At 37.7% G+C, this 1,096,156-nt stretch overlaps 2 protein-coding genes, 4 long non-coding RNA genes and 1 pseudogene across 19 annotated transcripts; 3 read left to right on the forward strand and 4 right to left on the reverse strand.

Annotated features, from left to right (window-relative positions):
• The first annotated feature begins 7,703 nt into the window (after nt 1-7,703).
• TMA16 (translation machinery associated 16 homolog) lies at nt 7,704-54,239 on the forward strand. Of its 6 annotated transcripts, none has more exons than XR_013351138.1 (10): nt 7,728-7,886; nt 20,893-21,005; nt 29,271-29,308; nt 30,599-30,683; nt 31,827-31,975; nt 36,413-36,455; nt 37,462-37,664; nt 39,237-50,366; nt 50,452-50,610; nt 52,289-54,239. XR_013351138.1 is itself a non-coding variant. In XM_077846557.1 (8 exons), exons 1-7 carry the CDS (start codon nt 7,884-7,886, stop codon nt 37,640-37,642), a joined length of 612 nt encoding a protein of 203 aa, XP_077702683.1. In that variant the 5' UTR covers nt 7,728-7,883; the 3' UTR covers nt 37,643-37,664; nt 50,452-54,239. The 6 variants fall into 6 exon arrangements, 3 of the variants coding, with proteins under 3 accessions (XP_077702684.1, XP_077702683.1, XP_077702682.1); XR_013351139.1 differs by having other exon boundaries at nt 39,237-39,372; nt 39,789-50,366; nt 50,452-54,239; XR_013351137.1 differs by having other exon boundaries at nt 50,452-54,239.
• Nucleotides 40,878-841,628, reverse strand: MARCHF1 (membrane associated ring-CH-type finger 1). 4 transcript variants are annotated; one of them, XM_077846552.1, is made up of 9 exons: nt 841,401-841,593; nt 575,797-575,873; nt 325,352-325,500; nt 193,001-193,051; nt 127,504-127,583; nt 126,469-127,227; nt 97,569-97,749; nt 55,061-55,208; nt 40,878-45,158 (listed from the first exon to the last, which is right to left on the reverse strand). In XM_077846552.1, exons 3-9 carry the CDS (start codon nt 325,460-325,462, stop codon nt 44,860-44,862), a joined length of 1,629 nt encoding a protein of 542 aa, XP_077702678.1. In that variant the 5' UTR covers nt 325,463-325,500; nt 575,797-575,873; nt 841,401-841,593; the 3' UTR covers nt 40,878-44,859. The 4 variants fall into 4 exon arrangements, with proteins under 4 accessions (XP_077702678.1, XP_077702680.1, XP_077702681.1 ...); XM_077846553.1 differs by lacking the exon at nt 40,878-45,158 and adding an exon at nt 51,024-54,818 and having other exon boundaries at nt 841,401-841,628; XM_077846554.1 differs by lacking the exon at nt 325,352-325,500 and having other exon boundaries at nt 841,401-841,581.
• On the forward strand, nt 97,105-106,057 carry LOC144282645 (uncharacterized). Its single transcript, XR_013351145.1, has 3 exons — nt 97,105-97,510; nt 102,769-102,996; nt 105,567-106,057. It is a non-coding gene; the product is annotated as an uncharacterized LOC144282645 (long non-coding RNA).
• On the reverse strand, nt 508,394-513,010 carry LOC144281734 (large ribosomal subunit protein uL10 pseudogene; annotated as a pseudogene).
• Nucleotides 840,241-858,927, forward strand: LOC144282644 (uncharacterized). Its single transcript, XR_013351144.1, has 5 exons — nt 840,241-840,369; nt 854,041-854,149; nt 854,878-854,913; nt 858,030-858,264; nt 858,489-858,927. It is a non-coding gene; the product is annotated as an uncharacterized LOC144282644 (long non-coding RNA).
• Nucleotides 858,928-902,502: 43,575 nt separating this feature from the next.
• Nucleotides 902,503-945,678, reverse strand: LOC144282643 (uncharacterized). Of its 4 annotated transcripts, none has more exons than XR_013351140.1 (8): nt 945,612-945,678; nt 943,225-943,348; nt 942,186-942,321; nt 940,543-940,603; nt 933,430-933,561; nt 918,856-919,003; nt 912,084-912,257; nt 902,503-902,955 (listed from the first exon to the last, which is right to left on the reverse strand). It is a non-coding gene; the product is annotated as an uncharacterized LOC144282643 (long non-coding RNA). The 4 variants fall into 4 exon arrangements; XR_013351141.1 differs by lacking the exon at nt 945,612-945,678 and adding an exon at nt 943,670-943,771; XR_013351142.1 differs by lacking the exon at nt 940,543-940,603.
• A 35,963-nt stretch (nt 945,679-981,641) lies between these two features.
• LOC144281702 (uncharacterized) lies at nt 981,642-1,013,671 on the reverse strand. 3 transcript variants are annotated; one of them, XR_013350122.1, is made up of 8 exons: nt 1,013,602-1,013,670; nt 1,013,076-1,013,160; nt 991,505-991,612; nt 991,128-991,313; nt 990,428-990,555; nt 989,083-989,133; nt 985,440-985,588; nt 981,642-982,603 (listed from the first exon to the last, which is right to left on the reverse strand). It is a non-coding gene; the product is annotated as an uncharacterized LOC144281702 (long non-coding RNA). The 3 variants fall into 3 exon arrangements; XR_013350123.1 differs by lacking the exon at nt 1,013,076-1,013,160 and having other exon boundaries at nt 1,013,602-1,013,671; XR_013350124.1 differs by lacking the exon at nt 990,428-990,555.
• Between the last annotated feature and the right edge of the window lie 82,485 nt (nt 1,013,672-1,096,156).

Raw genomic sequence — 1,096,156 nt, forward strand, 5'->3', positions numbered from 1 at the left:
CTCTGTCAAAACTTAGGGTAAGAGGTTAAAATACTAAGACAAAAGGAAGAACCAGTACTGGTAGACAATTCACAAGGTCTACCACATATTAATATTTAACTTTGGCTGCGCTGTGTACATAATCTTATAATGCTGTTGATTTACATGTGTCTTCACGCTCAAAACAATCTTTGACACAATATTTTTTTAAAGATTTTATTTATTTATTTATGACAGAGAGAGAGAGAGAGAGGCAGAGACACAGGCAGAGAGAGAAGCAGGCTCCATGCAGGGAGCCCGATGTGGGACTCGATCCCGGGTCTCCAGGATCACACCCCATGCCGAAGGCAGTGCTAAACCACTGAGCCACCGGGGCTGCCCTGAAACAATATTTTTTATGCTTAAGAACCAAAGCAGATTTTTTTTTTGCTATCTAAAATTTATTCATTTCTTATTGCATACTTGATAGATAACAAGCTTATGCAATGCTCTATAGATGATCCAAAGATGTTCTGGTCTCCAGATACTGGACTTAAATCTAAGAGACAAGACAGACGGCACACACATAATTATAGTAAGTGCTTATGGGTGCCAAGTGTAAAACCAGGGCCAAGGAATACTCTCAGCCATCAACCAGGAAAGGCACCATGGAAGAGGAAATTTTTTGACGTATACTTCGTAGAATGAGTAGAATCTTGGTTAGTGTAAATAAGAGAGGAAATGAACAAAGTTATGAGAGCAGAAAAGAGAATTACTAATCCCACAGGAAGAAAAGATTTATGCTGAGAAACGGTGAGGGGGGAAACAAGAAGCCTGCCTTTGAAAAGACCTTGAAACAAAGCCAAGTGAATAGTTTCTTAGTCTTCCTTTGTTCTCTTGCTCTTGGGTTAAGGGTGTTATAATAGAAAGATTTTCATCATCTGAATGTCTTGATCATGGGAGTGCTTTAGAAAATTGCTTCGGTAGTGTTAGGAAAGATGGAGCTGGAAAAAAAAATTGTAGGGAAGGTACAGCTATTGCAATAGTGCACAAGTCAGTTAATAGAGGACTTAGGTAGGGAGTTCTTTGTATTGGTAGCTCCAGAAAAAATATACATGGTATATTAAGATTAAATTTAGATTTAGAAGATTAAATTTAATGCAAGCAAGTAGAATTAGAGAACAAGAAGTGGAGGAAGCAGTGGATCTGCTTTGGTGAGTGTTTGATGGGTCTACTCTAACAGAATGGCTTAAACAAGAAATTTACTGTCTCAGAGCTCGGAAACTAGAAGTCCAAAATCAATGTGTGACTAGGGTTAAGTCCTCTGAGAACTGGGAGGCAAGGATCTACTCCAGTTTTCTCTCCTTGGCTTGTAGATGGGGGTCTTCTCCCTGTAGCTTTTCACATTCTATTCCTTCTACACATGTCTGGGTCCGAATTCCTCCTTTCTCTAAAGACAGATACTAGTTATATTGGGTTAGGGCCCACCTAAATTATTTTGTTCTAACTTGAACACTTCTGGACAATCTTCAAATAAGATCACACTCTGAGGTAGGAGTTAGCACTCCTACATATCTTTTTTTGGGGGTGGTGGTGCAGAATTCTATCCATAACAGTTGTATTGTGGCAGCATAATTCCAATATCCTCATGCCATCCTCTGTGTGTGTGTGTGTGTGTCATGTGCGAATTAATCTTCTTCTCAGGGATGAGTCATTTTGAATTAGAGGCCCACCCTTCTTCACTAGTGATCTCATCTTACCAAATACACCTGTGTTGGCCCTAAGTCCCAATAAGGTCATATTCTGAGGTAGTAGAGGTTAGGATCTGCACACTTGAAGCCCAAGGTTGATTACTAGCCCTTTTATTTTGTTTGCGTTAACACATCTCTAATGACACCACAATCTTTGATCCCCTTGATCCTTAAATTCAACTTTTCTCATTTTTTTTAATTGGAAAAAGGTTATAAAATACATTATTTTCAAAATTCAAACACTGTAGAATAAACAATTTTATTTTCTGAGTAACGTCAACTTCAATATTAATCTCATAAACGATGAACAGTTTATTGTGTATCCTTCCAGATATTTTCTAAACATGAATAAGAATATATACAACATTTTCCTGCATAGGCACATATGGATTTCAATCATTTATTAAAACAGCAGCAAAAAAATTGTTTGTTAAATATTTACTGTAGCAAGTTCAAGGATAAGACCAGGAGATGATAGCACAGTAAGTGCTTTATTTGGCAGGAGCTTTGACAGATTTGCATTGGGAGGGGAGTCCTTCAGCTCATGACTTCTTCCAAAGGGAATGGTGAAGGTCACCACCTGGAGTGGGGAGAGGTGTATTAGGGAAAGGGTTTGGAGAAGGGGCTGTGTGTCTATGTGATATCAATCACCAGCTGGTGGGGAGACTCTAAGTCCAAGAATTCTGAAGGGATTTACAGCCTCAGGATTTATCTTACTTATGACTAACAGATTTCTGGTGATGGTTGGGTATGCAAAACAAGAAGGCTCGAAATAGCTAAAAATCTCCCTTTTTGAACTATAATTCAAACAACTGGATGCATAAAAATTTGAATTTGGTACCACTAGGCTTTTGAGTTACCAGGTCCCAGACTGCTGTGAAGGTGAAAACAAAAAAGATCCATATACAGGGTCCATCTTTAAACCATTTACATAACAACTAACTCCCTATTGAAAGACATTTTATAATTTCTCCCCAACACTGTCACAAACAGGTCAAGAGAAAAATTATAGCACGTATAACAAAAGGCCAATTGTACTAATATAATCAGCACTTCTAAAAATAAGTAGGATGAAATGATAAAGTAGCACAGTCTACTCCAAAATCAACCCCGAAAAAATGATAGAAACAGGAAAGAATTGGCAGTTGAAGTAGAATCACAACTGAGAAATCCCAAGGAGGATGGGAGGAGGATGGGGACTAGCAAATGATGGGGCGGGAGGCAGGCAGAGAACATAGCAGTCGCCTGGTAGGAGGACATCCGTGGCAGGTGGGGGAGGATCTGGAGAGGGTGTAATTGTAGCTCCTGTCTCTCCTACTTCACCTTAGTCATGTGGAACATCACTGGCCTCCCAGCATCATGAGGCACTAGCAGAGAAGACGGAGCCCAGCTAAAATAAGGAGCCGATGAGGACAGGCGCAGGAATGTCGGGTCGATGCCCTCGGACCTTGGTGCCTCCTGCTCTCCTGTCAGCAAAAGTTCTGCTGTCCCTGGAGCTCTCTTCTGTGGAACCAAACTCAATTTTCCAAGGACATAGTTGAGAGTTTAACTTTCAGCACTTCCCCAGTACACATAAGAGGAGAGGAGAGCTGATTCGATCGGTGAAATGTGGTATCACAGGTTCAAGGAAAAGCCATACCTGAGGAGTACAACTGCTTGAAAAGAATGTTGAAAAAAATAATTAAACAACACATGCTGGATAAAGCACACTTTTTGGAACCAATAATCTTAAATAAGCACAATATATATTGAAAAGAGTTGAGGAAGGATATGGTAACAAAAAGGATAAGAAATTACTTTAAAAACAAATGATATAGGGACCCCTGGTTGGCTCAGCTGTTGAACATCTGCCTTCGGCTCAAGGCATGATCCTCGGGTCCCCGGGAATGAGTCCCACGTTTGGCTCCCTGCATGGAGCCTGCTTCTCCCTCTGCCTGTGTCTCTGCCTCTCTCTCTCTCACTGTCTGCCTATCATAAATAAACTAAAAAATAAAAATAAAAAAAATCTTTAAAAAAAGAAAAAACAAATGATATATGATATATATATGCCATGTGAAAAATAAGAGTTGAAATGAAGAGGACAATAGATGGAATATATAGCAGGATGATTATAGCAAAGAACAAAGACATAAACTGAAAGATCAAATCAGGAACTCACCCAGGGGCAGTAAAAATTAATAGAGATAGAGAATATAAAAGAAGGGCTAGAGGATCCAGAGAATAGAATTATCAACATTCAATTCAATTTCCCAACATCCATTCAATTTCCCATAAAAGGAAATTGAAAGATCCATAGCGTACCCATATATATTAGGAAATACCAAAACCTTGTCACACTATAGCGAAATTGAAGAGCAAAGGCAACAGAAATTATTAGAAGATTCCCTACAGAAAAGTAAGCCACTCACTCACAAAAGAACAAAAAATTAGATCAACATGAGACTTCTTATCAGTAGTACCAGATTCAAGAGACAATGGGGTAATATATTCACACTTAAAAATTTGTTAACACCTCTTGCAGTGAAAGTATAGCTTACAAACAAAAATGTGCATAAAACATAAATGTGGCACATAAAGAAAAATTGTAAAGCAAACACCAAGATAACCACCACTGAGGTTTTGAAAGATCACTGGCCACTTAAGAAAATATCTGTGAAAAATGCAGAGTAGCTCATTTAGCCTACTTTTGAACTTTTCATAAATGGAATTTTACTGGATGCATCATTTTGTCTATAATTTTTACGCTATAATTAGAAATTTATCCATGTTTAACCATAGCTGTAATTTGCTCATTTCATTGTTCCGTGGAATTTGCCACAGATTATTTTTCTATCCTTTTGTTAAGGAACAATTAGTTTTTTTTTTCTAGTTTGGGTTATTATGAGCAATTCTCATAATATTTTATGTGTATTTTGTATGTATATCCTGAGATACATATGCCCACGGTCCTGGGGTATGTGTTTGGGAATGACAATGCAGGGGTAGGGGATGTACACGTCTCAACTTTTTAGATATTGCCAGAGTGGTTTTCCAAAATGGCTAAACAAAAGCTTTCTCTTGAGGTCAGGAATAAGACAATGATGCCCACCGTCACCACTACTAACCCACATTTTTAACATATTAAGGAAGTGCTGTTCTATCCCTATTTGTATATATTTATAAAATCTAAGAAATCTGAACCTGTAATTTTAATATGGGAAGATATTTGAGTAACAATTTTTTTAAAATGATAATGAGACTATTCAAGTTTTCTATTCTTCTGTATCCATTTCGATAGGTTATATTATTTTCTAAGAACTTGTCTGTTTTATTTATTTGGCCATAATATCCTTTTATGCATTTTTATGCATGCATAATCTGAAGTAATGCCACCTTGTTTTAATTCTGATATTGGTTAATTGTATCTTTTCCAATTTTTTGAGTGAGCATGCAGGAATGTATCAACTTTACTGTTCTTTGAATTTCTTCTGTTGTTCCTTTTCTGGCCCTTTGATATGTATTAGTTCATTAATTTTCAGCCTTTCTTCTCTAGTGTTTATGCTGAGGCTGTAGTACTTATACTGAAAGAGCTAATTACTGCTTCAGATATATCTCACAAATTTGGATATGTAGTATTTTGTTATTGTTCAGCCCAAAATATTTTTTATTAAGATTTTATTTATTCATGAATAACACAGAGAAAGAGCCAGAGATATAGGCAGAGGGAGAAGCAGACTGGATCCCAGGATCCTAGGATCATGACCTGAGCCAAAGGCAGTCAGTCACTCCAACCACTGAGCCACCCAGGAACCCTAACCCAAAATATTCTCTAATATCCATTATGGTTTTTTCTTTGACATATGACTTACTTGGAAGTATTATTCTTAATTTTTAAGTATATGGGAATTGTCTAGCTATCTTGTAGATTTCTAGTTTTATTGCATGGTGGTTAGAGAACACATTCTGTAGGATTTCAATCCTTTCAAATTTGCTTAGACTTGCTTTCTGGCCCAATATTTGATAATTTTGATAACTATATAATATATGTTTGAAAACGTATGTGTTCCTGCAAGCACTGGAAGCAATATTCCGAATAGATCCATTAGTTCAAATTATGTTGCGGTCAAGTCTTTCAAATCATTGTCAGTATTTTATCAACTTGTTCAATTAATTAGTGAAAAAAGGTAATTTCCCCACAAAGCAATTTGTTTTTCTACTACTCCTTGAGATTTTATCAGGCTTTCCATTTTACATGTGGGGCTATGGTATTAGGTAACTATAAATTTAAAATGGAAAATTTCATCATTAAAAAGTGACCTGGAAGCATCATAATACTTTTTCCTGTTTCGTAGAACGTTCATATATTTGTACTAATATTCTTTCGGCTACTATTTGCTTAGCATATGTCTTTCCATTTGATTTTTTAATTGTCCTGTTTCCTTATATTTTAGAGGTATCTCTCAAAACCAGGATACAGTCGTGTGTCTTAAATCCAACATGAAATATTTGTTTTTTAATTGGGAGCAGTTGGTCCATAATTATTTGTTATACGACCGTTTGAACCAGCCTATGGCTCTGGTCCGGCTGGGTGGGCACAAGGCGGGGTTTAGGGGATCCCCGGGTGGCTCAGCGGTTTAGCGACGCCTTCAGCCCAGGGCGTGACCTGGGTCCCGGGATCGAGTCCCGCGTCGGGCTCCGCATGGCGCCTGCTCCTCCCTCTGCCTGTGTCTCTGCCTCTCTCTCTATGTCTATGATGAATAAAATAATAAAATAAATAAAATAAATAAAATAAAATAAATAAAATAATAAATAAAATAATAAATAAAATAAAATAGATTAAAATAAAATAAAATAAAAAATAAAATAAAATATAAAATAAAATAAATAAAATAAAAAATAAATGAAATAAAATAAAATAAAATAAAATAAATAAAATAAAATCTTTAAAAGGCGGGGTTTACATTCTCCGGGGTTGGGGGTCCCGCATTCCTACAGGAGCGGGCCTCGGGGCCTGACCAGGGTGGGGGGCGCCCTAGGCCCTAAGCAGGTCATGGGGGGTCGGGGGGGGGGGCGTGCAGCGCAGGGTGGAGTTAGCCCAGGCCCAGGGGGTTTCTGTTAAATTCCTTGGCCCCACAGTTACTGGGTGGCGGGTGCGTCGCACTGGGAGGGGAGGAGAGGAGACCCATTCCGCTCATCACGCTGGTGCATATACACCTTGAATTAGGGCCAAATCTTGGTCATCATCGTTATTTTTAGGCTTACTTTGTAGAACTCACTTTTGCATTTGCTACATATTTTTTTGTTTGTTTGTTTGTTTTACAGGTGGCGCCCGAACAGCGACACGGAGCTACGGAGTAATTTGCACCGGAGGTCTTGCCCGTAGCCAGTGCGACTTAAGGATTGAGACTGAACGGGGGAAATTTTCAAAATCCAAATTAAAATGAGGGGGGGGGGGCAATGAGCCTCTCAGGATGGCCGGGGTCCCCGGGCGGCCCCTCCCCCAGGAAACCCCAAGGACGGCGCCTCGCGCCTGGGCACGGGTCCTGGGGCTGCGAGTCCCGGTGGAGTCCAGGTGGCCGCACCCAGGTGTGCACCCAGGTGCCCGGGCCGCGCAGCCGCACGCCGCTGCTCCTCCTTGAGCCAACTCGGGCTTAAACCCGCTTCCATCTGGGCCTGGAGTCGTGCACCTCCCGTCCGGTTCTCGCACCGCAGGCCCGAGGATGCAGCCGCGGTCCCCGGGCCTCCGCGTCGGGTCAACCTTCACCGCCCGCCGGGGACCGCCCACCTCGCCGCGCCGGAAGCTGTGCCGCGGGGCTGCGCACCGGCCGGAAGTCGCCGGGCACCCGCACGCGGACCCCGGGAGCCCCTGGCCGGGGGCGTCGCACGTCGGCGAGTTCTGCTCAAACGCCAGGCCTCACCCTGGACGCGGGCCCCGCTCGCCCTCCGGCCCCGGGGGGGGGGTCCCTGCCGTGTGGGGGGGTCGCAAGCCCCCCGGCCTAGGCCTGGGAAGTCCAAACACGGGCTCAAAAAGACACGGCGCGGGCTCCCGGGGACGTTTCAGAGGCTCGCACTTGCCCCGCCCCTTCCGGCCGCGCCGCCCGGCTTCCGCGGCCAGCGCGTGTGTGGAGGCCTCGTCTTCCCCCGAGCGGTCGCGGTCGGCGGTGGCTCCCGCGGGGCCGCGAGGACGGCAGCGGCATGGTGGGCCCCCGAGCTCTCCGGCGGGCTCCCGTCGGCCGCGGGCGGGGGGGGGGCGGGCTCGGGGTGCTGCGGCGCGGGAAGGGGCCGACGGGCCGGCCCGGTGGGTCAGCGGCGGGGGGGGGGGGGTGTGCGCGGAGGGAGAGTCGCGCCTGCCTCTCCGTGCTCCTCAGCGACGTGGGGCGCGGGGGGCGGGGGAGAAGGTCGGGGAGCTGGGAAGGCGCCGCCGCCCCCGGGCCCGCCCCCACGCCCTCCTTCCTCCGGACACTCCGACTGTCCTGCCGTGTTTTAGGAGGAATCGAGTGTGTGGTGACGCGGGAGGGTTCGTAGTATGGAGGTCGCTGGGGGAGGCGGGAGGGTTCGTAGTAAGGAGCTCGCTGGGGGACGCGGGAGGGTTCGTGGTAAAGGCGGTCGCTGGGGGACGCGGGAAGGTTCGTAGTAAGGAGGTCGCTGGGGGACGCGGGAGGGTTCGTAGTAAGGAGCTCGCTGGGGGAGGCGGGAGGGTTCGTAGTAAAGGCGGTCGCTGGGGGACGCGGGAGGGTTCGTAGTAAGGAGGTCGCTGGGGGACGCGGGAGGGTTCGTAGTAAGGAGCTCGCTGGGGGAGGCGGGAGGGTTCGTAGTAAGGATCTTGTCCATCCGTTGTCGCTCCAAGGAAGAAAACTCTGAAACCCTCTGGTGTTTCCTTTCCATGAACCTGCAACGTTCAGGAGCCCCTCGGGCTCTGGATCAGCATCTGGATCCCGTATTTAGGATTCCCTTGCTTAAAATTACCCCTTACGTTATGTTGCAAATACGATGGTTTCTTCTTTTTTGGTTTCTGCCTTTTTTTTTTTTTTTTTAAACTTAGACTTCATTAGAATAGTCCTTAGAATGATTCCTGACGAGGACACTGTTTGATTTTTTTAGGATACAGTTTGATGAATATTTATTTTCAACCAGTTTTTATTTATTTATTTTTAAATATTTTATTTATTTATTCCTGAGAGAGAGAGAGAGAGAGAGAGGCAGAGACCCAGGCCAGGCCGAGGCAGCAGCAGGCGCCACGCAGGGAGTCGGACGCGGGACTCGATCCCGGGACCCCGGGTCACGCCCTGTCCCGAAGGCGATGCTGAACCGCTGAGCTCCACCAGTTTTTCGTAAAAGCAACAATGTGAAGAAGCTTGTGGTCACGAAAGGCCTCGTCCCCCGCTGCTCTGCCCTCCTGCGGTGCGCCGGTCACTTTGCTGCCCCGGGTGCCCGCGTCCCTGCGGCCTCTGCTCTGGGTCCTCCCCGAGCGCGAGGATTCGGCCCAGGGGCTCCCTGCTCCCTGCTCCCTGCGCCGCCGCCGCCTGGCCCCCGGGGTACGGAGCGGCCCCGAGGCAGTGCCACTGGGTCGGTTGGCACTTGGCTGCAGTTGCCCCGGGCCGCGTGGTGGGGGGAGCGCCTTGTCCCACGAAGCGGAGGGGGCCTGGGAGTCTGTTGTCCTGGCAAATTCCCGCCCTTCGGTTTCCTGGTACACGACCCGTGGCTCTGCTCTGGGCGCCCTTGAGGTTAAAGCAGCTCAGCTTGGCCCTGGAGGTTCTCCCTACTTACTCATTCATTCATTTCTCCATCTTTTTATATCGGCTGCTCTAAACGTCTCAGTACAGTTTGGAGTGTGGTTATGGAGTCCCAGAGGACCGAGTTTGACACCTGGCTCTGCTAAAATTTGGTCTTGGTGAACTTACCGCCTCCAGGCCTCAGTTGTCCTACCTGTTAGAGGGGGATGATCCCAGGAGGTGCCTCGTAGACCTGCCAGGGAAAATCCAGTGGAAGCCACTAAGCCCAGCGTCTAGCACTTAGTAAATACAGTAATAGTAGTAAATGGTTAGCCGTGGAGCTTGTAGTTGTCTAGTCTTGTTACTTTTATTTCTTATTCCCTCTGGGAACTTTTCAAATTCCTGTTTCTTTGTTATACCAAAACTTGATTCAACTAATGTGAACAGTCTTTTCAAACTAATTCATCCCACCCAGTACTTCTTTATTCTGCATGGCAAAAAGTTTTTAGCATATTAAAAGTTTTTAGTTTGGTGTGTACTATGCCACAAGGCACTCCCATATATTCTTTTTTTAATATAATCTCATTATTATAAAGTTTAAGTGTGCTTATTTTCCTCCCTAGTTAGATTATAAAACGTTTGAAAGTATGCCATCCTCCTCACTCGATTTACCTTGACATGTAACTGAGGGCATTAAGTGTTCCTTGACCTCCCTGCATATTCCTTAATGACAAGAATTTCGTGCTGTTGGACTCACCTATAAATGCAATCTGTAAATTACTAAATTGTGGTGCTGGTGGTGGTTTTAAATTTAAATTTTTTGATTCAATTAAAATTTTTTTCCTAGCCGCATTGAGATGTAATTGGCTTAGAACATTGTATAAGTTTAAGACGTACAGTGTATGATTTGATATATAGTGAAATGACTTCCACAATGAGCTTAGGTAATAATACATCATCTCACGTAGCTGCCACTTTTAGCAACTTTCAAGTGTATAGGACAGTATCGTTAGCTGCAGTAATCATCTTGTATGTTTGATCTCAAGAACTTTACTCATAACTAGAAGTTTGTGACCACCTTGAAACATTTTCCCCAACCCCAGCCCTTGGCCACCACCAGCTTACTTCCTGTTTTTTAGATTCCACATATATGTAAGATCATACAACATTTGTCTTTTTCTGTGTGACTTACCTCCCAGCATAATGCTTTAGGTTTTGTCCATATTGTTGCAAATAATAGGATTTCCTTTTTTATGGCTGATTGATATTCCATTGTGTAGGTATATATATATATATATATATATATATATATATATATATATGTATTTTTTTTTTTTTTCTTTATTCACTCATTTGTTTAAAGGCACTTAGGTTGTTCCATGTCTTGGCTCTGATAAATAAGGTTTCAGTAAAGAGAGGTGCAGATACCTCTTCAGTGATTTTGTTTCCTTGGATAGATACCCAGGAGTGGAATTGCTGGATCAGATATTCGTTCTATTTTTAATTTTTTGAGGAACCTCTCTGCTGTTTTCCATAGTGGCTGTATCAGTTTTCATTCCCACCAATAGTGCGTAAGTGTTCCACTAATCCCATCCTCTCCACCACTTGTGGTCTCTCTTTTTGATAACAACCAATCTACCGGATGTGAGTTGATATCTTACAGGGGTTCTGATTTGCATTCGCTGATGATTAGTGATTGGACACCCTTTTATGTACCTGTTGGCCATTTATATATCTTCTTTGGGAAAATACGCTTTGCCCATTGTTAAATCTGATTATTGGTTTGTTTTGCTACTGAAATGTATGAATTTCTTATTTATTTTGGGTACTGACTTCTTATCAGAGACAGTTTATAAATATTTTCTCCCATAGAGAAAGGTGCCTTTTATTTATTTTATTTTATTTATTTATTTTTTTGAGAAAGGTGCCTTTTTTTTTTTTTTTTTAATTTTTATTTATTTATGATAGTCACACAGAGAGAGAGAGAGAGAGAGAGGCAGAGACACAGGCAGAGGGAGAAGCAGGCTCCATGCAGGGAGCCCGACGTGGGATTCGATCCCGGGTCTCCAGGATCGCGCCCTGGGCCAAAGGCAGGCGCTAAACCGCTGCGCCACCCAGGGATCCCGAGAAAGGTGCCTTTTAATTTTGTTGATTGTTTCTTTTGCTGTGGAGAAGCCTTTTAGTTTGATGTAGTTGCTCTTTATTTTGGGTTTGTTGCTTGAGCTTTTGGTTTCATATCCAAAAAAATATCATTGCCAAGGTCGATGTCAGAGCTTTTCCCCTATGTTTCCTTCTAGAAGTCTTATGGTTTTAGGCTTTACATTTAAATATTTAATCTACTTCGAGTTAATTTTTGTGAGTGATGTGAGGTAGGGTTCAATTTCTTTCTTCTACATATGAGTATAGTTTTCCCAACATCATTTATGGAAGACTGTCATTTTGCCATTGAGTGTTCTTGGCCATATATGTATGCATGGGCTTATTTCTGGACTCTCAATTCTGTTCCATTGGTGTATGTGTCTGTTACTTCGCCTCAATCTTAAAGAGATTACCTGCTGACTTGCTCTTGAGAGTAAAAGTAAGGACATGTGTTAATGAAAAGCAACCTAGTATACAGCCTCTTTTTGGAACAATGCTGTATGTGCATGGTTTAAAAAAAATCAGATGGTAAAAAATGTTTGTACATGAAAAGTATATTAAATTCGTATTACTGTTGTGAAAAATTAACACTAATGTAATGGCTTAAAACAGTACAGATTCATTTACCGTTGCGTATCTGGAGATCAGGAGTCTAAAAGTGAGTTTTATTCTTCTGCTAAAATCAAGTGTTGACAGGACTCTTCTCTTTAAGAGGCTCTTCCTCTAGGGAAGGCCACAACCCCTTCTCTTGATAATGATTCTCCTTCCTCCTCGTTATAAGGACCCCATTGGGCCCATGTGGATAATCAGGGTTAATCTCCCAAGTCTCAAGATCTTTGATCACATTTCCAATGTCCCCTTTGCCCTGAATGATCAATTATTTACAAGTCTGTGGAATTGAGGCATGGATGTCTTTGGAAGGGAGGTCAGATTTCCTACCTACCACAAGTTTTCCTCCAACTCTGTTAACTTAATGCTTCAGTTCGCCTGAGAAACAGTGACCGTTAACAGTTTTTTTAGCCATTTGGATATTTCATATGCATGTACCAGCATATATATATATATATATATCCTCTAACTCCCCTTTTTATACTAGACACACTTATGCCCCTTGCTTGTTTTCTCTTAGCTTTTTTTTTTTTTTTTTTTTTTTAAGATTTTAATTTATTTATTCATTAGAGACACACAGAAAGAGGCAGAGACACCGGCAGAGGGAGAAGCAGGCTCCTCATGGGGAACCTGATGTGGGACTCGTCCTTGGAAATCCTCATCTAAGGTTCATGCCGAGTCAAAGGCAGACTCTCAACCACTGAGCCATCCAGGCATCCCTGATACCCTAATTTTAGAGATCTATGTGAGTTCTGCCTCTTGGGTTTTTTTTTTTTTTAAAGATTTTATTTATTTATTCATGAGAGAGACAGAGAGAGAGAGAGAGAGAGGGAGAGACACAGGCAGAGGGAGAAGGAGGCTCCATGCAGGGAGCCCAACGTGGGACTCGATCCCGGGACCCCAGGATCACACCCTGGGCCGAAGGTGATGCTAAACCGCTGAGCCACCCAGGCTGCCCGCCTCTTGGGTTTTTTTTTTTTTTTTTACAACTAATAACCCATTGTTTGCTTTTACTTCAATTTGTTTAACCAGATCTCTGATGGATACTTAGGCTGATTCCATGCTTTTCTTTTACTACTGCAAACACTGCCGCATTGATTATTCTTATGTTTTTTGGTACATGTGTGAATATGTACCTCTATAATAAATTAATAGAAATAGAATTCCTTGGTCAAAAGACGTGTGGTTTTTATCTTGATAAGGTCTATCAAATTGTACTCCAGAAGGAGGGCATTTATTCATGAGACTGCTTATTTATGAGACCACTAACTCACCCACGTTCTCGGTAATGCAGTGTTGATAATTTTTAAAATCTTTTCTAGTCTTATATACTAGAAATTCTATTTTATTATAGTTTTAATTTATATTTCTCTTAAGGTAGACCACATGTCTTTTCAATATTTTAAAAACATTTGTATTTATCTTTCTGTGACTTGTTTGTATTCTTTTTCCTGTTTTTATTTTGGGTTGTAGGTCTTTTTTTTTAATTTTTTTCTTTTTTTTAAATTTTTATTTATTTATGATAGTCACAGAGAGAGAGAGAGGCAGAGACACAGGCAGAGGGAGAAGCAGGCTCCATGCACTGGGACCCCGACGTGGGATTCGATCCCGCGTCTCCAGGATCGCGCCCTGGGTCGAAGGCAGGCACCAAACCACTGCGCCACCCAGGGATCCCCTGTAGGTCTTTTTCTTAATGATTTTATAAGTGTCCATTATATTGTAGGTGCTCATCAAATACATGTATTTCATCCGAGCTTAGTTCTAGTCTGTTTTCTTACTCTTTTACTGAGGAGAATCTTATTTCCAGTGGCTTTGAGGTACCACCTATATCCTCAGGTCGTCCCTAATTTACATCTTTAGCAGAGATCTTTTTTCTAAGTGCCAGACTAGTATTTATCTCTACTTTACTTAACTGTTGCTCAGGCTTCTTGAACTAATGTCTAAAAGTTAATTCTTGATGCCCCTTGTCTCCATGTGCCATTTCTATCCTAATGGTAATTGGTGATTCTGACCATGTGGTTGCTTGTCTTGCAAACTTGGGGAGGCATCCCTAACTCTCCTCCCTTTCCCTAGTCCTCCATATTCATGTCCTGTCATTGTATTTCAAATGTTGCCATTTCTTTCACACCTTCACTGTCACCATACTTAGGCCACTTGACTGTTCAGCTCTTCTTAATGGCCTCCGTACTACTAGTAGTCTCACTCTTTACCTCCTTCCAAACTGTTCTTTGTACAAGCATCTTGTGTCATCTTTTTTTTTTAAACAAATAGATCTCAGGTTATTTCTTCAGGGAGGCTTTTCTTGATTTCCAAAAATTAGGCCCACCTATTATATAGTTTCAGTGAGGATCCTCTACTTTCTGGCCATTTTTCTGGACTTTTAAGTAAAGTATATAGTTATTTACAAGATAACTAGATTGTAAGCTCCATGAGGGCAAGTCCATGTTCTGATGCTGATCCTGGAACCTTAGTTCCTATTCTAGTACCTGGTAATATGTGCTCAGTGATTCTTTAAAAAAAAAAAAAAAAAAAAAAACTAATCTAGCTCAAGATACAAGTGTAAAAAGTGGTAGCAGAGAATATGGGAGAAAGGTTAATTCTGACTAGGTATTTGTAGGTAAGTCTGGAAATAAAAGAAGTTGAACTTGATGTTAGATTTTTTTACATGAAAGATAAAATTGAAACCTGCATGAGAGAATTATTAAGATATTCTTAAGGAGAGCAGTGTGTATGAATTATTAAAATTATTTTTATCTGAGATAATTCACACTTTTGATAATTCACACTTTTAAAGACCATTTTTAATGTTTTTAATTCACAGGTAGTTTAATGTACAGTGGGTGCTTAGCGAGTGTTTACTTGGGGCATCATCTTTTTTTTTTTTTTTTTTTTTTTTACTTCTTTCAGAGTATTATTTACAGCCTGATATGACGTGTTTATAGTCGTTAAGGAGCCACTGTTGAGAAGTGTAAATGACTTTGTAAATGTTAAATGACTGGTCAACACAGTATAATATTAGGTGCTACATGGCAAATACCACCAAAGGAGAAAGGTTCTCAGGCCCAAAGGAGTTTTTCTTGGGTACTTTAAGGAGGAGATAAATTTTAATTTGAAATGGCCCTTGAGAATTGGATAGGGTTTAGAAAGGATTATGTGCTGAACCATTAAGTTCCTACTGGAAGCCCTAACTAATGGTTGGTCATTGGTGTCATATTTATCTGTAAAGCAAGGAAAATGCTCTGGATTTCTTCATGGTATATTCACTGCCAAAATAAAGAGCAGCTTCTCTTAATTAATCCATCTCATTTTCATCATGTCATTAGTGTTGAGTGACTTAGTATTATCATATTTTGAAATTTATTTTGGTGTTTAAAATGTTACACTATAAGCTTTCTCAGTTTTAGGTATGACTTTTTTTTAAGTATTTGTATACCTTTATGTACTCTAAATGTGTTTGGTGTAATAATCATTTTTCTAGGTTTCTAGTTACACTGGGTAGTCTAAATGGCATTTCTGTCTTTTGTTGAGCCTGGATTCTTTGATGACCTTTGTGGTCTTTTAGAAAACGTTCCTTAAAAAAAAAGAAAGAAAAAATTCCTTTTTGTTTATGATTTTAACAGGAATATTTGAAGCATATTGCCCCTGAAATACCTTTCTATTCTTTTTTTTTTGTTTGAATAAACTGTTTATGTGTTTTCTTCTGTTCCTCTCAATTACAAGTCCAAATAAATTTTCTGAAGTAATTCCTAAAGATTGTAGGAAGGAGCTACTTTTAATATTACTCTCTGACTGGAATATTTTTGTGGTGCCAGAAACTTTTCAAAGTAAGCGTAGTTACTCAAAACAGTGCCTTAGTTATGCTTTGGAATGGAAATGCTGTTTTTGTCTTTTTTTTTTTAAGATTTAATTCATTTATTTATTAATGAGAGACAGAGAGAGAGAAAAGACCAAAGACAGAGCTGATCATGAGCAACCGTGAAGGCCAGAGTTTTTTCTAGTCAGGCAAAGGGGCTACATTTGTAGTGACATTAGGCTTTAGCCATCGTTCCATTCAGTCCTTGGTTTCCCCTGCACTGTGCTAGCGTTCTTCAACTTGGGCATCCAGATATTTGACTCAAATCATTTTCTTTATTTTTAAAGATTTTATTTATTTATTCATGAGAGACAGAGAGAGAGAAGCAGGCTCCATGCGGGGAGCCCGACGTGGGACTCAATTCTGGGTCTCCAGGATCAGGCTGAAGGCTGAAGGCTGAAGGCTGTGCTAAACCGCTGAGCCCCCAGGCTGCCCTTGTATTTTTCAAAGTTGAAACATATTTTTTTTTTTAAGGATTTATTTATTTATTTATTCATGATAGACATAGAGAGAAAGAGAGAGAGAGAGACAGAGACACAGGCAGAGGGAGAAGCAGGCTCCATGCACCGGGAGCCCAACGTGGGATTCGATCCCGGGACTCCAGGATCGCGCCCTGGGCCAAAGGCAGGCGCCAAACCGCTGAGCCACCCAGGGATCCCCTCAAAGTTGAAACATATTAATCTTCTATAGAAAATACACCTCAGACTCTTTCCTCCACCCCTAGTTTTATATGTTTACATTCTGCACTATTCTATGAATTATTAGTTGCTCTACAAATAAATTTGGAGAACCCCTGACTGATAGAGATTAATTGCTTTTCAGTTAAGAGATATTAACTGATTTTTAACTTTTCAGTTAAGACATTTTTAATACGTTAACATTTTGATAAGGTTTTACTGCAGTTTTTCCCTATTGAAATATTTCTTTTTTATTTTAATATATTGAAAAACATGAACATGTTTTAACATTTAGCAAGTTGTACATACTGCTGTGCCTTATTATATATTTATACCCTGCCCTGAGGCAACCTTTTCATGAATAATACAAGGAACCACAAACTACACCTGAATCAGAATATAAGTTCAATTTCTTTGTTTCTTCTTTGTACTGAGTCTGGGAGGTTCTTAAACGGAGACTTCTAAAAGTGATGAGAACATTATCATACTCCGAGGCTATGAAACTATTTCTTTTTCTAAAGAAAGTTTTTATTGAATCTTTAAAGGAAGTTTTTTATAGACTTGGACATACTGCTAAAACAATGTTATACCTCTGTAACTTTAGCTGTTAAGTTTTAGCAGTATCAGTAACTTTTTCTTGGGGGTTCTGTGACCTTTTTCTTTTCTTTTTTAAAGCATTTTATTTGTTAGGATATGTGGAAGAAAGTTACCTTTCCAAAGAGTAAAACTTTGCTTTATTATTATTATTTTGTCTTCATTAGTTATCTTTTTCTTTATTCATTTGTAAGAGGCAACTCCTTGCCCATTCAAGTTTCATCATGAGATTGCAGCAAAATTCAATCATAGCTTGAGACTCCACTTATATTTCTATTCTCTTGCTTTTTCCACCACATCTGTAGTTGGTTCCTTCTTCTGGGTGAAGTCTTGAAACCCTTGAAGTCATTCATGAGGGTTGGAATCAACTTCTTCCAAACTCCTGTTCATGTTATATTTTGGCCTCTTCCCATGAATCATGAATGTTCTTCATGGCTTCTAGAATGGTGAATCATTTTCTGAAGGCTTTCAAGAATTTATTTTGCCCAGATTCGTAGAGGAATCACTGTATATGGCAGCTGTAGCCTTATAAGATGTATTTCTTTAATAAGATCTGAATGTCAGAATCTCCTTGATCCATGAGCTACACAGAATGGATGCAGGCATGAAAACAATATTAATCTCATTGTTTCCATCAGAGCTCTTGGGCCACCAGGTACCTTGTTAGTGAAAAGTCGTATTTTAAAATGAATCTTTTTTTCTTAGCAGTAGGTCTTAACATTGGGCTTAAAATGCTCAGTAAACCATGTTATAAGCAGATGTATGTTTCATTTATAGAGCACAAGCAGAGTGATTTCCCATAATTCTTCAGGGCTATAGGATTTTTGGGAATGATAAATGAACATTGGTTTCAGCTTAAAGTTACCAGCTGTATTAGCCCCTAACAAGAGACTCTGTCTGTCATCAGAAGTTTTGAAGCCGGGCTTTGACTTCTTTCTAGTTATGAATGTTCTAGATGGCATCTTCCAGTAGGAGGATGTTTTGTGTACATTGAAAATGTACATTAAAGCTCTTTATAATAACTTGCAGCTTCTACATCAGATTTTTCTGGATAACTTGCTGCAGCTTCTACATCAGCATTTGCTGCTTCACTTTGCACTTTTATGTTATGAAGATGGCTTCTTTCCTTAAACCTCATGAACCAACCTCTGCTGGCTTCAAACTTTTTCTGCAGCTTCCTCACCTCTCTTGGCCTTCACAGAATTGAAAAGAGGTAGGCCTTTCTCTGGGTTAGGCCTTGGCTCAAGGGAATGTTGTGGCTGGTTGGATCTATCCAGAGCACTCAAAACTTTGTCTTTATCAGTATTAAAGGTATTCTGCTTTCTTATCATTCCTTGTTCGCTGAAATAGTACTTTAAATTTCCTTCAAGAACTTTTCCTTTGTGCTCACAACAGGTCTGGCTTTTTGGCCTGTCTCAGCTTTGGACACGCCTTCCTCACCAAGCTTAGTTGTTTCTAGCTTTTTATTTAAAGTGGGAGATATATGACTCTTGCTTTCACTTGAACAGTAGAGACCGTTGTAGGGTTAGTATTTGGTGTAATTTCTATGTTGTTCTGTCTCAGGAAATAGACCTGAGAAGAGGGTGATAAATGGGAGAATGGTCAGTGAGAACAGTCAGGACACACACAGCATTTACTGATGAAGTTTGCTTATTATATAGGCACAGTTGATGGTGCTCCAAACAATTACAAGAATAACATTAACTGATCACAGACCACCATGACCCATCTAACAATAATAATGATAAGGAAATATTGTAAGAATTACTGAAATGCAACACAGAGACATGCAGTGAACAGATGCTGATGGAAAAATGGTGCCGATAGACCTGCTCCCTGCAGGGTTGCCACAAACCTTGTTTGTAAACCAACAAAACCAAACCCCCACAATATCTGCAAAGCACAGTAAAACAAAGCATGCCTGTACTGTTGTGTGATGATTTCATAGTATTCTATACCTGTAACCATCTTCCAGTGCCATTCTTGCCATTCTGGGTTTCAGAGTTGGAGTTATCTTGGTCAGGTTTATCAAGAAGTGAGCAGTGAATATTTGTTGGTGTATTTCAGTGAATATTTTCTGAAGGAATGAATACATGTGTGAATGAGGAATTGGTCATTTTAATTCTGCAGGAAGTTTTACAGAGGAGTGACTTTGAGTTGTATTTTATGAAAGAACTAGAAAGGGAAAGGATTTTGCAGGCAGAAGTAACAAGTGCAGTCTCCAGAAATTATGAAATAGCAAAGTGTGTTCTGGAAATGGAGGAGAAGTTCAGTAAGAATGGGATGAAGGGTGTTTTGAAGAATGAAAATAATGCTGGAGAAGTAGGTTGGGGATAGATTGTTTTCCACATGAAGGAGTTGGGACCTATGTGTGAGCTCGTTAGCAGTGGAGAAGGATTTTACTAGATAAATACTGCAGAAAAGTAAGCTCTGAGACTTCCATGAAAAAAGAATTAGCAGTGAGAATCTAAAGGCCATCCTAATCATGAAAAACCATGAGGCTGAATTAAGGCATTGACAATAGTTTTGAAGAGAAGATTCTAGGAACACTTGACCTTTTTGAGGATTAGGTATATTAGAGACTGCCAGCTGTCCCCAGATAGACTTTTTCTTTTATAATTTTTTTTTTTTTTCTGAGAATAACAATTAAACTTACTATTCTCCCTTACGTAACCCACTGATTAAATTTTGGTCAATGGATGTAAACAGAAGACTCCAACTTCAGAGATCTTGCTCTTAAAGGAAAAGGGTATGCCTTTTGATTTTCTTTTCTACTTCTCACTGGCTGGAGTGTAGACTTGGTATTAAGTCATCTTGAACTATATAGATACATAGGAGGTTGTAGCTTAAGAATGGTAGGTGGAAGGAGCCTGGATCTCTGGGGACTTTGTGAAGCAGAACCTCATACTCCTGCTTTTTACAGGAGAGAACTAAACTTTATCAGGTTACAGTATTATTATTTCAGGGTTCTATTAGAGGAAGCCAGATCTAATTCCAAAATAAAAACAGGTGTGATAAAACATAGAAGTATGTAGGAATAAAGAATTATCTGAATGTCTAGTTCAATGGACTGAATGAATTATGACCTTCTTAGCTAGCATAAGGTTTGAATGGGAAAATAGTACGTTCTTTTTTGGATGTGCTGATTTCGAGATGCCTTCTATTATTTCCTCTTGTTTTTCTATGAACCCAAGTTTGATTTTGCTTGATTCAGTGCCCACTCTGTTCCATGTGCAACCTTTACAGTCAGGCTCCCATGAACATCATGTGTTCCTTCTATCTCCCCAACTTTTTTTTTTAACTGTGACACAAATTTTTAACTCTCTCCTCACCTCCTTACCTACACTTGGTTGAAGAGCTGGGTTTATTGACCTTTTCTCTGCCGTTCTTTTTCTTATATCACTCAAGAGTAGTTCTGAATATATCGTTGCTGTATGACAATGGAAATACATACTGTTCCAGTCATTTAACAGCTCTTATTTATCTCTTGATAAATAGTAGTGTTTCTGGCTTATGGTATTTCTTATATTACTGTTTTTTAAATTTATTTCTAAAGACAATTTTTTGACAAACCTTTTACATATCTGACTATGTATGTCATATATTTTCTTATGTTTTAGCCTAAAGCCCCAAAGGGAAAAACTGTAGGACGTGAAAAAAAAGTCATCCATCCATATAGTAGAAAAGCAGCTCAAATTACAAGAGAGGTCCACAAACAAGAAAAAAAGGAAAAGTAAGTTTTTTTTTTTATCATTTGTATTGTGCATTGGTGTAAAGCCCATTTATGCATTTATCTTTAATTAGTATTCCCTTCTTTCTTTAACAAATGTTAAGTATGTTCTGTGCACTGAAGGTAAAACAGCAAACAAGGATTCAGTTCTTGTAGAGCTTACCTGAAGCAGAAACATACACTTAAATAGGTTGTGATGAGTGCAATGAAGAAAAAGGAAAAAGAATTATGGGATGGAGAGTGGTAGAGTGGTTCTGTTTTACATAGGATAGTCATATGTGGCTTATCTGAAGAGGTTCATATTGGAGCAGAATGCTGAAAGATGTGATGGAAGGAGCTGTGTAGTTATATATTGGGCATATGAGTTAAAGTACCTGGGGACGCCTGGGTGGCTCAGTGATTGAGCACCTGCCTTTGGCTCAGCGTATAATCCCGGGGTCCTGGGATTGAGGCTCACATCAGACTCCCGCAGGGGGCCCTGTACCTGTGTCTCTGCCTTTCTCTTTCTGTGTCTTTCATGAATGAATAAGTAAAACCTTTTAAAAAATGTATGTTAAAGTGTCTATAAGTCTATTAGATATATAGAAGGAAATATAGCACAGGCAGTTGGATATGTTGGGTCTAGTGTTCAGAGGATACGTTTAGGGATTCAACACAAACTGGGAAGTCCTAAGCTTCTAGCTGGGACTGTAAGTCATGAGACTAGATAAGATCATCTAATGAATAAATGTAAGTAGAAAAGGGAAGAGCCAAAGATTGATCCCAGAGGCCTACCTCATTTAAAGGTTGGAAAAAGGATCTAACAAGTGAGACTAGGAAAGAGGAAAAAGAAGATTGTGTTTCTTTTTTTTTTTTTTAATTTTTATTCACTTACGATAGTCACAGAGAGAGAGAGGCAGAGACATAGGCAGAGGGAGAAGCAGGCTCCATGCACCGAGAGCCCGATGTGGGATTCGATCCCGGGTCTCCAGGATCGCGCCCTGGGCCGAAGGCAGGCGCCAAACCGCTGCGCCACCCAGGGATCCCGAAGATTGTGTTTCAAAGAGAAGGTGGTGATCAAGCCATGGCCCTTTGCTCTTGATTGATATGAGGACTGAGAATTGATTTAGTAATGTGTGGAAATCATTTAGTAAAGTGGAGACCACTATTTTTTGTTACTTTCTTAGTTGTTGCTCTGCAAATTGCAACTAAATCTTGAAATAATCTAGTTTCAGATTAATGTCAAGTTAATTTCAGTAGTATACAAAAAATTTGCATCACTGTGGCTCTGTTGTCCCTTTTTTGTACTATTATTGCCTATAAATGACATCTTCATACATTGTGATCCCATAAACACAGTTTTACAGTGATTGTTTTTATGCAGTTGTCTTATGAGAGGTGAGGTGTTACACACAAAAAAACATTTATACTGTCTTTTATATTTAACTATGTAATTATGTTATATTTTTCTTGACTGGTGCCCCTTATTTCTTCATGTGGATTCGATTCACATTGCTGTTTACTGTCCTTTCATTTCAGCCTGTAGGACTCTCTTTAGTATTTCTCATAAGGCAGGTCTGAAAGTGAGACATTCTCTAAGTTTTGTCTCATAATGTCTTAATTTCTCCTTCATTTTTGAAGGAAACTTTAGAATATAGAATTCTTGGTTCAGTCTTTCTCTTCACCACTTTGAATACATCATCCCTCAGCCTTCTGGCCTGCATGGTTTCTGATGAGAAGAATTTAACTATTTATCTTAGTGAGTGCAAGGAGTCACTTTTCTTGCTACTTTAAAGATGTTCTTTGTCTTGAATAGTTTAACTGGTATGTCTAGTAGGTGTGGATCTCTAAGTGTATCCTCCATGGAGTATGTTAAGCTTTTGGGTGCTTAACAATGAAAAACAGTGTTTTTCATCAAATTGAGGCGTTTTTAGCCATTATTTTTCCAAATATCTTTTCTATCCTTTCCTGTCCTGTAACACCCATTATACATATGTTAGTGTTCTCAGTAGTGCCCACAGGTTTCTGAGACTCTTCATTTTTCTTTTCTTTTTTTTAAACTTTTGTTGCTCAGACTGGATAATTTCAACTAACATGTTCTTAATGTTTGTGGATTATTTTTTTCTACCAGTAAAAAAACTGCTGTTGAACCTCTCTAGTAAATTTTTCATTTTGTTGTATCTTTCAACTCCAGAATTTCTATGTGGCTCATCATTGTAATTTCTGTCTCTTTACTGATATTATCTGTTTGGTAAAACATTGTTCTTATAATTTCCTTGAATTTTTTAGATTTTCTTTCGTTCTTTGTGTATGTTTGTTATAGGTGTATTCAAGTCCTTGTCCAGTAGGTCCAACTGTCTGGGCTTCCTTAGAAAGTTTCTACTGGATTCTATTTTTAATCCCTGAGAAGGGGCCATACTTTCCTGTTTCTTTGTGTGTGTCATAATTTTTGGTTGAAAACTGGACATTTACAATAATACAGTATGACGACTGTTAAATAGACACCCCAAGCCCCTATACCCAATGAGGTTTGCCTTAGTTTTGTTGTTGCCTTGTGACTTTCCCAGACTAATTCTGTAAAGTCTAATTGTTGTGTGTGGCCAGTGATGTTTCTGCTCAGTTGGTAGTCAGCTCATGTTTGGACAGAGTTCTTTAAATGTCTTTAGCTAATAAGTCAGCCTTTGCTGAGAGGCTCTGTGAATCTGTTGGCTTTGACACACCAGGATGCAGTTTACTTAATTTCTTGTTTGCACAGAGCCTCAAGGTTAGCCAGAAGTGAGAGATTAGGACATTCTTAGATCTTTCCTTAGCATAAACATAATCCTAAATGTGCATATGGCATTCTAGATTCCCAGGGATATGTTGGGGTTGCTTTCAAGTCCTCTGTGGACCTTCCATTCCCCCAATTTTCCTTTAAATTTTTTTGGTTCACCTTTTGTTAGCCCCCAACTGGTAATATCACTGAGGCAGCTGCTTTGTTAGATGATTGCTGCTGATTATCTCCAAGAAATAATTTGGAGATAGAGCTGTTCCTACAGAGAGAGCTCTAAGTCAGTTTACATAAAGACAAAGTAACTCTGAGAATCCATCTTTTCAGCATGCTTCCTGTCAGGTCAAATGGTAGCAGTTCTCTGGGGATGGATCTATTGGGGAACTCCAAATTTGATCTCTCTAGTAGCTCTTAGGAAGGTGGTTTTTACAACTACCTTGAGTTGCTGGTCTATTGGTTTCCAGCACTTGCAGAGATGACCAGAGGATGATGGATCAGGTATATTATAGCATCGCAGATTTGTTGTTCTTACAGAGATTGGGCTGGGCTGTTTTTCTTCAGAATGCTCCTTAGATTCTTGGAAGGCTTTGCTTAATTTTCATACTTCTGAAAAAGTTGAATTTAACAAGTTTTGTTAGTATTCTCTCTGCTTTTATGGAGGAGTGGATTTCATAGATCCTTATGCCATTCTGGAAGTTGGTTTGAATTCTTGATGTGAAGAATCCATAGTATAATTTTCTTAGAAATTCAAAATGTGTATGTAATTCCCCTTCTTTTCTGCCTCCCGTCCCTTAGTCTACCCTCTACGGTCAGCAGCCACCCTGTATAACTCACCAATTCTTACCCCCATATTTGGCCTGTGAGAGCCCCCGGGAGCTGCTGTAGAGACAAAAATTTACTTAAAATGAAGTTGTAAAGACAAAAATCATCATTTTAGCTATTTTAAAATAGCCTTACCATTTTAATAAATGGTAGACGCATTTCCACACTATCTGATAGAAACCGGCATGTTCATTGTTATATATTAATTTCATACCCTAGACCTAAACACATATTTAGTAAAGGTTAGCTGTTCCCAGTGATTTGGCAAGAAGGTTTCTCAAAGAGAATAGACAAGTGCTGTGATAGTATAATCAAATTTTCTTTTTTTTTTTCAAAAAGGTTATTGGGATGATAGCAGTATTGCTTTAAAATTTATTTTCCAAAAAAAAAGTTATTTTCAAACTTTAAGAAATTAATGTATCACTTTCATGAATTTTGCTATGTCTTCTGACATGATTACTACTTCTTTAATTTTGCAGTTTTTGTTACCACCTGTACTAGTATTTAATAAACTTAATGTGTATGCAAGATATGCCTGTAGGGCATATTAAAATTTTGTTCCTTCCCCTAGAATTTCCGTCAGGTCTGGGGCAGTGTCAAATTTTGCATTTCTAATGAGTTTCAGGTAGTGTTGATCCTATTGCTGCTTGTTTAGGGACCACACTATGAGAACCGCTGACCCATAGTATTATTTACTTAATATTTTTTTTAGAATATTTTACCCTTACATATCTTTTTGAAGGAGATACTTGATCTGTATTACAATCAAGTAGATAACTGTTGCCTCCCCTATATGGTCTGAGTCTGAGGCATGCTTGCTTTATCCTTGGTGAAAAGATTTGGCAAAGGTTGGAAGACTTGTAAAATAAACATTAAATGAAGTTGTCTTCTTACTGTAATTGGAGGGGATCAAAATAAAATGGGGGAAGTAACTTGTTTAAAAATGATTTCATTCTCTGTCTGAGATACTGAAAAATAAGATCAGCTTGTATAGTACTACTGGTATATATGGCATATTTTAGGAAATACAGCTTTAGAATTAGTTAGAATTAGGCTGAATTCTTGGCTTCTCTTGTAAGTGCTTTGCTAGTGAGTCTAGAGTCGTATGTTGTCAGGTATTTTCAGGATTTTATGCACTAATTTACAGAATCAACATTATAAAAGAATTATGGAAGGATAAAATTGAACAGCATGCTGATTCCTATATAACTTATTCTAAAGAGGTTCCATTATTGGGCTGAAGCTCCATTTTCATAGTACAGTTGAAAAATAATACTTAATTTTTTCTACTTAGACAATGTTCTAAACAGATTGTTCTCATTTATTTTAAAGAGGTCCTCATTGTAACCATTATGGTTCCAGAAGCAAACAAATACAAAGTTTTAGTAGTATGTAATGTATTTTATGAAACAGGCTTACGCCTGTCATAGATGTCAGCTTTTTGAGTAGCAGCATCATTGACCATGGATTATCTTCCTTTAAATGACATAAACACATAAAATGTTGCTGGTCTTCCTGCACTAGAGTAGTACTCCCAGCAAGACAGAAATGCTGAGTTGCATATTTTGGAGAGATGGATGATTACAAGATACTCAGACTATTGGGATAACTGTGAGCAAGATGATAGAAAAGGTACCAGCAGGACTTAACTTGAACTTCAGGTGCCCATGGCTTCTTAATAATGGACAGCAGTTATCAAGTACTGCTTTAATTATCTATTGCGGTATAAGAAGTTCTGTGCCATCATAGCAGCTTGAAACGTTTTTTTTTTTTTTTTTCGGCCAAGAATTCTTGTGCCACTTAACTGAATGCTTGTGGTTCAGTCTTTCACAAAGTTACAGTTAAAATGCTGATTAGGGCCACATTCATCTCCGAGCTTAACAGGGAGAGATTTTGCTTCCGAGCTCGCTCATGTTGCTTTTGGTAGACTTCAAGTCATGGCTGCCTGGTGGCTGGAGGCATCAGTTCCTTGCCACACCAGCCTCTCCATAGGCTACTCACAACGTGATGGCTTGGTTCTGACAGAGCACAGGCTCTGAGATAGAACAAGAGAAGGTAGCTAGGATGGAAAACAGTCTTTGAAACTTTATTTCAGAATGACATCCATTGCTATTGTGTTATTTTATTTGTTTGAAATCTCTACATCTAGCCAGCCACACTCAGGCAGCACAAGGACATGGCTATCAAGACACAAGAATCAGTGGGGACCATTTTAGATACTAACACCTTTTGTGAACTTTCTGCCTACCAAGATACTTGGTTTTTCTAAGGAACAGAGGTAGCCAGGCAGCATAAAGTATCCAATTTCTATGCTTTTACACAGAACTGAGAATTCTTTGTACCTCTTCCTAAGGTCCTTTTAAGGGAGAAACACAGGTAGCGGGGAGATCAGGGAGGATGTCTATTATCTTGCAGTACCTTTGACTAGTGGTCAAGGATACAAAAACAGACCTGCTGGTTGGTCAAGTTGACTCTACTGATAGACTCTGGTTACTTAAAGATACTTCAGGAGTGAATAGCAACAGAATAAGAGCTCAGACGTATTCTTTTTCAGTATTTGAATGCTCCAATTTAGGACTATGTGGAATATTGCTTCTGTTCATGTTAAAAGAAACTAGTATGTTTTGAAGACTAGTATATTTCAGGTGATGCACAATTTACAGAGAACTTATGGCTCTTTTTTTTTTTAAAGATTTATTTATTTTAGAGAAGTGCGAGCATGCCTAAGCAAGCTGGAGGAAGGGCAGAGGGAGAAGGCAAGGGGGAAGCAGACTCCGTGCTAAGCACAGAGCCTGTCGCAGGGCTTGATCCATGATCCAGAGATCATAAGCCGAAATCAAGGGTCAGACGTTCAACTTAACTGAGCCACCCAGGCACCCCCGTAGATGGCTATTTTGTGTTATTTTGGCTTTATTTTGTGATTTCTCAACCTAGCAATATTTTGTTAGTATATAGTATCATATTTTGTCCTGCAGAGTATACAACCAAGAAGCCTAGATACCAAAAGACAATGACTTAGTATAGGAAACTAACAGAGAGAAACTGAGCATAATGGGTAGAAATGTAGGAAAAACTACTTTAGAGAATTAATCTCAAATCTCTTTACTTTTCTCTATCCCAACTGATAACCAGTCTAGTTCAGGACCCATTGAGTTCACTCAGAATTACCTCAACCTGATTTCTAACTAGATTGTTATTTGCTCTATGCTTAATTGAAATGAATGAATTTATTCTCTATTTTTGAAAATCAACTTTGAGGTATAAAGAGTATTCAGTAAAAGAGCCATATTTTCAGTGTACAGATTTGGGTTTTTGGTAGTAGAACAGTCTAACCACCATTCTAGTGACTGATCACAGGGCCCACAGAGCCTAACATGTTACTCTCCAGTCATTTAAGAAAAAATTTGCCAGCTTCTGCTCTTATGAATAATGCTGCCATGAACATTCATGTACAATGTTTGGACATTTGTTTTCATTTTTCTTTCTCTAGAACTAGAATTGCTGGGTCATATGGTGATTGTATGTTAAAGTGTGTAAGAAAATTGAGTTTATATGAAATTAAGTTTATAAGACTTGTTGGTTGTATGATAGGTGTCACATTTTAGTATTTAAGAAATTGCTTTATCCAAAGTGATAGTATCATTTTATATTTTCACCATCAATGTATTAGGGCTACATTCTCTCCATATCAATACACTCAAACCTGCAGTATTATCAGTTTTTTGAAAAACTTTGTAGCCATCCTGATAGTTGTATAATAGTATCTTAGTTTGATTTAATTTTGTACATCCTGACCAATGATGTTTAAATATCTTTTTATGTGCCTTTGGTCATTTCCATGTCTTTGATATGAAAAACCAGTTAAAGTCTTTTGCCCTTTTTGGTATTAGATTGTCTTATTAAGTAAGTAGTAAGAAGTATTTGCATATTCTGAATGCAAGTCCTTTTGTTAGTTATTTGTGTTGTGAACATCTTCTCCCATTCTGTGCCTGAAACTTTTTGCTTAAAGAAAGCTTCATTTTATTTCTCCCAGTTTTCTAGTTGTTTAAAGTGGGAGGGTAAATCTGGTCTGCTTTGTTAGGCAGGGACAGTAACTTTTTTGTTCTTTGCTGTATCTCTAGTGAGTAGCATAAAGTGTGGCAAAAACTATCCAAAGGTCTCCTGAATGAATTAATGTTTAGAATACCAACAATAGGAATCATGTATTTCCTAGATTGTTTTCTGAGAATAAATCAGTTTTTTTTCTTATTAAAATTCTTTTCAAATTATGAAAAGTAAACATTCTATTTTTGTTCTTGTTGAAGTTTAAAAGGTGACACTAAGGCCTTTTGGTCTTGGTGGCCACACTTCATCTTCTAGAAGGTATTCATTACTCTTGTGCATAAGTATTATCCACCTGAACATTCATAATCCAGTCAAGTTTTTTTTGTTGGTGTTCAAAACTGATTTGTTCTATAGGTGTCCTTTAGTCATTAGTCACTGAAGAGCTAAAGGAAAGTTTCTAGAAACATTTTGTTCCAGCGATTTAAAAGAAAAGCATGGTGTTCAGTGTTTCCGCACTAACAAATTATTTTCATTTGTATAAAAGAATGATCCTTGACTTAAGATTCTGTGGGCAGTTTTTGTTTGTTTTTGACAGATTTTTTAAAAATTTGTTATGGAAATTTTCTAATACCTTATGTACCCTTTCTTCCAAGATTGAAAAATGAAAAGGCATTGCGTCTCAATCTTATTGGTAAGTAAATTTACTCATTGATACTCTGGCTAAACTGTAGTGAAATTCTGCTCTGTACCTATTTTTCTTTTGATTCTTCTAGGGACTTTTCTTTACTGGACTTAATTAAAACAAAGTAAAAGCAATTGTTAACTCTTAAAAAGTGTTAATATCTAGCTCAGTTTTTCAGAAACTATTTTTTATTTATCTACCAGCTTGCCTACCTACATCTATCCATCTGTCTGTCTACCTACTATTCCTTCTCTTGAAGTTTAATTCTAGCTCCCTAACCATTAGAATTAGGAAAGATTGTGGCCTAAGTATTTTAGAAACAGCAGTTTATATTTAGTGATGTGGATATGTGCATCCTCTGTCTGTATCTCAGTGTCACCATCTTTTTTTTTTTTGGCTAGATTTATTATTAGTAAATTTTTACTTAGAAGCCTGACTTTAAAATAGTGATACTTAGGGGCACCTGGGTTGCTCAGTCGGTTAAACATCTGCCTTGGCTCAGGTTATGATCTCAGGGTTCTGGGATTGAGCCCCATGTCTGGCTCTCTGGTCTACGGGTATCTGCTTCTTCCTCTCCCTCTCTGCAGTCTCTCTCCACTCTCTCAAATAAATAAATTTTTTTTAAAAATAGTGACTTAGGCTTTGTTCGTTTTTTGTTTGAATACTGATCTTCAATGCTTTCTCAGGTAATAGAATAGTATTTCTAAGTAGGTCATCCGTATCTCAGGTATGGCCGTAACTGAAAGTGACCCTGATGGTCACATTTACTCTTTGCACGGTATCTGACAAGATCTTGTATGGTTAATATATTTACTAATTTGAGTACCCGGACAGGCTACTTAACCTTTCACATGTGTGAATAGGGATAATAATCCTCAAAGGATGGTAAAACTCTTGATATAGCGCCTGCTGCTTATTAAATGTTCATCAGTGTTATCCTCACCACTAATCTAATTTTCATTTTTATTATTTTAGACAAGTGTTCTATCTTTTGCTTTTTAAATACTTAGAACTTCATGTTCTGTTAACATATTCTTTTTTTTATTCATGCATCCTTATTGGATAATATATATCAAAAAGCATCTCACCCACCCCTGTCTCTTCCCCGGATTAAAATGTGACAATTTGATTTCTGACAGACTGGTTTAATTAGCTTTGAGCCCACATAAGCCTTTATATTTAACATTGAAATAAATTTTGATACTATTTTAAACACACTGATGTTGAAAATTATAATGAATGCTCATTGCTTAGGTGCTGATTTATGATGTTAATCTATTTTGATACTTGTTGTTACAGGTGAAAAACTGCAGTGGTTTCAAAGTCATCTTGATCCCAAAAAAGTAGGATATTCAAAGAAAGATGCTTGTGAATTAATTGAAAGGTAAACACTGGGCATGTTATGAGCAAAAGGCTCAGAAAAGGGGAATTCTCCAGTTTGGTTCTTTAAGAGACTGAGTTCTGTCCTGGATTTAATAGAGGATTAAATGGGCTTTGTTATCATGAAAGCTTTAGACTCACACCCTGGTGTAGCTACTCCACTAGGCTTATAACTTTTCCCAGCCTCTGAGTGTTTACTTAACCTGGTTTCTTGGGATCAGGAAAGGCTTCCTAATTAGCAGATTGAGGTGGGTTAGTTCAAGAGCCTTTAGGCTGAGAGAACAGTATCAGATATAAGAGTGACATATTTAGTGATCTGCTGGCCATTTAATATAACCAAAATAACAGGCTCAAGGAGGGCATTGTGACAGTGACAGGTGCAGCTCATGAAAGACCTCAAGGATCATTGTAGGAGTTTGGACCTTATCAAAGGACATTGGGAGCCATAAGAAGCTTTTTACAGTAGGTACCTGAGATGATCATATTTAAACTTTAGAAATGTTATAGTAGTGAGAATGAGGATGGTGGCCTGAGGGGACATGGCTTTGGGCAGGACATTGTTGAAAAGCTGATGAAACAATCTAGGCAAGAGAGGATGCTGGCCTCTCCATGGTTAGTAGCAGTATGGTGAAGAGAAGTGAAGATTCCAGAAATATTAAGAAGGTAGAAAGTCACAATCCTTAGTGAAAACTTAGGATGTGACATAAAAGGGAAAAAATGGAGTCAAGGAGGACACCTATGTTGTTCATCTGGGCAGGTGGGTGGATGGTTGTGCTATTTTCTGAAGTAGAGAGCCAAAAAAAAGATGGGACAGTTTTGGTGGGGGTTGGGTGGGGATAGAGGTGGGCACAAGTTCACTTTTGATATGTTAAGCTTCTATGGGACATCCAAATGGAGATGTCCAGGAGGTGGTTGAGTGTGAGGGTCTGGAGTTTAGCAGATACTTGAATAGCAAGCAGTGATTTGGATGTTGAAATTTTGGGCATGCTTGGACTATCCAGGGAGGGTCTGAAGTCTGAGGATACAAGGAACTCAGGAGAATATAAAAATTTCAAGGACGGGCGAAGGCTGGGGTTTGTTTTAAATGATGTACTGTAAGCCAAATGGTGGGTAGACTTGTAACTCAAATTGCTTTCTTATTTCTCAGGTATTTAAATCGATTCAGCAGTGAACTAGAGCAGATTGAATTACATAACAGCATCAAAGACAGGCAGGGAAGGCGGCACTATTCCCGGGAGACAGTCATCAAACAGACAATGGAGCGTGAGCGACAACAGTATGAAGGATATGGCCTTGGTGTGTTCTCATTTTCTTTTTTTCTTTCTAAAATACATAGTCATATCAGATTTGTAATGTATTTCAAGGTTTTGATTTTATTTATTGTATTTATTTAGTTTGAATTTCTTTCTTTGATTTCTTTTGTGAGTCTATTGAATAATTTTTTATTTTTATTTTCTTCTTAAATTCTCAAAACTGTCACTTGTGATAGTGATATCATATCTTTCTACCCTGACAGTAAAGTTTTCCTCTCCTTCCAGCACATTTCTAATTTGCTTTATTACTTGCCTATCTCTAGCTGCATCTCTGTTTCTTTAGAGCAGGGGCTGTGCCCTTTTTATCTTTCTAATTCCTGTAGGACCAAGCTATAGTAGCTGCAGTCATTCTTGGAAAAACTTCAGAAATTGAACATTCATTCTTAGCATTGTAGCATCTCTTACCATTCTTATAGACAAGCATGTTGTTAGTTTACCAACATTGTCTGAAGAAAAAGCACTTGGTGAGGGTACTTAAGGTTCGCAAAGCCCACAAACAGGTGACAACCCAAAGGCAACATGGCCTGCAAATGGTATTTGATTGGCTTGTTAATTGTCAGTCTAGAATAAATCTGTCGATTTCGCATGAAGCATGTAGATTTCTGGCTTAAAAAAAAAAAAAAAAAAAAAATTCAATTAGCCTGGCAACATAATCTGCTACAGTGGAGTAACATCTGTCCCTTTTAGACTTGACCATGTACTCTCAGGTTTGCCATGGTCCTAAACATTACTTTATTCACATTCCATTTCTGGTCCATGTTACAGCATTTATAGTATGTGGATTTACTTGAAAAGCACAGTATAAATGAAATATTTAATAGCAAATTAAGTTTTTAAGTTTTGATAATAAACAACACTGAAGTATAAGACCCTAAAAGGAAATATCTTGTGGGTAACCGTTGTGTTGGGCCCAGCCTAGTGATAGGGATGCTATCAGCTAGAACTGCCTGAGACACTCACCTGGGCCTCTAGTACTTGCATTGAGCCACCCTAGGTATTTCTCCAGCCAGAGCCAGAGTTATGGCTGGTACGGCCTCATGGTTCTTATGACTGCAGGGATGTACCTCAGTAACAGCGGTCAGGGAAATTTGGGAGAAAACAAACAAAAAAAGACAAAATGAAATTTTTACTCACAAGGCCTAGAAGGTCCATAGAACGCCCAAGGCCATACAGGGAGGTGGAAGGGAGAGAGAGGAAGGGAGTGTGAACTTGGGGTTCTACCTTCATTAGGGTCTGAAGGTGAGGTGCCCAGAGTTTCACAAGTTGACTCTTAATTGGTGAATTAAAAAGTTAACAATGGGATTTAGGACACGAGAAGGGAAAAGTAGAGTCACTCAAATGGTGATTTACTAGGTTACCAGAGTTTTCTAAAAGAGGAAAGTTGGCAGTTCCTCTTCATCATTTCTAAGAAGTGAGCTTCTTCACTGAAAAAATAACAAAATAGCTGTAGCATTAGACAGATTCGACTTAAACCCTTAGAGCTTACCATATAGCAGGACAAGTTATTTAACCCTCCCCCGCCACGCTTTCTTTTCTTCAATTTAAAAACTGAAATAAATAGTATACCTACTTTGGCACTTGTTTAAAAGTTACATGGAGGGGATCCCTGGGTGTCTCAGCAGTTTATTAGCGCCTGCCTTTGGCCCAGGGTGTGATCCTGGAGTCCCGGGATTGAGTCCCACGTAGGGCTCCTGGCATGGAGCCTGCTTCTCCCTCTGCCTGTGTCTCTGCCTCTCTCTCTCTTTTTTTCTATGTCTATCATGAATAAATAAATTTAAAAAAATCTTAAAAAATAAAAAAAATAAAAATAAAAAAATAAAAGTTACATGAAGTTTTATTTATCAAGATGCCTTATACAGTGTAATACAGGAGGTTCGGGGAGAGCTTCAAGCAGTGATGCCAGTGTCCCTTTCACTGAATAGTCACCTTGTAAGAGTGTAAAATTGTTTATGCTCGTAGGTCTCCCATCTCCTCATCTTGGTTTTTCTCTGGAACCCACTTTAATTAGCTGTTTTCTCCATCACCCAACTACAAGTACTGGTACACTGATGACCTCTGAGTTGCTAACGCAAATAGTTGCTTTACTGGGCATTGATTCTCATTCAGTCAACTTCTCTGCTGCATTTGATACAGATGATCATTTCATTTTCTTGTCAGACATTTCATTTGGTAAAGAAGACCCAGCACTTCCATAGTTTTCTTTCTAGTTCAGTTTCCTAAGTTGAATCCTCCTCATCTTCACAAACTAAATATTGGCCTAGGACCCCCTCCTTGGGCTGTTGCTTTTTTCCTATTTATATCAATTCCTAATGCATTTCATTCAGTCTGTGGTTTTATTATTATTATTATTTTATTTTAAAAATATTTAATTTATTTATTCATGAGAGACACAGAGAGAGAGAGAGAGACAGAAACACAGGCAGAGGGAGAAGCTCCCTGTGGGGAGCCTAATGTGTGGGACTCGATCCCAGGACTCCGAGATCATGACCTGAGCCAAAGGCAGATGCTCAACCACTGAGCCACGTGTCCCTCAAAAACCTGTGTGGGTTTTTTTTTTTTTTTTTTTTCAGCCTGTGGTTTTAAATACCATTTACATGGTGATAACTAACTTCAAAATTTGTATCTGTCAACCCTAACCTGTCCCTAGAACTCCAGACTCGTATTATCAAACCAGGGTTTCTCAAAATCTCTATTTGAATGTCTTCTAGGCATCTCAAACCTGACATGTCCCCAAGCAGAGTCTAGTTTTTCTCCTAAAACTTGCTCCCGCAGCATCTGTTTCAGGCAGCAGTATCACCAGCTGCCCAGTTGCTCAGGTCAGAAACCTGTGGTCATTTTCACACTCCATCCAGCTCATCAGCAAAATGTATTTTGCATCTGGTTAACTAACTGCTACTACCAGCCCCTTGCTAGTCCAGGCCACCATTGGTTCAACTGTACCATTAATGGCCTCCCAGTTGGTCTCTGTCCTGCTGTTCTTTCCTCCTAACATCTGTTGACCATGAAGCTGGCAATTCGTTAACCGAACATGGCCAAGGTCACACATGTATTGGTGATTGAGTCACCACAAAAACTCAGATCCATTGTTCTTCCAGCTGTTCCACGCTGCTTCTTCCAGAGTTAGGTAGTGTGTCTGGTGAAGGGTTTGAGATCTCTGACAGCTTTATAGGGGCCTATTAACCTGGGCAAATTGTTGTTGAATTCTGGATCCTTAACATTTCTCCTCTTTGCCCCATGGTGGTAAAACTATTTCTGACTCTTAGTAGGATTTCTTTTTTTAAAAATGGTGTTTAATTTACACCTTTTAAACACTTGATCCCCTTATACTCATATTTTCTGAAACTATTGTCATAATTTGCATACAGTTGTGTTAAGCATTTTTATTTTATCTTTTTCATTCATTGATCCTAGATATTAATTAATATTTTATTGCATTGGCCAGAATTTTTGCAGCAGTGTTCTAGTTATACATGCCATTTGTGTTTTACTGATAACTATGATCATGCATATTGGTTTATGGTAAATTTTCTAATCATGGTAATGTACCTAGTTTTTTATTGAAAATGGATTTAGGGGCACCAGGGTGGCTCAGTGATTGAGCATCTGCTTTTGGCTCATGTCCTGATCCCAGGGTCCCAGGATCGAGTCCCGCATTGGGCTCCCTGCATGGAGCCTGCTTCTCCCTCTGCCTGTGTCTCTGCCTCTTTCTCTCTGTCTCTCATGAATAGATAAATAAAACCTTTTTAAAAAATGGATTTTTTATTGTGCTGCTTTGAGCATCTATTGATTTATAGTTCATTTAAATTTTTTTCCCATTTTGAATAATGTGATTTTTAAAAATATTAAAGAATCCTTGCATTTCTCAGATAAACTCTATCTTGCCAGGATGAAATATATACTTGAAAATAAATTGTACTTTTCACCAAGAAAATATATTTTTAAATCTAGCATTTTAGGGGATTGATTGTTAGAAATTGCCAGGTGTCTTTCATAGATTAAAAGGTCATGGTTTATTTCATTAATAAGTTTATTTCATTTTATAGATTTTGTGCTAGAATTTAGCATTGAATAGCATTTTTCTTAAATCACCTTCTTAAACTAAGCCCTTTATACTTTCAGAGCTTTTTCTTTTTTTTTTATTCACAAATCCACGAAGATTTGGTTTTTTTTTAGCAGCTGACGAAAGAACTGATAAAAAATGAAGCAACAACAGACAAATCATTTCAGTCTTTAGTTTGTGGAATGCAGGAGGGCCAGAACTTCCTTTTCATATAGCATTATGGCTGTGCTTTGAAATTTTGTTTTGCTTTGGGTTTTCTTGCTGCCACTAACTTGTATCTGAGATAATAAACAAGGAAACTGTAAAATGTTGTGATTTAAAGAATACTACTTAATGGGTGTAAATTATTTTCTTTCCCAGAGATTCCAGACATTGTAAATGCAGGTAATCTGAGAACTTTTAGGTAAGTCTATCTCTCTCTATGATTCCTTGAGGCTACATGTAAGATACATGAGACACAAACCTGGTGTGCACTGAAATGATAGTGACATGGTGATTATATTTTTCAAATATATTTTTAAATACCTTAATAAAATACTTAAGAGAACTTGATGTCACTATTGCTTCCCAATTCGTATTTTTTTCAAAGATAAACTAATAGCAGCAGACTCAGTGGCTCAAAGTTCTATCCCCAGACTATTTGCAGCACCCTCTTTTGGAAAAGATGGTTCCTTGGAAGTGACACCGGAGAAAAGAATAAATTGTCAAGAACTAGTTAGTCTAGTGGTTGAAAGATGAAGTTTTCTGTTGTAACCATAACATTTTTTTGGTTACTAAAACTGACTACCACGAAGTGTAAAAAGAAAAGTGTTGGGACGCCTGGGTGGTTCAGCGGTTTAGCGTCTGCTTTGGTTCAGGGCATGAACCCAGATCCAGGTATCGAGTCCCCCATTGGGCTCCCTGCCCGAGGAGCCTGCTTCTCCCTCTATATCTCTGTCTCTTCTGTATGTCTCTCATGAATAAATAAATAAACTTAAAAAAAAAAAAAAAGGAGAGAAAAAAGTCTTTTCTGACTGCAGTTTGAATAGTTGCAAGTATGATAGAGTCATTGCTTCTTGAGGTTCTTGGTAAGATGGAGTCTTCAGGTTAGGGAGAATAAACCAATGGAATAGAGCCTCCTTGTCACTTCTGTCTTAATATTTTTCTGTATTACGTTGGAAGTTTGGGTATGTGGGGATCTCTGTGCAGTTATTGCTCTTGTAGGTTAACGAGAGGATAAGGATGGACGAAAGCAAGCCTCACTTCTTGGGACTTTTTTTTTTCCTAATGCATATGTTGTTTGTTTCTAGTGTTTTTGAAACTGCTGTAAATTTATTAAGCTTTGTTCTACTGCTTTCAGAGTTTTAAGTATTGACAGCTCCTCCATCTCCCACCCCCCGCAGCCTCTTTACGTACTCTCTTTTGTTTAGGGAATGGGATTTGGATCTGAAGAAATTGCCGAACATTAAAATGAGAAAAATCTGTGCTAACGATGCAGTCCCCAAGAAGTGCAAGAAGAAAACTCTTACAGCTGTAGACAAAGATTTAGGGGAACTGGAACTAAAAGATGAATCAAGTGACTCAGATGAGGAAATGCCAGCAGTGGCATAATTGTCCTTTGTTTGAAGTGAAAGTAAGTAAATTGAGAGCATCAAGTTATGTTTGACCTGATTATGGTAAATAACTGTGTAGATAACAACAACTTGTTGTGTAGTTTGTTTCATGATGAGAATCCCATTTGCAGTGTCAAAAAGTGTTACAATTTTCATTTAAAAATGAATGTTACTTTTCATTTACATTAAATTGTTGAAATAGATGTAGTGAAATAAAAGCACAATCTAAGATCTATTTAATCTAAATTTCCTGGACAAAGGGAGTGATATGAATAAGGAATAGAAAGTGTTTTGATTTTTTTATTTTTCCTCTCATGTTTACCTTGGATCACCTGATCTCATATTCTAGGGCTTATAGAGCAACCTGTTTTGTGGAAGAGTCCTGTGGATCCTTCTTGAGCCGTGATGATAGCAAAATTGGCTTTCAGTAATAGTGTTTCACTAATCTTCCTCTTAAACATTAGACCTATTTTCCTTATAAAGTAGGGAAAATGTGATAGGGAATAAATATACACTGATGGACTATACATTATTTTTATTGTCTTTAAGCCAGAGTTAAATGGTAAAGAAAAAAAATAGTGACTATTTTTGTGATGTTGGTCTCCCACTCTTTATCTTTTGATAAAGGGGATAAATGATTTCAGGTTAACTCTTTGTATGTTGTTTTCTGCTTTCTCATGAAAACTGATGGCTTTATTTGTGGAAACAACTAATGAGCAGAGAATCTGTTATTGTGGTTGTGTTACTTATTTCTGTTATTTATTCTTCTGAGAGAGACGCTAAGTGACAACAGTATTTTAAGTATCATGAAAGCCATGGATGTGTTAGAATGTTGTTCTTCATAGAACTTGTTAAATGCAATTATCTTTTAGGCTGTTTTCTAAAGGCTATTTTCTAAATATTTGACTATTTTCAAGAACAGAAATATAAAACATTAGTGCTATAAGAGATTAGATATCAACTAAGTTTCATTAACAATTTATTTAAAATGTTAACAGCTTTTTTATTGAAAATCAAAAATAAAATTTATTTTCATAATTTCACTTTTTAAAGTTCTGATTATTTCATTTTCAGTCTTTTAACTGATGCTGATTTGCTTTTCTTTAGTAATCTTTGTAATACAGTTTTATGGTTACAGACGTTCCTCTCTTTAGTCATTGGAAAATATCCTCTTTTCTGGTTCATTTTTGTTTCAAGATGGCTATAAAAACTGAGCCTTAAATTATAGTAAAGAGAATAAAAACTGTTTTATCCTGTCTGATATTTTAAAAGGCATACTCTTAGATAAATAACTTAAGAAAATGGCAGATCATCCTCCCCCTCAGACATTTGTTCCTAGTTCTCCCTACGCCATCGAACCAAAAATACAAGCACACTACCTGGAACTAGAATAGGTAGGTATTTGTTGAGTGAATGAATTTATTTTACCACTTAGCATAATCTTTATATTTCATAATCCTATTTTATCGTATATCATTATGGATAATAACATGGCAAGGACTGTCATGTTGCTCCTGGCTGGACGAGAGTAGCCTAAGAGATAGTTTGTTAGATTGATGCTTTTAAGTGATATCCTTAATCTCTGTCTATAGAATGTGTATTCTCTGCAGTGATAACTTGTGCCGCCTCACCTGGACTCCTCTTGTGTCCATAGTATGCCTTTGTAATACAGCTTCTGTAGTATTCATGGCCATGGAACAGAGTAAAAGTAACTCACTTTGTTGGCAGGTATGTGCAAGCTGGAGGCTGGTAAGTTGTTTTTTTTTTTGTTTTGTTTTGTTTTGTTTTTTTGTGTTTTTTTGTAAAATGCCAGATAGTAGATATTTTAGTTATTGCAGCCCAAATTCAGTTTCTGTTGCATATTTCTGCACGTGTGTATGTGTTACCACCATTTAAAAATATAAAGATCGTTCGTAGTTCATGGCCACACACAGAATAGGCCGCAGGCTGGACTTTGTCTACTTGCAATAGTTTGCCAAAAAGCTGCACTTCACGGCTATAGGCTAATGGTTCGTCTCTAAGCTCAGAGCAGCTAACTCTGACACCTGAGCTGAAGGCAGATGCTTAACTGACTGAGCCACCCAGGTGCCCCGGGATAACTTTGCTTCTAAACACGTTTTTCTTTTTGAAATTTTATTTTTTAGAGCAATTTTAAGTTCATGTCAAAATTGAGAAGGAAGGTAAAGAGATCTGCTTCCTGCCCCCACAACATGCAGAGCTTCCCCCATCGTTGACCTTCCCCACCAGGGTCACATATCTGTTACAACTGCTGAACCTACATTGACATCCATCACATTTCTAGTGAAATTCACGTTCGCTTCCATGGCCAAAGAGTCCTGAAATGACTTGATTTCTGACTGGTTCTCCAGCTCAGTTTGTTTCCACTTGCCCTTGGCTAACTGTACTTCAGATCACAGGCCTTCTGTCCATTCCTAGAATGGCCAAGCTGTTTTCTATGGTGGAACAGCTCTGCTGGTACCCTGATGACCTTGTGTTTATCCACTTAGGTCAGACTTTGTTCAGGGTGACCCGAGCCTTCGAATGAATGCCCTATGATGTTCCTGGAACACGAGGATATGGGACATGTAGGGACGACCATGTGCCACTTCATGTTTGCCTCCCTGTCTTCCAAGGAGGACATGTGAGACAGTTTGTCATTGCCTCTGGATTTTGATGAAGTATGAGACTTTGCACTGTGAGGCTTTTTATGGTGTAGCCGGAGGCCACAAGTTGCTTCGCTGCAACATGGAATCAGCATCTTGGCACCAGGGTGCCCTGCTCCTTATATTGCATTATCCCCTATCTTTCATCTTTCATGCTTTCTCCTTTTTGTGTCTTCCCTTGGGACAAGACTCATGGAGAGCTGGCAGTTTGCCTTTCTTTCGCTATCTCTCTAGGTAATAATTGTCTGACTCCAACAAGGGTTTGCTGTTTCTTTAGTAATTGAATCTTGCTTGCTACTTCCACTGAGGATGTTGGTTACTCTTCCTTCTGCCTGCATTGCCCTTTCCCTGAGTTAAAGAACCTCTTAATTAACGCACCTCTTTATTCCTTTCTATAATGTCAGGGTTGGCCAGCCAATGTTGGCTTTAACATAATATGAATATGTTCAGACCCTGCTTAACCCAGACTATTATAAAATCTTAAGAACTCAAGCTTTTTTGAATGTTGCAAATAAATACCTGCAGAAATCCTGGTAAATTAGGCAAAGAGTACAGAAACCACAACAAAAGTTTAGGTCACTTGTTTAATATACAAAGTCTTTCACAGATAATTATTTTCCTTAATTTGTCTTAGTACACATTATTCACAAAACAATAAGTTGTTAATGCAAGAGAATTAGGTAAAACCAAAAAAGTACAAATGCTCAATCTCAAAAATTGCACACAGTTAAATTTTTTTTTTTTTTTTTAATATGATCTCCAATTTCAAAATGGGCTTTCTTCAGATTTGGAGGAAACACTGCAGCCCAAAATAACAGTACTTCCTTTGAGCTGTATTGATATGTAAAATAGCACCTTTGGGCTGAGTTAAGGAAAGGAAAAAGGTTTTTCATCTTTCTTATTAATTAAAATATGAGTCCTATACAGTTATTACATAACAACTACAATAATGGTAAAAAGTTTAAAGAGCTCCACTTTGTTCCAGAATATTCAAAGGTAAGGTAAGGAAAGGTAAACTGTCAGGTGAATGAATGCAGTAATCTTCCCCACCTCACCCCCTTGACAGAGTATCTTAATGATGCCATTGCTCTAATGAGCTAATTTTCCAGCCAAATAGTAGGTGTTTTAGGGGTACCTAAGGGCCTCTTGGAAAACAGGATAAATGCGGCTGTCTGGGACGATAATCACATGTAATAGCAGCTCCGAGTGAGATTTCATCTTGGGGCATTTTGAAAGACTCCTTTAATAAATACTTTTTTTTTCAGTTTCTCCATTGCTGTATCCCAGGTTGATTGGATCATTTTTGTTTTGATTTTTTGTTTGTTTTGCTTGTGTTTGTTCTTAAGCGTCATTGCATTCTGGACTTCACTTTAAGAAAAAATACTGGGATTTCATTCCTTTACAATTCAATCTTTGACACAATAAAAGTGAGAGTTCTTTGAAAAATTAACAGCATAAGTGTCTGTGTTTTATGGTATTGATACTATCAGATGCATGATTATAAAAAGCCAAGGTTTTAAACAGAATTGCGTGTTCATTTTTCAATTTCAGTCCTTTGATTCACTTCCATTTTACTTCTTACATGAGCAGGTAAACATGCTTCAAAAAAATTGTCCTTTTGGAGAGTCATTTTTGAAGGGTATGTCCAGTCCACAAAAAGTATTGTCAACAAAGTCAAATCCTTTCACTGAAAGGGCAGTTGCCACACAGAATAGGAAAGAAAATCAATATTAGGTTTTAAATGCACATCATTATTTCAGATAGTTTGAACCATAAACAGCCATTGCAGGAAATTTTAAAAGGTTTAAATTCAGGAGTTCAGGGTTTATAAAGGTAAGAAGAGTAGCAGAATAAAAAGCTGGTTTTTAACCTGCTAGGGAACTATATTCTTATTACAAGAAAGTCAAAGCCTGTACAAATTAATTTTGAGAATTTAGGTATGGTATTGAAACACCATGTCATATTTTATGGTTAAAACAGTAATGCTTATCTTTACTTTTCATTCTAGAAATGTTTTCTTAGTGTTAAGTGTAGCCCTTAATAAACAAGGCCTATTTTAGCCAATCATCTCCCACTGAGAAATGAGCAATGCACTTAGCCATCTTGCTTAGGTCTACAGAATTTAAACAGTATTTTTGGTGGTAATTAAGGTAAATAATTCTTTTCCTTCCAGAGCAAATGTAAAAGAATTTGGGATTTCATGGCTTGCTGGTGACCGATTCCCCCACCCGCCCCAGGAATATTTGTAAAGAACACTGTGCCATTGCTAATCACTGGGAAGAATGGGTTAGTAAAAAGCTTAGAAAAATTAACAGAAAAATTGAATCAAGGTCAATTTATTGGGTGAAGTGCCATGTTTAAATCACCCAAAACTTAGCTATTCATGAGTATTTATCTGAAACCTTTAAAATGGAAATTTAAGAGGAAGTTAATACAAAGTTTAGTTTGTTTACGGTTCATAGATCTTTTTAAAATCACAACTTAACGTCCTTATTTGTGCAGAAATTACAGTACAACTTCAGTTACTTCAGCTCTGTCTTCCCTGTGCCTTTTAGTCCATACCCTCCACAACAAGTTTTAAGAAAGAAGAGATTTAAACCTTTTGTTTTCTGACTGGCCAAAAACTTTAATGTTCTTCTCATGTACATACATGAAATCACACACACACATCACACACACACACAAAATTGACATTGTTTACCTTTTCTTTATTTCTAGAAATTGTGACTATATGGACTCCGTGTCAGCCACTACTAATACTCGTATCTTTCTCCTCATTAAAAGGTTATTTCCTCTTCCTTTTTTCTATGATAATCCATGAAGAACAAGTACACTGATAATTAGAAAGTGCATCAATGCGATACCCAGGTTTGTGCAATGCGAGACCCGTGCTTTGGTTCTTATGGCCATCATGGTTGCCTTTTCACAATAATAAATAATGACAGCTAACAAAAATAAATCACCTTTTTAAATAAAAGACATCTTTGATGGTTCACTAACTCTATAATCATTAATCTAGCTCACTGCAATATCATTCACGCTTCAGTTCTACATGAATATGCAAAGAACACAATAATCAACTGAACTGCCAAACCTAAACAACTCAATTTATTACTTATCACAAAATCTGTTGAATATCTTTACTTTCCAGCTGACCAAGGGAAATACTGTCAGCTTCTTAAAAATCAAGTCTAAATGCTTAGTCAAAATGATTCCTCTGTCAAGTGGATGCCACATGTGGATTAAAGAAAAAAAAAAAACCTTACACATTTGACTTAACAAAAATATTTAATTTTTGTTTCCCTATCATATGTGCCTCATAGTAGCAAACAAGTTAATTTCAGAACTTTGCCACAGGTAGATCATTTTATCTTTCCATATTTTCATTTTTTCACACTACAAAGTGGTAAGTTCATCTAACTCTTTAACCAACCAGGTTATTTAATTTGATTAATTTAGTGCTTTATAAAACTATACCATTCATGAGACTTTGGATAAAAGAATGAATCGAGCTGCTCTTTTGAAATAGTCAACTGTTAAATGAAGCAGAGGCTCTGCCTCTGATTTTAGGGCTGCATTGAACAACATGTTTAAATTAAGATACACAATAAAGATAAAATACATACTGGATTTTGAAGACTTGGTTCATAAAAAGAGGTGTAACGGGTCTCAATTTTTAATATTCATAACATTGAAATAATTTGATATATAGTGTTAGTGAAACATAGAAATTAATTTCACCTTTTACTTTTTCTGATGGGCCTACCGGAAAATTTTAAACGTATGTATGCGGTCTGCATTTGTGGCTCACGTTATATTTCTGTTGGACAACACTGTTTTAGAGGGACCAGATAAAACATACGACCTAATAGCTGGTGGTAGCTTCTGTGGGTATTTAACAGCACTAATTACACCCAGAAATCTCCTGTTCGTGATTTAAAAGTGATTCTAAGTATTAATATCTTCAAATGCGTATTGCATCTATTTTTTAAAAACATGCATCTGTTAAAACAACTGGACTCCACTATAGCCATAAAAATCTGTTAGCTGTCAGAGTATGAGCATCAAACTGCATCCTCCACGTCTGCTTCTGATACCACTGAAGGATGATGCAGACAATTTCAAGCTTAAAACCAAGGGTGTTTCTTATTTCCAGATGAGACAGTTAACACCACAAGGCCTTGGAAGAAATACACATTGCAGTTCAAGCCTGTATTCTTACACTTGCTCCTGCTCCTGTGAGGATGCCTGTGTCCACTCAGGCTTCCGTCCCTGCCTATGAGCATCCCTTGCTCCACTGGCTCTTAACTGTCTTAGAAATCCGTCTCTTGCTGACTTCCACATTTCTGCGTCACCCTGTGGACTGCTTCCTGGGATCCTGGTCATTGGTGGTTTTTTGGTCCTTTCCTTTTTGAGCAAAGTCTGGAAAAACGAGTCAGTAGGAGAAAGAGGAGAGGGTGAAGGGAGTGAGCGCGTCAGGATCACTTCTGTCACGTGTAGTGGCTGAGGGCTCGGAAGAGGGTCTTCAGGGAAGACGCTCCCAGCTGGTCTGTCACACTGGTATAACCTCGGGGGGCCCGCCCTCTGCAGACGGCAGTGGATTCGTACCTGTGTGTGATACAGGCACCACCACGGCGTCCTTGGTGTCCGTGTGTACGTTACACGAGAAGTTCTTCTCCTGCTTTTTGGCAGTGTCGGGGCAATTCTGCACAAAGATCACGCGGTTGTAGGCCTTCAGCCTGCGCCATAGCTGGACGTAGACTTTACACTGTACGTACATGAAGACGAGGCCTCCTGTGAAGCCAATGGCCACCACAACCAGTTTTGTCCAAAATGGCCATTCAAGGACACCTTTGAAGTCAGAAAAAGAGAATGTTATCACCAAGTTCGTTATCAATGGATTTAGTAATTTTTTCTATGACTCCTTCAAAAGGCCACGCCTGCCTGCTAAACTTTGCGGATAAGGAATACTGTTAACAGGCCATAAAAATTATAACCAGAATTGCTTAATTGCTTTCTGTTCTTTTAAAGGCACTTAAACTTCTACATGAAGAAACTCTCACCTACCACTATAATGATCTTATTTCTCCTATGTCCAGTACCTGCTGTGGTTATCAGGTACTGTTAGACTTTTGATACTTACCTTGATATTGATTTCTTACTGCTAAATCTTTAAGGAAAGAGAGTGAACATACTAAGTGAAAGAATCCATTTTAAATCTTTTTAAAAAGGTAAAGTGATAGGTAATTCTATAGGACCATACATACGGGTCCCCCTCCCCACCATCACTCTCCTTAAAATTGAAAAGACAGTGAAGGAGAGAAGCCACCACATCTCACCTGAGAGAGAAAGAATTTCTAAGTAAAGATGTGCATAGCATTTAGTATTTTAGTCATTTTTGTTTCAGGAGTCTTTGTCTCTGAGAACCACCACTTCCTTAGTTATCGATATTTCCTCCTATTTTGTGCCACCACAACTAGAAACTGGCTTTCACAATTTTTAAGACTTTCACAAGAGTTTCTCTGACTATAACATTATCTAGGCCACACATAATTATGAATGTTAAATATATCATGGTCAAGCTCTTTTGCCCACACCAGGATGCAGATGGTAGAAGGCAGCTGTCTCCCCTCCTGTGAAAGGCTGTCTAGTAACAAGAGCATGGTTTGGTATGTGGGACCAGGAGGAGTCGGTTAGAAATCATGATGTATGAGAGTCTATGATTCTACTTTGGATTTTATTTACTTTTCCCTATAACGATAAATACAGTAAAAGGAATGTCCTACCTATATTTTGTAACACCGGTATTTGCTTTATGCTTCTGTAGGAAAACAGACATGAGGGCTTGTTTAGCTCCTACCTTTGTTCTATCAATGCAAGGAGAACAGTCATCTGACATACAGACTCCGGGGTAGATCAGTGGTTCTCAGCGGAGGCTAGTATTTTTCCGCGGAACATGTCTGGAAATACTGTTTATTGTTATACCCGGTGTCTCTTTGCAAACAGATGTCAGAGATGCTGTGTAAACGCCCTACAGTGTATAGGATAGCACTCCCCAACGAAGAATTATCCAGTCCGAAGTGTCAGTAGTGCTGGGGTGGAGAGTTCTTGTGGAAGGCAATCACTTAAAGTTTCTTTATTAGGAAATTTGCAGGGAGGATTCAAAGTACAAAGTACAAATCAAATACCTTGAAGTTTTCCAAATTTAGAAGGATACTTTTGCTCTTGGCTACTGTATTGATCAGTATTTCGTATGTATTTGGAACATTTTAACCACAGACAAACTGGAGAAAACATGTTTTATCTCCCATTTGGGGGGGAGAAGTCCCCGTGGGTACATCTAACTCCCCTCTGTTTGCTACATCACAGTACTGCCTGGATGTTTCCCATTTCTGAGGCTTCATCCGTGGTCCTCCTCCTTTCTGGGCTTTGCTTCCCTGTTTCGGCATGACTGCCTGTCCCAGCTCAGAAGTAATTTCCAGCTGGAAATAAATTTCACCACTCTTCCAGTTTCATATTATGTCTTCCATTTGTGGCGTAAGAGTCAACTTTCGGACCAGTTACTTTTACTTTGCTACATGATAACCTCGACAAGCACAGAACTTATGTCAGTTGGTCTTTGTTTTGCAGTAGGTATTTCAAGGATGAATGAAAGCTTTTGAGGTTCCAGGTTGGATTGCTTTGCCTCAGTCTCTTCGGTATAAACCAGAGGCGCCAGCCTCTACTTGTCCACGAAGCTTTGTTTTCATGAGTGGGTGATATGAAGAAGTCTCCACTCTTGCTCTACCTCTCCTTTCTGAAATAGTGACCAGAACCCATAGCGTACCTGAGAATCTGGGCCAGGAGTAACGAGCCATTTTCTCTGCCAGTTCTGGGAGACAGGCTGAGTCTTCCGGTTTCTTTCACAAAGCTCTCTGATCGATTGTTTCTCCAGTCATTCCTCTTTCATATGTTTGGGAAGTCAAGGAGCCCAGTATAGTCCTCGAACAAGCTTAGGGTACAGGCTATCTCCCCACCTCACATCCAGGAGCCATGTAGGTGCAAACCTGTTGTCCACATGCCCATCTTCTCTCAGAGACAGTCTGAGCCTACTCTTTGCTTTTGACTAAGTGGGCAAGATCTCTACTTCCTTTAAAGATGTTATTGAACAGTTTTAAGATTTTATCCTGGAAACTCAACGATAAGGATACTGTGAGAGGAGATGCTAACAGGGGGCTAAGTGGATTTCCAAGAATGTTCTCATGGGTAACATGTGTTTACCTCCTTATTATGGAGACTCAGCAAATTGTCTTCATACTCAACCTTGTTGGACTAGTCAATTCTATGCTGTTTTCTGTAAAGAAGAAAGAATGTACACAATAAGGAAGGGCGGTAGAAAAGAGAAGACAACATCTTGTTCCTTGTGGGTCCTTTGTGGAAACAATTCTTTGTCCTCACTAATACATATTTGAAGCTGGAACCCAAACTTGGAAATGCTAAAAGCACAAAGTTGTTTCTACCCGCCCAGTTTGGAAAAGGAATCCAGAAAGTCCAACTTGAGGCAATTCTCCCATATGTTCATTTTTCCGAAGCCCAAGGATTGTATGTGCTTCTTCCTTGGCGCTTGGGATCTTTTCTCAGGAGTTCCTGGGTTTAGGAATAAACCGCATCCCATCCTCCTAAACATCAATGGGAAACTGCTTGGAGATTCTTGCACAGGAATTGAAGGAGCTTGGAGGAGCAAATATTCTGTCCACAACCATTTTCTAAGGAAATAGAAGTCTTTTCTTGGCCCTCATCATAGATAAATTTGACTCATTCACCATTCATAATGTCATGCCAACCCCACAGGAATGGGCAATAAAGTTCTCAAGCAGCCTCAACGTGTGATGATTAAATCCTAGGCCTCCTTTCAGTGAGTGCGTGTGTGTGACGCGGTGCTGGGCAGCTGCACTGTCGTCCGTGCTGACCGCACGCAGCAGCATGCTAACAGGCTGTGAGAGCCCTAAGATGCTCTGCAGATTTGTCCTATGATGTGATACTGGAGGCTTCCTAAAGTCCAGGCAGATGAATCCAAACCCTCCATTATGTCTGCCTGAATGTGTCGTGCCACCCGAACCAGAGAAATCAGGCCACAATTTGTAGGGAACTTTATATGTAAAGAGCAATAAAAGCACTTTAGACCGAGAAAAGCAAAAGGCACCCTTCAGCTCGTGATAGTTTCTTGGGATTCTGAGTCTGTGTGAGATTTTTCTAGCAAGCCAGAGAGGAAAACTGGGGACTCCAGGTAAAAGTGACTATTTCTAGAACTTGAATAAAAAAACGAATGAGAGAATAAAAATTCGTAAATTGTTTTTTCACATAGAAAATTCTTCCAGCTATTCACTGCATTTCCCACTGGGATTGAGTCAGGTGACATGGATTGGGGCTATTTAAGGGCATTTCCTTTTCAGGAATCCGAGACCAGATTTTATTGATAAACAGGACCACTTCCACTGACTGTCTCTTATCTTCTTTACAATCACTTTCTTCATCTTTGCACCCAACAGCACCCTCCTTCCTGGCTAGGAAATACCAAAATCCCAAATTTTTATTCAATTTCTTTGCAGCCCAGACTCCAATTGGATATGCCTTACTACAGGATGGCTTCTCAAAGGCCATTTTTCTGTGTAAAATCCCCCACTCATTCTTGAGGATTATGGTTTTTGTTCTTGTTTTATAAGTAGGCCCCACACTGGGCGTGGAGCCCAGAGCAAGACGTGAACTCACAACTCTGAGAGCAAGACCTGAACCGAATTCAAGAGTCAGGCGGTCAATGGACCGAGCCACCCAGACACCCTGAGGATTATGGGTTTTATTCCTAAGAATCAGCCACTTCAGTCTTTACATCTTCCCGTGTCCTAATTCAGATAGCTGTTTCCTGTCCTTGACGTACTGAGAACCTGTTAGCTGGTATTTGCTTTGGTCTCAGTGCCCTCAGCTCTGGTAGCCTGTTCAAAACTATTCCAATTCGGCTCATGCCCCCCATCACTGGGTCCCTTGGTTTCCGTCCCTTCCCTCCTTGACTCTGGCTGTGACTTGTTTGGGCCAACGGGACAGCAGCAAATAGGACACAACAGAAACCTCAAAAGTGTTCACGCTGTGTGTGTGGTTTGCTCTCTTGCTAATTTTTAAGACTGTAATTGCTACACGAAGAAGGCAGGGCCATCAAGCCCTGTGTGGTGGAAAACAGCTCAGTTGTTTGTGTCGTCCGGCCAGTAGTGTGCCGGCCACCAGCCTGGTGGAGGAGGGCAGTCCTGGTCAGCAGCAGACAGTTCGGCCATGGCCAGAAGCAGGGCCCACCTGACCAGAATTGGGAGTGAAATAAATGCTTGTGGTTTGATGTCCGTAAGTTTGGGCATAATTGGTCCTAATTGGTCCTACAGCAAGAGGTAACTGATCTACCAGTTAGAAATGGAGGTTAAGAGTAGCATTTACCTCGCAAGGTTGTTGGTGTGGATTAAGTGAGTAGTTCCTGACACAGAAAATGCCATTATCGATGTAGGTCACTGGTGCTCTCGGAGTGATTTAAGTGCGACGTGGGCTGCAGATCAAGAGCAAAGCTTTGCCTGGTGCCTGTAACTACGACCTTGCTAACGTCGAGGGGCTTCAACATCGGCTGCCCCGTCTGGACTCCAGGCCATGAAAACCCCCAGGAGAGGAGGAGGTCCGGTCGGCTGCCAGCCACACCTCCTCACCCTGTAGGTCCGGGCATCCTTCCCAGCCAGCAGTTCCCTTCCTGGAGAAAAGCTCAGAAACCACCAAAAATCAACTAAAAGGTCCTGAACTATGTAAGTGGCAACTACGTGGATGATTTGTCCAGAAACATCGATGACAAACTTTCAGACTACAATGACGACTGTTTGTAAAGTGGGATACATCCCCTTTCAGACTCTCAGCCTTATTTTCTTTCTAGTTGTATTGTTTCTCGGAAAATTTGCTTCCCAGCTCTGTCCACTGGAGGAACACACGCAAGGTCACCTGGAACATCTTGCTTTGTTTTCTCTTTAGGTCTAATTGAGTAGACCGGCAAGCTCCCAGGTGGGTGTTTATAATAAAGCTGCACAGGAGGCAAATTACTTCTTTCTTCAACCTTTAAAAGAGTGATCTCTAAAATCTCTTCCAGCTATTAAAGTGGAATTCTCAGAGTATTCTGTGTGCAGTATGTGGTCCATCATGTAACTGGAGACACCTGGACTGTCTCTAAAAGGCCTTTTAAATGGCAGAGGAGAACCTGTCTCATTTAACAGCTGCAGTGACTATATTTAGGAAAAGCGTCTCATTGGTAAGTTGGGATATTTTTGCTGGGTGCTTAGGTCATGCAGAGTTATAAAACGTGTTTGTGTAAGGGTGTGTGTGCGTGGTGGGGCTAGGCAGGCGGTTTTCTCCTTGTTGCTTCTCTCTGGTTGCATAAATTATTTTTTAAAAGTGTTTCACATACTTGTAACGTTTTCCTTGTTTTAGTGGTAAGTAAAGATACATAAGCATATGCAAATATGAATATATGTAGCAAAATATATAAATATATGTGTATAAATTATACAAAAAAAATATATATATATACACACACACAGTATTTGTATAAACACAATGATTCAATTTGTCTGATGCAAGGTCAAGTCCAGGGTGTCTTTGAAAAATGAATCAGAAAGAACCTGTGACGGGTATTCAGTCCAGCTTTGTTTTACAAATGAGGAATTTGAGTGTCAGAGTGGTTATTTTATTCAAGGTAACTAGTCCATGACCAAGGCGGAACTAGAACACAGGCCTTCTGACAAGTACCTTAAGTCAGCACCAATCACGTTTGGGCTGTTCACAATAATAGCACATATAATGACGTCTAAAAAGGAATGCTTGGGCAGCCCGGGTGGCGCAGCGGTTTAGCGCCTGCCTTCAGCCCAGGGCGTGATCCTGGAGACCCGGGATCGAGTCCCACGTCGGGCTCCCTGCATGGAGCCTGCTTCTCCCTCTGCCTGTGTCTCTGCCTCTCTCTCTCTCTTCTCTCTTGAATAAATAAATAAAATCTTTAAAAAAAATAAAAAGGAATGCTTAAGTAACAGTGCTCAACAGGACAATATATGGATTGCTGGGAAGTGATGTGTAGCACCTCCTCGAAGCAGATGATAATAGCTAACAAGGATGGCACAACCAGACTCCTCATCGGCTGGGGTCAGCCAGAGCCAGCAACAGTTCTCGAATCCCTACCAACCCTATAATGCTCTCGGAAAAATGAAGCAGGTATCTCCCTGCCCTAGAGATACTTAGAGGCTCACAAGTGAGTCAGGCAGGAGGAAAAAACAAAAAACAAAAACCAGTTTGTTATGCTAGTTCCCCTGTGGTGTATGCATTTAAATAGTTCTGGGGCAACGTGAAAATGTGCACCTGCCATACGATTTCACTTCTACGAAGAATCTAAGAAAACAAGATAAAAAAACAGGAATAGACTCATAAATACAGAGAACAGACTGTGGTTGCCAGAGGAGAGGAGGTGGGAAAAGTTGAAGTAGGTGAGGAGAGGTCTAAACTTGCAGTTACGAGTAAGTCATGGGGATGAGAAGTACAGTGCAGGCGTTACCGTCCACAATACTGTGAGGACTGTGTATGGACAGACGGCCACTGCCCCTACCTGTGGTGAGCGTTTTGTGATGTATATAATGTGTAATCACTGCGTTGTGCGCTTGAAGCCTATTGTACGTCAGCTATACTTAAAATTAAAAATTAAAAAAAAAACAATCTGTGCCTATAATCTCTCCAATAAGTATAAATATTTGTTTTCTTGGCCTCCATTTTTGTGTTTTGTTTTGTTTTCAACACACAAATAGTATACTGGAGGATTTTTCTAGAGTATGTCAAGGTAGGCAGGAGGAGCATTGCTCCCCCAAATTAGAGTAAGCAATGGGTAATTGGGGGTGTTCAAGTTTCAAGCACCAAGAGTCTGATTTTTTTTTTTTTTTCCACTACAGGCAGAGAAGTGAGAGAACTGTCTGGGGCAGCAGGCTTATTTAATCTAAAAGAACAACCATTAAAAACACATAAAGGATTTTTTTCCCTCCAGGATTGTTATTACAGTTCAAAAAATGTTGCTGTTTTATATTCAACCTCAATTTGGGTTAAGGGAGGACGGTTTGTTCCTCTTCCAATGATTTTGAAGGTTTCAAGGCAGACTTAAAATATTTTGACTTTTAAATTCAGCAGGTTTTTTTTTTTTTTTTTCCCCAGACTTTAAAAGTAAATTCAGGCTCAGCACTCACGGTCCCAATGCCAAAGGGAGATGAACATAACACCGACTCAGGCAGATGCCCCCACTACCTATAAATGTGCTTTGGGAAATCGGGCTCTGAATACAGCTGGAACATGAGGTACAGATCATTCCCTTTGCGGAAGTCGCTATCGTTTCCATCTGAAATTCCCCGAGTTAGGAGCTGTCCCCCTGGGAAGCGGCTCCGGCCGTGGGCGCTGCTTCCTGACAAGTATCTTGCTTCCTAATTCGAACACTCTGAGCACCAAAGATGATAGTCATCTCATTTTCACTTGCTTTTAAGAAAGCGAAAATAATTTTTTAAAAGTGTCCAGTAGAAAGCTGACCCATATATATTGGAAAGCCAACTCTTCTGATGGAGGGACCTGAGTGACAATCCACTGGGGGCCTCTGGTCTGAAATCCTGCATCCACCCAGAACTGAGAAAGGAAAAAAAAATTCTTTTGAAGAAAAAATCTAAAAGAGAAAAGGTAGGGAAGTGTGGGTATGAGGCATTCACAACCTCATCCTTCCTTCTGCAACGTCCACTGGGCCCCTTGCCAGGGCCCCGACATGGCGTTTGGCCCCAGGGGTGTGCTGGTGAGCAAGACAGACCCTGCCCAGCCTGCTCTCACCTCAGTCTACTGGTGTCAGGAGACTTACAACTAAATGAGCAATTACAATAGTGTAGGGTAGGCATCCTGGCAGGCAGCGCTTCTTACCGTGTCTGCAAAAAGAATGACATAAGGGATAATTAAATCTAGACCTCTGGGGACGAAACTCGGGCTTCGTGGGGTGTAGAAACTCCCAGGTAATTAGAATATGCAATCCAGATGGGAAGGGGGTGGGGCGGGTTAGCGTAGGATGTTAGGTGAGCACACGGTTCCCCACACTCAGAGGACGCAGGGATCCGCTCTTGGCTTCCTAGGCACAAGTTGCTGGGCCGCGTCCTCACAATCTCTGACCATAGGTCTGGGGTGTGGAGAAGCCAAGTATTGGCATTTCTTTCTTTGTTTTTTAAAGATTTTATTTATTTACTCATGAGACAGAGAGGCAGAGACACAGGCAGAGGGAGAGGCAGGCTCCCCGCAAGGAGCCCCATGGGGGACTCGATCCCAGGACTTGGGATCACGAAGGCAGACGATCAGCTGTGGACCGCCCCCCTGCGGCCCAAGAATTTGCTCACCCTGCACCCCCGTCACCCGAGGCTCACCCTGCAGTCCTGTCACCCGCGGCTCATCCTGCACCCCCGTCCCCCGTGGCTCACCTGCACCCCTGTCACCCTCGGCTCACCCTGCAGCCCCGTCACCCGCAGCTCACCCTGCAGCCCGTCACCCGCGGGTCACCTGCAGCCCGTCACCCACAGCCACCCAGGAGCCCCGTCACCCGCAGCTCACCCTGCACCCCCATCACCCGCGGCTCACCCTGCAGCCCATCACCTGTGGCTCACCCTGCAGCCCATCACCCACGGCTCACCTGCAGCCCCGTCACCCGTGGCTCACCCTGCACCCTGTCACCCACAGCCACCCAGGAGCCACCTGCCGGGTGTCTGGCGACCCTGGGGTGCGCTCGGTGCCCACTGCAGTCACCAGGGGGCAGCGTGAGTACAGCTGTCCGTCCCTCCTGCTGTTACTGCGTCCACACCAAGGGAGAAATAATAAAACCTTCCCTATTAACTTGCTTTTCCTCCTCGTTTCTTTCCCTCACCTCCTCCCCTTAGTTCCGGTCATCTTTGTCTTTCAGCTTCTTTTCTCTTTTTGGGGGAGGCGCACAGAGCCTTTGGCCCCTGCCAACACGCAGTGTGGCCTCTCCGCAGGTCCCCTGTGCTGGTTCCCCGGTGGCCTACCCTGGGGGCGGCACCTCCTCCCCCGGGTGCAGGCCGGCCGGGCGCAGGGGAACCCCCCCAGCAGCTCTGACTGCCACGAGCCAGGCCGACCCCCCAGCCCTCCGTGCCCGCTGCCCTCAGTAAGGCCCCCCGGATGTTGGCACCCCCCAGGACCCGTGAACGGCTTCCTGCAGGCTCGAGGGCAGCCTTCCCCAACAGCCCGGTGACCTTTCTGGCCACCGTGCGCACCTGCTCTACCCGTTACACGGAGCTGATCAGCGACGGCACGTTCTCGAAGACAGCATCGTCTTAATCATGGTTTAAAAGGCGCAACGGCTACGGTGCATTGAATGAAAAGACAAAACCTCTCCACTTCCCAGCTGTTCGTGTGCCTTTTCACATCTGGCTGCACACACTCCTTCATCGGCTCCTGGAAAGCCGGGGTGACGTGTGGCATCTCTAGGTCTGGCCCTTCCAAGGGCTTCGGGGACTTGCTACATCGTGCGGCCCGGCCGGGGACCCCAGATAGCGGGCAGAGGATTCCGGTCACCACCGGAGGGGCCTACACGGCCGTATCCCCCGTGAAGGCCTCCCGGGGAAGCAGCTCCCCACCCAGCTCCGGGGTCCTGGGAGCACCCAAGAGGAGGAAAGAGAAAAGACCCGTGCTCCTACCGTTGTCGTTGCCTTGCTTGATTTCCTCCGCCGTCCGGTCTATTAAAACGTACAAAGACCACACCACGCAGGTGATGGCGATGACGTGGAAGGTGACAGAGCAGAATATTTTCCTCCTTTCGCTCGTGGTCATCTGTAGTTTCTCCCACTGCAATCAGAAATGAGTCACACGACATGGGATTTCCAGGTAGGGACCCCTGCTCCCCGTTTAGAGCCCAGACATGGGCCGCGAACGGGGGACAAGCATAAAATACCCACATTTTAAGATGACACAACATTCCAGTAAGTCTCTGCGGTGGGAAAGATACGGAATCATAGCCCCTAGAGTTCTATACGACTTCAATATATGTTAAAATGAAAACAAGGGACGCCGGGCAGGGTCCTTTGGCAGACGCTCACCCCCTGCCCCCCCCGCATCCCTGCACGTCCCTCGTGGTACTGCCTCATAAGCAGTGATAAGTAATCCCCTCGTGGGTGGGTATGTAAGCGGAGCCTGGGCCGCATCCCGAGTGTGTATTCCTTAAGGGGCGTCTGAAGGGCTGCCTGACAGCGGGGAGGGCAAGTCCACATCCGCTCACAGCCCTTGCCCTAAAGAACACACTATCATCCGGGCAATGGGAAAAACCCGTCCCTTCAAGCACAGGCTTGGTTTACTAGCTGCCACCACTGTCGAAGTCACCGTCCCTCGCCGTACGCCTCAGGAAGTCGAGGGCTGCTCCTCTGGGGAGAAGGGGCCCACAGTCTCACAGCAGCGACTGAGGGTGTGTAGGGGGATGTGTCCACTGCCTACTCCGGAGAGACAGGCCGGCGGGGATCGACGCCTCGGCCGCTGCGGTGTCACTTCACTTCTGCGTTAGTTTTCTGTGCACTATTTCTAAGGGAACATCAGATCCCTGTGATCTTAGTAGAGAAGCCAAACCTCCGAGAATCCAGGACTTTCCCCATTCTTTGCTTATCACGCTCCTGCTAGAGCAAAATCCTCGGCACTCCAGAGGGCCCTACTGCTTTCCCCTCGTCCCCGTCCCCGCCCGTGATTCCCCGACCAGCAGGCCGAGGCCGGAGAGCCCGTGTCAACGCTCCGCCACCGGCTTTGGGACACGGGTGAAGCTGCTTAAGTCCTCTGGGCCACTTGCGTCATCTCCCCAAGACGCAGACTGTGGCAGAGGCTGTGACCGAGGGGTTTGGGGAGAGGATACCTTCTCCCCCCTTCCTTTACCGACGGACTCCGCTTTCCGCCTGGCCTGGCAGGGGGGGCAAGGCCTGGATCCCACCAGCGACACGGCCCGGCCTCTCCGCGGGCCCGGCTTTTGCGCTCCTGACACAGGAACGGCCCCGTCTTCCCTTCCTTCATTTTCTCTTTTTTTTTTATTTTTTATTTTTTTAATTTTTATTTATTTATGATAGTTACAGAGAGAGAGAGAGAGGCAGAGACACAGGCAGAGGGAGAAGCAGGCTCCATGCACCGGGAGCCCGACGTGGGATTCGATCCCGGGTCTCCAGGATCGCGCCCTGGGCCAAAGGCAGGCACCAAACCGCTGCGCCACCCAGGGATCCCTTCTTCGTCACCTGGAATCCGTAGTTAATGGCCGGGGTCCCACCAGCCATCCCGCAGCCTCAGGGACAGGTCTCGAGAAGCGCAGAGACCTCAGCCCGGGGAGCAGCGCGTCCCTGGGGCCCCGCCTGCGGCCTTGGCCTTGGCCTCACCCGCACTTCCCGGTAAGAGGACACGGGGATCTTCCCGACTTCCCTGCAGTCTGCGGATTAGGGGCCTACGGGTTCATTTGTGAGAAAGCACCATACCTGACGCCGACCCTGATGCTCCAGAAAGTTCTGGGAACACTTCAGGAGAAATAAATGTCTCTTTTCCAAACACCATCCATCCCCTCCTGCTGGCTACTCGTCAACAGCTCTCCTGGCGAGGGTGTCGGAGCCCATCACAAATTCACACCTCATCTTGTACTTTGTTTTCCCTTAAATCGTATTTTATGTATTATTCCAAATAAAAAAATGGAGAGATCTTGGTACGGCAGCTGCAGGAAAGTCAGACCTACTTTTTAATTGCTCACCCTTGGCCTCCAGCACTAGTCCACGCCTATCCGTGAAGGGCCGATTGTTAAGACTCCCTTTTGTCATCCATCGTGTTTTGTGGTCACGTCACTGATTTTGTCACGTGAACCTGAATAACCTGCCTGGTGAAGGACGGAATATTGTCACCCGCGACAGCCTTCTGGGGCCCGGGGACGTGTCCGCGGCCCCTCGCATCCAAAGTGGCCGTAAGCGCAGGGCGGTGCACAAACGCGGCTTCGCACGCCCAAAGCCCCGCAGGGTCCAGGTGGGTGGAAGGACCTTCAGGACCGAAGAGCCACACCCCGTCGCAGGCGCTTGTGTGACCGCCGGGCCACAGCCGTGGGGGCCGTGTCCTTAGGGCCGAGCACCTGGAGGAGCGGCCGAGACGCGTTCTTCAGGCTCGTGGGCCTCCGGGCAGGGCTGACCCTGGGGCCACCGGGCTCGCCAGGCCCCTGCGGCTGCGGACGGCGGGCCCAGCTGACCCTCCCGGCCCGCAGCGGCTCAAGGGGAAGGACGGGGAAGGGCCCGGGACGGTCCTGCTCCCCACGTGTGCGGGGGCGGGGGGGGGGGCAGCAGGGCCTGGCCGCCTCCGGGTCGAGGCCAGCTTCGTGTCCTCACCGCCTCCCGCCCGGCCTCCTCCCGCCCCGGCCTCCTCCCGCCCCGGCCTCCTCCCGCCCCGGCCTCCTCCGACCCCGACCTCCTCCCGCCCCGGCCTCCTCCCGCCCCGGCCTCCTCCGACCCCGGCCTCCTCCCGCCCCGGCCTCCTCCGGCCCCGACCTCCTCCGGCCCCGACCTCCTCCCGCCCCGGCCTCCTCCCGCCCCGGCCTCCTCCCGCCCCGACCTCCTCCCGCCCCGGCCTCCTCCGGCCCCGACCTCCTCCCGGCCCGGCCTCCTCCGGCCCCGACCTCCTCCGGCCCCGGCCTCCTCCGGCCCCGGCCTCCTCCCGCCCCGGCCTCCTGCGGCCCCGACCTCCTCCCGCCCCGGCCTCCTCCCGCCCCGGCCTCCTCCCGCCCCGGCCTCCTCCGGCCCCGACCTCCTCCGACCCCGACCTCCTCCCGCCCCGGCCTCCTCCCGCCCCGGCCTCCTCCCGCCCCGGCCTCCTCCGGCCCCGACCTCCTCCGGCCCCGGCCTCCTCCCGCCCCGGCCTCCTCCCGGCCCGGCCTCCTCCGGCCCCGGCCTCCTCCCGCCCCGGCCTCCTCCCGCCCCGGCCTCCTCCCGCCCCGGCCTCCTCCGGCCCCGGCCTCCTCCGGCCCCGGCCTCCTCCGGCCCCGGCCTCCTCCGGCCCCGGCCTCCTCCCGCCCCGGCCTCCTCCGGCCCCGACCTCCTCCGGCCCCGACCTCCTCCGACCCCGGCCTCCTCCCGCCCCGGCCTCCTCCCGGCCCGGCCTCCTCCGGCCCCGACCTCCTCCGGCCCCGACCTCCTCCGGCCCCGGCCTCCTCCGACCCCGGCCTCCTCCCGCCCCGGCCTCCTCCGGCTCCGGCCTCCTCCCGCCCCGGCCTCCTGCGGCCCCGACCTCCTCCCGCCCCGGCCTCCTCCCGCTCCGGCCTCCTCCCGCCCCGGCCTCCTCCGGCCCCGGCCTCCTCCCGCCCCGGCCTCCTCCGGCCCCGGCCTCCTCCGACCCCGGCCTCCTCCCGCCCCGGCCTCCTCCCGGCCCGGCCTCCTCCGGCCCCGACCTCCTCCGGCCCCGACCTCCTCCGGCCCCGGCCTCCTCCCGCCCCGGCCTCCTCCCGCCCCGGCCTCCTCCCGCCCCGGCCTCCTCCGGCCCCGACCTCCTCCGACCCCGACCTCCTCCCGCCCCGGCCTCCTCCGGCCCCGGCCTCCTCCCGCCCCGGCCTCCTCCGGCCCCGACCTCCTCCGGCCCCGGCCTCCTCCCGCCCCGGCCTCCTCCCGGCCCGGCCTCCTCCGGCCCCGACCTCCTCCGGCCCCGGCCTCCTCCCGCCCCGGCCTCCTGCGGCCCCGGCCTCCTCCCGCCCCGGCCTCCTCCCGCCCCGGCCTCCTCCCGCCCCGGCCTCCTCCGGCCCCGGCCTCCTCCGACCCCGACCTCCTCCCGCCCCGGCCTCCTCCGGCCCCGGCCTCCTCCCGCCCCGGCCTCCTCCCGCCCCGGCCTCCTCCCGCCCCGGCCTCCTCCGGCCCCGACCTCCTCCGACCCCGGCCTCCTCCCGCCCCGGCCTCCTCCCGGCCCGGCCTCCTCCGGCCCCGACCTCCTCCGGCCCCGACCTCCTCCGACCCCGGCCTCCTCCGACCCCGGCCTCCTCCCGCCCCGGCCTCCTCCGGCTCCGGCCTCCTCCCGCCCCGGCCTCCTGCGGCCCCGACCTCCTCCCGCCCCGGCCTCCTCCCGCTCCGGCCTCCTCCCGCCCCGGCCTCCTCCGGCCCCGGCCTCCTCCCGCCCTGGCCTCCTCCCGCCCCGGCCTCCTCCGGCCCCGGCCTCCTCCGACCCCGGCCTCCTCCCGGCCCGGCCTCCTCCCGGCCCGGCCTCCTCCGGCCCCGACCTCCTCCGGCCCCGACCTCCTCCGGCCCCGGCCTCCTCCGACCCCGGCCTCCTCCCGCCCCGGCCTCCTCCGGCTCCGGCCTCCTCCCGCCCCGGCCTCCTGCGGCCCCGACCTCCTCCCGCCCCGGCCTCCTCCGGCCCCGGCCTCCTCCCGCCCCGGCCTCCTCCGGCCCCGGCCTCCTCCCGCCCCGGCCTCCTCCCGCCCCGGCCTCCTCCGACCCCGACCTCCTCCGACCCCGACCTCCTCCCGCCCCGGCCTCCTCCGGCCCCGGCCTCCTCCCGCCCCGGCCTCCTCCCGCCCCGACCTCCTCCGGCCCCGACCTCCTCCCGCCCCGGCCTCCTCCGGCCCCGACCTCCTCCGGCCCCGACCTCCTCCGGCCCCGGCCTCCTCCGGCCCCGGCCTCCGCGTCCCGACCACCGTCCCAGCCCCGCCGTCGGAGCGGAGCCCGCAGCCCTGCCCGCCGGGCCAGCCGTGCACGCGGCGCTCGCGGCTCCCGGGGTGCGGTCGGCGGCCTGCGGGGTGTCCCTCCCGACACAGCCGGCAGAGGGCGCCCGCGGGGTGTCCGGGGCGCCGGACGCGGAGGCCTCAGGAGCTGGGGCTGCTCCCGCCGCGCCTCGGTGCAGGGGTGCAGGGAGCCGAGGGCCCGCGGCGCTCAGCGGGGCGATGGGTGCGGTGCGGGTGGCCCTGCAGGGGGCGCTCAGGTGCGGGTGCGGGTGACCGGGTGACCCCACAGGGCCAGGTTCGCAGCGGCCCCTGCGGGGCGCGGGGCCTGCCCCCGGGGCACCCGCCCGCCCCCGCCCCGAGGGGACCCGGGGCTGCTCACTGCTCCGAAGCCGAAGCGGAAGCCGGCGGTGGGGGTGCTGGGCGGCGCCGCTCCCCGCCGGGCCGAGGCACCCCGCGCACCCGCCTCCACGGCCCTCGAGGCCGCCCCCGCCCCCGCCGCTGCCCGCGGCGTTCAAGGCCTCAGCGACCCCCTGCACCCCGGGACGCCGGCGTGGACCCCGGTCTCCGCCCCGCCCCCGCCCCCGCCCCCGCCCGCTCCCGGGCCCCCCTGCTGCTCGCTGCGAGACCAGCCGGTGCGGGTTCAGGGTTTAAAGGGCTTTCAGTGGCATTCCTTCCCGTCCCAGTCCCAGCTGCCCACCGAAGAAGTCAGCAAAGGCGTTAACCGAGGCTTCCAGGGGGTGGAGTCCCTGCAGGGCCCGGGGTGGGGGGCGCTGGCTCCCTGTGGGCTGGTGGAGGACTAGCTGGCACACCACGTTGCACGGTTCCAGGCGTGCAGCTCGCTGGTTCGACAGGTCTGTAGTCACCCTGTGCTCACACGAGCGTAGCTACCACCTGTCTCCACCCAACTCTGTGGGGATGCCCTTGACCCTATTCCCTGTGCTGCACCTTTGACCCCTGTGACTTGGTCTTCCCCTAACTGAAGGCCTGTAGGCCCCACTCCCCAGCTGCCCACGCGCCCGGCCGTGAATCTCTTCTCTGTACTTAAGAATCTGTTTTCTGGTTCTTAAAAAGTGTTCCCCAGAAGCATCAGCATCAGCTTGAGGCCTGCTCGTGCCAAACTAAGCAAGGAGGACCCTGGGCCCAGGACCCAGTGGCTCTAATGCCAGGGCAGCCTACCTAAGCTAACCAAAATCAGAGCCTATAAATGCCAAAAGGTTCAGAAATGGAAACCCAAGGATAACCAATCACAAAGAGCCAACTCGACTTTGAGCTTCGGCCCATCAAATCCATGATTACCTTCCTTTGCTTCTGCACTTTGTCTGCATGCGCCCCTCCCCGGGGGCCTGTGGGTAAGGAGCTCCCCACCACTCTCCCCACCATTCCTGGCTTTGCACTGCCTGACTCAGACTGAGTTTTGCTTGAATGAACTCTTAAAAATCTTATTATGCCTGATTTGAGCTTTTAACATCTAGGAATGCAACATCTGGGGCCCCACCCCCAGAGTTTCTGAATCAGAGTCCAGAGTTGGGGGCCTACACTGTGTGTTTTCACTAACCCGCAGGTGAGTCGGCCGCAAGGTGGAGTCTGAGAACCACCTGACTGATGGCACTTGGCAGAGCTGTATGGTGACCTCGATGGAGTCAATGCTAGAAGTAGCCCCTGCCACTCCTTGCCATAAACTAAGTAGTGGTCTAGGGAAGGAAAATTACCAAACTGGTTTGGTTACCTGGCTGTGATGGAAAGATTTCACAACATCAGTGAATTTGTTTGAAATGAAATAGAATAACTCCGTGTTGGCTCATTAGTCACTTAAGAAACTATTTCATTCTGTATTTCAGTTTTCAGATTAGTGTTTAGGTACATGACAATATATTAAAATCTAATTTTCTTACTTATAAATCAAATGCTGGAGGAGAAAACCAGACAACAGACTCTTTACGTTCAGGAGGCATGACTCTTGAGACCTTAATGAACCCTCAAGTTCACGGATATGCCTTGGTAAGTCATTTCTGTCTCCAAAATGGACTAAAGAACCCTGGAAGAAGACTGGACCCTACTCAGGCTTTCAGTGCTATTGACTACAAACCTGGTGGTAGATGGGAAAAACACCACAGCCAGGTTGAGATGCGGAGGGTGGGGACCTGGTCAAGGTAAGGTGCTCGTTATCGGACACAAGTCAGAAAGTGTACAAGACTCCAACTGATCCCTCAACAGAACCACAAATTACACGGCTCCCCTGGCTTCCTCCCTGGGCGCCCAAACTTAAACGTTATATCCATAAATATTCTGTGTGGCCACTATAATCTCCGGAAATTGTCTTTGTTTCCCCCCATAGTTGTCTCTTCCACTCTGGGTCCACAGATACTGACTCTTTAACATCTCTCATGCATGGTCCAATGCGAAAGAGATTTTTTTTTTTTTTTTTTTGTGAAGGAGAATTTTATACCTCCCTCCGGTTGAATGTCGCTCCTCTGTGTCTCTTGAGGACAGGACAAGAGGAGATGGTCTTGTCCTGCAAGAGCGGTTAGGACCTATATCCAAAAAAAATTTGCAAGCACAAGTAGTGAGGAATGGGCCGCGTGTCCAGATGAACCCCCCAAAACTCCAATCGAAATGCAAATATGAGATTAACGACTACCATCTTGGGATCGTCCGAGCACGTGCTGATGTAGGGTTGGGGGAAAACAGTCATGGGGACCCAAGTTAGGTTAAGATAATACTGCGAGTAATTGGCAGTATTTGTTTTTGAGAAATGGTTTAGACCTTTTCCCGGAACACCTGGGAACCTGAAATCAGTGGCTCCATCTGGCCACCACGAAGTCTGTCTTCCTCCGCATTTCGAGTTACTGAACGCTGGACATTACCTGAACGTGGGCTGGAATAAAAAGAAAAATTATCCCGTTCTAGGAGTCTTTTATAATGAGAAGTAGTTTTCAGACCTGGCTGTGTCCCAGAATCCTCTAGGGAGCTGGTTCCCAGTCTGCACACCCGGGCCTGGCTGAATCGAGCGCCGAGGAGCGAGCTACGGACTCTCACAACATACTGGGTCTGCGAGTCACGGTGTACTTGTTAAAAAAAACGAGGGCTCTGGGTTCAAATTCTGACTCTGCCACTAAGGGTTGGGTGATCTTGGGTGAGTTATTTTAATTCACTGCCCTTCCATCTCCTTTCCTGTAAATCGTGATAAGGACACTAGCTACTTTGCAAGGTCAAGTTGAAGGGAGGTAATGCGTATTAAGTGCAGAGCAGTATTGTGTCCTTAGCAAGAATTCAATAAATGTTAGGGGCTATCATAACTTGGAAATTGCAGCGCCATATCCAATCAAACTTCAATTGTCTTTACCTTCTAGATTCATGCATCACATTGACAACATCACCCAAGGATGAAGAAAGGCTGAGCTGGGATTTGTTCATACAGAATTAAGGCAGTCAAAGCCACCCATCCCCAACTATTTTCCCAGTACAAACAGGTTTTTTTTTTTTTTTTTTCTCTGAATAAGGAATCGCATAGCAGGGAAATACAGTCTGTTTTTGGTACCTATTTGTACAAAGAAGGGCAAGTGGATAATTTACTCTGCATAACGTCAGTCGAATCGTTCAAAAGGCTGCACAATGATAACTGCTTTTCTGTTAGGATTGAAAGAAAAATATATCCCAGGTTGCGATGTATGCCTCGGTAAGTTTTCATTCTTTTTGTCTGGAAATTCAGTTCAAGATGTTATGCTAAGACTTCCCAAAGAAATACTGTTCTGGGTGACAGTTTTCATAAGAGGTTGAAGTGACTCCAGCATCTCCAGTAAATGGAAAGCGTTAATATGGGTGTGTGGATTATCATTATGTGTTTCCTGAGGAAAGAACATAGGAAACCTCCAGAAACACGCCCCAGGCCTGCTATTCTCTCTTCATGATTGCACAACTGAAGAAGTCACCTGCGAATGGGTAGGTGAAAGAAATAGCTTATTCTCCTCCAAAGGTAATTACCTTGGGTTTCTGTGTTCGAGGACTCTTAACATTGGCTTTTTAAAAACAATGGAGTTTTCGAGGCCAACTGATAGAATGGAACTTTAACTTTACCATATACTCAGTAGTACTTGGAAATAGCCCAGTTGAGTAGAAAAGTAGAGGTTTCCTATCAGGGCAAATCCGACTTAGACCAAAAATCTAAGTAACACTGAATATCACCTATAGCTCCAGGAGAAGGTGCGCTTCTCACAGCAGCGGTAGCAGAAATAAGTTGTGTCGCGTGCTGGCCGCAGTGGTTTACAGCGACAGTTGTAACAGCAGGAAGCATGCTGGTGCCGAGACCAGATGGGAGGTTGTCCGAATGCAAAGACACTGGGAGAATCAGAGGCCAAATGAACACATAGAGAGAACCCGGGACGAGGGTGGTGGTGGTGAGGAGGGCTGGGGTCAGACCGGGGGGCCTCAGGAGGGAGTTGGGGAGCACAGAGTGACTGTCAGGTCCAACTGGGAAGAAGCCACATGCTTGGAGAGGCTCTGGAAAGAAGTCACCGAGAACACAGACTTTGGGGTTTGGCCAACCTGGGTTAGAGCCACCAGCAGGAAGTGTCCACCGAAGGGGGGCAGGCAAGTAAACTACCTCCTTAAGCTCCAGTTTCCTCGTGGGCAAAACTGGGAGGATGGTACTGCCTCTTGTACACGGTATTTGTTACAATCGCTCACGATAACACACACACCTCACGAGCCTTTAGTAAACCCTCAAGCAGGCCAGGGGTCCCTAACTGGTTTATGAGACAAAGATCCATAAGGCTCTCAGGCCCATCGTGGGCAAAAAGTAGCAAAAATGTGACTAGTTTTCAAATTCCTCGAAATGGAACAAACCCAGTTTGCTGCATCCCCACCGCTCTCTTTGCTTTACGCCCTGCTCGCTTGACTCACTTAGGTTACCCGCTCGGTGCCCCGGGCGACTGGGTTTGTGGTCCTTGAAGTACTAGCATCAGTAACCCAGGTTCTGCAGATAGAAGCCAGGAGGTAAAAAATAGAGAGCCAGTATTTTCTGAACCTTGAGAAGAGCTCTGGCCCTTAGGGGTGACTCAAGGGGTCTCAAGGGCCACCGAGCACCAAAAGATGCTCGGAGGGAGCAATCGGCAACACCCAATTTGCTGTGCTGGGCGTTGGAAGGCACTTGTAGAAAACTGGTTTGTGACAACATCAAAATTACAGGTCTCAGGAGTCTGGAAACTTGTAAATCCAAAGTTACTAAAATATTTGTGTGAAGCATATTTGCTGTATCCCATTCAGTCAAACTTACGAGGGTTAAAAGGTCCTCTTTCCATACAACGTGTGCATATTCCTTACACGTTAAATGCAGGCCCACGTACACGTGGATTGGATGTGAGAGCCAGCGTTTCTTTCTCATAAACCTTTCGCTGATCTCCCGTTGCTTCCTTTCAAGGAGTCCAGGAGAGACAAGACCTCTCCCAAGTTTTGAGCAAGATATTTGTAGGGTAAGAAAAAAAAAAATTGCTGGGTATGATCATCCACTAGAGGGTGCAACGATATCACACACGGCGAAGACGACGGGCCGGAAAGAAAAGTCGCCAGCAGTGTGTGCGGAGGGAGGCGGGCTCCACCTCTGCCTGGGGATTGCTCTAGAATCAGTTAAAAAAAACTGCAAATTCTGAGGCTCGGTCCCAGATCCATGTGGGGGGCCTTAGGTATCTGCGTTCTTAATCATTCCAACTGATTCTTAGGTGTGCAGAAGTCTGAGGATTGCTTCTCTGACAAAAGCAACGTTTAGGGAAACATTTTAGAGAGATGCTGTGATTTCTAATCTTTTTTTCACCAGGCCGAAAAGATTTCCACTTCCCTACCATCACTCCTCTCCCCCAAAAAACCTCAGCCACGTCTGGGTTGATCGGTAGTGTCTCATAAGAACACCAATTGCTTACAGACTCAACAGGTGCGCTTCAACACAATTTATTTTAAAATATTCCACCAACACTCTGCTGTCTGTCTCCTCCTGAAGTTCACGGTGAACAATACACCGTATGTTCTGGAAGAGATCTCTGGGAGGGATGATATCTGGGAGAGATACCTGGGAGAGATGATATGAGAGATCTCTCCCAGCTGGCAGGAGATCTAGGGTCTAGGGCGCCGTGTCCAGGGGGGTGGTTTCACTACGGGCTGTCACTTCACGAAAGCAACAGAGGGAGGGACGGCATCACCTCCCGTGACATGGCATTTTCCTCCTCCTCTGCACGTCTAAGGCCTGGCCTCGGCCTCCTGGAATTGCCGCTGCGTCTCGGAGGTCCTTCCCCAGAAGAAAGGAGCCCTCCCCAGAATCACACACTCCTCGTGCCTCTTTCTCCCACGAGGGCCTCCCTTCTTTCCTCCTCGGGGAGTCCCCGCAGTTCGTGGGGGCCCACGTTGGCCACTGCCGGCTCCTTGTCCCTGGAAGGACCCCAGCCGTGCAGGCGGGAGGAGGCACGTGCCGTACACGTGTAGAGCCGCAGAGCCTGGGCCACCGGGAGACCTTTGAGAACACCGGATTTTAACCCCTCATTTTCTCCCTGGAGACACTGAGGCCTGGAGGACTGAACTGATTGGCCCCGGGGAATACGGTAAGTTTGTTTGTTTTCCAAGTGGATTTTTTTTTTTTTTCATTCAGGAGCTAATTCCTGAAGCATCACCACTTACCAGATGTTTTCCAGGGGTGAGGGAACAGGATAACCCAAATTCCCGCTTTCCTGCCGTTCACGTTAGTGTCAGAATCGGGCAGCTTGTGTATTGGAGCAGGGCCCCGTATAACTGCCCTTCGGACTTTGACTTCATCGACGCTTCTAGGCCTCTCCCACTGTCTGATGTGTGCGTGTGCGTGCGTGAATGTGTGTGGTTATTTTTCTGAAAGATTCCTCTGGGTGGCAGCAGAGAAAAAGAGGTTTCTCCGTGGAGTCTCTATTGTGCAATGTCAATGCCACTGACAGCTCGTTGTCAATACTTATTTTTAGGACTCCCTCCACCCCCCCCCCAAAAAAAAAATCTTCATCCTATTTCCATCCTGCTTTAATAGTAGTGTCACATTTGAACACTGGGTGTCACGTGACCGGGGTGAGTTTTTCGTGTTGGTGGTGGTGGTTTTCTGCTCTCACGTAAACATTTGAAATAAATCTGATAAACATATATTCTACTCCGGCTTAAATAGCAGACAATGGCGCCTTCATCTCTCTAATTAGTGATTCATATTTTAAATATGACAACACAAAGGTGATACAAATAAAATCCATTTCATCATCACTTTGACATCAAGCATAATGAGTTGGCTCACTGTGTTGCCTTTAAGCTTGTTTTGCCACTACAGAGACTGACCCTTTGCTAAGAGCTTCGTCCTAAGACTGGAGCCTTTTTATTAAACCGTGGAGCTCTTTGGAGCTTCCAGGGGTAGAGAAATTCTCTAAACTGCAGGTAAAATGTTGCATTTACTTTTTCTGGGGAGAGGTTCGTGCTTTCCATTGGATTCTCAGAGAGGTCTGAGCCGCTTTCCCGATTATGACCCCCTGCTCCCCCCTTCATTGATGTAAGAATAACACACCCACTTCTTAATAAAACAAGGAAGCTCTGGGCCAGGGAAGGGCGGGAGGTACGTATAATCTCCGCAGGCAAGAAATGAAACTTAGGTTTGGGGGATGTGACAGGTTTGGAAAACTACCCCGACTGGCCAGTTTCCTCATTTGCAGCACTTCCAGGGGACTCCACGCCTCAAATGCTGATTCCCTCAGCCTAGTGCTGGTGCTGGGAGTCAATGTGGAGTTCTTGTTTCCGTGGGAATGTTCAACTGTGTCCCCATATTTCGCCCTCCAAGAAAGGCAACTGTGTCCCATCCCACCATCCCCAAACCTTGTGTCCTTCCATTTAAGAAGAAGTTGCTTTCGACCAAGGACAGCTTTTGGGTAGCCGAGCATTTTATGTCAGCTCAGAGGACGCGAAAAACAATCTGTTCCGGACCTCCAGGAGCCCTTGCCAAGAAATCTGTTCCGAGCGAGGACCCCTTATGTCTGGTTGCTCTCTCTGTAGAATTCCTTTTGACACAAGTGATACTTGTTCACATTCTAGAACAGATGCCATTTTTCTTCCTAGAGCTTAAGAGTGCAAAGTGAATATGAGAGGGATTCTTATGGAAAAGTTCTTATTTAATAGCCTGTCATTCCCTACCACCCCCCAGTCTCTTCAGAAGGCTCGTAACAACGGGTTGGCCTTGCCTCTTTCTCCATGTCCTCCACTCCCAGGCATTCAAATTCTGATACACCTTTTCCCACAGCAGATTCAGTTGTCGATTTCTCTAATGCCATTGAATCCCTGCAAAGGGATAGCAATCAAATGGTAAGCCAATCTATTATTATTCTACTAATTTGTTCTTACAAAAAGCAAGAGGTGAGGTTTAGCTACCCACATTGAAATTGAAGAGGAATGTTTAATATTCCCATTTAAAAAAAATAAAAAAATATTCCCATTTAAACATCTTTCCTTCCTTCCTTCGTTCCTTCCTTCGTTCCTTCATTCCTTCCTTCGTTCCTTCCTTCCTTCCTTCTTTTTTTTTAAACATCCTCTTTCTATGAAAGATCATAAAATGCTTCCAGTACTTGAGCTGAGCATGACAAAAAGGGCAAAGAGGGGAGGTTCAGTGAACCTCGGGTTATGTAAAAATTTGCAGGGTTCTGTGGGATAGAGATTTGTCTGAGAAAACTGCAGAGACTCAGAGCATGAGCAAGAGTGAGGTGGGAAGGGCGGGCAGGACTGGATGCCGAAGAGCCTTGAGTCTCAACCCAAAGCCCGGGAACATGGAACCCGAGATGGACACAGATTGATGTGTGGGGAAAGGGAGAAAGTGTTCTTCTCCGGTTTCCTTCATGGAATTTGTTCAAAAGAAAGTTCTTGATGCCGAATCGGAGTGACAAGCAAGGCTCCGGGGACCCAAATGTGGGCTGATCTCTGAGTGGGACACCAGGGAGAGTTTGTACCTTCAGAGGACATGGGGAGAAGGAGGGGTGGAGTTTGTTGGGGAGTAGCTGAGAGAAGGTGGAGGCCTCAGGCCCCCTATGGGACCACTGTCCTGCTGCTGAACTCACCAAGTGGTGACATAGGTGAATCTGGGGACAAAACCCACAAAGTGACCGATCTGTGAGATCAGATTTATATGAACAGAAGTGGGACGGCCTGTGTGGACAGGGTCTGTAGGAAGGAAGAGGCGCTCCAGGTGCTTGAGGAGAGCAGGTGCACCGTGTGGGGGGTCCCTGGCCGGGGACTGGTGGTGGGGGCCAAGTTTAAGCAATCTCCAAGGAGCAAGGTAGGAAGGTGTTTAGGGTCTAGGGCTACCCGGGGTCTAAAATGCCACCCTAATAGCTGTATGGAGGATAAAGTAGGGAGGCAGTGACTGGCTGGTAGTCTCTGCTACTAGTTTTTCCCTCCGGGTTCCGGGGGAGGGGGGTGACAGCTGAGGTCTCAACAGTGGGGCTTACTAAATATAGCTTCCACTTGGGAGGACATCGATCCTCTCGTGGGTAAACTCCCTTCACTTCCTGTCTCTAGACGAAGCCGTATTTATAACTGCATCACACCCTTCTTACTTCCTTTCCTCTTATCTAAGAGGACAAAATGTCCCTTTGCGGTCCAAACTGGTCATTCCCCGCGACACCTGATCCTCTGATTGTATCTTTTCATTTATTTTTAATTTCTCTCTCTCTCTCTCTCTCTCTCTCTCGGAGGCCCCTTGGCCCTTCCACCAAGCTAACTTGCTGGCCTGTCTCTCCCACTTCTTCTCTTACAGTAGCTCATTGCTTTTATCACCTGCACGTTCATTATAGAAAACTTACAGAACCCAGACAAGAAAATCACGTAAAATCATCAGTAATGTCTTCAGGGTGTATCTTCCATCTTTTCTTCTTTATGTGCACGTGAAATATGTGAGAATGTAAGCATTCAGACTATCTTAACATGGAGATTGAATTCTCATATTATTTTTATTTCTTCGAAGCCCCAGCACAATGGAGGTGAAGAGATAGGGGGAGTGACTGATAATTAGGAAAGTGCAGAGGCAGCTTTCTGCTGGTGCTAAGAAGAGGTCAGAGGATGGAGGGAAGAGGGAAAACATACCCATGCTGGAGCCCCGGAGGACTCAATGGGTGGATTCGCCTCCACCCATTGATTGACCTACTGGCCACCAAAAAGGAGTGTCCCCTTCTGTGCCACAGAGCTTCTCCCCTCTCTGGAGCGGGTACAGACACTCCCTTTTACAGTGTTCTAGAATATTTGCACATATAGGGAGGGGGGCGGTCAGCCTCGGGTATCTAGTAGAGCGGTAATGGGAAGGCTTTAATCCTATTATTATTTGGGAGAAGCAAGAATGAGCAACCATAAGCCACCAAGCCCCAGGTTTCTATTTACACAATTTTAGAAAGCAACCGCATTTATTGATACAGAACTGACATGCACGCTGCACGCACTTAAAGTGTAAAAGCTGATGGTTTTTGATGCGTACACCTGCGAGACCCTCACCGCAGGTGATGTAAATATACAAGGACTAGGACTATCGCTGAAATATGTGAATATAACTATCACTCCTCAAAGTTTCCTCTTATCCTTTTATAATCCCTCCCGCCCAGCCCCCCCACTGCACCTTTTCCAGGCAAGCAGTGATACGCATTTTTGTCATTTTGTCACAGATTAGAATGCATTCTCTGGGGTTTTATAGAAATGGAATTATAACAACACGTGGGCTTTTTGTCTGGCATTTTCCATTCAGCTGAATTCTTTCGAGATGCACGCATATCGGGTCATGTATCAACATCCCTTCCTTTCACTGCTGCTAGTGTTCCACTGTCGGGCTCTACTGCAGTGTGTTCATTTGTTCACTGGATGAGCATTGGTGCGGTATCCCGGTCGGGGACTACTGAGTGAACTGTCGTGTACAAGCCTGTGTAAGAACATACATTTTTATTTCTATCAGATGAATACCTGGGGGTAAAATAGCTAATTATATCACAGGCACACGTCTGTTTAAAATACTGCCAGACTTCTTCCCGAAGTGGTTACGCCACCTTATATTTCCTCCAGCAGTGTGTGAGGGTTCCAGTTCCTCCACAGCCTTCCCAACGTTTGGTGTGATCAGTCTGTGGAGTTTTAGCCTTTCTAATAGCTGTATAGGGGCCCCACTGTGGGGTTTAATTTGCATTCCTCTAATGACTAATGATATTGAACATCTTTTATATTTTCATTTGCCATCTGTGTAACTTTTTTTGATGAAGTGTCTATTGAAATGTCCATTTTCATTTGTTGGGTTGCTGGATTTTTTTTTTTTTTTTTTTTTTTTTTTTTACTGTTGAGATTTCAGAGATCTTTATATAAGGGAAACACAAGTCCTTTATCAGATGTATGATTTGAAATATTCCCAAAAGGTGGCTTGACATTTCATTATCATAATAGTGACTTTAGAATAATAGATGTTTTTAATTTTTTTTAAAGATTTATTTATTTTATTTTTTAATTTTTATTTATTTATGATAGTCACACAGAGAGAGAGAGAGGCAGAGACATAGGCAGAGGGAGAAGCAGGCTCCATGCACCGGGAGCCCGACGTGGGATTCGATCCCGGGTCTCCAGGATCACGCCCTGGGCCAAAGGCAGGCGCTAAACCGCTGCGCCACCCAGGGATCCCGATGTTTTTAATTTTGACAAAATCCATGATAGCAATTTGTTCACTTACGGATTTTTTTTTTTTTTTTTTTTTTTTTTTTTTTAGTGTCATATCCTCACCAAAAGGTTTGCTTCTATGTTTTCTTCTAGAATGTTATTGTTTTAGGTTTCACAGTTATAGGTTAAAGGTTGAGTTAATTTTAAATATAGAGGGAGATGTGGATCATAATTTATTTTTTAAATTTCTTAAAAAGGCCATCCTCTCCCTATTGAATTGCTTTTGCATCCTTGTCAAAAGGATTGTTTGAGTATAGATGTGTGGTGTGTTTCTGGACTCTACTCTGGTTCATTGATTTATTGGTCTTGGTGAATATGACTACACTGCCTTAATTCTTGTTGCTTTATTATATGTCTTTAAGTTAGATACTTAAGTTATTCCTTCAGATTTGTCTTTTTAAAAAAAATCACTTGGCTATTCTAGCTCCTTTGCATTTCTATGTGAATTTTATATTTAGTTTGACAGCTTATTTTTTTAAAGCCTGCTGGGATTTTTTTTTTTTTAATTGAGGTTGTGTTAAATCTATAACTCAGTTTGGGGTGGGAGAGGACTGACCACAATACTGAGCCTCCCAATCTATGAATACATGAGATGTCTCTATTTACATAGGTCTTTAATTTCTCTTGGCAATGTTGTGTTGGTTTTAATGTACAGATCTTGTGCTTCTTTTGTCAGATTTATCCTGAGGTGTTTAATAATTTTAGTGCTCTTGCAAATGATGTGTTTTTTTTTTAAAAAAATTCTAATGTAAAAGCTTGTTATTAGTATATAGAAATAGATTTGATTTTTATGTATTGATCTTATATACCCTGGTTAATCTCGTTAAATTCACTTAGTAGTCAAATAGCTTTTCAGAGAGTCCATCTGATTTTCTAGGTAGATAATCACGTCATTTGTGAACAAATACAGCTCAACTATGTTGCTTCTAATTTGATTTTTTTCCCCTTGCTTTATTACCCCGGCTAAAATCTTCAGTACAATGCTGAATAAGTTTTATTTTTAAATACAAAAGAGACATTATACTAACATACTTAATGAAAACAGTTTCTTAAATGTAACGCTATATCATGAATGTCACTGAATTCCACTTATAATGGCTGCATATATGCTATCACATAGTTCAGCCGAAGTCTCTGCCACCAGCTCACTATTAGAAATTTTGATTGTCTTTGGTTTAACCTCTAAATACTTTTGCCTATCCCAAAGTCATACAGATTTTCTCCTATGGCTTCTTCTGGAAGTATTATTGTTTTAGGTTTTACATTTATTTGTTCACTGTTACAGCTAAGACTGTGCCAAGAATTTGCGTAGCAAAATATTGTGCACATCCATGATCACCTCATTGAGGTAAATTTTTAGAAATAAAACCTAAAGGAGACATTGTATGACATATTTAAGACTTCTGGTACTGTCAAATTTGTCCTCTACGAAGATTATCTCACTATGAGCATGTTTTAAATGCCAATTTAAGAGGATAAAATTGATACCAGGCTGTTTAAGTGTTCATATTTTGGATTGCTTTTAAGATGGAAAAGTGTGTGTGTATATTTCCTGAGCATTTGCATTTCATTTTGTGTTGCTTTTCCCCATATTTTTTCCTATTGGTTGTTTATCTTCTTGATTTTTAAGAACTCTTATATGTTGATTTCCAGTAAACAAAAACAAAAACAAAACAAAAAACCACGTTCTTTGGTTCTCTGCTTCACCAAAGGCCACTTGACTTGCTTACTGCTTCACAGGCAACATTTCAGAACGCCTGGTCTATCTTTCCCTGAATGTCGACTCTTTCTCACCTTCTATAGATTCCTCTGAAACCCAGCTGTGGGAAAGTGTTGCTCCACTGACGTTTTTGGGTCTTGCCGACACTACTGGTGACCTCCTAATTTTATGTTTACTCTGAGTCTTGTCTGCAGCACCTGCCACTACCTGACTCTTTCAACTTAAGCCTTTGGTTTCCAGAGCGTCCCTCTTGGCTGGTCTGGTGCCCCTTTCTGGCTGCTGCTGGTCAGCCTTCTCCGCTGGCTCCTCTTACCCACTTGCCCCTACCTCTTGGTCCCCGAGGCTCCATGTTCATCCACATTCTCATCACACCTTCGCAACCCTCAATGATTCATCTGAGCCTGAGGCTTCTACTACCAGGGACATCTGATGACTTCTACCCACATTTCTTTCTGAGTCTAGATTCAGTTACTCTCAGACTCACTCCTCTACTTGGCTGGTTCATAGGCATCTCAAGCTCATGTGTCCTTACTGGACTTCTTATGTTGTTTCCCCGGATTTGCTCATCTCTATGTATATTCTTCCCCAGTTAATAATGAAGCCCTTCATCCAATCGCTCAGGGCAGAAAGCTGAGAGGCATCATGGACTATTTCCTACACCTCATCTCTCAGCTCAGCTCTGGTAGCTCAGTAACCAAATCCCATCAAGTGCCTTCCTGTCCGTCCTCTCAGCTACTGCTTTAATTGAATCCATATTGTTTTCTAGATTGCATGCTGTGCTTGGCTCACCCACAAGGGCAATTCATTCTCCATACATCGCTGCAGAGTGATTTTTCAAAAGTACAAAGATACTAATTCATTATTTAGTACTCTTACTGTCTTCCCATGTCCTTCTCAGTAAAGTTGAAATTCTTTTGCAAAGCATTTGATATAACCTGGCACTTGCTTTCTAAGATTTTTTTTTTTAATTTATCTGAGAGAGAACAGGCACAGGGGGAGGGGCAGACGGAGGGAGAGACAACCTCTAACAGACTCCCCACTGAGTACGGAGGCCGACACAGGGCTTGATCCCACAACCCCAAGATCACAACAGAGCTGAAGCCAAGAGGCAGAGGTTCGAGACTGAGCCGCCCCTGCACCCCACCCTGGCACTTGCTTCCTGTTTAGCTTCATCTAATATCTGTCTTAACTATAGTATTAATAGTTTTGCATTGTTAATTTAATTCCCAAAACTTCTCTGTAATGGGCATCCTATTATTACTTCCATTGCAGAGGAGGATGGGAAGTTGAGAAACCTGCCTATGGTTATCTTACTTTCTGGCAAAGCCAGCTATCTTCAGTTTGAGAATTATGCATCCTGTGTGCATTTAAATGTATTATTTTCTTGCATAGACTGTCCTCAACTCTTAATATCTCACTGTGAGGCATCTAGTCACCACTCATAACCAATTTCAAGTCCGTCCCTCCCTGGGAGGCATTTCCTAACAATCCAGGCAGACATCTCACTCCCTACTTTGAACCACAGAGGGCAGTGGAGGATGATGCTTAAAACCCCTGACTTGGACGGAACACTGATGTAAGACAGAAACCCAGCTCCACCAGGTAAAAACGGAGACCTTAGTTTATTTAACCTCTCGGAGCCTGAGTTTTCTCACTTGTGATGCTATGATAAGAACACCGATGTCATGATTTTCGGGAGGGTGAAATGAGGTTGGGTATACAGCAAAGCATGCAGCACAGCACCTGGCACCAATACGCAACCAGGAAATTCAGGCTGATTATTGTGGCCATTAATATACTTCATTTAGGTAAAAAACATATACCTTTACCAAACTTAGTTAATGGTAACCCAAGAAGAAAATTTCCCTAGGATCTCAGTAATCTGATAATCTATGTATTTGCTAAAATATTTACATTTATATCTTATACATTATTTAATTCACCACATTTCTCTCTCTGCTTTGACTGCTAATACTTTTGGAAGCGAATTACTGTCCCACGTGACTAGCATACAGGACCCATGGTGCGCATCCCCCTTATGTTTGCCTTATGGTTTTACTTTACTCACTTCTTTTTCCTACAACCTCCTTCCTTAACCACTGGCTCTACCTTTGGGCATGTATCTCTGCAAGCAGGCTCAAACCCTTTGTGCTACTAATTTGTGAAGGATATAACAGAAGAGGGCTGAGCTAGGTAACCTAAAAGGCTTTGTAGATTGACGTTTGAATGCCTCACCTGTCAAATCACAATAATGGAAAGAAAATAATGCCAATTCTTCAAGAGTGGATATGATAATTTATACTATTTTATATGGATAAAATTCTTTAGCTCGTTCAAATAAGAATGGCAGCTGAAAGGGGCTGAAGTATGTCTTATCTAATAAACGTGCAACGTGAAGATGCTCCAAGCCATTGAGACCCATATAGAAACTTCATTTAAAGCCACATATTTGTGTTCTGAAACTTTTGGGAATCATGAAATGAAACACGGCTACCTTGTATGCAATCAGCTTTCCAACAAAAATGTAAGGGGCAAGAAGCCTTATAAATGTTTGGAAAACTAACTAGAGAGCCAGGCCAGCAGTAGTGGATGAGGGATTAAGAACCACTTCTGATCACTCTGTGACTTAAATGTAGACGGTGAGTTGAATCGCCAAGGTGAGGCTAAAAACGAAGTCTTTAAATTTTTATACCTCAGAAAGAATTTTAACCGGATCCAATGATCCTTACTATCCTTTCATTGGGATTTTCTTTTAAGTCAACCACGCAAGCAGTCCAGATATCTGAGGGACACTTTCACCCGTGATGTCAGTCTCTGAGCTCTCACGTGATGCTGTCCCAGCTTCTCAGAGAGTTGTGGAGTTATCCCAGTTACACGGAAGAACTTTTAAAACGGGGCCTTGACTCAAAAAGGGAGAAAATATATAATAGGTGGGTGATAGTAACCTTGGAAAATACTTTGTCTTTTAAGTGATTTAATTTCACAAACCATGAAAAAGCTGTTGATTGCAATCAATTTACATAGAAATTAGTCAGAATGCGTCAACATTGTTCCCGGAGCTTCAAAAATGTGACTGCTTGCAGCAAACACCCTCACATCTCCTGGAAATGCAGAGATAGGACATAAATGCTGTGGGATTATTTTAACTTTAACGCTTTAATACACACATTATCCTCAAGCCAAATTCTTCTACTGTAATGACACGATAGCTTATAAAAAATAGTCGTAGCTTGCGCATACAGAGGGTGTGTTTGACCCTGTGTATTATAAGAGATGATTATGAGTTAAGGTTTGCAACATTGGAAATGGTTTTCTAGAGTGGAGAAAACATGAAGTGGGTTGCCTTGACAACATGGGTTAGTTGCATCAAGAAATCCATGGCAATGCAAGACCTTCTGGTATTTGAAGATTGCAAACCATCCACCAAATTATGTTAAAAGAAAACTAATCTCACAGTAAGGCAGGGTTACCTGACCTGTGAAATACTAGTTCTCACTTTTTATCATGAACCTTGTTAAAAAACAGATGAAAAATCTAGGTGGGCAATACATTCAGGAAAAGCAGGACAAAAGCAGCAAGGACAAGTGTCTTATTCAAGAGCCTGCCCCTTCTTCTCTACACCACCACGCCCGCCAACGGAAGTCCAGGAGCTCCTGCATATTCTCGGAAAGCCCATCCTGCTAAGAAAAATGCATCTTGCCCTGACCCTGCTGACTTCCCCTGCAGCCTCCCACAAAGCTTCTCCAGGAGGAATATCACCTGCCATATTCCAGATTCTTAAATAATGAGCGTAATGCAGATTACCAAAGCACAGCTAGTTAGTAGTTGAATAGAAAACAAAACCTGTTAACATCCGTGCCCTTTAGTCCAATTATCTTGGCAGGGCTGAGGAGAGATTTATCTGTAAACCGTCAGGCTTCCAAGACAAAGCCTGTTTTTAGAAAATCTACGTTATTGAACAAGCTTTTCCTTCCCCCACCAAGTACCACTTTGCGGCACTGTTCTAAGTACACAATTTTGATTCTCTGCTTCTAAAAAGTCACCATGAGGCAATTTTGAACGAGGAGTTTGGATTTTCCTTTCATAAATGAGTTTCTGTTTAGGGGTAAGCAGAGCTGCTTTTCTTTGGCATCAACTGCAATATGAGTCCTGTTTTCAGTAGGTTCCATGCTGTGATGCATCTGACATTAGCAGAGATGGGCCCTGAGTGAAGGGGACATACCAGGTGGCTGGGCTGCCCTTCCCTCTTGTGTTTCCTGGCTTTAAGATCATGGCAGGGAATTGGGACCTGGGAGACACTTATTAGAAGCAGAGGAACTGCCTCTGTAATAGCTAAGTTGAGAAGCACTGGCCTGAGCTCCCATGAGCTTGGATAGTGTAAGTGGGCAGGCAGGGACAGCTCCAACATAGGCCAGGCCAGGGGAACCTCGCACGATGTGCCACTGAGCATGAAGGCTAAGAACAAAGAAAGGCTTTGTTCCAAGTTGCATGCATTTTCTTTCTCCAGTGTAACCGACAGGAAGCCTAGTAGATAAGCCCATCACTTGCACTAAACAGTGTGATTTGTGAGGCTCTATGTCTCTTGGAGGCAAAACCCGATACTCCAAACCTATGAATAATTTAAAGGATGCGAGAGGATGCATGGACACATTGCTTCCATGTGTATCTTTAGAAGTGACAACTGTACAGACACAGCATCAGCAATGGCTCACTGACTAGATACCAGGTGGAAAACTGAGCGTATTACTTGGGAAGTGTGCCAAAGACGTAGGCATGGACAGCCTCTGACTCAATCCCAAAGATCAGGCTTTCTCAATCAAAATGAGAATATCAAGAATCCAAGCAAATGCTAAGCTGCAACCTGCCTTCTTAGCCACGTCCTTTAACCTTATCGATTGACAAGGAAATCTCTAACCTTCCATGTAAACACTTAAGGAACCCCAGGAAAACAGGAATTTTACCCAAGAAGACGGAACTCATCTTTCTCTGGTAATTTCATTTTTCATGATAAGGCCATCTGGCCTTTGATTCACTTAGTGTGATCACACATGGGTCAGTCTCACATGGCAATTTGGGTGACATATGTGAGTCTATCTTCTGGTTGCACTGAAGAAAACCTCTCTATTTTAGAGAATCAAGGAAGACATATCTAAATAAAACCTGCAGTTGGTGAAAAGCAACAAACACTGCACAGAAGGAAATCTTCCATTCTGGTCCTTATTTTACACAAATGTGTAATTTTGAGTAAGATGCTTAATAATCTTTGGGTCTTGTGCTTTCTTCCTTATAAAATAAAATGTTACGTTCGGTGGTTGCCAATCTTTCTTCTGTAGAGGCCAAAGATTTTTTATGGTTTCAGAAACTATCAGAGGTTAAAGGGAAATGAAGAACAGGAAGGTGTCTAGGCCCCCCGCTTTATTCCTTTTCTCACTGGCTTTTACCTTTTTTGTTATTTGGTCTTTTATCTAACATTTTAAAATTAACTTTTTCAATTTTTTACAGTTTTCCCTAATGTTCACACCTTATTACCATGACACATTTGTCAAACAAAGAAACCAACATTAGGTACATTAATTTTAACTAAACTCCAGACTTTATTAGGATTTTACCAGTTTGCCCACTATTTCCTTTTAAATTTTAGTTAGAAATTGTTCCCTGATGAACATTCTGAGCCTTTTTTTTTTTTTTTTTAAGATTCTACTTATTGATTCATGAGAGACATAGACAGAGAGGCAGAGACACAGGCAGAGGGAGAAGGAGGCTTCTCGCGGGGAGGCTGATGCAGGACTCCATCCCTAGATCCGGGATCACGCCCTGAGCTGAAAGCAGACACTCAACCGCTGAGCCCCCCAGGTATCCCTGAGACTATCTTTCAAAGAGTTTTTGAAAATACGGGAGATATATAAAAGACAATCCAACCTACTTGGGACTTTCTTTCTGATACCATCAGAATGATCAAAAGTTCTGAGTTAGGAATAATTTTCTCCTTATATGAGCACATGCTAAAGGAGCATGGTTCTAATTGGCATCACCTGGGAGCTGGTGAGGACTACAAAATTCATGCCCCACCTGAGGCCTACTGAGTCATCAAAACTTGATTCATATTTTGAGATTTATTTCCATAAATAAGGAAATGTTCATTTTAAAGACTACACAGAATTTCGTTTTACGACAATCTCCCGCTCTACGCATCTGCACCCTACTTTACCGTCATCTAGAGACAGTCACTGAAAAAAAAATATGCTGGGTGATGCTTCTGGTACTTACCGCCATCATTTTATGTAATACGCTTCTGCTGCTATTGACAACTCATGTGCTACTGCACATCATCTTTTGATGTGTTATTATTATTATTGGTGACTGAATGCTGCCCAGAGCCCTCCTCAGTCACATTCATACTCCTAGGGTATCTGTATGGCTATTTTGGTTATATCAATATAAGAAATCATATTATATCTATGGAAAATTGGTGTTCATTAAGATGTCAAGTATTACCCTAGAGGAGTGTTTTTCAAGGGGTCATCAGTGGGTTCTTTCAAGGGACCATTTCAAGTGTCAAAACTATTGAAGAATAATTCTTAATGGTTTGTGAAAGGTCAGATTTTTCCAGAAGGTACATGATGTATGATATCACAACAGACTGAATGCAGCAGATATGGGATTTCAGTTGTCTTCTATTAGGCTAGACATTTGATAGCTCTACAAAATGAAAACCAACGCGACTCTTCTCATTAAACATTTTTGTGTTTTGGAAAATATAATTTTTCATAAAAATAGTCGTATCTTAACCTTAACACACAAATGTTTCTTGTTACTTTTAAATGATTTCATAAGTACATAAGAAACATTTCTCAGTTTCTAATATGGTAAATATTGATGAGTATAACCCACAGAAGCCAAAGCTGTTTGGTGTCTTCAATCATTTGTAGGGGGGTAAAAGAGTCTTGAGGCCAAAGAGTTTGAGGATTGCTGCTCTAGAGTAAGAATTCACTTAATCAGTACATTTCTGTTGCATTTTTTTTAAATTTTTATTTATTTATGATAGTCACAGAGAGAGAGAGAGAGAGAGGCAGAGACACAGGCAGAGGGAGAAGCAGGCTCCATGCACCGGGAGCCCGATGTGGGATTTGATCCCGGGTCTCCAGGATCGCGCCCTGGGCCAAAGGCAGGCGCTAAACCACTGCGCCACCCAGGGATCCCATTTCTGTTGCATTTTAAAGATAACTCCCTTTCAACTTTCTGCTTAGGATGTACCTACCTTCTTGTTTTATATTCTTCATTGCATCCATCCAAAGCCCTTCAATTTTATTTCTCAAGCAAATCAGATATACTATCAAATTGATTTTTTTCTGGGGACCTCTAACCGTGAAACTTCTGTTTTATTCTTCATTCTGAGCTAGTAACTGTCTTGGTCTCCTTTTCCCCCCTCCCACTCTCTTCCTCTGAACCATTCCCAGGGGTGATTGCTTTCAAGTAACTTAGAAATGCTTGGTGCACAACTTTTGTCCTGGAAGTTCCTTTGCTCCCCTGCTATGTTGCTTCCTGTGCTTCTCTAACCCTCATGTTTTTCTGTATCAAGTCCCTTATTTTGCTCAAGCACCTCCTTGAAAAGTTACCTAAGAGGGAATGGGATGCGAATTTTGAGAATCCTTGCATTGCCTGAAAATCTTTATTCTATTTTTATGTTTTATAGGTATTTTTGCTTAGTATTGAGGTTGTGGTTGAATATTTCTTTAGAATATTCAAATTCTTACTGCACCATCTCTCAAACGTGTTGAGAAAACCACCATGATTACAATGGAATTCATAAGAAGCACTTTGAAAGCTTCTAGAATTTGCCATTTTTTAAAAAAAACTCTTTGTATTCTTTAGTTAAGTCTTTATTCATTTGTGCTGGATAATCATGTCTTTATTTTTTGAGAAGCTCTCTTGTATTATTTCTTTGATAATTTTCTTTGCCTTATTCTTTATTCTAAGTATCTGGGCATTTTCTTAATCTAATTCTGGACTACTTTTATTAAGACTTAAAAAAATTGTTTTACTCCTTTTTGCCCTTTTATTTTAGTTTCTGAAATATTCGCACATCTTGCTTTTTCAAGTATTTCACTGAATACTTTTTATTAGGTACTTGACTTCTAAGGGTTTTTTTTTTTTTAAGGGATTTCTTAAAATCTACTTTTTCATTTTTTCTAAATTGATGGGAGCTTGAAACATAAATATGCAATTTAACCAATTAAGCTTTCTTTGTCAAGTTCTAATACCAATACTATGGCAATTTCCTAAAGAATACTAAAAACTCACTCTTTCCCTCCTCACTAGAAGTGTTTAAATATCACTTGGGTTGTATGTTATAAGTTTCCAGCCCTGAAATCTTCCCATTTCCACAAAAATCTAAACGTTTTAAAGGCCATAAATGATGGCCCATGAAGAGCAAGACTTGTTCATTTGTCATGACTTTGGTTGGGGTGTCTCTTTGTTTCTGTTTTTGTTTTTTTTTTTAGATTTGATTGATCGACTGATTGATTGCACGAGTGGGGGGAGGAGAAGAGGGACAGGGAGAGAGAATCTGAAGCAGACTGCGTGCTGAACGTGGAGCCCCATGCGGGCTCAAACCCATGACCCCAAGATCATGACTTGAGCCGAACTCAAGAGTCAGATGGTTAACTGACTGAGCCACCCCAACACCCCAGTTGGGGTGTCTCTTTGAACTAAACTCAAGGGGGTAAACTGGGAGCTTAATTTCTGCTATTTCCTCAAAGCCACAGGATCACTGTCTGTGATTCAGAAATCTGGGTGAAGAGCTACTCAAAGGGAAGACAGAAGATGTGGGCTATGAGAAAAGGTGGGGGGATATTATTTTTTGTACAGATTAATCCTTAAGCTTGGCCCTTTTCACTTAAGTCTCCCCATTAAAAGTGTTTGGAAATACCTTCCTCATGATCAGGCTATTGGATCACAGACCTTCCTCAGGAGCTGTGTGGCTGAGTCAGAAAGACCGAGGATCACGTCAGCCAGCCCCTCGTAGCCAGGACACCTTCAGGAAGAGATAATGATCTAGGCTGTGGGATCATTTTCTCCAGCTGAGGCTTACAGTTGCACAGACTGGTCTACGGATGTCACCGGGAATAGTGGTTTAAGGAAGATGGGGGCACCAGTTTGAGGTTGTTCAGGGCCAGAAGGCTTAGGTGAATCAGGTACATAGGCTTTGGGATTCCAGGAACTACAGGACATGTATCTGCAGCAGCTGTGGGTTGGAGGCCTTACCCCCAGTCACTGAAATGGCACGGTTTGGTGTCCTTGGCTACAGCAGTTGCTGGGTTTTACTGCTGCTTCTTCCATCTGACATCGCGGTTCTTGAGCTGACCATCACTACTTGGCTTGTCAAGATTGAGGGTTGAAGTCACATACCCAACCTGTGTACACGGTCCTTTGGAACACATGTCCCAAAACTCTAAGCTGTTCCAGGGTAGACTGTGTATCCAAAAAGCAACTTTGGCTTTGCTGACATGAGATGGTTCTATCCTATTTCTATGAGTCCCATAGTTCAGTCAGCTGGGGCTCTCCTGAGTCGCACTGCACTGTCTCAGTTTACTCAGTAAACTGTTAGCCTTTTTACTCTTTCATAATTTTGAATTCCAAATAAAATTGCATTAAAAAAGGAGGTCTACTGCTTTATACAGTTTCAAAGACTAGTTGTAATCTCAAAAGATATTTTTAACTTGGAAATTCTGGGACCATAGAAAATATGGTGAAGTTGAAAATAAAGTCATTTAAAATTTAGGGCCCCTGGGTGGCTCAGTTAAGCATCTGCCCTCGGCTCAGGTCATGGTCTCAGAGTCCTGGATGGAGCCCCACATGCAGCATGTGGCAGGCTCCCTGCTCAGCAGGGAGTCTGCTTTCCCTTCTCCCTCAGCCACTCCCCCTGCTTGTTCTCTCTTTTTCATTAACAAATGAAAATATTGTTTAAAAAAAATAGGGATCCCTGGGTGACTCAGTGGTTAAGTGTCTGCCTTTGGCCCAGGGTGTGATCCTGGAGTCCCGGGATGGAGTCCCACGTCGGGCCCCCTGCATGGAGCCTGCTTCTTTCTCTGCCTGTGTCTCTGCCTCTCTCTCTTTCTGTGTTTCTCATGAATAAATAAAATCTAAAAATCAATCAATCAATCAATCAAAATAAAAAAATAAAATTTACATTTAGGGATAGTTAACATTTATTCTCATCATGTTGCAGACACACTGCTAAATGCTTTCCACGTACCATCTTAGTCAGACCTCGTAACAACCACGCGTGGGGGGACCTGTTTTTCTTATCTCCACTTAGCACAAGAGGAGACGCAGGCATGGAAAAATTCAGTCACTTGCTACAATGACCACGATCGAGGGCCCAGACTCTGGCAGGCTGGCTCCAGAGCTCAAGTTCTGGATCAGCACATTAGTCAGACAGTGTAAATAGAAATAACTGAACTACTGGATTATTTTGTATAAGAAGTCTTTGAAAGAAATATTTCTTTTTTTTTTTTAAAGCATTGTTGTTATTTTTAAAGATTTTAATTATTTGACAGGGAGAGAGAAAGCACAAGCTGGAGGAGCAGTAGGCAGAGGGAGAGGGAGAAAGGTGCTCCCTGCTGAGCAGAGAGCCCGACATGGGGCTCGATCCCAGGGCCCTGAGATCGTGACCTGAGCCGAAGGCAGACACTTAACCGCCTGAGCCACCCAGGCGCCCCTAAAAGAAATATTTCAACGAACCTGTACAAGTGATTAATTACCATATCTGCTGTTCATATGCAAATGGCCTCCTGGTACACGGAGCACAACCCTTTAGGAGGTAAGCGCAAAATAAATTTTGTTCAAATATGCCAGGCCCGGCTGATTGTTTTAACATTTTTTATGAACTCCTGAAAAAGCTTTGGTATGCTGATGTTTCCTGTCTTAATTCTGCTTACTTTATTAATCTGCTTGGCAAATTCCTTATAGATAGACTTGCAAACTTACACCAGCCTGACTCTTACCCGATGGCCATCCATTCGAAATGACTGGACTACAAACCAACACATGTACCCCTAATAATTCAATGCCTGCTAAATGCCTTGTTGAAAACGTGCGTGCTGCTCTTCTGTTGGCCTCAAAGTGAATTCAATCCTAACTAATTATTTAGGAAGACTGGAAAGGTGAACTTGGCACCGTGTGGATAACGGAGAGCCGGGGGAGATAACATCACTTTGTAGGAATTCACCGTCTACGAAGTACTTTTACTTCCACCATTTTACTCCTCAGTATAATCCTGAAAAGTTGGCAAAGAAGGTATGATTGCCCTCCTTCCACCTTCCATTTTCCCAATAGATCCTATTTCAGGACACAAGACTCCCCTAAAGCCACCGAGCGACTTCGCTGGGGGTTTGACTGCAGCCGCTCCCTACAGGCAATCTAGGCCCTCCCCATTGCGCGATGGGCATTTCTGTGCAGCAGAGATCACAAACTCTTGGTCTGTGGGCTGATCCCGGACCTGCTTTGCTTTGCCTGAATAGTTTTCAGGTTCGAATCAGTTATTGCCATGCTTTAAAATTTAGAAGAGATACATTAAATCTGGAATTTGGACTTCATCTGACGAAGTAGTTGATTTGGCAACAAGCCACTAGAGATGAGTAGTTACTACTTCGTTTAGGGTAAGCGCATCTATTCAGAAGGCCACAGGCTTCACTGTGCCTCATCTTACCCCCTGGACGGCCCTTGTTTGCCATTTATCATCATAAAATCCGACAGCTTCCTTCCTGTAGATAGCCTGTTTCCTGATATAGAGGAAATTATCTGTGGGACTGAGCGGTCTTCCAGAGACACTTGGCAATTCTCAGCCAGTGTGGACAGGCTTGTCTTCACGTATCTTCCTAGCTCTGATTCCTGACATCCGCTTGGCAACCCTCTCATCTTAATTTTCTTTATTAAACGGTTCCCCTGATGGGCCAGTGGGACAGTGGTGAAATTAAGAATTTTTTCACCTAGAAAGAATTGTCTCCCATACCATTTTGAGGTCTACTTCAAAATATTACAGGTAACTCATTTTCAAACTCCTCGCCTTCATCCTTACCCCCCAAGAATGTATATATTCTCCAAGATCCAAACGTTTTGCTTGTTCATCACTATAATCTTGGTGTCGGGGACAGTGACAGGCACATCACAGGGACTCAGTACATAAATAGCTGGCGACTGAACGAATGAAGTGGGAGAAGTGAATCGGAACTGGGCATTACTGGAACCTCTCCGTGTGGTCCTCCCGACACGGCTGGCCATTGGGATGATCTTATATATAAAGAGCCCAACGGAAGATTATCAGTGTCTCTTCCTAGACGCTGAAAAGATCCAGCTTAAACATTTGTTAGCTTTGTTTACTGATAAAAATACTCCATTGCAATTTCACTTCTGTGTTGAACTAGCTCTGCATTTACAGAAACCCTAGCTTTCAAGAAAATATAGTTATCCTTTCTTAGACCCGACTAAGCTAATTTGCTTAGACCTGCAATCACCTGGTTTTCTATACTGTGCCAAGGAGAAAAGGGCTTTCGGCCCAGCCTGTCTCTTTTCTTAGGGTCAGAAATGCTCCATGTATTTCATTTCCTGTTTACAGCTTTAGAAAAAAAATACTTTGTATATTGAAAAAAAAAAAAAAAAAAAGAAATGCTCCATGTACATCTCAGGGCTTCAGAACAGCTTTGCTGCCAAGCATCACCTGAATCTAATTTACTTTAACCTTTAACCACCTGCTTACAGCTCATAAGAGAGAACGAAGGGTGGCCTTCGTCCAGCTTCTGCTCACCTCTCAGGACGCCTCCTCTTCCTCAGCTGTCCTCCGACTCCTTTCTCCTGTTTCTTTCCTCCTCTTTCCTCCTCTTTCTCCCTTTCTCCTCCCCCGCCCACCTTTCATCATGCCTTTTCATGGTTTTCTTTTTCAAATGTACAATCTATCGTGTTTTCTCACCATGATTTGCTCTGAAGGGTAATAAGCAAGATCAAGGCAGCGCATATGTGACCCCTCTTAGGACGCGGACCTTGGACTTCGTGTGACTCAGCACCGAGTGCTGTGCGACTGTCAGATGGGCAGTTAGTTAGGCTTTAGGGGGCCTGGCGGCCGGCCAACGGGTGGTCACGGCCAGCTATGGGGAAGGCTGGGGATCGGTCCTGGCAACCCTCCAAAAACAAAGCCACAAGAAGCCAGATCAAACCAGACAGGCTCAAGACAAAGAAGACAGGAGACTCTGGCCAAGCGAGGGAGAAAGGGCATGAAGCCCTGCTCCCAAGACGCCTCCTCCCCAGGCAATAACCATTCCCCGCCCAGTTGACATCTGTCACTAACAGAGACCCTAAACCTGGAGTGAAGCTCCGCCTTGAGCTCACCCACTCTCGCATCTCCAGAGCCTTCTTTAAGAAACATCGTGTGTCTGGTCTCTCCTTGAATTCTTTACAGCGATGAGACCAAGAGCCTCCAGGGAAACGCGGGGCTGGGCAGGGCAGAGGAGGCCGCAGGGCCTCAGGGTCTCCCCAGGCCACCGGGCAACATCAGCTGAGCTGCTGTGGATGTGACGAATTCTCTCTACATCTCTTTGACTTTTTCCTTCTGAATGCTTACATTTCATTTAAATATGAAGTTTCATTCTTTCCTTTTAAATAAGTCGATTTCTCACTTTGTTTTTCACGAAACCACAGAATTTTAGGTTAAAAGAAACTTAAGAGATAAACTCGTCCAGTCCTCGTCCTGCAGATGGAGAAACTGAGGCAAGGCTCAGCAGCAGAATCAAAATTAAAAATTAAAATCTCACCTTCTGATTCTTACTTAGCCCAGCGCTATTTTTTCCCACTGTTTTGAACTGTTCGTTCTTTTTAACTTAGCTATTTTCCTTTTATTTCAATGAAAAAAGGGAATTTCAAAGTATTTATTATCCCTGGATTTTTGGGTTTTCTGTGTTTTGGATTTTCTGTTAGGGTTCACTCTCTCTCTCTCTTTTTTTTTCTTTGCTTCATGTTTCCCTGTGGAGGGACCTCGGTTAGAATAACAAAGCTTGCCTGTCTCTGCTCATCAGTTACTTCTCTACCAGAGGAAATGGGAAAAAGAACTGAGTATGGACTGCCCAGCCCCTCTGCCTCCCTTCCGGCTATGCCCACCCCCACCGTTTCTAATATTCCATGCGGTACATTTCCCAGGGCAGGCTCTGCTATCCCCGTGGCTGCTGGGGAAGTTGGCCTAATTCGGGGTGAAACATTCATATGCAAGATAATAGCATGAGGTTGATGAAGCAGTGGGTGGCTTCACTGCTAAAAGAAGAGGAGTTACTTGACGGTAGAGAAAAATAGAGAATTGGAAGGCAGCTGGCTTGTGAGAGATGAGGTCTCTTTGGAGTGAAATCTGTCAGACATCTATCTTATTAAATGTTGATAATATCGCACAAGCATGTTGAGGCCTGGACCACAGGGCCAGACACCATCATCCCGGGTAGATCATGTCAAAGTCTTCCTCATTTTTCTCTCACTTGTCAATGTGAAGGGAGAGCAACTTGATTTGGCCTAAAATAATCTGCTTTTGAAAAAAAAAAAAGTCTATATTTCCTTGTGCCTTAATTCAAAAAAAATCAACCAAAAGTCTACGAGAAAATTTTTCTTATTTTATGCCAGGATTTGAGAAACTGGATAAATGAATTAAGAAATAATCCCAGCTGAGAGAGAGAGAAATCTTTAGCTGGAGGAAAATTTAAATATGGAAGTAATTTAAAACTCAATTGTTATGCCATCTTAAGAAAACTTAAAACGAAACACAAATATAGCTTTTTTTTTTTCTCATTAAAAAAAACCTTAGTCATAAGATGATGCTTTGGGGAATCTTTACTTGTAACTGTGTGTGTGTGTGTGCGTGTGTGCGTGTGCACATAGACATGCATATGCTTCTGCACATTCTAATTGGATGCTCTTATGATTTCCATATGGATCATTGTAATATTGATTCCCTCATTTCAACCACAGTTTATATTTCAAATATCAAAATACAGAGTATATAAGAAGAAGTTCCATTTCATGTGTCCCTTGTCCTTGTCAGATAAAAAGGTATTTCCACAAGGATGGAACTGTATCCTCTTTAAAGACTCCAATATCAAATGTAATGAAAGTTAAGTGTTTCTTTTCATATCTGGAATGGCAACACAAGGTGACATTCTTAACCAAGCAAGGGAGGTTATGTTCTTCAAGCAATAACTTTCAAAGAGAGAAACAGAACTGAAGGAAGATATAATTGGAACTTCTGATAAGGAAGTGCTAAGGAGAAATGTTCCAGCCAGCAACGATTATTCGGGAGATGGTTAAGGCTCCTGTGCGACACCCTCTGTCAAATCTTGTTCTGTAGTCCCAGTTTTCTGTGCCCAGCGTCCTGGGTCTCCAATGGCTCCGTAGCACCTGCTTGACTTGCCTAGGTTACGTGAAGCACGGAGAGCAAGGGGAGAGCCATTCCACTACGTATTTGCAGAGACTCACAAACAGAAATCCTTTAATATGGACAGTCTCACGGGTAAAGACCAAACATCTGATGGTTTGCTCTCTTTGAACTACCTTTACCAGTCCCTCTGCACTTACAGAAAATTCTTGATCCCCACACCGCCATCCATGGACTGCCAGGCCTTTCAAATTTATTACAAAATAGTGTAAGTAATTCATCCTTTCCCGTCCTTCCTGCAGTGGAGGCACTCTGGGAGCGGGGTTGTTGTGGTGGTTGTTTCCTATCTGGTTCACTGCTGGGCACAGCTGGCCCATTGTAGATAATACAGTGAGTTGAGTGAACGAGTGAGCTGGTCACGACTGGAGCTTTCTTAGAACAATGATGCAGAACACAGTTCGTTACGGGCTGGAGTTCAGATCCGCCTAGAGGGAGGGCTGTGCTTATGGATGGAAGTTCACAAACCAATAAGCTTTTCTGCTCCCTAGGGAAGAATATTTCCATTTTGAACAAACTATTCTATAATAAGGATCCCGGCCCATTAGTCTTCTTGTTTTTTAAATTGTTAAGACTAACCAGGGACACCTGGGTGGCTCACAGTTGAGGGTCTGCCTTTGGCCCAGGGCGTGACCCCGGGGTCCCGGGATCGAGTCCCGCATCGGGCTCCCTGCATGGAGCCTGCTCCTCCCTCTGCCTGTGTCTCTGCCTCTCTCTCTCTCTCTCTCTCTCTCTCTCTCTGTGTCTCTCATGAATAAATAAATAAGATCTTAAAAGAAGAAGACTAATCAACTACTAGTATTTTATCAAAAGGCAAAAGGATGAGGCCACAGGAGAAATCTCAAGTATCTATTAGAAAAAAAAAGCACGAGACCCTTGTATTTCCCATCTCCTAATCGTCTGACATAAGACATGCTGGCACTGCTCTCTACTTCCATTTAATATTATTTTGATTGGAATACCGACTGTAATTCTGAGGGCCTGGTAGAGGCCACTTGAGGCAACGGGCTCGAGCGACAGAAACTTGGGCAGAGAAGGGCCCCCAGTGACTGCCCAGCTGATGCCAGCTGCTCGGTAAGCAATTGCCACTGAAAGAGCCCTCGACCCTGGCTGGCCAGCGACAAGCAGCACAGTCCCTGGGATTAACCAAAAAGAAAATTTCCTGCATCCCCACAGTCCCTCGCTGTGCCCCATAACTGTGCCCCCCATGGCCTCCCAGCCTCTCCTCTCCGGGCCCTGCACCCTCGCAGTGTATTCAGTAGACGTCTCTCTCCTGCTCTGCCTCCGTGGATCCCTTGGCCACCTGCCCTGCTGTCCCCATGGGGGGGGCACAGTTTCTTGACATGTGCTACAGCAAGAAAACAAATACAACACATACACACACACACGCACACACACGCACACACACACAAACCAAACCAAAGGATTTTAGTCGAAAAGCTAATGCTCCAATTGAGCTGAAATGCTTTCCTTTTAATGATATTTCTATTATTTTGTGGCTCACTTACCCCTTCCCGTCCCACGGTTACCAGCTAAGTAGCCTGTTGGGCTCTTCTTCTCATTGAAAGAAGCAGTGAGAAGTAGGGGAAGTGTTGGCTGCAGACACCACCACCACCGGATAGAGAAACTTGCGAAAAGCTTACTAGGTTTATTAGGAAAGTGTGATGTTTGAAAACAAAGTAATTTTCTGCGAGTGTCGGGAATCACAGAGACTGCACTCGGGGCTCGTGTTATCCTGGAACCGAAACACAGCAAGAGGACAGAGCTAACATGCATCGCAGATGACGAGTGTGGATATTTTTCACAGGTATGGAGAAAGCTGTATCTAGCCTCACACGAGGGCAGGGATTTTCATCGCCTCCAAGCTTACAGATTTCTGAAGAAATGAAACAGTACAGCTACTCCCCCCAGACTAGGCTCTGATGATAGGAAAATAGCCTGGAGACATCAACACTGTATTTGCTGAGGGCTTTTTTTTTTTTTTTAAATCATGTAATTCCAAATAAAACTGAGAATTAAGAAGGATGCCAAAGAGAGGACCAAGCATTCTGGAGTGTTGCCAAAATGCTCGTCCTCCCTACAAACTCTTGCCAATGATCAAGAGAGGATGTTGCAGAAGTTCATCTAGAACCGGGCCTTTCATAGATTCTATTTTGTAACTCTTCATTTTTTTTTTTAAATAAAATTTAAATGAGAGACGCAGAGAGAGAGGCAGAGATACAGGCAGAGGGAGAAGCAGGCTCCCTGCAGGGAGGACTCGATCCCAGGACCCCAGGATCACCTCCTGGGCCCAAGGCAGACGCTCCACCGCTGAGCCACCTGGGCATCCCGTAACTCTTGATTTTTGTTGTTGTTGATTGAAGCAGAAAAGCAGTAGCTATGTCAAATATTGAGCGAGGGCCACCGAACGAACAGAGACCCGGCCGCAGATTCTGACAGCGGGAAGGATGAAAACAACAAAATCCGATAAAAGGGGCAAGAGAGCAGATTTGCCACCCGGAAATACGCCTCTTTGCATACTGATTATTTTGACCTGCTTATTTTAAAAACACAGCAGTCCTGGAAAAGCTCTAAAAAATCCAACAAGTTACTCTCTTGTAAGAGGCACTTACATTTAGGAGAACCTCCACCTGTAGGGATGTCTCCGTGCCCTCTCCAGGGCCCCTCCCAGTGCAGAGGCAACTACTTAAATCTACTTAACACCCTTGCCCTTGCCCAGTACTGCTTTTCCTGGCAACCTCCCTGGCTGGCCTCCTTGCCCCAGGAGACTTCTTTTGTCTTTAGCTGAAGATGGTTTTTAAGGTGATGGCTTTGCCCATTTCAGCGAGTTACTTGGTTTTCCTGGGTCTGTCCCCTGCATACATGTAACATGTTTTCCTAGTGTTAATCTGTCTTCTACCGATTGAATCATCAGGCCGGCCAAAGGACCTAAAATGGAAGAGAGGAAAGCTTTTCTCTGCCCCTACCAAGGGCTTTCAAAACACAGCAGGTTGGCAGATGCAGAACGATGTGAATATTAATAAAAGAAAATCTTGTTTAAAAGCAGGCCAGAGGGGGTAGGGGGGTAGTTCTCAGTCCCTACTACTACCGGCGTCAACTGCAGATCCAACAGGAAGAACAGAATCTTGCAAGTGAAACCACTTGGGCTACTTCAGATCTCAGCGGGAGGAAGAGAGGTCTGGGCCCTCCCTTCCCACCCAAAGGAGCTCAGCCAATGAGAGACGGTCGCAAATCAGCCAACGAGAAGCCACCATAGTTTGAATTCCCAAGTTTACTCCAGTGGACTCTCTTCTTTATAATAACCTCCCAACTTGCCCCTTTCACCTGTAGAACAGCATTCCTCTCCTCAGTTCTCTGGACTGGTCTATGGTTTTGCCATAGCTTGCTTGACCCAAACTGCGATTCTCTGCTATCCCGGCTGAAACTCATTTTTGCTGCTTAAATAACTGACACTCGTATTTCTAAAGTCAACAAAGACAAGCAGTTTTCAATGCGTTTCAAGCTATCCAGCCAGTGAAGGTCTCTCAACTTGCAAAATGAGCGATGGGGACATAACGATGTAACTATTAAGAAAACACGTTGGGTTAAAACATCCATGTTTAAGAAGAAAGATTTTGGAAGAATTTTTATTTTAGAAAGATTTATTTTGAAAGATTTCCATTACGAGTGGTCTAAATAAGACCTGAAGTCTTGATGATAAAAGAGAGAGGCTACGGCCACTTAGGGCAGGTGGCACGGCACAATGAGCGCAAGCTCCAGCATCAGGGAGCCCCGGGGTGTGTGTTACTAAGCGAGTCTGATATTGTGTCTCATTTTCCTCATCTGTAAAATAAGCTTCCTGTGTAATGAAGATAAAAGTCAATCGACATATTCTAAATATCTGGCACATAGTAGAAATTCAGTATGTGGCAGTAGCGTTAGTTAAACTCCAAATTCTCCATAATGGAGAAGCATTTTGGATTTTCTTATGTACCGCGAGGCAGCATTATTCCAATGGGGTACCTAGAAGGCCCCAGCTAGGAATCTGACCACGTTCTCTGACCTGTGCAGTTTTAAGACCAAGACCTCCAGATTAGTGGAGAATCAAAAATGACCTTTGGGCAGTTGGCCTGCTATGGTAACTAGCACTGGCTCTTGTGAAAGAAAAATGTTCCATCAAATTAGGGGGAAAGGAAGGAATTAGCATAGTATTTGTCAAATACAGTTCTTTCTTTCTTTTTTTGTAAAAGATTTTATTTATCCATGAGAGACGCAGAGATAAAGGCAGAGAGACAGGCAGAGGGAGAGGCAGGCTCCATGCAGGGAGCCCAACGTGGGACTCAATCCCTGAACTGGGATCATGCCCTGAGCCGAAGGCAGACACTCAACTGCTGAGCCACCCGGGCATCTCTCTCTCTCTCTCTCTCTCTCTCTCTCTCTCTCTCTCTTTTTAAGTAGATATTTCAAGTAATGCATTGGAAGTCATTATGGTGGAAATGCAGAAATATCAAAATGACTATTCCTTTTTATTTGGCATAATAAATTCACACAGAACTTATGTTTTATGAACTTTCCAATATTCAACTGTTTTGATCTACAAAAATGACAGGTGCATACGGTTCCATCTAATCAGTACTAAAGCCAAGGTAATTGATTCACGGCCTCACTTAAAAATGCGACAGGGGACAAAAGGATGCATACGGTTGAATATTTTGTATCATGTATTTGTCACATGGTTTGCATAGGAGAAACTATATAAAGAAATAATTGAGGGGAGAACATAAAGCTGTCGGACACTTGCTGTCCTCATAAGCTCAGCTCCATAGCCAGCAGCCAGTCTCTCCCGTTCAGACTCAAATCTGAACCTCATGCAATTCTCCAGCTTCAGAACAGGAGAAGATTTTATTGTATCCATTTCCAAACTGCACTGCTTTGTATATTTTTATCTTTTTGACTTTTCCGGGCCCTGAGAATTATTTCTGACCTTGGGTCACTCATGGGGCTTTTATTGAGTGTTTTTATTTTTTTTTAAAAATTATTTATTTATTTGAGAGAGAGAGAGAGTGTGAGCAGGGAAGAAAGAGAGAGGCAGGCTCCCCACTGAGCAGCGAGCCCCACGAGGGGCTGGATCCCGGAACCGTGAGGCCAAGGCCGGTGCGTAACCTACTGAGCCACCCAGGCGCCCCTATGGAGTGTTAGAAAAGTAGGTGAGCTGCTGACTTGAAGATGATGCAAATTACTTTTTTTATTTTTTCAAAGAAGCCTTTGATTTTATTTAGACTTTAAAGATTTTTCTTCTAGAGACATTAGGATACTTTGATGAATTTACTAACTGGAGATTTTGGTGTCGTAATAGTAGCAATTAATGAAGTAAGGTTTTACTGATCTCTTTAGGGATTATTAAACCCTGAGGTTCGTCAGCCTATGAGGATTTGCACCTTTCCACTTTAAGAAGCCATTTCATTGAAACAGGATCTCCTGGCTCTATTGGCAAATGGTAGAAACTCAGAATCATTAGCTAAACTAATTGTTTCATTTGGTCTTTAGAACGTTATAAACTGTAATGGAATTACTGAGTCGAGAGCAATTAATGGGATGTGCTTCGTATATGCTCTAAGCAGGGCTATACCTGTTCTTCGTAAAGACCAATTAAAAACGATCAAAAGAAAACTGTTGATGAATCTTCGTGCCATCAAAATAAACCATCTCGAACACTTTACAAACGCCTCATATCTGTAGAGCTCACATCACTCCTGAACGTGCAGTCACTTCGGATGCTGCCGTTTAAACATTATGCCAATGCCCCATCGTTTTCAAGGAGAAAGTACGAGTTTGGAATACCTTTTCTAGGTTTTTAAAACATATAAATGATGGAGCCAGGGAAAGAATGGATGTTTCTCGTATCCAGGACTCACATGTTTGACCAGGAGTTGAAAATTCAGATCCCTGCACGACAGCAACAGAGGCATTCAGTCGGTACCACTGAATGGTACCGACTCTCCGGTATGGCAGAGTCGGGGATGGCACAGACTCTCCGGGGCGGGGACGAGGGAGGGCTGAGAAATGGGAGCACTGGAAAGCCAGTGGCCTTTTAGAGGCTCTAGCCACCACTCAGCTCCACGTAGCTCCCCCTTGGATGTTGTCTTACGGGAATGCGGTTCCAGGAGAGCCAGATACTGTGATTTTCAAACAAATACAGATAAGTGGAATTTTACATGAAATAGCTACACATCTAAACGTTGGCAACTGCTTCAAATTTTAAGCCCTATGGGTCAAATAAAACACATCTATGGGCTGTCAGGAAGCAACCTCTGGATCAGGTTCGAACATCCTCTGTAGGTACCTAAATGCTATTAACAATGGTGCATGTTGAGATGCTGTCTTTCATCAATATTTATGACACAGGAAATGTTTTCTTAAAAAGAAAGCAGGGTATTTCATTAATCGATAGCTCGTAGGTGCCCGCTGGGTTGCCACAACATATTCATTATTAAGAAGATTTGAAAAGATAGAAGTATTCACTGCCTTTCTCTGGTTTATAAATAGGTTAGTTGAGAAGAAAGGGGTCTCGTAACGGGGTTGGAAATTATTGGGAACGGGATACTAAGAAAGGATCGTAGGTGTGTAGAAAGGATGATTCCACAGAAGCTGAAGGTAGACTCCGGCGTTTCAAGGTCCATATAGCATCGCGTACTGTTTATTATACAAGAATGCGGGTAGGGACAGAGAGTACGGAGAAGAGAAAATCTGAGTATTTTATGGTCCCAGATTGTTGCTCACAAATTGAAATATTACTTTTGACAAAGTTGAAATGAGCATTTTATATAGACGGAAGTTGAAAAAAAAAACCCAATGAGAAATATACAGACGCTATGAAACTATTTGTAGTTCTCCGAGGGACAGGAAGACAAATTTACAGAATCAAAGAGCACAACGTGTCATTTAGCTACTCCAGACACCACGTAGCATCTGTTCAGTGGACGAAGCAAAGGGCAAAGGGCAAGGGTCCAGTTCTGTTTCTGGCATTGATTGCTCTGGGACCTGGAGGAACAGTGTCACCTTTTGTCACTCAAGTTACACCATATGCTAAGAAAAGACCATGCGTAGCCCAGAGGCCGTTCCAACATCAATTCTGACCTCCATAAACCATGTGCACACTTTAAAAATCGAGGCTGTGCAAAAAGCGAGGAATGCTATTCTCCATGATTTACAGAAGTAATGAAGACTTCCAATGGCCGGCAACCAACCAGATTCCTGCTGGAATATTCCTGTTTGCTTGACACCTCTCCTCATCCTGGAGCTCATCATGCTTATGTCTAAGCCATGTTCTTCTCATCCAATTTTTGCTTTGCATTTAATTTAAATGAAAAAGCAGCTCTAGGCAGAATCGTTATTTAAACTGCAGTCTCCGTACTCTCCTTTGGAAATGGAAGCATCCAGTATACGTAAGGCTGCACTTAGGTCGAAAGATAAGCTGCGCCGTAAACCCGGAGCCCAGCTCTAAGGCACGGATTACATCAAGTTCCTGGTCTTCATTGTGTCCTTCACAAGTCGCCCTTTGCTAGCTTTGAGGGAGATGCTAACTATATTGGACTCATATTCTTTTTTTTTTTTTTAAGATTTTATTTATTTATTCATGAGAGACACAGAGGGAGAGAGAGGCAGAGACACAGGCAGGGGGAGAAGCAGGCTCCATGCAGGAACTCAGGGATGTGTGACTCGATCCCGGGACTCCAGGATCACGCCCTGGGCCGAAGGTGGCGTTAAACCGCTGAGCCACCCAGGGATCCCCTGGACTCATATTCTTACTTTCATGCTTTAGAGCAATGTAAGTAAGGAATTTGAAGATTAAGTTTGTAAATAAAAATATACTTTTCGGGGATCCTTTGGGGGGCGCAGCGGTTTGGTGCCTGCCTTCAGCCCAGGGCGCGATCCTGGAGACCCGGGATCAAGTCCCACGTCGGGCTCCCTGCATGGAGCCTGCTTCTCCCTCTGCCTGGGTCTCTGCCTCTCTCTCTCTCTCTCTCTCTAATGAATAAATAAAATCTTTAAAAAATACTTTTCTTTCTCTTATAGCTCGATACACAAGACGGAAAATAACACTTGGTCTATCTACTCCAATTACGCGTGACCTATCACACCAAATTCCCAGATAGAGGCAAACCCAGCAGAGTTCACGTTATGGAAGAAGACGTTCTCTTTTATTACCTCATGTCCCGATTCTCAGGAAATTAGACGAGTTCATATTATTTAAAGTAAAATCCATTGGCCTAACCTTCCAGGGACTTGACCCCGGTCGGTCCAATGCTCTCACCATCCCCATCAATTCAATTACATCAAATTACAAGTATATTTGTGCTCTATACTATATAGAGATGCACACACCAGCACATACCCCCCCCCACACACACACCCTCTTTTTGATTTTGCAGAATGACATAACAATCAGGGGCCCTAGAACATAAAACAAGGATGAAGGATGGTTTGCAAGCACTCTGCTCTTCTGCATACTGAGCCCAACACGAGACCCCCCTCGCCCCACCCAGAGAGAAGCACCCACCGAATGCGACCGGGGAAAGAAACAGGTGAGTACAAGGTGCGTGCAGGCGCTCTCCTTCAGACCAGCTCCTGCGGATACCGTACCTTCCGGAGGGGTTTGAGCTTCGTCTCCATGATGAAGTCATACTTGCAGAGCTCGCAGCAGCGCGTGTCTGAGCTCTTGATCCACTGGTGGAGGCAGGACTGGTGGACAAAGCGCAGGGTGCCTGTGCAGCGACAGGGGGTGATGAGAGGGCTCTCCTCGTCTCCTTCGCAGTGACAGATCCTGGGGAGGACACAGCGGGCAGGATGAGAGCTCCCGGAGGGCATTTCCCACCTGGGGTCCCTCCCTCGCTCGCCCTAGACTGCGTTACAGCTGCACCTGACATGGGGGAGCGTGCGCGAGCCACTGCAGCTTGGTCTAGAACCGAATCCGGGCTCCGTGCAGCTTCCTTCCACCTGCTGCGTACACCCCTGCTACTGGGCCTGAGACACCAGGGCCTGGGGCTGCGCCACCATCTCACCCTTCGCGAAGGCTGTAGCCCCTGCCCGGTCTATGCTTATGCGTCTACAAGCATAAGCTTCATTTCATAAAGAAAAGCTGCAATTTACCAGCTTTGTAAGGAATGTTGGGGTCTGATCTCTTTATTGTTTTATTGTTATGACAGTTCTATAGAAGCACGGTGTGGAGGTGTGGAGTCTGGTGCCCATGGTATCCGACCAACGTAGAGGAATTCTGAAAAATGTAACATGTTACCAAAGGATAATGTGAATGTTGAAAATTTCAGGTTGGAAATATTACAAAGAGGGGTGCCTGGGGGGCTCAGGGGTTAGGCGTCTGCCTTTGGCTCAGGGTGTGACCCTGGGGTCCCGGGATCGATTCCCCCAGGGGGTTCCCCGCAGGGAGCCTGCTTCTCCCTCTGCCTGGGTCTCTGCCTCTCTCCAGGTCTCTGAGGAATCAATAAATAAAATCTCAAAAAAAGGGAAATATTACAAAGATTCCCCTAGGAACATGTACACATATTTGGTCACAATGAATGGCCTAAACTGTCAATAATTATCATTGTTTAAAAGTTAGGAAAAACAAGTCACAAAAATAATTGATTTCATAAAGTTCGAGTATGGTAAACTCTATTGTTTTAAAATGTTAATTATTACGTCTTCTGAAGAATTCAGAGTTCACCTTTATTGAATTGGTATGAATTTGAATGTTATAGATTCACAGTCTATGAAATCTTCATTATTCTCGTCTATAGATTTTTGGAAAGAATTTGCTTTCCTCATTAAATGAGATAAGCTTCTCATACCTAAAGATCTTGAATTCAGATCTTAGCAATTCTATAATTCTTGTGATTTACCCAGCCTATTAGAAATTAATAAATTTGATTAGAAATATTTTTTGAAATCTTTAAAAAAAATATAAATGGCATATATCAAAAAAAATCTATAAATTTACTCTTTCAAGTTGAGCTGCAGCAGCAGCAGCCTTGAAGAATGTTGGAATTGCTGCTCTTTCTTTTTAGATCTATATGCCCTACCCTCCAGGAGCATGGGTTTTAAAGAATAGATTTTTGGGATCCCTGGGTGGCTCAGCGGTTGAGCGTCTGCCTTCGGCTCAGGGTGTGATCCTGGAGTCCCGGGATCAAATTCCTTGTCGGGCTCCCTGCATGGAGCCTGCTTCTCCCTCTGCCTGTGTCTCTGCCTCTCTCCCTCTGTGTCTCCCAGGAATAAATAATTCAAATCTTTAAAAAAATAAATAATGAAAAAAAAAATAAATAATGGAGTTTTGAAACATATTTATGTATCTTAGCTGTCTCCTGAGAGGAAATGAAATGGTTGCTCTAATTGTCAGCGCAGTAAGATACAGGAATTGAAACCAAGCCCTTCCCTAACCTCAAAATAAAGAAGTATGACACAGTACCCTAGTATTTTGAATCTCTTTTTCTTAATTAAAAATAGTCTAATAAAAAAAGAGCACTGACTTCTAAAGTCCTTAGGGTGGGAGTGATGAGATGAGAGCAGAGGGAAGTTCAAAATCAGTCCTCCTTCCTCCCTGGACTGAGGTAGGAAGTAGTAGTGTTAGATGTAGCACCACAGAGGAAAGGCTGACCTGGTGGGAGAAACTAAAAATTATCCAAGAGCCTATATGAAAGCCCAGAATATCTCTCTTGCCAAATGTGCTGGTCCTAGGAATCGGGGCGAGGTGCACTTTGCATGGTACTTAGTGCCAATAGAGTATTGGTTTCGTGATAGGTGTTCAGTAGATGTTTGTTGAGTAAAAGAATTGTTTCATCAACAAACTATAACTTATTATAAGAGGAACCAGTGAGAACAAATCTGGGTTCCTATAGCTTCATTTGATTGTAATATTTATTGGGGCCAGTGAAATGAGAAGTTGATATTTCTTCTCTCCTTGACTCTCTTATCTCTCTGTCTCTACACAAAGATACTCTTTTAGACTAGGAGTCAGCAAACAACGTCCAGTTCTTCCTGCTGCATGATTTTGTAAACAGCGTTTTATGGACTCACACCCCCACACATTTATTCATGTATTGTTTAGAGCTGAGTTTGCACCGTAACTGCAGAATTGAGAGTTGCCGCAAAGATCATCTGGTCACAAAGACCAGCATATTTACTACCTGCCTCTTCACAGGAAACATTTGCTTACTCTTGCCTTAAATGTGGCGATTCTGGGCGCCCGGGTGGCTCAGTCAGTTAAGCGTCGGACTCTGGGTTTCAGCTGGGGACACGAGATTGGCCCCGCCTCTGACTCCTGAGCTCAGTGGGGAGTCTGCTTGTGGTTCTCCTTCTCCCCCTGCCCCCCACCCACATGGGAGTGTGCGTGCACACACCTCTCTCTCTCAAATAAATCAACAAACCTTTAAAAAAAAACGGTGATTCTGGGTTAAAGTGAATATATGAACATTCCCAACAAAAATAAAGCAAAGTTTACAAAATACATCACCCCAACATCTGCAGGTAACAAAAAGTTGAAGTAAAGGTTACACAGAGAAGTCCACAATAAAAACAAAAAGCCTCCCTGGCTTGGCATTGAGACCTGCAGATCCATGAACGGTCTACAGGGAGAGGCCCAACATTTCTCATTTGAACAAGAAAAAGTTGCAATTAATGCCATCTGATAATTTATTACTAAAAAAAGATCACGTCAAATGCTGCACAGCTGCCAAGATGATTCCGAGGCTTTGATTTTTTTATTTTACTGACATGAAAAAAGTAATTTATTCATAAGTAGATTTAAACAAAGACCTTGCTGATTACTGAGTTCAACCTGACCTGAACAGTTTACTGATTGTAGTCCAACTTCCTATGTCTTACAGATTCATTTTCTTAAAATTTCTGCAGAAACTGTTACCTGAAGCACCACCAACAATTTCATTTCTTCATAAAATTAAGGTTATTCCCCAAAGGGAAAAATCAGAAGCTGAGTTCGTTATCATTCCCATTTCACAAGATCTATTTTTACATGATTTTAGCATTTTGATTTTTTTCTAAATCACCCAACTCAACTTGGACCCCGAGTTTGTTTCAAATCATGTGGAGATTGTTCTAAATGAACTTAAGAGCTAAATATCAACTTCGAATATCTCCTAGAAATTAAAAAATAATGTGATGATGCCATTAGGAAAAGAATTAAATGCTTCTTAAGCTGATATATTTCACACTGACCACAATTGCTAAATTATAAACTAGAACACAGTAATAAAAACATAGACATGATTTTTCTAACAGAATAATTGTGTAGAGAAAATAATTTTAATAATAAAATTGCCTGGTAAAATAGTCATAATTTTGATGCATTTTTACCTTATAGGAAGTTGAGGCTTGGGCAATGAGTGATTGTATAAAACTACTGGTGATTGACATTGCTGTCACCTACTGACAAGAATAAGCTGAATTTACAAATTTTATTGGCATTTTACCCTTTTCAATGGGTGCTTACGGTCCAATCAGTATATATATTGAGACTTTTACCATTTATGACTTGAATAAACTTCTACTTCCATGTAACTTTTTAGCTTTCTGTGAAAAGCAGACCACCAAATAGTATTAAGCAAATTAAATTCTGAAGTTGTCTGTGTGTGTGTGTGTGTGTGTGTGTGTGTACGTGTGCACTTAAAGTCCCTTCCTTAACGTTTGAGTTTTAAGAAAAGTAGGTTTTTGTTGGGTTTTGTTTGGGTCTTATGTACCTTAAAATGACCTCCACTGCTTCCCACCCCCTCCCTGGTGGAGGCTTCTTGGCTCTGGTAGGATATATTTTTTTCTATATAAGTTTTTTTTTCTATATAAGTTTTTTAAAAATAATTTATCACTAAAAATAAGTCTTTGTGAGGGTCATAGTGATTATGTAATTTGGGGATTTTTTTCATTCATTGATTCATTCATTCATTCCCATTTTCTTAGTCCTTGCTATATGCAAAGGAAATCAGACAACAGCATCAGCATGTGAGGTGGATTGAGAAGGAGAGGACAGAATCTGGAGGCAGGTACCCCATTTGGACTATTATGATCATCCAGACATTATGAATTTAAAACAATATTGTGACACTGGGGAGGAGACTGGAGACCCTCAACCTGAAGAATGTGTAGAGATGTCCAGAACCTTGTTTGGTTTTCATGTTAGCTGTGGCAACAAAGCCCATTTATGATATGTAACTCCTAAAGGCAGTTGTCCCTGTAGTTGTCAGACAGACTCTTAACTCTCTTTCTCTCTTTTCCCATATTCCATGCCATTCCCCCCCCCCCTTTTCTTTTCTTTTCTTTCTTGCTTTTTTCTTTCTGTAGGCTCTGTGCCCAATTTGGGGCTTGAACTCACAATCTTGAGATCAACAGTTGCAAGCTCTACTGACTGACCCATCCAGGGACCTCCCTTCATTTTTTCCCCCTTTTCTCTTGGCAAGTCTTTCTGATCTATCTCTCCTTGTCCCTGCCTACATTTTTCTCCAAACCCCTCTCCAATTAAATAATCCTTAAGCACAGTAATTATGGATACAGCTATGTTTGTAATGGCTTAATTTGGATGTTAATCTTTACTCAGAACGAATTCTCCTGCTGCAGAGTTGGGCATTCATTCTTAGAATCCACTTTACTAAAAAGGCTAAAAATGATTAGAACCCATGTGGTCCACGTGGAGGCCATATTGAAAGGTCTTAAGCAGTGGATGAGGAGCTAAAGGTCAAGTAAATGAATGAACAGATATAAAATTCTCTCTTCTTGAAAAAATAGAGCTTAGCAGTGAGAGAATAGCAGATTAGAGGAAATTTTATTTTTAATTTATTTTTAACAGGGAAAACCTGGACTTGTTCATAAGCAGAACCAAAGGTGCCACAGAGAGGCGAGTTTAAGAAAAAATAGGCTAGAGAATGCCCCACTGTTAAAAGAAGTTTCTTGAGAAGTCCCCATTTGGAAATGGGGAAAGGAACTATAGCAGAAGAATGTCTTTGGACAAGTGGAAGAAAACACTGGGAAGGTCAACAGATGCCTTTTCCTGTGAACAAGATGTAGAGGGAAAAGGGTAAGTAAAGGAGACCGAGGAGTTGCAGTAGCTTGGTCTGGGTGGGAGGGGGGTGTCTTCCTGTCTTCCGTTATCTAGCAGAGCGTGTGTGTGCTCAACAGATGGCAGGGAGCATGGGGTTACGGCGCTGGAGAGGTTGTGAGTAATTAGGAAAAGCCACTTGGAGAAGGTGATGGGAAATTATCCGAGCATGAATAGAACCATGGAGCGGCAGTGAGGTCCCCGGTGAGATGAGACTGCACACACCTAGGTGGCCGCTGTCAACACTGCCTTGATCAGCAGCGCTCAGCAGTCGGAGAGCAAGCCTACAGCTGTAGCACAACCCAACGTGTCCTGAGATCACCAAGTCAGAAATGGGAAGGACAGAGGAGTGAAGGATTCTGATGCATCAGCGAACACAGTGGGAAGACAGTTAGTCATAAGGTCTACACTCTGAGCCAGGGGGCGAGTGAAGCCATCCTGTGGTTAATGTATCCTGGGGAAAGGGTGAGTTCGAGAGACTGGAAGTTACAACAACCGTGAAGAACTGATGTTGAAAGTGGGATGAAATGGGACCAAGATTGTCTATATGTCATATCCCTCATGGGTGAATTCATATCCTTTCTGTTGTATTTTTTCCCCACATTGTCACAGAAAATTTTTTAAAAAGATTTTATTTATTTATTTGAGAGAGAGAGAGAGAGAGAGTGCAGAGGGGAGGGGCAGAGGGAGATGCAGACTCCCTGCTGAGCAGAGAGCCCCACAAGGGCCTAGATCCCAGGACTCTGGGCAGTCACGTAACTGACTGAGCCACCCAGGGGCCCCATCACAGAAAAAAAAATTAAAAATATGAAGTTACTTGGTGTTTGAGATTCACAAACAAATCAAATCCTGGCTCACATGCTTGCTTTCTGCTCCAGTAAACTGGAGAGGTTCTCAGTTTACTCACGTGTAAATGAAGTTAAAAATACCTCTCAGAGTGTCATGAGGATTAAAGGACATTAAAGAGTGCAGTACCTGGCACGTTATAGGCAATCAAATATTTATTAATTTTGTCGTGGGACTATGGGGTACTACTGCTGTGACTACTGATTTTGTTTTCCCATGCCATTGCTTTCACTGTACTGGGACTAATTGGTTTTGATGGCTACTTTGGTAAACTGGTTAGAGCCCATGCTTGTGAGGCCGAGGTCAGGGATTCCGACTCTGTACAGGTGAGTTAGCTACCGACACCAGTCATCACAGACATGTCTCGAGGAAAGCTAGGTGAGGGAATATATTTAGATCTGTATATTGAGTGGCCTCAGATAAGTTTTCAGACAGTTGCTTTTCTCATCTTTGAAATGTTACATGGCTATTGTAAGGCTCAAATACGATATATGAGAAAATATTACAAAATGTAAACACTACCCTAAGGTAAGGCATTAGGCCAACATATATGTGATCATCACTAAAATCAACAAAACTGCTGCTAGATGATGGATGCAATGCATTGGATGTTTTTATAAAAGCAACTCAAATTTTCATACCTGCATTTCAGTTTGTAGGACTCTGTCATTCTTCACCTCAAAGACCTGTGATGTCACAGATGATCTACCTCAGTCCTACGATTAGTTTTCTGCTAAGCTACCAACACCCTTCTTGAGACAGTCAAGTCTGAAAACGTTTTCTAGTTCATTTTTCCTAATTTTTTTTTTTTGTGTTGTTGGCCAACTCCTCCTTCTTGAGCCTTTTCCCTTTGCGGCTTCTGTGACTACTAGCCCATAAAGTCGGGAAAAGTGGAATTAAAAGGGCATATAAGATGATTGTAGGGATCAAACAGTGGCTCCTTATGGAGCACAGACCAAAGATGTTAGGATTCTGGAGGCTGGGAAGGTGAGAAATGATAGGTGAGATGAAAATATGATATGATTTGGTGGGTGAGACCTCACGGTAAGAGATGACAGGGAAAGAATATAGAATTCAACAGATGCAAATTCATGGCTAAGTCTCTTCTATGAATTCAAAATTATAGGACAAAGGGACACCTTTTAAAATATGAGTATAGGATGTTAACTAGACTTACTGTGATCATTTCACAATATATAAAGATATCAAATCATTGTACACCTGAAACTAATATATGCCAATTATAAAAATAAAAAATAAAATATGAGCACAGTAATTTTGGGACAAATACAGAGAACTACTAACTACCATACTTAACATTTTGGAGGGGGAAAAAAAAGCAAGGAAGGGGAAATTACATGACAGCTGCATTTAGATATGTGAAAAACTATTGTGCGAAATAGCTGGTTTTGTTCTATTCCACAACGAGATCCAATGAGTAGAAGTTAAAGGAAATAAATTTCCCTAAAATACACACACACACACACACACACACACACACACACACACCCAGAGCTTTCCAGAGATGGAATGAGTTACCCCAAGACAGTGCAAATTTCCCATCATTGAAAGTACTCAGCTATAAGTAGGGTATTTGTATGGCAGGCATAGTATAACAGGAGCTTATGCAAGGGTAAATAAATAAGATGACCTCAAATTTCTTTTCTAATGTTGCAATTCTGTTATTTTTTTCTTTCCCACAGATGGATTTCTACCCCCTCCCTCCTGCCACTATTTCTTTGTCATCATTTCCCCTCTGCTTGTCTTGGGGGTTTTGTACTTCAATTTCCAGCATTACTCCTAGACCTGTGGTTTTAAAACACTCATCTCCAAAACCAACCTCTGCCTCTCTACTTGCAAGGAGCTTCAGCTAGTTCTCTAACGCTGGTCAGGAGGTATCCCCAGTAGGACACTTAATCCCTCCGACATCTCACCATCTCTCAAACTAGCTCTTCTTTCCAAATATGCCATTTCAGAAGTATCCCATTCTCAGCTTGCCTTTGTCTTGGAACGTCCATATTCTTTAGACTCAATGTTTTCCATATCTTCTCTCTTTTCCTCCTCACTGCCATCTCCTAGCAGTTTTGAATGATCAACGGACACATGAACTGTCTTTAAGATTTAGCTCTTTTCAAATCACTCTCAAAACATACAGTTATTCAGATTTGAAACTACTGTCGCTCTTCAAGAACTCTCTCAGGAATCAAATAAAATCCAAATTACTTCACCTGGTTGTCCTATGACCTTCCATAATGTGTATTTACTTTACCTCTCCTGCTGTATTTTCCGCTAATTCCCAACATATGGGTATAGTAGCACGGTGCACGATCTAGCACCTGATAAACAGTGAGTTTTGCCACAGGTAAGTTCCTGCCATGCCAACATCTTGATTCCTGTCGGCCTGGAGGCTACGTAAAGGATACTGGGCGTATTGTCCATCGGCCCTTGTTGATTCAAAATGTTACCATGTTCTGCGTGTGCCATGATGTGAAAAAAGTTAGGGAACACTGGTGTGGTTGTGAAAAGTGCAATCAGCCTTAGATACATGGTTCTGCCTCTATCTATGTCAGTTAAAGTACTTGATCTCTTGTGTTTTCAAGTTCTTAATCAATAAAGTAGGAAAATAGCAGTGTCTACACTTCATAGGAATATTAAGATTAAATTAAGTGCTCAATTTAAATAGTATTTTTCAATCAATATTGAGATGGTTATCTCCTCAGCCTATTGCACTCTGGGAATATCTGCCTCTGGGAATTTCATCAAATACGACCTCATACCTGTGATAGTCTCCCTCTGGATCATACCTCATCTAAATTGAAGCTATTCTAAGACCCACACCCTCAAAGAAACAACCTCTGGATCTTCTTTCCCTACTATGCTCCCTCCATTTCTTGGGGTTTCATTGCTCTTAAATCCTATAGTACACAGATCTGGTCTTTGTTTGTTAATTATTTCACCTACGTAGGCTCTGCTATTATGACCTAGAAAAATTGTTGTTTATTAATTTTGGGGGGCAGGATTTTCTTTGTACAGCATGACGCTAAGAGTAGTTTAAGTGAAAAGAGTGTTAAAAAGTCAGGGTAAAGATGGCTAATTACTGGACCAGAAACGGCCTGGGAATGCTATTATTTAAACATGAATGGAGCTCAAAGAGATCAAAAGAGATGGCTTAGTGAGATGATTTGGCAATTCTCAGAACTTGTTACCCAGTACCAGTGCTTTGTTTATGTTTCGGGAAAATTCACTTATAATGAAAGTGAGAAGTGTATGATCCTTACTTATAGGACGCATTCTTTAATTTGCATTTGAGGAACTAAACTGAGGTGAACCAATTTTATATCCTATCAGAGCACCAGAGGAAGTCAGGCAAGTAGAAAGGAGAAGTAACTCTTACTTAATAAGTAGAGAAGAGGGACAGCATTTAATTATTCTCACTAACAGATGTTTCCACCAACTCTTATTGATATAGAATCAGCATACATTTTTGGAATTAAAAAAAAGACCTTATAAATCCAATTTCTAAAATGAAGCAACAAGCTACCGTTCAGCCTGAGATTAAGAACGTCTTGAAAACACTAATTAAAAATACAGTTATGACCTAAGAATAAAAATATTCTACGGAGCTAATACAATTTCTGTAATCATAAGACTGGTCATTCTGAATCTGGTGGACAGTCTTCCTGACATCTACAGATGAGTGACAGTTCTTCACACACAAGTGGTTTTTTAAAGTGTTTTGTATTCTGAAAGGAATATTTTCAACTCAGAAAAACCTTGGTACATAGCACGACTTCCTGAGTTTAATTTCACACCCTAATTTGTCATCACCGACTTGCTCAAAGCCTCAGACCATCTGCACAGAGCTGTAGCGAATGATCAACAACAAAGACAGTGACATAGCAATGTCCCTGGCTCCTGACTTGATCCTGGAGCTGGTACAAAGTTGCAGCTCATCAGCCACATTTTCTTCCCACCAGATATCACGCTGATGCAAAACAGTGGAGAAAGATAATGATCACCTCGCTGAGCCAATCATGGAACCGGGGAGGCCAGTTCTTATTTGAATTTATATTTGAATTTATAGATAGTTTGGTTGTGTGAGCTGCAATGGATTGGGAAGATTCCTTTTATTTTTATTTATTTTTATCTTTTATTTTTTGGTGGGGAGAAAGGGGGGGGGGAGAGAGAATGAGTGGAGGAGGGGCAGAGGGAGAAACAGATTCCTGGCTAAGCAGGGAGGCAGACTAGGACTCCATCCAGGGGCTCTGTGGTCCTGACCCGAGCCAAAGACAGATGCCCAACTGACGGAGCCACCCAGGCACCCTAGGAGGATCCTATTTGAATTGTTCTTCCTGCGGCTGTCATCACCTCTGCTCATGGTTTGATCCTATTGATACCAGGAATTTTAACCCTGATTGGGTTCGAGGATTCACACAAGGACTCCTCTGTCCTGTATAACCTAGAGATTTAGTCTCATAGCGGGCTAGGTCCTCTTTGAGGACTTTCTGGGAAGTTTCCATGGGTTCTTGGAGTATGTCAGAGGCCACCCCCCACCGCCACCCCCACCCCCACCCCATGTACTGGAGCGTAGAGTCCCACGAGTCAGCCCTCAAGTGTATCCAACAACAGAGCAGATCTCTCTCAGCAATCTTGGGGTCACTCAAGCTGTCCAAGTCCTCCAAGTCCGGAGAGACCTAAGGATGAATTCTATCCTTCGGGATAATTCCTCTCCTGTTAACCACCACTTTGCTGCCCTGTCCTTACTCTGCTGGTGAGCTCAGAGTATAACCTACTTCTGGATAAAGGAACTGATTTTCTCCAGCAGTATTTATCTTTCCAGATCCTATGTTATAATTTTGGTGACATACAGGTGAATAAATACATCATGAATGTTGAATGAGTGACCCGATGAACAATTTTCTCCACGTTCTCACACATGTCACAGGCATTCATTTTATATCAGCCTTGAGATCTTTTTGGATTGATTGTAAGACTGATAAAATTAAATTAGAGATACTTCTAAGCAGATATTCTTAAAGTTATCAGCCGTGTGGGTTGCCTGGCGGGACAGGAAAAACTAAAGGACAGATAATATGTACTTATTTGCTTTCTGTGTAGATATAACCAAAGAAATATATTTGGTCAGACACAAAGTAGAGGTTTTGCACATACATAATAACAGGAGTACCAGAAAAATCATTGTAACTTTTTAGACTTTTTCTTTTCTGCTTGTGGAAGAGATTCTTTTTTCTTAATTTATTTTTTTAATAATAAATTTATTTTATATTCGTGTTCAATTTGCCAACATACAGAATAACACCCAGTGCTCATCCCGTCAAGTGCCCCCCTCAGTGCCCGTCACCCATTCACCCCCACCCCCCGCCCTCCTCCCCTCCCACCACCCCTAGTTCGTTTCCCAGAGTTAGCAGAGATTCTTGATTCAAATTGATTTTGTGATAGGCTCCTTTGCAACTGCTAAGTCTCTGAATCCTCATAACCTCACTCTCAACCATGACTTCCTTCCGTTTTTTGGTCCACTCATTAATCTTATCTGGCTGAGCATTACATCAAAGGAATTCTCAAGCTGCCATGGATAATTGACAGAGCAGGTAATTTATTTACAGATAACCAAGAATGCATCGCATGAATTAGAAATATGCTTCTGCATATGAATTCTTCTAAACTGGCGAGTGTGTTTGTGCAATACTGCTGTTTTATGGCAGCTCCAGCCCCTCTGAATGAAGAATGAGTCAGTCTTTATTCATTTATTCACTTCATTCTTCATTTTTAATCATCTCAACAAATAGTTTGTTGTCTATGCACCGTATGAGAGGTTACAGAAGGTGCTGTGATAAAAACAGAGATGAGTAAGTCTCAGTTTTTGCCCTTCGTAGACCTTATTCTCTGCCAGTTTACACATTGGATAAAGGCACAAGTGGCTAGAGTGCAAGTTACAACGATGTGTGCTATATCCAGTGCTATTGTGTGCAAGGGAGGGCAAGATATGTACAGATTAGGGGTGGGGGCAGGGGTCAGAGTCCAGTGGAAGGTGTAGTATAGCTGGTATTGGAATGTGGGGAGAATTTTGGCAGATGCATAAAAATAGGTTAGAAGGAAATATGTCCAAATCTAGCCAGGTAGTTAAGTTTAAGTTAGAATAGTTTTCTCTGTTTTTAATTTTCTTTACAATAATCACAACTATTATAGCATCACTAAAGACACATGAGAATAACAAACATGACAAGGTTGGATAGGATCATAGGGAGATGTCACGCTGAGAACTAAAGCAAGATTACGGAGAGCCTAAAATGCATTTCCTTCATCCAGTGTCAACATCAACAACCACACACACAGAGGCACACACATAAAAAGCCTTAAGCGTATTCAGCTGGAGTGGAAACTCACTAAAAAATGTGAGTAAGAAAGTAAGATTATTGGCTGTGTCACCTCAGAGATCTGAAAGAAAAAGAAGGGAATATGGTAATAGTCAAAATCAGTAGTAGTAAGCACAGGAGCCAGAGTAATAGTTGGGAGAATGGAAAGAGAGAGCACGAGAGGCTGTATAAGCAAAGTTGGAGAAACTTGACTGATCAGTAAGGGAGGTGGGGATGAGCTGTGGGACAAAGGCAGTAAGGGACACACTCACTGACTTCAGGGCTTTAATTAAAGCTTCTCCGTACAGATGCTCAAGATCAACCTATCTTCAGGGCCTCTGAGCATTTGTTTGTCACTACAGGTACCACTTAGAAGCCATCATGTTTGTGATTTAATTTTTAACTTAAGTTACATTGTATGGGAAGGTCATTCTGAAAAACAGAAAGAAGTAGTTTCACACTTTCCCATATATTCTACTATCTTGGATTAGAGATATTTCGATGAATAATAATATTTGAAGGACATTTTTTCCAAATAGCAGTTGAATTGCCAATAACAAATAATTATTTCAAATAGTAATTGTATTTGCAATATAGTTTTCCACCTAGCAGTAGAGTGACAAATAGATAATTAATGATGTGGTTCCTTACTTCCTGTCTCTAATTCATATTTTCCTTGTGCGTAGTATGTCCAGAAGGGTTCTCATACCACTTCATTGTTCCAACCATTTGCTTCTCAATCATAGAACAGAAAGCACAATTTTGTGGACCCAAATTAAGATCCACATGCTTAATCAGTTAAACATCTGATTTCAGCTCAGGTCATGATCCCAGTCCTAGGATAGAGCCCCACGTCAGGGTCTCTTCTCAGTGGGAGCCTGCTTCTCCCTCTCCCTCTGCCTACTGCTCCCCCCCTGCTTGTGCTCACTCTCTGTCAAATAAATAAATAAAATCTAAAAAAAAATAAAGTGCTTTATAAAAATAAATCATAAAATTTTTATTTATTCAGAATCTTGACAGATTTTCCAGTTAGACAAGGGAGCAGCAAGCAGAGGGAGAGGGAGAAGCAGGCTCCCCACTGAATGGGGAGCCGGATGCTGGGCTCGATTCCAGGCCCCTGCAATCATGATCTGAGCCAAGGTAGATACTTAACCTACTGAGCCACTCAGGTGTCCCCCAAAATAATTTTTTTTCCGAAATTTATGTGTATGAACTTTATACCTTGTCATTAACAGAAATAACTGAAAACATAGTATAATCCTATTAAAAATTATATGCATAAAAATAGGTTAGAAGGAAATATATCCAAATCTAGCAATTATCTAGCCAGGTAATTAAGTTTAAATTAGAATAGTTTTCTCTGTTTTTAATTTTCATTACAATAACCACAACTACTATAGCATCACTAAAAGACATATGAGAATAAACAAAAATTACAAAGATTTAAGAATAATTTTCCAATTCTACTTCATTTGCTTTTTTTCGTTCTTTAGTAAGTTAACCAATCCATGGATGCTGGATAGATTTAAACATTTGAACAATTCAGAAAAGTGCTACGTCTTATTATTAGTACATGTGAATCGCTTTCCTGCTGTCTTCACGTCCAGCTTCAGGAGCAGGCCTCTTCCCCCACTTTGTCTTGTAAAAAGCTTAAAAATCACATTAAGGCTTTTATTTTTAATTCCAGTGTGGTTAACACACAGTGTTATATTAGTTTCAGGTGTGCAATATAGTGATTCCTCAACACTCCTGTGCATCACTCAGTGCTCATAGTGATAAGTGTGTCCCTAATCTCCCTCACCATTTCACTCATCCGCCCATCCAACCTCCCCTCTGGCGACCATCAGTTTGTTCTCTACAGTGAAGAGTCTGTTTCTTGGTTTGTCTCTCTCCAGGAGCAGCCCTTGTAACATTTTGGTTATGTAGGAACCAAAGGATTTGCACTTACTGTCATTTTACTGTAATGAAAATACAAACTTGCAGGTGTTAACCCTGTCACTGAACATCTGCTGCCTCTACCCAATGCACTTATTCATTGGAAGGACAGAAAGTGCTAAGAATAGTTTGTGCCCCACCTCCACCCCACACATACACGCCAACACCATGGATATCTTGTATTATCGAAATTCTAAGTGTATAAAACATGATACTTCACATGGCTAGAGGAGACATCTATGATCTACACAAGCGTGTGTATTCACACATTCCATTCTGGGATATGATGGTTCCGCTTCAGTTCCTACAGCTGAAGAGGTCTCTCCTCCTGCATCATCAGCATTTCCACCTGCCTGGTTGTGGCTGTGTTCGCATGTGGATGTGTTTCAATTTTTCTCAGTACTCATCACTGTCCATTGAGTCTTCCTCAGTGCTTGGCCTCATTTTGTATTCCTGTAATTTCGTCACCTTTTGATCTTCCTTCTTTTTGAACAGCATTTTTCACTATGAAATAATCTAACTGATAAATTGATATCATTTTTCCTCCGCACTCAGTATAAATGAATTTCATTAATTATGTACACCAGATGCAATCATTTCACATCCCCCCTCCCTCTTTGCCTTTTCAAATGTCTGTGAAGCAGTTGTCTTTATTTGAAGACAAAAACAATACAAAAAAAGCTAAATGGATGACTTTACTCATGGAGCTTGATGAAAGGTATAGTAGAACTTTCTTCATGCATAAACTATGAAAGTGAAAAATGCAATTGCAAAAATGCAAGTGCAACAGTAAAAACCTCAAGTATGATGTTCCACTAAACATGATGTGAGATAAATAAAATAAAGAGTATATAGCTGTCATGACTAACTCCCAGTTTATTTTGGTTTTTGATGATTTATGGCTGATACATAACATGAAACAACAGTAACATTCCTCTGCTTTCTTGATATTGATGGAAATGGTATCGTTTTTTTCTTTGATGCATAGAGCATGAAAGAAGGTAAAATTTTGGGCTTAATATTTTAAAAACCTCTTGACAGTTACTGTAAGGAAAGTTGCTTTTTTATTTTTAAATTATATTTTAATTTTCAAACAGTTATTTAATGTGGCTATTCTCTAAAGAAGTACATGCTGAAGGGACCCTGGGTGGCTCAGTCAGTTAAGTATCTGACTCTTGATTTCAGCTCAGGGCATGACCTCAGGGCCGTAAGATCGAGCCCCATGCTGTGTTCTATGCTGGGAATGGAGTCTGCGTAAGATTCTCTTTCTCAAAAAAAAAAAAATTATATTAGTGAGCCACAGAGATTGCTGATTTCTGTACTTGATCCCTTAAGGGCATTTGACAAAAAGTAAAGAGATGAAATAGTTCCAAATGGAGCCAAAATAGCCCATCTACATTATTCAGCGTCTCACTAATGATAAACATATTGACAGTCTGCGTGCAAACTCACCACTGGCAAAGGCATGAAGAGGCTACAAAACCTAAACACATTTGTGAGCCTTACTTTTTCACAGAGTGGAATTTGGGCTGAGATGTCTTCCCAAGGGATGCTGAAGGATATGGCTGTGAGGTCAGGTGGGAAATGGATACCAATGCTCTTTCAATCGGGTGGCATCAACCTATGGTTACACTTGGTCACAGTAGCTCAGTGTTTGGGAAGGTGTGCGGAGGCTCTTAAGCAAATTTCAGATAATTTTATCCCAAACTGTTCTCTACTACACTGTATGTAGATCATGCAAAATGATAGAAAATACGTAAGTCATGACTTTTATGTTACATCTTTGTATTTCTTATAAAGCCAACAGGCTTTTGCAATAGCACATTTTATTTAAGACTAAAATGAAAACGAAACAGACCAAAATAAAACCAAGCATGATATAATCTTAAAAAATCATTCTTGGAAGAATGTTCAAGTTATTATATGTCATGGGAAATTAATTCCCTCTGGTTACACCAGCGAGAATTGATCTTGAGCTATTTATCAAGAAAAAAGTGCAGGCTGCCAGTGGATACAGATATTTGCTTCTATGACATTTCTTTTCCCATAAATACTGGCTGTCTTAGAGTTTTGGAGTTTGCAGAAGCCATCCTTTTAAGCACTTATCCTAACACAGCTCTTCAGTTGCATGATAGGACTTTAACCCTGTCCTGTGCCAGCACTCGGTCATTAAAGGAAGTGGCCTTCCGCGGAACATGTTCATTATTACCTGGGACATCATCCACTAAATTGAAATGTTCTCATTATGATTATGATAGAAATTTTGCTTAGTCATTCCTCATTACTAATAGAAGATGTGTCTCATCTGAAACCTGTTTCAGATTTCACGTGACACATGTTCCTGGCTTCAGGTGAAATATGTTCCTGGTTTCACATGAAACCTGTTCCTTTGCTTTGGCCACTGTGCTATGAAAATTAAATTTGTAGTAAATTTCCATATAAGCATTTTTGCAGATGTAGTATTCTTCTACCCTTATTTTCGTGTGTCCTGATTTTTCTTAATTTTCTAGTTTATCCTTTTGGAGTGTGTGTGTACATTCATGCACATGTGTAAATGTGTATAGACACACTTATATATATGTGTACATTTACATATACGCACACATATATCAATATATATACAGTATGTCAAGTCATTGAAGAAAGAAATAGAAAATCATCAAACATAAATCATCTCCTCTATTTATGTTGGGCGTTGCTTTCCCTCATGTGCATACGTGCACCAGGCTCCGTTTCCTCATACTTCCTAACTCCCTGTATTTACCCATTGCAACATAAACACCCTGTATTACAACTGCCTGTTTTCTCATCTGTAGCTTCTACTTCAGCGGTGGTCAAACGTTAGCATGCGTTGGACTCTCACAGAGGTCCAGTTAAACTAGACAGCTGGGACTTGCTCCCAGTTTCTGGTTCAACAGGGTTGAATCTGGGTTGGGATCCAATAATTTGCATTTTAACAAGTTCCCATGTGATTTTCGTGCTACTGGTGCACAGACTATACTCTGAGAACCATGGATTTAGTAGTTTGTTGGTTTGCTTTTCGTACAGTATCATTTGGAAGTGAACTGCAATTAGATGAGAAATTTGAGGTTTGATCCAAAATGAAAGCTGTAAAAAGCCACTACATCTTCTGTTTCCACCAATCAACTTGTCAAGTTTGAGAACTACTATCCCAAATGGTTTTAGGAGCTGAAAAGAAAGAATCTGTACCAGTTGTTCACCCCCAGGCTTCATTTTAGTGTTTCCAGGTTATAGAAGTGCTGCCAAGTGGACCTCCTGCCCAAAGCATGGTTCTTGCAATATGTGTATCTTCTGGGCATCGATCTGTACACTTGAGATTAGGCTAACAAATCAGTGATTCTCAGGCCCTGTCCGCTCATTAAAATAATCTGGGATGCTTTTAGAAACGTGCTGTGTTGAGACATCACTTCCCGGAGGATCTGGATGGGGTCCTTGCAGGAACATTTTGTTGCTGTTGTTTTTTAAAGCTTCCCTGGTGAGTCTAATATGCAGCCCGGATCGAGAACCACTGGGTGAAATGATCTCTCTGGGTTTGTCTAGTTCCAACTGATAGAATTTTGAGGCTTTCAAATGTTGATTGGAATCAAGACTCCTCTAATGCATGGAACACTCTGGCAGTGCCTATGACTTCTATTTCACTCTAGTTACTTATTTTTCTTCCTTTATTTCTTCCAGTGTTACTATCTCAGAGTATGGCAAAACATTTTAATTTGACTGTGCCCTCTGAGAGTTGTGAGCTAGCTCAGATCAAAATACCTTTAAAATCAAGACATCAGAATTTACTAAGGTGGGGCTCAGAGGGGCCAGATAAGAACAAAGGGGTACAAGGAAGGCAGAAAATAGGAAGGTTTCATGATCACTTGTTAGATCACCATGAAGGAAAGAAGAAAGTTTGCAGCATAATATCTAAAGTAAAATCCAGCTTTAAGAAGCTTTCCAAACACAGGATCTCCTGTATTATGGCATCTTCAGTTCTGCATAAACCTGGAAGGGAGTGAAGGGGAACTAACAGACCTCGCCAGTCCCCCTTGTATCTAACAGAGGAGGCAAGGAGAACATCAGGCTGAGTTTAAGGCTGTCAGAGTGCTATGAACAAAAGATGACTCACCCAGGCTGCTCCAGGGGCATTTTAATGTCTGAACCCAATTAGACAGTGGTGTTTAAATTTGCCTATGTCTGAGGATGACTGCAGAAGATTTGAAATGAATGTGTAACTACTCTGCAATGGTTATAAGGAAGATGAGAACCTAAACATGGTAATTGGAAATGGAGGAAATGTTCACACTATAAATAAATTCTCAGATATAAATTATGATTTGGTAGCAACAAGCACTGTACCCAGTATTCATCGGTTTATATATAGTGCTCATTTTCTGTTTGCATATATATATGTGTGTGTGTTTATATATGTGTAAAAATGAATTTGTATAAGTGAGAGAAGACAGAGGGTACTATTCTTTTTCTTCTTCTTTTCTTTTTTTTTTTTGACACAGAGAAGAAATTTCACATCGCCAGACAGATATAAGTTCATTAAAGAAGGTACATAGTTCAAAATAATTGTAATCCTGAACACATATTGTTCTTAAATTAAGAAGAAGATAAATTCTACCTAATTGGTATTTTTTCTTATTCAGTATTTTGCACTTCGGTATAATTGAGTATTTGACAAACTTAGAAATGAACAAACAAGAGATAAATGTAGTATAGTTTAAACAGCTTTATAATATGTAAATACTGATTTACATGTCTGAAGGAGCACCATATGTCTGTTTTTGCCTGAAGTTTCCTGAGGTTGGAAAATGCCTACATATCTTCAAATCTACTTGAAGATGGCTTTATAGGTAGAGAAATGTCCATTTTTTCTCGTTTTTCCTCTCTAAAAGCACAACTTGTTAAATAATTGGCCTACAGAATACATGCTATTTCCAAAAATCAGAGTGACCCATTTACCTAAATTAGAAGACCATTAATCAATCCACTTGGTTTTTGATAATCCATTAGTCAAGGCAATCAGTATTATTGATGACACTGTCATTCTACTCCTGGACAGATTATCCCCCAAATCGAGAACAATGAAGACAAAAAGTCTTGCTAAGAACAAGGCATGTCTTTGGAAGATATAGGTTTAAAAAAAGCTATAAAATGCCATTTTTGTAAGCCTTTCAAGTTATTTTCTCATAAATGTCATGTGTGTGTATAACTATCAGTGCCTTAGTTCATCACATTTGTTCATTGAAAATATGAATTACTTGGATAAATGCTGAAAGACTATGTGAAATCACACTATACACTGATAACATTAGAATGTGGTGCTAGTTAAGATTTTCTTTGTTGAAGAACCCTTTACTCCATAGAATAAAGAGCATAGTGTATAATCTGAACTTTTGCTGAGGACTGCAATAAACGTAATTATTCATTTCAAAGAAAGAAATTAGGTCTACAACACTATCATATTAGTAATGCATATATTCGCATTTTTCTCATTTTTCGATCACATAGACAAAGAAAGAGCCATTTTATCTTTTCCAAGTTTGACGCCTCCCAGTAGAGAGAAAGCAAGACTTGAAAGTGAGACCCTGTGACTCTACGTTGAGTAATCCCAACTAATTCACCCGTGACAGGTTACCAACGGTGTTCATATCCATATTTCCTACCAACTCAGCTGTTATTAAAATGAACAGGAGAAAGATGATTATTACTTCCTATAAGACTCAGCAAAACAAAGGCAAAGCCTAAGGAAAAGAATAAATTTATGAACTTTCTTAAGAGTCTGTCGCCTCTTGGAAATAAATGATTCTTATTAGGAGACCTTTCTCACCTGAATACTGAAAACTCTGCGCAGCTGATCTTTTGCTCATAGAATGGACTTTGGACAATAGAATATCAGTCTCATCTTTGTACATAAAAAGTAACAGAAGGAATTAGCAGAATACTGTAAAAATTTTTTAAAAATCCGTTACTGAGTGAATATAAATCTAGGACTAATAGGTAGAAAATAGAAGGACACAGGCCTAGAAAGAATGTTTTCACAATTAGAGATATTAAAAAGAGACTGTCCCAGGAAACTGAATGTCCAAGGGAGAAAAAGATGATGGTGTGTGCTGATGTTCCAAGGGTCTTCAAAGATCAGACTGGAGAGTGAACTAGATGATCTAGGAATCTACGAACCCAGTCTTCCCGTTGCTGTAATACTTATCTAAAGTGTTAAGGTAAAAAGAAGTATTTTTTTTCCCTCTAAATAAATATGGAGAGCAAACCAACTAACTGAAATGTTATTTTACTTTAAAAATCTTATTTGTAGAGCATATTATCTCAGTTTTTAAATTTCAAATATATCTAGAGATATATGGAGAAACATATATAAAGCTGTGCTAAGTGTGAAATCTAGATGTTTCATGATGCCACTCCCTTAGGTCCAAGTTCAATTGCCTTCTTTATGACGTACTGCAGAACTAAGTTACGCTTCCTACCATCTGTGGCCACATGAACTCATAGTTATGGACCTCAACAGGACTTCTAACAATGCTTTTCCACCTTGCTGTGCTTAGCACTGCCACACTTAGCAAAAATATAAGGGATACCCAGTTAAATTTGAATTTCAGATAAACAATAAATACTTTTTTTAGTATGTGTATGTCCCACTGAAAAATTATTTGTTGTGATCTGAAATTTTACCCAGATTTCTAAATCAGAAACTTGAAATCAGATACATATGTAAAAGTTATCGTCAAATCCTGTTTGATTTGTTTACTTTCATAATACTTTAAAAATCCATCTACTTCTTTTTTTTAGCTACTATTTTAAAAAAAGATTTATTTATTTATTTGAGTGAGAGAAAGAGTGCATGAGCGCAGGAGAGCAAGAAGGCGGGGGGCTGGGGTGCAGAGAGAGAATCTTCAAGAAGATTCCCCATAGAGCATGGAGCCCCACATGAGATGCCATCCCAGGACCCATGAGATCTTGACCTGAGCCAAACCCAAGAGTAGGAAGCTTAACGGAATGAGCCACCCAGGTGCCCCACTGTCTACTTTTCTTATTCTCACAGCCACCACCAGCTCTGGGGCAGCTGTGTCTTTCTAATTGGTTTCCTTTTCCTTCAGTCTTGGCCTCTCCAATCTGTTTTCCAAAAGCAGCTTGAGTGGTCTTCCGGAGTACTCAGGAGATAGCGTCATTCTTTTTCCTTAAAAGCATACAGAAATTTACCCTTGACATTAAAACACAGTCCAAACTCCTAACTGTGGTTGGTAAAGAACTCCATGGTTGACTACCATTCCCCTCCTCCTACTTGCTGTGAGGCCACACTCAAATCTTTTTATGCCCGATCTCACTCATCTCTGGGTATTTACCGATGCCATATCCTTTTCCTGGAACAGGTTGTCCTTTCTCTCTGCTCTCTCCTTTGGATTTCTTCTCAATTATTAGTTTCTCAGGGAAACCTGCTTTGTTCTATGAGATGCAATGTGTTCCTTCAGCTTCATTCATGGATTTTTTTTTCTTACATTTGCTTGTTTAATTATTTGTTTTAACAAGTGGAATATAAGTTAATGAGGGATGGGGCCATTGCTGTATTTCCCACTGTATTTCCAGCTTCTAGAACACTCTTTGATACAAAGTAAATTTCCGATAAATAGTTGTTCACTGTGTGAATGAATGAATAAATGACTACAAAGATCCGATGACAAGGATAAGAAGGATCCGTCTTAAACATAATTCTCTTAGGACCTCAGGCCTATTATTAAAAAATTATCTAAATCAATCTTACAAATGCTAGTGCTTTGTCAAAAAGCATGATTGTGTTGCTCTTGGAAAGTGGTTTTCTGCTATGAACATTTTGAGTTTTAGAAATGTTCTCTTCCCATTTCCCCACACCTGGTATAAAGTTATGGCAATTTAAGAATTAAGTCAAAAAACAGATAATTGTTACCATTTTCTCATTTTCCTCCAAAACTTTTCTTAAAAAAATGAGACTGTGCATAAAGAAAGTTATGGCAAAACAATATAAAGTATACCTTCAAACTCACTGTCCAACCCAGACTAGGCTAGAACATCATCAGGAGTTAGTTACTTTTGGGCTCTTCCTCTTTTAAATAAACCATTGGTGGAATTACCCTGTGCCACCCAATTCCCATTCTTCTCCCCCATGGTTTTGCATCTACTCTTTTAGCAACTTCTAATTTTGAAGCCATTCCAAGAATTCTTTTTGGGCAACTGCTACATGTTAGAATTATTCTGAGTACTGTGGAGAGCATGAAATAGGGATAAGACATAATTCGTACTTCAAGGAGCTTAGTCTATAAGAAACAGAGAAGTAACACACATGAAGCTGCTAGAAAATAAGCAAATTCTAAGGAAGTGCTACCGACTACAAAAACTTATGGGAATCCGGAAAAAAAGATCACTGTGCACCAGGATAGTTTTGGAAAAAAGCATTATGAAGAGTATAAAAACGAGATGAATGTTAAAGCATATCTCAGTGTGGGCACTTGGAGAAGAGGAGAAAGACATTGGGAAGGGGGAGAGCTGCTCTGGATGGTAGTTCAGCGCTACTGCTTTGTTTATTTTTTCCAGCTTAGAATTCTTGTCCCACTTTATCTGGGACTGATGCTATTCTTTTTGTTACTGAAATGTCTTTTCCCCAAAGAAAAGTGGGTTCTGGAGGGGTTGCCAACAGTCACATTTAAAACCAGCCTTCCCACCAAAGGACTTGCTTGGTCCAGGCATCCTGCCCAATGCCCCCCCGGAGACCATGATTAGCCCAAGGTTGTGACCTAGGGCAGGCTAATTCTATTCCATCCCTGGAAATGCATGTGTAACTGCTCAAAGAGAACATTTCTCTTTTCTGTTAAGTCATGACTGGTAAAATGTAAGCCTAAAGCTATCTCTGCCCACACTGTCTCTTCCCTCTGCTGTACAGAGGAAGCTTGCCTGCAGTTGAAGAAAGTGAGAACACACAGAGAGGAGAGAGAACCACATTGTTTGAATCTCTGCAGTCTCTGAGGCCATCTGTATACCTGGATTTCCTATGTCTGCGGCCAACTCATCCCCTTCTTGTTTAAGCTCGTTTGAATTGGTTTCAGTCAAATTTAACCCGATAGAAGAGTCCTGACCAAAGCAGGTACTAGGGTACAGGGCGGATGTGGAGAAAGAAGGGGAGTGTAGGGAACGATCAAAATGGGACATTAACAATGAGACAGAGGGCACAGATCAAAAGCAAAACAAACGATGAGATCTGCTTAGAGATTGGACATAACCACTGCAGAAGAAAAAACAGCCCCAAACTGGAAATTCAGGGTATTTGTGAACTCTGTCAGAAATGGGGGTAGTTGTGATGAGGAAGTGGGTTCGAACAGACACAATAGGCAAACCATGACATGGGAGTTCCTGGTAGAGTCGGGGCTTTGTCAGTCTATGGTTTAAGCCAGATGAGCAGCACTTACTGGTACAGCAGTGCGACGAGCTACAAGACAGTAACCTAACTTTGCTTTGTGTCAGCACTCAATAGACTACGACAGAAAATGGTAATTATGCTTCCCAGAGTCATCTTTTCTTATTTATTTATTTATTTATTTATTTATTTATTTATTTATTTATGAGAGAGAGAGAGAGAGAGAGGAAAGCATGAATACATGGGCAGGGGGAGGGACAGAGGGAGAGGGTCTTAAGCAGACTCCGTGCTGAGCGCAGAGTCCAATGCGGGGACTCCATCTCACCACCCTGAGGTCACGACCAGAATCCAAGAGTCGGACGCCCAACTGACTGCACCACCAAGGTGCCCCCCAAACTCATCCTTTCAATTATTTGTGCTTTTGTTCCACTTAAGGCCCAGGAGAAATGTAGCACAGAGCAGTGGTTCTCAAAATGCGGCCCCTTACATCAGCAACATCTCTATCTCCTGCGAACACTTTAGAAATGCAAATTCATGGACTCAGCCCTAGAGAAGGGGATCGGAAACCCTGGGTGGGTCCACTAACCCGTGCTTTAACAAGCCTTGTGGTCTATGCTAACGTCCACTAAGGCCTGAGCTCTGCTGATGTAGAGTTTGTATGTTCTCTCAGTACACCTCAGTTCTCTCACCTCACCTCAGAGGTCAGGTGTGACCTCACCTGGCAGGTGAGGTCACACCGGTCACTTAGTGCTTTCACATCGATTTCACATGGTAAGAATAATTCCCTTAGAAAAACTCATTTTCCCTAAATCTGCTCATTCAAAAATGGCATGTTGAGTACATTCTATCTGCCAGGCCCTGTTCTAGGCACTGTGGACACCAGGAAAAAAATCTGAAACGGTCAATCACAAAAATACCTGCGTGTCGGCAATGAAACATTATGCTACGGGAGTGATTCCCGGGAGGCTTGAGTGGTGAGCATCATGAAGGGGTCCCCAAGGAGACTGCATTTCATCCAAGAAAGAATGACTAAGAGTTAGTCTGGGGAAGAGAAGAGACAGCACGATGACTTCAGTCTCCTGTGCGTCGTAATGAGAGAAACCTTCTCTGAAGAAGGCTTTGGTGAGGGTGGGAAAGCAGGTACGGTGCCCACTTGGGAGCAAATGGCAGGAACAGCAAAGGAGGAAGGGCTCCGGAGCTTCTGCTTTGTGGTCGCGGCCGAGGCTGGCTCTGCCCGCGCGTGTCCCACCAGCAGGCGTGCAAGTTCACAGGCAGCTGCTGCTTCTCTCACGGGGGACCCCGGGCCGAGGCTGTGTCCCTCCGAAGGCCTTTCTCCTCTGCACCGTCTCATTTAGAGATTTCGCTCGCTCCCCAGTCACCATGGTCAGCTGCCTGAGAATGACCCCATCTCCCTGGCTTCGAGAAGATTCCCATCATCAGTGTCTTTGGGCTGCTGCCCTGGGCCAAGGCGTCACGTTAATAACAATTGCAAATACGCGATTGTTTAGTGTCCGTCTGTGTCTAGTTCACTAATGCTTGCAAAATTACACAGCACCGGCTGTGGCTGCTCCCCTGCCTTTTGGTGACACGTCTCATACCGCGTGCGGGACAGCTGACCCTGCAAGGCCACTGCCACCACACACGGCCTGCCCGTAATTGAACTCATCGTGTCTTCCCCAAACCGCCTCCCCTGCCCTCTTCTGCCTTTGTCAGTGACAGCGACATTTACTGTCCCCCGAGTTCCAAGGTTTGGAGTCACCCTGGACCCCCTTGTCTTATGCTCTCACCAATGCAAGCACCAAGATTGCTTCCGGTCGCGGGGGAGGGGGGTGGAATGCTTCTCCTCCCTTCCCTTACCCTTTCTCATCCTAATCCCACTTACCTCGAAGCAGGACACATTCCACCTTATTGCAACTTGTTCTCTGAAATCTAGGTTCCTTTCCCAAAGCAGCCCCAGGGCCACTGCGACTGTCTGTGTTATTCTTCTGTCTACGACAGTCACCGTCAGGCCTACTGTATTTAGCCAAGGCTGCTCTGTATTCTTTGTTGCAGCGAAATCTTTTCTTCCTAAAGGGATAGTAGATGGAACTCCATTATATGCAAGAGGTAATCGGGAAGCTTCTCTGACTGAAGATGGGCTAAAGGAAGCACAATCCCCTTGATCTCTTCTCAGCTTCTAGGGCAGCCTGTTAGGTACCAAAAGGGGCTCATCGAGGCATCTTTGAGAAACAAAGATGTCCTGAACACAGTTAAACTCTTTGGAAAGATATGCATGTTTTCTTTACAAAGTCTTTTTTAGAAAGTTTTTTTAGGGACACCTGGGTGGCTTAGTGGGTAAGCATCTGCCTTTGGCTCAGGTCATGATCTCAGGGTTTTGGGATCTGAGTCCGAGTTGGGCTCCAGGCTCATGGGGAGGGGGGTCTGCTTCGCCCTTGCCCTCTGGCCCTCCCCTCCTGGCTCACGTGCAATGTCTCTCTCAAACAAATAAATAAAATCTTTTAAAAACACTAAAAAAAAATCCAAAAACCAAACTTGTAACCTATGTGAACTTTCCAACCTCATCATTTAAGCTCACACAAAGTTCTTCAGTGTCATTCCCTCATCTCTGTCTGGGCTCCTGGTATTTCCCCTGCCTGGAGTGCCTGCAATGCCCAGCATGCCTCTCTGTCAATCCAACTCTACTCTTCTTAGTCCCAATCCCACTTCTTAATGGGGTTTCTGGATTGTTCCAGCTCTCAGAAATTTTTCTGTCTTAAAATTTCTGCAGTATTCCTTTTTTTTTTTTTTTTTAATTCACCCTATGCTATCTAATTTGTATCTTTTCAGGTGTGCGTGCAATTTCTCCCCCTAGGTAACAGGCCACTTAAGGGAAGAATCAAGTTTTTTGTTGCTTTTTGCCCTGAGCACTAGTATAATATGCAGTCCCCGTATTTGCTTAGTGGGTATATTCTGATGATAACCCACAGCAAGAAATAATAAGTATAGGCCCATCGATCTTACTTTCATTAATAGAAGTCTAAGTTAAATATCCTGTCTTTGAAAATGTTCCTTCCGAGCAGCGTTTTTAAGTTAGGAGAATCAGACACGACTTTAATTGCAAGCATTACTTTTTTCTCCAATTACCATTAAGCCTACAACTAGCTTCTTTCATTAAATTATGTTGGAAGTAGATTCAGGGAATGACAACAGATGGCCGCGAGTGGGGAGCTCTTAGTTTAGAGTGGAAATTGTGTTTTGTCCCAGAGCCGAACATTTCAGCAAAATCACACTTAAATCATATTCAAAAGATCATAAGAAACTTACATTAATACGTAAACAAACGGTGTCCCTTTTTTGAGATCTCTGAGCAGGTTTTACGTGGCCTTTCCCCCCTCCTCTCCGCCACCTTCTCCCCTCATTCATCGCACCCTGGCCACAGGAGCCCACTCTCAGCTCCCTGGACTGAGACATGTTGCTCCTCCTGGCCTGGTGCACTGACGCTTTTGGCCTGAATGGTCTTCCCTGTTTCTTTCCTTGATCAATTCCTGTCATTCTACGAGTCTCCGTTTGTCACCTCTCTAAGAGAGTTCTTCTTTGATCTCTCAAAATAGGTGAAGCTTCCATTTTCTGAGCTTTCATATTCCTTATCATGGCTGTGATTATATATCAACTGTGAAATAGTTTGTTTTGGTTCTGTGTTCCCCCTTAGACTGTGAGCTCTAAGAAACAGGTCAGACACTACAAATCCCCTGCACTGCAGTATTTTCAGTGCCCAGAATTGATGCAGAATAGGTGCTTAAATGAATAAAGGAATGAACATTTTATAAAAATCTTATAAAACTTGCAGATAAGCAAACCATTATAAAATTGTTTACATCCAGACCTTAAACTTCCTTGTCCTGTCTTGAATGGATAGGGGCAGCATTTTCTGGGTCAAGTGATTTGCATGAGACACACACACACGTTTATAAAGTAACTTTAACTTTCAGAAGACGAGCCCCAAACAACCAAACATTATGCGACAAAACTGCACTTGACCAACTTGAATGACTAGGGTGTGACATGAAAGCGTAAAAGTATTTGTTTTGTTTAAAATTATCTACCTTAAAAAATAAAATAAAATAAAATAAAATAAAATAAAATAAAATAAAATAAAATAAAATAAAAATCTGCCTTGTGCCCACCAGCATGGACAGTCATATAATTCCTATTCCCTTTATGTTATTTTGAAAGTGCATACGGTTGGGAAAAAATTGCAAGGAGTCTCACAGCTATGAAATGCCTACACGTTGAAACCTTTTAGGACGCGATTATCACTAAAGTTAATGTGTTCTCCTTCCCTGAAGGCTCCAGCAACCCCACTGATATGTCCATGACCTGTGTCTGTGTCCTTTCAGTCTTGAATTACCCTGCTGAGTCAGACAATTGGAGAACAAATTAGCACTAACTGCAGAGAAGATTTTTTTTCTGATATAAAATCTGACCTTAAAAAACCCAAGCCTTGAATATCTTTCTATCAGGATGCTAAAGTTCACCAAATTTGCATGAAAGGATCCAAGGTTTCCTACACTCTTACTCATATTTCCTCCACTGGTCTTGTCTTAAAACTAGAACAGGTACCGGACCCAACTGGTCTGTCAGTCCATTTACCAGGATAAATCGTTATCCAATTAATGGGAAGGGTGAAGAGGAAATCGAATTCTTTTCTGGAACGGCTTGCAAACCCATGGATGCTCCCCTGTTATTTCTTCTCCTACGCACCTGTCCTTGTTTTATCACCTCCCATCCAATCAGACAAGCAATAGTATGAATAAATGCTGTGTTTCGAGGGCAGGTGTCAAACGCACGCCTAACTCACAGCGGGCAGAAATGCATGTGGACGGCCCCAGGCCTTTCTCTACAGTGACTGACCTGCATATTCTTAAATTATCAGACCCGTCATGGTAGGTGGCAGGAGGCTTCTGCACAGAATTATTCACCTGGAACCCAGCAGCATCCGCATACTTGCCACCTTCTGCTCCTGCCAATATATCAGTGCTGGAATCTGCTTCTGAAAGTCTTTTCTGGATCGTTTCATAGTGGCCAAGGCGGTGCGAGGGCTGCAGATCCCTGGGCTGGTATTTGCCTTCCTCGCGCTGCCTTGAGGCTCTCTTCATCTCGAAGGCTCCTGTTGGCAGGGAAAGACTGCATTCCTGGTACCTTGTGCCTTTTCCTCTGCAGAGCTTTAAGGAGCAGCTCTCGCATTCAGTCAGCTCCTGTTGCTTTTTACCTCCGGGTTGCACATCTACCAGGGCCATTCCATTAGGAGCACAGGACGCATCCGCGTTTCCACATGGCTTGTGGCTATTTCTCCTTCTTCTTCGCGACCGTCGGAATTGAACTTGGGCTCTTCTCTTTGCCTGAATCCAGTGAGTCTCGTCTGTGGAAGATGAATCTGAAGAATCTGTGTAGCGCTCGCTCCCCCTGGGGCTTGTGATTTGGAGGTGAAAATCCTTTCTTCTCCCTCTTATTTGTGCTTCTGCATGCTCGTATCTCTCAGAGGCCCTCCTCCTCCTCCTAGGTCTCTGTTTTACTGATTTCTTACCAGACTCCCTCCTAGCAGGGCTCAGCCCCATGACAGGGGTGCATTGCTCAAATGCATCTTCTGACATGTCATGCAAGATGGCAGATCTAGACAAAGCAGCAGGCAAAGGATGGGAGATGGGAATGGAGAGGAGAGCCATGGGAAAACAGAGAGAGAGAATGATGAAAATGACAGCATGGACCAGAAGTTGGTAAATAAAGATCAAATGAAGAAAATGCACTAAACAGGGAAAAATTAAGCCAGTATAAATTGTCCATGGATAATGTAAGGCAGAAGCAAGAGCCACAGTCTAGGGATCTACAAGAGGAATACGAAACATTGGTCTGAACAATATTAAATAGGATCATTTGCTGAGCACTTACCTGCAGATGTCTTGAGTGGATGGACAGACGGACAACCTTGACTGGCTCCTGGGAGCTGTCCCTGTTGTTGGGCTGCTCGCCTGGAGAAACAAGTTAGATAATTTGGCATCTTGGTTAAGGTAATACATGGTCGATATCTTGCTTTTTTTCCACATATTTAAAAAATTACAGCAAACGTGGCTGCCGGTCATGTTGCTCACAAGGCAGCTCACAACATATAGGAAGTTGGAGGGTTCGTTTTGCAAAAGTAAAACTTGTTTGAGGAACTTGGAACAGCTGAAATGCTGTACCACTTAGCTGTTGCTACATTTATGAGAGAGGAAGATGATTCCACAAGTTTCTGTTCTATTTACTGTAAACATCTAAGTGGAATGGCTCATTTGCCTTGGAAACAATGGGTGACACTTGAATATTCCATAATACGAAGAATATAAAGGCTGTGGTCCGCCAAGAATGCTAATAATCTGGGAAGCCTAAATAATCAAGTAGCCATTAGACTGCTAGAGACTGCCTGGAATTAACATGAAGTCACAGCAAGGCCATAGGAGATCATGTATTTGAAAATGTTTTGCACTATTTAAAAGCCTACAGTTATTGCTATTATTATTTCATCACTGAAACTAATAAAATCCATCCATCTCAACGTTATTGACCTTTCGTACCTTTTAACCTTGTGATCACACTGAGCTCGACAATAACAGAACCTGAACCAATTCAGATTGTTAGCACAGAGTTGAGCACATCTCACCAAACTCCTGCCTTTGAAACGCAGCATTTTCTTCACGGAGTTTGACTTCTTTGGCCTGTTGTATTTGCTACAGATGATGGTGATAAATCAAAAGCTAGAACGTACTGAGAATTGGCTGCGTGCCCGGCATTGTGCTGTGGCCTTATCAACTGCTTCTTAAATCCTTACAGTAATCTCACGAGTGGGAAATAGTAACTGTTTGGAGTGAATAGTATGTGCCAAGCACTGTCAGTGAATTTTCATTTGTCTGTTCATTAATCTTCACGAGAAGCGAGTGTGTTAAATGCTGTAATTATTTTCATGTTTTCAATAAGGAAACTGAGAAGTTGGTGCTGCTTCTTATGAGTAGGTGTTGGAGCAGAGGTTTGGAATGAGGAATCTTTCTCTTTCATCTGTTCTCTTAGCCACCTGGTAATATACTTCTTTACACAGGAGGAGACTAAAGGGGGTCCCTGACCAAGGACGTACACAGGTGGCTTCTAGAAGCTGGATAAGGCTAGGGTCTTCCCTAGACCCTCCAGAAGGAATGCAGTCCTGTTGATACCTCGATTTTGGCTCAGTGACCTCATGTTTGACCTCTGACCTCTAAAACCACAAGATAATAAAGTGCTGTTTTAATTCAACAAGTTTGTGGTGATTTGTCACAACAGCCATAGGAAACTAATATAGGAGATGAGATCTAAGTTAATCTAAAAGGCAAGCTAGAGTTATTAAAGAAGAGATTAAAAATATTCTAGGCAGAGGACACAGGGAGCCAAAAGGGAAGTTCTCAGCATGCTCCAACGGACTAATTTACATCTGCACACTTCTGACTTAGAATTATCAGAGGCTTCCCTATCAATCCATGAACACTGCATTTTTAAAATATTTGAATGTCATCTTTGAACACCAGTCCATGTTTGTTTGTTTTTTTTTTATTTATTTATGATAGGCACACAGTGAGAGAGAGGGGCAGAGACACAGGCAGAGGGAGAAGCAGGCTCCATGCACCGGGAGCCTGACGTGGGATTCGATCCCGGGTCTCCAGGATCACGCCCTGGGCCAAAGGCAGGCGCCAAACCGCTGCGCCACCCAGGGATCCCACCAGTCCATGTTTGATTATATCCTTCAATATTTCTATCAAAACTCATTTATTTCAAATTTTTAATTCAGATTAACTTCATTTCTGTATCCACTGAACAGGTAGGTATATAGTCATTTTTTATAAAATATAAGCATTTCTGTGCTCTATGCAGTAAACAGTAAGTTTTATTAGATTGGGCACCACTCATCCCACATACAATCACTGAGGTTAGTAGGGAGCTCTGCATGCAGCAGCCACTGAATAAAGTGAAGTTTACTACTCATTTTTTTTTTTTTAAAAGCGATGAAGACCTCAAATCACTGATGATGTGAACCAAAATATGTTGAGTATCATCATGGATACCCATGGCTACTTAACAACACATCGAAGTCAATCCTATGAAGCTGTACAGGGAAAGGATGTTGAAACAGGCATAATCATAATAAAAAAATTTATAGTCTCTCAGGTTTAAGCAAATGTACCTTCTACAACAAGAATGTGATTTGTCAATGAGTAACAACACAGAACATTGAAAAACATGCAGCTTCCCTTTGGAGGATTTTTTGGTCCACCACGAGACTGAATCAAATAGCATTTATGTCTATAACCCTTAAGTATTTTGAAGGAAATAGAAATCATCCTTATTGTTCATCAAGAATCTTCAAACAGCTCACATCCAGTATTAGTTTATACATATTCAGTTTGGTGCTCGGGAAGCACATTAAGAAATTGATTCATACCTACTATAGTCAAGGTGGGGGACACTAAGCACTGACATATATTGTTGAAGTAATTGTAAATCGGCACAACTTATTTGGAGGGAAATTTGGTAACCTTTATCAAGGTAGAAAATGTCTATGGTATTCAAGTCAGAAATTCTATTCACAGGAATCAATTTTATGAAAACACCTGCAAAATTGCCCAAAGGTATGTTCGTTAGGACAAGAATTTCATTGTAGTATTGTTTGCAATAGCGAAGAGTTTGGAAACAACTCAAATGTTTGTTATTAACACTGAAGTACATAAGCCATTTTAAGAAATGAGATACACCACATACATGCACACACACACACACACACACGTGTAGAATATATTTTTAGGTGAAAAGTTAAGCTTCAAAACTGTATATAGTATGATCTCATTTGGGTAAATGCTTTCATGATGTATGCTATCATATGAATAGGACACACTTGGAGGGGTGTACATCCAACCATTAGCAGCGATTAACTTTGTGAGGTGGGATTATGAGAACCTTTATTTTTCGGGTTATATACTTTTATAATTTAAAATTTTAATTTTAGTAAAAGGAAAAATAATTTTTTTAAAGATTTATTTATTTATTCGAGAAAGAGAGAGAGAGGTGAGGAGGGGTAGGGGGAGAGGTAGAGAAAATCTCAAGCAGACTTTGTGCTGAGTGTGGAGCCTGATGTAGGGGCTTGATCTCACGAGCCGAGGTCATGACCTGAGCCAAAACCAAGAGTGGAACACTCAACTGGCTGAGCCACCCCAGCGCCCCAACTTTCTAATCATATTAATGATGATATCATAGATGACAACGGTTAATATCAAAAATCAGGATTGGTATTTTTTTCATCTAATATTTACGTGATAAAGTGATTTCTTATTTAGCTTCTTTGAATTCCACTTTGATCCTTCAGTTATATGTACTCAATATGGTATCCACGTAAAATAATTTTTATGATGGTAACATGAAATCACTGACCAGATAATTGCTTTGTGGAATGTACAAGAGTTATAATCAAAGAATGTTAGAATTCTTTTTATTCATTCCCAGCAAATCATGTTTTCTCCCCACAGTGGATTCAACAGTATCCTCTCACTCAGACAGAAGGTCAGTGATTCTCAATCCTGGCTAAAAATTAGAATCACTGGGGAAGTTTTCAAATAAATTTCTCTAACCTGGCTGGATTCCAGAATCTTTTGAGGAATGGGCCTCGGGGTACAGGACCTGACCGTCAGTATTTTTAAAAGGTGCCACAGTGACACAATGTGCAGCCAAAGTTAAGAACCACTGGCTTAGGTCAAAGGGGATACAATTTTACTTCTAATTTCATACTAGATATTTTTTTTCCTGAGACTCCAGTGATAATATTCCTGAAAGCTTGATTTTTTTAAAAAGATTTTATTTATTTATTCATGATAGTCAGAGAGAGAGAGAGAGAGAGAGAGAGAGAGAGAGGCAGAGACACAGGCAGAGGGAGAAGCAGGCTCCATGCACCGGGAGCCCGATGTGGGATTCGATCCCGGGTCTCCAGGATTGCCTGGGCCAAAGGCAGGCGCCAAACCGCTGCGCCACCCAGGGATCCCTTGATTTTTTTTTTTTTTTGAGAGAGAAAAGTGTTTTTGAAATTCTCAAATCTCATGTTTATACATGTAGAAAAGATCTTGGACTTCTGGGCATAGTTTTACTACAACCGATAGTGTAGGGAGGTAAAGGGTTTGACTTTAAATCTATAGTTTACAGGAAGAGAAATTACTATCTGCTCACTATTACCTGCTGTTGAAGAACAGGAGAGGGAGAGAAGAATGAAGGATGAAATTCCTGAGAGACTTCGCCATTTATCCATCCTGGGTTGAACATGGTTTGGGGAGAACAGGTGGAGGCAGGACAGGATATATGCAAGACTCACCAGGAGATGGTTGTGGGAAAACAAAGAGACTGATGTTTGTTCTTCCTTTCCCTGGAAAGACTACAATGTCTTTCAGATTAGCTTTTTAATGAGCAAGAGAGGTGCCTAATATAGCACCTACATGGTTGGGTGGAAGTGACAGAGGCAGATGGACCTGTACCAGTTTTCCTACTCTTCCAGACTGGGGTACAGTGAGGAAATCCATATGTTTCCTTGTTTTTTCCCAAGTGTGTGAGAGATAATTGAGATTGCTAGCCTGGGGAAGTAAGCAAGGGTCAACAAGAGTTCAAGTCAATGTGACTTTGTAACAGGGGGCCACAGAAAAGACCATCGGGCAAAAGGCCTGGCAATGACAATGAAAACTCAAGTGGAATGGAAGGTCAGAGCCTGTCACTAGGTCTTGGTGTCTTAGCAATAAATCTGGTAAAAACCTGCAGTAGAGAACTCTAAAGAAACGAATGTGCCTTAGTGTATTCTAAAAATTTAAGGGATAATGGGAAGAAACCTTGAAAGACTGGATGTGTTGAAGTTTGGAACTGGGAGAGACTGCGAGCTTTCTTTGAAAAAAAAAAATCAAACATTTCCCATATCAGTCATAAAGAGAACTCAAGAAGAAGATACAGAGAATGAGATTACTTTTAGAAAGTCACATGTTTTTTCCCCTTGTATTGTGCAAAATTTACCACACTTCATCCTGAGGGCCATGTGGGATACCTAAGATGCTGTACCATTGGCTGATTACAAAATCTAGATGTAGAAGAAAGCAATCTTGAAGTTGCGTCTATAATCTTATGGATTAGAAATAGTGCATTAAAGAAAGATGCAGGCCAGACAAAAGGAAAAGAGTAGCACTTAAGGTTGTCCTAATGCTCCTTTTGGCACATCAAGTTTTGGGAGGAACTGAAAATCCTTCCAAAGAAAGAAAAGCCAAGACTACCTTTGGCAATTCACACCATTAGGAGTTAGACTTAGGCTAACCCTAAGGCTAGATTGTTTGAGAGGTCTAAAAGAGAAGCTAAAGCTAATGGTGCAGAATCCATCTTGCCTTGGAAGGCCCTAGAAGGCCAGCAAGTAGAGCCCCACTGGTCTGCAGAGGCCAAGCTGTGCCAGCCTACATGTCCTACTGGAATAGACAGTTGAAAACAAAGATGGAACAGCGATTGTCAGCAGGGAGGGCACAGCAGGGGATTTGTTTTGAAGTACCAGCTCACGTCATTTCCTCTTCTTAAACGCCACCCATTCCCACTGATATCCATCAGACTCAAGAAAAGCTTGGGCAGCAGTCAAGATTGAACCCTGGGAGCAAGGGATGATAGGCTGATTTTGAGAGGAAAGAATGTCTCTTGGGGGAATAAATGGACACCATTCTGTGAAGGAGTTGAGGATCCATCATGGTACCCAGTCTACCTTGTCAAAGGTAGACATCCTGGGAGATAGAGAAACAGATTCAGGCAGTTGCCTTTGGTACCGTGTGTCACATCTCAGCCCACCTCTGATAACTGCAGCCCTAGTGAACAATTCCTTTGTGAACACCAACTGAACTCTTGGTGAGAATGTCCCATCTCAAGTGAGTGCAACCTAGCTTCTACCATCTACTCCTAAAACCATGGAAAAACCCACTTGGCCCTGCACGAGCCTCAATGCAAGGGAAATAATACTTCTAGGAACAAATGTAAAAAAAAATGGGAGTCAGAAGCTTGTGGGGAAATTGTCCATTCTATCCCTCAGGTAGAAAATTCTGAAGGACACTTTTGGATATCTCTCAGGGGTCCCATGAGAGCCACAGCTGACTTCAAAATGCACTTTTAAATTGGCTTTTTGCTCACCTTGTCTAATGTTTTCTAATTTCTCATTTATGATTCCTGGGATGACTTCTGAAATACGCCACCTGCACCAAAAGTCCTGTCATCAGTACTGCTTTGAGGGGAACCTAGACTGAGAGATGGTTGGTGGCGGAAATACTACCAGATAGAATTTAGGAGGCGGGTCACTCATCATCAAACATCACAGGGAACTCTTTGCTGGTCGAAGTGCGGTGGTGATAATGCCTAGTGAGCTGTAGCATCACAATTACTGGCTTTGCTGAGGTGCAGATGATAGGGAAGCATGCAGGAGCTCTGGAATTTGTAGGGTAAGGACCAATGGTAATTTTAAGGATATACAGTTGCTTGGCTTTGTTAACTGCCTTGGAAGCTTCAGTGAAAGAGATTGGCAGGTCCAGTTTGGCCAGCTACCAACTGAGGATACTTTGCCAAAGCCTGTGTATAAGCTCAAGCCCAAAGTACAGAGACATTACCCGTAAGTAGCTCTCTGTCAAAAGGGAGCAGAGCCTGAAGGATGAGCCATCAGTCCCCAGTCCCAGGTGTCAAGCCTTGGGGACATTCTTTATATTTCATAAGGAGATCCCGGTGGAATCAAGCCTTGTTGCCACATGAGCGCCTTCTCCGTTACACCCTTCGATTGCCTTCTCCTTTTTTTTTTTTTTTTTCTGTCTCACTTTCCTTCTCCCTCACTGCCTAGGGAACACTTCCCGAACAAGCTACCCGTAATAAGTCCCTGTCCTTGGGCCTTACTTCCGTAAGTCAGACACTGGAGGTTTAGGGCGGGCCCGATCATCAGATGAGCTGGCTGGCTGATGTCCCTGCACCTGCTGGTCTGGACTACCTCCCATGCTTCTGAGTTACACGTCCTCTAGATACAGACCCGGTGCCCAATCTGAGTCTCATTGTAAGAAGATGAAGTTCCACTCCTGGCCCTTTCCTCAGCCTGTTGCAGTTAATCGTCTAGAGAGAGGAAAGTATTCTCACAGCTCTCACTGCCTCTCATTTTTCTAGATTTTGATCTGTATACTCACAGAGCTTCGAGGTTTATCCTCCTAAGGTATAACCCCATGTGTTTCCTTTGTCCTATGAGAAGGTTTCAGTGGTTCCCCACTACTTAATAAATACAAGAGGCCAGTTTGGGATCTGGGGGCCTTTGTGTTTTGACTCCCATTTATTTTTCTGGTATTTAACTCAGCCACTCCTCTTAATTCCTGAATTCTGGGAAAAACCTTGCTTATTTGTCTGTCAATACAATCATATCCATATTTATCATATGATCATATCCATATTTATCATATTACCGACTATGTCTCATACTTTGATTTCTATGCCATTTTCTGTAGAGAAAATAGCAAAAGTGAAGCTGTGGGATTTTCCTCGAGGCCTCCCTCATTTTCTCAGCTCTATGCACAGCCATTCTCCTTCGAACTCCAACAGCTCTTTTAACTTCTCTTTACGGTATCACCCTCGCTCTAGCATTTATCATCTGTGTTCCCATCTAACCATTTCCAAACTGCCACAGAGTTCTACAGTTAATCTTTTTTTGCTTCTTTTCCAGATGGAGAAAAAAGGCCATGTCTTACTCATTTTGGAAACCTCCATAGTGCCTTATATGAAGCAGGTAGCTAATCAAGAGCTGTGGGGTTGAATTGAGCTTGGCAACAGTTGAATTGAGCTGAACCGAGGTTGGTAATAGTTGGACCAAGTTGAATTGACCTTGGTAAATCCTGTCCTGATTGCAGTAGAGATAGAGATGACAATCATATCACAGTGAACCAGGAAGAAAGGGTTCCATTCTTCTCTGTAAAAGAGGCAATTCAGTTGCCTCCTTCAAAAGAAAGGAATTGAGGCCAACATTGGATATAACTTTTGGGACCCTTTCCTTGGACTTTGGAGTTAAAAAGCATATCGAACGAGAGATGTGTCTTTCATTTTCTTTTAAAGATCGGGATTTCTATTTAGGAAGTGACATAACTGTATCGCACAGAAGAGTATGTCTCTCAACAATTTTTAAGCTGGCAGGGTCTGTTTAAAAAGAAAACACGGTAATTGAGGATACAAATGAATTAAAATCTTTTAAATGCATGGCCCTATTCAGCAGCAATGAATTGTTTTAATTCACTAGTTGGTACATTATGAGAGCTTGGTAATTTGTTCATCCCTTTAATAGGTGCAAGATTGAAATGTGGCTGGGGAGGAAAAAATAACAATTGGCTGGATGAGCAGAATAATATGTTCTTTGAAATGAAGCATTCTTTGTAATGGATGTTTATTTCAGATGATTATATTGTACAGTGCATTTAAGTGGGAAAAACAAACAAGAGGCCAGCTGCACTAATTTTATCAAAGTTATTTATATCAGCAGTATAATTAAAGGCAGTAATTTCAAATTAGGTTTTCTGAGAATCCATTTATAGGCAATACAAGACAACTTGTCTCTATGGCATCTAGGCCACGATTATGCTCTGGGGGCAATGTTAACTACTGCCAATTGGCCTTGGCATTTTGAAAATTAATTATTGTTTTGAAAAATGCTAAAGCTGTTGCCTCCTGCTGCCCTGACCAGTTTAGATCCACTTCACTAGGAGAACCCAATATATAATTTATGGATGTGACAAAGAATAATCAAGCACAATCATTTACAAATGGCTTCTCTTATTTAGTAATACATTAATAATACCTTCTGAAGAATGATTCTAGAACTTCAGATGGGAAATGCTGCTGCAGAAACTTCTTTTCTAAAAAAAAGCCTTCACTCATTTCAGCAGTGGTTCATGAGTAACATGTTGAAGAATTAAGTCTATAATGAAATATTAAACTGGCTCTAGGGAACATAAATGGGCCCAAAGCTCAAAGATTCTTTTTGGTTGTGAAAATGATATTTAATGACCTAAAGAAGTAATAAATTTAGAGAATGTATTTAGGTAATCTCAGGGCTGGGGGGGCTTTATAAAGGACACATAGTCTAATCCCCACCTGACACCATTATTCCATTTATAACATTCCCAGTGGGGGGGTCATTCAGCCCCTATTTGGCCACTAACAGAATTCATGGTCTCCTAAGAACACCCCTTGCATTTCTTGAATCATACCATCTAACTATGTGTCATCATGATATCACATTGAAGTAACTTTCTTGGTGGCTTCCAGCAATAATTCTAGTTTTGCCCTCCGAAACCACACAGAATTTGCTTAATCTCTAATTTGCTTAATCTCCTTCTTCTATATCAGGGTCCTTTACTATTCATCGATCTACATATATACTGTATGCTTATACCCTATCCTTGATCTTTTCATGCAAGTTTGGAGTATACTTTTGGAGCAGTGAGTAATTAATTTTATTGTAAACGCTGGATGTCAATGATAAATCTGTAAAGGAAGATTTTTAGACAATGATGGGACTTCAATGTTAGCTTGAGCAGTGTTCTACATTATTTGATATGTAATCAGTGAAGGTTCTGATTAGGAGATCAGGATGAGAACAAGTGTCCTTAGAAAAGATTTGTCTATTTTAAAATGAAATTTTAAAAATCCATTTACAATAGTACCGAAACTATAAAATACATCCGAATTCATCAACGGAACAGAATAGGAAGTGCAGAAATAGACTCACAAATATGATCAATTGATTTATGACAACCGTGCCAAGGTAATTCAATGAGGAGAGGTGCTGGAACACCTCAAAGAAATGGTGCTGGAACAAATGAACATCCACAGGAAAAAAAATTAATCTCAATCCTTACCCTATAACATATTAAAAATCACTTAAAATGATTTATTCAAAACAAAAAGCTAAAACTGCACAACCACAAGAATAGAATATTGGAGTAACTCTTTGTGACCTCGAACTAGGACAAGATTTTCTAGATTAAATACAAAAAGCACAAATCATAAAATAAATTATTAGTAAATTATACTTCATATAAATTAAAAACTCTTGCTTTTAGAAAGAAAGAGAAAATGGAGGTACATATTGGGAAAGACAATTGTATATATAAAGAATTCTTAAACTTTTGTAATAATAAAAACCCAAGAAAAATACGATAATGATTTGACCAGCCACTTAAAACAGATATTAATTTCAAACATACATTTGAAAGGATATTTCAAATCACTAATCATCTGTGAAACGCAAAATGAAGTCATATCACTACATGCCCCTTAGAATGGTTACAATTTAAAATACTGACAATATTAAGTACTGGCAAAGATGCAAAACAACGGAAACTTTTGCACATTCCTGGGGAAAAGGCAAAAAGGAAAATCTCTTGGCGGTTTCACATAAAGCTAATAAATACACCTACCACATGACCCAGTCATTCTACTTCTATGTATTTACCCAAGAAAAATGAAGTCATATGTCCAAACACACCAAGACTTTCATGTGAATGTTTATAGCAGCTTTATCAACAATAGGCCTAAATTATAAACAGTCCAAATCTTCGTCAATACCTTAGGATACTACTCAGCTTTAAAAAGGAACAAACTACTAATATATGCAACAACATCAGTCAATCGCAAAATAATTATGCTAAGTCAAAGAAGCCAGGTATAAGATTACATATAGTCCAAAGTCATTTATAAAATGAAGACTGATCTATAGTGGCATAAAGCAGATTAGTGGCTGCCGAGGGCATCGATGGAAGACCTACATAGGAAGAAGCCTAAAGAATCTTTGGGGGGTTGATATAAATGTTCTGTATTTTGACAGAGTTTTATGTCAAAACTCAATGAACTGAATGATTTAAAGAGGACACAGTCTATTGTTCTATTTGTCTGAGTTAAAATAATCTTAATTTGGTTTAGTTTGATAATATTGTGAAAAATGAATTGTGGTGACAAAAGAGAGGCTGGAGGCCATAGAACCAAAGAATATTTCTATGTTCAAGGCAAGAGGTTATTAATTTCTGCTATAGAGTATGATAAAAGGAGTGCAGTTATAAGCAGGAAAGGACAAAATAAAGAAGGAAAGGAAAATAAATGAAGAGAAAGTTAAAGATAAGGAAAGAGAGCAAAATTGGGAATGGAGAAATAATGGCAAAGAAAAAGGCAAGAGAAGGTCATAAAAGGAGTAAATAAAAAGAAAAAGAAAATAAAATATTAGAAAAGAGGGAAGGAAGGGGAAAAAAGCAAAAATATATTTATATTCATATATACCATATGTTGTGCAGACAAGTCTGGGTATCTGTGGTTTTTAAAACTTTATGAATTCTAGCCATGATTTCACAGTATTTTAGAAAATCAAAATTTTGTTTAGTTATTGCTCTAAACTGGATCTTCTGAAATATGAAGCATTTCAGGCATACAGTAAACAGAATAAATACATATGCTTCAAGATTCAAATATATAATGTAAAATAAATTCCAGGACTTAAATATGCATGAGAATGCTTATTGGTTTGGAAAGGCTTAGGGAATTGTGTTAAAAAAAGTGCTGGATAATTAAAAGAAAATCTGTATATCTCCCAAGCTTGCTTAAGAATGAATTTAAGGTAACTTAAACAGCATATGTAAATGCTAATAATACACAGATACAGACAGCACAAGACAAAATATGATTAAGATAAATGTTGGAAACTTTTAGAAAAGGAGACATAGAGGGAAAGGTTCATGACACAGGTTTTGGTAATGATTCCTTGCATATGATATGAAGAATACAGAAAACAGATGTAAACATAGATAAATTGCACTACATCAAAATTTAAACTTCTGGGCATCAAATGGTACAATCAACAGTGAAAACAGTGAAAAGGCAACCTACAGGATGGGACAATATCTGCAAATCATATTTCACAGAAGAGATTAGTATCTAGAATATAGAAAGAACTACAACTTCACAACATCAAAAGAACAACCCAATTAAAAAATGGGCAAAAAACTTGAGTAGACATTTTTCTAAAGAAGATACACAAAAGACTGACAAGCCCAACAACACTAATCATTGGGGAAATGCACATAAAAATCACAATGAGATGATCATATTAGGTTGATTACCATCAAAAAAAAAAAAAAAAAAAACCCAGAAAGTAACAAGTGTTAGCAAGGATGTGAAGTAATCAGAATGCTTATGCCCTGTCGGTGTTGAGAATGTAAAATAGTATTGCCGCTATGGAAAATAACATGGCAGTTCTTCAGTAAGTTAAAAATAGAATTATCACATGATCCAGCAATTCCACTTCTAAGGTACATACACAAAATAATTGAAAGCAGAGCCTCAAAGATATCATTGTACACCCCTGTTCATAGCAGCATTATTCATAATAGCCAAAGAGTGGTAATAACACACACGTCCATTGATGGATGAACAGATAAGCAAAATGTGGTGTATACAGGCAATGAATAATTATACAGCTTTAAAAAGGAATGATACGTTCTACAACATGAATGGACCCAGAGGACATTATGCTAGTGAAATAAGCCCGTCACAAAAAGACAAACACTGTATGATTCCACTTATATAAGAGACCTAAAGTAGTCAAATTCAGAGACAAAAAGTAGAAAAGTGGTTTCCAGGGCCTGTGGACAGGGGGCAATGGGGAGTTGTTTAATGGGTATAGAGTTTTGGTTTTGCAAGATGAAAAGAGTTCTGGAGGTTGACTGCACAATGATGAGAATATATGTTATGCTACTGAACGTATACACTTAAAATTGGTTAAGATAGCACATTTCGTGTTATGTGTATTTTAGCCATAATTCAAAAATTTTTAAAAAAATGTAAGAAGACAATGGGACAAGAAAGAAATGAGATCCAGTAATATGAGACGCACACCTTTGCAGACACTAGCTAGAGCAAAAATTCAAATGTGGTTAAAAGTTTTTAGTCCTTGGTACAAAGAATCCTATGATTTGTACTCTCCACAAGATAAAAACAAACTGAAATATTACAAGTACATTTTACAATTGCTGGTGCTGAAATCGAAAAGAACTTTCATCTCTACATGATCATTTAAGGGCCATTGTGCTGAACATTTATGGTTCACAACTTTCATGATGAATATAGTCATGAGTTCCAAACACAGGTCCATGATTATTTTCCAATGGCAGGATGTCAAAGTAGGATTCAGTGTGACAGGAAAATTTTTACTTTGACATTATCCCATCAGAAAATAAGAATGAACATGTATTTGAAATTCGTTGGTGTGTTCATTATGAAATATTCTTAGCTCCTTCCCTTACTTCTCCCTTTTAAAAATCGTCACTGCTTGTTTGCCTTGTATTTTATCATGCTATTTGGATTGACAGATAGTGACACTTAAAGCACAAAGAGAGGTGGGATGGATTTACTATAAAAGAAAAGTTTGATAAAGGAAATAAAAAAGATCTACGAAGACGATGGAGTAGAGGCAGAATGATAAGGAGCTGAGAACGGCTTTAAGAGTTTTAAGGATGGGACAAAGACGAACAGCTGTTTTAATGAATGAGCACTTGTGGGATGGAGAGAAGGAAAGGATCTTTCGGAAATTAATTAATTAATTAATTAAAAAATTTATTTATCTCATGGACTGAGGGGAATACATAAGCAGGGGGAGAGGCAGGCAGAGGGAGAGGGAGAAACAGACTCCCTGCTGAACAGGGAGCCTAATACGGGGCTCAGGGGCTCGATTCTAGGACCCTGAGATCACGACCTGGGCCAAAAGCAGGTGCTTGCCCGACTGAGCCACCCAGGCACCCCTCTTCACAAATTCCTACTGTGTGATGTTTTTTTCCCCGATTCCAACTTCATCTCTACCTCTGCCTCCAATCCACAAGCCACTCCAAGAAAACTTTTATGAACTATTTCACCAGTGGTTTCAGAATTGGGGTATCGTTTCTTCCGCATGATATTTTGTGTTGACACAGGACTTAAATTGGGAGCAAGAAGGCCCGGATTTATTTAGTTTGTGTCAATGAAAAACAACCCTACGGGAGAGTAGAATAGGGGATGTAAAATACTCGTTGTTATACTCTGGCTTACTTCAGGAATCAACTTTAGAATAAATAGCTAGAGGAAAAGCTAGAGACAGATAATACTTTATTAATGATGTTTCTCTCAACAGGGTTGTTGATAATGAGTTGAAATGACTTGAGAGTTATATATTCCCAGTCCTATGGGGTCTTGCTATTTCCTGTGGTTAAACTGTAGAGTCAGATGACGTCAGGGAAGTGTAGGCATCGTCTTATATGTATTGGGAAACCTATCAAAATGTGTGCTTGAGTAAAAAGCTGGTAAACGATCACAAGGAAATTAGCCAAAGATATACATACAGGCAGGGCCGAGGGCTATCAGAACAAACCACTGAGGTGCACAAGTGCAAGAGAAAAGGGTAGGTAAGATATTAAATTTCAATACCATGGGCCATAACTATGGATAATTTTAGCCTGGAAGAATTTCAAAATTTGTCCAAATATGTTTATGTTTATACAAAAAAAATTCAGGAAAACACAGTATATTGAACAGCCATCTTCTATTGTACTCATCAAGTTAAACAGCTTGCCAGCTGCATGCCTGCGTCACTGCATCAGTTGGATTTTTATACAGCATCATTCACAAAATAATAAATGTCAGTAGCCTAAGTATCCACTAATAGATGAATGGATAGGGAAAATGTAGTGTGTACACACACACACACACACACACACACACACACTTATATGTGTGTTTAATTTTAGAATAGTTTATTTTATTTTTTTAAATAATAAATTTATTTTTTATTGGTGTTCAATTTGCCAACATACAGAATAACACCCAGTGCTCATCCAGCCAAGTGCCCCCCTCAGTGCCCGTCACCCAGTCACTCCCACCCCCCGCCCTCCTCCCCTTCCACCACCCCTAGTTCGTTTTCCAGAGTTAGGAGTCTTTATGTTCTGTCTCCCTTTCTGATATTTCCTACCCATTTCTTCTTCCTTCCCTTCTATTCCCTTTCACTCTTATTTATATTCCCCAAATGAATGAGAACATATAATTCTAAACTATTTAATTTTAGAATAGTTGATTTAATTTAATTTCAGAATAGTTGATTCATAGATCTTTAACCTAATGATCTAATAATTGGGCTAACTGCTAAGGCCGCCCTCTGTTCATTAAAATCATATCATCTATATCAGAGAGAATGTTTGCTCTTCTGTTTCAAATGCCAAAGGGGCAAAATGGACAATAAGACAAGAAAAGCTAGAAAAAGACGTCACAATATTAGTCTCAGTTTTCAAACTTTCTTCATTTATAATTTGTGTTTTTGTGGTTTTAATGCAAAATCTCATTATCATATCAACCTATAAGTACAGTCCCTCTGTTGTCCCTAAAATAACTTTTAGCATCTGGAAAATACCATACACTTGTTCAATGCTATAATATGTCATTCATGCATTTCCTACATGTTAATTGCTGAGTAATGTCTGCTTTATTAACATCTGAATTACTCTTCCATCAAAACTGTCACCTTTCAAGAATAAAATGATAGTTTAGCTTTGATTGAGACATCATGGGGGAATCAAGTAATAACACCATTTGGAAGAAGAAAGAGAACATCTTCAGTTATTATAATTCCTGTAATTTAGTTATCATGACTAACAATAGCCTAAGGAAATGATGGTTGTTGCAGGGGAAAAAAAAGGAAATTAAATTTTTTTTTAGTATAGTTGACACACATTATCATTAGTTTCAGGTGTACAACGGAGTGATTTGACAAGTGTATACATTATGCTATGTTTATTACAAGTGTGGCTACCATCTGTCCCGTTACAGCACTACCACAATATTATTGACTATATTCCTTATGAGGCACCTTTTACTCCTGTGACTTACTCATTCCATAACTGGAAGTCTGTATCTCACTCTTCCCTTTACCCACAATGCCTATCCACCCCCACACTCCCCACTGGCTTAAGTTTGTTCTCTGTATTTATAGATCTGATTGTGCTTTTTGTTTATTCATTTTCTTAGACTCCACTTATGAATGGAATCATAACGATATTCGTCTTTCTCAGTCTGACTTATTCATTTAGCATAATATCCTCTAGGATGCTCTAGGTCCATCCATGTTGTCTCATCCTTTTATATGACTGCATAATATTCCTCTGTGTGTGTGCGTGTGTGTACACACTACATTTTCCCTATCCATTCATCTATTGGTGGATACTTAGGCTACTTCCATATCTTGGCTATTGTAAATAATGTTGCAATAAACATAAGGGTGAATATATCATTTTGAGTTAGTGTTTTCTTTTGGGTAAATACCCAGTAGTAGAATTATTAGACGATATGGTATTTCTGTTTTTAATTTTTTGAGAAACCTCCATACTGTTTTCCACAGTGGCTGTACTAACATTTTCACAAACAGTGCAGGAGAGTTCCTTTTCTTTCACATTCTTGTCGACACTTGTTATTTCTTGTCATCCTGATTTTAGCTATTCTAACTGGTGTAAAGTGATATCTCATTGTTTTGATTTGCACTTCCCTGACGATGAGTGATGTTCAGCATCTTTTCATGTGTCTGTGGACAATCTGTATGTCTTCTTTGGAAAATATCTATTGAGCTCCTCTGCTTATTTTTTAATTGGATTGTTTGTCTTTTTGGTGTTGGGTTGTATACATTATTTATATATTTAGGATATTACTAGCCCCTTATCGGATATAACATTTGCAAACATCTTCTCCCACCCAATAGGTTATCTTTTTGTTTTGTTGATGGTTTCCTTTGTGGTGGAAAAGCTTTTTATTTTGATAGTTTGTTTTTGCTTTCCAAATAGCTTATTTTTGCTTTGGTTCCCAAAAGGAAATTAACTCTAAGACATGCATCAATCTCAGATTTACTAATAGTCTGGGATGTATGCCTTCTGAAAACCCAGGGTTTATTAAATATGGTTATTACACCAGGAATAGGAGACTGCAAGAAAGATATTAACTCCTGAACTAGCACAGAAGTTAATATATATCTCTAAGTTTACTTCAATGGGAAGCAAATATTTATGTTAGTGAGGAGTCAAGGACACGCCACCCCAAAATACACTGCTTTGGCATATTGATTCTTCTGCGCTGAAGGCATTTGAACAACAGCAGGCGCAAAAAGGGCACTCTGACCTCCCCCTTTCTTTCTGAAAGCAGGAGATGAAATTGCTACATGAAAGATGTCTTCCATATACCAGGAAGAAACATTCTTATAACCAGAAACAAGGATTTGAGGTTAAGAGGAATCTGTACAGATGGACATTGCTAAAATAACTGTTATCTTCCATTAGTCTCCCCAAGCATTTTACTTACTTTTCCACAATTTCCACTCTTTGTTCAACCTAGTATATAAGCTCTCAGGCTTGGTCACTTCTTAGGGTCTTCATTTTCCTGTGGGGATTGTCAGGTACATGCAAAGTCTTATTAAATAAAATTTGTACTCTTTTTTTTTTTTCTTGTTCATCTGTCTTCTGTCAGTCTCTGTTAGGAACCCTAAGAGGTTAAGGAGAAATTTTACCTTCCCTACACCAGAAACAAGTGTTTTCTTCTTGGGCCACAAGACAAATGGAACTTCACTGAGAAACATAAATCTGATGGATATATTTAGAAACTCTAAAGAATTCCTAAAGGCAACTTTCTAGGCAAGTATTTCTCTGTTTCTACTTATTTTCTTCTTTTTTCTTATTGCTAGATTCTTCCTCTCCAGACTGGTGCTAGAGACTAGTAGGACAAGGAACAAAGTTGGTTTATCTATGTTGGAATGAAATATTATCCAAATATTCCTCATTTCTATGGCTTGATTGACCTGTGTACAATTGTTCAGAAGCTGTCAAATTGAAAGTCAACATAAAATGTATCTTGGATCTACCAATGGAGACATTGTGTTCCTCTGGTTCTTCTTTTTTTTTTAAAATTTTTTATTTATTTATGATAGTCACAGAGAGAGAGAGAGAGAGAGAGAGAGGCAGAGACACAGGCAGAGGGAGAAGCAGGTTCCACGCACCGGGAGCCCGACGTGGGATTGATCCTGGGTCTCCAGGATCGCGCCCTGGGCCAAAGGCAGGCGCTAAACCACTGCGCCACCCAGGGATCCCTGGTTCTTCTTTATTATTAGTTTCAGAGGTAGAATTTAGTGATTCATCAGTTGCATACAACATGTGTTCCTCTTCATATGGAAGTTTTCCCACCCTCCATCCCCTGTGCCACAACGTTCCATGACCTCATTTTTCACAGGTAGTATTTCCCAGGCCAAATTCCTGGTCTGTTAGGTCATCACAAAGAGTTAGTAATTTGACTTTACATTTGGATCAATTACTCAACAAATTTAACTGAGCTTAGGAATATAGGTTCTCATAAATGAGTGTGTTCTCTGGATGGTAATTTTGGGAGTTGGCTTTAGGTTTCCATTTTTCTCTGGGGGGGGGGGAAATAGATGGATTCATTTGTTCCTTTTTTACAATAAATACAGTAAAAGTTTGGTTCTTTTTAACTAATGTTTAATTGCAGGAAGTCTCTCTTGCCTTTTAATAAGTGGTGTTGAAATTTCCTATAGTGTACTGGATCACCTGGATTTATTTTCCCACTGAAGTACATAGTTGTTACTATTTGCTTTGGTGTCACCTCAGTTCTGGATAAATCATTCTCACTGGATTTATAAATCACTGCCTTGCATTTTGTTGGCTTCATTGCATACTTATCTTTTGACTAAGGAGACAAGTTTGCTAGATCTCTTTATAGAGTTCTTTCCATAGCTAGTGTTACAAGAAGATTTTTTCATTTGCTTTAAAACAAATGGATGGGGGTCTTTAATGGGATCTTACTGGATAAGTTATTTATCCCTCTGATTCTCCTCCAGAACTCCAGAGTTGTTGAACTTATTTGGAGAGCTAGTGTATTATGTACTCTGGGCCTATCAAAATAATCCTCCTTAAAACATCTTTATCTACGGAGAGCTACAGTAAGTATTATTTGACTACAACGAATTGAATTGTTTAATATTGTTATTAAGCAATAAACTGAAAGGTTATATTAAGAATAAGAAAAAAAATAAGCACTAATTGATATGTCACACTTCTATATTTTGTTTTTTTTTTTTTAAATATGGTTTACTGCTAACTATGGGGGTATAATGGATAAGAAAGAAGAACTACATTTATATGAATAAAAGATTCCCAAATGTTGATTTTGAAATAGTCAATTAAAGGGAAAAATTACTATAGTTATTCTTGTAATTTCCTAGGTATGATGGTTATTTTATGTGTTAACTTGATTGGGTGAAGAGGTACCCAGATTTAACATTATTTCTGGGTATATTTGTGAGGATATTTCTTGATGAGATTAGTATTTGAATCAGATCACTTTCCTCAACATGGGTGGGCATCATCAAATTTGAGGGCCTGCATAGAACAAAAAAAGTAGAGGAAGGAGGAATTTGCCTAATTTTGCTTTCTTCCTGTCTGCCTGACCTGGGAGACACTGTTCTGTTTTTGCACATGTTTGGATGGGATCTTGCACCAATATCTTCTCTGGTTCTCAGAAATTTGGACAGGGAATTATACCACTGGATTTTTTTAGGTCTTTAGCTGGCAGATTGGCAGATGGCTGGGCTTTTCAGCCTCTATAATCTCATGAGCCCATTTCTCACAGTAAAACTCTTCCTATTGTTCTGTTTCTCTGGAGAACCAAGACTGATACACTAGTGTTGGTCCTGAATAATTAGCAATGGTCTCAATGATTTACGTTTCTTTAGATTTTCCTTTTTTGGGAGGTCAGGGCTAGGAGGGGTAAGCAATTTTTTGGTGTTTCAAAACTAGCTTTTGGTTTTTGTTGCTGTTTTGTTATAATGGAGGGAAATCATGAGGAAGAAAATTATATAGATTTTTAATAAGGATGGGATGAAGAAGAATGCAAGAGTAAAAATGACAATGTTATCGCACAATGTTTCTCCTGTGATCTCAAATTTAAAGTGTGTTTTTCTTACAATGTATATTCAATAGTGCTTTTATAAGTGACACTATCTATGTTTCTTTGAAAATGTTAATCACAGAGTCTATAGCATTTAGGTAAGGTAAAGCCAATATTTCTATATGCTCTTTCAGACTACGTTTTCTTAAACACGTTTTAACCATTGCAAGTAAATATTTTTTTTCTATAAATATCCTTCAAACTTAAGTTTGCCACAAATACTGGAGCACATCCCATAGCTTATTTGATAAGTTTTGATCTATAAGGAAGAATATCATCTCATACAATTTTTCTATTAACACGAAATAAAACTTAGGATTTTCCCCTTTACATTAAGAACATCTTCCTTCCTTCCCTCCTTCTTTCCATTCTTTCTTTTTTTAATTGATCATTTGGTTAATAAAAAAGGTTCCAAGCTGTATTTGAAGAAAAATTATTTTTCTGAGTTAAAACACAAGAAATTGAGATGAAGTAGATGTTTACCTCGATATAAATCGTACTTTTTAGATATTATGCTTGATTGATGGACACTTAGTGAGATGAACTGTAGATACTGAATGTATTATCTACTGTGCAGACCACCGTCCAAGAGTTAGGGGTCCTACGTTCAGCTTATATACAGTGTGAACTTTGGTGAATGAGCAATGTTAAGTCTTATACTGAAACATTTGGAGTTTGGTGCATGAAATTAGGCAGGTTAGGCAGTTTTGCATCTCCACTAGTTATTTGTGAAGATTTCATCAAACTATGGCCCATGAGGTAAATCCATCCTGTTGCCTGTTTCTGTGATTAACATTTTATTGAAACAGAGCCATGTTCATTCACATACCTATTGTCTATGGCTATTTTCACATTACAGTGACAGAGTTAAGTAGTTGTGATATATTATGCAGCCCACAAAATTGAAAGTATTTACTATCTGGTTCTTTACAGAAAAAGCTTCCTGAACTTTATCCTATAGTAAAGGTAAAAAATCATGGGGAAAAGCCCAGATGACCCCCTCCAATACCAGGTACTAAAAAAAATGTTGGAGAGAAAAGAAAAATTCAGTCTTACAGGGAAAATAAAAATAATTAAAGCTGCAAATTATTATGGAGAAGAAAGGATGGAGACATGAAAATGAATTTCTATTAAAACTGCAACCCTATTATTATTAAATAGCAACTCAAAGAAGAATGGGTGTGAGAAGAAAAAAGAATAAAAGAGTTCATATGACTAGAAAAAGCAAAGAAAACATGCAGACACACAATTCTAACAACTTAAAAAATTTATCTCTGTCCTTTCCTGTAATGCTCTGCGGTACTGCTACAGATGCCATCTTTGGTTAAAAAAAAACAAAAACAAAAAAACCCCAAAACATGTAAAAAGCACAGGGAGTTCACATCAGCCTATTTTCCCAGTGTGACTATATTTTTGGCTTCTTTCAAATCATCATGGTTGTAGAAGGCAAACAGTGCTATTTAAGTTGAATGCACAGCACAAGATCCAAGCCTCATGTGATTCATTTTTCTAGAATATGCTGAACTTAACTTCATTTCTGGTAAATTATCTACCTGGTTCAGCACATTCCTGAGAATGAGTTTTTCTTTGAGTACAATATGCTCCATTAGATTGGATATTCCATTAAAACGAATGGATTCTCTGCACTGAAATAGGCTACCAGAGCCCTCATATAGACTTACATCATACAAAAAGAACATTTTCCAGGAGTATTTTTGGAATTTAACTACTCTAAGCTTAACTCCCTTTAAACCCACAGGAATACCTAATTCTACAATAAAAGAAATTTATAGGCAGAGAGTTATAAATCAAGACATAGTGCACAAAAGAAGAGACATTGGGGAAAATGATTGGCGCTAATCCTTTTTTTTTTTTTTTTTTTTTCAAATCTTTCAGAGAGACTGAGCTGGTGAAATTTAGATTTTTTAGGACATAAGTAGCATCTGCAACATTGAAGCTAAGCTTTGCCAGTCCCCAGTAGCTCGGAGTGCAGAGTCCATCCACAGGAGAGCCTCACAAGGAACTCATCATCTGTTAGCCTCATGTCAGTTTTAAAGTGCATGATGATAAAACAACAACAAAACAAAACAAAAACGCAGCATTTTCCCTCAAACATTGGCTAATCAAGTCTTCCTATGATACACGATGGGGTCTCTCTTGTTTATACCTGGTTCTGTCATTGTGTCCTTGATACATCTGTTTAATGGCTCTACTCATTCCCACCTTAAGAAAATAGGGAGAGGATATCCCTGTGAGGATAAAGGCAAAACGAAGAGCTGAATAAGCACAACCCACTTGCTGATAATTAGAGACAAAGAGTGTGCGCCTATTCACCTGTATGACAAGGTTGGGACAAGGACTCAGCAAGCCAGGAGGCTTTCTTAATGAAGAGAAATAAACAGTCCTCGATAGATCTCAGGTGGAAGGCCCATCAGTGATGAGCAGGGCTTAAAGTTAGCATAGAGAATAAAAATAATGAATGAGCGTACGAGATAAAAGGCCATGGGATACGATTTTTACAAAAATATTTGATATCATTTTTTTGAGGTCACTGAGAAGCATGAAGCTGGATTTAAAAAGCTGCTGAAAGCTCTGTGACAACAAAATCAAGCATTGAAATGCTTTACAGATATCTGTTAATTAATAAAAGATAAAAAAGGGAAAACAAGGCCACTTCCTAAGTTTCATGTTAGGAAAAATACATATTTATACTACAGAAAAGATGAAAGTATCCAGAAACTATGAAATTATGTGGCCTGGGCTTTGAAGTCAAACAAACTTGTGTTTGAATCCTAGCTCTGCCACTCACTAATTTTATGGCTCCTGAGCCCCCTGAAAATTAGTGAATTTCACCATTTCTTTGTCTGTAAAATGGGGATAACACTGCCTGCATTGCATGTGGTGATAAGGCTCACAGTAAATCAGGTGCAAAGTGTCTAGTACACCCACTATGTTCGCTTCCTTTTTTAAAAAAGATTTTATGGATTTATTTATTTAAGAGATAGAGAGGGAGTGAGAGAGAGGTAAGCCAGGGGGTGGGAGGTGAGGAGCAGAGGGAGAGGACAAGCAGAGGCTGCACTGAGCGCAAAGCCCCATGTGGGCCTCCATCTCCCAAACCTGAGCCAGAATCAAGAGTCAGAAGCTTAACTAACTGAGCCACTCGGGGGGCCCCAGGCTCCTTTCTTTCTTTTTTTTTTTCTTTTTAAAGATTTTATTTATTTATTCATGAGAGAGACACATACATAGAGAGAGGCAGAGACAGGCAGAGGGAGAAGCAGGCTCCATGCAGGGAGCCTGATGCGGGACTCGATCCTGGGGCTCCAGGATCACACCCTGGGCTGAAGGTGACACTAAACCGCCAGAATGCCCTGGCTCCCTTCTTTCTCAAAGGAGATCAGGGAAGTTAAATTCCACCGAGAAACAATACAATGCCAATTAAAATCTTTCCATTTACTTACTCATTTATTTAATCTGGCACACAGATAATTCCAACATGGAAATCCATTTTCTTCACAGCATTTATTCACCCTCTTGAGATTACTTTGTGCTTTTCTTGGTTCCGTGGTGACCTGCTTACTTTCCCCCTTAAAATGTCACAAGACTACCTTTTGTCTCTTTCTTGACCAGAATCCTTAAGTCTGGAACAGTCGGACTGTTGTAGCAATAGAAGCAGTGGCAAACACTTATGTTGTTCTTACATGCCAGGAGTTTAAAAATATTAACTTGATCTTTGTATCAACCACATGAAATGGAGACTTCTATGGTCCTATTTTACACGAAAGAAACTTAAGCAAAGATGAGTGATGCATCCTGTTTAAAGTCACACAGATAACTATGTGTTAGAGCTGGGATTTGAACCCAGGAAGTTTAGTTCCAGGACCAAGGATCTAATCATGTTGTATTGTGTCAACACATATTTCTTGTATAAATGGATACATAAATAAATGGTTTGTTTTGGGTACCCCTTGGAACCAGCTGGGTGTGGCTTCTTGCAGTTAATTGCTATATTTTCGTTTGCTAAGATGTGTACTTAAGAATTTTCCTCTCGGTGTGTTTTCCATATCTGTTGGGTTTCCTCTTAGTAGGTTCAAATACAGTATCAGCTGAAGGCTTAACTGCTTCTAACCCAGACTTTCAGCCTGTACTAGTAGTTTCACCTCTACCTTTGTCCTCACCTCCAAAAGTTATCGGTTGACGTTTTGGGAATTCCTTGCTGTGAACTGAGTGGTTTCTTAGTTTTTCCCACTGCAACATTAGATGTTTGCTTTCTCGACTCTGCTTCTTCAGGTCCTATAGCTCCATCAGTTTTTCAAACACCACAAGTTTCTTTTTCTTTTTTTTTTTTTTTACGGTAATATTTATTCCTATTTTTAACAGTTTTATGCTTCTAAAAATTCCTTTAGCTTTATATTAGTGGCAGCCTAAAGAAAAGCAGAAGTGAGTAGATGGGGTCTGGCATACCATGTTTAATAGAAAATCTGGTTTCGTCTTTAGCTCCTTTCTCTTTACACTATCCTCCACTGCTGAGCCAACACCGAGTTCTAGTTTTTCTTCCTTAGTATTTCTAATCTACCCACATTTCTCCAATCACACTTTAAAAAAAAAATGAGTTCAAGGCATTAATTCTTGACTAAATGACATCAGCAGCCTGCTAAGTGGATTTTCTTTCAATGATACTCCATTTTCCTGGCTTTTGTTTGTAGCTAATGAGGCTTTATGATCTGGCCCCCGGCTATCTTTATAGCCTCTTCCGTCTCTCCCTTACATCCTATGCTTCACTTTTCCGAATGATTTGTGATCTCATGAATAATACCGAGGAAGTTTTTTCTGATTCCATTAGACTTTTTAGGATGCCTCTCAAGGTGCTCCCATGAGTCTGCACTTACTCCTGACATAGTAGATTTCATATCAAACTGACATTGTCTCCCCTAATTAAAATATCTCTGTGGCTTCCTATCATACTTAGAATAACATTCAAACTCTTTACCATGGCTGAAAGAAGTCCCACGAGGTAAATCTTTGACATCATCTCCTACAAAATTCCCGTTACTCTCCATGTGCCAGCCACATGCTCTTCCTTTCTGTTCCTTCAACACACTGATTTTTTTTAAAGATTTTTTTTTATTTATTCATGAGAGACAACAGAGAGAGAGAGAGAGAGAGAGAGAGAGAGAGGCAGAGACACAGGCAGAGAGAGAGGCAGGCTCCATGCAGGGATCCTGACGTGGGGCTTGATCCCAGGTCTCCAGGATCATGCCCTGGGCCGAAGGCGGTGCTAAACTGCTGAGCCACCCCGGGTTCCCAATTTTTTTTTTCTGGATGAGCGACTTTGCATTTTCTCTTCCTTCTGACTATGATGTCTCTCCTCCAACAGTTTGACAACTGTTGTGCCTGTTGCTGTACAGCCCACTTAGAAAGTTCACTGAAACACCCAATGACACCAGCGGAGATATTCAGACTGCAAAAGATGCTTCAAGCCCAACATCTAGAAATCTTCTTGACAGGCTTCCCTCTAGGCTCAGAAACTGGTTTACAGTCTGCTCCAATCATCGATTTTTGTTTTATTTTGTCTCCATACAAATGCTTCTTACTGAATACCGGATTTCTAACAACATATAGGCCTAACTGTGATAGAAGCCCACCCTCAACCCCTACCTTCTGAAATGAGACACAACTGTTAAACTGAACTGATCTATTCTCAGGACTAGGTGACTGGTTCAGTGAGATACAGAGAAATCTACCAATTTAGCTTCTGAACCATGAAACTTCTTGGGAAGTTTCAAAGGTAGAGAAAGAAAGGTAGCAGAATATGCCCTCACCAAAGATGCCACTTTGGTATAAAGATAATTTTGCACTAAAGGCAACTAGTAGAAGCAGATACAAGAAAAGCTCTTTACCTTTCCCCAATTTCCCCCTAAATGGGACATAAATTTACAAAGCTGTCCTTTTTCTCTCCCCTCTTCCATGCCCCTTTGTCATGTAGGACAAGGCTAATCCCCAGAGACAAGTTTGTATCCTTCTCAGTGGAGAAGACAACCAGTTAAATCTGCATAATAAATCTTATTCTTAAAAAAAAAAAAAATCTTATTCTTGTTTATTGTGCTTTACCTGGTAACTCCTTATCTAACTGCCTTCTTCCACAGCTTATTTTCCTTTTGTCTATAGCTAAAGACAATATTTAAGCTGAAGTTCTAAGACACTACTTTGAGTTACTCATTTTCCCTGATTAACTCCCACGTATATGTGAGGTATATATGTTAATAAACTTCTGTTTGCTTTCCTGTAAAAACAAATAAATTGGATAAAGATTGAGATAAGAGGTAAGGATACAACCCTGGAGCACTTTGATCTTTGAGCTCAGAAAGATGAAGAGGAAACAGTAAAAGATTCACACAGGTTGGGTGGGAGGAAAACCAACAGAGAAGGGGCCTTGTAAGTCAAATGAAAAAGAGAAAGGACTTTGAGAAGGTAGAGAAAAGCCCTGGGATAAGTGTCCTAAGAAGTCTGATAAGACACATACTGGGAATTGGTTATTTGGCAATGTGGAAATCATTGCTGCCCTTGACAGCAGCAAAGCTATGATAAAGGCCTGACTAGAATATGTTCAAGAAAGAGCTAAAATGTAGGGAATGAAGTCAGTAGCTAAAGTGAATGATGTCAAACAAAACAAAATGGGATGGAAAAATGCAAGAGAAAAGAGAAATCTGAGGCAAATGAAGTTTGTGTGAGATGTTAAATTTCTACCTTTTGTAGTAGAGATCAGAGATCATAAACCCACCTCCACCCATATAACCTGTCCTATTCCTTTCATATAACTATGTAATAATTTTGGTTATGTAAATGCTGAGCGATGTGTTACATTAAATTTTGGTCCTAGTATACATGATTTCTCTCATGTCTCTCCCATTTTGGATGCCCTTTTCCTGGGTCCAGTGTCTTCATTTTTCTAGTTGCATTTCTTTGTTTGCAAAGAATACAGAGTTCAGCAAGTACCAGAGAATGGGATGTATATTTTTGAGACTTCAATTTTGGAAAAAAATTTTATTCTACATTGCTATTCAATTGATTGCCTAACTGAATACAGAATTTTAGATTAGAAATATTTTCCTTAAAAAATTTGAACTAGTTACTCCTCCCCCTCCCTTGATCCCAGTGTTATAATCGAGGGGTTAGGGGTCATTCTGGTTCTTGATACTTCAAACAAAATATTTTCCTCTTTTGAATGTGTTGGATGTTGTCTTCATCTAAGTGTTGTATATTTTTTAAAATTACAATTTTCTGGGCAATCATTTGTCCCATTCAATCTGGAAACCTATGTCTTTCACTTGGAGGATGTTTTCTTGATAATTATTTCTTAAAGAATAATATCCTTGATAATTTCAACTCATTTGTTTGTTTTTTATATTCTCACACTAGAACTCTTATTTGAACATTATTTGGATGTTGAAGTTCCTGAAATAATTATCAAGTTTTCTTATCTTTTTCATTTTTCTTGTCTTTTTTGTTGTGCTTTCTGGGAATTTCCTTCAACATTCTCTTCCAGACTTTTAAATTGCTTCTTATTTCTGTCTCTTATTTGTAATATCCAATTGCTCTTTTTTATTCATGGGATCTTCCTTTTTAAAAGTTACTTGTTTTAAAGATGCAGTATCTTGTCTCTCTATGGAGTATTGCATTTTAAAAAAATCCTTCTGCTTATTTCATTGTCTCTGTTTTCTTTCTTTGGATATTGGTTCATATTTAAGTCACTAAAAAGCTGATTAGAAATTCTATGTGTGTGTTTCAGTCAAGTTAACAGATGACCTTCACTCTAGGGTGCTCAAGTTCGACTGTTTGGGGGGAAATTTTCTCAAATTAGTATCTTCAGCTATTTTCACTGCTCCCTGTTACTTTTCTTTCTTTCTTTCTTTCTTTCTTTCTTTCTTTCTTTCTTTCTTTCTTTCTTTCTTTTTTCTTTCTTTTTTTTAAAGATTTTATTTATTCATTCATGAGAGACACACACAGAGAGAGAGAGAGGCAGAGACACAGGCAGAGGGAGAAGCAGGCTCCATGCAGGGAGCCCGATGGACTCAATCCCGGGACTCCAGGATCACGCCCTGGGCCAAAGGCAGGTGCTAAACCACTGAGCTACCCCCAGGGATCCCCTGCTCCCTCAGTTTCTTAAAAATAAATCCTGCCAACTCTTGCCTTGGAACATAGAGCTGATGCCAGCATATTGGGACCAAGAGAGGAAAGAAGAGTCATCATTGCTCATAATACAGATTTTCACTTAAATCATTTTTACAACAGTAACCTCATCCTTAGCTGAATCTGATAATCCTAAATCCAGAATGCATGGGAGTCATTCTGCCAAGATTGAGAAGGGACAGTCGTCCAGAAACTTGGGGCCCAGAAAAGATCTGCAGGACTTTCTGTCTCTCACATGCACTTTCAATCTAATTTCTTTTTATCCAGCCTAACTTGTACCCCATTTTCATATTTCAGTTGCCTCTGATTTCTGGAATTCTATAGTATGAAACAGCTGTCTTCTTGCTTCATAGCAGCTGGCTTAGTTTTAGCTTTCTACGTTATACTAAGTTACCACTCTCCTACCTGCTGAGGTACTCTTCGCTTTTCCAGCTTCCCATATTTTGTTACTATTGTCTCCTCTCCATATTTTTTTTTTTTTACCTGTTTGTGTTTACAATGAAAACATTTCTTTTGGCTATAATTTGAGTGAAATTTCAAAAGAGAATATGTGTAAATGTGTGTAATCTTCCTGATTTAATCAGAATTCCATGGTAGTCTGAGCTGGTCTTTAGCTATGTCTGGTCTTTTGTTTAATTGCTTACTGAGTTTTTAAAAATACATTTGCTATATCCTTCGTGTCTAGCATTTCCAATATTTTTTTTTCTAAACTCCCTGCATTTTTTCACAGTGTCCTGATATTTTCTTAACCTTGGATCCTTCTTTTATGTCTTTAATAATTTTAAACGTGCTATTTAAAAAATCTCTATTTAATTCGTTCGACTATTTGATGATCTTGAAGATTTAATTCTATTTGTTGGTGTTGCTTAGTCTTCCTCATGGAGATTGTTCCTTGTGTCTTCTGAAAGCTTGAACTGGAAGCTCATCATCACCAGGCTACAGTGTGTGAAAAATCTGTTCATTTTTCAGTGAGGGAATACTCCCTCAGAGGTGATCATGTTTATTTACTAGGGGTTATCATTGGCCTAGAAAAAAGTGTTGTAAGTTCGGGGATTCTGGGTCATGCAGATGATACGAATTAAAGCCCCTAACTGGAATGTATTACGAATCTGTGATTAAATTTCTCAGAGGATTTTTTTTTCCCCTTGTACACATGAATTCAGGCTAAAAAAAGAACAAGTGTCTTCCTTTTTATCTCTCTATGTGGGTGGTTGGATTTCTTTTTTTTCCCCTCGTAGATATTTTTACTGAAACAGCAGCATTTTAAAGGGCCTTTGCCTTTTTTTTTAAGATAGGGGGTGGGGAATGTTTAGGCCCATTGCTTTGTCTTCTACTCTGAGTGAGCACTGACATGACCACATGATCACAAGTGACTGGCTCAGACTGCCACACTGTCAACCCAGGCCAGTTTCTCTGGTTTATGGTTTCCTCTTCGTTTCTGATTCCTGGAGATTTCTCTGCCCTTCTTGCTCACACAGCTAAGCACTGGTCAGAATATTTGTTATGTTTTAATCCAGTATTTCTAAGTTTTAATATGAGGAGTTATTTCAGACCATTTTGTCTGCAACATCACTAGTCTCTAACTACCTTATTTTCATCTTTGAAAATAATGGATTTTGTAGGCAAGAAAGTGGAGGTTTGTTAAGCTAAATGAATAGTCCAAAAGCAGGTAGTAAGTGGCAGAGCCAGGGTTACCTCTTTCCTCATCCAGTGTTCTCTCCATGTGCCCTGACCCTAGAGTTATTCTATTTCTAGAACCTTCTGATTTTAATGTACACCAATAGATACAAGCTAAGGGTTCTGGACCCAAGTTCGGCGTGTGCATGGGTGTGCATTTGTGTTGAGGGAAAGGGGTTTCCCTCACACCCAGAAGCAACTCTGACATCAGCTGGGTGTCCTACAATTCTACTCACTTTTGCCATTATCCACGTGGAGATGGCATGAGATTTCATAGGCCACAGGCTCAGTCCTGCAAGACTGCTGCAGCTTCAGATGCCAGTCACAAGTCCAGGTTGTCACCTGTGCTTCTGATTAGAAGTTTCCACAATCCCCTCCTGAGGTTTGATTAGTTTGTTGGAGTGGTTCCTACAACTCAGAGACCCCACTTCCTCACTAGATTTCTGACGTATTACAAAAGATAGAAGTAAACCACAGGATGAAGGGATACATGGAGTGAGGTCCTGAATGAAGGAGCTTCTGTCCCCATGGTGCCTAGGGGCCCAGCATGGTGGTACCTCGAAGCTTCCTGGTTCACCAACCTAGAAGCTCTCTGAACCCCCTTCCTTCCTTTTGTTTTTTTATGGAGCCTTCATTACTTAGGCAGGACTGCTTAAGTCACTGGGCATTGGTGATTATTCAACCTAGAACCCTCCCCCCTCTGTGGAAATCAGGGGATGGGATGGAAAGTTCTAACCCTCTGTTCATGATTAGTTCACCTGGCAACCAGTCCTCAGGTCACCTCAGTAACACATTCAGACGTGGCTGAGGTTTGTTATGACTATCAAGATACCTTTATCAATATACTTAGGAAATTTCAAGGCTTTTAGGGATTCTGTGCCAGAATTGGGGCTCAAGACCAAATATATATTTATTATAAATCGCAATGTAACACAAGCTCATGCTGATACCTGTTATCATATATTCAGAAATAGGTATCAACTACATGAAAAGTGATAGAAGCTAAAAGCCCGTAGGCTTTCCTAGTTACCAGTCTATCCTCCACTCTGCATCTTGCATCTCCTTTAATAATCTCTCACTACTAGGCTGTTCAGAACTTTGAGACATCCACACAGCTAATTCAAGGCCTAAACACACTTGTCAAAATAGGGTAAAAAAAAAAAAAAAAAAAAAAAAAAAAAAAAACTGACAAAAGCCCCAAACAGCTGACAAATGCAATCAGCTGTGATATACGAATTTGCATTGTTTAACGGGGAATCAAACACCGAAAAATAAGTCAACAGAGTATTCTCACTACCTTATTTTTCATATACAATGAAATTCAAAGTCATTTATGATGCTGAAGAAGTCTGACCAAAATGGCTTGTTTATAAACCAAAAAATAAGGACTTTAAAGCAAAGAACCTGTGTAATACCATCTCTATTTGTCTCTTCCTGGTCGGAGAACAATGTACTCCTGTATTTAATAATCACAGCACATATGGAGATTTTACTGAGCACACATTGCTCAGTAAATTTCAAGATATATACAAAAAAGCAAGTTAATTAAAAGATTAAGATACAGTAACTGACCTATATTTGTTAATGCATAGATTCTGTATCGATGATTTTCAAATCTTTAAAAAGCTAGTAAGGCCTCCCTCCTCCAAGTCAATTACAAAGGACCCCTAAATATAAAGCAGATTAAGCTAAAAATATTCTCTTTGAGGAAAGGGAGAAGATCTTTCCACCAGCCTGCCCACTTTGCACAGGACCTCCAGAGAACTGAGGAGTCCTCAGAAATCGTTACAAAACAGACCAGAATCTGTATGGAAGTGATTCCATGTTTGAAATTCCTAACATGATGGAATAAAGACATATTCTCTCTGCAAGGCCAATTTATCTGCCAGGCACAGTAGGAAGAGGTCCTAGGGCTTGCAATATTTTTAAGGGCTCATGGAAATTTGACTTTAATTACTTTTAGGATCAGAAAATATTATGACAAAAATGTCTAATAATGAATCCAGAGTAGATTATATTTGTCCTTATACTAATGTGGTCATAAAACATAATTTTATTTTATCCAGGAAGGGGCCAATCAAGGCAAAAGTGCCTTGGCCTAGGAAAGTCATAATGCATCCTTGTCCATGTGTTCTGTTAGTTATTGGGCATGATGCTATGGCCTTGGTCCCAAGAACCTTCTGCAGAATTAAAGAGAATTGATTCCACTGGAAGTCTTAGTGCACAGGAAAATTCCCATGTCACCCTTGATGTCATAATATTTAGCAATATAGAGTAAAGTAACTGTACAGATACAAATTACAATGTGCTTAAATTGCTTAAAAGGTTCTGTCAAGGATATAATTGAAGGGAGATGCTGAAAATGCTGCCAAAAATAGAACAGTGGGTAAGAACTGTTAGCTGCAGCCTCTTCCGAAGAGGCTCAGATGCTCACGTGACAGAGTGTCTTAAGGAACTGTCCCCTCTTTCTATGTCACAGAAATCCTCTCCAAAGTGCATTTTCTGGCAGTAAAGATGACTAATAATGTTCTTCTACTCGTACCATAATTTACTTTCATTACAACAATTTTTCTATGTGTGAGAGAAATAGTGTCCTTTTGTAGTTACTGCTTGAGAGCATGTAACATTGAAAGAGAAAGCCCTGTTAAATAAGCCAGCTTTAGAGTTTGAAGATTATTAAGGAGAAGTGTGAATTAATTCCCCTTTATCCATCCATCCTTTGCCCCTCTGTTGTGACATTTTCTGGCTTCCATGAAAAAAGAATGTTGCAACCAAACCAGACCCTCACCATTGTTACCCTCTGCCTGAAAGAGAATAAATCTGTTACAGAGCAAACTCCCAAAGATAGCCAGTAATTTATCATAAATTGGTCTAAAGACATATTAAACTACTTTTTCATACCTAAAAGTTACCAGTTTTACTACTCCGTTGGGCATACCGAGACATTCTCTCAGAAGTGAGCGATTCTGATGAATGCTGAGGGGGTGCCGTGTCCAATGGTCTTGATGTGGGCAGCACCCCCAGGCCCCTAAGGCAAACATTCATGTTTATGAAACATTTATGTTATGCAAACATCCTCACTAAAAGCTCATAGTGAGTTAAAATGTCTTATTTTGCTTAATTTACTGCTGAGTACTTTATACACATCATCATTTCAAATATTGAGAATAAATATCAACATATCAACAACTGACCCCAATCATTAGTATCTCTATATCTATCAAGTTGTAAAGAACGGGGTGAAGCAGAACATCTGAGCCCTTTGTCTTCCGTAAGCCATAAAATGTCATTTATGGTGTCATTTTTCTTTGATAAAGCTTTGGCCATTATAACACACAGCTTTATTATATTTTGTCTATATCATGAGCTTCATCCTGTAGGTGATTTTGAATAAATATCTGAGCATTAAAACAAGTGTTTTTCCATTTTCATGCTCCTAACCAGGTCTTCCTCTTTTTGGTTGCAACACACACGCACACACCCCAAAATAAAACACTCTCATGATTTGTGTCAGTGCTGTGTAAATGTTGCAGCAAGAAGAGATTATTTTATGAATTTATTATCAGGAATTTGCCAAGCAAGTACACATTCAGATTTAGACCATTTGCATCTCCATAAATATAAAACACTCATATTAGAAGTGACAGTCGGTTCTTCCTGAGTTAACTGCTGTGCTTACTCTCAATAAATGGATTGAGCACTTACGGTGGTCTTCATTGTCAACTTAGATATTTTTAGGGAGCAGTAGAATCAGATGAGAAATGTCATGTCACAAGATAGAATTTTCCGAATTTTCTTCTCTCGCTTATTTTCAGAGACGTCAAGGTTCTGCTTTATACTTCCTGTTTCTAACCACCGTTATGTGTTCCCATTTTACAATATAATTTAAAAGCAGTTTAAAATTCTACTTTTAAATCACTAAACAGAAATGACACTAAAAACACAAAACACGAATTTTTGGCATTCTCGTGTTATACACAGACTCCATGGACTCTAAGCTTCCTGAGAGAAGAGACCATTCTCTCTATACACTGCCTTGTTGCTATTTAATTATTATCTGGTGATTAAAATGGGAGAAGTTCCATAAACAAAAAATTTGCTCAACACCTTTTTTTTTTTTTTTTAAAAAAAAAAGCCAGTAGTTTGTTAGGTGCAAAATACTGAAAAACGATGACAACCCAGCAGTGAGAATACTTACAGACACTATGACAGAGCACACAATGAAGCTCCTGGACTCTGCGTGGGGTCGGGGTGAGGGGCAAATTGAAGCTATGCTATGGAGTCACATGATCACCCACACATACTTGGCAGACACCGCAGGGGCTGCTATCACAGGACTCACCAACAAGAGAAAAATATTACACACTTCAGTCATTAACTACATATGATTTTCCTCCCGACACCACAGGTTTGAACAACAAAAATATCCCATAAACTAGAAGGTGTTGAAAACAGTATTCTACTGATGGAGTTATAAAATCTTTTATTGACCTCAAAATCTACATACTTATTTTCCCTAATCTTCAAGTAAGAGTGGAAATAAGTAGAAGCCCCTAGAATAACAGAGAGTTCCTGAGGATAACGCTATTAGTTTTAGCATATTTTACCTGATTATATAGCTGCATGATGTCCATTACTTTAGACTTTGAAAATTTGATGGAAATGTCATTTTTTTATGGCCCTGCTTTTTAAAAAGCTTATTTTGGAAAGGCTTATGTTACAGTGAATATATATACACAATTCCTATCACAATCTGTTATAAATTTCTAGTTACAAACAATGGAGGCCCTTTAGTGATTAAGCTATACTATTTATTTGACATAATGTATGACCAACTGATAATGATACTGTCTTATCACTCAGTGTAGTTCAACCATTGTAAGGAGAAGAAATTTTACTAGAGTCCTTTGGGTATATTCGAAACAGATCCAGATTTCACAACTTCACCACCAAGCTGGCAGTGAATTAGGGAGTTACATTCAACACAAGTGTTGAGGTCCTAATCGCAGTGAGATTGGGCGGTGAGCTAAGTGCCGGCAGGAGAGTAAGTACCTGCCCTCAGGAATGGCCAGTCTCACAAGCGAAGCAGAAAGGCAAACGATGAATGTATATGTTGTGAATTTTTGTTTTTGTTTTTAAGAGAGAGACAGAATGGGGGGAGAGGAGTGGGAGAGAGAGAACCTTAAGCAGACTCCACACTTAGTGTGGATCCCAAGGCGAGGCTCAATCTCACGACCCTGAGGATCATGACCTGAGTCTGACACTTCATGGACTGAATCACCCATGTTGTTTGATAAAGTATTGGTAGGATCATGTGTATCACGCAGGATAGCATAGAGGAAGGATTAATTCTAAGAAGGAAGAGGAGGAGACAGAGGTGGAATGGACAGGGAAAAGTTAGAGCATATTGCAAGGGAGGTGGTCTTTAGGCAGACCAGGACCTTAGCAGACACCTATGGAAGGAAACCAGACGGGATGAGGTTAACAGTAGAGCACATTTGTTACCACCGAAGCATGGTGTCAGCAAAAGGCTTGGGTCAGGGGACTAAAGGAGGCTAAATCACAAAATAGAGTGGTTGGAAGCCTAATATGGCTTGGGATAACATCTCTGCAAGGCAAAGTAAGATTTCTTTTTTTTTTATAATAAATTTATTTTTTATTGGTGTTCAATTTACCAACATACAGAATAACACCCAGTGCTCATCCCGTCAAGTGCCCCCCTCAGTGTCTGTCACCCATTCACCCCCACCCCCCACCCTCCTCCCCTTACGTCGCTTCCCTTTGATCATTTCCCTACAGTTGATGATGGTACACTGAATGAACTACAAATGGTGGTGTGAGAAGCCTACAACTGACTCCTCTTAGCAGTATAATCTTTCAGAAAAGTTCACAAAATTAACTAGAAATCTCCATGAATTATTGCAAAATAAATTAGGTCAGGACACACAGAGCATAACCCCTATTTTAGAAGCAGTCTTCAGGCCTTTTTTTGGTCACCTACACCCTCTACCCCATAATAGAGAATCATTATTTTCCTTTATGGTACTTCCTTTCTTTATTTTTAAAAATATTCTCAGCATCTATATATGCGGTCCTAATAACTATGATATAGCTTTAAAGAAGCTTTGTATAAACAGAACCATATAGTACGTATTATTTACTGACTGTTTCTGTCAGCGTTATGTTGGAGGTTAACTTAAATTTTCACATGTATAAGTAGTTCATTCATTTTCAAGGCTGCACGGCCTTCCATTTTATAAACATGCCATAGTTTATGTATTCTATTTTTTATATGAATTTGGATGCTTTAATTTTTGCACTATTAAAAGTCAAGTTCTGATAAAGATTATTGTATGTATCTTGATGCAAAGGGGCACACATTTCTATTGCATGTGTAAATGAGTGAAAAAGCTGAGTCTTAAGGAATACGTATCTTCAATTTTAGGAGATAATCCCCAAAGTGGTTGTTTCAAGTTACCTTCCCACCCAGTCCCATTGCTCCACATCCTCTCCAACATTTAAGTATTTTCAGTCTTTTAAATTGTAGCCATTCTAATATCTATGTAATAGTATCTCATTATACTTTGAATTTGCATTTCTCTGATTATTCATGAGCTTGAATACCGTTCCTGTGTTTATTAGCTGGTTGGATAACCTCTTTTGTGACAGGACTTTAACCGCCATTTTTCTTAGGCTCAGCTGACATTTTTCCTCCTTATTGGATCATAGTTCTTTATACATATTCCGGATGTAATCTTTGTCTGTTATATATGTTTAAAATAGCTTTTAATAAACTATGGCTTGCCTTTTTACTCCATAATGGTGTCTTTTGATGAGTGGAATCTCTTCCTTTTAATGCAGTCCGATTAATTAATCTTGTCTGTTATGATTAGTGTTCTCTATCACATAGTTTAAAAATCCTTTGCCGTTCTGAGTTAATTAAGAAATTCTCTCAGATTTCTTGGGGTGCCTGGCTGGCTCAGTCAGAGGGGCATGAGACTCCTGCTCTTGGGGTTGTGAGTTCGAGCTCCATGTTGGGTATAGAGATTACTTCGATAAATAAAACTAGATAAAAACCCCCATAAATTCTCTCAGGTTTCTATATATCTTCTAGAAACCAAGAAAATAACCCAAAGGACATAGTTCTCAAAATCTCTTTCCCCACATACTTCTAAGTGAGAGACTTTTGGAAGTGATTTGAAAGGCAGAAGAGGAAAAGAAGTCATTATTCTTTAGAGGCGTTTGCAGTTTAAATATGTGGGCAGGCCTGAGATTTACAGAGGCTTTCTGATGAACTCTTGAGATTCCACCCATTTCACTTCTGCAGACTGTGGTAGTTTGTGGAAGCTTCTGAGAACTTCCTGAGAACTGCAGCATCTTATGGAAAGCTTTTGAGAAGTCCTTGACTGTGCTCAGCTGAGTGCAACAATTTTCAGGGGTAGCTTCTCAGATCTTCCGACCCTCAGATCTTCTAGGGTTGGTATAAGCCCCCACTGCTCATGTTAAAAGCATCTAGAAGGATGACTATAACTGCTGTTTTCATGACTGAACCCTTACTTGCCTCTAATTTTATGGTCTTGTTTCTATGTATGCTCAGTTATCTTTCATTGGACACTGTATTCACCAGAGTACTTAGAAATAATCTGAGGAAAAGTGAGAATTTTCTTTTTCATTACTAGTATCACTAGTGATCCAGAATTTCGTTAATTTTTTCCCCAGGCATTGAAATGATTTTAAATGAGCTGCAGGTGCTGTGAGGCGTATCTACTTCCTGCTTACACTTAATCCTTGTGTTTAGCCTCTACCAGGTCGCTGATTGGGCCAGTTCTGGACTCCTACTTTGGCTTCTCACATTCTCAGCTGCTTGGCCACTTCTGAAATTGGTAAATACCTCTCGAGAAAAGTAGCCCATATGCCAAGCTCCCCTTCTCGTGATTTTTATCTTTTATGGGTCTTTGCTATTTTGTCCTTGTAGCATTAATTCTCTAAAGTTTTCAAGTAGAAGAATTTTTATAATTTTTGGCTTTTTATAATTGTCTTTGGTGGTAGTGATGACCCAAATTAACTTGTTATTGTGAGATTTAAAGTAGATTTCTTTAAATATCGTTCATTAAACACAAATATTTTATTATAATGCACAGTAGTAAATTTCAGTTGAATTAAAGAGATTTACATAAAGATTATAAAAGAAATGGGAAAAATTATCATCTTAGAATGATAAGGGCTTTTCTAAATCAGACACAAAAACCAGAAGCCAGAAAGAACAAAGAGAGAAAGAGATCCTACTATATTTAATCTAATATTTCTGTACATTAAAAAATAAAAGAGAAGTCATAGATTGAGAATAAGTGATACACACAAAGGAGGAAATTACATCTATCACTTATTACTCTCTCAATTGCACTTGCATTTTAAATTTTCTTACTTTTACGTTTCCCTTATTTTTTCCTTTTGGTTCAGCTTATTTTCTCTGTAGCTTCCCTTTTGCTTTATGGATTTCAAGACTTCTTGTTACTCACTGAAGATGTAGCATACTTTCACAAAAAGATTATTTATTAAGTCAGTGAATGTGTATCGAGCACCCACTCTCAGTCACACAAATGTTTTGGGAGCTGGGGACACAATGGTTAACGGGAAATTTAAAGTTCTTATTGTTCGTCACTGTAAAGGTTTTCTTTTTCTTCTGAATCTTCAGGTGTTTCTGTTCTGCTGTCCTGTGGTACCTGGCAATTATAACGTTTATTTCTGCTTATTAATCTTCTAATAAGAGGACAGCCAAGCAGACCTGATGTATGCCAATGGGAAGACCATGAGATTATCTTTGACTTCCTCCCTTCTGGCCACTTTTTTGCTGGTTAAATCCTTCCCTACCATGTAGATAGATTATGGAGGAGGTAGTTCCTTGCCCAGTTTCTTGTTTTAGCAGTGAAATGCATAGAGGAATGCTCCTAGAGCTACTACCTGGTCTCATAAATAGATGAGATAGATGAAAAAACAAAATTGCTACTTATTGTTACAAAGACTCTTGTATCTTATCTCTTCCCATGGCTATAGCCATTTCTCATCTCCCTTTCTGTTTTCTGGGGAAATGCAATCACCAACAAGATGTGCAAAGGCTGAGGGGCCGCTGGGTGGCGCAGTTGGTTGTGTTTTGCTCAAGTTATGCTCTCAGGGTCTTCAGATGGAACCTTGTGTCAGACTGAGCTCAGTGAAGAGTCTGCTAAAGTTTCTCTCTCCCTCTGTCCCTCCTGGCGCTCATCTCTCTCTCTAAAACAAATAAATACATCTTAAAAAAAAAAGATATACAAAGGCTGAGAGTGATTGAGTGGATCAATACTTTGGTTACTTCAAAAAGCACTCATGGTAGAAGGATAGCTGTCAAGATTTTGCTTCAGTAGAGACTTCATATTTTGAATTAGGGCTCCAGTGGGGCAGAGTCTCAGAGTTCTCTTACTTTCAGCAAAAACACAAGTCTTCTACCAATTGCTTTTTTTGGGGGGGAGGGGTATGACTCTATTCTGGTAGGTTTTTATATGTCTTTGTACTTCACTTGTAAGTGGTGTTGGGGTGAGCCACACTGGAGGCTAACCAGATACCATCGTCCCCCTAGGGTTAATTTTTTAGTTCAGTTTCTAATGTTACCTTTTCTCATATGTATTTTACTGGTCTTCATAAGCAAAGGCACTGGTATTTAAATATACACATGTTAGATTTGCAAAGCTCTGAATGGTATATAATCAAGTAGGTCATGACATAATTTTATTCTTTAGACAATTACATATTTAAGTTATATCCTTGAGACAATTTAATTTGAAAAAAAAGATGTGAATTTTTCTAAAAATAAAGATGAGAATAGGAAGTATTTTTCTAAAGATCATCAACATATCTTTCAAACTTTATTATTTTCTATCTTTTTAAAACTTATTTTTTCTGTATTTCCAAAGTAATTAAAGTTTATTGTTCAGATAAAGAAAAGAAGACACTAAAGCTTGCCTGTTTTTCATCACATAGCATTATCAGGGTTGTATATACATTTGTTTTGTTTACTGTCCAGTGTTATTCATACAAAGAGGACTAAGTGCAAGTTCAGGGGTCTCCTATCCTAGTTTCAGATCTGTCACTCATTAACTGTACGATCTTGGGCAAGTATCTTAACCTCTCAATGCGTTAATTGCCTCATCTGTAAAAATGGAGATAATGATATTCACCTTTTGGAGTGGTAATTGAGCTAAAACATGGGAAACTTTTTAAAGTGTCCTGAAACACAAAAAAGCACTTTAAAAATAAAGCTATTGCTATTTGTAATTTCCTTGTTAAAAATGACTTAAATGTTACGTTTGTAAGATGTTTTTTACTTAGTAACATAAGCATAGAAAATATTGTCCTATAACAATTTCAGTGGGTCCATTAAGCATACTTTTTGCATGGGTTTTAAACTTTTTTACTATCATAGACTTTATTAGTTTCCTATGGCTGCTTTAATAAATCGCCACCAATTTAGTGGCTTAAAGTAACCAAATCTATGATCCTACAGTTGTGGAGGTATGAAGTCTAAAATCAAGATATTAGCAGAGTTTTGTGCTTCTGAAGGCTCCAGGGCAGAATTCATTTTGCTGCCTTTGCCGGCTTCTAGAGGTCACCTGCATTTCTTGGGTTCATGCCCCTTCTTCTGTCTTCAAAGTACACCATGTTAACCTCTGGTTCTTTGGTTACATGTCCTTTTTCTGACTGATTCTCTGGTGTTTCTCTTATATGAACCTTTGTGATTACATTGGGCCTACCCAGGTTATGCAGTAAAATCTTCCCATCTCACGATCCTTAACTTAATCACATCTCCAAAATCCCTTGCCATGGAAGGCAACGTGTTCACGAGTTCCAGAGATTAGGACATGGACATCTTTGAAGGGCCGTTATTTAGCTTCACACACACATTGAGCTAAAATAAGCAGCTTTAGAGAAACTAATGTATATGTGCATCTTCATTATTTCTTAGAATACATCTTCAGGCATAATTTGATAATTAAATGACATGTCCACTTAAAGATTTTTGCTCAAGGGACACCTGGGTGGCTCAGTGGTTGAGTGACTGCCTTCCGCTCAGGGCGTGATCCCAGGATCTGAGATCAAGTCCTGCATTGGGCTCCTTACAGGCAGCCTGTTTGTTTCTCTGCCTGTGTCTCTGCCTCTCTCCCTGTGTCTCCCATGAATAAATAAATAAAATCTTAAAAAAAAGATTTTTGCTCAATATTGTCCTATTTAACATTTAGCAAAAGCCTAATTGAATGAGTATTACTAAATACAAAAATATTGTATTAATTTAGATTCTGACTAGGATTTTATGACAATTGCATTTTATTTTATTTTATTTTTATTCATTATATTATTTTTATATTTTATTTATTTATTCATGAGAAACACACACACACACACAGAGAGAGGCAGAGACACAGGCAGAGGGAGAAGCAGGCTCCTGCAGGGAGCCCTACGCGGGATTTAATCCCAGTTTTCCAGGATCAGGCCCTGGGCTGAAGGTGGCACTGAACCGCTGGGCCATGCAGGCTGCCCAATTGCATTTTATTTTAATGTTCAGTTTTGGAATTTCCAAACCTTTTAATTATCTTAACACCTGGCTTTTAGTTGTTCTTTTTCTTATTTGTTTGGTCAGAATTTTACAACAAAAATAGGAATTTCCTAGATTTTTTTATATTTAAACAAAACTAACAGAATAAAAACATTTTATTAAATAGGATTTGCTCTTTTTAGCTATTGTAAAATAGCTATTACATGAAATGTAGGTGGCAAAAATAAGTAAGCTATTGCAACATCTAAAGAAAGAAGAAATAAAGCCATGATCTCCTAGAGAAATCCATAAGCGACATATAAAAGGCACAAGTTTTTCATTTTTTAAAAGTGTTTGCCATATGCCATAGACTTTGATATATTATATACTACTTTTGGAATCCATCATGAGCATAATTTATGAATTGGATTTGGAGAATAAGAACAGTGTTGACTATCTCAAAGCAATGTGGGGGGAAAAAAACCCAAAACTTCTATTCCTTTGGTGATGCTAATCAAGCATGGTTTCCTGGCCATTTATTCAAAATCAAACTTGGAAAAACTAAAGATGACAGAAGGAAACATGAATTACAAGAGTTAGCTAAAAAACAGTCTGACTCGATCCATCCCTAGGAGGCTGCCCCAGGCCTTGAACTGACAATGTGGGAAAGTGGTAAGAGGAAGTCTTTGGGGGATATTTCAAGTTTTTCTTACTTCTCTTCTCATTGCCTTCAGACAATTATTTTTTTCATTTTCATTATCCAACTCTTTGTCGATACCCAGAGAATGATGATTTAAAGTACAATCAGGGCCCTAAAACAGAGTAACACAAACAAGGGAATCAGAGTGATGAGCTGAAGAGCTGATGAAAACAAGGGGAATGGTTAAGTGGTTAAGTGACCTCACATGTTAGGTGTCCTCTAGTTTCTCCTTTTCTAAATCTCCAGGGCAATTATATTATAGATCTTCCTCAGTTTACAAGGGAATTGTGTCTAATAAAATATAATTAAAGACAAAAATATAACCTTAGTACACAAGGATGTTGTATATTAGAAAAGAAAAAATGGAAGAAGGCATTACATTATAAATATATGTGAACCTATAATACAGACTCAGAACACATAAATCAAAACTTTTCAAGGATAAACAGACAGATTAACAATTAGCATTGGAGCTAAAAAAATTCCAATAGAACAGATCAATTAAATTTGAGCTGGTTCTTTGAAAAGATCAACAAAATGGATAAACCTTTAGCCAGACTCATCAAAGAGAGAGAGAGAGAAAGAGAGAGAGAGAGAGAGAGAGAGAGAACTCCACAAAATCAGAAATGGAAGAGAAAAAAATAATAACTGATACTACAGAAATACAAAGGATTATAAGAGAATATCATAAAAAATTTTATGCCAAATTAGGCCACCTCGAAGAAATGGATGAATTAAATTCTTAGAAACGTATAACCTCCCAAAACAGAATCAGGAAGAAATAGAAAATTTGAACAGACTAATTATCAGCAACAAAATTGAACTAGTAATCAAGAAACTCCTAACAAACAAAAGTCCAGGAACAGATGGCTTCACAGATGAATTCAACCAAATATTTAAAGAAGAGTTAATACCTATTCTCAACTATTTCAAGAAAACAGAAGAGGAAGGAAAGCTTCCAAATTCATTCTATGAAGACAGCATTATCCTGACATCCAAACCAGATAAAGACACTGCCAAAAACCAAAATCAAAACCAAAACAAAACTACAGGTAAGTATCTCTGCTGAACATAGATGCAAAAATCCTCAACAAAATATTAGCAAACCCAATCCAACAATACATCACAAAAATCACTCATCACAATCAAGAGGGATTTACTCTTGGGATGCAAAGGTGGTTCAAAATTTGCAACTCAAGCAATGTGAGATATATATATATATAAACAAGAGGAAAGAAGAAAACCATAAGATCATTTCAATAGATGCAGAAAAATCATTTGAGAAAGTATAACATCCATTCATGAAAAAAAACTCTCAACAAAATAGGTTTAGAAGAAACATACTTCAATATAATAAAGGTCACATATAACAAACAAAAACAAAACAAAAAACCTCCACAGCTAACATCATATATTCAATGGTGAAAACCTGAGAGCTTTTCCCTAAAGTCAGAAACAGGACAAAGATATCCATTCTCACCAATTTTATTCAGCACACTACTGGAAGTCCTAGCCACAGCAATTGGAAAACAAAACAAAAAGGAATAAAAGGCATCCAAATTGGTAAGGAAGGAGTAAAACTTTCACTATTTGCAGATGACATGATTTTATGTGTGTGTGTGTGTGTGTGTGTGTGTGTGTGTGTGTGTATACATGTTCCTAAATTTATCAGTTCTAGTAGTTTTTGGTGGAGTCTTCAGGTATCTCTCATATATATCTCTTTCTATATATATGACATATATATGTAAGGTTATAAGATACAAAATCCATATACAGAAAGCCACTGCATTTCTATACATTAGTGTTGAAGCAGCAGAAAAAGAAATAAGAAAACAATTCCACTTAAAATTATACCAAAAAGAGTAAAACACCTAGGAATAAACTTAACCAAGAAAGTGAAAAAAGACCTGTACTCTGCAAAAAATAGAATACTGATGAAGGAAGTTGAAGACAACTCAAACAGATGGAAAGATATTCCATGTTCATGGATTGGAAGAACAAATATTGTTAAAATGCCCATACTTCCCAAAGCAATCTACAGATTAAATGCAATCCCTACCAAAATAACAACAGCATATTTCACAGAACTAGAACAAAAATCCTATAATATGTGTGGAAACCTAAAGGAGGGTATTATGCTGAGTGAAATAAGTCAGTCGGAGAAGGACAAACATTATATGGTCTCATTCATTTGGGGAATATAAAAAATAGTGAAAGTGAATAAAGGGGAAGGGAGAAAAAATATGAGGGAAATATCAGAAAGGGAGACAGAACATCAAAGACTCCTAACTCTGGGAAACGAACTAGGGGTGGTGGAAGGGGAGGTGGGCGGGGGGTGGGGGTGACTGGGTGATGGGCACTGAGGTGGGCACTTGACAGGATGAGCACTGGGTGTTATTCTGTATGTTGACAAATTGAACACCAATAAAAAATAAATTTATTAAAAAAAAAAGGATACCCAAAGGGCCCCAAATAAACAAAGTAATCTTGAAAAAGAAAAACAAAACTAGATGTATTACAGTCTCAGCTTTCAAACTATACTACAAAGCTGTAGTAATTAAAACAATATGGTACCGTCACAAAAATAGACACATGGATCAATGAAACAGAATAGAGAGCCCAGAAATAAACCTATGATTATACGATCAATTAATCTTCAACAAAGGAGACAAGAATATGCAATGGGAAAAAGACAGTCTCTTTAACAAATGGTGTTGGGAAAACTGGACAGCTACATACAAAAGGATGAAACTGGACCACTTTCTTGCACCTTATGCATACATAAACTCAAAATGGATTAAGGACCTAATGCTGATCCGGTCTCCTAACCCTGAGACTTGAAACCATAAAAATCCTGGAAGGGAGCTCAGGTAGTAATTTCTCTGACCTCAGCCATAATAACATCTTTCGAGGTATGTCTTCTGAAGCAATGGAAACAAAAGCAAAAAGAAATTATTGGGACTACACCAAAAGAAAAAGTTTCTGCACAGCAAAGCAAAGAACAAACAAAACTAAAAACCAATCTACTAAATGGGAGAAGATATTTTTGAATGACATATGCAATAAAGAGTTAGTATCCAAAATATATAATGAACTTCTACAATTCAATACCCAAAAAACAATAATCCAATTAAAAATGGGTAAAAGATATGAACAGATGTTTCTCTGAAGAAGACATGCAGACGGCCAACAGACACATGAAAAGATGCTCAGCATCACTGATCATCAGGGACATACAAATCAAAACTACAATTAGGTATCACGTCATGCCTGTCAGAATGGCTAAAATCAACAACCCAAAAAACAGCAGGTGTTGGTGAGGATGTGGAAAAAACCTCTAGTGCACTGTTGGTGGGAATGCAACCTGGTACAGCCGGTGTGGAAGACAGTATGCAGATTCCTCAAGAAGTTAAAAATAGAACTGTCCTGCCATCTAGCAACTGCACTACTAGGTATTTACCCAAAGGATACAAAAATACTAATTCAAAGGGATACACGTACCCAGATGTTTATAGCAGCATTATCTACAAGAGCCAAGTTATAGAAATAGCCCGGGTGTCCGCTGACTGATAAAGATAAAGAAGAGTGTTCATATATACACAATGGAATATTAGCCATAAAAAAGAATGAAATCTTGCCATTTGCAGCCACATGGATGGACCTAGAGAGTATAATGCTAAGTCAAATAAATCAGTCGGAGAAAGACAAATATCATTTAATTTCACACATACGTGGTATCTGAGAAACAAAACAAATGAACAAAGGGGCCAAAAAAAAAAAAAAAAAGAGAGAGAGAGGCAAACCAAAACAGACTCTTAACTATAGAGAACAAACTGATGGTTACCAGAGGGGACATGAGTGGGAAGATGTGGAAATAAGTGATAGGGATTAAGGAGTGCACTTGGGGTGGGTACCAGGTATTGTAAGTGCTGAATTACTATACTGGACACCCGAAACTGATATTACACTGTATGTTAACTACAGTGGGTTTAAAATGAAAGTAAAATAAATAAATAAATAAATAAATAAATAAATAAATAAATAAAATTTTTAAAAATGTCATCTGATATTTTACATATCCCTCCCAGAAGTTGCAATCAAGTAGACAAAACATAAACACTCTATTCCTCACACTGAATCTTAGAACAGTATTTTTAAGATGTAAATTAGGTTATGTCAGTTTTTTATCATAATTCTTCTATAGCTTCCCACTATTCTTAGAACAGAATCCAGAGAGTTCTACAAGTCTCCGGATGATTTGGTTCACGATTCATCCCCACCTTATTTCATTCTTTTCTCTATTTTATTTATTTATTTATTTATTTATTTATTTATTTATTTATTTAGATTTTATTTATTTATTCATGATAGACAGAGAGAGAGAGAGAGAGAGAGAGAGAGAGAGAGGCAAAGACACAGGCAGAGGGAGAAGCAGGCTCCATGCAAGGGAGCCCGACTTGGGACTCGATCCTGGGACTCCAGGGTCACGCCCTGGGCCAAAGGCAGATGCTCAACCACTGAGCCACCCAGGGATCCCCTTCTCTATCTTATTTAATACGTTTTTGCCAAGCTCGCCTTCTGCTGGTACTTGGAAGATGCCAAGCTCTTTCTTGGCTCAGATTTCGGAGTTTACTGTTCCCTGTTACAGTCCTCTTTCATTTATGTCCAGTGCTTTTCTGTCATTCGGGTCTTTCCTTACAGTAGGTCTTCCCCAGAAAGGCCTTGTCTTTTCATGTCACACTGAAAACAATTGAGCAAACAACTATCCGCCTGCCCCGCCCCCACAATTCTCTATGCCAAGTCTGTTTCTTCAGCACGTGCCACCATCTGATAACACCATCCTGAATACCTCTTTACTCGTCTGTGTTGGGCTCTCCCTTTAGTGTGACAGCTCTATCAAGACTAAGACTTTCTAGGTATTGCGTATCCCACCCAGCAGAGTGCCTGCCACACATGGTGTGCTGATACGTTACCGAACAGGGAAGCACGGTGGAGAGGAAAGACACAAGGCCTTCGGAATCCCAGATTTCCCGCCTTGCCTAGTTGCGGAACTGAAACTCTTTGGGCTTGAGTTTTCTCATCTGTCCAAAGCATGGTTTGTTTTTATTTATTTATTTATTTATTTATTTATTTATTTATTTATTTATTTTTATTTATGATGTTATTTTTTTATTCATGAGAGACACACAGAGACAGAGAGGCAGAGACCCAGGCAGAGGGAGAAGCAGGCCCCATGCAGGGAGCCGGGTCTCCAGGATCATGCCCTGGGCGGAAGGCGGTGCTAGGCCCCCAGGCTGCCCACCAGCATGGTTTTTAACAAGCAGGCTAGGTGGTAAGATGAACTCACTTATGAGTTAATTCATGTGAAAAGTGCCCAGAATGGTGCCTATTGTTTAGCAGATAAATTGGTGATGGTAATGAAGAAGATTGGGTTTTTGACCCCTCTTCCTTAGCTCAATTGCCCTGGATACAGAATTATTAGTACAATTATAGGCTAAAACTGCCACAGTTAGGATTTCTTGGTTCTCTGCCCTTCCTTATTTCTTACAGTAAAACACGAGTGTTACATTCAGGTCAGAAAACCACTTGAACTTCGTTCCGATTATGATGACAATGTTATCAGACCTGCCAGATTAAAGCAATCGCCATCTCTGTATTGTTTCTACACCCGGGCGAAGCGGAGGGTATGCATGACGATTAAATAACACAGAACCTGCTCTGCCACTTGCATAGAATTAATTTTGGTATAGCTTCCATTTCATTAAAGAAACACTTTAAAACAGGTCAAGTGTAACCAAGACTAAATTGAAAATGCATTATTCTATTTTGGTCGGCCCTCCAAGCCGATACATATTTAATGCAATTTTATAGGGAAGTTCAAATGTCAGGCCAACTCCTTTAAGGAAACAAATGTCTTAAGTCTCACACTAGGTAATTTTAGAATAAACACTACGTATATCTCCCACTATCCTGGAGCATTCCCTGTACAGGAACTAAGCTGTTCGTGTGAGTGACGTGGAACACGGCTGACAGCAGCACATTGAACGCTGTCCTCTTCCTTGTCTGTGTCTCTTTGGGGCCTACTTTATGGTTTTAGGAATACCTTAGATTTTTCTGCATTTTCATTTCATGGCATTAGGATTTTGGAATCATGGAAGTTTAATGAGATTTAGGTCCATGCCTTGTTGTTTATCCACATATTCACAGTTTTATTTATTGGGCTGTTCAGTCAGCAAGATAACCACAGTGACTCTTAGATTTTCCGTAAGTGTAAAAGCAGCTCCTTTTAGATAAAACCGCTTTGGCCACTAAATAAGACCTAAAAAACGAACATTTTATTTCTATGGCTCTGCTGATTTTTCAAAAATGATCGCATGGACTAATGAGTCACGTACCCTGGGCATTAGCATGTGGCACTGCGGTGTGGGATCTGGGCAGAGGAATTAAGCCGTTCGGTGGAATTGTGAGTTGCGGCCATAAATCATTAAGTGTAGTGTTTGGCTCTCAAAACACTCAAATCAACTGAAAAAGGAGACAGCTGAAATACCTTTCCTTCCTGCCAGAGTGGAGAATGTGAAATGAGGATGTCTGTGCTTTATGTTTCTACCTGTGTCATGAGTTTCCAAAGATCATTGGATTTTCTAGGAATACTTTTCCAGATTTAAAGACAGCCCAAATTGATCATTTTCCAGAAGAAAAAAAATCCCTGAGTGTATACCGGTAGGTCTATATTTTTCCTGTAGCCAGATCACTCTGCCTAGAGCCTGCTGCCATTTAGAAGACCCCAGACTGCCTCAACCCCATGTCCTATCCTGTGCCTGTTTCACAGTGAAGTGCAGAACACGCCCCACGCGTTCATGCTGCTAATACGAACGAAAACCGAGGCTCCCTCTTCATCTAGCCCCCAACTCCAGTCCTCAAGCCCTCTATATCTGCCCTCTTACAGGATATCTCATATTTAGCTCCGGTTCTTAAACTCCCGTGTTTCGCTTGAGTCCACTGCAATTCCCTTTTAACTGACCTCTTTTTTCTTTTCTAAATTGACCAACCTTATTTCTACTGTGCTCTTCCTAAAACTCAGATCGTCTCATAGTAGTTTCTGCTTTAAATCTTTCAACGTTCCCCATAATGTCACTGTAAAGGTCTATTTTTTTTTTTTTTAGGTATTTTATTTAAATGCAATTAATTAACGTATAGAATATTATTAGTGTCAGTTTTGTTTTCTTTTGTCTTTGGTAAAGCTCTGTTCCTTAAGGTGATCCCAGGACCTGGCATGATCTTACTTATCTTACGAGCTCTATGCCTGTCATCTCTTCAAATGTGACCGTTGGCTACAAACTACTAGCAGCTCCAGAACATGTCACATGTGTTCTTTTGTTTCTCTATGGCTTTGCACAGGTTGTTCCTATCTTCCTTTTTTAATTTAACTATTACTTTACCTTCTAAAACTCGGAGAGCCTTATTGGATCCATATTCTAATTTGAGTTCCTCTTCCTTCCGAAGCTCCTTGTGTCTTCATCATAAACTCAGGACCCTCTTCCTGCAGTTGGAGATAACATGTGCTTGCACGGTTGTCAGACTTCACAATCTTTTCTCGATATTAGCTCTCCCTAAACTCTGTGGAATTGTGCTCTCTAGACTACCACCCCTTTGCTCAACATCCTCCTTTCTGGTGTGCCAAAGGCTCAGCACTCAGGGTTGTTCCTACCTCCTTTACCACTTCTCATGTTCTTGCAGGGCTCCTTGCCATCCTTCCTCTGTGCCTCTAGGAGTGTTTCTTGCAACTCTATCTTTAGACGTCTGGTCTTTTTTTTTTTTTTTTTTTTCATACATTTACTCTCCATGGATATGGTTTCTTATATTTAGAAACAGCATCTCTGTGGGATAAATCCTGAATCTCTGTTCTCAACCCAGACCATGCTCCAAGATGCTCCATTATCACTTAAATTCCTTCGTAATACTTATCAAAGTTGCCATTATGTATTTCCATGGTTTTATGATTGCCCGAATAACTCATTACACTGTACTTTTCATGGCTCACCATTATTTTCCTAGTGCCTGGCACTATGCCTTATATACACACACACACACACGCACAGACACACATACACACACACATTCCTTAGCAGTGAAAGTACATCTTATTTCAAAAAATATATATATTTAATCGTATGTATATTATATACATATAAATATGAAATCAATAATGACTTGCTGAATAGATGGGTAATAACTAGATGTTATTGGGCCTATGCTAAATGGGACCATTTGTGTTTCCGAACTGCACTTTCGAAATGTAAACAATATTCTCTATATTTTTATTATATTTTTAAAATTTTAATTCCACTATAGGTAACATACAGTTTTTAAAATTTCTTATTTTATTCTGATGGAATCCTCATATTTTAAAGGTCTGTGTGTCTATGTAGGGCTTGCTAAGAGATGGCTCCTGAAAACAAGTTTTGTGACATTTCTAGACCATTAAGCATCTCCAGGCTATGTAAAGAGGGAAAGAATGATAGGAGAGAAGTGATATTCAGTGTGGTTGAAAGAAACACTCCCATCCATCTCTAGTCAAGTAAAAGGAGATTTAGGGAAACATGGAGTGGTGTGTAGATTGTACGCTGCCTTCTAGGGCTGTCTTTCTCATTATAGACATCATAGTTCAGTATAGTAAAATGATTTTCAATCAAGTGGCAGTAAAATATTTTGTTCTACTAAATCAGTATGTAGTACGATAATCTTACGATAGATGGAAATATCATGGGTAAGTGATACCTTTTTCTACCTCGCACAAAGGTGACATATGGATGAGTGGTAGGCCTGAGTTTGATATTTACTATCCAGATTTTGGAAGCTATAGAAATTACTGTTTGTCTCACCTACAAAAATTTAAAGAGATTAACTGAATGTGGGCACTGCTGCAGAGTGGGGAGAGAAAACTAGTTGGGATAAGATGTACTTTCATGGCTAAAGAGCAAGGAGTCTTAAGGAGTCTTAAAAGAAATCAGGTCTTCCAGCTAGGAAAAAGTGACCTTAATGGAAAATGTCTGTGTGTATGGCCTAAGATAGTTTAATAACAAACTATCCCAAAATGTAGTAGATTAAAATGATGACATTTACTTTGCTCACAAATCTGCAGTCTGAACAAGGCCCAACAAGGCCCAACAAGAACAACTCTCTCTGCTTGGCTTGGTGAAAACTGGGGAGGTTTAAAGCTTGAGGGCACTAGTCAATGGAGGCTCATTCACTCATCTGTCTGCCACCAGGGTTGGGAAGACCAACCGCTGGGAGCTGTAACAGCTGAGGTTTCCTGGGCATCTCTAACCCTTTGTGAACTCTTTATGTGCACTTTGTAGCATGGCAGCTTCATGACAGCCAGTGTTCTTAATTATCATGTCAGGGCTCTCAATGAATATGTCATGAGAGAGAGATGACCGAGCAGAAGCTTGTGACCTAGCCCTGAAAGACATACAGTATCACTTCAGCTTTGTTTACCTGGTTGAAGAAAGTATGAAGGTCTCCCTAGTTGCAAGTGGAGGGAACATAAGTCCTTCTTCTTGATGGAGGAATGTGAATGTCACATTTTAGGAAGACCACGTGGCATGGGATACATAGATCGATGTAGCCAGTAAAACGAGCTTTAGAGCAATCGGTTACAAAGTATGTGGCCCATGTCCAGGAGACTTCCAGTTTGGGAAGTCTCAAAAAAAAAAAAAAATTCTGTTACAGGAGTGACTCAAAGGAAAGCCAGCTTTTGGGCACCTGTCTCATCAAGGAGCTTAATGCCAGATGATGAAAGCACCCCCATTTGTTCTTTTTACCAGGCTGGACTCTCTCAATAAGATTCACCTCCTTGAGACTCCTAACTCTGGGAAATGAACTAGGGGTGGGGGAAGGGGAGGTGGGCGGGGGGTGGGGGTGACTGGGTGATGGGCACTGAGGGGGGCACTTGATGGGATGAGCACTGGGTGTTATTCTATATGTTGGCAAATTGAACACCAATAAAAAATAAATTTATAAAAAAAGATTCATCTCCTTTTTCTCATCTCTTATCTCTAATTGTTAAGTATAACTCATTTCTTTACATCAAATATTAATCATGATCGATACTTCTTCTTTCCCATTGTCATTAACTTCTCCAGGTACTCAACAGCTTACTCAAGGTCTAGTTTATTGTAACGTCTCTGAGCAGACTCTCTGCTTCTCCAATCTTCTACATATTTCTATCATTGTTTCTATTTTTTTCTAGCATCTTCTGAAAATTTTCAAATCTACATAAAAGCTGAAAGGATTATCCAGTAACACCAGTATGCCAATACCCAAATTTCTAACATATTGCCAAATTTATGTTATCATATATTTATCTACTTATCCACCCCTCTATCTATTCACAAATCCATCTTATTTTTATGACTCATGTCAAAGTAAGGTACATACAAAAGTACACTTCATTCCTAAATATTTCAGAATGGGTATCATTAACCAGCATTCAGTTTTTCCATTCAGTATGTTTTTAGGTAGGATTATAAATACATTTTAAATAGACCTCGTATAGGCTTCTAATACATTTTTAAGTGTCATTTTTATTATGCCATTTCTGCTTCTAAGAAACCCAAATGGCTATCTATGGCCTATCAAAATAAGCCACCCTAAATCTTTCCTTAGTACAACCACATTAATTATCAAATTGTTTTTGAATTCACTTCCCTTTCCTTCTATAGTGTGAGTCCTACATAATCTGTGATGGCCATTCTCACTTCTATGCATGTCACACTGAAGACAAGTTAGAGAGGACCGTGAGGGTGGTCTGGCACATTAGGCTGTGGATTAGTTACTCTGAGTACAATACCTAGGTTAAAAATCCAGGTGCTCCCTCTAACTTGTTTTATGATTTAGGGTAAATTACTTAACCTAAGACTTAGTTTTCTAATCTTTATATTGTAAACCCATCTAACAATGTGCCTGTCAGGGTTAGTGCTAACATGTGTACAGTACCAATTAGGATGCTTGACCCATAGAAGGTGCCCAAGAAATGACACAAAGCAAGTGCTCATTAAAATCAATTAATAATAAGACATGGTAAAAGTTCACCTCAAGAAACTTAAAACCCAATCCTGTATTGTACTAATAGAAAATAATTTTCATTACAAAACAACTTGTCACCCCAGATGTAGTATTTTTTTTAACTGTAATTTCTAATGCCAAGTTGGGGAATCAAGAAACTACTTTATATGGAACAGTAATCCTTGGGCTACCTGTCCAATACCCTCTCAAGTTCAACATACGTTACAAGAGGTAAGAAGCTATGTTTCTTTCACCTACCACAGAACAAGCACAAAGCATATATTTGCTGTGTGAATAAATAAAATACTAGTTTATTGTAGTTTGGTCAGCAAAAATTTTCTTTCTGGCTAACTGAAGACCTATGGGGAACCAAGAAGTAATTAATTACCCTACTTTCGTTTTTAAAGGTAAAAATAAAAAGCTATTAAGCCTGAGAATTTCAGTCTGTCATGAGGGAAGTACGATGTTTATGGGTTTTAGGTCTAGTGGATGTAGAGTTTGGGTTATTCATTGTTTCTTCCTACTTTGGCAGTAGGAAGAATGTATTCTTATGGTTTTTCCCTTTCCTCCTTCACTCAAAGATGAGACGAAAGTGATGGAAGTGGTTATTGACTTTCATCTTAAACTGGTGCTATTTATGTCACCGTTCTTTCGTAAAGCTTTGATTGTAAATTTCAATGAAATGTGAATCAAATGAGGGAATACATGATGTATCTCTGCAGTAATTAGTGGGTTAGAGATTTGACAATTACCCAGCTAATCTGATCAACAAAGACAGCCAAATTGGGTAGTTTAAGTCTCAAAGTGGATTTATTTGGCCTAGTCAATCCAAATTGACTATGCACATTAATTACATTAACAACACAGCTGCCAACATTCTCCTCACTGTAGGATACATGGAAAGAGCTAAAAAATTGGAGATGATGAAGGACACTGAAAAGAAACAAATGGTAGCAAGTAACCAAATAAGATGGAGTTGGGAGAAGCAAAAAAGAAACTCCAGGATATAACTGTAACCTGGAAAAAAAAAGAAAAAGAGCCAAGGCTATAATTTTTTTTTTCAAAGACAACAAACATTTAATAATACAGAAAAGGAGTGAAGCAGTGAGAGATGCTGGTGTAATCCTATTGAAAATATATCAACATATCACCTTCTGTGTAAATAGATTAATGATGATCAAAAACTCGGACTTCCTTGGCTTTCAGTGATTTAAACAATACTCTTTTATTTACCTGCAATATTTGAACTCAAATACATTCAAGTCCTTTACTACAATCTTTATAGTTGCTGGAACTAAATGTAGCTAACTGTCAGGAGTGGGGAAATCTACAAAATTAAATTGCTTCCTAAAATAAAATCATAGGTGAAAAATTCAAGGGTGTTGCCATCAACCTACCAAGTTAGATAATACAAATTTATTTTTTTTATTTATTTTTTATTTTTTTTAATTTTTATTTATTTATGATAGTCACAGAGAGAGAGAGAGAGAGAGGCAGAGACACAGGCAGAGGGAGAAGCAGGCTCCATGCACCGGGAGCCCGACGTGGGATTTGATCCCAGGTCTCCAGGATCGCGCCCTGGGCCAAAGGCAGGTGCCAAACCGCTGCGCCACCCAGGGATCCCAAATAATACAAATTTAAAGAAATACTGTATAGTTTATCGATATTAAAGATATTCAAAGAAAAGAAGAACCAGTTTGGCTTAAGATCAATTTTTCTTGTATTAAGTGTTTAGCTGAGGAAATCCAGAAGGAGGAAGTTATGACTGCTTAGAATATCAACAGACAGCATTCATTTCTCTTGCTTACACCATCGTCTACCCCCAGCCCCCAACATTCCACATGTCATGGCTACTTAGACTTTAAATGTATGCTTTTATTTCACCAGAGATTCATCACACTGAAATATATGAGTATCTGCAAAAATTAGAATTAAATTGAATGCAATCATCTTCATTTAAAATGAATCTTTTCCACTGGAAAAGAAACTACCATTGCAAGGCTGCTTTTTGTCTCTGCTCCTATAACAGTTGATCAGTGGCAAGAGATGATTCCCACCCTTGGCACCACAAACCCACAAGTTACTCATTCTCTTTCAGAATTATTATGGGAGCCAAATACTGGCCCATTTTTGTTTTGTGATCTGGTCTGGAAAAACAACTTCCTACATGCCTACAGCAATTACAACTGTGTCATTAATTCTGGGGGCTCATTAATGAACAATAGTTCTTGTCTTCAATATTTCTTGTTACCAGAATATTTCCCTTGGCCAAACAAAGCTGACAGGAAGATATCAGGATTTAAGAACCTACAAACTGACATTTTAGGTAGTATCATGTATTGTCCAGATTAGGATTATTTTTCTGGCTGTTTTGAAAACATCTAGGTACCTTTCAATTATTTCTTTCCATAGAGGGGTTAAGCAGATTTTCTAGAGCAGCAGTGTCTGTCTGATAGAACTTTCTCTGAGGATGGAAACGTTCTGTACTTATATTGTCCAATATATGTAGCAAGCACTAATCACTTGTAACTATTGAGCACTTGAATGTCGCCAGCGCAACTGAAGAAATTATTCTGACATTTTATATAATTGCAATTAGTTTAAATTTAGGTAGGTACAGAGTTGGGAAGAGAGTGAAGGAGCAAGAGGCATAAAGTAAGAAAGAACCAAAAGAATTCAGTAAGCAAGAGAAAAAAAATTAAAGTCATATTCTTTAAAAATGAAAATTAATGCAAAAACCCACGATGAACAGATATTAAAACTTAAAATACATACAAAGTCAGTATTGCAGATTTTTTTTTTCTTTTGCCTCTGGCTGCACATGGGCCTAACATAGCACTGATCCTGTTTTTATTTAAAATTCTGTTATTTCATTTATCATGGGGTTTTTGTAGAACATTTGATTCTTGAAGTCTTGCATTAAAGTTTATCTTGGTTATTGAGTTTTTTGATACCCCCTTAAAATCTGTGTGGGGCCTAGTGCTCCCCTTATTTCACCCTAGTTCCAGGTCCATGTGACAGGCAAGCCCAAACTGGAAGATACCTGACACAATCAAATTGCAAATGGCTGGATGGTCTTCTTGATAAACGTTATTAAATCTGGGGGCTCAACATCAGTCTCTGCTTTTGACAGGTTAAGTATTCATTCATCGGTGGGGTGTTTATTCACCCTTGGTAAGGAAGGGACCAAGGCATTGTTGTCCATGTATGGCTATGGACCTTCTCTGACAACATGGCTCCTCCATTTAGGAGCTCTGGACAGGAAAGGGGGTGCTCAGGACACAGGCTGGCTAAACTCCACTTGTAAGAGATCCTTTCCACCTGACTATTCAGTGCCTTTTCTGCAATAGATGCTCCTTGGTCCTCATTACAGTGTGGTTTTAAAAAATGCTCACGTGTTATGTATATGGGGTGAAGGGCTACCGCTTGACTTAGGACAAGTCTCTAAAGAGGGAGACAGCTGGTGAATGATCTGAAAACATTCAAAGAAGCTAGGGGAGGGTGGCTGGTACTGAGCATTTGGGTGGGATCAATGGTATCTACTGTAAACACTTACACGTTCTATCTATCTCGTGTGTACTGGTAACACGTTCTTATACTGGCCTGGTCCAAGAGTCACTGACTGCTCTGTGTATCCACACAGTCCATGTTAAGAGCAGACATTCTAAAGCTAACGAAACAGGGACACCTGGGTGGCTCGCTGGTTAAGTGTCTGCCTTCAGCCCAGGTCGTGACCCCGGGGTCCCGGGATCAAGTCCCACATCGGGCTCCCTTCGTGGAGCCTGCTTCTCCCTCTGCCTGAATCTCTGCCTCTCTCTGTGTCTCTCATGAATAAATAAATAAAATCTTTAGAAAAAAAAAGCTAACAAAACAAAACAGGCTGTATTCATTCATTCGACACATATTTAATGAGCGTATACTACTTATTGGTCACTTTTCTAGGTGCTGAGGAAGCAGTATTGAACAAAGAAATAGAGTTCTCGTTCTCTTAGAGCTTAAATTAAATAGGAACAAATTATTAAACAAATTATTACTCATTATAATAAAATCCTTAAAAATGCAGCAGGAAAGAAGATAGGTCCTCACTGATAAGAAGATGGTATCTAAGTAGAAATGGAAAAAAGTCTAGGCAGCCAAGCACGCAGACATCCAAGGAATGAGCATTTTGAGCAGCAGGAGCCTGGAGGGCAAATGCCCTGCAGCGAAAGCCTGTGCTCGAGAAACTGCAAGAGGTCGGTGTGTCTGGAGCTGAGTGACTGGGGCGGGCATGGGGGGGTGGGGGTAGGAGGGATGATAAGAAATACAATTAGAGAGATAGTGCGGGGCCAGGTTAGGGCTCCTTGGCCAGTGCAAGGATTTATGTTTTACTCTGAGTGATACAGGACACCACTGGAGGGTTGACACAGGAGCAAGACACTATCTGATTCATATTTGCAAGGAATTGTTTTGGCTGTTGTGTGAAAAACAGACTTGAAAGGGTATGAGGGTGATGGTTTCCATCATGTCACCATTTAATTTCTCAGGCTGTTCCCTGAAATAGAAACCTGGTGGGTCAGGCAAATGACAACGGACAGTGGCAAATGTACCCAGGCACTCGCTCTACTGTGCTGCAGACCAGCACCACGGGGTGTGAGGCCCGGCAAGCAGAATGAAGCTACCGGCCCCAAATGTGTTCTTTTTACTGGTCATCATAAATGGATCAAAGCCGGCTCAGAGGCAGCTTCCATTCCCCTGGTGTGGACAGCAGTAGACATTCTTGGTCCTGCCCCAGGGATTTGTCACAACATAGATTGGAGGTGACCATTGAGGGTCAATTGTCAAACATCAGATTAGTTTACTGTGTGATGATGTCACGTTAAGCGGATCTAAAGAGCAGTTAAGGCCAGTAACCCGAAGGCCTTATGAGGACATGTGTGTTCTAGAGCACAGGAGAAAAAGCACAGACAGTCGGGAGCTGGCCTTGATCAGTGAAGATTTTAGGGGTTCCACTGTGTTGTGCATGTCAATACATTCCCTTCAGAGTGAAGGCCAAATTTTATCTCTCTCTTTACCGCTGAGAAAGACCCGAGTGCTTGGTAGGATTCGGGGTTTTAGAGGCAGCAGAGACCACACTTTGGAACAATGCTTAAATCTTTTATCAGATGACTCCGGAGGCTACCAGTTCTGAGTTGGGTCAAAAATGAGAGGAGTTTCTGCAGCACTTTTGACTTCAGTATAAGTAACCTTGATGCCAGAGTCGTTCTAAGCTGCAAATCCCATAGTATTAGAGGTTCCACGGTAAATAAGAACACAGAGCAGGTTCTCAGTCAAGTCTTGAATGGAGAATTGCTGTGAAAACCCTAGTGTCGAGATCAAGACCACACTACCGTAGTAGAGTTCTCTTCATGGAAAGCAGCTCCTGGCATCTTCCTTGGCTCCAGAAAAGACCAAAGGCCTGACCATTGACATCAGCTGACCGCATGACTGGAGCTCTCCCTCATGAACTTGATAACACAAGTTCTATTGTCTGGTAGGCAGAGCAACAATTCACTGAACAGCTGGACCTGTCCATTATGGAGAGGCAGGGTTGCTGCTACATAATGCGGAAGCAAGACATATTTTAAGCTTGGGGAATCCACTGCAGGAATTTTTTTTTTTTTTTAGCCATACTCTGGATTAACTTCAAATGCTCGGTTACAGCAACCACAGTCTGTTAAGGGCATAGCAGTTAAGACTGGAGGTCAGAGACACTTCACCAGCAAGCCACCTAGCCTCAGAGAGCTGGTCACCAAGAAGGAAGGATATTTGGAATGAGTGATAGGAGAGGATGATGAGTCACTCGTGGCTTTGGCAATTGCAATAGCAAGAGCCTGTTCTACTAATCTCTGCTTTTCAATTGTTTCCTTGGGAATTATGACCACTCATGATGTGTAAGTATCCAGGACAGGATGGAATGAGTTCATACGGATCTGAGTGGTGCAGCTGATGCGCCATAACAGACGCTGCCAGGGTGCCACCAAAATCCAGCCTGGCCTCGTTCACTGTTGCAGTACATGGCTCACTCTGCTTCTGGGTAGTTTTGTGTCTAGAGTCCTGAAACCGTGATTCTCTTTGGAGAATTGCCCTTGGCTTCACAGACAGCTTTACCTGCATGTGAAGAGAGTCACCAAGTGTCTAGAAGTTTCTCTCTCTCTCTAGGAGACCCTGAGCTAGTGAATGGCTGATATGGGAAGATGAAAGTCCTGTTTCCATGGCTCAAGTGGGAACAACTTTCAGCTCATTTTACACTGCAGGGTCCCCTTGCAGGATCAGGAAAACTTATTCTTGACTTCCTCCTCTTCCCTGTCCTGCTTTTCCCATTCCTTTGATGGCTTCTCCTAAGCTTCTATGGCTTCTCCATAGTAAAATATTGCAAAACAAAACAAAACAAAACAAAACAAAAATCCCATTTTAGGATCTGTTTCTGTGCAATCTGACCTAAGACAGATTTCTATTACACTGACATGGAAAATTTAAGTAGGATATTTGAGTCTGGAATTCGCAGCATAAATCTGGATTAGAAATCTCTTTTTGAGACTAGTTGGCATACTGATTCCATATAATCGTGAGGCTAGATGAGATCACCTAAGGAGTGAGTATATTCAGAGGAAAAGCCCCAGGATATAAAGTTTCAGGTTTTCTTAATCTTCTACTACTATCTTTACCAATTCAATGAAATTTAAAGCCACACTCATTTACTCAGCTTTGGTCTCAGGATAGACCCTGACTCAGGCTCTGCTGCAGTTCTCTAATTAGTCTACCTCATTTCTAGTCCTTTCCTAATCATACATCCCACTTTCCCTATCAAACTTACCCTCTAAAGGTCTATAGTCTGAGGTTATGACTGATTTATGGGTCCCCTGCATGAGCAAACCAAGATGGATCTCTCAATAAGTCAGAACATTAAACACCTGTTCAGAGATGCAAATGCTTGGCTCAGGTTCAGCTGAAAGAATTCCCAATATATTTTCCATTTAGGGAACACTTTCCCCTTGACCTTGCTGGAGAATATGTTGGACTACTGGAAAGGCAAATCTGGCAAAATATGGAGAGATAAAGATTCACACAGGTAAAATCACAGTACGTATTTGATCAAGAGAAAAGATCGATTTAAAATGCTATGACTTACGTAATGGTTTGTACACAGTATATCCATAAAACAGTGTTTGTTGAATAAATTGTATTGACTCTGCCATGCATCTTCATTTACTGCAGAATAAACTAGGGCACATGGGCAAGAGAAGATGGAGCTTTAGGAATATTATTTCATACACCATATACCATCTTCACCTAAGTTTATATCTGATATTTCTCGGTAAAGACCAACAGAATAATTTCGATGAACCTTTGTCAAGTAAAAGGAGTCTAGGGAATTGAAGAGAAAGTGATGGAAACTATCTGAAATATTTTGCTAAGGTGATGGCTTTTGAGTTTCTTTTCATAAGTAGATTAGATTTTGTGAGCTGCTTCCCACATAGACCAAAAAGCCTGAAAGTGTTTTATTTAAAAGAAAATTCTAGATGTTGATTTGAATTGAAAGTACAAGGCTTTCTTTCCTTTTGACAGTTTGCTTTTGAAAAATTTTCCCTGTGAAATACATAATATGCTGTTGCTAGTTGAATATAATGATTCCTCACCCTAGAAGATATAAAAGAAAGGCCAAATTTGGCTAATTTACATCTTGAGGAACCTATTGGGAGCCATATATGTGTTAAAAAGCAGTAACCAGCATTAATATCAAAAGCAGCTTTTCAAAAAACAAACAAAAAAAGTAAGTGTGGATAAATGAATGCTGCTGTGTTCACACTGAAGGTATTTTGAAAATCTCACATACATTATTTTAAACCTATGTAGTTTCTCTGTAGCTTTTGCATCAACTTTAACATATCCAATGCACACAAATCCTATTCGAGTAAGAAAAAAAGCAAGAGTCACAGGTCTGTCTTGTATGTCCATGTCTTAAATTTATATCCCTTTAAACACACTTTCTTGGCAGTTGATCAAGTCACACCCATTCTTTGAGGCCCTGTGTATATGCCATTCTTCTAAGCAATCATCTCTGATGCTATCCTCTCCTCACCAAATACAGGTGACCATTCTCTCAACTCCCTTCCATCTTTACCTTTTTAGCCAGTGTAGAAGGGGTTCCCATGACCACACTCAGTTTCAGTGATTTCCTAGGAAGCTACAGGACTGAGATTATGGTCATAACCATGGTCATAATACAAAGCAAAATCAGGGAAAAAAAGAAAAGGCACATGGGGTGAGGTCCAGAGGAAATCAGGAGCAAAATTCCAAATTTACTCCCAGTGGAATCACACAGGATACATTTAAATCCTGCAGCAGTAACTTGTGACAACAGATGCGAAGTACTATCTAGCTACCAGGGGAATTCATTAGAAATTCGGTGCCCAAAGTCTTCACTGGAAGCTCATCATGTGGGTAACCCATTGCTTAGCATATGCCCAATTTCCAGACTTTCATAAGGAAGGCAAGTATTTTGGATAAACCAGATTTTTTTTTTTCACAGTTCAGGCACAGTGAACTATTCTTATAATTTAGGATTATATAGTCATTTCTGAAATCCCAAGTTCCCAGATGCCAGCCAGGAGCCAACCTGGCCAGCAGGCCTTTCTCAGATAAGAGTCTCAGGCTTGCTCTGTTAACTATTTTTGCACAGGGAGTTATCAGTTCTACTTTATTAATTTATATGTTTGTATTCATATATAAGTGGGATCTCAACTCCATCACTGTAGGCTCACTGAGTACCTGGGAGTCCTCATTTCCAGTACAGAATATGGGAGTACTAATGGGAGGCATTTCACAAATATTGATGATTAGAAAGGTCTGCTGGTTCAGTAGAGAACTGCAAGAAACAGGAAGGAAAGCAGACTCAGTAGTGTGGTGGACAGTTCTGCTAGCCCACCGGGGATGGAATCCTCTGTAGCATCTGGGACTTTCCTGTATCAAAGGATTGGGGATGACACAAACTTGTTAAAAATTAAGAAAGATGCCCACCATGAGTAATACTCCTCCTGACCTAAGATAATTTATTATTGTTAAATATATATATGTATATGCATGTACACACTTTTAAAAAAAAAGATTTTATTTATTTGAGAGAGAGAGTGAGAGAGCAAGAGGAGGGAGAGTCAGAGGGAAGAGCAGACTCCCACTGAAGGGGGAGCCCTATGTGGGGTCCAATCCTGGGACCCCAGGATCATGACAGATGCTTAACGGAATGAGCCACTCAGGTGCCCCTACATACCCTTTTTTTGGAAATGGAAATGTACAGTATTTTTTCAATAAAATTATGTCAGAACACTATTTTACTATGTTTTTTTTTTCTGTTAAAGATTTTATTTATGTATTTATTCATGAGAGACACAAAGAGGCAGAGACACAGACAGAGCGAGAAGCAGGCTCCATGCAGGGAGCCCGACGTGAGACTCGATCCCAGGCCCCCGGGATCATGACCTGAACCAAAGGCTCAACCACTGAGCCCCCAGGCGCCCCTATTTTACTATGTTCTAACATCTTACTCAATCCTGTCCAGTCTATTATTTATTCTTACCACACTCAAAACACAATGCATATATTGTAACTCATGTCTCAAATTCACTTGTTTACAAAAAAGATTTACAGGGAACCTATTTGGCGCCGTTGACTGAGATAGAAATAATTAAGAGTCCCATAATAAGTATAGCTGATACTTGCACAGAGCCAGGCAGTGTTCTAAGCACCACTCCAAGAGCTAGATGCTATTATATATTCTTCTTTTACAGCTAAAATATTAAGGAAGTTAAATAACCCTCCTAAGCAGTTCCTTTGGAATCCATGCTCTTAATTACTCTGTTCAGTTGATTATCACCCCCTTGAAAAGCTCAGTCTTTTTTTTTTTTTTGACATAAAAATTATTTTGATAAAATGAGAGGAAAAACATCCTTGCTCTGCTTTAATATTTTTTTTTTCTCCACCACTTTAAAAGTTACAGGGCTCAAGTATTGCTAGTTTTTGCCATTTCACACTTGGTAAGTTGTTTGGCCATAATGCAAAGTTTATCACTTAATAATTTGTGAAAAAGTAGTGAGGACTCAACAATGTATTTAGAATTTGTGACTGTCATTCTGAACATGGACAAAAAGGAAAGTTATATTGGCTTAAAAAATAAACATGCACAGAGCAATCTTTTTATCTCTACGGGTGTCTGATAGTTGAGTTTTTGCTCTGGTGCAATTAGACTATTTATGAAGAGAGCCTTTCATTTCCCTCAATATAATGCATTTTTGTCATTAATCGTCTCCCACACAGCGATGCAATTAATACATATTAGAGCCGGGACGAATTCACAGAAGGGAAACTACACTCCTGACTTTTTTTTATTTCTCAAAGAAAACGTTAAAAGGTTCAAAGTTATAAACAAGCTGCATTACGTCAGATGCAAACAGCATCTCGGGAATGCACGATGACCCTACCTCTGGATCATGAGACGACATTTGGCAGGACAAAGGATTGGCCAGTATGTTGACAAGGTTCCAGGTCACCGTGAACATTCCAGTTCAGAGAGATGCTGGTGTTGTGCAGCTGCAGCCAAGGCTCTTCACAAGGTGACCAAGAGGACAGACATTTGAAAGGTACTATTCTAACCGACGGCTGCTTATGGGAGCCGTCAGGGGACTAACACGGTCACCCTCAAGTCGCAGAGGAGACAGCTGTGTCTCAGGGAGGCTAAGGGAATGTTTCATGGTCACACACAAGTAAGAAAGAAGTGACAGCACAGCAACAGACACCCAGATCCTCTTTTTTCTTCAGAATTAGTAGCAGCCCACACTGGCTCTCAGACGGCTGGGAAGGTCCTCAGATCTGGATGGAGCTATAGATGTTCAGTCCCACGTCTTGTCCCCAGCATCGTTGCCTGGACTGTTGCCTGTTGTTCTGGACTATCCTTCTAAGGATGCTTGTATGGTGCACAGCATCATAACACAGCTGTGGTCTCGCAGGGCAACAGACACGCATACGTGCTCTTACTGAACATGCGAGAGTTCCCGAAGTGTAGGGTTGCACCCCTGTGAGCAGCCGAGTGTGTCTGCAGGAGTCACCTGACCATCTTGGCATTGACTCCTAAGAACTGGCCTCGGGAAACGAGCTGCAGAAAATGCTGACCCTTTGGCCATGGCTATTTTTCAAGGAGTAATGAAGTTCTTTTTTTCTGAAAATAAAACACTTCCCTAAATTGGAAGTGGATTTGGGTACCGTGGTGCCTAGACTTGACAACTATTTGGGGGGCTGGCTCTCTTGAAATAAAATAATATAAAATTCACATACACAAAATTAAGCTCAGGGCTGTGGGGGGTGCTGGCAAGTGGGTGGCCCTGTAGGGCAAGTCCTATTCACGGTAAATCCATCTCTGTCTGAATTACGTTTTTGGAAATCATAATTTTCCAGTTTGATAAATGGCTCTAAATGACTTCTCACTCCCCAAACACAAAGTCTGTACATTGCATTGTATCTCATTTTAGAGAATAGCCCTTAATTTTTTGTTTTCTAGGCAAAAAAAAAAAAAAAATCCAGAGTTTCCCTGCCATGCCATAATCTTTTCAATACTCTGCTGTTTTGCTTAGATTTATAGATAGTCCAGGAAGTATTTTGTTTTTTCATCCATTGACTCTATAAAACAAATAAGACTAAACTAATGTCTTATTTATAAAACTCATCCTGGTGAATATGAGCATAGATGAGCCCAAACCTGTAGAAAAACTGAATTCATGGAAATTGTACCATGAATGTTGATACAGTTTCAAGTTGGGTGTGTGACAGCTCCATGATCCTTGAAATAAGAGGGGAAAAAAAAAAAAAAAACATACTTTGCCCAACACTCTGAAAGTAACAAATTGTCTTTTGCACAAAATACTGACAAGGAAAAATAACTACTTTAGTTGTGTGATATCGTGTCTTTTTATCACAGTTAAAACCATTAACAAGTCATATTTGAAAAAAAAAACAAGTGATATTTGTGTACTGCTCACAGATAACAATTAGAGGTTAAACATTGTAAGATTTTTACTTGAACTCATAAAATATGAAAATCAATAAACAAATAAATATAGTTTACCTACTTTTGAAATATTACTTGATCGACTTGCTGATCGCCCTGGGGATTTGTCATTCTGAAAAATAAAATTAGAGACATTGATTATAAATATAGCAATAGTCTTTACTGCAGAGACTAGAAAGCACAGTGCAGGTCAACGTGTAAATGCTAGTCAACTGATAGATACACAAATTGCCAAAAAAATTTTAAAAAAAGATACACAAATTGCTTACACAATGGCTTTTGTCTCACCAAATTTTATTTCTCTAGTACATATCATTGTCCTTGTGAAAATGTTTCAATGAGCATGAGGGTATATATATCAGGCTAGGAGTATTTATTACCAGGAAATGCTCACTTCTCTAGAAAAATAAATGTGGTTCCTTTGAAATGGATTACAAAATGGATTTAAGTCCATTATTTCCTCTTTCGCTTTTGCTGCCAGGAAATTCTGAGTAAATTCTGTTTCTAGTGTCAGTAATTACTGTATACCAGGTACATGGTGCATACATCTAACTCCTGCTCTTTTAAAATACTTGTTATTCGTCTTTGATGTTCATTTGCTTCTAAAATATAAAGACATTTTTAAATTTAAAACACTCCGTTGTTTAAATCAAAAACATTCAACAATGATTTTAACACCTAAAACTTAAAAATACGTTTTAAAAAAATTGTACCCTTAGTCCTGGTCCCTTTAAAGGATTTCCAATTTAGTAGAAAAGCATGAAAAAAAAAAAAAAAGCTTAGGAACTGCTAGTTTTTTTTTTTTTAAAAGGCCATACAACTTTAAGGTAGAAAGAGACCTTCAAGCGTGGAGCCCCCTCTTCAAAGCCCAGAGGCAGTCTTTTCCCAGCAGTGGCAGTGCTCATGCCCAAGCCGGGGCCACCTGAGGCCTCCTGTCTGGTCCAGTCTGGTTATTCCTTCTACTTGGCCGATTATCTGCTAGTGAATAATTGAGTCACAAATCCAAATGTATGCGAATCATGCATTTTACACGTACCAAGAGAATCACGGTAGACCTTTCCTTCTGCAGAGAAAATTTTGAAAGAACCTGGTCTAGAAACCAAAAGTTTGTGAAGAGTCTGAATTGATGCTTTAGGAGTCTTTTTAAGAATTTTCTGAGCATCTGGACTCAGCGCCCAAGTAGACCTGCGTAGACAACCCCAGTGCATCTTGACACGGGTCATTTTTGAGAACTAAGCTGATCTAACAACCTGCAGGTCTGAAACTGCCCCACGATGACGGCTCCAGAAGGTTCCAGAAACACAGTGATGACAGGATATGGCAAATGTTATTGTGGAGACACAGTAGCTGCATTTACTGCAAATTGTCACCGTGTCATGCACAGGCTTGCAGATATTTCAGCAGAACAGTATTTTTTCCCTTACGTGTGACATCCATCTCATACGACCACTGATGTCACTGTGGAGCGTGTTATTACAGACCAAGATGAGTCACAGCGACACGATTAGTTACACCTCCTAACAGGCCCGTGATCCAGCTGGAGATTAATGAACATGCTGCCAGCAGACATTTTGCCTTGATTAGCTTCCTCTGGTGATGGAGAGAAGGACTTTTCTCCTGACATCTCAACTCCTCTTCTAGAGACCAGAAAACAAAACCAATCCATCTTCCCCGCTGAGTGAAATTTGGGATTTTGACACACTATTGTGTGAGCAGAGGTAAATAAGTCACATAGTGTAATAGGCTGGGGGCAATTTTGTTGTGGTGGTTGTTCCATTGTGTATTCTATATTTATGTGGTATTTAAAAACACAATTAAGGAACTAGAATTGAAAGGTGTTTCAGCGAGAACCCAGAAGTGCTATACAAATTGAATATGGCATCAGATTACTGAATTTTTCAAACCAAATAGGACTTTGTGGCATTTTCAGATAAAAACCAGGAGGGTCAGGTTCCCTCCACAATTGTGAGTTCAGCAGGAGGTTCTCATGAGCAGATAATTCCCATTCTCTTCATGAGCAACGTCCCATCTAATGGGGAGAAGGCATTTTCTTCTTAGTACTTCAGGAGATCTTTTAACCTGAAATCCCGTGGTTCTATTTTCTCCTACTACAAGACCAGGCATTGCAAGAAATAAAGGAATGAAGGCAAAGCTTACTTCTTTTTTTTTTTTTTTTTTGCCATGGCTGAGTTCCCTGTTGCTTCTATTCCGGTTAACAGAGGGGACGGAGGGTACACACCATTGCTGTGCTGGCCTGACTTGCAACTTGCCCTTTGGTAATGCACTGGCTCTGGCAAGAGCACACTGTTAGACAATCCAGGGCTTTCCTCACTGTGACACAGAGGAGGTGACATCTTGGGGGTGGTTGGGAGACTCAAATGAGCTGTACATGAAGACATTTTATAGTTTGCACGGTTATAACATTCCCATTAGTATTCACAGGGAGCGGGAGCACCCAAGAAGCACCCTCAAAAATCAGGCCGATCATCACAGGCTACTAGACTCATCATTTAAGCATAAACATCCTAGTTTCTCTGTCCTGTAATTCTGTCTCTATTGTGGAGAAGGCGCCGGCATTTTAAATTTAAGAATGAAAAAAATCAAATTTCTCTCTACCCAAGGGGGTTAAGGAAGTTTGGCCTGCCCTGCTCTTTGAAGCAAAGCACCAGAAACACTTTTCTCTTGGAAAACTTCCAAAGCAATCTGTCGAATTTGCTACTAATTAATTGGGTGCTTGTCCCATTACTATTGCAATGACATATTCTTCTTTGTAGATTAGTCAAATATGGTTGTCATACCTCGTTATGGTCAGTTTAAATTCTTTACCTTCCATTAAATAGATGCTGTCTTAGAATCTAAGATAAGTTACTGGTACCCAAACTGTGGTGACCCCGTAGGTCACTAAAAGTTGGAACCAACGAGTTTCAGACAAGTCTGCATGAAAAGTATGGGCTCATCACACAGTAAAGTTGAGCAGCTATCTCAGTAGATTGATTTTAGAAGTTCATTCACAGTATGAAGATGGACAGACTTCTAATATCATAAGTGCTTTTTAATATTTTAAAGAAGTTTCTAATTTTTGTTTGATATAAATGTATCTGATAGTTTTGTTTTGAGATTATTATTTGTATAATAATAGTTGTTTTTAGAATATGATCTTACAAAACATGGTTGGATTTTTATTACCAGAGAGGAAAAATGATTATCAAATGAGAAAATCATTACTAAATTATTTTAACATATTTTTAATGTTCTAATCTAAGGAAAACGACATAGTTCCTTTTAAACGCAATGCTCTGTGTCAAAGAATATACAATATGGCTGGACGCATGTGTATCTACACATGAATACTCTGTATATTATATCATTGATCAGAAGAGGGCAGTAAGGAAATTTGAAGGAGATTTTTTATGTAAACTAAAGGAAAATAACTATTCCTGAGTGAAGAAACCAGAAAAAGATCCACACACTTCACTGATAAAATGCTATTCTTAGTTATTTTCCTTGACCACCCTCATCGCCCCCCCCTCCCAGTCCAGGGTAAAAGTCAAGAATATTTGAAAGAAGAAAAAGAAATGAGGCAGTTTTGAAGAATTCTAAGCAGAAAATGGAATTATTTTTGCTAAGGTAATTAAAAGATGTAAGAAGAAAAGTCTTTGAAAGCAATGTGGCTTATAAACAAACAAAACACAGAGAAACTGAATACTGCAATAAGACTTGATTAATAGATATGTAAAAGAAATTCATGTCCACTAAATGAAAAGTGCTGTTTTTAACTCAATGAAACGTTTAAAATTGACTTACCCTCAAATAATACCTTAACAAAAAACTTCAAGTAGAGATTTTTCTTTTGCTATTGAGACAGTAAAATTAGAAATAGAAACTTGAAATGTGATTAATAAATTTAATCACCACTAATTAACACATTTTTAGATAATGCTTGGTTCAACGAAATGAAAACTGTCTGAAAAATTATAGTCAGAAATTCTTAAAAATGTTATACTAAGACCTATAGGGAACACTGCAAAAGCTATATCCTGACAAAAATTTGTAACTGTAAATGTTTTCATTGTTAAAGAAAACAGTAATGAAGCGCAATAAAAGAATAGAGTAAGAAGATAATAAAATATAAAAGCTGAAACTCATTAAATGGAAATAAATAAGAAGAATAAAGAAATATTTTCTTACAGCAGGAAAATAGATGAATTTCTAGTGAGACTTATTAAGGAAAACAAAAAGCAGAAATAGATAAAACGAGAAAGGATAAATAACCAAAGACACAGAAAAAATTAGAAAAATTATAATAGAATGCTACATATAATACCATTGCAACAAATCTGAAAACCTAGAAAAAATGAATCATATCCTAGCAAAGCAAAAGTTCTCAGAATTTATTGAAGAAGAGGAAAACTTCAATAGATACACTAAATAACAAGAGAGTATATAAGTAAATGGAAGTCTGTATATCCTAAAAAGAATAAGGGCATGATGATTTCACAAGTGAGTTTCACCTTACTTTTAAGAACGCAGAGTTTCAATTTTTTTTACGTTATTCTCGACCACAGAAACATACAGTCCCCTAATTCATGTTATTAATCTTGCACAGATAGAGCTTCAAATGTGTTAAGTCAGTACCCAAGAAGAAGGAAAGAAGGAAAAGAAAAGTATGCTTGAGTCTTACTTGGATGCAAAAATTCTTTAAACATATTAGCATGTATCTAAAGAGTAGCATGTAACTTTGACACATGAGTGGTGTATACAGAAAATACACAAGGAATACAATAAACAGGATTTATTCCAGATAATTTCTTATTACGAAATCTGGAAACATTTCATTAGATTAATACATTGAAAGAGACAAACATTATGATCTTAGATGCTGAAAAAATATCTGACCAACCTCTGCAGTCTTATTACTATGCAAGCTTTAAGTAAAATAAAAATTGGAGGAAACCTCTTAAAGTGATAAAGACAATATTTTAAAATCAATGCCCTCAATTTTTCTACATGGTAAAATACAAGAACTATGTTAAAGATGTTCTGCTACGGATGTTTGCTTTTGTTAGTATTCAACTATCCTAGAGTTCCTAACAAATATAAAGACAATAAAAGTATTTGGTAGGAGAGAATATTGAAAAGAAGGAACAAAACAATCTCTTCTTACTGATACTATAGAAATTCCAAGTGTATTCAGTTAAACAAGAAACTACTACAATTAATGAGACTTTAAAAAAATTTGAGTTGACGTATAGTGCAATACTGGTTTCTGGAGTAGAAATCAGTGATTCATCACTTACAATACCCAGTACTCATCACAAGTAGCGTCTTTACTACAATGGCTAGAAACAGGGTAATTACACAATGGCAGATTCTACTCAATTTCCTAAAATGCATCATCCCTTCTTCTGTATGAACAGAATGGTAGCTGGGTATACATCTTTCCAGTCACATTCTATCTCCCAATATGCCTTTCAATCACAGGTTGCCTTAACTAAATTCCCTCCAGGGAGGTGTGAACAGAGCTCACAACTGTTAGTTTCCTGTCTGTACCATAAATCTAAAATTTCTTCCATGCTATTTTTCTATTGCTTGGTGCTAAGATGGTGACTCTCAGAGCAAGCCAGGAAGCCGCATTATTAAAGACAGCAGAGCTGAGTCTTCCTGAGTCCCTGAATGATCACATGGTGAGGAGCCCTCTTCCAACTTAGAACATACATTCTAAATTGTCATGGAAGATAAATAAACTTGTATTTCTTTGGAGCCCTCACATTTTTTGGATTTATTTATTGTGACAGTTTAGTGTATCCTAATGGAAATACTGCAAGATCAAAAGCTTTTTCCCTTCTAGCAATAAATAACCAGAAATGTAATAATAAAAACAAAAATCATAAAATACTTAAGAATAAACTTAACAAAGAAATCATAAAATCTTATTAAAATATAAATTATAGAATCTTATTGAGGAGAGCATGATCTGAACAAATGAAGGCACTGCTTGACCACAAATTGGCATTTAAATAGAATGTAGTTCCAATTAATCTCCAATGGGGTTTATTTCTTCCTTTGTGACGCAGAAAGGAGATAGATAAAATTAATTTAAGGAACATATATAGAAAAAGAAATGCCTGAGAATAGCCAAGAAAATAATGAAAAAAGGAGATCTCCTTCTACCAGGCTTAGCCCATATTAAAAGTCACTGATTAAGTTGACATGGCATTGGCACAAGAATCAGACAAAAGGCCAGTGAAATCCAGAACAGAAAATCCAGACACATAAAATAATTTCACATATGGTAAAATTGGTATTTCAAGTCAATATTGAAAAGAAAGTTGACATAATAAATACTTCTCACAACTATCTACATGGAAGAAAAAAATCAAACTCATACTAAATGGCATATACAATCATAGACTCCAGAGGGAAAAAAGTCTTGAATGTAAACAATAAAAAAATACTTGAAATAAGCCTAAATTATAAATTCAATGTTGGGGTAGGGAAAGTCTATATAACTAATATGAGAACCAGCAGCAGTGATATTTGATTATATTATGTCTGGAAAAAAATTGAAGTGAATAAACAAACAATAAAGTTGTAAAAAAGCACAACATAGAAGATTGATAAAGTTCAATTTCTGTAATATGCAAAGAGTGCTTGTCCATTCATGAAAGATGCAACAGAGGAAATCCAATAGAAAAAAAAAATAAGTAAAAGATAGGGATAGAAATTCACAAAAAGAGACTACAGATTGTTAATAAACATGATAAAATGCTTAAAAATCACAAACTGTCAGAAAAAATGCTAATTAAAGTAAAAACAACGCATTGCTTTACACCCATCATGCTGGAAAGATTGAAAAGAGTGATAGCCCTCTGTTGCTGGTGGGGATAAGAAGAAAGAGTACTCTCAAAAATTGCCAGTAGAAGTGTGCATTTTTGCAGTATTATTTAAAAAAAAACATCTGGCAACATCTGTTAAAATTAAAAATATCACTTTATGCACTAATCTGCCATCTGGGAATCTATCCCAGAAAAATAAAAGCACTGGTTCATAAGAATATGAGAATTAGGACACCTAATACAGCACCCTTCTTAACTGAAAAAAAAAAAAATCCCACAAAAGTCTTGACAGTAAAGATGTGCCAGTTGTTAGGCTGGTGTTCTCAAAGCTTTCAATCCACTCTCCTAATTTGCACTCTGAGGCCGGGGCTCTGCAAACCACATTTCTGTTTGGTCCCCCAGCTCCCTCGGCAGCTCCATTCAGAGGGGGAACCAACGAGGCCAAGCAGAAGGCTGGCGAAGGACAATGGCATCTGCTCCTTGTGCGAAGATCATCCTAGAAACGCTTCTCCCCCAGGAAGCCGCAGTGCCTCCTGCAGCGGTTGCTGAGTACATGACACGGTGTTTCTACCAACCCCACACACAGACTCCACCTGTCGTAGACACCAGCACCAGCCTGCTGGCTCCTTCCTTCCTTAGGAGCAGGAGTTTCAATTCTGTGGGTCTCTTTCTCAAGCTTTAAATAATTCCAGTTTCTTTTCTTTGTTCGCCCAGACAAGGCAACAGATCTTTACAAAAGTCTGATTTCTCTAGGTTGAAACAAAAGCCCGATTTCTCCCTCCTGACTAATGGGGTAAACAATACTCATCAATAGAGAAATGATGACATACGTTACAGTACGGCCACGTTTTGGAACATTGTGCAGTTATGAAATAGAAGAGATTAGCTCTCTGCCATTTGACCAAAGAGGTTTTCACACAAGGAGACTGAGTGCAGGAGAGTAAAACGAGAAGTGGTATCATGTGATTGTTTGAAAAATATATAAGGACAGAACTTCTATGAGCATCTATGTGTGCACATAGTCATGTGTAGACGTGTATTTGTGTGTGTCTCTATGAGCACAGAAAGAGTCATGGAAGGATACTCGCGACTGTGTTAACATGAGTTTCTTGGGGGGAGAGAAAGGGGGAAGGAGGAGAGTCCAGTGAAAGAGGAGAAATGAGACAAGGGGGAAAAAGAGTCCTTAAAAAGAAAAAGAGCATCTTGGATCCCCGTTTATGTAAAATTATATATGGATGTGATGTGCACACAGAAATTATAATGCAAATGTGAAGTTATAGCTCTACACATTGGTAAGTGATAATATCCATGATCATTTAGGTGAAAAAAAAAAGAGTTAAAGAATAATGTGTAGAGAAGAATGTGTAAAGAATAATATCTAGATATATTTGTGCATCTACATTTATATTTTTGACTGAGCAAGAATATGCTCATCCAATATTGGCTAATACCACACCATCTATTCACAGAGATTACCTTCAGTCCCTCGGGTTGGTAGGATCACAGGAAGCAGAGAGGCCTATGGGGATAGTCTAGCTTTTTCTTTAAACATCTTTGGGTGTTATAGTTTTACTTGTTTTTCATAGTTTTTAAAAATAAAATATCACATTAAGGGGATCCCTGGGTGGCGCAGCAGTTTAGCGCCTGCCTTTGGTCCAGGGCATGATCCTGGAGACCCGGGATCAAGTCCCACATCGGGCTCCCTGCCTGGAGCCTGCTTCTCCCTCTGCCTGTGTCTCTGCCTGCCTCTCTCTCTCTCTCTCTCTCTCTGTGTGTGTGTTTCTCATGAATAAATAAATAAAATCTTAAAATAAAATAAAATATCACATTAAGAAAATTAAAGAAACAAAAATGGTAAAGTTGGTCTTACTCATCAAAGATTACATATCATAAAGGGAGAAAGGCGTGTGTGTGTGGGTGTGTGTGTGATCAAAAGGGCTGCAAGGAAAGTATGTTTATATTCCCCAAGACAGTACAGTATATGGAACCTAAAGGTACCAAATTAATTATTGAGTCAAGTAGGATTGGTGAGAATAAAAACTCCCAGAATGTGTGGTTATGACATTTGGATTAGAGCTTCATTGCTAACCATGTGACCATAAGAAGATCATCTGTGTTCTCCGGCCTTGGCTTGCTGAATTTGCAAAATAAGCATAAGAATACATGAATGGGTGGTCACCTTTTCAAAACTAGTAGAAGCAAATAAAATACACTTTGAAAAATCTTGTCCCTAATCTACTGTAAGACGTCATACAAATATAACTAGAACTAGTAGGATTATGAAGCCTGGATTTGCTGGAATTATAGGAAGGTTAGTGAAAAGGACATTTATAGGTCAGCAGTCACATTTCTTTACTTATTGATTTATCAAGATTTTATTTATTTATTTAATATTTTATTTAAATTCAATTTGCCAACATATAGTATAACACTCAGTGCTCATCCCATCAAGTGAGATTTGATTTATTTATTCGTGAGAGACACAGAGAGGCAGAGACACAGGCAGAGGGAGAAACAGGCTCCCTGGGGGGAGCCTGATGCGAGACTCGAACCCAGGACCTCAAGGTCACTCCCTGAGCCGAAGGCAGACACTCAACTACTGAGCCCCCCAGGTGCCCCAGCAGTCACATTTATTATTAAATTTTGCACTATACAGAATTTACTGAAAATACTCTTAATTTCCTTAAAAATAAACATATTCCCAAATACCAAATTTAATGGAAAAACTTACTGATCATGCTAAGTATCATACTAAATAAGAGCCTTAAACTTATTCAGACAGTCCAAACAATGGTACTGGCTAGTAAATGAAGAGTATAAAAATCATGTGATGAAACCCTCCCAACCCTCCCTAAAAAAGTCATGCAAAAACACCCTCTTAGTGTGCACACTTCCAAAAGAAAGAGCCTCTGTGGATGACTGACCGGGTCATTCTGAACAAGTTAGCAACTTTAATTCCTAGACACTCCAGGGCTGCAAATGTTTCAAATGGAGGAGTCTTATTTGGAGGGAAAGAAAAATAATACAGTAAAATAATCATTGGCTCAACGCCAGAGCAGCAGAGACAAGGCCCCGAGGGCTTCGTCTACACATCTTCGCAGGCACGAAAGGACAGACGGGGCACCGGCTGCCTGCTAACCTGGAGGAGGAGGGGTTTTGGTCTAGTGGCTTGTTTGGAAAGCTGATTCCTGCTAGGTTGGTTGGTTGGTTTTTACAGTAAATAGAGAAAGGTCAGCCCAAGCTTTCATGTACAACATTTGACTCTTTATCAGAGTGAAATACGAGCACTTTTACTGGTTCTCACAATTCTGTTCTCTGTGACTATGTTCACATTAAAAACAGGAAGCTCACCACACCCCTAGTATTCTAAGAATATACACATAGTTTACAAAACTTCTTGTATTCTTTGTTGATGCATGTATAAGATTCTTTTTGGTTCATACGCTTTCTATCACAGTACTCTTAATTAATATTTTCAAAAAAATCTATCGCCAGTCTCCTTTTAAGTCTTTTTTTTTTTTTTTTTGCAAGATAGTATATACAAAGTCCCATGCCTTATTAATTCACTGGCTGCTTTTCTCAGAAATGCTACACGTTTCCCCCGATTTTTGGTCTTTTTTGTGTCTTGGAATCTCAGAGTAGTAAAGACTTCGTATGTTCATTTGAGTTCCACATGTTCTAGTCGCAGGGATGCTAGACATCGGTCTGTCACTGGAGACCCATGTCCTGCTCTTCACACAGATCTGTGCCCGGGAGGCACACCTGGGTGGATCCCAGCAGACCCTTTGCTCTCTGGCTTCTGATCTCACTCCCCAAAGCAGGCCGCCAGTAGGAGAGTAGAGGAATGGAGAACAATGAGGCGGAGTAGTGATCCCCTCTTTGAAACATCACCAGAGGCAGCTCTGTCCCTTAGCAGGAATCAGCGGTTGTCAGGCAGCCCTCTCCACAAAACCCACGGTGTCTTTGCGTGTTGAAAAAATGCTCCTTCTCTCTGCCTGTTCAAGCCCTGGGTGGCAATAATACCCCCTGTTGTTTCTAGCCAGGGAGGGCTGCACTCCCCCTTGCATCCTCTATATGCTCTGCTCACACCCACTGTAAGTAGGCTCGTCATGCCCTCCAAATTATCCAATCTAGAAGTGTCATCTGTTTCTCTCTGTACCTTGATGCAGATAGGTCATTTTTATTGTTCTTTGCAGAGCCTTATCATGATCATGATCATTATTAATTTTTGCTTAGTTTTCATCAAATTAAGATCTTAGAAGGTTGCTCTAGAGGTATGGTCATATTTTATCTACCACAGTTAGCAGCTACTAGAAAATCTATCAAGTTGTTTTCAAACTACTTTTTGTATTAGAGTTAAATCACTTCTCTCTAAGGCTTTAATTTAAGATTGGGGACATGTTTGTAAGACAGTCCCCATATTAGAGACCAACCACCTAAAACGTGCTGCACAGTGGGGTGTTTTCATTAGCATTTTTCATCTTCCATTCCATTAAAAGCACTTTAATGACCATATATTTCTTAAGACAATATCAGGGAAAATTCAGGCTGGTGTTTTTTTTTTTTTTTTTTTTACCAAATTCTGGAATAGTATTTAAAAATTCTAAAAATCTTCACGGCACACACACACACATACATACACGTTTATGCAAGTACGTGTTTAGGCAAGTTTATGATCCATGCAAAGATTCGTAATTCTTCCTTCTGTACTTGTGGAAGAGCCTTACATGTGATGTGCTACTTCCAGTCTGTTCCATTCTTGTGCCAGATTTCTATTCTTGTCCCCACTCCATTATTCAACTTTCTCCCTCCTTCCTTCTGTCAGTAACATATAAAGAAATGTGATGAAATTTATCCTTGGGTATGTAAATTTTGGTTTTATAAAATCACTGAAGACACATGAGATTTTCCTAGTTGGATAAATAGGCACAACGAGCTAGATGTGGATAGGAGCATGGTATCAGGAAAGGTACTATGTCCAAATTTCAGGCCTTTCCCCTCACTGTCCTTTATTTATGGCAACTTTTGACAAATTTCTCATTATATGATAGTATTGGCCTAGCAGGGAGTCTGGAGTTACAAATTCTTTTTTTTTTTTTTTTTTTTAATGTTAGTTATTTATTTGACAGTGAGAGAGAGAGAGAGAGCGCACAAGTGGGGCTGGGGGCAGGGAGCAGAGGGAGAGGGAGAAGCAGACTTTGTGCTGAGCAGGGAGCCTGATGAGGGGCTCTATCCCAGGACCCCAGGATCATGACCTAAGCCAAAGGTAGACGCTTAACCGATGGAGCCACCCAGGTTCCCCTGGAGTTACAAATTCTTAAGGCAACATTCCATGGAGCTCTTTTAAGAAGAAAGCCTGAGAGTCAATCATAGCACACATGCAAATCTCATGCATGCAGGAAAACATCACAGCTGGATTGTTTCTAAATTATTACAACAGTTTTAACATAATCCATCTCCCTCTATCTTTCTCAGTCTTTCTCCATTGTTATAGAGAGTAATCCTTCCTTAAGCTATTTTTTACAACAAAACCAAACCAAAAAAAAAAAACTGAACTCACACTTCAGACAATTATTTCAAGATTCTTGTCCATGATTAGACAAATGATAGAGGGTAGGAAAACAGGTGACCTCACAAAAGGCCATAGTAAAATGAAATTAATTTTTCCACATATGCAGTCTCTTGGATCCAAGAGGAAATGATGAGGAATGACACTGGAGAGTTATTACTTAATATAGTATTATAGCTAATAAATGGTAAATTTACCAGAATGATTGGACTCAAATTCAAACTACACCATTTAAGATGCTACTCGGGCAAAATAGTTATTTGCTCAATTTCTGTGGAAGCACCTGTAGAATGTTGATAATAGTGAGAATTAAATTAGAAAGTGGGGATAAATCGTTTAGCATGGAACATAATGGGCTAAACAAATCATATCATAATTAATTTTACATTTTACATAAACTTTAAATCTTATTTTCATGTAGCCTGTATTTCATTACCTAAGAGGCAGAATTTGTTAGAAATAGAAGTTCTGAATCCATTTCTTGAAAATGTGAAAAATTAGTTTCCGAAATACGTTGTGAAACATTTTCTCATAAACATAACACCATCCCTTCAAATCTCTCTTACGGATAGTCGTAGAGGTATGAGACTCTGTCTCATAGAGTAAGGGTAAGGCCAATGTGGAACAGGATGTCCGCTTCTGTTTCTCATCTTCATAGCACTCAAAACTAAGCCTCAGTGGGCCTTGGTCACTTCTAGAAAAGTCTTAACAAGTTGGCATATTGTAAAAGACAGCTATGTGGAAATATGTATACTATAAAGAGATGGGGAGAAGTGATTTTTTACTATCAAAAAGATATCAACTAGTAAATATGTCATCATCAACAAGCATTAGAATGAACTTGCAGTCAGATCTACTTTTCAAATTCTAGGTCAGCTCATACTCACTGGCTATGTGACTTCCTCAGACCAGTCACTACTTCTCAGTGTCTCATGTTATTCTTTCACTGGGTTTTTAACAATTAGCAATATTAAGTACTAAATTGAGTAGGATTTCTGGAATGTGTTTCAATAAAGAATATTATAAAGTGGCTCTAAAATGAAAAGTTTTAGCCACTGGATTCCCATGACCTCCCTGATTCTCTACCACACAGAAGTCATCTCAAAACATACAATGTAAGTAAATATTTGCTTGCTATATAAACTCAACTTACATAAAACTCCCATAGCCCCAGGTTCTTACTATATTATTGTCTTCAAACTTCTTTCATAAAATTTTGGAGACTCATTGTACATAAATAGCAATTACTAATGAAATTGACCTGGGAGTAAATTTATATACATTATTATACTATCATTACTTGATAACGTGTTACTCAAGGGAAGGGACTATATTTCCAGTTGCATTTTTATTCTATTTAAATCAAATCCAATACCTGCATGGAACATCACAGATACTTAATAAATTAAAGAGAACTACTAACAATTCTGTTTGTTTTAGACAGCAGCATAAGTATTCTTGAGAATAATAGACAATAAATATATGATAGTAATGTAAATGATGTTTCACTAACAAATAATAAAATATGCCTTTATTTCATACATTTATAATGGAAAAAATAAAATCCATACTTGTTTTTAAAATGTGGCTAAATTATAAAGTCATAAATAAAAATCAACATTGGGCTGATTTTGGTCATAGTATACTATATTTTGGATTTCATATGCAATATTGCCAACTTCTCCATGTGATAACGCTATTTATGAATGTTTAGTGGTACTGGGTTAACCAGAAGCAATTGCACTTTGACTTAGGATAATGAGCTGAAAATTTTAAAAGAGATAGAAAGAATAGTGGTCTGATAGCCACTAAATATGCTACCTGGAATTCTAATATCGTAAGCTAATACTGCTAGTTTACTCTCCATCAGAAAAGGTATTAGATTTTATATATTTAGGCTTTGAGTTTATAAAGTGTTTACACGATTTCTACCACTGAGATGCAAAAATCTGAAGGGGCTAAACGTTAATTCTTGGTGGGAATCACTGAGATCCAAGATATGCATAAATGTGCACAGAAGGAACATGAATTAATGACTACTTAATAAAGACATTTGAATTTCCCATAATAGAAATAATCTCTAGGGATAAAATATAATCAAATAAGGGCGGCATATCTGCCAAAAATTCTCTACTTCAATATCAGAAGTTCAAAAAGCATTAAGACCTTTGACAGCAAGCAGATTCAAAACAATTAATGAATTTTCAACCACACTCTATGGGATGAATAAAAATCAACACTTCCTAGATCTTCATGTACTAGAAGATAGTCCGGGGAACAATTTAGTTTCTAAAATTTTTGAAAAACATAAAACATATAAAGTACAGAAATTTTATAAAGAACATAAGAAGATCGATAGGGGCTGTCATCAAAATATTAGTGATTCAAAATAAAACATTGTCAGTATATTATTATTTATCACTAGAAGGATTCATGTGCTTATGTAATTAGTTTTCTTGAAAGAACAAAATTGAAATTTTATGATAGTTCTTTACTTAGTGGCAGGTTCTAGGAGGCCTATAAATCTGGTTGATGTGATTCAGTTTATGAAAAAAAAAAACAAGCATTAAATGGATATAATTATCTGGCTTTATTCCTATTTTTTAAATTTGTTTCAGAGTACAAGATGTTCAATTTATTTGTACGGAGTAACTTGCAAATTGCCTTTGTGGTAATATGAAAAAGTGATTTCACAGCCCTCTAGATGATAATATTGATTGTTCTAAGATGTCAGACAGAATTAAATTAAAGTCAACTTACAATCAGGCAAACTGTAAACCCCCCCCAAAAATCCTTTATTTCTATTATAAATGCAGGCATAATCTTAATTTATACACATATATTTGGAATTTGTCATGTTCAAGGATTATGAATATGCTCCCTTTGTATATGGAATCCGAAGGACATATTGTTTGTCTTGCAGTGGTGTAGACCTGCTTGTCCTGGGTCAGCTCCACTCTCAACACTGTCCCTTGGGGATCTGCTGCAGCTTGGAGGGCTAGAGTGCAGCGACGTGCAAGAGAGAGAGCATCATCCCAAAACCAAAACGTGCCTGAAGTGCCAAAGTTTGAGTTGGTTGCCAAGCAGCAACCTTGGGTCTAGGAACTATTCGAGATCTAGAAAGCTCCTGCCAATGGTTATTCTAAATCAGTAAGTTAGCAGATCTTCTCTTCAAGGCAAATGGCTACAGAAGAATAAAGGTTTTAAGTTAATAAGACATGTTAATTTATAATGTCTCTGGAAAAAAATGTCCTAAGTGGTGTAACATTATAATCACTGACTGACTCGTTTTAGTGAGAAGTTTATGTTTCAAGTAATAAAAAATGCGTGACTAAAAGAGTGGCACCAAAGAAGAAAACAAAGTCTGGTAAGATAAACAATGAGAATTTAAGTGATAATAATGCATTTTCCATTCAATAAGTGCTTTAGGAAATTAATTTAAAAATAAATCCTCTACCCTTGCACAGCCTGTGATTGTGAAGCAGTACAGAACAACATTTAAGGGCATAGACTCTCAAGTCAGAAATCCTAAAGAGGGAGAGTCCTGGTTCCATCATGTGCTGATTAGCTGTGTGATCCTGGGAAACTTATTTATCTTCTCTGTGCCTGTTTTTGAAACTGTAAAATAAAAATAATAATAATACTCATCATTAAGTACCTTTATTAGAAGAATTTAATGAGCCAATTTATGTAAATATCTTAGCATTTATCTAGTTAATACCTGTTTTCACTTTTTTTAAACTATCGTGGTTAGAGTGACATCATTTCATTTTTCATGGCTTCCAATGATCTTCTAATTTGAAATTTTAAAAAAGGATGAGAAATATGAGCAATCACGTGTCTTTAACTTTTAAGATATCACTTCACTTTCATGGCATAAAATTACACATTTTATCAAATCAGTATTTTAAAAGTAATGCTGTATGGAGAAATACATTAGCATGAGCAATCAGGGTATTATTAAAAAACAGATCTAAGAGGTACCTCTTGAATTTTACATTTTTATGGATGAAATAGATATGAATGAGTGAAGTGATCCATTAGGGCCCTAATTAACTGTGGCAACTCAGTTTCTGCCCTAAGTCCAGCATTTATTCAGCTGAATTTATTCAATATTCATTATTTCATTCATTCATTCAATCAGCAGATACTTTTTGACACTAATAATATTGACGACACCCAGCTGTCACTCTACAGCTTGTTGACAATGCAGTGAACAAATTGCAGATTTAAAGAACATGCAAATAATTAAAACTTATAATATATATTATATAATAAAATACATATATATAACATATATATATTTCATTGATGTTAAAGAATGTTTAATGAGTGAACAGTGGGGTTACCAACCTGAAGTTCACAGAAGTAGCAGATGATACGAGTTTAAAGACAAGGGGGATCCTTGGGTGGCTCAGCAGTTTAGCGCTGCCTTTGGCCCAGGTCATGATCTTGGGGTCCCGGGGTCCAGTCCCACTTCAGGCTCCCTGCATGGAGCCTGCTTCTCCCTCTGCCTGGGTCTCTGCCCCGCCCCCCCCATGTCTATCATGAATAAATAAATAAGATCTTTTAAAAAAAAGAGTTTAAAGACAAGAAGAACTGTGAGCCATGTGACCTTCACATAGAAAATAGTGTGTACCAAGAAAAATAATATCCATGTTTCACCTAGTTATAACCATCTTGCTACTTTACAGCAGTAAAGGCTCTATTTTTGGAGCTTAGTACATGACTTCCCTTAACGTTGACCTCCACTGGGTGAGCCATGCGGAACCCAATATAGTCATCACCCCCTTGTCATGTAGACTGTTCACTTGCATAAAGTTGTACAGCAGAACCCATATATGTTCATGAACTTATTTAATAAGCATTTGTCACAACTTTCCCCCACCCCCAACAACCAAAGTAGGTTGGTTCTCATTTCAGGCACAGCCATTAAGAAAGCTGATTTTTATAAAGTATTTGCACCCACATCAGCCCAAAGAAGCCACGTATCAACATCGAGAAACCAGCCTAGTCACACCTGCCAGTAGAGACAGTTTGCCTTTTAAATAATTTCAATGCTCTTATAACTATTGTTTTCTTTTTTCTACATCCAGAGAGTATGACCTGTGCTTGCAAACTGTGGTTCAGTGAGTTCTTGCATCACACATCAATAAAAGTAATTATTCTTCATTGTGTCTCCCTCTATGTTAGCCCCATCTCCATTAACCATTGTAAGTCTTTGGGCTGAATTCTCTAAAAGTTGAAGTGTCCCAGGAATTACCTCTTAATTTTTTCTCTTCTCTGTTTATACTTACTTATTGGATGAGTTCTTCTGGTTCTGTGGGTTTAAGAATAACCAATAGGATGAAGGCTTCTGAGTTTATAACTCCTTGTCTGATCTCTCTTCTGAATCTCAGACTCACCTGTCCAACTTCCTGCTCATCTCCAACTGCCTACATCTATATCTCCACATAGATATATAATAGGCAACTCGCATTTACTCTTCTAACTCTAAGTCATCCCTAGGATAGTGAGACATAAGAGCAATTCAGTCTAAGGCCTGCCCTAGATAACTGCACTGGGAAGGAGATATCGCTGTCCCAATCTTTCATACAGCCCTGGGCATTTAATTAAATGGATGCATTTTAAAACAGAATTTTAATTATGTTCAGAAAAAAAGAGTAAGGTAAAGCTCCCTATGGTCCAACACACCTCTCCACATATACCATCCATTCTCCTCGCTGCAACTAGAATTCGTTATTAAAAAGTAGGTCAGGCCACTCAGGAAGAAGGATCCTGCGAGCATTCCTCACTGCAAGCCCTTAATTCAATACTCAACAATAAGAGAACCACCAACTCAAAATAGGTGTGAGCATCTGAACACTCTTCATCGAAGAAGACATCCAGATGACAGAGAAGCACATGAAAGATGCTCAACATTGCTAGTTCATCGTTAGGAAGGCGAAAATTAAAACCACAGTGAGATACCACTACACACCAATGAGAATGGCTCAAATTTAAAAACAAAATACAAAATAAGCGACCATTACAAGTGTTGGCAGGGTATGGAGAAGTGGGAGCCCTCATGCACTGCTGAGGGGGATGTATAAAGGTAAACTACTTTGGAAAATAACATGGCAGTTTCTTAAAAAGCTTGATATACATCTAATCTATGTCTCATTCTGCTTTTAGATATTTCACCCAAGAGAAATTAAAGTATATAAATACTTGTACACAAATTTCCATAGGAGTCTTTTTTTGTAATAGCAAAAAACCGGAGATCATCTAAATGCCCTTCAATAGGTGGAGCGATAAGCAAGCGAAGAAGTAAACCAATGGCTGTGGAATTTTTATGCAATAGAATATTACTCAGCAATAAAAAGTATTGTGCTACTGATGTACACAACAACGTGGATGACCCTTAAAAATAATCAGGCTGGGTAAAGAAGCTGGACCAGAAAAGAGTTCACACATTTTATAATATTCCAGGTCTAGAATGGAATGTCTAAACCTAGAATAGTCAAGCCAATCTACAGTGATAGAGCGGATCAGTAGTTGACTGGGGAGAGGCGGGATGAGGAATTACACAGAGGTACAAGGAAATCTTTTAGGAAAAGGTTATGTTCATTATGATAATTGCAGTAATGGTTTTGACCTATTTATACATATGTCAGAATTTGCCAGATTGTGTACCTTAAACATTTGCAACATACAGTATGTCAATTATACCTCAATACATTTGTAAAATTATATTAAATCAGATCCTACCGCTCTTCTGCTCAAAGCCTTCTACTGCCTTCCCAGAATTTTTAGAATAAAACTGAAAGTTCCTGAAGTGATATAGGAGTTTCTACATGATCTGGCCCCTGGCTAAGGTTTCATCTGCTTTTTTATAGCCATTCTTTCCATTGGTAAGTCCATCTGGTCTCCATCATGGTCAAATATGCTTCCCATCAGGACCACCTGCTATTCCCTCAATTGCACACACCTTCCTTCTCCACACGGGTACTCACAAATTGTAAGTACTTTCTAAAGTGCTCACTCTTTAAAATTATCTAATCAAATGCCACCTCCTCAGAGAAGCCCTCCCTGACCACACTATTTATAGCAACCCCTGCACACTCATCATGCTTTACTCTTGATCCCAATATCCCAGTCCATTTATCTCCTTGGATACCATAATTACCTGGTATTACATGAAATTGCTTATTTATTTATTGCCAATTTTCCTCTTTAGAATGTGACAGCTATGACAATGGCGAACCTTCTGTTTTGCTCAGTATTACAACTCCATCACCTACAACAATATCTAAGATATTATGCATAAAGAAACGCTGATGCAATGATATAGAGAATATTAAACCTTCCTCTGTGTGCTATTGCACTGGAATAGCCCTTGTCCCTTCTTTAAAATTTTCCTTTTATTTTTTAATTCTTATGATATGCTGCAGTGCTATATGTAGTCGGACTGGAGTCTTAAAAAAATTGCATATACTGCTCCCTACCTAGCTTTCCCCAGAGTGCAAAGGATCATGCTGAAAGGAGTAGTGATGCCTAAAATATATAGCAAGTTATGATGCCTAAGGGATATACGGTAAAAAAAACACAGGATATTTTAAAGAAACTAAGAGTTGGAAAAAAATCAATAGTAAATGACACTGAGTTATATCACATCTAAGAAACATAAAACAAAATGCCACAGTACTCCACTAGAATGATTTTATTCTGCTACAGTCAACAAGTAGTTTTTGTGCACGTAGGAACAAGAAATTGTTTTTAATTACAAATGAAGTCTTGCATAAAATATAATTTACTTTGTTCATACCTTTTTAACCCTACTTTCCTTTTTAGTTTCCCCTCTTAGTACACAAAAGCGAAAAGTCTGATAAACTTTTATGACATTTTAAATATGTCATGTGCAACTGAACGTGTTGCATATGACATATTTAAAATAAGCACGTCCATTGCACGTGAAGGTAGAGAAACGAACCTAAGTCTGTGCCTAGACTGCTTTAAACCGTATCCTTGTAGCTCAGGCACAAAGGCAGAGGCGTTTGTGTGCACAGAAAGGGAGCATTCATTTGTTTGTCAGGCTCCAGAAGTAGAGGGAGGCCTGGTGTCTAAATGTCCTTTAACTAGATGACTCCTGTGGTTCCACCCATTCTTTTGACTCCCTTCCCAGCGCTCTGAGCTTTCTTCAGCTGCCTCTGGAAGCACCTGAGGCTTCCTGGTGGTCTGGCTGTGCCTGTGCTGAGGAAGGCGGGGAGGTTACGTGCTTATCTGGACTCAGCAAGCTGCCCTGGAGACCAGGTATTAACAAAGTGGCTTCGTCCTGACTTGTATTGCTTCAGAAAAGGCCAGAGAGGATCCACATCTGCTTTCATATTGGCTTTAATTAGTAGACCTATTTTAATTAGTAGACCTATTTTAACTAGTAGACCGTATTTTAATCCAACTGCAGGCTCTTGAAGCAAACGTGAGCCTTCCTCAGTTTCTCAGGTAGAGGTCTCCACCAGAGAACCAAAGTCTTCCTTGGCGCCATTTAAAGTACTTGACCGAACAAAGCTCGGTTCTGTTCACTCATGCCTTGGTCAGATCCCAAATTATACTTAGCATCAGAAAGCTTTTGTATATTTTTGTAAGGATATTTTCATCATCTGTTATTGCCTCTTAGGTAATAGGACACATGAGAGTTTTTTGTGACAAAATTTTTATGTAACAAAAGCTGCTTCAAATTGAGAAGTAATGTATTATCAGCCACCTGGTACATTCGTATCAGATACCAAAACATGCCCCAAACGTCTTTATGTACCTAATAAAGGGATATTTTTCTTATTGAAAATGGTGTTTTAAAGAGTGCTTTATGCCAGGTGATTAACACTCTCCCAACCTGCGGTTCTCACAAATGCAAACCAGAACACAATTTCATTCTTTTGTTTAGGATTTAGCCTGAGAAAAATATTTCACTGCCTTAAAGACAAAAACCACAGCTGGATGGATAGCAAAAAAAGCACTCATGAAATTTTAAAACCTGAAGCGTACTTTAAATTACAAATTACCTCAAACATCATAAATATTCCTAATTCTCAGGCCCATTAACTAAGTTCTACCTCTTTCCCTAAGTCTTTTTTTTTTTTTTAATTTTATTTACTTATTCATGAGAGACACACACACAGAGAGGCAGAGACACAGGCAGAGGGAGAGGCAGGCCCCATGCAGGGAGCCCGACGTGGGACTCCATCACCCCCAGAGCCAAAGGCAGACGCTCAACCACTGAGCCACCCAGGCGTCCCTTCCCTAAGACTTTTCTAATGGAAGTGTCGGTTGCTACTGATAAAACTGTGGAGGACAAAAGGGGACAAAATTCTTTAAGTCCATGGTTGAAGTTTCAGAAGATTTGCTTCTTTTTCTCAAATTCTTCTCGGGTTTTTAATATTTGCTTCATGCAAGAAACTACCAGTCTGTTAAATAAATGGAACACTCAGTACTATATTCAACAACACAGAATTTAATGGCATTTTGATGTTTCGTTTCTTTACTCTAAAAATGTGTACATGCAGATTATTTGTTCATATCTCAACTACCCCAATCGCTGTAAAGCACACTGGACGGTAAAGAGTGTCCGTGCAGTCAGGCCACCTGCCACACCACAGAGATCCCTTGTGCAGTCGCCACCGACTGAGACTACCTGCTGGATATGAACGACCAGAGACAGAATGCCATCGTCCAGTTCACTGGAGACGTGATCCTTGTCACATTGCGGAGGCTGAGGGTCTAGATGACAGGTGTGATGGGAAGGCCATCCCACTCCTGAGGTCCCTTCCAGGCACGGTGGCAAAGCCGTATGCGTGAGAAGGGATGCAACAGTAATTTCAAAATGCACCACGTGCTTGGTCAACACCCTACACTGAAAACCCATGAACTCACACCCCCCTCCCTCCTTTTCAAAGCCCTAAAGAACACTACTCAGGACTTAACGCCTAAAACAGTGTAAGACATAATCGTGGGCAATTCCCTGAGATGGGATCCAGCATACGTTCTCAGGAGGAAATAATCTTCTCTTAGAAAAAGTTTCGAGTTATTTGGAATCATTTAAACTTCTTTTATGTGCTGATTTTCAGAGATTATTTTTCTTCACACTTCCATGTTAAGATTAGGGTGCATTTTCTTTAAAGTATGGCAACGATCATTATTTTAGGGCTTCCTGATATCTTGCGGTAAAAAGCCTGTTGTTCTCTGCATGCATCCCACGTGGGGTCTAAGGCCCCTTGAGACAGCATTCTGCACACAGGCCAGTCACGATGCCTGAATGATGGTGAGAGACATAATAAATTGTGATTCTTTTTTTTTTCAGTGGCAATCACGTTTTGCCACTTACGTACTGTTATGTGAATTAACGGATCATTACAGGCGGCTTCATGATTGAACTAGGCTTGATTCACAATCAGTTAAAATGAGAGCCCTACTGCTCGTTACACAGCAGAGCTTGGCACCGTAGCCCTTGATCAAGACACCTGGCATCGTGGACACTAACTCCCTGGGTCCATCCCGGACGGCTGCCACCACGTTCCTCTGCTCTCACCTGACCTCCTTCAATGCAGAGCACGCGTATGGCCCGCCATTCTATGGTTTGGTCCCAGGACACGTCCAACTGATTTAACTGATGCAGGCATGAGACATAAGACTCGTGGATCAGAGACAAGAGTGGTTTATTACTTAGAACACCTGCAGGAGTCAGGGTATCAGCATCCGTGCTGGTGCTCCATGGCCCAGTTGACACTGGGCCACAGGGTGGGAGACCCATGATGCTATATGGAGTGGACTGTGTCCCAGGAGAGAAATCCTGAGTTTTGGGAACCCAAATCAACTGTAATGTCCAGTAAGCATGCCTGCCCTGTGCTGCAGAGGGAGACACGACCTTTCTCTTCCAAACGTCTTCATTATATGAAATCTCTGGAAGACGGTATGGAGCACAGTGTCTCTGCTGGCAAGATACGCAGAAGTATAAGAGATTCATAGAGAACTGTATCCAAGTATGAATTCCACTTGAGGTAATGCATGCAGTCGTCCTCACCGAATAGGTCAATAGTGGAATGGGGAAATTCTAAAGCAGGTAGGTCCCAAAGAGTTATGCATCTCGCTAGACAAGAGCTACCAGAGGACACGCGGTGGCAATCAGAGAAAAAAGAGATTTCCATGATATCTACTGTAAGCTTTCGAATAGAAAACATGTGTCAGTATAGATATCTCCCATCTTCCTCTCACACCCTTCAGGATGCTGGTTGTCCTTTCGCAACGTTGTCCTTTTGTGAACTACCTTCTCTTTGGTTCTTTCTTATCCACGTTACTCTTACCCACCACTCTTTGTATAACAGAAGGTGTGGTGTAGAACACCCTGCCCACACTCAGAAGACCGGGTTCTAAACTCAGCTCTTTTACATACTAGTTATGTGACCCTGGGCAAGTCATTCAAAATCCCCCAGTCATCATTTTCTTCTACGTGAAATGAGGAGGTCAAATTTCCAGCACTGTTCTGTTACCCCAATTATTCTTTTACTCGTGGTGTCATGGATTAATTGCTCAGGATTGTTACTGACGTGTGTGTGTCTGTGTGAGTGCACGAGGGACTAGAGAATAAAAAAGGAGAGAGGACACTGGTAGGTTAATTTGCCTTTAACGTTGCCTTTAGTTTGCCCCCTAAGGAAAACCCATTTATTTAATGACCACTTATTATGCAGTATATATTATAAACAAATGGTCTAGTAGAAAGTTTCCAAGAAAAGGTCTATTCTGGCCAGCTGTGTGCATGGGACATTTGCTTGATCATGCTGGTTAGTCTTCACAAAACCCTGGTAGATGGACATACTCCCTGTCACCTCTACTCTAGGAGGGAGAGTGAGGATTTATACTGAAAACAAAGATATGTGTTCAGATACTGAATCTGCCCTTTGGTAACAAAATGATCTTAGATAAATTACTTTTTTAAAAAAAATCTTTGTTTTCTCATTTAAAGAAAAGAAACTGAATAATAATCTATATTATGAAACTATTCAGGTGCAGTTCAGCTGCTGTGATTCCTGTCTTCTATGGAAACTATTCCAGCTCTTTCCAAAGGGGTAAGAAGAGAAGGGAAATCACTGAGCTATAGAAAGGAGAATCTGCACATTAATTACAGGCCCTTGTACTTGTAGGGACTATATGGCTTAGTAAACAGTTCACATACACTATCCCATTCCATCCTCAAACAATCCTATTTAATTTTAAAAAATTAAAAGATTTATCTATTTATTTTAGAGAAAGAGAAAGAGAGTGCATGAGCAGGGGTAAACGCGGAGGAAGATAGATGACAGATAGATGATAGATAGATAGATAGATAGATAGATAGATAGATAGATAGAGCAGACTCCCCATTGAGCGGGGAGTCCACCCAGGGCTTGATCACATGACGCTGAGATCAGGACCTGAGCTGAAACCAAGTCAGACATTTAACCAACTGAGCCATCCAGGTGCCCCACAAAAAACCCTATTTTAAAAATGAGTTCATTAAAGTCAAGGAGGATAAAGAATTTGCTGATATCTACACATGAGGTCCAGAGGAGGAACTGAAATCACAGTATTATATTGTTTTTCTGCCTGGAAGCCAGTTATCTCCCCTCTACGTAAGAGCTGCATCTAAGGGGAGATGCCTGATGGAGTCATGGGGGACAGAGTGGTTGGCCAGAGCCTGATCTGTTAAAACATTTCCCAAGTGATTGTATTAGGAGTCAGCTGTGGGCTGGCTTTTAGATACTGAGTACATGGGCGGGACAAAATGCTATTTTATTTATTTATTTATTATTTATTTATTATTTATTTATTTTAATAAATCTATTTTTTATTGGTGTTCAATTTACCAACATACAGAATAACACCCAGTGCTCATCCTGTCAAGTGCCCCCCTCAGTGCCCGTCACCCATTCACCCACAACCCCCGCCCTCCTCCCCTTCCACCACCCCTAGTTCGTTTCCCAGAGTTAGGAGTCTTTATGTTCTGTCTCCCTTTCTGATATTTCCCACACATTTCTTCTCCCTTACCTTATATTCCCTTTCACTATTATTTATATTCCCCAAATTAATGAGAACATATAATGTTTGTCCTTCTCCGATTGACTTACTTCACTCAGCATAATACCCTCCAGTTCCATCCACATTGAAGCAAATGGTGGGTATTTGTCGTTTCTAATGGCTGAGGAATATTCCATTGTATACATAGCCCACAGCTTCTTTATCCATCATCTTTCGATGGACACCGAGGCTCCTTCCACAGTTTGGCTATTGTGGACATTGCTGCTAGAAACATTGGGGTGCAGGTGTCCCGGCGTTTCATTGCATCTGAATCTTTGGGGTAAATCCCCAACAGTGCAATTGCTGGGTCATAGGGCAGGTCTATTTTTAACTCTTTGAGGAACTTCCACACAGTTTTCCAGAGTGGCTCCACCAGTTCACATTCCTGCACCAGTTCACATTCCCACCAACAGTGTAAGAGGGTTCCCTTTTCTCCACATCCTCTCCAACATTTGTGGTTTCCTGCCTTGTTAATTTGCCCCATTCTCACTGGTGTGAGGTGGGATCTCATTGTGGTTTTCATTTGTATTTCCCTGATGGCAAGTGATGCGGACCATTTTCTCATGTGCATGTTGGCCATGTCTGTGTCTTCCTCTGTGAGATTTCTCTTCATGTCTTTTGCCCATTTCATGATTGGAAATGCTATTTTAAAACCGACAATAGTTTCTACTACATATTGGCTGGAATTAGACCCTTCAAATGATTGAAACTAGAAAATTGACATTTGAAGACTCAAAACATTTTCTGCATTTTAATGTGGAATTTGACGAAATTTTTAAATGAAGCTAAGACAAGAAAAGTATATACTCATTGTAAATGAACAATCTCTGGATTTGTGAATCCAGAAAATCGATCTTCTATATTTTTGTTATTCTGTTAAGTAATACAAATTAAATATGTCTGTAATTCAGAATTCATCCTCAAATAATCAGAATTATGTTTAGTCCAACTATAGCTATTTACTGGACTCCAATGGCCCAATTTTTTAGATTCAATAATTTAGACTTTAAGGCATGTGCTGCTTTTTCTAACTCTTATCTTTCTGACTTGGAAGAAAATAAGACCACTCCATATGTATAGGAATAAGGTCTGGGCTGGGAGTGGGGGTTTCCCCCAAGGGAAATCATGCCCTCTCCAACCATCATGCTGGAGCAGGAAAGACTGGACCTTGTCCTGGGGTTGAGAAAAGCCCTGTTCATAGATGGTGTTAAGGAGAGAGTTGGGCTTTGGATCCTGAGAAGAGAGAACAGGGTCAAAGATGATTCTAATTAATGGGACAGAAATTGCCCTTAGAACATGGTAGCAGGCTAGGAGCCATGGAGAAAGATGGGCTCACCTCTGGGAACATTTTTGGTTAATGGGCTCTAGGAAAAACAGATAACCTTCAGCCTAAAGTTGAGTATTTTTTCCTTCCTTGATAATACCTATTGCCAAGTTCTGAGTAATAAATATGATATCTTGGTGTTTTCTCTGCTTTACAGAAATACGAGAAGGAAACGTTTCTTCCTTTGTGTGGAAGCAGACTGACGAGAACTTCAATCTGATCATAAGCCAGCAAGTAATCTTCATTCTAATGTCTTTCTAGTCACCATGCTCCACTACCTCATTCATTACCCTACTGACATTTCCAGTAACATCTTTGGGACTGTTAATGTAGGCATTAGCTCCATGGGGATCCCTTATGAGAAATTCTCATTTACTCCATTATCCTGGAGAGCAATTGCACTGTACTGAGAGAAACAGATGGGAATAGTTTGGATTGGATAGCTCAGTGAGTAAAAAATCAGGACTAATAAAGTCAAGGTCAGAAGATTGTTCTCTATGGTAATCAGGGAGCAATTAACTTGGAAAGAGAAATAATTTTCCAAAAGCAGCAATTAAAGCTATATCCTGGCCAATGACCGCTGTCATCATAAAGCCCAGGTGAGAGAATAAGGATGCTTAATCTGTCCATCAACACACTCATTAGTCCAAAATGACATGTTAATGCCTGTGGGTGCCTGTGAAAAGTCTAGACAGGGAAGAACAATTAAAGGCAGGGAAAGAGAAAGGAGAAATAAAAGAAGAGGATTCAGGGATCACATGTGTGTGTGTCAAAGTACAAAATTACAATTACAAGACATTCAGGATGGTGACCATCTGAATACATTTTATACCTGCAGAGAAAATACTTTTGGAATTCCTCAATGCTAATATTTGTTATCATGACCTGTTTTACTCAGAATGGAGCAGAGAAACCACTCAAAGATCATATTCAGGTGATGAGTTGAGGGTAGTGATATCTTCACTCATAGGCCAGCCAGCATAGTTATAGGTTCAGCTCCAGTAAAAAGGAATTTCTGAAGGACATGGGCTCTGGAGCAGGATTCAGAAGAGATCATTTAAATATATGAACTAAAAAAAATTCTCTGTGGATGTGTATAATTAACACAGGTTTTCAATGAAGAAATAAAGTTAAAGAAAACAGTTATTTGAACCAGTGTTTAGATTATTAGTGTAGAGTCAGAGGAACTGAATCAACCACTTGACCTGTATGGGACTATTCCTGGAAGATAAATCAGAAGGGTGAGACCCTTTCTGCACTTAAAAATGTCCTGTTTACATATCTCCAGTTCATCTAGTTTCAGCAGTACTTCCTTTGATAAGATTTCAGTGTGAAGACTATGGTGCTATGGGTGATAAATAGCATTTATGTGGTTTTGTCCTGCTGCTCTTTTTTTTAACAAAGCCATTTGCACTCATGACACACACACATACCTGGTCAGTTAAATGTATATCACTTAAGCAGACATTACATCGAAGTTATTCTAGTGCTTTAACCCCAAAAGGAAAGGTATACTGTAGGAGGTAATTAGCGTGTTAGGTTTGCCCATTGCTATTTTAAGTGTAGTTTTAGAGCATGTTTCTGCAGAGCTTATCTTCTCTTAATTGCAGAAAAATAAAGCAATATCCTTTAAACAGTGTCCTTGACTCTCATTCTAGAAGGACTATTAGGAGAAAAGAACAGAGGTGGAGGACAATCTTGAATCTGGAAGGAAGCAATATAACAAATGGATTCTGGAATGCTTCCTAATACTGTGAATTCAGTAAAGATTCAAAACAAAGGTAATAGAATTATCTGATGTGGCTTCAAAGTAACCAGAACCGTTTCAGTGCTTTTGCTTACTCCCCTGGCTCTCACAAGCTGGCCACAGATACGCAGATGAGAGAGGCTTGTTGAGCAGAATTTCCAAGCATCTATAGACTGTTTTCAGACTAAGCCAAATGAACAGGGACAGGCAAGTAAGAGAATGTTTAAGAGAAATGTGATCCTGAGGCTCTTGTCACTGTGGCTGATTATGGCAGTGTTAATGTATAAAGAAACTGGACACAAATGATCACACCTAATTTGCTTCTCTGTTTAAATAGATTCGACTGTTTAAATAGATTCGATTATTATAACAATGGAAAGATAACACACTATCTTTCATAGAGTTCAGCTCTATGTTTAGCATTAACTGATAGAGTAATGCTAAACATTTGCTGAAATTAGTAATCTCTCTTAGGCTCTAAAAAAATAAAGTAAATACCAGCAGCTGGTGCCGATATATGAAATTTGTATCACAACTTAGATTTCAATTGTGTCACAACACATGTGACTCTAGCTGCAGCTTTGGTTGAGTCTATGCAATAAATCACCTTAGTTTTAGTGAGAAGTATATAAAAAAGAAATGTTTCATAAAATGTCAATTTAAATTGAGAAACTGACTCCTACTTTCAACTAAATTCCTATTCCATGAGCAGGTGTTGGAGCAGTTTTCAGTTACTGTACTTCACTTATTCTCAGGGAGCACTGATTGACTTATTATTATGTGCATTTTCTTAAAGATTATTTATTTATTTATTCATGAGAGACAGAGAGAGAGAGAGAGAGAGAAAGAGAGAGAGAGGCAGAGACACAGGCAGAGGGAGAAGAGGCTCCATGCAGGGAGCCTGATGTGGGACTTGATCCCGGGTCTCCAGGATCAGGCCCTGGGCTGAAGGCATTGCTAAACCACTGAGCTACCCAGGCTTCCCTATTATGTGCATTTTTATTGTGGTGGTTGTCAGGATAAGAAGATGCCAAAGATCCACTGAGTAACTCTTCACAGCATCTTCTTTATGTTATCGTACCAAAGTCTTTTTTTCCTAGAGAACATAGGAAATAGACTACATGATATTTTGTTCAGACTGATGCTTTTCATATTTCAGTTGCAGAGTTATAATAAAACTTCATACACCCTGTGAATGACATGGAAAGAAAAATATCTAATTTGTTGGCAAATGTGTGAAAGGTCAAGTGATTAAGATAAAAAAATGCCTAGAATAATACCTGAAAAACAAGGAAGTAATATTTATAGAACATTTCCTCCCTTGATTGTTCATTGTTTAAGGTACAATTGAAAGAAGAACGCCAAGCAATAAATTGGTCCATTATACTTTTTTGCTCTAAAGTAAGAAATAATTATCCTTTTATGTATATGATTATATACTGCCTCATTTCACCAAGGATTATGACAACTTACAAAAATGTATGAAAGACAATAAAATTGAAATAAATTGAACCAGAAAACATATTCATAGACTATGTAAAACTAGAGACAAAGAGAATATAATAAATTATGAAAAATAGACACTAAGTTCCTATACTCCCCCCGTCCCCCACTAAATATAGCAGAAAATTAGGCTCTGAGCTCCCAGGTGACCAAATCAAAAAGAAAAACGAAGTTTCAAATTTTGATTACCAGTTAAAAAAACATATAACAATTTTAGAATCTCAGAAGTGACTTTTGTTTTCTAATACTCAGTTCCAAAAAGTGTTGTATGGCTTATTTTTCAAGGGACATACACTAATGTGCTCATGTGCTCATTCATACATGCAAAAACACAGTGGGGAGCAGGATTCTGGGAAGATGTCAGGAATCTGTCTCCCCACCTAGACAATAATTACACTGGTGGAATCTGTCTGCTATAACTATTTTGGCAGCCCCCACTGCCCAGCTCTGTGGCAGTCAGACAGGGATGTATTCTAGGAACAGTCTGCAAGAGCAAGGGTAAGTGAAAAACCCCCTGTGCTCCAAATACTGGGGTCTGTGTCCTCATTGCTGATTGCTGCTTTTCACCTTGATGTACAGATGCCAAAGAAGTGGGTGACCATTTTTGTTGCATACACACCCACCCTCTGCATTGTTACAAGCACTTCTCCCTCCAGCTAAAGTGTCTTGAAGGGATTTAAAAGGCCAGAGTCCCTCTTACCCCTTTTATTTTTCTCTTTTTCCCCTTCTGGATTCCAGAAAGCGACTAGGATATGCAAAAGCAACTGACTATATGCAGAAATTAGAAAGTCACTTGTATATGCTGAGGGAGAAGTGCAGGCTCAGAAAAAACCCGAGAATACTTAAAATTTACTTCACAGACTGATCTACAGCACAGAAGATTGTATTGCTACTTTGTTTTATACAACAATAATTAAAAAATTAAAAACAAAATATCCAAATGAACAGTGGGGAAAGGGGAGAATCTGATTTTCAGAATTACCACATTATTAGATTCAAAAGTCCAATTTTCAACAAAATGTCACAAAGCATACAAAGAAGCAGGAAAGTATGGCTTATTTTTTGTCCTTTTGAAAAAGGACAAAAAATCAACACAAACTGTCCCTGAAAAATGACTGGATGGCAGATCTACCAGACAAAGACTTAAAAAGAAAAAAAAAAAAACTGTTGTAAAGATTATCAAAGAACTAAAGGAAGATCCTGGAGAAAGGCAAGAAAATCATGTGCGAACAAAATGGAAATATCTGTAAGGAGACAGAAAACCTAAAAATAATTCAAAAAAAGTTCTGGAGCTGAAAAGAACAATAGCTGAGATGAAAAATTCAATGGAGGGATTCAAGGGCAAATTTGAACAGACAGAAGAAAGAATCAGCAACTTGGAAGTTAGTACCTGGAAATGATCAAGTCTGAGGACAAGAAAGAAACATTGGAGAAAAGTGAATGCAGCCTAAAGGCCCCTTATCTGTGGGGCCCCATCAAATGGATCAACGTATGTATATGGGCTTCCAGAAGGATAAGAGAGACGGAAGAGAGAACATATGAAGAAATAATGGCTGAGAACTTCTCAAATTTGTTGAAATATATGAATACAAACAACCAAGAAGCTCAACAATCTAAGTAAGATGAACTCAAAGAGATGGACACTGAGCACCTAATAATTAAACGTTTGAAAGCCAAAGACAAAAAAGAATACTAAGAGAAGTGATTCATTACATTCAAGATATCCTCAATAAAATCAACAAATTATTCATCAAAAACTTTGGAGATCAGAAGGCAGTAGACCAATATATCTGAAGTATAAAAAAAAGAAAAACACCATCAACCAAAAATTCTGTATCTGACAAAGCTGTCCTTCAGAAGTGAGGGAGAAATTAAGATATTACCAGTTAAACAGAAGCTGAGGGAGGTCATTACCATTAGATCTGCCCTGAAAGCAATTGTCAAGGGAGGTTTGTGGATCACAACCAAAGGACACTAGACAGCAAACTGAAGCCATGTAAAGAAATAAAGATCTTGGTGAAGACATATGTTGGCAAATATAAAATCTAGTGTTGTTTTTAACAATAGTTTGTAACCCCAATATTTATTTGCCAGATGATTTAAGAGACTAATACAATTATAAATCTAAAACTTAGCATTATTATAACTTTGATTTGTAAATCTACGTTTTGTTTTCTAAATAATTTTAGAGACCAGTAATGTGAAAGCACATGAGCATCCTGCATAGACAACACTGTTTCTTTTCCTCCAAGGAGTTGAGAAATTTCCTTTCACCTCAGAGAAGCTACGTTGATGTGAAGCTGGAAAGGTTGAGCCATGCACCCTCTAATTTCTGTAAATCAACTTTGTTTTTTCAGCAATTGTAGGTTCACAAAAAAATTGAGCAGAAGGTATAGAGATTTCCCGTATACTCCTTGATTCCACACATGCACATCTCTGCAACCGTAACATCCCACACCAGAGTGCTACATTTCCTACAATCGATGAACCTACATTGACGTATCATTATTGCTCATGTTGGTTGAGCTGATGTCACTTAGTCAGGTTGGCTGATATCACTTAGTAATATGCAATTAAGTTTCCTCCTTGTCTTTTCAAGGCTTATGGCTTATTTATTTATTTATTTTTAGCACTGAATAATATTCTATTGTCTGGATATGCCACGGTTTATTTATATATTTGCTCACAGAAGGACATCTTAGTTGCTTTAGCATTTAGGCAACTATGAATAAAGCTGCCATAACTATCTTTGTACAAAATTTTGGGTGGATATGTTTTCAACTTACTTGAGTAAATACCAAGAAGTGAGATTGTTAGCACCATAAGAGTATGATTACTTCTGTAAAAAACTGGCAAACTGTCTTCCAAAGTGGCTGTACCATTCTGTGCACCCATCAGCAATGAAGAGAATCCCTGTTGCTCACACTCACTTTCTGCTCTCCATTTTTGCTGTCTCAACTTCCAATACTTTTTTTTTTAAACATACTCTATGATAATGTTTAACATTTAGTATTTTGACTGAGGCTTTGTTTCATTAGAAATGTGGTTCAGGCAACTGGCACCCGTGTCGTGTTATTCATAAGCCAGCAAAGTCCCTTCACCTCACGAGCCTTCATCCTGATCTTAACACATCAGCAGCAGGGCAGTTTGGTAGACTGAGGCTTTTTACTCAGAGACCAATAACTAAATAAGACACAGATCCAGAGAGATAAGGAGACTATTAAAAAATGGCTTTTGACCGTGAGTACATTTTGAAAGCTGAGTGAACATGATTAGCACTTTCTAATATCACACCTTGCTTAAGTAAAGGAAACTAGGTTCAGGGTCTGCCAATAATGCAGTCTAATAGGAGAGACTCATATAATCTGCAACATTAAAGGATTAAACTGTCAGGGTCATGAGGAAATGGAAAAATTTCATCTCCTTTCAGGGGACTATAAAAAAGATTGTCTTTCATGAAGCACAGTACTTAGAAGACAGGAAAAATACTTTCTCCTGAGAATTTGTAACTATAGCTAGCCTGAATTCACATTACATGGCTGGGCCAAAATACCTCAAGCTGAGAATTTATTTTAAAGTGATCTCAAGCTGGTAGTGGCCTGAGGTACTAGCAGAAGCAAATATAAATTTTCTCTGACGGAACCTGCTTTTAGATCTCAAAACAATTCCCACAGGTAATATTCTGGGATATATGAGCTCACAGTCAAGACTCAAAATACCCAAGAAACCAAGGTATCACATATGAAAGCCAGCAAATTAACTGACCGGTGAATTGGACATGCAAAGGCTTCAAATTCTGAAAGTATGAGATGAGCAATATGTTCAAAATGTTTAGTGAAATAAATGAAATAATTCAATACATGAGTCAATAAGACAACTCTATTAAAAATTATTCATCAGAATCCAAGATGAACCAAATTGAATTTCTACAACAAGAATGATTTAGTAATATATTTTTCCCCTGTAGCGGTTCCTGGTTTTAGGTGTACAGATCTTGCTCATTATATTGCTGAATTTATTCCTGAGTTCTTTGTATTTTTTATGTTATTATAAATATTGATTTATTTTATTTTAAAATTATTTTTGTAAGAAAAAATATATATTGTGTATTTGGTAATTTGACCTTGTATGGACTTTTCTGGCTGTATTTACGCATTCCCGTATTCTGTTTTTGGATTCCTTAGGATTTTCTGTGAAATCAGGTCATCTGCAAATAAAATCAGTTTTGCTTCTTGCTTTCTGAGTTTTATAACTTTTATATTTCTTATGCTTGCCTTCTTGCCCTGGCAAGGACCTTCAGTAAAATGTTGAGTAGAAGTGAGGACATTTATCCTTGACTTTTTCACACCTTAGGGAGTCTGCTTTCACCATTATGCATAATGTTAGCTCTAAGTATTTGTCGATGGTCTTTATTATTGAGGGAAATCTCTTCTCTATTCCTCGTTTGCTCGGAGTTTTTATCATGAACAGTTAAATTCTGTCAACTGTATCTTCTGAAACTACTGAGTTGATGATATTTTGTGGTTATACAGCTACTCAGGGGCTGTTTTGTGAAACCAGTCAAGCTGGAACACTTAACGGTGACTAACTCAGTATTACATCCAAATATTAGTTCTCTATCCCTCTCTATCTTATTTCTTTTTCTCCCCTCACTCCTGCTTCTTGTGAGTGAATTGTCTCAGACCATTCTGTTTCCTGGGGCTCCCAGGCTAAAGCACCTTATAACTATTAAAGACACTGAATCAATAGCTAAAGATATTTTATGAAAAGAGCACAAGACCCAAACGGCTTCACAATTGAGTTCTTCCAAAATTTTAGGGAATAAATAATTTCAAGCATACACAAAGTCCTCCAAAGAATAACAAAGACTTATTCAGTCTCATTTTATGAAGTTAGCATATCTCTGATACCCAAACTAAAATATATAAGAGAAATAAATTAAAGGACAATCCAATCCATGAACACGGATGCAAAATTCTCAAAAACAAAAATGCCAGAATACCGAATCCATTGTTATGGAACAATGCAAAAAAATTGAGAAATCTGTACTTCTCCTGGAATGTTAATGTATACTAAATTTAGAAAGATAATTTATATATCTCAAGACATTAACAAGAATTTTTTTTTAAAGATTTTTTTTATCCATTCATGAGACAGAGAGAGAGAGAGAGGCAGAGGTAGAGACACAGGCAGAGGGAGAAGCAGGCCCCATGCAGGGAGCGTGATGTGGGTCTCGATCCCGGGACTCCAGGATCATGCCCTGGGCCAAAGGCAGGTGCTAAACTGCTGAGCCACCCAGGGATCCCCATTAACAAGAGTTTAAGGATAAATGTAACATAATTATTCTAAATGATGTAGAAAACATTGATAAACCTCAGCATCAACTCAACATAAAAAATTATTTGTAAAATAGGAATAGAATGGAACTTCCTTTAATATAAAACTGGTCACAAAAAACCTAGAGCATATTTACATTATACTAAATGCATAATGCTAAAAGCATTTTTTTTTTCAAACTTAAAAACAGGACATGGGTGTCAGCTGCCACCACTTGTATACAATACTGTTGGAGACTAAGCCATGCAATAGGCATGACAAAAGAAATAAAAGGCACAACAGAGGAGAGGAAGAAAATTAATTAGCCATTTCTTTTTTATACAGAAAAATTCAAAATTATCTACAAAGAATTATTAGAATCAACTAAGAAGGTTTTAAAAATATTTCTAGATACAAAATTAACATACAATAATAGCATGCAAATTTATGTACTACCGTAAAACTATACTCCATGATGTAGGAAGAGATTTCACATCAGGTGAGCAAGTGCTTTATGAGACAATTATAAAATTTTATTAAAAGACAGTAAAATACTTAAAAGAGTAGATAAATATACTTGATCTTAATGACTGAAAGATCCAATATTTAAGGATATTACTTTTCAAATCTATATGTAGATTTATTTTTTTAAAGATTTTATTTATTTATTCATGAGAGACACAGAGAGAGAGAAGCAGAGACACAGGCAGAGGGAGAAGCAGGCTCCTTGCAGGGAGCCCGACGTGGGACTCAATCCCGGTTCTCCAGGATCACGCCCTGGGCTGAAGGCAGGAGCCAAACCCCTGAGCCACCCAGGCATCTCCCAAATCTATATATAGATTTAATGTAATTTTGGCATTGCCTTTTCTGACTGTAACATAACTATAATGGAGAGAAGAAACTTTCTCACTCGCCCGTTGTCTTTTTTGCACTCTGTCTTCCTAGTAACCCTAGAAAACAGGGTTACTTCTATATCCTGGGTGCTTTTGCATTTCCTATCTGTAAGCCTCCCAGCCATGGAATGTAGACATGAACTAGTAAGTCTCAGAATTCAAAGGTTAGAACCTCTCAGGACCTCCCCAACCCTGCATCCTGGAATGTATTCCTAAGAACATCCTTTCTTCTTCTGGCCAATGAAATTTCATGAAAATATCACCCTTTGCATGGATATCTGTGTTGTTGTGTCAATGCCAGTCCTAACAGCAATGGCAATAGAACAGCAGACATAAAAACAAAACAAAACAAAAACAACAACAAAAAAACAAAACCAAAACCAAAACAAAAACAAAAACAAAAAAACAAAAAAACAAAAACAAAAAAGGAAAAAAAAAGAAAAAAAAAAGAACAGCAGACATCACTTAAGGCACCTGGCATAGGGGATTATTTGTAAGCAAGCAAATGTCAATTCCAAGGACAATGGGAAATAACTACACATTCAGTTAAGAGTCTTTTGGTTACAAGGGACAAAAAACTCAACCTGATTTGACTGATTGCTAACTGGAAGGTTGAGATGTTGAACAGCTTTCAAAGTTCAAAGTTGTCATTAGGAGAGGTTGTTCATCTTTTTGTTGAATTCTGTTCTCTTCCATGCCCAGGTGCATTCTTAGACTCCATATAGCTATAATAGTTCTAGATAGTTTCAGCCTTGTACACTTGGTTCAAGCCCAACAGAAAAGAAAGCTTTCCTACATCTTTATATACTCGGCTAAGTCTCCACTTAACTGGTAAGGTCCGTGTTGTGGGCACCATTCCTGCAGCCGGGGCTGGAATCCTTTTCAGATGACATGAACCAAGAGGGAAAAAGGAACAGCAAAATCTGTGGCTATGCTAAAAGGACACAGAACAGAAGGTTGGGAGAGAAAACAACATCTACTTTATAAAGTGAGATCTGTATGTCTAGACAAACTGGATTTTTGAGATGGGATCGATCATACACCAGTGGGTGAATTGATTATTACTGATAATATGACACCATTAATAATGAAAAGCTGACAATGTCTGGATTCCTCAGATTACTGGCTGCAATCTGAAAATGATCTTTTGGGAAAATTAAATTAACCTTTTTGATGCCATTTACTTCTAACACCATGACCTTGCAAGGGCTCAATGTCTAAAACTCCATAATTAGAATCGTATTGCTTTGATTAAAACCACTGAAGACTTTCTGCCTACATAGAATGCAAAATGTCATATCCCAACTTACACAGAAACAGGAATTTGTTTTTCAGCAGCATTGAGATTAGAAGGAGAATATGAGCAGGTAAGGAAGCAGAAAGGGAAAACAAGATCCCAAGGATAATCCTGACCTTTTACCTCTAGTCTCTTGATCCTCTTTATATTTAGACCAGTGGTTTTTAAGTTGGTGATTTTTCCAGCTTGGGAGTTGGCCATGTTTGGAGAAATTTTTGGTTTCTCCGAGTAGGCGTGTGGCAGTAGGGTACTGGCATCTAGCAGGTGGAGGCCAGGGATGTTAAGTATCCTACAATGCAAAGGAAAGCTCCTAACAACAAAGACTTATCCTGCCCAATATGTCACCGGTATTGCTCTTGAGGAACCCTGGTTTTACACTCAGAATCAAATTTCCAGATCAACAAATGACACCATGATTGCTGTTCTCTCCTGGCTAGTTGATAGCAGCTGGGAAGTCATCTATTACAGTTAATGAGGTTTTTGTCCTTCTTTCAAATACGCTACATGATGGACTAGTGTCCTTTGTGACTTAGACTTCTAACAGCGGGTAAAGCTCGCTACATTAGCCTACCTGAGAAGTTGGGGTTGGCAGACACTAGCTTCAGCAGACATTGCATGTTGAGTCCCTGACAATACTGGGGCTCTTGTTTTTCTCTGTCAATTTAATTTTCCGACTTAACACCAACAGTGAGCACAACTGTCTTGCTGTGTCTGACACTATCATTTTGGGCAGATCATGTAGAAAGAAATAAAAAGTGAAGCACAGAGCAAAGATCCAATTTTCTTCCTGAAAGAAAAGGACTCGAGGTGAACCAATTTGTTTGGCTGATTTATGCACCTTGGACTACTGGGCAGCTGAAAAGGAAATAACATCCCCCAAATAAGTAACGAAGCAGTGCTGTATTTCTAGTATAATGAAGGAGCTAGTAGAGAATCTATACCCCTGATGGGTGTTTAGATTGAGTGAGCAAGCTCAGTAACGTTGTTGCTGAGTGAGACATTTCCTGGAAGACAGAAAACTATGTCAAAGTGTACACAGCCTTTGTCTTCTCAAGGGTATTAGCAATGATACATTATCAGCGTGATCCAAATCAGTAGGCCTTACCTCCTATCCTGAGCTCTGGTGATGGCAACCTTACCCTCTCCAAAGAGCAGTAAGAGAAACTTCATTCTATTACATAATCTGATCTTGCCTGTCTATGTAGCGATTGCCTACGTGATCCAGATGCTTTTCACTTTGAGGCTACTTGTGACTCTTTCAAAGCAACTCAGATACTACTTAACGATGGAGAAACATTGAGTTTACGAACACACTGGCATATAATTAATACTTAGACCATCACAAGAACCCATACATAAGGTCGGATACTGAGACAGAGCGGAGAAATGCTTTGTCTAAAGTCGTAGAGCTAGTAAAAGCTAGAGTCGAAATCCAGCTCTGTTGTCTAATTGCTGTTCCAGGGCTTTTTCTACTACACCAATATAGGCTTCTACTCATAGGGAGAGAAACAGCACAAAAGGAAGTCCATTTAAAACAATGAAGAAGAAGAAAAAATATTTTGGAACCCAACTTTCATCTTTTCTGAGAATGAAGAGTGAAATTTGAATAAAATGCTTATATCCGAGTGTCTAATATAAACTTGGTGTTTATATTCAAATTCCTCAGGTAAATGTTCCTAGGATTCTGATATTTTATGTATCTGGAGAAGGAGTTAGTAGAGAAATATCTCAAACGAAAGAAAGCCAGTGTGTACAAAGAAATGAAGGAAACAATTTCCTAAGAGTTTTTAAATTCCTTTCATCAGAGAGTTGCAGCTCATAGTGGCCATAGAGGGTGGAGAGGAAATGCGCTGCCATCTTTGGTATGTTGGGGCCTTATATAGATTTACGAATCACACGCTGAAAATGGAAATTGATAGTTACTGTAGGAGTTTTTTTTTCCATAAACTAACTCTTCCTGTAATTTAAATCTGTAACGTTTGCAAATTTAAGTCTTGGTAGGAAAGACCTTGCTTAAACTGGCAAACTTGCAAGCTCATTATCAACATACTTGCTGGAGAGGTCACATGTCTGCAAACCTCAGTCCCCACAGATGCTTCTCTTGGGGACTGGCGTCCCTCCTACATAATAGACCCTGGGCCTACATGAGAAGAGACTTAAAGCACCACGAAGTTAGGGTAGAACCAGGGACTTCACACATATATTAAACTCTGTTAGTACATAGTTACTGCCAAAGAATTTCTGAATAAACTGCAGAGTAATGTAGACATAAGAAGCATCGGCAGTGTTGACTGGCTTCAATCCAGCTTGTCATTTGGATCCTCTGCTGTTCCTATCTTGCGTTCATAATAATGATGCCACTTTTTTGCATCCTAGGAATGCCCGCTTAGGGAAAGCTGAAGAAAATATTATCTAAGGAGGCCGACGCTATTTTGTCTAGCATTAAGCTCAGGGGCAGCAAAACATTAAAAGGGAAAGGTAGGAGTTCTTCAAAAAGAGTAGAAGTCATTCGTTCATAGTGAAAGAGTTTGAGTCCAGCCTGTTAAAAAGGTTAAAGGGAGGGCGCTTGTGTGGCCCAGTTGGTTAAGCATCTGCTTTCAGCTCAGGTGATGATCCCAGGTCCTGGGATGGAGCCGTGCATTGGCCTCCCTGCTCCGTGGGGAGCCTGCTTCTCCGTCTCCCCCTGCCTGCCGCTCCCCCTGCTCGTGTTCTCTCTCTCTCTCTAATAAAGGAATATATATTTTTTAACAAGTTAAAGTGATGTTTCAGAGCATTCACTCCTGCCCTGAAATTTATTTATTTTGTTCATGACTTAATTTTTTCCCACTCGGTTATAGTACAAAGGCAGGATGAGATTCTAGAGAAAGAGATGATAAAATACAGATTATTAAGACTCTAAAAGAGTTTTATTTATTTTCTTAACCAATATTTCTTTTTCTCCTCTTAGTCGTTTTCTTTTCTTTTCCCAATGGTTTTCTCTTTCAAGGTCATTTTTATCCAAGAACAAATAATTTCAGGGCCAGATTTCCTAGGCCAACCACCTGATTGGGAGATGGAAAGACCTGGAAGGCTGGGGCCTATCCTTGCTGCTGCCTCAATGATGTCAGAAAATAATACTTAGGCAGGGATGGGCTGGACTGTTCCAGGGTAGGAGACTGTGCTAGTTTTCAGTCTGGGTCCCGAGGAGGTCAGGGAGCTGCATGTAGATGAAGGGGCTCCAGGCTCCCCCCTCAAGCTCAAGGTTTATTAAAGACATTCAACCTTCATCTTTAAGTACCAAGCTTCCACATGAAATATTTTTAACTAAAAAAGGGGGTTAAGTACTAATTACAATTGGAAATGAGTCATTTCTATGATGAACAAACTGAGGTCCAGAGAGCTTATGTGGTCACCTAGGAATACGAAGCCTAATTTCCTATAATAGATACACTTTGACTCTTGAAGGACAGAGGCCTCACTTGCAATTTCAATTCACTTGGAGAACAGTTTATACCTAGGTTAATAGACATGCCGGGACTTTTACGAGTTAGGACGGAAGGAGTGATGGATTGCTTTCCACCTTGATACCTTAAAAGACACACCAAATAATCTGAGCGTGGTTCTGACCTGCTAAAATGCCTGCCCCATAGTCTCCCACAACCTGAAACTTTTCAAAGACATATGCCTCTTGTTTTTCCTTTGATATTGGGCATATTGCAGTAACTTAATGACTGATAGCAATAGAAATTTTATTTTACACATCTACTTTCACTTGTATATCTTGGAATTAAAAAAAAGGCTTTTAACTATTATAAAGACTTCTTACTTACTAGTGTTTATAATTACTACAGTCCCAGTTTACTAGATTACTAGTTGTAGCTTGAAAGAACTGAAGTAAACATTAAATAAAACAAGTTGTATAAATGAAAGCTATTCCTTCCTTTCTATATAATTTCCGATTATCTTTTATGTTTCACTTTTTACTTCACTTTTTAATTTTTTTCTACTTAGGGATAAATTATTCATGACAGTGATCTTTTTCAAAATGTAAATGTTTAGAAGGTAGGAACTTTATTATTCTTAAAGCATCAACTATGACTTGTAATTATGTGATGGTGATGAAGAACAAAAAGCAGTTTTAGGGCAAGTTCTTTTTTTCAATGGTATATGTTTTCATTAATGTATGGAAGCCTAATGTCAGAAGACATATGACTTTTTGGAAGTTAACAATATCATATACATATACAAGTATGTATATAAACCATTATTAATATATATCAATATGTAAAAATCATTTTATTATGCAAATATTTCCTTAAGGTACGTGATCATGTGTCTTAGATATATTCAATAAAGGTTTGCAAGATTTTCCTTCGTTTGGTCAATAAATGATTAAAAGCATTTTAAGGTTAATGATCTCATGATGTGATCAATCATTCTAACCTACAATCTGCCACCAGGGCTTCTCATTTTGCTGAAAGCAAATGATTTCTTGATAATGATCACAAGAAGCACATCTGTATGCTGGTTGAAAAGTTAATTAAAATGTGATTCCATCTGGTAGTCCAGTTGGGAATGTCACTATTCGATTTAATCTACAATGAGCTGAAATGAACTCTGCATAATCAAAAGATATAATGCAGTGGGGGCCATGGAGATGTAAGTTAGGCAGTGTTGCACATGTTAATTTAAATCTTTTTTTCTTCTCTTTAAAATTTTTTCTTTCATAAAAGTTAGAAACCTGGGAAAACAAAATTTCCTTATGATTTTCTCATTATGAGTACATTTCCCTTTATGTGAATTTTGTCTAAATACTCATTTATTCCCATTTTCTCCCTTCATTTTTAATAGAATTGGAGAGCTGATGTGAGCACAAATATTCTCTTGAAGCTGCTGACTTCAATTGCTTGTTCTGCTCTGATACCATGTGTATTAGGTTCTTACTGCTGTTATAAAAAATTATCACTAACTTGGTGTCTTAACACAAATTTAATATCTTACAGTTCTGGAGGTCAGAATGTCCAGAATGGGTACCACTGGCTAAAGTCAAGCTATAAGTAAGATTGTGTTCCTTCCAGAGGCTCTAGGACAGAATCTGTTTTCTTGCCTATGCAAGCTCTTGAGGTTGTCCACATCCTTTTGACCTGGTTCCCTTCCCTCTTTGAAGGCAGCAATGGATGATCAGGTCTTTCTCATGACGCTATCTCTGGTTCTGACTCTTCGATTTCTCTCTTTCCGTTAGAAGACCTTAGTGATTACCTTGAGCCCACCCAGATAATGCACAATAATCTCCTTGTCTTAAAATCAACTGATTAGCAACCTCAATTTCATCTGCATCTTTAATTACCTCTTGCCATTGTAATACAACATATTCACAACTTTTGGAGATTAGGATGTGGACATTTTGGGAGGCCATTATTCTATCTTCCATATGTTGTAACTAATTTACTCTAGTCCATATTCTTGCATAGAGACTGATGCCTTTACCTTCCTCCAGAGTAACTGGAAAATTTTTCCTTTTGGGTTTGGCTGATGTCTATCAGTTTGCACATATGCTGACAAGCTGACAAGTATTTCTACTCACAGGTTTTCCCAAGGGATGAAGAACTGGAAAAAAAAACTTACATTTAAAGGCTGTTTCCTTTGGGTGTTATTGCAATGTAGAATTGAGCACGTTTAAATTCTGTTTCCTTGTATGGAAAAGCAGAAGTTGTTTTTAAAATTAACTCAGAAATTCAGTGTGGTCTTATTATTATGGTATAGCCAATTTCTAAGCTACTAATTCAATTATTGTAGATGGTTAATATTCCATCTTATAAAATTACTTTCCATTTTACTTTTCTTTAGAAAGTGGAAGTGACTTAGTTTTCATCAAACATATTTCAGCTACACTTAAAGAGGTAGAAAGTTAGACTTTACTTGTTGAAGTTGCAGCTTCTCAATTATTAACCCAACCCTAAATTCCAGACTCCATAGAAAATATCTAATGAAGTGTACATACTTCTGCGAATAAAAATACGCCCAATGAGATAACCATATAGAATTACTATTGGGATAGTGGCAATACAAGGGTAAAACTATTTGCATTTAGGAGACATTCATTTTATTTTATTTTATTTTATTTTATTATTTTATTTTATTTTTAAATATTTATTTATTTATTCATGAGAGAGAGAGAGAGAGAAAGAGAGAGAGAGAGGCAGAGACCCAGGCAGAGGAAGAAGCAGGCTCCCCACAGGGAGCCCGATGCAGGACTTGATCCCAGATCCTGGGATCACATCCTGGCTCAGCTGCTGAGTCACCCAGATGTCCCAGGAGACATTCATTTTAAAACTAGAAAAATATAAGAAGCTCTAATGCTGATAAGAAGAAGTTTAGCATATCAGTAGATTTTAATCATGCAAACAGAACCACTAAGGCACATGTTGATATACGAAAGGGTTTGTCATATAGATCTGACATTACACAATTTTGGGAGCTGGGTCAGCAGTTTCCGCTGTCTTCGTGTCTGATGCTAGAGAGGCAGGAGGTGGAGAAGGGAAGATTGACGTGAAGTAGGGGAGAGCAAGGAGAAGCCATGAGTGCGAATTAGAGCCCATGAGCCCATGTGCCTCTGCCCTTGAAGAGACTGGTGTCTAGTGGAAGCAGAGGCCCTTTACCATCAAGCCCAGAGTTAGAGGAGCTACAGGAGAATCCAGGGGAAGAAGCATGACTTTCAGGGGTGGATGTGGCCTCACACCAGGGAGATGAGTCAGAAGACAAGTGACGGCAGGTCTGAATGATGGAGTGGCTACTGCTTCATTCTGCCCCATGAGCTCCACGATCTCCCTTGTTACCCGGGTTAGCTGGTCATGGATATGAAGAGAATTTTGGGAAATGTTGTTTGGCCTAGCCAAGCTGACACATGAGAAAGCCACCACACATAGCCTGGGAACATGGATGATCTAAGCAAGTACTTAGCTCTAGTAATTCTCCAACCATCAAGAACAACACGTAACCTTGCTCTTCCCCTTTCCCTTCTCCACACTCAGTTTTGGGACTGAATCTGTTTGTTTCCTAAAACACTACAAAATATTTTTTCTTTAGGATAAAGAATACTAACTGGTATCAAAAGCCTTTAGATCTCTTACTTTCCTTTCTCAATGTACTGCCAGATGTCATTGGTCTTTTCGAGCCAAGTAATATTTTGTTCTGTTTCAGCAATGGGAAACAGGGAATAGGACAGAAATGAAGACACCTCTTTTCATAGAAATGTAGTACTTTTAAATAGCTAAATGAAATAGAAATTGAGGTAATTATCTGTATTTTCCCAAGTTTTTCTTTAAAGTGTTCCTTTCAGTTGAGTTTTATTCTTCCAGAAAAGTCTTTTTTTTTTTTTTTACTTTGTATTATTCAGATATTTTCATTTATTCACTATTTTATCTCACATTGTGTGTCTGGCCTAGACAATTAATACACAGGTATTTTATGAAATTAGTTTTCATAAAACTCTGTTCTAACAACTGATGAAGGGTTACTTGTAGTGTAGTTTGAAGGAATGACCAAAAATAACTATGAATGTGTTATATGTAATCAAGAGGAGAATTCCAACAATTACTTGGATCATGTAGAAAGAAAAAAAAAATACCTTTTCTTAATTGGGTATTTAAAGCAAAATTGCATTATTTGGGACACTTTATCTTCAAAATTGTCCCAATCTCCAAATCCCTTTGGGTGCACAAAAAATTGAAATGAAATACATATACATTTCAAAGTCAATCTAAGTGTAAGAGTGAAGATTTTTATATTCCAGAATTTTTTAGAAATGATTAGTCCTTTCATTATCACCCCTTTGACTACTGTAAACATATAATGACTTTAAATTATCCAAATAGCACAATTACTTCAATAATCTAAACATGTAAAAAAGTAATCTAAACATCTAAATAAACTTTCTAATACAGATTTATTGAACGTATGAAAAACTCTTTATCTACAGGGTTAACGTGATCATGTATCTTATTTTAACATTGTGTATTAGCTGTTTTGGAGTTAAGTTTCTTACTATACACTTTCCTGATGTTCATTATGAATATGATAATAAGAGTAGGGGCATAATGAAAACACAAATGGCCATTTGATAAGCTTATTCTAGTCTTCTTCATTATAAAGCAATCATGTATCTTCCTACTGCACATAACAAGGCTCTAATTATATTGAAATGTTCAGGGAACAACATAAACCACAGAGGCAAAATGCAAATGGTATGTTCTTGGCTTTGGGATCATAAAATGTGCTTATAGCATTCTGAGCACAATTTTAACATTTATTTTTTATACGTGTAGTAAAAGAGAAAGCTTAGATGAGAAGACTTTATGGTTCCTATTTCTCTCTAAATCAGTCAGAATGCAGTTCTTCTCTGCACTATAGATCTTTACTATTCATTCTACCTTTAATGAAGTCTGAGGGCAGAAATCAAGGGAGGCCCTAGGAAATCCTCTGGTGAGATAAATGAGTTCATGACCTGTACTCTGTCCTTACTTCCCTACCTGTTCTGATATTGTTCTTGTTAATTGAGCAAGAGTATATTTATTTTTACAGTTGGGCCATTCTTCTCTTGTCCAGGGAGGAATCAACCCTTCCCTGACTTAATTAATTTTATTTGCTAAGGCTTGCTTAAACTGAGTTTCTCTAGAGCATTAATTTTCAATCTGTAGATTAAAAGTTTTGGAAATTCCATGCAAAATGATTTGTCATATGTGCCTACGCATTTTTCTGGAGAGAAGAATGCAGGCCTTTATAAAATTGTCACTGGGGACCGTCACCAACAGAAGTTTAAAAATCACTGCTTGAGAGGTTCTCTGAATGACTTCCCACTTAGCATTGTACTGTATGCTTAGAAAAATCAATAAAGAAGAGGAATATTTCAGTACACTCCGCACGGCATTTGACCGTCCATACCTTGTTTGGGAACATTTTGTACTAGATAGCAAAGGCTTTCATATTAAGGACACTGAGAGCACTCCTTTTTAATTAATGAGTCATACTGTCATACTGGCAGTTAATTATTTAGTCCCAAACATCATTCACTCTTTTCTAGTGTGTATTAAGTAAGCAAGTAATTAGATAGACAACAGCACCACAGTAAGATTTATCTGTCAAAGTTTTCTGGTGATATAGCCACAAGCTTTCTTGAAATTTCTCATTTTACATTTTTTATGAAGAATTAAACATAATCTGAAAACTATGCCAATATAGTCAATTAGGATAAAAAATATGTCTTACTCCTCCACCCCAAGGTCTAGACCTATTCATTTCGTTTGTATGTGTGTGTGTGTGTGTGTGTGTGTGTGTGTGTGCTGTGCCTGAGTTGGCCCGCTGAGCCATTCATTAAGACAGTTACTGGGCATTTCCCAGGTCTGGATATTGCTCCAGCACTCTGGATACACTGATTAAAAAGAAGAATCACCAGGTCTTGGTAATTTTCAAGATGTGAGAATGAGTATGACATCTAGGTTTCCTGCTTTGATAACTGGAAGCTAGAAGCACAACTTAATAAGATGTACTTAATATAGGAGGAAGAATATGTTAAGGCATAGAAAGCACATGAAGAAATCCTTAAAATATTTTTAGTGGCTGAGATGCTTATTTTATTGTGTTAAGAGTTGAGGCCATCTAGCATGGAAAAATCTCTAAGGTTATTATATTTGCTAGTTCTTTGAAGGAAGAGTGGCTTACATTTCATAACAGGACATGATAGAGCTTCATAGCTAGTCTTTTTTTTTTTTTTTTTTACTTTGAGAAACTATGCCTTGTAGTGAAAATTATTCACCCACTGGGGTTAGAGAAATTCCAAGAAATACCCATCTCTGAATATTATGTGCCCTTAAGTCTCAAATTCCCTGGTCACATCTATAGTGACCATATAGATGTATCGATAGAAAACCCAAGAGGGTTTATAAGGTTATGTAATTTCTAATGATTATTAGACACAGAGATGGGTCAGCAGCTGAGTATTATTAGTTTCAATCATTTCCAACTTTGTTTGTTGCAGGTTGTCACTATAATACCATAACCTGGGACCAATAGTATGCTGGGGCTCTCTTGTACTGGAGCTCATGAGAGCTAATTGTTAAATCTTCAGTAATATTGTGACTAGTTGTTGATGCCAGGCATTATTACAAAGTCAGTTATATAAAGCCACAATTAAATAGGTTATATGAAAACAAAAATAATAAACACTCAAACTTATTACTTCTAAATTATTTTACTATAGTTAAATATTATCGAGGTTCTTGAGGGTATTTATATCTCTTGTATCTGTATGGTGGAAATATATATAATGGTGTGTTACTGTTCTTCTTTTCCCAAATCTAATTTAATGCAGTTACATTGGTAGCTCAATATCAGTCATGTTGAGAGTATATCACTGAAATTGGTAAATTCTACAAGTCAAGTTTTATTTGCCCATAGACTGTTAGAGTTAAGGTTGCAGAGAAAATGTTAATAATGGGGAATTCAATTTAAAAGCATGTTTTTCTGTAGCCATTATAGTATAAGCAGCATAAAAAAATTGAGGAAATATTCCTCTTGCATTGAAGACTATGATCTAACTTACCAAAGAAAGCATTTGTCACTGACCACTGATTAACCAGTGATGTTGCCTCATCCATTTGTGATGTTTCACTCTCATTTTACGGTCAAATAAAACAAAAGCATCATCCAACTCTCATCTGTCAATTGCAGCCATATGTTGGCTGCAATACAACGTACTACAAAAAGTACGTAAAGCAATCTGGAAAATCAACAGGCTATCTGGAATCTACAATAGAATATTGCAAATTTTATCACTTGTAAGTTGTGTGCTACAGATCCTGGATTTCAGTAAAGTTTATAATGAATGTATGTATGAATATGTATGCAATTTTTTTTCAGGGAGTACCTGCTAAACATCACTGTCTCAGACAGAACCAGTGACTTTCCCACTTTCAAGAGGTCTAAGTATCAATGTTTTGGGGCTACCTGGCTGCATCCTGAAATTATGAATATTTATGGACTATTCCCTAGTTGTGTAGTCATAAGACTAAATTGATGTACTGGAAGAAAATGAAATGGGCAATTAAAACTAAGAAAATTATATTATTTAGATGACATTTTATTTATTCTATTATGTTCTATAAAGTTTTCTTAAGTCTAATGTACTTCTCAGAATGGGGGTTAGAAGAGTTACCTTATATTTATATGGAATTCTCAGTTTCCATACATTTTTATATACCATCTCACTGATCCTTATAAAATGTGTGAATAAGCAAGTATTATTATCTTATGAGATATAGCTGAGGATATTGAGGTGTGCAAGGATAACTTTACTTCAATGTTGCACAGTTGAGCTGAGAATGAAACTTTGGACTTCCAGGGTACCTACCATTAAAGCCAGCCACTACCTCTCCAAATAGATTTTCTTTTTAATATAATTGTCAACTATGTGCTTGAAGCCTTATTTCACTGTCCTGGGTAAGAAAAAAACAATGGAATAAACTGGTTAGAGCAAATGGCATTGGAGAAGGGAGGTCTGCAATGTATTTCAGGAAAGGATTTTTTTTTCTCTCTGTGTTCAGAATCCTGAATGACAGTTTTAAGATTGCTTTTTTCCTTAATTTATGTTGTGAGTTTCTTTTTATGATTATCAATGAGTTCTCACATGAGTATGCAATCATAATAAGAGTCAAACTCCAGCAATTTCCTGACAAGTTATAAAACAATAAAATACTCCTAAATGGTATATCACCGAAGACGATATTTTTATACCAGAGGTGTGGTGACACCTATAAATCATCTAAGCATTCCTCCTGAGATTTCTATTCTCACCTGGAGAAACTAAAGGAAAAATGCATGTAGAAAGTGTTATCCAGAGAAAACAAATATAACTTTGGAGAAAATTAAAGATCTAGAAGTCTTGTAATGCTTATGTAAATTAGAGAAGATAATGTTTATCTGCCTCAATTCTCCCATGTTTACTCCTTACCTCTATACTTTTAAAGGTCTGAGACTTAGCATATGATATAAAAAATAAAATAGAAATGGCTGATTATGGCTTTTCAAGAAATATTTTTATTCATATATACAATCTACATGCAGGTTCAGTATACTCACTTTCATAGTCTAAAATGAACCCCCAAGGGAAGGGATTGAGTCTAAAGTTTAAAAAAATCTGGTCGGGTAAGCAGCCGTTAAAGAGAAAAAGGGGTAAGATGGAAACTTGTACTCTTTAAATAGTTCTTACATAGTACAATGTTGCTGTGCCTTTGAGCAGCTGGAAATTACTTTCAGGTCCATGACCCAAGTATAGGTGTCACAATAGGCTCTCTATGGATATCGTTCCATCAAGAACCCCCCCTGAGGAGTGCTGGGGAATGTTCTCCTTTATGAACAGCAACAACATACTCAAACAAGGCTAGAAAAAGAAACAAAACAAAATAATATCCCCAAATCCTTTGTTTGTTTGGCCATCTTAGCAAAGATGAGATGAATAAGGATTTTCCAACCCACTTTTCTTGACCTCGGGAGATCAAGGAGAAATAAACCACAAATGTATTGATTTCTAAGCACATATTTTTGACCTCCAATCACTAACTTTAAATCTAAGAGACAGGTTCAAATTCACTAGACTCTGGGGTTACTTCTGACTTCCCTACATCCCTGTATGCCAACGCTCCAGAAGGAACTAGTTTATCTGCGCCCATATCAGATGTCCTTGAAGAAGTTGTCTTCTTAGAGCTTGTCAATTTATTTTCACCCTGTAGCTATCCACCACATTCCACTGGCAGACCACCTACAACACTGTTGTCCTGGCTGCAGATGAAAATGCCCCTCCCACAAATAAGAGAGGAAACTGGTTCCTTAAAGGTTAATGCATTATAATCCTCAGTCAATCTAAAAAACCACAACACAACACAAATTACATACAAATAATAGGAAATTTCATTAAAGAGTCAGTTAAACATTTGTTTTATTTCTCTGAGCCAGTGGACTGTTTATCTCTTGATAATAAAAAGAAATCCTTTGGTATTACAGAACCTGTTTCCACGCCATAATTTTATGAAACATTAGAATTTTAGTTTTTGGGACCTGCAATAAGACTGTTGCAACTTTTTCTTATAGGTGTAAAAAAAAAAAAGTTTCCCTTGGTGATTTTCCTAATATTACATAACTTCAGTCAATAGGCATATTATTATTATTGGTAGTAAAATAATAATTACTATATGCCAGGCATGATCACGTATTTTGTCATTATCTCATTTAATCATCATGAAAATCTTAAAAATATATGTTGTGTTTTTTTTCAGAGAGGGAGGCAGAGACGTGGGCAAGTCAGGTACCTTGCCCAAGGGTGTAGAGCTGGTCAGTGTTGGAGAGCTGCCTGATTCTACAGTTTCCTCCTTAGAAATTCCACCCATTCTCATCATTAGAAGAGGAAAAGAAATCTGGACAAGAAGAAATTCCGTTTTGTATAACCTGTGAATATCTGATTGATTTCATTCTGCCTCCTTGTCAATTGATAGACACACTGTCCTGTGTTCAGTCCCAAGATCGTCATTTTTGACCCTGAAGTGACACAAATGTTACACTAGCCTTATTCCTGCTCTTTATGCTCTGATCTACCCTCTTATCTGAAGGAATGATTTACTTGTTCCCTCAAGGTGACATTATAGAATTTGCTTTTATTTATTTTGTTTCATTTTGTACCTACGGTATCTTGAAAATCTTTTAAAAAAATACTAAAATAATTTTATGCAATTTATAAATGCTACTACCCATGACTGTAGTTGTACTTTTCTGTCATTCCCATTTACCAAGTAGGAAATGGTATTTTTTTCCCCTGTGGTTTAAATATTTTGCTTGAGGCTCTCTGTAGAAGAATGGCCAGATTTACCCAGAAGGAGTGCATTTATTAAAAAAAATTTAAAAACTCCAAAAAACTTCTTTATCAAAAAAAAATTAAATGAACTATCCTATGTATTCAAAGATTTAAGGGGAAAAGTTAAAAATATAATTCTAAGATTCGACTTTCACGGAAGATTCTCTAAAGTGTCTAGGGGCTTGTGCAATCTCTGATAATTCTGACACGAAGCATCTAGATTACATTTTTTCATAATTTCACTATTTTAAAAAATTTATACCCTTTGCTTTCAATTTAAGATCTTCCTAGTTGGAGATTTTCACTGACTCTTAAATCACAACAAACCCTGAGACTCTCAAACCTACCTCTCTTCCAAAGAGAATAAGACTTTTTTTAAATACCATTTTTTTTTATCATTTTAAAGGCACAGATTCTTTTTTCTCTCTAAAATAGTCCAAATGTAACCAATAAACATGATATAAGTATATGAGTTTCATTAACTGATTTCCAGAAGCCCCAATTCTTTCTTCACATAAGAAAAAAGACTAGAAATCTCATACAGTTTCCTCACTACTGAGAGATGTAGGCCCTGACTTATCTAATTTTCTCCAGTCACTAGATTATAAGACTGGAATTCCTTAAGAGAAATGACAAATAATATATGGAATAAGATTTAATTTGGTTAATGTTAGAAAACATCTTAAAACCATTTCAGCTGCCACATAGTCTCAGACTAAAAAGAAAATCAGAGAGGTTGGTAAAAGGGTATAAAAACCTTAAGCCATAAGACATAAAAGCTCCAATGATCTAATGTAAAACATGGTGACCACAGTTGACAACATTATATTGTGTTACTGAAATTTACTAAGAGAGTAGACTTAAATGTTCTCTCTCTCTCTCTCTCTCTCAAACACATCAAAAACACATACACACAGAGATAAATAAGTGAGGTGATAAATGTGTTAATTAACTGGATGGGAGGACAATGTATAGGATATCAAATTACAACGATGTTATATATCAATTACTCCTCAATAAAGTTGAAATAAAAAGTAAGAGGAGAATTAGAGAGAAAATCAGAATTGTCATTATAGAATGTTGATCTTCCCTCTTTTTTTTTTTTTTTTTTTGATCTTCCCTCTTGTTGAAAAGCTGGTACAGCCACTTTGGAAAACAGTACGGAGATTCCTCAAAAAGGTAAAAGTAGAACTACCCTATGACCCAGCAATTGCACTACTGGGTATTTATCCAAAGGGTACAAACATAGTGATTCAAAGGGGAACATGCCCTCCAATGTTTATAGCAGCAATGTTCACAACAGCTCAATTATGGAAAGAGCCCCAATGTCCATCAATAGATGAATGGATAAAGAAGATCTATATATATCCAAAATACTACTCAGCCTTCGGAAAGAATGAAATCTTGCTATTTACAATAACACGAATGGAACTCGAGGGTATTAGGCTAAGCGAAATACGTCAGAAAGACAAATACCATAAGATTTCATTTATGTGGAATTTAAGAAACAAAACAGATGAGCATAGGGGAAGGAAAGGAAAAATAAAGTAAGATAAAAACAGAGAAGGAGGCAAATCATAAGAGACTCTAAACTATAGGAAACAAACTAAAGGTTCCTGGAGGGGAGGTGGGTAGGGGATGGGATGATTGGGTGATGGACATTATGGAGGGCACTTGATATAATGAGTACTGGGTGTTACATGCAGCTGATGAATAAATAAACTCTACTCCTGAAACTAATAATATAGTATACATTAACTAAATTGAATTTAAGTAAAAAATAAAAAAAGAACATTATGAACACAGCTTCAATGATTTATGCACAAAGATACTTTGAATCAGTTTTATTACAAGGTTATGAACAAATTATAATTTAAATTACTCGGAAATACGGGTAGCTTTGTTTCAATTTTAGAGAGAAAAACAAAACAAAAAAGTAATTCAGTTGCCCTAAATCCAAAAAATCAGGGAAAAGCAGTTTGAAATATCTTATTAACACAATGCTTCAGCAATTTCTCCCCTTTTTCTTAGGAAATACAGAGGTAATTATGTTTTGCAAGAGATTGAATACATTTCAAAGACTGAATGAGTCATGCACAATGCAATGTTTATTGGAACTCTATTGACTATAACCTTTTGCACTTTGTAGTGAATTTCTGAAAAGTCATCTCTCGATAAAATCAAATTATGCCTCATTTTTTTTGGTTTGAGTCTGGCAGATGCATAGCAAAGTACATAATAAAGTGAAAACTCTTAAGTCAATGGCCATTCTACCTACAGAAATAGGATTAAATTTTCTAACCTTTCTCATTCTTTAAATGATTAGTTCTTCAGTTGATACTAAATCATTCTATCTTAAATATCTGAATGCCCTGGTGGCTACAATTATGCTGAGAATATTTAGTGTAAATATGTACCTTAAGTTGCATATCATTTGAATAATGATAATGCAGATAATGATATCCAGATAATAATAAGGCCTGTTTCTTCTCAATTAGCAGAGGCCATTGTGGGTAGTTCTTCTATTGTGCTTTTTAGAAAGCAGACAAAAATTACTTTAACAAGTGACTTACAGCTATATATATAAATTTACATGCTAAATATATATATTTAAGAAGGAATTTGAATGAACAAATAAACAACTGAGCTAGCCATGCTGGTGTGTCTACCCCTAATATTAAGAAAGACAGCCAAACAGGCAATAGATTAGGAGAAATAAAATTATAATGTAATAAACATTATATATTGAATGCTTTCCATGGCCTTATCCCTTGTTAAGCATTTTACACATTTAATTGCTTTGAATCTTCACAAGGAATCTGAGGTTGGTTCATCCCCTTTTACAAATGAGGAAACAAAGATTTAGAGAACTTAAGTTATTTGCCAAAGTGGTGCCACGTAGCTAGAGTCAAACCCATGTCTGTGCTGCTCTAGAGACCATGTTCCTACTCAACTCTGTGGCATCGTTTTCCTAAATAAAAGCAAAGTGACTGACAGGAGAACGCATGAGCAGCGTTCAAGTCAACTTCAACAGAACCACCACATCACTGTCCAGTAAATCATTTCTTCTAGAATGGCCTCTGGATTTGAGAAGTTAGCAGAAGCTGGAATAAACTTAATTTTTAAATGAGTGATTGTACCGTAATGCCCTAGCATGGCACCTACCACACCAACTAGATACCAACTACTGGAGACGCGTGGCCAAGGAATCAGTGTGTGCATATTTAAAATCTTGCTTTAGATGATTTGTAACTTAAAACAAGGCTTCAAATGCTCAGATGGAAAGCAAAGGATTGTGTCAAGGATGGCAAAATGACTAGTGGAAGCTACACAGACACACAGACACACACTGGCTTAGCTGCAAGACTATCTTAAGAATAAACTTAAGACTAATTATGTGCTTCAAAAGAGGCATTATTATTGGTAGGTAATGTCGAAGCACGGTTGTCAGAGTAAATTTTCCCTCGCTGAGAAGTACATACACACACTCACATAATAGTGATAGGGATTTACACAGACCCTGGCCAAATTTCAAAATCAGATTTTTATTTATCTGTCTTACGTGTGGAGAGAAAAGGGTAGCATGCTATTCAGAAGAGATATTTGCTAGAAGCAAAGAACCAATAAACCGGATGAAAAAAAAATGGACAGGAGTTGGAATGGAATGGAAAGAGTACTTCACTGTGACAAATTTTGAGGATGAAAAAAAGTTTTAAATCCTTTTTTTTCTATAGCTTTTATCAGACGGCTAGAGTCTTTTGCAAAGTAGAACTACTATTCATGTTTATAAAGGCCTGAGTATAAACCAGGATATCACAAGCTAAATAGCAAATTACTGTGAATTCAGAAGTGAAGTTTGAAAAAAAGTCCCACTTGGAAATAAAATAATTAGTGTTTACCTAGATATTTTTAGGTAAGCAAGTTAAATTATGCTATGACTTTCATATCATATTTGTATGGATATAGATTAAGTGCATTTTTTAGTAGAAAAAAAGCGACTGAGTCCTGTACTAACCTACGCACTTCTAGGTATCTGTTTCCTAGCTAAAATCTAAATTAGCAATCCTTGAACTTTAGATCAGAGGTTCTCATCCAAGGGAGATTCTTGATGCCCAGAGGGTATTTGTTAATACCCGAAGACATTTTTTGTTGTTACAACTGGGCAGGGAGGTGCTGTTGGCATCTAGTAAGAAGAGACCATGGATGTTATTAAGCATTTTACAACGCACAGTCCACCCTCCCACGAAAAATGAATTACCTTGTCCCAAAGATCAATAGTGCTGATGTTGCGGAAACCCTATTTTGAGCAACATAAGATGCCTCTGAGAAGCTTATTAAAAATACATTTTCTTGGGCACTGTTTCTAGCAGTTCTGGTGTCAGGGGTAGAGACAGAATTCAGGAACCAGATTCCACTCCCCACCCTACCTCGGGTTGAGACACAGCGACCTAAGAACTCAGATACTTCGATCAAAGTCAAGTCAGCACCATTATCCAACTTACAAAAATGGGACCTAAGAGGAACTGCCCATTTCACTAGGGCGAGTTATGCAACTACAAAATCTAGTTGAATTTCTTGAATTATATTTATAAATAGAGCTTTAGCTCAGGAGGAGAGGCATCACCTGGCAGTCTGTTAGCATCTCAAGCCCCAGCCCAGAGCTACAGTCTCTCAATCTGCATTTTCATAAGAACCCTGGCTTTTGTGAAGCTTTAATGGAACAATCAATCCAAAGTATTTAAATGTAGCGTCTAGCACATTCACTCGCTATTATAAGTGGCGGTGCTGAGGGTGGCGGTAGCGATGACAGTACAAGTGGGACGGCAAGGAGAGGCTGGAAATAGTTTAATGAAAAAAAGATTCCTAGAAAAGAGGTGAGAATCGATCTAGGGTGTATGAGTTTTCTATTTCTGTGTAACAAACTGTTACAAGCTTAGTAGCTTAAAATAGCCATTATTTTCTCAGTCCTGTAGGAACGACTGGGTTTGCTCCTCAGGCTATCACAAGGCTGAAACCAAGGTGTCAATCGGATTGCCTGGAAGTTCAGGGAAAAATCCACTCCCAAGCTCTTTCTTGTTGGCAGAGTTCAGTTCCTCGTGGTCCTAGGACTGACGTTCCCATTCCTTGAAGGCTGTCTGTGGGGGGTATTCTCAGCTTCCAGATGCCACTCACATCCCTGGCCACGTCACCCTCTCCATCGTCAAGCCAGCAACAGTTCACCGAATGCTTCTCAGGCTTGGAATCTTTGCCTTTAGCTTCTGCCCTTGGCCAGAGAAAAGACTCTACTCCCAGGGGCTCCTGCGACTGGCCTGGGCCACCCTGCTAACGTCTCTTCCTTCAAGCCACCTGGCTCATCAGGTAGCTTCATTGTGCAAGTCCAACCCGTATATTTACATCCTCAGGGGTCATGCGGAGGCAAGGACTCCTGGAGGACATCTGAGTCACGTGTGCCACCCGGGGCCACCGAGGCCCCAGGGGAGAGCAATCCCTGCAGTTTCAGAAACAGGGAAGGAGGGAGGGAGGGGACAGGACGGGGGTACATACCTGGCTGTGCACGACGTCTGCAGGCTTGAACTTTATTTGTCAAGGGAGAGGGTTTAATTTGCTACCAGTGAGTGGGAAGGTTTCGCTGGCAAGGCCTGAAGGCAAGGGACAGTTTGCGGATGGTGGCCAAGCAGTGTCGGGGAGCTTTTCAGAGACAGAAAGGAGCCGGACAGCGGGACTGGGCGGGAGGAGCGAGCGGAGCACAGGGCCTGGCGCTCTACAGGCGTGCAGCAGGCTCTGGAAGCTTCCTGCCGGACCCAGGGACACGAGGACACGAGGACAGAGCCACCAGGCCTGTGCAGCCCGCCCAGGAACTGGCCTCCGCACAAAGGGAGCCCGGGGGGGCCCAGCTCAGGCCAGTGCCTGGAGGAGGGTGTGCTGGCCTGTTGGCTCCTTCTCACTGTGACACAAAGATCAGGGACAGAGGATCACCTATACAGGCTCAAGATTTTAAATAAGGGAACAATAATAATTTTTTTTTCCCCAAGATGTTTACAAGCCACAGATGACACAGCTTCATCCTGTCCCGGGGGCTGCAAGGGAAGCGCTGCCCGCGCCTGGCTCACTGCAAGGCCCTCTCCAGAGGGTCACGGTAATGACCAGACAATGCAGAGGAGAGGGGACATGCTCCCACCTTCCTTCACGCTTTATTAGACCTAAGAGATTGTGAAGTGTGAGGCGGACACAAGCAATGAGCCTCATCCGCACTGGTCTGCCAGGCCTCCAGCCTTGGGAGGCCGCTCTCTGTCCTTCGCAGCCCTGGCCCTGCACCTGCACCCCAGCTTCACGTCCTGCCTGTGTCACTCTCCGCAATCAGCGGGGACACTACCTTCCTGGCCTGCTGTTTCACGCTGGTTTGTTTGCTGCATGGCAATTCTAGAATATGTTAAGCAGTTCACATTATATAGATGCATTCAGCGAGTGCAGTCAGAACACTCCATGCTTGAGTTCTATAAAGAAATTTGGTGAATTTGAAGAATGCAAGCTCATTATGGTCTCCTATATAATAACCCCCTTCCACCCCTGTGTTCAAATCCCCGCCATGATACTCTTCAAAGTGGTTTTATGGCATTTTACATAATGTCTTCAAGACTGTCATTTGAGAATAAATCAGTGAGGAATAAATAGCAAGACAAAGGTTCTAAACATCTGTTTCTCTTAGAATATGTTCATGACTGTATTTACAAAAAAAAAAAAAATGGAGCCATAAATAGTGTCTCTCAAGTCGTATAAAATAGGTCAAGTCACTATTCACAAGAAGTTAGATTTTCATACCTGATTTGGCTGCTTTGCCTTAAACCCCAAAATTCTCTGGATTTCGCTTACGTTGGCTCAAGACCTCATATTTAAAATATAATGAAATGAACGTTTTTGGCATCTATTCAGTTTCCACGGTTATTTAGATGTGATCCCAAGAAAGACATTATGATGGAGAAAATTAAGGCTGATTATTGACAAATGTAAATGAGATAATGCTTAGTACTTTCAGTAAAGTGTTCACCATATGTTAGGCATTCTGTTATTCTGTTAAGTCCTCGTTTAATTTTCTCAATTTACAAAGACCGTTATTATTATCCTCCCCATTTTCTAAAGGAGGAAGCGGAGCCTCAAAACTGTTGGGCAACCTTAGCACCGTCTAGCAGAAGATTTGGATTTTCATCCTGTGTCTGTTTCAAGTCTCTCCCCCTAAAGAAAAGTCACGCTGTGACATTTCTCCATTCAAAAGCCTCGGATGCACTTCCTTCTCTCTCGACAGCATCATCGCTGGTTCCCACAAGGTAGGGCCTGAGCTCGCTCTTGCTACGTCTCTAACCACTTACTTTCCCTTGGCTCGCTCGGTCCCAGCCACTCTCAAACTCCTGCCTTTCTGCTTTCATATCGGTGTTCCCTCATCCGGAATTCTCTCCCCACAAATGCCAGCGTGGCTTATGTCCTTGCTCCCTTCAGCTGTCTCCTCAAGCGTCAGCTTCAACAGGCCTGTCGTCGTTCTCCCCGTGCATTGCACATTGCTTCATATTTCCCCATCACACTCAGGTGTGTATCTGCTTACTTGTTTGTTCACTGTGTGTCTCTCCTTCCTTCCTGCACAAGAACAGGACTTGGTTTTGTCTTGCTCAGTGTGATGTCCCTTATGCTCGGAACAGAGCCTGTCACGTAGCAGTCATTCCAATATTGTTGAACGAATATATGAATTATTAACATTTTATACCTCAAAGGGGAAAACCCATATGTGACTGGCTCCTGATCGGCTCCAATTCAGTGCAGGGAGACTGAAGAGGGAGATGCCAACTCATAGTCTGGGGAGGGCGTGAGAGAGCAGATATAATCCTCAGTGACACGTTAAAGGGCTTGGTTCCCTGGTTGTAATATGATGATAAGGGCAGGCGTGAGACCAACATTAGGAAAAGCACTCGGGTTTGTGTGAAACAGAATGGAGGAGAAGATAGTGAGCAAATCTTTCTGAGTTGAATAGAGAAGAAAAGAAGGGAAGAAGGGGAGACCAGAAACGGGGGGTCACTTAGAGCAGCTTGTGATGGGTGCCCAAAAAAGAGGGGGGAAGAGGAGTCTGCCCATAATCTGATATACCATCAGCATCTACAGGTGATCTAAGATGTTATGACACCATGAGAGCACAGGTGACAGGGTGCCCTGGCAACACTGCTAACAATCTCCTGGATAGAGTGCGGCTTTGGGGGACATTTCTGGCAAGAAGGCTCTGATAGGCCGTGCATCTGAAACGGCATGGGAGCAAGTGGAGAGAAAAGGAAACTAGCAATTTGCTTAGATCCTACTTATACGTCAGGCATTTTTTCCTCAGTCCTCACGTACATTGTCTTTAAATTACAACAAATACCTGTAAGATGGTACATTCAGGTAATGTCCCAAAATAAGGAAATTATGGTTCAGAGAATAAAAAGCAACTTGCACAAAGTTGCTAAGTCAATAAGTTTCAGGACTTCTGTTGAAACCCAGATCTGCCACTCTCTGCCATTCATTCCTCCTTGCTTCCTCTCTCATTCAATATTTTGCTATTGCTTAGATAATTGGGACTTACCAATGTAACATGTGGTAAAAGAGGGAGACTCTTAAAGTGTGCATCCAGAAAAAGCTCAAATAGTCCAATCGTGTTTAGCTTTCATTCTTATGCAAGTAATTAATGCACTTTGCTTTTGATAATACTTGATTATTCTCACATCTTCTTCCTTTCTAGACTCTCCATCGGGGGCTGTTTCTCACATTATTTCCACGTCTCCAACCCTCAAACACATTTTTTTACACACAGAAGATATTCAAATTGTTTTCTGTAAAATTTCTGCTAAAATTATAGAAGTCAGACAATATATGGAAGTTATTATGGGCAGTTCTTGCTAAAATCATCACTGCTGTAGAGGGATTAGTGTGGTCACATGATTGAGAATATCCACAAAGATTTGAATTTAAAGTACACACCTTCTATCAACACGTAGGTGAAATAACTAGTTTTGAGAGCATAGAACAATCCGTGGCAATTTTTCCACCGCCCGAGACACACTGCTGTTGTGACTTTCTTCACCAACTCCTACTCTAACCTCTTTTGCTTGTTGATTCAACCCCTTTGCAAAGGAAATCATTTGTAATTCATATTTAAAGAGAAAACACACAGACTTTCAATCCATGCGATTCAGAGCGTTTTATGATTATCTGCATCTGGGTCAAGACACTGCCTTCTCAGAAGCTTTGGTCAATGAATCATGTCTAAGTTGTATGCTAATCTCCATGATGATAAGGTTGTGCCTTCTCTGAAGATGAATGGGTCTTTCAAAAGGTAGCTCTGCAGCTGGAATTTACTGAGAATATAAACTCCACAAAAAGAGATTTTCTTTTGATATTGACGGACCATTTCACTCATTCTTTTTTTTTTTTTTTAATGAGGAATAGATGTAACCATAAATTAAAAACATCGTGTGAAGTTATGCATCTATTTTTCTCTCAGATGTCTGCATTACATTATTTTAAAGTCCTTTGTGGCTTTTGTGGACACTTTGGGTTATGCTTTAGGACTTCTATTGTAATATACTAAATATTCATTGTGGAAAAATAATACGGGTTATTTACAATTGATTCTTTTTAAAAATTATGTTCTAGGGACACCCGGGTGGCTCAGTGGTTGAGCGTCTGCCTTCAGCCCAGGGAGTGATCCTGGAGTCCCGGGATCGTGTCCCACATTGTGCTCCCTGCAGGGAATCTGCTTCTCCCTCTGCCTGGGTCTCTGCCTCTCTCTGTGTGTCTCTCATGAATAAATGAATAAAATCTTTAAAAATAAATAAATAAACAAACAAACAAACAAACAAACAAATAAATAAATAAAGTTATGTTCTTAATACCATAATGATAAATACTGAAAAATCAAGAACTTGGAATCAGCAGAGACCATAAGTTTTATTTAGAAATTATCTGTTTGTTTGACTTGGCAGGCTTGTATTTTCATTTTCTGAAAAATGTTCAGGAGTATTAAAGTACTGTGTACAAGAGGCGATCTTATCCAAGCAAGTGATGGCACTTTTACTTACTGCTTTCCTCCTCTATATTGTATATTGTTTTCTCTTGTCATTTTTATTGAGGGATAGTTTACTTACAGTAAAACTAACCAACTTAAAACGTTCAATTTGATGAGTTCTGACAAATGTACACAGTTGAGCAACTGACCACCACAGGAATAATTCAGAATAGTCACATCATTGCAAAAAATTTCCTACTGTCCGTTTGCAGTCGCTCTCTTCCCACCCAATTCTGTGGCCACTCACAACCCCTGAGCTGCTTTCAATCGCTACGGTTTTGCCTTTTCAAGAATGTATTATCAGCAGAGTCACATAGTGTGTACTCTTGTGTGTCTGGGCTCCTTTCGCTTGGCATAATGTTTATGGGGCTCATCCATGTTGCTCGTATTTCAATTCATACCTTTCTATTATTGGTAACCAGGATTTCACCACCTAAATATATCAGAATTTGCTTATCTATTTACCAGTTGATGAACATTTTGTTTTTTTTTTTCATAGTTTGGATATGATACATAAAGCTGTTACAAATATTTCAGTACATGCTTTATGGGCACACATTTTTAAATCACTTGGGTAACTGTCTTATGATTAGAGTTGCTGGGTTATAAGGTAAATAAGTATATGTTTAACTTCATAAAAAATACAAAAGTGTTGCTCCACATGTTTACTAACCCTTGGCATTCTCACACTTTTAAATTGTAGCCATTCTAGTGGGCGGGCAGTGGTATCCGTTTTAATTTTAATGGGTACTGCTCTAATGAACAATGATGCTGGGTATCTTCTTTTCATGTGCATATTTACCATTTTCATATCTTCTTGGGTTAAATGTCTGCTCAAATCTTTTGTCTGTGTGTGGGGACTATTTGTCCTCATACATCATTCATTTTAAAAGTATGCAGTAAAGCAAAAAAAAGCAGTATGAATTTGGTTTCAGAAGACTGACTTTTCCTTGCCAGCTGTCCCCTGAGGTCTGTGACCCAAGCAACAAGATCCGGTAGCTGAACTCCCAAGGCCTAGGGACTAACTCTTGAGTATAACTTTGGGGACTACAGTCTTGAATAGGTAAAATATTACCCTTCATCATAGAGCTCTTTAACTAAACATCTTATTCTCTCCTTAAACCTAAAACTATTTCTCAGAAACCCCAAAGAAATCATTTTCTTCTTTTTTTTTTTTCTTTTCTTTTTTTGTAACACGTCACATCTGGCAGCAAGGAGTGCTTTCCATGCAAAATCCTGTTTATTAATTTCCTGAGAATACTTCAGTGGCTCATTAGTCCACCCCTAATAGTTCTGTATACCTCAGATTGGCACAAGCTCTGAATACGGTATGTTAACAATTTCTTGTAAATTAAGTTGAAAATTAAATACTGCCCAGAAGTAAGAATAGGGCAATCAAATCAACCAAAAGGTGTTTTTTGAGAATCTAACTCAGTGACAAGCTGAAAAAAGCAGGCTGTTAAAAAACTGAGTTTCTTTTCAACAGGTTGATCTTAGAAACCTGACTTCTCATTACAATGACACATTGTTCCTTTTGTTAGTTCAGTATCTCAAACCAAGGTGTATAAATGTAGGAATATTCTCGATAGCATGTAAATGTAAGAATGGAACGTGATTTTTTTTTTAAACCTTTTTAGTACAATTAAGCTACAATCAAGGCAGAAGTTAGAGACTGGAGCATTCACTTCATAACATTTAAACTACACTAGATCCGTTGTACCAATGACAATCCTTTCAAAGGTATTATTTTTCTGAAGAGTTCTGTTGGCTTCATAAAAAGAACTGCAAAGCTGCTCTCTTTCTCTGCACCCTGAAACAACCAGTTCCCCACATCGCCAATCAACCTCATGGCCATTTTGCTATGAATAGTAAAGGGCCAGATTAGAGAAAAGGTCAGACTAGAGAGAAGATCAAACTGAGGTCACTTGATGGGGTTTACCCCATGCAAGGAGATCAGCCCACTTCTCCACTTCCCTTTGCCAGCAGTCATTCACTTTTATCCACAAATAAGGAGACACATTATTAGATTTTAAGTAACATTCTGCAAACAAACTTCCCTACCTTTCAAATACTCAGATGCATATATAACAAAAATTTACTCCTAATAATGGGGTCTGAGGCTTGAAGGGATTATTTCAGGATCTGTCCTATGCCTATAACCTTTGTTCTTACACACGGAATAGAGGATGAGTGCTCTACGAGGTTTGCTTTTGCTCTCTTAGGATGGGGTGCAGAAAGAAGAGAGCTAACATGTAAGATATATGTGGCACGAGCTTTGTCCAACACCTAGAATCAGGATGAGCACGCTCAGGCACTCACAAAGTTTTTGATGCTGAGCAGTATCTTAGTGTCTTGTCCTTGTCTCTCTCATGCCCCCTCAAGTTTTCAGTACTCGTTCCTCAAGAAGAAGAGACATTATTAAAGTCCTGAAGATTGTCCTCCACTAAATAAATTATGATTTTCTGGAAATAGAACTGACTACGAACTGCTGGTGTGAACAGAAGAGTGAAAAAGCTGATCAGATTGCGGAGTCAGCAATACTGGGTTGGTAAATTTCTAAATCCGCCTTCAGTTCCCTGGGGAAACTATTTATCCTCTTTTAGACTTATTTCTCATCCTAAAAGAAAGACTTTTAACATACTTAGAATACCTGGCAAAATATGAGTGGACCAGTAAGAATCCATGCCCAATCCATCAGATTCTGGTCATTACAGTGTATAGTTAATTATCAACCTTAATATCTACCCAACGCTTGTTACTAGCCTTGAAAGCAATAATATATGTAAGATATTTAACACAGTGCAGAGCACCGGTAGATATTCACTAAAGGTCACTTAATAATATGTTATTCTAAGTTCTTTGGGTTGGTACAAAGGACTTAATATCTGATAGCAACTTCTCATTTTGTGGTACCTAGTCTACTGTTCTAAATTTGAGTTTGATGTAATTATTATTTTTCCTTGTTTTCCTTTTAAACGATTTGGTCAACTTTAAAATGGAGAGGTACAACATATCTCTTTTACTCTTTTCTTCCTCCAAAGGCTTCCTCTTTCCAGTTCTTAAGTTTCTATTTATTTTTTTCTTTTTTTTAAATTTTTATTTATTTATGATAGTCACAGAGAGAGAGAGAGAGAGAGAGAGGCAGAGACACAGGCAGAGGGAGAAGCAGGCTCCATGCACCGGGAGCCTGACGTGGGATTCGATCCTGGGTCTCCAGGATCGTGCCCTGGGCCAAAGGCAGGCACCAAACCGCTGCGCCACCCAGGGATCCCTTAAGTTTCTATTTAAACGTATTTTTTCCTTACCTGGTTTTAGTTATTTATATATTGTTTATAGTGTATGCATTCCTATAAGCTATGTCAAATCCTTTGTAAAAATGAGGCAGGAAATGAATGAATAAAGGGATGGATGTGGATTTGAATAGGCAGAAGGCCGTTCGTGCCTGAGAAGTACCGTGCAGCCTTCAGTATAATTCACCTACAAGGAGGCGTTCTCCTCACTGTCTCTGGTAGATTCTTTCTGTAATAAGATCCAGTCATTGAAGGGTTTACTTGGGAATTTGGCCATAATCTTTCTCACACAATGAAAAGAGTGAGGATTTTACAGAAATTATTTTTGTTCTTAAGATGCGTTTTATTATAGAAGACCTATATCAATGAGTTTAGGCAAAAATAGTATTTTCAATTTTGTTCACTCAATGGGATAGTAATCAAATTCCATGATGCAAGCATAGTCTTAGTGATACTGTTTTGTTTTGTTTTGTTTTGTTTTGCCTAAAACTTACTGACATTATTTATGCCCAAAATCTGGCAAAGAAGAACCTGTTGTTGTTTAAAACTTAAGGCAGGGGCACCTGGGTGGCTCAGTTGGTTAAGTATCTGCTCTCAGCTCAGGCCATGATCTTGAGTCCTGATATGGATCCCTGCCTTCACGGGGAGTCTGCTTCTCCTCTCCCTCTGCCCCTCCCCCTGCTTGTCCCCCCCCTTCTCTCTCTACCTCTCTTAAATGAATAAATCAAATCTTTTTAAAAAATAAATAAAACTTAAGGCAAGCCCATAGAACTCCAAACCCACACCTTTGAAAAGTGAAATGCACAGCCCCAAGAAGGAGAAATTTCTCTAATGTGGTCATGACAGTAAACAAGAAAGACATTCTCGGAGCCCAGCAGGGAAGGCTGTCAAACTAACTCACCAAGGAAATCATTCTTTTCCAGGGCAGGAATCCTTGTTATCTCTGCCCAATGGGACATATTATATTTCATTTCTCTTCTTTTTTCTAAAGCGGAAGTTAAAAATTTGTTATTCCTTTTGAAACTTCCAGCACTATATTTGGGATGTCTTGTTATCCATAGTTTCAATATTAGACATAGGTTCTTTGTTCATGAGGAGACACTCTGGAGCTTTATCACAGAGGAAGGCTCACGATTTAGCAGTCCTGGACTTGAAGGTGAAGGCTGTAGGAGAAGAGAATTTCCAGCAGAAAGTGAGACATTATGGCTCTGATTTTACAGGAATATTTGGTTTATACGAATGAGACATTTAAGAATATCAAGTTTGAAAAAGCGTGCCTGGATACTGGGCAGTCGATGGGTGGACGGTTTCTGATGGCCAACCACACCTTCTTTTCTCTGATAATAGAAGTATTTGTTCTGTGAGGAAATCATTTCCTGTGATTTTGATAGAGCTCTCTGCATATTCCCACAGCAGTGTCCAAGGGGCCCAGGCCTGGCCAGTAAGAATGCCGCCCCTCACGCCTCCCTGGCCACAATTCTTGTTTGAGAAAACAGCATGTGATTGAAGCAAGGTAAGTCAGGCTCCTCCTTGGTACTTTGCAGCCAGAACTCTAAGGGAAGATACCCTTTTACTGCTGGGATCCACATGCTGGTAGGATAGGAGTTTTGACTGGTGTAAGACATAAGGAAAAGTTAATTTAAGAGAAGAGAAAGAAAAGTCTTGACCTATATTCCACCTGGCGGGGAATTGGATATAGCTTTGGACTTTTCTGCATGTGAGACCCACTCGGGTGCTGGGGGTGCTGGAGAGGGAGCTTTTTGCATGATTCATGTTGAATCACTACTTGGAACTGAAGACGTTATGACTAACATGGTAGGGAGGGTGAGTGAGATAAGAAAACCAGTGACCAAGGAGGTCGGCTGATAAGTGGGATTGAAGGTTGGCAAGCAATCCAGTCTGCTAAATCAGTAGGGAAGGAAAATATTAACACAGGAGTTGTGTGGAATGTGATTAATTATCACAGGTCGTCTTACAAAGGTTCAAGGTTTTCTACAGCAGGAGTAAAGGAGGAAAAGAATCCAGAAAAAGAAGAGATAATAGAAAAAAAGAAAACATTTTTCTGTAACAGGGACAAAGACAAAATGAGTCTAAATTTGGAGTAGTCTTACGTGATTCCTACCTACCGATGGAGGTGCCCAAGCCAGAGTCTGCCTTTACAAAGGCAAGATATGCACATTATCGTTAATCTAAGGAAGCTGTGGCATTCCAGAATGTTCTCTTCAGTTCTTGCACAGGGAAAATGAGATAGAGTCAGTGCTTCGTTCAGACTAACATCTGATACATCTTGCCCTCTGAGCTGCTTATACGACGTTCATCTTAAGATTAAACCACTATATGTAATAGGCATATCACACTATGGTTTCTTGGTATGTGCTCAAATATCTGGAATATATATATTAAAAATTTAGAGAAAGTGCCCTTCCACTGTTTCCAAGCAGAAAATTATTACTTTGACTCAGTAAAGGGAGAAAAAACATTTTCCTTTAAATCAGGACAGAATGGCTTTAGTATTATGACAACCCTTGAAAAAAAATGGAAATTGGGCAGGAAAAAAACACAAGCACTCTCACTGAAAGGCAAGATAAACCCCTTGAGATGAGATCAGTGTTCAAGGTATATTGAACAATACGCAATGGAAAAAGTGTTAAGGCAGCTTGACAGTGTCCAGCAGTATAGCCACAGGCAGTGTATGGTGATCAAGACAGAGTGTCGGGACGGTCCTCCAAGCAGTCATGGGTAAGCAGGTGCATGTCCACAGGGATGGACAGCATGAATGCAAGGGCGTGCTGTGAAGACAGGCATTGGCATTGGGGCTGAAGAGTAGGAAGTAAGAGGACTGGGATTTAGGATTCCAGTCTCTAACAAGCCTGCAAGAGATGTGCAGCCTTTGGTCTCAGAACTGACGTGCCCAGTTGACTATCAACATAAGAAATTGAGTGAGGAGAAAAATGATAGTGTGGAGATCCAGATTATTAAAATAATAGCACACTGCCATGCCAGGGACAAAAGAACAAGGGAAATTACGTTGGTCTCTTCGATTGAGAGATTAAGAAAGATCAGAAGCATGGATGACGTAGTTCCCAAAGCAATACATGATGTTAACAAAACACAACTAATGTCTATTGATTATCTGCTCAGTGCCTTGTTCCATGTTATGTTTCATTTTCAAAATTAGCTTATGATGGAGTCTAGGACATGCTACCCCAGAAGAGAACATTTTGGTATATTAAATATTTTAAGCTGAAGGAATTTAAGAACGAGCATGTACAGAAAGGACTTTCTGACTTCTCCATGAAGATTATAGAACCCTCATGGTGAGAGGGGCCTTCTCTACACCTGGGCGGGGTGGGGAGGGGTTGGGGTACAGACTTCCTTATCTTCAAGTCACCTACAAAAATTTGAACAAATTGTTGTTGTCCCAGCTACTACACTTAGCTCATACCCTCTCTTTCATCCTATCACATTTCCCTACAACTTCCCATTCTTCATCAAACCTCACATAAAACTACGTTTAAGTACTTCCTCAAGTCTGCATTTCTTCTCATGCCACGTAAAACTTGTATTAAATAAATTGCATGCTTTTCCTTTGTTGATTTGTCATTTTTTATGGGGCCCTAGCTGAGAACTTGAAAGGGCCGTGGAATAAGGTATTTTTTCTCCCCCACTGCATGATATACAAATTATTATTACTCTTTCACAGGTGATACCATTGAAGCTTAAAGAAACCTTAAAGATCACAAAACTAGGAAATAGTAACATTTCCGACCCTCAGAGTTCTAAACTTTAGACGTGTCCCACTGCAGTACCTGGAAAACCCACTGCCTCTGCTACTACTTTCACCAGCCGTAAATCCCAGTTAGCTCACAGTCACTTCTGAAGCAACAAAAGTCTCACGGGACACGTCTAAGGGACAGAACCAAGGGTGGGCCCAGAGTGAGACAAGGGAGGCAGCTACAGGTGCACCTGAGAGGGAGGGAGTGTGTCCTTACATTTTGTACCATGGGCGCTTTGCTTTACTTAACGCAAGCCCTGGCCCTGGTCCTGAATCATCAGTCTTTAGGGGCAAAAGAGGTGGGGAATGTAGATTTTTAAAATTTTTTTTTCTAAAAAAAATAAATAAGTAAAAACAATAAATAAAATAAATAAAATTTTTTCCTTTGTTTTGAAAGGCTGGGACTCTTATAGGAAAATGGCAAGAAAATATCGCAATGTGAAGAGGGCATTAAAAGATTTTTGTATGGGCAGCCCGGGTGGCTCAACGATTTAGCAACATCTTCAGCCCAGGGTCTGATCCTGGAGACCTGGGATCGAGTTCCACGTCAGGCTACCTGCATGGAGCCTGCTTCTCCCTCTGCCTCTTTCTGTCTCTCCTTAATAAATAAAATCTTAAAAAAATATTTTTGTACAACAATCTCTCTTATTGGGGATACAGGAGCTATTGGCTTTTCTGAAACTTCTTGGCCCTGTGTTAATGAGTTTTTTCTAATCTTGTTGTTTGCCTGCAAACCAGGCAAAGCTGGTCTATCTCTAGTAATAGTTTGTTCGCAGCATGGAGCAGCAGCCAATGCACACTAATATTCTTCCTCTTTCCAAATGTTTCTCTTGGAATTATGGGCTTGGTTGGCACTTGGTATGTCTTTCTAGATAGTACAGGTCACAGTTTCATCAAATACTTTTCCCTGATCAAATCCAGCTTAGAGCTTTCCAGTTTGTAGAGTCTGTTTGCTTCCTGCTTGCAGCCTCCTGCACGACCCCCATCCTAATGATACATATTTTAAGTTTTTGTTATTGCAGCACCTCACCTCAAGACATTAATTTCTGTATTATGATTAATGAAAATGAAATGGTTCAAGCTGGTTGAAGTTTGTTTCTCACTCTCTAGAATGGATAGTCCCAACTGATGCTAAAAGGACTTCCCCACTAGGTCTTTGGGGACCCAGGTGAAGAAAGAAGGTATTTTGTTTTCAATATCCGGCTTTGATGTTGCTCTAGTAATTATTGTACAGTCTGCAAGAAGTGAAATAGGGCACGGAGCCAGTTTTCTGGGAAGTTTAATGGACCAGAGCACACTTTTTCCTCACATTCTTGTTTACATGATTATCTTTACCTACAAGGGAAATTTGAAAATATTGCCTTGCATATACAGAAGAAAAGTGATTCTGCAGAAAGGTAGTTATTTCTACGATAGCATCAATCACATCATCTAATTAAATAGTATGCAAATTCATTTACTATTATTAAAAGAAGAATTGCTTACATGGACACTAACACTGTAATTTTGGAACTATACAAAAAGGCTAGTTGATACTTATAAAAATATTGTTGAATAAGGTGCACGTGAAGATGTAAAGAATGGATTAAATAATGTTAATATTTAGAAGAATTTGGATCTCAGGGTGTTTTTTTTTTTAAATCAAACTCTTTTAGCGCTTGATTCAATTTAAATAAACTAAAATGACAAATCCTAAATGGTCTAAGCAAGATAGCAAATAACTCCAATTAGTGGTTCCCTCTTCAAAGGAAACGTGTCTCCTAAACCTTAGTAAATAAACATGCATTTATATAATTTTGTTTTTTTTAAATCAATTTTTCTAATGACCAAAGGTTGGTTTTGATTGTGCTGATAAAGAGGACATTTACTCTATGTAATATTCACTAATGTTTTTTTTTTTTTTTCGTTTTTGTAAAATCAACGTTTATGGCCAAAATTTCATGTATCCTGAATACTCTGTCCCGTGACAATGGACCATAGTAAAAATTTCATTTTGGTAAATAGCATAATAGGAACGAATGTATACCCATAAGAGGACTAAATTCCTTCAATTGTTGTGACTCTTTCAGTTAAAGTACTGCTTGATAGTCTTAGGAGGTAGATGAGATGACCTGATGGATGGATGAATGTTTTTATGCTGGAGGAATCCTAAATGCACTGAACGTGTGTGGAGACCCAGGAGAAATTTGTCATGGAATGCCGAACAACTCAGCTGGCGGGTCGGTTTCTTCTGTGCCATTGACATATAATCTTCAATACTCTGCTTACTATTTGGCTCTCCATTTCTGGAACAATAACTACGAGGCAATGCTGTTTCACAGAAACTGCTGAAGTCAGTAATTATTCAATAGTCACAGATGCTTAGCAAATAAAGAATATAATGAGCAATTAACAGATATGTTCTCCTAGTGATTAATTTTCAAGTCAGATTTTTCTTTCCCTAACAGCAACTTTGATGGAAAGCCCGTGATGCCCACAAGTATATATTCCACTTGAGATATTCCTGATTCATAGGTCTACCAAGTATTCGCTGTGAAATTCAAATCCCACATGCAAAGAAAGATTTCTGTCTGATTTGTAGGCCTCTCAACTTCACTCCTGTAAACCACCGCCTGGGCTCTCAATCAACAACCTTTTGTACCAGCCAAGACACTGACTGAAGAATGGAAAAATGTGTTCGTAGCCACACTGGGACAAGAGAGTTCCTAGAGAAATAATTAGTCCTAAGAAACTCTCAGATAGTTACATTTGAGTTGCACTGAGTGTGCAGGTCTAGTGTTGCTAGGGATCAGAATCACTGATTTCAGAACTGAATGTGATTACCAATGAAGTATTCCAACTTGTGGTTCTCCATTATCACATACAGAAAAACGACGTAAATGGCATTTGTTCCCTCAAGTATATTAATTTACACCTGAAAATTTTCCCATAATTTCTCATACAGATGTCCACAATTTACTTGTCCATTTCTCTAGCTTATTCTGATTCAAAATGTGTTGCAGGCATTTTATCTAAAGGAGATGGTATTTCACACCCTGATCCTCAATCATAGTTAAGGTGTCTCTCTGAACAGAAGTACTGTCAAACGTTGCTCTAAAATTATGCTACTAAGGGTGCCCAGGTGGCTCAGTCAGTTAAGCGTCTGACTCTTGATTTTGGCTCAGGTCATGATCTCAAGAGAGTGAGATGGGGCCCTCCATTGGGCTCTGCACTGAGTGTGGAACCTGCTTAAGATTCTCTTGCTCCTTCTCCCTCTAGCCCCTCCCCTTGTGTTCTTTCTCTCTTAAATAAATAAATAAATAAATAAATAAATAAATAAATAAATAAAGCAAGCTTCTATTATTCTCATTTAGTCACAACCAAAGCAAAACTAAAGACAATGGCTTTCTTTCTTCATGCTAAAAAAAAAAATTACTTATGAAACACAATGTAAGAATACACAAAAGAACAGTACTTCATTATTGTTGGTGGCTATTAATTAAAAACTAAGGGATGTCGGGGTGGCTCAGCCATTGAGCGTCTGCCTTTGGCTCAGGGCATGACCCCGGGGTCCTGGGATCGAGTCCCGCATCGGGCTCCCTGCATGGAGCCTGCTTCTCCCTCTGCCTGTGTCCCTGCCTCTCTCTCTGTCTCTCATGAATAAATAAATAAAATCTTTAAAAAAAACAAAGAAAAAACGTAAGATTCTGCTGTTTTACACTCGGTCATGTAGAGGTCAATAATAGCTAATATATTAGCACAATATCTTTCCAATGATTAAAATTAACAAATTTACTGCTGATAATGACCCCCTTAAAGATGTCCATATCCAAATCCTCCAACAAATATGTTACCATATGAGCCAAAAAGGACTTTTTTTTTAAATTTTATGTATGTATGTATGTATATTTTTTTATTGGAATTCGATTTGCCAAAATATAGTATAACACCCAGTGCTCATCCTGTCAAGTGCCCCCCTCAGTGCCCGTCACCCCATCACCCCATCCCCCTCCTACGTCCCCTTCCACTACCCCTTGTTTGCTCCCCAGAGTTAGGAGTCTCTCATGGTTTGTCACCCTCTCTGATATTTCCCACTCATTTTCTCTCCTTTTCCCTTTATTCCCTTTCACTTTTTTTTTATATTCCCCAGATGATGAGGCCATATAATGTTTGTCCTTCTCCGACTGACTTTTCACTCAGCATAATACCCTCCAGGTCCATACACGTCGAAGCAAATGGTGGGTATTTGTCATTTCCAATGGCTGAGGAATATTCCATCATATACGCAGACCACAGCTTCTTTATCCATCATCTGCCGATGGACACCGAGGCTCCTTCCACAGTGTGGCTATTGTGGCCATTGCTGCTAGAAACATCAGGGTGCAGGTGTCCCGGCGTTTCACTGCATCTGTATCTTTGGGGTAAATCCCCAGCAGTGCAATTGCTGGGTCGTAGGGCAGGTCTATTTTTAGCTCTTTGAGGAACCTCCACACAGTTTTCCAGAGTGGCTGCACCAGTTCACATTCCCACCAACAGTGCAAGAGGTTCCCCTCTCTCCGCACCCTCTCCAACATTTGTGGTTTCCCATCTTGTTAATTTTCACCATTCTCACTGGTATGAGGTGTTTCTGTAATACCTAATACTTGAGGTTCTAAAGATAATACAGAGTCAACAAAAATGATAGACTTCACGTATACTCCTCAACCAGTTCAACCTAGTGTTAAAATTTTATCTAAGTTTATTTATCAAAATGAATTAACAGTGGTACAATAAGAGTAATTAAACTACAGACTTTATTGAGACTTCATTAGTTTTTTCACTTATGTCTTTTTCTCTCCCAGGATCTGATCAGGAAAACCAGGTTGCCTTCATTCAACAAGTTCCCCTAGTCTCTGATCTGTGAAAGTTTCTCAGTATTTGTTTTCACGATCTTGATACGTTAGAATCTGACTCCTAAGCTAGGTATTTAGCAGAATGCCCATCCATTTGGGTTTGTCTTATCTTTTATTAGACTAGGATTAGGCATTTGGAGCCAGCACACTAGAGGTGAAGTGCCTTTCTCCTTGCATCACACCCGTAGGGGCGTGCTATGGATACCTGTTCCTACTGATGCCTAGAGTATTGCCCCTTACTCCAGCTTGCATGTCAGCGAGGGGGAATTAAGCTTTACCCCTGCAGGGAGCAGAATCAAACAATGGAAAATATGTTAGAATAGCCACATGATTAATACATATTTGGGGGAAGATACTTCGGGGCTATGCAAATATACTGTTCCTCCTTCAAATTTTCCCCACTAATTTTAATACCTATCAGTGAATCTTACCTGTAGCCATTATTATTGGGGTGTTCTAATGGTGGCTTTCTATTTCTCTCATTCCTTATGCCTTTTCAATTTGGAATTTTTCTGAAAAATACATTTGCTTCTTTTTCTCCTACTTTTTTATTCAAACATTTATTAGTATCAATATTGATTCACGGATATTTATTTTATTCTTTGGGTTTAATGTAAAACTCTTTTTTATTCTGTTGCTCATTACTTCATATTTTAAACATCCAAATACTGTGCAGAGAAATATATGCAGATTCTTGGCCTTCTCTTCCCATATCTGTATATTTGTATTTGTATATTTAGCAGAAATGTGGTGGGGTATAAAAATGGCATTTTAATAAGTATTTGATTTCGATACATGCACATGAAAAAAAAAGTTTGAGATATACTTCTTGGAGTAAACATTAATAACGTCAATCATCATTGTTTTAATATATAGAGAAAAGACAGTAATTCAGCTTTCTTTTCTTTTTTTTTCTTTAAATTTGTCAGTAATGGATTTGTGGGAACTAGATTGGAGAATCTTAAGGAAAAATGTTTTAAAAAGGTCACATGTTAAGTAAAAATCTAAGAGCATTATAGAGTTAAATGATACATCTGCTTTATTTTATATAGTCATTAATTATGTAAGTATAAAAGTAAAAATCATGTCTTTCAAATTTGAAAATACTGTAACACTGAAGAGTTCCTAGAGCACCAGTTCAATAACAATAATCACACACAAAAAAGAATGTACATGATAAATATCTAGAGTGAGAAGAATTTTGATCTTTTCAAATATTTTATCGAATGCCTTTTATTTTATTGATGTCATTACAGCATTTGGTAGGTATAAACAATGGGTGGGTGCAAAGGGCAGTCATTCACTCACAAGAAACTTAACTAAGAATAATAAATGGGGTTTGAGTCTAGCTCTGCCTTGTGCTACATGTATGACAAGAGAAAACTGATATTATCCCAGTAAATCTCAGAGAATTAAATGAGATAATGCATTTAAATCTCCCACCAAAAACCTGCTACAAACTATTTGGCAAATTATTAACACTTATTATTTATTTTTCTTATGAACCATACAAATAGCTCATTGTCTCAGATATCCATTTCATTTTTTTAGGGCATATGTGAACAAAGATGAACTTGTTAACATATATTAGAAACATAGACGTATTTTTTGGTGTTTATGTACATAGGTGCCTCCCTCTAAGGTCAGATAATGCAAAGATTCTATGTAGTTTCTCAAGGCTTATTAGCAGATGCTGAAGTTTAATTCATGGTAACATTGTAGATTAAATCCACACCTTAATCAGTTTAAAAAGTTCATTAATATAATGCGAGAATGTCTTTCTTATAGTTGGTGATGAAACTACAGAATCATAATAACAGCTTCTGAAATGCATTTCGGCACATGTGTGTCGATGTATACCAAACAGAATAAACATTCTTGACACATGAGTATTCATGATTTTTCCTCTTGCCCCAACTTAAAAGGAGCCAAGATATTTGCTTTCTGAGTCAGTTTCTGGGCCTGATTTGTTTTGAGAGTTTTGCTTAGTGGATAAACCCCAGGGAAGGAATAAAAAGAGAAAGAGTGCAACCAGAGATGCTAATGTGATCCACCTAATAAAGATAACAACAACGGCAAAATGTGGGTGGCAGGGGCTGGCAGAAAGAGAAGGAAATGCAGCAGGGCTTGAGTGTGGAAGATCGTTTTGCCATGGAAGTGAAAGTGAATTATGAAGAGAGTCTTTGGAGTGGCTTTGGGCTATTTGAAATCAGGACGAATGAGAAAAGGAAGATCTGGAGAAATGGTGATAGAGTTTTATATTAAATCTCCATCCCTCTGCCTTGAGACAGTCAAATAAAAATTTATTATTTTTACTTCTGGTTGTTATTCTTTGAGTGAGACGCGAGTGAAGACTGAACCAGGTGGAGCCCGGAGATTCGGGTTACAAAATGCACATTTCACCCATGATACCATCCATTCAGAGATCTCATTTTGGCCTGTCATAAACCGAGATTACGGTAGCTTCTTGTGGTCTTGGCATTTGTGGGCCTTGTTGATGGTAAAAAATAAGAGAAGGAAATGTACAGCAATTACTTGCTCCCTGTATTTAACAAGAAAATTTAAAAAGGAGCACACAGCTTCATAGTCCTGGATTTTCCTATGGTTTTAATCGTTCCAAAAGGTGAGATGGGCCCTTATTGCTGTTATTTGTGAAATCAAATGCCCTTAGTCCTGAAAAGACAGATGGCAGTGGCTTTTTTTTTTTTTTTTTTGGCAGTGGCTTTTTAAAATTACTAGTGACATGGACAGAAACGAACCACTTGATAGAAGAAAGATGGTGAAACGATAAAAAACCCAAGTCTTCCATCTAATGTGGTTATTAATAGGGAGGATTTCCATGAGGCCTCAGAAGGCAGCATATTTCATCTGTCCATGCAAATTTCTCTTAGATGCTAATAATGTCTCTTCAGCTACACAAAGATCTGAAATAAAATCCACCTGCACTTCAGAGTAAAATCAGACTCAGCTTATCTAGAAGAATCTAAGAGGTTGAAGGAAGAGTTCTTAGGAAATGGACCCAGAGAAATGCAGAGCCTGGACCTTGCAAGTGCAGTGGTGAGCGTGAACTGTCCATCCTCTGACACCACAGATGACCTCAAACTCAATCAGAGGTGCTGGGGGTGGGGGTGCGGAGGGGAGCATCTTCTCAGGCAGCAGAGGGATGAGAAGCAAGGGAAGAAGAGCGGGCCACCTTCTCAGCTACGGCGGGAGGGTAGCAAGGATTTCCCGAGCTGCTGGGTGACCGGGCCAGGGGGTGGTCAGCGCACCAGGGGTGCGATCAAAGGGCCAGTGTCTACATCAGGAAGAGTCTCTCATCAACGCCCTTAGCACTGAATATATGTACCACGTTTTCAGGGTCCTTTCAATATAGTTTTTGGAAAAGGAGTGAGAAAATTAACCACATGATGACTTTTGATTTTGCACGAGAGGCCCCTGCAACAAGGAGCTCTAAGGACATAAAAACCACAGCATCCTAGGGGTGCCAACGGCCTAATAAAGAAAATAATACAATAGGAGCACATTTGCTCGCTGCCCAAGCAAAGGCATCTCCGAACGTGTTTTCTTCTTCCACTTGAGAACGAACTGCCTCTGATTTAGAGACCTACGACAGGCGTGTGGATATATGGCCACTGCTGGACGGTCTGTATGCTACTATTACAGCTATTCCATTGCAGATGGGTTTCTATTAAAACGTGGCCCGAGTAAAACACCAAGCCCACTTACAGCACTGTTGAACTCTGAAAGAACATCACGTGAAATTATTTTGAGCGCTACAGTTTCATTTAAAGGTAATTATGTATAAGACTCATAACATTTTAGTGGTTTTTTTTTTTTGTGCTCTGGAAATTATACATATTCATAGGAACTTTTCAGAATAATCTGTCAATCACAATGTTTTTCTGCTAAAATGCGACATCATTACCAGTTCCAAGCACCACCTCTTGACTGACAAGGGCGGGTATTACAGGGCTGCAGAAGAGAGCTGAGGCCCCGGCTCTTGGAGAGCGTTCCCCTCCTTGGTACCCGCAGATCTATCCTCCCAGGCAGGTCCCCCCCACTCGGCCCCGGGCTCCATGGAACCAACATAATTTTTCCAACTTAATCTTGCATCCTCAATTTGTTTCTTCCCTTCGATTTCTTTCTGATTGCCCGTGAATAAGTCAGGCTTCCAGTGTCTTCACAATCACTCTTCCTTCCCCCTGCTGTACGCCTCATGCCAGCCTTTCCACACTTCCCGGTAGGCCTTCTGCTTCGAGGGCCCACTAGTCCACCAGCACTTCCTCCCTGCCTTATGCCCACATTCCTTGAGTGGAAATTTTCCTGATTTCAAAGTAGAAATTTTCCTGATTTCAAATGTTAATGTCCCTCAACTATCCAAACAGTAACTGCTTCTGAGACTTTTTTTGTTGGTTGGAGAGAAAGAGAAATGGTGTGGCGCTTAAACCATGATGTCACTTTTTCCTTGACATCAAACCACTTCCTTTCTCTTGCCGCTTCAAAAAGACAGGATCAATAAGGAGAAATTTCAGTTTCATTCCCTCTCTTGTCACCAATGCCTTAGGGTTAACAACATTTACCATTTCAACAAAACGATGTAAGCATCTCCTAAAGTCTATCACTAAGGAACCTTCTCTCTGCATTTGCCTTTACGTCCTTCTATTTGAAGAAAAAAAGAAGTCCTACGATGAAATGTATAGAAATGATATCCAATTTTTAATAAACAGAATATTCAGATTCTACGAAGAGCTGAATCATCAGCTTAATTTTAATTCAACGACTTGTAAATAGAATTCATTTTTGTTACTTTGCTCTTCTCATCAACGTGTTCAAAATATAATCCAACACATATCTTTTTATGTTCAACAAATCATAATCTAATGTTTGCAATGCATATTTCACATTCTATATCTGTAAAATTATATTAAGATATGGATATACTTTTTTTTTTCCACAGTGCACAGCTAAATCCCCATCGTATGTAGAGCTAAACCCTAACTACTTAATTGGTATCATCTTCTAATGCACATGGCATGCAATTAAAGCATTTGAATAACCATTTTAACTGAAGAGTAGTACCTAATCAGTCAATCCTGATTTAGGTGCAATTTTCCATACGTGGAATTTAGACTTAAACATTAAGAAGCACAACACTTAAAAAAAAATGTACATCTCAAGGTACTTACTGGTATTTCACTAGGTGGTTGTTGTCAGTTATAGGGGACAATTAGACAAGGAACCTGGCCAGAAACCATGGAGGAGGCGTGGGGTAGTGAGGAAGGCACGGGCCCAGGAATGAGAGGACTCTGGGCTCTGATGGTCCCTGGTTCTGCTGCCTCATAACATCTGACCTTAAGCAAAGCAAGATGCTGACATTTCTCTAAGCCTCCTCCTCTCTGAACCGAGACCTCCTTCCCAGAGTTCTTGGAGGACGCATGCAGTGATGTACATAAACAACTCGATTCAGTGTCTGACACGCAGCAGATGTTAAGTAAATTTCAGTTTTTCTCCTTGTGTATGCACACCCACTTGTGGTTTTTTTTTCCAATTAAAAGGCAGTAAAAAAAAAAAAAATGTGATCCTTAAATGAAAAGTAGAACTAAACAGGCAAAAATGTCATCTCAATCTAGCGATGTAAGTTGCCATGGCAATGCAAATACCATCCTACTATTCTCTCTTGTTAGACAGCAACAGGGATATATTCCACAGACTGAAAACAGCATTTAGGAAAGTCTCAAGTGTTACTAGCATTGCTGGGTTTATAAAAATCCCTTGCTGGAGACCAGATCAGCACAAAAGCCTGTAATTCTCCCCAACCAGCTGGCGGAGAAAATGTGGATATCAAGGGAGGAATTTCTCAACCTTTAGGAAATTTCTCTTGCTTCTCCCTTGGAACACTACCCAAGATATTCCTGGCTTTGGAGATAAATGTGACTTTAGGCAGAGCCTGAAGGGACAGTGTAGAAGGTGTTTGGACATACTATTCAGTTCAACTTTATGTCTTCTCTTGCAGTGATTCTTGATATAAATAAATTTGTCAACTATGCGAACTAGTGGAAACATCCTCTGTGAGGGAATTGCTGAAGGAAAGCCCTATGTACGTCCTTTTAGGGAGGAACAGAGTAGCAGCTGTGGTGCACAGTGCGGGGGGTTCAGACTCCCATCAGTGTGTGAGATGTGTATTTCCTCTCTCTTCTCCCTGCTTTTTTTTTTAGATTACTGAAAATACATATTCCCTACGCATCATATTTTCAGCGATATGATCATAATTACTCTCTGCCTCACTGTCAGGTTTGGGTTTCTAAAATACTGCTATTTCTTCAAAGCACTGCTTGACCAAGTCTATCGGTTCCAACTACGTTTTTTCAAAAGAGAAATGTCTAGTTTTGCAAAATTCCTAACACATCAAATGATAAATTTGTAATGGTACATTTTAAAAGTATAACAGAAATGGATACATAATAAGATGGTAATTCCATAAAAATTCACAAACACGTTCACAAACAAATGCACACATTAAGTAGAAGTACAATGACTTTCAATGTGCTTAAACTAGATGGTAAAACTCACGGTGATTTTTAGTTTATTGATTTAACTGTATATTTTCTGTATTTTCCACATTTTCTAAATTATACAAGCATTGCATTTATATTAAAATACATCTTATTTTTTAAAGGTGAATGACAATTAGTAAGAGTACCATATATATGATATTACTATCATAACCTAGATTTTAGTCATCAAATCTGCAGAGCCATAAGCCTCTAAATTTATACTCTTTTAGTTAAAAAAAATTGTGAAGTAGAGCACATGGACATAAAATGTATATTAACTAATTGGGGGGTTAAAAAAAAAACAGTTAAAAAAAAACAGAAAAAAAAAAAAACAGTTTTAAGTCCACCACTAAAATCAATCAATAGAACATCCTTTTAAACTGTAAGTTCTATCCTTCATCTTGTTTTTTTGCTAAACTGTCTTGGCTATTCTTCACCTATTTTCTCTCTGTATATATTTGGGACTCATTTTATCAACCTCTGTTGGAAGTGAATTGTATCTACCAGTCAAATTCATAAAAAATCTCAGCTTGCAAAATTGATTTTTTCTATCCAATCACATCGATTTACATCTTGTGTCAGCGTTTTTCAATAAAAGTTTGCTGCATAGATGCTGCGCACTTTCGGTTGGATTAATTCCCACATATATTAATAATATTTTCTAACTAATTCTTACTGGTATGAGATGCAATCTTGTTAAAATGATCAGATTATGTTGTTTAGGCTTCTTGTAACTTTGTTATTTTTTTTCCCTTGATCTGTCATTTACTGACAGAAATGTGTTACATCTTTTTCCATTAGGATGGGGCTTTATCAATTATTCCATGTAATTCTGTCAAGTTTTGGTCGATATTAATGCATATAAATTCATAATTATCATTTTCTCCTAGGAAACTGAAACTTTTATTAGTATGTAGTTGGGCTTTATCTAGCAATAAATTTGATTTAAAGTTTAGTTGATATCACTATTGCCATGTAAGTTCTGGTTTTGGGTTTTTTGTTGGTTGTGTGTGTGTGTGTGTGTGTGTTGTTTTCTGTTTTTTTGTTTTGTTTTGTTTTGTTTTGTTTTGTTTTTGGCAGGAGCAGTGGAAGGGTGAAGGGATAATATTAGCTTTACGTAACCTCTTTCTTTCCATCCTTTATTTTTTGACTTTTCTGTGTCTTTATGTGTAGCTCTCAAAAATAGCACAATACTATATTTATTTTTTTTTATTTTTCAAATTAATTAATTAATTAGAGAGAGGAGAGAGAAGTGAGTGCAGTGGAAAGGGCAAAGGGAGAAGGAAAGGGACTCTTAGGCTGCCTATGGGCTGAGCAAGAATCCCAATGTGGGTCGGGCTTGATGTCAAAATCTTGAGGTCATGACCTGAGCTAAAACCTTTCACCGACTGATCCACTCAAGTATCCACTATATTTTTTAGTACAGTCTGACAATCTTTTCCTTTTAATTTGTGAGAATACTTAATTTATTATATCTATTGTGATGCTTATTTATCCCCATAATTTTTCTGGATGTGTTTTGGATTACTCCTCTTGTTCTATTATTTTCCCTTCACTATTTTGGTAGTTCTATACTTTATTCTTACCTTTTTAGTAGTTTTATGGCTTTTAACCTTCCTACTGGTAGTTTTATGGCTTTTAACCTTCCTACTTAATAAAATATGAAGTATAGCGATATATTTATGTTCCTCCTGAGTAACAAAATGGCCTAAGAATGCATTAAGTCTGATCATATCTCACAACTTTTATGCTCGGTTTGTCTAATGTAGACACGTACATTAGACACGTAGAGATAAAGAGAAAAAGGAACCCTTGTGCACTGTTGGTGGGAGTGTACACTGATAGAGCCGCTGTGGGAACAATATGGAGGTTCCTCAAAAAATCAAAAATAGAAATACCATATATCCAGTAATTACACTTTTGGGTATTTATTTACTCATGGAAAACAAACACACTAACTCAAAAATATACAGGCATTCCTATGTTGATTGCAGCATTATCTGTAATAGCCAAGACATGGAAGCAACATAAGTGTCCATCAATAGACAGATGGATAAGGACAATGTGGTATATAGATACATAATGGAATATTACGCAGAAATAAAAAAGGGTGAGGTCTTGTCATTTGTGACAACATGGATGGATGCAGAGGGTATTACGCTAAGTGAAATAACTCAGACTGAAAAAGACAAATACCATATGATTCCATTCAAATGAAATCTTAAAAAAATCAACAAACAAGCAGAATCAGACCTGTGAACACAGTGAACAAACTGATGGTTACCAGAGTGGGGAGAGAGGAGAGCTTGGGGGAAGTAAGTGAAGGGGAGAGGGAGATACAGGCCTCCAGATATGGAATGAGTATATCACAGGAATAAAAGGCCGAGCATAAGGAACACAGTCCTTTATACTATAACCGCAATGGAGAGGGACAGATGGCGGCTGTACTTGTGGTGAACACAGCGCACCGTATAAACCTGTCCAATCACTAAGTCGCACATCTGAAACTAATATATAACATTGTGTGTCCACTATACTCAAAAACAAACAGAATACAATTCTTGGGGTGCCTGGGTAGCTCGGTTAGTTGAGTGTCTGCCTTCCACTCAGGTCATGATCTCAGGGTCCTGGATTGAGCCCCACCTTGGGCTCCCTGCTCAGTGGGGAGTCGGCTTCTGCTTCTTCCTCTCCCTCTGTGCTCTCTCTCTCTTGCTCTCACGCTTGCCCTCTCTCAAGGAAATAAATAAAATCTTTAAATGAAAGAAACAAATAAACCAAGAAAAACCCCAAAACCCTAATTCTTGAAGTTGCCAAATTATTTCTTCAAATATTGCCACAACCCCTTTATTTCTATTATTTCCTTCCAGAATTCAAGATAGATATCATATTAGATATTGTTACATTATTCCCAGCTTTGATTATCTCTTTTATAATTTCCTTTTCTTTTTCTCTGTGCTTCATTTTGGGTACTTAGCTTAATACTTCAGTTTAGTAATAATCTCTTGAGCTATGTTTAACCTGTTGCTTAACTTACTCACTGAGTTTTTAGCTTTAATAATACATTTTTTTTTTTTTTTACTTCTAGAGATCCATTTGACTTTCTAAGTCTAGTGATATTTTTAAGAATTTCTTTTTACCCATAATTCCAGTTTCTTTTTACTTCTTTTAACATATCATATATAGTTATTTAATATTCTGCGTCTGATAATTTTAAGATGTTAATTTTATGGGTCTCGTTTTGCCGTCTCTTGTCATTTCGTGCTTGCATTCATATGAGAGTCATTTGCATTTGTGTATACTTTTAGACTCTAAGCTCATGTTTCTTGGAACATTAACTTGGAAGTTCTTGGAGGCCTCCATTGAAGGTGTATTCTTCAAAAGTGGATATGTCTTTGTACTTAGGGAACGTTACCAACATAGTATCACATTAAATTTGATTCTCAGTCTAAGGGGATTTTTGAATTACTAAACTAAATGAGATGTGGGTTATAGTTACACTTTCTCAGGTCAGACTGACTCTTCCTGTATTCAATGCCAAATTGTAATCAAGCAAGATCATTCAAACTACACTCAGAGTAGTTTGAAAAGGGGAAGTAATTGCTGAGTACCCTTTTCCAGCAAAAAGGGAAGGAGAAAACAAAAGTCGGTGAGTAGAAATAGAAGGAAGAGAAATAACAACACAGTGAAGTGGATGGACTGTTTAGTTAAATGAGGAAAGAGAGAGACAAAGAGAAAAAGAGGAGAGAGAGAATTTTAGAAGAAGAACATAAAGAGAACAGGAAACAATAAAAAGTACTGAGAGGTCAGCAAATCTCTAGGAGCAGCAGTAATGGTTAAGTATTGAGCCACACGAGAAAAGGAAGGAAAATTACTTATCTACAACACCTAGAAAGTATGAGGCGCAGTCTATGTACCAAACCAACTTTGGGTTATTCCATCTTCTCAGTGGTACCTGTAGTAGCCAAGTAGGTATTACTGTCTTCACCAAAGGCCTCGATATGATTTTTATAAGTCTAAAGCTGCACTGCCTGACACAGTGGCAACTTGCCATGTGACATTTAAAAGTATTAAATAATATGAAATAGTTTCTCAGCTGCCCGTGGCCAGTGGCTACCTTTTGGGTAATTACAGACAATATTTCCACCATCACAGAAATTCTATGAGATTGCACTTAGCTAAGTGTTCCTTCAAAGAGACGCTTAGTGATTTCTTCTAATGATTGTCACAAAACACTGTCTGATCTTCCTCAATTTCTAAGCTTTATTGATGAAAGAATCCACTTTTTTTTTTTAGCATGCTTGCAAAAATGCTGTGTACCCTTCTCAAAGTGAATACAATGTATGAGAAGATTTGAAAAGACACAAATGATTTAAATAGTTCAATTTTTGCTAAATCAGGCAACTGACAACTAGCACGCAAAAAGGTAATTAACCATAATTGACTGAAACCTAATAATAAAAGACAAATGAGCGCACCTACTAATAAATATTTGATTTTTCTTCACTAGATTATGGGATAAGAAATTTCTTTTTTTAAAGATTTTATTTATTTATTCATAAAAGACAGAGAGAGAGGCAGAGGGAGAAGCAGGCTCCATGCAGGGAGCCCAACGTGGGACTCGATCCCGGGTCTCCAGGATCACGCCCTGGGCTGCAGGCGGTGCTAAACCACTGGACCACCCAGGCTGCCCAAGAAATTTCTTTAAAACATGTAATGTCTTTACAGAGCTTAAAAATTAAAAATAACATTAATCATTATTTAATTCTTTAATGATGAAGAATTCAACTAAAATCTTTAATAGTTTTAAATTAAATTTGCATTATTTTGGTTCCAAATTTTAAATTGCTATTAATAATTGTAAACCAGTATGCCCTCTTGTTTTATTAGCACATATGCTGTCTTCTCCTGTTACTGTATTTTACTAAAACACTGAATATACAATTCCTAAGGATTTCCTTCTTTTTACTATATCTTAAATACAAATTAATACACATTAAGAGTCACTTCTTTCCCACCTCCTCTAAACAGTCTTCTACACAGAAAATTCTAGTGACAATAAAAAGATAAATAAAAATATAATTCTAGGTTTTATTTTATGTAAACTATACTTGGCTTTCTTTTTACTGCATTAAAGCTAGAAACAACAAAGTATCATCAGGTATTGAGGCTTTAAATAATTATTGATACAATTTCCTTTTTAAACTGATTTTTCAAAAATGAAGTCTTCAGATTTTACACAACATCTAGAATCACTGTAAAAGGAAATCGCAAATCTTTTTGGAGATGTTCTATCAGGGGAAAGACATTGGGCACAGTGTTGCCAACCTCTCTAAACTCCAGGGAACAAGGCCAGTTTTCACATCAGTGAATAAACGGGTAATAGCCGAGAAGTTCAAAGTGTCTCTGAAATCAATTATTTTCCTCTTAAATCCTGTGGACTCTCTCTGTACCTTGAACTAGAATACTCATGGGGAAGGACACCAGGTCTTAAAATTGCTCATGTCTATAACTGGCACACACAGAAGACTCCGACATTCACATTTTATTCCCCACAGGCAATTCTTAAGGATTTTCAAATACCATCACTACGTCACTATGAATTAGAGAGAAAACAAAGATTGTGCTTTTTTTTTAAAGAAAGCCAAATAAACAAAAATTCTGAACATTTTAGCTAATCTTTTATCCAGAACTTATAACAGGTTAAGTCTTAAATTTTCTGTTGTTAAGTCACAGAGAATCCATGAATTCTTGATCTTGGAAGGATTTCAAATGGACTCTTAGGAATCATCCAAAAGCTAATATAAGGATAGAGTGTAATATTCCATGTACCTAGTTCCTGAAAAAAATTGTCCCTGGACATCTACATACAAGTTTCCTGAAATTCTATAAGTGAAGTCTCATTTTTGTTCTGTTTCCAAGATGTTATATTTAAATATTTAAATTGTGCCACCGAAAGATCTTGAAATCGTTATAGTAATTTTTTTTCATCTTTTACTGAGGTGTAACATAGAGTTGGTGAAGATCTATACTAATCTTAAGTATAAATAAAGCACAATGCAGTTTTTACATCTGTTTACACCCATGGCTGCACCCAGATCAAAACACATATTTTCAGCACCCTATGCTCACTATTTCCTCTTCCCCATCAGTTCTTCTTCACAAGACGTAATGGTTAGACTTCTATCACTATCCACTAAAACTATCCACTAGTTTTGCTTGTTCTTTAACTTCACGCAAATAGAATAACAAAGAATATGCTTTGTGTCCCTGGCTTCTTCTGCTCAACATTAGGTTTAAGACTCATCCATGCTGTATATGTATTTATTATATATTTATTTTTTCTTTTAATTGTTGGGGAAGTATTCAGCATACGGTTCATCAGTCGCACTATTTTTACAGGAATATGTTAAGAGTATTTCTTTTTTTATTTAATTTAATTTATTTATTAAGATTTTATTTGCTCATTTGAGAGATGAGAGAGAAATCACAAATGAGGGAAAGCAGCAGAGGGAGAAGCAGACTCCCCATTGAACAGGGAGCCTGACGTGGCGGCTTGATCACAGGACCTGGAGATCATGACCTGAGCTGAAGACAGACCCTTCACCCACAGAGCCACCCAGGCACCCGAAGAGTATTTCTTGGTATTTGAAATTGGAAAGCAAAAATAACTTCGCACATACATTAGATATTTCAGTTCTTGAGAAGAAACCATTGATCACAATTTCACTTGATTTTCGCAAGGCCTGTATTATAACTTTGTACATATTACTATCAGGATCTTGTTTTGTTTATAAAAAGCAAGATGCATTCAAAACATTGAGCTCTTCTCTGTGGTGGGAATGATACACCGAATCAGTTAAGGTAATCCAGGTGCTTTTTTCCAATCACAGTAAATGCAATAGTATGTCACTATCTTGACTACCCTAATGTTGATTCAGAACTTCTCTTTCACTCTTTCACTTTCTCTTTCATTTAGAAGAAATGACTCTTTGTGTTCTATTCAAGTAATAAAAGCAGCACTCATTTACTACCTCACGACTCCATTAAGCTTCATCTTAATGTGTTTCCTCTAACTCACTAGACATTTAAATCTGTTGAACTCTTGCGAAAACACCCCAGTTGGAATTTCTGGATGGAGTGGTCCTCATAGGTATACATCATTGGGAAGTAAAGTTATTTCTGAATATCTACACATAATATTTTCTTAATGTAAAACATGTGTTTGTAAAGTATACTCATGCTGTCTACTGAATTCACAGGTGTCTCTACACTTTACATTTTAATTAGACCCAGTGAGTATTAAATATCTTTTAGCTTTGCAATCACAAATCTCCTTCATGTGATACTTAGTATACAGCGCAAGCACAGTGGCCACTTGAGATTGTCATACTGTTAGTAAAAGGTGGTATTTTTACAGGAAGCTTAAGTCAGTCATTCTTTTCCCCTACTGTAGATGTTTTACTTGTTGGTTTTGTCATTATCTTTCCATTTCAATTAGTTGTGGGGTGTGTGTGGGGGGGGAAGTAATCCCAGTCTTTAATCCTAATTGCAAAGTCAATAGTGTATTTTAGCAAAATATTTCTATATAGGTACATTCTTACGTAAATATAAGAGAGTAATTGTCTTGGAAGAATTATTTGAAGCCACTTTTAAACTAAGCATTGAATTTCTGAGTTTTTGTAGCTGAAACAACAGCAGATTCATAAACCATGCTTCTGCAAACCTGCACCACGGCAGGCAGGCTTTTATACATTTCCAGGATGTCCTTCCTTTTCTAGACATGTTAGTGCTGAAAATGCACCCTTGATTGAGAAAAAAATAATCTTTTAGAAACAGCTCTTGAGTCAAACTGAGATCTCAGTGAAATGATATTAAAGAACCGTCATTAAAGCACTACACAGCACTCCTCATAGACAACTTCTCTCACTAATAAAACCGTATTCCCACAGGTCCTGCAAATCTCCAACTTTAAGCAGCCAACATCCAGAGACATGGTTCACTTCAGAACAAGAATTGAAATATCTGAAAATCAAGTACAGTAATAAGTACCTCCATTTTGTGGTACCATCAATTCTCTACAACACTGGCCTAGCGTCACTCTCAGACTGGCAGCACCAAGCATTACCTGGGAACTTGATAGGAATGCAAACTCCCAGGTTCCACCCCAGATCTGCTCAATGAGACTCCAGGGTCAGGGAACAAGCAGTCTGTTTTAACAAGCTCTCTAGCAGACTCTGGGACAAACTTAACTTGGAAAATTACAGTTCAACAGAATTATTGAACGAAAACAATATGAAAATATCTAGAGGAAAAATCAGTGGTCAGTAATTAAACTTTTAATTAAATCATGCAAGAAGCATCAGACTAAATCAAATAATTAAAACTTTCCTGTTTTGTACTCTCTTGTGAGAAAATAAGAAGTTTTATCTCCTAGAGAACTACAACTGTAATGAAATAACATTCCATGCAAATTTGAATGAGTCATTCATAGAGTAAAGATTCAAAGTTTGTATTGATGCCTATTAGCTGGTGCATTGAAACAGGAACGACTTATTTGCAACTCACCATTTTTCTTCAAATTTTCCCGTTTAGTCTGCTTCCTGTACTGTCCTCGCTGTCCCCTGTATGTCCAATTCTCATTGCCTCTTAGTCGCTTGTGTTTCAAATTACTCACTTTAAAAACAGCTCTTTTGGGGGCACCTGGGTGTCTCAGTAGGTTAAGCAGCTGACTCTGTTTTAGCTCAGGTCATGATCTCAGGGTCGTGGGATCGAGCCCTACTTCGGGCTCTCTGCTTAGCATGGAGTCTGCTTGTCTCACTCCCTCTGCTCCTCTCTCTGTTCTCTCTCTCTCTCCAAATAAATTGATTAATTAACTCTTTACAAAATTGGAAATTTCAAGGATTCCAATTTTGGAATGACCTGCTTTTTTCACCTTTGGATTATGCCGAGACACACTCGCTGCCTGTATTATCCATGAAGGCAAGACGGGATTTTGTACATATCATACACTGTACACAGAAACGTGCATAGCTTTCCTTAAGATTCAACAAATTTATAATGAATAAAAACAAAAGAAAAACCCGTTTCTAAAAGACACAAATTCAAACATTCTTTTTTTTTTTTTTAAATTCAAACATTCTGAAACTCAAAAGCAAAGTTGTTGAAAAATTTACCATGGCACTTTGGAGTTATTACATGTATTTATTAAATTGAGCTTGTCTTACTGCACAGCAGTGGCAGCACGAAAAAAAATCAAGTGTTCAATATCAATTCTCAATTAGATTTTCCTAATTGAATAGTCAACACACGATGACATTGGATTCTAGAGTTATTGGCCCCCAAATTTTCTTTATGTTGACAAGGACATAGGCTTGAAATTACTGGAGCACACAATGCTCCGTTAAGAAGTCTAGCATGTAAGCTTCAAAAAAGCAAAGACTTTGTATTTGTATTACTGATTGCTATATGACTAATTTACAAGTGCTCAAAAATATTCCTTAAGTGAATGAAAGTCTGGATTCTATGAATTATCTCCATATTCTTTCCATTAATATGAGCCAACAAGTGCCTTTTTGCTTATTTTTTAATTTTATTGAAATTCAATTAGTTGCCATATAGTGTATTATTAGTTTCAGAGGTAGAGCTCTGCGAGTCATCGGGTGCGTATAACACCCAGTGCTCATTTCACCAAGTGCCCTTCTTAATGCCTATCACCCAGCTTCCCCATACCCTCTCCCTCCAGCAACCCTGTTGGTTTCCTATGGTTGCGTGTCTCTTATGGGTTGTCTCCCTCTCTGATTTTGTATTATTTTACTTTCCCCTCCTTTCCTCTATGACCCTCTGTTTTACTTTATTTGAAATGGTTTTTTGTTTTGTACAACTGAAAGATTTGTCAGAATATTTGGAAAATATAGAAAGAAATACATGGCAGTAAAAAGGAGTAGATTTTCAAGGTGACAAAAATCAATTGTTTAAACTAGCCAGATCTCTATGCTATGTGTTAATGCCCTGGGATAAAAGTGGACATGGGCAATAAAAAAATAAAAATAAAAATCTTCAAAAGGGGAAAAAAAAAGAAGTCTAGCATTACTAAATTCTATGCCACCATGTTAGTTGCTGTGTAGTGACAGAGTGATGATGATCAGTGGGTGGATTTCATGGTCACAACACTAACACAAACCAGGCTCTCCTACGGAAGCCTCTCCTTGTTTATCTTCAAACAAGATAAATGCCATTTATCTGGTGTCAAAATGCCTTTTTTTTTTTTTTGGAGGACCTTTTGAGGATTCTTCATTTATCAACCTCTTAAATATTGCATTCTCCAGGGATCCTCCTAATTCTGGTTTCGTTTTATTCGCTTTCACAAGAAAAATCCCTTCCAAACGTGGAAGCACCTGTCCTTGGGGGAGATGCCTGGATTTTCTGCTCATCTCTTTACTGGGGTTACCAGGGAGCTTTTCCCTTATTAGGGGCAAAGGTGTAGCATGAAAGGACAGGTTCAATTTAGCATTAACGTACTAAAAATCCAACTGTTGGGTAATGGGAATGTTATCTTCTCCAGTCAACTTTACAAGATATATATTAATGTGTTAATTGCCGTTTGTCTGATGTCTTTTTTTGCCCGCCTCAGTTGATGCCACATTCCGGATGAGTGAGAAGAGAGGGATGAAGGGATATTGGGCAAACTCCAGAAAACTCCAAAAAGGGACACAAATTCCAACAGAACACTAAAAGGAAGTTTCTTTTCCACCTCAGAGTTCCAGTACTTTCCTGTCCATCTAGCACCTTGTCCCTTCCTGTCAATTGCAGCCCCTCCTTTTTGGGAAACTACTTCTTTCCTTGTCCAGCCATGTGGCTCAAGGTGGGGAGTACTCTGACCTGTATGCAGAGTACAATTTTAATACTGGACCTAGGGAAGACACATGACCCATTATGTGACAATTGACATTCTTTCTTAAGAATGCCTTGGGGGGATGCCTGGGTGGCTCAGCATTGAGCATCTGCCTTTGACCCAGGGTGTGATCCTGGGGTCCTGGGATCAAGTCCCACATCAGGCTCCCCACAGGGAGCCTGCTTCTCGCTCCGCCTGTGTCTCTGCCTCTCTCTCTGTGTCTCTCATGAATAAATAAATAAAATCTTAAAAAAAAAAAAAAGAAAATGAAACTTGTGTGCAGAGAGGAGACATGTTAGAGGTATCCTGGTCTCTGGTCCCATCTACTATTCTCCTCAGGTACAATGTCTCCTTTCCCAATTTTGTCAACCAATAAATTTGCTCACATTGGTCCAAAACAGTATGACCATTCACAATAAAAAAAAAAAATCCTGTTAATAAAATAGTCTTCAACCAACCAAATTCCAGGTGGAATAAGGAGATAAATATAAAAAAGATACCATAAAAACTAGAAGAAACCAAAAAGGTCGATACCGAACAAGCACTGGGGCGAAAACCAGTTTCTAAGCTTAAAAATGGAAGATGATACAAAAATGTTAGATAAAATATAACTTTGGTTTGTCAAAAACTCTTGAAAATGTAATTGAACAAAAGAAATGTAGCACAGTATGTGCTACCATTTTCACAAAGAAAGAATTACTATGTGGAATGCTTATATAAATCGATAAAAGATGGTAATGATGTTTGCAAGGAGTAAAATGGGTCAAATACATAAACAGGCAAGTCACAAAGAGAAAACCTAAATGGCTAAAAAACATTTCAAAGATGTATCATGGATAAAAGGAAATGCAAGACGAATTACAGCTTTGGGTCAAATATTATATGCTGTGTATGCATGTATATACTATGGTGTGTATATTTACATGTGAAATAGGTATTTGTAAACCCTTTATGGATATGTAAACTGGTATTTTGAAAGCGATTTAGTACTTGTTCCAAGCAGCTTTTATAATTTTCATCTCATTTTTATCTTACAAATATTATTTAATATATAAGTATTATTGATTGAAATAATTTTACTTTTTTAAAGATTTATTTATTTATTTATTTATTTATTTATTTATTTATTTATTTGGGAGGAGGGGCAGAGGGAGAAAGAATCCCAAGCAGACTCCATGCTGAGGCAGGGCTCCCAGGTGGGACTCGATCTCAGGACCCTGATCACACCTGAGCTGAAACAAGGAGTCAGATGCCTAACTGACTGTGTCACCCAGGCAGCCCGCTATTGAAATAATTTCAATGAAGACTTTACAGTAAAGTAGTGAACAGGGTTCTGTTTAAATGTAAAAAAGAAAATTTTAATATTTCATATGTGCAATTATTCCAACTATGTTAAAAAAATAGATATAGATCAGGGGTTTCCAGGTGGTGCAGTTGTTAACCGTCAGAATTTGGGTTTTGGTCCGGTCGTGATCTCAAGTTCCTGAGACTGAGCCCCCCGTGGGGCTCCACGCTGAGCGTGGAGTCTGCTCAAGACTCTCCTTCTCCCTCCGCCCCACCCCTGTGCTCTCTCTCTCAAATAAATAAATAAATCTTTCTAAGAAATAGATATAGAACAAACAGTAGAAACAAATATATCCAGGATTTAATGGTACTTAACTCTGGATAGTGAAATCACAGGTAATTTTTATTTGCTTCTTTATGCTTTCCTGTATTTTCTACAAGTTTTTATTTTTGTTATAAAATTGTTATATCCAAAGGTTTGCCACTTTTCTAACAATATTTTAAAAGCCTGTACTTCTGACTTACAGAATTGACCCTGAAGTGATTAGTCACAGACTCAGTGGGTAATCACAGTAAAAACCAGGCTCTTCCCCCGGATTGTCTCCTCTCAGTCCCACACACATTTCCAGCACCGCAAGCTTCCTGTTGTGCTATTTTGTGACACAGTATTTTGAGAGAGAGGAAAAATTACTTCTATGCAGATACTGAGTGACTTTAGTTTATTTCCGACTAGGCAATGGAATTGTAACAAAAACCACAGCTAACCCAAATCCAATAATAACTCCTGGTCACATACAACAAAATGTCCATGTCACTGATCACGTGCTGCCTGGAACACCCCTTCTCCATGGTAACTACCTGGCTCTTCTAGATAAGCTTTTCTGATTCAAGTACACAACTGGCAGCCCGGCCCCCGGCTTGATTGCCCTACTTTAGTGGAAGTTCTGCAGGCTGAATTTGAAATGCTACAGCTGAAAGGAAATTTCAATCGGAGGTATCAATTAAAATGTCTTTTCATTGTACGTTTCAGGTATTTAGTACCGGTCAACACAAATGTTTTTCAGAGTCAGCAACAGCATTGGTAAAACGCATACAAGCAAGGCAAGGATCTTGAAATGGGAATGTGAGAGGAAGGGTACGTGGAAATGCTTTTAAATCCACTTTTGCATCTAATGAGATAAATGAGACATATTGCTTGGGTGGAGGTTAGATTAGACTGTCTCAGCCACTTCACAGAGCTGGGACCTCAAACCCAGCAACCATCTCTACTCTGTCATCCCAAACACATCAAGCCTTCTTGTTCCTCTTTCCCTTCTTGTAGCTCTGTAACTGATTCCCACCCTGACTCCGCCTTCTCCCTCTTACTTTATCTGTTCTATAGCCTATAAATAATATCGAAGACATGATTTTAGATTTAAAGTTTTAAAATACTTAGTTATGGGTAAGCCAATTAATAATAATATTCTCTGGTAAACACACAAAAATGTCATGATTTATGTGAGACTAGCATGGCTATGGGTAATGCAAAGTGGCTTACTAATAACAAGAAAAACTTTTTAAAAAGATTTTATTTATTTATTTTAGAGGGAGAGAGAGAGAGAGAGTGAGGGAGCGAGCAAGTGCAGGGGCAAGGGGAAGGGTAGAGAATCTCAAGCAGACTTCTCGCTGAGCATGGATCATGATCTGGGCTAAAACCCAGAGTTGGATGCTCAACCATCTGTGCCACTCAGGTGCCTCTTTTTTTCTTTTTAAAATATTTTATTTATTTATTATTTATTTATCTACTTATTTGAGAGGAAAAGAAAAATTTTTTACCAGTATTTACAAAGTAATAGGTTCAAGCAAAACCCAGCTGAGACCTCTCTGTCTAATCCACTCTGCTGTGATATTTGCATTTTATAATGACATCTATAATATTTCACACTTTCCTATTTATTTCAAAAGAGCACTTTAGTCATAAATACCATTTCTGCTTATCTCATTGGTAAGAGAAAATTTCCACAAGAACTGAAAATGTTAAATTGCTATTGGTTCACTCTTATTATGACTTTAAATCTAAAATCATGTCCTCATTATTATTTATAGGCTATAGAACAGATAAAGTAAGAGGAAGAAGGTGGAGTGAAGGGTGGGAATCAGTTACAGAATAAGACAGAAGAAAAGGTCACATTTTATATGGAAAGCCAAAACTACAAGGAGCAAATAGTATCTGCTGAGGATATCAGTATGAGCAAAAGATGTTTCTTTTCTTTTGTTTACTTTTATATAACATATATGTAAAAAATATATATAAACGCTGAATATGTACACATATATGACGTATATGTGACCAGCTTTTGGTCAAAATGAAAACTATTTTAAAATAAACATATAATTTTAGAGTGTAAGGACGAATTTGTATTGTATAAATAATAAAGTGATACAAGTAAGTATAGATTTTCATCAAGTTCAGTAACTTCTACAAAACTTTACTTTTTTTTTCCCCGTCATTGGATTTTCTCTATAAGGTTTCCTGTAAATGGTCCCATTGAAAACTAAGCAAAAACCATCAGATTGGTAGCCACCTCCAGTTTGAATGCCTGACCACCAAGCTATAACTGGGAGAGACTGGTACCAGGGGCCTGGCAATCAACAACTGACCCTTTTAGAGTCAGCCTTTGGGAGCCCTCCCCAGCCTGGACTCCATCCTCAGGTTGCTGAGGTTCTAAAAAAATAAAGGGAAAAGAGGAAGAGAATAAGAGGGAAAGTTCAGTGTATAGGTCTGAGGATGCCTCCCCTCTGGGCTGATTTAAGATCTTTAGCAATGTTAAACTCTGAAGGACAATGGTGCTCTCCATAGTCTGTAATTCAACAGCATTTTTAAAAAGTATTATTCACAAATAAATTTAAAAGTGCCTAACAATATTTTGAAATCTTCCATGATGCCTATTTTTGTTTTGGCCTTCAATGTTCTTTTACAAAGTATCAAATTCAAATTTCTATCCAAAAATAATCAAGTTCTTGGTATGAAGTTACAATTATAGGGGTGCCTCGGTGGCTCAGTTGGTTAAGATCCAACTATTGATTTTGGCTCAGGTCACGATCTCAGGGTTGTGAGACTGAGCCCCACATCAGACTCCGTGCTGGACGTGGAACCTGTTTTAGATTCTCTGTCTCTCTCTTCTTCTGCCCCTCTCCTCACTCTCTTCTTCCCTAAATGATGATGATGATGATAATAATAATAATAATAATAATAATAATAATAATAATGTTACAGTTATACAAGATGAGTGTCAGATCCACTACAAAACATAGTATGTCTACAGATAACAATAAGTTATTGTGCATTACAGATTTGTGAAGAGGGTAGAGCTCATGTTAACTGTTTTCTCCAGAAAACAAAGACAAAACCAAGATCAGAATGAAAGGACACAAGGAAACTTTTGCAACTTCCATATGTCATTTAGTCTCCACAATTTAGTGATTCGGGCATGGTTTTCATCCTCATTTCATAAGATGGGGAAGCTGACTGAGGCTTTGAGATGGTAGGCATAGATCACAGCATCTACTTAGAAACTTTTGGAAGGAAGTGAGCTTTGGAATTCAGAATTTTACTATTTATTTTATTTTAAAAGGCAGTATGATACATGAATTCTAAATTTTATAACATCAGAATAGGGTATCGGGTGATGCCAGCAGCAAAACGTAGACCCTTCACATTAAGTGGGATAAGTGAACATTATAAATAGTTCAGGTCCTCACAGGAGGGGTATTGAAGGCAGATAAACTATTAAAATCACTGGGATTTCAGAGGTTTATGGACTTGGAATTGTGCACTTAGCACACGTTGGAAGCTACCTGGATTTGATGGATTTGATGGATTTGAGTCTTGAATGCTGCCAAGCTGATTTCTGAGCTTATGCACTTGCCACTGAACCCCTCTCAGTGACTTCAGAGAAGAAGAATCCAAGGGTCTCAGTGCTTAAGTAACCCTCACCACACTTCCCACAGAGCTGACTGGTGCAGGACCTGGGATTCCAACCTATATTTGTCTGACCCCAAAATATTGACTCTACTCTCAGACCCTTCTGTTGGTTTCTTTGCATGTTGCTTGATATCTTGCCTCAATTCTGTTAAACTACTTTATTATCCTGGTTGGTCATCTGTAAATAGGTGTTATTAGTCACAAGACAACTCTGGCCCCAGATTTCCTTCCGACAACACGTAGCATGCATTAATGCTAACCCAGCCAGAATGTTATGCTAGAATATTATATAGGTATGACTTCTACAAAGCTTCTTGTAGTCAATTATATTTTGAAAAAGAGATTAAAGAATATAACACTGTATGTTAACTATACTGGTATTAAAATTTTAAAAACTTAATTTAAAAAGAGATTAAAGAACAAAAACTGAAATTGCATTACATCCACCCATATTTTAATATACAAATTAGTTTCATTCACTTAATTTTGTTATATACAAGATTCGGATTACTTCATTAAGCAGTTTCAGCCAAAAATAAACCTATAAAATGACTAAATTAATTGCAAACACCACACATCTCAGAAGCCAGTAAGTAATATAATTGGGAAAAAAATCATTATAATAGGATTATAAAATTGTTTGTCACAACTACATGTTATTTAGGGGAAAGAAACTTCACAGCATAATAGAAATTGAGAGGGTCTAATAGAAAACTTAGGATCCATCTGGGTCAAACACATGTATTGTGTGACTTTGGGCAAATCATTTATTTTTTATTTTAGTTTTCTATAGAAAATATCAACAAACACTACAGGATTTTGAGATGTTGACATTATATAAACAAGCTATAATAATTTTAAAATTCTACAACTGCATAAAATATCTGTATCTCTCTTTAGAATTTTATTATTTATCAAAAGAAATATAATAAAATTATTTAAGTTTGAAAATTTGAAGTTTTTCTACCAGCTTTTGAAGTTTGAATAAGTGTATCCATGGGAAAAACAGTCAGCATCATTTTTTAAAAGTTAAAATAGAATGAAAAGGCCACAATTGCTAACCAGATATACTCAGGAATAAAGAAAATCTGTTTTGTTTTTCCAGAAAGTATGGTCATAAGGGGAACATTATAATGATAAAGTTTAAGTTGGCATCTACTTTAAATATTACATGAATACATTTTAATACTTTTGCTTCAAAACAATAAGAAAATCTTTGTATACTTTACTTTTATCATAATGCGTTCTCATGAGTTTTTCCATTGAAATCAAGACTTTAAGAACAACCAGAGATCCTACTGATAATGAATATACTTGTAAATAAATGGTCTCACTTTATATTTCTTTAATACCTACGTAACCGTGTTACAATTTTGAAGAAACTTCTTTTGCGGCAGATGTAGAAAACTGTTGGCTAAAATTATGTGCAACGTGTACTTATTGATAAGGAAGGGACGAAATTTAACAGAGCATTTATTATGGGTAATGCACAGTATTGGTTGAATAACCCACATGATCTTCACAACCCTCCTTATGGGTATTAATAGCCCTACTTTATATAGAGGATCAGAAAAAGAAAATACCTCAGTAATGATCACACCGCTGTCTGGTGGAAGGGCTGAGATTCCAACCACGTATACAAGCCCCCATGGCCCAGTTTTTTTGCGCAGTTGACCTTTCTGTGCTTTTATTGTTCCATTAGTAAAACCTTTTTCTTCAAAGATCTCAGAATACTAGGGCTACCAAAATCTTCCAAGAATTTTAATGATTTTTATGCCTGGTCTATGTAAATTGTGTAAGATACCAGAAGATTGCAAGAGGCATTCCAGAAGAGCATCTAGTCATTTTCTCATAGAAAAAAACAAACAAACAAACAAAAAAAACGTGCAAACTATCTGCAAAAGTATAAGGGAATGAGCCAACTGAAGGACAATAAAAATAGCATCTATCTTTTTCAGAAAAGTCATCTTATCTCCCTTCATTTCCCCTTTTTTGGAGATGGAAAAAAGTAAATACTATTTGCTAGTAATATGTTCAAGGGAAGTGCACATGTATTTACCAAGAACAAAGTAGTAACATTGTCTCTACGGGTTGCCAGAAATTACTTATTTCATTGCAACCATATTGCACTCAGAGTTGCTTCATTTCTACTAAATGAACAATAAAATGGTGCTTCTAAAAAGAGTGTCTGGAGCTTGAGCAATAACACTGTAAAGCTAAAGGGACATCAGTGGGACCAGATGTTTGTAATTACATCTAAACTGCTGCAAAGGCATTGAAGGATCGGCCGAGAGAGGGGAGTAGAAACTGAGGCTGATCCACGAGCAGGAGAGCACTTCTTATAGAGTCCCATATGCTCGTTAGCAGGTCAGTACCATGAATTATACTGATCTTGAAAAAGCATGGAGACCACATCAGATCAGTGAACCGCCTTAGTGTGATTTTTAAAAAATGACATATGGTTCAACCAAAACTCTTTATTTTCATACATTTTCCCCTTCTTGAGCCGATACCCTAACCTTAATGATACCATAAACACAAGCTTCTAATTAGTTAATACTACTCCATAATTTATGCATTTAAGACAGTCTTTACAAATAAATATTTATTGGATATTTACTACGCATAGGGCTGTGTTTAAAGAGGCATAAACATGTTTAATTCTGACAACAGCCCTCTGAGATAAGTGGTGTTATTATCTGTTTACAGAGGAGAACACTGGAGTGCAGGAAGGATAAGAGACTTGGCCGAAGCTCAAGGGCGAGTAAGTAGTAGGGCTGGAATCTGGTGTCTGGTTCCCAAGCCCATGGTCAAGGTCTACAGGGCACGACCTCAAGGAAAGAACGCGAAGCAGATCTGGTAAGTCGGGCACTTTGTCGCACTATCTACAGAACTTCACACCACCCTCCCAGCCACCCTCCCGGGACTCATGACGATCTCTACAAAGGAAGAAACTGAGGGTCAGGGGAACTACTAACTTGGCGAAGGCCCACAGCTGCTCAGTGGTGGAGACTGGGCGGGACTTGGATCTTCGTGATCTCACATCTATTCACTGCCTCACTGCACCAGGCTTTGCTTTTATCCATTACATTCTCCCCAGTTTTACACTTAGTTGCATGATTGCAAGCGCCAGACTATTTTAGACTCTATAGGAAATAGTAAAAAATACATATATATAGGAAATAATCATAAGATGAAAAACAATGCTAGACATGTCTTCAACAATTACAACCTACTCAAAATGATAAAAAAAAAAAAACAACGTCTCCCTGTTTCTATCGCTGTTCCTTTATGACCTTTCAATTCTGGTTGCTCTCCTCATCACACTGTTTTTTCTGCTTTATATATCCAGATTTGTAAATATAGATATATAAGTATCTATCTATTTATCTCACATATTTCAGAGAGCACATCATCTTTCCTTGGTGTCAAATGGTTCCTACCCTGTATCTCTTTACTCATTAGTAGGAGCTACTTTCAATTTTAGGCCACACTTCGTCATCTGTTGCATTGAAGAATATGTCTAATGGGACAGCACCCTCATAGTACGGACCTTCAGTTGAGTTACTAATAAAATTTACCAACCAATCAGGACTTGATGGCATTGCTGTCAAGGGTTCATATGTTTTTTGGAAACAAATGGGGAAAGTACCTATAATAAAACTATTACTTCGCTGTTTTAGCTTGCTCTACGTTGCTTCATTTACTAATATTTCCATTGTTTCCTATTCCATTGTTATGTTTTAATCTGCTTCTTTTATGGGAAAGATAATAAAAGATTCTCCACTCGTTAATCCTGTGGGATTTTGCAAAACATCCCTTTGTCCATGTTTCACGAATCCTGACAGATATAAGGGATGCATGTCATAATATTTGTTTTTCTAATCAAAGTGAATTAATATTTCCTTTTGGTTTAAAAAACCTTTTCTGTTATCTCTTGATAAGAAGGGAACATGTTAAACCAAGTATATTGTTTCCAGATTTTTCTGACCTTCTTTGTCCCTAACTCAGCCATTAATTCCTTCCCCTCCTCGCAAATCCTTCCATGTTACCCTCTGGAACTGTCACCTGCAAAGCCCCCCATATCTTCTCTATTCATAGACCGACTTCTGGTTTGCCTCTGAAGATACTAGTTTTGCAGTTTGGGCTATTTTCTCACCATCTCATCAACTTTATGGTCACGAACTTAAATTGGCATTCCTTTTGTTCCCCATTAAAGCTCCCTTATACCTACTTATCTTTTTGAAGCACAAACTATCACAGTGTGATATCACACTTTTTAATATCACAAACTATCACACTGACCATCTTGTTAATGCCTGCAGACATCCTGTTCACTTCTCCTCTTTCACTGAGGACTCTGGCACCAGGCTCATACCTTCTTTTGGCCCAGAGGCTGATAATTATCTAATGACAATATTCATCCTAATGATCCGTCATCACCATGGCTTCCTCTGTCCAATGTTCTTCTCTTTATCCCCGATGCTCTTCTCTCCTCTTCCACTTCAGCTATCTACCTCAGAGTCACAGCTTGGACCTGCTATCATCTCTAATGAATGCACTTCCACAACCATCTTTATCATTCAATCATGCCCATGACAGTCATCTTTAAGCCACTCTTGGACATGCCATTCCTTTGCCTCTCTCTATGTTCTTCACTTCTCTGCTTATCAAGCTGATAATCAATAGGTTTTTAAAAATGTCACCAACATACTTTCTAGTGTCCCTGCCTCACTATTTGTCTCATTGCACGTGGATGGCATAGAACTACAGGTCTGAATGAAACAATGCGCATCTGAGTTCTCTATGGCTTCCCCAGAGAAGAAGTGCTGCTTGAGAATTCATAGTAGGTCAGATTCGTTCCATTATAAATTAATGATTACCAAACTCAAAAATACCCTGAAATACCCTCTGTGAACCTTACTCTGTCTCTCTGAAAACTTTCTCTCCAATCTGCCCCAACCATTTCAAAACTTCAAATCTCATCAAACCTCTGATAACCTCCTACCTCTCCAAATTCCTCATATTCAGAAATGATCTCACCTCCTACTTAAAAAAAAAAAAAACAACTAGAAATCTCAGATAGAGATTTCTTCATCTTCTCAAACCACCCCCCTCCCTGACATTCACAACACCAATGACACAAACCAACCTGCAAATACACCTACCCCTTCTGTCATCTTCCTATTAAAACGAAGAAACTGTACTTTTGTCTCGAAGGCCATTCTCCCTACTGATGCTACAGTTTTCATTCCCTCCTGCCTTCCAGAAACCATAACCTAAATGATTTATTTGTTGACTTTTATATTTAGCCTCTTCGTCTCACCTGAAGTCTTCCCATCATCCTTTAAACATGTACAAGTCTGTGTGATGATAAAAAGAAAATATATCTAAGTTTTTTGTTTTTTGTTTTTTAACATACAACTGGTCCTGTGTTCTCCTCCAGGTAAGGCTCTCTTCTCTTCACAAACTTCCCAAAGGAGTTGTCTGTTCCCACAGTCTTCATTTTCTGACCTCTCACTCTCCAGGTCATGCCAATCAGGCTTCCCTCCTCGCACTCCACTGAAATAGCTCTTGGTAAGGTCATTGCTGACATTTGAACCATCAAATACAATAGACACTTTTCATTCTTATCTGCCCTCTCACCAATATTCTATAATGCCAACCTCAACGCTCCTTTCGAAGCACTCCCATTTAGAAACTTCCACGTCACAACCTAGTTGTTATAACTCCAGCTGCTCCTTCTCTGCCTCCCTTTACAGGGCCATCCTTCACTACCTGGCTATTAAAATTTATAATTTCCCAGACCGTATTCTAGGCCATCCATTTTTCTCATTTTATCCCTTCTCACAGGGAAAATCATTCATGCTCACAGACTCAATGGCATACTAATATATATCTCTAACTCAGACCACTCTTTGGTGGCAAATCTTTTATTCAAAGTCCACTGACATCTTATTTTAGATATTCAAAAGGCTCTCAAATTCATAATAGCCAACATGAATTTTACTATCTTCCCCGCACTCTACCCAAACCCACTCTGTTCCAGTGTTTTCTAATAATAGGAACACATTCATCAAATTCTGCTAGCTGGAAGGCTAGGGTGGTTTTGCATCTTTCTCGTCTCTCATTCCACATTTAGCCCTTGGCAGCCTGAATCCTGCCAAGTTGATTCTATAGATTTCATACACATTCACTTCTTTCCACCTTTAAACACCATCTCCCATGAATTCCAGTCTGTGCTTTTATCATCTTTTTCCTGAGACACCAAAATAGCCTTCCAGGTAGTCTATCCACAACTAATTCTTGTCCCACAGCACTTTCTATACTGCAGGTGGAGCTTTTTAAAATGCAAGGATAATGTAATGTCACCTAATTGCTTAAAATGTTTTAGCCTCTTAGGATAAAAAGAAAGCTCATCAACCTAGCCTACGCTGCCCAGTATGGTCCTGCCCCATCTCTCCAGCTGCATCCTGTAGGTCGGCCAGCTCTTTCTGCTCCAATCTCACTGGCCTCCTAGGTCTTCACACACACCATAATCTTTGTTACCATGGGTGCTTACAGGCAGTTTCCTTAGCCTGGGGCACACTTTCCTCCCTTCTTGATTCAACTAGCTCTTGCCCTTCGGGTCCCACACAGCTGTTGCTTCTTCCAAGCAGCCTTCCTTTATAATTATGTACACTTTTATACAATTACCACTCCTCTCTAGCATCCATCATAATTGCAATTTCACATTTTGTGCATGTTTGGTTAGTTAATTAATGGCCATTTCTCTATGTGGACCATGAAGTCAAGAATCCCATATAGGCAATGTCTAGTATAGGGTTGACAATAGTAGGTATTCAATAAATATTTGTGGAATAATATTAAATATAAATATAAATAATATCAATCATCAGGCTGGTAAATTTGTGGTAAATTAAATAACACCATGATGCAAATCAAACAGTACTATGGGACAAAAATCTAAAAGTTCCAAGAGGATAAACTAAAAGTTCATTAGAGTTTTGTTAGCAGAATTAGAAAGTGACTGCCTTAATTAGGTTTTAGGTTCTCTCTAGTTTTCCATTTCTCTTCCAACTTAATTGAGAAATGACTAATTTAACAAATCAAGGAAAAGCTGTCTTTTGTAGACAAAAGACCACAGAAGTGGAAAGTTGCAACTTCAAATTCTAAATCTCTCACTGATTGCCAAGGCCCTGGGAAAAAGAGTTTCTCTTTTACTGGTTCAGAAAATAGAACTATTCATTTACAATCCCACCTTGGCAAAGTACCATCTGTGCCTCTGGTATCACAAAATAGAAGCTCCTCTGGCAAGAGAAAGCACAGACCAAGACTCCCTCAATAGCATCACCTCCTCATACTGCCTCTGACAGCAGACATGCAAAAAAAATTGGTGGGGTTATAAGATCATGTCATTAGATAAAATTAATAAAATCATAACTTTGCATGATTCTTTATAAGCTTTGCAGACTCAATCACTTTTTATTTACCATATTTATAGAGAGAGAGCATGAGCGAGGGGAGGAGGGACAGAGGGAGATGGAGAGAGAGAATCTCAAGCAGACTCCAGGCTGAGTGCAGAGCCTAATGCAGGACTCAGTTCCCATGATCCTGAGATCATGACCTGAGCTGAAATCAAGAGTTGGATGCTCAACTGGCATCCCATTTACCTGTCTTTTTTTTTTTAAGATTTTTATTCATTTATTCATGAGAGATACAGAGAGTGAGGCAGAGACACAGGCAGAGGGAGAGGCAGGCTCCATGCAGGGAGCCCGACGTGGGACTCGATCCAGTGATCCTGGGATCACTACCTGAGCCAAAGGCAGATGCTCAACCACTGAGCCACCTAGGAGTCCCCCATTTACCCTGTCTTTTAACCATGTTCTCAACTTTGAATTCTTAGATACAAATCATTTGTTGTTTGATTTCTAGGTTGGGAGTCGAAAGGACTATGTAGCTGTATGGATTAGTGGTTTGCAATTCTTATCATGAACATCTACTCTGTGCATTGGATCACATGGTTCTTGTTTTATCACAAAGAAGGCTCATTCCTTCTCTGTTGAGTTTCCATTCTAAAAGTCACCTGCCTTATCATTATTTCTACTCTCTGCAACAAGCATACACTATTGGGAAAATGCAGACATAATCACTAAAAACGCACTACCATCTATTTATTTGCCAATTATTCAAACAGTAAGGCAAAGAAAGAAAGGTGCTGTATCTTAAGCCAGCTATTTGAGGTATGGAGGTCATAGATGGCATTGAGAACATGATAAAACTTGTGACTCCTTCCTCCAGGAAAATATACTTCACAAAGAATTTTAAACATACGGTGATTTGTAGTGCCTGGAATTCCATTCATGGATCTGGGTGGAGAAAACCCGCTATAAACTGTGGACTCTATGACCATTACCACTCATACCTCTCCTCCCCTTCACCTGCTGTTGAATTCATTATGCTGTGAACACATATGGTCTCACTTTATTTTCTTTAGTCTTAATGCCACTCACTTATGAAATAGGTAGACTTTTAGGCCACCACGGAGTAAGGGAAGGGATGAAGAATTTCCTTCACATCTCCATATTAACTTAGTTCTCCAGAGGTATTCTGGTGTCCAAAGCTTGTGTCATAAAAACATTATAATGCTAATTGCTTTGCCACCTGCTTAGTATAGAAGATCTCACAGCTATCCAGCAAGGAAGGTTTATTGCTCTCACATTAGAGATGCAGAAACTGAGTATCAGAGAATTTAAAATAAGTTGGCCTGGATCAGCTATAGATAATAATCTGCACTCAAATCTAATAAATTCTAAACACTCTGCTCTGATCACTTTTGAATTTTGTCTAATAAAAGACAAAGATTTAAGTAGAGATTTAAGAGACTATTACTTTTCAAATTTTACAGCAAAAGCAATTTCCCAACCAAATGCAGGTTATGATCAAATGTAAACTATGATTGTTGTTTCGAAAACCATATCAGTGGTCATTAGTCTTAGATGATTAACTAAGTCAATAATTTTCCATCCTGATTCAACTATTTTATCATTATCACTGCAAGAGCATAAACATTTACAAAGTAGAATGATCAGAAGAGATAATTAAAGTATGTTGAAATAATATAACCTAGAGAAAACGAATGATAAGGATGATCAAATTTAAAAAAAAAGGATGATTAAAAAATGTCAAGCCTTCAGGAAAATTGTATTTCAACTTTTTATATTTAATGAAATATAGTCAATGTGCTTTTAACCAAAAGTACATTTAAAATTGAGTTATTTAAAAAATTGGCAATAGAAATTGAGAGAAAATTAATATATTCCTTTTCTATAGAAATTTAAAATTTATAAAATCCTTTTTAGTTCATATATGTCTTAATTCAATTATAATTGACATACATTATATTAGTTTCAGGAGTATAACAGTGATTCAATATTTTTATACGTTACTAAATGATCACCTTGATAATCTAGTTACCCTCTGCCACCATACCAGGTTATTACAATACTAATAACTATATTCTCTATGTTGTACATTACATCCCCATGATTTATTTATTTTATAACTGGCAGCTTATACCTCTTAATCCCCTCATCAAGTTCACCAGTTCCCCACCGCACCCTCCCCTCTGGCAATCATCAGTTTGTTTTCTGTACCCATGTTGGTTGGTTGGTTGGTTTCGTTTTGTTTTTCAGATTTCACATATAATGAAATAACATGGTATTTGTCTTTCTCTATTTTTCCCTTGTGGTTTTATATTGATAATGTATTTCTTTTATATGAATTCACAAATTCAAATATATAATATATATTAAAGTATAAATGTATAATAAAAGTGTTTGTGTGTATATATATAAATAAGGTTCTATGCCCAATATTTTATTTTGTTATTTTATTTTATTTTTACATTTTGGAGGGGGGGCATGGAAGAGGGAGAGAGAGACTCCTAAGCAGGCTCCATGGCCAGGACAAAGCTCAACAGGCTCGCTCTTACAACCCTGAGATCATGACCTGAGCTGAAATCGAGTCAGATGCTTAAACTACTGAGCCACCCAAGCACCCTCTATGCCTAATTTTTCAAAATTAAGTTTCCATACAGGTCCTTCTTGGAGAAAAGCATTATTTTTCCATTAAGGACAGTCTTCCCTGTGAGCTATGAGATGCTGTATTCTCATTCTACGTTTCTTTGCTCTTCGTTGCTCAGGAATTCCCACTGATAACTTCTCTGCTGTATTGATAACACTTTTTCTTTTCCAGTCATTCTACAGGATCATTTATTGAATTATAAATATGTTCACAGTAGGATCTAAAGGCTGTGTGATTGGTACAATGAACACTTGTCCTAAATTAGGTGTTAAGAGGCTGAAACTTGTATGAGAAAAAGTAACATTTGACCCGCTATTATTTTTGGTACTATATGCTCTCAGTATCTGTGTATTTGGACGTACTTCTCTTTTTCTACTTTTTAACAATACTGAACCTTACTTTGTTCACTCTCATTTGTCATGGGGAGCAGCTGTTAATCCAACCTAGAGGTTTTATCCCTCAAAAAAGGTCCCATAGTATTTATTTGTATGATACCTTTCTCTTATATAGGAATTTACCATTAATAAATTATCTTTGAATACAATCCATCTTTTCTCAGCTTATAAACTATTAGTTCTAAAATCTGGAATGAATATAAATGGTTACGCAGAATTTCATATTTATAAAATGATTGATCATTTAAGTTAATTATTCTTCACCAAAATATTTTTCTCTTAAGGTTTGGTCACTGATTTTAATATTTCAATGGGATAATAATATAGGTCAGTTCCTGGCGATCCATCTTTCACCTCTTCCTGTATGAACGGAGGCTTCATTAAAGCTGATTATGCATGGCTATCCAGACATTGAGTGTACTGTCCTATGTCCCTCCAGTGGAGATGATGGCAGTGCATTGGCTATTATATAAAAGTGAACACTTTTGTAAAACTATCCTCAGTGAATGAGGATAGGAAGTATATGTTTTGGCCTTTGGTTGTCATGAAACTTTCACAGATATCAAATACTGATAAATAGCCAAAAGGTTTTATGAGATGTTCAAAATAGCTGATGGAATGTTTTATTCTCTAGCTGATTTATTACCATACCTTGTTTAATTTCTGTAATTTATTGTCTAGTAATGTAACAACGCTGTAGTGCAATTTGCAATTTTTAGTGCAATCTGGCACTTGCAATTTACTTGCACATTATGAATCCAACAGTTGTAAACACGTCTCTGAAGGGTAACTGTCTAACAAGCATCAATGAAGACATTTCTTCTTTCTTGGGTTTAGGAAAAAAGGCAATATAAAGAAAAATAATCACAATTAATTATATAAAAACTTCACTTTAGAAATTTTACTTTTTGATTGCCCTTCTTGATGGAAGACTTAAAAACATTTCATAAAATAATCACTCAAAGTTATAGTTGCAAAAACAAGTACCCTAAAATTGCACATAAACATGCATTTCATTGACTATATTCATTCAAGTGGTATTTATAGATTTAACAAATATTTGAGATCCTAAGTGTGTTGTATTAGGCACTAGGATACAAAATTTAGCAAAACCAACATACACCCTCTTTCATAGAGTTCATAGGGGAAACAGACAAATATAAACAAATAAACATATTGATTAAATCATCAGAAAACATAATAGGTGCTATGGGGAAACAATAGGTGTTGGAGAGAATAACAAGACTTACTTTCCAAAGGCTACAAGGCTGTTATGATATTTATGCTTAGCTCCATAAGTCCACGGATAATTCTGGGAGCAGCTAAGAAGTGCGTGGAGCTGTTCCCAACAGAGATAACAACATGATCAAAGGAGGCACAACAGAAAAATAATATTAGTGAGTCTAACTTATAAATGACAACATTGAGGTATTTCTCACAATTCCCATAAAGAAAAACTGGGTAAAATTTATGAGCTCCTCACCTTTATCTCTGCAGAACTAATGACTACAAAATATGTTTTACAGTTGAAGATTATGTAAACTTATGTGCCTTGTGCATATAGAAAATACGAACATTTTCATTTTTAGAATCGGAAAGGGAACCAGTAATAAAAACATCTCTTTTTTGCTGCCATTCCCAATGGAAACTAAAAGCATTCATATTATATTCATTCTTATATCAGCTCTGAGAGGCAGATCGTAAGGAATGTCACCTTATATTCATTCAGCTTAGACTGAATATAAGATCTGCGCTGGCATAGAACTGTTAACTTATGAACCTCTTCTGGGAATACTGATGCTTTACGGAGCTTCAATTGTCTTTCAATAACCAGATTTTTGATCAATATATTGACTTTTTCTCCATTGGATTAGAAAAGCCTTGGGGAGAAAGAAGTAGCTATTTTAGGGATCAAAACCTAACTGGAGATTACAACACATGACACTTTTATAAGGGATTATTCTAATCAGTCACATTATAAAAAACATGAACTGAGGTCAAATAATGTCTTTGTAATACCTGGATTAAATTTATATTTTAACTGACATGATTTATCAATCCACCGAATAAATATGTCGGTTAAAATAGTGATTAGTGGGGCATCTGGGTGGCTCAGCAGTTGAGTATCTGCCTTTGGCTCAGGTCGTGATCCCTGGGTCCTGGAATCCAGTCCTGCATCAGGCTACTTGCAGGGAGCCTGCTTCTCCCTCTGCCTGTGTCTCTGTTTCTCTCTCTGTGTTTCCCATTAATAAATAAATAAATAAAATCTTTTTAAAAATTAAATAAAATAGTGATTAGTGAATTATTTCTATCATTGAATTAAATGTTTCCTTTTAGACTGTAAGTTCCTTGAAGAGGCTTGACAAAAGCAGAGCGTCCCTCAGCTTAGTCCAATGCTTGCCACATGATTAGCATTCAGTAAGGCACAGCTGAACAGAGAAACTCCTTTCTACTACTTACGGCCAATGATATGTATCATGGATCTACTTCAGGGACGCTTCCTAAGCTACAAGTAATATTGTGCATTCTACGTGCCCTATGCATACATGGAATCCATTTTGCAATTTTGCAAACTTGAAACTGAATGGACCATACAATTAGACATGTTGCCAATGAAAATAAGACCTTTGTCTGTCTTGCTTGGGGATTTAAACCAATACAGCTAAACAAGCACAAATCTAGATGAGACTCAGGCTCTGGTGTAAGTTGTTTATGGGAATGCATGCCACTGGTGTGGATTCAGAGGATCTGAGATGAGGCACGACTATGTGTGTTCTAACCCACCAAACACCCACACATGTGCACCTACACACATGCACACCCTCACACACACACCCACAGAGACTCCTCTGGTGATCCTGCGATCCATCATAATTGACAACTTTTGCTTTCAGTTTACTTTTTAAATGTCCCCGTTTCTTTAAGATTTGTCTTAACTTTACAGAAGCATCTTGAATGATACTAGAAGACTGAAATGAAGTATGAGAAATAATTGAATCTTATATTCATCTGGTCCTCCTACTTGCTTTTACATTTTATATCATTCTTATTTTTCTCATTTTTCAATAAAATCGAATGCCTCAGCTATTACAGAATTTCATCCTGTGGTTATTTTTCTTACATAAACAAGACTTTTAAGTAATGCAGCTGAATGGAGGCACATTTCAAGGGATTAAAATGAGTATTTTTATGAAAGTAAGGTAAAAACATTTTTATTGAGATGTAAGTAAAACTGATGTTGAGAGAGAGAGGGATAAGGGGGTATTTACATTAAAAATAGGAAAAGTAAGTATTCAGTTTTTATACACAGAAGTCCTCAAAAACAACTCACAAGGAAAAAAATAATTTGCTGTGGATAATAAAATTCCATTTTAATTTCTCTCTTAGCCCTGAACACCACTGTTCACTGTTCATAACTCTTCTGGTTATGTGAATCTGTGTTATATACTAAGAAGAAATTTGTTAAAAAAACAAGTGCTATGGGTTCTAGATTTTTTGACAAATAAATTCAACAAAGACATTCATAATTTCTACATCTTGAATTTCCTGTTAAGCAAAAGCAGAAGACCATCTTTGTCAGTCCCAGACAGGGAGTATCCAGCTACTTGTGCATGACTGAAGAACAAAAAACATGGGTTTCTCATCCCAATAGTCTTTTCAAATGAACACACAGGGTCAGGACAGATGGAAAAAAAACCCAAAGAACAAAGAGTTTAGGAAGGGGCACCTCACCGGCCAGGCCGACCAGCTGAATCAACTCTGGAGTGTGGGGTGCTGGATAGCACAACCAGAACCCTTTCACACCCCAAAAAAGCAAGAGGAAAGAGCACTTGAAAGGGAAGATATATTTTTTAAATCTGCATTTCTGACCATTCCATGCATATTTCCTCACCCAGGACCTGTCTGTGGTGGATTTCCAAAGAATTTACTTTACTCAGAGATGCTCAAAACAGTTCATGAGACACCATCATATTCTGAAAATAAATGATAAAAAATTTTTCCATCCTTACTCTGCAATATAAAGGCAGAGAAGACCAGAGGGCCTGTTTTAGCTAGTATAAAAACCCAAATTTAAGGAATTTGAATGTCATCTCATAGACCCTACTATAGACACTCTGTGTCACGAGCATATTTGTCACACACGCACACACACACACACACCAATATCAAAAACCCAAACTTCCATCTCTGGAAACACTCTTTCAAATGCCAGCATTACTTTAGGAAATGCACACTTATATTATGAATTTAAAAGTTTCCTCAGAGGTCTGGACTGAAGAGAATGGGAATAGCTATGTTTGTGTGTAAATTAATTAAGATAAACAATTGGACCACAGGCCCCCCTACACACAGGAGATAACCTTCTCGCCTGTTCTGGCGTCTGCCGGGTTCATAACTTGGCCTTGCCTGACTTCCTAATTTTCTGAAACTACTTTTCAAATAGCAGCTAGATTGTACCTGGTCAGTCCAATTTTGGGTTTCGTTTCTAAAATACAGTGTTTGTAGCCTGGAGCAATGGAGAGTGTCAGGATTTTGTGGGTAAATCCAATTTGTAAACATATTAATTAGAGCCTTCAAAAGCTTAGTTCAAAATATGTGAGAATTCCAGGAATGGAGTTCGTTTTATAGTTGGCTCCAGGTTCTTACCTGCTTTAGTTAATATTTGGAAGCTAACTGCAGACTAGATGTAACAATGTCTGATAAATTCAAAAGTTTTCATAGATTATCTAAAAATGTTTTTCCTTCTTTTTTTCTGCTTATCGTTAATACATATATTTTTATCTGCAATCATAACAAATGGATGGGTCAAGTTGGCCTAAAGGAGTTGGGCTATACCTGAAACAAAGAAAGTTCGGAGGGGAGAGGCAGGGAAGGTTGGAGTTGTCAGAGAAGTGGCACAGAAGCCAGAGCTGGAAGGATGCTGAGGACCCTGGGTTGCTCACCCAGCCTCTATCCCTGTAGCCTTCCAGATTTACAAAGCTGAAAACAGCTTTTCCCCGATTCCCTTGCAGCTAGGGTTCTCATGCAAATTAGGTCCATGGATTACACATTGTCCTGAGATTTAGAGAAGTTGAAATGAGGTCTTCTTTCTGGTGCCTGTGAGCCAATTGCTGCCTTCTTTCAATCAGGGGTTGTGAAAATGTTAAGCTTCCTCAGCAGCAGTAAAGCATCTGCTATTCATTTTGTAGATGCAGAGAGACAGTTGTGATAGTGGGTGGGGGTTCTTGTTCCAGCGTTGTCTAGGACAAATAGCGGTCTCAGACTTAGCACTCTTCTCAGTGAGCCCAAGAGTAGATAGTTCTAGGAGGATTTCCAAGAAGCTCAGCTGAAAAATACTTCAGCCTTTCCAACAGCTTAATGCCTGTCTTAGTTGGCCTCCCAGAGTAGTTTTGTTTCCCATACTGAACCCTGACTGATAAAGGGAATGAAAGCCAGATAGCTCTCAACTGAGTTTTCTGTTCTTAGAACCAACGGATGTTTCTAGGCACAGCACCCAGAGGTGCTGCTAGCTTAAAACCAAGTCTCAAGTCCAAAGTCAGGTATTTACTAAATCCCAATCCAAACAGAAATAAAGGAAAATAAAATGCCAAACTGCCAGATGACAGGTTTCAGGGAAAAAGGGAACTTGAAAGCTGATCCATAAACACAATGAAAGGCAACAGAAAATGGTCTGAAGGAATTTGTAAGCTGGAATTCATCATTCCTGTGGGTTTTTTGTTTGTTTTTTGTTTTGTTTTGTTTTGACTTTAGTTTGGTTTTGTAGTTTATGTGGCAAGAGTTTGAACCACTTAAGGAATTCATGTTAATAAACACAGAGGCTCTCTCTCTGTGTCTCTCATGAATAAATAAATAAAATCTTAAAAATAAATAAATAAATACATACACACACACATACATACATACATAGGCTGAGGGTGAGGGTCCTCATTTACACACCACACTAACAAGCTTGCAGCATGTGAGAGACAATACTGAGCCCCTGATGGTTTTAGAGCAATAGGTTCCTTTTATGCTTTGGAAAGATAACGTTCAAGCAAAGTTCAAAACAGATTAGACACAGTATGATCTGGAAGGAAAAGACAAATTATGAGACCAATGAAATATTACAGGGCAGATAAAAGCACAAACTGAGGAAAGGACAATTGAAAAGACATATCTGAGGTAGATTTATCAAGACACTTTCTAAGGGATTGGAGGTACACGACAGGAAAAAATGTACTTTCTAATTTGGGCAAGTGGATAAATGTAATGCTTTTCATAAAGATATTAGAATGGTACAAAATTCAGGAAAATGAAGAGTTTAGGCAGGAAGTCAGGATTACGGGATTTCAGTACTGGTTTTGTCCTTGATAAATTGTGTGACCCTGAATCAACCCCTTAATCTTCAAGCTCTTGTGTGTGTAATGGAGGCAATAATATCTGTCCTCCACAATACACATAATTGATGTGAGAATAAAATGAGCTAATGTGACAGTGACGTGAAAAATTAAGTAGTTTTCTGATTTTTATTATAACTCATTTGGCAAAACTAGAAAGTTGTAGCAAAAAGCTCCCCACACTTGAAAAATTTGATTTAAGTTCCTTCATCTAGCTCAGTTGAACGCTTGATCCAAAATGACATTTATGATTTTTGCCTGAGACCGGTGATCTGGGCTACTTTCATACGAAACAAGAATAACATGACACGGAGCATGGTATTTTATTTAGAAAGACAACTGAATAAAGTGCACGTAATTCAGAGACTTTTATGGAAATGGAGACAATTGCTGGGGAACAGTGTGTTTCAGTGTGCCCACCCTTGTGTAATATCAGTCAAAACTCCCCTGAGGCGATTAGAAGGAAAACACAGTGAGCTATAATCTCATCATCACATCCACATCCACAGTAAGCAACGGGAACCACTGGGAGCCCTGTCTTCATTTTTCAACCATTCTGACAAGCAAAGGCAATGAACATAAGCCATTTTATGTATTGTCTTGTTACAGCAAAAAAAAAAAAAAAGAAGTTGCAACATGCTTTTGTATTTCACATATGTTCTTCACCAAGAACACAACAAAACAAAAGAACTGCACTTGTAAATCAGTACCTGAGTTAATTCTGTGTTTGACACAGGAATAAAAGCATGTGTAAAGTAATCTCATTTTATGCACATAAAAGTTGTAATTTTAAGAGAACAGTAACAGGAATTGGACAAAAACCGGTCAAATTAACACTACTGAGAAATTATATAGACTGCTCTCCATTCTTTCAAGTAATTTTAAATAAAACCAAATAAATTTTGATATGTACACTAACTAAAATAGGACATACATGATTTATTATGCATGTTCAATTTCAATAAAGCATTATGAGAAAATATGACTGTTTTCGCATATGGAGTCTTAATTTTTGTAGTTATACCTTGTCTTCATTGGGCATATACTTAGATCAGTGTAGCTTTCTAAATAGGTTGACTTACTTATTATTGCAAAATCATGTAAATATATCAATTATATTTATAATAAAGTCCAATACAATAGCTAGGATAACATTCTTCCCATCATTTATAATACGTGTATAGGAATAGATTAGATCATATCCAGGGTTCTTAAAATCTCAGCCAGAAATCTTTCTAGAAAGGTAGGCAGATGAGGAATGCAACTCATCTATGGATTTTGACTATACATCTCAAACTTGAGAGTTTCACATGTATTTCACAAAATCATACATAATTAATTTATATAAAAAGTTACTATATCTAGAAAAAGTTTCTTTTTCTTCCTTATTATTACCTGGCTTAGTAACTGGGAAAATTTGCTTGAGATGTCTTCATCTCAGTTTTTCCATCTGTAACATGGAAAGAATAATATAATAAAGAGTCTCTTGGGAGAAAAAAATAAAAATGAACTGGACTGAGCTTGGCACCGTTCCCCCTGGGATAGGCTGGTGATGGGCAATGCATGATAGTCTTAGCCAAGATTGAGTGAAATAGTACTTCCTTTCCTTAGTGTAAGGAATTAGCATAAAGCTCTCAGAATATCTCCAGTGAGAAGTTTCCCTGTACTTGGAAGAAGCTGGCTTTATAGGGATCCATCTTCAGAACCCTACCTGCATGGTAGTTGTAATTTATTTTCTGACGCACATTTACTCTTTACCTTGCTCTTCAGGGCTAGTTAAGAGATGTAACTTACTCTCTGCTATGAGGAGTAAAGTTCTACCTTGGGAATAAGGTAGATAAAGACAAGGAATAGGAAAGGCCCCTTTGGCCAAAGCTAACAGAGGGGTGGAAACAGTAATCAACAGCAGAAGAAAATGTCCTCCTTTGAAACAGTGATACCCAGCAGACCTCTGGCAGCAACAAGCATAGAGGGAGCTTGATCACAGGGTATAACCGAAAACTGTGAGAGAATCATTTGAAGGAGTAGAATTTTAGGTGATCAAGTTGAAGTAAATAATTCTAATATGGGTTTTAATAATTGCTCTAAATATAAGATAGTTTTGTAGAGATAAGAATGCAATTTTGGTGGGAAGCAACATTAAAAGCACCATATGGAATATTATTCAGCCATTAGAAATGATGAATACCCACCATTTGCTTCAACATGGGTAGAACTGGAGGGTATTATGCTGAGTGAAGTAAGTCAACCGGAGAAGGACAATCATCATATGGTCTCATTCATTTGGGGAATATAAAAAAAAATAGTGAAAGGGATTATAGGGGAAAGGAGAGAAAATGAGTGGGAAATATCAGAGAGGGTGACAAACCATGAGAGGCTCCTAACTCTGGGAAATGAACAAGAGGTAGTGGAAGGGGAAGTGGGTTGGGGTTGGGATGACTGAGTGATAGGCACTGAGGGGGGCACTTGATGGGATGAGCACTGGGTGATACGCTATATGTTGGCAAATTGAACTTTAATAAAAAATATACAAAAAATAAAAATAAAAAATAAAAAAATAAAAGCACCATATGCTTACAATCACAGGGAAGTTAAATATCTAATTTAAAGATACACCACTAGTGAGTGGCAGATTCAGAATGGAAAATACCATGAATCACAGTCAGAGGCAGAACTAGGAGCTAGGAGGGCTGAATTCTCAATCCAGGGCTGTCAGACTTGATCAAATCAATTAAATATTCTGAACTTTGCCCATTATTACCCAAGTAGGAAGTGGTAGAGCTATGATTCAAATTAAAGTAATGGGAACAAAGAAATAGTTGGCACACATGCAAAAATAATGAGATAGCAGATTTAAAACACCAAAATTAAAAGCCATCAGATTAAATTCAATTAAAAAGCAAATATTTCCCATGTGGATACAAAAGTACAACTATTAATGAGATACATATACATATGAGGCACAACTTAAATATAAATGAAAGTATTAATAATGTAAAAAACATGTATCATACAAAAACTAATAGGTGGTATAACAAAGATAATATCAAAGTAGACTTTAAGGAAAGAATCACTACTGTGAATAAAGAGGAACATTTTGTAAAGATAAAATGGTTAGTAGATGAGGAAGATCAAATTTTATGAAACCAATACCACAGCTTCAAAACATATAAGCAAAATTGGTAACATTAACAAGATAAACCTATAAGCATGGTGGAAGACAATAACATACCTCCCTAAAACTACCAGAACAAGCAAACAAAAAGAAAATCAGTGGGAATACAGGTATTTGAACACCAATAAAAAAAAAAAAATAAAAAATAAAAAAAAATAAAATAAAATAAAATAAATGAAAAACATGATTGACAAACTTAAGCTAATTGATTTTTATAAAACACTGCACCTGACAAGTGCAAAATGCACATTCTTTCCAAGTACATATGAAACATCTATCAGAGTTACCATTTGGTGGGATATTGAGCTATTTGAACAAATTTCAAAAGATGCAAAAAATGATAATATGATAACTAGAAAATATCCCCCCAAATTTGAAAGCTAAGAAATCATACTTCTAATATCCTGTGAGCTAAAAATATTCAATGAAAGTATGAAACTATTTTGAATTACACGATAGTTTAAAAAATAATATATTTCCTATGTCATATAAGGAAATGATGTTTTAAAAGGCTATGCTTTTTTTGTAAGATGTTATTTATTTATTCATGAGACACACACACACACACACACACACAGAGGCAGAGACACAGGCAGAGGGAAAAGCAGGCTCCATGCAGGGAGCCTGATGTGCGACTTGATCCCGGGATTCTAGGATCACGCCCTAGGCCGAAGGCAGGCACTAAACTGCTGAGCCACACAGGGATTCCCTAAAGGCTATGTTTTAAAAGTGGAAAATTTATAGCCTGGAAATGCCCATATCAGAAAAGTTGATATTCAATGATCTAAGTATTTGTCTCAAGAAATTAGAGAACAAACAACAAATTGTACCCAAAGTAAATAAAATAAAATAGTAAATCAAAAGGACAGAATAATTAAAAATACCCAGCCAAGCTGAATAGGTAAGAATAGTCTTTTCTAGTTAGTGGTAGATGGTACTAGAAATGATTGGATTACATGAATACCCACATTCAAAAGAATGAATGTGGATCCCTCCTTCCCAAAATGTGCAAAGATTAACTCAAAGTGGCTCACAGACCTAAATGTAAAAGCTAAAACTATAAAACTCTTAGAAGAAAACACAGGAGTAAATTTTCTGATTTCTGGTCAAGCAGTGATTTCTTCAACGCAATAGTAACAACACAAGCAATAAAAAAGAAAATTGATGGGTTGGATTTCATCAAAATGAAATGTTTTTGTGCTTCAAAGAATATTATCAAGAAAGTAAAAAGACAATTCACAAACTGGGAGAAAATATTTGCAAATATTTCCATATATAAAAACCATATATAATGGGGGAATTGTGTTCAGAACATATAAATAACTCTGAAAACTCTGTAGTAAAAAGACAATTGAATAGACTTTTTCTCAAAGAAGATGTATGGGTGGCTAATGAACACCTGAAAACAAGCTCTCCATCATTAGTTATTAAGCAAAGTAAAAATTAAAATCACAATGACCATTTATGCCCATTAGGATGGTTATAATTAAAAAGCCAGACAATCATAAGTGCTGGAGAGAATGAAACCCTCATACATTCCTGGTGAAAGTTTAAAATGGTACAGCCACTATAGAGAATATTGTGGCAGTTCCTTGTGTTGTTTAAAATATAGAGTTGCCATATGGCCACTTGATTTTACTTGTAAGCATCTAATTGAAGAAAATGAAAATATATGCTCATATGAATACTTGTATGGGAATGCTCATAACAGCATCATTCACAAGAGCCAAGAAGTGGAAACAACTCAAATCAATAGATGAATGAATAACCAAATGTGGTGTATTCAGACAATGGATACAATGGAATACTATTTGGCAACAGAAAGGAATGAAGTACTGACACATGTTACAAGATGGATGAACCTCAAAAACATCATACTGAAAAAAAAAATGTATCTGCGTGGCTCGGTCAGTTGAGCATTTGACTCTTGATTTTGGTTCAGGTCATGATCTCAGGGTTGTGAGATCAAGCCCGGTGTCGGGCTCTGCACTGGGCATGGAGCCTGCTTAAGATTCTCTCCCTCCTTCACCCTCCGTCCCTCCCTTCATGCACCTGTTCTCTTTTTCTCTCTCTCTAAAAAAAAAAGGAAAAAGAAAAACAAAACAAAACATCATGCAAAGTAAAAGAAGTCACAAAAGACCACATATAGTACAGTTTCACTTGTAGCAGAAATCCAGTATAGAAAAATCTATAGAGACAAAAGTAGATTAGTAGTTGCCTAAGCTTGGGGGGGTTGGAGGGAGGGCTGGTGACTGATTCCTAGTGGATAAAAATTTCTTTGAGGATGCTGACAGTGTCCTAAAACTAGATTACACTGATGGTTGTTCAATTCTGTAAATAGACTAAAACTATTCAATTGTATATTTTAAATTAGTAGACTTAATAGTATTTAATATATATCTCAACAGGGATGTTAACAAAATGACAAAGTATTAAATTTGTTCTTTGAAATGTAATGATTATAACTAGCAAGAAATATGATAAAAAGAGACTAATTAAAAATACCACTGTCAGAAAGGAAAAGAGGACATCATTACAGGTCTTACAGGAATTAAAAAATAACATGAACACTTTTATGCTAATAAGTTTGAGAATCTCATATTATTTGAATGAAATGGTCATATCTCTAGAAAAATGTCACTTATCAAAATTGATAGAGAAACGAAATAAATTCTGCTTTCTGTATTTCTGAAATATGTTGGGATCTCTTTTCATTGTCATGGATTTATTCCTTTTTTGTGTATTTATATAATCCTTCTTTGGGATCTCAGGAAGACAAAGGGGTAAATCACAACCCTGTAAGGGAAGTATACATCTGAATAGAAAATCAAGTATTAAAGAAAAGTAGATGATTTGAGAGAGACAATTTTAAACTCATAAGAAAACATCACTTGGTCCCTGTTAAATGTAAGAAGGTAGAAGAAAGTCCAAAAATATTTTTTATAGAGAAGCAGATTTATTTTTAATCTTTGCATCTCCTTGTGTGTAACAAAATCAATGTATTATAGTAACACAAAGATCAGCAAACACATTGCATGAAGACTAGGTAAAAGAACAGGTTTTCTTAAACAATTTTCCACTATTAAGCGTCTCTGTAATACAAAAAATTAATACAAGCCAGTGGCAGTGGACCTAATCCTAAGACATTTCAGAAAATATCGTGAATAATGTGGTTTTGGGCTTTGACAAAACACTATGCATATAACTGCACTAATTTTTAAGTTTATTCTTACACTGAAGAGGCAGTAACAACATCAACAATGTTATACACACTGAATAGCGCTGATTTGTCTCATCTCCACAGGTAAAATTACTCAACCCACAAAAACAGGACAACCAATTTTTGTTTGCAGTCTCGTCATCGTAAGTGTAATAAAATTTGGTTGGTGTGATGATGTATCTGCGAAAGTTGACAAGTTGGTAACTGCAGTGTGAAAGCGATTTCATTTTTTATCTTTAAAGAATTACTGGATCGTTAAATTAAATTTTATTCCTGTAGGCTGCACTGAACACATACATGGAAACCAGGTGGCTAAGTTCCCATATCTTCATTTGAGTTGCTGGTTTCCTAATGTGGAGTCACAAGGCTGTCTTCATGAATTATTCCACTTAATAATTACCGTTGACAATTACTAAGGTGATATAAAAATAATTTAACAGGCCATCAACTAAAAGGTTGTTTTAACCTAAGGGATTTGCCTCATATGTTGAACAGACATTATACTGGATGATATTGTGCTAAATGGTTGAAACAAATTAAGCCAACACAAGGGAATATATTAAATAACCTTATCCAGTTCCCCAGAAATGTAGCTGATAATTACTAGTATCCAAGAGGATGTTCAACCAATCAATTATTTCAAATATAAATCCAGAAAGTATGTTTTTCATCTCCAAATTCATTTTAAACACTATTTAAACTATACTTCATTTGCACTTTAACATTTAGTAGATGCAAATAAAAATCTCAGAAAAGATTAGCGCTCCTATATAAATGCACTAAACTGACCTATTTCTAATCCCGGATAAATCCCCTTGGCAAATATTTAGCCAAAACCTAAGTTTCCCTATCTGTGAAATGGGGAATATAATACCTAAATTAAAGAAGTGTTATGAATATTTTACAAATAACACATATATATTAATATGCGTAATGTGTGTATATACAATGTAATGTATATAATCTGTACAATATGTAAAATACACACAATATAACACAATATATGCAATGTAATATATAATGTATTCAACAAAATGCGCAACAAGTTCAGATTGAAATGTGAATCTCAAATGTTTTTCTAATAAAGTCAGTGTTTTTATCTTTCCCTGGGCATATTCTCTGCATCATAGAAGAGTGTATTAGAGGGGCACCCGGGTGGCTCAGTTGGTTAAGTGTCTGACTTTGGCTCAGGTCCTGATCTCCGGGTCCTGGGATCAAGTCCTGCTCCTGGGCTCCCCTCTCAGCAGGAAGTCTGCTGCTCCCTCTCCTGCTCCCTCTTCCCCTTCCCCTGGTTGTGTTCTCTTTGTCTCTCTCTCACAAATAAATAAATAAAATCTTAGAAGAGAAAAGATAAGAAAAGAAAGAGAGTATCTGAGCATGGATGCTTGAATGAGGTTTAGTAGCAGGGCAAACATGGCAAGTTACCTCTTTCCTCCTGAAAATGGGGGTTTCATATATTTCACACAGGCCTGTCCTGGAGATTAAATGAATTGCTAACCTATCAGGTGCCCAGAACAGAGCCTAGTCCTTAGTATGTATTCAACAAACGTTAATTTTTATTGTATTATTTTCCCACTGTATGTTTTGCCAAGTGAGCAAATCCATATACATTTACAGGTACATGTTTCCTCCTCAAAAGAATATGTTTTGACACACAGCTCCTCTGCACTGCTCACTGGGAAGGCTCATTGTTCTCTCAGTGGGGCCTACCTTCACGTGGCCACTTAATTACTAGAAGTGCTGCTACAGCCTAATATTTAAAACTACATGTTGGATGTTAAGGCTGGATAAATTATACAAAAAATATTTAGTTTAGTTCTACTATTTATGGAAAGTTATCATCTTTGATATTAGTTTAAGTGTATTTCTCTCAGTTACTACACAAAATAGACGATATGTCTTTAAAAGTAAACAGAACACAGAGGTTTAATTTTTCCATGCTAAACATTTATATAACGTCACAAAATGCCCCTTCCTCTTCTCTCTTTACCACCACCCTCTTTATATCAGTCTTTATAACTCTTAGGGGTCTTTGGGGAACACGCTAACCTCCACAGCTGGGTTAGGTATCCATCTAAGGGCTTCTCTGACACCCTTTGTGTATCTTACTCTTGACCTCTTCATTTACTTCTTTTCTTGACTAGGTTCTTGAGGTTAATCAAGCACGGTGTCTTTTTTTCCTCCAATAATATATATTTATTGCATAGCATAGCGCTCGGTACATAGCTGACTCTCAATAGAGACTAGTTAAATGAATAAATGAAGGGACCTCCTACACTGAGGGAACTGTTCTGAATCACTGATTTCCTCTGTGATTCATTTATCTTTGTTTTGTTCCATGGTAACAACAGCTCTGGAGCCCCAAACTACAACTCAGCAATTCACAACCCTGGATACAAAACAATTCATTCATTAGGTAGCCCAATAGCTATAATGGTGGATTAGAAGATAATTTATTTGGGTGCCTAAGAAGCTCAGATGGTTGAGCCTCTGAATCATGATTGCGCCTCAGGTCATGATCTCAGGTCATGGTCTCAGGGTCCTCAGATCAAGTCCTGTGTCCTCAGGATCCACATTCAGTGGGAGTCTGCTTGGGACTCTCTCCATACCCTCCCCTAGTTTGTGTGCTCTCTCTCTTCTAATAAATCAATAAATCTTTAAAAAGCAGCTATTCTAGGATAAGAATCGTCATGCTATATCATATAACTGTCTGTCAAATATTTATATGAATAAAATATTCTCTAAGATAGCATAGAGGACTGAAATCATTTAGAACTCCGGATTCCTGTTTTTCTACTTTTCTAATCTTTCTCAACCATAGTTCCTCTATCTGTGCAATGCGAACAGCAAAACCTATTTTCAGAGTTACCATGAAGTTTTGAGATACACATCTAATCTCTTCCGGCATAGAAAAGGCATTTAAAAATTATTATACTATTAGTTATTGTGTTTTGAGATATAAATTTACCTAAGACCTCGATCCTACTTGTCTTTTGAATAAGATTGAAGAAGACTGTTACACAGAAATAGCTCTGAGTTCTTCAGTCTGACTCTGACACGTTCCACTTATTTCCAGGTACAATTTTTATTCTGAGGCAAAAACAAGCTGACTCGACAAATATCAAGTCAACTTATCCTCCCTGTCATCTGTGTCATTTGGGAGTGGAGAAAAACTGTGTGCCTCAATTTCACATACACACCTGAGGCCTGTCCTATTTGGGTATACGCAACTCTGCTCATTGGTCCTCATAATCAGATTAAAATATTTGAAAATCAATGTGTTCTAAATACTATACAAATAGTAGAATTCCACATCTTTCAGAGGAGCTCACAATTTAATTTATATCTAAATTAAACAGACAGTCATGACACATTTTGATAACAAGCAGCTATGAACATGATCTCGTGATTTACTCCTTACAGGAAAAGATCTCTTCATATGAGGAGCATTTTTAGATCAATTATTTTATTGTGAATAATCATGTTTTGACACTGTTCAGTAACTATACAATTAAAGTTAATACATTACCTTAAGCTGCACAATGAATGTAATTTTTCTTCCTAGTGTGATGTTTGAAGCACCAATCTCCCCCTTTGCATTCTTCAATTCAATCTGTTTCTATAACAACCACTGGGCTATATTTTTAATGATTTGACTTTCTTACAAAAATCAAAGCTCTTGAAAGGCATAATGTCTTTTATTTAATTTCCCTCATTTGTGTTTTACAGTTATTCTAATAAAATTTTAGATTCCATTCACTATAGCCTTTGGCAGTACTTAGTAAAGACTTTTGTAATAGCGATTAAAAACAATAACTGATAAATGATCAAGTAGGAAAGATTTAAAAGGGAAAAGAAAATGAGCTTAAGAAAAAACTCTAAAAAAAAAAAAGAAAAAATTCTATCTTCCCTGACTGCATTTCAGAATGCATATAAGACCACTGCACAATAAACAACTGGTCCACTGGCTCAGAGAAGTAAGGTGAGCCTGTTGAAAATAAGTCTGTGGGTTTAGTGGGAAATTTAATATACTCCAATTCCTCTTTCTATTTTCCTTTTATTTGGTTTCTAGGAGAGGAAATATTTGTGGGACAATACTAGTCCACTGTCTGTAGGCAGATGAGTGATTTGTCCTGGTCTGGTAAGACTAAAAGTGAATGATGGGCCGAGTTAGGAAGAGAGTGAGGACAATGACTCTGATAAATATTAATTAGTAAGTGTGATTTTTTAAAAAAATTTTTTTTGATTTTTTTCAAATTAAGGACAAATTTACATTTCTATGTCTTATGCATTGGGCAAACTACCTCCAACACTAACTCTTACTGAAAGTAGCATCTTATTTCAGTAGAATGTTTTTTTTTACAATCTTGATTTTAGCTTCAAAAACTAAAATTTTCGGTCATAGAAACCATCTCAGAATTGTTTGATCTTTTAAATTAGTTCTTCCATATCTTGAGGCGTATGGCATTTGTGATAAAAAGAAGGGATTTAATATATGAGCTATTACACTTAATAGAGCTTTATAAGCAAACAAAACTCGCTTTCCCTTAGTTCATGCTCTCTGCTCAAGCTGTTTATCCATTCTAGAAATTTTATTAAGTTCCTATTATGCTCCAAAGCCGGGGATACACAGGTAAATAAGACAGATCTCCCCTTTTCATCTTATATCCAAAGTAGAGAAACAGAAAAATCAACATGCATTCATGCTTATATGAATATTTTCAGATAAAGATGAGTCTGTGGAAAAAAAAGCAACACAGAACTGGCATAGAATGAACGGGTGAGGCATAAATGGGTGCGAGACCAGGAGTAACTCTAATCAAGGTTGCTAGGAAGATACACCAAGTTCTGAACAAAGAAGCTAGCCATGGAAAGATCTAGAAAAAGAAATGATCTATGAAGAATATATACATGGCCCACATACCCATCTCCTTAACTTATATAATACACATCACCCCCATATTACTAATTTATGAAGCAGATTACTTTCTTCCTCAGTTTGATATGCTAACATCTGTGATTCAACAGTTGACTTGGATCAAATTTTATGGTCAATAATCAAAAGGATGTAATTCTTCACCCCAATTTGGTGATTAAATATATACTAGATTCAATACAACACACTCTAATCAATTTAACCAATTTCACTGCCGAATGTTATGAGTAGAAGGCAGTAATTTATAACATTTTGTTGGGATCCTTGGGTGGCTCAGCGCTTTAGCACCTGCCTTTGGCCCAGGGCGTGATCCCGGAGTCCCGGGATCAAGTCCCACATTGGGCTCCCTGCACGGAGCCTGCTTCTCCTTCTGCCTGAGTCTCTGCCTCTCTCTCTCTCTGTGTCTCTCATGAATAAATAAATAAAATCTTAATAAATAAATAATTTTGTTAATTTTAACACAAAGAACTTCAATTTACTATATTTGGATATGGCTATGCATAGCAAGTGATAGCCACTCCACCTCAATTTCAAGTTTTGGCTTAGAATAAGGAAAATAAAATGTTATATCCAACTGTCTATAGAAGAAGCTCTAATGACTTATAGCCTTTGTTTTCATCAAATTTTGCTTTTGTGATATTATTGTTTAGTTAAATGGTGAGGTCATTTTAATTATTTTAAGTTATACAAATTCTATGCATTTATTTTCTGTATGATATCCAGGGGATGCCAGTATTCACCAAATGATAAAGAATGGGATTCTTGGGATGCCTGGGTGGCTCAGTGGTTGAGTGTCTGCCTTTAGCCCAGGGCGTGACCCCGGGGTCCTGGGATCGAGTCCCATGTCAGGCTCCCCACAGGAAGCCTGCTTCTCCCTCTGCCTGTGCCTCTGCCTCTCTCTGTGTGTCTCTCATGAGTAAATAAATAAAACCTAAAAAAATATCAGAAGAAATCAGACTTACCATTTCTCCCTTCTTGCCTGCTACTCAGATTATTTGACCTTTCTGAGTTAGGATATTTTCACTTGTATAATGCAAACAACAGTATCAACTTCTCATAATGGGTATGGTATATAAATAACCTAGAAACTAGAAGACTTGTGGCCTTACAAATTGAAGTGAATCAAGACTCTTAAGAACAGCTCCATATCATTATATATCTGAATAATTAAATTTGTATTGTGTTCATCTCAGTATGGTTGTGAGCTATAATGAAACGATGGACATAAAGACTGCTTTGAAAATTATACAGGTTTATAAATGTATAAAATACAGATATTAAATCCTTGAATGCTTTCTTATCTAGGCTTCCCTCTTAATTCTAGAGTTGTAAGCACTTCATCCTGGACCATGTACATAGAAGGATGCGCAATATGCCCTAAGCTGATGACTACATGGTTGGAAGTGGCAAATTACCTCATCAAACACATCAAATGACACTGTTCTTCTTCTCTACCTAATGAATACCTATTTATAGCCTCAAAGATTCATCATTGATTATAGGAAAGTGATTTTCTTTGGAGTCATTGTTGCCTACCTAAAAAAAGACATTTTTGATCTCCCCATTTTGTCTTCTATGGATATTTTTAACTCATAAATCTGTTCCCCTTTTAATTTCTGATTATTATCTCCTTCACTCTCACTTTAAATATAATATCAAAACTCTGATTTCATTCAGGATATTGCTTAAGGATACAGTCAGTTTAGGGCATTTTGCTTTTATTTCTAACATGTGAACCATGTTACAATAAATTTAAAAGAGAGATTTCTTCCCTAGCTGTCCTACAAGGGGCTCTCTCACCCCTTTGGGTGCAGTAGAGAAGAGATGGTTGCTTAATAACTATAATCTCTCAAATCTCTTGATGGTTTTATTCAATTTGAAATTTATTTAAGCTAAATAAATATTTTCTGAATTTAAAAAGCAGGTAGTCTGAATTACCTTATAGATTTAAAAAAAAATCAAACAAACAACCCTATTCTGGGGCACCTGGGTGGCTAAGTTGGTTAAGCTTCTGCTTTTGGCTCAGGTCATGATCTCGAGGGTCCTGGGATTGAGCCCCATGTAGGGCTCCCTGCTCAGTGAGGAATCTGCTTTTCCCTCTCCCTTTGTTCCTCCCTCCTGGCTCCTGCACCCTCTCTCTGTCTCTTTCTCTCTCAAATAAATAAAAAACAAAACAAAACAAAATTATTCTTTTCAATTAGGTCAATTATTGATGAGAGTGATGAAAATGACTATAAAATTGGCCATATTTATATGTCAGTCAGTGCAGAGTAGAGAATAATCTTAACAGTCACATGTAATCATGAGATTAAGGAAAGGCCCTTTTGTCTTTATGCCCCACTATCATATATTATTATCTCATTCACAATCTGTGTTTAGCCAAATGCATACAATTCAAATAATGACTGTTTTCCCCCCAACCTGAGGAGACACGGCAGAGGGGCCCTCCAGATTAAGACTGTTTGGATTGCTGGAATCCCAGCCTCATCAATATTACCTGGGTTGCTTTGGGCAGGTTTTAAAATTTTTCCATGCCTCAATTTCCTTATCCAACTTATCCAGTTTCCTTTCCAAAACAGGGATAATGGGACACCTGGGTGGCTCAGCGGCCTAGCACCTGCCTTCGGCCCAGGACATGATCCCAAGGTCCTTGGATGGAGTCCTGCATCGGGCTCCCTGCACGGAGCCTGCTTCTCCCTCTGCCTCTGTATGCTTCTCTCGCACTGTGTCTCTCATGAATAAATAAATAAAATCTTTAAAAAAACAAAACAAAACAAAACAAAACAGGGATAATGATTATACCTACCTCATCAGATTCTTGTGAGTTAATACTCACAAAATGAGAATAGGTGTAAAATACTTAGGAAACTCCTGGCATTTAATAATCACCTTCTCCCTTTTCCTCCTCCTCATCTCCACCGTCATCTTTAGATAGAGTATGATTTGTACGGGAAAGCCTCAAATGCCCTGGATGACAGCAGAGGAGTAATAAAAGTATGGGTATATGCAAAATGGAAATATAGGACAAACCTGCCTCCTCTCAAAGGAATGCATTTGTGGTAGATGCTGGCTGAATGCTTTCAATTTCCTTATTCTAGTCATATAGGAAGACCATATTTCTCATCATTCTGACAGATACCCTGGGGTCTGTCATTGGTTTCCAGCCAAGGGCATCAGGGCGGAAGTGATGCATATCACTTTCAAACTTAACCAGATAGCTCCATGGTCATCCACTCATTTTCTTTCCCTTATTTCATCTGCTAAACTCAGACGTCCTTTGTTTAAGACAGTAGTCCCAAGAGATGGAAGGAGCAGGGATCTACGCATTCATTGATGGAGAGTCAAATGAGTGAGTCATGAGCAAAAGCAAAGCTCAATCAGGCTAAGCCTTTGAAATTTCTGAGTTTATTTGTTCAAGCTCCTACTCATAGTTTTTTATACCAATTACTAGGCTGATATTACTCAGCTCTAAATCAGTTCTATATTCCACTTCAAGATGCTGGAGCTACGGGCCTTCAAACCAGATTTCTCCTTTGACACTGACCTCTTGGTCAGCTTCTGCCAATACTAGTGCTAATGGAAACTAGAAGACAGGGACAGAGCAAGGATTAGCTGCTTCTTGCTTACCCTGTTTCTGCTAGTGTCATCGCAGCCATGATTTTTTTAAGTCAGCAGTGAAAGGCAGGTCCATTTCCTAAGTTTTTTTTTTTTTTTTTTTTCACACTCTCATAACTATTCTTAGTGTACCATCCCTTCTTCCTCCCACTTAAATATGTAAGGATTGAGAGGAGCTTCTCCTTCAGGGTCTAGATCGAAGATCCTTAGGGTCCTCCCCTGAACTCAAGTTTCCCACAACAGCTGAGAAGCATCTCTCCTTAAACTCTGAGGAGCTTCTCCTTCAGCCTTTTAGGTTCAAAAAACTCCTGCTTCCTCCCAGTGTCACCTCGCCGTATGGGTGGTTGTCACTTCTTACAGTTACTAAACACACACATTTTTTTTAAAAAAAAGAACTTTTTCAGTCCTCCAAGAGCCAATTGAATAAATGTTCATATTACATTCTTTGTTAGAATTACTGTTTACTGTTTTCCTTACTGTACCTCAACTTTTATAACTACCTAAATATAGAAATTTGTGATCAAAGCCTATGCGACCACAACAAAAATCTAAAATATTTGTCATTTGCTTAGTGGTGGGGCAGTGGGTGGCAAGGAAACCAATTTCAAAGGTAGAATGCCATCTAGCTGATGTTTTGGCAAAGCTCTTGGCAAAACTGCTGTTTGGATTAACTTGAGAGTCAGACAGTGGACCTGCTGGGCTGGCAATACTCAAAATAGATGGGAAAACAAAAATTAATAATGTATGTTAATAACTATTAGCTACATTCAGCAAAGTGTTCAAAGAAGCTCATGAACGAGTATGAAAGCAGTTCTGACTGGGTATAAGGAGACTATGGAAGTTTGGGGGCTCACTGGACAAAACATCTGGCTTCTTCTAAACCCCAGATGATGAGATATGACATTGATGCAAGTGTTGAGTAACAAAGATGCAGCGAAAATTTACAATTGTATGAAGTAGTTCAAGACAAATATAAGATTTAGAGCTGACACTGAGTAAAACTTCTCAGTTGAACAAAGTATCTCTGTACAAAGATCAGGTCAAGGATGCGGTCCTCCAGCCTAATTTTCAAGATACTGTCATCTTGAGACAGATACATGAGAAGAGAAAGTCAAGGGCATCCAAGAAAGAGCTTTCTTAGGCACATGGACTATCAGGAAGCAAATAGACCAGAACCCTTTGAAGATTTCTGAAAATTGTAGTACTGAAATACCATGATCCCAGAAATATGAACCTTAAAACATTTAAGATTTAAAACAATTCAGTCTCATAATTTTCCCAAAATAGGAAAAATATTTTAAAGCTATACAACCCTTAACAGGCAATTTAAAAGTTGACAAGGAGAATAAAAGGAAATGAAGAACTTCCCAAAGAGCTCGTCCAGAGGCCAGAGAGACCACAAACAAAGACGATCTTCCAGGGATCAGGGTCAAAGCCTATTCAAGGATCCTCCCTGACCTCTAGGTTAGGGAGACTTTAAAATGTCTGTCTAGTATGATTTCACCTCTGATTTCCATATGTGTACCCGATTCTTTTTCCAAGCATGAGTATTATTGTGATTTCCCTTTTCCCACTCCTTTCCTATATGTTGGTATATATGTATGTTGGGAGTTGGTTGCAAAATACAGATAATTTATTCATAGGTATTTCACCATCATCACCACTTGATGAGGACAATAAATAATCAGTGCTCATGGGCTTGAACTGAACCCAGTGACTGAAATACTTGTGTTATTTCTCTTTTAACATAATAACTCTTGGGATCCCTGGGTGGCGCAGCGGTTTGGCGCCTGCCTTTGGCCCAGGGCGTGATCCTGGAGACCCGGGATCGAATCCCACATCAGGCTCCCGGTGCATGGAGCCTGCTTCTCCCTCTGCCTATGTCTCTGCCTCTCTCTCTCTCTCTGTGACTATCATAAATAAATAAAAAATTAAAAAAAATAACATAATAACTCTTTTTCATGAGGGAGTGCAAACATGACTTGAATATTTGGCAACCAGAGAGAGGTCTAAGGAAGAGATGGACTGGGCGCCCCCTAATTCCATCTGCTCTTCTTTGGTCATATGGCTTCCTAGCATATTACCAGCCTCCACTGCAGTTCAGATGGGGCCATGAGATAGGTTTAGTCAGTGGAGGAGTATGCACACATTCGAGGCTGCTCCATAATAGCATATGCACAATGACTCCCATAGTCTCTCCTTTTTCCTCAGGCACCTAAGAAGCCATGTCCTTAAGAAGGAGCATTAAAAGATGGCAGGAGGGGGATCCCTGGGTGGCGCAGCGGTTTAGCGCCTGCCTTTGGCCCAGGGCGCGATCCTGGAGACCCGGGATCGAATCCCACGTCAGGCTCCCGGTGCATGGAGCCTGCTTCTCCCTCTGCCTGTGTCTCTGCCTCTCTCTGTCTCTCTCTCTCTGTGTGACTATCATAAATAAATAAAAAAAATTTAAAAATAAAAATAAAAATAAAATAAAAGATGGCAGGAGGATTCATGTATCTTTGAATCATCATTTGACAGTGAAGGAGAGCTGCCTAAGACACACTGGCTATGACATAAGAAAGTCATATTTTATTTTTCTTTGTTAAGAAACAGATGGTGAAATTATGTTTCAGTGGCTAGAAGTTATCCATTCAAGACAGCATCAGATTTTAAAATATTAATTACTGGATTTATGAAATTGGTAACTTCCTGACTTTTCCTTCTACTAAAAGTATCTGGATGGGAAGGAAATGTCATCAAGAAAGTGAGGCAGCATGGTGTAGTACAAAAAAGCCTTGCCCTGAGAATCCTGGCTTCCAGCAATCTTTTTATCATTTACTAGCTAAGTGACACTGGGAAATTCAATTAATTTTTTCTGGGCCACAGTCCACATCTGGTAAATTAAACTAATATTAGGTTACCCAATTATAGGAGAAAGCAAGGCCAATGTTTACTCAAGAATTTTTATGGTTTTGGTCTATGGTTCTATGAAATATAAATTAAGCACTAAAGTCATTCTAATAAAAGCACAAAAGAATTTTTCTGTTTTAAAATTTTTAGCCTTCACATGATACTTGACAAAGTCCAGCTTTATATATAACTATTGTGTAACATATTTTTAAATGGTGTTAACTTATGCCAAGCAGTTTTATTGAAAAAAATTTTACTAAAGATCATGTTTGAGATGAAACAAGGCAGATGATAATTTTAAAAATCTATTCCTCAGAACTTTGACTATATCACTACATTACATGTATTTTTTTCATACCCCCAGCCCTTTCCTCACAACCTAAGATGATGGAATTTAAGCAAAATTCCCCCTTCTATGCTTTGTTGACTAATGGCTATTCCCTCAGGTGGTTTCTCTTGATATTCACTCGATAATATTTGCTCAGGATTATTATTTCTATTTAAAATAATGGAACTTATTGGGACGCCTGAGTAGCTTAGTGGTTGAGCGTCTGCCCTCGGCTCAGGGCATGATCCCTGAGTCCCAGGATTGAGTCCTGCACTGGACTCCCTGTGGGGAGCCTGTTTCTCCCTCTGCCTATGTCTCTGCCTCTCTCTCTGTGTGTCTCATTAATAAATAAGTAAAATCTTAAAAAAAAATAAAAATAGGAAAATAATATAAAATAAAATAATGGAACTTATCAAATAACTCTAAGTAAAAAAAAACCTAAAATCTTTGCTCATATTTAATTATACATTCATCAACTAATAAATCAGGCTAATGAAAACACTTGTGTTCATATAAAATGGCAAAACAATAATTAAAATATATCTAACATGTCAATTTAAAACTTAGAGACTGAATACAATTTTTCTACTTTACATAAAAATGAAGAATGTTGCAACCAAATCTAAACAAAGAATGCAGAAAATTCCTTTGGTATTGAGTTCTCTTTTCCTAGTCACTGGGAAACAATGGATAGTTACAGCTGGGTAGTTGAACTTAAAGCAGAAAACAAAACAAGAAAAAGTAAAATATTGATTCAGTCTTCAAATTATTTTTGCAATTATTTAATTCAGAGTTTTGCATAAAATTTATAATTTTAATCCTCTTTTCAGACATTTTTAGAACATATATGGGAAAACACAGAGGGCATGATTCTGATTTTTCATTATTTTTGTATAATTGTACTCATTTTCCTCTACTGATTCCATTACACAGTGTAGAATGCAAGATACAAACTTTAACTCTTTAAGGTCACTAACATAACGAAAGGGCAAGGTCAAAAGAAATACAAGGAAAAAGAAACTCTTGTTTAATCTGAATTAAGCTCTAATAGTATATGACATTAGATATTTTTATTAATATAAATTACACTGAATCTATATGAACAATATAATGCTAATGCAAATGTTATTGTAAACAAGAATAATGTTTACTTTAAAAGTTATCCCTTTCCAGATTTCTGCATCATTCAATTTACATACAAGCCATTTTGAGGAAAAAATAACTTTTCACTCACCAACGTGGAGGTTTGTGAGGCATCAGCCAAATCCCCTGAGATCTCGGGTGTTCGCGTGTTGTTTGGGATTCTGTGAGGGTTACGGGCTATCGCTTCACACCAGCCCAGCATTTTCTCCTTCCTCTTATCCCTTTTCAATTTCTGAAATTCTGAAAATAATTTACATTCCCTGAAACAGTTCACTTATTTTAGTTGTCTGTTTTTGGAAAATGTACATAATTGAAATTAAATAAGCAATTTAAAGACGTACCAATGGAAACATCATATTTTAACCAGAGATTATGGTAAGGAAAAAAAAAGAGTATTTTGATTATTAATAATATCCCAAATATAAGGCAATGAAAACAGAACATATCTATTCAAAGAGCCTAACATTCTTTACACTCCAATTTGTAGCACTTCTAGACTGTGGGAATTCCTTACATCTGGTTCTAAATGTTATTTTTAAGAAGCAGTTTATAACAGGAGTTCTTACCTTGGGAGCTAAAAACAATTCCAGTTCCTCCTATATCTACATATTTCAATGACATCTAAAATTAGGTAGAGCTTTTCAGCTGAATGCCCTACAGATGCAAAATAAATTGAACACTGGTCAATGATAAAGATTACTCATTCTGGCAGTGGCATGATTATCTCCTTCATAAAGTTCTGCCAACTGAAGAGGGAGAAATTGTAGTGCAGGCATGGCATGACATCCATCACCCCATCACCAGCACAGTCTATTCAAAAATAATAATTTAAAAATTTTCCCCACTGAATTCCAAGTAAAAGTATTCTATAAATCTTTGTAGCTTTCCAGAATTTTCCATTTGGGGAAGTTTTTGTTTTTTGTCTGTGGAAAAGTATTATCAACAATGACTTTTTAATGTAATGGAGGAAACATTGTTTCCCTTGTAAAGTTTTACAGCCTACTTTTCCACTCCACCACACTCAGTAATTAGAAATAGTTTATTGCAGGTCTTTAGTTAAATGCATTACACTGTCAATTAAATATCAAAAATAATGTGTAGTAATTATTTTTCACAGCATCCAAAGCAATTAGCAATCTGGTGGTTTATAACATTTCAGAGATTCAAAATAGCACATTTCATAGCACTAAGAAAAGTAACATAAAGAAAGGTTGCACTAACGGATTGATGAGTTATTACTCTAAATGACAAAATACTCAAGTTAAATGGATCTGAACAATGTAAATAGATAATTTATATAAAAAAACACTTTAGAGGAGCAGTTCAAGATGGAAACATAGGAATAGCCTGAACTTACATCCTCCCATGGACACACCAAATCTACAGTTACATATAGAAAATTCTCTCTGGGGATGCCTGAGTGGCTCAGAGATTGGGCACCTGCCTTCAGCCCAGGGCATGATCCTGGAGTCCCAGGATTGAGTGCCACATCGGGCTCCCTGCATGGAGTCTGCTTCTCTCTCTGCTTGTGTCTCTGCCTCTCTCTCTGTGTCTCTCACAAAGAAAGGAAAGAAAGGAAAGGAAGAAAGCAAGACAGAAAAGAAAGAAAAAGAAGAAAGAAAGAAAGAAAAAGAGAAAGAAAGAAAGAAAGAAAGAAAGAAAGAAAGAAAGAAAGAAAAAGAAGAAAGAAAGAAGGAAGAAAAAAGAAAATTCTCTCTGAAAAAAATGTGAAAACCCGCTAAGCAGCTCCTCCAAAACAAAGGATAAAAAGGACACACTGAGATGGGTAGGAGATGCAGAGATATGGTCTTGTCAAAAACTCTGCTCCCAGTGTAGAGACCCACAAATAAAAAGAATATCCCTGAGAATCAAGGGCACAAGCCTCACATCAGGCTCCCAACTCTTAGGACTTGCAGCAGAGGTACAAGCCTCTAAAAGTCTGTCTTTGAAAACCAGAGAGTCTTATATCTAGGAAACCTAAAGGGCTATCAGAAACTGAGACTTCTAATTTAAAGTGTTTGTACAGGTTCATTTGCCCTGGGACCCAGCAAATGAACCAAATGAACCAACACAAAAGCAACAGGTTAAAAAATGGTTAACAATATATGAAAAAGATCCACTGCCTACTTTTAAAGCATCTCTAGAGTGTCAGGGGCCTATTGGAACTCTCTCTAGGAAGAAAGGTGCTGGTGGGTGTCGTTTTTGTGCTCTCCCTCTACCTTGTCATCACTACTTGCACTGAATCTCAACCCTGACCTACTAAACCCAGGAGGTGGGCATACTCCAGCTTGGTGCATCCTCGCAGCACCACCTTGCTAAACCCAAAAGGCAGGCTCCTCCATGCCTCACTGAAGGCAACAGGTGCATGCAGTCCTCTCAGAGAATGTCAGTTGAACCTGGTTCTGGTGGCCACAGAAACTTTCTGGGCTCCATGGGATTGAAACAATCAAAGGGAGTTCAGGGAAGGGTCTCAACCCCAGGCACTGAAATACTTGCCATCTTTCTGTGACCACTTCTTCAAGACAGAGATAGCTGTTTTGCCTGATACACAGAAAGAGAAGTCAAGCAAAGTGAGAAAACAGAAGAATAAGTTCCAAATGAAAGAACAAGATAAAACTCCAGGAACAAAAATTAATGAAATGGAGATAAGTAATTTCCTTGATAAAGACTGCAAAGTAATGGTCATAAAGATACTCACCAATCTCAAGAGAAGAATGGATGAGAGGAAAAAGAAATTCAACAAGTAGATAAAAAAAAATATGAGAGTGCCAAGCAGAAGTACCAAGCAGACCTGAAGAATATAATAACTGAACTTAAAAATATACTAGAGGGGATCAATAGTGGAATAGCTGATGCAGAAAAGAAGATCAGCGACCTGGAAGACAAAGGCAGTAGAATTCACCCAAACACAGCATAAAAACAAAAAACAAAAAAAGTTAAAAAAGTAAATACAGCTAAAGGACATGGGACAACATTAAGCAGAATAAGAAAAGTAAAGACAGCTAAAGGACCTATGGGATAACATTAAGCAGAATAAGATCTGCATTATAGGAGTCATAGAAACAATTAAAAAATACCTTGAGATGAATGAAAATAAAAAAGTCTATGGGTTGCAGCACAAATAGTTCTAAGAGGAAAGTTCAGGCCGACCTCAAGAAACATGAACATCTTTAAATAAACAATCTAACTTTACACCTAAAGTAATGAGATAAAGGGGAACAAATGATGCCCAAATTTAGCAGAATGAAGGAAATAACAAAAACTAGAGCAGAAATAAATGAAATAAAGACTAATAAGACAACAGAAAAGATCAATGAGACTGAGAGCTGGTTATTTAGAAAGAAAAACAAAATTGATAAACTTCAGCTAGATTAATTAAGAAAAAAAGGGGGCTCATATAAATAAAATCAGAAATGAAAGAGAAGATACAACTGACCTTGAAGAAATGCAAAGGGTCATAAGAGACTACTATGAAAAATTATATGCCAACAAACTGGATAACCTGGAGGAAATGGACATAGTCCTAGAAACATACAATCTTCTAAAAGTAAATCATAAAGAAATAGAAAATCTGAATAGAACAATTCATATTAAATTAAAAACCTCCCCTCAAAAACAGTCCAGATGGTCTCACTGGTAAATTCTACCAAACAGTCAAAGATTTTAATACTTATCCTTCTCAAACTTTCCTAAACAACTGAAGAGAAGGGAATCCTTCTAAACTCGTTATTACAAGGCCAGCATTATCCTGCTACCAAAACTAGAGGAGAACATCACACCCCCCATACACACACACCACACGCAATGATAGACTGATATCCCTGATGGACATAGATGCAAAAATTCGCAACATAATATTAGCAAATCAAATTCAGCAATACATTAACAAGATCATACACCATGATCAAGTAGGATTTATCCAGGGATGCAGGGATGGTTTGACATCTACAAATCAATCAATATGATGTACCAGATTAACAAAATGAAGGATGAAAATCATATATGATTGTCTTAATAGATGCAGAAACAGCATTTGGGAAAATTCAGTATCCATGTTTGATAAAACTCTCAATAAAACAGGTATAGAGGATATATGGCTCAACATAATAAAGGCTATCTATGACAAGCCCATAGCTAACATCGTACTCAATAGTGAAAAGTTTTTAGCTTTTCTTCTATGAAAAGGAGCAGGACAAGGATGCCCACTCCTACCACTTTTATTCAACATAGTATTGCAAATCCTAGCCAGAGAAATTAGGTAAGAAAAAGAAATAAAAGATATCCAAATTTGAAAGAAAAAAGTAAAACTGTCACTATTTGTGACTGAGATGATTTTTTATATAGAAAACCCACTTAAACTACAAAAAAGAGAAATTAGGACAACTACCTCAATTACAACTGCATCAAAAAGAATACAATATGACCTAGGAATACATTTAACCAAGGAGGTAAAAAAATCTGTCCACTGAAAACTATGAGATATTGATGAAAGAAACCAAAGAAAACACAAATAAATGGAAAGAAATTCCATGTTCATGGACTGGAAGAATTAATATTGTTAAAATGTCTACATTACTAGAAGAAATCTATAGATTCAATGTTGTCTCTATCAAAATTCTAATGGTATTTTTCAATGCAGTTAGAACAGAAATAGAACAAATAACACTCAAATTTGTATGCAACCACAAAAGAGCCCAAATAACCAAAGCTATTTTGAGAAAGAAGAATAAAGTTAGAGGCAACATGCTCCTTGTTTTCAAACTTTATTACAAAGCTACAGTAATCAAACAGCCTGGTATTGACATAAAAACAGATACACAAATCAATGGAACAGAATAAAGAACCTAAAAGTAAGCCCACGAATATATATTCAATTAATTTATGACAAACAGGACAAGAATACACAATGGAGAAAGGACAGTCCGTACAATAAATGGTGATGATAAAACTGACAGCGACACATAAAAGAAGGAAACAGGATCACTGTCTTATACCATACACAAAAATTAACTCAAAATAGATTAAAGGATTGAATGTAAGACCCGAAACCATAGAACTCTTAGAAGAAAACATAGGCAATAAACTCATGACATCACTTTTGGCAATATATTTCTGAATCTGACTTCAAAGTCAACGGGAGCAAAAGCAAAAATATCTATATTTTTAAAAATCAAAATCAAAAGCTGCACCATGAAGGAAACCATCACCAAAATAAAAAGGCAATCTACTGAATAGAAGAAGATATTTGCAAATCATATACACCATCAGGGGTTAATATCCAAAATTTATAAAGAATTCATATAACTCACCACCACCAACAACAAAATGTTTAAAAAATAAGCCGAGGATCTGAATAGACTTTTCTTCCAAGAAAACATACAGATGGCCAACTGGCACATGAAAACATGCTCAACATCATGAATCATCAGGGAGATGCAAATAAAAATTACAACAAGATATCACCTCACAGCTGTCTAAATGGCTATTATCAAAAAGACAAGAAATAACAAGTATTGGTGAGGACGTGGAGAAATGGGAATCTTTGTACACTGTTGAAAGCAAAGTAAACTGATGCAGCCACTATGAAAACAGAACGGCAGTTCCTTAAAAAGTTAAAATAGAACTACCGCATGATCAAACAATTCTGCTTTGAGTATTTATCTTAGGAAAATGAAAACACTGACTTGAAAAGATAGATGCACCTCGATGCTCACAGAAGCATTATTCACGTTAGCCAAGATATGGAAATGACCAAAGTGTCCATCAACAGATGAACAGATAAAGAAGATATATGCACAGCGCAATAGTACTCAGACATAAAAAAATGAAATTTTGCCATCTGTGACAACATAGATGGACCATGAAGGTATTATGCTAAATGAAATAAGTCAAAAACAAATACTGTGTGAATTCATTTAAATGTGAAATCTAAAGAACAAATGAACAAATTTTCAAAACGAAGCTCATAAATGTAGAGGACAGACTGGACAGTCAGCTGGGAGGGAGGAGGGCTGAGGGGTGGACAAAAAGAAGTCAGAAGGTACAAGTTTCCAAATAAAATAAATAAGTAATGGAGATATAATGTACAGCATGGCGAATATACTCAATAACATTGTTTGCATACTATGTAACTTTATATGATGACGGGGAAAGTAGACATGATCATTTCATATTATGAGCAAATATCAAATCATTCTGTCTTATACCTGAAACTAATACAATATTATATGTCAATTATACCTCAATAAAAATCTTGCATATAATTAAGTTTTAGATATTCAGTGGAATGGATTTCTTAATAAGACCATCAATTTAGGTGAATCATTCATTTGAGGTACAGGGAAATGGTGAGGGGAGCTTGAAAATAATTGCTTGAATGAGCACCAAGTTATTAATGTTCAACCATTCAATTGCTTGAGATTTTATTGAAAATTCTTATCTATGTTATACAAAATCTGCATATCCGACTAATTCACACTCCACAGAAAGTAAATATTTCCACATTCCCAGTACACAGTATCTTGGTTACTCATCAGCTTTTAATTACATTTCTTGAAGTGTGCTAAGAGTAAATGAAAATGAGTATCTTTATTCAAAGGCAAGGAGTGAAATGATACATAATGACCAAAACAGTTTAATCAAGTATAAACAAATGTTCTACTTGTAAGTCATTTGCCATTTTTTAAAAAAATTAACTCTATAATTAAATATCACTTCAGTACTTATAATAAAATGTTGGATTCATGCATGAATTAAAAAGTATAATAAAATAAAAAGCATAACAAAGTGGCCCAATGAAATGTGATTATCATCAGTACCCATTCTGGGATATGTTTTTAAAGGCAACCAACTACTTATTTCCCATTCAGTTCCGGAGATTAGATAGATTTAATTTGATTTGCAGCACACCTTTGTGGTGGTAGTGGTGGTTATAGCTACGTTCCTCCTCACTCAGTCAACATGAATCCTTAAGTATTCCTTGAACCCCTGCTATACTGTAGGTACTGAGGCAGGCACGAAAGAGCTACACTTTGTCATTTTTTGTTTGAGCTGGATTCAGTGCAACATTCCAGAGAACTTTAATATTCAAAAGTAACTAGGATATTTCTGACTGTCTAGTTTTCAGATTTGTAGACTTATTTACTCAATCCCAAAGCACAGCCTGCTCCTCTTGACCTTCCATGTCCGCCCCAAGGTGGCTTGTGTGAATCATCTTTCTGAATTGTTTTTGCTGAACTGCTCATCAACAAGTCATCGTGATAAGAGCTGTTAAATTTTGGCTACACTTGCTGAAGTGGTATAATAAAATGTCAATAGCATTCTAGTTTTCTTTTGCGTGTAAAAGTTATTATCTTAATTCTAGAATGACCAGGAAGGCTACATAATTCAACAAACTAAAATATGTATTGCTTTTACCTAAATAACATGTTCATAATCATCACAGAATATTCACCATAGACACTAGACTCTTTGTTATGGGGGGGGGGAGAGGAAGATACAAGGCTAGGGCCCAGAAGATGGCAAAGCTTATAATTAGATTTGAACATGTTTATAGAAATATTTACAAAGAAACCTAAATGTGTAAAATGATAAGCATGACCCAAATTCATAGCTTCACTTTAGCTTTTTATTACATAAGTTAAGAATATATGAAAATATTTTTAAAAGGCCTGCGATGGCTGTATCACTACATCCGGACATTCACATCAGATTACTAGAGAGAAATTTTGATTAATGACTTGCTTTATGTCATAAATATCTACTGACTTTATCAACAACTTAGACTCAAAGAATTATATCTGGAAGAAAACAAAGTTTAAATGGCCTCAAAAAACAAAACAAAACACAACAAAACAATGTAGGCAAATTGAAAGGGAGAGCAGTAGGGAGAAAAAAGGGGACATCCATTGCCTCATCTCATAAATTCCTGTAAGAGACAGTGGTAGGCGCTCCAAACAGTAGCTCCTTTTCCATTTTTGCAAAACCCCCAGACTTTGGTCTCATTTTTAAGACATCTTTTTTGAATCATTGATGATAATGTAGAAATTTCAGAAATAGTTTAGGTGATTTGAGATAACCCAAGGGTTAATCCTCTTGACTACTGGGCCTCTGTAAACCAAACATTCTTCCTACACAGGTCTAGAGTACTTACCATAGTCTTAGGTGTAAGAATGTATTATCAGTCAGAAGGGTAGGCAAATTATGAGCATTTATAATTAACCCTAAAGCACTTTAAACTGTAAGTATCATTAGTAACATATCAGAATAGCAAAGTGGTCATTAAGCATTTATGCTAATTGCTATCTAACCATTAAAGCAAGCTAATGTGAGCCGTAGCAATGAGCAACTTATATAATGATCACAGGAAATTGAGATTTAACTAAGCTTAATTTTAATATGCTACTTCAAGCAGATATTTAATTTAATAAATAAGAGCACAGTGTATTCTCTGTGAGCTAAATTGACAACAAATTAAAATTAGGAAGAAAAAAATGCAAGGCGATTGGATATACCTCATGGAAAATAATTTACTTTATTTCAGGAGACATTTACTGAATACTTCCTTTGTGCCAGACACTGTGCTCAGAACTCTCAGTACAGGGTAGTCCCTGAGTTTAGAGCTGATGGGGGAAAGTGACAAGTAAGTGGACTTTTTGATATCAGTGCAATGAGTACTATGAAAACTCAGAAAAGATACTTCCTTTAGTATATCAGCTAAAGGAAAAGGCTAATTTTAGATGAATTTTCAAAGAAAAGAAAATTACAAATAATTTACATGAAAATTGAAATGATTACTATTCCAAAGGTTTCCGCCACTACTAGCTGTGCTGCATAATTCCAGGAGGCTCATTCACATCCTAGTCCCTATAAATGGCACTGTGCTTCAAGGGATGCTTTTCACATAAAACACCACAAAAGTGGTGTTCCTGGAGTTGTGCAGCCTGGCAGAGAGAAAGCTTTGCTTATTTCTCCCAGTGAAGCTTATTACACTTACCTTATTGTACCTCAAGACTAATGTAATTTAATCTTTCCAGCACAAAAAAAAGATGCAGTTGCCTGACCCCACCCTGCTTCTCTTCCTTCTCAACTATTTCCTTTCTAAAATTTTCCAACCATATCACATCCAGCATAGTTAAGGGCTTAGCCAAATGCGTCCCATCTTCACCATGTTCATATAACCAAGAAAGTTCCCTCCGTCTCAAACAGACAGCCACCCTCAGACTTGAGACTTGAAAATAGTCCTTATCTAAGGATTTCAAAGGGTATTTCAATTGAAAATTTCAGAGATTTTTCTGTAGATTTCTTTTGCTAAGTGTCATTAAGAAATATAAATCTCTGGGTGCCTGGGTGGCTCAGTCAGTTAAACATCCGACTCTTGGTTAAGCATCAGACTCTTGGCTTGAGTCATGATCTCAGGGTCATGAGACCGAGCCCCACATTGGGCTCCATTCTCAGAAAGGAGTCTGTTTGAGATTCTCTCTCTCTTTTCCTCTTCCTCTCTGCCTGTTGACTCTCACTCTCTCTCCCTCTCTCTCTCTCAAATAAATAAATAAAATATTTTTAAAAAAAGAAATATAAATCTCAACTTTGAACATTTTCTATCCCTGTAATAATAATGAAGTCAATCTCCATCATGAAAGAAATACCTCACGAATAAGGGAAGGACGGGACAGATGGGAATATGCTTCCCTTCCTCATTGAACTGCAACATCTCTGAGAATTAATGTTTGTTCTTTAAAGGAGTATGTGTATGTGTGTGTGTGTGTGTGTGTTTTCTAAGAATATTCCTTAGACTCTCAGAAAACTATAACATGCATGCCTAAAACACACACCAGCTGCAACCCTGGATCTCTGTGTAGATGTTCTGAAGTGTTCACACACAACTACGAATTATTCTCAAAGGCTTAGAGTGCTGAAAGACTGTCAAAGACCAAAGACTGTCAGCTAAGGATGAATTCTGGAAGAATTTAGATCAGATAGGCTTTCGACAAGATAACTCTATTTGTTAAGTTTACAAACCACAAAGGTGGTTAGTTAGGTTGTGACAGGATAACTGGAGGCCAGCTCTCAGGAAAGTCACAGGCTTGTCCTGGCAACACTTCACAAGAAGCTGGATCAAACTGGACAGGCCCAAAATGGTGGGTGCTGTGACAGGAAACCCCTGACCAAATTAGGAAGAAAAAGCATGAAATCCTGTTTCCTCATCCCAAGTAATGAATATTCCATCCCCTTGTTAAAAACTGCCCATAAAATATAGAAACCCAAACTCTAAGCGTGGAGCTCTTTCTTAATCTTCTCAGCTCTCACATCTTGAGAATGTACTTTAAATCTTCACATTTATGTAACTCATCTACTGTATTGCATGTCTGTCCTTGAATTCTTTTTCATGACAAGACCAAGAACCTTCAGCAACACCTTTGGGATGGGTTGGGTCAAGGCCCAGGGTCTGAAGTCTCCCCAATTCACCCAGCAACAAAATGAAGATATGTCCTGAGGGCCTTCTGATTTCTGTGAGTTGGATGCGAAGTTTCTCAAATGGAGAGAGAGGTTCCTCGTTGTATTGTAGGGTGTATAACTCTAACTGACATAGAGCCCAATAAATAATTGTTGATAATAAAATGAGTAAGATAAGGAAGGGCTCTTTCTGAGTAAAGTAAGGCAATGGGAATATCCTAAGGTGACTCATAGTGAAGGTTCAAATTTTTCAGTGTTTTTTTTTTTCTTGAACTATAGGTAAGATGTTTAATATACAATAGTATTTTTAATAATTTTCCCTCTACCTTACAATTACATTTAGAAGCATTCATCTTTATGGGAAGTCTTTTAAGTTACTCTAGTCTTGTGGGGAGGCCTGGTGGTTAATAAATAAATGTCATGACAAAAGCAAATAGGGTTCTCATTGCCTCTTCTGGCGAGGCAGTGCAAAGAGAAGTTTTCTAGCTTAGGTTCTGACATGTAAAGAGTTTGAAGATCATCACTCCTATCCTTATAAAAAGATAAAACTGAACAAACTAAAAATCAATTAGTTTTCTTGGAACCATCAGAGAATGAGATTATAGAACAAACCTTCACCCAAAAATATGGAGAGACAGGTGAATGCACAAATCATAGCTGATTTCATGAAGAAAAGTTGCTGAAACCACAAACCGGTGGTGACATACAGGAATTCTGATGTATTACTGGAGGCACAATGTGGACTAGCTTGAGAATAAGAACTTCCTGGAGGTGGCAATCTTAATAAGAGCCTACACTTTGCTGAGTTTTATCACTAGGTAACTTATCTAGATCTCATGATAAATAGGTAAGAAAGATACCACTGTGGCTCTAGCAGGGAAAAGGAAGAGGAACCACCATGAAATGCCCCTACAGTGCCCCTATAAGAGCTACTCAGGGAAAATATCTTAGCAGAGTCAGATTAACCTACTTGAATGAAAGGCATTTCTCACACTCCAAGCCTTTATAGCCTTCCTGACCCATCTAAGGTGAAGAGGGAAGCTAAGAGACAATGTGAAGGCCACAGGCCATTAAAGACTGAGATTTAATCATAAACTTACAGCACACTTCTCTTCCACTGTAGCTTACCATCATATCAACAGGGCTTCAGGATAAGAACAGCAGATTACAGATGAAAAAATTGGATGCAAGCTCTCTTTGAGGAGGAGTACCTGGGGAGGCTCAAAGTCAATAGGACAAACACATAGATACTAGAAGAATCTACAGCATCTGATACCTATTAACAAACATTAAATACTGTTCAATTTCTAGCCGGGGTAACAGAAACACACATTACAGGTGCATTTACTGCAGTTTCCATTGCCTGATATACCATATGTGGCTTTCAACAAAAAAAAATTAGAAAGCCTAGTAAAAGCAAGAAAAAACAGCCTGAGGACACATTAAAAAGCATCAGAGGCAGAGTCACATGTGACATAGATATCAGAATTATCAGATGGGGAATTTACAATACCTATAATTAATATATTAAGGGCTGTAATTGAAAAAAGTAGATAACATGCAAGAACAGATGGGTAACATAAACAGAGAGATGAGAACTCTAAGAAAGAATCAAATGGAAATGCTTGAAATCAAAACACTACGACAGAAATGAAGAATGCTTTGATGGGTTCATTAGTAGACTGAACATGCCCAAAGAAAGTATCAATGAGCTTTCAGATAGAGCAACAGAAGCCTCTAACTCAAATGCAAAGGGAAGAAAGAATAAAGAAAAGAAAAAAAGGAGCAGAATATCCAAGAACTATGGGACGATTTTAAAAGATGAAACATATGCATAACTGGAATACCAGAAGGAGAAAATAGAGATGATAACAAAGTGTAAGAAATATTTGCAAGATACAAGGTTAATATACAAAAGTCAGTCACTTTCCTATATGTCTATATGCCCACATACCATCAACGGTAACTGAAACTTGAAAGTAAAAAAGGAATACCATTTACGATAGCACCCGAAAAAGAAATATTTAGATATAAATCTAACAAAATAGCTACAAGATCTATATGGAAAGCTACAATATTTTGATCTTAAAAATCAGAGAAAATCTAAATTAAAACAGACGTATTCTGTGTTCATGGATATAAGAAGACTCAGTATTGCTAAGACCTGAGCACAATCCCATCAAAATCCCAGCAAGCTATTTTGTAGGTATTGACAAACTTATTCTGAAATTTATATAAAGAAAGGAAAATACCTAGAATAGCCAACACAATAGTGAAGAACAAAGCTGAAAGATTCAGACTACCAGCTTCAAAATTTACTATCAAGTTACACTAATCAAGTCAGTGTGATATTAGCAAAAGCGAAAAGCACAAAAACAATGGAACAGAAGAGAGTCTAAAAAAAGACTCACAATTTTAGCTAACTTGTCTTTGAAAAAGAGCAAAGGTAATTGAATGGAGAAAGGATAGTCTTTTCAATGAATGGTTCTGGAAAATTGGACATCTGCATGTAAAAAATCAAATCTAGATACAGAACCTTACACCTTTCACAAAAATTAACTCAAAATTAATCACATACCCAATTTAAATGCAAAACTATAAAACTTCTGGAAGAAAAGGAGAAAATGTGGGTAACTTTGGGTACAACACTAAAATCATGATCTGTGAAAGAAAAAAATTATGTTAGAATTTATTAAAATTATAAAATTCTACTCTGTGAAAGACTCTTAAGAGAATAAAATCTCAGGCCACAAACTGGAAGAAAATATTAAAAACTGTATATCAGATAAAGAACTTGTATCCAAAATATACAAAGAGCTCTTAAAACTCAACAATAATAAAACAAACAATCAAGTAAAAAATGACCATCTGAAGAGACACCTCAACAAGAGGTTACATAGATGAGAAATAAGTATATGAAAGATGTTCCCCATCATATGTCATTAGGGAATTGCAATTCAAAACAATGAGATACCCACTAAACATCGGTTAGAATGGCTCAAACCCAGCAAACTGAAATCACCGAATGCTAACAAGAATACAAAGCAACAAGAACTCTCATACATTGCTGGTGTGAATGCAAAACAGAACAGCCACTTTGGAAGGCAATGGGCAGTTTCTTACAAAGGTAAACATAGTCTTATACCGTACAATGAAGCAATTACTCCTGGAGCTATTTACCCAACTGATTTAAGAACTTATGTTTCCACAAAAACCTGTCCATAAATATTTATAGTAGCTTTATTCATAAATGCTAAAAACTGAGAGCAACCAATATATCCCTCAATAGGTGAATGGATAAACAAATTGTGGTACATCCTTATAATGGTAAATTATTCAGAAATAAAAAGGAGTGGCACCTGGGTGCCTCAGTGGTTGAGCGTCTGCCTTTGGTTCAGGGGGTGATCCCAGAGTTCCAGGATTGAGTCCCACACTGGGCTTCCTGCATGGAGCCTGCTTCTCCCTCTGCCTGTGTCTCTGCCCCTCTCTCTGTGTCTCTCATGAATAAGTAAATAAAATCTTAAAAAAAAAAAGAAATAAAAACTAAAGAGCTGTTCAGTGATAAAAAGTCATGGATGAATGCTGTATAACATTCTGGAAAGAGCAAAACCATATCAATAGTAAAGCGACCCATGGTAGGGCAGTGGAACTCTCTATATGAAACTGTAATGGTGGATACATTAGACTTACATTTGTGAACAACTACAGAACTTCAAAGCACAGAGCACGAATGTTGAAATGCATGCAAATTAAGTCATGTCACCTAAGAGGCTGGGGGATCCCAAGATGGAAATGAAACACAATCCAAGTATATTAGAAATGTAGGAAACTATCGCCGTGTAGTGTGAAAGAAAATGTGCTGACTTAAGTAACTTTAAAAATAAGTGAAGTCTGTAGATTGAGCAAAAAAAAAAAAAAAAATCATATATAGGCACTGTGGTCATAAAATTGTTACCCATGGAGGTATGGGCTCACAACTGTGGTACAGCTATACACATATACTGGAATTGGACAATTAAGTCAGTGGTTGGCAGATAACGAAGGCCAGGTTTCTCAGTGTTGGAGTGGGAGGTTACGGATAAGCAATGGGAGAAGGCACATGCCATGTGGTATTAGAGATGGAGCCATCAGTATGACTTCAGTTGGACACATCAGTATGAACTCATGTTTAGCATATATAGATGCATAGGATTACATATAGAAATACTTATAAATATGTGTATATGCATGTGTTAGTTTACACACATTCGTCTCCTTGCTCTGTCCATTGGGAAGGCCTAGAAGCAATGACACTTTAGTACCCAGATGTTGGTTTCTAATACTATTTTCCAATGAAAGGAACCAGGGCTGCTTGGATAAATGGCTGATTTCTGGTTTGGGGAAGGAAATACAGAAGATGACCTGGAGCAACTTGTAGTGCCAGAAAGTAAGGAAATTCTGAGAAACAAAACAAAACAAGCAAACCAAACACAATTATGGGTATATGCCAAAGAAACACAGGAGCCAAAGCTGGAATTATCCAAGAAGAAAATAAAGTGGTTTGAGATTGTAACCTAAAACATACAAAAAATATCCATGAGTTCACAATTTTAGCAATAAATGACTGAATAAAGAAATCAATGGAGGAGATTAGACAAATCTCTCAAGTAGAATTCTAAATAATTTATGCGGATAGATTACCTCATAGACGAAGGAGAAACATGAACTCCCCACACATCATTACAGACTGTACTTAGTTTTAACTTCTTTCTAAAGGGTACAATTGGGGAAGATGGAAAAAAAGAGTAACTTTACAATGGGGAAACCTGACAAGCCCCACCACAGCTGGGTTATTAAGATCAGTATCAACATTGAGAAGTCATGTTGACAGGATGCACCCTCTTAAGATATAATGAAAATGGTACTTTACCTCTGGGGTCTTCGTCCCCCAAACCTATAACTGAGGTCCAAAAATCAGAAAAGTTATCAGAAAAGTCTCAGTTGAGAAACATTCTACATAATACCTGACCAATAATCCTCAAAACTGTCAAGGTGCTCAAACAAGGCAAGTCTGAGAAACTGTCACAGTCCAAAGAACATCAGGAGACATGAAGATGAAGTGTAATATATCCTGAATGAGCTGCCGAAAGAATGACATTAAGTAAAAATGAAGAGAGTCTAAATGAAGCACAGACTTTAGTTAATTTTAATGCATTATTATAGGTTCATTAATTGCAACAAATGTACCATACTAATGCCAGATAATAATAGGGGAAACTGGGTAAAGAATATACAGGAAGTCTGTATTACGTTCACAAATTTTCTGTAAATATAATACTATTATAACATTTGAAAAACACTTATTTTAAAAAATGAAATGTAGATTCTATTTTTCAGGTCTGTGAAAACTCTACTTCATTTCAATATACAGTTCTAATCAATAGCCAGTAGAAAAGTGCACATATCCAAAGACTAATGATTTAATTACTCTAACAAATTGTTCTAAATTATATGGTTCAGGCACTTACTACAGAGAAAGGTTGTAGATGGAGTTAGAAATTTTGATTGGAGTTATTTTTACCTTTGTAGGAAAAATAAATAACTACAGGATATTGACAGAAGAATGTGTATTACTTTTTTTAGGATTAAAAAGTGACTAAAGTTCAAAACTAAAATGAGATATTACCTTAACGCTCATCAGAATGGCTAAAATGAACAAGTCAGGAAACAACAGATGTTGGTGAGGATGTAGAAAAAGGGAACGCCTCTTACATTGTTGGTGGGAATGCAAATTCCAGAAAACAGTATGGAGGTTCCTCAGAAAGTTAAAAATAGAACTGCCCTTTAACCTAGCAATCCTACTAGTAAGTATTTAACCAAAGGGTACAAACATATTGATTCGGAGGGATACATGCACCCTGATGTTTGTAGCAGCATTATCAACAATAGTCAAACTATGGGAAGAAGTCAAATGTCCATCGACTGATGAATGGATAAAGAAGAAGTGGTATATATGGAACATTACTCAGCCATAAAAAGAATGAAATTTTGCCATTTGCAATGACGTGGATGTAGCTAGAGCGCGTTAGCTAAGTGAAATAAGTCACTCATCAGAAAAAAGATAATTTCTATATGATTTCACTCATATGTGGAATTTAGGGAAACAGATGGATGTGCGGGTTGGGGGAAGAGAGGCAAACCAAGAAACAGACTCTTAACTACAGGGACAAACTGAGGGTTACTGGATAGGAGGTGCATGGGGGATGGGCTAAACGGCTGATGGGCGTTAAGGAGGGCACTGGTGATGAGCACTAGGTATTGTACGTAAGTGATGAATTGCTAAATTCTACACTTGAAACTAATATTACACTATATTTAACTAACTGAAATGTAAATAAAAATTTGAAAAAAGAAAAAAAAAGTGACTAAAGAGATTTTACTGAAAGTCCCAAGCAAAATAATCATTACTGGGCTGAAAATAGGTTAATTTCCACCTTCATTTCTCTTAAAATGAGACAGTTTAGTGACAGAGTGAAATTTATAGCATTTTATTTATAGAATTTTATCTGTTTGAAGAATACATTTTGCTTTGTGCACTAGACATGTCCATTTCTTCAAGAATTCTGTTTACCAAGGGCATGAGAGTGTGAGTGTGTAAGAAGGAAAAAAGTCAAGAAACATAATTTCTTGAGTAGCTTTATAAATACTCATAAAGGTGTTTGAATAAAATAGGGATTTCCAACTGTTTTTTTCCAGTGTGAAACATCTTTTTATTATAAAAAGTTTAGTAAGCCATTGACTTAAGAGTAACTGTATTTTAAATACAGATTTATTGAGAAAATGCACTGCCATCTGGATTTAAGTCCTGATTGCAATAACTTTGCAATCCATTCTAGAGATTTATGTCTTATATCTTGACAGTCACTGGAATATCTGGTAGTTTTGCTTAAAATTTTCAAATAAATAGTTTTTACTATCCACGTTGACCCTAAAAATATGGCTTCCAGGAAGGTTCCTTTCTAACTCTTGCTCTTTGGGCTGATTTCAAGATGATGTGTCACTCTTTACTCAAGGAAAGCTTCTGAAAGGCATAGGCCTTTATAACAGATAAATGTGACAAAACATTTCATATCTAATATTTTAAACACTTCTTATTGTCCCACTTAAAGACATAACAACTAGGTTATTTCATTATTTATTTTTTCATTATTTAATATAAATATAAAATTCTGCATAGCTAACATGAAAAAATGTATAGGAGTGTAAATATAGACTTGCTTGAATTTCAAAGTTTATTTTGGGGACTTTCACCATTTTTATGAATGTAGAGTTTTTTTTTTTTTTTCCTGACAAATTTGGCAAAACTTGTGAGATAATAAAATTTTGTATACAACTTTCCTTCCATTTTGTCCATGCTAAAGGACTATTGTTCTCTATTCCTACCTTTCCCTGTACCACCAGCTGAAATTTCTACTAAATTTCTTATTACCAAAAAAGAGATTTTATATTTTTGACTTTAACACCTCTGAAAAAGCTTTGTTTCTCTCTTTACATTGGCCTGTAGGAAACCAGAAGTCAATTAAAAATATAATTTAATAATTTCGAAAGCTTCTGGTATATATTTTACATTCTTAATGTAACCCTGGGCATTTGTTAGTGCCTGAATATCACCCACCATTGGTGTTCATCTTTTTTTGCCTATTTTTTAAAAAGATTTATTTATTTATGTTAGAGAGAGGGCACAAGCAAGGGGAAGAGCAGAGGGACAGAGGGAGAGAGAATCCTCAACAGACTCCCTGCTGAGCGCAGAGCCTGCTGCAGAGCTCAGTCCCAGGACCCGGAGATGAGGACCTGAGCCAAAATCAAGAATCAGCAGCTTAACCGACTGAGCCACCCAGCCACCCCCTTTTTTGTCTATTTTTAAGCCTGGTCTTCCAAACTATATTCCAAATATATTTTGTAGTTCATTTAACCTTCTTTTGGAAGTTATAAATGTTACATTCAGATAAATATATTTCTTATCTTCAAATACATGCCAAAAATCAGTAAAACTCTTGTTACTTGTTCATAATGAATCTCTCTTTTCCCTCTCCACCTAGTCTTCAATTGTGACACTCGTATAAAATGTAAGAAAAAAAAGAGTTCCAATATTTTATTGTTTAAACTTGCCATCTGATGTCTTTAGGTTTTAGAGAACTACTAGTATTCATAATAAATATAAGTTTTTTTAACAAAATTTTGTAATACTAAACATATGTAAGCTTATTTGTGGATTGCCTTCCATATATGAGGTTAACTGAACACACAGTTTTTTATATAATACAGTAAAAGGTACGTATTTTTTAGCATTCAAATTATTGTGTATGACCTAATCAGAATTACATTTTAATGTCAAAAATAAGATGAATATGTTATTGAAACTCAATATCCTTTTATCATGGGCATTTGACCTAATAATGCTGACAGATATCAACTACCAAGAATTTATTTTTATAGTACACTTATTTGACATAAAGTATTCTTTGCTATTCCCTGAAATTACTTTGTCCAAATTCCAAAAGCACTGACATAAATATTCTGAAATATCCAAATTTTAAATATTACACTTTAATTGATTAGAAAGCAATATCCAAAATGCAAAATGATAAAAGTTATATCTTTCTTTTTTAAGGTATATTAACTTTCAATAAATTATTTTTTAAAAACTTTATTTAAATTCAATTAATTAACATATAATGTATTATTAGGTTCAGAGGTAGAGGTCAGTGATTCATGAGTCTTATATAACACCCAGTGCTCATTACATCACGTGCCCTCCTTAATGGCCATCACCCTGTTACTCTATCACCACCACCACCCCCACATCCCCTCTAGTGACCCTCAGTTTGTTTCCTATGGTTAAAAGTCTCTTGTGGTTTTTCTCCTTCTCTGATTTCATCTTGTTTTATTTTTCCCTCCCTTCCCCTATGATCCTGTTTTGTTTCTTAAATTCCACTTATGAGTCAGATCATATGATAACTGTCTTTCTCTGATTGGCTTATTTCTCTTAGCAATAATACCCTCTAGTCCCATCCATGTCTTTGCAATGGCACGACTTCTTTTGTTGATGGTTGAGTAGTAGTCCATTGTACATATAGAACACATCTTCTTTATCCATTCATCTGTCGATGGACATTGGGACTCTTTCTTTAGTTTGGCTATTGTGGACATTGCTGCTATAAACATTGGGGTGCAGGTGCCCCTATGGATCATTACATTTGTATCGTTGGGGTAAATACCAGTAGTGCAATTGCTGGGTTGTAGGGTAGCTCTATTTTCAACTTTTGGAGGAGCTTCCATCCTGTTTCCCAGAGGGGCTGCACTCAAAAAATTACTTTTTAAATTATTTTTCTGAGAAACTGATCCTTCTGGTAAGGCACTTTGCAGTCTGTCCTGTATTCATATGCCTGTGATGTTTCTGTCCTGCCCTCATACTTTCGTCAGGCTCTGTATGGTAGACTACTTCAGCAATAACCCTGTAATATTTTGCCTGGTTCCTTATCTGCTGCCCTCTCTGTGTGAACCTGCTAGTTTGTCTACCCTACCAGCAGAGTGCCTTCCGCACTGCATTATTATTACCCGTTCATCGCCTGCCTTCCCACCTACATTAAGAGCACTCTAAGGAAAGGATAAGGGTGTTTTCAGATGAGTCTCATATATCCAGGACCAAAACCAGATCATGGCACTCAGCAGATATTCAATAATGTTCAATGAATATTGAAATAGAAAGAAGAAATGCAGAGAGCCAAAAAAACACTTTCTATACACTAGTGAAAAGCAAACACTTATGAACCAAAGCTGAACACTCTGAACACTGTCTACACACAGAATGTATAAGAATGTTTTATTAAAAAAAATGCACGTTAAAATTAAAGTTATAAAGAGAGAAGGTCGTTTTGTGAGGATATCACAAAAACTGCAAGCTACTATAATGACAAAAAGATGTGACACCAAACCAGTGAATTTAAGATATATTGTGGAAAACTGTTCAACAGTTAATGCTAAAAGAGAAAAATAAAAGTTAATTCGAATACATCAAAACTCAGGATCTTTGGCAGAGTTCTACTGTCACTGTCTAATTTCACCACAAAAGAGAAAAGATTATACTTATACATAAACAAATGTGTAATTTGGAACTGATTCCATGAGAGCTAAATCTGGATATGTGAATAGTAACTTTTAAAATGGCATCTGTGAAGATCCATCTGAAGACAAGTTTGACATTTAAAATGTACTCTTTCTTTATGGAGAAAAACGTTAAATTGCTGATAAAAGACAAAAAAAGGAAACTTTGTTTTTTGACACAATAAAATGAAAAGGGACATTGGTGGACTTTATATCCTTTTAGAGATTGTGATGACAATCATCCTCAGAGGATCCTTTTTTTTTTTCCAGAAAAGATGAATAGAGACGTGAAATAGAAAGCTCTAATATGATATTGAGCCTGTTGCTATACTCCTGACTACACATTTTTCAGTAACATTTAATAGATTCTTTACAATATGCCAAACATCTTCTTAAAAGTTAATTCATAATGCATAAGTGTCTGAAGCTTTAAACAATAGCCTAGAAGGAGCAAGGTTACTGCAGGCAGAGAAAAAAGACTCCTACAGAAGCAGGAAAAAAACCAGGAAGGCCTGGTGTAGGTCAGGGATTACAGGAGTGAGTTCTGTTAACACTGAGGGGTCATTCATATTCCAGATCTGTGATAACTTGAAGGATTTCTGCAAGTTTAACGAGGGCCTCTGAGCGGCCAGGTATAAATAGCAGACTATTCTTTAGGGAATTTGTTACAAAGATGCTTAATGACCTTTGGCTATGGTAAATCTCAGTAACAAGAGCAATCCAACAGATTTGTTCAGATGATGAGCAAACCGACTCAATTTTGCACATCCAGGACGTTGCAGAAATGAAGCCCTGACCTGAGAGACTGCAATTCCAGAACAGGTGTAAAATCTGCTTTAGGGCCATTAATCTCTTGCTCTCTTTGACCCCAGAATTCACCATCAAATAAAAACACAAATTGCATATAATACGTTGCTACTGTTGAAAATGCTCTCCACATAGGTTCTATCAAACAAGGAGGACAGAGAAATCTTGAAATAAAAAAGTTTTTTCGAGCAGTTCACCTATTAAAGAATATTACTAAAGTCTGCTTTTTAAGATAAAAAGACACAAAGTCTATTAAATAATATTAAAGCAATGACTATTCTACATTACTCAAAACTGTGTAGCTATATTTATGAATCCCTTCATGATTTAGGTAAGTTGATAGAAGACTTTGTCCAACTTTTATACTGTTAAAAATCAAGACTTTCTTGTCATTATTATATATAGTCCATGCCCTGGCGTATCTCTGGCGTAACCCCAAATCTCAAGCTGGCATCTTACTTAGTCAACTGTAAAAAGAGTGGAGGGAACAAGATTGGAAATTGGCATCTTATGAAATAGGGAACTCTCCTAAGACTGCCTGAATACGAAAGATATTTAAATCTAAGACATTTACATATTTAAATATTAATCTTGTAGGAATTTGGTTACTGAGTCAGAGGTGCAACACATAACCACACTTTACACTGTTTAATAGTCAATTTTCTGGTGAAACAGGATTTCCATGTAGCTCAAGTACAATAATATAAGAAAAACATGATTGATAATAGAATTATTATTCAATCTTCCATATAGAGTTCTCTTAATTCCTGTGTTATACTTAGTGTCTACTTGCTCCAAATGACTATTTTCACTAAGATGCGTCAGAAATATTTTCTATTTGAAAACCTTTATCATCCGAACCAATCCCTTTTTCTATTACTCTTGCCATTGTCCAACTATATTTAGGATATGGACAAAATAGAAGAGCTGTTGAATTTCTGCCTACTACTCAAGTTTTTGTTTTGTTTGGTTTTGTTTGTCGATTTCCTATGAATAGTGTTTTACATACAGCAGTATGAAACTATTTTTTAAAGTTAATTAACTTATATGACAAAAATCTGAAATGCACGTTTCTTCCCTGATTGCTGTCCCATTTACCCAACACATTAGTCAAGCAAAATGGGGTGAATTAAAAGAAACTCATTCTAGAGATGTTGCCTTTCCCATATACTAACTCCAAGAAAGATTAAGATAGCTTGAAACCAAAGAAAACAATCAATGAAACATAAACCACGGGTTTTCATATGTGAGAGACAAAGTACCTTTTTTTCTTTTTTCTCCACATTACGGTAGGATTCTCATTCACAATCATATTTAAGAAATCACTGCAAAGCAGCATTTTTTTTTTTTTTTACATAATCTGGCACAATTGGAGGTATTTTGTGAAAGATCCAATTGGTAAAAAAAAAAAAAAAAAAAAACTCAAGTTGGATAGAGTAAAATAGTGTAACTAATATTCAACTGTTTTTTTTTGTCTATCTATTGTAATATCAAAACTACTTACTAGGTACCTTCTTGCTCATGGTGCTATGTGAGGTCATATAGAGATCTTTATAATAAGTCTTTGCCATCTGGAGGAATTCACAGTAAAAGAGACAAAAACTGAAATGCAGAATAGATGAGTGAACTGCCATGAAAGGCATGATCATTTTAAAATAAACTTATCACATTTGGTTGATTACCTTAAAGTGTATGTATGTGACTCTATAAAACCAGACATAGAAGATAATGGTCACAGGCTATACATTTGATATCTTCATTTATATTATATGAAAATATTATGCTTATTCCTTTATTATGCAGCTCTATAAAATACATCTTCATTTGTTAATATTTGAGCCTTGGGATGATGATGATGATGATGATGATGATTAATGGGCAATCCAAAATCAAATGCCAGTAAAAGTCTGTTTTGCACAGTTTATTAAAATGGCTAATTTCATGACCATTAATGTAGAAAATAATTGAGTTTTATTAGGCAAGAAGGATATTCGATACCAGAGTTTGTTATTAATTAACTTGGTCAAGAAGCAGCTTAAAGGAAGAAAAAATTAAGTAACACAATAAAATCAAGCATTTGATGGAATTGGATGTTTTACTAGGCAGTGGAACCAAATTCTAAATATGTCAGTGTCATTACATTCTAATTGAAAATAACCTTAGGTATCTTGCATTGTTTTGGGCAATCCTTTTGTCCTATGTCAACGGAATGTTTTCTGGAGCTGTCTGAGCCAGTGTGTCACCCTGAAGAAAAGGTGTAAAACTAAGTAAAACTAAGTCGATTGCCTGCCCAAAGGGAAGGTACAAACAACACTTGATTAGAATGCAGGAACCCTTAATTTTTCATTAAAAACTACACAGGTAAACTCTTGAAAACTGGTAAATCTGTACCCATAACAGAAGATAAAAGCAGACTCGGCGGCTGTTTGGAAGCTGAAAGCTCTCAACAAAGAATTATCTGAGGCAAGATACACTTGAAAATCATGCTTTCCTTTTTCTTTTTCTTTTTCTTTTTCTTTTTCTTTTTCTTTTTCTTTTTCTTTTCTTTTCTTTTCTTTTTTTTTTTTTTTTTTAAGATTTTACTTATTTATTCATGAGAGGCAGAGACACAGGCAGAGGGAGAAGCAGGCTCCCTGGAGGGAGCCCATTGCAGGACTTGATTCCAGGACCCTGGGATCACACCCTGAGGCAAAGGCAGATATGCTCAACCACTGAGCCACCCAGGTGCCCCAGGCTTGCCTTTTCTGCAACAACAGGTAATGTGGCAAGTAAACTTCTTTGCTTTTATATCAGAAGAGATTATATCACAGCATTGCTATATCTTGAACCAAGAGATAAATATGGTCAACTACAAGTTATCTGCATTCAAGAAGTGTTTTTTGTCCAAACAAATCATCCATATTTTACTTTGAAGCTACTTTCAAGAAAAAAAAAACCCAAAATGCTGCACTCAACAGAAACAGAGTAGAGTGGTGGTTGCCTGGGGTGGGGGAGATGTAGACACGTTTGTCAAAAGGTACACATTTTCAGTTTCAAGATGAAAAATTTATGGGAAGGTAATGTACACCTTTTGACTATAGTTAATAATACTTGTATACTTGAAATTTGCTGAAAGTAAATCTTAAGTCTTCCCTACACATACACACACACACACAACCATTTGAGGTGACGGATGTGTTAATCAACTTGAATGTGGCAATTATTTTACAATGCATATGATTACCAAATCATCACATCACATCCTTTAAAAAATATAATTTTATTTACCAATCGTACCTCAACAAAGCTAGGAAACAAACAAAAATCATGAAAAAATATTTTCAAGATAGTCCATACCAGAATACCAGAAAATGTGTGTATATATACATAAATATATATATGGCCACATGTTGTGATATTTCTCAACATTTATTTCAAAATAATAAAGTCACACTAGGGAAACCGAATTCACTAGAAACTGGAAAAGGAATCAACTTCTTAAGGTTTTTCTCCTTCCATCAGACTGATAAAATTGAAACCTAAGTAAAGTCTGTTGTTATGCTTTCTATCTAGTAAGTTCACATCCTCTGTAATGGTAGCGAGGGTTATGGTGTAGGGTGGGGGGACCAAGTCTAAGGGTCCAAAAGGAACAGCTTCTTAGAAGCTGAGCTGCTTCTTATTTATGTGTCAATCTGGATTCCTTTAGCCCCTGGGACTTGGCCCTTTGCTCCCATCACAGCCCTTCTGCTGCTGTCGCCTCATTTCCTAATACCCTGGTTATCTCCGACTCTTTTGGAGTCAGGCTTGGGTCAGGCCTGGCGTGTGTCAGCTGCTCTGACAGCCTGCGTTACCTGGTGGTGATTCACAGGAGCTCTGGCGTCCCCGGCATCTGCCTTTAGTGGCCTGGTCACACGCTCCAGGAGTGTGCGATTTAGTGCCCCCGTGCAAAAAAACTAAGATTGGTGAGAGACATAAAATGGGAAAAAAGGACACAATATCCCTTGCCCGCCCTCCCTGCTCAGGGCCTGTTCTGAGGCCCAGCGTTTCCACAAGTTCTCTCTGCACACAGCTGTGTGCAAGCCAACTGGCTAAGTGTCCGTGCGAAGCTATGGGAAGAAAGAGAATGTAGAACCTCCCAAAGGCCTTCCTTCACTTGTGCTGCTCTGCGATTCTACGCCTAACAGAGCATGAGCATGTCAGCCTTGCCTCAGCCTCTTTCTTCCAGACTACCTGGGCTAAGACAGTCACTGAAACCTGAATATTGGGTTCAACACTTCTTTTTAAAGAATTTTTGAAGATTTCAATTCAATGTACCAAGTATCCCCCTCTATGTCTCAGACACTGGAAGGCCATGAACATGAATGACGTCTAGGCTGATTTCTTATAGGGATCTTAGTCTGGCAGCAGAGACAGATCTAGACATCAGAGCAATAATCACCGAGAGAGAGCGGCATTCAGAGTATTTAACAGCCAGTATGGCACGGGTGCTACCATTGCAACAGATATGACCCTTGTGCTTGTTGGATCACTAGAGGTGCTAGGGCAGCTAGGTGGCAAGGGGACGCTCAGAAGCCTAAGCTGTTTTATGTGCCAACCGGAGTAGAGTTATTTTTTTTTTTATTTTTTATTTTTTATTTTTTATCTTTGGAGTAGAGTTATATGGTATTTTAAAAGCTGGTATGGGATCCCTGGGTGGCTCAGTGGTTGAGCATCTGCCTTCAGCCCAGGGCATGATCCTGGAGTCCCGGGATCAAGTCCCACATCAGGCTCCCTGCATGGAGCCTGCCTCTCCCTCTGCCTATGTCTCTGCCTCTCTCTCTCTCTGTGTCTCTCATGAATAAATAAATAAAAATATTTTTTAAAAAAGCTGGTATGGTAGTTCTGGTGTGTAACATAAGCTCTCCACCCCAAATACTCTAAGTCCCAAAGAAGCATAGACAAAGGGATATCCAAGTGCCTGGCATTTTTCACTAGTGGGTCACTTGCATTGGACGTTTCAATGAAGTATAGTCAGCTAGCAATTAAAGTACACTTCCTTTAAAAAATCAGATCGACACTATTAATATAAAGTTGTGCGGCTACAGGCATCAGCTAGATACGGACTGAAGTTGGGAAGATATTCTGAGAGACATGTGGTATCTAATCAAGTAAGTGATGGAGAGGATATTCCTTAAGGGTCTTGGCTTATTCTTGGTGCAATTTTAAATCACTGAGGTGGCGCTTTAGCTTAGTTCACAAAAGTTTATAAAGGGTAGATTTTTTTTAGACAAATGAAAGCATTGGATTAACTGAAATTCTCAGAAAACTTCTGCACTGTTTTACTTGCCTTTGGGATATTTGAAGGTACGTTTTCTATTTGTTCTTCCCAAAATGGTTCCAAATGTACAGGGAAAAAAAACAACCACACATCACATATACTCTGAGGCCTACACTTTGACCAAAGAGATATGAAGTACTTTTCTTTTTTTTTATTATTTATTATTTTTTTGAAGTACTTTTCAAATGCAATAAAATTTGTTAATCTCTTTGCAGATTTTGACTTTGTGTCTACATAGCATCTCTATGATTCACCTTCTGAGGCTCTAGCTGGCGCAGGACAACTCATAGTGGTGGAATGGGCTCGTTTTTATTTGCTTTAACTTAATACACACATTGAATTTGATTTTGAATGCCTGCATGTCCTTTTAATGTATCAGTGATAATTTCTGTGAATTTGTTCTTCGGTTGGTCTTTAGTTAGATGTGTTCTCACAGCTTTGGGACATCCACAGGGGACTCACTGGGAGGGCCACGATTCTGAGTTTCTTAGAACTCTTCAATGCCAAAGTCATGATGGGAAAAAGTAACTCAGTAAGACTTGGCAACAAAATCTATGAAATCTCAAAAATCTGTCAGTTTCTTCCAAAATAACCTTAAATTGATGATGCTTAAAATCACAATATAAAAGAAAATCCAGTCCTTTCCTTACATCCCACATCACCACATGCAGTGCGAAGTACTCACAAGTTCCACAGCACCACCTACCCTGTCCGGTGACAGAATGGAAATTGGGCTCCTCAACCTTGTCTTTTGCTTTGAATACAATGTTGAAGTCTTCGTCTCCTTTTATTGCAGGTGCTAATGTGTGGAAACTGACCTCGGTTTTTCCGTGTTTAAACCCAACTACAGAATCTGTGCTAAAGTGAGCTAATTAGGATTTTGTAAACTGTAAGATTTATGCAAACAATACTACAGGGTCAGGTTAATTCTACTTGTTTGGGGACTATTGCCTGGGGGGTGGGGGGGGGCAGAGGAATGATGACCTGAATCTCACTAGGAGCTCTAAGGAAAGGCAATTTCGCACACCTTGAAGGCTGACCAATAAACTGATATTTGGAAAAGGGAAGAAAGCAGACTTTAGGCAAAGAGAATGACCGAATGAGAGAGCACAGAACCATGAGACACATGCATATGGTAGATTAAGTAAAATATTAGAATTTGATTTTCTTTTAAAAAAACCTTGAGTGTATTAGACGTAATGTCCTCATTTTAAATGTACCAAAATGCCCAGAAACTGTCTTGAACAAACTCTAGACAGCAAAAATTGACACCTGAATACTAAATATAAAAATGCAGCCCTAACTTCTTTCCCCAAATCCAACCCCAACAGCCAACTCCTAGTACATACACCTCGGTCTCCTAAAGGAATGGCAGGTCTAAAACGGAACTTCCCTTCAAAAATTGTTTTGTCACTGAAAACTTCCTTTTTTGGCTAAGACTTCTCATTCCCTCAGGTTCCTGGCTTGGAAATGCTGATGTCATCCGTGGTTCCTGTCTTCCCCAAGCCTCTCGTCGGCCATCAGATTACAAAGATTGTTTTTAGAATGTATCACAAGTCCAGTGTCTTCACATTATCTCCTGCTTAATTAATTAAGCACTACCTCTCATTTGGATTATTAAACAGCTTCCGTGGGGCATGTGGGTGGCTGATCGGGTAAGTGACCGGCTCCTGATTTCAGCTCAGGTCATGATCTCAGGGTCCAGGGATGGAGCCCCACATCAGGCTCTCCTGCTTGCCTCCCTCTCCTTCTCTCCCTCTCCCTCTCCCTCTCTTTCTTTTTCTCAAATAAATAAATATATATATATATATTTTTTTTTTAAATAAATATATCTTACCCAAAAAACCAAGCAGATTCCTAGCTGCTTTCCCTAGTCAGTATGGTGTGTGAGATGCCAGCAGGGCCTCCGTATGCAAGTCCTCAGCTAACAGTTTGAAGAATTCTTGTGAAATAGGATTGAGATTAGGCTTGGGGTTATAGATTATTTTATTTTATTATATTTTCACAGATTTTATTTATTTATTGGTTAAAGACACACAGAGAGAGGCAGAGACACAGGCAGGGGGAGAAGCAGGCTCCCTGAAGGGAGCCCGATGTGGGACTTGAACCCAGGACTCCGGGATCATGCCCTGAGCCAAAAGCAGACCCTCAACCAGAGCCACCCAGGGATACCTAGGGTTATAGATTTTATAGCTATAGGTACAGAAGTAATATTAGAAATCATGAAAATACATGATATTGTCCTCTTGAAAAAGAAAGATTAAAAAGAACAGATGAGGACAGAAATACAAAGTAATATCTTTTGCTTTTTTTTTTTACAGCCTACTGCTGATTATTTTTACAAACTTGCATGTGGTTGTGAAATATTTTTTCATCAATTCGCTAGTTAAGTCAGAAAATTAACTAGCTAGACCTTCCAAATAATTAAAAGAAGAAATATTAGTAGAGAGAACTACGCAGAGCAAAATGCCGAGCTAATAATGTTTGATGATGAATTAATCAGCCACAATAAAATAACTATGGGTTCAATCATATATTTAATTGTGCCAAACCACTCTTTAATCAGGATTCTTTAAAGATTTAGGAAGCAAAAAGTAGCCCTAAAATATATTTTTAAGACTCTACAGATTTCTGAATGGTAGCTATTATCCGTGCGTAACTCTATGAAGACTGTATTTAGAACTGTACTGGATAAATGATAATGACAGTCTTATCTTATGAGCTCCTTTTATCTGTCATCACTTGTGATCTCAAGATCAGTTATTTTCATTGCTACAGAAATGTTCTTGATTAGATGTCTGAGTGATGGAGGCATCGGTGACTTAATCTCAATAGGTTCACCATTTATCTTGTTCTTTGTACATGTCTAGGAGTTAGTCCCCTTCTTTCTTCCAAAAATGTTCCTCAATCCCCACCAGAATCGACTGGACAGGTTTTAAAAATTACCATCACCTCAGCCCCACCCCAGAAATGTTTATTTAATTAGTCTGTACTTGGATGTGGGTGCTGTTATTTTTTTTCTAATGGACACACAGGGTTGAGAGTCGCTGAGGTACATCCTCTCCTGCTGCCCGGAGAATGGAAGCTTGTACTCTCAGACCGTCTCACCACCCCAGCCTCTTACTTTCCTTATCTATAGATTAATAGGCCCAATCCCCGTTCAACACCTCAACCTGCCAAGTCCCCAAACTCTTGTTTGCTTCTCCCCAGTTCACTAAGCACCTTCTTACATGCCAACTGTCTGAAACGTAGAAGTCTTACTTACACTGCCACCACCCTTGATGTCCTGCTCATATTCTTGGTCTCCTACACCATGATCTTCACGGAGCAGTCAGAGTTAACTTTTAAAAAGGTAACCGTATAATGTCTAAAGCGCTCCAATGACTTGGCTACACTTGGAACTAAGCCGAATCTCTTCCCGTGGCCTTCATCATTCAAGTACATGCAAGCACGTGTGCACACACAGGTGTGCATGTAGGTAGAGGCATGCAAGTGGAGGAGATGAATCTGTACTTTCAACGTGGATTTGTAGGGCGTTTATCAAGCTATCTGGAGAGGGTCTTTGCATGTTTCTTACTCTTCTCTTCCAGCCACTTTGTCAGGGAACAAAGCACTCTGCTCCCTTTTCTTGCTTCTCTTTCTCCCTGACCTCATCTGGCAAGCACTTGTGGGAATTCTGCTAAGTGCCCTGTCATCACATAGACTTTTGGCAGATACATTCTAAGTACAGGTTTGCTTCTTTATCCTGATGAGCATTAAAAAAGGGGCAGTAAGTAGTAGTGGAAGTACGCAGCAGAGTTGGAAGGTATTGGTTTAAAAAAAAAAAAAGTTATTTGCTCATCAATATGAATCTGTGCTCAGATCCAAACAGACTGAATCTGTGTCCTGCTAGTCAACCAAGAAGGTACTGAGTCTGGGTTGCCTGGGTTTTAAGAATTCAGAAATCTCCTGGGGTGTGTGTGTGGGGGTGGGTCAAAAGCTCTTCTAACTCAGGATCTGAGATGCCCTCGGCCCCCTTTGGATTCAATCCCATCCCATCCCTTTGTACTTCTGGAGTTTAGCAGGAGGGATGGCATGACCTTGAATCCAGTGGCATGAGTATTTATGAATGCTGAGAAGAACTGCAGTAGAACAGACATAACTGAAGGACTCTTCCTAAGCCCACAAGATAAACTCTCAGTAGTTTGTGGTTCACGTAGAATTAAAAAATAAATCATAGGTACCATTATCTATGTGCCATCTGAAATCAGCCTTTTGTACTAGCAATTGCAGGCTATTTAGAGAAGTTAATTCTTGGTGTTATCTGGATGATGCCCCTTTCCCTCCCATGAAATGCTCAGGACTGGGCAGCCCCGGTGGCTCAGCGGTTTAGCGCCGCCTTCAGCCCGGGGTGGGATCCTGGAGACCCGGGATCGAGTCCCACGTTGGGCTCCCTGCATGGAGCCTGCTTCTCCCTCTGCCCGTATCTCTGCCTCTCTCTCTCTATGTTTCTCATGAGTAAATAAATAAAATCTTAAAAAAAAAAAAAAAGAAAGAAATGCTCAGGACTGGACCTGGAGAGAAGCGTGAGAGTGTTCATTTGTGTGAAACTGGATAATATACAGGCATCCAAAATCTCTGTCCTCTGAGAAAGGACAAGTAACAAAGGACAACCTGCTCCCACAGAACAATATTAAGCATTCAATTATTAACAGTATTTTAGATATTCACCAGGGAAGGATTTTAAAGAGAAACACGTTTTTTCAGGTGGTCTTAAAAAGAGCTATAATAGAGAAAAATCTTTCTTAATATTTTGTATAACTTGAGCACACAGTAATAAAGTCCTGGCGACTGTCTGTGGGCCGGGTATCACTTCTGTAGTTTTTTAATCAGGAGGAGGTATGCAGGGTCTTGGGGTTCAGCCGTGGGACAACCAAGGCAAGGAGATGTTATCCTTAGAAAAGGGCAAGCTCAGGACACCAGCACAGCTATGTCAGGTGGCACAACTGTACCCATATATACCAGGTAAATCTATGTAACATTTATATACATTTAACTTTCATGGAAGAGTTATTTATAATTATTCTTAAAAAGTAGAAATAATCTGAACATCCTTCATGGGATATAATTAAATCCATTTTACGTTATAAACAAAGAGGGAGGTTGATGCCCTTGATGCATCATTTAAAGTGGAAAACCAAGTTTCAGCTAATATATAACGTAGCTTGCCCTACACTGAAAAACAGAATGTGCATGTGTATGTGTATGTGTGTATGTGTATGTGTGTTACACACAGGCAAACATCTAGAAAGTTCTATATCAAACTGTTAACTAATTACTCGAGAAGTAGAGTACATAAGGGGTCTTCCACGAAAGGAACTTCATGTGTTACTTTATATGCTACATATTGTTTGAATCTTACAAAAAGCCTATGCAATTTTAATAATTCAAAGGTTTATTTGATAATGGAGTTGGAGGGGTGTGTGTGTGTGTGTGTGTGTGTGTGTGTGTATGTTGAACACAAAAGGCGGTGAATATAGTATGGGGACTATTTGGAAATTCTGCTTGTCTTTAGGCTTGAATTCATGGTGCTTGACATAATGAATGAGCAAGGCATTTACAACAGTGGTCCATGGTGAATAATGATAATTTTGCAATATTAAACAACTTACAATATTGTCAAATGTCATCATACTACATATATAGTAGTTTACTACAAATACTTATATCAAAAATATATAAATACTATATACATGTACTATCCATAGACACTATGTATGTCTATACACACACACACACACACACACACACATATATATATATATACTGAGTTATAACATGAAAACTGATGCTGATCAATACATCAGCAACTACGTGAATGTAGAATTGAAAATACTTTTATTTTTATAAAATTATTTAATAAAGTATAAGAAATGTTTCAGAAAATAAATTTAAAATTTTCACCTTTGGGGTGGACTAATGGGTTAAAAAGATGATGGGGATTAAGTATTTGTTCTTTTTTTTTCTCTTGTTAATCTGTCTCATATAAAGTATTTATTTATTTTATTTGAATTCTACTAGCCAACGTACAGTACATCACTAGTTTCAGATATAATTTTCAATAATTCATCAGTTGCGTATAATGCCCAGGGTTCATCACAAGCACTTGTTCTGATGAGCACCAGGTTATGCGTGGAAGAGCTGAATCATGATACTATACGCCTGGAATTAATATTACAGTGTTAACTAACTGGAATTTAAATAAAAATGTTAAAAAAAAACCCTGAACTTTCGCCTTTAAAATAATTTGGCTTTTAAATTTGGGGGTTTACTAAATATAATTTATAATTTGCCTTTTAATTACAACAGATAAGTATTCATAAAAATAATTCATAATAAATAATATGAAAATAATTTAAAGTTTTTATATATTACTTTTACCTTAATGGACATTGTTACAATATACTTGCATTTTCTATATTTTGAACCCTGTAATGTTTTACTCTTTCAATCCTTGGATTATTATTTTGCCTGGAATCCAAGTTATATTAAAAGTATTGATTGTAACAGCATAGTTATTTTGTCAAAATAAAAGCTAGAAAATAGGGCAGCCCCAATGGCCCAGTGGTTTGGAGCCGCCTTCAGCCTGGGGCATGATCCTGGAGCCTCAGGATCCAGGTCAGGATCCCTGCGTGAAGCCTGCTTCTCCCTCTGCCTGTGTCTCTGCCTCTCTCTCTCTTCTCTGTGTGTATGTGTCTTGAATAGCTTAAAAAAAAAAAAAAAAAGCTAGAAAATAACTTTCCTTGAACAAATATAAAATAAGGTATGAATTAGGAAGGTTTTATTGCATTATTCCACCAAACATTGTTGTTCCATTAACAAGGCACACATGGACATAAGCAACAATAATTAAATTAATATATCTGAATTTTTGTTAATTTGTAGTTATGAAAAACATAGCTTTTATGCTTTCAAAAGGCAAATGATTTCATAAAGTTATATTTTTCAATGTAGGACAGCACATATTTATTTAAAGTACATTAGCTTGACTTAAAATTGTTAAATATTCAACAGACATCCCAAGTGTCCATCTGGACTCCTGCTCCACACGTCCTGTCCTACCCGTGTGAGGGCACCACCATCCCTCCACACTGACAAAGTCACTTGAGGAAGAGAGGAGGATGTTACCCCAAGATGCATTAGAAATAAGTAGAGATTAAACTACGGCTTGAGGGGTCTGACACACTGACATTGTCACGGGCCACAGCATGGAACACACACCGGAGAGCTTCGCACCTCATGGTCTCGTCACATCCAAGCACACATTTAAACTTGCAGAATGTCTCCAATTCACTCTGTGAGGTGTGAGGAACAAAACTCTTCAACAAACATATCCTTGCCACCCCCCTGTGCCCTCTGCTAAGCACTGAGGGGGAATAAATATGACATGTTTTCTGTCCTCCAAGTGTCTCCTCTACAGAATGAGTGAACATGGGAGAGGGGGAAGAGAAGTACGTGAACTTACCAGAAGCAATCTGGTGGGGATCAGGTGGGAGAAGAGATGAGGCATGTATCAAATATGGGCAATACCACAAAAAGATTTAAGAACAGAAACGCACCGGTGAACTTTACTTGGGCCCATGACCCCAACACCAACAGTCGACGCATGCGGATGGGCACTACTTACTGACTCTGACAGCAACCTGAACTCTACCTCTTACACGTGAGGAAACGTGGTAGACTAATGTTTCTTGACTGTCATCCTCTCAAGGGAGTGCCATGAAAACGAAATATCTTGATTGTGAGTCTACCCCAGTGAAAACATCTATAAATAAAAACTTGGTCACTTCACGAAGAAAGCTGCATAAATAGTGGATTGTGAGTACTGTCTGCGGTATCAGATCCTATTTACTGGTTTATTTTCACTTTTTACAGGGCAAGAGACTTACTTCTCACTTTAATTTGCAGAAATATAGTACTTCACAGAGCAGAGAGAAAAAGAGATTTTTGGATCTCTGGTTTTGAAGCTGCTTTTAAGAGTCCACAATCATGGGAAGCATTTATCATTGAAATAAATATAAGATTGCGTCTCTGGTGGAAATAATGAAATCAGTGAATCCACTTAACCTCTTTTTGCCGAAGCAAAGATGACACCATAACGCTACCCTACACCACTGAGGGCTGTCAGAAGGTCCCCAGACAGCCTGAGAGCTCACAGGTCCCAGGGAGGAGGGAATCTTAGAAGCTATTTAATCTAGGCTCTTACCTTCAGGCAGAAACTGCTGTTTCAGTCAGCTAAACAGTTGCAGTATTATTAAAGGGATTATGAATATATAAACAAATTGCCCTGTATTTAGGTTTCATCATCTTATAGAAGTAGTGCAAATTACTGTCTTACTTTGACTGCCGTCTCCTGCGACTTCTCACATAGCCCGCTGAAGAACACCACTGGCTCACCTTTTTTTTTTTATAGGTTTTCTTCTTCCTCTCACTGTTATGATATTAGATGCCCAATGCTGATATCACATTAAAATGTTAAAAAATAATTTCATGAATATATTTTTTACACCCCAGAGAAGATGAAATATACATAATTCCCAGCACCTGGGAGCCAGGTGTGCAAAAGACAAGCCCATCACACTTTTCCCACATACTGTCACTTATTCCCAGGTGTCCTGGAAGCATAGGAGGTGCTCCCTTTGCTACCACTTGCTCTTGCCTATACAGCTTCCCGTCACTGGAAGTAAACAAAAATACCAAATGACTGGAAAACAATAAAGGAGGCCCAGTTAACCACACATCATTCAAACAAACTAAGGTGCTCAGAGATGTTGGCATCTCTGGTTTGAATGTAGTTATGTTACGCCCATGAGATTCCACTCTGACACCTGGGACTTGGCCACCTTTCTACCTATTTGTTGATGCAACCTGAGAGTTTGAAGCCTGGTGGGTCACATCTTCTGCTTTCCTCCAAATGATCCACTTTCCTACTCTTCAGGATGCACCACAGCATATGCATTTTCACCTACTCACCTCTGGAATGCACTTTGATGATAATACTGGAATACGGATAGGGCTGACCTTATAGGAATTCAGAGTACTTTAAGTTTAATAAAAGTCAACAGCAAAACATATTCAAGATGCTTTAGAAAGATATCTAGCTGGAACTGGGTGCTTGCGCTATCACGGATAATATGACCAAACGCAGGAAAGTCAATTAAGCATTACAGTCTACATTTTTAAGCATTAAGCCTTGTTTTTGAACTGAGATGGGAAAAGGGAAGCGGATGTAAATATCCTTTTGCTTCTATCTTCTATCACTGAGTATGAGCAATAATACTACATTCTATTCCGTTTATAAATAAATTCCATTTAGCTGATTTATTACTGATTCTTATTTAAAGCAGATAATTACATACAGAGGTATTTTTTCCATTTTACAAATGAAGATAGGAAAGCTCATAATCACCCAGTCATTAAGGGTTCTTAACCGTATTCTTTATTGTCTGTCAACCTGCTGAAAATTTCTAGTAAGCAATCCAACTCTTAATTAAGGTGTCTTCAGATATGCTATGAAAAAAATGCTCAGGTAATGTACTATGTGGTAACAGAATACTGAGGGCCAATACTAGAGATTTTACGAAATATTATGGTTGGAACATTTTTTCCCTGAGGCTTATAGATAGAATTGCCAGATAAAACATAAGATGCCTAGTTAAATTTGAATTTCAGAAAAACAATGAATTTTTTTTAGTACAAGCATGCCCTAAATTATGGGGCATGCTTGTACTAAAAAAAAAAATTGTTTTTTATATTAATATTTATCTGGGTGTCCTGTATTTTTACTCGCTAAATCTAGCAACTCAACATACAGGGCACTGCTGGTAAATATTCAGTCTCTATACCCATCAATACTGAGCTCTTTGCCTGCCCCAGTCTCCACCAGATCTAAGGATATTTAATCAACCTATCACAAAAATAACAAACTGATGTTCAGAAATCTTTGTTTGGTGGGTGAAAGTATCAACATGTCTTTGAATCACATATAGTGTGATTACTGGCCCTTTCCTCTAGCAGTTATTATTAAAGAAACTTCCTCATTTACTCAATGATGGAGAAATCTCTGATTTACTAGGTTTTATAAATAGTATCTTAAAACTGGTTTCTGAATAAAGGAATTGATGGTTGATTGTCAGATATGCCCAAGCCACTTAGTGGAGTAGCCCAAGGAACCATAACTTTGTAGAATGGTCCAGTTTAAGTGGTCTCTGGGGAGACCCTGATAGGGATAACTCATCCATTAGGATCTGGGGGCCAAACTGCTGTTTAAAGTATTTCCAAAAAGGGGAAGGGAGTTTTTATTAAGTAAACTTGGTAGTAATAATAAAATAAACACATCTCTACTGTTTTCCTCTCCATCTTAAAATGTACTATATTTTATGAGCATATTTGGGCATTCCTTCATTTTTCTAAGTATTCTAAATAAATAAATTTGTAAAATGGACTGTCCCTAGCTTTTCTTTCCTCTGAGAACCCATGGGAACAAAGGTAATAAAATAGCACTGCTACAGGCACCTTCACCTCATTCTCCTCATTTTTACCAATAGTCCCCAGTTCCAAGATCTCTTGGTACCTGGGAAGATCACAGGTGTTGCTGGCGTCACCAGGGCTTTAAACACAATTAGCACAGAGATGATTGATTTCAAATTACCCTGAACACATTTAATGAGACCTCTTTTATCTTTGATCTAAATTGCAACCCTTAAGCTTCCCTCTCAAACTTATATAAACGTAGTTATACACCAGGAGATAGCCCAGCCGGGAGACAGACAAGACCTACATTTTAAAAAATGACTGTCATTTTAAAGCTAATGCCCCAATCTCCAGGAATGTGAATTACTTCCCTATGCAGCTGGTGACATTTGGGGGTAAATCTGGAAAAGTGCTTACTGCATTTAAGCCAGTTGCGAAGCCAAAGTAAAATAAGAAAATGGGGCAGTGCATAGGACTTAGGGGGATTTACATATATGTAAATATAAAGAAAACTAAGCTTTACTACACATTAATATGCAATGACTGGCACCAGCATCAGCATCCTCACTCAATCTGTAACACATTCTGCAAGGTTCTTTGAGTTAAAAGTGTATGTCCCTCATGAAGACAAATGGACAGTGGCTCCCTGGATCATTTATTTTTAGCATATTTCAATCTCCCTTGGTTTAGACATACCCTTTTCAATGGATTTTAAGATTATTTGATCCAGTATAGTAAATTAACCTTCATTCATTGGACAAAGTGGTGTATAGCAGGCTTAAAGAGGAATAAAATTGAAAATAACAAAGTAAAACTAGCCAAAAGTTATTGTAAAAAGGGATACCAAACTCTTTTTTCAGGCACATTACAGATACGAAATACTGATGATTTAAGTAGATCCTAAATGGAGTCACAAATAACAAAATTTTTAAGATTGCTATTTGAAAGATGCTTCAAGTCCTCTATGTATCATCAGTGGTATGTGCCATTTCTTGATTAGGACTTTGCAATATTAGCTAATTATTATATAAAACCATTGTAATAGATAACACTTAAAATATAATACATTTTAAGATACGTATTTTATCAGTTCTCACTTTTTAAAATTTCTATTTTTATGTATGTTTTATAGTCTTACACAATATGATAACCCAGGACATAGCTTATTGTATACAGCTTATTAATAAATATAGAAAAATAAAATATATTGAGGAATTTGTGGTAATATTTTTAAATAATACAGTGTTTCCCTAAAAAAATTTTTGGAGACCATTGGTTTAAATTATTGTGAGGCAGTTTGTAAGGAAAATATACGTGAGGGAGGCATTACCAAAATTATCCAAATTCTGTGGTTAAATAAGTTCAATGTAGTGAACAGAGAGGAGGATGAGGTTGGAGATTCTTTTATTCATGTAAGAAAAAAAATGCAGAAAATGTAAATATAATTGAAGGATGAAAAGCCTTTTGTGATCACCTTTTGTGATCTACCTGTGTAGATTCCCTATGTGAGGGATACTACATAGGATTTCTCACTTCCAAAGTATAAGGATGTTACACTTTTCACAGTCAAGGTTTAGGAAAGATGGAGATTTGGGCAGGAAAAAAACCTAAGAGATCCTTGATGCTGACAAGTTCAAAGCCCAGAACATCAGCCATGGGGTGCAAGGAAGCTTCCTCCTTTAAGATGAAGAGGCATTTTTTGAAAACTAGGACGAAAAAGTCAAGGGTTACCTAAACTATTACCCCAAATCCTTTTTTCTCCCTGACTCAAATTCTCACGCCTAAAAGACTTCCATTTTGACATCTTCAAGTACCAAGCTTTCCAACCCAGAACTCTTCCTTGAATTCTGGATCCCTATTTCCATTGCTCACCTGTGCATTTTTGCCTTGCTTCATTATTTATTCGACATGTATCGGTTGACAATCCTCCCATAGGTCTGTCTTTAGCAAGACAACGTGCTGATCACTTGCACTTTGAGTATTCTTGTCTGCATAAGAGCCATTTCTCACTGTTAATTAATAAATTGTAGTCTAGTCTTCTATATCTAATTATGTTAGAGTCTACTCCTAAAAGTGAATTAAGTATTGGTGTAGAAGCCAAGTTACTAAACACTTAAGGCCGAGGACCAGACAGATATTTGGAAATTTATCAAGATACAAGCCCTCTGAAGGTTTCTTGGGAGGCAGCCTGAGATCTTCTTTTTGTAGAACATAACATTCCTCCCATACAGTTTTGGGTGCAGCAAGCACTATTATTTTGTTGCGTTTAATTTCTGCTCCACAGGTCAAGTACTACGCTAGATGCTAAGGACATCAAAGAGTACAACACAAACCCCAGTGAAACTAGATGCACATATCTAAGTAAATCAACACGCATAATAAATTACATCAATTTTTATAGCATGGTATCAAATAAGTGCTAGCTAACCTCTGAGTTGATGCCTGAGCTAAGTTTCAGTACCAAGAATCACAGGATGAGATATATGGGATAAAAGAAAAAAAAATAGGGGATCCCTGGGTGGCTCAGTGGTTTAGTTCCTGCCTTTGGGTGTGGTCCTGGAGTCCCGGGATCAAGTCCTGCGTCGGGCTCCTGGCGTGGAGCCTGCTTCTCCCTCTTCCTGTGTCTCTGAGTCTCTCTCTCTCTCTCTCTGTGTGTGTGTGTCTATCATGAGTATAAAAATTTAAAAAAAAAACTTTAAAAAAAGAAAAAAATATATATATATGCCTGCCCCCAGTTTCTGGCACAGACTCCTAAAACCTTTACAAATTCCTGAGTGATAAGAACACTAGGAGACACTCTTTTAATATTTGCTCTTTGACCCAGTCTGTGACATAGGCCTCCTAAAGCCCTTATAAAATCCTAACTGATAAGAGTACTAGGAGTAATTTTTCTAATAAGGCATCTCAGGGTGGGCTCCTAGATGGTTCCTGGATGATGGCTGGTCACTACTTTACTTGGTCTTTTTCCACTAGAAAGACCAAACCATGATCAGAAGCTCAGAAATTTCAGCCCCATCCTTCATCTTCCAGAGAGAGGAGAGGGACTGGAAATGGAATTAATAATTGATCACACCTATATGAGGAAGATGGGACAGGTTCTAACAGCTTCCAAGTTGATGAACACATACACATAGTGGGAGGATGTTGCACTCCAACTCCAGGAGATAGAAACTCCTGTGCACAAAACCCTCCCAGACCCTATCCAATACATCTCCCCATCCAGTGGTCCATTTGTCTCCATTATCATATCCGTCAATAAACTGATAAAGGTAAGGGTTTCCCTGTGTTCTCTGTGATACTCTAGCAAATTAACTAAACCCAAGGAGGAGGTCATAAGAATCTCTAAATGACACCCAAATTGGATAGAAGTTGCACAGCAAGGGGGCTTATTACTTGTGATTGGCATCTGAAGTGCGATGGGGGCAATCTTGTGGGATTGAGCCCTTATCTTGTGGGATTTGACACTATTTCCAGGGAGAAAGTGTTAGAATTGAATTAAATAGTAGGTCACCCAGCTGGTATTGCAGAGAATTGCAGGCAAAATTTCCCATACATTTGGTATCAGAAATGTTCTGATGTCATAGTTGTGTGAGAATAAAAGGACTGCAATAGCCCTTCTGTGAGTGCCTCGAGCCAAGCTGGTCAGTGGACTCCAGGTGAGGAAGAACAAGGTCCACAGAGGGCTCATCCAGGGCTGCCTGGAGCTCCTGCCCATGGACGCTGAAGTCATCTCCACCTCTCTGCTAACAAACAGTGCTGTGGTGAGCACCCTTGGACACACATCTCCAATGGTGTGAGCACAGATGGGAGGGTAGACCCTCAGAGTTGGAACGGCAGGTCAAAGAGGCTGCACATTCAAGGCATAATAGATGTGGCCAACTGATCTTCTCTGATGTGCGACCAGTTTATACTCTCATCATGAGAGTATGGCAGCCTGAGAATTTGGCCCCTCCCTCTCTATCATGGGGCTCTCAAACTGTTTGATCCACCTACCAGATGGTAGGTGAGAAGTGGTATTCCCTTTAGTGCTATTTTCCCTTTGTCTTAGCATCAGTGAAGTAGCATCTTTTCATATGTTTAAGAGCCATTTGTTAATATCCCTTACCTAATTTCCTGTTGGTTGTTAGTCTTTTTTTTAAATAATTTTATTTATTCATGACAGACACAGAGAGAGGGGCAGAGACACAGGCAGGGAGAGAAGCAGGGTCCCTCCAGGGACCCTGACGTGGGACTCGATCCCGGGACTCCAGGATCACTCCCTGGGCCGAAGGCAGATGCTCAACCACTGAGCCACCCAGGTGTCTCAGTTGTTAGTCTTTTTAAAAATGATTTATAAGCTCTCTTTATCTTAGCATTTATTCATTATGCCACTCTTAATTTTTAAGTTTTTGCTGTAAATAATAAAAACTGTGTCCTTAATTAAAAAAACAAACAAACTATGAGGTAGATATTCTTTTCATCTCTTATTTTAGGGATGAAAAAACAGAGGTGCAGAAAGATTAAATATCTTGCTCAGATATAGTCTTGGAAGCAGGACCTGAACACAGGTGGGAATCCAGAGGCTTCACCTTTAACAATAGGGGCTATAGAATATGGTAATTTATTGTGTTCCTACTAACATGTAACTATAGCAGGAACTGTGTCATATTCTCTGATATAATCTTATCACCATGTAGTACAGCGAAACATATTTCAACAAATATATGTCACATGAGTGGAATTAAAAGGGTAAGGATAATAGATAAAAGACTGACCAAAGGGATCCTGATCAAATTTCTTGGAACTTAGTCCTCAAATTGCCTGCGTATCTCCTGAGGTCGCATTTGGTCATCCCTCTTATGCAATGATAATCATGTTCTGATCTTGATTCCCTTTCTAATATATTTTATAGACCAGAAGACATAACTCCCGAGACGGTGACTCTGACCCCCTTATCATCCTTTTAGCTCACTTCTGCATATACCCTTATAATAACTCTTTCTGGTAGGTGATCACTGCCAAACCATTATCTACAGATCAAAAAATATTTTTTCCTTAACAATAAATGCCATATGCTATTTTTGTTATATTTCAAATGTAGGAATGCATGCTGCCATTTCTGATGCTTTTATGCCAGAATTAATAAATAAAAAGAATTTTCTAAGTTTACATCACAAAATATTCAGGATGTTTTGAAATTTTAAAATGGGCTCTCCTCTCCCCAATTTTACTATTTTTGCTTGGCGTTTGTTTTTTGAGAAGCGACACAATGCCAAAAATAAAAGTATAGATTTCAAAGCCAGATTGGCAGAGATCAAACCATGACCCTTAATCTCCATTAACTGTGAGACTTTGGGTAAATTATTTGATGTATATTTGCCTAGTTTCCTCACCTACAAAATGGAATGATACTGACATCCACTTTATTGTGTTGTTAAAAGGATTAAATGGGTTAATGTTTAAGCATTAGTATCAGGTTCATTTTTAAAGTTCAATCTACTTTATTTCTTCCTTCATTCAACAAATATTTATTGGGAATCTGCTATATGCTGGACATGCTTCTTGTAATGAGAATGTAGCAGTGAATGAAAAAGAAACTATCTCTGGCCTAAAGAAGCTTACATTCTATCAGGGAGGCAAGGACATTAAACAGATAAGCAGGTTACTATAAGTATGTCATACAGTAATAAATACTGTGGAGGTAAATCAGTGCCTATAAACTAGGAAATGCAGATAAGAAACGGGGGGATATTATTTAACATAAGACAGAAAGTAGATATCTGAAGGAAGTCAAAAGGGTAGAAGATAGCTTTAAAAGGAAGATTATTTTTTTGCAGAGCATATATCAGGTTTCACTCAGGAAAACAGAAGTCATTCGTTATATTCTAAGTATGAAGTGTTTTCATACACGTTAGACACTTACATGAGCTTTGGAAGGGCTGGGGAGGGAAGGTCAGGGAATCTTCAGCCAGCAGTATGGGTACTGGTTTAAGTACCAAAATTTAAGTTTTTAAGAATTTAAAACATTGTGAATTTCAAGAACCTCCAGAAGCTCTACTGGTAGACTCTAAACCAGAGCCATCTAGGGTAAGGCATTTTCAAAAATGTGATGATGAGGAGTCCATAAAAAGGGATAGTAAAGATGAAGAGATACAACAGCCATCCCAGGGCACAGAAGGAAGGGCAGATGCAAAAGAGTACAGGTCTGATAATGCTCCAGGAAAAGCAAAAAAACGTGGCTGGTGTAGAGGGAGAATCTGAGCATGGAAAGTGATGAGGCTTTAAAGATAATGGGGAATGAGCCAAGGGGTGTAAATTTAAACTGGTTTGAAAAGGATTGTTCTAGCTGTTGGTTGTCATGAGATTGCAGGCAAAGGTAAATTCAGTAAGACCAATGAAGTGGCTCTTCCAGTAGCAGAAAAATGATGATGTTTTGGGCATCATAATCCATCATCTATGAAGAGAGGTAGCCAGATTCTGGATTCATTTTTAATGGTTTGGATGTGGTTCAGGGGAAGAAGTAGGAAGAAGGGTGAGAGGTGAATGAAGGATAACACTGAGGTTTTGCACTAGAACAATTAGGATAATGAAGCAGTCACTTAATGAGAGGGGGGCAATATGAAATGTTAGGTTTTGGAGAAGGGAGGATTAGAAACTTGATTTTATTTAAATTTGCAATGTTTATTAAACATCAAAGTACAGTGTCAAGTATTGAGTTAGGACTTCAGGGGAGATATCTGGGATGCAGGTATAAATTTGGGAGTCATCAGCATGTGGATGTGATTTAAATTCAAGAGATGAATGACATTATTTAGGAGGTAAGTGGAAATAGAGAAGAGGTTTAAGGATTCAGCCCTAGAGTAGTACAAGATTGATAAATAAGGGGGTTGTAAAAAAAGGGGGGGGGTTGTACAGAACCAGTAGAAAAGTCTGAGAGAAAACAAATGGCTAATAAAGTTAAGTAGGAGGAAAAACATGGGAGTGTGGGGTGTCCTGAAAATCAACTGAAGGGAACGTTATAAAAGGAGGAGAAAGTAACCACCTAGGTCAAACACTCTGTCAGAAGACAACTGATATCTGGCTATTAAATTAGGCTATTAAATTACACTTGGGGTGTGAATTCAACCCCACCTTGGGCGTAAAGGTTGCTTAAATAAAAACAAAACAAAACAAAAAACCTACAAAACAAGAAAACAGTTTACCTTTAGAAAATGTAAATAAATTAGAAAAATGAAAGTCACTGGACCATGACACTGTAATTTCAATGAAGACAAAGAAAATCTTGTTTGAGTGGGCTCAAGAGGAAAGGTAAGGCATGAAGTGAAAATAGCAAGTGTGAACAATTTTTTTTTGAGAATTTTTGCTGTCAATGGAAATAGAAAAATAGAGTATAGCTAAAATTTATGGTTATGAGATTTTCTGCTGTTGTTTAAGATAGGTGTAATGACAGCGTGCTGGTAAGCTGATGGGAACTATGGAGTACAAGGGAAAAAATGGATGATTTCTGAAAAAATTTCATGAGTGACTTTGAGTAAGATGAAGGGAATTGGATCTAAGTCACAATTGCAGCATTGCCTTAGCTCAGAGTGTGGCATTTTATCTCCAACAAAAGGAGGGAATTGTCAAGTATATAGGCACAGATCCAGACATGGGTAGATGATAGTGCAAGGGCTTGTGGAAGTTCTCTTTTGATTGGTTCTATTCTGGTGAAATATGAAGAAAGGACATCAATTGAGAGGAAGGATGGGTGAGGCCTCACGGTCTCAGGAGAGAAGTAAAGGTATGAAATGGCTGCTTAGGTTAGTGAGAGTGAATAAGTTAGATAAATAGGATTTTCGAGCAGCTCTAAAGGTCTGCTTATGGTTAAGTGGCCAGGAAGTTAAAGGGAGATATGGGAGGCTCGCATGTTTCTCTCCAGCTACATTCAAGGCACGAGTAAGTGTCCAGAGCAGGAAAAGAATTAGATTTAAGCAGGCTTGGAGCTCTGCCTACCAAATACCCAGAAGGAAAAGAAGGGCAAGCAAGATGAATGGCATTTACAAAGAAGTGATTACAATGATGGATCATGGAATCGGGAGTTGTGTAAAGAGGCTGATGAGAAGGTCATTGGGCTAAAGACAGTGAAAAGTAGTAAGGTCAATGGATTCAAGGCCTAGGGGGCAGATATCTAACAATTGTTGGAGACTGGCTCTAAAGAAAGTGACCTAGAAGTATAAGCATGGTGGTGAGAAAGGGGTTATACACAAAAATGAGATGAAGGAGCAGGAAGAGTTATTATTAATGACAAGGTCTAAGCTGTACTGTATGAGATGGCCATGACTAGCCACATGTGGCTGTTTAAATCAATCAAAATTCAATAAAAGTAGAATTAACTTCCCTAGTCACACTAACTGCATTTCGGTGCTCAATAGCCACACGTGGCTACTGGCTTCTTGTCTTACTCTGGTCAGGCTCCCAGAATAAGAGAATAACATAGGCTGGGTGGTTTATAAACAACAGACGTTTATTTCTCACAGTCCTGGAGGTTGGAAAGTCCAAGATCAAGGCATCAACAGATTCTGTGTCTGGTGAGGGACTGCTTCCTGGTTTAAAGGTGGCCATCTCCTTGCCATATCTTCAGATAGAAGAAGGGATAATGGAGTTCTCTGAAGTCACTTTTATAAGGGAACTAATCTCATTCATGAAGTCTCCATCCTCATAAGTTAGTCACCTCCCAAAGACCCCACCTCCAAATACCATCACATTGGGGATTAGCTTTCAACATATGAGTTTTGAGGGGACACAAACATTCAGTCTGTAGGACTACTATACTGGCCAGCATAGGATCAGAACATCTGCATCACTGCAGAAAATTCTATTAAACTAAACTTGTTAAAGGTGGGGCCCTAGGAAGGAATGTCATATTTGGGATAGAGAGAAGAATATTGGAGAAGACAAGGACAAAGAAACTTATAAAAAAAAAAAACTGAAAGGATCAATTATTACAGCAACAATTTTTAAGAAACATATCCATTTTGAACAGAAGTGAGAGCAATTTGAAGATCATTATCTAGAAGCTAACATTCTCAAGGAATAGGGAGGATTGATCAATGCCCTACAGATTGTAACAAAGGCGGGTATTAAGTGGTACAGTTTGATAGAATGAGCTTTGATGCTAGTGTTTTCTACAGAAGAGGGAGGTACGGTGATCTGAAAGGAATCAAGGATTATATCACATGACATACAGAGGAATGAGGAGTGGTTCATCAGCAATTCCATTATCTGTAAAACCAGCTCCCTGCACTACACTCCTTCCATTTAAACACTCAGACCATTTATTTTCCTGGTGAAACAGATACACATTTTTATTTCTACATTTATTACTTACCATTTATTATTTTATTTTTTTAGTGCACATGTGGTTGATACGCTATGTGATGTAACAGGTTTGATTTTTATAATAATTACATATTTTCGGATTGATAATATTTAAATTCTGGAAATATCATTAACCCCGGATGAGCCAGCTCTCTGTTGTCACTGCCAAAATACATGTTAGAGCTCAAAGTTGACCTGTTTTTGCTTCCTAGTACAATACCAGTAACAGACTAGTGTCTCATACATGCATAAATGTTCAGAGAACTGTGTCAGGCAAGTTTAAAATATGTTACTGTTGTTTATACTCATTTCATTTTTCTGACTTCACACTACTTAGTATAATTAACCTATATTTCAAACACTGGAGATGAAAGCAAGCTTCAAAGCTCAAGAGACACCATACGAAGAGAGAAAAGGTCACCAAAATCTTGTCAGGTCACAATTTTGAGAGCTCTGTTGTATGTTTTAGTAATAATTATTTCCGTGCTTTATCTTGGCAGCATACAAACAGTAATTAAATTTTCACTATGAGAAGGTAATTGTCTTCCTCATTTCTTACTGAGGTCCCATGGAGATAAATGACATCACTAGCTCATATGGTAAATAATTTTAATGCCTGAGTTTGCAAGAGGGAACTCTAGAACAGAAGGTGTTAACTAAAGAACACAACACCAAGATTCCTAATTGAATGATTTGCACACTGTTCCTGCTTTGGGTTTTGTTTTCTCATTTTTAAAGATTAACATAAATTTCCAGTGGATATAGATCCACAGCATTTATTCTCCAAAATATGTTGCACAAAGGAGTGCTTTGGCCTACAGAAATTTATGAGCTCTCTCAACCTCCAAAAGTAAAAGAAAACAAAAGGCTAAAAAAAAGTTGTCATCATTGCACAGGACAAGCAGGAGCTTTCCAGTGCATTCCCATAATACACTGCACTGTTCCCTACGGCTCTGGATCTCTTTCCTCCTGACTTGCTCACTACTGTGAATTAGTGGAACATTGATTCCTTTTATCATCTAGGGGCTAATCCAAAGACAGCCAAAGCGGGTTACTGCAGAAAGCACAACAAATTGCCCTGTACTTCTGTTTTTCCTCCTTTAATATATATTACTTAATAATCATCCTCCTAAAGATGATGAATAATCTTCATGATGACCTTTTGTCTCATTAGCAAGTAATTTGGGTAGAAGACTGTGTCCTGATTTCATGATCATCAAATGATACTCTCTGGTATTAACCTCCCCCCTTTCTTTCTTATTTTTTTAAGATTTATTTATTTGTTTATTTGAGTGTGTGTGAGAGAGAGAGGGCATGTGTGGAGGGGAGGGGGAAAAAGGGAGAGAGAGAGTAAGTCTCAAGCAGACTCTGTGCCACTGAGTGCACAACCCAACAAGTGGCCCACTCTCATGACCTTGAGATCACAACCTGAGATGAAACCAAGAGTCAGTTGCTTAACCAACTGCGCCAGCCAGGTACCCCTAACTTCTCTCTTCTCAGGTAAACATGTAGTAAAAGGTCTCTACAGATTAAAGGCAAACAGAAAAAGCAAGCAAACAAAAAACCTCAGCCCATTAGTATTTAACTATTTAATTTTAAATATATAGAAAATTAAAAATGTCAAATGGCCATACCTGCTCAATTTCACATTTTAAGTTAACAAGTAGGAAGAAAAAGCATGAACACTGCACTGTCCTAACCAGTTCTCTCCCAGACTAGAAACCTTTTAAATGAAAAATTTAGAGTAGTTATTTATATCCTCATCATATATTACTTCCTTCCTTCATTCTCTCATTCATTTATGCCTAAAATCTTAGACAGACATGTGAAAACACAGAACGTACAGGAGTGAAACTATGTTTGAAGTGGGAGCAGACCCTTTAAGCTTGGTCACAATCCAACCAGATGGTCCACTGAGGATCTATATAGCTTGGTTTAAAAAAAAAATATGCTTTAAAAATGTGGCTAAGGTGCCTTAGGACAAGACTTCTGTTTATTACATTTTAAATCTTACTCTGCTTTGGGAGAGGGTGATGGGGAGGACGGCAGTTGGCTGCCTTCACTGGAAAAAACAATGGGGTAAATGCATATTGATTTTTAATTACTGAGAACAACAAAAATGTTGCTTTATAGTTATGATTATGTCCATGTAATAAACATGTCTTAAGTCTCAAAAGAATACCCCTTGATAAACTTGCTGCTTGAGTTTTGAAGATGCAAGCTGCTATAGTTGTCATCAGGCAGCAAATATCTATCCTAAAGAATACAGGTATAAGAATAAAAGCACTATATTAAGTGAGTTAAAAAATATATATATATTGTATTTATTTATTTGAGAGAGAGAAAGCAGGGGGAGGGACAAGCAGATCCCCACTGAGCAGGGAGCCTGACGAGGGGGTTCAACCCCAGGACCCGGAGATCATGACCTGAGCCCAAAGGCAGATGCTTAACTGAATGAGCCACCCAGGTGCCCCTAAGTGACCTTTTTCAAAAAAGAATTAGTTGTTTGTAGATTACTTGTATTTACTTATTTTGTTCATTATAAGGAAAGAAGATGATGGTGTAGAAAAACAATTTAAAAGAACATTATGTCAGGAATGGTAAAGGGTCTTGAGATTTTACCCTACTTGCAAGAGAATGAGTTGGCCACCGTAGTTTCATGGATGTTGGCGTAAGACATGAGACTCCAGGGTCGGAGGCGGATGACCTTATTTCTCACAGCAACAGCCATAGCCAGAGGATTAACATTTGTGCCAGCTCCTTCCACAAATTAACACAGAGAGGGCCTGGTGCTAACCTGCATACTCAAAGGCCTGCATTACAGGACAGGAACCCTGAGCTTACAGGCTTTTTATAAAGGATGGTAAGCTCGCCTGACCTTTGTCTGAGAGAGACATTATCTTCTTTATACTGGACAGTAAACAAATTGCATTTGCTCTTGATGGAGGCACTATTTCTATCTTCCAAGGCTGTCTGCTCTACAAATATCTTTGAAAAGATAGTTTAGAACAAAGTCAGGCAGTGCCTCTGCTCACGAGATACGCCGAATGCAAGACACCCATGGAAAATTGTCTTCTGACACATTAAGCATACAAATGGGAAGGGGAGCTGGGTAAATAATTATTAAAAATTTACATAATTTGGTCTCCATTTTTGAATAGCTAATTACTATTTCTAAAATTTATATGAGAAAACATTAAGAAACTTTAACTGAGCCTTTGGCACATAGTTGAAGCTTACTTAATAAGTGTCTTTTGAATACGTGTACGAATTAATAGTAATGATTTTCTTTTAAGTCGAGATGAAGGGACATTTAGTAGCATCCCTAAAACATTCACTGAAGCCTCATTAGAGAATGTAAGAGTGAGCCAGAGATCCACCATATGTCAGGCAGCCAGGAACCAACACCATCAGAGAAGTGTTCACAGGCAGCATGAATAATTCAGCCAGAAAAAGAACCGCTTACCTACTCAAAATTTGATCTCTGGTCAAACAGCATAGGAACACTCCTGATGTTCCTCACTAACTTGTATTAACGCTAACTTTTGACACTTCAATTAAATGGTTTCACCTATGTCCCTTTTTTCTTGCATAATCCCAGAAAATAAGGCAGTATGAGATGGTGATTCGGAATTACAAGGCCACTCAGGTACAAAGTAATATTATTCCCTCTTAGGGACAGTGGGCTAACATCATTCTTCAGGACTCAGCTAACTATGAGAAGAAACCTTCCTCCAAGGCTGGGGTGGTTTGGCAATTTTCCCTCTATGCTATTACAGCATCCTGATTGTAGCATTTGGCACTTTGCACCGTAGTTGTCTAAGTATTTGTCAAAATCGCCACATAAGTATTTACTTATGTAAATTTAAAGCAAGAGTTGAACGATAATCTTGTCCTCATACTCAACATGCTCAGTGCAAAACTATATAGATTATAGAATCAAGGATTAATAAATGAAGAGATAAGTTTCACTGTCAACCTCTGTACGAATGGAGATGGGTACACACTGAAGTCACTTTAAAACCATCTTGCTGAAAGATGAGAAGTGCACTCATTCACACACGTGCACACATATACAGTCCCACCTACAAACAAGCATGTAGAACTTATGCATTTGCAATGACTAGAAAATTTGCAGCACCAAAGTCTCCAGTAGTTGAGATGATTAAGATGTCTACGTACACAATTATGATAATAATTACCTTCCTTTAAACAGGAATGAATCATTTCAGGACAAGCTGCCTTCCTGAGCTAGCGACACTTCCTGGGTGCTTGATGAACTGGCTCAAAAGGTGATGCCTGGTAGATGATAAGTACCATATTTGCTACGGAAAGGCAATCATCTCAACCTAAACATAACAACTATAATCTGAAATAAAAGTGAGGCTACGTCTATGTCTCTGCAGTTAATTGTTTGTGTGGTTAGTCACTGCCCTCCAAAGGGAGCACAGTGCAGGTGGGAGGCAGGAAGGGCAGAGGATGTGTTTGAGGGTTTCCATCTCTCAGTCTGCTGGCCCACATACTTAGGAAAGTCCCCTGTTTGATGCTGTGGAAGTTCTTCTTCTGAAGAAGGTCGTATAGGGACAGTTGGGGCGACCAATGTTTGCTTTTGATCTTCTGAGTTTACTGATGTATGAGTAGATGCTTTAATCGCATACATTGCGAGAGGGTATGCTCAGTGAGTGCCTCAGTTATCACTTGAATGCAGGAAATACACGGACAACGCCCCTTGACTCTCTCAGGACTAACCCTTGACCCCTTCATTTGCCCTCACTGCAAAGACATGACCCCCCACTACCTGACAATCAGCACATATGAAAATGGGAGATAAAGGTTCCCAGCAGAAGTGGTTCAATGACTTTGCTGTGAGTAGCACTGTTGGACACTGAAATTGCTGTTTTGTGAAATAAAAATGATTTTCTAAAACCAATCATACAATACAGTGTACGAACACTTCCCTCTGATTGCATCTTCCTATTTTTCTTTGATTGTGTCTTCTTGCTTTCCGTTAAATTTATGTTAAATATATATTGTGTTGAAAAAGAATCAAGAATAATTTCCTGTTCTATTCAAGTTAGTGTTTATTAGCATGCAGTTAATTATGACAACAGTAACCGTGATGATAAAAGCAAGAAGAACAGAGACTACAGGATTCAGTTGGGATCTGATTGTTTTGTTTGTGCCGCAGCACTGTCTGGTAGTCAGGAAGGTTGAACTCTGCTTCCAGCTTGGTAGCAATCAGTCAAGCAATTTGGATTAATCATTTTTTTCTTTGTGCTTCAGTTTTCTGGTCTGTAAATGGTAATATAAAGTATCCCATCCTTATGTCTTTAGGGATTTCTGAGAATCTAAGAATGTCAATCATCTTGGAATTCCTTCATCATACAGTATTTTTCTTGGTTTCCCCCAAACTGTCCTTCTCTGGCACTCCTTCCAAAATTCTTATAATTCTCATCTGGGCAGGTATAATAAATAGCCTTATTGTTGATCTCCCTCCTACATCTCTGCCTGCCATCTATTTTATCCACAGTTGGCATATCAGTCTTTCTGACTACTATCCCAGCACTTATCTGATCAAAAATAGCTGATTTTCTCAAGTGCTTGAAAAAGATAATTGAACACAATGAGAAATTACCATCTCACATGTACAATGATGACTCTCTTCCCCCACAGCCCTGATGTCACATAATTGGGAGGTGGGAGTCATCCAAGCTCCTTAAGTTTTTCTAGATAATTCCCCTACCCTCCTGCCTAAAAATAAAAATATGTACCACCAAATCACACCATCCACATGAATTCAATTGCTGCCAGTTCACCCTTGGTCCACTCCCCTTCATTTTTTGAATATTTGAGTTCTTATCCCATTGTTCACTCTACTATCCCTAAATAAATCTTGGTAATTTCAATATCCACATTAATAACCATTTAAACACAGTGGCCTCTAAGTCCCTTGATCTCACCCCTTGAACTAACCCATCATGACCAATCGAGGCTGAGTCATACTACATGTACCTTGTCATTTCCAGAAGCAACATTATATCATTAATCTCAAGATCAGACATCTTACTTCTTGCCTAGTACTTCATATCTTTCTAGCTTTAATTTTTTTTTTTATTGGTGTTCAATTTACTAACATACAGAATAACACCCAGTGCCCGTCACCCATTCACTCCCACCCCCCGCCCTCCTCCCCTTCTACCACCCCTAGTTCGTTTCCCAGAGTTAGCAGTCTTTATGTTCTGTCTCCCTTTCTGATATTTCCCACACATTTCTTCTCCCTTCCCTTATTTTCCCTTTCACTATTATTTATATTCCCCAAATGAATGAGAACATATAATGTTTGTCCTTCTCCGACTGACTTACTTCACTCAGCATAATACCCTCCAGTTCCATCCACGTTGAAGCAAATGGTGGGTATTTGTCATTTCTAATAGCTGAGTAATATTCCATTGTATACATAAACCACATCTTCTTTATCCATTCATCTTTCGTTGGACACCGAGGCTCCTTCCACAGTTTGGCTATCGTGGCCATTGCTGCTAGAAACATCGGGGTGCAGGTGTCCCAGCGTTTCATTGCATTTGTATCTTTGGGGTAAATCCCCAACAGTGCAATTGCTGGGTCGTAGGGCAGGTATATTTTTAACTGTTTGAGGAACCTCCACACAGTTTTCCACAGTGGCTGCACCAGTTCACATTCCCACCAACAGTGTAAGAGGGTTCCCTTTTCTCCACATCCTCTCCAACATTTGTTGTTTCCTGCCTTGTTAATTTTTCCCATTCTCACTGGTGTGAGGTGGTATCTCATTGTGGTTTTGATTTGTATTTCCCTGATGGCAACTGATGCAGAGCATTTTCTCATGTGCATGTTGGCCATGTCTATGTCTTCTTCTGTGAGATTTCTGTTCATGTCTTTTGCCCATTTCATGATTGGATTGTTTGTTTCTTTGGTGTTGAGTTTAATAAGTTCTTTATAGATCTTGGAAACTAGCCCTTTATCTGATATGTCATTTGCAAATATCTTCTCCCATTCTGTAGGTTGTCTTTGAGTTTTGTTGACTGTATCCTTTGCTGTGCAAAAGCTTCTTATCTTGATGAAGTCCCAATAGTTCATTTTTGCTTTTGTTTCTTTTGCCTTCGTGGATGTATCTTGCAAGAAGTTACTATGGCCGAGTTCAAAAAGGGTGTTGCCTGTGTTCTTCTCTAGGATTTTGATGGAATCTTGTCTCACATTTAGATCTTTCATCCATTTTGAGTTTATCTTTGTGTATGGTGAAAGAGAGTGGTCTAGTTTCATTCTTCTGCATGTGGATGTCCAATTTTCCCAGCACCATTTATTGAAGAGACTGTCTTTCTTCCAATGGATAGTCTTTCCTCCTTTATCGAATATTAGTTGCCCATAAAGTTCAGGGTCCACTTCTGGATTCTCTATTCTGTTCCACTGATCTATGTGTCTGTTTTTGTGCCAGTACCACACTGTCTTGATGACCACAGCTTTGTAGTACAACCTGAAATCTGGCATTGTGATGCCCCCAGATATGGTTTTCTTTTTTAAAATTCCCCTGGCTATTCGGGGTCTTTTCTGATTCCACACAAATCTTAAAATAATTTGTTCTAACTCTCTGAAGAAAGTCCATGGTATTTTGATAGGGATTGCATTAAACGTGTATATTGCCCTGGGTAACATTGACATTTTCACAATATTAATTCTGCCAATCCATGAGCATGGAATATTTTTCCATCTCTTTGTGTCTTCCTCAATTTCTTTCAGAAGTGTTCTATAGTTTTGAGGGTATAGATCCTTTACATCTTTGGTGAGGTTTATTCCTAGGTATCTTATGCTTTTGGGTGCAATTGTAAATGGGATTGACTCCTTAATTTCTCTTTCTTCAGTCTCATTGTTAGTGTATAGAAATGCCACTGACTTCTGGGCATTGATTTTGTATCCTGCCATGCTACCGAATTGCTGTATGAGTTCTAGCAATCTTGGGGTGGAGACTTTTGGGTTTTCTATGTAGAGTATCATGTCATCGGCGAAGAGGGAGAGTTTGACTTCTTCTTTGCCAATTTGAATGCCTTTAATGTCTTTTTGTTGTCTGATTGCTGAGGCTAGGACTTCCAGTACTATGTTGAATAGCAGTGGTGAGAGTGGACATCCCTGTCTTGTTCCTGATCTTAGGGGAAAGGCTCCCAGTGCTTCCCCATTGAGAATGATATTTGCTGTGGGCTTTTCATAGATGGCTTTTAAGATGTCGAGGAATGTTCCCTCTATCCCTACACTCTGAAGAGTTTTGATCAGGAATGGATGCTGTATTTTGTCAAATGCTTTCTCTGCATCCAATGAGAGGATCATATGATTCTTGGTTTTTCTCTTGCTGATATGATGAATCACATTGATTGTTTTACGGGTGTTGAACCAGCCTTGTGTCCCGGGGATAAATCCTACTTGGTCATGGTGAATAATTTTTTTAATGTACTGTTGGATCCTATTGGCCAGTATCTTGTTGAGAATTTTTGCATCCATGTTCATCAGGGATATTGGTCTGTAATTCTCCTTTTTGGCGGGGTCTTTGTCTGGCTTTGGAATTAAGGTGATGCTGGCTTCATAGAACGAATTTGGAAGTACTCCATCTCTTTCTATCTTTCCAAACAGCTTTAGGAGAATAGGTATGATTTCTTCTTTAAACGTTTGATAAAATTCTCCTGGGAAGCCATCTGGCCCTGGACTCTTGTGTCTTGGGAGGTTTTTGATGACTGCTTCAATTTCCTCCCTGGTTATTGGCCTGTTCAGGTTTTCTATTTCTTCCTGTTCCAGTTTTGGTAGTTTGTGGCTTTCCAGGAATGCGTCCATTTCTTCTAGATTGCCTAATTTATTGGCGTATAGCTGTTCATAATAGGTTTTTAAAATCGTTTGTATTTCCTTGGTGTTGGTAGTGATCTCTCCTTTCTCATTCATGATTTTATTAATTTGAGTCTTCTCTCTCTTCTTTTTAATAAGGCTGGCTAATGGTTTATCTATCTTATTAATTCTTTCAAAGAACCAACTCCTGGTTCTGTTGATCTGTTCCACAGTTCTTCTGGTCTCGATTTCGTTGAGTTCTGCTCGAATCTTTATTAGCTCCCTTCTTCTCTTGGGTGTAGGATCTATTTGCTGTTTTTTCTCTAGCTCCTTTATGTGTAAGGTTAGCTTTTGTATTTGAGTTCTTTCCAGTTTTTGAATGGATGCTTGTATTGCGATGTATTTCCCCCTTAGGACTGCTTTTGCTGCATCCCAAAGATTTTGAACGGTTGTATCTTCATTCTCATTAGTTTCCATGAATCTTTTTAATTCTTCCTTAATTTCCTGGTTGACCCTTTTATCTTTTAGCAGGATGGTCCTTAACCTCCATGTGTTTGAGGTCCTTCCAAACTTCTTGTTGTGATTTAGTTCTAATTTCAAGGCATTATGGTCCGAGAATATGCAGGGGACAATCCCAATCTTTTGGTATCGGTTCAGACCCGATTTGTGACCCAATATGTGGTCTATTCTGGAGAAAGTTCCATGTGCGCTTGAGAAGAATGTGTATTCAGTTGAGTTTGGATGTAAAGTTCTGTAGATATCTGTGAAATCCATCTGGTCCAGTGTATCATTTAAAGCTCTCGTTTCTTTGGAGATGTTTTGCTTAGAAGACCTATCGAGTATAGAAAGAGCTAGATTGAAGTCACCAAGTATAAGTGTATTATTATCTAAGTATTTCTTCACTTTGGTTAATAATTGATTTATATATTTGGCAGCTCCCACATTTGGAGCATATATATTGAGGATTGTTAAGTCCTCTTGTTGAATAGATCCTTTAAGTATGATATAGTGTCCCTCTTCATCTCTCACTACAGTCTTTGGGGTAAATTTTAGTTTATCTGATATAAGGATGGCTACCCCTGCTTTCTTTTGAGGACCATTCGAATGGTAAATGGTTCTCCAACCTTTTATTTTCAGGCTGTAGGTGTCCTTCTGTCTAAAATGAGTCTCTTGTAGACAGCAAATAGATGGGTCCTGCTTTTTTATCCAGTCTGAAACCCTGCGCCTTTTGATGGGGTCATTAAGCCCGTTCACATTCAGAGTTACTATTGAGAGATATGAGTTTAGTGTCATCATGATATCTATTCAGTCTTTGTTTTTGTGGACTGTTCCACTAAACTTCTTCTTAAAGGGGAATTTTAAGAGGCCCCCTTAAAATTTCTTGCAGAGCTGGTTTGGAGGTCACATATTCTTTTAGTTGCTGCCTGTCTTGGAAGCTCTTTATCTCTCCTTCCATTTTGAATGAGAGCCTTGCTGGATAAAGTATTCTTGGTTGCATGTTCTTCTCATTTAGGACCCTGAATATATCCTGCCAGCCCTTTCTGGCCTGCCAGGTCTCTGTGGAGAGGTCTGCTGTTACCCTAATACTCCTCCCCATAAAAGTCAGGGATTTCTTGTCTCTTGCTGCTTTAAGGATCTTCTCCTTATCTTTGGAATTTGCAAGCTTCACAATTAAATGTCGAGGTGTTGAACGGTTTTTATTGATTTTAGGGGGGGATCTCTCTATTTCCTGGATCTGAATGCCTGTTTCCCTTCCCAGATTAGGAAAGTTTTCAGCTAGAATTTGTTCAAATACATATTCTGGCCCTCTGTCCCTTTCGGCGCCCTCGGGAACCCCAATTAAACGTAGGTTTTTCTTCCTCAGGCTGTCGTTTATTTCCCTTAATCTATCTTCATGGTCTTTTAATTGTTTGTCTCTTTTTTCCTCAGTTTCCCTCTTTGCTGTCAACTTGTCTTCTAGGTCACTCACTCGTTCTTCCACCTCGTTAACCCTCGTCGTTAGGACTTCTAGTTTGGATTGCATCTCATTCAATTGGTTTTTAATTTCTGCCTGATTAGCTCTAAATTCTGCAGTCATGAAGTCTCTTGAGTCCTTTATACTTTTTTCTAGAGCCACCAGTAGCTGTATAATAGTGCTTCTGAATTGGCTTTCTGACATTGAATTGTAATCCAGATTTTGTAACTCTGTGGGAGAGAGGACTGTTTCTGATTCTTTCTTTTGAGGTGAGGTTTTCCTTCTAGTCATTTTGCTCAGTGCAGAGTGGCCAAAAGCAAGTTGTATTGGGAAAAAGAGAAAAAGAGAGGAGAGAAAGAAGGAAAGAAAAGAGAAAGAGAAAAAAAAAGGGAAGAAAAAGAAAAAAAAACGAAAAAAAAAAAAAAAAGAAGAAGAAAAAGAGAAAGAAAGAGAAAGGAGAAAAAAAGGGGGTGGGGGAAGGAAACAAATCAAAAAGCAAAACAAAACAAAAACAAAAACAAAAACAAAAACAAACAAACAAAAAAAGAACCACGGGGGAGTATCTTCTGATTCTGTGTACTTTAAGTCCCTTGGCTTCTCCTGGAAGTTGTCAGTCTAGCTGGTGTTCTGGGGGAGGGGCCTGTTGTGCTGATTTTCAGGTGTTAGCACTTGGGGGAGCTGCTGTGCCCCAGCCTGGTGCAGGGCTCGGTGGGGGTTGTTTACCCTTTGAGGCCCCTGGAGGAACAGCCCCAGTGGCGGGGCAGCTCTGGAAACCTGGATTCAGCTCCGGCAGGAACTCCGTCTGCAGGGCCTGGAGGCTCCGGGCGGGGCCGCTGATCTGCTCAGCTGGGGCAGGAGCGTCCTCGCTGTCCTGGGCCCTCCCGGCCTCTGCCTGTCCCGGGGGAGGCGGGATCCTGGGCTGTGTCCCGGCGCCCTGTGCTCCGGAGCCTGCGCTGGTGGATTCGCGCTCCCGGGCCGCGCAGCCCCCTCCGCGGAGCTGCCGCCCGAGCCCCTCCGAGCTGCTCCTGGAACCGCGCAGCCCCCTCCGCACGGAGCCTCTTCCTCTGCCCGAGCCCCTCCGAGCTGCTCCCGGGGCCGCGCAGCCCCCTCCGCGGAGCCGCCGCCCGAGCCCCTTCAGCTGCTCCTGGTCCCGCCGGGTCCCGCCGTGCGCTGCAGCCCTTAGGGAGCTCGGCGCACTCTCCTGGGCGCGCAGTTGCTGTTACTGTCCCCGGGAGCCCGAGGGCCTCCCCGCCCTCCCGGGTCCTGCTCCACCTCCCTGGAGCCCCTTTCCGCCCGGGACAGGGCTCTCCTGTCCTGGGGACACTCGCCCCGGCCTCAGCCCGGCTCCTCGCGGGCCCCTCCCCCTTGGAGGCCTTTGTTCCTTTATTTCTTTTTCCCCGTCTTCCTACCTTGATAGAAGCGCGAACTCTTCTCACTGTAGCATTCCAGCTGGTCTCTCTTTAAATCTCAGGCCGAATTCATAGATTTTCAGGATAATTTGAAGGTTTTCTAGGTAGTTTGGTGGAGACAGGTGATTTGGGGACCCTGCTCTTCCGCCGTCTTGCCTCAACCTCTTTCTAGCTTTAGATATGTGACTCCAATAATTCTTTAGTCCCACTGGGATATATAATTTACTGAGCCTACCCTCATTTTCTGTCTCTTGCCTAACTTATGCTCTCACCTCTATCCTTATAAAACCTAGATTTCAAAGTCCATCATTATTACTCACTTATATTCATTCATCCTCTCATTCTTTGCATTCTCATGACTCTTCATACCTGGAAAAATTCCAACATTGGTAAATTCCATCTGATGCCTATTCAGTATCTATCTGAAGATACTAAGAAAAACAAAAACAAAACAAAACAACAACAAAAAAAGAAAAACAAAAACAATTGTGCTAACTGGTCTCCATTTCAGTTAAGACTACTTACTTCAAGTGGACCCAGCAATTACACTGCTATCTGGAGTTCTCTTTCCACACTTCTGCGCTTCCTCCCCAGCCTTGTGTTCATATTGTGACTTGGCTTACTGTGGCTCTAAGAAAATACAGGAACTTCAGATATCTCCACCACTCCATATATCCAACAAATTGCAACTGTGCTCATGTATCTATCTTCCTCCTTTTCCTATGAATAAATTTTCCCTGGCCCTATGTAAGCCCATGCCCTCTAGTGCTCTGCTTGAGTACCACTCATCTCCTCTTTTGTTTTAAGATTTTATTTATTTATTTATTTATTTGAGAGAGAGAGAGAGAGTTGTGTGTGTGTGTGTGTCGGCACGATCAAGTAGAAGAGCAGAGAGGGGAGGGAGAGAATTGGAAGCCGACTCCACATTCAGCATGGAGCCTGATGTGGTGCTCTATCTTATGACCAGGAGATCATGACCCAAACTAAAACCAAGAATCTGACACTTAACTGACTGAACCACCCAGGTACTCCAACCCATTTCTTTGTATCCAGAACATCATTCCAATAATTTTCTGCTTTTTCCAATATCATCAGTGTCTTTCTATCTACTTCACTCTTTCCATTAATGTACAAATACATTTTAATTTCTTCATATTAAATAGACAAACTACCTTATCCTATAGTAGCTACTCTGTTCCTTTGATTCCTACTCATCAAAAAGTTGCCCATAGTTCCTTTTTTTTTAAATTATGTCCTCTTCCCTGATTTCATTATCCAATTGTAACTAGACTTTTACTTCTACCATTTAACTAAAACTTCTCCTATCAAGGTCACTAATGGCTCCACATAGTTAAATTTAATGGTTAGTTGTCAGTTTTCACTTTATAAGCAGCACTTTATATGATTGATTATTCTGTTTCTTGAAACACTCTTCACTTCACTTCTAAGATATGGTACTCTCCTCATTTTCCTCCTATATCCTTATCCTCTATGTCCATTCCCTTTGCCAATTCTACTTCATCTCCCTTTCTAAACATATGAACACCCCAAAGATCTGTTCTCAGACCTCTGTTCTTTATCTGGGCTCAGTTTTTGGCTGATATTAACAGTCTCATTGTGTTTTAAACACAATCTAAATGTGGATGATTCCTAAATGTCCATATCCTGACCTTCTCTTCTGACCTCCAGATTCATACATACCCCTCAATTCTTGAAATCTTCATTGGAATATCTAATAAATAGCTCAAACATATTTGGAAATAGACTCCCAATCTCAGCCACCACTACACACACACACACACACACACACACACACACACACCTGCTTTTCCCTTCCTTACTAAATAGCAACATGGTAGGTACATTTTGCTATTCAAGCTATGCTATTTTTCAAACGCACCAGGCATGCTGCAAGTCGGGGCTTTTGCAATGATTTTCCTCAGCCATGAAGTCAGTTTCCCAGTATCAACATAGCTTGTTCTTTTCATGCTCTTTGTCTTTACTCAAATGTTACCTTCTCAGTGAGAGCTTCATTGATCCCCTTCCCCAGAAATCCTTATCTTTCTGTTCTGATTTGTTTTTATCCAATAGATAGGTCTTTTATATTAATTTTTATTGTCTTCCTACTCCACTAGGATATGAACTCCATGAAGATTTGTTCCCTGCCAAACCTCAAGCTCAGAATAATGACTGGTACATAGGAGACTCTGAAAATATACTTGTTGAATGAATGAATTCTGACTGCCACTCTATTAAATTTAAGAATTTAGGGAGAACTGGCAAGCAAACATATTATATTCCTATTTACAGAATTTATTTCTTCAAAAACTTCTTTTTCAATGTTTCTATATGGTGACCTTTCTGATCTAACAACTGCTCTTGCTTCTGTAACCTCTTTCCCAGGATATGCAATCCCCACAATAGGCTCCGGCTTAAAAAATAGTACTTAAGGACTTACCCTGTAGTTGGCTTCTGTAAATGAGTCTAATAAGGTAAACAACAAAGAGAAGGTTAAAGATCTCTTTGGGGCACCTGGGTGACTCAGTTAAGCATCTGCCTTTGGCTCAGGTCATGATCCCAGCATCCTGGAATCCAGCACCGCACTGGGCTTCTTGCTCAGCGGGGAGCCTGCCTCTCCCTCTCCCTCTCCTTCTCCCTACCTCTCCCTCTGCTTGTGCTTTCTGTCTCTTTGTCAAATTAATTAATTAATTTAAATTTTTTTTAAAAAAGATCTCTTTAATCCTAATTACTATTGATTTAATCTATTCCATAAACAACTTTTTTTATATAATGGTTGTCATCTATTGGTTATAGAAAGGTAACCAAAGACTGTATGTGATAGAAAATCAACATTGCAGCTGATAGAAGCAGTGAGAAAGTCTCAGTTAAGATATTCTGTCTTCAATTCAGTTTGACTTAACATATGTTAGAATGCTTACATGTTTTGTATTATGGAAGGCACTAAGGGAATACAGACTTGCTGGTTCTTTGAGAACTTTAAACGGAAAGGTTAGACATATCATAAACATGTGTATTAATGGATCAACAATGAATTAAATGTCAATGCCGTGGTTTAATCATTAATAGTTAATTTTAAGAATGGTTCAATTCTCTTACACAGGACACAAAGATAAACTCAAAATGGATGAAAGACCTAAATGTGAGACAAGATTCCATCAAAATCCTAGAGGAGAACACAGGCAACACCCTTTTTGAACTTGGCCACAGCACTTCTTGCAAGATGCATCCATGAAGGCAAAAGAAACAAAAGCAAAAATCAATTATTGGGACTTCATCAAGATAAGAAGCTTTTGCACAGCAAAAGAAACAGTCAACAAAACTAAAAGACAACCTACAGATGGGAGAAGATATTTGCAAATGACCTATCAGATAAAAGGCTAATATCCAAGATCTATAAAGAACTTATTAAACTCAACAGCAATGAAACAAACAATCCAATCATGAAATGGGCAAAAAGACATGAACAGAAATTTCACAGAGGAAGACACAGACATGGCCAACAAGCACATGAGAAAATGCTCTGCATCACTGGCCATCAGGGAAATACAAATCAAAACCACAATGAGATCCCACCTCACCCCAGTGAGAATGGGGAAAATTAACAAGGCAGGAAACAACAAATGTTGGAGATGATGTGGAGAAAGGGGAACCCTCTTGCACTGTTGGTGGGAATGTGAACTGGTGCAGCCACTCTAGAAAACCGTGTGGAGGTTCCTCAAAGAGTTAAAAATAGACCTGCCCTATGACCCAGCAATTGCACTGCTGGGGATTTACCCCAAAGATATCAGATGCAGTGAAACGCTGGGACACCTGCACCCCGATGTTTCTAGCAGCAATGTCCACAATAGCCAAACTGTGGAAGGAGCCTCAGTGTCCATCGAAAGATGAATGGATAAAGAAGATGTGGTCTATGTATACAATGGAATATCCCTCAGCCATTAGAAACGACAAATACCCACCATTTGCTTCGACGTGGATGGACCTGGAGGGTATTATGCTGAGTGAAATGTCAATCAGAGAAGGACAAACATTATGGCCTCATTCATTTGGGGAATACAAAAATTAGTGAAAGGAAATAAAGGGAAAGGAAAGAAAATGAGTGAAAATATCAGTGAGGGTGACGAAACATGAGAGACACCTAACTCTGGGAAATGAACAAGGGGTAGTGGAAGGGGAAGTGGGCGAGGGGTTGGGGTGACTGGGTGATAGGCACTGAGGGGGGCACTTGGGATGAGCATTGGGTGTTATGCTATATGTTGGCAAATTGAACTCCAATAAAAAAAAATTTTAAAAGAGAATGGTCCAAGATGACAAAAGCAAAACTGTTTAAGCAATGCCAGATATTTATGGCAGGTTAAGATCTATCTACCATAAAAAGAACTAGATTGCATTTTACTATCCTTTAGTTCACGGCACAATTTTATGCCAAATTGTTGAGAACCTGTACAATCATACTTCTTGATTGTAAATGATACATACTATGGAATCATCATAGAGTAGTAAATAGATGACCTGGGTTAAACCGGCTTTGGCAAGGATAAACTAGCTGGGTGACCCTTTTTATCTCCGACAAAAGCCAAATACAATACGATGGAACAAAAGCCAAAGACAATAAAATGGAGTAAAGGTAGTCTTTCAACAAATGGCACTGCAGCAACTGGACGTCTACATAGACCTTAACAAAAACTAACTCACAACTGATCATAGATATATGTAAAATGCAAAACTATAAAACTCCTAGACAATGACATAGGAGAAAACCCATATGACCTTGGGTATGGTGATGGCATTTTAAATACAAAACCAAGTGCACAATCCACAAAAGAAAGAATTAATAAGCCAAAGTTCATTAAAAGTAAAAATTTCTGATCTCCTGAAGATAATGTCAAGAGAATGACAAGACAAGCTAAAGACTGGGAGGAAACATATTTGCAAAAGACATATCTGGTGAAGGGCTGTTACCCCAAATATACAAAGAACTCTCAAAACTCAACAAAAGGAAAACCAACGACCTGATTAAAAAATTGATCAAACACCTTAACAGACACCTCACCAAAGAAGATATACATATGGAAAAAAAAAAAAAAACATACGAAAAAATGTTCCATGTCGTATGTCATCAAGGAAATGCAACTTAAAACAACAGTGATATACCACTAAATACTTATTAGAATGGCCAAATCCAGAACACTGATAACACCAAATGCTGTGAATGATATAGGGCAACAGGAACTCTCATTCATTGTTTCTCAAAATGCAAAATGGTATAGCCATTCTGGAAGACAATTTGGCAGTTTCTTACAATATTAAGCATACTCTCACCATAGCATCCAATAATCATGCTTTGTATTTACCCAAATGAGCTATAAAACTATGTACACACAAGAACCTGCACGCAGATGTTTATAGATGCTTTTATTTTACTCATAACCACCAAAACTTGGAAGCAACAAGATGTCCTTCAGTTAGATGAATAGGTAAATAAACTTTGGTGCATTCAGACAATGGGATATTATTGAGTGCTAAAAAGGAAGGAGCTATCAAGCCATGAAATGACAGGGAGGAAACTGAAATGCGTATTTCTGAGTAAAAGAGGCCAATGTGAAAAGACTACATATCTTATGGTTGCAAATGTATGACATTGGGGTAAAGGTAAAACTATGGAGACAGTTAAAAGATGAACAGCTGCCAGCAGCTGGGGATTAGAGGAAGGAATAAATAGAGGGAGCACAGAGGTTATTTCAGGGGAGAGGGTGAAGATACTCTACATAATACCATAATGACGGATATATGTCATTATTCACCCCCATAGAACGTACACACCAAGAGTCAACCCTAATGTAAACTAAGGAATCCAGGTGGAGATGTGTTGACACAGGTTCATCAATGGTAACGAAGAGAAGCACTGTTGTGGGGAATGTTGATAACGAGGGAGGCTATGCATGTGCTGGGCAGAGAGTATACGGAAAGTCTCTGTACCTTCCCCTCATTTTTTTTGTGAACCTTAAACTACTCTTAAAAAATAAAGTCTTATTAGTAAAAAAGAAATTACCTTTCTCTTCTGTAAACTGATGATCATACTATCTTAAAGGTTGTGATAAAGATTTAATATGAGGTAAACAAGTCGCCTAGTGTACAGAGGATTTCAGTGGTAGTTATTAGTAGCAGTAGGGCTAGTGCACGTCCTGTTCTTGGCATAGTATAGCTCACTAACCTGATGGCAAGCTTTTTATTCAGCCTTTTTTTTATGAATGTAGGTGTCTTTATAAATATTTGGTCACCTGTCTTGTACACAGTCCTTTTTTATTTGCCTCTGGCTCTCATTAGATTTACTGCCCCTAGGGGCAGGACCAGCCTTCTCTCTTTTTTGCAGCTCCATAGAGCACCCAAGGCAGCATACTTATCCCACACAGAGAGTTTTAATAAGTTTTCAACCCTGGGGATATTTTTTCAGAGTTAAAATTGTTATAGAACGGCACAGACAGACAAATGGGCTGCAAAGGCATGGGCAGTAAAGATTTACAGCAGGAATGGCATTTCTCTTCCCTGTAGAGCAATTGGTGTATTCTACTTCAGATATTCAGAGGTTTTGCAAAATTTATGGGACTAACCAAGGCATCTATAATCTCCCCCTTTATCCCATCTACTGAAGCACTCATTTCAGGAACTCCAGAATAAACAACAGTGTGAATACGGCTCTGCATCAAGTGCTTGACTGCTGTTGTCTTTTATGTCTAAAAGCTCTAGTTCTCTAAAATTAATACTAAATAAATTCCATTTTTCCATGTGGAGAATGGAATTATATCACATCACTTAAGTGAAAAATTCTGCTGTAAAACTGCTGGATGAGCAGAAAAAATGTTGCCAGTGGGGAACAACCTCAGCTCATTAGTATTTTTCATATCCCCAAATACCTCCTCAAAGAGGGGCAATGAAAAGTCTGTGGGAATGGATGAGAACACATGTCAAAAGCACTGTTAGATATACTCGACAATGCTCGAAAACAAGATATTACTGACAAAACATCAAAGCAGACCAACATGGCTATTGCCATGCACACCTTTAGACCCCACAGGGATCTCTCAATTAGCTCTACAGGTGTAATACTGAGCATTACCATCAGAGAGTGAGAATTAAAAAAAAAAAGCTACTTAAATATTAAGAAAGCAATACACATCCTTTCAAGTGTTTTGATACCATAATTAGAGACAGTTGATCACACAGACCAAGCGAACGCTATCGCTGGCTCACAGGGTACCCTAAGTGGTGCTGGAACAGTGAATATATCAAACTGCAGACGTGAAGTATTTTATACTTACTGATTGTTGGCCCTTCTCTTAATGAGAAAATCTTAGAGACACAATTTTCATCATAATGTAATTTGCATACATTTGTTAAAACCACCTATTGCATCTTTAATGCCTTTTTCACGCCTAAACAAAGAGCTCCAGGGAGGAAATTCTCAGTATGTGCTTCTAGAAAAGCCCAAACTTTAGATTAAAGATTTCCAGACTGAGAGAATAACTGCAGTTGTCATCTTTTCATCAAAAGGAAATAATCATAAGTGACTCTGTTTCTAGAATGGATCCAATTGCCAATCACAGTAAGAGTATTATTATTAATTTCTGCAAATGGATGCACTTTCCAGTCTCTGAACATCATTTGTCCTAATTCCCTGCTATACATAATGGCCACTTTCTCCAAAACTACTGCCAAATCCACCATCACTCCTTCTTTAGGGCTCCAGTAAGGGCAACCACATAGTGTGGGCTCTTGTTCTCCTTCTCCAATACTTGTCCCATTCCCCCCTTCTCAGAGGAGTGTTGTCTTCTTCAACCCATTACCTTCAAAATTATACTTCCAAATGCACTTCCCTTCATACCCTGCAGACTGTTACCAATGACCTTCACTTCTAAAATGATTTCTAATAAGTAGAAGGTCTTCAAAACTGAAGAGCCAAAAGACTCTGATTATTGCCATTCTGATTTCTAGAATTTTCTAACAATTAGTTAATTGCAGGTTAACTTGAAGTTATTCTGCAGGTCTTTTTTTTTTTTTGGTGGGGGTGGTGGTGGTTCAGTGATTCATAGCAGTTTTATAAGATACCAAGGCTAAATTCTAAACGGGTAACATATATAGAAATTTGCCTTAAACTTATGTTTTGAATAGTTTTAGAACAGAAAATATTATTAACCAAATTGAAAACAGTTAAGGAATTATTACAAGCATGCCATATGTTAAATAAAGAATAAGTGTATTTGGCATTAGGCCTTTCATATGATCTATATTTGTACTTTCTGAATAAGAGAGATTTAAGTACAATCACTTCAATCACTACACATATTTTATTTAAATCATTACACAGTAAAAAGATACTTTTAAAGTTTATATAGAATAAAAACTCTGTTATTCTACCAACTATTGAATATTCTACATAAATTTTATGTTCATTACTAATTGGAGATTTTAGGTTAAAAAAATCCAATTCAGTTATTTAAAATAATGATAAAATTTTTGACTACAACAGCAAATTAAACAATTGTATGCTTATCTCCTTTTATTTAAATGAGATAAACAGGTGTTTCTGAAATTATCTCAACTAAATAACCTTTAATTCATGTATTAAACAAATACCTTGCGATACACTGCATCAGAGCTTTGACAGTTGAACTAGAACTTGAAGAAGCAGGGCCAGAAATGAGTAAACCTCACTTTCCTAAGCTGAAATGCTCTCACAACTCATCTACTCACCAAGTGTCCCTCTGCTGTCTTCAACGTTGCTGATGCTGACACCAGAATGACTCGTATTGCCCACAAAGAGCAGACAACAGTTTGCCTTGTGAAAACCCCTCTATCGCTGTGAACCAAAAAATCTTTTTTTTTTCATTTGTTTTCATTGGAGTTCAATTTGCCAACATATAGTATAACACCCAGTGCTCATCCCGTCAAGTGCCCTCCTCAGTGCCAGTTACCCAGTCACCCTAACCCCCCACCCACCTCCCCTTCCACTACCCCTTGTTCATGTCCCAGAGTCAGGAGTCTCTCATGGTTTGTCTCCCTCTCTAATTGTTCCCACTCAGCTCCCTGGGTGGCTCAGTGGTTAAGCATCTGCCTTCAGCTCAGGGCATGATCTCGGGATCCTGAGATCCAGCCCTGCACCGGGCTCCCTGCTCTCCCTCTACCCCTCCTCTCTGCTCATGTGGTCTCTCTCAAATGAACCAAACAATCCTATACCCCATTCCAGGTGGAGCAACAGTTAATATATATCCTAGATATTTCTAAATTTAAAAAAAAGTATGTGTGTTTTTATGAGTGTGTGTGTATGAACTTTTTAACCCACTTTGAATCTCCCAGTGCTGGTTCTTTAGCCATGTAACAAATACATGCAGTTATGCAGTGGATCAGTACACATGATTTCTAAATTGTATTTTGCATTGCTAAGGAAAGCAAATAACTGATACCTGCTCTACTACAAAAGCAAAAACATTGTTACTGTTATGCCTCAAAATAGTTTTTCTATATTTTAAGAGATATTATTAATAAAAATGTTATGTTTCATGTTTTAGAACAAATATTTAAAGTATGTTGGAATATGATTCCTAAGGGCATTATGATGATACTTAACAGACTTAAAATCATCTATTAGAGAACATGGATATCCCTAATACTACAGCTGAAGAACTGGGGTATTATGACCATTATTTTTTTTTTTTAAATTTATTTTTTATTGGTGTTCAATTTACTAACATACAGAATAACACCCAGTGCCCGTCACCCATTCACTCCCACCCCCCGCCCTCCTCCCCTTCTAGCACCCCTAGTTTGTTTCCCAGAGTTAGCAGTCTTTACGTTCTGTCTCCCTTTCTGATATTTCCCACACATTTCTTCTCCCTTCCCTTATTTTCCCTTTCACTATTATTTATATTCCCCAAATGAATGAGAACATATAATGTTTGTCCTTCTCCGACTGACTTACTTCACTCAGCATAATACCCTCCAGTTCCATCCACGTTGAAGCAAATGGTGGGTATTTGTATGACCATTATTATACTTTAATTTTGAACAAAGAAAGTGAAGAATATTATAAAATAATTCTAAATGGGCAAGCCTATTACAGTTTTCAATCTCATTCAACAAATATTTATTAAGTGCCCAATATGAACATTCATTAACATGGTTAATGATTTATTTGAACAACTTACTAAAACTAAAACAAGCTTAATGTGCTCTTTTAATGACTCTTCTCTAAACCATTTCTCTAAAGCTTAATGACTTAAACTTCTGAAGTAGAACATGGCTATCCCAATATTGAGCTAACCTCAATCTCAAGTGTATTTTGCATATATTTTCAAGGATATACATGTGACTTCTATCACAGACAAAGGAGAAAGAAACTTTTTTAAGAAAAAAATGTCCACTGAAAGTAGGGCTAGGGACAGTTCTGCTATGTAAATAAAGTCCAATCCAAATCCCTGAAGACATTGTCACAGATTTAGGCAACCTGGACTGTTGCTTTATTTCTGAGTATCTTCTAATGTTAACTGTAATGTGTATGAAGGCTGAGATCATGATCAGACTCTTAAGATAATCCTTTAGGTTGGAAAATCCACATTTACCGATGCCTCCTCCTCAATCTGATCTCTGGAAGTGCAACCTTAAAATAGCATGAGTGAATGAATATCGTACGGTGATAATGTATTCTAGTCATACAGTCAGTTTAACTAGTTACCATTAGAAAACTCTTTTACTAGATCTTCCAATTTATATGAAAAGCTCAAAAATGTTTTCCATTCTTTCCCTATTAACATAAGTAGCTTTATAATTCATACTAATTCTACATCTTTCAGACAGACAAGAATATATGTTAAGATGTTAAATCTCTGTGTAAAGCTTAAAAGCTATCCTATGGATATATGGCACAATGTCACTATATTTTATTTCTGAACCACTAGAACTACTGATAGTTTATTTAGTACAAAAGTGTTAACGGTTAAGTAGTTACAGCTTCATCCCATCTCCCACAGGAGGAATTTCTTGTTGACCACTAGCTGTTCCTCATCAACAGCTTCCCCATCAACTTCTATTCACAGAGAATGAAGCATCTCCCTTGGGCCTTAAGGTGCAACTGGGGAGAAAAACGGTATAAAGGGAGAATCTGAGAAGTATCCAGGTTCATTAGGATTTACTTTGGAGAGTCAGAATATTAGTCAAGTTGAAGGGACACAAAAGGCTAGAATGAAGATGAGAGGACCTAAAAGATGGACTAGAGAGCTTGTTATGTATCTGGCTAGAATCCAAATAATATGTTCTTTCCTTTATCAGCAATATAGCAGGTTTGCACTTTGTACCTCAGGCTATGGACAAGAAGTTTACCATTGAACTGATGACTCACTTGATTCTGTCAAAGTCCTACTCAATAAAATCAGCATTGGACAAAAACTACTTAAGGAAAACACTATCTCTTGTTCTTTAGTGGCCAGGTGTCTAAAGCTTGACTTTAATATCAAATAGAAGACATACACACCAAATTACCAACATAGTTTCAGCCAGTAAATGTAATCATTGGCTTTTGGCTTTCATTGAAAATCAACAGGTAAAATATTTTTATGAAGAATATTCTCTGTATCTTTTACAAATTCATTCTTAAGATATTATCATGGGGCACTTGGTGGCTCAGTCAATTAGGCATCTGGCTTCAGCTCAGGTCATGATCCCAGGATCCTGGAATCAACCCCTATGTTGGACTCCATGATCAGCAAAGAGTCTGCTTGTCTCTCTCTTTCGCCCTCTACCCCTCCTGCCTGCTCAAGCTCTCTCTCTCTCTCTCTCTCTCTCTCATTCACTCTCTCTCAAATAAATAATCTTTAAAAAAGGATATTATCAGTTATGGTCTTTGACTCTTGTTTTTGGATCCATGTGATAAATTATTTTATAAAGTTTAGTGCCAGAAGTATTGCCATTCCTTCAACAACTGATGCACATTATTAGATAATAAGAATTACAGAGCAGTCCTTATCCACATTTGCCTTGGAAGCACACAGCTAAATTGTATGCTTAATCATACACACTATATATTTTATATATTTGCATTTCCTATTCTGTATGATTTTTAGATTCTCTATTTGTACTGCAATATCTTTATTTTATATATCTTTTTCAACGTTAAACTGTAAATGAATGCAATATACATTTTATGTGTCAGTAAAAGCTTGATGGTTTTTTGTGTGTGTTTGTGTCATTCTATTTAGTTTCCTTTTAAGAAAAAGTAGGGAGTATACAGGAGACAAATGAATTCTAAGAGTAGCAATAGATTACAGTATAAAATTTAGTAATGTTTTGGAGGAACACATACAGGTTAAGAGATGCTGCCTACCTTATTTGTCTATCAATGTTGCCATCTAAACAAAGTCCCTAGATCATAAAAGAATAACACATTTCGTGCTAAATCAATCAAATATATATTTGTACAGAGTTTCTGAGATCATAACTTTCTGCAATAATCTTAACTTCTAGATTTCATTTTCAATCAAATAAGATAATGATAGTGTATGAAAGGAAAATGTTTATATGAACTGACAGCCTGAAATGAACTAGAATTGTAATTCTGTTTTTGCTCTGGTCAGTCTGCCCTATTCTTTTTGATTCATTTCTCCTAGACACTAGCTCAAACTGTCTCAAATACTAAGAAAGTCTGACTCCTAGCTTATTTCCCTAAGGCTTATTATTTCAGGATAATACATGTGGAAACTCATGCAAGAGTTTCTAGCACCCAGCTCACCTATTCTAACACCAACAGAAGTAAGGTGTCTTAAGAATAAAACAAGGGACTGGAGACTGGCACTGGGATACATTTGGTGCATCCCTTTAAAAATTACAGCTCAACTGGACGCACATAACACACTCCATTCTCAAGATATTTGTCCAAATGTTATGACAAGCTGATGCCTATAAATGCCAAGCATATAAGAGGACATATAGTCTTGATGGTTCATCTCACAGGATTAATTTAGCAATATAGCTTGGTAATCAAGATTAAGAAGATCAAAACACAGCCTACATCTTGCCCACACAAAAGATTTTAATCAGTAGCTAATACCAAAACCTGCAATCATCTTCTGCACATATCAAAATGAAATTTCACCCTGCCATAGATAAAGGTTTAAGTCAACAGTATTAGTGAAGCATCTTGACATTCAAAATGTGTGTTGCATGCATTACTTAAAGATAACTCTATTGACACCATCAGAGAAAGAGACAGAGAGACAAAAAGACAGAAAATATATTTACTAATTGTATTTTAGACCTAGAACCTTTTAAGTTAGGAGTGACTTATGGCAATATAGGTCATTCTTGACTTCAATCCCCTTACAAGAAGACCAGCTAGCAACTACTGAAAAGATAAGACATGACTGAAAATCCCCAAACCCAGAAATGATAGTGAAGCACGCCTTCGTACCACAGAGACTGAGAAAAACTATATTAGGAGGGTGAGAGGAGCAGCTACATTGGACCACATTACCTCTCCCCCAGGCTGGCACAGTGCTGTCCCAAGAGGAACCACTTAAGCCTATAGTATCTTCAGTGGGGGGAAAAAAGAGCTCAAGATAGATATTCAGCTTCCCCAGCATTGCAAGTCCTGCCCAGGAAGCACACGTGGGTCTTGCTTCATAGGGAACATTGAGGAGATCTGTGGGGCTTGACTACTGAGGATCAGATACAAACAGAGAAGAGAGGACAGGTCTGAGGGTAACTGGTGATCAGACATTGATAAACTGCTTACCTCCTCAAAGCTGCACTGAAGCAGAGATCCCAGCTAGTGGTTCTGCCCATCTGCGTGGTGGAGCCAATGGCTCTATCTGGCCAAGGAGTTCAATGGGAAGCTCCCTCTGATTATTTTATACCTTTTATCTCACAGAATTGAGGGGCTATACTGGCCATGGAGATTGCTCTAGGTCCCACCTGGACAGGGAAGCAACTCCAAAGCCCAGCATACATCTAAGGGTAGCCTCCAGTCCTGCCTAACCAAGAAGCTGGTATAGAAAATGTGGGTATCTATGTAGCCCATCCTAGAGCCATGCTTGGAGCAGCACCTCAGCAGAAATCACAGCAAGCAGCTCTGTCTACCTGGAGAACTGAGCCAGTGGCCCTGACTGAAGCTTGGGAGGAGGTTCTGACTCATTCATGTCTCCAACCAATGGGCCTTACTGGCTGTATAGCCTGTTCTAACACCCTGCCTGGGCATGGAAGCAAATTCAAAGCCCTTCGATTGCTAAGAATAGCTGCCAGTCCATGTCACTAGAGAATCCAGGCAGCCTCAGAGCCTATCCTGTAGGTGTGCTTTGGGCAAAGAATTGAGCCAGCAGCCCTATCTAGCTGTTAAGTGTACCCTCTGGTCTCAAATAGCCAGCAAGTCTAAATTAGTAACCTTGGGCAGCTTCAATACCCAGTCTACATTCAATACTCAGCCATGGAGCACAGCCCAGTCTACATTCAATACTTCCCTGCCCTGCAGCAGAACCCAGCCAATAGTCTTGCAAAATGCTGAACACAACATGTGACCTTGCCCAAGCAGAGAGGCCAGGCAGTGACTACACCCAACTGCAGAACATAGTTATGGAACTGACAAGCAATTCTATATAGTGACCCTATCCAGCTGCAGAGATACATAAAAGATTAGGATAAAAGAGTGAACATATCATTATAAATAGTAATCAAGTCACAATGACAGCAAGGTGGGAAGCAAGGAATGAAGAAACTAAAAAAAATTTAAAATTTAACAAAATGGCAATTATGGATCCTTATCTATAAATAATTACTTTAAATGTAAATGAACTGAATTTTCTAATCAATTGCCCAGGGTGTGATCCTGGAGTCCCGGATCAAGTCCCACATTGGGCTCCCTGCATGGAGCCTGCTTCTCTCTCTCTGACTGCATCTCTGCCTTTCTCTCAAAAAAAAAAAAAAAAAAAAAAGTAAGACCTTTAAAAAAATTGCTAATCAAAAGACACAGAATGGCTGAATGGATCCTGTGATATGCTGCCCATAAGAGACTCACTCTAGCCTTAATAATCAAGACTGAAAGAGTAAAGGGATGGAAAAAGGTATTTCTAGCAAATGGAAACCAAAAGAAAGCAGGGCAACCATACATATATCAGAGAAAACAGACTTTATATTTAAAATGGTCCAAAGATATAAAGAAAGTCATTATATAATGATAAAAGTGTCCATCAAGATAATATAACGATTACAAACATTTTGTGTACCTAACATCAAAGCAGCTACATGTTTAAAAGAAAACTAAAAGAATAGATAAACAGTAATACAATAATAGTTGGGGACTTATTCCACTTTAAACAAAGACTCAATAAGGAAACATCAGATTTGCACAATACTATAAACCAAATGGACCTAACAGATACATACAGAACCTACAATCCAATAGCAGTTGAATACATATTCTTCTCATGTGTACATGAAATATTTTTGGATATATCATAAATATATCCAAAAAATATCATATCATATCATATCATATCATATCATATCATATCATATCATAAAATATTATAAATATTTTTGGATATATCATAATTATATCAAGTATCTTTCCTGATCACAATGGGATGAAACTAGAAATCAGTAACAAGAATAAGGCTGAAAATTTCACAAATAAACAGAAATTAAACAACACACTCTTGATCAACCATTGAGTCAAAGAAGAAATCAAAAGAGAAATTTTAAAAATCTTGAGACGACAGGAAGTCGAAATACAACAAACCTAAATACTAAGGATTGTAAGAGACTACTATGACTGTATGCCAAGAAACTGACAACCCAGAATAAATGGACAAATTCCTAGAAGCCTACAACCTAAATCATGAAGAAACAGAAAATCTGAACAAATAATGAGTAAGCAGATTGAATCAGTAATTAAAACCATCCAACAAAGAAAAGCCCAGGACCAAATTGTTTTTCACTAGGGAATTCTATAAACATTGAAAGAATTAATACCAATTTTTCTCAAACTCTTCCAAAAATCAAAGAGGAGGGGACACCCCAACCTCATTTTATGCCAAAATTACCTTGATACCAAAGCCAAATAAGGACAGTACAAGAAAAGAAAACTGTAGTTCAATATCCTGAGGAATATAAGTGCACATATTCTCAACAAAAGACTAGCAAACTGAATTCAACAGAATATGAAAGTGATCGCATACCATACAAGTAGAATTTATCCTTCACACACAAGGATGTTTCCATATGTGCAAATCAATAATTGTGATACATCACAGTAATAGAGTGTGAAAGATAAAATCACATGATCATTTTCAGGGGCACCTGGGTGGCTCAGTTGGTTAAGAGTCCAGCTCTTGATTTTGGCTCAGGTCATGATCTCAGGGTCTTGGGATCAAGCCCCTTGTCAGATACCACACTCAGCAGAGAGCCTGCTTCATGATTCTCTCTCTCTCTCTCTCTCTCTCTGCCCCTCTCCCTACTCATGTTCTCTCTCTCTAAAATAAATAAATAAATCTTTTTTTTTAAATCACATGATCATCTTGGAATTTAAAAACAAAACAACAAAACAAAAAAGGCAAACAAACAAAAAAATACCAGACTTTTAAATATAGGGAACAAATTGTTGGTTACCAGAAAGGTGGTGGGTGGGGGATGAGTGAAATAGATGAATGGGAATAAGAGTCCATTTATCATGATGAAGAACACTGCATAATGGATAGAATTGTTCAATAATTATGTTGTACACCTGAAACTAATGCAACGCTGTTAATTATACTGGAATAAAAATAAAATTGTAACAATATTATATGATCACCTCAATAAATGCAGAAAAAGCATTTGACAAAAATCAACATTTTATGATAAAACTCTCAAAAAATTGGATATAGCAGCAATATACCTCAATATACTAAGGCCACATATGACAAACCCACAGTTAACATTGTATATAATGGTAAAGGGGTAAAAGTTTTCCCTCTAAGGTTAAGAACAAGACAAGGGTGCCAACTCTCACCACTCTTATTCAACATAGTACTATAAATTCTAGAAAGAGTGACAAGGAAAAAGAAATAAATAAAAGCCATCCCAATCAGAAAAAAAGGTAAAATTGTCTCTTTTTGATATTTACATGATATGACATAAATAAAATCCTAAAAACTCCACTAATAAGTTGTTAGAACTAATAAATAAATTCAGCAAAGTTGCATGATACAAAATCAACATAAGTCAGTTGTGATTCTGCAGAATTACAAATTATCTGAAAAATAAATTAAGAAAAATATCCCATTTATAGTAGCATCAAAACCAATTAAATACTTAGGTGAAAGATCTGTACACTGATAACTCTAAGACACTGATGAAAGAAATTGAAGAAGACACAAATAAATGGATATCCCATGCTTATGGATTGAAGAACTGATATTATTAAAATGCCCATACTTCCCAAAGTACCCTATAGACTCAATGGTATCCCTAATGAGATTCTAATGGCATATTTTACAGAAACAGAAGTAAAAGACCATCCTAAAATTAGTATGGAACCACAAAGATGCCAAAAAGCTAAAGCAATCCTGAGAAAATAAAGCTGGAGGCATAACTGTTGCAAATTTCAAATTATATTTCAAAGTTAAAGTAATACAAAAGGTATGGTACTGGCATAAAAACAGGCACGTAGGCCAAAGCAACAGAATGGAGAGCCCCCATTCCCCCCAAAAAAACCCTTCTTTATACAGTCATCTAATATTTGACAAGAAGTCAGGAATACTCAATGGAGAAAAGACAGCCTTCAATAAACAATGCTGGGAAAACTAGATATTCACATGTGAAACAATAAAATTAGAACCCTTTCTTATACCTTTCACAAAAGTTAACTCAAAATATAAGACCTGGGCAGCCTGGGTGGCTCAGTGGTTTAAGCGCCTGCCTTTGGCCCAGGGTGTGATCCTGGGGTCCTGGGATCGAGTCCCAGTTGGGCTCCCTGCATGGAGCCTGCTTCTCCCTCTGCCTGTGTCTCTGCGCCTCTCTCTCTCCTCTCTCTCATGAATAAATAAATAAATAATAAAATAAACAAAAATCTTTAAATATATATATTATATATATATCTTATATAAGACCTTATATAACATATATATATATATCTTATATAAGACCTTATATAATATATAAGACCTGACTCCATAAATCTCCTAGAAACATAGGGAATGTTTCCTGAAAATTTGTTTTAGCAATGATATTATAAATATGACACCAAAAGCGTAAGCACTAAAATAAAAAATAAATACTACATCAATACTAAAAACCTTCTACACAGCAAAGGAAACCATCAGCAAAACGAAAAGACAACCTTCAAAAACAAAGAAAATATATATACTTACAAATCATCTGAAATATGTAAAAAATTCATACAACTCAATATCAAAAATAAACCCAAATAATCTATTATTTAAAAATGGGCAAAAGACCCAAACTGACATTTTTCCAAAAAAGATCTACAAGTGGCCAACAGGTACATTAAAAGTGTTTAAGACCACGAATTATCGGGGAAATGCAAAATCAAACCCACAGTGAGGTCTTACCTCACACCTTTCAGAATGGCTGTTTTCAAAAGGCAAGAGTTACTAAGTGCTGGCAAAGGTGTGAGTAAAAAGGATTCTTCGTGCACTGCTGGTAGAAATGCAAATTGGTACAGTCACCATAGAAAACATTATGGAGGTTCCTCGAAAAATTAAAAGTAGAACTACCTCATGATCCAGCAATTCTACTTCTGGGTATACATCGTTAGGAGATGAAATCACTGTACTGAAGAATCGTGTGCGCTCCCGTATTCAATGCAGCATTATTCCCAATAGTCAAGACATAGAAACAACCCCTGTCTCTACAAATGGATAAATGAATATATACTGGAATATTATTGAGACATAAAAAAGAAGTAAATCTTGCCATTTGTGACAACATGGATGAACCCTGAAGTCTTTAGGCCTACGTAAAACATGTCCGTCAAGGACAAATACTGCATGATATCACTTATATGTAGGTGTAAAGAAAAATGAACCAACAGAAATAGAGAACAGATTGTTGGTTGTCAGGGTTGGAGGTGGGGAACGGAGGAAAGGATGAAGGTGGCCAAAGGGTACAAATTTCCAGTTATAAGATGAATAATTTGTGGGGATATACACAATGATTATAGTTAATAATAATATTATATTGCATAGAGTTGCTGAGAGTGGATTTTTAAGGTTCTCAACAACAGACAAAAAAATGTAATTATGTGATGTGATGATTCGTATTGTCCAACCTTGTTGTGCTAAACTTTTTGCAATATATACATGTAGCAAAACATCATGTGTGGATCTTAAACTTATACAATGATATATGTCAATTATATCTCAAAGCTGAAAAAAAAGAAACTTACAAGTTGCTTATGAAGACTGTATTAGACATCAAAATATACTTACATGGAAAACATACTTAGAGTCAACATTAGTTGACGTAAAATAAAATTCCAACTTCATCAAATGCCAAGTGGAGTAAAACGAGTTGTGATCATGTGTATATATTATGTAGGTGGACAATCTTTGCTGGATTTTGAGGAAGGCTAAACATGTAAATTAGATGATGGGAACTCTGGGTACTCCTAAATCACAGGGGTCAAAACTTAGAAGTGCTATAAAGGAAAAGTCCATGAATTTCATTTACCCAGAATGGAGGACACATCCAACAAGGCAGACTTACGTGAGTCTGATGAATTAGAGAATTAATGGTGAGCCATGATGTCTGGGTCAAGGAATGCAAAACGTGATCAAAGAGTAATCCTGTGTGCATCTCACTACAATCACACTAAATACGAGAAGCTAAGACTAGATCACTGACCTGAAATGTGTAAACTCCAGCCAGGTGCATTTAACACAATGTTCTCTAGTGCAAGTTGGCAAGATTGGATACATGGATGTTAAATAACCTGCCTCATCAGTATCTACCAGCAATAATGGGATTATCAGGATATAGGGCTTTCAGTGATAAAATCAAGAATCCCAAACAGATCAGGATGGCTGGTTAACTTTAGACTAAAACAAAAACAATCATTTGTGCTCCATTAAAAAAAAAAAGATATAGTAAAAGCACTGTCTCATGCGTACAGTCTAATATACATATAAGTGAAATATGGGGGAATGACAGCAATGCACTTTGGTTCTGAGGTAGGTTGGTCCTTTCAAACAAGATATTAGTTATACCCAAGTTCTCAGTTCTACAGCTGGAAATAAGAAGGGGAGAACAGGTGACTAAAAGGATCATTTCCAGCTATGTAATTTACTGGTTCTATTAGTTCTCCTGGGGTGAAAAAGCACATCACTTTAAAACGTTTAAATTCCTGTAAATGGTGACGTGCCAATGAAATGCCCACTATGTGAACAAAATATTTTTTCTGCTCCATCTGAAGAGAGGTAACAATCACTGGTTCGAACTGAAAGGACAGTTGCGCATAGATGACTCGGGAATATGTTCACTGCATCTTGGAGAGTGTGAACTGACCGGGTGTATAACAGCAAAAACTGCCATACGCAGAGCAAGTGTTCCTAGAACTCATAGCTGATCAATGCTCTTAAATTTTGAATGCACTTCCCAGTTGTCTTAGTCAATAACCAATACAATATATAATAAAGAAAATTAGGAAAATATAAAAGAGAAGAGAGGAGAAAAAAATGCAAACCCCACACCCCAGTGATAACTATTAAGCAAAATTCATATGCTTATAAAATTTATATATTTTACATTTGTATGTATTTGTGTGTATTTTGTATTCATCTATATATTTTTACATATTATACATAGGTGTATATATGTAAGTGCATTTTATTTATTTACACTTATAATTTATGGGCATTTATTGATTCAATTAAAATTAATCTTATATCTGTTTTTAAATGGCTGTGCGATAGTTCATCACAGGACTAGATCACAACTGACATATTGCCAAAGATTGACCTTTTTTTTATCCTAAGTAATCCATGTTGGGTGTCCTTCTATCTAATATCTGCATTTACATTCCTGTAAATGGAAGTGATGGATTTAAAGGCTACATACTTTTTAAAAAAATAGATTTACTAACACATGCTCAGTAAAGAATTATCAGTCTATAGGGACAATAGAGAACAAAACCAGTGGATCAATGAAGTTTCTCTCCTTCTGCCAGAACACAACATTAAGAAAATAAAGTCAATAACACATTTCATTATTTTCTCTTTTTTAACATTATAATTTTCCCCAATACTATAGTTCTTGTGGCACTCGTAGGCTTAAAAATTACTTTTAATAAGTGTTAACTGATACACTGTAGAGTAATATTTTTCTTTAAACAGCCCATTCTGGATTAACTTAATTTAATTTAAATTGCTAAATAATTTAATTAAATGTGTTCAGGTAGTGGTTACTATGGAAAACTACCAGCAGAAAGAGGAACAGTAAGCGTTTGAATGTGAGATGGTAATAAACTCTTGCAGCACTCCAGGATTCCGATTTCAGAGGCTTAACATTATCTTTCATCTGCACAAACATAAGTATTTCTGTCACTGCAAGCCCATAAGTTGTATCCTACTGTGGTAAATATAAATGACACTTATAATCATGTTTAATCCACACTCATACTATAATTACCGTGAAACACTACAAAATATTTTCAAGGGAGAGAAAACAAGCTTTATGTCTGTAATTGAAAATATTTGCCCTCTATAAGGGACGGGGTTCAACAGTACAGTGGGAGGGGCAAGGTTTGTAACACAGCACTAAATTTCATTTTTTTTTTCATTAAGCAAAAGTTAATCAGAATTTGCATTCAGATTTGTGAGCTAAAAATAAAGGCTTATCTTCCATAATCTAATACATTATACTAAGGAATGAACTCTGAATAGATTTTGAAGAATTGAAGAACTTTAATTTCACAGAGAGCAAAATGGGGTAACCCATAGTAAATATAGTAAATGACTTCAGAGTTTTCTGTGGTTGTTTTTTATCATGTACTAGAAAACGATCAGGTCATTTGGATATGTATATTTAAAAGACAGTATCGGAGAGGTAGCTTGTATTTGAAATTAATAAAACTGAGACATGTTAATGAATAAATATCTTTACTTATTAATACACTGAGAAAAAAATTTCACTACCTACAGTGTTAAATTGATTTAAAAAATTATTGACATATTTTTCTCATTAGGGTGCACTGGAAACAAAGTGATCTAATTGTATCTTAACTAGAACACTGGTTCTTAGCCTAGATTAGGAGGCATCATAATTTTCTCAGTGTAGCAAAAAATTTTACACATAAGGACCAAATCTTCAGTTTGTGAACAAATGTAGAATTCATTAGTTTATCTCTGAATTAATCCATCAAAATTTTCTATGAATAACTAAGTTATATCTAACCAATCATATAATTTAGCATTTCAAAAAGTTAAACCAATGGCTAAAAATGATAGTATTTAATATGACTCTTTCTAGGCCTAGGTCAGCAAATATTTTCAGGAAGAGCCATATAGTAAATATTTTAGGCTTTGTGGGTGATACAATCTCTCTTATAATAAATCAGCTCTGATGTTTTGGTATAAAACAGCCATAACTGTTACATAAATAATGTACTACAATAAAACTATTTGCAAAATTAGGCCCAAAGCCAGATTTGGCACATAGGCCATCATTTGCCAAACTCAGGTCCATGCCAGCAAATGAGCTAAATCTTGAGAGCACATTGTTTTCAGGGCTTCAACATTTTCTCAATGGTATGTTCTTTTCCCCATGTATTATGTTTTATTCCGATGATATACATATAACATCTCAGATATTACAAACTTTACAAAATTTCCCAAGTAGTAATCTTTAAATGTTCCTGGTGAAAAGTCTCCCATATAAGAGATAGAGTGATTAATAATAAATGCGGTAAACTTTTATGTCACATACTCAAGATTTTTGGTTTTGCAATAAGATAGCAGTCTTTAATAGAAGGTTAAATACAAAATAACATGAAAAAAATATTAATAGTAGCAGATATGTGAAAGGTACTTTATTCAGCATTATTACTGAGAGAAAAGTTATTTCTCCTTATTTCACATTTCCATGCAGAGAATTTTTTTTAAAGTAATCTCTGTATACAATGTGGATCTCAAACTTAAAACCCAGAGATAGTCACATGCTCTACTGACTGAGCCAGCCAGGCAACCTAAACCATCTTTTTTCTTTTTTTAAAGTAATCTCTACACCCAGTGTGGGGCCTGAACCCACAACCCTAAGATCAAGAGTCATCCATGTGAAGCATTTTTAATTAGAGACTTGAAGTCTGTCCTCTCTTCTCATCATTTATCTTCAGAGGATGGGAGTGAATGAGCAATCTGTTTGGTGGTTTTGGGAGAAATCACTGTACACATATGGTTTAGTTCCTTCTGGTACTCTTTCTTAGCACACTTTCTGTTTGGTCTCTGCTCTACTATAATAAGCTTAGTGGGACAGACTTTCCCTGTCAAGGGGATGTATGTGCCTAAGACGATTGGGAAGTCAGTGTTTCAGAAGATGAAAGGTCTAGGAAGCCTACTATGTCCATACATGTAAGTCAAATCGTCTAATGACCTATTCCCCATCAGTAATTATAACACTTAGATATCCTCTATATCTTATCAGTCAGGAATGTTTGGCTACAAGTGGGGAAAAAAAAAAAGAGTGTGTTATGGACTCAATTCTATTCTGCCAAAATCTGTATGTTGAAGTCCTAACCTTAAGTACTTCAAAATGTGATATTTTAGGAGATAGAGCTTTAAAAAGGTCATTAAGATAAAGTCAGGTCATGTGGGTGGGCCCTAATCCAATATGATTGGCTTTCTTGTAAGAGAGGAAATTTGGAAGCACACACGCACAGTGGAACGACGATGTGAAAACAGAGAGAAGATGGCAACCTGCAAGCCAAGAAGAGAGGCTCAGAAGAAATCATCTCTGCTAACACCTTAACATCAGATTTCTAGCCTCCAGAATTGTGAGAAAATAAATTTCTGTTGTTTAAACCCAATCTGTGGTACTTTGTTGTGGCAGCTCTAGCAAACTAATAGAATGGTCAAAGTAAGACATTTTTCCTCTTAGAAAAAAAATCCTTAGTCTAGAGCTGGTATGGACCAGCATTGTGAAGTCTTCAGGAATGTAGATTCTTTCCATGGTTTAGATCCAGCCATGACATCTGCATTCCAGCCAAGAGGAAGAAAAAAAAATAGGAGAGAAACCTGCTTCCTTTTATGAGAACATTTCTGCTTACAAATTACTGACAGGACTTGAGGGATTGTCACTCCTAGTTGCCGAGAGGGAGAAGGAACAAGGCAGTAAGTATTTTAGGACATCGTGTGTCCAGCTAATCTTTACTTAAGGAGAAGAGAATAGATACTGACACACAAGGAATTTTCTCTTTTGGGTCTGACCAAAAAAAAAAAAAAAAAGAGGAGCAAAGAACCAGCAACCTTTAAATGTAGATTTATCCAGACTGCTATATGGAATGGGGAAAGAAGCGACATTTGGGATTGCCCTCAAAGACAGATATGAGTGGAAAAAGATATTTGCACATAAGAATCCTTAAAATCCACAAAAGTTGGCTTCTGATTGGATTTAACCATGGCTAATTTGATTGTTTTGACCATTTTCCTGGTTATTACCATTTTTTAGCTTCAACTAAATTATGTGGTGATCCACATTGACCATTGAGACAGCTAACATTTATTCTTTTTATCTGCTATAGTGAAATAAGTAAAACAGAACAAAACAAAACAATCACATTGCCTGTCAGTATAACAATAGCATTTTCAAAATTGTCCAGTGGCCATAACCTAGTCTAATCCATGGAAACCAAAATGTAACGCTGCAGGAATAAGAAAATTATTTTGGAAGTCACTATGGATAATGTACATGAAATAAAATATGTAAAAATACTCTTGACAATTATAAAGAACTATGTAAATTAAAAGATACATTATTATAAAGCAAGTCACTCATAATTTAAAACAAGTCACGGAGATGCTTTTCCTAGATAAATGATATATCATGAAAGTTAAAATGTTCTATTATAATTTGCAATCAAATCTAAGTTTTCTTGGTGGAACAGTCTGTTGATAACAGTATCTGAACAGATTTTTGAGACATTTAGAGATTAAAGCCTTGGGTTTTTTTTAAATTACAAAGTTGTAATAAAAGACAGATCTTATTATATTATTCTCTTTAACGAGTCAAAGTACCTTACAGAGCAAAAAGTAACTTTATGTTTTTTATGTTTTGTGTGAAGAACACACATGCATAATGATGTTCAATATTGGCTACAGAGCTTGATGTTAACTTCACTATTTTTGATGATTATAGGGTTTTTGATTAGTTTTTTGCATCCCCAAAGAGGGATGTGTGGCTGCTTTAATTTGGGATAAAAATAAGCTACACTAGCCTTTACTCAGAGTATATCCCTTCTCTGGGACTCTACTATATAAATGGTACGTCTTTTTCAATGCTATCTTCTAATGTCTGGAACCTTCTTCCTTTAACAAGGAAAGTTCCTATTTTTCCTTCAAATGAGTCTTGAAATCCCACTCTGTAGAATCCTACATTTCTCATGGGCAAGTGCCAGGGAATTCCCCTCCTTGGTCCACAATCTGCACTAAAAATTGGGGGTTTAACCTAGGCAACTTGCTAGCCAATGTCTAATATGCTTTTGATAAAGATGAAGATAATCGAGGAGAAACTGAGCTTTACTCAGTGGCCACACTAGTGTGAGACACATGAAGCTGTCATAACACCGATTCTACTGTTTTCTGATCGCTGGTGCTCCAGTGTCCTTCCCCTTGGCATTTCTTGCTGTCACTTATTGTAACTGTCACCACAGTCAAAGTGCACAAACCCAGCATATTCTGGGCATCAATAAATGTTAATTGATTGGACTCTTGCCTTTCATTCCCCCTGATTATATGTTTAACATTTGCACAGCAGGTGATGGCAGCTATTAAAGCAGACAGGGGTATTAGCAGCAACTGGCAGCACAGTGATCTCCATTCTTTGATGTGTTCTTTGTGTATTCATCGAAATAAATAGTATTTTATAGTTATTATTCAAGTTTTACATTATTTACATAGTGTATAGAAGAATTTTCGTTCACTTTCCATTTAGAAGAGGAAAAGACATCAAAACTTATGAAAAAGTCATGCCTAGGTGGCTCAGGCAGTAAAAGCGTCCACCTCTTTGGTTTCAGCTCAGGTCATGATCTCAGGGTCATGAGACTGATTCCCGTGTCAGGCTCCCTGCTCGGCATGGAGTCTGCTTAAGACTCTCTCTCTCTCTCTCCCTCTGCCCCTCCTGCTTATGCTCTCTAAAATAAATAAATAATCTTTCAAAAATAATAAAGGGACTTTTTACAAGATCCTTCAACATCATCTAAAATGTTAACTATGAACTAATTTTCTTTTGTTTTACGGACATTGTGATCAAATTCTTAGTATAAATACCATTTCATGAAAGTAGCAATCATTTTTTCACAATAAATGTAATTACAAAAATGTTTTAAAAAGCAGACTTTTCCAATGTAATTTTTCCCTACTGTAAGTTAAGGGTTTATAAGTTCTCTGGGAAAGAAATTGCTTGACAAATGTTTTCAGAAAGCAATGCATGTGAGAGAAAAAAAAATCTGCAAATAGTCATAAAATTTAAATCCTCTTCCTACAGACTATTAAATACATACAATAAAACAGTCAGTTATAAGAGGAAATACTTACAAGATTACAACTGTTAGGGTATGGAATTTAAAATATGACTACTCTCCCAATATTGGGGAAAAAAATAACCAGAAAGTGAAAAGAAGAGAGAAGTAATGCTTTATTCTTAGAAAAAAGAATAAAGTTTTGGCATAAGGGAATTAAATATTCCCTTAAATATACACCATTTAAATATACACCATTTTGCCAATACAATAAAAATATCAAATACTTCAAATTACTTTATAAATAACAATCAATCAAAATATCAGCCATGTTTATTTTGTTGAGAGCCTGATAACTTTCCAAAGTATATGTGGAAAGTTAGTGGATAAGAATTTCTAAGATTCAGGAGGAGAATAAAGGAATAATGAGTGAAGCTTCTAGATAATACAAACCAAATGGATCTTTGCTAGAGACATGTCTCAGACTCTAACTCGGTTTCACTGCTGTCATTTTTGTCTTAGGTAAGCACCTACCGTTACCTTAGGGACTGACTGTACACTAGCTTTTATTAGTGGGTCTTTCAGCTACTGTTGCATAATGTCTGTGTTGAATAGTTGGAGCTGGTGTGTTCTAGGAAGAGCATGGCTGGGGCAAAGTGGGGAAGTAGGTAAAATAAAGCTGGAGAGATAGGCAGAGGATTTGCAAAACAAGGTGAGGTCTTAGTATATTTTATTCTCAGAGTAAAGGAATGCATTAGGGGGAGGACAGTGTTTAAACCAGGTGCATTTTTTGTTTTATTTAAAAAACAGAAAGTAGGGGTGCCTAGGTGGCTCAGTCAGTTAACTGTCAGACTCTAAAGTCATGACCTCAGGGTCATGAGATCGAACCCCAAGGGAAGCCCGGCATAGGGCTCGCGTTGGGCTCCAGCACACTCTCCCTCTAAGTAAGTAAATACATTAATAAAATCTATTAAAAAAAAAAAACAGAGTACATTTTGCTCTTATGTGAAGAGTAAAATCTGAGTGGGCAGCATTGGAAGGGGGAGTAGAGAGGAAAAAAAGAAATTAAGGAAACTCATAGGTAGTTTTGGAAAAAAAAAAGGGGGGGGGGAAGGTAACAGATACTTCCTTGATATGATGTGATGAGAAATGGAACTTCATCACTCCATTCTTCATCTCCAAAAACCCATAACTTCGGGCAGCCCAGGGGGCTCAGCAGTTTAGTGCCGCCTTCAGCCCAGGGCGTGATCCTGGAGACCTGGGATCGAGTCCCAACGTCAGGCTCCCTGCTTGGAGCCTGCTTCTTCCTCTGCCTGTGTCTCTGCCTCTCTCTCTCTCTCATGAATAAATAAAAATCTTAAAAAAAAAAAACCCCAAAACCAAAAACCCATAAATTCAGTTTAACTATAAGAAAAATACCAGGAAAAATTTCAGTAGAGGAGTATCCTATCTTAAAACTGTCAAGGTCATCTAAAACGAGGAAAGTATGAAAAACTGTAACCACCAAGAGAAGTCTAGGGAGACATGACAGCTAAGTGTAACATGGTATCCTTAATGAGATCCTGGAACAGAAAAAGGATGTGAGATAAAAAAAATAAGGAAATCTGAATAAACAATGGACTTCAGTTACTAATAATGTATCAATAAAGGCTCATTAATTATAATAAGCATACCATATTAATGTAATATGATTTTAATAATGCAAAACTATTGGGAGGGGTTATATGGAAACCTTTTGTACTATTTGCCCAATTTTTCTATAAATCTAAAACTGTTCTAAAAGTCTATTGCTAAAATATACATAGTTTGTTGAACCATAGTTGTTAAATTAGGGATTATATTTAGAACAGTTACAGGACCCCTAAACAGTCAGTCGGTAGAATTAACACTGGCCTAGCTCAGGGAGACCTTGACTTAATTTCCTACTTGGCCACTGGTTTGATCCAAAAGCCTTCTGCTTTCAAAACCCGGGCAGAGAGTATTTCATTCTAATGGCCCACTGGGTGGTTTAGGAAGCGTGGAAATGAACTCTGCTACCACCGACCTCTGTAAGAAGCGGGTTTGAATCTGTTGTAAGCTGCCTCTCAGAAGGGCCATGGAGCTCAGAGCTCGGAGCTCCGCAGCATGCCAGAGCCGGGCAAGATGATGCACATCTCTGGAGAGTGTAGGTGCGGGTGCATTTAACTGGGAGCTAACCCACAGTCTTTCCAAAATGAACCCCATAAACTCCTGCAGGCCCTACTGCATTTGTCTCAGAGCCAGTGACCCTCTTTCCCCTACCCCTAGATGCAAGTTAGGAACACTGGCACCCAAACTGGGAGTTACCCCATTCTGGCACAATAGAAGTCATTCAAGAACCAGAACAGGCCAGAATCTGAGAGGAGCAGCAGGTGCACAGGTGTGTGAGGGCGTGAGCGCCGAGTGCAAGTAAACCCTCAAGTCACAGAGAGTTTACTCGGCCCTGATTCTACTAAGTGTGTTAAATTCTCTACAGCACTATCAGACGAGTCATCTACAGGAACCTCCAGGGTTATCCCTTTTTATAGACTGTATTTTATGAAGACATTTTTGTTTCACTGCAAAATTAATCAGAAAGTACAGATTCCCCATACGCTCCCTGCCCCCCATGTGCACGCTCCCTACACTACTGCCAAAGTCCTCCACCAGGGTGGACCTTCCTTGCTACTGACAAAGCTACACTGACCCAGGATCAGCATGCAAAGTCCGTAATTCACATCAGGGGTCACTCCTGGTGTTGTGCATTCTGTATTTTGACTAATGTATAATCGCATGCACTCACCGTCACAGTATCCTATAAAATAGTGTCACTGCCTTAAAAATCCTCTGGGCTTCACTAATTCCTCCATTCCATCCCTCCCCTGATAGCTCCTGCAACACCGATCCTTTCATTTTCATGGTCTCCACACTTTTGCCTTTACCAGAATGTCCTTTTGTTGGAATTGTACATTATGTAGCCTTCTCAGATCGGCTTTTTTTCACTTAGTAGTATGCATTTGAAGTTTTTCCATGTCTTTTCATGGCTTGAGAGCTATTTTTTTTTTTAAGCACAGAATACTATCCTATTGTCTGAATGTATGATAGTTTATTTATCCATTCTCCTATGAAGGATATCCTGGTTGCTTCCAAGCTTTGGCAATTATGAATAAAGTTGCTATAAATAGACACGTGTAGGGTTTTGTGTGGACATATGTTTTCAACTCCTTTGGGTAAATACCAAGGAGCACAATTGCTGGGTTATATGCTAAGAGTATATTTAGTTTTATAAAAAAAAAACTGCTGGATTGTTTCCCAAAGTGGCTGTACCGTTTTGCGTCCTCACAGTCCTGAAGGAGATCCTTGCTGTCCTACATCCTCTTCGATATTTGATATTGTCAATATTGGTGCTGTCAGAATTTTGGCCACTTTGATACGTGCATAGTGATATTTCATTTTATTTTGCAATTTGTGATGTCAAAAATCTTTTCATACAATTATTTGCCATCTTTGTGTCTTATTTGGTGAGGTATCTTCTCTTTGGCCCATTTTTAAACCAGGTCATTCATTTTCTTACTGTGGAGTTCTAAGAGTTCTTTATGTATTTTGTTTTATTTTTATTTATTTATTTTTAAAGGTGTTTTTTGTTTATTCACAAGAGACACAGAGAGGGAGGCAGAGACATAGGCAGAGGGAGAAGCAGGCTCCATATGGGGAGCCTGATGAGGGACTTGATCCCGGGACCCCAGGATCACACCCAGAGCCAAAAAACAGAACCACTGAGCCACCAGGCATCGCAGTTCTTTGTATATTTTAGATATCAGAGTTTTGTCAGTTATGTCAGGTATTCTAAAAGAACACAAGGTTAGGTGAGGCAACATATGAAGATAATTGCAATGAACTATAAGAGTATTAGGAAAAGGGGCCAGAGGTTGAGAAGGTTATGAAAATCTAGCATCTTTGATTTTGGGGAGATGGTATGACAGTAAAAATTAAGTGATGGGAAAATTATTATCTTCAGAAACAGACTACTTTGTAATCATGGATGATTTTGTCCATTAAAGTGTTTGTAACATTTTCCTCTTTTTTGGAAATAAAAAAGTTTATACCTAAAAGTCATTCCCTTTTCTATTTGTTTGTTTGTTTATTCGTTTATTTATTGTATGTTCATTTTTTAATGTGTGGATTGAGAATTAATTGATTAGAAATCAGCAGTAAGGAACAAAAGATAAATGCATTACCTATTCAAGACAAGCTCTGTGAGAAAAATAAAATACTTCCTGCATTAATTTACATGTGTTTTCCCATCAGTGTGGAATTTATGTATGGATGTTTGTTAACAATCGGTCTTAATAAATATCTTTTCTCCTGCAGTTTAAACCTGTAAGAAATTAATGTTTCTGACATGAGTTTGATGGGTTTTTAAAAAATTTTTTCCCTATAGGCAGGTATGCTGTTGCAAGCCCATAAACATTTCTAAAGCAAAAGGCTATTTATTTTTACTTAAGAAATTATATTGACATTCGATCCATGAAATGATACTAAGTTCTCTCAAAATTATGAGCAGGAATCCAGTGTTACCACTGACTAACAAGTACTATTATGATTTGTATTTCGTTTAAAGAGCACATGTCAGAATATTTTTCATTTGCTTAAAATCTGTTGTGAAAATATTGAAGAAAGATATTAGAGTTGGCCAGTGTTTACAAGACAGGACAAAAAGTCCTTTAAGAAAGGTAAAGAAAAGGGCAGCCTGGGTGGCTCGGTGGTTTAGCGTCGCCTTTGGCCCAGGGCTTTATCCTGGAGACCCGGGATCAAGTCCCACATCGGGCTCCCTGCATGGAGCCTGCTTCTCCCTCCGCCTGTGTCTCTGCCTCTCTTTCTCTCTCTGTGTCTCTCATGAGTAAATAAATAAAATCTTTGGGAAAAACAAGGTAAAGAAAAAATAATAAGAAAGTGGATGTGAATAAATAACTTATAAAAAGAAGGAAAATATGAATTATCTAAAATACTTTACTAAAAATTACAAATTAACCAAAAGATCAATATTGTACCTCCACAACTGGGAAGGATATAAAAATGACATCTTGAATTGGAAAGTTTGTGTGCATGTTTCTTTCTCTACATTTAACTTTATTTTACCTACTTTTGTACAATGAATAGAAATTATTTATAATTAGAAATACACATGTTGATTTTTTTAATTAAAAAAATATATTTTAAAGGACTTCCATTTTTCCTATCATTACACTCAATTATATAGTTCCATGTAAGGAACCGTATATAATAGGAACATAAATTCTATTGTATCAATGCATTTATTTTCATTTTTTTGTTTTTTTAATGATAAATTTATTTTTATTGGTGTTCAGTTTGCCAACATACAGAATAACACCCAGTGCTCATCCCGCCAAGTGCCCCCCTCAGTAGCCTCAATGCATTTATTTTCAAAAGAGGCTACCGAATTGTTTTAATAGCTGAAAATATCCAAAGATATTTTAACAAGTCCCTTGAGCTAGAAAACTGATTTTTAGCACTATGTCTTCAGGGCTCCTCCATTTTAACGGCATTTAATAGGAAGTGTACGATATTAGATCTAGCAATAAGCAGAAAAACATATATATCACTAAGAAAAAGAGCACAACCCGGATTCAAATCCAACATCTACTCCTCACTAGAGTGTGATCTTGGTAGGTAATTAAGTCTCATAAGTACATATCTTTATCTTCAAAATGAGGATGACTAATAATTCATAAGCTTTTAGAAAGATTCCTAGAAAGATTAAATTAAAATGAGATAATCACATGTACAGGATCTGACATAGAAATGGTATTCAAGGGACGCCTGAGTGGTTCAGTGGTTGAGCATCTGCCTTCAGCTCAGGGCGGAACCCCGGGATCCTGGGATCGAGTCCGGCATTGGGCTCTCTGCAGGGAGCCTACTTCTCCCTCTCTCTCTCTCTGCGTCTCTCAAGAATAAATGAAATATTAAAAAAAGAAAAAGAAAGAAATGGTATTCAAAAGGCAGAATCATTTTGTTGACCCTAGACCAGTTAGGAAATTGTATGATTAGAAATGGTGTGAAGTCAAGATCTGCTTTCTTCCACCCCCATAAGCACCCTGGTCCAGCTAGAAACATGGACATATGGCTTTTCATGCATAAGTACCAGGATATCCATTTGTTCACCTTCTTCCAAGAATTAGTTGTATAAAAACTCTCAGGATTGGTCAGGGATGAAGTTCCTGGTTGGTCAAGGATATGCCATGCTTGATATTGCTGAACCCTGACGCTGCTTCCTTGGTCTTCTTTTCTATTGGTTTTACCCTTTGCTTTCACCTGCAATGACTCTTATATTATTAGCCTTTTACAAGCCTACCATACTTTGCTTTATTCACTCTATATTTTTCAGATGTCTTAAAGAATGGTGGTGTTGTCCTCCAGAGCCTGCCAGTTCTCTGAAGGCAGATTATGTTACATGGCTCCTGTGTGCTCCCTCCAGTGGTCCTGGGAATGTTCCCCCACATTATGTTCTCAGTTTGATCCATGATCTCTACTTCTGAGCTCACATGTACTGTCGGGGGTCCTGGTAAAAGATGGGCTGACAGAGAGAGAAGGGTCAGGAGCCTGGAAGCATTTTTGCCATAGCTTCAAATTTTAACTGAAATTTGCAATATGTTGAGTGAAATGAGTTACTGAGTCTTCCTGGAAAAATAAATCTTGAAGATAACCATGCCTCTGTGTTTTAGGGTTAAATTTCCAGGACTAAACAGATTCTTAAGGAACGCCCTCTGAACAATGTAACATCTTATAAACAGAAGCTCATAAAAAGTAAAAGAGATTCAGCCCAAAGTTACCTAACTGGTATAATTTAGAAAATAATAGTAAGAAAGAAAACCTGTAAATTTTTAATAATGTCAAAACTTAAGAGATATATAATTTGAAAAATTTATCATGTTCAAATCTTGAATTATAGATTTGAATTTTCTCCAACAGGACTGATAGCAAATGTCTTGGTTCTTAGGAGAGCAATCTTAAACTATATTAGCTTAAAATACTGAGTAGGAAATACAAATGAGAAGAAGAAAACACAGCCTGACGGAAATGTTCTTAAACAGTATATGATACAATGAATTGTTGCAGAATCTAATTATCCTGTAGATGTTTGGAAATTGAGAAGACCCTCATTCATTTAGAGTAGCTTAAATATAATCTTGCCTAAAGAGAAAACTAAAAATCTCAAGGCATCAGACTTAAGATGTTTACAAGTCTGTTAGGTTGAATAAATTTATCAGCTCAAAAGAAAGTATGTAGATCTAGAAATTTATACTTATTTTATATTTTTGCGTTCAATCCAAGGGCAATGTGTGGTAGCTTCTAAGAAAAAGGACCATCATGGATGATGGTGTTCATAAACAATTTGATCATTTCAAGAACCATCTCATGATGACTCGGAATTGTAAGAGCACAAAATGGGACAATATAATTATCTTTAATTAGATAGCAAAATGTAAGAACATACTTTGGGGACTCTCTTCAATGGCTTTATTTTCTTCCCCAGAATATTACAGTTTTGTTGAATGAAAAAAGATATAAAGGTGATACCATGATAATGAAAAAAATCAATTTCTGATTGATCAGAACTGTTCAATTCTCAGAAAAACCGGGGTTAAAATTTTTGGAGGAAAAAGTGACTTTCTCCTTTATTCTTCTAAAGTATTTAATATACTTTTCTGTTGGGAAAAAATTCTCATGAATCTTGAGTACTTAGCTACTTTAGTATCTCCCACATCATAAAAATAGAATAGGTTTTTTTTTTTTTTTTTCATTTTAGGCCAATTTTTTGTATTCAACAAAATGAGTTTCCTTTGAAATTGACCTGCTATACTTTACCAAGACATCTCTGGTAGTAAGGCTTCCCATGACACAAAGACTATTGAACAAATTCAATTCATCCATCTGTTACTCACATACAACTACAGAAATTTGCAATTCTGTGAGCAATTCATGACTTGGGTGTTGAATTAGTGGCGTTTGATTTTATAACATTTGAATTTCAAATGTGTCTCTCTAATGGATTTGCATAACTACATTTGATATATTTCAGCTAAATAAAGCAAGGTCACAAAGAGTAATTAACTCTCCCTTTTAATGCCAAATGACCCATGTCAATAGATATTCTTCATTGAGCAAACTCCTTTGTTTCCACTTTATTACATGGAGTTGTTTCTTCCAATAGATACATAACAAATGTGTTTTCTTTCAACAAATGTTTTTCAGGGCAATTATTAAGAAAAATCACTTACCAATAAAGTTCAGTTCAGCTCAGTCAAGTAAATCATAAGAATATTTTATTCTAAGAACTAGAGAAATAGAAGAAACTCTGCCAAAGATGAAGGTATTCTTTAAGTAAACAAATATCAAGTACGTGTACTTTTACAGGGTTTGAAGAAAGACTTTCTGACAAAAGCTATAAAATATGTATTTGAAGAGCATGCTAATGGTGACCCAAGGTTGCTTAACTGTAAAAGATGATTATACTTAATAACCTCTTGAAAATAAATTTTGGAAGATCAATTAAACTCATTTCCAATTGCTTTCTTGAAATGACAAATATTTTTTTCTAAAATCAACAAAATGTACAGTCTTTACTCCTTATAAGTGCACCACTGTGAAAATCATTTTTTTTGTGAAAATCATTTTGAAAGTGAATCATTTAAGAAAAATTCTAATGCTGTGTCTCACCAACTTCCTGTTCAGCTCCCTATAGGTATTTCTTAATTTCTTTCTACATGCTCTTTGCTTTCTCATGTTTTTTCTTTAAGATTTTATTTATTTATTCATGAGAGACACACAGAGAGAGGCAGAGACACAGGCAGAGGAAGAAGCAAGCTCTATGCAAGGAGTCCGATGTAGGACTCGATCCCAGGTCTCCAGGATCACGCCCTGGGCTGAAGGCGGTGCTAAACCACTGAGCCACTGGGCTACCCGATTTCTCGTGTTTAGAATAAGTTTTTTGTTTTCAAAATTAAAAGCTCTATATGGAAAGTATTTAGTAGTTCTTTTAAGATTTCTTATTGAAAATTATTTTTTTATTTCTCCACGTTAACATTATGGTTTTATTACAAATTAGTTATTGTACTTAGAATAAAAGAGGACACACTATCTTATGGGCTACCTCATCTCAGTGAGTCTAAGATCAATATGCTAAAAGCCAGAAGATAAATTTATTTAATCTAATTATATCTATTTAATTTAAACTATTCAAAGACGATGTTACATGCCTTATATTTCTAAGCTAACATAATCTTATCTTTTATAGGCATTTACATTGTTACATATTAAGTTTTTACAATTATAAAGGTGATATGTTGAAATTGTAGACATTTTTTCAAAAAAGTAAAATTTAAATCACCCACATTCTATAATGCAGACATACATACTGTCAACATCTTGGAAGTTTCCTGCCAGTCTTTTCACAATAGGTTAGACAAGTTAGATAGATAGATGGATAGGTAGATAGATGATAGGTAGGAGGTGAATACATATTTTATTTTAGAAAACTGAAATCATACTGCTTATAGAGTTTTATACCACTTAACATTATATTTTACTTCATCCTGTCAATAAACATTTTTAGAATATTTGATTTTTAGAAAAAAATATATTTTTGTATTAATATGTAATTAAATCAAACTTTCATTAATTCATTCAACAATATTTGTTGAACATCTACTACGTGCAATGAATTGTGCTCAATACATAGGGTTTAGATTTATACAACATCTACAGATCTACAGTCTAGGAGGTGACATGGCATATTCAATAAGCTATAACACAAGATAGGAAGCACTTAAATGCTATAAATGAACAACTTGCTTCATAATTTTAGAGGAAGAGGAAATTAACATCTTATTTTTTTAGAAAATAATGGGAGAAGGTGTCAATATCTTTGACTAAAACCTTCAAGGCTGGCTGGACTTTGGACATGTGAAGATTAGAACAAGTATTACAAGTGAAGAGACATCATGAGCTACGGAAAAGAAGCAGGATACGGATATAAAACGTGCACAAAATTTATCAGAAAATGTAGTCTAATATAGTCAGATCCATGTGCATATAAGTCTCATAAAACAAGGAGCAATGACAGAAAAGAACATATTAACAAAATTAAAGGCTATGTCAATGGTGGGGTGATGAGTTAGTTCCTTCCTATTTACTTCCTTTTGAGCTTTTATTTATTTATTTATTTATTTTAATAAAGCATGTATTCGCTGACAACTTTATAAACATAGGGATGCCGGGGTGGCTCAGCAGTTGAGCGTCTGCCTTTGACTCAGGGTGTGACCCCAGGGTCCTGAGATCGAGTCCCACGTCGGGTTCCCTGCATGGAGCCTGCTTCTCCCTCTGCCTGTGTCTCTGCCTCTCCCTCTCTGTCTGTGTCATTTATTCTCATGAATAAAAAATAAATGAATAAAATCTTAAAAAAAAAAACCTTTATAAACGTAAGTTCATTTGATCATTTGGACACTATGGGTGGGTATAACTATTTCAGATGTAGAAACGGAGGGATAGAGAGGATAAGAAATCTGATCAAAGAGACATGACTAGGAGGTACCAGAGCTGGATGTCCAACTTGGACATCTTTACTCTGAAGGCCAAGCTCTTAAGTTTTTGTTTTTGTTTTTGTTTTTTTTTCAGGAAAAGCTATTTTAATTTTCTATTAAACATTCTTCCAAAAAAATTATTTTATTCCGTATCTTACTTAGTTATAAGAAATAACATTAGCATTAGAAAAAACAGGAAGAAAGATAAATTAAATGTGTATAATTAATTAAACATATAGGAAAAGGAAAATGAGAACAAGGGACTGAGAGCTTTACAGAATTAAATATGAGATTATACTTTGAAACCTGTGCATCTCAAAGCAAACTTTATTTGTTCAGTTATTTTTAACAACAGCATTTTATGACCAATACACTGATTTTTTTTCAAGAAGGAAACTCATTTAAAAGATATTTTTACTTTAAGAATAGGCGGCATTCAGCTGTAGACTCCCCGCCACCACCCCTAGGCTCTGATCAGATTTATTTTGATTTGGAAAGAAAGTACCATTTTGATGGCGTGAAATGAAAAATTTAAGTTTTTTTTTAAAACATTCCACTACAGAATTTTAAAAAACTATTAATAAAAAATAGATTAAGGTCATTAAGTGCACAACACTTTGCTCTCATTGTCCACCTTTCCTCCTTACCCCATTTATAATTAATTCATAATGTAATAAATCTTTTTTTAAAGATTTTTTTAAATCTTTTTTTTAAAGATTTTTTTAAAGATTTATTTATTTATTCATGAGAGACACAGAGGGAGAGGCAGAGACACAGGCAGAGGGATAAGCAGGTCCCCAGCAGGGAGCCCGATGAGGGACTCAATCCTGGATCCCCAGATCACAACCTGAGCCCAAGACAGTGGCCCAACCACTGAGCAACCCAGGCGTCCCATAATGTAATAAATCTGAGGAAAAAGAAATTAAACAGGAACATGATACATACTTACACAAAGTTTATTGCCAGAGATAAATCCCTATCTCCATGAGTCCATTTATTTTTGGCCCAGCCCTATGGGTACAGGTATAAAATAACATGACAATGACTTGTAGTCATGAGCAAAACTATAGAATCCTAAATCCCAAAGAGTTTTCTAAGGTCCGAAAGAAACAAACTAGTTCTCCTGTTCTTTTTCTCCAATGGATTTGAATTTGGTTTCCCCAGAGAGGACTGCACTCAGTGATAAAATTTTTAAAGACCTTGTCACGAGAAGGGATGGTGTTTGGCCGAAGACTGGCAGCTTTGAAATCTATTTTTCTATTTATCTGATAATACTTTCTGGCAGACTAATTCCATCCAAGAGAGAGAAGAAAAAGAGTATTTGGAAAACAACATAAGGTTTTGTTCATACATGAAGTCATTCTGACCAGAGGTGCAGATATGCAGCATTTGCTGGGGACAGAGGGGCCCACAAATTTACCTCCTATGCAAGGACACATTCCAGAAACATCCCAGATAACTCAGTAACTGAATGTAATATGTAGTTCCAAGTGGAAACGACCTTTAGTTAACAGCTCCATCTTTAATAACTGTGAAGAAATAATTATTTGGCATGGAAATAATTATTCTAAATCAACCCATTGCTACATTATTTTTTTGTGTTCAACACAAATATGAGATGCTTAAAAAATAAAAGAGGCCAAGGAAGATACATCTAGAATTTTGTTCAAAAGATATAATTATCCATGAAAATCTGCATCTGTTACTGAATTTTTTGAAAATCTAGTAATTTTCATATGAGCATAGAAGATAAATACTTGGGTAGACTATAAGAAGACTGGCAAAATTGAATTTAAACGTGATGGACATTTACTAAACTGAATCTCACAGAGTAACTGCTTATTTTGGAGGGCATAGTTTAATTATTAGTTAATAATTAGTTAATAACACATTACTTTCTTGCTAATTAACAAATGAACAGAAATCTGACATTAATAAACGCATCCTAGCAAAGGGGAAAAATAAAATCTCCAACATAAAAAAAGAAAGTTAATGATTAAAATATATTATTACTTTCCCAAAGTTTCCTCTGCACCAAGAAGTATTTAGTTTTAGGGGCACCCAGTGGCTCAGTCAGTTAAGCATCTGACTTCGGCTCAGGTCACGATCTCGGGGTCCTGGGATCAAGCTCCACATGGAGGTCCATGCTTAGTAAGGAGTCTGTTTCCTCCTTCCTTTCCCCCATCCCTTCTCCTATTTATTTCAAATAAATAAATAAAATTCTTTAAAAATATATTTAAAGTATTGAATTTTTGAGCTCCTTTCAAGGTCCGTATGCAAATAATAATCATATGAAATTTTAAAAAAAGAAATATCATTTGAACTTTTTAATTGAGATATCCTATATATAAAGTGACAAAATTTTAATCGTGCCCCTTTTTTTCATTTAATAAATTAGCATGACTATGTAATTATCACCTAGATCAAGACGCATAACATCCAGTTAACATCCCTCATAGAGATAAACATTATCCTGGCTTCAAATAACTATCAGTTAGTTTTGTCTGTTTTTGAACTATACATAAATGGAATCTTCCATTATGTATGTTTTAACGCCTGGCTTCCTTCATTTAACATTTTGTGAGATTTTTCCACGTTATTGCAAACAGTTGTAGTTTTATTTTGCTTTGTTTTCTTCTCTGCACTGTATAAATACAACATATTTGTCCATCAATTGTTAATGGATATTTTGGTTCCTTCCATTAGGGACTATGATGAATAAAGCTGCTAAGAGTATTCTTGTACTTGTCTTTTTGCTGACACATGTACTCTTCTTCTCTGTTGGGCATATACATAGGAATGAAATTTCTGGGAAACAGTGTGTGCATATGTTCAGTTTTAGTAATTCTATTTTCCAAAATGGTTTCATCAATGTATACCCCTATTACACTACATGAGAATTTCAGTTGCTCTACATCCTCACAAATCCTTAGAATCGTCACTATTTAACATTTCTTAAAAAAATATACATTCTGGTATATGTAGTAATGCAGATTCTCACTTAAGATTTACTTTGCATTTATTTGGTACTAAGACATTTATATTTTGAGGAGACTAAAAGAGGAAAAGTTCACCATTTACAAACTAAAACTTGGGCAGGCATTATTATCCAGAAAGTTCTAGCAAAATTAGAATGGAGAAAGTTCTAGAATGGAATGTGTAGTGCAGAGAATAGTTAAATATTACTAAAAACAATTGATTAAAAATCCAGTTTGGAGTAAACAAAGCTAATGTGAAGCTATCCAAATGCTATAATGGCTAATAATCCCCATTCAGTTAGACATCTTAGATTGGGAAAGAGAAGTTTTCAAATAGTATTTCAATTTTTTTTTTTTTACTAAGATAAGCTCAAATGTTGGTCTTTCTCTCCCTTTTTTATAATGAGACTTCACACTTCGACATGTAAAATGAAACAACACAACTTGATGTGATTAGCGTTCCCTTCTTAGACTGTGTCAGTTCCAACCGCCAGTTGGATTTCATGTTTCACATGACTCCAGATAAGACAGGCCTAATGAGATTCATAATTCAGGCCTTGTAGTTAAGAGAAATTTCAATTTTAAATAAATTGCTAGGACTATCCTTGTAAAGAACTGGCCAAAGTAGTTACATGCATTGAAACTAAAGTTTAGTGTGGGAATATGCATAGCATATTCAGCCAACGCTTTCATGTGAGAAATTTTTTTTAAAAAAAAGAGGGAAGAGGTTTTCTATAGTAATGAAGCCACGCAAATTTTAAGTTGCAGAAGTGCCTACTTTATATTATCAAAGTGAAATCTAGATTTTTATGCGTGATTTCATGATTGTGATACTTCTTTTAAAATGATCCTAACAAGTAGCTTTTCCACTACTAAAACAAAACAGGTTTGTTGATTAGTATGTAGAGTAATTTTAGAGTAGACTATATACAAAGATGAGACCAAGGATAACCAAATTGTCCTCCAAAAAGAAAGATGGAAGAATTTCTATAGATGACTGTTAAATTAAAAATGTGCCTAGAGTTAATATGTATCCATTTTATAAGAATTCTAAGACAAAATATTAGACCAAACTTATTTTTAGATTAGCATTCTGTTTGGATAGAGACCACAGGCACTCATGCAATCAAAGACTCATGAGCAAAGAGCTTTTGTACTAATACCGAGATTTAAAATTTTTTCTGCCAAGTGAAGAACAAGGAAAAATTTTGTAAATTTTTTCCCCATGAGTTCTCCTCTCTTTTAGGATTGCCCATTTCCGAATTAAGCATTTGATGTTTAAATGGCATACGTACAGTTTACTCAAGCCCTTGGGATATCTAACGTGGATCTTTTATGTAATTCGCTACAGTAGAGAAAGTTGAGGCAAATTGCCTTTATCCACTTCATCCATTCATTCTTTTGTCATTAATTTACTCTTCCCTTCTATGAATATTTACTTTTATGTATATGCCAATCATTCTGCAGCATTCAAAGCATAACAAACCACACCAGCGCAATGCCTTTGCCTCAATCTAATATCCCAATGGCTAGGTCAGAACAAAAATATAGCATAAACAGCATGACAAGGGCTAGAAGAGAGGCAATGTGAAAACGAATAGGGAAGAAGAGATAGTGGTAGATGCAGTGGAATCCACTTAGCATTTATGTGAACTTTGCAATTTTTAGAATTCTAGGATAGTTGGTATTATAACTCATGTTTTACAGTGAAGAAAACAGGACAGGAAGAATTTAATTGGCTTGGGATAATCTAAATTGCATTATTGTAACTTCAGAAGGGTGAGTTGCTATATTCTTCTTGACTGAAAGCTCTGTATAGAAATGACATTCTAATTCTGTTACTAGCAGTCTGTGAACAAAAACATTAAGATCAGGATTTAAGTTATATATTAATATTATAAAAACTGGTTATAAAAAAGTACTATGAAAAGTAACAAACTCAAGAAAAACTGTGTATGAATAGAGCGATCAAATCTACTGTAAGCATTTTAATTTCTGATTTCCTTTCACTGGGTTTTAAATTTTCAATGTAATACAATTTAAAACGCATAATTGTTTTAATATAAATTTTGAAATTTCACTGTTCTAATATATATTTTTTAAAGATTTTATCCATTTACTCATGAGACACACACACACACACACACACACACACACAGAGGCAGAGACACAGGCAGAGGGAGAAGCAGGCTCCATGCAGGAGCCCGACGTGGGACTCGATCCTGGGTCTCCAGGATCACGCCCTGAGCCGAAGGCAGGCGCTAAACCACGGAGCCACCCAGAGATCCCACTGTTCTAATATATTATATATGTAAAATCGTCTTAGAAATGACAGTGAGACAAAGAAAGAAAATAAGAGAGATTGTGACTTTATTTAAGTAACTTTGTAACCTTTAAATAGGAAAACCACAAATTTATGGTCTAAAATGAAACACTTCTGAGATTGAGAAGAGGCTTTCACAAACATCTGCCCAGCACATCAGCTATAAATTGGGATTATTCTGAACAGGCTGGGATGTGTGGTCAGCAAGCGTTAGGAGCTGAACTGTGTCTCCCAAAATGCTTATACCGAAATCCAGACCCATAATAGCTAAGAATTTGACTGTATTTAGAGATGGAGTCTTTAAAAGGGTAATTAATTTAAAAAGTGACTGGTATGAGTGGGCTGTAATCCAACATGACTGATGTCCATACGAAAAGAAAAAATTAAGCCACAGACACAAAGGGATGACCATGTGAGGCCACAGTGAGAACGTAGATGCCTGCAGACCAAACAGAGAGCTTCAGAGAAACCAAATCTGCCAACACCTTGATCTCAATTTCTAGCCTCTAGAATTAAGAAAAAATAAAATTCTGTTGCTTAAGCCACCCAGTCCATGCTGTTTATTATGGCAGTCTCAGCAAACTAATAAAGCATGTCTGTCAGGTACTCATTGCTTTTTTGATATTCTGAAAGCTATAAAATACAATAGACTCTTGAACAATGTGGGGACTAGGGGTGCCAACCCCCTGCATGGCCAAAATTCTGTGCATAATTTTCGACTTAACTACTAACAGCTTAATTTATTTTATATGCCCAACACCAGATCCCAAGTATCTTGATTTCTAGTACACTATTCTATAGTTCTGCCATGATCATATAATTTATTGTTCAACTAGGATACTTTTGAGAGTGAAAAAGGCACTATTAAAATACACTAGAAAAATAAACATAAATTAGGATTGTTCCCAGGAAAGCCAGAAGTATTGCAATGGATTGAATGTTTGTGTTCACCCAAAATTTGTATGTTGAAATCCTACTCCCTAATGTGATGATATTGGGATGTGGGGACTTTGGGAGGTGATTAGGTCAAGAGGATAAATGAGAATGAATGGGATTAGTGGCTTTATAGACACAAGAGATCTTACTTCTATCTCTGCTCTCTGTCACGTGAGGGCCCAGCAATAGAGAGTCAGCAGTGAACCAGGAAGAGGGCCTCATCAGAAGCCACCCATGCTGGTACCCTGATCTCAGACTTCCATCCTCCAGAGGGTGAGTAATAAATTCCTGCTATTTATAAGCCACACAGTCTATAGTACTTTTCTAAACATCTTGAACTAGAGTAATTATAGTATATTACATATAATTTAACAGATAAAATAGAAATGGCAAGAAATATTTAAATTTGGAAAATTTGACAAAGGGAATTTGTTAAATGGGGTTGATAACTGTTAAAGCAGATAAGGACAAAAACAAAAAGTTAGATAATTATGGAAGGAACCAGGTATCATTTCCCAGACTGGGGAAATAAAAGGAAAGATACAAGGTTTTCAAACCTTAAAAGTTCAGAGGAGAGTCACCATAGTACTGGGATCCAAACCCTTTTGAATAAAGGTACCAACTACCTTCTGACGATACCTCAGAAGTTCAAAGGAAGTTTGCAGCAGAGTTAGGACTCAGATCTTTGAGAAGGGTATGAGGTCCTGGTAAAGATACTTCCTCAGGAGTTTGAAAGAAGGAATCCCTAGGTGGCTCAGTGGTTTAGTGCCTGCCTTTGGCCCAGGGCATGATCCTGGAGTCCCGGGATCAAGTCCCATACCAGGCTCCCTCTGCCTGTGTCTCTCCCTCTCTCTCTCTCTCTGTCTCTCTGTCTCTCTCTCTCTCTCTGTCTCTCTCTCTGTCTTCAGGAATAAATAAATAAAATCTTTTTTTTTTTTTAAAGGAGTTTGAAAGAAGCTATGGCTTGCACCCTTGAGGGTAGTGTGATCTCACATGACCATTTCATATGTCAATTTGACTGGGCCATGGTGCCCAGATATTTGGTCAGATACTAGTCTGGATTTTTCTGGGAAATATTTGTCTATCCTATGCCTACGCCACCATCACATTCTGAAAGCACAAAACTCATCTGGTCAAAGGTTCATGGCTGGAGAAAAATTTTGGCTCAGGGATGCATCATACTTCTAGTTTCATTCACATCTGATTTAGATGATATTTAAATGAGACATTGAACTTTTTAGACTTCAGAGTCCATATTGGAATGAATTAAGATTTTGGGGGCTGATTCACCCAAGGAAATTTCAAGATGGTGGTAGAGTAGGAGAACCCTAGGCTTGTCTCAGCCCAACAAGCACAACTAGATAACTATCAAATCATCCTAAATACCCCAGAAATTGACTTGAGGATGGATAGAATAAATTTCACACCTAAAGAGAGAGAAGAGGGCACATATAGGAAGGTAGGAAGTGTGAGACATAGATTAGGGGAGAAATGGATCAAGAGTGCTACAAAGAGGGAGATATGGTTGCCAAGAAGGGCGAGAAAAAGGAGCACATGAGGGAACACACAAGGAGAATGTTTCCTCAAAGCCATTGGCTTGGAAAATGAGGGCTTAGTCTTGTGAGTTCTTGCAACCAGTGGGGCTTAAAGTCTGGAGTTAGAAAGGTCAGCGAGTTTGGTAGAAAGAGCTTGCAGGACACTGTGCTACTTCTGGAGAGAAGGTGGGCAAACAACCTAGGGGCAGATAGCATGGAAACAGTGATCTGGGAAACATCTGGGGCACACAGTGGGGAGATTATTTGCTCTTCTTGGGGAGCTTCCCTGAGAGGCAGCATTCACAAAGATGCATCTGCAAAAACAAAGGTGCTGGCTGTTGCTATTTCCCTTCCCTGACCCTCAGCATAAACACAGAGCCACCTGACGAAAGCAGCTCAGTGTGGACAGTGGCTGCCTAACCTGCTTACACCAAGCCCCATCCATCATGCTTTGGCGTGACTACCCTTCTCACTTAAGCTTGACCTATTCCCAGTGTGGCAGGTCCTCCCCTGAAACACCAGCACAAACCCCACCCATACCACATCTCCTAACCAGACAGTTCTGCAGGGCCTTAGTTCTAGTGGAGCCAGTGTCAGATCTCATTTCACAAGCAGACCAGAGCACATTTAGTTAAAACTTGTCACATTCTGGCCAGGGAACAAATAATGCCACAGACAACTGGGTGAAGGATAGAGAAGCCAGAACTCAATAGCAAAGCCCACGCAGCACACACTAGGGACACTCCCTGGTGCACCAGTCCCCAGGCATTACATGACCCCTTTCAGGAGCAGGAGACATAACTGGCTTCTCTAACACAGAGAAGAAGGCAAAGACTTAGCAAAATGTCAATATGGAGGAATTTATCCCAAATGAAAGAACAATGCCATAGCCAAAGCTCTAAATAAAACAGATGCAGATAACATGCCTGATGGAGAATAGAAAGCAAATCATAAGGATTCTCACTCGGCTTGAAAGAACAGAGAAGACATCAGTGAGACCCTTATCACAGAGATAAAAGAGTTAAAAAATAATCAATCAGAGATGAAGAGGACAATAAATGAAATTGAAAACAGGCCTGAAACAATGAACAGCAGGCTGAAAGAAGCAGAGGAGTGAATTAGTGACCTACAAGAAAAAATAATAGAAAATAATGAAGCTGAACAAAAAGAGAGAAAAAAGAATTATGGAACACCAGAACAGACCTAGGGAACTCAGTGACTCCATCAAACACATAACATAATATCATGTAATGGACATCAAAAGAGAGCTGAGTAGCCATATTTATATCAGACAAATTAGACTTTAAAACAAAAACTGTAAAAAGAGACAAGGACATTATACAATCACAAAGGGGACTACCAACAAGAAGATATAACAATTATAAATATTTATGCACCCACAGGGGAACACCCAAATACATAAAACAATTATTAACAAACACAAAAGAATTAATTGATAATAACATGATAATAGTAGGGGACTTTAACATCCCACTTACACCAATGGACAAATCATCTAAGCAGAAAGTAAACAAGGAAATAATGGCTTTGAATGACACACTGAACCAGATAGGCTCAACAGATATAGCCTATCAAACATTCCATCCTAAACAGCAGAATACACATCCTTTTCAAGTGCATATGGGACATTCTCCAGAATAGATCACATTTTAGGTCACAAAATAGGTCCCCACAAATACAAAAGGACTGAAATCATATCATGCATCTTTTTTTTTTTTTTATGATAGTTACAGAGAGAGAGAGGCAGAGACATAGGCAGAGGGAGAAGCAGGCTCCATGCACCGGGAGTCCGACGTGGGATTCGATCCCGGGTCTCTGGGATCGTGCCTTGGGCCAAAGGCAGGCGCTAAACCACTGCGCCACCCAGGGATCCCTTTTTTTTTTTAATTTTTTTTTTCATATCATGCATCTTTTGTGACCACAACACTACAAAACTAGAAGTCAACCACAAGAAAAATTTGAAAAAAACCCACAGATATATGGAGGTTAAACAACACGCTACTTTACAATGAATAGAGATCAAAGAAGAAATAAAAAGATACATGGAAACAAATGAAAACATAACAGTCCAAAACATGGAAATGAAGCAAAAGCGGCCCTAAGAGGAACTATATGGTAATACTCACCTAGCTCAATAAGCAAGAAAAATCTCAAATAAAAACCTAACCTTCCACCTAAAGGAACTAGAAAAAGAACAAGAAAGCAGTCTAAATCTAGCAGAAGGAAGAAAATAATAAAGATTAGAGCAGAAATAAATGATATAGGAACGAACAAATATACAAACGAAAGAGATCAATGAAACCAGGAGTTGGTTCTTTGAAAAAATTAACAAAATTGATAATCTTCTAGTCTCACTTATCAAAACAAAAGAAAGGACTCAAATAAATAAAATCACAAATGAGAGAGGAGAAATAACACCCAATACCACAGAAATACAAATAATCATGAGAGAATATTATGAAATATATACACCAACAAGTTGGACAACCTGGAAGAACTGGACAGATTCCTAGACACATATAAACTACCAAAACTTAAACAGGAAGAAAGAAAATTTGAACCATAGCCAGCAAAGAAATTAAATCAGTAATTCAAAAACTCCCAACAAACCAAAGTCCCGGGTCATGTGGCTTCACAGGCCAACTCTACCAACATTTAAAGAAGAGTTACTACTTATTCCTCTCATACTATTCCAAAAAGTAGAAAAGGAAACTTCCAAAGTAATACTATGAGGCCAACAACCCCGATACCAAGATCAGATAAAGATTCTACCGAGAAAAGAAAACTACAGGCCAATATCCCTGACGAACATGGATGCACAAATTCTTTTTTTTTTTTTTTTTGGATGTACAAATTCTCAACAAAATACTAAAATTACATTAATCAAATCAAATCTAAAATCACATTAAAAAATCATTCAGCGCAATAAAATGAGATTTGCTCCTGGGTTGCAAGGGTGGTTAAATATTCCCAAATCAATCAACATGATATAACACATTAACAAAAGAAAGGATAAGAACCATATGATCCTTTCAATAAATGCAGAAAAAGCATTTGACAAAGTACAACACCCATTCATGATAAAAAAAAAAAAACTGTCTATAAAGTAGGTTAACTAACTGGACTTTAAACAGAAGCTTTAAAAAAATTCAAATAAAAGACTTTGGAAGCTGTTGGTATGGAATGAATGTATTTTGTATGAGATAAAGACATGAATTTTGAGGGCATGAGGAATACTGTAGACTAAATAGTGACTAAATTGTGTACCCCCCATCATGGAAATGTTGAAGTTCTAACTCCCAGTGTAACTCTATCTACAAACAGTGTTTAGGAGGTAATTAAGGTTAAATGAGGTCATAAGGTTGGGATTGGTAGCCTTACAAGAAGAGGAATAGGAAGAGATCTGTCTCTGACCTGTGAGGACACATAAGGTGGCCATCGGAAAGCCAGGAAGAGAGCTCTCACCACAAACTGAAAACAGCCAGAACTTTGACCTTCTCCTTCCAGCCTTCTAAAAGTGTGAGAAAAATACATTTCTGTTGTTTAAGCCACGGAGTCTATGGGGTTTTTTGTTATAGCGCCCACGCTAAGACATTGCGGTTTTGGATGAGATTAACATTTAAATTGGTAGAGTCTGGGTAGGGCAGATTTACAGGGTAACTAGGCCTCATTCAATCCATTGAAGGCCTTAACAGAACAAAGACTAACCTCCTCCTCCTCGGAGAAGAAGGAATTCTTCCAGTGGATTTCCTTTGAACTCCAACCTGCAGCTCTTCCCTGAATCTCCCAACTGGCAGCCTTTGGTTTTGGATTTGCCAAGCCTCCATACTTACATGAAGCAATTCCTTAAAACAACCCTCTCTGAACATATACACATCCTAGAAGCCGAGGCGACTTCTCTGTAGAAGCCTGATTGATACATCTGGCTAATCCTGGGACGTCAGGAACACAGAGAGGGGCATCAGGAACTTGGTCTGAATGCCGACAGGAACAAGACTTTCCTTCCTGCCTCTCCACCTCCCTCCAGCTTTCCTGATTGGGTGACCTCACGGGAATCAGCTGACAAAGGAGAAAGTAATTTTCAGATTATCAAGCTCAGCATCCCCAGAGTACGTAAGAGTGAGTTTAGACAGAGTCCATCCCATCAAAACGGTACCAATTCTAGGCTTCTGTATAACAAGTTGCAAATATCTTTCTATAAATGAAATAACTCCTTCTCCCTAAGAGAGGTTCCAAATCCAAACCATATACTCTGACAGCAGTTGATACCTCTCTGGTGATGTTCATTACTCCTCAATTTTCAGTCACCGTCTCACCTGAATATTTCTAGAACCTTAAGACTAAATTCTGAAGTAAACCACCACCACCATGCCTTACATAAAATAATAAAGAAAATGAGGTGGGAGGAAGAGGGAAATCAGTGAACACAGACGTACAAAAACATATACACATGTGTGTATACTCAAGTACACAAATATATAATAAAATACTCATATTGATGAAGCTCTCATTTTGTAACTGGTCATAGAGCCGTAATTGTTGTTTTTCTTAAACTTCTTTATTCGACTAACAATTCCATATGCCCTTTGTCTCTGGCAGCATGTGTGGTAGTCTACATTTTCATTTCTAAAAAATCTGAATCCTCGGCGGTCCTATATATAGGGTTTCTATAATTTTTCACTAGCTTTTGCCACTGGGCTTGGAGGCATCGCAGATAACGGGCTGGACTCACTGACACATTTCTCCAGCTTCTAATAGTAGTGGTCACCCAGTTACTCCTCTGTATCAGGATTAATCATGCCAGTCAGGGCAATAATGTGCTCATTGGTTCACTAAAGGGCGAAGCACAAAATAGCCAGATGGCAGTCTCAACTTCTAACTCAGTGAAACCATTGTGTCCCCTGGTGAAAGAATTTTTCCCTCAAGAAGTTAAGAAATCCAAACCAGGAAAGCCTAAGTTATGGGCAAGAAATGCAAAAATTCTGCAAATGGGCTAGGAAGTGAAACAGTGAATGACGCCACTCCCTCTTCCGCCCTTGATTTCCAGACCCATATATTCTAGCTGTAGAAAAAAAAAAAAAATGACACTGGGACGCTTGGGTGGCTCAGTGGTTCAGCATCTGCCTTTGGTTCAGGGCGTGATCCCAGAATCCGGGTCGAGTCCCACATCGGGCTCCCTGCATGGAGCCTGCTTCTCCCTCTGCCTCTGTCTCTGCCTCTCTCTATGTGTCTCTCATGAATAAATAAATAAATCTTTAAAAAAGAGAGAGAAAAAAAATGACACGATCTATCATGGTCACAGATTCATAACAGATTTTCCATTTTATAAGATAAAAATCTCACTTTCTAGATTGTATAGCATGTATAATCTCTGAACTGCACTGTGATTGAGTTTTCAATAGACCATTCCATCATTCTATCGGGCTACTTACTTTACACTGACAGAGTGCATGAATAAGACCAGATAATTCCATGGGCATGAGCCCATTAGCACACTTCTTTTGGTGTGAAATGAGTACTGTGGTCCTAGGCAATGTCCTAGGAACAAAACAAAAGTAAGTAAGATCACAGATATTGGTGCTAATAGAAGCATTTGGGGCAGAGAGGGCAAATGTATATTCAGAATATGAATCCTGTTCCAGTGAGGGCAAATCACTGGCTCTTTCCTGTTGGAAGGTATCCAATGCAATCACTGAACAATTAGGAGGCTGGCTGGTTGCCCTTGAGAAAGGTGCCGTGTTGGAGCCTTGTATTGATCTCTGCTGCTAAAAGGGTGAGGTGTTCAGCAGTGGGGGTGGCCGGATACACACACTGCGAGCTTTAACAGAGAAAAGAAGGGCAAGCTCGATCTTCGCTATGGTTGTCGAGAAAGGCTTTGTGAAGGAGCTAGGATTGAAATGGGCACTGAATGGAATTAAGGGAAAGGAAAAGATATTCCAAAAAAAACTGTGAAAGTGAAAGCACAGGAGCAACCATCCAAGCAGGGGGTAAGCATGACAGGTGAAGCACCAGGTAAGAAACAGGGCTCTCTGATTGCAACGAGTGATGTATGATAGACAGCGGTAAAGAATAAATGCTTGGATTTTGGATGGGCCTCCCTGATTGCAAATTATGGCTACTTAGTACCTGTGTGACCTTCATGGGTATTTCTCAATCCACACAAAACCAGCAAAATATACTACTGCTACGAACTCTGCCCAATGGACAGGTTTCTCTTTACCACTGATTTTTCGGGAGACATCCCTCCGTTTCCTGGCCTGTCCCTGGAGGACAGCACACCTACGCACCACAGTTTTCTCGTTTGTGAAAGAGGATGATAATCGTATCCGTGTCACAAGAGCTGTTGCACAGCTGGTTAAAAGATCCGATATATGTAAAGCACCTAAAGCAGTGCTTGGCAATTGGAAGATGCTACGCAAGTGTTTTTAGCTTAAAGTTATGCTTTGATTTTTTAAAAGTGTTAACTTACATCAGATATACTTCATATAAATACGATAAAGTAAAACCTGTTTATTTTGTTCCATATTATGCTTCTTAAGCCAAAGAACTTTCTTCTGTGTTTACTTTTTGGTCAAAGTCGAACGTGCAACATAAGAAATTTGGTGTGAAGGGGTAGTTACACTAGAAACACTTTCTCCATAAAAGCTGTTGTATTTCCTGTCACGAACAATAAAATGGCATGTTAAAATATGTATTTTCTATTGCTTTATAGTATCTATTTCATAAATTGCAGCCTGACTTTGTGAAATATCTGTGAAGCTGCAATGTTCCATATCATCGGTGCCCTGGAAAAGTGATCAAAACCACCATGGCCAATTTGGATGTCATTCTGAAAATGCTGTAGTATAACAGAGTGAGGCAGAGAAATTAGCCACGGGTTTCAACAATCCCTTTCATATCCAGCTCTTCTAGAAACATGACTTTCTGGATAAGACAGTATTTCTCTGTCTGTCATTCCTGTTAAGACGTACATCAAGATGATAAGGTGACTGTCCTACAAGCCTCTTGGGCAGCTTCTTGACATTATGCTACCTCTGTGGACAAGCAGGTATTCCAGAGAATGTGAGCTCAAGGAAGGGGTGAATTATTATCTGGGCGGAGAGAGAAAGGCTCATTTCCCTCACAAGTAATTGCGCAGTGATCGTGGAGTATACTGTGATGGGAAGATTGAAGGGAAATCCATCCTCATCAATAGTCAAACAGCACATTTTTCTCCTCTATTTTAGCTCCCCATAGGGATTAATAGGAGGAACTCTTGACCTCCCCAGATCCATTTTGGACAGTTCTTTTGACTGAAAATTCACACATAATGAATTAAAGTTATTTACGCAAATTAGCTTTCTCTTTGTTTTCACTCATTAATTCCTTTATAGTCCACACCATCCACCATTACCCTCTTTCTGATGTGGAACTATATTTATTTGGTGGAGAGTTCTCCTAAAAAACAAACAAACAAACAAACAAAAACAAAATGGATGTACTGGTTCTTTCAGCATTCTCATCTAGAAAATCAGCTTATACTACATGGTAATTATCATCATAATAATTATTATTTTTTTCTAAAGATTTTATTTATTTGTGATAGACACAGAGAGAGAGAGAGAGGCGCAGAGACACAGGTAGAGGGAGAAGCAGGCCCCATGCAGAGAGCCCGATGTGGGACTCGATCCCGGGTCTCCAGGATCGCGCCCTGGGCCAAAGGCAGGCCCCAAACCGCTGAGCCACCCAGGGATCCCCATCATAATTATTATTATCTTAGAGCAGCTTGGGTACCATAGGTAGAAGGCAGAAGGTTACTTTGTAAAGCAACTCAAAGTAGCTCTGGTTAACTCACTGGAGGAAATAAGGAATTTACTGGAAGATTACTACATAGGTCACAGAATCAAAGCCAAGCTGTAATAATACTTAGATCTCAAGCAGGGCAGGAGTCAAGGAAGCAACAAGGCTTGAGGGCAATTTCCTCAGGCAGTTTCCACCTGGAGTCAGCCTCAGCCGTTTCTTTCCTACTTTGCCACGCCTCTCAAAAATCAAAATCAAGGGAAAATGCACCCAGTTGGCTGAGCTGAGGTCAGGTGCCTACTCCCAGGCCACGAGACAGCAGAACACTTGACCCAACAGGACAATAGTATTTTCCAAAGGAAAATCAACATTCTGTTCTCCAGAAGAAAGGGACTCAGATTCAAGACAAACGAAACTCAGAGGATGCGCTTACATCCCTAAGGGATGAGCTGACGCTTGTGTTCTGCAAGTTAAGCGCTTACGGTGTTTCAGACTGCACCTCTGTGCTTGTTTTGGTTCTGGAGCCTTCAGAGAGTCTGACGTGGGGCTTCATATGGGCACAATCATACTTTGGTACAATGTTAATCTTCTATTCCTCTTATGATTCACCTGTTACCATTCATACAAAATGCTCACCCCAGTCTTTCACTAAATCTGCCATTTGCTGATTCAGGGTGGCAGACAGGGAAATATGCTGCCCTTGAAGGAGGATTCACCTAGCTGGGGTGTCTGTGACCCACAGATTGTCTCCAGATGTCACCTCCTTTACAGAAGTTTCTGTTTAAGCTACAGAAAGCCACTTCGCTTGCTGACATGTCCCTTCAGGGACAGTCCCATCCAGTGAGTCAGTGTGCCAGGTAGGGGGACAGCAGCGCAAGGATTGCAGCCACTCATGGGCCACTCCGATGTGCAGCATTCTTTCCTCAGCTCTCAGCTCTCAGCCTGAAGCCAAAGCTGTGTTGCGTCTCCCCTGCAGTTCAAATTCCTCCTCAACTCAGTTCTCCTTCCTCTCTCTTTCTCCTCAAATGTTGATGTCTAGGAAACAACTCAAACCCCAAACTCCTCTTAACACCTGCTCCAAAAAACCCAACTTGCAATACTGGGGCAACATCCATAATATAACTTGTTCAAAGTCATATTAACTAGAGGCATAAATTTAACAAGCACATGTTACTACTTGACTAGAAATCCAGTTACTCCCGATTTTCCATTCTGCCTTATGTCCAGAGACATCCATGACGATTTGGTTGATTCTAGTCTTACAAGGATTAGTATCAATCTATAGGGATTAGATGCAGGGGCACCTGGGTGGCTCACTGGTTGAGCATCTGATTTTGGCTCAGGTGGTGATCCTGGGATCCTGGGATGGAGTCCTGCATCAGGCCCCCCATGGGGAGCCTGCTTCTCCCTCTGCCTGTGTCTCTGCCTCTCTCTGTGTATCGCTCATGAATAAATAAATAAAATCTTTTAAAAAATTTAAAAAGTGGTTAGATGCAGTTATAGGCTGAGAATCATAAACTTGCTTGTATCAACTATTAATATCTATGGCAGTAGGAGACCTAGGTGGCTCAGTTGGTTGAGTGTCTAATTCTTGATTTCAGGTCAAGCTTGACCTCCGGGTTGTGAGACTGAGCCCCACATCAGGGGCTAGAGCCTGCTGAAGATCCTCTCTTTCCCTCTCCCTCTGCCCCTCCTCTTCACACACATTCTCTCTCTCTCTCAATAAATAAATCTATCTCCATGGGACTCCAAGCACAGGTTGCTACCTCACCCTTCTATCTCTATGAGCCAATTTATTTTTGATATAGTTTTAAATGAACAAGTAAAATACAAAATGATACTGTCTTACACACATAAGCAACACTCACAAAAGTGGAGTCTCAGATATATGGTATGCCCCTCTCATTTCTACATTAGCCTCTACTCCTAAAGATTTCAAGAAAATAAAAAATTTCACCTTTAATAAAAAATCTCTGGTTTTCTCTGAACTCCTGACTGTAGGCCAGACACTTTTTTCCCTGGGGGTCTATGTCATGAGAACTTAAGGGTTATTTTAGGTCACTAACTGGAGAGTAGCTGTTAAAGAAAAAAAAAATAAAGTAACTAAAAATGTCTGCTGTCATATAAAAGAAAACCTCTTATAATAATCATAATATCTATGTTTTCAATCTGTTTGGGTTCATTATGTTTGGTAGGTGCAAGTAGGATAATGTTCAAATGGTATCAAAAATCGCCACAAGTACTATTTCTATATTAGCTTGTCTAACAGTTAAGTTACAAAAAAAAAAAAAAAAACCCCTGGGTCTGGATTATTGAACTCAGTCCTGGCAATGCCACAATTACAGATTTTTACATCAGCTGCAAACTTTATTAGCTCTTTAAAGAAACTTATTATTAGCAACTCAATATTTTGCATACGAACTTAATTGAAAATTGCACTTTCCCTGTGTATAACTAATTCATTTATTGAGTCATTTTGACATTCCAAAGAATACAATAGATTTTTAAAAAGGGATAAATTCACAAGTATATCATGAAAATTTATTCAAATGTTCTGCTTCTTAGTTTAAGAAACAGGCTTTTATCTAGAAATGGTTGCTGTATGCCTTACAGAGTCTGGAGATGGTTTGGTCTTCTGAAAGAGCCTGCACAGAGTCATCTTTCTAATGCTGAGTGGACAGTTCAATGTCTCACAGAGTCCCTACTCCTAGATCTCTGTTACAGAAAAATAGAACCCAGCTCCTCATCTGGTACTCTTAGTACACCCAGGGAAAAAGAAAAAAATAAAATTCAATATATATCAGGTATTATTCTAAGCACCTGGCATATCAGTGAAAAGAAAATAGACAAAAATCCCCATCATTGCCCCTCAACACCTCAAGACATATATTCTATGTCATGTGGGGTGGAGACATCTTACATTCTAGGGTTTTGTTTGTTTGATTTTTAAATATCCTGTGTATTATCAAGTCTGAATTCTTCTACTGGTCTTTAAAAGACCTTTTAATGTTAACTAAATCTGTCCATAATCGACTCTGTAATATCATTCCAATCTAACCGTGGTTTTCTCTTCATGTTATTCTTTTATATAAACTCAACTCGGTCTGTTGGCCCATGGTGTCATTTTTGCCTAACCAATGCACCTGTATGGCTCAACTTAAAATTGTATTCTCCAGAAAAGTTTCCTAACTCTTCTAACCCAAGACTATTATGCTCATCTCCAATTTCTAATGAAATTTAGTTTCTATAAATATATGTAGATTGGTATGTATTACATAGATTGGTAGAACAGATCATGCTTACACTCATTTTGGGTTCTCCCAAAGGCTTCAGATTATGCTGAGCACAAGTGGACAATCAATGTTGATCAATTTAGTTTTAGGTAATTTTGCTATCTCTACCTGATTATACCCATGCCTTTTTAAAAAAAGATTTATTTTTTTTTTTTTCATGAGAGACACAGGGAGATGCAGAGACACAGGCAGAAGGAGAAGCAGGCTCCTTGCAGGGAGCCTGATGTGGGACTTGATACCAGATCCCAAGATCACACCATGAGCCGAAGGCAGACACTCAACCGCTGAGCCACCTAGGCACTCCTGTGCCCATGCTTTTAAAGTCACAGTAGCATCTTCATAATTGCTCTAAGTAATCAAAAAATAATTAAAATTTCCATGATGTCTTCCATGGGACGGATTTATATTACTAATAAAAATGCCCACTGAATATCAATGCAACATTTTGTTGATATGTTACCACTTTATGCCATTAGAAAACCTACCAAATTCTACAAAGATAAAGAAATTCCAGATATGTATTTAAATATATGTCACATATTAACAGAATTTTTTAATGTAGGCATTTGCCATTTATACAAGCTTGTGGGATATGAAAGAAAATGTCATATTCAGTGAACAATGAATATCTGAATGTTTTGGATCAGCATGTGCACAAAGAAATGGTGTAAATGAGGAATAATACATCGGAAAATTTTGCCTCATGAGAACGCTCTACCTAAGTTCATTTGGAGAAAAGTATTTCACTTCATACGATAAGAATTTGCTGACAATATGGTCTAAAAATTCTAAATGGAAGCATTTTGTGTGTGTGTGTCACCCTTTTCCATGTACTTAGAGTAGAAGATGATGAGGTATGGTGCTAGTGTCCTTGTAGTTATGATAGCCAGAATGATGTCTCCCTACAGATGTCCATGTCTGAATCCCTGAAACCTATGAATATGTTACCTTATATGGCAAAGAGGGTTCTGAAGACATGGTTAAGTGAAAGATCTTAAAATGGAGAGACTATTTTAGAGTATCCAGGCAGACCCAATATAATCACAGGGTTCTTATAAGGAAGACGCAAGAGATTCAGTGTCAGAGAGAGAGATAGGACAACAAAGGTCAGGGTTATGTGTGACCGCAAGCCAAGGAATGCATGCAGCCTCTAGAAAATAGAAAAGTCAAGGAAATGGGCTCTCTTCCTGAGCCTCCTGAAGGACACAGCCTTGTAGACCAATTTTAGATTTCTGACATCTACTAGAAAAGTAATAAATTGTGATGTACTGAGTCACTAAATTTGTAACATTTTAGAATAGATATAGGAAATTAGTAGAATAGCTTATATTGTCTAGCAGCCACCTGCCTTTTAGGTAACTTTGTTTCCTTTTGTGTATGCTGAATTACTTTTAGTTCATAGTTCTTATTTTTTCTATTTCATACCAGGGACTAAACACTGTTTTGTAGTTATTACATCTTTTGAGAATATAGAGAGACATATGATTGACCTGTTTCTATTTCTGTTGACTATTACCAAAATTCTAAAGGTATATATTAATATTCCCCAATGTAGACTTCTCTGCTTTCATTCCCAGCCATCACTACTCCTTCTTGATTGCATATTTTGCCTTCTTATCCTTCTACTTTCATTTCTTGGTCATGGCAGGTCTTCTACTACAGCACATTACAAACCTACATAAGGCACCAAACCAATATCTAGCTATAAAATTAAAGGCACAAAACATACAAGAGGATCTTAAACTAAATATTCAGTGTCCTAAAATGACATTACATGGTGTATTATCTGTTTTAATGGCTCATTAACAATGTTACTATCAAATCAGACATTATAATTAGCTACTTTTTTTTTCATATTAAGAAGCCAGTTCTTAGAGGTTAAACTAATTGTAGCTGTCCTGATATATTACTAGGGAGCACACTTATTTTCATTAGAAAGAGCAGTCTTCTAAGAACTTAATACATGTATTTTAGGAATTCATAGAGCAAAAACTTTAATTCCTTAACTGTATGAAATTTACAATCAAGTTGGGAAAACAACCCAAGTTAGTGAAAAGTAACCAACTTTTTAATTGGTAACAATTAATTGCCAGTTATTTCAGTAAAGATGATACACATAAAAAATTAAAGACTGATCAAGGTGAGCTTGTTTAAGGTTTTATGTAGATAGGACATGAATTGAACTTAAAAGTATGTACTGAATTCAGTTAACGTGTAGAAGAGAAGAGACGGCATAATAAATAGAATAAACAACAAAAGCAAAGACACAGAAGAAAATCTAAGTGCAGTGCTGTGACAGGTATATAATATGGAGGAATAGTGGAAAATAAGAATAAACAAGTAGAGAAGTCCACATTTAATGGAGCAGTCAGTAGCAACTTGGAAATACCATGGAAACCTGAGCAAGTAACTGAAGTTAAGAAAGCATTAAAAAACCTCAATGATTAGTATAATGAGTTGAAGAGCGTGAGATTCCAAAATCAGAAACATCCTAGGGTACAGGATGGTGAATGGGAGCAAGATTTTAATCCTGGAGCCATTTGATCCATTCAAGGGCTTCTGTGATATTTGAGGTTCCTGTAATCCATGCTTTGATGCTTGACTATTATAAATGACTCTTTAGGATGACAGAATATACTAATTTATAGGAATATTTGTATTATATGAATAAGTCTATTAAAAATGTATTTTCAAGGAATCGATCTAAAGACACCTATTTCTCCTTGATGTTAGAACCTCACCTTGATGTCAGCTCCACAAGACACTGTACAAGAAAGGCAATGAGCCAAGTGACTTTTAATTAATTTATAGACTACTACAGTTATTGCAAAAGCATGAGATGTCAAGTCTTGGACAGAGTTAAGTTTCAAAAAAAAAGAAAGAATAAAATTATTACTTCACTGACTTTGAGGATATTCTGAAAAATGAGTTAAACTTCCAACTGAAACATTAGATGAAATAAGTCAAATTGATCTTAACAGAGGTCAGGAGATAAAAAGCATTATTACTTCTGGAAATAGTCAACTATATTTACACTTGTCCTTAAACATGTCTGTAATTTTGTCTTTAAATCTACTTATCACCAACTCCTACTCTTCCTCTGCTGCCTTTAAATTAACCCTTTGCCTGAACTCTTACCTACAAAGCAGATTGCTACCTAGAGGCAAAGAACCATGAACACAAGTGTGAGCCTGTGATAAGGTAACAGATAGCAGAATCTGAAAAATATGCCCATTTAAGCAAACAGATTCTTTCTTGTGGAGAATGCATAGGTTCAAACTAAAACCAGAGCTAATATCAAGAAGAAAAGTAAAGTCTTCGCAAATAAGAGAGAGAAAAACTCTGACTGACTGAAGGTAGTTATGAAATGCTTCAAAGGACCAAGAATTGAAATCCAGGAACTAAGGAAGACAACGCAAGAGAAAAAGTAGAAAGATAAAGCAGAAAGAGTCTCCGGATAATTGTCAAAAGCACCTACTAGAGTTCATAGCTTGCTTTCCGGGTCTTGCCTGGGTAGCTTATGTAGATAAGACAAGTGAGTTTGAAGATAAAGGAACACCTTAGATCAGCCCAAAGTATCATTTAGGAAAGAAAGATTGGACCCATGGCTGTAGCGCCCCAAATATACGCTATTTCAACAAGCTATCGCTAAAGGTACCTTACAATGATAATTTCATAAGCAGACCGTCCCCATCTTACTATTTCAAAATATACTACATAGTGTGAATTGCAGAAGTCAACACTCTTATAAAGTATTTCCTGTGCTTCCTCATTCTTTATTTCGTCATATAATTTAACATTTATAACAGACAGGACATTTCTTAAATCATGGAAAATAGTCACTAGTAGCAACAAAAATTCTATTGATCTCTTATCTCTTTAAGACTCCATGAAAATTGCTTAATTTTCCCTAAATAAACATTAGGCTACGAGAAACATACATTTGAGCATCCTCTTCCAAATATAAAGCCAGATTTTCCTTCTCCTGAATCAAAGTTGAACACTTTTTAATATGGTAGATTTCATTGGTGAGAGATTCTTTCATACAGCCTTTTATTCTTTATCCTATATAATCATGTACATTGCAGAAAATGTCAACCCAAAGACATGTGAAATGTGTTACTGTAGAACTGTCTCATATAATTTTTGTAACATTTACTCTAGATTCTCCTGCAAATGTTCTGTGTTAAGTCTTGACCTCAGTTCTTTTGGCTATGAGGGATTCCTGCACAAAGAACAACTTAAATGCCTAAAACTTGAGCAAAACAGTAATTGTGAGACTGAGTTATTAAGAGGGAAGTGTAAGTTGTGTTTCTCAACATGCCCACCATACAGAAAAAAAAAAAGCCCACCATACCAAAAAAAAAAAAAAAGAGTCTGTATAAGATGCATATTCACCACTCTACCTGTGTAGTAATTATTATTTTATTATTTACCTCAACTGCATCTACTTTGAGAAAGTACAAAAGGCAATGGGTGTGAAAGCCATAACCTCTATCAGCTGCTTCCTTTAGTCTTTCATTACAGCACAATGCCAAGTACAATTGGTGGAAAACTGGAAGGTGTTTTCTGAAATTTTTCTAGAGGACACGGAATTCCGAAATGATCAGCAAGGAGTTTACTTTATGAAAATCTGGGCCAAGAACAAAGACAAGTTAGTAAAAAGAAGAATGTAAACCAGTCCATTTTCATTAGGCTACAAAGGCCAGAAATTACAAAGGGGAAGAAGAAGATAAATGAAGGGGAATGACATGAAAGACGATGTCATGTCTACTGGGAGCTTAACAGGGGTCTCCCATCTGTCTATTTTTCAGCTTCTACACTCTTATGAGCTTTGCATCCCTATATGTGGACGGTCTTCCACCTTCCAACCATTTGTCAGAATTCCACCTCAAGGTTCTAAATAAATATTCCATTTTCTGACAGTCTCCTTTAACTCTTTAAAAATAATTCTGTTTTAATATGTAGTATGCATTACCATTGGGTGAGTCCTTGTGGCCAGTGTGATATAGTACAAATATCTCAAGTTTTGGAGTCAGACCTGGAATAATTCTGCCATTGAATTGCTGCATGGCCTCAAAACAATACTTAAGCCTCAATTTTTCTCATGTGTAAAATGCTGATAACACTATGTATTTTATCAGGGTATGGTGAAGCTACAAGATGAAATATATAAGAGGAGGAACACAGGGTTCACGGTAAATTCACAACGATTTTTAGTTCTCTTTACTTCTCTCTCTTTATGTTTCTGGTTTCCCCTTCAAATCAACAAAAACATAATGCCAATGTTATGGTTTACTATGATGAAGGCATCAGGTTCCTGTTAAATCTCTAGTCAATAGTGAGCCACTGTCCATATACATTCATATACGCACTGTCCTCTATCAGAAGGCAGCAAACTCAGCCTATAAACCAAATCCAACCTAGAGGTTGTTTGTACAGGCCATGAGCTAAAAGTGTCTTTTATACCTTTAAGTGGTTAAAAGAAATCAAAGGAAGAATAAAATTATATGAAATTGGAATTTTGGTGTTCATGAATAAAGTTTTATTGGAATATGTTCATATTCACTTGTTTATATATTGGTCATGATTACACTTATGCCACAATTGCAAAACTAAATACATAAGACACTATATGAGCCACAAAACCAAAAAATATTTACTATCTGACCCTTTACAGAAAAAGTTTCCTGACCTCTGTCTTAAATAACAACAGAGAACTGAATCAGAATTATTCATGAGCAAGCTAGCATCCCATATTTTGATGCTAATTTCTTAAAGGCAAAAATCAATGTAGTTCTAACAATAGTTTGTATATAATAAGCCGAAGACACTTTTACATATACACAGAAATTATTAAATAATACAGGTCCTGTGAAAGGTAAATCATTTGTCACTTTCATCAATTAAAATTTCACTTAAAATACAGTGGGGAGTTTTAGTTCTTGCAGAAATCATACAGAACACTAGGATATAATTAAATCCCCGAGAAATAAAAAAATTGTAAAAGAATTTTTGAAAAGTCAAGTTTAACATAAACCCAAATATTTCATTGGTAGGTTCAAGAATCCAGCATTTAATATTCCATAACTAAAACTTTCTAGGAAGGTTGAAACAATAAATCTCAATTCACTCATTAAAAATACATAATCAGAAGGAGTGAAATATAATGAGGTGACATTTAGAGATGCTTAAAAACAATTTTCCCATTTGTCCCTTTCAAGCTCTTCGGCAAAAATAAAATGCATACTTAAAAAGATTGATAATTATATGCAACATTCTTTCCTTTCAAGAAGAATTTTAGCATGTCCATTGTCTTGACAAGTTTTCTTCTTTTAAAAATAAACTATAGCCAAGATTTTATTTATGGCCATCACATTCTTCTTCATACAAATTTAAAAATCTAATAAAAAAAATCTAATAAATGTCTTAAATTAGTGCTTCTAAAACTTGAATGTGCATGTGAATAATAGTGAAAGGGAATATAAGGGAAGGGAGAAGAAATGTGTGGGAAATATCAGGGAGGGAGACAGAACATAAAGACTGTTTATGTTTCCTAAACATAACAGTTCCTAACTCTGGGAAACGAACTAGGGGTGGTAGAAGGGGAGGAGGGCGGGGGGTGGGGGTGACTGGGTGACGGGCACTGGGGGTTATTCTGAATGTTGGTAAATTGAACACCAATAAAAAATAAATTAAAAAAAAGAAAAAAAAGAAAAATCTAATAAAAAATGTCTTAAATTAGTGCTTCTAAAACTTGAATGTGCATGTGAATCACAGAGGAACCTGTTACAAATGCAGGTATTGATTCAGTAGCTCTCAAGTGATGCTGATTATGCTTCAAAGTGGCAAGATCGAAATAATATTGGCTTCCAACACATGGACAAAAAAACAGCATGGCCTTGCCTGAAAACTGGTAATTTGGCCCTGTACGTTATATAAGCTCAGGATAAAATTCTTCTCTTTGGTGCTTGACCTGGAGATTTCAACAGACTATTTAAACTATTTGGGATTTTAAAATGCTAGTCCTTTTATTTTTATTTTTTGTCTTTTTAAATTTTTTACTTAAATTCTAGTTAGTTAAATTACAGTGCAATATTAAATGTTAATCCTTTCATAAAAGCAACACCTTTCTCCACACTCAGAAAACTGATTACAGATTTTAGCAATATTCTTTATGTTCCCCTACCGTCCTCAGTTTTATCCATATCCATGATGTATTTTTATTGAGATATAAGAGACACATAACATTAGTTTTAGAAATACAACATAATGATCTGGTTTGTGTGTATTGTGAAACGATCACCGCAATAGATTTTGTCAACACCCATCACCATGTTTACTTACACATCTTTTTCTAGTGATGAGAAATGTTAAGTTTACTCTCTTAGCAACTTTCAAACATACGATACCGTATTATTAACTACAGTCGCCATGCTGCATGCTACATCCCTGGGACTTATTTATTTTACAGCTGAGAGTTTGTATCTTTTGACCTCTTCCCCTGTTTCACCCGTCCTCCTCCCCCACTTCTGACAACCACCAATTGTTCTCTGTATCTACGAGTTTCAGGCTTTGGTTGTTTTGGGTCTTTTGTTGTTGTTTTTAGATTCCACTTATAAGTGAGATCACCTGGTATTTGTCTTTCTGTGTCTGACTTGTTTCACTGAGCATAATGATCAACGTTGTCTCAAATGGCAAGATTCCCTTCTTTTTTAACACTGAATAATACTCCATTGAGTGTGTGTGTGTGTGTGTGTGCGTGTGTGTGTGTACATATCACCTTTTCTCTATCCATTCATCCTTGTAACTTAGGTTACTTCCACGTCTTGGCAATTGTAAGTAATGCTGCAAAAAACATGGGAGTTCAGGTATCTTTTCTTCAAGTTTGAGTTTTATTCCCTTCACATAAATACCCAGAAGTGGAATTATTGGATCATGTAGTAGTTCCATTTTTAATTTTTTGAGGAGCCTCCTACTATTTTCCATAGTGGTTGCCCCACTTTACATTCCCACCAACAGTGCACAAAGGTTCCCATTTCTCCACATTCATGCCAACACTTATTTCTTCTCTTTTTGATAGTAACTATTCTAACAGGGATCGGGTGATATTCCATTCCATTATCCATATCCATATTCCATTCCATTATCATTATGATCTGCATTTCCCTGATGTTTAGTGATATTAAGCATCTTTTCATATACCTGTTAACCATCATATGGCTTCTTTGGAAAATAGATCCTCTGCCCATTTTTTAATTGGGCTGTTTTTGTTTCTGCTATTGAATTGTAGGAGTTCTTTGTATATTTTGAATATTAACCCCTGCCAGATATATAAATTACAAAAATTTTCCCATTCACTAGGATGCCTTTTCATTTTGTTGATAGCTTTTCTTGTTCACAAGCTTTTTAGTTTGATGGAGTTCCACTTGTTTATTTTTGCTTTTGTTGCCTTTACTTTTAGTGTCTCATTATATTTCTTATTTGTAGGAAAATATGTGAATTTGGACAAAGAAGGTAAGACATAGGTATCTTTTCATTGTTTGTTACTAAAATTTATTTACGGAGAGAGTTAACTTCTAAAAATGTTTATGAATGATAGCATGAGTCCTAAAGTATTTATGAATCCTTATTAAACATTAAAGGAAATTGAATCTTTGAGAAAAACAGTGTTCTAACTAAAAATCTGGTAAACAGGAATAACTTCCCAGAATAATCTAATGATCCTATGAGAATGTCTTAGAATTTCTGCTTTAAAAAAAAATTCAGTGGCTGTCATTGCCTTGGAAATGCAGCCACAGTTTTCAGCACAACATTTAAGTCCTACAGGATCTGGCTTCCCCTGGCCATTATATTTTCTAATCACTCAATCACTCACTTCACAGTTTTGTCAGTAACTGTGCTGACTCCTGTGCCTTTGCATATGCTGTTCCCTGTCTTAGGTCTATTTACCTATAAAGTCTCACTCTCCTTCAAGACTTCATGTTTCCAGTTGTAGTCAGATGTTTTCCCTTGTATCCTCCCTAACCTTCTGTTGCAGCACTTAGGTCATTGCTGGAATTATTTGCTCACAAGAAATGAAGCGCCTCTCTGGCATGAGAATATAGTTCTGTTTATATCCAGTGCCAATAACAGTATATTATGATAGTTATTTAATCAGCAATCATGGAATTGATAAATAAATGGAACAAATTTCATTTTTATACAAAATATATTAGAAACTCTACACATTCAACTACTTTGGACACATGTCAAAGTCTGCTCAAAAATTTTCACAAGTAGAGACAAGGACACAGGATAACTAAATGCAATGTGGTAACCTAGATTGGATCCTGGGACATAAAAATAGGCATGATTGGAATAAATGGTGAATTTTTTTAAGTCTGTAGTGAATAGGATAGTAGCAATGTCAATTTCATAATTTTGATAAAAGCAATAGGTAAAAATTGTAATTATGTAAGATGTTAAATTAGGGGAAGACAGGTGATGAGTATATGGGAATATTCATACTATGTTCAAAATTTTTCTGTAGATCTAAAATTTTTCCAAAGTAAAATGAAATCTCTGCTCAAGTCATAGTCCTAAGCCAGATTTCCTCAACTCATTCGTTCAATAAGTATCTATTAAAAATGTTTACCATCTAGCAGGGACTCAAAAATAATTACCCAAGGAACCACTGCTACATAAATAACACAGCACATAATCATTTTGTACTTTGGAAATCCCATTAGTGAAGTCACTACTGAATTGATCAATGAAGGAAGCTAGCACTGTTGCCAGAATGCCACAGTTGGAATGAACAGGCTAAACAGTAGGTCTTTTTAGCTAATTTGTAAATTAGCACTAAGATTTTCATGTCAGTTAATTGTCTTAAGAAACAAATAAAGATCATACCAAAGAGAACATTTCCATAAAGCCAAGAAAAACAAAAAAAATCAGTAAAATAGATTCTGTTAGATATAGAATTTTAATATATGATACACAAACCATTTTAAATAAATAGTATAATTTATATGTTGATATAATTGATAAGTGATTTGGGGGGAAATGAACAAGGAGATCTGGAGTGGCAAAATGACCTTCTATAGTACATATCTAAGTAAGTACTTAAATAATATGCTCATCGTTCAATTTGAAATAACACCTATAAAGCTGTGTGTCTTCCTGCAAGGACTTTAAAGCTGAAGATATCATAACGGTTACATATTTAGCCAAAATACACAAAGTGCTGAGTCAAAAACATCCTTGCTGCTACTCATCTCATTTAACCTAGGATATTTATCTACATTACATGTATATTATTAGAAAACTCAGAAAATGGGGTGCCTGGGTAGCTCAGTGGTTGAGCGTCTGCCTTCAGCCCAGGGTGTGATCCTGGAGTCCCAGGTTCGAGGCCCAGATCAGGCTCCCTGTATGGAGCCTGCTTCTCCCTCTGCCTGTGTCTCTGCCTCTCTCTCTCTCTGTGTCTCTCATGAATAAATAAATACAATCTTTAAAAAAAGAAAACTCAGAAAATGATTTCTAATTTCCCCCCAAATTTATAAACTTCATGTGGCTTTCATTACTTAAATAACTATTGTTAAAGAATTGGATAAAAGTAAATAATAAAATTTCTTCATAATTTTATATTTTTAAAGTTGAATTTACCAATAGAAACTTCACAGTTAAGCAGAGAATAGTTCTTCTTTGGAAAAAAAAAAATATAACTATGTAATTAAACCATGATCCTAAATTCTAAAACATTTATTAAACTCCAAAATCACCAATGTAATGTGATAAATTTCTTTCTGAAATTCAGTGTATGTGTAGTAACCAACGAGAAATTAATCTTAGCAATGGTTTTAGTTCTTTTGGTTAAGCTCAAGCAGACAAAACAAAACTAGCATAAAAATGAGTAGATAGCAGTGTGTTGTCCAGGAAACTATACCAGCCACCAATTTCAAATTTGCTTTGATGAAAATTCATAGCCAAAATCCTTTATTTTGCTGTCAAGTCAAGAACTTGGCTCTTATCTACCTTTCTGGAGGGACACCTTTTTATTGTGTTATAGAAAAAGTAGTTTTGAAGGAGGAAAAGAAGATGCCAGATTGATTGAGCATCTACTTAGACGTGTGCCAGAAATAGTACTAGGTACTTCTACATATAAACTAAACTCTTGCTTTCCTTTATACCAAAGCTGGCTCTTTTTCAAATGTTTCCAATCAAGGAAATAGCCCTTACTCATCACTGAGTTGTTCAATTGTTCAAACTTTTTAAGTTGAAAAAAATTTAAGTCATTTCTGACGATTTCTCTACTCCCAACTTCCAACCTGCAGGTAGATCATTGGATATGGTGACTCTGACCAGTTACCTGGACAGCCATAAGTATCACCTAGATACTGATTTGTATTATCTCTTTTCCCAGACTCCTGTTATAGCTTCCTAATGGGTTCTCTGTTCAAACCATGTTTCTTTACAGTTTATTTTCCATACCGCATTCAGAGAGCCTTTTGAAAACCCAGATAATTTCTGATCACATTTAGAATACAATTCAGTCTTAAAATAGCATGTCTGACCCTGAATACTTCTCAACTCCATCTTTTCCCCCATGTGCTTCAGTTGTGCTTGCTAGAACATTTCAGAACATTACTGTCACAGGGCCTTTGCACAGAAGGCTTTTCCTTCCAGATATCTTCATGTTTAACTCCCTAATTACTTTCAGGTGTTCAAATTTTACCTTTCCTGACAGATTTAACCTGAGCACTTTATTTAAAATAGCAACCTTTCCCTTTCCCAGCTGCCTCCCAATCACTTTCTCTCTTTTTCTGTGTTTTTTTTTTTTAATTGTGCATACCACTTTGCTCAACACATAATTGTATGTTTATATGTTTCTCCCCACCAGAAACTTAAAATTACTATTAAAATTACAATGATTACAATGATTTTGTTAGGGACTTTCTTAAGGATAATAAAATTAGGGACCTTCTTATTTTACTACTGTATATCCAGCGTTCAGAAGCTTGTCACATAGTAGGTAGTAAGCATTCAATAAATAATTGCTAGCTTTGTAATTAATGAATGAACATGTTTTACTTTTTATTGACATATAATTAACATACAGGGCCAAACATTAGTTTCTGGTGTATAATATAATTAGTTACCATTTCTATACATTACTCGGTGCTCATTACAATAAGTATATTCTTATTCCCCTTCACCTTTTCCACCCATCCCTGCGCTCACCTCCCCTCTAGCAACCATTAGTTTGTTTTCTGTATTTAATAGTCTGTTTTTCTGTCTTTGTCTCTTTTTTTTTGTTTATTAAATTCACATGTAAAAAAATTGAAAAAATTCACATGTAAGTGAAATCATATGGTATTTGTTTTTCTCTCTCTGACTTTTTTTTATTTATTTATGATAGTCACAGAGAGAGAGAGAGAGGCAGAGACACAGGCAGAGGGAGAAGCAGGCTCCATGCACCGGGAGCCCGATGTGGGATTCGATCCCAGGTCTCCAGGATCATGCCCTGGGCCAAAGGCAGGCGCCAAACCGCTGCACCACCCAGGGATCCCTCTTTCTGACTTTTTGACTCAGCATTACACCCTCTAGATCATCCATATTCATGCAAATCACAAGATCTCATTTTTTGTTTGTGGCTGAGTAATATTCTATTTTGACTGTATAACAACATTGTGTGTGTATATATACTAATATATACTTATATATACATAATGGATAAAGATGTGAGATATATATCTATGTATAGCCATATATTTTTATCCATTCACCTACTGATGGAAAATATGTTCTCTTGATTTTATACATACTTATAAGCTGTTTCTTTATACATATAAGATACTATTTTACATATTGATAAAAACCTGGGATCACACAGCATAAAATAAAGTTTAGCCTTTGTTAGGAAAAGAGCAATATTCAGTAAATTTTAAGAACAGTTTTTTCATTCCATTTTCTTGCTCTATGTTATTTACATTGCCTTAGTCACCTAAACTGGTCATTTTTTTTTTTCTAAACTGGTCATTTAAAGTCCCCCATAATTCTACAATCCACTGAAATTATTACATAAAAAGAGAGTTCATTCTTGATAATGTGGTTTCATTTTATCAGGCACAAAGTCTCCCAGTAGTTTCAGAGTATTTGGGATGACTTGTTTTAACCAATAAAAAATAGTGAAAGTGACATCCTGGGAGTTCTGAATCTGGGCTTTAAGACGATTTACACCTTCTACTTTCTTAAAGAGGGAACCCATCTGCCATGTAAAGAAGTCTAGGGCATCTTATCACTGGAAAATTAGAACATATGAAAGAAAAGACACATGGAAAAAAGACTGTGACTCTCCAGCCAGCACCAAGCCCCAGATGTGAGTTGAGGTCACCTTGAAATCTCCTCCCTGTCCCCCACCTAGTTGATCTTACCTCGTCAATACCAGGGAGCAGGGAAGAGCTGCTCCTGCCAAACTATATACAAATACCAGATCCTCAGAATCAGGAGCAAATAACATCATGATTGTTTAAAGCCAGAAAATTTTGGATTAAGTTCATTTAGCAGCTAAATTAGTCTTCTCAGGTTGCCAAATACCAAAGACTGAGTGGCTTAAGCAACAGAAATGTATTTTCTTACAGTACTGGAGATTAGAAATCCAATACTAAGGTGCTGTCACTGCTGGTGGGAGGTGAGATCTCTCTTTGAGACCTCTGTCTGGCTGACGGACAGCTACCTTCTCCCTATGTCCTCACATGGCCTTAACTCTGTGTGTGTGGAGAGAGTTCTCTGGAGTTTCTTCCTCTTCTCATAAAGACACCAATCCTACTGGATTAGGGCCCACTCTTATAACCTCATTTAATCCTAATTCTTTCCATAGAAGTCCCAATCTCTAAATCCAGTCACTTCGGAGGTTAGGGCTAAAACATAAACCTGGGGGGGGAGAAACAATTCAGTCCATAAGCAGCAACAGAAAACTTACACACTCATCTGTAAGATAATTATTAAATAATTACCCAATCCTGTATTGACCATCTCTCTACTGAGCATTAACAATCTTAGGGAAGACTAACATATGTGATACTGCTTATTTTTATATTTAAAATGAGCACTAGTGCTTTCATTTAAGATGAAATGAAAACATGATGCTCAAAAACATGAGCTGTTATTTTTCCTTCTCGAATCATCCAGGGATGTAGGTAAAAAATGAGACAAAGAGACAAGGCGACAGAGAAACGTATGAGACCCCCCCATCCCTGACTCTTCAGCTCTTCGAAGGGATGAAAGTCAAATGTTTCTACCATTGTTAACATGTGAGACTAGCTGAGTACCACTGACCTTTTAATCTCGCACCCATTTAACGGATGCAAGAAAATAAAAGAGGGGCACCTGGCTGGCTCAGTCAGTTTGGCTTGAGATCTCGGGCTTAAGTTCAAGCCCCATGCTGGGAGTAGAGATTACTTACAAAAAAAGAAAAATAATAATTAAAAATAAAGTAACAAAAAAATTATGTGGGAAGGCATCACTTGCCAGTTGCTTAAAACTTATCATATAGCCAATGATATTGTCATGAAGATGTATGGTGACAGATGGTAGTTACACTTGGGGTGAGCACAGCATAACATATGTATAGAGAAGATGAACCACTATGTTGTACACCTGAAACTAATGTAACACTGTGTGTCAAAAACACTAAACAAAACAAAACAATGTCATGTGCTATTCCCCACAATTGATATCTTAATCTATCACACTTTCCCATATTAGCTGGAGCATCATTATATGATCAAAGGGACAACTCAACTGCCATATTACCCTTTCTTAGCAAATACCTATGCTATTCTCTGATCTAAAAACTTATGTGACTTTTTGGGGTTCCCAGGTGGCTCAGTGGTTTAGCACCTGCCGTCGGCCCAGGGCGTGATCCTGGAGTCCTGGGATCAAGTCCCATATCAGGCTCCCTGCATGGAGCCTGCTTCTCCCTCTGCCTCTCTCTCTCTATCTCTATCTCTCATGAGTAAATAAATAAAATCTTTAAAAACAATTTATGTAACTTCTTTTTAGTCCTTTGGGGAAAAGGATTTCCCTAAAGTTAAAGAATAAGATTAAAAATACTTTCTTTGATACAGCGATGCTGAAGATACTGAGAGTAATTGTACTAATTGTCATTACCAGACTCGGAACTCCATGATGAAATGCTGTAAATAGCAGAACATATTGTCATTTTTTAGAAGACAATAGTCATTGTTCTTCTACTATACGCTCTAGTGATTTTCATTTGTTCCATTCATTTTACTGTCATGACCCAGTTTTCTGGGGGCTAGGTGGAAATTTTCAATTTTCCTTTTTATTTTAAAATTAAGAAATATTTATCAATTAAAATGTTTAAAATGTGACTTTCCCATATGTAAAAATAGAACATTTTAAAGATTAACACTGAATATAACTTGTTAGTACTTATGTTAAGGTTTATTTCTAAGGAAGATTTTCTAATATTTTTCTCCCCCCCTCCTCCTCCAATAAAAAGGCCATCTCTTTGGCTTTGGGGAAAAAAACATCATAGGCTTTTCCTTTCAATGGGGAAATGCTGCAATTAAAAAACTAATAGACTCAGCCCTAGTCCAGGTGATCTTAGAAACTCAAGATGTGGGGGTGCCTGGGTGGCTGTCGGTTGAGTGTCTGATTCTTAGTTTCAGCTCAGGTCAAGATCTCCAGTTCCAAGATGAAGACCCATGGCAGGCTCTGCACTCAGTGAGAAGTTGGCTTCCCCCCCCCCTTTGCCCCTCCCCGCTGCTCATGTTTTCTCTCTCTCTCGAAAATAAGAATATAAATCTTTTAAAAAAGACAGACACTCAAAGGTGCAAAGTAAAGTTATTTGAGACCAGGAATACCTTCCATTCAACTAAAGAGACAAAGATTTTGGTTCAATCACCAAATAATTGCATATTTTCATTATGCCAAGTCCTGTGCTTGGTCTTTGCAAGCAATGAGTCGGGGGGGGGGGCAGGTGGGGTGTTGTGGCTGACAACTTACATAGAGTGGTCTAGGAAGGCTTCAAGTTAGAGGTTGCTAGATGAGGAAGCAAAATGTCTTCTGTGGAAAAGCACAAGTCCACATCCCCTAATTAACTGATAAAGAGTATAATTAAAAATTATGCAATGATTATGACCTAAGTTCGAATAGCAGGTACTTTATTGTACACATATTGTGTATTATAACTGTGGAAAAAAATGTTCTGTTTAGGCATTCAAATATGAATAGTGTCAAAGAAGAAACTGTCTAAGCACAAAATATAAACATTTCCATTCTTCTTCATTTTAAAATTTCAGACACTACAGTAATATATTAAACAAAAGATGGTTTTGGCATTCTAGCAAGAAAGCTTCATAAGGATTCTAGTATAAATTCAAATCTTCTAAAAGTCCTTTACAATTTTTTAAAGAATAAGCAATTTTAAAAGGAAATTTTTCATTATTTAGAGATTAGAATTTTATTTTGCTTCTATGGAAAAACTTCAATGACTTTCATTCAAGGATATGACATCTGCCTTGATCTCATGAGGTAAATACTCTGAACAACAGAGTCTGTATATTCAAAAAAATCTAAGGTAATTCACATTTATTTCCACTCAATAGGATTTCCTAAAGGGCACTGCATTTCTCTATAGAGTTTTGTATTTCAAAAAACATCTCGGTCAGAATAGAACCATTATTTTTAAGGAATAATAACTTTAATGGGACTAGAGCTCCCCAAAAAAACACTAAACTGAATTTATAAGGTATTACTGACTTTAAAAATGCATTGGATATATATCATCACTTCGAGATTGTGATACAGCCTGCGGTATTAGTGTGCTCTGATTACAGAGATAAAATTAAAGCAAGGATGTTTCATCAACATCAGAGACCTATTTTTCTGGGAGGTTGCTAGTGGCTTGATAACCTAAAGAAATATTTCCTTGGTTTTTCTTTTTCAACACCCTGTACCGGTAACCAACTGAAAGCAGAATGCCACAGGAATAGAAAATTGATCATATTTACTCCAGATACATGTTACTTCTCTCCTTGGTGAATTACAATTTATGGAGGGAAGTTTTGTGGATCATGCAAAGATGAAACTACATGAAACAATATTCCAGAGATCATCTAAGCCATACTCAGAATTTTCCAGAAATTATCAGTGACTTGTGTTAGTCTCCAAAAGATGGCCTTCCAGCACACCATACCTCCAAACAGTCACCCGCGTGTTCCCTCCCCTTGAATCAGGACTTCATCTGTGATTGCTTTGACCAATAGAACAGGGTGGAACTGACGCTATGTCAATTCCAGGTCTTTTAGAGCACTTGGAACTCCACTTCCTTTCTCAGAAGCCAGCCGCATGGTAAGGGGAGCTCTTTTCTGTGACCATGATGCTGTGAGAAACCCAACTCCTATGGAGACACCTGGAGGATGAGACACTGGGGGCAGAGAGAAAGAGGCCAAGTAAGGCCTGAGAGAAGTGGTGTTCAGTGACATCCAGCTGCGTCAAACTTCTGGAGAACTCCACCCCAGCTGCACTCAGACTGTAGCCACACAAGAGAACCCAAGCAAGAATCTCCCAGGTAACTCCAGGAGACCTTCAGAATTATGAGAGATAATAATAAACTGTTGTTGTAGGTCACCAAGTTTGGGATGGTTTGTTCTCAGCTATAAATAAGCTGAAGGCTTGCCTAGAAATCCAGAGCTAGAACAAGACAATCCACATCTCCTAAATTCCATTTCCTGACCCCTTCCACAATCACCTGCTTCTGTGGGTATCCTACTTTCTCTGAATACCTATAGTATTTATTATTACAAATAATAAATTTGATAACCATTTGATATTAAGCAAATACTACTTTGGATTATTAGCTGTCTATGTCTTCATTATCACTAAAGAAGCAGAAAATAACTGCTTCTATCTTCAGAACTAAAAGACATACATGACTTCTACACGCAGCAATTCTTTAGAGATCACAATGATGTAAGTTTCATAAGCCTTAACTTAATCACGAATGTGAATAATTATCTACATACAGTAAGGGTTAGGTTATGGTAAGGCTCCACCTAGAGGGTCTGTGAAAACCAGATTACTGGATTCCATCCCCTCAGACTTCCTGATTCAGAAGACCTGAAATATGGCCCAAGAATTTGCATTTCTAACTGGGTGTTGTATGCAAGTGATGAATCATTGGATTTTACCCCAAGGTATTTGTATAAGTTGAAGTATTGAAAATATTGATCTGAAAATATTATTGAAAACAAGTAAACATAACAAATGATGCTGATACTGCAGGCCTAGGACCACATTTTGAGAACCCTCAAGTTAAGATAATCCCAAAACCCTCTTTTCTAAACTGTTAGTCCAAAAACTTATAAGTAAGTCTGAAAATAAGTCTATCTACTAAGTTTCTCATTCTTGGCTGCTCTCCTTTGTGATTTCTTTCCTCTGTAACTCTCTCCATGGGCAGTGCCATGTGGTTCATCTCTGCCTTAGCAGAGCCATTAAATGTAAAGTCCCTCATAGCTGTGACTTCCTACAAACATACAAATCATGTCAAAATTTTCCAGTGCCTCCTACATTTGATTCAGAAACATTGCCTTAAATGATCAGCTCTGAGCTAATTCTGGGTCAAAATTATACTGGTATAATTCTTTTAACAGCGCTTCACATTTATAGTCGGTGCCGGACTGTTTTTTAGGTAAAATTAAATAAAAATTCAATCTAAAATGTGAATTACTGATAGTTTTTCCATGGTGCTACATGGCAAGGGTTCTACCGAAGTTTAAGGATTACGTCTGTGAACTGAAATGAAACACTAAACTGATTGAAACACTAAAGGAATGTTAGATTTTCAAGTGGTTTAAAAAACGCAAGGGATGAGACATTTAATAAGCACTTTTTAAACTGGAACCTGGAAAAATGATGACTAGGAATATAGTCACAGCACCCAGCTACTAAATAGACTAGTGGAAGATGGGCGAGAAAAACGAGATTTTGTTCTAAGCTATGGAGATTCCGAGCACTCCATTCAAACATGGGAAGGATTGCTCTTGTTAAGAGTGAGATATCCAGGCATAGGCTTGCCACAGTGCTAGAACACTATTTTAAGTACTTTAAAAACATCAACTCATTGAATCCTCATGATTACCCTATGTTTTAGGAAATATTTTTTTAGCATCCACATTTCACAGATTAGGAAACTCTCTATGAATGGGCTCCTTCTGACTAGGCTCTATTGCTCTCTTTTAAGACAATGAGATAGTAAAATTCTACAACATTTCCAAATGGCTGTGTTAAGAATGCAGATCCACCTCTTTCTTGGCTCCACTTCTACTATGACATTTTTATCAGAATACGTGACATATCCACCTCTAAAATAGCATTGAATTTATAATATCTGCACTATTAGCCTGAAAATATTTTAATACTATACAGTTAAACCAAGTCAATTGATGTAAATTATCCCATAAGTGGACCAATTCAGGCATCCGGAAAGCCACGTAATCAGAGCACGTAACAAGGAGTATGCTTTGTTACTAAACTTCGTATATGACACAGATGGTGGTAGACTCACCTAAAAGGTCCTGTATTTGATACCTGAGAAGGTGTGCAGTATCTTTTTGCGGGAAAAGACATACTTTTATTTGTGTTTCTCATAATTGTGTGTGTCACTTACATTATACTGACGACTGAGAAATGTTACACATGGTAAACACAAAAATTATAAAATTTAAGCATTTGGCAATAGAGGTTGTGTGTTATTACTAACAGCTAATGTTATATATGTAGTTCCTGCAAAGTTGCATTGATTTTATTTCAAAGAGTTGAGATTATTAATATTTCAGAAGTTAAACTTATATCTAATTATACTAAAATGCTATATTACATTAAGACAAAAATACAGAATCGTACCATTTATAAACTGATGCTTCCAATATAATTTCACAATGTGTTATACCTTTATAAACATAGCTATTTTGCATACAAGGAAGATATTATTTCATTTTAATTAGGTTATTTAAATTCTGAGCCATTAAAGAAAACAGCTTTAGGGTATAAAGCACGTTTTTCATAGCCATAGGCTGTATCTTTTTACCTTAATAAATAGAACAAAAACTGAACATCCAATTTCCCAGTGTTTAAGCCTAATGACCAAAGAAATTCTTATATCAATAAACATATAATGAATATCTATGTGACATTTATTGGACTACAAGTTCAGCACTGAAAAATGAATATGAACTCAAAAATCGTAAGGGTGATGATGACAAATAATGCCCAACACATAATAGACACTCAACATTTCTCAAAGAGCCAAGAGATAAATGAATGGAAGGTAATATTTTAGGGCTCTTTCTATATTGTCAGGCACTATTCTAAATACTTTCATTATAATTAATAATACTATTAAACATAAAATAGTTCTACTGTTTTCACAATTTTCCAGATGAGGAAACTGGACCTTAACAAGGAAGTAACTCACCAGTGTTACACAGCTATCAAGTGGCACAGCTGAGTTTCTAAGCCAGGCTGGTCTACTTTAGAGCTTCAGGAAGAGTCAAACTTGCATGCAGCAAAGTCTACCAAAAACTGATGTTAACAATGGGACTACAGACATATAAAAAAAATGCTCTGACAGAAAAAAAGGAGGGATTTTTCTGATTCGGGGAATGGAAAATATTTTACAACTCAGTTCCCTTTTGTGTTGGGCCTAACAATTCAACCACCCAAGAACAGGAAACTGTTCTACACAAAGTAGAGGGGGAAAATGTCAGTATAGTTGTACATTGAGACAGTGACGAGTAAGTCAATAAGTCTACAGCAACAGGAGAGTGAAAAAACCCTGGCAAGATGGGGAAGGAGAAACGTTTTTTGGAATCAGGTCACTAAGGTACCGTTTGTACTGTGACAAGGAAATTAGACTTACTAATAAGGCAGTAGAGAGTAATCAAAGTCACTTAAGCCAAGCAGTGATATTGTCAAATTATCTTTTACTTAGTTAACCTGTTGACAGAGTCAAACAAGTTCCTTGATAGAGATTAGTCAAGAGCAATAGTGGGAAGGAAGGAAAGGGGAAATAAAAGATCAGTGATCAATACTTGATCTTACTAGGCTACTGCATTCCTCACAATCTATTTATTTTTAACTTTGAAGACATGTTTTAAGAAAGGCAAATGACTGGCACTTTGCATAACTAGTCCAATCAAAACATTACAAGAGCAGTGTTTCTATCCAAAGGCATCAATGTTTTTTATGCTCTCTCACTTTCTGCCTTATCACCCAGCTAGTTTCCCAGGTCCCCACTCTTTCCTTGGGCTAGTGCAACAAAAAGGAACACCTGAAGGCTGATGGTAGTTGTATTGGTCAGGGTGTTTGAGAAACAGAGAGAAACAGAACCAAAGAGAAAGACATATATGTATATATATATGTATATATATATATATGTATATAACATATATACTCATTACAATAACAAAGATAAAGAGATTAATTATAAGGAATTAGCTCATGCAATTATGGAGGCTGGGAAGCCCAAAATCTGCAGGGTGGGCTAGTAGGCAGAGACCCAAGAAAGCCAACAGTGCAGATGAAATTCAAAAGCAGTCTACCAGAGATTTCCTCTTGCTCAAGGAGTCCAATCTTTTTGTTCTACTCAGGCCTTCAAATGATTGGATGAGGCCCATCCACATTATGAAAAGCAACCTGTTCACTGATTTAAAAATCAAAATTATCCTCCAATTTTTCAAAGAGGCACATGCACCCCAATGTTTATAGCAGGCACCATCAAAAATGGCCAAATTATGGAATGACCCAGATGTCCATTGACTGATGAATGGATAAAGAAGATGTGGAATACATACATATACAATGTAATCCTACTCAGTCATCAAAAAGAATGAAATCTTGCCATTTGCAAGGAGGTGGATAGAACTAGAGTATATTAAACTAAATAAGTCAGAGAAAGGCATATATCATATGACTTTGTTCATATGTGGAATTTAAGAAACAAAACAAATGAACATAGGAGAAAGGAAGGAAAAATAAAATAAGATAAAAAACAGATGGAGGCAAACCATAAGAGACTCCTAACTACAGAGAACAAACTGTGAGTTTCTGGAGGGGAAGTGGGTGGGGGATGGACATTAAGGAGGACACTTGTGATGAGCACTGGATGTTCTATGGGAGTGATGAATCACTAAAGTCTACTCCTGAAACTAATACTACATTATATGTTAATTAATGTGAATTTAAATAAAATCTTGGAAGGAAAAAAACCCCTCCAATTTGACACATAAAATTCATAGGAGTCCCTCCTGCATGGTTGGAAATGTCTTTTAGACCAGGGCAGGTATTTGCCGCTAGAAATATTCATTTGCTGCAAGTATTTCTCTAGTCACAGCAACAAATTCAAGATTTCTTCTAACTATCTCCATGAGAATTCTCTATTTGCCAATAGCCTCTTGTTTGCTCATTGGGTCCTACTCACTGTACCTTATGCACATGGGAAAATGAAAGTCTTGTTTCATTTTTGGAAGGGACTTTTAATGTTCACTTAAAGACACTTCTGTTATGTAAACAGGTCAAAATTAAGTGAGGAAAATTTAGACTTGAATTTCTAGCTGGGCAATTTCCAAATTTCAGCATCTGAAAACACATTTTACTACTTGTTGCAAAGACAATGATTATCATCATATACTATGTTTTCCTCGAAAGTTCAGAAAAATTTCAATCATTTGCATGTATTACTGTTATTAAATAATATTTATAGCATTTAACGCATGCAAAGAACATTCATCAAAAACACCATTATACCTTGCCAGCATTTGCCCAGCTCTTACTCTATGCTGAGCACTGAATAAATGCTTTCTGCTTTCCTGTGGTTTTGGGCTTCTCTCCCAGTTGGGCACACTATACTGTTTGCACTTAAGAGAAGCACAGGATTATAGATGCAGACTACCCAAATCCTAATACTTGGCAATCATTTCCTCTCTCACTCAGCACCACTTCTCTTCCATCTGCCCCTCTTCCAGCAAACAGCTCTGAATTAAAAGAAGCCCTGGAGAATAAAATCCAACAAAAAAAGAGTAGACTCCCTGGCTCAGAAATTGTTTACCCAAATTCACTGTGTCCAGCCACAGTGCATCAGTTAGAAGGGCTAGGCTTAATTCCTTCCCCTGACCTGTGTAAAGCAGGGAAAGTGGTGTTGTAGCGGTGCTTGTCTATAGGACTTAGAGGTTCTAGAAATAGCCTGGATGTCAGAGTTCACAGAGGGGAAGCAGCCTTTGTAGGCGTTGCAGCTAGCCATAGGTACGTGGTTGGGATTTGTGTTCAGCAGAGACCCAATCAGTTGGGTAGGTATTCTCTGGGTTGGTCAACAGCTTCTCTGAGAACTTGGACACAAAAAGAGTGGGAAGGTATTCCTAGAGGAGAAATGTAGCTCACTCACTGCCAGAGAAACAGGGATCCTCTCTTCATATGTACAACTCTTAAATTATTTGCATTTTCCTATCTTGTGCTAAGTTCAATATCTAAGAGTACCATTTCAAGTAAGAAAAACGTAAGAGTGGCATCATGAAATTCAATATGTTTCATATGGCATTTTCTACAAGTTAAAGCAAATTTTGTGCTGGAATGAGGATGCTTAAAATATGTTCGGAGAGATCTCTGTCAGTGTGGTGATAGATTTCAGGGAAGAAATAATACTTCCTGGGGAACTGACTCTTGACAATGAAGTTGGTACATGACAGGGCAACAGGAATATTTATTTTAACAGTCTCCTGCCTTTATAGAAAAATAAGTTAGATTTAATGTAAGACTAAAAATGATTTTTCTCAGACTGTAAGTTTATCCTTTCATTATTTATCTTTAGTGTTCAAAGTGGCATATGTTGTAGTCCATCTGGACGGGCAACAGATCAAAACAAATGACATGAAACAGAAATATATGCTATATACAGTATGATTCTATGATCCAATTTTTCTTAAACTTGATGCAGTGTAGCTTATTAATCAATACACTTATCACTCAACAAAAATATGTAGATTAGAGTGCAAAGATGGAAAGGATGCTATCCAATGTACTGAAATTATTCAGTTCTTAACACTTGTTTGGGGGTAGAATTAAGGAGAATGGCAACAAATGCAGTCCCCAAATGATCTGAAATATGCAACCACTATTTAAATAAACAGCACTTATATTCTAAGAAACGTACATTTCACTTATTAAATCACTTCACCGGGGCAGCCCGGGTGGCTCAGCGGTTTAGTGCTGCCTTCGGCCCAGGGCATGATCCTGGAGACCCGGGATCGAGTCCCACGTCGGGCTCCCTGCATGGAGCCTGCTTCTCCCTCTGCCTGTGTCTCTGCCTCTCTCTATGTCTCTCATGAGTAAATAAATAAAATCTTTAAAAAAAATAAATTACTTCACCGAAGTGACATTGGCAAGGAAAAGACAAGATAATAATGAGGACAGAGCAAGGGCTGGGTAGAGCTTATACATTTCAATGGCCTAAGAGAGACAGAGCTTCCAATACAGCACAAGGACTTAATTACTCTTATGGCATGACACCTTTCCAGCTTCTGTTCGTGACATCTCTTCAGAGTGTTAGGCACATGGCAGGTGTTTTAAAAATACTTGTTTGGAGAGAAGCCTTCTACTTTAAAATTGTATAGTATGCTTAAACCTCTATTTTTACTGTCTTGAAAATAATCAGATTAATAACAGGGACCCAGGAGTTCTCCAGATCTAAACCATGCAATCTAGGCTGTTTTCCCACGGGTCCAAGGACCACCTGAGGACTGCACCATCCATTAGCTCTTTTGTAAAAGATTAACCGTGATCTGGGCAAGCTTCAAAACAGAGCATAGTAGACTCTGAAGGAAAAGGAATTCGACTTTCTCTCCACTTGGAACTTTAATCTCCTCTAAGATATTTCCTCCAAATCCTCTCCACCTGTTGGAATGGTTCAGAGACAGGGGAGCTCTTCTGCTTCAAGAAGCGTCCCTTTTATTTTCACACTGAAAAATCCAATTCTTTTTTTTTTTTTAAGATTTTATTTATTCATGAGAGACACACAGAGAGAGAGAGGCAGAGACACAGGTAGAGGGAGAAGCAGGCTCCAACAGGGAGCCCGACGTGGCCTCGATCCCGGGTCTCCAGGACCACGCCCTGGGCTGAAGGCAGATGCTCAACCGCTGGGCCACCCAGGCGTCCCTGAAAAATCCAATTCTTGATATTAATATGTTCTTATGTATAGAGAAAAATGCTACCACCCTACAAGACTAACCTCAGTAATCTGAACTCAGTAATCACACTTGGTCAAATGCTTTTTCCAACACATGATGGAAAGTAAATTCTGAGAGGATCAGGAATTCATCTATGTGAATAACACTCTATGCCTAACTGCTGGAAAGCTAGCAGATAGTTAACACTCAATAACTTTTTGTTGAATAGATTGCTGAATGAACAAATTAATGAAGGGAGCCTCAAGCTCCTTCAAGTTTTTGAGAAAATAATGATATTTAAGTGGAAAATAAATAAATTATAGTGTAAAGAACAATGAATGAGAGTCAGGAAACCTGGATTTGAGTTTTAACTCTGCACCTCAAGATCTATAACATCTTGGGGGCATATGTTGGTACAAACACTCAAGGGCCTATTTTTCTTTATCTAAAAATATGAGTTTGATTACTTTTAATTTAAGTTCCTATCAGAATTTGACATTCAGTGTCCTTTTCACTCTAGGCTGTGCACTCCAGTGCTCCATAGAACATATTCAATCCCTTTCCTCTAAGCCAACTATCCAAATAGTTCCAAAAATTGTGTTTTTATGCACAATAGTTATTCTCTCAGACACACCTATACATCCTCTAAAGACAGATTTTTTTATAGAAAAATTGCTTCAAGCCTCTTCACCTGAGTTTTTCTTGGAATACTTTAGTTTGTCGATAGTGCTCTTAAAATGCAAAAATTGGAATTAATACAACACTTCTGGCAAGTTCTGAACAGTACAGACTAGAGTGAGACTATCATCTCACTAATTCTAAATATGATTTCTCCATTGCGTATTCCCCATGAGGCTGCAAAGTGCCAGCACTGCTCTGGGCACTGTGAATATAACCAGCAAGAGAGAAAAAACACTTTTCACTTATGTGCCTTATTTTCAAGTAGAAGTAGAAGGAGTAGGCAATTTCAGACTGTGATCCATATTAATGAAGCAAATAAAACCAAATAGAAACCAGAACAGGGAGCCGTGGTACTACTTAAATTCAGACATATGGATAGAGTCAGTCACATAAAGACCTAGGGGCAAAGAAATACAGGTAAATGGAAACAGTAAATTCCGATCCCTAAAGCAGAAATGAGGTTTCTGTGCCCAAAACTGAAGAAAAGCCCCTGGTTACTGGCCATAGGAAACCTAAAAAACAGTTGAATTACATATAACTCAATTGCAGTGTTTTATAGGGGGACTGGTTTATCATGTTAGATTTGCCCGTGAGGTTAGCCCTGTTAGTGAAGATCCACAGAAGTAAACTAGTGGAGAGAGTTCCTCTCCATAAGAAACTGTAAAGGCAGTAAATCTAAGAACGTTTGCAGAGGTCAGAAGAGAGCAGATATTTGAAGCTGGCACGCTAGGGAAGCAAGACTAATTGTGTTAAGCATGGAGGCTAAACCAGGGTAGAGTTGGAGAAGCTAAAGCCTAAACAAAAGAAACAAAGCCAGGAAATGGTTGAAAGGATCAAGACAAGTCAGTGTTTGCGCCCATATTTTTAAAAATATGTTCTCTAATCTATGATAAATTGGAGAGTTTCTATAAAGATGAGAAGACTCAGTCTCCTGAGACATCATCTAATATTACTGAAACTATAATATTTTATTTCAAAGATATTATATATTTAAGTATTTATGCCTTTTATTGTGTCATTTAAATGTCATATAAAGACTGAAATATGAATTAGTCAAGGGAAAGAGCCCCATGAAAAAGATTTTGCAGTTTGCATTTTAAATTGTTCATTTTTAAAAATTAATGTATGCTCTACTTTTAAGTATTAGATTTATTTAGAAGGTATATTTGTACTAAAAAGTCTTCCATATATGTTTAAAGAGCTCCATTAGGTATAGAAATCTAAATGGAAGAACCAGAATTAGTCACTATCAATGTAATTGTTATGGTTGTAAAGTTAATTTAGCAGCTGAAATTAACCAATCTAGCAAAGATGATTTCTATATGTAAATGTGGTATTAAAATAGATTGTCATGTCTTTTCAAAAAAAAAATGTGGCAAGCATAAAAACTACATTTAACCTCTTCAGAGACAATATCAAAACAAGCTGTAGAAATTTATCGAGTGCAAAGTTAGGCTCTAGAACAAAAAAAACATAAAATATATTTTAAAGAAATATATAACAGTTTCTGTGGCTGTGTAACAAACTACCACAAAACTTAAAACAACAACCATTCATTTAGCTCATGATTCCAACAGATATTTGGGCCTGGGATAGTCTCCTGGTCTTGTCCATACATCTGCAGTCAACTAAGGGCTACTGGTCCTTGACAGCCTCACTCTGCATACAGCGACTGGTGGGCTATCTACTGCTGAGAACAACAGAAGTAACTGGTCTTCATTTCTCTTATCATCCACTGGTGCTCTGGTTTTAACCACTTTGAAAGAAAAGCAGGGGGGCAAATGCTAATGCATAAGTATTTTTCAAGGCTCAACTTCCATCATTCTTTCTACTCCCCTACCAGCCAAAGGAAGTCACACAGCTAAGTCCAGAAACGACATTAAGAGGCACTATCAAAAAGAAAAAAAAAAAAAAGGCCTTGAATATAGGAAGACAAAAATAAATAGAGGCCATCACTGCTATAGTAAAAATAAACATTCACATTAAAAAACTACAAGGATCTACTGCAAGAAGTGAGTTCTTAGAAAAACAATGAGAAAATAGATTTAATGCTGCATTAAGACAAACTATGTCCCTTTTGTTCACTACTGTATCTTCAGTACCCTAGCCCATGTTTGGCTCTTGTTGGCACAACTAACTGCATATTGAATACATACATGATCAATTTTAAATGGGAGTTTATTTTCCTCTTTTTTTTTTAAAGATTCTATTTATTTATTCATGAGAGACAGAGAGAAGGCAGAGACATAGGCAGAGGGAGAAGTAGGCTCTTGCAGGGATCCCAGTGTGGGACTTGATCTTGGACCTCTGGGATCATGACCTGAGCCAAAGGCAGAAGCTCAACTGCTGAGCCACCCAGGCGTCCCATGAATTTTCCTCTTTAAGGTCTAGCATGCTAAAACTCAACTGTATGTTGCACATTGGAAATAAAATAAGGTAATAGAGTGGCTTTAAATATGGCCTCTGGAGTCATATTGCCTAGATTTACATCCTGGCTTTGCCTCTTATTAAGTGTATATTTTTGGAAAAATACCACATCTTTCTGGACCCAAATTACCTGAATTATAAAATAAAGATGATGACAGTAACCATTTGTGGTGGTTAATTCTTTTTTAAAAGATTTATTTATTTATTTACTTACTTACTTACTTATTTACTTATTTGTTTATTTATTAGAGAGAGAATGGGGCCAGGGGAAGAGGCAGAGAATCTTTAAGCAGACTCCACACTGAGAATGAAGCCTGACTTGAGGCTGGATCCCATGACCCTGAGATCATGACCTGAGCTGAAACCAAGAATAAGATGGTCAACCAACTGAGACACCCAGACACCCCAATTTGCGGTAGTTTAAAATATGATTCATAAGTTATTTGACATGACTCACTTCAAAAGCCAGGGTCTGTGACACTTCCTTTTGAACAGAATGGGCTTGTGACTATTTCAACCAACATTCTCAAGTAAAAATAATGTTACATGACATCCAAGACTTGATCATAAAAGGTGATGCATCTTCTGCCTTGATTGTTGAAATACTCGAAATTGAAGCCCTGAGCGTCCATTTAAGAAATTTGACTATCTTGACATCATCATGCTGTGAAGAAGGCAAGTGACAAAAAATGGCATGTGCAGGTACTCTAGTTGGCACTTTTAATTTTGGTGTCATATTAAGGCAAGTATTAGAAACATAAGTGAACAGGGATGCCTGGGTGGCTCAGCAGTTGAGCATCTGCTTTCGGACCAGGGCATGATCCTGGGGTCCTGGGATTGAGTCCTGCATCGGGTTCCCCGCATGCAGCCTGCTTCTCCCTCTGCCTATGTCTCTGCCTCTCTCTCTGTATGTGTCTCATGAATAAATAAATATTTTTTTAAAAAAAGAAGAAAGATGAATGAACAAACAATCAGAAGGGATGATGTGATGCTACTATGCTTCATCCCTGCTGTTATTGTCTGAATTTCCAACCCACAGAATTCATAAACATAATTATGTTTGTCTTACACTACTAAGTTCTGGGGTAATTAGTTATGTAGCAATTGTAACCATAACAGAATCACGGTGCCTGGAAGATAGGTGCTACCATAAAACCCCTAAACATGTGCCCTGGCTTTGGAAACAGGTGTCCAGCAGAAGTTTAGTGGACCCTGGGATAGTTAATTTTGTGTGTCAACTTGACTGGCCAATGGGTTCCCAAACATTCAGCCAAACATTATTCTGGGTCTGTCTGTGAAGATGTTTCTAGATAAAATTAATATTTAAATCATTAGACTAAAAAAAAAAATCATTAGACTGAGTAAAGCAGATTGCCCTTCCTGAGTGGCCTTAATCTAATCAATTAAATACCTGAATAGAACTGAGCCTAAAAGGCTAAAACAAACTGTTTCTGCCTGACTGATTGAAGTGAGGCATGCATCTTTTCCTTCAGACTTGAACTAAAAAAACTGCGTTTTTTTTTTTTTGGGGGGGGGTGGGGGGGAGTCCTCAAGCCTGACAGTTTTCAGGCAGAAAATTCCACCACAGGGTCTCTTGTGTTTCCAGATCACCAGTTTGTGATCCTGGTAATTCTTAACCTCTGTAATAATGTGAACTAGTTCCTTGTAATAATTATTTTTTCTATACATCTCTCTATATTCATCTCTATCTGCCTATCTATCTAATCTTCCATTGCTTTTGTTTCTCTGAGGAACCCTGATTAATACAGACCTTGAAAAGATGATTTGTGAGAGCTTGGAAAACCTCAAGGAGACTATTGATAAAGAATGGGGAATTTGGAAAGAAATTATTATTGGAGGTTAACAAAAAGGGTGACCATTGTTATTGGCATAAAGTTTGGCAACATTACCACTGATGATGGGGAAATAGCTACAGGGATTTACAAGTTACATATGATAAGATATAAGAGTAGCAAAAAACTGAAAGAAAACTTCTGATTTTAAGCAAAATTTAGAGGAAATATGAAAGAGGCAGGACTTGCTCCTTTTATTTAAAAACAAAACTATTTCTCGGTCCCTATCTCTCCCAGCAGAAGAGTCTCAAATTAGAGAAATGCTTCAGGGAAAATATCAAATCCTGATTCCTCTCATGTAAACATCTCAGGGTCAAGGGAATGACTATAAAAACTCTTTGGTAAGAACTTAGAAAGATTGGAAATAGTGCCTCCTAAGTCCTTGGAAGAAATAAAAGCCATGAAAGGATCTTAAGAACATCCCTGGCAAATTCCCTCTGCTAAATAATAGATATTCTGATAATTTTAAGATCCTGTCCATCAGTCTCACATGAAGCCAACACAGTTGAGTTTATCTTAGAGAACTATGGGTATGACTTTAGTCTAATTCAATGGATTATAAATCAAGACACATGAAACCTACAAAATGTTTAAAGAAATTGGTCAGTTTTGATTGAAATAAACAGAGAGAGTCCAAAATAAAAAGAGGCCTTTGGACCTGCCACCTTTCATGAGTAGGAAGCAAGCTTGAGGTAGTTTCTTATTTGAAGTACAGATCAAATTTTATGGGAAAAAGATAATAAAGTAAAAGGAGTAATCAAGAGATACAGAGCAGAACTGAGTCTCCAAAAACTGCTTTAGGGAAGTAGGAATAAACCACAGTCAAAGAACTCATGAAAAATATGCAGTTGGATTTCAGAATTGTTATGGACCAGTGACTGCTGTGTGTCTTTTATCTCCCTCCTTTCTGAATAGGAGTGTCTACGGAGGTCACTCAGCCACTGTAGGCTAAATGTGTAGTAAAGAGATGACTTGTCGGCTTATTTTAGGTTCTTCAGATTGAAAACAACCATACTAGATAAACTGTATTCAAAAACCCAACTGGAAAGTTTACATGGCAGAGTCCTAGACTTGTAATTGATGATGAAATAGAGTGAGACTTCAGAGGGCTTGGGGAAAAAATAATTGTATTTTGTACCCTGCAATATAAGGGAAGGAATGCAAGTAATGGTGGCTCCAGAAGAATGGTGGTGGTTTAAAAACATGAAACCAAAGTTGTCTGACACTATTTCCAGCAAAATATGGGATCTACATATTGTAACACAAGAAGATAATCTTAGGAGATAATCTTAAACAAAGACAAAGATATAACCTTAATCAAGAGAAAAACAACTTGTGATATGCAAGGGAACCCCCACATAAGGCTATTGGAAGATTTTTTTTGTAGAAACTTTGCAGGCCAAAAGTGAGTGGCACAAATTTTGCAGGCCAGAAGCTGAAAAAAATAAATTCCAACCAAGAATATTCTATCCAATTAACCTACCATTCAGAATTGAAGGAGAAATAATTTTCCAAACAAGCTAAAGCTAAAAGAATCTACCACCAGTAAAACAGCCTTACAAGAAATGCTGAAGGCACCTCCTTAGGCAGGAAAAAAAGGGCACTACTTAGTAACAAGAAATCATATGAAAGTATAAGCCTTACTAGAAAAGGCAAATATACAGTAGAGGTAGGGGGTTAATTACTTAAAAGCTAGAGTGAGGGTTAGAAAATCAAAGTAGTAAAAATAACATTAACTAAGAATGAAATAACCCTTAACTACAATTAGTTAAGGGATACACAAGATAAAAATATATAAAATGTGACATCAAAAACATAAAATTTATGGGGGGGGGTACAAATGTAGGAGTTTACACTGTGTTCAAACTTAAGTTGATATCAACTTAAAACAGACACTTTTATAAATAGAAGTTTTTATATTTAAGCTTCATGGTAACCACAAAGCAAAAACCTACAGTAGACACACAAAAGATAAGGAAGAAGTAATTTGAGTGTACCACTATAAGGAATCACAAAGGAAGAGAACAAGAGAAGAAGAAAAGAGAGGAACTACCAAACACCCAGAAAACAATTCACAAAGTGGCAATAAGTACATATTTATCAATAATTACTTTAAATGTAAATGAACTAAATATTCTAATCAAATACATAGAATGGCCAAATGAATAACAAAACTCATTTATATGCTGCCTACAAAGAGGACTCACTGCAGACATAAGGTTGATGCCCTCATAAACTGAAAGTGAAGGGATGGAAAAAGATATCCATACAAATGAAAACCAAAGAAATATGGTGCAGCTAAACTTTGATATCGGACAAAGTATACTTCAAAACAAAGAGACAGTGAAGATCATACATAATGATAAAGGAGTTAATACAACAAGAAAATCTGTAAATATTTATGTACCTAATAAAGGAGCACTGAAATATAGAAATCAAATATCTAAAAGGAGAAATAGATAGCAATGCAATAAAAGTAGGATACTTTAATATTCCACTTATATCAATGGATAGATCATCCAGAGAGAAAATAAGAAAAGCATCACCCTTAAATGACATATTAGAACAGATGGACTTAATACAGAGCATTCCATCCAAAAGCAAGAAAGTATACATTTCTCTCAAATTCATATGGAACATTCTCCAGGATAGATCAGATAATGAGCCACAAAACAAGTGTTATCAAATTAAAAAAATAATCAAGCATCTTTCCCTACCACAATGGTATAAAACCAGAAATCATTTACAAGAAAGAAAACTGAAAATTTCACAAATATGAAAAAATATGTTACCTAACGACAAATGGGTCAATGAAGAAATCAAAAGTGAATTAAAAAAATATCCTGAAAGAGTGGAAATACAAGACAGAAGTTCATAGAAAGAAATGCCTATTTCAAGAAACAAGAAAAATCTCAAGTTAACAATCTAAATTTACACCTCAAGGAATTAGAAAAAGAAGAACAAAGCCCAAAGTTGGTAAAAGAAAGGAAACAACAAAGATTACAGCAGAAATAAGTAAAGACTAAACAGACAATAGGAAAGATCAGCGAAACCAAGAGCTAGAAGAAGACTCAGGGGAAAAGCTCCTTGACATGAGATTTGATAACGATTTTTTGGAAATCACATTTTTGGAAAGCATAAGCAACAAAATAAAAAAATACACAAGTGCGGCTACATCAAACTAAAAAGTTTCTGCACAGGAAAGGATACACCAACAAAATGAAAAAGCAACCTACTGAATGGGAGAAAATATTTGCAATTCATATATCTGATAAGGGGTGAACATCCAAAATAGATGAAGAACTCATACAACACAATAGCAAAAACAAGTCAGAGTAATAATCCAATTTAAAAATGGGCAGGGAAAAAAAGAAAATTGAAAATAAATAAAAATGGACAGAATATCTGAATAGACATTTTCCCAGAGAACAAACACAGAGAAGGCCAACAGGTACATGAAAAGATGCTTGACACTACTAATCATCAAGGAAATGCAAATCAAAACTACAATGAGATATGACCTCACACAAGTCAAAATAGCTACTATCAAAAAGACAAGAAATACGAAGCGTTCACAAGGATGTGGAGAAAAGGAAGCAACTGTGCTCTCTTGGTGGAAATGTAAATTGGTGCAGCCATATGGAAAACAGTATGGGTGTTCCTCAAAATATTAATAATATAACTACTGTATGAACCAGGAATATCATTTCTGGGTATTTATCTAAAGAAACAAAAACACTACCTCAAAAAGATAGACGCACCCATGTTCATCTCAGCCTTATTTGCAGATAAGAGATGGAAACAACTTAAGTGTCTATCAACAGATGAATGGATAATGTACACACACATACACACACACTGAAATATTATTTAGCCATAAAAAAGAATGAGATCTTGCCATTTGCAACAACATGGATGAGCCTTGAGGGCATTATATGAAGTGAAATAAGTCAGATTGGGAAAGAAAAATACTGTGTGATTCCACTTATATGTGTAGTATATACAGATATATATATATGATGCATGCATGTGTCTACACACACACACACACACACACACACACACACACACACAAGCACACAGAAACAGAGAACAGATTGGCAGTTTCCAGAGACAGGTAGTGGGGGTGGGCAAATGGGTTAAGGGAGTCCAAAGGCACAAACCTGCAGTTATTAAATCAATCAGTCAGTCAGTCATGGGGATGCAATGTATGGCACGGCAACTACAGTTAACGTCACTATATTCCATGTTTAAAAGTTGCCAAGGGGGCAACCCGGGTGGCTCAGTGGTTTAGCGCCGCCTTCAGCCCAGGGCGTGATCCTGGAGACCCTGGATCGAGTCCTACGTCGGGCTCTCTGCATGGAGCCTGCTTCTCCCTCTGCCTGTGTCTCTGCCTCTGTGTGTGTGTGTGTTTCTCATGAATAAATAAACAAAATCTTAAAAAAAAATAAAAATAAAAAAAAATTAAAGTTGCCAAGGCTTTAGGAGCAGACATGCAAGCAGCAGCCATAGTGTTGGAGGTGGTTCACAGCAGCAGAGGAACTGGTGGAGGTGGCTAGGGAGGCTTCTACGGTGGTGATGGACATGGTGGAAAGTAGAATTCTCAGGCCATTCACTGGTGGGGCAACTGAATCTACTTTGCAACAAAGTCACCCATTCAAACAAGCTAATATGGAGCCCACATGGAACCTACCAGACTATACCTTACAGCTTCAAGACCCTGCAGTACATCACCAGGTGTGATTCTTTGAAGGGAGCTTCAAAGTCACGAGAAGAAATGAACAATCGAGAGAGCCTTATTCAGAAATTGGTTTGAAAATTCAACTGCTCTAGTTTGGATTAACCCCTCTCCTGCTTTTTCTCATCCCAATCGGCATTTATAATTTTGTGACCGAGGGTCACTTGTTTATTAATGTTCTGTGACTTTAACTTTAGACAACTTATTATATTGCTGTCCTGTTGGCTCAGTAGAGCTCAAGATATCAACCGTTTGGAAAAACTAAACTTACTCAACTTGGCAAAACCAAACCTTGGCACACAGGTGTGATACAACTTAACAGGAATCCTCAATTCATCCGTAGATAAGAGGGGAAATAAAAAAAACTGAGGCAATACCTTGTGTTAGGACTTTCTGGTACTTGCATCCTGGAGAGAAAAACATCTGAAGGCAGAATTAGTTTCTAATGTGGCAAACTGGACTAAATCAAAGTTCTGATTTGCTCACTCTACCCTGGATAGGCACCCAGAATCTTGGAGTTGTTAAATATGAGCCATCCTTGGCAGGATGAGGTGCCGTGTATGAATATGCTCATATAGATTTCACAGCATTCTTCAAAGTTAATGTAAATACTAAGTAATTTCTCTTTTAATGTTTAGGTTATTAGTTTCAAGGTAAGCAAATGTGGGCATACTACTCCTACGGGAAAGTTTTAAAGATTTAATAACAAAAGTATTTGAAGGAGATTTCAACTGGTTAGATTCCTTTTTTTTTTTTTTTTTGGTTAGATTCTTCTAATGCCTGCTGTAATAATACTGAAATGGTAGGATGGCTGGCCATGGGAGTGACCAGTCTTTTTATGGGACTGGTTGGATTTTGGTCTTTCAGGCATGCTAGTGTTAGTGTCCTTTGGTCGAGAGGATATGAGCAGAAGGGATCATGCAGCAGGCTTTATTTTAATGCAGATTCACTTTACTTTCTTTGAGCTGTGCTGAAATGTCAAAATGGCTCATACCTATAGACTGTAGGTCAGAACAGCAACAAACTGAAATATTTGAGATCACACAGGTTGGAAATACGTAATAAAGTGCGTAAGATGTCTAGATAGTGCAGCTGCAGTCTGTTGTAGTTGCACAGGTTCCCAGTATGGTTATAGTCTCTCTGTGATAAGCTTGGCCAAAGGTGATTGTCCACCACTAAAAATGCCTCTGCCACTTGGAATTCTGTTGCTGCTTTTGTGACCGGAATGTAGTGGTCTTTAAAATTTAAGGCAAAATCTTTCTTAAAGTCCAATAGGTTTTCAAGTATATTGTGCCCTGTTCTAAAAACCACTAAGTAGGTGCACCTGACAGTATTATCATTTGCGATGCCACTATTTCACTTAGTCTAGGTTTAGATTCTTGTATATTTTGCCCATAACTTTTTACAAAGTACTTATTTTACTGCAAAGAGAAGATATACACACATACATATATATATATATAATAGAGAGAGAGATCTTGTGTACGTGTCCTTAAACTTCCAATCTTAGTTTTTCTCGTAGAGATTGTTGAACACAGCTTGTTAAGAACTAGATTCTGAAATTTTACTTGGGACCACAGAATGACACTTGAGAGAAAACTATTTGCACATGACAGATTTTAGATCCTTTTTGCTTCTAGTTTGTGTAGCATTTATTGAACATTTTGACAAATATTTCTATAAGTCTAAAAGTGAATTCTTTAAAAGTTTAAAGAAACTCAACCAAACAATAGTACAAAAACACTGGCACTCGAGTGTTGAATGTTACCATATGTGAAATAATGTATTTCAGGGTAGTGTGAGCTTTTCATGTTAAGTTCTAGTAAGAGAGTGAGCCAAATTAAGCAGACCTGACACTGGTGATGTGACTAGCTGTAAATTGTCAGACAAGATATAAGACAAAATTGGCAACTTGAAATTAAAGCATGCCAAGCTTTTGATACATTTGTCTTAAAATATTAATGAAACACTTGTGGGCACTGATAGGAAGTATCCACATTCCCAAAGGTTCTGTGAGTTTTGTTTAGTTCTGTGTTTTGTTTGGTTTTCAGTGACTGTCTGGCATGTTTTCAATCCTCAAATATGTGGTTATCTTTGTGTAGTGCCCTAATTGGTGACTTGCATTCAGTTTTATCAGCCAGCAATACTTTCAGTAAACAAGAGGGATTGAAACTTGCTGAATTTGGACACTGAACCTCTCAAGTCACTCACTGTAAGTTAGTAATTGCTCATCGTATTGGTTTCAGATGCTAGCACACCATGTGCTGTGTTTGGATTTTACTAAAATAAAAAGTTAAGCCATAATAAATAAATAAATAAATAAATAAATAAATAAACAAACAAACAAATAAATAAATAAAGTGAAAGTTCCCGAGAGAGTACATCTTAAAAGTTTTCTCCACAATAATAAAAAAAAATATTTTGTGACTGTGTATGGTGACAGGCGGTAACTAGACTTATTAAGGTGATCATCTCACAATATAAACAAATAGTAAATCATTATGTTGTACACCTGAAACTAATGAATGCTATATGTCCATGAAACTTTAATTTAAAAAAAAAAAAAGAAAAAAGGTGGGATCTATAGCCACTGCCGGTGCATCTAGGTAAAAATGACTAAATGGCTACTGCCAAAATTGGTGCTGGGTGGAGTCTGAGGGCTGGTCATAAAAAGCAATGCAGCTTCTGATTTGTTTTCTGGAAAACTCACTCAGAACCTGTGCCTCCACGTATGAAGTCTAACTAACCCGAAGTACCATGCTGTGAGGATGCAATGACACATGAAGAGGTCACGTGTAATTTTTCATTTGGCAATCCTAGTCTTCTGATCCTCCAATGCAGATGCCCAACATCTAAATGAAAGAGCTTTCAGAAAATCTCAGTCCCTAGTACTGAAGCCACCTCAGAGTCACACACTTGGAGTCACAGCCACAAACAGTAAAACATCCCACTGCATACTGTCAGATTCACAGAGAATTCATGAACATTATAAAATGGTTGTTTTAACCTATTAAGTTTGGGGCAATTCATTGCACAGAAATAGCAACTAAAATACTATCTCATAGAGAAGTTGTTATCATGAAAAGTACTTAAAACAATTCCTATTGAACTTGCAGTATGTGTTCAATAATTAGTAATAGATTAATAATGATGATTATAAATACATGAATGTGTGTGTGTGTGTGTGTGTGTGCAGCACTGATTTACCCAAAGGGAAAATACTTTTCACAGTACAATTCATGTAGAATTGAACCAGGCCAGTAACTTTAAGTTCAATAGCTATAACAAAAAGTCATCACCTTTGGGATCCCTAGGGGGTTCAGGGGTTTAGTGCCTGCCTTCGGCACAGGGCGTGATCCTGGGGTCCAGGGATCGAGTCCCACATCGGGCTCCCTGCATGGGGCCTGCTTCTCTCCCTACCTGTGTCTCTACCTCTCTCTCTCTCTCTCTCTCTCTCTGTATCTCTCAGGAATAAATAAATAAAATCTTTTAAAAAAAAAAGTCATCACTGTATAGTTGAAGACCATTTAAAAGCTATTCAGCATGATGTTATTTTGTTAAGTGTTACCATAATTTAGGGGAAAAAAACTGCTTTCCATAAGTACTCAAATATTCACAAAATTATCCTATACATATGAACTTTCAAAAACTTTCCCCTCAATATCATTGGCTATTTTAGCTCTTCCTAACATGGCCTGTTCTTTTTAATGCCTAAAGAAACGGGGGAAAAAAAGAGGCAACTAAGAATGTTACCACAATAAAGATGAAGTACAAAGAACTATCAAAATAAATAACATTTATCTACAGTATTCAGTTTTAATTAAAAACCTATGAAATGTTGAAAAATATTAGCATAAGTAAGGAAGACCTGGCAATATGTACATGGAATAAAAGTGAAATTTCACACGTGGAGCATGTGTTGCTCTGCAAATTCTTGACTCTGGAGAATTCTCAGTCTAGCAGCTAAGAGACTAAGGTTAAGAAAGGAACAGAAAGCCTTAAGGTTAGGTTTCACTTATCTAAAGCAAATAGACATGGTCTGTACAAGCAGAGGTCAGAGTGTTGGCAAACTTCAAATAGCAATGAATTAGCTTTTTATTTTTTTAGGTCATTATCATTATAAAAGGCTCCTTCTATGACGCCATGTGACCCTAAATATTTCTTCATCACCTCATCATTAATGGAAGGTATTAATTAATGAGTCATGTTCACTATGAGTAATAAAATATGTTGATAAGAAATATGGTGAACACAGGGAATTGCTTTCCTTAGCACTTTCATTTATCAAACACATAATGGTGTTTATTTTGTCCCAATGAATCTCCCTTGCATTAGAAACATTAACTCATTTTAATTCTCATCACTCTATAAAGTAGTCCTCATATTTGTCACTATTTTACACCTCAGGAAACTCAGGCACAGATGTTAAGTAATCTCACCAAGATCCCACAGCTAAGTGCAAAGCTCAGATTTGCGCCCAACATGCTTTTAATGACCTCACTCTTGCCTCTCAACACAGACAGTATCAAGTGACATGAAAGAGATTCCTTCTAATTCTAAAGTGTGAGTTTCTATTATACTCCCATTGGGCACCAAACAACATGTCTGAGTTAGATGGTAACACCAACGATCAAAGGTGAATCCTTTGCCATATAATTGGCTAATCATATGCAGAAATCCCTTCCTCCAAAACTTGAAAGAACTATAGTCGTAGTTTCACAGTAAACGGTCATATAGAAAGTAGTTCCAGGTTAAAATAAAACATATTGCTAGAATCTGAATTTCTAAAGCTTCGTAAAATTTAACAGGTCTCTCTCATATTTTGTAATATCATGAAAATTGATTTTGAAAAATAAAATTGGAAATTAAAACTGTGCTGTGGGCCTAAGTCTACACGACGTAAGCATATAACTTCCACATATGAAGCATTCATAGCCGTTCACTGCTCCATGGAGCTTTTTAGGAATAAGGCAGGAATAATTGGTATGGTTTATGGATGGGAATAACTGCTATCTGTAAAGAATTTAATAATTTGTGAAAACATACACTGCTGCCTCACCTAACAAATACCTTTTTACTCTGTATCTTACGCTTGAGCTTCATTTGCTGTGCCCTGCAGCACTGCATGTCCGATGGTTTAGTGCTGCCAGTACTTTTTCCCTAAGAAACTTTCTGATGTTGACATCAAAAGTACAAATCCTAAAGAATTCAAAGTGTTCCTCTGTATCAGAGAATGTGTACTGTATTCTTTGGCCGTGGTTGGGTGAAGGGATCCTCTGCAATTGTTTTCATACCCAGGTTTGCAAGGTTTGATGAATGGAATGATCAACGTGTAAAGTGAGAGGCTGAAAGCCCAAGTCAGACACTCAGCACCCCAGAACACTGTCCTTTTCTTCAATCTTCTTGTCACTCTTTTAAGAGCAAAGTCTTATCACCAGTTGTACCCTCATGTCACACCTACTTCAATTATTTAACAGAGTTGCAGAGACAGGAAACAGAATGAGTATCGAATAGATGTCATTTCTCATCTTCACCTGGAGGTTATGAAGGCTGCTCCAAGTGGCTCTGGGTGATATTCGTAGGCATGAACTAGGGGAAAGCAATACTTAGACTGCTATCCTTTTTCTTCATCAGTGCTTCAGATTACGGGATTCTAAATCCACATTGGCATTGTCAGTGCTGCAAAAGATCGAGTTAAATGCTGGCCAATCAGCAAGTTCTAAAAATCCTGCCTAATTAAACAAGCGTGGCTTTATCTATGCCTCCCATGCCCCAAGACACCTCCACATCAAGATTTTTGATCAACGATCTTTGAAACACAATGATCATACTGAGTCTCATTAAACCAGCCATGAATGCATAATAAAAGTTTTTAAATGCACACCAGAGAGGACTTTTGACAGTCTACCTGCCTAACGAACAAACAAACAAAAAACTGAATCAAATCTGTAAGGACAGAACAAACTGATGGTTGCCAGAGGCAGGTGGGGGTGGTGCGTGGATATGCACAATGGGTGAAGGGGAGTGGGGGATACTGGCTTCCTTTCTGGAAGGAATAAGTCACAGGAAAAAAGGCACAGCATAGGGAATATAGTCAATGATACTGTAATCCAGTTGTATGGTGACAGATGGTAGCTACACTCGAGATGAACGTATCATAATGTGTAGAGGTACTGATTCACTATATTGTACACCTAAAACTAATATAATGCTGTGTATCAACTATATTCAAATTTTAAAAGTTTTAAAAATAAAAAAAATTTTAAGATTAAAATACTGTTCAAGGTGTATCAGCATTACTGTTTTGAATAATTTAATTGTCAATAAGATGTGTTATTCAGTCTTAGTTATTAATGAAATTACCCACAACATCTGTTTTAAACAAGAAAACTAATGTACATTATGGTAATGTCATTGCTGAAAGTAAATAATAATCTGGATATTTCCTAGTCTTCATTATATAAAACTATTTCAGTACTATTAGTAGACTCAGTGGGATTCGCTATAATAAGCACATAGGACTCTAATATTCCACTGACACTCAGAGGTTGGAAAGTATTCTTCTGAAGAAAAGAGAACTAGCCTTCTTCCCCCCTGGTATTCTCCACAAAGCGTTTCACATCTATTAAAAATGTATTTCAGTTAGTTAAAACAGAGCGTTCTGGGTAAATATGCACAGTTACTCATAAATTAATGTCTGTGATTACTTTACTTGGATCTCAGCTATCTCCGAGCTCTGAAGTCAGCTGCTGCTCAAGTAACAATACAGAAAACTATGGTGACCACCCTTTGACAAAGAATCCTTCAGCACCCTGTTATGTTGTGATATACACTCAACCAAAAAAAAAAAATGGTTTAAACAATAAAGGAATTGAATCACTTCACTGGAAAGTGGTTTGGTTTTAAATAGGGGTTGGTTTCAAGCAAGGACTAACCCAGTCACTCGTCCATACTGATGCTCCCTGTATCGATCTTTATTCTATACACAAACCTCTAACTGAAAAGAAACTGGAATTTTCCTCTTAGAGACTTCTAATTTTTGCACTTACTCATTTATACTTATGTTACAGAGTAATTTTTTTCCCATTTAGAGGTGTTAAGAGCTCTACTCCAAATAACAAAAGTGCCGCAACTCCCTAGGGTAGAACACAGCTAAAGAAAGAACAGGGGAAATGTGCACATTTCTTCCTCTGCCCTCCCTATTTCCAAGTCAGCTTCAGCATCAGAATATCTCTGGTCAGCCTTGAAGCTCCAACCTTTTCCCTCATAATGTCCAAATCTAGAACTCATGTTCTCATATAAACTGTCCAGAAAAGGAGAGTAAGTCTATTCCAGAGGTCTTCAGGAATAATGCGACTTCCCTCCCCAAAAGTCCTTTAAAGGATTTTTCTATGTGCCATTGATTCTGGTGGAGTTATAGAGCTATTCCTGAACCAATTATGATGACACAGTATCATGACATACTGACTGGTGTAAGGCGATCAAGACCCTCCCCAATCGCAAGGCTGAGGAAGGACAGGGTTGGTTCTCTGAGCACTGGTACCAGAAGGAAGAATGAATGATACGTAGCAAGACAACAGGTATCCCCTAAGGGTGAGCCCTCCCTCACTACTCAGTCCTATCATACCTGAGCCAAATACACCTTTGAAGACAATCATGGCCTTTACGTGCCCAGAGTGGAGCGAGACCAGATGATTACGTTCAAGTAATAACAGAAGAAAATAAAACATCCTTACTGTTTAAACAGGATCTAGTAAATGTACTTTTTCTCCAGGGGACAAGCTGAAGAGGTAAGTGACTCACTCAAACTTAAGAGGTTTTGGTGGAGCTGGACTCCATGTCCTGTATGCTTAATCTCAGTGCAGTGTCCTCGCTACTGTTCTGCCCATTATTATTTAATTATATCTTATTTTCTGAATTTTGACTAAATTAACTCCAGCTATATTCTATAAATGGGACCCATTTTATATACCCATCTGGACCTTATGGGTCATAGGCAAGTAACTTTAACCGCAAAAACGCAAACTCAACCTATTCAGAGTCTAGCAGATCTGGGATTATATTAACTCTTTAAATCTTTGGGACTGTACTTTTGTGCCTTGAGGAACAAATCACCAAATGCAGTAATAATAGAAAGGACACTAGACTGGCAGTCACAAGGCCTGTATTATCGTCCCAACTTTACCACGAACCAGTCATGTGATGTTGGCAAGTTGTTTATTCTCTTTGGGTTTCCTTTTTGGAATTAAGAATTTTTAAGAGGCTTTCTAATTCTGGGGTCACTTTTTTATTTTTTAAATTTTATTTATTTATTCATGAGAGACACAGAGAGAGAGAGAGAGGCAGAGACCAGGCAGAGGGAGAAGCAGGCTCCCTGCAGGGAGCCCGATGTGGGACTCGATCCCAGGAACCTCGGAGTCATGCCCTGAGCCGAAGGCAGACACTTAGTCACTGAGCTACCCAGGTGCCCCTTGGGTCATTTGATTTCTAAAAATTTTGCTAAGGAATGTGAAAGAGTTATGGTACCATAATTACAAAGAAACACATAAAGTGTGAAATTAGATCGGCTAATCTCAAATTAGTCCCTGGCTTTGAGATTATGTTATTTAACTTTTATGATTTTCTACTAAAAATAGAATTAATCAATCATCTTCCAGATAAATAATAATTTATCCACTCTGTTCAAAATGAAGAATATATATCAAAATGCCATATTGTTTTCTATTCCCTCAAGTTGCCAGGTCAGCAACCAGTCTGAATAAGGAAAGGTAGCCCAGTGTGGCTGTCCTTGGAAACGAGAGTAGGAGGAGATCTTGAAGGGGGCATCCTAACCCTAGGAAAAAGGAAGGAGAGATAAATATTCATTTAAAAAAAGGGGGGGGGGAATTGAAGTAGAGAAATATCATAAAATCATGAAAACAGTAAAGAAAAATGTACCTACAATCAAAGGTGTTTTTGTTTGTGTGTTTTTCTCTTCAAACCTTCTAACGCATGGCTGCCATGCATGGTCAATTTGTGGGTGAGAAGAGGTTAGAAGAAAAGCATCTGAAGCCCCTTTTCTCCTCTTACGAAACTATCATCTGAGATATGGACTCTGTGCTGACGGAGCGTGTGGCAGCACGCAATGCAGGTGGCAGGAACACCCCTGGTGTGATCTCTGATTTATTCCAATGTTTGAAATACAGTAGGCCTCAGAGACATTGGCTTATAAATCTTTTTTTTAAATAATAAATTTATTTTTTATTGGTGTTCAATTTGCCAACATACAGAATAACACCCAGTGCTCATCCCGTCAAGTGCCCCCCTCAGTGCCCGTCACCCATTCACCCCCACCCCCCGCCCTCCTCCCCTTGGCTTATAAATCTTAAATAATTATTTTTTTAAAAAATACATGCTAGTTGGCTAAATGTGGGAATTTACATGATCATCATAATTTCTAGTTACAGAGTGTGAAATTAAGTCACCCCTAGAAGTCTAAGAATTGGATTACCTTTGTAAGAGACAGAGGTCAAGAAGCCAAATCTCTAAGGTGAATTAATTGCGGCCTAATACGTGGTGTTAATATATCTAAAAAAGAAGGGAAAAGTGGATTAACAGGAGCAAAGTGTGGCCCACTCACGGAAGTAGGCAAATGAGATTTAAAGAAGCTGGACTGGTCAATCTTTGTACCCAACTAGAGAAAGAGAGAGCTGGAGGGATGCGGAGTTATGAACCTCTTTATAGAGGGACCTTCCCCGGTGGCTTCCTCAGGGTCATGGCTTCTCAAGATATAGATGAACTGACCTCACTCCAAACCATCTAATTTCCCTCACTGACCCCATGCTATGAGGTTAAATCTGTTTGCTAATTTCCCTTCCAGAACTTTCTTGGATCTTGCATTTAAGCATTCCATATATATATATATGAGCGGAGCCGGAGCGGGTGCAGTTGCGTGTCATGGGCGGCCTGCCCAGCCCTGCCCCAGCCCCTGACCTGGCCCTGGCCCAGCCCTGGCCCTGCCCTGCCCCTGCCCTGCCCCTGCCCTGCCCCAGTCCTGCCCCTGCCCTGCCCCTGCCCTGCCCCAGCCCTGCCCCTGCCCTGCCCCTTCCCTGCCCCTGCCCAGCCTAGCCCTGCCCCAGCCCAGCCCCAGCCCTGCCCCTGCCCTGCCCCTGCCCTGCCCCTGTCCTGCCCCTGCCCAGCCCTGCCCCTGCCCTGCCCCAGCCCTGCCCCTGCCCAGCCCAGCCCTGCCCCAGCCCTGCCCCAGCCCTGCCCCTGCCCAGCCCCTGCCCCGCCCCACCCCGCCCTGGGGACCCCGGCACCGAGGGGAGCAGGCCCGAGGGCTCCGCGGGGAGGCCCGAGCACCAGGGCGCCCCTGCAGCTCCCTGTGCTCCCGGGATCTCCTGGCTGGGGTCCCCGCGGGCCTCCTGTTGCCTCCCGGGGAAGCAAACAGCCCCTGCCAAGGGTGGCACCGTGTCCTCAACGGTTATACAGGGCGGGGGGTTAAATGATTAAATGATTAAATGGTTAATCGAAATTTCTGCCCTTGAAATTAAAAAAAAAGAAAAAACGCAATCTCCCAGTAGAGTGAATTCTCAGAATACATTACATTTTTCAGATGGCTCTCTCCCGTGATCACTCCCTCCTTGTGAGGGGATTCGGGGATCTGTCTTTAAAAGGACAGAATTTTCTTTTTCAATTTAGATGCACGTGCTTTATATTTTCCAGACGTTGTGAATAGATCGGATCTCTCCGCATCTTTTGTGTTTCTTCGCCCCAAAGGAAGCAAAATTCCAAAAATCTGTCATTTTTACACATCCTCAGACATTGCTTATAAGTTCTAATTTGTCCCCAGTCACACAGGAGATCTTCAGAGCAGCTTCTGGCTGCAGTGCATCTCTAACTAGCTCTGTATTCCACAGCAGAAATGCCCTTTCCATGTGACGGCTCTAGGTCTTTAGAAGTCGGAATAGGGACAAAAGGTAGAAAGGAGAAGTATTGTCCTTGGCAATTTAGCCAACAATAATCACTATGAAGATTGCTTAAAAAAAAAAAAAAAAAAAACCTAACAAACAAAAAACCTTCATTTAAAGATTTGCAGAAATAAATGCTTCAATATACTTTTAGGTTTGCTCTAATGTGAGTTCCTTTTGAGTGGCCCCCCTGGCAGGAGCTCTGCAGCGGCACACGCCCTCACTCCTCCCATGCAGCGGGCTCACCTGCGGAGGCATCATGACACATAAATACCTGAGACTCACTTCACCAGAGATCCGAGTTCAATAAGGCCGCAGCAAGAACCTGAAGCGGGCAGGTCTTAAGAATATCACAGATGAGGGTGCCTGGCCGGCTCACTGGGTTCAGCGTCTGCCCCAGCTCAGGTCAGGGGCCTGGGATCCTGGGATCAAGGCCTAGGTCGGGGCGCCCCCCCTCCGCCCCTCTCACCATTTGTTCTCTCTCTCAAATAAATAAATAAAATCTTTTTTAAAGACTCACAGATGATGCTGATACAAACCAATTTTGAGAACCACTGCACTATGTCAATATAATAGCTTAAGAACAATAAGCTAATTAAAGTTTGCCGTGTGACAAATTTCTGCTTTAAAATAGTAAAAAACAAGAAGGTTAGGAAGCCCTAACCCTGGCGTTTGCTCATCATCACTCTTCGTTTACACCGGATGTTTGTTAAATACAGAAGTTTCAAGGAAGGGACTAAAAGCCAAACTCCTCCAAAAATGCCATGTCCAAAGTTAAATTGATGATAATGCTTAAAAATTGCTGTAGCTTAAGGATCACACCTATGACCTGTAATTATGAGGTGGGTAATTCCTTACTTTAAAAATAATCAGGGGAATCTCTGGGTGGCTCAGCAGTTGGGCGCCTGCCTTTGGCCCAGGGTCCTGGGATCGAGTCCCACATCGGGCTCCCTACACGGAGCCTGCTTCTCCCTCTGCCTCTGTCTCTCCTTCTGCCTCTCTCTCTGTGTCTCTCATGAATAAATAAGTAAAATCTTAAAAGAAAAAAATAATCATTAATCCCTCTGTCTAGAAGGACTATCTTAATTAAGAGAAGGTTGGAAATAGAAGTCTGTAAATTTAATGGTGTGTGACAAATACTAAAATGTAAATTATGAATCTGTTTAGAAAAAGTAATATTGTTAGTGTTTACCTCCATGAAAAACTCCATGAAAAGCTAAGGCAGCTTTCCAGATAATTTAGACTCCAGTACTTTTGCTTAAAATATTCATTGATGTTACAGGAAAGGAGATTTTTAGCCTGAATTAACTAAATGGCTGTCTTAATCCTTTACCTCATTATGCATGTGAGTTATCCTTTGTTTACTCAGAGATTTTTCAAAAATCAGATTTGAATTTCAAGTTAATGTGATTTATGTGGTTGAGTTATTTCAATTAGCTTTATCTCGAAATTTAAAATGTAAATCACATTTCAAGGAAAAGGATATTTACTTCCTGGAGCATTTTAGATACTAAACAAGAGAAGGTTTATTATGGTTTTTCAAGTAAATGCTTCCGAAATAACAAGAAAAATGAATAACCAGGATATTTAATAAACATTTAGCTGGTACTGTATTAGGTGGTCCCATAAACTGGATTTCCACAATTTTGAAACTACTGAGGGGGGAAAAGGGGCTTTTAACACTCTGGGGTGCTCCACGGCCTTAGAACGCTGGAACATAACATCACCTGACGTCAATGACTTGGACCTAACACCTTTCTTAAAGAAGCTCCCAAACTGTTCTGCCAACTAGAAGCATGGAGTTGCTCTGGGATGACTCATTGTGCAAAGATCCAAACCTAAAAAAAAAAAAAAATGTTGTGGAATGCATTTCTCCTATGGGAGCACGGTCCATCCTGCGCAGTAATTAAACCCTAGGGAATAAACGAGAGGCCTGTTACGCGTTCAACAACTGAGCACTATCAGGTACCGGCCAAGCTACCAGACAGGAGCTGTGGATTCTGGAATCATTCAGCTAATTTGTATCTGTGTACACAGTCTCAAAACATGATCCAGACTTCCAAACTTGATTTTTGTGGAAACTATTCACTCTAATTAGTGTTGAAACCCCTTCTGGAACATTCACTCTCCACCTGGACACTATTGCATACTCATGCCCAAATTACATTTGTTTTGCTTCCACCCTGTGGCTTCCAACCCTCTGGCTCTGGGAACAGTACCTCAATTACTGCCTCTGGCTACTAAATTTGGCATTTGCAGTTGGTAATTCTAATGTTAGGACGGAAGCTTTCTCTAAGAGATTCTAAATTTGTTCTTGATGACCTAAGTCGTCTCCAGTTGTAAAAGAAAACAGAAAAAATATGCATCTGATTTCTCTAAGTAAGACCTACTTCAATCTTTGTCAGCTTAAAAAAAAAAGAGAGGCCTCTAAAGGGTATATTTTTACTATAATTAAGGAAGAAAAGAAACACAGTATCAGGCAAAGACAAGGAACCAAGTAAATATCTGCTGATGCATTAACTGGACAGCCTCATAATGCAACACACATTTATTGAGAATATTCTATGTTTTCTGAGCCATGCTAGGGATTAAGGGGTAGGAGGTCATACAAAATTATAAGGGACAATTTCAGTAGTCAAGGAGTTTGCTGTGTCACTAAGGAGATATGACAGACACAGGTCAGTCAGTCTGAGAAAGACATGGGACAATACAATCAATATTTGAAACACAATACAGAATGTAAAGTGTCAAAGAAGATTTGAACACCAAACAAAATCATCACAGGTGTAAATAGATGATCTTAAGGAGGAACTGGGGTCCAAGTTGGGGCTTAGCAGAGAGAAGGTCTGTAGTCACTTCCTCACAGAGATGAGTGTGAGACTGGCACGTGCAAGTTCAAGACACTCGTTGAAATAACAGAAAATTTGTTTAAGTTTTATCAGTTGGGTTAGGCCACACATGGCCATTAGCATGTGTCACTAACTAAAACTTGGGGAAAGAGAGGAAAGAAACCAGGCCAATGGCTAGAAGAAAGAACAAGTCCATGCAAAGCAGTATCTAAGTTGTAACTGCATCAAGGGCGGTCATATAAGTAATAAAGATAAGAACATTAAATGGATTCTGAAAATGGAAACAAGGCATCTTGAGTTGGGGAAAGGATATTTCATAACACATCCCTGTTGATTGAGTGGGTTTTGGACCCACCAATGAACAGTGCACCTGATGGCCACTGTCAGAGGTTACTGGGAAAAACAGGTGAGCAAGACATCACAGCATTAAAATTTGTATCTCACAGAGAAGGGGGAAATCACACAGAGGGGGGCTATTTCTACCAGGGAAATGCTGAAGCATATGCTAATGTAGAGTTATAGAAAATTCAAATAAGCAAAACAAGATCAATGTGAAAAAAAATAAAATAAAATTTCAATAAGAAAAAAAATAAAAACAATTAAAATTTCTGGTTCTAGGTTTGTAACAAATCTGCATTGTAATGAAGCATTTCTAAATGGGTGTGTTTTCCTGGGTTTTGTCTGACTGTGGAAATCCGACCGTGATTCTATTTGGTATGTGCAAACACCCTTCGTAATTAGAAGAATATCCATTCAATGCAGAAATTCTGTCCCTGAAGACTTTTCAGAAGCAACTGAATGATCAACCTTCAATACTAAACACAGGATGATGGGGTCAGATGACCTCTCCAGGTCTTTGATTTTATTCTTTGGGAAGTATTGGTCCTAATTTTGGACACATCTGTTTTCTGAAGTTGAAAGCAGACTACAATGGAGCCAACGAATTTATTTCAGTCTTTTTGAGAATCAATGGCAATTGTCATTGTCACAGTTACATAAAATGTGTGATAACTATAGCAGGCACTGAAATACTTCTACTAGATTGTATTTTCATATTATGCTCATGACAAAAGAGTCTCATCAGAAACAGAATCTCCTTCCTAACTTCATAGGACTATCTTTGCTCTATTTTAATTTGCTGAGGAAGAGAAAAACAATCATTTTGTTCAATTCTCTAAAAAACACAAAACAACTGCATGTTGTAAGTAATCAAAAATCTAAGGAAGGGGGACACCTGGGTGGCTCAGTGAGTGAGAGTCTGCCTTTGGCTCAGGTCATGATCCCGGGGTCCTGGGATCGAGTCCAACATCGGGCTCCCTGTGGGGAGCCTGCTTCTCCCTCTGCCGGTGTCTCTGCCTCTCTGTGTGTCTCTCATTATTAAATAAATAAAATCTTAAAAAAAATCTAAGGAAGGTAAGCATACATTAATATTTAATCAGCTTTAGGAACATAGTTTAGGATTAAATACAATAAAATATGTTGTACTTTATTTTCTTGGTCAGATAAGTGAAATTAAAATTTTGTTTAAAAAACAAGATTTATTTTGGCAAATAAAATTAAGCAGCCTTGTCTCCAAGTACATAAATCTATAGTTAATCTTCGTTAATATTCTCTATGACTTTCAAAATACTAGGGTATCTGACTGAAGAAAAAGCAAATAGGATCAAAGCTCTTAGGGTAAATATCTATTTCTTCAGACATCTTCAGAAAATACAAAGCAGTCATCCCAGAAGGATCGATTGGCATCCGTAGCAAATTGGAGGCATGAGAGAGGGTATTCAAGTGACTTGCTTCAGAACCTCCCCACCCTTATCTCTAAGTAGTGGGGGTGACAGGGCAGTGGCTCTCCCTCCCCTTCCATATTCTGGAACTTAACACTTATGTGTTTCAAGTCTCATAAACCCCAGCCTTCTCAGAGCCTAGCAACACAGCTCCTCTCAGCCTTTTGATGACTTAAACAAGAAAACAGTGGTTTCTCCTCATTCATGTCAAAATTCTAACAGTGCATCAGAAAATTAAAGAGCAAATTTAACTAAGTGCTTCTTGTATGGTTTTAAGATACTAAGCAAAGGAGAACTGGCCCTGACCATCCTAATCAAGCAAACACACACAGATGCAGACACACATGAGTGCATACACACAAGCACATACACAAAAACACAAAACAAATGATGTCATTTTGGATTCCTAACTAAAATGTGAGTCCACATATAAAGTTATACGTATCTGCTCAAATATAATTTATTTGTATTCCCTATACATAAACCTCTCTTTCTAGTCTATTGAGTTTAAGTAGAAAACAGAATCATAGAATTTTGTATTTAAAAGAAAAATCAGAAAGCACCCTACCATTTTACAGATGACCAAATTAAGTCCCGGTAGACTGAATGATTTAACATAAGTGAAGACTAGTTGATGGCAGAGTCAATGCAGAACAATCCCCTGATTCACAGAGACTCTTTGCCCTTTTGCATGATCTGAACCAACATGATGAACATAAAGCTTAGATGAGTTTTAAAGTAAAAACAAGTTATTTTATTTGTTTATTTATTTATATTATGCTTTTACTTTCTCTTAGTGAGTCTGAAAGAAATACATTTTGTAGTATAATTGTGAATTACATGTATCTTCTCTTTGGAAATCGTCCTTTACTAAAGATTTTTTTTTTAATTTCTGAAAGAGCTCATTTTTATTATTCAAGGAATAATTATTGTTTGAGGATTATCTAGGTTTTTTTCCTTTTTTTTTTTTTGCTCTCATTACCCACTGTTTATGAAAAAAAAGTCATTAAGCCAATGTTATTAATGTTCTCAGAGTAAATTGTATTTAGGACAAATGATTCTTTTGACAATATAATCAGTACTTTGAAAAGTCATGTAAGAAACAATAGGTCAAATTCAGAAAGCAAATCTATATAGTCTTCTTTCATATCTGGCAGATATTCATAATAACAAAATCATTATTATATTATATTTTGCATTTTCTGTCACTAAATAGGATGTTATCTCTAAAATTCCAAAATAATCAGCAGACTTGGGCAATTTTTCCATAGTCATGAATGTCATAGCCAAAACATTGTATCTAATATCACTGAGAGAATGAAAGTGTAACTGACTATAGGAGTATTGATTTTCTAAGTTATTTATGGACAGTCACACATTTTTAGCCAACCCTAATAAGCATTTTTCTTATAGAGAGTATCTTTAATTCAGGGTGGTCCTATCAGATGAACATATATCTATTTTATTTCACCTAGAATTTTTCTCAACCAAATGTAAAAATTATCACAATATTTTTAATAGGGAAATAGAACTTAGAAATTACCATCTTTTGACAAAACCAATACATAATATATTTTCCAACTTTTAAAACGAAAATTTGATTTACCCACTTTACTGAATAGTTTTAATACACTAAATAAAGTTTTTATAAGATAAAAAAAATACGCTGCCTTAAATAATATATGACCACTAATTTCCCAGTTTTTGAAGCTTAAGGTGTTGGGTGTTTTTGTCCAAAATAATAGAATCTAAGAAATAAATAGGTCTAACCCAAAATTGAGCAATGTATTTTATGAGACCAGTGAGCCTACAAAACTATTTCTTGATCTTTTTGAAGACAAATTACTTATCCTTATTTTTTTAAAAACTAGCATATATTCCTTGTAGACCTTTGGAAATAGGACATGGAATCCCACCAGAATTTAATAAGACTTCTTTTCAATGAGTTATACTACTCCCTATAATGGGTTGAATTATGTCTCCCACAAATACATAATTCAGCCCTAGCCCACAGTACCTTCTTATTCTATATGGAGAACGGTCTTTAAAAATGCCATGGATTTGAAATGAGGTCGTTAGTGTGGGCCCCAATCCAGTACAACTAGTGTCCTCAAAAAAAGGCGGGGGGAGGAGGGAAGAAGTTTGAACACAGAGACAGACATGCATAGAGATAGACTGCTGGGTGAAATTTGGGGTTGTGCTGCCATGAGCCAAGGCACTACCAGAAGCTAGAGGCTGCCACAGATGCTTCCTTAATGCTTTCAGCAAGAACAGGGCACTACTGACACTTTGATCTTGAACTTCTAGCCTGTAGAACTGTGAGACAATTAATTTCTGTGGTTTACCATCCAGTTTTTGGTACTTTGTTACAACAGCCCTAGGAAACGAATTCATTCCTATAGACAGGTTCTTCCAACCATTTTTACTCTTAACCCTCCCCTAAAAGTGTAATACACTTTTACTGAGCTACTAAAAAATAACTGGCTATAACTCCAATTGAACAATGTACTTTAAGAGACCATTGAGTATAGAAAAACATCTCTTGATAGTTTTGAGAATATTGCTTTCCCCTATTCTTTATAGTTTATATTTGTGGCAGAGTTTTAGAAATAATTAAGTGAAATAAGATAAGAGTTACTCATTAACTTAGAGTAGCTAATATAATGGTCCCAGAGAAAAAAAGTGTGCTAAATTCACTATTTCCTTTGCATACATTGTTATTTTTAAGATTGTTATGCTCTAATCTATTTTCTGATATGAATGGAAATATCAACTTTTAAATTTACCATTATAATAAAGTTAATGGAAAATAAGGAACAACTGAAACCTTAACTCCTAATTTCATTGTTTACACTTAACACTTTTTTTTATGCATTAAAGCAGTTTTGGTTAACCATTACCTACTTCATATTCAGATGGCTAAGATAGGTATGATCTCTTTCTAGAAAAGAGGAAAGTAATCTTTAAAAGGATAAATTTACATTTCAGCTATCCTGGTTTTTAACTCTATGTAATAGACTATTGCTCATCAAATCTGGTGACATTTTTCTTCAGGTTAGAAATACTTTCTGGTGGGAGGCAGATGCTGGGTGTACAAAAGTTAGAAAGCAATTTGCTGAAACCCAAGCATCAAGAAAGACATGTTACTCATTTTGCCTCCCATGAGAGCAAAACCAGGAAAACCTATGAGGCATGATATGTAATATGTAATATATGCAATATGTGTAATATGTAATATGCTTAAAAGGACCAGATGAAGCAGAGGGTCCTGAGGATTGTCTTAGGAGAAGAGTAGTATTTATTGGTTTCTAAGATGGCGTGTCTTTTTAGAAAATGAGAATGACAGGGCAGCCTGGGTGGCTCAGTGGTTTAGCGCCGCCTCAGCCCAGGGTGTGATCCTGGAGACCCAGTATCGAGTCCCACGTCAGGCTCCCTGCATGGAGCCTGCCTCTCCCTCTGCCTGTGTTCTGTGCCTCTCTCTCTCTTTCTCTCTCTCTCTCTGTGTGTGTGTGTCTCTCATGAATAAACGAATAAAATCTTAAAAAAAAAAAAAAGAAAATGGGAATGAGAAAGATCAAGAGCCAGAGCATTAGTTAGGTAAGAGCTGTGAGCATCAAGTCCAAGGCAAGTAGCTAAGGATAGAACAAGAAGACCAAGGATGATATAGTGAGATCCAAGACCAGAGAAAAGCAGTTTTGAAAGTAGCCTGAGAATGAAAAGTGCACACCGGTGTCTGCATTCTGTGTGTTCTTGTATGTGTAGTCATAGAGGCTTGAAGGAGCCAGAAAAATAGGATAGGACAACTAGTAAATGGTTGAACTCAAGTTGCAAGCCAGGTGTATTTCGAAGTAATGGAACATGTATTCCCTGTCTTGAACCTATTTCAACAGTTAGAGGTCCATCTGAGTCAATATGAGGGAAAAAAATCATGACAAACTAGAGCTCTGTGGAAATAAAAAACAGATATTCTTTTAGTTTGAACCTTAATGTCCAAATAGAGGATACACAACCACTTATTGAGACAACTAACAAATAAATGTAAAAATCTTTTTAAAGACTGAATTTGTGGTGAGTATAGCATAAATAGAAGTTGAATCACTGTGGCACACCTGAAACTAATGTGACATTGCCAAATTTAAAATAAACTGGATTCAATAACTTTTGAAGTATCTTTTAATGTGGAGACTGTGACATCAGATTTGTGTTTACCTAGTATGTAAGATTGCTCCTTGTGTAAAGATATTAGCATTATGATACCATATACTTTATTAAAATAAGATTCAATATGAATAGTCAGAGAGCCAGCTGCTATTGATGGCTTACCATAAAAGATAGCAGAGAAAATGAAAGAGAAAACCACAGGGAATAGGAGGTTAGATCTTATCACAGAAGACTTAAGTCATCAACTTGTGGCAACAAATGTAAGGAATTTACCTGCCGAGATGTTGAAATATATTGTTTGTCGATTACACACTCTTTCTAACTACAGTGATTGACTGAAGCACACACACATGAATTCTACATTTATAAGCTCTAAAAGGAGGAAGAAATAATATGGACAGTTTCCTAAAACAGTTAACTTTGAAGTACTAAAGATTTTTTGAAGTTATTAGTATAAGAAAATTTCAAAGAGAAAGACATATTTAAAGAAGATTAAAGGATATAAAATGAAGCATGAAATGCTACAAACTATTTGAAAATGGGCTATTCAATATTTAAGAGCATTATTATTACTCCCTAAGAAGAATAAACCAAAAGATTTATCAGATGTATACTACATCATCTTTAGAGGATGCTATCTGTATTTATGGTTAGATCTCCAAAATCTATTAGAACACTACAATAATCATTCAAATATTTTATTTTTAACAGTATTAATGATTGTCTAGATTTTTCAATTTCCTAAGCCAATAAGATTCTGAGAGTTTTCTCTCATTGTCTTTTCTATAAACACCATTAATTATTAACACAGGAGTACTATGGTAAATTAAATGAGATAATGCCCATAAACTTCTTAGCATATGACCTGTCATGGAGTAAGCACTATGTACGAGTTAACCACTCATGTCTGCAATTTAAGATTACATCATAAATGTTTCAATCATAAAAACTGTACTTATATTCAAAAGAATAGGAAACTAAACTTTTAAAAATATAATTGGGTATGTTCTTTCCAACTCTTAAGAAAGGGGCATCCGATCACACAGTAAAACTCAGAACCTTTTTTTCAAGATTTTATTTATTTGACAGTGAGAGAGCACAAGCGGGGTGGCGGGGGGCGGAGAAGGGGAGCGCAGATGGAGAGGGAGAGGCAGGCTCCCCTCAGAGCAGGGAGCCCAAGCAGGTCTCCATCCCAGGATCCTGGGATCAATACCTGAGCTGAAGGCACACACTTAACCGACTGAACCACGAAGGTGCCCCTAAAACTCAGTTATCTTACAAGTAAAGGGAATTATTTTCCCTTGTTCAATAAATAGAAATATGCATGCTAAGCCGAATAATACTTTTTTAAAACTGAGAATTTTAAGGAAATAGCATATACCTTAAATACAAACTGTAGTTTTATACAATGTAATTTTTCATTATCAGAGGGTTGGAGTAGCTCAGTATTATTATTACGAATCTGAGTTGTTATATTGTAGAAAATAATAATGATGACAATAGCAATTACTATTTGTTAAGCCATCTACTATCTGCCAAATAATGTATCAGGCACTATACATATATGTTATCCAATTTGGCTCTCATCATAATTTTTTTTAAAGATTTTATTTACTGATTCATGAGAGAGAGGCAGAGGGAGAAGCAGGCTCCCTACAGGGAGTCCGACATGGGACTAGATCACAGTACTCTGGGCTCATGACCTGAGCCAAAGGCAGATGCTCAACTGCTGAGCCACACAGGTGCCCTCTAGGCAGAATTATTATCTCTATTTAACAGAGAAAGGAACTAAAGCTCTGAAAGATGCAACTGGCTCAGTTCTCACATAGAGTCAATGACTGATTTAAGATTAAATGTAACTCTGTGTGACACAAGCACCTTTAGAAGATGTTAATAGAAAGTACTGATAGAATGCAGAAAAACTACAATATTGATTGTGTGAGGTGCCAATCAGATTCATCATTGTACTCTGATTATGCTGCCCTTGCAGTCCATGCCACAAAGTCAAACAATGATTGCTCTTCAAACTTTAATAGCAGACACTCCGCTCAATGCACTCTATAATAATGTCTTTGTTTTCATAGTAGCAGGCAAAATGAATATATCTATCACAAGTTCCCATGCTATTTGGACATTTCTCCAAAAATGTGGAGTCAATAGAGTACTAGTAGGTCAAAGTCTAGAAAATTAACTTCAAACTGGTTGAAAAACTAATCGAAACACAGAGATTCTAAACTGCTTTTATGCAAGATTTTAAATCATTGAACTGAAAAGGTAAGTGTTCGGCAGAAGATTGTTTCCTAAAAATTTTCACAGATGGCAGTCACCATGGATGCCAAGTAATCTCAAGAAGTACCTAAACTTTAAAAACAAACTTAATTTACTACCCTAAGAGCTCTTGAGGAATTGTCTGGTAAATTAAATAAAACATTCAGTGAACATAAATTTATAATGAAAGAGAAAGACACAGACAGGCACACACAGAGAAACTGAACAACTTTGTCTAAGATATTTTAAAGGAATAATATTTGGGCTAGAATATTTACTAACACAATTTCTTAGTTGGATTGAATTTAATAATTATTTTTAGTCCCTGAAGAGGTTACACTGAAGAAGAAAGAACACTTGAAAAGAATATTAAGAGGTACTTATTCCCAGACCCCACAATGGACAAGTATCAATAGTTTGTTTGGAAATAAAATGCAATCTGAACTATGATTTTATTATAAACATTTTACATAATTTTAAATTTGATATCTTTTCCTTCATAGAAGAACAATCACTACTAAAATGTTTACTACTTATACAGAAAATAGCATCAACATAATAAAGGAATAAAAATGTAAATCTCTGCTTATAATTTTATAATTAACTGATGATTTTTCATCTGTTGTAGAAAAGAATGCAATTACCCAAAATCTTCTTAAAAATAGCTACAGTAAACAAATAAATAAGACACGAAAGAAAGTGATGACCATTTAGACCATATTAAAATTATCACATAAAATCTCCCCTTAAAACAGAGTTTAAATCTTATGCAAACATATTGTCCAATAATCTATAATTTCTCTTAAATAAAAGGCTAATTTTAAAAAGAGGCTAATATTAGGTTGCTTTTAAATAAAGACAATCATTTACTGTTAGATAAGAATTTTTATGAGAGTACTAGAAAGCTATTGTTTCATTTGGGATCAATACGTAAAAAGTTAAGAAGCCTGTGGTTAGATTATATAAAAGGTATAAAGCACATAGATCACAAACATTCTAGGCTCTCAAAAAGTTAAATTATAAATACCTAGGAGCTGAATGGAAACCACAGATTCAGGTAATGATACAAGAAACAAGGTAGATAGTACCAGGAAGGGAGTGGTATAAATGTTAAAAATTACGGTAGGGAGATTTCTGCCTCCATTGCTCTGAGCTTCCCCTCCCACCGTCTATTAGTATAAACAGCTGTGAAGAAATATGACACTGGGAAAAATACAAATGTTTCCAGGCATCAGGCATCCAGGCAGCACAGATCGTGATTCATGAAAAAGGGAATCAATGAGATGATTTCTATAATTATCCAATGTGTCTAGAGGCAATTTCTGGACTCTGGTACAGAAAAGAATAAGACCAAAACCTGGTTGTCTATCTTAGTGAAGGAGATAGAGATTGAGGTGGAAGGAACTAAAGATGGCTTGAACTTGTGAAGCAAAGAATCAGAAGGAACCTGAAGAGAAAGAGCTCTAGAAATCTGTATAAAGGCCCCTTTATACATCCTGTAGACCCGGGATCGAATCCCACGTCTGGCTCCCTGCATGGAGCGTGCTTCTCCCTCTGCCTGTGTGTCTCTGCCTCTCTCTCCCTCTGTATCTCTCATAAATAAATAAATAAATAAATAAATAAATAAATAAATAAACTTAAAAAAAAGAGAGAGAGAAGAAAAATAAGAATCACACCAACTTCTCTTTAGTACATCTGGAAAAAAAACAAAAAACTTGTCAACTCCAAATTAAATACCAAAGAAAATATCCTCCAAAACAAAAATAAGATAATTTTCACACAAATAATAACTGATAAAGTGGTCTTCATTATAAGAAATGTTAACACTGTCTACCAAGTCCACCCAAGAACTACAGAACAGAAATTCTTTCCAAGTGCACATGGAACATTCACAAGGATATACCCTGGGCATTGAAAAATACTCAATAAATGTAAATGAGGTGAAATAATCGAATATTTGTTTTCGGATTACAATGGAATAAAATTAGAAGTCAATAATAAGGAAATCTAGAAAATCCCCCAAATTACTGGATATCAATCAATATGTTTGAATAGAGCCCATGAGCCAAGGGAGAAATCTCAAGGGCAATTCAAAAACATTGAGAAATGAATGAAAATGAAAATATAGTATATCATCCCACATCCCACAATTTTTGATATACTATGCATACTATTAAAAAAATGAAAAGGTAAGACAGAATGGGAGAAAATATTATATATTATATACATATATATGATATATAACAAAATATGTAAATAATATATAAGATATATTTTTTCTTCTACTCCATGGCTTACTTTCTTATTCCACATATATATATTTTTTCAATTTTTTATTTATATGATTACAAATATTTATACCTATGTTTATATATATATATATATATATATATATATTTATTTATACCTAAATCTTTATCTGTCCATGCAGCATTGTTAAACATTGCAAATATGAAAAAGAGTTGTTATCCCTCAACAATAAGACAACCCAACACAAAGTTGGTAAATTATTTTCATGGATGTTTCATCAATGATATATAATTGATAAATAAGCCTATGAAAAAAACGTTCAACATAATTAGTAATCTGGCGATGTAAATCAAGTCAAAATTAGTTGCCACTACATATCTCCTAACAAAGACAAATTAAAAAAATAGTAATTATCATACTTGTGTTTGTTACTATTTGCATGCAGTTGTGTAAGCGATGTAACTAGTAAATGGAACCATCTGCATTTTACAGTTAGGTGGCTTGCCATAATTTGCACACCAAATGCAAATACTTCACTTACCAAAGTAACAATGGACACTCACAGAATGACACAGAGTTTTCAAGTCATAATACTTTTCATACAACAGGACAGGGTGCTCTTGGGTGGCACCTACGGTATACCGTGAAATCCATTTGCGAAGTTAGTTACTTGAAGTTTCACTTTAAAATCTGTAGCCACATTAGAAGTTAACATACTGGTCTTTCAAAAATTGCCAGACATTCTCTTAAAATGTTTATGGTCCTTACTTCCTGTTGGCCTCTCTCCTAGTCTCTGCCCTTCCCGGCTCTGCTGCTTTATCCTCTGGCTTTGGCTGGGTTTGCCAGGCAAGGCACAGCAGGGAATGGAGGGTTGTGGAGGCTGAGGTCAAGGTACTTACCCTCCCAATCTCCTCTCTATTTCATTAAAATTCCAACAGTAGCTGCTTTTCTGTTTAGCTGTAACACCTGTTGAGTGGTTGGTTCTTCAATTGCTCTAGATCTCTCCAGATGCACTATTTTCTCTGCTCTTCCCACCAGGATTCTCACTATGATTACCTGTGGATCGCCTCGCTATTCCTTTTGGTTCACTTAGCTTTATTTACTCCTTTATTTTTAGTAAAACCATTATGAATACGTTGTTTTCTGGCACAACGCAGATACAAAAACTGGTATCATGAGCAGGATTCTGTGACCAGTTTGCTCTCATATATACCTGAGCAGATTGATAACCTGCTAAAGTGTGATTGCAAAGCCACAATTTTCAATTTTTTCACTAGAATGACATGAAATGAATTCCTGATTGAGCGCTAATCATTGAGTGATCAACTGCCTTTTGCACTTAGTTTTTACAGCAAAAAAAAAAAAAGGAGATCGCAAAGATTTGGGGATGGGATGACTCCTTCTGACTATTCTAAAGAATTTACACACAGATAAATATATGTCCAAAACGATGAGTGATCAATTCACGTCACAGGTGAATTATACAGAATGTTAATAGCAGCTTTAAAACTCCCTGATTTGTCGTAGATTAGGAAGACCAAGGCTAAGGATCAAACCCAAGGTCTAACTGTAGGAGACGCAGAGTTGCAATGTTAGTGAAGTGGACAACTTGCCAAATCACCCATGCTAATGGAGACAAACCAGTTGGGAAGGCGTGGAGCCACAATCACAGGGATTTAGACCCTGGGCAAAACCCATCAAAGCTGAAATTCTGAAATGAAAACAAATCCTCCTGAAATGTTCTTGTCAATGGAAGCAGCTTCTGAACTCTAGCTCCCAGAAGCGGTCGTCCCTGCAAAGAAATGTTTCAGGGACTTCACTTTGTGCAGCTGCCTTCCAACATGCCGATTATTCTCAGGGTCATCACCATCACCCCTCATTGTCTCCAGCCTAATAATGAGTCTTACACTCGAGTACTAACCAGAGACAAAAGTGCATAGTCCTTTCCAAAAGCGGAAACCATATATGCTGAAGGAATTGCAGGCTCTTTTTTTTTTCAATTGCAGGATCTTTGATAACTTCATTTGGTAAGAGCCGAAGGCGGTGTTGGGAAATAATCTAAGGATGATATAGTAAGAACGAGAAATTGTGACTTTGGATGAAGCCAATACTATCAGTGTGGGAGTATTCACCAAGGATTCTGGATAAAATAGGAAATAAATCTCCTACATGTGGTGGGGATAAACTTGAATCAAGTCACCATTGGGGTTTCACCACCCCTTAACTTAACCCTGGACCTAAATCAGTTTATAGACCTGCAACATACTAACTTAGAAGGAGGTTTGGTTATCTTGAAAACCTGCAATATGGCAACAAGTATACACTGTAGATCTCCCCAAGCTTTCTCCAGAGGGAGTTTTGGCCACAAATCAAACTAAAAATAGCTTTGGAAAAAAAGCAAAATACCTAGACGTTCAGTATAATCTAAGATACAGGTAAGACTATGACTGAACTGCCCTGCTCTGTAAAGAGACGGTGGCCACGGATCTGCAGATTCCTTCCACGTTGGGAATGCGTCTTTTCTCTTCTTTTTTCTTTCTTTTAACTTTAAAGAGAGAGACAGAGACAGAGCAGACATGCATGGGTGGGGAGAGAGGAGAGGGAGAAAAAGAATCTCAAGTAGACTCCCCACTGAGCATGGAGCCCAACCTGGGGCTCGATCCCAGAGCCCTGAGATCATGACCTGAGCAGAAGCCAAGAGTCCAATGCTTAGCCGACTCAGCCACCCAGGCACTCCTGGAATGCATTTTCCTGAAGTTAATCAAAGGACGAAAATAGAAACGGACTGGTAAAGAGAGTAGTATCAGAGGAGCACTCTCCCCAGCCCACGTGCTCTCCCTCTGCTCCTCGTTACATGCTGAGAAGCCAACCTCCGTGGCCTACGTCGGGCAGGCTCTCCCACCCTCCTGAGTCCACCTGGGAAGTAAAAGTAGGAAAGTTGAGAGCAAACGTTACAGGTGGACCATTTATCTCTTGGGGTACCCCCTGCCTCCATAGTTTTGCCAATGGCTATCTCCTCACCAAATGCAGCTCCCCTTGGAGGGCCCCCTCCCAGGGATTGAGCTGGTCTGGGTTTTGGTAGCATCATTTGATTCTCTAGCCCCACCAACTCTGGGTAAAAAGGCACCCCGCCCCAGCTTGTTTCTGGGCTTCACCTTGGCCTTATTATTTCCTTCATCCCTGTACCTACTTTGCTGGACTCTTTCCTGGAGTCTTTTCAGTTAAGTATTTTTTTTAATAGCAAAATATTTAATTTTTATACAGTCCAATTACTCTTTTCTCTCTCTCTCTCTCTCTCTCTCTCTCTCTCTCTCTTTTTTTTTTTTTTTTGGAGTATACTTTTTTGTATCGTATCCAAGAACTCTGCCTAGCAAAAGGAAAAAGTGATTTTTCTCCTCTGGTTTCTTATAAAAGTTTTATAGTTTTACATCATATACACAGGAATGTGATCCATTTTGAGTTAACATTATACAAGGTGTGATGTCTATGTCAAAGTCAATTTAGTTGCCCAGGGACATCTAATTGTCCCAGCACTACTTGTTGAAAACCACTCTTTATATTACTTTATTTTTGTACTGTAAGAGCCTTACAATGATTCTCAATTACTCTTTCCCATCTTTTGAGCTATTCTGTGATGTAATCTACTTCTACAAATATATTGTCACAATTTAATTGTACTTAAGTCCTGTTGATTGTACAACTACTTCCTGCCGGGACACTAACATTGTATCCAACTTCTCCTTTTCTCTAGGACTGTATTGTCCAATACATTAGCCACTAGCCACATGCGGTTAAACAAATGAAATTAAAATTCATTATTTCAGTCATACTAGCCACCTGTCAAGTGCTCAACGGCCACATGTGGCTAGTGATCACCTCATTATACACAGAAGAACGGAACATTTCCATGGACTGGGAAGCACTGATGGACACCACTTGCTGTCCAAAAATAGGTGTAGTGTGCATGTACTGCTGGGCATATTAAACCTTATTAAATTTTATCTTCTTTGTATTGATTTCTAGTGACTTTATTAAGTGATAAATTTAGGGTTACTTGAATATGACACTTGGAGCAACTTTTTAAATTTACTCTAGGATTTGTAGGTAGCAGCCATTAAAGTCCTATGAGAAACACACATCAGGGATTTCATAGTTTCAAATGCTCTTTTTAAATCCATAGATAATTTTTAAATGCTTTATTTCTCACAGATGTAAGTTTTTTTAAAAAACTATATTTCTCTTAACATTGTATTCTTTTGAGAAAACAACTTTTGAAAAAGTGTCTTCTTTTCCTTTCTGGCTTCTAATTTCATAGAGATTTTATAAGTGACAAACTGAAAACAGTCAGTAGAAAAAACCCTTGGAAAAGTAAAACCATTTAGGGGACAGTATACAATATACAAAGCAATATATAAGACATATGTTCCTTTTTCCTCTGTTTATAAACAATAGTATTCCTGGACACTTTTAATAAAATCTTTTATAAAAAGTCCATTTTAAATTTAGAATTTGATTTCTTTCTAGTGAAGTATAGTTGACTATGTTACATTAGTTTCAGGTGTACAACATAGTGATCTGATAACTCTACATATTATGCTGGGCTCACCACAAGTGGAACTGCCATCTGTCGCCTGCAGTGCTATTACAATACCCAAACAGAATGTTATTTTACTATAGTAATAAGTTAAAGTATCTCCTAGGACACAAGTATTCTCCCCCCACCAAAGATGGGTTTTTTTGGGGGGAGAAAAATGAGAATCTAGTTTGTTGTTTAAAGAATTTAGAACATAAGTTTATATATTTTTTTCTATTCTATACCCTTTCAAATGCAATACCAGTATTTTTAATATTATTCCTAAAACTAAACCTTCTTCTTAACATAAACTCTGTCAGTGAAGATGAAAAGCGGCTCTCCAGTTACCTTGTATAATGACCTGCCATCTATGTTTTCATCCTTCTTCAAGATCAAACTACCTGTTGACAGAAGCATTTTCTATGAAAGGTTCATTTTAACACAAAAGATTCACCCTAACGTAAATGACATGCCTGAGTGTAATGACTTTTATTTACAATTAAACAACTTGAAGGATGTTTACTGGGTGTCCAGAATGGTATTAGGCACCGGAGGGAATGCAAGAAAGCGGGAGAAAATCACATTGTGGAGGAGTTAAAGCTTATAAAAGGCTCTACTTAGCGATTAACCTAGTATCACATATAATATATTTATATGGAACTGATAAGCACTGCAGCATGACTCTCAGCATGAATGCACCAGTATGTCTTTGAGAAGAAGGCATTTCCAACTGGCAAACTGAGACTAGAGTGGTGAATTGAAAAGGATCAGAAGAGGTAGGTAAGTGGAGAGAAGAAGATGGTACGAGAAGATAATCTTGAACATGTAAGAGAGCTATGCTACATTTTGGTCTATAAAAGGTGGGGAGCAAGACAAACAACCCTCCACCACACAAAGCTGTATCGGAATTTTATGGGAAGTTGAAGGGAGATAAATGATGGAGGTTTAGGGTGAGAATATAAAATTCTCATGGCTTGTCGTAAAAAGTCAAAAGTTAATGTCTGCGGCTCATGGAACAAGATATAGGAGATTCTTTATGTATTTAAAGTTGCAAAGCTATTCATAGAATAGCTCATCATAATAATCTCACTTAAAACATTAAAACATGGGGGAGTAGCAATGGTTGGAGGTGGTTATATAAATAAGCTAAATTTCTTTTTTTTTTTAAGATTTTATTTATTTATTCATGAGAGACACACAGAGAGGCAGAGACACAGGCAGAGGGAGAAGCAGGCTCCCCTCGGGGATCCCAATGTGGGACTTGTTCCAGGGACTCCAGGATCACGCCCTGAGCCGAAGGCAGACACTCAACCACTGAGCCAGCCACCCAGGCGTCCCTAAATAAGCTAAATTTTATCTGTGTCTGTGGTAATCCAAGAATACTTGCAAGAATTATAAGTATGAGTAATAAATATTAATGAGTACACTCACTAAGAAAAGTAAAAGAATGGTTTCCAGTAACTGCCTCTGGAGCAAGAGCCTGAAGTGGGATACTGCTGCTTTAGATTATGTGCAACATATCATGTTAATTGAAACTACAATGTCTACTTAAAAATGGGTAATTACATCTAAAATAAAAAAGATGTTCAAGTTCAGAGATATTTTGTTAGAAGTATCTTTCTTAAAATTTTACTTTCTTTGAAAAAAAGCAACAGAAAAATGTACAAGAGGCATAATGATTCCTTTATGACAAATATGCTGAGGAGTCAAAAGTATGCCTTGCAATTTCACCTTAGTTTCCCACTTTTCCATATGTTCCATTGTTCATTTTTCTATCCAATTTTAACACATTAAACCGTGATTTTCTAGTCATCAGCTTCATAAAAATGAACTTCAGAATATATCCAAAACACCAAGTACAACAAAAAATCTTTCTGAAGTTAAAGTACCCAAAATGATTATACAATAATGAAATAAATCTGCATTGCCCAAATTATTTTTTGGTTTGCAACAGGCTACAATACCATAAAAATGGTTACCAATACCAACAAAGAATAATAATAGTAAAGTTATATTAAGTTTACCTACTCCTAGTATGTACCATGCTAAGATCCTGATTTGCAATATTTAACCTTGGCAAAAAAAAAATCTATGAAATGGACAATGATATTAACTCCATTTTCCAAAGGCGTAAACCAGATTTCAGAGTGATAGAGTGATTACATAATTTGCCTATGATTTTATAGTTAAAATGCCTTAAGACTGAGATACAAACTCTGGTTGTCTAACAGCTGTGTTTGCCTACTTTATTGATCCTTGCTCTTCCAAGCTCCAAGTATCACGAGTAGAAAAGCTTCTACTCCTTTGCCACATTTGTGGTGACCAGACCCTAGTAGTCAAAGGTGTTTTTGATACTGTATAAATCATAGATAATTTAGCTTGATTTTTAAAGCCTACTTAATCATGAAATTCTAAGTTTTATATTCAAAAGTTGCAGCCTTGTATTTGAGTACCAATATCTAGTAGGGGCAAGGATTCAGCAAAGTGGGACCTTGGCTATCAACTCTTGGTAGTAATTAAAGCTGGTAAAACATTTCCAGAGGGTAATTTAACCTGAAGCTTTAAAAAAAAAAAAAGTTTGTAACCTTTTATTCTACAATCTGACTTCTGGAAATCTTTCATTAGCTACAAGTGAGTTCTCTGTAGTTGGGTTATAATATTAAAAAAATATAAGCATGCTAAATGTTTACTAGCAAGAAGACTGGTTTAAAACTATGTTGTTTCAGTTCAATGATGTAACACCCAATTATTATAGGTGAAGCTGTATAACAGGATTTGATGGCATGGTTAATGCCAAGAGAAAAGTGAATTCCTCCAGATCGGGCTACAGGAAAGTTTCTTTTTCATTTTTGTGTTATAAATTATATCCAAATGTCTGTTTTTTTTAAATAAAAACTACTCCAAAATGTTGTTCCTGTGATGATGACTTTAAGATCTCATTAAAAAAATTAAAACCATGTACAGTGGAGGATGATAATGAAACTTACTGTGATCATTTTGCAATATATGTAAATACCAAATTATGATGTTGTACACCTCAAACTAATACATTATGTCAATTATACCTCAGTTTAAGAAAGAAAAAATAATTCATTACTCAAGCAAGATACCATGATATGGGTGCTGTGGATCTATGGACATCAATAGAGATCCAGGAATCTTCTGAAACCTCATGCAATATATCCAGTGTGTGGGAATTTGCATCTTCTTCTGTAGAGAAGAATAATATCTTACACTGATTCTCAAAAGTGGCCAATGACTAAACTGAGTTTCAGAATTATTAAACTAGAGACTGCATATAAGAAAATTAATTTAGTTTGCAATTTCTTTAATTATATGAACAACTCTAAAATCCAAGGTAGGCTAGCCTGGGTGGCTCAGCGGTTTAGCGCCACCTTGAGCCCAGGGAGTGATCCTGGAGACCCGGGATCGAGTCCCATGTCCGGCTCCCTGCATGGAGCCTGCTTCTCCCTCTGCCTGTGTCTCTGCCTCTCTCTCTCTCTCATGAATAAATAAATAAAATGTAAAAAAATAAAATAAGAAATAAAATAAAATCCTAGGCAAATTATTTATATATTATAAGTCATCATCACCAACTAAGACAAATATTTTAGGGTCTATAGTGACAGAGAAAATGTCAAAATATTTTTTGTGGTTTGGGTTTCTTAAGTATTTATTATCATATATGTTTAATTCATCTATACTCATCTATCACTGAGTAAAATTTACAATAAAAGTATTCTTTAATATACAAGTAAGGCCAAATTAACAAATCCACTTAACAGAGTTAAGGTTGCAACAAGCTTAAATAACCAAATGCATATATATGTGGATAAAACCAAGACTCAGGTATATGTCAATACAGTATGGAGTGAGATCAAGAACATTACAGTTAATAAAATAAAAATTAAAATAGTACCTGCAAGATTGTCACTATTTTTCATTCAAAAGATAAAGTATATGTCATGACTACCTCATAAACAGCTTTTCATCTGAACTTTGAAAAGACTCTATGGTAAATATTATGGACAACACTAATTTTATTAAAAAAACAAAAATCATGGCACAGCCCAGTACTTTACAAAAAGAAATATTTCAGTTTACGAAGCTCTTTTTTGTTGTTTTTTTTTTGTAGGTGTAGTACTAACTTAATTCTCAGAATGCTTATTTGTCATCTTTAGCCCACTTTTATAAAAGACAATATGAAAGTTCAGAGTCGTTAAATAATTTTTATTAAGTCACTCAGACAAGAGATGAGAGTTGGGCATCTCACATACAGGTCTCTTGTTCCCACATCCAGAGAATTTAACAAAGGTATATGTTATGACTTGACTTCCACACATTTACCTCTAAATATATATAATATTATATTATTATTATTATTATTATTATTAGTAGTAGTAGTAGTAGTAGTAGTAGTATATTTTTAGAGAAGTCTTTATTTCCTTGTTTTACAAATAGAGCTGGCTGACTTGTTGCTTTTTGGTGATTAGTCAAAGAGATCAAATCCCATATCCTCCTCCAGTCCCTTGAACTCTTCCTTTGCTTCAACTTTGATTGGGGCTGTTGCCACAAATGCGGACGGATAAGCCAAGAAGGCCTTGACCTTCTCAGCAAGTGGGAAGATGTAATTAGTCTACACAGAGAAAGCCAGGACTTGCCTCTATTAATGACGTTAAAATGAGGTACTGATGCAACATCTGGGTAACCAATCTCCAGGCAGGTGCTAGCAATGCTGTGGTCTCCGTCCAGGAAGCAGGAAGTACTTTCTCTGTGTTGCCAAAATGCTTCAAGGTTGCAGATGCTGCCACTGTCAAACACCTGTTGGATACTCAACCCAAAGGAGAAGAGGGAGCTATTCAGCAGTGTGGCTTCACTAGCTTCGAGTTTGTCTCTAGTCTTAATCAGCTGCACATCACTCAGGATTTCAATGGTGCCCCTGGAGATCCCTAAAGCCTAAAAGAAGGAGGTCTTTCCAGTGTTCTGGGGGGGGCGGGCAGTGACTTCACACAGAGCTATGGCATTGACACATGTCCCAGCTTGAACCTTATTGGTCAACAGCCTGTCCCTCATCTCAGTGAGGTCTTTCAGGAACACAAAGTCCACATTCCCCTGAATATGAAACAATAGTTTCTCCAGGGCTGGATTATCTTCCAGATGCCTTCAATGGCGTTGTGCATCATAGCATGTTATACTGTTAGCAAGATATCGAATAGAAAATGCCACTGATTTCCATTAATTTTATGCATGTGAATAAATTTTTATATTTAGGTCAGCATTTTGACCAACAGAAGAGTAGTTGTATAATTTTTTAAGATGTATTACGTGAATATGTGACATTATTGTCTCTTATCAAAGAGTCAACTATTTTATTAACTGTTTTAGGGAAATCAATATTTAAAAGGTTCACCTAGGATCTTTTAAATGGATGCAGAAACATACACAGGGTATAAATAGGGAGTAGCAGTAGCATTACTCTGTGCTCATGGTAAATAAACGATTCATCAACAACCTGACAACCACAACTTATATCCACAGCTTCTCTGTAGATTTATGTTAAATATTCATCCTCTTTTACATGAATACAATTTGGAGGTTCTCCATAGGTTTAGAAGAGTAACGATCACTACCTAAACCCTAACTATAAAATATAAAAGCAAATTCCTTGGACTAGTTTAGGAAATTAATAACCTCATAACTTTTAGAAAGAAAATAACTAAACATACTTTTCAATGTACAGTATATAAAATCCCCTCTTTGTTTGCCTATTGATTAGAAACTTGTGCATAAACTTCTCAAGGAAGCAAAATACCTACATAACCCAGTATTTCCATGTAAATAAACCATCAAATATTTTAAAAGAAGATTTTAAAAGGAAGAAGAAGAAGAAGAAGAAGAAGAAGAAGAAGAAGAAGAAGAAGAAGAAAGAAGAAAGAAGAAGAAAGAAGAAAAAGAAGAAGAAGAAGAAGAAGAAGAAGAAGAAGAAGAAGAAGGAAGAAGAAGAAGAAGAAGAAGAAAAAGAAGAAGAAGAAGAAGAAGAAGAAGAAAGAAGAAGAAAGAAGAAGAAGAAGAAAGAAGAAGAAGAAGAAGAAGAAGAAGAAGAAGAAGAAGAAGAAGCAGGAGGAGGAGGAGGAGGAGGAGGAGGAGGAGGAGGAAATACTGACACTGGCAAAAAAAAAAAAACTGTTAAGCTTTTTAAATGAAAATACTGAAAACAAACACATTGGGTTGGGGTTCTCAGTAAACTTTATGTGGATGAAAACCTTAAAGAAATTAGATTCAATTAAGAGAGTTTTATTTTTAAAAAGCTGTTAAAAATGGGTCCATGAAATGCTGTATGTTTTAGTTTGAATTAATGGTAATGAGGTTCTGAGAACGTATTTACTCCACCCAGAGATACACCCCCTTAAATTATGGTTTCCAAGCAACTTTTTTTGTTTATTTGTTTCTCAGCAATTTGACAGATACCACTGGCTGGTTGTCCTTGTTTCTATACAACAGCTTGAAGGGGGGATTGAAAGATTGAAGCAAACTGCTTTGAAGATCTGTATTTATAAGTCAATCAGAGAAGGACAAACATTATATGGTCTCATTCATTTGGGGAATATAAAAAATAGTGAAAGGGAATAAAGGGGAAAGGAGAGAAAATGAGTGGGAAATAACAGAAAGGGAGACAGAACATGAGAGAATCCTAACTCTGGGAAACGAACAAGGGGTGATAGAAAGGGAGATGGGCCGGAGATGGGGGCGACTGGGTGACGGGCACTGAGTGGGGCACTTCATGGGATGAGCACTCGGTGTTATTCAATATGTTGGCAAATTGAACACCAATAAAAGGTAGAAGCACCAAGATTTCACAGTTAATTTAATACAAGGAAAGAGAAAAGCACAAAATGCAACCCTAAGATTTTGGCCTTGAGTAAATGGATGCAGGGTGGTGTGTCCAGCTGAGATAGTGGGTTGAGCAGGTCTGAGAGTGGGAAAGGCATATTGAATGTGAGATGTCTATTAGACATTCAAGCAAATGTATCCAGTAGGTGATTAAAAATGCAAGTTTGAAATTCAGGAGAGAGGACAAGAGTGGAGGTAGAAATTTTCTAATTGTTGTTGGAATATAGATGATATTTAAAACCATGTCACTTCTCAGGTGATCAAGAAAGAAAATGTACTTAGAGACGAGGAATGATGAAATCCAAAGCCTGGTTACAACTATAGTTAATGTTCGGAAGTATGAATATACTATAAAAATGAAAATGTACATTGATAAGCAATAAATCTCAGTCACCTATCAACTACTATTTTGGAACCCTTTCCCAGCCTCAGTAGGTCTGCTTCTCCGGTCTTCCGTTTGCTGGGTACTGCTATAATCATCTTTGGCTATCTAAATTCCTCTATCCCTCATCTTCATTTTTTACTCTTCCTCATGTCCACCTTATTAGAAATGCTTTAATTTTTCTGTACAAATTATTCTCAAATCCTCACAAAATCTCTAAGTTCTAGAAGATATTAGTTCAGAGCACGCTCAAGTTGGGTCTCATCAATATATCTGTAAATTTCCATCAAAAAGAAGTTCTACATCTTATGTGTTTCCATATATAAATAACCTCATATGTAAGTCCATAATATATATAATGGAAAAATCAATGAATATAAAATGTAAAATAATATTTTGTTACAGAAGGCCATAAACATAATATCTATAGCTTTCATATCTTAATGCTTAAGAATCACAGTATTATTCTATCTAAATGAATACAATCTTATAAAATTATGAATTACCAGCAGAGTCACATTCTTAATGTATACTTCTATTAAGAAAGAGAATCACATCCATAAACCTTTTGTGTGACAGGCAGGGACTTTTCCATTTCTCTCTCTATTTGCTATTCTTCCATAGGAAGAAGGGCAGCATAGTTTTTCTATTCTCTTGTCTAATTTGAGAAGAACAAGGCAGGGAGGCTACCAGGAGCTAACATGGAGCCTGTGCTTACTAACAAAGCCCTGCATCCAGCTGTAGAGCTAGACAAAGGCAACAGGCATCCTTTTATTAGTACAAAGGGCACCTTTCTTCACCAAGCTTGAACTGGCAGGGCCATGCCTTACTAGGAATAGTGTGGCAGCATTTTAGAGTATCATCAGAGGAAAAAAATGACATAGTCATAGTTTAATTAAAGATAGCATATTGAAGAGATCATTTAAAGACGTATGCAGAAAATCTAAGAGATGCGGAAGCACTCATGGGGTAGAAACAATGATAATTCATAGCCCTAAGTATAAAGGGACAGGTGAATACTTCCAGAGACTGGGAAAAGCTGAGGTGGTGAAGTGCTGCCTAATAGAGGTTATAATTAGAGGCAGAACAAGGTCAGAAGGGGGCAAGAAGAAGCTAAATGTCCAGACCTGCCCAGACCCATTCTTCTTCCCCTTTCCAATCCTTGGAAGTTGCTGAGTACAACTGCAATCCTGAAGGAAAGGCAGATGGAGTGATGCAATACAGTAAGGCCAGACTCTCAAGCCCCAGAACAACAGCAGAGGAAGGCAGAGAATGAGTCTAGGGAACAAACCCGAGTAACCAAGACAGATATATTTTCCAGTTCATCTAATATATTAACCATATTTCTAGCTTCTGCAAACTTATGCTTTAGCAGCTGCTTTGCATGTCTCCTGGATACAGCCAGCTGTGGATAGCCCCATAATAATCTTCAAATCCCCTCCTTTGACTTCTTGCCCTCTTCATTTGCCTCTCTCCCACTGACCGACATTCTTTCTTTCTGAGAAGAGTCCTGCTCCTGGGAGCACACTTTTCAAAACAAAATCAACCAATTTAGCATCCACAACTACAACCACCTTCTTTATAAGGCTCTTATACTCTAGGTATAATCACCCCAGAGCCAGATGCCAGAAAACTATGGACAGCCCCTATGCCACAGAGCCTTCTAAAGTCATTAAAACTGGCCAATCTAAGCCTACCTACACTGATTCACCAGTTCCTTCCAGTGAACACCACAATATTCTTGCTCAATCCCTGTGCTTCCTTGTGTGGCCCCCTCCATTACGTGACATGCTCCCCTTCTCCAGAGAATTGTAAGATAGTTTCTTTTTAATGATAACTGTCTCATGATCCGTTGGCCTTACTGTATCTCAAGTTTTCTATTAATGTGGTATATTTTAAAAATCTGATTTGATGACGATTTTAATGAAATTTGGACATCTCCCCCTAATCTTTTTTTCTTATATCCATTGGTCTCAATTTCACTCTACCTAGATAACTGTTTACCAATTTATAAATGATACACTCATAAATCCTGTGGCATTATTTTATGTTAAAGATAATTTGTTATAAAGTGAGATTATTAAACCTTACTTATATTACTAAATTTATTATGTCCAGTTGCATGGTTTCAAGTGCTACAAACAAATAATGTTTATAATTCACTAAAAATAAACTAATATAAAATAAAGTTAAAGAGAAAGGACACTAATTAATAACAAAAATACACATGAGAAAAAAAATACCACTGGAAGGGTACACAGTAAAGTTAGTGGGTTAATCCCTTCTAAACTAGTATGAAGATTAAGGGGTGCCTGGGTGGTTCAGTCAGTTAAGCATCTGACTCTTGGTTTTGGCTCATGATCTCCAGATCATGAGATCAAGCCCCAAGTTGGGCTCCATGCTCAGCACAGAGTCTGCTTCTCTCTCCCTCTGCTTCTATTCCTCCCCCTGCTCACATGAGTGCTCTCTTCCTGTCAAATAAATAAAATCCTTAAAAAAAAAAATATATATATATATATTAAATTTTTTAAATAAAATTACTATGAAAATTAAAAGACAAATGTAGTAAAAATGCTATGATTACAAAATTGGATAAGTATACACAAGATAAAATTGTGTAAAATATAACATCAAAATATACAAAATATACAATTCAGGGAGGCAGTAAAAATTTTGAGCTTTATAATGAGGTCAAACCTAAGTTGTCATCCACGTTAAATGAACTGTCATAGATATAAATGGATATGCAAACTTCATGGTAACTACAAAGTAAAAGCCTACAGTAAATACACAAATAATAACAAGAGGAAAGGAATATAAGCATACCACCAAAGGAAGTAATCAAACCACAAAGGAGGAGATCAACAGAAAAAGAAACAGAAAGGAAATACAAAAACATCCAGAAAACACTTATCAAAATGGCAATACTCATATACCTACCAATAATTAATTTAAATATAAATGGATTAAATTAAATTCCCCAGTCAAATACATACTGTAGCTTAATGGATTAAAGTGAAAACAAAATCAAAATAAATAAATAATTAATGAATAAATAAACAAAACAAGACTTGCTACCTATATGCTGTCTACAAGAGACTCATCTAACATGTAAGGACACACATACACTAAAAGTGAAGGAATGGAAAAAGATATCTCATGAGAATGGAAACCCAAAGATAGAGTAGTTATACTTATATCAAACAAAAGAGTTTAAACCAAATACTGTAATAAGAAACAAAGAAAGGTGTAGCATAACAATAAAGCGGTTAATCCAACAAAAGAATATGACATTGTAAATATTTATGCACCTAGCATAGAAGAACCTATATATATGAAGCAAATATTAACTGACCTAAAGGAAGAAATAGCAATAGAATAAGAGTAGGGAATTTAATACCCATTTACATCAATGAATAAATCATCCAGACAGAAAATTAATAAGAAAATATCAGCTTTAAATGAAACATTAAGAACAAATGGATTTAACAGATATTTATAGATTATTCCATCCAAAAGCAATAGAATACACCTTATTTCTCAAGTGCACATGAAACATCTTCCAAGCTAAATCACATGTTAGGCCATAAGACAAGTCTTAATAGATTCTAGAGGACTGAAATAGTATCAAGCATCTCTGTCATCATGATGGTATGAAACTAGAAATTAAGTTCATGAAGAAAAGTGGAAAATTCACAAATATGTGGACATTAAACAACATGCTACTAGACAACAAATGGGTCAAAAACAAATTAAAAGAGAATTCATAATTATGCCCTGAGACAAAAAAAAAAAATAGAATGTAACATACCAAATTTTATGGGATACAACAAAAGCAGCTTGAAGAGGGAAGTTCATAGCAAAACAGACTTACCTCAAGAAACAAAAAAGCCTCAAATACAGAAAGAAAAACCTAATTTTATATCTCATATAATTAGAGAAAGAAGAAGAAATGATATGGAAAGTTAATAGGGGTAAATAACAAAGACTAGAGCAGAGATCATTGAAATCAAAAAAGGATGCCACAGAAAAGAAAAACATAAGTCAATATCCTTGATAAGCATAGATACAAAACTTTTCAGCAACTTATTAGTATAATGACTTCAACAATAAATTAAAAGAGTCAAACATCATGACCAAATGGGATCTATCCCAGGAATACAAGGATGGTTCAACACCAGCCAATCAGTCAATGTGATGTATATATATATATCACATTAACAAGAGAAAGGATAAAAATCATTATGGTCATCTCAATAAATGTAGAAAAAGCTTTTAACAAAATTCAACATCCATTTACGATTAAAAATTCTAAAGGAGGTATAGACAGAACATACCTTAACATAAGAAAGGCCATATAGGACAATCCCATAACTAACATCATACTCAATGGTGAAAAGTTGAAAACTTTTCTTCTAAGAACAGTAGCAAGACAAACATGCTCACTCTGACCACTTTTATTCAACACACTATTGAAAATCCTTGTCATAGCAATTAGGCAAGAAAAATAAATAAAAGACACCCAAATTCAGAAGGAAGAAGTAAAACTCACTATTTGCAAATAGCATATTATATGTAGAAAACCCAAAAGATTCTATCAAAAAACTGCTAGAACTAATCAAACTCATTAAAGCTGAAGGATACAAATCAATACATACAGTAATCTGTTGCACTTCTAAACACTGATAACAAACTACCATAAAAAATTAAGGTAATAACTCAATTTATAATTGAATCAAAAAGAATACAATACTTAGGAATAAATTTAATCAAGGTAATGAAAGACTTATATATTGAAAACTTCAAGACATTAATGAGAAAAGTTGAAGAAGACACAAATAAATGTAAAGGTATTCTGTGTTAATGGATTGAAGAATTCATATTTTTAAATACTCAAAGCAATCTATAGATTTAGTACAATCTCTATCATAATTCCAAAGGCATTTTTTTTTCATAGAAATACAACAAATAATCCTAAAATTTGTACGGATTCACAAAAGACTGAAAATAGCCAAAGTAACCTTGAAAAAGAAAAAGAAAACTGAAGGTGTAACATTCCCTGATTTCAAACTGTAGTACAAAGCTATAGTAATTAAAACACCATGATATAGGGATAAAAACAGGCACACAGATCAATGGAACAGAACAGAGAGACCAGAAATAAACCTATGCATATACAGTCAATTCATTTACAACAAAGGAGCCAAGAATATGCACTGGGGCAAGAACAGTCTGTAACATAAATGGTGCTGGGAAAATTGGGCAGCCACATGTAAAAGAATGAAACTGAACCACTACCTCATGTCATACACAAAAATTACCTCAAAACAGAATAAAGACTTGAAAATAAAACCTGAAATCTTAAAACTCCTGGAAGAAAACATAGGTGGTAAACTCCTCGACATAGGTCTTGATGGTGATTATTTTAGTCTGGTGCCAAAAGCAAAAGCAAGAAAATAAAAAATAAACAAGTGGGACTATAATAAACTGAAAAAGCTTTTCACAGCAAAGGAAACCATCAGCAAAATAAAAAGTGCATTATTTACAGGAGCCAAGATATGGCAGCAAGCTAAGTATCCATTCATGGATAAATGGACAAAGAAAATATGGGAGATAGATGATTGATAGATGATAGATAAATAGATCTCACATATGGTATCCATGGACCTTGAAGTCATTATACTAAGTGAAATAAGTTAGAGAAAAAAGAACACCATATAACCTAAAATTAAAACCAATCTCACAAAGAACAGAGAAGTAGTTACCAGAGGCAGAGGGATGGGGGTGGGGGAAGAAATGGTTAAACTGTTTTATTTGGGGTTTTTTTATTTGGGGTTTAAATAAATTGAATAGTTTATATATATTTTTAAAAGTAAAGGGGTATTAGGGGACCAGTATTGGGAATGATGGCTGGAGAGAAGCAACATAATATTTTTAATTTTAAAAAGAAATAACCTAACAAACAAAAAAACCTCAAACAACTTGCAGGGATGCCAACAGGAGGGCACAGGAGTCACCTTGAAAAAGCTCTACTGGTCAAACAAGGGATAATTTGAGCATCAAAGATAATAATGACTGTAAGTGATTAAAACACATGAAATAGGGCAGCCTCGGTGGCTCAGCAGTTTAGCGCCGCCTTCAGCCCAGGGCCTGATCCTGGAGACCCGGGACCGAGTCCCATGTCGGGCTCCCTGCATGGAGCCTGCTTCTCCCTCTGCCTGTGTCTCTGCCTCTCTCTCTCTCTCTCTCTCTCTCTCTCTGTGTGTGTCTCTCATGAATAAATAAATAAAATCTTAAAAAAAATAAAAATAAAACACATGAAATAAAAATAATAATAAAATAAATAGGTAGGCAATGAGGTGTGATTACAGATCATTAAGCAACTTCAGCTGAAGGAAAACTCATTAATTCAATGCATTTCAAATTTATAGTCTATATAAACTTCTAACATATAGAATTTGAAGAAATAAATGTACATGTGTGTATCAGATAAGGGAGTAAAATAATCCATCCAGCTCTCATCGTTAATTTGAAGAAATGGAAAAAGCTCCGTATATTTGCTTTACTTTTTAAATTCAACATACACTCACAATTTGCCAATCCAACTTTTTGAGATGTTTCAAAAAAAAGTAATAGGAGCTACAGGCTTAGTATAAAACCTGACTCTCCTTGTGGAACTTCTTGCCTTGGAGAGCAACATGTATTGATTTTGACATGCCAATAAAGTTACATGGAAAGAAATTGGGTTAAAATTGAATTTACTGTGCAACAGTAAAAACCTATGCAACAAAATTAGGTGAACAGTGGTGATATTCTTAACACAGAAGTCCTTTCTAAATGCTATTACCACCAAAGACACAGGGTGCATGTAATTACAATCAGAAAAAAAAAAATCTATCACACTTCCCAATTTCACATGGCCAAACACATCGACTCCCTGGAAGTTTCATTAAGAGAAAGAACTGTGAAGAGAAGGCACACTGAAACATGAACTTTCATCTATTATTCACTATAGCTCAAGTTAATTTTCTGTAAAACACTGTTTCTCTCCACATCTTCACACCACATAAATAAATAAAAGCATAGTCATATTACTTTCCTATTGTAGTACAGTGCTACTTGGTAGTAAAGTTTCAGGGAATATTAAATGAGTATTTCAAGAATTCCTGACGTCTGGTTTAAGAAAATAAAGTGTTGTTTACTGCAAAGCATTTGCATAGGTGGATTTTTCCCCACACTAAGTACTATAAACCTGAGTTCAACTTTATGATACTTAAGACTTGTAGAAATGACCAAATGAAACAGGCTAAAAAGGAAAAAAAAGAAAAAAGAAAGAGGCTAAGAATGTGCATATTCATCTTGGATAATATAAAATACACCTTGTGAAATTTTTAGAATACATATTTGAATTTATATAATTCATGTATATAACTAATCATAGATACAAAAATATTTGAAATATATTTATAGAATTAAAAAATATAAAACTATTTTTGAAATTATTTTTTAATTAGGCTTCTGAATTGGGATGAATGTGTGTTAATGATAAGTAGATTTTTATTTTTATTTTTATTCACTTTTTTAAAGATTTTATTTACTTATTCATGAGAGAGACAGAGAGAGAGAGACAAAGACACAAGCAGGGGGAGAAGCAGGCTCCCTGCAGGGAGCCCGACGTGGGATTTGGTCCCGGGTCTCCGGGATCACGCCCTGGGCTGAAGGCAGCACCAAACTGCTGAGCCACCCAGGCTGCCCGATATGTAGATTTTTAAAAGATGATAATGCTAAATATATTTTAAACATCAGTATGGTTTTGGATTTTGCACTAAATATACACATGGTGATGTTTTCCTGTTTCCTTTTTAAGACTCAAAGTAAGAGTTTGCTCAACACCAGCAAATGGGTTAGTTTTACTTATGCCTGTCTTGTATTTAAAGAAGTGGCCTTATTTTGTGCTTAGCTTTCAGCATAGAAATTGATTTTAGAAAGACCATTTTCTAAGCAAAGGATTGCAGAATATAGCCCAAAATTCTGAATTGTTTAATCTAATATCCATCTGATGAGTTAGGTTGAAAGACTCCACCCTTCTAAAATGCGTGCATAGTTTTATCAAATAGATGTTCACTACCACCTTTCCTAAAAATGTGCGGTTTTATTGTTTCTGAGGTCCTAAATTCAATTTTAATCTCTTAAATTCTTATAATGACAATGTTAAAAGAATCATAATGTAATAAAGCTATTCCCACATATTATATTATGAAGCCAACCATGCCATCCAGCTCCAGCTCTCAGCATGTGGCAAGTATACTTAGATATTTGTCATATAAGTGGAATTGTATGGAAGCATCTAAATGTGCAGAGTGAGTATTTATGTGGCAAGAAGAGACTTTAGCCATGAATAGAACTATGAAGCCTACCCTAGTTACCAGGACCTCCACACCCTTTAGACCTTTGCCAGAAACCTCTCCGTCCTTCACCCTCCGCAGCACTATATTGACACCTTTCGTTATGGCACTTAGACTTTCTGCTGGAAATCACGGTCTTCTACATGTCTTATCTCTTCTTTTAACCTGGAAGCCTTTTGTGGATAAGATTCATGTCTACTTTATCAATTTATAGGCCACAACTACTACCATAGTGATTCTCATCTATTTTGCCAATAGCATAGAATTGTGGTTCTCAAAGGCATGGTCCCAGAACCAGCAGCATCAGTATCACCTGGGGATTTATTATGAACGCTAATTCTGATTTTGATACACTGAGTCAGAAACTATGGAGGTGGAACCCAGCAATCAATGTTTTTATATTGATAAATTGATTGATTGATTCAATCAGTTAGTGATTGAATTGTGATTATGATGAATAGTGATTATGATTAGTGATTCTAATGTAGGCTAAGGTTTGGGAACCACTGGCCTAAAGAGTCCTGATCACTAAAACCTCAGTTCCATTTTAAAATCTCAGTTCCTCTGTTCCCTTTGTACTTCCAGACAACAATCCTGTGGTAGTTATTTTAGGATCGGGAGAGAAAGTAATATTTAATTTTTTTAAAAAAGGACACCCTAAAGTGGTTTGAGGAGGACAGAGGGAGGAAGGCTATTAGGGAGATTCTGAGGCCTAATTCCAGGCATGCGCCATCCGTTGCCTGAGTCTAACCTCACCTCTCATGAAATGATTTATTTTAATTAGAATATGAATCCTTACTCATTTGGTATAGAGGCACTCAAGCAGGAGGGGCAGTGATCAGGAAATACAAGAAAAGATAACCTTTACAGTAATGAAGGAAATGGAAATTAAAATAAGGACCCTTGAGGATATCTGGATGGCTCAGCGGTTTAGCGCCCGCCTTCGGCCCAGGATGTGATCCTGGAGTCCCGGGATCGAGTCCCACATCAGGCTCCCGGCATGGAGCCTGCTTCTCCCTCTGCCTGTGTCTCTGCCTCTCTCTCTCTCTCTCTCTCTCTCTCTCATGAATAAATAAAATCTTCAAAAACTTAAAAAAATAATTAAAAAAATAAGGACCCTCTAGTAGTTTGGGGGATTATAGAACTGATGTAGTTCTGCTTACAAATACCAAAGGTCACAGACATGCACATGCACCACATACACACACACAGAGTTAATATACTGTATGGAAATTAAAAGCAAAAATCAAAGTATTCCTACAAATCTCAAAAAGAACCCAATCAACTAACTAAACAAACAAAAAACAACAATGAAAAACAAAGACTCTAAAAGATTTTAAAGTTTCTAAGTGAGTGCAACTTTGATTACTTTTAAATTAATATTCTCAACAAATTTTTAGGGTTATGTGAAATTTAGTCAAGCTTTTTTGCTTATGCAGAAATAATGGAATTACACTGATGAAAGTATTGTGGCTTAGTTTAAAAAAAGGGAAATATACTGGACTAACAGTTAAAAGAATAGTTGGTCCTGTAATAAACTTCCTCCTCATAATTTTTTTCTTCTGTCATTATTGTATCAAATACAAGCCCAGACCGGGATCCCTGGGTGGCGCAGCGGTTTGGCGCCTGCCTTTGGCCCAGGGCTCGATCCTGGAGACCCGGGATCGAATCCCACGTCGGGCTCCTGGTGCATGGAGCCTGCTTCTCCCTCTGCCTGTGTCTCTGCCTCTTTCTCTCTGTGACTATCATAAATAAATAAAAATTAAAAAAAAATACAAGCCCAGATGGATTATTAACTACATGAGGGCAAAAATATAGTTTATTCTATTTTATACATGCAGCAAAATATCTGAAACATAATGTCAAGAACTAGGAAGGGTCTGGGATCTTACTCTATTCCCAAGCTCGCAAGCTAGGTTGCCTCAGTTTCGCAGATGCTGAGGAAACACAGAATTCCTGAGTCAGAGAGGAAAGCAGCTAATTACCCACAGCAATAGCACTGGCCAAAATATGATCATTTTCTTGCCCCAGTTCCCCACACCCCAATTATCACATATTGACATAGAGAGGTGACATCTGCATATGCAGTGGGTTGCTTTCCAGGAGAGGAATCTCAATCTTAATGTTTTATAATGAGCCTTTGCCCCAGAGCAACATATTTTTATATGGACAGCCAACAAATCTTCCTTCTTTTCCGGAAGAGACAATATTTCTAATTTTCCAGGTCTGTTTCTCTTGGAAATATTCTTAAAAAGACCATCCAGAACAAAAGCTGTCAGTGCCTCTGTTCACAAGATGTACAGACACACAAAAGACCCATGGAGCATTGTCTACCAATACATAATAGGTGCTCTTTTCCAGTTTTTGATTAGTTGATGCAGATAGTGAAGATTTTTCCAATTATAAGCACTATTTCAGAGTATTATCTGACATTAATTATTCGTATATCTTAAATGACCAATATGAATATAATAGTTTGAATCTTTCCCACTAAAATAAGTCATTAAATGCTTAATATGTCTTTGCTCTACCCTAAAAAGTATAGCTTATTAGCAGAAATATCACCTTTATCCTATAATGAGTTTATAATTCAAGATAAGACATATTAATAAAAATAAATATATTAGATCCTGAAATACATCAGTCAACATAAAGAACAATATTTTCAAGACACCAATGTAATCTATGAGTGCAAAGAAAATTGAATTACATAATTAGTATGAGGATTAGTAAAAGAAACTGTAGAAATATGACCAATATGACCATCTACACGGAGAAAGAAAGCAGTCAGTTACTCTGATGAAAGCTCACAGAAAAAAAATTTATGGGAGAGAAAATGCTTTCAGGTTTCTTTAAGAGAAAGGGATAGCTTGATGAAGAAAAGGGAAATTCATGTTAAATACAGATTAATATTTTTATAAAAAGACTTTAAAAATATGTTTTATTAGAGTTTAAACCTCAGGACAAAATCACTACCACAAACTTAATTATATAAAATAAATGAATATTCCCCAAGGAAAAGTAAGTCTTCATAAATGTTATTAAATATAAATACACATGGAATGCCTGGATGGCTCAGTGGTTGAGTGTCTGCCTTCAGCCCAGGGCGTGATCCTGGAGTCCCGGGATCGAATCCCACATCGGGCTCCCTGAAGGGAGCCTGCTTCTCCCTCTGCTTGTGTCTCTGCCTCTCTCTCTCTCTGTGTCTCTCATGAATAAATAAATAAATAAAATCTATAAATAAACAAACAAACATATATTTGAAATAAAGGAAATTTGCTTTTAAGCATAGCCCACTTAATTTTCTTAAAACACTTATTTGGTCATTCTACTTCTGATCCTAATGACATCCACGTAAATAAAGTCCTGCCAGAGGACGTCAATAAAGCGGAGAATGGCCTTTAGCTGTCAGGCAGCATGGAAACAGCGACCTCAGTCCTACAACCAAAGGAAATGACAATGGGAGCCCTGAATGACCTGGGAGCAGACTCTCCTCCAGAACCTTGGGATATGAGCCTAGGCTGACCAACACCTGCTGAACTACAAGTTAATAAACAAATGATTTTAAGCCACTACATTTTAGTAATTTGCTATGGCAGCAACAGAAAACTAATATAGTGACATATCCCTACTTAATGTTGCAGGTTTTACTACTGTGCTCACCCTCCATGTGACCACATAGATATTCTAAGTCTAATCTGTTCTTGCTTTTTGGTTTTCTGAACATATATGTATCTTCCAGAAAGATATTTGTGGGCCATTTCTGCTGAATAAAATCATAGCCATCCTTCATGGCTTAGCTTAAATCCTAAAAAAAAAAAAAAAAAAAAAAAAAAAAAAATTTCATCCTTGACCATCTAGGCCTAAAGAAATTTCTAATTGGATAAATTCCGATGTTCATATTATACAAATCCTCTGTGGGCAAATGGTTAGTGTCTTGTATTTGTAAGTATCTTTTCTCATTTACCTTATCTCCCAATTTAGACTTGTAGCTCCTAAAAGAGAGTATTATTTTTTCCTTCTATATCACCATTTTCTTTCCCAGGACAGTATGTATTACATCCGAAATTCTCTAAAAATGGTTATGACAATTAACATATTTTGTTTTTTTCTACCAAAACAAGGAAAGGAAAAAGCCAAAACAAAACAAAAGTCTCAATAGATATGAAATACAACATCATGTTAATAAAAATGAAATTGAAAAAAAAATGTCCCTGGTCTTCTATCAGGTGTCAAATTCCCAAATCATCTGAAAAACATATTATTCCTCAGTTTTGATTTTATAAACAGAAAATTTTAAAACTAAGCTTAAACACATTTATACTTTTATTTCTGTGTACACTATATATATTTTTTAAGAGATGGGGAGAGACAGAGAGAAGGGGAGAGGCAGAGGAAAAATGAGAATCTTTTTTTCTTTTAAATTCAATTTGCCAACATATAGCGTAACTCCCAGTGCTTAAGAGTGAGAATCTTAAGCAGTCTCCATGCCCAGCACAGAGCTTGAAAATGGTCTTGATCTCACAACCCTGAGATCATGACCTGAGCTGAAATCAAGAGTTGGATGCTTCTTAACTGACGGAGCCACCCAGGTGCCCCTCTGATTCACACTTAAAATCTATTAGGCATTTCCATCAAATACAACACTTATCTCATAAATGTTGATTCCAAATATTGTAAATTATTCTAAACTAATCCATAAAGCACATCACTGCTCAGTACCAAATTAAGACTCAAGAATATGAAATATAGCTTATTCTATGTAGAAGAAAAGCTAATGAACCCAAATAAGTGATGACTGATGACTTTAGAGAGGATTTAAACAACAAAGACTTTAATCAAACCATCTAAACTACACTTTCATATCACCTGCCAGCTCCTTTTTCTGAACACTTCTAAAAAAAAAATGCAAGACCTCGAAGAAAACCAAAGGTCATCTGCTAGACCTTGGACAAATTGTTTGACCTTATCTTGTGTTCAGTTTTTAATGTTCTTTAAGAAAGCAACATAGTAAAAAACTAATTTGCACTTTTAAGAAATGCAGTATGACTCCAGTTTTCTCTTTCATATATCTTATTGTCTTTGTGATCCATCAAAATCCCGTCTCCTTTTTTACTTCAGTTTGCTCATCTCATTCCTACCCAGTAATAACATTGAAACTGTTTTCCTTAAAAGTTTTGCCTTTGACATTTAAAAATTTGCAAATCTCAATTTATCCAGCTCTTAGCATTGTGGCTTCAAGCTTCAAAATCTTTATTTTTTTTTTAATTTTTATTTATTTATGATAGTCACACAGAGAGAGAGAGAGAGAGAGGCAGAGACACAGGCAGAGGGAGAAGCAGGCTCCATGCACCGGGAGCCCGACGTGGGATTCGATCCCAGGTCTCCAGGATCGAGCCCTGGGCCAAAGGCAGGAGCCAAACCGCTGCACCACCCAGGGATCCCAAGCTTCAAAATCTTTAAAAAAAAAAAAAAAAAAAAACGTTTTCAATTCTTTGGAAGTTTTGTCTCAGTTATTTTTCCCATTAGAATATTTCAACTAGTACAAATGAATGACTGAAGATATCTGTCTAGAATTAATTGTCAGAGTAAAATGTTTCATCTTCTTTTCCTTAAATAGGATAAATCTTATTATCTGTTAGCTGCCTTTACAAAAGATTTTATATACCTTTACTTATCTCATCTACCCCTAATCTAGAGATTAGGAGAAAAAAAAAAGCATCAAAAAACCAATTCTATAAAATTCTCTTACCAAAAATTTCTAGAGAGTAAATATGCTATTAAAAGCTAATATGTTTTGACTATTAATTAACAGCAAGAGTCCAAAGTATTAAATAGAAAAAGTTACTCATAAAACATTTTCTGGTTTATTACAACAATCTTGGTCATATGTATCATAGTCCATTTTTCACAAATTATGATACTGAGGATCAGAGAGGTTAATTAACTGGGCTAGAGAGAAATGGCTATTAAAGATTAGATTTGCTTTACCTTTAAAATACACCAAACCTCCACATTTCCATTGCTATGTTCTCATCTAAGCCACCATGATCTCCCAACTCAATTACTGAAATTGTCCTTTAGCTTCCTGTTATTCAAAAATGGTCCACAGATCAGCAGACAGCATCCACATCATCTGCGACATTGCTGGACGTGTGGGGTCACAGGCCCACTGCAGACCACTGAATTAGCATCTGCACTTGAATGGTGTCCCCGTGCGATCATAGACACCCTAAAGTTCGACATGTATTATTCTAACTCACACCCCCACTTCCTCCCTTGCCTTCGATTACTACACAGCAACCCGAGTAATTCTTTTAAAACGGCAGATTCTATCACCATTTTGCTGAACCCTGGAGATCGATTTGGTACCATGTCTCAAAAGATTTTAATATGCTCACTCCTTTCGGCCTTCCAATTCTCCTCCTTGGATCTTATCTTATATATAATGATGTTCATCTCAGAGGTATATATAAAAATGTATATGCATTGCTTGAGTTATAGTATATCTGCATGATATAATACTGTACAGCCACAGATAAGCATGTCTTTTATAGAATATTTAGCCAATTTGAGAAATGAACCTGACATGGGATGCCTGGGTGGCTCAGTGGTTGAGCGCCTGCCTTCGGCCCAAGGCGTGATCCTGGAGTCTCGACTCGGGATCGAGTCCCATATCAGGCTCCCTGCATGGGGCCTGCCTCTCTCTCTACCTGTGTCTCTGCCTCTCTCTCTCTCTGTGTCTCTCAGGAATAAAAAAATAAAATTTAAAAAAAGAAATGTACCTGACATACTTTTAAGAAGGAAGGGCAGTTTAGAACATAAATATATATGACAGACTCCATATGTGAGGGGTGTGTGTGTGTGTGTGTGTGTGTGTGTGTGTGTGTTTATGTTCCTGCAGTGGATAAACCAGAATGTTAATAGTGTTTTTTCCTAGTGGGGGAAAAAAAAACAAAACTATGAAACATAAACCTATCATGCTTTTCTATATTTCCCAAATTAGATTTGTTATAATAGGTGGCATTTTGCATGTTAACATGTCAGATGTTTTACCAAATCTCAAAATTTGATGAGATCGCTCTAACTATTTCCTCCCTTACTAGAAAAGGTACCCATGACTTACAGAGGGTAACTAACTTTCCCAAGAACATATAACTAGTAACTGGCAGAGTCAGCATTTGCCTTAGATCTAATCCCATGGTCCAGATACTTAATTGCCACGTTACTCCTAGTGCTGAGGGGAAAACAAAACACAGAATGCATTAAGACCACAAAAGTTTAGAGACAATACAGAATTTGTAGAAAATTAGCCGGCTTCCTTCAACATAAGGAAGAAATTCTAATACTTTAGGCTACAGGGCACTTCTGCTTTTACCCACATAACCCTCTCAAAATGCAAAAGAATTTTTATTTGCATCCAAGGAAAGGAAATAGTACACAATGATATTTCAGATATTGAATACATCAAGATACATACATAATACTCTGACCTCCAGACAATAAATAACAGAAGTTAAATAAGTCAAATGACAATGCTTGCTTATTTCTACTAAACACACACACACACACACACACACACGGAAAATTAGCACTAGTGTTCTGAGACAACTCCTCTGAGGTGTGTTTCTATACATATTGTGACAGCTTTTTTTTTTTTGTTTTATTTTCTATTATCTCTTCAAGGATGTTTGCATAGCAGACGGGCTTAGAAGTTAGAGACTGTGTCTCTTTCGAATCAGGATAATAAAGATAATGTCCTCCTCCTGGGCAAAGATTGAATAGGCCTACCAGCAGTCCCTTAGAAGATTAAAAGTTTCTGAAATTTAGGGTTCCTTGGCTGTGACAAAGACTTACTCCCTGCATAGCATGCAACTGGGCTGCTCCTCATCACTCTCAGAAACTTGTAAAGAAAGAGTAACTGATGCAGCTGAAGCTTATTCTGCCTTTGTGCCAGGCACGATGACCCAAAGGCCTGTGTCTTCTCTCAGGATCTGTGAAGTTTGCAGGCTAACTTGCTATCTTTTATGCAAGATAAGATCCCAGACCCACGTCAGCTCCTGACACCAAGATGGGAGAGCACAGTAGTAATAAACAACTATGTTATGAAGAAGCCCATCTTGATTTGGAATGTCTCTAATCGTTTAAAAAAATATTTTTTATAGCATCATGTAATATGAATGTTGCAAGTTATTTTGGGTATTCTAATCCAGTCCTCTAATCAATATGGTGGGGGTTATAAAAAATAAAAGAATAAAGAAATAAATAAGTGGGCAAATAAAAAAGGGACAGTAACTTAGTGAAAACTGCAATTAAGGAAATAACCCTGGATAAAGTGATAAGACATTAGAGTTGGGAAAGCCCTTTGGTGTGGGTGGTCAAGAATATCTTCACTGAGCCCTCTTCTGCCAGAACACAGGCACTAAGTACTAAACAAATATTTAGCAGATGGATAAATAAGTAAAATGAATTGTAATTATAGACACATGTAAATTAAAACTGAACTTTTAGTCAACTTAAACATTCTTCTTTTGGGTTTAATGTATGCTAAGTAAGTAGTAGCATGGATTAGGGAAAAGAATCCAGTCCCAGAGTAATGGTCCTGTGGGGACTACTGCTTTGAAACTTGATTAAATTTATAGTTACTTTATAGAAGAATTCACATATACATATGCATGCCACACTCTCCATCAGCTTTATTTTATATCCCCATTATCAACTCTGCCCGATGTGGCTTCTAACATGAAGGACCTGATTTTTTGAAGATCTGTGAATGTTAGAAGTGACTGTTAGCTTTTTGTTCAACTAAAATCTGTTCTTCTTTAGTCCAGTCTGCATTACTGATGTTGCTCATCTTCGTCACCAAGACAAGGTGCAAACATCAACCTTGCAGGAGTAACTTTCAGAGAACTTCACAATGTTTCCAACTGTCTATGAATATTAGCAACAGGGAAAAAAAATAGAAAATGTCCAACTGTAGCCCACAGAACTAGCCTTTCAGTTTTGGATAGTTAGTACAGCACATGCTCGCGGTGCTTAGGCCACATCCCCTGTCCCTTTTACCATTCCGTAGTGCAACAATGCTCAGACTCTGCGTGCTCGGTCTCCTACAACTGGTACCTCCATTTCCTTATCAAAGGGCTCCCTTCAGACTGCCCCAGTTGATGTGGGCTGCATGCTACTGGGGGAACAGTACCTGGGAACTTCTTCCTGAGGCTACCTTTCAACTGCAGGTATGGAGCTATAGATAATCCATCTCTCCTACCACTGCAGGACAACTCAGATGTGTGACCTAGTGACCTACACTGGCTGAAGAGATCTCCTGAGCACTTGAAGCTAAGTTCCCAGGAGACATTTTAGAATCCCACTTGGGTTCCTGCACTTCCTGCTCCACTTCTCCATTCTCCTACTGAGCTTTTCTGGAAAGACTTCCTAATGAATCACCTTCACAGGAACATTCTTGTCAAGGTTTGTCTCTGGAAAATCCAAAACTAAACCAAACCAGATAATATTGTTAAGAATTTTGAGATGGCAGCCACAAAGGTTTAGTCTCCATGTGCCATGCAGTGGAGTTTCCTTCCGAATATGAAGCCCTGTGCAGTTGTACTGATAAATAATCCCATAAAGCGAGTCCTGGTTATATGAGTTCTTCTCCCCAATCTGTTACTCTAAGTGAACAGTTTGGAAATGGGTGAAGCTACTAACAATATTATCTTTAATTTGTGTTTTGTTAGTGAAGTCTGATGGGACAGTGGGGCAAGTGCCAGGGGGCTTGGGGCCTCGGCTTCCATATGACCCTTCATTCTGCTCCCTCCCAGTCTCCCTAAGGCAGACAGATTCTCAACCTCTCTCTCCCACACTGATAAGTGTCTGCAGCCACCCTGTCCCCAGCAGGGGTCTACATGTGAAAGTGGGAGGTTTGTGTGGAGTTGCAGAGTGGTGACCCAAGCACTATGAATTTGGTACTCACCCCAGGAGCATCTCTCTGTCTGAGAGATATGGCATTAAACAGCAAATAAAAACACCGTGACATTTCAAGAGAGAGACTGCAAATGAAAACAAAAAGCTTTTTTCCTGCTTTTGACCAGAAAGCCTACATTTTCATATTGCAGGGGGCCCCACGAATTATATAGCTGGCCTTACTCATACCTTTGTCTTAATAATTATAATGACGACTGCAGTGCCTTGATTGAAAAGCATTAACTTATTCCTATCGCCAGAACATCCATCAATTAAGTCAAGCTAAAAAGAAACACATCCAAATAATTTTTCTAAGTCAACTGGTAGAAACTGCAATTGCTTATCCCATCTTCATTTCTACTTCCATTTCTTCCATTTTTACTTTTCATTTACTTTCAACTAGCTATTTCTCTAGATATATTATCATATGATTCAGATTAGATTTTCCAGTCTCCCTTATAACTGGATATGGTCATGACTGAATTCTGGCCAGGGACATATAAATATGTATGCTGTATAGGATTTCCAAGAAAGTTGCATTGATGTAGCTGAAGAAAAAAAAATGGCCATTTGTCTTTCATCTTTCGTGGAGAATGATAACTCGAACATGAAGCAACCATCTTGGTTTATGAGGTAGCTGTAAGGATAGAAACAATGGTCTAAGGCCGAGAAGAAGGAAGACAACAGCCTAGATCCGTGATGGAAATGCCATGACCCTCGGACTATCTATATCTGGACTCTCTTTATGTGAGAGGGACGTAGAAGCTTCTATCTTTAAGTAACACTGTATTCCCCCTGTTACGTGTAGTCAAGCGTAACCTTAGCTGACAAAGGCAATTATTTTCCCTCAAAGAAATGGCTAAAATGTAATCAACTTTTAAATTTCAATTTAAAGACTTTTTATTTAGTTGAGAGGGAGAGAGAAAGAGAGTATGAGTAGGGGGAGTGGCAGGCAGAGGAAGTGGGAGAAGCACACTCCCTGCTGAGCAGGGAGCCTGATGCAGGGCTTGATCCCAGGACCCCAAGATCATGACCTGAGCCGAAGGTAGACACTTAACCAACTGAGCCACCCAGTTGCCCTTAAATTTGAGTTTAAATTTTGTTTTGGAGTATAGTTGATGAACAATGTTAATTCGTATGAGGTGTAGAACATCGTGATTCCACATCTCTATACATTATGGGATGCTCACCACAAGTCTTGTCGATCTTTTTGAGACATATCCACTGAAAGCGAATGTTCACTAATATAGTTAAAAGGAACCTCATGTTTTATTCCATTTCTCGATTTTAAAATAAACCTCTTGAAAAGCTGGTTGTTCGGACCCCTGTCTCTGATGAAACTGACAACAGAGCAATGCAAGAGATCGGTTTGGGATAGCTGTCAAAATCTTTGATGCAAATATCCACAATATAGAAACCAATGAGTCACCATGATGCCTGCTGAGCTTCTTTCTTTAAGTTAAATTCAGATATGTTGCCAAAAAGTGCAGGTGCTCCATCTATGCAGAGTAACAAGAATTTCTTTCCAGTTGACATCTGGCTTGGCATAGATATTTTACCATCTGAAGATAATGATGGCCTTAGTGGTTTGCAAAAGGGGCTCATAGAATAGGAATTCCTTACTGATAGCTGATGCTTGAACATTAGAGCTGGTTGTATTGAAAGAACAGAAGCAGCAGCTTCACTTCGTTGTATATTGAAAGGAAATTAGAGCTGCCAATTCCTCCATCATTTGCTTCAAAATATTAAAAGAATTATCAGTGACTCTGATAGAAAAAATGTCCTGTTATAGAGGCACCGATTCAGATTGCTTCCTCATAAACCAACCTGACATCTCCAGAACATAGCTTCCCCACGTGCCTTCCAACGTGTATGGGTTCTTTCTCTTAGCAATGTGATAAGCAATTCTGGATGCTCCAAGACAAGGTTTTTGGGTTGAGACCAAGTCAAGCTTTGTTACTGTTTTAGCCTTTTCAAAATCACAATAAAAATTCTACATGATTGGTACACTTTTAGGATGGATAAATAAAACATGCTTCAACTTTCTTGGCATTATATAATTTATTGGGAAAAAGTCCTGGCTATGTGAGAGGCATTGCAGCTTTTGTGTAGCATCAAGCTTAGCAATAAAAATAGCATTAAACAACATGCAAGCTTCGTTACACTAATTTTATGTTTTCCAATCAACACTGACCTATATAAATAAATACAGATGTCCATAATCATGATGGCTGGTTCACTTTTGTTAGTTCCTATCAATGAAATCTATCCTAAACGTCATACTATGTGAAACTCACAAATTTGTGTTATCTTATGACTTTCAATTGTATACTTGTTTTAAATTAATGAAAATTTGATAGTAAAATGTGGCCTTAACATTTATCATCAAGATGGACAGAATTAGGGATCCCTGGGTGGCGCAGCGGTTTGGCGCCTGCCTTTGGCCCAGGGCGCGATCCTGGAGACCCGGGATTGAATCCCACATCAGGCTCCCGGTGCATGGAGCCTGCTTCTCCCTCTGCCTGTGTCTCTGCCTCTCTCTCTCTGTGACTATCATAAAAAAAAAAAAAAATTTAAAATAAAAAATAAAAATAAAAAAATAAAAAAAAAAGATGGACAGAATTAAATCAACAAAATATTTTGCAACAAGTTCACAGATGTAGGTACGTAAATAACCCTTTTAATTGATTCCCAGGCCTGCCACTTAGTATTGACATAAACATTGTCAAGCTGTTTATCCTCTTTGTGTCTCAGTTTTCTAATGTGTAGGATGAAAATTCTAAAACAAACCAGATAATTTAGTATATAAATCAATTTGCAAAATCAAATTTTAGCTCTGTTTCTGGGTCACATTCTATCTATATCATAGTTTTGTACAAATAAAAACAGAGATTTTTAAATGAAGTACAGTCTCTTTTTCTCCCAAAATATCCGTATTTTGATACTAGGTTAGCTAGTATAGCATAAAAGTACAAGAATTTAGCTAAGGACCTGCACTTTAATCTTACTACAAATTATATAAACATTAGTTTAGAATAAGCTTACACTAAAAAATACGTTGGAAAATTTAATAGATAGAGATCTCTCACTTTTTGGTATGCTTTCCAGCTATATTAACAGGAAATCGAATCTCAAAAAAGGGAGATGACAATCACATACCATGCTAATTTTATCAGATAATATTTCTTAGTTATTATCCTGGAATAAGATGTGATAAAGTGTATAAAAATATCCTCTGACCAATAGTAATAACAAATACTGTATACAATGCAAAATCATGTCATTGGACAAGTAATTGGAAAAATTGAGGATTTTTACCAATATAATCATGAGAGCTTTCAAATAACTGAATAGTTTTTATTTAGAAAAAAAAGATTCAAAATACTTTACAGTTCCCAAGGAATAAAGACAGAGAAAAGTAAAAGTTACAAGAAGATAAATTTCCACTCAACCTAAATAGCTAAAATTATCTAAAGATGAATTCTATATGCACCACTGGAGATACTCTTCCCCACATTTCTCCTAAACCGTGTATTTTATCTTTTTCAATTATGTATCACATTCTGATTTGATAGATGTGTTTTAATAATCTCCTGCCCATATTATTGCTTACAAAAATTTTGAAGAGACAAGTTACATCTTGCTAAAGGATGGTCCTAAAATTTACATCAATTTATTAATCAATACTCTTTGGCAGTGGTTTTTCTATCACTTACAAATTCAAACAACTAACCTATCACTGCACACTCTGTAAAGTCATCATAATAGACTTTATCTAAAAGATGACTGGTCTTTCTATGTTTACAACAGTCCAGTAAGTTACAAGTTGAATAACAAAGAAAGACAAAAAGGAACTAATTAATCATAAGACATTCATGTCAGTATTTCGTTGGTTCCCACTCGCAATGCTATTATTTCTACCTGTTCACAAGCTATTTTTTTAGTATTTTCTTTTAAAAACTGTCATATTATTTGGGTACTTTGTTTCTGAATTCCAACCTTCCCTACTTGGTCTTTCAATTCTTCAATTCATCATGTGTCCCCAAATATGAATAACTGATTCATTTATGAAACTTCATTCAGTACCTTAGGATATAACTATTTACCCCTACATCTTCAATTTTTTTTAGAATATGTCTATTGAAGTATTCTCAATGGGAAAATGGGAATTGGAAATGAGAATGGGAAAAGAAGAAAGTAACTTTGTACTCAAGTGGCTCAATTTGGCATCTGTGAAGATTATATCATCTTAGCCTTACATAGGATAAGCTTAGTTCCTTTTTATTTCCCTTAATTTTGACAAAAATTAGAGTCTTTTTAATTGTCCTCAAATTTTTCTAGATTTTATCTTGAACTCTTATAATATAGATATTTTTAATATAGGTATTATTCTTAAAATTTAAACTACATTTCTACATCTCTGTAAGCATCACAGAGAAAGTGAGTTGTTGCAAACATTGCTTCCAAACATGAAAAATAGCATTTAAAAAAAGAAGTTATGAAAAAAATTAAAAAACTAAAAATTAAAAAAGAGTTATGTATCATATTTAACATTTTCATGACACAAGTGATATATAGAGGCCTTTAATAAAATCCAGTGTTAGTGTACCCTGGGAAAGTGGTTCCATTGGTCAAGCATTGGATTCTTGATTTTAGCTCAGGTCATGATCTCAGGGTTGTGAGACTGAGCCCCACATGGAGCTCTGCACTGGATGTGGAGCCTGCTTAAGATTCTCTCTCTCTCCCTCTCCGTCTTCCCCTCCACCCTCTACAAAAAAGATAAATAAAAAGGTCTTTATCGAGAATCATATTAAAATGTATACATGACTATGAAACCAAAAGGGAGAGTTCATTGAAAAACCTGGTGAGTTGGGGATGTGGGTAAGGGTTCAATGTGCACTATTTAGAGGATGACAACATATTCTGATTTGCCTAGAATGGCCCAAATTTCCTCCAGTTGGCCCAACATATTAGTCAGTGCTCTATTTCCTCCTCAAAATGTCCTGGTTTTAATGAAAAATTACATGTTTATTTTAATTCTATACTATGTAACTTCATTTGGAAAGGTTTCTAGGAAGTGCAAAGTAAATTCTATTCCTGAATATTAGTGAGTAATTAAATACTTTTAATGCAATCTGTCAGAACCCTCTATGCCAGGCCAAACATCACAATGCATTGTTAAAATATCCAATTATGTAATATAAAAATATCCAGTTATATAATATAAGTATCTTTTTTGATCTTTGAGCTATAGATTGTCTTTAGAATTTAAAAAGTAATCATTAATGTCTTAGTTCTTTTGTATGATAATATAGTTTGTAAAAATAATAGTTAAATAGTACCTTCAACTTTATAGTATTTTTCAATTTTAAAAGAAAATATAATTCTTCCCTAGCAGTTGAGTTTTTTGGTATACAGTATTCACAAATAAACCTCCAATTCACCAAAAAAAATATTTTCTCTCTGATTCCTTTCAAAACAAAAATTAATATTGATTTAAAATACAGTAGTTTTAAATATAAGAAAATATTAAACATTTTTAAAATACACAGCATCTTTATCCATCAAGGAATAAAACTATATTAATCTCACTTGCATTTAATGGGAGGTTGTTATTTTATTTAATATGTTTTTAAAAATTTATGTTAATAAAGCAAACACAATGATATTTCCCCTAAATTAATCCAACTTGTTATAATGAATATTTAAAGTTTTATTTTGTTCCATTACTTGAAACACTTTGCTGTTCTTGTATTTTTCTGTAAGAAATCTCCTCAGGTTGTTACTGACAATCCATAGCTTCTTAGTGATAAATTTTGCTTTTAAAATTTCTCGCCCTGCTGTGCATTTCTGGCTCCTACTGCAAGTATACACTACATGAAATAAAACTTTATACCTTCTTCTTCCCAAATACCCCACTCTGATCTGAAAGAGAAATGTTTCGTTTTGTCTTTTATGAATTTTTAGTCCTGCCAGAAAGTGGAATTCATATCAAATAGATAATTCCAGCGCCAACAATATGACCATCATCTGTAGATTTTCTTCAAAAAAAACTGAAATCAGAAAGAGGAATAATAAAAGCTTTTTTGCTCTGTAGCTTGAGCTAGTCAAAATCTGGAGGGAAAAAGTCATTTCTGACAGACAAAAGGCATGACTTCTTCCCTATTTGAAACACTGTAGAAGATAAGCAGCAAGAAACATAGAAACTGCTGACATTAGGTCATAATATGTTTCCTACAACAAATATAAATGCTTTATTATTTCCCAATGCTTAGTTCTGTTTTCCTGCCAGCATTATTATTCGTTACATAATGCCTTCTCTAGAAACAGATAAACTTTAAATTTCTCTTTTTCATCTCTCTGAAAGGAAATTTAAAGCATTATCTCCTTTACAAAAATGGGAACACTAAAATCCTGAAACTAAGTAATTTTCTCTAGTAAAGAACTTTATTAGCACTCTAGATCCTTGGTTTCACAAGAAAACATTAATTGATCAAGAAATATGTGAGTACCTATTAATAGAAGTTATTACATTCAGCAATAAAAAGATATAAAGCTGTGTAAGAATGTTTGCCTCTGCATATAATTGAACTGGTCATATAAGATAGGAATAAATTAGCATACAATATCAAATTAGTACTCATGATAGCAAGTGCAATAAAAATAGGAGAGAGTCTGATGGTAACTAATCTTAATATAGGAGGTAGAAACTTAGTGAGTTTTGAAGAACTGTAAAACTCAAATAGATATAAAAGGAGAAAAGAATTTTGGAAAAGGAAAACTAATAGATTCAGAAACAAACTTTCTTTAATATACAGTGACTTGTGCAGACATAAATAAGTTATGGCTTATGAATTGAGTTTATGAATAGGCATGTGACTCCTGGATGTACCATTAGGGACAGAATATGAAAGTCTTGAGAATCAGGTAAAGATTTTCACCTATCCTTGCTATCCTGAATGTTGTGTCTTCCCAAAAGTCTTACATTGAAACCTAAATCCCCAATGTGATGGTATTGAGAGAAAGGGCCTTTGGGAGGTGATTAGATCCCATGGCTGGATCCCTTATAAAGGGGATTAGTGTCCTTTTATAAGAAACTCCTGAAATATCCCTTGCCTTTTCTGCTGTATGAGGACATAGCAAAAAACTGGATTTCTAGGGCAGCCCGGGTGGCTCAGCGGTTTAGCGCCGCCTTCAGCCCAGGGTGTGATCCTGGAGACCTGGGATGGAGTCCCATGTCGGGCTCCCTGCATGGAGCCTGCTTCTCCCTCTGCCTCTCTCTCTCTCTCTTTCTCTCTCTCTCTCCCTCCCACTCTGTCTCTCATGAATAAATAAAGCCTTAAAAAAAAAAAAACTGGATTTCTATGAAATCAAAAGGTGGGCTCTCAAGACACAATCTGCCTGCCGATACCTTGATCTTGGATTTCCCAGTCTGCAGAACACTGAGACACAAATTTCTGTTGTTTATAAGTCGTCCAGTCTATGACATTCTCTTATAGCTGCCTGAATAAGGCAATCATATGGGAAATTAAATGCCATTAATTTGCTTAAGGGGTAATATGCTTAATATACTATTTTAGAAAGTTAAATAAGTAAATAATATTAGCTGGTATTTGCTGAGACTTTGCTATGGATCATTATTTTGCCAAAGCCTTCCATGAATATTTAATTTAAAAGTGATTTTTTTGAAATAAATACAATCACAATGTAAATTAAGCATTTAGTTAGTTCTTAGATGGTTCTTTTGGTATTGAAAGACTGAATATACAAATTAGTAATAGCCAAACCATTAATGGCAATAGAATTCAATATAAGAAGTCCAGGAAGCCACACTATAATTTCTACAAAAAACAAGTCAAAAAATCAAACCTTTGCCATCAACTGGCCCAGAAACAGTCAGAATTTGATCAACAACTCACACGTTGTTCTAGGCTTTTGTTTTGTTTTGCCCCTGCTTCCAACACAGAACCAGTTAGAGAAAACTAAATATGCTCCCCAAACCCATCACATAAGATGCACTGCTGCTAGTTAGCTTGCCTCCAACTTTCACATTTCAATAAATTCCAATCAGAGTATATCTGTAAACCTACTTTTTCTTTCACCATAAAGCTTTCCCACTTGCCTGACAGCCTCTGAGTCTTGCCTGATGGCCTCTGAGTCTCTACCAAATGCAAGTGACAGTGACGGACTCCTTTGATACAGCAAGCTCTGAATAAATATCCTCAATTTGATCTCATTGTAGTGGTCTTCATTCATTTCTGGAGCATGCAACAGGTAAACATTTGCCTCTTTCTGGAGGCAAATAGAGAAATACCTATCACATTCCTGTAGAGGAAAAGGACCCTCATGCACCGTTGGGAATGCAAACTGGTGCAGCCACTGTGGAAGATAATATGGAGGTTCCTCAAAAAGTAAAAATAGAACTACCAAAAGATCCAGTAATGGCACTACTGGGTGTTTACTCAAAGAAAACACTGATTCAACGATACATGCACCCCTCTGGCTTATTGCCACATTACTTACAATAGTCAAGATATGGAAGCACCCATGTCCACTGAATGATGCATGAATAAAGAGCTTATATATGCATAACATATATATAGATATATATATGTATACAGCATAATAGTGCCCTATTATATATAATAGAATATTGTTAATAAATAATATAGAATGAAATCTTGCTATTTGCAACTACATGGATGGATCTAGAGAGTATAAAGCTAAGCCAAAGAAGCCAGTAAAAAAAAAAAAAGTACCATATGGTTTCACTCATATGTGGAATTTAAGAAACAAAACAAAAGAACAAAGGGAAAAAAAAGAGAGACAAACCAAAAAACAAACTCTTAACTATAGGGAACAAACTGATGGTTACCAGAGGAGAGGTGGGCTGGAGATGGTGAAATAGGTGATGGGGATTAAAAGTACACTTATTATGAGAAGTACTGAGTAATAAATTATTGAAATACTGTATCGTATACCTGAAACTAATATAACACCGTATGTTAACTACACTGGAGTTTTTTTAAGTTAAATAAATAAATAAATAAAAATAATATTTTGTTTCTTCTTAAAGAAAAGAAATAGGTATCACATCCCTGAAAATGGGCATAAACTGCAATCAATTCATTTTATTACAGATAATGTATCCTAAAAAAATAAACATAAAATACATAAAAATCTACATGAGTATTCCCCTGCTGCATTATTTATAATATTGAAAAAATATAGCTAACCTGTCTAAAAATAAGAGTTTGGCTGAATAAATTGTGATAAACAATAAAATAAAATAACATAGTCATTAAAAGTATTAGTATGGGAGTACTTATCAACTAAAAAAAATGTTCTGAAGTGAAATGAAATACTATAAGTAGTATAAATAACACTAATTATTTTTAAAAATCTATCTGTAGTGATTTCTTAGAGAGTGTAGTATGAGTCATTTTTTCTTCATTTTATTATTTTATAATTCTATATAATCAATTATTAAGTGAAAGACTTAATCTTTCATCTGATTATACAAACGAAACAAACACATCCCTAAATTACATTAATGTTTAGTTCAATTAATTATTCATGCATTTGTGATGATGACTGTAATTATGTGTTTTGTATTTGACAACACTTGCCTCAAAATGTTAAAATAGATCAGTAATTATAGATATTTTTTAAAAAACAAATCAATGAAAACAGCTTCTGTTCTCTTAGGCTACTCTATTTCAACCATCTAAACCAACAAAAGCAGCAAAAATATTAGGTAAATATAAAAACAATAAACTTTGTAACAGCATCACAAAACTGACAAGGTAATAAGAAATTACTAAGTTGCACTAAATTGTAAAAAAAAAAAAAAAAAAGCCCCCATTTTTCAATCTAAAGTGTATCCCTACCCTTTGTTGTGTAGTGACCTCCCACTCTGCCTCTGGTTTTACCATGTGGCTTGCTTTGAGTCAATGGGATATTGGTGAGCATGCTGCAAAAGCAGGAGCTTGCAAGGTGCTTAGGCGTTTGGGTTTTTTCATTCATAACCTTTGAGAGAGCCAGGAGAGGATTGCGCCTAGGCTAGCCCTATCTCGTCTCAGGGAGAGGATGAGGACCATCCTAAGTGGTGTCAAATCACCGTCATGCCAGCTGTAGCCGTCTTCTGCTGACTGAAGCTGACCCCTGCACATTTAAGCAAGCCCCTCAGGTTCTCAGAGCCGCTTCAGATATATCAGCAATATATCCATATTTTTGTCTATCACTGAACTACTGTGATTATTTATTACACAGCATTATTGCAGTAATAGCTGATATGTAAGCCAAAAATCTGAGTGATAGCTAGAATGCAGATCATTAAATGGAAGCTAGAACTCTGTCCTGATGGCATTTGCCAAATTGAATGATATATGCTTTTTAAAATATGTATATTTCACAAAATGATTACCACATAAGGTTAATTAACACATCCATCACTTCACATAATTACAATTTGTGTGTGTGTGTGTGTGTGTGCTGAGCAATGTAAAAATCTACTCTCTTAGCAACTTTCAAGTATACAGAACAGTATTAACTAAGTCACTATGATGTATATTCTTTTGTTGTGATAATAGTTACAAGGAGTAGGGGACAGCATCAAATGCCAGAGTGTGCCCCCACAGCACGGATGGGATCTAAGAGGCCATCCTTTCAGAGTAGTGAGCCAGGGGCTTAACAGAGAGAGAACAAGTATCTCTTTGAAGAAAGACACCTTTCATTTTAGGACTCAAAGCATTCCAACAATTAATTTTCTTAAAAAAAAATAATAATGAGCAGGTCATCAAGAAAAAATAATGAAGTCAAGTGCATCCATTAGGAAATAAGGAACCATGCACAAAAACTACAATAAAGAGCAGAAAAAGACTTGGAAATACATGAGAAATTAGAATTCAAAGAAACAGATTTAAAACTATAGTTCCCATTTTCAAAAAATAAAAGACAAAATATAAATAGCATCATTTAATAAGGAATCTATAGGAAATAACTTAGCATTTTTGAACATGAACTACATGGAACTTCTAAAAATGAATACTAATGCCGAAGTTAACAATTCAGGGACTAATTTAAGAGACTAGTCAGGACTATTACCTTCTTTAATAAGAAATCTTTTTGGTTTATCACTGGGTATAATACTCTGTGTTGATGTTTAGAAATCACATTTACAATCCCTCTACCCAAAATATGGGTCTATTTTCTTAAAACCCTTGTAAATTTTATGGATGAAAAATTGTACACCACTATTACTTTATATTGCATTTCTTTTCTTTTTAAGGATGTTAGACATCTTTTTATGGCCTTTTTTATTTCTCTGGAAACTACTTAACCGGTCTTTTTGTCTATGTTCCTATCACGTTATGTATTTGCTTCTTATTTCACTAGAAAATATATTTTATATTATGATATTAACATTATATGTTACATCATTATATGTTAGATCAGCCAAAATTAAATAAAACAAAATGGAAATCAAATGATCACAATGATTATACTTATTTACCAAAAAGCAATCAACAGTTATAGTGACTGCCACAGCCAGTGCTATTATAGAAACTCTATTCTTCACAATGTTAATAAATATGTACAAGTTTTTTATTGTAATGTATTTGTCTAGACAACATGTCTTCTTATTTTTAATAAAATACATTATAAGGGACATCTGGGTGGCTCATCAGTTGAGCGTCTGTCTTTGGCTCAGGGTGTGACCCCGGGTCCCGGGATCAAGTCCCACATTGAGCTCCCCGCAGGGAACCTGCTTCTCCCTCTGCCTGTGTCTCTGCCTCTCTCTCTGCCTCTCTCTGTGTGTCTCTAATGAATAAATAAAATCTCTTTAAAAATTCATTATGAAATGATACCTAAGAAAATATTACCAGGACCTGATAAAACTCCTAATTTAATAAAACAGGAAGAGCTTCCAACATGGCAATTCAGTGAATCTTCTCATCTAGAAGCTTTCCTAATTATTTACATTCATTTGTAAAAGGATTTGTATGTGTTTTCCTTTTGGTGAATTTCATCTTTTTTTTTTCTACTTCTATTTATCTAGTTTCCAGTAGTCATAATTTGACCATTATCAAAATAAAATAGAATTTCACAACACACATACTCTACAACTTTACTATGGAAAGAGTGAATGGTGATATAATACCAGTGTAGTAGTCTAATACATTGCTCAAAATAAGCCACAGCTTAGTATTCATGCCCCAGTATAATCTAATTCTCTTGATTTGGGACTGTCACTACGGCTCACTATGAGAATTCAGTTAAATTAACACTGTGCCTGGGTGCCCGGGGGGCTCAGTCAGTTGAGTATCTACCTTTGGCTCAGGTCATGGTCCTGGGGTCCTGGGATGGAGCCCCATGTCAGGCTCCCTGCTCAGTGGGGAGTCTGCTCCTCCCTCTTCCTCTGCCTGCAGCCCTCCCTGCTTGTTCTCTCTCTTGCTCTCTGTCTCCTTCTCTGTCAAATAAATAAATACAATCTTAAAAAAAAGTAATTTAAATAAAAAAAAATTGACACTGCCACTTCTCAACCTAAGCCTTAAGAAGGCCTGGAAGCCTCGCCCTGTGACAACAGGTACGTACTTTGGCCATCTGGTTAAGAGGCCATGTGGCTATGTTACACGAAGAAGTAGTCCTGAGACTACACGGAATAAGACAGATTCCCAGCTTTTCCAACATCAAAATACATCCTGACGGTATTTCCACTCTCACAGAGATGAGAGCAGGCAGGGTTGAGGGAGAAAATGGAGCCTAGATTTTCACTAGAAGAAATTTTTTGAGTCATAGACTAGGTAAACATTTTCAAAGAAACGCTTCCTTCATTTTCCTTTAGTGAACCAGAAGCTTCTCCTAAGATTTGTTCTCCATTATGTTCTATAGATTTCAAAGAATCCTGTTCAATAGTACATTATTATATACACATTCTCTTTTTTTTTGATCATGGTCAAATATGTATTCTTGCAACACAAGCTGAAGAGTCAAAAGTAAAAGATAAAAATATTTTAAAAGCATGAAAACCAGAGAAGTACCTAAATTCTCAGGGAATTATATGTGAAATTCTCAAGTCACAGAAAAAAAAAAGACTTTTAAAATTGCTGAACAAAGGTCAAAGCAGTTATGATTGGTAAATTTTTCACATCATCGTAATTTAAGAATGCCAAAAAAGATTAATATCTTCAAGCTGAGAAATACTATTTATAGATTAAATTATCAAAATTGTAATATTTCTTTTTTTTAAGATTTATTTATTTATTCATTCAGAGAGAGAGAGAGAGAGAGGCAAGACACAGGCAGAGGGAGAAGCAGGCTCCATGCAGGGAGCCCAATGTGGGACTTGATCCCGGGTCTCCAGGATCACGCCCTGGGCCTGGGCTGCAGGCAGTGCTAAACTGCTGCACCACCAGGACTGCCCAAAATTGTAATATTTCTGATGCAGAAAAGCACATAACATAATAATTCTAGCAGATTTTGTTAACTGACTTTATATAAATTTATTACAAAACAATATTATTTTGTAATATGTAAGCACTTCTTGGAATAACTTAGCAAAGAAAGACTTTTGTAAAATAAGAACTTTTATGAAAAATCCCTAAATTAAAAAAATACTGTTCTTCCTTGTCCATAGATACAAACTGAGTTCTCCAAAGAAGAAAAACTTGCCAGAATCCTGGGAGATTTTCCAGGAGAATGCGGGAAGTTATACATAGTTTTGTGAATGTTCCTTTACTCATCACTTAACAGCATAGCACAAGGTGTCTTCTTAGTTTTGTGGCAAAAAAAAAAAAAAATGCCTTTCATATTGTCCAGGTCTCCTAACTTGGTTTACGAGTCCTGAAAGCATGCATGCACACACATGGCGTGCACGTGCACACACACACACACACACACACACACACACAGAATAATGCAGAAACCAGATCTTGGGTCTTTCACTATCATTGTGAGCTACCAAGAAATCTGGTCAGTAGACCCTTATCTATGTATATGTTTAGCCTTTGTTTTTTCCCACTATGGGTACATTTTATCCATGGCTCCACTGGAGCCAAGCTAGATTGGTAGTCATCTTGACTAAGAAGACTAATGAAGATATCATCTAAAAACACTCCTAATAAACTGTCTTGTACCATCTGGCTGGCAAATGTACGTAGGCCTGTTCACTACGGTCTGTGTATGTCATCTTGTCTATCTTGCCAACACAGCAAGGCGACTTATTCACATATCTGTGTTTTCCAAATTATGAAAACAGCCCCAGGAGGCTACTTCCCCCAAAGGCTTCTCCTCCCCATCCATGCATATGCATATTCCCTGTAAATGTCAAATTCTCCAAAGAACAGGAAGTTTGTTTTTCTCCAGTGAAGCCTATCTTCTCGTTTCACCTTCAGCAGTCAAAAGTTTCTCCCTTTTTCACAAGGCATGAAATTATGTATTAGTGAAGCAAATTATCCTCTAGAATATTAGCAACAGATGCTCCATTTCTTATTCATCAGCCTAAATATATCAATGTATAAACCCCATTGTATACTTTGCCAAAAAATGCATAGTAAATGAAGCAACATAGGAAAGAACTTTATAATAATTATTATCTGCCCTTCCCCTACCTTTGGTATTCAACATGGCTTTGAGTTAGCTTATAATCTGGAGGATGTCAATTTTATAAGAAATTAAAAAGAAAAAGTAGAAAAGGAGTATAAAATCTTCACCTCATTAAAAAAAATATATACATTTCCTGGAAAGCATACATACCAATATTATCTGTACTTTAACTTGGCAAATTATTAGAAGGGCACTCTACAAAAGACATCAAGCATTATATTATTGCTTTGTTACGAGTAATGGCAAAAAAATTGCATGTGTTAAAAATAGTCCAATTCATAAATTGTGTCTCATTTTCAAACCCACGAAGCAAGCAATGTGATCATTCCTGAAATTAGCCAAATTTGGTGCCTTCATCCCGACTTGCAATCCATTTTAAGCAGAGGAGAGACAGGATTGTAATGAAGCACATCCTCACAAATCACTGCTACAAATCAGCACCAGCCATGTGGAGGACTCAAATTAGAATCGACATTAAAAACTCATGTTGCCATGATTCTGCCCTGACTCTCCTATTTCAAAGCTCTTTGCACGTATTGAGATATTTTCTCCTATATCTCACTAGAAAAGATATGTAAAACAGTGGTTTTGACAGGGAAGGCCTCCCTATTTACTATACTTCCTTCCTTCCCCTCACTTTGAACACATGATATTTTTATAGCTATACTATAAAAGGATAAAAGAAGTCACCAATGGGATGCCTCTACTGCCTCTTCTCAAAACTAAAGGAGGAGCTGCAGTGAGTCAGAGATGAGAAAGTCTTGGCTATGGTGTCTATGGGGTGGTGAAATAAATTCAGACGAGGTTGGGTGTAGAAAAAATTTAAGTTACTGAAAGTTTTTATTTAAATAACCAGTTGGCTTTCTCTTGGACCAAGTGTCATACAAAATTAAATTGATATGCTAGTGATCCACTTGCCATATGCTTTCTAAAGGGACATTTTAAGGGGCACCCGGGTGGCTCAGTTGTTTAAGCATCTGCCTTCCGCTCAGGTCATGATCTCAGGGTCCTGGGATCAAAGCCCCACATTGGGCTCCCTGCTTAGCAGGGAGTTGGCTTCTGCCTCTCAACCTGCTCCTGCTCTGTCTCCCTGTCTCTCTCTCTCTCAAATAAATAAAATCTTTAAAAATAAATAAATAAAAGGGCATTTTAGGAGTGAGTCTTGGTGTGGTGGCTCTATTCCTAGCTCATAAAGGGACAACAATGGTATGAGAGAATGGACAACAGCCAGCCAAAGGATTCGCCTTGCTATTACAAAGGAAACAGTATAGATGCAATCAGCAAAAGGAGGACTCCAAAGAAATACACTGCTTTGTTTTGTTGAAGTCCAATGGTACATTTCACAGCACCACCCCAACTCGAAGCTGTACCCACTTCCAGCAACTGGCATGTTTTCCAGCAAGTGGATCTATAATTTGAGTCACAACAAAATTCGTATCTCAAGACTGTTTATATAGGCCTTCGTATCAATCTAAGATATGCTTTGACTTCTAATTTATTTTAAATCCTTAGAAAAATAAAAAACTATTAGTTCTGTGAGATTTTTAGAAGCAATAAATTACAAAGATTTAGTCCAAGTTAAATTTGCTCTTACGTAAAAAGAGATTGTCAGCTTTTTCAAAACCATGTACTTTAGAAGAATCTCTTATTTACCTATGTATAGTGACATAATTGAGCTAAAGATAAAAAAATAAAACTACTCAGATACAAGAGGATTATATTTTCCAACCCAACAGTACAGAACAGTAATAGCAAGTTATATTACACTCTCACCAGTAGCACATTTCCTTTAAGTACATTTTTGTCACTTTATTTGCCAAATTCTCACTGACATCAAGGCATAGACTAAAGAAAGAATATTGTAATGTAAGAATTTTTGAGCATTAAAAATAATGCATAGTTATCAAGAATAAAACTCTTGGGCACCTAAAGAAAAGTATGGTTATTACAGATTTCTCAAAGACAAATGCCAACTGAGGTTTTTTCAATATACCTGAAACAATTCTAGTGCAAATTTAACCTTATAAAACTATTATGATTATATATTCCTCATCATTTTTCTGGATAGGAGTGAGATAAAACAGGATACAACTGAAGCCAGGTAAACACTGAATTATGAAAAACATAAATCTTGCCAAATACCCTGGTTCTATGAGTTACATAAAAATTTTATGAGGACGAGTAATTTAATTATTATAAGGAATTGATGACTTCTGTTGACAAAAATAACTGAAAAGAAGGAAAAGCCAATTAAAAGGAAATGAAGCACAATCTTCCAAAATAATGTTTTGCTGACTCATTTTAAAGATTGAGACATAATTTTATCAAAGGCTAAACATCATTAGTCCTAAAGGATAAAAAATAACTTTTCTTTTTCTAAATATGCTTCCATTTTTCAAGCGTTTGTTCAATTTGACACACCTGGGCACACCTCTATTTCCTATGTCTAAGACTGATATGTGAACTTTATGAATGCCAGCTAAAATTACACACTTGCTATGGAGGTGATCTTCTCAAGTGACTATCATTAGAAAAATACAATACATTACGATTTTTCTGAACTAAAATTTTTGCTTCAAAATATTATGTGCTTTCTTTAAAGAACATATAAATGGCCAATAGTAACCTTAGACTCTTCATTAGTATATTTCACATTTAATCATGAAAAGTTCAATGTGTTTCACTACTGTAAATACCAGTTATTAAGAGTGATATTTATTGAATGTTGATTATATATCATACATTATCTCACTGAACTCTTTCACATGCCCATGTTACACATTAAGAATCCAAATCTTAGGGATCCCTGGGTGGCGCAGCGGTTAGGCGCCTGCCTTTGGCCCAGGGCGCGATTCTGGAGACCCAGGATCGAGTCCCACATCGGGCTCCTGGTGCATGGAGCCTGCTTCTCCCTCTGCCTGTGTCTCTGCCTCTCTCTCTCTGTCTCTCTGTGACTATCATAAATAAATAAAAAATTTAAAAAAAAAAAAAAAAAAGAATCCAAATCTTAAAAAAAAAAAAAAAAAAAAAAAAGAATCCAAATCTTCAGGTGAGCAGCCACATAGCTAAAAAGTGGCAGAGTCGATATGTAAGCCCAGAAGAATTCATACTCTATTTTTTGTCAGTCAACCACATCACATTAGAGTTTAAGGAATTAATAGACAATAGGTGAAAAAGAAAATACTAATTAGGAATGTCAATTATCACCAAAAACTCACAAATAATCTCTGCTAATGATTTGCCATCGTGAACGTAGAGGGATATCACTTAATATAATTTTGGGAAGATGGATGGTGACTTGAGAGGAGGAATATACCTCTGAAATATATGAAAGTAAATAATATAACAATAATTCCAAAATGGAAGGTATATAATGATATGAAAACTAACCTTAAAAACTTAGCAGGTTTATAAAATAAAGCTCTCGTTACAATGTCTGGAGCACAGTATGTATGTAACAAATATTTATTTAATGAAGAGATAAGTGAATATGTCTTAGCAACTGCAGACAAATTGTTAGACAAATGCTTTGAGGTGCTACTACATGACTTCAACTCAGAAATGAAACACAGTAACTTACCCAATTGGATTTGGATGTTTTGGACAATTTACTAAGATTTTATCTATCTTGGAGACTTAAGAATGCTAAAAAAGAGTCAGTAACCACATCTCTATGATTAGAGGAAATATTTTCTCTCCCTCTTTATTAGCATTGGCTAGAACTATTCCATATTATGTGTACAAAATATTACATAAATATTTCAAAGTGATATGGTGTAATGAATTAACATAATCATATTCTTTTTTTTTTTAGATTTATTTATCTATTTGAGAGAGAAAGTGCAAGAAGGAAAGACAGTGGAAGAGGGAGGGGGAACCTCAAGCAGACTCCATGCAGAACCAACACAGGACTCCATCCCATGACCCTGAGATCATGACCTGAGCTGAAATCAAGAGTTAGATTAGATGCTGAACTAACTAAGCTACCCAAGTGCCCCCATAATCATATTCTTAATTAGAAAAAAGTTTCTAGTCTTCTTCAAAGCAGTTGTAATTGTTATGTGTAAGAACATGAAGAAATAAAAACATATACAGGCCATGTGTACTACGTACCATCAGTGAGAAGAGTGAAACAGATGGTAGGATAAAGGATTCATGTAGGCTCTCCTAGTAGTCATCAATGGATGAAAGTCATAAAAACACATTGAGTCAATTAAAATTACATATTCAATTAAAATTATATTCTTTGTTTACAATCAATTTATTCCTCTGCCAATTCTATCTTCATCCCAGGTTCCCAGCTATATGCACACTAGCCTAAGGTAACTTAATGTTTAGTTTAGCATAAATCCAAGGGATTTTAGAAAAAACAACTCTGTGGTCTCCTCAAGGAAATAAATATTCCTTCTATTCCATAACTGACAGAATTTTCTCAGACCCTCTAAGACACAAAACCCAACTGGGATCTGAAAAATCATCATGACTCATCACTCCAGTAATTCCAGAATCACTATTACATTTGAAGGAAAGGATGACTGACACTGGAATGCAACAGAAAATTAAATACAGATATTAATCTGAGACATGACCTAAAGTGGTCTTCCAATACATGAAGGGATATTAGAGACCAAAAAATTATTTCCCTTCCCTAGAATCAGAAATCAGAAGTCAGAAGCAGAACTAATTTAGATGCCAGAGAAATAATATAGCTAACCAACTTTGCTACAAGTGTATTTGTTCCTCTCAATGTATTTAGTCTTCAAGAGAGATAACTGGAAGTCTTTCAGAATTCATGATTTATGCATTGATCACAAATATGCAAATATTACCCTACTTCCACAAAAGGTGATAGATTAATTGGCTTTCAAAGAGTAGTAAGAATAGCTTGATAGATAATTCTATAGGTTGAAAAGTTAACATAAAATTGATTTCAATGACTTAACGTTTTCTTATCAAGGTTATTTCATATTTATAAATGTTTAAAATAAAAGATTATGTGTAACATGGAAGGGTAAAGGTTCAGATGACATCTGTTTAAGTCCATCAATCCATGGGGCACCTGGGTGGCTCAATCAGTTGAGCATCTGCTTTAGGTTCAGGTCATGATCCCAGGGTCCTGAGACTGAGCCCCATATCAGGCTCCTGGCTCAGCAGGGAGCCTGCTTCTCCCTCTTCCTCTGCCTGCTGCTCCCCCTGCTTGTGCTCTCTCTGTCAAATACATAAATAAAATCTTTAAAAAATAATAAAGCCTATCAACCCCCAAAAAATCTTAGTAAGATAATCATAGAAATAGAGAGACAGAATTTTTGGACATAGAAGCATATTTTATAAGGGATTACTTTGTTTTTAATTACACGTAAGATGAGATATATCCTAAAATAGAAATAGATTTGACTTATAAATGTTTGGGAAGGGACACCTCGGTGGCTCAGCGGTTGAGGATCTTCCTTTGGCTCAGGGCATGATTCCAGGGTCCGGAATCGAGTCCCACATCGGGCTCCCTGCTGGGAGCCTGCTTCTCCCTTTGCCTATGTCTCTGCCTCTCTCTATCTCTTTCTGTCGCTCATGAGTAAATAAATAAATCTTTAAATAAATTTAAAAAATGTACATATGTATGTATGTTTGGAAATATTTTGATAGAGTCAACATAAAAGTGGTTTGAGCTGGATGGAAATATACAGCTTAGCTAGAATGATCCTGGTGGTACTCCTAAGATTTAGCTGGGAGCATTACATTTCCTGCAGTAACTTAAATTGCACTTAACTATAAAATCTATTCTTTAAGGTAATAGTGTCCCTTTCTTGTGAAAAGCAGATAGTATTCATTACAACCTGTTTTATTTTCTATGTCTTCTTGAGAAAGAATTAACTAAATAACAAAGCATGACACCTAATATCACCTATGCAACTAAATGTTAGATTAGAAAAAAAATATGTATTAGATTTTTACCTTCATATTTGTATTCATGAAAGATGAATACATGCTGATTAGATATAATATCTGATAATTTTTTTAACAAAAGATATACTTCTATAAAAATAAAAAGTTGATGTGAGTTCATACTGAACTAGAATATTTACTGGTAAGAAATATTATAAAAGTCTGAAGATAAAGAGGCAAAATATGTTATCCCACAATAAGCTGATGTGGAAACACAAGGAGTTAATGAAATATGAAAAAAATACAAAAATCATTAACTAATTAAATATAAATTAATTCAATGAAAAACCACTTCGCCATGCAATTTTGGATAAAGAGAATTTGAATTAAAATTTTAGTATAGCTGAGAATTATCGAAATAAAGGGTTTCATGATGTGTTGATGTAAATATTAAAAAACTCAAACTATTTGGAAAGAAGTTTTCACTGTATACCAAAGGCTTAGAAATATTGTAACTCAATGACTTGATCATTAAATGTCTATGAACTTATCCTAAATAAATATAAAATAGATATTTCTACAAATGATTTTTGTTATTCCATTTACAGTTGATAAATTTCTAAGTACCATGATTCAAGCAATAGATAAAAAGCATATTCATAAGACATTATAGTACAGCTCCATGATAATGGTGTTCGTAGAATTTTGGTTGAAAATATCACATTATCTTTGAATCATTCTCCAGATTCATTAATAAAATATCTAAGAAAATATTAAGAGGCAAAAAGTTGTAGCACAGAAAATATATTACAACAGGTAATACAGCAGCCAAAATCTGAGTGAGACTGAAGTAAACTGACAATTGACAGAATGAGTTTAAGAAACATCATCAGGTGGCAAAAGCAGTGCAGACGTCAAAATGACAAACCTAAGAGGGAAACTAATCAGAATGTTCGTGATGTTTGAAAAAAACTGGTCGGGGAGAGAATGGCTCTCATTTGAACACCATGAGTAAAACACAGAAGCTTGGGGCAGAAAAGATCATGAAGAAAAGGTGAAGACTATTGTCTCCATGAATCCCACTTAACTGAAGCATTTAAGACCCAGGCTGTGGACCAAGGAAATCACTCCACCTCAGAAGAGCAGAGCAACCCTGAAAATGACTGCAGGACGAAGGACCTGCCATGAGTCTCCACTCATTCTCAAACTTCAGAAGGTAATTTAACCAGTGCCCAAAGGGACTGTGAAAGAAGTAATATCACACCAATATCAGTCTGGTAACAAATACCAGCTTTTGACGGAATGGGAAATTTTAACACATCTCTCTCAGTCACTGACAGACCTCATAAATTAAAAATAAATAAGTAATAAAAGATAGAGAGTACTGAATGATATCTACTGGATTTAAACATTATGCATAAGGCTATGTATTTGATAACATACACATTTTTAAAATGTTGAAATATTCTGTAAAGCAAATCCTTCAGGAAATCCTATGGAAAATTCCAATGCATTTTAAGAAAAGGAAATTAGTGTCATATTCTAAGAATATAGATTAATAAAAATAGGTATTCTTAATAACAAAGTTTGGATGAGCACTCAAAAAAGGATAAACAGTTGATTTTTTTAAAATATTCTTCCAAATAGTAATAAATGCAAATATTAAGTAAAAACTTGTAATTGCTGCCAACAAGTATTAGCATAAATACTATGTTACAAACAAGAATTAGCAAATAGAGATTAAAAAATGAACAAGAGATGGCCTATCTACGGGTACTTTCCAGTCAAATTGGGACTGCTGTTCAAGAGGTAATTACAATATAGTTTACAAATGTTGTAATGTTACTAAATACTGGGCATCATGTGACACAAAAAAGAGAACCTAACCAATTCCTGGGATTGTAGAGAAACTGCTAGAGAAAACAGCATCTAAGCAAACCCATGAAGTGTTAACAAAATGGAGTGTGTGTGTTTGTATATGAGTGTGTGTTTGTATTGTATGTTTATGCAGAAGATCCAAAAAATCAGGCAGAAAAAATTTAAAAGATGACTCAAAATGTACATGTTTGTCATATTTCTCCCCTCACCCCAGAGTAAAGTGGGCAAAAAGTAGCCATATTGGTGGGGACAACAATCATACATGGCTCAACAACACGGTCTTTCTTCTTAGAGGCTTATCTAGCTACTACTATTGCTGGGTGCCTAAATTGCCTACAGCAAAAACTAATATTAAGTCCTCAATTACTGCACCAATAGTTTGCTGGGAAGAAACCAGCAAGCCACTTCCCAGTAGGTTAAGTTACACTGAGTCTCTTCCATCCGGGTGTGAATAGCAAGTTGCACTCCCTGGAACAGGCGTTTATTCCGGTAATGCATTTGTTCTTGCTGAGCAAAATGTTTCTGCAAGCCTGAAAGTCTGGAAACCCATATAGGCTTTATTTACCATCATCTATCCCAGACGACATTGGTTTTAACCAAAGAACAAAAAAAGGCTACGTCAGGAAAGTTGCTGTTCTTACAACATACCTTATCTTAACCCAAAGGGACTTAACACAGCATCAAAGGCAGACTAGCCTACTGGAGTCCCAATTCAAGTGCTCCGTATAGTCGAAATGCAGTCCTAAAGGGTATGATACACAGATTAAATAAGTTTGTGATGCTTAATAACTGGGTCCAGAAATCAAGGTTTCAATGGAATGGATTTCTCTATTACACCAATTCGGCCTGCAGAATTTTTACTTCCATTTCCAAAACATTTGTCTTTAATGGTTCATAGTTCTTTGTTTCCAAGGGTGTAATGTTTCCCCCAAGGCATAAAATACTGTTTCAATTTAACTGGACATTGAAACTGCCACTAGTCTACTACTGAATTTTCATCTTATTGAGCTAATTGGTGAAGAAGAAAGTTAACTTTACTGGTTCCACTGACTAATCTCAATTATGAGAAGGAAATTGGTTTACTTGTACACACTAAGACAGAGAAGATTATGCTTGGAACCCAGGGACTTTCTGGAGCTTCTTACTCTTCCATATCCAATAGTAAGCGTTCATGGAAAACTATAGTAACCCTAGGGATACAGGACTGCAGAATAAGCTTTCCCGGAAATAAAAGTTTGGGTCGTCTCTCAGATAAAGAACCTTTATAAATCGAGGTTCTGGCTAATAACAGAGAATGGTGGTGACAAGGAAGTTATAGTCTTAGAAGTGAGCCATTAGCTACAGATTCGTATGGTCTTTTCTTATTTGTTTGAATATATTAACTTATTTTTCCCTCTTCCTTTTCCTTATATGTTTTATAAAGAGTGCTAGAAGTAGTATACTTTAGAATATAATTTTTAGGTTGCAGCAGATCCAGTGGGACTATTATTAAACCACAAGAATTGCCATCCTCAGGGATGGATATGAGGCCTAATGAAACACTGCTTCTTCCTTTTGGGAAAGAGGTTAAGAGCCATTCCTTACATTTGTAGGAATATAGTTTTATCATACTAGGCAGAGCGTGAAACCACGGTTATTGTGCAAAAATTATATATGCGTCTGAAGTTGAGAAGAGACACTGAGAAATCAAAGGTTTCTTTCATCCCTTTGCTTTGAATCTCCATTCCCATCCTTCTGCACTGTTGTTAAGAAGTCTATGATGTGGGGATCCCCGCATGGCTCAGTGGTTTAGCACCAGCCTTTGGCCCAGGGTGCGATCCTGGAGACCCAGGATCGAGTCCCATGTCGGGCTCCCTGCATGGAGCCTGCTTCTCCCTCTGCCTGTGTCTCTGTCTCTCTCTCTCTCTCTCTCTGTGTCTCTCATGAATAAATAAAATCTTTAAAAATAAAATAAAGTCTTCGAACAAGAGGCACAGACTGAAGATGAGTAGGCAGGGAAGAAGGAAATGTGACTTCACTTCAGGTTCCTGGTGGCATCCGGCAAGAGGACAGTGACGCAGAAGCTTCAGAACTGAAGGAGAGGACAGAGGCAGTGAGAATTCTAGGCGCAGTTGCTTTAGACCAGACTAAGCTCCTGGGCATCTGGGATCCAGCAAGGGAAGCCTTCTCTGCACACAACCCTTAGAGCGTATTGGGGAAGTTTTTGCATCTCCAGCGCAAAAGAGAAAAACAATAGCTACAAATTCTTGAGTTGCCTCATCTTTTCTTCTTTTTGACCCAAACTTCATCTTTCCCTCTTTTACCCCTCCAGCTCTTCCAACACCCTGATGGCCAATTCAGCAATAACTTAATGTTTCTAATAGAAACAACCACAGCACTATTTGTTATCCAACTGACACACACGTCCCAAGTCACTCTTTAAGATCTCACTCCGAATGAAGGAGGAGCACACTTGACAGGTTGAGAGGAATAGTTAAGATCTGCGTCACCATTCAGGACCTTCTTATGTCTGCTGTGCAGGACATGCCTAGAATGAACTGAAAAGACAGCTCACCATGTTAAAGGAGCTGAACTGTGCTCAGGCAAAGGAAAGAAAATGATTTGTACTTCTCAGTCTCTTTCGGTTATTCTATGTATGTACACGTATTTTAAAGCCTGCAGCCTGCCATGAACCCAGCTTAGTGAGGGGAGAACGGCAATCTGGCATGGTGCAGGTATAAGCCAAGTGAGCTGAGACTTAAGTGGAAGAAAGAATAAAGGATTGCATAATACGATCCAGCCCAAGGTGCCCAAATTGGCCCAAGAAGGAGTCACTGAGCTCTAACAAAGTTCAGAGAACATGGAGTAAGACTGGCATCCGCTGACGCCAGCAATCACAGCTTAATAGTCATTAAGGTGATGCCATGGACCCTAGTGCCATAAGGATAACCTTCGATAATGTTAATAAGCCCTTCCTTCTTACAACCAATTCTTGGCTCGGAGAGAAAGGGTGGGGAAATAAGAGACCAGGTACAAGTATCCACAAAGACTGAGAATTGTCTAATGTGATTTTGATATAAAAACTTGACAAAGATTACAAAATATAAAGCTACTTTAAGAATATAAATGCAAATAGGGCAGCCCGGATGGCTCAGCGGTTTAGCACCGCCTTTGGCCCAGGGTGTGATCCTGGAGACCCGGGATTGAGTCCCGCGTCAGACTCCCTACATGGAGCCTGCTTCTCCCTCTGCCTGTGTCCCTGGCTCTCTCTCTCTCTCTCTCTGTGTCTCATGAATAAATAAATAAATTTAAAAAAAAAGAATATAAATGCAAATATTAAAAGCAAACTTTAGGTAAATTCAATTTAGCACCATGACTAAGTGCTATTTACCACTAGACTGTTAAGCTATTTAGAAACCTCTCAAAATATATATTTTTGATTCAAAAGAAAAAAAAAACACCTATGATCATCTTACTGTTGAAATAATTTAATAGTATTCAAAACACATTTATGGAAATATTCTGAATTCAACAGAAATGTAAGAGTACATCTTCACATTATCAAAGCTACCTTTATCATAAAATAAGAATACCCTTCTCCAAAGAACTTTAATAGTAAACAACCAAAAGCAATCCCATTAAGGTATGAATACAGCTAAAAGGCACCCATATCATCGCTAATACTTAATAATGTTCTAGAAGCTGTCGTTTACACAAAGAAACACTAACCAGAAATGATACCCATAGTAGTTGGAAAGGAGAAAAGAAAGTTTCGAGAGCCTTCATGGTATACAGACTTCTTACTGCAAGGTCTACAGCTCACCACCCGCCGCTCACCAGCTTTGCCATCTTGAGATAAATCCTTCACCACCATACTTTAGTTTACTCATCTGGGCATTTATCAGTGGACATGGGCGCTGCCACCATAGTTTGGCTTATTGTAAAAAATGCAGCAGCAAACACAGGGGTGCATGAATACCTTTAAATTCATGTTTTTGTACTGTAGGGGTAAATACCTAGTAATGTGATTACTGGCCTTAGGGTAGTTCTATTTTTAATTTTTTTGAGGAAGCTCCCTGCTGTTTTCCGCAGTGCCGCACAAGCTTGCATTCCCACCAACAGTGCACAAGGGTGTCCTTTTCTCTATATCCTCACCAACACTTGCTGATTCTTCTGTTTTTATTATTATTATTATTATTATTTTAGCCATTCTGACAGGTATGAGGTGGTTCTGATTTGCATTTCCCTGATGCTCGGTGACATTTCATGTTTCTGTTGGCCACCTGTATGGTTGTTTTGTTTGTTTGTTTGTTTGTTTTTTGTTTTTTTTTTTTTGTTTTTTTTTTTTTTTGTTTTTTTTTGCGAAAAGTCTGTTCATGTCTTATGCCCACTTTTTAATTGAACTAGTTTTTGGGTTTTGAGTTGTATAAGTTCTTTATATATTTTGAATACTAACCCCTTATCATATATGTCATTTGCAGATATCTTCTCCCATTCTGTAGGCTGCCTTTTTGTTTTGCTGGATGTTTCCTTCATTGTGCAAAAGCTTTTTATTTTGATGTCGTCCCAGTAGTTTACTATTGCTTTTGTTTCCCTTGCCTCAAGAGACGTACCTAGAAAAATGTTGCTACAACGGATTTGGAGATATTACTGCCTATGCTCACATCTAGGATTTTTATGGTTTCAGGTGTCACATTTGGGTCTTTAATTCATTTTGAATTTGCTTTTGAATATGGTGTATGAACATGGTCTAGTTTCATTCTTTGGCATGTGGGTGTCCAGTTCTCCCAACACCATTTGTTAAAGAGAAAGCCTTTTTCCCATTGTGTATTCATTCTTCCCTTGTCGAAGATTAGTTGACCATAAATTTGTAGGTTTACTTCTGGATTTTCTATTCTAACCCACTGATCTGTGTGTCTATTTTTGTGCCAGTACCACACTGTTTTAATTACTACCATTTTGTAACATAACTTGAAACCTGGAATTGTGATCCTTCCAAGCTTTGTTTTTCTTCTCGAAGATTGCTTTAGCTATTTAGGGTCTTTGTGGTTCCACAGAAATTTTAGGATTGTTTCAGCTTTGTGAAAAATTCTATTGGTATTTTGACAGGGATTACATTAAATCTGTAGATTGATTTGGGTAGTAGAGACATTTTAACAATATTTATTCTTCCAACCTGTAAGTATGAAATGCCTTCCCATTGATTTGCATGATCATGAATTTCCTTCACCAGTGTTTTATATTTTTAAGAGTCTCTTATCTCTTTGTTAAGCTCATCCCCAGATATTTTATTGCTTTGGATGCAAGTGTAATTGCAACTGTTTTCATTTCACTTTCTGCTGCTTCATTATTAAGTGCAGCAGATTTCTGTACATTACTTTTTGTATCCTGTGACTTTACTGATTCATTATTAGTTCTAGGAGTTTTTTTGGTGGAGTCTTTAGGGTTTTCTATATATAGTATCATGTCATCTGCAATAGTGAGCATTTTACTTCTTCCTTACCAATTTGAATGCCTTTATTTCTTTATGTTGTCTAAATTCTGTGGCTAGGACTTCCAGATTATGTTAAATAATAATTGTAAGAATAAATATTCTTCTCTTGTTCTTAACTTTATGGGGAAAGTTCTCACTTTTTTACCATTAAGTATGATATTGGCTGTGGATTATTTATATAAAGCCCTTATTATGTTGAGGTACGTTCCTTCTTGACCTAGGGTTTCTATAATGAATGATGTAGTACTTTGTCAAATGCTTTTTCCACATCTATTGAAATGATCATACCGTTTTTATCCCATTCTCTTACCGATGTGATGTATCATGTTGATTATTTCATAAATATTTAACCACCTTTGTGTCTCAGAAATAAATCACACTTGATGGTGCTGTATTTTTTTTTAGGTATTGTTGGATTCTGTTTGCTAATATGTTAAACAAAATCATTAATGAAAGAGAAAAAATAACCACCAACGCAACAGAAATACAAACAACTGTAACAGAATATTATGAAAATTTATATGCCAACAATTGGACAACTTAAAAGAAATGAATAAATTCCTAGAAACATAAAACCTATCAAAATAAAGTAGGAAGAAATAGAAAATTTGAACAGATTGATTACCAGCAATGAAATAGAATCAGTAATCCAAAACTGCTGCAAAAACAGTTCAAAACTAAACAGCTCATCGGATGAATTCTACCAAACATTTAAAAAGTTAATACCTAGTCTTCTCAAATTATTCTAAAAACAGAAGAGAAAGGAAAAATTCTAAATTCATTACACAAAGCCAGTATCACCCTGATACCAAAATCAGATAAAGACACTACAAAAAAAAAAAAAAAAAGAGAGAGAGAGAACTGCAGGCCAATATCTCTCATGAATATAGATGCAAAAATCCTCTTCTGCTTTTTTTTTTTTTAATGAGAGAGAGAGAGAAGGAGGAGGAGGAGGGACAAGGAGAAAGAGAATTCCAAGCAGGCTTCTGACATGGGACTCCATTTTACAACTATGAGATCATGACCAGACCTGAAATCAAGAGTTCACGCCTAACCAGCTGAACCACCCAGGTGCCCCCTCTTTGCCTATTTTTAGTCAGATTATCTGTTTTGTTGATATTAAATTGTGCTTATTGTTTATATATTTTGGATATTAGCTCCTTACCAGGATACACAATATATAGTTTGCCAAAAGGGGTATATATCACACAATGGAATAGTTTTCAACCACAAAAAAGGAGGATATCCTGCCATTTGCAATGTGAAAGGACCTTGACCATATTATGCTAAATGAGGTAAGTCAGACAGAGAAAAATAAGCAATATATGATATCAGTTATATATGGAATCTAAAAAAGCTAAACCTGGAGTATAAAGATCAGATGATGAAGTAAAAGGATCCTGAGCTCACTTCATCCCATGAAAACACCAAAACTACACATACATATAGAACAATTCTCTCTGAGAACAACCTGAAAACTAGCAGAACAGCTCTTCCACAACTAAATATATAAAGACAAAGTCACATCCAGATGGATACAGAGGCAAGGTCTAGTCAGGATTCACAACCAAGCATGATAATCCAAAAGTAAAAGGACTATCACAAATGGGGAGGTGTCCCTAAGGAGCAAGAGGTTCAGGCCCCACATCAGGCACTCCAGGCCTGAGGATCTAGGAAAATAAGCCCCCACAATATCTAGATTTGAAGACAAGGAAGTCTCAATTCCAAGAGAGTCAGAGGGTTATAGAAAACAGAAATGCCATTCTCAAGGGGCTGGCATACAGATTCACTCACTCGAAGATCCAGCGCAGAGGCAGCAGTTTGAAAAATGCCTGTGCTATATACATGAAGGAGATTTATTGAATGACTTTATGGCATGTGCTAAAGAAACAGGAATCTATAGGAACTTTCTCTGGAACAAAAACACTGGCAGGTGGTGTATATATAATATATTTATATATACTTATATATAATATATACTATTTATAATATAAATATTATATATAATATATAAAATATTATATATTTTCTATATATAATATATTTATATTATTTTATATTATATATATATATATTACTCTTTCTTTCTAGCTTGCTTGGTGTTGGTAAGCACTATTTCTGACACTATCTACCTTGCTAACACCACTCACCTCACCCTGGCATTCCCCACCCATATACTTACCCTACCTACCTGGCCACCCCAGCAGGTGCCCCTCCAAAGTGGCTCCCACACTGCCACACCCAGGAAGAGGCTTCAGCCAGGATCGATGCCTCCCCAAAGTAGCTCCCACCCAATATGACCAGTGGATGGACTTGGCCTGGACCAGTGCCCCCCAGAACAGCTAGCCTCCCCCACCAGCACGTCTACAAGAGTCACAACAGGGCTTTGCAGACAGCCAGGCCAGGGGCCAGCCTCACCCTCTGGCATGCCCACAGCAGAGGTGGCCCAGTCATAACAGAAGAACCCATGTCAGCCCACACAGGAGACATCTCTGATGTACTTGGTTCCAGTGATCAGAAAGGAATGGACTTTGGGGCATCACAAGGCACCCGTTACATAAGATGACTCTTTCAAGTCCAAAAGATGTAATTTATCTACCTAATATACAAAAACAAACACTGAGGCAAAATAAGGAAATAGAAGAGAAGCTTTCAAATGAAAGAATAAGACAAGACCTCAAAAAAAAAAAAAAACTAAACAGAGATAAGCATCCTACGTGATAGAGTTTAAAGTAATGGTCAAAAATATGCTCATGGAACTCAGGAGAAAAATGGATGAAGATAGTGAGAGCTTCAACAAAAAAAATAGAAAATATAAAAGAACCAATCAGAGCTGAACAATATAATGACTGAAATAAAAAATACATTAGAGGGGTGCAACAGAAGATTAGATGATGCACAAGAATAGATCAGCTATTTAGAACACAGGGTAGTAGAAATCACCCAAATGAACAAAAATAACAACAATAACAACAACAAAAACAACAACAACAAAAAAAACAGTTTAAAAAAAATGAGGATAACTGAATGAATTTCTGGGACAACATCAAGTATACTAACATTCAAATTAAACAGATTCCAGAAGAAGAGAGAGAGGAAAGAGGAGAAAACTTACTTAAAGAAGCAATAGCTAACCACTTCCCTAACTTAAAAACGGAAACATCCAGAGCCAGGAAGCACAGAAACCTACAAACAAGATGAGTCCAGAGAGCTCCACACCAAGACACACTATAATTAAAATGTCAAAAATTAAATATAAAGAAAGAATCTTAAAAACAGAGAAAAGCAACTAGTTATTTACAAGGAATCCCCAGCTAAGAATATTGTAACCTGACAAGATTATCATTCAAAATTAAAGGAGAGCTAAAGAGTCCCAGAAAAGCAAAAGTTAAACATATCATCACCGCTAAACCAGCCTTATAAGACATGTTAAAGGGACTTCTATTAACAGAAAAGGCCGTAACTAGAAGAAAATTATAAAAAGAAATCTCAATGATAAAAACAAACATATAGTAAAAGTAATGGATAAACCACTTAAAAAGCTAGTAAGAAAGTTAAAAGTGGTAACTCAACTATATCTACAATAATAACTTAAGGGACACACAAAATAAAAAGATGAAAATATGATGTCAAATACACAACACTTGGAGGTGGGAGTAAAAATGTAGAGTTTTTTGAATGAATTTGACCTTAAATAACCATCAACTAAAAATAGAATGCAATATGGATCAAGCATCTTTTCTAACCACAAATAGTATGAAACTAGAAATCAATTACAAGAAGAAAACAGGAAAAATCACAGATAAGTAGAGATTAAACAACATGTTACTGAACAGCCAATGTGTCAACAAAAAAATGAAAGAGGAAATAAAAAAATACCTGGAGAAAAATGAGAACTGAAACACAATGCCACTTTAAAACCTACTGTACATAGCAAAAGCAGCTTTAAGAGGCAAGTTTATAGCCATGTAGGCCCACCTCAGGAAATAAATTTTTTTTAAAAATCTAAATTATGCCAAAAGAAAGCAAAAAGAAGAAGAAAAAATGAAGCCCAAAGTTAGTAGAAGAAATAAAGATCAGAGAAGAAATAAATGAAATAGGGACTTTTAAAAAATGGAAAGCATCAATGAAATTAAGAGCTGACTCCTTGAAAAGATAAAAGAAATTGATAAACCTTTAGACAGTTTCATTAAAATAAAGTGAGTAAAGGCCAAATAATTAAAATCATTAAGAGAAGTTACAACTAACATCACAAAAATACAAAGAATTATAAGAGATTATTAGAAAGACTATACACTAACAAATTGGACAATCTAGAAGAAATGGATAAATTCCTATAAACTTGCACTCTTTTAAGACTGCAACAGAGAAAAAAACCGGAATATCTGATTAGATCAATTAATATTAGTAAGCTTAAACTAGTAATCAAAATACTGCCAACAAGTAATCCAGAACCAAAAAGCTTCACAGGTGAATTCCACCAATTTTTAAAGCAGATTTAATATCTATTTTTCTCAAAATATTCCAAAAAATCGAAGAAGAAATATTTCCAAACTCATTCTTGAGGGCAGCATTACCCTGATACCAAAACCAAAGACAACACATACACATAAAAAAATTACAGGTCAATATCCCTGATGAACATAGACGCAAACATCCTCAACAAAATATTAGCAAACTGAATTTAAAAATACATTAAAAGGGTTATATCCCATGATTGACTGAATTTATTCCAGGGGTGAAAGGATTTTTCAATATCCACAAATCAGTCTACATGATAACCATATTAAGATGAAGTTGAGGGCGGCTGGGTGGCTCAGAGGTTTGGCGCCGCCTTCGGCCCAGGGTGTGATCCTGGAGACCCAGGATCGAGTCCCACGTCAGGGTCCCTGCATGGAGCCTGCTTCTCCCTCTGCCTGTGTCTCTGCCTCTCTCTCACTCTCTCTGTGTCTCTCACGAATAAATAAATAAAATCTTAAAAAAAAGATGAAGTTTATCCTTTTATTTCAATTGATGCAGAAAAGGCATTTGACAAAAGTCAATAGCCATTTATGATAAAAACTGTCAACATGAAGGGGAGGTGTAGAGGGAATATGCATCAACATAATAAATAACATAAGACTGACGCAAAGCTAACATCATACTCAATGGTGAAAAACTGAAAGCTTTCCCTTAAAGGTCAAGAATACTCTCACCACCTTTGTCAACACAGCATTGGAAATCCTAGCCACAACAAACAGACCAGAAGAAGACATAAAAGGTATCAAAATAGTAATGAAGAAGTAACATTGTCACATTTTGCAGATGGCATGACAGTAAATACAGAAAACTCTAAACCTCCACCAAAGAAAAAAATATCCTAGTTTTCATTATTTTTGGTTTCTCAAATATTAAAACCAATAAACAAATGAATTCAGTAATATTGCTGAATATAAAATTACTATACAGTAATATATTGTGTTTCTATTATGAATAACAAACCATCAGATAGAGAAATTAAGAAAACAATCTCATTTACAATTGCATCAAAAGAATAAAATACCGGGAAATAAATTCAACCAAAGAGGTGAAACATCTGTACCTTGAAAACTATGACAACAATGAAAGAAATGAAAGGCAACATGAATAAATGGGAATGTATTCTGTGCTCAAAGATTAGAAGAATTAATATTCTTAAAATATCCATACTATACAAAGCAGTCTACAGATTTAATGCAATCTCTATCAAAATATCAATGGTATTTTTCACAAAACTAGAACAAATAATCCTAAAATTTGTATGGAAGAAATTGTCAAAAGACCACAAATTGTCAAAGCAATCTTTAAAAAGAAGAAGAACAAACTGGAGGTAACCCATTCCCTGATTTTGAACTATGCCATGAAGTTGTAGTAATCGAAACAGCAGGGTACTGGAACCAAAACACACACATACATCAGCAAAACAGAATAGAAAGCCCCAAAATAACTATGATTATATGGTCAATTAATCTACAACAGAGGAGGCAAAAATACAGAACGAGGAAAAGTCAGTCTCTTCAATAAGTGCTTTTGGACAAGGCACCTGGGTGGCTCAGTGGTTGAGCATCTGCTTTTGGCTCAGATCATGATGCCGGGGTCCTGGGTCTAGTCCCACATAGGGCTCCTCTCAGGGAGCCCGCTTCTCCCTCTGCCTAGGTCTTTGCCTCTCATTTTGGATCTCATGAATAAATAAATAAAATCTTAAAAAGATAAATAAATGCTCTTGGAAAAACTGGAAAGATAATGCCAATAAATAAATAAATAAATAAATAAATAAATAAATAAATAAAACTGAGCCACTCTTATACCATATACAAAAATAAACAGATTAAAGACCAAAAGGTAAGACCTAAAGCCATAAAACTGCTAATGGAAAAAATAGGCAGTAAACTCTTGAACATTGATCTTAGCAATAGTCTTTTGATCTGTCTCCTCAGGCAAGAAAAACAAAAGCAAAAATAAAGTATGGGACTACCTCAAGTTAAAAATCTTTTCCACAGTGAAGGAAATCACCAAAAACCTAAAAGGCAACCTACAGAATAGAAGATATTTGCAAATGGTATCTCTGACAAGAGGTTTATGTCCAATATCTATAATGAACTCATATCACTGAACACCAAAAAACTGAAATAATCCAATTAAAAATGGGCAGAGGACCTCATAGACATTTTTTCCAAAGAATACACACAGTTGGCCAACAGGCACATAAAACCATGCTCAACATCATTAATCATCAGGGAAATGCAAATCAAAACCACAATGAGACATCACCTCATACCTGCCATTAGGGCTAGTATCAAAAAAACAAGCAATAACAAGTGTGGGTAAGGGTGTGGAAAAAAGGGAACCCTAATGCACTATCAGAGGGAAGGCAAAATAATGCAGATGCTATTGAAAACGATATGGAGATTCCTTAAAATGTTAAAAATAAATACCACATAATCCAACAATTCCAAATACTATATAATCCAATAATCCATCCCATAGATACACACACACATGCTCACACACACAATGGAGTATTACTCAGCCATAAAAAATAATGAAGTCTTGTCCTCTGTAACCACTTGGATAGACAAGAGGGTATTATGCTAAGTGAAAGAAGTCCAACAGAAAAAGACAAATACCATATGATTTTACTTACATGTGAAATCTAAAAAATCAAAACAAATGAACATACGTAACAAAAGAGAAAAAGACACATAAATACAGGTAACAAACAGGTGGTTGCCAGAGGAAGAGTGTGGGCAGATGGGTGAGACAGATTGGGGATCAAGAGGTACAAACGTCCAGTTATAAAATAAAAAAAGTAGTTGAGGTGTAAAATACAGCATAGGGAGTAAATAATATTGTAATGGCTTCATACTGTGACAATGAAAACTAGGTTTATTGTGGTGATCTTTTCATAATATATATAAATGTCATCATCATGTTGTACATTTAAAACTAATGTAATATTGCATGTCAACTGTATCAGTAAAAAAATTTTAAAAACCATGATTAAAAATTGCTTCAAGAGGAAACATATTACAATATATAAGTGCATCAACATAACAGCTTTTACACCTTAAATTTACACAATGTGAAAAAAAATTTACACAATGTAATCTCATTTTATCAAAGAAAGAAAAAAGAAAACTAAAATCATGCCTCCGGAGTCCTTCTTTTCTTAAGGACTGCATGCAGGAACAAATAAGGTTGAACACAGAGTAACAAAGGGCTAAAGTTAAAGAAAACACAATTTAAAAACACTCTGTGACAGAAATTTGATATTCTATACTAATATTAAATACTTCCCTTTATATCCACATACCGATATCCATTTAAGCCATTCAATCTTACCGCATGCAAAAAAAAAAAAATCCCCTATAAGTAAAATACAGATGGAAAGTAATTTATTTGAAAATATTTAGGGACTGCCATACTCAGAAGCCCAAATGGTGCTATTTTACTCTGTCTAAACTATAAAGAAATCACTGAAGTCCTCAAAGCTAGATGGAAAACCCTAGAGAGCCTACTAACAATTTAGCATGCCAATTCCCGTGGTAATGTTAATTTTACTTTTCACAGAGTCCTACTGAAATGCTGTTCATTATAATTAAGACTTTATAACTATAGATGTGTAAAAAAAAATGTGAGGCTTATTATACCAGAGACATCCCAAAGGAGGGGTTCCATCCTAGGATTTACAGATCCTATCAATGGGGTCCATAAATAAAATTCAGATGATCTGTGCATGTGGATTAGGAAAAGAAAAGTCGTATCTTTATTTTCACTAACCTCTAGATGAAAATTGATCGTTTATTTGAAGTATGATTTAAGCCAACAAACCACAATAGCAATATTTTCATCGATTTCATCGATAAACTTTTCATCATAGAAACTATTTTCATATCACATTTTGTTACAAATATCATGAAGTATGATTTACTCTCACCACAGCTTCAAAATTACTATTGTTCTTAAACATTAAATATTTGCCTGGATCTTGTTATTTAGCATGTTTCGAAGCCTACCTGTTACTATATCATGAATTTGATTCTCCATGTTTTGATGACTATTTTAATATAACCGATTCTCTGGGTAATTTCCGCATTTTATTTTATGCATTTAAAATATTAAAAATATTATTCTGAAACATGTATGACATAGACATCATCCAAGTGTAAAGCAGCAAAAAGTAAGAAGTGACATGAGTTTCAAACCATTTTCTTTGGTTTCAGCAAATGCTTTGGAGTTACAGCTTGCTCTTTTCCACCTAACACCTAACATCCGTCTTATCTTGCCAAATGCCTATCCTGTTTTTCAGAATTTTACACTCCAGCATCACATGCAAACATGACAGCCTTAGAGACATCTCACCAGCTCCTGCAATTATATAGATCGTTATAAAAAGCTCTTATAGCAAATATATATATATATATACACACAAACATGTATATTTTAATCTTTCAGATTCTGACTGGTTACTGATACAGCACAGAAATTATATTAAGGATCCCTGTTTTTTTTTTTTTTAAAGAATCCCTGTTTTAAAACAGATTTTCATATTATCTTTAGACATGATCATTATAAGGCCATTACATTAGCTAACACTTATTCTAATTTAAAAATAAGTGCTGGCTGATCTTTCCTGTTTATTAAAAATATGTAGGTTCAATTCATAATAAAACATATTTTTGTTTAGTTTGTCACATATCTAATTGTTCCAGACCAAGTATATTAGGAAGACAATCCTGAAATCGAGAGCAGAGGGAAAAAAAAAAAAAACACACACACAGAAAAGAAAATATTACCAGGAAATGCTTCTTTTGGGAAAAGGAATTATTAAAGAGCAGTCTTAAAATGTCATGACTCAATTCAAGGGGATAATTTAATTCCGCCTCTAGTTGAGTTCATAATACACCTCAGTCTTATCCCACAGTGTAATATTCAGTCTTGTGCTTCAGTCTTACACTAGGACTGGCATTTAAAATTTGTGTGATTTACTGTGTCATAACATAAGTGACAGGGTATCACCACCAATATATAGGGACATATTCCTAGTCATTTTAAGAATGGGGATTTCTCAATCAGAGAAGAGAGATATACTTAGATTAAGACTTGAATGTGTTGCGAAAATTCTTTTGACTATTTTTGTGCAATGGTTGAAGCTGAGTATCTATGTTGCTGACTCTCATCTGATCACAAACATCATGAATAATGCATTTAGTTACATGACCATTTTGCCTTTAGACTAAGAACACTGAGGAACTGCTCTAACCATAGGAAAAGTCCATGTAAATGGCCCAATTTTCCCCCTCTTTTGTTCCAAATGTAGAATTTTCTGTACCACTGTGAAGCAGAAATTACTCCTTTGTGCGGATTCAGCATTCAAAATATGACCAATGCCGGATTTGTGTGTGGAATACTCAAAACACAGTCAAGCACCTGCATTTGTCATCAACAAAGTGTTGATTCACAGTTTCCTCAAAATACAGTAGAAAGTCTGAACCAGTATTCTCAAGGGCATAAATAAAAGGTCGGACTTGTATACTTTGCTCAACCCATAGAAGGCTCACAGAATGACAAACGTGAAATAAGAGTCTGGAAATCAGAACATCTCAGCAGATTGATATTATGCATTTTTCTACCACTGCATGAATTGCAAGAAGCTCATTTTCATTTACTTAATAATAGAAAGCTGGAATTTTTAGGGAGATCTGAGGTTATGTGCAACAATATTACCTGTCAGTCTATTAAATACAGTTAAATAGACTGAACTAAACAAAATTATGTGATTGTCTTATTATGAATTTAACTTACATACTTTTCAATTTCTATAATTTTATAGATTTGTTGTCAAAATATCTTCCATGTTGATAATGACCTCACTGAAACAAAATCAGTTTTAAGACAAATTCTATTTCTTGGAAAAGTCTTTATTTTTCTCTGACCTATATTATATAAGTTGCTATACAAGGACCAATTATCTGGAGCATAGAAAGAATCGATGATGCATAAAACGTTTTCAATATCAAGTACAGAGCAAAGCAAAAGGTGAATTCATTAATGTGAATGTTAATACAAATGAAATAGGAAGTCACGGTTGTTAATTATGCTGAGAAAACAAATCAGAGTTTGCCACACTTGAAGAAAATCTTTTTTAAATAAATAATTCAAAAGGAAATTTCATCAATATTTTTCTGAGATTATAACATCTGAATTTTCGCAACACATTCAAGTCTTGCGTGTTGGGGGGGGTGTTGTTAACTTTTCAAAAGCAAGAAAATGGAGAGCCTAAGGTTCTTAAATTCTATCATGGTTTGTATCATGGATGCCCAAGGAGGCAACCGATAGTAACTATGGACAAAGAAGAAGTAAGCGTCTCTCTCCTAACAGCAAGGGCCACTGCTGCAACTCATGAGAAGGAATAATGGATAAAAAATCGTTATTTATTGAACTGATGCTCACTGTATTGATCTCTATTCTATACACAAACCGCTAACTGAAAAGAAACTGTGAATTTTCCTCTTAGAGACTTCTAATTTGTGCACTTACGCATTTATACTTCTGTTACAGAGTAATTTTTTCCCATTTAGAGGTGTTAAGAGCTTTACTCCAAATAACAAAAGTGCCATAACTCCCTAGGGTAGAACACAGATAAAGAAAGAGCAGGGGAAAAGTGCACATTTTCTGTCGCTCTACTTGAAAACTGTGTTTACCTAACAAATTTGTCACAATGGAGTTTTAATCAGATTCAATTCATTAAGGATAACTTTAAGGCTTTACTAGGTTAATGGTATGTAGTGTGTCTTAGGATTTTCTTTCCTATCTTTAAGAGGAAGACACACAAAACTTCTAGATAACCACTTAGCACTCTCTTAAGCATTTAAGAGTTTCTTCCTGACAAAACTTTTCATCCTGAGTGGAAGTTCCTCAACTGCTGATGATAAACAGAATGGCCAGCGATATAGGCTAAAGCCTATGGGAGACAGTTCATATTCAAGATAACTGTCTAAGGAATACGCTGCCAACATTTACTCCTTCAGAATTTTTCAGGCTTTTTCCCTGTGTTTCCACATAATAAGAAAGCTTCCATAATCACTTTGCTTCCTCATGTAATTGCATTAAGTTTTGTTCAGGGAGTCTACCAAAGGCTGATCATGTGTTGGAAGGTCTTTCTCATATTTTACAAGGTCTCTATTGAGAATATAGGCCATTATGTTGTTCAAATGGATCAGCATCCTCACAACGCATGAGTTCCATTGAACTATCCTTCCTGTTAGGAATCTAACAAACTCAAATGTACACTGATGCTACAGCTTTCCCAACACACTTGTTCACTGGGCTGTTTGGTTGGTTTTAATGTGCACAATCTCCTGTTCAATTTTGTGCCCAGCGTAACCCATGCATCATATACTACTGGTTTTGAGCTCAGAGTCTACATTTGTCTTGTCAATCACCACAAATTACTTTTAGATTAGATAATATGTAATGGCAATAAAAAGTAGATTGTGAAAAAAAAAAGTAGATTGTGATATATGTGAAAAACAAAATGGTAAAAGTAGATCTAAACCCAGAATGTGAAATATTAGTCTGCATTGCTGAAATCATTGTTTTAACTCCAGTCTATCACAAATGATTGCTAGAGCCCCAAACAAGTCCTCAAGAACAAATCTCTCTTATCCTCATAATCCTCATTAAGAGTTACTAATAGACATTTTTACTCTACATTACTCTTCACTGGCACCTAGGGAACCATTAAGTTACTTTTTTATTATTTTATGTCAACTTTCTTCAGTAGGTAATTATGCTATCTCTACTACTCTCATATACCCTATGCATAGTGTTACAAATATTGCTTAAATAGCTCAATAAATTTTTTTAAGCATCAGGATAAGCATCATTTTATCTTCTCAACAATATCTAAGTTACTAACTGACCATAGCATAAATAGGTGCCTATCATGGAACAAGCCAACCAACAAATGAAATGTCTGGGCTGCAACTTCATACTTAAATCTTTCTGACCAAGTGTCTATATTTTAGGAAAGTAAAACCAGTATTTGTAAATGAAACAAAGAATCAAATCCATTTTGTAACTACAAAATGTCCATGAATACAAAATAAACTGATGTCTTTAATAAAACAAATAATTACTCCTGAATGTCAACTCTGGACTTTATGTGGGTAAAAACTACTAGAAAAGGAACAAATATTCTTTTTTTCAACATTTCAAGAACTCTCAGGTTTTTTCACTTAAAAATTCACCTTTGGATAAACTAGAGTAGCAGCAACAGTATACAATAAAAATAAATACAAATGACCCATTTGTTTTACTATAAAAAATGCCAATGATAAAAAAAAATAAGAATGGGATTGAGGTAAAAATATGTTAGAGATAAGAAACTTCTGAAAAGTAAGTTCAGAATATTTCCAAAATTAGAAGATCACACTGTATGCATTATTCATATAAACTGCCCCATCCACCGTACCTCTTTAATTTTCATGTTACCATTCATTGCACATTCACCCACTTATTCAGAGTTAAAACTATGGCATCATCTTTGATTCTTTTTCCACCCTTTCCTCTCATATCAAATGTTAAGAATTAATAGAAAAGAATTTCACTGAAATGTTTCTCTTCACTGTCCCTCCCAGTGAATAAAAGCCTAGGCTTCCCACCATGGAATTAAGATCTTTCATGATTTCAACTAATTTTATCTACTTAACTTTGTTTCCTACTACTCATTTCAGAAAATTTTCTCTCCAATATCTTTAAATCTGGCAAGTATCAATATATCTTAAGTAAATTCTTACATTAAGAATGTTCTTACTCTATCCTGTGATCTCGGCTATTTATTATCCATTTAAGGTTTACCAATATTTTACATCCCAATTTTGATTACACTGATTCCTGAATAAATGCAACGGTTCGTTCATTCAGTGATTGCTTGTTTTCTACATCTTTTTGAATAAATATGTGGCGTACAAAAGATAGCCTTAAGACGTTGTGGAAGGTGAGAGAATTATAGTCTATACTTTTTAGTGATTTCAATTCTACATCTAATTTTTATATAACTGATTTTGCTCCACAATGAGATTATAGCAATTTAGAAGCAGTTTTCACATTTTGTACTTTTATTTCCCACAGTTCTTAGCACAAATACTCATTTTGTTGTATTCCTGAATTTATTTTTTAAACTCAAAAAATATAATGGTAATTTCATCTCTACTGAATGTCTAGGTAAACAAAGTCTATGAAATAAGTAGTATTGTAAGCCAGAAGACAGTTAATTCTAAGCTTAAATCACTCAGTGTCTAAAATACTGGAGGGGTGTGGGAGTAGCCTCTACTGATAGGCTTTACCTGTGAAATATAATCCTCTCTTAAGGGAAAAGCAATCATGGGCAGTAAAAAGATAGCTGTGATTTTTTTTTTAATGTGCTCATTAAAACATTTGTTTAGATGAATTACAGCCAGATAAAATTACCGTAGCTGTAGGAAAGATCTTCCGCCAAAGGCAAATGATCTACTTTGATCATCTTTTAAACCCTTAGAGAAAACTGTACTAATTCTCCACTAGGGACTAGAGAGTTATTCAACTGGGACCATCGTTGAGCAGGAGATGTTTTATTAAACCAGTTAGCTTCCTCCTCTGTATGGTTTCAAAAAATCAAAGCCAATTTGATTGAAGCTAATGACCTATTACAGAAGGTAAAACAGTAACTAATTTATGATCATTTAATCACAGATTTAGAAGATGTTATGTTAAATTAATTAGCATTTTTTCTACTAGATAGTCCCTGTTATATGGGATAGGCTTTACTTTAAGAGATCTTTCAAAATATGGGATTTTGAAACATCTACCTGTAGGTATTTAAGTGCTTAAAAATTCTCACATCATGAAAATCTATACTGTTATCAGTCCAGGTTTATTATAGTTTGTTTTTTTTAAATAACTACAAAATAATGAACTGTCCACCTTTCCTTGCAGTCAGTTCATATATATGAAGAATAATATTCAGTTATTTCACTATTTTCTTTTTTAAATGAATACTATTTCTCTAAAATTTTTATCAGAGATACTGCTTCTCAGAATTTCTGACCATAATTTTTATTTTTCTCCTCAACTTTCTCCATATACTACAGATTTTCACTAGATGAATACACCACAAGCATTCAGAATAATAAAGAGGGGTAAGACCAAAGGCAAAAATATATTTGTTCCTGACTCTTAAAACTCTTTCTTACATTTTACAAATCTAAGTTCTAATAATACCTTCATGGTTCCTAAATTGAATTTCTTAGATGTGTAGGAACTGATGTAGTAGTAGAACAGGAGACTTCTATAAAATCCAAATAGAAAAGGTATATTCACCACTGATAAACCTGTACAGGTCAAATTCAACACCAAATTTCTTGGCCATTTTTCATGCACTGGATTTGATACATTCTAAATATTCAACAAATGCTTCCTATTAATATAAATTGTATAGTCATTGAATACTATTGCTATTCAATGATCAAAAATGTATTTTAAGAGATACACAGATAGATAAATCTTTAGTAAAAAATCAACAATTTTTATTAAATGCAGTATTTTAGGTAAAGACTCCATGGTTTCCAAGAAGAAAAATAATTACAAAAATAATTGAGCCCAGAGAAATACAAAGGATCATAAAGGCCTACTAAGAACAACTATATACCTATCAACTGGACAACCTGGAAGAAATGGAAAAATTTATAGGAACATACAACATACTGAGACTGAATCAAGAAGAAATAAAAAATCTGAACAGATCAATTAAAGAAATTGAGAGGTGCCTGTGTGGATTAGTGGATTAGTGGGCTAAGCATCTGACTCTTGATTTCATCTTAGGTAATGATCTCAGGGTTATGAGATCAAGCCACAATGGGCTCTGTGTTAGATGCAGAGCCTGCCTAAGATTCTCTCTCTCCCTCTCCATTTCTATAAGAAAAGGGAGAAGAAATTGAGTCAGTAATCCAAAATCTCCCGATGAAGAAAAGCCCAGGACCAGATGGTTTCACTGTTGAATTTTACCAAACATTTAAAGAATTATTAATACCAATTATGTTCAAGCTCCCCCAAACAAAAAGAGGGAACATTCCCAAACTCATTTTCTAAGGCCAGCACTTGTCTGATACCAAAGCCAGATTCTGATATTCTAGAAAACAAAGCTATACACCAATATCCCTGATGAATAGAGATGCAAAAAATTCACTATTCTCAACAAAATACTAGCAAACCAAATTCAGCAGCACATTAAAAGGGTCATTCACCATAACCAAGTGGGATTTATCCCTGGTTTGCAAGGATAGTTAGCCAATGCAAATTAATCAATATAATGCACCACATTAATAGAATGAAAGAAAATAATTATATAATCATCTCAACAGATACAGAAAAAGCATTTAACAAAATTCGACATTCATTCATTACAAAAACACTTAAAAATTAGACATACAAAGAACATATCTCAACATAAAAGCCATGTATAACAAACCTGGAGCTAATATCATACTCAACATTGAAAGACTGACATTTTTTTCCTCTAACGTCAGGAACAAGACAAGCATACCCACTATCACCATCCTATTCAGCAAAACTCAACATAGAACTACCATTTGATCCATCAATGCTACTGGAATATACCCAAAGGAAACAAAAATTCTAATTTGAAAAGACCTCTACACTCCCATGTTCTTAGTAGCACTGTTTACCATAACTAAGGAGGTATGGAAACAATCTAAGTGGCTAACAATGGATGATGGATAAGGAAGTCATAATATATATTATCTATCTGTCTATCTAGTATAAACTAGACACACACATAAAAGAATATTATTCAGCCATAAAAAGGAAAACAAGAAAATTCTACTATTTGGATAGCATGGATGGAACCTGAAAGCCTATGGGGTGCCTGTGTGGCTCAGTCACTTAAGCGTCTGCCTTCAGCTTGGGTCATGGGATTGAGCCCCACGTTGGGCTCCTTGCTTGCAGGAAGCCTACTTCTCCCTCTCCTCCCTGATCATGTTCTCTCTCACTATGCCTCTCTCTCTCTAAAATAAATAAATAAAAACTTCAGAAAAAAAAAGCTAATGCTAAGTGATATAAGTCAGAGAAAGACAAATACTGTATGATCTCTCTTAAATGTGGAATCTTAAAAAGCTAAAAAGAAAACACCAAATTCATGGAAAAATAAATCAAATATGTGGTTACTGAGGCAGAGGGTAAGAGGAGATGAAATTAAAGGAAAATGGTCAAAAGGTACAAACTTATCCTATTGTGGTAATAATTTCATTATATATTTTAATCAAACCATCATGCTGTATACCTCAAGCTTATACAGTGATGTATGTCAATTATTTCTCAATAAAATTGAAAAATAAATTTAAAAAGAATAGGGTTTGAAAAAAGTTGGAATTGCTATGCCATAACTTAAGATCATTTTTGTGTTAATCTGTATCCGTATTTTTTCTTTATGACACATATAGATATTTGTGTCTTTACAAATTTGTCTTTACAAATTTCCCTTAATTGTATGTGATTCTCCATCAATTTCAAGATCTTTCTGAAGTGATTCATGCTCTCCAAATTACTATAGAGGCTTCTAAAATCTGCCTTTAAGTGTGGGCTTAATGTTATCATAGTCAACACTAGTTAAGTTGTTTAAAAATACTAGCTAACAAAATACTTCTGATGAAAAGCATTTAGAATGGCTACTATGCCACAGATTACAAACCTTTAGGTATATCTTTTCATTTATTTGATTTATCTTGTATTTATTATGAACAGATACAGCATAATGTTTCTTTTTGTTTGGTAGAAATAGTCTGCTGAAAGGAAAAAAGAAAAAAGGGAAGGGGAGAGGAGAGGAGGGGAGGAGAGGGGAAGGGAGGGGAAGGGAGGGGAAGGGTGGGGAAGGGGAGGGGAAGGGAAGGAAAGGGGAAGGGAAGGGAAGGGGAGGGGAGGGGAAGGGAAGGGAAGGGAAGGGAAGGGAACGGAAGGGAAGGGAAGGGAAGGAAAGGGAAGGAAGCAAAAGTCAAAATAAATGACATGTATTACATTCTTTCACTCTACTGGGTCTTTCATAGGAAACTAATTAGAGGCAATGAGATTATCTTATATCAGTATCTGAAGGTAGCTTATAAAAAAGAGGGGAAACTATTTGCTTTAAACTGCTTAGAAACTGAAATCAAAAAATATTTTAACTTTGAAACAACCAGAAGGGTTTTAAATTTGAAGGTTCAGGAGACACTCAATTTAATGTCATTCATGACTCTTCACACAGAAGCCTTTGCTTGTTTTCCTTTTATCATATGAAAGTATGAATATTAGATTCTAGTACATCAAAGTTATGTAGTACGCACTTCATCATGATGAATATTATAATCCTTGAATGTAAAAGTTATATTAGTAACAAAATAAAATCCATATTTTCCCCAAAGACAATCAGTATTCAGTTATCATCATGAGGGAGTTATTATAGATAAAATTAAATATATTTGTTTACTGAAATGGAGGACATTATAATTACCAATATACTGCCCAGAAAAATCAGTATTATTGACAGCACTTCTCCTTCCATCTAGCTCAACTGATAAAGTTCTTATCACAAGTCATTAAAATATTGGCTAACAGATATAAAGAAACAGTTCATTTTAAAAATTAATGCTATTCACTAAAATTGAATAAAATCTAAGTAAAAGAAACTTTGGGAAAAAAAACAATCAATTAAAACCCTTCCATTAATGAAAATTTGACTCTAATTCCAAATGAAAAATATGGTTGTCTGCAAAGAAAGTCTTCTCTATCTAAGATAAAAATAGATGAACTTACAAAATACAGCAGCGTCTTGTTTAATCACAGGAGGACAACTGAATATATTCTCTCAGAACTCTTCTCGGGCACATTTCCTGAAAAAGAAAATTTAAATTTTACACATTGAACTTAAAAATTTAAACATTGAACTTAAAAAAAAAGTAACTATAACAAACTAAGTTTGTTTAATGGAAAGACCACATATATAGCGTACAACTCTAGGCCTATCTAAATAATCTTTAAACCAAATAATACAATAAAGAGTATTCCTAATGCCATTTGTACCAACATTCAGGTCGTGAGAAAGAATTTCCATCAATTTCTAAATAGCTTGAAAATATCAAGCTACTTCAGTATATTAAGAATGAATCAACTGAAGGTTTATACTCTAATAAAAAACTTCAAAACAATTTTTCTGGTATAAGACCAAAAAAAAGTTGTTTATGACATTCAGATGCCTCTGAGCAGCAAATATACAGCAATGGCTCCAAAGTCAGAGGACAAACTAAAACTCAAACTAGAATACCTGGTCCCAGTTTGATATAGTTGTTTCATGAAGATAGTCTGAAATCCACAGAATGTTTTAAACATAATGAGGATGAGTAAAAAAATGAGCATTTAGAAGATATACAAAAGAACACTGTGCGACGCTAAGCAACAGGTTCACTTTTGGAGCCTTACACGTTCTAAGCAGCATACCATGAAGAAATACAAGTCAACTGGTTCACTGCCTTTCACATCCCTATGTATAAAACAACACCAACTATTCCATCCTTTATTTGTTTTAGGATTCACTTCAATAGAAGGCCTCAATATTGAATTGCCTATGTCTGGTTGAAAGGAATAAGAATGCCAGTTGTCCATACAGTGAGTTGGCACCAGTCTCTTACAATCTCTCCTTATTCTTTTGTACATGAAAAAAGATCACAAGATGGTATTTTTTTAAGATTTTATTTATTTATTCATGAGAGACACGGGCGGGGGGGGGGGCAGAGACACAGGCAGAGGGAGAGGCAGGCTCCCTGTGGGGAGCCAGATGTGGGACTCAATCCTGGGACCCAGGATTACGCCCTGAGCTGAAGGCAGGCACTCAATTGCTAAGCCACCCAGGTGTCCCCACAAGGTGGTATTTTAACAAACTATTAGAGGATATTCTTTTTCAAAGAATATGTAAACATTGTAGTTGTAGGTAAAATATGACATTTTCATTTTAGAATTGTATCTATTTATAGAATAAATGTACAGGGAGCTAAAGTGGAGGCTGTAATAGTTATTTAAAATAAGCTTGTCTGTAGAATTAATACATTGATTTATGAAAGTCAACTGCTACCATTAGGAACACACTGTAAGCATATAAGGTAGAAAGATGAAGTTCAAACAATGTACAACAAACTGAAAATCCTAGAAATCACAATAACAAAAAAGTTTCTACAAGAGAAGAATACAGTATATATGAGAATTGATATGAATTTGTAAGTTATCAATGCAGCTCTAAAAGCAAATAAGTTCTCGTTTTATTTCTACTTTCACTAAATGTTTTTTAAATAAGTTTTCCATTCTCAAATACCCAAAACACACAGAATATGACCGATCAGATACCCATCAGCAATTGCAGATAACTTCTTTTACAAATTAAAGGTATCCTTCTTTGGCTCAGAATAGTCCAACTACTGTCATCCAGCTTTAAGCTGCCTCGTTTTGCTTAAATTAACTGGATAACATGAACATTTTCCATGTTTCAAAGGACCTGACTTATACAGGTTATACAATTTAAACGGAATTTCATTATTAACATCGGAGTTCCAAATATAAAGTATCGTGAAATACCAATGGATCTAATATCGTAATGGAAACAAATAAAAACCCTAACAAATTGTGTATAAGTTATACTGACATTAATTGCATGAGATCACTATTAGGCATGGTTACTTCATCAATTTAGGCTCTCCAAGCTAGTCTTTCAAAAGCTTAATAAACCAGATGGGTTTTTTCTTCATATGTACTTATCCAAGCTCTATTTCCTTTTGTGTAATAAGGCATGCAAGTCAACAAAGCAAAGAAGGAAGGGAGGGAAGGGGAACAGGGAGGAAGAAAGGTAGGAGAGAGGGAGTAAGGGAAGAAGGGAGAAAGGAAGGAACAAAGCTTACGCTAAGTGACATGTATTTGGAAAAAGGAGGGAGTCTGAGACAAAACTGTGGTGACCTCTAGCATTCTTACATCTTTGGCCATGTGGTGAGGTGGGTGTCAAAATTATAAATAACTAGAGAGAATCCTGAGAAAGAATTAAGTGAATAAAGAACCATATGGATAAATTTATCCCACAAATAAATTATTCAAGCAGAAGTGGGAGAATGTCATGATTTAATCAACAGATGGTACATAATGATTAGATCTGCAATTTATCTTTCAAACCACTCCGCCATGATGATTTTCCAGATTCTTTCAGAAAGAGGGAGACTCTAAGTTAAAGGTGAAATTGTTTCACTAAAGTTGCTGGATGGGTTTGGTTATTCAGATTGAACATAGTACATCCAAGGGTGTCCCAGTCTCTTCAAACAGTTTTATTTTATATTTTTATTATAAATATTAAACCCAAAATAGTTTGTTTATACAATTATTATGCCTAACTTCTGGTAGATGGGATAAACTGTTCTATTGTAATAAAATAGGTCAATGTACATCATTCTACTAGAGCTTATAAAGGAGAAACAAATTTGATTAAATAACCACAATATAGTGTGGATTTAATAACATCTATGACAACATGTGCTTCTAAATATCAATTCAAAGTAGCTGAGCTTTGAATTGATATATCCACCAATCATTATATCTATTTATCTAACCTATCTACTTTAATATGTAATATATATGTATTCATAAAATTAAAAAATCTCTCACCACATTAATGTAATGACTATATTTTCATTGAAGTTCACATCAACTATATTTTGTTTACTGCAACAGTGCTGTAAATGTATTGCAGAGTCCCCTGTCGAGGTCTAGAAGGTGCTTTCATTATGATACAAATGATTATGTAACTGCTACCAATAAATCAGTAGTAATCCAAAAATAAATACTGACATAGACTTAAATAAGAGATTACTATATAATGATCAACTCATTGTGACAGAATAAAAAATATTTAGTGTGGAAATCTGATCATTAGAAAAATTAAATGATGTTTTAAAATTTGCTGTTGGACACCTGGGTGGCTCAGCGGTTTGGTGCCTGCCTTTGGCCCAGGGCATGATACTGGGGACCTGGGGTTGAGTCCCGCATCGGGCTCCCTGCGTGGAGCTTGCTTCTCTCTCTGCCTGTGTCTCTGCCTTTCTCTCTGTGTCTCTCATGAATAAATAAATAAAACCTTTAAAAAAATAAAAAATAAATAAAATTTGCTGTTGTTTTCCAAAGTAAGTTATTTATTATATGATGTTATATTATGCTTTATTATCTTCCCTAAGTGGTGGAAACACAGTAAAATTTACAATAAAGTTACTAGAACACAATTATTATAAGCTTATTTTATTATAATGAAAATTACTGAGACAAAAAAACAAAAAATGTAAACCTTGCACCAAAGGGGGGAAAAAAAAAGAAAATTATTTAGAACCCTGAAGAACATTTTGGAGAATGGAACAGAATGAAAACAAAATGGTAGGGAAACAAATATCAGACCTATTAGTTTTAGCAGATTGTAGTATGAATCATCACAAATGGAACAGGATGTGAAATTATCTCCCACTTCTATGTCTACAATGACTGGTGACTTTTCTTTTTTCAAGATTTCATTTATTTACTTGAAAGAGAGAGAGCTTGCACAGGAACAGGGGGAGGTGAAGATGGAGAGGGATGAGCAGACTTTCCACTGAGCAAGAAGCCTGACATGGGGCTCAATCCCAGGACCCCAGGATCACCACCTGAGCCAAAGGAAGACACTTAACCAACTAAGCCACCCAAACACCCCTAACTAGTAAATTTCAAGAAAAATTAGCAGAAAAACAAAATCCTGAAAAATTCATTACACCAAATGTATTCCCCTAAAGTCCCAAAATGTGGACAGATATTTAATAATCATCAATGAGCTGTTCTTGCTAAGAATCATTCATCTCATAAAAGAAAGTTTGACTTTACAAAAGTCAGCATAGATGGGATGTTTGTCATATTCCAATCCTTTCAAATTAAAAAAAATCAGTATATTCTGTTTACTTTATGCAGAAAATCTTGTCGTTAGTCTGAATGTATGCAGGTATAAAAAATATCAATCAGTACTTGAGAATGAGCTATAATCAATTACAGGGAGTGAGTAAACATGAATAAAGTAGACTGAACAGCAATCACAGTGTCAGGTATTTAAAATGTAAATCTAACTTGGAAAAATCAATAACTACTTTTGTTGAAGAAGAGACACTAAATTAAAATAAGAGATGGCATGTTTTTGAACATATAATATACATAATTTTGACTCTGGCAAAGCAAATGTGTTCAGAAGATCATCCAAGAAAGTTTGAGAGTGATAATTGAAAATTTTCTGCATTTGGCAAAGATCATAGTAAAACTTGATAATATTATGAAAGGATATTTATTCAGACTACAAACATTGGCATCAAGTAATATGACACATATTTAAGAAATAATATATAAAGTTGAATAATTAGATTTATTGCAGAAGTAATGAATCACTCTTTGAAGGAAATCCTAAATGTTACTCAAATTATCTTAGATACAGTTCATAATATAATAAGCTTTGTATAATAAATTATAATGACTGAGAATTTGGTAATTTGAAATTTTCAGTATTTTCATGTATACATTTTTGAGAAATTTTTTCCAGGAGTTGCAACAAATTGTAGTTTTTGCAGATTTCTAAAATTCAGAACTTAGAGGGAAAAACTGATGACTAAGTGGATGTCATAAATATATGCATAAATATATAAAACATAACATATGAAAAATATATGAAATATATACACAAAAAATACAAAATATACAAAAAAGTAATAGACCAGTAAAATTTTGATTTGAGGAAGTGATGTTCAAAAGAAAATTCTAAGCAATTTTAAACTTCTTATTTTTCTGTCTGGTCTGAAAGCAAAATTTCTTTGACCAGCACTGATATTGTCTTATGACGCTGAAGATCTCTACAATTTTCTTGGCCTCACTTAAATTTTGGATGTTATTGAAAATTTGTCAACCATAAACATGAAAACATTATGAATATTCAATATGTAAGTTAAACTGATGCTTCATAACCTCAAATCTCAAAGCTATCAAGCAATTTTTTTTATAAATCTCTTGATGACAAGGCTGGACAATGGTATACATTCCAAAACACCTGCTTTTAAATTTATTTCCTAGTTCTGCATGCTGCACTAAGTAAATGTAACACGTCAGAGCACGTTTTCTGTGAATGGCCAGATACTACATATTTTAGGCTTTGCAAGCTGCATATACTCTAGGTTTTACTGCATATTCTTGTGTGTGTGTGTGTGTTTATAATCTTTTAACAATATTTTTAAAAATCTTAGTTTATGAACCATACAAAAGCAGGCCATAGTTTGCTAGTTTCTGTTTTAGAGTTTCCTATTCCGGAAAACATTAGTAACATGTAAATTTAATTTTAAGTAATAAAAATTTTTCTAAAAACATAGTTTCTCTGACACAGTAGCCGCATACTAATTTCTTAATAACCACATGTAAATTTAAATTTAAGCAATTAAAATTAGTTATAAATTATCAAGTTTTTAATAATTCCAAAAACTCAAGAGGCACATGTAGCTATCTGCAGTATTGAACAATGCAGATAAAAAGCATTTCAAAAAAGTTCTATAGAAAAAATATATGCAAGAACCCAAAGTCTGTGCATCAGTGTCTGTATGTATGTGTATCTCTTAGAAGCACGAGAAAAAATCAAAGCGATAATGGCTGAATCTCTTGACATTGATACTAATCTCTGCCATGGGGCCAAGACCAGAATTAAAAAAGATGACTTAATTTGATTATGAATTCCATTGTTAGTCCATCCAATCTTAGATGTTAGCCCATCCAAAATTAAAAGCCATATCAATATGTCAAGTCTATGTCTCCTTAAATAATAGAATAATTTCTACTTTAAAAGAACATATTATAATATTAAAAAAAACTTTCTCAATATTTTAGATCAATGCTTATCCTATTCTAATGTGCATATACCATCTAGAGACCTTTATAAAATACAGATTCTGATGCAGTAATTCTGAATTGGACTTATAAATTATACATTCCTAACAAGTTCCTAAGTGATACTGAAATTTAGGGCCCAAGGACAAAGTTTCAAGATGATGTATGCAATATAGTGGATTATGATATCTATAAGTGAAAACTATTTGGTACTTTAATATTGACCTAATCTACTAATAATATGTATTCATGAGCAATCATGATAACAGTAACTACGAATCTTAAGACATTCTTTAGCATGACATTTATGATGCATTGCAAAGTATTTGCAGTAGTAATTTACCAAATAATTTTAAATGTTTTCCCAGAATATCCTTTGTCAAATGTAAATGTAACTTTTCAAAATTTAAATTGTTAAAAAGTATTTCTCCAGCAGCCCGGGTGGCTCAGCGGTTTAGCGCCGCCTTCAGCCCAGGGTGTGGTCCTGGAGATCCAGGATCGAGTCCCACATCAGGCTCCCTGCATGGAGCCTGCTTCTCCCTCTGCCTGTGTCTCTGCCTGCCTCTCTCTCCCTCTGTCTCTCTCTGTCTCTCTCTCATGAATAAATAAATAATCTTTTAAAAAAGAAAAAAGAATTTCTCTGCAAAGACTATCAAATATATCAAACTTTAAAGCAGAAAATTCAATACTGGAACATATTAATATTGAAACTGTCTAAATAACTGAATTGTGAATTTCTGATTTCCACAATAAAATTTCAGTTGCCTCAATTTGAATCTCTTTATGCCTCCTCCAAAAAATAGATATCAATAAGGATATGAAACAAAATCACCCGTATTTTATGGCATAATTAAGCGACAGTTATAAAACATTCAATAACAAGTAAGTGACTATTTGGAATCAATATTGAGAATTCACATCCATTCCTAAGCAGAGGTAGATTAGAAATATAGAACCCAGGTGAGTAGAGTCCCAGTGGTGTCAGAACACAGATAACATCAATCAGAGTGCATAATTCTAAGTACAAAAAAAGACAATTTAAGCAAAGAGATAAATAGAAGCAAACAATCTGTAATACATATAATTATGGTCACTAAAAAAAAAATCACATAATGAGATAGAAGTAATATATAAAAGTATAATTCAAGAAAGTATTCCAAAAAGAAATGTTATATTTATGTACTGAAATTTCCGATCTGTACTCGAAAATCAAAGTCAAATACAAGACATATTCTAATAAGTATCCCAATAGAATTATTAAATTTTGATATATAGAAAAAAATTCTCTGGACATCTAGCAAAGGAGAAATGTTTCATGGAGAAACTAATGAAGATTTGGTTGACCATGCACTTCTTGAATGAAATATGCCAAATACAGAAATACTGGAGAAACATTTTCAATGAAGTAATGAAAGGTATGAGATGATTTTATATACAGCTGTGTTATGCTTAAGCATCAAGGCTTAGGAAAACAATGTTAAGCTTTCAAGTACTCAGGGGATGCTATATTCATGAACCCTTCCTTTGACAGAGCTCTAGCTAATCAAGAGATGATTAGGGAAATTTTGGCAAATCAGGTAGTGATGAACATTGCATCATTCTTTGTGAACCGAAGAGGAAAATACAGGTTAGGATGTTTGTGGAAGAATAGTAAGTAAAGCTTATGAACTTAGACAAAGTAAAAATGATTCAACTATGAAATGAGAAGGGAAGCAAGAGAGAAGACTATACTGGTTGGCACATAGAAAGTAGGTAAAAAAAAAAAAAAAAAAGTATTACTTAAACCTAGAGCTAACAAACCAAATAACAGAAAGATAAGTAAATAGGTAGTTAGAGAATTGCAACAAGTATTAAGACAAATATAATTGCTAAAATAAAGATGCAAATCTTGCTAAATAAAAAAGATAGTATACAGAAAACCTAATAAATTAAAGTTATATAAAATGTAATAGACATGATAACTTGATTTTTGTAAGACAGAGCTGAAAACAAATATATATTACTAGCTTTAATAAATGTAAACTTTCTCAATTCACCTTTAATTTTTTATAGCAAAATTCAATTCTATTCTGAATATAAAATCCACAATAAACAAAATGGATTCAAAAAAGCAAAATATAAAAAGATATGTAAAGGTATTCTAGTTAATGCAAATAAAATGAAATGCCAAACATACTACAAGAAAGTAAAATTCAGATCCAAAAACACTAACGCAACAAAACAAAACACCACAACCACCTTCAAAATAAACAAACTCATGCAAATTAAGAAAGAAATTGCTAGGAAAACATTAATTTCATTCTCCAGTGAAAACACAAATGGAAAAATAAATACATAAAGATATATATATATATATATATATATATATATATATATATAAAACCTTAAAAAGCTAATTAAGATTTTTATACACAAAAAATAGAAGGCACAGTACCTTCATATTAATATAAACTGGCCATACATTAGTTGCTTAAAAAATTATAGCAAGTCTCAGAGTAGAAATAATACAAACAATATTCCCTTAGTCACAATTCAATAAAACTAAAAAATAATAACAAAAAATTGTTAAAATCTGACAATCAAAACTTTTAGAAACTTCCTCAATTCCAGACTTGAGGAGATAATTTACATCAAAGTTAAAATATTTTTAAAAGTAATGACTTTGACAGGATGTCAAAGTTATGATATATAATAAAATCATTAATCAAAGGAAATTCCTATCTTTAAATACACAGGTCAGTACAAATGAAAAATATTTAAGTGTGAAATTCAACATCTTGGAAAAAAGTAAATCTAAAGGAAGGAAAAAATAAAGATAATGCAAACACTAAGGTTAAATATTTTGTAAAGAAATAGTAATAAACTATCTTTTGAGAAAAAAATTAATAAAAACATCAAAACCATGAGCTAAATTAATGAATAGGAGATAGAAATCATAGGAACACCAACTGATAAATAAGAACAACATAAAAACCCTTGAAACTGATGATGTTCAAAACTCCTAAGATATTTTGCACAAGTATATGCAAATATATTGGAAACCCTACCTGAAATGTATAATTTCATAAGATAATATATTTTACAGAAACTGACAGTAGCAGAGAAAAAAAGCTTAAACGAATCCACTTCCAAAGAAGGAGAAAAATTATAAAGCAGACAAAAGAACCAGGCCCAGATATTTCCACAGGTGAAGTCAATCAAATTGCCTAAGACCAAATGTTTATGCTATATAAATTGTTCCTGATAATATACAAAAGAATATTTCCAATTATTTTTTATGAAGTGAACATAATAACAATGCTTGATAAAACTGCACTATATAAGAAAACTACAAATGAATATATATAGGTCTGTTCACAAAAAATCATAAGTAAAATATTAGCAAGCAATCTAATTGCACATTAAAAAACTTAATATATTATTACAAAGTGAGATTTATTCCAGAAATGCAAGGTTGGTTCAATATTAGAAAATGCATTAACAGGGATCCCCGGGTGGCTCAGCGGTTTGGCACCTGCTTTCAGTCCAGGGCATGATCCTGGAGACCCAGGATCGAGTCCCATGTCGGGCTCCCTGCATGGAGCCTGGTTGTCCCTCTGCCTGGGTCTCTGCCTCTCTCTCTCTCTCTCTCTCTATCATGAATAAATAAATAAAATCTTTAAAAAAAAAAAGGAAATGCATTAACACAGTTCATCATATAAGTAGATTTATGGGGAAAAACCTTATGATCATCCTAAATGCTGAAAATATTTTTGTCATTCAACATTCATTTTTTTAAAAGATTTATTTATTTATAATTTGACAGAGAGAGAGAGAGAGAGAGAGAGAGGAGGAGGAGGAGGCCAGAGAGAGGGAGAGAAAGTCTCAAGCACACGCCCAGTTGAGGACAAAGCCTTACATGGGGCTCAATCTCAAATGATCGGAGCTGAAACTAAGTCAGATGCTCAACCAACTGTGCCACCCAACTATGCCCCATTCTTCCTTTCTTTAATTTCAACGACAGTTAGTTAACATGTAGTATAATATTGGTTTCACGAGTAGAATTTAGTGATTAACCATTTACATATAATACCCAGTGCTCATCAAAACAAGGGCCTTCCTTAATGCCCATCACTCATTAAGCCCATCCCCTGCCCACTTCCTCTCGAAAACCCTCAGTTTGTTCTCTATACTTAAGAGTGTCTTATGGTTTGCCTCCCTCTCTTTTTTCTCCCTTCCCCTATGTCCATCTGTTTTGTTTTTTAAATTCAACATATAAGTAAAACCACGGCATTTGTCTTTCCTTTATTTATTTTGCTTAGCGTAATACACTGTAGCTTCATCAATGTCATTAGAAATGGCAAGATTTCACTCATTTTGATGGCTGAGTATTATTCCAGTGTGTGTGTGTGTGTGTGTGTGTGTGTGTGTGTGTACCATCACTTCTATCCATTCATTAGTCAATGGATGTTTGGGCTCTTTCCATAATTTGTCTACCGTTGATAATGCTGCTATAAACATAGGGGTGCATGTGTCCCGGCAAATCAGTATTTTTGTATCCTTTGGGCAAATATCTAGGAGGGTAACTGCTAGGTCATAGGATAGTGGTATTTTAAACATTTTGAATACTGAAAACTTTGTTTTCCAGACTGGCTGCACTCATTTGCATTCCCACCTACAGTATGAAAGGGTTCCCCATTCTCCATATCCTTGCCAACATCTGTTGTTTCCTTTCTGTCTTGTTAATTTTAGCCATTTTGACAGATGTGAAGTGGTACCTCATCGTGGTGTTGATTTGTATTTCCTTAATGATGAGTGATGTTGAGCATCTTTTCATTTATCTGTTGGCCATCTGTACATCAGACATCTGAAATATCTATTCATGACTTCTGCTCATTTTTTAACTGGATTATTTGCTTTTTGAGTACTGAGCTTGTTAAGTTCTTTATAGATTTTTGATACTAGCCTTTTATCAACTGTGTCATTTGGAAATATCCTCTCCCATTCTGTAGGCTACCTTTTAGTTTTGTTGATGGTTTCCTTCAATGTACAGAAGCTTTTTATCTTGATGAAGTCCCAATAGTTCATTTTTTGCTTTTGTTTGCTTTGCCTCTGGAGACAGGTCTAGCAAGAAGTTGCTACAGCTGATGTCAAAGATGTTGCTGCCTATATTCTTCTCTAGGATTTTGATGCTTTCCTATCTCACATTTAGGTTTTTCACCCATTTTAAATGTATTTTTGTGTATGGTGTAAGAAAGTGGTCCTGTTTCATTCCTTTGCATGTGGCTGTCCAGTTTTCCCAACACCATTTGTTGAAGAGACTGTCTTATTTTCCATTGGATATGCTTTCCTTGCTTTGTTAAAGATTAGTTAACCATATACTTCTGGGTCCATTTCGGGGTTTTCTACTCTGTTCTATTGATCTATACATCTGTTTTTGTGCCAGTACCACACTGTCTTGATGACTACAGCTTTGTAATACAGGTTGAAGTCCAGAATTGTGGTATCTCCACCTTTGCTTTTCTTTTTTAAGATTGCTTTGAATATTTGGGGTCTTTTGTGGTTCCATACAAATTTTAGAATTGTTGTAACTGTGAAAAATGCTTGTGATATTGTGGTAGGGATTTCATTAAATGTGTAGACTGCTTTGGGTAGGATAGAGATTTTAACATATTTATTCTTCCAATCCATGAGCATGGGATAGTTTTTTTTTTTTTTTCATTTCTTTGTGTCCTATTCAATTTCTCTCATAAGTATTCAATAGTTTTCAGAGTATAGATCTTTTACCTCTTTGGTTAGGTTTATTCCTAAGTATCTTATGGTTTTTGGTTCAGTTTTAAGTGGAATCAATTCCTTGATTTCTCTTTCTTCTGCTTCATTATTGATGTATATAAATGTAACAGATTTCTGTATGTTGATTTTTGTATCCTGCAACTTTGCTGAATTTGTGTATCAGTTCCAGCAATTTTTGGATGGAATCTTCCAGGTTTTCTACATAGAGTATCATGTCATCTGTGAAGAGTGAAAGTCTGATTTCTTCCTTGCTGATATGGATGCCTTTTATTTCTTTTTGTTGTCTGATTGCTGAGGCTAGCACTTCCAGTACTATTTTAAATAACAATGGTGAGAATAGACATTCCTATCTTGTTCCTGATCTTAAGGGGAAAGCTCTCAGCTTTACCCCATTAAGAATGATATTATCTGTGGGTCATTCACATATGACCTTGATGATGCTAAGGTATATTCCCTCTATCCCTACTTTGTTGAAGGTTTTTATCAAGAATGGTGTTACACTTTATCAAATGCTTTTTCTGCATCTACTGATAGGATCATATGGCTTCTATCTTTTCTTTTATTAATGTGGTGTATCACTGAAAATTCATTCTTAAGACCATTATCAATAGCAATTGGTAAGTACATACCTGACATGATAGAATTACCTATCATGCAAAAGTCACTATAATTCCCTTCCTGAATTGCAGGCTCAGAATGACAGTCAAGTTCATGAGACACTAGACTTTAACCAAGACCAACTTCAAGCTAAAAGAGGATATAGATTGATGAAAGTGTCATTATAAGATGAATAATATCTGAGGATCTGATGTACAACACTGTGACTATGGCTGAAAAAACTGCATTGTTTAATTATAAATTGCTGAGATCAGAATTTAAATGTTCTCACCAAACAAAACAAAGAGCAATAACAAAAACCCAAAGAGGTAAATATGTAATACATGTGTTAATTAACTCCATGAGAGGAATTCACAATGAATATGTATATCAAATCATCATGTTATACATTTTAAATATCCTACAATTTTATTTGTCTCAATAAAGCAGGAAGACAAAAAACATAGCATAGAAATAGAAAACAGAGCACACACATGAAATGTCTTGTACATCCCAGGCACATCTGATATCAAGAATCACTCACTGGATGCACATGTTTCTGAGAGATGGGGCTAGGTAGGTACGGATGGGTTAAAGAAGTAAGAACCATTACAGGTCAGAAAAGCCAGTGGCTTTAACAGCCCTTCAGTTTTTATACTTTAATCTCAATCTCTTATGCTGCTACTTATCATTAAGTTATATTTATAGAAAGAAAATTCCAACTACCTGGTACAGAGTTCACACCTCAGAAAATAATTATCTTAAAAGAAATTCTCATTTATGTTGGATCTGATGTACACCTATGTATTTCCTAAGTATATAAGCTAATGTTATAAGAATTTGGAATATGGTCCCTTCTCAGTCAGTGGGGTCAAATTTAACTTTAATTTTAATTTTAATTCTTTTCTTGACTCCTTCATTTGAAGCAACACTTACATGAAATTATTAAGCTTTCTCACTAAAGTTAAGACATGAGACAGTGGTGCTCATTACCAATGGAGTTAGTAGTAAAAGCAATCAGATAAGAAAAAAAGAATTAGAAATATAAGCAATAAAAAGAAAGAGGTAGATTAATATCTATTTGCAAATGATGAAACTCCAAGTCAAAAACAATGCTAACTCCGACAATGTAAAAACAACAAATTTAGTAAGACAGAAAAACATAAAATTGACTTTCAAAATTAATAGCTTTCATATATATTTCTAGATATAATACAAGGAAATATCTCAAATTGAAAAAGCAACAAAATCAGATTAGGAATAAATTTATCAGGAAAAGAATTCAATTTCTATGAAGAAAACTTTAAATTACTTATGAAAGATGTGATACAAGCATAAAACAATATTTTTTATCAAGTTAATTATACATTCTTAAGTATTTCCCAAGAATGCTGAGAACTTTTGTTTTCCTTCAGAAGCTGGACGAATGAAAGTGGTGGTTTTTCATTTTAAAACACAAACTCTGCCAAAAAAAAAAAAAAAAAGGAGAAGATTTTGCCCTTACCAAATACTAAAACATGTCATAAAGGCTTTATAATTGAAACATATTGTACTGGCCCATAAGTACACACAGAAGACGCTGAAGAATTAGACTCATCAATACAATTCTGAAAGAAAAAATAAATTCTTAAATAAATATGTATTTACAAATGTGTAGTCTTTTAAATAAAATTAGATCTGTATGTAACACCACAGAGCAGAAGTGCCTTAAGTAGGTAAGACATTTAAATCTAAAAAAATAATAAATTGAATACATGCAACAAACAACAACAATAACAGAAAACTATGGCTTAGTCCTTACCACATGAAGGCTAAATAGTCTGACAATGATGTAAATCCAGGAGTAATAAAAGAAAATTCAAATATATTCACTGACATACAAATGTTTAAAAATGTTTAAGATACAAATGTATTCATATACATTTTTTAATGACAGAATGTACCATAAGCAAATTTAATATACAAACTAAGCTCTTAGACAAATAGCCATGAATACTGACCATACTCCTTTAAATTAAAGAGAAACAAATTTAAAACCCTATAGAAACTGCCCAAAGTGGGAGGTACTACAATCCCAGAGTTCAAGATATATTATAAAACTATAGTAATCAGGGATCCCTGGGTGGCGCAGCGGTTTGGCACCTGCCTTTGGCCCAGGGCTCGATCCTGGAGACCCGGGATCGAATCCCACATCGGGCTCCTGGTGCATGGAGCCTGCTTCTCCCTCTGCCTGTGTCTCTGCCTCTCTCTCTCTCTCTCTCTGTGACTATCATAAATAAATAAAAATTAAAAAAAAAAACTATAGTAATCAAAACTGTATGGTAAGCACAAAATAGATACATAGATTAATAAAACAGAACAGTCCAGAAATAAACCCACAGTTTTATGGTCAATTAACCTATGACAAAGGAAGCAAGAATACACAATGGATAAAAGCCTCTTCAGAATGGTGCTAGGAAAATTGGACGACTACATTCACGAAAAAGTGAAACTAGATCACTTTCTTACACCATACACAAAAATAAACTCAAAATGGATTAAAGATCTAAATATGAGACCCGGAAACCAATAAAATTTCTAAAAGAAAGCATAGACAGCAACTTTGACAATTGGTATATTTCCTCTGGCAATAGAAACAAAAGCAAAATTAAACAATTGAGACTACACTAAAATAAAAAGCTTTTTTTGAAAAAATGTTTTATTAAAGAGCTTTTACACGGCAAAGGAAACCACTGATAAAAAGGCAATCTACTGAATGGGAGAAGATATTTGCAAATGATATATTTGATAAGGGATATCCAAAACATATAAAAACCTAAACAACTCAGCACCAATTTAAAAATGGACAGAGGACATGAACAGATATTTTTCCAAAGAAGACTTAGAGATGGCCAATAAACATATAAAAAGATGTTCAAGACCACTCATCATCAGGAAAGTGCAAATCAAAAATAAAATGAGATGTCACTTCACAGCTGTCAGAATGGCTACAATCAAAAGCACAAGAAATAACAAGTGTTAGTGAGAATGTAGAAAAAAAGGAACTCTTGCACTATTGGTGGGAATGCAAGCTCAGGCAGCCACTGTAGAAATCCGTATGGAGGTTCCTCAGAAAGTTAAAAATAGAATTGTACTACATTCCAGTAATCACACTACTGGATATTTACCCAAAGAAAATGAACACATTAATTCAAAAAGATATATGCACCCTATGTTTTTTGCAGCATTATTTGTGCTGGCCAAGATAGAGAAGCTATCCAGGTGTCCATCAACAGATGAATGGATAGAGAAGATGGGGTATATATATACATATATAATGGAATATTAGTCATAAAAAGAGGAATGAAATATTAACATGTGCAACAACATGGATGGACCTAGGGAGTATAGTGCTATGTAAAATAAGTGAGAGAAAGACAAATACCATATGATTTCACTTATACATGGAATTTAAGAAACACCACAAACAAAGAAAAAAGGACCAACAAAAAAACCAGACTCTTAAATACCAATAACTGGTGGTTGCCAAAGAGGAAGTTGGTGAAGGCATCGATGAACAATAGATAAAAGAGATTAAGAGTAAACTTAAAACTTATCTTGATGAGCACTGAGAAATGTGTGGAATTGTTGAATCATTATATTGTACACCTGAAACTAATATAACAGTGTGCATTAATTATGCTTAAATTAAAAAAATACATGGCCAAAAAGTACGAACAGAGAATTCACATGAAAAGATATGGAAATACCTCATTTTATTGTGCTTCACTTTATTGTGCTTCACAGATACTTAGTTTTTTACAAACTGAGGAATTGTAGTAACCTTGTATTGAGCTAGTCTATTGGTCTGATTTTGCCAACAGCATTTATTCACTTCATTGTCACATTTTCGTAAGTTTTTCAATATTTAAACTTTTTCATTATTGTTGTATTTGTTTTGGTGACAGTGATCAGTGCTCTCGAATGTTGCTCTTGTAACTGCTCTGGAACCATGGACCATGTGCAGCCATGTAAAACAGAGAACCTATTGGATAAATATTGTGTTCTGACTTCTCCACTGACAGACCATTCCCTAGTCTCTCTCTTCTCAGGCTTCCCTATTTCCTGAGAGATAATACTGAAATTAGGCCAGTTAAGAACCCTAGTATGGCCTGCAAGTGTTCGAGTATAAAAAAAAAATGCTGCACACCTCTCATTTAAGGCAAATGCTAGACATGATTAAGCTTAGTGAGGAAAACATGTTGAAAGCCAAGACAGGCGAAAAGCTAGATCTCTTGCACCAAACAAGTAGCCAAGTTACAGATGCAAAGGAAAAGTCCTTGAAGGAAACAAAAAGTTCTACTCCACTGAAGACAAAAATGACAAAAAAGCAAAACAGTCTTATTGCTGATATAGAGAAAGTTTTCGTGGCCTGGATAGGAAAACAAGTCGGCCACAACATTCCCTTAAACCAAAGCCTAATCCACTCAACTCTCTCCAATTCCATGAAGGTTGAAAGGGGTAAGGAGGCTACAAGAAGGGAAGAAGCCACCTCCATAACATAAAAGTGCAAAGTGAAGCAGCAAGTGCTGATGAAGCTGCAGCAAGTTATGCACATTCGCTCAGGTAATTCATGAGGGTGGCTACACTACACAACAGCTTTTCAATGTAGACAAACAACTGTATATTGGAAGATGTCACCTAGGACTTTCATAGCTAGAGAGGAGAGGTCAATGCTTGGTTTCAAAACCTCAAAAGATGGGCCCTCTTCCTAGGTGGTAATGCAGCTGGTTAGTTTAAGCTGCAGCCAATGCTCATTCATCATTCTGGAAATCCTAGAGCTCTTAAGAATTATGGGAATTCTACTCTGCCTCTGCTCTATAAATGGAACCCACAAACCACAAAGCCTAAATGACAGCACATCTGTTTACAACATGGTTTACTGAATATTTTAATCTCAGTGTTGAAACTTACTGATCAAAAAATAAATAAATAAAAATTCCTTTAAAAATATTACTGTAGATTGACAAAGTACCTGGTTACCCAAGACCTCTGATGGGAAGGACAACAAGATTAATGTTGTTTTCATGCCTGTCAACACTGCATCCATTCTTTAGGCCGTGGATCAAGGAATAATTTTAACCTTCAAGTCTTCTTATTTAAGAAATACATTTTGTAAGGCTATAGCTGCCACAGAGTATTTAGATGGATCTCAGCAAAGTAAATTGAAAACCTTCTGGAAATGATTCACCATTCTAGATGCCATTAAAAACATTCATGATCCATGGGAAAAGGCCAAAATATCTACATGAGTAGAAGTTCAAAATATATTGATTTTGACCCTCATGGAGGGCTATGAGGAGTTCAGTGGAGGAAGTAACTACAAATGCAGCAGAAATAGTAAGAAAACTGGAATTAGAAGTCGAGCCTGAAGATGACACTGAGTTGCTGGAATCTCATGATAAAACCAGAAAGAATGAGGATTTTATTATTATGGCTGAGCAAAGAAAGTGGATTTCTGAGATGGAATCCACTGCTGGTGAAGATGCTGTGAAGTCTGTTGAAATGACAACAAAGGTTTTAGAATATTATAGGAACTTAGTTGATAAAGCAGTAGTGGACTTTATGAGGATGATTCCAGCTCTGAAAGAAGTTCTCCTGTGAGTAAAATGCTATCAAACAGCATCACACACCACAGAGAAATCATTTGTGAAAGGGAGAGTCAGTGGATATGGCCAACTTCATTGTTGTCTGATTTTTTTAAATTGCCATAGTCACCTCAATCTTCACCAATCACCACCCTGATCATACGGCAGCAATCAACACCAAGGCAAGACCTTCCACCAGCAAAGAGATATGACTCCCTGAAAGTTTGGATGATAGTGAGCATTTTTTAATTTAAGTAAAGTACTTTTTAATTAGGATATGTGTGTTGCAGTTTTTAGACATAATGCTATTGGACACTTTATAGTATAATGGAAACAAGTTTTATATGCACCAGGAAACCAATAAATTCATTTGACTCACGTCATTATTTGTTTGGTGGTGGTGGTCCGGAACCAAACCTGCAATTATCTCCAAGGTATGCCTGTACACAAATGATCTTTAAACACATGAAATTATTCTCATGTACTCATAACTTAAAAATATGCAACTTAAAAATATTCTCAGGTATCATCTCTCACCTATCAGGTTGTAGAAAAAAAAAAAAAACCTTGAGAACACATTTAGGCAGAACTGTAAGGAAACAATACACACACACACACAGACACAGACACGCACTGCTGGTGAGAACTCAGAATGGTAAAGTCTCGGCAATACCCTACAAAATTGTTCATGGATTTACCCACTGACCCAACATTCCCACCGTACACTAAAGATATTCTGCGAACATGAAATAACATGCACCATGTCCTGTGATCCACTTCCCTTTGTAGACCTCTCCCTCTACTGGGCTCCAACATCCAGCATGGGATTACTTTCTTCTTGTGGCCACTCTGTTCACCAGGATCAGAGTCCAATACCTTATAGGAGGCCAGCACTCCCCCAGGTGGGCTCTGTTTATGCTTCCTGAACTCCAACACTCTGCTCTATTATCTCACAGCTCAACCCCCATTCTGTATAAATGCCTACCTTTGGTTCCATTTATTAGCTTTTGAACTAGATTGCTTAGAATATGAAGGAAACTGAAATAAGGGTAAGATTAAGAGTGCAGGGCTTGACATTTTAAATACTTCTCCTAACTAAAAGGCTCTAAGGCCAGTAGAAGAAAAGGTTACCACAGAGAAGCTTAAAGTGATATTTTAGCAAAATATTAACCCATCTAGAATGTGCATTTTTTTGTGTTCTACATCAGAATAGTAGTGATTAGGAGGAGGAAAGAGGAGCTCCTGTCAAGGTAAGTGTGATTTGTTATTTAAAAAAACAAATTCAGGGGCCCCTGAGGGGTTCTGTTGGTGGAGCATCTGCCTTTTGATCTCAGCTCCGGTCTTGATCTCAGAGTCATGAATTCAATTCTACACTGGGCTCCAAGCTGGGCATGGAGCCAAATAAATAAACAAAGTTTAAAATAAATACATAAAAAATAAATAAGAATACAAATTCATAATTATAAATCTAACTCATTTTAAAACTTGATAAAGCTTGGGACATGGGTGGCTCAGTGATTGACCAACAGCCTTTCAGCTCAGGGCTTGATCCCAGAGTCCCAGGATCCAGTCCCACATCAGACTCCCTCCCAGGAGCCTGCTTCTCCCTCTGCCTATATCTCTGCCTCTCTCTGGGTCTCTTGTGAATAAATCAATAAAATCTTTAAAAAACAAAACAAAAAACAAAAATGAAAACAAAAACAACTTGATTAAGCAGTTTTATAATAGTTTGACAACACATTTAAAAAACATAATTCCAATACCTTTAAAAAACATTTAGTTCAAAAAATATAGTTTTAAAATACATTTAGTTCAAAATATATCAATAAAAATTAATGTATTTTGTAATATAAATTTGTACTTTCCTATTTTGTATGGTTGTAGTTAAGCCAAAATAAATCCATTTGGGACTCTCCTGCTAATTTTGTAGCTGAAATAAATTATCTGAGAATAAATTATCCAAAGTGATGGCAAAGTCTCAAAGAGGTAGTCACTGAAAAGTACACTGATAACAGCATTTCCAGTTAACTTATTTTAACTCTTCTTTGAATTATTGATAATATGATTTTATTATGTACATGATTTTTTCATTATATCATTTTTATTATACATAAATGTTGGCTCCATGTAGATTCTTTCCCATGGTTTCTTCAGTATTAGTAAATATAATCAAACATTAAAGGTTTTTTTTTTAAGAAATTCTTGTTCTAAATAAATTTATAGTTTAACATTTTTCTAAAATCATCACATATACTTTAGAAAGTTACTGCTATTGTTACCAAATTTTGATCAAGCATATTTGTCTTTTTTTTTTGATCAAGCGTATTTGTAATGTACAATCCAGAGTTTTGTAAAAGCATCTGTAATAAATTAGAGTAATGTTTTGAATAAGATTCATTAGAAAGCAAAAGTCATACTTTACTTTTATAAACATTATAATTTTAAATTTAAGCACCAATGACAACTGGAAGGAAAAAGAGTAAGATATTTTTAAAATAACATATTTTTAAGCACATCTGAGAATTTTAGTTCCTTCATAGTGGTTTATCACAACAGAATGTTAAAGTATTTCAAATTAATTATATTTTGAAAACAGTTATTAAATATGGATGTATATTCAAAGGTATAAAAGCAATTTTTAAATTCAGATAATGTTATGAAGTGTTTTGGCTTCATAAGAAAGACAAAAAAGGCAGGAAGCAATTTACTATTCTTTTCTCATTCAAGATTTCAAATACCAATGATTTCATTTAGAATTTCACTTCATTTCATTGTTTTAAATAAATGTGTTTAAAGCTACAGTATCACTGTTTTAACTGTGTATAGATAATATTCACAATAATAAAATTTTGAGGTAGAGTGAGTGGTACAATAAACCTTGCATGGTGCTTTGTCATTAATGAAAAATTCTTAGAAGAATCTCTTATCTTCACAATGCCTTATGAAGTTGCACCCATTCTCTAAACTGGAAAATGGAGGCTTAGCAAGATTAAATGACTTCCAAACACTTTGACCTAAGTGCCCCCCCTGGTAAGACATCCCAGGTTAGCTGATTTTGGCTCACTATTCTTTCCAGTATTCCAAAATTCTGTCAGCAAAAATTAACAAGTTAATTGGTGTAGTTATATATTATAAATATGAAATAAATGGACTTGAGGGTTTTTCTTCCCACTAAAATTCAAAATGTATAAGCTTTTATTTCATGTAACTCTCTAGGATGGAAGACTTCCCTCACATTGATAAAAAAAAATGATCACCTGTCATTTCTCTGTCTACAGACAGGAGAGTAGTGATTCTGTAAAATAACATGACTCCCTTTCTTCTTTGGGTTTTAAACAGGATTCAAACATCATGTGAAAATCAAGTATCTTCTTGTAAGCATAAAGGAATATATATGCTATACCTATAGTCCATATTGGAAATTGGGGGTGGGGGGTGATTCTCAAAAACCAGGCCCCTTCCAAATTACTGCAATGCTGTCCTTGCAGTCCTAAGGTGGTTTCCCTGGGAGAGATGAGCTCACTTGGGAGACAGAGCTAAAATGCCATTGGGGGTTGCCATGGGATACAGTTTTACAAGAGCATTTGCAGAGCAGATGGAGGGAAGCTAAATAAAGTATACTCAGGTACAAAAAGAGAAATTTTCTATTTATTTTGCCATTAAACAATGGAAGAACTTGAACATTTGTCTATGGGAGAAAATTCCTCCTGTCAGAGCAAATTACATTTGGCATTTGGAAACACAATCACATAATCATAAACCTAATTTGCTTTAAATCTTGAGAGAGCAGTTTTTATAATGGCATCGTAATGTTCATCAAGGAAAAAGATAGTTTCCAAGAACTGATGGAGAAAAACAAATTAATATTATATTTTACTAATATAAATTTATACTTTCCTCTTTTGAATGAATATAGGTAAACAGGAAACTATTTGTGGCTGTCCTTCTAGGTTTTGAACCTGGAAATCCTAAAAATTAATTATCAAAGAAGCCTTTAAAATTCTGACGATGGCCTTGTTTACAAACTAGTTTCCTGTAACTGTTAGTCTGAGTAGCTATGGATACATCATTTGCTCCATAAAACAGCACCATTTTAATTAGCATAGCTCTTGAGTGGCCTTCAGTGAATTAACCAGCTTTTCATAAAAATGTAATTCCTACATGAAGTTTGTGTATTGAATACATATGATACATACCATGTAAATTTCTATTTAAAAAAGCAAATGACTTTTTCAGGAATGTGTTGACTAATTAGTCCTCACCAGAAAAATTACAAGAGAATATTTACTTATAAATCCTATTAATACCAATATCATTACTAGCATTAATACTAATTTTTGAATTGCTACTTGAAATGTACTAGCTCCTAAAAGTAAGAAATCCTACACAGAATAGCCAACAGAATAAATTTAAACAAAATAAACAATAGCCGGTAGCTGCCTTTGTGCTAGTAGTGTAAATGATTCAAGAGTGACCAAGTGTTCTGGGCAGAAATAGAAATCCTTCCCTCCCTCCCTCCCTATCTTCCTTCCTTCTTTCTTCCTTTCCTATATTCATCTATTCCCATCTTCTGTCTTTCCTTCCTTCCTTCCCTTAACTTCCTTCCTCTTTCTTCCTTTTGCTAGGATTGGGGGTGTTCAGGGTAACATTACAAGCAAGAATGCATTGTAGATGACTTTCCTCATGCTGCATCATATCAGAAAGTTAAAAATTATCACATTGCCCTACTAGACGTGATAATCAACTATAAATGTACTCACTTGGCTAAGATCATGACTGGCAGTTTTGGCCAAAATGTAAATGTACATTTTCCTTCTGCAATCTTTGCTGGATTCTTTTGCCAACATTTGAATAACCTATTCCTCAACAATCACTGACATAATGGTTTTACCATTAATTGATGACCTTTCCCCAAATCTGTGGTAAATGTTGAATTTCCAATTCTACCATTCTGTATACAGTTATATCTAACACATCTTTGAAAAATATCTATTATTATTGGGGTTCATGAATTGTTTATACCAGATATTATAATCAATTGTAGACATTATCATCTGGGGATGCTCATGTCATAAATGTATCCCGTAGGAACACCCTCAAACCTCTGGTTATCATTCCTCTGAACATGGTCCTGTTAGTCCTTAAACTTCCTTAATTTCTAGTAGAATACAATGTCCCAAGCACTACTTGTACTGTAGTTGTCTCAGATCTGAAATCAACTGCCCAGGGAGGAAGAAAAATAAGTAATCGGATGGGTGCACTTGAGAGAAGGAACGGGGAAAATCAACTCAATCCCTTCAGGGTTCACTTTCTAAGTAGGTCTCAGAAGGATGTATGCATTCCAGAGTGTTCTCGTTCACTGCAATCAAGGGTGTGCCCCTGTAGTGGAAGACTGCAACTGCCCAACTGAGCCAATGACTAGATGGAAAATTTTACCTAGTTCAAGGTGGGAGGACAGGTCCACTGTATTCATGGATTTAAGCTATGTATTCTGATGTAGCTTTTATTAAGAATGAAACTTACTTTTTATCTCCAGTCATCATATTTCCTATCTTTTAATTGGTGGTGAACTTGGACAAGGAAGATGAATATCCTTTTATTGGATTCAAAATCATTATAGTCTTTTTTTTTTATAGTCTTTTTTTTAACTAAAATTTCATCACATTAAAATATAAGCAGAAACACACACACATATGTGCAACAAAGGAATTTTACGTAAAAGAAGGTGATATATAGGGCATCTGGGTGGCTCAGTGGTTGAGCATTTGCCTTTGGCCTAGGACGTGATCCCGGGACCTGGGATCGAGTTCCACATCGGGGTCCCTGCATGGAGCCTGCTTCTCCCTCTGCCTGTGTCTCTGCCTCTCTCTGTGTCTCTCATGAAACATAAATAAAATCTTTAAAATAAATAAATAAAATAAGGTGATATACTTGTGATATACTCTAATGTCCAAAGACTACCGGATTATGGATAACTTTACCAAAAATTAATTATGTAGGCTGTTGGAAAGGGCCAGGAGAAGTATAGTCCAAAAAAGAACTAAAATTCTTGAAATTTGATATGTACTAAAGGAGCATCTGGCTTATCCATGCAGGGAACACTACCCATCTATCCCCTGCTAGTGATCCTCTCATTAATATAAAAGTGCTACTGTACTTTGCAAGAAACACAAAGAGTAGCTTTAGTCTGAAAAGAATGTGATTCCCAGATTCCACTTAGAATAGCCTCACTTTCTAAACAGATACAGCCAAAGATGTTTTCACATATATGGTTTCCTAACTACAATGAAAATTCCTCCAGTGTTTTATAAACCTGGCACAGTTTCTTATAAATAGTAGGCATTCAAATAAAGTTTTATTTTTCAAATTCATTCTTATTCAATAATCAGTAGGAACGTTACCCCTTTTGGGCCATTATTATTTATCTTTCTAAAACCTTTTTAGATATTACAAAGAAATTTCATGAATGGGTCAAGGGAAACAATTTCTCCTTTTACTTCCAGATTGCTTTCCAAACACATTAGTACAATAGGGTACTCACTGATTTTACTTTGCCAGAACAAGTATTCAGTACCAGTGTTTTCACAGTCTCAGAAGGGAATCTTAAAACTCTGATAATTTTCATTATGTTAAAATGCATCTCATTTAAATTTCTGTTGTCTGCTGAAAGCAGTATCTGCTTTAAAAACTCCATTTTTCCCCCTCACAGACTACATGCTTACTTGAAGAATATTTTATGTATCCTCTGGTATCTAAGTGGCTTTCTGGTGGTAAATATGCTGCTCAGTGACATTAACTCAGACCACTAAGTCACTCTTCAATGCATGTCTCCTGCTATTTTCAAATCAAGGGAATTTCCTGACCTGCAATTATTTATATCCTTCCACCCCTGACCCCCCTTCAGACACACACATCACATACTCAACAGACTCTGGAAATACACATATAATGCCTAATAGCGGTTACCTCTAAGGAGGGAACTAGAGGTCTGTGTACAGGGATAAAACAGAAAATTACTTCTATCTCTATTTTTTTAGTTCTGAATTTATGTTAGCATATTGCATGTATTACCAATTAAAAAAAAACAATACTCAAGACACTAATACTTGTGCTTAATAAGGCACAAGTATTACTTATTATGAGGTCTGCCAAAGTATCAGTCTTGAGAAAAACTAATTTTCCAAGTTTAATTGATCAGTTATTTTCCCCACACAACCAAGGTATGAAGTAAGTATTCTGTACCTGGATAGCACCTTGTCAGGGTTAGGCAGGATAATGAGTACTTTTGCTATTACGTCTCGATTTTTTTATGTGCCTTTTGAAGGAGTTCCATGCAGAACCTGCTTTGATCATTGTTTTTGAGACCTTCTTACCCAAAGAAAAGGAATGGAGCCTCTTAGTTGGTTATTGGTGCAGCTCATGTCATCTCCCTTCCATGCAGAGTCTCCTCAGCTACATTTAAATTAGAAATACTGGAGAGGAGCTACGAGTGGATTATGACTATATTGTTCCATTTGGAAACACAACCCACAGCAATGAGGTTAATTACAAAGAGAATATAGAACACGGTAGGGTTTTTTTTAATTCTGGTATTCTTCTTGGAGTAAGACCACTCAACAATTTAGTGAAGGATCTGCTAATATTTATTACTAAAGCCATCAACAGAGGTAAATTAATTTGATCCATAAATTGCATTTGATACTGACCTAGTTGATCATCATCTGGAACAGAATACTCAAAAATGTGGTCCAAGAAATATCTGCCATCAGAATCTCTAAAATTCTCTGTTAAAAGTACAGATGCTTCAATCTTCTCTTAATCCTAGCAAATCAGAATGCTTAGAGGTCCACTCTAGAAATCTAGATTCTTTTAAACCCAGAGCTAGAATCTTTTTTTACAGTTAAGCCCTAAAGTAATGACACTAGAATCTTTTAAAAGAGGGAGAGAGAGAGAGAGACTGCATCTGTTTGCAAGTACATAGAGGGAAGATACAGTTTATATAAACTTATAAGGTTAGAATACATTTTATATGGTGCCACAATTAAAAGAAATAGAGAAAAAAATGTTCTCTATTCTTTTTTTTTTTTTAAAGATTTTATTTATTCATGAGAGACAGAGGCAGAGAGGAGAGAGAAGCAGGCTCCATGCAGGGAGCCTGACGTGGGACTCGATCCCCGGTATCCAGGATCAGGCCCTGGGCTGAAGGCGGCACTAAACCTCTGAGCCACCCGGGCTTCCCATGTTCTCTATTCTTAAAATATTTGTACTGGTTACTAATATATTTACAAATATCTACATGAATATACATATAGGACTACAAATGACATACCTATTTAGATAAAGTGTTAGCATAATATAAATGTAAATATATGAAACGTTCACCAAGATTACCTTTATTGCACCTATAGGCACAACCACTTATACGTCCACACATAATAGAACACATAAATAATTTTATATATAAAGTAATACAGTTCCAGGTAAGTGAAGATTCGGCGGAAAGTTAGGAGATAAATCATGTCCATTTCTTAAGGAGAACCAGATAAAAGCACCATTATGTGGGAAATATTAGCTCTTTGGAGGAAGATTCATTTTGGCATTTATGTGCCTGAATAAATACTGGTAGCCACTCAGCTAAGGCTATTTTCCAAAAGGTGTGGTGGCAGATAGTGGTTATAATGAGGACACACAGGAAGAAGAAGACATTGAAAGATATTTGGAGCCAGATGAGACGTATAAAAAATATATTTATAACACAAAGATAATGATTAAAGATAAGTATGTAACTTTAACCAAATTCTATGATTTCATTATAAGGTCTTAATGACTTATCATAAACAAATATGTCCCTATAGCACTTCTTCAAGTACCATGGTATCAAGATCATGAAAATATAAAATGGCCTTTCTACATTTGCAGTAAAACATGGTTATTATCATTCAGCAATCTCTAGAAAATGAAGTAATTCAAAGCTGAACACTTTTTTTTTGAAAATCATTTTTAAAATGTTGAAGGCTAAAAATATTAACATATTAATTCTACCTATAATATTAAATACATTAGAAGTGATATATCTGCCTAGAAAAAAGTAATGACTATGAGAAACAAGGTAATACTTATACATCTTTGTGCCAGAAAACTATTTTATCTCGTTGTAAATTAAAATGTTTTCTATTTTTCCAAGCCTTCACTTTAGCTTCTTTCTTGTTTCCCTTGCTCCTTTGGTTTTTAATTCTTTTTTGTACTAATAAATCCAATTAAAACTGCCTCTAAATATGAAGTTGAAGGAAATAAATGCATCTTTTTTTTTCCTAAAACATTTCTCCATTTTTAAATTAAACTAATAAAAAACACTAAAGGATGACAAATGTTTCTAAGGCTGGTTCACTCTAGCTTTGATAGTCTCTTACTTTGTGTATAGACTCCTTATATGTGTGTTACAGTTTTCCTCAAGTTGTTATCTACTTTTCCTTGCTACCATCAATAGAATACTATTCTCAAGACTATGAGAGTCTATCATGTCTTTGGAAATTTCTAGAGGAGTTTCTGGTCTCCCTTAACAACAGTGTGAATGCCTTAAGAGCCCTACTTTCATTTTAGAAAATTCTCCTTTTGTTCAACTGAATCTCTCAAAGAGTAGTCTAAGAACATTTCTTCTTATTCTCAGTAGAGAAATTGTTACCCTTACATTTTCCATCTAGAGTCCTTAATTTCAGTGATCAAATTTCCATTTCTTATTCCTCTGCAGATGACAGTTTCAGCATACCATGGTAAGGGGTGATGTTCTGTGATGAATAGATATATAATAATGAAATATTTAAGATAATTTGTGCTACTGCTCAATAGAAATAGAAGAAAGAAGAAGAAGAAGAAGAAGAAGAAGAAGAAGAAGAAGAAGAAGAAGAAGAAGAAGAAACAGAAAGCAGTTCAAAATGGCAATGTCAGAAAATCCTGAACTCACTATCTCCCATGGACACTACATAAGGAACAAAGGAATAATTCCCTCTGAAAAGACCTAAAAACTAGCTGAACAGTTCCTGTACAACAAAGGATAAAAGAGTCACCATCTAGACCTGGAAGAGAGGCAGAGATGTGGTCCTGCCAAAAACCCCAACCCAGGCATGGTGACCTACAATTGGGAAAGATCTAACAAATACAGAGCATTTCAGGGCACCTGGGTAGCTCAGCAGTTGAGTGTTTGTTTACCTTCGGCTCAGGGTGTGTTTCCCAGGTCCCTGGATCGAGTCCCACATCGGGTTCTCTGTGAAGACCTGCTTCTCCTTCTGCCAGTGTCTCTGCCTCTCTCTGTGTGTCTCTCATGAATAAATAAATAAAGCCTTAAAAAAATACAGAGCATCTCCCTGAAAAGCAAAAGTTTTATGCCCCATATAAGTACCCCAACCTTTGAAACGTGCACCAGAGAGACAAGCCCCCAAAGTTCTGCCTTTAAAAGCCAATAGACCTTATGTTCAGAGGACCCAAAGGCTGTAGGAAGCACAGACTCTGTTCTTAAAGGGCTAGTAGGCAAACTTACTTACCAGGAGACCTAGTGCAAAACCAGCAGTTTGAAAATGGCCTAAACTATATGGGAAGGAGATCTGCTAATCTTACAGCACCTGCCAGAGAGACAAACACAGGACTTTGGGAGCTCTCTTCAGAGACAGAGGAACAGGCATGTGCTCTCCCTCTATCTTGTTAGCACCAGTGCTAGCGGGAACCATTTTTGTATTCTCCTTCTACCTTGCTAGTACTGGAAGCCCAAGCAGTCATAAAACTCTCCCACTATCCCACTGAAGTCAGTGGGTGTAACCTGCCCCTGCACTGTCCCATGGTCTCTTACTTTTTTAGAAAAAGATTTTATTTATTTATTTATTTATTTATTTATTTATTTATTTACTTATTCATGAGACACACACAGGGAGAGGCAGAGACACAGGCAGAGGAAGAAGCAGGCTCCCTGTGGGGAGTCCGATGTGGGACTCAATCCCAGGATCCCTACCTGAGCCAAAGGCAGATGCTCAACTGCTGAGCCACCCAGGTACCCCCCACATACACTGTCTCTTACAACCACCAAATGTGCCTTGGCCTGTACTCTCCCAGTGCCTCGATAAAACCAGTGGATAGACCCCAGCTCTGTGCTCTCATACTTGCTGAAAAGCTGGTGGGAACTCCTAGAACCTGTGCACTCCCATAGCACCTCCAAAACCAGTAGGCATATGCAGTTCCCATATAGAACACTCTGATCTCCTGAGTCTAGTGGCCAAGGGGTTTTATATTTCTAGGCCCAAGGGAAGTGAAATTATTGGAGAAAAAGGTCTTGGCAGGCTATCAGTTGAAGGTGAAAAACAGCAGACTGAAACATGCCCTCAGTTTTTTTGTTAAAAAAAAGCCTAATTAAAAAATATATTTTTTAAAAGCCTAATTACTAGCTTTAGAACCTCAGCCTCTGGGGCAGAATTCAGGTTTACCACACATCGAGAGACTGCAGAGGTGCTTCAGAGAATGTAGACTGGGAAATGCTAACCTTGCACTCTGCCTTAGCCTCACTAAACTCACCAGTACCTCCCAGAAAGGAGCCCTTACACTGATCTGGAGCCCTGATTTTTATGTCACTCAAGGGATACCTCCAGACCACCTGGTCAACGAGCAAGTAGGGTCTACAACTCTGATCACACAGAACTATAAATGTGTGTATTTTATTTTTTAAAAATGTCTTCAATATGTTATTTATTTATTAGAAAGAGAGAGAGAAACTAAATAAGAGAAAAGTATCAGGGGAGGGGCCGAGGAGAAGGAGAAGCAAACTCCCCTCTGAACAGGGAGCCTGACATGGGGCTTGATCCCAAGACTCTGGGATCATGACTTAAAGTCAAGGCTTAACTAAGCCAGCAAAGTACCCCTAAATGTGCGTATTTTTAAAACTGTAGCCTGAGTGTCTGGCTCCAAATCAGCCTGAAACCAGAGGCTGACTGAGATCCCCCTCTTAGAGACACTGACAGATCTTGGTATACCATCAGAAACTGTAAGCTATCTAGAATTAATCAGGCTGCTTAAACAATCACGAAGGTTCAAGAGACAATCAAGTGCCAGAGCAAGGTTGAATAATAAAGTTCGTCTCCTACACAGAGCCACTCCTTCAAGGTGGCTGTTTCACCAAGAATATAAAATCACAGAGTCAAGCAAAATAAGGAAACAGAGAAATATGATCCAAAAAATAAAGAAGATATAGCCTAAAAAAATAAATAAATAAATAAAATAAAATAAAACAAAGCCTTAATGAAATAGAAATAAATACTTCACTAAATAAAGTGTTCAAAATAATAGTCATAAAGATGGTCACCAAATGGGAGAAGAGTGGATGAACACAGCAAAAATTTCAACAAAAAGATAGAAAATATAAGAAAGTACCAAACAGAAGTCACAGAGCTGAAGAATACAATAACTAAACTGAAAAATAAACTAGAAGGGTTCAACAGCAGACTAGATAAAGCAGGGGAAAAAAAACGAAAAAAAAAGGGACAAAAAGAATCAGGGCCAAGGAAGACAGTGCATTAGAACCCATCAAACAGAGCAGCAAAAAGAAAAAAAAAAATTTTTAAAAGTGAAGATAGCTTCAGGGACCTAGAAGAGATCAAATGGAACAATATTTGTATCATAGGGATCCCAGGGGAAGAAGATAAGATGGAAAAGAAACAGAAAACATATTTGAAAAAGTAATGGCTGAGAACTCCCTAATCTGAGAAAGGAAACAGACATCCAGATCCAGGAAGCCAAGGGAGTTCCAAATAAGATGAACCCAAAAAGAGCCACACCAAGACAAACAATAATTAAAATGTCAAAAGTTAAAGAGAAATTTTTATAAGACAGCCAGAAAAAAACAATTTATTATATACAAGGGAATCCCCATAAGACTACCAGCAGAAACTTGGTAAGTCAGATGAGAGGGGCATGATATATCCAAAATGCTGAAAGGAAAAAACTTCCAGCAAAGAATACTCTAACCAGCAACATTATCAATCAAAATTGAAGGAGAGAAAAAAATTTCCCAGACAAGCAAAATCTAAGGGAGTTTATCACCACTAAACCAGTCTTACAAGAAAAGCTAAAGAGGTTTCTTTAACCTAAAAAGAAAGGGCACTATTTAGTAACAAGAAAGCATGTGAACATAAAAATCTCACTAGTAAAGGCAAAGTTATATGTAAGCTTCATGGTTACTACAAAGCAAAAACTATAGTAGATACAAAATATAATGAGAAGGAAATCCAAGCAAAACAATAAGAAAATCATCAAACCACAAGACAAGAGAGTAAGCAAAGAAGAAAGGAACAGAGAGGAAGCACAAAACATCCAGAAAACAATCAACAAAATGGCAATAAGTACCTATCAATTATAAGTATCATGTAAATGGACAAAATTCCTCAATCAAACCACACAGTGTCAAAAGATATTTTAAAAAATGAAACTCATCTATAAACTGCCTACAAGAAAAGACTCACTTCGGATGTAAGGACACACACAGAATGAAAATGAAAGGATGGGAGAAGATATTTACTCATAATAATGGAAAACAAAAGCAAGTTGGTGGAGCTATGCTTATATAACACAAAACAGATTAAAACAAAGACTATAATGAAAGACAAGTATATGATTATATAATTAAAAGAAAAAATCCGATACAAAGACATAAAATTTGTGAATTATTTATGCATTCAACAGAGGTGCCTAAGTATATAAAGCAAGTACTAACAGACTATAAGGCAGAAATTGACAACAATACAATACTAACAGGGAAATATAATAATGCACTTATGCCAATGGATAGCTCATCCAGACAAAAAAAGTCAACAAGGGAACACAATCCTAACAGATTCATTACACGAGATGGACTTGATAGATATATAGAGAATGTCTGATCCAAAAGTGGTGGAATACAAATTCTTCTGAAATGAACATGGAACAGTCTCTCAAATAGATGGTATATTAAATCACAAAACAAATCTCAGAAAATTTAAGAAGACTGAAATAATCAAACATCTTTTCTGACCACAACTGACTGAAACTAGAAATCAATTACAAGAAGGAAACTAGAAAAATCACAATTATGTGGTGATTTCAAAACATGAACCAGAACAACTAATGGGTTGATGGAGAAATCAAAGGAGAAATCAAAAAACGTTGAGACAAATGAAAAAAAGAAAAGAAAATGTACCAAAATCCATGGGATGCTGCACAAGCAGTTCTAAAAGGGTTGTTCATAGTGATACAAGGTTTACCTTGAAAAGTGAAAGAAAAGTTTCAAATAAACAATCTAACTTTATACCTAAAGGCACTAGAAAAAAGAGAAACAAACAAATCTAGTATAAAGAAGTTAATAGGAAAAAGGAAATAATAAAGATCAGGGTGAAAATAAAAGCTAAAAAGAGAATATAATGAATAAAATTAAGAACTGGGATGAAAGAATGAACAAAATTGACAGACTTTCAGCTAAACTCACTAAGAAAAAGAAGGCTCAAATAATAACATCAGAAATGAAAAAGGTGTTACAAATGATACCAAAAAAAAATCATGAGTCTACAACGAACAATTATATACCAACAAAGTGGACAATCTAGAAAAAAACTGGTTAGTTCACAGAAATATACTATATCCCAATACTGAGTCATGAAGAAATAGAAAATGTCCATAGAAAAATTACTAGTAAGGAAACTGAATTAATAATCAAAATATCTCCCAACAAACCATAGCCTAGGATCAGATAGCTTCACCAGTGAACTCTACCTTATATTCAAGGAAGGTTTAATACCTATCCTTTTCAAACTACTCCAAAAACTGGAAGAAATAAGACTTCTAAGCTCATTTTTTTGAATCTAGCATTACCCTGACATGGACACCACAAAAAAAGAAAACTATAGGCCAATAACCTTGATGAACATAGGTGCAAAAAAATCCTCAAGAAAATACCAAACCAAATTGAACAGTACATTAAAATTATCATATACCATGATCAACAGGGATTTATTCCAAGAATGCAAGGATGGCTCAGCATCTATAAATCAATCAACATGATTCACAACATTTATTCAACACAGGACTGGAAGTCCTAATCACAAAAATTAGGCAGGGAAATGAAATAAAAAGCATCCAAATTGGGAAGAAAAAGAAGTGAAATTGTCACTATTTGTGGATGAGATGAAATTATTTATAGAAATCCCCTAGACTCCACCAAAAAAACTGTTTGAATAAAGGAATTCAATAAAGTTGCAGGATATTAAATTAGTATACAAAAATAAGCTGCATTTGTATACTGTAACAATGAACTATCAGAAAGAGAACAAAACAACCTTTTTTATAACTGCATCTAAAAAAATTAAGTGTACAAAATTAAATCTAACCAAGGAGCTGAAAGACCTGTACACTGAAAATTTATGAAAAAAACTGAAGAAGACACAAATAAATGGAAGGATATTCCATGCTCATATACTGGAATATTGAAATAATATTCCATGCTCATATACTAGATATCCCATATCCATATACTGGAATAAGAAATAATATTGTTAAAATATCCATATTGCCCAAAACAATCTACAGATTCAGTATAATCCCTAGCAAATTTCCATTGATGTTTCTCACAGAAATAAATAAAATAACACTAAAATTTCTGTGGAACCACTAAAGATCCCAAATAGCCAAAGCAATCATAATAAAGAACAAAGCTGCAAGCATCATACTGCCTGATTTCAAACTATATTACAAAGCTACAGTAATCACAACAGAATGGTATTGGCATAGAAACAAACTGCTCAATGGAACAGAATAGAGAGCTCCAAAATAAAACCCACAATTTTATGACTAGTAATGTATAACAAAAAAGTCAAGAAAATACAATGGGAAAAGAACAATCTCTTTAGTAAATGATGCTGGGAAAACAGAAAACCACATGCAAAAGAAACTAGACTCTCAAAATAGATCAGAGACTTGACTATAAGATTTGAAACCATAAAATTAGAAGAAAACATAGGTGGTAAGCTCCTTTACATAGTTCTTGGTGATGATTTTTTTTTGGAGCTGCCTCCAAAAACAAGAGTAACAAAATAAAAAATAAATACTGGAGGGAGGGACGCCTGGGTGACTCAGCATTTGAGCATCTGCCTTTGGCTCCAGGCTTGATCCCAGCGTCTCAGGATGGAGTCCCACTTTGGGCTCCCTGTGGGGAGCCTGCCTCTCCCTATGCCTATCTCTGCCTCCCTCCCTCTCTGTGTCTCTAACGAATAAATAAGTAAAATATTTTAAAATAAATAAATACATAATGGGATTACATCAAGTTAAAAAACAAAACTTCTACACATCAAAGGAAACCATCAAGAAAATGAAAAGGCAACATACTGAATGGAAGAATATATTTGCAAATTTATATCCAATGAAGGATTAATATCCAACATATATAAAGAACTCTTACAACTCAAAGGCAAAAAACAAACTATCCAATTAAAAAATAGGCAGAGGATCTGAACAGATATCTTTCCAAAAAAAATATAGATGACCAACAGGCACATGAGAAGATGCTCAACATCACTAAGTATGAGGAAATGCAAATCAAAATAACTGTGAGAAATCACTTCACACCTGTTCAAATGGCTATTGTTTAAAAAAAAAAAAAAAGACAAGAAATCACAAGTGCTGTCATGGATGTGGAGAAAAGGGTACCCTCATTTACTGTTGGGGGGAATATAAATTGGTGCAGCCACTATATAAAACAGTATGGAGGTTCCTCAAAAAATTAAATAAAGAACCACCATCTGATCTACCCATTTCACTTATAGGTATTTATCCCATGAAAACAAAGCCACTAATTCAAAACGATATATATATTCTCATGTTCATTGCAGTATTACTTACAATTCCCAAGATATGGACACAACCTAAGTGTCCATCAACAGATAATGGATAATAACACATGGTATATGCACATATATAAATATAAGATGAAATACTACTAAGTTATAAAAATGATGAAATCTTGCCACGCAATTTCACTTATATGTGGAATTACAAATCAAAACAGGGGTAGCTGAGTGGCTCAGGTAGTAAGGCATCTGACTTTTGATTTCTCCTCATGATCTCAGAGTTGTGAGATCAAGCCCCATGTCAGGCTTCCTGCTGAATGGGAAGTCAGCTTGAGGTTCTCTCTCTCCTTCTCCTTCTCCCTCTCCATCTGCTTCTGCCCTCCCCAACTTTTGTGTGCTTTCTCTAAAATAAATAATCTTTAAAAAATAAATTTAAAAAATCAATATCAAACAAATGAACCAAAAAAAAAAAAAAAGAAAGAAAATTCATAGATACAGAGGACAGCCGTGATTGCCAGATGGGAGCTGGGTTGGGGGGGGTAGTTTGGATGGTAGAAGAGGTCAAGAGTTATAAATTTCTATTTATAAACTAATTCATGGGGCTATGATGTACAGCATGGTGACTACAGTTAATAATAATGTATATTTGAAAGTTTGTAAAAGAGTACATCTTAAATGTTTTCAGCACAAGAAAAAATATTTGTAATTTTGTGTGTCAATAGATAGTAACTGGAACAATCGTGGTGATCATTTTGCAAGTATACAAACATCAAATCATTATGTTGTACACTTGAAACTAATATGTCAATTATGCTTTAATATAGAAAGAACAAAAGAAAAAATAGCATTTATTTTAAGAACCTTGATTTTTATCTCATTACAAAGGTTTTACTTGGGGCAAGTGCTCTCTTTATGTCTAATTTATACACAAACTTAGAATATTCCTTTTCATTTGTTTTTTCAGATGGACTGAGTCAGATTTTAAGAAAGGATATTTTTTAAAGAGACACAGAAACATCTCTTTAAAAAACTCAGAAACTTCTAATCAACCTCACACTGGGAAGTAATCAAAGTGACAGATTTCACCCAAAATACTTTCTGAAAGTTTGGCTCCGACTTTAATCCCCTATGAAAAATTCTATTTGAGCACCATTGTGTAAGGACTACTTTTTACAACGTCTACCCACTTTGTCCACTAAAATTTGGGCAGTGTTTTTTTTTTTTTTTAAGATTTTATTTATTTATTCATGATAGACATAGAAAGAGAGAGAGGTGGGGGCAGAGACACAGGCAGAGGGAGAAACAGGCTCCATGCCAGGAGCCCGACATGGGACTTGATCCTGGAGCTCCAGGATCACACCCTGGGCCAAAGGCACGTGTAAACCGCTGAGCCACCCAGGGATCCCTGGGCAATATGTTTTAATCTACCTGAGTCAAGATTTTGAAGCTTAGCTTCTTCTTAAAAGAATTTAAGTAAAATTCTTTTAAGAAGAATTTAATACTTAAAGATAAGGAAAGGGTTGGGTTTTGTTTGGTTTGGTCCTGGTTGATTATACATGCAGTAAACCAGTTAACATAAACAAATGTATAATACAGCAGAAAAAAAATCATCCTTAAGACAGAAACTGGCTAGAAAAGTCCATTAACCTATTTTTCCCAAGTCTTGTTATCAGATTATTGATTCTAAGAGTTATGTGGAGTTTGTCTCATTCAGTGGGCTCGTAACAGTGCCCTTAAATGCCTTCGTTCTCTTGTGAAATGAGCATTCTTCTTCGTAGTGAACATTTCAATTCCTCAATTCTTAAAAGGTAGTGACAGTGAAAAGCCTCCTTAAAATATTGATCTAGTACAATATCAAAAAGTATTTTTAGAAAACAACTATAATTTCTAAGTTTTGCTTGGTCTTTGTGTAGCTAAAGATGATGATTTTGAATAGATGGCTCTTGGGAAGGGACTATAAGTGCCTTCTTTCTTTCAATCAGATTGATCCTTAGGCATAGTTTTTAAGACAAAGCTAATAATAAAAAGAAGTAAAGTGCTCTTCTTAGGAAAGTCACAAGAATTTGATGAGTCTTCTATCAAATGAGGAATAAATGTTTCTGTGAAAGGACTCTTGTAAAAATTAAAGCATTTTTTTCTTCTCCCCTACAAACTTATAATTTAGCATCAAATTTTAGTTTTCATTATTTCTTTTCCTTAGGTTGTAATTCACTCCATCATCCTGAGAATTAAGTTATCAGCATCCAAGACTGTAACAGGAGTTACTTAGAAGGTGAGAGAATGGAGTGGTATTCAATCTAAAATGACATGGTGATGCAAAAAAGCCGTAAGGAGCCACCACAAGCCAGAGTATAGGGCAGAGATCCAAGTGACCAAGAGGAGGTAAGCTGCAATAGATTGCCTTCAGGCAAAAGTTAAGACAAATCTATTCCCACTTTCAGAATAAAGTCATTTGTTTGCTATGTATAAATAACATCTGGTGCTTTACCCCCTCCATATAAACACCCCACAGCAAAAGATTACTTGAGACTGTGAAAGCCACATATTTCCCTGTATCTAATCATTACCAAAGGAGATGGTCTATGCGGTATATAAGAGAAGAGGGTATGGAAAATATAGTGCCAGGCAAGGACTAGCTATATCTAAAAACATGTCACTTTACAACTTGAGAACAGGAATGCAAACTTTTGACACATAACTCTCCCAATTACTAAGTTATATCTCTGGAAAAGAGAATTAGTGATAAGACTTATGTCACAGTCTTGGTGGGCCTCCAAGGGAATGAAAGGAACTAAGTGTCTAAACAATTTGTTCGTATCTTTTTAAAAAAATTAGAAAATTTATTTTGAGATTGAAAGTGTAGGACAAATTTTACTTTAGTCAAATATATTGCTGTCTTAATGCTTCCTTTCCATTCGATTCAAATTTCACAGCCCTCATCATTTGTCTAAGTATTAATGTAATTTTTACCATTGGCATTTACTTTGTATTATAATTCTGACACATTTTCTAACTTTAAAGTTGTCAGAACTTCCTTCAAGATTTTTCTTAATAGACAACCTTGTTACTTACCAGACTGAAACTCCAGAATATGTCAAAAAAGAACTATTCTGAAAAAATAATTATGTTAATATATTTCTATGATATTATGACAATCGAACATGACAGACAAAACTTGATGATAAAATACACGGTAATATCTTTCATGCAACATCAACAGAGTGATTATTTTTTAATAGCAGAAGAAAAATTCAACTATCAACATGTTTTCATAATATTAATGGATTGTAGGTTTCAGATTTCCCAGGCAAATGCTATCTATGGATTGGGTTCACTGGGCCAATATCTAATAATAATAGCTCTTTTTCCTTTTTCGGAATATGTCAAATATGTATTCCTCATAAAATATGTCAAGCAAAAAAAGAAACAAATTCAATATCTTCAATTTGAGAACAATGCACAAAGTACATCATTAATGATAAAGGGTAAATTCCAGGCTTATATCTAATCATTTGTACTATTTCCATGTCTCTGGGGAAGGATTTCCCCTCACTATGACTGAGCTAAAATCTTTAAGCTATAAATTAAAATTTAAAAAATATTTTAAGCTATTCTGAAAGCTTTTTAATGAAATAATTTCAAGTAGTCCTTACAATGCACTACTAGGAAGGAACCATTAGCATACTCATTTCATAAATGAGAAAACTGTAGTGTAGGGAGTGAAGTCACCCGCTTATCTGACTTAACCTCTTAACATGACAACCTCTGTATCAGTAAGCATGAGCATTAAAGGGAACATCCCTGTAGCTTTAAGAGTCTACTACTATTTGCTTTAAAGCAGTCATAAAAATTAAATAAGAAAAAAAAATTAAATAAGAGTCCATAATGTAAGACTCGTATTCTTAAGAAAGAGGTACATACAAAGACATCTATTTACCAAAAACAGAGGTGTGCTTACCAAAAGTAGGATACAGTGGTATAGAGAGAGTCACAGAAACAAAAATAAAAATTACTTAGTCTCTGTTTTCAGAATTAACAATATAGTAAAAAAGACACAGTACCCAAATATGATTAAAAAGCCCATGAAACAGAATGGGTCAAAGCACTAATGGACCACTTTAGGAAAAGAGATTATTTATGACTCAAGAGATCGGGAAGGCTTATCTAGCAATTAACAACTAAGTTAATAACAACAAAAACAAGTATAAAAGGATATTTTAATTTTGTTTGGTTGGTTGGCTGGCTGTATGCCAACTTTAAAGGGCATAACCTATGGAGAAGCTATCATTTTTAAATTGCAACTAGTTTGGGCTGCACTTTTAACATGATCTATGGCATGAGTCTCATCTTTAGTTCTGGAAAAATAACTTAGAAAGGTTCTTTAATCTAAATATAGAGAGAGTCATCTCCTATTGTTTCTGGACAAAGTCATTAACCTGAATGCTTCTTCAGGAGGAGACTTTCTGTATTAATTTAATATTTGGGGGCACCTGTTGGCTCAGTGGTTGAGTACCTGCCTTCGGCACAGGTCATGATCCTGGGTCCTGGGATTGAGTCCGGCATCAGAGTTCCTGTAGGGAGCCTGCTTCTCCCTCTGCCTCTGTCTCTGCCTCTCTCTGTGTGTCTCTCATGAATAAATAAATAAATAAAATCTCTTTTATAAATTTAATATTTGACTACTATTTGTGTATGTATGTCTGTTGAGAAGTTACTCTGAAAAACCTAAGGCCCCTAAGACTTCAGCCTAGATCTTCAGAAAGACATTTGATAAAAGACATTAATAAGAAAATGGTCTGGGCTTGGGTAAGTCCAATATGCCCTATAAAATTAACATCTATATTATATGGGGGGCTATTTAAGACTAGCCAAACTACATTCTGGGAAATGATATGACTGTCCTGGGAGAGAGCCAATACAAGAAGACATTCTTACAGATGAAATAAAGGGTTTGCTGTATTAGTGAGCCACAGAAGAGTTAGATACTGTGACCAGAAGTGAGAATACGAGAACAAGGCCTGACCCTGGAGATTGGAGTCACTCCTAAAAAGTAGGGCGTGGATTAGAAGGTATAGATATTCTTGGAGGACTAGTAATAGTGGGTTTGGGGTACCTGCATAATGGGGACAAGCCAGTAGCTACACAAAGAAGCACCCTTGAAACAGACCCTGTAAAAGGAAAACCTGTGTTTTCTGTGGGAACCAACTCTGTTGGTGCATGTTAGCACTGCATTCTACTCCTTTTTTTTTTTTTTTTTTTTTTTTTTAGTTTTCCCTAAAGTTTTATATTATTTTTCCAAGATATATTTATTCTGGAGATGGCAGGAGAGGGAGAGGGAGAGGGAGAGAATCCTGCAGCAGACTCCCTGCTGAGCAGAGAGCTCAATGCAGGACTCGATCCCAGGACCCTGAGATCATGACTGAACCACCCAGGTGCCCCCTCCCTAAACTTTTAGACAGACTTACCAAAAATGTGCAGTTATATCCTGCTTGTATTTGGGTAAGTTAAGGAAAGATGAAGTAGCATGGACAGAATGGGGCAGAGTGTTGGTGACAGTGAAGAGCAGCAGCAAGAGATAGTCATTCACCATCACCCAGCTTGTCTTGGTGATCTCATGAGGGGTAGGGCCTGAGAGGGCACTGGTGTTATGCCTTCATTTGAAGGTTCTTCTTGAGCATGGGAGTGAGCTCCTTCAGAGGTTCTCGGAAATATATAAGACCATTGAAAAGGACTGAAGTCTTGTATGGGCAAGTAGAAATGCAAAGGCTACCTTTGTTGAGCAATCTAATTTTTTTTTTAAATGTATTCTGAAATCTTACACTGGTAAGGCAAGGATTTAGCCATCACACAAATCAAAATAGAAAAAAAGTCAGAATTTTATTCCTGGTTATCTCATTGGAACTCCTCACTCCCCTTCTCTGAAATTAAATTACCTATGAAATGGATACTAAAGCAAAGATCTCTTTCTCTGGCCTGGTAAATGAAAACAGACATCTAAGAATTCTGCATAATTATGAAGATCTATGGTGAGATAAACATGATAATTCACAAAACTGGGAATCTTAGCTAATAGATAACACATAGAAAGTCTTAGAAAACCTGATAATATGCAACAATAAACATACATGAATGCCATGTGCCAGAGGAAATGCTGTTGTCTTAACATTTTAACTTACCTGGAAGAGATCTGGAAAATCTCAAAAAATGACATTATTCAATTTTCCTGCACCCAAGCTTAAGTAGAAAGCATTGATATTTTAAAATTTCCCCAGATCTCACACTCGTTAACCTAATCCTTTTTGCATAAGTAATATTCACATTCTGACAGGCAGTGACTTCCCCTACATAAAACCTCAAATACTGGTTAGCAGCAACTGAGCCACTTAAAGCCAGAAAAATGAGGAGGGATATGTAACATGTCTACCTTCTCCTGTCAGTAAGGGGTTAGGAAAATAAAATCAAAGTGCTGGAGTTACATGAACTACATGTAGTATTTATATAAGAAAAAAACAGACCTGAAAGGAGAAGCTGTTCATCCTTGCTGCAAGGCTTGCTTCTTCAGAGCAGGAGAAAAGAATGTCTTTGTTTGAAAATTCAAAGATGCTTTAAGCAGAATGGAAAACCAACCCTAGAGAATTAAAATTTAAAAAACACTAAACACAGCCTGTGTATTTGATGGCTACTGTAAATGCTAAAATACAATGTATAATAAATATCATGAACTGTATTAACCTTTAGGAAAATAAGATACTAAATTAGACTTAGACCCACTCTGGGTCTAAATTTCTGGACAAAAGATAACATATCTCATGTCATTTTTTTCTTGCCCTGCCCCCAAGAACAAAGGTTTGCTATTTATCCTATTTTCTCAGGTATAACCTATGTCATTTAATCTAAAGACCAAAAATAATAATAATAATAATAATCTAAAGACCAGTTAACAAATCAAGATCTCCATTTCTGAATTGAGCCTTTATCTTTTGACTTCTAACAGCACCAACATTTCTCCCTCCATATCAACATAAAATACGCCCCTATACATTAAGGATATAGATGTATTTATTAGCTGAACTCAAGTTACTCATGCTGTACCTATATACCCATAAAAGAGATCTCCAACTAATCATAACATCCTTATTCAACAGACCTGAACATGGCCTCCCAAACATCATCAAGACAGTGCTCCAAGGCCATTCCAACAATTCATTAGGATTAGCACAAGAATCAAAACCTATTTGCAAACCTAAGTGTCAAGGGGTCCTGTAAGTAACAGGCCCCCATAACCTGACACTATTATTTTCAGTGGAAGCGTGGAAGCTTCTGGAATTGGCTTCATGGGGTGGTTTATTTGATGAGTTTATCTTTAAGTAGAAAGAGAAAATGGGCAGGGGGAGGATGGACACTAATCGCCAACCGCTCCCTTTGGTGGTAGCAGCAGGCAACACTGGCTTTCTGATCCTTCCTTTAGCAAATATACCCTACCCCTGGCATTCTCTTAGGATGAGGACTTCTAGAATATTTTCTTGTCTCCAGGACTATTTTAAGATCTGTTAGGGTCCATTTGTTTCTGATATACCTACTGGCTTCTTCTCTATATAATCAACCAGGGTTAACTGTTATCTGCTTCATCTGGAAAACAGCCAGAGCAAGTTCCTTTTTAGCAATTCATGGCAACTACTTACCAAAAAAAAAAAAAAAAAAAAAGCCCTATTAAGAAACCTATCTAAGGAACTCCTCCTCTCACGTCCATTAAGGTTACCAGACCAATCATACTCCCAGTTGTTCTTTCATCTAGCTTTTGTCCTGTCCAGTCAGTGCACTTGACAGCAAGGTTGGCTCTTTTAATTTAAAAAAAAAAGTAAAAAAAAAAAAAAAGAAAAGAAAAGAAAAATAATAGCATGCCTACTAGTTGCAACAGAGGGCATCATTCTAAATGGCAATGTGTAAGCTTTAGGTAAATAAGAGGACAACCTGGTTAATAAAATTACAAATTCTTCACATATCCTCCCAAAGGTATAGAAATAACTGTTTCAAGTGAACTTTAGGAATAACGTTGATACTCCCATGTAATTACGCAGATGAATGCAAATTAAGTTTAAAAAGTCTTTGTGGATTTTAGCTAAATACAAAAAAGAATAACCTGTAGAATATTCAAATCAGATAAAAATTTAATAAAACAAAATTAACACGATCATAGGTAGGTTTTTTTATTTTTTATATTTTTTTAATTTTTTTATTTTTGGTAGGTTTTTTTAATAACCAAATTCAATTGAGATATTAGGAAACTGTCATGTTCTAAGAAACAGTACAGTTCCTTTCATTCCTTATAACCAAAAATGCCTTATGGTAACAATCACCCACTTGTGATTATCCTGAACTGAGGTTAAAAACTAAAACAAAACATATAAACTTAACCTGGGAATTCTATTCCCAGGGACCAGAAGATCATGAAACTACAACTATGGGTAGGGGGACACTGACAGAGGGAGAAGCAGGCTCCCTGATGACCAAGGAGCCCGCCCACATGGGGCTTGGTCCCAGGAACCTGGGATCATGACCCGAGCGGAAGGCAGACGCTTAACCAACTAAGCCACCCAGATGCCTTGGATTTTTCTCAATTCTTAAATATAGTTCCAAAAGGAGACAGTGTAAAAGTAAGCACTACTGGACTAGTGAAAACAGACAATTCAGATTCTTCAGGGAAACTCCATTCTCCATAGATCCAATCCTACTGAAGTCATCTACTACTGCTGATTGTCGACAGCCACTTTTCAATTAGTCACTACCCCAGTCCACCAGTGCTTTATCCCTCTCCTAGCTTCACTGTTCATACTTAGTTTTCCCAGTAAGTCTAAAATCTTTGGGTGAGCCAGGCCACTTCTATACTGACTTTACATAAGCCACCATCTGAAGCTAGGGTTCCAATACCATTCCGTTAAGGTCCACAAATAAAAAGAAAATTGTCATTTTAACAAAAATGCAATTAACCAAGTTGACTATTATTAAATAAGTCTCAATTCCTTTAGAAAATTCTGGCTAACTGATCACTATGCCATTGTAAATAATTCTTATTTTAAAAAAAAAGATCAATTCCTATTAAGTAATTTTGGAGATTTACGCAAATGGTGCCTTTTTTTTTCTTCTTATCATCCATAATAATTCACATGGACAAAGACACTAATGTAATTGTCATATATATTTAACATTTGTAATTTGTTATTATGTATAACATGTAAAATTTGTTATTATGTATAATAAATTACAAATGTTAAATATATATATATATATATAAATATAATTGACTCTCCCTCTCTCTCTGTCTCTCTCTCACACACACACACACACATTTAATTTCCTGTAGGCAAGGATCACACAGGTTTAGTGTCCTCTATGAATTACAGACGCCCTCTGAGCTCCTCACATTTGAAGAAGTGAATTTTTATTGAATCCAACAGACAACATCTCAAAAATACATGGTTCAGAGAGTACAGTAAGAAAGTATTTTTGTGGCATGACAAGTAGGAGATGGGTAAGGCCTGGGAAAGTGTATCATTCATATCACCTCTTCTGAGACATGGCTATTTTTAGGAGTTTTATCTCTTTTTTAACCAAGATGTTTTGATGATATTTTGTCTTTGTTTGCTAAAGCTAGTTCTCTGGCAATAGCTTCAAGGACTACACCAGTAAAAATAATCATTTTTAGATTTGAATCAGTAATAAAAATTCAAGGTTTGGTAAGGAATACCATGAATCCACATAGTTTTGAACATAAGAGTCAGTTAAATAAGAAGCTACTCAAGTGCAGTTGGATGAGTAGTGAAAAGAAATTAAGACTGCATGTTTAAGGTGTGGATTATCTTATGGATTTCTGGATACTTAATAAATTTATGTCAAAATTTCGAACTTCTAATATTCAAACATCATTAATCATGGCTTTTATTGGAGTTATGAGTGTCTCACTTGGGCCTGACCCACATGAAAAATAATCTGATTTCCTGATTTATTGACAGAAATGTCTTTGTTATTCAACAGGATAAATTATCTGCGTCTGGAGTTTTTCTATTTAGACACTGTACAATTGCCTCATAAAACAATGTTAAAGTTAAAAACAGTAAAAAAAAAAAAAAAAAGCAATTGTTAATTTTACCTGCACGCAATTAGAAAGTGAAATGCCACTGCAAGTTAATCATAGAGATTAATTCTTACTTAGAAGCTATCACAGAGGTCAAATACATGAATCTTATTATTAAATTTCACCTGAACAGATAATAGTATTTTTTAATATGTTATTTATTTATTCATGAGAGACACAGAGAGAGGCAGAGACATAGGAAGAGGGAGAAGCAGGCTCCTCCCAGGGACCCCGATGTGGGACTCTATCCACAGACCCCGGGATCATGCCCTGAGCCAAAGGCAGATGCTCAACCACTGAGCCACCCAGGTGCCCCAATAATAGAGGTTTAAATGATTTTTATTAACTTTATTTTCTAAAAATTTTGAGAGTTCCCAGTGTTTTGTTCTTTGCAAATGCAAAGCACTGGTTTCAAGACTTTCCCAAGGTTCCCATGTTCCATTAAGCGCAGGGAATGTACAAAAAACATTATACAAGAAGTGCTATTTGAGACCTGTGTGTCTGCAAATAAGTAGTTATGTATAAAAGGATGTGCATTTCTTCTAAAGAATGGGAAAGTCTAATTAGAAAAAATAAGTTTCGGCCCTGACATTTCTGACCTCACCCTGCTCCCTCAGCCTTGAGTCTTACCCTCTGAGGAAGGAACTGACCAGAAATAAACAAGGTTTTAGATTCTTTTCTATCTTAGACTGAGGCCATTCCAACCAGAGAGAAAGTGTAGTTTTTCCTTTTCTAGTGCTGTATTCGTTTTTGGAAAAGCCCAAATCTTCATAAGGAAAATATACAATCTGGTAGGCAGAAAAATGGTCTCCCAAAGATGCCTGCTTCCTGACCCCCAGAATCTACGAATAGGTGACGTTACTTGGCAGAGGACACTTAAGGTGGTGGATGGAATCACGGTTGTTAGTCAGGTGAGCTCTTCCTGGATCCTCAGAGTGGACCCAACGATATCACAAGAGTCCTTAAATGAGCAAGGGAGAAGTGTCAGTGTCAGAATGATGTGACGTGAGAAATACTTGATTTAAGGATAGTAGGAGGACACAGGCAAGGAATGAGGGTTTTCTATAAGAGCTGGAAGAAGCAAGGAATCAGATCCTCCCTTAGAGCCCCCAGAAGGAAGGCACTGTTGACATCTGGTTTTACCCCAGTGAGACTCATTTTGGATATCTGACCTCCAAAACTATATGAAAATGAATCTCAGTTGTTTCAAGCCAGTAAGTTTGTTCATAGTTTGTTAACATAACAGTAGGAAACAAAGACAACAATGAACAAGAAAGCTGAGACAGTTCCAAGGATAAAAATACAGAAACTCCGCCAGTTGGATTTTGAAAGACTGGTTGCGCATCCATTTGCCAATAAGCACAAAATTACAATATAGAAACTATTACCCATTCCGTCAGTGGTAGTGACAAAATGGATATCCTTTGCGTGGTAAAAGCTTTACTTGTATCCTATAAAATTTTGCAAATGGACACATCAAGGATAGAATTACCTTTCCTAGGTTGCAAACAACAGTCCCTTGCCTGAAGTTAAGATTCCCCACAGGGCACTTGTCTCACCCAGGAGAAATGGTGCTCAGAATTTTAGTACAATTGACAGTCAGAGATTCCTTATCTCAATTTCTGAATTTTGCTATGCTCATAGAATTTGGTTCTGAAAACTCAGCTCTGTTACTTTCCTTAAGGGTTCATTCAAATAGAAAAACAGGCTTCCCTCCTTCCATTGGAAGTGGCTACCAGCAAAGAAAGCACTGAATGTTGGACTATTTTTTCACATTCTTTCTTTTTTTTTTTTTTTACATTATTTCATATCTAAAATAAAAAAAATAAGACCAGGAGTATTTCTAACTCACCCTAAGTATCATTTGCCAACATTCTCAATCCCCTAACCACTAATCACATTCAATTTTTACTTCCTTTGTTTATAAAATTACATCTTTCCTGGCCTTCTCAAATCCTCAGGTTTGAGAGAATGCTTTGGGTGGGCAGATGTCGGCACATATAATTCGAATCCATCCACTCATTTGTTTGCCACACATTGTTCTGAGTCCTGTGGTTGCAGTGCTAAATAAGAATGACTAAATTCTTGCCTTTATGGAGCTTTTATATTCTAGTGGAAATGTGGAAAAGGCAGAAATAAAATATTAAATAGGTACCTATATACAGACATACACACCAAATTGTAATTTCAGGTGCTGATACGTAGTATAATTAAATTAAAACAGTGGAACTGGAGCGACTTTGAGGAGATTACTTTATCCAAGATGGTATCAACATCACTTCTAAATTTTAAAAAAGTATTTTATTTTGTCATTTTTGTTTTTTTAAAAAATGTTCTCCCCCAACTTCCCAGAGAATTTGATAGAGTATATATGAACTGTGTTTTCAGAAAACATAATGATTAGATTAAATATACAAACAAACACACACACAGAAACACACATATATGCACTAAAGCTCAACCACCAAAGAAGTAACTCAAACTATCTTTGACATATAAAAGAAAGCTATTAATCTCTAATACACTTGTTGTCTGCTTATCTACTTAGAAATCACTTCTATATTTTGAACCAAAAAGAAAACTTTCTAGTTTGTGGAAGGAATAACTACCTCAAGTACCTCACAGGGGAAGAGGTGGGAAGGTAATCAAGAACCTTTGAGATAAAATAAAAATATATAAACATGAAATGTTAAATTTGGGAAATGCAGAAAAATGAGCAAACACTATTATTTATACAATATCACCTATATGTAGGTAGAAAAGAGATATAATGCTCTTTTAATAAAGAAAGCATGCCCATATGCGAGGAAAAATTCTGTCAACTTGGAAAAACAGTGGTTTGACTTTTTAAAGATCAGTGTTGATGAGTAAATGGTATTTTTATGCCACAGACCAAGTATGCCAAATTCCAGAATGTACTTCATACAAATTATCAAAATATTTAAAAATTCATCATAGATGATTTTAAACAATGTCTTATTTTTATGCATTGAAAATAGTTTTTTAATATTAATGTAAACTTTTAAAATACATATGCTATTATAAAAATCAGATAAAACAACATGTGTAATATATACATATTTACAACAGGGTTTAAAATACATTAACATATTCATGTCTTTTCTTTGAAGTTCTGATTGAAATAAAGTTCAGTTTCTAACCTTAACTGAAATAAAACTTTCAGAAATTGCTTTGAAAACTATAAAACTCCAGATACGTGTGAATACTCTATTTACCTGCCAACATTGTATTGTGCACCACTTGAGAGCTAACATAATGTGAGCTGGATACATTTATTAATACAGTGTCAGTAATATGTATGAATTTCTACAAATGAATACTTTTCAAAAAAAGTATAACACTTTACATCTACTTTCCCATGTTTAATGCAGTAAATATCAGCAATAATTAATGTTCAAAAATAGATGTCTATGAAAATGTCTTGTCAATAGGCCATTTTAAAGAAAAATAATAAATTTCCAGTATTCCAATAAAATTTGCTAATGGATACTTTGAAAATCAAAAACGTAGAATTACATCTTTTTGAAATGTAACAAAACCTAAAAATTATTTAGCCTCTGTTTCTCATTTTACAGATATAGAAATGATGTTTCCAGATATACTAAAGGCTGGATAAACTTAGTGAAATAATTAATGACATAGGGTGATTAACTTCACATCTCCCAACTTCGAGCTTGAGACCTATCCTAATTCACCATATCCTACTGTACCCACCTAAAAAGTCATACCTGTTCATTATAAATAACCAACACAAACTTTTTCTTAAACAAAAACAACTGCATTTTTATGATTTTTATAGAATTAGCATTATTGAACATTTCAAGAACTCTGGTAATTCATTAAGATTCCACTAATCCTACTAAAGATATAGTGTTACAGGGGTGCCTGGCTAGCTCAGTCGGTAGAGTATGGCATTCTTGATCTCAGGGTTGAGAGTTCAAACACCATGTTGGGTGAAAGATTCTTTTTAATTTTAATTTTTTAAAAAGTGTATTACAAATAATGAAACAAAGATATAGTGTTATTTTTTTCAATTTGAAAATTTTTCATGCAGCAAAATATATGTTTTCTAATCTCTGTCCTGTACATATTTAACAATTCTTGTTGAGGCTGTGGACTTAGGATTTCCACTGAAAAAGTTTCTTCATGAAAATGAATCTTATCTAAAGTCTCTTTCTCTTCATCTTACTTTCTCCTTCAAAAGGGTTTTTTTATCCTTTAATTTTTCATCTTTTAATTTCATACTTTAATTGCATCCTTTAATCCAAAGTAACATACAGCATTCTGTCCCAAAGCAACAAAATACACATTCTTCTCAAGTGCACATGGAACATTCTCCAGAATAGATTTTTCTGAGTCACAAATCAGGTCTTTACCAATACCAAAAGACTGAGACTATTCCCTGCATATTTTCAGACATAATGCTATGAAACTTGAACTCAATCACAAAAGGAAATTTGGAAGGAACTCAAATAGTTGGAGGTTAAGGAATATTCTACCAAAGAATGAATGGATCAACCAGAAAATTGAAGAAGAATTTCAAAAAATCATGGAAACAAATGAAAATGAAAATACAACGGTTCAAAACCTTTGGGATGCAGCAAAAGTGGTCCTAAGAGGAAAGTACATAGCAATACAAATCTTTCTGAAAAAATTTAAAAAGTCTCAAATACAAGCTAAACTAACACCTAAAAGAGCTGGAGAAAGAACAGCAAAGCAGGTGAAGTGAAATAATAAAGATTAGAGCAGAAATCAATGAAATAGAAATTAAAAGAACAGTAAAACAAATCAATGAAACTAGAAGCTGGTTCTTTAAAAGAATAATAAAATTGATAAACCACTGGCCAGACTTCTCATAAAGAAAAGAGAAAGGATCCAAATTAATAAACTCATGAATGAAAGAAAAGAGATCATGACGACCACTAAGGAAATACAAACAGTTTTAAAAACATATTATGAGCAACTATATGCCAACAAATTAGGTGAGCTAGAAGAAATGGATGCATTCCTAGAAATTTATAAACACTAAAACTGAAACGAGAAGAAATAGAAAACCTGAACAGACCTATAACAACAAGGAAATTGAAGCAGTAACCTCAAAAAACAAGTCCAGGGCCAGAACTAATACCTATTCTTCAGAAGCTGTTTCAAAAAATAGAAGTGGAAGGAAAACATACAAACTTGTTCTATAAGGTCAGCATTACCTTGATCCCCAAACCAAAGACCTCACTAAAAAGGAGAATTACAGAACAATATTCCTGATGCACATGGATGCCAAAATTCCCACCCAAGTACTAGCCAATAGGATCAACAGTATATCAAAAGGATTCTTTACCATGACCAAGTGGGACTTATTCCTGGGTTGCAAAGGAATAATGTTCAACATTGGCAAACCAATCAATATGATACATCACATTAATAAAAGATAGGACAAGAACCATATAATCCTCTCAATTGATGGAGAAAACACATTTGACAAAATACAGCATCCTTTCTTGATTAAAAATCTCCACAGTGTAAGGATAGAGGGAAGATACCTCAATATCATAAAAGCCATATACGAAAAGCCCACCGCAATGAAGAAAACCTGAAAGCTTTTCCATAAAGGTCAGGAACATGACAAGGATGTCCACTGTCACCACTGTTATTTAACATAGTACTAGAAGTCCTAGCCTCAGCAATCAGACAGCAAAAAGAAATAAAACGCATTCCAAATTGCAAAGAAGTCAAACTCTCAGTCTTTGCAGATGACATGATACTCTATGTGGAAAACCCAAAAGACTCCACCTCAAAATTGCTAGAACTCATACAGGAATTCAGCAAAGTGACAGGATACAAATCAATGCACAGAAATAAGTTGTATTTCTATACACTAACAATGAGACAGAAGAAAGAAATTACGGAATTGATCCCATTTGCAACTGCATCAAAAACCGTAAGATAACTAGGACTAAACCTAACCAAAGAGGTAAAGGATCTGTACTCTAACAACTACAGAACACTTCTGAAAGAAATTGAGGAAGATACAAAGAGATGGAAAAATATTTCATGGATTAGAAAAACAAATATTGTTAAAATGTCTATGCTACCCAGAATAATCCACACATTCAATGCAATCCCTATCAAAAATCAACATTTTTCACAGACTTGGAACCAATAATCCTAAAATTTTTATGGAACTAGAAAAGACCCTGAATAGCCAGAGAAATGCTGAAAAAGAAAAGCTAAGTTGGTGGCATCATAATGCCGGACTTCAAACTCTATTATAAGCTGTAATCTTCAAGACAGTATGGGACTGGCACAAAAACAGACACATGGATCAATGGAACAGAATAGAAAATCCAGAAATGGACCCTTAACTCTATGGGCAATTAATCTTCGAGAAAAGAGGAAAGAATATGCAATGGAAAAAGGATATGGTATTGAGAAAATTGGACAGCCACATGGAAGAAAATGAAACTAGACCACATTCTTACACCATGCACAAAAATAAGTTCATAATGGATGAAAGACCTAAATGTGAGACAGGAATCAACCCAAATCCTAAAAGAGAACAGAGGTAGCATCATCTTCAACCTCGGCTGCAGCAATTTCTCACTAGACACGTCTCTAAAAGCAAGAGAAAGAAAAGTAAAAATGAACTATTGAGACTTCATCAAGATAAAAAACTTCTGCACAGCAAACAAAACAGTCAACAAAACTAAAAGTCAGCCTACAGAATGGGAGAAGATATTTGCAAATGACACATCAGATAAAGGGCTAGGACCCAAGATCTATAAAGAACTTATCAAACTCAACACCCAAAGAACAAATAATCTCGCCGAGAAATGGGCAGAAAACATGAACAGACATTTCTCCAAAGAAGACATACACATGGCCAACAGACACATGAAAAAATGTTCCACATTACTTGGAATCAGGGAAATACAAATCAAAATCACAATGAGATACCTACTCACACCAGTCAGGATGGCTAAAATTAACAACTCCGGAAACAACAGATGTTGGCAAGGATGGGGATAAAGGGGAGCCCTCTCATACTGTTGGTGGGAATGCAAGCTGGTGCAGTCACTCTGGAAAACAGTATGGAGGTTCCTCAGGAAGTTAAAAATAGAGCTACCCTACTACCCAGCAATGGCACTACTGGGTATTTTACCCCAAAGATACTAATGTATTAATCTGAAGGGGCACCTGTATGCCAATGTTTATAGCGGCCATGTCCATAATAGCCAAATTGTGTAAAGAGCCAAGATGTCCATGGAGAGAGATGAATGAATAAAGAAGATGTGGTGTATATATACAATGGAATGTTATTCAGCCATCAAAAAGGAGAAATACTTACATTTACATGGACCTGGAGGGTATTATGCTAAGCCAAATAAGTCAATCAGAGAAAGACAATTATATGGTTTTACTCAGATGTGAGATATAAGAAACAACACAGATGATCATAGGGGAAAACTGAATGGGAAGTCATCAGAGAAGGAGAAAATCCATGCGAGACTCTTAACTATAGGAAATAGACTGCGGGTTGTTAGAGGGGAGGTGGGTGGCGGGATGGGGTAACTGGGTGATGGCCATTAGGGAGGGCACGTGATATAATGAGTGCTGGGTATTACAGGCAACTGATGAACTGCTGAACTCTACCTCTGAAACTAATGATGTACTGTAGTTGACTAATTGAATTTAAATAATTTTTTTAAAAAGGTAACATATATTAGTGTTAAAAAATCATGTATTTTTAAGTCTCCATTTAGGTAATAAAGAACTTAGACTTCAGGTAATGAAGACTTAATGGGCTGTTTCAATCATTTTTTTGATCATTAAGACCAGAGGTTTGTTTTTTTTTTTTTTTTTTTTCAAAAATTCCAGAATTATCTAAGGTCCTTGTTGCAATACAGAATCTGGATCCTACTGCAATCCTACTGAATTTAAATTTCTAGATGTGAAACCCCCAATTCTACATTTTTAACAAGAACTCCAAGTGAGTCTTAATAACTCCAAACTTTCATTTAAGTTCTTGAAAATAGTGAATATGTCTTTACATATTAATTGTTCATTTAAAAAGATCTGATACATGGTTGAAAACTACTGTTGAACTGATTAAAATTAGCTCTGGCTTCAATAGGAAAATAAGGGAAAACGTAGTATTGATAGAGAAATAGGGAAAAGAAAGTTCAAATTGTTGCCATTTTATGAGAGGCTAAGAGTGCCCCACAGTTCCCCTCCTTATTCAGGATCCTCCCGCCTAACAGCCACACAACTGTTACCAGGACTATTGTGAGTACTTTGAGCACCAAGAATTTTATCAGCTGAAGAGATGTGCTCCTTTATTGGATCTTCAAAGCATCTCTGTATTATACGCGTATTATACGCGAGGCTTTTTCAGAGATTAAATGACTCATTGTTCTTGAGTCATTATCTTCATTTATCAGTTAAGGTGTTTTCCTATGATTTTGCTGCCTCTCTCACTCCTATAATTTGCTTTTTACTTCACTGATTTATACCCACATATAAGTTTATTCATGTTTTTATTAATGGAAATTCTTCAGAACTAGAATATAATTCTAGAAATGCAAATAATTGAGATGATGTTACAGTATATATTTACATATTGTATATTTATACATCTTATTTATATTTTAACCAAATCTAAAATCAAGACAATATTAACATACTAAGAACAGAAATGACTAAAACACTCTTCTGAAGAATAACTAAAAAATAGCACTGGAAAACAAGTTCTTTAAGCTGATATTAACATCATTATTTAATATTTTTATTTTTTTAATTTTTAAAGCTTTTATTTATTTATTCATAAGAGACACAGAGAGAGAGGCAGAGACACAGGCAGAGAGAGAAGCAGGCTCCATGCAGGGAGCCCGATGTGGGACTCGATCCCGGGACCCCAGGATCACGCCCTGGGCTGAAGGTGGTGCTAAACCACTGAGCCACCGGGGCTGCCCCATTATTTAATATTTTTAAAAGATAACTTCTAGGCATTCATTATTCAGGATAACACAAAATATTTTCCTTAAGAACTGAAGAAGAAGACTTTACAATTTATAAAAACAGTGCAAACTACCCTGTGTCAAAAACTGTACATCTGGATTTATTCCATTGCACATTGCAGTAGTTTCCTAAGGCTACAATGATAAGATACCATGAACAGGGTAACTCAAGGCAACAGAAACGTATTGTCTCACAGCTCTAGAAGCCCAGAATCGAGGTGCCCGCCAGGCCATACTCCCCCGAAACCTGTATAGGAGTCCTTCCTTTCCCCATCCTAATGTCCAGTCTGTCAGAAACCTTTAGCATTCCTTGGCTTGCAGTTGCATAAGGCCGATCTCTGCCTTAGTCTTCACATGACATTCTTCGTTTGTGTTTGTGTCTTCACATGTCCACCTTATAAGGACAAAAGTCACTTTGGATCAGGAGTCCACCCTAGTCCACTATGACCTCACCCTAACTAAATTACAATCTGCAATGACCCTAAGTCCCATAACATCACATTCTGAGATATTATGGGTGAGAAATGCAGCATATGGGGTGGGGAACACAATTCAATCCATAACAGACATGAAAAAAAAAATACAACTTCAATGGTAATTCGGTAAGGTTTTCCAATCTTTTTTGATGATTCTTCAGAAGAATGTTTTAGTCATTCTTAGCAGTTGTTTCTATATTCACTTGGCTAAACTCATCAGCAGCATATTGGAAAAGTATCTACATGCATGCAGTATTATATTCAAAACCCAAAAGAAATGGCAAGATCTTGTCTTTTAACTTATGTTTAGTCAGTGGCATGCACTGAAATAAGTCAATGTTTTAATTGGCTAAAAAAGACTGTTCCTACCACATTTCAACATCTTACCATATGGGGGCAGCACTTATAGCGGAGAACAAGTACAATTTTGATGAGGACAAATTCGCTTAAAATTCATAATGACTATAAAATCTACACTTGCCTCTTATAAGGAAATTTAAATCAAACACATGAAATAGAAAAAGTAAAGGTCCCTAATTCCAATATTACCACATCTGTCCCACAAGCAACCTTTCCCCAGCCAAACTGACCCATATATGTGTTTTCATACTCACTATTCCCATTCCTATTCTTACATTTGTTCCCAACCATCCTTCACCAGGAATATTCTTTTCAGCTTGTTTCCTTCTATTCATCCCTTTCCTTTAAGGCCCAGTTTAAATAACATGGTCTCCATGAAATTTCTGCTTCTAAGAATCCTTCCCCCTCCACTAAGGTCCTGCAACTTTATCACCCACCTGCCTCAGCATGGTTTGGACATCAACCCACTGGGAATGTATGCTAGCTACAGAGGTACAAAATACTGATTTAGGTTAACTCCATTCCGCACACCCAGAAGAGTATTCTAAATATCAGACAGAAATAGATAGATAGATAGATAGATAGATAGATAGATAATCATTAATATATGCTTTTTAATAATACTCATGTTAAATTTATATACCGTATTAAATTATTTAAATGTGACATGATTATATATGGTGCAGAGTAAGAGCAAGATGCCTTCTAAATCTCACTGTAATGTAAGTTCTAGGAGGGCAGTAATTTGGGCTGTCTAGTTCACCTAAGCACATTATCTGGATCAGAGATGACATTCCGTACATGTTTACTAAGTGAATAAATAATCACTTCTTTTCTACATTCAGTGCCTAATTTAGTCTTTGTCGTATCTTGCTTAATCCTGTTACCAGAGCTTTCTAGTGGAATGGAAGACCCTGGCTAAAGAGTCACAAAATTATTTCCCATACTCTCCCAAGCACATGGCTAGATGTCCTCTTCCAGATTCTCCAGCAGTTAGATGAGGCCTCGTGACAGTGTTGGGCCAAAAGAATTTGAGCAAAGTGATATATACCAGCTGGTCCGTGATGTGTACTGCCTGGACTATAAACTTCCCACAAAATCTTCCACATTCCTTCTCTGCACTTCTGGTCAGATCCAGAGGAATCAGAAGAGAACTTCAAGACCCTAGATAATAGGGGCTTCTGGATGAAAGGAACCTAAGACTGAGGTGTTTTCATGGATAGAGTCTAAATCCCTCATCTTTGCCAACCTGCTGTAGACTATGCTGTGAAAATGAAATTTTCAGTGTATTAGGAGACTGGGATTTTGGATTGTTTGTTACAGTAGTGAACATATGATAACCAGTACCAAAATTGGTACCTCGAAAAAAGGTTGGTTTTACTATTTTTAAAAAAGCTTACCATTAATTTTAATTGCCAATTGGCAGAAGATAAATTGTTAACAGAAACTGAAAAAATCGTGGCCCATGTCATGTGATGGTAAAATATTTGTTAAAGCTGCCACCTGGGATCACTCAGAAGACAAATGGTACAGAATCTGGAGCTTCGGGAACATCGGCTGGAAAGGCTTATAGCACTGTGCAATTGACTTCTATCAGTTGTCTTTGGCAAGATATTTTAAAAAAGAATGTGCTCAGCAAAGAACAGGCCAATGTACCAGTTGAAAACAAAATGGTACACGGGCTGAAAAGAAACACAGAAATCTGAAGTATTTAAGACTGGAAGATCCCTTTGCTTCTATACCTGCAACTGTATGAGAGAGAATTTTAAAAGGCCGTGAGCAACAAATGCCCAACCAATTTCTTTTGAACAAGATTCAATCTCTATCAAATGTCAAGTGTGGCCTTTTCATCTATTGTGGCCTCAAAGTATCTTCCTTTAAGATGAGAGAGACATACGAGGAAAAAGAAATAAAGAAATAAATTGGACTTCAGAATGTCTAGGAAAATACAGGCTCGTATAATTGTCTACAACTTACTACCAAGTTTTAAAGGAATGATATGCCAAAAAACAGCAAACCCAGAATAAAACAGCCTTTTATGGTTTGAGCTATAAAACACCTTTCAGGACCACAAGCTTGCTTCAGCAAAAGGTGGCTGTGAAGATTGAGCAGCCTCTCGGGAGTGCATTCTCTCCAACACCCAGCTCAGATATGGCCCAAAAAGGATAAATTACAGGAAATACTTTCCCAGGAGAAGAAAGAGAATCCACAGAGAAAAGTGAATAAAGGCATTTCTCTTAGAAAGGAGAAGCAAAATCTAGTTTTTCCTATCTCCAGGGTAGAGTCTATCAAATGCTTGCCCAGCAGGACCTCAGCATTGCTGTGATTGCTTTGTATCTCCCATTCTCATATTTTCTGAATGAGGCATTTTACTGATATTCTGTATTGCCCTACCATTGCATTCTGGCTAGAGATGAACGAGAGGAAATGGAAAGCAAGTAACTTGTATTTTGATTTTAGTTAGTAATCAACTCGAACACCAATAATCACATTTGTAACCATTTCGAAGGACTGCACATTATTTAAAGAGATTAGATTTTGAGCAGTTGCTATAACTGGATGGGATTTTTAAGTTATATTCTTCGGGGAGTGGGTAAAAGCGTTCCAGTTTTGGGAGAAAACAAAAGACAATAGGTATTTGGCAATAAGAAAGACCAATTGTGGCAGAGACTGGCCAATTATTCACCAATTCATCTGCCTTTTGCTCCTGGCCACATAGCTAAACACATTACCCAAACTATTCTTTCAGTTAGGCCATCATATGGTCAAGTTCCAGGCAAAAAGACATAGAAGGAAAAGATGTGTATTACCTCTGGTTTAATGTGTACTATCCCTGATGTAAGCTCACAAACTCTTCTGCATAATCATCCATGCAAGGATTTTATTCCTTGGTATACTGGCTTGCTTCAAAGAGTCTGGTAATTTAATCTCAGAGAGTCTATGTGTGCATGTTTGTGTGTGTGTGTTTGTCCACATGTATTCATATATATGTGTCTGTATGTGTGATTTTACTAGCTAAAAGATGCTGGGTCCCTGAGTCACGCCATGGAAGAGAGACTCCTGCTACTCATTGAGCTGTGACGTTAGTGAGAAGAAAACCTAAAAAACAAATCAAATAAGACTAAAACAAACCACTGTAGTTGGTTTAAACCACTGCAATTTGGTATTTGTTAACAAGGTTGGCCTAGGTTGTCAAACAGTCTCTTAGCAATAACCCACCCTGTCCATTCAGTGTATCCCCACAGTTTGACTAGACTTAATATGAGTAAAGCAACACTCAGTTTCAAAAACTTCTGGTTCTGTAATTCTAATAGAACTCAAGTCCAAAATTCTAGTGTAATTTAGTACATTCGATGAATACTCAATTGAAAAAATGTTATGTGTTAGCCATTGTGTTAGGCCTAAAAAAGAATGATTAAGGGGAAGAAAAAACACAGCCCTCACAGAGATCATAGGTTATGGAAGAAGAAAGGCACTAACAGCATTAGTTAAACAATCATACCTATACATACATGCTGGTTGAAAATGCCATGACGGAAAAGTAGTAGGGATAATGTACGAAAAGATTTTAGTCTTAGTCTGAATGGTTGTAACTTACAAGATGTGACTTCCTGTCTCAGGTTGTCTCGTACTCCTTCCTATCCATCATTATTACACACTCATCGACAGAGATCCCCCAAGGTGATTCCCAATGAGTCCCACCTTTTATAATAGGGCATAATCTTGTCATATTTCTAGCCAAGAGAATAAGGCAAAAGTGACAGGATGTCATTAACTTCCTTAGATTACTTTAAGTAGCAAAGGTGCAGGGATTTTGCCAATGTAATTAAAATCCCTTATCAATTAATTGAAAGGAAGATTATCCTGGGTAAGACTGACCTAAACAGATGACTCCTTTAAGACAGCCTAGAAGTCATAGACTAGAGGAAGCAGAGACTCCATCTCTGTTTCTAGCTTTGAAGAAGCAAGCTACCACCAAAGCTAAGGACTCAAGGAAATAAATTTCACCTAAAACACGAGCGAGTTCTGAAGCAGATCTTTCTTTAGTCAAAGCCTCAAGACAAGAATGTAGGCTAGCCGACACTTTAATTTAAGCCCTTTGAGAGTCTTAGGAAAAAACCCAACTAAGCCATGCTTGGCCTTCTGTCCCACAAAAACTGTAAGGCAAAAAAGGAATGCTGTTTTCAGACTTCCAGGGAAGACACTGGAGTAGGAGGACCCCAAGCTCACCATTTCCCGTGTATACAAATAAATAACACCCACATCAGTGTAAATAACCCAGAAAACAATACACAAACTGACTGCACAGGCTCTCTACAGCTTAATGTAGAGACGAAGTCACATCAAAGAAGGTAGAAGGGCAGAGACAGGATCCAGAGCTAAAAGGACCTGCGGCACTGCCAACAAGAAGAAGGGATGCTACAGGTGCAGAGAGGATAGAGGATCAGATCCCCATGCCAGGCAAGCCAGGCATGCGGGACCTCACAGAGATGAATCCCCATAACATTTGGTTTTGGAAACCAGAGGTTGGATTTTGAGAGTTCTTATAACAAGTGGGGCTTAACACCTAGAATTTTAAAAATCAGTGGGGCATATTCTGAAAAGGCCAAGAGGGTGGAGTTCTTGCCCTTAAAGAGATAGCACTAAAAACAGCCTCAATGAGATATAGCATAGAGGCAGCAGCTTGAAAAATGCTGAGAGTATACAGTACTCTTAGAGCTGTGCTGGAGGGGCAGAGATCATTGAAAGATTTCTCCAGAAATAAGGGAGCCAGCAGACACCATTCCCTTTCCCACCAGATAGATGGATGCCTGCAGACAACCAGCAAAGTGCCAATACTCACTACCTAACTAGCTACCAAAACACTCCACCCACACATTCTTCTGTGGATGTGCCCCCTCCAGTCAGGCATCCCCTCAAGGAAAACAAGAGCATCTTGCTGGTACTATGTGCCCCTCACCTCATGGACCTGCCCTGTCTAGCCCTATGGCAGTTTTCTGAAGTAACTCCAGATCCCCTCCCACAGCAGACTTCCACAAACCTTGCTAACACCACACACCTACCACCATGTTCTCTTGTGCACTTGCCCACCCCCTCCTGCCCCATATGCTCTTACTTGGAGCCTATTCAAAGTGATGCTACAAGCCTGACAGTATATAACCAGTCCTGACAGGGGCCACCATCACTCCAAAGTGACTCCTGAACAAGGGAGGGGGAAGAAAACCACATACACCAGTCCAACTACAGCCCCAGCATGGGACTACAGGCCCTACCCACCAACCAAAGTCTCTCAGGGGACAACACAGTGAAAATGCCCTGAAGTTCGGTGCTACTGCAGCTCTGGCAAATGCCTAGTCTCACTCAACTCATGCTTAAGGTGGCCCCAAACTGGCCAAATAACAACAAAAGAACCCAACCCTGCTGACAACAGGCAGAGAGAGCCATTGCAGATGCCTGGACTGAAGAAAAAATCTGCTCAGTGTCACAACGGTAGGGCACCTGCAACAGACATAGGAGACATCCTTGAAGCACTAGGTTCTGGTGAACAGGGATGTCGACATAGCACTATAGAGCACTTAGAGAACCACTTCTGCATAGCCCCCTATTGTCAATAGTAAGAGATACAGCTGAGTTTCCTAACATATGGAAACAGACAGAGACTTAGACAAAATCAGGAGACAAGAATATGTTCCAAATGAAGTAATAGGACAAAAGCACAGCAAGAAACCTAAACAAAACAGAAAGAAGTAATATGCCTTATAGAAAATTTAAAGTAATTGTCATAAAGATACTTATGAGACTTGAGAAAAGAGTGGAGGAACCTCAGTAAAACCCTGACAAAGAGATAGAAAATATAAAAAAAAATCAGAGACAAATAACTCAATAACTAAAGTTAAAAATACACTAGAGCAAATAGACAGTAGATTATAGGAAGCAGAAAAGATCAGTGGCCTGGAGGAGAGAGTAATAAAAAGCAACCAAACTAAATGGCAAAGAGAAAACAATAATAAATGAAACTAAACTTAGGTAACTCAGTAACACCATCATGCATAACAACATTCTCATTATAGGGATCCCAGAAGAAGAAGAGAGGAAAAAGGAACAAAAAATGTATTTGAAGAAATAATAGCTAAAACTGTTCTGAATCTGGGGAAGGAATCAGAAATCCAGAACCAGGAGGCAGAGACTTGCCACAAAATCAACTCAATGAAGTCTACAATGAGAGACACAGCATTTAAAATGACAAAAAATAGTGATAAGGATAGACTTTTAAAGGCAGCAAAAGAAAACAAATTCATACAAGGGAAACCTCATAAGGCTATAAGCTGATTTCTTAGCAGAAACTTTACAGGCTAGAAGAGAGTAGCATGAAATGGTCAAAGTGCTGAAACAAAACAAAACAAAACAACTAAAAAAACTAAAACAAAGCCTTCAGCCAAGAATACTCTATCCAGCAAGGCTGTCATTCAAAATAGAAGAAGAGAAAAAGAGTTTCCTAGACAAACAAAAGTTAAAGGAATTCATGACTATCAAACCAGCACTACAAGAAATGTTAAAAGGGACTGACTCTTTGAATGGAAAGAAAAGATCATAAGCAGGAGTAAGAAAATTAGGAAGTACATAGCAGTAAAAATAAGAATATCTGTAACAGTCAAGGGATTCACAAAATAAAAAGATCAAAGTATGACACCATATACCTAAAACATGAGGGTAGGGGAAGAGGAGTAAACAATGGGTTCAAATTTAAGCAACCATCAACTGAATATACACTGCTATATGTAAAAGATGTTACATACAAAGCTAATGGTAACCATAATTCAAAAACAGGTAACAATGAAGAGAAAATTAAAGAGAAATGAATACAATCCACTAAAGAAAGCCAACAAACCATGAGAGAAGAGAGAGAAGAAAGCAACACAGAACTATTAAAAACAACCATAAAACAAGTAACAAAATGGCAATAATTAATACCTATTAATAATTAATTTAAATGTAAATGGACTAAATGCTCCAAACAAAAGACACCGGGTGACAGAAGGAATGAAAAACAAGACTCAACTACATGCTGCTTGCAAGAGACTCATTTCATACCTAAAGACACATGGAGATTGAAAATGGATGGATGGATGGAAAAGTATTCATCATGCAAATGGAAGTGAAAGGAAAGTCAGGGTAGCAATACTTATATCAGGCAAAATAGACATTAAAACAAAGACTGTAACAAGAAACAAACAGGATAATCATAAATGGAACAATTCAACAGGAAGATGTAACAATCGTAAATTGTTATGTAACAGTTGTAAATATTTATGCACCTGACATGGGAGCACCCAAATACATAAGGCAGCTAAACATAAACATAAAAGAAATAATAATTAGTAACACAATAATAGTAGGGGTTTTTAACATCCCACTTATATCATTGCATAGATCATCCAAACAGAAAATCAATAAGGAAACAATGTCTTTTTTTTTTTTTGAAGGAGGGAGGAGGAGGGACAGAGGGAGAGAGAGAAAGAATCTTAAGCCTGCCCAGTGTAGAGCCCGATGTGTGGCTTGATCTCACAACTCTGAGATCATGACCTGAGCCAAAATCAAGTGTCAGATGCTTAACTGACTGAGCCACCCACATGCCCCAAAACAATGGCTTTAAATAATATGCTGGACCAGATGGATCTAACAGATATATTCACAACATTCCATCCTACAACAGAAGACCATTTCTATCAAATGCACATAGAACATTATCCAGAATAGATCACATGTTAAGCCACAATAAACTCTCAACATATTCAAAAAGATCAAAGCTGTACCATGCATCTTTTCTGACCATAATGCTATGAAGCCAGAAATCAACCAATATGGAAAGAACAGAAATATATAGAGGTTAAATAACATGCTACTCAACAATGAATGGGTTAATCAAGAAATCAAAGAGTAATTACAATAATACACAGACACATATGAAAATGAAAACACAACAGACCAAAATATTTTGATGCACAAAAGTTGTTCTAACAGGGAAGTTAATAGCAATATAGATCAAACCCAAGAAGCAAGAGAAATCTCAAATAAACAATCTAACTGTACACCTAGAGGAGCTAAAAAAATAAGAACAAACAAAATCCAAAACCAGTAGATGAAAGGAAATAATAAAGATTAGAGAAAAAAAATAAATGGAACAGAAACGAAAATAATGATAAAATAGATGATATCAATGAAATTAGAATTCATTATTTAAGAATATCAATAAAATTGATAAATGTTCAGCCAGATTCATTAAAATAGAGAGAGGGGGGAGGATGAGGGACCCAAATAAACAAAATCAGAAATGAAAAAAGAAAAATAACAACTGACATCACAGAAATGCAAAGGATTAATAAGAGAATATTATGAAAAAATGATATGGTGAGATATTGGACAACCTAGAAGAAATGGATGAATTCCTAGAAACATACAATCTCCCAAACTGAATCAGAAAGAAATAGAAAATTTGAACAGACCAATTACAAACAATAAAGGTAAATCAGTAATAAAAAAACTCCCAAAGAAAAAAATTCGGGACCAGCTTCACAGGTAAAATCTAACAATCATTTAAAGAAGTGTTAATGTCTATTCTACTCCAACAATTCAAAAATAGAAGAGAAGAAAGCTTCAAAAGGCATTCTTTGAGGACGGTCTTATTCTGATACCAAAACCAGATAAAGACTCTACAAAAAAAGGAGAACTACAGGCCAATATCTCTGATGAACATACATGCAAAAACCCTGAACAAAACAGTAGCAAACTGAATCCAACAATACATATAAAAAAATAATTCACTGGAATCAAGTGGGATTTTTTAAAGATTTTATTTATTTATTCATGAGAGACAGAGAGAGATAGGCAGACACATAGGCAGAGGAAGCAAGCTCCCTGCATGGAGCCTAATGCTGGAAGCTGACCCCAGAACCCCCAAGATCATGACCTGAGCCAAAGGTAGATGCTCAACCACTGAGCTACCCAGGTGCCCCAATCAAGTGGGATATATTCCTGGGATACATGGGTGGTTCAACATTCACAAATCCAACAACAAGATACTCTACATCAACAAGAGAAAGGATAAAAACCAGAGGATCATTTCAAAAGATGGAAAAAAAACTAAATTAAAACTAAATAAAACAAACAAACAAAACCCATCTGACCAAGTCCAACATCTATTCATGATTAAAAAGACAAAAAACAAAAACTCAACAAAGTAGATAAGTAGGCTTAGAAGAAACATACCTCAACATAATGAAGGCCATATATGAAAACCCCACAACTAACATCATACTCAATGGTCAAAAATAGAGTTTTTCATCTAAGATTAGGAACAAGACAAAGCTGTCCATTCTTACAACTTCTTTTCAATATAGTGCTGAAGTCCTAGCCATAGCAATCAGACACAAAAAACAAACAGAAGGCATCCAAATATGTAAGGAAGAAAAATTTTCACTCTTTGCAGATGACATGATACTACACATAGAGAACCCTAAAGACTCCATCAAAAAACTACTAGAATAAATGAATTCAGTAAGGTCACAGGATACAAAATCAGTACACAAAAACCCATTGCAATTCTATAGACTAATAATGAAGCAGCAGAAAGTGAAGCAATCTCATTTACAATTGCACCAAAAAGAATAAAATACCTGGAATAGACTTAACCAAGGAGATAAAGATCTGTGCTCTAAAAACTATAAAACAATGATCAAAGTGATTGAAGAAAAAAACAAATGGAAAGATAGTCCATGCTCATGGATTGGGAGAACAAATACTCTTAAATACCAACAACAGGTTTCATAGAACTAAAACAATCCTAAAATTTGTATGAAACCACAAAAGATCCAAAATAGCTGAAGTAATCTTTAAAAAAAAAAAATTAAGATTTTATTTATTTATTTATTCATGAGAGACAGAGAGAGAGAGAGAGGCAGAGACACAGGCAGAGGGAGAAGCAGGCTCCATGCAGGAAGCCCTATGTGGGACGAGATCCCAGGACTCCAGGATCACCCCCTGGGCTGAAGGCAGGTGCTAAACCCGTGAGCCACCTAGGAACCCCTTAAGAAAGATTTTATTTATGTATTCATGAGACACTCAGAGAGAGAGGCAGAGACATAGGCAAAAGGAGAAGCAGGTTCCCCACAGGGAGCCTGGTGAGGGACTCAGTCCCAGGGCCCTGGGATCATGACCTGCGCCAAAAGCAGATATTCAACCATTGAGCCACTCAGGCATCCCACAAACTATTCTTGAAAGAGAACAAAACTGGAGGTATCACAATCCCAGATTTCAAGATATACTAAAAAGTAGTAACCAAAATAGTATGATACTGGCACAAAAACAGACATGTAGATCAACAGAACAGAGAGTCCAGAAATAAAACCACGATTATATGTCAATTAATGTTTATCAAAAAGGCATGAATATGCATGGAGACAAAGACAGTCTCTTCAACAAATGGTGTTGGGAAAACTAAACAGCTATGTGCAAAAGAATGAAACTGGACCTCTTTCTTACACTACACACAAAAATAAACTCGAAATGGATTAAGGATCTAAATGTGAGACCTAAAACCATAAAAATACTAGAAGAGAGTATAGGTAGTAATGTCTCTGACATCAGCTCAGCTATAGCAACATTTTTCTAGATATGTCTCCCCAAAAATGGAAACAAAAGCAAAACTAATCGATTGTGATTACTTTTTTTTTTTTTTAAAGCACACAGCGTAGCAAAGGAAACAATCAAGAAAACTAAAAGGCAACCCACTGAACGAGAGAGGATATTTGGAAATAACATGTCTGATAAAGGATTAGTATCCAAAATCCATAAAGAATTTATATAACTCAACGCCAAGAAAACAAGTAATCCAATTAAAACATGGGCAGAAGACATGAATAGGCACATTTCTCCAAAGAAGACATACAGATGATGCATGAGAAGATGCTCAACATCACTCATCATCAGGGAACTATAAATCAAAATCACAATGAGATATTACCTCGTACCTATCAGAATGGCTAAAATCAAAAACACAAGAAACAACAAGTGTTGGTGAGGATGTGGAATGCAAACTGGTGCAGCCATTGTGACAAACAATATGGAGGTTCGTTAAAAAAATAAATAAAACTTCCATATGACCTAGTAATTCCACTACTGGAGTATTACCCAAAGAATAGAAAAATAGCAATTCAAAAAGATATATGCACCCCTATGTTTATTGCTGCATTATTTACAATAGTCAAATTATGGAAGCAGCACAAGTGTCCATCAACAGATGAAAAGATAAAGAAGATACGGAATAATATACACAATGTAATATTAGTTAGCCATAAAGAAGCATGAAATCCTGCCATTTGCAACAACATGGATGGACCTAAAGGGTATAATGCTAAGTGGAATCAGTCAGTCAGTGAAATACAAATACCATATGATTTCACTCATATGTGGAATTTAAGAAATAAAACAGAGAAATAAAGAGACAAACCAAACAATGACTCTTAATAATAGAGAACAAATTGATGATTACCAGAGGAGAGGTGAGTGGGAGGCATTGGTGAAATGGGTGAAGGGCATTAAGAGTCCACTTAAGAGCAATTTACAGAATTGTTAAATTGCTGTATTGTACACCTGAAACTAACCTAACACTATATGTTAACTACAGTGGAATTAAATTTTTTTTAATTGTTTGAAAAAAAGGAATGCTGCTTTCAACTGCTAAATTTTTGACTGTTTGTTACACAGCAATAGAAAAAGAATACACACTCTTTCCAATAATAAACATTCCCTGTTCCTATCATACCGCTCCCCGAAGCACGAGATATTACCTCTGTGCCTTCTGCTTACAGTCAATTTAAAACGCCCCTCCCTGTCTCCACCTGGTCAAATTCTGTCATCCTTAAAGGATCAGCTTAGATCCCAAATCAGTCCTTAAGCCTTCCCAGACCCTCCTGCACCCATCCCCTGCCCACACTCTGTCCTGCCCTAAGCTCTCCCACTACATATGGAATTAATCACTCTTTACCCAGAATGGTAAATCCCTCTTACCCCAGAATGGTTTTAGTACTTTACATTCTACTATTATTAACTGTTGATGAGTTTATGTGGTAATTTGTGAGTTCCTTTAGAGAAAGAAATACATCCTATTCATCTATATACTCTTACCACCTAGTGCAGGGCCTGACACACACAAAATATCAAATAAATAGCTGTTCTCTGAGACTTCTAGATTTTCTGAGTTTGGAGTTTTTTTTACTCAAGTTCTAATAAGCTGTTTTCTGATTATTTTCAATCTTTCCAATATTTCTTCTTCGATTTTCTTCTACTGCTTGCCACATACTATTCCAGTAACATTTCCTTTTCACTGTGGATTTTATTTTTAAAGATAATTGTTTTGAAACCACCTAATTATTTGACTGACATATGTTTATGATGTTGAATTCTGAAATGATTCATTAATTGAGCAGCCAATTTATATAATAATTATACATACTTCTCATAAACTTGAGTCTCAATAATCATAGTACTCAGAAATGTTACATCTAGATATCTGAAATATTTATGCATTGTTAATGCCTAATTTTAGTACCATTTAGCTTTCAGTACAGTGCTGCGGTCAACATACTCAAGTGCTGCAATCAGACATATTTAGAATCCATTTCACTACTGATTTGTATGACTGTGGCCTAATTATTTAATCTCTCCAAATCTTGGTTTGCTCTTATACAAAATGGAAATAATAAAATAATCAACTTCACAGAGCTACTGTAATGATTAATACCACACATATAGTTGATGCTAAAAAATATCAACTGACAACTGTTGGGAACTAGGTATTATGTGCAATGGTGCAAATATATACCACATCTCTGTTAAATAAATTGCATAAATAGTCACAGACAGGTTTTACCACTGTAAAAAAAGTCCTATTTAAGAAAAAAATATATCTAATTTATTTTTTGCTTTGAATAGAATTAACATTTTTGTCTTTCTTATTAGACAATGTAGATAAAAGACACAAACAAGGAAGAATTGGAAAATCAATTCATTAGGACTTTGTTACTGTACTTTACTCTAAACCATGACTTCTTTTTAAATTTTAGAGTGAGAGAGAGAATCCCAAGCAGATTCCACGTTGATCACAGAGCCCATCACAGGGCTCGAGCTCACAATCCTGATGTATCATGAATTGAGCCTAAATCAAGAGTTAGACACTTAACTGACTGAGCCACCCAGGTGCCACTGAACAATGACTTTTTAAAAAACTGTATTGGAAATAATGACTAAGTAGTTAATAGAGATTTTCCTCACTTCAGGCAATCAAGAGGGCTTTTGTATGCTGCAGATCATTACAGAATGTTCCCATTATTAGCTTGAACATTAGCCCACATGATTCTTTATAGGTATGTAGAAAAGTTTATAACATCAGTATAAAAAAAGCTGTAATGAAATAATTATGAAATATTTCTGGGAAAAATGATTAGAGATAGAAAAAACTTGTAACCTAACAGGAGATAAAGTAGAATAGAATTGAACTTTGATCGCTCATGCACTTTCTCAAATAAATAAGATCTTTAAAAAAAAAAAAAAGAGAATTGAATTTCTAGTCAGAGTTGGAGCTAAATCCTCTCTCTGCTTCTTAAGAGCTGCCTGACTCCAGGAGACTGTGTCTCTTCTCTGGATCTTATTCTTCATCTGTAACATGAACACATTGAACTTAATCACTCTGGACAGATATGTGACATTCACTGTTTTGGCCTATAAAATGCTTTTGTTGAAACATACTACTTATCTCTCATGTTATCTTCCTACTTAGCCAGGACTTAATCCTTGTATCCTTCTTAGTATTCTATTCAAGATAGTCGCTACCATTATTTTTTTTTATTGTTAAAGATAGCCACTATCATTATTTTTATTATTGTTGTTATGTGGAATAAAATATTATCAGCCATCCTAACTACAGATGAATTCCAAAGACTTTATTGGTTTTCAAGTCTCATATTTCATTAGAAATGCATATTAAAATTTCATTATTATAATCTGACTTTAGGTTTCTGATGTAAATATTAGGATTAGAAAATGTTTTATAATTAAAGAACCATAAAATATCCATTATCAGGAAAACTCATTTCTTAGGAAGGTAACTAACATGAAACAAGAAAGCTTTAGATATAATTTTCTTATATGGAAATAGCGTGACCCAAAATGAACATATGAATTCAACCACTGACAGCAAGTGTTCTTTCCTTCTCTTATTACAAAACCCCAACTGACAGTTATGTCTTCATCACAATTCAGCTTAAGGGTTACTTTCTCCATAAAACTTTTAAAGAATAACCCAGGTAAGGAATTTTGAAGATCTGAGAGCGTGTAACAAGATAAAATAGGACAGACCATGTAATTAAAAGACATGAAATCTCAGATTTAATAAAAGTAAAATGGACTCTATGCTCTTTAAAAAAGACATACCTAATACAAAATGACAAGAGGATAAGAATAAAATGATGCCTACTGTTTCTAGCAGTTTCACCAACAAGATTCACTAAATGACCATTCAACTAAAACAATTATGAATGCTGAATAAGATTTTTAGGAAGCATATTCTTAAATCTCTTCACTAGATGTTAAAATGACAATAATAATAAAAACAACAATAATAATAAATATTATTCAGGTCAACACTTAAATGAAGATAGAAGTAAGAGTAAAATACTGGCTTTCACCTTGAAGATAATTATGAGACTCCATAAACTTGGCTTGATGTTAGCCCAGCTTAAAGCCTAAAAGACAAAGCCTGGAGCTTCTCCCAAGTAGATTACTTAAAAGAAGAAATCCACTTGACAGATTCAGAACACCAAATGGTTATAAACAGAGTTCCATGAAAATGAATTAGACATACCTAGCTCGATGCTCATAATTAGTAATAATCATGAGCCATCCCCCATATGGACCCAATTCCAATAATGTTTTCATTTATACTGACCCCTGATATAGTTCACTGAAGGATGTGGTGGAGAAAAAAAAATCAATCCTTTGTTGGAAACTGTCTTATTCCCAAGATTTAAAAAATTTCCATAAATTAAATTCTAAGATATATGAACTCATTTTCAAAAAGCCACAAAACACTAAAGGAAGCAAAGCATAAGAAAGAAGCAAGAAATAACTATCAGCAAATCAGATTCACGAAGACTTCAAATACAAAAGTCAGCAGACAGCATATAAAAAATATGTTTTATATGTACAATGACATAAAACAAGAAGATAAAACATGAATGAAAACCAGATTATAATAAATTATCAAACAAATTTGATAAAGATTCAACAGAACTTTTACAAGTTAGAAGTATAATCATTTAATCTAGAATCATCATTAGGAGGGGCCTAGGTGCCTCAGTCAGTTAAAGTCTCACTCTTGATTTTGGCTCAGGTCATGACCTCAGGTCTTTTTTTTTTTTTTTAAGATTTTACTTATTTATTCATGAGACACACAGAGAGAGTGAGAGAGAGTTAGAGACACAGGCAGAGAGAAAAGCAGGCCCCATGCAGGAAGCCCAATGTGGGACTCGATCCGAGGACCCCAGGATCACGCCCTGGGCCAAAGGCAGGTGCTAAACTGCTGAGCCACCCAGGGATCCCCAATGATCTCAGGTCTTGGGACTGAACCCTGCCTAGGGCTCTGAGCTCATCAATGAGTCTTGAGATTCTCTACCGCTCCCTGTGCCCCATCCCCCGGCTGCAAGCACACACACGTGCTCACTGGCTCTCTCTCTCTCTCTCTCTCTCAAATAAATACATCTTTTTAAAAAATTCATCTTAAAACAACTAAAGAAATAGGGCTTTACTGGAAGAAATTACATCAAACGTAACACAGACACAGAGGTACCAATTACGAAAAGCACATTAAGTGCCATGAAGGATACAATGATGAGGTGTCATAAATATCCATGAGAAACAGTCTGATTGAGAAACAGTACAAACTGGGTCATCTGAGGAGAGGTTAAGAGTGACCTTTTACAAATTTGGGGCCAGTTTAAGGGAACTACATGATATATTTTAGTATACAAGAGTTAGACTGTGGGAAGCGCCACTACTCTAGACCTAGAGAGGGAAAGAAAGAAAGGATAATGGAAGCCAGAGAGGACAACTATGAGGATGGCTGCCTTATGGGAGCTATGACCTTTAGTAAATGGTCATTCACTGGGCAATGAGGGAACAATAGCAGTAAGTGGCCAGATTCACTTTCCTCCCTCCTTCTGATCTGCTTGCTATCTGTGCCTCACATTATTTGGACATATCTGGAAACCAGAGGGCAAATGAGAGCATTAATGTGATCCATATGGGTAGCATCTAAGAGGGGGAAAAAAAGGAAATGAGGTCAAAAAAAGATACTCAGAACAATATATAACTAAGGTCCCAGGTGAAAAAAAAAAAAAAAAACTATGAGACAGAGGTAAAACTTAAAGAGACAATGGCTGAGAGTCTTCCAAAATGGATGAAAAGCCTAATAGTCAAATGCAAGAGCCCAAAAAATTCAAAGCAGGGCAAATAAAAAAGAAAATAGCATTTAGCAAAATCATGGGGAGAGAGCAGAATGCACACACAAAAGGCATTAAGGCAACTAGATAGAAATCACATCTTAAAAGAGCAACAATTTTACTAAAGCCAACTTCTGAAGATCAACAACAGTATCCAGAAAACAGTGGGATACTATTTCCTAACTGTTGCGATAAAATAAATGTCAACCTAGAATTCTATACTCAATAAAATATCATTTATGAATGAGGATAAATTAAGAAAATCTTAGAAACATACTGAGAGGTTTCGACCCCAACAGAATTATTCAATCAAAACTGTAAAGAATGTTCTTCAAGCAAAAATAAAGTTATTCCACAGAGAATGTCTTAGGTAGAGGAAGAAATAAAAAGGAAGCAAATGGATAAATATATGGTAATATTTGAAAAGGAAAAAAATACTTTATAAAACTGTCATAATAATATTAAAGCAATTAAAAATAGGGATAAAACTAAAATAGAAAACCAGAATAACATACAAATGAGGCACAGAGTAATTGGAAATAAAGTGATTGAAATCCCCTGTAGTGGGCAGCCCCAGTAGCCCCGTGGTTTACTACTGCCTTTGGCCCAGGGACTGATCCTGGAGATATGAGATCGAATCCCATGTCAGGCTCCCTGCATGGAGCCTGCTTCTTCTCCCTTTGCCTGTGTCTCTCTCTCTGTGCCTCTTGTGAATAAATAAAATAAAATCTTTTTTAAAAGAAAAGAATTACTTAAAAAAAAAAAAAAGAAATTACCCTGTAGCGTTCGGAAGGAAGGCTGAGATCCTGATTGATATCTGACTTTAAAATATGCATGTTAGGAGTGTAAATGTTGAAAGAATACCAGTGTGCACAACTTTCAAACTAGTAGAGGAAAACACTAGAATAAAAGAAAACATTCAGTCAATCCAAAAGAACTCAAGAAAGGAAAGAAAAAAATATAAAAGGTAGGACAAATTGAAGGTTTAAAATACATAAAGCAAAAATGTATACAACTGGGATCCCTGGGTGGCTCAGCAGTTTAGCGCCTGCCTTCTGCTCAGGGCGTGATCCTGGGGTCCTGGGATTGAGTCCCAACGCCAGGCTCCCTGCATGGAGCCTGCTTCTCCCTCTGCCTCTCTCTCTCTCTCTCTCATGAATAAATAAAATCTTTTAAAAAATTTATACAAATGAAAGAAGAAATTGACAAATCAAAAATTAAGAGGAAGAATTAATACCCTCTTTGAATAAACAGTAGAAAAAACAATCAGAACATTAGCAACTACATGCAATTCCTAACACTATCAACTAACTTGACCTAGTTGACATTTATAGAAAACTCCAGTAAATAACAGCAAAAAAACAGACTATTTTCAAGATAACATGGAAAATTTACCATGATAGACTCTATCTGGGTCACAAAGTAAGTCTCAACGTAAAAGTTTCAATGCAACACAAAGTATGTTCTCAGAGCACGGTGAAATTAAATTAGAAATCAACAGCACAGAGGTACTGGGAAATTCATAAGCACTGGAAAGTAAATAACACATATTTAAATAACCCTTGGGTCAAAGAAAAAGTCAAAAAAAAAAAAAGCATATATTGAACTGAAAGAAAATGAAAACAAGGGCACCTGGGTAGTGCAGTTAAGTGTCCAACTCTTGGTTTCGGCTCAGGTGGGTGATATCAGGATGGTGGCAACCAGCTGTAAGTCAGGCTCTGTGCTCAGCACTGAGTCTGCTTCAGACTCTCTCTCCCTCTCCCCCATCTCCCTCTCTCTCCCTCTCTCCGATGAATAAATCTTAAAAAAAAGAAAAAAAAAAGAAAATGAAAACAAAATATACACTAAATTCCTGTAATAGAAGAGGGGAAAAAAAAGTCCTCTGTTCAAAGACCTCACTTTTTTAAGAACAGGAAAAACAAAAGCAAGTAAACCCAAAGTAAGTGGAAAAAAGAAAATAAATATTAAAGAAGAAAATCAATGAAATAGAATATAGATTTAAAAACTACAGAAAATCCATGAACCAAAAATGCTGGTACTTTGAAAATATTAATAATATACATAAACCTCTACCCAGATTGATCATAAAATATAGAAGATACAAATTACAAGTATCAGGAGTGAAAAGACCCTGCATATATATGAAAAGATAAGAGCATTTCATGAACAATATTTTGAAATGTATTAAGACATTCTGAATAAACATTCAGATCTGGCCAAGAAAGAGAATCCCTGATAAATTTAATCCTTATTCAGAGATGATATAAAAAAGTAACCTACTCAAAGAAGTTCCCAGTACTAACTTCCATTTAGTGCCTGAACTAGGTGAGCTGTATATGTGAAATTACAGACACAAAATAATTTGTGGTCCAAGTGTGGACTGCTATGGTGGTATAAGAAAATAATGCTTCAATGACTCCTTGATCTGTTGTTAAACTAGAGAAACCTGGGTGGACTGTGAGACTAACAAAGGCTTTGAATGCATGTGAACATGGGTTTGAATCATGACTCCACCAGTTTCTAACTGTTTAACCCAGAAATCACTAATCTCATTTAGAGATAACTCTATCATATAGTGTTTATATAAAGGTAAAATGAAACCAAATATGCAATAATGGGTAACATTTTTAAATAAAAGTTATTTGTCTTACAATAATAATAATAATAATAATAATAATAATAATAATAATAAACAGCAAGGGAGAAAGTAGGATCCTCCCTGCATTCCTCCCTGACCCACTCAACCATTAGAAGAAAGCATCTAGAATGGTGACGTCAATACAAGAGAAAGATTCCTGGCTATGGCCACAACTGAATTCACCAAAGTCAGTGCAATGCAGAAAGGGAGGAAGTAAGTAAGAGAAGGGGACCAGATGCCTCGAAATGCAAAGAGCACATTTCAGATGACTCAACAATCCTGTGATAAAGGGAGAGAATTTTCAAGCTACAGTTCTGGCCATTTTCCTGGTAAAGGCTTTGATCCAGAGACAATTAGTACTATATATAGATTGTTATGGACTGAATGTTTGTGTTCCCCCAAAATCCATACATTGAAGTCCCAAACCCCAACATGCCGGTATTTGGAGACAGAGCTTTTAAGAGCTTCTTAAGGTTAAATGATATCATATGGAACCCTGATCTTATAAGATGAGTGTCCTTGTAAGAGGAGACAGGGGAGAGCACTCTCTCTTCCCTATTCTCTCTTTCTCTGCACCCCAACCTCCCGCCCCCCCCACCCCTGCCCCCACCATGTGAGAACAAGGGGAGAATGGGCAGTCCACAAGGCAGGAAGAACTCGATCATGGCGGGACTCTCATCTCAAACACCCAATCCCCAAAACTTTGAGAAAATGTATCTGTTTTATAAGCCACCCAGTCTAGGGCATTTTGTTACAGCAGCCGGAACTAAGACATCTATGCTATTCACTTTCACTCCATTAAGTAGTTTGTGCCCCCTGAAGGTAGTTTCCATATTAAAGAATCTTTTGTAGAACAAAAACACAAATCATGTATGGGCTGAAGGATCCTGTACTTTAGATCACACGTGGGTGGGCGTTGAGGGGAGGTGAGATGACTGGAGTTCAGGTCTCCCTGGTGACCTTAAATTCCACTGCTTCCTTCATCTTTTGAGATTGTCGGCTAAGCCTAAGTGCTCCTCCCTTCAATTCCTTCCTTCTCGTGTCTCTATTACCCCACACGTCAAGTGGCTGCCCTGTCACCAGAGCCATTAAGCACCTTGGAGAGCCAAAGAAGAGGAGTGAAACGTCATTTCAGTTGGTTTGGGTCTTTCATGTCTGCTTGTCTCACATATGAAGGAATACGAGCTGAATATACTCAGCAAATAATGAAGCCACTCCTTTGCAATGAATTTTTAGAAACTAATTCATGCAAGGAACAGAGAATGATAGGCGCAGCTCTTAACAAGACACACTCTCACTGGAATTTGGGATAAGAATTTCAAAGAATTTTATGCCTATCAAAAATCAACCTGGGGATAGAATTCCATCAGCCTAATCAGGATTCTTGCCTTTGAAGTGCTCCTTTTGTTTTTTCATGCCTTTTCCTCTGGCACCCTTATTTCATGCACAAGATGATAAATATATAGGCATGTTTGGTGAGCTTGTTCAGCTTAATAAAATTCCATCAAAGTCCAAATGAAGTGTGAATCTAGTTTAAGGGTTTTCATTATTTCCTCACGTATATAATAATCAAGTTATCCAAAAAAAATCTTGTATCACTATGCTGAGTGTTTTAAAAAGACAGGCCATAGATTACAGAGAAAATAACCAGTCTCTAAACAGGCTCCTAATTTTAAAATATATTCTGTTGGGATAATGATAATTCATAAACCCCAAAAAGAGACACGTAACTTATGGATGCAACATTAAAAGCATAAATAGTTTTAAAAGCAAAGAGTTCTCCACATATTTAAAAGAAAGTGTTTCTTAAAAAGATGAAAATTGTACAAATATGACCACCCAAGCCTGCTGGACACTGGTTTTCATACTGCTGTGCCGTGAGTAATTTGTTTTAGTGGCCCAACCTTCCCCTCTTACCTTCTGTACTTACGAGAATGACTCACTCACTTAGTAACTTATACATCATTTTCAGCCAGAGAGCACAGCCAAGCAATTTAAAACCACTTGGAGAAATAAAAATCTATCACCTCCACAAATATGCATTTACCCTTCATTTAGCAACAGTGTCTCGTATGCCATTTCCTGGCCAGTTTTTCTTACTCTTACTGCTCCCTGTGTTCCTCGCCTACTTAATTGGACTCAGGTGTATTTTGAAAGCCAAAATTCTCAGCTATCTTCCCATAAAGGCAGGTGTCCAGGAAAACCAAACAAAAGGAAAAACAGAAAGGATAGCACTTTAGGTCCTATGAACACGAACCAGCACTTATAATCAAAATTTAAATTTTCATATTTTGATGGAAACAGTAAACTCATTTTGTGGAAAATTTCAGTGTGTCGTTCTCGAAGTACAGTAAGTTAAACTATTCTGTATTGGCCATAAAAAGCCCTAGCATATGTGCAAAGGTATATTTCCTCATGAAGCTTAGCAGAAATTAACTGCCTTAAATAAAAATAACTTCAGAGGCTGTTATAAATGTCAATGATACCTATTAAATGGGTGATAGAGTTTATAACATTATTATTTTTTAGCCTGTATATTCTCAGGCTCACCAAGAACATTATTATTGGCATTAGTAATATTATCAATTAATGTTTATTGAGCTTGGGACAGAGACAGCATTATCCTCCACTATCACTACTATTGTGAAGATATAAGTGAGATACTGTATATGACCACGTCTAGCACTTAATAGGTGTTGAACAATGATTGGCTTATTTATGTTTCCTGCCCTGGAAAGGCTTATATTCTGTTATAGATGCTCAGTCAATCATTAGTCATAGTGTAATTTTTTTTTTTTTTTTTTTTTTTTTTTATGATTGTGATGGGAGAACCATGTCCTGGTGCAGAGCAGGGCAGAGCCATGTAAATCTGACTAAGAATGCTAGAAGAGATCACCCTTACAATGAATTTTAGAGAACATGTGAAAAGTTAGCTAAATGGCAGGAAGAAATTTATTCAAAACTGATGGAACAAATCCCTGTAGAGGTAAGAGGAAATGTGATCTAGAACACAGGGGGGAAGCCATTATGATGTGCAGATTAGCATGAAAAACGTATTCTTGTTCACAGGCTACAAATGTTCATGGGTAATTATAATGGCTCATATGGACTTTATAATAAAGATGTCAAAGAAAATCTGATGACATCAACTTAGAATTATATAACTAATTATTGTTGGCTTCTAATATAGATCCCAAATTGAAAATAAAAGGTTTACCCTTTAATGTAGCCAATGTTTTAAAATGCTTATTCTTTCATTCAATAAATACTGCAATTAACTGAATGGTAAGTGTAATTAGCCTACCAGGAAAAAATGTCCTATTTTCTTATGCACACATTTGCAATTCACAGTACTTTTTGCCCTTTTAGTAAACATTTATCATTCTCCATTTATTTCAATAGTTCCTTTCCAATGAGAATATTGAAAAGCTTGTAAATTCCATCGTAAATAGTACAAAGAGACAGTGATTATGAAGTTGAATGTTTCCATTACTGTAATTTACTCTTGACTTAGAAAAATGACTATATAATGAAGCAACATTAACAATATTCACAAGAGAGTAATAACATAATAAATATATATGTGTCTATTTATGTCCACCCACTTGCTTCGAAAATGTATAACCCAGTGGCCACATATGATCACAACACTTATTATACTGTATCATACTAAGTGAATTAAGTGATTAGGAGATTCCAGGAATAGTTTTCAAATAATTTAAAAAATAAGAAATATTATCAAAGCACATTACCATGCCATTAAAGAAAAAAAGCAAGGGTACATTAGTTTTTTCCAAACCTTATGAAGAAAGGCAAATACTAGAATCCAAAGCCTAACTGGAATTTATGTATATTTTTAAAGAACAGTACGTTTAAAAATAAAACTCATTATCAAATTCCTCAGTGTACCAACTTTTCCTGTCATTCAAATGTCTCATTATGTTGCAAATGAGTGCTAAGAAAATAAAAATGCATTCGGCCCTTTAAACTTTGCTATTTAGATTTCTCACCAACATGCAAATGAAAGTTTAAGAAAACAACGGTGATAGAATGAATCCCATGTTTTTCTAGTTTTTTTTCTACTTTGGTTAAGGATGTCCTTCTGACTTGATGAAGGAATACTGCATTCTATCTTGTAGAATTCACTGTTGCTTCCATCCATCTGGCCTGTTCCATGGTCTCCACATCGCAGCAACCCTCTCCAACATGCATCTGTACCCACAGCATAGAATTAAGAGGTCAAATAGAACACTGCAGGCCGATACGAAATGTTTATACTAATCACTTCTATTTCCCCATCCTTAGTGACTCCTTTCTTCTCTACCTCATATCTATCCATCACTCTTCATTCTCTCTAGTCTCTTGGACCAGGAACTACAACTTGTCCTCTGTGTGGCTTCCTTCCTTTTTTTTTTTTTTTTTTTTTTTAATTTTATTTTTTTTATTTTTTTATTTTTGTGGCTTCCTTCTTTTACCTATTGCCTTAGAACAGAGAGGACAAGTAAATTAGTCAAATATAATAAAGTAAAAACCTGTAAGAAAACCACATCCTTGTTTATGGGCAGCAAAAACAGCATATCTCTTCTAGTAACCACTTAAATGCTTGTTGAGTCAGGATGAATATTATAAAGTAACATTTTCTAAGCACTAGAGGCCCCAGTTTACTTTTCTCTCATAAAGAATTAGTGTAAAACTTTAAGCCTTGCTCAGTGCTTCTCATAATATTGAAAGCTCATTGAGCCAACTAGAACTTTCTTCCTCACCAGTGTCTCCCAATATACAAAATAGGCATTGACAAGTTATTTAAAAAAAAAAAATAATGAATCTCAGTTGAGCACACAAAACAATTTCTGAGTTAAAAGTCAATTTACCTCCTCCAAGTCTGTAATTTATATCAGGAAAGATATCAGACCATAGAAGAACAAACTTTGCTAGTTACAAACTCCATAGAAGGTTATCGAACTGGTGCGCCTGGGTGGCTCAGTCGGGTAAGCATCAGACTGCTAGCTTTGGCTCAGATCGTGATCTTAGGGTTGTGGGATTAGATTGACTCCAAGTAGGGCTCCACGCTCAGTACCAGTTCTGCTTCAGATTCTCTCGCTCTCTCGCTCGCGCTCTCTCTCCCTGTGCTCCTCCCTGCTCCCACTTGTGTGCTCTCTCTTTCTCTCTCGAATAAATAAAATCTTTTTTAAGAAAGAAATTTATTATATTTTCCCTTCCTCTTCACCACATACACTGGGAGCACAATTTTACCACCTCCATCCCCACATGAGAATCTTTTTTAAAGAAAATTGAAGGACGAAAATTAAGGTAAAAATATCTGTATGTGATTTTCTTAAAGTTCCATTATTTTTGTGTGTTTGATTATTATACAAAGGACAATTTTTTTAAATGTCACTGTAATAGTTATGTCACAGAATTCTTAAAATTGAAATCTAATGGAGTGGAAACTGATGAAGTACAATGTGCAAATTATGAGTAAAAAATAAACCAAATTATTTATTTCCAAATATTTAGGTCTTGCATTTAATTCTCCATTTAGACTTCTGGGAGCAATTTCAATAAAAGTTCTAGAACAGATTAATTTTTCACCTGAAAAGTAATTTGTTCTTGAAGTCTATACTAAAAACAAACAAAACCAAAACAAAAAAACATAATGGTAAATATGATTAGATTTAAATGACAAACAATAATATTAACATTTGGCTATAATACTGGCTACCCAATTGTACTTCGATCAAAATGAATCTTACCAGGACTGATTTTTCTAGTTATTACTTTTAAACTAAAGCTGAATGTGTTTGACTCTCTGAGCTGAATACCATCGATGTAGATTACTTTTACAATAGCAGATTAGACAAATTATTAAATTACAATAATAACAAATGCAATGTCCATCTTTCCTTAACACATATTCCCCAAGTTTATACCAAAGGTCATTCTATGGCTAAGGAATATTTCTGAAGAGGTTTTTAAAAGGGTAACTACTCTGCAGAAATTATTTGACATTACAGTATCAACCAGCATCCTAAAACTTTCCTTTAGAAAATGCTAGTCAATATTACTTTCTGCATTCAAATAAAAGTTCAAAGATAAACATTTCTCACCATGGCTTGGCACATGCTGAGATCCAAACGTGCAATCCTGGGCCTTAAAATGTGTGACAAACCCACAGCAAGAGATGCAGAAAGGCAATACAGGAGGAGGGCTGAGAAGACTGCATAATCACCTGCATGAACACTAATAAATTTTCTATAGGCTGTCAGTTTCTGCGTTGCCCATTACAGAAGTAAAAGCGTGGTTTATAATAAATAAAGGAGTACACTGAAGTGAATACAGAGCTAAAAAGTGAATGTATCTATGGAATATTCTCTCCCTCCTAACTTCCTTCTTTTCTAGAATTATTTATTAAGCACTGTGCACCAGATACTGTGCTAGGCATTAGAAACCCAACTATGATGCTATTCAGAAGACAGAGAGTAAACTGCAACCAAGAGCATAAGGTGAGGAGTGGTAAAGTATTAGAAAAGCTGGCAGAGCAAACTCAATCCTATTACTGGACATGTTGAAATTGTTTCTCCCAAGGTGGTATGAAACATCAGTAGCTAAGTGTTTTTATGAAGCTTATAAGACTTCATATTTTTCCATTAGTTAGAGGTGACACTGAAAGTGATCTTATGTTGTTCTAATATATTTATTTAAAAACAAGAGTAATTAGCTGTAGAGCTGTGCCTAACACCCAACAATCTTCATAGAAAAGATTGACTGAGAAACAAATTCTGGCAATTATTAAGGAGGAAGAACCATATCTTTTAAAAGGCATTAAATGCCAGCTAATTGTTTATAATTTGGAGGAAAGGGAATTTCTCCTTATAAAAATTAGCTGTAACATACTCTGGGTCCATCTAGATGGTGTATTTAAGGACTAAAAACTGTAGAGCTTTTCATTTAGGACTTGTCTTCAACCATGATAGCTGCAGAAAATCCTGAACACATGCCACAGTTATCCTAGCTCTGCTTCTTACTATCTCTGCAAGCTAGCACAAGTCTCACCCTAATTGGGCACCAATTTTCTCATCTTTATGGTAGAGATAATGTTAGTGTCTACTTTAGATTTGTGAAAATGAAATGAGATAATCAGCATGGAATATGCAACTAGCAATTGATATCATTGCAATCACTATACTGTTATTACAAAATTCTTCATAATTTATGTTGATAAAAGCTAAGAAAATGTATGTCAATTATACCTCAATAATAAAAGATAAAAGCTAAAAATATGTAAACCTTCAAGGTATAAATCTAGGTACAGTTTCCTACAACCTTGTCCCCTATTTTCCCACACGTGACCATATTAATAGTTCTAATGGTAAAATTTAGGTCTTCTCCATAATATTTATTTACTGTATCTCTTTTCTAAGCAATATAAAGTCTATAATTCATTTTTCATAAGACCCCACTGTGATGGTTAATTTTATGTGTCAGTTTGGCTATGTGATGGTACCCAGTTACTTAGTCAAATACCAGTTTTGCTGTTGCTATGAAGCTATCTTTTGAGGTATGACTATCATTTAAATCAGTAGAATGAGTGAAGGAGATACCATCCATAATGTGGATGGGCTTCACTCAATAAACTGAAGGCTTTAAGTGAAAAGACTGAGATCTCCATAAAAGGAAGGAATTGTGCCTGCAGAAGGAATTGAGTCTGCAGTCTTCAGACTCAAGAGTGCAACATCAACTCTATGGGTTCGGTTTCTCTGGAAAATTCGGACCAATATGGCCACATAAACCTTTTCTAAATTATTTTCATGTGGACTTCAATAACCCAGTAATATTCCTAAAATTACCCATCAATTATTCTCAAGCCCATCACCAAAAAAAAAAAAAAAAAAAGAAAGAAAGAAAGAAAGAAAGACATTTGCTGGGAAATGGGATTAAAAATGATTTAAAATACCAATCTGTTGATATTTTTTAAAAGATGTCTTAGCCAACTCCCTCAAGACCAAGTTCAAGAGACTTTTTAATAACAAGAGGTATTAGTATGACCTAAAAATATCTCCTCACTACCTCAGACCCTGACTCAATATGATTGGCCACTGAGACAGCAATGCCAAAGGCTGAGTGAGAGAGACCTAATTATTTTCTACCTAGACTTGACTGAATTATTAACCCTAATGTGTTCATTGGTGCTACTCATAAGCACAGATACACAAGCAAAATATCCTCTAATTTTTAGTATCATCCAGCACTACCTGAAGGTATTATATGACTTTTTTCTGTTCAGACAGATGCATATCTCAAGGGGAAAAAAATCATAACTTTTTTAAATGACTTCACATAGGGGCACATGAGTGGACCAGTGGGTTGAGTGTCCAACTCTTGATTTCAGCTAAGGTTACGACCTCAGGGTGGTAAGATCAAACCCCACCTCAGGTTCCATGCTCAGTGGGGAATCTGCTTGAGATTCTCTCTCTCCCTCTCCTTCTGCCCCTCCCCCCACTTAAACACGTACTCTAAATAAATAAATAAAATCTTAAAAAAAAAATTTAGGGGCACCTGAGTAGGCATTCAGTACGTTAAGCATCTGCTTTTGGCTCAGGTCATGAACCCAGGGTCCTAGGATTGAGCCCTGCATTGGACTCCCTGCTCAATAGGGAGTAGTTGCTTCTCCCTCTCCCTCTGCTCCTTGCCCCTCTTGGACTCTTACTATATATATAAAGTAAGAAACATGCCTTAATTCTGTTATATTCTCTGTAAAATATTTATATATATATGTACACAAAAAATATATAAATATTTTACAGAGAATATAACAGAATTAAGGCATGTTTCTTACTTTAGGAAACCGACACTTTAATTAAGCGGACTGCATAGCCACATAAGTAATACATAATAAAGTTAGACATCGTTTTCTAATATTTACCTTTGTGGAGAATTTTCAAGTGTATTGCAATGAAGCTGAAAAGAAGTAGGACTTTAGTCTTCCATGCTCTATCTCTAGCATCTGGAATAGTACCTACACATGGAAGCTGCTCATAATCCTAATCAAATGACTAAATGTAGGAGTTATTTCACATAAATAACTTCCTTATGATCAAAAGAGAGATCACCCTGTAGGTAATAAAATCAACATTCAGAGCTATAAAGTTATTAAAACTATACAATTAGTAAGGGTCAGGACCAAATACAGAATCCAACATTTTTTACTTCTAGTAATGCAACTGCCAATGCACCAAAAATTGCATGACTTGTAAATGCCAAAGGATATTGTTGGGGAAACAATTAATGCAGCCCAACATTTCAGACTCTATACAGATATACCTTCAAGTTCAAAGTAAAACTAAGAAAGAGTTATTTTCCCTCTAATAAGGTAGGCCTTTTAATGAAGTATACAGATTCACCAGACTTAAGTCAACAAAAAGCAAGTTTTATATTTTTTATTTTTTTTAAAGCAAGTTTTAATATTGACACTTACTTAGGGCTGTTTCTTAAAGAGGAAAAATGGATGGTCCTAAACCTAGCAGAAACTAAGAGCTACAGTTTTCATGACTTCAGATAAATCACCTACACTAACCTGCATGCAAATTTCTCTATGTGTGTTTGTGTGCATGCACGTGCGTGCACATGAGAAAGAGAAAGAGACACACAGAGAGAGAACATGGCTTTCAGTGTAATCCTGGCACCCCTTCCTTCAGATCATAAATCACTGCACTGAGTAGTCAGGGAGGAACAGTAATTCTATCATCAGAGGTCCTCAGGGGTAGCAATCTGCCCTACAGGGAACGCCAGAGAACACTTCTTATGTGTCTAAAGCAGGGCACTGATATGCAGCAACACTGTCACAAATCAAATAACCCCTCAGTTTCCTGAAAAAAACATCCTTGAACCCAATTACATTCATAACTCAAATACAGAACATGTCTCTAAATTAAAATACTTCACTATAATACAATAAAGTTGCCTCAAGATGTCTGGGTGGCTCAGTGGCTCAGCATCTGACTTCAGTTCAGCACGTGACCCCGGGGTCCTGGGATGGAGTCCCACACTGGGCTCCCTGCATGGAGCCTGCTTCTCCCTCTGCCTGTGTCTCTGCCTCTCTGTCTGCGTCTCTCATGAATAAACAAAATCTTTAAAAAATAATAAAAATAAAGTTGTCTCATCTTGCTTGCAATTATTGTGGAGAGTCTTGTTAGCAAAGGGATAAATTCTTTATACAGGTACCTTTATCTTGGAGGGCCCTAGCCCCCCACTGATATAGCCAGAGTAGATAGGAAAGCCTCTGGGGAAAAGGGGGGGACACTTACACAGAGGCCAAACTGAGGAATTCATAAAGGGAAGGTGGAAAATCAAGAGCAAAGTTATAGGTCCTGGGGAGATGGGGTTCTCCGAAGGAAGGCAGATAAGCCAGCGTAGCTGCAGGGAGAAGTCCAAGGTGGACACATAACGTCAGTGAGGTTTCCTTATCCCCATTGATGTAACCTTCTGAATTAATGAGATAACAGAAAAACAATTATAATTATTTACGTACGTCCCCATCCGACCTAAGGACCTCAAGCAGTAAGTGATGTGCTCTGTGCCTCCCACTGATTACTGGTGGCACCATTTTGCATATGAAAATTTAAACATTGCTACAATTTTAAATACTGTATCATGTTTGGGGGGAGGTGGTTAGTGTTTTCTCTTTTAAGATAAAGATTTATGCCAAATAATAATGAAATTTTGACATTTCCAAAAAAAATGGTACACTTAACTACAGGAGTTAAAGTTTCAAAGAAAGAAAGCTCTAGGTGGGAAAAATGTCATAAAACAGTAATCGGACTACAGGCCTAGGGAAAGCAGAAATTACAGAGAAATGGAGAACCATTTCTCTTATGAGTTGAAAAATTTGACGTCACAGGTATTTGTTGGCTTTTTATCCAAGGTAAAATGATTATAGTAAGAGTAAGAGAATAAGTTCAGGGCTTCAGTTCACAGAGAAGAAAAGCAGAGGGCACCAGCTTTGCCTCTACTGGCGGGTGGTAGGGTTCAGGAAGAGAACACACCCTGGTACTACCTGGCACTACCTAGGAATCTCCTGGCTGCACAAGCAGTTTCAATCAGGTGCATAACCCCAAGGGGTGGAAGCAGCAGGAGGTGGGGTAAAGATAAATCACAGCCTCTTCCTTCTAGGATTCAATAAAACTAGTTTTTAAGAAAACCACGTAGCACAGGGTCCTGTACAGAGTAAACTCTTATTAAATCTAAGCCAAAATTACTAAGAATTAACAAGGAAATCCTTTTCATCAGCCCTGTATTGTCATTTTTTTGGGTATCGACTTCTCACAGCCATGTTCACATGGCAAAATATGTAATACCTGGACTCGAATAAAGGAAAAAAGTAGCAAGGTTATGTGGATTATGAAATTGTACACTGTGTAATAATATTGAATCGTTTCAAAGTTAATAATATCAACTAATATTATTCATAGTTAATGATATTCATAGTTTCAATATGTCCCCCAAATGGTACAGAAACCATTGAAAAATGCGATTTTCCTAATTACTGTTAGGGGTTACCATAAAAGTCAACTATTAGAATTAATTAGCTGGAATTAAAACACACACGCACGTGCATGTATGCACACACATACACATGTTGTAAAAGGCACTTTATTCCTTTTTTTAAAGGATTTTATTTATTTATTCATGAGAAACGGAGACGAAGGCAGAGGGAGAAGCAGGTCCCTGTGGGGAGTCTGATAAGGGACTTGATCCCAGGACCCCGGGGTCACACCCTGAGCCACCCAGGTGCCCCTGTAAAGGACACTTTAATAAGAAAACTTTATACATGTTTTCTGAAAGGCTATTATGACAAATGTCCTTTTTATAAGATACTATTAATATGTCTTCTCATTTGTAGTTAATTACTCTCCATCTGGTAAAATCTCTAGGAGATATTTTTCTCTCAAAAGAAAATTTGATTTGCATAAAAACAATTAGATGGTCTATAACCTATAAAAAGACTAAAGAGGATGGGAAAAGTACTGAGAAGAAAGTTTTGTTCAGCCTAAGAATATTTCAGTAATTTCCAGTGGCAGGAAAATCTGAATACTGGCTGATTGTTTACAGCAAGGACAGACCAGCAAAATGTAACTCCATCCTGGAGGGTAAAACTCTCCATGTTGGATGTTTGCTTCATTCACCACCAAATCTCCAGCAATGACTAGTATTTATACCTCATAAGTGCTGAATAATTGCTTCTTGACTGAAATCACAGAATTCCAAAAAAGGTCACATCTTTTAGTAATGAGAGCACTGAAATAAAAAGACAAATGAAAAAAATAAAGAAATGAAATTTTTCTGAAGTATAGTTGTCAAAAATTTCACGATGAGGCACATACGTACATTTTTTTACGTTCAGAACTTATGTTGAATTATGGCTTCTGCTCTGATAAGAATTTTATTGGATGTAATAGATACAGATTTCTCAGCGAGTCAGCATGTGTTAAATTTGAAGAAAAGAGGAAGAAAGTTTTGTCATTTGCACTTTTACACAGGAGTTTGTAAAACTGAAGATTACCTGAACTAATCTTCCAAGAAGGTCAATCATATGAAATTGCAATCTGATGTCTATTTAATGTTCACCTAATAATTGTTAAATTATAATTTAGGGTTGCACCTCTTCTGAAAATTATACAGCATCTGGTAACAATTAAAAAAAAACAATAGAATAGAGGCTTAAGGCTTATTAAGATATGATAGCTCACATGATTCTCCTTCATTTTATAAGGGGACTTATGTTGCAAAAGGGATAGTGATATATCATCTCTAAGCAGATACCAAACATTTTATTTACATCCAGACAACAAATACACAGGTATGCTTAATTCACCCTAATCCTCAGAAATAAATTCGGTTTACAAGTTACTTTAAAGCTTGCTATTTTTTAAAGATTACTTATTTATTTTAGACAGAGATGGAGCGAGCACTTGAGTGGATGGAGGGGCAGAGGGACAGGGAGATGGACTTTCAAACTCACTCCACGGTGCAGGTGGAGCTCAACACGGGGCTCCGTCTCACCACCCTGAGACCATGACCTGAGCCTAAATCAAGAGTCGGACACTCACTGACTGAGCAAACCAGGCACCCCTAAATCTTACTATCTGTTAAGACTTTGTAAGTAATTAATTAGTGAGCAGTAAAATTTAGACTCATGTAGAATTTAGTTTTTGAAGGACAAAGGCCGGTGGAATTGCAATGTCCATTTACCATCTCTGTCTCTACTGCACTGGGTTTACCTGTCATCCCTCTTACCTGAACCATATAATAATAGTCTTATGCCTGGGCAACTTGCATCCATCCTAGGCAACACTTTCCTCCCTAAAACTCATTTTTAATTCTGCAGCCAAAGAAATCTTCTCAAAATAAAAATCTCAGCATTTCATTTTCTTACTTTAAATCCTTTACTAGAGTGCCATTACTCTTAGGATAAAAGCAAAGTTTTAGTATGGCCTGCAAGCTCCCGCAAGGCTGTTTCTTTTCTTTTTTCATGTCAGCCACCTAAGCCTTCCTTAAGTCCCCACACCCACCAACTTTTTGTCTCCACAAAGCATTTGCTTGAGTATTTTCTCTGCCTAGAATACATTAACCTCCTTCTTTGACTAATGAACTCCTACTCAACCTTCAATGTTAGCTCCCAACATGGTCTTATGTACCTCTTTTTATCACTCTGGTATATACATTTATGTGTATATCAAACACATGTACACCACACACACCACACACACACTAGATATATATATAAATTTATATATATTGTATGGTATGTAAGGTAAGGAATATATTTATACGTATTATGCTTTACAATTCTCTCTACATTATCTTTCCTTTATTCATTTTATTAATCTGTGTGCATCTCCCACTGCACAGTGCCCTCTAGGGAAATGAACAGATATCTAAAAGGACCCTGATTTGGTAGAAATTTTAATGCCTTTGTGATTAGCTTCCTAGTGTTTTGTAGCTATTAAGCGTTTCATTACTGATGGAATGCTTATCTGTGGATTTTGTTCATTGGTCCATTTTAATGAGCTTTATAGAAAAAGAAGGGAAAACTCACCTTTTGCCTAAAGTCCTAATTTACAACACACATCATCTTTTGTAGGTGGTATGCATGATTGAGTCCCAAGAGAGAAGGCTGATGCTGGCAAATGATTTGATTCTGTTTACATTCGGGGAATTTGTAATGTGATACTACAAACAGAATTTCAAGAAGCTGTGACATAGTCACAGCTGAAATACATTAACTTGACACAGAACTTAAAAATAACAGTACTTTGTGAATTGTGTTGCAGCAATGTCTAAAGAAGCTGACAAATCTAAGGAACAAAAATACATTTTATTTAAAGAAAATCTTTGAGTTGAGACTATATTGTCATGTTCTAAGCAGCACTTAGCACATTTGATGGTGCAAAAAATAAAATCACCTTCCCAAAGAAGCATCATAATTCAGCACTGTTCATTACAGGAACTTCATTTAAAAACTATCATGGAAATAAATAACTTTGAAGTGATTTTTGGGGGGGGATTCCATCTTGTAAGATCTCAGAATTATCTTATGAAACCTGTTTTGTGCCCTCAAACTGAAGTTCTTTCATTTGCCCATCTGTTCCCTACCATGGAATTTTGGACTCACGCACGTAGTTGATAGACTTTTGGGCATTAGCACATGCCAGAAATTAAGCTCAGAAGTAGAGATAAAATGATGAGCAAAAAAGAGGTACAAATCTCCGCCTTCATGGAGCTTGCAGTCTACACAAGTAGATCTATATTTATCAAATAATTTCACAAAATATGTATATATATAGATACATAAATATTATACATATAAATATCAATTTTACTGCTATGTAGCAATTTTTATACCATTAATTTCTCACACAATATTTGCAAAAATATAATCAGCCACCTTAAGGTATGAGTAATACATTAATAAATTTCAAAAAGCAAAAATCATATGTAACATATCTTCTGAGGTAGGTGTATCAAGTTTAAACAAGCCATATGTATAAGTGAAAAAAGCAACTTGCAAAGAATTATATAATAAACTCCTTTCTTTTGCAAAGAAAACCTCTCTCTCTTCTTCCCTTTTTTCTTTCCTTCCTTCTCTTCTGTACTTCCATAATATACCATATACACATATTTTAATGTCTGATGTTTGTGCATGAAAAAACAGTTACAGTACCATAATTATCTTTGCAGAATAGGACTGAAGAAGTTGGAGTCATTTTTCTAACTTTATATACTTTTAAATTACTATAGGCCATAACATTAATCAGATGTTATTTATAAGTAAATTATTTTAACTTCTACAAAGAGGAAGCTCTCAAAGTCATTACATAGTAATGCCCAACATGGGTAAGTCAAGATTGTTGTTATAAGAAACGGATAATTTGAAATTCTCCCAATCCAACATCATATTTTTCCATTGAATCCAACATCATATTTTTCCTAGGATTTTTCCAACATCATATTTTTCCTTCCCACACTGTTTCATGCTATTCTTAATGGAGATAGAAAATATTGGGCTATAACTTCTAAAGGGTTCTTTAAAAAACCTTCATGACAAATGATAAGGTCTCAGATTTTGAAGTGACCAAGATATCAAGGTCTAAATCCCTCATTTTTGAGTCCAAGAATTAAGCTTGAAGACTATTGCCCATTTAGCTTTAACTTCCCTCTGATATAAACAAGCTCATTTCCTATACTTTCCTTGTATTTAATATTTTTAAAACTTCCAACATATTCCGTTCTCTAATTGTTTTATTATCAAATTTTAATACATAATATGCCTGCAAGGTTCAAAAATGAAAAAGTTAAAAAGCATTTTTCAATGTATACCATTGAAAAACTCACTTCCCAGCCTTATTCCCATCTACTCAGTGTCTCCCTCTTCACTGTAGGTAATCACACTTATTATCTTCTTCTATTCTTTAGAGAGGCTATACACAGAGTAGTCATATATGAAAGTAGAGAGTTACTCTTTTTTGATACCTAAGATAATATGCTATACTTTATATAGCATATTATAATTTTAAACAATATTAAAGAATTTTAAAACTTTATTTGAAACAATAAAATTTGGAAACTTGCCCATTTTTTAATTTTTATTTTATTTTTATTAATTTTATTTATTTATTTTTGCCCACTTTTTTTTTTAAGATTTTATTTATTTACCCATGAGAGACACAGAGAGGCAGAGACATAGGATGAGGGAGAAGCAGGCTCCCTGTGGAGAGGAGAGCCCGATGTGGGACATGATCCCAGGCCCTTGGTACCACTACCAGAGCCAAAGGCAGACTCAACCACTGAGCCGCCCGGGTGCCTGGAAACATGCCCATGTTAAAAACCAAAGAGCTTCTCCATTCTCTCATCCATAGTGCTCTATTTTAGGAATACACTATAATCTATTCAGTTTGTGACCTATTGATGGACAGTTGATTTATTTTAAATCTTTTGTTACTATAATAATCTATATAATATAATTTATATAATATAAAATATAATTTATAAAATATAATTTATCTCTAAGTTAAATACTCAAAAGTGGGATTACTGAGTCAATTTGCAACCTTAATTATTGACAAGTTATTGTCTACAGGGAATGTTCAAACACTCCATCATGAAAATGGGGGAGAGCCTTTTCCCCCCCAGTTTCACCAAACAAGTGTATTACCAACCTTTGAACTCTCCCAATGCTACGCATGAAAAGTATGTCAAAGAACTCTTTGTTCAAATGCGTTGTTCTTTGATCCACTGAGATGTTGTTCTATTTCTTTATAACCCTTTGTCTGTAATAGGAGTGGAAAATCTCTTCCCCAGTTTGTCACCTGCCTTTTGCTTTGTTTATGGGATTTCTTGCTATGTACAAGTTTTTAATTTTTATGTGGTCAAAACCATCAATCTCTTCTTTCGTTCAGTCTTCTCAATTTTGAATCAGAGTTAGAAAAGCCTTCTCACTCCAAGGTTATAAAGGAAATATCTTATGTTTTCTTTCAGCACTTTTACTGTCACATATTTTACATGTGTATTTATGTACTTTATCAGTATCCCAGGCTGATGGCATAAGCCAGACACAGCGCTAGTGATGGAACACTGACAAGATTACAGGTAACTGCCATCATAGAATATAATATATAGCAGAGAAGAAAGCCAATCATAGCCCCAATTTAAATAAAATGCAATGAGGGACGCCTGGATGGCTTGGTCGGTTAAATGTCTGCCTTTGGCTCAGGTCGTGATCCCAGAGTCCTGCTAATGGGAGTCTGCCTCTCTCTCTCCCCCTGCTTGTGCTCTCTTCTTTCTCTCTCTCAAATAAATAAATAAAAGCATTTAAAAAAATAAAGTGCAACGAACTTCATGAGAAATAAAGTTCTTGGTTTTAGGAGAGCATATACCGGGGGATTTAATCAAGTGTGGAGAAGGAGAAAGATATCTTCACAAGAAAGTGACATTTAAGCAGAGGCAGGAAAGGAAATTACTGCTTTATTAGCTAACTGAAAGAGAAAGAGAGAAGCAGGAAGAAAGAGTGTTCCAAGATGATGTTCCTTTGTAGAAGGAACCAGACCCCAACCAGTTGTTGGGGTCTCTTGAAAGTTCTGGTATGGAGTCTGGACATCTTTCTGAGAGTAATGGGAAATCATTAGGAATGGAAAACCTGAGGTTCAGATATAGATATTTTCTCAGCAACAAGGGCAGAGACTCACTAAAATGTAAATCTATTTATTCAGCAACACAATATTCTCTCTGCAAAGTTCCGTATACCTTATGGCAAACCACTTGGATGTTCCAATTTTCTCCTAAACCGCTTTTTAGTTTTCCACTTACAGTTTCTGTCTCTTCCCACCACCCACTGATTGTATAAAATCGCAAGATTTGATTTGAAATAAACTGAGAAAGATAGCATCTCCAGCAAATATTATCTTTATGCTTTTACTACACACCTGATTTCAACCTTTCCCTGCTACGCTACCTACTTACTGGTTGGGAATCAACTCTTAGCTTCCACAAGAAAGAGAAAGTCAGTCTTCCCCTCTACCGAGACTTACACCACCACCGTCAAGTTATATTCACAAGAAGATACAATCTGCACTGAAGAAAGCAACGAGAAACGTTATACCAATGCTCAACAGCAGCCAGGAGTTTGCCTGACAGAAAGAAAAACCTTCCACAGAAATGAGTTGGTTCAAACAAAGGGTCACAGAAAGGGAGGTTGGGAGGGGGGGATGCGGTAAATGGAAGAGGGCATTAAGGAGGGCACATGATGAGATGAGCACTGGGTGTAATACTGTATGTTGGCAAATTGAATTTAAATAAAATATAAATAAAACAAAATGAAAAAGAAATGATTTGGTTTAAAATTCAGTATAGAATAATATCCTTAAGCACAGACATAACCAAACACTGCTCTCCTGGAGTATGGCTCTGGAGGCGACAATGGGCTCTCGATATTGAGCTGACCATCTGGCATACACGAGAGAACAGAGCAAGAACCAGACTGTCCCTTTTGTCTTAAGCTAGCCACAATGCCTGGGAGACAGCCCAGCTTCTTAGTGATTATGGACTGGATACTAATACCCAAACCAGCAGAGAGTGGATTGAATAAAAATGTTAGTATAGCAAGATGATAAAAGTTCTGTGCGTGGATGTCGTGACGGTAGCACAAGTGAGAGTACTCAATGCGACTGAACTGCGTACATAGAAATGGTGAGAATGGTTAAGTTTTATGTGTATTTTACCACAATGTTTTAAAAAGTACAAAATAAAATTAAGAAGCAAAATAAAATTAACATTGGTATGAAACAGTAAGTCATTCTAAATAAATTTGGTTGCCCTCATAAATTCTTTGAGAATTATCTTGAGATAACAAGGATGAGTGTTAAGAAAAAGCAAAAATACCAAATAAATCCCTACTCGGAGGCTTATTTCTGTTTGGATTTGCTTTATGTCAGCATTAGCATACTAAATTAGTTTGATTAAGGCTCTAATGCTGATATTATGTGGTAAACATATGGCACACATAAGGCATTTGGGTGAATGCTTATTTTATTGAATTTAGCTTTTATTTAAATAACAGAAATATTACAATTACTATATTCAATAACCTTATTAGGAAATTTTTTTCCAAGGTTAATCAATTTCTAAGTTCTGCACACAGCAGGGAGGTCTTATCTAATGTTGCCATGCGCTAGCACAACAGGTTTTACCATAGAGCCATCTACTCTTTGAAAAAACATTAAGTCGTTGGAGATATATAGATTGTAGGAAAGCAATGTATTTCAACAATTAAATTTCATGCTTGTTTTCAAGTCACCTGAGACTCCGTTCTCCTAAAAGAAGAGCTATTTACACAAATCTTCGCTACTAACTCTGGGGAGATACAAATATAAAACTTTTCCTCACTGAGGTCGAGAATATACCCAGGTGACTTACAAAAATAAGTCAGTTATTTTCAGGGAAAATAAACACTAAAATTCCTTTGATTTCGCAGGAGATAGTAGAACTAGTTACCCAAAAAACATATGTAAGGTCTTACCTACATTTCCTGGCAACAGTCTGTTATTTTAGCTGAGGGCTTAATAGGACAATAGGGCATAATAGGAAAATAGGATTTCTAGTTTCAATAATCTTTGAGAACATGGAATAATCCTGAAGCCCCACAACCGCCAGGTGAATAATGTGCCTAACTAGTGTTCAGGGTCTTCTCAAGGATAGAAAAAAAAATGCTTCTATTGATTGTTATATTAGTAGACGGCTCTCCCTTCAAAAATCTGCCATCCCTGAAGACTCTATATCATTGTTAGCCAGGCTCTATATGACCCAATTGCATGAGATTCTGAGAAAAGATACTTTGCTCACTCCTAGCTTCTTCCTTTTGACTGTCATTGAAGCAGTGATCCATTCTACAAGCCACTTCCATTTATTGGTACTCGTTTGGAAGGAAGCTTTTTGCCTTGCTCTACTGTCAAATCCTTCTTAAAACAGGAGACAGTATGATCTGAGAAAAGAAAGAGCTCTCTCATTTCTAATTAAAAATTAGATTTAAAAAATTAAGATTTGCTCATATCTATGCCTTTTTAGACTTTCCTCTTAGGAGAGGCCCATAAGAGTAAAAGCCTCAGGGCAATGCTGAGCTATTTAGGGAATCTTAGGTTTTAGGTAAATTAAAGATCTCAGAGGAGTTCATCCTTATCTCCTACCATTTAATTAATTAGATATTATCAGTTTCTTCTAATACAAGAGATACCAATACCTTGGTATCTGGTATTAGACAGGGCCTTGAAGGTATGTGACTAAATCCCAACGCTAAGAAGGGAGAGTATGTCCAAAGGTATGATCAAGGATCAGGTCAAGGAGGCCTAAGTGTGTCAAAAGTATGTTTTATGTTTGTAAGACAATATTAAAAATGATTGGAAATGGCTTCAAATTGCCTTAAACTATGACTGAGGCAATCATCATCTGGGTATAATGCATGTTATATTCTAATCTTACTTAGGCTCTCAGCATCTGACCACATTTATGGGTACTGGATGGATGTGTGCATTGGGAAATATTCCCCATAGTTCTGATATTTCCATACACCCGAGCAAAGGACTTCAATGGTTTTATTTGAGGACTTTGACATACCTGCTGTGGGTCAGGCTACAGATCTGCTTCTAAACTAGGATAATAAGGTTCTCCTCCCTCTCCTGGGGCTATTACAGGATAATAAAGAAAGTGTCTCTTCTGGGCCAGAGGGCAGAGTGGTTTCCAGAGCAGGATATGGATAATGTCCCTCTCGGAAGTGGAGGAGGAGCAGGTGTAGTAGCAGCTCTGTTGTGAGTCAGGGATTTCCTGAGTTCCTCAGCTGTGACACAGAATCACGGTGTTTAGGGTGTCTACGGGGCCTCCTCCATATCAGGAATTGACGTGGACCTGGAGCTCATGCTGCCTGCTGCTCTATAAGGAGGAAACTGTCTAAATCATTTGGGCTTGTTGTCCTCTTACTGGTTAATTGATGGAAACCTAACAGGCCTACCTAGCGGCGGCAACAGTTGCTAATGTTAGGACCTGCCTGAGTGCTTGACACTGTGCATCTCAATTATAGATAAATTTTTTAAAATTAATATAATATTTAGCAATAAAAATAAAGCACAATCTTTTAGAATTACTTGTCACAATTGTTTTACATAATGAAAGGAATTATATTGTTTATGATTATTTTCATTAACATAGATCTATTCAATCTTCTCAATGGCCAAGAGCTTCTACTGCCTATCAGTGTTCCTATCTTTTCTGTTTGACTCTAGAAATTGAAAATATCTAATCTAACATAAATTACTATAAATGGCAATCATTTCTGGCACGGTAAAGCCTTTCAGAATACTCAGGTCGCGTAGGGATTCAGAAAGTATGAATGTTTTCTCATTAAGGGCCATTTCTAGCACTCCAGAAGCAGTCAGTGAGCAAGGCACACACTCAAAACTAGAAAGCTGAGAAGAAAAGGGAAAAACGGGCAGTTCACAGAATTCAAATCTGACTTTTGAATGCGTACAGCCCTAGAAACTATTTTTTTTCCCTAGAAACTATTTATCCCTGCTTTTACCACATTTTGTTGTGCTTCTTGCATATATCCAAGTATACAGAGAAAATATTTTCTCAAAGGAAAAAATTTTAGAATGAGTATCAAGAGACTGTTAAATTCTTGATTATTGAACTTCATCTTCATAGGAAACCCCTGATATATAAAAATTAGAAATCTGTCTCCTTCAGTTTTGAAGCTTAGGTTTAGGCTTTTCTGGGCTTAGGGTACATTAATTACTAAGATGGTTATTTGGACACGTTCCTTGAAATCACAGAACTTGTCTTGTGTTTCTGGTATCAAGAAACAATATTTTCATTTTCATATTGTTTTTGATTTTATTTGTTTTCTTTCCAACACTTGGTAAATTGTCTTTATCTTCAAAGGTCAGCTGACCTCAGAGTTGACAAGCAAAGTTACATGGTTTTCTTGGCATACCTAAAAGAATAATATTTGGTGGTAGTGACAAGACCATAATAGTAATTTTCACTATTTCCTTCAATATGCAATATAATCAAGACTCAGAGTATGGATTAAACTCAGTGCAAAATCTTTTCACATCAAAATAAGTATGTCCTTTCTTAATCCTTATATAGGTAGACCTGAATCTCCACTGAACACTTCTACCTCATTCTCTGTTTCACATATGTCAAGAGCTGATTCTTTTTTTTTTTTTTTCAAAGATTTTATTTATTTATTCATGGGAGACAGAGAGAGACAGAGAGAGAGGCAGAGACACAGGCAGAGGGAGAAGCAAGCTCTATGCAGGGAGCCTGATGTGGGACTCGATCCTGGGTCTCCAGGATCCCGCCCTGGGCTAAAGGCGGCGCTAAACCACTGAACCACCAGGGCTGCCCAAGAGCTGATTCTTAATCAGCACATCAGTTGATTAGTTCAGCTATAAAACAAATGTTTGTTACAACACATGCTAAAAATTAATTACTTTTCTATAATATGTAATGCTCAGTATTATTTAACAAAGAAACTTCACCAATAACTTGTTCTACTTTCTGAGTATATTTGTAATTACCTCTGTAACTGCCTATATATATTTGTTGGAAATCTGTTATTTATTTTATTTTTGCTCTAAGAAGTGCAATTTTGAACAATGACTCTAAATATGATTACAGAATTATTCAAGTTTATACTAAAAATGTGATTTTTGTACTTGTGAAAATCACTATTTGGTATAGTTCTAAAATACATAATATATTAGAAAGTTGAAGCAAATAGATTTCTTCACATTTTTCTCTAAAACCAACTAATGCTTTAAAAAATAATAAATTATAGAATTTTAAAATACAAATATTTAGTAAAATTGGTAAAGGTAGATTAGACTCGGCATATTAAGAATTCCTCTAGGCATATTAAGAATTCCTCTATTCCCACTAAGAAATTACTCAGAACACTAGTCCACACTAGGGGCATTCAGCTACTATGCCAAGGATTTTTGTCTTCCACTTGACACCTTCCTTATGAAAAGTTTCTAGACAAATTTTGAGTTTCCAAGAAAGATAAAGGGAAGATACTTTTAACATGATTTTCTTCAATAGAATGAATGAATTTCACTTCATGAATCAAAATCACTTCTGTCCACCTAAGTACGGACAATCCAATGGATGTTCCAGGAGGGCAGTTACATGTCTCCTCACCATTTCATCTTCGGTATTAGAATAATAATCATCACACAGTAAACACTCAATAATAAATACTTGGTGAAAAACTAAATGCTGTCCTGAATCTTCTAGCACTTGTCAATTAGAGTCCTATAAGGAGACCTGCAACATTTAGGCTACTAGTCCAGTACCTGTCATCTGACTCCCCAAACAGAGCCTTGTGTTATCCAAGCAACTGGCTCTTATTCACATACTCCAAGAAATCTTATTTTTGTGGTCAGAAGTTCTAAATAAGTGGTGTTGGTGGTCTAAAGATTTCAATATGCACTAGACAAGAGCCCATTTTAAAGATCCTAATGATCATGGTCCACGATTCACAAGAATGAGCTCCTTCAAAATCTGGCAACATCAATCAGAATCATCGACAAAATGAAAATATCAGGAAACTGAGAGCAAAACGTAATAAGGAATAGCTAATGCTACCAGAGCATTACAGTGAGTCACAAATTAAATTATTTGTCCTTATGACTGTATTACACACAAGTTCCATTTCTTTGTGAAGAGAAAAGGGTAAGAAACATTATTTTATTTTCAATTTTGTAGGGTTTTTTTTCTTATAGTGGTTTCTGCCTATGGTGCCAATGAAGTATTAAACTTTAATGCCACAGCAGTATTCTAATTTCTAAAATTACTTTCAGAAACAGATTAAGGGCACTGCAGGTGGGAAGTGCATTACGACTTCATTGGGAGCATAATGTGAGAACTACCATGATGGATGAACAAATCTAGCTAATGGAAAACATCCCCTTTCACTTTTCTTAGCATCATAATATGAAATAAAGCATAATTAAATTTTTTTAAAAAACTATTTTCATTTTAATTTTTAATTACCTGGTGTCTGTCAAAATCTTGCAGTTAATTAACTTTTCACACTCACACTCTACATCTCTTAATTATATGCTGTCATTCTACAATAAAATTTAGCAGGATACTATTAATTAATATCAAAACGTTAAGGCCATGTTCTATGAGCATCTAATAGGTTTTCATAAGAAAGGAGAAAAGCATGGCTTTAACCATTGATATCAAATAATAAAATTCAGTATTTCAGAAATTCTAAAATGAATTATTATGGTAAACTCTAATGCACCAATGTACACATCTGAAAATTCTACTATTAAAAGAAAACATTTTCCTTATACTCGCTCCACTAAGTTCTTTGAGAATACTATTCATGTTTTACTAATCATTGCACCACCAACCCCCATATCTAGCTAATTGATTTTCATGTAATAAGCACTCATATGTTTATGGAGTAAAAAAGGTGTTTTTCCAAATAAAATATTAAATGTAAAATCTCAAGATTCTCATGCTACTATAAAAAAGAAGAAGAAAGAAGTAAAAAGAGATATGGATTTTTTATATTTATGTTTCATAGAAAATGTGATATATTTAGGATATGAAAAATATTTTAGCTAGCTTAATAAGGTAAAAATAGTGAAACTAAGTAAAGTACAAATCTTAAGATCTCCAAAATCTTTTAATTCCAACAATTTCCATGACAACGAAAACAAAGTTATTCTGTTGTGCAGCACAGGGACCCAGTATATAATCTGTGGTTTCATCCTGGCTCTCAAATTCTCTGGCCTGTTCCTAGATCCAGAATTGAGACGCTTATGGTCTTGTTTTCATCATTTAAAAAATGAGATAATTACAGAACTAAAGTGAATCTGATAGACTATCTAGACCAGTACTAAAGTTCTATAAATATAGACAAATGGCACTTCAAATATGGTTTCTAAGCTTTATGGTCATATTAAAGAGTTTCCTTTTCTTGTGTTCCTTTTCCTTTTCCTTAGAGTTTCCCTTTCTTGTGTTCATTTTCCTTTTCTCTGGCTTTTAAACTAATCAAAAATTATAAATCTTTTCTGAGTTTTTACTGAAATTCTATATAGACTTTTAATTTTACACACAGTGTCTTTGAGTTAGGAACAACTGAAATCTGGTATTAATAACTAAAACTGACATGACTAGAATCTATTGAGATTTATAATTCTGTATTATATTAACAATAAAGATGTCAGTACCAAAAATTCAAGTTCGATATAAGTTGTGATGCTGCATTTTTCCAGCAATTGATACACTGCTATGTGCCTTGATTAATAAAGGTATCATTGATGATGTCCTCTGTTAGATTACTGCTATTCCTATGATTAATTACTACTTTTTATTGCTATTGATTATTGCTAGTTATTACTACTCTCTAGGATATCTCTTTTACCTACTTTTTTGCTAAAATGGATATATGCATAATGTTCCCAAGGATGCTTCGCTGATTCTATACAATGATTCTGCACCACTTAAGTAATTTCCGACATACTATTAAAATAATAATTGTATTGAATTTCTTCAGGTTTGTAAATCAAAGTCTTAATTAAAATGTAATATGAGGGGTCCTGGGTGGCTCAGTCGGTTAAGCCTCTAATTCTTGATTTTGCCTCAGGTCATGATCTCAAGGTCATGAGATCAAGCCCCACATCAGACTCTATGCTCAGTGGGGAGTCTGCTTAAGGTTCTTCCTCTCACACCCATGCACTCACTCTCTCTCTAAAATAAACAAAATCTTTAAAAATAACAAAATAAATAAAATATAAAATAAGATATAAAGCAAAATAGGCATCTTCCCCAAAATTACATAAAATTTGCTTTAGCAATAAATTCATTGTAATTTATCTTTTCATCAACACTTTCATTGTAAATTTTTTCTTTCCATTTTTTCTTTTCATTACAAAGCTTATTTCATTTGAAAGCAGGAGCAAAAATTCCTAACTAAGTTATAGTGCCTTCCTATATAAGAGTTACAATTTTAAAAAAGAAAAGAATGAATGAGAGAAAAAAGATAATTGATAGTGAAATGTTCTATAAAACTGTTGTCCTAGTTAATACTTTCTAATATTATGTGCGAAAGAATTGACAGGTAAAACGGGTCAAGCAGACAAATTATTCTAGCACCTATAGCTTCCTTTTAAAAAGCTGTGTGTGACTCAAGATGAAAAGATATATTATCTGATGCCCACACTGAAGATAATTTGCGAAAGCACAAGAATCTCTGTCTTACTATCAGTAAATCACTCTTCTCAATCACTCATTTGATTTTTCAATTTTGGAGACCTGGAACTGGTTGATTCTATCCCTGAATCTATAGACTAGATTAAAAGAAACCTGAGAATATGCATAGCAGACAATAAATAACACAGGGATTGATGCCTGTGTGGCTCAGGTAAGTGAGCATTCAACTCTTGGTTTCAGCTCGGGTCATGGACTAGGATTGAGGGATTGGGCCTGGTGTGGAGCTCCGCACTAAGCACAGAGTCAACTTGGGATTCTCTTTCTCCCTCTGCCTCTGCCCCTCCCCAGCTTGCACTCTCCCCATCTCTGTCTTTCTAAAATGAATAAATAAATTCTTTAAAAAAAATAATAAATAGCACAGAAAGCAGAAAAGGACATTGGTGTGATTTCCTCTCAAATGAAAGAACAAACAAAATATTAAAATAATCTTCTAAAAAAGCTAAATCTCTCCTTTATTGGTGCTTTCTAAAATGTAATTAAAGTGCTATAAAATATCATAAATGTGACTTCACTCACTCATAATGTCACCTCAGTTGTATCTGTTCTGTCAAATTATAACTAAACCAAAACATTTAACCATTTTACATATGGCAAATGATACAGGAATAAAATTACAAAGCCATATATACCCCTCTACAGAGAAATAGTTTTCTCCTTTCTGAGACTTCTCTGGTTTTAGTAATCAAAGCAAATAATATTACTGGTTTTAATTAGTTCTTACATAAGGATCATGAGATCTTTTTCAGCAGTTACTAGGCATGTGTTCTATGTTTACTAACTATACCTTATTTAAAAAGAGTATTTACCCTCAAATAATTTTTTCACAGTGTATAGAATTTAGGGGAAAGATATTTAGGAAGAAGATAACTCAATACAGAGATCTATTGAGAAGAGTTAGAATAAGCATTCGGAAATCTGTGTCTGAGCCATAATTCCACCAGTAAATGCCTCCAAGGCCTTGCGTAAATACCGTGGTGGGTTGGGGCAGAGGAGTTGGTCTTATTTTCTAATCAGTGAATCGAGAAGGATCATTTTGTCCAACCTTCTAATAGGTGCCATAACCAAAAAGGAGAAGTATGAGCTAAATGTTTACAACTCCAGGAAAATAGAATAAATTTCCTTAAAACCCTTACTAAAAGGATATAAGCAATATGTTCAAATAAAATGAGAAACAGCAACTAGAAATTATCCCAAATCCCAGCAGTAAAATTTTTATAGATTTTAACACTCCTGTTTGGATTGCTGATTTACGTGTGCTTAGACTGATCATATGTTCCAAATCCTATAACCCACACAAGGCAAGAGAAATAATCCTAATGAGCATAAGTAAACTGTCTCGAAAATAAACATTTATAAATTTCCCTGGTTTACTCCCAAAGTATTTCCATTCTGTACATCCCCACTGTCACTACTGAGTTTCAGACCTTCAACATTATTTTGTACACAGCTACCCAATAAACTTCTGATACTGAACTTTATCCCCTACTTTGCATCCCACAAATCCATCTACCAGGCTAACAGAAAAATGATACTTCTACAGTACAGATATAACCATGTTTGTCCCCTGCTTGAAGTTTCAGAGGCTTCCCAGCGTCTTCCCAATTGGCTCATCAGGATGTATATTACCAGTCCTCTGTGCTCTGGGCCCTGGGTATATGGTTCAGTCCCCTCTCATTCCCTGGTACCCAAAGCTATATTCTCCAGAAGAAACAAAGTGTTGAAACTGTGCTCAAAAGCACTGTACTTTTTCATCTATGTGCCTTTACTCATGTGTTTTTTGCCTGAGACCTCCTCGTACTCCCCAGCTGCTTTTGGGTTACTTTTCCCATAAAAATTAGTTAAGATAGCACTTCTCTAGGGGGTCCTCCTGGGTGATTCTGGGTTCCAAGAACTGCCCCTTTTCTGTGCACACAACATGGTATGGATGTTTGTACCAGTGCAGTTACTACACTGAATCATTGGCTGCCTATCTATCTGGCTTTCCCTCTACAATGATTTATTCATCACATTATTTTGGGTTCCTATGCCTGTCATATTATTTATGCACTATATGTCTGTAAAACATCATTGTGAACATTAAACAGTCATGTTGAGATGTTTTCCAAAAGAAGTAACAAGGACAGTGTAAGTCCTAACAAGATTAAGATAACCAAGAAAATAAGGCGCACTTCACCTCCCCACCCCCTGATGTGTTGTGCTCTGAGCTATACTCAGATATATTTTCTAAATATATCTCGTATCTGTTTCCTGTGCTTTCTTGTGGATGTGCTTCTTCCCTAACTAGTTCAATTGTATTTAATCTTTCAAGGCACAGTTCTGTAACATATTTCTTTGTTCTCATATCCTTTTTCTACCAAGTCCTCACCATCTCTTATCAGATACACAAATAGTTTATCAAATGTTTGCAAACTAAATTGCTCCCACGATTATCTCTCTACAAAAATGGTATATATTTCTTCAATAATTCATTCCACAAAAACCAAATGTCTTCTACAACTTCAGCACCGAGTTTACTGCAGTTAAACAAAATCAGAAAGTCCTGCTTTAATGGATCTTATATATCTCAGTGAGAGTAAAGAAAAAAATAAATCAGCAACCAAAACAGATCATTTCAGATAGTAATAAGTGCTAGCAAGAGAAGAAAACAGAATGGTGTTACAGGGAGCAACTGGAGATTCATGTAGATTGAAGGTTGGTTCCTGTGAAGGTAAATACCAAGCCAAGACCCAGGGCCGAAAGCATTCCAGGCAGAGTGAACAGCCAGTGTGAAGGCACAAGGCAGAAAAGACTGGATTACAGGGAAACAAAAAGAAAGCCAGCTCAGTTTGGCTAAAATTTGTGAGACAGAGGAAAGAGTCAGCGGAGGAGATTAGAAGTAACTCACACTGGCCTTACAGATCAAGAAAAAGCACAAGGATTTTATCTTAAAATGGCAAGAGGATACTGAAGTCTTCTCAGTTCAAAAGCTGATCTATTTTTTAAAAGACTGCTTTGAGAAAATGGATTTTTAATCGGACAAGAGTTGGAAGGCTACTGCAGCTGTGCCATCAAGACCCGTTAGTAGCTTGGAAAAGGGAAACAATGGTGACTTAGAAGGTAGTCACAAAGAATTGTTAATAAATTGCATATGAGAGTGAAGGGAAAGAAATAATTAACAACAGCATCTTGATTCTTGGTTTGAGCAACCAGAGGGATGGTGGTGTCAACTCAACAGGGAAGAACAGGGAAACCTGAGGATAGAAATTAAGAATTTTGTTTGTGGAAAGAATTCTTTGAATTTAATATCCAAATTCCTTAGTATAATGTAGAAGGTCTTAATTCTTTTTGGTATAAATGAAGTATATATTATATTTCTAAAAATATTAGGGAGATAAAGGGAAAACATAACCAAAGATAATTTCATCCTCTGAATTTGGTGTTTTATGTTTCTACTCACTTAAACAAATACTTATTGAGCATTCATAGTCAAAGACTACATTAGGTCCTAGGGATATAACAGTGAACAAAACAAAAATATTTTAGCTATACTGGAGTTTGCAACTCGTAGAGAAGAAAAACATGCAACAAGTAATTTCATGTATTATGAGAGTTACATAGAATTAGTTTCAGTGTGGGAGCCTACAGTTCAGGAAGCTGATTTGATTAGAGCATTTAGAAAGCCTATCCAACAAAATGGCATAAACGATCTGAAAGGTGAACAGGAGTTACCTAAGCTAAGAAGAGAGCTGAATGAGAGTCACAGGGAGAGGACACAATCTATACCAAAACCCAAAGGTGAGAGAATGCCAGGGGATTTCATGAACTAAGATGGTTCCATATGGCTGAATCACAGAGGGCAAGGGGTAAAAGTAGGCTGAAATACCATTACAGAGGCAGGAAGTGGTTATGGGTTATGATGATAGGAAATAGGGTTTTCTAACCCTTGTTAATGTAACAAGATATATAAAGCCAAAGAATGGTATAATTTGATAAGCATTTTTAGAAGACTAGAACGTGTAAAAATAGATTTTCCAAAAATGTTTATCAGGCAGCTTTGTGGTGATCCATTTTATATATATATATGAAAAAAATCTCATTTTATATATATATATTCATATATATATTTCATATATATGAAAAAAAATTAGCTTGTGGGGGAAAACAAAAGAAAACCTGTCCAAGTTACATAGCTAGGATTAGAACCAGCATTTAAAATCCAATTTTGTATGATTAAAATCCATACCCTTCCACCGTATCTTGCTACTTTATGTCCTGTTACCTCCTTCTGCTATACCCAGATAATAATAATCATAGTCCCCAAATACTTCCAACTGTTTGCTATGTCATTTGCAAAACATAAGAGCATTCTTCAGAACCCTCGAAACTAAGTCATATGTTTCTTCCTTTGAATTTCCTTGGCCAACCTACAGTAATTGTAATGGGAGAGCATTTTGATGTAGTCAATGTAATTTTCATTCTTTTAAAGAGTTCTTTTGACCTAATTCTATCCATCATTAAAACAAACTGGCAATACACACACACACACACACACACACACACCACACAGAAGAAAGGAGTGGACTGAGTTTCTGATTCTTGTTTGTTTGCTCTTCTTTCTTTTTTTTTTTCCTCTCTTGATATGGAAAGTAATCATGAAAGCCCTGGATTTCAATGCTTTGAATCAGGCATTAACTGGGGTTTTGTGGGATTTTCAGAATTATAAGAGCTTTGCCTTAAAAATTTACATGTTAAGCCTTGCAGACTCAAGCAGAAAGCTTATAATTAACCACAGAGAAGGGAGGGTATAAGATAATAGAGCTGTTTCTTTCTGGATACTCAGAAAAGATGAAATAGAGAGAGGGGGAAAGAGATGTAGAAAGAGGAGGAAAGAAGGAAAGAAGAAAGGAAAGAAGGAAAGGGAAGGGAAGGGAAGGGAAGGGAAGGGAAGGGAAGGGAAGGAAAGGAAAGGAAAGGAAAGGAAAGGAAAGGAAAGGAAAGGAAAGGAAAGGAAAGGAAAGGAAAGGAAAGGAAAGGGGAAAGGAAAGTTGGAGGGAGAGAGGAAGAGAAGAAAAGAGGAAGAGGGAGGGAAGGGGAAGAAGTGGAAGAAGGCAAATGTTTCTGAAGAGTCAGGAGAAGAGAAGGGAAGATGGGAAGATGATACCTATAGAATGATCATGTGGGACCCTGCTGTATATATTCCCTCTTCAGGGCCAAACAGCAGGGGTGATATAAAACTCCACAGAAACTTAAGCTGGTTAGGGGACTTGTGTTAGTCACAGTTCTCCAGAGAAACAGAACCAACAGAATGTGTATATATAGAGAGAAATTTATGTTAAGGAATTGGCTTGTGATTGCAGAGGTTTAGTCCATCCATATCTGATGGGGTAGACCAGCAGTCTGGAGACTGAGAAAAGCCACAATTTGAAACCACAGATAGTCTGCTGGCAAAATTCCTTTGTGCTAAGGGTAGATTAGTCTTAGTTCTGTTAATGCCTTCAACTGACTGGATGAGGCTCACCAAATATGGAGAGCAATCTGCTTTACTCAAAGTCTACCAATTTAAATGTTAATCTCAGCCAAAAAATACCTTCAGAGAGACATCCAGGAAAATATTTGACCAAACATCTGAGCACCAGAGCCCAGCCAAATTGACATGTAAAATTAACCCTTCCTGGAGAATTTTGAAAATCATAGAGATATGTCTCACTTTTTATTTGGAGCCCTGGCAAAAACACCCCTACTGGAGAATAGATATCCATGATGGTAGAGGCATATCAGGGAGAAAGTGGAAGAGACAAGAAAACTGAAAATGAAGTATAAATGAAATAGAAATGTATAATTTATATAACTTATAAAATTTGTGTTATTCAACTATTGTGTTTACATACAGATCCACAGGCAAGTTAATTCTAATTATAAGCAATAAAATAATTATATATTAACAGATGTGTTATAATTCCAAAATCATTACTTCGTTATAATGCTTTGAACATAACTGTACTAGCACCTATTGTCTCTTCTGTAATTGTTTTAACGGGACTTTTTCTTCTCACTAAATATGAGGAATAGGCTCTATTATTCTTTATGTGCTAAGATACAGTTGATAGCAAGCTACATAAAAGCTTGCTGCATGAGGTCTCATTATAAGTCAAAAATCTCCCAGATTTAATGTCATTGCCTCAAAGCAAAAGATGATACATCTTGATTGTTCATCATTTTGAACACAGTTAAAAGAACAAACATTAAAAATATATGTTTAACAGTGCCAAAAAAAAAAAAAAAAACCTGTCTTTCACTTACAGAAATGGTTTGGGATGAATAATGTTTTCCTCCTGACTTTAGGCATGTACCTCCATAAAGGAACTTGTTTTTTAAAAATCACGATTTTACTTTTCACTCTTTGAGACAGCCTGGCAAGAGGAAAATAATATGAGCCTTTCACTTTGTGTGAGTCATATTTCACTGTAAGTACAGAGCAGATTTTGCCAGTGAAAAATGACATTAAATGTGTCATTCACTGTTCAGTAGCAATGACCCAGTTATATCTAACCATTCTGTGTTAAAAACTTTGTGCTTAATAAAATATGCAAGAAACTTGTCTGATTCAGAAAGCCTGGAACCCTGAAAATGCATCCTATGACAGGCATCAGAAAGCTAGTAATGGCGTAGGCTGTGAAAAGAATGTCAAAGGTAATGCTGAAGGTGTCAAAAGACACTCAGAGCAGAGTACTAAGGATTTTCTCTGCAGCAATACTTCCAGCCTCATTCAGTTTCATCAGAAGGCAATTTCTTCATCGGCTTGTAAATTTAAATCGGAGCATTAAATATTTAATTTTACATTTACGACACGAAATTCTCTCCTACCATTCTGGTATTAGATGTCTCTGTACAATCAAGGAACCCAATTTCTTTTAGTATAAACAAAGATGAATAAAATAGTATCGAATAATCTTAAAACAAAAAGTAACCAAATGCAGTGAACATTTTCTTTGAGGACGTGTTTTAATCTCATCTAGTGTTTTACTGTATCCTTTCCTACGATTTAATGCCTTAAAATCCTGTATTCTTACTTAATCCTAAATGAAAACCTCACTCTTAATCCTGCATTAAAAACTGATACCTAAGAATTAATTTCACTGTTAGTCATAGACAGAAAGAGAGACAACCTGTGTATAAAAATTGGCTGCATTTTCCCTACCTAGTAATGATGAGAGCTTGTATTTATTAAGCAGTCAGTATGTTCCCAATTCATACAAAAAACTTTTATTTTATTTACTACTTATAACAATTCAGTGATAGAAGCACTACTGTCATTTGCATTAGAGAAACAAAAATAAGGTTTGTGTGGGGTAAATTCTCGAGAGTCACACCGAAACATCTAGACTTGAACCCTGGTCTGTACAGTAGCTAAGTACCTGCTCTAAAATCACTAGGCTGTCTCTTCCTATGAAGGAATATACACTGACATGAAACAAACTGGCATTGTCCATTTTCTTGGATTAAGGTTTATGTAATATAAGATTTTAAGTTTCTCCTTAATTTAAAATAACCAAAAGTGTGACAACAGTGTAAATAATTAAAGAATGTTGACAAAACTGAAACATTTGGTTATGGGATTGTGTGTGGTGTTTGAAAGCTTCTATTTGTGAAATGTATGTATTAAAAATAATAAAATTTCAGAAACTAAAAATAAATAAATAAATAAATAAATAAATAAATAAATAGACAAAAATGTCCTGAATGAGCAATCACATAGATGCCACTCAGACCACCAGGGACTAGATGGTACGAAGGGATCATTTTTGTTTGTTTGTTTTCTCTAAAATACTTGCTAGGAATTTGAAATGTTTCTGTAATATCTCTGCTCTGACTATCCAACTGATACAGTGAGCCAGAATTTACCACTTAACAAAACATCTTTCTAATTATTCTTGAAATGCAATTAGCCTAAAACACTGACAGATATCTCTACAACTATAAAAAGATAATAAAAATAAACTGTAAGGTAATCAATGGAAACTAAAAATCCAACCACACTACACAATTTGTCAGAACTTTTCAGAATGATATATTTCATAGTAATTATCTTCTGAGGATATACAACTAAATTCATACTTCAGCAATGATCACTAAAAATAGGCTCAACTTTAATAATGTAAACATAAAAATTAAGCTCAAGACTAAAACTTATTGTAACATCCAACTCTACATTTATCTTTAATTGAAACAAGGAAAGATTAGTTTTCAAAAATTCATAAAGTGACTTTTGAATCAGTGCCTCAATCCCTTTAAAATTACTTATTATTAACAATTAGGCTATATTTTTTTATGTAAGTAAACATAGGATCTTCATATATTTAATTGGAATAATAAGCACTATATGTAGCAATTATATATAGTAACTGTTGGAACTAAAAGTGTAAATCAATAACACTTTACAAAAATTACCCTGTAAAACACATAAAGAAAAAACAAATTTAAAATTGTAAGTATCTGGGGCACCTGGGTGGCTCGGTCGGTTAAGCATCTGCCTTCAGCTCGGGTCATGATTGCAGGGACCTAGGACCAAGCCCAGGTGGGGATCCCTGCTCAGTGGGATGTCGGCTTCTTCCTCTCCCTCTGCCCCCATCTCCTGCGCTCATGCTCCCTTGCTCTCAAATAAATAAATAAATAAAATCTTTTTTAATTATAAAATTATAAGTATTTTACCAAATGAAAATTTATAATAACTTCATTAAATTGTACCATATATACTAAACAAAAATTTTTATAGTGATATAATACCTAATATTTACCAAGAACTTACTGTATAAAGGCACTAAGTATTCATCGCATAAACTCATTTGACAACAGAAAGTACTTCTCCTCCTTGATTTTATTTTTAAGAGAGGAAGGGAAAATGAAGGCCATTCTTAACAAAACTGAAGAACAATAATATATATGCCAAAATGAAGTCATCATTATTTTTGCATTTTAGAACGCATAAAAACATTATCTCCTAATACATCTGTATAACATGATCACACTGGTATAGCATTGCCAATTTGGAAATGTTTACTCAATAGTAGGCCAGAAAATTTAATAGACTTTTCAATTTTCTGTTTTAATTTCATTCATTTATTCATCTTGACAAGTATTTCCTAATACTATATTATAGGCAATGCATATGGGAATAAGCAAATGCATATGGGAATAAAATAAACAGCAAAACACCACAAAAGTCAATTTATAAATACAAACTGTGATCACCTCAATAACGGAAAACAATACTTTATTAAGAAAAATTTTTTAAAAACCCACAATTTTGACTGGGATGGAAGTAGTTAAGACATCACTAAATAAGTGATATTTAAGCCAAGCCTTGAAGGTAGGAGCTTCTAGACAAAGTTTTCAGAGAGGAGCATCCCAAGCAAGGGGGGATTGACTACATATTGGAATCCCCAGTATTAAAGAGCTCTCCAAGGGATGGAATAATTTATGGGAGTGGAACAAACTAGAGAAATCTTAAGAAGAAGCTAAGAAGCCAGACTGGATGCCAGGGCCTGGTAGGCCACATGAATACTATGAAATTTGACTCAAGTGCAATGGTAAGGTAAGTGCAAAGTGTTCTATGAAGGGAAGTCCCAGAATTTAATTTTACATTTACAAAAGATGGCTTCTTCTGATACCCCTGGGCTTAGATTCTTTTTATCTCCTTGGAGCTCCCGTTGCAAACTCAGAAACACCAGTTTTACTTAATGCCCAGCCTTAAATATCCAGAAAGGCATTTTAACTGAACCTGAACCTCCATGGACCAACTGCAGAGGTTTAACTTAAGTTAAATCTGTGTCTTCCCAGATGCCATCTAAAGATTTTGCCAAAAATAATAAATAAATAAATAAATAAATAAATAAATAAATAATAATAAATAATAAAAAAATAAAGATATTTGCCAAAGAAACACAGTACTCTCTGCTCCCTCACTTGGATATGTCTACATAACATGTCTGGAGATAACTGCCATTCCTCACAAGCTGCACAAATGATCAAGCAAGAGAGTAAAGATAAGAACCATTACAGATTCATATAAAAACAGTGCTATTTCAAAAGAAGGGAATGAGTGAAAGCTCTAGATAATGAAAACTGGACATTTAAGCTCCTTTGTATTCTTAACTTTATTTATTTTTTAAAAGATTTTTTATTCAACAGAGAGACACAGAGAGAGAGACAGAGAGAGACACAGGCAGAGGGAGAAGCAGGCTCCATGCAGGGAGTCTGATGTGGGACTTGATCCCAGGACTCCAGGATCATGCCCTGAGCTGAAGGCAGACACTCAACCACTTAGCCACCCAGGTGTCCCTGTATTCGTAAGGAAAGGTAAGGAAAGGTAAAAAAAGGTAAGGAAAAGGTAAGGAAAAGTAAGGTAAGGTAAGGTAAGGTAAGGTAAGGTAAGGTAAAGTAAGGTAAGGCAAGGCATTGCTCTTTTGATGGATACAGCATCAAAAATATCAATGGCTTGATATTAAGGTAAAGACAAAATGTTCTTCTTCATCAGATGACTCTCCACTAAATGGTAATTCAGGAACAATTCCCTCCAAATGTGGTTTCTAAGATTTCCATGCTCACCTATGTATCAAGCCTCAGGAGTACAGAATATCACACAAAGAAAGCTTACAAACCCAGGGCTGGAATCTTCTTACAATTCACAGTTCCTAGTTCACTGGCGGGAACTCAGTCATACTAATATCATGGAAGTCCAGTACAGATAGTCTAGCTGTGTATCCAGGGAGAAGAGGAAGTAGCTGGATTAGTAGTCAGTTTCTGAAACTACAAAGCTGACTTAGGATATATTTCTGGAAAATGCATGGTGGAAAGCAACCAACATCAAGGCAAAGAGATCCAGATATATGGAGAACAAGGAATGGCCAAGACCAAAATGAAACAAAACAAGAACTCTTTTGTTCTACTTTGTAGCACTGTTCTTACCTGATACACCTACAAAGAGTCCTATCTTTTTCTCTCTTGCTTGATCATTGGTCCAGCTTGTAAGAAATGACACTTTTCCTCAGACTAATGTTATGTAGGCAAATGCAAGTGAAAAAAGCAGATTAGTGTGTCTTCTCCAGAAATATTTTAATCATATCAGTGCTTTTAATTGTCCCCATTATATAAATATAACGTTACAAATTGCCTTTTCCTTTCATGAATCACTGCCTCTTCTAAAATCAATCCTCTTCATTTAACATGTATCTATAATTGGAATATTTTACTGATATGAAAAATATCTTAATTAATTTTACTGAGTGGCCACTAGAAGAAATGTTAGGTTTCATGAAAAGCATGTGCAATTTAGAACTAACGATGAGAAGAATTTAAACCACCAAAAGAAAAAAAGGATTTAAAGAACAGTGAAAAAGAATAAATAATTAGGCCTTATTGGCTCTGAAATGAGTTACTTGAATAAACATCTTGATTAGGCCAGTTACATATAATTAAATGTTTTCTATTTTTTCCTTGAAAATTATCCTTCCACTAGTGGTGCAAAAGAAAGTTTTACTAGACTATTTCAGTTTTTGGTATAAAGTAAAGAACATGTAATGAAAAACTGATATATCACTCTGATCGCAATAAAAAGTATTGATTACAAGGAAGAAATATAGTGATAAGAAAATGATGATTACATTTGCCTATGTGTGAGAACAGTTGGATCATTTATCAGCATTTCTGAGATGCTGACATAGAGAAGTTGATGACTTAAAGCTACAGAACATTTTTAAAGTAGAACTGACAGTTTTATGGCAATATACATAGGGCAGATGAGAAAGAGAGATATCAAGGCTAACCTCAGCTTCTAGAAGGATCAATTGGATGAATGTGGATTCCATAAATGAAAATGAAGAAAATTAGAGGACAGATATGGAAGAAAAATTTAAGAGTTCAGGTGGGGCATATTAAGTTTGAGATATCTGTGTGTCTGTGGGAATACCTGTGTGTCTGAGGGAAAGTCTGGTAGACAGTTGTAGATATGGGCTGGAGCTCTGAAGATTCAAATCATTTGGAGATATGGATATTAACGTACCTTGGCATAGACATAGTGTTTAATACTGTGAGATTAGATGAACAAAGCTAAGTAATAAGCAGATATATCCAGTACTAAGCCTTAAGGACTTCAATATTTAAGGGTATATTAAGAAGTAGGATGGGGTGCATGGGTGGTTCAGTTAGTTAAGTGTCTGCCTTCGGCTCAGGTCATGGTCCCAGGGTCATGAGATCAAGCCCCACATCGGGTTTTCTGCTCAGTGAGGAGCCTGCTTCTCCCTCTGCCTTCGCTGTTCCCCTTGCTTGTGCTCTTTGGCTCTCCCTCTCTGTTAAATAAATGAATAAAATATTTTTAAAAAGAAGCAGGAGCCAGCAATGTGAACAAAATACAGTCAGAAAGGCAGAAGGAAAATCAGTATGTATATTGGTCTCTGCCTCTGGTTCCTGATACAGAGCTCATAAAGAAAACTTGCAAATAGGAGTGCTAGGAGAATCTTTTGTTCTAACATTTAGTCTTTGATTCAGGTTCCTGATACAGAGCTCCTAAGATTTTTATAATTTCTTGAGTGATAGGAATGTCTTCAGTTCTAATAAGAAGACTCCTGGTAGCTCCTGGATGGAACTGGTCACCAAAAAGACCAGACCATAATTAGAAACTTACCAATTTCAGTCCTCCATTACCTAGAGAGAGGAGGGGGGCTAGAAATAGAGCTAATAATCAATCATGCCTACGTAATGAAGTTTCCATAAAAAATCTCAACATACTTTGGGATTCAGAGACATTCATCCATCTATCAAGAGGGTGGCATCATGGGGACAAAAATTGCTTTGCCTGACCCTTCAAAACTTCACCTCATGTATCTCTTCATCTGACTGTTCATCTATATCCCTGGCTATGCCATTTATCATATAATAAACAGGTAAACTAAGCATAAGCATTTCCCTGAGTTCTGTGAGCTAAAGTAGCAAATGATCAAGGAACATGTTATGGGAACCTCCAATTTGCAGCCAAGTTGGACCAAAGTTGTGGATAACCAGGGGACTGAATTGTGACTGAATTATGAAGTGAAGGACTAAGACCTTAACTTGTGGTGTTTGTACTAACTCCTACTAGGGTTAGAATTGAATTGAGGGCAGCCCAGGTGGCTCAGCGGTTTAGCGCTGCCTTCAGCCCAGGGCATGATTCTGGAGACCCGGGATGGAGTCTGCATCGGGCTCCCTGCATGGAGCCTGCTTCTCACTCTGCCTGTGTCTCCACCTCTCTCTCTCTCTCTCTCTCTCTGTGTGTCTCTCATGAATAAATAAATAAAATCTTTAAAAACAAACAAACAAAGTCTCATATAAACTCTAAACCTGGTGCTTTAAATTAGGGTGTATTTTAAAAAAAAGAATTGAATTATAGGACACTCAGTTAGTATCACAGAGAATTGCTTGGTGTGTGGGAAAAACCCACACATATGGTATCAGAAGTACTGGGTGTGGGAGTAAAGGAGAAACACAGCTGTAGAATTTGTCCAACTCATTAGCCATATGGTAATGGCTGAAATCAAAAGTGGAAGGAAGAAGGTAAAGATGACATGTTATACAATTCTTTTGATAAATTTTGCTTTGAAGGAACAGTGATAGAGCAGAGGCAGATTTAAATGAGTATTTTTTTAAAGATGGAAGACACTACAACATGTTTGAATTCTTAATAGGAAAGAAAATTGGAAAGAGAGAGATCAAGGAAATAATGTAAAAATTCGATGAAACATAGTCCCTGAGAAGGAAGATTGTTGTGGTGTCATGTGGAATTTGGCCTTCTTTCAAAGTAACTAATAATTTCTCTAACAATGATTATGATGCTGATAAGCAGAAGGAGAAAAAGAATAATGAGAACAACACAACAACAACTTTTACTGAACTTATACTATGTCCTAAGCACTATGCAAAACTCTTGGCACACATCTCTCCCATTTAATCCTCATGACAGTCATGTAAGAAACAATTATTGCCCCATTTTGCCACGGAATGAAATGATGAAAACTAAGGTATCTTATATAAGATCATCTAACCATTATGTGATAAGTCAAACACTGAAAATTCCAATAAGTCTATCTCCAGAGCTTGTGCTCTAAACTATTTAATAAAAGTTTCTTTTCTTTTCCATCTTTCCAAGGATGTCAACAGATTTTTTCCTTTAATTTCTGTTCTTTCCTGAGTTGGGGAAAGACACACATGTGTTTGTTTCATCATCTTATTTCAGACTCCAATATATATATGTGTACAAATATCTACAAATATATTCACATATATAAATACACACAAACAAAAATATGTGGGAGGAGGGCAAAATAGCAAAGGGTCAAAATGTGACTGAAGGTTGGGATCCCTGGGTGGCGCAGCGGTTTGGCGCCTGCCTTTGGCCCAGGGCGTGATCCTGGAGACCCGGGATCGAATCCCACGTCGGGCTCCCGGTGCATGGAGCCTGCTTCTCCCTCTGCCTGTGTCTCTGCCTCTCTCTCTCTCTGTGACTATCATAAATAAATAAAAATTAAAAAAAAATGTGACTGAAGGTAATAAGTCTGTGTGTGTGTATATACTGGTTATTTTTATGCTACATAAATATTGTTATCATAAGCCATTTCCCAACTCAGATAAATTTTCAAAATGCCTTTAATCAGTTTTCACCAAAATTTTATTTTTAAAACTTATAAATAACATACAGACCCTAGGCAACAAAAAAAAGGATATCAGTAATATAAATATATGCTAATAAAATTATATTATATTATTAATATCCTTAGAAATTAAAACTAGAAACTAATTTCAGAAAAGTTTAAAGAATACATATCAAATATGAGATGTCCTTTGGGCCTAATAAATTTTATTATCTTACAACGTTAATTCTCTGCTCTATGAAAGTATAATTAGAAATCTAAATATGTATATGATAAATAACAAAAACCTTATGAATTTAAATGTAATTTAGTTCTGCATAGCAAAGGAAACCATCAAAAAAATGAAAAAAACAATCGACCAAATGGGAGAAAATATTGGCAAATCATATATCTAAGGGGTTAATTTCCAAACTATATAGAATGTGTATAACTCAAAAGTAAAAATAAAGAAAAAAATTAAAAATGGTCAAAAGATCTAAATAAACATTTTTCCAAAGAGGACATACAGATGGTCAGCAGGTACATAAAAAAAAGTGCTAAATATCAATAATCATTGGGGAAATGTAGGGCATCTGGGTGGTTCAGTGGTTGAGCATCTCCCTTTAGCTCAGGACTTGATCCCAGGGCCCTGGGATTGAGTCCTGCACCAGGATCTCTGCAGGGAGCCTGCTTCTCCCTCTGCCTGTGTCTCTGCCTCTCTCTCTGTATCTCTCATGAATAAATAAATAAAATCTTTTAAAAAATCATTGGGAAAATGAAATTGAGATATCACCTCACACCCAAAAGAATGACTATTACAAAACACAAGAAATAACAAGTGTCAGCAAGGATGAGAAAAAAGTGAACCCTCATGCACCATTGGTGAGAATGTAAATTTATGCAGCCACGATGGAGGGTTCTCAAGAAATTAAAAATAGAAATAGCACATGACTCTATAATTGCACTGCTGGGCATTCAGACAAAAAAAAAAAAAAATGAAAACACTAAATAAGGTAAGGAAGCAACCGAAGTCTCCATCAATAGATAAATGCATAAGAAGATGTAACACACACACACACACACACATGCACACACACACACAATGTAATATTACTGAGGCATAAAAAAGGAATCTTATTATTCATGACAACATGGATGAATATTGAGAGCAGTAGGCAAAGTGAAAAAAAATCACATAATAAAATATAAATCCCATATGATATCAATATGATATCACCTATATGTGGAATCCAAAAAAAAGACAAATAAAACAAAACATCCAAACTCATGGAAACAGAACTGGTGACTGTCAGGGGCAAGAGTAATGAGTAAAATAAATGTGTGAAAATGATCAAAAGATTAACTTCAAGCCATAAAATAAACTATTACAAGAGATGTAGTGTACAACACTGTGACTATAGTTAATAATACTATCTTATGTATTTGAAAGTTGCTAAGAGAGATCTTAAAAGTTTTCACTGTAAAAAGTAAAAATTCATGATGTGTGTGTTGATGGATGCTAACTAGACTTACTATGGTGATCATTTGGCAATATATACAGATACTGCATTATGTTGTACTCCTGAAACTAATAAAATGTTATATGCCAATTATACAATAATTTTAAATAAAATTTTGAAAAGTGTAATTATACCAACTGGTTTGCAAGAATAACTTTTAGACATCAGGAAAGGGAGATTTTAATAAATACCTTAAGTTAAAAAAATATAGTTGAGAGTTTTTGAGATTGAACTTTCAAATGAAATGTTTTAATTCTTCATCACAATAAGAAATCATATATGATTAGACCTCCAGGGAAGACAGCAGAGTCAGAGGACCCTAAGTTCACTTCATCCTACAGTTACAACTAGCTAATGCCCTCATTTGTATAAATAACCCTGGAAACAAATCAAAGACTGGCAGAACAGACTCTCCACATTTAAATGGAGAGACGGAGTCACATAAAAGAGAACAGGAAGAGCAAAGATGCAGTTGGGAAGCAAACTGACATGTGAGAATGCCTGTCTTAGAAACCCAAGGTAGACCCAGACAGGCCAAAAACAACACAGGACCAAACCCTCCTAACAATAGACAAAGAGAAGCACTGAAACTACTGGACTGAATGCAAAACAAAGCTCAGCCACAGCAGTAGGGCACCTGCAACACACATAGGATCCACCCTTGAAGCACCACGTTCTGGTGAACAGGGGACATTGCACTACAGGGCACCAAAGGACATCTTCTTCATAAGGCGACTACTTTCAAGAGCAAAAGACAGAGCTGATTTTCCTAATACACAGGAATAGACACAGAGAATCAGACAAAATGAGGACATAAAGGAATATGGCTCAATGAAAGAACAGGACAAATGTACAGCAAGAGATCTAAACAAAATAGAGGTAAGTAATATGCCTGATAGAAAATTTAAAGTGATGGTCAAAAGATTGTCACTGGACTTGAGAAAAGAGTGGAGGACTAACTAAGCCCTTCAACAAAAATTGGAAAAAACAAACAAAAAAAAAACAATCAAGATGAAGACCTCAATAACTAATTATAAAAATACAACAAAGAAAATACATAGTAGACTAGAGGAAGCAGAAAAAGCGAGAAGTGATCTGGAAGAAAGACTAACAGAAAGCAATCAAGCTGAACAGGAGAAAGAAAAAAGGCTAATGATAACTCAAAATAGCCTTAGGGAACTCAGTAACACCATGAAGCATAATATTCACATTATAGAAATCCCAGAAAGAAGGTAAAAAGAGAGAAAAGAGGGCAGAAAACGTATTTGAAGAAACAATAGCTGAAAATTTCCTGAATCCGAGGAAAGACAGAGAAATCCAGATCCAGGAGGCAAGAGAGCCTAGAGAGCCCCTTGCAACAAAATTAACCCAAGGAGGTATACATCAAGATACACAGTAATTAAAATGGCAAAAAAAAAAATAGTAATAAAGAGACAATTTTAGGAGCAGCAAGAGAAAAAAAGTTACATACAAGAAAACCCCATAAGGCTATAAATTGATTTTTCAGCAGAAATTTTGCAGGCTAGAAGAAAATGGCATGAAATACTCAAAGTGCTGAAACAAAAAAATCTGCAGCCAAGAACACTCTACCCAGTAATGTTATCATTCAGAATAGAGACAGAGAAAGAACAACCCAAAGAAAAGTTAAGGAATTTAAGACCAATAAGCCAGCCCTACAAGTAAGGTTAAAAGGGACTCTGAGTGGAAAGGAAAGACCATAAGCAAGAGAAAGAAAAATTAGAAGCATAAAATCAGTAAAACTAAGTATAACTATAAAAATCTGACAAGGGATTCATAAAAAGATGTAAAGTATGACATCATTTACTGAAAACACAGAGGGGATAGGGCAAGGAGTAAAAATTTACTGTTTTCATAATGGGTACAAACTTAACCATCAACTGCATATGGACTGCTCTATGAACAAATATTACATGTAAACCTAATGGTAACCACAAATCAAAAACCAGTAATAGATATGCAAAAAATAAAGTGAAAGGACTCCAAGTGCATCATTAAAGAAAGCCAGCAAACAGTGAGAGAAGAGACCAAGGAAAGAAAGGAACAGAAAAGAACTACAAAAACAACAACCATAAAACAAGTAACAAAATGGCAGTAAGTATAATCTTATCAACAATACCTCCAAATGTAAATGGACTAAATGCTCCAATCGAAAAACAAAAGGTGATGGAATGAATAAAAAAGCAAGAGCCATCTATATGCAACCTACAAGAGACCTTAGCACATGCAGGTTGAAAGTGAATGGATGGAAAAGCATTCATCATGCAAATGGAAGTGAAAAGAAAGCCAGGGTAGCAATACTTGTATCAGATAAAATAGACTTTAAAACAAAGGCTGTAACAAGAGACAAACAAGATAAGCATAAATGGAACAACCCAACGGGAAGATACAACAATTATAAATATTTATGGACCCAACATGGGAGCACCTGAATATATAAGGCAGCTAAACACAAACATAAAAGAAGTTATTGATAGTTATACAATAATGGTAGGGGATTTAAACACCTCACTCACATCAATGCATAGATCATCTGAACAGAAAATCAGTGAGGAAACAATGGCTTTAAATGAGACAATGGATCAGATGGTTCTGAGATATATTGAGAACATTTCATGGTAAAACAGTGGAATACACATTCTTTTCAAGTGTAAATGAAACACTCTCCAGAATACAGCACATATTAGTCCACAAAACAAGTTTCAACAAATCAACAATTTCAAAGTCTCAAGTCATACCATGCATCTTTTCTAACCACAACATTATGAAACTAGAAATCAATCACTGGAAAAAAAATCTGAAAGAACACAAACATATAGATGTTAAATAACATATGACTAAACAATGAATGGGAAACCACGAAATCAAAGAGGAAGTCCAAAAATATATGGAGACATATGAAAATGAAAACCCAACCATCTAAATCTTTAGGATACAATGAAACTATTTCTAAGAAGGAAGTCTACAGCAACACAGGCCTACCTCAAGAAGAAAAAATCTCAAATAAACAAATTAAGCTTACACCTAAAGGAGCTAGAAAAAGTAGAAAAGACAAAAGCTAAAACAAATACAATGAATGAAATAATAAAGATTAGAGTGAAAATAAACAAAATATAAACTAAAAGAAAAACAATAGAACACATCAGTGAAACTGGAATCTGGATCTGATCAACAAAACTGATAAACTTTAGCCAGACTCATTAAAGACAGAAAGAGAAAGAGAAGACTCAAAATCAGAAAAGAAAGAGAGAAAGAGCAACCAACAGCACAGGAATACAAAGGATTATAACAGAATATTATGAAAAATTATATGCCAACAAATTTGACCATCTAGAAGAAATGGATAAATTGCTAGACGTCTACATATGACCTTTCAAACCAAATCAAGAAGAAATAAAAAATTTGAATACTGGGATTACCAGCAATGAGAGAGAGAGAGCACACAAGCATGAGCAGAAGGAGGGTCAGAGATTGAAGGAGGAGCAGACTCTCCACTGAGCAGGGAGCCCAATTCAGGGCTCAGTCCCAAGACCCTTGGACCATGACCTGAGCTGAAGACAGATACTTAACCAAGGTACCCCAGAAAACTATAAAATCTTGATCAAAGAAGTTGAAGACACAGAAACATAGAATATCTTTCCATGTTTCTGTGTCTTCAAAGAAATTGGAAAGATATTCCATGGTCATGAATTGGGAGAACAAATATTGTTAAGCGATCTACAGACTTAATGCAATCCCAAAGCGATCTACAGACTACCCAAAGCGATCTACAGACTTAATGCAATCCCTATCAAAATACCAACAGAATCTTTCAGAGACCTAAAACAAATAATCCTAAAATTTGTATGAAACCACAAAAGACACCAAATAGCCAAAGCAATCTTAGGGAAAAAAAAAAAAAAAAAAAAAGACAAAACTAAAGATATCACAATCCCAGATTCCAAGATACACGACAAAGCTATAGTAATCAAAACATTATGGTCCTGGCACAAAGAGAGACATATAGATCAATAAAACAGAATAGAGAGTTCAGAAAGAAACCCATGATTATATGGTCAATTAATGTTTGACAAAGGAAGCAAGAATATGCGCTGGGAAAAAATCTCTTCAACAAACGGAATTGGGAAAACTGAACAGCTACATGCAAAAGAATGAAACTGGACCACTGTCTTACACCATAACAACAACAACAAAAAACCATATACAAAAAAAAAAAAAAAACTCAAAATGGATTAAAGACCTAAATATAAGATCTGCAACCATAAAAATCCTAGAAGAGAGCACAGGCAGTAATGTCTGACATCGGCCGTAGCAACATTTTTCTAAATGTCTCCTGAAGCAAGAGAAGTAAAAGCAAAAATAAACTATTGGGAGTACATCAAAATAAAAAGCTTCTGCACAGCAAAGGAAACAATCAACAAAACTCTTAGACAAGCAGTTGAATAGGAGACAATATTTGCAAATGACATTTCTGATGAGGAATAGTATCCAAAAACTATAAAGAACTTATACACCAAAAACAAACAAATAATCCAATTCCAATTAAAAACGGGCACACTGGGGATCCCTGGGTGGCTTGGGGATCCCTGGGTGGCTCAGTGGTTTGGCGCCTGCCTTTGGCTTAAGGCGTGATCCTGGAGATCCAGGATCGAGTCCCACATCGGGCTCCCAGCATGGAGCCTGCTTCTCCCTCTGCCTGTGTCTCTACCTCTCACTCTCTCTGTGCCTGTCATGAATAAATAAATAAAATTTTAAAAAAATAATAAAATAAAATAAAATAAAATTAAATAAATAAATAAAATAAAATTAATTAAATAATAATAAAATAAAATAAAATAAAATAAAATAAAATAAAATAAAATAAAATAAAAACGGGCACAGGACATGAACATACATTTCTCCAAAGTAGACCTACATAGCCAAGAGGCACATTAAAAGATGCTCATGCTCAACATCAGTCACCTTCAGGGAAATGTAAATCAAAACCACGATGAGCTATTACTTCACTCCTGTCAAAGTGGCTAAAATCAAAGCGCTAAGAAACAACAAGTGTTGGCGAGGATGTGGAGAAAGGGGAAACCCTGTTTACTGTTGGTGGGAAAACAAACTGGTGCAGCCACTGTGGAAAACAGTATGGGGATCCTCAAAAAATTAAAACTAAACTACCCTAAGATCCAGTAATTCCACTACTGGCTATTTACTAAAGAATAGAAAAAAACTAATTTAAATAGATTTACGTACTCTTGTGTTTACTGCAGCAGTATAAATGGACAGAGATGCTGTGGTGTGTACATACACACACATAAATGTACAGGTGATCACACAACAGAATATTACTCAGCCATAAAAAAGAATAAAAAGGAATGAAATCTTCACATTTGCAGCAACATGAATAGACCTAGAGGGCATTATGCTAAATGAAATGAGTCAGTCAGAAAAGCGTAAATACCATAGGATTTCACTCATTTGTGGAATTTAATATACAAAACAAAGGAGTAAAGAGAAAAAGAGAAAGAGAAGCCAACTAAGAAGCAGACTCTTAACTATAGATAATTGATTATTATCATATGGGAGGGAGGTGGCAGATGGGTGAAATGGGTGAAGCGGGTAAATAGTACACTTATTGTGATGGGCACTGACTAATGTCTAGAATTGTTGAATCAGGGACACCTGGGTGGCTCAGCGATTGAGCATCTGCTTTCAGCTCAGGTCATGATCCTGGGGTCCTAGGATCGAGTCCCGCATCGGGCTCCCTGCATGGAGCCTGCTTCTCCCTCTGCCTGTGTCTCTGCCTCTCTCGTGAATAAATAAATAAAATCTTAAAAAAAAAAGAATTGCTGAATCACTATACTGTACATTTGAAACTAAATACTGTACTCTTGATTATAGTGAAATTAAAATTTTCAAGAAGCAAATTGTCTATTTTACATTGTCAGTACTAACAAATATACTCTAATCAGAATATTCTCATAAAAATAAATATATGACTAAGTCACAAAATGATACTCGTTATCATACTTTCATGGCATTGTTACTTTAAAAAAATTGTGAATTAAAACTAAATTAAAAATGGAACACAAAAACTAAAGCAGTGACATGCATAATGAGAAAAATGTGATATGTGTATTAAAAATCAATAGATGAACAGAAATATTGAGCCTTAATAGGGCTTTAAGCACAGCAGAACGACTCTGCATGTCCGATTTAGTACTTTCCCATTCACTCCTCTGTATATCTTTTGAGAGAGAGTTAGCTATAAGCAATAGCCAGCACCCTGGAGAATTAGAAAATTTGGGGAGAGATGTTACCATTTTGGCACTAACAATGGATAAATTAAAATGTCTAACTCTGGATATTTTTCTGTGATTGGTAAAAATTGAAATGAGAGTTTTTTTTTATCACTTACTAGGGACACCTTATTTTTCCTATTCAATTGAGTATTTTGTGGCACTATAAAGGATCAACTAGACGTCACGCGGAGCTCTTCTGAAATAAATTTACAAGTGTAAGGTTGTTCTTATTCGGAAACAAAGATACTGTTCTTACTGGCATGCTTTGAACACTATTTAATTTTCCATGGTTAGCAAACACAAACAAAAGCAGACATTTTTGTAAGTGCTTCTTAAATTACTGCAAGCATAAAAATAAAGATAAATACACCTAAAAGACTTTCAAAAGGAAAAAATGGAATATTTAAAATATCTGGCTGAATATACAGGGAAAAGAAAAGAATGCCTTTGTAACAAATGATGCTGTAACAAGAAATGTGTTTATGGAAAAAAAATTAGTCTTGACACCCATCTCATCCCGTACTCAGAATTCAACTTGAGGTGGCTTGTAGATTTACGTGTTAAAGCAAAAACTATGAAGCTTCTAGACAACATGTAAGAGAATATCTTTATAATTGAACATTTTTGCAATCAAAACTTCAATCGGAAGACCAGATTTAAGAAAACAAACTGATCTCAAGAATTCTCTCCCAAAATAAAAACAGTAAGATCTACGGTAGTACAGGCCTGGGGTGGACAGTATGGGTAAAAGGAGACATTGTGTCCGGACTGTACCTTGAAGCAGGAAGACTCCAGAAATGCAGATGGCGCTGAAATTCAACAAGGGAAGGACTCTTCAAAAATACATGGACAGGGCACCCGGGTGGCTCAGTCAGGTAAGCATCTGGCTCTTGATTTCAGTTCAGGTCATCCCAGAGTCCTGGGATAGAGACCCTCTCTCCCTCCACCCCTCCCCTGCTCTTGCAATCTCTCTCCCTTTCTTTAAAAAAAAAAAAAAAAAAAGACATCTCCTTCCCTTAAAACCTCCAAAACAGAGGAAAAGAATGAAGGATCGATGGAGAAGACTGGAAGATGGGTATGAAGAAGAAACAAACAGCTTCCCGAACTGTCCCAGTGTCCCATAGCCTTTGTCCTCAGCATCCCAGTCATTGGACGATTCCAGGCCCTTTCTATTTCAAGGTACTGGGAAACCCACAAATCACATTTTCTGGATTCTCCTTCCTGCTGGATTAGTTTGGCTTCTACGAGTGTAAAACACTAGAAAGAAGGAGTGAGAGGCAGAAACTTTTCTTCTTTCTGCCTCCAGTGGAGTCTGTGGTCATGCTGTCACTAGCAGGTGGCCTGAGACTCGAGCGGCCTTTGAAGTGTCTGCAGTGTCAGTCTTTAGGCAGCAGTGGACTCCAGTCGCAGAACTGCTCTTGGCCTCTGGTTTCCCCACTCCCTCCTTTTTTTTTTTATCTCAACAGGATAAAAAAAACCTTCTAAGAATTATTGATATCAGGGATACATCAATTTCCATCTTCCTCCAACGGTCCCAAAACTTTTGTAAGAAATCCCCTGTAATTGTTCGCAATATTTGTAATAGTTCTCATTTTCCTGCATGAACGATGAGGGATCCATTGTGGGACTTTTATGAAAAGTTACTTCTGAGTCGTTGGGAGGAGAAAGGACGGCACTACTTCAGCTAAATGTTAAAGTGACACCGTTAATACCCTGGAGTAGGGAGAGGAATAACTCAGCACACCAGCCATAGCTCGACTTTTTCCTGCATCCTAGGAAACTCCTTATTTCCTTTGCATTTTTAGGTGAGGTGGGAAAGGGAGCACGATGGGAGAAATATCAGTTGCTGATGGAAAAAATTCCAGTAACCATCGCTGTTCAGCTTCCCCATCTTTAAAATGAGCACAACACTGAAAACTTCACAGTGTTCTTATGACGTTTACATAAGCAAATACAAATAAGGTACTTAATCCAGGCACTACAATATGGAAAGAAATGGTATTATTAGAAGAGAAGTTGCAGCAGTAGTTTTGGGTGGCGGCCAGTCAGATTTCTGACCTCAGAACTCTAAGATAATAAACGGATGTTGTTTTAAGCAACTACATTCACAATTTGTGACACAAATCCCTGATAGCTTCCTATCTCTTTAACATGAAACCATATTGTATTTGCAAGCCTACGATCCATTTTTTTAATATAAACAAAATTTCCTTCTAAAACACACCTTTGTTTACTATCATTTCACTTCACTGAACCCCCATTATCCTCAAGAAAATGTCTCTAGTTTTCAAATGCCCAATATGATCTGACGATGTGATCCCGAGCTCAGATCAAAGAGTGTGTAAAGGACTCATCCTGATCCCACTGGTAGCTCGACCACAGTATTGTCAGTAGTTGAGGTGCTTAAAATTCTGATCTTCAGATTCTTTCTCAGTTTAGAAGACATGTCACAATTTGGTAGACTGTTGGGCAACTTCTAGCCAAGCATCTGTTTTCCTCTGGTAAGCAGAAAGTTTTAGTATATTTTCAACACTTTAAATGCCTTTTAGGGACACGTAGATGGCTCAGTCTGCTAAGGTTCTGACTCTTGATTTCCACTCAGGTCATGATCTCACAGTTGTGAGATCAACCCCCATGTGAAGCTCCTCTCCCTCTGCTGGTCCCCAACACTTGCACTCTCTCTCTCTCTCTCTCTCTCTCTCAAAAATAAATAAATAAATTAATTAATTAATTAATTAATTAATTAAAAAAAAACAATTTTAAAACAACAACAACAAAACCTTAAGGCCTTTTAGATAAGGCATACATTCTGATTCACCACCATCCCCACCAATTCCTCTTGTCTGAATTCCTTACCATATTTTCCCATTACCGATCTGACTCTTGACATAGCTTGATTGTGCTATACCTGGTCAAAAACTTAAAGAACTAATGAAGTGACATTGAGAGAGAATCTAAAATTTAAAGGATTTGAGGAGAAAGAGATGAGGCTAAGCAGGAATACCAGAACATCAAAATAAAAAGGGACGACCGGGTGGCTTAGTGGTTGAGCGCCTGCCTTTGGCCCAGGTCATGATCTCAGGGTCCTGGGATCAGAGTCCCACATCCGACTCCTTGCAGGGAGCCTGCTTCTCCCTCTGCCTGTATCTCTGCCTCTCTCTGTGTGTCTCTCATGAATAAATAAATAAAATTTTTAAAAAAGAACATTAAAATAAATCAAGAAAACTGATAGCAGTCCCATAGAATTGTACAGTATTACCAGTAATAAGTTATAAAGTTGAAATGTAATGTTCTAAAGTGACAACAGTAAAAACAATTTTCACTCAACCATGCTGGAGAAAATTCTGAACTATCTTCCTATTCCATAAAAAATCATGCAATAAAACTGCTGCAATATAATTAGAAGTGATCAAAGAATATACAGCAAAAATAAATAAATAAAACTAACTTGGTTCTCATCTAAGGCCTATATAATTAATGAGAATACTTAGGACTCAATTTTGCATGGGGTCAGCAACACAGGAAATGTTTCCCAAGGACAGAATAAACCTAAACCGCATTGAAAGTCCTTATGAAAAAAAATGTGTTTGTAATTATGCCGACATTTGAATACATGAAAGTATTTCCCTTTGTGGCTTAGCCATTTTCTCCCTTGACCTTTATCAAAGAAAACACCATAAGTATTAACACTGTAAGTTGATTTGTTTGGAAATAAAAATGTCTTTTAGGAGAAATTGTCAGGTAGCCAAAGAAAAAATGATGTGCAATTACAGCTCTTTATTCTAAATGCCTTGGAAAATAACATTGTTTAATATTCTTTTGAATCTGAAAGTCTCATTAGTATTTCATTAAATCTCCCAATTTAAGGTGAAAGGGTATGTGATGCTAATAAGGAAAAAGAAGAAAAAAATATGCTTTACAAGACATGGTGGCAGATTGAAAAATAATTATGTGAAAATTTAATTAGCTGGAACCCAATTACTAACAAAGAAATGATCAAGTTTAGTTAATTTTTCTATTAATAAAGTGAAGTCATTTCTTGGATTAGATTAATTACTGATGAAGAAAAATATTTAAATTTTAATTATCCTGAGCTTCATTATAAAATACAGACCTTATACTCTAAGTTTTTTTACCGGTTTGAAAAATAAAGGGATTATCTATGTCCTACCGGTATCTCATTCCATGAAAAAAACCATGTGAAAGCAAGGCTCTTATAAAGGTCTCTGCTGCGGTAGGGAAAATTCCTGCCTTTAAAAAGATGATAATATTTTTTAAGTGATAATACTTCCGTCTTTCTCGGTGATCTACAAATATTATTAATTATTGGAATCCAAGAATATTAATTTTGTTAATTTTTAAAATATATGTAATTACAAGTTACCAAATTTATTTTCATAAATGTTCCAGAAATAGAATGTTTACACCTTAATCAATAGCATGAAAATAAATATAGGTTGGATACAAATGCAGGATTAGAACTACTAGAAATAAATGGAAACCTTAGAGCAAGCGCATTATCACTCTCATTTATCAGAGATTACAAAAATTTGTCAATGTTTCAACAGCTTGCCGATGATTCTCTTCTACCGCTGAATAAAATTCCACTACTTCAGACTAAATATTAGTACTAAATTACAACTCAGTTGTAGTTAGCCAGGTTTTTCTGGATAACCTCATTCAAATACAACAGATAACTTCCCCAAACAATTTTGGGACAAGTATCATTTGCCTACATTCTACTAGCTGGGATACTGATGTAAGCTTTAATTGATTTAGCCTGGAATACAATAAGACTAAAGGTAAAAGTTTTAAGACATTTGTTAAACAAAATAAAACAAAACAAAACAAAAAAATACTCCGTGTATTCATTTACCATTCATTCATCTCTCTATCAAAGGCTAAAAGCTCTATATAAGCTTCGGGAAAAGTGCCAACTAGTATTACTAAGGATAGAAGATAACCTATTACAAAGGGAAAACATTTTTTTCCGAAAAAAAAAGAGTCATTTTTATTTCGCTTTTTAAAGATTTTATTTATTCATTTATTTATTTGACAGAGAGCCTAAGCAGGGGTGCAGCAGGTGGAGGTAGAAGGAAATAGGCTCCCCTTTAAGCTGCAAGCTGGATGTGGGGCTCAATCCCCGGGCCCTGGGATCATGATCTGAGCCCAATGTAGATGCTTAACTGACTGAGCCACCCAGGTGCCCAAAACCAGTCATTTTCAAATAATTACAATCAAGTAAGTAAAAATAGTTCTTGCCAGGAAATGACTAATGACACCTTTGGTGATAAAGACTGTGCCAGATGCCAGCACTGGTGTCCTACGTTTGTCTCAGGAGTACGTCCTGTTCAGACATTTATAAGGCTTATTAAAATAGTTACAACACAAAGGGGAAGAGCAGACTCATGAGCTCCAGTACACGTACATCCCCAGGAAGCCAAATTGCAATGTGAAAGGTGCTCCCCACACATCAGTATTCCTATCTTTCCACATAAACAATGAAAAAACTTCCCAGAGCAAGCTGAGGAAAGGCCCTCACCCCGGTGACTCGCCCAGAGTGAAGGGATTATCTATGCCCCCCCAGGTATCTTATTCCATGAGAAAACCATGTGAAAGCAGGGCTCACGTGTGAAGAAGGTTTTTAGTGGAGGTATACGTTAATAACTGGAAGAGGAAAATAAACTTGACCCTTTTCAAAAAAAGACAGTCTAACTTCTGCTATCTAGGGGAGGGAAAGTATTTTCATCATAAAAGTCTCAAGCCTTTTCTTTAAAAATATGTTTTAAGAATATTTTTTAATTGAAATAGGCCAGGCTAAATGGATAATCAAAGCCTTTATGAAAAATGTTTAGATAATGTGCTAAATTTCCCCCAATAATAAAGCAAATAAAATTATACAGAGGGAAATAAATACTTGACATTCAAATGAGACTAGAACAATAGTGAAATATCTAGAAATAATGAAGAAGAGACCTTACTGGAAATAGCCATTAAGGAGTTACTCTTCTGGGCACCTGGGAGGCTCACTCAGTTAAGCATTCACCTCTTGGCTTTGGCTCAGATCATGATCTTGCAGTTGTGGACTGAGCCCTATGTCAGGATCAACACTCAGTGTGGAGTCTGCTTCAGATTCTCTTTCCCCCTCCCTCCTGTTCTCTCTCTCACTCTATCTAATGAATAAATAAATCTTAAAAAAAAAAAAAAAAAGAGGGATCCCTGGGTGGCGCAGCGGTTTGGCGCCTGCCTTTGGCCCAGGGCACGATCCTGGAGACCCCGGATCGAATCCCACATCGGGCTCCCTGCATGGAGCCTGCTTCTCCCTCTGCCTATGTCTCTGCCTCTCTCTCTCTCTCTCTCTGTGACTATCATGAATAAATAAATAAAATCTTTAAAAAAAAAAAAAAAAGAAATTACTTTTCTGTAATGAGAAAGGACCATCAGAGCCTGAGAACTGCAGTATTAAGTAATCAAATTTAGGTGGTATTTTTATTCTTTTCTATGTTGTCATCTCTGTCTCACTCTCAAACTTTCAGAAGTCTTTTAAGTTCACAGGGTTGCATTAAATGAGCATGGAGAATAAAGGGAAATGGGGTGAAAGGACAGGAGCCACAGGAGGTGCAACTGTGAGCTGGAAATGGGGTTAGGAAAAGGAGGTGACCAAAGATGACCAGCCTACACAGAATCCTTGCTAGAAAATTAGGCATGAGCCATTTTACTTAGCTATCAATGTAGAAGGTATCCAAAAGACTAGAATTCTTAGGATATCCAGACATTAGTCTTTGGGTTATGACAGATATTACTTTATCCCTAATGTTCTACTCTTAAGTTCCCTCTTGAGAAGTACAATCTTAGTTTTGTTTCACATGAGATTTGCATTTTTTTAAAGAAACCCTTACGTGAGTGTTCCTAGGGATGTCTCAACTGTGCCTCCAATGAGGAGAATTATAAAGATGTGAAGCATATTTTTATTATTAATCATATAGAATACTATTAAAATTGAATATTTAGTCCTATAGTTATCACAATTAGTAGTTAAAGAATAAGATGGCTCAAAAAACAAGCAATCCATTAATAAAACGAGATCTGTCTTCCCACACCAGTTGCTTTTACCCCATTTTGGAAATCAGTTTTGAAGTTCAGGTTCTTTCTTTTTAATCTCTAGTCTAAAATGAATGATCTTCAAATTCTTTGAAGCAATATGGTAATATATGACATAGAGAACAGGCATCAATTTTATCTCTATAATGAAGAATCAATTAGAATACAAAACTTTACATTCCACTGTATTTCATATATACATTGACCCAGTCTCATTTTATGAATTTCAGAGAGATATATTATAGCACAATATTTCAATTCAGTCTCACAGATGAAATGTTAACACAAGGTAGGAGGTAGTATATGGGTTATGCCTTCATAACACTAAAATGATTTAGGAAGCAAGAATTATCAAAACTCAAAGGGATCTATTTAAAAATTCAGTACCTCTGAACATTTTTAAAAATTGTGAACTGTAGAGTATCTCTGATTAACTTCTTAAAATTTAATTAAAACTCAGAAAAACGACTAAAAAAAAAAAACTGGTGGTCAATATGCTCTCTTAATGTTACACCAGTACATAGTTAAGCAAACGACTCAAGGATTACTTAAATCTCCAGGAGAATGTACCTGTTTGACTTTGCCATGTCTATTTAATTATAGTTAATTAAAGATGTTGTGAAACTATATGTTAACTCAGATTTGTATCCAGTAGAAAAGATGGTTTTATTGCCTTGGAAGTCACGATGACCACCTTTGCGTGTATGTAACCTAAGCAACCTTCTTCTGACACTTTTTAATGCTTTTGCAAATGGACTAAGTAATCCCAGTTTCCCAGCTGTTCCTGGTTTGCCATCTTATCTGTCTTATCTAATTAATTATTTGAATAAAATAGTAAACATTTTGTACTTGTATGAGGGTTACATTTCTAATTTTTTGGAAATTACACTTTGTCATCCCTACAGATCATAGTCAAAGCTATTAGAAATGAAACCCACTACTGTGACAAAAATAAAGCAGCAGGAACATCATTGGGTAAAATAGTTTCAGGGGCATTTTCGGTAACTTCCCTTTGCTCTCTCAAAATATTTTTGTTTTGTTCTACTCTTTTTCTTAGTGGAGTCTGGAAGACTTCAAAGTAGTTTTTATCCTTCAAAAGATGCACTCCATAATTTGAAACATACACTAATGGACATTATTAAATCTTGTGCATGGCATTTAGAGTATATGAATCTGCTGATGAATTCTTGACAAGAAGAACATCACCTCCACACTGAAACCATTCTTGAAGACACACAGGAGTAAATCTGTATTACTGTGTTAAATGTAAAAGTTAGATTTAAGTTGATTTCATAATCAACATTATGGGATATCTTGTGCTCTAATGTTCAACACATCTAAGATAGCAAATATCTAATGAATAAAAAAGATACTAGATAAGGAATTATACAAATTATATTATAACTGGGGCAAAATGCATGAAACTGTGATAGTGATTATGGGAGAACTAAATATCAGAGAGAACAACTGATATCTCAGGGAAGAGTAGAAAATAAAATTCATGAAAACACAGCATTAACTTAGTTTTCAAAAAGTAACTTAATTCGTGTAAACCATAATTAAGTAAAAATAAATATACGGCATCAAATTTTCATCTAATAGATATTATTTTAGTTGAAAAAACAACCAACCTGCCGACAGTGAATTAAGCAAATGATGATTTATTTTTCTCAAATAGACATTTAGAGACAGAAACCCAGGGTTGATTACAGATGCTCAGTGAAGCTTTCAGAAAAACAGGATTTCTCTCTCCCTTCCTCCATCAATACTTTGTTGACTTCTAGACTCTTGCATATTACCTCAAAGTCACAAAACAGTTGCTGCTACACTTTTGAACATCTGTGTTCCAAAAAGAAAGGGGAAGGGGTAAGTGGCTATGCTATCCAGTAGATCGTTCACATTCTATTGGTCAAAACCGGGTAATATGTCCATTCCCAGACCAATCATGCGCTCAGGAAAATGAGTTTATCAGGATTATTTTTGATAAATTGTGATAATTCTCTGAATCACGTTCCCTGAGTGCAAGGGACATATACCCATACCTGAAGAAAGCAAGGTTTAGGTAGCAGTGAACAATGAAAAAGCCTTGACGGGCCAGGATGATAAGGAGATAACAGTTGGTGTCTGCTATCAAACATCTTCCAGAAATTGACTATAATTTAATAAGCTAGAAAGGTTGAAATTTTATGTAGGTGATCTTTAAATTAATTCAATCTGTTAGGCAGGTACACTTTATTATTATACTCTCTATAGAAGGTAAATGTGAGCTGTTTTGTCATTTTAGTAAAAAAAAATATATGTATGTATTTGAATACCACCTGTCAACACTTTTCTTTAGAATAGCAGTTGATATTTTTAGCATTTCAGATTTTGAATCAACATGTGTCTTTTTATTTTCTCCTGCCTTCCTGTTCATTTAGTTTAGTTCTATATGCTTTATGTGTATGAGGAAGTTAATTTATGGGAAATATTGCAGAAAGATGTCCTAAAAGGGGCAGAGTGTCCTGAGTGGCACAGTCAGTTAAACAGCTGATTCTTGGTTTTGGCTCAGATCAAGGTCTTGGTCTTGAGATCTGTATCAGAATAGAGACAGACCCTGTATCAGGCTCCATGCTCAGTGAAGAGTCGGCTTGAGACCCTTTCTCCCTCTCTCTCTGCCCCTCCCCAGGCTCTCTCTCTCTCAAACAAATAAATATAATCTTCTTTTAAAAAAAGGAGGACATCATAAAAAAAAGGTGGCTCTCCAGGTATGTTAAAGAAATATATGATTTATGTGTATTAAGAAGGTAGACAGACTAAATTGTAAGTAAAATAATGTGTTAAAGAAAAAGGAGCTTGTGTTAAAGAAATAAGCCCTGTTAGCACATGCAGACATGGTGATCCCCATCACTCAGCTTTTCACAGGTACCATTTATACCATTTGCCAAATAGTTAAAAATGGAGAGAGAGAGGGAGGGAGGGAGGAAAAGGTAGAGGAAGGAAGGAGAGAGGGAGAAATCATTTATAACATATGTGTGACTAATCAAAAACAGTAAGGTTAGATTGTAGATTTTACAAATGATGATGCTCAGGGTTGATGACATGTGTTATGCTACCTTACGGGCAGTATTTGATAGAGGGCATGAACTACTTATCAGTTTATACAGGAGGAATATGAAAGGAGGTGGAGAAATTTGAGGAAAGACCTCATTGGGAACATTGTGGAATTGAAACAGTAATGAAGTATTAGAAATGCAAAACAAAAACAGTAAACCTATAGGGAGGAAATATGATTTTATTGTTTCATTCTGATTTAGCCAGAATATGAAGGGAGAAGCTGGGAGCTATTATGCAAACACATATATATGGTAACAACTCTGGCTGTTCCTAGCAACATTTGAGGACTCGAGCATTTCTTCAAAAGGCAACAGAAAGGTGCGTGCAATAATATAAACTTATTGGAAGAGCAGATGAAAAATATTGTTGAGTTCATTCTTCAGCCAACAGATATTTATGTGAGCTAGGCCTAATGTTCTGAGAAGATTCATGCATAAAAAATTTCACTATTCATTGTAAATGTGAATGGAAATGCTCTCAGGAGTGATTTTCATGCCGCCACACAGAGTTCAAATTCCTTAGCAGTCAAATCCCTCTGGAGATAGCCTACCAGTGTGTTTCATGAAATAGTGATACCACTCTTTAAATAAAGTGTTGCTTGGTAAAATATATATTGGGAACATACTTAGTGACATATAACATACATATTACAGTCTCCTCTTAGAGAATAGTGACTCACATTAAAAAAATTAGAAGCTCCAGGGGCACCTGGGTGGCTCAGCTGGTTAAGCGTCTGGCTCAGGTTGAGATCTCAGGGTCCTGGGGTAGAACCCCCTCATCACATCAATCCCGCCAATCCCGCTCAGGCTCATTTTCTCTCAAATAAATAAGTAAAATCTTAAAAAAAAAATTAAAAGCTCTGAAAATTCTGGCAAAAAAATGCTTTTAATTTGATAAATTTGTTTGGTTGTTGAGTTTCTAAGTTTACTTGCACCCAAAGCACTCTCTAACGTTACCCACTAGCATTCAAAGAAATTAATATTCCAGTTTAGGGAATTTTATTCTTGCCTCAGGACATTTCTAGTATTCTAGTATTCATTGGCCAACAGCCAATGAGGAATTGAGCCTTTGAGTCAACAGTCAGGAACTGAACCTTTGGGTCAACAGTCATGTGAGTGATCCTTCTTGAAAGTGGAACCTCCAGCCCCATTCAGCCTCCCACTGGTTGTAGCCCAGACTGGTTATCTTGACTACAATATCATTAGATACTCTTGCAAGAATCACCTACTTAAGCCACTCTTAAATTGTTTTGAGATGCTGAATTTGGGAGTAATTTGTTATGCAGCAATAAATAATTAATATGTGCTACCGTTACTACTTTCGGTAAAGAGTTTAAATGGGCATTTATTTTTATTGCTCAATGTACAGATTGGTGAAACAAGAATGAAGTATTAATTCAAACAAACATCGTACTAAAATTTTAGAATCCCTGGAATATCAGAACAATCCTATCCCTGAAAGCACTGCTGCCTCGAAATCTGAGAACAATACATATATAAAAATAGAATATAAATGCGTAAGGAATTCTAGTTCCTCCGTAAAAGTAGTAAATCCTAGCTTAGTGAACAAGATGTGGATGGATATAAAAGTCTGAGACTAAAAAAATCTAAATAAAAAGTCTGAGACTTAAGGTGAGGAGCAAAAAGAAATGATGCATTTTCTTCACCTTGTCCAAATTCTCTCTACTGTTGAGTCTACATTACTTTGATAAAGAAAGAAAAAGTATAAGAGATTTTTTTTAAAGTAATAATAATACAGTTTTGAGGTAAGATAAAAGTACAGGTCACCCAATCACATCGCAACAGAAATTTTCTTCTATAGTACTCCTCACATATTATAATATAATTATTTCTTCCATAATTCCATTGATGAAGAATTGATTTCTTTAAAGCCTGCTAAAATTTAGAAACTCCAATTATTAGATTCTTAATAGGTTAGAATCTCCCTTTCCCCTTGAACGCACTCCTGCAATCTGGATCAAAAAAGAGCAAATCTAACATGTAAATCCTTCAAACTTTGAAACAGTTAATATGTCATATTTTAAGTCTAGCAGGGACATATGAACAGGACACCCTGACGTGCTTGACGCACACAATCCTAAGCAGGAGAACAGAATGAAAGAGTTGTTAATGTGTGTAGGCATTCTGATGATGTGCAGTGGGGGACTAAATGCTAAGGATCAAAATTCGCGGCTGTAGACCAAATTTCCTGTCTTTTGCTCCTCTCGGCCCAAATTACACATGAATACCGAACATTAAATTACTAACGGAATGCATTCTCTTCTGTACTCTTTTCCCTGAACCTGTAATGGTACAGGTCAGACTTATAAAGGTAAGTGAGAGTAATGTATTTCAACAGGAGAATAAGTTCTTAATTCTATAACCAACTCTACTTCCAGGTTCTTATGACTGATTATGGACAACTTATATATGCTTTAATGCTATAATTATAATAAAAATGATTAAATGACCCCTAGTCATATCATCAGTAAGTATCTTGAGTTAACTCATGTAATGGTATTATAAAATGTATAATAGGATGACTGACCAGTGTGAAATTTTTGGAATTAAATCACCATATTATTTCAATTACATAGAATCTATTCTAAAAAAAAAAAAAAAAAAAAAAAGGCAACAACTTACATGACAAGCTTGATTAGTTCACAAAGAACAAAGTCAGTACTAATTTTAGTAAAACCTAATTTTAATCAAGCCATATCATTTTCATTCATCATCTTTTGGCTCTAATCACTGTCTTCACTTGACTGCTGAACAAAAATGATTGCTAGTTTTTGAAGGTTAATATATAGAGATATTATACAACATTTATAATCTTTGCTGCAAAGCACCACAAATTTCTCACAGTGCTTAAATATTATTCCTGGAACTACAGGTGAATCTACCTGTGTCTTTGTGTTTATGAAGACTTATCATACACACACACGCGTGCGCACGTTGACAAGGAAGTCTATGAAGTCACAGGTTCATGTAATGTCTCACTATGACAAGGGATTATATGATGACAAAGAAGTATATGTGACAGGCATCAGGCACAGAAATATTTATGTCAATTAATGACAACTGATAATCAAAAAAAAATACAAATTCCTGTCTCTCATATCCTGAAGATTAGAAATACTATTCCTACACCACAAACTCACCCTTGGCCTATAGGCAGCCATTCAACTGTTTTATAGATTCTTTGACAATACTGTATTTAATATGTGGTTATTCTTTTCACCCATGAACAAGATCTCAATATACTGAATAAAAAAAACCCTGGCCTTAAAAACAAAACAAAACAAACAAACAAAAACCCTTGAATTATATCATAATAAAAATGTCTTTTAATATGTTAGATTCAATTGTGGCAATAAAATAATTCATCCTATGCTTGGTTGGTCAAGGAGTATTAAAATTTGAGAAATCTTACGTATATACAATTCTAGCTGTATCTTCAGTGTCAGTGTGAAATGCAATAGTTACACAACATGCATGCACGTACACAAAAACACATCCACTTATGATGTATTATGGCCCTGTTTATACAACTTCTTGCACAGTTAAGATGAGATTCAGCACTGAGAGTAACTACCTTTGTCAAGTCCTTCTCATCTCTTACCTCCACAAAAATTCTCCCTGAACCCTAGTCATAGGTTCAGCTCTGCTTTAGAAATAATGCTGACATTATACAGAAGTTTTTAAGCATCTATAACACAGCATTCTTGGACTCAGAATCATTCTTGGAGTCAGAATCATTAACACAGTATTTGGTACTTAATAGCATCCTTGTGTTTGTTAAATACGTGAATAGAAGAGATCTGCAAGTCTGCTCTCTAGCTCTTAGTCTGGGATGCAGCAGTCATGACTGCTCATTTCTGCTTATTTCTAAGGTGACATCCGGACTATTCAGAGGGTACTGATAACCCGATCCCAAGCTTGCTCATTTGTTTCTGAATTGTTGTCTTATTAATGTGAGCAATGACATAATCTCTCGGGGCCTGACATTTTACTCATTATCCCACCCAAATCCCCAGAACTTTCCTCAGTCACCACTTACAGACCAAAATCTGTCTGCATGGCTGCCTGCCTGATTCTTCTATTCATTCCCACCTTGCACTCAGCAGGGCCTGGCTCTGCTTGCCTCTGATAACACACCACTATCCTGTATTGAAGGATTCGGGGCCAATGATAGAACAAGACTAATACCTATGGATGGTGCCCATGCCCTTAAAAACCAGGCCTTGAGTAGACTCCTCGCAGTCTCTGTCTCTACAACTTGCCCAGCCAAGTAGAGCAGATCTTGAGATATTACTGTGCTGATCAGTCTGTGGAAAAATAAATGTCTCCTTTATTTTATATATTTGGAAATTGAATCCTATAAATAATTTGTTGAAACCTAAGGAAGGATTCACCAATACTATCATCACCATCAGAAAAAGAAACCAGAATCATAAAATGTAAATGTTATCTCTAAAAAGCCATTTTATAAATATCTTAATTTACAAGAAAGCTATGTTTTCTTATAATGTAGTTGCCACATAGATTTTGTGAATTGAAATTCAAATCAGAAGGCAAATCATTTCTGAAATATTTTTTAAATGAGAATTTATGCTTTACCACCTTAAATATTTACTTCTGGAATGCCTCTATCAATTGAGTTCTATTACGATGAATCAAAAAAAAAAAAAATAAAGATGAAGCAGAGAGCACCCATGGGAAACTCACACCGGAGTTGTCTCCTATCTAAAATTACTATGAAAGATAACAATAACTTCTGGATACTACTGAATGGTTTGAAAAGCTAGAGTTATTGATATCTTGATAAACAACAGAAAATACATTTAATCTGATAGGCTTCTAACACCTTTTTCTAAAGTCTTATAATGTATGCACATGCTGAATAAACTATACAAGAGCTATTTATGGTGCATGCCTACAAAACCATAATATATTCATATGTATCTTTTCTGTAATTAATTTTGCCAGAAACTTTAAGTGAAATGAACAAGAGATGATCATAAAAATAATACAAATCTTTCATTCATTACCTTGCTTTAGTCAGTAAAATTATTTTATTGACACCTCTATGGTAGTCATGATAAATGACCAGTACAGGGTTTCAGCCTACGTGTCCTTTTTCCCTTGACAAAATGCATTACTTTCATACACTTCTAAGGGGAACATTCAAAGATAAAGATGATGAAATTTTACAATGGATTTATTTGAAATAAGCTTTTTCGAGATATGCCCTGGTATTAGAACTAATTCTCCTTAATCTCTTAAATCCACAGAAATATACAATGAAAATGATGTGATTTCTAGGCTCCATAGGATGTTGAATCAAAGACAGATACAGAATTTTTTAAAAAGATATTTAACATCAGATAAAATGGGAAAGGTTTCCACTTAAACCACCCTTACCAGAATCCTTCTTTACCTTAGCAACCAAATTTCTACTCAGCAGGTTTAGTGAGGTAGACAGTGTGACAGTCTTCGCTGGGACCTGATTAAGAGGAAAAACGTGGTTTTACACCAACGTTAAGTTTCACTGTATCTTAAATCAAGTTGAGGTATCCATGTCTTTGCAGCACTCTATTCTCTGTTTTTCCTGCTCCAGTTTGCTCTAATTTCTCTTCCTTCACACACCTCTTTCTTCTCACATACCTTCCATAAGACATTCCTTAAAACTGCCCTCCCCCCAGACTTCTTTCTCTCTTAATTCACTCTCCCCTCATGTGTGTCCAATGCAAACTTTCCAAGAATGTATTCTTCGTTATATCCAGCTTAGTTCCTGTCTTCCTGACATACAAAACCACGGACATAATCCCCATTTCCCCATATCTCAAATTCCAAATCTTAGATGGTGCTGCAGAACAAAAACATACAAGAGCATCAACTCACTTTTTAGAACATTGAATTTTATCAGTTCATATTCACATTAGCTCATACTAGTTGTAACGTATTAGATACATAACAACTATATTTATACTTCAGGAAAATTCTTGAGCCTGACCTAAAACTTAGTCCTAGTGTTTTGCTCCTTTTGTCATAAATGCTGAGATCTAGAACGTCTTGATAAAAGTTGTAGTTTACTTCTTAAGTTCTAGCTTAATTTCTTTGCTGCTCTTCTTTCTCCACCAAAGCTACATGAAACTAGAAAGAAACTACAAGAAACCTATTTATATGTAGTAACTGACATTAAAAAATGAATTCATTCTTAGGGGTTCCCGGGGGCTCAGTTGGTTAAGCATCAACTCTCAATCTCAGCTCAGGTGTTGATCTCAGAGTTTTGAGGTCAAGCCTTACGTTGGGCTCCATGGCTGGATGCAGAATCTTTTTTTTTTTTTTTTAATTCTTTTTTCCTTCTTCTTTCACTTTTCACATCCTGGCCTTTTACAGTAAATAAGCAGTATTCTATTTTTTCTGTTCTATTTTATGTACTAATGTATTTACATCTTTTACATATTTAAACAGGGAAAAGCTTGTGTTCTATCTTGTGTTCTATCTTTTCTATTCTATTGTTAACATGCTATTTTTTGTATTTATTGTAGAAAGTAATCCTCTTTAGGATTAGGATCTTCCTGATACTCCAAATATTCTAGAGTTTCAGTACAAAGCTTTTTCTATTTTCAATTTTTTAATTTAAATTCTAATTAGTTAACATACAGTGCAATATTGGTTTTAAGAGTAGAATTCAGTGATTCATCACTTACATACAATACCCAGTGCTCATCATAACTACCCTCTTAATACCCATCACCCATCTAGACCATCCCCAACCTGTACAAAGCTACTTTCTTCTCTTTTTAAAGGTTTATTTGAGAGAGTGAGAGAGTACATGTGCATGTGTGCACATATGTGCAGGGGGAAGGGCAGAGGCAGATAGTGAGAGAAACTTAAGGACACTCCACACTGAGCATGGAGCCCAATGCAGAGCTCAAACCAACAACCCTGAGATCACAACCTGAACCAAAACCAGCAGTTGCAGGCTTAACTGGCTGAACCACCCAGGCACCCCCAAAGCTACTTTCAATTACTCCTCAAAAACCTCAGTGAGCAATACAAGCAAAAATACATTTAAATACTTAATCCAAAGTAATAATAATAAACAATTTATTAGTTATATATATTGCACACCAAATTACTCCCAATTTTACTGGCTTCCCCAAAATGGACACAGAACTATATGGTCAACTAATCTTTAACAAAGCAGGGAAAGCATATCCAATGGAAAAAAGACAGTCTCTTCAACAAATGGTCTTGGGAAAACAGGACAGCAGCATGCAGAAGAATGAAACTGGACAACTTTCTCACACCATACACAAAAATTAATTCAAAATGGATGAAAGACCTAGTGTGAGACAGGAAATCATCAAAATCTTAGAAGAGAACACAGGTAGTAAGTTCTCTGATCTCGGCCATAGCAAGTTCTTTCTAGATATGTCTCTAAAGGCAAGGAAAACAAAGGCAAAAATTAACTACTGGAACTTCATCAAAATAAAAAGCTTCTGCACGAGGAAGGAAATAATCAACAAAACTAAAAGGTAGCCTACAGAGTGGGAGAAGATACTTGAAAATGATATCTGATAAAGTGCTAGTATCCAAAACCTATAAAGAACTTATCAAACTCAGCTACCCAAAAAACAAAGAACCCAGTCAAGAAATGGACAGAAGACATGAATAGGTACTTTTCCAAGGAAACATCCAGATGTCTAACAGAGGCATGAAAAGATGCTCAGTGTCACCCATCAGGGAAATACAAATTAAAACCCCAATGAGATACCACCTCATACCTGTCAGATACCTAAACTTAATAACACAAGGAACAACAGGTGTTGGCAAGGATGCAGAGAAAGGGGAACCCTCTTACACTATTGGGGGAAAAGCAAACTGGTGCAGCCTGGAAAACAGTATGGAAGTTCATCAAAAAGTTGAAAATAGAACTACTCTATGATCCAGCAATTGCACTACTAGGTATTTACCCAGAGGATACAAAAATACAGATCTGATGGGATACACGCAATGGGACACTTATAGCAGCATTATCAACAATAGCCAAACTATGCAGAGAGACCAAATGCCCATCAAACGATGAATGAGTAAAGAAAATGTGGTGTATATACATACAATGGGGTATTACTCAGCCATCAAAAAGAATGAAATTTTGCCATTTGCAATGACATGGATGGAACTAGAGTTTATTATGCTAAGTGAAATAAGTCAGTCAGAGAAGACAATACCATATGATCTCATTCTCAGAATGAAAACAGGTTTTAAAAAAGAAAAACATATGAACATACAGCTAGAGAGGAAGAAAAGAAAGAGGGAAACAAACCATAGGAGGGAGGTGAGTCAGGGATTGGCTGGATGGGTGATGGTATTAAAAAGGGCACTTGTGATGAGCACTGGGTGTTGTATTTAAGTGACAAATCACTAAATTCTTTTTTTTCCCCTTTGGCCATTTTTTAAATTTAATTATTTTTTTATTGGAGTTCATTTTGCCAACATATAGCATAACACCCAGTGTTCATCCCATCAAGTGCCCCCCTCAGTGCCTGTCACCCAGTACCCCCACCCCCCTTCCACCTCCCCTTCCACTACCCCTGTTCATCTCCCAGAATTAGGAGTCTCTCATGGTCTGTCTCCCTCACTGATATTTCCCACTCATTTTCTCTCCTTTCCCTTTATTCCCTTTCACTATTTTTTATATTCCCCAAATGAGTGAGACCATGTAATGTTTGTCCTTCTCCAATTGACTTATTTCACTCAGCATAATACCCTCCAGTTCCATCCACGTTGAAGCAAATGGTGGGTATTTGTCATTTCTAATGGCTGAGTAATATTTCATTGTATACATAAACCACATCTTCATTATCCATTCATCTTTCTATGGACACCGAGGCTCCTTCACAGTTTGGCTATTGTGGCCATTGCTGCTAGAAACATCGGGGTGCAGGTGTCCCGGCGTTTCACTGCATCTGCATCTTTGGGGTAAATCCCCAGCAGTGCAATTGCTGGGTCGGAGGGCAGGTCTATTTTTAACTCTTTGAGGAACCTCCACACACTTTTCCAGAGTGGCTGCACCAGGTCACATTCCCACCAACAGTGCAGGAGGGTTCCCCTCTCTCCACATCCTCTCCAACATTTGTGGTTTCCTGCATTGTGAGTTTTCCCCATTCTCACTGGTGTGAGGTGGGATCTCATTGTGGTTTTGATTTGTATTTCCTTGGTGGCCAGTGATGCGGACCATTTTCTCATGTGCTTGTTGGCCATGTCTAGGTCTTCCTCAAATCACTAAATTCTACCTAAAAACTAATACTCTGTTAACTAAGCAAAACTTAACTAAATTTTTAAAAAAGAAGATTGTCCTCAAACATTTTTATTCCATACTTCCCACCAAAAACATTTAAAGCTTACTGCCCTGAAGTACTTTTCATTTCTCTAGCAGGTTTCCTCGCTGATAATATAAATAGTAACATTATTGTAAAAATGCTTGTAGGAAAAAATAGTTGAACCAATAAAACAGAAGGTTTAGAAAATGTCAAGGAATTGTTCACACTATTGACCAAACTTTATAAATGAATTTTTACTTAGAGATACAAATTCATATGGAGAAAACACACGTATCAATATATGCCATACCGATGCATACCAAAGCTATTATTTATAGCATAAACGTTGATAATAGTATTTAGAACTTTTTTAAAAAAATTCGTTTTAACACACAAATCATTTTCTTAAAGATTTATTTACTTTAGAGAAAAAGAGAGTGTAAGCAGGGGGAGCGGCAGAGGGAGAGGGAGAGAAGCAGACTTCCCACCGAGCACAGAGCTCAAAGCAGGTCTCTTCCCATGATCCTGCGATCGTGATCTGAGCCTAAATCAAGAATCACATGCTTAACTGAGCCACCAGGTGCCCCAACACAAAAATCATTTTTAATGCTCATCACCTGAAATATCCATACAATTGAATCAATTATTATGAAGTCTCTTCCAAATAATTAGTTTGGGTTTTTGTGAAAAGATAAAATACATTTTCTTTGCTTCAGTATAGAAACTTATGAAAAATGTTTTATCAAATACTATGCCCCCTGGTCAAAAAAATATTAAGGAACAATAAAACAGAACTGAGAAATATTTTAAAAGACTATTAATATTCCAGGTAAATAATCCATTTAAATACAGACTATTTAAAAGTAAAATCAATTCTTGTCATTCACAGTAGTTATGTTCTAAATAGTCACTGTAAACACTGGATTAGCAAATACTGAACCACCATTTCTAGGAGAAATACTATATATATTAGGTCTCTGTGATTATCTGGTCATATTTCTATCAACTGATCAAAAAATATTTCATTGCATGCCTGCTTCTGTTGAATTAAATACACACTGTTGCTTTACTAACACTGAACTCACTAGAACTCATGCCTGAATGATGCTTGTAGCTAACATACTCTTATTCTAACATTCTTTATAAGGTATAGCACAGCCTTCTTGAACACGAAATTACTAGACTTTAGTACTACATTTGGGGCCATTTCAACGGGGCCATTCCAAACGGTAAGATCACGAATGAATTGCACAAAAAAATGTAGAAAACATGCCACAAAATAGACTGCAAAAAGGAGACTCGTTCACCGCGTAAGACTGAAACAAGAAGTTAGTGTCACTGGGAACGTCGGGATCCGGTAACTCATGCTTTTGTGTGCATGTTAGGCAACAGTGAACATGCCAAAAGTGTTGCTTTGGGGGTTACAAAGAAATTTTAGTGAGTAGGTATATTTGCAAATACAGAATCCATGAATAAAGAAAGCTGAACTAGAACACATTTCAAATGATGGCTTTGAAATTTAAAGGCTAATTTTTCTGACTCTACCAACTGGGTTAATCTGATACATTCCTGAATGTACCCTCCTATTTGAGCCTATCTCCAACTTCACTGGTCATTGTCTATTTCCGCAAACTGCATGGCATGAAGGGGTCCAGAATGTCCTTTCCCAAAATGTGCCATTTTGGTGCATGAATTATTTTGCACTGAAGACATCAAGGGCTCGGAAAGAGATTTTACTTCCCCTCTCCAATGACTCTAAGAATTTAGAGGGCCCAGCAAGAGAGCTGTCAGCAGATACAACTACAAAGAACAAGGGCTCGGTGTGGCAAGCTGGGGGGAGCGAGGCAGGGCCTGCTTGCTCAAATTCCTCTCTGGTCCCACAGTCTCTGCATGACATGGCGAACGTATGTTTACCAAACATTTGCTCTTCCCATCTTCCTACGAATTGTCTTCCTCACTGCCCGACTGTCTTTGAGCCTCTCATGTCTTCAAGGAGATCTCATTCAAATGAAATTAAATTTCCTTTTCTCCTCTTAATCTGTTTTATGTCAATTTAATTAAGAGACCAGCAAAAAGAACTCATAAGTAGAGAAAAGCTTTTCCTTCTCTATACTGGTAAATCCACCTTGGCTTTCTGCATTGTGTAACTACTTCACCTTCCTCTCTCTCACTTGGTTCTTTAAATTTCAAAATCCAAACATCTCTCTCAAATAGACTGAACTTTCTACCATGTTGATCAACTTTTCCCTATACCATGATTTATTCTTTAACTATTACTCACTTCCTTTATTTTCAAATCTTAGAAGATATCACTTATACCTGATGACATGACTTCATCTCCTTATAAGCCCTTAATTCTTTAAAAAGTCTGGGTATTATGCTGAGTGAAATAAGTCAATCGGAGAAGGACAAACATTATATGGTCTCATTCATTTGGGGAATATAAATAATAGTGAAAGGGAATAGAAGGGAAGGGAGAAGAAATGGGTAGGAAATATCAGAAAGGGAGACAGAATATGAGAGACTCCTAACTCTGGGAAACAAACTAGGGGCGGTGGAAGGGGAGGAGGGCAGGGGGTGGAGGTGACTGGGTGACGGGCACTGAGGGGGGCACTTGGCGGATGAGCACTGGGTGTTATTCTGTATGTTGGCAAACTGAACACCAATAAAAAATAAATTTATTATTAAAAAATAAAAAATAAAAATAAAAAGTCTGGCCATCGCATCCAACGCTTAATTAAAATTACATTCTTCGTTGACACCAAAAACCTTTTTCCTGTCAAATCTGATGGCTTTGGCTTATAATTCATTTAAACATGAAGCACTTAGTCCACCCTTTGATAATTTTGATCACTCCATGTATCGTCCCTTTCTTGCTTAGCATTTGATGTTGCCGTGTCTTGTGCTTCCTTATCTTTGTAACTGTCTCTACTTTTACTTCTTTTCCCTTTATCTGTAGGCATCTCTAAGACTAAGGACCTTCAAATATTCTGACTCCACTGAAATGAATTTCTAGGCTCAAGACAGAGTCACTCTTGCCTGGCATGCCACATCAGCATATCAAATTTACATGCTCCTATAAATGCTCTACTTGACCAGAAACAGTATATTCAATTAGCCAAACCTCAAATACCAAGCTAACTCTGAGTTCCATACTTACTTCCTTGTTCCCTGATCTTTCCAAGTAACATTAATATATAAACCCAGGCAATCTTGCCCCTTTTCACATTGTCTATAATGCACTATAAAACTAGCTCTTGGACAAAATCCCTCAGAAAAGAGCGCTCCACTGCTGGTGAGACACTGTACTTCCTCAACCCATGGATTATTTTCCCTTGAATAATTTACATCAAGCTTGTTACTAAATTGTTTTAGTTTCGTTATTTGTCTACAACCCACAATATCAAATACATTCTGTATTATGACTTACAATACGCACGTACCCACACACAGAAACATAAAAATATCTAACATAAAAATGTGTAAAATAATTCTTTCCCTTATTAATTGCAAAGAATTTTGATATTGCTTTTCTACTCTATTAACATTTCTTCTCTTTTTAAAAAAATAATGCCACTCAAAAAGAGCTTCTTTCTGACCTTAAACTATCCCTCCTAAATGAAGCTCAGTGCTTTGATCTAGAGTTGGCTTAATAGTTGCCAAACTAAAACATGAAAAGATACATAAATATATTTCAGGAATGGAGTTTTTACTAATATTAAAAAAGAAGGATTGATTTAAGAGTATGTGTTTTTTAAAAATACTAAAATAAAAACCTATTATCTCTTTTTTTAAAAAAGATTGCTAAAAAGTACTTTGGAAAGCCTCAATGAAATATTGATTCATGTGACATATTTTAAGGGATATTCAAGAAATGTTTAAATATTGTTGATTTATCTATAGATTGGAAGCCATTATTTCCACTCTAAAATTCAAAACAATTGAACAAAAATAATAATGTTCTCAGATACTACTTCTTATAGGATCTCTATTAGAAGCTCTAAGTAGAAATTCACATGGAATCAATGTATTTAAAAACATGTTAGCACTGATAGTTTCCCAACTTTTAGAGTAGAGAGATTCCATAGTTTTTTCTTGAAAAAATAATCCATTGAGCTGATAACTCTGAGTTCAAAATTCAAAAACATATTTAGAAAACTCTGGCATTTGAGAACACATTCCTCTGTCTCTGTAGTGACTGAACATCTAAACAGAAACTCAGCCAACAGAGAAAAATTGTGATACATCCATTAGCTAACAATGATTAGCTTTATTCATATTGACATTTAAAAGATTTTGCAGATGAAAAGGCTTAAGTTTACAAATGTGAATCACCTTAACCCTGCCACTGAGGCACAGTTTGGATCACTTTATAAGTGTAGGGGTGGAATTTTTTTATTTTCCCTTCTAGGTGTGTTGGCTGGTGTAATAATTCAATTGCCATAAGATCAATGACAGAACAAAAACATATTTAATTCCATTAAATCCAGGAGCCCCATAAAAATATGAGATCCAGACGCAGTCAGGCAACTGAAGCTTATACACTATCCTGAGTGTGGAATGGCATGGGGGTCTGGGCCTTCACAGGTGAGAGGAGAATTCCCAGGAAGATAAAAAGAACACATGTTTGGCAATCACATCTTTCCCCTGTCATATTGCTAAGTCTTTCAGATTAAAAAAAAAGTTACATCCTGGTAGTTGATCTCTTTCTGGGCCAGGCCTCTTATTTAAATTATTTTAGGCTCTTAAGGGGGAGGTAAAAGTTCTTCCTGAATCAGCTGTATCTTCACTGCCTTTAGCTGAAAATAATCCACATGCCAAAGTGACATATTTTGGGGGTGGCATATTCTGTTCTTCACAAGGAAAGAACTGAGCCCTCCAGAAGACATCCTTTGATGATTTTACATTTTGTTCACTAATGAAGTAAATTTATATTTATTTATGCCCTTAAATCTTCCTCGGAAGACAGATTTGAAGCTAAACATCATCTGAAAAGGTTAAAAAAGTGCCCGTTTTACAGTTTTAACAAAATATGGGCCTGAAAGATATTTTTCAAGCAGCAATATTATAACTGAATCTAGAAAAATAGTTACTAAATGAGTTTCTATAGAAAGAAAGCATGTCTGTAATGAAACAATGTATATTTAGAAACATAAAACCTTAATTAGCCAAATTCTGGTCAAATTGGCTACTTATTTTTCTGGTTAAATGAGGGATTTTTCTATTAGTGTCAAACCTTTTTATTTCCTAAGCTTTTCTATCTTACAGCCTACAGTTCTTTTTTTGGAGGGGGGAGCCTTTAATGTATTCATTTTTTAATTTAAATTCAATTAACACACAATGTATTGCTAGTTTCAGAGGTAGAGGTCAGTGATTCATCAGTGCTCATTACCTCCTGTGCCCTCCTTACTGCCCATCACCCAGTTACCCAACCCCCCACTCCCCTCCCCGCCAGCAACCTTCATTTGTTTCCAGTGATTAAAAGTCTTTTATGGATTGTCTCCCTCTCTGATTTTGTAATTTTATTCTTCCCTCCGTTCCTCAATGAGCCTGTTTTGTTCTTAAATTCCACAAGAGTGCGATCATATGATAACTGTCTTTCTCTGATTTACTTATGTTGCTTAGCCTAATACTCTCATAATTTACTTAATTTGCTTAGCATAATCATTGCAAATGGAAAGATTTCAAATTTTTTTCAGGCTGAGTAGTATTCCATTATATATATAAAAATCTTCTTTTTCCATTCATCCGTCCATGGACATCGGGGCTCTTTCCACAGTTTTGCTATTGTGGACACTGCTGCTATAAACACTGTGGTGCAGGTGCCCCTTCAGGGCACTTCATTTATATCTTTGGGATAAACCTCTATTAGTGCAATTGCTGGGTAGTAGGGCAGCTCTATTTTCAACTTTCTGAGGACCGTCCATACTGTTTTCCAGAGTTGCTGCACCAGTTTGCATTCCTACCAATAGTGCAAGAGGGTTCCCCTTTCTCCACATCCTCTCCAACATCTCTGGTTTCCCGACCTGTTAATTTTAGCCATTCTGACTGGTGTAAGGTGGTATCTCATTGTGGTTTTGATCTGCATATCCCTGAAGCCCAGCGATGCGGAGCATTTTTTCACCTGTCTGTTGGCCATGTGTATGTCTTCTTTGGAGAAATGTCTGTTCATGTCCTCTGCCCATTTCTTGACTGGATTATTTGTTTCTGGGGTGTTGAGTTTGATAAGTTCTTCATAGATTTTGGATCCTAGCCCTTTATCTGATAAGACATTTGTAAATTATCTTCTCCCACTCTGTCAGCTGTCCTTTGGTTTTGTTTGTTTTTTTTTTTTTTTTTTAATTTTTATTTATTTATGATAGTCACAGAGAGAGAGAGAGAGAGAGAGAGAGAGAGAGAGGCAGAGACATAAGCAGAGGGAGAAGCAGGCTCCATGCACCGGGAGCCCGACGTGGGATTCGATCCCGGGTCTCCAGGATCGCGCCCTGGGCCAAAGGCAGGCGCCAAACCGCTGTGCCACCCAGGGATCCCTGTCCTTTGGTTTTGACCACTGTTTCCTCTGCTGTGCAAAACCTTTTTATCTTGATGAAGTCCTAATAGCTCATTTTTGTCTTTGTTTTCCTTGCCTTTAGAGATGTCTAGCAACAAGTTGCTGCAGCTGAGGTCACCGAGGCTGCTGCCTGTGTTTTCCTCTAGGATTTTGAAAGATTCCTAACCTCACATTTAGGTCTTTCATCCATTTTGAGTCTATTTTTGTCTATGGTGTAAGGAAATGGTCCATTTTCATTCTTCTGCATGTGGCACAGCCTAGAGTTCTATTTAAATTGAGTATCAATAAAGGTGAAGAGGCTCTGAGTGAGGGGCAAAATGGCTGTGTCCTGACCTTTACTGCAAGAACTCTGGAACATCTATTTTGTGTGGATTAAGGCATAGTTTTACCTATGTACTAATTCTTGCCTATACTTAAAGTATACCGCAGTTTTAAAAACATTATCTCAAAATTTGCCAATGGTCCAATTTTTCTATTACTCATAAATTTTCTTTCAGTACTTGAGAACTTTTTAAAAAAACTTTAGTAGTATATCAAAATAAAAGATGCCTCCCTAGAGATCTTCCTAATCATGTGGTTTGACATGACTATAGTTAGGCAGTCCTAAACAGCTTTGATTTTCCTGTGGGATTACACAGTGTACAGACTGCTTTGTCGGGCACAGTACACTAGCACTAATTCAAACATGCTTGAGGGACACCTAGGTGGCTCAGTTGGTTAAGCATCCAACTATTGCTTTCAGCTCAGGTCATGATCTCAAGATCAGGGTAGTGAAATCAAGGCCCCTGTTGGGCTCCGTGCTAGGCATGGAGACTGTTAAGATTCTCTCTCTCTTCTCTCTCACTCTCTCAAAAAAAAAAAAAAAAAGCTGCTTTGAGAACAAGAAAATGCTTTGACAAAACTTGAAAATGCTTTGTACTTAGAAGACTTTGGTAACTCACCCAAATTGTGAGCCCATCAACATTTCCGGTGACAAACTTGTGACATCATAAAGCATTAGTGTTAAAATAGATCATCTCTTGAAAACTTGAAATCTCACAGAATTTTTCTTCCAAGTGTATGTGTGTGTTAGTTTCTTTCTGCAATTTCCTTGAACTTAATATTGACTTCACATTGATGAAAATCTTCCAAATGCAGGAAAGTATTCTTAATTGGATACCATTATTATCTTACAGAAAGCATTTCTTTCCTTCCTATCTTGCTTTGGTAAGTACGAGTTTTAAGTGTAGCAAGAGAACATCTTCACTTTAAAAATTTATGGTGTGGTTACAGCTATTTATTAATTCAATATATGCTCACTGAGTATTTTCTAGGTGCTAGGCCTTGAGACGGATGCTGAATTTACAACACAGGGCAGACCTGGTCATTTAAAAGACTGCATGACCCCAAGGGACACAGAGAAAAAGAATCAAGAGACTTGCATTCCTGCTCCGGCTCTGGTACCCATCAGTCATATGCTTTATTTCTATTCTTTCAATGATGTTCTTTAAGTTCACTTTTTAACTCATGAATTTAAAATTTTTTCTATTAGAATATAAATAGTAAACCATTCATTAAAAGTGACCTCTAAGGTATTAGCATGTGGGGTAGTTTCATATGTTTTATTATATTTGGTTTTACTTTGGAAGAATTTTAGCCATCTTTTAGAGATGGCTTCCCGCAATAAATATTGTCTTGACAATAAATATTGTCTTGAATAAATAAACTTGTCTAGACAAGTTTCCAGGACCAGTTCCAATGGAGACTTCATTCTTCATCTTGCTTTACATGCCCACATCATCTGAACTCTGCATCTCAATCATCATTCTCACTGCTCATTTTTATGGGCCTTGGCCACTCATATCAAGAAATGTTTTCTACTATAGTAGAAATCTAATTTTTATATTTGTATTTTTATATTCATACAAAAATCTTCACTTGATATTTTGGCCCAGTGCACTCTCAGCACTCATTGAGTTCAAGCCTTATATTAACATTTGGCCACAATCTTAATTCTTTTTGAGAACAATTTGCCAAGACAGTATGCGTCTGAGGTTTGGACAAGAGACCTAAAATGGAAAAAGACCTTTTTTCTATGTGTCTTATACAAGGTTTAGCAGAAGGCAGAGCCTGAATCATAGATTCATATGTTATAATTTTATAAAGTGCAATCTCAGTCAACAGGAGTGCCACACAAAGGGAGTGAAATAGGACAGACGCAAGATATAATGTGAGGATGCTTCATCAAATGGGCCATGGCTAAATGTGACTGCAATCTTACAGGATTGTCTTCTGAGTTGCCACACATAGTTCATCTTAGGACATTACATGGTGGGTGGAGGAGGAAGATCTTTACCGACTGTCTCCCTTTTGCAATGGTCAAAAGTTTCTGTGATGGACTATTAAATCTCTGACACTTTTGAATTTTGTTTGCACGAATGTTTAGCAACCCACACTTTGGAGTCAACAAAAAAGCCCGTCGGCAGGGGAAGAGGGCTATGCACCTGGGACATAAGATAAAAGGTGTCAGGATGCACCTGAGAATGTCTATTGGCACCTAGGCAGAGCTGGCTGCTGCGTAACAGTTGAAACAAAAGAGACTGAGCTCATCTGCCATGATACATATGGGGTGTCTGATAAAATGTGGAATATACGTGACTTTTGGGAGACCAAGTTTTTAAACACACAGATCTTTATGATCTGTGATGAGATCTAAGTTGTAATGAGTTAGTTCTGCTATATTCAGAACAAAAGAGAGAAGGAAGGAAGGGTGGAGGAGAAAAAAAGGAGAAAAAAAGAGGGAGAGAAGGATAGAGACAGAAACAGAGAGTTAACTCTCATTTTCTAACCCACCCTCCTATCTCTTCTAATTCTATCCTCAGAGGTAATTATCCACTCTAGGTGATATGGCATGTTCCCTCCAAGGCTGGCTTTTACTCTTTCACAGACAGATTTCACGCATACACGCTCAAACACACACATATTATTTTTATATTTTAAATATCTTATTTATTTATTCATGAGAGACACACACAGAGAGAGAGAGAGAGAGAGAGAGGCAGAGACACAGGCAGAGGGAGAAGCAGGCTCCATGCAGGGAGCCCGACGTGGGACTCGATCCTGGGAGGCCAGTATCACACCCTGGGCTGAAGGTAGGTGCTCAACCACTGAGCCACCCAGGGATCCCCCATATTTTTTTATTTGTAGAAATGGAATTATGGTATATATGTTGGTAACCCTTTCATTACTGTTTTACTTAAGCCTAGGAGGACGGATAGTGAAAGAAACAACTAGATATAGGTAGCTCTCTGAGATTCTCTAGGTAAGGGTCAGGGGGTCCCCTTTCCTTGACTAGGTCATTTTTTACCAGATGCTTTGCCTCTGCATCAGAATGAACTCCAACCTCTTAAGTTTCTACAAGGATCTCACATCATTAGGGGCATGTCCCAGCACTGCCCATCCACTGCTGTAGGTACTTTACAGACCAGTGCAAGAGGACGGGTTCTGTTGGTTTGAGTGGGCAGACATTTGTGGGGGAGACTGAAATTTCAATGGAAAGGATGTGTGACTGGTCAGTCTACTGACAATCTGGGAGAGGAGGCCTTACCGAGGCATAAGAATCTCAACAGGCATGACAGTAGTGATATAGTATCTGTACACTTGCACTATCAAAGGTTCTCTGCTCCAGCAGAGATATCAAAAGACAGATAGTATAACAATTTTTATTTTGTCCAAAGAATTTATTTTTACCATCTGTTCAAATTATCTACTGCTGTAACACAAATCCCCTAAACTTAGTAGCATAAACAACAACCACTTTATTTTGCTTACATATTTTGTAGGTCAGGAATTTGGACAGCGTGCAGTGCAGATGGCTTGCATCTAGTCCAAAGATTCTAACTTGGAGGTGGGGTATAGCTCCAGTATCTGAAGTATTTCTGTAGCCCCACTCCAAATTTAGAGCCCAAAAGGGCACTCAATAACTATTGGTTCAATATATGAATGTATGAATTAATAAATGAGTAAGTACATGAAAATATTGAGACTAAAACTCGGCGTGACTAGCTTTCAAGACCTTCCTATGCCCTTAGCCTTTATAAGCATAAAACATTAACTGCGTAAACTTTCATCATGGTAGAAAAAGTTGTATTAATATTAATAAAAAAATAAAACCAGGTAGTAACTAAATTAGGGTATTTGATAATGATTTTATTTTGATTTCAAAATCAAAGTAAATTAAAGAGAAACTATCAGTTACTTTTAAGAAATACACACACACACGCAAATGACTAAGTGTCTTGGGAATGAAAAAACCAAGAATGTGCAATATTTATGTGATGCCAAAATCCTGATGCAAAGTTTGTGTGGTAAAGCTTCTAATTAGAAGCTTGCATTATAGAATATATTTGGAAGATTGACAGAAATGTTCCTTTCTAAAGAGCAGAATCTGCTTTGACTAAATGAATCACTGAAAACCATATTTTAAAAAACATTCCCAAAAACTTGTAAGTTCATCTGTTAGACAACAAATGCTAAGTATGTTAGCTATAATAACCTTTTCTATATCTCATTAAAATATCTTAAGTTCATTCTGAATAGTTCTCTATTTAAAAATCATCAATTAATCATAAAGCATTATAAATTAGAATTTGGTTTTTAATTACTTAATAACTAATAACATCATTACAACTAAAGCAGTTTAAATTTTAAAAATTACTAGAATCTAGCAAAATAGGATGATAAAGTATTTTAACAACACTGCCACAACAAGGAAAAGAAGGAACTATGATGTGATGTAAAAGGGCAATGAGGAAGAGGAGTCTTGATTAATCAAGGCCTTCAAATCTATCAACCAAGAGTATTAAACATGTGCTAACTGAGCTAACTCATTATTCCCTGTTTTATTTTGTTCTGTTTTTAATTTGGGAGAGAAACACTGAGAAGGCTTTGAAAGATGTCGTTTTTTCTTACATTTAATAGACCCACAACAAAGATAAAGAAATATATTACAATGAACAATTATTACGAGCATCGTGATTGAATACAAATAGTCAACAATGTGCTAATCATTACATTAAAATAAATACTTAATACAAACCTTGTGTTCTTCTTTTCTCTGAGTTATTCATTTGTGGACTCTATTTCCCTAGCAAAAATCTATTTGAATTTGCTCTGCTTAACATTGCCTCGAATGCCATTTCTTTCTATAGTTCTAAGGTATAACCATTTCAAACACAGAACATATAATTATATTTACTCAATTCAAACTCACAATCTCTTGCTTTCATTTTATGAGATGATCAATAGAAAAAAGAAGAAGTATAAGGCATAAGACTGAGAACATTTGAGGATGTTTATGTGTAATGAAATATAATGTTTGCCCTGGCAGCTTTTCTTTGTTGGCCCTTCTCCTAGACAAATCCTGCACAACCCCACAAATGCCAAATTTTAGCTTCAAGCCAAAGAGAAATTCACATTGAAATAATGATCACTTTTGATCTTTAAATTGTTGTTTTATACAGTATGTAAACGAATGTGGTTTTGCACTCTATGTATCAGGATGATGGTAAAGGGAAATTACTTCATGTAATATTGATAAAAGAAATTTTTATTGCTGCTTCTTTTATGATTCACGGTGATTTTGAAAAATTCAAAACTTGGCTTCAATGAAAACACTTCTATATTGCTTTACTCACTCTTCCAGCAGAATTCTCACAGACAACAATACTACACACATAGCTGCCTGCTAAAACAATAAAATCTTAATGGGAGAGAAATAAATCTTGAAATAAAGGATACATTTCAAAATTGATGAAATAATGAACTGATGACTTTAGGAAGGTTAAGGAAGACATGTGAAAAATAATTAAATAATTTTATTCCAAAACATCACAAGGCACCAATGGATTTCTTTTTTTTTTTAATGATTTCGATTGTTTAAAAAAATTCCATAGGGCAGCCCTGGTGGCTCAGCGGTTTAGTTCCACCTTCACCCCAGGGTGTGATCCTGGAGACCTGGGATCAAGTCCCACGTCGGGCTCCCTGCATGGAGCCTGCTTCTCCCTCCGCCTGTGTCTCTGCCTCTCTCTCTCTCCCTCTCTCTCTCTCTCTTTCTCTGTCTCTCTCTGTCTCTCACAAGTAAATAAATTTTAAAAATCTTTTTAAAAATAAGCATATTCCTCTGCATTTATTCTAAAGAAATGAAAACATCTGTCCACACAAACATCTGTCCATAAATATTTATAGCAGCTTTTTTTATACTAGACCAAAACTCAAAATAACCTAACGTCCTTCAAGGGGTCAATGGATAAACAAAATCTGGGACATCCATGCAATAGAATACTACTCAGCATTAAAAAGAAACAAACTACAGAATCACAGAAAATTTGGATGCAAAATGAAAATAAAGATCTCAAAATTTACAGACTGTATGATTTCATTTATATAATATTCTTATATAATAACACAATTGTAGCGATGCAGATTAGTGGTAAGCAAAGGGTGGGCTGGAAGGTAATATTACCATAAAGTAGTATGAATGAGTCCCTTTGTGGATAGAGCAGTTCTGTATCTTGACTGGTATAGATTATACAAAAACCTCTACATGTGGTAAATGTCACAGAAATATATACCCACATATAAAAAAGGAATCATGTAAAAACTAGTGAAATGTACAGACTACTAAATTATATATATATATATCATTATATTGATATAATATAATGATATCAATATATCATTATAAATATATATATATATCAATGCCACCTTGGGGTTTTCGGGACTGTGCTGTAGTTATGTAAAATGTTATCATCAGAGAAAACCGGGTGGTAGGTACATGGATATCTTTATCCAATTTTTGTAACTCCATGAGTCTATAATTATTTCAAAATGTAAAGCTGGGAAAAAATTAAGAAACAGAAACAAAAATTTAAGGATAGCCCCTAAAATAATAAAAATTATAAATGCCAAACCAGTGAAAGGCAAATGCAATGATCTACCAAATCACAAGAAAAAGAGAAAAAAAAAATCAAACATCAAGCAAAAACAAAAAAAGTAGAAAAAAATAATATGGCAGAAATTAGTCTAAACTCTTCAATAATACCATGCATAAAATAAGTTACATTCAACTATTAAAGAGATGGAGAATATCACAGGTACCAAGATTCAACTTAGGTTGCTTGTAACAGACCCACCTAAAATCAAATGGCACCAGATTGTTAAGAAAAAAAAAAAGAAATAGGATGCCACAAGTAACCAGACAAAATAAAACAGTTCTTGGGAAAAAAAAAAAAAAAAAAACAGTTCTTGAATTATTAAAATCAAAGAGGAAAAGTTTGTCCAAATGTATATATACTGCTGAAGTGAGCATGAAAAGTTTGTCCAAAAGGACAAAGATACCAAACGATATAAGTCCCAACTATTTATGCATCTTACATCCTTAAAATATATACAGAAAAACTGATATAATTTCAGAAAAGTCAACAGATTATAAAAATTTGATAACTTCATATAACTCTTTAGAAACTCTTTAGACCAAATGCATTGTAAAAAACAAGATATGCATCGAAGTTATGAATGATATAATTAACAAATGATCTGATTGTTTTGTGCCTTCAGTTAATAGAGAATAAATCTTCTAATAATATACAAAAGAAATATTTATTAAATTTGACTAGCTAGTAGACCATGAAGGCATTCTCAAGAACTACTAGAAGTAATATGCAAATTCAGTTAAACAGTAGGATACAAAATTAATATCCAGAAATCACAAGTGTTTCTATATACTAATAACAAAGTTGAAGATAAAGACATTTAAAAAACACCACTTACAGTTGCACCAAAAATAATAAAATACCTAGGAATAAATTTAAACAAGGAGATGAAAGACTTGTACTCTGAAAACTATAATACCTTAATGAAAGAAATTGAGGATGGCACAAACAAATGGGAAGATACTCCATGCCCAAGAAAATTTTTTTATTATATCATAAAAGTTATTATCTAATCACTGATCACAATACAATACTTAGAAAGCAACAATAAGAGTCAAGAATCCAAGTATCTGGAAATTTTATAATTCAAATATTAAAGAAAAGAGAATACAAAGTTCAAATTGAATGAAAATAATATCACTGTCTTCCAAAATCTTAGGTTATATCTGAAGTGGTGCTCAAAATAAAATTTATATTCCTGACTGCATCTAGGTGAAAACAAAAAGACTGAAAATGTGTACTTACTTGTAACACAAGTCAGAAAAAAAAAAAGGAAAAAGAGAAAATATTATCATAAAGATAAAAACAATGAGCTAACAACATTTTTAAAAACTATCTTCAAAGAATAATCAGAAAAGACAGGAAAGAAACATGGGCACTATCAGGAAAAGAAAAAAAAAAAAGGGAACTGACTACAGATTGAAAAAAATGCCCAGGTGGCTCAGTGGTTGAGCACCTCCAGCTTAGGGTATGACCCCAGGGTCCTGGGATCGAGTCCCACATCGGGCTCCCTGCATGGAGCCTGCTTCTCCCTCTGCCTGTGTCTCTGCCTCTCTCTCTCTCTCTCTCTCTCTCTCTCACGAATAAATAAATAAAATAGAAAAAAAAAGAAAAAGAAAAAGAAAAAAGAAAAAAAACTTTAGGTATTATAAAAGAAATCATGAAAAATATTATTAAAATAATTTGGAAGTCTAGTTTTTCTAAATAACTTTTTATGACAATATCAATCAAGCTAAATCCAAGAATTGGTCAAACACATGAATAAACCCAGTACTATAAAATAAGTTAAAAGAAGACTTCCAACAGCTATGCCCAAGACATACATAAAGCCAGGAATATAAACAGAGACAGTCAATTTGGTGTGTCTTTTGATCATATTTTTTTAATGCTCATACTGTATCACCCATTAATTCTAAGTGTTTTTTATCTTTAAAAAAATATAAAATGACACTCTCGGGTGAGAAGGCTATAAGAAAGCCAATGTATTCATAAATTGATTACACCAGCATATTTGTGACTTCTATGGAAAATAACCTAATAATACATTTTAAGGCTCAAACATTTCCATCTTCATGGGAACTTATGCTTATAAAGTAGACAAAAAAAAGAGCTTTACGTACACTGTTCATCACATAATATTTACAAATACTGGAAATGTCACAAATATCAATCTGTAGGTGAAGTCTTACTTAAAATTACAACGCAGTCACTCAGTGAAACTCTAAAATGTGGGGAGCCCAGGTGGTTCAGCGGTTTAGCGCTGCCTTCAGCCCAGGGCCTGATCTGGGGACCTGGGATCGAGTCCCACGTTGGGCTCCCTGCATGGAGTCTGCTTCTCCCTCTGCCGTGCTCACTTTCTCTTTCTCTCTCTCTCATTAATAAATAAGTAAAATCTTAAAAAAAAAAAAGAAAAGTAAATCTAAAATGTGATGCAGAAATGAAAGGCTGCCTATTCTGAATGTAAACACAAGCCAACCCGCCCCCAGGCTGACCCACAAATCTGTTTATACCTGCAACTTTTTCTTACTGCTAATGTGTTACGATAAATCACTAGTTCCATTCTACACTTTTCTTTTTTCTTTCTAACATGTCTGTTTTATAGTTTATTAGGCTAAATTTTATAGTGACGTAAAAAAAAAATTTATAGTGACGTAATAACTAATTCATATTTTTGGAAAAACGTGCTAGTAACAAAATATGTATGTGAAAAACATAAAAAACAAAATATAAAATATATAAATATATGATGTATAAAATGGTGTTAAATATGTAAGAAATGAAGAAAGGAAAACTGTAATAAAATTGTGTGTCTGAATAGGTTCTGAAGGGAAATACAGGAAAATAAAATTCTTGACTTTTTAAGATAGAAACAATATTTTTTAAACTTTCCTATTTTTATATTTTGGATAATTTAAGTGAAAGCCAGCATCAAAGCAAGAAATTAAGCCAGTGAGTAAAGGAGAGAGACAAAAAAAATTCTTTTTTAAGATTATAGACTGGATTCATAGAAGGTAACACTGTCTTGTTAGGAGTTGGGAGATCTGAGTTCTGGTTTCTGTTCCACAGTTAATTAAGGGTCTGATATTCTTCCTAATTCAGAGCTTTAATCATCTTCTATCCTATGGATTATAGTTAATCTTACTTTTGAGTCTTACAGTTCTTTGCCACTGAATGCAATTGTTAAAATGAGTTTCTGCAATGTGAGAAAAATTACTATATCAAGGAAATGTACTTGGGGGCTCATGTTTTGATCATTTTATGCAGACATTTTATAATGCATTTTTACTTTTGGCTTCAAAATACACTGTAGTCCTTTGATTATAAATATGTATTCAAAGAACATCTGAATTTATTTTTTTTAATTTATTTTTTATCACTCTTCTTGCTCACTTTAATAGTTCTGGTTTGATTATTTGGGGGAATTGCTATCTTTAAAGTTTAAAGCTTTTATTAATGGTGAAAAATAATGACATGTTTGGATTATAGAAGCAAATACTAACCTTTGGGGTCCAAAAATATGTCAGTATTTATGAACCAGCATAAATGAGATTATAAAATCAACTATGTGGTCATTGAAAATCTGTCCATTCTCATGTCAAATGGTTAGCTCTTTTTTAAAAAGGTAGAGAAAAATCTACAAGCACTACCTATACAATAGGCACCACGTTTTTAATATCTATAGGCAAAACCTAGGTATTTTTCCAGAAAAAAAATTAGCAATTAACAATAAATCTGTATTAAATTCACAGAGTCTAGTCTTCCATGGTGAAAAAGCTAATCACATTCCTCCTAACTTCATGCCAGACTTGTGCATCACCTACCCATCAATGTTGGTTGTTCTATAATGATTAACTAGGTTACATAACTACAAATAAAACATTAGGCAGGTAACAGTTCAGCAGTCTGCTTTCTTCAGGAATGGTATATCCACGACACTCTTGAAACACATGTATATACGTAAATTCTGTGTGGCTCTTGAAATAGTGTTGGGACATGATTTCCAGAATTTGCTTGGATTCGGTCACTCCAAAGTATCCATTAGGTTTACTATGTTCAGCACTTTGGAGATCAGCTAAACCGTTTTCAGTTACCACTCTGTAATTTACATTTCCTAGAGGTCTTGCTATCCTCAGTGGCCACTAGAAAAAACTCTGGTCCAAAAGTGGTTCTGAACCCTGGCTGCCAGTGGGCCACCCCCAGCAATGATTCAATTGATTTGCAGCAGGTTTTTAGATATCTCCAGGTGATTCCTACATCCCACCAGGAATAAGAACCACTGACCAAGTTGTGAAAATACAATATCCAAGAAATGTGGAGGTACGTTCTTTTCTTTTGACATTAAAAAAAATTTAATATAAAGTTTTCTCTTTTCTCTTCTTCTAACTCGGGGTCATTGACCATCAAGCTTCAGTCTTTATGTGTTCATAGGTACCGTATACATGTTCAGCATTAATAATATCCCACTTCATGCTATTGCCGCTCACAAAACTCCAGGTATTTTTAACCTTATAAACCTCCAGAATAATGAGACTATGGAGTTCAATAAATTGCTTTGTACGAAGCAGTGTTACACAAAGTAAGGGACTATAAGATAAATCTGTCAATGAAATGTCCTTTAAGACTACTTAAATTTAGTGGAACTTGTAGATCATTCTTCACTTAAACAAATGCTAAATTAACTATTCCTTTTTTTCTCTCTCTCTAGTTGGCACATTTTTTCCAGTAACCATTCGCCTGCTGTGCGTACTTACCCAGTGTGCTCCAGGGCTGCACTTCAGATATTTCTTTTGACCAACCAAACATGACACACAGCTGAAGGGAGCAAAACCTGGCTGATAATTTCACCCATGCGATTTTCCCTCACTCCAGAGATTTACTAAACACTTCCGACTTTGTGTTTAGCCATAGACACTCACAGAAACATCAACTTTAGTAGATATACAGAATCTAATTGTGCAATAGCATATAGAGGATCAAAGAGCATTTATCTAATATTTACTACCTGGAGTAGCCCCGTGCTATCAGCTATGAAGGAGTGGGGAACACAAAGATGAGTAACTCTATCTTTAACAAGCCTACATATATGCCAATAATACTAAGGTGTAAATATATAATGAAGAGATAATGTAGTTTTGTTTTCTATATTAAAGCTATTTCATTAAATTCTTCACATATATAATTTCATTCAATCTTCATGTTAAGGATTGAATTGTGTCCCCCCATAAATTCGAATGTTAAAGTCCTAATCCCTAGTACCTCAAAATGTAATCTTATTTGGAAACTGAAAATCTAACTATGTAAAATGAATGGGGGTGGGACATGCTAATCCAATATGATTGTGTCCTTATATAAAAAAAATGCCATATGACATTTGTGTTCTGCTACCACAAGTCAAGGAACTACTGGAACCTAGAAGAGAGGCCTGGCACGGTCCCTCCTCTAACATTTTCACAATGTGAGAAGTTCTTGAACTTCTCCTGAACCATAAGGCAATAAATTTCTCCTGCTTAAGCCACTCAGTTCAAGATACTTTTTTACAGTAGCCCTAGAAGACAAATATGCTTCATAATCTGATAAGGTAAATCATTATCTCCACTTGTACATCTGAGGAAACAATGCCAATTGTACACCCAGTAGAAATGAGATCACTATTATTAATGGGGAGCCAATCTCCTTTCATTTTGCAGACCAAGCCTGGGTGGACAACTCTGAAGTCACCACTGGACTGTGTGGAACTTTGGGCAGGTAAGATGCCAGCACGTGTTTGGGATATGAAACAGGGATATATAGTGCTCAGTTATACTGATGCTAAAGTGTTTGTGACAGTGACAGTTATGAACTCTCAATCATAGAAAAAGAAGGAATAAGTGGGTATTCATTGAGTGGGATGAATTTTAGAGTGAATCAAAAAGCATTGTATCCTGTCCCTCATACATGGGAACCAGAGAGATCTAATAACGATAAAGGTAATAAAAATTTTTTGAGTATGTACTTCCCCTATCTAGTATAATAGCATAAGTTAAAAATTGTAGCAAGAAGAGGAGGGCAGAGGAAGGGTGGGTGAGCAAAGTAAGAGTTTACAAAGGCTGATTTTTTGAAAGACTTTTGGGAAGCTTTAAGAAAAACAGAAGAGAATAATTTTCAAGTTCGGTGTGCGTCTATGTGTGTTAGTAAGTGAGACGCAGCAGATAGAAGGAGGCTGAGGAAGACTACAGGAATGAGAATCAGAGACAGGTTAGGAAGAGACACACACACTTAGAAAACAATGGCATGAGAAGGAAAGCAAAGAAATTTTAATATGTGTTGTGAATGTAAACCACAAAACTACATTTGATACCTGCAAATACGTATATATGTTTAAAAATTTAAATTGCTTTTAATCATCTTTATACCTTTTAAAATGAAAAACTGTGCCAAGATTAGAATGAGGCAGCTCAACAATAATACATTGATGGGAAAGTAAAATCTCCTTCTCATCTGCAGGGTAATATGAAAAACACTGCTCGCAACCATTCCTTTCTACTGATGAGGAAACTGAGGCATGGAGATTTAGTAAGCATCAAAATCGAGATATAAGATCTGTCACCATCATTTGGAAATTTTACCATTAAATAATTAGAAATTTTAAAAATAGAAGAGAAGACCATTATCATTACCTACTTCACAGTCAATTATAATTCTGTAAAGTAGTACAAATAAAAATCATTGCAAGGAGTTTATAAAAATATCCAGATGACAGATATGGACCTTGTGTTTGGATTCTCCATTAAAGAAATTCTGCAAATCTCAAATATATGTTTTATGCAAGTAGCTAAGGACTGTGCCTGGCTAGTACTAAGCACTCAACATTTCTTGAAAGTGAACACGGCACACGTTTAAGTTGCATTAAAAAAAAAAAAAAAAAAAAAACCTGGGAATCCCTGGGTGGCTCAGTGGGTTAGCCCCTGCCTTTGGCCCAGGGCATGATCCTGGAGTCCTGGGATCAAGTCCCACGTCGGGCTCCCTGCATGGAGCCTGCTTCTCTCTCTGCCTGTGTCTCTGCCTCTCTCTCTCTCTCTGTGTCTCTCATAAATAAATAAATAAATAAATAAATAAATAAATAAATAAAATCTTTAAAAAAATAATAAATAAATAAAATAAAATAAAATAAAATAAAATAAAATAAAATAAAGGCATTTCGAGATATAGTTTTGATGGGATCTTGCTTTTGCTCCCAACTTATACCACTTTGTATCCACACTGACACTCCCAATCCCTAGCATGAACTACAGGGCCATGGGTGGTGATATGGCACCTGCCAGTCTCCTCCCTCACTCTGATCCAGCCACTCACACAGATTTTAACTCTGATACCAACACAAGCTCTTCCCACATTCAGCCTTTGTGTCTGCTCTTCTTTGCCTGGACCAATTTTCCCTGACAAATTACCAATTATCGATCATAATTCAGCTTAAATGGCATTGGCTCAAGGAGGGTTTCCCTAACTGCTTTCCCTCTCTGACTAAATTACGAACCACTGTTGGGATTTGGTACCTTATCACATTTACAATTTTAAAATAACTGGGGAGACTTTATTGTTTAATATCTGTTTCTGCTAAGAGACTCTAATTCCATGAAAGCAGGGACCACGCTTGTTCACTCCTACATACAGTTAAAATAGTGCCTGGAATATGCAGTAAATGCTGAACTAATACTAAATGAATGAATAAGAATGTAAATGGATGTCTTATCTTTAGAACAGAGTGCTAAAGGGATCATAAAAGCTATACTCAAGCAGGTCATTTGTGAGAAATAGAAATCTGATCCAGTCTATTCTTCCTTGGATACATGGCCTTGTTAAGTCTGTTACTCTAACTTCAGACTCCATGATAGAATATTATTCTGCCTTAAAAAAGAAGAAAGTCATGCATTGTGTGATACCATAGATAAAACTTGAGGACATTATGCTTAGTGAAGTCAGTCAATTACTGAAGGCCAAATACTGCATGATTCCATGAGGCATCTAAAATTGTCAAACTCACAGAAACAGAGAATGGAATGGCAGTTCCAGGGGCTAGAGAAAGAAGGAAAAGGGTGGTTATTAACCAATGCATATAAAATTTCACTTAACCAATGTGAATAAGCCAAGACATCTGGCGATCTGCTGTGCAGTATTATGCCATATACAACAACACTGTGTTGTATACTTAAAAATCTGTTGAGACTAGAATCTCATATTACTGTTCTTTCCACAATGAAACTAAAATTAAAGGCAAGAAAATATGAACAACAGCATATGCTATCTTGCCTAATTTAAAATATTACTAAGGATGAAGTGATATATTGAGTATGAATGGAATGGCATTGAAAATCCATAAAATACTATTAAAATAATACTAGCAAAAATGGTTATTATCGTTAGAAATCAATTATATTTCCAACTTAAGAATATTAATAGTTATCATAGCTTTAAATGTACTCATTATTTCGGTCCATTCTCAAAACAAATAAGTGTCTACATATTGCCTCTGATATTCTAATCAGAATTCTTGGGACCCACGTTTATCAGCATTGTGCTTTCATGGTACCAGTGAGTCTCACAACCTACCTAACCCTTTGACTTGTAAGTTTATTTCTCTAAACTTGAATATTAAATATTTATTTTTATAGTTCAGAAGAGAAACCAAGATTGATGAATTCCCTCCAGTGGCCTATTTCAAGAGGAACTATGCATATAAAAACAGGGGTTAGATAAACAAACTGAGGGCTATCATACAAACAAAATCATAAGAATTTATTTCAGCCTTAAAGATCTGCATTCTAGTCTAACAAAATAAAATGGACAAACGCAACTTTTAATAGAACTAGTCACTAAACGAACATGATAAATTCTTCTTCCAGTTAGGGGAAAAACAGAGGTAAGTTAATAATTCAATTCAGCCACTTAAGAAATATTCATTAACAATCAAGTATGTAGTCAATATTGAATAGGCTGCTACAGTTTGGTGAGATGAAATGATATTAATACCACAGGCCAATATTCACGGAATTTAGATGCCTTTGAAAAATCAAGATAGACACAAATATCTAAAATAGAGGTCTGTATGTCATAAGAGAGTCAAAGAAAACTTGAGAGATGGAAGTATATAGGAGGAAGAGTCATTTCTGTTAGAGTGACCAGAGAAGAGATCGTATTACGAAGCTCTGAATATGACATACTCTGGGTAAGATATTGTGGCTCTTTCTAAAACGGCTTCCAATGATCTCTGCCTCCTACGCATGAGGCTCTTTATGTCGTCCTTTCACCTTGAATGTGGGCTAGACCTAGTGACTAACTTCCACTAAAGAGAATACAACAAAAGTAATAAGATGTCACTTATAAAATTAGCTTACAAAATAAATACCCTCTCCCTTCTTCCCTTCTCCCTCCCTTGATCTCTCTTTGTACTCACTTGGATAAGGCCAGCTGCCGCGTTGTGAGCTGCCCAGTGGAGAGGTCCATGCCGCTCCTAGCTCCTGCCAACATCCAGCAAGAAACTGAGATCTTCAGTTCAACAACCTAAGAGGAACTGAACTGAGCCAAGGACCATGTGAGGGAACTTGGAGAAGACCCACCCCCAGTCAACCTTGAGATGACTACAGCAGCTGACATCTTGAGTCACACGGGAGTAAGAGGGGTGGAGACAAACCCAGGGTTCATACAAAGTACAAAACTGGTTTTGAGATCCTCATATGTGTTGCACGCTCAGTAAAAGTGTGAACTAGAAACAAAAAATAAATAAGCTCTGCAAGACAGCCAGTTAAGTTTCCCTACGGTTTTAGCTGTGAGTGCAGGGAGAAAGTGCTCCCTGTGGAGTCTGTAATCAGGATTCAAGTCTCAAGCAGGTTTCAGCCAAAATTCACACTACCTGTTTGTTTCCCCAACCTGCAAAGCTGAGAATTTAATTCAAAATGGTGTCAGGTTGGTAACAGTCTGAAGTCTGAAGAATTTATCATGTTCTTTTAGTGACTGGTTCTTTTAAAAGTTGCTTTTGTCCATGTTATTTTGTCAGACTAGAATGCAAATCTTTAAGGCTGAAATAAATTCTTATGATTCTGTTTGTATGATAGCCCTCAGACTTCAGAAACAAAATAAAAGGGAAATAAAATAAATCCTCTCTGGAAGAACACCCCCATCAAACCAGGCCTTCAGAAATCCCATATATCAAATTTCAAAGACCACGAGCCTTAAAGACAAAAATCACAAAATACATGATAAAGAAAAGCAAAGGAGAGTGAGCAGAAACATGGGCAACAGACTCAAACCTGAAAAAGACTTCAAAGGTTTGTATTATTACATATAGATTATAAATAATATGCTAATGAGGTTAAGCGATTTAAAAAGGAATCAAAATTATGAATAATATGCTAATGAGGTTAAGCAATTTAAAAAGGAATCAAAATTATGAGTAAAGAACAAACAAACACACAAACAAAAGCCTGTGTGGTATGGCCAGCCTGCCACCACCCTGATCACTCCCATTTACGTCTGGGAACTGTGTTGACCAGGTGCACAGGTTGGAGATTGCTACTGAAAGGAACTGATGACAGATGAAAGGGGGAGGGAGGAGGACTCTTTATATGCAGGAGGTTTGGGGATTAGACCTGGCAGGCTTAGCAGACGGGACAGTTTGCAGACCACTTCAATCCCGGTGGGATTTACAGCCTCTTCAGAAATCCCCCTAAGCTCTGGGGTTTGTCCCCACGCAGACCTTCAGGCTGAGATCCCTGATACAAAGCAGAGCTCCTCTAATCCCGTCTAGCTGCTCTTCCCATGTCTGTCTCCCTAGCTTTCCCAACCCTGCTCTAAGCCCCTAATTAATAATAAACCATTATTACTGGAATAAGTAGTGTGGCTTCTCTTTTCCTGATCAAACTCTAAGGGATATTAGAAAATTAAAAATCATCCAGAAAGATAAGGAAAAGAACCACACACTAAACCTCTTAAAATGAAAATAATTGTTTGGACTAAAATGATTATAGTGGAGGCTCAATTCTGAATGTTATCTGAAGAAGCAGGCCGTAAGACACCTCAGCAACCTGACGGGAAGTGTTGCCTTTACTAGAAGAAAAGATTGGTCATGGTGTAGTGAAGGCCAGGCCTTCTGGTTCAGTTGGAGGTGTCTCATGTACGGTTTTTTCATTCGTGACCATTTTCTAATGATTTGGGGGTTTATATTCTTGAAAGGGACCTACCTTTAATTTTCTTTTCTTGTACTACTTTTAACTAACTTTAACAGACAGGTTATATCTCTCTCATAACATTAGTTGGGGTGTGTGCCCCATTTTCCTGCCTCTGAGTTCTGTAACATTAACTGCTGTTTTCGTGTTTACTAGATCTCCTCCTGTAAAACTGTCAGGGCTGGGTTCTGTTTTTAATTTTCCTTTTTTTTTTTTTTTTGGTTGCAAAGAGGGTTTAGCCTACTGATTCAAGATGAGGAGATAAGATTTAGATTTCTCTGTTTCTCTTTCACAGTCAGCTTGGACTTGCTACTTTTTTTTACTGATTTGTTCTTTTCATGAAACTTTTTGCAGGAGCTTCCTAAACAGCCCCTCTGCTTCTCCTTTTGACCCCTACGATCTATTCTCAATACAGAGCTAGAGTGTTCATTTAAAACATATAAGAGCTTATGCTACTACTCTTACTCCAGAACCTCTCCTGCTTTCTCACAGTATTTACAGTAAAAGTAAAATCCTTGCAATGGCTTGAGAAATGTCCCCCATCTGGCACCCATATACCGACTGTCTGGCCTCAATTTCTGAACTCTCCTGTGGCTGAGTCTGCTGCAGTCATACTGGCCTCCTTCCTCTTCCATAAAACTCCAGCATATTCCTACTTGAGGGTGTTTGCCCTTCTGGTAGCTTCTGCTTGGGAGATTTTTGTTCCAGATAAACAGGAATTACCCTCTTATGTCCTTCAAGTGTGTTCTTCAATGTCCCATTCTGTGGGAAGCCGTTGTGATCATCCTATTTAAAATTGCAGTCTAACACCCCCAATCTCTCTACTTCAATACTCTCCATTTTACTTATCATCCTTGACAAGTTTTGAGACTCATTTGAAAGCTGCAGTAATAAATCCACATACTAGGATGTCTGAATAGAGAGACCAAAAGAATAAAACAGAGCAAGAGAAATGCTTATATGAATTCTGATAATTCATAGGGATGTCATTGCAAATCACTAAGTAAATGATGGTCAATTTAATCAATGATGTTAGGGCAAGTAAAATAGCAGGCAGAGCAACGGTCTTTAAAAATGTCCATACCCTAAGCACAGAACCTGTGAATACATGTTGCCTCATAAAGCAGAAAGGACTTTCCTGATACAATAAAGAATACACAGTATCGGTGGGGATATTTTCCTACATTACCCAGATGGGTTTAATCTAATCATGTGAGTTTTTAAAAGTGACAAAGTTCAGAAAGAAAGAATTGTGACAAGGGAACAAAAGTCAGAGAAATGTGACCCTGCTGGCTCTTGAAGATAAGAGAAGGAGCCCACGAAGCAAAGAATGCTCATGGTCTCTGAAAGCTGGAAATGGCAAGGAAATCACTTCTACCCGAGAGCCACCAGAAAGTAACACAGTCCTGTTGACCACTTGATTTTAGTCCCATGAAACTCATGTCTGACCTCTTACGTACAGAACTGGAAAATGATAAACGGGTCTAAACTTTGTTACAGCAGCAAAGGAACAAGTGGTTATCTACTTGGAAAACAATTGGAGTTGATACCTATCTCATACCATAAACAAAAATCAAGATGGATTCCAGAAAAATATTAAAACTTTTACACAATAATAAATGAGAATTTTTATGACCTTTAGTATGTCATACAATCAAGAAATACAAATGCCAAGGTGAAAAAATGCATAAAGGATTACACTAAAATATAAAGTTTCAGGGGCACCTGAGTGGCTCAGTCGGTTAAATGTCTGCCTTTGGCTCAGGTCATGATCCCAAAGTCATGAGATGGACCCCCTATGGGTTCCCTGCTCTGTGAGGAGCCTGCCTCTCCTCTCCTCTGCCTGCCACTCCCCTGCTTGGGCTCTCTCTCCTCTCTGTCAAGTAAATAAAATAAAATCTTTTTTTAAAAAATAAATAAAATAAAAAGCTTCTATATTTTGAAGATATCACAAAGTGGCAAGACAAATTATAAACTTTAAATAGTTGTAACAGGGCAGCCCGGGTGGCTCAGCGGTTTAGCGCTGCCTTCAGCCCAGGACGTGACCGTGGAGACCCTGGATCGAGTCCCACATTGGGCTCCCCATGAGGAGCCTGCTTCTCCCTCTGCCTGTGTCTCTGCCTCTCTCTCTCTCTCTGAATAAATAAATAAAATATTTTTAAAAAAAGAATAGGTATAATAAGCTCTCAAAAATCAACAAAAAAATGTAAAAAGAGGAATGAAATACATGAACAAAAAAAGGAAAAAAGAATGGCTAATAAACATCAAAAGAAGCTCATTCTCATTAATGAAATTATTCTTTTATATCCACTAGCCTGGTAAAAGTTAAGTAGTCTAAAATTAAGTATTATTATATGTGATATAAAGATGTATATAAAAATGTGAAGTAACAGGAACTCTTCTCTATTGCTAATAAAATGTAAATTAATACAGCCACTTTATGAAATACTGCATTATAAAATAAAGTTGTAAATATGTATATGTGATGACCCAGCAGTTTTGCTGCTAGCGTTTACCCAAGAGGACCTTGCACATATGCACCAGAAGACATATACAGAATGCTTACAACATTGTTTGTGACAGCAAAAAAATGAAAATCACCCAAATTTCCAGAAATACAAGTAAAACCTTGAATCTATTCAAACAAAGAAATAATATGAAGCCATTAATATAAATCAGCTATAAGTACACACGCAGATATGATGCATCTCCCAAACATGTTGTTTTATGAAAAAAAAGAAAAAGAAAAGCAGGGAAAGAATATGTAAAATATTATTACATTCATATAAAGTTCAAAGATATGAAAAAGGTACTTCTTAGCAGCAGATCTGGGTGTGCTAAAACTATAAGAAAATCAAAGAAAAGGACAAAGGGAAGCAATGATTTTGAGTGGTTGAAAAGATTTTGGTTGGAAAGAGAGAAGCATCATTCTATTTTTTCAAGTATACACTAGTATTTGTTTTAAAGTCATTCTCTACATTTACACTTTCCACTTAACATCTATATTATTCACATAATAAAACTGAGAAATTACAGTGGTGGAAAATCCCAAAGAGCCAACAATAAAGAAATGGATTGCTAAGTTATAGTCCAATTGAGTTAATAGTATATCACATACTTATGTTCTTAAGTGTAGATTTATAATGCACGGTTGTATATACATGTCCACAATTATATACAAATATAATGCAAGGATATTTTAATATAAAATGTCAAACAAAACACACCAAAATATTAGCTCCTACATTAGTGGGATAATGTGTTTTAACTGTCTGTAATTCAACTTTTACATACGAGGCATGCATTGAATTTTAAACTCATAGAAAAATAAAAGTTAATGTTTTTATAGGATTCTTACTGAAGAACAAGTGGACAGTGGTAAGCCATCTAAGCTAAGACATAAAACTCATTTGTTTAGCTTACAAGAATGAATATGGCCTCCTAAGAAAGAAAATTAACTTCCAACATGCACAAGCCTTAGAAAAGATTCAAGTGACTGATCTTAAACAGAGGCTATTACTATAACTCTTAACTATAGTAGAATATCCTTAGTAAGACAGATGTATATGTTTCACTAGTCATAGTAATTAAAATTTAATGAAACTCCATTAGTTGGGTTTTTAATCAGACAATTTCTGAAAATGCACCAGCTTATTCATAGAAGCAAGTCAAATCCCTGAAACTATGATAAGAAGAAAGCAAGCAAGAACTGTTCCAAAGTTTTTTTTTTTGAAAAAGGAATAAACAAATATAAATGTTCTTCTTAAAAGAGGAATAGAGAAATCAATATTCAGCTCAAACTGCCAGAACTGCAGGTAATTTATCAAAGGTTCGCAACCCTCCAAAATCACTTCCTTTGACATGAGGCTTTACTGTAAAGAAGAAAATGTCTTAGGCAATAAATCACAAAGCTAAATTTACCCAGTCTAAAACTAACTAGACAGTGATGGTAAATTATTTTCTACTGAAAGAAACAAGCATCTTGTTTATTCAGGTTCTACTCTACCTGGAGCTTTTCCTTCTTGGTGAGCAAGTGGGTGGCAAATTTTAAGTCTTGGACACATGCGACTTAACCATCCCCTCAGCCCATAAAGATGACTTATTGGGCCTTATCTGTATTTTAGAGTTTTCTTACGGCAAATTGTGGGTTCAATATCTAGTCTTAAGTTGCTTAAGCCTGGAATATTTCCCCGAATGATTAGCAAGGAGTTATATGGTTCTTCAGTGAATCCCAGATAGTTCATTTTTTCTTAATAAGAGGGATTCATATGGATCAGCCAGGAAATAAATTATTAAAAGAAAAATCAATTTGAAAGTTTTATTAGATGTGAGAAAACCATTCCCAAATCCCCTGTGATTCATTGTTTGTGCAAGTAAAGAACGCTAGTGTTGATTAGGTTTGAAATATTCCCATTTGGCCAGGATTTAGTAACTCTCTACATGACACACCATGTGTTTCAGAGTCTACTCTTAAGAGTAAATAGTATTCTGAAAATTGTAAAAGTATAAGAAATAAAGCTAATTTACCCTTAATCTAAATGTAGTAACTGCCTATCAACAAGGAGTTCCACGAAAAGAAATGGAGGATAAACAAAAATGGGTCATTAATCATGTCAAAAATATAAAACTATTAAAGAGAAATTGGGAAGGATTTTCCTAGAAGCTGTTTTCCTTTTCTGTTTTATTCTGCTGCCGCTACACAGACTCCCACCAGCCCTTCATCCCCTCGCTTCTAGTAGAGAGCTAATTGACTTATAATAAATGTTAAGCCTGGAAGAGTTAGGAGTCACTATAGATATTTTTTATTCTAGTCTGACATTAGAATAATCCTTGGGGGAGAAAAAGGTTAAAAGCCTCTCTCGGTAAGTGTTAACTAATTAATGATGATTGTACTAAACAATGTTTGGATAATTTTTCCTTGTCCCTTGACATAAAGTTGATAAATAACTCAGAATTGAGAAAGAGATTAATGGCTGATTAAATTCCACTCAGGTACTTAATATCAGCTCCTAAAATTGGGCTGTTTATAAACCATCATGCATTGCAAAGGTATGGAATATGTAGATTTCATTTATTTTTGGTGAAGCAAGAATGAGGCAGTGAATGACCAAAGTCAAATACTCAACTAAGAAAAGATAATGTCATTTTCCCTTGTTTACTGAAGAGACATTGCCTCTCCACAGTTGTGCCACCACAAAAATTCATGATACTTGCTTAGAGTTAACTCAATTTAACTATTATTCATCTTCCCTTCTTTCATGTGTATATTCAACATCCCCATCTCAGTTTGATCTCATCAGCTTCTAAACATGCCAAATTCTCCCCTATGGGGAAAAAAAAAAAACCTCCAATTCAACAATCTCTTTCAAATACTAATTTATGGGGCACCTGGGTGGCTCAGTGGTTGAGCGTCTGCATTTGGCTCAGGTCTTGATTCCGAAGTCCCCAGATCCAGTCCGGAACAGGGCTCTTGGCAGGGAGCCTGCTTCTCCCTCTGCCTGTGTCTCTGCCTCTCTGTGTCTCTCATGAATAAATAAATGAAATCTTAAAATAATAATAATAATTTATTCTCTTCTTTTCATATTTTTGAAAAGCTTTCAAAAATTGACCTATTCTCACATTCTCCATATCTTATTTATCCCATTCTAATGGCCTGGGCTTCCACTACTCCATCAGAGAAGGATTTCTTAACACTGAAGTTACTAAATTCACAATATGTTGAAGTTCTTATCCTTACTTCTCAGCAGCCTTTAGCGATGTAGCCACAAGTGTTTTCTCCTTGAATTCCATCACCCAATGGATTTGTGGGTCTTCTTCTCCCATCTTCTGAGCCACTTCATCTTTCTCCAGCCAGCCATACAACCTTGCCTTAGTCTCTCTTCTCTTTCTACGTTACCTCTGTGACCCATTTTATCCCTGCCCATTGCTTAAATTATGGCCCACTATATGCACGCACAGTGCATGGCTGCATGGGCATGCATGTACATATATAAAGAGCCAACATGCAAACATCCCAGGAGGAAGCTCAGTCTTCTCTGAGCTGGGGTATCCGTTCTGGACCAACTACAATCGTTTCATCGGGTCCACTTGCATTTGTGGGGCTTTTGCATCATTTGTTCCCTCCCTGAATCTCCTCGCTTTCTGCAGATTCTTGCTCACATGTCACTTCCTCTGTGAGGCCATCTCTGACCTATTAAACATTGCATCACATAAGCTGCAAGATGACAGCCTGTTGCCTACTTTAGCCCCCGCTGTAACTTCACGCCTAGAGCAATGTCTGACAGGTAGCAGACACTTGATGAATATTTTTTAAATGAAATAATAAATTTAAATCAGATCACACCACCAGTTTAAAGCACTCCTTGGGCCTCACATTGCACTTGGGATAGAGAACAAATCTCATACAAGGCCCTGTAGAACGCAGGCTCCATCTTCCTCTCCTGCCTCTGTTCAACTGCTCTCCTACTGACTCGTAATACCCAAGCCACATTAGACTTTACTTCAGTTCTTTATATGTATTTTGTTTCATCCCATCTCAGGGCACATTATATGCTCCTCTCCCTCCCTAGAAGGATCTTCTCTTCACTTTTCCTGGCAAATCCTTGTTCAACTTTCAATCTCAGCAGAAGATCCATCCTGTCCGCAGTGGTTCCCTGTCCTTCCAGGCTGTTTACTGTATGCTGGCATAGCAACACGTATGTCTTGTGACATGTATCACAAATGCACTTTCACATTTTAACAATTTCTGTTTCTCCTACCGGACTGTAAATCTGAAAGCAGGGACCCCGTGTTGAGCCACCATTGATTTGTCTAGTGTCTAGTGCAGTACCTAGCACTTAGGTGTAGTCAGTAAGAGTCTACTGAATGAATGAGGAAAAGAAAAAATTGATGTACCTTTAAATCCAGATAGCAGGGATTATTACAGAAAACTGGCTAAGTAGTGCATTCACATTAGTCCCCAATTAAGGGACCCATCATTAAAAGCAAGTTTCCAAATTAATAAGTAAAAAACTTTTTTAAAAGACAAAAATAGCAACAAATTGGGGAGGGGGGTGGAATTTTTAAAGCTTTCTCCCAAGCCACTAAATCAACCTAATTGAGTTACAATTTGATTTACATTCACAAAATTATATTACATACCAAACATATGCCCATTAATCAAAGACTAAAATAATTCCTGGGTTAAACAGTATAATGTTAGTGTATGTCAGAGTTGACCTTCAAAAATCTTTCGAGTATGGCTCAGTGTGATTGGAAGTTCCATGTGAATATGTTTTCCTAAGGATCTATCAGCAGCTCCTCTGTGTATGCTTTTGAAATAAAATGTATCTGAATGAAGAAGATACAGTTATTCTTTGATCTCCTCTTTTGTCAAGAGATTTTGAGACCTTAACATAGATGACAAAACCCAATATGGATTAATTCCTCTGGAATCAGTCTGTCATACAAAAGAAATGGGGGGGGGGGGAGTGCAGTTAAAACCAAATAATAGCTGTGCTCTACACACCTAGAGTAATTTCTCTTTCACACCATCTGATTACTGTATTTTCCACCCTCAGAGGATTTAGACCGAGCAATGAGTTAAAAAGGGTAAAAGTAAACCCATGAATAAACCATGCAGATTTACAAAAATCTATACATGCAAATGCATACATACACAGCTAACAGTGTATTAGTTAGGCCCTTTATGGTTTTTCCCACTTCAGATCAGTTTTCTAGTTTACTTGAAAATTAATAAATGGTTAACCAAAATCTGTACACCACTTAAAATGTGATCTTTATACCTCTTAGGTCAGGGAGAAAAAGCCAAGAGTTAGAATACATAACAATGAAGGGGACGCAGCCAAATTTCTAACCTGATGAAAATTTATACAAGATTTAAAATATTTTTTAGTTAGGAACGCCTGGGTGGCTCAGCAGTTGAGCATTTGCCTTCCGCTCAGGACGTGATCCTGGAGACACAGAATCGGGTCCCACGTCGGGCTCCCTGCATGGAGCCTGCTTCTCCCTCTGCCTTTGTCTCTGCCTCTCTCTCTCTCTCTCTCTCTCACTCTCTGTCTCTCATAAACAAATAAATAAAATTTTTAAAAAGAAAGAAAAGAGAGTAAAAGGATTTTTTGGAAAGAAGTGCATAAAAAATCTACCAGAAAAAAATAGAAAAATAGTAGAATTAATAAATAAATATAATAGTTCTTTTGAAAGAATAATAAAATACAACACCTCTGCCAAAATGAATAAGCAAGAAACACAAATAAATGAAAGTTGTTACATACATAAGTGACCTTTTTTCAAAATAAGAGATTCAATTTAAAATTCTGTAATAAGGGGCACCTGGGTGGCTCAGTTGGTTAAGCATCTTCGACTTGGGTTGTGATCTCAGGGTCCTGGGATCAAGGCCCACATCAGGCTCCCTGCCTCTCCCTCGCCCTCTGCTGCTCCCCCTATGGTGTGTTCTCTCTCTCTCTCACTTTCGCTCTCTCTTTCTGAAAAAAAGTAAATAAATATTTTTAAAAATATGTAATAATAAAATCTAAATGTTCCTAAATTGAACATTTTTAGATAAATACATCAAGCTTAATGGGAAGAAATAAAAATTGAAATATATAAAGTATGCTAGAAAGTAACTAAAAGTTAAAATTTTTTAAATTGCCACAAAAAAATATTCTTTGGCACAGAGAATTGTTTTGTCTTATGAAACTTTCAGTGAAGATATAACTCCTATATTATTTTTAACTATTCCAGAGTGTAGAAGAATATGGAACGCCTCCCTAATCACTGTGTATGACTAAAATTACCTTGATATTAAATATGACAAAAGAAACAAAATCAAAATTCCACAGACCAATCTTAGTTTTGAATACAAATTAAAAATCCTAATTAAAATATTATCATATTAAAACCAGCTTTATGTAGCATGAACCAAATACCCAATTAAGTATGCATTATTCTAGAAACTTAAAAAAAATCATTTTTTAAGGACAGATTAATATAATTTATCACATCAATAATTTAAAAGAGAAATTTATATATTCTTTTCAATAGATGCCAAAAGCACAGTTGGGTAAATTTTTACATTCTTACCCTGCACTAGAAGTTATAGAAACAAGTTAAAAAGGTAATCACCTTATTCCTTGCCATCTATTGAAATATTCTTATAGTTCTACTCAAAGTACTAACAAAATGAAAGTTTTAAGTTATAAAATGGAAGACAGAAAATCATCTGTGCACAAGACAGTCTACCTCATAATCCAATCAATATACAAACTTCTGAGAACTAAGAACATTCAGAAAGGTGGCAAATTGTAAAGTGCATATTCAAAAGCAATGGATTATTAATATACAAGCAAAAATCAGTTAAAAATAAGATTTTAAAAACCAATCCCATTTTCAAGGACAACCAACATTATTCTATATCTACAAATATATATAATGAGAAATATAAAAGCTGTTCTAAACTTACCAAGGGATATAGAAATAAATGCACCATGTTTCTGGGGAACCCATGGGTTCACTCAATTTATCTACAGGTTTAACAAACCTTAAAGTGCCAACAAAAGCTTTTTGAAAAAAAAAAAAAAAAAAAAAAAAAAAAAAAAAAAAAAAAGCTTTTTGAAAACTTTACACCATGATTCTTAAGTTGTGTGTTAGTCTAGAAATAAAACAATAGGAAAAATTAAACTCTAAGACAGAAGTTATTTGAAGGAGCATTGTCTAATCTCATATGAAAATAGATTATGAGATTTAACAGTTCATTGAATATTTGAATATTTATTGTGTGCCATATATTATACCAAGTACATGGATTATCTCAATTAAACCTCTCAATAATTCTATGAGAAAAATATTGTTATGCCCATTTTATCATTATCCCTATTTTTTTTTAGCGTTGAGTAAACTGAGGTTTAGAAAGGTTATTCCATTAAACTCATAAATCTAGTATAAAGCAGAACTGAAGTTTGAACCTGGGCCCAAATGTCTTCAAAGACTGAATTCTTAATAACAAATCACTGTCCACAGTGATTGATGTAGAGACAGACATAGAGTGCAAGGAGAGTCAAGTCATTTATAAGTGATTGATAGAGATCTCCTGTCTGCTAAGTCGCCTGATTTTATGGATTATTTAAGTCTACTGCTGCTGGGGAGTCTTTCTCACTGCCTAGGAATAATACTCAGAGAGAAAAACAGAACAAAGAGATGCAGACATAGAAGCTAGTGATCCTTCTTGAATCTCTGGATCCAGCTGTTTTGAATTCTCATACTTCCAAATTATAAGACACAAAATATTTCCCTTTTTGTTCAAATAAGGCAAGCAACGGTAAATGTTCTCATCAAAGCCCAGCTAGGTGTTTTTGAGGGAAAGAACAAGAGAGTTGAGGGTCTTCACAAGGGAGACTTCACAAGTCTCACATAATAAGGAATTATGTGAGAAGGGAGGTAAGATGGTGGTGATGACAAAGTAGAATGGGTAAATGTGTTGGAAGGGCTGATGCCGTTGAATCACTGCTCCTAGATAAGGGGAGTTGGTAGGCGGTATCCGGAGAGCAACTTGTTGGAACTGAGATATTGGAGATTGTAAAATCATGGGTGACAAGGCTGTCGTGGAACCATGCCAGTGAGTAGCAGTGGAGAAAGGTGAGCAGTTCCTTGCACTAGAAGGCCAGGATGTAGGATGACAGGGCTGCAAAAGTTTTAAGCAAAGAGTCACAATATTGGTGAATTAGCAAGCTGGAGGGTAGGAGTGAGGACACTGGTAGAACCAGATGGTTTGAGCATTCAAGGTGACAGAATGGTGGGAGGAAAGAGTTAGAATGATCTGAAAGCAGGAGCTGTGAGCAAGGAGGATCCTTCCTGGAGATATGTGATGTGAGGGAGAAGATACAAACTCCACGGAAATGGGATTCAGTTAATGCAAGAAGGTGGAAGTGACATTCAGAGAAGGCCTGACTGTGGAAGAATCTGTAAATTAGAAGCTAGGCCCACAGGGTAGAGGGAAGTGGTGAAGGAAGGAAGCGGACGCAAGACAGTGGGCCAGCTGACACGTGACTGACGTGGGGATGAGAATCACCCGGCGGGTCTTCAGTTGCAGGTACCTCAGAGGCAGAGTCCTGGTCTTAGATGTGTGACTGAGGTTTGCCAAAGTGCAAGACATTTTGTGATTAGTTCAATTCATCTCTTAGAAAAACCTGGACAAACCAACCTCCTCTGCAGGTTGCGGTGAGGTGTGTGATGTGCAGCCCGGATGGCCATCGCTGGTGCCGCAGATAAACCCCCACTTCCCCTACGGTGGATCTCCAAGTGTGATGTGGGACCAGCAGCAACAGCATCCCCTGGAACTTGTCAGAAATGCAGATTCTCAGGCCCCGCTCTAGACCTGCTGAATCACAGCTCCTGGGGTGAGGCCAGCAGGCTGTGCTGAACCAACCCTCAGGGGGATTCTGATGCCCCCTCTAGTCTCAGAACCACTAGACATCATGGAATTAAGGCTGCAGTAAGCCATCCCCACAAAATGAAACATTTCTCACAGCTTTGATTGTAATCCTGACACTAAACGAAATTTAATGACACTGTCAACTTGAAAACATCTTAAAAATACTGTGTGAAGAAAAACAACCTTCCACTAGCCATTCCTAAAAGTGGCATTTTTGTACCCTAAAGTCTGCCACTAATGTTCCCTATGTTGGCTCCTGAAGTCATTTTACAAATGAACAAAAATACTGTTCGGTATTAATGGGAAATGGAGAGGAAAAAATAGGAAATGGCTGTACAATGGTCTCAAGTCAACTGCTTCATATTGCCCTAATGATAAAGTCATGAATGTAGCATGATATAGGGGTTCTTTATGATCCAGACCTTTAGCCCCCCATTTGGCCACTCCCTAGTGTTGCATATTAGAGTCCAGCCCCACTCAATCACTCTATAAATGCTCCATATTGTCTCTTGCCTCATAACTGTATACGTATTTTTCTTCTGCCTGAAAATGCCTTTCCCTTCCACTCCCCCCACATCTGCTCCTGGCTGACCCTTGCCGTCATCATTCGTGATTTAACTTTGGCATCACCTCCTCAGGGAAGTGTTCTTTTACTCACCAGGTCCGGATGGTGCTCCCACATCTTTTATTCCTATTACAGTGCTTACTAAACTCTACCGCCTTTAACTTTTAATGTGAGCTCTTCGATGTAAAGTATTAGGACTTGTATGCTCAGGCCTCAAGGAGGAAGCCTTGCGGTAGTTATTCAGTAGTCATTTGTGCCATGAATGAATTTAACAAGTTAAAAGCAGTCATGATACAATCAGACATTTGCTTGAATATTTCTGGGGCTCAATCTCACTACAGTCTGTCATTCATGTAATTTTGCCAATTAATGATGCCTGTGGTTCCTGAAGATTATACGGAACAGTAACATAAGAATATAACTGAAACACTGAGAAACATCTGATTCAAGACTTCTGAGTATTTAGGTTGAATATGAGCAACGGATCTTTCCCATATTGTCCTGAGACAAATACTTTGAGAACACATCTCATTCTCTCCTCTCTTCATTCCCCAAAGGATTGCATAACTGCTCATTGGTTCACTTAGTAATCACTAGTTTTTGTCCTAATAGTATCCGAAAAATTTTCAGGACTACATAATTACAGCCAATGTCTTCATATCCAGATAGAGTGAGCTCAGGAATAGGAAAATGGAAAAAATCTATACTAGTTTTACCTAGTGGCTTCCCCGCTATCTACTTATTTAGTATAATGAGTCAACAATATTTAAAAAATAAATATTAAGAATTTTGAGATGTAAAAAAGAAGTCTGAATTTATACCTTCAAGGGCTTCATATCTGTTTCTGAAATGTACCTACATTTGCGAAAATCATACAGCCTTCTATTTTTCTCAGCTAAGTTGACATGTGTAATAAATTTGTTTTCAATATTTGAACATAAATCTATAATCCATCTGGAGTTTATTTTGGTTCATTTTGCAAGGAATAAACCAACATTATTCTTTTTCCAAGTAGTTGCCTGTTGTTTCAACATCTTTTCTTGAATAATTCATTTCTTTCCACTAATTTGAAATGCCACCTTTATGATATAGTAAAGTAGTTTATTTAATTAGGTCTATTACTACTCTTTCTATGTCATTCCGTGATTTTTCAGTTCTTGTGCTGAAAAAAATTCAAATGGATATTCAATATTGTCCCCAAAAGCCAACTTGTTTTACTTCATAATCTCATTTTCCACACTTTGGATTCAGAATGTCATGTCTTTCCTCTCTCCTCAATACAAACACACCTTCCCTGCCATATTCAAACATATAAAAGCCACTTTAGAGGAACTGCTCACATTTTTTTTTCACAAAGTCTGTTTCTACACTTGCCCTCAAGGAAGATGCCTTGGAAATAAGGGGAAATGGCGTGATCCACTAAGTGAGAGAATACGGAAAGAAAGAGAAAGAGAGGTTTGTGGTACAAAAGCATCATGATGAATTTTCTTTGAGACATTCTGAGTATCCAAGTGAGGATTTCTAGAAGTGCTAGCAGCTCAGGAAAATCTTGGTCACTCATCAATATATATGTACTCACCAAAGACTTTGTAGATTATACACAGTAAAAAAAAAAAAAAAAAAAAAAAAAGGCAACATGAACCAAAAGCACCAAAAGAGACATTTTTAAAAATTTGCCAAGAAAAGCAAAACAGTAGGAGGAAAATAGAAGAAAATTCAGGAAGGAGTGTATATGGAGCATAGTGGAGGTAGTAAACATTATAGAAACAAAGGGAACAGGGATTTTCAAATAGGAGTGTGATTTTGAACTCTGGGTTTATTGTATTTATAACAAGGGACTATTTTGTTAGAAAAGAAGAATCAGTAATTCTTTTGGGCTTAGGCAAAATTATTAAGTTAGAGAATGACTTATTAAAAAGAGATAACTGGGGGGCATCTGGGAGCCTGCTTCTCCCTATGCCTATGTGTCGGCCTCTATATGTGTGTTTTTCATGAATAAATAAATAAAATCTTAAAAAAAAAAAGACAATTGGATTCAACAATAAGATTAATTTAGTATATGTTTGAAATCAATTCCATTGGAGGGCATTAAGCAATGAATTGGAGATAGGGGGCAGCCGGGGTGGCTCAGTGGTTTAGCAAAGCCTTCAGCCCGGGGCCTGACCCTGGAGACCTGGGATCGAGTCCCACTTCAGGCTCCCTGCATGGGCCTGCTTCTCCCTCTGCCTGTGTCTCTGACTCTCTTTCTCTCTCTCTCTCTCTCTGTGTGTGTCTCTCATGAATAAATAAATAAAATCTTTAAAAAGAAAAAAAAAAAGATAAGAAACCAGAATCTAAAAGATCTTAAAAAAAAAAAAAAAAAGAATTGGAGATAGGAAATACTGAAATTGAGTAAGCCTAGGGCCTGAGATGATAAGGTTTTAGATATTTTAATGTGGAGGTTAGGTAACACTAAAAGATTCTGATAACTTAATCACTTAACTATTCTGATGCATAAGGAAGAGGAGACCAAAGGGAAAGACATTTAGCACCAACTAGTCTATCACAGTCCTTAAGCTAAAGAAGACAAAAAAGAAAAAGATAGTTGGTCTGGCTCAGTTCACCAAAGTAGAAAAATCCTAGAGGAAATAGGATGTCTTACAGTGTCTCTGGGCACATAGAACTTTATAACATCCTAACAACTACATAATTAAATATTTGAGTATTCAGGTCACGACTGCATTATCTTGAAAAAAAGCAACTCAGCTTGTAAAAGCTTAAAGATCAGTTTGTGTTTTTAAAAAGTTTAAACAGTTTTAAATAGCTTTGTTTAAGAAAATGGAGAATAGTCTAGTCTTACTCTCTGACTTCCGGGATATGCTCTATTGCCCTCAGAGATGCCTGGCCGCCAACAATGGCCTCGTATGTTAAGAACAACTGGTCCAAAGGCACAGATATCCAACCATCGTAACTATTTTTCTTCCTTGATAGACATTGAGAAGTAAAATATAGTTCAATGACATATACTTGGTACATCTTTTCCAAAGACAACATAGAAAAATTGGATGCAAAGTAATTCAAATAACTTGGGTTTTTAAGTAACACAGAATGAAGTTTCTCTTAGAATCTTAATTAAAACACATATGCATTTATAGTGGCTAATTTTATTTCTCTTTCATGTATGGATCACATAATAAAATATAAAATGGCAATCTCTTCAATGAGTGTTTATTTTACAAAAGTGGTTTTACTACTGCAGCAGGAGTATAAAATAGTGTTTATAAGAAATGACCTGACATGCTACACAATAACATGATTATAGATTTTAAGGATAGTAAAAGCTTCACAACAAAGACCATTGTAAGACATGTCACTAGACATTAATATTTCATTATAACAAAAAAGGGTCTAAAAAAGAACTGTTATTTACTAATAAGAACATTTTATTATTTAAATTGCATACCCTAGTAATTTTTCTATCTTCAAAGCATATCTTTTTAAAGAAGCTAAACTGAAGTCACAGATTATATAAAATAAAAACTAATTCTATGTCAGGTCATACTCTTTCACAGCAGAACTCATGAAAAAAGGTAGCAACCTAGACGACTTTGTTCTCATCTTACCCCACCAGCACTCTTGGTGAGGAGTAAACATGCAAATAAAAGAATAAAGCACCAATATAAAAATCTAAATGTAGATAATTGGAAGAACAAGGAATAACTCCATATACTGAAATGACTATAAAAAAAGCTGTTTCCTCCCTCCCTCCTCCCACTCCAGTATTTAGAGGGATAGTCTACTCATGTTCAACTCCTTAAAAAATAAAGTGAAATCTTAGTCACAAGCTCTGGCTATGTGATTTTTATGAAACTTGTGTCAGAAAGTTCATCATGTGAATAATAAAAAACAACAACCCACAGTATCTAAGCCCTTAGTATATGTCAATCATTTACCCTGAGTATTTTATACATATTATCTCACTTGTTAGATTTCAGTTAAGATATTTTCTTAATGAAAATACAATGAAACAAATGAAACAAAAATAACATAGCATTGTTTGAGTTTAGTCTTAAAATAAAACACTACTTTTCACATATCTTACTATTCCTAAGGGCTTCCTTATTGCAAGTTTACATGATTAACAAATTCCATCAGGAATTTTTAAAAATATCAGCACAAAATATTTTACCTAAATTAATTTAACAAACTAATAAACACACTAATAACCCAATAATAGTTATTACTTAACTATTATTGTTTTCTGTTTTTCACTTAGAGAATCACAGTGTTAAAAAGAAAAGTTGGCACAGATAGAAACATAGACTCTCAATACTTGTCATGAAGTCTCTTGGATGACAGCTCATTTTTATTTCAAACACAACTGACCTTTCATTTTATCTCTCTCTCTGTAACTGACATAATCTTACATTTTTCCCTCTTCTCTTTGAAAAAGCACTTCAACTTTTTCCCCTCAATTCTCCTAGAGAAATAATTTATCACCCAAATCATATCCATTTCTAAAAAAAGCTAATTTTCAGTAGAGCTCTCTATATATTCTGATGCCACTGAGATTAAAAATAAATATTCTAGGGCAGCCCTGGTGGCACAGTGGTTTAGTGCTGCCTGTAGCTCAGAGTGTGATCCTGGAGGACCAGGATCGAGTCCCATGTCAGGCTCCCTGCATGGAGCCTGCTTCTCCCTCTGCCTGTGTCTCTGCCTCTTTCTCTCTCTCTCATGAATAAATAAATAAAATCTTTAAAAATAAAAAATAAATAAATAAATAAATAAATAAATAAATATTCTAGGAACTGGATTCAAGATGGCAGGATGGCAAGATCCTGAACTCATCTGCCCAGTATGGACACAACAAATCTACAACTACATATGGAAAGGACCCTGAAAAAGTCTTTCTGAAAGGACTGAATATTTAATGAACAGAGCCTCCACAACAAAGGATAAAAGGACAGCATCAAGAGGGAAAAGAGAGAGATTCACCAAAAATAAAACCACACCCCAGCTGGGGCAAGTCACAATTGGGAAGGATAACAAAGGTATGAAACTTTTCCCTTAGGAGCAAGAGATTAAGCTCCACCTCAAACACCCTAAACCTTAGATTCTTCCCAATACACTGGGCTTTGAAAGTCGACAGAGATTACATTCAGAAAAACTATAAAACTGTAGAGAACTCAAAACCTGCTCTAAATGGGCTAATGCACAAACTCACTCAAATTCAGAAAACAGCATAAAAACACCAGCTTGTGAAGCACATAGACTATAGGTACAGGAGACCTATTTACTAAACTTAAAGCCTCTGCTGGAGAGGCAGGAAACAGCAGGGACTCTCTCTGGGGACTGAGATGCTGTGGAGGTCATTTTTATGAACCATCTCTTTTACTAATACTGGCACCACCAGAAGCCATTTTGGATTCCCCCTCTCACCTACTAATGCCAGTGGGCATGCTCCACTGACAATCTCATGACAACTGAAGCAGTCCCAGATGCCCACCAGAGCAGGGCCAGGGACCATCCCCACTCACAAATGCACTGCAGCCATCACAGTTGCATAGCCAAACCGAGTGCCAGCACCACCCATCTAAGCACCACAGCTATGACCACATCAGTACGTACAGGAAGGTACACAGAGCTCACTTGGCTATGGTAACCAGGGGATTTTGTACTTCTCAGCTGCATAAAACATCTCCCACACTATGTTGTATCTTCAAGACTAAGAAAAGTAGATGACTTATCAAATACATAGAAAAAAGAGAGGCAAAATAAGTAGACAGAAATATGTTCCAAACAAAAGAACAAGGCACAACCTCAGAATAAGACTAATCAAAGCTGAGATAAGCAGCCTACCTGATAAAAATGTCAAAGTCATGGTCATAAAGGTGTTCACTGAACTCAGGAGAAGAATGGATGGACACAGTAAGAATATCAACAAAGAAGTAAAAAATAGAAGAAAAGATGAATAGAAATTATAATTGCACTGAGAAATACACTAAAGGGGGTTCAATAACAGACTGGTTAAAGTAGAAAGTCAAGGCAATGGAACTTACCCAACTAGAACAGCAAAATGAAAAAAGAATTAAGAACAGTGAAGCTACCTTAAGGGACCTTGGAAACAACATTAAGTAGAATAAAATCTGCATTTTAGGTATCCCAGAAAAAGAAAACAGGCCAGAAAAATTATTTGAAGAAATAATTGCTGAAAATTTCCATTATCTGAAGAAGAAATCAGATATTCAGGTCAAGGAAGTGCAAAAAGTTCCAAATAAGATGAACCAAAAGAAATCTACACCAAGATAGACTATAATTGAAATGGTAAAAGAAAAGGATAATGAGAGAATCCTAAAAGCAGCAAGAGAAAAACAACTTGTTATATAAGGGATTTTATTATGTGAAGGATTATATTATATAAGGGATTATATAAGGGATTATATTATATTACAAAAGGGATTATATATTATATTTATATAATATAAATATATATGATAAATAAAATATATAAATAATATATAATATAAATACATAGATTATATATATAATATAATACTATAACTAGATTTTTCAGCAAAAACCTTATAGGCCAGAAGAAGTACCATGAAATATTCAAAGAAAAAAAACTACCAACCAAGAATTCTCTACTCAGTAACAATACCATTCAGAATTTAAGGAGAGATTAAGACCTTTCCAGACAAGCAAAATCTAAAGGAATTTATCACCACTAAATAAGTGCTACAATAAATGTTAAAGGGACTTCTTTAAGTCAAAAAGAAATAACACTAAGAAAGAAGAAAGAAAGATAAGAAAACATACAAAAATAAAAATATCACTGAAAAAAGTAAATATGTAACAAAGGTAGTGAATCAATCACTTATAAAGCAAGCGTGAAAGTAAAAAGATAAAAGTAGTAAAATTAACTAAAATTCTAATAACTAGTTAAGGGAAGCATAAAATAAAAAATGTAAAATGTGCCATCAAAGATGTAAAGTGTGAGGAAAAGTAAAAAGGTAAAGCTTTTAAATGTTTCAAATTAAGTTTCCATCAACTTAAAACAGACTGCTATTTACATAGGATACATGTAACTAGAACAAATAGTTCTAAACTTTGTATGGAACCACAAAACAATCCCAACTAGCCAAAGCAATTTTAAAAAAGAACAAAGTTGATGACAGCATATTTCCTGATTTCAAACTATACAACAAAGCTATAGTGATCAAAACAGTATGGTATTAGTATAAAAACAGACACACGAATCAATGGAACAGAACAGAGAGCCCAGAAGTAAGCCCATACATATATGGACCATTAATCTATGACAGAGCAGCCAAGAAGGAGCCAAGTACATACAATGCAGAAAGACAGTCCCTTCAATAAATGATGTTGGGAAAACTGTACAGCCAGTGCAAAAGAATAAATGTAGACCACTATCTTACACTATACTAAAAACTCAAAATTGGTTACAGACTTGAAGACCTGAATCCATAAAATTTCTAGAAGCAAACAGAGGCAATAAAAAAGATATATAAGTGGCCGACAGACACATGGAAAGATGTTCAACATCACTCAGTAAGGAAATGCAAATCAAAACCAAAATGAGATATCACCCAACACATGTTAAAATGGCTAGAATCAAAAAGAACTGACGTGTTAGCAGAAAAAGAACCCTCATACACTGTTGGTGGGATTGTAAATTGGTGCACCCACTATGGAAAACAATATGGAGGTTCTTCAAAAAATTAAAGACAAGGACTCCTGGTGGCTCTGTGGTTGAGCACCTATCTTCAGCTCAGGGTGTCAAGCAGGGAGTCTGCTTCTCCCTCTGCTTATGTCTCTGCCTCTCTCTATATATCTCTTATGAATAAATAAATGTTTAAAAAAAAACAAAGTAAAGACAAAACTACCATATAACCCAGCTCTTCCACTTCTGAGTATTTATGTGAAGATTACAAAAACATTAATTCAAAAAGCTATATGCACCACCATGTTCATTGTAGCATTATTTACAATAGCCCAGATATGGAAACAACCTGAAAGTCTATAAAAAAAAAAAAAGGGATAAAAAAGATGTGCTATACTTATACAATGGAATACTAATCAACCAAAGAAATGAATGAAATCTTGCCATTTATGACAATATGCAAAGGTCTTAAGGGTATTGTGCTAAGCAAAATAAGTGATACAGAGAAAGACAAATACTATATGATTTCACTCACATGTAGGATCTAAAAGAACAAAACAAATGAGCAAAATAAAACAACCCAGACTTAACAGTTGGCAGAGGGAAAGGAGGTTGTGGGTGAGCACAATGTGTGAAAAAGGTCAGCTCTACAGCAACGTAGGACAAGAGCTGTGGTGGTGATCACCATGTATATACACAGATGTCAAATTATACAGCTGTATACCTGAAACACGGATATAAACAAATAAATAAAATCCATCCCATAAGATTAACGTATAAGTTTTATGAGATCACACATGGATTTGGTCATGCTGATCGTATGTTCAGATAAGAGCTACCAGCTCTTTCCTATCTATCACTGTGAAATTAAAGCACTGAATACCTGAAAAATAAAAAATATGCTAGCTTTCTACAACGTATGTGAACTCTTGTAAAATGATTATTTTTACTCTTCCCTCCCCTTCCAAATATGGAATTTCATCATAATCCTTGTAACATTATTCTCCCAAGCAATAGATGACCATAGCAATAAAGCCACATGGTCATCAAGTGAGTTAAGTGGGTTGCGGTTCAACTCTGGATTCAGACACCCAGCGGCATTTGAATTGCAGATTAACAGGGAATAATTATTTTTAGTTACATATGTCTCAAATACTGCATATTTATACTAAAAATGTATTCCTTTTTTATCTGCAATTTGAATTTAATTGGATAGCATGTATTTTATCTTGCAATTCTACATAAGAAATCAGCGAGACATCACATTAAAAAACAAAGTAAACTATGTTTCCCCTCTATATGACCATTAGTGGTCAAAAAACTAAATCCAACAATCACTGAACGGTATTATTTTTTTCTATTATCAATCACTCAACATCTTTGAAACACGCTGCTATCTATAAACCTATTCACAATTTTGTCAATGCTACTGCAAATTAATTTACAATTGGGTGCCTGGGTGGCTCAGTCAGTGAAATGCTCAACTCTTGATTTCAGCTCAGGTCATGATCTCAGGGTCATGACTCACATCCAGCTCCGTGCTCAGCCTGGAGTCTCCTTGTCCCTCTCTCTCTGTTCCTCCCTCTGCTCTCTTTCTCTGCCCCCTCCCCTCAAATAAACAAATAAACAAACAAATAAATAAATAAAATCTGTAATTTGCAATTGCTAAATCATTCATTTCAAGTACTTTCCCAAAACAACATATTTCTTCAGAAAATATAAAGTACTAGCAGCAGACAGAAAGTGATGCAGTTCCTTGATACCATGAGCGATAATCCTTTCCTAAAAAGCACAGAAATATATGCTAGATTATCTCACATACTGTTCCTCATGTGTGCTTATATGACACGTGCGTATGCATATGCACATAATGTGTGTGTTTATACATAATGCAAAGTGAATGAATTAAAGGTCATTTTTCCCTCAGTTCAAGGGTTCTTCAAAGTCCACTATCAATAATCAAGTGTATGGTAGGAATTTCATGGGAGCGGAAACAAGAGAAAACCACTCATTCTCATAAAAAATGAACTCATTTAAGGGCAAATAGTCAAGGACTACCCGTCATCATTTAACAATGAGGTTTCCTGCCTGTCACACCAAAGGACAGCCTCCAGGATAAGCTAAATGACAATACAGTTTAAGACGAAGTTGTCATATTGTAACAGGGATCTCAATATCAAAGCAGCAAGCATGTCACTGGATATCCTGATTAAGAGAATATACTCCAATGCATTCCTTAGAGTCAGCAAGTCAAATTTTTAAAAGTCATTGAGAGTACATCACTGGTCCTGATTACCTTGTATGCAACTTTACTAGGATTTAAATAGGTAATCCCTTAGTCAAGCTTAGAGATCTTCCCAGTATCTCTTCAGCATATGCAAAAGAAAAATATCTCTTTCATCATTTTGGTGGAAGCAGTGACTGGCATGACAGGAAACCTAAACTAGTATCTGTCTTCACAGAAGATCCCAGAAGTTCACTTGACAACAGTTCATTGTTGACTGTATCACATAAGGTTTTGCACACAGAAATAAAATTTCTTAGAAATTTGTTTACTAAGCCATTAGATCACAGTGATATATTTCTCAAAGTGAAAAATCAGAGCACACTGAAATGAATTCTACAACTATTAATATAAACTGGCCCAGAAACACAAAGATACAATTTTAACTAAGGCTGCTATGGGAAGCTTATGAGTATCTAAAAAAGAAATGTTATGTGGGTGTAGGAAGGAAACAGAAATGTCACAGGCAAAGATTAAATCCATGAACCTTATGCTTGAAAATCCTGGGTTGCAGATTCTCAAGGTAAGAAGAGACTCAATGGTGAGGTCTGAGTTTTCATGGACTTTAGGTGCAGCCAGAGTTACTGGCAAAGGACAAAGACAGATACAAAAAATCTTACTACAAGAGCCAGAACTACATGGGATACTCTAAAATAGATTAAAATTCAGATTTGTGATTTTTAAAATAAGGATTTCAGTAGGGGTTGGAAAAGAGAATCCATTGGAATTAACTCCAAGAAATGAAATAATAAGAAAAGCATATGGTACCTAGCTAGGGCTTTTAGTGATAGCCACTCGGATCACAAAGAGCATGTTTCCTGATGATGGAGATGAGACTGTGTTGCTCCGTATCAGAAAAGGAGGAGCTGTATGAATAAAAATTTAAAAAAGAAATAAGCAGAATGAGAATTCCTAGGTGTGAAAGCAGAATTAATGAACTGTGAGAGAAGATTTAAAAAAAAAAAAAAGATAAAGTTATCAAGCCAGATGAAATATCACAGTAAAAGATAATAAATAAAAAAGAGATTTCCCTTCTGTCCAATAATTATAATGATCCTCTCACCCTGGTTATATTATGTAAGTACCAGCCAAATTTTCATCTCTCACCACATTTCTAGAGACCTGCTCTATTCCTGAATGAAGTCCTTTTGAAATCTTTAGAAAAGACTCAAGACATATGTGAGGATTTTACACCTTTATTTTCTCAGAAATCGTGTAGCATTTATAACTGACTGTCAGGGAAATATATACCAGTTTAGTTCTCAATAATGAAAACTTATAAACAAATCCTATTACTACAATTTTTTTATCCCTTGCCTCTTCAAATTGTTTTATTACAATTTGCTGCAACTGGATCAGTAAAAAGGACTTAAATCTTGAATGCTTGAGATTTGAAATGTCCCCAATAAAATATTTTCTGAGTTGTTGAGTTTTTTTTTTATTGTTGTTGTTGTTTTGGTATTTACTATATCCTGTTTTTGTTTTTGTTTTTTAATTCTGTAAGTTTCAACTTAACCCTAATTAAGTTGTTGTCCTCATTTGTTTACCATAGATATCTTCTGGCTGGGTAAATATCAGTGCTCATTATAAAACAAACACCAGTAACTGGAGACTAGAGAGGCTAATGATGGATGAACAATAAGTGACATTCACTCTTCCTTTTTTCTTCTAAAACTTTTAAAGTTTTGCTTTTCACAGCTTTTTCCAGTTTTATTGAGAAATAATCCACATACATCATGGTGTAAGTTTAAGGTATATAGCATGATGGTTTGATTTACGTATATTGTGAAATGATTACAATAGCTTAAACTACCATCCACCTTCCTATATAGATATAATAAAAGGAAAAGGAAAAAGAAAAAAAGAAAAATTTCTCCTTGTGATGAGAACTCATAGAATTTACTCTCTTAACAACTTTCCTATAGATCATACATCAGCATTAACTATAGTTATCATATCACACACTACATACCTAGTACTTTTTTCTCTTAAATTAGAAGGATGCACCTTTTGACCACCTTCTTCCAATTTCTCCTTCCTTGACCTTCTGCTTCTGGTAACCACAAGTGTGATCTCTTTTTCTGAGTTTGGTTTGTCTTGTTTTGTTTGCCTTAGATTCCACATCTAAGAAAGATCACACAGAATTTATCTTTCTCTGTTAGACTTATTTCACTTAGTATAATACCTTCAAGGTCTATCCATGTTGTTGCAAATGGTAGTATCTCCTCATTTTTTTATTGCTGAATAATATTCTGTTTTATATGAATGCCACAACTTCTCTATCCACTCACCAATCAATGGACACTTCAGTTGCTTCCATGTCTTGACTAATATAAATAATGCTGCTGTGAACATGGGGATGCAAGTAACTTTTCAATTTACTGTTTCCATTTCCTTTGGATATATTCCCAGAGGTGGACTGCTGGATCATATGATAGGTCTATTTTTAATTTTTTAGGAACCTTACACAGTTTTCTATAGTGGCTGCACCAATTTACAATCCCACCAACAGTGCAGAAAAGTTCTCTTTTTCTACACATCTATGCCAGCATTTGTTACCTCTTGTCTTTTTGACGATGGCCATTCTAACAGATATGAGGTGATATCTCATGGTGGTTTTAATATGCAATTTGCATTTCCCTAATGATTAGTGCTACTGAACATCTTTTCATGTACCTGTTGGCCATTCATATATCTTCATTGGAAAAATGTCTATTCAGGTCCTTTGCCAATTTTTTAATTAGGCTATGTAGAGGAAGGGGTCCTATTGAAGTGTATGAGTTCTTTAAATATTTTGGATATTAATTCCATATCAGATATATGGTTTGCAAAAACTATTTCCCATTCTGTAGTCTGTCTTTTCACTTTGTTGCTGTGCAGAAGCTTTTTTTAGGGTTAGGATTAATGTTAGGATTAGAGTCAGGTTAATTCATAGCCCACCTACTACTAAATATAGTACCCAGCCCCAGACAGAGAACCTAGGCAACTGCAGAACCCATCCTTTGTTGGGTAAAGAACCAAGCCAGCAGTCCTATCCATCTGTTCTCATCCACGTGGTATACTCTCCCTCCAACCATCACCATTCCTGACCTCAGAACTTGATTAGCTGCCCCACCCAAAACCAGCCCATATTAGCAGGCCCCACTTGTCCAAGGACATTACCAACAGATGCACCCGGAAATCCAAACTGAGCTGCCTGGTAAAGAACTGTCTTGTCAAACCAAAAGTCTGGAAAAGAAACCCAATTACTCAAATGTGTAGATGTGTATCAATGCAAGGAATCAACACAAGGATCATGAAAAATCAGGCAAATATGACTCCATCAAAGGAAACTAATAAAGCTCCAATAACAGTAAAGAAATGGAGAACTGAACTGTCAAAGAATTCAGAATAATCCTCTTGGGATCCCTGGGTGGCTCAGTCAGTGAAGTGTCCAATTCTTGATTTTGGTTCAGGTCACTCTTTCTCAGTCAGAATTGACGGATCAAGCCCGGCATCAGGCTCCATGCTCAGCATGGAGTCTGCTTGTCCTTCTCCCTCTGCTCCTTCTCCCATTCTCTCTCTCTCTCTCTCTCTCTCAAATAAATAAATAAATGATTAAAATCTTTTTTAAAAAGAATCCAGAATAATTCTTTAAGGAACTTCAGTGAACTACAAGAAAACACAGAGATAAATAAACGAAATTAGGAAAACAATACATTAATGTTGCAGAAGGTAGGAGGTTAGTGGGCTGCTGGGAGTGCTTAAAGAAAACCCTCTTGTTCAAACCATCATTCCCCTGACTGAAGCAACAACTGAGTCAATCTTGGTCAGTCTGTCTCCCTTACTTCACATATGATCAAAATTTTGTAGGTTATAAGTCTTTGTGCCTCTAAACACTCTTACCATTCCATTTTCAATCCTGCTTTTATAAGGACCTTTAAAAAACTGACCATATCATACCATAAATATTAGATACTTCAGTGGTTTATCACTATAAAGATCAAAATATTCAGCTCCTTATGCTCTAATCCCAGCCTATCTTTCTAGCTTCATCTCCTACTACTGGGGTCTACCCTTCAGCCATAACAAATGACCTGCTGTTTCTTAATAATTCTATGCCTTCATGGAATTCCTTTATGACTTCTCTTATTTCACCACTCTCTCTGAAACTGTTCTTAAATCCTTCACCATATACACATTTCCCTCTCTTGAATCACCTCACACATGACTCTAAAATAGCATTCACACATTATTTGCCTATTTTCCCTACTAATAAATGTACTGTTTCAAGTCAGAAGCTTTATTTTATTCATTTACATTCTCCACACTTTGACTTATCCTGGGGCTTGCCCATCACCCAGTACAAGACTGATGAACAGATGAACAGTAACGTCTCTATAATTATATAAAAAATCAAGAAGACCTAACCTACACATTATTTCTTACATTATTTGAAATTTCATTAATTGAAACAAAAAATATTGCATTGCAAGAATGTTAGATGCACTCTTAAGGTTTCCTAGTGAAAAGCTTTGCAAAAGTCATTTATATTCATAATCATTCCTAAAGCTTAAAACTGATCCTCCCCATTTTAAATTCTTATGTCATTAAATTAGAACCATGATTGAGAAAAAGAAAAAAAAGACTGCTTCAGAAGAAGTTAAGAACCCAAGAACTCCCTCATCCCTCCCCCAGACAAGAAAAACAAAAAAACAAAAAACATTTTTTATTTATTTACCTAATTTTTGCCAATAATATATTGAGAATTTCAATTATGTGGCTTACAGATAAAATGCATAAATGAATATTTAATCATATAATTTAAAAAGGGAAATTCTGTGAAATAATGAAAATAATTTGAAAAGTATTCATATTTCATTTATATAACAGCTAAGAATTGATTTTATGTCATCTCAAATTGTCATATAGTAGCCCATGAAAGATCATGAAGAATTATCCTTCAAATCTATTTCTACTTAACTTCTAAAAATAGATTTTCAAGCAAGGAAAAAGAAGAACAGATCCAAATAACTTCAGGTATAAATAAGTCACTAGGATCCTATTTAAAATATATTTGCATGTATTAATCTTTCTGAATTTATGCATTTTAAGCAGACATTTTTAAAAATATTATTATCTGTAGTATTACAATTGTTTATCTAAATTTTTAAGTGAAATTTTAAAAAACACTCAGTAGCCCAGAAAACATGTTAGTATCCAGAGAACTCAAACTCTGCTAATGATAAAGCATGTCTTCAGATTACAACTTTCAAAAGCTTAAGAATTAAATTGTGAAAAAAAATTTTTTAAATTAAAAAATTAAAAAAAGAATTAAATTGTGAATGACTGGTATAGTTTTTCCATTTGATTTTATAATTCAACACTATAAAACGATGTTCTTGATCACTCAAATAAATTTGGATTGCAGTAATAGACAAGAAAGTCTGTTTTGGAAAAGATCGAATGTAATGGATTTTCACTTACATATAATTAAAATCATTTATTACATGTCATTTCTAGTGCTTTGAATATAAGTGTAATAAATTTTCTTTAAACTACTTGTTCACAGAATTACTGTTTTTATAACAAAATGATCTGATTTATAGAGAGTGATGTCTGGATTACCATTTTAAATGCAATAACATATAAATTATCACTTACAAAGATGCTTTAGATGTATTATATTCTCTAAGATATTCTAATGCTATTCATTCATTCAACAAATACTGTTGATACTATCTAAAAGATTTTGCTAAAGTTTCAATTAACAGTGAATTCTGGTTTACATATTACCAACCAGTGGTAATTTGCCTTATTATATTTAATTTAAGATGCTATCAACTATAAGTATCTCATATTTTCTCTACCAATAAGGAAGGGAAAAAAACACATCTGCTGTTTAAATCCTTGACACTTTAATTTCATATCACTCATAATATTTATCTTAATACTTGTTGAAAGAGCTCTTTTGGACTAATTTAACCATAGATTTCTTTCTACCAATTCCTGTTGAAAAATACATGCAAAATAATTGCTTATGAGTAGTTTCTAAAACTTTTTTCACATTGAGTCAAACTTCTATGAAACATTTTACAATTCAAAGTAATCAGTGTTTATTTCTTTTTCATACAGAATTATCCTCTATGCCACCAAGTAAACTGGTGAGGCAGTATTTCTTAAAAGAGAGTTCTAATATTGTCTCCAAGCTTTTTATATCCACACTGCAGGTATTGATGCTGATGCTTTCTTGATCTTACCAGAAGATGTCAATAAACAGTTTTTGGATAACGCAGAGGAAACCCATACCCTGTGAATAGTTTTCACAGAGCTTGTCTACTGAACCACCGAGATGTTGTGGTTGTCTTGCCATGCCATCAGGAATGACACATGCCACAACCAAATCTATCCATAGAGAGGCAACAAAAACCATATCTCAATCAGCAATTGGACAATAGCAAGCTTCATGTTAATTTCAGAAATGGTAAAGATGTGTAAAATACGTGCATCTTAGAATCAATGAAAAACAGTGTCCATGAATTTGCCTTAGTACTAGTAACTGACTTTTTTCAATTAATGTTATTAGGACAATAAAGTCAGAAGCATGTGTGTTTTGTAATAATTTAAATCACATTTAGCAAGCTGTCTTTCCTGCATGTTGATATATCAATGTCACCATTCCCTAAAATCTTCTAGTAGTCTTGTATGACTCTGGATGCCATATAACTAATTCTTTCTCCTAACCCTGAATTCGACTTTCCTGGCACTGTTCTTTAACAACACCCATGAAAGTCAAATCTGGTTCCGTGTCTTCTTCTTTTAACCAATGTCTTCCACTGTCTCTGAGTATAAGAAACCATTTGAACATGAAAAAAATAATGTGTTGCTATATGATATTGTTATGGTATTTCAATATTCACTAATTGAGAAAACTCATAATGATAAGAAGCTACTATACATTAATATTTAGATAATTTTTAAGACCACAATAATTGGCATATGTCTTTAAAATTACTAGTACATATAATTGAATGATTTTTTTAAACTGAAGATCACATTTGTTATGTTTGTAGACATGAATGGCCCTTGCAATAGCTCTTCTGCCCCACAAAAATCTAAGGCCAATGGCTGGAAATCATTGCTGAGGATCAACAATTCTCCACCTGAGCATCAGGACATGCTGGTATAAGCATTAATCATTAAGAATCTAGGGGACAGGAAACTGAATAGCTTGAAAACTATCTTATTTATGCTTCAATCCAAACAATATTCCCATGTAAATACGTGTATATTCAACATTCAAAAAAGCTGAGAACTACTGCTCCAGATGTAATTCAACAAGCCCAATCCTTCCTCCTGTGCCCCTGGAAGCACTACAAACCCATTGCATCTCTACTATTTTTTTAAAGATTCTATTTTTAAATAATCTCTACACTCAGTGTGGGGCTGAAACTGACAACCCTGAGATCAAGAGTCACATGTTCTAGCGACGGAACCAGTCAGGTGCCCCTCTCTTTACCTGTGAATTCTGCTAGAGACTAACCATTCTTCTCACACCTGGCTCCAGCCACAACCAACTGACTAGAGTCCATACTAAAGCAAAACATTTGCTGTCCTGACTCTAGATGATATATTTTTTTAAAGATTTTTTTATCTGAGAAAGAGGGAGAGAGAAAGTACGTGGGATGGAAGGTGTAGGAGAGGAAAAAGGAGAGAATCCTTGAGCAGACCCCACACTGAGCATGAAGCCCCACACAGGGCTCAATCCCACAACCCTGCATTCATGACCCAAGCTGAAATCAAGAGCGGATGCTTAATCAGGTGCCCCTAGATGATATTTTTTTCACATGCTGCATAAATCACCTGGTTCTTAAGATCTTAATTTCTTTCTTCCTCTCCCTTACAATTCCTTTTTTTTTCTGTTTTCTCTATGAAATCTTCTCAAATCAATAACATTTTTAGCAGGTTCACACAATCAATTAAGATATATCTGTTATACATTATAAGTTTCAATTCAACTTAGTATTTATTAAACTTCTACTTCACATGCATTTCACTGTCATCGAAATTGTCAACGCAAATAAAATATCTCATATTTCCTGGCCTCAAGACATTTACAGTCTAGTAGGGAAGAATGTATACTTACAAATCATTACAACAGAGTATAAGGGTGAAATGACTTAGAGACCTATCATGATCACAGAGGACACTAAAAGACATTCCCCACAAGAAAAAAGTAGGAAAGGTCATGAAAGAATAAAACAGCAAGATTTTATTTGAACCACATTAGATTCAATGTCATGGGAGTATAAGATTCTATAAGGGCAACTGCTTACAATGGGGTAGAACTGGACAAACTTTCGAGCCTTTAAGCAACTTGTGAATATATCTTAGAATATCAATTTTGTATATGAGGGAGGCATTGGAATGTTTAAGAAGATATGTCACATAATCAAGGTATAAGATACAAGAAAAGAATAAAAATATGAGGAGGAAGACCAGCTGGTGAGCTACAGCATTCACTAAAGAAGTGGAAAGAGATGACTTACACTAATACAGCAGGGTGGAGGATGGAGGGTATATTGAGGAGTTAGTTACAATCAATAGCACTTGATAATTGATTAAATATAACTTTTATATGGAATGAAGAGGAATTAAGGATGAATCTGAAAGCAAAACAACCATAACATACACACATCAACAGTTAAAAGAGAAATCTGTCTGGCATTCCGAAACAAAGTAGAAATCCCTTAAACAGAAATCCCCAGCTTTGTTTCTATATAATTAGACTAAATCATATCAAGAAGCATTTAGAAATTCTCAATTAAAAAATAACTTCACTTTAACTTAAGAAATAATTAAGGTTTTAATGACTTTTTTTTTTTTGACTCATGACCACTGTCACAAAATCAGTAATGCTTAAGTTTCCCCAATAGGAAGGGGATCATTGACTTTGTGAAGATGGGTCACATTTCTTCCGTATCTATCATTGCTGTTGATTTTTTTTAACACACAGTACAAATATTCCATTGATGGTCAAAGAAATTTTAACTGCTAGCAGAGTTTCAACATCTTTAATATCGATGCACTTGCATATAGTCACTCTCAAATTCAGATCCCACATCTACTTTATGATTGCAAAGCATTTCGTCATGAAAATATGTTATCTAGAAAAGGTGAACTTTCAAGTTAGATATACATTTTAATATAAAAATACTTGCTCCAAATACACATTTTTTAATCATTTTATTATTTTCCAGGTTCTCTTCTTATGTTTTATTTTTTTTAATCCCAGGATAGTTAACATACAGGGTTATACTGGTTTCAAGTGTACAATATAATAATGTCTCACAATTCTACACATTACTCAGTGCTCATCATAAGTGTACTCTTAATTCCCTTCACTTTTTTTCACCCATTCCCCCATTTTCCTCCCCTCTGGTAACCACCAGTTTCTTCTCTCCAAACATATGGGATGTTTTATTTAAATAGAATGAAAAAGCCAGAATGAAGAGTATGTGAAACTTTTTATGGCCAAATTTTATGGCTAAGGTGTGAGATGTCTATCAAGGAAGTAGTATAGCTCAGCAGTTAAAAGCAAGTGTTTCAGCACCCAACAATCCTTGGTTCATGCCCTTGTTCTCTGCGACCTTGTCAAAGTGCTTAATCTCTGACTCTAGTTTCCACATCTATAAAATGGAATAATAACCTCTATCTTATAGATCTGTAGTACTAAGAGAAACAATTGACATACCAGGTTAATATAGTGGATTGATTATAGAAAGCAAACAGGAAATTGTAGGAATTACTAAAGCTCTTTTCAATTAAAACAATATAGAAATTTCCTCCACGTATTTCCTAAATCATTAAAAATAGGGAGGGAACCTTGAATGTCAGCTGGACTTAACTCACTTCCAAAGAAGAGTATGGGAAGGGCAGGGAAAGGCAACGTTAGGGCACAGAAGCCTGGGGAACACTCCTCTTTCCAGGTGATCAAGATTAATGTGACCAGTGATAAATTACCTTGATAGCATGTATCCCAATGTGACATGATGTGATGACAAAGGCACTTCATCTCTGTAGAATTATTTTCTAGTCTTTCATGAAAAAAAAGTAAGATAAACCAAACTGAGAGGCATTCTACAAAATAGCTGAGTAGTTCTCCCCAAAACTCTTAAGCTTATGAAAAATAAGAAAAGATTGAGGAACTGTCACAAGCCAGAGGAGACTAAGGAGACACAATGACCAAATACAGCACAGTATCCTGATGGGATCATGGAATATAAAGGGGACATTGGTGGAAAAACAGTGAAGTCTGAACAAAGCCTGTAGTTTAGTTAAGAGTGTTGGCAAATTGAATTTTAATTAAAAAAAAATTTAAATAATACTGCAGTAAGAACTAATGGGCTCTTTTTTTCATTTTTTCAATGTTCCATGATTATAGAAGATGTTAAAAACTGGAAAAAACAAATAGTGTGTAGGAATTGCCTACACTATATTTGCAACTTCTCTGTAACTATAAGTTCAAAATTATTTTAAAATATAAAGGGTATTAAAAGTATAGTAGTGAGCAAGCCATAAAATGTAGAACCTATTTGATTCAATTTACTTAAACATGGGGCAGCCCGGGTGGTTCAGCAGTTTAGTGCCACCTTCGGCCCAGGGTGTGATCCTGGAAACCCATGATCGAGTCCCACGTCGGGATCCCTGCATGGACCCTGCTTCTCCCTCTGCCTGTGTCTCTGCCTCCCTCTCTCTCTCTCTCTCTCTCCCTCTCTCTTTCTCTGTGTTTCTCGTGAATAAATAAATAATCTTTTTAAAAAGTTTACTTAAATATGCTTACTTAAATATTAAATAGATGGATACTATGAACTTCCTGAGTTTGAGGCTTTATGATTTTTCAATTCTGATAACTTTGCAAGACGGTCTTAATCCACAATGATCTAATCTAGTAAAATATCTTCATATAATGCCAAATATTAGGGATAAAAATATAAGATCCAAATAGAGTTTTTTTTAAAAGGACTCTAAACATATTAACAATTTTCACTCTTAACAGGTAAAAGCACTTGGATATTTCAGCATTAATGCATTTTTCTTTATGAAACACCCACTACCAAGTAGTATTTTTACTATATGGAACAGTACATAAAAGTAACTTAAAATGCTAAATGAAAACAGATTAAAAACTAAAGGCCCCTCCAAAGTGAGTTTACATCGCAAAGAGAGGGCAAATATACTAAACAAATTAATTAGCCTGAAACAGCACCTCTCTTAATGAGTACAAGTTCAAATAAAAACAAAAACCCTATGACTGAAATCCTTCTGTAACAGATATTTTCTACAACGTCTGAGCAGTCAATACTCATGGGGAGTAACCCATTACCACCTGTGTTATAGCCCAGAATATAGACAATTCTCTTGTATATTTTTTGTTTTCATATTTTGCTTCAAATTATAACATGTGGTACAATACCTGCACACAGATTTACAGTTATCTCTTAAACATTATCCCAAAGGCCTTTTAAGTTTGTTTTCTACACAGTTAGACTAAACACCGACCAGAGCTTAAAAAATGGGCATTTCTTTGAAGATGCTTACACAAGTATTAAGTCTCTAAGGTTGTGGGCAATATATTATTGCTTCTGTAGACAAATAGCACCCTGGTTACTGGAAAGACTTGCTTTTTTTGAGAGTATCTCTAGAAAAAGGTTATACTTTAATATTCTCCAAGTTAAACTAACATAAAAATTGAAGCGAAGTGGGGTAGTCTGCTACAGCTACAGGGAGTTAAGTGATAGATGAAAGATAATTCACTTTCGGGTGTACTCTAGAATAAAATGATAGATGATTTTTCAGAATAAAGAAAGGCTAAGTAAAATAAGGCACAGAAAAACAAATGTGTTTCAAGTTTTTCTTTAAAAATCTTGACATTTTAAACAAAATATATCTTAAAATATGCACTCGTATTATCCCACAATATATTCCTCCTGAAATATACGTACTAATCAAGTATCTGCTCAAAATCATCATTTAAAAAAATATTTTCTTTATTTATTTTAGAGACACAGAGAGTGCAGGGGAGAGGTAGAGGGTGAGGAAGAAGACACAAGCAGACTCTGTGCTGGCACAGAACCTGATGAGGGGCTCAATCTCACAACCCTGAGGTCATGACCTGAACCAAAACCAAGAGTTTGATGCTTAACCAAATGAACCACCCAGGGGCCCCTCAAAATTATCATTTAAAAAACATACAGGAAAATAACCTGCATAATTAAAAAAACATACAGGAAGCATGTATTCATCCAACTAATCCTGAGTGCCCACTTTGTGCTAGGCTTTGTGGAAGGAGGTAGCATTATTTTCATTTCATAGAGCTACGTTCTTTCCATTAAGAGAGCCTCCGAGGACAAATCCCTTAACTGTCCACAATAATCCTGAAATCTATGTTTTAATGGATGGAAAAAAATAACACCAAAAGTCCTGACAACTTTGACATGTTAATGGAAATCTTAGAAATACTGTAATGGAAAGAAATTATTGCATCAGAAAGCAGCAGGCCTGAAATAATAAAAGGGAAATTTAGAAATTGCCGTTATTATTGAAATGCAGTATTAGCTTAAAGAAAAGGAATCAAGTAATCAAAAGTACATAAAGCACAATTTGTTGGAGCTTAAGAATATTGGATTTTTGCTTCTTGAATTAAATCTGACAAGCTCAGTCAAAGCATTCCGACTGAGGCCACACAGACTCTAAGCGTACAGAGGAGAGTTTTTCTATTTGGTACCACAAATATTGTTCCAGTCTATCTTCCAGGATGTTCTCAGGTCAATAACCAAACTTTTTGGCTACTGAGCTGTGACTCCATGCAATGCATTTTCACCTCTTGCAAAGGAAAAAAGTTAGAGAAAGACACAGAAGACGGATGATTTTGCCTTTCATAGCATTCTCTTTTCTGAAACAAAGATATATGTGATTATGGATTCTTTCAACTAAAGCACATCTTAAAAATAAATCCCAAAGTACATTCATTAGAAGTAAAATATTTCAATTTTCAATAGAATTCACTAATTACCTGACAAAATTATATTAGCAAATGTGTTCAGTGGAATAAAAATATAGGAAACCGATCCGTAGCCATGCAACCTACAAATGACAAATAAAAATCAAAAGTTAAGATATCTATACCTAGGCTTAGAGGACCAGAACACTTCGGAAAGACTAGGCATTCAATTCAATCCTAAGTGGCTCTTTCTCTTCTTCCTCCTCTATTCCCCTTCTACGTAATATCATTACCATTATTACCATTTTCATTATTGCTAAGAGTTTGCTTTAATGGCCACTCTAAGCTTTCCTTCACAATCCTCTGCCTGAAACAATATCCCAGACAATAAATTATACTCTTGGCTGGCTGAAGCCAACTGCTATATAGTTATGGGAGTTGATTGCTGGCCATAATGAGCTTCTGATATACCCATAAATCCTAAAACCTATGCCTGGCCTTCTCATCTCTCCATGGAAGTCTCAATATAATCTGAAATTCCAAAAATGGTATTACTTTCCGACGCCCCTAATCTCCTCTCTAGAGATTTCCCAGTCTCCTGGACAATTCCCACTCCTTGAACAACATTTTTACAATACTGGTGGAGAAAGACATGCATAAAATTAACAGTGATACTAGTTTGCAGGTCATAAGTGCATCAGCACAACAATTACATGCAAAATGATAAAAGAGAGAGATTTACTCATGTGCCAGTCTGATTCAGGGTGGTGACCAAAAAGAAGTGGCATTTAAACTGAGCATTAAGAAATAAGGAGGATGCAACAGATAAAGAGAAGACAGGAAAACAAGAAGCTAAGCCACACAAACATAAATGCCTAGCATGTTTAATTTGTTCAGAAGAGGTCTTTGGAGAGATTTCATCAAAAAAAAAAAAAAAAGACCCTCTAAATTGAGGTAAGACCAGATCTTAAAATGCCCAAAGATATTTAAGTTTTATAGAGAAGCAATTAATTCTCATGGCTACGTGAAAAAAATGCGAAAGGAAACAAGGCATTAGAGACTGAAGAACCCAAAGATGCCAAACCACACCAATGGCAGTAGAAATGAAAGACAGGAATTGGAAAAGAGAAATATTTTGAAGATTTAATTGCCAGAATTTGACAAATGAGGAAAAGAAAGTAGAGCCCTACCTACTGATATTCTAGCCTGGGTAAAAAGTAGCTATCAAACTATAAGAGACACAGAACAATTGTAAGGCTGTCTAAAGAAGATAAGTTTGGATCTAACCACACTTAATTCTATAGAATAAATAGGTGGAAAAGTCCATCCAACAGAAAAAGAGTTCCCTTCAGCGCTGAGGAAAATGGATAAGGCTGGATGTGTACATTCAGGAGTGATGAGCACCAAACTCCTGGCTAAGCCTTGGGCCTGGGTGGAATCACCCAAGGAGGGAAGGCTGAGCCAATAAAAAAGGCCAATGCCAGAAATTTAATGAACTCATACATCTAATGAGTGAATAAACAAAGAGTCAAAGAAGAAAACCAACAGGGGAAAAAAATCAATAAAATAAAGGAGGAATGCCAAAGGTTCAATCTCCTAGATGGCAAAAGGGATGAAAATGTCCCAAAGTGGATGGGAAAACATTCTAGGAAGATTGAAGGCTGGTAGAGGTCATGAATTTAGCTGACTGTGACAAAGGAGTCAAAATGAAGTATGAAAGAAAAACTGAATTGCAAAAGGAATGGCATGAAGGAGGGGAAAGGACAGAGAATGTTGTAAGACCAAAGACAAATGATGAGCTCGGACTGCAGAGGAGGCAAAAGAAAAGGGGGCAGAGGACAGGTTAGTCCAGGAGAGAAGTATGGATTTCTTTTTCTCTAAGGTAGGAGGAAGATACTTTGACATATACGGAGGCACAGCAGGTTTAACTGATGGAGCTTTCAGGATTTATACGGGTCTTTTGAAAAGTGGTGATGGCAAATGCAGCCATAGGTCAACTTACATAATTGTCGCTGTTGATGCACAGACTGAGCACCGCATAATAGGAAAGGCCTCTTCCCACTTTCTCCAGCGCTTATAAGAGACCCTCTGGGAACTCTACTAAATTGGGCCTCTTATGGGCTATTGTCTTTTGTATCTGATTCATTAAATCCTTCCTACACAAGCACATTGTTCCATTGTTCCAAAATAACACAATTAAAAATTTTAAATGGCATATCTGAACTTTAACATATCTTGAATTAAAAATGACTTCATTATTTTGCCATGAAAAATCTGAAGATCAACTTAAATTTCTCAAATCTCTCTTTTGAGAAATGGCGAAGCTTTATTAACCCTGGTGTCATAACTCCTAAAACACAGAGAATTCCATTTTTGGAAGATAAGGCTGAGGAAAAGCCCAAAAACACTTAGTGTTTATGAGTTCTATTATAAAGAATATTTCTAATCAGCACTCTGTTAAGGCTTGAAGAAAGAAAGGAATCTACCGGCAGAATGAAAAGTTGAGTTAGACGTAATTCCAAGGATATCATCATGTTTACCAATAAATGTCTTCCAAAACAGATCTTTAAAGTCACCAACAAATGTTTATCTTTCTGGAGTGGGAGTGGCCAGACATTACGAACTGCACAGGCTCACCACCGTGGGATCTGTAGTCTTACCTCCGTCACTTGAGTTGATCCATGTTTTCTCCCCAGTTGGGAATAAAGCATCCCCATGTGTGAACACACGTACTTGCGACCCAGCTCAGTGAGGCTTAGCCCCTGAAACGTGGTAGGCCCCTCTCTGCTTTAACATTTGTGACTAACCTGTATGATTGGCTTCTGTGTAATAACTTAAAGAAACTCAACTTTTAAATAAGAATACACGTTTCTCTTCCAAGAAATGACAGCTGCATCTATGGTGAGAACACTTTCCAGGAGCATCAAGATTGTGAGCACACCCTCTATCATTGTGCCTGGCACAGAAGAGGCATCCTTCGTTCTTCATGGAATTGTGGTCATGCCCTTTCACATGTTTTTGCCCCCCCTTGGAACAAGTACTATTAACTAAATGTATAACTCACGGGGTTTGACGTTATTTTAGCACACCCTTACCACTATAACCACTTCTACTCCGTTCCTCCAATCTCTGTCAACACACACACACACACACACAAGTTTCAGGTCTGGGATCTGAAGTAAAATTCATGACAGACAAAGGAAAGGGAATTTTATTTCCTTAGTTGCTATTAAGAAGGAGAAAAGTTACAGGTCTTATGGGCTTTTACTGTGATCATCAACACCCCAAGACACTGATAAATCTGAGTAAAAGCTCCCCTATCCCTACCCACCGCTGGCATTTAAGATATCAAGCTGACATACTATTCGATTCTTTACCAAATGGACTACTGCAAGCTATTTCACTCTAAATCACATTCCTGAAAACAATCAAATTATGAATTAATCCCTAAAGACTAGAAGATTGCAAGCCCCGAAATAGTGCAGAAGCTTGCAATTAGGATCATAAGCAGGAGACTGGAAAAGAAATATCAGAAACAATGTGACATGATTAGCTATAACCAAAGGGGGAAAAACAAGTAGAGATAGATGTCCCTGAAGATAATCCATGAACTCATGAGCACAGAGCAAGGTATAGGGGGAGGAAAATGCAAATTGGGAGGCCCCTAGCAACAGTCTATTAAATTCTAAAGAAGCAAACCAAGCCAACAGTTTAAAGCACACATTACTATGCAGCAAACTATGAGCTCTTATGATACAGCAAGTGCATCTGAGACAATTGAGAAGGCCTGTGGGGCCCCTTTGGGTATCCCCTTTCCACTCTCCATGTCTTTACTCATTTTCAAACTATTTAGAGTCAGTCAGCAGGGGTCAGATCAGGCTCAGAGTTCTGTAATAATAATTTCCGAGAATGTACATAAATTCTAAAGTAGTTAGCTAGTGTGGGTTTGAAGTGTTAAGTCACTCTGAGGTGACGAGGGCTGTGGCAAGGCACATGGCAAGATGCTATTTCCCCAAAGTACAATGAAAACACCCGTGATTCCAGAACCTATGAATACTTCCTGATAACTTAAATATTCACAACAAAATGTTATGTCCTTGACGCAGCTATTCTGTTCACATGCCGCATCTTTACAAATGTCCTTAAACAGCAAGATTATGTCTATGGCTACTGGGCCCACAGGATGGCTTTCGTTTGTTTGCTCTGTTTTGTTTGTGGGAAGAAGAAAGCCAAATGTAGTAAATAAGCCATTCATTTTTTAATTAGTTTTCTTTTTTAGAAAAATTGCTTTTCGATTTTTATGTTTTGATAAATCTGAATGTTTTCATCAAATAGATTCGTAAATGTAGACAAAATCTGAGTTCCCAACATCTTTGTGATTCCAGTGAACCCCTTCGAAGGATTCATCAATTCTCACCTGTACTTACTCATTGAAGATTTATTGTGCCCTCTGTGCTAGACAGTGTCCTAGGCCCTGGGAAACAACTGTAGTCCCAAAAGGGCAAGAGCCCAAAGAGACTGCACTCTAGTTAGGAAGACAGATACTGACCAAATAAATATAACATACATACAGATATAAAAGTACAAATTATGATTAAGTGCTATTCAGGACCAGGACAGACTATTCTAGAAAGACTAACAGTGGGAGTGGTGGGTTCAGGATGAAGGCCATCTAGCTCAAATCTGACAACAGAGGAGCGGTGGCCTGAAAGTGGGAAGAGAATATTTTAGACAGGAAAAGATCAGATGTTGAAAAGAACTAAAAGAAGCCTTGAGTGACTTATAGGATCAGAACAGCCCTGCATTTGAAATCAGACCACCTGGGTCCTATTCCAGAGGCACCAATAATTGACAGCACGAACAAATGAGGAAGTTGAGAATAACACATCTTCCAACCTAAAATCCCATGCTTTCATGAGTAATCTTTACGTCAAAAATTGAGTAGTGGTATTTCATAGAAAAAAGTATCTTATTCGTTTAAAGTATTTCTGTACAAACTTCATTTCATATTTTATTAATCAGGAACTAATAATGAAAGCTCCTGCATATTTTCATATGTGAGCAGATTTCACAAATACAAAAAAAAAAATACTGAAGCATGTTACAATTAAACTCACTTCAAAAAATAAATAAATAAACTCTCTTCAAATATTTAATAATGCCTTGAACCTTTAAAATGCTACTACTAATTGTTACTAATGCACATAGGTCTTATTCACAAAGTTACATTAAAGTGAAATAATGTTATTGTCTCTATATAGGAAATAGGAAATAAAAATGTGATTCATAGAGAAAAACACAGCCAGGAATTTTCATTCCCCAGAATTTATCACTGTCCAAAAAAATTCATTCTCAAGGGTTGTAGTCTCCAGATTTGTTCATCTTTCCATAACATGTCAGGACCATTTTTTTAATAATCATTAAAAAAAATTAAGTAATCTCATCAAGATTGTGGCATTTTTTTTCTTCAGCTGGAACTCTTTATCTTTTATTAAAATTATAGAATTCTATGAAATCCTGAGGAGTTCTCTGCTAAAACCAACCAACCTCATTTTTTTAAGAAATTGTATTCTAGAATGAAAAGTCCAAGGCTGCACTCCAGGCCAGAAATAAATCAAGGCTTGTTTGATGATGTTGCTAAACTTACTTCCCCATTATTTTGCCTCATCTCTGTCCTACACACTACTTGGCTTTATTTTTTTTTTTTTTTTTTTTTTTTTTACTACTTGGCTTTAAATAAGTCTTCTCGATGCAATAAGATTATTTTGTTTCAGGAAATCATTAATAGTCACTTGATTTCAGGTTACCTCCCAGATCCTTCTGATATTCCTTGAATTTAGATTATAATCTATACTTGCTGTGACAAAGGATATAATATTCATTCTAAAACTGGGATGGACTATCGAGGTTAAAAGATAAACGAATGTCCTAATGTAATTCCGTGTGCATCCAGAAGGTTTATAAAAATAAAATAAAAAGAGAAAAATGTTAATTTAGCCTCTTCTACAAAAAATACTGATGCCACAAACGAATGATTATCAATGACAACATTGCTCAATGAGCAATTTTAACTTTGGGAAGGGAGGTGAGATGTAAAGATGTGACACACATTTTGCATATTTTCCTACACTATGTCCCTATAATCTTTATTTCTTTCTGACTTTTTCATTTTAAGTGCTTTGACCTGGAAGAAGAGGAAAAACACTTGCTTGAACAAAGGATCTAAAAGATTTGGATGAACACAAAAGGAATACAAACTAGACTTTTCTACAACCCACAACTCATGTCCTGTCCTGCAGAACCCTCAGGTAACTTTTTAAATCTAGAGAAAAGGAGAACTTGAATTGTGCCTCTCAGGGATTTAGAAAAACCCAAGCAAGTCTCACACTGTTCCTTCCAGCCCAGCATAAAGGAGAGTAACCAAATTAACTTGGATGCGTTTAAAAATAATGGATCTGAAGGGGCTCCACGCACAGGAATGGAAGGAAAAAGTGGCAGCAACCGGTTTACTCCCTGAAGGCTGAGATTAAACGACGGGCCTGTCAACAGTTGGTAAGTGATGTGGGACCAGGGTAGATCAGGGTCCCTCTCCTCCCAACCGCGGCATCTCCGTCTACCTCACGGTCTCTTACTTACCCCCCATCCCCAGTCCAATCCCTTGGACAAAAGGAAGGGAAAGCCTGAATCCAGTGCCATTCCACTTTTGCTGCACTGACCTAACTAGAAATTAAATTCAACCACAACAGGAATATTCTTCTTGTGGATTGAGGTTGTCATCTTTTGTATACAGGACGGTACCAAATGCTAAAGGTGCCTACTAAAGGTACAGATTAACTTATGAAAGAGTTTATGCCTTAAATTGGTGTTCCAATTAGGAGACGGAGTACAGGCACCACAAAAGTACGCAAAAGCAAAAGGAAACTCCAGAAATGCAACAAGATCGAGAAACTAGAAGACCTGGGAAACAACTGTAGTTCCCAAAAGGGCAAGAGCCCAAAGAGACTGCACTCTAGTTAGGAAGACAGATACTGACCAAATAAATATAACATACATACAGATATAAAAGTACAAATTATGATTAAGTGCTATTCAGGAACAGGACAGACTATTCTAGAAAGACTAACAGTGGGAGTGGTGGGTTCAGGACAACGGAGGAGCGGTGGCCTAAAAGTGGGAAGAGAATATTTTCCTCTACAACTCTCAAAAGAGCCTCCTTTCAGGAAGAATATATGAGCTTAATGTTCAAGTCTTCAAAACTATTGTGCTGTAAATGCTTTCAAATCATGTGTCTTCATTCACATTATTGGCCCCTTGAGCCTACTAAACATGTCAAATCTTCAAGTTGTCTTATAGCTACACTGACTCTTTTATATCTGCCAGATGGAGTAACTACACACTAATGAATACAGAGCAATGTATGAGAAAAGCTGGAGTGACAGGACTAGCAAATGTGCCTCTCTACCTAGAGTAGTGAGATCAAGCGTCCTTTCAGAAACCACCAACCTAAACATGACATATTTAATTCTAAGTAGAAAAAAAAATCATAATGATGCTTACGACTTGACATAATTTGCAGAGGAGTCTGGAAATTTCATCAAAGCCTAGCACTGAATGTGAGATGTATCAGCAAACATCGACTTAGAAATTATACTTAGATTGAACTAAACAAGCAGTTGCGGGAAATAAATTATCTGCTACTTTCTTTTCTGGATCCCAGGACAAAGAAATCAGTAAAGATTTAAAATGATATCGCCGGTAGAAATCTATTGATCTCAGATCACACACACTAAAGGTGCTGATGTGTGAGCATGACCAGTTTCTTAGAAAATCAGCTCACTCTGCACTCCTTGTCGTTCTTGCTCACTCAAGCTCCAGAAGAGCCCAACTAATTATGCAAGATGATTACAAATGCTATTACTTAAGGGAAAATGAAACATAAGAAATATCTTTAAACATGTGATTTCATAAAATGACCATGCAGATAAGAACCAGAGAAGAAATAGAGAGTGTAGTTCAAGGTTATATAAAAATCTCATCACTAAAAACAGACAGATGATAGATAATAAAAATCTCTATTACGCAAAAAAGAGCATCAACTGGAGCATAAAGAAAAATTAAGTAGCAAGAATAAACAAACGTGAGAAAGGATAGAAATTCACTTACAGGATCACTTGCCTTAGATAGTTTTTCCTTAATTCCAGTATAGTTAACATGCAGTGTCCTATCAGTTCCAAGCGTACCGTATTTTGCCTTAGATATTTTCAAAGAAGGTTGATCTTACCATTGGCATGTGTGGCAGAGAAATTTTTAATCCCTTTCAGCTCTATAATTCTGGGAAACTACCAAGCGTTGGTTAATCCGCAATCAATACTCTGTGCGTGTGCACGCACGTGTGCACGGGAGTATGTGTGTACGTGCACACACATTTACATACACATACACACACGGCTTACATCCCTATCCACGCTCTCTACATGTGTACATACCATATATGTGACTATGTATATCACACTTGTCTATGTGAAGGTATGTTTATACCATAGCTCTCTGCTTTTCTCTCCATATATCTGCCCTGTTCCTCCCTCTATATTCCAGAAAGAGCCAACATGTCACTCTTTTGGTAGAGTCCCTCAAGGGTAGCTAGCAAGCCTACAGAATACTGTAGGTTCCGTGCTCACCTCTGGATCAAGAACACCCAGCACAGCACTCCCAAGCAGGGAGCTGAGTGCAAGGCACCAAAATTCAGAGTAAGTGTCTGTGGTGGTGGGTAAATCAATAAAATTGGTTGGGACAAATCAATGAAATATGACTTGCGCTCTCGACACAATTATATATGCCTTGCAAAGAGGGGCAATTCATGTCTTTTCCTAATTCTAGGATTAGCCCAGTTCAAGAACAGAGTAACCAACCAATAACTAGTTGTGGGACTGAATCAGGTTCAACTGAGTAAGATGTATTAGATGGTGTTTCTCAAGATGTTAAAGGGGGGAAAAGGAACTAAACCAGCCAACTGGGTACGCATGAGGAACTTTTGGGCAAGCCAGGTAGCAGCACCCTTGGGCTTTGTTTAATGACTTAATAATAAATAAGAAATAGCTACTACATGGCTTGTTCTTTTTCCGAAGCCTGATAGCTGCCATATCAAGAACAAAGTGTAAAACCAGACTCATGCGCTGAAGTCTCTTCCACAACAAATCATTTTTGTTGTTGTTGTTATTCAAACAAACACACAAAATGGTGTTTCTCTTAAATTATTTTCCAAATCATTAGGAAAAATGTAATTTGAGTTTTATCGGACTACTAGGAAATGAAAGCATTTTTATTTTTAAAAAATGATTCAAGAGACCATTAAAACCACTGTTTATGAAAATGCGTTTTTATCTTTATCAGGAAATTGAAATTTATTTACAACAGTAGATAATATAGTTATTATTTCATGGTATTTAATCCTCTACCATGCATAACAATTTGCTCTAAGAGAATTATATAGTTGCTTAAGGCTGCTACTCATAGCTCCTTAATTTTAAATCACTAAATAAAATAGTAAAAATATGGTTGCATAAGAAAACTTAGAGAATAAATCCAAATGAGATAATTGGGAAAACACAAAAATGTAATTTATCACACAGAGTTTAGAAATGTTTGTAATAATGACAGTGGAGGATAAATACCATTTTTTTTTTCTTCTCCGTCTAGCAATTTGTAGGTCTACATTAAAACCTGAAAAGACTCCATTTTAAAGACCTAGCTCTAAGACTGTGTGCTCAAACTTCCACTAAGAACACTTTCCTCCTTATGATGCTTTGCCTTACAATTCATCTTTTAAACTTCCAGGGAAAAGAAAAAGTAGAACCACTCCAAAAGCATTGTAAATGCTACATACGCCTCCAGAGGCAAAGTTGCTCTCTATCATTTATTTAGTATGCTAACACGTAAGTGTTCTTGAAACAGTTATTCTTTTTAGTTGACTGTGCTCTATACTGAATTGCAGACAGACATGTACTGAGCTATTATTAAGAGGATTACTACTCAAAACACCAAACACCCAAGATTCTCTTAAATAAACTCCGTCATTCTCCAGGGCAATCCTAGGGCAGAAACAAAACAAAACAACCAGGAATCTCAGTTATAGAAACATCTTCTTCAGCTTTATGACTTAATATGACAGAAAAGTTAACCATTTGGGAACATTTTGGAATGGTATATATACAATTACTGATGCCTCTGCTGTGCATATTTTAATGGAAAATAGCATTTTCTTAAAGATTACAATTTATTGGACGATTCTACAAGAAACCTTTCCATTGACCATCTGTCCAAACTGTGTGTTTAAGTTCTGAGACATTTAAAAAGAGATTCATGTCATTTGTTCCCAGTTGCTAGGGGGAAAAACTGTGGTTCCAAATATCATCTTGAGTCACATTAATCTTGGTGATTATCTTTTGTGTGAGTTTTTTTCATGATCTGATTAGATGAAATTTATGAAGAATTTGAAACCCCCTTTGGATTATATCTACTCCCAAAGAATTTTTGGTGGCAGATTGTTTCACATAATAAGTACATATTTGCATGGTGGCTAGAAATTAGATTCTAATGTTTATGCATCAAATAATAAAGAGACTAAATAATATAATTAAATATATGTCATGAAATTCTTCCTGGGATGGAGAGAAGCTTTATGTCTTTGTGATTAATGTTTCAAACAAAGATTCTCTTATCTTTTATTTTGAACTGATTTTTTTTTGGCATTTTTCTTCTCTTTGATCCCCAAGTTTCAAATAAGACATATGATGACCATATATCATTTACTTTTCTCAATGCAAGTCAAAAATTCCATTTTTACCTATGGCACTACTTATGATAAAACAGATGACAGTATTAATTGTCATTACCCCAGGCACAGGTGAATCGGCTCTCATATCTTCCAAGAATTCTGATGAGTTCCCAACTGAACCTTGGGAAAGGTAAATTCAATATACAGGATATGGATATCCCAGAAGCTTCAAGGCAATATTATTATTATATTTGGGATGTTCTCCTAGAACAGTACAGAAAGCACTCTCCTCAAGAAGCTGTACTTTATTTTTTTTACTTCTTTTTAAAGATTTATTGGGGGGGGGGGGCAGAAGGAAAAGAGAGAGAAAATCCCAAGGAGACACCTTGCTAAGTGCAGAGCCCGAAGAGGAGCTCGATCTCATGATCCATGAGATCATGACCTGAGCCGAAATCAGGAGTCAGAAGCTTAATTGATTGAGCCACCCAGATGCCCCTAAATACTAAAAGCAAATGAAGCACCTATAAATTATGTTCTTTACACTGACCCTAACAATCTAAGCTTGGGAAAGAAAGTAATGCTATTTGCATAAAAACTTCTTATTCGGTTGCCACTCAGAGTAGTTTCCTCCTTCTCCATTTTGAACTCAAGATAGGTTCATGTTGGGGATCCCTGGGTGGCTCAGTGGTTTGGCGCCTGCCTTTGGCCCAGGGCGTGATCCTGGAGACCCAGGATCGAGTCCCACATCGGGCTCCCTGCGTGGAGCCTGCTTCTCCCTCTGCCTGTGTCTCTGCCTCTCTCTGTCTCTGTCTATCATGAATAAATAAATAAATCTTTAAAAAAAATAAAAGATAGGTTCATGTTGAAGAGGCAGATATTTTACACTAGAAAAGTAACTAATGTTGACATACACGGTAAGCCCTGCATGAGTTCCATGGCCTCTACAGATCTACAGACTCCATGACTCTACCTTAGAACAATGAGCTGGGAGATCACTCAGGATTTCTCTGAAAATATATTTACACCCTCCAATACTGAGGATGTTGGCACTAAGGATGCCTTGTCCGGGAAACTCAAGCAAACTAATATATTGTAGATTTCTAAATATCAATGTGTAGATTTGCAGTGACTCTCGTCCAATCACCTGACTTACTAAGCAACCAGGACAGATCGGCGGTGATCTCCCCCAGTATCTCAGTTCAGAACATGATGGGCCAAAAGTCTAGACCCTCTGCAGAGTAAACACACGCTTCCCAGATAACATTTCAGAAATAGAAGAACAAAGGTCAGGACAAGCCAGGGCAGGACAGTGAAGTGGTTCTGGCCTCTCTGAGGCCTCCAACTTCCTCTTCCTCTTCTCCTTTCTTTTTCCCTAAGTAACAATATCAGCAGCTCTAAATAAGTACTAAGCTTAATGACTTTCTTCTCCAAAATCATGTGTATTTTAAATGAAACAAAACCCATGAATAACTGAATGCATCATCTTCTCAAAACACCCCTCTCCGTTGATTGCCTAATTCGATGCATAAAAAATAAATCTACCCAGTCACTCATTCCAGCAAACTGAGTCAGATGAGTCTCCTTCCTCTTCCACATTCAATCAATTAACAAGCTCTGACATATTTTTGCTCAAAAATGATTCTCAAATCCATCACTCATTCTGTACCCTACTAATTTGCCCTAGTTCAGATCTTCATTACCTTTTGCCTAAAAGAAAACCAGCCTCAAACGCATCCATTTTAATCCATTCTCTATTCAGATGCCAAAGGAAGTGCTTCAACAAGCATCAGATTCCAACACTCTCTTGTTGAAAAATCCGTCACTGTTTTGAAGATAAAGTTAAAATCCTTTAGCTTCTATAGAGAATCCTTCATTTATGCTCATTCAGCATGTTCTGTTGACTAGTCTTGTCTACCCCAAATTGTTCCATGGCATTCTCCAGTCTGTATCAGAACAAATCATTTCTTTCATCATGACTTCTGTAAAAACTAGAGAAAAATGCACTTTCTCTCAGGTTCAGATCTTAAGATGTGGTGTTCATCACAACTTGTCTATAAGGTTAATTATCTTTTATCGTATTTGCCAGCACAACAGATCCATACAATGCTGGAACCAATTGGATTAATCTCATGCATCAGGCTTCTCTAGGGAAAGTCACGTAGGAATAACTGCTCTCTGTCTTCATACCACGCACAGGCTCAGCGAAAGATTTCACTGCTTATTTTACCTAAGAAGTTTTCTGAGGTGGATGTAAATCACTGACTCTAGATAATTCCTTTTTTTGTTGTACTTACAAAAATACCTTTACTATGGCCAACAGGTGTTTAGGTGGTCTATACTTACACCTGCACCAACTAGGGTGAGCCATATTCTGACCCTGGAGAAATCCAACCAAACTAAGATACACCAGTAATGATGTATGTCAGAAAATCTATCATATTCTAGAGAATACCTGGTTATTTTTAAGCCACATGAAATCCTAAATAAATATTTGTTAGTCCTTTGTCAGTAATGTATTAATGTGGCCATCACATCTTTTAAGGTCACCATCACGCCATCCTATTACTTCTTACTCGTATACTTAACATCTATTAAATCCTTACTGTATGACAGATGCTATTTTCACTACATTTATAGTGCAACGCCTTTTATTCTCCTAAGCTAAGGAAAATGAAATCTCTCAAGTCCTTTTCTCTTTGCTCAACCAAGAAAATGTTGGAAAATTTATATTTTTTGATTACGACACTAAAAACTCTTATCTGTAATAGTGACAATTCAACTTTCAAATTTTATTTTAAAAGTCACTTGTCAAGTAAATATCAAATGCGGTACATGAATAAAACACAGAAAAGCTATTCCACAGTTTACTCAAGTATGGCAGGATGCTGAGGGAGTTGGCCAAGCTGCATTTTATGCACTAAGCGCCAAGATTGTCTATGCTCCATAAAACACTTCAGATCTCATTAAAACCAAGTGAACGATGCCAATAAGAGCATCTAAGGCCAACTTTAGCTTTATTCTGTATTGGGTTAATTTAACCTAAAAAAAATTTTTTCCACAGACCTTTAACTTTCAATTACAATGCCATCTTGCGGAAAATACTGAAGTAATGCAAAAGACTCATTAACATCTTGATACAATAGTCAGCAAACCACTGTGAAAGCATGGTAGATATGTGAGAACTTAATACACCAATACGCAATATTTAGATCAAAGTTTTCTAATTCTACAAGGTAAAAATCACTCCGAGATGCAAAACTGCGTTCCAAACCATCAGGATCCAGTCAACTACGTTTATCATAAGGAAGGGAGGTAGAGGGGATCCCTGGGTGGCGCAGCGGTTTGGCGCCTGCCTTTGGCCCAGGGCGTGATCGGGATCGAATCCCACATCGGGCTCCCGGTGCATGGAGCCTGCTTCTCCCTCTGCCTGTGTCTCTGCCTCTCTGTGTGTGTGTGACTATCATAAATAAATAAAAATTTAAAAAAAAAAGGAAGGAAGGTAGACATACCAACGGATCATTGTCAGATTGCAACAGGGAAAAAAAAAATATGAGAAAAAAAACATATGAGACAAATTTGTCTAGTGTCTGAATTAACAGTCCATTGTGTAGATTATTTAGAACTTGTTCTAGCTGTTCCAGGCTGGCTACCGATGGGTATTAAAAAGTTGAAAGCTTTCAGTGGCCTCAGGAAATTTATTTGTCCCAAGGGATCCAGCTAGTGCATTGGGGGGTATTGGGAGACTATTAGTTATATGCGATCCCTGTAAATCATAAGTAGGTCGTACCCAATAATAATCTAGTTATGCTACATTAATAACAAACTCTTTAAATTCAAGCTATCAAAAAGATTGGCTGACAAGCAGCTTTATTTCAGAAATGAGTAATGGTATCAGAGTAGTAAAAGAAGTTGAGGAACAGGATACAGGCTATGAACGCAGGTTCTAGAGCCGGACTGGATGAGTTTAAGTCTAGCTCCTTTACTTTGTCAATTGTAAAATCTTAAGCAAACTACTTAATCTCTGTCTCAATTTTCTAATCTGCAAACTGGAAGTGATGATAATACTCATCTCAATGGGCTGCTATGTGGACCAAACGAACTAAAACATGCAAAACATGTGATCAGAAAACTGCCTACAAGTTCATCAGACGAGTGATTAGATGTTAACAATTTTTATTACTCAAAGTCATTCAGCTCATCAGTGGTAGGGTCCAAACTGGAAGTCAGTTCTGCTGACCCCTGGGCCCCAGCCTGCCATGCCAGAGGTAACAGTGACTTCAGTACTTTGGGGGGAAGGGAAATGTTGGTAAATTAAGGAGAAAGACGTCACACCAGCAGCTACTTTTTAGAGCAATAAACAGCTTTGGCTTACTAGTTAGTATTCAGATCTCAGTTGGCTCATTCTGGGGAGGCAACCAAGTCAGTAAGTTGTTTAGGAGCAAGAGGTGGAAAAGGAGAGAAAGCAAGAAAAGTTTTGTTTAAATACCAGGACCAATGTGGTGTTTTTAAAAATAGAGAAAAAAATTAAAAATAAAAACCAGTAACAACCAAACCTATCAAAAATAGTGTTAAAAACCCAACTTCTTTCAAAGCAGCAATAATAAAAAAAAAAAAAACATTGCCAAATGAAGTGAAAGACTTCATCCGTATGAGAATCAAAGAATATCTTTTTTTTTTTTTTTTTTTTTTTTTTAAGAGAGGGAGGGCGAGGAAGCCCAGGAGAGGGGAAGAGAGGAAGAATCTGAAACAGGCTCCATGCCCAGTGCAGACTCCAACGTGGGGCTCCATCTCACAACCCTGAGATCATGACCTGACCTGAGATCAAGGGTAGGACGCTTAACCCACTGAGCCACCCAGTATATCTTTTTGTTGAAAAATATATATCTTTTATGCTAAGAGTTATTCTAATGTTGTCTTGATTGTTATATTTTCTTTCTAGCAGATAATGTTCTAGAGGCATTTTTCTGATAAACACTATTTGCTGTGAAAAGCAATGTAAGTAAAAGAAATAAATTTCTACTACTCCAAGATAAGCAATTACATCTACTGTAAACAACATCATGGGTAAATTATTATTAACCTGTTTATCTGGTTTTCTTTCTTTTTTTTTAAAGTATCTGGGTTCTTTTTTTTTAAGATTTTATTTATTTATTCATGAGAGACAGAGAGAGAGAGAGAGGCAGAGACACAGGCAGAGGGAGAGGCAGGCTCCATGCAGGGAGCGCCATGTGGGATTCAATCCCGGGACCCCGGAATCACACCCTAAGCCAAAGGCAGATGCTCAACCACGGAGCCACCCAGGTGTCCTTGTTTACCTGGTTTTCCACTGTCCTTTTGTTCTATTATTCGAAACTGGTACCACTCTATGTAGAGAACGCATTAGTTAAGGTCAGCCATAGGATACCATAAGACCCCAAATAGCAGTTGCTTAAACAAGTCAGAGGTTTATTTCTCTTGTACTTAAAAGAAGTCAGAACATGTGGGGTCCATGGCTAGTAGAGCAGGTTCTTAAAGCTGTACTCAGACCCAGGCTCCTTCTAGCTCACCTCCAGCCAGTCGTGAAGGATGACCCATGTCTTCATGGTCCACGATGGCGGCTTGCCCTGGAACCATAGTACCCACCAACTCGGCAAGAGAAAGCCAAGAGGAGAAGAGCCTCCTTGAGCACCCTATCCATATCTGGCCTCCTCTCATTGACAGAAACATAGTCACCTGTCACCCTTTGAAGAAGTAGAATTGGAAACTAGTCTTGTCTGAGCCATACTTTTACTCAAGAAGACAGAGTGAATTTTGAGAAACAACCAGGAGACTGTGCCTTGGGAAGGAAATCAAATAACGTAGAAGAGGCTGCTGCAGATGGGCAGGATTTTAGTTGTATTGATTATGGCTAGGAGAAACTGTGGCCAAGGGATAAGTGGCTCTATACAGGCTGCGAGCAGGTGGGAGATGCGGATTAGGGGACTGTGTCTTGATCTCTGTTCATCTGTACCTTCCTGGTAAGGCATTTAATGTCTGGCTAAAAAAAATAACTTTCAGGATCTAGTAATCAGCCATAACACCCAGGTAATAACACGTCCGGACGCAGCTGTGCAATTTGGGATTGTTTCCACTTAGAATCAAGAACTACAACCTGATTCCATTTCTTGGTTTAAATACATTTAGTATTGACAAGTCAGAAGTTGTACTTCTGTTTATTGCCAGAAAGAGTGCAAAGGCAAGGTCTTGAGAGGCAGCGTGTTATAACAGTTACAAACGTGAACTTGGGAGCCTGACCGGTTGCATTCCAATCCTGGTTCTTCTTTTTACTAAAAGTATGAATCGGACAAGTTATTTAATGTATGTCTATGCCAGGTCCCTCATCTACAAAAATGGGAATAACAACAAAATATACTTGATAGAGTTGGTGTAAGGATTAAATGAATTCACAAACGTAAAGCATTTAGAGCAGGTCCTAGTACGTGGCTATTGTTAAAAAAAAAAAAAAATGTTAGCTCTGAACAACTACAGACTTGCATTCTGGAAGAAGACAGTGCACTATAACCTGCCACCATGTGGGGGATAGCTAAAAAGTAAAGCCCATAGCCTGAGGAACTGTTTGATGTGGGAAGGGGCCATTTGGTTTTATCATACTCAATCTGGAACTGATTCTCCCTTCTGAAAAGTGTAAGACCATAAAGTCTTCCTATTACTACAACCTAATTCAGAAACCGTTACATGAAAATGATTGGCTATTACATAGAAAGACAGACAGACGTCAGAGAGTAAGAGTACCCTACAAAGAGAGAAAACAGTATGGGACAAAAGAAGTGGCAGGCATTTTAAAAATGTGGTAAATACAGAAGGAATTACCTCAAGTTTCATACACTGAGGAACAAGGACAGTTGGTCTGTAGAAGTGCATTTGAATGGTGACCTTCTAAAGTATGACCCTTGAATACCTTCACTGGGATCCGATGCAGTTATTGTTGAATGCCCTGAAGCAGGATGCCTTGTGTGTGACGTGACAAAAAACAGGTTAGCACACCCTGCAAAACCTAGATTACCAAGGGCTGCCCTTACATTTTAGTTAGACATGAAAATACTTCCTATAAAAGAAATTAAAATTTAAAACCAGAACACTAACCTATAGTGTTTGTGGCATATTTACATATGAGAAGATTTATGACTTTCTGCTTAAATTAATTATATAATCTTCAGTTCATCCTATGACTTGACAATACTCATCTTATTTGGTTGTCATTATAAAGCACAGAGTTAAAGAATCTCTTCAGGCTTTGTCCTGGACACCTGAATTGGGCCAACTCCCAAAGACAATTGTACTTTCCTGATGCCCACAGTGAGCAAAGAAGACACACAGCATCCCAAACAGAAGGTGCCTTCATCTGGCCGATTCACACCCTAAAACTCTGCTATATGCAAGATTTCTTCCATGGAAAAGAGAGAAAAAATCGTTTTAATTTTTAAAAATGTTCCATTTTAATAAACCCACATGTCATAGAAATGTCTTTAAAATTATCATTGATAAAGCTCGTTGATGTAAGGATACCTTACATGACGAAAATGTCATATTCTTAAAGTTTTACTGCATATTTTAAAGAACTGCTTTTCCTCTTTAGTTCAGTTAATTTATTTGAAGAGGAAAACAAAGACATAGGTGAGATAATAGGTTTTGTGAATGACTTCTACATAGCTTGGGTATGCCTGAGTCCTATTTACATCCTAGAATGAGACTAAACAATCTGCAAAAACTTATGTGTATTTTTTTTTAAATCATGTAGTCCAGGACAATGCCTATCATATGTTTTTTTTATACATTCACATGTCCGTGACTTACAGATGCCAATTTTCTGTTCAAAAAATTTTATTAACACCTACTTTATGCCAGAAATTATTTTAGATGATGGAGACATAATGGAAACCAAAACAATGTATCTATCTCCATAGAGTTTGCATTCTACTTAATTTTTCTAGGAATCATGAAAACTTTCTGAGCTAGAATTTGCTTATTAGGGAATTAATTCCAGAATTCTCTGCCAGATATTTCCCAAAATCTCGAATGAAAGGAGAGGCCTCGCACAACACTAGACACAGAACTAAGGCATTACTGCTCCTCAAATGATGGGTAATAGTGGGTAAGATGAATTCCTTTTCATATGAATGAAGTCAAAGAAATCAGAGAACTCTGAAGGAAAGGAACCAGGCTGTCTGCACATCCTCATCTCCTCCACCAGCTGAAAGCCACCAATGAGCAAATAGAGGCTTCTTGTCTAACATGGGTTTCTTTCATGAAACTACACCTAAAACCCTGATATACATGGACATTACATGCATAAGCAAACATAGAGAAGATGACTGAATATTAAAATGTATCAACTAACTATAGCTCAGGAAAGAAAGACCCAGGAATTCAGATCCTTAAAAGAAATCCAGACCCTTGGAACTGGTGAGTCCACAGTAACAAAAGCTTCCTCAAGATAAAATTATAGTCATGTCCTTAAATATGATTAGGAATTTAAAAATTCAGAAAAACACAGTTGGGAACTTACAGTTCCTGAGAGATGGCCACCAGACATGGCCTTCTCCCCTTCCAGTCCCAGCTCCACTCTCACTGCCCTTCCTGAGCCAAAGGCCACACAGGTATAAGTGAGGTGCTGATTTATCTCGAGAAACTAGATCTGGTGTGGGTCTTCTTAACTACAGATTGAGTGAAGGCCTGAAGACCAGCATCAGAGAGTGCTAGGGGAGGACCTGGCAAATAGTGAGGCACGGTTTTGTGTGGGATGACTGCCACTTGGGCTACTCCAAGACAGATGATTTTAAAGTAACCTCACAGTATGTTTGAAGGGATCCAATAACAAAGAGGAGAGAAAATCAAGTAAACAACACGTGGGTGACAGAGAACCGCTGGAGATAGTTGATGACCAACAAAAACTATATCAGAATACCTAAGGAGATACAAGTGCAATACAAAGAAAAAGACTGCTGGCAAACAATACTAAAAGATAATAATAATTTTTAAAATTAAGACGTCCAATAGGATACAGTATGTGAATTTAAAGAGTATGTGGATCCCGCTGACGCTGTTTTAGTGGCCTAAAAAATCAGGTAAAGCATATATTTTAGTAATGGAGAAAAGATACAAGGAGATAAAAATCATGATACATCCTGGTAAAAATGCCTGACCAATCAAGGACAGAAAGAAAAAATATTACACTATTCCATCAACAAAGAACAAGTTATCTGCAAAGGAAAAAGTCATCAGACTTGCATGATTTCTCACCCGCAACATCAGAAGAAAAAGGTATTGGAAAAACATCTAGAGACTGAAATTCAAGGACTGCACCCCAAGAATCCTGGACCAAGCTAAGGAGTCATTCATTTGTGATGCAAACATGTAGATTAGCATAACCTCCAACTGAAATATGACCTGGAAAGAGAACATGAGACCTACACTTGGTAAGAGTAAATAATGGTGACCAATGATTCTTGTAACATGTTTACTAACAGATAAATCCAAGTGGAAAATAGTGTAATTAATGGTAATAATTACAGTAAACAATACTTAATCACTATTTACATATCAAAAGCCATGTCTTAAGTACTTTTCATTTAATTTTGACAACAAACGTAATTTTTTAATTATTTTTTATTGAAGTATAATTAACATAGTGTTATATATTAGTTTCAGGTGTATGATATAATGACTCAATGATTCTATACATAACTCAGTGCTCATCAGGGTTAAGTGTACCCTTTATCCTCTTCACCTATTTCGCCTATCCCCCACCCACCTCCCCTCTGGCATCCACCAATTTGTCCTCTTTTGTTTGTCTCTCCTTTCTTTGTTTTGTTTCTTAAATTCTACAGATGAGTGAAATTATATGTATTACAGTGACTTCAAAACTAGGAGTTGTGGGTGAAGGGCAATGGATTAAAATGTCTCAGCCTAGAGGGAGTAGGAAGAAAAGAAGCAAAAATAGACTGGCGTGTGTGTGTGTGGTGCGCGAGGCAGAAGGAAAAGGAAGGGAATTTCTTCTGAGGGAAAATGGTTATTATTATCCATACAAAAAATAAACTTGTATATCAGTCATGTAACAAATTCTCCAATTAAGAGACAAATAATTGTGGGGACACCTGGGTGGCTCAGTGGTTGAGCATCTGCCTTTGGCTCAGGGCGTGACCCCGGGGTCCCAGGATCCAGTCTCACACTGGGCTCCCCACGAGGAGCCTGCTTCTCCCCCTGCCTGTGTCTCTGCCTCTCTGTGTGTCTCTCATGAATAAATAAATAAAATCTTTCTAAAACAATAAAAATTAAAAAAAATAATAAAAGACAAATTGTCTGAATTAAAAAGCAAACCTCAGCTATAAACTATTAATAAAAGACTCACTAAAAAAATAAAAATAAAAAAACAAAATAAAATAAAATAAAAGACTCACTAAAATCAAAGTGATAAAGATAACAAAAAAAGATTGGTAAAGCAAAAACAATGTAAATGGAAACAAAAAAAAATCAAAGAATGGCAATAATACTATCAGATAAATGGAACCACTATAAATAACTATACAGGTCAAGTGGCATATTATATAGTCACAAAAGATATAATTTATGAAGAGACATGATGCTTATAAACTTACACATACAAAAATATAATAGCTAAATGGCTAAAGCAAGAAATATCTTTTCATGTGTCTATTGGCCAACTCTGTGAAAACCCTAAAAACAATGACCATGCACTTTAAATTTGCGAATTGTATATGTGAATTATAGTTCAATAAAGCTGTTACCAAAAAAAAAAATTTAAAAACGAAAGGAAGAACCGTTATTAAAAATAGAAAAAATTTATAAATGGAAATCATAAAGAGAAAGAGGAATTTCACTTTCAAAATCAAGGAAATTAACTTAAGTGTTTCTACATATAGAATCTTACATTCCTCAATTAGAAAAGTTTTAGTATGTACGTGGCCATTAACAAAAACAAATCATATAGCTGACCATGAGAAAAACTTGTGTTTTTTTTTCTTACAAAGATCTCATGGGTTAGATATGCTGACCATATTCCATTAAATTTAGGAATGCTAAATAATCTTAACCTATTTCAAAGTAATAAATATACTAAGATAACCCATGGATCAAAAAAGAGTGCAAATTTGTATTTGAAATACAAATTACATGAATAGCATATAAATAAGTAAACACTATCTGAGAATACATGGGCCGTAATAAAAGCTATATTTAGGTAAACAGTTTTTAGTGCCTTTATTATTAAAGATAAAAACATATCAATAAACATGCTTCTAAGAACAGGTATAACAAAAATTTACTTTAAAAGCTGAAAAATGAAATTAATACAATTCAAGGCAGAAATTAATTAAAACCAGAGAAAATAAATAAATTCAAAACTTCCATGAAGGTAACAATGAAACAGATAGACAATTGCTTAAGGAGGGGCTAACTACCATAAAATACAGATTCAGATTGAGAAGAGACATAATCAGCCATGGCAGACATTAAGTGAATGAAAACACTGTAACTGAAACTATGGCAATAAATTTTTAAATAAACAGAAAACAAAATATTTCATAGCAATATCTAAATGTCTAAGCTGGATCTAAGAAGGAGTAGAAATTTTGACATATATCAATTATCAACAGAAAGACTGCAAAGGTGATGAAAATCTATTTTAAAAAGAACCAGAATTAGACGGACTCATAGCAAAATTCAATCTAACATCTAACCTTTAAAGAACAAATATTTTCAAAATTTTAAAATACTTAACAATGTGAAAGCACATGCAAAATTCTTCAGCTGATGCTAAAAAGACAGCATAACTTTAATGCCAAAACTTAATAATGATCAAACAGATAAAGAAACCAATTTTAATTATGTCAATGCAAAATTTTAAATAAAATATTAATAAACAGGATCTAATCCTGTGTAAAAAGGCTAATATCCCATGACCCATGTAGGGTTTACACAAAGAATATGAATTAGTATGTCATCAGATTTCCCGAAATTGAATCACATATGCATATTTCTTAATATTTCTTAATATGCATATGAGTGATTCAATTTCGGGAAATCTGATAACATCAATTTTACCAGTAAACAGAGGGGGAAAATCTTATAATCACATCATTAGTAATAGGAAACATAGTTGATATATTTCATATATTCCTAAAAGGAATTCTAAGTAAAATAGAAATAGAAGAACATTAATTACCTGTAATGACAATTACCTAACAAAAATCAACAGCTAGTATGATCCCAAATACTGAAACACTAAAACAACTCAAATTATAATTGGGGATTGCATAGGGAGTCACAGTATCATTTGATATGAACTTGGGGGTCCTCATAAGTATAATTAGACAAGAAAATGAAGTTATCTGTATAAATAATGGTAAAGAATATATGAAACTTTGTGTGATAAATGAATAATATGATTTTATCCTTATGATAATTTGATAAATTTCTGAACACAGGATTAATTTGAAAAAAATCAATATTCTCTATTTCAACAATAAATACTTTGAAAGGAAATGAGAAAAAATATCTGCAGGAGCCACAAAAGTATGTTTTTAGAAATACGTTTCATAAGAAAGTCTGAAGATCTATATGAAGAAAATAATAAAATTATTCTGAAAAACTAAAAAAAAATTAATGAAATGGAGATGAATTGTATTTTCTTGAATAAAATGATACAGAAGCTCATATGGAAAAATAAATTCCCAATAATATCTAAAAACAGTAACAACAACAACAACAAAGAAATATTGGGAAGGAAAGAGATGGGCTTTATACTACAGATAATGATTATATTGATATGCTACTAACATGGGAACAAACATAAATAAATCAATGGAAAGATATAAATCCATATTATATGCATATGTGTGTACATGCATTTCTGCATAAACTTCTATGACAAAATTGCAGTTCAATACTGGTTTTCTTAAATTATGGATTATGTATAAATAATTGACATAACTGGGTACACACCTTAAAAGGTTAAATCAGACCCCCTAATTTTACTTGCTCCATACATAAAAGTTAATGTCAGATGACTTAAAGCTCTAATTCAAAATTTTTTAATTTACATTTAAAAAAATCTTAAGAAAAACTTATTGACAAAGCCAATATAAGAATTGTACCAAACAGCTAAGAGATCACATAGACAAATAAGACTCTCATGAATAAAATAGGAACCCTAGGATGTATAAAAATGTGATAGAAACATTCCACTTCATAAAAAATGTGTAATACAATATGGCAATAAATACAATACACAAAATATTTGATACCTAGTAGGCAAGGGGAAAAAAATAAAAGCAAAAAAAATAAAAAATAAAAACATTTTCCATTAAGATTCAAAAACATACTTTTATGGAACACTGATTGCAGCAAGTACTAAAGTCACAGTTCATTATTTTACATTTTTATGTCTATTCCAAAAGTTTCAGTTATAAGTGCTTGAAAACGTGTCTTAATGGTAAAAATATCCATAATGGCTTCCATTTCAAACTCCAGAATCAGTGTATTGTCTCATCAGGCAGCAAAATAAAGCTTGCTGTTATCTTAATTTTTCAACGATGTCTTTTACTTCTCACGTCTCTCTTACCTTCACCAGGATGGTGGCTCACATTTGAGGTTACAATGACGGAAACAGCAAGTTCCTAAACAAGGCTAAATGCAGCGTAAAAGCAGGATGGGGTGTGGTCATTGTTATAGGACTAGAGGCAAAACGGCTGGATTTTATAAGGAATGCAGTCCATGACACTGTGACAGCACTGTATGGTGACAGATGGCAGCCACACCTGTGGTGAGCACAGCATAACGTCTAAACTTGAATCACTACGTTGTACACCTGAAAGCAATGTAACATCATGCGATAACTACACTCAAATAATTTTTTTTTTTTTTTACGAAAATAGCTGGGCCTTTTCATCCAGACCATCTTCAGATCTAGACACCCAGCAGGTCTGCACTACATTCAAAAGGAAGTTAAATTTGAATGAAAGGAAAGCTGTTCTATGAAAGTTATTATTTCTTAAAATAAGGATTAACTGGATGCCTAGGGAGATAAAGGTAATACTACAATAATAATAATACAATAGATACAATAAAATAATACAATAGATGACTCTAGGTATTTGCTAGGAAAACCGTGCCTAGTGGAGAGGAAACTGTACCTACCAGAGAAATGGGCAAGGGCCCATGAATCGGTAGGTGGAAGAGAAATTGGGCATAACACAAAATAACTATAGGAAGCTAATATTTGATGATATATAGAGCAGAGCAATATCTGTCTGACAAATTCAAAGTGCTGTTTGTAGAGTTTTATTTATCTAAACTAGATTTGGCAACGAGACAAGTATAAATTTTCTGAGATAACTATTAAGTTTTCGATCAAACCACAAAGTTCATCTATTCATACACAGAAGGTAAGAACACAGATTCTGGAGCCCAGTAAAAGACTGCCTGTAGTTTAATCTCGGATTTCCTGCTTCCTTGCTGTTATCCCAGGTATTCCACTTCACTGTGTCTCAGTTAGGGTTAATCACGGTACCTGCTCCATAAAGCTGGTTATAGGGATTAAATGGCACTTGATGGGAGGAACACTGGGAGTCATACTACATGTTGGCAAATCGAACTTCAATAAAAAAAAAAGAATTAAATTAAGAAATAAATGTGAAAACATGTAGAGGACTTAGAACAATCCCTAGCACACACAGGCACTAATCAGTGTTAGCTATTGTCATTATCTTGGATTCCTGTCAGCCAAATTACATTTGAGTGTCTACTATATGCCAGATGCTATATGAGCACTAGAGATAGAAAAGTAATAAGAAATATAGCCTTGACCTCAAGTAGTCTAATGAGAAGAGGGACAAGCAGCCAGCAACTGTCAAGTCCCAGGGCCACAGACAGCGGTGCTAGGTACATGCAGAGCCCTTTGAGAAAAACAGAGGAAGTGGTTCAATGGCAGTCAACAAAACCCCCTTCCAGAGGTGCCCATTAAGATGCGTCTTGAAGAATGGAGGAGAAGTGAAGCACAAAGCTGGTTAAGTGATAAGAGAATAAAGCCTCATGGCATCACAGAGGGAGGCTCAAGTACCTTTGTAACAGGTGGTGTTAAATTGAGGCAAGGGGTGAGGAATGTAGGGAGACCAAAGTAGTGGGACCAAAGTCAGTGACACGAGGGGGGCAAGATAGGAAGGATATCGTATGTCTGGGAACATGATTTTGAAAGGCTTTTAAGTCAGGAGTGACAAGCTCAGATAGTCCTGAACTCTGGGTCCAGGGTGAACTAAAGGGGGTGACACGGCGCAGAGGCCACATCGAATGCCAGGTCAGTAATCTGGGGAGAACTGATGATACCCTGTTCTAAAGCAATGTCGATAGAAAGAAAAAAATAAAACAGCAATGAAGGAAACCAATCTTTAATTCTAGGTTTCCAATTGATACAAAAATTTAGGGAAGTAACAGAATCTGGGATGACTTTATGGCTCATGAAGTTTCTGGGTTGTATAGGAGGAAAGCTGGTTCAGCCAGCCATTCTTAGAGATGGGAGGAAGATGTCCAGCACGGGGCTGGCCAAGCATGGGTTGGTGGAGAACATCCAAGAATAGATGGCCAGTGTGCAATCAGGCATCAGATTTGAGACTCAGGAGAGATGGTTGGCTGGAGTTAAAAACTGTGAGAAACAGGTGAAGGGGATTAAGAGGTACAAACTTACATTTAAAATAAGCAAGATAAAAAAATAAAAAATAAAATAAAATAAAATAAAATAAAATAAAATAAAATAAAATAAAATAAATAAAATAAATAAAATAAAATAAATAAAATAAAATAAATAAAAAAATAAAATAAAATAAAATAAAACAAAATAAAATAAACAAGATACAGGGATGAAAAGTCTAGCATGTGGAATATGGGCAATAATTCTGTAATGACTTTGTATGGTGACGGATGGCGACTACACTTAATCATAGTGAGCATCGTGTGACATATAGGATTGTGGAATTACTATGCTGTAACCCCCTAAACTCATTTGTTATATGTCAGCTATACCTCAATTAATTTTTTTAACTAAAAAAAGAAAAAAAAGGGCAAAACCTGTGTGTCATCAGGATGTAAGATACAGGCTGTCCTGTACCCTCAGGGAGAGTAGATAGAATCAGAGAAGCCGAGGGTTAACTGCGGAGCGTGAATTTTTAAGGGGCTTTAAAAATATCTGTGGAGAATATTCTAGAGTTAGAGGTAGACCAATATTTTAATATGGGACATATTTTCTCATATCTGAACAATTAAAGGGAAAATGAGCCCCACAAATTAGGTGTGTTCTGAAGGATAATGAAATGTTAGCGACAACTGCAAATATTTATTTCTTTATTTTGAAAACTGCGAGAAGTACTATTTAGACTTAGGAGTTCCCCAACTGGGTATCCATCCAATGTAAAGAGATACTTTAAAACCTCACTCCGATTAAAGTTAGAATGTTCCTGCCAAGGCAGGTAACTAAAAATTCTTTTCCGTGTCAGCCTTTACCTATTTCCTAGAGCAGCCAAACTCTAATGATAGTATGGCAGCTGGAGAACAAAGACCAATCATTAGCTGAATCAGTGCATCAACTCCTACGTAATTCATTTAAACAGACAAAAAATACATAGATTTTTAAATTAAATGTGAATTTACATAACTCACACGCTAACAGTCAAGTGGCTGGCAATAAACCACAAAAGATCCCTAGCTTAAGCATCCTTGCCACAGAATAAACTCCCAATTAGGAATTTTTGTTCACGGCGGGATCACTAATGTATTTCAAATACCTACCAACCTCAGGACATGCGACACTCTGTATGCTTACAACTCTAACATCCCCTAATGATTCCCCCAAACGCTCTACAGCTTTACTTCATTAGGGAAAGAAGGGGACTTTCCACCCAAAACAAACTTCTGTCATCTGATTCCTGGAATGAGATTAAAAACTGCCAGAAACCAACAAAATCCTCATTATCGGTAGAAATTAAAAGATGTGTTCTGGCCAAAGCAAACTGCCCTTGACCTCCGCGACAACCTTTCATGTATGGAAATTGTGACATTTGATTCTTCTTAAATTTACAACCCCTTCCTGCCCAAAGTGTTAAAATAGTATATATTTCAATTAAAATAAAAGGGGACGCCTGGGTGGCTCAGCGGTTGAGCGTCTGTCTTGGGCTCAGGGCGTGACCCCGGGGTCCTGGGATCGAGTCCCACGTCGGGCTCCCTGCATGGAGCCTGCTCCTCCCTCGGCCTGTGTCTCTGCTTCTCTCTGTGTGTCTCTCATGAATAAATAAATAAAATCTTTTAAAAATTTTTTTAAAAGAGAAGTAGTCGATGTGCTCCAGACTTCACCAGCCTGTGATGAAAGGAACGGAAAGGAGGGAGGGAGGAAGAAAAGGTGCACTTCTGTTAGTGCCCAAGTTACAGGGCTCTGAGCCCCCCTGTACTCAGGTAACATTTCCACCACCCCTTCGGCGGGGCCCCCGTGTTCCCCGGAGGTCTAATAGATGAACAGTTAGCACACAGCGTCTGTCTGCGCAGCTTTCCCCTCTGGCTCCAGCCCTTCTACTGGGGTGACCAAGAGAGAGCCTCTGTGAAAAGGCCAGGCCATGTCAAGGGCACTCTGGCCTTCTGCTTCTAAACCATCTGATTAACTTCCAGAACCTGAGAGAGATGAGAAGAAATAGCCTTTTCACCCACAAACCCCACTCTGTCACCTGCCCAGCACAGCAGTGTAGTGTCTGCTCAGGGCCCACAAAGCCTTCCCAGAAAAACAGCTCACCGGGGGGCCATCTTCACCCCCCACCACGGGGACAAAGGCTGCTCCTGGAACAAGGTCACAAATAAACATGTCTTGGTTCCTTCCCTCACTCAGCCTGCCTCTCCAAGAAGCCAGGACTGCTGCAAAGGGCTCGGTGGTGCTCCCAGGCAGGCCTGAACTCCGCCCTCAATCACAGAACGAAGGCTCCACAGGGTTCAACCTGTGCGACTTGTGAAATTCAGGATTATTAAATTTGTCACTTAAAAATTGGAACTGATTTTCCAGTTATGGAACGAATGAGTCCCAGGAATACAAGGAATATAGTCGAGGGCATCGTAGGAGCTTTGCAGGGTGGCAGATGGGAGCTACACTTGCAGGGAGCACGGCGTGACGTTAGAGAAGTTGGATGTACTGCGTGTCGTACACCTGAAAGTAACGTGACGTTGCAAATCAGATATGCTCAAAAATCTAAAAAATAATAATAATAATAAAGCTGATGTACTTGCCCTTATAAATATATGGACAGACGATATTCGAATATGAAGATGTAGTAAAAATACTGCAAGCACATGGGGAAGAGCATACGTGGACTCGGTCCCCTGCGTGGAACTAAGGGGACCAGAAGCACAATATCGACTGATGCAGGATTCGATTACAGCACACAGACCACCACCATCCTACTTGGCAACAGAGCTCCTGTCTGAAGGGTTGTACGATGGCACGCAGGTTTTACCCACATCTTGAGAAATGAAGCTGTCACCCACCATTCAAACTCTACCTATGTTTGCTAAAAAATTAAAATCCCATTTTCTGCCAGGCGTAGTAGCTCTAGTATGATGATGACCCAGGTCTATAAAAGCAATTTTGAATGTTACTTGCAGACACATGAAAGCACAGCCATTTTCGAATTAAAGCTTTACCTTTTTTGGGTCTTTATAGATAATTAAGCAGCTTGAAAGCCTGAGATATTTAACCATTAGCACCCTTCTGATGAAAACATCTGTCAAATAATTTTCAGACCTTTTTATACCACCAGTTAGTATTTCTGTCTTCCCCTTTTATTCAAAAAAAGTAACATTTCTTCTCCTAAGTGAATAGCTTCACCTCTTCTTATCAGCCTATAGATGTTCCCAGTGGCATAGACATGGGAAAGTAAAGAGCGGGCCGTTCCAAATAAGTAACATTAAAAAAATAGTGTAATTGCAAGATTTAATTACAGTGGAGAATAATTAAGGTTTTGTGAAAGAAAGAAAAAGGGAAATAAGGTGATTTAGAGCATTCTTTGAAATGCTTCACCAAACAACCTGTTAAAACACAAGATTTGGGTTTTTTAAAGATTTTATTTATTTATTCATGAGAGACACAGAGACCCAGGCAGAGGGAGAAGCAGGCTCCCTGCAGGGAGCCCGACGTGGGACTCGATCCCGGGTCTCCAGGATCACGCTCTGGACCGAAGGCAGGTGCTAAACCGCTGAGCCACCCAAGATTTTGAAGAGAAAAAACAAAAGGGCATTCCTCGGATTCTGGCCTACAAGTGGATTTCAGCGCTCTACGATGCCACCGGAGAGCACTTAAATTCTTTCTCTTTAAAATTGCAAGCCTTAACTTGGTAACTTTATAAAGCATTTGAAAAAATGTCTTAACTCACCCCAAGGTGGGTTTTCCTTCTCTTTGTCACACTTCTATATAGTGCTATGAATGCATACGTGATCTGTGTGTTGTGTATGTGCACATATATTCCCATCTATTGTGTGTGTGTATATGTATATTCTCAGGATGAATTTTTTGCACGCTGGTAAAGTGAAAGTCTCAGAATACTTCTCTGAATATTCTCCACCTCATTACAATCTCTTATACTATTATATATAATATATATTATATATATGTATATACCCTAGCTTATCTGCAACCTTATTAAGTAAAATTTCAACCACATAGGATGGCAGAGAAGACGATAAAAACTCTCATGTTCCTGCCATTAAAAAAATCATTTTAATAAAGACATGGACATTCCCATACATTTTTCCTATTCCCCGTGTTTTTGTTCTTTAGAAATATGCCAGGGTCCCACACAGGGCAATGTCCCACAGAGCACTCAACTCCCTCCTAGATCTCCCCTTCCCTGTGTCTTTCTTTTCCATCTTCTCTTCTTCCCCTTCCAACTTTTTCTCTTATTCCGTCTGTTCCTTTGGCAGGTTTAACAAACAAAAATGAGAGGGTATGCAAAAAATAACAAATAAATGATTTTTAAAAAGGAGAGGTACGCAAACAGAAAAAGACAAGAATGAGCTAGACCATAGCCAAAGGCTGTTATCAAAAATACTGAAAAGGCTGCTTTTACAAAAACGATTATTTTTGACTCACATATCTTGGTGTACAGGTTGCTTTCCTATTAAAATGGACTCTGGAACTGGGAGTCGGAGAGACCAGCGCATCGCACGGGGCCAGGAGCAAGGGAGCAGCTCCGGGAAGGTGGGAAGGCGCGAAGGCGCGAGGCCACCGCTCTGAGGCCTAAGGGCGACGTGCAGGCGAGAGGTGGGGCTCGGGACGCAGAAAGGATCAGCTTTACTGCATTTGGAGGTTTACTTCAGGGCCGCCCTTGAGCACAGGAAAGAAAAGCCCTGATTTCAGCACCTAGAACTCAGTGCAATTAGTGCCACATTTTAACGGCATCTTGATTAACTGGGCATCTGTGATGCAGTGGGGATGCCGAGTCAGCATCAGCAGAGCATAGTTTTGAGTGAGAGATTCTGCAAGTTGACTTAGAAAAGAAACACTTGGGGCAGCCCGAGGGTGTGGGGGGGGCTCTTGGGCCCAGGGCGTGATCCTGGAGACCCAGGATCGAGTCCCGCATCTGGCTCCCTGCATGGGGCCTGCTTTTCCCTCTGCCTGTGTCTCTGCCTCTGTGTGTGTGTGTGTTTCTCATGAATGAATAAATAAAATCTTAAAAAAAAAAAAAAAAGAAAGGAAACATTTTAATGTGATTAGTTGATTAGGAGCTGCCTATATCAAACTATACTTCCAATGTTGCTCATTTTGAGGTGGGCTTGTGCTTTCCTGGGTCATCTTTTTTTTATTAGCCCTTAAATACAAATAACGAAATACACAAGGGAAATGAAATGTCTGGGATTTGCTTCAGCATAATCTGGGGGAAGGGGAGGAATGTGAAAGAAAGACAAAACAAGACTGGCCACAAGTTGATCACGGTGGAAGCCAGGCAACAGAAACACCGGGGCTCACTTCCTTGTCCTCCTGTCACTGTGTGCGTTTCAGATTTTGCATAATAAAAATCAGAGGTGACTATTATGTACGGATGTCTATTCTCTCTCCCCATCACCAATCAGGCAAGCTTAGGATACTCTACGGTGTTTTCACAGAAACCTTTTTCTTTTTCGACTAAAAACAAGTAGTTTTGGAGAGAACAGAGTTCCTTGTTCAAAGGAAGTTAATGAACTTGCATTGGCTGTACTGAGAGACAACATTAGTATCAAACTCATGAATATAAACTGCTGAGGCAGAAGGTTCACAGCTGCGAAAAGGAAGATTTTCTAACCAGACAACCGTAGGGAAAGAAAGCGCTGTCTTCTGGATAGATAAGAGACTAAACAACCAAATCGACTATTGTGAAAATTGCCAATAAGCCTGCAGGAAAGCCCCTGTCAGGTAGGAATGCTGAGTAAATAGCAGGCAGTGGTGTTGTACAGTAATGTGGGCATTTGGTCAAGGCGAAAAAGAATGGAGACAGTAACCAGAAAGGATTTTGTCTTTCCGGCTAAGTACAGTATGTGCAACATCCACTTTAAAATAAACTACCAGCCTCATGGAATCCAGAGGTCCCTACCATCCTTTTTTCACGCAAATCAGTCTCCTTATCCCATTTATTTTATAGTATGTAGCAAGAGTTATAGGACAAGTTTTTTTTTATTATTTATTTTCCTTTAAAGCAAATATCCATATTTCATGTAATGCATCTTGGAAGCAGAAACCCATCTATTGAAAGAACACTTTCTTTCAGAGTAGGAGTTGCTTGTACATGTATTTAGGATACATTTGCTTTAATGATAAAATCTGTGAAGGTTGTCAGTACGAGAACTACTTTCTTCTCGCCGGTTTTTGTTGGCGTGGCAGGCAAACTTTGCAAGGCTACCACCAGGTTGCAAACACCCGCCCCTCTGTTCTTGTTGAGATTATAAGCAAAGGTTGTGTCCCATCACAGGTAAGGGGTAAAATAAAGCTGGCTGTGTACAAAAATCTTTCTCCCCTATAAGTGAGTGATAATTCATATTAACTGGCTTTTTAATGGCTCAGGAGACTTCTGTCCATCAATCTCTCACACCATAGTGAGAATCAAGTGATCTCCTAAAAGAGAGAGAGAGAGAGCAAGAAAGCTAGCCCAACACCAAGCCAGTACTGGGTAAGTTTTGGAGCTCTTGGTTCTGAGCACAAAGAGTCTTCTGTTTACTCTGTGTGTATTATTGCTGTGGCCTGAATATAACAACGAATGGTTCACCTTCACTGACAAAAATTTCATTCTTCATATATTTCATTTTCTATGTGGTGCCCAAGACAAATAGATCTCTGCACTTGCCTGTAGGACTCTTACAAATTTAGATTGAGGTTTTTAACGGTGTTGAGTCACATACGCGGTCCAGATAGTCTAACAACACGTTACTCTGTGAAGTCTACACAACTCTCTGGCTATGAGATTGGTGAGTGGAACATTCCAAGGACAAGGGTGGGAGTAAAAAGCTTCCCACTGACTGGGTCCAGCTGCAGGTCAACTATCAACAAAGGAAACCACCTATCCTGAACTGACCTCCCCAGGCAATTTAAGAAACTGAGAAAGTTAAGAAAACTGAAGATTAAACTATAGTCTTCAGCTCTCTGTGTTTAAAAAGTTTGGTTCTTCATAACCAAAGTCAACTCAGGGACTCATTAGTTAATTTTTCCCTTTGGCCAACGGTAACTAAACAATTTTCAGGTGGCAAGCACTATGCTAGGTTCTAAATCTGTAATCCATTAAGTCACAACTTTAAACTGTTTCTGTAATTCACATATCATGCAGATGTGACTCTGCTTACTGCTTCGCTATCAACGGTTGTCAACTGCAAGTATTACCATTAGGAGTTGGCTTCCCTACCAAATACAGTTATGTTATTTTATCATCCGCTTCCATGTTTTCCCAAGTTGTTTATTCCCCTCACTTTTGCCAACACTCTTTTGTAATCTTGAGTTCCAGAACCTGTTAACACACTGCAAATATAGGAAACTCTATAATAAGAATATACTAAAACCTATTTCAATGATTCTCACAATATTAAAAATCATTCATAAAGCATTCATTGGTAATTAAATGAACAAGATTGGGTATTTCTATAAAGAGCATGTTTAACATGAAGATGAATGTCATCAGGCCAATGGTTTGACTGCTGCTGAGTCAAAGTCACCATTACAGTGAAGAGCCAAGATGGTAAATGTGCAGTCCATTCCCTCGGGTATCAGAGCTGGGACTTTCTTCTCATTAGTTCTGAGTAAATGAGCTAAGCAGACCTAAACAGATAATGCCCTAGATATATCAGGATATAGAAAATGAGTCTCTTAGGAGTTGGGTCTAAGTAATAATGAGACAAAAGAAATATTAGAATAACTAAAATTTTATATTCCATAAATGTACAGAGTCAAACCTTCTTGAATAGGTAGAGTTATTGCCATGGGGAAAAAATTCCCCATACCTTTAAAAAGTAAATATGTTTTATGGTTCTCTACAATCCATTATTTTACGAAAGGAATACATACCTAAACTGTACCGTTCACACACATTTAGTATTTAAAGAATACATCTAATGGCTAGACCAAAAGGCCCTGGAGACCAGATTTTCATCTTCTGCCCCTTGGTATCTCTAGTACTAAGTGCAGTAATGAATGGTCCCGACAAACGCAGACACCTTCAAACCTGCGTACATACGTCTATATGCTTAAATACAAACAGCCAAACGTGGACTGCTCAGTCTTCTCATTTCAAAGATGCTGATGAATCATTTTAGAGGATGGGTTCACTGTGCAGCGCATAGAACCAATACCTGGCACTAGGGTTACTAATCTGTTAAACAAATGGAAAGTGAATGCAGGTTTACAAAAACCCAGATACACTACAGTGATTTTCATATGCCTCTTCACATATCCTTAACCAAAAAAATAATAATAATAAGTAAAAAATAAACGTAGGCAAAATATAATGTTAATTAGTTCATTTTTAATCCCTTTTTTTAAAAAGACTTATATAGCAGCATTCACATTTCTAGATATTTTTTTTTTTTAATTCATTCTGGCCTAGTGTTTACAATTTGGATTGCCCTCCAGGAGAGTCTGTCCTGGGGAGGAGTAGACTTCTGTTTATTTACCGATGTTCCTATGGGCCTCGAGCTGAGTCTGGCACATACTAGGTGATCAACACCTGTTGAATGAATACAATGAGGAACACATAAAAATACATTGTGAGAGAACACTTGATTTTGGACTGAGCTGAATAAAGTGATATGCAGTCCCAGAAACCTCTTTCAAATGTCTTCCATTATCAGATATCCCAGATTTTATTTCTATATGTCCTTCCAAATGCTGCTGAATGAGAACTGCCACTGGTGACTTACACAGCTTGCAAAGCCGGAACAACAAAGAATCAGTAAGTTCTTTTCTTTTCCCTTTCAGGCAAAGGGGCCAGATGTTGTCCTCCATCGTCCTACTCTTTCAAGGCACCTGCTGTACCTGTGTCATATTAATGAATGATGTTGAATTTATTTCCTTTGCCTCTTCTTAGCTATTTTTATTTTCGTTTAATTTTTCATACTAACAAAAGGCAGCTAACCCCATTTCCCAAAGTGGATTAATTATTTAGTTCCTATATCTCCACCGCGCTGCCATTTTTTTCCCTTAGAATAATCAGAACGTTCCTAATCTTACCCCTCAAAATGAAACATATGATGAAACTCTTACTGTTTAATAGAAAACAGTACTAAGGAAAATTGCTCATTATGAGTTCTGGAGTCACTAAGGAGTTTTTATACTTCATGGACATTAATTTAGAGATAGTGAGATAAACCAGACTCAAGAACCAAATTGTTCAAAGGAGCAAAATGAAAAAAATCTACTTTAAAGCTAATTAAAGTGAATGGAAAGTATTTGTGCTCCTGACATTTAATACAATTTATTCGGTATATTCAGTTTGCCAATACACAACATTTAAGAAGTCAGCCTTATCCTTAAATCCTATTAGACTTTTAAATTTTTCTTTGGAAAAGGGAGGGCAAGTAGAATTAAATAATAAACCAAATTAAAGAGAATGGAACACTTGCCCGGAGGAAGGGGGGGGCACAGGGAGTAGTAATCTGGTATTTCTATAATTTTCTAGGACCAGATAGAGGAGGGAGAGATAAAAATCTAGACATTTTGCCCAGTAATTGGCTTCAAGAGAATGTGCCTGACCTTGTAGAAGATCAGTCTTGTTTAAAAGTATAGAGCTTGCTCAGCAGCCCAGATCACACGTAGGCAGTGCTAATTTATACTCTGCCTTTATTTGGGGACAGGAAGAAATGACTGGGAGTCCACACTGATTTGTTGCAGTAAAAAATGAGGAATAGAGGGATTTAATTAAAATACTTAGTAATAGGAACAAGACTCTTCTACTTCCTATATTAAAGTTGAGATTTGTCTAATGCCAATTTCTTCTGAATTTCAGAGTATGTTCTCATGATCTGGAGAAGCCAAAGACACAGATAAATGGTACCTTGTTTACAAGGAGACATCACTCTCCTTGGGTCCTCACAAAGGATTCAAGTAAAAAGGAACATACTGAAACCCTTCTGAGAGGGCTTAGAGCTTGATCTGAGAGCCACGGGGCTCTAAACTTCATGGGGGTTGGGGGTCAGTTAACAATATCATTTCTACACAGAAATAAAACTATGGTCAGAGAATGAATTAATAACAATAACAAGCATGCATCGTGAGGCAAAAAGCAAAGGGAACAGGAGACGTGATTCTTATATACACAAATATATGATCTCCTGGTCGTTAGTTTTATGTGACCATAGCAGGGAATGTATGGCCAATTCATTCATACATTCAAAAAGTATTTGTTGATACATTTCTATACTTCAGGCACTTTTCCAGATACTGGAGATACCAGAAAGAATAAGCCAGACAAGCTCCCTGTCTTCTTCAAGAATCTTCTCTAGCGAGGACAGTTTCCGACCCACAAAACCTGATTTAAAGTTCTAATAGTAAGCAAAGCTTTTGTACACTTGAGGATCTCCTCCTATCTGGAAAAGTTTTACTCTTTCAGACATAAAAGGACAGTAGTGATGCACACGGAACAGAGTGGAATAATGGCAGAGGAGAAAAAGAAAGCCCTCTCCCTACCAGAGCTTTTGAATCAATTCTGGTAATCAATCTACTGTCAGTTACCACAATAAATCTGCTCACAAATTCATGTTTAACTTCATGGTATTTAATACATGTCCTCTAAAACCTATACTAGTAACTTGGAAGAGTTCATTGGACTTTTCAAAATGCTAAATAAACTATAAAAACATTTTCTGGCCCAGCTCCTGAACAGAAGTCAAATTTGGAGAAAGTTATTACAATGCCTCTGCATTTCCATTCTCATCTCCAACAGTATTATTCAAAGAAAGCACGAAGTTAATATTATCAAACCATTAGCCACTCAACATCTCCCAATTTTAAAGTATCCGTTTTCCACTAACAATCTCATTCAGAACTAATCTTTATATAAGAAACTCTGGTGGTATTTTTTCTAGTATATCTCTTTTAAAGTGCAGTACTTATTTTTCCAGTGTTTGTCCAATATTATAGTTTTTATGTCCTTTGGCAGGAATGCTTCTGGAATTAATGCAATCTTAAAGAGGAAGGGTTTTCATAAGACTTCAAATACTCTATAATTTATAGAACTTGAATATCATAATCAGAATCACAATTCTTACAGGGATGTTTTGTCAGTACATAGCAGTTACCTGTAAAGGAAAATAGTATGAAAGGAAAAGCAAGGAAGAGGTAGGGAAAACTATGTCTTTGGCATTTGAGATAAAACACTAAAGTCACATGTAATGTGCTCAAAGGGTTTTAAGAAATTGCAAACATACAGAAGACAAAATAGCGTAGTGGTTAAATGAATATTTGGCTTTTGGAGTCAGAAACACCAACGCTGGAATTTCCATCCTATCACTTAGTGATAGAATAATTTTGGTCAACTAAGCCTCAATTTCTTCATTGTAAAATTGGGGTGATAGCACATATGTTTTTTTTTTTTTAAGTATGTCCATGCCCAGTAGTATAGAGTCCAACAAAGGGCTCGAACTCCCGACTCTGAGATTAAGGCCTGAGTTAAGTAAAAGAGTCGGATGTTTAACCCACTGAGCCACCCAGGTGCCCCAAGACGACAGCACATATTTCATGGATCTGTGGGGGGTTAAACTGTAATCTTTGCAATGAATGCAAAGCATATTCATGTTCGTAATACGCACATACATATTTAATCCAACACATATTTTCAAAAATCCTAGAAAATAAAAAGGTATTATTATTTTTGTTATCATGATACTACCTCACTGTGCCCAGAGTTTATGTTCAAAAATCATGTGTGCCGATCTAATTTTATAGCATAGTAAAATATTGGGAAATATTATCTGCCATCATTAGGGCAAAGCAAGTCTAATACTCTCCTTCATACTTATGCCAAGCATATCAGTTTCCTATTGTTGCTATAATATTCACAAGTTTAGTGGCTCAAAGCTACACAAATTTATTATCTTACAGTTCTGGAGGTCAGAAATCCAAAATCAGTTTCACTGGAAAGTTACGGAGTTGTCAGGGCTGATGCCTTCTGCGGGCTCTCGGGATGGAATCTGTTTCCTTGCCTTTCTCAGCTTCCGGTGTCTACCTATACTCCTTGGCTTGGAGCCTTTTCCGACTTCAAAGGATATTGCTTCAGTCTCTGCTCCTGTCATCACATCTCTTTCTCCAACTAGGACTCCTCCTATCTCCCTCTTTAAGGACTGTTGTGACTACATTTGGCCAAACCAGATATTCCGGGATGACTCCCCCCTTCTCAAGAATTCTAACTTAACCACCTTTACAAAATCCATTTTCTGTGTGTCTGTATGTAGATGTGTTCATACATATGTACATGTACACACACACACACTATACCCATAGATAGTAATGTTCACAGGTTATGGGAATCAGGAAATGGAGATGGGGGACATTATTTAGGCTACCACACCCACTGAGGGGAAGCAGAATATGCCAGCCCAGAATGTGCCATTTTGGCATATAACTATTTTGAGCTGAAGACAATGAAGACCTCAGAAAGAGCTTTTTGCCTCTCCCTTAAATGCCTCTAAGAATTTAGATAGAGGGCTCAGGAAGAGAGAGAGCTACCACAGACAGAGCTACAAAGAGTATGGACTAGGTGTGGTAAGCTGGGGGAAGCACAGCAGGCACTGTTCATCGTCCTCTCTGTGTCCCATTGTCTCTGTGTGGCATGAAAAGCACTTCTTTACCAAATATTTGCTCTTACCTTCTTCCTATGAATTACCTTCCTTCCCTTTGAAGCTCCCAGGCCCCTACCCCCTTGTCGTTAGCTCAAAATGGCATATAAGCTTCAACTGCCCTATTTGCCCTTTGGGGCTTCTTCTACATATTGCCGGATGTCAATTTAATTAATAGACCAGCCAAAAAGTACCTAGAAGGGCAGAGGGAATCTTCTCCCCACACACACACACACAACACATAAGACATATAAGAAATGCCAATTTAAAAAATAATAATGTAATAAAACACGCTTAAGAGAATAATTCCAATTATAGTTCAATCGATCTTCAATATAGAAGAAATTCAGGACCCTACAGTGGCAGAGGCATTGCAGAAATGAATATGAATTATTATTTTAGCTTTAGTACTGAATGTCAACCAACCTCAAAAGGCATCATGGCATCAGGAAGAGTTTCAGATTCTCCCATAGATTGTGTAAATCTCCAGCGCTCAGGTGACAGGTGGCAAGGTGAGAATGATAAGAAAGAGGAAGGACTGCAGAAATTATACACGGTGGGCTATTTTTTCCTAGTAAGTAGAATATGAATCACTCCCCAAGAAGGCACAAAAATCTGCCCCTCAACGTCCTTGAGCTTATGATAGTCCACAGTATACAACTACTGCCCAAGGTGTGGCTCGGAACAGACCTGCAGAGCCCCATTGGCTAGGAAACATCTGCTCCTTGGACTGTGAGCCCAGGGGGGTAGGAAAGACTGAGATGCACACCAGAAGCTCCCAGGATCTCGGAATAACTAGAAATAGACAGAGGTCAGAAGTGCATAGCCTGGAGATAGGCAACATGACCGAGGGGCTTAAATGCTAAAAAATAAAAAGAGTTATTGGCCCACCAATATTGGATATGAGGCCCAGAGAAGTTTCCTCTGCAACAGAGAAAGACTTAGAAGTTAAAAGAAGCCTTGGCTTGGTTTAAGAAAAAACTGAGATGAAAAAACAGAAAAGCAAGAATCTAAAAATGACACTAAACAGGATATTTGCAAAAAGAAATGATGCTTTCTTTTTTTAAGGTTTTATTTATTTATTCATGAGAGACACAGAGAGAGAGAGGCAGAGGCATAAGACTCGATCCCAGGACCCCGGGATCATGACCTGAGCTGAAGGCAGGTGCTCAGCCACTGAGCCACCCGGGCGTCCCAGAAATGATGTTTTCAATGTGATTTTTTGCCTTGGGGTCATTAAAAGCCTGAAAAAAGGCATCAGCTGATAGCACTCTGAGTAAATGGGAGTTAGTAGACCTGGTTAATTTAAGCAGTTCATTCGTTTAAGCAGACATCATTAAGGAAGGAATGAGATCATCAGGTTGCGAATTAAGTTGTAATTAGATTAATATTATTCATATCATTCCAAGAAAATGAAACCTTTTTTCTGGCTACTCAAGCAAGTTCCACATAGTTTATAAGATAGGAAATGTTATTAATATTTGTCTTTTCAGAACTGGATTTTTCTAGGTATTGATAAGACCGGACATTTAGCAACTGGACATTACCAAAAAATGAAAACATAGGAATGTAAAAGGTGGCACCAACGATCATTTCATTTTGTCCATGTATTTTCACAGCAATAACATTTTTCTTAAAAGTGTTTGGAGAAAAAAAAAAGTGTTTGGAGGAGGGGGCACCTGGGTGGCCCAGTGGTTGAGCATCTGCCTGCGGGGAGCCTGCCTCTCCCTCTGCCTGTGTCTCTCATGAATAAATAAATAAAATTTCTTTTAAAATGTTTGGAGGAAGGCGGGCTAACATATTCTGATCTCTCAATCTATTTAAGAAAGGACTTTTTCTAATTACTCCAGAAAGCCCAACCTTACATTACAAAAACAAAGATTCTGATTTTCTTCTGGGGATTCAGAGTAAACACTGCTGGCTCAATAGGTGGATTTATAAGGAAAGCAATTCTTCTCCTCTGCACCCAGCTGTTAGAGGCTGTTTGGAAGATGTGGACATTCACGTCGTGCCTCTAAGCGCTCTATTAACTCCAGTGATGTGTGGCATTGCGCGTGTGGTGGCTCCGAGAGATAGTGCTCTCTGTGCCCGAGGTGATGTTTTGGGAGAAATTCTCTCTTTCTCTCATTTGCCACCGTTTTGAGTATTGTCGTCTGATGCATTTAAGAGCTCCACACAAACTTCAGCAGGTGTGTCTCAAGTGAAACCCTCAGTCGTGCTGCTCCTGCTGCTGCTGCTGCTGCTGCTGCTGCTGCTGCACACCAACACGGACCCCTCAGCAACTTCCTCTGTTGAAGACGAACATCTCCTCGAGTATTTGATGCCCAGTTAGGCTCATCTGAAGTCCTTCCTCCTGATATGCCTTACATCAGGCTGAGAAGTCCACAGTTCCCACTCTATGCATAAGGTAAAAATACAGTGTGACCAACTGCATATGCACCGGAATTTTCAAATTACTTGTATGCTGCAATTTCAACGAGCTAGCTGGGGTCCGAGATAAATAAGGCGTCATCTAGAGCTCAATTTATTCTTCGCTGTAACGATGTCTCTTCTTTAAAAATACTCTCAAGTCCTGGTCGTGCTCTAACATAGTGCCTGTATCTTAGTGACCACCTGCAAGCCCATCTCCCCGGAGACAGAGGCCACTGGGAAAATGATGGACTGTTGTTCTAATTCAATCTGTCAGAATCTCTGGGAGTGAGGCCCAGCAATCTGGATTTTTGAGCAGCTCTCCAGGTGACCGTGATTCTCACCAAAATCTGCGAACCACTGATAGCGATTTTTTTTTTAATTAAAAAATGGCATTATTTCAGAGAGTGTCATATGTGGGCAGCCAGTGTGAGCACAACCCCCAGGACTAGTCCATGGCATCAGCATGCCAGGCAGGTACTAGGCACCTATGCAGCCACACTCGCCCCAGCTCATCTCATTAACTGTCCTAGTGCAATCATTAGCAAGAGCATCATAATGATGACTCTGTGACCCAGCAAAGCCCCTGGCTTTCCTCCCACCGGATTTATCTACAAGATAAAAGCTTCCAGCTTCATCCACTGAAAAAAAAAAAATCTGTTTTCCCCCCAGGTTTTGCAATATGTGTAACACAGCAGGTGGCTACTTGTGACACTACCAGGGGCTTGAAAGGCCTCTGAGGCATCTGCCCCCCTGCTGAGTGAAGCAGGAGAATTCTCAGTCTCTAAAGAATCCATAACAAACATTCCTGGTATTTGTAGACCTTTATGTCTCTATTATTTCTTCACTTTAAAATGGTTTGAGGGCGAAGTGCTGGAAAGAAAAATGAGATTCCAAAAAAAAAAAAATGCCTGTTGTACGGCTGTGGTGTGCATCCACACTCAAACAGGAATAGGCTTTATTCTAAGAGCATTCTGTAAAGTTGGCGCTTGTCGTATACGTGCATCACCTAAGCGAGTTGTTTAAATCTAGATTTCTCAGCTCTGCCCAAAGACTTAGTCTGAGGTGGGGCTCTGCATTTAAATAGCCTTTCTAAAATATTCTGATTTGGGGCGGCCCCAGTGGCTTAGCGGTTTGGTGCCGCCTTCAGCACAGGGTGTGATCCTGGAGGCCCGGGATCAAGTCCCACGTCGGGCTCCCTGCATGGAGCCTGCTTCTCCCTCTGCCTGTGTGTGTGTGTGTGTGTCTCAAGAATAAATAAATAAAATCTTTAAAAAAATAAATTAAAAAAATAAAATATTCTGATTTAGCTAATCCATGGATGAACCTGGGGAAACACTGCAGTAAATGGCCCTTAACACTGTGATCCCTGCTATGGGACCTAAAATTCCAATTGCAATAATTGTTTTCGCATGCTTTTTTATAATAATGGCCGAAAGGATATTCCAACTCTGAATTTTATGGAAACAAATATTTAGAAGAGAATACCTAAACCCACAACTGGAAATAAGCCATATGCATATGGTTTATTAACAATTAGCTAAGTAAATACACATACAATGAACCTAACAACGTGCAAGGATTCTGGTCCTAATGGTCAATCATCCACAAAAAGCACTGGTGACACACTGACTGAATACGGCTGGAACGGACCCACCTCGGTCCTGTGTATCCTCTGCATGTTATGACAGCTGATTGTCTTCTCTTCCTCCAAAGTTGCATGTTCCACACTTGTTTTTCAAACCGGTGCTTTCTTATATCAAAGGTCTGATATTCCTTACAAGAATTCTTAGTCTTTTTGTCTACAGTTATCCAAAGTTCAAATTAAATCAGATCCTTCATCAACCACTGCCCTCTCTTAACTCTAGCTATTTATTGTCCCACTTGCTAACACATGGCTCTGTACAACATGGATCTGTGATGGAACTTGTGTTCCTCCATTACGGATACTACAAAATATGTGCAGTATTTACTGCAATTGCTATTTATCTGGGAAGAGTCAGTTTCTCTCTCAGTCCCTCTCCCTCCCCTTCTTTTACTTGAACTCTGCCCCTGTGATAGTTAGTTCTCTTGTTTTTGCAGACCTTTGTGCAACTATGAGCTTTGCCTGTATTTCCCTACAATCTCAGGAAGCTGTTTTTGGTTGTAGGAGTTGAATACAGTCGAAAGAAACCTGCACCAGGAGAATTTACTGTCGCATAATAAACATCAATGCTTGTCATGCCTTTTGGATGTTTCCCTTTTAAATGTGTACAATTTTAAAAGGAAACTTCCTAAGGTATAACTCTGCTTAACATCTATAACTTTTGGAATGGATTTTGAAATTATATACATAACCCTGTGCTGTAATGACCATAAAACATGTCATTTCATTTATAAAAATGAATGCTAACAAATCTAATCATGTATCCCTACCTGGCTGGCCCAAAAGTGTTAACATAAATCCAGAGTGTCAGAGGCATACGAAACCTCATGGGTATGTTAAGTATTTGTAGAATTCTAAGGTTGACTCTTCATTTTTTTCCCCTCAATAAATACCAAATGGCTTTATTGCCAAATATGTAGTTTAAGTATCCCTGGAATATGGAAGATACAGTAGGTGAACAGATAAAGACAATGGCTTACGCAGAAAATCTTTTCCGAGGAACAATGAATACTTCTAAAATCTATGGACAGTTATATATATGTGATCATCTCTACAACAGAGACACACACACTTTAAAACACAGAATCCTCCAAACCCATGTGAACAATTCTATTTCGTTTCAAAATGGCCAACTATTATCTGAACTCTTAGAAGAAAATGGTGCTGCATTCCACCCCAGAAAAATCTAAATGAACGACGATTGTTTTTATTAGTGCTAATGCCCCAGAAACATGAGCACCAGGGCGCATAGGATTTGTGTGGATGAAGGTCAAAGCCATACAAGAGCTATCTACGAAGTTCTACCTCCATCAGTGGCCTTTTACCAAAATTTACTGACACAGACACTTAAGACTAATTGCATTGGAAACCAGTCACATTTTACTACCCAGAGGTCAGGAATTATCTTTGACAACACAAAGCAGTAACCAATACAACCGAGGTTCCAAAGGTGCACTTCTGTTACTAGTAGCTAAAATATAAATAGTAATTTGTGATCTATCAAAGGACAATTAAGACAGGGGAAGAAAATAGAAATATAAAATAACAGGGAGTTTATGTGACACTATTTAACACAGTTTACTGAGCAACAGAGACATAGACTTTTGCTGTAGCTAGAAACTCATCTACATAATAATATGTACAAAGAATTGTTCCTCTGTCCCAATTTCTCATTTTGATATTTTCTTTTCTTTTAGTTTTGAACCTATCCAACTGCCTCATTTTTATTCTAGTTGCTTTTCTGGAAATATTCTGTTCTATAAAATATAATTGGTAGAATTGTTTCTCACAACACCTAACAGAAATCCTGATTAGGACACATAAACTCTTGTTGCATACACAATTGCTATAATCCCAAGTCAATACTCCAGGCGGAAAAAGGTTTATTAACAGTAAATCCTACAAGAAAACAATGTAGTATACACAAAATGTGCATGTGTTCCATTCTGTTTCAAACTTACATGTGGCAAACTTTCATAGAATCAATAAATGGTACCAAAAAAAGACATTTCCCGATGATATTCAATAAAAAATGTAATAAATATAGACTGGATCTGAGAAGAAATGAAGGCAGAAACCAAGTATATTAAGACAAGCCAATTTTCTTTCTCAAGAAGTAAGAAGTCTAAATATTTGAGTATTTGACAAACAGTAGTAGACCAATCTAAGTTAATTCTTATCTTTGAGAGAGGATGCCAGGGTCCCAAAACTATGACTGTACGTTTTCTCTTGAGTAGCTGGAAATATAAGAAAGGATCAAAAATATGAAAATAATGTCAGTGATTAAAAGGAATTCTCAGGATCCTATCATAGAGAAGCCACCAAATTTCACCAGCAAGTTCTGGGGCAGGGAACTTTGAAGGAAGAAAGAACACTAGAGGCAAGGCTACTCAAGGAGTAAAAGGTTTTATTTTTTTTAATTTATTTTTTATTGGTGTTCAATTTGCCAACATATAGAATAACACCCAGTGCTCATCCCATCAAGTGCCCCCCTCAGTACCCGTCACCCAGTCACCCCCACCCCCCGCCCTCCTCCCCTTCCACCACCCCTTGCTCGTTTCCCAGAGTTAGGAGTCTCTCATGTTCTTTCTCCCTTTCTGATATTTCCCACTCATTTTTTCAAGGAGTAAAAGGTTTTAAAGGCATCATGTGTTCACTTCTGAACTGGCTCTTCAGCTGTAAACAAAACTGGTATTCGGTGTAATTGCTTGTACGCTATTAGTCAATGAGGGTATTATCATCAAGAGGCATCTGTGTATATTTTTCCTTATATATTGGGTTGACACCACATATCACCTCACTGATTCTCCTGTTGAATAGAGAATGTAGGGACCTCCTGATGTTACTAGTAATATGATGTAACCCAGGAAGCACAATAATAGGGTTCCTAATACAAAAGAATGCTTTCTGCCAACCCTTATTAGGCCAAGATCATTAACCTTTCTTTTTTATTTTTTAAGATTTATTTATTTATTTATTCATGATGGACAAAGAGAGAGAGAGAGAGAGAGGGAGAGGCAGAGACACAGGCAGAGCGAGAAGCAGGCTCCATGCCGGGAGCCCGACGCAGGACTCGATCCTGGGACCCCAGGATCACGCCCTGGGCCAAAGGCGGGCGCCAAACCGCAGAGCCACCCAGGGATCCCCAATCATTAACCTTTCAAAACAAATTTATCATTCATAAAAATATGGATAATACTCTATGCCTACATACTTTGTAGGGGTGATCTGCTCCAACCAACAGTCCAGGGGTTTTATGTCTGATAATTAGCTATGGCCAGGCTGTCGGGCAGGCCCCATGGATACATAGTCCTGGCTCTTCTAAAGTTTGCACACCTGCAGAAAAGCCAGCATGTGAAAGATGTAGTGATAACTAAACTGAAAAATGTATGTGCCTACAATCTATTAGAAAATTAAATAGTAACATAAATGTAGGTTAATATTGTGCTTTTCTTGTGTTACACCTTCATAGGAGGCAGGGTGTGCTGTATATGCACAGCACTAGGCCCTGACCCTTCTACACAACCGTGTAACAATGCTATGATTTTTTGGAAACATTTTCCTAAAAAGATGATTTAACAATATTAAATATATATTTTTTTCAAAACGAAATAAAGCAACCCTAATCTTAGCACTCTAACAAAATATTTACATTTTTGCCTAAAACTTTCCAGTTATCTATATAATCTCATTCATAGTGTTTACATTTCAGTATGCTTTTTAGTATACTGAAATTTTATGTTGGATCTTTTTATATTATAAAAATTTTACATATTTATTTCAATGTATATGCTATTCACATTTTCCGTAAGAATTAGAATGATTTTCTCATTTCTATGTGTTCTAGAGTAGTTTGATTCAAAATAATTCCTTCACCATTTGCCATTACTACCAGCCACATAGCTTTTGTACCTATATCCAAACCACTGCACTACAGCAAGGCTGCTTCATTTATAACATAAGATCTACATTTCTTCTGTGTTTTAGGTATAGTTTGGCTACCAAAGGGAGACAATCTTGTTACGAGTGACATCTGTTCAGAGGGCCCAAGCACCGCAGGGAGGGAGATTTTTCACAGAAACCCCTACCATACAGTTGTACAGTCATATTTCAAACAACAATAAATTCGTCTACTCCTGTCCAAATTTCTGCCTGATACATGTTCTTAGCCTCTGACCACCATCTCCAGAAAACTACAAAATAATAATGGTGATAGAAGAGATTCTTATATTTTCAGAGATTTTGAATTTTCAAAATTGTAACAGGTTAGATATGCATTCGTCCATACTAATGAATTTTCCTTCTACTGTTTCACTAATGATTTTAATCAGAAATGTGGAGTGTCTACTGAACATCTCTGATAATTTTTGTCCTTAAAATGTTAACTGGATGAATTATGTTAATAGATTAATTTTTCAAAAATTAAACTTCCCACATACTCCTAGAAATAACCCCATTTCTTCATGCTGTTCTTGTTTTAGTATATGTTCATATTATTTTTCTTGATATTATTTCTGACTTTTTGACACCAATATTCATTTGGTAGCAATGTATAATTTATCGCCATAGAAGTGTTCATAGTAATCACTTATATTCCTTTGTGTTTCTGAAGTATCAGATATAATGTCGCTTCTTTCACTTTTGATTTTATTTATCCTCTTTTTTCTCGATTAGGGAAATTGAACCCTACCTTACATCACTCACAAAAGTTAACTTGAAATGGATTAAAGACTGAAATGTAAGATCTGAAACCATAAAACTCTTAGAAGAAAATATAAGGAAAAAGCTCCTTGACACTGGTCTGACAATGAATTTTTAGATATGATACCAATAGCGCACTGCAACAAAAGCAAAAATCAAGCAGTGGACTATATTAAACTAAAAATCTGCAGAGAAAAAGAAAAAATCAAAATTTGTTTAAAGTCTATCTATGGAATGGGAGAAAATATTAGCAAATCATCTACCTGATAAGGAGTTAATATCCAAAATATACAAGACACTCTTCCAACCCAATAATAAAAAATAAATAATCCAATTTAAAAATGGACAGAGGACCTGAATAGACACTTTTCCAAAGAACATATACAGATGGCCAACAGGCGTATGAAAAATACTCAACATCACTAGTCATCAGGGAAATGCAAATTGAAATCACAATAGGATGCCACCTCACACCTGTTAGGATGGTTGCTATCAAAAAAAACAAGAGATAGCGAGTGCTGGTGAGGATGTGGAGAAGAGGGACCCCATATGCACTGCTGGTGGGCATGTAAACTAGTACAGCTATTATGCGAAACAGTATGTAGCTTTTTTAAAACATTAAGAATAGAACTACCATATGATCCAGCGGTCCCCCTCTGTGTATATATCTGAAGTAATAGAAATCACTGCCTGCACCCCCATGTTCATAGCAGCATTATTCACAAGAGCCAACACAAGGAAATAACCTGAGTGTTCATCAGTGGACGAATGGATATGGAAAATGTATATATATATATAGTGAAATCTTAGCCATAAAAAAGAAGGAAATCCTGACATCTGTAACAACATGGATAATAAGGGCATTATGCTAAGTGAAATAAGTCAGGGAAAGATAGACACTGTCTGTTCTCACTTAATATGTAGAGTCTAAAAACTCCAAAGTCACAGAAACAGAAGAAGAATGACGGCTGCCAGGGGTGGAGGAGAACTAGTGAAGGTGGCACAAGGGTACCAACTTCCAGTTATAAGATGAATACGTTCTGGGGATGTAGTGTACAGCATGCTGCCTGTAGCTAACAATACCACGCTGAATACGTGAAACTTGCTCAGAGACGAGATCTCCCATTTCTCATCGCACACAAAAAAGGAACTATATGGGATGATGGATGTGTTAACTGAACTTACTGTGGTAATCATCTCATAGCACATATGTGTAACAAAACCTCACATTCCACGCCTTCAACTTATATAGTGTTCTATGTCAATTATATTTCAATAAAACTAGGGAAAAAATAAATAAATTTTTCAAAAAAAATGTTTTAAAGTATAAATACACAATAAAAACAGTATCTATATCATAGATTTGAAATAAAGATTAAATAAGTGATTCTGCTTAAAGTACCTTTCAAAAAAGTCAGTTCTCAATAAGTGTCAGCAATGATTGTTATTATTATTTTTATGATACAGAGACAACATGATTATCTACCCAGTATATAGAAAAGAACCTCAAAAAATCTACCAGAAGAAGCAAAATAGTAAGTTTGCTGGATGGAAAGTCAACATGTAGAAATCAATATTCATCACCAACAACAATTTAGAATGTGTGTCTTTTTAAATATTCACAATTATGAAAAAAAAAACAGTAATCATCCTGGGAATAAGACTTACAGAAGTTAAGGGAGATCCTTATAGAAAAAAAGTTTACAATATCATCAAAGCACCCAGAAGTAGAACTAGATAAATAGAGATGTGTAACATATATGTGGATTACAAGGCTCTATCTCAAAAATGACAGTCCTCTCAAATTAAACCATAAAATCAATGCACTTCCAACCCCAACAGGGGATAAGCCAGAGGCTTAAAAAAAAGATAAATCACATCCAAAGGGACTTGGTACAGAGATGTGATGATAGTTAAAGGAAGGATGTTGCTTGTTATCTCTCCCTTCACTACCACAACCACCACTACCTCCCAGACATGATGGAAGGGAAGCTCTGGAGTTAGGGAAATCCAGATGGAACCGGAGCCTTGTAATACAGGACTTGTGGGAATAGAAGTATGTACCCATCTATTGCCACATCTGCTAAAGCCAGAGAGGGAGCCAGAGCAATAAACTCCCTTAGCTCGCTCGCTCTCTCCCCAGGCTCCTGCTGGTGCCTCCCACCGGTTAAATCCAATAAGAAGTCAGAAGCCAAAGAATCACAAAGGACAGAGCTCCATGGAGAACTGGTCTAAAGAAACAACTGAAGAATATCCATCGTGTAGAATGTTTTATGGAATTTAACAGACAGATGCCACAATAACATGGAAAAGTTTATAAAAACAGCCAAGACAATTTTGAAAACTAAGGAGTAGAATTCTTTCTGACAGACATAAAGACAGCTTATAATGTTCAAAGGAACGAAGAATCAAGTATTGCATTGGCACAGAATTAGACAGAATAGATTTAAATATATGACACTTACATATGCCAGACTTAGCCTTACAAATCAATGGAAAAATTAAGGTAGAACAGTTGGCTATGTATAGGCCAGGGGTTGAGGAGTGGATGGTGGTCTCCACTTTTGAACAACCAGAAAAAATCCCAACTATGCCAGAGACCTTAGTGCAAAGCATTAATGCCTTCAATACGGAACTGGATCTTAGAATCTCTTTATAATCTTTAAGAAAAGACTCCTCCAACAAGTAAAGCCAAATTTATAGAGGAAATGAATGCTAAAACTGAGAGTAATAAAATTTCAAAATCTCTACGTAATAAATGACATTGTAATACAATTTTTAAAGAGAGAACAAGAAAGTATTTTCGATGAACATAAACGATAGAAAGTACTTAAGGTGTGTACAAGCAATTCTTAGAAGTGAATTATAAAAATCCGAACTTAAGGGGAAAGAAAAAACAAAGTATTTAAAAGGTAATGTACAAAAGAGAAGATTTAAATGGTCCTCATAAGATATGAAAAATGCTCTGGGGCACCTGGGTGGTTCAGTTGGTTGGACTCTGGGTTTTGACTCCAGTCGTGATCTCAGGATCTTGAGATGGAGCCCGGTGTCTGGTTCTGCTTAAGATCCTCTCTCTCCCTTTCTGTCCCTCCTCCTGCTCACACACACACATGCTCTCTCTTTCTCAAATAAATATGTAAAATATATAAAATCTTTTAAAAACATATGAAAATGGTCAACAGCACTAACTGTGTAAAGGAAAACAAAACACCAGTGAGTTATTTAGATTTTTACATGCAAAAAATAAGAAATCTGATAATTCTTCAAACATTGCCGAAGGACATGTAAACTGACACAACCACCACACTGAGAATATCATCATCTGTAAGGATAGACAGGCCTGTAAAGATCTGCTGAAAACAGAAATCTAGCCTCTACATTTTCACAATTTTACTACATATTTAAGTAGCTATAACTAATATATAAAATTACTTTTATGGTTGTAAGGGTTCTGAAAGTGATATAACATTATAATTATCCTTTGAAGCTTCCTATTTCACTCAAATTTTAAAGATTGAGCTACACTGACACATGGAAATTTTAGTTCATTCTAACATCTACATAGTATTCAATTGCTTCAAGATACTATAATTAATAATTTTTAGAATTTTTACATTAGCACAAATGACATTATCATAAATTTATGTCTCTATGCCCACACGCAAGTTTTTCTAGAAATATAATTGGAGAACACCTCCATAAATGTAATACCATACAGTTGGTAGACTACATTGACATGAAAAAAAGATGTCCAAGAGACATTATAAGACGACAAGGCACAGCACAATGCATATTTATCAAAATGTGTATGTTCTTATCTATCTGAGCATCACTGTATATGGTGTATGTGAGACTTAAATGTATATATTTTAGATAAATCTCAGGAAGAAAGTCAATATTTTTGAGTTGAAAGGGAATTAAAGAGGACTTTTATTTTTCACTCAATATTTCTATGTCGTTTAAATTTTTTTACAATAGATATGCTTTACCTGAAGTTTGACAGCTATAAAATGCTGAAAAAACTCCACACTTATTCTTTTATTTTGCATTGTGTTTACTATACTACTATGGTCTAGTAAAAATACCCTTTGATATCAGGTGGGATGTTTATGGTGCATACGCTTCACAAAATAATAATTAAGCAATTAACTTATCCTTCAAATAAAGTTTCCTTCATATCACTATCAAAGTGAAATGCTTTCATTATTGAAAATTCAAGAAGGAAGAAGGAAAAAGAAAGAAAGAAAGAAAAAAGAAAGAAAAAAAAGAAAGAAAGAAAGAAAGAAAGAAAGAAAGAAAGAAAGAAAGAAAGAAAGAAAGAGAGGAAAGGAAGAGAAAGGGAAAATATACACTTGCTGTATAATGATGCCAATTATTAATACTCTCCATTATTCCTTTGTTTATCTACGTGGAGGTGATGGTGGTTATTGTTGCCAAATTTCTTTGTCTCATGCAACTAAATCTCCAAATTTCATCCCCACCTAAAAAGTACCAAGACAACTCAAAACTTTATGTATAACATACATCTCATTTAAAAAAAAAAAAACTACACCTGACAGTTTAAAGAATCTATGTTAACTTTAACAATGGTATGAACTATTACATTAAATACCTACTATTTATTACGAGATTTACTTACTACCTTTAATCCTCATGACAACCCTCATAGAAAGTTGTACTATTATCCATGTATTGCAGAAAAGGAAATCAACATTTAAAAGCATTAAGCAATTTGGGCCAGTGTCCCCTCACAAATGAATAGACATTATTCTAAAACAGCTTTTTATGGCTTAGAGTCAGTCAGCTTTTCCAATGACCATTGTCTCCCATTTCTCTAATAGGGAAACTAAGCTTTTCTGTTTAAAAATAAATTTTCAAATTTTCTCTACGTAACAGACATTTCCCTAAGTAAAATATAATCATTTTTCTCTCATTGAGGAAGAATATAAAAGCATTTCATTTCTAAAAGCATAGACACCCCCCGAGCAACCACATGATAAGGTGGGTGCACGTGATCAAATTCACACCACAGCTGCTAAGTGAGTAGGAGCCCATGTGGACTAAAGGGCTTGTGAGTTCAGAGTCTGCAATCGACATAACTGTTACCACCACTAAAAAAAGAGAGAGAAAGGAAAAAATATAGGTTACTCTTTGCTCTTCACAAAACAGATAAAAGGAAAACTTGGTAATTTTAAATTGTTCTTTTAGTTATTTACTAAAATAAGTCAGTGATGATAATAACTTATTTAAAACAAACATTAATTCCAATTTTAAAAATGGGCAGAGGACCTGAAAAGACATTTCTCCAAAAAAGACATCCAGTTAGGCAACAGACAGATGAAAGCATGCTCAATATCATTATCAGGGAAATGCAAATGCAATGACATATTACCTTATGTCTGTTAGAATGGCCAGACTCAAAAAGAAAAAAATGAGAATGTGAAGAAAAAGGAAATCTCATGCACTGTTAGTGGGAATGTAAATCAGTGCAGCCCCTAGTGAAAATAGTATGAAGTTTCCTCAAGAAATTAAAAATAGAATTACCATCTGATCCACTGATTCCACTACTGGGTATTTACCCAAAGAAAAACAAAAAAAACACTAATTCAAAGATACAGGCATCCTTATGCTTATTGCAATTATTTACAATACTCAAGATGGAAGCAATCCAAGTGTCCATAGACCGTAGAAGGTATACCGAAAATGTGGTCTCTCTCTTTCTCTCTCTCTCTCTCTCACACACACACTCACAGAAATATTACTCAGCCATAAGAATTATGAGATCTTGCCATTTGCAAAAATATGCATGAACCTAGAAAGTATTATGCCAAGTGAAATAAGTCCAAGAAAGACAAATAGCGTATAATTTTCACTAATATGTGGAATCCAAAAAACAAATAAAAAGTAGAAATAGACCCATAAATACAGAGAACAAACTGATGGATGCCAGAATGGAAGGGCTGGGTGATGGGCAAAATGGGTGAAGGGGAGTGGGAGATACAGGCTCCCAGTCATGGAACCAGTAAGTCCCAGGGATAAGAGGCACAGCACAGGGAACATAGTGGTACTGAAATCGCATCGTATGGTGACAAATGGTAGCTACAGTTGTGTTGAGCACAGCGTGATGAATGTACAGCTGTCCAGTCACTGTGCTGTACACTTCAAAAGAATGTAACGCTGTGTACTGTGTCACTATATTTCAAGGAAAAAAATTCTTAGATCCCAGTAAGAGTTGTATCCTATACCATTGAGAGTCAAATTATTCAAAGAAATTCTCCCACTAGATGTATCTCCATTGAGTGTAACTTAGCATGAAATAGAAGATTCCTTTCATATCATTTTTCTCTATATGTAATTCTATCATAAAAGATATTGCGATTCATGCACAAAAGTATTAAAAAAAAATAACCAACCCCCACAAGAGAACAATTCAGATTTAACGGAAGCTATCACTTTGAAGTTTTGTCTCAGATGGTCATTTCTTTTCATTCAAGTATTTATTTACTTTAGCAAAAATAAATCATACCTATTAAAGATTATTTGGAAAATATGGATTAAATAGTTGGATAAAAAAAACCAACAATAGTTCTATGACCACCATCAACATTTTGAAATACGTCCTTTTAATGTTTAAAGAAAAACCAAGTTACTGAGTCCTGAGTGGTGGAAAAATTTTAACACCTTTTGCAACATTTTAACAGTATTTAACAGTATTGGTAACTATGGTTCACCCTAATGACAAAAGTCCACAGAAACAGTGTCTATTACCACTGCTTTTAAGATTGGTTTCTTGGGATCCCTGGGTGGCGCAGCGGTTTGGCGCCTGCCTTTGGCCCAGGGCGCGATCCTGGAGACCCGGGATCGAATCCCACGTCGGGCTCCCGGTGCATGGAGCCTGCTTCTCTCTCTGCCTCTCTCTCTCTCTCTCTCTCTCTCTCTGTGTGTGTGACTATCATAAATAAATAAAAATTAAAAAAAATTAAAAAAAAAAAAAAGATTGGTTTCTTAATTTGTGTCTGTCTACAGAAACTAAAGGAGGAGATATTTCTCCGATTTTGTTTCTCACAGTCCAAGGGTAGTTATCCTCTACTATGAATGTTGTAAGGAACAAATCGAGAAGTCCCACACTTTACCTTTTATACTTGTTATTCAACATCTCGATAATCTGCCCAATTAATTCTCCCACTTCTAATCCCCTCTTATTTATTGTTCATGGTACAAATCTTCCTGTCATGTAGTAATTACTGAATAAATACTTGTTTCTCCATTTACTTATTAAACATTTTTAAAAGATTTTATTAATTTATTTGAGATAGAGCAAGAGAGAGAGAGAGAGAATGAGCACGGGATGTGCATACTGGGGGGCGGGGGGAAGGGGCAGGAGAGGGAGAAGGAGGCTCTCCACTGAGCAGCGAGCCCCATACCGCACCAGCTCGATCCCAGAGCCCCGGGATCAGGACCTGAGCCAAAGGCAGATGCTCAGCCCATTGAGCCACCCAGGTGCCCCTTATTAAACATTTTAAAAACAATACAGGATTAAGAGATTTCATAAAAGGTTAAGTTTGAAAGTAACCAATAAAACTAAACCAAGGTATATAATTAAAAAGGGAGAATTGTGGGCAAGAGCTCTTGTATATATTATGCTAAATCTTAAAAAGGGTCACTTCACACTGTGTCTGGAATATAACTTTGGGTTCCATTAAGGCAAAATTGCTAAGAAATATCAAAGGAAATATAGCTCTAAGTGGAAAATAATTTGACTCTAGTTCCCTGAATTTCAAATTTGGGAGGAATTAGCAGAACCAGAATCCAAACTTGTGTGAGTACGCAGGCAATTTAACTTTATTAAAACTTAAGCACAGGAACTCATCTGGGACAGAGTAATTAAATGTGGCCCTGCACCATGCTTCAGCACCATCTCTACAGACGCTCCGTGTTACACTGTTAAAATCAATCTCAAGTCAAATTTTAGTTGAAATGCTTTTAAAAGAGAAAAGTCTACCTACAATTACGACCCTAAAAATTAACAAATAACTAATTAAAATCTATAAATTTTGTAACAATATAAAACTACTTAGATGTAGAGTTTTAGAAGCTTTTGATGCAGGTCTTAAGATATCATCAAGAGGTAGGACAAATAAATCCATCAATAAATGAATAAATACCTCATCCCTTATCTTTCAACTCTATGTAACTAGAAATCCACTAACTAAAAATCATCAATTCCTACAATTCTCACATTTTTAAATATCCATGACTTTAAGTATCTGTTAGTCTGCATGGATTATATACTGTTCTCCCCAGGTCCTGCATAGATTTGCTTTTTGCTCCAACATCATCTGGTTTATTCACAAGGCCCCTCCTTACTGTCACCATCACACACACACACACAATCACATACATACATGCGTACACATTTCATCCTTTAATACTCAAAGCAGCATTTTGTGACAGTCCCTCCTACTTGGCACATCGCCCTCCTTCGGGCTTATCTGGACTCCCTCGAAACTGTCAAGCTTTCCGGACAACAGGTCTTGAGCACGCTTCCTCTGTCCCCCTGTTAGAAAACTCTTCCCTTCTCTCTCCATCTAATTAACTCGTTTTCATCCTGTTGATCGATGGCAGCTCAAGTGTCACCCTCTCAAGGCGGCTGGCCCGGATCTCCCTCGCTAAGTCAAACTCCTACAACAGGCTTTCTGGTCATTGTGTTCTTGTCCTTCAAGGCATTCACTCTGGCACGTGTGCTTCTGTTTGTGTAGTTACCTAATTAATTTCACAGAAATAAAACTTTCCAAAGAGGCAGTAATCACGCCACATTTTACTACTCATTATACCACCAGAACCTAATCAGGGAATATATATTAAGGGGAAGTAAAAAAGGAGGGAGGGAGGGAAGGAAACTGATTAGGTCCACGGATGACCTCATAGTTAGTAAAAGAATTCTTTCACTGGCCTCACTTGGTGACTTGAAAGATGACGGATTTGTAAACCAAATACCTTTGAAAAATACATTGTTTTAGCTTTTTCCCTACCACCTCTCCCACCGTAAATGGATGTGGCTTAGTCTGATGCTTTTTCTTTCTTTCTTTTTTTTTTTTTTTCATTTTCCTCTACAGAAAAAAAAAAAAAGTATTTTGGCATGAATCTTAGGCCAAGTTCTCTTTAAAAGCAGAATGCAAAATTAAAACTTATGTGCTAATAGTAAAAGGCAATCCCAGGGACAACTGGGTGGCTCAGCGGTTGAGAGGCTGCCTTTGGCTCAGGTCGTGACCCCAAGGTTCTGGGATCGAGTCCTGCATCGGGCTCCCTGCGTGGAGCCTGCTTCTCCCTCTGCCTGTGTCTCTAACTCTCTCTCTCTCTCTTTCTCTCTCATCAATAAATAAATATACTTAAAAATAACAAAATAAAAGGCAACCCCAGAGAATAAGAATGAAGCACCATGTAAAGTGAAATAGGAAATACAACCCAAACAAGTATATGGAGTTGGGTTGTCACCGTGGCCAAGTGAGGCTCCACTCCACCTGGCCCCTGGGAGGAACTGCAGAAGCCTCTTTCCCGCACAACCGCCCACCCATCCCCACAGACTGAGGGGTTTCTTAAGGGGCATTAGCTCCTCCCCACTTTGAGGCTACACTTTTAGGGGCAGAGGGAGACCTAAGGCACGCTGCTAAAACCACCAAGCAGAAGGCAAAAGGTACTCAGCATTAGTTCCAGGTGAGAAGCCAACACAATTGAGGCACGGCCTGCCTACCTCGTTTGCCACGGTCGTGGACACAACTGGAAGTGAGTCTGAAAGGATGTATGGCAGGCCCAAGGGCACGGGACACACCCTGAGAGAGTCACAGCACTGCTCATCGGAGCGTCGGCCTCAGATAACGAGCAAAGCCACACCACGGCCCCGAATTTCTCACTCTCCCCACGCTCCCCGAATCTCCTCGCGTCGCGCAGGCCACGGAGGGGAAGGCGGGCAGGTAGACCCCATTCCCGGCATTCTGAACACCCTGGTGTAAGACGGAAGCTCGGTGACTTCTAATATGTTATCTGGAATATACAATCACTTAAAAATAGCATTGTATATTTTAGTTCACTTTGAGTATCCATCCGTCGCTAGACAGATTCCACAAAAATTCTAGGTCAATCCACAGAAGTGTAGTTAATTTAAGCCCTACTTGAAGTATATTGTTAAAGACATTATTTCTAAAGCTACTAACTACCATTTGCAACATTTCTTCTGGAAGAAATATATTCTTGTTTGGGGGATAGTCGTCCACATACCAATGAGAAAAGAAGTTGACACGCTATTAACTTATTGACTCTATTATATGCCAATGACAAGATACCACTCTGTTATCAGTAACAACTTGATAAAGGACAACGGTCTCTAGGAAGAGGGAAGCTCCAGGCTTTCCTGCATTCTTCACTGCCTATATGTGGGATCCATCTGCAAAGTTAGAGTGATTCACGGATCATGGGATGCCTATGTTCAGAAAAAAAAGTGAGTTTTTACATACATACGTGTGCACGTGTGTGTGTGCTGCGTGTAGAGCACTCCTAGGAGAAAGACGAGTTTTGCCAATTTATTATATTTAGTCACCATGAAGTTGAATTTACTAGCTTCAAGATTTCAGATGCAGGAGGCATTGAAGGGGGGAGCTGAATTTTGATGATGCTTTTCTCCCCCCGAGTTGAAGAGTGGGGGCATTTGCCAATCTAGACAGACACCAAGAGCTGAGAATATGGGCTTTGCTTGAGCAGGGGACCACACATATGGGACAGGGAATCCAGCAGACGTTTTAGCAGTTTTGTGGGGCTGGAGATAAAGACATTAGGGACAGGAGGCACCGAGATCTGAGTGAGAAATAAACGATGAAACATCAAGGTGACACACGCATAGTTTTACCCATGACATTTGCTGCCATACGAAGCTATACAGATGATGCTAGGAAGAAAGCTTCTGAACCGAAGAGCAGGATTCTCAGAAGTATTGCCCTGAATTGTATTTAGTACCTGTGAACGCTCCAGGGGATGCTCTAAATATCTATGCCTCAGCAGCTAGGTTCCCCTCCAAGGTATGAAGACTATTAGCACTTGACTCAGCCCAGTCACTGATTAGAGTACAGGACTGGCCACCTCTCCATCTTCTTTGCTTAGCAGAAGGAAAGCTGACAACTCTTTGGACTTAAATGAATCATCTAGAGCCTCTAGAATCTGTATACTCAATTACTAAAACCAAGACTAAAGAGATACTGAAAAAAAAGCTCACAGTAACCCAATTATTGGCATTAACCGACAAAATTTTAAAAGAATTTTGATTAGTATGTTCAAAGTAACAGAGGAAAAAGGTGAAAAAATAGATTAACTGGTATCTATAGAAAAGAATGAAATGCACATTTGAAAACCGAAAAAATACAGTAACTAGAGTAATAACCCATAGATGAGCTTGACAGTATAACAGGTATAGTGATGGAAAGCAGGCTAGAAAACTGGAAGAAAAAGTCAAAGGAAAATATTCGCACAAGTATATATAGAGAAAGAAAGAGGAGAAAATTGTGAAACAAGTATGAGCATGTTGGGCACAGTGAAACCATGTATCAAACCTATAATTGAGATCTCAGAAAAAAAATGAAAAGCAACAGTGGAGTAGAGCTCTGTGTCAAGAATTTGCCGATGAATTTCATCGAAAACATACCAATCCACAAATTCAGGAAGCTCCTCAAATTCTAAGGGGGATAAATAAAAAGAAAACTGTACTACCTAGAAACATCAGAGTAAAATAGAAGAAAAATAAAGACAAATGAAAAATCTTAAAATCAGCCAGAGACAAAGACACATGATCTTCAAAACCACAAGACCAACAGGTTTGATGGAATAAACTAAAGCGTTGAAAGAAAAAAAAAAACTGCCAAACAAAAATTCTATGTCCTTTTTACACAGTCTTTAAAAATAAAGGCTGTATAAAAAGATGTTCAGGCACAAAAAATAAGGGAATTTGTTGCTAGCAAACTTGCAATTAAAGACATACAACAACCCATTTAACAACTTTTATGACAAATTGCAATAAATGAATTGTCAAGAATGCCACTAATTAAAAATATTAGTTGTGTAAAATAGAAATCAGCTCATTTGCTGTGTGCACCATACCCTGTGAGAAATGCAGGGCAGATATTACCGTCTTTATTTTGAAGGGAAGGAAATTAATGTTCAAGAGATCTGAAGCCTGTCCTCAGCTGCATGACCAAGCCAGGCCAGAACACGTATTTCCGACCCAGGGTTCATCATTCTGACATTTGGAAATAGAAAATATGTGATAGAGGTGTCTGGCTGGCTCGGTTAACAGAGCACACAACTCTTGCTCTCAGAGTCGTGGGTTCAAGCCCCATCTTGGGGGTAGAGGTTATTTAAAAATGAAAACTCTAACAAAATAGTAATAGTGTCATCGAGGCCCATTCAGTTGCACAATGTGTCCAATACGAAACAAAAGGATGATTCTGGCTTCTGGAGATTTTGTGTCAAATTTCCTTGAATTTGGCATTTAAAAACTCCACTAACGATGCTATTTTAACCCAATAAATAAGATACTCTCACACTCTGGAATGTTTTCTACCGTTTCACAATAGTTGACTATCACTCTTAACTTTACAATTCCAAAGAAGCTGAGCCACCAAAACTTCTCAGTCCAAAAGATTTTACTTGACCAATTTCCGTATGGAAGGCCTACACAAAAGTCAACACTGCAATGTTTTGTGATCCATAAAACATCCTTAAACTGGAAGTTGAAAAACAGCATGGAAAAGCCCGTAAGACCATCTCTGACTGAGTTCAAGATACCATTTTGCCTCAAGGAAGGCGGAGCGATTCGCTGTGTTACAGACCCTACAGTAGCTGTTCAAATCAGGCAACTGCAACAGCGAAAACAGGAGGCCGTCTAATAGAAACCTAGTCCTCCTACATACTCTCTTCTTAGGAATCTTCCAGCATTCTGACATCACGCTCTTTTCTATGACCTTGAAACATCCCTGTTGCCTCCTCTGGGCAAGATACTATAGTTTTGCCTTTGTCTTATAAGGCAACTTCTTCTTACCTCCCCAGCTAAGCAACCGGATGTAACAAGATGCCCAAGTATTTGTGAATACCTTAAAAAACATCGTGATAATATTCTCTCTCTAGCTCAGGGATATTATTTTACTTCGTATTTTTAAAAACAACATTGTACTGCCTATCAAATATATGAAATCATATGTATTCATAAAATGCTTACACTTTCTGAGCACTTTCCTCACATATTCTAGTGTATGTCTAGTGTATGCACCCAGGTCATTGTTTACCTTCTTGGGTAAATATTTTCAAAGCCAAAGATTTCAAACATAAAACGTAACCTGTTATCTTTAATTGAGATTTTTACTTACCACATAAAGGGAATAACATATTCTATTGTTAAAGGAAATATCATCTCCCAAATACCACTAGCCAAATGCCGTATGCCTCCTGCTTACGACTGCTCACTCACTGTCTGACTGGGATTACATATATTTGAAACAAATGCGTATTTTTATGTTGGGTACACCCCATCGCATAAGCACATCAGCAGCCCCTATGTTCACTGGGCTAATTTCAAAGAGATTTTGTCACTCTAATATGTAAGCAAGGCAGCCAACATCGGCAACAGGTTCTCTAAGAACCTTCATGTTAAAGCCCCTTAACTTTTACTATAAAGGGAAGCGTACAGCAAAGTTAAAGAGCAATAAAACTTTTGAACAAACAGGTGGAGCCCTTTGTGATGAGAAGTCAGGAAACAATGAAATAAAATTACTTCTGAATCACGGAGTAAATGTCGCTGCTAACCCCAAAAGCCCTGGATCCGGGTAAGCTCGTATCAGGGACCTCTTAATATAACCTAACACAATCAAAAATCTAATTACTGACTTCCCAGGAGGAGCGACGAGTGTGTAAAGGCCAATAGTGAGCTTTTGAAAAAGCCAAAAAACTGATGTGACATCCTTTTAGTCCCACCAGTTACATCCAGTACAATCTCCCTCCCTCATCTCATCCAGGCAGCTCCTTTTCCACTTCCACCACATGGTTAAATCCCACTCATCCTCCCCTAGGTCTGTTCTAAAGAGACCTCCCACTTTACCAGAAGATCAATCGCTGGTCAAGAAAATTCACTTTTATTCTACGCTATTGGAAAGATCACCTGTCCTTTAAAGAAAAAGCAAGGGTCTCCAGGCAAGCCAGCCAGCCTTTTCAAGAAAAAGAAAGTAAAATTGCGATTTGCGTTATAACAGGTTGTTACTTTCTTCCACCGGCCGGGGCCCCGCTCGGAGGCTGGAGGCGGGCCCTGGAACCTGGGCCGCGAACCGCGGGCAGTCGGCGCGCCCCGCCCCGCCCCGCCCCGGCCCACGCCGGCCCCGGCTCACACCTCGGCTGCTCTAGATCGCGGCGGACGAAGCCCCAACAGAAGGTAACGGAGCCCCAAAGTAGCAAACTTTCGTGCTTCTTTTGGAAATGGCTCCACGTTGATATCGGACATCCCGGTAGGTACCGCCAGTGCTCTGCGACCTGGAAGCCGGAGTCCGGGCAAACGGGGGGAATTCGCTGATGGCGCGGGGCTCGCGGGGCTCGGGGCGCGGGGGTCGGCGGGGGTCGGCGGGGGTCCTGCGGCTCCCGCAGCCCGGAGTCCCCGCAGCACCCAAGCCCGGCCCCGGCGAGGCGGCGCATCCCCGCGCTGGAGCCCCCACGGCCCGCAGGGACCGCCCGACACTACGAGTGACCCCGGGCGCCCCGGGAAAACGCGCACCTGCCCGGCCGCGCACCTGCCCCGCCCCGCCCCGCCGCGCACCTGCCCGGCCGCGCACCTGTCCCGCCCCGCCGCGCCCCTGCGGCCGAGAGCGCGGCTGCCCCGGGCGCCCCGGGAAAACGCGCACCTGCCCGGCCGCGCACCTGCCCCGCCCCGCCGCGCACCTGCCCGGCCGCGCCCCCGCCCCGCCCCGCCGCGCCCCTGCGCCGAGCGCGCTGCTGCCCCGGGCGCCCCGGACGTCCCCGACCCGGCGGTGCCTCGAGCGCTCGCGGAGACTCGGGTCCGCCGGCCGCCGGGAGCTACGAGGCTCGCCCGGCGCCTGCAGCAGCGACCGCCGCCGGGGGCGCAGGACACCCCGGGTCCGAGTCCGCTCCCAGCCCCGCCGGCGGCAGCACCCGAGGCGCCCGGAGCCCGAGCCCACCCGACGGCCGCCGGGCACCTGGGCACTGGGCGCCGCCGCCGGGACGCGGGCTGCCCTCGGGAGCCCCGGCGCGCCTCCCGGGGGCGCGGCTGGCGGCCAGGACCCGGCGGGCGGGCGCGGTGGGCGCCCCGCGGCCCCGGAGAGGCGGGGCCCGGACGGAGCGGGCCCGCGCTGCAGCCGCCGGGGTCCCCCCCGGAGCCTCGCTCGTCGCCGGCCCGCGCTCCGGCACCTGCCGCCCGCGCTCCGAGCCGGGGCCGCGCCGAGCCGCGCGGGGTCGGGGGCCGGGGCCGGGGCCGGGCCGGGGCGGGGCGGGGCGGGGCGGGGGCGCTCCCGGCAGAGCCACTCACCGGCGGACGGCGAGGCCCGGGCGGCCACCGGCCCGAGCGCGACAGGCGGCCCGCGGCGCAGCAGCTCCAGCCTTTGTCAGCGGCGGGCGGCGCGCTCCTCCCCACCCGCGGACGCGCGGCGGCTCGGCCCGCAGCTCCCCCGCCCCCTCGCCGGGCCGGCCTCACTCGGCTCCCATGATGTCATCCGGCGGAGGGGAGCCGCGCGGGCCGACGCCAGCAGTCCCCGCCGCCGACGGGGGCGAGCGGGGCGGGGCGGGGAGGAGCCGGGCGGGGAGGAGCCGGGCGGGGAGGAGCGGGGGCGCCCCCGCATCCCGCCCGCGCTCGGTCGCGGAGTCCCCGGCGCGGCCCGGACGGTCTGCGCGGAGGGGCGGGGGGGAGGGGGCGGGGCCTGGGTGGGGGCGGGGCGGGGGGCGGGACTAGGGCCGGGATGGGGACGGGGCTGGGGCGGAGCTCGGGGCGCCCGCCACCTGCCCGCGCTCGGTCGCGGAGTCCCCGGCGCGGCCCGGACGGGTCTGCGCGGAGGGTCGGGGGCGGGGAGGGGGGCGGGGGGCGGAGCTGGGGGGGAGAGGGATGGGGACGGAGCTGGGGGCGGGGATGGGGGCGGGGCTGGGGGCGCCCGCCACCTGCCGGCGCTCGGTCGAGGAGTCCCGGTGCGGCCCGGACGGGTCTGCGCGGAGGGGCGAGGCGGGGCAGGGAAGGAGCGGGTGGGGGGCGGACCTGCGGGGGGAGAGGGATGGGGCGGAGCCTCGGGGGAGAGGGGTGAGGGCGGTGCTGGCGGGAGGAGCTTGGGCGGCGGGATGGGGGCGGGGCTGGGGCGCCCGCCACCTGCCCCCTCTTGGTCGCGGAGTCCCCGGCGCTGCCCGGCCCGGCCCGGACGGGTCTGCGCGGAGGGACTTGGTGGGGGGTGGGGGGTCGGGGGTCGGGATGGGGGCGGAGCTGGGGAAGAGGGATGGGGGCGGAGCTGGGGCGCCCGGCACCTGCCCGCTCTGGGTCGCGCAGTCCCCGGTGCGGCCGGGACGGGTCTGCGCGGAGGGTCGGGGGCGGGGCAGACGGGGGCCGGGATGGGGGGGAAGCCCGGGCCCGAAGTGCGCGCCCCGCGGCAACGATGCCGGAGTCGGTGCGGAGGCTGACGGCAAAGCCAAGGGGCGCGGGGAAAGTTTTCTGGCCTCCCGGCCGCTCGGGCGCCCCAGGGCCGGGGCCGCTAGGTGACAGCCGGCGCAAGGACCGGCGCCCCCGGAGCCCCCGCCCCGGCGAGGAGGTTGGGGGTCGGCGCCGAGGCAGCCTCCGCGAGGGGCGGCTGAGCGGTGCACACGCTGCGGCTGGCGCTGCCCGCGGACCCCAGCCCCCGGGGGGGCCCACGACCTGCTCGCGGCCGCCCGCCGACGCCAGCCCCAGGCTCCCCGAAGGCCATCAAGCACGTGACGTCCACCGTGTCTGGGCCCACGTTCTTTACAGTGTCAATCGGTGGTCTATCGGGGGGACAGACAGACAGACAGCCTCGGGGGGCCGGGGACAGGAACGCACACGCGCCCGGGATCCGAGACCCAGCCGCCTCCCCCCCCCCCCCGGGCGGCCTCGCGCAGAAAGCAGAACAGAGCCGGGCAGCTGAGCTCGCACTCATTAACCAGAGCCGCCCGGGGTCCCTGGAAGTCCCCGCAGTTACCTGCCCCTGTCATCCCTGCAAGAAACTGAGCATCAGCGGGGGATGCGGGGCAGCCAGGAAACTTGACGACGGCCACTGAGGGACGTGCTGACTCTGCCCGTGGCTTCAGCCACCATCGTCCTCTAGAGGTGTAGACACCAGGACTAGAATTCATTGCAAATATAAGTACAATTAGGAACATCTTAATCTTTGTAAATGCCAAGAGAAAGACCCAATACAATAACAACTTTCTTCAAGAGGCTTGTTAATCCATTGGGGAATTGCGAAATCCACTGGGACTTTTCTTAGGAAAGGGTAATAAATTAAGTGTGAAAGAGCAGGATCAGAAATTATTTCTAAAAAATAACACGCTGGGGCGCCCCAGTGGCTCAGATGGTTATGCATCTGCCTTTGGTTCAGGTCATGATCCCACAACCCTGGGATCATGTGGGCCCCATGTTGGGCACCCAGCTCAGCAGGGAGTCTGCTTCTCCCTCTCCCTCTGCCTCTCCCCTTGCTTGTGCTCTATCTCTTTCTCTCTCAAATGAAAATAAAATCTTCAAAAAAAAAAAAAAATAAAGTATCAGAAAGACCATGATGCACATAGCATGAAAATAGGAAATCTGCAAGTGTTGACATTTGTTTTCAAATTAAAATATTTTAAGTACCGTTTATGTATTATATTGTTAATATATAAGTATTTCGCATCCTTGTTGATGTCCTTATTCTTTTCAGAGACTTGAAAAAACTTTTAAGAATGGCCACTTAGCCTTTCCTCCGAATCAAAGTACAAAAGAACATATAAAATGCACGAACAACTATTAGAAATGAGTATTTTTAAAAATCAGGGCAACTAGGAAAGAAAGTAGATGGAAAAAAACCTAAGAGAGGTAAGAATCTGGTAATGTAAGCAATGACCGTCTTTGAGAATAGACAAACAATCTAATTGCTTGAAAAAAAGTAATTAGAACTGCTAATGATGCTGTTCTAAGTATATCAGAAGGTCAAGCTGTAAACCTTCCTTCCTAGATTGCTTCTCTGATGCCCCATCTATCTTCATTGCCTCTGTTTATCTTGCTGTCCTTCAGCATTCTCTGGACTAACACACAAGTGTGGAGACAAGAAGGTCATAGGGAGTTAGCAGATCTAGCGAACTTAGACATATAACCAAAAAGATCAGAAAAAAAAAATACCCCTCACTTCTTTTTTTAATCACTGCTCTAAAGGGCTGAAAGTAAAACCTCTATCTCTTCCTTTAAGAAAAATGAAACACATTCATATGTGATAATGTATTTGGTCTGTGAAAGGTGGAATGAAATAGGTCACTTATGTCAAAAGGTTTTAAAATGGAATCAACAGGCCATTAAGGATGTGGGCTTATTCACTTTCCTAGGGGAGGAAGCACGAACTTTTGAACTGGGCCAAACCACAAATATTCCAAGGACTCTGCCCAAACACCTACAACTTACTATAGTAAGAGACTGCTTGGCAACTAATTATTTTCAGCCAAGATTTCTTTTTTTTCCTGCCACCAACACCAATCAAAAACTCTTTGTAAATAACATACACAAGCAATCCCTCTTTGCTTTAAAAACTCCTGACTTTTGCTCCCTAGTGAAATGCGATTTGGGTAACTACCCAAATCTGCATTTTCCGAATTGCAGTTCTTTGATCCCAGATAAATGTTCTTGCTTAATAATCACCCCCTCATAATTTAGGTTTATGGGTCCTATGGAAAAATAATCAGTTTTATTATTCTAGCTGTTTTAGAAAATTAAAAATAATGTGTTGGAGCTCTCACTGTGGCCCTCTATTTTAACAAAGTTAATTGACTACATCTCTAGAACTTCTTCCCCAGTGTGTATCAACCTACCAAGATCCCCGCCTGGGTTACTGACATTTCCCACTTCCAGTGCGTTCTTTTTTCCCTACTCGTAATTTTTAAGTCATGCTTCTTGTATATTTTAAGATATTTTTATCCAAATGGATGACTATAAATAACTAAAACAAAACATTCAATTGTTACATTGAAAAAAGGATCATATTTCTTAGAAAAAATTTATATCCAAGCTCATATCTTACAAACCTAACTTACATACTAATCTTATTTAAATGTATTAAGCCTTAGAATTGAAGATTCAGAGTGGAAATATTAACTTTGCCTCAATTATTGATGCTCTGCTCCATATTTTCATATTGATACATGATTCTCTTCACCAAAACAATGAATGTTTTGGGTGGGAAAGTAGACATATTTTAATATTTTCCCTTGTGGATTTCATGAACTATAAAACTTTTATACTCTGGTTTTATCTGAATTAATAAACTCATTAATAGCTAATTGCTTTTTTTTCTAGTTAATTGCTTTTTAAAAACAAGTTCTCCTGGGTACAAATTTGTTAACTGTTGATAAATAATAAATAATAAGCAAAACGAATATTAGTAAGCCTTTATTATGTGTCAAATACTGTGCTGAGTGCTTACAGGCATTAGTCCATTTGATCTTTAAAATTACCCGGCCAACATGAATGTGTTATTAACTTCTTTTGCAGATGAAAAAACAGGTACCTAGAGAGATTACAAAAATTGTCCAGGCAACTAAAGTAGTAACAAGTCAAATTTAAGATTTTTTTTCTGCCATCTTGAATGCATACAGCCAGCCCTCATAATGGCACAACAGCAATTTTTAGATAATTTTGCCTTGAGAAAATGGAAGCATGATGATTTCATTTAAATATATATATATATATATATATATATATATATATATATATATAGTGTGTGTGTATGTGTATGTGTGTATATATATACATATATATTTAATTTGGCAAGGTGGACAATGTGTTTTTTGGGAACTCTGTCATCAGTTACTAAATTCAACATGAATTTTACTTTCATTATCCCTGTTGAGGAATGTTTCCAAGGTTATTTACAAGGAAAAAGAACCTCAGGATACCAAATAAATTTTAGTTTCCATCTATCCTTAAAGAGTTTTAGATATAAAGCAAAGTGCAGGGATTTTTGCACTTGGAGACAGATCACCATAAAATGAAATTAAAAAAAAATAACCATAAGCCATTAATTTAAGTAAAAACAAAACCTCAGCAAAGCTATCTTTTCTATACAATTAATCCATTTGTGGGTCTGGGAAGGTAAACTAGATCACCTATTCAAATTAAGGCTTTCTTCCCTGCCGTGAATATTAACAAGGAAAATAGGTCATTTTACATATTATATCTCAAAGGTCCCATATGTTTTTTTAATCACAGAAAGTAATATTCCCCAGACGCAAATGTATAACTGAGCTTCTTTAAATAGAAAGGTTTCGTATAGATTTCTTCAAAGTCCTTTTTTTATCTTACCTTTTTGATAATTGGCTGATGTTCAGCAACTCGGGTAACACGGGTTATTTGAGTGGATTTGTGGAAAGGTTAGAAGGTACATATAGCAGATTATCATTCTTTCGAGATTTCCCGCTAAACTAGCTTTTTGTATTAATCTCTCATAAATTAAATAATGCATACAAACAATAGTGATCCTTGTATTCATAAAAGATATGTTAGCAGACTAATTAATTTATTGCAAACTTGTGATCTCGATATTAATGTAATTTTTACTTTGGCTTCAGTGTGTTCTTCTGCCATTAAGCATTCTTATGTTACAGGGCAGGCGGCCCATCTCATGATCTTATGCTCATTTTCTAGTTGCTCTGTCTGTAGTGCTGGTCATTGGCCCTAACATGACATAGAAGTGGTCATAGAGGAACAGCTTTTGTTTAAAGGTGAAAGAAGAAAAAAACAAAACAAAAAAAATAAATAAAATAAAGGTGAAAGAAGAGATGAGGAAAACTTTTTTGAAATGGCCACACTGCTGGAGCACCTGGGTGGATCCGCTGGTTAAGCCTAGGGCTCTTGATTCCGGCTCAGGTCATGATCCCAGGGTTGTGAGACTGAGCCCTGTGAAAGCTCCTGGTTCAGCGAGGAGTCTGCTTCTTACTCTCTCTCCCTCTGCCCTCCCGCCAACTTGTGCTCTCTCTCTAAAATAAATAAATAAATCTTTTAAAGAAAGAAACTGCAGCACTGCTTATGAAAAGGGAACACTATGTATAGCAATAGCAGGCTATGAAAAAAAGGTATGTATACAATTTCTCCTAAAATGAAAGTTTTTGCGAAGTAGAGAGGCTGACTTCCCTAAGCCTGTATTAGTTCCTCATTGTATTAAGTAGGAAATTTTCTTAATCAGATGCTCATCATTTTCAGCTGTAATAGTAGCATGAATGATCTGCCTACAATATTTCCAGCCAGATCTTGTTTTGTATATGTATATATATCCAAGTTACTTCAGTTATCCTAGTTGACCCCATTTATAGGCATAGAATTAAGGACAACACAGAATGAAATATTCACAACAGGGAGGTAATTTTCTGATTTTTGAGTCATAGCTCTTTTTTTTAAGTTTTTAAAAATTCAATTTGCCAACATATAGTTAGTATAACACCCAGTGCTCATCTCATCATGTGCCCCCCCTTAGTGCCAGTCACCCACCTCCCCTTCTGCAACCCTTTGTTTCTCAGTGAGTCATAGTTCTTAATCTTTACAGCAGACTACTTTCCTAAGGTTCTATCTTTTTAACTATTATAGGAGCAAACAGGGACAAATATATTTGCTAAGGAAAGACCCTAAGAGACGTTCCTGATTTTCCAAGTCCACTTTAATTCCTGAAGTATTTTGGGAGCCATGTGGAAAGAGCTCAGAATGCTACAAACTTGCTTCTGGACCTAACTCTCTTAATGATGTATTTTATAACTTAAGCAATTCATTTAACCTAGTCACCTTATCTTTCTCATTTGGAAAAGGAAGTTAATGATACCAGTCTTATACACCTCTCACTTGAGAGGATTTTACAAGGAAAGAAAGTAGAATAGAAGTGGGATACAAAGGTAGGGTTATATTCGTAACACGTCTAAACAGGGCCTCCTGAGCTATGACCTGAACAGATATTGTGAACATTAAATTATGTGTAACTGATTTCACCGACTAGGACAAGAACAGGGAGAAGGAAGAGGAGAGGGGGACAAGGAAATCTATTCTGTTAGGGACCTTTCCAATAGGCATAAACATGGAACAGTGGAAAGAGGTTCAAAAGGTCCCTGTGGGGACTCTTCTTCTCTCGGCCTCTCTCTGTGTCTCTCATGAATAAATAAATAATTTTTTTTAAAAAGGTGATAACTCCAATTTTACCTTTTACTATACCTTAATTTCAATATATCTTAATCTCTCTGAACCTCACTTTGTCCTGTAAAATACAATCCAAACTAATTTTCCTCGATTTATTTTAATATTTTTAAATCAAGATACATGTGCAAATCTAGTGTACTTTTAATATAGTGTTCGTTCTCACTCCTCCCAAAAGTTTATTTTATTCATTATGACAAGAGTGATGATGTGGTCTCAAGGAAATGAGATGCCGTCTCAGAGCAAGAAGGAGAAATTAAACTGTTTTATGAATGATACATCCCAAACACCCTGAACAGAGCCTAGAAACTACTGAATTGAATGAATAAATGTATTACTGGATCATCGTGATGATTGAATAAAATAATAACATGCAGATAATCCCTGAAATGGTACCCAGCATTTAGCAGCTGACCAGTAACTAATACAGTCCCAAATCCAGGTTCAGGACCTAATTGCGTTCTAAAACTTTTTTGTCCACTTATTCTTTTAGAAAGAAAGCATGGAGTATTTAATGTATTTTGTATATTATCCCCACAGGGGCCTAGGCCAGCACCCCTGAAATCAAACACAGCATTCTGTCTGCAGTGAAGTATATGAAGATTCATACCAAGCGTGATAAAATAAGCCATACAGCAGTTCAGTCGCATTTTATGCCAAATGAGTTGTGAACATTCTTTCCCATAATCATAGATTTCTAGATTTTAGAACTTGGACAAATGGTTGTGAATAATAATGTTTAACATTCATTGAATGTCCACTACACACCAGGCTCTGCTTTAAGCCCTTTACATTAATTAACTTAATTAAACCTTACAGCAAGCTTCTAAGGTAGGTACAATCACTATTCCCATTTTATGTAATAAAGATCTGATGTACAAGTTAAATTATTTGCTTTATTAGTTTATGAGCCAAATTAGGTCTAGACAGACTTGTGTTAAACATTATAAAATAAATAAATTAAGAATATATAGAAAAGGAATTTCTAAAAGCAATGAAAGAAATCAAAAATAAAAATAGTAATATATTTTATTAAACAACAAAATCTTTTGAATATCAAAAATACCATATTAAAATTTAAAGTTTAATAACCTGGACTAAGTGTTTTCAGCAGGTATTGTTGGCATATTCGATATATAACAAGTCCATATAAATTGATAAAAAGCACTAAAACCTCAGTAGATAAGAAGAAAAGAGACATTTAAAAAAAACACAAAAAAACTTTTGCCATTGGCAAAAAAAGTGTGAAAATTAAACTGAAATTCAAATTAAAAAATTGAGATACAATTTTTCATTATCAAGTAAAGATTCTTATAACTTATAATACATGCCAAGTGCTTTAAGGATTTTTATAGCCTTTGAGGTAGTGTTTTATTTTTTTTAATGTATCATAGAGAAGTAAGCAGAATCCAGGGGAAAAATATTTATCTACAAAGATGTTCATTAAAGAGTAATCTATAATATTAAAAAAAAAAGGGAAACCAATGCTTTTAAGACCCAGGGTCATGGGGTTAATAAAACTTCAAAAAAAAATGAAGTGGAAAAAATTGTTTGGGCCTACCAATATCCCATTTTTCAATACACTGCTGAGTCTAACAGAACTGTCAATGTTATAAAATCATAGTTTAGTTTCCTGATATCACATTAATAAGCTCTCTGGAGTTGTTGCCAGGGAACCTGAGACCCTGAAGCCATTTATCTAAGCAGGAGAGTTTTCTCTGCAGTTGTCCTGAACAGGTGGGAGGGTAATTTTCACTGCAGAGATATTTTTTCCTCAGTAAATGATGACCAGCTATGAAATTGTTATGTTCCACTGTAGACCTGTATGCTGTACCTTTCTCCAAACAAGTTGCCAGTACTGCAACTCTAGAGCTATATTAACTTAAAAGTCTTTGGGAACTTGATTAACCCAACTAGTGTCTAATAAATGAGGATTTCAACCATTAAAAGTGATCCTCACACATAGGACCATTCTATTTTCTAATGGATTGTAAATAATGATTAAGAAAGCTATTGATCACTGTATGTTGGTATTGTAAGCAGCCACTTTATTACTCTCTTTCATTCTAATAGTTTTTAGTTTTGAACTTTCTTGGATTTCCTACGCAGATATATTACCTGTCAATGGTAAAAAAAAAAATAAAAAAAAATTGTCTTACTGCCATTATCTATAGTTTTTATTTGATTATTCTTATCTTACTACATTGGCTATAAACTCCAATACACCACTAAATAATATTGCTAAAAATCAAAATGAGGGGCACCTAGGTGACTTAGTTGGTTAACTGTCCAACTCTAGATTTTGTTTCAGGTTGTGATCTCAGGGTTGTGAGATGGAGCCCTGCATCATGTGGGCTCTGTGCTGGTTGTGGAGCCTGCTTAAGATTCTCTCTCTCCTTCAGCATGTCCCACCCCCCCAACCAGTCTCTTTCTCTCTCTCTCTTAAACATAAAATAAAATTTTTAAAATGAATTTTATGCAACTTATTGACTTCCTTTTTTTAACTCCAACTCTAGCCCCTCTTTCTCCTTTTTATCTCTTTTGTAATCCTTTTCTAGGTAAATAATTCCACCATTCATCCAGGTCTTCAAGTAAGAAATCTAAATATCACTGCAAGATCTTTCCTCTCATGTGTACTCCACTGGAATAATCAATGCATATATGCAACTATTTTTTAAACAAATTATTCTACTTTGATTAATTAAATCCAGTTATTTTAAAACACAACTGACATCATACCATTCTGTCATTGCATGTTTTCCAGCTTATTAGGTGTGTTTGTAGAGTCCTATGGGATATGATAGAGTCATCAAGTCCTATGGATCCTACTTTGTAAACATTTCTTGTAGTTATTCCCACTTCTGCATGCTCATTGCCACTGTTCTTATGTAGACCTTTTCATCTTGTGCTGGTTAGTCTCTGCCTGACCCCCTAATTCTCTTCTTTTTTGCTTTTCTCACTTCTCCAGAGAGTGGACCTCTTTGGAGTTTTCTTTGCTCCCTAGCTTCTGGTGGGGACTGGTTCAGAGGTACCAGAAGGATTTGGAGAGTGGGAAGAGAAAGAGTTGAGTTTATATTTCCCTCATTCCCTCTCGGCTTCATTGTGGTTCGGATGCATACTGTGCTCCATGATTACAGCTTTCCCCATGATTCTTGCCCTCGACGAGGGTCTCATGACACCGTAAGAGAAGTAAACCTAGTAGTAAGGCTTAAGGGTGGTAATGGCTTCCTACTCTTACTAGTCATAACCCATTGATTATGTTAACTCTGCTCACATATCAGTAATTATTTCCTTTACTAAATGTCTTCGTTTCCTATTGAGACAGACATGTCTTGATACATAACCCTTCTCCAAACCATTGAAAGGGACTCTAGTTGATTTCATGCCTACAGCCTCACCCTCTCTTCTACCTTTACACAATACATCCTTCAACCATGAACAGAGTATCCTTTTCTCAAATGCAAACCTGACGATGTCATTCCCTAGGCAAAATCTTCAGTGTTCTTTATCATTGGTAGCAGTTGCCAACTAGAGTTATTACAAATAGCTTGTAAATCCTTATGCACCCTGTGGAATAATCAGCTTTAATTATACACATACTACTTTTTAAGAAATATATGCTACTGTGATTAAATATTAGCTCATGTAAAACATGACTGACTTCATACTGACTTTGTCATTATGTGTTCACCCAGGAATCAAGTATTCCATCACATACATTAAAAGAATACTCATATTAAAAATAAAATCTAGACTCTTTCTAATTTTCTAGTTTATTCTTCTACTGCTCAACCTACATGCACTTACATTTTACTTAAGTGCCATTTCCTCCTTCTTTGCTTTAGGTCATCTTCCTATTTCTAAAAGTTACTCAGCCACACTCAATAACCCTTCCATGGCAAATTCTTTGTCATCTTCCATAATAGAAACACTACACTGAAAACCAATAAGCTAGAGTTTGAGTTAATTACTTTGTATGCATTATGTCATTTAATACTCAATAGATGAGATGAAGCATAAGGGGTTTTCATGAGTTCACACAACCATAAAGTGTAAAATTAAGACTCGAAATCTGACTTCAGACCTGCACCTTAAAAGCTATTCTTTCAGACAACATACTAATCCAGAAGGTCAAAAACTTACACTCTTTGAAATCTCCCTCAGATGCCTCTCCTCATTTTTATTTCCATGCTCCTTGATATATATACCTCTACTTGTTTACTTCTCACATTGACTTTGAAATTTTTAATATAAAACTCAATTTTGCATTTTGGTTTTTCTCTTTGTACACCAAAATTTCATGAGGTACCTAGGTATTAAACACAGAATAATTTTAATCATATTAAATATTTATAACTTTATTAACTATTTATTTATTTAAATATTTATAATATTTTTCATTGGTTATCTTTATGTTATCAGTACCATATATTGTAAACTAGCTGCACAGTGAAAAACACTGCTTATCTGGATGTCTTCATTTGCAATTTATAATTGTTTCTTATTTACTCAGCTACATAGACCGAAGTTAGAAGATGTATATGTGGGAGGGAAACACAGTGAAAGTTATTTATTTATTTATTTATTTATTTATTTATTTATTTATTTGTTTGTTTTATATATATTTTATTTTATATATATTTTTTTTATTTTTTATTTGTTAATGAAAGACAGAGAGAGAGGCAGAGACACAGGAAGAGAGAGAAGCAGGCTCCCTCCAGGGAGTCTGATGCAGAACTCGATTCCAGGACTCCGGGAGCACAATCTGAGCCAAAGGCAGACACTCAACCACTGAGACATCCTGGTGCCTCCAAACATTTATATTTAAACCATAAAATCAAAGTATAAGAATTAAAATTAAATTCAATATTTAAGCCATATCCTTTGGCTCCAAATTTCTTTTTTTTTTTTTAAGATTTTATTTATTTATCCATGAGAGACACAGAGAAAGAGAGAAGCAGAGACACAAGTAGGGGGAGAAGCAAGCTCCATGCAGGGAGCCCGAAGTGTGACTTGATCCCAGGTCTCCAGGATCACACCCCGGGCTGAAAGCAGCGCTACACCGCTGAGCCACCTGGGCTGCCTTGGCTACAAATTTCTTATGAACATGACAAAATTTATCAAAAATCTGGTTAGAGATTCATTCATGGAAACATGCAACAATGACAGATAATATTCCTTAAGACTTATATGTCAGCTATTTTCCTGAATACATACTTTAACTCATTTAATCCTCACAACAACTTTATGCAACAAGTATTATTATTTTTTTAAAGATTTTATTTATTTATTCATGAGACACAGAGAGAGGCAGAGATATAGGTAGAGGGAGAAGCAGGCTCCTTACAGGGAGCCTGATGCGGGACTCGATCCCAGGACCCCTGGATCACGACCTGAGCCGAAGGCAGACACTCAAGCACTGAGCTACCCAGTGCTCTATACTCATTTTATAGATAAGAAAACTGAGGTGCAGAAATGGAAAGCAACTTGCAAAGTTGCTGTGACTATTCATGTCCCAGGTGGTATTTAGAGCCCAAGTCTATCCTCTGAGCCTCCTTAATCACTGTGCAATACTGTCTCTATTTAAGTAACTACCAGATAGAATTGATTATTATTAATGAGCACATACACACAACAGCATTAGAAATAAGGGAATACTTTGGCCCATATTCCTGGTGCAGTATCCTAGTTCCACCATTTTCTAGCTGTGAATTTTAAGCTTCTCATCTATAGAATGACAGTAATAACAGTATTTATTTTATAGGGTTGTTGTGATGATTGCATATATATGAAGTGCTTCAAACAGTATCTGGAACAGACTAAATGCTTGTTATTAGTATTTCCCAACTAAAAGGACATCACTTACCCTCTTGGTAAGCATTCACTTAGGTACAGTTTATTTGAAAATTAAACTATGATTCCATAAACTATTAAACTATGATTCCAGTCTACAGATCAGTCTATTGTGTACTTATTAAAGTGAGCTCTTTCAAGAGTTCTGAAGTACACGCAAGGCTGAGGCATGATATTAGACTTGGACTAACTAATGGGTTTTAATTTCTGAGCCATCTATAAAAAATGATGGCAATTTCTTGAGTGTGCAGTTGAGATTTCCTTAGTCACATAAGTGTAGAGCAGTAAAAGAGTGCTTTACTGGATTCATGGTGAGGTTATGGACTTGAGTCAGAAAGGCTGGCTTCAGCACCCTGGACAGAACTTGCATGCCCGACCATGCTGACCCTGCCGGATTTTTTGGACTTGGATGAAGAGGCATGATGAGAAAAGATCTGGTATTTTCTAGAAAATTGGGCAAGAATATATACATGTACATATAATCCCATTAATGTCTTGTATGTGTATATATATATATATATATATATATATATATATATAGCAGTATTTATTACTCTGTTCACAAGAAATCGAGATCACTATAGCAGCTAAACATGTCATGTAAAAACTAAACAAGGAAAAAGTGAAAAGAATAGCTAAAATTTCAGAAGCACTGTATCATTCCCATATTTTTAGTTACACTCAAAAGAATGCATGTTGGTATTTTTCTAAGTTTTCTAAAATCATTGATTTATCTATTTTGTTACAGTGGAGCATATTTAAAATGACAAGATTCGTGAGATTGGTAAGAGTTGGCAATAATATTTTATAAGTCTTATTTTATTTAATGGCAACTTATGTACTGTATGAAGTTTATATTTAAAGGATATTTTAAGAATAACTATGTAATCTTGTCCTCTGGAAGATAACTCCATGGTCAATACATGCTTTTTGACCCAAGATGTTTGCACTCATGTTTTTTCAATATTTTGCCATAGAATTATAAACTTTCGGTGTGCTTTTACTATAGTAGCAGAATTATTAAGTTTGCTTCTGCTTCCTTGCATTTAAAAATAAGACAAATTAACTTCTGAATTGACCTTGCCACTTTATAAATTCTAAGATAACGGCATTGTGTAAGTTCCCATAGCAGGCAGTCAGCTTTCCTTGACAAATATTTATCTTTACATGTGACTTCCATTCCTAAATTCACAAAAGCCTTTCTAGATTCTTTTTTATAAATGACATCCCTCCTTCTTCTGGATCCTGCCTCTAGATTTCTGTTGTACTCTATCATGGTATGTTTTTACATTTTACATTTTTAATTCTATCTTTCAATGAACATTCCTTGCCCTGTAAGACATCAGCTCCTTAAAAACAGATGTTATATTCCCTCCACGTTTGTAATTTCCACATTATCTAATATAATGCATTACACATAAAAGGCCCTTAAACAAAGTTTGTGAAAGAGTCATAAAATATTTTGGATATCCACTTGTTTGAAGGAGTGTGCACTGGAGGATGGTTTGTGGCATTCAGTACATTCTTCTTTGGGCAACTTCTCAGAAATATAAAACAAATATGCATATCTACAAATATATTTCAAAGGTTGTATAGCAGAATTAATAATCATCAAATATAGCAGCCAAACTAGTATTGTAAAAATGTCTACTAGTCCAGCCTTAAAATAGAATACATCCTGTTATGAAGAACCTGTCATGATGCAAATTATTTTGATACAGAGGTCTCCTCTAAATATACTGGCAGGCAAGATCCCAAAGGCCACAGAAGAGAGAGGCACATGGAACAAATTAAAATGCTCAAATAATATGATTTATTTAATCAATTAAGGTACATACCAAGAAACAAAGGGGAACAGATGGCAAAGGTTATGCACTTGGAATAGTATGCAAGCAGAGTGGAAGACTGTACTACCTAGCTTTTGGGTTATGCAGTTCTCTCTGTCTCTCTTATCTCTGTCGCTCTCTCTTTGTGTGTACACACACACACATACACATATATATACGTACACACAGAGGGATGTCATCTCTTTCTTCTGAGCTACACTATCCATTAATGGTATAGTTACAAGCACAAGAATTGAGGTTTGAGTAAATAGGTTCCACAAACAGAAGAAGCCTAGGACCAGAACACATACTTGCTCTACCAGAGAGATGCAGGGTAAGTGTGCCTGAGCAATCACGGACTCACCATTTGAAAAATCTCACTGGACTCAGCCTATGAGAAGCTATGGATTTTATTTGTGTTTCTTGAGTAAAAGACATATAAGGCCTGAATGGACATTACCAACGAGTGACAAAATTAAAACCTTAGGAGTACTCAAGCATTTGCATATATTTAGTGCCTCCCATATATTTACGGTGCCACAAATATTAGGTGTCTCTTAATCTATCTTTATATCTATGTTCATCTCACACAGAGCTTGCTTACTACCTTATTTATCTTATTTGGCTCATCTTATGCATTCGGCCTACATCTCACAAGCTACCTGCTTACACATTATATATACACACCTAATACCTCTTATGAGTTTTGCCTATGTGTTCTTCTTCTTATTCCTCTTCTATAGAATACTCAAGTATTTCTAAATGATTTGTTCAGAAGAAGACCTCTGTAGCAATATTAAAAATTGTGCCATTAGGTTACAAAATATTGCATATTTAAAGCATTCGGAAAAAATAGACAATAAGTTTAGCATGAGGTTAATGACAGAATTTATATCTATAAAAACAGACACAAACTTCCATAAAACTATGTTGATAAAAAAATAAAAATTATTTCCATAGAGCATAATAGCATTAGAAGAGATCAGGGATATAAAGAGAGAAAAGAAGTAGCAAGATTCAACAAATTAAAAGATCCTGGTAAGAGTTGCTCTAATGGTCAGGATAAGCTAGGTTGTGTTGTTCTCATAAACACCCCAAATCTCACTCTTAAAATTATAAAGGCTTATTTCTCACTCACTCTTGATGCCCAACACGGATTCCTCTAGGGACAGAAGTCTATCTTTTTTTTTTTTTAAGGATTTTATTTCTGTATTTGAGAGAGAGAGAGAGAGCATACATGCATGAGCTGGGGGAGGGGCAGAGGGAGAAGCAGGCTTCTCACTGAGCAGGGGCTGATGCGGTGCTTCATCCTAGGACCCTGAACTGACCAACTGAGCTACCCAGGCACCTGGGAAGTCTGCATTCTTATATTGTCATGTGAATGAAGCAGCTGCAGTGGTTTTTAAGTGGTTCTACTAGAAGTGACATGCATCACTTTCATTCAGTTGTTCCTGCCCACAAAAAGTCACTTTGCCACACTTAGTTTCAAGGAGGCATGTGGCAAGAAAGAAAAGAAAAGAAAACTGAAAATTTTGGAAAATACTGGCAAAGTCTTTCATGGTGATTATTAACATGAAAGCAATACTTAGAGATTTGTCAAATTGAAAGGCCACATGAAGTAGTGAAAATTGAATATCATATCTACATATCCATATGCACATGATATATCTACACATTCACATACATATGTGCACATATACATATCTATGCATATATTTGTATATATACACATATATTTATATACATACACACATCATTGGGATGAACTGAATACAACCTCATCCCTAGTCAGCAGAAAATCTGATATCAAAATAATCTACATTGGGGTGACTCCTCCCATACCAGATGGTTCAGCGTTATTCATGGCTAATGAATTGGTCCTTGTATATAAAAAGCAGACCCTGCAATTTGTCAGTTGTTTCTTAGAAAAATAAGGTCAGGATTATTCATTCAAATGTGACTTAGAAAGGCCTAAGTCACAATAGTAGTCTAAGTAAGCTTTCTTCATGTGATACTGTTGTGGCAGCCTTTGAAAGAAAATCAACATTCACCTTTTGAAACATCATAATTTTAGGTATTTTATGAGAAATGCAGCATCAACTTTGCTGGGTTGTGTGGGAAAGACTAAATGAGAATGAGAATGCCCACTCACTTTGGAGAACAGAACCCCCCCTACTTCCTACAATATCAGGAGCAAGTGAGCAGAATAAGCTGCAGTCGGCCTACAGGCTGCAACTGAAATGCTTGAATTAACAAGATCTCAGAAGAATTCCTTTCTTCCTGGGAAGAGATGGAAACATGGGGATAAGGTAAGACTTTGGACTGTGAGATTTACAGAGGCCTCTTGGGAGGAGGAGCAGGGAGAGAAGTAAGGAGCCATGGCCAAGAGGCAAGTTTCACAAGTCAACACTCTAAGGTCTGTTTTATATGTTTTTATTTTATGTTTTTGTGTAATATAAATAGGATCCTTTAGAAAAGAACTGTGTGTTTTATTCTCAAAGAAGGTTGTGCCTGATTTTTCACCTTCTTACAGTTTCCCAAGCAAGAAGAAACTGAGAGACCTCTAAACCCTCCACCCGCATCTTTGAGGAGGATTGAATGAAGCTACTCTTATTTCCCAACAACTGCTGAGATAACTGCTGACCTATTCGTGTCTCCCCTAGCATACTTGACCTCAAGACTGAATTTCCTGTTCCTGACCCTTCCCCCAGCATGGAGCACAGAGCCCAAGGACACCCCTGTGGGATTGGGAGGAGGGTGGGAAAGCTGGTACCTCTGCATTCCTTGTAAGTCCTTGGAAAATGCACTTCACCTCTCTCACTCTTTCTCCTCATCTGTAAAATAGAAATGGTAACATCTGTGCTGTTTCTCTAACACATTATGAGGATCAGATGAGTAAATGCTTAAGAAAATCTTCTGAAACTGTTAAGAGCTGGTTTTGTTATTAAAGATCTGTTTGTTTTTAATATTTAAATTAGGTAGTCTTTATATTTACCCAGTTTTTTTTAAAACAAGTCATTTTCTAAGGGAAAAACTATCTAATCTGCTGTGTGCATTATGTATTTTATCCCTAAAGTCAACGTACCTTGTGTAAGCATAAGCATAATTCTTTCAGATTTCCCTGGGTAGCAAACTATTCCACCTGTGGATTTAAGAAGATGAGAGTATTTACTTTAAAAATTGAATCCTTTTACAGGGAAAATACACTACCTTTTCGGTGGTCAGCACACCGGCTCACTAAAGAAACGTCTACTGATAAATGTGTATACTTTATTATTACAGCTATTCATAACACAACTGACATGGCACTGTAATTGCATTGTTATCTATTTTTCATAAAAATCTTGACACAGCTTGACGATTTCACAGAATCTTAGAATATTAAGCTCAAACGGATCTCAGAAATCATTTAAACCATGTCTAGATGATGTTACTAAGACCCAGAAAGGTTAAGTGGTTTTTATAAGATTCCACAGTTAACCCTTGGCAGAATTATGACTCGGACTTAGAGTCATTGTACAAAATAGTGAATTTTCAAAACCTTTATAAAGAAGCCTTCTCAATTTTATTTAGTAGAGAGAATATATACTTTAGTGATATGTGAGTAGAAGAAAAAATATTTTACTTTAAGTAATACAGTAAGTTGAAATATATATATTCCCATAATTAGTCAAGCCATGTTGTATTAAGCCTTAATTATTCATTAATTTCACAATGTATAAAAAAACACACTTTCTTAAAATAAACCATTAAAAGTATGTAATTATATCCAATAGTACCTGAAACAGTTGAATAGCCTACATAAAGTATTTCTCTTCTAAATCAAATATTCATTCTGAGAGAATTATTTTTTTCATTCATTGTGAGAGAATGAATGAAAATTGGCCACTAGTACGTTTCTATGTGTCCAAAAAACTATCAACAATATAAAAATTCATGCACACACACACAGAATCTGTAAAGTAGCTGGGTCAACTTAAGTCTAAGTTTTCTTTAAAGAAAAAACTACAGTGAAATGTCATCAAAAGAGCTTTTAAACATCATTATTTACAATTTAAAATGTAACTATCGGGGATCCTTTGTTGGCTCAGAAGTTTGGCGCCTGCCTTCGGCCCAGGGCATGACCCTGGGATCCCAGAATCGAGTCCCACATTGGCCTCCCTGCAGGGAGCCTGCTTTTCCCTCTGCCTGTGTCTCTGCCTCCCTCTCTCCGTGTGTCTCATGAATAAACAAGTAAAATCTTTAAAAAAATGTAACTATCTTTTTTATTTTTGGCTACTATATTTTTATAGCCAAATTCTTTGGTTCCTAACTTGTCTCATAACTATCTAATGCTTTTAATAAACAGAATAATTATTTTTTTTCTTTTAGAAAATAGCAGCATTCATCTGCTGCTAAGTTATGTTGGTGGAAAAAAGATTAATAAGAGATTTCTTTTTTAGAAAAATTGTATGTATTTATTCATGAGAGAGAGAGAGAGAGGCAGAGACACAGGCAGAGGGAGAACCACGCTCCATGCAGGGAGCCCGATGTGGGACTCCATCCAAGGACCCCAGGAACACGCCCTAAGTCAAAGGCAGTTGCTCAACCACTGAGCCACTCAGGTGCCCCCCCCTTCTTTTTTTAAGAGATTTAATAAAAGCATAGTTAAATAGGATTTGAGTCCAATGGCCACCAAAATAGGATTAAGCATTCTATATAGCAAATAATACAGGACAAAGCCTTCAGTATATTAAAAACAAGAAAAGGCAATAAATTTTGTAAAAGAAGAAGTATTTTTATTCGATCTTTATTCCTTGACATAGAGAACATAGGAAAACCCTTCTTAACAGAAATTTACAAGGTGTGAATCAATTTCGTGATGGTGATCTAAGAAGCCGTAAAATACGGAGTTGAAATTTATCAGCAAATTCTACTATGTAAAGAGCTCATCGTTCAGCAAGACATTTATTGACAAAGAAACAGAAAATTACATGAGAGTTACCATCTCCTTTGAGGAACTGGTGTGAGCAGCATCGATGAGGTCTTGACCTCTAACACTAAATAGAGGTCTATTGCAGAGCTGTGGCAATCCCTGACACCCTACATGGCTTGGCAGGGTGTCATGTCTGGTATCACGTCTGTCTTTCCTCCCGTGGAGGATCTAAAGCACGAGGATTTGCTATAATCAAGAGTGTAAAATATCGGTACTCTTAGGAGCTCTCAGAGGATTTGAACACAAATTGAATGAGCTCCAACATCTGTACAAAACTCTTTTAAATACTTGATATTTGAAAACTGTTTCATGAGTGTGTTAATTACCCACTTAATAGAGAGGTGTCATGTTCTGACATTGCTTTGAGCTTGACCATTTGGAAAAAGTTTCTGCACAACTTCATCTTTGCTCCCCATAGCTTGGCCTTTTCCTTGTTACAATTCAATGTCAAGCCCTCTATTTTTATGGAGGATTTATTAAAAAAAGAACAGATTGTATAGCCTTTTCTTACTGATTGTAAAACTATGCTTAAAGATACTGTACCCTCTGTCATTCAATATCCTCTATCCAAGGACATACATGATCAGTTTGTGCTTTAGTTTAGTTCAACAACAACAACAAAAAATCATCTTTATAGATGGATGTGCATGCTTTCTGTTGTCGCAAGATGAAGGCTTTCTTTTTTAAATCTTAGCTGAATGAAAACAGCATCAAATATACTCACCAAACATTGTAATTCAATTCTGGTCCTGAAAACGTTTCACTTTTTCAGCTAACTTTAGAGCCACCATTCCCTTTTATACTTCCAGTAGACAACTTTGAACTCTTACTAACTCTATAAACTTCTTCAAAACTCTCTTTTCAGTCCTGCCTTTTTCAGATTTATTTATCTGTCATGATCTTGGTTCTTCTTTGGAGGCCCAGTCCCACATGGACATTTAGCCTAACCCAACCAGAAAAATATATTAGGAGGCCCTACCTAGTTGGATTTGCTGTCTGAGACAAGATACAATGCATTAGATTCAGGGTATATCATAGATACCTGGGTCCTCACTGAACAACACATTTCTCTCATCTTTGTTCCTTCTCATTGTAAAAATCGGGTTTCTGCTTCACTTTCTGGAATTAACACTCTTTTTTGGAATAGAAGCCTACTCTAAACACTAATTGGCCTTGTTAGAATACTAATAACAAGTGTAATATCAGATAATCTCTCTTATACAAGAACAATACTGTGGTGTGTATCCCTATGTGAAAGCTGGTGTCCTCTAAACCCCAAAATTATTTGGAAAACTAATATGGTCATTCTCTCAGGCTTAAACATGATCACTACTTAGAAACGACAGCTGCCAGACTCTTCACCTGCTCTACTACATTTGCTGACCTATTGGTATTTGCCCAAATCAAGCTCAAGTTTATGATCTGTCACTTTTATTCCAGACCATTCTAATCTCAGTGAACCTTTATCACTGCCTACAGTTCTACTGCCTTAGTCAATTCATCCTGACTTTCTCAGTCAATAATTTCCTAACTTCTATTCTCTCTTGAACTCCTCAATAATCCACCCCTCCTTCTCACATGGAGATGAAGACTTTCTCATTAGATAGCTTCCTCATCCTCACGCATTATACCATCTGTAAAACAGAAAAAATACACCTGCTTTTACTAAGGTATCAGCTCTCCTTATTCCCTAGATCCAATTTCCTCTCATCTGCCCAAGAGTGATCCTCCTCAAGTACACTGAATTATTTTGCATTATTCATTTTTCTTTTTTTGCTGGATCTTATAGCCAGCATACAAGTGTACTGGCATTTCTCCTATCCTAAAAAAAAAAAAAATCAAACTGTACAGAAAAAAATTTTGTTGTCCACACTTTTTAATTCTATTTTCACGCTCACCAGTTCTGTCTAGAAGTCACACCAGTCAGGGTTTCATTCCATCCACTGTACAAAAACAACTTTTGTCAAGTTAATCAATGACCTCTGCAATACTTCTTCCAGTATTTTATTTTTAGTCTTCATCTTATTTGACTTCTTGGGGACATCTGAAGCATTCAATCATATCCTTCTCAAAATGCCATAGACGATCATTTGGTTTCTGGAACACCATATCCCCTAGTTTTTCTCATATCTGACCAGGCTCTATCTACTGTGATGGATATCTTTCCTTTTCCAACATGTAGTGCAGGTGTGCTCCAGGGATTTATTCATCCTACCTTGTCCCTATCTACTTTAATTCTCTGGGTGATCTCTTCCATTTTCATTGGCTTTACACATAATTTTTATGTTGAGGGCTTTAAAATCTCACTTCAGACTCAACTCTCTTGATGGACCTCAGATTAATATATGCAAAAGTCTCCACTTGAATAAGTTTCTCAAGCCAACTCTTAGTACCAACACTTTTCCCTCAGGCTTCCCCCTTTCCGTAAAGGCACTGTCATTTATGTGCCGTCATTCTCGGTGTCTCATTTTATATCAAATCCCACATCAGATCCAACAACAAATTCTGTTAAAGCATAATGCAAATCTTATCACTCCGCTTCTCCACCATTGCTATCACCCCATTTCAAGCCATCCTTCATCCTCACCTAGAATGTGGTCAAATCATCCTATCCAATTCTCAGCTCCTGTTCTGTCTTTCCTCCACAGAGCAGTCATATTATTTCCTTTAAGACATTAAGGCTGATACATTCCTTGTTTACAACTCTTTTGTAGCTTCCCTTCATCCTTAGAAAAAATTCAGTCTTTACCTAAATTTACAAAGTTCAACAGTCATATGACCTGGCACTGGCTAACTGTCCATTAGCATAACTTACCACCCTCTGACTCACTAATTGCAACCACACTGGCTTCTGGCTATTTCTCCAACCAGACAGACACACTCTCTCCTCAGAGCCATTGCATTGGACATTTTTCTCTTCTTCAAATATTTTTATCCCAGGTATCTTCTTCTTGACCTCATTAAGGCCTCAGTTCAAATGTTACTTCCTCCAAGAAGTCTTTGCTGATAAAACCATTGTAAACATCACAATTTATCTCCTTGAATTCTTTATTTTATGTCAATTATCATTACCTGTCACAGCAACAACCAGTGAATCAGTCCATTTTGCTTCAAAATTACCCCATTTCATGAAAAGTTAAGCCTTTCATTCCCAGCTTCATAAAAACAAAAAAAACAAACTAATGGATTGATTTTAAAAGTTTATTTGGGCATTGAAAAGATACAGGATGTGATCAACATTACCTCCAAACTCTCTCTTTTAAAAAATATTATGTGAAAATGTTAAAAAAAAAAAAACAAAACTATAGTATGTGAAATTGACAGTGGTATTATCTGGAAAACTCTGGGAGAGAGCATTCACAGAGAATAGGGTGCACTTCTCACATATTCTGACACAGAACTAACAGTATTTTTCAAATGCTAAATTGTGCTTATACTACATATTAAAAAGCTCATTTTTTACATACTCATTCTGCTTGTATCATTTAGAGATAATTAGTTGAAAAATCTTGCACTTTATGGTTGAACTCATAAACAACTTGAACAGTATGTTAAAATATTCATATCTTTTTGCTTGGGTAGGAGTATTAGAGAAATATGTGAAGTCTAGAAACCAGAGCTTGGGTCTTGGTTCCACCATTTACTAAGTCTGTGATCCTGAATGAGCTATTCAACACCATATCTTTGAGTTCTCACTGTTATAAAAAGAAAAAAATAAGATGCAGCAGATATTTTTGAGATGCTTAAAAATATATAATGAAATTGTCTTCAAACTGGGAAGTTATTAGTAATCTAAATTAAATCTTGACAAATTTTATACCATGTTGGTTGTATACGAATGATAACATACAATTGGGAACACCTATTTAGGCACAATGTCGTATATTGGGTATTTTACCATAATATAAGATGATAAGATTTTGGAGGGGCTAATATGTGTATGAAGTCTTTAAATTACTACCATATATGGAGGGAGTTATTATGAAAGGAAGAATCTGTTGCATATCCAAAGAATATAAGCTGGTACCGGAAAAAAATGTATATGGTTATTTATTTGCATAAGACTTTCTTTAAAGTAGCTGCAAAATTCTAATATTCATGTAGCAGTTACACCAGGGAGATTTCAAACCAGTAAAGGAATTTATTCTTGTTTTATGCATTTTACCATTCATAGTCCACTAATGTCAACTCACTTAAAATCACATGATAAATTAGTGATTCTTTGCAACCATCTCTATGATGTGAGTATATTAATACGTTCTTCCAATATTGAGTTATGATAAAAGACCTCAAATGACCTCAGTGAGAGCATTCTATTTAATTAGCTGAGAAGTACAAAATCATCTTATCACTAAAAGAAACTGGGTAAATATTTAAAGTTTACTAAACACAATATTAATTTTCAAAGTGTAGCATTAAAAAGTTAATATGCATGTGATATACAAAAGAAATTATCACCTTCTAGAATGGTTCTTTCAAGTGTCCAGAGGCACACATGAGGCATATCATCAGAGGCATATCATCTCTGAGATAACATTCCTCTGCCTCTTCTCTTCAGAGAGATTTCCTATAACTTGGATCTGAATAAAAACTTGTCTAACTATACTCAAAATCAAGATGCACTAAGATAATGATCAACTGGACTAAATAAATAAATTTTAATTTTTAAATTCCATACTCTTGTGTATGGAAAAAATTTAAATAATAATGATCAGGATAAAAAAATTAAAACACAAAAATATCTTTAATTCATATCATTTTTTCCAACTATATATCATGTTTTCCAAATTATATGATACTTTATTATTGGCAGAGTATTAACAATTCTAATATTTAAATAGATTTTTAAATTAGAAAAAAAAAAAGACCAACAATAAAAAATAAGCAGGATATATGGGACCCCTGGGTGGCTCAGTGATTGAGTGCCTTCAGCTCAGGCGGTGACCCTGAGGTCTTGGGATCGAGTCCCACATCAGGCTCTCCGCAGGGAGCCTGCTTCTCCCTCCGCCTGTGTCTCTGCCTCTCTGTGTGTCTCTCATGAATAAATAAAATCTTAAAAAAAAAATAAGCAGGATATATGAACACACAACTCATGGAAAGAGAAATGCATATGGTCCTTAAACATATAGCAAGATGTTCAGTTGATCTTAAGAACTGATAATGGAAAATAAAATTTTAAAACTACTGTGTGAAGGGCACCCGGGTGCCTCAGTTGGTTAAGCACCTGACTCTTGGTTTTGGCTCAGGTCATGAGATCAAGCCTGTGTCAGGCTCTGCCCTTAGCATGGAGTGTGCTTGAGAATCACTCTCCCTCTGCCCCTCCTCCCGCTTGTGCATAACCTGTCGTTCTCAAATAAGTAAGTAAATAAATAAATAAATAAATAAATAATAACTCTTTTAAAAAAGAAAAGCTACTCTGAGATACCATTTCTCTTCTATCACTCTGAGAAAAATCTGAAAGTTGGACAACAGATTTTTATTAAAAAATCTCACATCAATATTGCTGATAATGACAAAAACTTGGAGGCAATACAAATGTCTTTCAGTCAAGATCTAGTTAAATCATTATCCATTTATTCAATGGAATTGTATGTGATTTTTTTTTTTAAAAAAAGACTATTTATTGATGAGAGACACAGAGACAGGCAGAGGGACAAGCAGGCTCCATCCATGCAGGAAGCCCAGTGTGGGACTGGATCCTGGGTCTCCAGGATCACAACCTGAGCCAAAGGCAGATGCTCAACCACTGAGCCACCCAGGTGTCCTGTATGTAACTATTTAAAGAATGAAATAAAAACAAACAAAATCATTGGATTTCTAACTTCTAACAAGTGCTATTTTAATCAGATTTTTCTGTTTAATTATCTGCTCACTAACCCAGAAAAAAGGCAGAATTTTTAAATGGGTATTTTAAATAAAATTGAATAATCACCATTAAGAAAATCAATACATGTTTTGTCTTTAATCTTTTTAAAAATCACCTATCACTCTAAAATTTTCGAAATAACCACCACATTTAAACTTTCATTGAAGTATACAAGACCATGTATGGAGCCTCCAAACAAACTTAACTAAATGCACTGAAAAGTGCAAGCTGATAAGATTATTCATGATGTGGAAATTTAAATCAGATAAAAAAGAACCTTGATTTGGCTACAGACTTGAATCTATAATTCACATTCAACAAGATGAAAATCACCATTGCCGGGAGTATTATAATCAGTAACCGAAGGATTCCGTAACCAGCTTGGGGGTGAGAAGGAGAAAAGTAATCAAGTCATCAACACTTGTCTTATTAACGTCAATCTTACTAGCACATTTTCTTGAAAGGAAACACTAAATAAGAAGGATTCATATTTCTACTACAAAGTCATACATTTTTATTTTAGCTTGAAGATTTGTGTTAGAAATATGACAGAGAATATCACAGTCTGGCACAAGAAAATCAAGTGCTATCATCCATTCATTCACAAACCGTAGGATTGGTGTAAACATGACTATCATACCAAAGGTCAAGGTTTATGCTAGGGACTGGATATTTGAGGTTTACTGTTGTTGACAAACAAATGATTGTAATTCAGTGTGATAAGTTGTATATGAAAGTTCTTATAAAAGACTATGAGGAAAAATTGAAACTGTCAAGAATGACTTCATAGCACAAACAGCATGTGAGCTGTGTCTTAGGGAATGTTTCATTCCTTATTCTATTTCATAACCAGATGGACAAGAAGAACAGCCATGCAAATGGATTAGCAAGTGCGGGGACATGGAGTATGATATTACATGATATATTCGGGAAATGCAGCATAGTTCTGTGGTAGCAGTATTAATTGCAGGGAAAGTGGCTATAAATGAGACTAAAATGTACCATGAAACCATCCTGTGAAGTGTCACTTCTATTAAACTGAAGTGATTTGTAAACTATCTGATAGAAAATAAAATACCGCCAAAGGTACTTAAGCAGGATGATTAGATTTGGGTTTTACAAAGAAACCTCTGATGGCGACGTTATAATTGGATGGGAGAAGTGAGAGACTAAACATATATTCCTGACTATCTAAGGTTGATATAAAAACTAAATTTTAAAAGTAAATACACACATACATGGGACTTCATTGTGATTAAAAATAGCTGTATTGAAAGACAGTATCAAGAAAGTAAGAAGACAACCTATTGAACAGGACAACATATCAGCCAATTATATATATAATAAGAGACTCATGTGTAGAATATATATCGAATTTCACAACTCATTAATATGAAACTAATAAACCAATTTAAAAATGGATAAAAAAAATAAAGTTGATACTAGTCAACAGGTCTCGGTAACTAATTAGTGTTTGAGGTAGAAGACAAAAAAGTCAGGAATGACTGAAATTTCTATCTTATACGACAAGATGAATTCATACTGACAAAAAGTGGGAGTGGGAGGAGAGCAAGTTTGGGAAATAAAAATAAGATTAGTGTCAGATGGCAGGAACTTCCAGGAGATGCTCAGACGACAGTTGAATACACAAATTTTAAGCTGAGATAGAAATAAAGATTAAAGACACAGATCTTGGGGTAAACAACTTGCTGGTGATACTGAAAATATGAAGGAGGGTGGATAATATTGACATGAAGAACTATGGGAAAAAAGAGTTCCAACAAAAGAATAGAACCTTGGACCACTGGTGTTTTAAAGGACAAAGAGAGAGAGGGAATCTAGAGAGATGGGAGACCCGGAGTCAAAGATATCATGGGAAGAGAGAATTTTATGAAGTGCACATTCTTGTTAAGTCCTTTACACTAGACATGAGAAATAAAAACTAAAATGTCTCCAATGCACACTAGGGACTAGAAGAGTCAATGATTGACAAGGAGTAAAAAATTGATTGCAGTGAGCTGAAAGTAATTGGGGGACAAGCAAGCAAAGATAGTGTGTCCATACATTTCTCAATAAATTGTGTCTTAAGGAAATGAGAACTTCATCTATATTTTTTTTACTTCATCTGTATTTTAAGATTGAGTTCTCCTCTAGTTTTACAGCAAAATATTGTCAAACCAAAATACAGTTGAAATTCTTAACTTGTTTGTGTAACTAAGTTTATGAAGTGGAAAAATAGAAACAATCAAAGTGAGATGTTTATTTAACATGAGCCCAAGTAAGTTTGCCAGGAAACTGTGACTTCTACAAGGATTCCCAGACCTTGGAGAAGCCCTTCCCTGGTTTTCTCTCAACGGCTTTCCTTACTCTGAGCTGTAAGGAGTTTCAATTCTTCAGTTAATGAGACCTCTGTTGGTTTTGGTTTAGACTTTTGGAAAGATTCCAATCTGTTCCCAGAAAGTTCCTCCCTCCCTCCATCCCTCCCTCCCCCCTTCCTTCCTTCCTCCCTCCTTCCTTTTCTCCCTCCCTCCATTGTTTCTTCTTTCAGATTTTAGGGCAAACCACGTTTAAACACCCATCTTTTACCCTTTCTCAACCACTAAAATTCCTACATTTTCACCTTTCCTATCTTCTTCAAGTCTTTGTTTTCAAGAACATGGCTTACCTCTGAGGTGTTCCCTAAGTTCCTGCATCTAGCCTTGGTTACTTCTTGGTCTTAGGTCATTTGCAAAGATGAAATGATTGACATTCCCTGAGACAAAGTATGGTTAAACCTTTCGTGGTTCAGGTTCCAATTTCTCCTGATCTCTTAAATGTTTCAACTGCCAAGGAAAATGGCCCTTCAGAATTCTAATTATTAAAACATTACCGCATATCTACTTTGATTTTACAATATCGGTGCAAAGCATCCTCACTAGATTTCAAGCAGATACCTTCAAAGAATATAAACTTGTCTGTTCTTTCTTACATCATATGGTTTATAGTCTGTATACTGCAACTTCCCTCCTTTCAAAGAAAGATCTTTCCATCTGAACGGTGACTTAGCAAGCATAAGTTGAAACATCTAGTCCTAGGATGCAGCATGTGTGTTTTATAGAAATATGCACAAGCACAACTCTGGGCCTTTAAATTGTGAGTGGAAAGAGTCTATAGAGGAAAATGAAATACAAAAGTGGATTGGTTGACTGGTTAACTATTGCTGCGTAACAAACCACCAACTATTGCTGCAAAGCTTGGTGGCTTAAAACTAAAACCGTTTACTTGTCCATGAGCAATTTGAGTTGAGCTCAAGCAGGTGGTTCCCCTGCTGGTTTCTCCTGCAATCACTTATGTGGGCTGCAGTCATCTCATGGGTCAGCTGGGGCTGGATGATCCAAGATGGCCTTGCTCACCGATCTGGCATTCGGCATGGGGTGTTGCCTGGAGTGCTTTGGTTCTTTTCCACATGGTCTCTTATCCTCCAGGAAGCTAAACAGTGATTCTTCATTATAGTGGCTAAAGTGTTCCAAAAGATCAAAGTGAAATAGCAAGAACTCTTAAGGTCTAGCCTTGCAAGTCATACAACATCACTTTTGCCAAAGAAACCTCAGGGCCAGTCCAGATACAAGGAATACAGAGTAGATTTTATTTCTTACGAGAGAGAGTCTAGTATCGCATTGCATAGAGGCATAAATACAAGGAAGTGTGGTTCACTGGAGGCCTTTATTTGTAATTCATCAGAAGTCATAACAACAAAAACAGAATGATTTCTTCCTTAATAAGAAGCATTATACCTTTATTTATCAGATATATTATAACTGGTTATGTATATTCTCCCAAACTATGCTATGAGCATGTTAAGGGTTGGGATCTTCCCTCGCCTCCCTTAGAGTCCAGACTTTAGATAAAAAACTTCACATGGTAAGAATAGAAATAGTAATATTCATATAGTATAATAGCTCATGTTTACGGAGTTCGTTATGGTCTAAAATCTTTGCATGATGCTCACAACACTACTGGGAAAGTGTAGTTATCACCCTCGGTCAAAAGATGGGAAAACTGAACCACAGCAGGAACAAATAACGTAGCCAAAATTACATAAATGGGTCAAGGTGAGATTCAAAACCAGTACTGCCTGACTTTTGAATTTCTCATCCCCACCACTAAGCCCCACCACGTTACACGGCGATGCCTGGAAGGAATGTGACACAAATGGTTTTGTCTCACTCCAGGCAAGAATATCCACTCACTAAAAGTATAACTGAGTCCTTTATTTACTGTTTATACATTTTTTCTTAGTTATTACAATTTCGTAAGTCCTGAAGGTGTGAGAGGTGATTTATTTTCATCTCAGTTCTAACGCATTTTGAACTATTTCATCAGCCTATGGGGAAAACAGATTGTTATTTTTATTTGGTTTGTTTAAAAACAAAAACCAAAAAGCTGGTTTACTGGTGGAACTATTGTAAACAGTCGCCTGGGGACATCTCCTTTGGCAGACAACCTGTTCCTAGAGTCCAATTCCCATCAGCTCAGTAGTTGAGATTAATGATATGGGAAGAGCTTGAACACTATAGGTGGCAGAGTGGATGATTTAACAGCAAAGCTGTGCAAATCAATCTACCCCACATCTCACAGTCCTCTTGTAAATTTATAGAAAAAGAAAAAAGGAAGGAAGAGGGAAAGGGAGGGAGGGGAGAAAAAAGAATATTCTGCACTTTCAAGATCTGGAGTTATATGTGATTTGTGCTCACTTTTTATAATTTACCTTTTTCTTGACTTACATGACAACATGCATATGCTTCCAAAAACCTGGGTTGTAATGTACCTCCCACTGATGGGGGTTTGATGTAATGCAAGTAACACCCTGCTTCCTCTGGGTGCCAGTTCTAAATGAAAGGTGGGCTAAAGTTGTACCTTTAGATGAGGGGCACATGGAAAGAGAATGATGCTGGACAGGCAACTGGGGGCAACTGCAGGAGAGGACAGGGTGGATTCCCATGTTTACAGGGTTTTACCAGCCTGATCTTCCCTAATGGTATCAATAAAAGGAGTACTGTTTGATCTGACTATTCCTTAAGTTGTCTGACACCCCAGCAAACCAAAGTAGGCAGAGAGTGCAGAACTATCTGCAGGCAGCACCACGTTGTATTTGGATCCTATGGCCTGACCCTAGAACTCCATCAGGCTGCCACATGATCTCATCTTGGTCCTCTTATTAACTACACAGTGATGTAGTTCTATGTTTTATCAGATAGGATTTTTTAAACACTACTTCTCAAGTTACAAGTGACTTGTACTCTGTTTACGTAATCATAAGTAAAGGTGTGCTAAAAATTGCAGAATAACATGTTTATAAAAGCAACAAAAAGTAAGAAGCATTTACTGTGGTGGGAGCTGCTAGTTGTCCCCTAAAGTCCACTTGTCCCTTATTTCTAATAGCATGCTGGACTTTCTGTTGACTCATAGTGTCCTAGAATAAAGGAAATATTTCTCAGACTCCCTTGTCACTAGGGGGTGGCCACGGGACTTCTTATTCTGGCCACAGGATAGAAGTGGGAATAGGTGGAAACATTCTATTTCCAGAAGCCTTCCTTGTAAGATACTTGGATGGTCACCTTGCCTCCTTCTTGTGTTATCTTTTCCTCAATCTTCCCACCTGGAATACAGATATGTTGGCTGCCATTCTTGCAGTTACCTTGAATCATGAGGACCAGAGCTAACATCTGAAAGATGACAGGGAAAAGTGGACGGAACCTGGGGCCCTGCAGACTGCAGCAGAGCTATCATACCAACCCTTTGTGATATACTTGCACATGAGAAGGAAAGAAACTTTCTCCCTATTTAAGCCACTATTACTTGGAGTCTTTTTTACTTTCAGCCAAACCTAGTCCTAGATGATATACCTAGCAATAAAATTCAGAAAAAATGTACAAAACCGATGTAAAGCACACTTTATTTAATGAAGGACATAAATGAATACCTGAATCAGTAGAGAATCATGCTAATTTTCTGGTTGAGAAGGCTCAATATTATAAAGACATAAATTCTTCCCAAATTGACCTATAAATTCAATGCAAACATAATCAAAATCTCAATTGGATTTTTAAATGGATCTTAAGGTGATTCTGAGGTTCATCTGGAAAATTAAATGTATAAGAGTACACAAAAAAAGATGTGAGAAAAAAGATCATGAGTAGGGACTTGCCCTCTAATATGCCAAAATGTATTATAAAATACATTAATTAAAATAATGTGCTATTGGCATTCAATGAAGTAAATAAACCTCAGGGAAATAAAAATACCCAAATATATATATATATATATGTATATATGTATTAGACTATATATATATTTACATGCAGCCTGCTTACATTCATAGATAGTATATGTATAAATATATAGTATATGCATGTAAAATTATATAAATCTATGAAAATATCTATATGTTAGTGGTTATTAAAGCAGGGATGGTAAATGAGTGATGTTCAGGAAATTAGATATAACGTAACTCTGGGGAAGAATTAATTTAGATTTTATTTTGTATAATTTTTAAAAATGGATTCTGGATAGATTTAAATATCTAAATGTAAAAAATAAATGTAAAAAATAATTAGAAGGCAATACAGGAAAGTTTTTAAATATAATTCTAGGTTGAGAGAAGATTTCTAAACAGTTCTAAGCAGTCATAACAGAAAATTAAATGTTTTCATTACATACAAATTTAAAGCTTCTTTTCAGAGAATGGTGTAGCAAGGTTATAACACAAGCAACAATTTGAAGAGAATATTTACAACATATAAATGGTTTGTGTAACAGGTAAACGGTAAATTCCATAATATGTAAAGAGTTCTTACAAATTCAGTAAAAATTGGCCAAAGATTCCAAAGAATTAGCAGAACAAGAAATGCAAATAACCTGCAAATATTAAAACATACAAATAGACTCCCTATTTTAGTAATGAATGGAATTCAAAATAAGATAAAGATACTAACTTTTGGGGCATTCAGTTGCAAAATTTTAAAAGAGAACATTTTGTTTTGAAATGGGTGTAGTATTCAGAAACTCTCATACTCTATGGATGCAATTAAAAGAAAGCAATCTGGCAATATCTTTTAATATTTTGAATGTGCATATCTTTCAGCCAAATGGTCCTACTTCTAAGAATATATCTTACAAAAAGTACAGCCCATGAATACAAACTTATGTATAGGGATGTCTATTGTTCATAACAATCTGAATAAAGAATGAAATCTATCCGTATTTGTAAAGATTTGCAAAAAGGAAAGCAAAACAATAACAAAAGACAACAAAGGGTTCGAATAAAATGTCTCAAATATATATATATATATATATATATATATATATATATATATATATATATATAAAAGAAAGCCAAACCTACACAAGTGTATACACAGAAAACAGCTTAACATAATGCATACCACGTTTAGGGATGGGACAAGAAGGAAGAGATGAATTTAAAGGATACAAGCAGGCTATTCTCATGGACTTTTGCCTTATTTGAATTGTTCTGATTATTATTTCCCACAAAAATACATGTGGAGATATAAATCCTGCCATTGTTTAAATCTGAACAATGTAAACTCATTAGGCCATGAGGATAAAAGGAAAATCGACAATTTTAGAGAAGAAAGGTGGTGCATCTCAAAGAGGCAACACAGGGGCACCTGGGTGGCTCAGTAGATTAAGCAACGGACTGTTGGTTTCAGCTCAGGTCGCGAGCTCAGGGTTGTGAGATTGAGCCCATGTCAGGCTCCTTGCTCAGCATGGAGTCAGCATGAGTTTCTCTCTCCCACTCCCTCTATCCCTCTCGCTCATGTGTTCTCTCTTTCTCAAACAAATAAACAAATATTTAAAAAGAGAGACATCACAAAAGTATAAGAGTTTACTGTTTGTCAACAAGTTGGGATGTGAGATCCCAGAGTCCCATGCCAAATCATCACTGGGTCCCACCCTCACTGTTTCCTGGAGGCCCAAACCCATTTTCCTCCAAATTCAACGGTTTCTTTATTTACATACATTTTCCTAGAGAATGTCATCTTAACAAGAGAAACACTCCCAGCCCTGACAATGTTTTGAATTCAAAGGAGAAGCTTGGTTAAGATTATGAAATGTCTTAGTATTAAAATAAATCTAAATGACAGCAAAATCACAGTCTTGACTGTAAATAGTATTGACAGGATATTTATCAGTGAATTTAGATTCCAGACAAACTGCAAATTCTACTGGCGTAAGTCCTAGTAATGTATGCTTATAATGTAAATTTGGATGGGTGGCTTAATTTATTCCTATATAACAAAATACCACTTATTATATATACCAGGAAATTACAAGAGAGAAATGTCTAGGAGTTAGGATTTTGAAACCTTAAAACAAGAAACAAAAATTCTTTTTTTCTGCTACTACCATAAAATATTGGACTTTTTCCTTAAACTGTTTTATCACTGGCCTATAATTATTGATCACCGAAATATTTGCCTTCTGTTATATAAGAGTCACAAATATTTTATCCTATTTAACCGCCGAGTTCCAATGATACAAAAAGATATTCACTTACTTCATAAACAGGGAAATAATTGCTTGAAAGGGAAAGTGTTTATCCAATTAATTTTTTTCTTCTATAAAGCCAAAACAGTTGCTTCAGAGTAGTATGACATGATGGAAAGAATCAGAATCCTGACTCTTATCTATCAGCTATGCGAACATACATTGTTTACATAACTGCTTCGGCTACTAGATAAAATTTTTAAAATGTGAGTAAATTGGTTGGCATGCAGTTGACCTTTGATAAATATTATGCTTCCTTTTTGGTAAGTGTGCCAATGAGCTTTGGGAAGCTTGAGCTCAAGTCAAGTTTATGAAGCCCTTTTTGATTATCTAGGGAAGCAATAATTTAGAAATCTAATCCATTTAATAATCATAAAATAATCTAGATAGAGATTTCTGAACTCTGACACAAAGTTACTGAATTAGAATGATAAGGAATAAATTCAATAAATTGATTCAATAATAAAATTGAATAAATTCAATAAATAAAAGCTCTATACAAACATCTTTCCAGGTAATTCTGGTGATCAACCGTGGAGGAACAATACTATCTTAGACATTTTAGTAAATGCAAAGAAGCATATTCAAAGTAACTGGCAATAAAATGTGGAAGACTTGACATGGAAAGAATGAACGATGAGAAAAGGTGCACGTTTACTCACATCTTCTAAAATCCAAAGTCTCTTCACTTTAGTCTTATATGTCTGTTTTAATTTTTTACAGCACATGCTAATATCCATATAATAAAGAGTAAATAAATGTCATTCTTGGCAAGTATTGACAGCATCTTATTTATTATTCAAATAAACCATCTTTGCAATCTAGTACCATGATTATAAACTCCTAAGGAGCTATCATTGCTTCCATGTGGTCAAAAGCATTGCTTGCTGAATAAATCTACATTTTACACTACAAATTGCTTTGCTATTTGCTTCATCTTGCTTAGAACTTCCTAATCATTCATGACATATGACATTGGGATGGAAAGACACACACACAGAGCCACACACTGTGCTCCATTAATTTTATTTGTTTACTTAGTGAAAGTTCCAGCCACTGCATCTAAATAGCTTCTCCTTTTTCTGGGTCAAGAACATGAAATGACAAATGGAGTGTGATCCTTCTGGAAATTGTTCCAAGAGTCACTTCTCCTACCTATCTCAGGTTGCTGGATAACCCAAGAATCAGAGTTCTGGAAAGGTCCTGCTGAGATATTTGGTTCCTGCTTCTGCCTCCAGGCTAGGTTTTGTATCCACCTACCTAGTAAAATGCAAAGCTCAAAGCCAACTTCTGAGCTGACTTTATGTAGAAAAGTGGATATGTGCAACGTGAATGTGAGAATATAAAATGAAATATGACCCCCCAATGCTAATGTTTTTAAACCAACTGTAGCACATTAGACTTTTCATAATGCAGAGAAATTATCCCCAGATTTACCTATTTGGTAACTATACACATTGCACACAGTGGTTTGGAATCATCAGGTTGCTTTGTTCATTCTGTTTCTCAGCTTCTCGACACCAGAACCCTGATTACCCTGGGACAGAGCAGAAAGTAGACTAAACGATAGGATTTCAAGGGTACCGAAATCTTGCATCCCTCATAACACCTTCTCTGTCTACACCATTGTAAGCCTATTTTCTTGCCTCATTAATGGGTTAAATTCAATGAAGACTCTGGCACCTGGCTCCCTGTATTCAGAGCCTATCTTCACCACTGTCTAGCACAGGCATCATAGGCAAGGTCCCTAATTTCCCTGTGCCTCTCAATCAACTATCTGCTAAAAAATAAAATAAAACACCTTTTAAAACTGTTGACATAAAGTGAGGTCACCTATGCATGGAAAGCACACAGAACGATGCTTGGCCCATTAGAACTTCTCTGTGTCGACTATCATCTTTAATATTATGATGATTAGAAAGCACTGTGAAACCGTTTAGCTGCAATGATTCTCTCTTTCCCACCATTACAAATTGATAGTAGGTGCTAATAGCTTTTATCTGGGATCCTGATCAGATGAGACGCAGAAGAGACAAAATTAGTTGCAGTGTTATAATGATAAACACTATGCACTTCTTCACACATAGTGTTCCAGTGTCTTGATTTAAAAGTTCCTTCCACTCAAATCTTAACCTTTTGTGTAAACCCAGCACAATCGACTTCCGTTTTCATAGCGGCTCCCCTGATCACTGCAACCTGAGGTTGCCCCACCTTCTGGAACAATAGTGGTAGTGGTAACTAACACATCACTCTGTGCTGTCAGGAACTGTTCTATACAGTTTAATTGTTTTAATTTATTTACTCTTCACCATATCCTCTGAGTTGGGTGCTATTATTTTCCCATTTCATAGATAGGAAAACTAAAGCCAGGGGTCACATAGTCAGTGGTGGAAAAGGATTGAAATCTGGGTCTTGAGCTCTAGAAGCTGGTTCTTGACCTCCCTTCTTCTTGTGAATGCTTCTGGAACTCATATTGACTTTGTGACTACCTGAATTGGCAAACCTACTTGAATTTTCCCACTGGGATACCTACCATGTTGGGAACAGAGCCCTGCATGGTCCTGTCCAAGTCAGTTGGTAGAGGAGAGGGCCCATTGTCTCCCTGGCCTCCCGCAGTGACTTGGGCTCCTGCACCTTCCTTCCAAAAAGCCCCTGTGTCACTAGTTGCCTCCACTCCCACCTTTCCTAGACACTACGGGGGTTGGCCAGGAGGGTGGTATTGGCAGCAGGTGCTGCTTGCCCTTGAAAGGGAGGAAAAATAATTTTCCTCTATCTTTCTAGGTTCTTGGCTGACGATCCAATGTAATAAAGATAAGACTAACAGGCGAAAAATAAACAGAAGTTTGGTAACACATATACCTCCTGTGTACATGAGGGAGACCCAGGAAAATTGTGTAACTCCCTAAATTGGCCTAAGACACCATTTTAAATAACAAATCTAGCTAAAGACAAAAGAAGATGGTGAGTAGAGGAAGACCAGTGATGGAGGGCCATCGGGAAAAGCACAGTAAACAGAGTAAAGTTGTTATGTAGATTTAGGTCAATGCATTCTCCATTGATAAAAGTTTCTAGAGTTTTAGTCAGTCCTCTCTTCCTGGTACAGAGAGGAAGACACCCTTCTAAGGAGAGATTTCCCTTATAAATGTAAATATTTCTTACAGAAAGGTAACTTCTACTTGGTTTTCAGAGCTTTCCCTTTGTCTGCTGTTTCTTAAAAATACTCAGCCTAAAATTATCCTTATGGCAAAAAGATATTTGGGGACGGCGAATTCTGCTTTCCTTACCCTCACTGCAGCCCTCACCCCTTCCCCTAGCCTAAGCACCCAAGCTCAGGGACCACAGAAAAGCAACTGCAGGTTGTGACACACTGGCTTGGCCTGGTCTCTGAAGCCTCTCTGCCCTTAAGCTGGGAGAGGCCTCCTCTGCCTACGATCACAGGAGGGCAGCCTGGCTGGATGGGCAGCCCAGTGACAGGGTCCAGGGGGGTCTGGTCTGTATGGCCACAGCCATCCAGCCACACAGCCCCCCATCCCGTCAGTGCCACCACTCATCGTAACACCTAGCCCAACACATGCCCGCTTGTGCCAGTTGCCCTCCCCTGCGTGGTGTCCCACCCCACTCTGCCTCCAGCTACCTTGGGCATTTTCTTACTGGTTTCTAAAAAAGATTTATTTATTTGTTTCAGAGAGAGAGTGAACAAGCAGGGGGAGGGGCAGAGGAAGAGGGAGAGAAGCAGATCCCCATTGAGCAGGGAGCCCCATCTGGGGCTCAATCCCAGGCCTCCGAGATCACAACCTGAACTAAAACCAAGAGTCGGATGATTGACCGACTGAGCCACCCAGGCACCCCTTCTTGCGGATTTTCGAATTTGATTTTAAAGAGTGGAAAATGAGACTGAGTTTTTATAAAAATGGTGCCTTATAAAAAATGGTGAGTATTTTATTGCTATTTACTTTCCCCACAGATTTGTGTAATTACTCTGCAATTAGATTTTAAGCTCCTTGAGGGAAAAGACAATGCTTTATAAATTTTGGGTTCTCCCCAAATATCTACAACAAGAGTGGTAATTCCAAAATTCCTCTATAATAAGGGATTAGCAGCACCTTCTATTAAAGGGGAAAGTAGGTACAAATTAGGGGATTTGCTCAAAGCTTCATTTTCAAAGCAAATGTTTTTTACTTATGTTATATATTTATCTGGGGGTACGTGTGGTAGCAGAGAGGCTGATGGAATTCCGGGAATAATAAAGACCCCCAATTACTCCTGGCCCCAATACTGTGCAATAGTGCTATGAACTATTGAGGAGGAAAAATTTTCCTTTATCTTTGAAAGTTTCTTTTGGGTGGACTGAGAATTAAATTGAGACAGTTAGCAGAAGAAAATCAAATTTAATTTTGTATGTATGGGAACTCTACATACGTGAGAGATTCAAACATAGATAAAATGAGGTATATATGCCATCCTTGGCTAAAGAGTGGGATAAAAGCTTGGGACTTCAAAGGGTGGAGGGCAATTCACAGGGCAATAAGAGCAGTTTGGTAATTAGATGTTTGTCCTGCCATACAAATGGGTCACTCAGATAATTCCACGTAATTCTGGAAAGTAGTCCAATCTAGATTCTTCTAAGAAATTAAGGGAGGGGCAAAAAGTTTCTCTTGATTCCATAGGGTCTCAATAGGCTTCAACTCAAAACAGTCCACATGCCAAAGTGGCACATTTAGGGAGACTTCCTCTGAACGTTTTTGGCACATAGGAAGCACGTAATGAATATTTGATATATAATTTGATAAATATGATGACATTAAATGACAGAAAATACCATGATGCCTTCATAGATTATGAAGGGCAATATTCTTGGGAAAAAATGGATAGTCCGCCCCACCCAAAAACTAGGTAACAGTTATCTCCTCTGCTCCCCTTCTCTTTCCAGAATGTCCCACTATACAAGCCCAGTGATCTATGGCCACTCTGAACCAGTAGCAGACAGATGGTAACCTTAAAAAGAAAGTCTAATCTTAGAAATTAGAATCAAGATTTTATAGCACAATAAAGTCCAAGACCATATCTTTTTCCTCTATAAAACTTGCAGAAGAGAGCCAGAATTTAATTAAACTACCATTACTCCTGAATTACAAATTCTGTTTTCTACTTTTTCCCAAAGTTCTTCATTATCTTTTAGTTTTCAGCCCAAAACCAAGGAGGATGAAGAGGAGAAGACAGAGAAGGAGGAGGGGAGGGTAAGGAAGACAAAATGAGTACAGAGGAAAAGGGTATCCCTCAAGGGAACTTCTGCAGGGGAGGAAATCTCCCCTCATCCTGCCTTAGTTCTTTGGCTGGGCGAATAATTTAAATTGACCTAAGACAGTTTAACAGGAGAAAAACAAACAAAAGTTTTATAACAGATATGCCTCCTTTGTGTATAGGAGAGATCCGGGAACACTGAATAACTCTCTGAAATGGCCAAAGCCATCACCTTAAATACCATCTTCGGTTTAAGACAAAAGAAAGACAGTGGGGGTAGGGGGTCAGTTATGGGAGTTTATGAGGAAAAATACAATAAACAGAAGCAAATTACAAAGAGCTTTAAGTTGTTAGAAAGAAAACCCTAGGCCCCCAATGGACTTACTGATGCTCGCCCAAGTCACCAAACTGGAGCTTGCTACCTAATGGAATTGCGCTTCCAACCTCCCCCAGGACAGTAGTCTTAACCAGTCAATCAGGAATTTTCTGCTCAGCACTAAGGTAATGTGTCAAGGAGCCCTCTCCATCCGCCAGCGGAAGTTGAGTTAATCCACCTAACAAACCTCCCTGCTTTTCCCCCTAAGGGAAGGTGACCTTGCCGGAAACAATCCTTTCTTGAGTTTTGCTAATTGCCCTGCCCCATTTCTACCTAGAAAACCTTTCCACTTTGTACACCTCCTCGGAGCTCCTTTCTACGTGCTACTTGGGATGCTTCCTGATCCATAAATCTTTGAATAAAGCCAGTGAGATCTTTAAATCTACTTGGTTGATTTTTTTTTTTAAGCAAACTCCATGCCTTTTCCATTTCTAGAGATTTGGATATCCTCTTATGCCCGGTACAGAGAGGAAGACACTCTTACAAACGGATATGTCCCTTAAAAATGTAAATGCTTCCTACAGAAGGTTAACTATTCAGTTTTCAGAGTTTCACCTGTATCTCCTGTTTCTTAAAAAATAACTGGCTTAAAATATCAATATGCCAAAGAGGCATATTTTGGGGTGGTATATTTTGCTCTTCTCCAGAACATTTGCAATCATTTACTCTATTTTCCACTGTGGGGGAACAAAAATAATTTTCTCCTACCCTTCTAGGTTCTTGGCTGAGACCCCACTGTAATAAAGATAGATTAACAGGGGCACCTGGGTGGTGCAGTTGGTTGAGTGGCTGACTCTTGGTTTCAGCTCAGGTTCTGATCTCAGGTGGTGAAATCGAGCCCTGTGTGGGGCTCTGTGCTCAGCTCAGAGTCTGCTTGACATTCTCTCTCCCTGTACGTCTCCCCCTGCTGCTCATGCTCTCTCTCTCTAATCAATCAGTCAATCAATCCCTAAAATCAAGATATATTATCGGAAGAAAAACTGACAGAAGCTTCACAACATGTATACCCCTGTGTACATGAGAGAGACCCAGGAAAACTGAGTAACTCCCTGAAATGTCCAAGCCACCATCTTAAATAACATCTCTGATTAAAGACAAAAGAAGATGTTGGGGAAGGAGGGTGTGGGGAGAAGCCAGTCATCAGAGGCTACTCAGCAAAGAAGAGTAATCAAAGGGATGCGTGGGTGGCTCAGTGGTTGAGCATCTGCCTTTAGCTCAGGGAGTGATCCTGGGTCCTGGGGTCGAGTCTCACATGGAGCTCCCTGCATGGAGCCTGCTCCTCCCTCTGCCTGGGTCTCTGCCTCGTTCTGTGTGTCTCTCATGAACAAATAAGTAAAACCTTAAAAAAAGAAAACAGCAATCAAAGGTATAGTTGTTACACAGATTGAGTTCCTGCCTTCTCCACCAATAAGTTTCTAGAACCTTAGTCTTCCCTCTTCTTCCTGGTACACAGAAGGAGACAATGGAGATTTCTCTTGTAAGTGTCTCTGACAAAAGGGTAATTTCTTGGTTTTCAGAGCGTTTCCTATGTCTGCTTGTTTCTTAAAAACCATCAGCCTAAAATCATTCTTATGCCAGAAAGACATATATTATCTTTCACTATCTCAATGCAAGGGACCATCACAAGAGGGGATCACAGGAGAGGATAGGAATTTATTTATTTATTTATTTATTTATTTATTTATTTATTTATTTATATTTTATTTATTTATTTATTTATTTTGAGGACAGGAATTTAAAGTACAGTATTTGAAATCAGAACTGTTTTACTTCCCGGTTTTACTACTTAACCAGCTGTGTTAATGAAGTTAAATTACTTACCATCCTCAGCTTCAGCTTTCTCATCTATTAAATGTGGACACAACAGCTACATATCCTTGTGAATTAAATGAAATAATGTGCCCAAATGCTCAGCATAGGACCTGGCACATTAGGACCTAATCACTGTTCCTTGTTACGACCGTTCCTAGGGCTGGTGCTGCCTACTGAGGCCCAAACGAGAAGGTACAATCTAGAAAACTGACGTAGCCATTCCTCACTCTAAGGCAAAATACACGGGTGTGTATTGTGACAGAATTAAACCATATTCTTCTTAACAGCCTTTTTGAGATGTAAATCACATACCATATAATTCATCCTTTGAAAGCATACAGTTCAACGATTTGTAGTCTATTTACAGAGTTGTGGGTCCATCACAACAATTTTTGAACATTTTCTTCGTCTTAAAAAGAAGCCCCCAAACAATACACTTTTTGTTAATAATTTTTATGTTTTTAGAATAATAGCATAAAAACATTCTCCTCCAGATTACAAGAAATCACCAGACACATAACATAAAAGTGGTAAACAAAGCAGAAGAGCCATGCTTATGGATCATCAGCTTATTCAAACATATTATGATGCATAATACCATAATAACTTTATAAATAAGTTCAATGAAACACTAGTCACATTAAAACTAGGAATAATGCTAATAGAATTGATTTAGCAACAGCCATAAAATGGTACATGCACATCCCTTCTGTATTTTCTTTTCTTTAGATTTGTAAGTGATCAAATATGCATTCAAGATGTTTTTTAGGGGCACCTGGGTGGCTCAGCCTGATAAGCATCTGTCTTTGGCTCCAGTTACGATCTCAGGGTCCTGGAACCAAGCCCCACTTTGAGCTCCCCGCTCCCTCTGCCTGCTGCTCCCTCTGCTTGTGCTCTCTCTCTGTCAAATAAATAAATAACATCTTTTTAAAAGAGATTTTCTTTAGTCCTAGAAAATATGAAATTATTACCCAGAAATAGTGGTCAGGTGTTCAAAAATTCCAAAAATCATAAAAATAAAATAATTTCTCTATTCTTACGCTTAATGGTATTGGATAGGGAACCAAAAGTCTTCATCTTTTTCATAATTAATTTTCCAGATTGTTTTCATTAATCAGGATCTATAGGAAATAACAGTAGTAGTAGGGGTAGAAAACTGCCGTTATAGAACTAGATGCTCCTTATCAAATCTAACTGAGCCATCTTAGGAAAGTTAAGTGAGCGCCCTATGCATGCATCAGTTTTCTTATCTGTAAATTCAGGATATAGGAGCAGCACATGTAGCCCATAAGGTTGTAATAAGGATTAAATATACAACCTGCATAAAGCAATGTCCAAATAATTCCAAAGATACATTCCATTCCCTTCCAGGAAGTGGAGCTTAATTTTCCTCTCCTTGGATGTGGCCTCGATTTAATGACTTACCTACAAAGATGAGTGCGTGGAAAGGGAAAATCAGTAAACAGTGGAGAAACCCGGCAAACGATCTCTCCCCTGCTTCCCCAAAAAGAGCAAATAAAAAAAAAAAAAAAGTGACACTATCACAATACTGCTTAAAACCTTCTGATGGCTTCTCTCTGTATTAGAATACAATTTTGATTCCTTGCCGTCACTTTTGAGGCTTCATGGTCTCCTTCATGTCTACTTCACAATGGATGCCTTCTTCCTCTCTCACTGTGGTCTGGTCTCACAAGCTTTTCAATAGAACTCAACGGATCCAAGATTTTCCTGCCTTATGTGCTTTCCTTGTGGTGTCTCTGATCTTGCCGTGGCCAATCCCTGCTTATCATGGACACTTCTGCTCAAGAGTTGCCTCTTCACAAACGCCTTCTCTGCCCATCCACCTAGAGTGCCCTCCGCTTGGCCACTCTCTGTCAGCGTACCTAGTTTATTGCCCTCCGAGTCTATCATACCATGAAATTCTCTTGACTCTTTGTTTACTTCCTTGCTCTCAATCTCTCCCACCATGAGAAAGGTTGTTCAGTGAGGACAGGGATTCTACTTGTTTTGTTAAGCTCCACATCCTCACCCCTGACCTTGCAGAAGCCCAATAATAACCTGTTGAATGAATAAACAACAACAGAGAAAGTAGTAGGGATGTCCAACGTGGTTTTCACGTGTTTTTGAAATGACAAAGAAAGTCAACCCTTTAACAAGGACCAGAGGAAGAGACGGATGTCTGCTTTTTAAACATCTGTGCTTATTGTCCAAGTCACCAGTGTTTCCATTTCTGATTCATCGCTGACTGGAGGCCAGCCGAGGAGCTGTAGAACTCATCTTTCTGCCAAGGCTGGGATCACATTAAGCAAGTGTGTCCTCAACGCTTCCTTCGCTCAGGCCACAGCTTTCCTTGAACCCTTGAGCCCTTGTCATACTTCTCAGCTCTAAGTAAAATTATCAGTGGATTTTCTTTTTCCCCACTGGGATTGCAGCCCTTTCTGACCTGAGGGTAACTGATCAGGACTTCACACCTTGTCTAGCTGTTAAGAAACCTCTACCTAAGACACAGATTCCCAAACCTCTGTGATTCTTTCCCATGTCTGAATTGTGTCACCCACCTAACTTCAGATATGGCCCACACTATACGCTTAGAGCACCCAAAGAGCCAAGTTAGAACCCTGTGGTTCATGCAGAACTGAGTTCCTATGCTTCCCTGGACCCAGAACATTGAACACTAGCTATTAAATTGAGGTTTTCTTCTTTTTCCACCAGCCTCTGCAGCTGAGGTCAGAGTAGTCCGCAGAAAAAAAGCCCATTTATATCATAAACCCTAATTGATACATGTTGCAAAATATTCTAAAACCACCAACCATAGCAGAACCTATTCCGATTTCTGAGATATTTAAAAATAATAAGTAAATCATATAGTAATAGACATTAGTCGACTGTATAATATTCAGCTCAAAGTGTGAAACCATTGGCATAGTTTGATCATTGCAGTTAACCATGACATAACCCCCAAATCATTTTGGCTGTTTAATCATTTTGAAGGTAATATTATGTTAAGGAACCACATACCCAAATAAAATGTTTATAAAGTTCTCCATTTCTATAAAAGATTTACTACCACCTTTCACAGAACCCAAAATTTTATATTTCCAGTGGTGAACCTATAGAATATTGATTTATTTTTATTTGTTCAATTCAACTGTCAGTAAAAACTAAAGAAGAAAGAATTCGATCCCATTTAGTGGAGACCCACAGATATAAATGTAGCAATATAATATCATAATGGCCAAGTGATCAAAGGAAGTAGTGTCACTTTCAGAATGTAACAGGAATCATGTTTTAAAAATATTAAACCAATGTATTTTCCCTTCTTATTAGCCCAGTTCTTTCCCCTATAACTCTTTCTGCCATTATGGCTACACCATGAAGGAAGGTTATTACCTAGAAAAAGTATTAATGCAGTTTGCCTAGACTCCAGCATATAGTATAAATAAAGAAGGAAGCAAAATAACATAGAAAAGGAATTCTCCACAAGTAAGGGAAAATCTAAAGAAAATGGTATTTGGAGAAGATGAGAAGGTGAAACTGAAAGGAATTATGTTCAGGATCTCTTCATCCCTCACTTGTGTTAACATCTGACCCAGAGGGCTCCTGCATCCTGCTCCCACCTCATTAAGGACACTTCTTTGAACGGCACTTCACATCAACACAAAGTGGTAATATAAAAGGAGCGGCACAGCATTTTGAGGCAGAGATTGGACTAGAGGTAGCACTCCAAAATCTCCTTAGATTCATGTGTGTTATGACAGGTATCCCAAATCCCATGTGCTCTAGGTAGAACTCTAGAAGAAAGCAGATGTTACTTGGCTAGCAAGCTTGAGAATGGATGAAGCTAGTGATGGTCGCTGTGGCAGAGGCAAATTGTTCACGTACCAAGATGTGCTGGGTGGGGGATCCCTGGGTGGCTCAGCGGTTTACCGCCTGCCTTTGGCCCAGGGCGTGATCCTGGAGTCCCGGGATCGAGTCCCACATCGGGCTCCTGGCATGGAGCTTGCTTCTCCCTTCTCCTGTGTCTCTGCCCTCCCCCCCCCCCCGCCCCCGTCTATCATAAATAAATAAATCTTAAAAAAAAAAAAAAAAAAAGATGTGCTGGGTGGACCACCAGGCCCAGGACTAAATGAAATTCATAGCCAGAACTAGAAGGATCCTTAGTGCTGGCCAGAACAAAAATAGGGTCTTACTCCATGGAAGGCAGGGTCCTAAGGTCTTACTCCATGGAAGGCAGGGTCCAAACTTCCCAAGACTTTTCCACCAATTCAGAAAGGATAGGTCATGATTTTCATTACATTTTCTTTGTCTTTCTTTCTTTCTTTCTTTCTTTCTTTCTTTCTTTCTTTCTTTCTTTCTTCTTTCTCTCTCTCTCTCTCTCTCTTTCTCTTTCTTTCTTTCTTTCTTTCTTTCTTATCTGTAAATTCAGGATATAAATTCTTTCTCTCTCTCTCTCTCTTTCTCTTTCTTTCTTTCTTTCTTTCTTTCTTTCTTTCTTTCTTTCTTCTTTCTTTCTTTCTTTCCTTCTTATAAGGAACTGTCCCATGTGATTATGGAAGCTGACAAATCGAAATCTGTAAGGTAAGCCAGGAGGTTAGAGACCCAGGAGAGTCAATATTCCAGCTCGAGTCTGAAGGCAGTCAGCTCTAGAACCAGGAAGAACCAATGATGTAGATGAAGGCAATCTGCTAGAAAATGCTCTCTTGCTTGGGAGAGGCTGATCTTTTTGTTTTATTCAAGCCTTCAAATGATTGAATAAGGCCCACTCACATTATGGAGGCATCTGCTTTACTAAAAGTCCATTGGTTTAAATGTTAAGCTCATCCAAAAACACCCTCACAGGAGCAATGTTTGATCAAATACCTGAGTACTTCATGGCCCAACCAAGTTGATCCATAAAATTAACTGTCATACCTGTACTATATGTTGGCTAATCGAATTTAAATTTTAAAAAAATTAACCATCATACCACTGTAAAATACTTCGCTGATATAGTTACTGTATTAGAAGGGGAAACTTAACCAGATTATAACAGAAGGGAAATGAGCAAGTGTCTGTTATATGCACATTTTGGACCTATGTCATTTTGTAATTATGGGATAGCCCTGCAGGGAATCAGATTGATGGGATTAAGTGTCCAAACTAAGGCCTGGCACAGAATGAGAATGCTTTGGGTGAAGAGGTAACAGGTATTTGCTCTAGGGAGCTTTTTGCAGATATTCAACCTAAAATAATTCTTTAATCATACATTCCCTTCAGTCGTCACTATTCTTTTCAAATACAATAGAAGTTTTAAATTAGGGAAAGATAGTATTAATAAAATAGTAAAAGCTTAGACAAATGTTTTCATCTCATTTTTGTAGTTGACACAGGCAGTCTTGGCTTTCTTCACCTTTTCATTATTATTGCTCTTAAATTGGGTTTCTCACACCACAGGACTTTGTTAATATCCAGTGGTCAATCAGGTAGGCCATTCGGTAAAGGTTTTTAGAAAAGGAAATCTTTTCTTTACTTACTGTAGCCAATTGTATGGCATCAAGAGGCATACTAATTAAAATTTGCTTTTTTTAAGAGCCAGATCACAGGTGTTAGGCTAGTGACGTTCTGATTATTATCTAAAGTTGTGCCATTAATTAAAAAAAAAAAAAAAAAGTTTAAGCAAAGAGTTTGCCCTAAATCTGGAGGGACTAGAAGAGTAAGAGAAGAAAGGAAAACTGACATATCTATGGTGACCAAAGGGGAAATGATTTGGAAAAAAAGAAGACTAGAAGGAAGAGTTATCCCCTTGGCTGTTAGCAGTGTTAGCCTCCTCCTTAATATACTCTTCTTAACATCTGTTTGAGCAATTCACAGTAAAAACAGGTTTAGACTAGAAAAGGTACATTTCTTACACTAAACAAACTGATGATACGTTAAGGTAATGCCGCAGAATAGGAGAAAAGATCAACTATTCCCCAGGGTCAGGCTGACAAGGCCAGTCTGAGTGTGGTCTGTACCATCCATGAATGCCTCTTCACCGGCCACGGAAGGCTCACACTCACGTGTGGAGGGTGACATCTGTGCTATGGCCATGCACCAACACCGGGAACGTAGAACGTATTACAGAACTATGAGTGTGATTCCATGTTCCTGTATTTAGGTCAAACTGGTGACAAAAAGTGAATGGCTCCTGTGAGATTTGTAGGCAAGAGGACAATTGGAAGTCAACTTACTGCTTCTGCATATTTATTATTTATCATCAACGTAAAATATCACAAGAACAACTAAAACTGAATGGTTAAATAAGAATAGATCATTCTCACAAACCTGATGTTCGCCCTTTGTAATTGAGAAGCATAGAATCTTCAGGATTGACTTGGCTGGTGGTTTCTGTTTCAGGGGTAGTTACAATCCGCCCAGAGTTCCGACCTTCGATTTCAGACGGTCATTGTCATTTTTTTGGTTTTGTTCTTGCTTTTGTTTTTATACTGAGGTGATCTCCATCTGCCTCCCATCTATTTAAACATGAATAAGCCTAAGCCACCGTAGACAGATCATCTCTATCTATCAGTCTATTTATCTATCTGTGTATCTATCTATCTGTCTATCTATCTATCTAGTCTCCAAAAGTCTGGGTTAAAGTAGAAGAGAAGGCGGTAGGTTTGAGAGCTTTACCTTAGGCCTGAGGTGCCAGGAAGAAAGAAGTACCGCATGAGGCTCCTCGTAAGTGAAGAAGTGGGGCCTGTTTGCAGATGTCAACCTTTGTCCCTGATGTCACTCATATATCCTGGGGATCATCACCCAAGCCACAGCTTATCTAAACCACAAAATCATCATTTTGAGAAGTCATTCCTAAGTCCTCACATCTCGAGAACAGCAACCTTCCACTCATTTGATTAGCAAATCCAGTTTTCCCAGTTTGAGCTCACGGTTAGCTTCCTCGGGCGAGGTTTCTTGCTAATTGCAAAGTTGTGGCAAAGGACTGACAAGGGATCTCACCAACCATGGAAAAAGGAAAAAAATCAATCCACTTCATGCCTGTGTGGGCAGAAAAGAGGATAGATTTTACAGATAGGGATGAAGGAGATTTCAGGAGAGGATGAGAAACAGCAGCTTTTCGTTGATTCTATACTTTTCTTTATTACGGGATTTCCCTCCATCACTCTTTGTTTACTATTGTTACAGGAGGTTGGGTGTTCCCAATGAAGCAGAGGGAGAGAGGGCTATTGTCACCGTGAGGTTCAGGTCCCTGTGCGCTGATACTACGTGAGTGAGCAACTCCTACAAAGGAGGTCTGTGGTGGTTTGCAGAGCTGCAGAGTTGTTATGTTGTCCTAGACAGGCCCTAGCACAGGACAAAGTTCTTTGATAACAAATATTGATTCCCATCTTTGAAATGACTGAAAACTACTATTTTGTCAGAGAAATGTATTTTAATTTAAATTGCTAATCAGGGGCACCTGGGGGGCTCAGTGGGTTAGGTGGCAAGGCAGCTAAGTGTCTGTCTTGGCTCAGGTCATGATCTCAGGGTCCTGGGATGGAGCCCCGAATGAGGCTCTCTGCTCAGCGAGGAGTCTCTCCCTCTCCCTCTGTGCACTCTCTGTCTCTGTCTCTCTCTCTCAAATAAATAAAATATTTTTAAAAATTGCTAATCAAATAGAATACAAAGTGTTGTAACAATTAGATATATATATATACACACATATATGCACTGACACATATGTACGTCTAAACACACACATCATTATTATCTTCTAATACAGCAAATATTTGCAAACTAAACTCTGAGAAAAAACAATTGCTTAGTTCCTCCTTGGCCCTCTGGAGAAAGAGGACTGCAGGAAATCGAAGAGGCCTCATTGAAAGTCACTAGCATCAAGACCACATAAGGTTTTAAAGATCAAAGTAACATATGCAAACTCCACTGACTTCAGATGTTAAATCAAAACATGAAAGCCTTTTCATTCTTGAAAAACTCTATTGGATTTTGTCGGAGAATTGTGTACGAATTGCACTTCCCCATTTCTCTGTTTTAATTATTAGAGGTATTTGCATGAAAACAGGATCTTTATTTTTAAGAGTTCATCTGTTCCTGCTGTGTTTCCCTCACTTGAAGTCATAATCCAGTATAAGACAAATAGCAGCAGGAGGAGATAAACTCTTAAAAGACAAAGATTTTGTTTTCATGCAAATGATTCAAATAATGTTTTTGAAGTCAAATGTAAGATTGATGGCATGAAATAACATTGTCTGTAATGTATTTTCTGTATATCCTAGGATATTTTTTCCAAACTGTTTGCTGTACAAAGAAAATTTAGCATTCAGAGGAAATGATAAACATTTTACTGATCAAATGCCAAGATATATTAGTAAGAAATTCAGTCATAATTGAAATGAAGCAAAGTAGATCAAATGTCACTTTGAATAAAGTTCACATCATGTTTAACCAACAATTTCAAAAGGCAAAATAATCCTATTATGACTTTGGAAAGTCCCCAAAGTGGGCACAGGATCTTTTATAATAATGTGTCATTTCCTCATGCTTTCATTTTTCCAGATTTGAAGTTTTCTTATTTCTCCTCAATAATATTTCTTTAAAAAAAAAAAAAGCTGTTGAGCATGATCCCTCTTCTCACCACACCAAGTCCATCAGCTGGCTCCCCACTCTCCCTGCCTGGGCAGGGGAGCATCTCAGCCTGTGTCCCCACAGCGTCTTCCCTGCGAACACATCCTACCTGACACTGCATTTGAAACCGTTTGTTATTCCAGTTGGTTAAAAAAAAAAAAAAATGTTGGCATAAAGCATTTCCTCCGTGTAACAGGGCCTTTCTCGGTGTGGCTGTCAGAGCTGTGTGGTTGATTTGTAGTTAATCTTCTTGCAGAGTGAAGAGCACAGGTCTTTGCTTCGTCCTAGCCACGGTGTTACAGAGAGTGTCCTATCTTCAGTATCTGTTCTTTTCGACCTGAATATATTCTGCTTAAAAACTTGTTTTGCTTCTCTGTGTATAATTTTCCTTGGAAAATTGAATATTTATTTTAGAGAGAGAGAGAGAGGGTGAGTGCAAGCAGGGAAAGGCAGAGGGAGAGGGAGAGAGCGGATCCTCAAGCAGACTCCCTGCCAGGCACAGAGCCTGAATAAGGGCTCAATCTGAGGACCCTGAGATCATGACCTGGGCCGACTGAGCCACCCAGGGAGCCCCTGCTAAATAATATTCTGTCAATATATTCAGAGCTGGCTATTTCTTAGTCCACTGTCCATAGAATTATCTTCAATGTACTGAGTCAAATTCATAATGCATATGTACTTATGAATTAATGAGAAAACATTTTTTTTAAGATTTTATTTATTTATTCATGAGAGATACACACAGAGGGGGTTGGGCAGAGACACAGGCAGAGGGAGAAGCAGGCTCCATGCAGGGAGCCCGACGCAGACTTGATCCCGGGTCTTCAGGATCACACCCTGGGCCAAAGGCAGGCTCTAAACTGCTGAGCCACCCAGGGATCCCCTTAATGAGAAAATTTTAAGGAAGGATCTTTCAGTTATAATTTCAAATATTGTATATTATTCACGCTAAATTATAAGGCATTATTAATATCAATTAATGCCTTCACCTAGGTGATCTTGCTTGGTTTTTCAAAAAGTTTTTGAAGAAAACAGAGAGGACATTACTAAGCCTGTGTTTTGAAGTGAAAGCTAATTAGAGAACTTAAATCATTTGTTTATAAGTCATGTGACTAGACACTCTTACTTCTGGGTCTAGGATGTAGATATTCTGGTTTTCAGACTCAGTATTTAACCAGCATATCGTGCATATGACAAAAGAGTCTTGGAATAACTATGAAAGATGATTTATCAAAGTAACAAAATTGTAATAAAATATATACTTTACTCTAAAAAATGTCAGAATTATCATAAGCCTGAATCAAAAGGAAGGACCCTCACTAGCAGTGAGTTCATTTGTTTTGCAAATGATAAGGAGGGATAGTTTAGAGTTGGAATGGAGATTTTAAAATTATGGAACAAATACCATTTAATACACATAAACAGAATATTTATATTTTGTTTTATACTTTATGTTAATTTTGTTTTATATTTTATGTTAATATTTATATTTATATTTTGTTTCCACGTCCTAAAAAGACTTCAAGACATAATATTTAGAAAACATTGGTCTAGAAAGCAGATTCCATCAAGATAGAAAAGCAAATGGGAATTTGATTGGGCCTGGCTTGCAGATTAATTCCATATCTAGTAGCCTCCAACCACTATCTCTCACTAATGGAATTAACACACAAAGGGATATCTTAGAAAACAGGCAAACAGTGTAGTGTGTTGCATGACTGGTTTCTCAGTCATTTGCTTCTTAAAAATATAGTCAGAATGAATCTCATTCTCTTCCTCCCTCTCTCCCTCTTCCTCTCTTTCTCTCTGCCATCTAGAGTTTCAGCTTCCACTAAAGTTTCTGAAATTTAAAGACAAAATACTTAAAAGTTCTTATGATACATTATTCTATAGTTTATGTTGTTCTGGGAAACGAACTAGGGGTGGTGGAAAGGGAGGTGGGTGGGGGGGTTGGGGGTGACTGGGTGACGGGCACTGAGGGGGCACTTGACGGGATGAGCACTGGGTGTTATGCTATATGTTGGCAAAGTGAACTCCAATAAAAAATAAATAATAAAATAAAATAAAATAAAATAAAATAAAATAAAATAAAATAAAATAAAATGTGTTTTTGTATGGATAGGCTCCTAATGCAGCCAACCTCAGTGTCAGTCTCTGGTTAGAGCTTATGCAATGCACAAGTAGTTAATAGTTTCCTGTCATTTCTGGTCAAACACATGAAAGATGAGGGAAGTTTTTTTGCTAAGGTGCTATCCACGTATAATCCATCTCTCATGAAATACATATAAACATCTCACACATCAAAGAAGTTTGTGTGTATGAATGTATCTGTTATCCAGAGCTGGCTAACAAATCACCCCAGATTTTACTAGTGTAAAACAATAATGATTTATTATTTCTCATGACTCTGGTTCTTCTGGTGATGTCACCCAGACTCACATGAGCAGCTGTCTTTGACTGGAGGATTATTGAGAGCTGGGCTCTTTGGGGGATCCAGGACAGCTGGACTCTTTTCTCTGTGTGATCTTTCATCCCAAAGGAAGCTAGTCCAAGCCTCATAAAGAGGTGGCGGCAACATTCTAAAAGTGCAAACTACACTGTGTAAATGTATATCAAGCTTCTGTTTGCCATGTGTTTGCTGATGTCCTGTTGACCAAACCAAATCACCTGGCCAAGCCCAGTGTCAGTGTTGGAAGACACAATCACCACCTGAGGGCATTGCTTCCAAGAGGTGTGGTTCATCGAGCCTCATTAGTGTCACTATGTACCTAGTGGGAATAAATTGGTACTTTAAAATAAAACAATTTGTATATTTAGAAAAAAAATCATTCTAAAGAGTATAACTAGATTATCTGACAGCTTTTATAGTGGAGGCATCTTTTAGGTCAGGGCAAGTAACTATTCTACTATTTTCCAATGATATTTATAATAAAAATAAATAACAAGAGCTTTATAAGGGAAGCCCAGTGCCTTTAACTAGAAGGAGGAAAATACAATTATTACCGAGCAATCACTATGTACTTGGTACTTAATCAGGTGAACTGTATATGTTCTCATGTAATTTTATCTAATAGATAACACTGAATATTTTTTTAAAAGATTTTATTTATTTATCTATCCATGAGAGACACAGAGAGAGAGAGAGAGAGAGAGGCAGAGACACAGGCAGAGGGAGAAGCAGGCTCCGTGCAGGGAGCCCGACGTGGGACTCGATCCTGGATCTCCAGGATCACACCCTGAGCTGAAGGCGGCGCTAAACTGCTGAGCCGCCCCGGCTACCCACACTGAATATTTTTTTGTTAAACTTAATTGGCTAATGAAAATTATAATCCTGAAGGCTCACTTATTAAGTATTATGCTCAACTATTTTCATCATTTTGATTAATATTCTGATGACATTAGTTCTAAATTAAACCAATAGTAGTTTATTGAGACAATCACAGTTTTTTCCTTATAGGAGTGCATAAACTAAATTTGGCACACACTCTTTCCTTTATAATAAGGTCACTTAGGATTGGCTCACACTTGAGTAACAGAGACCCAGAATAACATTGTCTTCAACAAGATAGGAGTTAATTTCTTTCTCAAGAAGGCTGGAGATGGGCACTACAAGGTTGGGCTCTCCTACTCTGAGGCTTAGGTACCCAGGTCCATCCAGTGTATCATTCCCATCCCCACTAAATAGCTTCGGATGATGCATGGCCACACTTTGCTGCGGTGGAAGCTGAGAAATGCCATCTAGCCTTTTTCCTTAGTGTTTATTCACGCCTCCTGTGGAGGAAGTGGAGAATGGATCTCAGGGGACATGGACAACCTTTGCTTCACCTTATATGTAATGACATGCTTGATCCCTGGGGTCAGAGATTATTATCCCTAATGGCACCCTTAAAATGGATGATTTCTCTGAGTGACACTAATTAATCTACAATTAGGAATAAAGACACTTGGCTTTATGAGCACTATATTCTAAACATCATGTCCCGTGCTCTCGAGAAAGTTGGTGCATTTGCAACTACAAAATTAGCCGCATGTTGAATTGTTATAATAGGCACAGCCACTGTGACTCACTGAAATTTATGTGAACAGGCAAGAAGCACCAAGTAGAAAGTCAGACAGGCAGTGTCGTAGAGATCATAGGAGAACGCGCTAAGAGGGGGAGGAAGGGCCAATAGTCAGCAGGAGGTTCGCTTAGAAAGGGAAGGACTGCCTTACATTTGTGCATTGTGAAAAAGAAATCTAAAAAGAGAGAAAGAGGAAATTTTCTAGTGAATTAAAACTAAGGAAAAATACTACGCTGCCTTTGGGATAAGGGCGGTTCTTTGGTTTTTAGGTACTCATTTTACATTGACTAAATTACCACATGATTTACTAACTTTTCTTACCACCTTCCTTACACATATCTTCAGAAATGCCGGCAAACATATACACATTGGGTTCTCCTTGACGTTGTATCCAGGTCTCCACGCGATCATTCTTCCTGAGCATCCAAAATATACCCGTGCCCCCAAAGGAGAACAGCTGGTGTTGGCCCACGTCGCTTTAAGGGAAAGAAGCCAAAAAATTCTAAAAGGTAGATCACATCTTCAAGAAGTACCTCTCACAAATTACAATTGCAGCTTTTCCCCAATTCATTCTAGCTACTTCCAAACTTTCTTGGGTAAACTTGATTTATTCAATCACTTTATTGGATCAAACTGGTTTTACCATGGAAACTTTTATTTATTCAAATTTTATCCATAGTTTTATGAGTACAGAATACCGTTCTGTGTCTAAATAACATCATTCCGGCAATTAGTGACATAACCAGGCCCTGAATGAAGGAAATTCAGCTGCTGACTCCAAACCCATGCAATGACTGATTCTAAAGAAAATGCTTAGTTTTCACTATAAATCTCAGTTCTTCTGTCAACTACAATGACTGAAACTCTTGTATATTTCTTTAAAACAGCCCTGCCACACTCCCTGTTGTGCTGATTGTTCCAAATTAGAGATCTGCTGCTTCCCTGTGGGCATTCTGTTGGAACATATAGATTTTCTATTGAGCTGCTAGGGCTTCACATCAGTTTTGCACAGTAGCCAATTTAAGCAGATTGGAGCAATATATGCAATCCTACTGCATAGTCAGCATTGGAATTGTCTTACCGGGATGAATATGATGAAGAAGAAGTCATATCCCTTGTCACACGCAGTGAACCAGTGTGACCTGCCAGAAAAAAGTGCAGGCCAGGGAGCTTACTATTACCCGGCCATTCTAACTCTCTCTCTTTTTTTGTCTATAAAACTGGGAGGATAATGCCTAACTTTCATGATCACATGAATTCGAGATAATGCATGTAAAATACCTACCATAGTATCTGAGATATGATACTACTCATTTATTATTATAGAAAGGAAAAGATCCTTGGTTTAGAAAATGTAGAAAATCAAACATTTTTCTTCAATACTAATTTTCAAAATTGAGTCCTGTTAAGGCCCTTAGTAATCCTGATATTATGGGCCCTCTTGTATAATTAAAAGTAAAATCAATGATAAAGATGAGTTATAGGAAGTTTAACAAATTTCTGACTTTTTTCATCAGGATTACTTTTTTTCTTCTCAAGAAATGTCAATATTCAAAATCTTTCGCCTGAAGCACATTTTTAATTTGCCTTAGGATAATCCAGCACTATTTAAAATGTGCTTTAATCACTTTCACTCAAAAGCATCCATTCCTTTCTGATCTTTTTACTAAGGATTTACAAAAAAAATAAAAATAAAAAAATAAAAACCCTGAGAAGTTTATTACTATGAAAGACTAAACTATAGTCTAAAATAGAAAACAAAATGTAAATATCTGTAATTGACTGTATATTGGGTATTCCTATTCAAGCCCTGTGGCAAATATTTAAATTTTATGATATGAAAAGTTAAATACAAATGTACTTAGGAACAGAATAGCATAGTGTAAAGAGCCCAGGCTTGGAACTGGAGGACCATGAATGATTTATTCATTCATTCAAAAAATACTTATGGAGTTGCTTACACTATGCTAGACAATCTAAATATTATGGTGAATGTGATTATATTTCCTGCCTTTCTGTGTTCTGTGTCTTATGGGGAAGATAGCATAGCATATACATAATTGTGAGGTGTTAAAAGTGAAATATATTCTTGACTTATGATAGCTGTACCAAAATGATTGTAAGAATTCAAGGAAATCCTTCTGAAGAAGTGTTGTGTAAACTAAGACCTGAATATCCAGAAATGCTGAAGTATGGAGTAGGGGTGGAGACAGTGAGGCAGATGGAAAGGTAGATGGTGCTTCATAAGGAAGTGGCATGAGCATATTGGCATTACAAGCTATGTTTCTGACTGCAGAGTGGAGCATAGGTCAGAGGGCAGCAAGGGTAGAGATAAGAAGATCCATAAAAGCCTCTTGCAGGGAACATAAACCCGGTGACAGCCATGGAGATGAAGAATGGAGGGCATTTTGCAACTAGAATTAACTTCTACAAAGGGATTGATGCTTCATTAATCAGGATGGAATGAAAGAACAACAGGCCAAATATAGTGTCCAAAACCAAGACTGAGGGATTGACTGGACAAAGATGCAGTTTACTAACCTAGAAAATATGGAATAAGGGAAAGTTTGAGGTTGAAGATGATAAGGTGTTTTCAAAATACTCAAGGAAAGATGTCCAGGAGGCAGTTAGATATGCAGATTTGGTTTTCTGTTCAGGAATCTGAACTGAGAAAAAGTCTTTAAAAGTGCTTACAAGTGGGATCCCTGGGTGGCGCAGCGGTTTGGCGTGGGCCTTTGGCCCAGGGCGCGATCCTGGAGACCCGGGATCGAATCCCACGTCGGGCTCCCGGTGCATGGAGCCTGCTTCTCCCTCTGCCTATGTCTCTGCCTCTCTCTCTCTCTCTGTGACTATCATAAATAAATAAATAAATAAATAAATAAATAAATAAATAAATAAAAAAGATATCCTAAAAATATGCTGCCACTTTAAAAAAAAAAAAGTGCTTACAAGAAGCAACGGCAATTAGTCAATATTCAATAAGTGTCAGCTATATCTTTTAGTAATAGTATTCTGAGTAATATTACTTTGAGTGCATGAAAATGTAACCATTGCCAACATACAAAAGACTCCAAAAGAACTAAAGCCAGTTAGTCATAAAGCTCTCTTACTCATTTTGAAATGGTGGCAAACTTATATGCAATGAAAATGTAAACATAATCCACTTTTTTAATAAGCAAAAATCCTAAACCTCTTATGCCTCAGAAGGAAACAGCAGTACTGTGTTCATCTTTGCACTCTAAGTTAAAAGTTCCATTAATCACTCAATCTCTGATCATATACTTCCCCACCCCGTGATTAATCAGTTGCTTTTCAAAGTTTACCAGGCAAATGTGATCGATCATCTATCTATGCATTATGCTGAGTAAAATACATCAGACAGAAAAAGACAAATACTGTATAATCTCATTTATATGTGAAATCTAAAAACACCGAACTCATAGAGAATAGAATGGTGATTGCCAGGAGCTGGGTTGAGAGGGAAGGGGAGATGCTGGCCAAAGGGTAAAAACTTCTAGTTATAAAATGAATTTGCTCTGAGGATCTTGTGTACAGCATGGTGACTATAGTTAACAATATTGTATCATATACTTGAAAGTTGCTAAGAGAGTAGATCTTCAATGTTCACCACACACACACACACACACACACACACGGTAAGTATGTGAGGCGACAGATGTGTGAACTAACTCTATTGTGGCAATCATTTTGCAACGAACACATATACCAAATCATTATGTTGCATACCTTAAATTTACACAGCATTGTATATCCACTATATTTTAATAAGGCTGGAAAAATAAAAAACCTCTTTCACTAATGACAGCCATTAAATATCAAAAAAAAGAAATCTTAATTCCCTAAGAGAGATAATCAATTGCAATGTATGCAAGCACCTGGAAAGGTTGGTTACCCTAGCCAGGGTTAAATTGTATGTAATTTTCTTTTTTTTTTTTAAGATTTTATTTATTTATTCATGAGAGACACACAGAGAGAGGCAGAGACACAGGCAGAGGGAGATGCAGGCTCCCTGTGGGGAGCCTGGTGCTAGACTCAATTCCAGGACTCTGGGATTTTGACCTGAGCCAAAGGCAGACTCAACCACTGAGCCACCCAGGTGCCCCTGTGTGTAATTTTCTAAGGTCAACGGCACAATAGGACCAAAAAAATCTCTCCATCTCATTAGACACTGAGGGTGAAGTGAAATATATCTAGACCATGGGCATGAAGTGCAATGAAGGATTTCAGCTTCCATATGCTTTCTGCTTTTGGAATTTGTGCTTACTTTCCTACTAACTAAACTCCTTTTCCAATAATCTTGTGTCAGTAGTGATAGCAAGAGGACTGAGTAGGACATGCCAGCCCCATACTTCAGACATTACCCACAAGGCCAGGAGAAGAGCAGCAAATAAAATACCAGGGGACTTGTGAAGTGTGTTGACATGGAAGTTACATTGTTATGAGGTCACTTAGAAAAAGCGATGCTCTGGGGCAGCTGGGGTGGGTCAGTGGTTTAGCGCTGCCTTCAGCCCAGGGCCTGATCCTGGAGACCCAGGATCGAGTCCCACGTTGGGCTCCCTGCTTCTCACTCTGCCTGTGTCTCTGCCTCTTTCTTCTGTCTTTCTCTCTCTGTGTCTCTCATGAATAAATAAATAAAATCATAAAAAAAAAGCAATGCTCTGAGTATCTGCCCTTTCTTTTCTCCACAAAATAAGACCCTTTGCAGAAAATTCTGGATTGGAGAATAGACCAGATTCTTAATTCAATGAAGAATTTTTTATCTTCCTATACAGCATCTAAGTATTTTTAATATTTAAAAGTTTTAGTTTATTAAAAATAAATATTTTCTATTTATTTTTAGTCATCAATTAAAATTGGTAATCTTATTTTCACTATCTATCATTTATATAGCTAACTTACAGAAATGATGTTCTGGTCTTTGGTAAAAAAAAAAAAATACCTAGCATTTTAAAATGTTTTGCCATAAAATTCAGTATTTGATGTGCATTTTTTTTCATTCATTCTGCCCTAATACCATGGCTTTTCTACAAAGGGAGTCCATATCACATGTAAAGTATTAGGGACACTGTAGTATGACTTTTTTTTTTTTTACCATACAGCATCTATGCCACTTCTTATAATGATAATTTTCTAAATTTTATTTGAACACCTACTAATGTCCATCATTAGTCCACATGGATCACATAGGCCCACCCACTTCCCTCAACCCGTTACCAAGAGTGGACATATGATCCAGGCTTGGACAAATAAAGCATAGCATTTCTCTAAGCACAGTGATTAGCTTAAGAATGGCCACATGACAAAATGAAGTTGAGTAAAATTAGCTCTGGGAGGTACATGGATCTGCTGGGGCGAGAAAGCAAGTCATGCCTGTCCTGGCGCATATAGATCCAATACCTGTGGCAGCCAAGGTTGCCACCACACAGAAAGAAATATGATCCTGATGACATCTCCAGAGCGTCTGGATCAAGCTGTCTCTGGACTCTTTAGTTACATAAGATAATATTTTGCTACTATTCTTTCTGTTTAATCTAATCTAAGTACTTTCTGTCTCTTGTAACTGAAAGAACCCTAACTGATGCTATGTAATTTAATTTGAAGATAGACATAAGAGGAAACTTTAGGGAGCAAAACAAATTCAATAATATGAACCTTTGCTGTGAAAAAAAAATGCAGCCTTTAAACACTTAGAAGAACACAATACCTATTTACAGCAAATATACTCATAATTTCTTATAGATGTCTTTCTTGAGAATCAGTGTAGATGGTAAATGATGGATAGATAGATAGCTAGATAGGTGATAAGTAGATAGATAAATTATTTACTGGCTATCACCTGGATTGTCAGATTTGTCATAAAATGAGTGTTCAGTAAACATTAGCTATTAGAGAGGTGGCATTAAGGTAAGGATAAATTTATCTTCATTGGAGCTAAAGAAAAATAGAAAGTTAAGTCATAAGTAGGTAAATTTCTGCTAGACTTCTGGTCTTGTACCATTCTGCTTGGACAGAGCCAAAGCTTACTAGATAAATGTTAAGTTTTTTAAAAAAACTAAATATAATCCAATTCCAAACCAGGTATATATCTGACCTTAAATATTTGAATTTGTTAGGATTTCTTACAGAATTAATTACTTACAGCATTTGGTCAAGCTAAGAATGACTAGAAATGTTTGGGAAATTCTGTGCAGTTTCCATATTCTCCTTGGTTTAATTCATTTGGTACATTAAATAGCTAACCTTTATCTGTAGCAGGATTAATTTTTTTTTCCTATTGAGAAGAGAAAGAGAGCAATGACAAGAGCATTTGCAATTTCACATGAGCTAGTATCTTGGCCCAGGCAAAGGGGAGATGGCTTAGAATGTGGGTCTTCTTGCAGTTGGCCTGACAGGTTTCACCACCAACCTACCAGTGCCTCTAAAATAAGGAACCAACTGCATGTCCTTCTTATCTCATACATGAGCCAGTATCCATCGTAACTCAACCTATATAAAACCCACTTAGATCTAGGAAAAAGCTAATTGACACTTTGCAGAAGGTATATGCAAAATAAAATCAAATTCCATTCTAACATTTTAAACATGAAAAATCCATTATTAAGATTCTGAGAATTTAACAAATTGAATAAAATTATTCCCAGTGCAAAACCACTCTCAACTCTCATTAGGTCAGTTTCCACTTTAAGATAATTTGTGACTGAGGGAACATTTAAATCCAGGTGATACAAAAGGAAAAGTTTCCCAGTTGACACATTAGCATGGAAATGGAGGCTTACAGTTTTGATTGTTGTAGTGCCAACTAAGGATTTCATGAATTACATGAACCATAATAAAAATAAAAATGAAATTAGGAGTGAAAAAAGGCAGAAATATTTATTTTTTATTTTTATTATTTTTTTATTGGAGTTCAATTTGCCAACATATAGCATAACACCCAGTGCTCATCCCAAGTGCCCCCCTCAGTGCCCATCACCCAGCCACCCCAACCCTCTCCACCTCCCTTTCCACAACCCCTTGTTTGTTTCCCAGAGTTAGGTGTCTCTCATGTTTTGTCACCCTCACTGATATTTTCACTCATTTTCTCTCAAAAGGTAGAAATATTTCACTAAAATAAAAGGAATGAAAGTGTTTTGTTGGATTTACTTTCCTTCTTACTGCACCTATAATTTGCATCTCTCCATGTTTCCAATTCTCTCCAGGAGCAAGTTGAAACTCTTAGATATGCTGCTTTATGAAGAAATCTGATCAGTCAGATGAGAATGTTCTACTTGGTATTTTTTTCCCCAGTCCAATTCATTTTTAGTCCTTATTTCCCCAGGAGAACGACAATAGGAGTTTCTTCCTTTCATCCTTAGCTAGAATCTCACGGCTGGTGCTGCCAATATTTTTGCGATGAAGATTTGTAACAAAGATGAATTAACTCCAACCCTGCTCTCCTTGATTTTTTCTCTCATTATTTGTTTCTTTGCTAAGCCTGGAATCCTTCTGACCATTGATCTGAAAGAGAGTGCATGATTCACAAAGTGCTGTGTATTTGCCTTTAGTATACATAATGAGACTTAGTTTCTAGAACAGCTGGTGGCAGGATGAAAACTCTCTGGTTCATCTGATCCGTTTAATACATAGTCACTGAAGCAATGAAGTCACGTAAGCAATGACTGGAGTTGTATACCTAAGTGTACAGCAGACATGGCATCAGACATGGCAGGCATGTCGGAGTTTGCATTCTGTCATTAACCAAAGTGGGGCCGGGCGGAGATGAAGTATAACTACGAAATGTTGATGAGGAAAAGGCTAAATACGTGTTCTTTCAGAGCCAAAATTCCACTGGCAGCCTACCACAGAAAAGAAGATTTCCCCCTGTTTTTGAATTAGATTTTCAATTTGTTATTACAACTGTTGTAATAAGGAAGGCGACTAAGTATTGTAAGGCGGATTTGTACTGAACATACGTGAATAGCATCCTTATATGAGATAAAAAGCAATGACATTTGCTATTGAGATACAATTGACATATAACATATTAGCTTTAGATGTACAATATAATGATTCAATATTTCTACGTATTGCAAAATGATCACCATGATAATGCTGGTTAACATGTGTCACTATATATAGACACACATTTTTTTTCCTTTTGATGAAAACTTTTAAGATCTACTCCCTTAGCACCTTTCAGGTATGCAATACAGTATTATTAACTATAGTCCTCATATGGGTAGGTTACATCCTCAACACTTATTTTATAACTGGAATTTTGCACCCTTTGACCTCCCTAACTCATTTCACGCCCCGCCCCTTCCTCCTGCCCCTGGCAACCACCAGCCTATTCTCTGCATCCATAAGCTTGGATTTTGGTTTCCATTTGGTTCCAAAAACCAAAGATCTCACCATAAGTGAAATCATATGGTATTTGTTTTTCCATGTCTGACTCATTTCACTTAGCATAATGCCCTCCAGTTCCATCCATGTTGTTGCAAATGGCAAGATTTCATTCTATTTTATGCCTGACTAATATCCCATTGTATGTATATGCCACATTTTCTTTAGGCATTCACCCAGGGCTGGATACTTAAGTTGTTTCATATCTTGGCCATTGTAAATAATGCTGTAGTGAACATGAAATGTGTTTACCTTTTCAAGTTAGTGTTTTCATTTTTCCTTCAGACAAATACCCAGAAATGAAATGGCTGAATCATATGGTAATATTATTTTTTGTTTTCCATAGAAGCTATACCAATATATGCTCCCAACAATGTACGAGGGTTTTCTTTTCTTCATATCCTTACCTTGCAAATGACATTTTATATTTGTTCTATATTTTTTCCTTTTTTGGAATATTTCACATATATTATTGCCAAGGCACACCTGACCTTATTTCCACTCTTTTTGAGATATGATAAGGTTTATGACTAAGAAGTTTCTGGGTAAAAAAATAGATGGCTAAGAAATCTTGGGCCTGACTTAACACACATTTTGAGTTTGCATTGGCATGTAGCCCAGAAAGTTGAGATTCAACATAAAAATTGTCCCCAGACTAATGATAACAAGGTACCTGACAGGAGCAAACCCTGAACCTCTTCAGAGGAATTTCTTCTTGTCACGAGGGATTAACACAGAAAAAATAAATCCTAACTAAAAATGAACATATAATAAACCCCAAACAAAATTGTGAGAGTCATCAAATAAACATTAATATTATAAAAACCTTGTGATAATGGAACATAATCTGAAAGAATATAAGCATGTTTAAAGATGTAAGAAATAAACACAATCTTATGAATAGGATAAGACTTTAATGGAACTTCAAAACAAAAATTTAATATTGATGGAATGATTTTCCAGCAAATTAAATATTCATTAGAAGGAACCAATAAACTGGAAAATAAATCTGAAAAAATTACCCAAAATGCTGCAGGTAGAAATAGAATTGGGACGCCTGGATGGCTCAGCGATTGAGTGTCTACCTTCGGCTCAGGGCATGATCCTGGAGTCCCGGCATCAAATCCCATACTGGGTTCCTTGCACGGAGCCTGCTTCTCTCTCTGCCTGTGTCGCTGTGTCTCTCATGACACATGAGAGAATGTGTCTCGTGAATAAATAAATAAAATCTTAAAAAAAAAAAAAGAAATAGAGTGTGGAAGGAAAGGGCCAACTCCTATGACTAATAGGCATTTTAAAAAAATAGAATAGAGAGAAATTCGACAAATATGGTATTGGCACAAAGACCAATAGACCAATGGAACAGTAAAGAAAGTCTTGAAAAACATCCATAAAAGGACACACTATTTAGGAAAAAAGGGGAATTACAAAACAGTGGTGAAAGTCCAGTCTTCTCAAGAAATTACACTGAAAAACTTGGGAATATTTATGAGAAGAAATAATGTCAGTTCTCTACCTTACATCATGTACACAAAAACAATTTCAGGTGGTTTATGGATATAATATCAAAGGTTTAGCAATAAATCAACTCAATAGCACAGGAGAATATCTTCAAAGTCTTGAAGATAAGCACATATTTTTAAGTGGGGCACACACAAAAAAACACTAACCATAAGGAAAACTTGTTATATTGGACTGCATTAAAATTAGGAACATCTTTTCATCGAAACATACTATTTAGAGAGTAAAAAGTCAAGAATATACTTGTAATGTGTTTAACTCACAAATAACTCATCCAGAAAGGTTAAAGAATTATTACCAATCAATAAGAAAAAGGTAGAGAAATCAAAAGAAAAATGTGCAAAAGACTTGAACAGGCACTACCAAAGAGAAAATACAAAAAGGTCAACAAATAATATAAAAAAGTATTCAAGATAATTAGCAATTAGGAAAATGAAAATCAAAATCACAGTAAGACCCCACTACTCATGTTCCAGGATAGATAACATTAAAAATTCTGGGTAATTCCAACAGAAGTATTATTTGTAATTGTCCCAAACTGGAAACAACCTAATCAGTCATCAGTATTGGAGCAAATAAACAATTGGTGACATATTCATACAAAGGATGGCCACACATCAATAAAAAGGAACAAAATGTGTAAAACAACACTGGTAAATTTTACAAACAAAATCTTGAAGAAATAGAAGCCAGATCAGAAGAACATAATTACATATAAAGTTAAAAAACAGTCAAAACCCAATATATGGAGACAGAAATCAAAATTGTGATTGCCTCTGAGGAGGAGGTAAGAGTAGAGACTGAGGAAAGATCAAGGGGGAGCTTCTCAGTTGCAGGATATTCTATTTCATTGAGTATTGGTTCCAAAGTATCACTTGAGATACTTCATGAAATTATACAGGTATTATTTGACACCTTTATATATTTATATCATACTTCAGTAAAGATTTACTTAAAATAAAATATAAATAAAATAAATTCTAATTAGGATTTGTTTTTTCAGAATGTGCTTTGTGAAGACCCTTCTTCTAAAGGAAATACTTCCTTTCTAAAGGAAATACTTTCCAGTTGCTCACTGATAACATTAAGAAAGAGTACAAAACTGGAATCAGAATACCAAGGTTCTAGCTCCACTCTGATATTAGTAGTTCTTTTACTAGAACAGTCATGTAACATCCCTGGTCTTTATTTCTTCTTTGGTAACATAAGTTATTTAAGCTAATTTTTAACATTCCTTTTAATTCTGAAAGTCTCATGCTTCCAATAATTTCTCCTAATCAGATGTGTACCAGTTGCTAAGCCATACGAGGCATATTCTTTCCTTCTAACCTAGTCCCAGAAAAATCCAGATTATAGAGAGGGAAATATTGTTAAGAGCTTATTACATGGTATGTTGGGCAAAGGGCTCATTTAAAAAGCACGTGATATGTCTGAGACACATGAAATACAAAGAGGAATTTTTTCTTCCTTTTCATATGACCTTTTAAAATCAGAAATATTATTTATAGGATGCCCCCCCAGGCTATTTATGTGCAACACATTCCTGACCTTTGCAAATGCAAGGCGTGGAATTCTGAATGTGACTTTTAAAAATCAATTAATTAATAAAGACGACAAAGATACCCATGTAGTTAAAAAGAAAAGTTTCTGGAAAAACTTTTTAAAGCAGCCAGATAAACAACCTAATAAATGAAAAAGGTCATGTTGACTATAGAACAGACTCCCTTTCTAATTATTCTAAATAATCATTGCAGTCTGGCTGTTGTCTGATAAGAGAGTTAATTACCCATATTTCATTTTTAAAAGCAACCTAAGATCTCAATTAAATGCTCAAGATGGGAAAAAAGTGCCATCTTTGTTGTTTTCATCCGTTTGCTTTGTGACATGATCATGACAATTTGGTGAAAGAAAAATACTTTGGCTCCTTGTTCCCTTCTGAAGTCCATGCCCCCCGCTGGGATGTTCCTCTGAGCTCGAACTCTTGCTGTAGCCCTCACACAGTTGGAGGAGAAAGCTAATTAATTTCACTACTGTCATAAGTTTTCACAAAGGGATTATTGTCTGCCACTGCAGTGTTCTGAAGACCAGGTTATTACTCCTCACACGTACAGTGACTTGTCCTTTCAAATCTTTGAGTTAGTTTCTTGAGACCCAGTAATGGGTGTGAAATGAATTTTACACTTTGCCAACTTACCTCACACATTTCCTTTTCAGCCTAATTCCTCTAGAAATAATAATAATAAAGAGATATTCAAAGAAGATTAGACTTTCAGCAACTGGCTTCCCTCTCTTTGAGACCATGGGACACAGGACATATTCCTATAGTTCTAAATTCAAGAGATGACAGACCTTTTGTTCCTTTCTCTTCATACAAATTCTTCATTTTTTGTTCCTCCTTCTTCTTCCTAATCCCGTTTCTCTTTGCCTCATCAGCATGTCCTGTCAGAAGTGTTTTCAGTCTAAATATTGTAAACGTGACCCTGGACAGGAAACGCTTCTGCCACAGTCACTCCAATTTTCCCTTAGTGGGGTCATTCCAACACGGAGAAGGCAGTTTTGGTCATTTCAACCAGTGGTGCTGGTGGTGGAGGGGGCAGGGGTCAGAATTCCAATATTTAACACCGCAGTTTTCAAAGACACTTTTTTGGGAACCTGAATAAGGTTTGAAAACTGGTGTGAACAATGTTAAGCCAACAATAGGCAAATGAAATATCCAACGAGTGTCTGAGTAGGAGTTTCTCAGGGCTTTCTATCTTATTTCTATGGGAAAAAAGACTTAGTGACACTGAATTTAAAAGAAACACTTAATACATAGGTTTTTCAGAAGTTTTATTGAAGTTCATATTGCTAAACAATAGAGAAGTATTCTGGCCAGAAGTTTAGTGCTGCTTCTAAAATATAACTTATTTACACACTACTCAAGTGACTATATCCCTGTTTTGTTCTGAGGAGGCAAATTAATACTCAGAGACTGAATTCGTCTCTGCCAACAATTTATTTATTGCAGATTCCCTGCAAGAATTTCAAAAACTAATAGCATATGGGATGGCTTAATAAGCCAATAAAGAAATAACATATTTCAAATCAATGATAGATTAATCACACTATTGTCCCAGGCAAGACGAGAGAAAAGGAACAAAGTGCAAATTTAGTCGAGGTGCACCTCTACACTAGCTGGTACTAGGAGAGAAGGCTTAGCCAATGAAGAGCTCATGCCCCGCTGCCCGTGCATAAATAAAAATCCCCTGTTGCTAGAACATGTCGCTAAGGAACATGGGCAAAAGGGCCTGGGGGCCCATTGAATGGCTTTTGTCACTGCTGGTAAGAGTTACCTTGACTGTGGCAGGAGCTAATGCCCCAAGATCTTTAGAGAGCCGTTTTAGGTCAGCAAAGTGCTACCTGGCCCAGATAGAACACTCTGGATAGTCTTCACAAACTCACAGTATTATCATCTAAATGTCCTCCTGCCATAGTTGCTTCTTCATGTTTTTATTGATAAGCTCCAGGTGGGACACTTTAGGAGCTGGGCTACTAAGTCCTTACCAGTAAGAACAGATGAATTGATGACACCCTGACACAACTTACTTCGTTATTATGTCAAAACAACTTTACTTCTAAAAACAACCTCATTTTTTTGTCTTTGTCATAAATAGGTAGATTAAAACAACCTTGCTTAAGTCACAAACAAGTGGGTTTGAAATCATATCAAGCCAATACACAGCAATCCCACTCTTAATTCTCATGCTCATGAGAAGGTAAAGCAGGCTTACTTGAAATCCACAGACATCCATGATTCCATAATCAATTGTATGAATAGAACATGTTAACAAAATATAACACGAAGATAGCTATTGTCGATGTAACCAGTTGTAATAAACTGGATTTTGATGTTTTAAAAAACAAGCCAGTTTTTTGTCAGTTATACTTTTGGCAAGGACTATGACATTTACAGAAAAACAAACTCTCAGGAAGAAATGGAAAACTACTGGTAGCCTAACCTTACACAGAACAGATCATTCAAGAGTGTAAACCAATCCTTCTTTCATTGAATCATTAAATGTGAGTAAAATCCAATCTTTTTATGCTCTTGAAGTCACTAACTATATTGGTTCCTAGGATATAGTGTATCTGACAGTTTTCTACTAAATTTGAAGTTGCTTTGAGATGCCAAGTCCTAGTAAGCAGATGTGGAATGAGAATAGGTAAGTGGATCTGCACACAGACCAGGATGGGACTAAAAGGTATGTGGAGACACATCCCAACAGTCAAAGATCAAGACAATTACTCAAGCATGCTTGATGGCCTGGCTGGCTGATGGATATCACTGGAGTAATGAGTACCAATCAACTATTTCAAGAATAAAATGATTTTAAGTAGCTGGCCAGCACTGTGTGGATTACGGTGAAATCAAATAGTGAGTATAATTCTGTCATTAAGATCCCCACAGCCGACCCCATGGATTTTCTTTCATCCCTGAAGGTCTGTTTTATGTTACATAGGTACTGCCTGAGTTTGAGTTTCAGCTTCTTTTATTTCCATTGCCCACCCTCTGAGAGAGGCACTAATGAGCTATAAAAATAGCTAAGAGGCAGACAAAAAAAGGGTGAAAAAATGAAGGACAAGGGTAATCTACAAACTAAAATATTAGAATAGAAAGAATTCTTTAAGGTCTTTACCGGCCAAAATTCTCGTGGTTGGTTTTTTTTTTTTTTTTTTTTTTTGGTATATTTTTTATTGGAGTTAGACTTGCCAACATATACTATAACATCCACTGCTCATCCCATCAAGAGCCCCTCTCAGTGCCTGTCGCCCAGTCATCCCAACCCCCTGCCCACCTCCCCTGCCACTACCCCTTGTTCATTTCCCAGAGTTAGGAGACTCTCGAGTTTTATATAACTTTGATTTTGGTTTCTCTTATGAAGGAAACTTCTCCATGAAAGAATAGCTAAGTTGAACTTGGCTATGGGATCTTGCATCGGTGGCTATATTTTCAGACGGATCTAAATTGCCTAAGGATTAAGATGTATAAGATATTATGTACTAGACTGGACATAGTCTAGTACATAATACATTACAAAGAGCTTAACTAAAGGTCAATTGGAATAAAGGAAACCTGGATAGGAAGAGTAAAAATTAGACCAGAAAAGGAAAATTATTTTCAAGACTACACTGTCTACTTAGCCAATGTTGGGCACTGTCACGTATGTTATCTAATTCAGTCTTCCAAACAATCTAATGAGCCCACTGTTGTTGTGTTATCCTTATGCATTTGACAAAATGAAACTAATTGCTTAGCATCACAATGAATAAGTATTAGAAAGAGAGATCTCTTGGGCAGCCCGGGTGGCTCGGCGGTTTAACGCTGCATTCGGCCCAGGGCGTGATCCTGGAGACCTGGGATCGAGTCCCACATCGGGCTCCCTGCATGGAGCCTGCTTCTCCCTCTGCCTGTGTCTCTGCCTCTCTCTCTCTCTGTCTCTCATGAATAAATAAATAAATCTTAAAAAAAAAAAAAAAGAAAGAGAGATCTCACAGCAGAGCTCCTACTCCTCTTCAGATTATTCTGTCAGAACTAAGAACAAATAAAGAAAGGGGGGACAGTTGGAGAGGAGGCAGATGGCAAAAGCAAAGTGAGTTTCCCTGTACATTTAAGTTATTTTGTCTCACAAAATAAATTAGAAAAATCATTTGCACAGTGAATTAGGTTTCATTAAAATTAATTTACAAAAACTAAAAACCAGATTTACAAAATGGACTGAGGAGTTGAATAAAGATTTCTTCAAAGAAGACACAGATACACGAAAAATGCTCGATATCACTAATTAGCAGGGAATTGCAAATCAAAACCATGATGCAACACCACACTGCTAGGACGGCTATTATCAAGAACACCAAAAGTATTGGTAAGGATATGGAGAAATTTGAAGGCTTGCGCACTGTTGGTGGGAAGGAAACTGGTATCGCTGCTATGAGAAACACTATGAAATTTCCTCAAAAAATTTTATAGAATTGGGGCACTTGGGTGGCTCAGTCAGTTGGGTGTCCAACTCTTGATTTCAGCAGAGGTCATAATCTCAGAGTCATGATCTTGGGGACATGAGATTGACCCCTGTGTCAGTCTCTACTCTGATCATGGAGCCTACCTGGGATTCTCTCTCCCTCTCCCTCTGCCCTTCCCCCCTTGCTCGTGAATGCTCTCTCTCTTTCTCCCAAAAAGAAAACACACACACACACACACACACACACACACACACACAGTTACCATATGAACCAGTAATCCCACCTCAGGGTATTTATCTAAAAGAACTGAAATCAAGATCTCAAAGAGTTATTAGCATTCTTACCTCATTGCAGCATTATTTACAATAGCCAAGGTTGAGAAACATCTGGGCTACAATTGACAGATGAATAAGTAAAGAAAACTTGGCATGGTCATGTAATGGAATATATGCCACTGTATACCTTTTAGCTTTAAAAAAGGTAGTTAGCATTGGGGCACCTGGGTGGCTCAGCCTATTAAGCCTCTGCCTCTAGATTTTGGCTCAGGACATGATCTCTGGGTCATTGGTGCCCTGCTTCAGGATCCACTTTTAGCAGGGGATCTTCTCGAGATTCTCTCCCTCTCCCTCTGCTCCTCCCTGCCATTTGTGCTTTTTCTCTCTGTCTATAATAAACAAATAAATCTTTAAAAAAAAAAAAGAAAAGAGAAAAAGAGTACTTACCCTTAAAAAAGAAGAAAATTTTCCAATATGGGACAGCATGACAGAACCCTAGACCTTATCCCGAGTTCAGTTAGCCGCAGAAAGACAAATCCTGCAGGATTCCACTTACATGAGGTATGCCAATTAGTCTAATTCATAGATTCAGAGTGGAGTGGTGGTACCAGGTACGAGGAGCTAAGGGAAGGGGGAAATGGGGAGTTACTAATCAATAAACATAAAGTTTCAGTTAAATACATTGAACAAACTGCAGGAATCTGATGCATGTCATTGTTCCTATAGTTAACAATAAGGTGTTGTTACACTTAAAAACTTAAGAAAATACTTAAAATACTAGGTTCTTACCATAATAAAATAAAACATGCTTACATTTAGAAAAAAAAAAACTTCCTGAAAGTAGAAATTATATTAAATCTTTATTACACATGAGGAAGATTTTGTCATTTGTGTGTATTATCATCATCATTATTATTAGACTGCCTTGTAAAGTATCTACACAAAGTATTTGCTAATTAATGAGAAGACAGAAACTAGATAATGCCTGCAAGACAAGATCTTTCTTAAAATCCCCTGAGGAATTAGCCAAATTACTCCTTATGTCATGTACTCTGTCATGGTTAGGACTTCCACAGAATTCTGCTGACTTGCATTTTGGATAGGGCACGATAGTACTAGTTTTCTTGTACTTCCAAAGCTCAAATTATCCTCATAAGAAAGGAGCTCAACATGCAAGCATATTCAGCAGGATTACATTCTGTTTAGAATGATTTTATATAAAAACAATATTTTATATCAATGAACTAGCACCCATAGGATTACCTATCTTGATACAGAAATGATTTTCATGTTGTCACCTGTTGCAATCCCACTCCATGTTTTAGTTATATAAAAAACACGCTGAAGTTAATTTTAGTGCCCATTTAATGTAATGTAAAAGGCCATTTAATTTGTATCATATAGGCCAAAGCCTAAATGATTCAATCACGTTTATTTGATGTTCATTTCATTTTAATTCATTTCAATTCACTTTCATTAATTAATTGATGGATTCATTTCATTTGAATCATGTTCATTTAAAAATCATATTCATTTGAATAGATTGTTGTCAACAATGAGCTCTGAAATCTTTTCCAATCATGCACTCCTATCAATAAAAAATTTTGAACACATATAAATATAGTATATTTATAACATTCATATAAAAGATTCCTTTTCCAATGGCCTCCCAAATTGTTTAACTCCGTGACCTAAACAAAGAAATCAAAGCACAAAAATCTAGAAGTTTTTCTCTAAGTAAACAAAAATTAAATGAATATCCTGGCTTCTGGGCTCCTGATCTAGGCAACATGGTCCCAATATTGTCATCAGTGTTTACCAAACATCTTAAAGTGATGCATAGCCATCAAAAGACAAGCTCAATATGCTGGTCTCAAATCAACTTTTATTTTGTTTCAATCATACACAGGACAACCAGAAAATATTAAATGTTGAAGAAGCACCTCTGAATATAAAAGAGTAATTTTAAGCTTAAAAAAAAAAAAAGACTCAAAGAGACAGGGACAATTCAGGGAACAGAAGAGAACTTAAAATTAATACCTCAGAGTCACTTAATAAGATACCGTCGACATAGAACAAGAACAGCATGCTTGTTCAGTGAATAAGAAAAAATTCTGAAATTAAAATGATGATTGCAGAGGCACCGGGGTAGCTCAGTCGGTTAAGTGTTTGCCTTTGGCTCACATCATGACCCCAGGGTCCTGGGATGGGGCCTGCACTGGGCTCCCTGCTCTGTGGGGAGCCTGCTTCTCCCTCTCCCTCTGCCTGCCGCTCCCCCTTGCTTGTGCTCTCTCTCTCTGTCAAATAAATAAAATCTTTAAATAAAATAAAATGATGATTGCTGAAATTAAAATAAATCCAATAGTAAAATTGAAGATAAAGAGGAAATACAAAATACTATGGCTATCTATTACTTGACTGATTAAATTTTAAAATATGAGGAAAGATAGAATATACACATAAATGAAATCATCTACCTTCTAAATCTAGAAAATCTAGAGAGCAAGAATAAAGAAAATTTGGAAAAGGAAAGCACAGAATAGATAACATAAGAGCATTTCCTAGAAGGAAAAGACCCCAGGCTTCATATTTAAAGACCTACAACTAACCAATATAATAACCAAACAAACATACAAACAAATACCAAGTAGAACACATAAAATTGTAAAATTTCAGAATACCGATAATAAAACGAAGGTTTGAAATGCTTCCAAAGAGGAAAGAAAAGAGTTTATTTACAAAGGAACAAAAACTAGACTGATACAAGATTTCTCATCAACGATAAATGTTTCTTCGTTCATTCCTTTGTTGGTGGGCATTTAGATTATTTCTGTATTTTTGGCTATTATGAATAATGCTGCAAAGAACACGGGAGTGCATATATCTCTTTTGAGATCCTGATCTCAATTATTTTGGATATATACTTCTGTGGGATTGTTGGATCTTATGTTAATTCAATTTTTAAGTTTTTCAGGAACCCAAACCCTTTTCCATAATGGCCCCACCATTTTACTTTTCCACAAAAAGTACACAAGAGTCCAATCTCTCCACATTGTTGACACTTATTCTCTTTGTTTTAATGATATAATGTGACTCTCCATTGAACATTTTATCATATTCCTGTTGACCCTTAGAGAAGTATCTATCCCCTTATCAGATGGATGTTTGCAAATATTTTCTCCTTATCTGTAGGTTACCTTTTAACTTTTGATTGATTCCTTTGCTGTGCAGTGTGCAAAGCTTTTTAATCTGATGTCGTCCCACTGGTTGTTTTTGTTTGTTTGTTTGTTTGTTTGTTGTATTTTTGCTTTTGTTGCTGGTGCTTTTGATGTAATGTTCAAGAAATCATTTCCAAAAGGAATGTTATGACGTTTTTCTTATGTTTTCTTCTAGTTTTGCAGTTCCTCATGTTTAAATCTTTGATCTATTCTGCGTTTATCTTTGTGTATGATGTAAGATAAGTTTCCAGGTTCATACTTTTCATACATGTGGATTTCCATTTTTCCCCAAATCATTTGTTTAAAAGACTGTCTTTCCCCTATTGTGTATCTTTGACAGCTCTGTCCAAGATAAGTTGACCACACATGTGTGGGCTTATCTTTGGGCTCTCTACTTCATTCCATTGGGCTACATGTCTGTTTTTATGCCAGTACTATATGATTTTGATTATTGTAGCTATGTAATATATTTTAAATCAGGAAGCATGATGCTTCCAGCTTTGCTTTTTCTGCTCAAGATCAATTTGACTAGTGGGGTCTTTTTTTGTTTCCATGGGAATTCCATAGGATAGTCTTTCTATGTCTGTAAAGAATCTCATTGAGATTTTAATGCGGATTGCTTTGAATCTGTGTATCTCTTTTTGTAGTATGAACGTTCTAACAAATTTGGTTTTGAATTTTTTTATACTACTATTAAAAGCAGCAAAGTGTTAATACACATAATTTTTATGCAGGTCAATTTATTGTCCATTTCATCACATTTTAAATAACGACTTAGTTTCAAGTTGTGACTAGAATTTCATATTCTAGATTGAAAGAAAGGAAACTCATGGGAACTAACGTGCTTAGTGCCTACAATATGCTAGGCCCTCTATTGATTCTTTTACATGCATCCCTTATTTACTTCTTACAACCACTCTGAAAAGCTCATAATATTATCTATGTTGTATTAGTTTTATATTGTTACATTACAAGTGACTACAAACCTAGCCACTTAAAACAACACACATGTATTATTTTATAATTTCTGTGGGCCCAAATTCTGGGTACAGCTTAGCTGGGTCTTGGCTCTAAGCTCTTGCCGTACCGTATATTTATGTTCTGGCTACGGGTGTCATTGTCAATAGAGGCTCGACTACAGAAGAATCTGCCTCTAAGCTTCCTTGGATTGTTAGCAGAATTCAATTCCTTGTGTCTGCATGACAGAGATGTTTCAGCTTATTGCTGGTGACAGCCCTTAACTCCTAGAGGCTACTCAGTTCCTTGCTACATGGGTTTTTCCAACACGGGCACTTACTCATGGCAGCTTGCTTCTTCAGAGCCAGTTAGGGGCAGCTTCTCTAATATGTCTTCCAGCAAGACAAAGCCTTGTATGTATTATAACGTAATCACAGTAATGACATTCCATTACCTTTGCCACATTCCATTGTTAGAAGCAAGGAACAGGTTCCATCCATACACAAAGGAAGAGATTATACAAATAATTAACATATACTCTACCAAAATGTAAGCAGTTTGTGGGATGAACACATATCTCTATTATCTTTTCTGTTTCACAAATAGCATTTGTTATGAGCTAAATTGTGTCTGCAAAAAAAAAAAAAAAAAAAGTTGAAATTCTAACCTCTGTTAGAATTCATCATTTGTGAATGTTACCTTATTTGGAAAGAAGGTATTTGCAGATGTAATAAATTAAGATGAGGTCATTAGGGCAGGCCCTATCCAATATGAGTGGTGTCCTTATAAGTGAGATAAAGACAATGCAAAGATCCAGATGCAGAAGGAGACATCTGCAACATGGGCAGAAACAGAATTGATGCAGCTGCAAGCCAAGAATGCCAAGGATTGACAGCACCACAAAGAGATAGGAAGAGGCAAGGAAGGACCGTCCCCTACAGGCTCCAGAGGGAGCATGGCCCTGCTAACACTTTGAATTTGAGCTTCTAGCCTCCAGAGCTGAAGAGCAATAGAGTTCTCCCGTTTTAAACTACCAACTTTGTAGTACTTTTGTGGCAGCCCTAGGAAACCAATTCAGCATTTAATTCTTCTATTGTCTCACACAGGGGAAGTAGTGAAGTAATATATTTTGAAGAAATTAAAATCCATTGCACTTAATGGTCAAACTCAAAATACTTTCTCTTTTGTCTCAGTGAATCTAAAATGACACTGATTGCACGATACATCATTATTTTATGTACTGCTTATTAAAAGAACTAACTAAATACTAATTGCTCTATGATAAAATACTTTCTTTTCATGTAGATACGTTTTTCACATCATACTTTTTGAAATAACCTCTCTCATCCCATCAATCTCTACTTTGAAATTTTAAAAAGTCCAATCTGAGGATTTTAACAATTTATCTTGCCTTCACAGTGAAAGATGCAATCATTCTGAAAATAGTTTGGTAACAAAATATAACACAACTTAATCTTCTTGTGAGTCTCTCTTCTTGTGAGCTTCCACAAAGCACTTGTATTTACTTTTGAAGAAAATAATACAATTGTGATTATTATGACAATGACAAATATTTGTGTCATTAATACCAAAATTAGTCTTCACTGTTTTGTTTCCTTCGCTTTTCTTTATAGATTTCAGAAAAGGCCAAACCATAGATTAACATATTTTAGACATCTCAAATCACAATTAAACTCAAAATATTTAGTATCAGCAATGCACATAAATCCAATGACAATATGTACAGTTATGACTAAATTCATAGGGCACCTGGGTGGCTCAGTCAATTGAGCAACCGACTGGTGATTTCAGCTTGGGTCATGTTCTCAGGGAGGTGAGATTGAGCCCAGAGTCATGGGGGCTCCTTGCTTAGCAGGGAGTCTGCTTGAGATTCACTCTCTCTCTCTCTCTCTGCCCCTCCTCCCTCTAAAATAAATACATAAATATTTTTAAAAAATACATCCACGTACACACAATGACAGCCACTCTATGATAACCGGAGCATCTCTATGACAGTAACTACTAGGCTCTACAGATTGTAAAATACATCCCAGTGTCAGAGATGTCGAAATGTAAAAAAAAAAAAAAAAAAGTCTTAAATAAAGTTGTAGGGGTAAAATGTAATGTAATAATTGCCATAGTCCTCTTCAGTAGGGGAATAAAAAGAGTTCTCTATGGAAAGAATAAAGAAATTCTTAACTCAAACATTATCTTAACTCAAACTTTGTTTATCTGCTCATTTAAGTTTGTTGTATCTTTCCTAAAGACTATATATTCCCATTTTATAGTCTCTCCCAAAAAAATATTGTGGGAGAGGAAAAATAATTTTCCTCTATCCTTCTAGGTTCTTGGCTAAGATTGACCTGTAATAAAAAGACAGATTAACAGGAGAAAAGTAAACTGAATAATATATATACCTCCTGTATTACATGAGAGATACCCAGGAAAACCGAGTAACTCCCTGAAATGGCCTAAGCCCACCACCCTAAATATCATCTCCAGCTAAAATCAAAAGAAAGTGTTGTAGGGTGGGGTTGGGGGGGGGTTGGTGGGTAGAGACCAGTTATGGGAAGCTACCAGGAAAAACACAATAGACCAGGGTAAGGTTGCTAAGCCTTAAGTCATCACCTTCTTCACTGATGAGAGTTTCTTGAGATTTAGAGGCATCCCCCTCTTTCCCACATAGAGAGAAAGACAGTCTTTGCAAACGGAGATTTCCCTTGTAATGTGATTTATAACAGAGTAATATCTACATTTCCTGTGTCTTCTGTTTCTTAAAAATAATCAGCCTAAAATAATCCTTTCGCCAAAGAGGCAGATTTGAAGTGATACATTCTGTTCCCCTTCAACAATGAACCAATTTCATATGGCTCAGTTTAATATAAAGCACATTAGAAAATTGTTATAAAAGGATGCAGCAATTAAGGGGATACTGCTTTGAAAAAGAGAAGGAAGGAAAGAAAGAAAGAAGGAAGGATAGAGAAAGAGAAAGAGAGAGGGAGCCAGGAGATTAGAAATATTAAATAATACTAGGCAGTGGGTACATTATCATCTCCATTTTCCAAGTGGGGAAAGGAAGCAATGAGAGTTATGCAGCTTGTCCAGAGATGAATGACTTGGGAGGCACGGAGCTGAGATTTACACCCAGACAGCCTGGCTTCAGAATTCAGACTCTTGGATCTCTGTCTTTCACTAGAAGAGGAGAGAGGAAGGTGGTGATTGTATATTAATATCTAAGAAATGGTTCTTGCAAAAATTCTATCTACATTTATCTAAATAATAACAAGTTAGGGGATCCCTGGGTGGCTCAGAGGTTTAGCGCCTGCCTTTGGCCCAGGGCGCGATCCTGGAGACCCGGGATCGAGTCCCATGTTGGGCTCCCTGCATGAGCCTGCTTCTCCCTCCTCCTGTGTCTCTGCCTCTCTCTCTCTCTCTCTCTCCCTATGTCTATCATAAATAAATAAATAAATAAATAAATAAATAAATCTTTAAAAAAATAACAAGTTATTCCCATACTATTTTTTACCAATAATTATTTTTTTATTAAAAGATTTTATTTATTTATTCATGAGAGACAGACAGAGGCAGAGACATAGGCAGAGGGAGAAACAGGCTCCACGCAGGGAGCCAGATGTGGGACTTCATCCCAGGACCCTGGGATCCCTACCTAAACCAAAGGCAGATCCTCAACCACTGAGCCACCCAGGTGCTCCAATAATTATTATTCTGATATGAGTAGCAAACAGCAATTTCAACCATTACCAAAATTAGGCCTCACTGCTCTGTTCCTTTGCTTTTCTCCATAACCTTTAATTGTAATATCAACTCATAATTAGGCTTTTTGAGTATGTGATTATGATTAATGCCCAATCATAGTAACAATGCTTATAATAATTGAAACTGTGGTTTTAATTTTTTTATACTGGGCAACTAGACAGTTATTAAGGCCCCTTTTTTCCTTATCTAAAAATGAATTGAGTGATTTTTGCCATTTTTATTCTGTTGAATCTTAAAAATTGTTTTCGTTCATTCACTCATTCTACCAACATTTACTGAAACTCTCCCATGTGCCAGACATTGTGCCAAATGATAAGCAAATAACAGGAAACAACATACCAGAATATCTACTTCCATATAGCTTATAATCTCATTTAGTAGTGAAGACAGGCTTAAAACCCCACAAGTAAGGTACTCATGAAGACAATGATTTTAAACATTACCTTTGCAGAGATTTAGACTCATAAAAGTAACATCAAAAAAGCTAAAGAATAAAGTTTCTCAATGAAGCATTAAACAGATGGCTGTAACAAGTGCCATATCTTAGTTTTGATCTTATGGCAACTGCAAAGATATTGAATAACATCTGCAAGTGATTTCAAAGTAATAAAAACTGTTCTTGTTTAAAGATCTTCCATAAATAGCTAAACTGCCTCCCCACATTGACAATACCAAAAACTCTCTGTCGGATTACATTATTTTGTTATTGAATTTTATGAAAGGATAAGATCTCTAAAAAAAGAAATTTATTAATTAGAGCCAAATCATTTTTGTAATAGCTGTCACTAATACTCTTAGACTAATTGCATCTTAAGAATCTGATCCTTTTAATGAGGGAAACTCCCTAGAGGAATTTTGGTGCTCTTGCTTCTGCAGGAGAGGAGACCAGAAAAGAGCAGTGACAAAGACACATACTTGAATGTAGAGAAAATGTTTTATTTTTTAAAAAAATTTTAAAAGATTTATTTATTTATTTGAGAGAGAGAGAGAGAATGGAGGGGAGGAAGAGAGGCAGAGGGAGAGGGAGAAACAGACTCCTCATTGAACAGGGAGCCCTGTGAGGCTGATCCCAGGACCCTGAGATCATGACCTGAGCCAAAGGCAGATGCCCCACAAACTAAGCCACCCAAGTGCCCCTAGAGAAACCATTTTAGAATGAAGAGGAGAATTTGCCCCCTAAAATATGTCTCTTTGGCAAAAGGATTATTTTAGGTTGATTATCTTTAAGAAATAGGAAATATTTTGACAACTAAATAGAAGTTACCCTTTTGTAAGAGACATTTACATTTATAAGAGAAATCTCCATTTGGAAGGGTGACTGCCTCTCTGTCCCAGGAAGAGGAGGATGCCTCTAAATCTCAAGAAACTTATTGGCAATGACTTAATGCATAGCAACCTTACCCTGGTTGATTGTGCTTTTCCTGGTAGCCTCCCATAACCGGTCTCTACCCACCAACCCCCACCCCCACTCTCACCCCCAACATCTCTTTTGTTTTTAGCTAGAGATGGTGTTTAAGGTGGCGGCTTGGGCCTTTTCAGGGAGTTACTCAGTTTTCCTGGTTACCTCCCATGTATACCGGAGGTGTACATGTTATTCAGTATGTTTGCTTTTCTCCTGTTAATCTTTTTATTACACGTCAATCTTAGCCAAGAACCTAGAAGGATAGAGGGAAAATTATTTTTCCCTCCCTGCAAGAACAAAGATGTCACATATTTAAGTTTTTATATGCTACAAACAAAAGCTTTTTTAATTTCCCAAACTTTTATTAATTTTTCTGTATAGTCAGAGACTTGATGTGATGTGTATATGTGTGTATGATCAAGTGCATGTAATTGTTGGGGAGGAAAGATTTTATTCTACCTTTCAAAGATTCTAATGGCTAATCTAAAAGTTAAATTGACATGAGACAGATTAACAGAAGAAAATCTACTTTTGTATATATATAGGAAAACCACAAACACAAGAGGTTCAAAGACAGAAAGGTAAAATGAGGATATGTGACATCCTACGTTCAGCAATGGGATAGGAACCTGGGGCTTCAAAGGATGGAGGGCTAGTCATAGGGCAATAAGAAGAGCCAATGTTTGGTAATTAGATGTTTGTCCTGCCATGCGGGTGGGTCATCACATAAAATCTATCTCTGGTAATAACTCTAATACTAGAAAAGAACTCTCACTTAGTTTTTTCTGGAATTTGTTAAAGGAGGAAACAAGTTTCTCTTAAGGCCACTGGGTCTTGATTGCCTTCAGCTCAAAATAGTCTACAAAATGTCCCTAAAGTGGCAAATTTTGGGGAAACTTTTTCTAAATCCTTTTAAAATAAAAAAAAAAAGGGTCTGAATTTCATGTTTAGATTGACTCCAGGAGAAATAAAAGAAGTAATATTATCCATAAAATGAAAAGCAAGACTTCAATGGAGTTAAAATCCCTGAGCATCAGATGCCAGAGTAATGTAACTGCACCACACAAACACCTCTTCCTCTCATCCTCCCTCCCTTCATCCTTCTCTCTGCCCTTTGTCTCTCTCAACCTCCACTCCCAGAAACTTACAGAAATTAAACACTGACCTTTTTCAAAGAAATGGATTCAAATCAAACTTATCTGGATCCATTCTAGCTCTTAAGGATTTAAGTTACACAAGGAATGGTTCAAGAAAATTAAAAATAGTAGTTAAAAAAAGTTGAGAGTATGGGTTGTTATTTAAGTCTCAGAGACGTACAAGGTTAGTTGCTTCTTAGCTATTTGATAGGCAATGAAACTAAGATGTAGAAAGGTTCAACAATGCCACAAAATTAGGTAGAGGCAAAGAGGAGTCTTATCTCAGCTGGGCTCCAAAATCTGTGTGTATAACTCGGCTTAGCCTAAGCAAGAAAAGATTGAGAAGAGCAAAATAGTTTTCTTAAAGCTGTTATGACTTTTTTATTTCATAAAATGACATCAGTAAACAAAAGAAACAAATCTTCTCTCCTAATTCGAGGCAGATCCAGTAACAATTAGTGAGTATTTTAAGGAGGAGTCGCATCTCCATATAAGTGATTTCAGCAACTAAAAGTGTCCAACAGTAAAACTGCTGGAATATCAGGGCATATGAATGATCATATGACAAAAACACCATGGAAAATAGGAGAGATGGTCTTTTAATGGGGTGGTGTGGCGGGGGCTGAATGATGTCTAGGCTCCGTTAAAGTGTAAGATTCTGTGAACTAAAAATCTCCATACAGAGTAAATTTTCCTTGTCTTTTTTCCCCTAGTTTTCTGAAAACAAGACTAGAGTTCTTACACTATTAAAAATTTGGTGGTAACCCAAATTTCAACTTCTGATTTTCTCCAAGTTGCAAATGGTTTTATCGAAATTCTATTTTATTATTTTAACTCCAGCAGGAAACAATTTTTGATGAAACTGTTTTTTACATAAACTGTTGCAAAGAAAGATCACCTGATTCTTGAATGTGCTCAATTTTGCATTTGTCCCTAGAATTTCAAAAAACATTCCTTATGATTTTTGGAAAAGAATCAAATGCCTAAATATCCAATAGAAATTTTATCTGTCCTTATGGTATAGGAATTCTTCTTAAGTAACTACGATCTGTGTAGTTGAAGGTGGCCTTAAAATTAACGAAGCACAGGATAGCTCCTGGAAGAAATCCCAGTCTCTCTTGGATTGTTGTAGAGGAACATAAAATTTTGCTCAACCATAAAATGATTATGCATAGATCCAATCTACTCAGATTTCCTTTTCAACAACAACAACAACAAAAAACATTAAGAGAAAATTTCAGGATCATTAGAAGTATCAAGAAGGAGGGTAAGGCCATGACTTACTTTAAAATATATATCTTCATCATTTTCAGCCTTTTCTGAATCAAGAGTCACACATTGAAGGTCCTTCTGCATATCTTTCTGGCAAAGCAACAATCAAAATATATCCATGTTCGTGTATGTGTGCATATGTGCATGCATATGTATATTCCTTGTAAAGTTTTTACTGTGGATTCTATTAGCATTTAATGTATTTTCTGCTTTTTGCCTTTTATAAGCAGATCATAAATCTCATTGATGGATATGGAATTAAGGTCACTCTTGCTGCTCTGTGTAGCAAAGTCAACCATACCCTTAGGGTCAGCTAATGCTGTTCTTCATGGCTTGTTCAGGAGAACTTTGAAAGAAGACATCCATCTTTCTGGAATGCCAGCATTTTAGGCATAAAGGCTTACTATTTCATCACTGGCAAGGATAAAGCCCTGGGAATGTTATATTTTTTGCTAAGTACAGTAAACTCTTCACGGTCTACTGCATTTTTATGTGGCATCTTCTCCTAATAATATTTCTGTGGGTCATCCATTCACTGCCTTCTGTAAATATTCAGAAAATAGCTGTCAGCAATCAACTGAGTCAATTGAAGTTTCTGATTAATGGGAAAAGTTGAGTCATCCATAACTGGTCTATTCATCTTTTACTGTTGTGTTAACAGAAAAGAAAAATAGCTTTAATACTGGATTACTTTTTTGCTAAAATTATTGCAGAATCCTTTGGTTTATAGTATTCCTTGTGGACTTCAAAATGTCTGGTGTTGATTTAACTGTATACCTAACATTTGAAATCTGTTAATCATTTTAATAAGTATTTGTTAATATTTTTGATGAATAAACATATACATGTAACATTTATTGAGCACATACTATAAGCTAGTAAATAGTCTAAGGAGTTAAAATAGCTTATGGGATTTACCCCTCATTACACTTCAGGAAAAATATGAATTATTTGAACCTACTTTATAAATAAGAAAAATGAAGCATAGTTAACAGTTAATTCTGAACTTACTCAAAGTCACAAAACTAGAAAATTACAGAATACTTATAGCCATATATGAGTATTTTCCTACTACTTTTCCTAGTAAGTTGTGAATTTTAAAACCAACTTCTTACTTATGGTAAGAAAAAAAAATCAGCTATTGACAGGCATGAATAATGATATACATACTTGCAGTTTTTGACAAGGCTAATGATAAAGACCACATAGTCACAAGAAAAACATTCACATCAATGTCAATTTTTTAAGCGTGGGATTTAAAAGGGTATTTGCAATGCAAATATATGCAAATATAACTGCAAATTAGGTATTCATATAGATAATAACTGGAAGAGAATATTAATAAGCAAAACTATATGGGTAACATTATTTTGATTATTTTATTTTTTTGAAATTTTCCTTAATATTTTTACTGCATTATTCATACAATGAAAATTATTCATGTAAAATTAGTCAAATGCATCCCTCAAAATAAAATACTTAGGTACAAATAAAACAAAATATGTATAGGATCTATATGAAGAAAATTACATAACTCTGGTGAAAGAAATCATAGAAGAACTAAATAAATGAAAGATATTCCATGTTCATTGATAGAAAAATTTAATAGTCAAATAAATGTCTGTTCTTCCCAATCTGAAATACAAAATCAAAGCAGTCCCAATCAAATCTCAGCAGGTTATCTTGGGGATATTAACAAACTGATACTAAAGTTTATATGGAGAGGCAAAATACTCAAAACAGTCAACACAATATTGAAAGAACAGAGTTGGGGGACTAACACGACTTGACTTCAAGACGAATGATAAAACAGTAATCCAGAGAATGTCGTATTGGTGAAATAATACAATGGGAGAGAACAAAGGCTCAAAAATAGCTCCATATAAATATAGCCAACTGATCTTGAACAAAGGCAAAGGCAATACCATGGATAAAAGAATCTTTTCAACAAGTAGAGCTAGAACTGGACATGAACATGCAAAAAAAAACCCAAAAATCTAGACACAGACTTTATACCCCTCAAAAAATAACTCAAAATTGATCACAGACCTAAATGCAAGGTGCAAAACTATATAATTCCTAGAAGATAACATAAGAGAAAAACCTAAATGATCTTGGGTGTAGCAAAGACACCAAAGGCATGATCCATGAAAGGAAAAATGATTAGCTAGACTTCATTAAAAGCAAAAATTTCTGTTCTGTGAAAGATACTATTAAGCAGATGACAAGACAAAAAACACACTGGGAGAAAATGTTTGCAAAAGATATATATGATAAAGAACTGTTATCCATAAACTAAAAAACAAACAACAACAAAAACTCCTAAAACTCAACAATAAGAATACGAACAAACTAATATAAAAATGAGGGAAATTCCTGAACAGACACTGCGACAAAGAAGATATAGAGATGGCAAATAAGCCTATGAAAAGATGTTCCACATCAAATGTCATCAGGGAAATTCAAATTAAAACAAAACATACCTATTAGAATGGCCAAAATCCAGAACACTGACAACACCAAATGCTGGTGAGGATGTTGAGCAACAGGAATATTCATTCACTGCTGGTAGGAATGTAAAATAGTACAGCCACTTTGGAAGATAGTTTGGCAGTATAAACAAATTGTTACCATACAAAATCCAGCAATTTCCCTCCTTTGTATTTGTCCAAAGAAATTAATCACTTATGTTGACACAAAATCCTGCACATAGATGTTTATATTAGCTTTATTTATAATTGCCAAAACTGGAAGCAACCAAGATGTCCTTCAGTAAGTGAATGAATAAACTGTGGTACATCCAGACAATGGAATATTGTTCAGAGCTTAAAAAGGTATGAGCCATCAAGATATGAAAAGACATGGAAGAAACTTAAATGCACATTATTAAGTGAAAAAAAGCCAAGGTGAAAAGATGACATACCGTGTAATTCCAACTGCGTAACATTCTGGAAGCAAAATTCTGGGGAGTTAGAAGATCAGTAGGTGTTAGGGAAGAAGGAGGGATGAATAAATGAAACATGGAATTTTCAGAGCAGATGAACTACTTTGTATGATATCATCGTGGCAGATACACGTAATTCTGTTTGTCCAAACCTGTAGAATGTATAAGACCAAGAGTGAATCCCTTTAAACTAGGGACTCTGGGAGATGATTATGTGTCAGTGTGTACATTGATTGTAATAAATGTGCCACTCTGAAAGGAGATGTTGATAGCGGGTAGGTAATGCTCGTGAAGGGGCAGGGGATATATGAGAAGTCTCTATACTGCCACTCAATTTTTCTGTGAACCTACAAGTGCTTTAAAAAAATAAATTCTATTTTGGGACACCTGGCTGGCTCAGCCGTTAAGCGCCTGCCTTCGACTCAAGGCATGATCCCAGTCCGGAGATCGAGTCTCACATCAGGCTCCCTACAAGGAGTTTGCTTTTCCCTCTATGTCTCTGCCTCTTTCTCTGTGTCTCTTGTGAATAAATAAATAAAATCTTTAAAATAAATAAATAAATAAATAAATAAATCTATTTTTAAAAATTACAATGCTTTACCATCAGTATGATATGATTCAAATTGTTAAATATAGTCAAATGTTTTATATATACACATATAACATTATATATATTTCATATATTTACATATATGTGTGTGTGTATATACCTATCATCCTATGGACTGAATTGTGTCCCCTCCCTCCAGATTTGTATGTTAAGTCCTAACCTAAGGGGATGACATTTTGAGAAGAGACCTTTGGAAGGTAGTATAAGATGAGATCATGAGTGTGGTCCCTCATAATATGGTATCAGTGGCTTTATAAGAAGAGTAGAAAGAGAGAGATCCCTCTCTCCACCATTCAGGATGCAGTAAGAAGGCAGCCACCTACAAGCCAGGAAGAGAGTTTTCACCAGGAACTGAAATGACTGGCAACTTCATCTTATACTTCCCAGCCTCCAGAACTGTGGTAAATAAAAGCCTTAAATGTCTGTTGTTTAATACACTCAGTCTATGGTATTTTGTTACAGCAAATACTGAACAAATACTGAACATACACATGTACACGTTCTGAAAGGATACACAACAAACTTTAAGAGTGGTTACTTCAAGGAGTGTTAATGGGAATTTTGGAGGGAAGAGATCTTCACTTTTCATTTATGTCAATCTTACGTAGTGTTTGAAATTTTAATGAAGCGAGTGTATTAAATTTTATTTTAAAACCCAAAGAAAATCAAATGTATTAATGAGGGAATAATGGCTATCTTGTTTCCTTTTGTTGGGTAGTTATGTTGTATTTTCAACAATTCCAAAGTTTTGACACATAGTAGGCATTCAAAAAATATTTCTGGACTGAACATAAATATGTTGTTTTGAACAGAAATATGTTTTGATGTAGTGACTTATACCTATATAGGATTTCTGATGATTTTTTAGTTAAGGCCCTATACATTATATGCCATATTCCCGTTGGCAAAACACATCTCAGGAAACATCCTGTCACTCCCTTGTTTAATAAAATCAGATTACCTTTGCAGAAGAATACCACAGTAAGATAAATGAGCTCCAGGATACAGAAAGATACTTATAAGAAAGGTAGCCCTGCTGGAAAAAAAAGTTGGCTCAAGTTATGCCATGAAAAGCTTTCCTCATATAATTTCACATATATAGCCACACATGACTCCATAAAAATAGTATTTCTTAACTAAAAAGAAAAGGAAAAAAGAAGAGAAAAAAAGAAGGAATTCAAGAATATATGAGCAAGAATATGTTATACCAAAACCAAGAAGTCCTCAATAATACATGCAACTGTATATATTTCAAATTCAGAGGTACATGGTCACTTAGCAAATGAATCTCGCAAAAAGATTTATGTCTCGTTGCACGCTCTATGATGGCCAAATCTCAAATGCACAGAAATTGATTGACTTGAGTCACAGTCACTATGCCCTTCCAAGCTGTCCAAGCTGTTTGTGGTTGAAATGATGATATTGTGATAATAATACATTTGCCTCATTTTCCTTGCAAAATACCTAATAACTTTTTTCAAAATCAATACATTCTGTTTTCTAGATTTGATAATACAAAACAACAACTACTACTACTTGATACCAGCATAGACCTTGTTAAGCTTACAAAGTGTTTTCATGTATACCTTCCCATTTGGTGATTACAACAGCCTCCTGAAGAAGTTTGTTATAGACCAAAACACCAAATTTAAAGGGAGTTAAAGGACGCCATTTTTACACAAAAGGCGGGTAGCAGGGCTGTGATAGAAATGTAGACATGTTGATAAGGCCTTTTAAAATTGTTAAGATAAGGCCTTTTAAAAATGTTATGTTGAAAATTCCGTAATGGTTTGAGAAAACTAGAGAATAAAAAGACTCCAGGAAGAGGAGTATTTTCTGGGTCTTTTGCTGTTACCTTCTTTAATTTCTCAACAGCCAGCCAACTGAAGCTGTAAAGAGCTTTTATCTTATCCTATGAAAGCAGAATTTCATCTCTTTTTCCTCTACACACTGTATGGACTTGGCAATTAGAAACTTCATATTTTAGCCAATTAACCCAATAAAAACCATCTCAGCATTAGTTTAAAGTTTAGAAACCATAGGATAGGGTACTAACATCATTTTTGCATGTTTAAAGGTTCATACAATTGACTTTAAATAACCCAAATGAATTTCCTAGCACATAGAGATCTGGGAAAGCTCATTAGAGCAGACACGTATAACAGTTACTGAAGCAACATTTTTTAAATAGCTGAAGCTTATATGATTACCAGTCACTTTCTTTTTATTAAAATGACCAATTAGAAGGCAGTAGTCTATTTTATCAAGCTGGAAAGATAGGCTGGATTTTTCCTTTTTAATGAAAAAGATAAGATGGTGCTTAAATTTGAGCTTAACGTTCTGCAGATGGCCATCTTCATTCCGTAGCACTAAAATTGAGGCCAGGAAAGGACAGGTATATTTGTAAACACTGGTTTCACTCTCTTCATGCAACTAGAAGGCCCAGGGAGGATGAACAATAATAGCAGTTATCCAAAAAAAGACTGAATTATGTTACATTTTCTCTTTAATTCTTTTAAAGAATCATTTAATTTATTTATTTGAGGCTGGAAGCAGAGGCAGAAGGAAGAGCAGACTCCCCGCTGAGCAGGGAGCCCACCTAAGGTTTGGTCCCAGGACCCCGAGATCATGACCTGAGCTGAAGAGACACCTAACCAACTGAGCCACCCAGGAACCCAAGATTTTCTCTTTAATTCTTACATTTCTAGGGAGAAATTGGAGATTAAAAGGAAAGCCAAAAGCTTAAGGTGAACCTTAAAACTCTACAATTGCAACTGGGTTCTGACTTTAGGAAACAAATGCTGAGACAGAGTTCAGAGTACAGAAAGTTTTCTGGGGGGTGATATCTGTGAAAGCAGAAAAGAAGAGGTGGGATCAGGCTGGACGACCTGTGGGCAGCCATGCAGATCTAACAGAGCATTTGCCTACCCCAGGGAGCACAGGAGCAGAGATGATCTGATAGAGGAATCGCATTTGGGTAGAAATGGCTATGCCTTTGTTCTGCTATCTTGCTTCACCACTGACTGCCTCACCTCAAGAAGAGTATGACCTTGACTCACAAACTAAGGTGGGCCCAAAGGGGTTAACAAGAGGAGGCTACAGCTAACAAACATCCCTTCTCGAAGGGGTATCTGCATGGCAAATCATGTTTGCCACATGTGGTTTACACGGATGTACAGTATATATTATGTTTGATATTGGTTAGATGTTTCTTATGCAGCATATACAAGGGCAAAACTCCCCATGCATTCAAGAAAGACAAGTGTCCATTCAGTTCATCATAAGAAATCATTTAATTTTCTTATAATCATATAAGATCATAAACATACAGTAGCATATTCTAAATACGACAAACTGCTTAAAAATGAAAACATCATCGAGAAAAAGAATTAGAATGTGTATATTTAGTACTGTGTCCAAATACACTTGGTAAGGTATAGACAAAGTTAGAATTAAGCCTACATAAAGAATCACACAGTTAAAAGACTTGCTGGATAGGAAAGCTGACCCTTCTGAAAGCCCCACTGCAGTGGATGGCATTTAACCTGTTTACACACTGTGTAGATGACCCTGTTCCATGAACAGGAACCTCCACAAACTCTCCTCTGACATAAATATTTTCCTGGTGTTGGTCATTGTCAATTGCAAAGGACTCCATAGAAGTCATTTCTCAGATGCTTCAGTATAGCTCGTGTGTACAATACAAATTATTAAATGTGTCAAATAACAATCCTTAACCCTTGGTGGCTATCTAATGAACTAACTTGAAAAGGAATTTTAGTAAGTGATATTTCAAGATGAGAACTCTTTGGATTCCTACTGGAAAGGTGAAAAAAATGTTTTTAAAGCTAAGCCTTAATCAACAGAGAATTAAAGAGGGCAGAAAAAACAAAAGTAAATGACTCTCAGGGAAACTGAGGAGCAAGAGAAACATTGTTTGGGTTTAGGATAAGTAGACATATCTAAGTAGAGTCAAAGATGCGACTGATAGCACTGACCCCTGGAATTCAGCTGAGCACAGAGTTTAAGTGCAATAAAACCTTGAAATCAACATAATCCATGCTTCCTTTTTTTTTCCTTCATGTTACCCCTTCTTCTGACCATCTGACCCCCGCCCAGACACTTAGTGTCTCTAAGCTACACACTGCAACACCCTAATTACTCAAATCGGAATCGTCCACCTCTCCCTTACCAAAATCCTCTCCCATTGCTTCCATGACTTGACACACCAACTGCATGCAGTGTACCAACACACCAAGGGAACGACTAGCTGTTTGATTGCTCAAGAGCCTGTTCAAGGGGCCCCTTCGATCATAATTACAGAGAAGTACCTAGACTGAGGATATCATATGACAGTTGCAGGCAATATTCTTTCCAGATAAATCTCTAGACAAATATCTGAAATCGACTTCTCACAGCTGGCCCTGACACCAAGGCAAGAGTGCTACTTCTATCTCAGAGCACAAAATGATTACACGTCCCTTCCTACTTCCCCCTTTTAGTTCTAATGTATTAACATTAGAATGTGTTAGATGGATCAAGTGTTTTAAACAAGAGGATGCAGTGAAATAAGATTAGCAATGTATTTGGGGTGCCTGGGTGGCTCAGTCAGTTGGGCGACCCACTCTTGATTTCAGCTCAGGTCATGATCTCAGGGATGTGGGATCAAGACCTTTGTCAGGCTAGGTGATGAGTGTGGAGTCAGCTTGTTCCTCTCCCTCCCCCTCTGCCTCTCTCCCAACTTGTGCAAGTGCTCATGCTCTTTCTATCTCTAATAAATAAATAAAATATTTTTTTAAAAAAATTAAAGATTAGCAATGTATTTGAAAAAAACTTTTTTGTTGTTGTTCCTGGATGGTTGGGTCAGTAAAGCAGGTAACTCTTGATCTCAGGGTTGTAAGTTCAAGCCCCACACTGGGTATAGAGTCTACTCAAAAAAAAAAAAAAAAAAAAAAACCAACAAAAGAAAAAGAAAAAAATTGTCTTGGTCCATTACTGTGCCTAGAGTTAGGCACACTGGAATGAATTTAAGCAGATGTATCTCTATGACACTTGAAAGAGTAAAAGATACCAATCCACAGTACCCCAAAACAAAACTATTATCTTTATAATCTTCAAGTATAATAGACTAATATCCAAATATCCAGCATTATCAAGAAATATAAGTATGTATATATGTTTGTATATATGTAGGAAAATATGTTAAAAGTTCAAAAATAAAAGAGAAATAAAATAATCTTGTACAGTCAGTATAAGATATTTAAAAATACACAGTGGTTTTACTGAATCTTCATTTTTTAATTTTTATTTATTTATTTATGATAGTCAGAGATAGAGAGAGAGAGAGAGAGGCAGAGACACAGGCAGAGGGAGAAGCAGGCTCCATGCACCGGGAGCCCGATGTGGGATTCGATCCCGGGTCTCCAGGATCGCGCCCTGGGCCAAAGGCAGGCGCTAAACCGCTGCGCCACTCAGGGACCCCTGAATCTTCTATTTTAATCCATATACTTAGCTTATGTAGCTCCATCCACAATCTGACAATTTTAAAAAATAATTTATGATTCTTATGAAGTTTTAATTTAATTCCAGTTAGTTAACACACAATGTAGTATTAGTTTCAGGTATATAATCTAGTGAGTGATTCAGTACTTCCATTTACCCAGTGCTCATCAGGACAAGTGCACTCCTTAATCTCCATCCCCTCTTTCACCCATCCCCTTTCCCAACTCTCCTCTAGTAATCATCAGTTTGTTCTCTATAATTAAGAATCAGCTTCGGGACACCTGGGTGGCTCAGTGGTTGAGCATCTGCCTTCAGCTCAGGGCGTGATCCCGGGGTGCTGGAATTGAGTCCCACATTGGGCTCTGGCAGGGATCCTGCTTCTCCCTCTGCTGGTGTCTCTCCCTCTTTCTCTGTGTCTCTCATAAATAAATAATTTTTTTTTTTTTTTTAAGAATCTGCGTCTTGGTTTGTCTCTCTTTTTTTTCTTTTTGTTTTGCTCATTTGTTTTGTTTCTTAAATTCCATATATGACTATTTATAAGTTTTAAAGGATAAATGGGTATTAAAGGTATATCAAAAATGTACAAGTGTTCAAAATGGGGCTCAAAATTATAATCAACTTAAATATTTATAGAGTTTACTTCTTTAAAGTGGCAAAGCATCATAGTAAGACTAACACAGCTCTGGTCCCAGCTCCTCTCCTGTCTACCTATAGTAACTCAGGGAAGTTATGAAATGGAGATATGAATGTTTCTAATGCATAAAGTTATTGTGAGAATTAGGTTAACAGATGTAAAGCACTTAGTACAATGGATCATTATTCAGGAAAACTACACAATCTAGTTATAGGAAATGACCCATGTATTGATACATATTGATTTAAAAAAATAGGATTAATCATCCCTAGTTAATAGAGACTGGGAATTTTATAATGTATTTATTCAAAACTTCTCTGGCATCAATTTTCTAAAAGTACCTCGGTAATTTGATTTGTTGATAGGAATAGCCTCCATCCTCTTTCAGTACATAATTTGTATACTTTAATACACATGGAGGTAATTATTTTGTTATGAAGAAAGAGGTCGTAGCTTGGTTAGGTCAAGGTTCCCTAGGGAGAAAAGGAAAAAGGATAATTAAGTAAATTTATTATATCTATTACCCTTTAAACTCCCTTAAACCAGCTTGAATCACATTGATTAGAAAAGTAAAGGCTAGAAGCTGATGGAACTATTTTTAATAAAATATTTGAGAGATTCTGTGTGAAGAATGAATGCCAGAAATTGACCTATTTTAAGAGTGACTTTGGGAGAAATTCCAAGCATATACTCTATAGAAACCAACACTATGCTATTACTCTAAGAATCATGAGATGATGCTCTTGGCAAAGGCTGTGATATTTTCACCATGAGTGCCATCAGCCATATCAGCAGAGTGACTTCATGCAGTGACTTTATATATAGTGAATGTCAAAAATGGTGGATGCTATATGATGAACCGCAGGTGATTCATTGATATAAGACTGGTTTATAGGCATTATGAGACATGCCTTTGGGGATTTCCAGAAATAGCTGAGAAATGCTTTAAGACACTGCTTGAACATGAAGGGTATTGTTGAGAATCTTCAGAATTGGGATATAAAAATAAATGTGATTTCACTTGTGACCCAAAGCTAGTGTTTCCTAGAGAACTTTAGAATTATACATGGTTACACACAATTAATTGATCCAGGCATCTTGTTTAGGGAAGATTACTAAATATTGTTAACCAAATCACAAATCAATAGCTTTAGTGGTTTAGTATATAAAGAATATGATTAGTACCTAAAGCAAAACTTCCTAATAATAATACAATTAATTAAAAAGTTTTTAAGTAATGGAATTTTTTAAAATATTACATATATGAAGCAGGAAAAAATAACATTACCTTCAATTCTTCAATTAATAACAAATATTCTTATGCTTAAACATAATATTACGGTTACTTAATGAGGCAAATAATCACCAATTATAATCTTCCTAACAATTCGCTTAAGGTATGAAAGTCAAGAATTGATGTATTTGGAAAACATACTAAAACTGATTTTACTTTTATGGGATATTGCACTACAGTAAAACTTTACCTCATATCCTGGATATAAAATTATACCACAAGAAAATCTCCTCCCATATCCCATCAAAACCCCTCCCCTAGAATTCCTACTTTTATTCATTAAGGAGTAACCAGGACTAAAAGATTAGACCAACTATATGAACTTTACCTCATATCCTGGATATAAAATTATACCACAAGAAAATCTCCCATATCCCATCAAAACCCCTCCCCTAGAATTCCTACTTTTATTCATTAAGGAGTAACCAGGACTAAAAGATTAGACCAACTATATGAACCAATAGGCAGAATTGAGAGAGAAAAAGGAAACAAAGAGGGATCTAAAAATGCCCCAACTACTGCCAGGAGAGAGTTTTCAGGTTGCAGTGCAGGGAGGCAGAACCCAAATAGAACCCAGTGGTTCTCTTGAGTTGAGAAAACAGAGTTCAGAGTTCAGGAAGGTCAAGGTAGCTGGAATTGTTAAGATAGGGAACTGAATCAAGAAAGAGAAATACAGAGAATCCAGATGCAGGAAATTGAATTCAAGCGAAGAATTAAAGGGCAAGTGGAAAGAAACCTATATACCAATAAATTGGACAACAAATAAGACATGATAAATTCCTAGATATATGCAACCTATTAAGACAGAATCATTAAGAAATAAGTTTTAACAGACCAATAATGAGTAAAGAAATTGAATTAGCAATCCAAAACCTCCCAACAAAGAAAACTCCATAACTAGCCCATGGTTTCCCTGGTAAATTCTACCAGATATTTAAAGAAGAATTAGCCCAATTCTACTCAAAATTCTCCCAAAAATTAAAGAGGAAAAAAACACTCCCAAACTCATTTTACAAGGCCAGCATTACCCTGATACTAAAGCCAGATAAGGATAGTACAAAGAAAGAAAACCTCAAGCCAATATCCCTGATGAAGATAGATGCAACAACTCTCAGCAAAATACTAATCATTTGAATTTAGCAGAATATTAAGAGGATCCATGATCCATCACCAAGCCAGATTTATCCCTGGGATACAAGAATGTTTTAACATATGCAAATCAATGAATGTGATACACCACATTAACCAAATTAAACCAATAAAAATCATATGATCCTCAGAATAGATGCCAAAAAAGCATTTGACGAGATTCAACACCCTTGCATGATAAAAAATGTTAACAAACTGGCTATAGGAGGAATGTATCTCAACATAATAAAGGCCATATATGGGGTGCTTGGGTGGCACAGCTGGTTCTGATTCTTGGTTTCAGCTCGGGTCTAGATCTCAGGGTTGTGATCTCAGGGTTGTAAAATTGAGCCCCATGTCATGCTTCGTGCTTAGTGCAGAGTCATCTTAAGACTCTCTCTCCCTCTGCCTCTGCCCCTCCACCACACACTTTCTCTCTCTCTTTCTCTCTCTTTCAAATAAATAAATACATCTTTAAAAATATAAAATAAAATAAAGGCCATATTTGACAGCTAACATCATACTCAATGGTGAAAAGCTGAGTGCTTTTTCTCTAAGACTAGGAGCAAAACAAGGATGCCCATTCTTGTCACTTCTATTCAGTGATGTACTGGAAGTTTTAGCCAGACTAATATGTCAAGAAAAATAAATAAAATGCATCTAGCTCAGAAAGGAAGTAGTAAAATTGTCTCTGCAGATAACATGATCTTATATATAGAAAATCCTGAAGACTCCACCAAAAAACTGTTAGAACTAATAAATGAATCTAGTAAAGTTGTAGGAAACAAAACCAACATGCAAAAGTCCGTCGCATTTTTAACACTAAATATGAATAATCCAAAAAAATTAAGAAAACAACTCTGTTGATAATGCATACAATAAAATAAAATAAATAAAATACTAGGAATAGATTTAATCAGTAAGGTGAAAGGTCTGCATGTTGAGAACTATAAAACACTGATTAAAGTAATTAAAGAAGACATAAATAAATGCAAAGATATCTCATGTCAGTAAATACTTAATATTGTTAAATGTTCCTACTTCTCAAAGCAATCTGCAGATTCAGTGCAATCCCTATCAATATTCCAATGACATTTTTCAAAGAAATAGAAAAAAACAATCTTAAAACTCCTATGGAACCAAAAAAAAAAAAAACTGTCAATAGCCAAAATGACCTTGAACAGCAACAAAGAAGTAAAGAAGTTGAGGACATCACAGTATTGATTTCAAAATATACCACAAAGCTATAGTAATCAAACAGCATGCTACCAGCATAAAAATAAACATAGAGACCAATGAAATAGAATAAAGAGCCCAGAAGTAAATCCATGCATTTATGGTCAATTGATCCTCAACAAAGATGCCAAGGATACACAATGGCACAAAGGCAATCTCTTCAATAATATTTCTTAGAAAACTGGTTTCCCACGTGAGGAAGAATGAAATTAGAACCTTATCTCACTTTATAAACAAAAATCAACTCAAAATGGATTAAACACTTAAAGACCTGAAGCCATAAAAATAGAAAACAGGAAAAAACTTGACATTGGCCTGGAAATGATTTTTTGAATATGATCCCAAAAGCTCTACAAAAAAACAGAGTTAAGAGAAAACCTATGGTCTGGGAGAAAATATTTGCAAGCTATACATTTGATAAGGAGTTAACATTCATAATACATAAGAACTCAAACAACTCAATGGTAGAAAACAAATAATCTAATTTAAAATTGGGCAAAGGCCCTGAGTAGACATTTCTCAAAAGAAGACATACAAATGGCCAAGAGGAATATGGGGAAAAATGCTTAATATCACTAATCATCAAGAAAATGTAAATCAGATATCACCTCACATTTGTTGGAATGGCTATCATCCGAAAGACAGAAGATAACAAATGTTGACAAGGATGTCAAGAAAAGGGAACCTCTGTACACCGTTGGTGGGAATGTAAACTATGGAAAATAGCGTAAACATCCTTCAAAACATTAAAAATAGAATTGCCATATGATCCAGCAATCCCACTTCTGGGGATATATATAAAAGAAATGAAATCAGTATCTTGAAAAAATATCTACACTCCCATTCACTGTAGCATTATTTACACTAGCCAAGAATGGGAAAAAACCTCAAGTGTCTGTCAACAGAGGAGTAAATGAAGAAAGTGTCTCTCTCTATCTATATATATATAATGAAATATTATTCAAACACAAGAAAAAAGGAAATCCTGCCATTTGTGACAATATGAACCTAGAGGACATGAGGCTAAGTGAAACAAGCTAGACAGAGGAAGACAAATACTGTAGGATCTTTCTTATACATGGAATGTATTTTAATAAAGTCAAACTCACAGAAGCAGAGAGATAACAGAGGCTGTTTGTGGGGGTGGGAACGGGAGGTTTTGGTCAAAGGGTACAAAGTCGCAGTTCTGTAGGGTGAATAAGTCCAGAGATCTATGTACAACAGGCGACTGACTATATGCAATAATGCTGTATTGAATACTGGAATAGCTGAGTGAGTGGATTTCAGATGCTCTTACCACACACACACACACAAAATGGTGCCTGGGTAAGGAGATATGTTAATTAGCCTGACTATAGCAATCATTTCACTATTATATATATACATATATATATATATATGTATATATATCAAATCATCATGTTATACACCTTAAATATATGTCTTAAAAATAAATGAGTCACCCACAAGAGAGCAAATCAGATGTTAAAATGCTTTTTATGATCTAGCCTCAAAAGTCATATTTCTTATACATTCCATAGGTCACACAAGTCCGTATTTATTCACTGTGGTAGGCAACTACACAAAGGGACTGAATATCAGAATGCAGGAACACTGAGGCTATCCTGTAGGTTGGCCATCACATTTTTGCCTTTTCTAGAATCAGAAAATGATTAAATCAAGTGTTACATATGCCTGGTTATCATGTTCATATTTTAGCATAAATTTTCTATTAATTTTCTACTCATCATTGAACCTATAACAAACTTATTTATCAAGCATATTGGTTCTATTATTTTCATCATGCCCTATAACTTCATTCTTGGTCCTAACACCTCCTCAGCCCTTATCAGTCTACAATTCATGTAAGTTATAAAAACACAAGTACAGCGTATCTAGAAACAATACTCTCATAGCTTCTGCTCCCTAAGCAGAGACTAAAAACCAAATGGAATATCTTGAAAGTACACAGGAAATACGTTGAACTTTTCCTATATTTGATTTTTTTTTAATTTGGCAGACTGCCTGGTTTTCCTCAAGCAACTTATTGGCCAATGCTTATTTATTTACCCAGTGGTATTATAAATTCTTAACAGCAATTCAGATGATAAAACATATGCCTCAAAAATAGGAATTATCTTTAGTTTTTTTTTTCAAGATCTAAGAGGTCAATTACAATGGCAAATTACTCTTTCATTGGCCAAAATATAAATGAGAGTATCAATAACTAGAGAAGTTCTCACGACACAAGCCAATTCTTAAATTAATGGGCTGGATAATTCATTCTGTTTAGTAGACTTCCAGGCTGCAGTGATCTAAATTGATTACTTCTATCTTTTGGCATTGACAAATCAGTTACATTTATTTTGTAATCTCTGCAAGTGTTAGTCTTATACTCCCTCATAATCTGTTAAATGAAGAGAATAATGGTTGATTTTTTTCTTTTGCTTCCCACCAACTAACCTCAGTATATATTCACATATCCTATGAATGGAGATAAAGTTACAAAGAACTGTTTTTGCAAAACTCATGCTATGGAATCATTGTCCCAGGAGTTTAGCGAAGAGACTTTCAAAGTTTAGGGAATTTTTTTTTTTTTTTTTTTTTTAGGAAGAGTTTTCTCACTCTAGATATGTTACTATAACTACAGCTCATCGGCCAAATCCAGCCTACATCTTGGTTTTGTGCGAAAAGTTGTACTGGAATACAGTGGTGCTCATTAATTTATCTACTTCATGTGGCTACTTTTGCAATCCAATAGCAGAGTTGAGTGATTGTGACAGAGACCACATGACCTGTAAGCCTTAACCATTTACTATCTTGTCCTTTATAGTAAAAGTTCGCCAACCTCTACGTATCACAAATAGGGGTAAGATATGGGCACCTAGTTTTAAGATCTGGCTGTATTCTCATTGTGTTATGCCAGGTGACAACATCAAAGTGACAAAATTGAGAGGAAAATGTCCCACCGAACCTTACTCATTAAAACTTTTTTCTAGATTTAAAAACCACAAAAATATTATCTTAGCCTTCATGCTTCTAACTGTGATCAGAATCATATTAAAGAGTTAAGTATGGATTCATATTATGGGCTATGCAAGTCCCTAAAAATGCCAAGTTGTAGTAAGACAGCAGCTGAGATCCGCAGCCTGACCTGAGGATGTCAAGGCCAAATTCTGGTCCCCAACAAGCAGTTCCTTTAAGAACTTCTCTTTATCAACATGAGAGACTCCTAACTCTGGGAAATGAACAAAAGGTAATGGAAGGGGAAGTGGGCGGGGGGATGGGGTGACTGGGGATGGGCATTGAGGGGGCACTTGACGGGATGAGCACTGGGTGTTATACTATATGTTGGCAAATCGAACTCCAATAAAAAAAATACCAAAAAAATAAATAAGTAAATAAATAAATAAATAAAGCAGTTTTATAACAAATTCAAAAAAAAAGAACTTCTCTTTATTGAGAAGGCAAAGTTCAGTTCAGTATGATTTCTTGCTCACTAACCTTTATATGCTAGATTTGTCTCAGTCTATCTGACAAGGCAAGTTTGAATTCGAGTTCTATCAAATAATGGCTTTGGGATTTCAGGGAAAATACTGGCTGGAACCCTTGACATTAGCACTTACCACTAAGCTCCAAGTGACCATGGGCTATTCCCTAATGTTGGTGTGCACTTGCAAACCCTTTTAAGAATATTTAAAATCCACTGGCATCAGCATTGTTATTGAAACAATTCACTGCAAAGACTCTGAATTCTAACCAGATGCATTTCTTGCTTCATTTTAAACATGCTAACCTCAATAAAAGATGTTTAAATCACTGCTCAATCTTCTTGGGGTCTCTATCAGTGCAGTTATCTGTGGGAAAGCGAAAGATGACAAACTATGGAAATTAGTAACCAATCACATCCAAGTCACAATTCTGGCTCTAATTCAGCTCATCATTTCCTTAATAAAACTTTTTAAACCACTTTCTGTTGTATTTTTTTAATGGAGATACTGACAGCTTGGGTACCGTTGTTGGCACTTATAGTGGAAGCAGGAAAAATTTATAAAGAATGAAAACGTTTTCATTTATTTAAAAGCAGCAGGTGTTAACGTAAGCTTCCAAAATCATTTGGAAAACGTGTCCTGTGGAAGTCCACAAAGAGTCCCAAAAATCACAGTATAACACTTTTATATTTACTTCCTACAATTAAAACGAATTCTGGTGCTTCAGTGGCGTGCTGTGAGTGCACTGAACTAAGTACCAGGAAATCTTCCACTTTAGTCTTGGCTCCAATACTATGTGTCTTCATGACTTGAGGCAAACCACTTTATATCTCTAGGTCTCAGATCTATCATTCGTTGATCGGTAAAGTACATTTCAACTATAAAATGTCGTATCTGCATTTGTATATGCACAAAGGGAGTGTGAGATTTGAAAAATACAAATCTGATGTCATGTCTGTTCCTCTTCCACAGAGCAAAACAAGGCAGAGGCAGCAGAGTCTGTGACTATCTCACCCTCCACGACAAATGCGGCGTGACAAGTCACATGACAGTATCTGGCCAATGAAAAAGAATAGGAGATTTTCTAGTCATGTATTTGAAACTTCGCCATGTTAATTGTCAATTTCTTTTTTTATTTACATTTAATTCGCCAACATAGAGTAAGAGTCTCTCATGGTTTGTCTTCCTCTCTGATTTTTCCCCAGTTTCCCTTCTTTCCCTTATAGTCCCTTTCACTATTTCTTATATTCCACATATGAGTGAAACCATATGATAATTGTCTTTCTCCAATTGACTTATTTCACTCAGCATAATAGCTTCCAGTTCCATCTATGTAGTTGCAGATGGCAAGATTTCTTTTTTTTTTTGATGGCCGAGTAGTACTCCATTGTATGTATGTGTGTGTCTATATATATAGACACCACATCTTCCTTATCCATTCATCTGTCGATGGACATCTCAGCTCCTTCCATGGTTTGGCTATTGTGGACATTGCTGTTATAAACATTGGGATGCAGGTGCCCCTTTGTTTCCCCACATCTGTATCTTTGGGGTAAATACCTCATCGTGCAATTGCTGGGTCATAGGGTAGTCCTATTTTCAACTTTTTGAAGATCCTCCATACTGTCTTCCAGAGTGGCTACACCAGCTTGCATTCCCACCAACAATGTAAGAGGGTTCCCCTTTCTCCACATCCTTGCCAACACCTGTCATTTCCTAACTTGTTAATATAGCCATAGAATTAAGTTTAATTTGACATTGAAAGATGGATTTTTCTCAAACCTAGCAAATTTTTTCTTGAATTGTTTTCTAGAATTATATCTAATTTTTAATTCTCTTTTCCACTTTATGAAACTACTGCTCCCAGAGCGTTATATTTAGGCTATGAATCGATCTAAAATAGCAAGTAGATGAACTATCAGTAAATACATTTGATGAGTTAACTTACCACTGTAAGCCATACAGTCTGTTATCTCCAGGCAGACCAAGCTAACCACAGTTAAGTGTTTCCAATTTTTCTTACTCTTTCTGCCCATTTCATTTACCTTCTTGATGCTTTTTTTATCTCACATCAATGTTGAAACCTACAAGGCAAAGATTGTAGATAGATATTTTTAAACTAGCCTGTCAGATTTACTTTTGAAGAAGAGCTTAAAAACAGCTAAGCTTTATTGATATGCAACCATGTCAAACTGAGTGGTTTTGATTTTTTTTCTTACACTATGAATACTAACAAAGCATCTAGTGCTATTAGTAACATATTATGCTGCCCATAACTTGTAATTAGAAGAATATTAGCATTTTCACTCCTAGCTTCTAACAAAAATCATTGTTTCTTCAGTTATTAGTATAGTAATATTGAAAATTGGGGAATACAATGGCACATTTGCTTTTTTCAAACCTTCCTGCTTCTCATATTCCCTAAAGTTTTCCATATAATTTGCCATAATTCACACATCTGGCTTCATGTAATGTTTCTTTTGTGGGCAGATGCAGAATTTAAAATGGCTGTTTTTTCCTTTAGAAAGTTATAAATTTAAGCCCTATTGAGATTGAATGATAATTAGAAATCTAGTTCATATAATTCTTTCTTATTATGATACAAATGACTATGGCAAAATAGTAATTCTAACCACTGTTTCAAGTTTCACATTTTAACTCTTTTAAGTTGAACCAAAAAATGCATTTTTTATTCCACATCTATTTGAATTATATTTAGGATCTTCAGTGTAAGATTGGTTTAAACTATAGCTGCAATCATTTGAGAATTTTTCCAAGAGAGAATTTAACAGCTTGAATTAAAAAGCTTTAATGTCACCACAATAATGAATAAAATAGTGCCTCGTGAGGACACAAGTAGTCTCACAGAGAAAAGAAGTATGAGAAGAACATTCCAGACAAAAAGTAGAAATAAAATAGTTATTCCCTTTCTTAGGTAACTATCTACCGTTCGCATTGTAGCAACCCCCCTGCGAGGCTCTACTTACCCAGAACATGGGTGTTGGATACCTCAGGTTCCTGAATCCACACTCCTCTCCCCAGCCTCTTGATGATCATGGACATTTTGAAGGAGTTGGAGAAAACAGTCTTCAACAACACACAGTTCTTTACCTAGGGAGAGAAGACATAAAATCCACTTTGGGATACTTTTCCTACAGAGACTAACAGGAGAGGAATTCATGGCATTCAGGCTACACACAAGGCCAATCCAAATTAATAGTCTCCTCAATTTCCAGAAGCCTTTTCTCTTCATTTTTAGATTTTAAGTGAAGATAACCCAGAGTCATGTTCTCAGACATACACCAATGTTATGTAACAATATTTCTGTAGGTCAGAACATTCTAGTTACTAGCTCCTCCTAGCCCCATTCTGTCTCCCCTCCACCCTTCCACAAGTAAGATATCCCCAGAAAATCCCTGAAGAGATTGTAACCAGTAGTTCCATTGGGCCTCGAGAGACGGTGGCAGGCAGCCTGGCCCTGCGGATGGGAGGCTTGTGCTCCTGGGGCCCGCTCACCAGGGCACTCGAAGAGGAAGCGCTTCCCACGCCACAATGGAGACTTGGATCTACAGGGTCTAAAGGCAGTGTTTTGAGTCCAATTGCATCAGACTATTGTAGCTAAGATTCCAGATACTTGAAAACAGAACTGCCTTTTTAGAAGCATGACTCGAACCACAGTGTCTGTAGAAGAATGTGATCATTTAAGCAATGATATGAAAAGTCTGGTGACATGCTAAGCATGAGTACCAGAGGGAATGCTGTGAGACTCTTTGTTGACTTAGTGCCCAGGCACGATCTGGACAGAAGGGGAGGAGCCCACAGCCTCTTACACAGGCCAGCCTGAAAGGAGTTTTTGCTAGCTTGCCCAGTCTCCTTTCAGCTTCTCGCGTTTTGCCGAGACCCAAAGATTCTGCCAACTTCAAAGGAAATTTCGAGACAAAAATAGCAGGGGGAAAGAGGGGTGAATCTTGAATTGAACCCCTGAGAATAAAATCTTTTCAGCAAGATACAAGATAATGGATTTTTTTTTCATTCGAGAGGATTGATATTTTTCCTTTGTTTATTCTCACCAACATAAAGCACAATCTCTGTTCCTACGGTGAAGACTCTTGAATATGCCTCTTTTCCAAATAAGCACAGCAAAAGGTTGTGGTTTCCCTAGCAACAGATGACTTCTTTCTATTTTTCTTTTTTGGGGAAAAAAATGTACTTTGGCTTTATAAAGAGCCTTTCATCATGGGTATCAAAAGCATTCTATGGCCAAATTGTCACCCTGCCCCTGCAAAGTAGATAAATAATATCCTCCCCACTTACATGGGGGAGAAAAATGGCAGCTGGAACCTGCAGCTGCAGCAGGAACTTTCTCTCTTGTGCTCCGGGCTATGCCTTCCTAACCTTCCCCAGCAGCCTTGTGAGAATTCTGGTAAGGGAGTGTAGCAGAAACATCCTCATGTGACCCCAGTAAGATCCTCCCCACAGGATCCCCTCCACTTGAGTGTGGGTCAGACTTGTGACTTGCTTCTAATCAATGGAGTATGGGCAAGGTGTGGGATATGACTCCTCTAATTATGGTAAATTTATAAGACTCCATTCATAGCACACTGCAGAGAGAGTCTCCTGCTGCTCTTCAAGAAGTGACAGCCGTATTTTGCCCATGGAAGTTGGAGAGGTCTTTAGGAGATGAGGGTGACCCCCAGTCAACAGCCAATAAAACCAGAGCTGTCAGCCATATAGCTGCAAAGAAATGAATCTTGCCAACAGCTGAAAGAAGACGCCAAGCTTCAAAACGTTATGAAGCCCAGCTGAGACCTTGCTTACGCTTTGTGAGACCTTGAGCAAAGAAGCCAGCTAAGTCACGGCCAGCCTTCTGACCAATGGAATCGGAGACGATAAATGTGTGTTGTTTTAAGCCATTAAGCTTGCTATGCAGCAAGAGGTAACTAACACGGGGGGACCCTGCAAATGACAGTGGCTAGGCTGAGATGAGGGGTTGGATGACAGTAAAAAAAGAGACAATGAAATACAGGCTCGAAAGTCAGACACTAATCAAATTTGTCACTTAATGTCTCACCTTCACCCTTCTCAATCACAACTTCATTTGCAGAATGGAGATAACACTTACCCCTGCATGAGCAATAAGGATTAAAAATGATGACTAGGAGTATCTGGCACAGTATAGATGTGCACATAGTAGGTGCAATAAGAGATAGTTAGCAAACCATATAGTCAGCATAGAAAAAGAGTTTTGACCCTGGTCCCAGAGCTTTAGGAATTGCAACATGGAGAGGGGGGCATCCTGTAAGCTAGCATCCCCCTAGTGAGAAACTTGGTCGATGGGATGAGGTCAATGGAAAGGTTCAAGAAATCAGCTCACCTTCCATCCCACTGGGGTGTCACAGAACTTGGAGCAAAGGTAGTAGAATCTCAGAGCTTAACCTATTTGGAACTCGGCAGTGATTGTTTGGTGGCTTCCCTTGTGTTCTACTTGTCTTATTCTATTGTCTTATTCTATTGTAAGGGATACATGAAGGACATTGTCAAAGACATTACGAGACAACAGTATGACTGAAAAACGAGTCAGGGCAGGGACAACCCTGGAAGATGCCCAAGTGGGTTAGCCATCTGCAGAAGCTCCTGTGAGGAGGTAGGAAAGAGGGGAAAGTAAAGGAGAAGCAGAGAATCAAACCACGTGAACCCAAACACCAAGGTGAAGTGAGAAGGCCCGGAGGTAGATCAGGGATCGGGTGGAAAGTCCTCTAATTAGAGCAAAACCATAGGAGATGCGGAATGAGAACAAGGGAGGTGTTAACTTTATGGGCAGAAAGCGTGCCTTACATGGATGGATCTAGCTGCTTTCAGTGTGAGATGTGAAGCTACACAGACAAGACTCTGGGCTCTAGAACACTGAAGAGATACGGCCCATCTACTAGGAGGATGACCTACGTTTGCACAGCTGCATGGTCAGTCCTGAGCTGCTGCCATGGAAGGTTAAATAAACTCTTCTGGTTTTCCCTGTGTTTGAGATAGATTTTCTTTTTCTTTTAAGATTTTTATTTATTTGAGAGAGAGAGAGCATGAGTAGGTGGGGCAGAAAGAGAGAGAGAGAATCTCAAGCAGATTCCACAAAGCCTGACTCAGGGCTTGACCCTGAGATCACAACCTGAGCCAAAACCAAGCATTGGAGGCTTAACTGGCTGTGCCACCCAGGCACCCCAAGAGAGATTTCTAAACAGGATGTCCAGCAAAATAAGCTCGGGGTTTTGACAGGAAGTGGTCTGACCTCCTCTAATATGCAGAAAATACCAGAGCCTCTTATACCTCCCTGGAGCAGGATTAGCTCCTAGAGTGGCCACGTGCAAAACCCCTGCAGTAGGCATCACCACCTAGAAACTCACCAAAGCTCTTCTTTTGGAAGATTCATTTATAGTTATGAGAATTGCACATCGTTAAATTTGTGAATTCTAAAATTTATATAGGGCAGCCCCGGTGGTACAGCGGTTTAGTGCCGCCTGCAGCCCAGGGTGTGATCCTGGGGACCCAGGATCGAGTCCCACATCAGGCTCCTTCTCCACATCAGTGAGCCTGCTTCTCCCTCTGCCTGTGTCTCTGCCTCCCTCTCTCTCTCTCTCTCTCTCTCTGTCTCTCATGAATAAATAAATAAAATCTTTTAAAAAAATGAATAAAATAAAATAAAATTTATATATATTTTTCCTTTCATGAATCCACAGAGGCACGCAGTTTTGAGTGACTGAAAAACAAAAGTTTGTGAGAGATCTCCTTCCTGCCTGCCAATGTTTAAGACATATAGAGTAACTAATCACTCAAGAGATTAGACGTCCTGCCACGTGTAATTCAAAATGTAAGCAATACAAAACCCTTTTAAAAAGCCAAAATTCTGATTTTCTCCTTGATGAATGCTTCAGTGCTATTTTTTTTTAATTTTAAATACCAGATTTTTTTCTGCAAAATATGCCCCCTCCTCTCTTTCAGGTCCCATGCTTTGCTGGTTCCCAAAGCTCAGAGCCTTCAGTCAAGTCCCCTAGAAGCAAAAGCCTAAGGGTGCGTTCTTGTGCAACTGATTTTGAGGCAGTACTCTCAGGATAACTCTAGAAGGAAGTGCAGGAAACAGAACAGGGAAAGGCATTGTCCTAGGCAAGGATGTGAGTTAGCTGAAACCAGCTTCGGGCTCTGAGTTTATTTATGAGAAAGTCAGGAGCCTGAATTGTAACCCTCCGTAGCTCGAGCTGTAGGTGAGGTGGCTGGGATTGTGTACTGTGTCCCGGTCAGCACTGGCCGAGGCGGTGGGCTGACCCAGAGGTGGGACAACTGCCCAGGAATTTTCAAGGTAGGAGGCTTCGATTGGTGAGTGGGAATTCTTTTGAGGCTGTGAATGATCAGCAGCTAATACTGTCAGCAACTGGGGGATGAATAGACCAGCACGGCCGGGCAGTCGGAATGGGGAACCAGGAGTTTGTATTATATTTTGTACACTTATCGGGAAGCAGCGCGATCTACTGCATCGTGAGGCCTCCCTTAGAGACTCTCAGACAAATAGAGTATGAAACCACCTATATAATGTGGTTGGAAGGACATGCTGTCCACCCAACCCAGGAGCCTGGGTTCAACTCTTGCTTCTTTGGGTTGAACATTGCTCTCTTTGGATGGTATTTGTGTAAAAGGGAAATAAGAAGTAACATTCGTGTCACCACACCCCAGTGGACTCTAAGCCAAAAGAACTGGAGACAGGGATGGAGACATAGGTGTATTGGGGGAAGTTACAGACAGGGAGTTGAGGAGTGGCCAGCTGGACAAAGTGTCTGCTATGGCCATCTACCTACAGCACGTTTTTATATCATAGCAACTTAACCCAGCGACTATCAGTGGCCCTTGACCTCCTGCACCGCCAGTGTTCACAAGGCTATCAAGGCTTGCCACCCGGACATTTTCCCTTCCAAGGGAGATGCTCCTACTTGGCCTTCCCCAGAGCCGCTGACCTTAAAGGCTGAACAGACATTCTTTTTTTTTTTTTTTAATTTTTTTTCAATTTTCATTTATTTATGATAGAGAGAGAGAGAGAGAGAGAGAGGCAGAGACACAGGCAGAGGGATAAGCAGGCTCCATGCACCGGGATGCCCGATGTGGGATTCGATCCCGGGTCTCCAGGATCGCGCCCTGGGCCAAAGGCAGGCGCCAAACCGCTGCGCCACCCAGGGATCCCTGAACAGACATTCTTCTGCATACTCCGCTGGATGGGAACACAGAGGGAGGATGGGATCTCTAGGGTCTCAAGAGAGTGATTAACAGGCATTCAGGGTGGGCTTGCACAAGCTAGCTAACCAGCGGTACTGGGCACCATGAGGTCCTTAACTCCCACGTAAAAATTAGCTTCTCGGAGACAGAAGGATCTTCAAGCAGAGGAGGAGCACTGGCTGGAGGAACGGAAAGGGAGGAGCACAGCTTCAAGAGTTGGAGGGGTGGGGGGACCCAAGAGGAGGGGCAAAGGGCACCATAACACCGTTGCCTGATTTCCTCAATTCACCCAGTCGAGCAGCCACTCCACCTGCCCCTCCTCACCCTGGCCGGCTGCGTTACACCAACACCCACCTAGGGACGACTGCAGTTGCAAAGCGAGCAGAGGCCTTTGTAAGATTAACTATTAATAAGGCTGAGAAACAAAGAGCTTGGGACAAAAGGAAAGCAGCAGAATAACGCTTTTTCATACCCAAAGCTTCAAAGTGATCGACACGTGGGATGAACTCCCAGATGCCAGAGAGGGGAAAGCAAGCAATTCAATGTCCATGGGCGGTGGGGGGCTGGGGGGGACCAAGGGTGTTTATAATATAAGATGGTAATTTCAAACCATCTTGAAATAAATGGAAAGTCAGAAAATTGTTTGAGCAAAGAGATGGCTTATTAAGGAATCTGAGTAGAGAGTTCCCGACAAAGTATAATTAAAAAAAAAAAAAAAAAAGCTTTGAGGGAATTCCCAATTAATGAAGAAAGGGAGGGCACATCACCGCCAGCGAGCACCTGCTCATCTCTGAGCTCTGGGCGAAGGGGTCAGGTCCGCAGGCGGGCAGCCGAGCAGGCAGCAAAGGATCCCCAGGACCAGGCGACAGGGGGCGGGCAGGGTGGCCCCAGGTACGTTCTCGAATGATCTATGGGGCAGAAAGCCAAGTCCTCCTGGGACCTGTGGATCTTTCAGGACTTCTCTGGTTGTCACGAACTTCTTCATTTGAACTAAGTGTGAATAATGTAGCTCTGCCGCGGCCTAAGACTTTACGAGCTGGGCCTTAATTTTACACTGATTTCCCAGCAGTAGCAAAACAGAGAGAGAAAGACGAGGAACAGATTTGAGCTTTAAATGGAAGCAAGCTACTTTTCCTGATCCGATCTGAGGAACTGGGCTTTTTCTAGCCACGGGGAAAGAAAGAGTTGTATCTCTAAAAGTGCCAAGGAAAGCTCTGTAAAAGAAATTTTTTTTTCCAGTCTATTTGCTTTGGGATAGATACCTAAATGTATTTCTCTTGACAAAAGTTCAATTTGAATGCGAACATCCGACAATTTACTAGGAAGCTCTTATCTACATCACGTTTGCTATTTTTCATGATCACTTAAAATGTCTCATATCCTCCTTATACGAGCTATAAAACAGCATTTTTTTTTTCCAATGCCACGCTGAGTAACTGCTTGAATAGTAACAACCACAAAATAATAGGATTTAGTAGTCAATGAATGTGAGGTGCCCTGTCCTAAGTGTTTCCCGCGTATTAAATCATTTAATTCTCGGAACATGCTTTTGAGATGGTACAATGGGCAACTTTGCACGTCAGCCTGACTGGGCCATGGCACCCAGGTGTTTGATCAAACGTTATTCTGGATGTTGCTGTGAAAGGGTTTTTTTTTCTTTTTTTTCTTTTTTTTTTTTTTTTTTGATGAGATCAATATTTTAATCAGCGAGTAAAGCAGATCGCCCTCTGCAGCGTGGCCGGGCCTGGTCCAACGGCCGAGGCCTGCACAGAAACAAACTGGGCCCCGGCAGCGAGAAGGCTGGTGCCCGCCGACTGCCCCGGGCCCAGGCTGCAGCGCTTTGGGCCGCGCATCCTGTTGGTTCTGCTCCTCGGAGCGCGCGGACTAAGGCGGGGGCGCGGCTGCTCAGCCTCGGAGCAGGAAACTGAGGACTTTGACGAGCGATGGGCTTGGATGGGGGCCCCGCGGCTCAGGGTTGAGCATCTGCCTGGGCTCAGGACGCGGCCCGCGGGGAGCCTGCCTCTCCCTCCGCCTGTGTCTCGTGAACAAATCAATAAAATCTTTAAAAATCAAAAAAAAAAAAAAAAAGACAAGCTGTATTAATGGATTTTTAAGGCACAGTCTCTCCCGCCTGCCTTAGGGACGCGAAGGAACCCGACACCCCTTGACCTCCGCAGCGGCCCTTCCAGGAGACGCAGCCTGCGCTGCTGAGGCCACTTGTCAAGAGGACGGCGGCGGCCCCGGGCCCAAGTGGGGTGACCGGGCCTCGGGGCGCCCCGCCGGGGTTAGCGGGGGCCGGGATGCGCGTGGGGCCCTCCGGGGCCCTGGGGGTCGCGAGCGCGGTCCCCCGCCCGGGGATGCGGCCCGAGGCTGCCGGCGTTAGGCAGCGGACCCCAGGGCGTCCGTCCGGCTGTCGCCACCCTTGTGCGACCTGGGCCCTCCCCGTGGCTCCCCGAGCTCCCGGCCGCGCACCTGGCCGCGGAGCCCTGCGGCCCGCGCCCCCCCCCCGTCGCCCCCGCAGTGACCCCTGCAACCCTCCGGGCTCTGCGCGGGGAGATGCCGCCGCCGCCGCCGCCGCCGCCGCCGCGCTGGGGAGGGACCAGCCGCTGACCCGGGTCGGTGCCGCCCGGAGCCCCGCAGCTCCCCGCGCGCCCGCGCCCCCGCGCCGCGCCCGCCCTCCTCGGCCTCCTCCCCTCCTCGCCCTCCTCCCCTCCTCGCCTTCCTCGCCTCTCCTCCCCCTCCTCGCCCCTCCTCACCCCTCCTCACCCCTCCTCACCCCTCCTCCTCCCTCCTCGCCCTCCTCCTCCCTCCTCCGCCCCCCTCGCCCCTCCTCGCCCCTCCTCCCCCTCCTCGACCCTCCTCCGCCCCCCTCGCCCCTCCTCCCCCTACTCGCCCTCCTTGCCCTCCTCCCCCTCCTCGCCTAGCCTCGGCCCCCCTCGCCCCTCCTCCCCCCTCCTCCGCCTCCTCGCCCCTCCTCGCCCCCCCTCGCCCCCTCACCCCTCCTCGCCCCCCTCGCCCCTCCTCCCCCTCCTCCGCCCCCCTCGCCCCTCCTCCCCCTACTCGCCCTCCTTGCCCTCCTCCCCCTCCTCGCCCAGCCTCGGCCCCCCTCGCCCCTCCTCCCCCCTCCTCGCCCCCCTCGCCCCTCCTCGCCCCTACATTCCTTGAGTCATGAGCTTACTGCTGAAAATCCCTTTCCCTGAACATGCTGGCCAGCAGAAATTAATGTAACTGACAGGCATATTGATTCTTACATTTTTTTTCATGAGTTGCTCTTTTAATTTGAAATTTTTAAATGACCAAACCTGTGGGGCAGGGGATGCCCAGAGGAGTGGTAATACTAAAGCGCTGGTTCAGGTTGCCTATTCACAGGCATCTGCGTGCCATCTGACCGTCTCACTTCTAAGCCAGAGCAGTAGCAACCCGCACCATCGTCCTTCAGGGACCTCCCAGCTGGCACCCTGCTCGCCCTCCTCGCCCTCCTCGCCCTCCTCTTGGGGATCCCGCCCGCCCGCACTGGGCTGCACGGGCCCGCTGTTCTGCAAAGACGTCACTGTTCTTTTTTTCTTTTTTCTTTTTAAAGATTTTATTTATTTATTGAGACACAGAGAGAGCGAGAGGCAGAGACCCAGGCAGAGGGAGAAGCAGGCTCCATGCAGGGAGCCTGATGCAGGACTCGATCCCAGGACCCGGGGTCACGCCCTGGGCCCAAGGCAGACGCTCACCCGCTGAGCCCGGGCCGCCCTCCTCCCTACTTCCGCACACGTTGTCCTTTCTTCTTTGGGGTGTTCTCATTCAGGTCCACCCCCTCCCCTGCGCGCGCGCACACACACACACACACACACACACACACACAAGTCCCCGTGAAAATCAGTCGGCGGCTCCTTTTTCAGGAATCTACGCTGACCTCTCTGGTCCCCTCGTTAGTATTAGTGCTGACCCTTTAAAAAAAATTTTTTTATATTAAAGCACATATCCCAGTTTATCGCAGCTCTTTTCAGACACATTTATTCTTCTATTGCTCGGTGGTTGCTTGTGGGCAATGGCGGTGCCTTCTTTATCTTTATCTTTAAATTCCCATTCAACCAATGCTTGTCGTTTGGAAGAACCCACAGAAAGTGCCTGAGAGCGAGCTCAGAGTCCATAAACGCTGGTTTGTATCCCCATCCTGCGAGAAGGAAGGTAGGATGGAAGAATGAAAGGTTTGCCATTAGGAAAGATTCAGGACACCTGAGCCCCGAGTCCTGCTCTAACTGTTAGTGAGCTGTGGCTTTTCCCTTGGGTTTCTCCCTTTCTGTGCCTTCGCTTCTTTAGCTGCAATCCAAAGAGAGTCGATCCCCTCTTTAAGGTCCTCCACTAAATGCTTAACTAGATTCATGCAGAATTGGCTTCTGGCTGCTTGGATGGTTCTCCGCAATGCCAAATGTATGAAAGAAAAATAAAAGCTCAATTGCCCAGATGCTCTGATACGTGGTTCCGGACAATTGCAATGAGGCAATGATACTGTGTAACACGTAAAGGTCTTATTTTTGTATAGTTCATAAAATGTATAGTTTTTAACATACTGTCAAAGACATTACTTCATTTTGATTATCATAATATTCTTGAATTATTATTTTCTTCTTATATATGAGGAATCTGAGGTTCGGCGGTGTTAAGCGACTTGCTCAAGATCACACAGGCAGCAGGGCGCTCGTTCAAAAGGATGCATGCGCCCCCATGTCTGTAGCAGCAGTATTTATAACAGCCGAGATAGAAGCGGCCCAAATGTTCATTACTTGATGAATGGATAAAAATGGCTAAAGAAGGTGTGAGATACACACACATACACACACTGGAATATTATTCAGCCACAGAAAAGAATGAAATCTTGCTATTTATAATGACATGGATGGAGCTAGAGAGTCAAAGAAAGGTAAATATATGATTTCATTCATATGTGGAATTTAAGAAACAAAATAAGCAAAGGGAAAAAATGAGAGAGAGAAACAGATAAAGCAAGAAATGGACTTTAAATTATCGAGAACAATCTGATGGTTACTAGAGGGGAGATGGGTTGGGGGGAGAGAGTAAAATAGGGGATGGGGATTAAGGAGGGCACTTGTCATGATGAGCACAGGGTGTTGTATCAAACTGTTGAATTACTATATTGTACACCAGAAACTCATACAACACTATGTTAACTAAGCTGGAATTAAAATAAAACTTAAATTAAAAAAAAGGATTACACAGGTAGCAAGGAACAGCTAGAATGAAAATTCTAAAAAGATGATGATTCTACTTTCAAAGATACCAACTGTAATCAAGATATTTAAGCCGAAGATGGACTTTTTCACTTTTTAGGGGTAATACGGAATCAAAATAATAAGTTCTATAGTGTTCATTAGAGTCATCTTTATCAAGATTTTATTTTTGATTTTAGAAATAAAAGAAGAAGGGAGGAGGTGGAGAGAAAAGCAAGATATTTAAAATTGTTAGGTAAAACACAGTTGACAATATATTTTAGAAAATACTTTTTAGGATATTAAAAATGTTATTTTTTTTTCCAAAATCCACTCTAGGCAGTCTGTTCTAAACTTAAATGTCAAGAATTTTCTTATTCATACATAAATTGTTCATGCCAAAGTTCTCCTACATTATTATTCAGTCCATTGGCAATTGCTCCTCTTCCAGGTTGTCAAGTTCATTTATTTTTGGTTATTACAATCTGTTCATATTTTTCTAATTCATCCTTTCATTAAATGAGAAAAGCTATCAAATAAATCTATTTAGGAAATGAGCAGCTAGTCCAAAAGAAGCATCTGTAATGCTTCATAATACTGTTCCTGTTCAAAAGTGTTTTTATGTCCTGCTGTTCATTCAAAGCGCTATATCAATTTACAAATTTGAACATAAGACAATACGTCATTTTTTTAAATCAATTTTAAAACATGTACTTTCAGAACTCAAACATTTTTCTGATTAGTTCTAGAGAAGAAAATATCACCTTATGGGGAAAAAAGTAGAGCGAAGACAACCCAAAATGACTATCAAATGAATAATTCTTTGCAAACTCATACCTTTAAGTATCTTCCCTTCAGTTCCCTCTTAACACTTGGCATACATGTAATCCTGTTTTCCTTTCCTGCTTTCTGCTTATGAATCTATTTTTGCAACTGTTCTCTGTAGGTATTTTAGAGAACAATACTATATAAAACCTTTCTAAGGGAGCCAATAAAATCTTTCTACACTTAAAAACCTAGAGTATAAATCACAATACTTGAAGACATATAGCTGTTATAGGAAAAGTTAGCATTTTCACAGGTTCTCTGATCTCATTTGATGCTTGTAACAACATTGGAAACTAGTGTGTATTGCCTCCATCTTACAGATAAGAGAACAGACACGGAGAAAGTGAGAAAGTCAGAGAGAAGAGGCTGAGGATACAGTAGAAGGGAGAAAGTGCTCGGGATATGCCTAAGGGTGCAGCACTGAGCTCCTGAAAAAGGGGACCTGTCCTCTGAGCCTGGAGAGGAAAAGGAACAGACACCGGGATGTCCTCCTAGGGACGCGTCATCCCACCCGATGTCCTCCTAGGGACAGGTGACCAAACAAGAATGAGAAACCAAGATGGAAAGAAATCAGGGAAACGGTGGGAAGATGTGAGATGGGCGCTGTTGGGAGTAGGATGGAGTTGCCAAGTAAATGGCCAATAAAAATACTTAGAGGCCTATTGACTTTAGCAGGACTTGATCTCTATTTTTAAAATACAATGAGAGATTCTGCTACTGGGTTTTCTTCATTAGGGAGGCAGGCCAGAGAAAACTGCCCACTAGCAGAAGTGAAGAAAGAAGCATTTTTAGAGTGACCTGCGGCATGATACATCCAATATTTTAACTTATGCTCTGAAGTTTCTCATTTTTATGCCTAAATTGTATCTTCATTTTGTTTTATAAAATATTTCATATGGAAAAACTATAGAATAATATACTTAACACAAGCTTTGTCAACCTTAATATCACGCTATATTTGCCTTAGAGGATTTTTTTTTTAAGGAAATTAGACATTTCAAATACAGTTAAAGCCTACTGTATCTCTTTGCTGTTTTCCATCTCCTTCTTCTTTTCCACATGTAACTTCCATCCTGAATTTGGTATTATCATTTTTGTGCATAATTTTACAATTTTGCTCTATGCATATGTATCCATAAAAATATTTTATATTGTTCCTATACATATTTTTAAACTCCTATTAAACTGTACCTATTACTTCTCAACTCCCATTTATGATTCTCTGTGTCCCGCATAGCACTGTCAGTGTTGATACGTACAGTGCTATTCATTCATGTTTAACTGCTGACTAGTTTTCTACTATATGAAAATACCCCAATAAAAAATAAATTTATTAAAAAAAAATACCCCGACTAATGCATCTGCTATCCAACTGGTTGATATTTGTTTCCAGTTTTTTCCTCTCTTAAAAACAATGCTTCATTGAAGGTTCTTGCCATATATTTCCTTACGCATATGTACCCAGAAGTGAAATTTCTGGGTTGAAAGCCAGAGCATCCTGTAAAGACAAGCAAGTAATTTTCCAACATGGTCGCACTGAGTTACACCCTTCCCTTCGTAATACGTATGAGAGTTCCTGTTCCTCCACTTCTTCAATGATATTTAATATCTTCAGATTTTAAAAAAATTCTAATCTGATGATCATAAAATATTTCTTCCACATCTTCACTTATATTCCCCTGGCTAATAATGATGCCATTTCATATTTGTATTGATCAGTTTGGGCTCACTCACCTATGAATTGTGATGCTGTCTTCTTTCTTATTGCTTTGCAGTCCTTTAAACATTCTGGATGCTAATCCTTTGTTGAAAACATTTTTTTTTCTTAAGATATGACTTTGATTATTGTGTCTCTTGAAATGTGGAAATTTATAATTTTGATGTAAACCAAATGATCAATTCTTTTAACTTTTGGTTTGTGCTTTTTTGCATCTTATTTAAGAAAGCCTCCTCTATGCTGAGACAATATTTTCTCCAATATTTTTGCTAAGTATTTGGAAGTGTTGCTTTTTTTACATTTAGGCCTTTAATCTGTCTGAGATTAATTTATGCATATTGTGAGATAAGAATTTAATTTTACTGTCTCAAATTGTCCTAGCACCATGTATTGAACAGACCATCTGTCCTTCCTGGAATTGTAATGACACTTCTGTAATCTACAAAGTGGCTTCACACAATTGAGTCTCATTCTTAGCTCCTGGTTGCATTACCTTAGTCTGGTATTCAAACTTTGCATTGGTTTGTCACTTTTTAAATTTCTACAGCTTCATCATAAATCTTCGTATCTGCTAAAGTGAATCCATACTGTCTGCCCTCCTCAAATTTGTGGGTTATTCTTAATCCTTAACTTATAGGTGAGAATTTTTGAATTGGCCTTTAAATTTTCATATAAAAATCACAAAAACCCTATTGGAATTTTAAATGGGATTGTAGTAAAAATAAAATCAATCAGGAGTTAAGTGACTTATTTGTTCTTTTGAATTCTCCAAGCCGTAAACTTTTTTTTATTCAGGTATATCTTTCCATGGAGTTTTATATTTTTGTCTGTAAAAATCTAAAACTTCATTAGATTTTTACCTAAGTACTTATACTTCCTCTATCTTTGAAAAACTACATTTTCAATTAAAAAAAAAACCGCTGATGTATAAAGTTGTAATTCACTTTTGTATATTTACTGTATAATCACAGTGTGCTGACTTCTCTTATGTAGTTTTAATAATTAGCCTGAAGATTCTCTTGAATTTTCCTGGTAGACTATCTCTTTTTGTAAAGAGTAAAAGCTAGATTTTATTTCATATTCCCACCTACTGAGCTGATTAAAGCTCTTAGTACAATCCGATTAGTACCAGAGATAGGGGGCACCTTTTCATTGTTCTTGACATGAATTGGAATGCTCTTAATGATAAATATGAAGTTTAGTTTTGATAATTGGTAGATAAATACGATGTTCAGTCTTGATATTTGGTAGGAAGATAGGTTACCCCTATTTTTCTTTTTTATTTATTTGACACAGAGAGAGAGAGAGCACACAAGCAGGGACAGCAAGAGGCAGAGGGAGAGGGAGAAGCAGGCTGCTTGCTGAGCAAAGTGCCCGATGCGGGGATTGATCCCAGGACCCAGGATCATGACCTGAACTGAAGGCAACCACTTAACCGACTGAGCCACCCAGGTGCCCCTACTTTTCTATTTCCAGTTTTCTGTGAATTTTTCTCTTTTCTTTTATTCTTTCTTCTTGTTTTTTTGTTTGTTGTTTTGTTTTGCTTTGTTTGAGAGACAATATACACACACAGGGTTGGGGGGTGCATTGCAGAGGAAGAGGGAGACAGAGAATCTTAAGCAAGTCCCATGCCCAGCTCAGAGCACGACCTGGGCTCAATTTCACAACCCTGAGATCATGATGTGAGCCAAAACCCGGGGTCAGATGCTTAACTGACTGAGCCACCCAGGTACCCTATCTGTGGATTTTTCTCTTAACTAGATATGGTGAATTTAATCAGATGCCTCTTCTATTTGATATAACTATATATTTGTGTGTGTGTGTGTGTGTCTTTGATTAATTACATTGACCGATTTCCTAAAGGTTAAGAAAATCCTTATATTCCTGGTATAAAATTCAACTTGCTCAAGATGTTTATTTTTAAATATTTTAATATAAATAATATAAATACTCTAATATAAATAAATTGCTTGAGATATGGTTTCCTAATATCAGTGAAAAAAGTGAAATGCATTTTCAAAAATATTTTTTCTGACTTTTTAATCAAAATTATATTCCCTCATCAGATGAATGGGAATTATTCTCTCACTTTTTATTGTCAGGGAGAGTTTACTTAAGATTGTGTTTTTTAAATGCTATCGACGAAAACATCTAGATCTATGCTATAGAATTTTTGTGTGCCCCCCAAATTTATATATTGAAACTGAATCTCCAATATGATAGTATTTGAAGATGAGACCTTGGAGAGGTGATTAGGTCATGAGAGTGGAGTACTAATGAATGAGATTGGTGCTCTTATAAAAGAGACCCCAGAGAACTTTCTTGACCCTTCTACTAAGTGAGGACTTTACAGAAAGAAATGGATTGTTATGAATCAGGAAGCAGGATCTCACCAGACACCAAATCGGCTGGCATCTTGACCTTGGATTTCCCAGCCTGCAGAACTGTGAGAACTGAATTTCTGTTGTTAGAACCAGTATGGCATAATAGTCTAGCATATTCTGTTATAGGAGTCTGAACAGACTTAGACAGTCTGACTTCTGCTTAAAGAACATTTAAAGATGTATATATGCTTCTACTTCTTCCCCAAACAGAGGCATTTATAAAGCTGAAAAAGAGATGGTAAGTGATAACTGTCATAAAAGAATGGAGTAGGCTTAATCCTAAACTGGGTGCAGAGAAAGCCTAGAAGAGACACAGTTGCCACCAGAGATGGCAAAACTCATCAGGAATTGACACTAACAGGTACATCTAGAAATCTAGAAGTAAGGATGAAGGTAGGACTGAAAGTAGGCATAAACATGGAACTAAAATTAGACGTAGAATTTTAAAAGTTGATTAAGAAGATTTAAGTTGCCAAAAGGCCTTTGCCCCAGCAGAAGACTGGAAGTTTATTCTCCTGAGGGATCAAATAGACAGTGATTGTAAAAACTGAGGCTTTCATTGAAATCTTATATAAGAAACATGGTAGCTCCAGTCTTCTGTTTGACACTAACTCTAGGAATGCTTACGGCAAAAATTCTGTGCCCCTAGAAAGACTCCTAATTATAGAGAACAAACTGGTGGTTACCAGAGGGGAGGTGGGGGGGAAGATGGATTAATAGGTGATGGGGATGAGGGAGGGCACTTGTTGGGATGAGCCCTGGGTGATGTATGAAAATGTCAAATCACTATATTGTACACCTGAAACTAATATAACACTGTATGTTAACCATATTGGAATTTAACTAAAAACTTAATAAAAAATAAAAATAATAAATTGACAGATGTAAAAAAAATTCTATACACCAAGCAGGAGATTATAAGGAGCTTGTCTATATGGTTGCCAGATAAAACATAGGATGCTCAATTAAATTGGATTTTCAGATAGAGAAACGAATACTTTGTCAATGTAAGTGATAATTGGGCCACATTTATGCTACAAAATTACTCTTTGCTTAAATGAAATAAAGTCTAGTGGAGCACCATATATTTTTATTTGCTAAAAATTACAACCTACTTGTTTGAAGAATCTGACCAGCCCTTGAGAAAAAAATCTAAAGATACTGACATTCAGGGTCCCCCTAACAGTCAAAATTTTAAAAGTCCTGTCCAAGTGCAAAAAGCTGCCAATCTGCTTTTTAGTGTCCCACTTTCTAAAAAAAGAATCTAATAAATGAAAGACCCCTTTATTCATGAACAGCAACTGTTAATACTTTGAGTCCATATGACCCCAACTATACTTGCTGGAGAGTGTATACCTTAGACAGCAAATTTCTAAATATCAGTTCTCTGTGCTCTTATTTCCCTACCATACAAAATCCAATTATTTCTCACCATAGAATTTTTTTTCCCTGGAAATCTAAGGAAACAGACTGTTACGGAAGAATGTGGAGTGATGTCATGCTACCCTATTGACTTTATTATTAGTGTGCTAATCCTGCTGCTAATTGCCTTTTTTTTTTTAATGAAATTCACATGAAAATAAAATTAACTGTGTTAAAGTGAACAACTCAATGGCAGTTAGTGTATTCACAGTGTGTGCAACCTTTATCTAATTCTAACTTTGGCTTATAACAAAATACTGCTTTGTTAATTTATTTTCTTGCTCTCATTGTTCCAGCGTTGGCCACTGGGAGCTTTTTCAGTTGGCTTGAGTTTTTTGTTGTTGCACCCTTTGACATAACGGATCAATGTAGGTGTTTTCACCAATTCTACTTTGACTGACATTTGAGTTGTTCTTGATTATTGTTATAACAAATTATGCTTCTTAGGACATTTTTTGTACATCTCTGGTGTAGAAGTCTATCTAGAAAATAGTAAAAATAGTAAATCTACGTGTAAATGCTCATACATGCATGCTCTCTCTAAAATAAATAAAATTTAAAAAAAATAATCAAGATCATGAGAGACAAAGACTGAAACTATCCCATTAAAGGACACTAAAAAGACATGACATAATGTAATGCATGATTCTAGATAAGACTCTGAATTATTATTTTTCTTTGCTTTAATTTGTGGGACAGTTGTCAATATTAATAAGGTCCATAGAATTTAGTACTGTTATGGTTTTCTACTATAATTTTCCTGATTCTGATTACTGTGGTTATATAAGAAAATGCCCATCTTTGGGAAATTTACACTAAAACATTCAGAGTAAAATATCATAGTCTACAACTTATTCTCAAACGTCTCAGAAAAATAATAATAATGGCAACAAAACCCCTAACCACTTTTGAAAGCTAGCAGAAGCAAGACTAGAATTCAATGCATGGCGGAGTGTTCTGGCACATAAAATAGCTTTTCAGTTTTGTGTCTTTCTATAAAATCCTTTCATTGTTTCTACTCAGATGTTGAAAAGGTTTTTCTAGGTCATTGTAATGATCGATGTTATGTGTCAACCTGGCTACGCTACTCAGTGATTCAACTGAGTACTAATCTAGTTGTTGCTATGAAGGTATTTTGTAGATGTGACTAAAGTCAACAATCAATTGACTTTTAAGTAAGGGAGACTATGCTAGATAATCTGGATGAGCCAGAGTCAATCAGTTTCAAATGGTTTAAGAGCCGGGCTGAGCTTCCCTGACGAACAAATCCCACCTGTGGACTGCCACTTCAGGCCACGCGAACAGCTTCCAGCCTGCCTTTCCTGAAGGCCTGTGCTATGAATCTCAGACTTGCCCAGCTGGCCCGCACAATCATACGTCAATTCCTTGAAATACATCTCTGCAATATGTATCTCCTACTGTCTCTGCTTTTCTGGTTAAGCACTGACTGGTACAGTCATCATCCGTATGAGTAAATCTCAGCCACTGACCTTGCATTAGCTTTAAAAAGTCATTATTCTAAAAGCCACCGAATTGTAGACTTTAGATGAGTTCTAGCACCAACTTGGAGCCTGCGGAGGCTCCTAAAACCACAAATATATCTGGAAGGGTATGGCCCAAGGCTATTTTTGCTGGCTATAATTGGGGTCTCTGAAACCAGAGGGAGCACCCAGCTCTTCTTAAAATTGAAGGTAAACACCTTCAGGATACTCACGATGAGACTGAATTCTATCTAGGCAAGAGACGTGCTTCTACTAGGTGTTTATCCAAAGTACACAACCAGTGATTCAAAGGGGCACTTGCACCCCAATGTTTATAGCAGCAGTGTGCACAATAGCCAAAATATGGAAAGAGCCCAGTTGTGCATTGACAGTTGAATAAAGAAGATGTGGTACATATATACAATGGACTACTACTCAGCCACCCAAAAAAAAAAAAAAAAAGAAATCTTGCCATTTGCAACAACGTGGTTGGAACTGGAGGGTATTATGCAAAGTTAAATACGTCAGTCAGAGAAAGACAAATATCATATGATTTTTGATGAACATAGGGGAAGGGAAGGAAAAGTAAAATAAGTTGGAAACAGAGAAGGAGACAAACCGTAAGAGACTCTTAACTATAGAAAACAAATTGAGGGTTGCTGGAGGGGAGGTGGATGGGAGGATGGGGTAACTGGGTGATGGGCATTAGGGAGGGCACTTGAATAATGAGCACTGGGTGTTCCATGCAACTGATGAATCATTAAAGTCTACCTCTGAAACTAATAATACAGTATATGTTAATTAAATTGAATTTAAATATAAAACTAAAAGAGATGTGCTTATGTGGACAAAGCAGAATAACACAGTGACTCCTGGTGGCAAACTGAATAAAACCAGAGTAATCTGGGGAAAAGTAACTTGTGCTCTTGGAAACAGTGGCATGGGTCAGGTCAAATTCTGAAGCAACCTTCTTGCTAAGTCCACTGGCCACAGCATCAGCTGATGCCACATCCTGCAAGGATTTAAACTTACCAAAAAGTAAATAAATAAAGGTATAGACTTTTTCTCTTGTTTTAAAGAAAGATGATCAGATTTCATAGTAAATGAATTATATCTCAATAAAATTGTTACCAAAAAGACAGGAAGGAAGGGTGGGGGGGGGGGGGGAAGAAAAGAAGAAGAAAAAGGCAATGGCTTGTGTTGACATTTGGCAGATAAAGATGGTCTTTGCTTCCAAACCCCGGCCTCCATTTCGCAGCTTTAACAGCCACTCCTCACCACCAGCTGGCCAACTGGAGGATCCATAAGTTGCATCCATATAAAATTGCTGGGTTTTGACATTTTAGACTAACAAAAACAGCAGTTTTACGAGTCATCTAAGGTTTTCATCCTTTTCTTGCCTTCGTGATCTGCAGAAGTTTTTGTTGTGTTAAAACAAGGAAATATAAGTAAAACAAAACTTTTCAAACTTCCAAGCAATAGTTAACTCTATATATACATATACACCCTTCAGAAGCAACCTTCATTGTTTTATTTTGATTAAGAAAAAGAGTAATTCACAGTATTAGAGGTAAAAAAATATATATTAACAGTAGCTTTCTTTGAGATCTCATAAAGACTAATGCTTAGATAGTAAGAAGATAATGATGATAGGATTCCTGAAATCTTTATCCTAAGTTTAAAATTACTAAATAAATAAAGCTGCATCTATATGAATCAGAGAAAGACAACCAGCACAATCTTTTAAAATGTGGGTAGACAGGGATGCCTGGGTGGCTCAGTGGTTTAGCGTCTGCCTTCAGCCCAGGGCATGATCCCGGAGTCCTGGGATCGAGTCCCGCGTTGGGCTCCCTGCATGGAGTCTGCTTCTCCCTCTGCCTGTGTCTCTGGCCTCTCTCTCTCTCTCTCTCTCTCTCTCTCTGTATCTCTCATGAATAAATAAATAAAATCTTTAAAAACAATGTGGGTAGACATATTTGCTTTCCAAACCAGTACATTTAAGGAACAACATTGAAGTATTGAAAGTTCTCTCATTCTCCTTCATGTGTTCCCAGATACCACACCATAGAGCCAATTGCCATGAAGTAGTGTGATAATTATAGGTTATTTTAAAAAGTCCTTAACAAAAAAAGTTTTAGATACTACCAATAATAACTTAGAAGACAGAAGTATAAGCATCTATAATCTTTTAAGTTGAAATTTTTGCTCTATGTCCTGTTGAATATAAATTCTGTACATTTTGATAAGAAACACAATGTTCTATATCCCAAATAAGTGTATAAATATATGACAAAATAGGGCATAAGCTCTATGATGAGCTCTATAATATCTAATAAAACAGATACCATACTCAATGTGGTCCTGTCTTTAAAGTATTTTGTCCACTTTTAATTAGCCAATTCTTGCTATTCTTTGTTCATTACATTACATAAAGTCACCATGAACATTGAATCGTTAGATTCTTCTAAGAAGCCTCTAGTCACAGCATTTCCATCAACTAACCATTACATGACATTGTTTTGTATGTGTTTCTGTTTTAAATATGTATATTTAATATATATTGTTGATTCATTAACACTGAAATCACAGCCAACAGCACTAAAGCTCACGCCTGAAGGAAGCCTATGTAATACACATATTTTCTCCAGAAGGCACATCATAGCCTTCTTGAGCTCATGAACACCAGACAGCACCTCAGCTCTATGCTTGGGAGCCATTTAAAATCGGTAAATCACCAACAAAAAGCATAAGTGGAAAATGTGACACTAAACACCAAGACCGTGAAAAGTACATTTGTTTACAGCATGGACACGAAAACAAGAAGGTAAAGCATTGCCTTGCTCCACCTCAGCTGGAAGCATGCACAGGCACTGCAAATTTTTGCCACTCTGAACATGTCTGCAAACGACCACAAAAGCTAATTTTAGCAAATAAATGAATTTGCAAATATGAAATCCACAAATAATGAAAATTAACCATGCTTGATTAATGTCTATGCTCCCTCATAAAATTATAAGACTAATAAAAACAGTGAATTACATCCTCTGTATCCTTAACACTTAGCAAAGATAGTAGGCTCTTAATATGAATTTGTTAAACAAATGAATTGGAGAAATACCCTGGAATAATTCCTATGCAAGAGAGCCTGGAACATTTTTTTTTTAAGATTTTATTTATTTATTCATGAGACACACACACACACACAGAGGGAGAGGGGCAGAGACACAGGCAGAGGGAGAAGCAGGCTCCACGCAGGGAGCCCGACATGGGACTCAATCCCGGGACCCCAGGATCATGTCCTGGGCAGAAGGCAGGCGCTAAACTGCTGCATCACCCAGGGATTCCCCGAGCCTGGAACATTTAAATAGTAAATCCTAAATCAGGTTATCAATTGAGTCGTTTATTTACAAAAAAAAAAAAAAAAAAAAAAAGTATCAAAATTCATTTTGTAGCTGGTTTCATTTTTAAATTAGAGCTGTTGGGCACTTTTTGTAACAAAATTCTTTAATTGGAAGTAGGAAAAACAGTAGTAATAAGGTATTAAATCCTGATAGTGAATAAAATTGTGGGGTCATCTTATTTTTTTATTTTAAAAAATTCTTTACTTAAATTCAATTTAGTTAACCTATACTGTATTATTAATCTCAGAGGTAGAATTTAGTGATTCATCAGTTGCATATAACACCCAGTGCTCATGAGATCAAGTGCCCTCCTTAATGCCCATCACCCAGTTACCTCATCCCCCCACCCACCTCCCCTCCAGCGACCTTTAATTTGTTTTGTTTTCTATAGTTAAGAGTCTCTTATGGTTTGTCTCCCTCTCTGTTTCTGCCTTATTTTACTTTTCCTACCCGTCCCCTATGCTCATCTATTTTTTTCTTAAATTCCACATATGAGTGAAATCATATGATATTTGCATAGGTGGCTGACTGACTTAGTTTGCATAGGTGGGGTTATCCATTTAAAAAAGCCATGCTTAATAGTGAAAAGTTTCAATTTATACCAATTAACTGAAGAAAGTCTTTAAGCTCCTCTAGCACATTCTCATTTTAATATAATCCACCTTTTTCCACCAAATTACTACTATTCCCAACAAAATTTTTTCAAACTCTAATACTTTACCACCTATTCAGCATAACCCAGCTGTTACTCTTTAAGAATTCCTTAAAATGAATTTGAAATTTAAATTTTTGCTTTGAACCTACTTGATCAAAGGGCACAGTACAACACTACCATGTGAGATGAAACAAAGAACGGAATAAAAAACAAAAGTGATATCTATATAGTCAGCAAATTAGCTGACAAGACATCTTAAACATGTCACATTTCTACTTAGCACAAGTAAGAATAAATTGCTTCCAAGGGACCACAATATGTGGCATTTTTACTGCAAGCTTTAAATTACAGTGTTAGTCTTCTCCTTCTGCCCTGCTCACACTCTCTCTCTCTCAAAAAAAAATTAATTAAATGAAATAAAAGAAAGAGTCAATTATTACTAATATTTCAAGGCTAAAATCAGAAAAACAGAAGTACTTACCCATAATATTGTTTGGCTTTGAGAAAGCAAAAATGATTCTATTCCAACAAATTACCAATAATGATAAAAGATACGATGAATTTACTGTATCTCATTTAAGACAAAGCACATTTTTCACCTCAGAGGGGACAGGTATGACTTTTTCATAATTTTCTTCATCCCGAACAGGATCCTGTTGTGAACTGTTTTTTGAATAATCTATATTTTTCTCCATACATTATTCTCATTTTGGTATATAAACTGCAAAATGGCAAATGCCTAAAGCAGTCATAAAGAATCTGTAACGTAAAAAAATGCTAATGTACGATGACTGTCCACAGACCCAATCCAACCTCTACTCCTACACCTAAAAGTCACTGCAATACTGAAGTTAGAACTAATGTGATATTTCTGTATTGTTGGACTTCATTTACTAAATAATACTTTCATAAAATCCAAAGATGAAATATTAGTGGGTCCTTCCAGAGCTTCATAATTTGCCAAATGATTTTGTTCTGGTTGCAGAGCTTGTCTGTCCTTCAACTCTGTTTTGATTGTTTAGCTTTTGCAGTATTTACTCCATGTTTGTGTTTCTTCCTTTGCTGTTGTTCTCTGGCCTCTGTCTTCCGGGCCAGTGTCCATAACAGTTCACACTTGCTAGGCACAGAGAGGGAGGGGCTGACTCAACTTCTGTAGGAAGCCCTATGGGTCTTTCCCAGCCCATTCCGTAACATACTCAGCAAAACTTTCCACCAAACATCTCTGCAGCCATATTAGGAAAATTTAGGCTTGAGTAGGTCCTGATTTTGTCCTGGGATTATTAGACAGCCATTCACAAATTCAGATGGCTGTTGGTTGTCTTTTTCCTTCTAAAAGGGGCTGGGGGCTAGATCTCTGGCCCAAACCCACGCAGTGCCTGTAGCTATAGCTGGTTGCACTTTGCCACCGTTGGCACTTCTTTGTGTTTTCCTCCCTTGCTCACTCTTCATTTCTTACCCCAATGGGGCCACTAGCCCAGGAAAGCTATGTTCATCTCTGACTCCAGGGCTTGGCAAGCACACGCTCTTGCTCTTTGTCCTGCCCTGGCCCTGTGTGGCTGGCAAAACAGAGGGTCCCCAGGAAGCTCAGGTGGCCCTGCCACACCTTACACGGCCTGCAGGTGGCTGCTTCCATGAGGCATTGGGCAAAACCACCATGGTGGCCACCAACCCCTCTATGTTGCTTCTAGGACTGGGCATTAGGACTCCATCCCTGAGGCATTTACTTTTTGTCCAAGCTACCATAGCCAGGAGGACATTTAGTAATGGGAGACTAACATTTCCTCTGTTGGCTTTTTTTAAAATCCCAAGATGCAAAATTCCTTCAAACATTTGTGGGGGGAAAAAAAAAACTAAAACTAAAAAAAATAAAAATAAAAAATAAAAATAAAAAAAGCCAAAAGAACCCCAAAACACTGAACCTGCCATTTTCAGGGAAAACTCTAAAGCCCAGATTGGACAATCCCAGAAAATACCCTGTATTTTCTACAGGTTCTACTGTAATGCATTTCAGTAGAACCAACCGATTCCTCTTTGGGCCATAAACATTAAGTAAGCATTGAATTACCGGTGATTTATATGGTCCATGTATTCATTAAGTTCTATTAGGAAGCAGAGGCTGATGGCAGATTCTCCCTTAATGAATTTCCTTGCTGCAAGGGGCAGTTCCAAATTCATCCCAGAAACTTAAAAACCTACATCAAATAGTAGGTGTTTAGAAATATGTGTTGTTCATGATGGAAGTGATGTTTCTTACAGTAAAAAACATTTTTCAAATGTAATAGCTGATCCTTTCAACCTCCCTTAGCACCTCAGTTTACCCATAGCTGCAGGTATACTCACTATCTGACCAAAACAGCAGCACCAAGACACAGTGTCACTATTAAATCACTCTTTCTCGCCCTTGGAGCCCAGTGGGATTTTCTCAGTACCGCTCTGCCAAAAACATTTTGATAGTACCATCAAGCACTTGCTATTGAAAATGCTTCTTATAAAAACCAAACCCAAATCCAAAAGTCCTGCACCTGTCTCCCTAATTTGCTCACTTCTCCCTAGGTTTGGCATTCCCATACCCTTTTGCACAGTAATACTCTTGTCTTAAATAAACAATAATAAAAGATATTGCTTCTACATAATTGTATTGAGTAAAAGGAAAAGTGGAAGACAAAATATTCCTTACTAGGCTTGATTCATGGCTGTTATATATCTAGATACTCTTATTTCATGATGAAGTTTTAAAAATAACTACCAGAACATTAGAATAACATAATTTTTACTCTCCTCTTTTCTGCCCCCATAACTGGCTGTTTCCAACTTCTCTACTTTCTACTATCCAAATCTCTCCCCATCTGTTCTCACTCTCCCTGGATACTAGCAACAATCTACTCCAGACCTCAACCAAGTGGTCTCAACTCTCTGAACATGAGAAAATGTAAAATGTCAATAAAATTGTATCCCCTTCCTATGAAAAGGAACTTATATTTTTAGTGTCTAATGTTTGAGAAAATCTATGATGGCAAAAGCCATTGTTGACTTATTAACACATTTAAATAATTTCCACTTTATTAATCATAATAATATCTAAATATATTTCCCAAATGTAGTGCTTATGTGTTGTGGTTTCTGCCTGCCTAGAACCTCTCCCTTATCTGGGAAAGAGGCTGCCCTCTTTAAATTCTGGTTGCATTTTCTTTACCACAATAATTGGCCTTGGGTCTTGGAGCAATCACATCACATATGTCTGCAAACACCATTCCTTATGTTTGGATTGGTTCAGGGTTTTGGCAAATGACACAAGTTGGAATAATCAGAGTTCCTTTGTGTGGCTGAGGGTGTTGGGGGTGGAGAGCCCTTTTTGTGTCTAATGGTAAATAAAGCCATGAGGATGTGAGCCTCAATGCTGGCAGGAGCTGTCTCCTTCACAACACTGTAAAGTTGGAATGGAGCCAACCCATAAAGAACAGCAGAAAGAAAAGATGATAAATGAAAAAAAAAATATCTTCCATGTTTTGCATAAGCTAGTTTAAGCAGAGTTTCTGCTATTTTAAACCTCCCCCTTCCAGAATACAACATTGAGAAAGTAGGGTCTGAGGAAAACCAGCCAATCTTTAAAATAATCAAATTCATTTTTTTTTAAATTTTACAAGTAAAACATCAACATGAATTTTAAAAACCAAACATTACATAAGAGTACAAAAATAAAAGTTTTCCCACTCAAATCCACAGCCAAACTTTTCACTGGAGATTTCTAGATTTCCTTCTAGGAAACTGTTAGCATACACAAAGATAAAAGACATACAGAAGGGAGTCTTTTAAAACTTTGTTTAAGCAATTAGTGCTATATAACACATGACTTTTCTCCTGGAAATATGGATCTACTCTTATTTTTAATGAACTATAGAACATTCCATTGCAATGATACACCATAATTTATTTTACTAGTTCTCTGTTAATAACTAGGGGCACCTGGGGGGGCTCAGGTGGTTAAGTATCCAACTCCTGGTTTCTACTAAAGTCACGACCCCAGGGTCCTGCGATGGAGCCCTGCATAGGGCTCTACACTCAGTGCAGAGTCGGCTTGAGATTCTTTTCCCCTACTTCTCCCTCCCCTTCTGCTCCCTCCCCCACTCACATGCTCTCTTTCTCAAATAAATAAAATCTTAAAAAAAAAAAAAACTAGACAAATAAATAGAATTTTAAAGCATTTGACTTCAATGAAGAAGTAATTTTTCTCCCTATCATATGGATGCTAAAAGATAAAAAGTTTTTGTTTGTTTCATATGGACTTGTAGTAAGAATGTTAAGTGATGATCCCTCCTTAAATGATGTAGTTAAGCATATCTCAGCTATGCAGCTTTAAGACTTCATTTACAATTCAGTAACAAATATAGGAATTGTCTTCAATTTTGTGCCTTTAAGAAATATCTGCTGAGTACTTAAAGCATAGTGAATCTTTGCACTGTGATTCAAAAGCGAACCCATATATTTAAGGAATTTCTTTCCTTATTCTGGATGAATATAGTGCAAGTACTGCAGATAAGAAGGACCAAACAGATATTCAAAATATTTCTGTGTCCTATGGCAACTGGAAGAACTATTAAGTCCATAATAATTTTACACTTTTTATACTTTTAAGAAACATGTCCATACTTCTTTAATATGTGTAAAATTGATGCTATATTATAGAGTCATTCAATCAAAAAATAGTAACTTTTTTCCCACTTAAGTATGATGCTATCACTCCTGGATTTTACTTCATTTCCCACACTGCTATTAGTCCTGTGTACATTTTATCTTATCCCTGCTGTGCACAACTGCATAACAGAATTTCTTGATGCTTAGTCCGACTATAAACAAACCACTTTGAAAAAAAAAGGTACTTGAATGACCTTTTGTAATCTGATCAAGTTGGCTTCTTAACTTATCTCCCTGATCTGAAATATAACATTTTACCAACTAACATGGGAAAAAGAACATTCAATGATGGGCATCCAAAAGCTGAGATCTATGACCTCTGAAAAAGCAGTCACTGAAGACAAATTTTAATATAACTCCATTGAATATCAAATCAACAATAGACAAGGAAGCTTAATTTTCTGTGATTTTCCATAGGATACTTCTACAGTGTGGTAGACATAGAATTTTAATAAAAAAATATTTAGGAGGCAGAGAGGTTAATGTGACTTGCAAGAAGAAGAAAGAGAAAAGAAAGAAAGAGAGAGAGAGAGAGAGAGAGAGAGAGAAAGAAAGAAAGAAAGAGAGAGAGAGAGAGAGAAACTGGGTTAACAGTTTATTCTCTAACAGAATTAGAAGGTCAACATCACCAATTATTTGAAATTCTTTAAAAACACCCAAATGTGAACTTCATAGTAGATAATAGTAAATTCTCTGCAGCAGAATAAGTCAAAGAAAAATGTTTGTGTTCCCATTATAATGAATATCTCACATTTTCTTTGTGCCTTCCTAGAAAAACTGAAGTCTTCACAAACGATTATTTTTCTTAGTAAGTGAGTTTCACTGCAGAGTAAAGAAAGATACTGCACAGGAGTGAGCCCCATCTGAAGGCTTATTTCATATACGAGCCATATAAAAATACAAGTAATGAGACAAAACTCTTTGAAAAGATAAATATATATTCAAAAATGTGGGTTAATGTAGGTAGCAGTTTAGAATTAGTAAAATGTGTCTTTTCACTGGAAAAACCAGTTCCAAATTTTCTTCATGCACAACTAAGTGCCCTTGATTGCCAATATCTTTTACAGCCTATAAATAGACATATTTAAGTAAATAAATAATTATTATTATTTAATCCAGTTCTTGGTTTCCTCCTATAGAAAGAAAAAGGAAATGGTTCAAAAATGAGAGCAGTATGTTTTTCTCAATTCTCTCTAGATACTTCAGATTACTGTACAACGTTCTGTTATTGAACAGTGATGATAGTAGCACATTTAGGAACATTAACGAGTAATAGTTCTGGAGAAAAGCCAGTTGGCAAAGGCTGCTGCCATATGAGATTAGCAAACTCTTATATTCCCTCGTGCATCGGAAGTGGAACAATCTTTACAATTTCAATTACATTACATATAATTACTTTATTTTTAATGTTTATATGCACAAAGCATATGGATTTACAAAATAATTTTTAATTAAAATTCAGAAAGTGCTTTGAGACACTAACAGACTGATATGTTGGTATGTGTCATGTGGCTAGCCACATGTAGAATTGGGGATGTTTTTCAGAAACAGATGATCTTGTAAAAAATTTAATGTTAATCAAGTTGTCCCCATACTGAGCTACTGGGGCCCCTGATATTCACTAAATGTGAACTCTATTTCTGCGCATCCTTATGTATGTATTGGGGTTTCAGTTCAGCCTAAATAGGGAATCAGAGTCCTGCTATGGTGTATCTGTATTAGCAAAAATGATCTAAAACTTGAAAATAAGGCAAGAATATTACAGCAAACGGGCACCTGGGTGGCTCATTTGGCCCAGGTCATGAGCTCATTTGGGGCTCCCAGGATGGAGCCCCACATCAGGCTCCCTGCTCAGTGGGGAGTCTGCTTCTCTCCCTTCTGCTGCAGCTCCCCCTGTTTGTACAAGTTCTGTGTGTGTGTCAAATAAATAAGTAGTTCTCTCTGCTCTTCCTCTCTGTCAAATAAATAAAATATTTTTTTCAAAATAAGAATATTACAGCAAGCTCTTTCAAAATCATGCCAGCACATTATATAACAAGTCCACCCAAGGGATATCTGATTCCCTGAAGGTTGTTTGACTCCCGAAGAAATGTGACTTTATTTGAATTACTATTTATTGGTTATTAGGGCTCAGACTTAAAAAAGAGATGGGTAAGTTGCAAATTATTTTTGTGCAGGAGAGATGAAAATGATTACTATTAGAAAAGATAACCTAGAAGTTACCATTGTATTGCCCTGTAGAGCATTTTCCAGTTTTCACTCTTAGTTATCATTCTTCCCATAATTCATTTTTCGCAGGCACATGTGTATATGTGTGTAGTTTCAACTTTGTCATTCTATAACATCAGTAAGTCAAATAAATCTATGAATCTTTAACACGTGCCCACTAAGGGACTTACCAATTTAGCTCTTTGAAAATGTAATCTTAACGACATTCATGAAATGTTAATAAAATGTTAACTATAACAATATGTTTGTTACCTTAATAAAATGTTGTCTGATAAACTGATAGGTCAGTGACCCTCCAGGCATCTGTTTAGTGAGCTCATGTGCAGGGCACAAATATTACCTTTGATATTTTGTGTTTAGATGCCTGGACCAAACTTGAGCGAAACAAGAGAGCAGAGAGGACCTGTGGTGTGTCCTTGGCCCCACTCCAGGGATTTGATGTGATCCACATGTGATCCATGACCAAGGTGTGCAAGCAACAGGACTGACTTGATGTAGCTCAAAACAATCAGTGCTGCATCTAGCTCAGCCCTGAGAGGGCGCAGGGCGACTCCCCTTCCCAGTAGGTAGGAGGGGCCATGAGGCAGAAGGCCTTGAGCACTGCAGAGCATCACCAGGGAAAATCACAATCACGACTGTCCTCTAAAAGCCAGGCAACCCTTCCTGATAGGTTGTGAGAAAAGAAATTTAGTTGGGAGGCCATTGCAGAAGGATATGTACAGTCTTATTTCTCAGGTCTTAGGGGACACTGCCTTGTAACTCACACAAATAATTGAGAAAAATTGGCAAAGCTATTTCCAAGGTAAAGGATATGGGGTGTGACCGTCCTAGCAAAATTCACACGTTTGTATTGATATTGCTTCATTTGAATACAGCGTAAGGAGACCTGAAGATTTTTTCATTCATTCCGGTTTTAAAACAAAATTTCTGTGAAAGTTTTGCAACAGACCTTATTCTATTTATGTACCCAGTCTTAAGGAATTCGAGAGTCATCTTTATATTTTACAAGACTAAAGAAAACTTATCCTTGGGTAATACCATCCCATGAGTATTAATATAAGAAAAGATATTTAATTGTGATTTTCAAACTTCAAGTTTTTCTTTCAGCTAGCATGCTTATAAAAGATAGATGATGGCAGACCTGGTAATTGTTTTATCTTTGAAAGATTTTATAAACAAAGTCAGGGTGCTTATCTCTATAAAAATAAAAGTTTTCTAGAAACTGAACTAAAAAAAAGAGGGTTAGTAGAGGAATAAGAAGAAAGAGAAGGACATCAGGAAGCAAAACAATTTATATCCAACCCAAACACTTTTATGAATAATTACTCTGGAAATACAAGTGTGAACCAGAATTGTGTTGAGCAAATTGGAATTTAAGGTCATTCTATGAAGGAACATGAATAGTGGACTAAAGTCCAATTAATACTTTCTAGATTCTTTCAGAAAATATGAGTGCACTTGTAATGGACATAGAGATGCACTGCTCAGATAAAATCCCCCTTAAGAAAGTTCTCCAGGGACACCTGGGGGTGCAGTCAATTAGGCATCTGACGCTTGGTTTCATCTCAGGTTGTGATCTCAGGGTCATGGGATCGAGCCCCATGTCAGGCTCCACACTCAGCTCAGAGTCTGCTTATCCCTCTCCTTCTACCCCTCCCCCATTCAAATAAATAATCTTTAAAAAAAAAAAGAAAATTCTCCAATTTCTAGGAATGGTGTCAATGGGCAGCCTTCGCTGTATGCTCCTTTATAAATGCCTCAGTTACCGAGGACTGTCTTGTCCCAAGATCATGCCATTCCTGGGGCAGCCAGGTCATTCTATTCCAACGTGGAACAACACTCTCAAGTCATTTTGACTCCAGAGCTCCCATGGATTAACTTCTCCATCTCCCCAATCCTGTTTCATTTCCCACAGGTGTGGATCTCAAGGACAGTCTCAGAATCTGCTTCCCAGAAATCCCAACCCGGGACAGCGCTTGACATCGATATGATGCGTAGTACTGTAATGGCCCAAAGGCAAAGTGACCACAGGCTCTGAAACTAGACTGCCCGCTTCTAACCTGGGCTCCACCGCTTCCTGGCTGTGTGGCTGTGGGCAAGTTACTGAGCCTTGATTTCATTTTCCATAAACTGTAGATAAAGACAGAACCTACCTCATAGGGTTGCTTTGAGATTTAAATGAGTTAATACATAGAAGGGACCTAGAACAGTGCTTAGAATGTAGAAATTCCTCAGTAAGTCTTAGCTACTAATATTATCAGTGATACTATTTTTAGTCTGATTTTAGCTGAAGTTGGGAATCAGTAAACATCTTCCTCAGAGCAAGGAAGCCCATGGCACTGTGGATTGACTGAGTCCCGCCCACTGGGCCCTTCCTCACGTTCCAGTACAATGTGAGCTTCCCGGCCCTTACACAGGTCCTCAGTGACTTAAGTCCTGCATTACCTGGATTCTGGACTAAGCACATTCCTTCCAGTGATGATATTCCCTGCCTGGGGTCTGGGTCTGCCCGACGTCTAGACTTCTGGTTGCCCTATCCCAACATTCCCACAATCAGCTCCCTGAGAGCCATTCCTAAGTCTTCCCAGCAGCCGGCTCTGCTCCTCTAGACCTCCAACTGCACGTATCAGAGCAGATAGCTGACGCTCCCCTTGCTCTGATCCTCTCCACCACGGTGCTCTTGCTGTCTTTTCCCCTCTACATCAGGTTTCCCAGGCTCAAAGGGCTTTGATTCACACCCAAAACAGTCTCCTGTTTCTTTCTCCTGTTGACACACCCAGCCCTGTCACACTGCAGAGACCTCAGTCCTGCTCTATCACTGGGCCTTTGCTGACGCCCCAAAGCCTCAGCCCCAGTCAGTGTGACACAAAAGGAAATCTCTCGAAGTGATCAACCCCAAGTGACACGGGAATGCTGTAAATACGGTTTATAATATTGACCACAGTGAACTTCAGGAGGCCAGTGAGGTTTGCAAGAGTATCTCCCCAAGTGAACTCATGGAAAGACATTGGAGTCCTGGGTAATCAGATGCCATTAAAGATAATCTAGCTTGTAAGAGTAATAATTGCTCCTGCAGTTAGAGAATGAATATTTCTTTTTCATATATTATTCATTCGATCTAAATGAAGAAACTATTTATGAGAGGAAAAAGCAGAATATTTTGTCTGGCTTTTTTAAACTTTAAATAAGACAAGAATGAATAAATAAATAAATAAATAAATAAATAAATAAATAAATAAGACAAGAATTGTGAAGACTAAACTGTTCAACGTTTTTTTTTATATAAAGCACATTTCATGAATGCCTGCCTGGCTGGCTCCATTGGTAGAGCACACGACTCTTAATCTCAGGGTCATTGGACAGTTCAGACTTAGTCTTTTAAAATTTTAATCAAAATATTGATATTCGAAAAATAAAAATATCATTACAAAATAAACATGTTTATTGCTAAGAAAATATTCATAATAAGATGCTTTTCATGTAAGTGTATTAGTTTTGGTGATAGTGGCTATTTGCCCTGATAGTGGAAAATACAGCACAAAAGACCCTAAGCAGCCAAAGCAATCCTGAGAAAGAAGGTCATACCTGAAGGCATCACACTTTCTGACATCAAGCTATATATTAAGGCTGTAGTTATCAAAACAATATGGTACTGGCATAAAAACAGACACATACACCATGGAACGGAATCAGGAGCCCAGAAATAAACCTGTGCTTGCACGCTCAAGTAATATTTGAGAAGGGAGTCAAGACTACTTAATGGGGGAAAAAAAGAGTCTCTTCAGTAAGTGGGACTGGGAAATTTGGATCTTCGCATGTAAAACAATGAAACTAGACCCTGGCTTATACCACTCACAAAAATGAAATTGAAATGGATCGAAGACTTAAAGACCTGAAACCATGAAACTCCTAGAAGGAAACAGAGGGGGAAACTCCCTTGACATGGTTTTGGCACAGATGTTTTGGACATAATCCCTAAAGCACACGCAACAAAATGAAAAGCAATTACTCTGTATTCCAGCTTGGGTTATGCTAGCACTCCTAGGATCAGGAGGATGAAGTATTATAATTAAAATGGAAGGAAACGGGGCTCTCCAAAAAAAGGAGAAAACTGTAATGAGATGAGAAAGGACAAGACATTAGCCAACAATTATGAAAGCACCACTGTTTCCAAGCAGCTTGAATTGCTTTTCCTAGGAACCTCAGGATTCCTTCTGTGTTACAAGCCCAATCTATACCTGACCCAGCAGCTCCGCATAGTTCCACTCACCACCGTGGTTCCAACAGTTGGGAATGGGCTGCAAGTAGACTACAAAGAGAGGATATTTTTATTTTAAAAAATTCAATAATGGGGGGGGAGCATCTGGGTGGTTCAGTTGGTTGACCATCCAGCTCTGGCTTTTGGCACAGGTGGTGATCTCGGGGTCCTGGGATTGAGACCCGCTTCCAGCTCCGCGCTCAGCAGGAGTCTGCTTAGGGATTCTCTCTCTCTCCCTCTCTCTCTGCCCCTCTCCCTACCTGCACACACTTCTTCCTCTCTCTCTCTCTTTCTCATAAATGAGTCTTTTTAAAAAATATACAAATACAAAACAATAACCAGAGATATCAAGTTATATATATTTACAAAATAAGGAGAAAGGCAGAAGGCTGAGATGAATTTGGGTCCTTTCCATTTTAAAAGCAATGAGTCATTGGCCATTATTCCATGGTGGCCTAATGACTAGAGGGATTTATAAGAAAAATAGAAAAGCAATTCCAGGCTGTGCAGCACAGACACCATTCACTGAGCATATCCTGCTAACAGTTATATAAACTTCCCAGGTGAATAACCATTCTGGCAATAGCAGAAAAGAGTCCTGAGGTTATACCCTGTCTCATTTCTAAAATATTCAAGTTCCTATTAAGATGATAAATCACAATGTTTCTAAAGAATTGTGACTCATTCACTGTCTAGCAAGTGAATAATCAGTGGATTAAGAGTTTCTGATAATATTATAAATGTAGTAATATATTATAGCTCTTTTTAATAATAGGTCAAGAATTTTGAATGTCACCTTATAATCCATATTTCTTTTAAAAGCTATTATAATCTAAGTGCATGAAAACTAAATTAGCTTCTCTGGGAGATTAGTAGAGAGAATTTATTATTGAATTTAGTTTCAGAAATATGGCCATAATGGTAACTCAAAACAAACAAAAAACCCATCAGGATCAGTAGCCACTCCAAAAAAGGGGGGAGGTTTGAATTATGATACTCCCAAACAAAGGCCTCATCAATGTAAGTTTATTTTTTTATAGAAACTCAGTTACTAGTGTTTGACATGCAGGAAATGGACTATGTGAAAGATGGGGTGAAATCATACTATTTACCTTTGATGCCACATACAAAATAGAACAAAATAAAATAAATACAAATAAATATGAGTCTTCTAAACCTAAATAGAGGACAATCTGATGAAGTGGACCCAATTTTAAAAACATAATGACTCTATGGGGATCCCTGGGTGGCTCAATGGTTTGGCGCCTGCCTTTGGCCCAGGGCATGATCCTGGAGTCCCGGGATCGAGTCCCATGTAGGGCTCCCTGCATGGAGCCTGCTTCTCCTTCTGTGTCTCTGCCTCTCTCTCTGTGTCTCTCATGAATAAATAAACAAAATAAAACATAATGACTCTATAACTGATTTTTCTTTTTTAAAAATGTTTTATTTATTTATTTGAGAGAGCGGGTGAGAGAGAGCACAAAATGAGGGGGAGGGAGAGAGATAAGCAGACCACCACTGAGCAGGGAGCCTGATTAGGGGCTCAACCCCAGGACCCTGGGATCATGACCGGAGCCAAAGGCAGGTGCTTGACCGACTGAGCCACCCAGGTGCCCCTTAAACTCTAGTTGTTAAATCTGATGGCCATAATCCAATCTAGCCCTAAACTGCTAATCCGTCGAGGGATTGCTCCTCAGTGTCTCCTTCCACTCTAGGGGATGGTGTTTTTCATCAGCCAGTGAATTTACTTGGAGTGAGCCCGATAGCGATGCCACCTTACTCCATTTCCTTTTACATAGATTCGACTTTTCAAAGAGCAGGAAAACTAGAGGCTGCTACAAGATTAAATCCAACTAAGGTCCAAGGCTCGTGGTGAAGAGAAACTGAGATTTCATACTTACTGGCGAGAGCTGATAAAGGTGGAGAGGTTTCTCCTATCTCAGCGGGACAGCTGAGAGGTCGTGGCACTGCAGGTGATACGTCGGCATGTTACTTACTCATCACACCTGCCAACCTCGAGAGGGTCTCTTTGTCATGACTTATAACTGCCAATTTACAAGACGGTCCGGTAGGGAACGAAAGAACCTACTGGAACAAATAGAGGTTTCACCACAGCTGCAGTCTGTCAGCACAAGTAGTGAATCCTACTTAGGAAGGAGCAACCCTAACACTTCTCCTCTCAGGTCAGCAGATGGTGGAGGCCCCAGACCCGGGGCCTGGCCTCAGGAGCCAACTCTCTCGGAGCGCTGTCAGCCAGGTGTTCAGGTGGATCGCTGGGAGAAAAGGCTTGATTTGATCACATAAGGCACTTTCTTTCCATCTCAACTGGTTCTTAACTGGATATATAAGGTCTTTCCTGATGACTTCACCTTGAGTCCAACTCTGGGGAAGATGCAACCGATTACGGTCAGGGAGCAGTGCGGGAGGCACACAAGGGTACCTCCGACGGCCGGACTAAATGGAAGTAAGAGCAGATGGAATGGAGCAAAGACTTTGTGTCCCTAGAACATTTCCCCGGTGCCACTTACCTGCCCCTGGTCGTGTTTGTTTAGGCATTTCAAGCGAGAGCTCTTCGGGGCGTAGCATCTGTTCACCCTGGTCTTACTCTGATTTGACCTTTCAGTTAAATTTGGCATTTCGTACTTGTTTGGAAACTGTGCCTTGGGGAGGGAGTTTGTGGTGGTGAGCACGAAGGGTAACCGAGGCAAGAGAACACAGTTTATAACCAATCTGGTAGCCTGTGGACAGTGGAAGGTCATGCTGTGACGTTTCAAATACATTTCTGAGGACTATGTCAGACCCCTAAGTGACCACAAGTTAAAACTGAAGATTGGATATGGCTTTAAAGCCCAACAGAATGCTCTAGGAAACTCTTTTAAAGTACCCATGCCTGGCTCTCATCCCGGGACATTGTGATTTAATTGGACCAGGATGGGGCCCAATCGTTAGATTTCCTTAAAGAGCTCCCAGATATTAATAATGCGCAAGTTTCCAGTGCGCAGCTAAGCCATGGCACCCTTGCTTTATGCCTAGAAAAGCAGGAGAAAAACCACACACCAAGTCAGGGTACGCCCTGATCTGCAAGGACGTGTCTGCTGCTGTTTGGAAAAGACCCACGAAGTCCTTAGTGGCCCTGGCTCTGCCACTTGATGAGATGTGTCAGCCTCGGAGATGCTGGCCTCTACGTCTCTCTACCAACTACCTCATCGATCAGGAATCCTTCCCTACAGCTATACAGGTTGGGATCTTCAACGTGGCCCCCCTTTGGTGAGGATATACGTACCCTAACACGCCCGGGCCATGTATTCCCTCTTAGAGCATCCAACAATAGGGGAGGCTGGAGAAAACTCAAACTTGAAGAAATCTTGTTGAAGGGATGGATGCCACAGGGATCATTATGACACTAATGGCCTTTCAAGAGGATAAATCTTTTCTAATTTGGCCTTAAATTCTCTTTTGAATCGGCATTAAATAGTTCCTTCTGTATCTAAAATTTGATATTCGCCCATAGTGAGGGGGAGGCTACAGTTTTTAAATTGACGCAATTTCTTTGATAAAGTAAAGGCTGTCAAAATTATACGGAGAAGCCCTAAGGCAGGAGGAAAGAGACTTTCTGTCTCCGTGGTAAATAAAGTCCTTGACAGAGTGTGAGCGAGAGAGGAGCGTGGTCCAGCTGGCGATCTCCTGATAGTCATTCTTTGGCCTGACGGAAGAAGGATTACGGACGGAGACACGTAATTAGCTTTCATCACCGTGTCATGATGGAACCCTCCCCTCTGTGGGACTAGCCTTATGGAAAAGATTATTATACCCACGGCCATTCCATAAATGGGCTGCATTATGCAACCCATGATAAAAAACGTTTGACATTCCATGAAGCCTAAATTTAAAAAGCACAGCATATGAATTATGATTCAAATGGGAAAGCAGCCTCCTGGGAAGAGACCAGCCTTGTCCATGACAAGCCATCCAGGCTTCGCAATTCTTCTGTGTTCCAAGTTTCAATGGGCTGGAAAATAGGAAGCGGTGAATGATTAACTTGTAGGCAAAGTCTACAACTCCATGTGAGAATTAGAATCCATACTGGATAGGACTCAGTATTTCCCCAAATAGTATCTGCCTTTCAGTGTAGTGGGGCAAAAGTATAAAACGTGGTCCTGATAGTTCTGTGTTTTGATCTCATATTTTCAAATAGGTAACTGGGAGCAATTTAAATATCTCTGATCTTGCCTCTTATCACCTGTAAACAATAGGATTCTATTCATTCATTTGTTCATTCAAGAAATACACATTATTGCCTATTACACACTTAAGCACCTGGCTAGGCACTAAAGATAAAGACATAATACGTGGAGCTTGTCCTCAAACACTGTATAGCCTAGACAATTAGGTAAATAAATGTGAACTATTCTGTTCTGAAAGTGCAACAGTAGAAATGTATAAAACAGAAAATGAAAGTATTAACGTGGCCCAGGAAGGGGGGAGGGGAGGAGTCTCAGCATAGACTTAGAGGAAGAAATTATTGCGCAACGTCATGAAGATATAGGCCTGCATTAGTTTATGATTCTGTGATTTTAAAATTGAAAATAAAATAGTTCAGGGGCACCTGGGTGGCTCAGTGGTTGAGCATCTGCCTTTGGCTCAGGTTGTGATGCCGGGTCCTGGGATCAGACCCCGTATCAGTCTCCTTGCAGAAAGCCTGCTTCCCCTTCTGCCTATGTCTCTGCGCCTCTCTCTGTGTCTCCCATGAGTAAATAAATAAAAATCTTAAAAAAAAAACCAATAAAGCAGTTCAATAATAAATGGGTTTATATGGGTCAATTGCTGTCTCTGCATAAATTGCAAGAGTTTTCCCATAAGTCCTATAGATCTTTGAGTCCTGCAGAGCACCACAGAATAACATCCACTTCTGTAGTGTAGCGCCAGGCCCCGTCCTGGAAAGCACCACGGTACCACAGTCCCTCGATTCAACTGTCCCTGCCTACCACATGCGTGGCTCTGTTTGACATACTGGGCAGATGAGAGTGAATAAGATATGGTTGTGCCTTTAATGAGTGTGATAGGCAGCTGGGGGAAAATATTTGTAAACATATTTTATATAAAAATAAAGGGATTACAAAGTAATGAGCACCATAATGGGAGTTTGTAAAAGTTGCTTAAGGGAACACAGAAAAAGGAGGCACTTAATTTTGACAGGGGGTAAGGGTTTTAGAAGAAGAATAATACCATCGGTTGTCTTTATTGTCTTATACATCATCCAGGGATTCCCATGATTTACCCCTCAATCCCATAGGGTCAATATTATGACTCCTTTTACAGATGAAAAAACTGGGGCTCAGAGAAATCAGAAATCTAGCCCCAAATTACAATTATTCTTTACTAAGGTGAGTTCACTATACAGGTCTGCCTGAGACCAAAATCCGCATGTACAGCCGTAAACTTGATACTGCTTCCCCAAGACAGGCTTACCATGGAAGGGGTTTCATTAGTTTCCTAGGGCTGCTATAACGAAGGACCACAAAATGGATGGATTAAAACAACAGAAATCCGTTTTCTCGAAGTTCTGGAGGCTACAAGTCCAAAATCAATGTGCTGTTGGCATGGCCATCCTCCAGGGGATGATCTTTCCTTTCCCTTCCCGATTTGGTGATGCCAGCTGTTCCTGGGCTTGTGGAAGCACAATGCTGATCTCTGCCTCCTCACCCATGTGGCCTTCTGCATGTCTCTGTGTCTTCTCTCTTTTCGTCTCTTATAAGGACACTGGCCATTGGATTTGTGGCCCATCCTAATTGGGGATGATCTCACCTTGAGATCTTTGCCTTAATCACATCTGTAAAAGTGTAATTTCTCTAAATAAGGTCACATTCATAGATACCTATGGGTTAGGTCTTAGATATAGCTTTTGGAAGATGGCAATTCAACTCAACCACTGGAGTGCTGCTTTAATAGCATTTTTAGAACAATTTGGAGTTTGTCAGAGTGGGAGAGAGTATCCCAAACAAAAATTACAATAGGTTCAAGGACCAGACAAGTAAGAGAATGCCACACAAGGAGACCACATATATTTTGTTATGCTGGGAACACCAAAATAAAAATAAACAACAAAAAGCATGTGCTGAGAAATGAGGTGCAAAAACTAGAGAGAGAAGATAACAGGAATCTTTGCCCACAGGGCTGTAGTCTAACCTTGGAGTCATCCAATACTTTTTATATAAGGAAAGAACATAATTATGCATATAATACAAGTCACTCTAGTGCCAACATGAGGCAGCATTTTAGGATAGGAATTTGTGGGCAGGAAGATCCATTAGGCAGCATCTGGCATCACCCAGATGAAAGAGACCATTTAAATGGAAAAGGGATTACGAAATCAAGTGATAATTAGGGATAGATTTGACCAGACTTGATCCTCTGTTGGATGTGGGATTAAAGGAGAAGAGTTGCTGAAGAGGACTTCCAGGTTTCAGCATGAGCCACTGGGTTGACCGTTCCCCTCACCAAAAAAGGGAAACCAAGAACAGGTACAATTTCACAAGGAAGGATAATGAATTTTGTTGTGGACATGCTGACTTTGAGAGCCTAAAGTATAAACAGGTGAGCGAGGCAGTTGAACATACAGAGAGGGCTGCGGGTTAGTTTTGCGGGGTGTGATCCTATTACTTCCTCTAGGGTGTGAGCTCTTCGGGGGCCAGGTCTTATTCATATGTACATCCCTAGCAGCTGTCAATGACGTAGCTGATAGCAGGTGACATAATGTCTGTTGAATCAATTTGAATATAATTCCTATTAGCTCGGTATCAAAGAAATGATAACAGGAGCTTATGAGCACCCATATATTGATTTTTTTTTAATGTAAGAGTGAAGTATTTGGTGGGTTTTTTCCCATGCAGTTCTTTCATTATTTTCTCCATCCTGAGAGAAGAACTGACTTTTCAGACTACTGAGTTTAGACAAAGAACTGGGCCTACACAGCTATTTCTGTGACTGGCCTTCCCGCCGGAGCACACTGCTCTGCTTCTCTACACCACCCAGGGACAGGGCCCCGGGGCGCACAGACGGGAGGGTAAGGAGCCAGCTCTAACGGAAAGAGCTAGCTGTCTTAGTCTGAGAATAGAACTTGGCGACCTATTGCTTCTGTCTACCTAAGCCCTGGTCTAAAAGTTTCATCAGTGGTAACACGAATGTTTTGAACTCCATCTGTTGGACTCCTGTTTCTTTTTTAAAGATTTCTATTTATTTATTTGAAAGACGAGTGTGCATGAGTGGGGGTGGGAGCAGAGGGAAGAGAGGGAAGCAGGCTTCCCATTGAGCAGGGAGCCGGAGACCCAGGGCTCCAGCCCAGGACCCCAGGATCACGACCTGAGCCAAAGGCAGACGCTTAGCTGCCTGAACCACTCAGGTGCCCCTCCGTCGGCCTGACTCCTGATTCAGTTTGGGATTTCTACAATCCCAACAGGGACTTTCATGGACCTTATGCTTCCTAACTGAAGCAAAATTGCCTTGTTCCTTATGCAAGGCCTTCAAGGGCTCCCCTTTCAGCATAGTTTTTATTTGACCTAACTGAAAATATTATTTGAATTACCAAGTCACTATGTATATTCACCATGAAAAACATACTGAAATTACGGACAAACCAATACATGTATTTAAAAAAATCATCTATAATATACCAGAAAAGCTACTGTTTTTTGATGACCTCCGTTCTAATCTTTTGTTTCTTTACATACAAAAATAAGGTCATACCCTAAGACTATTTTATAAGAAGTTATGAAATGGGGGGTGCCTGGGTGGCTCAGTTAGTTAAGCCTCTAACTCTTGGTTTTGGCTCATCATGATTTCAGGGTTGTGAGATTGAGCCCCATATCTGGATCCATGTTCAGTGGGGAGTCTGCTTCCCTTCTCCCTCTCCTTCTGCTCCTCCTCCACGCACCCACACTCTCTTTCTCTGAAATAAATCTTAAAAAAAAATTATGAGATGGAGTTTCACATCATAAGATATGCTTCTGCATCATTTTACATGATTTAATATTACTTCTCTGTATCAATTAACAGCAACTTACGACTTGTGATGTGTACTGGGTGTTGTATGTTAAATCATTATATTGTACACCTGAAACTAATATTATACGGTATGTTCGCTAATGAGAATTAAACTAAAACTAAAAAAAAAAAAATGTAAATAAACAGCTTACTTCATCAATTTCTTGCTTTAAGGCATTTAGAACTATTTCCAATTCTATACTATTTTAAGCACTATTTTGAATAACATTCTCGTAAGCTTGGTCATTGTGCATATTTATAAAATTTGCTTACATTTTAAAATTAGAATTTTTTTAAGGTTTTGAGATATTTTGCCAGTAAGATTTTCTACCAACACATGTGAATGAACATGTTCACTGTCATTATTTAAAAGATCTGACGATATAATAGGTATGCTAGCATTTCCATTTGACCTTCCAGATCCACACTGTCCAGATCCACTACTGCCCTCCTGTTCTATGACCCAGGGGCTGGCCCCTGAGGATCAGATCAACCAATTACCTTGCCCCTGGCTTCTGGTTAGGTGTGGCCAGCGGAGAACAGCAGGGTGCTGGAATGCTATCCGAAAAAGAATGTAGTGATTCCCCAGCTCCCTCCGTGCCAGCAGGGAGACAGTAGCTACATACCTGTTTTGTTGAGTGTCCCTTTCTTGCAGCCACACCTTTCCCATGGTTCCAGTAAAAATGCCTTCATTGTTCCATCAGGCCAAAGATGGTAATGATTTCCCATAATTGCTATTAGCATTCCCTATTGGTTAGCTTAAGCTACCCACAACCTTTAAAAAAAAAAAATTTATTTATTTATTTATTTATTTATTTATTTATTTAAGACTGAAAGAGAGAGCAGGCACTTGTACTAGAGGGACAGAGGGGGAGGGGGAGGAGGAGGGAGAGGGACAAGCAGACTTCTTGCTGAGCAAGCAACCTGGGGCTTGATCACACAACCTGAGACAATGACCTGAGCAGGTCACTTAACCAACTGAGCCATCCAGGAGTCCGAGCTACCCGCAACTTTAAAACAGCCCCTTCATCAAACATACCTCAAAGGTCACTTGCTTCCTGCCAGCACTCTGACCAAAATATGGATAGACACAAATTTATAAACATAGAACTGACCCGGGGTGGTCTATATGAAATGCCTATGAATCCTATGAATTAAAAATAACAAAGTAAACAGTTTTCACCCACCCTTCATACTGCAATATGCTTGGCTCCAAAAATAGCTTTTTCTACTAACAGGTTGGTTTGGGTCACACACACAAAAAAATCAAGTTACTTTTAAAATGTTTAAAGAAGTATTAGTTTTCTCATAAGAAAATAAAAAATGAGGGGACCCTGGGGTGGCTCAGTCAGTTAAGTGTCTTCCCTGGCTCAGGTCATGATCTCGGGGTTCTAGGATCCAGCCCCAAGTAGGGTACCCTGCCCAGTGGGGAGTCTACTTCTCCCTCTTCCTCTACCCACCACCCCTCCTCACTCGCACTCTCTCTCTCAAATAAATAAAATCTTTTTTAAAAAGAAAAAACATTGAGATAGTTTCCAATACTTTAAAACATTGTCAGTTATATATTTTTACCATTTTATAAAATCGAGATAATAGCTGATTTTAAACAAATATTCAAAAAATATTTATCCAACAGGTACATGGAAAGATGCTCAACACCACTAGTCACCAGGGATATGCAAATCAAAACCACAATGAGATACCACCTGACACCTGTTAGAATGGCTACATCAGAAAGACAAGAAATAACAAGTGTTAGTGAGTGAGGTTGTAGAGCAAAGGGAATACTTGTGCACTATTTGTGGGAATTTAAATGGGTGCAGCCAGCATAGAAAATATTATGGAGGTTCCTCAAAAAAATTTAAAATAGAGCTACCATATAATGCAGCAATTCCACTTTTTGGCATTTATCCAAAGAAACAAAATACGAATTTGAAAAAAATATATAAGTACCCCTATGGTTATTGCATAGGGGTTTATCGCATATTGGTTATTTACAACAGCCAAGATATGGAAACAACCTATCTGCTCATCCATAGATGAACAGAAAGAGAAAATACACAATGAAATATTATTCAGCCATAAAAAAAGAATGAAATCTTGCCATTTGTGGCAACATAGATGGACCTCAGGGGCATTATACCAAGTGAAATAAATCAGACACAGTAAAAGTAATACCGTAAAACCCAAAAGACAAAAAACACAAGCTCATAGATACAGAGAACAGATTGGTGGTTGCCAAAGGCAGGGGGCAGGGAGTGGGCTATAGAGGCAAAGGAGGTCACAAAGTATAAATTTCCAAGTATAAAATAAGTCAGAGCACCTAGGTGGCTCAGTCAGTCAGGCATCTGCCTTCAGCTCAGGTCATGATCCCGGGATCCTGGGATCAAGCTCTGCAGTGGGCTCCTCGCTTGGTGGGAGTTCTGCTTCTCCCTCTCCCTCTACCTGCCACATTCTCTCATTCTCTCTCTCTCTCTTTCTCTTAAATAAATAAATAAAATCTTTAAAAAATAATAATAAAATAAAATAAGTCAAGTGGATGCAATATACAGCATGGTGACTATAGTTAATAATGTATTACGTCTTTAGAATTGTGAGAAGGGCATCTTAAAAATCTTCATCACAAGAAAAAAAATTGGGGACTATGTAGTGACATAGACTAGACTGGACTTATGTGGTGATTATTTTGATATACACAATATCAAACCATTGTACACCTGAAACTAACATAATTGTTGTATGTCAATTATACCTCAACTTAAAAAGTTTAAATATAAGTTATGAAAATGTGCACTGGAATAGCAGCCAGAATTCATGTACAATTATCAGTTGGGCCATTCTGTCTTTACTGCATAAAAAGTTAATATATTCAAAAACGTCCCAGACTTGGCAGTCTTTTTAATTTTGTGGTCCTGTCAAGTGTTTGTCTGCTAAGATTTCTCTAAGATACAACACATTGCCAGTGTTGGTGATCTGCTGCCTTTTTCAAACGTAGGCTCCAGAATAATCTCCATTGCTCCTTCATCCAGGAGCCACCTTCTAATGCTAACAATCACAAAACAATGTCACTGAGCATAATCCCAAAGCCTCTGCGCCCCATAGCACTACGTGGCTGAGAATGACTGATGTCAACTGAAAAGTACCTGCCATCATGCTGGGATGATTACTAGCTAAGTTTGCTCACCAGACTGTGCCTCTGCAGTACCGCTATTTCTAGAGCAACTTAAGGCATATTATTCTAAAATTAGTGCATATTTATTTTAAAGGTCATTAATTTTGCTGCTATATTCCAATAAAGAGGAAAGTAACAACAGAAACTGGAAGTTAGATGTATCATCATGCTTATAAAAAGCCCATTATAACAACATCTCAAAGCTGTATAGGCTGGCAAGTATACAAGTTCTAACACCAGCAGGAATAGATATAAACACCTTACCTTTTTCTTTAAAAAATAAAAATATTTTATTTATTTATTTGAGAGAAACAGAGCATGAGCAAGGGGGAGGAGGCAGAGGGAGAGGGAGAAGCAGGCTCCCCACTGAACAGGGAGCCTAATGCAGGGCTAGATCCCAGGACCCTGAGATCATGACCTGAGCCAAAACTAGACGCTTAACCACACAAATGCTTAACCCATTGAGCCACCTAGGTGCCCCTAAACACCTTTTTCTTGATGGTAACTATGATATATATAAATAGAGTCACTGTCATTGCAGTTCAGAGTTTAGTTAGGCCAAAAAAATGGTATCTAGTCCATGCCTAAAAATGGAGAGGGATTTTTTTTTTCTGTTTTATCTTGAAATTATTTAACTGTTCTAGATTGTCCTAAAAGGCCCTAGACAACAAAAGTACAATAGGTGCCATTACAGAGGCATTAAGGAAGTTAATGATTGGGTATAATTATACACACATATCAGATCTTGAAGAGTTTACACAGAAAGCTTAAATTATGGTGTATAAGCTGCCAAAATAATATTTTGAACAATAGTTTTAACTTAACTTTAATTAAACTTAGACTTTAATTCCAATTTATGTTTCTGCCTGAAACGTCATTGGAGTTCTGAGCTGGCTTTTAAGTCTTCAGGCATGTATGTGAACCGGAGAGAACTAGATATCATTGAATGGCCCACTGACCCTTTAGCAAATTCTTGTCCTGTGCGTCCCTCATGAAGCATGATAGCCTGTAAGATGAACTTTCACTTCAATTCAGTTTGAAATGCTACTATTCTTGAGTGGAGTCTCAGTATAGTTTCAAACTGTTGAAACACATACCCATCACTTTCGTCTCTGGAGTACTTGAAATGCCAGAGGAGACGTTGAGAACTAAAACAAAAAAATGACAACAACAACAACAACAGTTAAGTGTAAAAAGGCTACTGGGTACAATCTCCACCTTCAAGTTCCTGCCAGAGTAAATATATGTAGAATTACAGGAAAATGAGCTTTACTTATCATCTTTAACAAAACACAATGTTTAACCAATTTTGTAGAATGACAAGTAGTTTGGAGCATTGTAAGTAATTAAATGCCACAGGAGGCTAATTCCTGTGATGACAGAACTCAAAGTAGGAGGAAATTCAGATAAAAATGTAGCCTCTTCCTATGAGCTTTAACCCACTTGCTTTCCACATTAGAGATGGATCACATCCAACAGACATTAGTATTTCAAATACTGTTAAATGAACTTACAGGTGCTAGAGTATCACCAATGATACTATTCTCTTGATGGAAAAGAAACAAGTGGAAGCTTGGAAGAAATTAAATTGGCCTTAATAGCAAGAGCTCAATTCATATCAATAAATTTTAACTAAGATCCTCCTGTATGTAAAACAAAGATAAGACATAAACCTCGTATTACTTACAACCTGGTTAGAGGATACACATTTATAAATGACCATAGAGACAAAATAAAGAATGAAAATGAAGAGTAAAGATAATTACCATTGAGAGATGCTAAATACCACAAAGGTTCAAAGGAAAGAAAATATACCTTGTTGAGAGCAACAGAGAACTTCAAGGAAGAAGATAGGCTTTCAGAGGGAAAATATGTCCATAAGACAGGGCAGGTGAGAATTTCAGGAGACAATGGAAACATGAGCAAAAATATGGGAGAAGAATATCTGTTGCATACAGAGGGCACTGCTAGATTTCAATGCAGGACCATTAAATGTGGGACAAATACTTGGAAGACTGTGTTGGGTTAAGATTTTTAGATTTCATTTGTAGGCAATACGGAGACATAAAAATTGCATGTGCAGAAAAAGTGTCACAGACAAAGTTATGATTCATATCTCAGCAATAGGCAGGCATAGGAATAATTGGTGTGGGAAGTAACAAGAGCGGGGAAGACCAAAGTAGCCGCCATAGTTCAGGTGAGAGGCATCTAATTAAACCCAATACTTCAGCCAAGATGGTGGTGACAATTGTTGAAGAGCTCAGTCACTGCACAAGAAGTCAATAGATCTAATCCTACGAAAACAAGTCTTTTGCTAGAACATCATAGTAAGCAGTCAACGTGTTGTAATATTCTCAGAAACAGAATCCATCAAGGCATGTCATCACAGCTCATTATGATAAAATTCAAATAGTAAGGTTCAAGGATTTCCAGGAGACTGACCTCGAGTAATGCAGCATCACCATGAATAGGTGGTTTTGACATCTCCTCTCATTACTGTGGGCTCTGGATAGAAACATTATACTGAGTGGCTTGGAATTGGGCCAAGGCACTATGCTTCATGATGGCAGCTGAGACCAAAAAATGCTGGTTTTAATATTTAACCCGATGTTTATTCTTTCAACATTTTAAACAATTTTATTTCTTTTTTGTTTATCTAGAAAGTGATGCAGTGATAACTGATCACTACACTGTTGGAATCTTCCTTATTTTCCAAAGCTGGCTCCTTCTGCTGACACAAATGCCTTTCGTCAGCAAATAGCCTGAATCTAAATAAGATAAATAGGTGTCCTCTGGGGCTTATAGCAGAGAAGCCTCTGGGCATCACTGAATACACTCAATTAGGAGGTGTCATTCCCAGGTGGCGACAGTGACAAGGAATTAAATCCTAAGAAAGTGCAATCCAGGCGCTTGAATTTCGGGTGACTAATTTGGTTGACTCCACTTGCAAAGTTTGACCGGCCACTGCAGGTGAAAGGATTTGACTGAACATAGATCAAAAATCTCCCCAGAGCTGAGTGACCTTGTTAAGCAACTTTGCTACATCTTTTATGCAGTGAGTTATGCTCAGCAAAGCATGGATATTTTCCATTAACCTCTGAGGCAACAACAAATTTATCCATTTCCTTTCCCTTTTACTCACCTCATTCGACTCCTTCAGCAAAATGTCCCTCACTTCTCCCATTTGCCAGCTTGTCATGTGGGCCATGAAAACTAAGTTCCCAAGTAAGAGAGCTGTCTATACCACATCTATAAGGTTCTTGAGTTTTATATTGGGTTCCTGGCGTTCCGACTTCTCCAAAAGAATCCCAAATATAATTTAAGGAACCTAGAGATGAGGGGGATTAAAGAGTACATACACATATCATGATGAGCATGGACTAAGGTACAGAAGTGTTGAATTACTGTATTGTATACCTGAAACTAATTTAACACTGTATATTAACTATACCGGAATTAAAATTAAAACCTTAATAACAAAAAAAAAAGTATCTAGAGAAATGTAGAGCACCCTCTTACCCTCCACTATTTTATAACTGAATATATGTGTCAAGCTGGATCAAATCAGTCCAAACATAGTCACTCTAGGCCTAACGTGTCAGGCCCCGTGCTGGGCAAATCACAGTCCTTGAAGAAAAAGAGAAAGTGGCTTGTAGAACAGGTTTTGAAGTCTGATAGACCTGGCCCTCCATCCCACCTCCAACTTTCTCTGTGGTTTTGATAAAATCATTTTCTCTAGGCCTCAGATTCTGTATCTGTAAAATGGGGATAATAATAACCCCTAGGGTTCATGAATATCAGATGATATTAGTGAAATGCTTGGTTTTGTTTGTGCAAATAGTGGAGATGCCCAAACGTTAGCTGCTTGGTGTTGCAGAACTTACTTGGTCTTTCTTTGGTTGGATTTGGTTTGGTTTGGTTTTACTTTGTTTTAGAAAATCACTGTTGGGATCCCTGGGTGGCGCAGTGGTTTGGTGCCTGCCTTTGGCCCAGGGCGCGATCCTGGAGACCCGGGATCGAATCCCACGTCGGGCTCCCAGTGCATGGAGCCTGCTTCTCCCTCTGCCTATGTCTCTGCCTCTCTCTCTCTCTCTGTGTGTGACTATCATAAATAAATAAAGAATTTAAAAAAAAAAAAAAAAAAGAAAATCACTGTTGAGGGGAGAGGAGTGGAGCAAATTAAACCAATAACTATAAGCTAATGTCCAGACAATCACATCAATGGACAGAAAGCTCTCCTTTTTCAGTAAATATTTAGTCATTTTGGAGCTAACATCTTAAATGAAATATAAGAGGATTTTTTTTTTATCTTAATACCATAAGATGTGTTTCATGTGTGGACATAAATAACAAAAGCCCTTAAACACAACTTGATTCATAAGACAACAAAAGGGGAATGTTTTGAAACACAATTCAGTTCCCTTCCACGGGATTAGCACCTTGCATGGCATAATCAGTCCAGGGCAAGCTTGGGTCAGACTGGCTCAGCTACTACTGCCTTACAAGAAAGCCCTGAACATGCTGTTCTGTTGAGTGTGCTGACAACAGTCATGCCTGGAATTGTTGCTATGCTACCAAAAAGACTGCAAGCTCTTGACATTCCCACGACAATCTATGCAATATGCACAAAAGTCTGTTGGCGTTTCTATCAGAACCCTCAACAGCCAAACAACTATTTGGGAAATGTCTGATTATTTTTATAACCTAGACCTTAGAAAATACATAATCCACAAATGGCAAGCATAATCAGAGGTTGCAGGAGAATTAAGAAATGTTAAACATCTTGTTAGATTCAGTCTTTTGAATTAGTCTCAAGAGTACTGGTCCACGGTGCCATGTCACACCACCAAAGGGTCAAATCAAGTGAAGACTAGAGCAAGAAGATAGAAGCCATTAGAAAACAGTGACCCAAAGAATCTACAATTGTCATAGACCCAACATATGCTAAGTGCTTGATGATTCTCCTGGCTTCGCCTGAAAGAACATTCATACTTGTGTGATAAAGGTCACCAAGGTGATCATACTCCAAGCCATACTTTCACTCCCAAACCAGGCCCTAGGTCCACCTGTGAAAGGCTTCCCTGGAGGCCTGCCCTATCACATGCCATATCATACAAAAATCTAGTTTAACATAAATAAAAAAGAAAAAAAGCAAAGGGATTTGACTCTGTTGGATGTCTGGTCCTTTAGGATTTTCTGAATGCAGAATTTTGAGCTAGCAATGAGGGATTTCTCTTTTAACTTAGATTCAACTTTTTATTCTCCCTTCCTTGATCTGATAGACTGTGTTCAGACATTAAGCCTCGTGGGCTTATTCCCAATGGGCTTCTAGATCTAGCCTATGTGATTTCTATTGCTTGCTGCTTTTATTTTCTCTGTGAATTTTCCATTGACATTAATTAAGCTCCCTTTAGTGTGATGAGCTTCTCAGTATCTGATCTAAAGCCTTTCACACATAAAAAATAACAAGTTAGAAAGAAAGCAGTTCAACCATAAAAGAGATGTGGAATCTGTTCTAGTTGCTACATTATAAAAAGGTCAGCCTTTTAAATGGTCAAGTTAAATAGGATGAATGTGGGTTAAACCATCCCTCTGTGAGAGTTCACGAACCCATCCACAGGCCTGCAAATGCCTGGAAAGGACCTACAAGGCTTCGTTTCTCTGCGGTGTAGGCTATATTTTAGCAGTTGAACCTGCTTTGAACACGTAGAGTACTGGGGCTCTCATAGTCAACACAGAATCAAATGGAACCCAAACAAAACTACATTTTAGAAATTAAAGAGCAGAAAGTCCATAGTGATAGTCCAGGAGCACATATCAAGGGAAAGACTTCAAAAAGGCTTTTTAATACTGATAACTTTGATTTTTTTAATAATGGGCTTGGATCATGTTATTTTTATTTTGTTTTTAAATGTGACATGACAGTCAAAAAAGGCATAGGTCCCCCAGGATAGTGACACACTCAGAAGCACCTTAGGACTTTTACTGCTAACTACAACATACACAATTTCTCTCTGTAGCATTCTTGGCTAATCATGTCTCCTAGGACTTGAAGTAGAACCATAACTCCACCAGTCATATCACATTTTCTTCCATGAAGTTAGCTGCACCAGCAATTTCTCCAAGGAGCATTTACAATAAAGATGATGTCTTCCAAGCAAAGAAATATCTTATTACTAGCCAGGACTCCATTCCCTGAACCTTGTGAAAGCTGAGAGGACCCTATCTGCTCTGTCCACTTTAATCCAAGAACTGCCCCAAAATGAAAGCCCGCTTCAATGCTATTTTCTGCCTCTTTTCCCCTTACCTCTAAGCTCATTTTGGCACATCCTCACAAGCTACAATGACCTGGTCTCGTTCTAATACCCCAAACCCACAGGAAACTCCTGTAAAAGAGAAAGAACTCATAAGAGGGATATTCATATACACAGAGAGAAAAAAATTCTGTCTCTGAATAGAGAACTCAGAAATGGACCCTCAACTCCATGGGCAACTAATCTTCAACAAAGCAGGAAAGAATATCCACTGGAAAAAAAAGTTTCTTCAATAAATGGTGCTGGGAAAATTGGACAGCCATGTGCAGAAGAATGAAACTGGACCGTTCTCTAACACCATACACAAAGATAAACTCAAAATGGATGAAAGACCTAAATGTGAGGCAGGAATCCATCAAAATCATAGAGGAGAACACAGGCAACAACCTTTTTTGACCTCAGCAGCAACAACTTCTTGGAAGACACGTCTCTAAAGGAAAGAAAAACAAAAGCAAAAATGAACTCTTGGGACTTCATCAAGATAAAAAGCTTCTGCACAGTAAACAAAACAGTCAATAAAACTAAAAGACAACCTACAGAATGGGAGAAGATATTTGCAAATGACACATCAGACAAAGGACTGGTATCCAAGATCTATAAAGAACTTACCAAACTCAACACCCAAGAAACAAACAATCCAATCATGAAATGGGCAGAAGATATGAACAGACATTTATTCAAAGAAGACATACACATGGCCAACAGGCACATGAGAAAATGCTCCGCATCACTTGCCATCAGGGAAATACAGACCAAACCACAATGAGATCCCACCTCACACCAGTGAGAATGGTGAAAATCAACAAGAGAGGAAGCAACAAACGTTGGTAAGGATGTGGAGAAAGGGGAACCCTCTTGCACTGTTGGTGGGAATGTGAACTGGTGCAGCCATTCTGGGAAACTGTGTGGAGGTTCCTCAAAAAGTTAAAAATAGACCTGCCCTACGACCCAGCAATTTTACTGCTGGGGATTTACCCTAAAGATACTGATGCAGTGAAACACCAGGACACCTGCTCCCCAATGTCCATAGCAGCAATGACCACAATAGCCAAACTGTGGAAAGAGTCAAGATGTCCTTCAACAGATGAATGGATAGACAAGATGTGATATGTATATTACTCAGCCATCAGAGAGGATGACTACCTACTATTTACATTTATGTGAATAGAAATGGAGAGCATTATGCTGAGTGAAATAAGTCAATCAGAGAAGGACAGTCATCATATGGTTTCACTCATCGGCGGAATATAAGAAATAGTGCAGAGGACCACAAGGGAAGAACAGGAAACTGGATGGGAAATAATCAGAGGTAAACAAACCATGAATGAGACTCTTAACTCTGGGAAACAAACAGAGGGTTGCTGAAGGGGAGATGGGTGGGAGGGCCAGGTGACTAGATGATGGGGATCAAGGAAGTCACGTGATGTGATGAGCATTGGGTGTTAGACACAACTGATGAATTACTGAAAACTACATCAGAAGCTAATGATATATACTATATACTGGCAAATTGAATTTAAATTAAAAATTAAATTCATCTCTTCATAACCCCCCTAAAGAACTTTTACTATCTGAGTATCTGACCCAACTGAGAACAACCTTCATTATTCTGTAAGGGTCATGTGTGGTGGTTTAGAATGTGCCAGAAGGGTTTTCACACAGTGCTTTGTATAAGAATTGTCTGGGAAATGGGGTAAAACCCAGGAAACAGATACACACACACACACACACACACACACACACACACACACACACGGCGGGGGGGAGGAATCTACACATTAAGTGCCTTTGTAATTTCTGACGTACTGTCTCACAGACTACATGGGGAACCATCATTTATAATAAGAGACAACATCATCTCTGTACAGTGACTGACTTGAATAACAGCAAAGAGAATTTTTTTTAATAAAAGAAGTAAAACAGTTAATAGAACCAAACAGCAAAATAGCAAAAATATTCACAATCATCAGGGAGAAAAGAGTTAGTTTAGAGAAAAGGAACACAAGAAGGTATCATGAGAGGTTTGGGGCCACACAGCATAAAGGAGAAGTTCAAGTGTCCGCATACATTATACCTTATTTTCTTGAAATTTCACAGGACTTCCTAGTTTTTCCCCAAATATGTTGCAAGTCAAATAATTTTTCTCAGCCATCTACCTGGGATGGAGAAAACTCCCATGTTCATTTTTTCTGTAGCACAAGAATCCAAGAACACTTAAATTCCAGGAACCACTAAGACTATCTTTCATTTCCCATGTACTGGCCGCCTAAATGCAAATTTAACCACAGCAAAAAAACCACAGAAGTCTCACCATCCCATATGAATGCCTTGCTCTTAACCCTTAGGGATTTTCTCCAATTCTGAAAGGCAAGAAAAAATTCTATACTAACCACTAACAATATAGATTATTATTTGCCTCTTAAAAAAGAACAGCTGAAAACAACTGAGACCCTCCTAGTCAGCACTGGAGGAGTTTGGAACCAAAATAACCAGGATGCATTTTAAAAATAACTTGCAACACAGCTAACTTATATTTTAACAATGAGGAGTAGCCCAAAAGTATATATAAAAAATGCCAGCCTCACCAAGAAGCTAGTAACGAATTTTTCGTGAGGCCTATATAGTAAATAATTTATACAAAGAATTCAAAAATAACCACAAATATTGTATGTATCCTTTAATACATTAAATACCTATCATTATGGGGATCCCTGGGTGGCTCAGCGGTTTAGCACCTGCCTTCCGCCCAGGGCGTGATCCTGGAGTCCTGGGATCGAGTCCCACATCAGGCTCCCTGCATGGAGCCTGCTTCTCTCTCTCTCTCTCTCTCTCTCTCTCTCTCTCTGTGTGTGTGTCTCATGAATAAACAAATAAAATATTTTAAAAAATACCTATCATTATGAACAGTTTTGAAATACCTCTTCCATTAGCACAAGCACTACATACCACTTGATAAAAATTTGCCTTCCGGTTAGCCAGTTTGCAAAGAAACAGTAACACAGGTCTTCCTCACTTAATAGACATGTTGCTAGGGAGTTGCAACCACAATTCAATTATAGCAAATCAAATTTAAAGTTGCAAGAGCTTTTCATTATACATCTTAGAGATGTAGTCAAATGAAACTTCATAGCATTAACACTTCCTTCTTCTCTACTTCCCGCCCAGCAGTGCTTTCAACTGAATACACAGAGGAGTAAATACAGTAGTAAAGTGGAAGTCGCTAAGTTAGTAATATCCAAGATCTGGGGAGGATGAGGATGAGGAGACCAGACAAGAGGATGAATCCAAGAGCTGAGAAACAAAATGAGTAATAGGCCCTGGAATCCACAAACAGGCATATCTGTCTTTTGTATGTGCACTGTCAGAGGGGCATTAATTAGAAGACTTCTTAAGAGAAAAAAGGAGGAGGAGGAGGATGTGAGGAGAGAAGGGGGAGAAGGAAGAGAAGAAGGAGAAGGAGGAGGAGGTAAAGGGGAGAAGGAGGAGGAGGAGAAGGAGGAAAAGGAGGAGGACAAGGAGGAGGACAAGGAGGAGGAGGTAAAGGGGAGAAGGAGGAGGAGAAAAAGGGGAGAAGGAGGAGGAGAACAGTTCTTAGGCTCTAATCTACACACCAGAGTGAGGATGTGACCAGCGGTCATCCTCAGAATCCCTATTAACCGAATTTCCATACCATAACCAAGTTAACAACCATCACTTCTGCTTCTTAGTATGTTTGGAACCCAATTCGATCATACAAATCTTTTTTTTTCCCCCTTAGAAGTGTTTAGTCTTTGGGTTCTCTTATGGTTTAAGTGTTATTGATTTGACATCTATCAGAGGACATTTCAGGAAGCAAAACAGAGCATTAACTAACGAAGATACAAATCTAAGTAGAATACATACCCTAACTTTCCCCTCCTCTTTAGCCCCTAAGCCCTGTGACTTTTGTCATCCACAAGCTAAAATAGTGAAGTATTAATAAAAATTGTTGTTTGTAAATAAGAAAAACGAGCCTGGTTGTAATTGTTTGCTATTATGGTCACACAGTGAAAATAGAGGCAGAGCTATTCACCTGATGCTTTTATAAGAACCAAATGAAATAGGAGGAACATTGCAATCACAGAAATGGTGGCTTGCCTTTTGTTTATTCACGATCATGGTAAAAACACACAGATTCATTGTAGTCAGTGGACTATGTTCTTGACCTTTAAGCAGGAATCCACAAACGGAAGCTTGTTTCTCAATTTTGTACAGCAAAGAAATTTTAATAAAAACATCATTTGTATGTAAAATATTTGAAACCTACGTCTATTTCCCCAAGAATAAAAAAATGCCAACACTCCTCCCCTGTGCTCATTGATGGCTTAATCTGGATGGCAACTTGCAAAATAACTACTAATTGGGGAGAATCTACAAAGAAATCCAAACCTGAATCTTTTGTGGAATTAAAGGTAGTGTTTATTTTTAAGAACATGTCTGTTCCTATGACTTAAAGGAAGAATTCCTTTGTACTGAGAAATTATTTAAATGGGTGAATGCAAGAAGTCATTCGTAGAGGAGACAAGACTGTGGAAACACAGGACCCGACTGGTGAGGTCCTACAATAGTGAGGGCATCACAACAGTAGTATCTTGGTCTAAAGTGATAGTGATCATGATTGAGAACGTTGGAAAGAATGTATTTTGGAGTTAGAACCAAGAACTGTTCTGATGGATATATTGGACAAGAAGAAAAGAGATGAATCTAATCTTAGAGGAAAGGCTTTCAGCATTTCACTACTGTGTGGCATCAGCTGTAGGTTTGTCATATATGGCCCTTAGTACTTTGAGGGAAGCTCCTTCTGTCCCCAGGATGTTCAGCATTTTTATCACAAAAGCATATTGAATTTTGTCAAATTCTTTTTCTGCATCTATTGAGGTGATCATAGGATTTTTTTTACCCTTATTTTGTTAATTGTACTGTATCACAATTTGCAGATGTTGAAACGTCCTTGAACAAATCCCAACAGATTGTACTGAATGATTCTCTTATTTTTTTTATTTTTTTAAAGATTTTATTGATTCATGAGAGACACAGAGAGAGAGAGGCAGAGACACAGGCAGAGGGAGAAGCAGGCTCCATGCAGGGAGCCTGACGTGGGACTCGATCCCAGGTCTCCAGGATCAGGCCCTGGGCTGAAGGCGGCGCTAAGCCACTGAGCCATCCGGGCTGCCCTGAATGATTCTTTTAATATATTGTTCAGTTCAGTTTGCTAGTAACTTGTTGAGGGTTTTTGTACCTATGTTCAATCGGGGATATCGGCCTATAGTTTTCTTTTCTCGCAATGTCCTTTCCTGGCTTCGGTAACATGGTAATGCAGGAATCATAAAGTGAGTTTGAGAGTGTTTCCTCCTCTTCTATTTTTTGGAAGAATTTGAGAAAGATGGGTATTCATTCTTCTTTAAATATTTGATAGAATTCACCAGTGAAACCATCAGGTCCTGGGGTTTTCTTTGTTAGGAGGTTTATGATTACTGATCTGATCTCCTTACCAATGATTAATCTGTTCAGACTTTCTATTTCCTCATGATTCAGTCTTGGTATATTGTGTGCTTCTAGGAATTTATCCAGTTTGTTAGCATATAATTGTTCACAGTAGTCTCTTAGGATGCTTTGTATTTCTGTGGTATCAATCGTAACGTCTCTTCTTTGATTTATAATTTTGTTTATTTGAGTCCTCTTTTTTTCTTGGTAAGTCTACCTAACAGTTTGTTTTATTTATAGTTAAAAAAAAAACAGCTCTTAGGGTCCTGGGTGGCTCAGTCAGTTAAGAATCCAACTCTTGATTTTGGCTCAGGTCATGATCTCAAGGTCATGAGACTGAGCCCCAGATGGGCTCCACACTGGGTATGGAACCTGCTTAAGATTCTCTCTGTCCCTCTCCTTCTACATTTCCTATCTACTCCCTGCTTATGCGCATGTGCTTTCTCTCTAAAACAAACAAACAAGCAAACAAAACCCAGAAAAACAACAAGGGGTGCCCGGGTGGCTCAGTTAGTTAAATGTTCAACTCTTGATTTCAGCTGAGGTCATGATCTTGCAGTCCTGAGATCAAGCCCCAAGTTGGGCTCTGCCCTCAGATTCTCTCTCCCTCTTCCTTGCCCTCTGTCCCTCACCCCACATGCATGTGCATGCTTTCCCTTTTAAATAAATAAATAAATAAATAAATAAATAAATAAATAAATAACTTTTTTAAAGTGGCAAATTTAAAAGGAAAACAGTTTTTAGTTTCTTTTATTTTTTTTCTATTTTAGTCTCTTTTCATTTATTTTTCTCTCTGATCTTTGTTATTTGCTTCTTTCTAGAACTTTGGGCTTAGTTTGTTCTTCTTTTTCTGGTTCTTTGAGGTGTGAAGTTAGCTTCTTTATTTGAGATCTTTCCTTTTCCTTAACGTAGGCATTTATCACTATAAAGTTTCCTGTTAGACCTGCTTTTACTGCATCCCATAAGCTGTGGTATGTTGTATTTCTACTTTCATTTGCATCAAGACAGTATCTTTTGGGTCAGTTCCAGTGGCTTAGCGGTTTAGCGCCGCCTTCAACCCAGAGTGTGATCCTGGAGACCTGGGATCGAGTCCCACATCGGGCTCCCTGCATGGAGTCTGCTTCTCCCCTCTGCCTGTGTCTCTGTCTCTGTCTCTCTCTATCTCTAATAAATCAATAGAATCTTTAAAAAAAAAAAAAAGATAGTACCTTTTGATTTCTTTTTTGACTCATTGGTTATTCAGGTGCATTTGCTTAATCTTCACATATTTGTGAATTTTCCAGTTTCTTATAATTGATTTCTAGCTCCATACCATTGTGGTCAGAAAAGATGCTTGATATGATTTCAATCTTCTTACATTTACGCAGGCTTGTTTTGTTGCCTAACATTCTCCTAAAGAAGAATTTATACTCTGTCGCTGTTGGATGGAATGTTCTGTAAATGTCTGTTAAGTCCATCTGATCTAACATGTAGCTTAAAGCCAATTTTTTCTTATCGACTTTCTGTCTGGATGATCTATCCATTGTTGAAAGTGGGGTCTTGAAGTTCTCTGCTATTATATTGCTACCTATTTCTCCCTTCAGGTCCATTAATATTTGTTTTATACATTTAGGTACTCCTATGTTGAATGCAGAAATATTTACAGCTGTTATATCCTTTTGATGAATTGACGTCTTTATCATTACATAAAGACAATCTTTGTCTCTTGTTACAGCCTTTGGCTTAAGGTCTATTTCTTTTCCTGATGTAGGCACAGATACCTCTGCTTTTCTTTTGGTTTCCATTTGCATGGAATACTTTTTTCATCTCTTCACTTTCAGTCTCTATGTGTCCTTAAAGCTGGAGTGAGGGGATCCCTGGGTGGCGCAGCGGTTTAGCGCCTGCCTTTGGCCCAAGGCGCGATCCTGGAGACCCGGGATCGAATCCCACATCAGGCTCCCGGTGCATGGAGCCTGCTTCTCCCTCTGCCTATGTCTCTGCCTCTCTCTCTCTCTCTCTCTCTGTGTGTGTGTGTGTGACTATCATGAATAAATAAAAAAATAAATAAATAAAAAAAAAAAGCTGGAGTGAGGCCCTTATAAGCAACAGATGGTTGGGTCTTTTTTTTAATCCATCAGCTACTCCATATTTTTGAAGACACAAATAAATGGAAAGATATTCTATGCTCATGGATTAGAAATTAATACTGTTAAAATCTCTATGCTACTTAAAAACATCTAAAGATCCAACGTAATCCCTATAAAAATTTCAATGGCACTTTTCACAGAAGTAGAAAAACAATCCCAAAATTTCTATGGAACCACAAAAGAATAGCCAAAGAAATCTTGAGAAAGAACAAAACTAGAAGGAGCACATTTCCAGATTTCAAACTATATTACCAAACTATGATGATCAAAACAATATGGAAATGGCATAAAAAATCAATAGAACAGAATAGACAGCCCAGAAATAAACCCATATGTTTATGATCAGTTAATTTCCAACAAAGGAACCAAGAACATCCAATCTCTTCAACGAATAGTGTTGAGATAACTAGACAGCCAGAAAAGCATGAAATAACCACTATTTTACACCATACACAAAAATCAACTAAAAGTGAGGTAAGGACTTGAATATAAGACCTGAAACAGGGGCGCTGGGGTGGCTCAGTTGGTTATGCGTCTGCCTTTAGCTCAGGTCATGATCCCAGTGTCCTGAGATTGACCCACATCAGGCTCCCTGCTCAGAGGGGAATCTGTTTCTCCCTCCCCCGGCCCCTCCCCCTGCTTGTGCTCTCTCTTTCAAATAATCAAAATCTTCTTTTAAAAAAAGAACGAGTAAGCGGGGGGGGGGGATCCCTGGGTGGCTCAGTGGTTTAGCACCTGCCTTCGGCCGAGGGCGTAATCCTGGAGTCCTGGGATCAAGTCCCATGTCAGGCTCCCTGAGTGGAGCCTGCTTCTCCCTCTGCCTGTGCCTCTGCCTCTCTCTCTCTCTCTCTCTCTCTCTGTGTGTGTGTGTGTGTGTGTCTCATGAATAAATAAATGAAATATTTTTTTAAAAAGGAATGAGTAAATAAAATAAAGATATAAATTCAAACATACCCTTAATGATTAATTTAAGCCTGTGCCCCCAAATAGTCTGTGTCCCCTTGAGAGCAGCAGCAGAGTAATGTTCATTAAATTCATAGATGAGGGGATCCCTGGGTGGCTCAGTGGTTGAGCATCTGCCTTTGGCCCAGCTCATGATCCCGGAGTCCTGGGATCGAATCCCACCTCAGGCTCCCTGCATGGAGCCTGCTTCTCCCTCTGCCTGTGTCTCTGCCTCTCTCTCTCTCTCTCTCTCTCTCATGAATAAATAAATAAAATCTTTAAAAAAAATTCATAGATGAGTATTCAGTTACAAGCATGGATTTTGGATCCACATAACTCTGCCGCTAAGTAGCTATATGATCTCAGCCTCTATAAATCTCAGTTTTCACATCTATAAAATGGAGATTTAGTCTAAGTCATAGAGTTGCTCTGAAGATTAAATGTGTGCTGATGTGGGTCGAGTTCTCACTACAAAGACTGACACATAGTAATTCCAATAAATGATGGCAATCTTTGCTACTAGTGAAATGAGTGAAGTTACAAAAATATTTCAATTGTGAGTGTTGCTTTAACCTTCTTGTCTCCATTCTGTAAACTGGCCACAAACAGGGAATGAAAGAGCAAAGTGCATTTACCTAGATAATTGGCTAATGCTAGTTAACAATTGATCCTTCTTCTTACTTATTTCTCATTTGGCTTGCCTTTTTTTTTTTTTTTTTGGCTTGCCTTTTTTTAATCTTCATTCCTGTGACCTTAACTTTTCAGCTCAAAACATAATGGAAATATTTCATCTTTATTCAGACCAAATTATATCTGTTTAAAAAAAATAACTAAACTATTTATTGTTATTATTCCACTGAAGATTTTCCTTTCCGTGAAGAAATGATCCCTTCTTGATTTAGGGCATTGAACAGAAGACACAAAAATAGAAAGCAGTTGTCAAAATACAATTAACACTCCACTATGCTAATGAAGGAGGTGATAATAAGGATGGACTGTAGTTGGAAAGCCAGGTCCTAAAGCATGGGAATAATGGGAGAAAAAGTAAAAAGGATACATCGTGTAGAAGAAAAAAGGCAGCCAGAAAGCCCAAAGGCAGTGCCCACAAATCAAAGGGCAGACAATTCACATAGAAGAACTGGCAAATTATTGCATTTCCAACCACTGACATTAATATATTTTTTCTCCCTATTACTGATACTTTATCTTTTATTGGCTAAAAACGTAAAGAGACCTATAAGTCAAAAAAATAAAAATCTCCTATCAACTTAGTCATTCCATCACTGATTTGACCAATAGAGATGAATGACTGCTGCGTGCCCATAGGACCAATAGATACAGAAAACATTGGGTTTGCTGCTCACAGACGCTTGCCTATTAAAACAGTTGACCCAGTGGTGTGCAGCAGCCAGAGGGACCTATAGAAGAAAACACCCATATGTGCCTTTGAAGCCAGTTATTTTTTCATGTTCACAGAATGCTGTGAAAATATTCTTTCACATTTATTCGATACGCTTCAGGCATACACCACTGAATGATCTTATGGCCCAGTCGAAGCATTCCTATATGAATGGCCAATGCAACGAAGCAACATTTGCAACATTTGCAGATTTTTTTTTCATTCCTGGCAAAATTTTAAAAAAACAACCGACTAGTGATCTCTATTATCTTGCTATTTAGCCATTTAACTAGTCTGCTGTTGCTTATTTCATCAGAGTTTTAAGAATAACCCTACCACTAAGATGATTTTTCTATTTTTAATGGTTTGTTATGCAAGAGCCAAAGGACCAAGATTACATTGTCTTATGGGACCGTTTAGATGAGAAAGTAACTGAAGAACACCTCCGGCTCCACAGTACGTGGACTTGTTGCAATTGGCTTCCTTGTTATCAAGTGTTCTGCTGTTAACAGAGATGCGTGTACCTGCAAAATTTGTACAGTAATGCATTTTAGATAGTGAGAAATACCAGACCCACAAGACAATCTTTTAGAGAGAAGAATTACATTTTATAGTTTATTATTTTTGTGGCTTTCAAAAATGTCATAAAGTCAGAAAGAAAAATAAATGTTCTGCACATTTCTTCTAAATCACCATTAACTCTGAATATAGTAGACGTGCCCAGCTCTTCTTTTAACGAGATGCATTACAGTTCCCTTTAATAAATCTTACTGCACTGCAACTAGATTTAACGAGATGGAGTTACTCTGTCAGACCTTAATAAATGGGATTATAACCGAAAATCTATGCATTTTCTAATTTATGACTTCATGCTTAGTATTTAAGAGAAAGGAAGGAGATTGGGTTGGAATGTTTCAAAAAGCTAACACTTTGTGCTTCAGTCATGTCATAACTAAGGAGAGATTTCCCTTGTTTAGAGGTTATTGGGCTGGAGACAAAGAAAATGAAAAGCAGCTGTGAAAAGCTTAGCTTGGGCTTATGACAAATGGAGGTGTGCTCACTATTGAACATCAGCTCTTTCCCCCTCTTCCTGCTAGTGACTTTGTCAAAGGAGAGGCATTAATTGTAAGCCAGCAAGATGTTCTTTCAGAGGATTTGCGGAAGCCTTTGTTGCTCAGCAATTAATCATTATGGAAGCAATTGAAGGCACTACTCTCACATGTGACTCCATTTGTATGAATTTGAGGAGAAAAAACTAACTGAAGGCTTTTGAACTCATATATATTATATATGATATATTAATAGTCAAGCTGGTCTCTCGCCTCCCCTTCAAATCAGGTGGAAAACTTAAAAGCATGACTACGGCTGTCTGGTTGAGGACACTAAATAGCTTTGGAAGGAACAAGTCAAGGCCTCTTGGTGGAAGTCCATGCTGTCCATTTGGATGTGATCATTATACCATATGTCAAAATAAAGCAAACTTCCTCTACCAGAAATACCAAAAATCACCAAGAGGATGTAATAAGCTTATAATAATCATCTTTGAAGTTTTAGGTGAGGTGGTTAGAAGGGATACTTTTAAAAATATCAAGCTGGCAGTTTCAGCCGGGTCTGGCACAATGAAGTCATGCTAGCGAGGTGTTGGTGTCTCAGTGAAGATAGAAACACATTAGGATTCTATTCTCACCCATTATTCATTTTTAAACATAAAGTTCTGAAAAATGCAAATGCTATATTATCACCAGTATCTGTGTAAGGAATCATTCCCTGCCAATGAATTATGCCCAGATGATAATGATACACCTTGTGAAAAAATTGGATTCTCCCCCATAAAAAGATTTAGATTCTTGTTGAAATCTCTTAAAGGGAAGCTAATAACTATTTTATCTATTGTACTTAGCATCGCTTTTTTCTGTACAACCATTCACAGTGATTTTTTTTTCTTATTTTAAAGGAATAATGTGTCTTTGTTCAGAATGTATAGCACTTCGAGCTTCAAATAAGCCTGCTAGAGCCATGTTCCTCAGAGGATATAACAGGTGGCCTGGTCATAAAGAGTCACTGCTATCCAGACTGAAAAACCAGGTAAATGTGCCTCTTCTAGCTATCTCTCAGTAGCGTAGTCTTGCAGTTCATTAAGAAATACAGTGAAAAGATTGATAATGAATGAAAAAGTTTATTCTACAAAATATGACCATTTATAGTTTAGAACACATTAAGCTCATATTTAATACACGTGTCCACACACACACACACACACACACAGACAATATGTGGAATTCTAGTTTCCTTAGACTCTTTGACAACATAGTCTATGTTTTAATTGGCCACTGACTCTCCCGCATGTGTTGGGTATTTACTAGGTGCTTAGTAATATCATGGAGCATGTATTCTAAATATCCAATACCTAGCAAATGGTGAAAACCTTTGGTCAGGTATGGTCAAATGAACAATTTTCTTCTAGATTAATCTGGGATGCTCCTTTTTTATTCTGATCATTCTATTTTGGATGTCTTGCATTTTTCCCATGGAAATCTACAATTATCAGATTGTCTATTGTCATCTAGTGTTAATAGCATAAATAATAAAATTATGATAAACTAATAGCATAAATAATAAAATTATGATAAACTCATTTCTAGGGAACTTTATCCTTTTTTCAATAGGGTCTGCTGAACTGTCAGGTGTACACAAAATGAGGAAGGACCTCCCTGTTGGGTTCTGTGGTCCACAACTTTCTCTCCTTTTTCTTTCTTTACTGGTGGTTTCTTCTTTATTAGTAATAGAAAAACGGTTGATCTTTTGTTTCTGAAAGGACTTTTGGGTTCAATTTAAGCTAAAAATCAATCCTAGCATCGGGCAAAAAACATAATCATTAAAAAAAATTCTTGAGTAGTATTGTCAAATCTATTTCTTGGATGGCATTATTTAAAAAAAAAAAAAGATTCCATGAAATCCCTATGAAAATTGTAATGGCATTTTTCACAGAAATAGAAAAAACAATTCTAAAATTTGTATGGGACCACAAATGACCCCAGATAGCCAAAGCAACCCTGAGAAAGAACAAAGCTGGAGACATTATATTTCCTGATTTCAAACTATACTACAGGGACACCTGGGTGGCTCGGCAGTTAAGCATGTGCCTTTGTTTGGCTCAGGGCGTGATCCCAGGATCGAGTCCCGCATCAGGCTCCCCTCATGGAGCCTGCTTCTCGCTCTGCCTGTGTCTCTGCCTCTCTCTGTGTCTCTCATGAATAAATAAATAAAATCTTTTAAAAAAATCTATACTACAAAGCTATACTAATAAAAACACTATGATCCTGGTGTAAAAATAAACGCATAGACCAATGGAAAAGGATATTCAGATATACAATCAAGTAATTTTTTATAAAAGAGACAATAATATTCAATGAGGAAAGTATAATCTCTTCAAAACATGCCACTGAGGAAACTGGAAAATCAAATGCAGAAAAATGAAATTGCATCTCCATCTGACATCACTGACAAAAATTAATTTGAAATGTGTTAAAGATTTAAAGTTCCAAACTATAAAACTCCTAGAAGAAAACATGTGGATAAATCTCCTTGACATGGTCTTGGCAATGTTTTTTTTTTTTTTTTTTTTAAATCTGATACCAAAAGCAAAGGTAGCAAAGGCAAAAATAAATAAGTAGGACTATATTAAACTAAAAAGTTTCTGCACACACACATACACACAAAGCTTCTGGACAGCAAAGAAACAATCAACAAAATGGCAAGGCGACTTTTGAAATGGGAGAAAATATTTATAAATAATATATCTAACAAGGGGTTAATATCTAAAGTCAATAAAGAACTCAACTCAATATGAGAAAAACAATTAGATTAAAAATGGGCAGAGGGGGCAGCCCGGGTGGCTCAGCAGTTTAGTGCCTGCCTTCAGCCCAGGGCATGATCCTGGAGACCCGGGATCGAGTCCCACGTCAGGCTCCCTGCATGGAGCCTGCTTCTCCCTCTGCCTGTGTCTCTGCCCCCCCCCCCCCCGTCTCTCTCTCTGTCTCTCATGAATAAATAAATAAAAATCTTTCAAAAATAAATAAATAAAAATAAAAATGGGCAGAGGAATTGAATAGATATTAAGAAGCTCCACAAATGGCCAAAAGGTATGTGAAAAGTGCTAAACATCACTAATTTTCAGGAAAATGCAAATCAAAACCATGAGATACCATCTCATACCTGTCAGAATGACTATCATCAAAAACATAAGGGATAAGAAGTGTTGGTGGGTTTATTGAGAAAAGGGACCCCCTCAGACACTGTTGGTGGGAATGTAAATTGGGACAGCCACTATGGAAAATAACATAGGTTCCTCAAAAAAAATAAATAAATAAAACTAGAAATACCATATGATCCAGAAATCTGACTTTTAGATATATATCCAAAGGAATGAAATCAGTATCATTCACAATAGGCAAAATAGGAAACAACTCAAGTGTCTGTCAATGGATGAATGAATAAAGAAAATGTGCCATATATATATATATATATATATATATATATATGTATATACATATATATATAATGGAATATGATTCAGCCATGAATAAGAAGGAAGTCCCACATTTGAGACAAAAATGGATGCACCATGAAGGCCTAAGTCAAACAGAGAAAGTCAAATATTGCATGATCTCACAGATAAAATCTAAAAAAAAAAAAAAAAGACTCAGAAATAGAGACCAGAGTAGTGGTTAGCAGTGAAGGAGAATGGGCTAGATGTGTTCAAAGGATACAGAATGCCAGGTATAAGATGAACACGTTCTGGGATCTAATGTTCAATATGGTGATAATAGTTAATAATGCTGTATTATATACTTGGCAGTTGCTAAGAGAGCGGATCTTAAATGTTCTCACCACAAAAAAGAAATAGGAATCATGTGATGTGATAGAGGTGTTAGCTGACATTGTGGCGGTAATAATTTTGTAATATATGAACCCATCAAATCAACACACTATACAGCTTACACTGGCACGATGTTATAGGTCGATTATATCTCAATAAAGCTGGGGGTGGGAAACTACACCAACTAACTTATAAAGACGTCTTGTTTTCTTTGCTAAGTGCCTGATGCCAACTATCTAACTACTACCAGAATATTTCTCTTTTTAGTGGTTCAACACCAGAGCCTCAACCACGTAATTAACTACAAAAAAGAAATGATGCTAGGATCCTCTAAGAAGACATTATGCCCCTTCCCCCACTTTTTTTAAAAAGGCTATAAAAATTAAAGTCTACCTCCGACAATCATCCAAATGCTCACTTTGAAAACTTTAAAAAAATGGATTACACTCCCCACTTCAAAAAAGTCCTTTGCAACTACGTGATCTTGCAACCCTAACTTGCTATATCAGGACCGGGGGCCTGAAACGGCTATTTCCTCCTAGAAACAAAGTCAGAACTATATCGATTTGCTACAGGGACACTGAGCGTTTACAAGCTTTACCCACCATTTCTTTTCTCCTCACTTCAGGTCTTCTTGTCATGCTCCTCTGAGATTAAATCACCCACACAACAAAAACTTGATGTTCGTCTCCTACTTCCTTGGAGCTATAATTTTAGTTTCTTTGTTATCTGCGGCATTTATCTTTCCAAGCCCATCAAATTTAGCTGAAATAATTTATTTCGCTCTTTAGGAAATCACACTTTTCCTTTTTAATCATGTCCTGGCACAAAGCAGTAGGAAGTATGTATTATTTTACCACGTTCTTAGGACAAATTTTATTTCCTTTTCTCTCGGGCATGGGTTTCTTATGGAATCTTATTTGTCCTCCATGTATGTGGTGTTGGTGATGTTTGGATTGGGTTAGGTGGCCTATTTATAAAACATTTTCTTCAAATGTGAGATCCCTACACTTCCAGGCAGTTTTCTGGGATCTAGGGTTGTTAACTTTGAGCACAGTGAAACCTCCTTTCCCAGGGAGGGGATTAGAGCCCTGATTTACGAGGAGCCCTACAACCTGTCAGGCTCTTTACACAAATGATCGTTATTCATGACGATGACCCTAAAGGACTACTCTTTCTTGCATTTCACAGGAAGGAAGACAGAGGATCAGAAAAATTAAAGGGCTTGCCCAAGGTATTATCTAGTCAACTCCTGGTCTGTTTTATTATAGAGCCAAGTTCACTGCCACATCAGCCTGTCTAGTGTCCAACAAGTATTCCCTCGTCATTTCCTCCTCCTCTGTAATATCCATCCTATCCATCAACTCTGAAACCATAGGGAAATCTGCATTCCAGGACAGTGATTCCGAACCTGAGTACATCAGAATTACTTGGGGTGCAGATTAAAAACAGACTTTTGAGCCCTCTCTTCCAGAAACTCTGACGTGGTGCTTTGGAGTGGGGCTCATACCTCTGCATTTTAACGAGTGCGTCACGTGATTATAATACAGATGGTCTGCAAATCATACTTGGAGAAACACAGACTCCGTTTCTATTTATACCCCCACTGGATCACACCTAAGCTTGCCTCACATTAAAATGCCTCTCTTTTTCTGTTAAGCCACAGAGTTTTGGGTTTTGTTTAATTTTGGTTTTTGTTTGATGGATGGCATGTATCACTTACTGAAACTTTAATGACATATCACAACGTGGAACAAAATTAAGGTTTTTACCCTAATTTTTATGTAAGTCCATTATGTAGATCTCGAGTACTCAATATTTCTTTCTTTCTACTAATTCTTTTTTTTTCTACTAATTCTTTTATTCCATTTTTTCCAACTCTCTTGTCAATGCCTTTGTCCCTTCCATATTTGGGTTCACTCGTGCAGACAGGAAACCTACTCTTGCTGTCACTCAGTTAGCAGGCCAATCAATGACATTAATTAACTACCCTTGAAATCTACTAGACTCTGTGAGAAGTTGCGAGAATGGAAAGGCTAGTAGATCCCCACCCAGAAATACCAAATCAATCTGAGATGAGTAATAAAAAAAAAAAGTCCATGTATGTTTATACTACATAAAGGTAATATCCTGTCTATATGGTAGCTACAGGTTTATGCCAACATGCAGTTAAAAGCCATTTGTAAGAATGTGAGCAATATTTCTACTTAGTCTTTCACTTTTATGCTAACTCTTATTTAGATGTAACCTACTAATTATTTGGGGGCATTGCTTCCCTTAAAAATTTAAGTAAATTTGGATTGAACAGTCAATATCATGGCCTGTTAAGTTCAGAATCCTCCTTTCTGTGATTTCTGTAAATTCTTAACCTTATTTCCTTGGGCTCTATCTCAGAAATGAAGCTCAGTCCCATCCATGTTTCCACAAAATATCTGGTCACCTGATTTTCAGAGTATGATACACTTCCCGAAGATTATAGGCATTATGGGGGGGGGTGGATTTTAGACCATGTATCTCACAGTTTTTTGCCATATTAGTGGCTCCTCCTCTCCTTCTGTGCCAGATTACATCCCAAAGACTACACTCCCGTCCAGCTCCCCCTCCTCACTGCCCACAGCTGCCTGGGAAGTACAATACTACTTATTCTCAAGGAGCTATTTATTATTGAAGCAAGCCCAACCTCTATTCATTATTCTATTAATAAAATTTTTCCATCTCGGCTACGTCAGTAAAGCCAACAGCTGTACCCAATAAATGGAAGAATGCTAAAAACCTTAAAGTTCTGAGTATAAAACCAAAAAATCATGATTTAATAAATATTGTTTATACATCCAGAATCCAAATGAAAACAAGAAGCAATAGCAACTGCATAATCAATTATGGTTTGTGCTCCCTTGACCAATCTATTTCATTGGTAATATATGCATGTGTGGTCTCTCAGAACCTAAAATTGATGACATGTTTGTGCTCTAAAAATTATGCAATTACTCAAAGGAGAGCCCCTTAACACACTCATAGCAGATTTACATTTGATTTATATACTTGCTTCATATATTTATTTTTATTATGTGTACAGAAAAGCTATCCAAAAAGAGAGAGAGAGAGAGAGGGAGGCAGGGAAGGAGGTTGTTTAGAGGTGAGTCCATTCTCAAAAACAGCTGATACCAGGAGCCCGACGGCAAGGCAGTCCAAAATAGAAAGTGTGAAGTCAGAGCAAGCTCCGGCCATTAGGTGCCAGCAAGCCCAGCCACCTCCCCGTACTGCACTACCCTACAGCCTCAGCCCCGTACTGCACTACCCTACAGCCTAACCTGGCTTTTGATAGCTGCTGGGGCTCCATAAAAGGAATAAGTAATTCCGTGAGGTAAGTATATCAATTGATCTTATAATGTTAATTCTGAACCAGCGAAATGTCAATTTATATTTAGCACTTTCATCTCAAGAAAGCGATTTAATGTATAATATATCATGGAAAGATAAAGCAGTATTTATACGCAGGTCAACGAGTCAGAAAACAGTTACCTCTAATAGCTTCACTTTAAATGAATTCTGAGCCCTGGTGGTAATGTGTACGTATAACAGGAACGGATACAGTTCAGGACTATCATTCATGAATCAATTAACACATATAAATAGAAAACAGTAATCACATCCCTGTTGTTGTCCCCTCCTCGTTATTATTATTTATTTATTTGAACCTGGCTTTTTTTCCTCGTAGGAAACCATGACATATCTAAACAGTGTATCATCTTATACAATAATCTCTTTTTTCCTATCAGCTCTTTGTTTGCAAGGTCACTCTTTTTTAAATTTTTGGGTGGACTCAGGGGACACTGATACAGGATGGCAGTTGCCTGCCAAATTGGGAAACCATATAAGTACATGTAGATTTTCTGACACCCTGACAAGTGGTGGCTGTGTCACTGACCTGTGGATTGGCACATGCCAGTAAGAGAAGAGTCGGCTGGAACAACCAACGGGACAGGAACTTGGACGAGGCTAATCTGAGAGGGCTTTGGGAGGGAAAGGAGGTTAACGTGGATGAGAGAAGAGACCACTTTGGTCAATTGGGTGTGGTGTGTGCAAAATGGGGTAGGGATCAAAGGCAAAGAGTTTCCTGGTAGCACATGCTTAGGTTTAACAGGAAGAAAAAGTACAAAAAATGAGAATTATAAAGCAAGTCTAGAGGCCTGTCACCTAGAGTTATAATCTAAATTCAAATTACCGCTCTCCGCCATTATAAACAAAAGATAATAATTGAACAGTCTCATGTGAAAGAGGCTCTCTCTCAAACCCTTAAATGATACAGAACTTTCATCTCCAGTGTTGTGATAAGTGGCTACTCAGAGATCTTTAACACGTCTTAGGGTAACGAATTTCCCTCCTTGCTAAGAAGGACATTTCTATAGCTCTTAATTATTATAATACTTTCTCTCTTGGTAATATCTACTCACCATTGATTATAGTGGCATGTGGAGCCATACAGAACAATCTGCATCCCACCTGTTGGCCCTAGAGTACCTAAAAGAAAAAAAAAAAAAAAAGCTTAATGAGCCCTTACTGGAGGACACTAAATTATTTTTACCCTTTCGTCGTCTTGGCGGTGTTAACACTTAAAAGTATTTGAACGTACACTTCATTTCTTGTTTTCCTCACTTAACATTTATCCCTCAACCCGGCAATATCTGATTGCTGATAATTTTTGACACCAATCTACGATCCTCATGCCTACGTTTGGAATTGTACTTACAAAAGACATTAAGATACGCTAATTCTCAAACCAATGAACAAGACCAGATCCTCACCACTTTCCATTTTTCACACTCGTTACCCTTCACCTTGAACCTGTCTCCTTCACTGGCTTCTCTTGGTTCTTCTCCTCTACCTCTCTAGCCCTTTTATGCTATTATGTTGTCTTCTCTTTTCCTTCTATCACACCCTTAACTATTCGTATTTCCCAAGCTTCTATGTTTCAGTCTCTCCTCTTTTCACTCTTACCCCTTGCTTGGCAATATCCTCTGTTCTCATGATTTTAATTGCTATTCTCAAGCTTAAAAACTACAATTCTTCATTCCTCACACAGACCTCTTCCCTAACCTCTGTAAATCTGCCTTTTGTGTACCTCCACCTTGAGGTTCAAGGGCTCTCCCAAATTAACGTGTCTAATGTGGATCTTTTACTCTCTCCACACCTGATCCTCACCTAGTACTCAGAGTCATCATTGGTGGTGCCACCAGCCACACAGACTACATATCTGGGGGTCACTTTTCAGTCTTCTCTCTCCTCTTCCTCTGCGTTGTGTCAATCACAAGTCCACCTGATTCCTTCCTCTCCATGAATCTTGGATCTATGCTTTTCTCTGCATTGACACTCCTACAACCTAGTTCAGGACATCCTTATCTCTTGTCTAAACTCTTAACTGATCACCTTTTTCTAAGTTTCAATCTTTCTAGGCAATCTTCCATATTACCTCCAGAATGATTATGCTAAAACACAACTTAGGGGTGTCTGGGTGGCTCAGTCTGATAAGTGGCTGACTTTTGATTTCGGCTTGGGTCATGACCTCAGTGTAGTGGGATTGAGCCGTGGGATCTGCTTGTCCCTCTCCCTCTCTCTCAAATAAATAAAATATTTAAAAAAAAGAAAAAGACAACTTAGATCACATCATTCTAACTGCTTAAAGCTCTTCACTTCTTTATATCACCTGTCAAATAAAGCCCTCTCAGTGTGGATAAAAAGACCTTTCCCAATCTGGCCTCTGCCTGTTTCCTTTTTTCCCTCCTGTTGGTCTTCCCCAAACTTTGTAGGTTTTAGCAAGGCTAATGGTTTCAACTGCTTATAAGGCTCTACCACTCACCTGTTCCATCTTCTTCCTGCCTGGTAAACAACTGACCACTGCAATCATTTTAAATTCTCACCAAATATATTCCCTGACCACACTCTTTTATATTAACTATTTTGTCCTGCATACTTATATTTTGGCCTTTGTCACATCATATTATAATGTATATGTTCAACCATGTATCTATCCTATGGGACTCTGAGTTCCATGAAAAAAATATTGTTTCTTTTCAATGCTCTAATTTTATCCCCCTCCCTCTTGTACATAGTAATTCACAGGCATATAGTAATTCAATAAATATTTATTAAACAAACAAATGTGGTTACTGAAATCCACGAATTATCATACTTGGCAGTCTAGTAAGGAGAACATATAAATAAACCATTGAAATATAACACATTCCACATATTCTATCCTAGGTCTACATGGGCACCATGGTAACACAGGCTTTGCAGACTACCCATGCCCCATCTAATTGTGGGTCCTAATACATATCACCTCCAGGCTTGACATACTTCTCTGTCCATGAATGAAAGCCATTAGAACCTGGGGAAAATCCTAAAAACTCCCAATCCTCAGATATAGAACCAAAGGGGAAAGAAGGAAGTGAAAAGGAAACAGGAGAAAGCTAGTCTAAAGGGCAAAGAGGTAGGCGTGAGAGAAGAATAGGGAATTGTCAAAGCAGTGGAGAGCCTTGCACGTACTTGCACTAAATAAATATTTCTGAATAAATGAGCACTGATGGATAGAACAGAAATAGAAAATTAAAGGCCAAGGTCTAAACCTCATCTTCCAGGTTATGGGCCATGATGGGAGGGAAGTGACCCATTTTTAAGGAGTGTAGGAAAACCTCCAGAAGAAGTGACAATAAATATCTGATTGTTGATGGATTCCATGACAAATTCATGATCACACCTCAACCAAGCCCACGGTCTTGCCCAGAAGTCTAAGTTCCACTGGCCATTTCATCCTCCCGCATCCCCAATGACATTTTCAAACCTTCCCTACCCTCCTCAAACACCTGTCTCCCTGCCTCCTCCCACATGACCTTACCTCCGCTTCACAGAGAAAACACAAGCCTGACAATGGGCATCCTCCCATCTTCCAAATGTCAAAAATATACACACTCATCTAGGACTGTATCCATTTTATCCTCTTGTTACTATGGAAGGATTATTTCTTTTCCTGCAGGAGGTCTATTCTTCTATCTTGTGTGGGGAACCATTTCACTTGTTGTAGATCTCTTTTGTGTTTTTACCTCTTCTTCCTGATTTTTTGGTAAAGATTGTATTTATTTATGCATGAGAGACACACACAGAGAGGCAGAGACACAAGACAGAGGGAGAAGAAGGGTCCCTGTGGGGAGCCCAATGGGGGACTCGATCCCAGGACCCTGGGATGACACCTTGAGCCAAAGGCAGATGCTCAACAAGTGAGTCACCCAGGTGCCCACCTCTTCCTCACAATTAAATCATTCAGATCTGGTTAAGATTCCTTAAACCTTTCCTAGGCCGCACATATGCCTTGGGTCTCAAGCTTCTTTTCTCCTTTTCTCTTGTCTTTACCAGTCAAGCTTCTTTAAAACATTGCTGTTGTTATTAACATCTTCTGTCCCCATTTTCTCAATTTGGCTCTTCCATCTGCTCCAGGATGATGTGTACCCTCATCACTCAACCAAGACAACTCTTGCTGAAGTCATTAATGAGCTTCATACCCACAAACTTGAGAGATACTCTTCAGTCTACACCTCACTCAGCCACATCAGTGTTTGGCACTGTTAACTTTTCCTTCCTTTTGAAATACTCTTGCTGTTTAGGTTCCAAGACACAAAATTCCCATGGTTTTCCCCTATCATTCTGGCTGTTCTCTCTCCATGTGCTTTACAAACTCATTCTTTCCCATCTGGCCATTAAATGTAAGAAATTCTTAAAGTGTGGCATGAAGCCCTATTTTCTTCTCACACATTAATCTTTTCTTAGACAATCACACCTAGCTGCATGACTGTTGGGTAAGCAAATGTGGTGCATCCATATCGTGGAACATTATTGAGACACAAAAAGAAATGAAGTACTGATACCTGCAATCACATGGATGAAACCGGAAGATAGGATACTAAGTGAAAGATGCCAGATGCAAAGACCACATCCTATATGACTCCTATCCCTGTGAAACGTCCAGAACAGGGAAATCCATTGAAGCAGAAAGTAGATCTATAGTTGCTTAGGGTCTGGGGTTGAGGAAAGGCTGAGGTGACAGTGAAATCATGCAAATTTTCCTCTTGGAAAGATGAAAATGCTGTAAGATAGACTCTGGTGGTGTGGGCGTATTTATAATACATTAAAAGTCATTGAATTATTTCTATGCCTCAAATGGATGAATTGTACAGTATGTGAACTCTATTTCAATAAATCTATTTTTTAAAAAGTTAACAACGAGGCACCTAGATGGCTCAGTCAGTAGAGCATGTGACTCTTGATTTCGGGGTTGGGAGTTCAAACTCTACCTTGGGGGTAGAGCTTTCTTAAAAACAAAATCTAAAAAATAAAGAACAAGAAAGCAACTATACAGGAATGATCCAAAATGTTATGTCTAACTTAGGTCTCTTCTCTGAACTCCATGCTCATAGAGCCAATCTCCATATATATTCCTCACATGCCTCTCCAGATCAGCATATAAAACAAGAAATCCTGGCCAGATCTTCCCTATTTCCAGTGTCTCAGTCTCAGTGAATGGTGCCACCTTCTCTCATCCTGTTATGCAAGCCTCAGACCTATCAGCCATCTCTGAAAGCTCCCTTCCTCACTTTCCTATCAAACCCAGTGAACTCTCACAAGTATTCACTTCCCTCCATCTCAGCTGCTACTTCTCAGGTGCAAGCTCCCATTATGTCAAAAGTGGATAACCACAGGCTTTCTAATTATTTGTCCATCCCTACTTACTCTCTCTTACTTCAATTTACTAATTCTATTCAGAGCTATCACAGGAAAACAGAAACGGGGGTACATGGCCTCCATTCTCTCTACACCCTGTCCCAGTTTAAAAACCTTTGAAGGATTTAAAGACCAAAATCCTTACTCTGGCCTATGAGGCCTGTCAAGACAGTCCCCTTCCCTGTCCTCAGCTCCATCCGACACCTGCTCCTACTTATTTTCCAGGCTCCGGCCACACTTACCTCCATTCAATTCCTGGAATACTCATGTTTCTTCTTCACTTGTGCTCTTCCCATTCTCTGAAATACTCTCTCCCCTACTCCCCACTAAACCTCAAGTAGAATTTCACTCACTTGCTAATGAGTAGTGGAACTGTATCTACTTTGGGCAGGGGCATGGGCAAAGAGGACAAGGCAAGTTGGTGAGTTCCACCTCAAGGTGGATGCAGGACGAAAATAACACACTTCACCACGATCTAACACATCCAAGAACTCTAGTAAGAGTTTCAATAATAGGGATGCCTGGATGGCTCAGTGGCTGAGCGTCTGTTCAGGGCATGATCCCAGAATTCCAGGATCAAGTCCCGCATCAGCCTTCCAGCAGGGAGCCTGCTTCTCCCTCTGCCTATGTCCCTGCCTCTCTCTGTGTGTCTCTCAAGAGTAAATACATAAATAATACTTTTTAAAAAATAGTATGAATAATATCATCTCTCACTTAGCTCTTTTGGAGATTTATAGTGTTGGCCTGTGCATCTCTTTGCTTTCCAATCACCTTGTGTTGTTGCAGACTGATACTCTGATAGACCGAGTGAGGTATTTCAAGGAAACTGGCTTGATCCGTCTAAGATTTTGCTTTTCTCCCCATGATCAGAGGTCATTTCCAAGAATGTTCTCTAAACACCATTTAGCTTGTGGCTTTGCCTTCTATTTTTGTTCCCAAAGCAGTGAATAATCAGGGGCTACATGTGTGTGAATTCTCTGGGTTTATGAAAACGTTAAGCAACAGAGGTTACACAGTGTACAATGAAGATGTGACTGTTATCAAATCTGAATGAACTATTTCAGGAAGTAAGAGCATTTGGATGTGAAAAATGGGCAGGAAAATTACATTTGCTTCCTTTGTACTGAAGTCAGTGCATTATTTGGATACAGAAACACACTAATCCCAGAGGTTATGCTGGGGAGGTAGAATTATAACACTGTTGTATAGCATTTATGATGTCTTTTGTGATTTTTCTAAACAGTGAAATTCTTTTTTATTGATTATGCTTCACAGTGGTACTGTAAGACGAGTCCATCTCCTTATCTTGACAGTATATTTGAATCCACTGACAAACAGAGAGGTGAAATAAACTGCTAGCATCACTAACAGGTGAGTGTGATGGCTAGGATAAGCGCTTTTGTGTCTGGGTTATCAGATAGTTTTTATTTTCACATGGGTTTTACAGGTCACAGAAGGACTATTTGTGAAGATCTGCAAAGTTAAAGACAATCTTGACTCCTGCATTAGGAAAGATCCATGTGCTGCAAAGCATTTGTCATCAATTACTTCCTCTTATATTCAAACCCTGCAAATTAAAAGTATGGCTTCCAATTTTACCAATGAGGGGAATGTGATCCAAAGAAGTAAAATGGTGCCCAGCAGAAGGAGCTATGGCTAGAATCTTGCTACCCAGTTTTACAGAATTAACATTCTATATGTATTCGGAACACTAAAGATTGTGTGTTTCTTAAGACATAACATCGACTCCACAGCAAAGCTTTTGAAGGGACAGAATTATTCTTTTTTTGAATTGTGCATGTTGAGAAATGAATTGAACCGAGATCCCTAGTCCTGATAATAAAAAGAGAGCTTTTTCTCATGCAAGCATAGTATCAATTTTTAATAATACATAACTATAGAATGGAAACAAAAGGAAAACAAATGAGTCACAAAGCATATTAATTTTCCTAATGCTGAATTGTATAATGGAAACAAAAGAACACAAAAACGATTTACAAAGCTTTTTTAATACAGTGGGCCAGAGAATTAAATGTCCAATTTTTAAGTTTCATTATTTCTAGATACATGCTCAGTGAGTTAGCTTCATGTGATTTAGAGTTAGTACACTTAAAAACGTAAAAGATAAGAGGAAAAGATATACCTGATAGATCTTTAAATAATAGGGCCACCTGGGTGGCTCAGTGGTCAGTGTCCTGGGATTGAGTCCTGCATCAGGCTTCCTGTGGGGAGCCTGCTTCTCCCTCTGCCTGTGTCTCTGCCTCTCTCTGTGTGTTTCTCATGAATAAATAAATAAACTCTTTTTAAAAAATAAAATAAAACTATAAAAACGTATGTTCTCAAGCATAGGATCCATGAGCTCAATAAAAACATTTACTAAAAGAAACTTTGAAAAGAATCACATAGCCTAGAGCACAGGATGTTTTCCAGAAAAGCAAAATAAGCGTCTTAACAAATATTTAGCAAAACAGCAGCAGACTTGTTTTAAATACTCCAAATGTTTGCATTTTTAAAATCAGGGAAAAAATCCTATATCCAGTGGGAAATATGTCCAATCAGTTCCAAAACATTAGCGTTCTTTTTCTTCTTTCATCCTCAATTACAAATTGGTCGTGTATGTGATTATGCATTTGCTGAGACAACAATGTATTTGTTGTTTTTCCTTGAACTGTTTAATGTGACTGTTTAATGTAAATCTTCAGGGCCAATTGAAGATTTCCATCAGAACTGTTCTCAAAGCTTCCAACTCGATTAAAATGAAAAATGGCATTAAAATGTATAGTTCTTGACACTGAAAGTGCTTTACAGTTATCACCCATCCAAATAGATGCCAGGAAGAACTGTTTAAAGGAGCTGCAGTTACTTCTCGGGGAAGCCGAGTGACAGCTGATATAAATAGCCTCATTATTTACATATCTCTCCTACACTGCTCTAGAAATGAACAAGTAAAAATTCCATGTTGTTTTTCTTTGCTTTTTTCCCCTCCATTACAGGCTTTTCACCAACCCTTTTTAGGTCTTTCACCGGAAGAATGACTTCACATCCCAGATCAATTAGTAGGTAAATCTTCAACAATGTAATTGAACTACAATTCAGGCTTTTGATCAAAAACAATGTCAGCAGGTCAATAATAGCAACACAGACTCCCGTGGTGGTTCCTGAGATAGAGTTTTAAAGAAGAGAGGAAAACTAAATCTAAATAAAGAAGAGGAATACTTAGAAGAATAAAAGTAGAAATAAGATAATAGAATAGGTAGGAACAGATAAAGAAAAGTTGACTAGGATTGAAAAGGAGAGAGAGATAAAACTTAACGGAGTGGATAGAATGAGAGCAATATATCAACTGGAAAAAAGAACTAGAATATATTATTATTATTCTCATTCTATAATAGTGCTACCAAAAAAATGTTTTTTTCTTGGCCAGGTTTGTTTCTATCAGCAGTTTTAATGTGTGAATCACATATGATGGTGATGCCTTGCAAATTTAACACACCCAAGAGAGGTGCCTAGGTGGCTTAGTCAGTTAAGTGTCCGACTGTTGATGTTGGCTCAAGGTTATGATCTTAGGGTCCTGGGATCTAGCCCTGGATCAAGCCTCATGTGGAGCCCCATGTAGGGCTCCGTGCTCAGCAGGGAGTCTGCTTGTCCTTCTCCTAGGGCCCTCCCACCCCCCACCGACTCACAGGTAAACCCATGCTCTCTTCCTCGAATAAATAAATAAATAAATCTTTAAAAAAAAAAAAGAAAAAAAACCACACACACACACACACACAAAGTAATAAGCCTTGTGCAAGGGAGCATTCCATAAAGGAAATTGCTTACCTGTTTCCTCATTCTAGAGGTCAGAAACTTGACTACAAATATTGCTTTGGCCAACAAGTTCAATCTCTCTCCTCGATAATAGCTGAAAGAGAAGCTTTAACTAGGGCTTTCAGAAGTCCCACAAAGAATGAAAAGCTGTACAGAGTTTAGTTCAGGCTGGTATCGTTCTACGGCATGAGAACCATATTCAGTTCCTTTAAGCATAGAAAATAATGTTTTGGGATCCCTGGGTGGCGCAGCGGTTTGGCGCCTGCCTTTGGCCCAGGGCGCGATCCTGGAGACCCGGGATCGAATCCCACGTCGGGCTCTCGGTGCATGGAGCCTGCTTCTCCCTCTGCCTGTGTCTCTGCCTCTCTCTCTCTCCTCTCTGTGTATTCTCATGAATAAATAAATAAAATCTTAAAAAAAAAAAAAAAAAAAAAAAAGAAAATAATGTTTTGCTTGCACTTCTTTTTCTATTTGCTAACACACCTTGACGGCAAATGTCCAAATTGGTTTATTCTCAATTGTGTGGTCCTACTCACCTATGCCTACCTGGGAATGCTCTCTTTTCCTGCTCTGCTACCCCCCTTGCCTTTGAAAGGAAGAAAACCACTTCAGGATAATTGTAATCAAAAGATCAAGCTCTGTATCCAAACAACCTTCATTTAAATTACAATAGAAACTCTAGCGGTACAAGACATATACAGAGAGTTGTAAATAATGATTCACCATACCCCCCACTCCCTTAAATTAACATTCACTCATGCCCCAAATCTGAGTGTTTATGAGCAGTCTGACCAGCCACTTCAAGAATAACATTTCACTTTATAAAAGTTAGGGAATTTGGTCCTCTGCCTCTTATTTGAACTATTTTCTATATATCAAAAGGGACAGGAGAATTACTGCTTCCAAATTGAGAAGGTTCTCACCCTGCTCCTACAAGAGCTTGAGCAGAAAGGACACCTCTACTCCCACCATTACTCTGAAGGCAGACTAGACCCCTTCCCATCTACTCCACTTAGCTTGTCTTTCTGAGAACATTGAAGCAAGTGCATGACCTAGGAAATTCCATCCTTCTTGGCCAGACTTAATTCCCTAGGTTGACCCCTTTAAATGAATGCAGCCCATGGTCAAGGCTACTTAAGACTTTACAGATTATCTGGAACCTGCCAGGCCCCTACTTGCTGGATGTAGATTTCTGGCTCACATATGGTTACTTCCCACATCAAATTTTTCATCGTTGTCCCTTTCCCTTTTGAACAAAAGTCACATCAAGTGCTCTGATTAAAAATTCTAACCCTACTTACTAGTGAATGAGTGTTAGGTGAATCAGAACCCTGAACCAAGTATTTAGATCACAAATCTCCATCTTTCAAGTTATTATCTCCTTCATGTAACATTCCATGATTTTTAGATTGAGCTGTTCCTTCTATTAACTTCTGCACCTAATAGAACCCATAAATTAACCCTATATAGCAGGTACTCCAATATTTGTTTCTAAAGTATACATCTAGCATGTTTCTTTACCTTGAAATACTACAATAATTACCTGCAAATGATGTTTACTTCACTCACTGTAAAGGAAATAAAAATTAAAACATGTCATTGTTGGCCTATAAAACCAGCAAAAAAATTAAAATTAGTTAATAAAAATAATAAATTAAAATTGAAGATACCAAAACTAGTGAGTAAATGATAAAATGTGCATTCTCAAGGCCCTCATTAGCCAATAATAAGGAATCTACTCAAAAAGTACAGGATTCCTTTCTTTTAATGCCTGTTCATCTTCATTAAACTAAAGTCTTACTAACTCATTAGGTCTTGCCCCCTCATATAGTATGGTTGACTACCTTCAAAAGTTACCAGAACAAAAGTAAAGAAACCAACTTTATTGTCCTTTAAGAAAGTAGTGGTATATTAAACACACCATACCCCCACCAAAGGCCATTAAAAATAGGATTCTTTGTACATGTTGATGACAACCAGTTCATTCTTCCTAATTCTCTAGGGCCTTCCCAGACACCTTTCTAAAACTTTCATCGATACATAAGTGCTCATGATTACAAAATACAAAGATCTAGGAGCCCAGCATAATGACTCACAAAGGAGATGACACTTTGTCATTCAAAGGTGCTCGGGCACCTAATTCACTAACCCTTCTGGGCAGATGAGATAATACACTTTTAATCTAAGCAATCAAAGAAACTCAATGAGCTTTGTCTAACTAAGAATACAGAAACCATCAAAATTGGACAAGTCTGGGACTAAGAACATCTAAAAATATGACAGCAAGGAAATTAACAGAATAAAGTAGAACAGAGAGAAAAGTATTTGCACTTATTGTCTGAACTTCATTATAGGTAGATTTGGAAACATCCATCAAGAAAAGGAAGCATCTGACAAAGAGACTCTACATCAAACGAGGATGAGGAGATTCTAAGTAACAAATCTTTGCCTTTATCTTTGCTCAGAAAACTTCTACCTCTAAAACTGGGTTTCCTTAGTTACAAGAGAAAGGGACAGAGAAATGGTGTTAGCAATCACTAAATGGATAATGCACAGAGAACAGGGTGGGCACACCTGACCTACATCAAATTGGAGGGAGCTCCACGGGAGGACACAATAGAGCAGAGAAAATATTTGATGAGATAATGGTTGAGAAATATCCAGAACTGACTAAACATACTAAGATATCGATTCAATAAACCAAATGAACTCTCAGCAGAACATTTTTTTAAACATTATATCACAGTATGACTACACATAACAAAGAAATAGAAAATTTTAAAGTCAGTTCAAGAGAAAAAGGAAATTAATTACATAGGAAGGAGGATGAGACTGACATCTGATTTCTCAGCGATAGCACAATCTAGAATTATATTTTCAAGATGCTGATAAGTAATAACTCATAATTTATAAGTTCCTAAACAGCAAAACTAACTTTCAAAAAGAAATGAAATTACACCTTTTTAGTCTAAAAAAATGACAACTTTCAATTAAGATATTTCCACTATATTTTTTAAAAATATGTTTCAGGATAGCAGTATACCCAGAGGTCCTGGGATCTGCCTCTTGCTTCAACCACGTCTGGATGGAAGAGACCCAAGCACGCCCTTTTCTACCAGCCCTCCCACTACCTCCAACCTTTGTTCCAATGGCAAACTTCAGAGCCAGCTGCTTGGCCACCTCTGCCTCCAGGACCAGCCAACACCCTATTTTGAGTTTATCTCCTTATTACCAATCACCCATGAGCTCCCAGATTAGTCAGAATTACTCCACCTGGTTGGAGGTCACAATCAACTGCCCAGTAACATGCCCCTGCAAGCCTCCAGCAACTACCCCTTTCTGGGCTTCTAGAAACTTCAACCACAACCATGTGGCTCTAGAAGTGTGGGCCGCTTCTTCCACAGGCTGGCTGAGGAGAAGTGGAAAGGTGCTCAGCATCTCTTGAAGATGCAACAGCAGGCCCTGATTCACCCTCCTCCCTGCAGAGACCTGGTTGGCCTCAGCCCTTAGCTGAGGGTGCCCAAGTGGACAAAGCCAGTGATCCTGCATTCTCCCCTGGGATAGGCAGAAGCAGGGAGGGCACAGGACAGCCAGAACTCTCCTGCTGCTGGGCACCCCCACGCTGTGCAGAGCAGCACCCCTGCGCTGGTCCCAAGAGCACGTAGGCCAGTACAGACTGGGAGACTGTGTTAGTTACTAGTGGGGAGCTGACTCCAGAGCTGGAGAGCTGGCCACCACCAGTGTTATTGTTCCTCCTGGTTTCACCTGGTGCCTGGGAGGGGCAGGGCCATCAGGGTACAGGGACCTCACAGGGTCAACAGCTCCCACTGAGCCTGGCACCCAGCAGGGGGGGTGGAACATCTTCCCCAGGTGCACACACCTGAGAATCAGCATGGCAGCCCCTCCCCCAGAAGACCAGCTGGAAGGACAGGGGAAGAGCAAGCTCTTGACCAAGCAGTGTTAGAAAGCCCCAGGACTGAGGGAAAACAGTATACAGAGCAAGAGGATCCTTTTTTTTCCTTTTTTTTTTTTCTTTTTCCATTAAGACTCATTTTTATATCAGACTAAAAATTTCCAATATTTTTCTCTTTTCCCACCTTAACTACAATATTTTACCAGCTCTTTATTTTTAAGTTTTTTCCTTTTTGACTTTCATATTTCTACAATTACAGGTCCTAGATACATCTTTCACTTCTGGATTCCCTTCAACATACTCAATTTAATTTTAGGAGATATACAAGATATGGGTTTTTATTGTTTGTTCTTTTGTTTTTTTCTGCCTTGTTTTGTTTTACAATGGTGGACGTTAGCACCTACGAAATATGACCAACATGCACCCAGAACCAAGTGGAACACTGTGCTGGTTCATTCTGTGAGATTATATTCTCTCTTCATTCCCATTAGGCTTCCCTCTTTTATCTTGTTTATGTGTTGGTGGTCAATGTTGGGGCTCTCTACAAGTATTACTGGTTTAAATAAATTTGGGACTGAGCATCTTCTAACATACAGAACTTAATACACTCAGAACCAAGAGGATTACCCTCTAGGACCCCTCAGGTAGACTACATTCTCCCACCACTACAACTTCTTCACCACCACCACCATCCTCCATTTTTTTCTTTTTCCTCTTTTTTTTACTTTTTTTTCTTTTTTCTTCTTCTTTGGTTTGGTTTTTGGCTTTTTATTTTTATTACTTTGTCTTAAATTTTGTTTTTCACTTTAGTGGTCCTTTTATTTTGTCCTTTTGTTTCAGAACAAAAGTCTTTGCTTTCATTCTCTGGTCTCTGACCTTATAAGAATAATCTAGGGTGAAATTTACTCAGGTCGTGGTTGATATTCTTAATGCAGCCCGCTCATACAGCCACTCTGCACTGAGCAAAATGACTAGAAGGAAGAATTCACAACAAAAGAAAGAACCAGAAACAGTACTCTGCCACAGAGTTACAGAATTTAGATTACAATTTGATATCAGAAAGCCAATTCAGAAGTACAGTTATAAAGCTACTGGTGGCTCTGGAAAAAAAAAAAAAAAAGCATAAAGGACACAAGAGACTTCATCACTGCAGGATTAATATCTAATCAGGCTGAACTTAAAAATCAATGAAATGAGATGCAATCCAAACTGGAGGTCCTAACTGCTAGGGCTAATGAGGTGGAAGAAAGAGTGAGTGACATAGAAGACAAGTTGATGGTAAGGAAGGAAGCTGAGGATAAAAGAGAAAAAAATTAAGAGCCCACAAGGAAAGGCTTAGAGAAATAAATGACAGCCTCAGAAGGAAGAATCTACATATAATTGGGATTCCAGAAGAGACTGAGAGAGGGAGAGAGGACCACAAAGCATATATGAATAAATCATAGCTGAGAACTTCCCAAATCTGGGGAAGGAAATGGGCATTCAGATCCAAGAGATAGAGAAGAACCCCCCCCCAAAAATCATTGAATAAAAACCATTTAATGCCTCGACATTTAATAGTGAAACTTGCAAATTTCAAAGATAAAAAGTCTTTTTTTTTAAGATTTTATTTACTCATGAAAGACACACAGAAAGAAAGAGGCAGAGACATAGCCAGAGGGAGAAGCAGGCTCCATGCAGGGAGCCGGATGTGGGATTCGATGCTGGGTCTCCAGAATCAAGCTCTGGGCTGAAGGTGGCTCTAAACCACTGAGCCACCCAGGCTGCCCAAAGATAAAGAGAAAATTCTTAAAGCAACTTGAGACAAGAGATTTGTAACTTATATGGGGAGAAATATCAGATGAACAGCAGACCTCTCCACAGAGACCTGGCAGGCCAGAAAGGGTTGGCAGGATATATTCAGGGTCCTAAATGAGAAGAACATGCAGCCAAGAATACTATATCCCATCAAAAGATGCAGGATTTCAGACTGGATAAAAAAGCAAAACCCATCTATTTGCTGTCTACAAGAGACTCATTTGAGACCTAAGGACATCTCCAACCTGAAAATGAAAGGTTGGAGAACCATTTACCATTCAAATGGTCCTCAGAAGGAAGCAGGGGTAGCAATCCTCAGATCAAATAAATTAAAGTTTATCCCAAAGACTATAGTAAGAAATGAAGGGGGACACTATATCATACTTAAAGGGTATATTCAACAAGAAGACCTAACAATCATGAATATGTATGCCCCTAATGTGGGAGCTGCCAAGTATATCAATCAAATAATAACCAAAGTTAAGGCATACTTAGATAATAATACACTTATACTGGGAGACTTCAACACAGCCCTTTCTGCAAATGACAGATATTCTAAGCACAACATCTCCAAAGAAACAAGGGCTTTAAATGATACACTGGACCAGATGGATTTCACAGATATTTACAGAACTTTCCATCCAAATGCAACTGAATACACATTCTTCTCAAGTGTACATGGAACTTTCTCCAGAATAGACCACATACTGAGTCACAAATCAGGTCTCAACTGGTACCAAAAGATTGGGATTGTCCCCTGTATATTTTCAGACCACAATGCTTTGAAACTAGAACTCAATCACAAGAAGAAATTTGGAAGAACCTTAAACACATGGAGGTTAAAGAGTATCCTGCTAAACGATGAATGGGTCAATGAGGAAATTAGAGAAGAATTTAAAAGATTCATGGAAACTAATGAAAATGAAGATACAACCATTCAAAATCTTTGGGATACAGCAAAAGCAGTCCTAAGAAGGAAATACATCGCAATACAAGCCTCCCTCAAAAAATTGGAAAAAACTCAAGTACACAAGCTAACCTTGCACCTAAAGGAGCTGGAGAAAGAACAGCAACTAAAACCTACACCAAACAGAAGAGAGTTAATAAGCATTCGAGCAGAACTCAATGAAACAGAGACCAGAAGAACTGTAGAACAGATCAACAACACCAGGAGCAGTTTCCTTGAAAGAATTCATAAGATAGATAAGCCCCTACCCAGCCTTATTAAAAAGAAAAAAGACTCAAATTAATAAAATCATGAATGAAATAGGAGAGATCACAACCAATACCAAGGAAATACAAACGATTTTAAAAACATATTAGGAGCTGCTATATGCCAACAAATTAGGGAATCTAGAATAAATGGATGCATTTCTGGGATACCATGAACTACCAGAACTGGAGCAGGATGAAACAGAAAACCTGAACATGCCAATAACCAGGGAGGAAATTGAAGCATCATCATAAACCTCCCAAGACACAAAGTCCAGGGCCAGATGGCTTCCCTGGGGGAATTCTATCAAACATTTAAAGAAAGAAAGAAAGAAAGAAAGAAAGAAAGAAAGAAAGAAAGAAAGAAAGAAAGAAAAAGAAGAAAGAAAGAAAGAAAGAAAGAAAGAAAGAAAGAAAGAAAGAAAGAGAGAGAGAGAGAGAGAGAGAGAGGGAGGGAGGGAGGGAGGGAGGAAGGAAGGAGGAAGGAAGGAAGGAAGGAAGGAAGGAAGGAAGAAAGAAAGAAAGAAAGAAAGAAAGAAAGAAAGAGAGAGAGAGAGAGAGAGAGGGAGGGAGGGAGGGAGGGAGGAAGGAAGGAAGAAGGAAGGAAGGAAGGAAGGAAGGAAGGAAAGAAGAAAGAAAGAAAGAAAGAAAGAAAGAAAGAAAGAAAGAAAGAAAGAAAGAAAGAAAGAAAGAAAAAAGAAGAAATACCTATTCTACTAAAGCTATTTCAAAGGATAGAAAGGGATGGAATATTTCCAAACTCATTTTATGAGGCCAGCATCACCTTGATTTCAAAACCAGACAAAGACCCCACCAAAAAGGAGAATTCTAAGACCAATATCCCTGATGAACATAGATGCAAAAATTCTCACCAAGATAGTAGCCAATAGGATCCAACAATACATTAAGAAGATTATTCGCCATGACCAAGTGGGATTTATCCCTGGCATGCAAGGCTGGTTCAACACTTGTAAAACAATCAACATGATAAATCATATCAACAAGAGAGAAAACAAGAACCATAGGATCCTCTCAATAGATGCAGAGAAAGTGTTTGACAAAATACAGCATCCATTCCTGATCAAAACTCTTCAGAGTGTAGGGATAGAGGGAACATTCCTCAGCATCTTCAAAGCCATCTACTAAAAGCCCACATCATTCTCAATGGGGAATCACTGGGAGCCTTTCCCCTAAGATCAGGAACAAGACAGGGATGTCCACTCTCACCACTGCTATTCAACATAGTACTAGAAGTCCTAGCCTCAGCAATCAGGCAACAAAAAAAAAAAATAAAAGGCATTCAAATTGGCGAAGAAGTCAAACTCTCCTTCTTCACAGATGACATGATACTGTACATAGAAAACCCAAAAGATTCCAGCCCAATATTGCTAGAACTCATACAGCAATTCGGCAGTGTGGCAGGATACAAAATCAATGCCCAGAAGTCAGTGGCATTTCTATACACTAACAATGAGACTGAAGAAAGAGAAATTGAGGAGTCAATCCCATTTACAATTGCACCCAAAAGCATAAGATACCTAGGAATAAACCTCACCAAAGAGGTAAAGGATCAATACCCTAAATACTACAGAACACTTCTGAAAGAAATTGAGGAAGACACAAAGAGATGGAAAAATATTCCAAGCTCACAGATTGGAAGAATTAATATTGTGAAAATGTCAATGTTACCCAGGGCAATTCACACACTTAATGCAATCCCTATCAAAATACCATGTACTTTCTTCAGAGAGTGGGAACAAATCATTTTAAGATTTATATGGAATCAGAAAAGACCCCGAATAGCCAGGGGAATATATTAAAAAAGAAAACCAGAGCTGGGGGCATCACAATGCCAGATTTCAGATTGTACTACAAAGCTGTGGTCATCAAGACAGTGTGGTCCTGGCACAAAAACAGACACAGAGATCAATGGAACAGAATAGAGAATCCAGAAGTGGACCCTCAACTCTATGGTCAATAATATTAGACAAAGCAGGAAAGACTATCCACTGGAAAAAAGACAGTCTCTTCAATAAATGGTGCTGGGAACATTGGACATCCACATGCAGAAGAATGAAACTAGACCACTCTCTTGCACCAGACACAAAGATAAACTCAAATGGATGAAAGATCTAAATGTGAGACAAGATTCTATCCAAATCCTAGAGGAGAACACAGGCAACACCCTTTTTGAACTTGGCCACAGCAACTTCTTGCAAGATACATCCACGAAGGCAAGAGAAACAAAAGCAAAAATGAACTATTGGGACTTCATCAAGATAAGAAGCTTCTGCACAGCAAAAGAAACAGTCCACAAAACTCAAAGACAACCTACAGAATGGGAGAAGATATTTGCAAATGACCTATCAGATAAAGGGCCAGTATCGAAGATCTATAAAGAACTTATTAAACTCAACAGGAATGAAACAAACAATCCAATCATGAACGGGGCAAAAGACATGAACAGAAATCTCACAGAGGAAGACCTAGACATGGCCAACATGCACATGAGGAAATGCTTTGCATCACTTGCCATCAGGGAAATACAAATCAAAACCACAATGAGATCCCACCTCACACCAGTGAGAATGGGGAACATTAACAAGACAGGAAACCACAAATGTTGGAGAGGATGTGGAGAGAGGGGAACCCTCCTGCACTGTTGGTGGGAATGTGAACTGGTGCAGCCACTCTGGAAAACTGTGTGGAGGTTCCTCAAAGAGTTAAAAATAGACCTGCCCTACGACCCAGCAATTGCACTGCTGGGGATTTACCCCAAAGATTCAGATGCAGTGAAATGCCGGGACACCTGCGCCCCGATGTTTATAGCAGCAATGTCCACAATAGTCTAACTGTGGAAGGAGCTGAGATGTCCTTCGACAGATGAATGGATAAAGAGGCTGTGGTCTATGTATACAATGGAATATTCCTCAGCCATTAGAAAGGACAAATACCCACCATTTGCTTCGATGTGGATGGAACTGGAGGGTATTATGCTGAGTGAAGTAAGTCAATTGGAGAAGGACAATCATCATATGGTTTCAGTCATATGTAGAATATAAGAAATTGTGAAAGGGACTTTGAGGGAAAATAGGGGAACTGAGTGGGAAAAATTAGAGAGGGAGACAAACCATGAGAAACTCCTAACTCTGGGAAACAAAGAAAGGGTTGAAGAAAGGAAGGTGGGTGGGGAGATGGGGTGACTGGGTGACAGGCACTGAGGAGGGCACTTGATGGGATGAGCACTGGGTGTTATACTATATATTGGCAAATTGAACTTCAATAAAAACAAATGAAAAAAAAAAAAAAAAGAAGAAAATGCAAAACCAGCGCAGGAGGTGGGGACAGGCAGGGCATCCTCTTCAGACATGTGCAGAAGCTGTCCCAAGATAAGTGGGGTAAAACCTTGGACACTGTGGAAGGTGCCATAGTCCTGGAGAACCTGAAATAGGCTCTTTGGATCTGCATGCCCTGGGTTCCACCTGTGCAGACCCCACCTCTAAGACTTCTTAGAGAACCACTTCCTGGATGAGGAGGTGAGAGTCATCTAGAGGATGGCGACCACCTGACTAACTGCAGGCTGGCTGGCCCCCAGGCTCACTGGACAAGTTATTTCTTCCAAAGGCTCACCCTCAAGCATGACTAGGAGTCTCTGGAGCCCGGTGGCCTGGAAGCGATCCTCTGACATTCCCCTGGTACCAGTCCTTCTGCCTCCGCCTCTCCTTCCAGCCACCTGGCAGCTTTTCAATAACCCAGGAGCCCTCTCTCAAGCTTAAGACCAAATGGAAACAATAAGACTTTTTGCAAGAAAAAAACATTTTTTCAGGATAAAGAATATGATTCCAGAAGGAATAAATAAAATATGAAAAAGACAAATTGAGTAAAGAAAATGTGGGAGTCTCCTTGATAGGATGAGGGGGTCACCAAATGTGCAGCAACCCCATGGGATGGAGGATTCACGCAAGGCAGAACAAAGGAGATAGAAGTTTACTGAATACACCACCAGGGAGCCATGGGCAAGATGGTAAAGCAGAGACTGCCTGCCACCAGGCAATGGCAAGGGGTCACAGTTATAGGTGGGAGTGAGGCAATATGGGAACATAGGGGATTTTCCCTACTTGGTAACTGGGCCTGGTTGTAAGTACCCCATGGTTGGTTAGGGTCTACGGCTATTTTGAGGTGTGTCACTTGTGAGCATATTTGCCTTCAGCTTGGTAGTTGTGGTGGCCCTTTCACTTCCATCTAGTTTCCATTGCTCAACCCTGTTGCCTAAAAGCAACCTCCACAGAAAATAGTAAGCATATTGAAATCTGAATAAATATTGACTGTATGAGATAGCAATGATGTTAGAGCATTTAGAAAATCCTTGCATTGTTTGGGGAGAGGGTAGCGTTATTAGATTAAATCTTTGTTGTGTTTAATGTGCATGTTTAAACTTTTAGGATAACAGTGTTTAATTTTCAACACAGTAAAGAGGGAAAATGGACCAAAAAGAAAATAAAATTTCATTCAAGAAAAGGCAAAAAGAAAGAAAACAAATAGAAAATGTATCAGTAAGTCCAAAGACATTAAAAACAGTAAATATATATATATTTTTATTTGCACCAACTAACATATCTTTAAATTATATAAAGCAAAAAAAGATGGAAAAGGGAATTGAACCTCAAAGAGAAACTGACAAATTTAATATCAGAATATTTTAATATATCCTTCTCAGTAATTGATACTAATTCCTTGAGATGTCTACTTCATTTCTAAATTTTGAAATTTAAAAACATACTTCTATATAATACTGGTTTCCTATTAGAAATTAATTAAAATTTCTCACTTAATAACTTAGGATAGAAAGAATAGAATCAACTCCCAAAAAAACAAGAATAAAATAAAAAATAAAGAACCTGAATTAAATACAAAACAATTAAATAAAAAATCAACAAAGCCAAAGTTGCTTCTGTGAAATGACAGATATAATCTAAAATTATAACTGGTGAGAATGGTAAAGAAAAAATTTAAATAACTAAACAATATCAAGAGTAAAAAGAGGCTGGATATTATACTATATAGTTGGCAAACTGAATTTAAATAAAATATTAAAAAATAAAATAAAACATATAAACATATTTATATTTTAAAAAGAGTAAAAAGAGGGACATAACCAATTTCTAGTTATGTAGCAGTGATTTTAAAAATTTTAAAAACATTATGATGAACTCTAAACATCTATTTGGATGATTTTATAAGCCAGTGCTAGGAAACATTCAAAAAAATAGATAAACCCAGTCTTAACCAATCTTTTCCAGAGAATAGAATAGCCTAATTCTTGCATGAGTTAGGATAATAATAGAGTATAATAATAATAATAGAGAGAGAATGCTAATTCAATTGCCTAAAGAAGATAGAATTTTATTATTTTATTATGTAACAATCCACAGTATTCCAGACAGAGGGTGATTGTCATTCTGGAGCCCGGGCTCTTCAATATTGTTTTGAGGTTTTTCATTTTATTGTTGCTTATTTGTTTGCCTGGTTAAAGCTGCATGGAGCTGTAATCCAAGATCTGGCTCATTCGAAGGAAGTAGAGAGTATATGGAGGATGGGTGCTTCAATGGCTTAAATCTCTGATTTGAAATGATGTGTATCATTTTTGCTCACATTCCATTGTTATAAACAAAGCAAGTAAATGCTCAGCTTCCAGGGGGTCTGAAAAAATGATTACTGCTCCATCTAAGTGTGTTTAGGACTCCTGGGTGGCTCAGTTGGCTCAGGTCATGATCCCAGGGTCCTGCTCAGAGGGGAGCCTGCTTCTCCCTCTCCCTCTGCCTGCCACTCCCCCTGCTTGTGCTCTCTCTCTGAGTATTTATTATAAATAAATAAAATCTTAAAAAATATAAGTGTGTTTAGACAAGTTACAACTCACTTTGGTTGAAAGTATGCAAGTAGAGGATGGATGACCACCTGTTAGGCAGGCTGTCAATGGAACTGCTACATAAGAACAAAGGCTTCTCATGTTCTAATCAAGAGTCTTTCATACTCTAGGACTCTGTAAATCTATGATATAGGTTGCTCAAAAAGCAAGCAGTGAGAGAACAACAACAGAACAAGAAAAGGAGTGCAAAATTTTAAAAACCTGAAGGCACCAAAACAAGCCATTTACTCCCAATTTGTCTGTGCTTGGAGCTAAATATTATGTCATGTTAGCTGCAAGATTACAGTTTAGGGAATACTGATTCGATTCCCTTTTGCTTTAAATTCATGAATTAGCGTGAATTTACCTATTGGGGTCAATTTTTATATATAACCACCATCAAGATATCCCTCAATTGATTCATTAGATAGTAAAGGAACAAAAATTTTATGTAGCATCTACTATGCTAGATGTTTATAGATGATATTTCATTTAATATTTCTGTAACTGTATTTTCATAGATGAAGAAAATTGTAATTAAAAAGATTAGGCTGGGCAGCCCGGGGGGCTCAGCGGTTAAGCACTGCCTTCAGCCCAGGGTGTGATCCTGGGTCCCAGGATCGAGTCCGGCATTGGGCTCCCTCCATGGAGCCTGCTTCTCCCTCTGCCTGTGTCTCTGCCTCTCTGTGTGTCTCTCATGAATAAATAAATAAAATCTTTAAAAAATAAAAAGATTAGGCCGACTGACCGAGGTCATATATGTTCCTGGGTTTCCGTCTACTTGATTTGCACAAGGATTTCTTTTCCATTAGCCTTCACAACTGAGTTATTTCAGGGTTTGGAATCCACACACCACCGTGGAGTGCACAAGTAACGAGTCCTTCCAGATAGTTTCACGTTTCAAAAACAAGTAAGTATAACTGTATATAGAAACTAACAATTCTATTGTATTTGGAAGAAATATATAAAAATTATTTAGCATGAAATATTTTGATTAATGGGCACAGTCAAAAGTAGCCTGACAACAGCCTAAATCACCAAAAGTTGTGCATCTTTTAAAAAGACATCAATCAGCATATCGAGACCTTTTACCTCTTGAAGTAGAGAAGTTCATATTTCTAGTTTAGTGTTCCCCTAATAAAAAATTGACTTAATTCCCTCATTTTTAATTATATTTTAGCTCACTATTAAGTCCATTACTGACAAAATGGGTATAATTTATTGTTTTATGGAGAAAAATAAAATATGCAAGTTTGTTTTCAGTGACAATAGATTCTATTTCGTATTGGGGTATTATCTCATTTCTCAGTAATAATTTCTCACAGACGTTTAGAGCCTAATTCACCAAGGAACTCAGCTGTGAGGGAAAACACCATATTCTCTTTCTCTACGGCCTTCCTAGCTTATGTGTTGAATATATTATCTTATTTTTTAGCCATGTCACAATAGTTTCCAGGAACATTTCAGCTTATTCTAAAAATAAAGAACATTTAATGAGGATCACCAAGACATTTCAAACATGGTTTAAAAGTGGTGTTTTGCTGTCTTCTGAAGTCTCTTTTTGTGGCTCATACATTTTCCTTTGTCTTTGACCCTAGCTCTCTCTTGGTTTTAATTGAAGCCTTACAACACTTTTTATTTTTTAATTGTTTCTTTTAATGTTTATTTTCTTTTTTCGGAAAGATTTTGCCCATCTCTGGGGTGCTTTAATTTACAATTATGTGGAAACAAGATGCCTTGTTCCTTTATTAGTCACTTTTGACATTAGGCAAAACTTCTTAATAAGGCTTGAAAAAGATCCCAGTTTTTATACAATACGATGTTTTTTAAGCCACAACACTTTAAGTTAGGACTTACTGAACTAAGATACTTACCACCACTTCCTAATTCCAGCAGACAGACTCGGGTCTGCTAGAGCATTTATGAAATGTAAAGAGCAAAAAGCGTGGAACAGAACATTTCCAGATTTCAGTGTCACGACAACTTTTGAAATAGGCTAAACTATTCTACAGACTTCAACTAAAGACACGCGTAGGCAACAGCAAGTCCTTCAAGCACTGCATCGTCTGAGGCATCTCATCACATGAGGCATATCATTCCATGGAACAATAATTGAAGCACACTTTGCCTTATAAACAGGACAACACTCCGGGTTGAGTGTGTGCATTATCATCGTACATGGGAACAAAGTGACACCGTGTTCATCACAGCACAGTCCATGCAATCGACACATTCCATACACGTAGCAATGATCTTTTCAAAACGTCAGTTCTACACTCTAACCCTCCAAGGCCTTTCCATTTCAGTGGAATAAAATCCAAAATCCTTCTGAGGGCCTTCAATGATGGGTCACAATCTGGCCCCTGGTGAGCTCCCTGATAACTACTTCCATGTCACCAACTATTTCATCTCCAGCCTTGTGGGTCTCCTTGCTGTTTCTCAGACGTGCCAGGTACTCTTCTGTCTCAAGGCCACTGTGGACCTGTAACTTCTACCTTGAACACTCTTGTGGGTATTTACATGGCCTCATGTAACGTTTGCTTTGGATCCTTGCTCAAACACTACTTCCCCCTCTGGATCACATCTTCTACCCTGACATAGAACATAGCTTAGTTTGGTGTGCTTGTTTGTTTGTGTATCTGCATGCCTCCGCTGGAGTGTAAACTTTATGAGAAAGGGGGGCTTTGTTTTGTTCAAAGATGTGTTCCCAGCACCTAGAAGAGTATCTGGAACAAAACAGGCTCTCAACAAATATTAATCTTGAATGAAGAAATGCGAAAATTAACGGAGTACAGCACTTGACTCACATTAGGTATTCAGACAATATTTTGGATTCTCAGCTTAATGAGGTCAAGGTTGCTGATGTGATAACCATAGAAATGAAGCAGTTCCGAGCAGAAATGAGTCCGGGAGCCCAGCTCCACACTGGGGTCCCTTCATTGTAACCTGCATGCAGCTATTTATAGGGAGGTTAGGACAATGAACAGGGGAGCTACCAAGATAAACATAAGAGGGGAGATTGCTCAGAGCAATACCTGTGTGGCAGGTATGAGTATGAGTAAGACCTCAGACATGTGCTGCCCGAAGCGTGCTATGTTGTTAAAACTGCAGTATTACTCCTCCCCACAGCCTGCCCAGACCACAACACTTCTTGTGCCCGTTTCAGTATGCCCGGTCGAATCCAACAAACTTTCCCTCATGTATGATGTAAGATTTTATCTCTCTCCTACAGATAATCCAGTTCAGATAATCTTATCATTTAGTTCGGTAATATCTTTTCCCCACAGTTCTCTTCACCTTCTTTTGGTGACCCCTTTTTTCACAGAACACGTGTGAAAGAAAGGTAATGGGACATCAATGGAAAAGGAATGGATCCGGCCACTACTCATTTGGATATGCAGCTTCTCCAAGACCACAGGAAATTTCCAAAGCTGAGGAGTTCAAGCTCTGTTCTCTAGGAAAAATCTGGCCCTGGCTCTTTTGTGTGGGCGTATCGGAGCGTCTAAGGTGCCCAGCTAGGCCATCCTTGAAACCTGCTCTTTGTCATTGGGTAGAAATTGACTTCTTTTGCCTACCCTTTTCCCAAACCCAGAGCAGTGGTTCCCTCCATAACCTCTGGGTGGGATTGCCTTTCAGAAAAACTCAAGAAAAGAGTGCCTTTCCTGGATTTGGCAAGAAGTGACAGAGAAAGGGAAAACAAAGATGAAAACAAATTCAGTAGGAGTGTGCCTCTGAATTTAGTAGCCATAGGACGTGGTCTGCCTTGTTCTCAGCTGTGAGCAATCTGCATCTAACATTTCCAACTTAGCCTTGGACAGGGCTCTGTATCATATTTCACACCACCAAATATATATATATAGTATATTAGTGCTAGAAAAATATATACTATATATAAGCATATAGTATATTTACATATAAATATATATTTACATTATATATGTTATATTCATACTATTATATTGATACTAGTCTACTCCCTCTCCCTCTATACGTAATATATAGTATGTTAGTGCTACAGACATCCCATCTTCTTCAGAATATTCTCAGTAAATTTTGTCACATAAAGTCAATTAAGGGATTTTATTTAGTGCCTACTATGTATCCAGCAGTGTATTAAGTTTTATAAGTATTATCTCCTTTGAACCTTAAGGCAGTCTCCATTTTACACATGAAATAGGCTCAGAGAATCTTTGTAGCTTACTCAAGGTCATGCATATAGTAGGTAGTTTGCTTGTATGTTCCCTCTCTCTCTCTCTCTCTCTTCCCTATCTACTTATTCTTGCTCTTCCTAATATATCCCCAAATTCCTGTTGTACCATCTTGTGTTCTAATATGCACACAGCATTTTGTTGCAGTGTCACTCAAATAGTATCACTAAGAAGTCATAACCAACTGAGATAGGGTCTACAGGTTGACCAATGTAAGACTTTTAAGTCAAGGACATAAATAGAACGGTGGTCATCAAAATTTGGTCTGAAGACCTGTTTTTTTTCTTTTAATTTCTTATTTAAATTCATTGTAATTAACATATGTTGTATTAGTAGTTTCAGAGGTAGAATTTAGTGATTCATCAGTTGCATACAACACCCAGCACTCATTACTTCCAGTACCCTCTTTAATGCCCATCACCCGGATACCCTATCCTCTCCTCCCCTCCATCAACCCTGTTTGTTTCCTAGAGTTAAGAGTCTCTTATGATTTGCCCCTCTCTCTGTTTTTGTCTAATTTTATTTTTCCTTCCCTTCCCCTATAATTCCACCTATGAGTGAAATCATATGGTATTCTGATGACACAGTGCTTTGTTTTGCATTTTTAATGTTTTTAGGCAGGTCATACACTTATCAGTTTGAAGTAACTGCCTTTTGATTCACACCCTGTTCCCTGCATTCCCTCTTCCCCAAAATTTTTGATGCATTTGAGTTTAGATCCTCTGATTAAGGTCAATCACAGGTCCATGGAAACTAGTAGTTCTTTAGGTTGTCCGATTTAAAGTCATTCACTATTCCTACTGAGAAAACAAACTTTCATTTGGAAGAGAATGGAAAAAAAAGGAAGACACATAGAAACTGTTCAAATGGAGGCTGGAGTGGGAAGAATTTAAATGTAAAGCCAAATTAGCTTCTTAAACAGGAAAAACTGAGTAAAAGTGAACGCTACACAAACTTTCAAAGGTTAGATCTGAATTCAAGTCACAAAAGGTTAGATCTGAATTCAAGTCACAAATGTCAAAGGACAGTAGCACAACTAAAACAGAACTATCAATTTGACACTACTTTTGTCTAGTGTAAGATATGGGCTCTCTTATGTCTATCTCTCCATGAGAGCTCAGATTCATGTGCAGGGATAGTTGGCCTCTTCCAGGTACATTAAACAAAATGGGAGCAGCATCTTCTGCCCAGTGGAGTACAGTGACCCCGCCTGACAGTGATGCTCTGGTCAAACCTCTGATCCTTATGCTGGGATAACTCTCCAGATGTTGACTATCTCTCACTGCGCAGTAGGTAAACTATCTGCAGTAGGATCAGCTGTGAAAATGTAGATTCCTAGCTGCCCACTGCCCCTCCCCCCTAGGATTTCTCAACTGGAGTCTCACAGTGAGACCTTGGAATCTATTTTTTCACAAAGATCATCATACAATTCTATGATCACTCAAACTCGGGAACCACTTCCTTGGACTTAAGCCATAGGTCCTCTTGCCTCACCTCATTTGACCTTGACCCCTGTCTTTGCTGGAACTTTGGTTCTTACCAGATTCCTCTCACATGGCTTCTGGTTGGCTCTATTCTATTGTTGCCCCATCTCCGCCACAACAAGGTGATTGTACTTTATAATTGCTTCTGCTCTCCATTCTCTGGCCTGGTATTGAAATAACCAACTGCCCTGTGAAGCTGTCACAAGTAATGCCTTGGAGTCTAGAATCTACAAAGTGGGGTGCTTTAAATATTTAGCTATTCCCTATAAAATGGTAGACGAAAAATTTCCAAAGTAAACAAAGGGAAATCATTTGATAGATAAAACAAGTCTGGCACAAATGTTCAATAAATAGTTTGCTTACCTCTGGGAAAACAAAATAACAACAACAACTTCTCTGGATTTCGTGCCTGCCAACCTTTACATCTTTATTAGAAGTAATTTATTTTGTAGTTCACTCCATTGTATACTTGCAATCAACTAGCAAACTATTGCATTATGTTTGCCCAGTTTTCCTATCGAGACCGGAGAATGAATGAGCTGTTGGATTACCATGTATATATCCTTTTAAAATAGATTGAAAATATATGTAAATAACTGTGTCTCTTGAGTTTAGGCAGCATGCAAGGATGTTTAAGGATGATCACAATAATGCAAAATTCATGACAATTCATTTGCTATAATAGCAACTCTGAGTCACCATGAAGAATTGAGGACACATATGGGAAACATTTTTGTAGGACGGTAACCTCAGTGCACAAAATTTTAAAAGTAACAAAGTTCCCCATTAACTTCAGTAGCTTCACCTCCTTCTCAGCAGTGCAGGCCTCTCCAGAGATCTGAAATACACTGGGTTTGCTACACAGAGCATTCCACAGAAGTCTCTGAACTGGGGAGAATCCCCACTGGCAGTGGAAAGGTTATTTCCTTTTCCAGTGTCACATCCCATTAGAACACACTCCAGTCCACATCAGTGGAACAAATCCCAATTCTGCTCACAAATAATAATGATAAAGGACAACGATATGTAAGGAAACAAGATATCTAATTTAAAGAACAGCATTATTTTAGAGGGTAACTGGGAAAGAACTATCAAAATTTTAGATGCGCATATATTTTGACTGTTAGAAGTGTATTTGCATTAACAAACAACAAATTAAAGATGCACATACAGAGCCATCCTTTGCAGCACTGTTTGCAATTAAAATCCTTAAAATATGTTAAACTTCCATCTGTACAGACTAGGTTAAACAAACCATGGTATATATTTTATTGTGTAGCCAAAAAAAAGGTAATAAAACAGTATTATATGTATTAACTGGAATGTTACCCATGATATATTGTCAAATGAAAAAGTTGCAGTGTATTATTATATTGTGTTTATACTTGTGTACAAAAGAATTTTTTTTAAGTAGGCTCCATGCCCAGCGTGGAGCCCAGTGTGGGACTTGAGCTCATGACCCTGAGATCAAGACCTGAGCTGAGAACAGGAGCCAATGATTAACCAACTGAGCCATCCAGGCACCTCCGCAAAGAATTTTACATGTATATATAATGCTAACATATGTATTGAACATACATGCAAAATGCTGCTAGCCTTGATCATCTTGGGAGGTTGTAAATGAAGGATCTCAAAGACTCGGGAGCTTTCACTCTGTACTATCATCGTGTTTTTATTTTTTATTATTAGCCATGTTGATTTGAAACAAAATTAATTAAATATCAAAATCTTTAATAACACACAATATAATAGTATAAAAATCCTCATACATTGGGGAAAGTGTTCACTGGTAACATTTCCGTGGACAATTTGGCAGTATATTTCAAAATTAAAATGCATGTTATTTGACCCAGCAATTCCTTCTCCAGAACCATATCCTGCAACTATGCTAACACATGCACTTGACAGTGATTGCAGCCTTATACGTCAGAGGAAACAATAGCTTCCCCATAGTACATAAATAAATGGATTGCCGTGTAGTTGTTAAAAAAAGCAAGAGAGGTCATCTATGTACTATAGTAAAATAATCACCAAGACATTGTTAGATACCAAAAGCAAGATGAATAAAATGATATCATTTATGTTAATATAAAAGGTTATAAATGTGTATATGCTTCTAAATGTATAGAATTCCTTTGAGAAGAAATATAACTAGTAATGAATTGCCTCTCAAAAGATGACCTGGGGAGATGTGACGGAGACTTAATTTTACTATATACCCTTTTGTTCCTTCTCAGTTGTGGGCCGTGTGTTCCTATTGCTTATTCAAAAAACTAATTTAAAATAATGTTAAAGTGTTTGATAAGAAACTTTAAATAGCAGCCACAGATTTCCACTCATTCAGAGAACCAAATAACTTTTATCCACTCATTAAACATTCATTGAGACCTTGCTATGTGCCAAGTATAGTTCTAGGTCCTTAGCATATATCAGACAATAGAACACTATCTGCCCTTATCAAGCTCATGTTTGGTGGTGGGAGGAAGCAGGTTCAGACAGAGATTAATGACAACAGTAAATATAATAAAGAAGATATAGTATAGGAAGAGGCGATATCTCCTTAAAAAAGGGGAGTTGGGACTCAGGAAATGCAGGGTGGAGGATGCGAGGTAGGTTGCAATATTAACTAGGGCGGCAGCGGCAGGGGGTGCCTCATTAAGAAGGTGAGGTTGGAGCAAAGGTTTGATCTTAAAAGTAGATATCTGGGTGGGCGTCTGGGAAAGGAGCACTTCAGGCAAGAAGGAGAGCTCACATTAAGACCCTGAGGTAGAAAGATGCCTGATGTAGTCAAGAGGCAAGAAGGCCGGTGGGGCTGGTGTGGAATGATTGCCAAGAACAGGGTAAGAGATGACATCAGAGCAATAATGGAGACCAGCCCCCCTGGGCTGGGACCTCGTGGCCGTGGTTAAGGACTCAGGGTTTTACTCCGGGTGAAACAGAACCACTGCAGAGTTTGAGCAGAGCAGTGACGTGATTTGGTGTGCTTATCCAAGGGCCAACTCCAACCGCCGCATTGAAAATGGATTGTACAAAAAGGGTGGAACAGAACCTGTGGAGGCTAGTGCAGAAGCCAGGCGAGATGGGGATGTGTCCCGTGGCGGCAGTGGTGATGCTGGGAAGCGACAGGATCTGAGTAATGCCCACGGGATTTCCTGGCTGTGAGGTGGGGAGAGGGGAACCAGGGATGGTTCCAAAGTTCATCCAGTCCTTGAGCATAAACCTTGGAACACTTTCTCACCTGCTGTCTTTGTGCAGCTTCTACAAAATGAATGTAAGATGGAAAATAATGATGATAACAGAATGCTAGCTGACAAAAGGCTTCCATTGTAAAAAAGATTGCCATGAGTTATTTGTCCTCAGGAAGATGGGTGATTGCTTTTATTTTATTTTATGGTCTCTACAAATTGTTTATTTCGATAAGGCCAGTGATATTTGAGAGTTTTCATTAATGTTTACATCTTTGGCATATTTTATTTACCTTATGCAAAAGAAGAAGAGGAAGAGAAAGAGGAAGAAGAGGGGCATAATGTTGTGTACAATTTCTACAAGAGATATTTTGTTTTCTGTGAGAAAAATTATGTCTAAACATTCTTTTGAGGGATCCCTGGGTGGCGCAGCGGTTTGACTATCATAAATAAATAAAAAAAAATTTAAAAAAAAATCAAGATTAGGAGATATCAGAGATAAGCTTCGCCAAAGCTAGCAAAGGGCCAAAAAGTAATCAGACTTTCACTCAGCAAAAGAGATAATAAAAAAAACCAAATCTACCCTAAATGCACATTACTTCTTGTTCTGAATATGGCCCAGAAATGTTCATTTTCCGGCCGTGTAATATTGACCAAATATCTTCACTGCTATGTGAAGAAAGGCATCAGTTTCCTTATATGTAAAATATGGATAAAATTACACCTACCTCACAGAGATTATAGAGCACTTAATAAATTGATAAAGCCTCAGTGACACTGGTATGATTCCAAGGTTTGAGACCACAGCTTGAGTTCTCAAAAATATAAAATCAAGCTATGTAAAACATGTTAACACCACATGATGTACTAACTGGTACTCAGACGTCCCACAGTAAACAACTATAAAACTGGACAAAATATACAAAATAAGTGTTTCGGGGCGGGGGTGGGAACCAGACAATGTAAGACTATAATTCCAAGAAGGAGAAAATCCACAATTGTCTCCATTTTCTGCCTCGGAACAATTTCCCAACAAACCACAGAGGACAGCAGATTCAGTAGGAATAGTCTCTTTGTCTACTAGTATTTGAAGAGCTGTTGTGAAAGGTGAGTTTTATGAGTCACTGGTAGCCAATAAAACTAAGATACTTGATGGAAGACTTTAAGAGAAAGAGTTCACCTCAACAAAATGAAACATTGTCTAGCTTTGAATTTTGCCATTCAAAGATAGACTAGGCTGCTTTAAAAAGCACTGAGTTCCCTGTCACTGGAAATAATCACACAAAGCTTAGTAATCAGTTGCTATAGGATGGTGTGGTGAGGATTCTAACATCACAGGAGCAAACGAACAGAATGAGTATCTCTGAACTAAGACTTACCATGACGAAGGTAGGAAATACACAGCATTTGGGTCATGAAAGATTTTGTCACTGTGAATACCTATCTGTTCCTTTTCTACGTTCCCTGAGACTAACTCCTGGCAAGTGCTAATAAATCTACTTTAAAAAAAAAAAGTATGATGGTGAATTAGCATAAGTTACTCCTCATTCTGTCCTCCTGTGCCTCCTAGAGAAATACCAGTATGTTTAGAGAAGAGGTGTAAAAATAGCACTTCAGCATTTAACAGAAAATGTCCATCCACAACAGAATAATTGGTACTGAACTAGACCTCTCATGGTAGGCAACTATAAAACTGGACAAAGTATATGCAGCTACTGTTTCAGAGAGCAAACAACAGACATTACAAAACTGCAACCTCAGAAAGAAGTGAAACTCGCAAGGCAAACCTCACCAGTACCCCCCACTTCCTGCCTGGGGATAATTTCCTTCAACACAGCACAAAGAGCTGGAGTCCTAGCAGAGCATGAGTGGAGGAGACAGAGAATAGAATTCGGAGTAAGTGAAAAGACTGGGAACTGCAGTCATTAGACATGGTGACTGTGTAAAAGGAACCATGAAGTCCCTGTTGATGGAATGGGTTTCCTGTGAGTCCATGGCTGACTGCTGGGCCAATGTTTAGAGTGAGGCCACACAGGGCAGAAGAGATACTGGTTGCTTTGTGTTTGAGAGTAGAAGAGAGTTACAAGATGTGAAGCCATACTACAGAAAGAGCCCCTCTGTGGAACAATTGGAGTTTGGCACCACCAGTGTGGGCAGCTTGTTAATAGCAACTCCAGTACACAGCTGAGACTTCAGAAACACCACACTTTAAAAGAAAGGATCATGCCCTTATAAGATCAACTCTGGGCATGTGTAAGAAAGCCTAAAACCAAGCTCCAACAAGATCTGCAGAAGAGACAGATGTCTCTTCTTCCAAGCCAGAGGAAATAACCTAAGCTTTCCCCAAACATGCAACAGCAAAGGACAAACTAAAGTCTAGAGCAATTCAAAGTGTTCAGCAAATGAACTGGCTTCTAAACTAAGAACTCTTTTCAGAATGTAACAGAATCCAGAATCTAAAAAGCATATTTCCTATATATTCAATATTCAATCCAAAAATCTTTGGAACAAATAATCCTAAGGTTTTTATAGAACAAGAAAAGACCTCAAATAGCCAGAGTAATGTTGATAAAGAAAACCAAAGCCGAGGGCATCATAATACCTGACCTCAAGCTCTATTACAAAGCTGCGATCATCAAGACATCATTGTACTGGAAAGAAAAAAAAAAACACCCACATAGATCAACAGAACAGAATAGAGAACCCAAAAATGGACCCTCAACTCCATGGGCAACTAAATTTGACAAAACAGGAAAGAATATCCAACGGAAAAAAGGCAATCTCTTTAATAAATGGTGCTGGGAAAATTGGACAGCTACGTGCAAAAGAATGAAACTGGACCATTCTCTCATACCATACACAAGGATAAACTCAAAATGGTTGAAAGACCTAAATGTGAGACAGGAATCCATCAAAATCCTGGAGGAGAACACAGGCAACAACCTTTTAGACCTCAGCAGCAACAACTTCTTGCAAGACATGTCTCTAAAGGCAAGAAAAACAAAAGCAAAACTGAACTTTTGGGACTTCATCAAGATAAAAAGCTTCTGCACAGCAAACAAAACAGTCAACAAAACTAAGAGACAACCTTCAGAATGGGAAGATATTTGCAAATGACACATCAGATAAAGGACTAGTATCCAAGATCTATATGGAACTTATCAATCTCAACACCCAAAAAACAAAACAATCCAGTCAAGAAATGGGCAGAAGACATAAACAGACATTTCTCCAAAGACATACAAATGGTCAACCGACAGATAAAAAAATGCTCCACGTCACTCATCATCAGAGAAATACAAATCAAAACCACAATGAGATACCTTCTCACACTGGTCAGAATGGGGAAAATTAACAAGACAGGAAACAACAAGTGTCGAAGAGGATGTGGAGAAAGGGGAACCCTCTTGCACTGTTGGTGGGAATGTGAACTGGTGCAGCCACTCTGGGAAACTGTGTGGAGGGGTTTCTCAAAGAGTTAAAAATAGAGCTACCCTACTACCCAGCAATTGCACTACTGGGGATTTACCTCAAAGATACAGATGTAGTGAAACAATGGGACGCTTGCACCCCAATGTTCATAGCAGCAATGTCCACAATAGCCAAACAGTGGAAGGAGCGAGATGTCCTTTGACAGATGAATGGTAAAGAAGATGTGGTCTGTATACACAATGGAATATTACTCAGCCATCAGAAAAGATGACTACCTACCATTTACATTAATGTGGATAGAAGTGGAGGGTATTATGCTGAGTGAAATAAGTCCATCAGAGAAAGACAATTATCATATAGTTTCACTCATATGTGGAATATAAGAAACAGTGAAAGGGGCCATAAGGGAAGAGGGGAGAAACAGAGTGGGGGAAAATTAGGGAGGAAGACAAACCATGAGAGACTCAACTCTGGGAAACAGAGGATTACTGAAGGGAAGGTGGATGGGAGGATAGGGTGACTGGGTGATGGGCATTAAGGAGAGTACATGATATGGTAAGCACGGGGTGTTATTCTTTACATTGGCAAGGCAGGGCTCCATCTCACAACCCTGAGATCATGATCTGAGCCAAGATCAAGAGTCAGATGCCCAATGGACTGAGCCATCCAGATGCCCCTTTAGCAAATCTTTCTTTAAAAAATTAACAATAAAAACCAAACTTAAGATGGCCCAGATACTGGGCTTAGCAAAGATTCTATTGCTTTTGTTATATATGTATTCAAAGAAGTAAAAGAAAAAGGGATCTTACTTAATGAGTGAACACAGAATCTCAACAGAGAAGTGGAAACTATAAAAGGAAACAAGTGAAATTCCAGAACTAAAAAGCATGATAACTGAAATAAACACTGGAGGATAAGCAATCACAGGTGAGTTAGTGTAGAAATAGGGCATGTAAGCCATGATGAAGTTTGAAAATTGAGCCTGAAATTTCAATTAACTTCTCTTTTTTTCTTTCTTAACAAATGTAGCCTAGACTGAATATTTTTAAAAATATTTTATTTCAGACATGTCTTCATTAGCTTCCAGTGTAAACTCTAGAATGCATTCATTTTCAGGTTTTGAGGAGGCCATTTGAGCAGGAGAAGAAGAAAATGTCCAAATGAAATGAAAAATTCCACCACAAATGTAAGGTAAAATGAGTATATATGTTTTGAACATGAGAATAACTAGTAAAATACCCTCCCCCAAATTTACAATATGAAAAATAGTAAAATATTGACACTTTTTGACAAAAAAAATATACAACCAAAAACTTATTCCAAGGAATTGATTCGAGATGTGCAAAATATTTAGGTCCATAAGCAGAATATTATTCATATTTACAGCATTCTTTTTAGCTAGGAAAAAAATAGAAAAAAAACTAGGGGACTGAATAATAACAAATTGGAGTGTATGTATACGGTACAATACTCTATGGTACTTTTATCTTTTTAAAGATTATTTATTTGAGAGAAAGAGCGAACACGCACACTTGCATGAGCAGGGGGAGGAGCAGGGGGAGAGGGAGAGAGAGAATCCCAAGCTGACTCCCCACTGACCGCAGAGCCCAAAGCAAGGCTCATTCCTACGACCCTGAGATCAGGACCTGAGCAGAAACCAAGAATTGGACCCTTAACCAACTGAGCCACCCAGACCACCTTTATATGGTATTTTTAAAGAATGCTTTTGGTGGTGCTTTTTTGATGACAGAAAACATTCATCACATGTGGGATTTTATATTTTCTTAAAGGCACTTTTTTCACATTTTGACATCTCTGAAATTGAGATGTAGGTTATACTCAATGGCATCTTACAGTTATAATTGATAGCTTTTTTCTTCCCTAGTGATACATAAAATAATGGTGCAACAGAATAAATGATGCCCCACATTAAATGAAATATAGTGGCGTTACATTTTTAAGGTTTGTCTCTAAATTAGTCCATATAATCTCTTATGACATAGAGAGAAGCGGTATCATATCAGAAGAAAGAGTATTGACATGGAGCAGATTGCCTGGGTTCAAATCTCAACTCTTGTTATCATTAGCTGTGTAATCTTGGGCAAGTTTTCAAACCTCATGTGCCTCACTTTCTCCAAAATGAATGGAGACTATAATAATATCGATGTCATAGGATTACTCTAAGGATTGAAAGTTGTTAGAATAGCATCTGGAACATAGGACATATTCCATAAAATGAGCTACTATTACATATCCAACACATATATGCATGGAAAACACTATAGGGAAAGAAATTAGCTGTAATTTTCTTGGAGTGGTATGATTACTGGTAATTTTTATTTGCATTTTAGTGTTTTCCAAATTGTCTGCAATAAGGGATATTTGTTAGAATGCATATATAATGAGAAAAACAATATTATTATAAGATAAAATAAAACCCACTATATCAAAGAATCTTTGAATGATACTGAAAATGTATGTGGTATAGTTGTTTTATATGAGAAAAGCATATAAAGACTTGAATTTGGTACAAGTTACATAGGCACTGACAAAAACTGGAAGGAAATACCTCTGAATACCTTAGAAACTTTCTAGAATAAATATATATTGTTTTATAGTTTAAAAGTATGAATGCTATTTTTAAATGAACTATGGAACATTTTTAAGATGGTAGGTAGAGCCTTTAAGACAACCTGGGCAAGAGCCATATCCTTTTGACCAATCCAGTAAGAACTGGTTCAGACTCTAAGCCGATGGCTCGGGGGGAATGAATCAATCCACCAGCATCTAAATCCTTCCAAACCAATTCACCACCTGCCCCCATGATGTCTGATAAGCCATGTTTTCCTGAGCCATAACTCACTCAAATCATAGAGCGTCCATGGAGATCAAAATGCCTAGATACATTTTTCTTTATTATTACTTGTCCTTGATTCTCACTAGTCTTCAATTGGCTAATACTTTTAAAAATCAATAAACAAGAACAAATTCATCAAGTTTGTGATGGTGCTGTCAAAATGTCTGAACTTCTCTGCTCTGTTTTAATAGGGCAACATCTACCCAGGGCTTCGAACCAAAATGTCCTGTATTCAAATCTTGGTTCAACCAGTGATTAACTATAAGTTCTTCAAAAAGCCGCTAACCTTTCCAAGGCTCAGATGTTTCATTCTTTGTTTTTATCTGTAAAATGCAAGTAATAAAATGCACCTAACAAGAAAATAAAACAAAAGAGTATACAAAACGTCTAGCTCATTGCAAAGCAAATTTTGGGTAGGCATACACAACTCAGACACATTTTTAAAACTTCTTGAATTAAAATTCCCACAACTAGGTCAGCCACTAGGTCCTGTCCTGACATTCAGCTTTGTGCTTAGCAGGCATCTTTGCTCTTACACTGTGGTCTGATATATGGACTACTTATCCAAATATCTCTAAACATATGGTGTGGGGCAAAATAAGGGAAGAGAAGAAAGATGGATTTGGAAAACAATTTATATCATGAATTAGAAAGCTCAGTTTGTGTGAACTAAGAGATTTGCTTAAAATTAACTATTAAAAACTCGAATATATTCTAGAATACTAAACCTGGTGTGTGCTTTCTATGTGACGGACGGTGTGCTCAGCACTTTCTATTAAGAAATTTAAGGCATCATTAAGACAACATTGTAAGGTAGCTGTGATATTCTTTTACAAAAAGAGGTAAGTACACTCATCCAAGCATCCGGGTTCACCGGGCGGTAGAGCACAAGACTGAGTATCCTAGCAATGTGAGAGTCTGTAGAAAATTGTCCTCAGGTTTTAGAAAAATGATATTTCATAAGCCCTGGTAGGCCTGGACTAGAAGATGTGCATGGATGGCCCCACAGTTTGGTCTGAAGACAATGACAATCCAAGAGAGCCATGGCCCTCACAAGGGACCCTGAGACCCAGCAGACAGATGCTGCATCATTCACCAGGAATATCTCACTGCAACGAATGTGCCTTTTACTTTAATTTAAATTTATAGTGGAAATGGAAGTGATTTTGAAAATGTGCTCTATCAGAGCAATGTGTGTTGGAGCGGCTGAGGAGAGGTAATGATCTGATCCCGACCTGTAGCTAGAAATTTTGATAGAAAAACAAAACCACTATGCGTGCTATGGCAAGGAACAACTCTCAAAATTGACCTCTTTATCAGATATTAATTTGAAAGTAAATATCTCAGTCCATGAGCGCAAAGAATAAATGAATGCTTTCAATATACATAACATGGTCACCGTGATAAAAATATGTTTGAACGTTAGATGAAGAGATTTATTTTGGAAATTATAGCCTTCTTCTTTGTCAGTTACGTGAAATTAAAATATAGCATCAGTCTTAAAATAATCAATAGTATTTTCAGTTGTCTTTCTTCCTTATAAAAACTGGTTGCCGAGTTCACTGATGGTAACAGAAGAGTGCCTGGCACATAGTAGGCAGTGAAAAAGTATTTTCTGGAGTAAATCAATGAATGATCTACCTAGAGCAGTAGAGAGTACCATCAAAGTCCCTTTTAATCTGCTAAATGACACACACAAGAATATACACTTATCAAAATTTCCACCAAGAGGCACTGAAAGCATTGCACCCTGCTGCCTTTTCGGCAGCATCAGAATATTTCTCCCCAGTGCAACAGAGCTTGAAAAGCAATGATAAAAACAATTCCCGTTAGTAGGTTTATGTTCCTCTGAAACTGGGCTCTCAAAACTGCCAGGACTGTGAACCTATCAGATGGGATTGCCTTTATCAGTTTCAGCACCATTCTCTGAAATTGTTTGATTTAATGCAATAGCATCTTTCTGGCAAGTTACTTGAAATATTCTTTTCATATGAAAACAGGCATGGCTAAAATAGGGAGTGAGATACTTTTGATTTCTTTCTTGAAATGAACCATAATCTTTCAAAGAACTTTGAATTTTCACCTTGATGTTCCAGAAGGGCACAAGGCCATGATGGATTCTCCTAGGTTACATGTGTGCCCCTTTCTTCTCTAATGAGAGACACCTAAATGGGAATGCCTGAGAAGCCCTGCAATAAAAGCATCTCCATTCTTATCTCTTTCTGTCTTTCTGTCTCTGCCTCTTTATCTCTCTGTCACACACACATGCACAAACATACACACACACGTTCCAGATGCTCATGCATGCAGAGGTGCCCGCATCACCTGTCTCACTGCTGCCCTCACTTCTATAGTTCTCTCTCCTCCAATGGCAGCTGCTGATTTCATACCAACTTTGGGTGACACTTTTTGCACAAGTTTCCATTTAAAAAGGAAAATATGCGTTGCAATGTCGTTCCTCTCAGAATAAAAACAATTTTACTGTGTCTGAGAGGAAGAGAAGAGAGGAACTGTGTATTCTTAAATTTTAGAGCAGCATTTATGACTAGAAGAAAGTCTTTGAGGAAAAGGTTGCTAGTTTCGGACAAAGTACAAGTATCTAAGCATAACTGAGAAAGCAATTTGGAAGCAGCTCTGTGACTTCTGACCTTAAAATTATGGGGCCAACTAAATCACAGGCTGAGGATCTTTACAGAATGCTCCCTTCCCCCACAGTATATTGGCTCTAGCCCCTAAGATCCCTTCCCTCTCCTCTCTTCATCATTTGTCCCCTGGTCCGCCATGCCCATGGCTCCATCTGCCTTCACACCTGTGGCTGTTCAGATTTTACCATTAGTTCAAAGATTATAACTGAAGTAATGGCAAATGTGCAGAGTAAAAAAGAAAATAAGTTCTGGGTGCCACTACAGGATAGATAGAAATGCCCTTTTAAAAAGGGATGAAAAGTGGTATTTGTAGAAATAGGAGAAAAATAAGATTAAGTAATGTTATAGAATCCAAGAGCCAAGAGATGTCTGAGAGAGAGAGGGAATGGCTCTCAATGCGAAGCACTTGCAGGAGGCCAACTGAAACAGCAAAATGTGTTGAATTTAGCTTTAGGGAGATTATTGATGGCTTCGATCACATGATGGGTTTGAGGAGTACAGGGAGGTGAGAAGTGGACATAACACTTAACTCACTGCGTTTCAATTACCTATTGACGCCTGTCACCTTTAAGAGACTGTACATTCTCCAGGGCATTGTCTTTGTCTTGCTTCTCTCTCCCGCAAGGTCTGCACATATTCTTTGAGAGCAGAAGTAGAGTGATTGAATAGTAAATATAAAGATCTGGGAGGGATCCCTGGGTGGCGCAGCGGTTTGGCGCCTGCCTTTGGCCCAGGGCGCGATTCTGGAGACCCGGGATCGAATCCCACATCGGGCTCCCGGTGCATGGAGCCTGCTTCTCCCTCTGCCTGTGTCTCTGCCTCTCTCTCTCTCTCTCTCTCTCTCTCTCTCTGTGACTATCATGAATAAATAAAAATTAAAAAAAAAAAGATCTGGGAAATGAAAAGGGAACTTGAATTAATATCTCTATTATTACAGAAAATATCATTAGGGATGAATTGGTATTTTGTGTTCGCATAAAAATCAACACCATTGGAAAGCTGATGATTACCACCCTCTGATGGGAAACCAACTCAATTAATGCCACCCTTTCCCAATAGAGAAGGCCATTATTGAAATTTCACATACATCATTGTATTATAGCATGGATATAAAAAGTCTTCTGCTTTGCTGATAATCATTCTATTATATTAGCACTCTCTGGATAAATGTGCTGTTCATTTGATTACATAAAACGAATATGATATTGAACTGTGTCATATTGACTACATTGTATGTGCTTTATAAAAGGGAGAAGGTTTTCCATATGGATTTTTTGTGTAGCCAACAGTTGCCATTCTTGATTGATCAAGCACATAGTATTTTAATGTTCCAAATATGACAGACTTCAGAATATCCAAGTTAGAATAAATAAAAAATTCTCCTTTTTTCCAGAGACGGTTTCCTGCATCTGATCTAAGTTACCATCTCAGAGAAGAATAAAGCCATAAAAAGAGAAAAAAGAATTAATGGCATACTTTGTCCAGCCAACCAAATGAGAACTTTCAGTCCCCAGTGAAAATATGAATTAACGATAATAATACACCTACAGAACTCCCATGCATGATTCAGCAGGTCAAAGCAGATCTGCTGCTTCCCCTAATTTGTATTTTAAAATGCAGAATAGATAAAAAAATACAAATGTTCTGATCTTATCCTTCAAGACATAGACTTTGTAATCTGTGGGGAATGCCTAAAATCAAGTCAATAAATTATTCTGAGGTCCAGAAATACAGACTAAATAATGACAATTAAAATTTGAAAATCATTTGTAAATATTGACTTCTTTACATTTGTTCATGTTAATTGCAATCACATAGTTTTGAGAGTAGGTGAAATTAGAAGATGCTGATAGATACAGGACCTCACTTTAACTTGTTAGTTTTTCATTTTACATGATAGTAGCAAACTATTTATTGTTTTGTCCCCTCTTGTGCATGTTATGGTGACTGAGCTGCTAATAAAGTTAGGAGGGGCTATAAAAGTTGACAGATGTGTACAAATCTTGGTTCCTCCTTTTAGAAACCGTGATCTTGGGAAAATCACTTTACCATTCCAAGCCTGAATCTCCTCATCTGTAAGAAAAAGATGTGCAGATAATTGTATCTACCCCATAGAATAGTATGAGGACACCTGTCTACATCATAGTGGGATCCATATAAATATAAAATCACTTTTCCCTCTACATAAATATAGCTGTAGACTGTATTAACTGGAGAAGTGTGGTATGAGAAGAGATAGAGAATATTCTCTACTCAGGCATAGCTCCAACCTCATTGGAAAATGAATACTACTTGACTCCTGCCATTCAATAAGGAAATCAATAAACATATGTAGGAATGGAAGTCAGTGCAAAATAGAGATTTGGCTCCTATCTATTGATAAAAATGAATTTTAAAAATCCTCAAAATTTAATCCTTAGGTATTGCTTGATCAGTAATGTTCCACATGAAATTATCCCTTTTTTGTCTCCTAGACTCAGAAAGCCCTTAGTGTTAACATAAAGACAGACATTTCCTATATGGAAAAAGAAAGATGCTGGTCCCTTTTCTATGATTAGTGTCTTAGACGTGGGAGATAAAGAGTGAAGAGGAAAACCAACTGCACCTTTCTGGCATTAGGTGCTAACCTTCTCTTAGGTTTGAGGTAAATTCATGATGTGAAAGCTAAGCTAGTTGATGGTTGTTTGGTGATGACAGGTGTCAGAGGGGTGCCTATGAAAACGGGTGTGGGTAATGAGAAACCAGGCAATGAATCAAAAAAAGCTGCCAAAACTAATACTGACAGATGTTTTAGGGGGAAAAGAGGCAGCTTGTTTCTACCTGGCTAGATAAGTATGACTTTAACCAAATTTGCCCAAATACATGCAAACAGCTGAGAAAAAACATGTGTTTCTCACTGTTTTTCATACAGCCTAGAAATGTTAAAAAGCCTTAGCTAAATGGTTATAACTAATTCTCCAAAACACTTATACGGTCCTTGTCCCTCGCACTGTGAGTCGAGCAGAGTCCGCCATCAGTATCCTCCCAGCTTCCTTATTCCAAAATAAAGAAAAGCAACCAAAATGTCTCAGAAGGTACAGATTCTACTTTGTTAAAAACTAGGAAATATGTGTTGTATTTTGCTTTGAGAAGTTCGCACCATATTTCAGGTAACACTAAATACACTACTGATTCAAGCAGGAGGTTAAAGGGGTAGGGGTGGGGGTGTCATGTGAAACTAAACCCGTCACAGTGAGGGGCACTGAATTTAAGGGAGCTGTTGGTTCACTATCATCTAGAAACTGCTAACAGAAAACAATTGCCCACTTCTGAGTGAGGAACTTGGGTGGAGTTGGAATTTCTTCTTTCTGTCATTCTGGAGATAAAGCAGGGTGGCCCTGATGGATTTTCCTCCAGCCCCTGTCAGCCATTGTCCAGATATTGCATCCACCATGGTTGTGTGTCTCAGTACATCCCATTCCATGACCCTGAGGGACTGATTCCAACTAAGTAAGAGGGATCCCCCATAAACAAGTTCACAGGGATTTGTAGTCTTGCTGAAAGTAATGCGGGTGGGGTATGAGTTAAACAGGACAGTGTTTCATAGCCACATAACAACCATTGCCAGTGCCCTAAAAATTTTGGCAGCCTTAGATTTTAGTTCTCATCAAAAATTGTTTTTTTTTCCCTCTTAAAGGGACCATCCCCTGAACACTGATGAGTATTAGTTGGTGTGCTTATAAATGACAGAAATACATATGATAACCATGTGACAGTGTGTAACTGAACATGCAGGTATTGAGGACAGTTCCAAGACGGACAGATAATTTTTGAATAGATAAGAATTATTATATTTTAAATAGATAAAACTATCCAATAAAATTATCTGAAAACTCTTGGGAATTATTTATTTATCTGTAAATGAATGTACCTGTCAGTATAGAAATGCTGGGGGGAGGAGGGGAAGTATTTATTTTTAGAATGACAAATTATGAAAAAGCTGGGCAATGAAGTCCATACTTCTGCTAGTATGAGAAAATATCTTTGGGGTAATGGTGGCTCAGTCAGTTGAGCAGTTGAGCATCTGTCTCTTGATTTTAACTCAGGTCACGATCTAAGGGTCCTGGGATCAAGCCCCAAGCCCCGTGTTAGACTCTGCGCTCAATACAAGTCTGCTTGTCCCTATCCCTCTGCTCCTCCCCACCTCCCGCCCCATGGTCTCTCTTTCTCTCTCTCTAAAATAAATAAATAAAATATTTTAAAAAGGGAAAATATCTTTGGTTAACAAAACACTATCTTTTCATAGTTCAAAAAGGAACATTTGTTTTAAAGTTGTCTTTCATTTTCATGGCTATGATTCCTAGAGTCATAATCATATCCTCTAAGTCTGTGAGACAATGGTGAATATAATACCTAAAACAACCTCACCTTTACCCATGGGATCTCCACATGGCAACTGAGGCTCAGAGAGGTTCAATGATAAGGCCCAGGTCCCCTGACATCAAACCCAGTTCCCCAGTTCTTCTTCATTGGACCCAAGTTGTCTTATTCATCCTAATGATCCATGAAAAAAAAAATCCAAAGTAAGACTTAAGGAAAGAAGTATTTCTGAGAAGTCATATTAACTTAAATGGATGTATTCTTCCAAATAATTTGAGATGTGGAATAGTGCTATAATATAAAAATACAAAAGAGAGGAATAAAAATAGGCTGTGGCAGAAAAGAACTTTTAAAAGAAGACCTCCTGCAAAGAAACTGAGAAACTGTTTGAGACCAGAGGCAGAGGAATGCCTTAATAAGGGGGGAAAAAATGTGAGGAAAATGCAATTCTCTCTGCCAGAATGGGCCTACTTTGAATGAAATCACATTGGTTTCACTGAAATTATGTCGTTTCAGTGAATTTCATGGCATTACTTGTAGCTATATTAATTTCCTCAGGAGACAAAAAAAATATTGAAAGTAGAAAACATAAAGAGGTAATCTGTGCTTATTAGGGTTACTTAAAAACCTGGAGATAATAACTAAAAATTAGTGAAGTCTGAAAGCCCCTTGATCACTCGAATTAAATGTTTAGGACAACCAGGTGAGAAGAATTTAGAGAAGAAAGCAGAGGAAGTTCAGGATCTCAACTCCAGCAACATTCTCCCAGATACGCAAAAGAAATGGCTTCATTTTTCTCAATACTTGCCCTTGACACAGTCCTACCCTGACACCTGCCCCGTCACACATCTCACTTCTGACAATCCCATTGCTGCCTGATTTTCTACTTGCCACATCATCAGTGTAGATAGGAAAGGTGCCGGGAATTAGGTGGAGAGGAAAGATGCCTGACTCTTTGTCGTGGTTGACCAAGTGAAGATATCACAGTAGTACTATAAAGAGTGATTTTGTAGAGTAGATTGGGGCACTAACCCTTACTAGGTATATGATTTGGACAAATCACCCACCAAGTCCATAAGAATTATCAGTCTCTGTCAAAATTTAACAGTGAGCTTATCTAAGAGTCTCTTGCATGCCTGTTTAAGGACCTCCCAAACCTTAGAGGTTATCTATTTCCATGATCCTGCCAAAAATTTGTTTGGACTTTTTCCTGAAATAACCATCAAAAAGAATTTTCAGGACACACATAAAAATCACTTTTCTTACTTTATAGTTGCATTTTTAAAAATTAACTCTACTACCCATCTTGATTACTGACTTCATTCATTGTACTTTGAGTTACTCACTGCTTCCAAAACAGTGATGAAAATTTGCTGCCAATGAGCTTATGTAAGGTATTTTGCAAACTATGACAGAAACTCCAAAATAACAGTTCCAAAAAATATTTTAATTATGACTGTACAAGAGTATAGTCATACTTATGTACTACTACATGGCCTATAGTCAACAATTTTTGGGAAAAAATGAACTCAATTGGAATGCTATGGAAGTAATAATCATTAAAGATGAAGTCACATGACATCTTATAAATAATTTGATGGACATGCCAAGAAATAGTAAAATTAATCCCTGTAGGTGGTCTTTTACAGGTGACTCTCTGCCAAGTGTCTTCTAAGACATCAATGAGCTGTAATTAGACCAGAAGGTATGATGGGATCCAAGATAAAGCAGCCATTCCTAAAGTATTTTTTACAAAATGAGATGTTTTAACTATTATGATATCATACAAAATTTGGAAACACTACATATTATCTTCTCTTGGAGAAGTACAATGCAGATAGGCATTTAAACATGCACTGAAAATTAGAACTAAATCACAACAAGAAGTTTGGAAGGACCTCAAACACGTGGAGGTTAAGGACCATCCTGCTAAAAGATGAAAGGGTCAACCAGGAAATTAAGGAAGAATGAAAAAGATTCATGGAAACTAATGAGAATGAAGATACAACCATTCAAAATCTTTGGGATGCAGCAAAAGCAGTCCTAAGGGGGAAATACATCGCAATACAAGCATCCATTCAAAAACTGGAAAGAACTCAATACAAAAGCTAACCTTACACATAAAGGAGCTAGAGAAAAAACAGCAAATGGATCCTACACCCAGGAAAAGAAGAGAGTTAATAAAGATTCGAGCAGAACTCAACGAAATCGAGACCAGAAGAACTGTGGAACAGATCAACAGAACCAGGAGTTGGTTCTTTGAAAGAATTAATAAGATAGATAAACCATTAGCCAGCCTTATTAAAAAGAAGAGAGAGAAGACTCAAATTAATAAAATCATGAATGAAAAAGGAGAGATCACTACCAACACCAAGGAAATACAAACGATTTTAAAAACATATTATGAACAGCTATACGCCAATAAATTAGGCAATCTAGAAGAAATGGACGCATTCCTGGAAAGCCACAAACTACCCAAACTGGAACAGGAAGAAATAGAAAACCTGAACAGGCCAATAACCAAGGAGGAAATTGAAGCAGTCATCAAAAACCTCCCAAGACACAAGAGTCCAGGGCCAGATGGCTTCCCAGGGGAATTCTATCAAACGTTTAAAGAAGAAACCATACCTATTCTCCTAAAGCTGTTTGGAAAGATAGAAAGAGATGGAGTACTTCCAAATTCGTTCTATGAGGCCAGCATCACCTTAATTCCAAAACCAGACAAAGACCCCACCAAAAAGGAGAATTACAGACCAATATCCCTGATGAACATGGATGCCAAAATTCTCAACAAGATACTGGCCAGTAGGATCCAACAATACATTAAGAAAATTATTCACCATGACCAAGTAGGATTTATCCCCGGGACACAGGCTGGTTCAACACCCGTAAAACAATCAATGTGATTCATCATATCAGCAAGAGAAAAACCAAGAACCATATGATCTCATTAGATGCAGAGAAAGCATTTGACAAAATACAGCATCCATTTCTGATCAAAACTCTTCAGAGTGTAGGGATAGAGGGAACATTCCTCGACATCTTAAAAGCCATCTATGAAAAGCCCACAGCAAATATCATTCTCAATGGGGAAGCACTGGGAGCCTTTCCCCTAAGATCAGGAACAAGACAGGGATGTCCACTCTCACCACTGCTATTCAACATAGTACTGGAAGTCCTAGCCTCAGCAATCAGACAACAAAAAGACATTAAAGGCATTCAAATTGGCAAAGAAGAAGTCAAACTCTCCCTCTTCGCCGATGACATGATACTCTACATAGAAAACCCAAAAGACTCCAGCCCAAGATTGCTAGAACTCATACAGCAATTCGGTAGCGTGGCAGGATACAAAATCAATGCCCAGAAGTCAGTGGCATTTCTATACACTAACAATGAGACTGAAGAAAGAGAAATTAAGGAGTCAATCCCATTTACAATTGTACCCAAAAGCATAAGATACCTAGGAATAAACCTAACCAAAGAGGTAAAGGATCTATACCCTCAAAACTATAGAACACTTCTGAAAGAAATTGAGGAAGACACAAAGAGATGGAAAAATATTCCATGCTCATGGATTGGCAGAATTAATATTGTGAAAATGTCAATGTTACCCAGGGCAATATACACGTTTAATGCAATCCCTATCAAATTACCATGGACTTTCTTCAGAGAGTTAGAACAAATTATTTTAAGATTTGTGTGGAATCAGAAAAGACCCCGAATAGCCAGGGGAATTTTAAAAAAGAAAACCATATCTGGGGGCATCACAATGCCAGATTTCAGGTTGTACTACAAAGCTGTGGTCATCAAGACAGTGTGGTACTGGCACAAAAACAGACACATAGATCAGTGGAACAGAATAGAGAATCCAGAAGTGGACCCTGAACTTTATGGTCAACTAATATTCGACAAAGCAGGAAAGACTATCCATTGGAAGAAAGACAGTCTCTTCAATAAATGGTGCTGGGAAAATTGGACATCCACATGCAGAAGAATGAAACTAGACCACTCTCTTTCACCATACACAAAGATAAACTCAAATGGATGAAAGATCTAAATGTGAGACAAGATTCCATCAAAATCCTAGAGAAGAACACAGGCAACACCCTTTTTGAACTCGGCCACAGTAACTTCTTGCAAGATACATCCACGAAGGCAGAAGAAACAAAAGCAAAAATGAACTATTGGGACTTCATCAAGATAAGAAGCTTTTGCACAGCAAAGGATACAGTCAACAAAACTAAAAGACAACCTACAGAATGGGAGAAGATATTTGCAAATGACGTATCAGATAAAGGGCTAGTTTCCAAGATCTTCAAAGAACTTATTAAACTCAACACCAAAGAAACAATCCAATCATGAAATGGGCAAAAGACATGAACAGAAATCTCACAGAGGAAGACACAGACGTGGCCAACATGCACATGAGAAAATGCTCCACATCACTGGCCATCAGGGAAATACAAATCAAAACCACAATGAGATCCCACCTCACCCCAGTGAGAATGGTGACAATTAACAAGGCAGGAAACCACAAATGTTGGAGAGGATGCGGAGAAAAGGGAACCCTCTTGCACTGTTGGTGGGAATGTGACCTGGTGCAGCCACTCTGGAAAACTGTGTGGAGGTTCCTCAAAGAGTTAAAAATAGACCTGCCCTACGACCCAGCAATTGCACTGTTGGGGATTTACCCCAAAGATACAGATGCAATGAAACGCCGGGACACCTGCACCCCGATGTTTATAGCAGCAATGGCCACGATAGCCAAACTGTGGAAGGAGCCTCGGTGTCCATCGAAAGATGAGTGGATAAAGAAGATGTGGTTTATGTATACAATGGAATATTACTCAGCTATTAGAAATTATAAATACCCACCATTTGCTTCAACGTGGATGGAACTAGAGGGTATTATGCTGAGTGAAGTAAGTCAGTCGGAGAAGGACAAACATTATATGTTCTCATTCATGTGGGGAATATAAATAATAGTGAAAGGGAATATAAGGGAAGGGAGAAGAAATGTGTGGGAAATATCAGAAAGGGAGACATAACGTAAAGACTGCTAACTCTGGGAAATGAACTAGGGGTGGTAGAAGGGGAGGAGGGCGGGGGGTGGGAGTGATTGGGTGACGGGCACTGGGGGTTATTCTGTATGTTGGTAAATTGAACCCCAATAAAAAAAATCTTAAAAAAAACCTGCACTGAGAAGCACTGCAATAAAGAAAAATTCATACCTTTGTTTACCAATATTTTCCATATTTACTTGGTAATAAATTAGTTAATTTATTACCTTAATTCAAGTAATACCAATTAATTTCCCACAAATCTAGTATTTTTATATAACATGTCTTGGGAAACACTGGACCAAAATCTCTAATTAAAAAATAAAAAGGAAAAAAAGGGGGGGGGTGATTTTCTAATGAAGAAACCTAGCAAACACAACCTGCACAGCTGATTGAGGTTAACATCTGTAGTGACTTGATAGGATGAGCACTGGGTGTTATGCTATATGTTGGCAAATTGAACTCCAATAAAATAAAATAAAAAAAACATCTGCAGTGATAAATCATTTTGATAGCATGTGCCCCAATATGATGCAATAAGGGCATTTCACCTCGCTGGCATTGTTCTCCAAAATTTATAACTGCTGTCTAATCATGAGAAAGAGAATCAGACCAATCCATTGAGAGACATTCTACAAAATACCTGACAAGTCCTCTTCAAAATTGTCAAAGTCATCAAAAACAAGGAAAGATTGAGAAGCTGTCATAGGCCAGAGAAGACTAAGGAGACCAAACAACTAAGTGTAATGTGGTATCCTAGATGGCATTTGGGGACAGAAAAAAAGATGTTAGTGGAAAAACTAGTGAAATTAAAATAAAACTTAGCATGCAGTCTAATAGTAATGCACTAATGTTGGTTTCTTAGTTTTTACAAGTGGTTATGTAAAATAGGAAAAACTAGAGGCACAGTATGTGGAAAACTACTTCTTTGCACTTTCCTGTAAAGCTAAAACTATTCCAAAGTATAATGTTCTTTTAAATAGTAATAATTGCATCTACAGTTCCTGAGTATGTAAATCAGATTATCTAGGAAAGGTAACTGCAAGATAAGAACGTGAGCCCAGATCCAGACTGCCCAACTTTGAATCCCAGATCTGCCACCTGCTAACTCCATGGCCTTATGCAACATCTAAATTTACTCATCTTTAAAGAAGAAAGTGATGAATCACTAAATTCTACTCCTGAAACCAATATTACACTATATGTTAACCAACTAGAATTTAAATAAAAACTTGAAACCAAAAAAAATAAATAAAAAAGAATTAACATACCTGATTTGTAAGGTTACTGAAGGATAATAATTGTTAGACGTGCCAAGTGTTTAAAACAGTGCTTGTCAGCTATTAAGCACTCAATAGCTACAACTGTTATGGTTATTACTTATTAACAGGAGTTTTAAAACCTTAAGGGGTCTATTTGACAATGAATAAAGTACAAATGATGATATATTGACAAAATAAGCCAATTACTATAAAATCTGTTCCATTAATAATAATCGTTAAGTAGATCAAGTGTAGGAAGTGAAACTTCTGCTTTTCATGAATCAGACTTTGTTAAGAGTATTTTATACTTGTTTCTGGGTATTATGCCTTAAATCGGATATGAACAAATGAGTTTCCTCAGACATAGACAATCAGATTGCCATGTAAAAACTGTCATAGAGGGGCGCCTGGATGGCTCAGTCTGTTGAGTGACTAAATCTTGATTTCAGCTCAGGTCATGGTATCAGGGTTGCGAGATCAAGCTCCATGTCAGGGTCCACACTCAGCAGGGAGTCTGCTTAAGATTCCCTCTCTCCTTCTCCCTCTACTTCCCACCCCTTCTCTAAAAATAAATAAGTAAATCTTTAAAAAATAGAAGACTGTGTCATATAAAAAGGCAGATGGAAAACTTGGTACTGTTTAACCTGGAAAATAGAAAACTCAAGAAGAATAGAATACCTGCTTTTAAAATGTGAAATATTTTGGGGCACCTGGGTGAAACAATTCTTGAGCGACCAAATCCTGGTTTCAGCTCAGGTCGTGATGACTGAGCCCCATTTGGGCTCTGTGCTCAGCACAGAGTCTGTTTGAGATTCTCTTTCCCTTCCCTCTGCCCATCCTGCTCGTATTCATACTCTCTCTCTCAAATAAATAAATAAATCTTTAATAAATAAATAAATAAATAAACGAAATATTTTCACATTAAAATAATCTGATACTTATTAAACAACTTTAAGGCCAAACTTGAAAGGAATTTAACTAACTTATTCATGCAAGACAACTCCTAACACTTCCTAAGGAGCTGAAATATAGTTGATGTCACATACAGAGAACATAAAAAATATTAACAGAACTGCCTCCTCAAGAATCCCATTCTGTATTATAATAAATCCGCATTTGTAATGTGTCTATAATATGCATCTTTTACATTTGTTTATTTATGCTACTCATGAATGTATTCACGTGCTTGTGTATTAAGATGTCTTGAAGGTGATAGTGTACAGAATGCGTTAAAGTGGTGGCTCTTTAAAAATGGAATTTCTTAAGTTCTACCATTATTTAAAACAGAGCAATAAATAAATTACACGTTTTAAAACCCTAAGGTATATTTAAAGACTAGGGCAAGATTATATGAGGAAAAGAAATGTGAAAATGCTTCCATAATTCTCCTCCTACGTTATAACCTTATAAGATATTTTTTCTTGACATTATACCCAGCATGGTGCCTTACTCAATTAGATGTTAAATAAATATGTTCCATGGAGACTTGAAACATTAGACACCATCTGCAGTACGTGAATGAAAGTATCTTAAATACCCCCTCTAGAAATAAGGATATATCATATAATGATTAGATACAGGAGAGTAAACCTAGATTTCATCTGTATTTATTATGCTTAATTAAATCAGGAAGTGTTATTGAAGATTAGCATCTTGCTCCTGTAATGGTTCATTTGACAGTAGGGCCTTGTTTACCTTCTTTGCTTTCTCCCTCAAATCAGAATCCTTGCCATGAATTTAAGTCCATTCATTAGTGGTAGACACCTTTTAGTTTCAAAAATTAAACTGCCAACCCTCCATCAAAGCAGAGTTTGTAGCTATTAGGGTCTTTAATACTGTGCAAAGGGACTGATATAAGTGTTTTGACTTACTGAGTGAAAAGGTAGCAATCTAAATAAGCCACTCAGGGGATGCCTGGGTGGCTCAGTTGGTTAAGCATCTGACTCTTGATTTCAGCTCAGGTCATGATCTCAGAGTCATGAGATCGAGTCCTGCTTCAGGCTCTGCACTGGGCATGCAGCCTGCTTAGGATCCTCTCTCTTCACCCCTTCTCACTCTCTCTAAAAAAATAAAATAAAGTAAAATAAAATAATAGACCACTCATGGAGAATGGCAGAGAAACAACGTAGTCCTTATACCAAAATGTTATAATTGGAGTAAGGAAAGAAAAAAAAGAAAAAGCAAAAAGGGAAGGAAAGGAAGGAAGAAGGAAGGAGCTAAGTTACTTCAAAAAATTAAAGAGAAATAATGGCTCCTCTTTTGGTCATTGAGGTAACCAAATTTTCCTGAATCATCCTCTGCAATGTCTGAAATGTAATCATTTACCCAAGCACGGCATTAAAAGCTAGAGGTGAGTTTAAGGAGCTAGATGAAATCAGAATTTTACAAAGAATACCAACTCTCACAGGAGGAAATGAAATTCCCCTTGAAGAACACTTAGGAAATCGATGAAGTGAGATAGGGACCATCTAGGGAAGAGAAGACACAAGAATCCTACCATGAGGCAATCAAAGGGGCAGTAACAATGTCCAGAGGTGAACAGTCGTCCTGGTCAAAAAGACAAAATGTCTTACTCACCTCCTTGCCCCCCCCAACCCACCCCTATATGCTCTGGGAATCCACTCATGGATTTCCACACTCCTCCAACACCAACCTTCACATGGGAATCCCCTTCACTCCCTGGCCTCCCCTGCCACTAGCTCTGCCCCAGGGTCCACCTGCCCTGGAGCCCTTTCAAGCAGGGACTGAACGTCCCCCCCTGCCCCCTGCTCCACAGAAGCCGAAGGTGGGGTCACCATCCTCCAAACCATACTGCAACTTCAACACCCCTCGCCCTTCATTGTTGTTCTTTCTTCATCTTTTTGGTTCTTTTAAGGCCAGCTTCCATTGTTCCACCACCTACCATTGTGCCTTGCCGTTATCTGTTGAACTCCAGGTCCCTCCTGTATGCGCCTTTAAGACTTTGAAGTCCTGCCATTGCCCTGGATGACCCAAATTTTCAAGTAGATAACTTGTCAAAAGTCTTGGCTTTAGTGACACCAAATGAGCTCCTCCCCTCTGACATCAGTGACCCGCCCCCAAGACCACATCAAGCTTACCACCAAAACCTAGAACCTGGAATGAAACACTTAGCCGTCTTTCTGTAGTCATAACATCCTATCTTTCCTCTCATTCAACTTCTGCCTCATTCTTTAATCTTTTTTTTAAGATTTTATTTATTTGTGAGAGAGAGCACACAAGACAGAGGAGGGGCAGAGGGAGAGGGAGAAGCAGACTCTCTACTGAGCAGGGAGCCGAATATGGGGCTCCATCCCAGGGCCCTGGGATCACGACCTGAGCTGAAGGCAGACAACCACTTAACCGACTGAGCCACCCAGGTGCCCTGGATTCTGTAATCTCATCAGAATATCATTTTATCCTGTAGTTCCTGGTACATTCTCCCATCTGTCCTCACTCTTATCCACTCAGCAGTAAGTTCCAAAATTCATGATACTGTCCTAGTCCTGGTTACACAGGTGTGTTGAGGGTGTGAAACTTTACCAAGCTGTATTTCTATGGCATGGGCAGCTCTCTGTCTGTGTATACTTCAACAGAGTTTACTTTAAATCTACAGCCTATAGTTTAATACTTTCTTGCCAAAATGCCCTACCTCTCTCATTCTTCTGTTCATTTTCAGAGTGTGAAGCCTCGCTCTCTTTGAATGGAGCTCTCCATCCCACCTGTGCCTGCCACCAGGCTGTTCAGCACTGCTGCAAAGGAATCACAATACAGCATGGATGCTGCTGGAAATCTGTTTCTCATCTTCCCATCACCGTACCAACAGACACAGCAGCATCTGCACTCATCTTTTCTTCTGCTTTTACTTACAATGAAAGATAGCTTGTCAGCTTACCAGGGTCAGTCGGTTCCTTTCCCCCTGCCAGGTCCTATCCCTACCTACCTCCTTAAGGATCTTGGGGCATTGCATGTTTTCTTTCTGCCTTCTATCTTTCACCTCCCTGCTTCTATTAGACCCTTCCCATCAGCATTGCTTCCCACGGCTTCCCATACTCTACTCTTCCAGCTTATTTTACGAAAACCTCCCTTGTCTATGCTGTTCTCAATCATTCATTCAACAAATTGTATTGAGCAACTCTGGTGTGTCAGATACCAGCGACCCAGACAGAAATCTACCTCATGGAGCTTCTATCCTAATAAGTCAGAGAGATGGATAAGTAAATGAGGAAACAATCACGTAGACTATCAGAGAATAATATTATGGAGAAAAAGAAAATAGGAGCAGGAGAAAGGGAATGGTATGAGAAAGAATAATTTTAAAAGAGGGGCCCAAAGAAGGCCTTCTGAGAAGTAATTGAGCAACGTCCTGAAAGAGGTGAGGTGTAAGCCACCTGGGGACCTAGGGTATAAGCAGTGCAGGCAGAGGAACATCTTCCTTTTCCTCTTTTTTTTTTAATTATTTTATTGAGAGAGGGAGAGAGAGAGAGAGAGAGAGAGAATGCCTGCATAAGCAGGGGGAGGGGCAAATGGAGAGGAAGAACCCCAAGCAGACTCTGCGCTGAGTATGGAGACCAACTTGGGGCTCAATCTCAGGACCCTGAGATCATGACTCAGCAGAATCAAGAGCCAGATGCTTAACCAACTGAGCCCCTGAGGCGCCCACTCCCTTTCTTCTTTATAGGCTTTCTGTCCTCATAATTTACACTAAGTGGTTCACAACAGACATCTGTCTGTCTCTCCCTCTCTCTCTTCACTGCCACCAACCTATCCTGCTCTACCATCTTCTCACAAAGGACTTCTAGTTTGTCTGTCTGCTTCAAACTTTGCTCCTGTCCAAATGCATATGCCACAATTTCAAGCCTGAAATATCTGGTCTTGTTTTGCCTCTTTCAGTGGTTCTTGCAGGACACATTCCAAAGGCTTACAAGAACCACCGCCCCCCTTTCTCCACACAATGTTCTGGAGCCATGTACTTTTCCAGAATGACTGCTTAGCATTCCCAGCCTCATCATACTTCTTTCAAACCCTCAAACATGATATTTCTAATGTACTATCTGGGGTCATCATTCATACTCGAACAGAAACACTGTGGTCTTTCCCACAACTCCCAATCATTTTCCACTTATTTTTTAAGTTCCTCCAATAGGCTTTCTCTAACCTATTAAACACACTAAGTGTTTATTATTACTAAGTGTTTACATTATTATTAAAATAATGACGATAGGTGCCTTGCACTTTATTAGTATAACATTCTGTCATTTATTATTTTTACTAAGTGGCTAATTGTCCTTCTCTTTAGGTGGATTATAAACATAAGGTGTGTGCATTCAGCTCCTCAGTACCTAGCTCACTGCCTGGCACATAGTGAAAGCATAACAAATAAAGAATGAATGAATGGTAAAATGAGATCAGCTGACAAATGGTTTCAGGGTAGTTTCCCTCCCCTGGAACAGAACTAGTTCACTCAGCATCATCAGAAAAAAATCCTATGCACCAATTTGCTTTTTTATAGCTCTGTAGCAAAATTTGAACAGAAAAACTAATTACTGCTTATCTAAAGGTCATAACCTTGGGGTCTTGAAACACTTAAGTGCTCAAAACTTCATAAATCCAGATAAGTCTTCCTAGAAGCAATGCTGACATTCAATTTCCAAGCACATAATATTTTTTTTATTTTTTGCTATTAACAAGAGGGATCTACATTTCCAATTGTATCTCTTCCGTGAAATGTTAAAGCTATTAGGGCTTATAGATGATCGGGCCCATCACCCTCTTTTTTTTTTTTTTTTTACAAATAATGAAGGCAGCTAAGAGGCAGAGTCACTAGATTACACAGTATTTTTTTTTAAGTAGGCTCCAGGCCCAGCATGGAGCCCAATATGGGGCTTGAACTCACAGCTCTGAGAGCAAGACCTAAACTGAGATCAAGAGTCAGATGCTTAACTAACTGAGCCACCCAGGCACCCTGATTATACAATATTTTTAATGGCAGTAACTGAACAAAGTCTCTTAACTCAACATGGTGGCTTCTGAGTTCTGCTTGGCTGCCTCTCATTTGAGTATGTGGAAGAAAAAAAGAATTATGCTACAAATCATGAAACTACCCGGGAATAATTAAAGACTCTTCTTGTAGAATGAGCAGAAGAGAAAACTAGTATTTATCAAATTTTTGCTGTATCTCCTACTTTGATAGGAACATTTTGGGTACTGTTTCACTTAATTTTCACAAAGTCCTGTAAGTTAAATAGTATTATTCCCATATTAGAGATGAGGAACTAAGAATAGAAGTACAAAACATAATAACTTCCCAAAGCAATATGGATTGTAAATGGCATAATCACTATTAGAATCCAACTCTGTCTCAAAGTAAAAGGCACTCCTTTTCTTCTGATCCAGAAAATTTTTTTCAAAAAATAGCCACAGCACCTAGTCAGAGCAATTAGGCAAGACAAAGAAATAAAAGTCACCCAAATCAAAAAGGAAGAATTAAAACTGCCACTATTTGCAAATGATATAATATTATGTATAGAAAACCCTAAAGATTCCTTCAGAAAACCATTAGAACTAATAAATAAATTCAGAGAAGTTGCAGGACAAAAAAATCAATATGCAAAAATATGTAACATTTCAATACACTAATAATGAACTATCATAAGAGAAATTAAGAAAATAACCCACTTATAATTGAATCCTAAAATATCTAGGAATAAATTAACCAAGGAAGTGAAAGACCTATATTGAAAACTACAAGGCATTAATAAAAGAAATTAAAGAAGACACAAATAAATGGAAAGATATTTGTTCATGAATTGGAAGAAATGATACTGTTAAAACATCTATACTACCCAACGCAATCTACAGATTCAGTGCAATCTCTGACATAATTCTAATGGCATTTTTCACAGAAATAGAGAAAACAGTCCTAAAAATTGTATGAAACCATAAAAATCCCTGAAGAGGTTTTTTAAAATACCTATTGAGAAAGAAGAACAAAGCTGGATGGAGGCATCACACTCCCTGACTTCAAACTATATTACAAAGCTATAGTAATTAAAACAGCGTGGTATTAGAGCAAAAAAACACACATATAAATAAGAGAGCCCAGAGATAAACCCATGCATATATGATCAATTAATTCACAACAAAAGCCAAGAATATAATCATGGGGAAAGGACAATCTCTTTGATAAATTTTGTTGGGGAAAACTGGACCACCACATGCACAAGAATGAAACTGGAACACTATCTTATACCATACACACAAATTAAGTACTTGAAATGGATTAAAGTCCTGAACATAAAACCTGAAACCATAAAACTCCTAGAAGAAAACATCGGTGGCAATCTCCTTAACATAGGTCTTGGTGATGATTTTTCACATCTGACACTAAAAGCAACAGCAACAAAAGCGAAAATAAACAAATGGAATTACATCAAACTAAAAAGCTCCTGCACAGTGAACAATAAACAAAATAACAAGGCAATCTGTGGAGAGGATGAACATATTTGCCAATCATATATCTGATAAAGGGTTAATATACAAAAAATATAAAGAAGTCATACAATTCAATAGCAAATAAATAAATAAACAATCCAGTTAAAAAATGAGCAGAAAATCTGAATGGACATTTTTCCAAAGCAGACATACAGATTAAACAACAGGTACGTGAAAAGATGCTCCGTGTCATTAATCATCACAGAAATGTAAATATCACCTCATACCCATTAGAACGGCTATTATCAGAAAGACTAGAAATGACAAGTGTTGGCAAGGTTATAAAGGGAACACTCGTGCACTGTTGGTGGGAATGTGAATTGGTGCAGCCACTATGGAAATAAGCATGAAGTTTCCTCAAAAATTATAAATAGAAGTACCATATGGTCTAGCAATTCCACTACTAGGTATTTATCCAAAGAAAATGAAAGCATTAACTCAAAGAGATATATGCACCCCTGCGTTTATCGCAGCATATAAATAATATATCTATATATATATATATAAATATATATATATATAGATATATATAAAAATATGTCTATCATAAATAGGTAGCCAAGACACGGAAATTTTGATACATGATACTATACATATGAAACTATGTATAATAGCGATATATGATTCTGTATACACAAAACTGTGATAATATGAGATGTATATAATATATAATGGAATATCATTCGGCCATAAAAAAGAGTGAAGTCCTGCCATTTGAGATAACATGGATGGACCTCAAGGGCATTATGCTAAGTGGAATAAGTCAGAGATGGACAAATGTCATATTCTATACTTATATGTAGAATCAAAAAAAAAATATATATATATATATATGTATCTTTATAAGCTCAAAAATACAAAGAATAGATGGGCAGTGCCAGAGGTGGGGAGTGAAGGATAGAAGTGGATAAACTGTTCTTATTTTTAGTTTTTAGTTTAAATAAATTGAATTAAAAAAATAAACAAATAATAATATCCTTAGCTGCTGCTGGGCCCGGAGAGTCTCTTCTGCTGCACCATTCACTGGACCAAAAGTTCTAGACCTTTCTTCAAAAGAGTATTTTTATTTCCACTTGCTACTAAGGTATAGGGACTTCATGAATTGATAAGTGTACTAAAATTTGGTATTGATATATTAAGATCATTACATCAATAAGTTTGCAGGGAACTCCAATTCAATGTCCTATTAGAGTTGAAATGTCACACCAAGCTCGTTCATGCACACCCACTCAAAAATAGTAGGAAATTTCACCATATTATGTTCTTGGTGATTGACCCATCATCAGAGTACTTTCATATTGTCATGATGTCTAGTGAGTGCAATTTTCACTTTTCTTTTTTGAACCCTTTCCCATCCTTGGACATTAGCAACAGAGGTTAGCATATCAGCTCTGAAGTGGACAACCTAGCTGTGGACTGGACACATTGCTCAACCTCTCTCTTCCCCAATTTCCTTGGCAGTTTCTCATAAAATTAAAGGAAGGGCTTGCCGGGCATTTAGAGTAGGGGCTGGACACAGTGGCTTCTTAATAAATGTCAGCTATCATTATTTTAACCTGGTTTTTATAGGATCATCTGGGTAAGTCCATAGTGGATAGTAATGCATATTTGCATGAATAGTTTGCATCTTTGATTGTCTACTAACTGGAATTGAAGACCTTATTTTTTATTCATCCATTACACCACTGTTAAACTAGATGATTTTATAACTTCCTCAAAATTTGCGTGTACACTGATATGTCATTAGTGTGGTCTGTGAGCTTGTTCTATTTTAATAATTTGTAATATATTGCCAGATGGAATGTGATAAAACTGTTATTTAGTTTTTAGAGCATTGCTTTATAAAAATTAAAAGCATGAACCCATATCCTCATAAATTTAATTACAGGTGATTCACGTAATGTTGGTATCAACAGATTTTACTTAAATCTTTCTTGGTCGCTTTTTTTTTTACCCATTTCTTTTCTCCTGGAAAGTGACCATCAATGATCTGACTGGACCATAGAGAATTTGACCTTAATAAGTGGAGTGTGGTAAAAAAAAAAAAAAAATTTTTTTAATTTTTTTTAAGTTTGTGACCCAAAACAACTACTCTATCGGTTCAAATCTGTAAAATTATCCCACGCTGACTTGTATTATAGTTATCTTCCTCTGCACATACTGACTTCTTCACAAGATTTTACTCCCTGGAGGGCAGAGACCCTGCACAAATTATACTGGGTAGTGGTCCCTTGTGTCAATGAATGGTAAATCTTGCACACGGGAGATTCTCAGTAAGAAGTAAGGAGTATGGTTGCAGCCACTCTCTGGGGAGTGTATATCCTTTAATCATCTGATAGGCTTGAAAATGGTGGGTATGGTTTCTTTTATGACTAGGTTTTTGAGTGTGAAATTGCTGGGATTAGAACAACACCATTATAGACTTTCAGATATGCTACATATTTAAGCTATTTCTCTGATAATGACAGTGGTATTAGAAAGTTAACTATGAATTCATAAGTAGTCTTTTAACACAGGATTTAATAAGAATTTTTAAGTGGTAAGGCCCAAAGTTAAAGGTCACGGGGCAAATGAGAACCCGGCAGGTACTAACCCCCGCATGGGTGCACCAGCGTCAGAAGCTGTCCTGCCCTCACCATACTAACACCATTCCCCATCGCTGATTGGCAGGAATTCTTCCATTTGTGGGAATTGACACTAGAGATCTCTATTTTAATGATGATTGACATCTAATGTGTCTCTCCAACAAGAAGTTTTCCTGCTCTGACATTCAAAAAAATCTATGTCACAAGCTTCAAGAAAATGTGCCAGATGGTAAAGACCAGCAGGGAATGTAAGGCTGCTAAGTACACCTCTGCCCCTTATTAAGTAACAGTTTGAAACTGGGGGAGGGCGAGGGGACACATGCCAAAGATCAACTCTGTTTATTATATAAGAATGTGAAATAACTATTTGAAATTCTTCTGTACCAAACATAGTTATGTTTGATAAGGACAATCATACTGAACAATCGGTAGGACCAAAACCAGATAATTGTGTGGATTATAAAAGAAGACAATGAAAAGCAAAGAAAGAATAGAAAGCATTATCTTTTATGTTGATATTTCACTTCACTTCAATATGTAGGATCACACTCTTCCGAAGATTAAGGTGGCATTTACATGTACTGATATAGGGAACAGGGTGGTGGCAGGAAAGACGAGAGCATTAAGAGGAAGAAGTAAGTCTTTTTATACAGTGGGAATTATGTGTTTCCAGATACATTTTTTTTTTTTTACCTATTGCAAATACCTGAAAGTTTTTATTTACCTCCCAAAGAGCTATTATAATAACCATTGAAAGAACTTCAACTTAATTCAACAAATATGTTAGGCCCTTACCACATAAAGCTCCAGAGGGACATAGAAATGTAGAAATGTTGGGGATCCCCAGGTGGCTCAGCGGTTTGGCACCTGCCTTTGGCCCAGGGCGCAATCCCGGGGTCCCGGGATCGAGTCCCGCGTCGGGCTCCCGGCGTGGAGCCTGCTTTTCCCTCCTCCTGTGTCTCTGTCTCTGTCTCTCTCTCTCTATCATGAATAAATAAATAATAAATCTTTAAAAAAAAAAAGAAATGTGGAAATGGGGAAGGGAGGTTTATTTTTGTGATCAAGTGTGTGATCCAGAAGGAGATATGAAATGTTTAAGTGTAATCATATCACAAGGTAGAAGGTGATTAATGCAATTGCAGTCTGAGGCCAGAGGTTCTAACCCCTTAGCGGGAATTCACCCGCTCTATAAACATGGGTAAGTCCCATCATGCTTACCCACCTACCTGTCTTCATCTGGAAAATGGGGGCAATAATAGAATAGGTAGCACAGGCTTTGTGTGAGGGTGAAAGGAGCGGATACATGCAAACTCTTAATACTGGCAAATTTGGAAACAGCCCATGTTACAATTATTAGTGATACTCAATATAAGTGCTGCATTTCAAAGAAAGGCAAGGTTGTGTTCCATTTAGAGGATCGGAAAATGTTTGGGAAAGAGAATATAGCTTGGGCAGAGGAATGAGGAGGGGGAAATAGGCAGAGGGAACGGTGTAAAGAATGATGGAGGTGGAGAGCCCAAAGGGTGATATAAACAGCACGGGGAAGTTTTGATTCACAAGAATGTGAAGTATTTGCACAGAAGAAAGAGAAAAGTAGTCAAAGAGGCTTAAAAGTATTAATGGAAGAGTCCACATTTCAGATGGCAAGATTTGAACAATGAGCTGACCCATGAAAGAAGTCCGGGTATTAAGCTGTGGTCAGAAACATTCGGTTTGTAGGCATGTAGTTTTTGTTTCTACAACTTTTTGGAAACTGCAATTCTAGACCATTCGATTAACTTTTCCATAATCACATAATCCAAACACAACATAATTCATGATTTCTGATCCCGTTTTTCTCAGAAGGCTTCAGAGATTCCCTTCATAAAACTAAGTAAAAAGCGGCTAGCAGTCCCCCCTAAAAGTGTGATTCCATGTGAGTGTCACCAGAAATGGAGCTCTTAGGTATCGAAGTCATGCCGTCTCTAGTAACTGATACTCCATAGCCCCTTTTACTCTTGGAGGGGTACCGTCTGAAGTGAAGATTAGTGCAGTGGACCTGTTTGGGTTCTAATCCAGACCTGTGACCCCAACATCACCATTAGGTAACAATAAAGATAGCCCCCTTTTTTTCCAAAGAAAATAATTATAAGGCAAATAAACTGCCACATTAAGTCACACACTTAAGTACTAGACAAAGGGGTTGTACGGCTTTGGGCAAGCTACCAACGTTGAAACTGCCGTCCTTTCTTTATCTAGAAAATGGGGATAATAGGAGTGTCCTCTTCATAGGGTGGTTGTGAAGATGAAGTGAGATAATCCCATGTGAATGCTGAGCACAGTGCCTGGCAATAAATATGCCCTGCTATTTTGACCTGCTATTTTGGTTTGATGCCTCTATGCAGCTGACTAGGATATATGCGGCATATAAAATTGTCACCAGAGAGAGAACCACAAGCCAACTGATTACACACTAGAAGGAAACAAAAAAAGAGTAAAAATGCTGCAGAAACATAGGGAAATTTATTTCTGAGTTCAGACACTGGTATGTTTCAACATTGCATGTGCTGTATTGTTAGCAATCATATCAAGTGAGGTCTCTTAATTACTGTTTCAGAAAAATTGAAGTATTTTATAAATGCAAATAATCTCTCCCTGTTGTAAGACGTTTCAATGTTGGGGGCATGTTTGTATGGGATATTGTGACTAAAATTTAAATATAGTCTTTTCTATCTGAAAAACAAATTTTAAATATAATATGTGCCAAAAGTCACTTGCAGGTTATGAGTCCATTTTGTATTGCCAGGTACCACCCCTGTACCTCAAACTGTAAGCAACCAGCAATCTCAGTCTACCGGGCAGTAACTTCCTCCAAATTCAAATCACTCTCCATCACTTTGACTTTTGAGAAAATAAAACACTAGAATTATATTTTCTTCAGTTTTAAGTTTTGTTTTTTTTTTAATTAGAGAGAGTGCGAGAGCACAATCAGGGGGAGTGGCAGGGAGAGGGAGAGGGAGAAGGCGGCTCCCCATCAAGCAGGGTGCCAGATGTGGGGCTCCCAGGACTCTGGGATCACGCCCTGAGCTGAAGGCAGCTGCTTAACTGACTGAGCCACCCAGGTGTCCCTATTTTCTTCAGTTTTATAGTAGTGTCTTAGAAATAATCCCCAGTTTTGCATAATTTAGGATTTCGTTTATTTATTTCAGAGAGAGAGAAAGAGAGAGAGAGAGACAGAGAGAGAACAAGAGGGAGGAGGGGCAAGAGAGAGAAGGAGAGAGAATCTCAAGCAGGCCCCAGGCTGAGGGCAAAGCCTCATGTGGGGCTCTATCTCAAGACCCTGGATCATGACCCTTGCGGAAACCAAGAGTTGGGAGCTTAACCAACGGAGACATTCAAGTGCCCCTACTGAAATTTGACTTAGTACTATTATTAATATACTTCAAACTAAGATTTTCTCTCATGCAATAGAACCACTAGTGTTTTTTATCTATATGAAGTGACGAAGAGAAATGACAGCATATTAAGCAGCTGAGAATACCTCTAATTTAGCAATAAGGCACAATAATGATGCTATTTTTCATGCTAGCCTTCTGTCTTACTTTGGCTACAGTTAAAATTATGTATATGAAGCTACCATCCCTGCCAGGGGATGACGCCTGAGCATCAACAGCATCAGACGCCTGAGTTCCCCGCTCTATATTGTCTCAAATACATTATTTTAACTGTAAAGCAATGCTTTATACAACTATCCCTCTTACTTATAGCTAAGTAGAGGACAATCTAGTTACTCCATTTGGTGGTATCATCTTCTTGTCATCATCCTCTCATCACTATTCACTTGTATAATTAACCTGCTTAGTTTGAGGTAATTTAGATTCATATCATTTGTTAAGAAATAATAAAGAGAACCCATATGACCAGTTTTCCTCAATGGCAAGATCTTGCAAAATTATAGTACAATATCACAACCAGGATTTTGACATTGACACAGTCAAGACCCAGAACATTTCCATCTCCCCAAGAACCTCTCGTGTTGCATTTTTGTAGGCACACCTTCCCTTCCACCCCCATCTTCCTCTTACTCCCAAGAGGTACTAAATTGTTCTCCATTGCTATAATTTTGTCATTTCAGTGATGCGACCCAAATGGAATCACATAGTACGTAGTTTTAGTAATAGGCTTTTGTCACTCAACATAATCCCCTGGAAATTCATCCAGGTTGTATGTATCTCTTGTCTGTTCCTTTTTATGGCTAAGTATTCCATGGTGTAGATTTATCACATTTTTAAAACTATTCATCTATTGAAGGACATCTTGGTTGTTTCTATTAATTGAAATAGAACCTCCCAGGGCTATAGATCTTCATGCTCCATAAAACAATCTTTTATACTTTACAAACATGTGATTTTCCTCAATTTAGTAGCATATCTCTTGGCTTGCATCGGGCGGACTATCCTTTTGCATGCATGTGAGTTTTGTTTTTAAATATCCAAATCCAGGGCAGCCCGGGTGGCTCAGTGGTTTAGCGCTGCCTTCAGCCCAGGGTGTGATCCTGGGAACCTGGGATGGAGTCCCATGTCGGGCTCCCTGCATGGAGCCTGCTTCTCCCTCTGCCAGTGTCTCTACCTTTCTCTTTCTTTCTCTCTCTTTCTCTCTCTCTCTCTCTCTTTCATGAATAAATAAATAAAACATTTTATAAATAAATATCCAAATCCAGAAGGGATGACTGTCCATGTTCTCTATGGTATCTTGGCCTAGACTTGAAGAGTAAGAAAGAAACCATGGCCCTGGGCATCATGAAGAGAAAGGCTCAGCTTATATCACAGACAAGACTGTATCTCCTATCTTTTTTGAAACACCCTCATAAATGTGATTTTCATGCTTCAGTCCCCAGATGAAAAGACGGCATAACTCAATTGTGAGTCCCCAAGTCAGCAGATCCTTAGAAGGAATGCTCACTTTCACACATGTATAAAGAGATCACCAAAGATAACCCACGTCTTCTTAGAATTATGCCTGAGAGTTAATTGTCCTCATGTAGCTAACGCATGTTCCTATTTTGCTGAAGAAGACATCGACATTGGTCATGCTCTGTAAGCAGAAAAAGCAGAAGGAAACAGTCTATGCTTATCCTAGAGACAAAACAGTAAAAGAAACAAACAGTGGTTTCTTGTGCCAGACCAAGGAGTCAGGATTTCCCACCTCTGTCCATTCAATGAACATCAATGGAGTGGCCGGATACCCTGCTGAATATTGTGGGTCCTGAGTATATAACACTGAGACTACCTGGCTCTCAATCTTGGGATATTAGATTTATGATATCCTGACCAGGCACTCGAATGAAAAGAGCAGATGAGAATAACGAATGATCTCTTACTAATCAGTGATTGTTAACAAATGTATTGTGTAATGGTCTGGGAATATCCCCCTTTTAAAGCAGAGCTCCTCAGTGAAGGGCATCTCTGAGAGGAGAGGACATATATAAAAGTATATTATTATTTATAAATATCATATAATAGTATATAATTATATATAATAATTTATTATCTATTCTATATAATTATATACACAAATATATATTAAAAATTCATATATATAAATTCCAGCAGGTATAAAAACTTGTTGCTCTAAGAAGAGAAGTGAGGGTAAAATGGGGGAAAAACTTTTGCCATTGAGCCTGATTATCGCAAAACTTATAGAATATAACAGTTGAAGGGAGTGAGAAAACCTTAACATGTTCTCCTAATTCTGGGCCTCTAATAATTAAGAGGGTTGCAATGGAGAAAGTGATACCACTTATCTGGACGCTCCAGACAGAAGTGGGGGAGTGGTTTCAAAAGGAAATGGCAGGCCAACAAGCTCTGAATATTTTATACAAGGAGAATTAAGATCACTCCAGTTTGTATATTTTAGTCACCATTAGATTTAGTAAGTATGAAATTAATTCACCAAACAAGAATTCATTGAACAACAGCAACAGTCGTCTCTAAGACTGACCAATACTTACTCCATGCCTAACCCCACGCACAGCTCTTACATTACAAACCTCGCTCAGTCCACACTGCAACTCTTTGTGGCAGTTATTATTCCACGGTTATCCCTGCTTCGTAGTTGAAGACACTCTAGTTTAGGGAAGTTGTGTTAGCTCCCTAATGCCACGGTAACAAATGGCCACAGACTGCATGCCTTAAAGCAACGGAAATTAAAACTCGTCCACAGGCCTGCTGGTCAGAAGTCCAAATCAAGGTGTGAGCAGGGCCACACTCCCTCTGAAGGCTCTGGCGGTGGACATTTCCTTGCCTCCTCCAGCTTCTGGTGGCCCTGGGCTTGTGGATGCATAACTCCAATCCCACCTTCATCTTCACGCCACGTCTCCTCTGTGTGTCTCTCTCAAATATCCCTCAGCCTTTCTTTTATAACGACACACGTCATTGGATTTAGGGATCATGCAAGAATCCAGAAGGATCTCATGTCAAGATGCTCAATTTAAGTACATCCACAGGACTCTTTTTCCGAGTAAACTCACATTCACAGATTCTGGGTGTTGAGGCAGAGACATATCTTTTTTGGGGCCACCAGTCAGCCCACTACAGAGATTGAACAATTTCTTCCAATCCACACGGGGCATAAGAGGCAAATTCCAGTGGTCTGACCCAGAGTGTGTGCTCTTCACCACATCATTATTCACAACTGCTCTCTGGCAAGTTGTATGTTCACCAAGGAACTTTCCTAACTAAGGAAATACACGAAGCATCTAATACGTCATGTGCAAGGCATTATGAAAACATATTTTTCACCTTTCCTAAAACTCACTGAGTTCAAAATCCTTGAATATGAATGCTAAGTATTGTCTTGAAAGTGACCTCTTTCATTTAGGAAATATTGAAATGGCTAAAAGATCTTAATGTGTTTTAGTCTTTTTGAACGATGCTGATTCATTATTATCCAGTGGGTTTCAATACAAATGGGCAAGTCGGACAACTGCAGCACCTCGTGCATTCTGAGGCCAGCAGCCTGGCTTAGGTTCGTAGATTTGAGGACCGTAATACCCAATGGAAAAGCTGCAACATTCTTCTCTAACGCTGGCTGGCCTGCAGTGGCGGAACCACACCCTGGGGGAGGACAAGGAAGGAATCACCAACATGAACATTTTACCCCAGGAATTCTTATGTCTTTCTTTTCTTTTCTTTTTGGTTCTAAATTGGGCAAGAATATACTATCACTGTTAAAAATATTTCCTGGAGCTCTTTAAAAGGCTCTACTTCTATGGCTTTTAAATGATCTATTAGTTGGGGAAGAAAGTGGGGAAAGAATAATCGTCTTCTAACTCTGCTTGTCGGAAAGAGAAATTCATCCTCTGCATGATCGCCTAACGATGGAACATTATCATCCCCACTCTTTAATGGTCCATAACCAAACAAAATACTCAGAGGGCGCATGAGTGTAAGACCTAGCAAAAAATCACAACTACCTGCTCTGAGCACCATTAAAGCAAATGTGAAAATAGCCTGTTTTCAGAGGAATTAATTTGTGTGATAGACAGTCAAGCAGAATTCTTTTGGCAAGGGTGCCTTTTTTTTTAAACATCTAGTTATTGCTTTGGGCACAGAAAACGTATTTGCATGTGGCAGTCATTTAGTAAAAGAGTCAAAAAAAAAAAAAAAAAAAAAAACAAAGAGTAAGCCTGAGCGATACTGTCTACTTTCAAACATAGAGGCTGCAACTAAACTAAAACACAGTTCAGGTACAAATATAGAATTTTCAAACCAAATTAGAGAAGACCGTTATCTTTCTTACAAAATTGTAGCAGCTTGCAGAACCTTTGTTACTTTGCTTTGACAGGAAAGCTATTTTTTCCTTCCTGTTATAGATCCTGATATTCTTACCAAGTATCAGATTTTTAACTGCATTTTCTTTATCTGTGTGTGTGTGTGTGTGTGTCCAAAGCACTTTCTCTTTTTGTTTTCTTATTTGTCCATAATAATAGTATGATGTTGAGAAGAAAGTGATCGATCGGAAGTAATTATTGAGCTATCTACATGGCCAGCAAGCACTGTGCTAGGTGAAATAGGAGACGCAGAGGAAGCTCAGAAAGGATATAATTAAATACCATGACGTGGTAGAGAAAGTGCTTTGGGAAGCAGTAGTGAATGAAAGCTTCATAGGGCAGATGGAGACTTGAGCTTGGCCTTGGAGTTCAAGTAGAACAAATACTGGGAGAAAGATGCAATGTTTTCCAGCACAGGAAAAGCACAGAGGTGAAACTGTACGTGCCTGTGTTTGTTCAGTCAGTTATCCCATCAGCCAACATAGTGCCTGGCACATACTTGGCACTCAGTAAATATCTGTGGACTGCTAAATGATTAATAATGTATACAGATAATATTGATTTGGGGATGACCTTGCAACTTAAAGACTTCTAAGCTACCCAGAGTGCAGACTCAGTAAGCAGGAAAGTGCACCATTATTAACTTTCATTTTTCTACAGTATGAATAGACCAGTTCACCCCCAAGGGTGGCCATGACATTGCTGGAACATAGACAAAGCAAGAATTTTAATTCTTATGCAAAATTTTCTACTGCATAGTCCACATAGACTGGAGAAAGCATAGGTCTGGAAGGGGGTTAGGAGAGATCCTCCCTCATCCACTATTCCCTACCTTCATCTCCACCCTTCACGAGTGTCCAGTGATGTAGTATCACTATATCAAAATCAGTATATCCAAGAGAGTCCTTCCATGAGCGATGGCTGGCTGGAGCTATTCTCTTCAAACTAGCCTCTCAGTTTAAGAATAATGTTCGTTAAAGAACCGTGAGCAAAGTTCACTGAGAAAGCCATAATTTCTGTCTGCATTGGTCCTAGGTAATGCTGGAATTCCAATCCCAGCCAGCTGGAATGAGAACACTGCTCATTAGATACCACAGAGCCTTGTGTCCTCTCTTCATTTCTGATGTTCTTTCTCGCCTTTAAATGGTACCCACAGAGGATTGCAATGTGCTTTTTAGCATTTATTGGATATATTGGCTAAAGGCTTATGTTTATGCTGTTTGATTTTAGAGCAGATGGTTAATGAATGTGCTTGTGTGTGTATGTGTGTGTGTCCAAATGGCTTTCTCTAAAAGAAGCCAGAAATTAAATCAAATTCTTTCATTTATCTATCGTTCTCAGTCGATATTATCACCCGTGCGTATCCATAGCTCTCAAAGAGGTCCATGATCTCTCAGATAGTTTTAAGTTTCTCTCATACATTTAAATCCTATTTTTAATACCTGGCCAATGTTATGTATATTGAAATATTAACAATTCCATTGACCTCTACAAGAGGCATGATATCACATACGCTCTGCTGTGGCCCTCTGTCCTTCTCCCCATCTTTCTCACTCCCCGTGATTGAAACTGCTTCTCTGTAAGTTTATTAGACAAAAAATTAGTATTAAACAGCATGACTTTTATACCTTCTTTCCCATTTATCCTTATCAGAATGAGCCAAATTTACTGTAATATAATGCTTTTATAATTCTAGTGTCAATGGACAGGATTAACACCAATATAATACACTATATTTCATTGCTCCGTCCCTGAGGACCCAGTCTACCCTCTGATGTTCCTGAACTTAATGAGCTAACAAACTGTTACCTGAAGTACTGGCAGGAATGTGAGATAAAAAGCCCTTTAAAAACTCACTGGAAAAACCAAGAGCATCTCTGGTGGCAAATACAGGAAAAGAGTAATAAATTTTTATTTCACATATAAATGTTTCAACATAATATCATAGAATATTTTCTTCCCAAATATGAATATGACATTGGGATATGGCACACATTAGAGAATATATTTTGTCACACTTCAGAAATCTTCAGGATTATCATCGAGACAGAAGGATACGCACACTCATTGAAGATACGACGTTAGCCTCAACAGAAACACTTACCTAAAAATCAGCCGAGGAGGCATGTTCTGAGAGAGACTCTTCATCCCATGCCTGTGACCCAACCACCTCATTTCTCATCTTAAAAATTCATCACCTACATGTGAACATTTTCCAATACATTTTCGTCTCTTAGTTCTTCCCTATTAGGGCTCAACCTGGAAGGGCTCTACTCTTTTTGTGTTGCTTTTCTGTAATTCTTTTTTTTTTAATCCTGGTAAACATCATCTGTAGCTTTTTAAACCAAACTCAGAACTCAATGGTGGGAAGCTATCCAGTGACCGAATACAGCAGGTACCAGCAAGGTTTCCCATGAGAGCCAAGTACCCCTGCAATGAGTTATTTCAGTGACTGGAGGATACCATTGTTGCGCTTGCATGACCGTTTCGAAGCACCATTATGTGTGGGAAAATATGTAACATCATCACACTCGGTATATGCAAAGAAAACAAGTTTACAATAAAAGTTACCCACTTCCACAATTCGCCAAGCTTTTGATGTATCTCTAGATCAGTTATTTTGGTTTTACCGAATACACATAAAAGCTACTATCACATGTAGAATATACTTCAAGTTAGTCATCTCAAAATTTGTAAGATTTAAACGTAGATGGAATTAATAAGAAGCTCCTTGCCTGTTTTATATACATTTCTTTAATAGCTTGGAAGAGCTTGAAATCTGCTCATTATGTACAAGATATTTACATATCTTTTATTTAATATATTTACATATTTAAATGCAAACTATTTTTTAAATGACCTTCTGTTTGGGATGCCTGGGCAGCTTAATCAGTTGAGCATCTGACTTCCGCTGAGGTCATGACCTCAGGGTCCTGAGATCAGACCCTGTTTCCCACTCAGTGGGGAATCTGCTTTTCCCTCTTGCTCTGTGCCTCTCCCTTATCATCCCCTCTCTCTCTCTCCCTCTCTCTCTCTCTCTCGAATAAATAAATAAAACCTTTTTAAGAATAAAATAAAATGAACTTCTGTCTTAACAATCTCTAGATTTTCTAAGCAAGAAATGGGTTTAAAGAAAAAGAAATGGGTTAGTAATTTAATATAAAAATAATGAGGGATCCCTGGGTGGCTCAGCGGTTTGGCGCCTGCCTTTGGCCCAGGGTGCGATCCTGGAGTCCCGGGATCGAGTCCGTATCAGGCTCCTGGCATAAGGCCTGCTTCTCCCTCCTCCTGTGTCTCTGCCTCTCTCTCTCTCTCTCTCTCTCTCTATCTCTATCTCTATGTCTATCATGAATAAATAAATAAATAAATATTTTAAATATATATATAAAAATAATGATAGGAACTATGCCTTATTCATACTGATATCTCCAACCTAGCTCAGTGCCTGGCATCCATATAATTTAGTAAAAAAAAACGTAAATAAATGAATACACGAATGAATGAGTGAGAGACAATGAAGGAAGTCATCTGGAAATTAATATAGAAAATCAGACAAGATCTACACTAGTGAAAAGCTCTCACTTTCCAATAATTTTAATAAAGACATAGCCTGTATATGGGGACCCTTGCTACAAAGGTAATTTTATTTGTATTAATTTCATAAATGTTTCTTCCAAAAACCAAAGGCAGAAAGATCACAAAACAGAGAAGTTTGCACAATAGTTCTAAAGTTCTATAGTTAGTCAAGGTACTTATCCAAGACAAAAAAAATACTGTCAGTAGGGAAAAGAGAAATGTTTGTGTTTAGGGAATTGGTAAAGATGAGCTAAATTACATAAGCAGCATAAGATTACGCTAAGTAACAAACAGTCCCCAAATCTTAGTGCCTTAGAACAACAAATGCCTATTTCTCTCCTACGTGACATGTCTGTCATAGAGCGGCTGAGTTTTCTGCCTTTTATCTTCCGGCACTAGGGCCTGGCTGATGGAGCAGTCACCATCTTGAAGGTGACCAGTTGCCCTGCCAAGAAAGAAAGACAACTCAGTAGGGTCTTGTGGTACCAATGAAACGCTCTGGCTTGGAAATTCTAGTCACCTGATCCATAGGCAGCATAATCTTACCGCGTCTCCAGAAGAGAAAGGAAGCCGAGGTAGTCTGTAAACCATGGCTACCACCTTTAGAAAGTAAATCGTGGCTGACTGCCATCAAAACAGTAAAATCCAATATACTCCTTAAAAGAATAATGAACGAAGATGTATTTCAACCATCATAACGTGATTTTCTTTAGTTTGCAGGTAAGAAGAAGCTGCCTGAAGTTCCAGCATGGAGTCTTGTGCATTCTCACGTGCCTCCAATGTGGCAGGGCCGCACCCAACAGTGTCTGGGTGCCCACCCAGGTGCCGTTCCCTGGCACTCCCGCTGGTGCCTGCCTGTGCAGGAGAACGCCTCCAAAGAACATGGAACTGTGAATGTGGTCCCCGAGGAAATACATTTTCTTTGCAAGTTCTAAGGAGCAGAGATACTAGAGGGCAAAAAAGTTTAAATGCTAATATGGATTTCAAGGTTCTCTAGAGGGAGAATGATGTGTGACTGTGCGTGTGTGTGCATGTGCGCGGGCACGCGGGCTCACACCTCCCCCGGTTGTCCTTCCCAAGGAACCAAGGGAAATGATGTACAGCCCAGTAAAGAGGAAGAAGGATAGGGTGGCCTTAGGTTGTAAATTCAAAGAACTTCCAGAAGAACATTTAAATATTGAATATTGAATATCTCTTTGCAGGAGTCAACAAAGATTGATGAGGAGAAAGTGTGAAGGGGACAGGATTTATAATCGGTTAATGTTCCCAGCCTCCCCCCCCCCCCGGTGAAGAGAATGAGACCCCCCTCCTGCTGCTCCTCCCGCCTCTGCCTCGGGAGGAGCTTGTCTGGCAAACTAGTTCAAGGACTGAGTCGGGCAGGCCTGGGTTAGCCAGCCGAGGGCCCGAGAGGAAACCTAAGGAGGCAAGAAAAGTTAGTAGAAGGGAGGGAAAGAGAGACAACGCTGAGGGACAAAAGAGGAGAAAGACAACGACAGGAGGCAAGAGAGTAAGGCGTGCGGCTCGGGAGACAAAGGAGACTTGTTCTGTGAGGGTGAGGGTCACAGAAGAGAGGCTCCAACGTAAGTGATATGAGAAAGGATCATGGCAAAGACGGAAAAGGGATGCAGAAGTGCTCCCTGGGTTTACGAGTTGCGTCCCCTTTATTGTCGTCCAGGGGCTGGATGTTTTATCACTTGTGGTTACCTGGACATGCTTCTTTGAATGTGACTCTCTCGAAGGCTTGCATTTATCTTTAAAAACACAAATAAGAAGTTGCCCCATTTTATATAACTGCACAAATTAATATTCCATAACACACTGAAAAATATCAAAGTTTTTGAGTCATTTGTCAACAGGAGGGAAAAAAGGGGGGGGCTGCTTGCCCGCATTCTCTTCAGGGCCCTCCTCCCACAGAGAGAAGAGCGTCCCCAAGTCTTTCTGTGCTGCTGACGCGGCCGCCTTCACTGCCCCCGCCTGTGTTAGCACCATGTGGCCTCGGGCGGCCACGCACGTCCTGAATGCGCTGCTTCCCAGAGCCCGGGACCCTCTCAACACTCGGCCTGCTCCCCCAGCTCGGGGTGCCCAAGGCGCGTCGCGAGACAAAGAGGCTTCTGGCAGTTCCCAGCCCGGGAAGGGGCAGCAGGTGTCCGGGGGCCCAAGCCCCGCGACCAGGCCACGGTCCCCCGCGACCTCGGCGCCGAATGCTTGCCTACGACTGCAGGCCGCCCGCCTCTCTGCCATTAGCTAAAGGCCAACGCACATCTTATCCCAGAGCTCTCAAGTCCTCCCAAGGGTGTCTTTGCCGCAGTCTTCTCCAGCCCCACTTAGGTGCTAAATAAAGGCACTTGCAGCTCCAGCTACTCTTTTATTGCAGCTAAAAATTCTTATATCAAACTTCCTCAGTCCGACCTACGATGTGACTTCTGTCTCCCGATTAGACCCAGGCCGCCCCAGACCCTTTGGTGCAGTCTGGTGTACACCGAGCTCCGCTCCTGATACCACTGTCCCCACGGGAACGCGTGACCGCCCCACTCCGGGAAGCACCTGTTACGACCGCTGAAAAGCAAGCGGAGAGGACGCCTTGCGTGGAAGCGCAGGATCTGCTGGAGGCTCCACACCAGCTCGCGGGGGGAATTCCCTTCAATTCACTGCGGAGGCCCCAGGAAAGAACCATCCAGAGCAACCATGTGCCCTGAGAGGCAAAACACAGATGACACATCCCAAAACGCGGCTGAGTTTGAGCCCAAGTTTTGTGACTTACGCCACATCCTGAATCCAGGGGACACACTTCGTACCACGTAAACATACTTATTTCTGTTACTGAGGTGTATGTGACACACGCCGTGGCATCGCTTTCAAGTGTACGAGCTAACGACGTGCTGTTTGGAGGTGCTGTGAAGTGACCACAGTCAGTCCAGGTAACATCCGTGTCCTCACGTAGTCACAACCATTTTTTCTTGTGATAAGAACTCTTAAGATCTAGTCTCCCAGCTGCTTTCAAGTATGCAACACGGTGTTCTTAGCCACAGCCACGCGCCGTGCGCTACCTCCGTTACTTATTTATCCTATGGCTGAAAGCTTGTGCCTTTTGGACCCTGCACCCGTTTTGCCCATCCCTCAGCTCCTACCTCCGGCAACCACCAATCTGTATCTGAGAGCTCTGGGCTTTTGTTTTTTGGATTTTTGCAGGGTGTCTTGGGGGGGGGGGGGGCGTTGGGGATTTCATGTTAAGTGAGATCATACGGTATTTGTCTTTCTCTGATTTATTTCTTACAGCATAATGCCCTCAAGATCCAACCATGTTGTTGCAAATGGCGAGATTTCTTTCTTTTTATGGCTGAATAATATTCCGCTGTGCATATATACATTTTCTTTACTCATTCATCCGTCAGTGGACACTTCGATTGCTTCCATATCTTAGCTATTGTAAATAATGCTGCAGTGAACACAGAGGTGCTCTTTTCACATTATTGTTCTCATTTTCTTCAGATAAATATCCAGAAGTGGAATTGCTGGATCTATAAGCATGTTTATTAACATACCATACATTCTTAAGGAGCAGTCAGGGTCTATTTCTTTCTTCTCCAGGCATCCTGCCACTATTGCTTCAGAGATTTGATCCTTCACTCTGAAAAGTTAACAGCTGAAAAGTTCAAACAACCTTCCTCACCCACACCAATATCACACACACACACACACACACACACACACACACACACACACAAAGTTTGGTACATCTAAGTTCTAAGCTGCATTTGTCCCTACATCGTATCATTTTTTTTCTTTTCTCATTTGTAAATCCCACTATTACTTTTGAAAATCAGGTTAAAATTCACTAAATTAAACATGTCTTAGTTATAGTTACTGCAACTTTAATCTATACCTCTTGAGCAATTATCTGAGGTTTTTTTTTTTTTCCCAAATTTGCCATGCCAACAGGTCTAAGATTAGAATTTACATTAGCAGTTCTCAAGCCCATGAGTTCTAAACTAAGAAGAGAGAACCTACAGTTTTATTAGCTTTTGACAGAAAATAACATCCTGTTGCAAATACCTTTAAGTCAAATTTGTCATGCTCCAGAGGGCCCATTTCTTTTAAAAGTGCAAAACTCAGAAGGCCAAGGAATAGAAATAGAAGGTGTGATCTTGGGTGTGAAACATCTGACTGTGTAATTACTACATTAAATATTCCTACATTTCAAAGCAAATGAAAATTCTCTAATAATCAACTAGCAGTCACAAACTAATATGTATCTTATTAAGTAATCTCTTAACAGGAATGGGACCAAATATGAAGTCTGACCACACTAGCCTAGTTATTGTTTGATCTGCTTTTCTTGAACTTGTTAAAGAATATATCAGAAAAAAATATTCAGTATAAAAGAAAAAAATGATAAGAGAGTTTGTTAGAAAACACAGGCTGAGTCAAAGCCTGGAAGATACTATCAACTGGAAAATATTGAATGCATTTTCAGCAAGACTTATGTTACAAATTCAAATCAAGTTACCTGAATGGCACCAGATGTAGAAATTGAAAAACTTATTGCTAGGAATGTCAAAAATGGAAAAATAATACTAAACAAAGTGGAGCCATGCATAATTCTTGTTAATATATTTATCATCAATCACCAGTTTCATATCTACTGTAGGTCTCCGGTTCTTTCAAAGTTCTCTATATTTTTTTATTTTTTTTAACCTTCCAAAACTTTACTGTTGTAAAAGTTTCCACATAGCCTGTAGGTAGCCTGTTTAGGAGAAGCTGCTATCTGTTCACTATTTTCTCTTTGATATATTCATATAATCTTTCCCCACCAAAGCCTGTTCCCTCATATCATTTATAAGTAATGGTTTGGCATTCTTTCCGATTCTTTCCTGAACTGCTCTAAAACCAGCCCCTCGCCTCCATCATATACCCATGATCCTAATGCAGGCTCTTACCATCTTTTGCTTGAATGAAACCAGTAGATTCCAAATTTGTCTTTCTGGTTTCCCTGAAGGAATAGCTAACACTTTCTTGAGGATGAACCACCATAAAGACTTGCTCTACCAGATATTGAGACTTATTATAAAGTAACGATAATTAAGAAGATGTGGCATTAGTGCAAGAATAGACAAGTAAACTAATGAAGCAGAATAAGGAGTCGAAAAGGGCCCACACCTACCTGAATACTTGATTTATAACTAAGATGGCATAGCAGGGCAGTGGAGAAATAATGTTCTTTTCAACTGATGGTTCTGGAAGAAGTATGTATCCATATGGAAAATAATGAAATTACAGATTTAGCTCATACACGGGTGAGAATCAGTACCTGATATATTATACGCTTATGGTGAAAGATAAAGCTTAAAGCTTTTAGGAGCTGATAGATTTCTTTGTGTCTTCTGGTAGGAAAGGTTTTCTTAAGTAAGACATAAGAAGCGATCAAAAGAAGAAAAATTAGATCTATTTCAGTATATTAAAATTAAGAACTTTGGGATCCATCAAAAGATACAAATTAGTAGAGTAAAAACAAACAAAAACAAAAACAAATCCCAAGAATGGAAAAAAGTTATTGTAACATGTAAAACAAGACAAACATTCATATCCAAAATACGTTAAAAAAAAAAACACAAAACCCTACAAAACGTTAGAAATAGGCACAAAGCGTAGAAAAGGACACTTCATAAACAACACATGAAGTATCATGAACAGACACTTCATAAAAAAGAAACTGAATAGCTAACAAATGTATGAAAGAATGCTCAGTCTCATAAAATAACTAGAAGATCCAAATTTAAATCATAAGGAGATTCTACTACATGCCCACCAAATTGGCAAAATTTAAAAATCTGAGAGCCCCTGGGTGGCTCAGCTAGTTAAGCAGCCAACTTGGTTTTGGTTCAGGTCATGATCTCAGGGTTGTGAGATCAAGTCCCATGTTGGGTTCCACCCTCAGTGCAGAGTCTGTTTGAGATTCTCTCTCCCTCTCCCTCTGTCCCTCTCACCTGTGTTCTCTCTCTTAGTCTCTCTCAAATAAATAAATAAATCTTTTTTAAAAATAAAAATAAATTAAAGGAATGACAATAGCAAGTGCTGACAAGGACGTGGAACATTGAGAACGCTCAGACCACTTGAGGCAGGCAAAATGGCCGTGCCACTTTAGAAAATAGTTTGGCCTCTGCTACTAAATTAGAAGATATGTTTATCTTATGACCCAAAAAGGGCACTGCCTTGAGGAACGTGTGTGCATGTGCAAGAGGAGATGTTAAGGGATAGTCACAGCCACATTGCTTATATGATCCCAAAGTTGGAAGCTACTGATGTGTCCATCAACAGTAGATTGTCTCGTGTATCCATGCATGGAGAAGCACCTGTCAATGAAATTTAATAAGCTACAGCTCACAAAGCAAGTAATAGCGTAAGTGAAAGAAGCAAGGTGCAAAAGAATATATACAGAATGACTTCATTTATATAAAATTAAAAACAAGCAAAGCTAAACTGTAGTGTTTAAAGATTTCACACATTGCTGGTTAACTCTGCAGAGGGGGTAAAACTATAAAACTAATCAAGACCTTGATCATCATTAAAGATTGTGGTTAACCTAACAGGGTTAGGATTCAGGTCGGGCTTCGAGTTCAGGATTGAATCAGGGTTAGTGAAGGACAGAGTGTGAGGGGGAGAATGTGAACAGCAAGGAACTTCTGATGTGAAGGCAAGGCTCAATCTCTCACCTGGATGGTAGTTACATGGATATTCATTTTATAATTTTTCAAAAAATACTACCTTTAGGTTTTGTGTACTCTCTATATGATCTTTATTTTACAGTATAATCAGATTGAAAAAAAATATTTTTCCACTAGATAAATGGGAATCAAAGTACACAGACGTATTCCTTATAGACCCTATTGAGTTAATTATCTTTAGCTCAGAAAATAGTTGCTCCCATTAGAATAATTCTGAGTTACTATGTAGTCCTTGCAATTATACAGAGTAGAATCTTTCTCTATACCTCTAAACTTAGCTCTCAAAATTTTTTTTTATGGAGACTATAACTACTGTCATGGGAATGATATTCAGATAGAACCGAGATAAGCTATAATAAAAAAGGTAGGGGTGCCTGGGTGGTTCAGTCGGTTAAGCATCTGCCCTTGGCCCAGCTCAGGAGCCCAGGCCTCCTGGGATCAAGGCCCACATCGACCCCTGCACTAAGCCCCGCATTGAGGCCTGCATCAGCTCCCTGCTCACCCGGAAACCTGCTTCTCCCTCTGCTTCTGCTCCTCCCTAGCCCCCACTCTCTCTCAAATAAATAAATAAAATCCTTTTAAAAAGTAAATAAAATTTAAAAGATCAAAGTCAAATAACTGGGAAAGGTTTAATGCCAACAGGGAAGACAGTGATTGGCAATATCTTCCTGACCACAATGAGAAAACCCTGACGGGACTGCTGCCCTGCCTGTGACCAGAGCCCAGTTGGCTCAGATGGCCATTGCTGCTCTGTCTTGCTCTTTACAATTCTCTCAACATGGCTGATATATTAACATTTTAATTTTTTAAAAAATGAAATGTCTTAATTTGGGGATCTAAAATATTTGGCTATTCTATTGCTGCCACTACTGCCACCTAGTAATTGTGTAGCTTGTTATCCATTCATTTCTTCGATGAACACCCAGTTGCTGATCAAACACAAGACACTGCTGAACACTGCTCTTCAGAAGTTTTATCCATCACAGGCATCCTTACTTTCTTAACTCATGTAATTTCCAACAGTATTTTGGGGTAGATAGTAGATATGTTGTCATTCATTGCTTGGGTTTTTTAATTGGTTTTTATATTAGTTATCTTTTGCTGTGAGCAACCCAGACCAAAACATAATGAAAAAAATCATTTGTGGAGTTCCAATTCTGTCAATCAGCAAGGCAGGTTCCTCTAGTTTGGGTTAGCTCAGCTAATTTTAGCTGGCCTCACTAGTGAGTCAGCCAGCAACTGGCTGACCTAGGATGGCCTCGCTCAGTGTCTGTCCATGATGATAGGATGACGGGGTCGCACATATTTCATCATTTGGCCAGCCAAGCCACGTCTCTTCATGTGGCAGTCACAGAGTTCCAAGACCAGCAAAAGGGTAAGCCAAATGTGCAACCATGTTGCAAGTCTCTGTGCATGTCACATTTGCTAAAGTCCATTGGTCAAAGCAAGTCACATGGTCCAGCCCAGAGTCAACGCAGGAGGATATAAGCAAAGGGTATGAATATAAAAGTTGAGAAATCTGGGGCCATCTTGGCAATCCACTGTAGCCCTAGGGGGCCTTTCCTAAGATCATACTGTTCGCATATGGGTTTGGAAGCACAGTTCATGGCTTCTCATTTCTGGTTCAGTGTTCCTTCCATCAGGGTAAACAAACACAGGGAAGAGGGGAAGCTAGTGGAGATAGGAATTGGGAAGGGTGTGCAGGGGAAGACGATTAGGAAGTCAAACAGGGTAAATTTAGATTACAAAGGTTACTCAGTTAAAGTGGCTGAGGTAGTGAAATTAAGCAATTGCCACATGTTGCTTTATCTTCTGCAATGCAAACCAATTTTAAGATGCTATATTTTCTAAAGTAAATATGTAATATTATTGTAATATATTTTTTAAAAGAAAATTTATGAAGACAAAAAAGTCAAAAAGGCCAACATCATCATACCAAGAACAGTGTCACAGCTATTTTCTGTTAGCTGTTTCAATTTATAGTAAGAAGAAAGAATCAAGACCCTTTTAGTCTTCTCCAATCACAAACTAATTTGTTTGTTAATTGTATTGGTAATTAATTAGCATCACATTTGAAATTTTCCAGGTTTAAAGAAAAATCCTTAGAGAAAACCACTTTAAGTACATTTTCCTGGTTGAAGTATAAATTGCTACAACATTTCAGAAGATTAATTTATAAATATGAATGTGTGCAGAATGTATTCAATTAATTTGATAAAATCAATGAGGATACATGTCAAGGCCAAAAGAGGATAATAAACTAGAAGTCATGAAAAAAAAATTTTTTTAGAATGTTCTAATCATCAATGACATAAACGTGAAGAGCATTATCATTCATTGCCTCTTCTTATGCCCTTTCTCCTCTTCCCCATCTCCCCAGGATCACCATCTCCACACGGCTTCCTAGAGATGAGTCAGGAATCCTTTTTTCCCTAGTAAGTGTACACACTATTTAAGTCAGTTTCACAAAGTGGATGCCCATTAAATGTGGTTGCCTAAATGATAGCTAATGCAAAGAATACAGTAAAATATCAAAACTGTTGCCCCCACAATATTTATTTTATCAGTAGTATTGTAAATGCTGCAGAATATTGAGTCCTGGAATGCCAGAGGAGCTCCTCATTTGCAACTTCGGTTTTTCATTGTGCTTATCTCACATGAAGAACATCACAGCTCAATCCACAGTATGGAAAAGTCAACAAGCATAAGTACTTGAGGGGCCATGTTCGGCTGGTTTGGCTGCCACGGGGTTTGGCTCATACTCCTGCACTTCTTTGCTTTCATCCTTGAGCAGATTACTAGTGCTGAGACTCAGAGTCTTCATCTGTAAAATAGGATCCCAGCACCTACTCCAAAGACTATGTGAAGGATAGGATAGACTCAATCTGTACTTAGCATGTTTAGCACAGAGCTCACTGGGGATACTCTTTACACGACCATCTCTACTATTACTAATAACATCATCATTATATGACAAATAATTGATAGAGTGTTGGTTCACAAACTGAGATAATAGGAGAAACCAGATCTATTTCTAGATTATTCCCAGATTTTCTTTTTTTATTTGTTTTCTAAACTTCATTAAATCTCATTTACAGCAAACCAGAGAAGCCATTTCCTGATGTCCTCTCATGTATTAATTAGTTTGCCGAGACCCTTGTTTATGCCACCTGCAGCTCCTTTCCATATTCAGAGGACAGATGCTATTGGCCTTCCTTCACTCCCATCAGGACACTGCTCTGCCTTCTTCCTAGAGTCTCTGATCATCTTTCTATGTATATTTAAATGCACCACAGGGATTTTTTTTTTTAAAAATCGGGCTGATAAAGATGCAGCCTAGTTCTTTAAAAAAAAAAAAAGTTATCCTTCTGAAAAGATTAGAGATTTCAGTGCCAATATCCCTCTTAGAGAAAAGAAAATCTTTTCATGCAGATATAAGGAAGAAAGGCAAACTCTTTGCAAGGGGCAAGTCTTATTCCTCGTTGGGCCCTCATTGTTTAGTAAACAATATGTACATGCTAGAGGGAGAATATCTTGTTGAAACAATAAATGGCCTCTATGGACTTCCAAGTGCTTTGAGAAAATTGCTATTAATTTTCCCAATCATCCTGTAGCAATGAAAATCTCAGTTCACAGAACTGAATTGGGATCTCAAGAGTCAGGTGGCAATTGCACAGTAGAAAGGTCCCCCAGTGGTCTACTTTCTGAAAATATTTTGGTCATTTTTGTGAAGGGTTATTACTAAAAATGAATACCAAAGGTTCAAAAACTTTGTCAGCTATTCTGAAGAAAAGTTTTCCAAAAAATTAGGCAAGTCTGACTTTCCTTTCAGGATTACTTGAAGAATTGACTGAAATGGATCAGAAAAAAAAAAAGTGAAAAAATAGAATATGAAAAAAAAAAAAGTATGCTAAGAGCTGGTTGTGTCCTTCTAAGACACAGCATTAGGTTATGACTTCATTCACAGATGTGGATTCAAAGGATCTTTCTTTTTTTTAGGATTTTATTTATTTATTCATGAGAGACACAGAGAGAGAGAGAGAGAGAGAGAGAGGCAGAGACACAGGCAGAGGGAGAAGCAGGCTCCATGCAGAGAGCCTGATGCGGGACTCGATCCCGGGTCTCCAGGATCACACCCTGGGCTGAAGGCAGCGCTAAACCACTGAGCTACCCGGGCTGCCCTCAAAGGATCTTTCATATAAAATTGTTTGGGGTACACCAAAAAGTCTATTTAGATTAAAACTATTTTCTCCAGCAGTTCCTACTGATTCTTATTCATTTAGAGTGATTCATCAACTCCTATAATAATGACTCTGAGAAGGGCCATAATAAGTCACCTTTAGTGTGACTATTTTAGTGTTAATTAATTCATCCAAAGAAAACTAAACAGACTAGATTTTTTTTATATCAAAGGGTGTAGATACAGAGTATTTCTGCGGGGACGTCACAGTGGTGAGTCCTGAGCAAACAAGAGACAGCCAGAGGACATGAACATGGTGCTGTGGGACAGAATGCTGAGGCTGTGGGTAGGCAACTTCCTCTAAGCCTCAACTCCCTCCCTATTAAAGAGGAATAATTCTGTCTTGCTTAGCTCTCAGAGTCACAGTGAAAATCAAATTCAATAATATTTTAAAACATCCAAATGTTTAATTCAAATATAAAAAATTCAAGTATGGGTCCTAGAAGTGTGGCAGAGGGTCAAAAGGACAAAAACCATTCAGGCGGCATAAGAGTGAAGATATAAATAAATGAATACATAGATAAATAATATAAGAAATGTCAGTTATTAAGTTTTACTTGAAATTTCTCCTGAAAACAGTGTAGATATTTTTTATTCAAGGACATAAAATAAGGATTAAAAATAAGACAAGTTGCTGCATTAAATGAAGATTCTCTAACATTTTTAAAAAACCCTGGAGACATG

Source organism: Canis aureus, chromosome 13 (assembly GCF_053574225.1).
Source record: "Canis aureus isolate CA01 chromosome 13, VMU_Caureus_v.1.0, whole genome shotgun sequence".
NCBI classification, from domain to species: Eukaryota; Metazoa; Chordata; class Mammalia; order Carnivora; family Canidae; genus Canis; species Canis aureus.

What these genes read in the sequence shown, in the direction of transcription:
- TMA16 (XM_077846558.1), top strand. An exon ending in ATTGCGTCTCAATCTTATTG is followed by an intron (nt 29,309 to 30,598) that starts GTAAGTAAATTT and finishes TTGTTGTTACAG; the next exon opens with GTGAAAAACTGCAGTGGTTT. An exon ending in GTATGAAGGATATGGCCTTG is followed by an intron (nt 31,976 to 36,412) that starts GTGTGTTCTCAT and finishes TTTCTTTCCCAG; the next exon opens with AGATTCCAGACATTGTAAAT.
- MARCHF1 (XM_077846552.1), bottom strand. Translation starts at nt 325,462, where the DNA reads ATGCTGGGCTGGTGTGAAGCGATAGCCCGTAACCCTCACAGAATCCCA. An exon ending in TCCACTCAAGACATCTGCAG is followed by an intron (nt 127,228 to 127,503) that starts GTAAGTGCTCAG and finishes TGCTTTGTCTAG; the next exon opens with ATCTGCCATCTTGCATGACA. An exon ending in GATAATTTAAGAATATGCAG is followed by an intron (nt 97,750 to 126,468) that starts GTCAGTCACTGT and finishes TGTCCTCCCCAG; the next exon opens with GATCTGTCACTGCGAAGGAG.